Genomic DNA, 1,115,007 nt, shown 5'->3' with positions numbered 1-1,115,007 from the left:
CACACAGGGTGGGCCATCTATATGGATACACCTACATAAAATGGGAATAGTTGGCGAGATCAACTTCCTGTTTGTGGCACATTAGTATATGGGAGGGGGAAAACTTTTCAAGATGGATGGAAGTCGGCCATTTTGGATCCAACTTTATTAATGGCCCACCCTGTACTTTATATCTATATTTTTTATATTATAATACTAATATACTAGTAATGATTCTCGTCTCACCTCTAGACACTCTGCATCTATACTGGATCTTTCCTTTGAGAATTTCATCATCGTGTTCAAAGGGGATGTCACCACAGACCATATCGTACAGCAAGATGCCAAGAGACCAGACGGTGGCAGATCGTCCGTGGTACCTGTGGAACCGGATCCATTCTGGTGGACTATAGACGCGTGTACCTATAGGAGACACAAAGGGGAACAAAATTACTTAAAATGCAAACCCCTAAATATTTACAGGAGCTTCGGATAGAGAAATATATATTATATTAGAGAAAGATATAGAGAGAGATAGATATATAGATATATAGAGATAGATAGAGATATAAATAGATAGACATATAGAGAGATAGATATATAGAGATAGATATACAATCCTAAGTGAAACTTACCGTCAAAGTCAGTGTAAACATTGTCCCGCAGTAGGGCTCCGGAGCCGAAATCGATCAGCTTCAGTTCGGCAGTCCTGAGATCTACAAGTATGTTCTCGTCTTTGATATCTCGGTGCACCACGTCGCAGGCATGGCAGTGCCGCACGGCTTCCACCACCTGACGGAAGAAGTTGGCGCCGAGGTCTTCTCCGAGGGCCCCTCGCTCTGTGATGAAGTCAAACAGGTCCTGCACGGGCTCCGGCCTCTCCATGATTATTATAAAGCCATCCGGCCTCTCGTACCAGTCCAGGAGACGGATGACTCCCCGGCAGCCGGTGGATACTTTCTTCAGAAGGTAGATCTCCAAAGGCACCAGGGTCCCATTCTGAAACATGAAGGTGACCGTGAATACACAAGTCTGCGTGATACACTACAACCAATCCATGATGTAGCCGGGTATCACACGCTGAACTTACCATGTGCTTCATTTCTCCAATCCTGTCCCTTGACACATGTTTGATTGCAACCTGTGAAGCAAAAAACGCAGCCATTAACTATGTATCCGAGCTATTCCTAAGAAGGCCAATACATCTAAATTCCATGAGTTGTTCTCTGTTATCAGCCCAATTATGCCCAGAAAACTCCTTAACCCTACAGTCACTAGATTATCTGTATGGCCGTTACTACCAGCTCAGTCACGGGGACATTCTAGGACATGGACATTTATGATGTTTTATAACTTAAATTTACACAAATTAAAGAACAACAACATCTGCAAGAATAAAACTTACAGGTAGCTTATCCTCCAATCTGACTCCAGAATAGACTGTGCCAAAGCCGCCGGTGCCGATCACTGGGCCCACCTGGTAGCAGTTCTCAAATGGTTCTTTTACTGTGGAGAGAAGTAGAAAATACATTAGTTGATTCTTTATAGCACAGACCCCATCATCTCTTATCTGCTAGGATCTATCACAGAGATGTAAAAGTGCACAGCAGGTGGGACGGAGGAGAAGTGTCCTGTGTGTCCACCTCATCCCAGCAGCAGCAGGATCTGGGAGACTCCCTGCAGATAAGGCAGCCCACCTCCCCCCTCCAGGAGCACAGCTCTGCGGGCATCCCGGGGAAACCCCTCCCTCAGGAGGAGACCACCCCACACCCACACGTTCCCTCTGCTCCATGCAGCACCAGCTCCTCTGCAGAGCGCCCCCACCCCTGGGCAGATCGATAGCTGCAGCCTCTGCTGCAGGTACCACATCTAATGGAGGCAGAAGATGGCCGGCACCCCCCAGATCAATGATCGCAGCCCAATCTAGTCCCAGACCAGTGGTCACCCCGCAGAGGGAGAGGGGCCCTAATAATAACCCATCTGGGGGCAATGCAGCAAGATCTAATGATACATATTCTATACAATGTAACAAGATGCTGAACTCTCGAATGATACACAACAGCCTAAACATTAGATACATCCTGTACATCTATTCTTATGGGAGGCAAATAAAATAAAATGCAAAAGGAGGCAAATAAATAGCTCAGATTTTTTTGTTACTTAAGCCTACCACTATTATTACATAGGACTGCACGTGATTCACTGTACAGGAAAGACCCCACCAAGACCTCCCAATCCCCTCACCTTGTGCCAGGCTGCCCTGGTCATCAGGGGTCGCAGCATTGCTGACATTGCCGGCAGTGCTGGGCTTCCGGTAATAGCGCTTCAGGGGAGCCATGTGGCGATGCTCCATGAAGGGTCCCTGTGCAGCCACCAGCATGGTGAGGATAATGAGGAGGAGGATTTGTGCCCGCACGCTCCACGCTGCCGCCGGCCGGTAGAACAACGAGCTCCACGTGTGGCCTGTGCGCTTACAATATTGTATATTATTCCCAGGGTGTAAGAACTGGCCAATCACCGCTCCAGGGAGGGTAACGGCGCTGACCAATCAGCGTGTAGCATTAGTCCTAGGAAGGCGAGGCACTGACCAATAAGGGCGCATCCCGGGAGTCTTATTCCCGCGTTTGAGAAGGCAGGGCGAGCCAATCAGAATGCAGAAAGAACAAAGTCTTTTGAATACAACCGAAAGAAGGGGCGTGGCTTTTGATATGACTATAGTAGACCCCGCCCACTCCTGCTAATCCGGAGCCGCCTGGTTCGTCTCAAACAATGAATGCAGCCACATGGGGGAAAAGGCGGAATTTTCCAGCGCGGTGATTGAGGAACAATGATCGACTAATATTATGCAAGGGGAGTGTATCTTACTTTACTAAACAATGGCTGAATGAGAGCGCGGCGGGGCGGCTTTGTCTCTCCCTCCCCGCATTCCTATAGGATGAGAGGGTGCTCGGTTATGGCGCCAAATCTGAGAGCATATGAGGTCGACCACCTCCTCCTCCTCTCCCCCCACCATTACCCTCAGAGGGGGTGCAGGGCTGGGTGGTCTCCAGCATGCACAAAGCACAAGACCTGCAGAGGTGCAAACCTTGTATGCTGGAACTACAACTCCCAGCAGCTGGATTACTGCTCTCAAGTAACAAAAAAACCTGTACAACTTCCAGAAAGCTAAACAGTGAGAGTGGTAATTGTCTATCTGCAGGTTTATCTGTTCCATGAGGTGGTCTGCAGAGTGCAAGGCTGGGTGGTCCTAACATGCACCATGGGCAACACGTGCAGATTGTCATCTCCTTGGAGTACTACAACTACCAGCATCACCGATAGCTATTAATATATACTATATATTTGCAGACTATACTGATAATCTGCTGGGAGTTGTAGTTTCCAAGGTCTCTTGCATGCACAATGTCTCTGAATTGTGGAGTACTACAGCTCTCAGCATCCCTGATAAAACAATGTTATTTACTGTAGGTTTTTTCATATATGCAGAATATCCTGCTCGTCAAATGCTGGGAGTTGTGGTTTCCCAGGTTTAATACAAGCACCATAAACAAGCGTTACCAGCCTTCTGCTGTATAACTACAACTCCCAGCATTAACAATTAGCTAAATGACCTCTGCAAATGAATGCACTTTAGATATACAGCCGCCATGCTGAGAGTTGTAGGTTATCACTGCTGCATGACATAGGACGACCACATCTATGGGGGGCGCAGATGAGCTACCCCCTGAGAATGGGGGATGATGCACATCTATGGGGAGCGCAGATGAGCTACCCCCTGAGAATGGGGGATGATGCACATCTATGGGGGGCGCAGATGAGCTACCCCTGAGAATGGGGGATGATGCACATCTATGGGGAGCGCAGATGAGCTACCCCCTGAGAATGGGGGATGATGCACATCTATGGGGAGCGCAGATGAGCTACCCCTGAGAATGGGGGATGATGCACATCTATGGGGGGCACAGATGAGCTACCCCTGAGAATGGGGGATGATGTACATCTATGGGGGGTGCAGATGAGCTGGTCCCTGAGAATGGGGGATGATGCACATCTATGGGGGGCACAGATGAGCTACCCCTGAGAATGGGGGATGATGCACATCTATGGGGGGCGCAGATGAGCTACCCCTGAGAATGGGGGATGATGCACATCTATGGGGGGCACAGATGAGCTACCCCTGAGAATGGGGGATGATGCACATCTATGGGGGGCGCAGATGAGCTACCCCTGAGAATGGGGGATGATGCACATCTATGGGGGGCGCAGATGAGCTACCCCTGAGAATGGGGGATGATGCACATCTATGGGGGGCGCAGATGAGCTACCCCTGAGAATGGGGGATGATGCACATCTATGGGGGGCGCAGATGAGCTACCCCTGAGAATGGGGGATGATGCACATCTATGGGGGGTGCAGATGAGCTACCCCTGAGAATGGGGGATGATGTACATCTATGGGGGGTGCAGATGAGCTGGCCCCTGAGAATGGGGGATGATGCACATCTATGGGGGGCACAGATGAGCTACCCCTGAGAATGGGGGATGATGCACATCTATGGGGGGCGCAGATGAGCTACCCCTGAGAATGGGGGATGATGCACATCTATGGGGGGTGCAGATGAGCTACCCCTGAGAATGGGGGATGATGTACATCTATGGGGGGTGCAGATGAGCTGGCCCCTGAGAATGGGGGATGATGCACATCTATGGGGGGCACAGATGAGCTACCCCTGAGAATGGGGGATGATGCACATCTATGGGGGGCGCAGATGAGCTACCCCTGAGAATGGGGGATGATGCACATCTATGGGGGGCGCAGATGAGCTACCCCTGAGAATGGGGGATGATGCACATCTATTTGGGGCGCAGATGAGCTATCCCCTGAGAATGGGGGATGATGCACATCTATGGGGGGCGCAGATGAGCTACCCCTGAGAATGGGGGATGATGCACATCTATTTGGGGCGCAGATGAGCTATCCCCTGAGAATGGGGGATGATGCACATCTATGGGGGGCGCAGATGAGCTACCCCCTGAGAATGGGGGATGATGTACATCTATGGGGGGCGCAGATGAGCTACCCCCTGAGAATGGGGGATGATGCACATCTATGGGGGGCGCAGATGAGCTACCCCTGAGAATGGGGGATGATGCACATCTATTTGGGGCGCAGATGAGCTATCCCCTGAGAATGGGGGATGATGCACATCTATGGGGGGCGCAGATGAGCTACCCCCTGAGAATGGGGGATGATGTACATCTATGGGGGGCGCAGATGAGCTACTCCCTGAGAATGGGGGATGATGCACATCTATGGGGGGTGCAGATGAGCTACCCCCTGAGAATGGGGGATGATGTACATCTATGGGGGGCGCAGATGAGCTATCCCCTGAGAATGGGGGATGATGCACATCTATGGGGGGCGCAGATGAGCTACCCCTGAGAATGGGGGATGATGTACATCTATGGGGGGTGCAGATGAGCTATCCCCTGAGAATGGGGGATGATATTTCCCAGGGGGTTGGGGGCTATTAGTGACTGATTTACTGCTCTTCCATTTGTCACTGACTATCATTCCAAGGAGGGACTGAAGTTACCGAATAAATCAAAGGTCTTTTTTTTTTGTAATTTTTTTGTTCTCCAACGATTATAACATAATCTCCAATGTTTGATGTGATATCTGTTTCCTCCTATATAGGTCACATGGAGGATTTCCTCTACCTTCTCTAATTTTAGAAAGAATTCAGCACTCCGACATCATCGAAACTCTTTCGGTGAACACCCAAGTATAGAAGAGACCAATTTACAAGGTACATGTGCTAATTATCATGCCTGGGTGCAATGTGGCCACATTAGAAGCATTCTTATTATAGCCCGGTGTGATTTTACGGGTAGTCACTAGGGGGCGTCACTGAGCGCACTGTTGACATTTTCCTTGCCAGATCTGTCAGTGCAATGCTGTTAACCTCCCCGCTGCCCTGTAATGCCGCCCAAACCCTTCTGCGCACTTCAAATCCCGCTTACATTTTTCACCCATTTTCCCCTTTGCGCCTTCCTAACGGACTCTGCCCATAAACACAGCTGTAATTTCCTGCCAATATAATGCTCTTGAGAAGCCATATTTATTTATTTTTTATTTTGTCCTTTTTTATAAGACCAATAACACAACCAAATGCCAACTGCATCGCCAAATATCCCCTTCCCGGCAGGGGAACGTTTTCTATCCCGATAGGGGGGGTTGTTTACATTGGGATTCCACCTCCCTAATGCTCTTATGTAATCTTGCATCTTCAAAGAGTAAATAGCGAACCCCAGCGGGGACCGTGCAGGTTCACTCATCTGCCATGTTTATTGGAAATAGACCACAGAGCCGTAGGCAGAAAAAAAATCTAAACGATCATAGCAAATTCCTAATAATGGGTTAATACGTAGCGTGTTATTAATAGACTTCCATAGCCTTCTACCCTTTTGTGTTATAAAAGATTAGAGGTCGGTGACCTTCAGTGGTCAATAATAGGATTATATGGTCATGATATTTTCTATAGTACCGCCATCCCATCCTGCAGCTCCTGAGTTCAGTAGATGAGTATTGGGATAGGACCAGCTGCAAGCACGACACGTCATCCATCTTATCTGCCTGCTTTAATGTTGCAGGGACCCCCAGCGTCCCCCTCCGTCATCGGTGTGTTTATATCTGCCATGCAATGCTTCGGACTAGCCCTGTAGCCATTCTAGAATCCGGCGGCGTTCTAACATACCGCACAGATGGCGTGGTTCCCTTTGCACAGATAGGCTTCCCCGGTGGTTACCTAACACCCCCCTCTGATAGATGTTCAACCGCTGTGACGGATCACATGATATTCCCCTATAATATTGAATATTAAGCTGTCATAATCCATTTTCTCCAATTACCCCCCCTTATGTTATGAATCACACTCGTGCATTAATATTTATAGTCGATCATGTACTCCGTCCGCCCGGTTCTACACATCCATATTATATTGCAAAAAATAATACACACCATTTTACTTGTTTTGCAGGAGCAACATATCATCTCCAAAGCCACTGATACAATGTAGCACAATGTTACTCACCAGCTGGAAGATCATCTTTGGGGAATACAGAATTCAGGAGGTAATTGTGGATTTTCTGGTGATAGATGACTTGTACCGATGACATGATGGCAGTGTTGGCAGGGTATGATCCGGTGAAATGGTGACGGTGTTGCCCTAATATTTTTTTCCAGGCTCGCCGCCTTCCCTGCTGACACTTAGAAGTCCGGGTCGGTGCTTGTATAGTCCAAGGAGTGATCAGTCCTCTAAGATAGCAGCGTTCACATTGACTGAGGCTCAAGGACTCTGCAACATGACACTGCTGACAGCGCGGTAGGAGGAGGGTCCGGGGGAGGGTGAAGTTACCCGCCTACCCACCCATCGGTGACTAAGTATGGAGCTGCATGCTTCTATACAACTACAGCATTCTTTTTAATTTGAAACCTCGTATTGTTCCAGCTTCTGGGGCGCCTGTGCGCTTACCTCTACGCCAGTCCATTTTTTTTTTTTTTTTTGGTTGCCAACATTACTACAGTTCTTATTACACTGGGTCTTTCACATGATCGACAATTGCCTAACGTATTTTGCAATTTTTGAGTTTTGTGACCGAAGCCCAACTGTCAAAACTTCTGCAGAAGCTTGATTAGGTTGTTGAGACATATAAATTTTGCTGCTGATCCTCATGTAATAGAAGTTGCAAATTTTGATGTAGATTTGCAAAGGGTCAACTCCATACTCTGACCTGATGCAGATTTAGGATGGGACTACACGACGACTTTGTCCTCATAGCAGTCCGTGGCTAAATTGCAGCATTATGCAGATGAATAAAGGCAACCTGCAAGTTGCAGTAAGTCATAAGTAATTGGATTCTTTGCAATTTACTTGTTGCAGTACTTTGCAATTCACTTTATGACCCCATTTATGTGGCAGCTGCACAGAGGAATCTTTGATCCTATGAATTGTGTTGTGGCCAAATTCGCTGTATTTTAGTCTGTATAAATGATCTCCGCAGTAGATTGAGCTTTGGGACCCTCACTGATCACTAAAACCGTGGATCTACAGCTCTCATAGCTGGAAACATGGTTGCGTGTGGAGCGCTGGTTGCGTCTGAGTTCTAACTCTCTATTCAAAGTCCATGGCATTGGCGAAGAAAGCCTAATTATTGAAAGGGAGAAGGATGAAGCACAAGAGACTCCATACTGGTGATCGATTGGTCTCCAGAAAGATGGATCCACACCAATATAACATTTATTACTGTATATATCCAGGTGGTAAATACCTTTTTTTAAAATCTGATCAATTTTAGTTGCAGATTTGGTAAAATCAAATCCAATTTGCTGTTACTGTAATTATCTGCTTGGGAATCTGTACAAAAATTTGACAGCGTATCCGCCACGTTAATATACCTAAAGCCTGGTGGTCACCTAAAGGGGTGACTGTAGCAGCAACATCTGTTGTATGGTCAAAAAAGGGGCCAGTGGTGCTGGGAGGTCAGAGGAGGTTTGCATGGCCGTGGTCCACCGATGTGCCCATGACCCAGGCCCACCGATGTGCCCATGACCCAGGCCCACCGATGTGCCCATGACCCAGTTCCACCCATGCGCCCATGACCCAGTTCCACCGATGTGCCCATGACCCAGGTCGACCCATGCGCCCATGAGCCAGTTCCACCGATGTTCCCGTGACCCTGGTCCACCCATGACCCAGGTCCACCCATGCGCCCATGACCCAGGTCCACCCATGCGCCCATGACCCAGTTCCACCGATGTGACCGTGACCCAGGTCCTGCAAATCTATCTGCTCAACTCTACAAAGTGATGGTCACCGCGCCCAACATCCGTCTCGTCTACTTGTATAGATTGCACTTTATTGCTCCTTGTAATAGGGCCCCTCTAGCTAGCGTGAGCCAGGACCGGCTACTGGCTCTTTAACTTATATCCAGAAAACCCATGTTGGCTGCGTGTTGGAATCCATGAATGACTGCTGCGGAGTCTCTGTATCTGGGTCATGGTGACCTTTCGGAATATTTTTGTATTTTGAAATCATGGTGGCAATTGAAATAGACGCTAAACCGTTTCTCCTTCCCCGAGAGCACATTCATAATTCCTGAATTGGGGAAGTGGCGCTGAAACCTCAGTCCTAGGATTGAGACAGGATGTTGGGGAGGGAGGGGGCAGCATATTAATTATATTATGCAAATAGGTTATTTAATTAGCGTTGATAAGCTTGATAGGACCCATCACTGCTGCCGCCCCGCTGTAGGAGCTCAGGAATGTAACAGATACGTGTCCCGCTCTCCACGCCAGAGGCCATTGCTGTACTTCAGTGTTATCATGCAATTCTGTCCTGTTTGTCACAGTGCGGAGGAAACACAGGAATGCCGCAGAGCAACAACCCACACTTTCCCTTCTAGACTACAGCAATAAAAATCCCGTATTTATAGATCATCATATATGATTTTGGAATCTGAATCTGTACGCTTAAGGGGGGATTTCAAACAGTGGTCAAAACATCCCTGTGGCCACCAATGACTTGATTGATTTGGAAAATTCTTTTTTATTGGAGGGGTCCTCACTGATCATCTACAGTTCGAACCCCCCTGATTAGTTGCAATTATGTGGCCATGTTTTAATTAAAAAAAATTCTAATACAGTATATACGCATGCTGGGTCCTCCAGTGCGAGATTCCACTTTTTTTCTCTAAGTAGCAATGTTGCCACAATCGCCCCATCAACCCCACATTGGCACTATGTACACTGGCACAGGGCACCATCACTAGCCGGCTCCCACCATTCATCTCTGCACTTTTGGATAGTCTCCTGTGTACTTTTTCTGTATTCCTTGACTGCATGGTATTGATTTGCACTGGCTCGTTTAGGGATCAATGTGAATAATACAAAAGTATAATAGAAAAACGCTAATCATGCAATTCCCTCATTTATATTTACAAGGCGGAACGTCTCTGGAGGAGGCGGCCGTTATTAGTTGTCCTTAGTTTCTTGCTGTTTGTGTCAGTCTGCATCTTTCGCCCTTTGTTTGTCGCTGTGTTGTGGCGGCACATGGCGTTGGTTGTTTGTGTTGCTCGGGGTGTGACGCAGGTTTACTAGACCTTGCGTGTGTATCATTTGTATCTAGCACCACCTATACACAGCCCAATAATTGTATCTAGGCGGCAGCTTTGTGTCACATCCCTGAGCAGCATACTTACGCTCTGATACTAATATGAGGAAGTAAAGTGATTAGTTCTAATTGCCCCCTGCGTGGAGCGCGGATTCTCATCACTCCTGGGGCTTGGGTTCAGTCCAGATATTCTGCAGCATTGGCGCGTTCACCGCCATTGTATTGCAGATGTAAAATATCGAAGATAGATCTGATAGCAAATTATATTATGGATGTGTAGTAATGATATTGACTGGCACGTCCACCGCCATTGTATTTGAGATGTAAAATATCGAAGATCGATCTGATTGCAAATTATATTACGGATGTATGTTTTAATGATATTGAGCCTGACGGAGATGAGTGGGATATCAAGCTCTCTGTCACCCAGAACAAGATCATCTATAGATCCGGCTGACGGGAGGGGTAGAGCATGAAATGAACTTTTTGGCTACCTGTCCTGGTGATTTCAACATGGTCGACGTAATAGGGTGCATCATTGGGGTAAATGGATCAGACATTAAGGATTACCCCCACTGTATCAGTGTATCCTCAGAATGGTCCTAGTAATATTTGGCTGCGTCTTCCTTCACTGTAAGTGAATAGACAGTGTTCAACACCTCTGCTTGAAGTCAGTGGACAGAAACATTGCTTTGTATACTAAGAGGATGAAAACATGACCAAGTTATAAAAGATCCCTAGTCCATGCCCCAGAGAATGATCAAGGTCAGGTCAGCAGAAGGATTCCATCTCTTGACAGCAAGCAGGGATCTTTTGAATTTTGGGGAATGAAAACAACAAGTCTATTAGAAAAACAGAAATCTGACTTGAAAACATGCATGGTGTAAAAGCATGTTCACACTGGCCATGGAAACAAACAAAACCATAGAAAAACAATATGTGCATATACCCTAATGAAGATAAATAAGTAAAAAAGCAAGTGCATTAAATAATTAACATAGGGTACTTAGTAAACACTGTTTTTAATAAAAAGAAAAAGCATAAAGCTGTCCCACCGCGGCAAGGTGTACCCAATTGGGACAGTAACTACACTCTCCAATGTTAAAACCTACCCAGTGTGAATAGTGGCAGAGAGTCACAGGGTCCCACCGGACACCCAGTCTGTTAGAAAGTTGCAGAACTTTCTAATAGAAGGTTTACATTTTTGCATTTGTTGCGTTTGTTGGATGCCCCAGGGCATCATCCTAGTTGCACACAGATGAACTTGTCCGTCTGGCATGGGGTTAATCGTCCCTTAATAACTATTTTTATCCAGCGAGATGTTTTATCGTTGAGATTAGTTTATTTTTTATAAACCATAGTGGAGGCGCTGAGCGCAGCCACTGTGTACACGGCTTATTCTAATGACCGCACCGACCTCACTACATGAGTGATACGACCGCAAGAGGTCAGCGGGGACAATGAGGACAGGCCCGCTCCAGTCTCCTCGGTAAGTTTACCACTTCTTCCTCTGCTGACAATCGCTCTGTCTGTTTCGTGGCTGTAGGTTCTGGCGGAGGATGTGAAGCCCAGAGGTCTCGCATTGATATAAAAGGCAGAATCTGTTCCTGGGGAGCAGCTGCAGTCATGTGGCGTGCTAAATTCTAATGTATATGCTTATTGATATAGGCTACCTGTACGCTCGCACAGAAAGCAATTTATAAGTGTCAGAAAGATCTATGACTGCGCTTAATGCCGGCTCCGAGATTTCTATTTAATCATGATGAACCCTACTTTCCTCTCCGCTGCCTGCTATGGAATTGAGGGCAGCTGCATTAAATCCGGGAATAGGCGCAAGAAAAACCCACCCTGGATCCTGCTATAGACCGTCACCCATCATACGGAGCAAACCCATCCTCCCACACCTTGTGCGGAGCGCCCTACTTATCCCACGCTGCCGCCAAGTGCCACCTGTCCCATCTCCTACATCTTCATTAGTAAAGGTGACAAAGGTCGAACAACACCCCGCATCGCCCCCCACCACCCAAGCACGGATTTACAAATGGTACACTTCAAATTCTGCCATCATTCCTTTTCTCCGGTGAGAAAAAGAATCTGGAAAAATGAATATGCCATAATAAACTTCACTTCTTCACACCTGACCCTGTAGCAGAAACATGGAGAAAATCAGAGTAAAGTGGGCACCTGCTTCTCTCCAAGACTGGTTTTTGGTTCCAACCCCCACCCCCTCTGCAGACTGACAAGACCGCAAAATTAAAGGGTTATTCCCATCTCCAAGACCCTATCCCAATATGTAGTGGGTATAATAATATTTTTAGCAAATTTTTCTGAATAGTCTCTTTCCTCTTGTGCAGGCATTGCAGGACCTTGGGTATCCATGGTTACGACCACTAGCATCTAGCTAGCTCCCTGTCACTATATCAGTGGTCGTAACCATGGATACCTAAGGTCCTGCAATGTCTGCACATGAGAAAAGAGATATAGCGAATCAGAAGAACTATACTGCATTTGTAATTGGAGGTATTTGCTAATATTATTATTATTATTATTATTACACCTACTACATACTGGGATAGGATCTTGGAGATGGGAGTACCCATTTAATTTTTTATTCGGATTTTCTAATTAACTGAAAGATATTTTTTAATAAATGACATGAAAATGTCATAATTGTTATAAGAGCAAAATGCCCATTGGCTAGTCCGACCATACAATAATCCTAGTTGCCCTATAGCCCATACACTTCAATAGAGAGATGAATGTGGTGGCTGAGAAGTTGGGGGAGTAGTCATGGGGGTGGTCCTAGAATGGTCAGGCAGTTGTCATATCCCATGGAATAAGGGGTATTCCCATCTTATACAGTGATGGGGCTGCATTTCTGTGTTTCTATAGGTGTCATAAGCCCCTTATTCTGAATTCCTAGATGTCACTTGGTGCTGGACCAGGGGTTACACAAGTCAAATTGCTCCCTGATTAGTGTTTTTTTTCTTTGTTGTTTTCTAGCACAGGGATGTTTTAAAGACTTTCTTGATTCTAGTGGGGAATTTAAACTTTTGTAAATTATCTTTACGTTTACTTGCAGATAATTGCTGGGCCGTTGACATAGCGCAGTGGGGGGGGGGCGGCTATGTGGTGTGTACTGACGATTAACATGTCTGCATTCTGCTTGGGAAAGTATCACCTTCTTGAGTACAGCGGGCTGGCAATGTGTGATTATGGTAATAAAGAGCAGCCCGGCTCTGTAAATCCAAGAACAAGCACAATGGCTGCGACTGAACGGTGCGCTCACATTCTCGCCTTTCCTGCTGTACAGTCACATTTAGTCACACAGAGCACATGTTCTGCTTTTTTATTCCTTCATTTGTGATTGAATATTACATTTATTATGGTGAGCCCATGTCATTTGCATGTGAAAACAATTGGTAGTTGTTGGGACATGAGGTACTTTGTCCCTCGTGTCTCTCTAAATGTAAGGTACATAAAAGGAAAAATATAGGCATACGTTATATTTATGTGATCAAATAGCTAAAAATTGGCATGTGCATATGTATTCACCCTTTTTGCCATGAAGCCCCTAAAAATTTCTGGTGCGAGCAATTCCCTTCATAAATTCCATGCTTGGTGAAAGAACGTCCCCTGTGTGCAATTTAGGTGTCAAATGTCTGTCAGTATATACACTTTACCTTCTCTGAAAGGATACAGCGGCTGCAACTTCATTAACAAGATGCTCCACTTAACAAACACCACCATGAAGACCAAGGAGATCTCTAAACCGTACCATGAAGACCAATGAGATCTCCAAACATCACCATGAAGACCAAAGAGATCTCCAAACACCACGATGAAGACCAAGGAGATAGAAAGAAAAAAAAAGTCAGGGACAAAGTTGATTGGTTCTAAAAATAAAATATCCCAATCTCTGATGATCCCTGGAACACCATCAAATCCATTATCATCAAATGGAAAGAACATGGTACCACAACAAACCTGCCAAGTGAGGTCCGTCCACCAAAACTCTCTTCCCATCAAAGGAGGGCAATAATCAGAGAGGCAGCACACAGACCAAAAGTAACCCTGAAGGAGCTGCAAAGTTCTCAAGCAGAGACTGGAGTATCTGTCCATACGGCCACAATAAGCCATACACTCCTTAGAGGTGGCCTTTATGGAAGAGTTGGCAGAAAAACCCCTTTACTTACACAAATTTTAAGGCTCGTTTTGAGTTTGTCAAAAGACATGTGGAGACTCCCCAAATGTATGGAGGAAGGTGCTGTGGTCAGAGGAGACCAAAACTGAACTTTTTGGTCACCAAGGTAAACGCTATGTCTGGCGCCAAACCAACACAGCTCATCACCCCAAGAACACCATCCCCACAGTGAAACATGGTGGTAGCATCATGTTGCAGAGATGTTTTTCAGCAGCAGGAACCGTGAAAATCGTCCGAGTTGAGAGGAAGATGGATGGTGTGAAATAGAGGGATGTTGTTGAGCAAAGTCTGTGTGTAAGGTTAGAGATTGTGATGGAGGTTCACCTTCCAACAAGACAATGACCCAAAGCATACTGCTAAAGCGACACTCGAGTGGTTTAAGGGTATGTGCACACGTCAGGATTTCTTGCAGAAATTTCCTGAAGAAAACCGGAAATTTTCTGCAAGAAATCCGCATTTTTTTTTTTGCGTTTTTTTCGCGTCTTTTTTAGCATTTTGCAAGCGAAATTAGCTTGCAGAATGCTAAAGTTTTCCAAGCGATCTGTAGCATCGCTTGGAAAACTGACTGACAGGTTGGTGACACTTGTCAAACATAGTGTTTGACAAGTGTGACCAACTTTTTGCTATGCTTACATCTATAGTAAAAGATAGAATGTTTAAAAATAATAAAAAAAATAAAAAAATGGTTATACTCACCTTCCGCAAACAGCCGATCTCAGCGGCGTCCGTTCCTAGATGGTGTGGTTCAGGACCTTCGAAGACGTCGCGGTCACGTGAGCGGTCACATGACCGGTCTCGCGACCAATCACAAGACAGCGAGGTCATCGCAGGTCCTGAACCACACCATCTATAGGAACCGAAGCGGCAGCATGCAGCGGTGAGAAGCGGGAACACTCCGGGGGCCATCGAAGGTGAGTATATGACTATTTTTTATTTTAATTATTTTTTTTTACCAATTATATGGTGCCCAGTCCGTGGAGGAGAGTCTCCTCTCCTCCACCCTGGGTACCAACCGCATATAATCTGCTTAATTCCCGCATGGTGTGCACAGCCCCGTGCGGGAAGTAAGCAGATCAATGCACTCCTAGGTGTGCGGAATCCCCGCAATTCCGCATTTTTAATGAACATGTTGCTTTTTTTTTCCGCAATGCGATTTTTTTCGCGGAAAAAAATGCAACATTTGCACAAAAAATGCGGAATACACTGTAAATAATAGGAGGCATATGTTAGCGTTTTTATCACGTTTTTATAGCAAAAAAACGCGAAAAATACTGAACGTGTGCACATGGCCTAAGGGGAAACATGTAAATGCTCTGGAGTGGCCTAGTCAAAGCCCAGACCGTAATCCAATTGAGAATCTGTGGTCAGACGTGAAGATTGCTGCTCACCAGAGAAAACATCTAGCTTGAAAAGCACACAGAGACTTACTTGATGCAAAAGGAGGCTTTACAAATTACTAACTTTAAGGGTAAGTTCACACAGGGTGTTTTTTGCTGCGTTTTTTTGCTGCTTTTTTTATGCTAATTTTCAGCTGCTTTTTACAATACCAGCAATTCCTATGAGATTTCAGAAATCTCATGCACACACATTGTTTTTTTGTTTGATCTGTATTTTGCGCTTTGCTGCGTTTTTTGGACATAGAGCAGGTCACTTCTTTCAGCGTTTCTGCTGCATTTTTTCACCCATTGACTTGAATGGGTGTTGAAAAAAACGAAGGTATCATTATGTGCTGCGTTTTTGCTGCTGAAAATCCAAGGACATTAGCATTGACAAAGAGAGAAAAAAAAAACGCACCTAAACCTGCTTTTTTTCCTGCCAAGAAGATCAGGTTTTGCTGCAGAAAAAATGCAGCAAAAACACCCTGTGTGAACTTACCCTAAGGGTTGAATAGTTATACACACTGAAGTTTTCAGTTATTTTGTTCTATTAGTTGTTTGCTTCACAATAAAAAGAAAACCAAATGTTCACATTTCTAGGCATGATCTTTACATGAACTGATGCAAACCCTAAAAAAAAAAAAAAAAATTCCAGGTTGTGAGGTAACAAAACACAAAAAATGCAAAGCGAGTGAATACTTTACCAAGCCACTGTGGATAAAGCTTACTAATTATGTAAGGCTACGTTAATTTTTTTTGCCTATTTTTTGGGGAATGGAAACAAAAGTGCGTGTTGCTGCTTTTGAAGCGGATTCTGATGGAGTACCTCACAAATTAGGCTATGTCCAATTCAATTAAGATGGGAAAAAACACACTCAAACCTTCCGCTTCAACTCCTCAAAAAATAGTGCGATTACTTTGTGTGTCAATTCTATGTATTCAATGTCTCTGACAGCCTATAAATGGAAAGATCATGTTGATGAAAATGTTGGGATCCTGTCAAAATTACCAGTATGCAGAATTTGTCACCAGGCAGCCATGTTGTTAGGCCTTCCTCCATTTAGTACCAATCCATAATGTAAGCTTCATGAAGGTGATAAGGCCTTCATTGTGCCTCCGTGTGTCTCAATATTCATAGTCTCCACTGGAAGCATTTATTCTTTAACAGACTATGCCTTGATTTTCCATGAGTGCATGGAGTTCATATGGTAATGTATCTGGAGGAACCATATGACCTTAGTGAAGTGCACTGTTCTATGGCGTCTGTGTGCATAAGCACTTAGAGGGGTTATCCAGTACTTCCACATCAAGAGGTGAGAGGCCTGCTGTCATACAGAAAGGCTGATTGTCAGTTCTTTCCTGCAGGTAACATCCACTTGTCGTATTAATTACCTCAGGATACTTGGCCCAGATCTGGTAGTGACAATCGACACCTGCATCAATTGAGAGGTGCTGGATAACCCTCTTAACAGAGATATTTGCATTCACTGACAGCAAGCTGAGCTTTATATTTTGCATACAAGTAAATTAGGGTTGCAGAGGTTTATATTTATCAAAAAATAAGCTTTATACAGATTGTGGCGGTCAGGATGTGTAATTGCATTACATTAACAATTGTGTAATTGCATTAATCTTTCCTGATGAAGTTTCCATTCACGTTTTATAAACCCGCAACCTAATACAGGTGACATTTAACCCCAATCCCACCCCAACGGAGCAGGAGAAGTGTTTGACCCCCACACGTACGCAGAACACTACAATGCTGCCTCCTCGTCAGCGCTGATTTATCAGACGTAATTCCTTGACCACATTGCTTATACTGTTTCTAAACAATGGCCTATATCTCTGCTTTAATACCCTACTGTTGTAAACTACTAATCTGAAGGATACCCGGGTGCAATTGTCTGACCTTTCCTCAGTCCGGGAAGTGTTTCCTCAGTCCGACTCCCCCCTGTAAAGATGTGTTCCCTATCAGCACTGCATGTTCTCTTATGTAGGGTATCACATAACCTAATTTAGAGCACTGCTGCAGTATATCTATATATATCTTTATGCCATCGTGTAGCATGCAGGAATACGGGGAAGATGGATAACGGTGACCCTGCATTGAGGGTGTCGTGTTTACAGCACTTTTTTTTCCAAATATGGCGACATATGCGACAATAGAAGGAAAACTGGACAAATCTCTACTTCTGGGTCTGAAAAGAATTCATAGCAATCCCACATTAGCCGTGACTTGCTAGATTTTATTTTTTTTTTAAACAGTAGAAATGGGTGGTCTATGAGTCGGAGGTTTCCAGGGGGGGCTAAACCTTCCTGAAATTATCAAAGTCGATGTTCATATCTTTGCAGGAATGTTTTTGCCTAATTTGATTGTAAATGTCCATTAGGCCTCAATGCCTGACAGAAAATTTAGCCTTGTTGTCGATAGCAACCAATCACCATGCTTCTTTCATTTTTCCAGAGCAGTTGAAGGCATGAAAGCTGCACTCTGATTGGTTTCTATGGTCATAATGGCCACATTTTCTGACTGTTTTAATAAATCATTCCAGCTGTTCCTGTGCACATTTTTTAAAGTAGTTTTGTTAGTGGCAGCATAGCCTAAGTCACCAATGTTCTTTTGGTGCAGGTCCAAGTATTGTTACTATTAAGGTGTGTTCACACTGTATTTTCCATGTCAGTTTTGTCTATGTGATAAGAAAATGCATACAGCACATGTGCCAATCACCTGATGGTTGTCTTTTTGACTTATGTCACGCTGGTATACTTACCCCCCCCCCCCCCCCCCCCCCCCGACTGCACTAAACCATAAAAAAAGGCTGTATACAACATGATGTACTTTCTTTTTTTTCCTAAGTTTTTGGAGCCTAAGGGCGCTGCGCCTCCAAACATGCTTACCTCTCCTAGGTCCAGCGTCGGACAATGTGCCTTCCTACCATGGCCGTCGGCTACCTCTAATCCTTTGTGACATCACTTTCCTGGGCCATAGAGCCCATAAAATGGACGTAGTTGGGTCCCCAAGCCTTTAGTCACAGCTTGGCTTATTTTGGGAGACATGAGGTTGGCTTATTACATTGGAAATCTCCCACCATCTAGCAAAAAAAAAAAAAAGATTCTGTTATTCTAATAACTTAAAATGGAAAAGCAGCGACCTATAAATGGCCGTGTTATATTGTTTAAAGAAGCGTCGAGCGAAACATGGCATGGAAAGACTATTCTGTTTACACGTGACGTCATTCTGCGGCAGCAGAGGAAACTTGTTCCATTGAGTTCCGTGTCGGAAAGAATTCTCAATGACCATTCTGCAATGCCTTATTGTAACATTCCAGGCGTCGTCCATTAGGGCCAAGTTCTAATGGGGCTTTTGAGAAAAGACAGTTCAACCCTTGCCAAATATATCGGAACACTTATCTCCAGACCCTCGCAAGACGTTCCTTTAAAGGCTACGTTCACATTTGCGGTCAGCGCCGCAGCGTCGGGCGCCGCAGCGGCGCCGCATGCGTCATGCGCCCCTATATTTAACATGGGGGCGCATGGACATGCGTTGTGCTGCGTTTTGCGCCGCATGGCCGCAAGCGTTGGACGCAAGAAACGCTTCAAGTTGCATTTTTTTTGCGTCCAACTTGCGGCCAAAAACGACGCATGCGGCGCAAAACGCAGCGTTTTAGCGTGCGTTTTGCCGCGTTTTCGTTTGCGTTGTGCGCTGCGGCGCCGACGCTGCGGCGCACAACGCAAATGTGAACGTAGCCTAAATCCTGACCGTCTCCATTTTCCCACAGTGAAATCTCACATCCTTCTGTATTTCCTGGTCTTTTTAAAGCCTAACTCCACTTAAGAGCTAAAAATTCACATTGGCATAAGTTAATACAAACATCCCACTTCACCTGCATTGCAACCATAAGAGGCCATGAAGCAGAGATATGGGAAGCTGGTTGTTGGAGTCCTTTGCATGTCTCTTATTCAGGGGATTGTTGCCAAACCACTACTGTGTAGACTGCTCTTTCTTTCTGAAATTCCTTGATTTACTTGACAAACTTTGTTCTCCTACATCGTTGGGTATTCAGATATACTCTAGGGCCAAGAGCTGAACGCCCAACAATGTAGCAGTTAGGTTTGCCGCAGAGTCCAAGGCAGAAATGACCTAGAGTTTAGGCCATTTCTGCCTTTGACTCTGTGGCAAACCTAACTGCTACATTGTTGGATGTTCAGCTATACTCTTGGCCTGTTCTGCCTTGGACTCATGAAAAAAAACCCAAAACACTTTTGCTGCATCTGTTTGTTGTTCCTAAGTTGCCATTGATATAGAGGGAATGAAAAAAAGAGCTCAAAATATTGACTTTTTCGTATATTATTATTTTAGGCAGGGCACAAAATAAACAGTGAATTTCTAAATTTGCTCTATGGTTTTAAAGACCCCATTATCTCTGCTTCCTAGACTTTGAGTATATGGGGCCACAGGACTGACATGCCTCTTTTGTCATAGCATATCAATATTGGAACATCTTTTCTTAGACTCTACATTCAGCTGTTCCTCTTTTATTCTTCCCGGAAAAAGTATGAATACATTTTCATCTAGATCTAGTCGTAAGTACAGTAAGTGTTTTGTAAAATGACACAGAGGGAAATAAAAAAAACAAAACAAACAAAGCTTTGGCTGAAATTTTTCAGATAATTTGGTGGTTTCCCTGCTGGTTATTGCAGCGGATGTAACACATTCCTATGTGACATGTTCCTCATTTCTATCAGATTATCTGCTGGCTGTCGGCTTAGAACAGAGATAATTTTCCATAGTAATGTTATGGCCTCTATTGGAAGTTCCTTTTCAGCAAAACTGAACAATGCACATCCATTTGGGGGGATAGGACGGTGGGGGGTCCTACTGGATGGGCTTTAAATGTGTTATTTCCTGAAGGTAACTTTTCCTTGAAACAAATGTCAGGTGATTCCTTCTGTTTCAGCAACTGGTTGTGGCAGGGTCTGAGTCAGTGTTTCTCAACTCCAGTCCTCAAGACCCACCAACAGGTCATGTTTTCAGGATTTCCTCAGTATTGTCCAGGTGATAATTGCAGAACCTCCTCAGACAATAATTACATCACCTGTGGAATACTAAGGATATCCTGAAAACTTGGCCTGGAGTTGAGAAACTCTAAACCATAGATGGCCAACCATGAAGTGCATGGGACCTCTGTGCCCTCCAAAGTGACTTTCTTTTTGGCTAGTAGCGGGGGCATAGTGACATGAGTTGCCATTTTAAAGAAGTTTTTTTTTCCTTCAGGACTCAGTTCTACAGTGGGAGGTGAGCATTGCCGAAGTCGCAATTACTGCCAATTCATGCACAATCAGCGCATATCATGCTGGATACCGTATAATAGTTCACGCTTCCTGCCAGGTATGTATAAAGCGTCATTGTCTGCACCATTCGTCTGCCAATGCGGAAGTGAACTGAAACATTTTTTTTTAGGGCAAACCACTTTAAGGTGCAATCCAATTTTTCTTACTTCCGCCTTGGGAGGTGAGTGGGATGGTGACTTCATATCTACGCGTCTGCAAGGTTCCATATTTTCCAGCGGCTGGAATTGCACATCTGCCCTTTTCATTACAGTAGGACAAGTGATACCTGAGCTCAAACACGCGAGGAGATGTCACTGTCACCGTCCACCTCCCTATGCGGGAGTGAGTAGTGCTGCATTAGCCCCTTTAATGAACCCTTTAACTTTTGAGGTCATTGTACAATTTGGCTATGGAACTTTATACAACGTTTATATGCCTCTACATACATATATCTTGTTGTCAGTGAGTAGAAGCATTCTTCTTTAGAGCCAGGACCTGAAAACCTGCCTCGGTAGTGTCTTGTCAGACACAGGTGCAGAACTTTTTTACAAATTAGAACTTTTCGTATACTAAAGAGTCTTCCACTAATCGGAGACTATTACGTTTTCAGGTTCTGGATGTAGATATCATTACCATTGATGGACAGAAAGCAGGCCTCTCACAAATGGAAAGGGATCGAGATTCAAAAGGGACATTAATGACGTCTAAAAAAAAAAAGTTGCATGCTTGCTAAAAAATTAGCAAAATTTGCAGTTTTGTGTACTAATCAAGAAATCCAAGAGGTGCGCTACTAATAAATTTGCTAAATTTTGCTCCTGCATTTGGGATTAACATCAGCATCTAAAAAGACGTTCTTACGAAAACAAGGCCCAAAGTATATAAATTGCACCATGTTTCAGTCTTTGGATATAAATATGAATATTTCCATTCATTGTCAGCAAGCAAAGTTATTTATTTGTTTTATTTTTTTAAGAATGACAAAACAAAGTATATTAGCAGTGAACAGGTCTCAGTTTGGACAAAGGATTTTCAGCCTCTAGATGTAAATGGGAATATTTCTATTCGCCCCCAGAAATCAGTGTGGTTTAAAAGTTCTGCTGTTACTTCCATAACTTTATGGTTAAGTTTTTTTTTTACAACCTAAAACTACACCCCCCCCCCCCCCCATGACGGATATTGTACTCTTACAAGCTTCTCGACTTCAAAGAAGAGAGACAAACCTCCGCCATCGTCCATTGTGTTCGCCGCGGTCAGTCGTTGCCCCCATGTTTACCGCTCCATCCTGCTAAGAGACAGTTCACAAGTGATGAAATGGCTTCATACCATCGCTGTGAAACAAAACAGATCTGTTATTGTAGCGGGGAGATTTCCTCAGAACTGATCCCTCGCTGTTTGCTCATGAATGGCCCTCATTTGTTTTTCCGCTCTTATCACAACACAGGCCTTGTGTTACTGGAGGGGCAAATGGTTGGGGAGGAAGTTGGGGAGGGGTGTAGTATCTATTGTGCTTTCAGCTAATTTAAGCATTTGTGTTTTACAAAAAAAAATAAATATTACAACGATGGGGTTTTTCTTGTTCTTCTTCCTCATTTTATATTTTGTGCTTTTAGGTTATTTTTATGTTGATGACGTAAAAGGCAATTTACAACCACGTTCAATATTAAACCCTTTTACATCCAGGTAAAATTTAGCTTGTGATTTTGACTTAAAGGGGTTTTCCAATAATTCTCTGCCAAAATAGAAAATGAAAAGTGATTGGCTGCTAAACGGCTGGGGACCCCATAGAGTCTAAGAATGGGGGTCCCAAGTGGAACGCCTGCCAGGGCTGTGGGGTACTCGGTACCGGGTCCGGTCGTCGTTAAAGGGGTGGTCATGTGGCAGGGACCCGGTCCGTGGCCCTGGGTGCCCAAGTAAAAGGGACGGTCTTTAAAGGGATTTGAATAAAGTTTGTAATAATAGGAAATGTTTGTGACGCCACCTGTGGTACTCGGTCAGGGGTGACAGATGCTGCTTAAAGGGGTCCTCTGGGGGTGATGGTACTGCAGCAAAGATGGTATCGCTTCCCACAGGTGAAGCTGGGTCCCCAGGGCTCCCGATGTGTTTGGCAGGGATGGCGTGGTGCCGGAAATAAATGGAGGACAAAGGGTTGCAATCTCTTTACCTGGTTTACTGATTGTAGACAGCCACCATCCAGGGTACCAGCAACAGGTGGTGATGTAGTCCGGTCGGCCTTTAGGCAATGGTGGATCCCTCTCCCAGGTGAGGTTTGTAAGCCTTCCTTTTCGCACTCTTAGGCGAGTTCCTTGCTGCCTGTGGCTTCCTTACAAGGTCCTCTCCTGTCCTGGGATAGTACCCCGTATGGTGGGCAATGCGAGCCTTTTTAAAGGGTCTCCATCACGACCCGGGCTCTATGTACTGCTGCACCTTCGGGTGTGGGTGCGGACAGACGACTTACAATCAACTGTCCTTCCGGTTCTGCTGTGGAACGTGAAGTACGACACAGCCTCGGGATCCCGATGCCCAGTTCCTGCGCTTCAGCTCAGAGGGTGCCCGGTCACAGTTCCCCTCCAGCTCCTTTGTTCTCCTTTGCTTCTCCCCTCCAACACTTGCTAGCAATGCAATCCTTCTGGTTGTCTTCTGTTCCTGGAGATGCAGCACCACATGTGGCTGCACGGCCCCACTCTCTGCTCTCACTTCTCCCTACTTCACTGTCTCTCTCTAACTGATCCAACTCCTCCTCTAGACCAGAATATTTATATCTGGGGAAGCTCCCCTGAATCCGGGTTCAGAGCTCCCCCTTCTGGCCTGGATTCAGAATGTGTTGCATGTAGGTGTATTACCTGTTAAAGGGAATCCTCCCTGCCTCCAGGTATGACATCACCCACCCCGAAAGGAAGGCAACATCACTGTAACATCCGGTTACCTGGGGTGTTACACTAGCATTACCTCTGGCTTTTTCTAGTGGCATAACTTGAAGCGAAGCTTGTAGGTCCCAATACAAAATCTCTAACAGGACCCCCAATTACAGGTTTTTAATGGATCCTTTGACCTATGAGAAGAGCAATACTATCAGCTCCAGAGCCCTGCATCCTCTACACCCATTATAGTTACTATCCATGGGAGTCGTAGTCACGTATGCTCCCATTGAAGCATACGCACCACTGTTTCATTGACGCTGGGGTCACTAAATCTCTATTTTAATAATAATAATAATAATTTTATTTATATAGCGCCAACATATTCCGCAGCGCTTTACAACTTATAGAGGGGACTTATACAGACAACAGACATTACAGCATAACAGAAATCACAGTTCAAAACAGATACCAGGAGGAATGAGGGCCCTGCTGCTCGCAAGCTTACAATCTATGAGGAAAAGGGGAGACACAAGAGGTGGATGGTAACAATTGCTTTAGTTATTTGGACCAGCCATAGTGTAAGGCTCGGGTGTTCATGTAAAGCTGCATGAACCAGTTAACTGCCTATTTTCAGGCCTAGTGAGGGTCCCACTGGTCAGACTCCTCCCAATTATATCTGTATTACCAATGTGTAATTTTAGTGGATTGATTAATCCCTCTAAGGGGTGTTATTGGAAATTAGATAAAAGGGTCTGTTCACTATCTGACCCAGAAATGGGAGACAGACTGGTGCGCTCTAGTGATGGTGAAACTAAAACCCTCGGCATGCTCTAACTGCTACTGGTTACCGGGAATAAAAAAATAAAATAAAATGAATGGCTGACATGTTACTTCTAAACAGCACCACTCCTGTTCACTGGTTGTGTCTGGTATTGCAGTAGTCAAGTCTTCTGTGATGTGAGAAAAAGTTTGGGGACAGGATAGATGTCAGGGGGTAGACAGAGAAGTAGTGCATCCTATGCAGTGGCTCAGGGCCCTGGGGGGCAAAAGGGGGCCACGGTCACAGTAAAAACGGGTTCTACATAACAGACTGAGCTTACAAATGTGAGGGTTGCTCTAATCTGACCCCATATTATTTTGTATGGGGGTCTTCTGCTGTCTGTGACCAATCCTGTTTAATGCTGTTTCTGGGGGGGAAATGAGAAGCCCCATTTTTTTTTATTTCCAGCAATCTCTTTAATCTCTTTAAAGGGCAAGTCCTGTGAATAATTGTCTCCAAGTTGCAGTTTGTTATTAGGGACTTTACGGGCCCCATAATGTACCATCTTAATGTCTCGCTGAATATGTTCAGTTCTGATGTGTCTGGTGGGAGACCACCAAGATCCCTGCGATGTTTGTGCTCTTGTACAGTATGGCCACATGTTGCGTAGAGGGGATGGCAGTGTCAGCACATAGTAGTCAGTGGCTGGCATGGATTATTCAGGGTCCGCACGGCTTCTGCGTATTTTATAACATTTTCCAGGACGTAACATTTACAAATCTACCACAGGAAATACCCACTGCCTAAATGTACAAACGTCAGAATATCAATGCAAGATACCAGAAAAACTCCGCGGGAGGGAAACAGCCGGAATTCCTCTTCATTTATGCAAGAATTGATGAGGTTATGGATGTGAAACGCGTCAAGATTGCTGGAGATGTTGAGATGTCAGTTTTCTGGACTGCCGAGCAGAAAATGTGCAAATAAATCTTTCTTGTAAAACAGTCCACGCAGGGTGCATGCAATATATCCTTCTCTGCACGGGTGTATGAGTTACTATTCCAGAATGTGTCATTCACAGGGCTGTCACAATGTGATGTCAGGTGCTGAGGAAACTGGGAGAATCATACAGAACGTAATTCCAGAAAGATTACTCGTGATAATGAGTGTTAAAATATAGTCTTATCTGCCCTAACATATTACCATGGGCAGTATCTGTACAATACCTGGTCATCCAGAGCCGCCTTTATTATATTCCAGAGCTGCACTCACTATTTTGCTGGTGCAGTCACTGTGTACATACATTACATTACTGATCCTGAGTTACATCCTGTATTATACTCCAGAGCTGCACTCGCTATTCTGCTGGTGCAGTCACTGTGTACATACATTACATTACTGATCCTGAGTTACATCCTGTATTATACCCCAGAGCTGCACTCACTATTCTGCTGGTGCAGTCACTGTGTACATACATTACATTACTGATCCTGAGTTACCTACTGTATTATACTCCAGAGCTGCACTCACTATTCTGCTGGTTCAGTCACTGTGTACATACATTATATTACTGATCCTGAGTTACCTACTGTATTATACTCCAGAGCTGCACTCACTATTCTGCTGGTTCAGTCACTGTGTACATACATTATATTACTGATCCTGAGTTACATCCTGTATTATACCCCAGAGCAGCACTCACTATTCTGCTAGTGCAGTCAGTGCATACATACATTACATTACTGATTCTGAGTTACATCCTGTATTATACCCAGAGCTGCACTCAGTATTCTGCTGGTGCAGTCACTGTGTACATATATTACATTACTGATCCTGCGTTACAGCCTGTATTATACCCCAGAGCTGCACTCACTATCCTGCTGGTGCAGTCACAGTGCATACATTACTGATCCTGAGTTACATCCTGTATTATACTCCAGAGCTGCACTCACTATTCTGCTGGTGCAGTCACTGTGTACATACATTACATTACTGATCCTGAGTTACCTCCTGTATTATACTCTAGAGCTGCACTCACTATTCTGCTGGTGCAGTCACTGTGTACATACATTACATTACTGATCCTGAGTTACATCCTGTATTATACCCCAGAGCTGCACTCACTATTCTGCTGGTGCAGTCACTGTGTGCATACATTACATTACTGATCCTGAGTTACATCTTGTATTATACCCCAGAGCTGCACTCACTATTCTGCTGGTGCAGTCACTGTGTACATACATTACATTACTGATCCTGAGTTACATCCTGTATTATACCCCAGAGCTGCACTCACTATTCTGCTGGTGCAGTCACTGTGTACATACATTACATTACTGATCCTGAGTTACATCCTGTATTATACCCCAGAGCTGCACTCACTATTCTGCTGGTGCAGTCACTGTGTACATACATTACATTACTGATCCTGAGTTACATCTTGTATTATACCCCAGAGCTGCACTCACTATTCTGCTGGTGCAGTCACTGTGTACATACATTACATTACTGATCCTGAGTTACATCCTGTATTATACCCCAGAGCTGCACTCACTATTCTGCTGGTGCAGTAACTGTGTACATACATTACATTACTGATCCTGAGTTACATCCTGTATTATACTCCAGAGCTGCACTCACTATTCTGCTGGTGCAGTCACTGTGTACATACATTACTGATCCTTAGTTACCTCCTGTATTATACTCTAGAGCTGCACTCACTATTCTGCTGGTGCAGTCACTGTGTACATACATTACATTACTGATCCTGAGTTACCTCCTGTATTATACTCTAGAGCTGCACTCACTATTCTGCTGGTGCAGTCACTGTGTACATACATTACATTACTGATCCTGAGTTACCTCCTGTATTATACTCCAGAGCTGCACTCACTATTCTGCAGCTGCAGTCACTGTGTACATACATTACATTACTGATCCTGCGTTACAGCCTGTATTATACCCCAGAGCTGCACTCACTATTCTGCTGGTGCAGTAACTGTGTACATACATTACATTACTGATCCTGAGTTACATCCTGTATTATACTCCAGAGCTGCACTCACTATTCTGCTGGTGCAGTCACTGTGTACATACATTACTGATCCTTAGTTACCTCCTGTATTATACTCTAGAGCTGCACTCACTATTCTGCTGGTGCAGTCACTGTGTACATACATTACATTACTGATCCTGAGTTACCTCCTGTATTATACTCTAGAGCTGCACTCACTATTCTGCTGGTGCAGTCACTGTGTACATACATTACATTACTGATCCTGAGTTACCTCCTGTATTATACTCCAGAGCTGCACTCACTATTCTGCAGCTGCAGTCACTGTGTACATACATTACATTACTGATCCTGCGTTACAGCCTGTATTATACCCCAGAGCTGCACTCACTATCCTGCTGGTGCAGTCACAGTGCATACATTACTGATCCTGAGTTACATCCTGTATTATACTCCAGAGCTGCACTCACTATTCTGCTGGTGCAGTCACTGTGTACATACATTACATTACTGATCCTGAGTTACCTCCTGTATTATACTCTAGAGCTGCACTCACTATTCTGCTGGTGCAGTCACTGTGTACATACATTACATTACTGATCCTGAGTTACCTCCTGTATTATACTCCAGAGCTGCACTCACTATTCTGCAGCTGCAGTCACTGTGTACATACATTACATTACTGATCCTGCGTTACAGCCTGTATTATACCCCAGAGCTGCACTCACTATCCTGCTGGTGCAGTCACAGTGCATACATTACTGATCCTGAGTTACATCCTGTATTATACTCCAGAGCTGCACTCACTATTCTGCTGGTGCAGTCACTGTGTACATACATTACATTACTGATCCTGAGTTACCTCCTGTATTATACTCTAGAGCTGCACTCACTATTCTGCTGGTGCAGTCACTGTGTACATACATTACATTACTGATCCTGAGTTACCTCCTGTATTATACTCCAGAGCTGCACTCACTATTCTGCAGCTGCAGTCACTGTGTACATACATTACATTACTGATCCTGAGTTACATCCTGTATTATACTCCAGAGCTGCACTCACTATTCTGCTGGTGCAGTCATTGTGTACATACATTATACATTACATTACTGATCCTGAGTTACACCCTGTATTATACCCCAGAGCTGCACTCACTATCCTGCTGGTGCAGTCACTGTGTACATACATTACATTACTGATCCTGAGTTACCTCCTGTATTATACTCCAGAGCTGCACTCACTATTCTGCAGCTGCAGTCACTGTGTACATACATTACATTACTGATCCTGCGTTACAGCCTGTATTATACCCCAGAGCTGCACTCACTATCCTGCCGGTGCAGTCACAGTGCATACATTACTGATCCTAAGTTACATCCTGTATTATACTCCAGAGCTGCACTCACTATTCTGCTGGTGCAGTCACTGTGTACATACATTACATTACTGATCCTGAGTTACCTCCTGTATTATACTCTAGAGCTGCACTCACTATTCTGCTGGTGCAGTCACTGTGTACATACATTACATTACTGATCCTGAGTTACCTCCTGTATTATACTCCAGAGCTGCACTCACTATTCTGCAGCTGCAGTCACTGTGTACATACATTACATTACTGATCCTGCGTTACAGCCTGTATTATACCCCAGAGCTGCACTCACTATCCTGCTGGTGCAGTCACAGTGCATACATTACTGATCCTGAGTTACATCCTGTATTATACTCCAGAGCTGCACTCACTATTCTGCTGGTGCAGTCACTGTGTACATACATTACATTACTGATCCTGAGTTACCTCCTGTATTATACTCTAGAGCTGCACTCACTATTCTGCTGGTGCAGTCACTGTGTACATACATTACATTACTGATCCTGAGTTACCTCCTGTATTATACTCCAGAGCTGCACTCACTATTCTGCAGCTGCAGTCACTGTGTACATACATTACATTACTGATCCTGAGTTACATCCTGTATTATACTCCAGAGCTGCACTCACTATTCTGCTGGTGCAGTCATTGTGTACATACATTATACATTACATTACTGGTCCTGAGTTACACCCTGTATTATACCCCAGAGCTGCACTCACTATCCTGCTGGTGCAGTCACAGTGTACATACATTACTGATCCTGAGTTACATCCTGTATTATACCCCAGAGCTGCACTCACTATTCTGCTGGTGCAGTCACTGTGTACATACATTACATTACTGATCCTGAGTTACCTCCTGTATTATACCCCAGAGCTGCACTCACTATTCTGCTGGTGCAGTCACTGTGTACATACATTACATTACTGATCCTGAGTTACATCCTGTATTATCCTCCAGAGCTGCACTCACTATTCTGCTGGTGCAGTCACTGTGTACATACTTTACATTACTGATCCTGACTCACTTTGCGGAGTTGCTATAATCAGAGGAACGGTTACTTTAATAATCTTGTTGTTCTGGAGTATTTTTAACATTTTATTAATCACCCACACGAGCAGTGTAAGAAAATATAACATTGTAATGGACCACTTCCATCCTATTCTCTCCCCTGTGATGCCTTCCTATGTCACAGCTCTCGGATGCTTGCCGGCTATATAGGAGTTGGTGCACACGAGTGCCCTCGTTATTAATGGGTTGGAAGTTGTAATTAAAGGCAAATATTGGGAATGTTTCTGGTGATTCGCGGGGTCTTTCTGCCTCAGCTCTGCATGAATCCTCTGCACTGACTGATGATAAACCCTACAGATCGTCCCCTTGTTTTTTTTCTCTGCTTGGAATGGAAAAGAAAAATAAGCGGCGAAGAAGAAAAACATCTTTTGCAATTGAGCTTTGAAGAGCGGCAGAATGCAAAACAAATGATCGGTGTTTGCTCCTGAGCCCCTGACCTCATTCTCTGCCCGGAGAAGCCGCTCACAATAGTCTGCAGAGAGGCTACAATGTGTCACTGGAGGGAGAGATAATCACCCGTATTAACGGAAGGACCGAAATAGGATAAAGTCAATTATCAACTACGGGTGCGTGACGCCTGTGCTACGTCATATTAGGAGGAAGGAAATTAGAACTGGTTTCTATAAAGCTTCTCTTGCTGGAGGACCCAACACGTCCGGTAATGTGCTTTGATTTAATAGGCAACTTGCAATACCTCATTTTCCCTGTGGGGGAGCTGCAGGAGAACTGAACACTTGCTGTCCAGCTCCCCTGTCAATCATTTGGAGGTCCTGTATTACAGATCTTGGCTGCATTATGCATTATGAGCTGAACTAACAGCGTTAAAGCCAAATTATGGCATCGCAGACGCCCAATAGGGCCGCAGAGTATGATCAGCGAGGACAGCTTACATGCACCCTGTCATAGATACATGAACACTATGAGTGCTTACATACCCATATATAATCCCATCCTATGTAATGAACTTACCCTGAGGGGCTCATGTGTGGGACTGGACCCTGCCACGAGTTGGCCCCCAAGTCCCAATATTTGGCCAGAGAGCATTCACTATCCCATTCATATTTATGGGGTCAAATTGTTCATGAAGATCCTGCTCTCTACCCCCCAAAAATGGGATCAGGATACCCCACATTCAGCAAAGGTGATGGTCCCAAGGGTTAGACCCCCACCTACTTCCTCTGGGCACTGTACCTAAAAAATCACTAATAAATAGAAGTCTGACCGGCTGTCCTCACAGTCCAGAGCAGTGGCCCCCAAATTATAACCTCTAATAGCTGCAAAACTACAACTCCCAGCATGCCCTGAAAGTGCTCTGTCTGATAAAGAGGGGCCCTATTTATGTTTATGTTTGTGAATGGTGGGGCGAGGGGGCGCAAGGTGTTACCACCACCTAATTTACACGACATTTGTAAAAGGGCGCTGCACCTCAGTCTGTCAGGGCATGCTGGGAGTTGTAGTTTTGCCTAAGTTTCAAAGTTTTAGGTTGGAGACAACTGTTCTAGACTGAATTGTGCAAAAAGAGAAAAGTTCATCTGGCCGGAGTGCAGTCCTCTGTAGGACAGAAGGGAGCCCCAGCGCCATAACTTAGTCTAGGGCACAATGCCGGGGTCATGTCTGGGTGACTGCTGCCCTTTTACCTATATTTCGGCTCCCTGGAGTCCCCCTCTCACCGTAATACATTTTCATACAATACAAACTCTACAGCTGATTCCCTTACAGTAGAGATTGCCTCTTATCGGGCGCTCAGCAGAGTGTTGGGTAATAAAAAAATCTGAGACTTGAGATAATTACTGCAGTCTGGAAAAAGACAGAGGGCTGATGTATCTGCATAGCAATGAGACGCTGATCTGGTTTCCATATGGCATAAGGTCAAATGAGCAAATAGAAGAAAGTGCTGTGCAAATCAGACTACTGTCTGCAAAATTGGGCGCTGTTTACCTATAACGTATCGAATAGCTGCCCATACACATTAATCTGTGTAAAAAGTGGGGTGTTTTTGGTTAATACATTACTGATCCCGAGTTACATCCTGTATTATACCCCGGAGCTGAACTCACTATTCTGCTGGTGCAGTCACTGTGTACATACATTACATTACTGATCCTGAGTTACATCCTGTATTATACCTCAGAGCTGCACTCACTATTCTGCTGGTGCAGTCACTGTGTACATACATTACATTACTGATCCTGAGTTACATCCTGTATTATACCCCAGAGCTGCACTCACTATTCTGCTGGTGCAGTCACTGTGTACATACATTACATTACTGATCCTGAGTTACCTCCTGTATTATACTCCAGAGCTGCACTCACTATTCTGCTGGTGCAGTCACTGTGTACATACATTACATTACTGATCCTGAGTTACCTCCTGTATTATACTCCAGAGCTGCACTCACTATTCTGCTGGTGCAGTCACTGTGTACATACATTACATTACTGATCCTGAGTTACATCCTGTATTATACTCCAGAGCTGCACTCACTATTCTGCTGGTGCAGTCACTGTGTACATACATTACATTACTGATCCTGAGCTACATCCAGTATTATACCCCAGAGCTGCACTCACTATTCTGCCTTTCCACACATCACATTAGTAATCCCTCTCTTTTCCCGGTCCTATATGAAGATCGGACGATGGATAGATGTGATGTGACCAGTTGTGAATAAGCCGTTTGCCGCTCTCCCGCCTTAGACGTCTGCACAGCTGTTTTGCTAATTGCAGGCGTGCTTTCTGGCCTGTCGGCTGTAGAGATCTTCCAGACGAGAGTGATAACTATTCATTTAGTAATCATATTTCTCTTGATTGCGGAACACAATAAATGAGGCAAGGGATTTATTTTTAGGTCTGTTTATATATAGATATTTTCCTACTTGGCGGTGTTTTAGTCTGTTTGTTTCTTTAAAGGGGAAGCCACTTGTTTCATATAATCCTTCGCTCTGATCACACGTGGTCACCTACTACCTACTGGGTATTTGCTCTTTTTTGGGCAGCTGCATTTCTGAATTTTATTTATTTTTATTTTTTTATAATGCCAGATGGGATACTGGGGTAGATTGCAATGTCTAATGTCTCTTATTTGGGTCTGGTTATAGGTGGGCAAATGGGGCAAGTGCTCAATATTGAACCATAATTATCTGGGTTTGGCCAGTTTTGGTTGACCCACAGAACCAATCTGTGTGGAAATTAAAAGGGTAATCTGCTATTGGTGACCCCTTCCACTATGGCCATAGAGCGAGGCCAACACCAATGACCAGTGGGCCTTTGCCCATCCTCAGGACTTGCTGGTTAGATCTCCTACACCTCACTAATGCCGTAGGGATCGCCGTCCTTTCACATGTTCAGTTCATGGAGATCCTCCAAATAGGTTTATGCATTTTCACAGACAATTACTGATTGGATCAAGCCAAAGGATCGGGATGGGAATGGCTAACATCTGGGCACCTCCTTGGCTACCTTCGGTAAATGAGGCATTGGTGGTCTGATGACGGTCATACATGGACTAACCCTGCCGAACCTAGAGTGGGTTGTGAAAAGGGAAAGTGTAAAAAATTTCCATTGTACATGGCGGGGTTCTGATGGGTTTCCAGAATGACTCTTTAAAGGCAGCAACAAAGTAGAGCCACCATGATCGAGTCATAAGCCATGGGACTTATTTGGATGAGTGGTCTGACCCACTAAGGACTGAAGTAATACAAGGTAAGGTAGTTTCTCCGATTTGAGTATCTACTGTAATATAGGAACCCACCAAAAAACTTGAAGAAATGGGAGTTTTAAGCCTATAGCTTCGTTTTCGTTTTTGAAGGCTCCGGAGCTGAAATCTCCAATCATTCCTTTCTTATTCAGTATCTGCCCAGATCTTACCTTGTGGAAGTGTGGTTATATCAGGAGCTATGTATGTTTTCATCTTTCGTAGGAAATGCCATCTGTCCTTCTACTTTATAGGAGCTTGGCAAATCTGTTTGAACAGACCACTAGCCTGATAATTGTTTTTAACAACGACCATCAGAATTGTGGTTTCAGCTCTGGGGTATAATACAAGTTGTCAGTACAGGGTAAGTAATGTTTATATGCAGTGACTCCACCAGTAGAACAGTGAGTGCAGCTCTGGAGTATAATAAGGGATTTAACTCATGATTACTTATACTATGGAATTGAAATGTTACCCATTTTATGTATATAAACCATTAAACTAAATCTTTTAACAACCCCCCCAAGAAAAAAAATCCCTCCAAATTGGGATTGACATATATTTGTGACTCAAAAGATACAAGTCGGTGACGTATAACCTTGCAGATGAAGCCGGCACTCCTCTATCTACCACATGTTTTTCCCAGGGGATCATACATTCTGCAAACAGGACCTCTCGCCCCGTTATCCCGGACCCTTCACCACAGAAACAAGCCCTCACAGGGTTTGTCATTGCTAGGAGCTCGTGACTCACAGACTTCATTAAGATGTCAGACATCACAACGCTCATATCTCCGTGTAATCTCCTCTGTGTCCAGGAGAGCCGTGACGCATGCACAACACAACTTCGCTTAATGAATTTGGCCAATAATACCTATTTGTAGACCAGGGGTGTATGTCCCTAATTACAGGCATAACGCTATCTAATTGTTCTGCCCGGGTCAGTGATGTCAGGGTTTTACGTAGGTTGTTAAATGGGGGGAAAAAAAAAATCATAGCGTTGTATGGCCGAGGAGAAAGGAGAATTCTTTACAGACACGAAAGGCAACAGAAAGTAAGGAGGCCGGCAAACATCCAGCATGTGTCTATGTTGGACAATGTGGAGCTATATTGTGCACTATACGAGGTCTGTATATGGTGGACCCTACTGAAATGCTTGTGTGGATAGTATGTATGACCTCACCATAGATCCTTGGGGTCGATCAGATTACTTCCCCAATGATGGAAGCTTAGAATTTGGTGTAGGGTCTGTAGTGTCAGAAACTTGTCCTGCTGTGTCCAGGAAAAATGAAATGGTTGATTCATATATTATCGTAAGCTCGTAGTGTGACCTGGGAGCCTCCACAGCGGAGCAAAGCCAAATGAGATTCGTCCCCTTTAAGAGACTGTAAATACTTGTTTGCCATGTGCGTCGCTGTCGAAGAAGTGTTGAAGGCAGAAGAGGTGGCTCTCAAAAGGAGCTAAGTCCTAAGCCCCAAGAACAACATGGAAGACCATGACGGTCATCAACTGGTGAGTGTGAAATAGTAGAGACCCCCAAACTTGTACCATAGAGAAGTGCCGAGATGTTTTGCAAGGAGCAATACAGAATCTAAATATATTAAAGTGATGACAAACATGACCCTCTTGTTGCTGGTGATGGTTTCCCACCAATTGCTAGTCGGTTATTTGAAGCACTAGCCAAAGAGTTGTAAGTGGCTATCGAATTAGAGAGATGATTTTGGAGCAGCTGCAGAATTAAGAAAACCCAAGATGATGGCGGAATCCTTCCTGCAATTAGGAGTCCAAGGTTGCGGAAGAAAGAGTCCTCCCCTTTACCAACTTGATGCTGATTGTGAAATCCGAAGAAAACTTCTAATACGTCTGGGAGAGAGAAGTTTCCAGAGAACTGGAGTAAAAAAAACCCGAAGTCTTCATAGTTTTGAGAGTGAAAGTCACCACCGCAGATCCCAGTGTGGTTAACGGAGACCGTGCTCTCCCTGATGAGAAACTGGTCAAATGTTGTGCCTCTCTGCGAGAACTTCTAAGCATATGTGCTCCAATACTGTCGTCCGTTATGTCTACCCTGGTCACAGGGAGCTGTCTTTTATTTCTATTTCTATATTTTATTTGCTGCGTAAGTAAAAAAGTGCATTTTTAAGCTCTTTTTACACCTCACTCAGGTGACTTTTTCACGGTTTCCATCATTGCTACGATTTTCTTGTGTATTATAATTTTCAGCATCTGTTATTTATTACAGATCGCATAGAAGCCAATCTGGTGGTCCCGACTGAGGTCATCTCGACTGAGGTCATCTCGGTAGAGAAAAGAAATTTGCAATCCCCCCTCGCATACTTTTCTAATAAGTCATCTTTAACTTGTTTGGGATTCCTTCTCCTTCTGATCTCTTCGCAAATCCTCTTTCCTCAGCAGAAATCCTAAACTTTGAAAACGTCTTGTGCATGTTGGGGATTACTGAGTAACTAATGAAATCTTTAGGATTACCACACACTTAACTTTTTAAGTTTTTTTGGGGGGAGTCCTCCATCTCTTCTGAAAGTTGGGGAGGTCTCCCCTATTTCCAACAGACTTCCAAGATGTCCCTTGTGAGTTGGCAAGTTTGGGTTTCGTTTGACCTATGGTCACATGCGAGTAAACCAGTAGTATTACTTAGTCTCAATATACAGAGAATGTACAAATAACAGAAACCAGGCTTCATGGGCACTGTGTGCCATCTACATGACTGGTGCATCGCGAGATACATGGGCACCTGGCACGCAGTACGGAGCAAACGCATGAATAACCCAGCTTATTAGCTTCTGTTGTTGAGCTTGGCATTTTCAGAAATCCCTTCTGTGGGAGGGTGGGCGTATTTGGCTCTCAGCTTGGCATCGGCTAGACACTGGTATCCCCAGAACACGGTGACTACATAGTCATAGAAGGAACTCCATGTCCTGACTCATTTAGTCGTGATGTGCTGCTCTTGGTGAGCCAGACACCTCATATTGCTCGGTAAATACTACAGCTTGTGTTCAACAAGTAAAGATTCTTTTATGCATCATGCCGCCTCCACGACTGACCTGGAAAAAAAACATTTTGGAAAATTCTCCAAGCTGAATATTTTCATAACGATCATTTTAAATGCCCAGACTTTCACGTCCGTATCTGTCCTTTATGGATCTGAACAACTAATGTTACGAAACGAAGAAGGACAATGTAGCACGAGTGGCTCCTACTGAACCCATATCTATCTATCTAGATATATCTTGTGGCTACTGCTCACCCAAAAACAACTGTGTGACTTAGCATCCAGCAAGTCCAAAAGCTCGCTCTACAACACGTTTGCCCCTACAGCTTTCAACCTTGAGCCTTATTTCACATGCACACTGTAACGACGTTGAGTGCTTACCCTGGAGAGGCGTGAATAATTGTTCTTCACTAGAGCCTCTGATGGTGAGGTAGGCTTGGGCCATTTGGGTAGTCACCAAGCTCCACTCCAGGGCAGTCCCCAGGCCTGCAGCTGCTGACTTGTGGGTCAAAGGCACAACATGAAGCACCAAGCGCAAAGACAGAAGATGTGGTCAGACAGTCCAAGGTTGGGGCGAGCAACACAGGATCAAAATACGAAGCCAGGATCAGTAGCGGAGAGGTCAGACACATCGAGCGACAAAACCACGACTGTAACAGGCAAGTCAGAACAAACATACACCTTGCCTGACTGCTAGAGACTGACTAAAACTAGGAACCTAAGTTCAGGCAAGATGTGGAGAAAGGAGTTGCCCAATATTTCCCCTGCTAGCAGGGGATAGGCCAGAGAAGCAAAATTCTGCAGAACACAGCGGCTTGAATTTGTGCGACGTTTGGCTCCCCATGCCTAAAGCCAGGTGAAGACTCTCCAGCAATATGAGGATGCAGCAGTGTTGGGAGTCCTGCAAGAGACAACCTGACACTGGGAGGTGCAGAGCGGTGAACGCAGTGAATCAGAGCGGTGATCGCAGTGAATGGTACAGCGCTGAGAAACCGTGCAAGTTACCGGCGTGACACACACTCAGACGATTGTTCATGTGTTCAGTATTGTAAGAGCGGAATAGACCACTTGTAGGTTCCTGTCAGCCGCTTATCTTCCTTGATCACAAAAGATTGATCCTTCTGCCATAGGGGAAAATTACAGATAAATCTAAGCACGTTGTATAGTTCGCCAGTCCCTCCAAAATTGACGCGTTTCACTAATGCTACCCAGCACCGCCAAATGTGTAAGTCATGGTCTTTACATTGGAATATTCAGCACTACAGCCCCCCTTTTCAGTAGTTACAATTTTATACTCAGACGTCTGTCTCCACTTTGGCAGAGAAGCGAATGAGACATAATATTCTACATTTTAGGGGAAAAAAAAGTGTTAGAAAACCCTTTTCCCGGCACAGAGTGAAAACACTCCAGCCGGACTCATAGACATCATTAAGTAATCAGTGCGGACTGCAGCCTGACTCACCGCGTCGCCAATATTTTCATAGATCACAAAAAGTTACTGTGTGCGATGTGCGTTGCGAGGAGGACTGATTGCATAGTGGAAAGAATCTGACAAGTGGAGTCAGACTGCGCTGGGGTAATTCCACACTAATTTTCTTTTTTTTTCTCTCTTCTATTGAGACGAATTACTATAATGACGCATAACATGCAGGCCCCTATCATCGGCAGCAGCACAGAACCATACTGTCATCATCATCCTCAATGAGTGTATGCGTCGTCCCCCTCCTCTCTGTGATGTCAGCAAAATGGCCCACTTGGTTGATGGTTGCCTTGAGAACGGTCTGTGGGATGGAGATGGGATAAGGCAGTGATTAATGGATGTAGCCATGGGCAAAGCAAAAAAAAACACAAACACACGCACAAAAAACACCGTAGTCATCGCACCGTGCATTACATGTGACACCTTTTTCCAGGGCCCCCCACAGCTAACATGCTGGGAAAAAAAATCTTAGTGTTGTCAAACAGGGTTCTGTATGAAAAGGCCCGTTCATGAGTCAGACGCAGAATTACGCAGACGTGTAAACTGGAAAATCTTCCATGAAAACACGATTTCCCCAGTGCCATACATGTTTTGGAAACCTCCTTTGCACTGCATGTCATCTTAAGTAAGTTAAGGGGACCCCCTGACCTCTGGGACCCCCAAGATCTTCATAATGAAGACTCTTCCGAACATTATTCTGAGCAGAGAATAGGCCCTTGAATTATGCACAGCTATGCAAGAAAAACTGAAGGGGCTAAACCAATTCATTGACCCCTTTTTACTTTTAGGATCAATGGATGTCCCAAAAGTCAGATCTTCATGGATTACGACTTAAAGGGATACCTTAGTCTATGCTGTTGCTTTTAAAGATAGAACACCCCTTTAACAAAGTTTCATGTACACCTGTCAATCCGCCATGATCGTTCTTAATCATTTTTATGGCTTCAATATTTATAGATCTTACTAAAGAGGATATCTTCAGGTTAAAAAAAAAAAAAAAAAACCCGTTTTCCATTTTTATTTGGGTTCCTGATTTATGCCTCTGCCATGTTGGCGCACAGTTTGGCTCCAAAGCTGTACATGACCATAAGTGCACCACACTCGGTGTGACCGGCCAAAAAGTTGCGAGTGACTAAGAGTAGGACTCGCTGCCTTGGGATCTTTCCATGTATAATTTCGATTGGCGAGAGGAAAGATGTACGGAACTGCAATTCACGTTTATAAAAAATGGTGGTCCCACTAGGCCAAGTTCGGACCAAAATCCCTGTTTATAAGGGGGGGTCATGAAAATCGCTCATTACTCAGCATGGCAGACAGTATATCCGTGTATTGTGGTTGCTTATCCATTTGGGCATCATGTAATATCACTTTTTTAACAACTACGGTACGTTTTCAGCAGTGTTTTCATCGTTCTATAAAGAAGAGATTGTCTAAAAGGGACACCATCTTTAAGGAATTTTCCATCAATATCCCATACATGATCCTGAAATGTGTGTCCTTCCAGAATATTGGACTTATTTGTGGGAATACATTGGTATCTTAAAGAGGACTTTTCACAAAAGTTTTCACAAGTTTGTTCGCTTCCATTTGTTGCAGCTGACAGTGTGTTATGGCTCACCTGGTGAGGTAGATTAGTTAAGCCACAGGTTGGGATGAACAGCTCGGACCAGATGCGCTGGCACAGTTAGATCGTGTGGAACAGGATAACCAGACCGCACACCTGGGGAAGCATGAAAGAGTGTAGCTAGATATACTCCATTGCACCTTCATCTAGCAAAGGCCAATGTGCAAGTAGAATAGCAGTCAAGCCCTTTTGTTTAGCAGAGCTAAGTGTGCGGAGTAGCACCATGAACAGCAGAGCCAAGTATGCGGGCTGGTAGCAAACTTTGCGATAGTAGCAGAGCTGGATTTGTGAACTTGTGGCTCAACACAGATGGCAGCAGGTAGCAGCAGCTCGTGCTCTTAGTCTGACTACTCAGGTGGCAAGACACCACTTGACCCTCTCTTAAAGGCCTCCTGGAGTGACCTCACAGGTGCACGCACTAGTACAGAGGAAGATGGCCGCCTGGGAAGAAGAATTCAGATCTTGGTGCTGGGACAGATGAGTAACACAATGCAGGGAGACACAAAAAAATACTTTTTGTATATGTTCTCTTTAAATCCACCATGACTTATCATAGTCCTGGATGCTACACATTGTCTCACATAGGAAAAGTGCAGAGGAAATCCTAGAAAATCATGTGCAGGGCCCAGCCCAGGTACAGCGGTTGCATCAGCTGCCATGCCCCTGGAGCTTCGCGGTCTGCTCTCATGTGACATTATCAGTTATTAATAACCAAAAATAAATACCCTTGAGAACGGCTTGTGAGCGAGAAGCAAAGAGCGAGAATGAATGAGATCCTTTCAATTGTAATTCCAGACTTTCTTCAGGGTCTCGCTGGGAGATCATTAGGATTGAGTCTGCATGGAAGACACTATTGTTAAGACTTGAGAAGGCCAAGAGGTGGGATCCGTGGAGGGCAAAGGAGTCTGGTGGTTGCATAGATGTGGGTGACTGCCTCCAAAAAAACCAATATTACCAAAACCCTAGAGTTGAGATGACAGCCCCTCTCTACAATTAAGTGTGTTCCCTACAGGAAGTAGCCTCTGATCTTGACCCGCTGACCCCATCTTTAGTGATTGTTTCCTATGTTTAATGTCTTCACTTCTCAAATTCCACCTTCTACAATAAAGGCCTGGGAAAAGGTTTACGGGTCCGGAGAGGTCAAAGTATTTAAGGCTAGTAACAGGATTTGAAGAGACTGAAGCATCCATGTAAATTCTTCTGTGTCTACCAAAAGACCCCCTGACAGTGGGAATGCCTGGGTGGGATTATGTCCCAATTTACTGAGAGATAACAAATCACATCAGGGAGCTTGAGATAAAGAAAATAGCAGTAAATATCTTTTTTTTTTTTTTTTCATTTACACCTGTGATTTTGAGTAATTCTACCTAAACTAGTCCTTCACTATTTTTATTTCGTTCAACATCTTCATGGAAAGTTCTTAAAGTTGAAAGAATCGTTATTTTCTGTGACCCTTTAAGTCCATAATATTTATTTCAAGGAGAAGTTGGTAGATATTAGGGTGCCTAAATAGTTGTATAATTGGGTGCTGCTGAATCCATGAAACGTTCCTCGTGATTAGAATCTGTGGACCAGATTAACAGGGTCTACAAGCAACTAAAGGCCCCGTCTCACATAGCGAGATCGCTAGCGAGGTCGCTGCTGAGTCACTAGTTTTGTGACGCAACAGCGACCTCCATAGCGATCTCGCTATGTGTGACACGTACCAGCGATCAGGCCCCTGCTGCGAGATCGCTGGTCGTGTCGGAATGGCCTGGACCTTTTTTTGGTCGTTGAGGCCCCGCTGACATCGCTGAATCGGTGTGTGTGACACCGATCCAGCGATGTCTTCACTGGTAACCAGGGTAAACATCGGGTTACTAAGCGCAGGGCCGCGCTTAGTAACCCGATGTTTACCCTGGTTACCAAAAAAAACAAACACTACATACTCGCCTTTCGGTGTCCAGGTCCCTTGCCGTCTGCTTCCTGCTCTGACTGAGCAGCCGTACAGCGAGAGCGCAGCGGTGACGTCACTGCTGCGCTCTGCTCTCACTGTACGGCGGCTCAGTCAGAGCAGGAAGCAGACGGCAAGGGACCTGGACACCGAAAGGCGAGTATGTAGTGTTTGTTTTTTTTGGTAACCAGGGTAAACATCGGGTTACTAAGCGCGGCCCTGCGCTTAGTAACCCGATGTTTACCCTGGTTACCCGGGTGCTGCAGGGGGACTTCGGCATCGTTGAAGACAGTTTCAACGATGCCGAAGTCGTTCCCCTGATCGTTGGTCGCTGGAGAGAGCTGTCTGTGTGACAGCTCCCCAGCGACCACACAGCGACTTACCAACGATCACGGCCAGGTCATATCGCTGGTCGTGATCGTTGGTAAATCGCTTAGTGAGACGGGGCCTTAAGCCTCCTCCATCTTTCTCTGCCAATCCACCAGTAAAGGTACCTTCACACGAAGCGACGCTGCAGCGATAGCGACAACGATGTCGATCGCTGCAGCGTCGCTGTTTGGTCGCTGGAGAGCTGTCACACAGACCGCTCTCCAGCGATCAACTATGCCGAGGTCCCCTGGTAACCAGGGTAAACATCGGGTAACTAAGCGCAGGGCCTCGCTTAGTAACCCGATGTTTACCCTGGTTACCAGCGTAAAATCTAAAAAAAACAAACAGCACATACTTACATTCACGTCCCCCTGCGTCCACTTCCTGACTGACTGAGCGCCGTACAGTGAGAGCAGAGCGGTGACGTCACCGCTGTGCTGCTTTCACTTTCACTTTGCGGCGCTGAGTCAGAGGAGGAAGCAGACTGCAGGGGACGCAATGTGAGTATGTGCTGTTTGTTTTTTTTACATTTTACGCTAGTAACCAGGGTAAACATCGGGTAACTAAGCGCGGCCCTGCGCTTAGTAACCCGATGTTTACCCTGGTTACCAGTGTAAAATATCGCTGGTATCGTTGCTTTTGCTTTCAAACACAACGATACACAGCGATCGGACGACCAAATAAAGTTCTGGACTTTATTCAGCGACCAGCGACATCACAGCAGGATCCTGATCGCTGCTGCGTGTCAAACGAAACGATATCGCTAGCGAGGACGCTGCAACGTCACGGATTGCTAGCGATATCGTTATAATGACGTTTCGTGTGAAGGTACCTTAATACACACGGAGATTTTGGACTTTGATTGCTTTTGTCATTCAGATACAACTTTATAGCTAATGCCTCTTCTAAATAAAAATGATTAAAAACGTAGGAGCAAATTACAAGCGTTCCCCTCCACCCATATATCCAGCAAAGTTAGACATGTTCCTCATGGCAAATCTCTGGGATAGCCATTGGTCAGGTGGCCTTCATTGAAGATGGACCACACAGTTATTATACCCATTAATGGGGTCACCCAAACACTCTGGCTCTTCATTCTGCCTCTCACTCGCTCAGATCGGTTTATTATTATTATTATTATTTATTGTTATAGAGCCATTTATTCCATGGCGCTTTACATGTGAGGAGGGGTATACATAATAAAAACAAGTACAATAATCTTAAACAATACAAGTCATAACTGGTACAGGAGGAGAGAGGACCCTGCCCGCGAGGGCTCACAATCTACAAGGGATGGGTGAGGATACAGTAGGTGAGGGTAGAGCTGGTCATGCAGCGGTTTGGTCGATCGATGGTTACTGCAGGTTGTAGGCTTGTCGGAAGAGGTGGGTCTTCAGGTTCTTTTTGAAGATTTCGATGGTAGGAGAGAGTCTGATGTGTTGTGGTAGAGGGTTCCAGAGTAGGGGTGATACCTGAGAGAAATCTTGTATACGATTGTGGGAAGAGGAGATAAGAGGGGAGTAGAGAAGGAGATCTTGTGAGGATCGGAGGTTGCGTGTAGGCAAGTACCGGGAGACGAGGTCACAGATGTATGGAGGAGACAGGTTGTGGATGGCTTTGTACGTCATGGTTAGGGTTTTGTACTGGAGTCTCTGGGTAATGGGGAGCCAGTGAAGGGATTGACAGAGGGGAGAGGCCGGGGAATAGCGGGGGGACAGGTGGATTAGTCGGGCAGCAGAGTTTAGAATAGATTGGAGGGGTGCGAGAGTGTTAGAGGGGAGGCCACAGAGCAGGAGGTTGCGGTAGTCAAGGCGAGAGATGATGAGGGCATGGACTAGGGTTTTTGCAGATTCTTGGTTGAGGAATGTACGGATTCGTGAAATATTTTTGAGTTTAAGTCGGCAGGAAGTGGAAAGGGCTTGGATATGTGGTGTGAAGGAGAGATCAGCGTCAAGGATTACCCCGAGGCAGCGAGCTTGTGGGACTGGGGAGAGTGGGCAGCCATTTACTGTAATGGATAGGTTTGTTGGGGGGTCGCGTGAGATGGGGGAAAGATGATGAATTTTGTTTTGTCCATGTTAAGTTTCAGAAATCTAGCAGAGAAGAAGGATGAAATAGTGGACAGACATTGAGGGATTCTGGTTAGTAGGGAGGTGATATCTGGTCCAGAGATGTAGATCTGTGTGTCATCAGCATAGAGGTGATACTGAAAGCCATGAGATTCTATGAGCTGTCCCAGGCCAAAGGTGTAAATGGAGAAGAGCAGGGGCCCTAGGACTGAACCTTGTGGGACTCCGACAGATAGGGGGCGAGGTGAGGAGGTGGTGTGTGAGTGGGAGACGCTGAATGTCTGGTCTGTTAGGTATGATGAGATCCAGGATAGGGCCAAGTCTGTGATGCCAAGGGATGAGAGGGTCTGTAATAATAGGGAATGGTCCACTGTGTCAAAGGCAGCCGACAGGTGGAGGAGGAGGAGGACAGAGTAGTGTCGCTTGCTCTTGGCGGTTAAGAGGTCATTGGTGACCTTAGTTAGGGCAGTTTCAGTGGAATGGTGTGACCAGTTTGCGTTTTTGCAGAGGTTTATCTCTTGTAAAATCAAAGGATTTGGTAGATAAATATTCAAGTTTCTACTCCCCTTTTCGGAGACCCCATGTCCCCTTCTCTTGTTCATGGAGAACAGGATGGCACAATGCGGTCTTGTCATTGCACCGCTTGAGACTGGACGCTGATGTCTTGTAATCCGATGGCTGGCCTACAGGACTGACGGAACAGTTGGATCCTGGGGTGAAGCTCCAAACAACGTGGTGCTTGCAGGAAGATCGGAGGTACTGGCCATGTGCACCTGCCTAGATCTTTGGCACTAGTTACACAACTTCTTATGGTAAAAGTCCTAGTATTTTTTTTATTTAGCCACCAGGGCAACTACCCAATATTAAGCCACTGCCTTGAGGATGGCCTTTTCCAGGCCCAATAGCCGTGGTAGTGCCCTACAGTCGAATCTGACAACCTGTGTGAGACTTGTTCTCCAGTCTCGTCAGTACTTAGATGATGACATTGCGCCCTTTGATGTGTGTTGTTGTGAATGTCACTCTGTTCTTCTCTTGTCTCCTTGTCCTATGTTACAGAAAGCTTCATGTTTTGGTCTTTCCTCAGGTGACTTCCCGGTAGAATGAGCCCCTGAAATGTATTGGTGTAAACACTCATTAATTGACAGGTGAATTCCTGTTTGTAGAGGAACTGGTTCACTCTCAATGGGGCAGTTACTCCTTTATTTGGAGAGAATTGGTGACTAAACGGCAGACAGGTCTTGTGGTATTGAGTTGTGATAACCTGAATAGTTGCGAGTTCATTCCGTTAATGACTTTTTGACCAGTTTCTGTAAAGGCCCTTATTTTGCAGATTTCTGCCCATAAACGAGCGTCAATCAACCATATACAAGTCAGTCTGACTTTATGGCCATGTTCACACTGTTCAGGAAAGAGCTATGGGAACACAATGTTCTTTTTAAAGGAGTTTTCCCAATAATTGCTTTTTATTCCCTATTTGAGGGTGAGTGAAATAGTTGCTGATCATTTGGGATCCCAAGAACGGGGCTTTTCAGGGGTGCATATGCTTAACCTCTGCTCCAATCACTGGCTATAGGACTGCCGGAGAAAGTGGAGTATAGCGCGCCGCTAGTTTGCCCAGTCCTATGGAGACCTCCACTCCGTTCAAGGCTGATTCTGCAGAATCTTGTTCTCTTGATTGATGGGAATCCCATGAATATGACATAACTTGACATTTTTGGAAAACCCCTTATACACGATCGTTCTGTTCCCATACAGAGTGTGTGTACACCGTGATGAGGATGTGATACAAGCTGCTCCGTGGGCGCTGTCTATTATTTGCGGTAGACATTTTTGCATATTATATTATACCATCACTCCCAGTAAAGGAAATTTAGAGGAACTTATTTCCCCCTTATTTACATGCCATAGATAGGAAGCTGTGAGTGATTTATCAGGCTTTATAATTCCCACGTGAAGAGGCATAACTTTCCATGAGATAATGGTTACATGGCAGGAGTGGTGCCCATCCCAACCCTGTCTGCTGGGGACAGAGGTGTAAGCTTCTCGGCCTATAATGGGGCCCCCAGCTACCATGCTCTGTATCACTGGGGCCTTCTTGTGGAGCTGTTCAGCCCTATCAAACACCAGGGCTGGGTACAATTGCAACCTCTGAGCCTCCTTAGTGGCCTCATACATAACGTTTGTTGGTAATTTCTCATAGAAATTGGTCTGGTATTTCAGAGGACCAGAAATGACACGAGTCAATGTGAAAAATATTTAGAATTGAGAGTCCTCAGTGGTTGATACCTTTTAATGGCTAACTGAAAAGATGGTAACAAATTGCAAGTCTTTGCCTGATGAAGAGACGTATGTAGTCTCGAAAGCTTGCAATTTGTTACCATCTTTTCAGTTAGCCATTAAAAGGTATCAACCACTGAGGACTCTCAATTCTAAATATTTTTCTATCTACTGGCTAACACGGTACCAAGATATATTTCTTTCCTGTATCAAAATGGAGGATACCAGAATGTACCGCATCTTTATGGAACTAAAACCACTTCTGAAGAAACGTGCACAAATGGACAGCGACATTTTTTTCCTATCTACATGCAAAAAGGAGAATCTAATTCCCAAAGGACTCTGGATTACAAACCCAATCCTTCATACCTACAACACCCATTATGCACAGAACCTGTGTCACAGGACTTCTGAGAGATTAAGGAATCATCTTTTGCATGTCTGCTACAGCATAAAGAGTAAAGTCCAAGGGCAGTTTGAATCTCTGAGGAAAACACTTACAGAAGACACAGAGCAAAAATTACAACAATATTACAACAAACTACGGACCCATCTAATTCATAACAAGGAAAAGAAACTGCACAGATTGCGCCTCAATTCAGGACACTATACAAACAGATACAAAACAAAGCCTAAACCTGACAACTTGGACAACCACTCCATTCCAGGCACAAATAACTGTGTCATTAATCTCTCAGATTATAAACCCAACAAAGTGGAGCTGGCTGTGCTTTCCAGAGGACTCTCATTTTGTCCTACTAAGGCCCTGGATAAAACTGAACTCTGCAGTGATATGGAACATTTTTTCAGGAGACTGCGTCTAAGGGAATATTTCAATGATACAGAAGATTCAGAACCCACCTGGACTGAAGGAAAAGGGATCCTAACAACAAAGAAGAGGTCAGACTGGACACCTCCACCGGGACTCAACCCTTATTTGGATAACTATATAGACTCCTTCAGACATTTGATAAAATCCACCATCATAGACACTAACAGGACACAAGCATTCAACATCAGTGCCCAGGAGAGAAAGGCCATACAGTCTCTGAAAACCAACAAAGAAATCATCAAACCTGCTGACAAGGGAGGTGCAATAGTCATGATGAACACATCAGACTATATGAAGGAAGCAAACAGACGACTTATGGACACACGCTACTACAAAAAATTGGAGTCGGATCCTACACAGGACTACTACAAGGAACTAAACAAGTTGGTATCTTGTCTGCCCGACGTATCCATAAGAGCCAATGACCTGATACCAGAAAGTCCAAGAACAGGGACATTCTACATGCTTCCCAAAATCCACAAATCTGGAAACCCAGGAAGACCAATTATTTCATGTGTGGGCACCCTTACTGAGCAGGTATCTGGATGGGTAGAGGGTATTCTTAAACCCCTTGTAAAGGATACACCCAGCTTCATTCAGGACACAACTGACCTATTGAATAAACTATCAGCAATAGGTCCTCTACCAGAAGGAACCATCCTGGCCACCATGGATGTGGAATCTTTGTACTCCAATATCCCACACCAGGATGGATTTAATGCCTGCAAATTCTTCCTGGAAAACACAGGGACTGATGCAAATTCTGTGGTGAAACTTATAAAATTCATCCTCACCCACAATTACTTTGAGTTTGACAAGAAGATCTATCTACAGGAGACTGGCACAGCAATGGGAAGTAAAATGGCCCCACAGTATGCTAATCTTTTCATGGCCAAGCTTGAAAGCGACTTTTTGTCCTCATGTCCCATCAGGCCTCTGGCGTACTACCGCTACATTGATGACATTTTAATCATCTGGACGGAGTCTGAGCCACAGCTAAAGACGTTCCATGAACAGTTTAATCAATTTCATCCTATCATCAACTTGACACTCAACTACTCCTGCACTGAAATTAACTTTCTGGACACCATCATTAAGCTGCAGAACAATAAAATAGAGACATCCCTGTATCAGAAGCCAATCGACCGTCCAACATACCTTAAATGGGACAGTTTCCATCCAAAACACATAAAAAACTCCATTGTCTACAGCCAAGCCATCAGATACAATCGTATTTGTTCCAACCCAATAAACAGGGAAGAACAGCTTGGTCGCCTCAGAAAGACCTTTTTGAATCAGGGCTACCATCCAAGAACAATTGAAAATCAGATCACAAGAGCCACCAAAATATCAAGGAATCACCTGCTACATTACAAAACTAAAGAAGAAAATAACCGGGTACCTCTAGTAGTTACCTACAATCCAAATCTGGAGGCGCTAAGGGGAGCTGCTCGGAAATTACAACCTTTACTGCAAAAAGATGCCCGAATACAATCCATTTTTCCAGACCCCCCACTACTGTGTTTTAGGCAGTCCCCAAATCTAAGAAGCATCATTGTCAGAAGCTCCCTGTCCTCTCCAACAGCTGCAGGTACCTTTCCTTGCAACCAGAAAAAATGTAAAACCTGTCCATTTATAATGACCACGGACAAGATAAAGATCCCCAACTCACATCAGGACTACAAGATCCCGGGTACCTTCAGCTGCGTCACTTCTAATGTGGTGTACCTAATTATTTGTACTAAATGTCCAACTGGGGGTCTGTATGTGGGGGAGACGGGGCAGAAACTGAGAACAAGGATGAACTCTCATCGCCATACAATAAGAGAAAAAAGAATGGATATACCTGTGGCAATACATTTCTGTCTCCCAAATCATAACATTATGGACATGAAATTACTGGTGTTAAAAGGTAACTTCAAATCGCAGAAAGACAGAAGAGTCTGGGAATATAAACTGATGACGACCTTTGACACTCTAAATGCAGGAATGAATGTGTCACACGGATTTATGTCTTTTTACATCAACTAATGAACTTGCCCATCAGACCATGTGGGGTCATCACAACAGAGACCCTAATCACAGGACAATAAAACAATCCTTATCTAAGAATTGGCCCAATATTTATGGACGTAACTGTTTATCACCCATGGTAATTCTGCTTCATGTCACCTGGCTTATCCATGGTTTTTTTCCCCTCTCCCCTTTTTTTTTTCTATACTATGTTGTGCATAAATATGTGATTCTTCAGAATTTGTTTTAGTCTTTGCCTGATGAAGAGACGTATGTAGTCTCGAAAGCTTGCAATTTGTTACCATCTTTTCAGTTAGCCATTAAAAGGTATCAACCACTGAGGACTCTCAATTCTAAATATTTTTCTATCTACTGGCTAACACGGTACCAAGATATATTTCTTTCCTGTACGAGTCAATGTGTAATGGCTTAAGTATCGCACTTGCCTGTATTATATACACTATAAAACCCAAGGAAAAACTGAGCCTATATCCTATCGTAGGTAAATAAACAGTAATAGTACATGGAAATAACATGGGGCACTTAGGTATGTGCGCACGGTCAGTAAACGCTGCAGGTTGGACGCTGCGTATTTGTGCAGCGTCCAGATGTTGCACTATAATGGATGGGATTGCAGGAAATCCTATGTCCACTATGCGACCAGAGACGCCTGCGGCTCACCCTCGGAGATGGACATGCGGCGTGTCGAGCAGTACTTGGTTAACACTATTTTGATCAAAAAGCATAAAGCCATCCCACCATGACAAGGTGGGCCCCTCGTACTTCCTGGTTGTTTATTAACCAAACCCAGACTCCTCCATCAGATGTCAGATAGTGACGTGTGACCTTTCCCTGTACAGAACACGTCTCCTGCAGAGTCCAGTGGTGGCGGCTTTATACCACTTTATCCGATGCTCAGCACTGTGCTTGGTGATGTTGCAGCTGCTCGGCCATGAGGCTCCTGAGGGATGGGGATGTTATTACCGGTAGAGACATTATACTTTTCAGAATTGGTTTTCTATCACTATTTTTTCTATGCATCTGATTCCAGGTGGGCAGAACAGATGATGTTCAAAATCCCCTTTATTTCAGTGTATATGAAGGTTTAATTTCCTCATTGTTTTTTTTTTTTTCTCAATATTTCTATTGGGTTCTCACCTTCATCAATCAAAATACCTTCTGTATTTTTCTCGGTGACCTGAAGGGACAACATGGATATTTTAAACGTCATGAGGATTTAATCATAATATGACATGCCAATTATATTTGCCCAAAAGTGGCAAATAATAGTGTCATACTTTGCGCTCCCCCTCAAAAAAAAAAGTCTATCATACAGTAAAAAATAATATACAGCTTAAGCAGCTGCACCACATAATACCGAATACCAACATACACTGCTCAAATAATATAAGCATACAGTGACTAAAATACGGCTTTATACAAAAGTGGAATCACTGCTATGCGATGTCTCAGTAATACTGCAAATATACTTCATGTTTAATATGCCCATATAGTGATCAAGTTGCTCCAGAATACAGGGTCCAGAAACCAGCTTTATATACAGTCATTTTATGACCTTGCTGTTAATTTTACAGTATATGACATTAATGTTTAGTATTTGCTGCCTGATTAGAGGCCTGGCACAATGCATGATTCCACTATATAGTGTTCTAATAATACTGCCATACAGTGACCTAATAGACTTTATGTAAAGCTTCTAATAAATGTACTAGACAATGTTTACATGCTGTGAAATGGTGGAAAAATAATACTGTACATTACCTAAGAAGCAACGCCCCACAATGCCTAATACCACCATACTGTGCTCAAATAATACCAACAGAAATTGCTCCATGCGTAAAGTTATAGAATACCGTGCTAAACACTGTTTGTGTAATACTGCCATACAGTGCAAAAATTGTAAGACGTGACACCGCAGAATGTCTAAAACCACCAAAAAGTGACCAAGAAATGGCTCCATACACTAAGTAGTCTAAAAACTGGGCTACAATGTCTAAATAACACCGCTATACAGTTCTGGTTGATAGCTGCAACCTTCATGTGCCTGATCCCCCTTTATCTGATACATCCTTTGTGACTTCAAGGTCATACACCCTAAGGTTGGGGGGACCGGCATCCATATATACGATACTGCTGTAGGCCTCTGGTCTTATAGCGGTATGCTACAACTTTTGCCATTCCGTAGTATCGTGTAATATGGCAACATGGTGCACACGGCTGACGTTTACAAGGATTTGCCATTCAGGACCCGGTCAAGTTTGGATTCGCAGATGAAGCTTTTGGATAAGAATCATCTGGTGAGAAGTTCTTCTAATCTTGCAAGTAAAGGCGACTCAAGGACGTAGTGGAAATAATGAGAACCAGTGAAATAACCTTTCCGCTTTCAAGGTGAAATTGGATAGGAGCGGCGGTGAATGGGTTAAGTTGGTCTTGTGATCACAGCCTCGGATGACCTAGTGAGAGTTTAGATCAATGTCACTTGTTAATGGGAAGCCGCTGCTGCCGGATCCGGCCGCCTCCACCGGTGACGCCTCATGTGACTACAATGTTTTGCATTGCAGATACTACGATACAAAACCCAGAACACTCGTGATTCTGGTCCTGCAGGAAATCGCCGCACACCCCCGGCTAAGAAAGGACTTTACACAACTCCAGAATTGTGCGCGGCCGATCCTGTAGGACGCCCCGAGCTGCACATGACACAAATTCCTCAGTAGTTTTGCGCAGGGTGGAGGGGAGATGCAAAGAAGGGTGTGGGAAGAATTTGTACTTTTTTTTTTTTTTTTTCCACCAATTCATAATTGTTTTTATTCACATAGTTGTATGTCCCAGGATGCATCAGGGTGGGTGACACAAAACTGCGGGGCCGTTATACTGGGAATGGCACCGGGTCCTCATTATGCAATGTTATGGGATATTATACAACATGCCAAAATGGGGGTCTGACATCCTGACCTCCCCACAATTCTCTATAACAAAGGGATCCTTTCGTGTTTTCTCCTACATGTCGTCACTCCCAAGGAATTGTAACACATTCCTATTCAAGTGGTTTACATCCTGTATTCTACTCCAGAGCTGCACTCACTATTCTGCTGGTGCAGTCACTGTGTACATACATTACATTACTGATCCTGAGTTACCTCCTGTATTATACCCCAGAGCTGCGATCACTATTCTGCTGGTGCAGTCACTGTGTACATAGATTGTATTACTGATCCTGAGTTACATCCTGTATTATACTCCAGAGCTGCACTCACTATTCTGCTGGTGCACTCACTGTGTACATACATTACATTACTGATCCTGAGTTACATCCTGTATTATACCCCAGAGCTGCACTCACTTTTCTGCTGGTGCAGTCACTGTGTACATACATTACTGATCCTGAGTTACCTCCTGTATTATACCCCAGAGCTACACTCAGTACTCTGCTAGTGCAGTCACTGTGTACATACATTATATTACTGATCCTGAGTTACCTCCTGTATTATACCCCAGAGCTGTGCTCACTATTCTGCTGGTGCAGTCACTGTGTACATACATTATATTACTGATCCTGAGTTACATCCTGTATTATACCCCAGAGCTGCACTCACTATTATGCTGGTGCAGTCACTGTGTACATTACATTACTGATCCTGAGTTACATCCTGTATTATTCTCCAGAGCTGCACTCACTATTCTGCTGGTGCAGTCACTGTGTACATACATTACATTACTGATCCTGAGTTACCTCCTGTATTATACCCCAGAGCTGCACTCACTATTCGGCTGGTGCAGTCACTGTGTACATACATTACATTACTGATTCTGAGTTCCATCCTGTATTATACTCCAGAGCTGCACTCACTATTCTGCTGGTGCAGTCACTGTGTACATACATTACATTACTGATCCTGAGTTACATCCTGCATTATCCTCCAGAGCTGCACTCACTATTCTGCTGGTGCAGTCACTGTGTACATACATTACATTACTGATTCTGAGTTACATTCTGTATTATACTCCAGAGCTGCACTCACTATTCTGCTGGTGCAGTCACTGTGTACATACATTACATTGTATATTGCCCAGGTACGTAGTATATTGCTCAGCGACGTAGTATACAGCACAGAGCCACGTAGTATATTGCACAGCGACGTAGTATACAGCCTCGTAGTATATTGCTCGGTTACGTAGTATATTGCCCAGTGTCGTAGTATATTGCCCAGCCACGTATGTCACAGGTTAAAAAATAAACATATGCTCACCTTCCGAGGGGCTCCTTGAAGTTCTGTCGCCTGTGTTCGGTTCAGGCAGCAGCTTCCGATCCGAGGGTGTGATGACGTCGCCGTCACATGACCGTGACGTCACGGCAGGTCCTTCTCGCACACCAACCTTAGCACCAGAACCTGCCGCTTGCATGGGCCGGTCACCGGATCATCGGAAAGGCGGCGGAAGGTGAGTATATAATGATTTGTTATTTTTTTTAATTATTTTTAACATTAGATGTTTTTACTATTGAGGCTGCATAGGCAGCATCAATAGTAAAAACTTGGTCACACAGGGTTAATAGCGGCGGTAACGGAGTGAGTTACCCGCGGCATAACGCGGTCCGTTACCACTGGCATTAACCCTGTGTGAACCGTGACTGCGGGAGTATGGAGCGGGCGCCGGGCACTGACTGCAGGGGAGTAGGGAGGGACTAATCGGACTGTGGCCGTCGCTGATTGGTCGCGGCAGCCATGACAGGCAGCTGGCGAGACCAATCAGCGAATGAATATCCATGACGGAAGTTGCCGACAGAAAGACGGAAGTACTCCTTAGACAATTATATATATATAGATTTATTATTATAGCGCTATTTATTCCATGGCGCTTTACATGTGAGGAGGGGTATACATAATAAAAACAAGTACAATAATCTTGAACAATACAAGTCACAGCTGGTACAGGAGGAGAGAGGACCCTGCCCGCGAGGGCTCACAATCTACAAGGGATGGGTGGGGATACAGTAGGTGAGTATACAGGATCAGTAATGTAATGTATGTACACAGTGAATGCACCAGCAGAATAGTGAGTGCAGCTCTGGGGTATAATACAGGATGTAACTCAGGATCAGTAATGTAATGTATGTACACAGTGACAGCACCAGCAGAATAGTGAGTGCAGCTCTGGGGTATAATACAGGATGTAACTCAGGATCAGTAATGTAATGTATGTACACAGTGACTGCACCAGCAGAATAGTAAGTGCAGCTCTGGGGTATAACACAGAATGTAACTCCGGATCAGTAATGTAATGTATGTGCACAGTGACAGCACCAGCAGAATAGTGAGTGCAGCTCTGGGGTATAATACAGGATGTAACTCAGGATCAGTAATGTAATGTATGTACACAGTGACTGCACCAGCAGAATAGTGAGTGCAGCTCTGGAGTATAATACAGGATGTAACTCAGTATCAGTAATGTAATGTATGTACACAGTGACTGCACCAGCAGAATAATGAGTGCCGCTCTGGGGTAGAATACAGTAAGTCTCACTAGAAAACTGGTTTACTCTGAGTAAGTCTACCCTCTCTGGTCTGGTACACCCTGATACAATGTTGGAGACATGTTGGTTCTCATTTACCCAGTATATGTTGCAGAGGAGAGTGCAACTTATTTAGCAAGAGGGCTCTTCTGGCCATCACAAGTATTCTCCGGACGGCTGTGGGGCCTTTTGTAGGGCACCTTGCTAAAGGAGTGGAGGAACTCCTGACTGCAGTATTGGTCCAAAAAAGTCTTGCTTGCAGTCTGTAGCTAAGGAGCCATATAGCTCTGCATTGGAGCTGTGAACAAACAAGTTAAGAGAAATGTATTACATTTTGTTTTAGTTGTAGAAGAGCAATAAATGTTTGGACATGACCTTAGGGAACCAATGGCTGCCGTGTGTGTGTAAGTATGAGAACATTGAATCTCCTACCAAAATATTTGTCAGCGGTTCATGGAGATTTGGGCATCGCGATTTGTTCTTTTTTTTTAATCTGGCATCAATTTAATTAGACGTAATCAGCTTCATCAGAGAACAGTGCGTCTCCGCCTGAATGTTTTATGCGTTGCTCTGCAGGTTGTGGAAGGACACGGTGAGAATGTGACCCCGCGCTTTCATGTGTGTTTGTGCGGATTTTATCCTTCCCCTTGGTTGTGTGAACTCAGCGCGAGTATCAGACATGATAACAAGGACCAGACAGTTACATAAAATGATTCCTATAATTGGTGGCGAAAGGGAAAGTGAGTCGGTCATATTAATCCTAATCACAAGTTAGCTGTAATCCGGCGCAGATCCCGTCTCCCATTAATCTTAAGAAGGCAGAACTGCAGCGCAGGGAGACGCACACATTAGCCGAGATTGCCTCCTTCGTTCGGCCTGATTACAAGGCTGTGTTTCTAGTCTTTACCATTTCTAATAGCTTCGCTTGCTGTCAGTGAGTGGAAACATTCTTCTTTACCTCTTAAGGCTGATAAAACAAACCTAACGTGGGTTTCTCCTTCTCAAAAGATAAATATGGCATCACTGTCATGTAAGATCTGTTCTGACCAGAGAGGAGTGAATAAATTTGGACCCTGGTTCAGTGGCCACATCCGTATTCTGCAGGCGCTGGTCAGGAGTCTTCGTGAAATGTAGGTACTGCAAATCGATCCCCTTATTTCTAGACCTTAGAATGGGCGGTCCGCAGTGCTGTTTTTTTTCTTTGCACATTGCCCCTCTTAGACCCCCGTTGTGCAAGGATTTACAGCATGGTCCTATGGAAGTGGATTTGGTTTTGCTGCAGCACCCTAAGTAGGGTATGGCTAGGGCATCACACTTTAAAGGGGGCGCTTTACTATGGGGTCTAACTGACACCTTAGGCTGTCCAGACACTTTAAAGGGACAATTATAATACACCAGCATGAAGGCTGTGTAGGTCTTAGTACAATAATAATAATTTAAAAAAAAAAATGGATCCTGTCTTGTATTAATCGGATGTTCCAGTGCTGAGGAATAAAGCTTTTATCCCATGTACAAGTTCCTTGGGGGCGTGATCAATTTTAAATACACGCCCCCGATGCACATCCAGGCTAATTTGCTTGTGAATTCACAGCTGAATTATGTAAGAAAATAATAATTTTTACTGCTATACTAGGACTTCAATACCCATTCTGCTAGTTTCTGTATTAAAATCCTACTGATCCTTTATGATAGGTGACCACTGTCCCTACCGCTCCCGGCCCTCCCTGTTCACATGCACGCTTCTTGTGCGCTATCCAAATCTCTGACATCGGGTAAAAGTCCAGATACCCCCTTCCAAGTTCTATGGCCTTCGAATTCGGCCTCTTTAATGTGTATGCCCTACTTTAGACCCGGAACCCCAGGGATCAACTGAGGACCGTGGGAACAAAAGTTTTCTTAAGCAGAGGGGGAGTTGAAACTTTTAGGACTTTTTTGGGGTACAGGATTAGACGCATTGTGATCTATTGACTTTGTAGAGATCTTTGTAGCTCCAGTTTATTTATTGGCAATGTTGTCCATCCGTTGGCAGTCACTCCACCCCCGCGGGGCGGCCATATTTATGCCACAAGACCTATATATGTGTGTGTATACATAGAGCTGACATTCTTACGTGTAGATGGCAGCCGCCGTTTTTCCTCCTGGTTCTATATTTAGGTTCTATATTGTTTACATTTCAATAGTCAGGGACGATTCCACTACTTCAGGCCGGATAATCTTACAGAGGATGAGCAAATGGAAAAACAAAACCAGTATAAAATATAAGGCATTAAAAAAAAAAAATGCTATCCCCTTCCTCCTACTCCCACCCCGAGAGAACGTACTGGAAAGAATAGACAGCATATTCCATTATATAAAGGGACAGCCTGAAACTCTCAAGTTTACAGTAATAGTATGGTTTCCTTGAGAAAGTCGTCTAGAGTTTTCCTACCGATGCGGCGTTCTCGGCGTCACGTGCCCTTTCCGAGCAGAAGCTTACATTCTTCGAGCAGATGATGGGATTTCACATGAGATGATAGAGATACGTGACGCCGATACATTGAAGCGCCGAGGTTTCCGCCATGATGACGTCTGTTTTTCAGGAGTGAAAACTTATGTTTTGTTTTTATTTCTCCTCCCGATCCCTGATGGATAAATTTTTACTTTTTTTTATCTTTGTGTTGATTTCCAGGACATAGAGCTTAGTTGGTAAACATACGGTATGGAGGAGGATGTCGGGGTTTAAATGGGTGTTCTAAGAAGAATTTATAACCCTTACTACTCCTAAAGTTAGAGGTGCGGCTTTTTATTGTAGTTTTGGCAGTGTTTTCCATTTTTCTGTAAATCGTGCATGTATATATGTTTTTAACTACTCTCCATAGTCAACTTCATCCGGCGATCACTTGGTTGCCTGCACCATATCCTGCATTGTGCTTTATTACTGCTGTTATTTGTCAAACTGATCTCATCCTTGATGGTTCTAACATGGCCGACATGGGGGCCTTCATTGGGTCCCTCCAACTACCATGGCAATCCATCGGCACCCCATGATTGCTTTGCCCAGTGGGCCGCTAACCGTCTGAACTAACAGCCGCCATGTTGAAGCCTTTTAAAAGGCGCTGTCCTGCTTGACATCAGCATTTTATGAGGTTAAGCTGTTGTGATTGGAGACGGTCCCGATCACAGCAGGTTCTCTCCGGTGACACCCTCGCTGTATGGAGCAGGCTCAGCTCCTGGTCCTGCTCCACACAAGCACAATCACTGTATATGTTTGAATCATTGTATATTGTTGTTGCATATTGCCAAAGGGTTAATACCCCATCTGAGAATTCTTAGGTAATTGATGATGGGGGGTCTCTCATTAAGGACCCTCATCTATAAGGCAGAGTGGCTCTAAAGTGTGCTCTGGAGGATTCATCATCTCCATACATTACACAGACAGGTCATTGATTTTTGTTAAGACTATGTAATGCTTCATTTCTCCTGTGGTGGCGCTGTGGAGGAATTGAACATTTGGTATCAACTTTCCCCATATTACAGCTGATCAATAGGGGGCGCCATCACTGGGACAATCTGATCACATTATCGTTAGTGGTCCACTCTAGCTAAAAATGTGTTATCCAATACAAGCTGCCCCTTTAAATTTAAATGGGACCCGTTTTAAAAAGTGGCAGTTTGCTGCTTGCGACCAATCAGATTACAGCAGTTTGCAAATGGAAGTTTTAAACATGAAAGCACCAAACTGGGTTACATATTTCTAATTTTCCCTGTATCCGGCAGCAGAGGCCTGACATGGGCAGAATATACCATTGTTATGCACTTTCCCTTTAAATTGTGTTCATTTAGTGCGCGGTGGGAAGAAGGGGGGAATGGGCCCCTGACTTGTGACGTTTGCAGCGAGCCTAACTACGTAAATGCGGCCACATTGTTTAACAACAATCACAATTTATTACAGCCGTATAAAGTGGCATGAGAGAGAATTATCCTTTTTTTTTTTTTTTTTCTTACTTGTGGAATTTAGGGAATGTGCTTTACACAGAGATTAAGGCTCTAGATGGAATGAAAGCAAAACATTATCTCAGGCCGAGGGAAAGAGAATGAAATCAACAGGTCGTTATCTAACGAGAGGAGAAGTAACAAGGAAAATATCACAGGTCGTAATTTGATGAGAAGTTACTGCAAAAGTCATAACCAGTATGGTTTCATCTCTTTTACAAAATGGCCGCCGCCATAGAGCGACACTGATAGGAAATGAATCCAAGGACCTACCAGCCTCCTTTATAAATGTTCTCCTGAATTTGGCGATATATTTATTTCCTTTTTTGCCCCTCTCTGTTCATGAGATACGACTTTCTGTTCCCTGTATATAAATCTAGTTTTATAGCCAAGTGGGCGTCCACAGAAAAGAGGTGAGAACTACACCCACTTGGCTAAAGAAATAAATTTCTATCCGGTGAAGAAGAGGCCGTATCTCGGGATTGGAGAGACGCAAAAGAAAAACAAAACTGGATTCAGGAGAACAGCGGCATATACACCATGTAAAGAAGTGATATATATGGCAAGTGACAGGTCCTCTTTAAATTGGTCGCTGTTTTTTAGCTGACCAATTAGCGCTCCGGTGGGCCACAGGTCATTGAGGCATATAAATAAGCCCCCTATACTCTGCATTAGACACTATATATAAAATATATATATATATATATATATATATATATATATATATATATATATATATCCCACATGATGACTGGTGCTGTGTGAGGTCCACTCAGACACCAAGGCATCGGCGCCACTGTATCGCCCATATGTGCACCCCTATAATGGCCCCCATGAGGAACAGGTGAGGTAGATCTCACCAACTTCTGACTGAAGTTTCATAAGAACATGTCCTTGAGAAACATGGGTTAGATGTTGACCTCATGCAGGGCTAGAAAAACATGGCCGCTTTCTTCAAAAAAATGGCGCCACACCTGTCCATGAGATGAACTGCAGTATCAGACCTGACCTGAAGGCAGGTGTGGCGCTGTTTCTAGAAGAAAGTAGACGAGTGTAGTTGAGTGTAAATTTTGCCTATTGGGTTCCAAAATTCTGCATGGTTCTCTAGCGTTGGACTATAGAGCTGCGACCATGTTTATATTTGGGAGCAGATCCACTCCAAAATCCTGCTCAAAAGCATTTTGAAAAAAAAACTCTATATTATTATTATTTTTTTTTTTTTTTTGTGGCAGCAAAAAATGTTTCAAGAAAAATAAAAACTTCTCTAAAATTCTTTAAAAAAGCAGCGTTTTCTGAAGCTGTTAAAAAACATTGTCTTGCCGGATATGTCCAAAAATTGTGTGTGCAGGCAGCCTTACTAGTCTGTCACGGATTGTGCACCAAGTGCAGGATGTCGTATCCAAACCCCACTTGTGCCTTGAGCCGGGCCTGGCCGCCGCTGACCTTAACCTTGAGTGATGAAAGGGTAAACAGGCGCTCGCCGCGCTCATTGGTGGGGCCGGCCTCTCGCACTAAATATGTACACACAAACGCATGGACGTCAGCAGGCTCTGAACAAGGCCCTGGGTATCAAAAGGTCGTTCTAATCTGGTCATCCTCAGGGACTGACGTCGCAGGACTTGTGGCATGTTTCCCTTACTAGTGTAATGTAGAGCTGTAAGCAATTAGAAGGGTCTGTATACTGCTGCGTTATTTATAACAGCCGGCGGCGTCATCGGGACCCGTGAGCGTCAGGTGACACTTTTTTAATGTGACTTAGTAAATATTAATCCAAGGACACGTGTGATAATCAGCCGTGACGAGGTCTTGCTGTCACAAGATGATTTTTCTTGACTTTCCATGACTGATATTTATATATCTCTGATCTAGGCCATAGTACGCAGCTTCATTCACATGGCCTCCAATTCCAGAAACCTATTCAAAAGGGTTGTCCTATCCGGGAACCTCTTCCTATACGTCCTGTTAGATGGTTATCATAAAGGGGACCTCCGCCATCCTGGCGATTAGCTAATCTAGGTGGATCCAGCAATGTGAGGCAGCAGCCAGCATTACAATAAAGGGTCAACTACGTTATACATGGTGGCATCTAGTCTGGGCAAGAGTCTCTTTCCTTCTGTAGCACATAAGGGATTGCCCATTTGGGAAACCCGTTTTCATGCATCATTTAGGCCATCTATAGGTTGGATTCTAACCATTAACTTGCATTAATTTTATTTTATGGCATTAAGTACTGGCCTTTAAATAAAACTTGGCCATGGCATATGAGAAGCCCATGCAAGGACTTTAGGGAAAGTGGCAAAATGTGAGGGGGTGCAAAAAAGAAAAAAAAGATGGCGTTTTAATGCCAAGATCTAGGACAGAGCACATCTCCTGGACTTCTGTTTGTGTCCCGGATCTTCACGTGTTATTTTGAACTGGTGCTGATTCGTTTGGGTCCTATGGTGGAGCTAAACGCCATAGACCCTCTATCCCACCACTTTCAGGCCGTGGATATACAAAACCAAAAGACAACAGCATCCCCATGCTGGAAACACAATAATGTTACTGTATGCTGCGCCACATATGAGGTCCTCTCTTCACGAGCCCATCTCAGATATGCCCCATTTCCACTCTACATGGAAGTTGTGCACCTACAGAGCTTTCATCTCTTGAGGTGCAGTTTTTGGAAATGTCAGTACAAAGTCAAACACAAGTGTTCCTCTACCTTCCATTTCTTCAAGGGTTGGAAAAAGGTAAGTGCCCTAGACATGGGGGCTCCATTTAAGCCAAAGAACCAATACAGAATGCATTATTGGGTCAGTAGAATAACTAGAAGCTGATGGACTCCAATGCAACATCTTCAGCATGACCCCAACTATCACGGGTCTGTAATAGTATTGATCTCATCAGGTGAGCCAAGAAACAATTTGCACCAGGACCCAGGTCCAACTGCAGCCCCTGAATCCTCTACGCCTGCTTTAACCATGCACCTGGTTTACTAGCCTGGGTAAGGGACATGTGGCCTGAACACACACCAGGCTTGGGGTCGTTTTGTGTTGGCACTTTGTCTATTTGCTTCTCTGATTAATTATATTGTGCTTTTTGTACAACACTTTTTTATTGAGCAGATACCTACAACGCAGCTAATTATGAGCTGCTTTACATGCAGCCTCTTGACCTCAATGAGGAATCCTTAGAGTGAGAGCTGTTCTTTGGGGTTCTTAATTGTGCACCCCTCTGTTACTACTGTATTGGTCAATGGGGACAACCCCTTTATCTCCTTTATGGCATACATGTACATTTTGGGAAACTTTTTTCTTACCATTCCCGGTCTCGCGATCTCCCGTACAACGAGCGCTTTGCTCTCATGGGCATATTTTAGGCTGTCTAATCTTTCCTGTGGGATACCGCTTCACTCTGCTATGAAGTTTCCTCAGTTATGTTGCACTGAATCCTTGTTGACATGTCCTTTTCACCAGTTGTGTCCGCTCCCACCCGTGCCCCGTCCTCCCTATAGCTTTCCCTCAGGACGTCATTAGCCCCTGGGATCCTGCCAAAGCGATGATGTGAAGGGTGGGGGGTGAGAGCTTGGAAATTTTATCAGTACGAGCAACTGAAGACGGACCCTCCAGAATGTAAGGAATACGCTGCAGGCCCCGAGGGTGCTGATACAGCCCTGCCATCCCAGAATAGACCCGCCAATGGGGCACACGGGTCGCACCTGCCCCTGCCTAAGAACCAATCCCATTCCATTACATAAGTATTATTATTGTCCATTATTTATCATCTGCTGCCCCAATGTCACCCGATCACTGCCAGAGGAGAGTGGGCTGCAAAAAATAATTAATGGTTCTGCACCTTTGAAAAAATTCTGAATAAAATTATTATTTTATATTTTTTTTTTTATAGTTCCTCTAGTTGGTGAGTTTGACGATAACTAGTGGTCACCCTTACTTCAACGGGGTTTTAAACCAACTTTCTTAAACCCCTGCATTATGAATCTGATTAAACCATAAGACAATGTTCGCAATATATATATTTTTTTATTTTGAGTTCTCCAAAATTCTCGTAAAATAAAAAATTGCTTGGAAATCTACTCCCTATTTATTTCTATGGGAAATCCACTTTGCTGTTTTTGCATTGAAGTTTTTTTGTTTTGTTTTTTTTGTCTGAAAGTTTTAAGAAACATCTGATTTAAAGAATAAAAAAACAAAACAAAACGCAAGTCATTTCTTTGGAGCGAATCTTGCGGGAAACCTCTCCAATCTAGGCAACGTCTAATCAAAAGGCTACAAAAAAACTCGTTCAAAAACCTTCCCAACAGACTTGATTTTGAACAGTCTTAATCCGAAATGCCAAGAAACAAGTGCGTGTTGTGTTTCCTCCACCACATGCCGACATTTAGTCAGCTGTCGGACCGTGACAGTATGGTCAGGTGATTGCAGCAAAACGATATATTCATCCTGACAGATCTGCTGCAGAAATCCACAACGTACTATGCGATCAGAATGTTGGAGAAGACTTTTACCACATCTCCACTTGTTGCTTGAAGAAAACCCAGACCACATGTGGAGCAAGCTTTCAATATGTTATTTGATACTGTGGATTTTTACTGTAGATCTTGCCCTTTAGGCTGTGTTCCCATGCAGAGGCTCTGATTCTTTTTGTTTTCCTCTCTGTCTTATTTATGCATGTTTTACGCAGATGTTTGTACCAAAATACAGCATTCTGCTAGGCTTAGTGTTTTTGCTGTGTTTTTTTTTTTCCTTTTTGATGTTGATTTGGATACTTTTTTTTTTCTAAGTGGTCAAAAAACTTATTTTACACACTTTTTTTTCTGGCTCCCCTAAAAGTCTATGGTAAAAAAAAAAAAAAATCCTCCAAAACATGCACGATGGGCAAGAAATTGCATCCATTTGACTTGAACTGTTTAAACAGCAGATTTTCTGAACAAAAATGCAACGGGCAAAAAACAAACTGCTTTTACGCTACGTGGGAACATGGCCTCAGGCTCTTTTTGCACGGGGTGTAATTTGCAAAGGGGAAAAAAATCCTGTCGCTGCAAATTTGCATTAAAACGTGCCTATATTAAATGCGGATTTCTTTGCACATTCATCATGTATTTCACCCTACTCATTACAATGCGTTAATTCTTCAGAGAAAGTCCGCAACATAAAGTGTTGTATTTTGGATGTCCAATCTGCGCACTGAACAGTTAATGCTGACGAGTTATTGTAAAAGGCCAGTACTTTAATATCCAGTTGATTTTCCATTCTGGACGTATAGGGTCATCTGCTGTATATTCGACCCCCTATGATCATAGCTTACAGTGCATTGGATGTAGCATAATCCACATCAAATCCAAATGTAACTCATGCGGATTTTGCTGCAGATTCATTGCGAAATCTGTGTCACACGGCGCAATGGAGGCGGCGGGAGGGGAAAGAGGGTCCAGGACGCTGTTCTTGTGAAATCAGTGCTGAAAACTGGACATTTTCGTGTCCATCGGCCCTCACAATCCCAGACTGAGAACCTATGATCACCTCCTATACCTCACATGTGAAATATGCACAGAGATAAAAGACCGCACAAACCAGCTCTAATCTCCACGCTGCCGATCATATTCCTCCTGGTATCTGGATTTCTTGTATTTTTTTTTTAAATATTTCCTCATTCCATAGAGGTGTAAATTGAGCCCCACCTCGCCCCACTGACTGCTCCGTAAGCTGCTATCTTTATATTGTGGATATATGCTTGGAGCCCATTCTGCAGTGAAGATGATCACTGTTAGGGGTTAATGATTGACGTAGGCGCATAAAGCCAAAAAGAAATCCTCTGACTAGTAAATGACTATATAGTTTCTAATTTGGCCATTCCTTTACCTTATCAGTGATCTGCAAGAAACATGGGTAAAGGAGTTGCCTAAATTGGACAAACCCTTTAAGGCCACGTTCACACGCTCAGAATTTGTAAGCCAAAGCCAGGAGTGAGTGATGAATGCAGATGTGCACGTGTTTCCATTATATCCTCTGATCCCAATTTTGGCTTGCAAATACTGATGTAAAATACTGAACATGTGAATGTGGCCTAAGACGGAGGTTTCCTGTGTTTCAGAAGGAAGTGCCCTGTACAGGAGTTATAAGGCATGCAGAAGTCGCAGTGGAACACAGGACAGAAGGAAGGTTGGAGGTGGGGAAGTTGTTATACATTTCACACTGGTCCCAAGGACCTTCAAGATGGGTCTTCTTGCTTTATCCAGAGTCAAGGTGCCATCCGGCACCTCTAACTTTCACATCAGGAAGAGAGAGACTTTAGTTACGTGGCTTCCATTGGATGCTTGCCAGATATTGGTACTTATCGTGTCACCTACCATCTATCTAAGCATCCGATTGACCCCACGGCAGTAGCGCATCAGTCCTCTCAATGAGCGGCCCCTTTCAGGCCCTAATATATGGACCAATGATGAGCAGGGCAGGTGAGTGTTCAGTGGACGTCAGGTCCCTATGGAAAGATAGGTCTAAGGCTCTCTTCCCTTTTTGTTTTACGTATTTTTGCATTTCTCCTATGTGTACCTCTGGCCAAAATATATAGGGATGCTGACACGCTGTTCCAGTTGGGAGACTCACAATCCTAGGCCTAAGAGCCAGTCCTGTGTAAAGTATGAATCGCACCATATTGGAGTCTTTAACCTTCCATATGGGTCATCCACCCAAGCCCAAAGCTCTGCTACATAGACCTTTCAGTAAATTTGGCCATCTATATAAGATGGCTATCTACCAAATTCTCATCTGGCCACTAGCCATCTTTTTTGGCCTCCCTTTTGAAATTTGCATGAATGCGGAGAGTTGTCCGATATCCACTCTCCTGGCAGAAGACCAACATGCACTCCCCTTCTCTCCCCCAATGTTTGCCATGGGGAGTCTAAGGCGCAACCAAAAATTTTTTTAAAGGTGCTGCCATTGAATGATGGAGATATGATGGCCTCGTGTTCCTTGTAGCTCGGCTTGCTAAAGTGAAGTAAATACACTGAGTTGACCTTCACTTCTGTAGGACAATCCTACACGACCTCTACGTATGAAGTATTGGACATTAATGGAGAGTAGTTGTTTTAGGATAATGCATTTCGTCCTCTTATACAATGTACAAAAAACGGTGATCTCCGCCAACGGCCTCATCTCCGAAGAGGATCAGCACTGAAGCATTAAGCTGGAAATGGAAGCGTGGGGAGCTGGGAGTAGTCCCAGAGCTCCCGACTTTGCACACAAGGCTCATTACTGAGGTTTTAAGGAAGGGATCTGCTTGACAACACTCTCGCTGCTGTCAGGATGAGGATGTCAGCGTGCTCACGAGTAAATTTACCTGAGTGACTGAAAGATCAGAATGTAACATCGGAAGCCACCTGCTTCCCTGACATAGACCAGGCCTCGTAGAAGGGAAGGTCTCAGGGGAAGACCCATCTCTAATGCTTCTCCTGGTTTGTTTACTTGTTTCCTACCTTGTCTACTGCGATCTTCTCTGTTTGTCTATATCTCCCCAGGTTACTTCAATGTTCCTTGTGTCTTCCTTGTTTGCTTCTTATTCTTGTCTTCTATAATTGTATCCTCCTGACTTTACTTTTGTACTTTACTTTATTTGTATTTTTTTTTTGCCTTCTTGACTAGTTTATTTAATTCTTCCATTTTTACTTGTGTCCTTTTACCTTTTCTTTTATTAGTTTAGGACCTATTCACTCCACATAAGAAGTGTATAAGGCATACAGTGGGCAGCATGGTGGCTCAGTGGTTAGCATTGCAGCCTTGGAGCGCTGGGGTTCAAATCCCACCAAGGACAACATCTGTATGTTCTCCCCGTGTTTGCATGGGTTTCCCCCCACACTCTAAAAACATATTAATAGGGAATCTAGATTGTGACAATGTCTGTAAAGTGCGTGAGTGAGTAAAATAAACAAATAAAGTGGTGTTTGCTGGCTTTGCATGGAATGACTGGTGGTGTAATTGGAATATTCTGAGCCCCAAAGAAAACCATGGACCATTGTTGCATATCAACAACAAACATGCTATAGACTGCTGTAGTCCAAAAATGGATGCACCCTTTGCACTTGCCCTATAGAATGTAAAACCCAGGTCCAGTACCAGGGACACCCTCGGCATACAGTGAGCGCAGGCAACCGCTTTCCATGCATGCATGAGCACAGCGCTGTGCCTAAAAATGCAAGTAGAGCGAGAGTGTGTCTGTCTGACATTTAGAAGTTTGTGCCTCTGAGGCTGCTGCAGACAGGTCCAACAGAGACCAATAGGACTAGTTCATCCTCTATTAAGTGGATAGGTGCTAATGGATGACACTTTAGCCACTAGGTTTTCCAACACCTACTCCAAATGGAAATTACCAGTACCGATATCTAATATAAAAAAAAATCCATACCTGCTAAACAGTAACGATGGGACAAAATGCCCATAAGGAACCACAGGATGGACCCTGTCTCCCCTTACCTCTCTACTACAACTTGCTCCCATGAAGGGGGTAGTAGTGGAGAGACTGGGATTATTGAGGATTGTCTTTGGTGTCAAAATTGAATTTGGCCACTGGGCTGGTGCCAGGTTGTCTAGTGGGGAGGAGATGGTAGAGGAACAATAGGGGAATGAAGATGAGCTGTGCATTTAATTTGCTAAGGGGATTAGTACTAGAGCTGTATGTGGGGGATTGAAGGCTATAAAGCAAAAGCCAATGGAGTTGTGTTGGTCCATGTGAGGTCATGCCCAACATGTCCACTCAACAATTTGCTCTACAGAAGTCATTTTTGTATTAGATACAGTGCAGATGAGCAGATTGCAATTCCCTGCTATACTGTAATGGGCTTCATGGAACCATTTGGGCAACATGTGTATGCTCTATCCTGCCTTAGTGTAATGCAGGAGGGGCAGAGCATGACCCACTTCTTCCAAACCCACCAAGGAACAAACCCCTGTATCATGCTCCACCCTCCTAGACCCTGCACTAAGCATTATCTAAGGTACGGAGTGTTCCTTTAAGTCCCCATTTTGGATTATATTGTCCTGTCCCTGTATTCCCAACCTTTGACTGCATATTCCAGCTCCCTGATGAGGCAGCAGATGATCCACGTGGCAGGGAGAACTCTGGAACAAATGATGCAGCGTTTCACACAATCATGTGCAGCATTTCACTTCCCACAATGTGACTGGATCGAGACCACAAGACGGCAGATGGAGACCTAAACTGTTTATTTTCCTTAAATATCCAATGATTGGGCTGAAATTGAGCAATTTGACCAATTATACAGTATTAAATCCCCAAATCACAGATCAGGATATGTGTGCCCCAAGTCACTTCTCTTGAGAATTCTGAGCGTCTACAGGAGACAGATGCTGGTTGACAACTTTGCAATAGTCACCATTGCGGTGCCCATATGTTTGTCACCTAGCTTTCTACATGTCCTTAGGCTAATTAATGCAGGTACATTGCAAGACATTTATACAGACCGCACAAGCATTCGTAAGAGAGCTGTGCTCAGTGGCCACTATCCAACTAATCAGACTGTTGGATATCGACCTCGAAGTATTCGTTGTCGGCAGTACATGTACTCGTGTAAGCTGGGGTCGTGCTGATGGCAATATAAACAATCTATGGGGACAGAACAATTACGGTATTTAATGCTCATCTCCCCCCATTCAGTTTGTATCGGCTGACACGGAAGAGCCTTGATCTCAGATCCTGTTACATAGTCGATCAGCGCTCGTATGTCCACACATTTATGAGACATAAATTCTACATGGCTTTCCAGAGAAATTTACATCAGGAATCCGTGTGTTTAAAAGGTTTTCTTATTTGTTGCTTTTTTCCCTACTTTATTACAACCGTTGTAGAACAGCAACGTATATTTCTCATTTAAATCTAAACAGTTTGGAAGCAAGCAAATTTTTTTTTTTTTTTTTTTTTTTTTTTTTTTTTTGGGGGGGATTTTGAAGCTTATGTTCTGTAGCGACTATGTAAAAAATATCCTACAACATCTTTATAGAGTATTTTTCACCACCAAGCCAATTAATGGGGAAATGGAACTCCCTAACCCCGCCAGGAGTTATTCCCCCAGCATGTAACAAACTGTCCTTCATTCATGACTTCTTCCTTTCTGATTCTCTTAACCTTCTGACTATTACTGAAACCTGGATCCAGCAGTCAGACACCAACACCGCGCCACTGCTCTCTCATATGGTGGACTACATTTCTCTCATACCCAGAGATCGGACAGCAGACCAGGTGGAGGCGTTGGTCTGCTCCTATCCACTAAATGTACCTTTCCGGTTATCCCCCAAGTACTCTCACTTATCTTCCCTTCTTTTGAGGTCCATGACTCTACATCCCCTTCTCCCTGAGCGGTGGTTTTGTATCGCCCTCGTGACATCTCCACCCTCATCAGGGGAGACTTTAACATCCCCATTGGTGATCCTCTCTCCCCATCTGCCACTCACCTTTTATCTGTGACCTCCTAATTCGGCACTTCACAGCTTACTAACTCTCCTACACATGAAGACGGAAATACTTTGGACCTGGTCTTCTCCCTGTTCTGCTCAGTGCATGATTTTACTAACTCCCTTCTCCCGATCTCTGACCACAACCATCTTTCATTCTCTGCCAAGAATGGTCACCCCGCTCAGGACACCCCCACTTATAGAATTATACGTGCCATTAACACCCAGAAACTTATGATGAATTTACAACCATCATTGACCCCAATCTCCTCCCTCTCATGTCCTGACTCTGCACTGAAATATTATAGTGAAATAATGCAAAGTGCCCTGGATGAAGCTGCACCTCCTACACATAGAACAACTCGGCACAGACTACAACAACCCTGGCACACGCTGCAAACACGTTTCCTACAGCAATGCTCCAAAAGTTTGTGGATAAAATCCAGTCTGGCCCAAGATTTCATCCACTATAAGTTTATGCTTAAAACATACAACTCTGCCCCTCACCTCTCCAAACACAACTATTTTAACACCCTCAATACCTCACTATCTAAGAATCCTAAACGTCTCTGACACATTTCATGCCCGCCTCAATCCAAGAGTGCAGGCCTCAAATATTAATAATAATTTTTATTTATATAGCGCCAACATATTCTGCAGCACTTTACAATTAAGGTATTGATCATCGCTGACAATCTGGCCAATTATTTCAAAGAAAAAATTGACCATATCTGACAGGAAATTTTTCTCCCAATCCCTTCATACCATGCATTGTCCTCCCTCCCCACTGCATCTAACTCACTCTCTGTATTTGAACCAGTCACAGAAGAAGTGATCAGGCTCTTTTCATCTTCACACCCTACTACTTGCACCAGTGACCCTATTCCTTCACATCTCCTCCAGTCCATTTCCCCAGCTGTCACCACTCACCTAGCTAAAATATTCGACTTCTCTCTCTCACTTCTGGTATTTTTTCCTCCTCATTTAAACACGCCAGCATCCATTACTTAAAAACCATCCCTCGACCAAAACTGTGCTGCTAACTACATACCTGTCTCTAATCTTCACTTCATCTCTAAACTCCTGGAACTCTTGGTCCACTCCCGTCTTATCTGCTATCTCTCAGATCACTCTCTTCTTGACCCTCTACAATCCGGTTTGCACTCTTTAAACTCTACAGAAACTGTCCTTACTAAAGTTTCTAATGATCTACTAACAGCTAAATCTAATGGTCACTGCTCCCTGCTGATTTTCTTGGATCTCTCCGCAGCATTCAGGCCATGTGCACACGTTCAGTATTTTTCGCGTTTTTTTCTCGTTTTTTCGCTATAAAAACGTGATAAAAACGCAAAAAAACGCTAACATATGCCTCCCATTATTTTCAGTGTATTCCGCATTTTTTGTGCAAATGTAGCCTTTTTTTCCGCGAAAAAATCGCATCGCGGAAAAAAAAGCAACATGTTCATTAAAATGCGGAATTGCAGGGGATTCCGCACACCTAGGAGTGCATTGATCTGCTTACTTCCCGCACGGGGCTGTGCACACCATGCGGGAAGTAAGCAGATTATGTGCGGTTGGTACCCAGGGTGGAGGAGAGGAGACTCTCCTCCACGGACTGGGCACCATATAATTGGTCCAAAAAAAAGAATTAAAATAAAAAATAGTCCTATACTCACCTTCGATGTCTTCCCGCCTCTCCGCTGCATGCTGCCGCTTCGGTTTCTATAGCTGGTGTGCGGTGAAGGACCTGCGATGACATCACGGTCTTGTGATTGGTCGAGACCGGTCATGTGACCGCTCACGTGACCGCGACGTCATGGAAGGTCCTGAAACACACCGGCATCTATAGGAACGGACGCCTGCAGGTGAGTATAACCATTTTTTTAATTATTTTTAAACATTCTATCTTTTACTATAGATGCTGCATAAGCAGCATCTATAGTGAAAAGATGGTCACACTTGTCAAACGCTATGTTTGACAAGTGTGACCAACCTGTCAGTCAGTTTTCCAAGCGATGCTACAGATCGCTTGGAAAACTTTAGCATTCTGCAAGCTAATTACGCTTGCAGAATGCTAAAAAAACGCGAAAAAAACGCAAAAAAAAATGCGGATTTCTTGCAGAAAATTTCCGGTTTTCTTCAGGAAATTTCTGCAAGAAATCCGGACGTGTGCACATACCCTCAACCCTGTAGATCATCAGCTCCTCCTCTCTATGCTCCGCTCCATCGGCCTCACGGACACCGTTCTCTCCTGGTTCTCATCCTAACTCTCTGACTACTCCTTCACTGTGTCTTATTGCTGGCTCCTCCTCCTCTCACCTTCCCCTTACTGTTGGGGTTCCTCAAGGATCAGTCCTAGTCCTCCTCCTCTTCTCCTTGTATTCTGCCCCTATTGGACAAACAATCATTAGGTTTTCAGTACCATCTCTATGCTGATGGCACCCAATTATACACTTCCCGCTTGCATTATTACAAAACACCAGTGATTACATAGTTACATAGTTACATAGTTATTGAGGTTGAAGGAAGACTTTAAGTCCATCTAGTTCAACCCATAGCCTAACCTAACATGCCCTAACATGTTGATCCAGAGGAAGGCAAAAAAAACCCATGTGGCAAAGAGTAACTCCACCATGGGGAAAAAAATTCCTTCCCGACTCCACATACGGCAATCAGACTAGTTCCCTGGATCAACACCTTATCAAGGAATCTAGTGTATATACCCTGTAATATTATACTTTTCCAGAAAGGTATCCAGTCCCCTCTTAAATTTAATTAATGAATCACTCATTACAACATCATACGGCAGAGAGTTCCATAGTCTCACTGCTCTTACAGTAAAGAATCCGCGTCTGTTATTATGCTTAAACCTTCTTTCCTCCAGACGTAGAGGATGCCCCCTTGTCCCTGTCTCAGGTCTATGATTAAAAAGATCATCAGAAAGGTCTTTGTACTGTCCCCTCATATATTTATACATTAAAATAAGATCACCCCTTAGTCTTCGTTTTTCCAAACTAAATAGCCCCAAGTGTAATAACCTATCTTGGTATTGCAGACCCCCAAGTCCTCTAATAACCTTGGTCGCTCTTCTCTGCACCCGCTCTAGTTCAGCTATGTCTTTCTTATACACCGGAGACCAGAACTGTGCACAGTATTCTAAGTGTGGTCGAACTAGTGACTTGTATAGAGGTAAAATTATGTTCTCCTCATGAGCATCAATGCCTCTTTTAATACATCCCATTATTTTATTTGCCTTTGTAGCAGCTGCCTGACACTGGCCACTGAATATGAGTCTGTCATCCACCCATACACCCAGGTCTTTTTCATTGATGGTTTTGCCCAGAGTTTTAGAATTAAGCACATAGTTATACATCTTATTACTTCTACCCAAGTGCATGACCTTACATTTATCCCCATTAAAGCTCATTTGCCATTTATCAGCCCAAGCTTCTAGTTTACATAAATCATCCTGTAATATAAAATTGTCCTCCCCTGTATTGATTACCCTACAGAGTTTAGTGTCATCTGCAAATATTGAAATTCTACTCTGAATGCCCCCTACAAGGTCATTAATAAATATGTTAAAAAGAAGAGGGCCCAATACTGACCCCTGTGGTACCCCACTGCTAACCGCGACCCAGTCCGAGTGTGCTCCATTAATAACCACCCTTTGTTTCCTATCCCTGAGCCAGCTCTCAACCCACTTACACATATTTTCCCCTATCCCCATTACTCTCATTTTATGTATCAACCTTTTGTGTGGCACCGTATCAAAAGCTTTGGAAAAGTCCATATACACTACGTCCACTGGGTTCCCTTGGTCCAGTCCGGAACTTACCTCTTCATAGAAGCTGATCAAATTAGTCTGACATGAGCGGTCCCTAGTAAACCCGTCTTACCACTGTCTCTAACATCATGTCTTCCCTAGGTCTGAAACTTAACCTGTGGAAAACTGAACTCCTTGTGTGTCCTTCCTCCACTAAACCTACCTATGCTCGATATTACCATTTCCGTGTGTGGTTCTATCATTACTCCTCTGCAATATGCCCGCTGTCTTGGGGTCATACTTGATTCAGATCTTTCATTCACTCTCTACATCCGATCACTCACTCGCTCATGTCGCCTACAACTCAAAAACATTTCAAGAGTTCGACGTTTTCTTGCTTTGGAAGCTGCAAAACTCTTACTGTAGCTCTTATTCATTGTCATCTGGACTATTGTAACTCTCTTCTAATTGGTCTCCCTCTTACTAAGCGCTCCACTTTCCAATCTGTCCTGAAAGTAGCAGCCAGGATCATATTCTTCACCAACCATTACACCGATGCCTTTACCCTGTGCCAGTTGTTGCACTGGTTATTCATCCACTCCAGAGTTCAATATAAACTTAAAAATAAACGGTAAAACTGGAGAGACAAAAAGCACAAATAGATATCTGATAGTCAGGTGGCATGAGATATTATAGGTATGCTCACTGATAGGGTTGTAACAGTCACAACACCTATCGAAGCATTTAAAAGGCTGCAACAGAACCACCAAGGATATATGATGCAAGGAATAAGAAATACGATGGTTCAAAATCCGCTCTGCCCAAGGTTCCAAAAATGCGATCACATACGGAGGTGAAGCATGAATGCAGTTTGTCAACGCGTTTCAAAGTTTCCAAATCTCTTCATCAGGACGAAATCGCAATTATCTAATATAAACTCATCACTCTCACCCACAAAGTGCTCCACGGTTCAGCACCACCCTACATTTCCTCGATCGTCTGTCTACCACCCTACCGTTTCGCTCCGTTCTGCTAATGACCTAAGAGTTTCATCCTCAATAATCCGAACCTCCCACTCCTGTCTCCAAGACTTCTCGCGTGCTGCGCCAATTCTTTGGAATGCACTACCCAAGATAATTCGATTAATGCCCAATACCCACAGTTTTACAGTTTTAAGCGTGCCCTAAAACCACATTTCTTCAGACTGGCCTACCACCTCAACATATTTATCTAACTATCCCTGTTTTGCCCATATAAAATTTTCTTTATAACCAGGACCCTGTTCTCACACCCTTTATGCATTTAATAGCCCTCTGTCTGTATTTTTACACATACTGGTTGGTGACCGGTTCAGGCAGCATTACATTAAGGGTACCGTCTCACAGTGGCACTTTGGTCGCTACGACGGCACGATCTGTGACGTTCCAGCGATATACATACGATCTCGCTGTGTCTGACACGCTACTGCGATCAGGGACCCCGCTGAGAATCGTACGTCGTAGCAGATCGTTTGAAACTTTATTTCGTCGCTGGATCACCCGCTGTCATCGCTGGATCGGTGTGTGTGACACCGATCCAGCGATGTGTTCACTTGTAACTAGGGTAAACATCGGGTTACTAAGCGCAGGGCCGCGCTTAGTAACCCGATGTTTACCCTGGTTACCATTGTAAATGTAAAAAAAAAAAAAACACTACATACTCACATTCCGATGTCTGTCACGTCCCTCGCCGTCAGCTTCCCGCACTGACTGTGAGCGCCGGCTGTAAAGTAAAAGCAGAGCACAGCGGTAACGTCACCGCTGTGCTGTGCTTTACGGCCGGCACTGACACAGTCAGTGCGGGAAGCTGACGGCGAGGGACGTGACAGTCACCGGAATATGAGTATGTAGTGTTTTTGGTTTTTTTTACATTTACAATGGTAACCAGGTTAAACATCGGGTTACTAAGCGCGGCCCTGCGCTTAGTAACCCGATGTTTACCCTGGTTGCCCGGGGACTTCGGCATCGTTGGTCGCTGGAGAGCTGTCTGTGTGACAGCTCTCCAGCGACCACACAACGACTTACCAACGATCACGGCCAGGTCGTATCTCTGGTCGTGATCGTTGGTAAATCGTTTAGTGTAACGGTACCCTAAAACTCTATTTATTATATTGATGGCAATTGTTACATCCACCTTTCGTGTCTCCCCCATATCCTCATAGATTTTAGCTTGCGAGCAGCAAGACCCTCATTCCTCTTGTATCTGATTTGTGATTATTGTTATTCTGTAATGCCTTTTATAGTCTGTACAAGTCCTCTTTAGAATGTAAAGTGCTGTGGAATATGCTGGCGCTATAGAAATAAAATTATTTTTATAAATTTCCTCCAGGACATGTTCAAGTATTCTGAGTCTGATTTCTCCTATAGGATGAAGAGAATTACTTCCATTGCTTGGATAGTTGCCGTGTTTATGGCCTAGAGGGAAAGTGGTGACTGTTTCCCTTTTTAAAAAAAAATGCCATAAGAGGCATCTCCGATATTAAATGATAGAGGCCGGGGACTTTCGTGTGTAGAAACCCGCATCCTATAACCACACCGACCCCATTACTTTTGGCAGATCTGTTCAGATTTTGTGGTGTTTTTTGTCCTCCGTCCCTATGATCGCGTTTTCTCCCTTTCATCTTCCCATTAGAACAAAAGGCCCAATCTCCAGTGCTGCATTAGCCATTATTTCCAGAGCGGCCCGGGCTCGGAGGGCAGCTCCTGTCTTGTCACTGCATTCTTGTGGCATTTACAGGAACCTGTTCCTTTTTTTTTGGTGGGGGGAGGGGGTGATGGAGATCGGTCATTCCCATTTTTTTTTTGTCTGATTCTCCAGTGGTCATGAAAATCGGTCAATATTAAGCGAGTAACCATGCTCATCTGTTTCCAGGGCCTTAATGATGGCGTAACAACCAATCACAGCACCAATTAAATTTTTCCAGAAAATTAAAAGAAACTGAGCTCTGGCTGGTTTTACTGTTGGTTCAGAATAAGTCCTTGTGGGTCATTAAAAGGGTTGTCTCACCATTTGCCCTAATGCAGGGACCCTTACAAACCCTTAGAAGTAGGACTAGGCCGTGCCACTTTTCCTCAGGAAAAGCTGTAACGTGGTTGCTATGGGCAACCTGACAACCGATCTGGTCTCCATTACTGTTCCCATATGAATTGTTAGCTAGCATTTCCCAGACTTTTGAATGGCAGCATTCCCTAATGAAGGGAAAGCCTTGTCACCCCCCTACCGTCTAATATCCAGGCCATTACATTCACTAGGAAACTAGATGTGACAACCCCTTTTTCTTTAATGGCGTCCATACTGGTTGTCACTCAGCTTTCTCAGAACACTGAATAACAACCCTGTCTAGTTATGCTAGAAATATTTCTTTACACCCCTACTGTGGTACCTCCAGGCCATTGAAGACTTTAGGAAAATGATGTGACAAACCATTTGCCGTAATGGCGGCCATGTTGCTTGTCACCAAGCTTTCCCAGAAGCAGATATATAAAAAATAAATCTCGCGTCTCAGGGCCAGGATATACACTTTAAATTAGTAGGAAATTCTCCATAGTGTTTTTCACAGTCAGAACCAGATGTCCCTCATGTTCTGTTACAGCCAATTTCTCGGTAAAGTCGTCATTTTCAGACTAAACACCATCTGTATTATTTACGCCGCGCTCCTGTGACCTCTACTTTTGCTTTACGGCGGTTTCTTAAAAGATAATTAAACTTTCGAAGAAATAACGAAGTTCATTCGGACCCTCGCATGTGACTTACTTGTCTTGCGCTCATTTACGCTCCAATGTGCTGCGAATTTGGAAGACGCTGCGTGTGTTGTGTAAGTGCAAAGAGGCCGAGAATCCATGTGAAATCTGAGGAATATCAACTGTGCTAATGGGGACAGATGAGGCCGCATAAGAATGGCTGTAATTTGAGCAAGGAATGTGTGGAATTCCATTGAAGTGAACCCAAAATGGCCTGCCGTAACCTCACATCCTGCAGGAGGTAGGAGGGAGGTAACAGGACCACAGACTAGACTCTCCATTTTGCTCTCATTCTCCCTTTTTTTCACACTTAAAATTTAGGTAAAACTTCAGATGAGATCCACAGTCTACTTTAGGGGAAAACCTTTATGCGGCGGTGGGGCTCCCGCTCTGCGTAATGCGCCGGTAGGGCTCCCGCTCTGCGTAATGCGGAAGTAGGGCTCCCGCTCGGCATTGTGCGGCAGTAGGGATCCCGCTCTGCGTTATGCGGCAGTGGGGCTCCTGCTCTGCGTAATGCGGCAGTGGGGCTCCCGGTCTGCGTAATGCGGCAGTAGGGATCCCACTCTGGGTTATGCGGCAGTGGGGCTCCTGCTCTGTGTAATGCGGCAGTGGGGCACCCGCTCTGCGTAATGCAGCAGTAGGGATCCCACTCTGGGTTATGCGGCAGTGGGGCTCCTGCTCTGCGTAATGTGGCAGTGGGGCACCCGCTCTGCGTAATGCGGCAGTAGGGATCCCGCTCTGCGTTATGCGGCAGTGGGGCTCCTGCTCTGCGTAATGTGGCAGTGGGGCACCCGCTCTGCGTAATGCGGCAGTAGGGATCCCGCTCTGGGTTATGCGGCAGTGGGGCTCCTGCTCTGCGTAATGCGGCAGTGGGGCACCCGCTCTGCGTAATGCGGCAGTAGGGATCCCGCTCTGGGTTATGCGGCAGTGGGGCTCCTGCTCTGTGTAATGCGGCAGTGGGGCTCCCGCTCTGCGTAATGCGCCGGTAAGGCTCACGCTCAGCGTTATGCGGCAGTAGGGCTCCCGCTCTGCGTAATGCGGAAGTAGGGCTCCCGCTCGGCATTGTGCGGCAGTGGGGCTCCCGCTCTGCGTAATGCAGCAATAGGGCTCCCGCTCTGCGTTGTGGGGCAGTGGGGCTCCCGCTCTGCGTAATGCGCCGGTAAGGCTCACGCTCTGCGTTATGCGGCAGTAGGGCTCCCGCTCTGCGTAATGCGCCGGTAAGGCTCACACTCTGCGCTATGCGGTGGTGGGGCTCCCACTGTGCGTAATGAGGCAGTAGGGCTCCCGCTCTGCGTTGTATGGCGGTGAGGCTCCCGCTCTGCGTTATGTGGCTGTAGGGCTCCCGCTCTGCGTTGTGCGGCAGTGGGGCTCCTGCTCTGCGTTATGCGACAGTGGGGCTCCCGCTCTGCGTTGTGGGGCTCCCGCTCTGCTTAATGCGGCAGTGGGGCTTCCGCTCTGCGTAATGCAGCAGTGGGGCTCCTGCTCTGCGTTATGCGGCAGTGGGGCTCCAGCTCTGCGTAATGCAGCAGTAGGGCTCCCGCTCTGCGTAATGCGGAAGTAGGGCTCCCACTCGGCGTTGTGAGGCAGTGGGGCTCCCGCTCTGCGTTGTGTGGCGGTGAGGCTCCCGCTCAGCCTTATGTGGCTGTAGGGCTCCCGCTCTGCGTTGTGGGGCTCCTGCTTTGCGTTATGCGGCAGTGGGGCTCCTGCTCTGCGTAATGCGGCAGTAGGGCTCCCGCTCTGCGTTATGTGGCGGTGGTGCTCCCGCTCTGCGTTATGTGGCTGTAGGGCTCCCGCTCTGCGTTGTGCGGCAGTGGGGCTCCTGCTCTGCGTTATACGACAGTGGGGCTCCCGCTCTGCGTTGTGGGGCTCCCGCTCTGCTTAATGCGGCAGTGGGGCTTCCGCTCTGCGTAATGCAGCAGTGGGGCTCCTGCTCTGCGTTATGCGGCAGTGGGGCTCCAGCTCTGCGTAATGCAGCAGTAGGGCTCCCGCTCTGCGTAATGCGGAAGTAGGGCTCCCACTCGGCGTTGTGAGGCAGTGGGGCTCCCGCTCTGCGTTGTGTGGCGGTGAAGCTCCCGCTCAGCGTTATGTGGCTGTAGGGCTCCCGCTCTGCGTTGTGGGGCTCCTGCTCTGCGTTATGCGTCAGTGGGGCTCCTGCTCTGCGTAATGCGGCAGTAGGGCTCCCGCTCTGCGTTATGTGGCGGTGGTGCTCCCGCTCTGCGTTATGCGGCGGTGGGGCTCCCGCTGTGCGTAATGCGGCAGTAGGGCTCCCGCTCTGCGTTGTGCGGCGGTGGGGCTCCCGCTCTGCGTTATGTGGCAGTAGGACTCCCGCTCTGCGTTATGTGGTGGTGGTGCTCCCGCTCTGCGTTATGCGGTGGTGGTGCTCCCGCTCTGCGTTATGCGGTGGAGGGGCTCCCTCTTTGCGTTATGGGCAGCACGCTGGCTCAGTGGTTAGCAATGCAGCCTTGTAACACTGCGGTCCTGGGTTCAGATCCCACCAACCCATGCTTGCGTGGGTTTTGTCCTGGTTCTTAGGTTTCTTCCCACATTCCAAAGATAAACTGATAGGTAATGCAGGTTGTGAGCCCCAATGGGGACAGTGATGATGTCTGTAAAGCAGGTGCCTGCATTTGGGACTGGCATGACTATTGGACAATACACCTTGAATTTGTTGTTGTGCCTCGACAATAGTGGGATCCCCCTGTACACCCTGATTTGGCCAATTTTTTTTTTTCACAGCAGAAAACAGGCGTGCTTGCATTTCTCTGCATTTCTCTGTGTGATCTGTAGTATTACTCCTTCATATTTTCCTATTTTGATGACTCGGTTGTATTGATATATTTTATTGCCGGCCCCTGTTGTGTTCCTTCCACAGTAATACATTGCGTTTGTATGTTTTCTCCTCTGTATGAGGCTTCCTGCAGCTTCTCCCTCCTTTTGTGTCGTTATTTGACTTTCTTGTATTTATGAGTGCCTGCAGACAAGTACTTAGAGGCCGGGATTTCCTCTCCTCTGCTTTTATGTCTGTGAAGCACGACTTCCAAGAAATATGAATAATCCCATTCTATCCATGTGTTAGATGGATGCATCAGTGGATTGCAGATTTCCTGTGTGGATGAGTCTTGTCGCGGGTGTGGGAGGCACATGCTCGTCTCCTGGAACCAATTAAAGGGACACTAAAGCAAAAGACTTAATAAATATTAGTAAAAGCGTGTGCAAGAAGTCATAAATATGTATGTAAGCTGTTGAGGTTTTAACCACTTCATGGCCAGACGGTTTTTACCACTTGGTTATCAGTCCTTAATATGAGTGGGATGCAGATTTCCTTCATTTTTATTTTTCTATTTTATTTTATTTATTTTTTATTTTTAAAAAGATTTTGCCTAACATCAATTCTTAATATAATCTAAAACACAAAGTTCGAGAAACGTCACCACATTTGTTCACTGGTTCTTGTATTGCACCTTAGCTTTATTAAAATAGATCTGAATTGCAATACCACAAACAACCTGAAGACATGTGTGGCGCTGCTTTTTTGTTTAACACAACTCGAAGCACTAAATTTAGATATTTTACCCCTAATTATGGTGCACCCCTTTAAGTGCCCGCGACAGAGGGGCATTAGTCACAATTCCTGCTCTTAATTTTGTAGTTTATGTTTTATTTATTCTTTTAACCATATGTGTAGTTATTTTTTTACTTAAGTTTGGGGCAATGGGGGGTAAGGAAGCTGTTAAGGTAGCTTAAGACCCCCGCTATGCAATAAATGGAAACGTTTTTCAGCAATCAACTTCTACGAAAAACCGTTTCAGTGCATTACGACGAGCAGATGATGACAATTATGAAGGAATTAACTTTCCTCAGTGCACAGGGGTTGCTGCCCTTTATCTCCAGGCCAATTTTAAAGGCCATGTTTCCGTAGCTCAGGTCACCGGTTGTCTGTAGCATTGCCAAGAACTGGACGGAGGGTCGACGTACGGTAGAAGGGCCTGTGGCTCCAGCTGTAATGGGATCCTACCAAGCTATTCTTAGCCACTGTCAACACAGGTCCAGCATCACCCTCTCCTATACTCATGGGAACACATGCTATGGTCACAGCTGAAAATCTACGGACAGGTGGGGGCCAACACCTGTTCCTTAAATTTCGTGGCTCAGCATTGACTAAGTGGGAGGAGGTCAAGCAGTGATGCCGGCCTTAAAGAGCGGGTACGATAAATCACTAGTAAAGGTCTGTTCACACATCAGGTTCAAATCATGATAACTGTTAAACTGCAGTAACCTAAAAATTGTAGCACCTCAGTAGCTTCCGGTAATCAGCCCACACTGATGGTTTCTGGTCCTAGGATGCTTCATCAACAGCGACTATACTTAAGAAGCAAAAAAGTAGGAGGGGATGGCTAGCAAAAGGCTATGTGGGCATGCAAAAAAATATGGATGCACCACGCTTCGAAAAATTGTCACGTGTGGTAAAGTCCTTCCGGTAAATATTTGGTTTTAATTTCTTTCTGGACCACCATTTTGGCTACCTTATGGGTTGTCACAGAGGGCTCTCAGACTCGTGAATGTTAAAGCCACCCATTAAAGGCGTTGTCCACTATACTTTAATAAATTAAAAAAAAAAATGGGCCCATGTTGGTCCTAAAATATAACACACCGGACCCCCTCTGATCTTCTGTATCGCTGTTGATGTCCCCCTCTGGGCTCCTGATGATTGTGTCAGGTTGCCATTGATTTATCTCCAGTGGTCTTATTCTGTCTGAGCCAGGAATATGGACTTTCTTCTGAAGTTACGAAAGTGGACATCACCTAAGAGGAGACCAGAAGATCTGCTGGAAACACCAGTGGTTGGTGAGTGTGTTTTTGTTTTTTTCTTAAGGACCACCTTGGTCTGGCTTTAAGAAAGTCATACAACTAGTGTCAATCTGAGCCTGACAGCGTTTATTTTTGGGGTCCAACATCCGTGTATCCAAGATGTATCATCAAGAACATATAATAAGGTATTTGTGGCTCATCCATCACGAAGAAGACCCCCGTGGGAACTGATGAGCCGATGATGAACTTGAGTGTCACCTTCAATGGAGTTGTCTTCTGCTGCACCAATGTAGCTCATTATAGTGTCCTTTCCTAGGCCTTGTTTGGCAATTCACCTGGAACGTCTGGGAGACTCCCGTCAAAATGGACAACCGACTCAGTTTCTTAAATATTCAGAAAAACAGCGGTACCAGAAGGTTTCCTGTGAGTGACAATGATATCCCATGATAGAGGTGTAAAAGAAGGCGAGGTTTGTAGGCAAAATACCACCTCCTTGAAAGGCCTTGGTAGACATTGACAAGCATGCCCTGGGCTGAAGGATGGATTGTCTTGCTCTATGGTTGACCAAGCTGGTCCTAGATAAAATCTGTGACTATGCAGCTAAACTGATATTTACCTTGAGGACTCCTGGAAAGTTGAATAACTTGTCTGACTGGTGGCCATATTATCACTTTAAGTCATTGGGTTAATAGAATTTTTAGGAGAAAATGGAAAGGGTTAAACTAATCCAGTTTTATAGTGAATTTTGCGTTTCACCTATTCAGGCATCAGCTCTTTGTAGCCTCAACAACGAGCCTTAGTGGAGTGAAAATGACCCACATATTCCGAATACAGGAGGAAAGAAGATCCCCGGCAGGTCTGTTATTGCACTCGCATCACCCGGCTGAGAAATTTGTGTCAAAGTTGTCAATGTTATTATCCAGTAATTGCGACTGTAAGAAACCGGATGCATAACCAAGTAAAGATCTGGATAGAAGATAGTAAACTATGTGGACTACAGGTTTGAAATTATCCGAATACTCCAGAGCTGCATTCTCAATGCTGCAGGTTTCAGAGTTTTAAAAGGGTTGTCATCTTACACACTCGACCTATAAAAACATGCGACTTTGCGGTTTACCTCTTATTCAAAATGTTTAATCCTATAGTTTATAACTTGCTTCCAAAGTTACCTGCCTTCTCATTGGTGGCTGGACATTCTAGGGAAGGAGCGCGCGCTTGTAAGCTCTGAAGCTTTGTACCCATCCACTCCACCCTATTGGCAAATAAATAGTGAGCGGAGCAGATCCCTGCTCTGTCCGGTGTGTTCTTGGGCTATCTAGTGACATAATTGTGCCTCATGCGCCAAACCAAAGACTTCACTGGTGAATGGTGGAAGCGGGAGCTGGTTGCTCCTTTCTCCACCATTGTAGTTATCTGTTTCTGCATCTAAAAGAGTTAGATTAGTTCAATCTCGAGCCACGGCGACTTGATGGATGAACACTCTGTAGGTAGATCAGTTCTGCCGCCTAGATAGGTCCACCAGGGTCTTCACCACCATTATCTTGATTGTATCAGGCCATCAGGTTGCTTGTCTTCCTCTTCACCTTGTTCCTTGTATTCCGACCATGATGTCCTTCTCCAGTGATTGCTCTCTTCTTGGTGATCCTCGCTTTGAAGTACATGTCTGGCTTAATTTGTTCCAAAGTTGATTTGTTTGTTCTTCTTGCCATCCATGGTATTGATGACATCCTTGCCCAGCACCACATTTCGAAGGTGTTGATTCTTCTTCGGTCTTGTTTCTTTATCATCCAGGTTTCGCATACATATGTTGCTTCAGAAAAGACCAGACTATGTACGAGCCGTGTCTTTGTCACCAGTGAAATGTTCCTCAAGTTGAAGACCTTAACCAGTGACTTCATGGATGATTTGCCCATAACCTTTGTCTTTTGACCTCTGTCATCTCGGCATCTTGAGTTCTCATCGATCCTTGTAGGTTGTGGTCCTTCACAACTTCCAGTTCATCCACGTCCATCTCACATGTGTCCCGATCTTAATTGGCAGTAGTCAACATCTTTGTCTTCCTTGAATTGACAGCCCTGCAAATGAGGGACTGTCCAATGGATGGTTGGGTGACATGCCTCTTAATAATCCCAGCTTGTTCACTGCCTGGAAGTGTTCTCTCTACACCGAGCACTGTATGGTAATCTGATGTAGAAAAAAAACTGCATTATTGGAGATCAGCTATGTTCCTGCCTTGCTGACTGTTTTCAATAGCGACTAGTAGAATTATGAATGGTGGTCATGCTGTATACACAAAGTTTCAGCTAACAACCAGTTGGGAAAAAAACACATCCAACCTATCGATCTCCTTCTTTTCGGAACTCAAAATGTAGAAATTGTTAACTTTTGTAAATACTAAGCCTGAGAAGAAGAAACCTTTCACTTAGCCCATCAGTTCCTGACCAGATATTGCCATTTTGGCAGCAATTTTACTAAATAGCTTGGAAGTCCATTTAAAGGTGACAACCAATATGGCTGCACTTTCCATCACTTTTTCAAAAAGTCAGCAAATCCTCAAAAAAATTCTATGTGTAAGTAAATTTAAAATCTGCTAAATTAAGAACTGTGGCTGCAGCGACTGATGTCCGTATTGTCAATTTTTACATTTTGAGTGTAAAACCCTTTTAGTGTTATGTCGCACATGCTCCATTTTTACGCTTATTGGCTTTAACTCCTTGTAGAAAATCAATGTTCTTAACTCTCTGTTATGGTAATGCTCACAAAAAGGTGTGGAAATTTCCATTGATCACACTCGCTAAAGGCATCAATATACATGGCGAGGAATCTGTTAAAATTACCCATGTATGTAACCTTATGGCGACATTATTTACATGCTGTAACTTACACACTACACAGGAAATGTACAGTACTTCTATGTGTCCAGTGTCGAATAGTCGCGAGAAATGCAGACGTGGGGACTCAAACATGTTCTTCGAGCACGCTGAAGGCACTGTTACCACATGAGCGTGCTCAGATAACACCTTATTCCAGCGCGTTCGCTCATCACTACCGCTCATGCCTTCTATACACAGCTGATCACGCAGGATCTACATAACAGGCTATGTCAAAGCTGACCCTTAACAGGCGCTCCCATCTTACTCCCTGTTTTTTATTAATTAATCTCTTATTGTTGCGCCATAAAATCTTTTCTAGACATTACTGATGTCTTGTGATATGGTAATCCCATAGTTACATCCCTGCACCTTCTGTAGATGCAATTTACGATTAGTACCCAAGGTAAAAGTACCGTAATTTCCGGTAGGAGCAGCCTCTTCCTTGCATGGCTGCCATTAATTTCTATGGAGGCCAGAAAACCTCTATTAGTGTTGGTAGCTTTGTGTATTTTCTGTAGTCATATTAATAGCATCTTAATAAGAGCGCTGTCTTCACAATGCTCCCCGGCTCCACCTAGTGGTGGCTACAGATATGCAAAATATGGGAAGTCTGGATCAGAAATGTGATGCCATGATTGTCAGTCTTGGCCAATTCATTGTCCGCTCCCTCCAGAAATGTGACAACGTGTTCTGGCAGCTCTGGCTCCTTGTGTAAGGCCAGTAAGGATTATAGGTGCTGACTATTCTGCAGCCTAAGTATCATGGACTAAGATTCTTTTACCACCACCCCCTCGTGCTTTTTACTGACAGTTGGATCCACCTTTTCTGCTCTCTCTCTACCTGCGTTCTCCAGGCATTAGTAATGCTGATCCCTGACCCGCGGCTTCCCGGCACAGACCTCCGCATCGCCCCGAGGAACATTTGTACCTTACAGACGGAGGACAGATGCATCTCCCCATTCCTAGCATTTTATTCATGGTTGTCAGTGCACAGGGGCAGTATACAAACAATGGTGCAAATTTATCAATATGGTCTCATTCTTAGACAGCGCAAAAGTAGACGAGACAGTCTGAAAGGCGCAGAATTTATCATGGAGGCTCCTGCAGGTGGACTGTCTCCTGTTTGGTTCTACTTTTTACTCTACTTATCAGTTGTCTTACTTTGTGCCAGAAATTTGCACCATGATTGCGGCACATTTTTTGGGGGCACATGCTGTCACTCTAGGACACGACTCTTATCAGCAAGGCCACACCCCTTTGTCAAACAATGAGCAGAAAGTAGCTATTTAAATATTTTGAAGTCATGAAAGACGTATTTATTTTTTTGGGAAATTACTCCAAAATTCTGGTGCATATAGGTTGATGTCTATTTAGGCTCTGACATTAAATCTAATTAATTTAGGGGTCTGACATCAGATCCAAAGAACTTAGGGGTCTGATAATTTAGGGGTCTGGCATGGCACTGGATTTCATGTTAGGGTATGTGCACACGTTCAGGATTTTTCGCATTTTTTTCGCTATATAAACGCATAAAAAACGCATACATATGCATCCTATCATTTAGAATGCATTCTGCAATTTTTGTGCACATGATGCGGTTTTTTTTCAGCAAAAAAAAACGCATTGCGGTAAAAAAAGCAGCATGTTAATTCATTTTGCGGATTTTTTGCGTTTTTCCCGCTATTTAATGCATTGGGAAAAACCACGAAAAAAACGCATGCGGATTTCTGGCAGAAATGTCCGGTTTTTGTCAGGAAATTTCTGCAAGAAATCCTGAACATGTGCACAGCCTAATAGGCTGCTTTGGGAGGTGCCAGTAAAATTTGTTGTCTGACTTCAGGGGTCTTGAGGGTAAGTGCACACGCTGCGGATTTTGCTGCGGATCCGCAGCAGTTTTCTCTGAGTTTACAGTACCATGTAAACCTATGGAAAACAAAATCCGCAGTGCCCATGCTGTGGAAAAAAACGTGCGGAAACACTGCATTGTTTATTCCGCAGCATGTCAATTCCTTTGTTCGGATTCCGCAGCGGTTTACACCTGCTCCATAATAGGAGTCCGCAGATGTAAAACCGCAGGTGGAATCCGCGGTAATTCCGCAGGTAATCCGCAGTGCGGTTTACCTGCGGATTTACAAAAACAGGTGTGGAAAAATCTGCAGACATCCCACCTATGTGTGCACATACCCTGAATGAATTCAAGGATGTTCTTTTATGGGTCTGACAACTTGGGGTCTTTTGGGGGCCACGCCCTTTTGGCTACTTACTTTACTTACTTACATAAAAATTAAGAAGAGGCCGTATCTCAACAACAGGGAGGAGCAGAAACAAAGGAAAAACGTCGCCGGATTCGGCAGAAGAATGTCATTTACACCAGGTAAAAATGTAAAAGCTATTCCATATTTATAGTAAGTGACAGGTCCTCCTTAAAGGCACTCGGGCCCATCAGCAATGTCTGTACCTTGTTCGGCCCCTGGTAATTGACCTGCGTTCTTTCATGTCAGCTTGGAGGAATGCTCCACTAGGAATGCGATTACCTGCAGTTCACAAATACCTGTATTTTATGTGAAGGGTAAAGTGCCGACATTCCTGGGTGCAAACACAAGGAAGAAGCTGCGTATTAGAGGCCGACCTGACTGCAGAGTCCTCACCTTCACCAACAGGACGTAATGTGTCTAGGGGAGAACATATGGGGTGCAATGGAACCTGCCACTGTGATTTTTGTTTGCACATAATATCGAAAAAAAATCCCTATGTGTAAATTAGCGTTATACAGTATTGGAGGTTCGTGCACCTCCATGGCCTCCTTAAAATGCATTAATATACCGTGTGCACGAGACCTTGGAAGGCTGGGGTGTACTGATTTGTGGATTTTTCAAGTTTGCAAAATCTCAGAGTTTAGGCCACAGGTTTATGAGTAATCGGCAGGACGTTATGTGGATCATGTGGGTCATATGGACACATCAGGATGGGAGCTCAATATCGAGGTGAATAGTCATGTTCCCATTCACAGCCAGCAGAGGTATTAACAATGGCGGGGCGATTAAAGCTGAAACTAGCAAGTCACAAAAAATCAAAAACTGGTTCCAACTATTTGCAGCTGACTTGTTTTATTTTTTTGTGGGTCTCGGGCCTCACTCACACGTCTGATTTATTTATTTTTTTCTCGTGCAAGAAATTCGGACCGATTGTTCTGATCAGTGTCCTGTGATTTTTTTTGTACTTGGAGAATTAAAAAAATATATATTTCTCCACCATCTCCCTTCTGACAGTGCATGAAAACCGGACTCTACTCTGATGTCTTTCAAGTGTGATCCGATTTTTCAGATTTTTTTTTTTCATGGATCCGTTGACTTGCACTACTGATTTTAATCCGACGCTCGGATCATAATTGGTCGTGTCTCTAATATTTGCCGCTGACCTCTCTGTGCGAGGAAAAAATTGGATAAGTGAATGGACCCATAGAATCTCATGGGTACGAGTTGTATCTGTGAAAACGCTGCCAGCACTCATACCCAAAAATAGTCCATGTGAATGAAGCCTCAATGCGACTCCATTTAGTTGCGTTTTGCCACGGTGTAGAGGCGGCGCACGGCGTTTTTTTTGTGCGCACGATGTATGCGCCACCTCCAGCGGCCATCGTGTGCCGCAGCATTTATTCATAATACTATAGTATTGTGCTGTTTTCACCACCATTTTTTTTTGCTTTCCTGCAGAGTTTTTATGCGCCTTTGAGCAATTTCTCTAGAAATGATCATTACGTATAACATTTGCTTTGCTCGGGGGGGGGGGTGACATGTTGCCGCTGTCAGAGCGGTTAATCGCTGATAGACATCGCAGCATGAGGGTCCGTCCATCAGGACTGTGTCGCACCTCTGCTCACTGCTCCTCTGACGCCTAATTCCATGGGAAGGGTCATCCTCGTGTTAGCATCTACCTCCTGGATAAATGGCATCGACATGATGTTGGTTGTCAGCGCATATGTAAATCATTGTCAGCTGTGTCCACATTTCACCGAGATTTGGGGTCTCACAGGGGTGTACAGATCTTAACCTAAAGGGAAGTTTGGCGGCATCTGGATTTAATGCTTTAAGGAGATTGTTGTCAGCGGTTAGAGGATTAGGATGACGCTTCTGTGTTATGGAGACGATATAGAATAAAGAAAGACAAAAAAAAAAAAAGTAATATAGCAAATACAGTACACCCATCAGCTGTGCACGGAGTCTGGAGACAGCAAACTCCAAGCTGTGAGATTTCCATCGCTGAAATGTTCTGGGTCCGTTCACACAGGCCAGATTTGCAGTGGATTTCTGCATGTTACAGTATCGTCACGGTGGGTAAGATTTTATGAAATCTCATTCACACCCTGCGGAGAACACACAAAGCGTAAAATGCACTGGCGGAAACACAGAAAAGGGCCCCTGTGCGAGAACAATATATGGGCCCTTTGCAGCCCAAGAGCTCCTAAAAATGCAAAAACTGCCCCTGCTTTGGAGGTAGAAATGGCCCCCCTTACCTCTTGGGACCCTAGATGACCACACAGGTTTCTCCATTTATATGTCCGCCCCTGGTAAAATGATTCCACATCTGGAGCCTGAATCCAGATTCACTGCGGATTGCAACTGGTGAAGTTGGCGCTAAATCCGCAGCGGAAACCGCAGAAAAATCTGCACAATTTAATTCAGATTCTGGCGCTTTGGAAACTTTCCAGCTAATATGTTTCATGTGGATGTATTCTGAGGCTGGCCATAGAGATAGAGGTGGGACAGTGATCTCTCTCGATTCCCCCCCCCCCCCAATGTGGAGAGCCTGAAGCCCCCCATACACGTCCGAAGCCATCCGCTCACGTCCATGTCATGAGTCTTAAAGGCTTATTTCACCTAAATGTTCTTTCTCATCTGTCAATAATAACAGTCTGGGCTCCTCCGCTCTGATTTCAGCTCTGAAGGCCGGTCTACTATGTATAGACCACTGATTTTGGAGAAATGACCTGCTCCTATTGTCTAGCTGCTGATGGAGAAGTCGTTCGGCGACGGCCATCCCCTGTGTAGGACCCGCCTGGGATATTTTGGGCCGCCTTGTAGTGACTCACACGTCGGGCTGTGTTAGTGTTATGTCTGCGGCACGGTATAGAACATGTGTAGGGCGTGATGGTGTCCTATGGTTTATTACAAGGTGTGCTACTATAATCGTTTGTAGTTTATTACAATATAAATATTTACGAGCTCGTCCGATAGATCGGCTGATGTCATGTTTATATTACCGTCTACCACAACAAGGGACCCACAGAGCGGAGCGTTTCCCCAGGAGCAAAGCAAAACCGCCCAGTACAATTTTCCATCGCATGGCGGTATTATTTAGGTATTGTGGATTTAAGTGGGTACATATTGTCTTGGACACTGCATATGAACTGTGCACTTTATGGTACTGTCATGTGAGCCGTGTACGGTATTATTGTCTTGGCAATTACTGGCAGTATTATTATAATAGTTTATCTTCCAATGTAATCTAAAAGCAGCATGATGTAGCGGCAGAGAGCCTGAATCCAGCGATGTGTCACTTACTGAGCTGATTGCTATTTTTTCTATTGTATATGTAGCAGTGCTGAGTTTTGTGTAAATGTAAAGTGCCCAAGTGAGGTAGTCGTGGGCGAGCTCCTGCCCCCACTCGCTCTGGCACTCTACAGACGACACGTGTCCCCTTGCCGGTGTGCTGCTGTGTGGGGGGTTCATCACACTTTCTTCTGGCCCATGGGCCTCCATTGACTACAGGTTTTCTTCTTCTTCTGGAACCTTGGGTCAATCAATCCAGGGGGCACAGGATTAGAAAAAACAATCAAACTTTTACTTGGCAACTGGCAGTCTTTACAATAGGCACATGGGATAAGACCCAGCCGGTTGTTATCTTTCCATCAGGTATCGGACAAGACTTCAGTCCTGGTTCTCGGTATGAGTGTCCCTCTTGCTTCTTCCCTAGCACTAGGAACTCTTCTCCACCAACACCACTAGCAGTGCACCCAGATTCCATCACCTCCCGCCTCCTAGAGTTTGAGTCCATCCTTCCCTGTAGCTTCACAGGCTTTAGTGTGTCCAAGGGCCCTGACGTCCATCTTGAGGTTCCCAGGCCGGCATACTGAGTCACACGGAAGGTTATTTTTGGCAATCCACTGCCCCAATTATTAGGCCCACCTTGTCCCTAGCAGAATATTGCGTGAGACTGCTGCTGCCACTTCACACTACTGTCATCCACTGACCTTTCACTTCCTGAACTAACTCTCCGTTCCCCCTCCCCAAACTGGGCCGGCCATTACAGCTAACCCTGCCTAGGCTAGACTGCAGCCCCATGGGTGTTACCCTTGACAACATGCATGAATATAAAATAAAAATACATTTAACCCATCAGTGTCAGGGAGCAGATCATCAGCTCCACCACTCCCACATAACCCCGCTCACACCACTCCCACATAACCCCGCTCACACCACTCCTACATAACCCCGCTCACACCACTCCTACATAACCCCGCTCACACCACTCCTACATAACCCCGCTCACACCACTCCTACATAACCCCGCTCACACCACTCCTACATATCCCCGCTCACACCACTCCTACATAACCCCGCTCACACCACTCCTACATAACCCCGCTCACACCACTCCTACATAACCCCGCTCACACCACTCCTACATAACCCCGCTCACACCACTCCTACATAACCCCGCTCACACCACTCCTACATAACCCCGCTCACACCACTCCTACATAACCCCGCTCACACCACTCCTACATAACCCCGCTCACACTACCCCTACATAACCCCGCTCACACCACTCCTACATAACCCCGCTCACACCACCCTACATAACCCCGCTCACACCACTCCTACATAACCCCGCTCACACCACTCCTACATAACCCCGCTCACACCACTCCTACATAACCCCGCTCACACCACTCCTACATAACGCCGCTCACACCACTCCTACATAACCCCGCTCACACCACTCCTACATAACCCCGCTCACACCACTCCTACATTAGGATGTACAGTATATGTTCAATGGAGGACCATCCGGTGGGCCAGTCCAACCATGTGTCCGTTATCATTAGGTGCTGAGGCTTCTGTTGAAGGTGGCGACCATTTGGCCAACAGCTATCACTCCGGACATGCCCAAATTATTTTCAGACCGGCCGAGGAGTAACTATAGTGGGTGCGGAAGATGCAGTCGCACCGGGCTCTGGAGCATAGGGGTCCAAAAGTTCCTTAAGGCCCATAAGAAAAGGCCGATGCTATAAAGACCTGTGATAGGGGAGCTGTTAAGAGATTTTCGATTTGGGCCCCCAACCTTTAAGTTACTCCCCTGGCGGCAATAGAGGTAGCGGGACAGTCACTTATCTCCTGCATGACACTGAAACCCATTACGCCCTATATTTCTACCTCCAATGTCTGATGTCGGGGCAAGTCCGACGCCCCCATGCACATGAAATAGGTGTAGAAAGTTGATCACAAGTCCTACAAGCACCTAGTTCTGTTAGCACCTTTAGCAGCTGCCACCTGACATTTCTCCAGGTCTTGTTCTCACCTTTTATGCGTTTAGTAGGAGGCGCTGACACTTTTATTATCGCGTGTTACGGGGTTTTACTTCTGTATTTATATTTGGAAAACCAGTTGTTAAATCGCCAAACAACCTCCAGGAATATCTTGATCACATGATTGAGCGATTACATTTTATGACAGGATATGGTGGCATTACCCAAGTAATATTGATTTATTTTATTATTTATTTATTTTTTAAGTGTTTTCCTCCTTGGTGTGATTTATAATTAAAGGCATTGGTTTATGGAAGGTGGAAATGATGTAAAGATTTAGGTACTGGTCTCCAATATCGGTTGCAAAAAGTCAACCCATCAGATTTTAAACCACTTTTTTCTTATATGGATGAACTTTTAGGCAGAAATCGTTTTGAAGCTATAGGGGCCCAAACACATTGGACTACAGTCGGCCAATATCTACAGGGTCCTCCGGCACACAAATGTGTATGGCCGCACTGGCCAAATGATTATCGGGGAAGATGTCAATTGGGCATGTCCGGTTACGTTGTACTCTCGGAGATAAGAGTAAAATTCAATTCTTCCCTGATATCATCTGTTGGGGGAGAGGCGAGAGACACCGATACACATTAGTCTGTCGGTCAATCATGATATCGGTGGATTCGGCAGGTCCTTGGACCAGAGATATTCTTTACAATGTCTGGGAAAAGAGACACCACTTCCCAGAGTGCAAGCTCTTTGCAGACCCTGAATCAGCAGGGGATGCTCAGTCACAGGTGCTAAAAAGACAATAATGGCACAAACGATTTTTTTTTTGTCAACTCAAAGGTCTAAACAACTTACAAGTAGCTTTTTTAGGACCTTATTCACACCTATTCACCCCCATGTCTTTGGTTACACAGATGTGGTTGGGTAGGCCCTAGTGATCTGTCTCTCTGGATGTATCAGATTTTACACTTAAGGTACCTTCACACGAAACGACATTATAACGATATCGCTAGCAATCCGTGACGTTGCAGCGTCCTCGCTAGCGATATCGTTTCGTTTGACACGCAGCAGCGATCAGGATCCTGCTGTGATGTCGTTGGTCGCTGAATAAAGTCCAGAACTTTATTTGGTCGTCCGATCGCTGTGTATCGTTGTGTTTGAAAGCAAAAGCAACGATACCAGCGATATTTTACACTGGTAACCAGGGTAAACATCGGGTTACTAAGCGCAGGGCCGCGCTTAGTTACCCGATGTTTACCCTGGTTACTAGCGTAAAATGTAAAAAAAACAAACAGCACATACTCACATTGCGTCCCCTGCAGTCTGCTTCCTCCTCTGACTCAGCGCCGCAAAGTGAAAGTGAAAGCAGCACAGCGGTGACGTCACCGCTCTGCTCTCACTGTACGGCGCTCAGTCAGTCAGGAAGTGGACGCAGGGGGACGTGAATGTAAGTATGTGCTGTTTGTTTTTTTTAGATTTTACGCTGGTAACCAGGGTAAACATCGGGTTACTAAGCGCGGCCCTGCGCTTAGTTACCCGATGTTTACCCTGGTTACCAGGGGACCTCGGCATAGTTGATCGCTGGAGAGCGGTCTGTGTGACAGCTCTCCAGCGACCAAACAGCGACGCTGCAGCGATCGACATAGTTGTCGCTATCGCTGCAGCGTCGCTTCGTGTGAAGGTACCTTTAGTAGTGATGAGGTGTCAGATCTTAAATAAAGGGGTTGTCCACGTTTAGAAAAACATAGAAACCTAGCTGCTATCTTCTGCAAACAGCGCCACCCCTGTCCCTGGGTTGTATCCGGAATTATAGCTCCCCTCCGTTGATGTAAAAGGTGCGGAACACGGCGGTGCTGTTTTTGGACTGAAGCAACCATGAACAACTTTTTTAACTTCAGGTTTCAGACAAACCTTATGAAATTTTCACCTGAAAGCTTGGACTGAAAGTGGTCTGGAAACATTAAAGTTCCCGAGCCTGGCAATAGCTTGGCATACCAATCATGAAACCTCTACCTATCAAACATCTCGCGCCAACCTGGGAAGAACCCAAAAACTGTGGATTTTCCCCATCAGGTTTTGTCGCAGGATTTTGGTGCTAGAAGAAGGGTCAGCCTTTCTCAGGCGTCGGCTTCCAAACTCATGGTGTGCAACTGTTTACACCCCCACACAATTTTCTACCCCCCTACACCCTTATATATTCTTCAAAAAATCAGAAATAAGCTTCTATGCTCCCATCTGTTTTGGCAAGCCTCCCCTTTATTAATGGGGCTGTCATGTGTAACAGGGCTGGTCTCTTCCACCTGGGATGTGCCTCACCTTTTACAGATTGATCGTAATGGAGTGAGGATATCTACCACTCATGGGTCCTCAGGTACTTTCCTGATCTCCGAATGGTTAGTCCACCTGTATCTTGTGTTAAAGCTGCCATTGGACCTTGAGCAGACCCATGCACAGTCATACAATAACTTAAGTGTTTCCTGCCTTGCACTGATGAGACCACATGAGGCTGAAACATGTCTTTCTGTATCATACGTCCAGTATCTTGAACAAATGTCTTATGAAACTTTTGCTATTTCAGAACCTTGTTGAACCTGACTACGTGCAATTTTATGATACATATTCTGGTGATATAATTATTGGCATGTTGAAGAATATAATTGCAAAGTCACAAGGAGTTTACAACTTTTTAATTCCCTATGATTAATAATTGAATGGTTTCTGGGAAGCAAATCAAAACAGTCCAAGAAGGAGTGCCAAGGTAGCGTGCAAGGTAAAGCTTACCGTATGAAAAGAAAGTTGGGCTGGGATATGGACCTTAGGATCAAGAAATAATCCATCAAGAGGTATTGATTAAAAAAATCTGATTAATAATTACACTTGGAACAGTCAGAGATCCAAAAAAACTAATTGGTTATAAGACAGGAGATTCCAAGCAACTAGTAGTATTATTCTTAGGATTGTTCAAGAAAGACTTGACTCTAACCTGAGGGCAAGAAGTCTTGGCAGTGCCATCATTTGTACGGCCTTTAGTAATCAGATTTTTGGGTGGAAAACCTTTTCAAGTCTCGGAGAAAGATCATGAGACCGTCATACAATTCCTGTTTGCTATGGGCGTGCTGTCCGCGTGCACCGCAGCTCACATGGACCATTGGACTCACCCACTTTGTCACAATGTCATCATGCGGACATCATATGGTAGGTTCTGCTGAAAAGGAAAACAACGGCACAGGCATCAGGATGACGCGTGATAGGAAAGATATGAGCATCGTCATCGTCGCTTCCTACTGGCAACTGTAATTGATGGAATTTTGTAGAGGAATTTCCATAATAAAATTAAAGTGACAGAAGTGCCCAACGTCATTGCTGGAACTTGTGATTCATGGTTGTCTCGTTTTGTCAGCTGTGATGCATATTGTCTGGTCTCTAGGATATTCTAGGCATTATTATTATTATACATTTTTATAGCGCCATTTATTCCATGGCACTTTACATGTGAAAAAAGAGGCATACATAGACAAGTACAATAAACATGAGCAATACAAGGCACACAGGTACAGAAGGAGGGAAGACCCTGCCCGCGAGGGCTCGCAATCTGCAGGGGATGGGTGAGGATACACTAGGAGAGGGTAGAGCTGGTCGTGCGGTGGTTCAGTAGACTGAGGATCACTGCAGGTTGTAGGCTTGTCGGAAGAAGTAGGTCTTCAGGTTCTTTTTGAGGGTTTCTATGGTAGGCGAGAGTCTGATGTGTTGTGGTAGAGAGTTCCAGAGTATGGGGGAAGCACTGGAGAAGTCTTGTGTGCAATTGTGGGAAGAGATAAGAGGATAGTAGAGGAGGAGATCTTGAGAGGATCGGAGGTTGTGTGTAGGTAAGTACCGGGAGACCATGTCACAGATGTATGGAGGAGACAGGTTGTGGATGGCTTTGTATGTCATAGTAAGGGTTTTGAACTGGAGCCTCTGGACAATAGGAAGCTAGTGAAGGGATTGGCATAGGGGAGAGGCCGGGGAATAGCGGGGAGACAGGTGGATTAGTCGGGCAGCAGAGTTTAGGATAGCTTGGAGTGGTGCATGAGTGCTAGAGGGGAGTCCAGAGAGTAGGAGGTTGCAATAGTCAAGGCGGGAGATGATGTGGGCGTGTACGAGCGTTTTTGCAGTTTCTTGGTCAAGGAATTAACTAAAAGTTGTACAAAAATTTAGGAGGGGATATTAAAAAGCAGCAGTACTATGGGGTTCACATAGAATTTTTGGGTCTATTAAGATATGGTGAAGCGTAGGATACTGATCGTATGTTGATTGTTTTTTTTATGACTGGTCGCTCTTTTTCTGGATTGTAAAAGGCATGGGAGGGGTCCAAGAAAACAGCAAAAAAAAACCCCACCTTTTTGCCACCACTGTTGATCCTCGGATTGGGTCTTCTGTCTTCATTCTAGCGCCTCTGGCCACTTCCGGCTGGGTCTTCCATTCACTGGGGCTTATGTGGGACGAGACTCTAATGTGTATCGCACCCCATATGACATCATGGGGCACAATGAACGGACGATCTAACTACCTGGAACGAAGATAAAACAGCCATGGAGAGCGGAGTATGTAGTTTTTTATTTTTCATGCATGAATTAAATTAGAAGTGGAAATTGAGTCTAGTTTCTGGAAATATGCTCAACTATCTTCTATGGAGCAAGGAATATCTTCTGAATTGTTATTACAGTGGTTACGATAAGACTCTCTTTGGAGGACACAACTTGTCCATACATTGCTCACATAATCCCTTAATTTAATTAAGACCTGTTGCAATACTTAATTTCACCTGCGGGGGTGTTGTAGGGAAATTGAGCTCTTCATGAAAAGTTTCACTATTAATTACAACACAACCCCTAGGATTATTATTATATATTATTATAGGGCCATTTATTCCATGGCGCTTTACATGTAAAGAGGGGTATACATAATGAAAATCAATACAAGTCATGACTGGTCCAGGAGGAGAGAGGACCCTGCCCACGAGGGCTCACAATCTACAAGGGATGGGTGAGGATACAGTCGGTGAGGGCAGAGCTGGTCGTGCAGCGGTTTGGTGGATCGGGGGTTACTGCAGGTTGTAGGCTTGCCGGAAGAGGTAGGTCTTCAGGTTCCTTTTGATCAGTACTTTGTGACCATCTTCCTTCAATGGGTCCACCTAAAAAAACACCTCATTTTGTAATCTTTAATGTTGGGAAAATGTCAATTATTCCATTGGTTTGAACGGATTATTTTTTATTTTTTTATTTTTTTAAAGGGGAAGACCCACTGCAGGAGACATTTGCCCTTTAAAAAAAATCTGCTTATTTTTTTTTCTTAATTAGAAATAAGTAATTTATTAACCATCCAACGCCTGATCCTAAAGTGACCCGTGCGACCTTTCCCTTGATCTCAAGTTGAACTGCTGTTCCCAAGTCATTCCCCCCAAAAAAAATAACCATTGCTCTCTTTGTAGTGTTATTGTAGAGTTATTTAGTAATCGGCATAATTCACAAAGTTCATGTCTTGTGGTGCCTGTGTGCCAAGTCATGGCACCTGAGAGGGTGCTGACACCGTGGAGCGCGTGGTGTCGGCACAGCAGTTACACAGTGACAGCGTCTTCAAGGGGCGAGAGCTCAGGTGCTATATATTCATGATTAGCTCTGTAATAATTTCTTAGAAGGCAGCATTCCCCGGAGAGGACAAAGGCCACCGGGCTCAGCAATTATATGGCATGTTCAATCGACATCTCAGCCTATCAATCAAGCCGCTGACATTTTGCCTTTTAAATGGAGAATTTCAGGTTTCAATAGCTTTCCAGCATAAGGTGTATAGGGCATCCACTGTGTATTTAGGGAAAACTGAGCGTGTAGCTGTGACACTGCATTTTCTTTGGCATAATGAATCAAGAAACCTCAAGTTACAGCAAAAACTGTCTCTCATTAACTGTAAGAACTTGGCTAAAGTGGTTTTTCCTGGTTTGATGGTGATGGATCACAAATTTCTATGACAGTCACTGTGTACATACATTACATTACTGATCCTGAGTTACCTCCTGTATTATACCCCAGAGCTGCACTCACTATTCTGCTGGTGCAGTCACTGTGTACATACATTACATTACTGATCCTGAGTTACCTCCTGTATTATACCCCAGAGCTGCACTCACTAATCTGCTGGTGCAGTCACTGTGTACATACATTACATTACTGATCCTGAGTTACCTCCTGTATTATACCCAGAGCTGCGCTCACTATTCTGCTGGTGCAGTCACTGTGTACATACATTACATTACTGATCCTGAGTTACCTCCTGTATTATACCCCAGAGCTGCACTCACTAATCTGCTGGTGCAGTCACTGTGTACATACATTACATTACTGATCCTGAGTTACATCCTGTATTATACCCCAGAGCTGCACTCACTATTCTGCTGGTGTAGACACTGTGTACATACATTACATTACTGCTCCTGAGTTACATCCTGTATTATACCCCAGAGCTGCACTCACTATTCTGCTGGTGCAGTCACTGTGTACATTACATTACATTACTGATCCTGAGTTACATCCTGTATTATACCCCAGAGCTGCACTCACTAATCTGCTGGTGCAGTCACTGTGTACATACATTACATTATTGCTCCTGAGTTACATCCTGTATTATACCCAGAGCTGCACTCACTATTCTGCTGGTGCAGTCACTGTGTACATTACATTACTGATCCTGAGTTACCTCCTGTATTATACTCCAGAGCTGCACTCACTATTCTGCTGGTGCAGTCACTGTGTACATTACATTACTGATCCTGAGTTACATCCTGTATTATACCCAGAGCTGCACTCACTATTCTGCTGGTGCAGTCACTGTGTACATTACATTACTGATCCTGAGTTACATCCTGTATTATACCCCAGAGCTGCACTCGCTATTCTGCTGGAGTCTCTGTGTGCGTACATCGCTCATGCTCTTGCAGGCCCGGCGCACACTACTCCAGGGTCGGGCATATCTGTACATTTCGCTATGGGAAGATCTGGATCGTCTGGAGAATGCTCTTTGTACACTTTTCCTTGTTTCCTCTGCCAAGAGCTGATGGGAAAAATGTAATCAATGACATGAGCCCCATCAGTCGGGGAGGCGGTTAGTTACGCTTCACTGCTGAAGGAAGAAGGAAGTAGAAGTAAAAAGGAATGAAAGAGATGAAAGGTTCTGCTGCCGGAGACCCAGGAACTCATCTGATGACTTCATTATTGGCCCAGTAATGATCGGACGGCGGCGGAGATTCTCAGACTTCCATCCCATCATCGTCCCTTCCTTTGCATATAATTATTTTCTTTCTTGCATTACAAATAGTTAACATTCACCCCTAAAATATAAAATTGCCCCTTTTCTGTCCCTAGGAATGCTGGGTGGCAGCCAATATGGCTGTCATTATAGCCACAGGCAATTTGGAGCCCCCGTTCCATACATGGGGCCATTCTTGAGGCACTGGATTCTGCTCCATTCCTTAGTCTTGTGGTTGGGCAGTATTATATGGGCACAATATGGCAGACCTCGAGGCGATGGGGTCAGTAGAAGGTTCTGCACAGAGCAGAGCAAAACTTCTTACACGGGTTCTCCAGGATTAGAGGGACATAGCTGCCTCCTTGTCAAAACAGCGCCACTCCAGGTTGTGTCTGGTATTGTACTTTATGGACTTAGCTGCAATACCACTCAGGAACTGGAGACAGGGGTGGTGCTGTTTTGGGTTGTAGTAGACATATTTTTTTAAATCCTGGACAGCTGTTTTAAGTTCCTAAAACTTGCCCCCGTGTGCATTGACGCCTAGCATTGGCACTCCCAGGGTCCCCAGTCGGATCGGACCCTGCTGCCCCCCATGTGCATTGACGCCTAGTATTGGCACTCCCAGGGTCCCCAGTCGGATCGGACCCTGCTGCCCCCCATGTGCATTGACGCCTAGTATTGGCACTCCCAGGGTCCCCAGTCGGATTGGACCGTGGTGCCCCCATGTGCACGGACGCCTAGCGTTGACTCTCCCGGGGTTCCCAGATTTATTGGACCCTGGTAATAGAATTTTCTGACGTTGGTGACTTTTTGGATGACGTCCCTTTGCAGACATCTGGCTGTGATCTCTCCAGTGTATCGGCAGCGCGTGTATAATTGTCAGCGTCTGCTGCGGGGAACACGGAGCCACCGAATTTATGGAGGTGTCATTACATCTCTGGACTTCTTGGCAGTTTCGATCTTTATTCGGGTGACGATTAATCTTAAGTATCAGATTGTTGATGCACAATTTGCATTCCGTATCTGCAGGGTGGGGGGTATCACGTAGTGGATCCGGTCGCATCACATAGGGGCATCGCGTGGTGGATCCGGTCCCGTCATGTAGTCGGATTTGGGAGTGGTATGAGCAGCAAACACAAGGAAAAAAAGGGAAGCCATTAGTGTCCATGTGTGATCGGAAGCGTGTGAAATCTGTGGAGAGATTAGGCCCTGTGTTACGGTATTTCTCTATGGCGATATTAGGCACTGTGTTACGGTATTTCTGTATGGCGATATTAGGCACTGTGTTACGGTATTTCTGTATGGTGATACTAGGCCCTGTGTTACGGTATTTCTGTATGGTGATACTAGGCCCTGTGTTACGGTATTTCTGTATGGCGATATTAGGCACTGTGTTACGGTATTTCTGTATGGCGATATTAGGCACTGTGTTACGGTATTTCTGTATGGTGATATTAGGCACTGTGTTACGGTATTTCTGTATGGTGATATTAGGCACTGTGTTACGGTATTTATGGTGATATTAGGCCCTGTGTTACGGTATTTATGGTGATATTAGGCCCTGTGTTACGGTATTTATGGTGATATTAGGCCCTGTGTTACGGTATTTCTGTATGGTGATATTAGGCACTGTGTTACGGTATTTCTGTATGGTGATACTAGGCCCTGTGTTACGGTATTTATGGTGATATTAGGCACTGTGTTACGGTATTTCTGTATGGTGATACTAGGCCCTGTGTTACAGGATTTATGGTGATATTAGGCCCTGTGTTACGGTATTTCTGTATGGTGATATTAGACACTTACGGTATTTCTGTATGGTGATATTAGACACTGTAACGGTATTTCTGTATAGTGATATTAGGCCCTGTGTTACAGGATTTATGGTGATATTAGGCCCTGTGTTACGGTATTTCTGTATGGTGATATTAGACACTTACGGTATTTCTGTATGGTGATATTAGACACTGTTACGGTATTTCTGTATGGTGATATTAGGCACTGTGTTACAGGATTTATGGTGATATTAGGCCCTGTGTTACGGTATTTCTGTATGGTGATATTAGGCACTGTTACGGTATTTCTGTATGGTGATATTAGGCACTGTGTTACAGTTATTATGGTGATATTAGGCACTGTTACGGTATTGTGATATTAGGCACTATGTTATGGTATTTCTGTATGGTGATACTAGGCCCTGTGTTACCGTATTTCTGTATGGTGATATTAGGCACTGTGTTACGGTATTTATGGTGATATTAGGTACTGTGTTATGGTATTTCTGTATGGTGATATTAGGCACTGTGTTACCGTATTTCTGTATGGTGATATTAGGCACTGTTACGGTATTGTGATATTAGGCACTATGTTATGGTATTTCTGTATGGTGATATTAGGCACTGTTACGGTATTGTGATATTAGGCACTATGTTATGGTATTTCTGTATGGTGATATTAGGCACTGTGTTACAGTTATTATGGTGATATTAGGCACTGTGTTACGGTATTTATGGTGATATTAGGTACTGTGTTATGGTATTTCTGTATGGTGATATTAGGCACTGTTACGGTATTGTGATATTAGGCACTATGTCATGGTATTTCTGTATGGTGATATTAGGCACTGTGTTACAGTTATTATGGTGATATTAGGCACTGTTACGGTATTGTGATATTAGGCACTATGTTATGGTATTTCTGTATGGTGATACTAGGCCCTGTGTTACCGTATTTCTGTATGGTGATATTAGGCACTGTGTTACGGTATTTATGGTGATATTAGGTACTGTGTTATGGTATTTCTGTATGGTGATATTAGGCAGTGTGTTACGGTATTTCTGTATGGTGATATTACAGTATTTCTCTGTCAAGGTATTGTTTAAGCACTGTGTGGTTATAATAGAGCACTATATGGTGGTATTTAAGCACTGTCAATGTGTTATTATAGCATTGCATTACATGGTGGTATTTTAACACTGTATTATGGTATTTAAGCATTACATCATGGTATTGTAGGGTACTGTGGGGTAGTAATTTTTATAAATAATACGAGTACAATATGAAATGTATTCCTGCTGTTCTGTCCCTCCTCCCTGCTGTACACTGCAGCTCTGCTTGTTCGTACTAGCTACCGTTTATGAGCATAAGCCCTCCTGAGTGCATGGCTTTAGGTGTGGTGTCTCTTTAATCCCAGGCCTATTTAAACACACAAGGCGGAATTAATGGCGCAGCTATAGACGCCTTCTTTCCAGGTAACGCTAAAGTTGTAAGGTTGGCAGCATCCCGTGAATGACCTTTTGTAGCTGTCCTTATGGCACGGTGTCGGATCACAGCTGTTAATGAATGGCTCAGATATTTCGAGACACCTGTAATTATAACTTCTAGGTGGCTGCCTGCAAATACTATTTATAAGTCCCTATAAGATACAGCGCTATTCTTAGGTGTGAACAGCTCCACCTGTATTTATGGGACGGGACCTAGTTCAGTGAGCATAGACCGGAAACTGTCGCATTTTGCAGCATTTCAGTTGTGAACAAACCGGTCGTGAAAATCGTTTTCTTTGACTGCAAGTAAACAAGGGGCATGAACATAAAGGATTTACTGCTTCCTTTGTCTGTGATCAGTTGTCTCATCTGGTTTCTGTCAAGATGTCTTTAACTGTGTGAGATGATAAATGTTGCATGGCTCCAATCTATTTGATATAGTATTATGGACCACAGAGCAAAACTTCACCTCTATTGGTATTGGTAATGGATCTAAAAGTCCACTTATGCTCCTCAGGGGTGGTCCTAATTAATTCTGGGCGTGGCCACACTACCTTTTTATTGTTCCTTGTGACTGTTAATCTTAGAGCAAAAACAGAAATTAGTTTATAGTGTAAATGGAGCTCAGATTTGGAATGTCACCCCTATGTCATCTATGGTTGTAATACTGTATATTATGGGGGCCCAAAATGTATATTTAATTAATATAATAAAACATTTGGATTTTAAATGTACAATGGCTGCTTTTAGGAGAGGCGCACAGTCATTGAATTTCTCTATATTGGCTCCAGCCCTAAAGTATCATATAATAGGAATCCCAAATTTCAATAAGACGCTGCAGGTGTTAATTATTATAGACCCCAATATCAACTGCTGTAAACTACATAGGCCTACAGGTATAAAGCATCTTCTCCTATATAGTATATACATTTCTCTTTTAAAATATCAGTTACTGTATATGGCATCTGACTGCCCTTTCCCTCCTCATGCTTTACACTGCAGCTCTGACCTATTACTGTGCATTGATATGCATAAGCACAAACTCAGAAAGGAAGGCAGATCAAGAAACTAATCCAATAGTGAGAAGGGAGGTGTTGCATATTGATATAATAAAAGGAGGAGCCTGAAGGTCCTCTCCATAAGGGGAGGAGCCTGAAGGTCCTCTCCATAAGGGGAGGAGCCTGAAGGTCCTCTCCATAAGGGGAGGAGCATGAAGGTCCTCTCCATAAGGGGAGGAGCATGAAGGTTCTCTCCATAAGGGGAGGAGCCTGAAGGTCCTCTCCATAAAGGGAGGAGCCTGAAGGTCCTCTCCATAAAGCCTGAAGCATGGATCAAAAAGAGAATGTTATAGGGAGGAATGTGCACATCCATTTTAACAAAAATCCAGTAAAGGGAAATGAGGATGGTGGTTAGGTTCAGCGCTGCCACTGGTGTGAGTGATCATACCAATAGAGTAATGTTAAAACTTTATTCTTTGCTACGCTTTCAGAGCCGGTCTGGCCCCTTCATCTGGGAGGCATACATACATAGTAACAAAAATGAATTATATTAAAGAAAATTGGCAAGACAAAAAATCAACATAGACAAAAAGAAAGGATGGAAACACTTAAAATTATAGTCCAAATAATGCCTTTTCATCAGACATGCACTGATATAATAGGAAAACACTGGTTTTAAATTTTGTTCCACAAAATATAATAAAATAGATAATAAATAGTATAAATACATAGTCAGTATAAATGCATATAAGTGGAAAAAATATACAATAGATGGTAGACAAAAATAAAGCAATGACAATAAGATGATGTATTGGTAATATATTAGCGATATTTACCAGGGTGAGAAAGGAATGCCTGATACAGCAGGTTCCCACACTTATCGCTCCCCAGAAGTGAGAATCTGGACAGGCTCCGTCATAAGAGGAGGGACGAGACGGGAGGTCTCCTCCACGATGGGAGGGATGAGACGGGAGGTCTCCTCGGCGAGGGGAGGGATGAGACGGAAGGGTGCCTCTGCGAGGGGAGGAGATGGAAGGTCTCCTCCGTGAGGTGAGGGACGAGACGGAAGGTCGCTCCTACGAGGGGAGGGAGAAGATGGAAGGTCGTGTCCGCAAGGGGAGGAGACGGAAGGCTCCTCCGCGAGGGGAGGGACGAGACAGAAGGTCGCCTCCACGAGGGGAGGGAGGAGACGGAAGGTCATCTCTGCGAGGAGAGGGAGAAGACGGACGGCTCCTGCGAGGGCAGGGACGAGACGGAATGTCGTCTCCGCGAGGGGAGGGAGGAGACGGAAGGTTGCCTCCACGAGGGGAGGGAGGAGACGGAAGGTTGTCTCTGCGAGGGGAGGGAGAAGACGGAAGGCTCCTCCACAAAAGGAGGGACTAGACGGAAGGTCGCCTCCACGAGGGGAAGGAGGAGACGGAAGGTCGTCTCTGCGAGGGGAGGGAGGAGACGGACGGCTCCTCCGCGAGGGGAGGGACGAGACGGAAGGTCTCCTCCACGATGGGAGGGATGAGACGGCAGGTCTCTTCGGCGAGGGGAGGGACGAGACGGAAGGGCACCTCGAGGGGAGGAGATGGAAGGTCTCCGTGAGGTGAGGGACGAGACGGAAGGTCGCCTCAACGAGGGGAGGGAGAAGACGGAAGGTCATCTCTGCGAGGGGAGGAGGCAGAAGGCTCCTCTGCGAGGGGAGGGACGAGACAGAAGGTCGCCTCCACGAGGGGAGGGAGGAGACAGAAGGTCGTCTCTGCGAGGGAAGGGAGGGGAGAGACAAGATGGAATGTCGTCTCCGCAAGGGGAGGGAGGAGACGGAAGGTTGCCTCCACGAGGGGAGGGAGGAGACGGAAGGTTGTCTCTGCGAGGGGAGGGAGAAGACGGAACGCTCCTCCACAAAAGGAGGGACTAGACGGAAGGTCGCCTCCACGAGGGGAAGGAGGAGACGGAAGGTCGTCTCTGCGAGGGGAGGGAGGAGACGGACGGCTCCTCCGCGAGGGGAGGGACGAGACGGAAGGTCTCCTCCACGATGGGAGGGATGAGACGGCAGGTCTCTTCGGCGAGGGACGAGACGGAAGGGCACCTCCTCGAGGGGAGGAGATGGAAGGTCTCCGTGAGGTGAGGGACGAGACGGAAGGTCGCCTCAACGAGGGGAGGGAGAAGACGGAAGGTCATCTCTGCGAGGGGAGGAGGCAGAAGGCTCCTCTGCGAGGGGAGGGACGAGACAGAAGGTCGCCTCCACGAGGGGAGGGAGGAGACAGAAGGTCGTCTCTGCGAGGGAAGGGAGGGGAGGGACAAGATGGAATGTCGTCTCCGCAAGGGGAGGGAGGAGACGGAAGGTTGCCTCCACGAGGGGAGGGAGGAGACGGAAGGTTGTCTCTGTGAGGGGAGGGAGGAGACAGAAGGCTCCTCCGCAAGGGGAGGGACGAGACGGAAGGTCGCCTCCACGAGGGGAAGGAGGAGACGGAAGGTCATCTCTGCAAGGGGAGGGAGGAGACGGACGGCTCCTCCGCGAGGGGAGGGAGGAGACAGAAGGTCACCTCCACGAGGGGAGGGAGAAGACGTAAGGTTGCCTCCGCGAGGGGAGGGAGGAGACGGAAGGTCGTATCTGCGAGGGGAGGGAGGAGACGGAAGGCTCCTCCGTGAGGGGAAAGATGAGACGGAAGGTTGTCTCCACGAGGGGAGGGAGGAGACGGAAGGTCGCCTCCGCGAGAGGAGGGATGAGACTGAAGGACGCCTCCACGAGGGGAGGGATGAGACGGAAGGCCTCCTCCACGAGAGGAGGGATGAGACTGAAGGATGCCTCTGCGAGGGGAGGGACGAGACGTAAGGTTGCCTCCACCAGGGGAGGGATGAGACTGAAGGACGCCTCCGCTAGGGGAGGGATGAGTCGGAAGGCCTCCTCCACGAGAGGAGGGAGGAGAAGGAAGGTTGTCTCCGCAAGAGGAGGGATGAGACTGAAGGATGCCTCCGCGAGGGGAGGGATGAGACTGAAGGATGCCTCCGCGAGGGGAGGGATGAGACGGAAGGCCTCCTCCACGAGAGGAGGGAGGAGAAGGAAGGTTTCCTCCATAAGGGAAGGGGTTTGACGTTCTTTAATGTTTACATTATGAGTAATATGAGTTTTATGTAATACTACTTTTAAAAAGCACATGGTCCATGTCTGACATTGTGCTGCTACACAACACCATCTGAGGGCTGACATCACCTTAAAATGTCTTCTTACAGAAGGGAATAAACAGTTGGTTGTAACTGAATGCTGGTAAGAGGGGCATACCTGTGGTCATACTGGTGTCATATGGAGCCAACTGGTCCCTATCCCTGCTGGTATTAATTTACACAAGTTTCAGACCCTCTATGACTCTTCTTGGGAATGATAAAGCTGGTGGCAGCTGTCAAAAATGTATTTATCCACCTGGTCAGGATAGCCAGGACCAGAAGGGGCTCTAACCTTATTTTTTTTTTCTGAAACCATAAATATGATCAATCATGATATGGGCATGGATTTTACAGCTGCTTTTTTCTAATCACCAAACAAACCATGACCCCAGGATATTTGGAGTATGGGAAAGGACAGCAAAGTGAATATTCGCCCCCCACTATGAAGGGAATGTACAGTGCGCGGGATGGTGAGGAAGAAGCCCGTGTCCACTGATCGCTCTGCCTTTCTTGATGAACAGGGCGCTGCAGTAGGATACGCAAACATTTATTTATTGAGAAGTTTGTGCCTCTTAAGTAATTTAGGGAATCTTTAAGTTCTTATGTGCCATTCCAGGAAGTTTTCGGAAAAGTTGTTTTTCCAGGCTGGTCTAGTGTAAAAACACCAAACATTGCGACATTTTTGCACAACTATGCAAATGTTTGCAGCATTTGAAACCGTTTCAGGCAAACTGATGAATGAGGCCAAGGTTTCATGTATATTCAGGACAGGAGTACTATTGATACGTATGCAAAACTATTATAATGGCAGGTACAGAAGATACAGCCACAACCCGTACGTGATTCTGGCACATATTCATCCGTCTTTGACCCGACTTGGCGCTGTAATATTTTTTTACCACGCTGCCGTTCCATTGTATATTGGGTTTGTCACGTAGGTGTAGAATGAGTCATTGTGGTATTTTACTGGCAGGATCGATGGGCAGAGAAAAATGGAGATTTGCCTCGATTTTGTGCCAGGTTGAGGCCGCTTTTAACTACTACTCCTATCACTGTACGCCAGTCCCCGTCCAATCAGCTCCTTTATAGGAGGGGAGTGCTTGGAAATTGTTGTGAGTAGATAGTTTACCCCCTTTCTCTGGATTTCTCTGCAAACAGTAAAGAAAAATAAAATGATATTGCCATTTCTATATCGCCGCTCTGAGCGAGGATCTCCCTGGCTCGGACGGCCAGATACCGCACCACTTGGAAACTGTGAGTTGGCTTGTCCTGCACACACAGTGTTACTGTTACCTTCCCAGCCAAGATCAGTAGACTCTGCCCAAAAGGAATCCCGCTCTGTCTGCAGTGGCTTAATTTGTCCCTTTGGAGCCTCCATGTATTATTAACCCCCACTTGCCAGGAAGAGATTGATTCCTGCAACAACATTACACATGGGGAAGCAGTGGGCATTAGGGGCAGCTGCCTAAGGTCCTACATGTAGAAGGGGGGTAAGAGTACAAATAATTTCAGTTATTTTCCTGCATAATTTTTAAATAATCCTTAATGGATGTCTGTCTTATTCCCCCATTTTATTTTTTTAAAGTAAGTCTGAGATAAATGGCTGCCAGATGCCTGTGGAAAACAACTGGCGAGACAGGTACAAGTTTAACCTGTCCCATCCATTCTCCCCGACAGGAAACACCATGAGATTGTTGGAAGATTCTACAGAAGTCAGAGGTTTCCACTGTAAACATTTTTTCTTAAAGGGGAAGTATTTTGAAATACTTGTCAATGCTTCCGAGAGGCTTCCGGAAAAAGGAGAGACTTCCCAGACTCATAGAAAATTTGGAAATTCTCCTTGGTTCCTCCAAAGAGCTTCCAGGTTATTTGTGCATGACATGAGACAGAGGATAAAGGGGTGCGATGGAGGCATCGGAGCATGGATTTGGAAAAGACCCATGATGACTATGCTACATCTTTCTTTCATCCAACCAACCAATGCCCTTGTAGTGATTGGTAACTTAATGAGGTCTCCAAAATCCCCATCAACCTGTGGATCTCCATCTGTTGCACAGCTACAATTCCCAGCATGCCAGTCAGGGCATGCAGTGAATATAGTGGCTCAGTGGTTAGCACTGTTGCACACCTACAATTCCCAGTATGCCAGTCAGGGCATGCAGTGAATATAGTGGCTCAGTGGTTAGCACTGTTGCACAGCTTCAATTCCCAGTATGCCAGTCAGGGCATGTAGGGAGCATAGTGGCTCAGTGGTTAGTACTGTTTCACACCTACGATTCCCAGTATGCCAATCAGGGCATGCAGTGAATATAATGGCTCAGTGGTTAGCACTGTTGCACACCTGCAATTCCCAGTATGCTAGTCAGGGCATGTAGGGAGCATAGTGGCTCAGAGGTTAGCACTGTTGCTCACCTGTGATTCCCAGTATGCCAGTCACGGCATACAGGGAGCATGGTGGCTCAGTGGTTAGCACTGTTACACACCTACGATTTCCAGTAGGCCAGTCAGGACATGTAGGGAGCATAGTGTCTCAATGGTTAGCATTGTTGCACACCTGTGATTCCCAGTATGCCAGTCACGGCATACAGGGAGCATGGTGGCTCAGTGGTTAGCACTGTTACACACCTACGATTTCCAGTAGGCCAGTCAGGACATGTAAGGAGCATAGTGGCTCAGTGGGTAGCACTGTTGCACACCTACAATTCCCAATTTGCCAGTCAAGGCATGCTGGGAGCAGGGTGGCTCAGTGGTTAGCACTGTTGCTTTGCAGCTCTGAGGTCCTGGGGCAAAATTCCACCAAGGACGACATCTGCAAAGAGTTTGTATATTCTCCCGTTTGCCTGCGTTTCCACCCACATTCCAAAGGCAAAATGATAAGGAGTCTAGATTGTGAGCCCCAATGGGGACAGTGCCGATGTCTGTAAAATGCTGCAGAATATGATGGCGCTACATAACCAGCGCATAATACCCCACAGTTTGCGGCACGCTCATCTGAAGCCCATAGTAACGATAACGTTCCTTTGTTTTGCACTAATCTGACTTATGGGGAGGGTGCAGTTATATTTTCACGCTCTATTTACATGATCGCTTTGGATAAAGGCTGAACTTAAACCATGACATGTAGAAGCAAAAATGAAACCTTCTTCTCTGTAAGAGAATAGAAACTATAGAGTGTTTGTTTTTCTCTGTGGGCAGTGGGTATAAAAAAAAAAACCGTTCTTAATGAGTGAAACCATCGTGTTCCCCTTTCCTGGAAGCTAAAGCTGAAGTGCAACGTGTGGTTACTGCATCCTAAAACGCCTGGCAAAGGGAAAACACTGCAAAAGTGAAAGATGAAGATGAGCTGCAATACCTGACACAACCTGTGGCCAGATGTGGCGCTGTTTGTAGAATAAAGTAAGACGGGCAATATTTATCATCTGTTGCGTGGGTAAAAAAAAAGAGTAATCCGATCAGGAATATCAAATACGGGGGGTCCTATCTCGGTGTTCATTGTCCTATGCACAGCTAGTTTTCTCCAGGTATTGAGACCCCCGTTATCCTCATGAGTTAGGGTCTCCAATCTTGTGCTAATGTCTTTCATGGGAATAGATTTTTTTTTTTTACATTTTTTCAGTCTTTGGATAGGAACTAGAATGTTTCCACCCGCTGACAGCAAGCAGAGATCTTGAGACTTTTGGGAAATGACTGTTTATGCTCAGACATGATTTCTGCTATGGATGCTCAGTTTATATGAGTAAAACTGGGTGGAAATCCCACTGTGACCAGTAACGGCAGCCATGTTGGTTGCCACCCAGCTTTTCAGTTTTCGTAAAAGGAGAAATGCTGTTCTGCCCGATTCATTCCCGTCACTGACAGTTCGCCTCTGCACATTGTCCGGCCGCTGACGCACACAAGCTCTTTACGAAGAATTGAAACCACAGACGTTTCAAGCCGAGATAAAGCTCGAAAGCAGAAATGCTCCGCGGCCGCAGCCCATCTTCCAAGTAACTCGAATGAGGAAGATTAAGACACCAGTCATCGTGCAAGTATTTCTGAGAACGCGGCCTTCTGTGGAAACGCGCAGATCTCATCGCCCAGATCTCATCGCCCGCTGCACGTGGTGGAGCTTGGCTCTAGCTGCACCGCCATTAGTGCACGAGGACCACCAAAAATTACTGCGACTGTCATTGTGCTTTATTAAAGGGACACTCCACATAAAATACACCGGCACGACCTCTGTGCTGCAGCCAATTCTGCAGCTTTATCATATACTTTGTGCTTCAATTCTGGTTTATAAAATACTCTTCTTGTTGTCAATAAATGGGGACTTTCTTGTTTGCAGCCTGGGGCTAAAAACCCCATCAGGACCCGTAGTTCTCGCAGATGAGTCTTGGTTGCTTCATTAGCAAATTCTCCTATTATTGCAGGGATTCTGATAACAGAGGGGAGGACATAACTGTCCCAACAGCTGCTCTCTGTGTGAGCCCCAATACAGGAATTATTAATGCCACCAGACACATCCGGCCCATAAGAGACACCTCTGATCTCTTACCAGTGTGGTTCCCAATCTCATGCATTCATCTCCTAATATCGCCCCCTTTGAATTATATCGGGCCAGCACTGAACTTATTGTCATATTTTCTAGGTACTTTTTCCTATAGCATTGCTCCTAAGCAAAGGCACCATTAGGCCGGCGCACACTATGGACCATTTACTAATCATGGCCAAAATTTAGACAGTACAAATTTAGGTTAGACAGTCTAAACGTTCCAAAAATGATAAAAGTGGCTCATTCTGGATTGTAGTTTTGGTGCAACACTAGACATTTTCTATATCTTTTAAACCACCTATTGTGCATCACTTTTTTTGCACCAAAATTTTGATAAGAGATTGTGCACATTACTGCATTTTAAGTTAATCTCAATTTTTCTTTAAGCCCCATTTTCTTCCCTCCAAGCCACACACAATCCCCCTTCAAACCACACCTTTCCTTCCAGGCCACACCCCATTCCCTCTAAACCACACCACCTTTCTAAACCACACCCCATTTCCTTCTAAACCACACCCTGTTCCCCTCTAAATCACACCTTTCATTCCAGGCCACACCCCATTCTCTCTAAACCACACCTTCCTTCTAAACCACACCCCGTTTCCTTCTAAACCACACCTTTCCTTCCAAGCCACATCCAGTTTCCCTCTAAACCACACCTTTCTTTCTAAGCCACACCACCTTCCTTCTAAACCACTCCGTTTCCCTCTAAACCACACCTTTCTTCCTAAGCCACACCCCATTCCCTCTAAACCACACCTTTCTTCCTAAGCCACACCCCATTCCCTCTAAACCACACCTTCTAAACCACACCCTGTTTCCTTCTAAACCACACCTTTTCTTCCAAGCCACATCCTGTTTCCCTCCAAACCACACCTTTCTTTCTAAGCCACACCACCTTCCTTCTAAACCACTCCCTGTTTCCCTCTAAACCACACCTTTCTTCCTTAACCACACCCCATTCCCTCTAAACCACACCTTCCTTATAAACCACACCCCCTTTCCCGCTAAGCCTCACCTTTCTTCCTAAACCACACCCCTTTCCCGCTAAACCACACCTTCCTTATAAACCGCACCCCCTTTCCCTCTAAATCACACCTTCCTTCTAAACCACACCCCATTTCCCTCTAAACCACACCTTCCTTCTAAATCACACTCCCTTTCCCTCTAAACCACACCTTTCTTTCTAATACACACCCGATTTACATTAAAAAAAAAAACAACCCATTTCTGACTAAACCGCACCTTTCCTTCCAAGCCACATCCCGTTTCCCTCTAAACCACACCTTTCTTTCTAAGCCACAACACCTTCCGTCTACACCACTCCGTTTCCCTCTAAACCACACCTTTCTTCCTTAACCACACCCCATTCCCTCTAAACCACACCCTGTTTCCCTCTAAACCATACCTTCCTTCTAAACCACACCCCCTTTCCCTCTAAACCACACCCCCTTTCCCTCTAAACCACACCTTTCTTTCTAATCCACACCCGATTTCCCTTAAAAAAAAACACACCCCATTTCTGACCAAACCACACTTTTCCTTCTAAGCCACACTCCATTTATCTTTCAATTACACCTTTTAAACCACATTTTCCTTTATACTACCCCTTTTCTCTGAGACATGTTCTGTTTTCCTTTAAACCACACCCCTCCCTGTTAACCAGTTTTTTTTCCTCCAAGCCTCATCCTGTTTTCCTTTTAGACCACACCCTTTCACTATAAGCCACACCCCCGGTAGATAAGACTCAAAAAGTGTCTAAAACATGATGACTAGGTCTAAAACTTGATGTGACATTTTGCACCAAAATGTGACAAGTTTTGGGGCACTTTTCAACAAGGTCTGTGCAACTGCACATTTGTAGGGACTGTCCCAATTTTTCACAAGCAATCCGAGCAAATTTGGGAGTTTCTGGGGCTAGAAAAAGGGAGGTGGTTACATAAATCCCACCTGAAAGTGGGAGCTCCTGGATGGGTCAGGATTGTTGCAGGGCAGGACTTATGCCTGGTAAGAATGAGGTTACCACATAGTTGCCAACTTTCACAAACTGCCCAAAACTCCCATAATGGTTGGCAGTTTTCCTGATTGCCGCAGAAGCCTTCTGGAAAGCGGAGAACCTGGAAGTTTTCTGTGCGGGATTGAAGGATTCTATATAATCCAAATGTGCATTTAGGGGGCATAGAAGAGGCAATGGGGTGTGATTTGGGAAAAGGGTCACTACTTTAGAGGGGTAAAAAACCAAAAACCTATCTCTACCATCTCTCAGTGACCTCCCTGGAAGTCTGCACCGGTGGCTTGGACCTGTCATTTATTCCGATGGTGAGGAACCACAAGTATCACTAGTATAGCCATGTTACCCCCAAAGCCTTACAATGGGGGTCCTTCTCTTGAACTCCTCAGATTGTGGCAATGCATTACTGAGCATGGAATACCGGGAATCGGAACTCATGGACGTCAATGATGTGTTACTTTAATAAATAATTTGGTTTGTTGCAGTCATCGAACTCCTCGGTTATTAAGGGTCAGGATCCCAGTTCACACATAAATAAGAGAAGTGACTGTAGGGAAAGTGCAAGGAGAAAGTGACCTGAGTCATCACTGCGGCCGTTACATGAAGACATTTCCCCCCTCTGAGGGAGGAATTACATTACAATGGAGACAGATTGTTCCAGGACAATATTTGCTGTTGAGAAAATTCTTCTGTCGAGGGGATGATCGGAAATTCCACTTCCCAGAACACAACTTACTTGTTGGGCAACTTTCTGCTGTCCTGTGCATAGTTTCCGATGTAAATTCAGATGCAATCAAAAAAATGTGATAGGAGGATGTTACCGGCAATGTTTGCCATATTGATTGGAACATTCCGGAATCTGCAGATACATGCAAATCAGCTCTAATCTTATGTAAACAGGAACTCTTGAGGCCTGGATACGGGGAACCACAACAAGCCAATGGGCTGACAGACGATGTGCAGACGTCCTGAAAACGCTGAATGAGAAGACGTCAATGCGCCAAATTAATGGCCCTTTAATTCCACTTTTCTACGTGTGCCTGCCCCCTGTGAAATCTCAGCCAATCAACAAAGCAAGTTGGGGGTCACATGACTTTTTTTCATCATGGTCCTGACTCCGGAAAAAAAACTAGCGTTAAAGGGGTGGAGCTCATTTTTTTCTACTCCCCCCGGCCCAGTAATTGTGTAAGTGCACTGAAATCCCAACTGGCCGATCCTTCTCTCCCCCAACATAAACTATGGAAGAGCGTCGGGAGGCCGCCATACCCATCAAATGATCAACTGGTCCCACCGCAATTGTCAGGTGCAGCCAAATTTTATCTAAAAGGGGAAATTCCCATTTGCGTTCTCATGGGTCCAATAAATTATTATTAATATTATTATTATTAGACATTTTTATTGCGCCGTTTATTCCATGGCGCTTTACATGTGAAAAGGGGGCAAATATAGACAAGCACAATAAACATAAGCAATACAAGTCACACAGGTACAGAAGGAGGGAGGACCCTGCCCGCGAGGGCTCACAGTCTGCAGGGGATGGGTGAGAATACGCTAGGAGAGGGTAGAGCTGGTTGTGCGGCGGTTCAGTAGGTTGAGGATCACTGCAGGCTGTAGGCTTGTCGGAAGAGGTGAGTCTTCAGGTTCCTTTTGAAGGTTTCTATGGTAGGCGAAAGTCTGAAGTGTTGTGGTAGAGAGTTCCAGAGTAAGGGGGAAGCACGGGAGAAGTCTGTATGCAATTGTGGGAAGAAGAGATGAGAGGGGAGTAGAGAAGGACATCTTGTGAGGATCGGAGGTTGCGTGTAGGTAAGTACCGGGAGACCATGTCACAGATGTATGGAGGAGACAGGGTGTGGATGGCTTTGTACGTCATGGTTAGGGTTTTGTACTGGAGTCTCTGGGTGATAGGAACCCAGTGAAGGGCTTGGCATAGGGGAGAGGCCGGGGAATAGTGGGGGGACAGGTAGGTTAGTTTGGCAGCAGAGTGTAGGATGGATTGCAGTGGTGCTAGAGGTGAGGCCAGACAGTAGGAGGTTGCAGTAGTCAAGGCGGGAGATAAGGGCATGCACTAGTGTTTTTGTGGTGTCGCGGTCAAGGAATGCTCGGATCCGGGAAATATTTTTGAGTTTGAGACGGCAGGAGGAGGCAAGGGCTTGGATATGTGTCTTGAAGAAGAGTGCAGAGTCGAGGATTAAATGCAAAAGTGGCCCTTGTTGTCTCGGGGCCATTGTAAGCAACTATGCTTCCCCCCCAAAAAATAGGCAAAATTGTGGCCTGGCAGAACACTGAACCTCTGCCTTAAAGGGGCCAACAATTAGTCAGAGTCATCACTCTACAAGTTCTTAGAGTGCGCCTCTACAAGTGTGTGCCAATAACTTGCCCAATGGGCATAGGAACCCTCCGCAGCGGTGTAATCTGACACGTACTCAGGCACTGTAGTCACGTTTTTTCATGTGCCGGACTCTCTGATGTCAGGGCAAAAACGTCATTCTGGTGAACAAGTCTCCTTGAGCTGTCTGGGTGGCAGTGATCTATGTGAAAAGCGTCACTTGGGAATGACGGAGACGCCCGCTGGACGGCACCATTGTCTCGGAGCCTTTGATGCTCCTAATTGCTCTGTCATGCCATCAGGGCCCGTGCCACTTTGTCACGTAGCACAGAACAGTAAAATGACTCAGGAATGAATGCGTGGAACTGGTGCCCTTCCTAAAGGGTGATTTAATGCTCAGGAGGGCAATCGCGGCTCGTCACCCCGCGTCGGCTTCTTCTGGCTTTATTCCATCATCTACTGTTGCTATTTTTGACGATTCCTTTTATAACTTCCTGAGGATTTATGGCTGCTCTTGGCTCATTGTAAACATTTTACTTATTCTGATGGCGGTAGAAATGTGAAATTGGCGCTGACATTGTTATTTTTGTTTTTTTTATCCCTTTGTTCTTCTGGTCTGATGTGGTCTGGTTGATGTAGGACACGAGACACTGCAACACTAATACCAACTACTACTTTCAGGGATGTTTTGTAGAGGATTGGGGACCACCAGAGTGCGTTCTATCTCATCATGGGTCACCTTGCATCTCTACTTTTCGTCGTGTTTGCCACCCATACAGGAGACCCGCTTTTCCTAGGAGGTCTTAAAATAATTTTTTTGAGAAAAGCCCACATTGAGTCATTCCTCCTGGAAATGTAGGAATAATATCGCAACTGGGCGGTAATATTTCCCTTACCAACAGGGCGTGTTTTTTTACATGGTCTGCCCCTGAGGAACTCTGATGATGGTGTCGGGGTGGGACCACATGCCTCATTCATTTGAGACTTTGCCCACGGTGATGCCGAATAACCGCACAATTTGGTTTTAGAAAAATGTGCATCATAGTGCGCAGAATTTCAGATGCGCGCATCTTCCCAGAACATGGTGTTGCTTCTCCATCAGTGTGTGTAAGAGCTTGTATCTAAAGGGGACTGATAATACTCAGTTGTCAACTTATTCATATATTTCCAAGAGGGACAACAGAGGGATGCCACAACCGTGTGATGCCTGGGGATTGTTGATGTATGTAAAACTTTTTTTTAGGTGACCATAACTCGCTCCTCCGACAGTGAGCCCTCCGGACCCCTCATGCGCATGCATGCTCAGTTCAGCGGAGTGTACATGCGTTCTCAATGGGGAGAGGGAATTAATAATTCTCATGCACTGTGATCCAGATGTTTGTTGGGTGGCCTTCATGCACGTGAAATGGTAGGCTGACCTCACTAAAATCGTGAGGCTTATAGGGGCCTTAAGACGCTTCTAGTGGGGAATGCCCACCTCTTGAGCAGCCAAAAGGTTCGGTGGTGTATGGGTGGAATTATGTACATTGTCTCTTCTGCATTGTGACATATGACAGCAATGGCTTCTAAATGAACCCCAGAAGGATATTGAATCCTGGGGATGAGCGGAAGCCAGGCGACTGTCCGAGGATGGGTCCTAATTTCATGCGGCACCCCTCCGGCTGCGTCGGGGCCGGGCAGATGGTCTGTCATTGTTGCAGTTTCCCCTATGTCTCTTAAAATAAGGAGTCACAGATGAAAAACAGGAAACCCCTGAACTTCCTGTTGGTGGGAGATGACCTTCTGAAACGCTTCCTCTTGGATGCCCGCCATGCTCACCGCAGGCCCTCTTTACTGGAAGGGCTGCACAACGAGCCGTAAACCGGTCAGTATTGAAACCGTCCGATCTCTCGATTTAGATTAGAAAGAGAGAAGTGTCACCACAAGCCGCAAGAAAGTCGGAACTTCTCAGAATTGTGTTAGCGGGAACCCTTACACAAGCGCAGGGCGTTTCGTCAGTGAGTAGCATGGGAGGGACGGTCCGGAGCATGTGGAAAACAAAAATATTGACACTGAGAAAAATTGCAACTATGTATATGATTGGGAGGAGATGTATAAATGGTCAGGGAGATGGAGAACAATCAGACATGGAAACTATCACCAAGTTCATGACCCGCCGCCAAGTAATGTGAACCCAGGGTGGTGGAGTTCAGCAGGCGGGGGCACAACTCTATAGTGGGTGCATGAGGTGCAATTGCAACTGGGCCCTAGAGCTTACAGGGGCCCAAAAGTTTCCTTTGGCTCATATGATAGAACCAATACTAATTACAATCTTTGAAAGTTGGGAGCCTTGTTGGAAAATTTGCATTCTGACCTCAAAACATCAAACTACGCTACTGATTGTGGGGGTCAGTGAGAGGGCAGGACATATCGGAGACAAGGGCTCTTCATGATGGCTGGAGACTAAAATAGGTATCACGGGCATCTCGTGGGGGTTTGAAGATGCTGAGGGTGTCATGGACAGAGGATCCAGGTGGCGGAGGCTGTGCTGGATGGTACTGAATGTAGTAGTGAAACTGTCAGTAGGCAGGGACAAGGGGAACAAGTGTCAGGGGCTCTATGCGTGACAGAGGACTGGAGGACAGGAGATGGCGGGGGCACAGCAAGTGGCAGACGCTCTTTGTGTGGTCACAGAAGATGACGGGTTATGTGGAGAAAATAAAAAGAGGTGCACAGGGTGGTACGCACGGGCAAAACAATTACTGATCATTATCTTCACAATGAGTCGTCTCTTAATATTCGCACCACAGGACGGCATTCTCCACAGAGATGGCGCTTGCTTTGATCAGCCATTGTGCCAGCAGATACCGGGGCGAGGATGATTCAGTCTCCGTGTTACATGCAGAAAAACAAAAACACAACAACAATCACACAGAAGCGCAGCGACTGGCGTCACAAGTGTTGTCAGTACATTAGTTCAAAAGTGGTCGCCTGGCCGCCGTCCCAGAGCATTATTATAGTAAGTGATGAGTAATACATCGTGATAAGAAAGAACAGAAAACCACATGAATCACAGGCTGGAAATACCGGGTGCGACAAGTAGCATCCATCTATCTATCTATCTATCTATCTATCATCTATCTATCTATCTATCTATCTATCTATCTATCTATCTATCTATCATATATCTATTATCTATCTATCTATTACCTATTATCTATCTATTATCTGTCATCTATCATATGTCTATCTATCTATCTATCTATCTATCTATCTATCACATATCTATTACCTATTATCTATCTATTATCTATCATATGTCTATCATATATCTATTATCTTCTATCATATATCTATTATCTATCTATTATCTATCATCTATCTACAATCTATCTATCTATTATCTATCTATTATCCATCTATCATTTACCTATTATCTATCTATCTATCTATCTATCTATCTATCTATCTATCTATCTATCGATCTATTATCTATCTATCATCTATTATCTATCATCTATCTTTTATCTATATCTATCTATTATCGTCATATATATACTCTATCAATCGATCTGATCAGATGTGTTCCCTCGCTGACACAGTCCATTTCTTGGGTGGGCAGATGTCTCTCAGACCATCACGTCCATCTTTATATCTTGGTTTAGACCTCTCCATTAGTGATTAGCGAGTACGTTCGTGTCATAATTGCGTATTTTCGGCGTGCTTAAAAGCTTGAGTCCCCGCTACTGCATGTCTCGTGTCGGTTCGACAGCCGCAACTCATGCAGAAATTGATTAATAGACAATCCATACATGTGTTGCGGCTGTCGAACAGATGCAAGACATGGAGCCACACTGACTCAAGCATTTTTTTTTTCCACGCCGAAAATACTCAATTAGGACACGAGCGCACTCTGAGAACACCTTATCCGAGCACGCTCGCTCGTCACTACTCTCAGCACGCTCGCTCGTCACTACTCTCAGCACGCTCGCTCATCGCTACTCTCAGCATTGTCGCTCATCACTACTCAGCACTCTCGCTCATTGCTACTCTCAGCACGCTCTCTCATCGCTACTCTCAGCATTGTCACTCATCACTACTCTCAGCACGCTCGCTCGTCACTACTCTCAGCACTCTCGCTCGTCACTACTCTCAGCACTCTCGCTCATCGTTACTCTCAGCACGCTCTCTCATCGCTACTCTCAGCATTGTCACTCATCACTACTCTCAGCACGCTCGCTCGTCACTACTCTCAGCACTCTCGCTCGTCACTACTCTCAGCACTCTCGCTCATCGCTACTCTCAGCACGCTCGCTCATCGCTACTCTCAGCATTGTCACTCATCACTACTCTCAGCACGCTCGCTCGTCACTACTCTCAGCACTCTCGCTCGTCACTACTCTCAGCACTCTCGCTCGTCACTACTCTCAGCACTCTCGCTCGTCACTACTCTCAGCACTCTCGCTCATCGCTACTCTCAGCACGCTCTCTCATCGCTACTCTCAGCATTGTCACTCATCACTACTCTCAGCACTCGCTCGTCACTACTCAGCACTCTCCTCGTCACTACTCTCAGCACTTTCGCTCGTCACTACTCTCAGCACGCTCGCTCGTCACTACTCTCAGCACTCTCCTCGTCACTACTCTCAGCATTGCCGCTCGTCACTACTCTCAGCACGCTCACTCATCGCTACTGTTAGCACTGTCACTCATCACTACTCTCAGCACGCTCGCTCATCGCTACTCTCAGCATTGTCACTCATCACTACTCTCAGCACGCTCGCTCGTCACTACTCTCAGCACTCTCGCTCGTCACTACTCTCAGCACTCTCGCTCGTCACTACTCTCAGCACTCTCGCTCGTCACTACTCTCAGCACTCTCGCTCATCGCTACTCTCAGCACGCTCTCTCATCGCTACTCTCAGCATTGTCACTCATCACTACTCTCAGCACTCGCTCGTCACTACTCAGCACTCTCCTCGTCACTACTCTCAGCACTTTCGCTCGTCACTACTCTCAGCACGCTCGCTCGTCACTACTCTCAGCACTCTCCTCGTCACTACTCTCAGCATTGCCGCTCGTCACTACTCTCAGCACGCTCACTCATCGCTACTGTTAGCACTGTCACTCATCACTACTCTCAGCACGCTCGCTCGTCACTACTCTCAGCACGCTCGCTCGTCACTACTCTCAGCACTCCTCGTCACTACTCTCAGCATTGCCGCTCGTCACTACTCTCAGCACGCTCACTCATCGCTACTCTCAGCATTGTCACTCATCACTACTCTCAGCACGCTCGCTCATCGCTACTCTCAGCATTGTTGCTCATCACTACTCTCAGCACTCTCGCTCATCGCTACTCTCAGCACGCTCTCTCATCGCTACTCTCAGCATTGTCACTCATCACTACTCTCAGCACTCGCTCGTCACTACTCTCAGCACTCTCGCTTGTCACTACTCTCAGCACTCTCGCTCGTCACTACTCTCAGCACACTCGCTCATCACTACTCTCAGCACTCTCGCTCATCGCTACTCTCAGCACGCTCTCTCATCGCTACTCTCAGCATTGTCACTCATCACTACTCTCAGCACTCGCTCGTCACTACTCTCAGCACTCTCCTCGTCACTACTCTCAGCACTCTCGCTCGTCGCTACTCTCAGCACGCTCGCTCATCGCTACTCTCAGCACTGTCACTCATCACTACTCTCAGCACGCTCGCTCGTCACTACTCTCGGCACGCTCGCTCGTCAATACTCTCGGCACGCTCGCTCGTCACTACTCTCGGCACGCTCGCTCGTCACTACTCTCGGCACGCTCGCTCGTCATTACTCAGCACGCTCGCTCGTCACTACTCTCGGCACGCTCGCTCGTCACTACTCTCGGCACGCTCGCTCGTCACTACTCTCGGCACGCTCGCTCGTCACTACTCTCGGCACGCTCGCTCCTCACTACTCTCGGCACGCTCGCTCCTCACTACTCTCGGCACGCTCGCTCCTCACTACTCTCGGCACGCTCGCTCCTCACTACTCTCGGCACGCTCGCTCCTCACTACTCTCGGCACGCTCGCTCATCACTACTCTCGGCACGCTCGCTCATCACTACTCTCGGCACGCTCGCTCATCACTACTCTCGGCACGCTCGCTCATCACTACTCTCGGCACGCTCGCTCATCACTACTCTCGGCACGCTCGCTCATCACTACTCTCGGCACGCTCGCTCATCACTACTCTCGGCACGCTCGCTCATCACTACTCGGCACGCTCGCTCATCACTACTCTCGGCACGCTCGCTCATCACTACTCTCGGCACGCTCGCTCATCACTACTCTCGGCACGCTCGCTCATCACTACTCTCCATCTTTCCTGGTTTCGTCTTTGGACTTTGTTCTGTTCGGCACATGAAATCTCGGCGGAAAACAAGCTGTTAATCAGCGGCTCCTGTTGTCTATCCGCAGTGACCTCCTAGACGAGGCCGATCCATAGCTCCTCGATAACGGCCCGTTCCCCTCCATCACTTATCTCGTTCTCATGCGTGACACATGAATGTCTGCGGCTAATTACACCCCGCTCATTGCTTCTAAACTCTCAATAATATTTGCTCAGGATCACAATGTGCTGCTCGGACTTTTCCTTTTCCGTGTTTATTTTTTCTTTAATTTGCTTTGTATTAAAATGATCCATTTTTATACTGAGTGGGAGGAAGGAGGGAATTAGTATCACTGATATCCAGGACTGGAGAAGTGCGGCCACCTAGACGGAGGGAAGCGCTGCTGCGCGCTGCTGTTTAGCATTTAGATCCACACGGGCATTGCAATTATTACAGAACGTCCTGTTCTCCTGATGAGCTGCAGAGGTCATTGTAAAAATGGGGCCTTAAAGGGGAATTCTACCGAGATGTAAAAACTGGCCATTTATTAGTAGCTCAGAAATTAGCAATCTTTCCATATAGACAATCCCTTGTAAATACACCTTAAATGTTTGGGACCGTCTTAGGTCACGTGTCTGACAACAGAATGGGGCTAAACAATTGTTTCTAATGGCGACCACCTGCGAAAGCTTGAAAGCAGCTGCATATATTAAAAGAACTATATAAAAAGTCTGAATTAGTCATCTGAAATGGAGCAAAATATTTACAAATTAACTGGCAGTGCAAAGAGGAAAGAGCACCAGCCTTGTCTTCAGGCTGGGTCTGGTATGGCAGCTTAACTCCTTTATGACACTGCCAGTTTTTCCACTTTTCTTTTCTTTCCCTTCTTCCAAAAGTTATAACTTTAACTTTTCTTATCTGCATATTTTTTTTTTATAGGCCAAATTGTAGTTTTGAAATGATGGAAAAAAATCTTCCTTCATTGTTTTTTTTTTTTCTTTTCTTTTTTTTTTTACATTATTTATTGTGCAGAAAGATGACTTGGGAAAATGATTCTTCAAGGCAGTACAATCCTGGTGATACTAAACCTGTTGTTTTTCTATTATTATTAATTTAGTCACTTAAAAAAACGGAATTTTGTAAAAACAAACTTATTATTAATAATAATAATCTTAATTAATATAGCCATTTTCCTATACCCACAACTTTTTTTTTATGTTCCGTCAAGCTTTTCTATTATATAGCCTTGTTTTTTTTGCATGCTGTGCTGTAACTTGTCTTGACACCATTTTGCAGAATATGATTTTTTTCTTTTGCATATTTCGGGGCAGGTGTGACAAAAAAATAGCATTTCTGTCATTTAATTTTTTTTTCCATTATGGCATTTAATAAATGTTATTTGTTTTTTTTTGGCTTTCAGTGGGGGGGAGATGTTAAAGGGCTACTCCCCCCCCCCCCCCCTTGTTATAACTAGAATGTTTCTTTAATCTCATTTCATGATGATGAGCTGCAATACCAGACACAGACACGACTCAATGTGGCGCTGTTTCCCAGAACTATTTCTACAGAAAACAGCGCTGTGCAGATACCCAGCTTTTCCAGGTTCCAGATCCGTCCCTCTGTGCTTCTACATTGATGTAATCGGTATCTGCGTCTTTCTTCACCTCGCTAATACGTATGTAACGGGAGCAGAGCGGGAATATGATCTCATTGAGATGCAACGTATTGTGTGGAGAATGAATACATCAGATCCCGATTGTGCGTGCGGCATCCGCTCCTGATGTCACATGTGATGAGCAAGCTGGTGAGATAAGCAGGCGAGGGGCGGCCTGACGTCAGCGCTGGGTATCTAATAGGCACAGGAGACGAGTGGCCTCTCATCTCTGCAGCCCACCCATCCATCCTTCTAAGACGTGTCAATCACGAGGTGAGTCACTCAGCGTGAGTCAGCGCTCTACGCTGCTGACTCACGGTTTGTTGTTTTGGGTTTCTTTTTTTTTTGCGAATTGCCAGTGAAGGGCTTCACCGATCACGGCAAAACAAAATGATATGTGATAAGTCATGCCGTATCCGAAAATGGTTTTCTGCATCGTTCATTTGTATGGACGTCGTGTCAGTGGGGGGGTTTGTTAAAGGGGAACCCTGCTGTCATCATCAGTGGTGGTTTAGGATCTGGTTTTAAAGGTTTTAAAAGCGTTAAGATGATTAGAAAAACATGACTGCCTTCTTCCAAAAAGAACGTCATTCTTGCCCATGGGATGTCAGGCATTACAGCTTGGCTCCATAGAAGTTAATGCTGTGAATAGTTGAGGAGCTGTCACTCGCCATAAATGTCTTTTTTTTTTTTTACCTTGTGTAAAAGCCGCTGTTCTCCTGATTCTCGCAATGTTTTTCTTTTGTTTCTGCTCCTCTCCATTCCTGAGATATGGCCTCCTCTTTCCTGTATGTAAATCTAGTTGCTTTTTAGCCAACTAAGCGTGGCACTAAACATGAAGTGCACGCCCACTTGGATAACAAGACCTAATTTATATAAAGAGAAGAGAGGACCTTATCTCAGGAACAGAGAGGCGCAGAGAAAAAAGAAACACAACGCCGAATTCAGGAGAACGGCGGCATTTACACCAGGTCAAACATAAACATTTGTTGCAAGTATCAGGTCCTCTTTAATGATGGGCATCAATATTAAGTAATAGAACAAAAAAAAAATGTGAATTTCACTGCCACTTCTGTCGCAATTCTGCTACAAAATTTGTCTGATTTTCATGCGACTCTTGTCTTGGATTTTACCGCAAGCAAGAATGAACGGACTGTCATAGGTTTAAAATTTGCACGCCATATTTTTTCCAGTGCAGATTTTCCCACCTGCAGATCTACAGTGGGGAAAATAAGTAATTGATACACTGGCGATTTTGCAGTTTTCCCACCTACAAACAATGGAGAGGTCTGTAATTTTTATCGTAGGTGCACTTCACCTGTGAGAGACAGAATCTAAAAATAAAATCGAGAAAATCACATTATATGGTTTTTACATAATTAATTTGCATTTTATTGTATGAAATAAGAATTTGATGCAATAGAAAACAGAACTTAATATTTGGTGCAGAAACCTTTGCAGTTAAAGAGATCAGACGTTTCCTGTAGTTCTTGACCAGGTTTGCACACATTGCAGCAGGGATTTTGGCCCCCTCCTCCATACAGATCTTCTCCAGATATTTCAGGTTTCGGGACTGTCACTGGGCAACATTGAGTTTCAGCTCCTCCAAAAGATTTTCTATTGGGTTCAGGTCTGGAGACTGGCTAGGCCACTCCAGGACCTTGAAATTCTTCTTACGGAGCCGCTCCTTAGTTGCCCTGGCTGTGTGTTTTGGGTCATTGTCATGCTGGAAGACCCAGCCACGACCCATCTTCAATGCTCTTACTGAGGGAAGGAGGTTGTTAGCCAGAATCTTGCAATACATGACCCCATCCATCCTCCAGATTCTATATAGTATAATGCACCCTTCATAGGCAGATTCTATATAGTATAATGCACCCTTCATAGGCAGATTCTATATAGTATAATGCACCCCCCATAGGCAGACTCTATATACTATAATGCACCTCCCATAGGCAGACTCTATATAGTATAATGCACCATCCATAGGCAGACTCTATATAGTATAATGCACCATCCATAGGCAGACTCTATATAGTATAATGCACTCCCCATAGGCAGACTTTATATAGTATAGTGCACCCTCCATAGGCAGATTCTATTTAGTATAATGCACCCTCCATAGGCAGATTCTATTTAGTATAATGCACCCTCCATAGGCAGACTCTTGTTGTGAATTCTGCTTTTGGGTTCCCTCTGGTGGTAGTAGGTGGTAATGCAGTTGTCCCTGGGTTGCAGTCCTGGTCAGGTGTGTCTGCTGATTGCAGTTCTGACTGGGGTATTTAGGTGTGCAGGATTCATTAGTCCTTGCCAGTTGTCAATTGTTGTTGTGAGGTGTGGACCTCTGCCTGGTTCCTCCTGTCTTTCTGCCAAATCAGCAAAGATAAGTGTCTGGGTTTTTTTCCTGTGGCACACATGCTGTGTGCTTCACAATTCAGTGCTATTCTTTGTGTTTTCTTGTCCAGCTTAGATTGTGTCAGTATTTTCTCAGTCTTGCTGGATTCTCTGGAGTGGCAGATATACATTCCATGTCTTTAGTTAGATTGTGGAACTTTTTGTATTATCTGTTGTGGATATTTTTGGAAGGGTTTTAATACTGACTGCCTAGTAATCTGTCCTATCCTTTCCTATTTAGCTAGAGTGGCCTCTTTTGCTAAATCATGTTTTCTACCTGCGTGTCTATTCTTCTCCTACTCACAGTCATTATTTGTGGAGGGCTGCCTATCCTTTGGGGGTCTGCTCTGAGGCAAGATAGCATTCCTATTTCCATCTATAGGGGTATTTAGTCCTCCGGCTGTGTCGAGGTGTCTAGGGTTTTTTAGGCACACCCCACGGCTACTTCTAGTTGCGGTGTTAGTTCAGGATTTGCGGTCAGTACAGGTTCCACCGACTCCAGAGAAAGTTTTCATGCGGTTCCAAGGTCACCGGATCATAACAGTACAACTGGCCAATAATGAGTTAAATGCATCTCAGAAGAAGGGAAGAAAGGTGTTGAGCCATTTTTTTTTCTGCAGTCTGTTTTGTCTTCTCTTCCCTCTTTATTTATGGGTGGCTGAGGAGTCTTGTGCCAGCATGGATGTTCAGGAATTAGCTTCTCATGTAGACCAGCTTGCTGCTAGGGTACAGGATATTTCTGATTATAATGTTCAGACTCCTGCTTTAGAGCCGAAGATTCCTACTCCTGATTTGTTTTTTGGTGATAGGTCCAAATTTTGGGGTTTTAAAAACAATTGTAAACTGTTTTTTGCTCTGAGACCGCGATCCTCCGGTGATTCCATTCAGCAGGTTAAAATTGTCATCTCCCTGCTGCGTGGCGATCCACAGGATTGGACATTTTCCCTGGAATCTGGGAATCCGGCCTTGCTTAATGTAGATTCCTTTTTTCAGGCTTTAGGATTATTATATGATGAACCGAATTCTGTGGATCAAGCGGAGAAAACCTTGTTGGCCCTGTCTCAGGGTCAAGAGGCGGCAGAATTGTATTGTCAGAAATTTAGAAAATGGTCTGTGTTGACTAAATGGAATGATGATGCTTTGGCGGCAATTTTCAGAAAGGGTCTTTCTGAATCCGTTAAAGATGTTATGGTGGGGTTTCCCACGCCTTCCGGTCTGAGTGATTCTATGTCTCTGGCCATTCAGATTGATCAGCGTTTGCGGGAGCGTCAAACTGTGCGCGCTGTGGCGTCGTCCTTAGAGCAAAGTCCTGAGCCAATGCAGTGTGATAGGATTTTGTCTAGAACGGAACGACAAGGATTCAGATGTCAGAATAGGTTGTGTTATTATTGTGGCGACGCTTCTCATGTCATTTCAGTCTGCCCTAAGCGGACAAAAAGGATCGCTAGTTCATTTACTATCAGTACTGTACAACCTAAATTTCTGTTATCGGTGTCCTTGATCTGCTCATTGTCATCATTTTCTGTCATGGCGTTTGTGGATTCAGGCGCCGCCTTGAACTTAATGGATTTTGAGTTTGCCAGGCGTTGTGGTTTTCCCTTGCAGCCTTTGCAGAACCCTATTCCTTTAAGGGGGATTGATGCTACACCTTTGGCTAAAAATAAGCCCCAGTTTTGGACACAGGTGACCATGCACATGGCGCCAGCCCATCAGGAAGATTGTCGATTTCTGGTGTTGCATAATTTGCATGATGTTATCGTGCTGGGTTTTCCGTGGTTGCAGGTACATAATCCTGTGTTGGATTGGAAATCTATGTCTGTGACTAGTTGGGGTTGTCAGGGGGTTCATAATGATGTTCCTTTGATGTCAATCTCCTCTTCTTCCTCTTCTGAAATTCCAGAATTTTTGTCTGATTTTCAGGATGTATTCGATGAGCCCAAGTCCAGTTCCCTTCCACCGCACAGGGACTGTGATTGTGCGATTGACTTGATTCCAGGCAGTAAGTTTCCTAAGGGCCGACTTTTCAACCTATCTGTGCCTGAACATACCGCCATGCGGAGTTATGTTAAGGAGTCTTTGGAGAAAGGGCATATTCGGCCATCTTCTTCACTGTTGGGAGCAGGTTTTTTTTTTTGTTGCTAAGAAGGATGGCTCCTTGAGACCTTGTATTGATTATCGCCTCTTGAATAAGATCACGGTCAAGTTTCAATACCCTTTACCTTTGCTTTCCGATTTGTTTGCTAGGATTAAGGGGGCTAGTTGGTTTATGAAGATTGACCTTCGGGGGGCATATAATGTTGTTCGTCTTAAGCAGGGTGATGAATGGAAAACTGCGTTTAATATGCCCGAAGGCCATTTTGAATACCTTGTGATGCCATTCGGGCTCTCTAATGCTCCATCTGTTTTTCAGTCCTTCATGCATGATATCTTCCGGAATTATCTTGATAAATTCATGATTGTATATTCGGATGACATTTTGATTTTTTCCGATGATTGGGAGTCTCATGTGAAACAGGTCAGGATGGTTTTTCAGATCCTTCGTGACAATGCTTTGTTTGTGAAGGGGTCTAAGTGTCTTTTTGGAGTGCAGGTTTCTTTTTTGGGCTTTATTTTTTCTCCCTCATCTATGGAGATGGATCCGGTTAAGGTTCAGGCCATTTATGATTGGATTCAACCCACATCCGTAAAGAGCCTTCAGAAATTTTTGGGTTTTGCAAATTTTTATCGCCGGTTCATTGCTAACTTCTCCAGCATGGTTAAACCCTTGACTGATTTGACGAAAAAAGGCGCTGATGTGGCGAATTGGTCCTCTGCGGCTGTCTCTGCCTTTCAGGAGCTTAAACGCCGATTTACTTCTGCTCCGGTGTTGCGCCAACCAGATGTTTCTCTTCCGTTTCAGGTTGAGATTGATGCTTCTGAGATTGGGGCAGGGGCCGTTTTGTCTCAGAGGGATTCTGTTGGTTCTTTGATGAAACCGTGTGCCTTCTTCTCCCGCAAGTTTTCGCCTGCTGAACGCAATTATGATGTCGGCAATCGGGAGTTGTTGGCTATGAAGTGGGCGTTTGAGGAGTGGCGACATTGGCTTGAGGGAGCTAAGCACCGTATTGTGGTCCTGACCGATCATAAGAATTTGATTTACCTAGAGTCTGCCAAACGGCTGAGTCCTAGACAGGCTCGATGGTCCTTGTTTTTTTCTCGTTTTGATTTCGTGGTTTCGTATCTTCCGGGTTCTAAGAATATTAAGGCTGATGCCCTTTCTAGGAGTTTTTTGCCTGATTCTCCTGAGGTCCTTGAACCGGTCGGCATTCTGAAAGAAGGGGTGGTCCTTTCTGCCATTTCCCCTGATTTACGGCGGGTTCTTCAGGAATTTCAGGCTGATAGACCTGACCGCTGTCCTGTGGGGAAATTGTTTGTTCCTGACAGATGGACTAGTAGAGTGATTTCTGAGGTTCACTGTTCTGTGTTGGCTGGTCATCCTGGTATTTTTGGTACCAGAGATTTGGTTGGTAGGTCCTTTTGGTGGCCTTCGTTGTCACGTGATGTGCGTTCTTTTGTGCAGTCCTGTGGGACTTGTGCGCGGGCCAAGCCTTGTTGTTCCCGTGCTAGTGGGTTACTTTTGCCATTGCCAGTCCCTGAGAGGCCCTGGATGCATATTTCTATGGATTTTATTTCTGATCTTCCGGTTTCCCAGAGGATGTCGGTTATCTGGGTTGTTTGTGACCGGTTTTCTAAGATGGTTCATTTGGTGCCTTTGCCTAAATTGCCTTCCTCTTCAGAGTTGGTTCCGTTGTTTTTTCAGCATGTGGTTCGTTTTGCATGGTATTCCGGAGAATATTGTGTCCAACAGAGGTTCCCAGTTTGTTTCTAGGTTTTGGCGGGCCTTTTGTGCTAGGCTGGGCATTGATTTGTCTTTTTCTTCTGCATTTCATCCTCAGACAAATGGCCAGACCGAGCGAACTAATCAGACTTTGGAGACTTATTTGAGATGCTTTGTGTCTGCCGATCAGGATGATTGGGTGGCCTTTTTGCCATTGGCCGAGTTTGCCCTTAATAATCGGGCTAGTTCGGCTACTTTGGTTTCGCCTTTTTTTTGTAATTTTGGTTTTCATCCTCGTTTTTCTTCTGGGCAGGTTGAGCCTTCTGACTGTCCTGGTGTGGATTCTGTGGTTAACAGGTTGCAGCAGATTTGGGCTCATGTGGTGGACAATTTGGTGTTGTCTCAGGAGGAGGCTCAACGTTTTGCTAACCGTCGTCGGTGTGTTGGTTCCCGGCTTCGGGTTGGGGATTTGGTTTGGTTGTCTTCCCATCATGTTCCTATGAAGGTCTCTTCCCCTAAGTTTAAGCCTCGGTTTATTGGTCCTTATAGGATTTCTGAGATTATTAATCCGGTGTCTTTTCGATTGGCGCTTCCGGCCTCTTTTGCTGTCCATAATGTCTTCCATAGATCTTTATTGCGGAAATATGTGGTGCCCGTTGTTCCCTTTGTTGATCCTCCGGCCCCTGTTTTGGTTGATGGGGAGTTGGAGTATGTGGTTGAGAAGATTTTGGATTCTCGTTTTTCGAGGCGGAGGCTTCAGTACCTTGTCAAATGGAAGGGTTATGGCCAGGAGGATAATTCTTGGGTTTTTGCTTCTGATGTCCATGCTGCTGATCTGGTCCGTGCCTTTCATCTGGCTCGTCCTGATCGGCCTGGGGGCACTGGTGAGGGTTCGGTGACCCCTCCTCAAGGGGAGGGTACTGTTGTGAATTCTGCTTTTGGGTTCCCTCCGGTGGTAGTAGGTGGTAATGCAGTTGTCCCTGGGTTGCAGTCCTGGTCAGGTGTGTCTGCTGATTGCAGTTCTGACTGGGGTATTTAGGTGTGCAGGATTCATTAGTCCTTGCCAGTTGTCAATTGTTGTTGTGAGGTGTGGACCTCTGCCTGGTTCCTCCTGTCTTTCTGCCAAATCAGCAAAGATAAGTGTCTGGTTTTTTTTCCTGTGGCACACATGCTGTGTGCTTCACAATTCAGTGCTATTCTTTGTGTTTTCTTGTCCAGCTTAGATTGTGTCAGTATTTTCTCAGTCTTGCTGGATTCTCTGGAGTGGCAGATATACATTCCATGTCTTTAGTTAGATTGTGGAACTTTTTGTATTATCTGTTGTGGATATTTTTGGAAGGGTTTTAATACTGACCGCCTAGTAATCTGTCCTATCCTTTCCTATTTAGCTAGAGTGGCCTCTTTTGCTAAATCCTGTTTTCTACCTGCGTGTCTATTCTTCTCCTACTCACAGTCATTATTTGTGGGGGCTGCCTATCCTTTGGGGGTCTGCTCTGAGGCAAGATATCATTCCTATTTCCATCTATAGGGGTATTTAGTCCTCCGGCTGTGTCGAGGTGTCTAGGGTTTTTTAGGCACACCCCACGGCTACTTCTAGTTGCGGTGTTAGTTCAGGATTTGCGGTCAGTACAGGTTCCACCGACTCCAGAGAAAGTTTTCATGTGGCTCCAAGGTCACCGGATCATAACAGACTCTATATTGTATAATGCACCCTCCATAGACAGACTCTGTATTGTATAGTGCACCCTCCATAGGCAGACTCTATATAGTATAATGCACTCTCCATAGGCAGACTCTATATAGTATAATGCACCCTCCATAGGCAGACTCTATATAGTATAATGCACCCTCCATAGGTAGACTCTATATAGTATAATGCACCCTCCATAGGCAGACTCTATATTGTATAATGCACCCTCCATAGGCAGATTCTATATAGTATAATGCACCCTCCATAGGCAGATTCTATATAGTATAATGCACTCTCCATAGGCAGATTCTATATAGTATAATGCACCCTCTATAGGCAGATTCTATATAGTATAATGCACCCCCATAGGCAGACTATATAGTATAATCCACCCTCCATAGGCAGACTCTATATAGTATAATGTACCCTCCATAGGCAGACTCTATATAGTATAATGCACCCTCCATAGGCAGACTCTATATAGTAATAGTATAATGCACCATCCATAGGCAGACTCTATATAGTATAATGCAGCCCCCATGGGCAGATTCTATATAGTATAATGCACCCTTCATAGGCAGATTATATATAGTATAATGCACCCCCCATAGGCAGACTCTATATAGTCTTCAGTCTATATAGGTTCAGTCCTTGGGCCCCTGCTCTTCTCCATTTACACCTTTGGCCTGGGACAGCTCATAGAATCTCATGGCTTTCAGTATCACCTCTACGCTGATGACACACAGATCTACATCTCTGGACCAGATATCACCTCCCTACTAACCAGAATCCCTCAATGTCTGTCCACTATTTCATCCTTCTTCTCCGCTAGATTTCTGAAACTTAACATGGACAAAACAGAATTCATCATCTTTCCCCCATCTCACGTGACCCCCCCAACGAACCTATCCATTACAGTAAATGGCTGCCCACTCTCCCCAGTCCCACAAGCTCGCTGCCTCGGGGTTATCCTTGACGCTGATCTCTCCTTCAAACCACATATCCAAGCCCTTTCCACTTCCTGCCGACTTCAACTCAAAAATATTTCACGAATCCGTTCATTCCTCAACCAAGAATCTGCAAAAACCCTAGTCCATGCCCTCATCATCTCTCGCCTTGACTACTGCAACCTCCTGCTCTGTGGCCTCCCCTCAAACACTCTCGCACCCCTCCAATCTATTCTAAACTCTGCTGCCCGACTAATCCACCTGTCCCCCCGCTATTCTCCGGCCTCTCCCCTCTGTCAATCCCTTCACTGGCTCCCCATTGCCCAGAGACTCCAGTACAAAGCCCTAACCATGACGTACAAAGCCATCCACAACCTGTCTCCTCCTTACATCTGTGACCTCGTCTCCCGGTACTTTCCTACACGCAACCTCCGATCCTCACAAGATCTCCTTCTCTACTCCCCTCTTATCTCCTCTTCCCACAATCGTATACAAGACTTCTCTCGCGTATCACCCCTACTCTGGAACCCTCTACCACAACACATCAGACTCTCGCCTACCATCGAAACCTTCAAAAAGAATCTGAAGACCCACCTCTTCCGACAAGCCTACAACCTGCAGTAACCACCGATCAACCAAACCGCTGCATGACCAGCTCTATCCTCACCTACTGTATCCTCACCCATCCCTTGTAGATTGTGAGCCTTCGCGGGCAGGGTCCTCTCTCCTACTGTACCAGTTATGACTTGTATTGTTCAAGATTATTGTACTTGTTTTTATTATGTATACCCCTCCTCACTTGTAAAGCGCCATGGAATAAATGGCGCTATAACAATAAATAATAATAATAATATAATGCACCCTCCATAGGCAGACTCCATATAGTATAATGCACCCTCCATAGGCAGATTCTATATAGTATAATGCACCCCCCTATGCAGACTATATAATATAATGCACCCCCATAGGCAGATTCTCTATAGTATAATGCACCCCCCATAGGCCTCCATACATTATAATGCACTCTACATTAAAAAAAATACAATACTCACCTCTCCTCCTTGTTCCCCTGCTTCTCCGAGCGCCCGCACATCTCAGGACAGCGTCAGTGACATCAGACTCAGAGGGGAAATGATGGGAGAGTGAGTGTGATGCTCCATGTCTCATTATTGCTTTCAACTGTTTTGACATCCAGCTGATACAGCTGAACTTGCAATGATGGGTGTGGGTCCCGGTGCTGGCGCCAGGCCTCCCCTTCCCCCAGCTCACGGACCCTATAGTGGACGGGTGGCTGTGCAGGGAGTTCGAGTCTGCTCTGCCACAGAGTTTAATTGTGTGGGCTCGTGGCGCATGCCCAAACAGTTAACAGTCACTCCAGGTGGGCCCCTCAGAGCCGCCTCTGCCATCCCCCGGGAGCTAGGCCACTGCTCTTTCTTCCTTTTTCCTCCAAACACGGCGAGTGGATTTGATACCAAAAAGTTCTATTTTGGTGTCATCTGGCCTCATGACCTTCTCACATGCCTCCTGTGGATCATCCAGAAGGTCATTGGCCAACTTCAAACAGGCCTGGGCATCATGTGCTAGGTGAGGAGGAGGACCTTGTGTGCCTTTCTGGATTTTTATCCATGAAGGTTAGTGTGTAATATTTGAGACTGTGGTCCCAGCTCTCTTCAGGTCATTGACCAGGTCCTTCCATGTAGTTCTGGGCTGATTCCTGACCCCATGAGGCGAGCTCCAGACTGAGAAAGATTGACACTCATGTTGTGTTTCTTCCGTTTTCTAATAATTGTGCCAACAGTTGTCTTCTCACCAAGTTGCTTGCCTATTTCCTGTAGCCCATCCCAGCCTTTTGCAGCTCCACAATTTTGTCCCTGGTATTCTTAGACAAGTCTTTGGTCTTGGCCATGGTGGAGAGGTTGGAGTGTGATTGAGTGTATGGACAGGTGTCTTTTATACATGTAACAAGGTCAAATACGTGCGATTAATACAGGTAATGAGTGCAGAGTAGGAGGCTTCTTAAAGAAAAACTAACAGGTCTGTGAGAGCACAATTCCTGCTGGTTGGTCGGTGATCAAATACGGTACTTGTTTAATGCAATAAAATACAATTTAATTATGTAAATATACAATGTGATTTTCTGTTTCTTTATATTTAGGATTACAGACCTCTCCGTTCTTTGTAGGTGGGAAAACTGCAAAATCGGCAGCAAATCAAATACTTATGTTCCCCACTGTACATGAAAAATCAGGTTTATTTTGCACTTTTTCTCTTAAGATCTGAAACGTGACACTTCCAGCCGCTTGAACTATTAACACAAACACCATTTAACTGAGAAATTCTGCACAATGCGTCCGCCCTGTTCCCGGCCTGTATCTTCAAATCCCTCCACCTCCTCCAAATATTTAACTTGTCTGAAGAATGTGTCTTCTGACCAAGTGTCCACAGCGCTCCTCACACCGTCCCCTGCCAGGGTGCATTCATCACCACTGTACACCACCGCTGCACATGTGCCCCCACCGTCACATCTGAGCGATATCTCACTGATCGTTTCACTAAGTGGGATCTAAACAGCGGCAGTCAAAGCCATACGGAGCGCCGCGCGAGGCGTGGGATTCTTTCTTTCCGCCTTTGTCCTCATTTGGCCTCCTCTCAGAAGAAACGTTTTTCACTCTGGCTCTCAAGGATCTTCTCTTTATAAGTCGCCAGATGAGACAGAGTTTAAAAGTCCACAGTATGGAGGGTGGATATCTGAATCGGGGAAGGGGGTTGACCGTTTAATTCCTAGGTGTTTGCAAAAATTGGAACATTTATTTAGGGATGGATAGGAGCCGCAATCCCCTAGAAATCGCACCAACCCTCCTGCTCACATCAACATCCGACGTGTCTGAGAGAGGCCCAAAGTGTTGGTGGGGTGACAACAAAGGGAGCAATATCTAATCAGTCCCCTGTGGTATGAGTTCTCTGAAATTTGAGGTGATCTTCAAGCTTTTCCTTTACTCAAGCGGACGGTAGAAGGTTGTGTCTTGTGAAACTGCTCATGAAAAGTTGCATGTGACTTATGTTTCATCACATAATGAATTGATAAAATTGTACCTGCCTGCAGCCACCACTATGGGGAACTAATTGAAGACAGTTTATTTTAAGGGGTTTTCCACTTTTAAATAAGTGGTTCACAAATGATCAGATACTAGTAAGAAAACAATACTGATAGTACTTGCCCTTCCCAGTTTTAGTGCCAGCTCCCCCTCCACACATCACTGATCTCAGCAGCTGAGTGATTGGCTGCAGCAGGAATATGTGCTGTCGACGTGATGTCACCACTGCAGCCGATCCGAGCAGTGACGGGGAGCTGGCACTGAACCTGGACAGGGCGAATATCATCTGTATTTTTTTTTTACTAGTAGCTTGTGATTTGGGCCTTTTTTTAACTGTAAGACCCCTTTGAGTTCTATGGGGGCTGCATAGCGGTGAATGCAGGTATGTTCGGGGTCTGGCCTATGTGACCCCTATCCGCACCAATAGCAAGAACGTACCTGTTTGTATGGAGCAGTACTGAGCATGTGCGACCACTGCAGCAATCACGATCTGTGGTCACACACGCTCTTGCCAGCTCCAATCACACAGTAGACTTTGTGACTGTTGGGGGTCTCAGCAGCCGGACCCTTGTGGATCATACATTTATCACCTATCATTTATTTATAGGACTGTCATTTTAACCCTATGACTGTAGGAAAGGCAGTATGATTTGTTTTCATTACCGAAATCGGTGAAAATCAGGGTCTCCGTGATGTCACTGTAGACCTTAGGGGTCTGTGGATGACTTTAGACTCATTTCGCCTCCAAATCTACAGCAGTCGCTGATTACTTATCTCGAGCATCAGATCGTATACAAGGAGCCCGTCAATGCCCTGCCGCCCGGCAGCTGACAGACGGGTAAGGGGTCTCTCTGCAGCAGCTGTGCCTCTGCTCACGTCCCACCCGCTCCGTCACCGCACCCTCTTATTGTTGTTATCTGGCCAGGCTTCATCCTAACCCCAGTGCCAACCTTTAGGGCAGAAAGCCAAATTGCACTATTGTCCTTGCTGGTGTCACGTCCTAAGTGTGTGACCGCAATGCATTGGCACCAAGAGGAGTGCCAAGAAAAATATACTTCAGTGGTTAAGGATAATTCATCTGTCTCACTGATGAGCTGCCAAGTGTACGGGCAATGCCAGCTCAGAGGAGAGCAAAGAGACAAATAATAACCGCGGCTATTGGAGGCAAAATGACCATAATGAAGGGTGATTGATGGGCACAACTATAGGGGAGGCGAAAATGTAGCAGATCATGCCCACCCTATCAGTCGGGTGAGAGGAGGGTGCAATAGACATTAACTTGACCCTGCCGAAATTAAAATAGTTGTTGTTATGGGGGTAATAGAGGAAAGGACAGGACCACCAGGGTGAGAGACGCTCTTTGTAAGGATCCTGAACGGACGAAAATGGGCTTTCTGAATCGGATAAAGTTGGAGTGATTCGATGAATTTTCGAGGGAATCACTTCTTAAGCAATTTCTTGATCTATTCTGTAGTCTGGGATGTATGTGAGGCTACTCTGTGCCCCAGTGACCCAGCCGGGATTAGGTACACGCCGTGCAAAGGATTGTACCTTTAGCACACCTAACTGTGCAGGATTAGCGCTCATCTCATTAACCCAATCCCCTGACTGTCCCTTTCATGGTTTACGACTAACGCCTCCGCACCGAATGTTTGTGTGACCTTTCTCCTGTGATAGTGGGTAAAGTGCAAATTCCTGTAAATAAGTGTGTAAAAGGAGTTTGTCCTGTTTTCGTGTTTGTCACCCACATTTCTGATCAACTATTCATTTACCTGCCAGTATCTATTCCTGGGAAAGTTGGGTGGGAAGCAAAATGGCTGCTGTTACTGCTCCCACCAGGTAGTCCATGAGGCCTGAAAGCCAAATCTGCCCTATTGCCGGCTTCTGATTCAGGACCGGACTAGACAGATTTTCCATTCGGGGCTGTAGGAAAGCTGGGTGCTAACCTATAGCACCTAATATTTTCCAGAGATGGATCATTGATACATTCGCACATTTCTACAAATTGCTCCAACCATGTGAAAAAAAATTATTAATGATATTTGACATGTCCCAGATTATTAAATAATATGGATTATTGGACTTCAACGGATATAGAAACTTTGGAGACAGTGTAAATAGTTCTCTCCTGTATTACTGGTAGTATGAAGTATATGTTGGTATTCCGCCTGTCCACTATGTGATCCGAACGCGCGCGCATCAGATATTGGTGGCTGAGCCTAAGGGTAGACTTATATATCCTCGCCCAATCTTTAATGGCCCCCTCGGTAGTTGTGTGCCCCCCTATGAGTGCAGATCTGACTCCCGCCATCCACTTATAGGCTTTCCACTGTCTGCATTCCTTTGAAGTGACTTTATAGAAGTAGATTTTCTAACCGTGGAAGAAGCTGAAGAATGGGGAGTGTGAGGGATTTGTCCAGCGGCATGTAAACCACTTTATCACCCGGGATGATGAGCTCAGGTACGGCAATTTTTTTTTCCATGCCTACAGTCGCAGACATCAATAGTAGCAGCTGTTGCTCTCTTTTTTGTGCCACGCTGTGTCTTTCCCTTATGACCGATGATATCACCAGACAGGCCGTGCCCGTTCATGTTGGGGAACGAGGAGAACATCTGGACTTGGATGCCATAAAGGGGGAACCTCAGGTGACATCAGAGAGGCCTCTTGTAATTTCAGCTCTGCTTTCTTGCCACCGATTTTCATCTCGGTGCGATAAATTGCCCCTGACAGGTGAGTTGATGAATCCGCGGAGTGCACTCACACGGTGGAGCGGTCCCGAATAATTTACATGCCCGTCATGTCCGCTACATTTGTCAGCGGGAATCTGGTGTGTTGCTAAACAGAAGCCTGAGGGCCTTCGACAGCTGTTAGTCACCAGGTTGACCTTATTTTGTTGTATTTGCATCTTCCCATCTGTTTCGGAAACTACAAGTGTCAGCATGTCCTACAGTTATGAGGGTCAAAACCATAAACAGGTCCTCAGTGGTTGATCTTCTGACTCTATAGGGCCTCCTAAGTCTAAACCCTCAAAGCCTTTCCTACTATATTCGGGTGAATACCCTCCAATGGGCTAAAATTTTGGTGCCACCATGGTCACTGATTCCTTCATACTATTCTCATTGTCATGCTTTATACTTTCTGAAATGCCCATGTGGAACGATTAGCGCGCCACCAGAGATGTCCTCCAGAATTGCTCCTGTTTTCAGGTCGCACGCCTCCATGTTCATTCCACATCTCCACAGTATTGATGTTACTGCTCCATCTAATGACATTTTGGAAGCATTGATTTCCGGGGGGTTTGGATTCATGTAAGAGACTTGCCAACTCCCTGAAAAAAGGGGAGACTTCCTGGACTCCCAAAAGTTGGCAAGTATGGGTCACCCCCATACATCCCCCCGTATAGTTTGGTCATTCATTCCATGATACGTCCTGGTCATATGACCAAATTTGCCCTGCAGAGAGTAAATATCTCTATGGTGGGTATAAAAGATAAAAAGTGATGAGCTAGTACTGCCAAGCCTCACTGCCTTTTTTACTTGCCTGGTGGAAATGCCGCTGTTCTCCTGAATCCGGAGATGTTTTTCTTTTGTTCCTGCACCTCTCCGTTCCTGAGGTATGGCCTCTTCTTCCCTATATATAATTCTAGTCTTTTTAGGCAAGTGGGCGTGGTCCTCAGTTATTGTGCGCTTCTTGTTAGTCGCACCCACTTGGCAACAAAACTAGATTTGGATGCAAGAGAGGGCCATATGTCAGGGATGGAGAGGAGCAGGAACAAAAAAGAATCATCGCCGGATTCAGGAGAACAGTGGCCTTTACACCAGGTAAAAAATGACATTTATAAGGGGACCGAAGATTTTTGTTCTGCGAATTACTTAATGTCCCCGTGTATTTCATCTGTAACCTAGGACAATCAAGGTTGATTCTGTAATCTGAGATTTTGGACTAGAAGTAATGAGATTTTATTTGATGAGCAATTATTCTCATAATAAGTCTAGTAACATTTTGGTTGAGGTCTTGTAGGACAGGAAACCTCCGAACCTCCCGGCCGGTCTACGGCTTGTGTAGTTTCATTTGAGAGGTTATGGCCGGACCCAAACAATGACTTCAGTCTGGTGACTTTCCTAAATGTTTAGTCTCTTGCGTTTTTCCTATGTAAATAGCTACAATCTGACAAGACGCGGACTGTAGACATCACCAGGACCTGTGTTTTGTCCACGGTGGACGGATCGTATATTTACTGTTTCCTTGGATTCCTCAAAGTTCTCTTTCTTTTTTTTCCTGTTAAATGTAGAGCATTTGCCATTTGTGATGTCAATTTCTGGGCATCTCCGTCCCTGGAGAACTCTGCACATCTGTACAATATATATTTGCTGCCCATTGCTCTCGATAGGATCCATGTAATACTCAGTGGAAGCTGTGGAGGTGCTGCAGAAGAATTGACCACTACGTGGTGGCATTTACAAGGAGACCTCCAAAGACTGGAGAGCAAGGAGCAACGTGAGTTATGGACCATTATTTCTGACTGGTCTTCTTAAATAAACTATGGCCTACACCCAACCGATATAATGCCGACTAACCCTGCCCTCTTCTAGTCTTACCCATCAGAACATTATGATAATATAATACGGCAGTAACATCGCCACTAGGCTTCCAATGTGGAGAAGACCCTGTGTGTGACCAGGCTCCTAGAAGAGATGGTGGAGGGGCCATGTGTTTCTCCTTTTTGTTTCTGAGAAATGGGTGTGATGTCAAGAAGGAGCGTCCTCTGGGTCCTACTTGAATAATGAGGGTCATGTAACATCATGATGACATCAGATCACCACCCAGAGAGTATAGTAGATTCAGAGGTCACAGTCGCACCCGATTCTATAGTTTTTGGGCCATGTTAGAAGACCAAAATTCCTAAAAACATGATGGTTGGGTGCCCAGTTGGAGATGTTGCATTGGGGCCCATGATCTTCACCACTGATCACCATTTATATGTTCATTTAGTGTTGTTTTTTGGTTTCCCAAGTTATGGCCGGAGTTAACACGAAGTCCTCCCTCCACATTGATGCGCCCTTAGGGACACCCTTTACAGTAGTCACATCTCTGGAGCCCCACATTTGCCGCATCCTATTTCTTCATATTTCTTCTTCGGCTTTTGATGATGTAGAAAATAAATAATAATAAGATAATAAAATGATGTTGTGAAAGAGGCGACTGTGATAATGTAAAGCAGGTGGCGGGTGTGTATGACGTCCTATACAGCCCCATGTGGGAACGGTGAAAATCCAAATATTAGTTCTGTATTGTACTGACCAGCCATAATGATTAACATTCCAAGATGATGGGAGTGTCCAGAAAACTGGGAGATACAAGGAGAAAACATGTTCCCAGCGGTGATCATAGGGGCTACGTGTTCAGTTCCCAACCAGTAACATCTGCAAGGTCGAATGTTGTCCCAGTGCCGGGGTTTCCTCCCATAAACCCCAAACATACTGCTAACCAATGGTCTTTCCATGAAAAGTGACCACATGGTGTAGGATTCTGAGCTTGGGCAGGGCCGAAAAAAAATCATTCCAGTCCTGGGAATATTCTTTATCGTTTTGTAACAAGGATGCCAATGCAAACAGAACTAGCCTTTTAAAGGGGATGTGCAAAATTAGCAACAAAAAAAATAGCTTTATTTAAAAAACGGCGCCACTCCTGTCCACAGGATGCAATAAAGATTTTTCTGAGTTTTGGAACAAATAAAGGGTTTGTGCCCCAAACTACACAAATGAATGTTCTACTGGATGGTCGTATAAGATTTTGAGGTCTATCCTCCGGGACCCCCACTGTGCATGGGGTCGTACAGTCCACTGTGTGAATGGAGCAATAGTGCGCATGCAGCATGTGTGACCACGGCACCATCCCCTGTGTGACCACGGCACCATCCCCTGTGTGACCACTGCACCATCCCCTGTGTGACCACTGCACCATCCCCTGTGTGACCACTGCACCATCCCCTGTGTGACCACTGCACCATCCCCTGTGCGACCACTGCACCATCCCCTGTGTGACCATGGCACCATCCCCTGTGTGACCACTGCACCATCCCGTGTGTGACCACGGCACCATCCCCTGTGTGACCACTGCACCATCCCGTGTGTGACCACTGCACCATCCCGTGTGTGACCACGGCACCATCCCCTGTGCGACCTCTGCACCATCCCCTGTGCGACCTCTGCACCATCCCGTGTGACCACTGCACCATCCCCTGTGTGACCATGGCACCATCCCCTGTGTGACCACTGCACCATCCCGTGTGTGACCACGGCACCATCCCCTGTGTGACCACTGCACCATCCCCTGTGTGACCACTGCACCATCCCCTGTGTGACCACTGCACCATCCCCTGTGTGACCACTGCACCATCCCCTGTGTGACCACTGCACCATCCCCTGTGTGACCACTGCACCATCCCCTGTGCGGCCTCTGCACCATCCCCTGTGCGACCACTGCACCATCCCGTGTGACCACTGCACCATCCCCTGTGTGACCACGGCACCATCCCGTGTGTGACCACGGCACCATCCCGTGTGTGACCACGGCACCATCCCCTGTGTGACCACTGCACCATCCCGTGTGTGACCACGGCACCATCCCCTGTGTGACCACTGCACCATCCCGTGTGTGACCACGGCACCATCCCCTGTGTGACCACTGCACCATCCCGTGTGTGACCACGGCACCATCCCCTGTGCGACCTCTGCACCATCCCCTGTGCGACCTCTGCACCATCCCCTGTGCGACCTCTGCACCATCCCATGTGACCACTGCACCATCCCCTGTGTGACCATGGCACCATCCCCTGTGTGACCACTGCACCATCCCGTGTGTGACCACTGCACCATCCCGTGTGTGACCACGGCACCATCCCGTGTGCGACCACGGCACCATCCCGTGTGCGACCATGGCACCATCCCCTGTGCGACCTCGGCACCATCCCCTGTGCGACCTCGGCACCATCCCCTGTGCGACCTCGGCACCATCCCCTGTGCGACCTCGGCACCATCCCCTGTGCGACCTCGGCACCATCCCCTGTGCGACCTCTGCACCATCCCCTGTGTGACCTCTGCACCATCCCCTGTGTGACCTCTGCACCATCCCCTGTGTGACCTCTGCACCATCCCCTGTGTGACCACTGCACCATCCCCTGTGTGACCACTGCACCATCCCGTGTGACCACTGCACCATCCCCTGTGACCACTGCACCATCCCCTGTGTGACCACTGCATCATCCTGTGTGACCACTGCATCATTCCGTGTGACCACTGCACCATCCCCTGTGTGACCACTGCATCATCCCGTGTGACCACTAAACCATCCCGTGCGCGACCTCTGCACCATCCCCTGTGCGACCTCTGCACCATCCACTGTGCGACCTCTGCACCATCCCCTGTGCGACCACGGCACCATCCCCTGTGCGACCACGGCACCATCCCGTGTGCGACCTCGGCACCATCCCCTGTGCGACCTCTGCACCATCCCCTGTGTGACCACTGCACCATCCCCTGTGTGACCACTGCATCATCCCATGTGACCACTAAACCATCCCGTGTGCGACCACGGCACCATCCCCTGTGCGACCTCTGCACCATCCCCTGTGCGACCACTGCACCATCCACTGTGTGACCACTACACCATCCCCTGTGACCACTGCACCATCCCCAGTGTGACCACTGCATCATTCCGTGTGACCACTGCACCATCCCCTATGTGACCACTGCGCCATCCCCTGTCTGACCAATGCACCATCCCCTGTGTGACCACTGCACCATCCCCTGTGTGACCACTGCACCATCCCCTGTGTGACCACTGCATCATCCACTGTGTTACCACTGCACCATCCCGTGTGACCACTGCACCATCCCATGTGACCACTGCACCATCCCCTGTGTGACCACTGCACCATCCCGTGTGACCACTGCATCATCCACTGTGTTACCACTGCACCATCCCGTGTGACACCACTGCACCATCCCGTGTGACCACTGCACCATCCCATGTGACCACTGCACCATCCCCTGTGTGACCACTGCACCATCCCCTGTGACCACTGCATCATCCCCTGTGTGACCACGGCACCATCCTCTGTGCGACCTCTGCACCATCCCCTGTGTGACCACTGCACCATCCCCTGTGTGATCATTGCTTCATCCCCTGTGTGACCACTCCACCATCCCCTGTGTGACCATTGCACAATCCCCTTGTCAACTTATTATTATCAACTTGGAGAACAAAGGGAAAAAACTCAATTTTTAGAGATGACCCTTCGAATATGATGATGTTACACCTAAATTTTTGTGCCCCGTCCTTTCCTCCCCGGCTCGGTCACATTGTTGCCCTTTGGGAACCTTTCCTTGGAGATCTGCTGATTGATCTCGGTGCCAGAAAGAAGCAGCTGTGGTCACATCCCCGGCTCCTCCTGATTGAGCGTTCCTCCCCATCACAAGGCCTTTCTCTCCCTCTCACCCTGATAAACAGGTGTAAGCTTCCCCCATGCAGCCGTGTCGGTGTCACCCTGTGAGAAGATGGGCCGCCACCTCGGCCTCTCACTGTTTACCAGTTGTGACCTCACGTTTGTTTTGGAGCCTGGTGGATGGAGGGTGGGAGGTGACGATGGGGCACCTGGATCCGAATCTGTGCAGTCTCATCAGGACTGTTGTCTATTTGTAGTCGAACCCTGTTGCCTTTTGATATCAGCAGCCAAAACAGGTGTTTATCAGCAGCAGCTGCGCAGGGAGGCACAGCCAGGTGTCTGCGTGCCAAGGGTCCGAGGGTGATGAAAGGCTGTGCAAACGGCCCTGATTGTGGCGTCATCGTAGGCTGCGAAAATACCAAATATTGATCGTTCATCAAAAATAACAATAGTATCAAAACTAATCTGTAACCGAGCCAAGATTGTGAGAGGGGCAAATTGGCCCTGGGCTTCCACCATCTAAAGGCCCCCGCCACAATGGCTTCTCTACGTGTAGCTCGCACACCGGGTATCTGATTTTTTAGGGCACCAAAGAATTAGTGCAAGAGGGTCCTTATGGACTATCATGTAGTCTACGGTCCCTATGTCCAATGTTATATACTACGGCCCATATGGGCAATGTTCTATTCTACGGCCCCTATGGGCAATGTTATATCCTATGGCCCATATGGGCAATGTTGCATTCTACGGTCCCTATGGGCAATGTTATATACTACGGCCCATATGGGCAATGTTCTATTCTACTGTCCCTATACTACGGCACATATGGGCAATGTTATATACTACGGCCCATATGGGCAATGTTCTATTCTACTGTCCCTATACTACGGCCCATATGGGCAATGTTCTATTCTACTGTCCCATTGGCAATATTATATACTAAGGCCCATATGGGCAATGTTGCATTCTACGGGCCCTATGGGCAATGTTGCATTCTACGGGCCCTATGGGCAATGTTATATACTACGGCCCATATGGGCAATGTTATATACTACTGTCCCTATGGGCAATGATATATACTATGGTCCCTATGGGCAATGTTATATACTACGGTCCCTTTGGGCAATGTTATATACTACGGTCCCTATGGGCAATGTTATATTCTAAGGCCCCTATGGGCAATGTTATATACTACGGCCCATATGGGCAATGTTATATACCACGGCCCATATGGGCAATGTTATATACTACGGCCCATATGGGCAATGTTGCATTCTACGGCCCCTATGGGCATTGTTATATTCTCCGGCCTATATTGGCAATGTTCTATTCTACGGTCCCTCTGGGCTATGTTATATTCTCCGGCCTCCATGGGCAATGTTATATTCTCTGGCCCCTATGAGCAATGTTATATTGTACGGCCCCTGTGGGCTATGTTACATTGTACGGCCCCTGTGGGCTGTGTTAGTCATTAGCCCTTATGGGCTGTTATATTTTATGTTGCACTTTACAGCCCCTATGGGCTATGTTACACTCTACGACCCGTGTGGGCTATGTTACACTCTACGACCCATGTGGGCTATGTTATATTCTTCCACCCCTGCCCTGCGTGTTATGTTGCAGTATACAGTCAGTAGGAAATATTTATTCCTCTTACTCCTGGGATATATACATTTATGTTGTGAAGTGCCATCCTCGGTATCTGGCTGGGTTCAGAGGTTTTGGGTGTTCGCTGGCTCAGGCCTGTGTGCCCCTCTCTGGCTCAGGCCTGTGTGCATCTCTCTGGCTCAGGCCTGTGTGCCCCTCTCTGTCTCTGTGTGGTCTATAGGAATAAATACTGGCCATTCTCCTGCAGGACGTGGTCCCCTCAGGAGAGAGGAGTCGGCCATGCCGCCACACTGTGCTCTTTGATCGGTTGCTTCATGTCCTGAGAAGAACACTCTGCGGGACGCGAGGGACGTACTGAGTGATATTTTACTGGCGGGGGCCATATCTGAAGTGTCAGGGCCGCTCCCGGGGGTGACTGTTTGGAACGAGGACAGAAGCGATGATCATCCAGTGACATTCTGTTCTGTGGCGACAACCTGGGTATATACATAGACATGTGGCACTGCCCAGTACTTTCCATAGCCTGAATGCCTGCCTTCACTTAAAGGGGTGGCCCCTTTAGAAAATAATTTTTCTTATTTTTAAAGGGCTCCTGTAAGACAGGCTCATCACAGGGGGTTCTGCTGCAGTGATCTCAGCGATCCGCTATGGAGGAACCTGGTAACAAGTGCTCAGTCTCTCTGCAGCGCCCCCACAGGTGAGATGAAGTATTACAAATGCAATATTAAATTCCAGTGGTCTGTCTGTTGTACACAGCTGTGCCAAGTCCTCCAGGGAGAGTTCCTCTTTGTTTGGTAAACCTTCATTTTTTAAGTTAATATTTTGGTTTATTTATTACTCCTGACAGTATAAGGATAGGAAAAATGTCAATTTGATATACACTTTGAATGCTGATTGTTTCCACCCAGTACAATGCAGTTATGAGGTTTGCAAGTATCAAATTGCTTGGATTTTTTTGTGTCTATGAAATCAGATGTCCCACTAGAGTGAAAATAATTTCCTATCGAGGTAGATTTAGAGCATCTAATCTGCTTGTTTATGGTTTCCATATAATGCAGTGCAGAGATTACCGTATTTTTGCAGATCTTCGGTTTAGATGGTCTTGTGTTTATGAGCTCAGATGGCCTAATTATTTCATTAAACACTACCTACCATAAAAATAAATTCATATTGAGATAGCTCAAGAGCATCCAACCTGCTTGTTGACGGGTTCCATGTAATACAATGCAGACATTACGTTTATATCTTATCATATCCTAGTTCTAAAAAAAAACAAAAACATTTACTAGAATAAAAATATCTCTCTAGCAAAGTAGTTCAAGAGCATCTAGCCTACTTGTTCATGGTTTCCATTTAATGCAGTCAAGATAATAGATTTGCAGATATTCGGTTTAGATAGTCTTGTGTTTATGAGATTGGATACTTCTTTAAGAAAACGCTAGAATGAAAAAAAAATTCAAAATAAGGTGGCTAAAGTCTAGCCTTCTTATTGATGGTTTCCATGTCATATAAAGCAGATATTAGCTTTGCAGATCATATTTAGATTTTCTTTTTGTATTTTTATGAGATCCGATGTTCTACTTCAGTAATCCGAGTTATTCCAAGCAGTTCGGAAAAGTGAAATTATAACTCCCAACATTTCCTTACGCACAAGTAATACCGAGAGTTGTAGCTTCAGGCCCAGGTAGTTAATCCGTTTGCTAATTTATTTACAAAAACGTTAATTTGAAGAATTAAAAAATGAACTCCTGACAACATCAGCCAGAGCCTGCTTGCTGATGGTTTCCATATCTAAAACTTTAAGAGGTGTTTTTTTTTTTTCCGATGAAACAATGTAATTTCCTCTATAGTTTTGCAGCTGGGAATACTTGTTTTATATGATTGTAGGATAAGAGAAGGGCATTGACCGCTTTCGGCACGCCCCATTTTTTTTCTTTTTATGGTCTTTTATTCTTACACGCTTCTGCAGCATGCAAGTTTTGTATTCCTTTTTGTAATATAAAGCATAACATCCGCATTACTTCCTGGCCATGATTTGCATAGCCGATCACACGCGCAGGAGCTGATTTGTCCATCTCTGCTTCCCCATTGCGGAGAGCTGAAGCCTATAGATAAGGTATCAGAGCAGCTCATGGTCACAACATCAATAATTCTTAGGAATGCAGCAGATCAGTTCACAGACACGAATATATACCTTTCACCTACTTTTATGAGTCCTCTGAGACTAGTATCTATAATGACACTGGATCGGACCCAAAGCAGGGTTGTTTTGGATGGAGTTCCCCTTTAAAATTAAAGTCAAAAGTAGGTCAAAAGACTAGAGAAGAACCACTAGCAGCATCTTTTTCTTTGCACGGACCCAGCAGGTCCCAGCCCATTAATTTTAATGAAAACTGTGTAATACCCCATTCACCCTGTGGTGGCGCTGCAGGGAATTTGAACCCTTTCTACTATGTTCCTGTGCCGATCACAGCTGATCTGTAAGGGTCATAGAAACCTAAGGAACAAAAAGGCGTCATCCCAAGAGGGACCGATCTTCAAAGTGGGTAAAGACATTTAGATTTTCTTAGCTTACCGCTAAAGAAGGTAATTCTAAAATCTCGAGGCCTTTAGGACATTTTGCTGCTTATTCAGAAGGACAAAAAAAAAGATGTAAGTGGAAATTTCCTGAGGACCACGGGATGGGATTTCAGGCCTCCATAGTGGGGGCATTTCATTATCTTTAGATTTGATCATACTTTCCAAATGCCCAGTTATGCCATGTTCACACACCGCCTTTTTGCTGTGCATTCAGCAGCTGTTTTCTTTGTTGATGCAGCATTATTTAGCTGTAGATTACATCTGTGATTTGTCTACAGAACATGTAGAATTTACTTAGTTTTATTCACCATTTATCCTTATTCCTCTGCAGCACCTCCGCAGGCGAAGTGAAGCATTACACCGCTCTCAATGTGTCTATATAATGCAGGTAGGAAGTTCCAGTCCTCCAGGTTTTGGGCGCGGCAGCTATCTGCACCCGCTGGTGTTACTGCAAGGCTCTGCCGGTATACCCGCCATCCCCCGCCATCTGAGGACCACTACAAAGGGTCCATTCATTTGTGGCTACAATATTTCCTAACGATGAAGGACGGTTCTAAAAATGGCCGAGATTGTTATTCAGAACGTAATGAAAAGAAACAAAATGATTGCGGTACATTGTGTAAAATCCGAATTATTAATAGAAAGGACAATCACTTTTTCCAAAATTGTTTCTTAAAGGGGCAACTCCAACCTTTAAGAATTTGCACTGTGTAACTTGCAAGACAACGTGACGCCCTGCAGATAAAGTAAGGTCGCCATTATATGCTGAAAAGATGTGTAACTTTCCCATCATTTTCTGCTTGCTGTCGGTGAACGGGAAGATTCTTTCTAAAGACTGACATTTAAAGGGGTTGTCTTAACATCAATAATGGTTAAAATTGTAAATTGCCGGTAAAACCCGGCAACATTGCAATTTCAATCCTTTTAAAAATCTCCGCCGTTTTTAGTTCTTTCTCCTTTCCCGATACTTTTGTTTCAATGTATCAGTGCAGGCAAGTGTAGCAAACCCTCAGCTGTGAGATTTTTTGGAGCCGTTGATGATAACATTTATTTCCTATTGCAGACCGATCATGAAAACGGATTTAACGCACAGTGTATCAGAGAGTTTCAGATTTATTTTGTATATCGCACAGTCATTCATTGGTATTTACGAGATTTAACCCTTTAGCCATCAATCCGGCGGTTGCTGTAACATATGTACTCGCCGAGGGTATGTGACCTATTTTGAGTTTTTGCTGCACTGATCACATCTTCACGTTTTGCAGCTTGGCGAAGATGAAACCAGCTTCATGTTTCAGTTCTGGAGCCAAATTCCAGTTTACAGTAGTGTCAGCCGCTGCAGACGTCAGAATTTACAGCATGGCTTTGTTTTGGATATCGTAGCACAACCTAGTGGTCACTACTGGCAGGTGCAACCTGGTGTAGGACTGTAGCTTTATTTTTGTTTTGCTTTTTTTTTGGACTTTCTTTCAAGGAAAAATAATAACACTTAAAAAAACATGTAGAATATAACCCTAAATGGGATCATTAAAATTGTGCTTCTTTTGGGGGTAGTGGTAGTAAAACTGGTACTTTTTGTAATGTGTCCAGGCCCCTATCCACTAAATCTACATTAAAGCCCTGAGAATCATATTACTCCACTTTATTGTATACTACAGGCCCTATTTGGTGCATTTTATTTTATTTTTATATTTTATTTTATTTTTTTATTTTTTTTTGGGGGGTGGGGTGTCATCTGTTATATGGCCCAAACCCACTTTCTACATATTAAAGCCAGCCGTACACTACAAGCCCAGGACTCAGAATATCATCAGATTGTTTGTCATGACTACTCCATCCTTGGTTGGGTAAGGAGGCAGATGTGCCCCCCCAGTCCCGTGGGCGCTGGCATTTGCGCAGATTTGCTTGGTGCTGATGCTGACCCCTTACTAATCATCTGGGCAATGACTGATTATAACATTATATCTAAAGCTGTCCTGTCACTTTCCATAAATATGTACATTTTTCACCTGAATCCGGTGGCGTTTTTCGTTTCTCCCTGCGCCTTGCCGTTCCTGAGATGGCCCCCTTTTCCCTACATATCAGTCTAGACAGCCAAGTGGGCGTGATCATTAACCATTCTCTGCGGGCATCGTCCTAGTGACTACACCCACTTGGCTAAAAGACTAGATTTATATACGGGGAACATGGGGCCGTATCTAAGGAGCGGAGAGGCGCAGGAGGAAAAGAAAAACATTGCTGGATTCAGGAGAACAGCGGCCTTTATATACATAAATTCCATATTTATGGCAGTCTTTAATATCACAGATTAAAAGGCCGGAGCCATCTGTGTCTGACAAGCGCAGCATTTTCCAGTGTCGTCGTATGAACAGAACAATGGAAGGACGGACATTTCTGGATCAATAGGATAGAATTAGGGTTCTGGCCAATGTGTACATAGACGTGTGGCACAATGGTGGCGGCGGCTCTGCGAGGTGTCAGGGCGGGCGCTCCTCGTTTTTTGGCTGATATGTTTTTTCCTTTCTCTCTCTCTCTTTTTTTTATTGGCATTTTTCAGTCTCCCGGGGGGATTAACATCCTGAAGCTGTGGCGCCCCGTGAGCTGGCTTCTACGGCAGTCACTTCCCAAAAACAACTCTCCTTTTTCCTTTGTTGTAGTGGATGGAGAGCAGAGATCCAGCTGCCAAAACATCTCGTCCTGCATTGTGTGAGGGGCGACGTATTGTCAGGGATGACTAGGAAAACATCGCGAGTAACAATGGCGGATTGTGTGGAGTGAAGTCTGACCACAGACATAACAAAAATCAAAGTCTGTGGCGCTCAAACGGTTACGTCCGCCGTGGGCACGGGTCTCGCACACTTTGGGCCTTATTAAGAGAAATTTGTCTTTGTCCATAGTAACCAGTCAGAGTGCAGCTTTTGTTTCAAATTCTGCTCTGGAAATATGAAACCTACGCCGTGATTGGTTGCTATGGCCAATGACAGCAGACTTTTCTTTTAAACTGTTGTAATAATCCTGCCCTGGTGTTTTCATAAAAAAAATGCCAGGGTTTTCATAGTATTGTTTGTTCGACTGGATGTTTTAGGCAAATATAATACACAATGCAGTCAGTGTCACTGTTGCATGTAGCAACCAATCACAGCACAGCTTTCATTTTACCACAGCGATAAATGAAAAGAAAGCTGACCTGTGATTGGTTGTTAGAGGTGAAAATGCCATTTTTTTTTTCTGTCAGTTGCAGAAATCTTTGCTAAGGCTTTTTATGCCTCAGTTTGTTGGCCTTTATCTATGTATGTGTGTAAGTATGTATATATATATATATATATATATATATGTATATGTATGTATGTGTATATATATATGTGTATGTATATATATATACTAGATGGTGGCCCGATTCTAACGCATCGGGTATTCTACAATATGTATGTCCACGTATTATATAACACAGCCCACTTAGTATATTGCCCAGCCACATAGTATATTGCCCAGTCATGTAGTATATTGCCCAGCCACGTACGTAGTATATTGCACAGCGATGGAGTATACAGCACACAGCACAGATGCATAGGCAGCATCAATAGTAAAAACTTGGTCACACAGGGTTAATAGCAGCAGTAACAGAGTGAGTTACCCGCGGTATAACACGGTCGGTTACCGCCGGCATTAACCCTGTGTGAGTGGTGACTGGAGGGGATTATGGAGCGGGCGCTGGGCACTGACTGCAGGGGAGTAGGGAGGGACTAATCAGACTGTGGCCGTCGCTGATTGGTCGCAGCAGCCATGACAGGCAGCTGGCGAGACCAATCAGTGACTTGGATTCCATGACAGACAAAGGCCGCGGCCAATGAATATTCGTGACAGAAAGACAGACTGAAAGACGGAAGTGACCCTTAGACAATTATATAGTAGAGATATATATATATATACATATATGCATATACGGTATATGTATATATGTGTGTACTGTATAATAGTACCGGTAATAATAATGTTTATTTTTATATAGCGCTAACATATTCCACAGCACTTTACAATTTTGCACACATTATCATCTCTGTCCCCGATGGGGCTCACTATCTAAATTCCCTATCAGTATGTCTTTGGAATGTGGGAGGAAACCGGAGTGCCCGGAGGAAACCCACGCAAACACGGAGAGAACATACAAACTCTTTGCAGATGTTGTCCTGAGCGGGATTAGAACCCAGGACTCCAGCGCTGCAAGGCTGCTGTGCTAACCACTGCAGATTTCAGCCCTCTATAGTGAACGCCAAGCTGATTATTAGATAATTTACATATGCATAGTAGGTATGTAAGGCGCCATGGAATAAATGGCGCTATAGTGATAAATAATAATAATAATCTACGTATACGCCTCACACCCATATATCTTTCCGGTTACACATTCCGGCACTTGCACACGTGTTTGGATGGATTGTGGAAGCATCACAGGGTTGTGGGGCTGCAAGTTTCTGACTTCCATAAATCTAAATATGGACGACTGCTCTGAAAATCAGTACTACTCTAACTTCAGTTTTCGCAACCTTCTTCATCCGGATCGCTTTCGCTTGTAAAGTCAATCGCATATATAGCAATTCCCTAATACACAAGTTAAAGTGGAACATACAACTTTAAGAAGCAGCAACTGAAGAGTTAATTTAGCGGCTGTAACGGTGCAGAAAAGCTTTAATGACGCCATCTTCCAGGAGCGGCCCCTACGTTGTGGCCCAATATCTGGGTGCGGAGCAGCGGCGGCCGCTCCCCTGCTCCTCTCTGACCTGGATCTTCTGCCAAGGAAGACGAAGCAGCTATTCCTGTAACAAAGGAAACAAGATAATTGTTTGCCTCGATGAATCTTTGAACTCGACATTTATTTTTAGATTTCTTTTCATGTCTTTTTTTTGTTTTCTCCTAAAAATAACTTTACCAGTGTATATTTAACCCTTTACACACCAGCCATTTATAAAGAAGCCTGACCCGGCCAAACCCACAACGTGGAGGATAACAATGTCAGAACCGAGAACTGGTGAGACCATACGATGCCATAAATGTAAAACGTTACCGTATGGAGACAAATGTTATGCAACCTCTCGACAAACTCCTAGAAATCGCATATAGGAGAGGTTCCGGGAATCGTCTGCCAGCAGCGCTACCCTTCTATAGAGGGGGTGTCATAGATGCCGCCCTATGTTGGCTGACACAGGGGAGCCCTATAGAGACTATTATAGATGTTCTCATATATTGTGCACCTCAGATGCCATCATATGTTGCATACTACAATTTCTCCATGATTTGATTGCTAAAGATGCCCCTGTACATTGCCGAGTGTAGATGCCATCATTATTGGGCACATGTGGCAGACAATATAAGTGACTAGCACAGATGCTACCGTACATTGCCTACCATAAGTGCGCTATATAGTGACTGCCATTGGAATAGATGCATTGGCGACAGCTGGTATGATGTAGAGTAGGCAGAGTTGCTACCATTCATGTGTATAAAAAGTGCCCCATTGCCACCAATGACTCCATGGATTGTCACAAGTTCCCCTTATAGTGACTTGCACATATGGCCTAATACATTGAATGCCATAGATTCCATCATGCACTGCTGGCCCTGAGATACAGTACTGTATTCTATATTGCCTGCTATATGTGCCCCATATTGTGACCTTCACAAAAGCCTTTATACATTGCCTACAATAGATGCCACCGTGCATTTCCTCCAAGTGCTCTATAAAGTCTGCCACAGATGCCACTATGCACTGTCTGCTAAACATGCCACCATACATCGCCCGTCATAGATGCCACTATGCGCTGTCTGCTAGAGATGCCACCATATGTCACCCGTCATAGATGCCACTATGCACTGTCTGCTAGAGATGCCACCATATGTCACCCGTCATAGATGCCACTATGCACTGTCTGCTAGAGATGCCACCATGTCACCCGTCAGAGATGCCACTATGCGCTGTCTGCTAGAGATGCCACCATACATTCCCCATCAGATGCCACTATGCACTGTCTGCTAGAGATGCCACATGACTCGTCATAGATGCCATAATGTACTGTCTCCTAGAGATGCCACCATATATTGCCCATCCTTGATGCCACCATACATTCCCCATCAGATCCTACTATGCACTGCCTGCTAGAGATGCCACCTTACATTGCCCATCCTTGATGCCACCATACATTGCTCATCATAGATGACATCATGTACTATATGCTAGAGATGCCACCTTTCGTTGCCCATCCTTGATGCCACCATACATTGCTCATCATAGATGACATCATGTACTATCTGCTAGAGATGCTACTGTGCATTACCTGCCCCAGATCCCACCAAATATTGCCTGTCAGATATGCCACTATACATCTTTCATATGTGCCCATAAACTATGTGCCATACATGTCACCGTACATAAGCTACAACAATTGCCCCATAAAGGGACTATCACAGACGTCCCTTACATTGTGCCCACAAGGTGCTACATATAGTAATTGGCACAAATACCACATCATTGCCTGCAACACGTTCTCCATAGCGTGACTGGCATATGTGCCAACATACCAGAGATGCCACCATACACCTGTCTGCCATTGATGCCACCGTGCATTACTTACAACCTCCGCCCTGCCCCCGCCAACCTATTATATAAATGGGTTTCGTGTCCTTTAAATTCTGCGCTTCCCTTTGTCTTTTTGTATCAGGATTGGAATAAACGGATCCAAATATTTTTGTTTAGTTTCAGTTGAGCAGCGATGCCCCCGCCCCGCGCCGTTACTCCAGTCTGCTGCTTTTTACCGCGCTGTGCGACCGGAGATGACCCCAATCCTTTGTTCCATGAAATCCCGCCACATAAAAACATGTTATTTAAATTCTTGGCAGCGGATCACACATTCCTGTGCAGTGGGCTCATGCTTATCGTTACTTTATTTTCCCTATTCTTCCTCAGTCTGTGTTTTCTGTAGTCTGCTTCCTGTGGAAAGAGAAAGATTATAATATAACGCCGTTAACCCCTCGTGCGCCAACGGAAAACCACGGCTCATTTCGCGGTGGGATTCGCATCGCGCTTGCATTAAATTAGAAACCACTTCGCCATTATTCTCAATATACAATGATCTCATCAATGCCATTTCTTGGGCGTGTGCCGAAATCATAGGACCCCCATAGAAAAACTCAGAATGGGCCCTAAGTCCCCTCCACTATTAACCCCTTTATACCATCATGGAGCACATACAGCGGCTCAAAACCGTCAATTTTGGCATTTTGATACTTTTCCTGTTTGTGATCTTTACTGTACGGGTTACATAAATGTATATTTTAATAGATCGGAGGGGTGATTCAAACTTTGTTGGTTTTTTGTTTTGAATATTTTTTAGAACTTTTGTTTTTCATTATTTTTTTCTCCATCTATCTAGCTTCCCATAGATGGTGTCTGAACTGTCCGGTCCCTTGTCCTGCTCTGCCCTTATTTACACTGAGCTCGGCCGACACAAGGTAAGGTTTTAATACTAGGGACAGGATAGGAATGTTCCTATGGGACACGTTCTTAGAATCCTAGAATGTTACAGTTGTATATGACCTCCAGGGTCATCATGTCCAATCCCCTGCTCAATGCAGGATTCACTAAACCATCTCACACAGATGTCTATCCAGCCTCTGGTTGAAGACTTCCATTGAAGGAGAACTCACCACCTCTCGTGGCCGCCTGTTCCACTCATTGATCACCCTCACTGTCAAAAAGGTTTTTCTAATATCTAATCTGTATCTTCTCCCTTTCAGTTTCATTCCATTGCTTCTCGTGTTTCCATGTGCAAATGTGAATATTGATGATCCCTCTACACTGTAACAGCCCCTCAGATATTTGTAGACAGCTATTAAGTCTTTTCTTAGCCTTTTTTTGCAAGCTAAACCTTCCCAGATCCTTTAACCGTTCCTCGGAGGACATAGTTTGCAGTCCGCTCATCATGCTGGTAGCTCTTCTCTGAACTTGATACAGTTTTTCAATATATTTTTTACAGATGTGGTGCCCAGAACAGAACCGTATTCCAGAGGAGACCTGACCAAGGAGGAGTAGAGGGGGATAATTACTTCACGCGATCTTGACTCTATGCTTCTCTTACTACATCCTAGAACTGTGTTTGCCTTTTTTGCTGCTGCATCACACTGTTGACTCATGTGCAGTCTGTGATCTATTAGTATACCAAACTCTTTTTTCACACGTGCTGTTGCTTAGTTCTATTCCTCCCATTCTATAGATTTAATTTTCGTTTTTACACTTTTTTAATCAAAATAGTGTTAACTAAATGCTCTTTCTTATTTATATGTACTATTACTGTTCCCTTATTTACTTACTACAGGGTGTATGCTCATTTGGTTTTTTTTTCTAGGATTTTAGGCTTTACAAGAATAAGAAGACGGCAGTGGTGGTGCTGCAAGCTCCAATGGCAATGTCTGGCACCCAGAATGGAGCTCATACTCCTGAAAATAGTGGTCTCAGCACCTGAGCCCATACACCTGCATCGTCAGTTGTACATGTTGCATCCTGCAGTTTTAAGGTATTACAGATGACGTCTACCCTAATATTTCTGTATTGGGGTCTTTGTTTTTTAGAATCAATAAATAATATATATATTTTTTTCAAACTGCAGTCACCACTACGGGGAGCTACTTGCATATGGATTTAGGTTAGTAGCATTAAACGGGTTGTCCGGGACTTTTCTACTGATGTCATCACTATCTGATCAGTGGGGTACCGCTGATGAGCTGTTCCTGGTGCCAGTGGCGGCCAGATGTGTTGAATTGTGCAGCTACATCTGTTCTGCAGGGTACTATACATCCACCCTCTATTCAGATTAATAAAGGGTGAATGTGCAGAACCTGGTCACGGCCACTATGCAGTTGGCATTGCTGTGCAGCTCACAACTGGGCACATGCGGCCGCCGCCTCTGGGAGCAGCTGATTAGTGGGGGTGCCAGGTGTCGCACCCCCCACTGATCAAATACTAATGACCTATTCCAAGGATAGGAGATCAACATAAAAGTCCTGGACAATCCCTTTAAATGTATTTGTAGCTGTTTGCAGTGAGCTCCCTCTAGTGGTGCTTGTTTTAATACCAGGCCATATGGAAAAAAAACAGCAGTTCAGCAGTAGGCGCTGGAGTTTTTTTGTTTTTCTTTAAGTCCAGCGCTACATTTTGCTGGGAAGGTAAAACCTGGTGACAAGTTTGGTTAAGGAACGGGCAACACATGTTAAATTTGCTGCAGCCTTCTCTCCTAGTGTTTTACATCTTCATTGTCCCTGCAGTCAGGTCCCTGTTTGTCAAAAGAGACATCCGAGCAGGCGAGATGATGTGATATAGTAGGAAGGTCCTGGCAGGGTAATACCCAGACATTTCTTATATCTGTAGAAATCATCAGAGTCAGGTTTTCACATGGAAATCCTAAAATGACCAATCCGTCTGCACCTCTGACATCATCTATTGTTGGGAAACTCGAACAAATTCAGTGGCAGCCAAAATAAAAGCCTGAGAAATCATTGCAAAAATGCATTTTTTTTTCTTTTAATTTATACTGTAAATAATCTTTATTGTTCATACGTTCAGTCCTTTGTGGGGTTTTCTCTGTTTAGGTTGAGTCTTGGTGGGAGAAAAGAAAGCGCAGGTCATGTCCATGACGTGTCTCCTGATAGAAAACGCTCCAAACAAATCTGCGCCATACACTTCAGGATTATTATTCTAAAAACCCATCTAAGAAACGTAAAACTGCTCCGAAACCCCCACAAAGAAGGATCCACTAGAAAGTTGTCATTTCTGACTGCCCTAAAAACAACAACTCAGTGTGCACATCGCCCGAGCCTGCTGAGCTGATCATTACAGCAGCAATTCTATCTCTACAAATCCATCGTTCGTTAGGTGATTGCTATTTAATCAGTTCCCTCCTAAGCATGAATTCATTCATGTACAGTAAACCCCGGGTGAGCGGCTGCCTGGAGAAATGGCTCCGGCTCCTCCATGACTCTGATTTGTGAATTCCCCTCATGATCTGTGACTGATTTATGAGGAATTTTTTAGTCCTGACCCGAGTTGACTTTTTGAGTTGACGTTTATTATTTGCATTTTACAGTTTATTAAGGCTGGAGGTAAAATCACTTAGTCTTTGTAGCCAGGAGATCAACAGCTGCACCGAATCCCTTCTGTGGCCACGGACGTCTCATCACTTGTTCTGCAATCAGATGCTTTATTAAAAGGCTGTAGAATATTCATCTGTCTATCAGCCAATATATGGAGTAGATGTAGGTGTGTATATATAATACACTTACATATGCATAAATGACGTAGGCACACATAGTACTGCTTCCCTGTCTCTCACCTACCAGCCTATTACTTATACTTGTTGCCCAAAATAGCGCTAATACTTATTGGGAGTGTATATATGTGTGTGTCCATGTATATATGAAATGTATGCATAAATGACAGAAGTGCTGATAGTACTGCTTTCCTCTCTTTCCAAATTATGTAAGTACAGATAGCATTGATTCCCTATTGCCTTCTGTAAATTATGTGGTTTCAGATAGTGCTGCCTGTCTCTTTCTGTAAATGATGTGGATACAGATAGTACTGCCTTCCTGTCTCTTTCTGTAAATGATGTGGATACAGATAGTACTGCCTTCCTGTCTCTTTCTGTAAATGATGTGGATACAGATAGTGCTGCCTTCCTGTCTCTTTCTGTAAATGATGTGGATACAGATAGTGCTGCCTTCCTGTCTCTTTCTGTAAATGATGTGGATACAGATAGTGCTGCCTTCCTGTCTCTTTCTGTAAATGATGTGGATACAGATAGTACTGCCTTCCTGTCTCCTTCTGTAAATGATGTGGATACAGATAGTACTGCCTTCCTGTCTCTTTCTGTAAATGATGTGGATACAGATAGTACTGCCTTCCTGTCTCCTTCTGTAAATGATGTGGATACAGATAGTACTGCCTTCCTGTCTCCTTCTGCAAATGATGTGGATACAGATAGTACTGCCTTCCTGTCTCCTACTGTAAATGATGTGGATACAGATAGTACTGCCTTCCTGTCTCTTTCTGTAAATGATGTGGATACAGATAGTACTGCCTTCCTGTCTCTTTCTGTAAATGATGTGGATACAGATAGTACTGCCTTCCTGTCTCCTTCTGTAAATGATGTGGATACAGATAGTACTGCCTTCCTGTCTCCTTCTGTAAATGATGTGGATACAGATAGTACTGCCTTCCTGTCTCTTTCTGTAAATGATGTGGATACAGATAGTACTGCCTTCCTGTCTCTTTCTGTAAATGATGTGGATACAGATAGTACTGCCTTCCTGTCTTTCTGTAAATGATGTTGGTACAGATAGTACTGCCTTCCTGTCTCTTTCTGTAAATGATGTTGGTACAGATAGTACTGCCTTCCTGTCTCTCTGTGTATGATGTAGGTACAGATGGCACTGACTCCCTATAGGGTTCTGTAAATAACATTAATGCCCCTCCCCGTAAACGATGTGGATACAGATAGTACTGCCTTCCTGTCTCCTTCTGTAAATGATGTGGATACAGATAGTACTGCCTTCCTGTCGCTTTCTGTAAATGATGTGGATACAGATAGTACTGCCTTCCTGTCTCCTTCTGTAAATGATGTGGATACAGATAGTACTGCCTTCCTGTCTCCTTCTGTAAATGATGTGGATACAGATAGTACTGCCTTCCTGTCTCCTTCTGTAAATGATGTGGATACAGATAGTACTGCCTTCCTGTCTCTCTGTAAATGATGTGGATACAGATAGTACTGCCTTCCTGTCTCTCTGTAAATGATGTGGATACAGATAGTACTGCCTTCCTGTCTCTCTCTGTAAATGATGTGGGTAAAGAGAGCATTGACTTCCTGTCGCTTTCTGTAAATAACATAGGTACTGATAGTACTGCCTCTTTGTCTCCCCCCACCCCATAAACTATCAGTGCCTATGTTATTTACAGAAAGCGATAGGAAGTCCATGCTCTCTGTACCCACATCATTTACAGAGAGAGACAGGAAGGCAGTACTATCTGTACCTACATAGTTTACGGGGGAGACACAAAGAGACCATATTAAGTAGGTACAGATAGAGAGAGAGAGAGAGAACTCTCTCTCATAATGTGGATACAGATAGTACTGGCTTCCTGTCTCTCTCTGTAAATGATGTGGGTACAGACAGCATTAACTCCCTATTACTTTCTGTAAATTATGGAGATACAGATATTGCTGTCTGTCTCTCACTGTAGATGATCTAAATACACATAGTTCTGCCTGACTCTCTCAGTACTTAATTTGGGTACAGATAGTACTGCCTTCCTGTCTCTTTCTGTAAATGATGTGGATACAGATAGTACTGCCTTCCTGTCTCTTTCTGTAAATGATGTGGATACAGATAGTACTGCCTTCCTGTCTCTTTCTGTAAATGATGTGGATACAGATAGTACTGCCTTCCTGTCTCTTTCTGTAAATGATGTGGATACAGATAGTACTGCCTTCCTGTCTCTCTGTGTATGATGTAGGTACAGATGGCACTGACTCCCTATAGGGTTCTGTAAATAACATTAATACCCCTCCCCGTAAACGACGTTGGTACAGATAGTACTGCGTTCCTGTCTCTATCTCTTGACTCCCCATTGTTTGTGAATGATGTAGTTGATAGTACTGCCTCCCATAAACATGCAGTTGTATCATCTTTCATTAACTGTGATCATGTTCTACATTTTCTGAAATCTATATTATACCCGGTGTCTTCGTTCGTGGTGATTGACGCCCTGCTGTCAGCAGCCATAAAGCAACCAGTGACCTCAGATAAAGATCTATAATAGACCAGGTCAGTAGGTAATCATGTCCCAGGGAGAATGGACAGCAAACTACCCAGGGAGACAGCGGACGTCAGCGCTGACCATACAGATTATTGGCCACCTTGCTGGGGAGGGGGCTTTGGCATGAATTTGTTTATATCTTATTCTATGCTGTAACAAAGATGACAACACATAAATATTTTGTATATTTCTTCTGTTTAGTTGCCAAGAGCAAATAGACGAGTCCCTTAGAGCTGTATGGCCATTAATTTTTAAGTCATATGTCACTCAATTACCTACTTTATGATAACTTGCATCCTTTGATCTGACCGAAGGGTAGCATGCAGGCTGAATGGTTAATTTCAGAAATAATGCCACTATTAATGTGATTAGACTCACTACCCCTTTGCCCAGGGCTCGCCAAGTTACCGTATGTGGCAACACATTTGGATTGTAAGGCAGTACTCTTTGTTGCCACTGGAGGGCAGCAGAGTTCCACTGTCTCCGTTGTGCGCAGCAGTGTTTGTATTTAGTGGATGATACAAGAAAGCAATTGCACAATATAAATTGAAATCATTCACTTTCTACATCTTAATGGCTGCTTTTTTTTTTCTTATTCCAAAGGACTCTGCAGAGAACTTTGAAATGCACAGTTTGTTGAGACCATGCTATGTAACATAGGGGAGCCATAGTAAGGATTAAACCATTTCTTCTCTCGCCATGCCCTTCAGTTGCCCAACGCCAGAGTTACTAACAATAATGGGGAGTCTTGCAGAGGTTCTAACCATCCAAAGCTGTGAAAACTAACCCCCAAAACAATGGCAGAATTGCTTATTATATGCAAAAGTGAGAAATGTCCTTCAAAACTACAACTCGTCCAGCAAAAATACAAGCCTCCCTACATCTCTGTTGACAGAAAAATAGAATAAAAAAAGCTATGGCTCTTGTAAGAAAAGGATTTAAAAACGAAACGGCAAAAACAAAAGTTGACTCTGGTGAAAGGAGTTAAGTCAGTAAAGTGATGATCTGTTTTTGTGTAACATTTAATCCGGGTTTGTTAACAGAAAAATTCTGCATCTTCCCAATATAGTTTGGTTCTTTTCTTTTGCTTGTTATCAGTGAATCATTTTTTTTTACATGCAGATGCTGAAAACTTGAACAGCTGAGGGTTTGCTACAATTTCATCCAACAGTAACATAAACCTCTTTTGTTGAGTTATTTTGCTACAATGTATCAGTGCAGGATAAGTATCAACATGGACTATAACTCACAGAGGATTGTCTCGTCTGCTCGGCTTTTTTGTGATAGATCTGGTTCTATACTTAAGGGTTTTGTGTTTGTTTTATAAATATATTGTATGACATTTCTTCTAAAATGTTCCACGTTTGTATTTTTCTCCCATCCTTGGGGCTCTATTGTCCTCTTTTGTCAGCCAGAACAATTTCCATACAATTTCCCCTGTTATCTCTTCCTCGGTGATGAGAATTTTCTTATTGTGTTTGCTTTTATGAGACCAGAATGAATTGCCGCAGATTTATATAAGAATCTCCATTTCTATAAGTGGCAGAATGCTAATCCGAGCGTCAACAGCGAAAACCATTTACATGGAAAATAGCCGCAAAGCTTCGATTATAGAACGGAAATTGTGACTTTATTTGAACAGAAGGGTAAGAAAAATGTGGAATTAACACTTTATATTATGGTTCCTTATAAGTGAGTATTCGGTAATTCTCGTAATACAGAATATTTAATAATCCAGCACGTGTCGGAATAGAAGAAACTAACTGCACATCGTTTTGTCCTCTGAGTTGTTAATTTTGCTGCTACTGGAGTTTTAACGACTTTCCACATTCTCGAAGGACCGGGTGCATTGATGCAACAAGATGAACTGGTAGAAATAACGCAGGAATGGAAACTGTAGTGGACCACAGGAAAGCTAGAGGTTCAGAAAAGAAGCAAAGGTTGTATGATGTAACCAAGTCCAGCTGAACAGCAGAGCTGGATATTACGGGGACTCACTGGTAACGATGTAGCAGAGCTTGGTGTATCAGGGGACTCACAAGTGGTGATGCAGCAGAGCCCAGCAACAGAACAGATTTTGCTACGTCTGAAGACTCACACATGAAGGTGCATTAGAGCCAGCAAAGTTCTAGCATACGATGTACGAAAGTTACCTGAATACTTGCCAACTTTCTTTCCTAGGTTAGATACCAATGGTCCCCGCTTAAAAAAGGAAACAAACCTGAGACCTTCTACTTTGGTCTTTTTTTCAGAACTCGCTCATTCAAGTGAATGAATCATTAAATGGAACCTGGCACCAGGTTTTCCCAGTATAAAGTTCTGCCTCCACCTCTACCACCTGTTCTACAGTATTCTAAGAACACCTCTGAATAGCCCCAAATATGTTTTCTAATGCCCCTGTGCAGTCTGATGGGCGTCTCTGGTCTCGATCCGGCTCCCTCTCACTGGTGGCAAACCCTGGCCTGCCTCCTGCTTCATGCGGATGATGTATCCTACGACATCCGCACAATGTCCACCAATCGCCCTCCTGCACAGGCATACGCTGCTCAGCCCGCAGAAGAGAAGAGCAAAAAACTGTAATGCGCAGGCACCAGGAGAGGATAAAGAGCGCTGATGACCTGAACGTAAAGCTGGCACAGGGCAGAGCGATATACACCTGCGCAGGAGAACAATGGAGGACACTGTATGGATGACGGATGCGCCATCTACATGAAGCAAGGAGCGATGACTGTGTTTGCGACCAGCGAAGAGGCCCCGGATCAAGACCAGAGACGCCTATCAAACCGGACTGTGCCATAAGGGGGCATTATAAAATATATTTTTGGGGCTATGCAGCTATATATCTTCCTAGAATACTGTAAAACAGGCGATAGAGGTGGCGGCAGGATTTTATGTTGGGGAAAACCTGGTGACAGGTTCCCTTTAAAAAAAAAAAATACAAAAAATTTATTTTTTTGTCCATGCTCCACCCATGAGGAACCAAAATAATAGGGAGAGATTTCTTAATACTATCTTTAATGTTGTCAGCAATCAATCTTCCCCCTATATGGGGTTGATGGAGTTAAGAAAAAAAAACATGGCTGCTTTAGTCCAGAAACCTGTCCATAGATTGTGTCAGGTTTTGTAGTTCAGTTCCATATCACAACATGCAACCTGTGAACAGGTGAGGCACAATTTTATACGAGAGCAGATATTTTTTCCGAAACTAGAGTCAGCCAAAGTCTTCATTGATCATCAGGGATCAAAATTCTACATTTTTTTTTTTTTTAATATCACCAGAGAAAATTGAGAGTCAAAATCTGTGTTGAGGTTGTATCTTTTATTCTCACATGTAGGTTTTGTTTTTTTAATTCGCAATATTTGCACAGACTGCAGAGTAAGGCGACAGAATAAGGTCGAACTGTCCATATTTCAAAGCCTAGCTCCCAAAATGCTTATAGTAGCCATTCAAATAAGATATCATTATCAGTGACCTGGAACTCCTACATAATGGTCCAGTATGTGAACAGGTAAAACTTCAAAACCAGAATATTTGTTAAAAAAAAATAAAATCCAATTTACCACCATATTTGTGTATGTTGAGGTTTAAAAAAAATTATTTCTATGGGTCTTCCCAGACTTGGCTGTTTAGAATTATCTTTTCCAGGATGACCCTCTGACATCACCAAGGAGGTCGTCCTTCTTATCCTTATAGGGACAGGAAACACACGAGACGTTAAAAGACCACCCACGCCCCTTAGTGCTTTTTCCAAGTACCACACCAGGATGGATGTAACTCTGTTTTATTGAATCTCCATACACCGTTAATCACATTAGTACTAGAAATTCGAAAGGAGGGGAAACTAACCGTGCTGCCAGGATGGACTCCTGGAAACATAATTACCGGTAGGACTAATCCCCGTTTTCCAGGACGTCCCTCCTGACGGCACCATGGAGAATACCAAAGTATGACATTCTAGGGTGGGACCACTGCCTGGAGAACCTTTCTACTGAAGGCCATTTGTTGCCCCGACAATACATCCAGTTTGTAGTGCCTGCAGAATGTATTTGGGCTAGACCAAGTTGTTGCTCTGCAAATCTGTTCTACCGTAACACCTGCGCTTTCTGCCCAAAAAGTGGAGACTGCGCTTAGTTGAATGGGCTTTTAAGTAGAGATGAGCGAATTTGATCAGGTCAGGGCTTATTCGGCAAGCTATAGCATTTACCGAATAAGCTGCATATGGAACCCGGATAACTGGATCGCTCCGGCCGATCAGCTGTTCGGCGCCGCAGTTGCATGTGTCGCAGCTGTGTGACTGTCACGACATATGCATGGGGAGCCCAACACACAGGACTTTTCATAGTAAGTAATCTCTTTATCAATAAGGCTGGGTTCACATTGCGCTAGAGGCGTCCGTTAGACGGACTACGTTACACCGCGGTGTAACGCAGCCATTAAGTCCAATGTTGGACGCATCGCTAGCGCACGCCCACAATGGGCGTGCGCTAGCGATGTGCCGTCATTGAGTGATGGACCCTGAGACGCAGGCTGCAGCATTTCCGGGTCCTTCACCGCTAGCGCAGATAGAGCATCTGCTAGCTCTATCTGCGCTAGCGCGATGTCATGTCGGCACTTGCGTTAACAGCAGCCCGTTAACGAAATGTGAACCTAGCCTCACATGTACCGGGGTTTGCTCTGTAGGGGCGTCTGAACGACCTGAATCCTCCATTACTTTCCTCTGTCTTGCTTATTTTTAGCAATGCCCCCATAGACAAAATTAATTCTTTTATACTACCTTGTCTTCACATCTGCAGATCTCTTGCGTTCCACCGTGGAAAGCACGCCCGGCCCGGAAGTATGCGCTGTTCGAGCGCTTTAGTGAAATCATCGGAAGTGCACCTGCTTCACTTAAGATGCGTGCTTTGTGTGAAACTAGCGATTCACTGCCGGCAGCCGTCTGAGCCAAGAGCCCCCCACTGGAGGGAAGCAGCTTGAAGATCAGGATCTCTCCCTGCTCGACTGGTTTGTGGCTGAGGAACCCCCTTCGGCGGGTGTTAGCCACGGACTGCTGGAAGGAGATGTTGGACCCCCACCCCCATTCCCCTGAGTCCGCTCCAGGTAACTTTGCTTCTGAAGCTCTTCTTTACCCTGACATCTTCTCTTGTGTCTGTCCTTACAGGGACAGGAAAAACACTAAGAGGTGCGGGTGGGAGGGGTCTTTTAACCTCTTGTGTGTTTCCTGTCCCTATAAGGATAAGAAGGACAACCTCTATGGTTCTGTCAAGATGGACTCTTGGAAACATAGTTACCAATAGGATTAAACCCCGTTTTTGGCCCCCCAAAATATGGTTTAAAGGGGTTGTCCAGTAAAGATGGGTGTTAAGTTAACCGCTAGGACCCACACCAATCGACAGAAGAGGGCACTTTTATCCTGCTAGAATTGGGCAGCAGAGCTTGTATGAATTGACTAAATGTAAAAAACTAGAAGAAGCCCACCATCTTATTCAATGGGTTGAATAGTGCTAAGCTACAGTACCAAGCGAGCGCCACTAGCACTCTTTTTTGCTGATCAGTGGGTCCTTGGGGTTCCACCCTTGAGGGCCTGGTGCAATCTAATTTTACATGTTTTATACATACAGTTTATAATCTGCTGCCGAAGCGGCAAACAGTTAATTGGGGGGGGGTCGGACTCCCACCAGTCTGATACCGATGACTTCTCACAAGGATCATAAGAGCTCCATCGCCTTTTTAATTCACTGAAACTAAATGTTACGGTCGAAAACGTAACATTGGAAATCAAAACCCAACGATCAGGAATGATGCATACAATGCCTCGTGTATTTGAGATTGCACAAAAAAAATATCTCTTTTTATTAATCTCATTTGCATTTGAATACATATGTGCTTATGAGAAAAATACAGAGTTGTACCACATGATGTATTCCTTTTACAGTCATCATCAGTAAAAGCATCAGTCACTGTCTGTAGCTCTCACTATGGCTTTTACCCAATAATTTCATAACTAAATAAACATCCTTATAGTTAAAGGGGTTGTAAACAGAAAAATTGCTTGCGTATTGGGCCAGACTGTGTTTATAGCAGCTCTCTCCATCTATCCCAGCGGGAAGTCCCAGCACAAGCTCAAACATTAGTGATGATGGGAAAGGAAGCTGAAATTTGGATTGACAGTGGGGTTAGATTTCCAAAACAGAATCTTGTCCTTTTATATAGTGATATTGGATATTGTCAATTTGCTGTTGACAACCCCTTTAAAAAGTATCCCACATCTGCTCCGAGGTGCTGTGATACTGTGTATAGAAATGACAAACATACTCTCTGCCTACGACGGGCCCATGATGCATTTTCCTGACATAAAACACACTGGATAAAATAAATAATAAGCTTTATTTTAATATTTTTTTGATCAATTGGTTGTAGCTAAGAAATTATTTAGATGTAAACTGTAAATGCTCTATAAAATATGTGCTACCTATGACAGCTGCATAAGTGACAAAAACACTTTACAATTCAGAAAAAGATCCCAGAAAAACCCAACTTGGATGCAGAGGACCGATGGTTGCTATGGACGCTGCATCCGGTAGCTAGGTAGGCCTTGAATAAAAAGGACAGCCCCAGATTGGGGATAGGTACTCTTTAAAGATCCCCTGTTACCTAGACAGAGCAGTCTTCTCTGCCCCACTGGTTGCTATGGACTGTCTACATCTGGTAACTAGGTGGGCTCCTGTTACTTCGACATGGGACTGATTTAAAGCAATTGTTATGGACAGTCTGTGTCTGGCTACTAGGCAGTCCCCTGTGTCCATCTGGCTAGTTTAGAGGCCTTAAAGGTCTCCTGCCACTTAGAGCAGAGGAATCTAAACCAATGGTTGCTATGGACTCTCTGCATCTGGTTACTATGGAGGCCTTAAGGATATCCTGCTACTTAGTCACTGCAGATTGACCTACAAGATTGGTTGCTATGGAGTCTCTGCATTTGGTTACTAGGTAGTCCTTGATGAGCTCATGTTACTAAGACACATAGGTTGCTATGTACTCTACATCTGGCTAATAGGTAGGCATTAAACTACTTGTTGCTTAGACACGGCGGACATTCTACACCAATGGTTGCTATGGACCTTCCACATCTGGTTGCTAAGTAAACCTTAAAAAATTCCTGTGATGGAGACACAGGGGACTTATCTAAACCAATTGATTCTTCTGTGGCCGTTGCATCTGGTTACTAGGTATGTCCTAAAGAGCACACAACAGAGGCAGCCATTTTGTGATCTGAAAAAATAAATTGACATTACTGAGGCACTCTATGGCAAATATTCACTAGGCTTGACTACTATTAACACAACACTGGTTACTGATGAGAGGCTGCACCTCCATGGTGACTTTTGGTCTAGCTCATAAAATGGCCGTCCCCGCTCTGCGTGGCGAGATGTCCATTTTCAATATTGAAAACGTGAGAATCTGAAGCCTTCATCTCCATCAGCTCAAGATTTCGTTGTTGTTTTTTTTTTTTGCGTTAATTACGATAATCTATTGCCAAAAAAGAAAATCCAATTGTGCTTTAATGATCCGACGAGCCGGACAAACCACATGAATGCATCAGACAGAACCAGCAAACCAAAAACCTTTCACAATTTTAGAATTTTGTCCAATTTTTTTTTTCAATGCTTTTATAAAAATGGAAGGTTACGCACATTTATTTTTTGTATATTTTTGATTTTTTTTTTTTTAAGAAACGTGGAAGAATACATTTAATATTTTCTGTGGAGTTAAAATTAGTGCAAACTAACGCACATCGACTAAAGTGTCCCGAAAGTCTTTTTTTTTCATAGACTGAAATTGTACAGCACATCCTACGATTTTTTGTTTTTAAATCTGAACTTAAAAAACAACTTTTTTGATATCTATTTTTTTATATACAATTCTAAAATGTACAATTCATGGCTGTGGTTTATAATGAGTTAAAACCAATATTATTATTATTTGTATAAAAATACAGCTTTTTTTTCTCCCTTTTTTTAGATATTTCTATTTTTTTTGTTGTCCTTTATCCATATGGTATAATGGAGCTGATAGATTTCCGGTAGAATTTATGGAAGGTCAATGCATGCGATGCTACTCACTATCCTCATAAAAACAGTAAGTGGTCCCATTAATGTCATGAAGACCGATGCTCGTATGATGGGGAACTCACTGTTCCTTGCATGTTACAGAAGGAACAGCGTCACCTGGATTAATCCATTCTGGAACCGGATAGCCTGAATGGACTTGTGGCGAGCCAGCCACCGAGGTAAGATGGCAGTGCTTATATTGGATATAATCAAGGGCGATATTGAATGTTGCTCAAGAGAGGCCCTTTTGAGTATATATATTTTAGAAGTCAATGAAATGCATGTGCTAATATCCCACTGCCATAAGATCCATCCATATTTGACCAACTCTAAGATAAAACATCCGATCACTCCTTCACGGCATCAGTCAGACATCGGTCAGTGCCATCACTACACTCTAACTTTGCTTTCCTGGCTTTTTTGGGCTCAATCCAAGAATTATGTATAACAGTCCCACCCGGGACCGGGTCAACTTGCAACACTGAAACAACCCTCTTCTTCATCTTATTCTTCAAGACGTTGCGGAACTTCTGCCTGGTAAAAGCATACAAGAGAGGATGAAAAATGGTTGTGCCATAGGCCATGGTGATGAAACAGATTCGTAACTTCACCAGTAGGTCACTGGGCCCCACACAGAGTATCAGAAGGTTCACAATAGAAATTGGAGCCCAACAGAGTAAAAAGGTTGTGATGATGATAAGAGACATTCTGAAAACACGCTTTTGGCGTTCCCTGCGGTCCCGGTGACGTTTTACTGCCCGTCTCAAGGCAATGATGACAGATACCGATGCCTGGACCCTCATGGGTGGGTTCTGTATCACCGCTGGAGGGGCCAGTCTCTTGGTTTCCCCAATGGTGCTTTGATCCGATGATTTCCTCTTCTTTCTCTTTTTGGTTTTTCGACGTTGGCTTCTCTTAAAATGGTTTCCGATCCTAATGTTGAGGGCCTGTAGGATTTTGGAGTAGGTAACTAGCATAACAGCCACCGCTGCAAAAAAGATGGGAATCTGAATGACCAAGTGATAGTACATGCCCAACTCGGTGTGGTACTCGTTGACGCTGACGCAGAGCAAAGTCCGATTCTGCCATGTCGCCATGTGGTCTGGGTCACCAAAAAATTCCACTTCGAAGAAAGGGATGAAGAAAACCATGAGCGACACAAACCAGACACAAGAAAGGAGCAGCACCATTCGACTTGGAGTAAGGACCCGGTTTGCTGGTCTCACTGAGATGTCATACCTGTCCAAACTTATCACCAAGACGTTGATGGCTGTAGCGATGCTACTAAAAGTGACACATGCCTCATGGAAGCAACATACCAGAGCAATGTTCTGCTCCAGTGGGATCAGGATAATGACTATCGTCAGCGGTACACAGATCACACAGATAATGATATCCAGGACATGGAGGTTCATGGTCACCATGTTGCTGACAGAATCCACCAGGTTTGACTGCATACAGTAGAGGACAAGTACTGTCAAGTTGCTGCTAAAACCCAACACAATCTCCAGCATGAGGAAGCTGGTAAGGGAAACCTGGAAGCCCAGTGGGTAAGGGAAGTACCAGCCGGCATCTGAGCTGGATCCATCGTTTGTTTCCAAAATGGCGTCGTACATATCTGTCTCCTTGGCTGACACCATTCTGTTCTCTGCATAGTCTTAGAAATGGGGAATTTCTTTTGTGCTTCTCCCTGCGAAGCAAACAAAAACAAGAACATATTAAGTCACTAGAACACTCATTCTCACAAATTTCTACTAAATGGTATCGCTGAATCTGAACATGAGGCGGCTATTTTGTGTTCTGGAACCTATTAGTTACATTGAATTTATGGATACCAGTAAAGCACGAGACAGCCATTTCTTGTTCTGGACCACAATCTTTGGTAACAGAACTGATATCATCAAAACTATGCATATCAGATACCCATGAGACAGCCATTTTATGTTCGAGGCGGACCGCTATGTGGTGATGATGCTTATTACTTCCTTGGAAGCTATGGATATCAGTGAATTATGAGGCAGCCATTTTGTGTACTAGACCCCTTTGTTTTTTGATTAAGGCTATTAGTGCCATAGTTTATTGAGACTACTGAAGAGAGAGGTGGCCATTTGAAAAACAGAAACAAAAGACACCATGAATCTGAAAAAATACTTCCGAAATTCCTTTGGTTTGCAATCCTTTAATCTGGTAAATCTGATAATCTGGCCCTTATCAAAAAGGAAATCCACTAATAAATGAAATCCCAAAATACTGTCAGCTCCATTTCAGTTGCTTCTGATCTAGTCAATAGCTCTTCCTATAAAACCTGGCCAGACCCTCTCTGCCCTGCTGGTGAAAGCTCTGCCTCCTTGCTCTTGGGAGACGCTGTGCTGAATAGGAGTTTGTTGCTGCTATTGGAGATTCCTCTTCCTGTGCTGTGTGCTGAAGCTAAGTAGTTGAAGTTTGGAGTTGTGGTGTTCTGTAGTTTGCTCTGTTATGTGTGTGTTTTATTTCCCTTTTCCCAATTAGTTTATTCCTCCCTGTCCCTACCCTCTTCCCTATTGTTGGTTAGTACTTTTTTATGATAAAGGCTTTCTGTTTTGTCTTTGTGTCTGGTTTACCTTTCATTTCTGTCCCATGCCTCATGGGGTGGTGGAGGGGACAGATTAGGGTTTTTACAGAAGCATAGTAAGTTCAGAGACTCGGGCCTCTCTACCTTTAAGAGTACCCCCAGGGCAGGGATAGTTTGGGTTCCAGGGACAGTTGAGGCTCCTCTTCCTTACTGAAGACCATCACAGTATGACAAATACAGAATTATGTTCTTTGTGTGACAGTCCAATTATCCAGAATGTTTAATGCCTGATTAAGAACCTTTTTATGTATTTTTCATGTCTTAACTAGACAGGGTCTCTGGCGACCCGTTCGCTGACTCTTCAGTGGTCGCGAAAGGGGTGATCACAAGTAATGCGCATAAACAATTCACGGAGGGTCCGGAGCCGCGTGCGCACACACTGGATGTCTTCATTAACAGGGGCCACTTTGGATTCAGGACACGACTGCAGAACTTTGCATCAATATGAGATGAATAGTCAGTAATCCCGGCTCTGACACTGACTGAATCATCCCACTCTGCCAGTGACTGGCGTGAGATAACCCGCTGTGCGCATTAATGATGGAGAACAGGGGACAAGAGGCCGGCCATGGTCTGGGGACATCGAGCTAAAGACCCACATCCTCAAAGGGACCCTACAGTCATACAGCCCAAAACAATAAAACGCCCAATACAACACCATTGCTTATGCTACCAAAGCATAATCATTGTAGAATGAAGGTTTCTAACGCACATTCTGCTGCACTTATTTAGTGTAAAACTCTACTTGCTGTCAGCGAAGGAAAGCATTCTTGATTATAAGACAAAGATGGACAATCCCAATAAAACCACATATGTAAGTGTTAACGACTCCATGAAATCTTCAGTTCTGCTAAGCAGCCATCTTATTTGTCAGCCGTCCCTGCAGTCGCTCTCTGGGGCTTCCAGGACTACATTATTATCCTTCTCCAGATCCAGGGTTAGGTGACATCTATAAAAAGTGGGAATTAATTTAAATGAGATCGATTTTCTTTACGGACCTTCGTGCTGTCAGAGGAATTCCTGCTAAATCTGCTTCAATCCACATAATACACCTATTTATCAAAGTGCACAGCGAGGACACCCTACTATCTATCCATCCGTCCATGCCATATCAATCTATCTACTTAGCTATCTATAAGAAAGTAATTGTAATCCTCTACAGCTCTATCTTCTGCTTTGTGGGCAACAATCACAGCAATGCGGATCAGTGGTAGTGGCTATGTCAGCAGTAGGACAAGTGAGAAGACGGCGCACAGTTAATGCCTAACAGAATGTCTGCAAATAAATGCCGCAATCTGCTGGTCAAAGATGATAGAGAAAGTGAAAGCACAGAGAACAGCATTAGCAGGAACTCAAGAGTGAAGTTCATGTTCCCTCGGAGAAGAGATTGGGGGAGACAACAGGTCAGGTGATGGCTGTGGCGCACGTAGTAATTATAAATGGCCCAGGAGGGAATTGAAGAAGAGTTGGCCCCCCAAGCTGTAGCAGGGCGGAAGTGCGGTACAGAGAGATGTGTTCCAGCCGCCATTACGAGAAAGCCGCTCTGTATAAAGGAGCCGAGAGAACAGATCAGAGTAAAGACCCAAGAGACAGAAGATCAGGGAGAGCTGAGCCGAGCGAGCAGACCCATGGCAGAGAGTGAGACGACTAGGTCGCAGCGGAGGGACATTTGTGTGAACTGTCCCATCCAGTGTAGACATATGGTGCGAAGTGGGGACTGGGGCCATGCTTCAGGTTACAAAGGCGATCAGTGTGATGAGTGGACCGAATAACTCACTAATCTGGAAATTGTGGCCTAGCGGCTAGTATTGTTAACACACGTTAGGGCCTGTGTGACATTTTGTGTGGCCTAGAGAGTGACGACTGTGACGGGCCCAGTAGTAACAGTGACTCCCTTTAGGTTCGGGTATTAGGACTAAAACATCACTGACGATAAGTTATTTAATGGTAATAATAGTACGATAGAGTGTAAATAGCATTGTGTCAATATCATCTGAATTACTGTATTCTTCTCTTGAGAGTCCTCAGTGGTTGATACCTTTTAATGACTAACTGAAAAGATGGTAACAAATTGCAGCTTTCGAGACTACTCGGCTCTCTTCATCAGGCATAGACTAAAAGAAATTCTGGAGAATCACATATTTATGCACAACACAGCAAAGAAAAAGAAAAAAAAACATGAATAAGACAGGTGACATGAAGCAGAATTACCATGAGTGATAAACAGTTATGTCCATAAATATTGGACCAGTTCTTAGATAAGGAATGTTTTATTGTCCTCTGATTGGGGTCTGGTTCTGTTGTGATGACCCCACATGGTTTGCGGGGCAAAATCCTTAGTTGATGTTTTTTGTTTTTTTTTCTATGATGTGTTGTGCATAAATATGTGATTCTCCAGAATTTCTTTTAGTCTATGCCTGATGAAGAGACCCGAGTAGTCTCGAAAGCTGCAATTTGTTACCATCTTTTCAGTTAGCCATTAAAAGGTATCAACCACTGAGGACTCTCAATTCTAAATATTTTTTATCCACTGGCTAACACGGTACCAAGATATATCGATATATAGATCTTTCCTGTATTCTTCTTGTTTCATTTTCAGTGTTTGCACTATCCCCTAATATTGTGCTGAAGGTAACCCTTATAGTTGTTGGTTTAAGTACCACTGTCTTCTCATTGCGTTGTTGCATTATCGTGCCTGTTAACAGGTATATGTCAAGAAAGACTGGATAACTTCACCGGGCTGGGTGAAGAAATGAGGTTCCACATGGGAGAGGATACAGGAGCAGGAAGAGCCAGAGGTACTTAATGCATGATCCAATTCCCCACCATGAAAAATATAGGGGGTTTTTAATAGCAGCTTACAAACCTCATTCAGCATGTGTAGCTGTAACAGGACACCTGGCTAAGAAGGTGGTCCAGTCTAACCAGGTAGTATCCAGGCTCATACAGGATGACCACCTCTTTTGCCCATGCTGTGTGACTTCATTCAAACTTCCTCTAGTCAGGTAGGATTTCATAAGGAGATTTAAGGAGAATATGGAGTTATCATATGTTCTAGCCACACATTGGTTACATTTTCGAGATCTATGGAATGGTCTGATCGACTTCCAGGGTCTCGATCCGTTCTATAACCCCATGGTGGAAAGTTACGCATAATGGCTAGTCGAAGCCAGGTAGAGAAGCAGTGTTTGGTCTCCAAGCGTAATGGGGACCCATTGACCTTCTTTTGGGAAGTTATGATCTTTCATAGGTTTTGAGAAATTTTACTTCAAACCCCCAGGGGAAGGGGATAAGCAGAGGAAATGGATAAGGACCATCCTGGGGACAGAAAAGGGGCTGACCAACCAAGGAGATAAAGGCTTGTGTAAGGCCATGTGCACTCTCTCTGTTTTGCTTACTGTTCACTTCTAAAGGGGGGCCATGTCATGTAATATGGTGGGAGGAACAGGAACCAGCTGGCTGCCTATGCCCCATACAGCCCAGCACACATGGTTGAACATCAAACCAGTAATTGACATGATTCATCTGCTTATATATTTTGTACTTTACCTTTATTTGCATATCTGACCATTGTATATGGATAACCATTGTGTGTATATAGTGTTTTGTCCAGTGGGCCCTTAAGGCGATTAAATATATAGTTTAACCTTGGGTTCCATCCACACTTCAGTATTCTCGGTTTTAACTTCACATGCTACCGGGACTGGTTTCTGGCCCTCTCAACCTGTCAGGGTTGGAAGCGCTTGTGGTACCACGTCAGTGACTGTGTGGGCCACCTTCCCTCAGTTAGCGTAACCGTGTGGACAGGGGCTGTCTGTGTAAAACAGCGCCAAGCTGATCTTACGTGTCCCCAGGGGGTGCGGAACGTCACGTTGGTGCAAGTGAGACCGTATTGCCTGATCCCTCTGATGTAATAGTGACAGAAGACAGGGCTGTGAAGATGCGGGTTCATCACATGTGGTGGCATTCTGCGTGATCTCTCCGGTGTCATCATTCACATCCCCTTTCACTTTGCGCAGTCTCACCGGTCGCGTGTCCCAATGACAAGCCCTGTGTGCACTTTTTCTCTATTCCTTTTTTACAATAAACATATATACTTCATTTTGTAGTATTTTTGTAGGGTTTGTTCTGTTTTCATGAACTAATATCCGCATGCTAGACCTTCTGTATCCAGCAGATGGCAGTATGCATCAGGCACCAGTGAAGCGTCCATTTCCAGTTCCTCGGAAAACACAGCAGAATTGGTCCCTAATATGTTCTGCAGTGGTCCAAACAAATATCGCCCCCTATGCGATGGACTGGTCAAGTGCATTATAAATAGGGCATTAGTCTGGGGTTTTCCACCATAAATCCTGAGCTCTGGTCTTTTGCATCAAGGCAATTTAACAATTTACCCACTCAGGCCTGTCCATATCTAATGCGAGGAAATCCAGCAGGTCTGGATCAGGCAGTCCCGATAATGACATGAAGGAGGGGAACATCTGTGGAAATCATTCAGCTCATGCCTGAGGCGACTGGAAGTGACAGATGGAGTGGCCTTTATTTCAGCAAAAGAACATGAAGTGGGACATCCTGGATAAGAGCAGCGACTGCATCCGATCCCTATTACCCCCTATCCCAGTACAAGGCGTCCATCACATGTGGATGCGGAGACATCGATGTGCACTTGTTATTCTTTATATATCATTATTGTATTTTATATCCACTGTAAGAGTCATGTCGGTCTGGTAGTCGGGGGCAGGTATATCTCGCCCAGGTATTTGTCCTATGTGAATGAGGCCGCTCAGTATCTTCAGGATACGAGGGGTTAATAAGTGCAGGAATAAAGGCTGACCAGCTGGAGGATTCAGACGTCAGCCTGGGGCACACAGAATGCCTGTCTGTGTGAGGCAAACGTGAGTGAGAGCTGTGCTCGTGACCTGTGTAATGTTAGCTGGGTGGGAGAAGCCCCCCAGTTGTTAGATAGGAACGTATTTGTATAGTTAGTGCCGGACAGGCAAGGATTTATTTTTATGTTTTGTTTTCTGTATTTGCTTTCACTTTAATAAACCTGACCTGAGGTCAGTCTACTTGGAAACCTGCTGTCGCCTCAGAGTTTAAATCACAAACCACGTGACCTTTGACCCCAGCAAAGGCGATCCCGGAGTGTTTTGTTACACCACACTATATGGAGAAAAATATCGGACCTCTCGGCCTGTCATTAAATGCCAGTTCCTCTTTTGGTCCCATTGCCCCCGGTATATAAAGTCCGGTCCCACTTCCCCCAATGTATAACACCTGTGAGTGATATTATTGAGAAGTGGAAGGAAGTGCGGCAACTGAGCCTCAAAGTGGAGACCCCATAATGTTACAGAGCGGGGGGCCGAGTGCTGAGGAGCAGAGGGCAGAAAAGTCACCACAGCTGTGCTGACCCCATAACTGCAGAGTCCAGACCTCCTCATCAGCATAAACACTGCACCCCCGCCGTGAGCTTCATGGCCGAGCAGCTGCATGCAGCCGTACATCACCAAGCACAATGTCGAGCGTCGGATGAAGCGGTGTAAAGCTGCAACCACGGGGATGAAGAAGAACGAACCGAGATTGTGACCCCGGCCTTCCCCCAACATCAGGGTCTGACCTCACAAATGCTCTTCTGGATGTAGGGGCAAAAACTCCCCCAGACTCCTCCAAAATTTTGTAAAAATCCTTCACAGAAAAGCAGAAGCTGGTATATCCGCAGAGAAGCAACTCGATATTAATGTCAATGTAGGATGGGAACGGGGAAGTCAGAAAAGATCTTGTAGGGGACACAATACTACAGTAGAAAGGACAACACCTGTACAAGCTCTCCTTTTGCAGTGTCCACATTGGGGCTTACAATCTCAATTCCCTATCAGTATGTCTTTGCAATGTGGAAGGAAACCGGAGTACAAGGAGGAAACCCACACAAACACGGGGAAAACATACAAACTCCTGTCCTTGGTTGGATTTGAACCTAGGACTCCAGGGCTGCAAAGCTGCTGTGCTAACCACTGAGCCACTGTGGTGCCCTACTGTATAGTACAGTGCTGACCACAGAGCCACCACTCTGCCTTATGTATAGTACAGTGCGGACCACTGAGCCACCGTGCCGCCCTATGTGTAGTACAGTGCTGACCACTGAGCCACTGTGCTGCCCTACTGTATAGTACAGTGGTGACCACTGAGGCACCATTCTGCCTTATGTATAGTACAGTGCTGACCACTGAGCCACCATTGCTGCCTTATGTATAGTAGCCACCGTCCTGCCCTATGTATAGTACAGTGCTGACCAGACACCATGCTGCCCTATGTATAGTAGCCACTGTCATGCCCTATATATAGTACAGTGCTGACCACTGAGCCGCCGTTCTGCCTTATGTATAGTAGCCATCGTCCGGCCCTATATATAGTACAGTGGTGGCCACCATGCTGCCTCCTATATATGGCTGTAGGATGAGGACCCCGCCAACCTTAGATCAGCTCTGGGTGTTTATGGCCCTGGTATACTTATAGTATGAGGGTCCTGGATCTTTCAGATACTCCCCTGGATGTGGTCTGGGCCTCACTCCATGCACATCGGCCCCGTTCCTGTAATTTGTGCACAGATGAGCAGAACTCGGCCTTTTACCGTCTGGACTCGGCAGCGGAGGGCTCTCTGGGGATATCTCCTCTATTTCAGACTCCGCTTGTGCTTACAATATGGACATTTTCGCTGTTTTCACGGTGTCTAAATCTCACGTTGTCAACGACTTGATATTTTCTCTGACAGCCTTTATTACACGCAGGGTTTTTTGGAGACTTGACTAGCCTAAGGCTACCGAAATGAGAGACTCGGCTTGTGAACGGCGTTGTGTCTTGGTGATTATTGATGTCTTCGTATTAAGAAGCCTTGTCTTTTGGCTACAGACTATTCCCCACCAGTTCTGTTATTGAAACCCGTCCTTTGGGCGGCCAGTGAATCAACGTCTGGGACTAGAGGCCGAGCGCATGACAAGGAGTGTGCGGAGAATCTTTTTTTTTGTCACAATCTGTTTTTTTTTTTTGGCTAAATGGGTAAAATTGCAAAGTGTTTGTAAAAATTAACACTTTTGCAATTTACCTCTTATTAAATATATTTTTCATTCTCAAAAAATGGAGGGATTTTTATTCTACAGTTTACAGCTCGTTCCCTAGGTTACCGGCCTCCTCTGCAGACTATTGGAGGTGGCCAGGCTTCTGAGCAAGGAACACAGCACTTAGAAGCTTTTTGCTTTAGTGGCTGAAGCTGGATGGATCTGGCCAAGGTTGGTGCCCTTGCGCTCCTCCATTGCTGTCATGGCAAGGCTGTTTCTGCTTGCATCCTAAGAGAGCACAGTTCAGACAAGCAGCGTGAAAATTCTGCTGGTCCAAAATGTCAATCTTCTGGAGAGCCCCATGCACTGGCAACTAGCAAACTGCTAGGCAAAGGAGGACAGTCGACTACAAAGAACGTCTCTCTCTAACACATACAGTATATGTCAAACACTGGCCCACAGGGTGAGTATATTTGGCTCACAACGTCAGGTTGTTCCCCCGAGTATATTTGGCCCGCTGCACCAGGCGGGTCCCCCGCACTTCATTGCATGGTCACCCGGCATCACACTTTCAACCTTAATGACATCCTAGATGCTGATACAATTGAAAGCAATGATGGAGGAAGGAGGGTCACCAGAGATCCCTCTCCCATCATTGCCCCTCTGCATCTGATGTTTCAGGGCAGCAGGCGCAATGATGTCATTACCATGCACCCCCTGTATCCAGAGTGTGCAGAGGATCTGAAGACACCGGAGCAGCGGGAGAACGGGCAGAGGTGACTTTTTTAATGACTGGTCTATTATACTGTATGGAGCACTACATGGGGCTTTTGTACGGTAAGGAGTACTATAGTGGCATGGAAAAGTTTGGGCAACCCTGGTCAAAATTACTGTTATTGTGAACAGTTAAGCAAGTTGAAGATGAAATGATCTCTAAAAGGCCTAAAGTTAGAGATTGAAAGTTTGGGCACCGTTGGAGATTTGTGTGCTCAGATAAGGGTACTGTCACACAGTGCAATTACGATCGCTACGACGGCACGATTCGTGACGTTCTAGCGATATCGTTACGATATCGCAGTGTCTGACACGCAGCAGCGATCAGGGATCCTGCTGAGAATCGTATGTCGTAGCAGATCGTTTGAAACTTTCTTTCGTCGCTGGATCTCCCGCTGTCATCGCTGGATCGTTGTGTGTGACAGCGATCCAGCGATGCGTTCGCTGGTAACCACGGTAAACATCGGGTTACTAAGCGCAGGGCCGCGCTTAGTAACCCGATGTTTACCATGGTTACCAGCGTAAAAGTAAAAAAAAAAAAAAAACGTACATACTCACCATCTGATGTCTGTCAGGTCCCTTGCAGTCTGCTTCCCGCTCTGACTGTGACTGCCGGCCGGAAAGTGAGAGCACAGCACAGCAGTGACGTTACCGCTGCGCTCTGCTCTCACTGTACGGCTGCACTCAGTCAGAGCAGGAAGCAGACTGCAAGGGACCTGACGGACATCAGATGGTGAGTATGTACGGTTTGTTTGTTTTTTACTTTTACGCTGGTAACCACGGTAAACATCGGGTTACTAAGCGCGGCCCTGCGCTTAGTAACCCGATGTTTACCCTGGTTACCAGCGAACCTCGGCATCGCTCCAGCGCCGTTATTGCAAAGTGTGACCGCAGTCTACGACGCTGGAGCGATACTTATACGACGCTGTGACGTCACGGATCGTGCCGTCGTAGCGACGAAAATTGCACGGTGTGACAGTACCCTAACTTTGACATTACGCTTTCAGAACTTAATTAGCCTGTTAGGGTTATGGCCTTTTCCCCATCATCGTTAGGAAAGGCCAGCTGGTACAAATTTCCCAGCTTTATAAAAACCCAGCTTCCTCTAACCTTGTGCCAAAAAACAGCAGTCATGGGTTCTTCTAAACAGCTGCCTAGCACTCTGAAAATGGTGGAGTCCCACAAACAGGAGAAGGCTATATGAAGACAGCAAAGCGTTTTCAAGATGCCCTTTCCTCAGTTCGAATTGTATATAAGAAATGGTAGCTAACAGTAACAGTGGAGGTCAAGGTAAGGTCTGGAAGACCAAGCAAAATTTCAGCGAGAGCTGCTCACAGGATTAATAGACAGACCAATCAGAACCCCTGCTTGACTGCATAAGACCTTAAGAAAGATTTAGCAGACTCTGAAGTTGTGGTACACTGTTCTACTGTTCAGAGACACCTGCGCAAATATGGCCTTCATGGAAGAGTCATCAGAAGAAAACCTCTCCTGCATCCTTACCATGAAATTCAGCATCAGACGTATGCAAAAGAACATCTAAACAAGCCTGCTGCATTTTGGAAGCAAGTCCTGTAGACCGATGAGGTTAAAATAGAACTATTTGACCACAATGATGAAAGGTATGTGAGGAGAAAAAAAGCTAATTGCTTCTTCAGAGAGGAAGAGGACTAGAACTCTAGTGCCACCTATAGGAAGTAGAAATCCTAAAAGTCAATATTGACTATCTATCGAGCCTTGTCACATGACTTATGATAAAAGCCAAAATCTCAATTTGCAGACACTGTTTCGGGGTACTGCCCTCGTCAGTGCAAAGTGTGAGATCTGGTTTGGCTGGGTGAGAGGTGTCTAACCGGGACCCAAGGGGTAACGTTTGTAAAAGAACATCTCGCCAACCATTAAGAATAAGGGTGGATCAATCATGCTCTGGGGTGGTGTTGCAGCCAATAACATGGGGAATATTTCATGGGTAGAGGGAAGAATGGATTAATTGAAATTTCAACAAATTCTTGATGCTAACATAACACCATCTGTAAAAAAAAGCTGAAGGTGAAAAGAGGATAGCTTCTACAAATGGATAATGACCCTGAACAAACGTCAAAATCAACAATAGACTACCCCAAAAGGCGCAAGCTGAAGGTTTTACAATGGCCCTCACAGTCCCCTGATCTGAACATCATTGAAAATCTGTGGACCTCAAAATAGCAGAGGATGGAAGACGACCCAGGAATCTCACAGAACTGGAAGAATTCTCCAAGGAAGAAAGGATGAAAATCATTAGATTTGATGTCACGATGTGATACTGCGATAGTCGTGCGATACGTCGCCTTATAGCCCTGGCTACAGACTAGTAATTTTTTCTGCCATTCTTTGCCTCTCAGGCTTTATAATGGATAGTGGAGATGATAATAATAGGGATAATCCTTTGATAACGAGGTAACATTTTCCATTTTGTGATCTCCTTTCTCCAGAGACCTCGTTTCGGTGCATCGCAGTCTCAGCAGACATCTTGAGGAGTCTTCCAGGAACAGAGTGTAACGTTATATTTTAAACATGATAGGATTTCATGAAGCTTTTTCCAGCATTTACAGGAGATGATTTTTATATAAGTGAATCAATTTTCGTCATCAGGCTTCTTTCCAGGGTCTGTCGTCCATCGAGCATCAAGTTGTAATAAAACTTAATATCATGCTTAAATACTCATTCCCCTCACATCATTTATCCAAGTCTCGTAAGACAGAGATATAATATTACTTACCAGATTTAAATCACCAAATTATGGCCAATTAAAGACTTGTTCCCAAAATTTTAAGTAATGCAAAATGGCTGGGAGTCTGATGGAGGCCAGCACTGCCAGCGTTCGGACCGCCTGCGATCAGTAAGCTACTCACTGTCTCATGGGTAGGGGAATAAACCTTTAAACCCTTCCCCAAAACTTCCCATAAACTCCCCTAAAATGTCCTAATTGGACATGGTTTTTGTTATTCCCCTATCCTTTTTTCTGTCCAATTTGCAGCTATGCCCCTGTAGAAATTAGGACCATGGGGCACTCCATCATCCAATCAATGTGTGCTCCTGGAAAATAATAGAAACGGGAGGTCCATATCTGCCCCTTAATATTGGGATAAAGTATACACCCCATCTTGTTTATGAAGGTCACCCTATCTACTTACCTACAGTCCCAATTTTGCCTGGACAGGAACCGGAGTCAAAAAAGATCCACACCCAACACAAACGCGGGTATGTTTAGATAGCAAAAAAACCCTAAATGACCCAATTTTTGGTTGTAAAATATTGCTAAGTATCCCCCCCCCCCCTTCTTTTTTGCATTGATACAGTTACCAAAAAGGCAAGAAGAGCAACTGCTGAATTGTCCATGGTGCAAGGAGAACCATGACACTACCTGAAGACCCCACTAGGGGGAGCTCACTATATGCAGATACACAGCTATCAAGGTCAATGCAAGCTGTATAAATTATCTGCCTTGAGCGCCACCTAGTGGCAGCTGCATTAAGTAAAAATAGTATTATCGCGTCAAAAAATGCATCAGTACTGCAGAATCTACAAAGGAGAAATACATTTTTTTAAATTCTCAGTGGGGGCTGTGCCTCAAAGTTTGCCGTGGACCACTATGATTCCTATATTGGCTAAAATTGGGGAGCCCACGGTGTAGAAGAGCTCCGTGATTGAAATGGCAATATTTGCTGCCCATTTCCTTATTGCAGGTTAATAAGATAAACTCCATGGATAATTCAGCAATGCATTGAATTTACAATGAGAGCGATGAACCTTAAAATAAACACGGCTCTAATGTTCTGTATTTTCCCCGAGTTATATCGCTCTAAGAAAAAAAAAAACGCGCTGACTGATGAAAAAAAAATGGAACACTTGATCTTAGGCCCGGGACAGCCGATCACATGAAATGTCATTATCGCTCTTAAGGCACGAGGCAGATGGCAGACATTGGCCGCCGTCACACTGACATTGAGTATGGCTCCAGCCAGATCTTTCAACTAGATCCTCTCTGAAACGCTGGAGCATCTCCGAGAGAAATATGCCTGGCTGCAATCAAGCAGCCGGACGTGGATTCACGCTGCCCGCTGTTTGGACAGTAGAAATATCGTGATACGTTCCCTTTAAAATATTACACGTTCTACCTGTAATCACCACTGGAGGGCGCTCACTGCACACTATTCTGTGCCATAAGCTCTTTAGCTCCCTCTAGTGGCAGCTTAGGGATTAAGAATTTGCTTTTGCAGTGGATTTGGTGCTGTGTATCAAAAAAACTGAGCTTCACCAATATAAATTATGTAGGACCGATCATTCCAGAGAATTTCATTTCCATGGTCGATGCTTCGTTACTTCACTGTCTACCGGTCTTCTGTACATATTTGCTTTGTTTTTATCTGCAGCTGATTGGTATTCACATGCACAATCCCAGTCTCCTCAGGCGGTTGAGCAGAGACATTGTGCGCCATGCTAGTAATTTCATTTTTGATGACTGATCCAACAGGATGACATTGTTGAAGAAGTTTTGTTCAGCTACAACTCATAAATCAGTTGCACATGAGGTAGCCAAAATAATTGGCATCCGTAGAGCAAATCTGAGCAGCAAATCATGGTGCACGAAAGACAGTTATTGGGTCAACTGGACACTTGGCTTTCTGATCATCAGGAAGACTGATGGATGCTTAGCAAGCTACTCGACGGCCTGAAATTAGCACCAAAGCTAAGGAACGCCATGGATGATCATTGGGTTGTCAACAAGGATTATGCATGGTGATCTAATTGCATGACCCAAGTTTTAATCATTGGATTATTTACCACTAGACCACCAGGGATGGCTACTTTACCGCTTCATAACTAGATCATCAGAAATAGCCACTATGGGGTCGTGGCGATGTAGTGGAGCTGCGAGGACGCGTCTGGCTGGAGCTCCCATAATCCTGCTCTCAATCCTTGCTTATACTTACCCAGGAGGGTCCTTTTCGACACCGCTGTGCTCCCTTGGGTGCCTGGAGGCGCCCGGCTTCAGAGGAGGCGTGGAGAGCGGCTCCGGTCGGGTGAGCTTCGGGAGAGCCTGCACGGAGGACAGAGCCGACGAGAGGCGGTGGCCATTTTACTAGCCGCGCGCGCTGGAGGCAGGGAGCGCGAAGCGTGCCTTGCGGTGCATGAGGGAGCTGGCTGGATTCCGGCGCAGCTTTACAAGGTACGGGAGGGGGGGTTGCGCGATGTGAGCCCTGAGAAACGGGCCCCGTGCTCCCCCTCGTTAATACCGCATACCGCCATATAGCGCTGACTGGCCCTGGCGCCTGCAACACTGGGACTTCTCCTCTGCCCTGCTACCTGCACTGAGAGTGCTGGGTCTGCTAAGGTTTACTAACAGCCAGCTATTGTGTCCATATCCTGCAGCTGCTTGGGGACAAAATCTATATTTATCACAGACACTGTGCCCTATCTGTTACTGGAGATTATAACGGGGAGGGCTGCAATATACCGCTGGTTTCGCGGTACACAGCTGTGAGGGCCTTACAAGCTGTAAGTGCATTGTGATATACTGGTGCATTATCCGGGCAGTGATTATATCATACTGAAGTGCCTATTAGACGTAACAATATTAACTATGCATCGCACCAAAACTCAAAGTGCAGCTCATAAGCTAAAAAAATATGCACGGTCTGATCCCCCTGATACTCTGCGCTCAAAAAAGAATAATACCTCACCTGAGGGCAAATCTGAGACCCAGTCAAAAAATCGTGCATCTGACAGTGAGGAGGATGGAGGTCAGGAGGATTTAACTTTGAAACAAGCATCAGAACAATTGATGCAAGCTATATCTCTTACTAGGACTTCTTTAACTGGGAAAATAGAGGAGGTGCACTCTGAGGTGGGGCACCTTCGACAGGATATGCAATCCATGAGGGGTCGTATTACGGAAGTTGAATCACGGGTATCTCGCCTGGAAGATAATTCTACACCCATAGAAGCTAAATTGACCAAAATGGCTGGTTCTATAAATGCTTGGAAACAGAAGGCGGATGATCTTGAGAACAGACTACGCCGGAATAATATTCGCATTATTGGCCTCCCAGAACGCTCGGAGGGCCAACATCCCGAAAATTTTTGGGAGGGCTGGCTCAAAGATACCCTGGGGGATGAATTCTTCCCCACTTTTTCTGTGGAAAGGGCCCATAGGGTCACAACAAAGCCTCTTCCGCCTGGCGCTCCGCCAAGACCCTTTTTGGCGCATCTCCTTAACTGTAGAGACAGGGACACTGCCCTTCATGCGGCGAGGCAAAAAAGTCCTATCAAATACAACAATGCCGTTATCTCAATATTCCCAGATTTTTCCATGGAGCTACAAAAACAACGGGCTCAGTTCATGGAGATAAAGAAGCAACTCAGAGAAAAGAACATCCTATATTCAATGCTTTATCCTGCCAGACTTAGGGTCGTTTATAAAGGCTCTACCTCCTTCTTTGCAACTCCGGCAGATGCTGAGGAGTGGTTGTGATCATGTGTGGGAGCTGGCGGGGGAGGAGAAAAATCCTAAGTTGTCTGCCACCTTTATATACATGGATATACCGAAGTTGGAACTCTCTCATCGGGTCTTTTTCCTTTGTTACTCTCCCTATTGACGATAGGAGCTCTTTGTGCCAAAGTCCAGGAAAACATCTCTACCGGACTCTGTGTTCAGAGATGGTACCCTCTTTTTTGGACTGGTATAGGAGCATGGTACTTTGCTCCTCATTGAAATGTTTTTTGTTTCATGTTGTTTTAACAGTGTTAGTTGTTAGTTATTTAGAATTTGCTGCCATGATTCTATCCATCATATGCCAGAAGGGTAACTGGCGTGACGAGGTGCATCATATATGGTTGAAGAGGTATGGCGTCTGACCTTACGTGTATGACCTGGAATGTGAGGGGCCTTGGGTCACCCCGAAAGAGTTAAAGTATTCTCTCAAATACGGCGATACCACCCTCATATTGTGGCTCTGGTGGAGACACACCTGACTAGGGATTCGGCTCGGTACTTGCAGAAACCATGGGTACAATGGTCTGTACATGTGTTCCATACTAGTTATTCTAGAGGGGTCTCTCTTTTGATACATAGAGATGTCAGATGGGAGGTCGGAGAGGTGCGATGAGACCCTGAGGGCCGATTTATCTTTGTACTGTACATGCATGGGTAATTTCAAGAGATTATGTAGTAATGTGTTTTTATATTCCCCCCCCCCCCCCCCCGGCTAATATGTCAATTATAAAAAAAAAAAGCAGTGAGTTTTGCCTTGAACTACCCAGATGCACATATTATGTGTATGGGAGACTTTACCCTAGTGATGGACGATATTATTGACAGACTTAGATTGGATGGTGGTGGTTCTGGGGTCATCCCCCCTTCATCTCGCCTATCAGCATTTATGGAAGGATGTGGATGGTTGGACTTATGGAGATTACGTCACCCTGATGAAAGAGAATATACCTGTCACTCATCCGTTAAACGTACTCTGTCCCGCCTGGATTACATTTTTGGTTCCAGTAATTTAGCGATATGGGTGTTGGAGATAGTACATGGAAATAGGGGTATCTCAGACCATAGCCCGGTAGTTCTCAAGCTTAGGTTCAGTCGGGCTAGACAAAATGTAATCTGGAAATTGAATCCCTTTTGGTTAAAGTTGATAGATTCTAATGATAGAACTCTGGACCAGTTAAATTGTTTCATAGCATCCGATCCAGAACCACAAAATATCAACATGTTTTGGGATGCCCTTAAAGCGTACCTGCGAGGCTGTTTGTCTGCTACAATTTCTTTTATTAAGCGGGTGACTGCACAAGAAGATGAGGATATGGAGAGACGCATGAAAAACTCAGAAGCAGCTTACTTATCTAACCAAGCCAATGAGAATAGGGCTGAGTGGTTACAATCCCATAGATTATATACTCAATATATAGATACTAAGTCTAAACGTAAACTGTTCTTCACTAGGCAAACATATTTTGAGTTAGGGAATCAATCTAGTAAACTCTTAGCATTTATGGTACGACAGCATAATACGTCTAACACCATTCTTAAAATCCGGAAATTAGATGGTACAATAGTGACCTCGCAGACGACATACTTCGTCTATTAATATTAGGAGAGTTCAGTCAGTAGCTCAATATAGTACATTGGTATTGGAGAATAGGTGGGCCATGGCCTCGCTGGACGCGGCCAAGGCATTTGACTCTCTTGAATGGCCTTTCCTACTTGCATGTTTAGAGAAATATCAATTTGGCCCTAAATTCCGAAAGTGGATCGGTGCAATCTACATGAAACCCAGAGGCCGGATAATTATAAATAATTCTATGTCTGAGATCTTCTCCCTAAAAAGAGGGACCCGTCAGGGTTGCCCTCTCTCTCCAGCCCTATTTGCTCTTGCAATTGAAGCATTAGCAATACGTGTGAGATCCACTCCATCTATTAAGGGCATCGCGATAGCAGACCGTAAGGATACTATTGGTCTGTATGCGGATGACATGGTAATATTCATGGATAATGTAGAGGAGACGCTGCCACAGGTGGTCAAAACTATAAATGGGTTTTAGTAAATACTCAGGGTTGTACATTAATTGGGATAAGTCTACATTGATGCCTCGTTCACACAGTTTGACAGACCACCTTGAGGAGTTATCCCCATTACCAGTGGTGTCCAGCTTTAAATACCTAGGGATAATTATACCAAAACATAGTAAGTTTGATTTACAACTTAACATTCTTCCGCTTATAGATCTGGTTAAACATAAATTTGCAATGTGGAGTAAACTACCATTATCTGTCTCAGGGAGCATAAACTTAATTAAGATGATATTGCTCCCGAAGCTTAATTACTCCCTTCAACATAGTGCTGTTCCTGTTCCCAAATCCTTTTTTTCAAAACTAAACTCTTTAACTTCATCCTTTATATGGGGGGGGGAGCTAGACCTAAACTTACATTGACCACTCTACGTAGATCTAAGCAAATGGGAGGAGCGGCACTACCTGATTTTTTTTATGTATTATTTGGCCGGACAGGTTAGAGCCCTGAGTACATGGATGCCTGGAAGTTAGTTACTAAGCTCAGAGAGTCATCTAATTCAAGCTGCAAAGATTGATTGTCCGCTAGGTTTTTTGGAAATGGATAGGCCCCATATATCCGGATTGTTACCACTACTCCGATTGGCGAGGTTGACTTGGAAACAAGTAAAGAGGGTGACTCGCTTTGAGGGTGTCGTCGCTGAAATACCGCTGTGGAATAACATATACTTCTCGGGGTTGGTTGATCACCCATCCACACAGTTCTGGATCTCGCATGGTGTTGTTTCAGTTAATAATCTATATAAACAAAATACTTTAATGTCATTTGAACAAATTCAAACTAAATATAATATTCCGAGGTCCCAGTTTTTCCGCTTTTTACAACTTAGATCGGCAATACAATCGCACCTACGTGGAGTACATACTGGGCAAATGATATCATCCTTCCCATTAATAGGAATCCTTAAATCCCAGGGACTCCATGGTCTTATTTCTGCATTGTACACACGTTATCTGTAGGTACTGACTCCACTGTATTGGCAGTAAGGGGAAAATGGAGAGCCCTAATCCCCAATCTCCAAGAGAAGGACTGGGAGATGGTTCTGGAGTCCCCACTGGGGGTGTCTCCCTCGACCAATAATAGAATGATTCAATTGTATATATTACATCAATCATACTTAACACCGACGCGATTATTCAAAATGGGATGGTCAACATCCTCGGAATGTCTAAGATGCCATGCTGTGGAGGCTAATTTTATACATATGATTTGGGGATGTCCAATCATCCAATCCTTCTGGACTGAGGTAACCTCGTTATTGACCTCCCTTGTACATATGCCTGTTCCCCTGAATCCACTGGTTTGCTTATTTGGGGTGATGGAGGAAGAGACATGGGGACACCATACCCGAATCTTTTTAAGGGAGACCCTTTTTATGGCACGGAAGGTAATAGCTTTGTGCTGGATGGGGGGCATTCACCCCCCATCTCTCAGGGCCTGGATTGATTTAATAAATTCAATTATACCTTATGAACGAACTTTATACCCAAATAGGGGCTGTCTAGGAAAGTTTAATAGGATCTGGGATGTTTGGAATTCACCATATTCCACTATGTCGATACGTGTCAGATAACTTGCTTCCGTCATGATAAGTGGTGGGGGTGAAACATGCATTGACTCGCTCCTTGATTCATTATCAAATAATTGCTGTGGTGGGGATTGTTATTGGCAGCAAGTTAAGGTTTTGTGGTTCGTTTTTTTTCTTTTTCTTTTATTTAGGTTTTAATGCAAATATTCAAAACATAACATAATAGTTTAAGTTTTATTAGACCGGGCCTAAATAACCAGTTTTGCACCATAAGGAAAATGTTTCCCCATTTTTTGTATACATTTGTGTTTTCTTTATTAATATGACATGGTGTAATTGTGTTGGCTAAGGCTACTTTCACACTAGCGTTAACTGCATTCCGTCACAATGCGTCGTTTTGGCGAAAAAACGCATCCTGCAAAAGTGTTTGCAGGATGCGTTTTTTCACCATTGATTAACATTAAGCGACGCATTGTGACGGATTGCCACACATTGCACCCGTCGTGCGACGCATGCGTCGTGCAGTGGTGGACCGTCGGGAGCAAAAAACGCTACATGTAACGTTTTTTGGTCACGACGGTCCGCTTTTTCCGACCGCGCATGCGCGGCCAGAACTCCGCCCCCACCTCCCCGCACCTCACAATGGGGCAGCGGATGCGCTGGAAAAATGCATCCGCTGCCCCCGTTGTGCGGCGGAGACAACGCTAGCATCGGGAACGTCAGCCCGACGCACAGCGACGAGCCGAGCCCGACGCTAGTGTGAAAGTAGCCTTAGCTATATGTAAAGAATGTGTGTTTCATCTTTTTCCTGCTGTTTAATAAACGAATTAAAAAAAAAAAAAAGAAATAGCCACTATGCAATTACGTGACCAAGGATTGCTATTAAACTCATTGGATCACCATTGATTTCCTAACCACTAGACCACCAGGGATGGACACTCATCTAGTAGCTAAGTGGTGAAATTGGGTCAACGCCTAAAAAACCCCAAACTATTGTCTGAAGAAGAAATGGCACTATATTATTTGATCAGCGGGGGATTTAAGCTCAGTCACTAGATCACCAGGGACAGGACTCAGCTCACTAAGCTACTGGATCACCCAGGTTTTTGGGACCACCCGGTGTGTATCATTGAGTCGCTAATTTAGAACAGGGTCTAATGGTCTCTGGATTATACAGAGACATAGTGTGAGATGTTGGGAGTTGCAGTTTGCACTAAACATTATCAGCATGCACAAGAAACAAATGTGCCATGACAAAAACGCAGTAACAACTAAGCAAAAAAGCAGCAAAAACTAAGCAAAGCCTGCTTTTAGTAACCAGCTTAAACTTTGCATTAAAAAAACGCAGCAAAAACGCAAGATGTAAACCGAGCCTTAAAGAGGAAGGTCTAGCAATTGAAGAGCATGGGCCTCCAGCGTCTCTGAGGAGCGCTAGCTCTTGGGCTCATTGGATATTGATTCAATGCAATATTAACCCTATAAAATGTGAATCAGGCAGCAGTCAGTGATTCTGTAGAAATACCTGGGCACGGAGGATGAACGCCTTCTGTGCACGGTATCAGAAAATAGGTCATCGGATGGCAGTAGCCTTCTAGCTGTTGAGTGTCTGCAATCTGAGGAGCAAGTTAGGACATTTGACAGATCCATTCTGCTCGACCGATCTCGCAGTTCAGATCCGCATCCTGCTCAGTTTTCTTTAGCATTTCAGGCTGGTTCACTGCTCCGAGATGGATAAACACGATGTCCACATCACTCCGCAAACACACCCGTAGGAAAGGGGGGCATTAAAGGAAAAATCCATATACAGTGCTGGTCCTGACCTCAGAGACCCTGACAAGTGTCCACGTGATATATCAGGAGATCATTTCACATCATAGAGAATTTATTTGCTGGAAACTGCGAGCTGTAATCTCACAGTATCAACTATTTTGTGTCTGCATAGGATTTAATGTAAAAATTATCAATACAATATTACTGCTAGTGTGCAAACATATAATACAAAACTATAACTGCCCCATGTACAAGAATATAACTACTATAATACTGCCCCATGTACAAGAATATAACTACTATAATCCTGCCCCCTATATACAAGAATATAACTACTATAATACTGCCCCATGTACAAGAATATAACTACTATAATCCTGCCCCCTATATACAAGAATATAACTACTATAATACTGCCCCATGTACAAGAATATAACTACTATAATACTGCCCCTATGTACAAGAATATAACTACTATAATACTGCCCCTATGTACAAGAATATAACTACTATAATACTGCTCCTATGTACAAGAATATAACTACTATAATACTGCTCCTATGTACAAGAATATAACTACTATAATACTGTTCCTATGTACAAGAATATAACTACTATAATACTGCCCCCTATGTACAAGAATATAACTACTATAATACTGCCCCTATATACAAGAATATAACTACTATAATACTGCTCCGTGTACAAGAATATAGCTACTATAATACTGCCCCATGTACAAGAATATATCTACTATAATACTGCCCCTATATACAAGAATATAACTACTATAATACTGCTCCTATGTACAAGAATATAACTACTATAATACTGCCCCATGTACAAGAATATAACTACTATAATGGTGCTCCTATGTACAAGAATATAACTACTATAATACTGCTCCTATGTTTCCAATATATAACCACTATAATACTGCTCCTATGTACAAGAATATAACTACTATAATACTGTTCCTATGTACAAGAATATAACTACTATAATGTTGCTCCTATGTACAAGAATATAACTACTATAATACTGCTCCTATGTACAAGAATATAACTACTATAATACTGCTCCTGTGTACAAGAATATAACTACTATAATACTGCCTCCTATGTACAAGAATATAACTACTATAATACTGCCCCTATATACAAGAATATAACTACTATAATACTGCCCCTATGTACAAGAATATAACTACTATAATACTGCTCCTATGTTTCCAATATATAACCACTATAATACTGCTCCTATGTACAAGAATATAACTACTATAATACTGTTCCTATGTACAAGAATATAACTACTATAATGGTGCTCCTATGTACAAGAATATAACTACTATAATACTGCCACTATGTACAAGAATATAACTACTATAATACTGCCCCTATGTACAAGAATATAACTACTATAATACTGCCCCCTATGTACAAGAATATAACTACTATAATACTGCCCCTATATACAAGAATATAACTACTATAATACTGCCCCTATGTACAAGAATATAACTACTATAATACTGCCCCTATGTACAAGAATATAACTACTATAATACTGCCCCCTATGTACAAGAATATAACTACTATAATACTGCCCCTATATACAAGAATATAACTACTATAATACTGCTCTTATATACAAGAATATAACTATTATAATAATGTCCACTATGTACAAGAATATAACTGCCATAATACTGCCCCTATGTACAAGAATATACCTACTATAATACTGCCCCTATGTACAGGAATATAACTACTATAATACTGCCCCTATATACAAGAATATAACTACTATAATACTGCTCTTATATACAAGAATATAACTATTATAATAATGTCCACTATGTACAAGAATATAACTGCCATAATACTGCCCCTATGTACAAGAATATACCTACTATAATACTGCCCCTATGTACAAGAATATAACTACTATAATACTGCCCCTATGTACAGGAATATAACTACTATAATACTGCCCCTATGTACAAGAATATAACTACTATAATACTGCCCCATATATATATAAGAACATAACTGCTATAACACCGCCCCCTATGTACACCTCCCATTAACCTCTTGTCCATCATTAGGGATGTGCTTTTTTTTTAGCGCACAACAGGGAAGGGTTGCGATTACATAAGGCTGTATGTGCAGCATAGGGCTGTGTATCTGACTGTAAAATATGAATGCTGCAGGCAGGAGTAACGTTCTCTGTCTTGGAAGATTTCCATAGAAAAAAAAAGGAAGCAAAAGAATGTAAGTGCTTCCAGAAAGAGGACATCGGGGAGCAGCAATGCTTTTCAAGTCCATTGCAAGGTAAGGCGAGCATTCCGCTCATACACTAAAAGGCAATTTATAAGCGCATCATACAGAAGAGTGCACTGGTAGATGTGCGGATATTGAAAACTTGTCCTAAGCACCTGAGCCCCAGCATGATGCCACCTAGTGGCGAAAAGTGTTTGGAAACCAATCTGTGTCTTACCCTAAGGGCACCGCTACTAAGGACATTGAGGACACGGTGATTATTTTATGTTAATAACTGCACAAAACACTAAAAAAAAAATGTTAAAAAAATTTAATTTTTCAGACCGCAGAGCTACTGTATGATGACTCCCGATGGGTACACCTTGTTGTGGTGGGATGCTTTTATGCTTTTTTTTTTAATCAAAGTAGCGGAAACTAAGTTCCCTTTGTTATGTACTATTACTATTTACCAGCTGTAGGGTATATGCTCATTTTGTTTTTTCTTGGGTTTTGTCTGTAAAGTGGCCACAATGTGAACATGCTTCAACACTTTGCACGTACGTTAGTTTATAGTCCGGCTCATTTATTTGTTTTTTAGTTCGTTTTTTTGCACAGCAAGCTGAACTTTTTATTGGTGTTTTGCGGGGTGCATGGAACCTTACTTATATCCTTTTGTTTGGGAGCGGAGGTGACCAACAGCAGGTATTCTAGCATGTTACATAGCTTGTCCTCTTTACGTCGTTCACTTTGCAGGACAAATAATTTGCTGGTTTGATAGAACGCTTTTTAATTGTTGCGGACATGTCAATAATGTATACCTTTTATTTCTACAGTCAGGTGATCGCTGCAGCCTCAGCCGTCATGTGCCACCCCTGCTGCCCATCATCAGTTCTGAGGACAGTGCCACGTGAATATGGTAGGAATATTGTCACTGTGGAGGTGTAGTGGCAGCAATCAATCAGGCGACTATACATTTTCTGGCTGTTTAATGCATCTCCTGTTTTTTTGGACATTTCTTAAACAAAAAAAAATTTGGACAAACCCTTTAACAGCTGAAACTAGGAAACTTTTTTCTATCATATATATAATAAACCTACGTGAAGTGACTGCTGTCCTCTGGGACGGATCCTCTAGGTGTCACATTTACCTCCGTGCTTTATATTCCGTGCCTCACATTTCGCCGTCCTTGTCACTCAGACAAATGAACATTATTTATAGTCCTGCACCAGTAACGCCAAGAGACATGTGTCACTCCAGCATGACAAGGTAATGGGTATAACTCTCCTGATCCTTCCCAACCCCATCCACATATATTGCTAGACAGCAGCAATATACCACCTGATAATGTACACGAGGGATAGAAATATCCATAGTCCTATGGAAGGCAGTGTGAGAATTTATTATGTCAAAGCGTTCATAGTTTATGTACATTATTTTCCTTACCTTAAGACTTTGCCTGTGGCAAAGAAGAGTCCGGCCTAGATATAAAACATTAGACAAGGTCTTCTTTAACTACATAATACTGCCCCATATGTGCAAGAATACAACTACTATAATACTGCCCCTATGTACAAGAATATAACTACTATAATACTGCTCCTATATGCAACACTATAACTACTATAATACTGCTCCTATGTACAAGAATATAACTACTGTAATACTGCCCCATATGTGCAAGAATACAACTACTATAATACTGCCCCTATGTACAAGAATATAACTGCTATAATACTGCCCCCTATGTGCAAGAATATAACTACTATAATACTGCCCCCTATGTACAAGAATATAACTACTATAATACTGCCCCTATGTACAAGATTATAACTACTATAATACTGCTCCTATATACAAGAATATAACTACTATAATACTGCCCCTATGTACAAGAATATAACTACTATAATACTGCCCCCTATGTACAAGAATATAACTACTATATTACTGCTCCTATATACAAGAATATAACTACTATAATACTGCCCCTATGTACAAGAATATAACTACTATAATACTGCTCCTATGTACAAGAATATAACTACTATAATACTGCTCCTATGTACAAGAATATAACTACTATAATACTGCTCCTATGTACAAGAATATAACTACTATAATACTGCTCCTATGGACAAGAATATAACTACTATAATACTGCTCCTATATACAAGAATATAACTACTATAATACTGCTCCTATATACAAGAATATAACTACTATAATACTGCTCCTATGTACAGGAATATAACTACTATAATACTGCTCCTATGTACAAGAATATAACTACTATAATACTGCTCCTATATACAAGAATATAACTACTATAATACTGCCCCTATGTACAAGAATATAACTACTATAATACTGCTCCTATGTACAAGAATATAACTACTATAATACTGCTCCTATGTACAAGAATATAACTACTATAATACTGCTCCTATGTACAAGAATATAACTACTATAATACTGCCCCTATGTACAAGAATATAACTACTATAATACTGCTCCTATGTACAAGAATATAACTACTATAATACTGCTCCTATGTACAAGAATATAACTACTATAATACTGCTCCTATGTACAAGAATATAACTACTATAATACTGCTCCTATGTACAAGAATATAACTACTATAATACTGCTCCTATATACAAGAATATAACTACTATAATACTGCCCCTATGTACAAGAATATAACTACTATAATACTGCCCCCTATGTACAAGAATATAACTACTATAATACTGCTCCTATGTACAAGAATATAACTACTATAATACTGCCCCTATGTACAAGAATATAACTACTATAATACTGCTCCTATGTACAAGAATATAACTACTATAATACTGCTCCTATGTACAAGAATATAACTACTATAATACTGCTCCTATGTACAAGAATATAACTACTATAATACTGCCCCTATGTACAAGAATATAACTACTATAATACTGCTCCTATGTACAAGAATATAACTACTATAATACTGCTCCTATGTACAAGAATATAACTACTATAATACTGCTCCTATGTACAAGAATATAACTACTATAATACTGCTCCTATATACAAGAATATAACTACTATAATACTGCCCCTATGTACAAGAATATAACTACTATAATACTGCCCCCTATGTACAAGAATATAACTACTATAATACTGCTCCTATGTACAAGAATATAACTACTATAATACTGCCCCTATGTACAAGAATATAACTACTATAATACTGCCCCTATGTACAAGAATATAACTACTATAATACTGCCCCCTATGTACAAGAATATAACTACTATAATACTGCTCCTATGTACAAGAATATAACTACTATAATACTGCCCCTATGTACAAGAATATAACTACTATAATACTGCCCCTATGTACAAGAATATAACTACTATAATACTGCCACTATGTACAAGAATATAACTACTATAATACTGCCCCTATGTACAAGAATATAACTACTATAATACTGCCCCCTATGTACAAGAATATAACTGCTATAATACTGCCCCTATGTACAATAATATACTATGAAAAATTATACTACTAATAATAATATTTTTTCCTATAATGTAACACATTACATTTTGCATACTGTGATTTATTTTATAGATGGTAAATCCTCAACCCACAGATTTACTGATACATTCTGATGCTAATGGGTTTATAGTGGATTTACGCGCCTGCTTACTCATGTAATCACTTGGGAAATAACCTCTGCTACAGATTATTAGCTCTTTACTTCTCTACAGTGAATGGAGGAGAGTACACTTCATGAACGGACCTGGTCTTGTCAGAAGACTTTAAAATATATGGATCCTCTGTGCATGTTAAGACACATGGGGATAAGGAACTAGTGAAAAGTCAGGGGCCACTTACTACTCTCTTGGTGGGTCTTCTACCTTTCCTACATACCTTCAACAAATCAACTTTTGAATTTAAATTTCAAGTCCGGATTAGAGCTAACCTGAAGATATAGACCTGAGTGCAATAGATGATCTGCACCCCTAGTGCCCCTCCTATACCTTCCATCTCATACATATTGTTAGCTCACTTCAGTATTGGAGGCAGTTTGCCTCGGTGTCTCAGCGTCATCTGTAGGTCATCAATGGGGCCGGAGTTTTTCCATCAAAGGTAAACATGATTCGCTCTGCACAACATAGTTCCTTCAAGATAAAGAACATTTCCAAAGGCCGTACTTATTGGCAATGGGAACAGCTATTACTGTATCCGAGACCTGAACTGAGAACTTGTACAGAGGATCACAAGCCCCCCTATCCGTGACCCGTACCCTTCATCTTTTCCTGACATTCACTGCCGCACAGCTGAGGGAGGGGGAGGTATGGAGTCCGCTCGTCATAGTTGGAAAATATCAGCTCTTCCTCTCAGCAGGATTTGTTTCCTAGTCTAAGGCACCTTGGAAAGTGTCCAGTTCAGCAATATTTCCTATTAAATGTACACGTTAGATTTATCTATATCAAGGGCGGGCATTTCATTTTCCAGAGGGGCCATATGTGAGACCGTGACTGTTGGGAGTGCCGAACCAATACCCTGCAATTATGTTTTTTCAATATTGATAATGTTAACATATTACTTTATGTTAATATCAATTTTGAAGCTCATTACTGAGCATAAAACTCCCCGATAATTTGCTGATTTTATAATCTTTATAAAAAGCAATAAATCATACTGCTCCTGTTATTCAGCCCCTGTACCCTCATCAATAGCTCACTCAAAAACAGCCCCCACACAGTATGCTGGACCCCACAGACCCCCACATAGTATACTAGTATGATCTCCCATGGTTCCCCAAAAACAGTGTTCTCACCCCCACACAGTATGATGGCTCCCCAACACATGATTCCCCACACAGTATGATACCTCACAGCCACCAAAAACAGAGTGATGCCCCCCACATTATGATCTCCCACACCACTCACACACACAGCATGCCAGACTGAACAGCCCTCTCCCACAGCATGCCGGACTGCACATCCCTCTCCCACAGCATGCCGGACTGCACAGCCCTCTCCCACAGCATGCCGGACAGCACAGCCCTCTCCCACAGCATGCCGGACTGCACAGCCCTCTCCCACAGCATGCCGAACTGCACAGCCCTCTCCTACAGCATGCCGAACTGCACAGCCCTCTCCCACAGCATGCCGGACAGCACAGCCCTCTCCCACAGCATGCCGGACTGCACAGCCCTCTCCCACAGCATGCCGAACTGCACAGCCCTCTCCCACAGCATGCCGGACAGCACAGCCCTCTCCCACAGCATGCCGGACTGCACAGCCCTCTCCCACAGCATGCCGGACTGCACAGCCCTCTCCCACAGCATGCCAGACTGCACAGCCCTCTCCCACAGCATGCCAGACTGCACAGCCCTCTCCCACAGCATGCCGGACTGCACAGCCCTCTCCCACAGCATGCCGGACTGCACAGCCCTCTCCCACAGCATGCCGGACTGCACAGCCCTCTCCCACAGCATGCCGGACTGCACAGCCCTCTCCCACAGCATGCCGGACTGCACAGCCCTCTCCCACAGAAAGATGGCCCTACATATTCCCCCACAAGTGAATGACAATAAAAAAAAAATTGAAAACCAATATTCCACTGCCCCTGTTACGATCTAGTGCTGTCATTACTCCTGCTGCACCCTCAATTGCATAGGCTAAATGGTGGAAGAAGGAGCAAACCACGTCCTTCTCCATTATATCCACCTGGTATCTGCATCCTGAGAATGTGAATACTGGTGACACAGAGTGAGGAAGGGAGGGCAGCCACGGTGTGTGGCCCGTGGATCTCCATTTCCAGCCCTTTTGCTCTCCCAGTCCGCGGGCCGGATGTGGCTTGTAGGCCGATCCATATGATACTTTTAAAGGAACATTTACAATTTTAAATGTGGGCTAAATGTAAGTTCTTTGCTGTCTATATCCATCTATATCTCATGGCTGTTTATCATCTATGTATATCTACATATCAAAAATCAAAGCATTACCCTGTAAGAGCCAAGATATGTACAAACACTGAATATATGATGAGAAAACTGCATTACTGCCATATAGACTATACTTATAAAACTGATGTACAAATTTGATCAATTTGTGTGTGTGCCCATCAGCCACGAATAGGCAACCTATCGGTGATGGGACCGTATCCTGTTTTTTTTCAGACAAACCTTTCCCCATCCATAAGCCTACAAACAGAGGTCAGGTAGGATCAAACGCTAACTAAAAACAGCCAGATACAGAGGCTGCACCACCTCCAAATCTGTGCTACAATATCGATCCTCTTTGGCACAGCGTCCCCCCACTTTCCCCTATACTGGAGCTTTGTGTTCACAGAGGTGCATTAGGAAGGCCGGGAGGGGGAGGCAGCTGCTGCCGATCCTGGTATCTGGTGAAATACGTTTTCATCACATCGCCAGGGACTCCGCCGGCTTTCATGTACAGATAAAAGGAAGAAAACTGAACCGTTATTAAGCACTAAATCCAGGCGGAGTTGTCCTTTAGGCTAGCGGAACAACAGCTTGTAATTAACTCTTTAAATCGCCAACGCGTACAATTATGCGAAACTTATTTAAAAAGGTACAATATCTGTTGCAGAATGTTTACAGGGGATATTCTACAGCAAATAATGCAATAATTCACCTCCATTCTACTGCAGATTTCATTGCTGAAATACAGGTTTTCCAGTTTCTTTGATTTTTCTCAAATCATTTTTTAACTGAATTTTCATTGTAAACTGAACGTTACATAAAAAGTTGTTTTGTGTGTACATGGGGAATAATGTCATTCCTCCCACTTGATTGACTTGCATTTTTACCTGTTTTCTCCTCTGCAGGCCCTCTCTCTAAATTGTTATCCACTCTGAGCCGATGGAAGGAGACAAACTGCTTCACTGTCTCCTATACACAGCAATGGATTCTCATTGTTAATTTCTAGTTTAGCACCCAGAGACGAGCAGCGGCAAGGAGTAAATTACCCAGCAGTAGTGGTCAGTGTAGATGTGAATCCAGCTCTGCAGTCAGGTGAAAGACTTGTTAGAAAGCTCAGCACCATCTTTTTGTGTCTCCCTCTGCTTTTTTCCTTCACTCTCCACAGAATATAATGGGCAATCAGTCTTCTCTGAGCAAGATGGATCTGAGATTTCTGCCTTACCGTCCAGAGTGGATGATGAGTTCAGGAGCAGAGGGAAGGGAAAGAAGGGTCTCATAAGTGGAGATGGAAGCAGATTTCTCTGATAAGGTATATTACATAGTTTTTTTTATTGGCCTGGAATATTAATTTTAGCAAAGTTTGTGGAAAATGCAGCCACCAAGAGGAATGCAAAGGAACCCATTCACCATAGACCTGACAACTGAGCAGAGTATCTGCATCTGCACAGTACCGCCCCCGAGGAACAAAAGTATACATCTTCATACGTGTAAGTGCTTATATTTAGCATGAACAGACCTTTTATTACACTTTGCCTGTGTCTGAGAACCTACCTGAAATATTAGACACATTCATATGAATGAACGCAAAATTCCAGGGAGGAAGATGATGATTGGTGGGATCGGCCATGCAGTTGTAACTGGGTCACACATTGACGGTGCCGCTTCTACTAGTGCTATCACCCCACGGGAGAAACATGGAGGCAAAAGTGGGGTAATTCCCAAGCGAAACACTAGGGGGACCTGCAAGACACAAAAAGAGACACTGGTTTTATTATTTTCATGTTTCAGAACTTAAAGGGGAAGTCCATCTCTATTTGATTTATCGACTGGTACCTATTTATATAGCACTATATTGGTGGAAACTGTCCCTTTAAAAAGTTGCACAAATGTGTAGCTTCTCTGAGTATGCGCCATTGTCAATAAGTGGACATAGTCTTACAGTTTACACTTAATAGGCGGAAAGTAGCGCAACATTGGTTGCAAATCTAGACTTAATCCCCAATGTGCCAAATTTAATAAGAGGCGTGCGTCATTTAATATATTTGGAGCAAAACGCTTTACAACAGTCTTAATATTAAGTGCTCTGTATCGGAAAATCTGAACTCCAATCACAGACTTCAAGAGATTAATCAAGACAGAACTTCCGCTCCTCAAATGGACGGCGCAGAAGTCGGAGTTGTACTTAATGGCCTTTATTTGTGTCAACATCCAGCCGCGCTGCTACACTCCAGCCGGCAGCGTGGGAACCTCTCCGATCCCTGGCACGATGGAGGAGATTGTTTGATGCATATTGAATTGTAATTAGTAAAGTCTTGGAAGCATTTCCCCAGATAGAAGTACAGAATGAGGCGTTCTTATCTGCGGTTCCCACATTAACCCAGATATCTGTTCCAATTCTGCACTCCCTGTATTGATCCTACTCCAGCCAACGCAGCCTTCACTGATGCCAACGCGCTGGGCGATTAATATATATAACACTTTTTGTCCATGTAGTGAATTTAAATCTTTCTTTTATGATTTTGGTGCAATATTCTCTGCTGAATAATTTCTTAATATATCTCTATAATAGTCAGATTCCTTTTTTTTTTTTCTAACATAGAACCCCATATCCCTGACATTGACATGGAATTACATTCTGAAATGCTGCATTACCTACATCCACCACTACATGGCGCTCAGGAGCGAGCTGCATACACTTTTAATATGGAGTGCAATGTATAAACTGTAGGCAGTCAGCTCCTCGGCTCCCTCTTGTGGTGGCTGCAAGCAAACAGAATTTGCAGTAAAGTTTTTTTGCAAGGAATTTGGATCTCTGTATCCAGCTGAGACTACTTTAAGAATAAGATTACCAATCTGAAAGGAAGCCTACATTTTTTTTAAATTTTTTTTAACAAAAGTTTAGTGTTTAAAGCATACCGTTCATTTCAAGTGAATTTTCAGAATAAGCCGTCATGTGGAATAACACTATTTCTGCACATTATATGACTTGTGTCCAGCATTTTTCACCGGTTCTGTCTCTACTTTTCAATTGTCTCTGAGCTAGTGGGTAGAGACTAGCTGCTCTGATGTCTCCTATACAGAGATATCTGTCTAGCTCTGGGGTGAAATAAAACACTTACTATAAAGCAGCACTGTCTATGTTCCTCTCCTAGTTCTCCTTCCCCCAGCTGGGGGGTGGGAGAGGGAGGAGATGTGGCTTATTGAACATGTTTTCTGATAAGATATGATGGATTGGACCTGAAAAGCAGAGTTTCTGTGTAGATATTGCTGGAAATAGTAACTTTGATTAATGCAGTGCTGCAATCATAGTGCTGAACTCAAATGGGGCATGGCTGGAAGTTTTGTCATGGGGACACAGTAAAAGAAATGCTGTCAAATTAAGAGCTGTAACCTCAAACTTTTTTATGAGTATGAAAGTTGCTTACATATCATTCCTGCTCGCAGCAATAGGTCAGACTGGCGGGAATTAATATATCTAATATTGCGCTGTCCCATCTTCTAGAATCATTTCATCTTTTTTTTTTTTTTTTTTTTTACGCTGAACGCCGGGTCTGCCTCAGTGCACCAGTGAGAAAGATGTCAGAGTAATTCAATTACTAACCAAAATATAACAAATAGAAAATGCGGAATGAAACCGTTCCACTGGATAATTCCTGCCGGGAACGGATCTCCCATATTAATCAGCCCGAGAGGTGAATGCGGCTTAATACAGACATGGACGAATATCTGTTCCCATCAATGATGTATTATTCAGCCTGTAACATTATGTAGCGGGGACTATGGCTGGGTCACTGTGCTGGACCTGGAGCATCAGATCCGTCTACTACATAAGGAGACACATGTATTATAAATGGCACACGGCGGGTAGGGCCGGGGGCTGTTACTGATTTTGAATGGAGGTCTGAAAGCTATGATAAGTCATCAATATCAGATGAATGGGGGCCTGATACTCAGCATTAGCACTAGTCGGCAAATACCTAGAGCCATAAATGCAGCTTGGTCCACATTCAATTCGATGGCCGCTGTGCCGCAGTACCCGAGATACATAGATTGTGGCACTCCGGTGTTCCCGCTGCAACACTAGGTATTAGCTGATCCGCAGGGGCGACGCTGGTCTTCAATATCTAAGTCCTGGAAAACTTCTTAACACGGGAGCATAGCTAGAAATCCAGTGGCCCAAACTGGTGCCATTAAGTAACCCATTAGGTTCCCTCAATGTTGCCCAATGGAGGTGGCAGAAGACTCCTCCTATCTAACTACTTGAATGCTGTGTTGTACAGTGACCACGGCATCTAAGGAGTTAAACTGCTGTGATCAGAGCTAGCTATAATGTGGGGAACGGCCATCACCTACCGCAGAGTGAGCCAGCGCCATACAAATTATACAGCGGATGTTGGAAGAAGCGGTTTGATGCCAGCATGGTAGCGGGGCTGCTCGTCTCATAGAGGTCGTGTGACCTGCCACCATTGCTGGTGCTGCACACTATGGAAAGACCAACCACACTTAAAGGCAATCTCCCAGCATGACCTGCTTGTTCAGTGTCTGCGCAATACTTTATCTAGTGATTTATTTATTCCAGACATTGTACAGTAATCAGATATCGGTAGACCTACTCTGTAGATAAGTTATTACTGACAACAGCTTTACCGACTATTTCTATTGTAAATGCAGCTTCGGAATGTGTAAAAATTGTATCTTGTGTTTTCATTTTTTTTTTGTTAGCAGCCAGAGCTCTATTTTTATGCAAGAGTTCTCCAATTCCCTAAAAGAAGGATAAACTAGCCACCACTAGAGGGAGCACACTGCATGCTTACTAACATTAAGCTGTATAATCCCTCTATGCAGTGTGCTCCCCCTAGTGGTGGCCGGAGGAAGCCAGAATTCTATCATATACATATCCTTGCTCTATCTATGGATCTATGGTCTGACTCTTCCTCTTTGGCATCCGTTGCTCATTCTGTACATTCGGACAAAGTACATTAGTGAACAAATGTGTGTTATATGATTCGCCAGCGGTAAAATATTGTAACTGTATTATAAAAGTGAACGTGCTATTTTCGGCTCCTACATAAATATGCCACATGGCGAGTATCGATCCAGCTGTGCTTTTGGATGGCACACCTTGTACATCCCTAAAAATGGTTTCCACATGAAATCGCTTGGCAAAACAACTGACAGGTCTCGTGTATCCATAGCAACCAACGCTCTTACCCCCGCCATTAATCTAGTTGGCGCACCGCTGTGAGAAGAGGCCGCGCTCCTGCTGGACATTTGTGGGGTCCAGCTGTGCCGCACTGAAGAGGAGCCCTCATTTCACCACTATGGTTTCACTTTTGCTTTCTTTCCTCCGCAGCCCTGATTGTTTGGGAAAACAGTAATTATATTTCTGCATTTTGGGGTTGAATCTACAAAATAATTTTTGCTCTAGTCAGAAATTGTTCATAGTGTATTTCTATGGAAAATCTGTGTGATCAAAATCGCCGTTAATTCCGCTCCTGCAGAGCTCGTCAGTCAGCTTTCCCAGAAGCCGGAATGGCAGAACGGACTAGTTATCTTTACAAATTATGTTCTGTAGGGGGAATGGATGTATCGCTGCTTACCTAGGCAGGTTCATCATTCGGTTAAGTGAATAATAATGGCTGCCATATTAGGGGGGGTTTATTAGAGGCCTCAGTAGGACGTAAGCTGATGACACCTGGATTGTAATGGCTGCCATATTGCATGCCACTGCCATGTTACACTGAAATGATGGACATGGTAACGTTCACAGATCTAGACTTTGGTCCCTCTGAAGACTCACTGTCACTAGTTGACTGGGGAATGATCTTCTTCGATTCCCCTGGGGCCTATTAATCACAAACTAATTGGGGTCCTTTCCTCACCGATTCCATGCTTACTGGTTCGTCCAGTGTACTTTACTTCCGAATTATCTGATGACGTATCAGCTGTGGTTTCTCTTCAGACCCAGGATTCGTTGACTGAGGACTTATTTTTCACATTGCCACTGAAGACCATTCCTCTATGGTGCCACTGGCAACCTATCAAAACTTGACTGTGGACCTATCCTATGCAATTCCATAGGGAACCTTTCCTCTGAAGCTCCACTTGGGGTCAATCTGCTGTGGTTCCTTTGGAGATTGATGTGTCTACACTGGTGACCGATCCACCCCTAACTGACTGGAGATCTATCTTCCATGGTTCCACAAAGGACTTATTCTCAGTGGTTCCACCAAAGACCTATCCTTCTCGATTTCACTAGGTACCTAACTGCTTTGGCTCCACTCAAGGATCAGGCATCAATAATTGATGTTCTCTGGTGACTTTATCCATCAAAAACCGACTGCAGATGTATCCTCACTAATGCCTCTGGAAACCTATCCACCATGGTTCCATCAGAAACCTATCCTTCCCAATTCCACTGGCCACCTGTTTGCTGCAGCTCCACGAGACTCATCCATCATTAGTTGATTGGGGAGCTGTGCAGTGCCGATGGGGACCATTCCTCTGCAGGTTAATTGGGGACCTGTGTGGCTATAAGTAGAATTGTGGAGAGCTACATAATACACTTAAAGGGATTGTCTAGTTTAGAAATCCTTTTTGCCAAATACCCCACTTTGGAATTATGAATTTATATGGGGTACGGTACCATTCAAGACCCGATCATCACCCAAAGAAAAGAGAAACAAGAAAAAAAGTCTCTTGCTCTGAAGGACCCAATTCTTCCTTTCCTCCATAGTGGGTGCTCCAGGAGGATAGAGCACTTGCTGGTATGTTTTCAGACAGATTACAATTTATCGTTAATGATTAGCAAATTGAGAGCGAGGGTATGGCACTTTAAGAAACAGATTGTCTCCGTTACTTGTCTTCACAACACAGGGAAAGCTTGTGATACGTAAGTGTGAAGTGTGAGATGCATTTCCCTAATCATCCATATCAGAAATAGAAATGTGAAGTAATTAAAGAGGAGATTCCCTCTTAGTAGAAACAGCTACAGTGGGGCATAAAACAGCACAGACGTTCTGTATACAGTCATGAAGTCGCCAATTACTGGGAGATTCCCCCGTGTCGCCCTTCATCGCAGTGTTACTCTTCCATCTTCCCTGGGATATGAAATCAAGCACTCGGGTAAAACGGGAAATGACTGAAATTCACACCCGTGACTGGGAGGATTTGTGCCAGGGTTGGTTCTCATCTGTGCCGTGGCTTCCATTTATTACAGAACCCAACAGGTGTGGCCAGGTCTGTCCATAATAATGGATAATTGGCTTATAATGAGCGTTAGGCAATGAATGGAGCGGTAGTGTGTATGAGCGGTCATCCCTGTCATCCCAACATTCAAATGGGGAACATGGAACCCTCGTTCTCAGGATCGGAGGGATCCTTCGGTTCGGACCACTAGCGATCATACATAAACCACCTGTTCTGTCAATTGGGCATAAATGTTTGTTGTGGGCCAACTCCATTCACTGTATGTGTGAAGGTTAAGTACGGGTCTATTAATGTCTCCAGTACTAAAGAACTTCGACAAACTCTCTGACAGTCTAATTTGTATACTGGCTTCCCCACTCTCACAGACATTTGGGGCCGGGTGAGAGAAGGATATGGCCATTGGTCGATCTTCTTGTTTTTTTCTGGAGATAAACCCCCACCAGAAGAGCCGGGTACCTCATAGAGAGCCGAGTGTTCCCATTTATGGATTGAGCGCTATTGGCCCCAACGGACCAGTGTGGCTGGTCAATGAAGAGCTCGCCAAATCCAAGACTAGTATTAGATGATAAATGTATGTGTGGCACCCCAGGAATCCTGATGCCACAGTGGTATTGCCTGCCTCTCAGGGAGGGTGATGCCATGCCTGGAAGTGAGAAGGGATTCCCTTAACAGGTAACACAAGCATACAACACTTTCCTGACTCCAGGCCAGAAGGGGGAGCTCTAAACCCGGTTTCAGGGTAGCTTCCCTATAAGTTCTGGTCTGGAGGAGGAGTTAGTGGCAAGTCTGTGTGAGACAGTGAAGGGAGAGGAAGCACAGGAGGAGAGAGAAACTGGAGTGGAGCTGCGATTGGGCTCACTCCAGGTCTGAGCGCAAGAAACCGGACACCGGAGTCCGTAGTTGTTTGGAAACTATGCCCAACAGCAGAAAATGGAGGGCAGGAGATTGCAGGTCTCCTGACCAGAACTGACACCCGAAGGCACAGCAGCATATTAGAGCCCGGAGCCACCACGAGAGAAGGGACACCTGTAGAAAGGCTCGAGCTGCCTGCCATGCGGATAGTGTCCACTTGAGGGACAGATTGAAACAGGGACTTGATAGCTAAAGCATCGAGAACCTAGAATACAGCGCAGAAGGGAAGGCTTCCAACCCCACCTGGCTAGGGGGATTCCAAACCGCTTCCAGGCTGCCCGGATTTCAAGATCACCTGTAATCTGTGCCCTGGACTGCAATTCCACCAGTAAAAGGTAAAGAGACTACAACCCTGTGTCCTCCAATTCTTTCCTGCACCTCAACATCTACAACCCCTCTTAGACTGTCCTGGTAGCCCTGGGGCCTCCGCTCCACCTGTGGGGAGCAAAACTATCTAAGCTGCATTACCATCGGTCCCAGCGGATCCCTTTAAGCATCGTCAGCCACCCCTGGCTGAGTACCACAGGTGGCGTCACGAACATTACTACATTAGACTTTATTTCTCACAACACTTGGTCCCCTTTTATTGGACGCCCAGGGCCATGGACCGGGTCACTGCTGCCGTGACTTCCACTTTAAGAGCTGTGCCAACCCAGTACCAAGTACCCCACAGTCCTAGCGGGTGCTCCATATGATCGCTACGGATCTGGCTTCTGAGACCCTCACCAATCACTAGGACAGGGGAACCCAATGTGAATGAAATAGTAGGGATCTTGTATGATCTCTAGGGTCTGGTCCCCCTCACCGAACACTAGGGGCTAAATGTAAATGAAGGAATGGTGAGAACAAATGACTGGGACCCCCAGCAATTATGAGAATGGAGGGTGCTGTGCGAATGGAGAAGTAGTGACCATGTGCAACCACTACTCTATTCACAGTCTACAGAAATGGTGGTCACACATGGTCATTCCCATTTTATTCTCACAGGGGATTTTGGGCCCCCGGGGTCTCAGCAGCCAGACTCCACAGTCAGATGATCACTGGGGGTAGAAGTACTCTTTGCTGCCCATGACCTTGTTTCCAATTACTTTGGCGAATGCAAAGGTAACCTGGCATTCAGCGCCTTGACTGCACCCCAGCCTACCTCTATGGATACCAAAAATTGTTTAGAGTTTCCCATAGCTTTATATTTTAATTTGAGGCTTATGACCAGTGTTAGTTTTTAGCATTACCAAACAAGGTCATCATTATAGGACGACCGAATACCCCAGCTCTAAAACATCCAAAAAGTCATAAAAAATGCAGGTATTATAAGCAAAAAATATGTCAATTTGCATAAACTCTGCGCCGCAGCCACTCATGCAGACAGAGGAGAGCGCCTGTGCCGGCTCCCACCCATAATTCTTTGCTCACTAATTACACCTCAGCCTGGTTTCATCAGGCCGTGTTCATTAATTTGTTTCCGAATGTCGGCGCGGAGAAGCCAAGGTCAGCGGCTGGAGCGAGGGACTGATTTCGCAGTTTAACACACAAGATGCTAAGTACTGGCCTTTTGTTTCTCATGATGTTGAGCAGATAAATTATGCAGGATTTGCTGTGATTAGGTTTGTGGAAAAGCTCTGATTAATAGGAATTCTGCCTTTTAAAACCAGAGATTAATTCTCCTATTCTTTGCCTTGAAGTAACCTTGTCATTACCGGAGGAGCGAGGTGTCCACGGTCGCTTTAGGCCGTATAGAAAAAATGGGAACTTTGGCTACGGTCTCTTTTAGTAATGCCAGTGGCTTATTGTTGGGGGGGCCACAGGGGTGGTAGCCCTGGGCACCAAATTTTATAGGGGTGCAAAATCTCTTACTTAGGGTTTGTGTTGGACCTTTGGTGACATGATCATGATGTCACCAAAGGTTCTGAACCAGTCTCCACAGCAGAAGCTACACTGATAAGCTATTATCAGTGTAAAACTTTCTCATGTTTCCTTCAGCACTTCCTGACAGACTGCTTGGGGGGAGACCAGCCGTGCCACCACCGCAGGGGTGCTGGGTTGTAAACTGTAGCCTGGAAAGATAGGGTGCCATAATGTATAGTTAGGCACTAGGGTTCATATTTGATAATAAAGCTTGTGACCAATTTTGAATGCGTTTGCAGTAAAGAAAAAAGTAGTCTTCTGCCAATCATTACAAGCTCTCACATTTGGTGGAGGATGCGGTCACAAAATAGGACAATAGCTTATAAACAGGTGGCATTACCCTTTAAAAACTACTTTGCAATATCAAAAAAAGTGGAAAATTCTGGGCACATTTTTTATTTATTTTGTAGAAAATTCCTGGATGTGTCAAGTTCTCTCCTGGCGCTTTTCTTTTGTATATTCTATGACATTCGTCGGCTATTGTGTGCTCCATTGTACTACGTTTTCTATGGACGGCCTGTTGGAGCGGATGATCCTACGGGAGCAGGTATATATTTGCGTAGTCCCACAACGCAGTATTAATGCAAAGAGCGGCGACAAGAGCAGAACTGCGGTTAATTTAATTAGCTCATGACTTGCTCCTCATCTCACGTGCGATATCCAGACATCTGCTGCTTGGAAAGAAAGGATTTCTGCAGAATACTGAACCCCACAAGCAGGTGGCGGCTCTAACGTCAGCGCACTGTCAGTACAATCTCAGCTTTAGTATCAAGCGGAGGGACCACACTCACTGACCAAACCAACGCTCGATCCCTACATAGAGGGATTCAGTATATAAGGCTAATACTAGAACATCGAATATTACCACTTCACATTCACAAAAAAACCCTAAAGTTGCTTTTGCTTGCAGAGCCCACGATCTTTATATTAAGTGAGTTTTTAGAGTTCGATCCCCCCCACTTCTAAAATACATCTTTTAAGGATACAGGATTAAGTATGCCAACAATCTGCAGTGATAAAATAAATGAAGAGCATTACAGTAAGGTTGGGGTATTGATCTGCCTATACACTCATGTCTGCTTTATGAAGGACATCTGCTGCAGTCTTAATTATCTAATAATATCCAGTGCTGGACTAAAAGAACCCATAGGATGTGAGCCGCCATACGATTTCATACGTAAATACGGTATTTAACTCTGCCCAAAGCACTTAGACCCAATGGCATCAATGGGGTCACATTCTTATACTGAGAGTAATTAAAGTTCGTTGGCCTGGTAATTGTGTGGGGGCAGATCGGATCAATAATGACAATAAATCAAACTAAATCACATCTCTGAATGTAGAGGCAGCAGTCATACATGGGCCCTGGATTTTAATAGGGCCCCAGCTGCCCGTCAGCACGGTGGCTCAGTGGTTAGCATTGCAGCCTTGCAGCGCTGGAGTCCTGGGTTCAAACCCCATCAAGGACAACATCTGCAAGGGGTTTGTATGTTCTCCCCGTGTTTGCGTGGGTTTCCTCTGGGTGCTCAGGTTTCCTCCCACATTCCAAAGACATACAGATAGGGAATTTAGATTGTGAGCGATGATGTGTGCCAAACTAAAGCGCTGCGGAATATGTTAGCGCTATATAAAAATAAAGATTATTATTATAAATAAAGATTATTATTATATTAGAAGGCGCCGTATGTGATAGTAAGGCATGTCGACGGTCCGCTCTACTGACATCCTATATGGTTGCATTTCCTGCAAAATAATAATGGAGACTAAAACGATGCGCCAGAATTTTTAAGTTCCTCTGTTGCTCCTCTAAGAAATTCATGAATACATTGACAATTGAGAGAGATAATTTTCCTTGTGAATAGTTTGTACCCATTCACAGAGTCAAGTGTCAGACATAGCTCTCGGATATGAGAAATGATGACACCCACTTGTCAATTTATTTATACCTTCCCAGGAGGAATAGCAGAGGAGCATAACTAAGATATCTTCTTTAAAATTAAAACTGATAGAAAAATGATTGTATAATCTGCCATAAACTTTTTTTTTTTCCAGTTTGACTACAGCTTGAAGAGTTAATAACGCGCCCTTTCTCGTTAAAAGGTTAAAAATGAACCTCTGTGGTTCCTGATGGTTGTATACTTTATAGTATTACCTGCCATTAGCTCAGATGGTGAGACCCCCGCTGTGCTTCGTGGGGGATGTGAATACATCAGCGCTTTATGGCAAGGAGTAATAGCACCAAACCCATCCTCTCGGCAGGTGTCGTCACATATGTAAGAAGCGCTCAGGAGTGTAACCAGGTGACGTGGGTGCAGCCATGAGTTACCGATATATACCTATATATTAGATGACATTAAAGGGGATGGCCCTTTAAGGTTTATTATTTTTCCTGGATAGAAAAACATCTTCCAAAAAACAGTGCCACCCCGTCCACAGTTTGTAAGCGGTACTGCGATCAACCCCATTCATTTCAATGCAGCTGAGCTGTAATACCAACATGTAGCCTGCAACCTGAAAAGAAAGAAGCCATGTTCTGAATAAGGGTTTTTGGTGAAGATATCATGCAAAAAATCTACAGAAAAAAAATGCTTCTCATAGTGAATGTCTTTTTTTTTTTCCTGCATTTAAAAAAAAAAAAAAGATTTTTATTTTTATGCATTCTGCCGCTTTGGATGGGTTTTTTTTTTTGCAATGAAAATGCACCAAAAAAAAATACAAACAAAAACACTCCACTGCATCAAAACCTTGTTGGAAAAATTCTGTCATTCAGAGGTCTCTGATTTTTTTTCATGCCAATAAGAATTTTTTTAAAAAAATTTTTTATTGTCATCAGTTTTTGGTCCGTGTGTCCGTTTTTACCATCACTTTTTCATCTGTGATTTTCCCATATATTGAACAGTTTAAAAAAAAATCCCGGTAAGAAGGATACCCGTGCTTGTCCTGAGCAAACAACGTGTGAACGCAGACTAAAGAGCGCCAAGCTAAACTTCCGATTGAGATGTATTTCCCCTTTGTTCTTAATATGGGAGAGTTAGAAATCACCGATTATATAAGAGTTTGTGGCTCAGTGGAAAGTGGAGCTGCGAGGAGACAACAATGAAAAGATCGCTGTGATTTGCATCCATTTGTGCTGCTCTCGAACGCTCGGCGCTCTAGAAAAGACACTTCACCATTACGGTAAATTGTCAGTCGCTCAAGAACACTTCAGTAATGTAAAGTTCCGCGGCCCCCCGTTTTGAGACCCCCTGCCGGCGCACTATGCAGGGAGTGTTTGTCAATAGCGAGGCATGTGTTGCCACAACGCAATCCTGCGTTTCTGAGCTCTGCAATCGCTGCTCTTAGTCTTTATGCAATGCTCCGTTGGCGGTAGATGTGTGTGGGAAGAGGCTGCTGCGGTGTCGCATCTGATATGTGTGCAGGCTTCAACTCCGGAGTGTGTGTTATACTGAAGCCACTTCATCTGTGGTCTGGAGAATCAACAAAATTGGCAATAAAAACTGAAAAAACGCAGTTCAGATCTTTAGGATCAACCAATCAGGCCGCCATTAGAAATCAACAATCTTTATTAACTTTCTGGAAGTCCTAAATGGCAAATATGACTATAACTAGTCCAAATTGCCTCCTCTAAGAAAAAGAGGACTTAACTCTATAGCGCCACCTGTTGGAAGTAGCGATCCTACAAGTCACAATCAACCCTTTAACGAGTCGTGCAATATGACAGGATAAAAGCCAAATCAGTATCTCAATTCGCAGACACGGTGTTTCGGGCTGTTGGCCCTCGTCAGTGCGAAGCATGAGAACTGATTTGGCTAGGTGAGAGGCTCTGGACTGGGGTCTAAGGGGTAACGTTTCTCCTTATGGAGAGTGACATACCATCTGGCTTGTCAAGGTAAGGAGGCTTATTCGCCTTGCAATTTGCATATTTAATTTCCCAGAGGAGCATTGCACGGCGAATAAGCCTCCTTACCTTGACAAGCCAGATGGTATGTCACTCTCCATAAGGAGAAACGTTACCCCTTAGACCCCTATAACTAGTCCAGTGAGGCGGAAGTAGCCAACTTCTTTTCCTACTTCAATTTCATATAATTCATCGTATGCAAGCAGTCCCTCACTCCTTTCAAGTCTACACTCACTGCAGAAAAACAAACCTACTTCTCATCTCTCATATCCTCCCTGTCTCACAACCCTAAACAGCTATTCATCACTTTCAGTTCTCTCCTCCGTCCCCCAGCACCTCCTCCCTCCCCACTCATCTCAACTGAAGACTTTGCCTAATTCTTCAAGCAGAAGATTAATAACATCAGAGAAAACTTTGGTCTCCATCCCCCCATAGCCCCTTCTCATAACTACCCAGCCCTTCACCTCCAACACCAGCTTCTCTGCCTTTATAGAAGATCAACTTTACGCTCTACTCTCAAGATCACAGCTTACCTCCTATACACTCGACCCGATCCCGTCCCACCTCATCCCAAACCTCACCAGTCTTCATCCCAACCCTAACCTATCTTTTCAACCTGTCAACAAGAACTGGTGTTTTCCCCCTCGAGCTTTAAACATGCCTCAGTCACACCCATCCTCAAAAGGCCCTCCCTTGACTCATCCTCTGTGTCTAGCTATTGCCCCATATCACTTCTCCCCTATCCCTCAAAACTACTGGAACAACACGTCCATCTAGAACTGTCCTACCACCTCTCCTCCTACTCCCTCTTCGATCACTTACATTCTGGCTTCAGACCACATCACTCAACTGAAACTGCCCTAACTAAGGTCACCAATGACCTATTAACTGCCAAAGCCTAACAACACTACTCTGTCCTCCTCCTGTACCTGTCCTCTGCTTTTCTTACAGTGAGTCCTCTCATCTCTTGCCATCACAGACTTGGCCCTATCTTGGATCTCGTCATACCTAAAAGACTGGACATTCAGTGTCTCCCACTCACACACCACCTCCTCACCTCACCCCCTATCTGTCGGAGTCCCGCAAGGTTCAGTCCCAGGGCCCCTGCTGTTCTCCATCTACACTTTCGGCTTGAGACAGCTCATAGAATCTCATGGCTATCGGTATCACCTCCCTACTAACTAGAATCTCACAATGTCTGTCCGCTATTTCAGCCTTCTTCTCTGCTAAATGTCTAAAACTTAATATGGACAAAACAGAATTCATCATCTTTCCTCCCCCCCCAACAGACCTATCCATCAAAGTCAATGGCTGCCCACTCTCCCCAGTCCCACAAGCTCGCTGCCTTGGGGTAATCCTTAACTCTGATCACATATTCAAGCCTTTTCCACTTCCTGCTGACTCCAACTCAAAAATATTACCCTCATCCATGCATTCATCATCTCCTGCCTTGACTACTGAAACTTTTAGCTTTGTGGCCTCCCCTAACACTCCCGCAACCTCCAATCTATTCTAAACTCTGCTGCCTGACTAATCCACCTGTCCCCCCACTATTAACCGGCCTCTCCCCTCTGTCAATCCCTGCACTGGCTCCCCATTACAAAGAGACTCCAGTTCAAAACCCTAACCATGACATACAAGGCCATCCACAACCTGTCTCCTCCATACATCTGTGACCTCGACTCCCGACACTTACCTGCACGCAACCTCCGATCCTCACAAGATCTCCTCTATTCCCCTTTTATCTCCACTTCCCACAATCGTATGCAACATTTCTTCCTAGCGTCCACCCTCTACCCAAGTCTCTGGAACTCTCTACCCCATCATATCAGTCTCTCGCCTACCATGGAAACCTTCAAAAGGAACCTGAAGACCTACTTCTTCCAACAAGCCTACAACCTGCAGTAACTACCGATCCATCAAACCGCTGCACGACCAGCTCTGCCCTCGCCTACTGTATCCTCACCCATCCCTTGTAGATTGTGAGCCCTCGCGGGCAGGGTCCTCTCTCCCCCTGTACCAGTCGTGACTTGTATTGTTTAACATTATTGTACTTGTTTGTTATGTATACCCCTCCTCACATGTAAAGCACCATGGAATAAATGGCGCTATAATAATAAATCATAATAATATAGTAAGGAAGGGCAAAATGCAGAAATATCCATTAAAAGATTTATCTCACGAAGATAGCCCCTCTTCAGAAACCCTATTGGGGGCAAATGTCTCTCATAGTGGGATAGCCTAAAATCAGCCATTTTTTTTCTTAATCCTATACAACTCCTTAAATTGTCTTGTAGTTTTATTTAACTGGGATTCATCTTGTAACCATCACAAATATTTTTTTAATTCTCTTTTTTGTTCCAAAGGTCAAATTTGTTTCTGGTGGATTTTCCAAGACAACAGCTCGTTGTCTTTACTAATTGTCCCACAGGAAGAGGCTGTCCAAATAATCCTTGGTATTTCTAAGAAATCCTTTCCAGGTATCAGGCTGAGTTTACATTAAATCTGTACGATCTACTTACAGTACTAGACGGGCTGACTACTGCTCAGAAACAAGCATCGATCGCCTATAGACAAGGTAGATAGTGTTCATCCATGGCACTGTTCATCTGGGCCTACAAAATGGATTTGTGGGCCGCGTAAATAGATGTTTATCAGCTAGATGCTTGTGTGGCCCAAAACATTAGTGGCGAGAGTTAGTAACGCTCGCCAGAATTGGATGGTACGATGGACGTCATAATCTAATTTTAAATCTAACGTGTCTTGGCGCATTACTTCTACACGTGCAGTTTATAATTGGAGGGTGTATTTTAGTGTAAGTTCTGACCTCCGCTGAATTCAGGACCCCAATCATGACCACCACTGTTTGAGCAAGAGAAAACCTAACCTGTCCTTCGGGGGGAAATACATCTTCCAGTCAAGGAAATACCTGCTATTGGCTGGGTGGTCTTCTATTTGAAATAAGACAACACCTTTAAGGATTTCTATGAACTTTAAGACCAAATGAAGAAACGCAGTACCAAAAACTCAGCTAACTAGCACTACCTCCATAGCACCCAACCTGCTGCAGTAGGCACACGTTATAGGTTCATTATACTCAGATAGATATAAAGTATATATATTATATATGGTGTGTCACTAGATCAATTTACTTCCTTAATAATGAAGAAGTGCTTGATCCTTCCTGCTCAGCATCTCCCTGCATTGTCCTCATGACCTTGCAGTGATGCGATACTCAACGCAAAACCGCACTCTTCTTGTAGCAATGCACTTTCCATATTAATCATCCGGTTACTGGAAGTGACCCATCACAAGGCACAAGGCTGAGATTTCATCCTCCATATAGAATTCATACGGCTGGAAGCCAACCTGTTTGACTGTGTAAATCAATGAGTTCCTATTAAATAGAACTTTATATCATCATTTTCTTGCTTCAATTAGCGGATTCTCTGTTCTATAGGGCTCCTTATGTACAAGCATAGAGCTACCATAATACTGCCCCTATATACAAGAATATAACTGCTATAATACTGCTCCTATGTACAAGAATATAACTACTATAATACTGCTGCTATGTACAAGAATATAACTACCATAATACTGCTGCTATGTACAAGAATATAACTACTATAACACTGCTCCTATGTACAAGAATATAACTACTATAATACTGCTCCTATGTACAAGAATATAACTACTATAATACTGCCCCTATGTACAAGAATATAACTACTATAATACTGCCCCCTATGTACAAGAATATAACTACTGTAATACTGCTCCTATGTACAAGAATATAACTACTATAATACTGCTCTTATGTACAAGAATATAACTACTATAATACTGCTCTTATGTACAAGAATATAACTACTATAATACTGCTCCTATGTACAAGAATATAACTAATATAATACTGCTCCTATGTACAAGAATATAACTACTATAATACTACCCCTATATACAAGAATATAACTACTATAATACTGCCCCCTATGTACAAGAATATAACTACTATAATACTGCTCCTATGTACAAGAATATAACTACTATAATACTGCTCTTATGTACAAGAATATAACTAATATAATACTGCTCCTATGTACAAGAATATAACTACTATAATACTACCCCTATATACAAGAATATAACTACTATAATACTGCCCCTATGTACAAGAATATAACTACTATAATACTGCTCTTATGTACAAGAATATAACTACTATAATACTGCCCCTATGTACAAGAATATAACTACTATAATACTGCCCCTATGTACAAGAATATAACTACTATAATACTGCTCCTATGTACAAGAATATAACTACTATAATACTGTCTCCTATGTACAAGAATATAACTACTATAATACTGCTCCTATGTACAAGAATATAACTACTATACTACTGCCCCCTATGTACAAGAATATAACTACTATAATACTGCTCCTATGTACAAGAATATAACTACTATAATACTGCTCCTATGTACAAGAATATAACTACTATAATACTGCTCCTATGTACAAGAATATAACTACTATAATACTGCTCCTATGTACAAGAATATAACTACTATAATACTGCTGCTATGTACAAGAATATAACTACTATAATACTGCTCCTATGTACAAGAATATAACTACTATAATACTGCCACTATGTACAAGAATATAACTACTATAATACTGCCCCCGATGTACAAGAATATAACTACTATAATACTGCTCCTATGTACAAGAATATAACTACTATAATACTGATCACAATGAGTAAGGCGGCACGACCGTTGAAACGCGTTTGATTTTAATGCACTTTAAGCCTGTGACTGTCACTGGTATGAATCACCCGTTTTTGTGTCTATGAATATGAAGATGGACTTTGGATTTATGTGCTTTTAACAAAAATGGAATAAAAGGTATTTTTTATGGACATCACCCACGCTGGACTTCTGCTTTTTCTTCGTACTATAATACTGCTCCTACGTACAAGAAAATAACTACTATAATACCTGGTGGACCTATCTAGGCTTGCGCAAGATCAATCTTCCTACAGAGCGTTCAGTCTTAAAGTTGCCATGGCTCAAGATAGAGCTGAAGCTCGTTTTATTATTATTATTATTATTATTATTATTATTATTATTATGTAGAAGAACATAATACTGCCCCTATATAAAATAATACAACTACTATAATAATGCCCCTATGTACAAGAATATTCTTGTACATAGGAGCAGTATTATAGCAGTTATATTCTTGTACATAGGGGCAGTATTATAGCAGTTATATAACTACTATAATACTCCTCCTATGTACAAGAATATAACTACTATAATACTGCCTCTATGTACAAGAATATAACTACTATAATACTGCTCCTATGTACAAGAATATAACTACTATAATACTGCCTCCTATGTACAAGAATATAACTACTATAATACTGCTCCTATGTACAAGAATATAACTACTATAATACTGCCCCTATGTACAAGAATATAACTACTATAACACTGCTCCTATGTACAAGAATATAACTACTATAATACTGCTCCTATGTACAAGAATATAACTACTATAATACTGCCACTATGTACAAGAATATAACTACTATAATACTGCTCTTATGTACAAGAATATAACTACTATAATACTGCCCCTATGTACAAGAATATAACTACTATAATACTGCTCTTATGTACAAGAATATAACTAATATAATACTGCTCCTATGTACAAGAATATAACTACTATAATACTACCCCTATATACAAGAATATAACTACTATAATACTGCCCCTATGTACAAGAATATAACTACTATAATACTGCTCTTATGTACAAGAATATAACTACTATAATACTGCCCCTATGTACAAGAATATAACTACTATAATACTGCTCCTATGTACAAGAATATAACTACTATAATACTGCTGCTATGTACAAGAATATAACTACTATAATACTGCTCCTATATACAAGAATATAACTACTATAATACTGCTCCTATGTACAAGAATATAACTACTATAATACTGCTCCTATGTACAAGAATATAACTACTATAATACTGCCACTATGTACAAGAATATAACTACTATAATACTGCCCCCGATGTACAAGAATATAACTACTATAATACTGCTCCTATGTACAAGAATATAACTACTATAATACTGATCACAATGAGTAAGGCGGCACGACCGTTGAAACGCGTTTGATTTTAATGCACTTTAAGCCTGTGACTGTCACTGGTATGAATCACCCGTTTTTGTGTCTATGAATATGAAGATGGACTTTGGATTTATGTGCTTTTAACAAAAATGGAATAAAAGGTATTTTTTATGGACATCACCCACGCTGGACTTCTGCTTTTTCTTCGTACTATAATACTGCTCCTACGTACAAGAAAATAACTACTATAATACCTGGTGGACCTATCTAGGCTTGCGCAAGATCAATCTTCCTACAGAGCGTTCAGTCTTAAAGTTGCCATGGCTCAAGATAGAGCTGAAGCTCGTTTTATTATTATTATTATTATTATTATTATTATTATTATTATTATTATTTAGAAGAACATAATACTGCCCCTATATAAAATAATACAACTACTATAATAATGCCCCTATGTACAAGAATATTCTTGTACATAGGAGCAGTATTATAGCAGTTATATTCTTGTACATAGGGGCAGTATTATAGCAGTTATATAACTACTATAATACTCCTCCTATGTACAAGAATATAACTACTATAATACTGCCTCTATGTACAAGAATACAACTACTATAATACTGCCCCTATGTACAAGAATATAACTACTATAATACTGCCCCCTATGTACAAGAATATAACTAGTATAATACTGCCTCTATGTACAAGAATACAACTACTATAATACTGCCCCTATGTACAAGAATATAACTACTATAATACTGCCCCCTATGTACAAGAATACAACTACTATAATACTGCCCCTATGTACAAGAATATAACTACTATAATACTGCCCCTATGTACAAGAATATAACTACTATAATACTGCCCCTATGTACAAGAATATAACTACTATAATACTGCCCCCTATGTACAAGAATACAACTACTATAATACTGCCCCTATGCCCAAGATTACTATAATACTGCCCCTAGTCCTATTTCTATAGGAAATAGATTAATAGCAAATTCATCTACTTCGATGGACTTCTTTATTATGACGCACACTTGACATCATTTTCCGTCCTCACTTTGCCGCTGGGTTGTAGTGACTAACATGGGAATTTAATCATTGTGCTGTTTTGTATGATGTAAATGTTGTGTCATTTCCGCTGTGTGTATTGCGTCTTCCCAGCAGGTTTCATGACTTTACGTTTAGGATAAGGGACATTTAGCTGGAAATAGAACAGGTCTATAACTCAGTAACGTACACGAGCGCAATTATTAAGTGGTGTTATACAATGAGCACGACATTCAAATGCCGGGAAATGAATGTCTAATGTGCCGTTTAGCTGGTTGAGCGGCTTCAGCGACAATTGTTGAGCCATTTCAGAAGTATTAATTAATAGGCCTAATGGCAGCTAATTATTTATAGCGCGGCGGTGTGCGCTGACAGGGCGCCTGGTGTTCCAGCCCTGACAGATGTAACCCAAGACAGACATTAGTGGCTAGATGAAAGCACCTACTCATGTACGGAATACAACAGATCGAACCCTGGACACAGACCTGATCACACATGTCCTTAAAGCCACAGGTCCTGCACTAGTAGTCACTGACCGCAGGCGCTCAGCTAGAGGGGAGCAGAGGCAGCAGCCACAGCAGGGCCCCTGAGGGAACTTTTCCATAAGGAGAAACCCTGATGTAGCCTCCAAGAAGAGGGAGGACTGCAAGCTTCAGGAATGAGACATCTGTACTGTCTGGTCGGTGGTCCTTTTTTACTTTTGGGTCTGCACAGTATTTATTTAGTGTGTGTTTTTTGGGGTTGCTATAAGTTTAGGGCATTCATCTGATCTTAAGAATGTATCTATTGAGAAGGGTCTGATCTGGTTTTACTTTAGGGGTCTAGTCTAGTTTCTGTATTAGTGTAGCAGGTTGTTTAGGGGCTGATCTGAAGCATTTAGCAATTTAGTGGGTCTGGTCTGAGGTCTAACATTGTTTAGGGTTCTGGTCTGGGAACTGTATTCATTTAGGGGTCCGGTTTTTGGTGGTTATCAGTTTTGCGAGTCTGGACTGGAGTCTCTACGGGGTCTGGTATGAGTCTATTTTTTTCATGGGATTAGTCTGAGGGTTTGCATTTGTTTAGAGGGTCTTTTCTGGGGGTTTGTATTTAATTAGGGGTCAGGTTTGGAGTCTATATTAGGTTATTGGTCTGGTCCGGGGGAGTCTGTATTAGTTTAGTGGACCTAGTCCAGGCTCTGCATATACAACGTTCAATTTCCAGATTTGTTTAGATAGTCTGGGCTTGTATAAGGTTACAGGATCTAGTTTGGGGTCTGTATTAGTTGTTTTTTTGGGTTTTTTGGGGGGAGGAGTCTAGTCTGGGGTCTATATTAAGGGGGTCGGGTTTTTGTATTTGTTTATGCAGTCTGGTCTGGGGTCTGTAGTGGTTTAGTGGATCTAGTCTAGGCTCTGCATTTACAATGCTCTGTTTCCATTTTTGTTTAGATAGCCTGGGGCTTGTATAAAGTTAGGGGGTCTGGTCTGGGGTCTATTTTAATTTTTGGGGGGTCTAGTCTGGGGTCTGTATTTGGGGGTCAGGTTTTTGTATTTATTTATGTACTCTGGTCTGGTGGTCTGTATTTATTCAGGGTTCTAGGCTGGGGTCTGCTCTGTAGTATCTGCTCTGTTTAAGGGGTCTTTATTTAATTTATTTGATCTGGTCTGGGGCCAATACTAGTTTAGTGTGTACGTTTGTTTAGAGGGTCTGGTCCGGAGTCTCCATTTAATCAGGAGGTTTGTATTTGATTAAGGGATCTGATCTGGGGTCTGTGGGGGTGGGTTTTCTATATTTGTTTAGGTGGTCTCTGGGTTTTTTAATGATTACTATTTTTGGGATCTTCGTATTTTGTTTAGAAGGCCGGTTTGGGCGTTTTTATTAGTTTAGAGGGTCTGGGGTCTATATTAGTGTAGCTTAGGGAATGTGCATTTATTTGGCACGGTTCTGTAATACAACATACCAGAGGACGTGAATCTTATATGAATTTGGTAGAATATACATTTGTGTCTCCCTGTGTGAAATTGGAGATAATAGAGTTAAAATATGGGCCCAGGGATTTATTTAGGGGCCACATTACCCATGTCCATAATGTCATACGGTAAGGCCTTTGAGTGCTAACTGTGGCAGACATAGAAAGGAGAGATGGTCCATGGCAACCAATCAGATTCCAGCTTTCAGGTTTTTGATGCCAGGTAATGAATGTAAAAGCTAAGCCGATTGGTTGCTATGGGCAACCCCTCTTCACTTTATATGAGGCCTGTAGTGATGCTGTAAAGATCACAGAGAACTTTAGAATAAGGTAGAATTGTTCCTATAGAAAAAAACAACTTTTATTGGTAACTTGTAATGACGGCTTTTACATAGCACAGCGACATCCACCATGTGCAAAAGGGTTAAAAGCAAGATGACAAACCAATATTTTTCTCATTAGCAAATGATGGCCCTGTAAGAAACGTCCACGCTGGATGTGTAGCAGGCGGGGAACTTGTCTGTCGGGGGTCTGGGATGAACATGTAATGAGAAACAGTAGGGGCCAAATGTAGCAATTAAACTCTGCAGCAGTGAATGCGTAGCGTGGTGCGCACAGCACTGCGTCTGGTTTACAAGCCGGCGGACCGCGACACACACTGGAGTACACCGCCGAGCACAGGGAAGATCCAGGACTGCATGTCATCCAGCTTTTCTACACCCCAGAAAGGCAGAACTGTGATAGTCACACAGTGGGATGAATTGACAAAGCAAATTTCTGAAATCGCAGTCATCTTTAGGGGAGGGGGGGGGGGCAGAGTCAGTAGCCATCCCTATAGGACATGCTGGAGATGGGGCCTAAAGGTTCCTCTGCCGCAAAAAGAAACACCAATATTATAGAAGGCAGATTTAGTCCGGTTTCACACATACGTAAATTACGTTCCGAGTACGGACCAGGCAAGGCCCTTGTATATGCCTGAGAGGCTGTCGAGTTCGGGTCAGAGGATGTATGAAAACGGCTAAAAATGTGGAGACGCAGACAGATTTCGCATTACGTCACAGAATCTTAAAGTTAAGCCTCTATCTGAAATGTTTTACAATACGTATAAGTTCGCAGTTAGACCTCATTCAGACTTCTGTTTTTTTCACGGATTTTTCCCAGATAGAACAATATTCATTATACACGATGTCCTCAGGTCAGATCTGTTTGCAGGTCTAACGTCCCCAAAAGAAAAGACAGACGTCCTGCTTTGGATCAAACTGCCCCATACAAGTCAATGGGTTTTTAAAAAAAAAAAAGCACCTGGATGCCATCCATCATTCGAGTGCTGTTCTCTCTCTCTTTTTATTTTTACTATTTAAATGAATGCGAGAAGCTTAGACATATCCTCTTTCTTATTTACAAAAAGAGACTGCCATGATTTCAACTTAAAAAATAAAAACATTATCTCTTATATGAGAGATGGCTGAAAATCAGATCTTTAAGATGGATGAACAACGGTCCGGTTTTTAATTGTATGCATTAGGGAAAAAAAATGGACATCTGAATGAGCCCTAATTAGCATTTGTATTGGCAGTTTAGGATGTTTCACTACAGCCCACCAGCTCTGGTCCAAACCACTGAGAAACACCCATTAACCCCCCCAAAAAAAATCAAAAAAAATCAGGACACTCACTGATATTTCGGGACAGTTTGAATATATGTAATTTGTTGTATGGAATACAATTAATATGCTCAAAATGTTCACAAAGTAATCAATAATAGAATTTAAAAAACAAGTGTTGCTTCTGCTCGCTGACAATGAATGAAGACATGGATTCCTCCCAGTGGCTGATAACCAAGTGGCTCATAAACCATACTTGGCTTCCCAGGAACATCTATGATGCGCAAGAAACAAGAAAAAAGCCAAGAGCTCCTCAGCGCCAGTGGAGTCTTCTAATGATGGAGCCCATGGATCTAAGCCCATATTCAGGGGATTTGAAGGGGGTATGAAAGAGATCTGGCCTGAAAAGGGGTAATGGTCATAGGTGAAAAACTGGATACAGATTTTATCTTAAAGCTGGCAAGTATGTTATATGCATACGGGACAGATTTTTGCAGAAATGACATAAAAACTAAAACCCCATTCAGATGTACGAAACTAATTCACGACACTGAAATTTGTACTGCATTAGCGCTCCTGAGTGCAGCAAGCCCGACATCTTTGTCAGCAGGAAATTAGAAGGATGAGTTTTCAGCTTCTAGATGTAGATTTTTTTTGTTATTCACACGTAATGGTCATTTTGCAGCATTTATTCTAAAAAGATGCCAAAAGGCCACAACTTCAGAGAACGCCTTTCCAAAACTGCAACGTTACTCAATATCAAAATGTTAGTAAATGCTAAATGCTCCTCCAATGCCTCCGTCTTTATATCAAGGCTTATTCTGTCAGATTCCATATGAATCTGAAGGAATAAAATCTTGAAGTGCCTAACTGGGATCTGTACGTACAGAGGGCGAATTCAGACGTCCATGAAACCCAGCCCGAGCGTGGACCGTGTTGTCCAAACCGGTCACAGGTCTGATCCAAACTATAGACACATGTGGCTGCTGAGTTTGGGGACAGGAGACCAGTCCAGACATCACGGTCCATACTCAGGCATTTGTGAGATGGTCCAAGTCTCCACATCCCTTTCGCACAGGTACAATGTCCTCATCCTTTTATGTCGGATGTCTCTTTTCCTCAGTTTCCACAATCAATATAATCAATCTCCGAAATCAGCGGGCATCCAAAGAAATTAAACATATGCTATGGGGACATTTACTGGCGTCCCGGGGAGCGGAAGTGATGTGGAGATGGGATGAGCGGGAGATGGAGGGCCGGTGCAGGCCTCATGCTACATCCCCAATATAAATCTTTCACGCTTTTCCACAATCAATCTCCATTAAGTCACAAAGTTGCTTTTCTTTCACCCCATGCATCCATACTTGTAAATAGGATGTACATGTCATATAGTCACTCATGGATGTGTACCGCTACTACAGCTGATACAGTCTGAAAGATGTCCAATTAAAGGGGACGGCTCGGCAAAAAAACAGTCAAATCAATGGACATTTGTGTGTTCAGTCACCTCCTCCTTTGAGAAATGGTGGTGGCCCATGAGAAGGAGGTGAGCCGTGACATCACCTATTGTGAATGGTGGATCCTGTGTTATCTACTGTATATAGAGGTGTTATCAGTCATTGAACAGGAGGAGGTGAGCTGTGATATCACCTAGTGTGAATGGTGGATCCTGTGTTATCTACTGTATAAAGAGGTGTTATCAGTCATTGTACAGGAGGAGGAGGTGAGCTGTGACATCACCTATTGTAAATGGTGCATCCTGAGTTATCTACTGTATATCAGTCATTGTACAGGAGGAGGAGAGCTGTGACATCACCTATTGTGAATGGTGGATCCTGTGTTATCTACTGTATATAGAGGTGTTATCAGTCATTGAACAGGAGGAGGTGAGCTGTGATATCACCTAGTGTGAATGGTGGATCCTGTGTTATCTACTGTATAAAGAGGTGTTATCAGTCATTGTACAGGAGGAGGAGGTGAGCTGTGACATCACCTATTGTAAATGGTGCATCCTGAGTTATCTACTGTATATCAGTCATTGTACAGGAGGAGGAGAGCTGTGACATCACCTATTGTGAATGGTGGATCCTGTGTTATCTACTGTATATAGAGGTGTTATCAGTCATTGTACAGGAGGAGGAGGTGAGCTGTGACATCACCTATTGTGAATGGTGGATCCTGTGTTATCTACTGTATATAGAGGTGTTATCAGTCATTGTACAGGAGGAGGAGGTGAGCTGTGACATCACCTATTGTGAATGGTGGATCCTGTGTTATCTACTGTATATAGAGGTGTTATCAGTCATTATATAGGAGGAGGAGGGGAGCTGTGACATCTAATGTGAATGGTTAATCCAGTGTTGTCTACTGTATAAAGAGACGTTATCAGTCATTGTAATTCTCTGTCTGTGATGATAATGAATCTGTGAAAAGGTATCTGTATAGAACAGTATGAGTCTAGCATTAGACCTAGTAGCCAGTGTGAAAATTGCAAAAATTCTGATTTTTATTAACCCCTTCCCGACCTTTGACGCATACGCTGCGTCATGAAAGTCTGTGCCAATCCGACCTATGACGCAGCGTATGCGTCATGGAATGATCGCGTTCCTGCAGATCGGGTGAAGGGGTTAACTCCCATTTTACCCGATCTGCAGAGACAGGGGGAGTGGTGCTTCAGCCCAGGGGGGGTGGCTTCACCCCCCCGTGGCTACGATCGCTCTGATTGGCTGTTGAAAGTGAAACTGCCAATCAGAGCGATTTGTAATATTTCACCTAAAAAAATGGTGAAATATTACAATCCAGCCATGGCCGATGCTGCAATATCATCGGCCATGGCTGAAAATACTTAAGTGACCCCCCCCACACCCACCGATCGCTCCCCCAGTCCTCCGTTATGGGGTCCGGTCCTCTCCGTCCGCCTGCCGGCTCCCCCGTCCTCCTGTCTGCTCCCTCCTTGTTTGAATTCACCCCCCCTGTGGTCCGATCACCCCCCCTGTGCTCCAATCCACCACCCCTTCATACTTACCGATCCTCCCGGTGTCCGTACGTCTCCTCGCTGGGCGCCGCCATCTTCCAATATGGCGGGCGCATGCTCAGTGCGCCCGCCGAATCTGCCAGCTGGCAGATTCCTTACAAGTACATTTTGATCGCTGTGGTAGGTTCTATCACAGCGATCAAAATAAAAACAATAATAAATACCCCCCCCCTTTATCACCCCCATAGGTAGGGAGAATAATAAAATAAAGAAAATATTTTTTTATTTTTTTTTTCGTTTTCCACTAGGGTTAGGGTTAGAACTAGGGTTAGGGTTAGAACTAGGGGTAGGGTTAGGGTTACGGGTAGGGTTAGGGTTATGGCATGTGCGGATTTGGCCGCGGATCCGCTGCGGATTGGCCGCGGATCCGCAGCGGATTTGGCTGCGGATCCGCAGCAGATTGGCCGCTGCGAATTCGTAGCAGTTTTCCATCAGGTTTACAGTACCGTGTACACCTATGGAAAACCAAATCCACTGTGCCCATGGTGCGGAAAATTCCGTGCAGAAACGCTGCGTTGTATTTTCTGCAGCATGTCAATTCTTTGTGCGGATTCCGCAGCGTTTTACACCTGTTCCTCAATAGGAATCCGCAGGTGAAATCCGCACAAAAAAACACTGGAAATCTGCTGTAAATCTGCAGGTAAAACGCAGTGCCTTTTACCTGCGGATTTTTCAAAAATCGTGCGGAAAAATCTCACACGAATCCGCAACGTGGGCACATAGCCTTAGGGTTAGGGTTGGAATTAGAGTTAGGGTACCGTCTCACAGTGGCACTTTGATCGCTACGACGGTACGATTCGTGACGTTCTAGCGATATCGTTACGATATCGCTGTGTCTGACACGCAGCAGCGATCAGGGACCCTGCTGAGAATCGTACGTCGTAGCAGATCGTTTGGAACTTTCTTTCGTCGCTGGATCTCCCGCTGTCATCGCTGGATCGTTGTGACAGCGATCCAGCGATGCGTTCGCTTGTAACCAGGGTAAACATCGGGTTACTAAGCGCAGGGCCGCGCTTAGTAACCCGATGTTTACCGTGGTTACCAGCGTAAAAGTAAAAAAAATAAAACCGTACATACTCACATTTCGGTGTCCTTCAGGTCCCTTGCCGTCTGCTTCCCGCTCTGACTGTCTGCCGGCCGGAAAGTGAGAGCACAGCACAGCAGTGACGTCACCGCTGCGCTCTGCTCTCACTGTATGGCGGCACTCAGTCAGAGCGGGAAGCAGACGGCAAGGGACCTGAAGGACACCGAAATGTGAGTATGTACGTTTTTTTTTTTTTACTTTTACGCTGGTAACCACGGTAAACATCGGGTTACTAAGCGCGGCCCTGCGCTTAGTAACCCGATGTTTACCCTGGTTACCCGGGACCTTGGCATCGTTGGTCGCTGGAGAGCGGTCTGTGTGACAGCTCCCCAGCGACCACACAACGACTTTCCAACGATCACGGCCAGGTCGTATCGCTGGTCGTGAACGTTGGTAAATCGTTATGTGAGACGGTACCCTTAGGGTTGGAATTAGGGCTAGGGTTGGAAATAGGGTTAAGATTAGGCTTGTGGTTAGGGTTAAGGATAGGGTTAGGGTTGTGTTGGGGTTACAGTTGTGGGTAGGGTTAGGATTAGGGTTAGGGTTGGATTTAGGGTTACGGGTGTGTTGGGGTTAGGGTTGTGGTTAGGGGTGTGTTGGGGTTAGGGTTGTGATTAGGGTTATGGCTACAGTTGGGATTAGGATTAGGGGTGTGTTGGGGTTAGTGTTGAAGTTAGAATTGAGGGGTTTCCACTGTTTAGGCACATCAGGGGTCTCCAAACGCAACATGGCGCCACCATTGATTCCAGCCAATCTTGCGTTCAAAAAGTCAAATGGTGCGCCCTCCCTTCCAAGCCCCGACGTGCGCCCAAACAGTGGTTTACCCCCACATATGGGATACCAGCGTACTCAGGACAAACTGGGCAACAACTATTGGGGTCCAATTTCTCCTGTTACCCTTGCAAAAATAAAAAATTACTTGCTAAAACATAATTTTTGAGGAAAGAACAATTATTTTTTATTTTCATGGCTCTACGTTATAAACTTATGTGAAGCACTTGGGGGTTGAAAGTGCTCACCACACATCTAGATAAGATCCTTTTGGGGTCTAGTTTCCAAAATGGGGTCACTTGTGGGGTGTTTCTACTGTTTAGGCACATCAGGGGCTCTGCAAATGCAACGTGACGCCCGCAGACCATTCCATCAAAGTCTGCATTTCAAATGTCACTACTTCCCTTCCAAGCCCTGACGTGAGCCCAAACAGTGGTTTACCCCCACATATGGGGTACCAGCATACTCACAACAAACTGGGCAACAAATATTGGGGTCCAATTTCTCCTGCTACCCTTGTGAAAAAAAAATTGCTTGCTAAAACATCTTTTTTGAGGACAGAAAAATGATTTTTAATTTTCACGGCTCTGCGTTGTAAACTTCTGTGAAGCACTTGGGGGTTGAACGTGCTCACCACACATCTAGATAAGTTCTTTGGGGGGTCTAGTTTCCAAAATGGGGTCACTTAGGGGGGGTTTCTACTGTTTAGGCACATCAGGGGCTCTGCAAATGCAACGTGACGCCCGCAGACCATTCCATCAAAGTCTGCATTTCAAATGTCACTACTTCCCTTCCGAGCCCTGACGTGCGCCCAAACAGTGGTTTACCCCCACATATGAGGTATCAGCGTACTCACAGCAAACTGGGCAACAAATATTGGGGTCCAATTTCTCCTGTTACCCTTGTGAAAATAAACAATTGCTTGCTAAAACATCTTTTTTGAGGAAAGAAAAATGATTTTTTATTTTCACGGCTCTGCGTTGTAAACTTCTGTGAAGCACTTGGGGGTTGAACGTGCTCACCACACATCTAGATAAGTTCCTTGAGGGGTCTCGTTTCCAAAATGGGGTCACTTGTGGGGGGTTTCTACTGTTTAGGCACATCAGGGGCTCTGCAAACGTAACATGATTCCCGCAGACCATTCCATCAAAGTCTGCATTCCAAATCGTCACTACTTCCCTTCCGAGCCCCGGCATGTGCCCAAACAGTGGTTTACCCCCACATATGGGGTATCAGCGTACTCAGGAGAAACTGGACAACAACTTTTGGGGTCAAATTTCTCCTGTTACCCTTGGGAAAATAAAAAATTGTGGGTTAAAAAATCATTTTTGAGGAAAGAAAAATATTTTTTTATTTTCATGGCTCTGCGTTATAAACTTCTGTAAACCACTTGGGGGTTCAAAGTGCTCACCACGCATCTAGATTAGTTCCTTGGGAGGTCTAGTTTCCAAAATGGGGTCACTTGTGCAGGAGCTCCAATGTTTAGGCACACAGGGGCTCTCCAATCGCGACATGGTGTCCACTAACGATTGGAGCTAATTTTCCATTCAAAAAGTCAAATGGCGCGCCTTCCCTTCCGAGCCTTGCCGTGCACCCAAACAGTGGTTTACCCCCACATATGAGGTATCGGCGTACTCAGGAGAAATTGCCCAACAAATTTTATGATCCATTTTATCCTGTTGCCCATGTGAAAATGAAAAAATTGAGGCTAAAAGAAATTTTGTGTGAAAAAAAAGTACTTTTTCATTTTTACGGATCAATTTGTGAAGCACCTGAGGGTTTAAAGTGCTCACTATGCATCTAGATAAGTTCCTTGGGGGGTCTAGTTTCCAAAATGGGGTCACTTGTGGGGGAGCTCCAATGTTTAGGCACACAGGGCCTCTCCAAACCTGACATGGTGTCCGCTAAAGATTGGAGCCAATTTTTCATTCAAAAAGTCAAATGGCGCTCCTTCCCTTCCGAGCCCTGCCGTGCGCCCAAACAGTGGTTTACCCCCACATATGAGGTATCAGCGTACTCAGAACAAATTGGACAACAACATTCGTGGTCCAGTTTCTCCTTTTACCCTTGGGAAAATAAAAAAATTGTTGCGAAAAGATCATTTTTGTGACTAAAAAGTTAAATGTTAATTTTTCCCCTCCATGTTGCTTCTGCTGCTGTGAAACACCTGAAGGGTTAATAAACTTCTTGAATGTGGTTTTGAGCACCTTGAGGGGTGCAGTTTTTAGAATGGTGTCACTTTTGGGTATTTTCAGCCATATAGAACCCTCAAACTGACTTCAAATGTGAGGTGGTCCCTAAAAAAAATGGTTTTGTAAATTTTGTTGTAAAAATGAGAAATCACTGGTCAAATTTTAACCCTTATAACTTCCTAGCAAAATAAAAATTTGTTTCCAAAATTGTGCTGATGTAAAGTAGACATGTGGGAAATGTTATTTATTAACTATTTTGTGTCACATAACTCTCTGGTTTAACAGAATAAAAATTCAAAATGTGAAAATTGCAAAATTTTCAAATTTTTCGCCAAATTTCCGTTTTTTTCACAAATAAACTCAGAAATTATCGACCTAAATTTACCACTAACATGAAGCCCAATATGTCACGAAAAAACAATCTCAGAACCGCAAGGATCCGTTGAAGCGTTCCTGAGTTATTACCTCATAAAGGGACACTGGTCAGAATTGCAAAAAATGGCAAGGTCATTAAGGCCAAAATAGGCTGGGTCATGAAGGGGTTAATAGAGTGATATGAAAAATAAAATAAATCATTAAACATAACAACCCTACCTAAGAAAAATAGGTCATTTTCTGATTATCTATTCGCGTTAAGGACAGTATACATATACACAGACATAAATGCTCCCAAAGTGTATATATATATATCAACTGACTGGCGGTGCACTATGTTCTGTTGTATCCCTCATTAGGTTCTATGCTCTGTATATATTAACCAGACACTTTCTGAAGGACACTGCAGCAAAAATCTGCTGCTTCTAAGGACCCTTTGAATCATTCTTCATATTTAATCAATCCTCGGCTAATCTCATTTCTGCGTTGCATTGTCTTATGCTCTAAATTTAGGTCACTGATGTCACGAATTACTTTTCTATTATATCTCTCCAATTACTTTTACAATAAAGGGATTTTGGGGAAAGAAGAAGTGAAGAGATGAAGAAAGAGGTCTGCTCATGAGGGAAATCTCACTGTGAAGAGCAGCACTTTCTTAGTACAAAATTTGGGCTGATTAATTTTTCACTATGCTATCCCAGGGTGGGAGCTCCATTTTTCTAATACAGAGCTATACATCCCGCAACTGGGTGTCTCCATTTCCCCTTCTCAAAGGGTGTGCTCCTAAAGAGTCAGCACTGATTGGACAAGGTGAGCGGGTGCAGGGACATCCCTCCAACTGGTAACACCCATTTGTCAATTTATTCATACATTTCCAAGAAGAATAACAGAGGAATGCACAATATTGAGTTCTTTGAAAAGATGTTCCACTCTTGTGATTGCAATAGAATACAATTACTTAGCAAAATAGGAATGTGAGGAAAACAGACATGTTCCCTTAAAGGGTTATTCCTGCTACGTTCACTTCTGCATTGAGAGGTGCGTAGGACAGATGACATCAAGGCTACCGATACCTGTCAAGATGCAAGGTATTAGAAGAAGTGATCTACACCTGCCCCACTCCCCTCTCCATGTGCAACTGAGTAAAACAGAACTACCACTTTACATTTTCTCATGCGTTATTAAGGGGAATGGAAGATATGGAGCTCTATATTAGAAACTAAAAAGCAGAACTAGGCTGTAAAGTTATATAATGCAATTAACGGGATTGTTCCAGACTATAATCAGGGTCATACATAAAATCATGGGGTCTAATTGCAGAAGATCTAATTGCCCCCCTCCCCCCCATAAAAAAAATATATATACTGTATATATTTGGCGTGGGTCACAGAAGAGCATCTCTCACAACCTTAACAACGTATACTGTGCTCCCTATAGTCCTCCATACTGTATACTGCACTCCTATAGTCCTCCATACAGTATACTGTGCTCCCCATAGTCCTCTATACTGTATACCATGCTCCCCATAGTCCTCCATACTGTATACTGTGCTTCCCATAGTCCTCCATACTGTATACTGTGCTTCCCATAGTCCTCTATACTGTATACTGTGCTCCCCATAGTCCTCCATGCTGTATACTGTGCGCCCCATAGTCCTCCATACTGTATATTGCACCCCATAGTCCTCCATACTGTATACTGTGCTCCCCATAGTCCTCCATACTGTATACTACACCCCATAGTCCTCCATACTGTATACTGTGCTCCCTATAGTCCTCCTTACTGTATACTGTGCTCCCCATAGTCCTCCATACGGTATACTACACCCCATAGTCCTCCATACTTTTTACTGTGCTCCCCATAGTCCTCCATACTGTATACTGTGCTCCCCATAGTCCTCCATACTGTATACTGCACCCCATAGTCCTCCATACTGTATACTGCACTTCCCATAGTCCTCCAAACAGTATTATGGCCACCGCAATGAAAAAAAAGTCAGGATGCTGATGCAGTTGAATGTTCGATGACTGGTGGGAGGCCTGGCGCTGGCACAGGGTCCCCCTGGCTCATGGGCCCCATAGTGGCTTGCCACCATTGGTGGCATGCAACTGACTAATATTGATGATATATCAATATTAGATTAGTGGGGTCACTCACAGGCACCCCACCAATCAACCTCCAGATATAAACATTGTACAGAGCCAGAAAACCACAGGTCCGTACACCGAGTAGTGGCCATTCTCAGGTACTGCAGCCCAGCTGCTATTGAAGTGAGTGATATCTGACCTGCGGTACCCAAGAATGACCACTACATGGTGTATTGAGCATCAAAACGCCAAAAGAATAATTTAAAAAAATTATATTTGCAAAATCTGAAGGATCAGCCCTGTTATTTTTCTTCTAATCACATATCATCCCGCTGCTTAATTCAAGGAGTAACCCCAACGTATGAGCAGGTCTCGATCGCTTCATTTAAGTTGGGCACCTCAGAGTCGGTTCTCAGGATCAGCGGGGATCCCATGGAGAGGATCTTCATTGATCAGGTGGCCGTTACTCATCCTGTGAACAGGTGATAAATTGCTGAGTTGGGACGATCCCTTTAAGTAATAACTGACTGACAAACAGAGAAGAGGAAATTAACTTTGAGCTTCCTCTATAAGACCTCATTCATCCAATAGTGCTGAACAACCGAATAAAGGGATTCCCTTCTGGCCCATGGATAAAATATGGGGTTTCATAAGCCATTCCGGTAAGGGGTCCCCTTTAAGAAATGTTAATAGTCCTCAGAAGCGTTGTAAATTCACGCTTTGTAATTTAATGCCTTACGGTTCTTTTCAGCCATCTCTATTCTCCGAAAATGCCTACACAACATCTTATCAAAGAATATAAAATACATCAAGTTTTAGAGCATGAAATTGTTGAAAAAAAACCTCATTTTGGAAGTAATTGCTGCACCTTGGGCCCATTGTTCTCAATCCCTTTTTTGTGCTACAGAAAATTCGAGGTCTGAACTAGGACACGGCTCATCTAAATAACCAAAAATATCCATTCAAGCAACGTCTCAGCATTGATTAATGACTTTCTTACAATTTACTCACAATGTTGGAGAAATGCTGAAGCTGAGACAACTGCACAGCTGAGCGATAAAATGTGTCCTGATACATATTTAATATCTGAGATGTAGTACTCATTAAAGGGCAACCAACAGTTATATCCTTGTACATAGGGGCAGTATTATAGTAGTTATATTCTTGTACATAGGGGCAGTATTATAGTAGTTATATTCTTGTACATAGGGGCAGTATTATAGTAGTTATATTCTTGTACATAGGGGCAGTATTATAGTAGTTATATCCTTGTACATAGGAGCAGTATTATAGTAGTTATATTCTTGTACATAGAGTAGTATTATAGTAGTTATATTCTTGTACATAGGGGCAGTATTATAGTAGTTATATTCTTGTACATAGGGGCAGTATTATAGTAGTTATATTCTTGTACATAGGGGCAGTATTATAGTAGTTATATTCTCGTACATAGGGGCAGTATTATAGTAGTTATATTCTTGTATGTAGGGGGGCAGTATTATAGTAGTTATATTCTTGTACATAGGGGACAGTATTATAGTAGTTATATTCTTGTACGTAGGGAGCAGTATTATAGTAGTTATATTCTTGTATATAGGAGCAGTATTATAGTAGTTATATTGTACATAGGGGCAGTATTATAGTAGTTATATTCTTGTACATAGGGGGGCAGTATTATAGTAGTTATATTCTTGTACATAGGGGACAGTATTATAGTAGTTATATTTTTGTACATAGGAGCAGTATTATAGTAGTTATATTCTTGTACATAGGAGCAGTATTATAGTAGTTATATTCTTGTACATAGGGGCAGTATTATAGTAGTTATATTCTTGTACATAGGGGCAGTATTATAGTAGTTATATTCTTGTACATAGAGGCAGTATTATAGTAGTTATATTCTTGTACATAGAAGCAGTATTATAGTAGTTATATTCTCGTACATAGGAGCAGTATTATAGTAGTTATATTCTCGTACATAGGGGCAGTATTATAGTAGTTATATTCTTGTACATAGAAGCAGTATTATAGTAGTTATATTCTCGTACATAGGGGCAGTATTATAGTAGTTATATTCTTGAAAATAGGGGCAGTATTATAGTAGTTATATTCTTGTACATAGGGGCAGTATTATAGTAGTTATATTCTTGTACATAGGAGCAGTATTATAGTAGTTATTTTCTTGTATATAGGAGCAGTATTATAGTAGTTATACTCTTGTACATAGGAGGGCAGTATTATAGTAGTTATATTCTTGTATATAGGAGCAGTAGTATAGTAGTTATATTCTTGTACATAGGGAGCAGTATTATAGTAGTTATATTCTCGTACACAGGGACAGTATTATAGTAGTTATATTCCTGTACATAGGGGCAGTATTATAGTAGTTATATTCTTGTACATAGGGAGCAGTATTATTGTAGTTATTTTCTTGTATATAGGAGCAGTATTATAGTAGTTATATTCTTGTACATAGGAGCAGTATTATAGTAGTTATTTTCTTGTATATAGGAGCAGTATTATAGTAGTTATACTCTTGTACATAGGAGGGCAGTATTATAGTAGTTATATTCTTGTACATAGGAGCAGTATTATAGTAGTTATGTTCTTGTACATAGAGGCAGTATTATAGTAGTTATATTCTTGTACATAGAGGCAGTATTATAGTAGTTATATTCTCGTACATAGGAGCAGTATTATAGTAGTTATATTCTTGTACATAGGGGCAGTATTATAGTAGTTATATTCTTGTACATAGAAGCAGTATTATAGTAGTTATATTCCTGTACATAGGGGCAGTATTATAGTAGTTATATTCATGTACATAGGGGCAGTATTATAGTAGTTATATTTTTGTACATAGGGGCAGTATTATAGTAGTTATATTCCTGTACATAGGGACAGTATTATAGTAGTTATATTCTTGTACATAGAAGCAGTATTATAGTAGTTATATTCTCGTACATAGGGGCAGTATTATAGTAGTTATATTCTTGAAAATAGGGGGCAGTATTATAGTAGTTATATTCCTGTACATAGGGGCAGTATTATAGTAGTTATATTCCTGTACATAGGGGCAGTATTACAGTAGTTATATTCTCGTACACAGGGACAGTATTATAGTAGTTATATTCTTGTACATAGGGGGCAGTATTATAGTAGTTATATTCCTGTACATAGGGGCAGTATTACAGTAGTTATATTCTCGTACACAGGGACAGTATTATAGTAGTTATATTCTTGTACATAGGAGCAGTATTATAGTAGTTATATTCTTATACGTAGGGGCAGTATTATAGTAGTTATATTCTTGTACGTAGGAGCAGTATTATAGTAGTTATATTCTTGTATATAGGAGCAGTATTATAGTAGTTATATTCTGGTACATAGGGGCAGTATTATAGTAGTTATATTCTTGTACATAGGAGACAGTATTATAGTAGTTATATTCTTGTATATAGGAGCAGTATTATAGTAGTTATATTCTTGTACATAGGAGCAGTATTACAGTAGTTATATTCTCGTACACAGGGACAGTATTATAGTAGTTATATTCTTGTACATCGGAGCAGTATTATAGTAGTTATATTCTTGTATATAGGGGCAGTATTATAGTAGATATATTCTTGTACATAGGAGCAGTATTATAGTAGTTATATTCTGGTACATAGGGGCAGTATTATAGTAGTTATATTCTTGTACATAGGAGACAGTATTATAGTAGTTATATTCTTGTATATAGGGGCAGTATTATAGTAGATATATTCTTGTACATAGGAGCAGTATTATAGTAGTTATATTCTGGTACATAGGGGCAGTATTATAGTAGTTATATTCTTGTACATAGGAGACAGTATTATAGTAGTTATATTCTTGTATATAGGGGCAGTATTATAGTAGATATATTCTTATACATAGGGAGCAGTATTATAGTAGTTATATTCCTGTACATAGGGGCAGTATTATAGTAGTTATATTCTTGTACATAGGAGCAGTATTATAGTAGTTATTTTCTTGTATATAGGAGCAGTATTATAGTAGTTATACTCTTGTACATAGGAGGGCAGTATTATAGTAGTTATATTCTTGTATATAGGAGCAGTAGTATAGTAGTTATATTCTTGTACATAGGGAGCAGTATTATAGTAGTTATATTCTCGTACACAGGGACAGTATTATAGTAGTTATATTCCTGTACATAGGGGCAGTATTATAGTAGTTATATTCTTGTACATAGGGAGCAGTATTATTGTAGTTATTTTCTTGTATATAGGAGCAGTATTATAGTAGTTATATTCTTGTACATAGGAGCAGTATTATAGTAGTTATTTTCTTGTATATAGGAGCAGTATTATAGTAGTTATACTCTTGTACATAGGAGGGCAGTATTATAGTAGTTATATTCTTGTACATAGGAGCAGTATTATAGTAGTTATGTTCTTGTACATAGAGGCAGTATTATAGTAGTTATATTCTTGTACATAGAGGCAGTATTATAGTAGTTATATTCTCGTACATAGGAGCAGTATTATAGTAGTTATATTCTTGTACATAGGGGCAGTATTATAGTAGTTATATTCTTGTACATAGAAGCAGTATTATAGTAGTTATATTCTCGTACATAGGGGCAGTATTATAGTAGTTATATTCTTGAAAATAGGGGGCAGTATTATAGTAGTTATATTCCTGTACATAGGGGCAGTATTATAGTAGTTATATTCCTGTACATAGGGGCAGTATTACAGTAGTTATATTCTCGTACACAGGGACAGTATTATAGTAGTTATATTCTTGTACATAGGGGGCAGTATTATAGTAGTTATATTCCTGTACATAGGGGCAGTATTACAGTAGTTATATTCTCGTACACAGGGACAGTATTATAGTAGTTATATTCTTGTACATAGGGGGCAGTATTATAGTAGTTATATTCCTGTACATAGGGGCAGTATTACAGTAGTTATATTCTCGTACACAGGGACAGTATTATAGTAGTTATATTCTTGTACATAGGAGCAGTATTATAGTAGTTATATTCTTATACGTAGGGGCAGTATTATAGTAGTTATATTCTTGTACGTAGGAGCAGTATTATAGTAGTTATATTCTTGTATATAGGAGCAGTATTATAGTAGTTATATTCTGGTACATAGGGGCAGTATTATAGTAGTTATATTCTTGTACATAGGAGACAGTATTATAGTAGTTATATTCTTGTATATAGGAGCAGTATTATAGTAGTTATATTCTTGTACATAGGAGCAGTATTACAGTAGTTATATTCTCGTACACAGGGACAGTATTATAGTAGTTATATTCTTGTACATCGGAGCAGTATTATAGTAGTTATATTCTTGTATATAGGGGCAGTATTATAGTAGATATATTCTTGTACATAGGAGCAGTATTATAGTAGTTATATTCTGGTACATAGGGGCAGTATTATAGTAGTTATATTCTTGTACATAGGAGACAGTATTATAGTAGTTATATTCTTGTATATAGGGGCAGTATTATAGTAGATATATTCTTATACATAGGGAGCAGTATTATAGTAGTTATATTCTGGTACATAGGGGCAGTATTATAGTAGTTATATTCTTGTACATAGGAGACAGTATTATAGTAGTTATATTCTTGTATATAGGAGCAGTATTATAGTAGTTATATTCTTGTACATAGGAGCAGTATTACAGTAGTTATATTCTCGTACACAGGGACAGTATTATAGTAGTTATATTCTTGTACATCGGAGCAGTATTATAGTAGTTATATTCTTGTATATAGGGGCAGTATTATAGTAGATATATTCTTGTACATAGGAGCAGTATTATAGTAGTTATATTCCTGTACATAGGGGCAGTATTATAGTAGTCATATTCTTGTACATAGGGGGCAGTATTATAGTAGTTATATTCTTGTACATAGGAGCAGTATTATAGTAGTTATATTCTTGTACATAGAGGCAGTATTATAGTAGTTATATTCTTGTACATAGGAGCAGTATTATAGTAGTTATTTTCTTGTATATAGGAGCAGTATTATAGTAGTTATACTCTTGTACATAGGAGGGCAGTATTATAGTAGTTATATTCTTGTATATAGGAGCAGTAGTATAGTAGTTATATTCTTGTACATAGGGAGCAGTATTATAGTAGTTATATTCTCGTACACAGGGACAGTATTATAGTAGTTATATTCCTGTACATAGGGGCAGTATTATAGTAGTTATATTCTTGTACATAGGGAGCAGTATTATTGTAGTTATTTTCTTGTATATAGGAGCAGTATTATAGTAGTTATATTCTTGTACATAGGGGCAGTATTATAGTAGTTATATTCTTGTACATAGGAGCAGTATTATAGTAGTTATATTCTTGTACATAGGGGCAGTATTATAGTAGTTATATTCATGTACATAGGGGCAGTATTATAGTAGTTATATTTTTGTACATAGGGGCAGTATTATAGTAGTTATATTCCTGTACATAGGGACAGTATTATAGTAGTTATATTCTTGTATATAGGAGCAGTAATATAGTAGTTCTATTCCTGTACATAGGGGACAGTATTATAGTAGTTATATTCTTGTACATAGGGGACAGTATTATAGTAGTTATATTCTTGTACATAGGGGCAGTATTATAGTAGTTATATTCTTGTACATAGGAGCAGTATTATAGTAGTTATATTCTTGTATATAGGGGCAGTATTATAGTAGTTATATTCTTGTACAGAGGGGCAGTATTATAGTAGTTATACACTCACTGGCCACTTTATTAGGTACACCTGTCCAACTTCTTGTTAACACTTAATTTCTAATCAGCCAATCACATGGCGGCAACTCAGTGCATTTAGGCATGTAGACATGGTCAAGACAATCTCCTGCAGTTCAAACCGAGCATCAGTATGGGGAAGAAAGGTGATTTGAGTGCCTTTGAACGTGGCATGGTTGTTGGTGCCAGAAGGGCTGGTCTGAGTATTTCAGAAACTGCTGATCTACTGGGATTTTCATGCACAACCATCTCTAGGGTTTACAGAGTATGGTCCGAAAAAGAAAAAAAATCCAGTGAGCGGCAGTTCTGTGGGCGGAAATGCCTTGTTGATGCCAGAGGTCAGAGGAGAATGGGCAGACTGGTTCGAGCTGATAGAAAGGCAACAGTGACTCAAATCGCCACCCGTTACAACCAAGGTAGGCCTAAGAGCATCTCTGAACGCACAGTGCGTTGAACTTTGAGGCAGATGGGCTACAGCAGCAGAAGACCACACCGGGTACCACTCCTTTCAGCTAAGAACAGGAAACTGAGGCTACAATTTGTACAAGCTCATCGAAATTGGACAGTAGAAGATTGGAAAAACGATGCTTGGTCTGATGAGTCTCGATTTCTGCTGCGACATTCGGATGGTAGGGTCAGAATTTGGCGTAAACAACATGAAAGCATGGATCCATCCTGCCTTGTATGGAGCATCTTTGGGATGTGCAGCCGACAAATCTGCGGCAACTGTGTGATGCCATCATGTCAATATGGACCAAAATCTCTGAGGAATGCTTCCAGCACCTTGTTGAATCTATGCCACGAAGAATTGAGGCAGTTCTGAAGGCAAAAGGGGTCTAACCCGTTACTAGCATGGTGTACCTAATAAAGTGGCCGGTGAGTGTATTCTTGTATATAGGGGCAGTATTATAGTAGTTATATTCTTGTATATAGGGGCAGTATTATAGTAGTTATATACCTGTACATAGGGGACAGTATTATAGTAGTTATATTCTTGTACATAGGGGGCAGTATTATAGTAGTTATATTCTTGTACATAGGGGCAGTATTATAGTAGTTATATTCTTGTATATAGGAGCAGTATTATAGTAGTTATATTCTTGTACATAGGAACAGTATTATAGTAGTTATATCCTTGTACATAGGGGGCAGTATTATAGTAGTTATATTCTTGTACATAGGGGCAGTATTATAGTAGTTATTTTCTTGTATATAGGAGCAGTATTATAGTAGTTATTTTCTTGTATATAGGAGCAGTATTATAGTAGTTATACTCTTGTACATAGGGGGCAGTATTATAGTAGTTATATTCTTGTACATAGGGACAGTATTATAGTAGTTATATTCTTGTACATAGGAGCAGTATTATAGTAGTTATATTCTTGTACATAGGAGGCAGTATTATAGTAGTTATATTCTTGTACATAGGAGCAGTATTATAGTAGTTATATTCTTGTACATAGGGGGCAGTATTATAGTAGTTATATTCTTGTACATAGGGGCAGTATTATAGTGGTTATATTTTTATACATACAATATGAATGATATAATAAAAACATTTCTATTCACCCTAATAAACAATCCTTATATATCTTCCTTTCCTGTCCTGTACGGGCTACATTATAAACCCGCTCAGCTTAAGTTCATCATCCTGATGTATGTTGTGGCAGGACAGAGGGAGGGGGCAGTGAGTGGCGTACTGTCCACACTCCTCTACCAAGCAACAGTAAGACACCGTGGGGGAATTGGGAAAGATTTATTGGCTTCTCCTGGATATTTCACTGTTGGCTTTTCTTCCATGTCCTCCTCACGGGCCGGACAACTAACCTTATCCATCATGTGGTGACAGCTCCTCTAATAAACACACTTCATTCCTGCTGCTGCCTATTGATCAAACTCGTCTCTTAAGAGGCGCAGACAGACCCAAACCTATAAACATCCGGAGACGGTAAATGGATGGTCAGGAAAAGTCTTTTCTTGTATTTAAAATGATCTGTAAATGAACTGGGTTGGTAGATGCCAGCGCGAGGATGATGTGATATTTGAGATGGACAGAGATATTGTTGTCGCACCCAAGACTTGGAGTCCAAAAGGTCTCATAAAGAGCAGAAGAAGAAAAAAAAGGGGAAAAAAATCATAAAGAGCGAAAAAAATAAAGAATGAGATATAGTAGTTGGGGCCCAAAATATAATTAGGGCTTCTATTCATAAGACATAGGAATATAGGTAGTCAGATGGTCGATGTCATTTCAACAGTTTCCACAAATCAATCGTAGAAGTGAATAAACAAGAGTTTGTAATATCTTTTATCTGTGAAATAATGCTTCTTTCTTCACTTATGAACTATTTTTTTTTACTCCATTGTCTACTGAAGTCATCATGCATTTTGGGAAAAAAAGCATTTTAAAACCATCTTTAATTAAATAAAATGGGCTCACTGAGGAATCAAATTACAGCGGCCTATTAAAGTCTATGGAGAAGGGAGCAAATGGGGTAAAGGGCTGCAAAGTGTGTATCTCAGCCAGAGCTGGATTCACAGCTACATGGCTCAGTATGTGTCCTAAATGCTGCTGCTACATCATGACAGAAGAGCACTAATCCTTTATATCTGTGTGCCCAGTGTATGGGTATCCTTATAGCAGCTACTCTCCATGCACTAGCCCAGAGACAACTGAAATTGAAAGATAAATGCACCGTAAGGTAAAACTGGTGAAAGATCCATGATACAAGTCATACAATAGCCCAAAATAATGTTACTCTTCATGTAAGACACACAGCACGACTTATTCCGAGAAGTCACCTAAAACAACAGATCCACTTTAAGTTTAGTTGTTTGCAATGGGTCCTGCGCTGATACACTGTAACAAACTATCAGGAGAGACGATTGTGCTGTTGATGTTATTATTATTTTGTGACATAAGGCAGAGAACTTGAAAACTGAAGAATTGAAAACACAAACCCCAGAGCAGCAGTGGGCCAGAAATTCTGATTCATATGGTCTTTCTTGTGTAAATTTTGCAATAATCTGATCCCCCTTCCCACAAATCCCCGCTGGACCCTCAGATCAAAGACGTTGTTTATTATTATGGCAAATTCGGGAAGTTATTGTTTGGGCCAAGAATGAAAACTTCTTGTAATTCGCACTGTTTACAGCGCGGCCGTTCGCCGTCTCGGAGGACGCGATCCCCTCTTCATGTAGCAAAACAGCAGCAACAATTACTTCATTGAATTCATTGTTTTAAAAAGGGAAAACATGTAACACAAAGCTTGTGTTCTGCAGACGCCGAGTGCATTTCATCCATTGTTTCCCCTGTCAAACTCTCCCAGATGCACATTGTGAGGAAATGAAGAAAATTAGGGAATAAAAACACTGTTTCCTATTATTAAAGCCAAATGTGCAATGGAGTGGCTGGTAAATAAATCTCAGGAGATGGAAGGAGCTTCATTAATTTCCGATTGATGACTTAGCTCTAGGATATTATCACAAGCGTAAATCATTTCAGCCAATCACTCCGTTCTCCTGGTAATATACAGATACATAAACTGGGGTACAAAACAGCAAAATAGGGCCAAGATGCCAAAGCAGATTCATTTAATAATGATTTGTAAAGAGAAGTTCTGATTTTCTAATTCTGAGTTGGATCCTTCACCAAATTCTATATCCTGGCTTCCATTTATGAGATTTTTACATGGTTGCTGCAGCCCATTGTTGGCTGCAGTCGTGACCTAAGTGTTTTTTTTGCTAAACACAAAGCATATCAAAAATTAAAAAAAAGGATGGAAAACATAATTGGTGCTTCTACTTTCTAGTGAGTGTTTCTCTCACCACGGAGATGGATTTACAACTACACTGCTTAATACTTATGTATGTTGCAGCTTTTGAAAATGTGCTACATAGAAACAGAAGTCCCTCGTGTCTATATATAACAACTAGTCCAGAGATACCTATATGAAATTAACTATTTTGATTATTTAGGTTGATGATCCTTACGGAATCATTCGCGAACAAAAACGGCACACAGAAGTAGTAGACAAAGTGACTTGTCGATTGTTTTGGCTGCCAGAAAATTAAATTAGATGTATATGGCATGATAACCTAATTACAACAAATAATTTTCCACTCTAGTCCCAATCTGAAAAATTGGCCCTAAGTGTCATCCGACTTATGGATGTTTGGCCACATTCTGGCCGATCCCAATCTATATACTGTATACACACAAACTGGGCAAATTCGTAGTCACGTAATGGCCGAAATGCTGCTTAAAAACACCTACAAAAGATAAAAGGAAAAAGTCTGAGATTCTCTCCTGGAAGAATTTCAATCCACAGGGTCAGACTGAACTCTTGTCTGCAAAGCTCCTTGCAGAAGAAGAGTCTGAGCCGCGTGAAGGATCCTGCGACTGTCGTCTTCATAACAAGGGTCACTGACACTCACTCTTTTCAAAAGCTCTTTGATACGATTGCCACCGCCGCACTTCAAAAACTCAACCGGCTTTTTGATGCCGTGAAAAAAAAAAAAAAAAAATAGCCATGAAAAATTGAGCACAGGATGAAAGAGGTCTCTGAGCTCCAGAAACGCATCAGCCATGGCACTCCGAGGAGACTCGCATCCACCCTGTATGGATACTATACTGCACCAAGAAGACGAGAGCTTGTAATACCAGGAGAATGGTAACCCAAGGCTCAAACAGTGCCTATCAAAACCTCAAAGGGTCTCCTCTTGTGGAGTAACATATGTTTAGCGATCTTCAGCTCGATCTCTAGCCATGGCGACTTGATGGATGAACCATCTGTAGGAAGATCGATCTAGTGCAAGCCTAGGGTCTTCTCCGTCGTTATCATGATTGTATCCGGTTGCTGGTCTTCCTCTTCCCCTTGTTCCTTTTGTTCTTCCAACCATGATATTCTGCATTTAAATCCCCAAAACTGGGGAATGCCCCCAAACTGGGCACTTGGCAAAGTTTCAGAACTCCGACACGCTTTGAGTCAGGGACCCGTCACTCCTATATTAATGCTCATCCTGGTCTTCAGGATGACAGAGCCACTTAGAGAACCAGTCTTGGACTGAAGCTCCTTAGTGTCTCCCTTCTGTAATCCGTAGGGAAACAGTAGCAAATGTTCTTTTTTTTTTCTGCAGCGCCTCCACAGGGGAAATGAAGCATTACACGCAAATTACTTATCTGTATCATGCAGGATGGATTACTGTCATGGTTCCCAATGGCAGGGACTCAGGCAAAAACGGACTAGCTCTAGGAATGATGGAATCTCAGATGACCGCGACGCTGAACCTAACACGCAACTAATAGTAGCCAGGGGGTGTGCCTACGATTATCCCTAGACACCTCGCACCAGCCGGAGATCTAGTTACTCCTAGTAGAGGAATACACAGACCTGGCTTGCCTCCAGGGAAACCCCAAAAGTGATAGTAGCCCCCCACATATAATAACGGTTAGGTAAGAGGAAAACACGTACGCAGTATGAATATAGATTCAGCAAAGAGAGGCCCTCTGACTAGATAGCAGAAAATACAAAAGAGGACTTCGCGGTCACCTCAAAACCCTAAACAGCCATCCTGAAATTACTTTAACTCCGTTATCAACTCATGACACCGGAGTAGTAATTTCAGATCACTAGAGCTTCCAGCAGCAAGAGAAATATAAATGCATGCTGGACAAACAAACACAAAAAATGCCAAAGATCCAACTTAGCTGAATTGCAGACTTGGAGCAGGTAGCAAGCAACAGAGGTGCTCTGGTAACATTGATTGCCGGCACTAGAATGATTGAGAAGCCAGACTAAACAGGAAACTCCCAGATTCCTGATGGGAACAGGTGCAAGACAAAAGTCAGCCAGTACCACCAGTAACCACCAGAGGGAGCCCAAAAACAGAATTCACAACAGATTCCCCAGAGTGAGAGACACTCATTGTAATTAATCCTGAATCTTACCATGAGAAGAGGTTCCTCAACAGAGGACCCCTTTATTAAAGGGAATGTGTCATCAGAAAAATTACCTACAGTTTTATCTTTTTTTTCTGTTGAATTTATTTTGCTATTTTTTTTTTTTCCCACACCACAATCTGTATTTCAGAAAAACCAAAAAATGGTAATCTTGCAATTTTTACACTGGGGTTAGTATAGACTTATAATTGGTGTAGTACAAGACTTTTCAGTAGTCTCACTATCATCACAGACAGGACTACAACGACAGGTAACACATTAACCGTAGATTTTGAGGACATTAATACATTTCGAGTAGTCTCAAAAGCTTGCAATTTATTACCATCATTGCAGTTAGCCATTAAAAGGTATCAACCACTGAGGACTCTCAATTCTAAATATGTTATATTTCCAGTAGGTAACTCAGGGTTGACCATTCACAAAAAGTTTTCATAATGGGACTGTCTCATCACAGATAAATGTCCCTAATGTCTGGTTAGTAGGAGTCCTTTGCTCAAGCAATCGAGGACTAAGCCAAAGTGATGTGCAGCTTTGTATACAGTATGGTGACCGTATAGACCACCACCGGCTATAATAGGCAAGTAGAACAGGGACCCCCAATTAGACTATGGTGCTATATCCCTCAAAAAAACAAAACAAGATCCAAGTGGTTTGCATGTCCTCCCCTAAAATGATGACCTGTTACTTTTCCGATGTTGTGGTCTCTTGGGTGGACAATTTAAGACATTATATTTCGATGTCTACCCAATGTGTTTTTTTTCCCCCTCAATGATATTAAAAGTTGAGATGAAAAGTTCTGCGGCGCAAACTCAAGATTTATAAATGTAGAAATGTTTCCTTTTTATTATAGGCTGCCAATCATAAGCAGGTAACCCCCCCCCAAATAAAGAACCTACTCATAGAAACTCACTGGTAATACCGGCTAATTAACCAGTTTGGAAGTGGCGTCTAATGCCGAGCAGCAGCTGAGCCATTTCACATGAAAAGATACCATTTTATCCATTGAATGGAGGAGGATTAGGTCTTTTCAAGTAGATATTGAAGCGGAAAAAAAATATAATATCGGAGCCAAATCCTTGGGCGGCAGTAATGTCTGCAACAAAGTGAATGACCTCATTAAAGGCCGGTATCTGCCGGATCTTGGTGCAATAAATAAGTCTGGCGCGAGAAGTATAAATGTGGAAGACGCAGCCATTAGGAGGACAAACGCTTTTCATTCCAGCCTCCGATGCCTTCTCCATTGCTATTTTCGGCCTCCAGTGACCATATTCATTTTTTTATTACATCTCTCACATTGTAAACGTCACTAATTAATCCTCCCGTTCAGTTCTGCGCTGAAGATCCAGACAACATCAACTACAAGGCACTAACGCGTTTCATTCCGTCTTTCTGTTCTCAAGTGATCTCGCTTAATAAGCATCTTTACACTCTGAACAATCTGGAAAAAAGTTTTCTGTGCAATAGTGGATAACAGAATGTCTGAAGCAGGAGAGACATGGCGCGGTTTTTTGGCTTGATGATCTGGTTAAAGGGCTACTCTGCTTTTAAATGGCTTAGAATGAGTTAAAAATAAAACCGCCTTCCCTATTTTTTGATCTTTTTAAATTCAGTCAATGACTGGCTACAGAGGTGACCTGGCCGGCCATCATAAATGCAGCACGATGTAACGTACGGTCGGGGCACTGGGCAGTGTTGAATATATTTTTTTTTTTTTTTTTTTTTTATCCATTTTAAGCTTTTTCTAACAAAAAAAAATCTAGAGATGAACAATCCCTTTAAATTATGACCTTGATATCAATAGTTTATTTATATCAGAAGCTTAATTATCTTATCATACAAAGCGATTTTCCCGCATTAGTTATTTGGTCCTAAAGGTGTTTGTCAACACTTGTCCACGAGTCCTAGCAAGACATAGGAGAAAAGTATGGGGTCTCATGTCTTAAAGATGCGCTCTTCCCATCAATATATTAAGAGAATAAAAATGTTGCAGTCTTCATAATATATAGCACTGTGCACTTACATTTGCTCATTTTGCCTTTCGACCCAGCTTATTCTCTTTTCTATGCTCTATGTAGAAACAGGAAGTCTCTGGTCCCGGCATGAATCATTCCGCTCTTCGACTCTTGACCAAGCTGCTCTGCCGCCACCCTGCCATTTGCAGTGACTTATGATTCATACAGGGAAAATGGACCTCCTGTTTCTACATAGAGCTTAGAAGGATTCAGCTCGTCAATTTTTAATCATGTGATGTCATAGACCTAATGGAAAAAGAGAAGCATTAACTGGATAGAAAGGAAAATGAGCAACTGTAAGTACACAGTGCTATATGACATGATGACTGCATATTTTGACTGCCATATATTAAGAGGATTAAACACATTTTATGGGAAGAGTGCTTCTTTAATCACTGAATTCAAATTTCTCATTCGGTCCCATTTACCCCAGTATATAGCATCCGTCTCCTTACTTCCCAGTTATGTAACATCCATCCCCTTGCTTCTCCATGTGTACAACGTCTGGCTCCTCACCTCCTGATATATTACATCCAGCCCCCCGCCATGCCCCTTGCCTTCACTTGCATGTTGAAGGTGGATACAGAGCCAGTTGCTGTGGGCCAGAACAGAGTTCTCTTTGATGCATGTCCATGGGACCGGATTCAGCTGCACACATGACAGGAGGTCTTAGGTCCAGTTCTACAGGTTCGACTTTACTGTGCGGTGAGACAGAATCCCCTCCGGATGATGTTTCCTTTGTCCAGTGATTCTGCCCGACCTTCCCCCTCCTCAACACCTCCTGTCAGTACCAGGGATCTTCCTCACAGGATAACAGAGACATGGCACCCAATGCCTCTTCTGGGCTGTAGGCCCGAGATTGCCCCGGGATCAGCACAAGATCTAAGATGTGTCTCCATACTGTTTGCGGACTTGGCACTGACAGGACTCCTTCGCTGCTGCTGTATCACTGCCTTAAAACCTGTTATGGACTGGTTATTTAGGAGCGACATGCGACTAGCTCTGAGCAGGTGGTAACTATACAGACCGCAGTTCCTGATCTTAACACAACACTAGCAGTAGCCGTGGGATGTTCCTGTCACTCCCTGGACACCTCGTCACACCGGAGAACTAGCTACCCCTAAAGGTAGAAAAAGGAAAGCTATCTTGCCTCAGAGAAAATCCCCAAAGGATAGGACAGCCCCCCACAAATAATGACTGTGAGAGGAGAAGGAAATGACATACGTAGTAAGATTTAGCAAAGGAGGCCACTTCTAGCTAGATAGATAGTACAGGAAAGAACACTGTGCGGTCAGTAATAAAAACTAGAAAAAGTCCACCGCAGAGATATGCAAAAATCTCCACACCTAACTAAAGGTGTGGAGGGCAAAATCTGCAGCCCAGAGCTTCCAGCTTAGCTGAATAGATCCATACTGATAAGCTGGACAAATGAGCAAAACATAGAATGTGCTGATCAATAAAGTCCACAACAAGTGGACTGCAAAAGGACAAGCAAGGACTTATCTTTGCTGAACTGGTCAGAGTGTCAGGGAAATCCAAAAGAGCCGTGACTGCAAGCAGGAACAATTGACAACTGGCATTGATTGAGGGATAAGGCCAGACTAAAATAGCCGAGCCAGAAAGACGATCAGTGGAAGCAGCTGCTGATGCTAAATCCAAGAAGCTGCTATACCACTCAAAACCACAGGAGGGAGCCCAAGAGCAGAATTGACAAAAGTGCTATTTACAACCACCGGAGGGAGCCCAAGAGCGGAATTCACAACAGTACCCCCCCCCTTGAGGAGGGGTCACCGAACCCTCACCAGAGCCCCCAGGCCGATCAGGACGAGCCAAGTGAAAAGCACAAACCAAATCGGCGGCATGGACATCGGAGGCAACCACCCAAAAATTATCCTCCTGGCCATAACCCTTCCACTTGACAAGATACTGAAGCCTCCGCCTCGAAAAACGAGAATCCAAAATTTTTTCAACCACATATTCCAACTCCCCCTCAACCAACACCGGGGCAGGAGGATCAACAGAGGGAACCACGGGTACCACATATCTCCGCAACAAAGATCTATGGAAAACATTGTGGATGGCAAAAGAGGCTGGAAGGGCCAAACGAAAAGACACTGGATTGATAATCTCAGAAATCCTATAAGGACCAATAAACCGAGGCTTGAACTTAGGGGAAGAAACCTTCATAGGAACATGACGAGAAGACAACCAGACCAAATCCCCCACACGAAGCCGAGGACCAACACACCGACGGCGGTTAGCAAAACGCTGAGCCTTTTCCTGAGACAACGTCAAAATTGTCTACCACATGAGTCCAAATCTGCTGTAACCTGTCCATCACGGAATCAACACCAGGACAATCAGAAGGCTCAACCTGCCCTGAAGAAAAACGAGGATGGAAACCAAAATTACAAAAAAAAGGCAAAACCAAAGTAGCCGAACTGGCCCGATTATTAAGGGCAAACTCGGCCAACGGCAAGAAAGCCACCCAATCATCCTGATCAGCAGACACAAAGCATCTCAAATAGGTTTCCAAGGTTTGATTAGTTCGCTCAGTTTGGCCATTTGTCTAAGGATGGAACGCCGAAGAAAAAGACAAATTAATGCCCATCCTAGCACAAAAGGACCGCCAAAACCTGGAAACAAACTGGGAACCTCTGTCAGACACAATATTCTCCGGAATGCCATGCAAACGAACCACATGCTGAAAAAACAATGGAACCAAATCAGAGGAGGAAGGCAATTTAGGCAAAGGTACCAAATGGACCATTTTAGAGAACCGGTCACAAACCACCCAGATAACAGACATCCTCTGAGACACAGGAAGATCCAAAATAAAATCCATGGAAATATGCGTCCAGGGCCTCTCAGGGACAGGCAAAGGCAAAAGCAACCCACTAGCGCGGGAACAGCAAGGCTTAGCCCGGGCACAGGTCCCACAGGACTGCACAAAAGAGCGCACATCCTGCGACAAGGAAGGCCACCAAAAGGACCTAGCAACCAAATCTCTGGTACCAAAAATCCCAGGATGACCGGCCAACACCGAACAATGGACCTCAGAAATTACCTTACTTGTCCATCTATCAGGAACAAACAGCTTCCCCACAGGACAGCGGTCTGGTTTATCAGCCTGAAATTCCTGAAGCACCCGCCGTAAATCAGGGGAGATGGCAGAAAGAATCACCCCTTCCCTAAGAATGCCAACCGGCTCAAGGACTCCAGGAGAATCAGGCAAAAAACTCCTAGAGAGGGCATCCGCCTTAACATTCTTAGATCCCAGAAGATATGAGACCACAAAATCGAAACGGGAGAAAAACAGGGACCATCGAGCCTGTCTAGGGTTCAGCCGCTTGGCCGACTCGAGGTAAATCAGATTCTTATGATCGGTCAAGACCACAATGCGGTGCTTGGCTCCCTCAAGCCAATGTCGCCACTCCTCAAATGCCCACTTCATAGCCAACAACTCCCAATTGCCGACATCATAATTGCGTTCCGCAGGCGAAAACTTTCGGGAAAAGAAGGCACATGGTTTCATCAAAGAACCATCAGAATTCCTCTGTGACAAAACGGCCCCTGCCCCAATCTCAGAAGCGTCAACCTCAACCTGAAAAGGAAGAGACACATCAGGCTGACGCAAGACAGGGGCAGAAGTAAATCGGCGCTTAAGCTCCTGAAAGGCCTCCACAGCCTCAGAGGACCAATTTGTCACATCAGCGCCTTTCTTCGTCAAATCGGTCAGGGGCTTAACCACACTAGAGAAGTTGGCAATGAAACGGCGATAAAAATTAGCAAAGCCCAACAATTTCTGAAGGCTCTTCACAGATGTGGGTTGAACCCAGTCATGAATGGCCTGGATTTTAACAGGATCCATTTCTATAGACGAAGGAGAAAAAATAAACCCCAAAAAAGAGACCTTCTGAACCCCAAATAGGCACTTAGACCCCTTCACAAATAGAGCATTATCACGAAGGATCTGGAATACCATCCTGACCTGCTTCACGTGAGACTCCCAATCATTGGAAAAAATCAAAATATCATCCAAATACACAATCAAGAATTTATCAAGATAATTGCGGAAAATATCATGCATGAAGGACTGAAATACAGAAGGAGCATTAGAAAGCCCGAATGGCATCACAAGGTATTCAAAATGGCCTTCGGGCGTATTAAATGCAGTTTTCCATTCATCACCCTGTTTAATACGGACAAGATTATATGCCCCTCGAAGGTCAATCTTGGTAAACCAACTAGCCCCCTTAATCCGAGCAAACAAATCAGAGAGCAAAGGTAAAGGGTATTGGAATTTGACCATGATCTTATTAAGAAGGCGATAATCAATACAGGGTCTCAAGGAGCCATCCTTCTTGGCAACAAAAAAGAATCCCGCTCCCAATGGTGACGAAGACGGCCGAATATGCCCCTTCTCTAAAGACTCCTTAACATAGCTCCGCATAGCGGCATGCTCTGGCACAGACAGATTGAAGAGTCGGCCCTTAGGGAACTTACAACCAGGAACCAGGTCGATAGCACAATCACAGTCCCTATGAGGAGGAAGGGAACTGGACTTGGGCTCATCGAATACATCCTGGAAATCTGACAAAAATTCAGGAACATCAGAAGAGGGGGAAGAGGAAATTGACATTAAAGGAACGTCACTATGTACCCCTTGACAACCCCAACTAGTCACAGACATAGATTTCCAATCCAGCACTGGATTGTGTACTTGTAACCATGGAAAACCCAGCACAACAACATTATGTAAATTATGCAACACCAGAAAACGGCAATCTTCCTGATGTGCTGGAGCCATGCACATAGTCAGCTGAGTCCAATACTGAGGTTTATTCGTGGCCAACGGTGTAGCATCAATACCCCTCAAAGGAATAGGGCGCTGCAAAGAAAAACCACAGCGCCTAGCGAAGTCGAAGTCCATTAAGTTCAGGGCAGCGCCTGAATCCACAAATGCCATGACAGAGAAAGATGACAAAGAACAAATCAGGGTCACAGACAGGAGAAACTTAGGCTGTACAGTACTAATGGTAACAGATCTAGCGACCCTCTTAATACGCTTAGGGCAATCAATAGCATGAGCAGAATCACCACAGTAAAAACACAGCCCATTCTGACGTCTGTATCCCCTCTGTTCTGCTCTAGTCAGAATCCTATCACATTGCATAGGCTCAGGACTCTGTCCAGAGGACGCTGCCATATGGTGCACCACTTTGCGCAGGCGCCGATCAATCTGAATGGCTAGGGACATAGATTCGCTCAAACCAACAGGCGTGGGGAACCCCACCATAACATCCTTAAGGGCTTCTGAAAGACCCTTTCTGAAAATTGCTGCTAGAGCATCCTCATTCCATTTAGTGAGCACAGACCATTTTCTAAATTTCTGGCAGTATAATTCTGCCGCTTCCTGACCCTGACACAGGGCCAACAAGGTTTTTTCCGCATGATCCACAGAGTTAGGTTCGTCATACAATAATCCGAGCGATTGAAAAAATGCATCTACATTAAGCAATGCCGTCTACCCTGACTCAAGGGAGAATGCCCAGTCCTGAGGGTCACCACGCAGCAGAGAAATAACTATTTTAACTTGCTAAGTGGGGTCACCAGAGGAACGGGGTTTCAGAGCAAAAAACAATTTGCAGTTATTTTTAAAGTTCAAAAACTTAGATCTATCCCCGTAAAACAAATCTGGAGTAGGAATTCTAGGCTCTAAGGCTGGAATCTGAACAACATAATCTTGGATACTCTGAACTCTTGCAGCAAGCTGATCCACACGAGAAAACAAACCCTGAACATCCATGCCCGCGCCCAAATCCAACCAGAGATTAAGAGGAAGGAAAAAGACAAAACAGACTAAAGAAAAAAAAAATGGCTCAGAACTCTTTCTTTTCCTTTTGAGATGCATTCAACTCATTTTTGGCCAGTTGTACTGTTATGGACTGGTTATTTAGGAGCGACATGCGACTAGCTCTGAGCAGGTGGTAACTATACAGACCGCAGTTCCTGATCTTAACACAACACTAGCAGTAGCCGTGGGATGTTCCTGTCACTCCCTGGACACCTCGTCACAGCCGGAGAACCAGCTACCCCTAAAGGTAGAAAAAGGAAAGCTATCTTGCCTCAGAGAAAATCCCCAAAGGATAGGACAGCCCCCCACAAATAATGACTGTGAGAGAAGGAAATGACATACGTAGTATGAAACAAGATTTAGCAAAGGAGGTCACTTCTAGCTAGATAGATAGTACAGGAAAGAACACTGTGCGGTCAGTAATAAAAACTAGAAAAAGTCCACCGCAGAGATATGCAAAAATCTCCACACCTGACTAAAGGTGTGGAGGGCAAAATCTGCAGCCCAGAGCTTCCAGCTTAGCTGAATAGATCCATACTGATAAGCTGGACAAATGAGCAAAACATAGAATGTGCTGAACAATAAAGTCCACAACAAGTGGACTGCAAAAGGACAAGCAAGGACTTATCTTTGCTGAACTGGTCAGAGTGTCAGGGAAATCCAAAAGAGCCGTGACTCCAAGCAGGAACAATTGACAACTGGCATTGATTGAGGGATAAGGCCAGACTAAAATAGCCGAGCCAGAAAGACGATCAGTGGAAGCAGCTGCTGATGCTAAATCCAAGAAGCAGCTATACCACTCAAAACCACAGGAGCTAGCCCAAGAGCAGAATTCACAAAAGTGCTATTTACAACTACCGGAGGGAGCCCAAGAGCGGAATTCACAACAAAAACCTGTCCAACACTGTCACTGTTGAGCTCTTACCGTGACTGAACTCTTTTCTCCCTGAACTTGACTGACTATATAAGCAAATTTTATAGTGATCACTCAACATTTGTTAGGAAATTTCTCTTTAACGTGCAATGAAAAAGAAAACCCACAAACTGATTGTGTATTCTGATTGTGGTGCGTGGAGGCCGGTGCGTAAGGAACCTCATAAAAGATTCACTATCATCTTTCAACATGATGCAAATGTCCTTCCTGAGGAAGGCCGCACAGCCCGGGGGCCGCCATGTGTAATGCAGTCCGCAATGTCTTTATTGCGTTTCTATAAATGTAGTCTTGTGATGAGTAAAGGTGGGAAGGTTACGGCATACATAAAACATCACACTCAGTACTACGCCATGTAATATGCATTTCCCATAACTGACAAGTAATCTGCTTCAATGGATGGAGGTAAACCGGGCTCCAAGAGGCTAGCCTGCCAGAACCATTCACATTTCCATTGTAGATAGCTGCTTGTGACCAAGGCCAAAGTCTATATTCCCCATAATACCGTTCTAACACCTCAATAACCATGATCATCCCCCACATTAGTGACTAGACATAGTGGAGTGTTAATGTGTACAGGGCTGGAATTATCGACCTGTAAGCTGAGCACATTAAAGGGCCCACAGGTCACCACCAGTACTGTGGGAGCATAGGCCAAACAGAACATGGTCCATGATCCATGCAGAGAATGGTGAGGAGTAGGCAGCACAATGTAAAAGGGGCCCCCTTTGGATTAAAGATGGGTCTATAAAATCTAAGGGCAAACACAGATTTGTATCCAGCTGTCCATGGGGGTTCGACTTGTTAACGTGGTTATTTTACACACCTGTCCCAGGTCTGGGCTATGCTTCCTACAATCTGGTCGGCTGAAAGTTCCTGTGGTCCACGTCAGGCTTTACAAGTTGCCCGGCATGATCCCATGTGTTAAGCTTCCTAGGCTTATATAAGGCTGACCAAGACACACACCTGTTTCTTGGTATGAAGACTTTGTTTGTGTGTGCACAGTTCCATGTATGAAATCTCTAGGACGTCTCCTGTCTGCAGTCTCCAGGATGTTCTCTGTCTGCAGCCTGAAGGACATCTCCTGCATGCCTGTAGGCCCGTGTATGCTCTCTATGAGTGGCATAGGCCTGGGTATGCTCTCTATAAGCGGCATAGGTCTGGGTATATTCCCGGTATGCTATGAGCGGCATAGGCCGGGTATGCTCTCTATGAGCGGCATAGGCCCGGGTATGCCCTCTATGAGCGGCACAGGCCTGGGTATGCTTTCTATGAGTGGCATAGGCCCGGGTATGCTCTCTATCGGCGGCATAGGCCCGGGTATATTCCCAGGTATGCTATGAGCGGCATATTCTGGGGTATGCTCTCTATGATATGTCCCAATTTATTTTATGACCCGATAAAGCTGGAGTCACTAAACGACTTACCAACGATCACGACCAGCGATACGACGTGGCTGTGATCGTTGGTAAAGGCTGAGTCACACATAATGATATCGTTAACGATATCGTTGCAACGTCACGCTTTTGGTGACGTAACAACGATCCCGCTAACGATCTCGTTAGCGACCACACAACGACTTACCAACGATCACGGCCAGGTCGTATCGCTGGTAGTGATCGTTGGTAAGTCGTTTAGTGTGACTCCAGCTTAAGTCGTGTGGTCGCTGGGGAGCTGTCACACAGACAGCTCTCTCCAGCGACCAACGATCAGGGGAACGACTTCGGCATCGTTGAAACTGTCTTCAACGATGCCGAAGTCCCCCTGCAGCACCCAGATAACCAAGGTAAACATCGGGTTACTAAGTGCAGGGCCGCGCTTAGTAACCCGATATTTACCCTGGTTACCATTGTAAAAGTAAAAAAAACCAAAACACTACATACTCACATTCTGATGTCTGTCACGTCCCCCGCCAGCGTCCACAGGGTTAAAACTGCTTTCGGCAGGAGCGCTGCTAATGCACGCGCTGCTGCCGAGAGCTTCCCTGCACTGAATGTGTCAGTGCCGGCAGTAACAGCGGTGACGTCACCGCTGTGCTCTGCTTTACGGCCGGCGCTGACACAGTCAGTGCAGGGAAGCTCTCGGCAGCAGCGCGTGCATTAGCAGCGCTCCTGCCGAAAGCAGTTTTAACCCTGTGGACGCCGGGGGACGTGACAGACATCAGAATGTGAGTATGTACTGTTTTTTTTTTAACTTTTACAATGGTAACCAGGGTAAATATCGGGTTACTATCGCGGCCCTGTCACACTCGCCGATCCAGCGATGACAGCGAGTGATCAGCGACCAAAAAATGGTCCTGATCATTCCCCAACGACCAACGATCTCCCAGCAGGGGTCTGATCGTTGGTCGCTGTCACACATAACGAGATCGTTAGCGGGATCGTTGCTACGTCACCAAAAGCGTGACGTTGCAACGATATCTTTAACGATATTGTTATGTGTGACTCAGCCTTAAGTCTCCAAAATGATTGATTAGATTAATTGCTCTAGGAAAAGACTGCTTCTCATTGGATGAGGAAAGGACCAGATCATCAGCATACAATCCAACCTTATCCGATCTGGAGTTTATTATGGTTCCCTGAACCATAGAGTCCTGTCTAATTTTAGGAGCAATAGGCTCCATTGCCAGGGCGAAAAGCATCGGGGATAGGGGACACCCTTGTTTGGTTCGTCTTCCCAAGTGAAAGTATTCTAATCATATTCCGGTCACAAGAACATTAGCTCACGGTCTGCAGTAAAGTAGTTAATCTAATTAAAAAATGTATCATTCCATCCAAATTTAAGGAATATATGAGGCAGGATTTTTCATTCCATTAATCCAAGGCTTTTGCCGTATCTAAAGATGAACTACTGAGCCCTTAACAGGTCTTCTGGTGAAAACAAGTAATCATAGGATAGGTGATTGCTTGCTGACCAGTGAGGATCCGACCCCAAAAGTGCAGTTTTATCCCAGGTCAAATGCTCACCCGCCGCTCATCTCATCCTCTATACCAGAAACCGCCAAGAGCAGCACTCAGCAGCCATAGGGAATGAGGCAGCTACCAAGCATACAAAGGGCAGCTCAATTCTAGCAGGTATAAGAATGCCCTGCTACAATTCTGCCAGTCAGTGGAGGTCCCAAAAGTCGGACCCCCACGATCAATATCCTTTAGATAACTAGCAACAGGAAGATCTCCTAAATCTGGCAGGTGTTGGTTTTAACAGAACAGATCCAGCTGGTGAATGGAGTTTAATATCCCATGGGAAATATGCAAATTAGCATTCCTCCAAAAGGAAGAAAACAGTCTTGTAAATGTCATGCAGCTGCAGTGCAGTACAGTGCAACCTTCACCAGGGGGAGCTTTATCGGGAAGCGAGACTGCACACACTGAGCAGCTGAACAGATGCCACCAAGTGGCAAGAGAGTAGTCAGAAAAAGCCGAGTCAGTGCACAAGAGAACACGTCAGTACAAAAAGGATTAAAACAGAAAGGATAGTCAGGACATAGCAAGAGATCAGTAAACCGGGACGAGCAAAATTCGGTACAAAAGGGACAAATCCAAACAGAATCAATAGCCAAGCCAGGAGATCAGAATCAGGGAATCAAGCAGAACAGACAAACGCAGGGAAAGGGCAGACAGAGGGAGACAACAGACACAGGACAAGTCAGGGTTCACAGCAGGACAAACCAAGGGTTTCCAGAGTCAGGTTCACAAGCCGAAGACAGAACTATAGCTGACACTGCCAGCAAGATTCCTGGGAGCTAAATAGCCAACCTGAACCCAGAACGAGGCAGAGCAAAGTTAACCCTTGACATGATCCGTCCAAAAAGGGCAGACACTAATAAACCCTGGAACGGATCATGACAGTACCCTCCTCTCAAGGGGGGGCCACCGGACCCCCAGGTTTCCCAGGATAACGTGCATGAAATGCCCGGATCAATCGATCAGCATGGACAGATCGCGCTGGGACCCAAGATCGATCCTCAGGACCATAACCCCTCCAATGGACCAAATACTGAAGTGAACTACGGACCATACGAGAATCCACGATCCGTTCAACTTCATACTCGGTCTGACCATCCACAGAGACAGGAGGCGGAGGGGATGGAGGCCCAGCGGAAGATGGTACAAAGGACTTAAGAAGGGATTTATGGAACACATTGGGGATCCGAAGTGACTGAGGAAGGGGTAAACGAAAGGCAAATGGATTGACCACCTCAATGATCTCGTAAGGACCGATAAACCTAGGACCAAGCTTAGCAGAAGGAATCGTAAGACGAATGTTCTTGGTAGACAACCACACTTTATCTCCTACCAGAAATATAGGTCCTACAGACCATTGCTTATCAGCAAAAAGTTTATGTTTGCCAGGAGCCTTCCCAATGTTCTTCTGGACCTCCCTCCACACCTCCCCCAACCATTGAACTGCCGTATCAGCCCCTGGACATCCTGAATCCAGCCTAGAAAATTCACCAAAATGGGGGTGAAAACCGTAGTTACAGAAGAATGGAGAGGTGCCCGTGGACTGGTTAATCCGATTATTAAATGCAAATTCAGCCACGGGCAATGAAGAACACCAATCATCCTGCTGAGACGTAGCAATACACCTCAAAATCTGTTCAAGTGACTGATTGGTCCTCTCCGTCTGCCCATTGGTCTCAGGATGGTAAGCAGAGGAGGTCAAACAAATACCCAATCTTTTACAAAATGCCCTCCAAAATTTGGACACAAATTGTACCCCTCTATCAGAAACCACATTCAAAGGCACACCATGCAGCCGTACTACATGCTCAACAAACAATCTGGATAGAGTCTCAGCATTAGGCAATCCTGCCAGAGGTACAAAATGCGCTTGCTTACTGAATCTGTCAACCACTACCCAGATTACAGTTTTGCCAATGGAAGGAGGGAGATCAGTGATAAAATCCATGGACAAATGAGTCCAAGGTCTATCTGGAATTGGCAATGGCACCAATTCCCCGGCCGGCCGGTTATGAGAGCTCTTAGGCCATGTGCACACGTTCAGTTTTTTTCGCGTTTTTTCGCTATAAAAACGTGATAAAAACGCGGAAAAAACGCTAACATATGCCTCCCATTATTTTCAGTGTATTCCGCATTTTTTGTGCAAATGTAGCCTTTTTTTCCGCGAAAAAAATCGCATCGCGGAAAAAAAAGCAACATGTTAATTAAAATGCGGAATTGCAGGGGATTCCGCACACCTAGGAGTCCATTGATCTGCTTACTTCCCGCACGGGGCTGTGCACACCATGCGGGAAGTAAGCAGATTATGTGCGGTTGGTACCCAGGGTGGAGGAGAGGAGACTCTCCTCCACGGACTGGGCACCATATAATTGGTCCAAAAAAAAGAATTAAAATAAAAAATAGTCCTATACTCACCTTCGATGTCTTCCCGCCTCTCCGCTGCATGCTGCCGCTTCGGTTTCTATAGCTGGTGTGCGGTGAAGGACCTGCGATGACGTCACGGTCTTGTGATTTATAGGAACGGACGCCTGCAGGTGAGTATAAACATTTTTTTTTTTTTTATTATTTTTAAACATTCCATCTTTTACTATAGATGCTGCATAGGCTGCATCTATAGTAAAAAGATGGTCACACTTGTCAAACGCTATGTTTGACAAGTGTGACCAACCTGTCAGTCAGTTTTCCAAGCGATGCTACAGATCGCTTGGAAAACTTTAGCATTCTGCAAGCTAATTACGCTTGCAGAATGCTAAAAAAATGCAAAAAAAACGCAAAAAAAAATGCGAATTTCTTGCAGAAAATTTCCGGTTTTCTTCAGGAAATTTCTGCAAGAAATCCGGACGTGTGCACATACCCTTAGCGCGGGCTCAGGTATCACAAGCAGACACAAACACAATGATATCAGAGTTCATGTAGGGCCACCAAAACAGCCTAGCAATAGCTTTCCGGGTGGCAGAGATCCCCGGGTGACCACTAAGAGCAGAATCATGGAACTCCCGGAGAATCCTCCATCTGTACTGAACTGGGACAAAAAGCTTATTGTCAGGCAAAGAGGGAGGAGCAAGAGACTGAGCCTCTCGAATCTCCTGCTCCAATTCAGAGGATACCCCCGCAACAACCACCCCGTGCTGAATTTATGGAGGAAGGAGGTTCGGGGGGTGATATGGGATCAAAACTGCGAGATAAGGCATCAGCCTTGACATTCTTGGAACCAGGCCGAAAAGTGATTGAAAAATGAAAACGAGAGAAAAAAATCGACCTAGCCTGTCTAGGAGTTAACCGTTTGGCAGTTTCAATATAAGACAAGTTCTTGTGATCAGTAATCACCGTGATCCGATGAACCGCCCCCTCCAAAAAATGCCTCCATTCTTCAAAAGCCAATTTTATAGCCAATAACTCCCAGTTTCCAACATCATAGTTCCTCTCAGCAGAAGAAAACTTCCGGGAGAAAAAGGCACATGGTCTTAAGTTGGTCAAAGTAACGGGTCCCCGAGACAACACCGCCCCTACTCCCACCTCTGATGCATCCACCTCTACAATGAATGGTTTAGATGGATCGGACTGAACTAATACAGGAGCAGACATAAAACACTTTTTTAATGTAATAAATGCTTCAACTGCCAAGGATGACCAAACTTTGAGATCAGCCCCCTTGTGAGTGAGATCAGTGAGTGGCTTGACTACCTGAGAAAACCCCTTGATGAATTTCCGGTAATAATTGGCAAAACCCAGAAAACGCTGCAGACCCTTAAGGTCTCTGGGTTGCACCCAATCAACAATGGCCTGTACCTTTCCGGGATCCATCCGAAACCCATTCGCAGAAAGGATGATCCCCAGAAAAGAAAGCTCCTGGACACAAAACAAACATTTCTCTGTAACCTGTGAAGAACAGCATGTAAATGACCAATGTGAGATTCCTTGTCAGGCGAGAAAACAAAGTATATCATCCAGGTATACAACCATAAAGCGCCCGATAAAATCAGAAGAAACATAATTTATGAAGTTCTGAAACACCGCGGGCACGTTCGTGAGACCAAAGGGCATGACCAAATTTTCAAACAGGCCTTCAGAGGTGAGAAATGCCGTTTTCCACTCATCCCCTTCCTGAATGCGGATAAGGTTATATGCTCCCCTAAGATCAAGTTTGGAAAACCACTTAGCCCCAGACAATTGGTTATAGAGATCAGGAATGAGTGGGAGAGGGTAGGTATTTCTCACCGTAATTTTATTTAGTTCCCAGAAATCGAGGCATGGACGTAAACCACCATCTTTCTTCTTGACAAAAAAACCCCCGCAGCCACAGGTGAGACAGAGGGACGGATGTGACCTTTGCGTAGACAATCAGAGATATAGTTTTTCATAGCAGTACGTTCCGGGCCAGAAAGATTGTACAAACGGGCTTTGGGCAATTTAGAACCTGGAATAAGATTGATTGTACAATCATAAGAACGATAGGGTGGTAAGACCTCAGCCTGTTATTCGGAGAACACATCACCAAAGTCCTTTAGGTACTCCGGAATACCTTCCGGACTAATGGCGGACACAAACACAGCAGAAAGACAACCATTGGAACAATTAGGACCCCATTTAACAATATCACGAGATCCCCAGTCTATAACAGGATTATGCCTCTGCAACCAGGGGAACCCAAACACCAGTCCCGCAGGAAGATTATTCATAACATAACATGAAATTCGTTCCTGGTGCAAGGAACCCACCTTGAGGAGGAACTCCTCAGAGAGAAATTTAAGCACATTTTGAGCCAACGGTGTCTTATCAATGGCAACGATATGGATGGGAGTCTCTAGCCTAACTGTCCCTAACTTTAACTTGGACACCAGACTATAGTCAATGAAGTTCATGGAAGATCCACAGTCCACAAATGCTGAAGTGGATGCAAAAACACCTCCATAACACAGTTCCACTTCTAGCAATACTTTTTGAAATGACGAACATGGTACCTTAGAGTCTGGATGACCTCCTAGACCATCACCCAGACTCGGCAGCTTGTTACTTGATGGACAAGAGGGGCAGTCTTTCTTCCAATGTCCCGGATCTCCACAATAAAAACATAATTTCCCATCACGTCGCCGTTTCCTCTCCTCCTTGAAATTGATGGCACCAACTTCCATAGTCTCCTCAGACTTGATAGGCAAAATAGGAATCTCACGCTGGATAATTCTTCTCTCCCGTAATCTCCGGTCCATACGAATGGCCTGAGTCATGGCCTCCACCAGGGAACAGGGTGGCGTATGAAGGGCCAGCGCGTCCTTGAGATGATCAGAAAGTCCTCTCTCAAACAGGCACCTCAGAGCAGAGTCACCCCAAGACACCTCAACAGACCACCGCCTAAACTCAGAACAATACTGTTCAGCAGTGAGTTCATTCTGGGAGAGACTCATGATCATGTCCTCTGCAACCCTGACCTGGTCTGGTTCGTCATAAATAAGTCCCAGAGCCTCAAAGAATCTATCCACAGACACACATTCAGGGGCAGAAGCAGGTAAAGAGAAAGCCCATGATTGAGGTACCTCCCGCAGTAAGGAAATAATTACTCCCACCCGCTGACTCTCATCTCCAGAAGATCGAGGTCTAAAGGTACCGTTACACTAAACGACTTACCAACGATCACGACCAGCGATACGACCTGGCCGTGATGGTTGGTAAGTCGTTGTGTGGTCGCTGGGGAGCTGTTACACAGACAGCTCTCTCCAGCGACCAACGATCAGGGGAACGACTTCGGCATCGTTGAAACTGTCTTCAACGATGCCGAAGTCCCCCTGCAGCACCCGGGTAACCAGGCTAAACATCGGGTTACTAAGTGCAGGGCCGCGCTTAGTAACCCGATATTTACCCTGGTTACCATTGTAAAAGTAAAAAAAAAAAAACACTACATACTCACATTCCGATGTCTGTCACGTCCCCCGCCGTCAGCTCCCCGCACTGACTGTCAGCGCCGGCCGTAAAGCAGAGCACAGCGGTAACGTCACCGCTGTGCTCTTCTTTACGACCGGCACTGACAGTCAGTGCGGGAAGCTGACGGCGGGGGACGTGACACATCGGAATGTGAGTATGTAGTGTTTATTTTTTATTTTTTACTTTTACAATGGTAACCAGGGTAAATATCGGGTTACTAAGCGCGGCCCTGCGCTTAGTAACCCGATGTTTACCCTGGTTACAAGTGAACACATCGCTGGATCGGCGTCACACACGCCGATCCAGCGATGACAGCGGGTGATCAGCGACCAAAAAATGGTCCTGATCATTCCCTACTACCAACGATCTCCCAGCAGGGGCCTGATCGTTGGTCGCTGTCACACATAACGAGATCGTTAGCGGGATTGTTGCTACGTCACAAAAAAGCGTGACGTTGCAACGATATCGTTAACGAAATCGTTATGTGTGAAGGTACCTTAAGAGAAAAAAAAAGCTTGCAAGTCTCCTTAAAAGTATGAAATCTCTCCCTTTCCCCAGAGAAGCTATCTGGGAGTTTGACAGTATGTTCAGGAGAGTGCAAAGAGACATCCACTGAGTCACCAGGTAGACTAACATCATGAGAGGTGTCTCCCTGCATGGTCATAACAGTCTCAGTCAGTTTTTTCTGTAAGTATGAGATGAGACAAGGGACTGATGTTTCACAGAAATATCCAACACCATCTGTGTCAAACTGGACACTTGATCCGCCAAGTTATGCAGTGGATCCATGACACAAAAAAAAAATGCAAAATCCAATTTAAATGTCAGGTCAGCTATAATGTCATGCAGCTGCAGTGCAGTACAGCGCAACCTTCACCAGGGGGAGCTTTATCGGGAAGCGAGACTGCACACACTGAGCAGCTGAACAGATGCCACCAAGTGGCAAGAGAGTAGTCAGAAAAAGCCGAGTCAGTGCACAAGATAACACGTCAGTACAAAAAGGATTAAAACAGAAAGGATAGTCAGGACGTAGCAAGAGATCAGTAAACCGGGACGAGCAAAATACGGTACAAAAGGGACAAATCCAAACAGAGTCAATAGCCAAGCCAGGAGATCAGAATCAGGGAATCAAGCAGAACAGACAAACGCAGGGAAAGGGCAGACAGAGAGAGACAACAGACACAGGACAAGTCAGGGTTCACAGCAGGACAAACCAAGGGTTTCCAGAGTCAGGTTCACAAGCCGAAGACAGAACTATAGCTGACACTGCCAGCAAGATTCCTGGGAGCTAAATAGCCAACCTGAACCCAGAATGAGGCAGAGCAAAGTTAACCCTTGACATGATCCGTCCAAAAAGGGCAGACACTAATAAACCCTGGAACGGATCACGACAGTAAAATTTAGTCAAACCAGACATCACTGACATCCCGCTACCTGTGAGGTCAAATATTAACCAAATTTGCAATGTACAGCTAATTATAATATTCTGTCTGCCTGCTGCCACCACTAGAGGGAGCATAGGAGATTACTGTATACAGTTTAGACACTGGGCTCAATAATAAAGAGGTATGCAAAAGCTCCCTCTAGTGGTGGATCCAGGAAGACAGAATTTTATAAGTTAAAGTTATGACTTTTCTGGAGATTTGGAGCTTTGTATCAGGGAAACAAAGCTCTGGAATCATAAGGAGGAGAGCTATAACAAGACCCTGTATGCAACTGAAGCATGTAAGAACCTCACCTAACAATTATGCAGAATGCACCATACTTCTCATAGAGCAGGAATAGGCCTGCTCCTCTGGCAAAATCAGGTTACCAAATCCTGATCAATAAAATGGCAGCAGCAAAAGAAGAGTTAAAGATGTGCCGCTTGTTAAGTGGGAAAGCGTACAGTACAAACGTCTTCTACATGATCAATAAGAGGACGGGAACAAGAATTGATTACTTGACTGATGTATCTGCTGCCTAGATAATGTGATCCTGCCTGCTCGTCCTTCATTAACTAAATGTGTTTGCATTGAGCAGCACGTTCGGTTTCTCTCATGCGAGAAGGTGTCCAGCGTTGTGGTCCATAAATAAATCACCATTCCCCTTATCCATCCATTTTAATTTTAGACTATAGAGTTATTCAAAGCATTAAATGATCAATCAGATCCACAATCATTTGCATCACAATTATCTTAGATTATATATATTTTATATTTCTGATGGTTTTTTTTATTTTTATAATCACTATAAATGAAATCTGCAATTTTCACATTGATCACGAGGTCCAATATTAGACTGAAATTTCCTGATCTGTACAGATGACTTTTCAGCAGACCCAACATAATCACAGACAGGATTACCAGAAAAGGTAAAGTCTATTTACAGAAAATAACACAGGATCCAGCATTATCCTTGACGCTGATCTCTCCTTCAAACCACATATCCAAGCCCTTTCCACTTCCTGCCGACTTCAACTCAAAAATATTGCACGAATCCGTTCATTCCTCAACCAAGAATCTGCAAAAACCCTAGTCCATGCTCTCATCATCTCTCGCCTTGACTACTGCAACCTCCTGCTCTGTGGCCTCCCCTCAAACACTCTCGCACCCCTCCAATCTATTCTAAACTCTGCTGCCCGACTAATCCACCTGTCCCCCCGCTATTCTCCGGCCTCTCCCCTCTGTCAATCCCTTCACTGGCTCCCCATTGCCCAGAGACTCCAGTACAAAACCCTAATGATGACGTACAAAGCCATCCACAACCTGTCTCCTCCTTACATCTGTGACCTCATCTCCCGGTACTTACCTACACGCAACCTCCGATCCTCACAAGATCTCCTTCTCTACTCCCCTCTTATCTCCTCTTCCCACAATCGTATACAAGATTTCTCTCGCGCATCACCCCTACTCTGGAACCCTCTACCACAACACATCAGACTCTCGCCCACCATCGAAACCTTCAAAAAGAATCTGAAGACCCACCTCTTCCGACAAGCCTACAACCTGCAGTAACCACTGATCGACCAAACCGCTGCATGACCAGCTCTATCCTCACCTACTGTATTCTCACCCATCCCTTGTAGATTGTGAGCCCTCGCGGGCAGGGTCCTCTCTCCTACTGTACCAGTTATGACTTGTAGTGTTCAAGATTATTGTACTTGTTTTTATTATGTATACCCCTCCTCACTTGTAAAGCGCCATGGAATAAATGGCGCTATAACAATAAATAATAATAATAATTCACAATAAATTGACAGCTCACCTCCTCCTCCTCCTGTACAATGACTGATAACACCTCTATATACAGTAGATAACATAGGATCCACCATTCACAATAGGTGATGTCACAGCTCACCTCCTCCTCCTGTACAATGTCTGATAACACCTCTATATACAGCAGATGACACAGGATCCACCATTCACAATAGGTGATGTCACAGCTCACCTCCTCCTCCTGTACAATGACTAATAACACCTCTATATACAGTAGATAACATAGGATCCACCATTCACAATAGGTGATGTCACAGCTCACCACCTCCTCCTCCTGTACAATGACTGATAACACCTCTATATACAGTAGATAACATAGGATCCACCATTCACAATAGATGATGTCACAGCTCACCTCCTCCTCCTGTACAATGACTGATAACACCTCTATATACAGTAGATAACATAGGATCCACCATTCACAATAGGTGATGTCACAGCTCACCACCTCCTCCTCCTGTACAATGACTGATAACACCTCTATATACAGTAGATAACATAGGATCCACCATTCACAATAGGTGATGTCACAGCTCACCACCTCCTCCTCCTGTACAATGACTGATAACACCTCTATATACAGTAGATAACATAGGATCCACCATTCACAATAGATGATGTCACAGCTCACCTCCTCCTCCTGTACAATGACTGATAACACCTCTATATACAGTAGATAACATAGGATCCACCATTCACAATAGGTGATGTCACAGCTCACCACCTCCTCCTCCTGTACAATGACTGATAACACCTCTATATACAGTAGATAACATAGGATCCACCATTCACAATAGGTGATGTCACAGCTCACCTCCTCCTCCTCCTGTACAATGACTGATAACACCTCTATATACAGCAGATGACACAGGATCCACCATTCACAATAGGTGATGTCACAGCTCACCTCCTCCTCCTGTACAATGACTGATAACACCTCTATATTACAGTAGATAGCACAGGATCCACCATTTTGGGGCTCCGTTAATTCTCCAGGGATGGCAACTCCTGTCCTTTTTTATTGGATGTCTGTCCGGTGCCCGGAGAAGAGCAGTTGGATTTTCCCACATACTACTATAACATACGGAGCGCATGCACTCGTTGAACGTGTGGCACCCCAGGAGTTCGGTACCATAGTAGTGCTGCCTTCCTCTCGGGGAGGGTAGTGCTATGCCTGGAGACAAGAGGAATTCCTCGTCTCCAATACTCCCTCGACCAAAACTGTGCCGCTAATTATAGACCTGTCTCTAATCTTCCCTTCATCTCTAAACTCCTGGAACGCCTGGTCCACTCCCGTCTTACCCGCTATCTCTCAGATAACTCTCTTCTTGACCCTCTTCAATCTGGCTTCCGCTCTTTACACTCTACTGAAACTGCCCTCACTAAAGTCTCTAATGACCTACTAACAGCTAAATCTAATGGTCACTACTCCATGCTAATTCTATTGGATCTTTCCGCAGCATTCGACACTGTGGATCATCAGCTCCTCCTCACTATGCTCCGCTCCATCGGCCTCAAGGACACCGTCCTCTCTTGGTTCTCCTCCTATCTCTCTGACCGATCCTTCACTGTATGTTTTGCTGGTTCCTCCTCCTCTCACCTTCCCCTTACTGTTGGGGTTCCTCAAGGATCAGTCCTAGGCCCCCTCCTCTTCTCGTTGTATACTGCCCCTATTGGACAAACAATCAGTAGATTTGGTTTCCAGTACCATCTCTATGCTGACGACACCCAATTATATACCTCTTCTCCTGTTATCATGCCGACCTTCTTAGAAAACACCAGTGATTGTCTTACCGCTGTCTCTAACATCATGTCCTCCCTCTATCTGAAACTGAACCTGTCAAAAACTGAACTCCTCCTGTTCTCTCCCTCTACTAACCTACCTTTGCCTGACATTGCCATCTCCGTGTGTGGTTCCACCATTACTCCAAAGCAACATGCCCGCTGCCTTGGGGTCATCCTTGATTCCGAGCTTTCATTCACCCCCCCACATCCGATCACTGGCTCGCTCTTATTTGCATCTCAAAAACATTTCTAGAATTCGCCCTTTTCTTACTTTCGACTCTGCAAAAACTCTTACTGTTTCTCTTATTCACTCCCGTCTGGACTATTGTAACTCTCTACTAATCGGCCTCCCTCTTACCAAACTCTCCCCCCTCCAATCTGTCCTGAATGCTGCTGCCAGGATCATATTCCTCACCAACCGTTACACTGATGCCTCTACCTTGTGCCAGTCATTACACTGGCTACCCATCCACTCCAGAATCCAGTACAAAACTACTACCCTCATCCACAAAGCACTCCATGGCTCAGCACCACCCTACATCTCCTCTCTGGTCTCAGTCTACCACCCTACCCGTGCCCTCCGCTCCGCTAATGACCTCAGGTTAGCATCCTCAATAATCAGAACCTCCCACTCCCGTCTCCAAGACTTTACACGTGCTGCGCCGATTCTTTGGAATGCACTACCTAGGTTAATACGATTAATCCCCAATCCCCACAGTTTTAAGCGTGCCCTAAAAATGCATTTGTTCAGACTGGCCTACCGCCTCAACGCATTAACCTAACTATCCCTGTGTGGCCTATTAAAAATAGAAAAAAAAAACAAAACACATAATCAGGTTCCTTGCATCGTGTTCTCATACACTTTATGCAGTTAATAGCACTCTGTGTCTGTACTGCTACATACTTAGGCAGTTAACTGGTTCATGCAGCTTTACATGAACACCCGAGCCTTACACTATGGCTGGTCCAAATAACTAAAGCAATTGTTACCATCCACCTCTCGTGTCTCCCCTTTTCCTCATAGTTTGTAGCTTGCGAGCAGCAGGGCCCTCATTCCTCCTGGTATCTGTTTTGAACTGTGATTTCTGTTATGCTGTAATGTCTATTGTCTGTACAAGTCCCCTCTATAAGTTGTAAAGCGCTGCGGAATATGTTGGCGCTATATAAATAAAAATTATTATTATTATAATTCCTTTGGTAGGTAAACCACACACACAACACCTTCTGAATCCAATGACAATAGACTTTCACCATATCCCTTAAAAGACCTTCCCGTTTAATTGAGTCCCAGGGCCACAGACTGGGTCGCAGCCACTGTGACATCCCCCTTAAGAGCGACCGGACCCGGTACCGAGTACCCCACTGCCCTGCCGGGGCGACTCAAATGTGAGCTGCAAGTGGGATGGGAATAAAAGGAATATCCATTGCACACTTCGTTGCAACTAAAAAAGTTTATTGCAGACCGTGCTCAGGAATGATACGTTCACATTTGCGTTGTGCGCCGCAGCGTCGGCGCCGCAACGCACAACGCAAACAAAAACGCAGCAAAACGCATGCACAACGCTGCGTTTTGCGCCGCATGCGTCCTTTTTTCCATTGATTTTGGATGCAGCAGAAATGCAACTTGCTGCGTCCTCTGCGCCCGGATGCGGGCGCCGCAGGGACGCATGCGGCGCAAAACGCAAGTGCGACGCATGTCCATGCGCCCCCATGTTAAATATAGGGGCGCATGACGCATGCGGCGACGCTGCGGCGCCCGACCGCAAATGTGAACGTAGCCTTAATAATGCTCCTTGGGTGCAAACAACCTGACGTTTCGGTTTAAGATTCTCCCACAAGCGACTGCCCATAGGATAAAACCTCTACCACCAAATGTGTCTATATGGTAATTTCTCCAGTCCAGGTTCATGGTCTCCGGCCACCCGTCCCGCTCCTGCTCTCTCCGGGCTGCGGTCTTTGCGGAGGATCACAGCAGCCTGGCAGGCTCGCCAATCACATCAGCAGTAGACACCAGGCACAGGGCAGGGATTACGGGGGCTGTATCTCTGGCCGGAGGCGTCAGAGCAGACACTGCAGAGGGCTGGTTATCTGATGAATAATTCATACGTACTGCAGGTGGGACACAATGATATGCAATGGCGGTAACAGGGATATGTGTGTGCTCGCGCTTGTATAAATGCAATACAAAGGGAACAGTCGTATCCTCGGCTTGGGCCCTGCGCAATGACTGGATCAGTGGGCTATGTGGCATCTGCCCAAACAGATCTGCACCAAACCTAACCCTTATCCTCTTCTCAATAAAACCAGGAGGAATTATATACACCAGCGACCCTTCTCAACCTGCGGCCCTCAGATGGGGGAGAAGTGCAAAAGTTGGGGACAACGGTGCAGGAGCTTTTGTACAAATCACCAAGGATCTGCACCACAAGTCTACCGGGTTCTTCTGGGACTCTTTCTTCAGACATCAATCAGATATTCTGCTCCTTAGTAATATACTTTCTGTGCCATCTTGGGTCGGATTTGGCAGTTCTGAATATGGTCACGTGCCGCTTCACTCCTCTTCCAGGTGCACATTCCCTGCGGTTTTCCTTTGCCAACACCATAGCTGACCTCATGTACCCGGGTCCATTCTAACAGTTCATCCATGTAAAAACTCAGATTGCACCTGTGAGGCCAGAGAACTCGTATCGGGGGGTGTACTCAACAGTCAGTCCACAGACCAATAAAGCATGTCAATATGAAATATATTAAATATGAATAGCAATACTGCTACTGGATACTAGGAAAAAAATTAGACGCTCAGCACATAATTTGGCCAATTCATGCCTGCCCAGCAACCAACAACAAGGTGGTCTCAAATCTGCCGGGTCCTATGCGTCTAGTGGGAACACCTCCCTAAGACTGAAGTCTGAATTCCTGGGTACATGTGAATACCTCTCTTCACAGTCTGATTTCATGGGTAGGTAGGACCCTGTTGCAATTACAATCCACCACAGGCTGGAGGGCGCAGTGCTCGGTCAGAGCGCTAACATGCATGCTTTAACACTACAGAGTGCAACTTTTTTTTGTTTATTGTACATGGCGATGGCTATTCCTAGTATGCACCTGTTCACACTAGATTGGAAGTGCCAGTCAGTCTTTTGTCATTTGTATATCAGTCCACAGACCAAGGCAGTGTAGTAGGCAGGACTACTGTAACGTGTCAGGCGGTGGTAGCTGTGGGCGAGGTACTCATGTTTCATTCCATGGAGATGGGGGTCCTGGCTGAGTGTGTGGGCCTTAGCTATGGAGGCGTTACACCCTTGTAGGTCGCATGATGTCGGTGACTTCGGCTGGCCAGGATCAGATATTGAGAGGTTCAATGAGGGAGACCACCAATCGAACATAAAGTCTTTTACTGAACAACTTAGTGGGGTTTATGTACAATAGTTACGGGGGCGTAACTTCGTTAATGTTTCCATTAGTATATGGAGCATCGTCACACACATTTTCTGCTTTCTTACTCTAGGCTCGTTTCTGCCTCACCTAGTTCCTCTGCCTTCAACACAACCCAGCACAGTACATTGGGAGCTTCCCTAGTCCCCACTAACAGTACCACAATCCAGTGGGTGAGGGTCCTATACCACAACCCACAGTTCCTCGTCTGTTCTTTTCCCCTTAGTGTTAGATAGTGGAGAGGCTAAGTAAAGGCCATAGTGGCAATCTAGCTGATAACTTGGATTTCCCTCCCAGGGCACGCACTTCGTATCATGCTCCATGTTCCATCCTGGCACGTTACTTTTTTGGGTTGCAAACTCAAGGCCGTATTGCATGGTGTCCTGTCCCAGGACTTTTCTCCAGTGCATCACTCTATCCTTCTATCACTTTACCTTTCCCTGCTCAGGATCACGCTATCTAGTGCTTCAGTCTCCTCTCACATCAGGACACCTGCGCCACGTGGCTCTGCCCATTGATCAGACAGTAGGTCTGCTTCTACTGCAGGTTGAGCCCTATCTGACCTCCTGACAGGAAACCATCTCTGTCCCTTCACTGTAGCCTTTTCTACTCTGGGCTAGTCCCAAACATTAACCCTAATTCTCCCATGGTCACTACTAACGCATGTCAGGATACACATTTCACATTACAACAATACTCATGTCTTCAAAGGGGAACATGGGCAGTAAGTCCATCTCCTTGCACTACACCAGCCAACTCCAGGAGCTTTGGGAAAAAGGGACGCCTTGAAGAGTTGGCACTACTCCCGGAAAACAAACAAGCCCCATGGTTTTCTTTGGCCTCAGCAGGCGGGTGAAGGGGCTGTCAGGAAGGGTTAAAGTCGGCAACTTTGGACTACACCACGCTAGGACCGCACACAATCAGGGATGAGGGAAATGTAAGTGTGGTCCGATCTTATGACATCCAACATTGGAAAGATTAAGGGGAATAGGGTGGCAAAAATAAAAATTGGTATCTTTTAAAAATGTATAATTTTTTTTTTTTTAAAGGAATTTCATAACTTCCATACAACTTTTCCAAGGGGTTTTCTAGGAATGTAATAATGATAGCACCATACTCCGAGTTTTGGCAGAACCAGAAGTTTGGTGCTGTGCCCGATAATCAGGACAGTGGATCTGACGATCAGCCCCTTACTTGTCAGTCAGACCCCACCAATCAGATACTGATGGTCATAAGGAGAAATCATCAAAATTAATCTCAGAAAACCCTTTAATTTTGGCTGCAGTAGACATAGCGGATGAAGGAAATCTCCATTATTTTATATATGTTTGGACCATCCCTCTTAAACTATAATGCTGTGCCCCCAGACTGACCCCACAAGACCCCGGGTCCAGATGCCCACTCATCTGGTGACAAATCCACAAAATATCTTTCTGTGTTGTTTTCCGGCGATATAAGTGTTATAAATGGATTCATTATTAAGGCTCCACGGATCTTTGGGGTGGGTGTAGACACATGCGTGATCTGAAACGTGCCCAAACCCTGGATTATTGATAAGAGGGGTCCTCCTCACCCATCTCCGCTCTGCCTCACAGAAGAATGAGCAATGTATAAACCGATGCTTAGATGAATCACGGAGCATCTGCGGGAGCCGCCTTCAGGACACATCCACTGACAACTCACTCCCTTTAAATAACTTTTGCATATTTAGCATAATAAAAAGTGGAATTTCTAAAATCCGTTACCCTATAACAATTAGACGATATCATCGCAGGCGTCATCGCAGTAATCACTGTACATTATGTGAGGTAATTACGCTCTGCTCCAATTAACATCTTGTTGAACAGCCCCGGGTACCGGGAATGTGCCGCACCAGGCGCGCGCAGGCTCTTCTAGGGGTTAATGACATAAATGTCATTTTTTTCTGCCTGGTTAAGCCCACTGTCTTCATAGAGACATATGTTCTCAGTCTGTGACATTTCTAATAGAGCAAACAGAGTCAGATCCTGGAGTGATATCATACAGATGAGACACCTGGAGGAAGTCCTGTCTGCTAATGGCCCAGATGTTAGGGGGTCCCACACCTAAGACAAAGGTTCATCGAACAAGGTGCTGCTCCCACCGTCCTCCATACACATGCACGCCCTGTAAAGAAGCAGAATTTCCCAATAGGTGGAAAAGAATAAATCGTTGTCACCTCTGTCCCCTCCAGACACCCCTGTCCATCTCCACCAGATACACCTATCGACAAAATAGTCTCCTTCGGAGTCCTCAGTGCCCTCCAGACACCCTCGTCCAATTCCTCCAGTCACCCTTGTCCAATTCTTCCAGTCACCCCCGTCCAATTCTTCCAGTCACCCCCGTCCAATTCTTCCAGTCACCTTCGTCCAATTCCTCCAGACACCCCCCCGTCCAATTCCTCCAGTCACCCTCGTCCAATTCCTCCAGTCACCCTCGTCCAATTCCTCCAGTCACCCTCGTCCAATTCCTCCAGTCACCCCCGTCCAATTCTTCCAGTCACCCCCGTCCAATTCTTCCAGTCACCCCCGTCCAATTGCTCCAGTCACCCCCGTCCAATTGCTCCAGTCACCCCCGTCCAATTGCTCCAGTCACCCCCGTCCAATTGCTCCAGTCACCCCCGTCCAATTGCTCCAGTCACCCCCGTCCAATTGCTCCAGTCACCCCCGTCCAATTACTCCAGTCACCCCCGTCCAATTACTCCAGTCACCCCCGTCCAATTACTCCAGTCACCCCCGTCCAATTACTCCAGTCACCCCCGTCCAATTACTCCAGTCACCTCCGTCCAATTACTCCAGTCACCCCCATCCAATTCCTTCAGTCACCCCCTTCCATCTCCAGACAACTCTTGTGGCAGCTTATACTCTGTGAGAACAAATGGATTGGACATATTGAAAACTAATTGTCAGATAATTGTCAGGGGACAAACAGAACAATCCCCCATACAATGCAGATGATGGGACGGCCGTGACAAAACTTTCAGGTTTGGCCAACATCTATCTAATATGTACAGTATGCTACTTGACGAGTGTGCGCAGCTTCAATTTACCCCCTAAGCAACTTCGACATAACGACAGACCCACAGGACCACTTTCAGGACCCACACCCATCTAGAAAACGTGATCTCATCTCTGGGAGTAGAGACGTGGCCGAGCAAGCAGGATAAGCAATTCTCTGAAGTGTTACAGATGTGAATTGAGAAGGTAATGGATCAGTAATGTAATGTGTGTACACAGTGACTGCACCAGCAGAATAGTGAGTGCAGCTCTGGAGTATAATACAGGATGTAACTCAGGATCAGTAATGTAATGTATGTACACAGTGACTGCTCCAGCAGAATAGTGAGTGCAGCTCTGGGGTATAATATAGAGGTAACTCAGGATCAGTAATGTAATGTATGTACACAGTGACTGCACCAGCACAATAGTGAGTGCAGCTCTGGAGTATAATACAGGATATAACTCAGGATCAGTAATGTATGTACACAGTGACTGCACCAGCAGAATAGTGAGTGCAGCTCTGGGGTATAATACAGGATGTAACTCAGGATCAGTAATGTAATGTATGTACACCGTGACTGCACCAGCAGAATAGTGAGTACAGCTCTGGGGTATAATACAGGATGTAACTTAGGATTAGCAATGTATGTACACAGTGACTGCACCAGCAGAATAGTGAGTGCAGCTCTGGGGTATATAACAGGATGTGACTCAGGATCAGTAATGTAATATATGTACACAGTGACTGCACCAGCAGAATAGTGAGTGCAGCTCTGGAGTATAATACAGGAGGTAACTCAGGATCAGTAATGTAATGTATGTACACAGTGACTGCACCAGCAGAATAGTGAGTGCAGCTCTGGGGTATAATACAGGAGGTAACTCAGGATCAGTAATGTAATGTATGTACACAGTGACTGCACCAGCAGAATAGTGAGTGCAGCTCTGGAGTATAATACAGGATGTAACTCAGGATCAGTAATGTAATGTATGTACACCGTGACTGCACCAGCAGAATAGTGAGTGCAGCTCTGGGGTATAATACAGGATGTGACTCAGGATCAGTAACGTAATGTATGTACACCGTGACTGCACCAGCAGAATTGTGAGTGCAGCTCTGGGGTATAATACAGGATGTAACTCAGGATCAGTAATGTAATGTATGTACACCGTGACTGCACCAGCAGAATAGTGAGTGCAGCTCTGGGGTATAATACAGGAGGTAACTCAGATTCAGTACAAGAGAAGTCATGTAATTAATTTGCCATAGTCCCATCTTTTTATTTAGATTAGCCTTATAGGAACACAGTAAATAAAAAATGGACTTGCAGAAACGTGTGGTTGAGCGGAGGATGGAGGCATTTTCCCTGGTGACGGATCTGTTCTTCGTATTGTGGGTTTTGGATCATTAATTCATATTGTGCAGAAGTTCACAGCACAATATTCGATGCAAACCACACGAGTGACCCTGCTGCCCACCCAATCATCACTTTCATGCGGATAATTCATTGGCTCCTCACCTGCATTTGTGCGAGAAGAGATAATACCGAAATGATCAGACTTGTGTATGAGACGAGGGCCAGGAATAGAGCGATTGTGATTGTTCAGGTTCATGGATTTTTGTATTGGAATTTGTAATTTTCAGGGGGAAAAAAAAAAATGTCTTCTAGGATTATTTTCTCCCTCTCTCCATCTTCCCTTATCAGATCTCCCTGAAGGGCATTTCAAGGACAATTCCTCTGGCCGTCCTTTCACTCTCTGCCCACGTTACTGTAATCATTAGGATGCAACGCAGCACAGGCATCAATGTGGGAGCACTTTACTTCTGATTCTCAGTTCTAACGAATGCATAGATGTGAAGAGACTCGGAATGAACCTGGGAGGAAAAATAAATAAAACCGCAGAGAGAATCATCTCCAGATTGTTACTATGAAGCCGCAACAATCTGCAACTTTTTATTGCTTATACAATAGTCTTCGGCCATAGATTGTTCAGCCCCACAGACGGAATGACTGGGGTTCCATTGTCCGGGATGAATCCAGTATGCGTTTCCAAAATCAATGGCGCAAAATTCTCATTCATTTTGTGCTTTTTTTTTTACGTGATATTTTGCTTTGCATATTGATTACCATTTTGCACATTTTTATGTTTTGCTCCATTTGGACCAGTTTGTGAAACAGTTCTCCAAAATGGGCATCTTGGGCTCCAAATTTACGAGCTGCGACTTTTTAAAAACTAACATTCAACATATCAGTTTGTTTGTTTTTGTGCCAATCTTTGTCGAATTTATCAGAAGGGCAAAATTGTGATAACTTTGGTGCCATCAAGCAAAAAAAAAAAAAAGCACGAACGCTCCATTATTGATGAATCGGCCTCAATGTTTTTCTTGCATTGCTCCAGCGCATCTATAGTTAAAAGAAATAAAGTCACTTTGCTAATAGACTTGCTTGAAAATCAAAAAAACTCATCGTTTTGTGTATACAGCGCCTATAGGTCTCCATGGTTACAAACAAATCTCATTCGCTTTCTCTGATCCTTTTTTTTTTTCCTTGTATTTTTCAGATAGCAGAAGAAGAGGCAGCAAGAAAATGGAGTAACATGAAGACGAGTTGCCGAAATTTCAACAAGTTTTTTTTTTTTTTTAAATGTTTTGTTTGGGATTAAGGAGTAAAAGATTTTTTCAAAAAGTTTTGAAATACTGCAAGAAGGAAAAGTTTATTATAAAATCAGCGGATCACCGAGGTGATACTTCTTACTTTATTTTATAAGCATCACTTTCCACTGCTTTTAAAAATTGGTGAAAACCCCCTTTAATTGAAAGCGACCCTCATCTATTAGGTATAACGAGCGTCTCTTCTTCTGGAGGATCTGGCATGTCCATTCATTAAATGAACGGTCTACTAATTTTAGTGTAATGCTTCATTTCTCCTGTGGAGGCGCTGCAGGGAAATTGAACACTTGCTGCCAGGTTTCTCCACGGATCACTGGGGTCATCAAGCAGTAGGTAGTTAAAAAAAAAAGTAAATAAAATATATATATGAATTTTGGGGGATTTGAAGCCTGCCCAGTCAATTTTTGAAACTATGAATGTTAGAAATTGAATTGAGCCATATAAATTCCTATTTCCAGTAACGATATCAGAAGCACAGTCCTGTATGACCGGTACCTGGAGGGATTTCCCAGGAGGAGGATGGCAAAGTGTCACCAGGATGCTTCACTTGGCCCAAACCTTAAAAAGTCCATGCATGGTCTATGAGGATCTACCACATCCATGATAATTAGGTTCCTGCAAATGAAAGAACGGCCTGACCTTTAAAAAAACTCTAAAATGGCTCTTTAGAAAATGTGTCGCAGGCACATCATATTGGGAGGAAGGGGGGCGGCTTTATTATGGGAGAGGGCTTTGCTCCATCGCAAATGTCAGACTTGGGTTCTGCTGCCTTCTCGGGATTGTAATGCAAACAGTGGGATCTGTATCTATAGACATAACACAAGGGAAACAATAACTGTTACCAGGGTCTGTACATGGCTCTATGGACGGCGTGAAGTTGTCACATCTCAAAAACAACGGCACGTTATAATGTAAAATGCTGGGGCATAAATGACGCTGTATGCGGCACAAATCATTTTAAAGGATTTCGAGTCAAGTTTTATTAAAGGGGAACTCGCACTAAGCTAGACCTAATAATAAGGACATCTAATAAGTGGTGAGGGTACATCAAACGGGGTAATAGAGATCTGCCCACTCGTCTGGGAATCGGGGAGATCTTTCCCTGTAGTTTTCTGGACATTCTGGGAACGTAGGCTTTAAATATGATAATCAGCAGATAACACACAGCATATACTGTTTAACATGTAGCACTAACTTGTGCTGTCATACTAAGCGAACATTTCGGGACTTCCAGCACAGCTGTTCATATAGATCTTACAGGATGGACCCCCACCAAATACAATCTGTATCATACTCCAGAGCTGCACTCACTATTCTGCTGGTGCAGTCACTGTGTACATACATTACATTATTGATCCTGAGTTACATCCTGTATTATCCTCCAGAGCTGCACTCACTATTCTGCTGGTGCAGTCACTGTGTACATACATTACATTACTGATCCTGACTTACATCCTGTATTATACCGCAGAGCTGCACTCACTATTCTGCTGGTGCAATCACTGTGTACATACATTACTGATCCTGTACTGATCCTGAGTTACATCCTGTATTATACCCCAGAGCTGCACTCAGTATTCTGCTGGTGCAGTCATTGTGTATACATACATTTCATTACTGATCCTGAGTTACATCCTGTATTATACTCTAGAGCTGCACTCACTATTCTGCTGGTGCAGTCACTGTGTACATACATTACTGATACCGAGTTACATCCTGTATTATACCCCAGAGCTGCACTCACTATTCTGCTGGTGCAGTCACTGTGTACATACATTACTGATCCTGAGTTACATCCTGTATTATACCCCAGAGCTGCACTCACTATTCTGCTGGTGCAGTCACTGTGTACATACATTACATTACTGATACCGAGTTACATCCTGTATTATACCCCAGAGCTGCACTCACTATTCTGCTGGAGCAGTCACTGTGTACATACATTACATTACTGATACCGAGTTACATCCTGTATTATACTCCAGAGCTGCTCTCACTATTCTGCTCGTGATGTCGTGCACATACATTACTTATCTGGTTATGGTAATTCACAATTTGTTTAGTTCAGTCTTTACATTTTACACTCTATCTTCAACTAAACAGTTAGGTATGAGTCTGAGAAACAGAAGTGCGATTGCAGCTCTGGATGAAATGGAAGCAGAGGAGTTAATGATCCAGGTTCCGCATCCTCTGTCTATAAAACACAATACAGACCATAAATATCGGCTATTTCCATCTAAACCGGATTCTCAGCGTTCAGAATGGCTTACGTCAAACTGCGTCCCGTGATGCGAGAACTGCCCCGAGGCAAATTTCTAAATCCAAACCCAAGTCCCACTAGTGACACTTCCTGCAGATTCTCCTAACTGGCTGACATTTTGTATTTTTTGCACAGCCTCAGCCCAAAACACGATGTCAGAAACTGGGGCACAGACAAGGGAAAGGATCATCATTAATTGCAAATCCCCATTTCCTCCATTCCCTTTATATTCTATTGCATTGGAGGGGGGCTATATTCCCAGAGGCATCCATTACTGGGGTGTCTTAGACCCACAGAATTTTATCTTCACGGACAGTTCTGCCATTTCCCTCCGGATAGCCGACACTGGAGATTATTATACACGTTGTTCAGAGAAGGAAAGTGATCTGGTTGGTACTGGATTAATGCAGAAGCAGACATGCCTTTGGCCACCACTAGGGGGAGCTTACTGCATTCCTGCTGAAGCCAATGTATACACAGTATGCAGTACGCTCGTGAGCTCCCCCTAGTGGTGACTGCAGGTAGCCAAAAAATCATTCCATGTAAAAGGGTTTGGAACTTTGTGAAAACTCTAAGGGAGTCCAAACTCCTTCAAAAGCTGACAGTCGTATGGCCTAAAGCAATTCTCAACAACCTTCCCCATATGCTTAGTGATGGGGAATAAACTGCTGTCAGACACCATTAAAAGCAGATCATCTCCTGGATTGGGCATGTTGTAATCCAACTGACTGATCCTTCACTTATTGTTATTGGGGAGAGTCAGCAGCACATGCTTTACACATAAGACAGGTCAGCCTGACCCACCAGATGACTTTCTCTGATGTGTATGGCATAATCTTTATTTTAGGTAATTAGGGGACTTGGTGGTGTAAGGGTTGCACATAATAAAAGGGGATCTCTACCAGTAGATTACGACAGGATACTAATATCGGATCAGCTGATTGAAGGCTCTGTGTAAAATCTCCATCTTTTACTCCAATCTTTTAGTAGTGGCTGTTCCTGGTATTGTAGTTCGGTGCAACTCACTTGCATGGAAATTGTAATACCAGACACAGCCACTACTGAAGGGATGGAGCAGTGTCTATGAAGTGAGGAAAGACACTTGGCACTTGCTTTAGCTTACCAGTCCCTTTAAGAAATGGTTTGGTGCTGACTGTTTTCTAGTTTTGCAGAACCCCTTGAACTTGTTCCTGCCATTTGCTGCACATGTAAAGCTTATGTCGGGTTTGACTGCATAGAACAAGCTCAGGAGTTGCGTCAGGCTCAAGAGTTGTGTCAGGCTCAAGAGTTGCGTCAGGCTCAAGAGTTGCGTCAGGCTCAAGAGTTGCGTCAGGCTCAAGAGTTGCGCCAGGCTCAAGAATTGGGGCAGGCTCAAGAATTGCGGCAGGCTCAAGAATTGCGGCAGGCTCAAGAATTGCGGCAGGCTCAAGAGTTTGGGGAAGGCTCAAGAGTTGCGTCAGGCTCAAGAATTGGGGCAGGCTCAAGAATTGGGGCAGGCTCAAGAATTGGGGCAGGCTCAAGAGTTGCGGCAGGCTCAAGAGTTGCGGCAGGCTCAAGAGTTGGGGAAGGCTCAAGAGTTGGGGAAGGCTCAAGAGTTGGGGAAGGCTCAAGAGTTGGGGTAGGCTCAAGAGTTGCGGCAGGCTCAAGAGTTGGGACAGGCTCAAGAGTTGCGCCAGGCTCAAGAGTTGCGCCAGGCTCAAGAGTTGCGCCAGGCTCAAGAGTTGCGCCAGGCTCAAGAGTTGCGCCAGGCTCAAGAGTTGCGCCAGGCTCAAGAGTTGCGCCAGGCTCAAGAATTGGGGCATGCTCAAGAGTTGGGGCAGGCTCAAGAGTGGGGGAAGGCTCAAGAGTGGGGGAAGGCTCAAGAGTTGGGGAAGGCTCACGAGTTGCGTCAGGCTCAAGAGTGGATCCTCTTCCACACCTAGCAGGTGTTGGCTGTTTTATATATCCAGTACCTGGCTAAAACAGCAGCAATCAGAGTTAGCTCTAATTGCTCCCGTTTAATCCTCTTAAATGTAGGTGTTAATCTCTGACAGCAGCATTCACGTTTTGCAATTCCCATGGAGCACCGATTTGGGCACCCATCAGATCCCCTGTGATGTGGTCGCAGGGATTGCCTGGCAGTTGGGGGGCTTCTGAAGACCCTGTTGCTGATTTCCTTGTGCTCCTGTCTTGCTGGGCTTCACAGGAGTAAGTTAAATTCACTATATACCGCAATACTGTAGTATAATATTATACAGTGCAAGCGATCAACTGATCGCAGGTTCATGTCTCCTGTGGGACTGACCGCCTGATGAAAAGTAGAGCAATACCATTCACAACCTATGGACAAGAGTGGCGCTGTTTTTCTACAACCCCTTTGATTGAGGCTTGTCTGGGAGCGAATACCTGCATGCCAGGTCTCCAGTTGGCACCAGCTTCCCTTTGTTAATGTTTTATTCCTGTATTTAACCACACATTTACTCCGCCGCTCACCGATACCCGCGGGTGGCGTTCTCACCATGCCGAGAAAATGTTTGGGTAGCGGAGAAAAAGATTACTTTGCACAATCGAGTGTTGCATACGTGGTGGAGTTTCGTACAAATCACCTTCTGTGTAATTTTATGGAAATGGCGCCCTGCATTATTCAGACGATAGACTCTCGGCAGGAGACGCTATTAAGAGCGTGAATGCGAGGATCGGTGAATGGCGGCTTTTTTGAGGCCCGGGCTTAGCGTGCAATCTCTCCCAGCAGTCAGTCCCTGGCAGATACATTGTGATCTCATTGGCACGGGGAAATATACGCCGACCGTCCGTGAATGACTCTGGATGGGGCACACGCAGCGTCACAGTCGCTGGGCCACCCGAATGATCGACTTCATCCTCTCAGCTGCAGCCGGCATGCTCTGCCAATGTGCAGACTTCTGTGCCAATCTGTGTGTAGCCAGGACCCCCGCCTGCATGGTTTGGCTGCTCTTGTCCGGCCACGGGAACATTACCCACTCGAGACCGGTTCCGTTTTTTTTGATCCGCGTCATCATTACAATGCTGTTGGCTCCCAAACCAGTGCAGGGTCCTAGAACCGTCATTTATGGGGTCTCAATTCACCTCCTACAGAGTTTTGCTATTCAGTGAAGCAAATTCTTACCCTAGGAAATTAATATCCATGACTGTACATTGTATTTTTTTTTTCTGTATTGCTGCGATGGTAAAAGAACAGTGCACAAAATTTGTGAATAAACGCAATGTTTATTTTTTTTTTTCAATTTTATTTATTTATTTTAGCTTAATTTTTTTCCAAAATGTTATGACTTAATCAATGTTTTGGAGCAAAAAAAAACTTGGCAACCATTATATAAGAAAAGAAAATTTCCCAAAAGGGTCTAGATTGGAATGAATGACAGCGCTGCATGCACAGGTTTTCCGCTAATATTGGAAGTTACACGGTTAAATAGTTCATTTATTTATCTGCCCAGTACATTGACCTGCAGTAGTCCACCGATTCCCTAGACCGCCAGCTAAACATAGGGGGTCTGAAGTACGGTAGTTTCTGTCCATAGCAAGGACTATTACTATTCCCTAAATGTAAAGTTCCAACAAGATATTCTCTAAATCAATGAGGTCAAATTCCCACCGACTTGCAAGTTATAACCTATCGTAGATATGAGATTACGTAGGAATCGCCCTTAAAAGGGGTTACTTCCATTTTCACAGATGGTCATGGTCGGATAGAGCTTGTAATAACAAGCACTTTTGCAATTTATTGCTTATTAAACTTTTCAGCCATTCTAGAGATATTAACACTTTTCTTTTGTTTACATCTCGTTGCCTAGGAGACCGACCACTGTGAGTGAGTGACTGTGAGTAGCAGAGGAAAGACACGCAGGCAGAAAACAGGATTCAGCAAAAGAGGCCACTCTAGCTAAATAGGGAAAGATAGGACAGAATACTAAGTGGTCAGTATTAAAACCCTTCCAAAAATATCCACAGCAGATAATACAAAAAGTTCCACAATCTAACTAAAGACATGGAATGTATATCTGCCACTCCAGAGAATCCAACAAGACTGAGAAAATACTGACACAATCTAAGCTGGACAAAAAAAAAACACTGAATAGCACAGAATTATTAAGCAAACAGCATGTGTGCCACAGAAACAAAACCAGACACTTATCTTTGCTGATTTGGCAGAAGGCAGGAGGAACCAAACCAGGACCAAAACCTCCCAACAACCATGGACAACTGGCAAGGACTAATGAATCCTGCACGCCTAAATACCCCAGTCAGAACTGCAATCAGCAGATACACCTGACCAGGACTGCAACTCAGGGACAACTGCATTACCACCTACAACCACCGGAGGGAGCCCAAAAGCAGAATTCACAACAGTACCCCTCCAAGGGAGGGGTCACCGAACCCTCACCAGAGCCCCCAGGCCGATCAGGACGAGCCAGATGAAAAGCATGAACCAAATCAGCAGCATGGACATCAGAGGCAAAAACCCAAGAATTATCCTCCTGGCCATAACCCTTCCATTTGACAAGATACTGAAGCCTCCGCCTCGAAAAACGAGAATCCAAAATCTTCTCAACCACATACTCCAACTCCCCATCAACCAACACAGGGGCCGAAGGATCAACAGAGGGAACAACGGGTACCACATATTTCCGCAATAAAGATCTATGGAAGACATTATGGATAGCAAAAGAGGCCGGAAGCGCCAATCGAAAAGACACCGGATTAATAATCCCAGAAATCCAAAAGGACCAATAAACCGAGGCTTAAACTTAGGAGAAGAAACCTTCATAGGAACATGACGGGAAGACAACCAGACCAGATCCCCAACCTGAAGCCGGGAACCAACACCCCGACGACGGTTAGCAAAACGTTGAGCCTCCTTCTGAGACAACACCAAATTGTCCACCACATGAGCCCAAATCTGCTGCAACCTGTCAACCACAGAATCCACACCAGGACAGTCAGAAGGCTCAACCTGCCCTGAAGAAAAACAAGGATGAAAACCAGTTACAAAAAAAAGGCGAAACCAAAGTAGCCGAACTAGCCCGATTATTAAGGGCAAATTCGGCCAATGGCAAAAAGGCCACCCAATCATCCTGATCAGCAGACACAAAGCATCTCAAATAAGTCTCCAAGGTCTGATTAGTTCGCTCGGTTTGGCCATTTGTCTGAGGATGAAATGCAGAGGAAAAAGATAAATCAATGCCCAGCCTAGCACAAAAGGCCCGCCAAAACCTAGAAACAAACTGGGAACCTCTGTCAGACACAATATTCTCCGGAATACCATGCAAACGAACCACATGCTGAAAAAAACAACGAAACTAAATCTGAAGAGGAAGGCAATTTAGGCAAAGGCACCAAATGAACCATCTTAGAAAACCGGTCACAAACAACCCAGATAACCGACATCCTCTGGGAAACCGGAAGATCAGAAATAAAATCCATAGAAATATGCGTCCAGGGCCTCTCAGGGACCGGCAATGGCAAAAGCAACCCACTAGCACGGGAACAACAAGGCTTGGCCCGCGCACAAGTCCCACAGGACTGCACAAAAGAACGCACATCACGTGATAAAGAAGGCCACCAAAAGGACCTACCAACCAAGTCTCTGGTACCAAAAATACCAGGATGACCAGCCAACACAGAACAGTGAACCTCAGAAATCACGCTACTAGTCCATCTGTCAGGAACAAACAGTTTCCCCACTGGACAACGATCAGGTCTGTCAGCCTGAAATTCCTGAAGAACCCGTTGTAAATCAGGGGAAATAGCAGAAAGAACCACCCCTTCTTTCAGAATGCCGACCGGTTCAAGGACCTCAGGAGAATCAGGCAAAAAACTCCTAGAAAGGGCATCAGCCTTAATATTCTTGGAACCCGGAAGATACGAGACCACAAAATCAAAACAGGAAAAAAACAAGGACCATCGAGCCTGTCTAGGATTCAGCCGCTTGGCAGACTCGAGGTAAATCAAATTCTTATGATCAGTCAAGACCACAATACGGTGCTTGGCTCCCTCAAGCCAATGTCGCCACTCCTCAAATGCCCACTTCATAGCCAACAACTCCCAATTGCCGACATCATAATTGCGTTCAGCAGGCGAAAATTTACGGGAAAAGAATGCACACGGTTTCGTCAAGGAACCAACATGATCCCTCTGGGACAAAACGGCCCCTGCCCCGATCTCAGAAGCATCAATCTCAACCTGAAACGGAAGGGAAACATCCGGTTGGCGCAACACCGGAGCAGAAGTAAATCAACGTTTAAGCTTCTGAAAGGCAGAAACAGCCGCAGAGGACCAATTCGCCACATCAGCGCCTTTTTTCGTCAAATCGGTCAAGGGTTTAACCACGCTGGAAAAGTTAGCAATGAAACGGCGATAAAAATTTGCAAAACCCAAAAATTTCTGGAGGCTCTTTACGGACGTGGGTTGAGTCCAATCATGAATGGCCTGAAGCTTAACCGATCCATCTCAATAGATGAAGGAGAAAAAATAAAACCCAAAAAAGAAACCTTCTGCACCCCAAAGAGACACTTAGACCCCTTCACAAACAAAGCATTGTCACGAAGGATCTGAAATACCATCCTGACCTGTTTCACATGAGACTCCCAATCATCAGAAAAAATCAAAATATCGTCCAAATATACAATCAAGAATTTATCAATATAAGTCCGGAAGATATCATGCATGAAAGATTGAAAAACAGATGGAGCATTAGAGAGCCCGAACGGCATCACAAGGTATTCAAAATGGCCTTCGGGCGTATTGAACGCAGTTTTCCATTCATCACCCTGCTTAATACGAACAAGATTATACGCCCCACGAAGGTCAATCTTCGTAAACCAACTAGCCCCCTTAATCCTAGCAAACAAATCGGAAAGCAAAGGTAAAGGGTATTGAAACTTGACCGTGATCTTTTTCAAGAGGCGATAATCAATACAAGGTCTCAAGGAGCCATCCTTCTTAGCAACAAAAAAAAATCCCGCTCCCATCGGTGAAGAAGATGGCCGAATATGCCCCTTCTCCAAAGACTCCTTAACATAACTCCGCATGGCGGTATGTTCCGGCACAGACAGGTTGAAGAGTCGGCCCTTAGGAAACTTACAGCCTGGAATCAAATCAATAGCACAATCAGTCCCTGTGTGGTGGAAGAGAACTGGACTTGGGCTCATCGAATACATCCTGAAAATCAGACAAAAACTCTGGAATTTTGGAAGAGGAAGAAGAGGAGATGGACATTAAAGGAACATCATTATGGACCCCCTGACAACCCCAACTAGTCACAGACATAGACTTCCAATCCAACACAGGATTATGTACCTGCAACCACGGAAAACCCAACACGATAGCATCATGTAAATTATGCAATACCAGAAATCGACAATCTTCCTGATGGGCTGGCGCCATGCGCATGGTCACCTGTGTCCAAAACTGGGGCTTATTTTTAGCCAAAGGTGTAGCATCAATGCCCCTTAAGGGAATAAGGTTCTGCAAGGGCTGCAAGGGGAAACCACAATGCCTGGCAAACTCAAGGTCCATTAAGTTCAAAGCGGTGCCTGAATCCACAAACGCCAAGACAGAAAATGATGACAATGAGCAGATCAGGGACACCGATAACAGAAATTTAGGTTGTACAGTACTGATGGTAAATGAACTAGTGATCCTCTTTGTCCATTTAGGGCAGACTGAAATGACATGAGAAGCGTCGCCACAATAATAACACAACCTATTCTGACGTCTGAATCCTTGTTGTTCCGTTCTAGACAGAATCCTATCACACTGCATTGGCTCAGGACTCTGCTCTGAGGACAACGCCACAGCATGCACAGTTCTGCGCTCCCGCAAGCGCCGATCAATCTGAATGGCCAAAGACATAGAATCACTCAGACCGACGGGCATGGGAAACCCCACCATAACATCTTTAACGTATTCAGAAAGACCCTTTCTGAAAATTGCAGCCAAAGCATCATCATTCCATTTAGTCAACACAGACCATTTTCTAAATTTCTGACAATACAATGCTGCCGCCTCTTGACCCTGAGACAGGGCCAACAAGGTCTTCTCCGCTTGATCCACAGAATTAGGTTCATCATATAGTAGTCCTAAAGCCTGAAAAAAGGAATCTACATTAAGCAAAGCCGGATTCCCAGATTCCAGGGAAAATGCCCAATCCTGTGGATCACCACGCAGCAGGGAAATGACGATTTTAACCTGCTGAATAGAATCCTCAGAGGATCGAGGTCTCAAAGCAAAAAACAGTACAGTTGTTTTTAAAACTCAAAAATTTGGACCTGTCACCAAAAAACAAATCAGGAGTAGGAATCTGCGGATCTAAAACAGGAGTCTGACCAATATAATCAGAAATTCCCTGTACCCTAGCAGCAAGCTGGTCTACACGAGAAGCTAATTCCTGAACATCCATGCTAACACAAGACTCCTTAGCCACCCAGAGAAAAAGAGGGAAGAAAAGGCAAAGCAAACTGCAGAAAAAAAATGACTCAACACCTTTCTTCCCTTCTTCTGAGATGCATTTAACTCATAGTGGGCCAGTTGTACTGTTATGATCCGGTGACTTTGGAGCCGCATGAACTTTCTCTGGAGTAAGTGGAAACTGTACTGACCGCAAAACCTGAACTAACACCGCAACTAGAAGTAGCTGTGGGGTGTGCCTAACAAACCCTAGACACCTCGACACAGCCGGAGGACTAAATACCCCTATAGATGGAAATAGGAATACTACCTTGCCTCAGAGCAGAACCCCAAAGGATAGGCAGCCCCCCACGAATATTGACTGTGAGTAGGAGAGGAAAGACACACGCAGGCAGAAAACAGGATTCAGCAAAAGAGGCCACTCTAGCTAAATAGGGAAAGATAGGACAGAATACTAAGTGGTCAGTATTAAAACCCTTCCAAAAATATCCACAGCAGATAATACAAAAAGTTACACAATCTAACTAAAGACATGGAATGTATATCTGCCACTCCAGAGAATCCAACAAGACTGAGAAAATACTGACACAATCTAAGCTGGACAAAAAAAAACACTGAATAGCACAGAATTATTAAGCACACAGCATGTGTGCCACAGAAACAAAACCAGACACTTATCTTTGCTGATTTGGCAGAAGGCAGGAGGAACCAAACCAGGACCAAAACCTCCCAACAACCATGGACAACTGGCAAGGACTAATGAATCCTGCACGCCTAAATACCCCAGTCAGAACTGCAATCAGCAGATAGACCTGACCAGGACTGCAACTCAGGGACAACTGCATTACCACCTACAACCACCGGAGGGAGCCCAAAAGCAGAATTCACAACAGCGTTCCCCGCTTCTTGTTAAAAATCACATCACAATCAAACCGAGCCAATCGCAGGTAGAGAAAACATGGAGGAGGCACGTGCCCAACGCGTTTCACTCCCAATACAGCCACAAAGGATCCCTTTGGGGTCACACCGTAATTTCCACCGCCGCATAAAGCTACCGCTTGTGTTTTCTGGCCGATTAGCAAAGAATAAACATTGTAAAAGTCAGAATAATTGTCTCATTTTATATTTAGTCTACATCATGAAAGCGAACACCAGAAAGGATATAGTAAAACACTGCAGTCTTCCAAAAATAGCGCCACTTTTGTTCCTAGGCTATATCCGGTATTGCAGCTCATCTCCATAGAAGTTAATGGGTTTGAGATGCAATAACACAGACAACCTGTGCTCAAGGGTCACGTTAAAAAAAACAAACCCCCGATATCCTTTAATTTTCTTTAACCAGATTATGGAGCATATCGTCACTACAGATTTATTTTTTTTATTAAGTTGTCCCGAGACTCCCAAACACAATCACTGCTAACTTGGCCGAATGTCAATGTTGCCTATGGGGATAGAGGATAACTCGCTGCCGGACACCTGAAATCAGTTGACCAGTTGGAATCCAACATTCCGACCCTTTATTAATTTGCCGCTGTGGGGAGAGCAGAGACTTTTCCATATACAATAGGGGGTCAGCCGCCAAATTCAGATGGCAATGTTAAAAGAGCAAATGAGCAAGGCGAAACATCTGATGGAAATGGAAATCTTGCCATTTCCTCAATAGTCACTGGGGCTATTTTGGACTCATACTCCCTGAAGACTTTCCAGAAGTTGCATCATCATTACAGACTGGACTACAATGACCGGTATCACCTCTATATACAGTAGATAGCACAGGATCCACCATTCACAATAAGTGATGTCACAGCTCACCTCCTCCTCCTGTACAATGACCGGTATCACCTCTATATACAGTAGATAACTCAGGATTCCCCATTCACAATAGGTGATGTCACAGCTCACCTCCTCCTGTACAATGACTGATAACACCTCTATATACAGTAGATAACACAGGATCCACCATTCACAATAGGTAATGTCACAGCTCACCTCCTCCTGTACAATGACTAAAAACACCTCTATATATAGTAGATAACACAGGATCCACCATTCACAATAGGTTATGTCACAGATCACCTCCTCCTCCTGTACAATGACTGATAACACCTCTATATACAGTAGATAACACAGGATCCACCATTCACAATAGGTGATGTCACAGCTCACCTCCTCCTCCTGTACAATGACCGGTATCACCTCTATATACAGTAGATAACTCAGGATTCCCCATTCACAATAGGTGATGTCACAGCTCACCTCCTCCTCCTGTACAATGACTGATAACACCTCTATATACAGTAGATAACACAGGATCCACCATTAACAATAGGTGATGTCACAGCTCACCTCCTCCTCCTGTACAATGACTGATAACACCTCAATATACAGTAGATAACACAGGATCCACCATTCACAATAGGTGATGTCACAGCTCACCTCCTCCTGTACAATGACTGATAACACCCCTATATACAGTAGATAACACAGGATCCACCATTCACAATAGGCGATGTCACAGCTCACCTCCTCCTCCTGTACAATGACTGATAACACCTCTATATACAGTAGATAACACAGGATCCACCATTCACAATAGGAGATGTCACAGCTCACCTCCTCCGCCTCCTGTACAATGACTGATAACACCTCTATATATAGTAGGTAATACAGGATCCACCATTCACAGTAGGTGATGTCACAGCTCACCTCCTCCTCCTGTACAATGACTGATAACACCTCTAAATACAGTAGGTAACACAGGATCCACCATTCACAATAGGTGATGTCACAGCTCACCTTCTCCTTCTGTACAATGACTGATAACACCTCTATATACAGTAGGTAACACAGGATCCACCATTCACAATATGTGATGTCACAGCTCACCTCCGCCTCCTGTACAATGACTGATAACACCTCTATATACAGTAGGTAACACAGGATCCACCATTCACAGTAGGTGATGTCACAGCTCACCTCCTCCTCCTGTACAATGACTGATAACACCTCTATATACAGTAGGTAACACAGGATCCACCATTCACAATAGGTGATGTCACAGCTCACCTTCTCCTTCTGTACAATGACTGATAACACCTCTATATACAGTAGGTAACACAGGATCCACCATTCACAATATGTGATGTCACAGCTCACCTCCGCCTCCTGTACAATGACTGATAACACCTCTATATACAGTAGGTAACACAGGATCCACCATTCACAATAGGTGATGTCACAGCTCACCTCCTCCTCCTGTACAATGACTGATAACACCTCTATGTACAGTAGATAACACAGGATCCACCATTCACAATAGGTGATGTCACAGCTCACCTCCTCCTCCTGTACAATGACCTTTTCACAAACTCATTAGATTCTTCAATACATCAGGTAGGGTACGGGTCAGGATATTGCGGCCAATATAAATGTGAATTATATTAGGTGCCTTTTTTAAAATACAGATCATGATATTGAAAATATAAATTACCAACGTAATAAAAAAAAAAATTAATTCAATATAAAAACATGAAATAAACAGCAGTGATTTTCGTTTTCTGATGACGCTTTTTCCCTTCTAGGCGGCGATTGTTTTCCCAGTTTCAGCACCTCGGACAGCACTGGTAGCAGAATTGTAGGACGGCTTTGTACTTTGTATTTCGGGCTAATCAGGTTTTAGACTTTTGAGAGAAAACAATTAGAGAATAAAAAATGAGATAATTATATAACAGAACCTCAAATATAATGACTCCCCGGAGCAATTCTCATCCGAGAGAAATCTGCAATATTAAAAATGTGCAATAATTGTCTCGTGTATTAAAATGTGTCGAGATTCAGGTATCAAATCTGAGAAAGGAAATTCATTGTCCCGACTCTTCTCTGTACATTTAAAGTCTTATTCCCAACTTGACAAGTTATCACCTGCAGTGGCTTCCAAAAGTATTCACCTCCTTGGTATTTTTTCATGTTTTTCTACCTCACAACCTGGAATTTCAGAGTTTTTGGGGGGTTTCCATCAGTTCATGTAAGGAACATGACTACAACTGTGAACATTTGTTTGTTTTTATTGTGAAGCAAACAACTAATAGAACAAAATAACTGAAAACTTCAGTGTGTATAACTATTCACGACCCTAAAGTCAGTAGTTTGTAGAGCCTCCTTTTGTGGAAATTACAGCTTCACCTTGGATAAGTCTCTATGAGCTTTCCATATCTGGTCGCTGGGATTTTGCCCATTCCTCAAAGCAAAACTCCTCCATCTCCTTCACGTTAGATGATTTCCTCTGATGAACAGCAATCTTCAAGAAAATCCTTTGCGATTTTCCACCTAAGACTTTGATTACCAATTGACTGAATGATCTCCCGAAAATATGGTAATGTCACAGCTCACCTCCTCCTGTACAATTACTTATAACACCTCTATATATAGTAGATAACACAGGATCCACCATTCACAATAGATGATATCACAGCTCACCTCCCCCTCCTGTACAATGACTGATAACACCTCTATATACAGTAGATAACACAGGATCCACCATACACAATAGGTGATGTCACAGCTCACCTCCCCCTCCTGTACAATGACTGATAACACCTCTATATACAGTAGATAACACAGGATCCACCATACACAATAGGTGATATCTCAGCTCACCTCCCCCTCCTGTACAATGACTGATAACACCTCTATATACAGTAGATAACACAGGATCCACCATTCACAATAGGTGATGTCATAGCTCACCTCCTCCTCCTGTACAATGACTGATAACACCTCTATATACAGTAGATAACACAGGATCCACCATTCACAATAGGTGATATCACAGCTCACCTCCTCCTCCTGTACAATGACTGATAACACCTCTATATACAGTAGATAACACAGGATCCACCATTCACAATAGGTGATATCACAGCTCACCTCCTCCTCCTGTACAATGACTGATAACACCTCTATATACAGTAGATAACACAGGATCCACCATTCACAATAGGTGATGTCACAGCTCACCTCCTCCTCCTGTACAATGACTGATAACACCTCTATATACAGTAGATAACAAAATCCACCATTCACAGTAGGTGATATCACAGCTCACCTCCTCCTCCTGTACAATGACTGATAACACCTCTATATACAGTAGATAACACAGGATCCACCATTCAACTATACAACGCACTGTTTTTTTGCCACCATGCATAACGCCTTTTTATATGACCAAACAGCTCAATCTTGGTTTCATCAGTCCACAGGACCTTCTTCCAAAAAGAACTTGGCTTCTCCAAATGTGCTTTTGCATACCTCAGCCGACTCTGTTTGTGGCGTGCTTGCAGAAACGGCTTCTTTTGCATCACTCTCCCATACAGCTTCTCCTTGTGCAAAGTGCGTTGTATACTTGACCGATGCACAGTGACACCATCTGCAGCAAGTTGATGCTGCAGCTCTCTGGAGGTGGTCTGAGGATTGTCCTTGACTGATCTCACCATTCTTCTTCTCTGCCTTTCTGATGTTTTTCTTGGCCTGCCACTTCTGGCCTTAACAAGAACTGTGCCTGTGTTCTTCCATTTCCTTACTATGTTCCTCACAGTGGAAATTGACAGGTTAAATCTCTGAGACAGCTTTTTGTATCCTTCCCCTGAACAACTATGTTGAATAATCTTTGTTTTCAGATCATTTGACAGTTGTTTTGAGGAGCCCATGATGCCACTCTTCAGAGGAGATTCAAACGGGAGAACAACTTGCAAGTGGCCACTTTAAGTAGCTTTTCTCATGATTGCATACACCTGGCTATGAAGTTCAAAGTTCAATGAGGTTACAAAACCCAAAAAAAGAGCTTTAGTAAGTCAGTAAAAAGTAGGTAGGAGTATTTAATGATGAAAATGATAAGGGTGCCCATACTTATGCACCTGTCAACTTTTGTTTGAATGCAGATTGCACATTTTCTGTTAGTACAATAAACCTCATTTCAAGGCAGAAACATTACTGTGTCCAACAGATATTAGATATATGAAACTGAAATAGCTGTTGCAAAAAAAAACAATTTTTATAAAACATTAAGCTTAAGATTAATAGGGGTGCCCAAACTTTTTCATATAACTGTATATTGCCCAGTGACGTAGTATAAAGCACAGAGGCACGTAGTATATTGCCCAGCCACGTATGTCACAGGTTAAAAAATAAACATATACTCACCTTCCGAGGGGCCCCTTGTAGTTCTGTCGCCTGTGTTCGGTTCAGGTGGCAGCTTCCGGTTCGAGGGTGTGATGACGTCGCGGCAGGTCCTTCTCGCACAGGCCCTGTGATGACGCCGCGGTCACATGACCGTGACGTCATGGCAGGTCCTTGTCGCACACCAACCTTAGCACCGGAACCTGCCGCTTGCATGGGCCGGTCAACGGAGCGTCTGAAAGGCGGCGGAAGGTGAGTATATAATGATTTGTTATTTTTTTATTATTTTTAACATTAGATGTTTTTACTATTGAGGCTGCATAGGCAGCCTCAATAGTAAAAACTTGGTCACACAGGGTCAATAGCGGCGGTAACGGAGTTACCCGCGGCATAACGCGGTCTGTTACCACTGGCATTAACCCTGTGTGAGCCGTGACTGCGGGGAGTATGGAGCGGGCGCCGGGCACTGACTGCAGGGGAGTAGGGAGGGACTAATCGGACTATGGCCGTCGCTGATTGATCGCGGCAGCCATGACAGGCAGCTGGCGAGACCAATCAGCGAATGAATATCCGTGACGGAAGTTGCCGACAGAAAGACGGAAGTACCCCTTAGACAATTATATATATAGATACACATATACACAGTACAGAGCAAAAGTTTGGACACACCTTCTCATTTTACGATTTTTCTGTATTTTCATGACTATGAAAATTGTGCATTCACACTGAAGGCATCAAAACTATGAATTAACAAGTGGAATTATATACTTAAAAAAGTGTGAAACAACAGAAATTGTGTCTTATATTCTAGGTTCTTCAAAGTAGCCACCTTTTGCTTTGATGACTGATTTGCACACTCTTGGCATTCTCTTGATGAGCTTCAAGAGGTAGTCCCTGGGAATGGTCTTCAAGCAATCTTGAAGAAGTTCCTAGAGATGCTTAGCACTTGTTGGCCCTTTTGCCTTCACTCTGCGGTCCAGCTCACCCCAAACCATCTCGATTGGGTTCAGGTCTGGTGACTGTGGAGGCCAGGTCATCTGGCGCAGCATCCCATCACTCTCCTTCTTGGTCAAATAGCCCTTACACAGCCTGCTAGGAAACCACTGCTAAGGACAGGCAACAAGCAGAAGAGACTTGTTTGGGCTAAAGAACACAAGGAATGGACATTAGACCAGTGGAAATCTGTGCTTTGATCTGATGAGTCCAAATTTGAGATCTTTGGTTCCAACCACCGTGTCTTTGTGCGACGCAGAAAAGGTGAACGGATGGACTCTACATGCCTGGTTCCCACCGTGAGGCATGGAGGAGGAGGTGTGATGGTGTGGGGGGGCTCTGCTGGTGACACTGTTGGGGATTTATTCAAAATTGAAGGCATACTGAACCAGCATGGCTACCACAGCATCTATTCCATCCGGTTTGCGTTTACTTGGACCATCATTTATTTTTCAACAGGACAATGACCCCAAACACACCTCCAGGCTGTGTAAGGGCTATTTGACCAAGAAGGAGAGTGATGGGGTGCTACACCAGATGACCTGGCCTCCACAGTCACCAGACCTGAACCCAATCGAGATGGTTTGGGGTGAGCTGGACCGCAGAGTGAAGGCAAAAGGGCCAACAAGTGCTAAGCATCTCTAGGAACTTCTTCAAGATTGCTTGAAGACCATTCCCGGTGACTACCTCTTGAAGCTCATCAAGAGAATGCCAAGAGTGTGCAAAGCAGTCATCAAAGCAAAAGGTGGCTACTTTGAAGAACCTAGAATATAAGACATAATTTCAGTTGTTTCACACTTTTTTGTTAAGTATATAATTCCACATGTGTTAATTCTCAGTTTTGATGCCTTCAGTGTGAATGTACAATTTTCATAGTCATGAAAATACAGAAAAATCTTTAAATGAGGTGTGTCCAAACTTTTGGTCTGCACTGTGTATATATATATATATATATATATATATATATATATATATATATATATATATATATATATATATATATATATATATATATATATATATATATATATACACACACACACATACACACACGGACATTTCTTGCAGCAACAATGTGCACATTGAAGATTCAATGAGTGGAGCAGGCTGCCACGAGAGGTGGTGAGTGCTCCTTCAATGGAAGTCTTCAAACAGAGGCTGGACAGATATCTGTCTGAGATGGTTTAGTGACTCTTGCATTGAGCAGGGGGTTGGACACGATGACCCTGGAGGTTACTTCCAACTCCAACATTCTAGGATTTTATGATTCTTCAGCAGCTGCATCATGTTGTTAACTGAAATGGCTGTAAAATGAACAGGTATGCCTCGTCTAGTGGAATACTGCACTTCATGAAGGTTGTTTGTTTAATTACCAACCTTCAGGAAATGTTTGTGTTGGAAAATCACATCTGGTATTGGTGCATAGCTGCATACAGTGCTGAGTCCTATTCCAGAAGTGTCCTAAGACAGAATATGACAAATTACAGGCATCATTACTCTAAAGACATGAAGGTCTGTCATTCCAGAAAATTGCTAGAACCTTGAAGGTATCCAAGTGTAATGATGAAAACCACCAACTGCTATGATTAAACTGGTTCTCAAGGACCGCCCTGTGAAAGGAACACCAAAAATTTCCTCTGCTGCAGAGGATAAGTTCATCAGAGTTAGAAACAACAAACTCATAGATCCTCTGATAACAGCCTTCATAAATGATTACATGAAGTGGCAGACACATCAACATCAACTGTGCAGGTAGTGAGAGAAGCAGGACTTTATAGTTGAATTGCTGCAAAGCAGCTACTAATGAGGACAGGAAACAAAAGAGACTTAAATGGGTCGAACAACACAAGAACTGGCCATTAGATCAGTGGAATCAATCAGAATGTGACATTTTTGGCACCAACCACCACGTGTTTGTGAGATGCAGAAAAGGTGACTGGATATGTCCTACATCTGTGGTGTCCACTGTGAATCATGGAGGGGCAGTGTGATGGTATGGGGGGCTGTGCTGGTGACACTGTTGATGATTTATTTCAAGTTCAAGGCACCTTACCCAGCATGGCCACCACAGTGTCCTGCATCATCATGTCATCCCATCTGGTCTGCACTTAGTGGGACCATGATTTGGGCTGCAACAGGTATAATAACACAAAACACCTCCAGGCTACGTAAGGGCAATGTGACCAAGAAGAAGAGGGATGGAGGATGCATTAGAGGACACGTCCTCCACAATCACCTGACCTCAACCCAACTGAGATGCTTTAGGATGGGTTGGATACCGAGCGCAGGTGAAGCAGCCGACAAGTGCTCAGAGAAGAATGACAAGGGGGTGTAAACTTTTATCAGAGTTAAAGGGGGGGGCCATAAGGAATCTGGTCTGTTTTGCATGTGTTTCTTTACTCCTAGCTTTTATATTTTTCCTTCTTTGGCAGCTTTGCTGCCTTCAATCTGAATCTACAATGTGCACATTCCAATAAGAACCATCGCATGAACAGGGGCGTCCGGACTTTTGACAGGTACTGTATACATAAGTAGTAAAATTTAATCTACCCCGGGCCGGGATCCAGTTGGATCTCCCATTACAGTGGGATCAGGGCGGCCCCTGCGGCTCATTGGGCCCCAGTCTAGTCTGAGTCTAAGTAACGTCATAACGTTCCCGGGGGCCTAGTAAGTCCAACATTCCAGGCCGACCATTGCTGGTGCAGAAACAAAGACTCCGGATCGGACCGTCAGGGGGACAGAACCAGGTGCCAAACCAGGGTGGGTCAACCTTTCTGCTCATCCAGACACGTGAGGCATTTGATCTAACCGGAGCTTGCTGGTTAAGGAGCTTTCATGCTTTGGTTGGGGGTATACATCCCTATGATGCCCCCGATGAGTGCCCAAATATAGGCACACAGTGCCATCCATCGCCTATGTATATAATGCACATAGACATTTATTACAGGAGTAGTGCAGCAGACTGGGGTGTATCATACAGGCCCAGTGCAGGCCAAGAAGACCACCGTCTGGTCCACCGCTGGGGGTGCAGGGTCCTATTAGATCATTGCTCATGCAACAGGCACAACTAATGCAGCATGAATCCACCCTAAGACGAGTAGATCTTCCCCGCCTGGCGCAATACGGGGAACAGCTGATGAGGGACGGTAAGAAAATGACACGAGAATTCAATTACATGGAGCTGTCAGCGAACGGGATAACAAGAAAAGATGAAGGCGTAATGAGATCCTTATTGGAGCATAACTCAGCTTCAGTCTGCACCCGGGGTCGGTGCCGAGCTCCATTGATAATAATTATTCCTCTTTAAGAAAACAAGTTCTGGGTCTGCGCAGATCTCTCCGAGAAGGGGCCGCAATGTGGAGACAATGGAGGCAAGTGAGCGCTAATAGACAGTGATTGAGAGCTCGCGGGCTGACAGATGAGGAGCGGCTCCTTCCCACGCGCTCGTTCTGCCGATTCCTAACCCTCTCCTCCGTGGTCTGTCACTCTCCTGCTTCTTTGTCTCTGGATTGCAGGTGACATTCTGCCCATCTACATACCGTACATCTAGAGGTTTGACATATTGGGGCTGATTAAAATGCCTACCGACTCCCATGGCGCTCAACCCGGCAGAAAAAGGGTCAACGAAACCCAAGATGTGAGGGTCTCGATATTTTTATTAAAGCCCTTAACTCACAGGTGTTTTTTTCTCTCCAATTAGAGCCAAATCTATTAATAATTAATTGCTCATTTCATCTGATCCTGGATTCTGGGGGGAGAGACAACTTAGAGGACTTAACGTGAACATCATAATTACATCAAAGTTTTTGGTAAGTAATTTCCCAATATCTCATACAAGATTTTACTTTTTTTTTTTTTTTCACTTTTTCAATAGACGGCCAGAAAGAACTACTACTACTACTACTGCTACTACTGCTACTACTACTACTACTACTAAAATCTCACTTCTAACAGTTACCACTAGGGGGAGCTCTAGAGCAAACTGCAGACAGGTGTCTATATTGCTGTATGGGTGATGGCAGAAGAGATGGAATAAGCTAGTCAGAGCAAATTGGATGAAACTAACAACTAATCTTTAGGGGGAACCTGTCAGCAGGTGTAACCATCTATTAAAGGGGCTTTCTCCAGTGCCGGTGGCAAGACCAAGTGGTTTTGTGTCCAGCCTGGACAACCCCTTTAAGACTCTTTACTTCCATACATCCCCTTTATAGTTGCTTCCCCGTCACACCTCGCTGTAAAACTGTCCTATACTAACCAATGCTGAGCGGACTATTGGGTCCGCAAACACTTCCCACCGCCTATGATTGATGTGGATCATGGCTGCACATGAGCAATTCCTCCTACCATGCTGAGGTCAGTGTGAGGAGTCTTTCTGCACATGCGCTGGCCCCTTGCTTCATATTTCTGGTGTAAGATTTGGCTGCCTTCACTTTGCTCCTTTTATGCATCCATTAACATACAAGATACAACAATAGTATGCACTTTGCTCTACAGCTCCACCTAGTGGTGGCTGTAAGCAGGGTTTATTATTATTTATCTTCTTGGTTATGCAGGGTTTTTAGCTCTGTACAAGGAGAATGGGAAATCCTGATGACGGTCTCCATTTAGACAAATTATTTATTTTGTTTATATAGTTGCTTTTATTTATTTTTTGTTTAGAGTGTTATTCCTTTTGTTTCATTTAGTTCATTTGTATTTTATCATTTTTAATTCTTTACAGTCATATTTATATTCTAGTTTTATTTATATTATTGAATTGATTTTGTGCATTTACTTTTTTATTTTTAGCATTTTTTTATGTTACGTCTTAATATCACTTCTTTTTTTTTTTAACTCAATTCTATTTTAATAATGAATGTGTTTAGGATTTTCGCTAGTCGTGCAATTTGTTCCATGAAGGGATAAATGCTTTTACAATGTAAAACGCTCATCCGTTTATGATATATAGTGGGATATACAGTATAGGTCATTAATTATAGGTTATTTTACATTAAAAAAAATGTATTTGATGCTTTTATATGTAGAACATTTATTATTGGAGTTTAATGTCTGCAGAGTCTGCAGTCAGCTCATAAGCTCCCTCTAGTGGTGGCAAAAAAAAACAACACCTTGTATTTGATTCTGGGTCTATGCAGGAGATTTGGATCTATGTATTATGGAAAAAAAAAAAGAAGACGCTCCTAGCTATGTAATAAGTTTAGATGATCCTACTTTTTTTTGCATAATGTAAGCTTTATATCGGGCTCTTATCTTATAACATAAGCTGAACCTAAATATAAGTCGCACAGCTCTTAAGATTAGAAATATTGTCTTGTGTTCAAAACCTCAAGAGCAGCAATCACAATTCTGCAAACAGTCAACGAGCTTGTTGAAAAACCCAAATCTAAAAAAGGCTTGGAAGAAACACTAAGAGGTTTTTCCTCTCCAAATCCGGATATGCATCTGCTGGGAGTTGTAGTTCCACAAGAGCTGGAAACCATCGCTATCCGGACTAGATATGTGCAATACTCCGCTTTTTTTTCTGTCTATGCCGGTTTCTACTTTCTGCTCTCAGGGGTTAAGCGAGACTCTGCACCATATCTGCAAATGAGCAAAATGACAGACGAGAGATGGGATCTCTCACAAAGCCGCCAAATCTCAAACCGGCTAATGAATAATTTTACAACGCAAACTCTGCAGGGAAGGAACACGCTGCACACCCAAAGTAGGTCATCTTTAATTCCTGGAAGATCAAAAGAGATTTCTCAAGACTGAAAACACAAAACAAGAACATAACGGCTCAGTTACCTCCTCTTCACGGAAGAGCGGGGGGATCAGCTTTTATTTTAACACTTTTTTTTTTACTGCATAAAACACAAGAAAACAAAAAAAATAATAAAAAAAAATAAAATAATGCCATCCTGCCCCGAGTGTCCCAGCATAGTGCAGCCATCAGGTGCAGCAGTACTATTCATTCATTGGGCCCCACCTTGCCATTAGAAGAGGATGTCCTATCCATTCGCCCACTCTTTCCCCTGCTTTGTAGCAGGGGATCCATACAATGGCTTACATAGCCCATTAGTAGGGCCTCATTTAGGGCACCCCATTTTTAAAGGACAGGAATACCCGGAGTAATCTAAAACCACCGGTATTAAAATAGCAGTATATAGCGGATTTATTTAGGAATTAAATTGTAGTATTATTTAGGACCGATATGGCGGTATTATATTGGCTCTTTAATGAGGACCTGTCATTTGCCAGAAATATATATGTAGTTTCTTCCCCCTCCCCTGGATATAAAACGCCGCTGTTCTCCTGAATCCGGCGCTGTTTTTCTTTAGTTTATGCGCCTCTCCGTTGCCAAGATATGGCCTCTTCTTCCATGGATATAAATCCTTTTTTTTTTTTAAAGCCAAGTAGGTGTGGTCCTAATGAAGACGCCCACTGAAGAGCAGATGATCACGCCCACTTGGCTGAAAAGGTCAGACTTATATACAAGGAAGAGGAGGCCATATCTCAGGATCGGAGAGGCGCAGAAATAAAAGTAAAACATCGCCGGATTCAGGAGAACAGCGGCATTTACACCAGGGCCAGGTCCTGGACCAGGATCCTGCTCATCTCCAGGAATTTAGAAAATAGCGGGACTTGATCGAAGATTCCCATAGCCCCCCGAACCGTCCGGTATTACACGGCACTGGCCGCTCACTGATGATTTACGAGGTCTGCGTCCGGACGCTCAGCGCAGATCACAACCTTTGCATTTTTAATCGGTTCCTGTAGAGGAACACGACTTCCTCCTGTACGGCGCCGAGTATTCCCAGCACCTGGCACCTCGGGTTACAAGCGATAACATTCAGAACCTGGGGATTATCAGTGTCTCCTGCTCCATTCCTAACACATCTTTCTTTTTTTCTTTTTTTTTTTCTCCGAGACAGGGTAAGACGACGAGTGTCAAGTCCTTATTATCAGCAGCCGCGAAGGGAATCTGTAACCATGGAGCCTGGTTAGTGATTCTTCCATTGAAACAGGCAGAAATCCCAACATCCCTGATGAGATTTCATTCTACAGGAATGGATTTCTCTTACTGATCGATAGGAAAAGAAAAAAAAACAACCCAGAAGTTTCTGACAAGGTCGTAGTGCAATAATTGGGGCACCCGTTATTACACCCAAAGATGTCACTTTTCATATATCATATTTCTTCCTCCATGATGTAAATGCCGCTGTTCTCCTGAATCCGGCGATGTTTTCCTTTTGTTTCTGCGCCTCTCCTTTCCTGAGATATGGCCCTCTCATCCTGGTCTACAAATCTAGTCTATTATAGCCAAGTGGGTGTGGTCATCTATTCTTTGATCTTGAAGATCATGCCTATTTGGCTAAAAAGGCTAGGTTTATAAACATGGAAGAAGAGGCCGTATCTCAGGAAAGGAGACTCACAGGAACAAAAGGAAAACATCGCCGGATTCAGGAGAACAGCGACATTTACACCAAGAGAAAAAATATATACAAATATATATATATATAACAAGTTTCAGGTCCTCTTTAATTTACACTTCTAGGTATAAGGTGTAAGAAAGGGTGCCCCAAAAATTGCACGACAGTCTTTTAAAGAAACTTCTGGATTTTTTTTTTCCCCCAATTATTGGGGCGCCTGTTCTTACACCTTACACCCAGATGTGAATAAAGAGGACCCATCACTTGTCACAAATATATAACTTTTCACCCGGTACAAGTACTGCTGTTCTCCTGAATCCGGCAATGTTTTCCTTTTGTTCCTGCCCCTCTCCATTCCTGAGATACGGCCTCTTTTTCCCTGCATATAAATCTAATCTTTTTAGCCAAGTAGGCGTGATCTTCAAGACGACGCCCACAAATAGATGAAGACCACACCCACTTGGAGATAAAACACTAGATTTCGATTATGGAAAGAGCTGGCCTTATCTCAGGAACGCAGAGGCCCAGGAAGAAAAGGAAAACATCGCCGGATTCAGGAGAACAGCGGCATTTACACCAGGGAAAAAAATTACATATTTATGGCGAGTGACAGGTTCACCTAGAACAGGTGAATATAATCTTATTTTTTTAACTCCTTCCTTCCCAACCATTATTATGCTTTGGATCCTGGTGAGACGTCAGAGGACAAAAGTCTTTTGATTTGTGATGAATCCATTTGTTTCAAATCAAACCGGTAATTTTTTTTTTTATTTGATCTTCCTATGAAATATTGTTGAGGAATGGCCAAAATAGAATTCTGATGTTTTCTCTAATGAGGGCCGCCGCGGACTAGAACAATTGGAGCAAATTAGGGTCAGTGGTGTAACCTCTCAGCGAGCAGCGCTGCCAGTGACAGCTGTGACAAGTGACACATGAAGCTTCATCTCGTCATCTCTTCTCAAACCTCTTTATTTATAGGAATTCCAGACCGAGAAAAAGTGACCAAAGACAAACAGGAATTTCCATAGAAACTGCACCCGGCGAGCAAGAGGCAAACAATTCTACCATTCCGGTCACATAAATAAGAAAAATATATATAATTTACCCAGAAAAGTGCGGAAATCACAAAAGGGTCAAAAAATCATAAGGAGAAATGTGACACTCGATGGTTTTCTATGGCAATATTTTGCACGTACTGTTCCTTTAAATGCTTACCACCTCTTTCACTTCTTGTTTGAGGGATTTTCATCCAGTCTTCCTTCTGATGACTCTTCTATGAAGGCCATATTTGTGCAGGTGTCTCTGAACAGTAGAACAATGTATCACAACTTCAGAGTCTGCTAAATCTTTCTGAAGGTCGTTCGCAGTCAAGCGGGAGTTCTGATTTGCCTCTCTAGCAATCCTACCAGCAGCTCTCACTGAAATGTTGCTTGGTCTTCCAGACCTTATCTTGACCTCCACTATTCCTGATAACTACCATTTCTTAATTAAATTTGGAACCGAGGAAAGGGCAACTTGAAAACACTTTAATGTTTTCTTATAGCTTCTCCTGCTTTGTGGGCCTCTATTTTCAGAGTGCTAGACAGTTGCTTAGAAGCACATGCAAAAGTTGGAGATCTTGCGATCAGAATATCACTTTGGAGTGTGGGGCAGCGGCGTCAACACAGAGCGTGAATCCTGGTTAGTATGCATATCCCCTCGTTCACCTTTATGGAGATCCCTTATGGCCAGCATTACATCTAAGGCACTTCATTGCGTCTATATATATATATATATATATATATATATATATATATATATATATATATATATATATATATATATATATATATATATATATATATATATATATATATATACACACACACACATATACAATGCCATACACTGATTATTAAAATTAATACATTTGTTCTATAATTATTTTTGTATACTTTGATAATAATTATAATTAATATTTATATGCACTGCACTTTATTATTTGGAATATATACCCCCATTGATATTCTGATCGCACGCTCTCTAACATTTGCATATTTGCTATATACACTTTTTGATATTTACTATATAGTCCTTGATCATGTTTTGAATAAAATTTGTGCGGTGGTCTCTTGTTTTTACTTGTATATTTTATGTTGTTTTTTTTTTATAATGTCTTGTCTTTTTTTTTTAATTTAAAGTATGGTGTGTCTAATAAAAGCTTCATTATATTGATACGTACTGTTTATACTTTTGTTTTTATTCACTTTATCTATTCTGTTCAGGTGCTTTTGTTTGTTGATAAGTACTTATGTCTACTTGAACCCCATATAGTAGGATATAGATTTATATTAGGTTATCAAATCACTCCTTATATCTTGGTTTAATTAAGGTCTGAAATCTTGGTCAAAGTTATCGGAGCACACAAATCTCCAAGGGTGCCAAAACTTTTGCACTGGCCCATTTTCCTTTTTGTGGTTTTTAATATGTAGAAAAATGACATACATAAAAGGAAATGTGTCACACGTGGGAGCGGAGCCAGCATTTTTTTTTAAAGAAATTTTATTTGCAGCGTGGACCAAATGGATTAACAGCTTGTTACAGGCTCAGTCCTCTGATAACAGGTGACCTGCAGGGCAAAGAAACTTCTGCAGAATGAGTTAACCGAGAATCTGTCAGTGAGCGCGAGAATTTGGAACTGGTTTAACTCTTTTTTATGATTCATGACCACAGATCAAATAATCGAATTTGCTGGGAAACAAAGAGCCTGTATAAGAAAACCGGTGCAAAACTGTTCATCAAACCCAATTGCAAAAATTATTTTTAGCCCGAAATATACACTTTAAAAAGAAAAAATAAATATATGTTGGAGTCTGATTTCTTGTTTTATGAGAGCAAACAATAAGTCTCCAAAGCAAACTAGTTTGATTTAAAACTCTTGTGCTCCAAAAAAACAACATAAAAACAACTCGCAGAAAAAACACAAGTAACATAAAACTAGATAATTTGTGCAAAAATGCTCCGCACCATCAAAAACGCTAGAAATCTAACGTAAGAATTTAGCCAGAACAATGGGTTCTCACCTGCTTTTCCCCCTTTCATCCCACGTCCATAGAAAATCGGAATTTTGTAAAATGTCATTTTCAGAAAACGTCCTTGTTATGATGAGTAACTGATTCCGCTGGAAACTAATTAGCATATTGCTGGTAATAAAGGGTTAATGCCAATGGAACAGGTACATGGAGATTGCAATTTACGTTTTTTTTTTTTCTTCTAGGAAAGACATATTATCCTTCTGAGCCTAATTAATGCCGGTGTTTTAGCTCTTTGTGGCCTCCAGGGAGCGAAGTGGGAAGAGCAGAAGTTCTCATCTTCAAAGGAGGATTTGTTTTTTGCGTCTACTTTGAGATTTCAACATAAAAAGAGTCCGGAATCAATAGTCTAATCGGAAATGTGAGAGCAGAGGTTTAACCTGAGCATCTGGGCCCCAGTGCAAAATTTATAATAGGGCCCCGACCTACCATGTGTTAGTAAGAATAGAAGAATACTGCAACCTCGAGACCCTCGTATATCTTACAAAGGTTACAGTCTGAACAGCCTCATTCACAGTATATATTACTTCTTCATAAGTATAATTATTAACAAACCAAAATCAAGAAATTTCAGATTTTTATATAATAATGCATCTTTCTAGTTAAATATTTATCTGTACTTGGATAGGTTTTATTTAATTTTTAATACTGCTCCCATTTGTAAGAATATAACTACTATAATACTGCCCCTATGTACAAGAATATAACTACTATAATACTGCTCCCTATGTACAAGAATAGAACTACTATAATACTGCTCCCTATGTACAAGAATATTACTACTATAATACTACCCGTATGTACAAGAATATAACTACTATAATACTGCTCCTATGTACAAGAATATAACTACTATAATACTGCTCCTATGTACAAGAATATAGCTACTATAATACTGCTCCTATGTACAAGAATATAACTACTATAATACTGCTGCTATGTACAAGAATATAACTACTATAATACTGCCCCTATGTACAAGAATATAACTACTATAATACTGCCCCTATGTACAAGAATATAACTACTATAATACTGCTCCTATGTACAAGAATATAACTACTATAATACTGCTTCTATGTACAAGAATATAACTACTATAATACTGCTCCTATGTACAAGAATATAACTACTATAATACTGCCCCTATGTACAAGAATATAACTACTATAATACTGCCCCCTATATACAAGAATATAACTACTATAATACTGCCCCCTATGTACACGAATATAACTACTATAATACTGCTCCTATGTACAAGAATATAACTACTATAATACTGCTCCTATGTACAAGAATATAACTACTATAATACTGCCCCTATGTACAAGAATATAACTACTATAATACTGCCCCTATGTACAAGAATATAACTACTATAATACTGCTCCTATGTACAAGAATATATCTACTATAATACTGCTCCCTATGTACAAGAATATAACTACTATAATACTGCCCCTATGTGCAAGCATATAAATGCTGGGAAGGATTGTGGCGTACACTGGATCCCTTCGCTCTGTGTCTGGTAACACTTCAGCACTGTTTGGCGCTTGTCAGCGTGTTGATAATGGACCCCACAGATTTAATGAGCACAAGACTATTTAGATGAGTAATTATTTTAAAATCCGTATTTCTGACGCTCACCTGTGCCCGGCGCAGATGGGATTATGTAAGAGAATCTGGTTGATGGGTAGCGGCTCGTTCACTCCTGAAGTGGCTCTGAGTTATGTGCCAGAGCTACGGGCAGAAACACACGTTCTATTAGGAGCTCGGAAGAAACAAGTCCACTTCAATGACAAGAGCGATATTTAATGCTCCTCAGTATCCAAAAACAAATCTTACTTGTAATCAATGTTCGTGTCTTCGTAGTATGCACAGCAGAGGCGTAGCTAGGGGGGAGTGAAGGGGCGAAACATCTGAGTGACCCCTAACTAGGTAGCTCTGATTACAGCTATGGTGGCGCACCCTAATAATAAGTATAAGGGAACCCCAGCCGATGACCCTGCTGCTACTGAAAGTAAATCACTATACAAAGACCAGCACTAATATTACCGCCATATGGTGATCCTATAGTGGTAGATTCCAGTCCTGCAGAACATATAAAAGATTACAGTACAGTTATAGATGGTGACGTACAGAGGACGTCCTTTCTGATGGAATCATTCACTTTCCCCGTCTTTTCCATCTGACCCAGACCGACATGACAACTTCCCCAGGAAAAGATTTGACTGCAGAGATCACAGCACAGACACATCGGACGTCTCACTTTTCCTGCATCTTCCCCATCTATTCCCAACCTGCACAAACTCCTCATCCTGCTGATACCCTAATATTGAGCCGCTGCTGCCGTATGAGTGCCCCTATAATAATAAGTGCCCACTTAACATTAATAATGTCCACTGAGACTTTCCCTGTACAGCTCACCGCTACACAATGTCACAACACCCTTATAAACAGTATGATGTCCCTACAGCTCCACTATAGACCGTATAATGCCCCGAAAACTATAATACCTCCACATTAGTCCCCCACACTGTATAATTACCCCTTAATTAGTCCCCACACTATACGATGTCCCCACTGTAGCCCCAATACTGTATGATGGCCCCCACCGCTGTCCCATAGAGGTGGCCTTTATGGAAAAGTGGGCAGAACAAATCCTTTACTTACACACAAAAATTGTAAGGCTTCTTTTGAGTTTTCAAAAGACATGTGGGAGACTATCCAAATGTATTGAGGAAGGGACTGTGGTCAGAGGAGACCAGAATTTTACTTTTTGCCAACCAATGTAGATGCTATGTCTGGCATCAAACAATACAGCTTATTACCCCCCAAACACCATCCCCACAGTGAAACATGGTGGTGGCAGCATCATGCTGTGCAGATGTTTTACAGCAGCAGGGACAGAGAAAAAGGTCTGAGTTGAGGGGAAGATGGATGGTGCGAAATACAGGGATATTCTTGAGCAAAACTTATTTTTGAGTGTTTTGAGACTGGGACGGAGGTTCCCTTTATGACAAGACAATCACCCAAAGCATATTTCTAAAGCAACACTTGAGTGGTTTAAGGGGAAACGTGTGAATGTTTTGGAGTGGCCGAGTCACAGCCCAGACCTTAATCCAATGGAGAATCTGTGGTAAGTCGTGAAGATTGCTGCTCACCAGAGAAACCATCTAACGTGAAGGAGCTGGAGCAGTTTTGCCTTGAGGAATGGGCAACAATCCCAGTGGCCAGGTGTGGAAAGATCATAGAGACTTATCCAAAGCAACGTGCGGCTGTAATTGATGAAAAAGGAGGCTCTACAAAGTACTGACTTTAGGGGGGTGAATAGTTATGCACACTGAAGTTTTCAGTTTTTTTTTTTTTTGTCCTATTTATTTTTTGTTTTACATTAAAAAGAAAACCAAATGTTCACAGTTGTCGGCATGTTCTGTACACGAACTGATGCAAACCATCAAAAAAAAAACTAATTCCAGATTGTGAGGTAGCAAAACAAAAAATCTGGTGCGAGGTGTGTGTGTATGTGTGAATACTTTTGCAAACTGAATAACCTGGGCATCTTCCCTTTGAGGCTATACTGTTGGCTTAGATCACTTATGAGAATATTGCCATCGGAGAAATCCAATGAATCATGTTGCTGATCTGATTAATTAGACTCCAGTTAAGAGTGAAAACAGCGTTCTTTCGGGACCTTGTATATGTCTTACAGTTATATGAAAAAGTTTGGGCACCCCTATTAATCTTAAGCTTAATGTTTTATAAAAATAGTTTTTTTGGCAACAGCTATTTCAGTTTCATATATCTAATATCTGTTGGACACAGTAATGTTTCTGCCTTGAATTGAGGTTTATTGTACTAACAGAGAATGTGCAATCTGCATTCAAACAAAATTTGACAGGTACATAAGTATGGGCACCTCACCAGAAAAGTGACATTAATATTTAGTAGATCCTCCTTTTGCATAAATAACAGCCTCTAGTCGCTTCCTGTAGCTTTTAATGAGTTCCTGGATCCTGGATGAAGGTATTTTTGACCATTCCTCTTTACAAAACAATTCCAGTTCAGTTAAGTTTGATGGTCGCCGAGCATGGACAGCCCTCTTCAAATGATCCCACAGATGTTCAATGATATTCAGGTCTGGGGACTGGGATGACCATTCCAGAACAGTGTAATTGTTCCTCTGCATGAATGCCTGAGTAGATTTGAAGTGGTGTTTTGGATCATTGTCTTTCTGAAAGATCCATCCCCTGCGTAACTTCCAACTTTTTCACTGATTCATGAACATTATTGTCAAGAATCTGCTGATACTGAGAGGAATCCATGCGTCCCTCAACTTTAACAAGATTCCCGGTGCCGGCATTGGCCACACAGCCCCAAAGCATGATGGAACCTCCACCAAATTTTACTGTGGGTAGCAAGTGTTTTTCTTGGAATGCTGTGTTTTTTTGCCGCCATGCATAACGCCTTTTTGTATGACCAAACAACTCAATCTTGGTTTCATCAGTCCACAGGACCTTCTTCCAAAAAGAAATTGGCTTCTCCAAATGTGCTTTTGCATACCTCAGCCGACTCGGTTTGTGGCGTGCTTGCAGAAACGGCTTCTTTCGCATCACTGTATCATTGTATCCTTCCCCTGAACAACTATGTTGAATAATCTTTGTTTTCAGATCATTTGACAGTTGTTTTGAGGAGCCCATGATGCCACTCTTCGGAGGAGATTCAAACAGGAGAACAACTTGCAAGTGGCCACTTTAAGTAGCTTTTCTCATGATTGCATACACCTGGCTATGAAGTTCAAAGCTCAATGAGGTTACAAAACCAAAAAAAGTGCTTTAGTAATTAGTCACTAAAAAGTAGGTAGGAGTATTTAAAACAAGAACATGATAAGGGTGCCCATACTTATGCACCTGTCAAATTTTGTTTGAATGCAGATTGCACATTTTCTGTTAGTACAATAAACCTCATTTCAAGGCAGAAACATTACTGTGTCCAACAGTTATTAGATATATGAAACTGAAATAGCTGTTGCAAAAAAAACAAACCAATTTTTATAAAACATTAAGCTTAAGATTAATAGGGGTGCCCAAACTTTTTCATATAACTGTATATTCAAAGGGACCCCCCTCGTCTTCGTCTTATACTGCAGAGTACTTGATCTCTGTGGATATGGTTGAGGGATCAGTAGTGCCTTACATTTATAGTGACTGGAGAACTCAATTTTTTCTGATACAGAGCGACAAATCCTCTGCACAGATATAGAATCACGCCATCACCACTAGGTGGAGTTTACTGCATACGGTGCTTACTCCCCTTACCGATTCTCCATCACTTTGATGGACGACCAAAACCAGTCTCTGAACTTCCCTGCAGTTAATTATGTTACATCCTCCCTCAAACCGCTGCAGATAATATCTGACTGGCTGCAGGGGTCACATGATTATTTGGCACAAGATGAGCTGCAGCCGCCAATCAGCTGCCATAAAAGCTCATTAGTTCCCCAGCTGACAGTTGTGTTGCAGAGGTTACATTTTTTTCTGTTAAACCCCTTAGATGCCTCAGGTGTCAATGACGTAACATCTAAGGGGTTAAAGGCCCAGACGCTTGAAAACCTATAAGAATTGATGCTTTCTCGAAGGTCACGTCAAACATTTGTGGGATTTACGTTTCTCTTTTATTTCTTCACTTTGACTTTTGTTAATTGATAAAAATAAACCATTAGCGCTTCTAATTTTGGAAGCTTCTTACTTTGTAACTTTTTTCCCACACCTGCCTAAAACTTTTGCACACCACTATAATATATATATATTTTTCTATTTAAAGGGCATTGGGGGTTTAGGAACCGACTATTAGATATGAAAACACTGCTAATTATTTTCACGATGATCATTAATTACCCGCAGGTTTTAATTGCGGAGACAATCCGACGGTGGCACAGGGTGCGGAGCTCTGGGCCCGTGCTCCCATATTATTCGCTCTGTAATGCTGATTTTTTTCTTCTTTTTCTTACCACGGCAACCGCAAGTGAAGTCATTATAAGCAGAGAGAATTAATGTAAGGACAGGCATTAGGCTATATCTACCAACATCGCCTCTTAAAGTTAAAGAACTTTTAGTACAGCTATTAACGCAAAGATCTACCCTTAAAGGGGTCGTCCTATGTGTTAGATTAATTGCCGAAATAGGTTGACTCGATTGTCGGAGGTTTCGTTCCTTTAAGCTCTAACGATCATCTTCGGAGGTTGTAAGAGGTGCTCATCAGCGACCACTGCAGGTGAAATGCAGTATTACATGGCACCCAGTGAAAAGAATAGTTGATAAGCATTAGAACTTTGCTTTAAAGAGGATCTGACATCAAATGAAAAGTTGGCCAGTGTTGCTCTTATTTTGTGCTCAATGCTCCGCTGAGTATTCTCCTTTTTACTTTTTTACAATCCGCCATATGGTTCCAGAGATATGGACCTTTTTATTAAGTGTTCATTTGTAGGATTTAAGGGGCGTGGCTCAAAAGGTAATTATGCAAAACAGCTTAGAGACACGCCCAGGAGGATCATATAGACCATAAAATTATCACTAAATAGAAAGGTTCATATCTTTTGAACCATTTGGCGGATTTAATAAAAAACAACATCTTGCAGGTTCCATAGAGCAGTGGGAATAAAATAAGAGCAAAAACTGAACTGGACACTTGACAAGTGACAGATTCTCTTTAAGTTCACTTCGTAATTTGAGAGTGGTTCCTAAACGGTAATTCCTTTCCTTGTGTAACATTCACATCCCCTAGTGATAATATTTAGGACATCACAGAGGGGATTTTTGGGGGAAGTATTATTTAGTTTGGGGGCTACGGTGGACTCATGTGGACACATTGTGACTGGAACCAATTGTTTATTGTGAATGACAAAGGGTATAAGTGGTTACTAGTGTGTAGGGCTACAAGTTGGCAAGTTCCGACTACCATTCATACACACAGCTTAGGCTACGTTCACATTTGCGTTGTTGTGTGCTGCATCGGCGACACAACGCACAACGCACGCAAAAACGCATGCGAAACGCAGCAAAACGCAGCGTTTTGTGACGCATGCGTTCATTTTTTTAGCGCAAAAAAAATGCAACATGCTGCGTCCTCTGCACCCTGACGCTTGCGCCAAAAAACGCATGCGTCACAAAACGCAACACAACGCATGTCCATGCGCCTCCATGTTAAATATAGGGGCACATGACGCATGCGTCGCCGCAGCTGCGCCCGACGCAACGCAAATGTGAACGTAGCCTTACTCTAGTATGGTTTGTCAGAACAAAAATATAGCAAATAACACCAGAAAAAATCCGAATCCTATAAATATAAAAACAAGCGTTATTCTACGCTCACAATAATTAAAAAAAAAATCTATTGCACAAATACAGATCACATATATTATACACACAGACAAGTACCAAGAATAATATACTAATAGGTAGCAGATTAATGTACGGAGAGTAATAATAAATCACAAGATAGCGTTGTCTAAGAGACATGATAGTACTTAGAGATTAAGTAGCAGCATATAACATGATATCCCAGCCAGCTAATAATAAACTGATGTAGGGGAGCAGCAACAGTACACCAGAAAGTAGCAACAATGGAAGTAGCAACAGTACACCCCAAAGTAGCAACAATACAAGAAGCAACAGTACACCCCAAAGTGGCAACAATACAAGTATCAACAGTACACCAGAAAGTAGCAACAATACAAGAAGCAACAGTACACCCAAAAGTGGCAACAATACAAGAAGCAACAGTACACCGCAAAGTAGCAACAATACAAGTATCAACAGTACACCCCAAAGTAGAAACAATACAAGTATCAACAGTACACCCCAAAGTAGCAACAATACAAGAATCAGCAGTACACCCCAAAGTAGCAACAATACAAGAAGCAACAGTACACCCCAAAGTAGAAACAATACAAGAATCAACAGTACACCCCAAAGTAGCAACAATACGAGTAACAGCAGTACACCTTAAAGTAGCAACAATACAAGTAGCAACAGTACATCTGAAATTAGCAACAGTACACCCCAAAGTACCAACAATACAAGTAGCAACAGTACACCTGAAAGACAGACTACATAGGATACTCCTCTAGAGATGTCGGCTCCGCAGTTCACAGTTGCTCTCACCCAGTCTGAAAAATTTCCCCCTCTATATAAACCTGGTCTTTATAGCCAACTGGGCATGGTCCTCATGAATACGCTCTCTAAAAGATCAGGACCACACCCACTTGGCTAAGTACTAGATTTATATGCAGGGCAAAGGAGGTCATATCTCAGGAATGGAGAGGAGAAGGAATAAAAGGAAAACATTGCCGGATTCAGGAGAACAACGGCGTTTACACCAGGGTAAAATATATACTGTATTTTCTGGCGTATAAGACTACTTTTTAACCCCTGAAAATCTTCTTAAAAGTCGGGGGTCGTCTTATACGCCGGGTGCCGTCTTGTACACCGAGTGCAGACACCAATGTGTATATGGTGGGTGGGGGGAGTGGTCCCGATGACGAAGAGGGGGCGTCTCATAGGAAAGTGTGAGTGGAGTATCCCCCATTACCTCATTGTAGCTGCAGCATGGGGTCTCTGTGCTGGGGAGAGGTGGCAGCTGCTGCTCCTTCTTTGTGCCGCATGGGTGCTGTGCTGTGGGGCGGTGGCCGCCGCCGCTCCCCAGCACCCCACACTGCAGCTACAATGAGGTAATGGGGGATACTCCACTCACACTTTCCTGTGAGATGCCCCCTCTTCGTCATCAGGACCACTCCCCCCCCCAAAAGGCACATTAGTCACCGGCCCTATAAGACAACATATGGCGTATAAGAAGACCCCCGACTTTTAAGAAGATTTTATATTTTAACTGGAAAAGTTGGGGGGTCGTCTTATACGCCCAGTCGTCTTATATGCCGGAAAATACGGTACTTATGGCAAGCGACCGGTCCTGTTTAAGGAGTGTATGAATGCTAGTCACCCCTTCCCTCCATATTAATGCGGCTTCCATGCCTTACATAGGACTTCTGTCGCTCTTCCTTTAGCGTGGATTCTCAGCTTCGTCTCCTCCATTTACATGTCCGTATCTCTTCTAAAGATCCTCTACTGTAATATCTAAAATGTAAGAGTATTATAATGGATTGCTATAAAAGTAAAAACCTTTCAGCACCACAATTTGGATTGTCAATGTTGTATTATCCAGGGCAGGGCTATTGGGGCACAAGTAAAAATGCTAAAGGAAGTGCAGAAGTAGCTGTTGTACCCATGCCTAGGTACATGAGGGGCCAAGAGCCGCTGCACCACATAAGACATAATGGTTCGGGCCCAGATACTGACTTTGTTTTGGGGTCTATGTTATATCTACCCATCAAAGGGGCAGAAATTACCCAACCTCCACCCAAAAAAGTGGGTGTTACTGAGTATTTTGAGCATTGCTCCAGGCAGCGGAGCTTGATTGTCCTGATTTGGGACATTGCATGTTGGCAAGTATGGACTACGTGCTGCCCATTAGGCCTCCATGGGAGGCTATAATGCTTTGCAAGACAAGAAGCCCACTGTTATGTCCCTCATGGGAGGGCCGAGTATCCTGCATCTTTCCTATTATGTTATTTACAAATAAATATAATTTTTCAATAAATCTTCATTACATGTTCACTGACACTCGGTCTCGGCTCCGCCAAGGGATACGAAGTGATGACTATGACAAAGGGACAACCAGAGACATCAGCGAGTATATAAATCCTATCAATGTGCAAACTGTTAATCAGGTTCCCGTGTCAGGTCTCATCTGAACACTTCCATAATGAGTTCATTATGAAATTCCCAAGGCAAGGCGAACACGAGATGATCCACTGGAAACTTCCTCCTTATCTCATGCAAGACGTCCTTAGTAACAGCAACCGAGGCGAAAAAAACGAGACTGGGAACCGGCGTGTGACTAATGGCAAAACAAATATCTGCACCACCGAGGCAGACGGCGTCTTGTATCTGTGCCATCCGAACAAGATTGATCTTCTATCAGACAAACTGTCAGGAATCCCAAGAAGATGAAAAAAAAGCAAATAGTCAAAAACCACAAGACCAAAAGAAAATCCTAGACTTATGGTGGTAAGATTTAAATGATTTGTTAGAAAATAACCGGATAAAATAAACAAGGAAATATATTGAAATGAGTGGCCAGATATCTACAAAAGTCAAGTCCTCAACAGTAACCCCGACCCATGTTCCTCGGTTGAGGCTCCTCAGGGGAGGAAGGAGAAGCTCAGGTTAAACCAACCTTCCTCGTGGTTCCTTATGGGCGGTGAAAACCACTAACGGACGATCCCAAGGGTCCTAACAACCTCTTATCTTACAAGATGTTCAAGGGATGACTAAGTAATAGGATATTTTCATTCATCCATCACCAAGAACATGGGTCTAATATGAAATCTCCAATAAGGCCTTGAATTAAGGGCTTTTGTTTGCAGATCAGACGTAGTTTTTTTGTGTTCTTCCTCTTGGCCTTGAGATCTTGACATGCAGAAGTCTTTTTGTTCATTAAAGGGATTCTGTCACCCCCCAAAATTGGCCTATAAGGTAAAGGTACCGTCACACTAAACGATATCGCTAGCGATCCGTGACGTTGCAGCGTCCTGGCTAGCGATATCGTTGAGTGTGACAGGCAGCAGCGATCTGGATCCTGCTGTGATATCGCTGGTCGTTGAAGAAAGTTCAGAACTTTATTTGGTCGTCAGACCGGCGTGTATCGTCGTGTTTGACACCAAAAGCAACGATACCAGCGATGTTTTACACTGGTAACCAGGGTAAACATTGGGTTACTAAGCACAGGGCCGCGCTTAGTAACCCGATGTTTACCCTGGTTACCAGTGTAAAATGTAAAAAAAACAAACAGTACATACTCACATGCGTCCCCCGGCGTCCGCTTCCCACACTGACTGAGCGCCGCAAAGTGAAAGTGAAAGTACAGCACAGCGGTGACGTCACCGCTCTGCTGTTAGGGCCGGCGCTCACAGTCAGTGCAGGAAGCGGACGATGGGGGACGCGAAGGTGAGTATGTACGGTTTGTTTTTTTTACGTTTTACGCTGGTAACCAGGGTAAACATCGGGTTACTAAGCGCGGCCCTGCGCTTAGCAACCCGATGTTTACCCTGGTTACCCGGGGACCTCGGCATCGTTGGTCGCTGGAGAGCGGTCTGTGTGACCGCTCTCCAGCGACCAAACAGCGACGTTGCAGCGATCGGCATCGTTGTCTGTATCGCTGCAGCGTCGCTAAGTGTGACGGGGCCTTTAGTGTGAAGGTACCTTAAGGCCACCGGCATCAGGGGCTTATCTACAGCATTCTGGAATGCTGTAGATAAGCCCCCCGATGTAACCTGAAAGATGAGAAAAAGAGGTTAGATTATACTCACCCAGGGGCGGTCCCGCTGTGGTCCGGTCCGATTGGCACCGCGGTCCGGGTCCAGCACCTCCCATCTTCATACAATGACATCCTCTTCTTTTCTTTCTGCCGCGGATCTGGCGCAGGCATACGTTATCTGCCCTGTTGAAGGCAGAGCAAAGTACTGCAGTGCGCAGGCGCTGGGCCTCTCTGACCTTTCCCGGAGCCTGGGCACACTGCAGTACTTTGCTCTGCCCTCAACAGGGCAGATCAGTAAGCCTGCGCAGGAGCCTCGGCAGGCAGCAAAGAAGACGTCATCGTATGAAGATAGAAATACCCGAACCGGACCACGACACCCATCAGACCCGAACCGGGACCGCCCCTGGGTGAATATAATCTAACCTCTTTTTCTCATCTTTCAGGTGACATCGGGAGGCTTATCTACAGCATTACAGAATTCTGTAGATAAACCCCTGATGTGGGTGGCCTTAGCTTATAGCCCAATTTTGTGGTGACAGATTCCCTTTACTGAAATCCCTCAAAGTTTATGAATGTTTTTAGCCCCATGAATTAAATCCCTCAAAGTCTAGGAGTGTTTTTCACCCCATTCAAGAGATGTCCCAATGTCAATGAATGTTTTAGGCCAATTAATGAGATTCCCAAATGTCAATGAATGTTTTTGACTCCATTGATGAAATTCCTCAATATCTAGGAAGGTTTGTGGCCCCATATGTGAAATGTCCCAATATCTAGGAATGTTTTAACTCCACAGACGAAATACCACAATATCTAGAAATGTTTTGACCGCATTGATGAAGTCTCCCAATGTCTAGGAATGTTTTTGACCCCATTGATGAAATCCCTCAAAATCTTGGAATGTTTTTGACCCCATTGAATAAATACCTCAATATCTATGAAAGTTTTTGACCCCATTAATGAAATCTCTCAATATCTCAGAATGTTTTGACCCCATTGATTAAATCCCTCAAAATCTTGGAAGGTTTTTGACCCCATTAATGAAATACCTCAATATCTAGGAATGTTTTTAACCCCATTGATGAAATCCCTCAATATCTAGGAATGTTTTTGGTCTCATTAATGAAATCCCCCCAATATCTATGAGTATTCTTGTAATTTAGAAGATCAGATGCTGTAAGAATTCTCATTTCAAAGAAAAAAAACTGTCTTCCTTCCTTTTCTTCCTTTCGCCACCCGTAAGATCGTTCACATGAAACAGGAATATTCCCATTTCCCTTCTATAATAAGAGTAAAACGATAAGAATTAATTGAATGCACCATTAAGTGAAGCATGAAACAGCCAGCATTAGGCAGATGGGGCTTAGAAATTGCCAAATTCAAGATACCATGGTAGAGTTTTTCTCCTGCGAGACGGGTCAATCACCTATAGCGAAGCAATTTATAAAATGTTAACTACAATTCTCCGAAGAGTTTTCATTGCACGTCTTAGACTGCCAGACCCCCCGACCCAGTCCTGCCTGGTGTCCCAAGGGTACGAATTAACTTGTCAGCATCTAAATGACAGGAAGAAAATAACGTATTTCCTATCGTGTGTGGATAAATATTGGAGGCAAAAATGGCAGCAAAATGGGATCGACATAGTCCTACCATCATCCCATGGAGCTTGGTAGAAACCTTCACTTTCAGGCAGTAGGACCATTGGTCGAGCTACAGGGTCAAATGCAAAATAAGGGATTGTCCATAGCAGAGAACAAATTAAAATGACTTGAGGCACCTAAAGGCATCGATCCACTCATTCCCGGGATTGTCGTGGGACGTAAACTGTAAGAGAGGCCAAACGTTGGCTGTTCTGGGAGGTTCGGCAGCGTTTCTGGGTTGATTAGTGATGAGGATTAATAGTGGCCTACAAATAAGATGTTTGGGAAGTATGACTATATGCATCCCTCCCAACACTTACCAAACTCTCCCACCAAAGGACTACTCTGGAGAAAATTTGCATAAATCCTCCTCTTTTAACCCCGTCATGATATGGCCATTTTTTCCCCCATTTCCATTGTTTCCACCCCTTCTTTCTTCCTTCTTATTTACCATGTTCACTAGATGGCAAATCTGACCTGGCAATATGATTCTCCAGGTCTGTACGAATACGCAGACACCAAACATGTATAGTTTTTTTTTTATTTACGTGGTGTGACAACAATTCAGAAATTTGTAAGAAAACAAAAATATTGCTTTTGTTGCCATTTTCTGAGACGAATAACGTTTTCATTTTTTTGGACCTGGGGCTGTGTGAGGGTTTATTTTTTGTGCCCTGAGCTGAGTTTTTACTGATATCATTTTGGGGTAGGTACAATGTTTTAATTGCCTTTTATTGCAATGTTGCGGTGACTATATAAAAAGTAATTCTGTTTTGATTTTTCTCCTCATTACGCAGTTTACCAATCGGATTCATTTATTTTATATTTTGACAGATCAGACGTTTCTGAAAGCGGCGATTCCAAATGTGCACGTGGTTTTTTGTAATGGTTTTATTTTTAATTAAGAAAGGGGGTGATTTTAACTAGTGGGTTTTTTTATTTTTATTTTTCACAAACTATTTTTTTTTTTTTCATATTTTTAAAACTTATTTTCTTCACTTGTTACTGTATTTAATAGTCCCCTTAGGGGACTCAAAACAGCGATCATTTGATTGCTGCTGCTATTCATACCAATGTATTAGCACTACTATGTATAGAGAAAATCACAATCTCCTATGAACTTGGCTTTCCCAGGAGGATCATAATGACAGGCACGGGGTCTTCAGCTGACTCCTGGCTGTTGTAAGTTTACGTCGTATGTGATTATGTGATGTGTTGAAATGGTTAAAGAGTAACAGTTGGTTACAATTTTTATTTCATAAACCAATAGTACACTTGAAAATAAACAACTTTGTGATATATCTCATCAGAGAAATCAGCTTCTTTCTCCATTCACGGGTAAAATCTGTCTTCACTGAAAACAAATGTCATCCTTCAATCAAAAGTGAAAGTGAAGTCTGGGAGGAGAAAAAAAGCAGATTTCTTTGATAAGATATATTACAGAGTTGTTTATCCTCACGTGTACAATAGATTTATGTAATAAAAAGTAAAACAACCGTTCCTCTTTAAGGTCTGTTTTGTGAGGCTGGTATAAATTATGGCATTCTTGGAACATCCAGGTCATTGGAAAAAGTAGAGAACTTCCAAACTCCTTGAAACTTTGACCCATGTTGTGGGTGTTGACAATTCCTCCTTTAACTTCCTAGAATGCAGGGCAGGACCCTCCTGGGAGGGATTTAGAGGGTCCAGAGGTCGGCGTTGCACCAGAGCTCAGTCCCCTCTGCCACATAACAGGACACTGGTGTTATGGGGGCCATATGGGCAGTAGGAGCGGATAGACATTTTACATTGACATCCGGCAGCTTCTACAGATCTAAACGACCCGATACGATCACTAGACTCCAGCTTGACCTTCAAAAGGACAAAACGCATTTTCAAGGTCAAAGGTCATCAGATAGCATCCACGAAAACCAAACATTCCCCCAATACCGTGAAGGACACGACAGAGGTTACAACGTTACACAACCCGCGACACAATGGGTAACAAAGTCGTAGAGGGCAACATTGCAACACAAATTCTGACATTATCAGGTATGTAGTCAATGACACGACTCGTCATTCTCCGAGGAGCCGTCGTCCTCCGCAGCCCGACCACTTGCCAGAATGTCATGTGTCCAATTAGTGTCAATGAGCAGCCGGCAGCCGGGGGTCCGACGTCCATATTGGACCTGATTAAAATGCGGAACAGAAGTGTATTATTACGACTCCAGAGAGGGGGGAGGGGAAGCGCTTGTCACTTAATGCTGCTAATTGCACCGCAATCCCAATTAGCTGCCAGAACAGAACCGGAGCTGCAGAGCGTTCGCCATATCGCGCCGTCTCACTTCTTTCTCCCGGCAATGGCTAATCTGCTTCCTCTACAATAAAAAAACAATAATAATCTGATGCGGCGCCCCCTTCCCAGTCTCAATAATCCATCCCAGAGAGAGATAAGGATCCGTTATCACCGCTCTCAAAGGAAGGACAATTACTAGACGAGCCCTCAGGTCCGACAGAAGCACCAGACGCTGCGGATTTACTAGATCGCTGGAAAATGAGAATGTTTCCCTGAAAGTCCTTGATTCGACACCTTCTGTGCGACGGTTTTTTTTGAGTGACAACTAAGACAGGAAAGTTGCCTTGAAAGGATTGACCATCTTTGGGGACATTTTTTTTTTTACTTAAATGCATGTATTTGGGGTTAAAACATATTTTTGCAATTGGGTTTTATTAAAAATTTTGCACCGTTTGAATGTGCAAGGAAATAAAGAGTCTGTAAAAGCCGATTATGATCTCGTCTGTGGTCATAAATCAGCAGAGAGGAGGTCAGAAAAAAGGAGTTCCAAATTCAATGTCCTAAGCATAGCGAACTCGCTGATGGATTCTCAGTTAACTCGTTCTGCAGCCAGAAATAGAAAGCAAAGAGGCAATAGAAGGCGGACGGTGCAAAATTATTACAGGAACCCAATTGCAAAAATGACTTTAAGCCCAAATTGCATCCATGTAACGCGGGTGAAGTCCTGTGCAGGAACTTGTTCTGAGACATGACGAGTGAAAAGTTGCTATGGAGCCTGAATAGTAATGCAATCGCTCATATCACAGAATAATCAGGCTGATTGACCGCTAATCAATAGGACTTTCGTCATTATAAACCTCTAAAAGGGATCTTGGCGCAACTTAATGGAACCTCATTGGGTTCAGATATCGCTCCCTAAAAGGCGACTATTACAAGACTATAAAAGGACCATTGACTTGTCACCCAGCTTTCCCAGATTCGGATAAAACTGGATTTGTTAGAGCTCTTAAAGGGTTAATCCATTTTTCCGCACCCCAGAGATCAAGAGGCATTGATCATCAATGGATAACGAGGGTCTGGATAATCTACCCCGGTGGGATCTCGGCCATTGCAAGCACAAGGCAGGCAGGACGCAAATGTGTGCGGCAGGAGTAAAGCACAATCTGTAGCGGACACGACGCATGTGCGCATCCCGTGCAGCGCTGACTGCCATCTGGCTGGCATTGCTCATATGAATGTTTAAAATTCTCTGCCCTGAATATAAGGATGCCACCGTACTGAATCGCAGGCGGCGCTTTCCTTGGCTCGTGCAGCCGCCACTTGTGTTCCTTGTGAACTACTGCTCAGCGCAAACAAATAAGAATGTTTCTTCTCTTCCCAGCCAATATCAACGGCGCGTACGGTCCCCGGCAATAATCTTACTCTTGCTATGTACACAACACATCGATACTAAGCAGAACAGGAAAAAAATATATATACATAGAAACTACCAACAAGCTGCTGTTGACAGATCTGTCATTAATAAACTGTGTTTTACTGCCAAATCTACAGCCCACACTTTGCTCATATGAACGATTAAGATTCTATGCCCTCAATATAGACAGATGATGCCACTGTGTGCAAAACCCCCCCAAAAAAACAAGTCTGGCTACAATCAGCAAGCTGCTGTTGACAGATCCGGATCTGTTATTCTGGTATACTGACTTAGATGACAAATCTAAAGTGTAAGTATTGCTTGGATGTAGGTTTGGGATCCTGTCTTTAAGGCACAGTTGGACACCCTTTTGGAATTTTGGCCCTCGCGTCCCTTGGCTTCCCACAACCACTGGTGTTTCTTCTGTTCACTGCAGAGTATATGTGTTATTGTATATCGGGATTATAGCAAGGGTAGTAGGAGAAGGTTTTATGACTCACTTCCCTCTAATGTGCTGGAAGAAATACTCCGATTGCTACCAGGAAACCATTAACAAGCTGCTGTTGATGGATCTGATTTGTTAAACACAAACAATATGAAGTTTGCAGTTATTCACTGAAAGATATTATGGAGTGGATATTGTCAGATTATGTACATATTTTACAAATTCTCCAAATCTATCAGAAAAAAAATCCTATTGCTGCTGGAAAACTATAAGCAAGCTACTGTTGATGGATCCGGTTTGTGCAACACAAGCAACATGAAGGTTGTAATACATCGAAGGCAATATCTGCGGAGTGTGCGTTATCTTGATTAGAGCATGGGCAAAAGATGAAAGTTATGTACAAACTTTAGAAGTACTTTAACGCGCAGAAGAAAATCCTATTGCTGCAAAGAAACTTAACGCTGCTGTTAGTGGATCCAATTTGTTAAATGTAAACAATATGAAGTTTGCAGATATTCACTGCGAGATATTATGGAGTGGACATTGTCAGATTATGTACATATTTCACAAATTCTCCAAATCAGCAGAAAAAACAAAAATCAGATAGCTGCCAGGAAACTAAAAGCAAGCTGCTGTTGATGGATCTGATACGTTCAATGAAACTAACATAAGGTGTAATATCTTGAGTGAATATCTGCAGGGGTAGAAGATAAAGAGAATGTACACCTGTACTCTAATGTGAAAAAAAAGTTAAAAAAATCTCTGTGGTGCCAGAAAACCATTAGCAAGCTGCTGTTGATGGATCTAACATGTTCTGCACAGTTTGCAATATCTCGCAGCCAACTGTTGCAAGGTATCTAGTATCAGATAAAAATTACACATTTATCAAATTATCTAAACTGCAGGAAAAGAATAATGTTGCTACCAGGAAATGACAGTATTGGCAAGCTACTGTTGATGGATCCGGTTTGGGCAATCCCCCCAAAAATATGTGCAAAATGTAAATGATTTTCATTAGAGCATGAGTAGCAGATGAAGGTTATGTGCAAACTTTACAAGTGCTTTAATGTACAGAAAAAAAAATTCGATTACTGCCAGGAAACTATTAGCAAGTTACTGTTGATGGAGCTGATTTTTTTAATTTGTCTACACATAATACCTCGGGTGCAAAATTTGACTACGCAGTGTTAAACTGAATTGATTGTTGATGTGACCGAGTTATGATCAATAAGGTCTATCAGCAGAACCTGACATCCTTGTTGATGGTTTCCATGTAGGCATAATTTTTTTTTAATGCTGCAAGGGATGCACTGAACTCATTTTCTGCGGATAGATGGAAATCAATGGGAGAATTTGACCCATTATAGACGGATCGTTCTACACTCCATTGCATGCTTTATTATGACGGTATAATAAAAGGCACCCTATGGCGGCAGTCACACGGGTCCATAATAAAACCGATACCTTTTATGTTAGAAAATCGAATGGGTAAGTAGACCTCACAACATCATCTACATGAAGCTGAAGGATTATTTGTAATTACCAGTCAATTATGATTAAAAAAAAAAAAAAAAGGTCAATAGATACACAATATTTCTGAACAATGGCGCGCTGCCACCGAGGTTATGGCTAAGACAGTGGTGGCCAATCTCCGGAGCCCAGGGCTTGTTAGGGTCATGACTGCATTATCTAAGAAGACGGAAACAGTGGCAGCTGAGCGCGCGCTAACCCGGCGTCCACATTATAAAATGGCACTACTGACAAGCAGCGAAACACGATATAAATTATACATACCGTCATATACATATAAATTATGCAGATAAATTACATAACGATAAATGTGTCTGTGCTGAAAAGCCGTGTGCCTGACAGAGCGGAGGGGGATTAAAATGCAGCACACATACGGCCTCATTGATTCACCAGGAGGTTGTATTGTAATAGTCCATGGCTGTGTCCATTAATGAGGTTGTGGGGAGAGGTATGGAAATGGAAATGAAAGAGTAATTCCAGTTACAATAAATATTTACATCACGTGTGCAATAAATATCTCTAAGGTACAAGGAAAGACATTTACATATTTCCTCTAATAATGTTGCTCTCTATGAACATTAATATACTTACTGTAATACTGCCCCTATGTACAAGAATATAACTACTATAATACTGCCCCTATGTACAAGAATATAACTACTATAATACTGCTCCTATGTACAAGAATATAACTACTATAATACTGCTCTTATGTACAAGAATATAACTACTATAATACTGCTCCTATGTACAAGAATATAACTACTATAATACTGTTCCTATGTACAAGAATATAACTACTATAATACTGCTCCTATGTACAATAATATAACTACTATAATACTGCTCCCTATATACAAGAATATAACTACTATAATACTGCTCCTATGTACAAGAATATAACTACTATAATACTGCTCCTATGTACAAGAATATAACTACTATAATACTGCCCCTATATACAAGAATATAACTACTATAATACTGCTCCCTATGTACAAGAATATAACTACTATAATACTGCTCCTATGTACAAGAATATAACTACTATAATACTGCTCCTATGTACAAGAATATAACTACTATAATACTGCCCCTATGTACAAGAATATAACTACTATAATACTGCCCCTATGTACAAGAATATAACTACTATAATACTGCTCCCTATATACAAGAATATAACTACTATAATACTGCCCCTATGTACAAGAATATAACTACTATAATACTGCCCCTATGTACAAGAATATAACTACTATAATACTGCCCCTATGTACAAGAATATAACTACTATAATACTGCTCCTATGTACAAGAATATAACTACTATAATACTGCCCCTATGTACAAGAATATAACTACTATAATACTGCCCCCTATATACAAGAATATAACTACTATAATACTGCCCCTATGTACAAGAATATAACTACTATAATACTGCCCCTATGTACAAGAATATAACTACTATAATACTGCCCCTATGTACAAGAATATAACTACTATAATACTGCCCCTATGTACAAGAATATAACTACTATAATACTGCCCCTATGTACAAGAATATAACTACTATAATACTGCCCCTATGTACAAGAATATAACTACTATAATACTGCCCCTATGTACAAGAATATAACTACTATAATACTTCTCCTATGTACAAGAATAACTACTATAATACTGCTCCTATGTACAAGAATATAACTACTATAATACTGCCCCTATGTACAAGAATATAACTACTATAATACTGCCCCTATGTACAAGAATAACTACTATAATACTGCTCCTATGTACAAGAATATAACTACTATAATACTGCCCCTAAGTACAAGAATATAATTACTATAATACTGCCCCTATGTACAAGAATATAACTACTATAATACTGCCCCTATGTACAAGAATATAACTACTATAATACTGCCCCTATGTACAAGAATAACTACTATAATACTGCTCCTATGTACAAGAATATAACTACTATAATACTGCCGCTAAGTACAAGAATATAATTACTATAATACTTCCCCTATGTACAAGAATATAACTACTATAATACTGCCCCTATGTACAAGAATATAACTACTATAATACTGCTCCTATGTACAAGAATATAACTACTATAATACTGCCCCTAAGTACAAGAATATGATTACTATAATACTGCCCCTATGTACAAGAATATAACTACTATAATACTGCCCCTATGTACAAGAATATAACTACTATAATACTGCTCTATGTACAAGAATATAACTACTATAATACTGCTCCTATGTACAAGAATATAACTACTATAATACTGCTCCTATGTACAAGAATATAACTACTATAATACTGCCCCTATGTACAAGAATATAACTACTATAATACTGCTCCTATGTACAAGAATATAACTACTATAATACTGCTCCTATGTACAGGAATATAACTACTATAATACTGCTCCTATGTACAAGAATATAACTACTATAATACTGCTCCTATGTACAAGAATATAACTACTATAATACTGCTCCTATGTACAAGAATATAACTACTATAATACTGCTCCTATGTACAAGAATATAACTACTATAATACTGCTCCTATGTACAGGAATTTAACTACTATAATACTGCTCCTATGTACAAGAATATAACTACTATAATACTGCTCCTATGTACAAGAATATAACTACTATAATACTGCTCCTATGTACAAGAATATAACTACTATAATACTGCTCCTATGTACAAGAATATAACTACTATAATACTGCTCCTATGTACAAGAATATAACTACTATAATACTGCCCCTATGTACAAGAATATAACTACTATAATACTGCTCCTATGTACAAGAATATAACTACTATAATACTGCTCCTATGTACAAGAATATAACTACTATAATACTGCCCCTATGTACAAGAATATAACTACTATAATACTGCTCCTATGTACAAGAATATAACTACTATAATACTGCTCCTATGTACAGGAATATAACTACTATAATACTGCTCCTATGTACAAGAATATAACTACTATAATACTGCTCCTATGTACAAGAATATAACTACTATAATACTGCTCCTATGTACAAGAATATAACTACTATAATACTGCCTCTATGTACAAGAATATAACTACTATAATACTGCCCCCTATGTACAAGAATATAACTACTATAATACTGCCCCTATGTACAGGAATATAACTACTATAATACTGCCCTTATGTACAAGAATATAACTACTATAATACTGCTCCTATGTACAAGAATATAACTACTATAATACTGCCCCTATGTACAGGAATATAACTACTATAATACTGCCCCTATGTACACGAATATAACAGAATCACCAGCCCTCAGTAATTCGCACCTTCCCGTTTATGCGGATGAGATAACGCTGTTACATGGTTGCCGACTTCCAAAAAACCGTTTGAATGTGGGAGTGTTAGAAGTGGCTGCTGCGACGTCACGGTGTTCGGCTACACGACGCTCCTGATGAGCCGCCAGCAGCTGACTATTGCTGACTATTGTCGCTTGCAGATGTTCATCGCTTCTCCTGAGCACAGGAAAGGCTTGAAAGCAGAAATGAACATTAAAGGGCCAGCATCCAATTAAAACTGAAGAGGCAATTAGATGAAACGGAAAGGTAATGTTAATCGCAGGGTTACAGCGGGATATGGGGCGGCACCAAGAGGGGTCATTACAGGAACGGCGCATGTCATGTCGCAGCTAGCGGGTTTGTGGTTTTGAGTTGCTGGGATTGCAAATTTAGGGCATTTATTTTCCACCCCTTTAACACCTTCAATGGCAGCGTAACGTCCCCAAAATACCCACTTTTGGGAGGAGTTTAATTAAACCCCGCCCCTTTGCAGAGGTGTTGTTAATGCAGAGAAGGTGACGTGATGTCATAATGGATGACGCGCTATGACGCTGAGATTATAGAGGGGACGTATACTAATTGCAACTATGGAAAAAAATAAAAGTGGGGGCTACCGTTTTGTGTCTGCAGCGCCAAGGCAAATATATGTGTTGACTTGGTTACAGACTAGAATCCATAACTTCTCTCTACCCCTTCTTTTCGATCCCCGGAGACAATACAGTTGGAGCGGAGGTGGATGGGAGGAAGTAACGCGCAGCTGCAAGATCTGACTACATTCAGGGTTGTTTGTAGTCTGTTACCGTGGAGACACATAGTTTGGCAGGAGAGCTTTGTTACACTGTTGGAACACCGCCAACAGGATCTTTGTTTCTCAAACACGTCACCATTTACATTAAACATCGTGAGATTTACACAACACTCCGCACCGGAGGTGCAAAAATCAGAAAACTCATCCACCCGAGGGAGCGGCGTCTACAAACAGAATAGTGGAGATATACAATGGTTTCTAGGAGCAGGATACATTGCACCGCTCGAGGTTCATGAATATAAAGCCAGAAGTGCAGTGAAGACCGACACAAGCGTAGCAGAAAGATGGGAGATAAATGTAATACTGCAAAACAACGCAGAAGAGAATAACTCAAGGACACATTCATGGTCTCCGAGACCCTCATACACCAATATCTCTCGTCTACACCTTCCCCCCATATCCTACTGGTGAGAGGTAATCCTCACCCTGGTTCTCCTCCTTACCAGGACATTATTGATCAGGGTTTCCATGTGAACGTCTCTCTCTGGAGGACCCAGGACACGGAATTCAATTTGTATCATGTAATACCTTGTTTCCCCTGCGGAGGCGCTGCAGGGAGAGTAAACGCTAGTTTCTAGGTTCTCATACAGACTACAGCTGTGATTGGCTTATTTTGGGGAGGCCTTAATGATTAAGAGAGAACCCCTTTAAGATTGCCACAGGGAGAGGCCAATCCTGTGCTCTTGTGTAACTACTACTCCCAGCATGCTCCGACATCCACAGGGAATGGCGGTACCACATACAGTGGCATGTGACTTGTGCCAGTCTGTACCGGGCCGCTCAGGACACGCCACATTTCAGATGCAATTGCCATTTACGATGCGCCGTCTCTCCACGTTTGTGAAGCGTCGCAGGCCGGAGCGCGGCCGCCAGTCTACGTCATTAGCCACTCACTGACCGCCAAGAACCGGCGGCACAAGCTTTACTACATGGCGCCATATTCCCTGACTGCAGTGATGGAGACATCCTCGGCCAAAGAGCTGACACTCAAACCATCAGCGAAGAAATGTGAGAAAACAAAAGAAAGAAAGATGCAAAATACAAAAAAAAAAGAAGCGAGAGATGCAGATAATAGAACTGACAGAAAATGGAGAGATAGAGAAGGAACAGATATGGAGACAAAGGTACAGGAGCAAAAGAAAAGAAAAAGTGAAAACCATTTATTCTATGCCAAAGGGGCACAATGTTTTGAGTCAAAGTGCGACCTTTAGCAAGTAGAGACGTGGACAGATAGAAGGACGGATGAATAAATAAATGTATAGGAGAAAAAAAAGTTTAATTGAAAACATCGTAAAAAAACAACCATTTATTCCATGCCAAAAGGTGCACAAGGTTATGGGTCAAAGTGTGAGCTTTTGTAAAGTAGATAGATGGATGATATATAGATAGATAATAGATTATAGATAAATAATAGATAGATAATAGATAGATAGATGATAGATAATAGATAGATGATAGATAGATGATAGATAATAGATAGATGATAGATAGATAGATGATAGATAATAGATAGATGATAGTTAGATAGATGATAGATAAATAATAGATTATAGATAAATAATAGATAGATAAATGATAAATAGATGATAGATAATAGATAAATAGATAATAGATAGATAATAGATAGATAGATGATAGATAATAGATTCATAATAGATAAATAGATAGATAATAGATAGATAGCTAGAGATAATAGATAATAGATAAATAATAGATTGATAATAGATATATAGATGATAGATAATAGATACATAATAGATAAATAGATAGATAATAGATAGATAGATAGCTAGAGATAATAGATAAATAATAGATTGATAATAGATATATAGATGATAGATAATAGACAGATAATAGATAGATAAATAGATAGATAGATAGATAATAGATTGTGACCATCCTCCTCTGGGGGAGCCGCGTTCTCCTTTTTCTGCCTCCTCTCTTCCACCTTTTGCAGATTACACTGGAGAACATTCCTGCGGCGGATTTGTCCCTGGAAGATCCTGCACCATTCTCATCAATCCTGTCTGCATCCTCGCCATGCACTGCCCATGCTGCCCCCTCAGATGACATGGGGGGCTTGCAGTCGGATTTCGGTGGTCCCTATTTCCAGCCTGACCGTCCAGTGATCTGTATTCTGTGGGCGCAGCGCCTCTGCCCAGGTGGTCGCATCCATGCAGATGGCCACTTCTGCCCCCTCTCACCTCTCCCATCAATAACCAGTAATCCCAGTGTCCTTCTGCAGACAAATCTCCTGCCCTCCCCAGTATACAACAAGCAGCACAGACTGAATCCACTGCCCCCCAGCAGTCACTGCAGAGCCCGGGGGGCACACTGACAGCCAGGGGCTACCGGCACCGCCGACCCCTGCAGAGGCAGCGTCACAAGGTGCACACAGTCATTGCATCAGATCAGCAACCCGGCACTTAGGGGGTTAACGCTCCAGGGAAGGAAACAAGACCCACATTAAGCGGAGCCGTGGAGCTGAATTGGTCATTTAACTCTTTAGTGGGTGCGTGGTTTGTGCCCCGATAAGTTTGGGAGTCCAGATAGGGCAGGTGATTTACCTGCAGTCCTATGTAAATCAAAAATGTGTCGTGACTCGTGATATGATCATAAGTGGTGGCCAATGACCAACTCAGCTCTGCTACATCTCTCCCAGTAGGAAGTGGGGGGTGAGGTAGCACATCTGTCACTTACCTTGGAGGTGCAGACCCTGCTGTTGGCCTGGTGGGCAGCTGGGGGTGAAGTTTGGGGGCCAAGCCGTTCCCCAGGGATGTCAGGTGTCTATAGTAGTGGGGGCTTTAGTGCCATGATGCAGGGGTCTCCTCCTTCACCCCAGGCTGTGGTGACAGGTGTGACTGGTGCTGAGACGCCTCCGCTCCTGCTGCTCCCGGGCCGGGGATGTGCTGCAGGTGTGTGTGTCCTGTGTGTGCGCTGCAGCGCTGCAATCCCTCCTATCCCTCCTTCTCTCGCCTTCCTCTGTTCTTCCCACTACAGCCCTCCCTCTCTCCATATTCCTCTCCATCTATTCTCTCAACTCCCTCCACTTACTACACTGCATCACCCCCTCCCCAAACTAACTCACATGCTCCAAAACACACACACATCCATACATATACACACACATCCATCCATCCACACACACATCCATACATATACACACACATCCATATACACACACATCCACACACACATCCATCCATCCACACATACATATACACATCCATCCATACACAGATACATACACAGATACATACACATCTCCGTACATACATATACACACACACATCCATACACACACACACATCCATCCATATACACACACATCCATATACACATCCATCCATCCACACACACATCCATACATACATATACACATCCATACACACACATCCATACATATACACACACATCCACACACACATCCATACACACACATCCATCCATACATATACACACACCCCCATCCAAACACACACACACACACACACACACACACACACACACACACACACACACATTCATCCATACACACATACATATACACTGCTCAAAAAAATTAAGGGAACACTCAAATAACACGTCCTAGATCTGAATGAATGAAATATTCTCATTGAATAGTTTGTTCTGCACAAAGTTGAATGTGCTGACAGCAAAATCACACAAAAATCATCAATGGAAATCAAATTTATTAACCAATGGAGGCCTGGATTTGGAGTCACACACAAAATTAAAGTAGAATTGTAATGTCCTTAAAACAAGTCAAAATGATGCTCAGTAGTGTGTGTGGCCTCCACGTGCCTGTATGATCTCCCTACAACGCCTGGGCATGCTCCTGATAAGGCGGTGGATGGTCTCCTGAGGGATCTCCTCCCAGACCTGGACTAAAGCATCCGCCAACTCCTAGACTGTCTGTGGTGCAACGTGACGCTGGTGGATGGTGCGAGACATGATGTCCCAGATGTGTTCAATCGGATTCAGGTCTGGGGAATGGGCGGACCAGTCCATAGCTTCAATGCCTTCATCTTGCAGGAACTGCTGACACACTCCAGCCACATGAAGTCTGGCATTGTCCTGCTTCAGGAGGAACCCAAGGCCAACCGCACCAGCATAGGTTCTCACAAGGGGTCTGAGGATCTCATCTCGGTACCTAATGGCAGTCAGGCGAGGGTGGGCTGTGCGGCCCTCCAAAGAAGTGCCACCCCACACCATTACTGACCCACTGCCTATCCTGTCATGCAAAAGGATGTTGCAGGCAGAAGATCGCTCTCCACGGCGTCTCCAGACTCTGTCACATCTGTCACATGTGCTCAGTGTGAACCTGCTTTCATCTGTGAAGAGCACGGCGCCAGTGGCGAATTTGCCAATCCTGGGGTACTGTGGCAAATGCCAAGAGTCCTGCATGGTGTTGGGCTGTGAGCACAACCCCCATCTGTGGACGTCGGGCCCTCAGACCATCCTCATGGAGTCGGTTTCTAACCGTTTGTGCAGACACATGCACATTTGTGGCCTGCTGGAAGTCATTTTGCAGGGCTCTGGCAGTGCTCCTCCTGTTCCTCCGTGCACAAAGGCTGAGGTAGCGGTCCTGCTGCTGGGTTGTTGCCCTCCTACAGCCCCCTCCACTTCTCCTGGTGTACTGGCCTGTCTCCTGGTAGCGCCTCCAGCCTCTGGACAGTACACTGACAGACATAGCAAACCTTCTTGCCACAGCTCGTATTGATGTGCCATCCTGGATGAGCTGCACTACCTGAGCCACTTGTGTGGGTTGTAGAGTCTGTCTCATGCTACCACGAGTGTGAAAGCACAACCAACATTCAAAAGTGACCAGAACATCAGCCAGAAAGCATTGGTACTGAGATGTGGTCTGTGGTCCCCACCTCCTTTAGAGAACCGCTCCTTTATTCAGTGTCTTGATAATTGCCAATAATTTCCATCTGTTTTCTATTCCATTTGCACAACAGCATGTGAAATTGATTGTCAATCAGTGTTGCTTCCTAAGTGGACAGTTTGATTTCACAGAAGTTTGATTTACTTGCAGTTATAGTCTGTTGTTTAAGTGTTCCCTTTATTCTTTTGAGCAGTGTATATCCATCACAGTCCCCTGATCAGAGCATCATTGAAAACCTGTGTCTAGACCTCAAAATAGCAGAGGATGGAAGACGCCCCAGGAATCTCACAGAACTGGAAACATTCTCCAAGGAAGAATGGATGAAAATCCATCAAACAAGAATTAAAAGACTCGTTTGGCTACAAAAAGTATTTACAAGCTGTAATACTTGCAAAAGGGGGCGCTACTGGGTACTAACCGTGCAGGGTGCACAAAGTTTTGAATCGGCCAATTTTCCTTTTTATAATTTTAAAAATTTAAAAAAAAAAATGAAAAACTTTTTTTCAGCCCTTTCAGAGATCATTTCATCAACTTGATTAACTGTTCACAATAACAGTCATTTTGACCAGGGGTGCCCAGACTTTTACATGTCACTGTATACACCCACTTACACACCTATATATGCACATGCAGTTACATACACCTCCAATTACACACAGTTACATTCTATACAGATATATACACAAGCCAAAAACATATTCACACAAATAGTTGAAAGAATACTTCACACACAATCTACATATATACACACAGGCAAAAAGTGAATGAAAAAAAATTTAATTTTTTTCACTTTAATGGTGTAAGCATGACTGCAGCCATTTTTTCCTTAGATTTGATAGAGCTATAGATGGCGGCGTTTTACATGCATTATTAGGACAATATATCATTGCATCTACGGTAAAAGACAGGTGCCCGGCGTATACAGGACACACTGGGTCACACTCGCACCTATGGCGCTTTCTCTGCTCTGTTCACATCTGATAAGCAAAATGTACAAATTTCACTTCACAATATTCGCTCACCTCGCAGCGCCCCCTGTGGTTATGTTTGGTATTGCATTTTCTTATAATTTCCGTAGATCTGTGTTATTCTATGTGGCTTTTGGGGGTATGAGGCGCCATAATCCCCTCCACGCGGTTATTTGTAACCGGAAACTTCCTGCGTCTCATAAATAAATTATTACTCTATATCTAAGCTCTGCTATGATTCAGTTAGCTTGGTCACAGGTGCAGAGCCCACAGTGCCAGCTACAGTGCCCCCATAATTATGTCAGCTGAGGGTCCCAAAAACATTGCCATCCGTCTACAGATCTCTAAGGACAGCATCAGTTATAGTGCCCCCATAGCAGCCCCAGCTTTGATTACTTATAGGGTAACAGTACCATCGAACATGTAGTGGCCCCTTAACAGTGACAGCAGAGTGTCCTTATAACAGGGTCATCCAACCACAGTGCCCCAATAATAGGGTCAATCACGTATCACTACAACAATGCCATCCAACCACAGTGCCCAGCGAGTGACCAACAGTTTCATTTACCCACCAGGTGACAATAGTAATGCCAGCCGCTGTGCCCCCTATAATCGATAGCCCCTTCCAAGATACGGCGATTACACCCTAGGACAGCAGGGCAAGCCGTTCAGTCTGTGGCACTGGAGAGACCTGACTGTACCCATTTATGTAATATTTCGCCAGCTCGCCATAATATGGCTGTTCTCTATAGTGTACTGCCCCTTTAAGAGCAGCTATGTAGAGGATAACACAAACAGGAGAGGACACATTAATTCTCTTTTTAGGATAAGACAGAAGACGTTTATTATATCCTTCATCAATTAGACAAAATTGGATAAAACTGACAAACTCAGAGATGAGACAAATGCACAGAGCAATGTAGGCACATCTGTGCAGAGCAAGAGAGAATGAGAGAGAAAAAGGGAAAGCAAAAGAGAATGAAAAAGAGAGAAAGACAAAAAAAAGAAAAAAAAAAGAAAAAAGAGAAAGAAAGAAAGAGTGAAAGAGAAAGAAAAAGACAGAAAGAAAAGAGAAAGAAAGAAAGAAAAAGAGAGAAAGAAAGAGAAAGAAAAAAAGCGAAAGAATGAAAGAAAAAGAGAAAGAAAAAGAGGAAAAGAGAGAAAGAAAAAGAGGAAAAGAGAGAAAGAAAAAGAGGAAAAGAGAGAAAGAAAAAGAGGAAAAGAGAAAGAAAAAGAGGAAAAGAGAGAAAGAAAAAGAGGAAAAGAGAGAAAGAAAAAGAGGAAAAGAGAGAAAGAAAAAAAGAGAGAAAGAGAAATAAAGAAAGAAAAAGAGAGAATGAGAAAGAGAGAAACAAAAAGAGAAAGAAAGAATAGAGAGACAGATGTGTAACAATGGCTGGTGTCTATAATACCACAGCCGAGACGGCTCCAGCCTCCATGTGATTCAAGTTTTACCAGATCATGGAAATCCTGTAACTTGTGGACCTGACTGGCCGGCAGTGATATTAGTATTTGCCGCCAAGGAAGTTTTGTGATAATTATTGACGAAGCATCAATCACACAAGACGATCAATGAAGACTTGTCTGATCTGCCCGTTGCCGGAGGATGCGATGAGCCGGACGTGGCGTCTCTGCTGCCCCATGAGCCGTCAATCACCATCACCGACAGCCGCGCTGCAGTACGGGGGCCACCACCTGACGGACGGATTATACCGCTGGGCGACACTTCAGACCTCCTGAGCGTCCCTTCACTACACATATTTTCTATAAGATCTCAGTAACGGGTGAAGTCGTCTTCTCTAACATTCTAATGTCCATTTTCCTAAAACGTGTTACATAAAATACAAGAGGGCCCCAACAGCTCAGGGGCCCATAGTGGTCACAGAAACTATGAAGCCCAACCTGAACCATGAAAAATCACCAAAGACATCCCATAACTAGACTTTCCTGCACCGCTTGGAATTCAGCAACGAAGGCTTTACACCATTTCTGCTGCCACCTGGCATTGAGCAGAAGGATCTTCTCTTCATACATGACCTCTTGGCTTGGAAATCTAATAGAAAAAGGGCCAAGCTAATGGTCTATGCAGTGGAGCTCAGTCATGTAGCGGGGGGCAGGAATCCAGAGGCAAGTCTAACCCGTGAAGAGTTAATGCTTTTGGAGTATTTTCCATCAAGCCACTATGGACCCCTCCCCAAGTAAGGAGATTGTAATTTGAGGACAAATTACAGTAGGTCATTTATATTTTGCGCTTTGACCTTTTATGTTATTTTCTACTTTTTAATAAAATGTTTAAAATGGAAAGCTACATTTTAAAAAAGTAGAAAATAGATGAAAAAAAAGTAATTTTATTTCCTTATCACTAAGTCGAACCTTAACCCTAACCCAATCGCTAGCACCAAGACTAACCCTAACCCAATCGCTAGTGCCAAGACTAACCCTAACCTAATCCCTAGTGCCAAGACTAACCCTAACCCAATCCCTAGTGCCAATTCTAACCTTAACCCAAGCAATCCCTAGTGCCAAGACTAACGCTAACCCAATCCCTAGTGCCAAGACTAACCCTAACCCAATCGCTAGCGCCAAGACTAATCCTAACCCAATCCCTAGTGCCAAGACTAACCCTAACCTAATCCCTAGTGCGAAGACTAACCTTAACCCAATCCATAGCGCCACGACTAAACCTAACCCAATCCCTAGTGCCACGACTAACCCTAACCCAATCCCTAGCACCAAGACTAACCCTAACCCAATCCCTAGTGCCAAGACTAACCCTAACCCAATCCCTAGCACCAAGACTAACCCCAGCCCTAAATCTAACCCTAGCTCTAACCCAATCCTAGCACTAAGACACAGCCCTAGCCCCAAGTCTAACCCTAATAATGGTTAGAAAAATGTAGAAATATGAAAGGTCACTGTCTTCATACCCCAGGATTAGATTTATCCTTAACTAATGGCTAAACTACAGAGTTGCACTAATAGAGTATATGGATATAGTAGAAGAAAATCCTCCACTTAATGGTCCCTTTAATGAAGCCAGAGAGTTGCTAGCAGTGTTCAGCTTCTATGTGTGAATGGCTACATGTAATACTACATTTCCCCTATAGTGGCCGCTGTTACTGGAGGTCTTGCAAGCAGAACCTTCATCAATCAATCGATTTCTGCACCATGGTTCAAAAATAAAAGGGGTCAGACAGTTCCAACAGGTGGGAATTTGCCCTTTTTTTTTTTTTTTTTTTAAATTGCACTCTGAACTATGATTACTTCTTATTTAGAATTTTCCGTCACTTTAAATCCTCAGTTCCACTAGAATTTACAGCTGTAAAGAAGTTTCACGTCAATGCTGACCCCGGAGTGAAATGCTGACCCCCGGAGTGACGAGGACGTGCAGATACTGAGATGATGGATCAGGACGGAAGGGGGGAGTAAAGGAGAGGATGAGACCCCTCGTGTTAGGCCACATTGTGTAAACAGGGTCACAGCCACAGAAAATTCTTTACGTAGAAAGCCACCATATGTAAGGACGTTCCTCCGCCACACGTAAGGACGCTTCCTCCACCACACATAAAGACGCTTCCTCCGCCATATGTAAGGACGTTCCTCCGCCATACGTAAGGACGCTTCCTCCTCCACACGTAAGGACACTTCCTCCTCCACCACACGTAAGGACGCTTCCTCCACCACACGTAAAGACGCTTCCTCCGCCATATGTAAGGACGTTCCTCCGCCATACGTAAGGACGCTTCCTCCACCACACGTAAGGACGTTTCCTCCACCACACGTAAGGACACTTCCTCCTCCACCACACGTAAGGACGCTTCCTCCACCACACGTAAGGACGCTTCCTCCACCACACGTAAGGACGCTTCCTCCGCCACACGTAAGGACGCTTCCTCCGCCACACGTAAGGACGCTTCTTCCACCACACGTAAGGACACTTCCTCCTCCACACGTAAGGACACTTCCTCCTCCACCACACGTAAGGACGCTTCCTCCTCCACCACACGTAAGGACACTTCCTCCACCACACGTAAGGACACTTCCTCCTCCACCACACGTAAGGACACTTCCTCCTCCACCACACGTAAGGACACTTCCTCCTCCGCCACACGTAAGGACGCTTCCTCAACCACACGTAAGGACGCTTCCTCCACCACACGTAAGGACGCTTTCCCCTCCACACGTAAGGACGCTTTCCCCTCCACACGTAAGGACACTTCCTCCGCCACACGTAAGGACGCTTCCTCCGCCATATGTAAGGACGCTTTCCCCTCCACACGTAAGGACGCTTCCTCCACCACACGTAAGGACGCTTCCTCCGCCATATGTAAGGTTGCTTACTCCGCCACACGTAAGGACACTTCCTCCTCCACACGTAAGGACGCTTCCTCCACCATATGTAAGGACGCTTCCTCCGCCATATGTATGGACGCTTCCTCCGCCTTCCTACGTGCGTTTAGCATCTTCTCGCAATAATATGTGTGCGCTAACTGAATAATAAGGAGCCTTTATGGATCTCCCCGTCAGCAGCAATCATTTGGTTCATCTACTTTATCATTTTTTCCATTTCTTCCAGTAAACGCCAACGTCTCATTAACGGAAGAATAGGCGCTCGCTGCACCCCCTAGAGGCCACCACATGTACTGCACCGATACAACAAATCACCCCCCCAAAAAAATCAGGTTTCAGATTTTTTTAATATATTTTTGGTCTATTTTTTTGTGTGACTTTTCGGACAATATCTTACATTTTTGCTATAAAAGCGCAGTTCCAGACATAGGCATAAGGAACTTAGCCAGGAAATGATCTATTGACTTCTATGGGAGAGAGTGGTGGGCATGCTCAGTGACACTGGTGTAGAGGGAGGAGCCGAGCTCTCTATTACGGATTGTGATTGGTGCGATCCTGTACTATCTTAACCCTTCCCTATATAACAGACCTATTGAACTTTGATGATACTGCCCCCTAGTGTACACGCTGAAAAGTGATAGGAAGTTGTCAGCACACTGTGACAAATTTAAAACCAGATCAAATTTGTGATTCCCTTTTTTTTCTTTAAAAGGAACATTTATCATAGCAGATTTGCTTTATCAGGACACATATGACTCTAGCAGAGCAGAGCGGCAGTGTAAAGCATGGGGAACAGATATGATAGAAGCTAGATAGCAGACAGCGCATCAAAGTAGGAACAAGGATCACAACTGTGCCCTGATAGAGCAGTGAAGAAGTGTAAAGCATGGGAGGATTGATCCCAAAATCTTCTGGAGTACATGCTGGATCCTTGGTTTTCTATAGGAGCGCCACGCCGGCTCATGTACGGCTTCCATATATCCAATTAGTCCTGGGGGGCCGGAGGTGGAGGACGATTCCATGCTGTATTAATTTTTCATACTAATGAATTACTCTCCAGCGGATTTATCAGGGCAGCGACTCCTCCAGGAAAGCTCAGAGATTCCGATAATTGTGCTGGACGAATGTAATTAGTCATCAAGGTGCTGCGGAATATGTTAGCGCTATATAAAAATAAAGATTATTTATTATTATTATTATCAAGGTGACATTAGTCCCACGGCCGGGAGGTCGGCCATAGACCGCTTTATCCAGGGGCACGCACCGTCAGGGGTTAAACTGGCCGCAGATGGGACAATGGGGCCCCGATTAGACCAAAAATTCTGCATTTATCATTTAGAAATATTGCATGGGCAATATAAAGTGTGATGCATAAGTCTGTGCACCCCTATACAGTGTGATGCATAAGTCTGTGCACCCCTATACAGTGTGATGCATAAGTCTGTGCACCCCTGGTCAAAATGACTGTTATCGCGAACAGTTAATCAACTTGGATATGAAATGATCTCTTAAAGGGTTAACGTTACAGATGACATTTCCTGTGTATTTCAGGCAAAAAAAATAAAAATAAATAAATAATAGAAATATTTATTTATATAAATAAACCCAGGAATCTCACGGAACTGGAAGAATTCTCCAAGGAAGAATGGAGGAAAATCCCCCAGACAAGAATGGCTGCAGAAAGCATTTACAAGCTGCGATACTTGCAGAAGGGGGCGCTACTGGGTACTAACCGTGCAGGGTGCACACATTGTTACATGTCACTGTATTTCAGTGTTATATGGACAGTGGGCACTATAGGGAGGTATTATTTTAATTCTTTATAAAGGTATTTATTGGACAGTTTTATTTAATCAGTGAATTTCAGGTTCATTTGGGCATCGAATATTATTATTGTTTCTGCAATATAAGGGCAGTCTTGTGGGCACTGAATGGCGGTATTATTTTGATATTGCATGAAGGTATTAATAAGATACCTATAGAGGTATTACTTGAGTACTGAATATCAATTATACGAGAGCGTCACATGGAAGTATTGCATGGGCAACATATAATCTCCATAGGTGAACACTATATGGCGGTATTATGATGATAATGTAAGACGGTATTAATAAGGCAAGATAAAATAATAAAGCTAGAGATGCCGCGCCGGCCACTGAGATAGGGTCCGTTCTGTTCACATTTCTCATTGCTGTTACTAGAAAGCAAATTTGCAACATCTGAAAGGCGAGATCTGCAATTTCTCCATCTCTATGCAGTTTCAAGGCGTTGGAACCTCAGGAGATGAAAGCGTTCAAGTCTTGAATTACAAGTATGGAGCAAAAATTTGTGCCAATTAATTTATTTATATATCTTGACATTGGTTAAGGCTTCAGTTTTCTGATACAGAACGTCAAATCGTCGGCATAGACATAAAAGGAAATAATAAAATACTAACTACCTGCAGCCACCACTAGAGGGAGCTCAGGTGCTGACTATATTAATATTCCATTGAATGCATGATCTGTATGCAGTCAGCTCTTGAGCTCCCTCTGGTGGTGGCTGCAGGAAGAAACAATTATATTATTTTTCTTTATGTAGAGCCTCCAACACCATCACACGCCTCTCCTGAAATACTCTGTACTGCAGGTGAACTCTTATTACTCTGCCTTCCTCCTGTCATTGCTCCTGGGAGAGTTAGTAAGTGTCCATGTCCTGTCCTGTGTGACACAGAGATCCCATTGATGTAAATGGTCACGGTGTAATACCTCATTGTCCCTGTAGTGGCGCTGCAGGGAACTTCAACACTTAAGCCCCCCAGACACCACAGATTACCGTTACTCCATCATACCTTCAGCACTAAATTGCTGCGTCTAGGACTAAAAATTATTTTTGCAAGTGGGTTCCATTAAAAAATGTTAAACCATTTGGCTGTCACAGGCTCTTTGTTTCAATGCACAATGAGTTAACTGAGGATCTATCAGTAAGCTCATGAAATGCGCCATTTCTGTGGGAATATTGTCCCCCGGATGCTGTAAACCTGTTAATCCACAGCTCGGGGTAAAGAACGAGCAGCCGTGTCTGTGTCCCCGTCCTTGTCTGTGTGTCTGACACTAAGCTCCTGCGGATCTGTTCTCTCCCGAATTACTAAAGTGAAATCCTCAGTGGGGTCGGGAGGTTCACAGTCTCATTGGCTGCAGCTTGTGGACCCCAAAGCATCCATCCGAAGAGTCACTAATATTTGGAGTATTTAGTGAAGATGCGGAATCCGGCACGAAGGACCCAGCTGCTTCACCTCCAACCCCCATCATTGTGCTCTTCACCCCAGAAATGTTAACAGGAGCCAAATCCATCATCAACTTCCTGCTGCTCTGCAGCTGTTACTGCCCAAGGAAGCCAGGAGAGCGCAGCTCTGGAGCATAATGCAGGATCAGCACAGGATAAGTAATGGAATTAGTGATGAGCGAGCATGGTCAGGGTTATCCGAGTATCGCGGGGGGCTCAAGTAATATGTTCCAGTCCCCATGGCTGCTGTTAGACCGACGCAACACATGGGGGATTGTCTGTTTGTTAGCCAATCCCTGTCTAATCATGCAGCCGCGGGGACTGGAACATACAGGTGCTTGTCACAAAATTAGAATATCCTCAAAAAGTCTTCCCCATGATTGTCCCTTAGTCTGTTTCAGTGGCTCCACAATCATGGGGAAGTGAACAGCACAAGTAAACCGGCACTAGGCTCACATAGGACACACCACACCACTTTTAGAACGAGAATTTGTTGCGGGTTATCTGAAATGCGCAAGCAGCAATCCAACGGCGGTGCTCCACTGAAGAAAATGTATATGAGCAATCCAATAAATAAGAGAAAAAGTGGCACTCACCAGGAAAAAGCTGTGCAAGAAATCGTCCTTTATTGAAGTTTCACCACATGACGAACTTTACAAGGAGAGGCGGTTGGTACGTAAGAGGGTGCGGGGAGTGAGGGAAGGACTACGGCCGTTTCGCGCTCGTGCGCTTCCACGGGTCCAGGACCCGTGGAAGCGCACGAGCGCGAAACGGCCGTAGTCCTTCCCTCACTCCCCGCACCCTCTTACGTACCAACCGCCTCTCCTTGTAAAGTTCGTCATGTGGTGAAACTTCAATAAAGGACGATTTCTTGCACAGCTTTTTCCTGGTGAGTGCCACTTTTTCTCTTATTTATTGGAACAATCATGGGGAAGACTGCTGACCTGACAGATGTCCAGAATGCAGTCACTGACACACTCCACAAGGAGGGGAAGCCACAAAAGGTCATTGATAAAGAAGCCGGCTGTTCACACAGTGCTGTATCCAAGCAGATTAATGGAGAGTGGAAGGAAAAAGAGTGGTAGAAAAAGGTGCACAAGCAACCGGGAGAACCGCAGCCTGGAAAGGATTGTTAAGAAAAGCATTCAGAAATGTGGGTGAGATTCACAAGGAGTGGACTGCTGCTGGAGTCATGGCTTCCAGAGCCGCCACACACAGATGTCTCCAGGACATGGGCTACAAGTGTCACATTCCTTGTGTCAGCCACTCATGACCAATAGACAACGCCAGAAGCGTCTTACCTGGGCCAAGGAGAAAAGAACCGGACTGTTGTCAGTGGTCCAAGGTGTTGTTCTCAGATGGAAATGTAATTCTCCAGCAGTATTAATTAAAGGGAATAATCTAAACTAGAAAATCTATTTAAAACACTTAATTTAGAAAACAATATCCACATATAATTATACATAATAAAATATATAAATTTTAGATCACTAAATTTGGCCACATAAGATTTTATAAGATGCCAAAAATCAGGATCACACTCTATTATTATTATTATTATTATTATTATTATTTATTGTTATAGCGCCATTTATTCCATGGCGCTTTACAAGTGAGGAGGGGTATACATAATAAAAACAAGTACAATAATCTTGAACAATACAAGTCATAACTGGTACAGGAGGAGTGAGGACCCTGCCCGCGAGGGCTCACAATCTACAAGGGATGGGTGAGAATACAGTAGGTGAGGATAGAGCTGATCGTGCAGCGGTTGGTTGATCGGTGGTTACTGCAGGTTGTAGGCTTGTCGGAAGAGGTGGGTCTTCAGATTCTTTTTGAAGGTTTCGATGGTGGGCGAGAGTCTGATGTGTTGTGGTAGAGGGTTCCAGAGTAGGGGTGATACGCGAGAGAAATCTTGTATACGATTGTGGGAAGAGGAGATAAGAGGGGAGTAGAGAAGGAGATCTTGTGAGGATCGGAGGTTGCGTGTAGGAAAGTACCGGGAGATGAGGTCACAGATGTAAGGAGGAGACAGGTTGTGGATGGCTTTGTACGTCATGGTTAGGGTTTTGTACTGGAGTCTCTGGGCAATGGGGAGCCAGTGAAGGGATTGACAGAGGGGAGAGGCCGGAGAATAGCGGGGGGACAGGTGGATTAGTCGGGCAGCAGAGTTTAGAATAGATTGGAGGGGTGCGAGAGTGTTTGAGGGGAGGCCACAGAGCAGGAGGTTGCAGTAGTCAAGACGAGAGATGATGAGGGCATGGACTAGGGTTTTTGCAGATTCTTGGTTGAGGAATGAACGGATTCGTGCAATATTTTTGAGTTGAAGTCGGCAGGAAGTGGAAAGGGCTTGGATATGTGGTTTGAAGGAGAGATCAGCGTCAAGGATAACCCCGAGGCAGCGAGCTTGTGGGACTGGGGAGAGTGGGCAGCCATTTACTGTAATGGATAGGTTCGTTGGGGGGGGGTCACGTGAGATGGGGGAAAGATGATGAATTCTGTTTTGTCCATGTTAAGTTTCAGAAATTTAGCGGAGAAGAAGGATGAAATAGTGGACAGACATTGAGGGATTCTGGTTAGTAGGGAGGTGATATCTGGTCCAGAGATGTAGATCTGTGTGTCATCAGCATAGAGGTGATACTGAAAGCCATGAGATTCTATGAGCTGTCCCAGGCCAAAGGTGTAAATGGAGAAGAGCAGGGGCCCAAGGACTGAACCTTGTGGGACTCCGACAGATAGGGGGCGAGGTGAGGAGGTGGTGTGTGAGTGGGAGACGCTGATTGTCCGGTCTGTTAGGTATGAGGAGATCCAGGATAGGGCCAAGTCTGTGATGCCAAGGGATGAGAGGGTCTGTAATAATAGGGAATGGTCCACTGTGTCAAAGGCAGCCGACAGGTCGAGGAGGAGGAGAACAGAGTAGTGTCGCTTGCTCTTGGCGGTTAAAAGGTCAGTGGTGACCTTAGTTAGGGCAGTTTCAGTGGAATGGTGTGACCGGAAGCCAGATTGTAAGCGGTCAAAGAGGGAGCAAGAAGAGAGATGGGAGGACAGTTCAAGGTAGACGTGTTGTTCCAGTAGTTTTGAGGCATAGGGGAGAAGTGATATAGGGCGATAGCTAGATACAGAGGATGGGTCAAGAGAGGGCTTTTTGAGGATAGGTGTGATGGAGGCATGTTTAAAGCTTGAGGGGAAAACACCATTTGTTAGTGATAGGTTGAAGAGATGGGTTAGGGTTGGGATGAAGATTGTGGTGAGGTTTGGGATGAGGTGGGTTGGGAGCGGGTCAAGTGCACAGGTGGTGAGATGCGATCTTGAGAGTAGAGTGGCGAGTTGATCTTCTGTAATGGTGGAGTAGTTGGTTTTGGAGGTGGAGGGTAGGGAAGTTGGGAGGAAGGGCTCTGGGGCTTGTTGACCAAAACTGTCTCTGATGTTATCAATCTTCTGCTTGAAGAATGAGGCAAAGTCTTCAGCAGAGATAAGTGAGGAGGGAGGAGGTGCTGGGGGACGGAGGAGAGAATTGAAGGTGTTGAATAACTGTTTAGGGTTGTGAGACAGGGAGGATATGAGAGATGAGAAGTAGGTTTGTTTAGCTGTGGCGAGTGCGGTCTTGAAAGTAGTGAGGGACTGTTTGAATGCGATTAAGTGGTCGTTGGAGTGGGATCTTTTCCATCTGCGCTCAGCAGCCCTGGAAGCTCGCCTCAGTTCTTTGGTCAGGCTGGTGTGCCAGGGCTGTCTGTTGATTTTGCGAGCTTTGGTATGTGTAAGTGGGGCAGCAGATTCCAAAGCTACAGCTATTGTGGTGTTATATAGAGCGGCAGCGTCATCCGCATTGTGTATGGAAATTATGTCTGTGAGAGGGAGGAGGGATTCAGAGAATGAATGTAGGTCAAGATGTTTAAGATTTCTGCGAGGGTGTGAAAGTTTGTGGGGTGGGGACTCTAGACATGGAGTGGAGAGAGATGAGAATGTGAGAAGGTTGTGGTCAGAGAGAGGAAGAGGCGAGTTAGAGAGGTTAGATAGGGAGCAGAGGCGGGTGAAGATGAGGTCCAGTGTGTGACCATCTTTGTGAGTGGCTGCAGAAGACCATTGAGTGAGGCCGAAGGAGGAAGAGAGAGATAGAAGTTTAGTGGCAGCTGAGAGGGAAGTGTCAATGGGTATGTTGAAATCGCCCATGATGATAGTGGGGATGTCCGCAGAAAGGAAATGAAGTAGCCAGGTGGTGAAGTGGTCAAAGAAGGTGGTGGCTGGCCCTGGGGGGCGGTAAATGACAGCCAGTTGGAGGTTGGAGGGGGAGTAGATGCGCACAGAGTGCACCTCAAAGGAAGGGAGGGTAACAGAGGGTGGCAGTGGGATTGGGGTGAAGGAGCAGTTATCTGACAGGAGAAAACCAACTCCTCCACCATGCTTGCTGCTGGGGCGGGGTGTGTGAGAAAGGTGGAAGCCACCGTAAGAGAGTGCAGCAGGGGAGGCCGTGTCAGAAGGGGTGAGCCAGGTTTCGGTGATGGCGAGGAAGGAAAGTTTGGTAGTAACAAAAAGATCATGGATGTAGGAAAGCTTGTTACAGACAGAGCGAGCGTTCCACAGAGCTCCTGTTAGTGGGACTGGGGAAGCGGGGGCTGGGCTTATGGGTATAAGGTTAGAGAGGTTACGGAAGTTTGTGATGGAGCGTGGATGGGAGGTAGAAATGACTGTGGGAATATGGTGAGGAGGACCAGGATTTGGAGAGATATCACTCTAGAAGTTACTTTTTTTTTTTCCTGGTGTTGGAGGGTGAAGTTTTTGTAACAAGATTATTTTAATTTAAAAAATTTAAATTGGCTCGGGTTTGAAAAAATAAAATGCTGGGGGCGCTATTGCATAGGTATCTATAGGAAATATTTGCAGCAAACAGTGGTGGGAAGTGGTACTGCAAGAGACTAATGTAAATTTCAATACAATTATGATAAAGTAACTTCCAGGGAACATCCTAACTTATCGTCCATTCAGCATGACGAGTGCAAAAGTATTATATTATATCAACAAGTCATTTTCATAAGGGATGAGGCCTCCCCTCTAATTGTGATGTAATATATTATCACCTCTGTGGATGCAGAAAGTCTGGGGCTGAAGTTCATCAAGTGTCGCTGCACCAAATACTCGGCCCCCGGGAATTACATTTCCAGCAAAGTTTATGAGATTCCAGAAATCCCATACACACAGCTTGGTTTTATTTTCTTGACCGACGTCACTTACAGCATTTTTTTCTGTGTATTTGCAGCATTTTTTTCCTCCATAGAAAGCAATGAGTAAGTGTAAAAATGCAGGTATCAGGTTTTGCTGCGTTTTTGGTGCAAAAACCTTAAGGAAGTTGCATCATGATTTTTGGGGGGGCACTAAACGTTATTAGCATGCAGAAGAGACAACAATAATCCGGCAAAAAACAAAAACAAACAAAAGCGCAACAACACCTGTTTTTTTTTTGTAGCAGCGAATGCAGAAAAAAAATGCAGCAAAAATGCAACGTGTGAAAATAGCCTTATATACAGGTCAGTATTTTGATTTACTTTGCAAATAGTCTTGATTAAAAATGTATCGTTTTCTGTATGCAGCTACAGTGATGCGTCTCCATGGTGACAGACTACAAGAAAACTCATGTAGTCGGATCCTGTAGTCAAGTGTTACTTTATCTCTGTCTCATTATCTTACAGGCTTAAATGTTCATTCACTTCAATGGGAAAAACCTTGTACAAATTGAGCGTCCCTTTAAATGATCCAGGTATAGTCACATATGGTGCCATTAGGATGATGCAATGACCTCCCTGGTGGTCAGGAGGGTCCTGAAAGCTACACGGGGGTCCTGAGTCATTGTTTACGGACTATTACTTTTGCATTAGAATGATGAGAGTTGTCATCCTATATGTGACACTAAACAAAGCGACATTTTGGGAGCGGCAGGTGACAGCTGTGCGCTATACCAGGGGCATCATCTCTACCCAGGGACCTGCTCAGCGCTTTCTGCACCGCCGCTGGCTGAATAAATCAGGAGGCAGACAATAAAAGACTTCAGTTACTAAATACACAGCAAAATGCACAGTCTAATAACATAAACGCAATGTGCTAATGCTCCGCCATAAAATAAAGATGTAAAACTGTCAATTTTACATTAAAAAAAAAAAAAAGAAACTCTTAAATTTATAAAAAACTTATAGGACTATAGGAAAAGTGCATCAAATTAGCTCCCACTGGTGGCCAAGTGGAGTACTGCACTCACAATAGGAATTGGATGTCTCATGCGACGGGAAATTCTCTGGATATACCATAGATAAAGACGAATATACACCATTAAAATAAAACCATCTAAGGTCCAACCAACAGAAATGACACCATTTCTAGCCACGCTTACAAATCACTTACTACTAGTTTTGCACAGCCAGGTCTATACCCGGTGCCAAACAGTTCCCACTATAGTGTTCCCAGTGTGCATCCCCATAAATATCAATACCAGGGAATACCCCAATTAACAGCAGTGGCGTGCCCCCTATTACACCCCAGGACCATGTGAAAACCTAGAATATAGATATATTTGTTGCGATGGATGGGAGCACAACAAACACCACTTTTTTTAAAGGTTATGCTCCATAGCAGAGGTATGTTTTTTCTCCATGGTCAACACACTAATGCTGAAATACTCTGCACTGCGGATCCTACCAGCCTCGGTATTCCCTTCAGCGCCAAATTCCTGGCACAGTCCACACTGAACAGGCTGCAGGTTCAACACACAGACTGCTCGGCTTTCCTAGCTGACCCATTCAGGAGACTCCCTGGCTTGTCTCTCTTCCAACTGCAGCTCACTTTTTGGCTGGTCACTCACCAGCTCACTCAGCAGACTGACACAGGGGGAACCCATTTCTTGGTTCTTAGTCATAGTTAGCCAGGTGCATCTAAACAAGCCAGCAGTGCTCGGATTTAACCCACTCCTACCTGGCTTTACTACTCTATATTGTTTAATATATATTCTTGCTTAAAAGACAATTCCTAGCTCTCTTGGCTTTTTTTTTTGCATTTTTTACATAAGTTATGGATTGGTTTCCGCTCCTTTGTCTGGAAAAGTTTTGACCACAAGATCATTAACAGTAAAAGTTTGCCTTTCTCGCAACAGCCACAAGAGGGAGCTCACACCACACCCATATAAAAGATACTTGTGCAACAAGCTCCCTCTAGTGGCCACTGTGAGCGTTGCCTTCTCTAGTTCAGGAAACTTTGTGGATGCCAGTTTGCATTTACAGTTGGACTTGAAGCCATTGATAGATCTTTCTGCTGGTCTTGCAGCCAGTTTTGGAGGAGCCACAATGACACTTACCATGGCGTCAGGTCATCCACAAACATGGGAACAACATTAGGCATCATGTGGTCTCATTCTTACAAATGGAGGAACAAATGGATGTGGAAATGGGGCCATAAACCATAGGGCCCCTCAGCTTCAGTAAGACTCAAACCTTGCACTACTTTACTTCGACCATCACTTTGTAACACAGCCTTGGTCTGTTTTCTGAGTTGAGGCTTCCAGCAGCCACCACTAGGGGGAGCTCAGTGCACATGATTTTTTTTTACATTGGACAATTTTATCTTTATCTGTCAAAAGTTGCAAAAACTTTGCAGCTTTTTGCAATTTAGCACCAAACCCATCACTTTTCTATAAAGTATGGGGGGGCTTTGCAAAATGTATTCTAAGCTTTTTCTATTATCTTTGCACATCTTTAACACATAAAAATCTGGCATTTCTATTTTGCATTCTATCCCGGCACGTGTCACACAGACGACGCATGGCCGCCTTTCGCGTGCTGTACGTGTTTACACAGACTCATGGACTTTTATAGGCCATTGTCATCCGGAAAAAAACCGGACATGTCTCTATGTGGGTCACATGGTCATGGGCGCAGCCCCATAGGTTATAATGGGCAGGTGTGTAATAAAGGATGTGAATGGAGCCTTATATTAGTCATCCAGGCTTGGTCTTAAAGTAACATACTATCGCCATTATGGCGCATGAAGGATTTCCGAGGCCATTAATCTGTATTTATTGCAGAAGCGATTTTATTTGAGCAGTCGGTAACATCAATCCCCAGACATCTGATGGTATCAAGATCCCTGGAGCCCGGCCGGTGACAATTTATGACTTTTTTGGGGGATTTTTTTTTTTTTTTTCGTGCAATTTAAGACAAATCGCTCTCTTTTATCATCTCCTTTTTATCGCGGCATTTCAGCCCGGCTTTGATGGGACGTTAAGAATTACGAGCAGCAAAAACAGTTTATAAGCCTCATGCAACGTTTCTGAAGATTCTCTTACAACCATCTGCGGCTGCCAAATTCACGCAAAAAATATCGATCTTATCGCTTGCATACGTCCTCATAGAAACACATTTACTCCAGCGCCCCCCTATAGATATAAAAGCATTGCATTGTTCATCCAGGGCCTCCTGGTTCATGATAGATTATAAAACCTCTTGGTGAAAAGCAATGAAGATTTATACAACATTCAGGGTCTAGAAAAAGCCGGATAACCCTCCTTATAAGCACAAGGAGGCACTAGGGGCTGTTACTTTTGGAAATTGTTCACCCAGAGACAATGCACCAGAGGATTTTACATTTCCAATATTAATAATGTAAATAAATAAATACAAATAAATACGTCATTTTTTTTTTAATTTTACAGTCTGATTTAATGATGTTACAAAGCTATATAAAAATATATAAATATATTTGTAATGTTTTTATGTATTAAATATGCAGTATTCCAGGTATTTAGAGTGTAATATTAATCTCTAGAAATAAGAATACAGTACAGAAGTGGCACGATCCACTAACCGTGCGGCAAAAACTGTGTAAAACCTATAAAAGAAAAAAAAAAGTAGGAGTTTTTATGATACACATAAAAGAATTCCAAATATTAAAACCTGTTGATGTAGAAACATAATAATAATAATAATAATAATAATAATGTAGTCCCATCCCCTTTAAAACAAGAAATATAAAAACAAATACAGGAATACTGCAAAAAATCTGCACCATCAGATCCACAAATACTTGTGTGAATGCAGCCTAAGAAATGGCGCGACGTTCCGATCCCGTGTATCGGGCTGCAGATGTCGCTCTTACCGTTCGCGTCATTCCGAGTTCTGCTCCTTCTGGGGTCGTCCGTGGATCTCTGCATTGGAGGATAATCCACACATCCGTGTCTGAACTCACCCCAACAGCCTCAGCCACCGGGTGGCGCAATACTTGCACGTCAGAAGGTCCTGAGTGATGCAAGCACCGTCCAGTTCAGTATTAGTACAGCTGGGACTTGTGGTGTTTCCCAGCCGGGGAGTCTGTGTGTTACTACAGAGTGCTGATCATCAGTAGTCATTAGGTCTCTGCTGGGAGCTATAGGCGGAGTCACACCTTAATTAACCCACAATGGTGCAGCTAGCTGCCAGTTATGAGTGTATACTGACTGCAAATGCCAGATGAGCTGGTCCGGAAATGTGCCGCATCGGCCCGCAATACTATCAATAGTATCTTGATCTTAAGGACGCTGGTAATAGCTTTAGAAGCATTGGCTCCCGGCTCCACCACATTTGCTCCCGGCTCCACCAAATTGGCTCCTGACTCACCACATTGGCTCCTGACTCACCACATTGGCTCCCGGCTCCACCACATTGGCTCCTGACTCACCACATTGGCTCCCAGGTCCACCACATTGGCTCCCTGCCCCACCACATTGGCTCCCTGCCCCACCACATTGGCTCCCGGCTCCACCACATTGGCTCCTGACTCACCACATTGGCTCCCGGCTCCACCACATTGGCTCCCGGCTCCACCACATTGGCTCCTGACTCACCACATTGGCTCCCGGCTCCACCACATTGGCTCCTGACTCATCACATTGGCTCCCTGCCCCACCACATTGGCTCCCTGCCCCACCACATTGGCTCCCGACTCACCACATTGGCTCCCGACTCACCACATTGGCTCCTGACTGACCACATTGGTTCCTGGCTCCACCACATTGGCTCCCTGCCCCACATTGGCTCCCGGCTCCATCACATTGGCTCCCAGCTCCACCACATTGGCTCCTGACTGACCACATTGGTTCCTGGCTCCACCACATTGGCTCCCTGCCCCACATTGGCTCCCGGCTCCATCACATTGGCTCCCGCCTCCACCACATTCTCTCCCTGCTTCACCACATTGGCTCCCGACTCCACCACATTGGCTTCTGACTCCACCACATTGGTTCCTGACTCCACCACATTGGTTCCTGACTCCACCACATTGGCTCCCGGCTCCACCACATTGGCTCCCTGCCACACTACATTGGCTCCTGGCTCCACCACATTGGCTCCTGACTCCACCACATTGGCTCCCGGCTCCACCACATTGGCTCCCTGCCCCACTACATTGGCTCCTGGCTCCACCACTTACTCAGGCAGTCTGCGTATTGCCTGTAAGAGGCTAGCCCCACACTGGGGACATCGGGCCAATGCGGTGGCATCACTACATTGTGCCACCTGCGCCAGCCTGGAGACTGCGGTGAGGAGGTGCGCACCACTTGTGATGGGAGCGAGGTGTTAGCTTATTTTTATTCTACTTATATTATAAAGAGGCATAATGGGGGCATTATTATATTAAGACACAAAGGAGGGCATAATTAGAAGGCACAGTGTGGTCATTATTACTATAGGGGGCAGTATGACTACAAGGAGGCACAGAGGGGCATTATTATTATGAGGAGGCACAGGGGCGACACTATCACCAATCACCATGTAGTGGAAAAGAGGGAACATTACTACTGTGTGGGGCCACAAAGGGGGCCCGGATATTGTATGGAGCACAAAGGGCAGGTAATATTACTGTACAGGGCACATAGGGGCAGTATTACTGGGCACTGGTTATAGTACTATGTGGTTTGTGTAGAGGTGGTGGGATGTAAGGAAGTACCCGGAAAAGCAATAAGGTGAAGACGTCTTTGTGTTATACTTTACAGGGACGAGTTATAGATGGAAAAAGTAGTCATGGAGGTCCGGGCCGAACGGCAATGAAAAAGGGGAAGTGAGCAACTCTGATCATTGAGAAGATCACTGGTGAGAACCCGCACAGCACACACATATACTGTAGCGTCTGCACATCACATGGTCACACCATAAATGCCGCTTAGAAATTGACAGCGACATTTAAGGGGTTAATCAGAGTGATCGGTGCTCAGCTGAGCAAATCTATTGGTCCCAGCCGCCATGTTAGTGGTCTGTGGCTGCGGGATGTGGGTGGTCCGCCAAATCAGTCCACTCCTCTATGCGTCAATTCCGGATTTAACCCATAGATGAAACTTTTGTCATTTTCTCTTCCAGTTCTATGTCGTCCTCTGTGCTCAGAGGCGTATCTAGGGTTTCTGGCACCCGGGGCAAGAATTTATTTTGGCGCCCCCCCCAGGACATATGCGATTTGCACACTCAGTCATGTACCCACGAGCTCCTCTCCCTATTGCTCTCAATGTTCAGTGAAAAACTGAGAGAAGCAGAAGAGAAGCTCGTTGTCACAGGACCATGAGTATGAAAATCACATATGAGTGAAGTGTCCATGTGACGACTACTGGAACCTGCAGAGCTGAATCCTGACATCGCAGCTTCTGAATTCTCACAACTCATGCACTGCACACTTTTAGGATTCTCCCTGGCCGGTGGACGGTCATGTCAGCACAAGCATGTGATTTGTATACTTCTGACCACATTCCGACTAGACGTGCCCGGCCTCACTCAGTTCATTTTCATAGAGTGGGCCCACACATGTCTAGTCAGCACGTGACCGCATGTATGTAAATCGCCAGCACCAGAGAATCCTGACAGTGTGCAGGGCGCACTGTGAGAAGTCAGAAGTCTGCAGTCACAAAGAATGACTGCAGACTCATCACAAACCTGGACATCCCCTTTAATGCTCCTAACATAAATAAAAACATGAGAATTAGTCAGTATCACAAATAACATTTACATCCAGGTACCTTATAGATGACGTTGTCTCTGGAGCCGATCTCCTTCTTTTCTTCATCTTGTCCAGACCCCATGATGAGTTTTCTCATCCACAGCCGTCTCTGCAGACTTCCATCTTCTCCGCTCTTTTGCAGAAAATCTCCACATGACGCCCTTAAAGATACAAGTGTCATTATAATGCTCCTGAATAAAAAATTGCCCCTCACTATATTGTCTGCATAAAATATGACCCCCACACCGTCCCTCTTATGGTACATGCTATTCACACTGACCTCTCCTTTCCATACCGGACCCCTCGTCACACTGTCCTCTTACACTGTGTCCCCCCTATAGGGCCCAGTATTTATACTGTACTCTCTCATCACACTCCCCCTCCTTGGTATACTGTCCCCTCCTGACTGTGCCCTTACACTGTCCCTCCATGCTACGCCCCCACTACTCAGTTTCTATTCTATGCCCAATCACTTTTCTCCCCCCATACTGTCTCCTCACACTATTCCCCTCCCTCCTCATACTGTCTCCTCTCACATCCCTCCTGTTCACCATACTGTCTCCTCATATATTTACCCCCTCACTTTCTATACTGCCTGCTCACCTGACTCCCCATTGTGTCTGCACACATCCCATCACCCTCACTCCCCGTACTCCCCCGTACTGTTTCCTCATACATGCCCCCCATTGCCCATACATGCCCCCCATTCTCCTGTACTGTTTCCTCATATATGCCTATTATTTTCCTCTACCCCACCCCATCATTGCTCTCTTCACCACCTCCATCTTCGCCTTCTCCACCACCACTATCATTGCTTTCTCCCCCACCACACCATAATTTCCCATTCCACCACCTCAATCATTTCCTCCTTTGTCTTTTCCACCATATCCATCATTTTCTCTTCCCCCACCATCCCCATCATTGCCCTTTCCACCACGATCATCATTGTCCTTTCCGCCGCCATCACCATACTTGCCCATTCCACCACCTCCATCATTTTCTCCCCCTCCAATATCATCAGTGTGCTTTCCACCACCACCATCCTTGTCCATTCTACCACGTCCATAATTTCTTCCCCCCCTCATTATTGCCCTTTCCACCACCTCCATGATTTCCTCCTCCCCACCATCATTGCATTCTCCCCCTACCACCATCGACCATTCCAATTTCCACCTCCATCATTGCCCATTCCACCACCTCCATCATTTCCTCCCCCCATCATTGCCTATTCCACCTCCATCATTGCCCATTCCACCACATCCATCATTTCCTCCTCTCCCTCCATCCCAATTATTGCACTCTCCCAGTCAGCCCCATCATTGCCCTCGCCTCTCCTCCCCGTACACACTCACACAAAACCATTTACCTCTCTGCACATTCACCGGCAGCGCTACGCATGCACGCACAAACACACACACACATATTGCGTACAGTAAAATGGCCACACCTAGTTACTCCTACACACGCGGCTGAGCTCCGTACACCTTGCACACACGGCTCCGCTCCGTACACACCCAGCTGCGCCCCATACACCTTGCACACACGGCTTCCGCTCCGCACACCTCATACACACCCAGCTCCGCTCCATACACCTTGCACACACGGCTTCCGCTCCGCACACCTTGCACACACGGCTCCGCTCTGTACACCTCGTACACACCCAGCTCCGCTCCATACACCTTGCACACACGGCTTCCGCTCCGCACACCTCGTACACACCCAGCTCCGCTCCATACACCTTGCACACACGGCTTCCGCTCCACACACCTCGTACACACCCAGCTCCGCTCCATACACCTTGCACACATGGCTCCGCTCTGTACACCTCGTACACACCCAGCTCCGCCCCATACTTTGCACACACGGCTTCGCTCTGTACACCTCGTACACACCCAGCTCCGCCCCATACACCTTGCACACACGGCTTCCACTCTGTACACCTCGTACACACCCAGCTCCGCTCCATACACCTTGCACACACGGCTTCCGCTCCGCACACCTCGTACACACCCAGCTCCGCTCCATACACCTTGCACACACGGCTCCGCTCTGTACACCTCGTACACACCCAGCTCCGCTCCATACACCTTGCACACATGGCTTCCGCTCCGCACACCTCGTACACATCCAGCTCCGCTCCATACACCTTGCACACATGGCTTCCGCTCCGCACACCTCGTACACACCCAGCTCCGCTCCATACACCTTGCACACACGGCTCCACTCCGTACACCTCGTACACACCCAGCTCCGCCTCATACACCTTGCACACACGGCTTCCGCTCTGTACACCTCGTACACACCCAGCTCCGCTCCATACACCTTGCACACACGGCTTCCGCTCCGCACACCTCGTACACTCAGCTCCTGTTGTGAATTCTGCTTTTGGGCTCCCTCCGGTGGTTGTAGGTGGTAATGCAGTTGTCCCTGAGTTGCAGTCCTGGTCAGGTGTATCTGCTGATTGCAGTTCTGACTGGGGTATTTAGGCGTGCAGGATTCATTAGTCCTTGCCAGTTGTCCATGGTTGTTGGGAGGTTTTGGTCCTGGTTTGGTTCCTTCTGCCTTCTGCCAAATCAGCAAAGATAAGTGTCTGGTTTTGGTTTCTGTGGCACACATGCTGTGCGCTTAATAATTCTGTGCTATTCAGTGTTTTTTTTTGTCCAGCTTATATTGTGTCAGTATTTTCTCAGTCTTGTTGGATTCTCTGGAGTGGCAGATATTCATTCCATGTCTTTAGTTAGATTGTGGAACTTTTTGTATTATCTGCTGTGGATATTTTGGAAGGGTTTTAATACTGACCGCTTAGTATTCTGTCCTATCTTTCCCTATTTAGCTAGAGTGGCCTCTTTTGCTAAACCCTGTTTTCTACCTGTGTGTGTCTTTCCTCTCCTACTCACAGTCAATATTCGTGGGGGGCTGCCTATCCTTTGGGGTTCGGCTCTGAGGCAAGGTAGTATTCCTATTTCCATCTATAGGGGTATTTAGTCCTCCGGCTGTGTCGAGGTGTCTAGGGTTTGTTAGGCACACCCCACGGCTACTTCTAGTTGCGGTGTTAGTTCAGGTTTTGCGGTCAGTACAGTTTCCACCTACTCCAGAGAAAGTTCATGCGGCTCCAAAGTCACCGGATCATAACAGTACAACTGGCCCACTATGAGTTAAATGCATCTCAGAAGAAGGGAAGAAAGGTGTTGAGTCATTTTTTTTTCTGCAGTTTGCTAAGGAGTCTTGTGTTAGCATGGATGTTCAGGAATTAGCTTCTCGTGTAGACCAGCTTGCTGCTAGGGTACAGGGAATTTGTGATTATATTGTTCAGACTCCTGTTTTAGAGCCGAAGATTCCTACTCCTGATTTGTTTTTTTGTGACAGGTCCAAATTTTTGAGTTTTAAAAACAACTGTAAACTGTTTTTTGCTTTGAGACCTCGATCCTCTGGGGATTCTATTCAGCAGGTTAAAATTGTCATTTCCCTGCTGCGTGGTGATCCACAGGATTGGGCATTTTCCCTGGAATCTGGGAATCCGGCTTTGCTTAATGTAGATTACTTTTTTCAGGCTTTAGGACTATTATATGATGGACCTAATTCTGTGGATCAAGCGGAGAAGACCTTGTTGGCCCTGTCTCAGGGTCAAGAGGCGGCAGAATTGTATTGTCAGAAATTTAGAAAATGGTCTGTGTTGACTAAATGGAATGATGATGCTTTGGCTGCAATTTTCAGAAAGGGTCTTTCTGAAAGGGTGATTCTATGTCTTTGGCCATTCAGATTGATCGGCGCTTGCGGGAGCGTAGAACTGTGCGCGCTGTGGCATTGTCCTCAGAGCAGAGTCCTGAGCCAATGCAGTGTGATAGGATTCTGTCTAGGACAGAACGACAAGGACTCAGACGTCAGAATAGGTTGTGTTATTATTGTGGCGACGCTTCTCATGTCATTTCAGTCTGCCCTAAACGGACAAAGAGGATCGCTAGTTCATTTACCATCAGTACTGTACAACCTAAATTTCTGTTATCGGTGTCCCTGATCTGCTCATTGTCATCATTTTCTGTCTTGGCGTTTGTGGATTCAGGCGCCGCTTTGAATTTAATGGGTTTTGAGTTTGCCAGGCGTTGTGGTTTCCCCTTGCAGCCCTTGCAGAACCTTATTCCTTTAAGGGGCATTGATGCTACACCTTTGGCTAAAAATAAGCCCCAGTTTTGGACATAGGTGACCATGCGCATGGCGCCAGCCCATCAGGAAGATTGTCGATTTCTGGTATTGCATAATTTACATGATGCTATCGTGTTGGGTTTTCCGTGGTTGCAGGTACATAACCCTGTGTTGGATTGGAAGTCTATGTCTGTGACTAGTTGGGGTTGTCAGGGGGTTCATAATGATGTTCCTTTAATGTCCATCTCCTCTTCTTCCTCTTCCGAAATTCCAGAGTTTTTGTCTGATTTTCAGGATGTATTCGATGAGCCCAAGTCCAGTTCTCTTCCACCACACAGGGACTGTGATTGTGCTATTGATTTGATTCCAGGCTGTAAGTTTCCTAAGGGCCGACTCTTCAACCTGTCTGTGCCGGAACATACCGCTATGCGGAGTTATGTTAAGGAGTCTTTGGAGAAAGGGCATATTCGGACATCTTCTTCACCGTTGGGAGCGGGATTTTTTTTGCTGCTAAGAAGGATGGCTCCTTGAGACCCTGTATTGATTATCGCCTCTTGAATAAGATCACGGTCAAGTTTCAATACCCTTTACCTTTGCTTTCCGATTTGTTTGCTAGGATTAAGGGGGCTAGTTGGTTTACGAAGATTGACCTTCGGGGGGCGTATAATCTTGTTCGTATTAAGCAGGGTGATGAATGGAAAACTGCGTTCAATACGCCCGAAGGCCATTTTGAATACCTTGTGATGCCGTTCGGGCTCACTAATGCTCCATCTGTTTTTCAATCCTTCATGCATGATATCTTCCGGACTTATATTGATAAATTCTTGATTGTATATTTGGACGATATTTTGATTTTTTCTGATGATTGGAAGTCTCATGTGGAACAGGTCAGGATGGTATTTCAGATCCTTCGTGACAATGCTTTGTTTGTGAACGGGTCTAAGTGTCTCTTTGGGGTGCAGGTTTCTTTTTTGGGTTTTATTTTTTCTCCTTCATCTATTGAGATGGATCCGGTTAAGGTTCAGGCCATTCATGATTGGATTCAACCCACGTCCGTAAAGAGCCTTCAGAAATTTTTGGGTTTTGCAAATTTTTATTGCCGTTTCATTGCTAACTTTTCCAGAGTGGTTAAACCCTTGACCGATTTGACGAAAAAAGGTGCTGATGTAACTAATTGGTCCTCTGCGGCTGTTTCTGCCTTTCAGGAGCTTAAACGTCGATTTACTTCTGCTGGATGTTTCCCTTCCGCTTCAGGTTGAGATTGACGCTTCTGAGATTGGCGCAGGGGCCGTTTTGTCCCAGAGGGATCATGTTGGTTCCTTGACGAAACCGTGTGCCTTCTTTTCCCGTAAATTTTCGCCTGCTGAACGCAATTATGATGTCGGCAATCGTGAGTTGTTGGCTATGAAGTGGGCATTTGAGGAGTGGCGACATTGGCTTGAGGGAGCTAAGCACCGTATTGTGGTCTTGACCGATCATAAGAATTTGATTTACCTCGAGTCTGCCAAGCGGCTGAATCCTAGACAGGCTCGATGGTCCCTGTTTTTCTCCCGTTTTGATTTTGTGGTCTCGTACCTTCCGGGTTCTAAGAATGTTAAGGCTGATGCCCTTTCTAGGAGTTTTTTGCCTAATTCTCCTGAGGTCCTTGAACCGGTCGGCATTCTGAAAGAAGGGGTGGTTCTTTCTGCTATTTCCCCTGATTTACGACGGGTTCTTCAGGAATTTCAGGCTGACAGACCTGATCGTTGTCCAGTGGGGAAACTGTTTGTTCCTGACAGATGGACTAGTAGAGTGATTTCTGAGGTTCACTGTTCTGTGTTGGCTGGTCATCCTGGTATTTTTGGTACCAGAGACTTGGTTGGTAGGTCCTTTTGGTGGCCTTCTTTATCACGTGATGTGCGTTCTTTTGTGCAGTCCTGTGGGACTTGTGCGGGCCAAGCCTTGTTGTTCCCGTGCTAGTGGGTTGCTTTTGCCTTTGCCGTTCCCTGAGAGGCCCTGGATGCATATTTCTATGGATTTTATTTCTGATCTTCCGGTTTCCCAGAGGATGTCGGTTATCTGGGTTGTTTGTGACCGGTTTTCTAAGATGGTTCATTTGGTGCCTTTGCCTAAATTGCCTTCCTCTTCAGATTTAGTTTCGTTGTTTTTTCAGCATGTGGTTCGTTTGCATGGTATTCCGGAGAATATTGTGTCTGACAGAGGTTCCCAGTTTGTTTCTAGGTTTTGGCGGGCCTTTTGTGCTAGGCTGGGCATTGATTTGTCTTTTTATTCTGCATTTCATCCTCAGACAAATGGCCAGACCGAGCGAACTAATCAGACCTTGGAGACTTATTTGAGATGCTTTGTGTCTGCTGATCAGGATGATTGGGTGGCCTTTTTGCCATTGGCCGAGTTTGCCCTTAATAATCGGGCTAGTTCGGCTACTTTGGTTTCGCCTTTTTTTTGTAATTTTGGTTTTCATCCTCGTTTTTCTTCTGGGCAGGTTGAGCCTTCTGACTGTCCTGGTGTGGATTCGGTGGTTGACAGGTTGCAGCAGATTTGGGCTCATGTGGTGGACAATTTGGTGCTGTCTCAGGAGGAGGCTCAGCGTTTTGCTAACCGTCGTCGGTGTGTTGGTTCCCGGCTTCAGGTTGGGGATCTGGTCTGGTTGTCTTCTCGTCATGTTCCTATGAAGGTTTCTTCTCCTAAGTTTAAGCCTCGGTTTATTGGTCCTTATAGGATTTCTGGGATTATTAATCCGGTGTCTTTTCGATTGGCGCTTCCGGCCTCTTTTGCTATCCATAATGTCTTCCATAGATCTTTATTGCGGAAATATGTGGTACCCGTTGTTCCCTCTGTTGATCCTCCGGCCCCTGTGTTGGTTGATGGGGAGTTGGAGTATGTGGTTGAGAAGATTTTGGATTCTCTTTTTCGAGGCGGAGGCTTCAGTATCTTGTCAAATGGAAGGGTTATGGCCAGGAGGATAATTCTTGGGTTTTTGCCTCTGATGTCCATGCTGCTGATTTGGTCCGTGCCTTTCATCTGGCTCGTCCTGATCGGCCTGGGGGCGCTGGTGAGGGTTCGGTGACCCCTCTTCAAGGGGGGTACTGTTGTGAATTCTGCGTTTGGGCTCCCTCCAGTGGTTGTAGGTGGTAATGCAGTTGTCCCTGAGTTGCAGTCCTGGTTTGGTTCCTTCTGCCTTCTGCCAAATCAGCAAAGATAAGTGTCTGGTTTTGTTTCTGTGGCACACATGCTGTGTGCTTAATAATTCTGTGCTATTCAGTGTTTTTTTTTGTCCAGCTTAGATTGTGTCAGTATTTTCTCAGTCTTGTTGGATTCTCTGGAGTGGCAGATATACATTCCATGTCTTTAGTTAGATTGTGGAACTTTTTGTATTATCTGCTGTGGATATTTTTGGAAGGGTTTTAATACTGACCGCTTAGTATTCTGTCCTATCTTTCCCTATTTAGCTAGAGTGGCCTCTTTTGCTGAATTCTGTTTTCTGCCTGCGTGTGTCTTTCCTCTCCTACTCACAGTCAATATTCGTGGGGGGGCTGCCTATCCTTTGGGGTTCTGCTCTGAGGCAAAGTAGTATTCCTATTTCCATCTATAGGGGTATTTAGTCCTCCGGCTGTGTCGAGGTGTCTAGGGTTTGTTAGGCACACCCCACGGCTACTTCTAGTTGCGGTGTTGGTTCAGGTTTTGCGGTCATTACAGTTTCCACCTACTCCAGAGAAAGTTCATGCGGCTCCAAAGTCACCGGATCATAACAGCTCCGCTCCATACACCTTGCACACACGGCTTCCGCTCCGCACACCTCGTACACACCCAGCTCCGCTCCATACACCTTGCACACACGGCTCCGCTCTGTACACCTCGTACACACACGGCTCCGCTCCGTACACCTCGTACACACACGGCTCCGCTCCGTACACACACGGCTCCGCTCCATACACCTTGCACACACGGCTCTGCTCTGTACACCTCATACACACACGGCTCTGCTACATCCACACAAACCACTCCTGACCCCACACAAAACCTTACCCTCGTTCAGCACCATGAAAACCAGCAGAGTCCTGCACTACACAGAGGTCCTCCCGTCCCGATCATGTGACTGACTCCTCCCCTCCTGTGACCTCATCCTAGGTCCTGTGCGGCGTGCGCACAGAGCAGCAGCAGCCATAGTTGTGGTGTGCGGCTCTCTGCGGTGGAGGGGCTCTCTCTGCTTCGGGACAAGTGCAGTCCCACCTGCGACCGCGGTAGTTACGCTGCTGACACTTGGGATTCCACGCGCAGCACTTTCTCTGAGCCGGCTGTCAATTTGACAGCCGGCTCAGAGAACGGGACTATAATCTCAGTGTGGGGGCGGCAGAATGCCGCCGACGAGGAGCCTCCTTGGACCGCCGCATCATCAGGCGGCCCGCTTGCGCCCCCCTGTCGGCTGCGCCCGGGGCACATGCCCCGGCTGCCCCCCCGGATACGCCACTGCCTGTGCTCAGTTAATAGACGTTTCTGCTTTTCTCCAGCTCTGAACGGTTTATTATTTTGCAATCTAAAAGCCATTTTCAAAGCCTCTGGAGTCTCCGTCTGGGAGCTGCGGCCGCACGCCGACCTTCTGACAGGACGGGGACGATTAGCAGCGCGTCCGCCTACATCAGAGGCTCCGGGATCGCAGGATTCCATATTTTATATCTCAATGGCTCGGTCGCAGTTTCTGTCCTGAGGGGGGAGACATTGGTCACAGAAAAAGGAAATAAATATGCACAGACTGCTACACGGTGCCTCTGTCTGGGCCTTCCAGGACGTGTCCTCCATTTATCTGCGCTTTTCAGAAAAGTTCCCATGCTCGAGTTCATATGAGTTCATCCAGCAGAGGGCGCATCACCGCGACTCGAGGTAATTACAGGACATTCCCCTGCATTCCATTCATTCACCAAATTTTACAGACAGGAGCACAGCTGCATTAGCAGAGCTCCTGGGTGTAAAATGATTTAACCCCTTCAGATGGATTTACAGCGTGGGACAAGACTGATCGACGGAAGGTATGGAATATTGTTGTTTGTTTTGTTTACATTTATTTCAGGTAACAAGGGTCTTCAGGTGGATTGAGAGTATAATAAAATATTAAAACACCCTGTGTCTTTATTTCAGTAAAATACTTTTGAATGTGTGTGTTTTATTAACCATTTCGTACTATTGGATTAATAATGGATAGGTGTCATAATTGACGCCTCTCCATTATTAACCTGGCTTAATGTCACCTTACAATAGCAGGGTGACATTAACCCTTCATTACCCCATATCCCACCGCTACACGGGAGTGGGAAGAGAGAGGCCAAGTGCCAGAATAGGCGCATCCTTCAGATGTGCCTTTTCTGGGGTGGCTGGGAACAGATGTTTTTAGCCAGGGGGGGGTCCTATAACCATGGTACCTCCCTAGGCTATTAATATCTGCCGTCAGTCACTGGCTTTCCCACTCTGGCGGAGAAAATTGCGCGGGAGCGCACGCCATTTTTTTCTGGGATTTAACCCTTTAATTTAATAGCTAGAGCTTCAGAATTTTACACACAGACACTTGTTACATTAGTAAAGAGGAATATGTAATAAAAAAAGGGATATGAGATGGTTTACTGTATGTAAACCATGTCTCATATCATGTCGGGTTTGTGAAGGAGAGAGCAAAAGCCGGCAATTGAATTACTAGCTTTTATGCTATCTTGCGCTGAATATATATATATATATATATATATATATATATATATATATATATATATATATATATATATATACACATACACACTCACCGGCCACTTTATTAGGTACACCATGCTAGTAACGGGTTGGACCCCCTTTTGCCTTCAGAACTGCCTCAATTCTTCGTGGCATAGATTCAACAAGGTGCTGGAAGCATTCCTCAGAGATTTTGGTCCATATTGACATGATGGCATCACACAGTTGCCGCAGATTTGTCGGCTGCACATCCCAAAGATGCTCCATACAAGGCAGGATGGATCCATGCTTTCATGTTGTTTACGCCAAATTCTGACCCTACCATCCGAATGTCGCAGCAGAAATCGAGACTCATCAGACCAAGCAACGTTTTTCCAATCTTCTACTGTCCAATTTCGATGAGCTTGTACAAATTGTAGCCTCAGTTTCCTGTTCTTAGCTGAAAGGAGTGGTACCCGGTGTGGTCTTCTGCTGCTGTAGCCCATCTGCCTCAAAGTTCGACGCACTGTGCGTTCAGAGATGCTCTTAGGCCTACCTTGGTTGTAACGGGTGGCGATTTGAGTCACTGTTGCCTTTCTATCAGCTCGAACCAGTCTGCCCATTCTCCTCTGACCTCTGGCATCAACAAGGCATTTCCGCCCACAGAACTGCCGCTCACTGGATTTTTTTTCTTTTTCGGACCATTCTCTGTAAACCCTAGAGATGGTTGTGCGTGAAAATCCCAGTAGATCAGCAGTTTCTGAAATACTCAGACCAGCCCTTCTGGCACCAACAACCATGCCACGTTCAAAGGCACTCAAATCACCTTTCTTCCCCATACTGATGCTCGGTTTGAACTGCAGGAGATTGTCTTGACCATGTCTACATGCCTAAATGCAGTGAGTTGCCGCCATGTGATTGGCTGATTAGAAATTAAGTGTTAACAAGAAGTTGGACAGGTGTACCTAATAAAGTGGCCGGTGAGTGTATATATATACCCCTATTCTATGTGTACACTGTTATTCTACCTATTCTGTCAGTGTGATTTTACTGTACACCGCACTGAATTGCCGGCTTTTCTCTAGAGAACACCGGTTCGTATTTCTCTTAAGTCACACTGCTGGTCCGTGTGTAATCCGTAATTTTCTTGCCCCCATAGACTTTCATTGGTGGATTTTTTGCGCAATACGCTGACAAACGCAGCATGCTGCGATTTTCTACGCCCGTAACATGCCGTATATTACGGATGCGTAATATACGGCAGATAGGAGCTGCCCCATAGAGAATCATTGGGCCGTGTGCAATGCGTATTTTCTGGACGTATTTTCTGTGCTCATACGTCCGTAAAACTCGCTAGTGTGACGCCGGCCTAATACTCAGTTTGCGATTTGTATTAATAACAAAAAAAAAAAAAATGTTTTTGGACAGGGGATCATCACTTTCATTTTTCCCACATTGCGATCCTCTTAGTATATAGATGAAGGCGGGAGCGTTTTTTCCGAGCTGCGATCAGTTCATTAGTAACGTCCTGGCAATGCAGAATAATTGGCCGCCACATCCCTAATTATACGAGCAGCAATAAGAGAACGTCCCCAGGTGCCTTTGAATTAAACATTCGGCCGCTGCAGGCGCGAGTCCTTTGAAAGCGCCGGCAGCCGGAGCGGCGTCTGAGCGCGGAGCGGCGCTGCCTTCTGCTCCTCGTTAGCTTTAGCCGCGGCGGCCGCAATCACAGCGAGCATCACAAAGACTAGAAAGCTTGTCACAACACAGGACGACGCTTTTGTTGTTCGTCTCGTCGGGGTGCAGCGGGATTATTGCAGATTTTCTCCTCCGTCTTCTGTTATTTGTTTTATCATGTCAGGCAGAGGAGATGTCGGGAAGAAATAAGAAATACATTTGCAGAATTTAATGGCGGCGCCGCGTGTACAACGGCTCCGGATCTGATGATTTAACCCTTTCTCCTGCTTTACCACTGGCGTCTAGAAAGCCATAATTTTAAGGGCGTGATCACACAATTAGATATTCCACTCGCCATGAACCCGCCGCCAGCCACGTTGTTTTCTTCCGAATAATCTTCTTTCCCTCGTGACGGATTCTTTTCATCGTTCTGTCCTTGCTGGGATAGATAGAAGAATTCCTGCATGGATTGATTTCTTTTAGCTTATCTAACTAAACAGAGCTGCAGTGTAAAGTATGGCGGATAGAACAAAACTGCTATTTGTGCTTCCAACATGGAATCTAATGCCTGAAATCCATCTTTTTTTCTAATACACAACGCATCCAAGCAGGGCCCTTCTTCTCTTTTGAGGTTCCTTTGTTGCCGTTCAAGAGCTAGAACTTTTTTTTTCTATTTTTCGGTTGATAGAATAGCATCTCCTTTGAAGGCCAGCCACAAAAGCCCACCCCATCCCCCTAAACATCTGACACGACAATACCATTGACACTCTGCAACGGTTACTTTGGATCTAATGGCTCATACCTAGGATCTATTAAATCTAAAGACGTCCAAAATTCTGTAGCGGTTGATCACTTCCTGCATCTCTGTAGCCGCCCTCAAACCGCCTTGTTTCCAATACAGAGATCCAAAATCCCCTGCGGACACAGAGCTAATTGATAAAATTTGGTGTACCTACATCAGCCACTAGAGGGCACTTAGGAGCTTACTGAATAACTGTGCAGATACTATATATGCAGTGAGCTCCCCCTAGTGGTGGATTGCAGCTCAGCCAGTTATTTAAATGGACCTGAGCTGCAATACCAGACACAAACCATGGACAGATGTGACGCTGTGTCTGGAAGAAAAAAAAAAGTAGTCTCATCCTTTAATGAATGTCTCCATAATTTGTAACAATAATAAAGCATCTTCCCCAAGATTTTTCTTGTTCTTCTGTGCATCTCCGTAGCACTGAAATACTGCTGTCTATTAGCTTTTGCCAGTCATTACTTTCAAAGCTGCATTACCATTTCCTTCATTGGATGATAATAACCATTTCTTCTTTTTCTAATTCGGCACTGAACTTATTTTTTTATTTTTTGTTGGGAGTGGGAGCAATAGTAATTTTTCTTTCTATTTTCGGTGAAATTAAATTTCTATGCAAAAAGCCAATTGTCAATGCAGTCTTGAGGGTCTATGTAGAAACACACTGAAATATCGCAATTGCAGAATTCCGAATGGCCCATAAACGCAAAAAGCTTTTACAATTGTTTGTTTTTTTAAATCCAAAACTTCTGTATATTTTACATTTGCATAAGGAATCAGACTTACTACTTGATAGAATTCTGTCCGCCTGCAGTCACCACTAGGGGGAGCTCAGTGCACATGGAGATTTGTGCTTATAGGGAACAGATTCAATCTGTGTACACTGAGCTCCCCCTAGTGGAGGATGCTGGTAGCGGTTATGACAGCTTCAAATAAAAGGGGTAGCAGTTCACCATTAACCCTATAGCGCCCTGAGCGCATTACCCTAGACATCCTCTGTATAACTGCACCCCTCTTATTTACTATGTGGCATGTGCAAGACTACAAATGTATCCCTTTTTTATAGTACACACGTATACACAACATAGGGAGGACAATGGGACACGGACGAGTCGGCCTATTGTTTAGCCTCTACTCCAGATCTCCTAGACAAAAAAAAAAAAAAAAGATGCAGTCAAATCAAACTAGTAATTAAACTCCTATACCCCATGCGAAGACTGTAGCACTATAAAAGGGGATGCATTTTTAATTTAGGGGTCCTTTTACATATCAAAAGGTCCCATAAAGTGGAAAATCTCTTCTCTGGAAAATAATTCCCCACCTGTTGCACATTGCAGGAAGATTTTCACTTGGTCTTAAGGGGCACTAAAATGCAGAAAAGGGACACAAAAAAAAAAAAAAAAATAAAAATAAAAATTTCATATCCTGGCCTCCCCCCTTTTAAATGTCTGCAGCAGGAGCCTCTCCCCTTTCAAATGTCTGCAGCAGGAGCCTCTCCCATCCCAAACTCCAATCCCCTTGACTGAGGAGGCATGGCTCCATCTGGCTACTAACTAAAAACACTGAATGATCAGCAGGAAATTATTTTCTGAGCCAGAATTTTGGTGCATTTTACATAGAAAAAAATAAATAAATAAAAAAATTTTTTTTTTTACAAAATATAAAATTATCCTCCTTCTCAAAAGTTAAGTGGCATTAATATGGTTGGAAGCAGCTAATTTCTCCAGGATCCAATGAACTTTTTTTTTTTTTTTAAAAGCCCAATTTTTTTTTTTTTTTTTTTTAAAGACAGAAATCACCACCACTCGCTGTGTTACCATTTTATTTTGCTTTTATTGCAATGTCTTCTAGTTTTATTCATACAGTTGATGTCTACTCATAAAAATAAGACCTATAGAAATACTCTTATATCGGCATTAAAACAAGGAGGTGTGAACACTGCGCTGGCAAAAGTGAAAAGGAGGAAAGGGAGGGAGACATAGGCAACTTTACTTCCCCGTTTGCTGGGACTTCTAGTTCCCCTTGTAGCAGAAAAAGAAAACATGTCGCCTACAGCTGTTACACAACACTTTAAAAGGGATTTTGGCACACAAGTAACACGATTACAAGCAACATCTGTGGCACACGGCAAAGCCAGGATGATATGCCCATGCCACATATTACCGTACACGAGAAAATGGCATAAGGATGGCACCGTATAGAAGTGGTCTCCAACTGGCAGCTCTCTAGCTGTTGCAGAACAAGAACTCTCAGCATGCCCTGGCCGCCAGGTGATGCTGGGTAATGTAGTCTTGCAATAGTTCAATGGCGGCCAATTAGACACCTCTTCCCTATTAATTAAAACCATTCGTTTTTTGTTTTTTTTTGACTCTCTGCTGCCACCTACAGTGCCAAGACACAACTGCACAATGTTAGGTGGACGGTATATAGACGACGTTTCCCATTTTTTCATTGTTTTTTGGGGGGGTCTGAACTAGGAAACTAAACCACACAGAACCCCACTAATATATGATTTATAAAGATTTCTTAAAGGGGTTGTCTAAAATTAGAATTTTTTCTTTTTTTTTTTTCTTTTCAAGAAACAGCGCTACTCCTGCCCATTTATTTATTTTTTACATTTTTTTGTATTTTATTTCAGCTTGACATCAGCTGTAATACCAGACACAACCTGTAGACAGCAAAGGCGCAGTTTCCTAGAAAAAAAAAAAGTTGTTTTTTTTTTCTTCAAATAATCTTAGAAATGTTTTTATTTAATTTTCTAGGATAAGGAGGAGTGTGAACATCAGAATACATAATGGCCGTCAGGAAACACCGAGCATCTACGTGGCAGAAACAATAAGGGCAGGAACATGTGCGGGATCAGTACTGGGTACAATGAAAGATGAGGGACAAACATGCAGCCCCCCCCAAGATCCCGAAATACAGGGGTTCTAATAGGATGAATATACGTTTGTCCAGTGTATACGGTATATACTGTAGATGGTTATCCATACCTATAAAAATACTGTTCTGCTCCTTTAAAAAATAAATGATTTCTCTGCATTGATTTAACCCTTTTTCTAATGCAAAAAAATAAACAAAATTCTGGGATAATATAAACATCCAGACCTATTATCTCAAATATGCGAGATACTACATTAATATATATTATTTTCTTAATGGCTCTTCTGCATAAGAAAGATAAAAACCACGGATGACAAAATGGTCACTTCTGACAAAGCAACCTTGTGTATTTATTGAAATTAAGATAAGCGGCGCCCAATGTAGTGATTTATTTTTTCTCACCCTTTTTAAGATCGTGTTGAAATGATCCATAGTGAGTCTTAGACCCCCAGATAACGCACAAGGTTTCACTGTCACAATGTCACCTAGATCTAAAAAATCTTATCAAGTATCACATAGCTTCTTTGGTGTCAAATAAAAGCTCTTTAAAAAGGCAACCATCATAAATAATATGGCACTACTACCCACATTGTGCCCTTACTGCAATCTACATTATCATTCATCAGTTCAGGATATTTGGGGTCTAGATCATGGGACCTTTAAAGACTGGATCGTTCATTACTTTAACGGTTTTCCTTTAAAACAGCAGCCAATAAAACTCTGTCTGAAGTCACGACCCCCGATTATGGGCAAGAGGCACGTGCGGGTACCAAAGTGGCACAAACAGAGCTCAAAATTATCAGTTTGAGCAAAAGAATATATAATAAATGCCATGATATGTTATCTAGAATGATGAGTCCCTACTCACTGATCCTGCTCATAAGTCTTTGAAAAAGTTCTTGTCACTTCCCATAAATAAGTAATTTTTTTTTGTTACCTGGTGTAAACGCCGCTGTTCTCCTGAATCCGGCGATGTCTTTCTCTTGTTCCTGCGACTCTCCGTTCCTGAGATATGACCCCTTCTTCACTATATATAAATCTAGTCCGTTTTAGCCAACTGGGCGTGACGCACAAGAACACGCCTACGAGGAGCTTAAGACCACGTCCAATTGGCCAAAGAGTCTAGTTTTAGATCCAGGCAAGATGGAGGCTGCATCTCAGGAAAGGAGAGGCGCAGGAACAAAAGAAAAACATCGCAGGATTCAGGAGAACAGCGGCTTTTACAAACAGCTAAAAAAATTAAAATACATGTTTATGGGAAGAGACAGGCCCCCTCGAAGGACTTTATGTACCAACTAAGCCCCCCCCCCTCCCGCAAACAAAAAAAACCCCACACACCTCGGCCTACTATTGTCATTTCTAATATCTGGGGATCCCATCAGGGTCTTCTGCAGTGGAAAGGACAGCAGCCCACAAGTGAGGAAAGTACCATTTAAGGCTTTATATAAATCATGTTTGTAGTGTATTATACATATAGCATCATTGTGAGGGTCAGTATAAGTGTACTGACATTCTGGTAGCCCGTGAAGGAAAACCCAAGAGTTGGCCCCATACCCACCCCATGTATTCCTGGTATGAGAACCATTTTTTTGTGACTTCATATCATATAAAACTGTAGTGACATGTAGTTTCATATTTTACCACTAGATGGCAGAAATGTCTTGTTAGTGTGTAGTGTGCACAGTGTCAGGATTCGTAAGTATTCCTGGTGATAGCGGGTGGACACGTGACAGCAATCATGCGATTTCCAGACTTCCGGCCACATTCCGACTAGACGTGCTCGGCCTCTCTCAATGCAATGGAATTGAAAGAAGCCGACACGTCTAGTTGGCATGTGACCACCTGTATGCAAATCAGATACTTACAGCCACATGACTTCCCGATATCCTGGAGTTGGGACGTAGCTATAAGGTGTAAAGAATCTGCAATCCTACCTGGGTAATGGAGCTGGAGGGCCCAAAAGGTCCCGCTACCACATGGCACATCGGTGGGTTGAATCCCATCCTGTTATAGATCACCAAAAAACAAGAAAAAAACCCCACTCTGTACATTCTTGGGACCCCTGAATCTCACTTCTGTATGTTACCAAGGCCCTTAAAGGGGTCGATTATTGTTAAGAAATCATGGCGGCTCCACATCTGTCTGTGGATTTTGCTTTTTACGTTCAAGTGAATAGGGCTGAAATGCAATACCACACACAACCTGTGGACAGGAGTGGCGCTGTTTCTTTAAGGATGGAAATCACTAACAACCCTACCTCTTCTATTACTCTACCGTGCCCTATATATTATCATGGCCCCTGAATCCTCTTGTATCTGGCCTCGTGTTGACGCAGTAATTTACACATTGCCATGCCTCCTTTGCCGTACACCCTGGGTCAGAACTTACGGATAATATTCATGATTGGCACTGATCATACATGGCACTTTTAGACCAAGTTCTGTATGGACGGACGGTGGGACCCCAGAAACATTACTCCCTCCCCAGATGGCCCCTCTAACACTGATTGGTTCGGTCTATAAAACTATTCTGATGTAATTGCACTTCCCTTTTTTTTTTTTTTTGGGAAAAAGTAGTCTGCATCATAGGGGACATGGACAGCCTGCAACATTCTCCAACAGTCCTAATAAATTGTCCTATTTCTACTAATTAAATTAGTAAGAAATGACTGTAAAGTGCTACATACTGTGAATGTGAAAGCTCAGAACATAGAGGAGGGGTCCTACAGCTCACCGGGGCCCCCCGATGTGTGTGCTCACACAAATCTTCCTCTTCCCCCAATCGTGGAGACACAAGAAATGCCTCCTGGGAATCGGGCATGCAAATGAGCTCTCCTCCAGGAGGACGAACGGTGTCTCTAGTGACACCTAGTGGTGGCAGGTAAGGGCACACTCCAGCTAAACAAGGGTCATGAAAGAGGAAATCCCCACCAGGGTAAAATGCAGCACCATAAAAGGGACCCACTGTGATCTATAGGACCCCTCTGCTGTTCACTAAGGGTAAAGGGGGGCTCACGTATAGGTCATAGTGGTCTACAGATGAGCTACGTACTCTTCTAACCCCTCATTATCTAGAATCAGGGGGTACAAGCCAAGACTATTCTATGTATCCTGCCCAGGAGCGGGCATCGGCTATAATACGGGCATGGAGCAGGCGATATATGCAGTGACATTATCCCGGCGAGATCTTACACGGCAGACGCGGATATGATATATAAGGGGGTGGGTGATATAATGGTGTACTGCCCCCCATCCCGGCTCTGCCATGTCGTGGACGGCAGCACAGAAGATTAAGGACAGATGGACGGATTGGCACAACACGTTACAACACACGATAAGCGGCGCCTGCTCGCATAGGCGGCTTCTTAGATGACGGTTTCGAACAAAGTGGCTTTGTCTTTGCCGAGCGTGATCAGCGAGTCGGGAGGGAGCAGTTTGGTTTCTGCCTCAGGGGTCAGGTACTCAAGATGGTGGTGACCCCACACCGGGGTGGTGAGGTGGTGCCAACGCTGAGAGCGGGAAAAAAAAAAAAAGAAAAAAATAACCTTAGATTAGATAACCCTTATAATGAAGAAGAAAAAAAGAATAAAAATGAAATAAGAATAATAAATAAAATAGAATAAATAATAATAATAAATGTTTAATGATAAAAAATAATTACAACAATATTTTGTTTTATTTTCATCATTAACATTATTCTTCATTATAAGTGTTGCCTAATCTAAGGTTTTAGTAATAATATTTATAATATTATAATTAATATAAAAACATAAGATTAGGCAACGCTTATAATGAAGAATGTTAATTATGAAAATAAAACAAAATATTGTTGCAATTATTTTTTATCATTAAACATTTATATTTATTATAAAATTTTTATTATATTATTTTTATTATTAATAAATAATAAATATTATCCACAATGGTAAAAAAAAAAAAAAAACAATCTCAAAAGAAAAAAAAAAATCTTTCAAGCACAATATGGTAAACTTAAATTTGTTTCATTTTGCAAAAATAGTAAATAAATCATAAAAATTTTTATTTTGACATTGATGTTACTAAACAGTAAATCTGGCCAATATATTGGATATACGTCAAATTTATCTGCCGATAAAAGCCCTTCATTGGAACTGAATGACATTTTGATGAACACACATTTTTGGGACACTGACCTCCCGTAGAGACCCTTTGGATGTTAGCAGCTTGCACACAACAGTGAGCGGGATGCAGAGCATAGAAGCCAAGGCCAGACCCCAGCCGATCGCGTCACCCCACCAGGGATACACATAGGTTTTGTTGTAAGTCAGAGGCTTGTAGTTAACCACATGAAAGACGAAAATACCCTAAAACCAACAGGAGAAACAAAACAAAACAAACAAACAAAAAAAAAAATAGATTAGCACTGAAATATGTAGTACTGATCACCACCACTAGGTGGCACTCTGATACCATCCATAAGACACCACCATTCTCCTTTCCGCAGAGATCCAGTGTATGCTAGAGGGGCAGACATCATTGGTGCAACCGCACAGGGGCCCAAGAGGTCAGGGGGCCACTACCACCTCCGAAGCAGGAGTGGTGCATTATGATGAGTTACTGCACTGCACAGGGGCTCTTCTGTCCGTCTCCCAGCAATGGCTTGATAGGTTTCACCAACATTGCCATAGTGACTTCTAATCTTTATCATAACTCACCACGCAGACAAGAGGCGTAATCACTGACCAGCACCACTTCATGTAAGGGAGAGGCCGGTAACCGATCATCCGAGCAATGTCATCCATAAATCTGTCCGCGCCTGAAGAGAACGAAATCCGTAATCAGCACAATGTCATATACAATCAGACTGCCCAAACATGGAAATGGCAGTATTATAGTAGTTATATTCTTGTACATAGGGGCAGTATTATAGTAGTTATATTCTTGTACATAGGAGCAGTATTATAGTAGTTATATTCTTGTACATAGGGGCAGTATTATAGTAGTTATATTCTTGTACATAGGGGGCAGTATTATAGTAGTTATATTCTTGCACATAAGGGCAGTATTATAGTAGTTATATTCTTGTACATAGGAGCAGTATTATAGTAGTTATATTCTTGTACATAGGGGGCAGTATTATAGTAGTTATATTCTTGTACATAGGGGCAGTATTATAGTAGTTATATTCTTGTACATAGGAGCAGTATTATAGTAGTTATATTCTTGTACATAGGGGCAGTATTATAGTAGTTATATTCTTGTACATAGGGTCAGTATTATAGTAGTTATATTCTTGTACATAGGGGCAGTATTCTAGTAGTTATATTCTTGTACATAGGGGCAGTATTATAGTAGTTATATTCTTGTACATAGGGGGCAGTATTATAGTAGTTATATTCTTGTACATAGGGGCAGTATTATAGTAGTTATATTCTTGTACATAGGGGCAGTATTATAGTAGTTATATTCTTGTACATAGGGGCAGTATTATAGTAGTTATATTCTTGTACATAGGGGCAGTATTATAGTAGTTATATTCTTGTACATAGGAGCAGTATTATAGTAGTTATATTCTTGTATATAGGAGCAGTATTATAGAAGTTATATTCTTGTACATAGGGGCAGTATTATAGTAGTTATATTCTTGTACATAGGGGCAGTATTATAGTAGTTATATTCTTGTACATAGGGGCAGTATTATAGTAGTTATATTCTTGTACATAGGGGCAGTATTATAGTAGTTATATTCTTGTACATAGGGGCAGTATTATAGTAGTTATATTCTTGTACATAGGGGCAGTATTATAGTAGTTATATTCTTGTACATAGGGGCAGTATTATAGTAGTTATATTCTTGTACATAGGAGCAGTATTATAGTGGTTATATTCTTGTACATAGGGGCAGTATTATAGTAGTTATATTCTTGTACATAGGAGCAGTATTATAGTAGTTATATTCTTGTACATAGGGGCAGTATTATAGTAGTTATATTCTTGTACATAGGGGGCAGTATTATAGTAGTTATATTCTTGTACATAGGGGCAGTATTATAGTAGTTATATTCTTGTACATAGGGGCAGTATTATAGTAGTTATATTCTTGTACATAGGAGCAGTATTATAGTAGTTATATTCTTGTATATAGGAGCACAGTATTATAGAAGTTATATTCTTGTATATAGGAGCAGTATTATAGTAGTTATATTTTTGTACATAGGAGCAGTATTATAGTAGTTATATTCTTGTATATAGGAGCAGTATTATAGAAGTTATATTCTTGTACATAGGGGCAGTATTATAGTAGTTATATTCTTGTATATAGGAGCAGTATTATAGTAGTTATATTCTTGTACATAGGAGCAGTATAGTAGTTATATTCTTGTACATAGGGGGCAGTATTATAGTAGTTATATTCATGTATATAGGAGCAGTATTATAGTAGTTATATTCTTGTACATAGGAGCAGTATTATATCAAAATAAGGAGAAAAAAAAGTTTACTCGAATTTAAGAATAACATGGTATAAATTTTATTTAACGACAATTAAAAACATACAAAATAGAGCATCAATAATATTCAGGATAGGCAGTATAGGGTGATGCGCACATATAAAGAAATACTAAGTACTGGAGGCATTTAATAAACACGCCTCTCTAGCAGGTGAGCAGTGCTATGAAGTAATATGATACAGTGGAGGTAGCATATAAGGTAAAGCAGATAGCCAAGGTGGCTCTAATACATGTAATGCAGGCTCGTACGCTGCTGCAAATGCAGCCCCACATGTAACATCAAATGGAAACCAACTATAGCAAGGCTTACCGCAATGTGCACAGCACAACAGACCCGTGTGGGACGGTGGATGACCCGACGCGCGTTTCGTGTCCGAAACTGGACACTTCCTCAAGGGGTAACAAGGGGTATATTCTTGTACATAGGGGCAGTATTATAGTAGTTATATTCTTGTACATAGGGGCAGTATTATAGTAGCTATATTCTTGTACATAGCAGCAGTATTATAGTAGTTATATTCTTGTACATAGGGGCAGTATTATAGTGGTTATATTCTTGTACATAGCAGCAGTATTATAGTAGTTATATTCTTGTACATAGGGGCAGTATTATAGTAGGTATATTCTTGTACATAGGGGGCAGTATTATAGTAGTTATATTCTTGTACATAGGAGCAGTATTATAGTAGTTATATTCTTGTATATAGGGGCAGTATTATAGTAGTTATATTCTTGTACATAGGAGCAGTATTATAGCAGTTATATTCTTGTACATAGGGGCAGTATTATAGTAGTTATATTCTTGTACATAGGAGCAGTATTATAGTAGTTATATTCTTACACATAGGGGCAGTATTATAGTAGTTATATTCTTGTACATAGGAGCAGTATTATAGTAGTTATATTCTTGTACATAGGAGCAGTATTATAGTAGTTATATTCTTGTACATAGGGGGCAGTATTATAGTAGTTATATTCTTGTACATAGGGGCAGTATTATAGCAGTTATATTCTTGTACATAGGGGCAGTATTATAGTAGTTATATTCTTGTACATAGGGGCAGTATTATAGTAGTTATATTCTTGTACATAGGGGCAGTATTATAGCAGTTATATTCTTGTACATAGGGGCAGTATTATAGTAGTTATATTCTTGTACATAGGGGCAGTATTATAGTAGTTATATTCTTGTACATAGGGGCAGTATTATAGTAGTTATATTCTTGTACATAGGGGGCAGTATTATAGTAGTTATATTCTTGTACATAGGGGCAGTATTATAGTAGTTATATTCTTGTACATAGGAGCAGTATTATAGTAGTTATATTCTTGTATATAGGAGCAGTATTATAGAAGTTATATTCTTGTATATAGGAGCAGTATTATAGTAGTTATATTCTTGTACATAGGAGCAGTATTATAGTAGTTATATTCTTGTATATAGGAGCAGTATTATAGAAGTTATATTCTTGTACATAGGGGCAGTATTATAGTAGTTATATTCTTGTATATAGGAGCAGTATTATAGTAGTTATATTCTTGTACATAGGAGCAGTATAGTAGTTATATTCTTGTACATAGGAGCAGTATTATATCAAAATAACGAGAAAAAAAGTTTACTCGAATTTAAGAATAACATGGTATAAATTTTATTTAACGACAATTAAAAACATACAAAATAGAGCATCAATAATATTCAGGATAGGCAGTATAGGGTGATGTGCACATATAAAGAAATACTAAGTACTGAAGGCATTTAATAAACACGCCTCTCTAGCAGGTGAGCAGTGCTATGAAGTAATATGATACAGTGGAGGTAGCATATAAGGTAAAGCAGATAGCCAAGGTGGCTCTAATACATGTAATGCAGGCTCGTACGCTGCTGCAAATGCAGCCCCACATGTAACATCAAATGGAAACCAACTATAGCAAGGCTTACCGCAATGTGCACAGCACAACAGACCCGTGTGGGACGGTGGATGACCCGACGCGCGTTTCGTGTCCGAAACTGGACACTTCCTCAAGGGGTAACAAGGGGTATATTCTTGTACATAGGGGCAGTATTATAGTAGTTATATTCTTGTACATAGGGGCAGTATTATAGTAGTTATATTCTTGTACATAGCAGCAGTATTATAGTAGTTATATTCTTGTACATAGGAGCAGTATTATAGTAGCTATATTCTTGTACATAGGGGGCAGTATTATAGTGGTTATATTCTTGTACATAGCAGCAGTATTATAGTAGTTATATTCTTGTACATAGAAGCAGTATTATAGTAGCTATATTCTTGTACATAGGGGGCAGTATTATAGTGGTTATATTCTTGTACATAGCAGCAGTATTATAGTAGTTATATTCTTGTACATAGGGGCAGTATTATAGTAGGTATATTCTTGTACATAGGGGGCAGTATTATAGTACTTATATTCTTGTACATAGGAGCAGGAGCAGTATTATAGTAGTTATATTCTTGTACATAGGAGCAGTATTATAGCAGTTATATTCTTGTACATAGGAGCAGTATTATAGTAGTTATATTCTTACACATAGGGGCAGTATTATAGTAGTTATATTCTTGTACATAGGAGCAGTATTATAGTAGTTATATTCTTGTACATAGGAGCAGTATTATAGTAGTTATATTCTTGTACATAGGAGCAGTATTATAGTAGTTATATTCTTGTACATAGGGGGCAGTATTATAGTAGTTATATTCTTGTACATAGGAGCAGTATTATAGTAGTTATATTCTTGTACATAGGGGCAGTATTATAGTAGTTATATTCTTGTACATAGTGGCAGTATTATAGCAGTTATATTCTTGTACATAGGAGCAGTATTATAGCAGTTATAATCGTGTACAAAAGGGGAGTATTATAGTAGTTATATTTTTGTACATAAGAGCAGTATTATAGTAGTTATATTCTTGTAGATGGAAGCAGTATTATAGTAGTTATATTCTTGTAGATGGAAGCAGTATTATAGTAGTTATATTCTTGTACATAGGAGCAGTATTATAGTAGTTATATTCTTGTCCATAGGGGCAGTATTATAGTAGTTATATTCTTGTCCATAGGGGCAGTATTATAGTAGTTATATTCTTGTTCATAGGGGCAGTATTATAGTAGTTATATTCTTGTACATAGGAGCAGTATTATAGTAGTTATATTCTTGTTCATAGGGGCAGTATTATAGTAGTTATATTCTTGTACATAGGAGCAGTATTATAGTAGTTATATTCTTGTCCATAGGGGCAGTATTATAGTAGTTATATTCTTGTTCATAGGGGCAGTATTATAGTAGTTATATTCTTGTACATAGGAGCAGTATTATAGTAGTTATAGTCTTGTACATAGGGGCAGTATTATAGTAGTTATATTCTTGTACATAGGAGCAGTATTATAGTAGTTATATTCTTGTACATAGGGGGCAGTATTATAGTAGTTATATTCTTGTACATAGGAGCAGTATTATAGTAGTTATATTCTTGTACATAGGGGCAGTATTATAGTAGTTATATTCTTGTACATAGGAGCAGTATTATAGTAGTTATATTCTTGTACATAGGGGGCAGTATTATAGTAGTTATATTCTTGTACATAGGAGCAGTATTATAGTAGTTATATTCTTGTAGATGGAAGCAGTATTATAGTAGTTATATTCTTGTACATAGGGGCAGTATTATAGTAGTTATATTCTTGTACATAGGGGCAGTATTATAGCAGTTATAATCATGTACAAAAGGGGAGTATTACAGTAGTTATATTCTTGTACATAGGGGGTAGTATTATAATAATTATAATACTACCCCCTATGTACAGGAATATAACTACTATAATACTACCACCTCCCTATGAACAAAAATATAGCTACTATAATATTACCCCCTATGTACAAGATTTTAAGTAGAGATGGGTGGACAACTGGATGTTCAGGTCTGGCGGGTTCAGCCAAATAGTTTCAAAAAGTTCGGGTTTGGGCACCAGATAAGTACCTGGACTAGAACCCAATTCACTTGAATGGGGGGGCCCAAACATCTAATAAAGTACTTTATTCTGGCTGTGTCTTTATTTACCATATAACTATAGGATTAGTAATGGATAGGTCTCTTATAGACGTCTCTCCATTACTAATCCGTGGGCTTGATGTCACCAGACAATACAAAGGTGTCATCAACTCCACAAATATGAACTCAACTTGCCACTGCTACAGGGCAAGTGGGAGGAGCTGGACAAAGCGCCAGAATTGGTGTATCTAATAGATGTGTCTTATCTAGGCAGCTATTTTTAGGCTGGGCGGGCAATATCCATGGCCCCTTACCAGCCTGAGAATACCAGCCCCCAGCTGCCAGCTTTAGCTTGGCTGGTTGTCAAAAACAGGGGGGAAACCCCACGCCGTCTTTTTTTTTTTGACTGGCGGTGATGATTTTACTGCCAATCAAAAGCAGTGTTTGGCGTCCTGTTATGCACATGACAGTGCGACAAACACCCGGTGTTCGGGGGGCTGAACCCAAACATGCTAGTGAAGTCAGTGTTTGATATCCGTGACCGAACAGTAGGTGTTCGGTACGGACGCTGAACTTTACTTTCTCTAGTCACCTTCCACGACGGCATATGGAGGTTGCCTCTTTGCCCTAATGGGGAACAGGAAATGGAGAGGTTAAAAGGCCCTCCCACCTCCCTCTCACCAGTGTCTTTTCCTGTTCCCCATGGGACAGGAGAGGTTTACTTCATATGCAGTGGTGGCCGGTGACTGCTGCATCTAACAAGCGTCGGCTTGTGTGTAACCGGGCAGCATGGGGTCGTATCTTACCTCCCCTCTTATGCTGCTCCCGTCGCACCACGCTGCGGTGTCCTCGGGACCTGTGCCTAGCCTTCCCGCGCCCCCGTGAGGGCAAAGCAGGCTAGTGTTTCCTGACCGGAGTCCTCCTGGAGCTCTCCGGTCTCTTCCCCTCCAACACGCTGCTGGCAACCCGGAAGTGATCGCGCGCGTCACTTCCGGTCCTTTCTGCGCTCCCTGGAGGCACTTCCGCCGGCGGTGTCTCGTGCAGGACGGCGTCCTCCACGCTGGACCATGGAGGGGAAGAGGTGTATCCACATCGCTGGGGGCAGGTGCATACCACTGTGTATAAAACCTGCCAGAAAACGTCGCAGGTAAGACTGTTCCTGTCATGGAGAGCGTTACCTGCCCTGCGCTTGCAGAGCCCAGCGCTGCCCCTGCCACAGTAAGTGCCGCAGGGACAGGGGTCCTTAGATAGTAATTTGGGGTATCCTTGGTCACTCTCTCTCTCCCCTCTCATTGCAGGGAGAAAGGTCTACCCCCAAAACTACTGTTAAAAAGAAGTGTGCCATCTGTAATATTAAGCTGCCACCTTCATGGGAGAAAAAACTCTGCAGGACCTGTACTGACAAAGTTGTCAGGGCAGAGCAACCTTCTTTGCTAGAGGAAATCCGGTCCCTGGTCAAGCAAGAGGTGCAATCCTCCCTAGCAGCCTTTACCCCTCCAACCCCTCCGCCACCCCCTCCGCACTCTCCAGCCAAAAAAAGGAAGATCCAGGAAGAGGATTCTGAATCTGAGTCAGACCTCTCTTATGCCTCATCCTCAGGTCGTCAGGAGGAATCTGCATCCTCTATTTCATCTGAGGCCAGAAAATATCTCTTTTCTTCTGACTGGATTGAGGACTTAGTAGCCGCAGTACGCAGTACTATGGGGCTGGAGGAGGAGCCAGAACCACAGTCCATACAGGACCAGATGTTTGGTGGCATAACTAAGGGTAAACGGGTGGGGTTTCCAATCCACCAGAATATTTCTGATATGATTGACCAAGAGTGGGAATTACCTGAAAAACGCCTCAGTACTCCATCCGAGATGAAGCGTAGATTCCCCTTAGAAGGCGAAATGACCAAATGGGATGTCCCTAAAGTTGACTCTCAGGTGGCAAGAGTGGCTAAAAGAACGGCTCTTCCATTTGAAGACTCGTCGCAATTAAAGGATCCGATGGACAGGAAGATTGAGAGTCTATTAAAGAAATCATGGGAGACCTCCTCGGTAGCCCTCAAAGCTAATATCGCATCAACATGCGTGGCTAGAGCTCTATTCCGCTGGATAGGTGAACTGGAGTCTCGCATATCCCAGGGCACTTCAAGAGCTGAATTATTAGACTCCCTTCCTAGTCTCAGAGCCACGGGTTTCCTAGCAGATTCTTCGATGGAAACTATCAGAATTGCTGCAAGGTCGTTAGTACAGACTAACTCGGCCAGAAGGGCGCTGTGGTTAAAAATGTGGTCTGGTGATATCACCTCCAAAGCCAAGTTATGCGCCATACCATTTAAAGGTAACTACGTCTTCGGGCCTTCTCTTGATGACATCTTGGAGAAAGCAACCGATAAAAAGAAAGCCCTCCCAGAACAAAAAACTCCCAAAAAGAAGTTTTTTCGTCCCTTTCAGGCCCAAACCTCTCAGAGAGGGAAAGGCAAGTCCGGGAGGTGGAGTTACCCGAAGGGAGGGGGGAGAAACATCCTCATCCCTCAACAACAGCAGCAGCAGTCTCAACAGGAGAAACGGTGACTTCGATCCAGTGGGGGGGAGACTTTCAAAATTTTACTCCCAGTGGCAAAACATCACCTCTTGCCCCTGGATCCTCAATGTCATCAAAGAGGGTCTCCTAATAGAATTCATTTCCTCCCCCCCACGGGGTCTAAAAGTCACCTCCCTACCCTCCCTGAAAGATCAGTCAAATTTGGCGTACGGTCTCAGAGCCTTAAAGATGTCAGGTGCGATATCCCAGATACCAGAATCGGAGAGGGATCGCGGCCACTACTCTCGCTTATTTCTGGTTCCCAAGCCATCGGGCGAGTCCCGTGTCATTATAAATCTAAAGAATCTCAATCGGCATATAAAGTACCGAAGATTCAAGATGGAATCAGTGAAGAATGCCATCCCCTTGATAGGTCCACACTCCTTCATGGCCACTCTCGATCTGAAAGATGCCTACTTTCACATCCCCATTCACCAGAGACATCGCCAATACCTCAAATTCGCTGTGCAGAGAGGGCGTCTGCTAGAGCCAGATCCCCTACAATCAGAGAAGGCATGTCTCTTGTAGGCTCGATGACAGCCTGCTTTCAATCGGTACCATGGGCCCAGGCCCATTCCAGAATTCTTCAGGCACATATCTTGCAGAATTGGGACGGTCATCCCAGTTCTTTAAACAAGAGATTGTACACACCAGGTCGTGTCAAGGCCTCCCTGGCATGGTGGATGTCCCCAAAAAATTTACAAAAAGGGGTCAGCTGGACGCAAGTCCCACTGACCACAGTAACAACGGACGCCAGCCAGAGAGGCTGGGGGGCCATGATAAATCACACCCCTTTCCAAGGTCTCTGGGACCAGTCAACAAGCAAGAAATCTTCCAACTACAGAGAGCTAAAAGCTGTAGAAGAAGCCCTACTAGTAGGAGGTCATCTGATCAAGGGACATCACGTTCGGATATATTCGGACAATGTGACCACGGTGGCCCACATCAGACATCAGGGCAGTTCAAAAAACAATTCCCTGAAGAATATATCTGCCCGGATATGCTCCTGGGCAGAAAGACATCTCTTATCTCTGACAGCGGTTCACCTGAAAGGCTCGTCCAACATTCAGGCAGACTATCTAAGTCGCCAAGACATACATCCGGGGGAATGGTGCCTGAGCAACCGAAGCTTCGAGATGCTGGTGAACAAATGGGGTCTCCCAGAAATCGACCTCTTTGCATCCAGCCGAAATGCGAAAGTCGAAGCATTCTTCTCTCTGAACCCCAGGGACGGCTCCAAAGGAGTGGATGCACTGGTCCAGAAGTGGAATTTTCGGCTGGCTTATGCGTTTCCACCAATCCCAATACTGGCGAAAGTCTTACAGAAAGTGCGAGAAGAACAAACGCCTACCATATTGGTAGCTCCACTGTGGCCCAAGAGGAGTTGGTACAACCTGATAGTGGACCTTCAGGTGGATGGGCCGCTCCACTTTCCGATAGAAGAAGACCTTCTTTCTCAAGGACCAATCCATCTCCTAGATGCCCACAAGTGGAATCTGGCGGCATGGCTACTGAAGCCCAAATATTAAGAGCCAGAGGACTATCAGAAGCAGTGGTTTCCACACTTCAAAAATCTAGGAAACCTGTAACCATTGCAATATATAATAAAATCTGGAAGAAATTCTCATCCTTCTGTCTTCCTGAGGTGCCGGATCCCTTCAACCCGAATATTTCAAAAATTCTAGACTTTTTGCAAAAGGGCTTAGAAATAGGCCTCAGGCCTAGCACCTTAAAAGTCCAGGTGTCCGCCCTCAGTTCAATATTTGATCAGGATCTGGCAAATCATCGCTGGATCAAGAGATTCATGATATCAGCTTCCAGAATGAACCCTAAGAAGCAAATAACAGTACCACTGTGGGATCTCAACCTAGTATTACAGGGGCTTACAGGTCCCCCCTTCGAACCATTATCCTCCTGCTCCCAGAAAAACTTAATCTACAAAACAATTTTTCTAGTGGCTATTACATCAGCAAGGAGGGTGGAAGAATTACAAGCTCTCTCAATAAGAGAACCATACCTAACCATTCGAGATGACTCTATAGTACTGCGCCTAGACCCTTCCTTTCTTCCAAAGGTCGTATCGGACTTCCACCGCTCCCAGGAAATTATTCTACCTTCTTTTTGCCAAAATCCTGCAAATTCCAAAGAAGAGAGATTCCATATGCTGGATGTCAGGCGCACTGTATTGTTTTACTTAGAACAAACCAGTTCTTACAGAATTGACCACAATCTATTTATCCATCCATCAGGACAAAATAAGGGAAAAAAGGTAGCCAAAAGTACTATTGCCAACTGGATAAAGAAAGCAATAGCGGAAGCATACCTTGCTCAAGACAAAACTCCTCCAGTGGGAATCAAGGCTCATTCGACTAGATCAACCTCAGTCTCCTGGGCAGAAAGAGCAGGTGCATCAGCGGAGCAAATCTGCAGGGCAGCCACATGGTCTTCATTGCATACTTTCTCCAGGCATTACAGATTGGATGTAATGCCCAACAAGGATTTAGCCTTCGGCCGGAAAGTACTCCAGGCCGTTGTCCCTCCCTAGCGCCAATCAGTTGGTATTCCTCCATATGCCGTCGTGGAAGGTGACTAGAGAAAATAGAATTATTCTTACCGTTAATTCGGTTTCTAGGAACCTTCCACGACGGCGCTAGTTCCCTCCCTATACTCCTGGATTTAAATCTGGGATTCAAGGTAAACCGGTGCTATGGTTTTCAGTTATAAGTCACTGGTGAGAGGGAGGTGGGAGGGCCTTTTAACCTCTCCATTTCCTGTTCCCCATTAGGGCAAAGAGGCAACCTCCATATGCCGTCGTGGAAGGTTCCTAGAAACCGAATTAACGGTAAGAATAATTCTATTGTTCGGGTTTGCCCATCTCTAATTATAAGCAGATATATTCTTCAACAGAGGGCAGTATTATTGTACACATTCTTTATGCGGGAGAGCTTTTGACCCGTGGTAGTATGATCAAGCCTCGTATTTCAGTATAACTTGTCAACTTTTTGTTTTTCTTAACGTATAAATTACTTCATGTGTTCTGCCACATAACACCAGCAGATGGCGATAGAATACCGCTATACTTTGTATCACGGTGATTATTGGTTCCGCTGAACTCTGGGGAACTTACGACAATGTTGTATAATAGCGGTACAGTAATACTATAGAAGAGCGAACAGCAGAAACTAATTATATGCAAAATTCTAATGCCCCAGATGGTACTAATTAGTCTCATGAACTAATAATGGTCACAAATGTCAGATTAATTCATAGAAAATTATAGTCCGATACTTCTTATTTTCCACTGTTGGACAATAAGTTAATGGCCTGTGACTCTATGATCGTAGTTTACTGTGTGTGATAAGACCACAATCAATTGGTAGTAGGTACATACGACCATATGGCCATTTTTTCATTATATGGGCTTACAAAAAAAAACTATAGCGTAAATAAAATTGAAACAAAACATCTTTGTATAATTGGTTAATTAGATTCATGCCATTTTTATTTATTTCAAATTCACTTCTCAATTTGTCTTTTGTTATATGGAAACCATCAGCAAGTAGTTCAGATGTTACTGAAAAATGTTATAGTGATTTGTGTGGTCCAGGGGAGAATAAAGGAGAGTTTAAGGATTAGGAAAAAAGGTAAATAAAGGAAAGATCTGCCTTTTCAGGAACCTGTTGAGGAGGTCAGTGCCTGGTATTAGAGGATTCAAGCGAATAGGGCTATCCTGCATTATCGGACAGGGCCCATAGACAACCCCTTTAAATATCTTATCAGGCCCACAGCCCACGGACTGTAGGGTGATATTATATGAAGTACTAAATAGAGAGACATAACAGAACAGCAGGTTGATTAGCAGCTTGCCGATGGTTTCCCTTATTAAACCACAAATTGCTCACTCCTGCAGGCTGCTGCAAGAACTTTTTACTTAATCAAATATATCTCTTACCATAAACCCATGCAATAACCACACACTCCCAGAAAGCTTGCCACAGCAACGTGATGCCACTCGCGGAATAGTAGTCGAAAAGTTGGAAGACGTACATCCCGCCCTAAAGGGAGAAACCACATTGGACTTTTTAGGATAAACGATCTACTTTTCCCAGAAGGGACTTGCCAGATCATGGTCATTGATGAAGCTAAAAGGTGTCGTAACCAGGGATGGGCAGATCCATGGATGTTCAGGGTCACATACTCTGTCAACCGTACAAATTCATGCGCTACGGTCAGTAAGGTTACCACAGTCCACAGCCAATGAACTGCGATCGCTGACGTCAGTAAGGTTACCGCAGTTCACAGCAAATGAACTGCGATCGTAGACATCAGTAAGGTTACCGCAGTTCACAGCCAATGAACTGCGATCGTAGACATCAGTAAGGTTACCGCAGTTCACAGCCAATGAACTGCGATAACCTTACTGACGTCAGAGCTCGCCGCAGGTTACTGCAGTTCACAGCCAATGAACTGCGATAACCTTACTGACTTCAGCGCTCGTTGCAGCAGCCACATTCACACGTTACGGCCCTTGTATTCTGGCTGTCGTGCTGAGCGGTCACATTACTGATGTCACCGCTCAGCACTGCATCCCAAAGTAGCAGTTTTGGATTAAATATATATATATATATATATATATATATATATATATATATATATATATATATATATATATATATATATATAACAAATGGGTAAAAGAATTGGGAAGCAGTTTGTACAATTAAAGGACTTTTCTCTGTTTATTACTATGACTGCATGGGTAGCAATGGGGGTGCCTCTCCATTACTAACCTCTGGTTTTGAAGTCAGCAGACATTACACAGCTGACAGCAACCCCATAATGTTAACCTGCTTGCCAAAGCACCAGGGCAAGCGGGAAGAGCCAAAGTGCCAGCATTGGCGCACTTAATGGGGCGGACGCGAGCCATTTTTAGGCTGTAGAGGGCCAAATATCCATGGACCTTCCTATCCTTAGAATACCAGCCCCCAGCTGTCTTCTTTACCTTGGCTGGTTATCAAAAATAGAGGAACCCCAAGCAGTTTTTCTTATTTATTTAAATAATGGCGGAAAATAAAAGTGTAGTGAAGGACGCTCTATTTTTGATAACCAACCAAGATAAACCAGACAGTTGGGGGCTGCAGCCTTTCAACAAGATTTGTTCGGGTTGCCGAACCTAAACAGTACAACAGACTTCTGTAAGTCTTTGTTCAGGGTCCGTGCACAGACACTAGATGTCCGGTATAGACCCCGAACTTTACTGTTCGGGTTCGCCCATGACTAGTCGTAACTAAACCCAGAGAACATGTAATAGGCTGATCATAGCATAATTTGGATCACTTATGGTTCCCCAGAGGCAGGCTTTCCACTTGGTCCAGCCCCTGCAGAACTGAAAACTGCAAGATGTGGGTGGGGCTTGGTAGTTTTGACATATTTTTACACCTGGAATAGCAGAGCTGTGCTGATTATTTCTTACCTCGGTCACCATGGAAAGGTCAATTATGAAGCATAGAAGGCAGCAGAGTGCAGCTGTGACCTCCCTGCGCACAAAGCCATTAATTGGTTGAGGAAATAAATCCAGGATCCCGGTAATGAATCCCTCGACCCCCACAAACTGTTCAGAAACAGAACAGGAATAAGCAAGTAAGATGAGGTGCAAGACGCATGCCAAGACAAAGCTGAACATACTAAGGTCATCTGACACCCCTTTGCCCATACCCTGCACACCATTGGCCAACTCGGCTTCCTCCCGTTTTTCACCTCCACCTCTGCCCTGTTTGCCTCTGCCCTGAAGGTGCCAGTGTCCAACCTGTTCCCTGTCTCGGGCCCAAGTAAGAGAAGAGGAAGGTGATGACGAGGGGACAGCTGTCCTGTTGGGACTGGAGGGCAGGTCCTGCTTTGCACTTGGAGATATCACGACAAAAACAAGACATTGCTCCTGGGTGCCAAAATACGACCAGAGCATCCCAATAATAAAGACATCGAATTATTACAACTAGCAAAAAAAGGATCAGGGCCGGATTTCCCATGTCATGGCCGCTGACCCTGCGAGACAAGGTCAACATAGGTAAATATCAAAAAATTAAGTAGAATGGTGGCTCCCAAGGACTAAAAAGGATATATTAAGAAGCCAACAGAGAAATTTGTTGGGAAAGTTACGTTTTGGGATTTTGTTTGGCCCAATTGGCCATGTGGGCAATAACCTCAGGATGGGTCAGTTCCAATGTTGGACAAATTAGCTTTCCATGGGAAATCCGGCCCCAAACCAAAAACAACATTTTACGATTTTTAAAGATTATGTGTTACCTTAACTACATCCCTTTAAGACATTTACCTAGAATCCTTTGGGATTACCTGACTGTCAAGACCAAGGACCAGGAGCATAAAGAAGAAAAGGGCTGCCCAGATCGGAGCAAATGGCATCAAAGTCACAGCCTTTGGATATGCAATAAAGGCCAATCCGGGACCTGTGTGCGGCAAGTCAAAGAGTCAGCGCATTAGACGGCACAACGCAACCCGTCACTGAACAGCGCTGCGGCAACGCACAATGGTCACAAGAAACCAACAGAACCCTGATCTGGTCTTTGGTAGTGAATGGAGCATTCGAGAGAAGAAAAATATTTTTGCTCACAATTTATAATCACTGAGAAAAATTATCCTTACATGCGAGATCCACCAGTGACCAGATTGCAGTGTACTCACCAGACTCGGCAACCTTCGATATGTCAACTCCCTGCTCTGATGCCATGAACCCCAGGACAGAGAAAACCACAAAGCCAGCAAAGAAACTCGTAGTGCTGTTTATAGCAGCCAGAATATAAGCGTCCCTGAAGGAAGACACATCAGTAACCACAATCAGGATGGGCAGTATTATAGTAGATATGTTCTTGTACATAGGGGGAGTATTATAGTAGTTATATTCCTGTATATAGGGGCAGTATTATAGTAGTTATATTCTTGTACATAGGGGCAGTATTATAGTAGTTATATTCTTGTACATAGAGGCAGTATTATAGTAGTTATATTCTTGTACATAGGGGCGGTATTATAGTAGTTATATTCTTGTACATAGGGGGCAGTATTATAGTAGTTATATTCTTGTACATAGAGGCAGTATTATAGTAGTTATATTCCTGTATATAGGGGCAGTATTATAGTAGTTATATTCTTGTACATAGGAGGAGTATTATAGTAGTTATATTCTTGTACATAGAGGCAGTATTATAGTAGTTATATTCTTGTACATAGGGGCAGTATTATAGTAGTTATATTCTTGTACATAGGGGCAGTATTATAGTACCGTAGTTATATTCTTGTATATAGGGGCAGTATTATAGTAGTTATATTCCTGTACATAGGGAGCAGTATTATAGTATATATCTTCTTGTACATAGGGGGAGTATTATAGTAGTTATATTCCTGTATATAGGGGCAGTATTATAGTAGTTATATTCTTGTACATAGGGGCAGTATTATAGTAGTTATATTCTTGTACATAGGGGCAGTATTATAGTAGTTATATTCTTGTACATAGGGGCAGTATTATAGTAGTTATATTCTTGTACATAGGGGCCGTATTATAGTAGTTCTATTCTTGTACATAGGGGGCAGTATTATAGTAGTTATAGTCTTGTACATAGGGGCAGTATTATACTAGTTCTATTCTTGTACATAAGGGCAGTATTCTAGCAGTTATATTTTGTGCATAGCAGCAAGAATATAGCAGTTTTTTCTGGGCCACGTGTGCGCAGAGCATTTATCACCTTCAATTTTATAGACGCCAAATTTATGGCTAGAGGAGTGGAGAAGGACGCGACACAGGGAATGTGTCTGAAGGTCATAGTGTCCTGACTCCGGACTTTAGGATACGCTCCATATAAATAGAGAGCTATGTGTCTGGTCAGCGGGGACTTGTCACATAAGATATTCCCCATAGGAACACTGAGTGTGACGTCTGCTCCATGTTGGGGGCATCGCTCACCTGTAGCAATTATTGTGAAATCTGTTGTAGCTGCCTAGAGCGGTTAATGCCCCTAAACCGATAGCGTAGGAGAAGAAGATCTGTGTCCCAGCATCAATCCATACCTGGAGGAAAAAGACAGCGAGTCTGCGGTGAATCTGGATAAATTGGAGCAGACATGAGCCCGCGGCAGGGGACGCAGCAGACACAAGGTACGCAGGATTTCTCTGCAGTAGAACTACAGCTCCCATTTTGACAAAAAAAAAAATCTCCTAATTCTACATTGCGGAGTCTGTTTTTCATTAAAATTAAGTAAAAGTTTATCTTGACAGTGCCCACACAATACCGCCATTGAGTCCCCAAATAATATACAGTATCCAATAAAATGTATTTGTTTTCATGTCCTTGATGGCCTCCTCAGAGATGGGAGCCTTGTACTAAGTGCCCAGTTTGCCATTCTCCAAAACTGACTCTGCTGTACCAAAACATCCAGTATTTTTCTCCAGAGCTGCACTCACTATTCTGCTGGCGCAGTCACTGTGTACATACATTACTGATCCTGAGTTACATCCTGTATTATACTCCAGAGCTGCACTCACTACTCTGCTGGTGCAGTCACTGTGTACATACATTTCTGATCCTGAGTTACATCCTGTATTATACTCCAGAGCTGCACTCACTATTCTGCTGGTGCAGTCACTGTGTACATACATTACATTACTGATCCTGAGTTACATCCTGTATTATACTCCAGAGCTGCACTCACTACTCTGCTGGTGCAGTCACTGTGTACATACATTTCTGATCCTGAGTTATATTCTGTATTATACTCCAGAGCTGCACTCACTATTCTGCTGGTGCAGTCACTGTGTACATACATTACATTACTGATCCTGAGTTACATCCTGTATTATACTCCAGAGCTGCACTCACTATTCTGCTGGTGCAGTCACTGTGTACATACATTACATTTCTGATCCTGAGTTATATTCTGTATTATACTCCAGAGCTGCACTCACTATTCTGCTGGTGCAGTCACTGTGTACATACATTACATTACTGATCCGGAGTTACATCCTGTATTATACTCCAGAGCTGCACTCACTATTCTGCTTGTGGAGTCAGTATTTCTCACCTGCGCTTCTGCAAGCTTAGACCAGTTAGGTTTTAGATAGTAGACAATGCCGTCCAACGCCCCCGGCAGAGTGACTCCATGAGCCAAGAGAACAATCAGCACTACGTACGGGAAGAGAGCTGTGAAGTAGACCACCTGCAACATAAGGGGGGATGCATTACAGATTATAACCCTACAGTTGGCTTGTGCCACAGGTGGGTGATTGTTCTGGTTTTCCCTTATTTTTAATAGCAATACACCCACTATGGCAAAGCTCAGAGCACGTACCCTGCTAAGCGGCACATGCGCTACAGACCCGCAGTCCATTATGGGGCATCTTATTTTACAAGATGGCATTGTTTCTAGTAAAGATTATGGTGCTCTACATTGGCACCATATGACGGCACATGCATTTTCTACAAGTCTGACTCTAGGGGAGAATATAGGAGGATGTGTAAGGAGGCACATGAAGCATCCACAGGTCAAATCCATAGGGACTGGGTCTCCGCAGATAACTTCACTACATGCATGAGCCCTTAAAGGGATTGGCTCCGCTGCCCGATCTGACATCAGGCACCCATAGCCACCCGAGTGTCATTGCCCTTTAAATATCACCTGTTGCAGCCTTACACCATTCATCCCATCGATCCCAGTCTCCGATCCTAGGTTTGCCGCCCTATCCCTAAACCCATTAGTATTGGAGGGAGGCTGCAGAGATTACACTGAGGCTTTCTGATTAATCCTCCTGTCCTGTGCAATCAGCCGTGTGGGAAGGAGAAGAGGAAGACTCGTGACCCACATGACAATCAGCACCAAGAGCCGCCAATTGTCCCCTCGGGGACAAGCGGGAGCAGTGAGGGAGGGGACTTCATTACGGGGTGATAGCTTATCAGGCTGTAGCCGTCATGATGATGAGGTGCCAGCCCGATATCACTCCAAAACAGGGACCGGTGCGGCAAAAAACATCCAATAAACAATCATACATTAAAGCAGCTCGGCGGCGTCGATGCCCTTCCCCCATCTCCACAGCTTTTTGCTGTTTTTCTATAGAATGTCACATAAAAAAAAAAAGAATTTCTAACCTAATTATGACAAATGCTGCCCTAATTGTATTAACGGCTCATTTCTGCAGTTTTATAATGTTCTTTGTTTCCAAGAACTTGGCCTAAGTGAATATAAGGTTTAAAATCTATGGTGTGATGGGGCTCCTATACAGGTGCAAGAAACTTCCATTGCACATGGATTGTTTCTAGGGGTGAATAGTACACGGAGGGGGTCGTATTTGACCCTTTAGTCTTTACGAGCAGAGACTTTACAGGGGCATCCCTGTGATCTTCGCCCACTCCTTACCTTTCCTGTGGATTTTACTCCCTTCCAGATGCAGAAATAGACAATGATCCAGGTAGCCAGCAGGCATAGTATCATCTGCCAGTTCAACTGGCCCGGCTTATCGAGACCACTGGAGATCTGCAGCACCTTATTCCTGCCGAAGAGACCAGCGTATAAGACGGATGAGAGATGAGCTCCATGATTATAAATGTGACACAAGTAATACAGAAGCAGCAGAGATAAATGTGGTATTTTACTGTTTGGGGATGTACATAACTGACTGCACCTTAATACCAAGCGTATGGGCAGGTCTCTGTCACTAGAGAAAGCGGAGCAATGCATGCTGGGAAGTGAGGGAAAAGAATTTCCAACTCCTAAAGTGCTGGCAGAATGTTCATGAAAAACCGCCCACTTGATGAGCAAACAGTGAGTTAGAGAGCGTAAGAAATAGGGAAGTTTAGCTTAGGTTGGTGTGTGCACCAAAAGCAGCTTTACCTTGCTGTGGGGCTGCAAGACCAGTTTTTAAAGGGTTTGCCAGTTCCATTTTTAATTTGCTATATACCATGCAGCAGATAACTATTTTACAAGTTGTTGGAATATGGTAATATAGAATCTAACTATAATACTGCTCCTATGTACAAGAATATAACTACTATAATACTGCTCCTATGTACAAGAATATAACTACTATAATACTGCCACTATGCACAAGAATATAACTACTATAGTACTGCTCCTATGTACAAGAATATAACTACTATAATACTGCCCCTATGTACAAGAATATAACTACTATAATACTGCCCCTATGTACAAGAATATAACTACTATAATACTGCCCCTATGTACAAGAATATAACTACTATAATACTGCCCCTATGTACAAGAATATAACTACTATAATACTGCCCCCTATGTACAAGAATATAACTACTATAATACTGCCCCTATGTACAAGAATATAACTACTATAATACTGCCACTATGCACAAGAATATAACTACTATAGTACTGCCCCCCATCTACAAGAATATAACTGCTCCCATACTTACTCCCAGAACTCGATGACAGGAGAGCGCTTGTTCAGGAGAGCATCACAGCTGATGTTGTACATGATGCTGAAATTGGTGCCATTTGTTGTAGTCTCGTTGGAGCATTGATCCACTAGGAAGACTTCAGTACACTCCTTTGTATTCCACGGATGTCCACAGGTGGCCCAGGGCAGGGTGTTGGTGAATGAGTGCACTAGATAGTAGAGGCCCCAGACCAGGATCATAATATAGTAGGTGTTACAGAAGAACACGATCACCATCGAAGCAAAACCAAGACCTGCAGAAATAACAGAGCATTGTGTGTCCCCTCAGGCACTAGGACCCAGCTGTACCCGCTACCTCTGCACCCCCCCCCCAATTCTCCGCTTGCCTATAGTATAGATATCCGACCATCTGTTCTCTCCACTTTTTCGATTACCTTTAAAAAGCGGGGCGATGTTCCACGCTGCAATTCCTCCCTGCTTCATGAACTGACCCAAAGCGATTTCCAAGAAGAACACTGGAATGCCTCCGACAAAAACGATCAGCAAGTACGGAATAAGAAACACACCTGTGAACAAACAAGCACCAATGAGAAGGACCCCTCTAGGCAGCTCCAAAAATTATGGAAATTTCAGGATGTGCCCTAAAAATGCCCCTTTTGTGCCAATCCACACCCATGCTTACCGACTACTGCGTGACAGCCCAGACATCTGAAGGCGTCTGTCCCAGGAACTGTCATCCTACCAGTCTCGGTATCCCCTTCAGCCTGAGGTCCAACCACTTTCAGCCCCAAACAGAAGTATTCATCTCCGGGAACAAGTCACACTGAACAGGCTGCAGGTTTCAAACTGTTCTCTGCAGCTCGAACACACAGACTGCTCAGCTTTCCTAGCTGACCCATGCAGTCTCCATCCAGAGTAAAGCCCTGGCATATGTCTACCAGCTATAGCTCACATTTTGGCTGGTCACTCACCAGCAGCACACTCAACTCTGCTCACCATTCAGCAGACACACCTAGTGACCACAGGCACTACTGGTTCTTAATCAAAGCTTATCGGGTGCATCCAAGACCAGCAGTGCTAGGATTTAACCCAGTCCTACCTGGCTTTGCTACACTGCCTAAGACTTTTCCACAGTGTGTGTGTGTGTGTGTGTGTGTGTGTAAATGTACATACATACAGTCTCAATGTGGCTGTAACAGCTACTTCCGGCAGCAAGCAGCCACCCTCCTTGCCCAGCTCATATTGCCCCTCTGGGGTGGCACCCTCTATCAGGGCATACTGTCCCTCCTCTCCATAACCCGTGTGTCACTCTCACTCCATCTCCTGGATAACTGAATTTTAACTCCTCAGCTGCAGCAACAGCAGGTCTCAGTCTCACAGGCCACACTGCAGGAAAATAACACGACATTAAAACAGACAAGTGAACTGAACATAAGTCTGAGAATGCAGCTTTAAAGTCCAAGATCCAGGAATAAATGAACCACAGCGCCTAATACTGTATAGTGGTCACTTGTGGGTACTGCAGTTCAGTTCCTATTGAAGTGAATGGGAGCTTGGCTGCAGTACCTTCGTATGACCACTACACAGTGTGCGGAGCTGTGCTATTCTGGCTTTGTACACTGTACTTTCATCAGCTGTGGGACACCAAAAGAGCTGATCAGTGGGGGTGACGGGTGTGCAACTGCTATACTGATAACCTAGACCATGTAAATTGTTGAGTTTGCAGATTCTGGTTACAATTTATCCATTGACCTATAAAAGCTAAAATCCACAGAAATAAAAAAAAATCCTCGGGGAAAAAAAATCCACGCTGATTTATGCCGCCAATTTTCTGCGGCAGAATTTGCGGTCTCCTTGCCATCGCTTTATTCTGACATTGCTCGGAGTTTTCCTATATTGCAGGTTGGGTGAATAGAGGCCTATGGATGCATTTGGTGTACACCTCGGGGGCATCCATGGTATTTACAGCACACAGGCACTGCAAAACACAACGTAAATCTATGGAGGAACACAGACTGCGGCAGATGGATAATACAGCGCCACGCTTCTTCCACCTCGCAGCGATATCTACTAATGGCATTTTTTCTCCCCTCCCCCGCCACAGCAGATTTCCATTTTTAGAGCGTATGACTGGGGCGGTGGATGTGGAAGGAGGGAAGTCGCTCTGATTACTCACTGCAGGTTTTATATAGGTCACTCAGCATTACTAAAGTGACATAAGGAGCAATTATGTGGAGAGATGGAGGCAGGTCACAGAGCGGGGAGGCCGACATTATGGGCTGCGCTAATCTAATTCAATGGTTATGACCGGTGTAATGTTATGATATGAATATTAAAGGAGTACAAACATCTCCATATAACATGAGCTTATGGCTACCGGTTTCTGACATGACAATCAGAATAACTAACCCGTGATCATAACGCAGCTCCATTGGATTTACTGCAGTTTAAAAAACCCAAAACAAGCTGCATTACCCCGTACATGGCGGTGTATCCCAAAACTTTCTGTATGCCAAGGCAAAATCTGTCACTGGGCCACATGCCTTTAATAAAACACCGAAGTTCTCTTATGTGGGATTTTTTTTTTTAAACCATTTTAAACCGCTTCATTCCATCTGCAGCCACCACTAGGTGGAGCACACTACATTCAGATTTATAGGACCTGTACTAAAACCGCTTCATTCTACCTGCAGCCACCACTAGGTGGAGCACACTACATTCAGATTTATAGGACCTGTACTAAAACCGCTTCATTCTACCTGTAGCCACCATTAGGTGGAGCACACTACATTCAGATGTATAGGCCCTGTACTAAAACCGCTTCATTCTACCTGTAGCCACCATTAGGTGGAGCACACTACATTCAGATTTATAGGACCTGTACTAAAACCGCTTCATTCTACCTGCAGCCACCACTAGGTGGAGCACACTACATTCAGATTTATAGGACCTGTACTAAAACCGCTTCATTCTACCTGCAGCCACCACTAGGTGGAGCACACTACATTCAGATTTATAGGACCTGTACTAAAACCGCTTCATTCTACCTGTAGCCACCATTAGGTGGAGCACACTACATTCAGATGTATAGGCCCTGTACTAAAACCGCTTCATTCTACCTGTAGCCACCATTAGGTGGAGCACACTACATTCAGATTTATAGGACCTGTACTAAAACCGCTTCATTCTACCTGCAGCCACCACTAGGTGGAGCACACTACATTCAGATTTATAGGACCTGTACTAAAACCGCTTCATTCTACCTGCAGCCACCACTAGTGGAGCACACTACATTCAGATTTATAGGACCTGTACTAAAACCGCTTCATTCTACCTGTAGCCACCATTAGGTGGAGCACACTACATTCAGATGTATAGGCCCTGTACTAAAACCGCTTCATTCTACCTGTAGCCACCATTAGGTGGAGCACACTACATTCAGATGTATAGGCCCTGTACTAAAACCGCTTCATTCTACCTGTAGCCACCATTAGGTGGAGCACACTACATTCAGATGTATAGGCCCTGTACTAAAACCGCTTCATTCTACCTGTAGCCACCATTAGGTGGAGCACACTACATTCAGATGTATAGGCCCTGTACTAAAACCGCTTCATTCTACCTGTAGCCACCATTAGGTGGAGCACACTACATTCAGATGTATAGGCCCTGTACTAAAACCGCTTCATTCTACCTGTAGCCACCATTAGGTGGAGCACACTACATTCAGATGTATAGGCCCTGTACTAAAACCGCTTCATTCTACCTGCAGCCACCACTAGGTGGGAGCACACTACTTGCAATATATCATTTTTTTGTTCTCACAGCCCCCTGGGGAGTCACGTGTAAGACTAATTGTCTTAATATAATATTTCTGGAGCACTATATTAATGACTGACCCGACACTACTAAAATCTCCCTGAAACGACCGCTCATGACTGCAGGAAGTAGAAACTTCAGACATCTTCTGCAATAGTCACTATGTGATCCTTTTAATGCAGGCAAACATAAGACGGGTTTCTTTCCCAGAAGTGACTGCCTATCATGTAAAAATCATGCTCGGGCAACATTTTTCACATTTTCGAACGGTCAAAAATAGTACAGAATCAGATTACATCACGTGCAGCGCGTCATGTGTTACATACTATGCCCGCTGCACAATATATATTGGATTAACATCTAGGGAACGGCGTGCGAGGACGCGGGGGCATGTTCCAGACATCATGGCTGCAGTGCACACGACGTAACCGATTCTAGTAATGAAAACGATCCCACGCTATTTTAGACAGCGCCACAATTGCAACCCCAACCTGGGGTATTGATTGTATACAGGCGGGGATACTAAACGCATCCTCACACAGAGAGCGCCAATGGATTTCCATCATTGACACTATGGTGCCAGCAGATTTAAACTATTGAGTTTTGCCCCTTTCCTTTGATATATGGATCCCTGGTTTTATTTTATGTTTTGTTTCCAGTTTTTAATCGTTGTTCATGTGTATGATTACTCATGTATCCATTCAAGCATCAATTCTACATTATAGTCCACAAGCGCTGGGGACCCTGGAATGACCGACCACCACTGAATACGCTATAAGCATGGCCCGTCATCTCAATGTATTAACTCAGTTTTCCCCCTTTTATGTCAGTATTACTCCTACGTCTATGCATCCTATTAAGTGTTTTTATGTATAGAACCTTACATTAATACTGTGCACTTATTTGTATGTTTGCTATGTGTAATGTAATCAGACATAAATGCCATCACTTTACAATTGAAGTTGATGTCTTCATGCACTGGCACTTTACTGGTGGGGTTTGCACACTGACACTTTCTCTGATGTGGCTATAATTTTGGGCCATAGTATGGGCTCTGTGATAGAATCCCCCATCCAGCCCATTCTCCGGTGGTTGGAGTTTTATGTGTATATTTGCCCTCTCTTTATGCCCATACCAATATGGCGCTTGCTGCAGTGGTTTGTGAGTTTCCCTCTTTAGGCAGGAAGTGATCTGTGCGCATGTTCCCCATAATCTTAATGCCGGGGCATTCCGGACGGGACCTGAGAATGACGTGAGCAAATCAGTGATGCCATCAGGTAGTTCCCCATGACCCGCGCCGCCATAGGCGACCGGACAGGATGCAACTTCCGGTGCTACTGACGGGACACATGCGCCCCAATACCGAGATCACCTGTGCACACATCCACTTTAGGGTCTATTTAAGACCAGCTGGGACACACTTAAATATGACCCCCTGAAGACGCCAATGCGAAACGCGCGTTGGGGCTTTCCTCATGGTTTCTCTCCTGGGGAATTGTGGGCAAGAGCAATTCATAAGTCATGTACATGTCGTATTAGGTGCGGCTCATAAAATTGGAATATTTCCTAGACTCCATTTTGGCTCTGCACTATTGCACTTCTATTGTCTTCCATATGCACAAAAAGCACCAGCACTTCTGAAAAGACCCATATTGATACAGATTGAGAGACCCTCGCTCTTCCTACCCATCCCTCGCTATAGGTTTACCTTGTACATACTATTATTCACGCTATGTGCCTTTATGTAATAAAGTTATACAGGTTTGCACACCAATATTTGGACTTTCACTCCATGTCTTCCTGTATTTATGGCGGTATGATCAGTCTTTGTATTGCAGTGATTTTTATTCAGCAACTTGTAGCTGTAAACGCCATTACCGGGTTAGGGGGTCATTTCTTTGTGTTTTGTCTGGCCCGTGCTGAGCCCCAAGGTTCTCCTCTAAGAGGAAGCACAGCTCTGGAGCACAAACTGCTGCTCTCCTCAGTGAAAGACTCTGCGGGATCATGTGGTTTATATGACACCAAAGCTAAAAGGAAACAGTTTATAAGTCAGTTTATTATTAGATGTCATGCAGTAAACGGGAGCCGCGTCACGTGCCCCATTAGAGCGGCTGTTGGCTCTGCCAGTCTCTCGGCAATTTAGAGTACGGCCATTAAAAGCTAATGTGACGCCTGGAGGACGGCGGAGAGGAGGCTACATTTTGCCATGAGATCAGACTAGTAGAGTGCCGCAGTTATTTAAGGACATCACGTCAAATGATGCCGCTGGTAATGGCAAGTCCAGGAAGAAGCACAGAAATAGCTCCATAACAACAGCGCACTCAAAACATGAGAACGACAGGTCTGAGAGAAAAGCCCTCACAAAACAAGGCCGAAAACAAAAACCTCTAGCTGTTGCCCATAGCAACCAATCACAGCACAGCTTTCACCTGACCACAGCTCTTTGAGAAATGAAAGCTGTCCTCTGATTGAACAAATTTCCGTGACGACCAATGAGGCCCAGTGTTGTCACCCAATGCATAAATGAACACCGTGTCCCTTCCTGCAAACGGCGGCACAGAGGGCGAGGGGTCTCCTTAGAGCAAGCTATCTGGCAATCTATGTAGATTCCTAAGGCCCGGCAGACACAAGGAACGTCTTCATATTTATTTATTGTGTCAGAAAACGTCTTCCGGAACATTCTCTAAAATATTTGCAAGGACAAAAAAAATGATAAGGGGGAAATGCTGACGAGATTGGAGTCAAGCGAAGCTCGATAAGCCGCAAAGCAAATAGCAACATAGTAAATGTCTGTAGATAACAAAATGTCACGTAAACCGGGGAAAAAAGGGAATAAAGGAGGAATTAGATGAATACCGAGAATAATAGAGAACCAATAACTTCCTGATAAAGACGATATCAAAAGGAGATCGATAGAAATAAAGATATAGTAATAGGTAGAAGACAGAAAAAGAGATAGAGAATATATATATATATATATATATATATATATATATATATATATATATATATATATATATATATATATATACACATATACACATATATACACACACACGCTCACCGCCCACTTTATTAGGTACACCATGCTAGTAACGGGTTGGACCCCCTTTTGCCTTCAGAACTGCCTCAATTCTTCGTGGCATAGATTCAACAAGGTGCTGGAAGCATTCCTCAGAGATTTTGGTCCATATTGACATGATGGCATCACACAGTTGCCGCAGATTTGTCGGCTGCACATCCCAAAGATGCTCCATACAAGGCAGGATGGATCCATGCTTTCATGTTGTTTACGCCAAATTCTGACCCTACCATCCGAATGTCGCAGCAGAAATCGAGACTCATCAGACCAAGCAACGTTTTTCCAATCTTCTACTGTCCAATTTCGATGAGCTTGTACAAATTGTAGCCTCAGTTTCCTGTTCTTAGCTGAAAGGAGTGGTACCCGGTGTGGTCTTCTGCTGCTGTAGCCCATCTGCCTCAAAGTTCGACGCACTGTGCGTTCAGAGATGCTCTTAGGCCTACCTTGGTTGTAACGGGTGGCGATTTGAGTCACTGTTGCCTTTCTATCAGCTCGAACCAGTCTGCCCATTCTCCTCTGACCTCTGGCATCAACAAGGCATTTCCGCCCACAGAACTGCCGCTCACTGGATTTTTTTTCTTTTTCGGACCATTCTCTGTAAACCCTAGAGATGGTTGTGCGTGAAAATCCCAGTAGATCAGCAGTTTCTGAAATACTCAGACCAGCCCTTCTGGCACCAACAACCATGCCACGTTCAAAGGCACTCAAATCACCTTTCTTCCCCATACTGATGCTCGGTTTGAACTGCAGGAGATTGTCTTGACCATGTCTACATGCCTAAATGCACTGAGTTGCCGCCATGTGATTGGCTGATTAGAAATTAAGTGTTAACAAGAAGTTGGACAGGTGTACCTAATAAAGTGGCCAGTGAGTGTGTGTGTATATATATATATATACACACACATATACACACATATGTACATGCGCACACACACAAACACGTGCTTCTCACTAAGTTAGCATATCATCAAAAAGTTAATTTCAGTTCTTCAATACAAAAAGTGAAACTCATATTATATTGAGTCATTACAGAGTGATCTACTTCACGTGTTTTTCTGTTAATGTTGACGATTATGGCTTACAGCCAATGAGAACCCAAAAGTCATTATCTCAGTAAATTAGAATACTTTATAACACCAGCTTGAAACATGATTTTAAAAACCGAAATGCTCACCTACTGAAATGTGTGTTCAGTAAATGCCCTCAATACTTGGTCGGGGCTCCTTTTGCATCCATTACTGCATCAATGCGGCGTGGCATGGAGGCGATCAGCCTGTGACACTGCTGAGTGGCTATGGAAGCCCAGGTTACTTTGATAGCAGCCTTCGGCTCGTCTGCATTGTTGGGTCTGGTGTCATCTTCCTCTTGACAATACTCCATAGATTCTCTATGGGGTTAAGGTCAGGTGAGTTTGCAGCCAATCAAGCACAGTGATACCGTTGTGTGTAAACCAGGTATTGGTACTTGTAGCAGTGTGGACAGGGGCCAAGTCCTTCTGGAGAATTAAATCTCAATCTCCAAAAAGCTTGTCAGCAGAGGGAAGCATGAAGTGCTCTAAAATGTCCTGGTAGACGGCTGCGCTGACATTGGTCTTGGTAAAACAGTGGACCTACACCAGCAGATCACATGGCTCCCCAAACCATCACTGACTGTGGAGACTTCACACTAGACCTCCAGCAGCTTGAATTGTGGCCTCTGCACTCTTCCTCCAGACTCTGGGATCTTGATTTCCAAAGTCTAGTGTGAAGTAGATGGAAATTTCATTCTCCAGCAGGACTTGCCCCCGTCCACAATGCCAAAAGTACCAAATACCTGGTTTACAAACAACAGTATCAATGGGCTTGATTGGCAGCAAACTAGCCTGACCTAAACCCCATAGAAAATCTATAGGGTATGGTCAAGAGGAAGATGAGAGACACCAGACGAGCTGAAGGCTGCTATCAAAGCAACCTGGGCTTCCATAACCCCTCAGCAGTGCCACGGGCTGATCGCCTCCATGCCACGCCACATTGATGCAGTAACTGATGCAAAAGGAGCCCTGACCAAGTATTGAGTGCATTTACTTAACATGCATTTCAGTAGGCCAACGTTTTGGATTTTAAAATCATTTTTCAAGCTGGTGTTATAAAGTATTTTAAATTACTGATAACTTGGATTTTCATTGGCTGTAAGCCATAATCATCAACAGAAATAAACACCTGAAATAGATCACTCTGTAATGACCAATATATGAGTTTCACTTTTTGAATTGAATAACTGAAATAAATTAACTTTTGGAGGATATTCTAATTTTGTGAGAAGCTCCTGTATGTATTTATTTTATCAAAGACAGATCACAAAACTTACAAAAGAAAAAGTGAACTTTTATTAGCCCAGAACCTTTTTTGTCCTTTTATATTACAACCAGATTGGTTGGGAGGCTTTGCACCTACTATTTTTCTATTATTCTGCCGTTCATTTATTTCTGATTGATGTAAATTATATGATACAGTTGTGGACAGTAGATGGATATGTTCACCCTTTACCTCCACCGTTCTTGTAGCAGAGGTACGGGAATCTCCATACGTTTCCCAAACCAACAGCGAAACCCACACAGGACATGATGAAATCCATCTGACGAGTCCATGTCTCTCTCTCTGGGATGGGTATTTTCACTGGGCCCATAGCGGACAGCACCAGAGGAGCGATGACTGCCTTTTCTTCTGGGACGGCTTCCCCTCCACCTCCTGTCTCTGATCCCTCCATTTCTGGGGCACTGGAGCTCCCATCTTTCTCTGTGGAAATGCAAAAGACAAACATTTGGCCATGTTATGGTTATAATTATCACATGTGCTTTAAAAATTAAATTACTCCCAAGCAGGAGCTTCCCTTTAACCCCCATATGTCACAGTCAAGGTCGGTGGTAGATCAATGCATCTTACGTCCACCTCTAACAGCAGCAACTGGAATTCGCTCCGATTGCTGCTGTTTAATCATTTAGATGTCGCCAGTGATTTACTGTAAATGGTCTGGTTCCAGTGTGAACGTACACCAGTTGCAAGTGGTCCCTCTGCGGTGTGATTGAGGAATACTGATAGAGGCCATGGCCACTGAAGACTATATTGCTGCCATTTTGTCCTTCTAAATGTCAATATAACTAAATACTGAACAACCTTGGTATGGCATGACACACTAAGAGCGATCGCAGGCTCATGCCCTGTACGGATAACAATATATAAATGTCTATGTCCTTTATATTTGATATATAGGTAGAGCTACACACACACACTGATAACACATCATCCGAGCACATTCACTAATCACTACTGAAAACTTAATTGTGCATAACTATTCAACCCCCCCCACAAAGTCAGCACTTTGTGGAGCCTCCTTTAGAGGCAATTACAGCTGAAAGTCACTTTGGATAAGCCTCTGAGCTTTCCACAGTGGGATGTGTCCCCATTCCTGAAGTCAAAACCTCTGTCCCAGTCTCAAACCACTGACCGACAAACAGGTTTTGCTCAAGTATATCCCTGTATTTTGCACCATCCATTTTCCCTTTGACTTAGACCATTTTCCCATCCCTCCTGGCGAAAAACATCCCCACAGCATGATGCTGCAACCACCATGTTTCACTGTGGGGATGGTGGTCTTGGAGTGATGAGCTGCGTTGGTTTGGAGCCAGACATAGCGTTTACCTCGGTGGCCAAAATTTTTTTAATTTTGGTCTTCTCTGACCACAGCACCTTCCTTCATACATTTGGGGAGTTTCTCACATGTCTTGATAAACTCAAAATGAGCCTTACAATTATTTTGTGTAAGTAAAGGCTTTCTGCCTTAATGGAGTGTCTGGCTTATTGTTGTATGGACAGATACTCCAGTCTCTGCTGGGGAACTCTTCCGCTCCTTCAGGGTTACCTTTGGTCTCTGTGCCGCCTCTCTGATTATTGCCCTCCTTGCCCGGGCTGAGAGTTTTGGTGGACAGACCAAGCTTGGCAAGTTTCTTGTGTTGCCATTTTCTTTACACTTCATAATGGATTTGATGGTGCTCTGGGGGATCATCAGAGATTGGGAAATTTTTGTTTGTTTGTTTTATAACCCAACCCTGACTTATTTCTTAACATCTTTGTCCTGAACTCGTTTGGAGATCTCCATGGCTTTCATGGTGTTTGGAGGAGATCTCCTTGGCCTTCATGGAGTTTGGAGATCTCTTTGATCTTCATGGTGCTTGGTTAGTGTAGTCTCTTGTTAATGGTGTTGCCGCCTTTGTGGCCTTTTGGAGAAGGTGAAGTGTATATACTGACAGACATAGGACACTTAAATTGCACACAGGGGGACGTCACTAAGCATGAGACTTCTGAAGGCAATTGCTTGCACCAGAAATTTTTAAGGGCCTCATGGCAAAAGGGGTGAATACATATGCACATGCCGATTTTTAGTTATTTTATCCCATAAATAGGGATTTATGCCTATATTTTTCACTTTACTTAGACTATTTAGAGCTGAAGCATCACACACAAATCGGATTATAAAATATATAAACACGTTATAATGTAACAAAATAGGTAAAAATCCAAGGGGGTGAAAAATTTTGCAAGCCACTGTATATACAAGGGTCTCCACCCGGGAACCCAAGGTATAACTCCTCTATAAATTCACTCACCTCCCGGATAATAATTATATGTTGTAACTTATTAATCTGCCCTGTGCAGAACACAAATTATATAAACCTTGTAATTGCACCCTGATTAGTTAATGATTATCTCCTAATTAGCCCTTAAATTAATTAGAGTTGTCTGAGAGGTTGAGAGCGGCATAAAGAGATCAGACAGGTCTCTGCGATATCAGACAACGCCGATGCTGCATATATCACATTGTTATTTCATGCAATGGCTATAAACTATCAGAAGAATTAAGACCAAATATTATGCCAGGGACGCTGCCACAATTGCAAGGGAGGTAATGGTGGCATGTGGAATCAAAGATTGGGCCGCCACATGGAATGCAAAGATCACATATGAGGATTAGAACCCAATTTAAATGGCCCGTCTAATGAAGGCAGCCTTGGCTCCCCCTAGTGGTGGGCGCAGGAGGAAAAAATATGAGCATTAAAGTCTATGTGCATGCAGGGGATATGGATCTTTGTATTAGAGAAAATCGATTTCAACATTGAAGGATTTATTATTCTTTTTAAAGAAACCTCTTATGTAGAAGACATTTCTCAGTCCATAGATCAAAGGATCACCGCACTGGCTGCTTTACTGTGACCTAACAGAAGAAAAAAAAAAGTGTCCATAAGACCATAAGACAAGTTGGGGGAAGGGGCAGAGTGAACGAGAGCATAACCAATTCACAGCAAGGTCATTGGGTAATTTCCATGGGTCTTGTCCTTGGGGTGAATGCAGAATAGAACTGATCAATACTCCTCATATCACATCACAAGGACCTTCTGCATCTTATTGGATTTCCTCACACAGCGCTACACTACCATTTTCTTCATATACTGTCCATATATTGATCAATTGTAATTGCATAAAGAAATATATTTATAGCAGATTATATATATATATACACAAATGCACAGTATATTATATGAAGCCAGTCATTATATAGAGGAGAGACGATGAGAGTGATTGTTATCAGAGCCTTCACCAGTATTACGGTGTCGTTTCACGTATAACTACTATAATACTGCCCCTATGTACAGGAATATAACTACTATAATACTGACCCTATGTACAAGAATATAACTACTATAATACTGCCCCTATGTACAAGAATATAACTCCTGTAATACTGTTCCTATGTACAAGAATATAACTACTATAATACTGCCCCTATGTACAGGAATATAACTACTATAATACTGCCCCTATGTACAAGAATATAACTACTATAATACTGCTCCTATGTACAAGAATATAACTACTATAATACTGCCCCTATGTGTAAGAATATAACTACTATAATACTGCCCTCTATGTGTAAGAATATCACTGTAATACTGTTGGCAGCTGCTGTTCAGCCATTATCACTCTCCATTAGATTGCATACAGGACATGTTGAGATCAGGGTCCCTAATGCTTCATAACTCACAAGCCATAATGTACGGCTGCCAGTGATGTAACTATGGGGTGTGCAGACTGTACTTGTACCCGCGCTCTAATCTCTGCCACGTTTATTCACAGAATTTATAATATTGATGGTTATTAATAAGTCTTCTACTGATTTGTGTATATAGCTCCTATGCGGACCCGTCCGTCTCCAGGTACAAACTTCAACCAAACCCTGTATAATCTGACCCTGCAGCCACGTTTACTCCATTCTCCTCCTACTACATAACAGGACCCGACTACACAGGGATGGTTTGTAGTCTGTTACCATAGCGACACAGGCGCTGTGTACATAAACCGGTAGGACAATTTCTAATCTAGATGCCCATTTGTGGCCACTTTAATTTAAATAATTGATGCAACATAGCAAAAGAAAAGTTGTATAAGTCTACACACCCTTTACGGGGTGTTAGATGAGCACAGACTTCTGTCCTGTCCAAGAAGTAATCTCGTCTCTACAGCTCCAGCTGCCTTTTTAAATTAGCAGACAGCAAATATTACCCTGCCCTGTGACTTCCCGGTAACGTGCGGCTGTGCGGTCTCTATGGACAGGACACTTTGGCGCAGATTCTCTCGGCTCCGTGTTACTGGGAAGAACATTTGGGCAAATTATAGTTATCACGTAGGGTCCAGACAAAACACTCGCTCCGTGTAATCCCGGCCATCTGCTGCCTCCGCCACGCCGGTCATAAACTCTTAATTAAAAATGGAGCAGATATTCAATCACCGCCATCCTCGTCCTCCAGTCTCCTAGGTAAGGAGGCCGGGGGCACTGACAATCGCAACGGAGGACACCGAGGTGTCAATGACCAATGACCAACTAATGACGCCCGTGCTGCCGAGGGTCTAACGATGAGCACAGCAGACCGTGCAATTGACTTGGCCGCCCTCCCAATAGCTAAGCGGTCTTGAATGCCCCCCAAATCTTTCATAAATGCACATTTTGAGGCTTGAGCACAGCATCATTGGTGCTCTATATCACAGGACAAGGTTCAAAAATAAAAATGGCAGCGTTGGATTGATGCTTTCAATGGCCAAGAGGCACCAATGTGATTCTTCGCTTCAAATTCAACGCATAGACCATCGCTAAATTACCACATTCTGACTTCCTACAGCCACCACTAGAGGGAGCTGACTGCATACAGAGTATACATTGAACTCAACCAAAGTACAGTATACAGTCTGCTCCTGAGCTCCCCCTAGTGGTGACTGATAACAGCCAGAATTCAGATTGGAGACTCCGGCTTCTCTGCAGATCTGCAATGCATCGATGACGATAGGTGTGCATCAGGCATGGGGCGGCCCTCAGGACCTTGCACACAAGTTATTGGTCAAAACGGTGTGTGGTTGCAGGAAGGAAATTATTATTTTTTTTTAATCTTTACCTTGTCTGGTCTAGGGTCCGAATAATTTTAGAGGCTCGTCTGGGGTCAGATTAGTTATAAGGACCTGATCTGGGATCTGATTAATTGCAGGGTTCTGATGGGAGGTCTGAGTAATTATAGGGTGCCCCATCAATTATAAGGATTGGGTTTTGGGGGTCTCTGGATATATAGGGCTCTAATTTTAAGGGTCCTGTCTAAGGTCTGTTCAATTAAGGGGCCAGGGATCTGCTCAATTATCTGGGGCCTCAGCTGCAGTTTAACAGATTTAGAGGTCTGATCTGGAGAACGATTTATTTTGGGGGGTTTGATTCGTGTCCGATAGTTTAGGGGTCTGGCTTGGCGTCTGGTTTCACCGCTAATAATACATTTTGGTGTAAAGTTCTCCAAAGTACACAAACGTCAGGATTAATGCTGGTGCACAACTCTGGCTTTCAACAGTCTGCAGTCCCATGTAAGGACCATTATTTGTACTTGCCAGGACTGTTCAGTGAATTGGGGTGCAAAATCTGTGCCCAAATTTGGCCCATGTTTGGGTGTTTTCGAACATTTTTTTTTTTCTTGGGGGGGGGGGGGGGGGGGGACTTCTCAAAATCCTGGGAACCCCAACAGCAGATTACACCAGCCCCTTTGATCAAGAGCTGTCGGCACCAGAGCCGTGCTCTGACGATGGAGCCAGAACACAATCTCCGCTTTTCCCTCCCCCCCAACCACTACAACACCCAACATCTCATCACATGTAGCAGTCATCATGGATTCTACGCATTCTCCCGGTTATTGCTCTCCGGCATTCAGGTTTAACACAGAAAATTCTGTAATCCGCTAAGAAGCGAACATCCATAATCTCAGCATAACCATGGTAACGTCACACTCCGCATTCATTCACCACACGTCACGTAGTTGGCAGGTTTTCCTTTCCACGTTCCCATCTTCAGCTTTCCCAGGATCAGAAGCTGTAGATTACACGGGGTCGTTACATAACACGTAGGTTTTGTGGGACTATCCCCTGAGCAGAACCTCAGAGGCGGAGCTTACACAAATTTACATAAAGGGGCAGTTCTTGCAGTTTTAGGGGGGGTCAAGGGGTGGCCACTGATTTAGGATACTGGGAAGAATGGCGACACTGGTGCTTTTCCAATGGTGCCAAGTTGGATTCCTGCTTTCTTGAACATGATAGATCCTATTACACTCAGGACGCCCTTCAATGTGACCCATCACTCACCATAAATATTTTTTTTCCCCCCGGAGTAAATGCCGCTCTTCTGAATCCAGCATGGTTTTTCGCTCATTCTTGCTCCCCTCCGTTCCCGAGGTACTGCCTCCTCTTGTCTATAGGTCTAGTGTTTGAGCCAACTGGGTGTGGCCTGCAATAATATTCCCACAAATAGTCGATAACCACACCCACTTGGCTAATACACTAGATTTTTATACAGGGAAGAGAGGGCCATATCTCAGGAATGGAGAGGAGCAGAAGCCAGAGAAACACATCACCAGATTCAGGAGAACAGCGGCGTTTACACCAGGTAAAACTTACAGATTTAGTGACCGATCCTATTTAAAGGGGCAGTGCTCGGATACAACGTCACATCCAGTGCTGCTGTAAGAAGCTTCCGAAACACCATGGACATCCCATAAAGGTAATGCGAAATGTACATTAACCCTTTCTTAGTAAATTTGGTGAGCGAGGGTGCCCAAGACCTGTTCATGAAGTGATCACTGCTACTATGCAGAGCCCGTCGGCTCCTACCACAATGCAGGGCACTGCGCCCTCCATCATTGACAGCTGGGCTACGCCATTAATTCCTCTTGACAATGTGATGTCCTTATTCAGTGTCGGCACAGTTTGGCGGGTGGTAGAAACGCATGTCAGGCAATAAAGCCGCATCGGAAATGGAAGATTGGTAAACGATTGATGGATGTTACCGACCGGAAGCGTTTGTAGGCAAACGTGTAACACCGCTCAGCCATTACTGGTCATTCCAATGCCGCATCTCTGCTCCCTCCGTGGCGCAATACTTCTATAAGCTTCTATTGGCATGTCCTCTGCTTGTGTGACGCGAGCGCTGTGCTTCTCCGATGGGTGCACTTTGCTGGAGTGATGCATGCGCTTTTCCTGTGGGTGCTATGCCTGCATAATGCGTCCTCGTCCAATGTCTCTTACAGGTGTTCTGTTCTTGTCTGACGCGTGAAACTCTTAGGCCGGGATCACACTTGCGAGAAATACGTCCGAGTCTCGCATGGTAATACCTGGCACTGCCGCCGTCTCTCTGGAGCGGAGCGTGCAGCTGCATGTATTGCTATGCGGCCGCACGCTCCGCTCCCGAGTGACGGCGGCAGTGCCAGGTATTACCATGCGAGACTCGGACGTATTTCTCGCAAGTGTGATCCCGGCCTTATTGTGCTTGTATGTCGCGTGCACTTTGCTTTTTTAATGTGTGCGAACCCTTTATGTGATGTGTGTGCTGCTTGTGCTTCTTTCACATCTGAGCTGTTCATGCGACTCATGGATGCTTGAGTAACACATGCACTTTGCTTTTCTGCTGGGTGCTCTGTGCCTGTGTAATGTGTGCACCGTCCTTATAGGATGTGTACATAATGCTTCTCTGATGTGTGCGCTGTGCCTGTGCGACGTGTACATAATGCTTCTCCGAAGAACAAGAAACCTGGAGTAATTAATCCAAAGGAAAAAATAAAAAAATATATATACATACACACACACACATATACACACACACTAAAAACGTTTTTCTTTATTATATCACAAAAAGGCACATACATTTACAAAAATGTATCATGACAACAATAATTTATACAGAGAGGGATTGATAAAAAAAAATGTGGGTCTCAAAGAACATGAGATGAGGTGGGTATAGCGTTCACCAACATATAAAAAGTGTGCTAGTGCTAGGATAGAGAGGTAAAGTGCTAGTGCTAGGATAGAGAGGTAAAGTGCTAGTGCTAGGATAGAGAGGTAAAGTGCTAGTGCTAGGATGGAGAGGTAAAGTGCTAGTGCTAGGATGGAGTGGTGCATACTCAAAATTGCATGGCACAATACTAGTTACATGCAGTCTTAAGTAAACTAAGTCCATAAAGTGCCATATGCTGATATATATATAAAAAATCACCACTGCCCATCTCAGATGCAAAAGTGCTCATACTCATAGTATCTCTAAGACCACAGCCGTAGACCGCTTCTATGGTGTCTATTTGCAAAACTGCTCCATTCCCTGTTTAGGAGACTGACTGAGAATAGGATAATGGCAGAGGATGTTGTGTGTCCCCTTCGGCACCAGGAGCTGCCCCTCCGCTCTGGGTACACCGTGCATGCCCATCCACATGCAGGAGGGAGCGAACGTCCTTGATATTCCTTCTGCCAGGCGTCTGCTTATCCATTCTCCGCCTGTGCTGGGGACCAGTGACATCACAATGCAGAGCAGTGAGTCACTCACAGTCACCGCGTAGCCCACAAACACCTACACACATCAGCGGGAGCGCTGGCGCTGCTGCAGAGCCCATGTGCATCTTTATCACCTTCTCAAGGACTCGCAGTCAAGGACGCGGCTCATTATCTGGCCTCATTGCTGCAGAGTGCCGTCCTTGGCCATGCACGTGCAGTAATGATTCCTGAGGGCAGCGTATGCGATAACGAGATGATGTGCAGGGGGATGGCGGCATGAAGTGAACGGGCAGTAATACACATCTTGTCCTTACTATGATCATGGAACCAGGCCGAGGACAATTTTGATTTTCTATATAAGTGTGCACTATATGACACCACCATGTAAGCACTGTATAGCAGTAATATAAAGCCCTGGGGTGCAGTCTACACGTATACACATCACTATATAGGGAGGACGTAGGAAGAAGAAACAAGTCAGTCTTATCTCGAGTTGGGTAAAATGGCACTCTACAACAATATAGGCACTGTGTCTCCACAGCACGCCGCCATCATGTAAGCATCGTATGGTGATAGAACAGGCACCGCGCTGTAGCATTACTCCCCATATAGCGGTAATATGTGAGCACTGTATGGCACCACTTCATAATATACAATATAGACACTATATAAAACTAAAGGCAGCATTCACTGTATGGATCTACTACTATGTATGGTGGCGACATCGTCATTAGAGCCTGTATTGTGGTATTATTTATGGAATGTGGCGGCATCGTTCAGGCATTGCATTGTACTGATACACAGGCTTTATCTCCCAACCATCCTGGATCCAGCAGGATAGTCTCAAATTTGAGGAGTTTCTCTCAATTTCCATGATGTCGGTATCCTCAAACCACAGATATAGGCAAATACACTGAAGGGGCCAAATACAGACTGAAGACCCTTGTAAGGGCCTTGTGGTCATGTTACTGGCAGCCGACAGCAGGACAAAGACAAGTGGGAGCTTATGTCATGTTATCGTACTGTTTATGGGAGCATCATACAGTGTGCGAGGAGCATCACACTGGAACTGTGGGGGGCATCATACAGTGTGTGAGCAACTGCGGGGGGGCATCATACTGTGCGTGAGGATCATACTGTGCATTAGGAACTATGAGGGGCATCATAGTGCGTGAGGAACTGTGGGGGCATCATACAGTGTGAAGAACTGTGGGGGGGCATCATACTGTGCATGAGGAACTGTAGGGTATACAGTGTGAGAAGCTGTGGGGGCATTATACTGTGCGTGAGGAACATCATACTGTGCGTGAGGAACATCATACTGTGCGTGAGGAACATCATACTGTGCGTGAGGAACATCATACTGTGCGTGAGGAACATCATACTGTGCGTGAGGAACGGTGTAGGGTATACAGTGAGAAGCTGTGGGGGGGCATCATACTGTGTGTGAGGAGCTGTGGGGGTATCATACAGTGTGTGATAAACTGTGGGGGTGCATCGTACTGTGTAGAGGGGAATTTTAGTGTATGTGGTGGGCTGTAGTTGCATCATACTGCGAGTGGGTGACTGAGTTCATGGGTGACTGAGTATTGTACTGTGGGGGGTTCTGTGGGAACATTCTGTGTGTGGTGGCATCATACAATCTATGGGGAATCATACGGCCTGTGGGGGAATGTACTATGGTTGTGGAGGCGGTATACTGCAGGCATGGGGTACCATGGGGGCATCATACTGTTCGAGTGGCTGTAGGGAATCATTTTGTGATTAGCTTATTATACTGTTTCTGGGGGATACTGTGGGGGCATCATACTGTACAAGAAAACTTTTGGGGCCATGGCTGGTAGGAGGTGAGCCCCACATCCACCTAAATTGAATATCTTTTCTCCGGTCACACAGAAGGCAATGCCCAGCTTACAGTAATGGCAGCAATTCAGAGAACATTCAGTCTGGAAGGCGGTCAGAGCGAAAAGAATAAAAGATTACAGATAAACCGCAGCCATCATTTACACGGCATATTCTTACCATGAATATTTGAGGAGCGACAGAAAATGTAGCTGAAAGCTGAAGCCCACGGCTCAAACAAAGCTACAAACGTAGCTGCCCGCAGCCACCACAAGGGGGAGCACAGGAGCTCTCTGCATACTGGTATATATACATTTCCTAATCTCTTGAGCGCCCCCTGGTGGTGGTTGCAGATATCTAGATTGATATTTAAAGGGAGTCATATCAGATCTCATCCTAAAACAAATACCTGTACAAGGCAGTACACATAGTAATTAGGGAAAGAGTGCACGGAGGGCGGTCCAAATCCAGGCAAGCACCCAGGCTAGTCATTAAACCATCCACAATGGCCCCCTACTTGTGCTGGCTCCAAAATCAAAGGGTTGGGCAAATAGGGGGCCAAACAATTTCAGAGCCCCACGCCCCCTGGTGTCCATTATGGGAATCTCCACTGAAAATTGCCAATATATGAGCATTGATGTCACCGGGGCTTCCCAAGGTAAATGGACGCCATGCAGCGGCCCGGAGGGTCATGGCAGGAGGTCTACTATTGCCGTAGACGCTAAACGTAGGAGAACAGGACCTAAATGGGCAGCCGGGTCACCCGAGTCATCACTTGTGGCTCAGGAGGATCTCCTATAGTGACTCGCCGACACGTGGCGCGGTGTGCACTCCTCCATTATTGGCAAAACACAAATGTTTTATGTTCACAGAAAGGAAGAAAACAGCTTTGTTCAGGAGACAAACAGGAATGAAAGCGCTGACGTCTGCTGGCACCTCCTATGCCCCGCAACGTGTGGGCACAATGAAGACATTTACAGGCGCTCACATGTAGACTCCTCCGAACAGACGAATATTGTGCCGCCTCGACCTGCCCCCGTCACCTGCAGCGCCGATAACGGATGGGGAAGTGACAAGGGACGCGGCTCCTTTAATTTGCCTCATCTGTAATCACCCAAAAGTTTAAGAATTTGCATAAATAGTAATTCCATAATTTAGTAATTACTCACTACAACTACTAGCGACTGTATACAGAGAGCTGCAGGGGCCCAAGTACAAGAGCTCTGCCAGGATCCTGGAAGGATGGTCGGCTCCCAGCTTGATGGTTTCCATTGCTCACAGCTCTGGAGGAGAATACAGGATGTAACTGATTATCATAATGTATTGAATGTACAGCAGAATAGTGAGTGCAGCTCTGGAGTGTAATACAGGATGTAACTCAGGATCAGTAATGTAATGTATGTACACAGTGACTGCACCAGCAGAATAGTGAGTGCAGCTCTGGAGTATAATACAGGATGTAACTCAGGATCAGTAATGTATGTACATAGTGACTGCACCAGCAGAATAGTGAGTGCAGCTCTGGGGTATAATACAGGATGTAACTCAGGATCAGTAATGTAATGTATGTACACAGTGACTGCACCAGCAGAATAGTGAGTGCAGCTCTGGGGTATAATACAGGAGGTAACTCAGGATCAGTAATGTATGTACACAGTGACTGCACCAGCAGAATAGTGAGTGCAGCTCTGGAGTATAATACAGGATGTAACTCAGGATCAGTAATGTATGTATACAGTGACTGCACCAGCAGAATAGTGAGTGCTGCTCTGGGGTATAATACAGGAGGTAACTCAGGATCAGTAATGTATGTACACAGTGACTGCACCAGCAGAATAGTGAGTGCAGCTCTGGAGTATAATACAGGATTTTAAATTAAATTTTAAAAATTTCCAATCAGAAGCCAAATACTCTGATGGAGAACATTCAAGCTCCGGGATGTTATGATGCTGCTGGGCCCAGTGCTGTAGGGCATCGGTGCCAACCATGGAGCCATCGTGCCGTCCTTGTCTTGTACAATTCGATGCAGTCAGCCGTACACTGCACTCGTCAGCTCTCGATGACACTCGGGACGCACTCGCCTTTTTCATGTCACAAGACAAGACCTGCAGAAAAGCCGCCGCGAGCCGCACGACTTCCCGGAGCTTCAAATTTGTGTTATACAATGCACAGACCGTATAGGGCCATACTATACCGCCTTATGCCTCCCATGGCAACTTCCAGCATATGTGGTGTAACGAAGGGACTTTTTCCTAGAATCATCATTACCATAGGGCGTCCTATTTTAGGATCTTTCATGCAAACACAAAATTGATTACAAGAATTCTGGTTACAGAAGGGTTATAAAGAGCCGGCAAAAAACACCGCCATACACTGCTAAGAAAATGTACTGTACAATGCCACTCAGTGCTGGAGCAATGCTGACAACCAGAAAACAAATAACAGCAAGGTGTAAGAAAATCACAGGAGGTGCCCCCATTACAGACCCCTCACAATCAGCCCTGGTAGCCCCCCCCATCAGCGAGAGGTCAGCGTAGTGGAAGACTACATCGTGGCCCGCACACAATGGCAGCACGGCGCGGCCGCTCTCTGCATACAATGAGCCCCTTGTTCGGCCATTCACAAGTATAAATATTATGGTTTCAATCACTGGATCTCGTTGGTGAAGCCCCTAAAGCTAGAACCCCAGATGTTAGATAATACCGGCTGGAGACGACTGTACAGTCGGTATACGATGATTTCTGTAGGATCAATGGGTAGAGACGCAGCGCCCCCGCTCCCCGGCCTTGGCACGTCATTTATCTTGTTACCAAGGGGATGAATTGCCGGAGACGCAGATTCTTACAATTATTTCACTCCGTTTCCTCTCAATGAATAAAACAAAATGCACGCAACGCTCCGAGCGAGAAGACAGACCTCCCTCCCCCATCTGCGTCGTCCTCCTACATACATCTCCCTCCCCCGACCATTTACATCCCTATCCTCCTATTACACCAAGACACAAACCCCCTGTACCCCCGGACAACGCGCCAGAGCCCCTGCGCCCAGCGGGAAACGCGCCAGAGCCCCTGCGCCCAGCGGGAAACGCGCCAGAGCCCCTGCGCCCAGCGGGAAACGCGCCAGAGCCCCTGCGCCCAGCGGGAAACGCGCCAGAGCCCCTGCGCCCAGCGGGAAACGCGCCAGAGCCCCTGCGCCCAGCGGGAAACGCGCCAGAGCCCCTGCGCCCAGCGGGAAACGCGCCAGAGCCCCTGCGCCCCAAACAAGAAAACCTAAAGAGAAATTGGAATTGTGTGCATGCAGTGTGTAAGCGCATGTTCACACTGGCCACTAAACAGACAAAACCCAAGAAAAACACATAAGCAAATATCCTGCAGTAATTAAACAGCAATAGTGCATGAAAATATTTTATACGATACTTCGTTAACATAATTAATCAAAAAATAGCCATCCCACCGCGTCACGGTGACCCCATTTTGGAAAGTCCTAACCTCAAATATTAAAACCTTACCATTTGTCAAGTGACATGAATGTGGATAAGGGCTGAGAAGGACTGAAACCAAGCTAGTGGACACGCAGGCATGGGGAACTGCCTGAATGTAATGCCCCAGCTCAAAGAAAGGCAGTGCAAACCTTTATATGCACAGGGTACAAAAACTAAAACCATAAACTTAAAGAGATGAACTGGAATACAAGTTGGTGTGCGTGTAGTGTGTAAGCGCAGGTTCACACTGGCCACAAACAATCATGTGGTTCTGCAGGGCTGCGTGCCCACTAGCCGGGGGTCAGTCCTTCTCAGCTCTTATTCACATTACATCACTTGAGAAATGGTCAGGTTTTATTATTACAGCACAGGACTGGCCCAAATAGGGTCACCTTGACGTGGTGGGACGGCTGTTAAATTCTTCTATCAAAATTATGTTAACTAAGCACCCCATATTTTCATGCACTATATTACGCCAGGGACAAGGGGAGATGCCAGACCCCCCCCCATACGCCAGGGACTAGGGGAGACGCCAGACCCCCCCCCCCACACACGCCAGGGACAAGGGGAGACGCCAGACCCCTATACAGGATACTTCCCCATCTGTCCAGATCCAGCGGGACTGTCTTGAATAAGCCCCGAGGTCACAGATACAGGTTTATCTAATGGTGGAACAGGGAGCTTTCCTTCACCGTTCATTCTATGTAAAGACTGACTGTCCCACCAGGACCACTGGGTCATGTGACCTCAGGTCATGTGACTAGGTGGTGGTGAAGAGGAGCAGGACACAGGCAAGTTGTGTGAGAGCCAAGTGTTTGTATAGCAGAGCTGAGTGTGTAACATCTGTACACTGTGGGGGACATCACACAGTGTGGTGGGCACATTTGGAGGCATCTTACTATATTGGCTTATAGCAGGTGTTCCTCTTCCTTATTTTTAAAAGTTGCGTTTTGGGTGACACGAAGCCCCCCCACCCGCCAGGGACTGGTGCACTACGCCTCCTCCCCCCTCCCAAGGCAGCCATATTTGTTGTCACCCAGCTTTCCCAGGATCAGACATATCAACTTCATGTCTACATGTGGATCATAGTCATGTCACAGGTGATTCAGCCGTGATTAACCCTTTCCCATCAGTCTGTGCATTAACCTGCTCCCTCACCAGTGCCCTGTGCCTGTCTCCCCGGGCTCTGGAGGTGGCTCCGCTTTCCCTTTGCGATTTGCCAGTCTTCTCATTTCCTTTCATGGAAATCAATGAATAAGACTGACGTTGGCGGTGTTACAAATGTTTTGTTGGTGCCTTGTGCCGGCTGCAGTCACGCTGGAAGCATTGGCACGGCCCGCCGCAGAGCTGACACTACGGAGGAAGGGGCAGAGCGCGGGGTCTTGTGCACCCGTCACTAAACGCTCCCAAACCTTACCCTGACATTATATGGGGCAAGAAGTGACGGGGGGCCGGGGAGCGGTGTATGGTGCCAACACAACAAGCCCCCCAGGCAGCAAACTGGGAATGAAAACCTACTGAAACTGAGCAGAGCTAGTTGGGTGCAGTACAATGGGTAGCACGTCTGATGTAGTAGAGCAGAGTCTGTCGGATGTAATAACAGGGAGCACGTCCGATGTAGAGCAGAGTGTCGGATGTAGTAACAGGGAGCACGTCCGATGTAGAGCAGAGTGTCGGATGTAGTAACAGGGAGCACGGCCGATGTAGTAGAGCAGAGTCTGTCGGATGTAGTAACAGGGAGCACGTCCGATGTAGAGCAGAGTGTCGGATGTAGTAACAGGGAGCATGGCCGATGTAGTAGAGCAGAGTCTGTCGGATGTAGTAACAGGGAGCACGTCCGATGTAGAGCAGAGTGTCGGATGTAGTAACAGGGAGCACGGCCGATGTAGTAGAGCAGAGTCTGTCGGATGTAGTAACAGGGAGCACGGCCGATGTAGAGCAGAGTGTCGGATGTAGTAACAGGGAGCACGGCCGATGTAGTAGAGCAGAGTCTGTCGGATGTAGTAACAGGGAGCACGTCCGATGTAGAGCAGAGTGTCGGATGTAGTAACAGGGAGCACGTCCGATGTAGTAGAGCAGAGTCTGTCGGATGTAGTAACAGGGAGCACGTCCGATGTAGAGCAGAGTGTCGGATGTAGTAACAGGGAGCACGGCCGATGTAGTAGAGCAGAGTCTGTCGGATGTAGTAACAGGGAGCACGTCCGATGTAGAGCAGAGTGTCGGATGTAGTAACAGGGAGCACGTCCGATGTAGTAGAGCAGAGTCTGTCGGATGTAGTAACAGGGAGCACGTCCGATGTAGAGCAGAGTGTCGGATGTAGTAACAGGGAGCACGGCCGATGTAGTAGAGCAGAGTCTGTCGGATGTAGTAACAGGGAGCACGGCCGATGTAGAGCAGAGTGTCGGATGTAGTAACAGGGAGCACGGCCGATGTAGTAGAGCAGAGTCTGTCGGATGTAGTAACAGGGAGCACGGCCGATGTAGTAGAGCAGAGTCTGTCGGATGTAGTAACAGGGAGCACGTCCGATGTAGAGCAGAGTCTGTCGGATGTAGTAACAGGGAGCACGTCCGATGTAGAGCAGAGTGTCGGATGTAGTAACAGGGAGCACGGCCGATGTAGAGCAGAGTGTCGGATGTAGTAACAGGGAGCACGGCCGATGTAGTAGAGCAGAGTCTATCGGATAACAGGGAGCATGGCCGATGTAGTAGAGCAGAGTCTGTCGGATGTAGTAACAGGGAGCACGTCCGATGTAGAGCAGAGTGTCGGATGTAGTAACAGGGAGCACGGCCGATGTAGTAGAGCAGAGTCTGTCGGATGTAGAAGGGAGCACATCTGATGTAGTAGAGCAGAGTTTGTCCGATGTAGTAACAGGGAGCACGGCCGATGTAGTAGAGCAGAGTCTGTCGGATGTAGTAACAGGGAGCACGGCCGATGTAGTAACAGGGAGCAGAGTTTGTTGGATGTAGTAACAGGGAGCATGTCCGATGTAGTAGAGCAGAGTTTGTTGGATATAGTAACAGGGAGCACGGCTGATGTAGTAGAGCAGAGTGTCGGATGTAGTAACAGGGAGCACGTCCAATGTAGTAGAGCAGAGTCTGTCGGATGTAGTAACAGGGAGCACGTCCAATGTAGTAACAGGGAGCAGTTTGTTGGATGTAGTAACAGGGAGCATGTCCGATGTAGTAGAGCAGAGTTTGTTGGATGTAGTAACAGGGAGCACGTCTGATGTAGTAGAGCAGAGTGTCGGATGTAGTAACAGGGAGCGCGTCCGATGTAGTAGAGCAGAGTTTGTCAGATGTAGTAACAGAGAGCACGTCAGATGTAGTAGTGCCGAGTTCGTTAGATATATAATACTGAGCATGTCAGATTACGTCACATCATACCTTACTACCGGCAGGAGGATTATTATTCTTCATCATCAATATCATCTGCTTCGGCTCTGCTACATCTGTACATGTAAGCTCACCCCTCCACAGACCACATGCACAGATGTAGCAGAGCTAATAGTTATTTGGGGACAGCATCATCTACATTGAGACCTTAGTAGTTATTCCTGCATTCAGAGATGCGTCTATAGTGGGTACAGAAGCTTCAGTGGCCCCAGAGCCCATGGGGGCCACATCCCCTCTGCAATGGAAGACATGATAAATGGCAGATGGGGCTTCAGGTGACACCTCGGCGATATAACATGCACTGTGCCACAGGACACTCAGCTCTGCTACATGCGCACACGTCTACGACATCCGAGCACTACACCGCGGAGATGACTGGCGGCTCCCTCCGTCCGCACCGGTCTATGGATGTCGTACAAAGATGGTGCAGAGCGGCGGGGGATGGGAGCTCTATTGTGCGGCACGTAGACTGACAGCCAGAAAGCAGCGCCGGCCGGCAGGGTTGTGACGCCGTCACTCTGCTACGCCACAAAAGAGGAGGATGGTGTACGGGTGACGGGGTCCTCAATGGAGCTGGTGGGGTCTGCACTGATGGAATACCGCTGTAACGTGCGCAGGACGGACGGATGACGGACAGCGGACACGATGAATGGAGCGCCGCCGTGCTACTATATCAGACCCCCCCTTAGCTCCGCGGGGTCCTCTAGGGGAGTATCATTGAGAGGGGTGGGACAGGGAATATGACCGGCGGCTGGGTATTGGGGGGTCCCCCTGGGAGCCCCTCGGTGACACCGGCGGGGGAGGGGGCGCTGACGTCACGTACCTGCGCTCTTCTCTTTCGTCGTTACACTTCTCATTGTTGGCGGAGGGCTCGTCTCGATTTTTTAGGTTTTTTTCTTTTTTTTCCTCCTTTTAGATTTATTTTTCGCAGCAAATAAAAAATATATTCAGTCTTTTTTTAAAAAAAAAGAAAATAATAATGATTTAAAATTAAAAAAAAAAAAGACAGAGAGAACCTCGGGGAGCGGGGGAGGGGGTTCAGAAACAATCCACGAAGCACTTGAAGGTGAGTCGGAAGAACCGCATTGATGAAGATTCAGAACGTGTGAATGAAGGGTCAGTAAACGGCCGGCTGCCCGGGAGAGCGGGGTCACGGGTGGGAAGAGCGGCGGAGAGTGCGGGGGACCGTCTCCATCACACGGCGGCTCACAGCGGACTGAGCGCCGGCTCCACAGGACGCGCAGAAATACAGGGACGCGGCCCCGCCCACAACGCTGGGGATTGGCTGGAGCCGCAGCTGCTGCGGGAGAAACATCAACACATGCACCTGCTGAGCCCTGAGCCCCGCACTGACCCCGGGGGCCCAACACTGACCCCGAGGGCCCCGCACCGATACTGAGGGCCCCGCACTGACCCCGGGGGCCCAACACTGACCCCGGGGGCCCAACACTGACACCGAGGGCCCCGCACCGATACTGAGGGCCCCGCACTGACCCCGGGGGCCCAACACTGACACCGAGGGCCCCGCACCGATACTGAGGGCCCCGCACTGACCCCGGGGGCCCAACACTGACACCGGGGGCCCCGCACTGATACTGAGGGCCCCGCACTGACACTGAGGGCCCCGCACCGATACTGAGGGCCCCGCACTGACCCCGGGGGCCCAACACTGACCCCGAGGGCCCCGAACCGATACTGAGGGCCCCGTACTGACACCGGGGGCCCCGTACCGAGGGCCCCGTACTGACACCAGGAGCCCAACACTGACACTGAGGGCCCCGCACTGATACTCCGCACTGACACCGGGGGCCTGACACTGAGGGCACCGCACTGACCCCGAGGGCCCTGCACCGATACTGAGGGCCCCGTACTGACACCGGGGGCCTCGCACTTACACTGAGGGCCCCGCACTGACACTGAGGGCTCCGCACCGACACCAGGAGCCCAACACTGACACTGAGGTCCCCGTACTGATACTCCGCACTGACACCGGGGGCCCCGCACTTACACTGAGGGCCCCGCACTGGCCCCGGGGGCCCCGCACCGATACTGAGGGCCCCGCACTGACCCCAGGGGCCCAACACAGACACGGGGGCCCCGTACTGATACTGAGGGCCCCGCACTGACACTGAGGGCCCCGCACTGACCCCGGGGGCTTCACACTGATACTGAGGGCCCCGCGCTGACCCCGGGGGCCCCGCACTGATACTGAGTGCCCCGAACTGACCCCGGGGGCCCAACACTGACACCGGGGGCCCCGTACTGATACTGAGGGCCCCGCACCGATACTGGGGGCCCCGCACTGACACCAGGAGCCCAACACTGACACCGGGGGCCCCGCACTGATACTCCGCACTGACACGGGGGGCCTGACACTGAGGGCTCCGCACTGACACCGGGGGCCCCACACCGATACTGAGGGCCCAGCACTGAGGGCCCCGTACTGATACTCCGCACTGACATCAGGGGCCCCGCACTTACACTGAGGGCCCCGCACTTACACTGAGGGCCCCGCACTGACACCAGGAGCCCAACACTGACACTGAGGGCCCCGTACTGATACTCTGCACTGACACCGGGGGCCCCGCACTGACCCCGGGGGCCCAACACTGACACTGAGGGCCCCGTACTGACACTGAGGGCCCCGCACTGACCCCGGGGGCCCCGCACTGATACTGAGGGCCCCGTACTGACCCCGGGGGCCCAACACTGACACGGGGGCCCCGTACTGATACTGAGGGCCCCGCACTGACACTGAGGGCCCCGTACTGACACTGAGGGCCCCGCACTGACCCGGGGGCCCCACACTGCTACTGAGGGCCCCGCACTGATACTGAGGGCCCCGTACTGACCCCAGGGGCCCCGCACTGACACCAGGAGCCCAACACTGACACCGGGGGCCCCGCACTGATACTCCGCACTGACACCGGGGGCCTGACACTGAGGGCTCCGCACTGACACCGGGGGCCCCACACCGATACTGAGGGCCCAGCACTGAGGGCCCCGTACTGATACTCCGCACTGACACCGGGGGCCCCGCACTTACACTGAGAGCCCAACACTGACACCGGGGGCCCCGCACCGATACTGAGGGCCCCGTACTGATACTCCGCACTGACACTGGGGGCTCCGCACATCTGCATGGAAAGTGCGGCTCCAGAGGATCATACAGGAGGAGCAATGTAATTGTGTATACAGGGACAACACCAGCAGAATAGTGAGTGCAGCTCTGGAGTACAATAAAGGATGTAACTCAGGATCAGTAATGTAATGTATGTACACAGTGACTGCACCAGCAGAATAGTGAGTGCAGCTCTGGAGTATAATACAGGATGTAACTCAGGATCAGTAATGTAATGTATGTACACAGTGACTGCACCAGCAGAATAGTGAGTGCAGCTCTGGAGTATAATACAGGATGTAACTCAGGATCAGTAATGTAATGTATGTGCACAGTGACTGCACCAGCAGAATAGTGGGTGCAGCTCTGCTCAGCTGCTGCTCATTGTCCTAATTGTGGGTGCGGTCGCTGCTGAACCTGCTGTGTGCTCCTGAGCTCCTGGGAACCACCACCTCTCCGCCCGGGGACCTGCTCTCTCTTACCCAGGGAGGGAGTGGGTTTCCTGGGATGAATGAGGGGGCCAAGTCCCAGGCTTCTGCTTCCCGGACCAGGCTGGCGGGGGGCAGAAGGAACCAGCAACCAGCCTGCACATCAGAAGATTCGGGGGTGAGACGCTCCACCAGGAGTCGCAGCAATGTGGCTCCTACTCCCCCCAGGTCTGCAGAGACCCAGAGACGCCGCAAGGCTTCCATGGAGGGGAAGCCTGCTAGCGTGCAGGATGGCGGTCCTTCCGGAGGAAAGCTGAGTGCTCACGGAGGTGAGGCCGACCTCACTGAGGAGGGTTGGGCGCTGCAGAGACCCCGGGAGTCTGTGTCCACCTATGCCTCCCGGGTCATGAGCCACCTTCGTGAGTACGAAGATGCGAGTAAGACACTGAGAAGGCTGCGGGAGGAGCTGCGCTGCACAAGCGCAAAAGCTGCAGGCGCCTCCAGACCCAGGAAGACGCAATTCCAGGCGGAGGTAAAGATCCTGAAGCTTGAAATTAATGACCTGGAGGTAAGAAAAGCGTTTATCCAAGAAAAAAGTGGACCATTTAAAGAAAAGCTTATAAATGAAGACCGATTTAGAGAAATGGCTGATAACAGAGAGCAAAGGCAGATGGGGCTGCAGCCTGGGAGCCAGGTGGATGATGATGATGATGATGATGATGATGATGATGAGGAGAAGGAGGATGACCAGCAGAAAACCCCACCTGGCAGCCTGCTTAGTCACTCACAGGCCACGTGCAGCGAGCTCCCTGCTGGACAGGCGACAATGACATCTCGTCGCAGTTCTGCTGGCTCTGGGGAGGACAGTGACATTGGCCAGGGAGGGGCGCTAATGGCAGAGATCAAGCTCCTGGAGTCCCCAGTGTGCCTTCAGAACTTTCATCTTGGTGATGATTTGCCAGAGAAGGCACCTGGGGGCCAGAAAAAAAAGGCAAAGAAAACCACCAAGCCAAAGCTGCAGGAAGCGGTAAGCTATGTATATGCCCCGCTCCCTGTACCCCGAGTCGGCTGCAGGGTCAGCTCGCTGTATAAGCCCCGTTGCCCAGCCCAGCCCGGGTTCTGCTGTGGATCCGGTGCAAAGGCACGGGGAGATTACAAAGCACGGTAGTGAGGCGCAGAGCTCTGTCTCTGCTTGTAGTAGCAGGGACGTAGCAGCAGGTGCATCAGCCGAGAGGCTGGACAGTGAGGGCGGCCCGGCGGCAGGCGAAAACTCAGGCCACGACACTGTGGTGCGCTCCCCAGTGGGAGGGGGGAGCAGTCCGGTGTCAGGGGCAGCTCCGGTAGCCTCAGTGCCCCTGAATGCTGTTGCCGCTGATCACTTAGTTGAGAAGCGGCGGCAGTGTGAGGGGGTTACCGGGGCTGGGCGTTCTGGTCCTCCCACTAAAGTCCTGTTCTGTGTTGGCGTCGCTGGTCAACAAGATGCTGATATGAAGGATCAGCGGCGCGCCACAGCGGCGAAAGATCAGCGGCGCCTGGTGTCAGCAGTAAAGCAGCAGAAAATATCATCTGATGATGCGGAGGGCACACGTAAGACCAGGGGTGAGGTCGCCTCCAGTTCTGTGGAGGAGACTCAGCCCCTTGTGCCTGATGATGCGGAGGTCAAAGTGTCACCCCCTGTTGTCACTGGTCCAGCAGGAGTGAATGTGGTGGTGGGTATGGATGAGGAAAACTCTTTGTCTAGTGGTGTGGTTGCTAGTTTGGTAGAGGGTGAGGGGGTTATGGAGGTGGGTAATGGTGATGCTGTTGGTGTGGATGTGGTCACTGGTCCGGTTGCCCCCCCGGTGGTGGCAGCACCTGTCAGGAGTTTTGCCGTTGTCACCTCCGGGGGAAATAGGGCATCCTCCTCGTCTCTGGGCTCTGGGGACGGCATGTTGCAACGGCGTCTCCTGGAGGCTCTAAAGAAGGGAGAGAGATCACTAATGGTAGAGGGTCGAGAGGTTGATCTATCCTTCTGGATAGAGAGGCATGGCCTCGGGGCCTTCCGAGAGCAAAGAGGGGGGGATACAGTGTGGTCCCTCCCAACAGCTGGGCCAGGTAGTGTGCGTAGGAATGTGGTCCATCTTCGGTGGAGGGGCAGTGATGCGTGTCCTCCAAGGTCTAAAGTTGTGGAGCTCCTGCTGAAGATGGGCTTCAAGGCGATTGACATCTATGCCTTGATACATCCCTATTCCACACCTGAGTTTGATGTCAGCTTTGTTCGGCCGGAGGGGCTTGAGCTCTTCTGGTCGAACTATGAGTTGGCAAAAAATGAGCCTGGCTGGCGAGACTTTACCGTTCAGGTGGTGTCTCGCCAAAACCAAGTCAAGAAAGTGACCGTGATGACTTGTAACAAGTCGCTTTCTTGTTACGACATCATGACGTGGCTTGGCCGGTATGGAGAGGTGGTAGAAATGCCAAAGAAAAACCGTGACGAGTTTGGTATCTGGTCAGGGGCCTGGACGTTTATGGTAAAACTTAAGCGTTCAGGGGGTACGGTTGCCCACATACCATCATCTGCCTTCCTGGGTAGGGATCGTATCCTGGTCTTCTACCAGGGGCAACCAAAGCTCTGTCACAGGTGCGGCGACCCCACACACTTCAGCGCAAACTGCACTGTGCAGAAGTGTGCATTGTGTGGGGATATTGGCCATCTTGCTGCATCTTGTGTGGAGATTAGGTGCCACCTGTGTGGTGAGTTAGGTCACCCATTCAGCCGTTGTTCTCGCTCTTTCGCTAACGCAGTCGTGACCCCGGTGGGAGAAAGCCGTGAGGCTTATTCTGCTGGGGAAGGGACTAGCAGGGGTGAGGGAGCTGAGGGGCCAAGGAAGAAAAGCAATAAAAAGACGCCTGCCCAGCTAAGGCGTCTAGACAAGCGCAGACAGGATAGAGAGCTGGGCGAGCCTCGGGCTACTGGGGCGGCTCCTGTCCTGGACGCCAGTCTTGCTGCTGAGGCCCCGAGGGATGATGAGTTGGATGAGGAGGTCAGGAGGATCCACAGGGAGGAAAGTGCCACTGCCTCAGAGTCCTCCCATTATGAAAGTATGGATGAGGATAATGGCTAGAGAACAAGCGTAAGCTCGGCACCAAAAAGAAGAGAAAGAAGGGAGATAAAAAATCTTCTCCCGCTCTGACCAAGGTACCTAAGGAAGGAAAAACCGACTCCCCTCTGGTTGGTCTTTCTAACCGGTTCCAAGCCCTTGAAAACATCTCTTCCTCTGAGGAGGAAGCTGAGGGTGAGGTTCTGGCTTCGGCGGGGCTCACAGGGGACGCCGAGTCTCCTTCTTCGGGGAATGTAAGATCCTTGGAGGGAGGGACTGGCCCAGAGTCCGGAGACGAGGACGATAAAAATAAAAAACACATGGGAATGGATACCTCCATGTCATTAAAGAGGGGGAAGGATTCCTCCTCTGAGGCAGAGGATAAGGGTAGTGGGAAAAAGAAAGCCATCTAACTCAATCACCAATGATGGCGGAACCCACTCCGTTGACGCTGGCGTCCATTAATGTCGCCAGCATAAAGTCAAATACAGCTAGATTTGCGGCCTTTGATTTTCTCAGCCGGGTTGAAGCTGACATTTTCTTTTTGCAAGAGACCAGGCTGCCAAACATGGCAGGGAGTGGCGGTCCTTTTTACCGCACCGGTGGAATGCCGACGGGTTATTGAGTTAGAAATGGGGAGGTGCCTGATCTTAGATGTCCTCATGAAGGGACAAGAGCTCCGGCTCATCAACATCTATGGTCCCCAATCTAAGTGGGACCGGAAGTGTCTCTTTATGAGGATCAAGCCCTACCTTTTTACAAGTCGGCAGGTTGTCTTTGGAGGGGACTTCAATGCTGTCACGAGGCCCCGAGATAGAGGAGGTTCCAGAGACAAGCTGACTTATGATAGCGTCGCCCTTAATAGTATAGCTAGTGAGGCTCGCCTGGTGGATGTCCACATTCGGCACACCCCAGGCCACGAGGGGTTCACCTATCATAGAGGTAACTGTAGGTCCAGAATAGATAGGTTTTATTTAAAGGAGGAAGCTGTCTCTTCAGCAGTGTCTGTTGTTGAGGTGGAGTTCTCCGACCACTGTTTAATTTTGTTTTCTCTGAATGTTACAGAGACCCTCCGGATGGGAAGAGGCTTTTGGAGGCTCAATTCCTCTCTCTTGGAAGAAGCGGAGATAAGACAGTCCTTTGAGGATTTTCTTCAGAGCCAGGTACCCTTACTGGATCTTTGTAGTAGTAAGTCAGAGTGGTAGGAGATGTTCAAGGAAAGGGTGGCGAGATTCTTCCGCCAGCTCTCGAGCCTCAGGAATCTGAGCAGGTACCGCCTGTATCAGGGTCTGAGGAGGAAACTCGAACATCTTGTCTCAACTGGAGGTAGCCGCGAGGAGATCTCCAGAGTGAAATCTTTGCTTATGAGGTGTCAGTACGATAGACACGCATCTTTGGTTTTTGAGAGGGATTACGGGAAGTACCGCTCGCCCGACCCTTACAGAAACTGCAAGATGTCAGTGAATAGTAAAGTAGTTACAGGACTGGTCGACACTACGGGGTCCCTGAGGCGATCCAGATCAGGGATCCTGGAGGTTGTCAGATCCTTCTACTCGCACCTCTTGGGGAAGAGGGATCTTGATTGGGATGAGATGTCGGCTTTCCTGGCTGAAGCCGTCCCCGAACCAGGGGTAGACCCCTCTCTTGACAGTTTGACAGAAATGATCAGGGAAGAGGAAGTTCAGTTGGCGATTGAAGGGCTTGCCCCCAAAAAATCGCCTGGTTCAGATGGCTTAACATCTGAATTCTATAAGACCTTTAAGGACGTTTTGGTTGGCTGGTGAAATTTGCACCCCGACTCCTTTCGGAGGCCCAGCATTACTCTGTTCCAGGCCGCAGCACATTTAGTGCTGTGCTCTGTGTCCGGGAGGCAGTGGAGCAGGGTAGGGCTGGTCACTGGAAGGGGTACATGCTGTCACTGGACCAGGCAAAAGCGTTTGATCGGGTTAATCACGAGTACCTCTGGTCCGTCCTTCTGAGATATGGCCTGCCGGGGGGGTTTGTTGATTGGCTTAAGACCTTGTACAGTGGGGCAGAAAGTTTCCCGCTTGTGAATGGTTGGATTGGCAGCTCTTTTGAGGTTGGGTCCGGTGTTCGCCAGGGTTGTCCCTTGAGCCCGCTGCTGTACGTGTTTGCGATTGACCCTCTTGTTAGGAGGGTGGAGCGTGGACCGTTGGCCGGGATCGGGATGGACCAGGCAGCACCGGAGGCCACTCTGAGGGTGGTGGCATATGCCGATGATGTCACCGTGTTTGTTTCCTCTCACGAGGAGGCAGGGTGGATGATGTCAGAGGTAGATCGCTACTCGGAGGCATCCGGGTCCAAGATCAACCGGGATAAGTGTGAGAGTCTCTGGCTGGGAGGAGATCCTGGTTTTGATCTCCCGGACACCCTTCCAGGACCCAAAATCTCTGCAAAAATCCTTGGCATCGATTTTGGCCAGGGGGATTACCCCAAACAAAATTGGGACAGCAGGCTAGAGATCGCCACTCAGAAGGTGAACCAATGGAAGGGTTGGTCTTTGACCCTAAGGGAAAGGGTAAACCTGATCAAAACTTACCTGCTCCCTTTACTGATTTATCTGGGCAGTGTGTGCATCTTGCCGGAATCTCTCTGGACTCGGGTCTACAGTTTGTTCTTCCAACTGTTATGGGGGAATAGACTGAACCTGGTCAAGAGGGAGGTTACTTACCGTACGAGGAGACTAGGAGGGTTGGGTATGGTCAACCCTGTGGTATTCCTTGTGGATACCTTCATTAAGATCAATATTGCAAACCTCTGGAAAGAGAGGGCTCCTCCGTGGGTATTCTCCTGTAGGGGATGGTTTCAGCCTTTCTTCCAGGAATGGGAGACAGGAGGGCAAGTGAAGGATCTTCGCACACCGCATGGACATCTTCCGGCTTACGCTACCTTGGTTCTGAAGGTAATTCGTCGGTGGGGTCTGGGAATGTGGGAGATCAGGACTCTGCCAAGGAAACTCCTTGACAATAGGGTTCTGTTGACCCATTTCCAGAGGCCTCTGGTGCTCAGGGACTGCCCAAGTCGGGATCTTAGGGTGGGTTTACATCTTTTGAATTCTATCCGGATCCCCTCGAAGTTTTGGGACTTGGCTTGGCGCTGCTTCCATGGGAAACTGTGTGTGAGGGACAATCTGAAGTGTAGGAGCTCTGAGGACAGGAATTGTCCTCGGGAGCATTGTGGTACCTTGCTGGAAAGCATGGACCATTTCCTGCTTCATTGTCCCTTCAACACAGAGGTGTACAACAGGGTGGGCGCCTTCATTGGCTGGTCTCGGCTGGCCGGTCTCTCCTATGCGGAATGGGCCTATGGAGCATTCGGAGACCTGGGTGGTCGGGACCGTTGCACCTTATTTCTAGTTAGTGCAGTGGTTAGGTATCACACGTGGAACGCACGGTGCTTAGTATCGACGCAACGAAAAATCCTCCCAGTGGACGATGTGCTTAGGACCATACTCGGTGACCTGGTGAAGGTGCGCTCTCTGGAGTATGGGAGACTGGGCGCACGGAGGGCCGCTCTCCTCTGGAGGGGCTTTTCTTTTAGTGTGCCCTAGTCGGGTCATCTCCTTTCCTGGTGGTGGGCTGCTGCTGACACTGTAGATTTTTGTTTTGTTTGATCATTATACAGTGATGTAGAGCTGCAGGCGCCGAACTTGGGCTTCGTGAGTTGTGATTACTGTGGTGTGTGCTGCTGTATATATTGTATATATTGTATATGGGGATATAGATTTGGGTGTAGGTGTTAGGTTGGGTGGTGGGAAAGGGGGGAGGTGGGATTATCTTGTGGGACTATGGGACACTGGGTTGTTTGGGGGAAAAACTGGCACTGCCTGATCTGGCCTATGGACGTTGGACATGGACTGAGGCATGAGACGCAGGACCAGCTCTCAGGTCAGTGCGGGGGGTTGGGAATGGAGGATAGCTTGGTATTGTATATATTTGTTTAAATTTGTGGCTATTTTATTTAAAACTAAAAAAAAAAAAAAAAAAATAAGTTTATGTATATAGTTTTTGTTTGCCATTGTTTATTTTATTTGTTATTATTTTGTTTGGTGACCGGACCTGAAGGTCAACATAGTTATTCTGTATATACTGTATAATATGTGTGAGAGGAGAGAATGAGCGGCTGGACCAGTGTTCAGTATACTGATTATTTTTTTCTGGCTGATATTTCCGTTTTGTTTCTGTTATTATTGTTATGTTTTTCATTTTTATAATAAAAGATCTACAGGAGGTAACTCAGGATCAGTAATGTAATGTATGTACACAGTGACTGCACCAGCAGAATAGTGAGTGCAGCTCTGGGATATAATACAGGATGTAACTCAGGATCAGTAATGTAATGTATGTACACAGTGACAGCACCAGCAGAATAGTGAGTGCAGCTCTGGAGTATAATACAGGATGTAACTCAGGATCAGTAATGTAATGTATGTACACAGTGACTGCACCAGCAGAATAGTGAGTGCAGCTCTGGGGTATAATACAGGAGGTAACTCAGGATCAGTAATGTAATGTATGTACACAGTGACTGCACCAGCAGAATAGTGAGTGCAGCTCTGGAGTATAATACAGGATGTAACTCAGGATTAGTAATGTAATGTATGTACACAGTGACTGCACCAGCAGAATAGTGAGTGCAGCTCTGGGGTATAATACAGGATGTAACTCAGGATCAGTAATGTATGTACACAGTGACAGCACCAGCAGAATAGTGAGTGCAGCTCCGGGGTATAATACAGGATGCAACTCAGGATTAGTAATGTATGTACACAGTGACTGCACCAGCAGAATAGTGAGTGCAGCTCTGGGGTATAACACAGGATGTAACTCAGGATCAGTAATGTAATGTATGTACACAGTAACTGCACCAGCAGAATAGTGAGTGCAGCTCTGGGGTATAATACAGGATGCAACTCAGGATTAGTAATGTATGTACACAGTGACTGCACCAGCAGAATAGTGAGTGCAGCTCTGGGTATAATACAGGATGTAACTCAGGATCAGTAATGTAATGTATGTACCCAGTGACTGCACCAGCAGAATAGTGAGTGCAGCTCTGGTATAATACAGGAGGTAACTCAGGATAGTAATGTAATGTATGTACACAGGGACTGCACCAGCAGAATAGTGAGCGCAGCTCTGGAGTATAATACAGGATGTAACTCAGGGTCAGTAATGTAATGTATGTACACAGTGACTGCACCAGCAGAATAGTGAGTGCAGCTCTAGGGTATAATACAGGATGTAATTCAGGATCAGTAATGTAATGTATGTACACAGCGACTGCACCAGCAGAATAGTGAGTGCAGCTCTGGAGTATAATACGGGATATGACAAGATAGCAGAGCTGGGTATGTCAGGAGACATTATAGAGGAGTGGAGCGGTATTGGTCGTCACCTGAGCAGGTCTACAAGGCCATGACATGAGAGGTATAATCCGGGGCAAAAGGATGAAGCAATTTTTAATGCTGGATCCAGAAGGGAGTGAGAATTATTTACTCAATGAATATTTAAAAACAAAGTGCTGAGTGTAAAAATAAATGATTGTTCTTTCCCTATAACTACAGCAGCCATCGTTACGTCTGGATGGGTCGTAGTGATAGAAATAAAATGATATCTGTAATAATCCGATGTGTCAGGGCTGAAAAGCCGAGCAGTGACACATGCAGATTAGCCTGGCAGTGCACAGGGGGCGTGGCACTGCACTTTTAGTGTATGGACACGCCCCAATGCACTTCCAGGTTAGTTTGGCTGGCACAGCAGATTACTACAAGACCGGCATTGGTTTTGTTGCTGTACTACGACCTATACAGCCCAGGACAAGGAAAAGCAGCAATGAAAAATCCCAATTTTTTGCACGGTTTTTGGAAGAAAGCAGCCATCTTGTTCTAATCTCATTGTAAGAGTCGATCCCCTTTTTAAAGGGGAAGCGTTCCTTAAAACAAGGACTATTATGATTGCGTTGTGATATTTGCTGTTCCCGGATCCCCGATGTTCTGTGTATATTTGGGATGGACGGATATTTGTTTCTTAGTATTCAGAGAATAATATTTACACGACTGTTCGGTCTCGCCCGTCCGTCCGGGGATGTTGGGGACTGACGCCGCGCTCCGCTCGCTGGTATTTGGCTTGGATCCAGCTTGACGTATGAGCCGTATAAATAAAGTCTAAGCTTCTTACCGCGGATCGGACCACGAAATCCACTTGCTCCAAATTTCCGCGTTGGGGATTTTGACTCCTTCAGGTCAGAACAGGGCTGCAGTGTTATTTCCACACTTTTAGGGAAGCAAAAGCGACAACCTGTGCGACAATCATGCTCAGAGTAGTGTCGCTCCACCAAGTTCTGGAGCCATTTCCACCTCCCCGAGCTGCAGTCGTCCCGGCATCTTTTCCAGCAGCTGCCACCTTGCTACAACAGCCAGGATCGGACCGAACGTTGAGCGCAGAATTTTGGAAACCCCTCCAGTGGCGGCCGTGCCGATGTGCCTTTTTTTTTAGATAATACATATCTGGGAAGTTGAAATTCTCATAGAAGGAGATATTCACAGACAGAAAATAACTTGTGTTATAAATAGCTATGTACTCGCTGCGGTAAAGCGCAGCCTTTGTTCTTTTCTTGCAGGGAGGGCAGACAGGCTGGTGGCGCAGAGCTGTCCCCCAAAACTTAGAAAACTCTTTTCACATATTTAATGGTTTCCGAGTTACTATCATAGTTGCTCAAAGTCGCCGTCAGCAAAGTTCATTTTCAGAACTGCTGATGTGCAGTTTTGAACCTGCTCCTAGTTGCAGATTTTTCCTATGAGGACATGTCCGCTCCAGTAATACATGCTGTATGTGATGTCTGGGATGCTGCCTTCCTCACTAGCTCACGTGAATCAGCACAGCTTCTTTCCTGTTCAGCTCCACTCGCCCTTTTGTTGATTCTTCTGAGCAATTGACTTTCCCTTTCTGCCCCTGCAGTCTGGGGAAAGAAAAGCCTGTGACCAGGCTGCCTTGTGAGGGCATTCCTCTCTATCGACAGCCTTTACTATCTGCCCTCCTCGCTACCTTGGATGCTGCCCCCTCTATCCAGACTATTATCTGCCCTCCTGGCTACCTTGGATGTTTACCCCACTCCTATCTACAGCCTTTATGATCTGCCCTCCTGGATAACTTTGATACTCCCCCCTCCTCATCTACAGCCTTTACAATGTGCCTTCCTGGATAACTTGGATGCTTTCCCCTCCTATCTACTACCTTTACGATCTGCCCTCCTGGATAACTTGAATGCTTTCCCCTCCTATCTACAGCCTTTATGATTTGCCCTCCTGGATAACTTAGATACTCCCCCCTCCTCTCATCCCCACCTATAGCCTTTACAATCTGCCCTCCTGGATAACTTGGATGCTTTCCACTCCCCCTCTACAGCCTTTCTGATCTGCCCTCCTGGATAACTTGGATGCTTTCCCCTTCTCTACACACTATGTGCATCCATTTCTTTCCACCATTTTAACAGCAGAACATAGAAGAGGAAAGCGGAGAGAGCTATGGCCTGATACCATGAGCCGTCAGATCAGAGATGGGTGAGCTGGAGGTCCCAAATTCTTTGGAAATAGTTATACAATGGAGTCGAGCCTCCTGACCGAGAAGCTAGGCTACTGGAGGTAAGAGAGAATGGTCTTCACGCTTCCTAATACTGCAAGACTTCCTTTGTTTCCTACTCAAAAAATGCCACCCACTCAAATCATCCTCACAAATAAGCATCTCTACAGGCAGAGTGGTTCATTATGGAACAAAAAAAAACACCAAACACCACAAATATACAAACTCCTTGAATCAGAGAAACAGTTGAGTAAAATTCTGCCCTATGACTGGCATCCAACTGGAAAGGCCAATGGGAGGAGCAAAGAGGGGGAGGAGCTAGTTATCACTCAGCTGTCCTTTTCAGCTGAAGTCTGATGCAGCCCCAAAGCTTCATCCAGGGAAAAAAAAATGGCTGATTTCAGCTGCACAGTTAAAATGAAAGTGGATGAGCTGCAATGCCAAGCAGAGCCTGTGGACAGACGCGGAACTGGCTGTCTGTAGAGGAGCAGCCATGATTTTCTGTTCTTGAACAACTTACCTTAGTCTGAAAGTGCATTTATCTCCTAATAGCAGACTGGGAAAACAAAGCTGTAAAATGCACGAGTGCACCGAATCCTACAGAATGGAAATATCCGCAGATACCACGGCCCGATCCCATCTGAAGCGCAGATATGCAGCTAATCTTCCTTTTCTTGCTGCTGGGCAAGTTTTCCCATTTATTCGACAGTCACACGTTACAGTCGTGTTCCTCGATACGAGACCGTAGAACGGGGCTACAAACAAAAGCCATTTACAAATCAGATTCTGCGGGAACAGACGGGATTATACAATCACATCCCCCATAGAGGAAACCTGCAATAAAAAGGAGCCAGTCTGTCATCCTCATCCATATATCCGGCCCACCACTAGCGCCACCCCTGTGCTCAGGTTCTGTCTGGTATTGCAGCTCAGCTCCAATAACTAGTTGCAATACCCCACAAAACCTGCGCAGAAGTTTGGCGCTGTTTTAAGGAATGCGGCCATGTTTTTCTAAATATGAACAATCCCTCTAAAACAGGGAAACTTCCAATTCTGCTGCTTTCCCACAAAATCGTGCGACCGTTAAGGAGAGATATATAACTGATCTAATTTATACAAGAAATTTCACAAAGCCAAGAGGAAGTTATCAATTTGCTACGGACGTATTTTTCCAGGCGACTCCTATTTAACAGAAAGCATCCAGGCCGCCTCAAAAGGACGAGCGGAGCCGACAACTGCGCCAATGACGGGACGGACATTATAAAAAAAAAAAAATCAGACATACGGGTGGATTTTCTCATTTAATAATATATGATACATATGAATAAAGTAAAACACAGCGACACAACAGAGAGCGGAGGATGGGATCCACACGACGGAGGCGAATGCTGCGGTCAGGGAGGTTACTCCTAAATCACACAACCATTGCGGGAAGCTGTATATATTGCAAGCGGAACGATTCCCCCCAAAAAAAGATGTCCAACAAACCTCAGGAAGAAGGAGGAAAGGTAACAAAAAGGGGCTCCTGGGTGGACGTCCTCCACGTAGCGGCACAGGACCGACTCCGGAGCTTCTGACACTGAAGGTTTCAGGAACTCAAGAGAATAATCTGACATGGGAAATACTTACATGGACGCCGAAAAAGAAACCACAGCAACGCTTCAATCACCCCCCCCACCTCAAAAAAAAAAAAAATCCAAACAATAAAAATATTCAACAGGTATATACAATCGGCGAAGAGGAGAAACTTCTTCCTTTGTCGTTTAAAACTTCCATTAATCAACGTCTTCCATGTTACTGTACGACGGGGCGGGCTCAGACGGGTGGGGGAAGAGGTCGGAAACGGCGGCGGCAGCCACCTGCGCGGTGTCCTCCGCAGTTAGGTTTGGACCGTATGCCATTTGGTTGACCCCCTACGGAAAAAAGAAGAATGGGTTAAAAAAAATATCACGGGTTATGGCAAAGCAGATGAGAACAGAGGCCTGAGGGGGGCGCTGCATGACAGAAATATTCACCCACCACCCAAGAGGCACCGTGTGGCACGCTCTGCCCCCATTTTGGATACCTTTAAAGTGTAGCTGCACTTTTCACAAAAGTTTAAAGTTTTTATCAGAGGCTTCAGGTGATAAAAATGAAGGGGAGGAAGAGTTCAGCCGAACGCCGCTCCCCTCCGACGGACTTCATAGACATCAGAAGTAAGCCACACTGGAAGTAATAAGTCTGCTCCTTTTTAGGGATTATGGAGAACTCCGGACATGGAGAACTCCGGACCTGGACCCCCCCCATTGATCGTCACTTGTAAAAAGCGTAAAAAAAAAAAAAAAAAAAAAAAGTTTCCAAGTTTTTTTTGTTAACTTTATGATAAAATTCTAAAGTTCTACAACTCTCTAATAAGCTTTATAAACCTTTTTTTTTTTTACACATCTGTTTGCTGGCAATGAATAGGAACAATCGGAGGCTGAGAACCCATCGCACGTAGCGCAAAACAAGTCAATCAAAAAGATGCCCCAGACCTCGGGCCAGCGGCCATGTTGGTAGTCCATGGCCACCACCAGACCAGAGCCCTGCAAACACCTCTCTTCTAATCAGAAGCAACACTGAGGTGGCAGTAGGAGGTTCACAGGGCTCTGGTCTGGTGGCCATGGACTACCTGCGTGGCTGCTGGATCTTTTTTGCTCAGTTTGTTAGATAGTAGTCAGCTGGTCCTTCTGATCCCCTCATACATGCATGCTTGGTTCGGCCGAGCGTGCATGTGTTTCTCCATAATTAAAGAATAATGTGCTGTGGCAATAGCTTATCTGTGGAGAGAAGATGAAGATCAGGCATATTGAAATGCAACATGCCCAATCATTTATTCCTCCAAACTCTAGCAGTGGAGAAGAAGGGGAGTTGGGCGACCTCACAAGATAGTCGGCCAGACCTGCCCGAAGTTCATTGAACACATGCGATCACCAGTCGTACCAATGAGCGTGAGGGAGGATTTTTGGTACAGCATTTCCTAGAATGGCACAGTGTAACGACACACCTGCTGAATAAGCGTTCAAAGAGGAGATCTTTAATAAAGAGGAAAGAAAAAAAGGCGGATATACACTATATGGATCCCGTCCGTAGAACCTGACGGGCACCACTGACTACCAGGCATTACGTCATGATGGTGGCTGCCATTTTTAATAGACAAGACTTTTTTTTTTTTGTTTTGTTTTTTGTTGAGGAATTGTCTTATAGTCTCCATCGCAGACCCTCGGTGAATTGTACAAGTTCCAGCTCTATAGCAAAAAAAAGTTGCAAGCGCTGCGTTCCTTGTCTAGGAGACCGGCCACCGCTGACAGACTTCAGAGGTGGCCGGTAACCTAGCTCTACATTATAAAATTAAAAATCCCTCCATTTCTCAAGAACAGGATTTTTTTGTTTAAGTAAATTGCTCCTCCCCCCCGTTTAAGAACAACCCTTTAAGTTTGATTGAAAAAATAAAAACATCTTTAAAAAGGGAAAAAAATAAAATTAAACAAATAGAAGACATAACGAACATTGAATATAAGGAGGTGAAAAAGTTAAAATCATATCGAGATTAATATAAAAAAAAATAAAATAAGGGAATCTGCATTTTAATGGTTCAGAATTATTTATTGATTATACAAGTAGAAATAATTATAGATTTTTTATATATTATATATAATTTTTATTTGATTGACAGCGCCCACAACATCGACCTCGCATACCTCAGCATCACAGCGCCCACAACATCGACCTCGCATACCCCAGCATTCAAAAATGAAATGTCTTTATTCAGGTGAAAACATTGCAAACAAAGCTCCTGATCACCGTCTAATTGCAGGATTAAGCCGAGCTCGTAAAAATCTCTTGAGTATAAATAGACGTCATATTAAAGTTACAGCTGCGCAGACCAAAATTAAAGTACAAAAATACATATCTGAGTATTGCACCGACCCTAATGCCCCGAGAGGATTAACAAGATTATTGCAAATGCCATGTAGTGACGGCGATGGGTCCGTACGAGTTACCTAAATCCCTTAACCGTCTGAAGATTGGAGAGTTTCACTTCTGCTTCTTTATGGGAACACTGGGTGCCAACCAATATGGCCGCCAATCAATATGGCCGTCATTACAGCTCCCACATTGGTGCAACCAGGTTCTGTTCACTAGAATGGAGCCGAGCTGCAGTTGCCTGCACAGCCAGGAGGTGGCGCTGCGCAGTGAAACTCACTAAACCAATGCTGTAGCTCCTTTTTCCCCAGGATCGGTGGTGATCGAAGAGGTCGGACCCCACCGAACACAACATGATGGCTTTTTCCCCTTCACCAGCTCCTGTGAAACATGCTGGGAGTTGTAGTTACGGACTACTGATATAGCACAGGATCAGTCCTGTTAAAGATGGGAGTAATTCCACTACTTAAAGGGATATTCCGCTAGGAATAAAATCACCAAATCACAGGAGAGATGTGATTAGATTAGATTGGTGGTCTGACCTCCAGGGCAGGAGACTTGTGTCCCCCCTTTTGAATGAAGCAGTGGTGCTCTCTCCCTTTATTCAAGTTACATGGGACTGCTGAGAGGTGATCAGCGGCCAGACGCCCTCCCCACCGAGCTAGTAGAGATCACCTACCAGGTGAAGTGAGGACATACATTATAGATAATCCCCTTTAATAAGGAAAGTACTACGGCGTCCCCAGTAAATCAGCCATGATCGGAGGTAACCGATCAACCGTGTAATTTCCCTGCAGTGCCACCACTGGGGAAAAAGTAGTATTACACCGTTTTCATATGAAATAAAAGGGCGTCCTGTGCAATGTGGACACGTTGGGTCCTCCAGGGAAGGAGACGCTCTTGGTAGATGCCTTCACTCTAATAGAGGACAATCCTGAACAGAAGACCGCCAACCATCAAAGTCCCCCGATGGTGGTGGAAATCATCAGCGCTTCTGGTAAAGACACCACGAGTCTATAGCCGTCGTCTCAAGATCTCGCCGCATTCTTCACCCCGACGTTCAGGAATTGCTTAGCGCATTTATTTGGGATTTTAGTGGATTATTGGACGTCAAATCCAAGTATTTAGGTGGGGGGGGAATAAGATCAAAGCCCGGCTTATTTCTGTAAACCGTTCTCTACTGAGAAAATTTTCACTTAAAGCAAAACTACCTATTAAATTGCTCAGATATACAGTGAAATCAGTGAGGGGGGACAATGTATTAGACGCTGATCGCAGGATCGCACCTGCAGTGATGGATCAGCTTAGTTTCCCTACAGCACCCCCACAGGAGAAGTGAAGAATTGCACAGTTCTGTCCTCCAGAGAGACGCTCGTCGCAGTCGCCATCTCCTCTGGCTTTTGGAGGACGATCGTGAACGTGGGGGGCCCCTTTGTTAACTATTAACTCCCCATCTGAGAATGGATTTTCCACACCGCGCAAAAACTTTAATCTGAAGCTTATGGGATTAGGATTTATTCAATTTCTTAGTGGATATTGCATAGAAAAATCCTTTGAGTGGCGGGGGGACGGCGGAGGAATGTCACATTTCCCCTGGTGTTAATGCGACTTACTGCTCCCGAAACGCATTGGACAAAAGTTGTACGACCCAGGGGGGACCCCCGACGAGGTCGGTGGAAACAATGGTCACGTGTAAATGGCCCGATCTTTGTGTTTTTAAGCTAGAAGCCGACGCAGAGCCGACCCCTGTGCCCAAGAAAAAAAACCAAAAAAGGATAGTGCGACTGGATCGAACGTCCATGAATATGGGGGAATCGGGAGAGATCTCCGTCTTGTGTATATGTCCGGCATCAGACATGTAGTAATCCGCTGTGCAACACATTCACAATTTCTGCAGAAAACAAAACGGATTTCTTTAAAAAAAAAAGGACTATATGAAATTAGAAACAGCGCCTCTTGTCCACAGGCAGCATCCGGTATTGCAGACGGACACCATTCACTGGAAAACAGCAGACATGTCCGCGCCATTTCTAATTTCAGACAGCCCCTTTAAGGAACCTGTAAAAGTGCAATTACCTATCACATGCTCTTAAAGGACCCAGGTATTTAAAGGGGCAGTCTCAGGATCATTCTTCAGGAGCACGCCGCTCCCCAGCATTCAGGCTTCCTGCATGATTGACATGCATGGCCGAGTCGCTAGTCCGATAAGTGCTGCGCTCCTCGCCTAGGAGAACGGAGATTATTATTTTATTTATTTTTTAACAAGGAGTAACTTGCAAAATTGCCTGTTTTTACAAGCGATTTGCAATTTTACCCGTTTATGATGTTGTGGAAAACCCCTTTAAAGGTCCTTAAAATCCTCCTTTGTGAATCCGTGGATGTAAAGAAAATAATCTATGCAATAAAAGTTCCCAGGTTACACACCAAAACCTGGCGGCCGATAGGAGCACGGCCCCAATTTGGCCCCCGGAAGACCCAATGTAGTGATAAATATGGCCTAGGGCCCAGAATCACTACAACCCCCATCCTAGCATGCTCCGGGAACAAGCAAGAGCTTGGTCACATATTCAGCACGCCTAAAGATATCCAAGGCTAATTTGGGGGGTCTCGCCCTGCGACGTGACCACCCAACATAACTCACCTTGTTCTAATACTACATCATACAGTTATAATAAGCAGCGTAGCGCCATCTAGTGGACACACCGGCAAATATTTCATGAAAAACCTCAGGGGAGAAATGAAAAAAAAAAAATAATAATTTAAAGAATTTCCATAAACGGAGGACGGTGATATTTTCCCAGCGGGCGGCATTTAGTCTCTCCAATATTTCATGTTATCTTGGCGGACACATGAGAATATTATTCCAATGCATCGTCTCTCCTCACTATTTCTCCTGGCCGGGGAGCATATTTTTCCATATTTCCCCCCGTGGTGCCATCTTAGTCCTTGTTTTCACTACATTTGTGTGAACAGATTGAACTTTCGTGCCCCTGACGCTGAATGATTGCACATAACCGGTAACATTCGTGGTCCGGCCGTCGCCCCCCGAGACAACAGCGGACGAGGTGTCGGACAGTTCTACCTTCCCTGAGACATAAAGGGATAGAATATATTCAAGAAGAAGGCAACAATGGCTGCCATGGTGCCAAGGACAAGGTAACGGATGCGGGCTTCATCAGGGTAGTCCAAGAGCTGGAGGTGGGCATGCTCGTGAGTGGTGGGGGTCGCTCGGTGGTGGTGATGATGGCGGTGGTGGCGTCGCCGTAAATCCTCATGGTGAAGTTCCTCCTCTTCGGCCTCCAGTGCCTGCCAGATCAGGGAAGCCTGCGGTGTGCGGAAACCCGTGTCAGAGCTGGGGGACGGTATATAGGAGCACAAAAGTGTCTAGATACACATCTACATAGTGCCGCCAGGCGCACACAGAGCGAGCGAGCCCCACAGGCACAGACAGAGCGAGCGGGCCCCACAGGCACAGAGAGCGAGCGGGCCCCACAGGCACAGACAGAGCGAGCGGGCCCCACAGGCGAGCGGGCCCCACAGGCACAGACAGAGCGAGCGGGCCCCACAGGCACAGACAGAGCGAGCGGGCTCCACAGGCACAGACAGAGCGAGCGGGCCCCACAGGCACAGACAGAGCGAGCGGGCCCCACAGGCACAGACAGAGCGAGTGGGCCCTATAGGTACCCACAGAGCGAGTGGGCCCCACAGACACAGCCAGCACGCCACAGGCACACACACAGCGAGCGAGCCCAAAAGGCACAGAGCGAGCAGGCGCCACAGAGCGAGCAAGCGGGCCCCACAGGCACAGCCAGCGAGCGAGCGCCACAGGCACAGACAGAGCGAGCCCTACAGACACAGAGAGAGCGAGTGGGCCCCACAGGCACAGACAGAGCGAGCCCTACAGACACAGAGAGAGCGAGTGGGCCCTATAGGTACCCACAGAGCGAGTGGGCCCCACAGACACAGCCAGCTCGCCACAGGCACACACACAGCGAGCAAGCCCAAAAGGCACAGAGCGAGCAGGCGCCACAGAGCGAGCAAGCAGGCCCCACAGGCACAGCGAGCGAGCGCCACAGGCACAGACAGAGCGAGCCCTACAGACACAGAGAGAGAGTGGGCCCCACAGGCACAGACAGAGCGAGCCCTACAGACACAGAGAGAGCGAGTGGGCCCTATAGGTACCCACAGAGCGAGTGGGCCCCACAGACACAGCCAGCACGCCACAGGCACACACACAGCGAGCGAGCCCAAAAGGCACAGAGCGAGCAGGCGCCACAGAGCGAGCAAGCGGGCCCCACAGGCACCGCCAGCGAGCGAGCGCCACAGGCACAGACAGAGCGAGCCCTACAGACACAGAGAGAGCGAGTGGGCCCCACAGGCACAGACAGAGCGAGCCCTACAGACACAGAGAGAGCGAGTGGGCCCTATAGGTACCCACAGAGCGAGTGGGCCCCACAGACACAGCCAGCACGCCACAGGCACACACACAGCGAGCGAGCCCAAAAGGCACAAAAAGGCACAGAGCGAGCAGGCGCCACAGAGCGAGCGAGCGGGCCCCACAGGCACAGACAGAGCGAGCGGGCCCCACAGGCACAGACAGAGCGAGCCCTACAGACACAGAGAGAGTGAGCGGGCCCCACAGGCACAGACAGAGCGAGCCCTACAGACACAGAGAGAGCGAGTGGGCCCTATAGGTACCCACAGAGCGAGTGGGCCCCACAGACACAGCCAGCTCGCCACAGGCACACACACAGCGAGCGAGCCCAAAAGGCACAGAGCGAGCAGGCGCCACAGAGCGAGCAAGCGGGCCCCACAGGCACAGCGAGCAAGCGCCACAGGCACAGACAGAGCGAGCCCTACAGACACAGAGAGAGCGAGTGGGCCCCACAGGCACAGACAGAGCGAGCCCTACAGACACAGAGAGAGCGAGTGGGCCCTATAGGTACCCACAGAGCGAGTGGGCCCCACAGACACAGCCAGCACGCCACAGGCACACACACAGCGAGCGAGCCCAAAAGGCACAGAGCGAGCAGGCGCCACAGAGCGAGCAAGCGGGCCCCACAGGCACCGCCAGCGAGCGAGCGCCACAGGCACAGACAGAGCGAGCCCTACAGACACAGAGAGAGCGAGTGGGCCCCACAGGCACAGACAGAGCGAGCCCTACAGACACAGAGAGAGCGAGTGGGCCCTATAGGTACCCACAGAGCGAGTGGGCCCCACAGACACAGCCAGCACACCACAGGCACACACACAGCGAGCGAGCCCAAAAGGCACAAAAAGGCACAGAGCGAGCAGGCGCCACAGAGCGAGCGAGCGGGCCCCACAGGCACAGACAGAGCGAGCGGGCCCCACAGGCACAGACAGAGCGAGCCCTACAGACACAGAGAGAGTGAGCGGGCCCCACAGGCACAGACAGAGCGAGCCCTACAGACACAGAGAGAGCGAGTGGGCCCTATAGGTACCCACAGAGCGAGTGGGCCCCACAGACACAGCCAGCTCGCCACAGGCACACACACAGCGAGCGAGCCCAAAAGGCACAGAGCGAGCAGGCGCCACAGAGCGAGCAAGCGGGCCCCACAGGCACAGCGAGCAAGCGCCACAGGCACAGACAGAGCGAGCCCTACAGACACAGAGAGAGCGAGTGGGCCCCACAGGCACAGACAGAGCGAGCCCTACAGACACAGAGAGAGCGAGTGGGCCCTATAGGTACCCACAGAGCGAGTGGGCCCCACAGACACAGCCAGCACGCCACAGGCACACACACAGCGAGCGAGCCCAAAAGGCACAGAGCGAGCAGGCGCCACAGAGCGAGCAAGCGGGCCCCACAGGCACAGCCAGCGAGCGAGCGCCACAGGCACAGACAGAGCGAGCCCTACAGACACAGAGAGAGCGAGTGGGCCCCACAGGCACAGACAGAGCGAGCCCTACAGACACAGAGAGAGCGAGTGGGCCCTATAGGTACCCACAGAGCGAGTGGGCCCCACAGACACAGCCAGCACGCCACAGGCACACACACAGCGAGCGAGCCCAAAAGGCACAGAGCGAGCAGGCGCCACAGAGCGAGCAAGCGGGCCCCACAGGCACAGCTAGCGAGCGGGCCCCACAGGCACAGACAGAGCGAGCCCTACAGACACAGCGAGCGAGCGGGCGCCACAGACACAGCGTGCGAGCGGGCGCCACAGACACAGCGTGCGAGCGGGCGCCACAGACACAGCGTGCGAGCGGGCGCCACAGACACAGCGTGCGAGCGGGCGCCACAGACACAGCGTGCGAGCGGGCGCCACAGACACAGCGTGCGAGCGGGCGCCACAGACACAGCGTGCGAGCGGGCGCCACAGACACAGCGTGCGAGCGGGCGCCACAGACACAGCGTGCGAGCGGGCGCCACAGACACAGCGTGCGAGCGGGCGCCACAGACACAGCGTGCGAGCGGGCGCCACAGACACAGCGTGCGAGCGGGCGCCACAGACACAGCGTGCGAGCGGGCGCCACAGACACAGCGAGCGAGCGGGCGCCAAAGACGGCAAGTGAGCGGGCGCCAAAGACGGCAAGTGAGCGAGAGGGCGCCACAGACACAGTGAGCAAGCGAGCGAGAGGGCGCCACAGACACAGCCAGCACGCCACAGGCACACACACAGCGAGCGAGCCCAAAAGGCACAGAGCGAGCAGGCGCCACAGAGCGAGCAAGCGGGCCCCACAGGCACAGCCAGCGAGCGAGCGCCACAGGCACAGACAGAGAGAGAGCGAGTGGGCCCCACAGGCACAGACAGAGCGAGCCCTACAGACACAGAGAGAGCGAGTGGGCCCTATAGGTACCCACAGAGCGAGTGGGCCCCACAGACACAGCCAGCACGCCACAGGCACACACACAGCGAGCGAGCCCAAAAGGCACAGAGCGAGCAGGCGCCACAGAGCGAGCAAGCGGGCCCCACAGGCACAGCTAGCGAGCGGGCCCCACAGGCACAGACAGAGCGAGCCCTACAGACACAGCGAGCGAGCGGGCGCCACAGACACAGCGTGCGAGCGGGCGCCACAGACACAGCGTGCGAGCGGGCGCCACAGACACAGCGTGCGAGCGGGCGCCACAGACACAGCGTGCGAGCGGGCACCACAGACACAGCGAGCGAGCGGGCGCCAAAGACGGCAAGTGAGCGGGCGCCAAAGACGGCAAGTGAGCGAGAGGGCGCCACAGACACAGTGAGCAAGCGAGCGAGAGGGCGCCACAGACACAGCGAGCGGGCGGCACAGAAAGCAAGTAAGCGAGCGGGCGGCACAGACAGCAAGTGAGTGTGGGTACCACAGACACTGCAAGTGAGCGGGCGGCACAGACACAGCAAGCGGGCGGGAGGCACAGACACAGCAAGCGGGCGGGCGGCACAGACACAGCAAATGAGGGGACGGCACAGACAAAGCAAGCGAGCAGACGGCACAGATCAGCTGTATACGGATCAACAGTTTATAAACGAAAGCCCCAGAGAGCATATAAGACCCCAAGAATCCAACCATGGGCGGCCATACCTTTCCCTAACAGGGACGTGCATAGGAAGTCATGTAATCAGTAGCGCTGATGCAATTACACGGCCGCACAAAGTCCTGCCGTGGTGGATAACTACAGGGGGACCACAAAGAAAAACCACATACTCACCTACCGGACCCCTGGGGGACGTCTGGTGACCGCTGCAGCCAGAATATAGCTTCTCCTTGCGATCAGTGACAGCTGACTGGCTGCAGCGGTCACCTGTAGTCTGGTAGATATGCTTTTCTTTTCACCCCCTTCATGTTCGGACCACCATGGGCTTATTTGTAGTGGAAGAGATACCGGCGGGGGCACTGGCTGCAGTAGGGGGATATTCATTAGGAGATGTAATGGACCGTCCCAGTAAAAGAGATAGGGACAGGCCATTACTGAAGGATTGTTAGGATTCTGACAATGGAGGGGCTGCAGAGTTGCCTGCGCTTATCATTTTTCCCTACATGGTGGTCACGCAGACCACTCGGGAAAAGTCAGAAGAGAAGGGATGTACGTCAGACCCTACTGATCATCAATCCTGAGGATATCCGATCACTTTACGAGATGGCGCTTCCACATCCAGAGGATGAAAACGACTTCTAAAGTGCCAGCGGCAGGTTGTAGAGGAAAAGGGTGAAGTTCAGAGGAGAGGTACTGTCCCTGAGGCTCAATCCTCAAAAGGGGTCGTCCACCGATCCTTAGGACAAGACATCACTATCATATGGGGGCTGTTGCCGGCTGTGGGACCCCCACAGATCTGATGCCGGCGTCCTGTCCTAGGCATCGGTCATCCATATCCTTTTACATTTACTACTTTTTGTAGTCTCCAAAGGCGACTATGGCTTCTTAATGTATATGTGCATTTCCAGGAGGAAATAATGGGGAAGAGTTAGAAGAAAGGCCTCATCGTTGCAGTCATCGATGGATTTAGGGTGAATATTTAGTATTGTACCAGATTTTAGATCAGTTTGTAGAAAGACCATCACGCAGCCCCCCACAGACGTACGATGCCGAGAGCAGCAAAAAGGTGAAAGCTGAAGCTACTAGAATAAATGTAGTATTTCCTGAGCAGGTGCCGGTATAAAATCGCTCATTCACGGCATTCACCCGTTATCAGTGGCAGCAGACATGTCTGTACGTCTCACGGTATTATGTTTGCCCGGGCACATTGGCACATAAGAAACATTGCACCTGGGTAATGGTATGATAATAAAAAAATCATCCTAAAAATAAAGATAACCTGTCTCAGATCGAGATTTGTAATTTAACGTGGATTTGTCTGTTTTGGCGACATCCACTTTATTGGCGGGGCGGAGAGAGCAGCCAATCGCTTTCCTAATACTTGCACATTTCACTCCTGCTGAACCCGACCACATCCATCCCCTTCTCCGCAGGCTGGGGGTCCCCAATTTAGCATTTTATCCATGGCACATTACAGTATGTAGGAAGGCCACTGCTACGTTTGCACCAATAAAACTCCGGTAAAACGTATCCCTAGACCACCAATCATCAGGAAATCATACATTGCCCACGTAATGTGGGGGACGGATGCCGTGGTCTGCCTATATGGCATCAGTCAGAACATGTCTTCCAGCACCACTGAAGGATGCGAATGTGGTCGGACCCCTGGGGACTGACCACACAGATCAGTTAATAAAATCTCACACTAACAGTAGTAAGGCACTAGTCATCCTTACAATGACTGGTGCCTCACTAGCCGCCATTAGTAGCCCTCATTTCCTGCCATCAGAGGTATAGTGTACGTGCATCTCGCAGCTCTCACCTGACCAGCAGCCCCTTCCGCAGATGCTCCTGTTTCGGGCCTGTGATCTGCCGGATGCCCCCGCACCGGTCTCTCCACAGGAGAGTTACGCCGTCGGTAGAAGAGGACATACGCATATCTGGTCACCACTTGGCTTTCGTCGACCGTGGTCACCGTGCTGTCGTCAAACAGTCTCCAGCCTAAACGTAAAAGGGAGGACATCAGTGCGATGGTCCGAACAAGGACCCCCAAAAAGGACCCGACAAGATGCTGGCACCGAAATACTCACCCACATCACTCCGCTGACTGTTCTTCTCATTGGGAAGCCTGGCGTACGCCGTGTAGTGCCCTCCGATCATGCCGCCATAATGGTTTATCACTGCATACAGGTCATAGATCGGCCTCTGGTGGTCCTCCTTCTGACCGATGCAGAACGTAGTGAGATCTAGACCCCTATGGAAGGAAAGAGAAGGCACCAACAACGCAATGTTAGTTTTTATCGTCCGTTTTATTTTGCAGCTAGAGTTACTTTAATGTTTATGGCCGTAAACTACAACTTTGGTCACTCCCACCGTCTCCTTCGCTTGTGGTGCAAGATATGACAGATTTGGTAAATGAGGCCTGATGGTGTTTTATAGAATAAAGTCGCTGATGATGGGGGCGAGGAAGGGACGTTACCTGACGGGGAAGTCCACCAGGTCATTTATTTTGTCTCTCCAGATAAATGTGCGGAAGGAGAAACGTTTCAGCTGAATGATCAGGATGTTCGGCAGCCTCCATAGCATCAGCTGTTTGGACGCCTCTCGGTGCTGGTTACACTTGGGGCAGTACCTGCAGCGAGTCAAAGAAAAAGCTGATGAGTGATCGCAAGATTCATCACAGGACCCCCAAGTGGTGACTCACATAACAGGCGCGGTCACAGATCAGGGGGTCTCCATCGTGTGGCTGTCCAGCTGTTTCAGCACTACAACTTTCAGCATGGTGGGAGTCATAGTGTTGTAAGAAGCAGGACAGGCACCGGATTGCGGCCATTGCCCCAGATGTTTACATTGCCCTCACCAGGCTTCTTCTGGAGCCAGGACCTCGGGCTTGGTAAAGAGATTGAGACACTGCTCCAGGGTGAAGAGGCCGACCCTCGAAGCTTCGCTCGCAGACCCCGGATCATCTTCGCACTCCAGCTCTTTAGATTCGACCAACACAAACTCCTTCATCCGCTCATTATTCTTCCAGACCAGAGCCAGCGAGCAGTCCTCAGACGACAGGTCCAGCACCGCTTCCCCTGCAGTGGGCAAAAAAAAGGGGCAAGACGTGAAGATGAAACCATACCGACCTTAAGATAGCTGACGGAGTGGGCTCAGACTTTTTTTGACAGAGGAATAGTCTGCTCTATTATTCCCGCCACCTAAATTTAAATGTGCAGACCAAAAAAAAAAAAAAAAAAAAGAGGGCAATTCTGGTATTGTGATATATTTTTCATTATTATTATTTATCATAGCATTAATCTTTTTAGATTTTATTTGTTCAGGTAAATAATTGCACAGCAACGCTAAGTATGTAAAAAAAATTTCTGTTAACATTTTTCTCTTATCATTTTGGGGCGATTAAAATGATATAATGGTCTTGATTAAATTATTAATTTTATGTTACATATTTAACTAGTCCCCCTTAGGGGACTTGAATCTCCGATCTCTTGTAAAACACTGTAATACTGTTGTGTATTGTGAAACTGACGATCTATAAAGTCCAGCCACAAGTTAGGCATATATCATTGCAGACATTGGGGTCTTCTGCAGGCCCCCAGCTGCTGTAGCAATCCACCAACACCCCACAATCGCATCTTTCAGGGAGCAAATGGACATAAGAAATGATGGCAGCCATGTTGGAGACCTAATAAATGCCCGATCGTGCTTGATAGCAGCATTTAGGAGGTTGTAATTTTGTGATTGGAGTGCGGCCAAGTATCGGGGCCAGGTTACAAGAAGCAATGGCCGCATGGGTTCAGCATATTTTTTGGATGGTGGAGTTCTAAATATCTCTCAGGAGCATAAAACAAACCTTTATCTTCCAGCTTCACCTCTCTACCAGAGGAATCAATGAGGATGATATAAAATAGGGCGGCGTGGGAACTTGAGGACTCCACCGACTGCTGGTAACCAGCAACAGCAGCTACGATAAAAAAAAAAAGCCAAAATTCTGGATTTAGACAAGACTACACCATGGAGCAACGGCACGGCTGGATTTCTTAGTTTTGATCTCCCCACTACATCACTAATCCGTCACATGAATAACAAATACCTTCGGGTTTGACGGATTTTTCGTAAGACGTCTCTTTTTCGCCCCCTGAATCTAACTCTTTTAAGGTGTCTGGCGATTGCTCCGAGAAGCCAGAGGCCGTGCCGACCGATGAATGCCGGTCCGCACAGGACTTTCCCTGCACTTTGGAGTCTCCTATCTCCGGCTGTAGTGAAGGACACTGAGAAGGTCCGAGGGGTCCCGGCTGTGCAGAATGAGGGTCTCTGGCATCCTCAGAAGCTTCTTCTGCCGATGTGCAGCCAGGCTGGAATGGCATATCTGGCTTCTCTGGACTTAGTGGTTGTGGGGGCTGCTCCGGGGAAGTCCTTCCGGGTAAGAAGGGAGGCTGGAAAACATTTACCGAATACCTGGAGGAAGAAATAAACATCATACAACAGCAAAGAGTCATTTACCTACAGAAAACTCACATCATAAACACAAATTATTACTCTAGGCTGAAATATGCAGCATGTACTATGTGCAGACTTCCTCCAATACTCTGAAGAAGTGAAAGTCTAAGCAGGTGAAAAACAGCTTATCGGTAGGGGGTATTGTGTGTCAGACCCCCACTGATATGATTTTGATTACTTATATCTATCCAGAACTTGGTGATTGGTGGGGGGGGGGAGGTCTGATCACTGGGACCCCCACTGATCGGCAGATGGAGCAGCAGTGCATATGCCCGACCCCTGCTCCATCCATTCCCTATGGGGATGCCAAGCGCTGCTCTTTCCGAGAGCCCCCCATAGAGGATCAATGAAGTTCCTCGCTCTGCCGATCAGTGCCGGTCCCAGCGCTGGGACATCCACCACTCAGCAATGACTTGTTTTAACTGGACAACCCCATTAAATTTGGAGAAACAGACACCTACAAGTTGTGGCCACGAAAAGTCCTCTACATAAATGTTTTGCATCGGCTGTACATCATCTACAGGCTACATAAGGAGGTTCGAAGGAGCGGTCAGTGAAAGCGGCAGATCCCAAGATGGAGATTAGATGCATCACCCCCCACCTCCTCCGAAATAAAAAAAAAACTGCTCTAGGGTCATTGTACGGCTGGCGTATCACTTACCTTGCATAACCCTCCAATAACTGTGCAAGACGCGAGTACGTCAACCGTGACTCTGGGACGCTAATTAAGAAGGGATACCCGATATTTTCAGGCCGACAGGACACTTTGTGTTCAGGCCAGTGTGTTTTCTGGCAAACCCTGAGGAGTAGAAGTAATAATTTAGTAGAAAAAAATAGAATGTATCTGAAATTAGGATGTTCGAGAAATGTGTGACCCACGGGACGTGTAATACGCGCTCAATCAGCACCAAGACCCCCACCATTCTCAGGACCGACGAGGTTGTATTGTAATGATATTCCATCGCTTTATATGGTGGAATTACCCCCCCTTTAAATCGGTCATATAAAATGGCAGCGACAGGTGCACTTCAGACAAATACTCACTGGTTGCAATATCCGGCGCGATAGCACCTGGTGCACCGCTTCAACTTCTCCTCCTCAGAAAGCTGCTTCTTGTGACAGGCGGAGCATTTGGTAACTGGGATACTTGGTACTTGGGGACGCTGTGCGGAAAGGGAGCGATAATCACTTATGGAAAGAGTGCACGGATGTACAAACTTACACACAGATGGATATATTCCACAGTCATTAATAGGAAAAGCCGAGTGAAATCCTTGGTGGTTTCAACATCTCTTGAGAGTTCGCATCTCCTAATCAGGAATGTGCAAGGGGGCACAAAGGAGGAACATACATGGCAGGGGTCCCGCGGTGAGACCCTACTAATAATTTCTGGCATAATAAGGCTCTCTAGCGTACAATATCATGGGGCGTTCGCCGGCTTAACGAAGTGGTTCACTCTCATTGAGACTTTTGTAAAATGAACAGGAAGAGACGTTGCCAGCCATACCACCCTGGGCTCATTAATAATGACAAAGTAGTGGAGCAGTTGAAAAAAAAAATTTTAAAAAAAGTTGAAGAATCGTGGATTACCTGCTGGACTTGTAATACGACGACGTGTTCCTTAGCGAGTTCAGGAGGCAAAACTTCAAAGCAAAACAGCTGGTCGGTAGGAGAGACCAAATCCACAGAACACGAGGGGTTAAACGTGCGGTTCAGGCGATTCTTCACCACCTAGAAGAAAAAACGTGAAGAATTCTAAAAATCGAGCATGTCACCAGATCAAGAAAAAAGTTGCAGATGTTTACAGACTGCTACTAAATATGCCACAGTCTGAACTTGAGTCATATACATAGAGGCGGCATCATTCTGGTTCAGGGATTAGGTCTGGTTCTGTATCTCAAAATATTCATTTAAACGGGGTTGTCCCCTTTCACAACACGGACATTTTTCTCAATATTAGATGACTGCAAGTCCTGGTGGTCTACAGCAGTAAAATGGTAGATTTTAGGATCCCTGTTGGATGGTATTGGGAGAGTAAATGCTGTAGACCTGGGGGTCCGGTGCTCACCTCCCCAAACATACGTCATAGTAACAGGAGGTTGGACGCCGACGTCCTCCCTCAGAGGGAGAGAGGGGACTGTGCAGCTATATAACTGTATGGCTGCACAGTTTTCTCCATGATCACGCAGAGCAATTCAGGAGCTCTCTGCCTGATCCTTAATGTGGGAGATCATTGCCCTGTCCTGGCACTATGCAGACTTGTGTTCTGCGCATCACGTTGTCATTGAAAAATTACTGATAAAAAAGAGGAACTAATGATTCAATAAAAAGTAATGGATACCTCTGCTAGCCTAAGATTTTCGGTTTTCACTCGGACGCTCTGAGAAATGGACTCGAGAACATCGGCCGCACTGGAGTTTTCCTTCCCGATACTAACCAAGAACTAGAAGGGAGAAATTATTCTATAAATGATGTAAAATATACAAATATGATAAATATTCTGGAGAGGTGTACAGATCACACATGTGGCTGCGCACAGGAGAGGCACGTCCATCACCTCCTTCACCACGAGACGCTGACGGCTCGGATCAGCCTCACCTTTATGGGTTTCTTATGCGGCTCCTTTGCAAAGTAAAACACAGTCAGGACCTTCTGCTTCTGTGGCAAAGGGACCGGTAAATACAGGAACGGATCAAAGGTAATCGAAACCTGCGAGAAGGAAATGAGAAGATTATAGGGGAGCGGAGGATGCAGGGGAACAACAAGAAGCGCAATTTATAAATGTAAAATGACCGGCGAGATAAGGCGGCGGTGAGTCTATAGATACTGGCCTGGACAGTACTCCCATCTCCAAGATCCTATCCCAATATGTAGTAAGTGTAACAATAACAACAACATCAGAAAATCCATTCAATTAGAAATGTAGTATAGTTCTTCTGATAAGTTATGTTGCTTACCCCTTATGCAGGGCATTAGTATCCATGGTTACAACCAGAAACAACTGTCACTATATGAGTGGTCGTAACCATTGATACCTTAGCTACTGCAATGCCCTGCACATGGGGTAGGCAACATCGCTCATCAGAAGAACTACCCTACATTTTTAATTGAAGCCATTAGCTAATTATTATTACATCTACTACAAATTCTGATAGTATCTAGGAGATGGGAATATCCCTTTAAAACAAAACCCACAAAACTATGGTTGAAACAAAGGCTTTCCCCCCCCCCCATTATTTCACTATTTTTTACACCCTTATAGTGGTCAGACATCATGACCCCACACACGCCGGCCGTCTGGTCCACAGGGAGACATAACGATACACCCAAGAAATGTAAAAGATACAGACTCTGGTTGTAGATACAAGAAATGAGCCGTTCAAGGCGTAATAACCTCAACCTAAAAACAATATTTTAGTACAGATATCATCTAGTACAATATTATGTGTAGGAAGAAAGCACGAGAGGTCAGATCCCATCCAAGTACACCGAGTGCCTGAACGCATCACAAAAATAACAAATCATCAAAAGCTAATATTATATTACTACAATATAAATAAATTTAAAAAATATTATTTCTATTTATTAAATGTAAAGGAAGCATATTATATACATATTCTAAGTGCAAGATTCAGGGACCGGGATGGAAAGTATTATTTTCATTATTTCCTGTCTTTGTGCGTGATGTTGTGAAGGACCCCGATGTGTCTCGCTCATCTCTTCTGCGGCAGGAACTTTCCTTCTTGTTATCGGCCCTCTCAATAGTCACAGACTGCAGCGATTCTAGGGAGGGGGGAAACAGGAACTTTTCCTCATGTTATCACCCATCTTACTAATCACAGCCTGTTCTGGTAGTCACCTCTCCCAAAAGTCTTTCGTTCCTGTTTGAAATTTCAGGTATAAACCAGGAACATTTCCTCATGTTATCACCCTAAAAATCACAGCTTGTTAAGGTCATCGCTAACCCTGTGTAACCTCCAGTGAGCTCAGGGAGAGAGAATTTTAGGACTTTTCTTCAGGTTATCACCACTCTTACTAATCCGTGTGTGTGTTACGGCTTTCATTTCCTCCTGCAGGAACTTTTCTCCATGTCATCACCCACCTTACAGTCAAAAAGGGGATACAGGAGTTTTTTCTTATCACCCCATTTACTAATCATGACCTTCTCACCCAGCTTTTAGTGACCCCCAAAAAAGTGAGTGTTAGGGAAAAGCATTACTGAAACCTTTCCTCCTGTTATCACCCTCGGCTGCTGCTCTTTGGTCAGTCACATTTAGGACGGAGCTTCCTAAAGATTATACGTTGATGATAAACTACATGAAGGAGCCTTAGAATTGTAAAAAACTGGGATAATAACATAATAGAACACATTTTTGGGGAGGGGTTTGTCCAGTTGGAAAAAAAAAAGTTAAAAAGAAGTGGACTCGGCACAAGTCATCACCTGCAGCTCTATAGGAAGGGTTAAGCGATGTGATATAACATCTATACATGTCACAGTGGGCTCTATAGGAGATCCATACCTTAGCACAGACTGGGCAAACCAACTTTGATTTGTATTGGCCCTGGAATAAGTCGACCACAAAGGAGTCATTCCTCATCTTGTGCCGCAGCCATGCTTCATCAGCAACTTCCTGTAAGAAAAGCAGAAAAAAAATAAATAAAAAATAGAATTTTAATGTCCTTTCCGGCCTGAGGGAGCGGAGTGCAATTTAGCATCTATCGGTTTCTTTCTTGCAAACATCCCCAGACCATTGCCTGCAACATTAATTTTTAATGTTATACTTGCAATTATCCTTCCTAATCCAGCACTAATGCAAAAGTAGAAAAGTATCTGGATCACTTCCCGCTTACGATACGCGAAGTAAATAAAGGGCAGCTCTGGATGGATCCCTGTACCTCATCTGGCCGCCCGTCCGAATCCACCGTCTCCGTGTATGGCTTATTCTGAATCCGGTTCAGATCTTCGTGGAGTCCGTCCAGCAGGAAAGCCATGAACTCCTGGGCGTCGTGCTGAGCGTAGCCAGTGAACTGACTTGCTTTGCTAGCAACGATCGCCTGGGAAAGAGAAAAGGGGAGATTTCATGTTAGAGATAAGAAGTGACACCCCTTTATTCCCCATTACAGACACTGCACCGCTCATCAGAGGTATTGCACCTTAACCCCATTCAGGCAAATAAAAGGCTGGGCAGAAGCACCAGACACAGCCGAAAGCCTCATTCAGATGTCCACGATGCACGGATCGGCTGCGGGTCTCCTGAGCTGCACTTGTCTGCCTCATATATTCCTGAGGCTGTCAAGTTTGGGTCAGGAGACCTGCGGCCTGTCCATACATCATGGACGTCTGAATGAGCCGTTACGGCACTTGTGGTGCACGCAATAAGTACTGCACCAAACAAGAGCAAACCGTAGCATTTTACGGGCAGTCGTTTAGCAACGAATACCTAGAAAATTTGCACCTTTCTTTTGAGCTTTCAGAAATTGCACAGAAATCTCTATTGATCGGTCTCTTATGTGCAAGACTGGAAGAAAATAAATGACTATTCCCATCTTGTAAAGTGGTGGCGAATCGTAACCATCACCAAGATGGATGGGTGTCTGACCTCAGAGACCCCAACGATCCTGGGAATGAACAGACTGCAGCAGTGGGTTAAGTCTTGCATTCCCATCCCTGTTTTTCTTTGCCCCAGACCCCACTGTGCGAGGGGGCCCAATATCAGCGGACAGGGCTGGTTGGAGTTCCTAACACAACATGAGGCCGAGAGAGGAGACATTTAATGAAAAACAGTACAGGATCTACAGCGCTGAAAACTTACAAGGGAGCACAGTATTGCACCAGCCCTTTGGCCCCTTTTTTTTCAGAACAGTGGGGGTCCCAAAGGTTCCGCCAATCATCAAGTAATGGCATGTTCCAGAGATATAATAATACCCCTTTTATACTGTAGGTATTATCTCATCTTGTTACATGAGAAGAATTGAAAAGTCTTTGTAAAAACAAGCAACTTTGTAATTTACCTCTTGTTAAAAATCCTCTGTCCTCAAGAACGGAGGGAGTTTTAATTCTGTAGTTTACCGCTTTGTTATCGTCTACCTCGGGGCATCAGAGGATGCCTAATGACGACTTGCTTTTGAGCACTGCTGAAAAGATGGTAAGATTGCTGGATCCCGCCATCTTCAGTCCCTCTGCGCCCCTCCATCAGAGGTAACACAGAGCAGAGTTTGATCCAAACTGCCATTAAGTCAAGAGGTACAAACATGCGAAGCCCCCTGTACGTAGATGTTCTATGTTAGGCTCACCTTGAGTTTTGATGGCTGGAAGGCGTGATGAGTTCCTTTCCAAAGAGCCCTTAACAAGACGGCAAAACTGACCGCAAGACGCCCTCCGGTCCCCAAGGGATTGTTGCAATTGATCTCAGATTCAAATGAATGATCTATTGAGTAACAAGGGGAAAAAAAATTACTAAGAAAAGAATAGATGCAGAGAGGATAGGACACATCCTCCTACACTACTGCGTTCTTATGCTGAAGTCATGAATGAAACATAAAGCCGCAAACCTTGGAAATAATCCCTCAGCTCTCGGGTGTTCGACAAGGACTGGATGACGCTGTTCATGAAGCAGGTGTTTCCCAGGTTGACCAGACCTGTAAAACCCGGCAGACACACTCGCTTCTCCTCTTCCTCCTGAGCACTGTCGCTGCTCATGGCGCTGTGGGTCATCGGGGGCACCATGCACGTTGGTTTAGGCTATGAAGAAAAAGAAACGTACAGATTGGAGTTCATAAGATGCAAGATGGAGTTCATAAGATGTTGCATACACCTGCTTTATACAAAGATGCCCTTAACCCTTTCACGACATGCGCCGTACTATTACTGCGCATGTCGTGTCTCCCCCTTTGATGTGGGCTCCGGCGGTGAGCCCACATCAAAGTCGCAACATGTCAGCTGTTTTGTACAGCTGACATGTGCGCGCAATAGCAGCGGGTGAAATCGCGATTCACCCGCCGCTATTAACCTGTTAAATGCCACTGTCAAACACAGACAGCGGCATTTAACCGGCCCTTCTGGCCGGGCGGCCGGAAATGACCTCATCGCCGACCCCTGTCACATGATCGGGGGTCGGCGATGCATCAGGATGGTAACCATAGAGGTCCTTGAGACCTCTATGGTTACTAATGCCGGCCTGCTGTGAGCGCCCCCCTGTGGTCGGCGCTCACAGCACACCTGCATTTCTGCTACATAGCAGCGAACATCAGATCGCTGTTATGTAGCAGAGCCGATCGGGTTGTGCCTGCTTCTAGCCTCCCATGGAGGCTATTGAAGCATGGCAAAAGGTAAAAAAAAATGTTTGTAAAAATATGAAAAAAATAAAAAAAATATGAAAGTTTAAATCACCCCACTTTAGCCCCATCCAAAATAAAACAATAAAAAAAAATCAAATCTACACATATTTGGTGTCGCCGCGTTCAGAATAGCCCGATCTATAAATAAAAAAAAGCATTAACCTGATCCCTAAACAGCGTAGCGAGAAAAAAAAATTCGAAATGCCAGAATTACGTTTTTTTGGTCGCCGCAACATTGCATTAAAATGCAATAACAGGTGATCAAAAATGTCAGCTCGAAACACAAAAAATAAGTCCTCATACGACCCCAGATCACGAAAAATGGAGACGCTACGGGTATCAGAAAATGGCGCATTTTTTTTTTCTTTTTTTTAAGCAAAGTTTTGAATTTTTGTTCACCACTTAGATAAAAAATAACCTAGTCATGTTAGGTGTCTATGAACTCGTAATGACCTGGAGAATCATAATATCAGGTCAGTTTTAGCATTTAGTGAACCTAGCAAAAAAAGCCAAACAAAAAACAAGTGTGGGATTGCACTTTTTTTGCAATTTCACCACACTTGGAATTTTTTCCCATTTTCTAGTACAAGACATGGTAAAACCAATGATGACTTTCAAAAGTACAACTCGTCCCGCAAAAAACAAGCCCTCACATGGCCATATTGACGGAAAAATAAAAAAGTTATGGCTCTGGGAAGGAGGGGAGCGAAAAACGAAAACACAAAAACGAAAAAGGGCTGCGGCATGAAGGGGTTAAAAAAACCCCCGCAAAATTACAGTGAAGTACAATTTGGAATTTTTACAACACGGGGTAACACGGGGACTCAGAAAGGTTCGCCCGGGTAATGGACAACCCCTTTAACTGGCATCTTATTTGTGGGACCTAAAGGCGATAAATGGACAGACAAGCATACAAACGATCACTCTCACCAATCAAACCGTCCAGATATAAATTACAGAAACCTTTTGATACCAACCGAAGTCATAAGCGGTTCTGGCTTTACAGGAACGTGATCGGCCGCTGCTCTGGACGACACTTTGTCCAAATTTGCATCCTCGACTCGCGGCTTCTCCTTTTCCACGGCTCTGGGTTCCTCTTTGCTGGAGAGCGAGTGCTGGTTACTTCCAGGCTGCGCCTTGTCGTGGGGTGCAGGACTTGCGGGCATTGCCACCTTTGCACCACCCACTGCACCTTAAAAAGGGGGGAAAGTAGGGCTTTGTTTAGCAACAAATATGTAGCAAAAAAAAATAATGAAAACCACAAATCTCAATCCACATATCACCCCCTCTATACCATAGAAAGAGGCACTGGCTTGGGCAACGCAAGAGGTTATCAAAGATTAAAACATCTATACTGCGGTAATGAGAAGCCTGGAATTAGACCAATGGTGGAATTCAGGGTACAGACCTTGTGCGGCGGGGGCCTCCAATCCGCCCCACCTCTGACACTGCTTCTTCTGGAGGGTGATACCAATGCGGATCCCAGTGAAGCTGTATCTGCACAGATCCGGCTCTATAAGGTTCCTGCGGAGAAAGCGATTGTGACCACGGCAGCAAATGACAAGTCACACCGTGAATCCTCACGTGGCGAGTCTCACCTGAGCTTTACCTGCCACCTGAACACCGTGTCAGGGCCACAACCAGGATGGAGACGGAGAAAATTTAGGTCTCTGAAAAGGAAAAAAACAAAAACAATTGGTATACAACAAGTGGTAAAAGCGCGGGCGGCCAGGAGGAGAGCAGGCGGGCGGCCAGGAGGAGAGCAGGCGGGCGGCCAGGAGGAGAGCAGGCGGGCGGCCAGGAGGAGAGCAGGCGGGCGGCCAGGAGGAGAGCAGGCGGGCGGCCAGAAGGAGCAGGCGGGCGGCCAGAAGGAGAGCAGGCGGGCGGCCAGAAGGAGAGCAGGCGGGCGGCCAGGAGGAGAGCAGGCGGGCGGCCAGGAGGAGAGCAGGCGGGCGGCCAGGAGGAGAGCAGGCGGGCGGCCAGGAGGAGAGCAGGCGGGCGGCCAGGAGGAGAGCAGGCGGGCGGCCAGGAGGAGAGCAGGCGGGCGGCCAGAAGGAGAGCAGGCGGGCGGCCAGAAGGAGAGCAGGCGGGCGGCCAGGAGGAGAGCAGGCGGGCGGCCAGGAGGAGAGCAGGCGGGCGGCCAGGAGGAGAGCAGGCGGGCGGCCAGAAGGAGAGCAGGCGGGCGGCCAGAAGGAGAGCAGGCGGGCGGCCAGAAGGAGAGCAGGCGGGCGGCCAGAAGGAGAGCAGGCGGGCGGCCAGAAGGAGAGCAGGCGGGCGGCCAGAAGGAGAGCAGGCGGGCGGCCAGAAGGAGAGCAGGCGGGCGGCCAGAAGGAGAGCAGGCGGGCGGCCAGAAGGAGAGCAGGCGGGCGGCCAGAAGGAGAGCAGGCGGGCGGCCAGAAGGAGAGCAGGCGGGCGGCCAGAAGGAGAGCAGGCGGGCGGCCAGAAGGAGAGCAGGCGGGCGGCCAGAAGGAGAGCAGGCGGGCGGCCAGAAGGAGAGCAGGCGGGCGGCCAGAAGGAGAGCAGGCGGGCGGCCAGAAGGAGAGCGCCCTTTTTGCCTTGATTAGGCCAATACACGGCTATAACTAGTCATAGAAGAACAATCCTGGTTCTTACCTTGTCTGAAAAATCAGCGTAAAATCCTGCTCCCGAAACAACACCCGGGATGTCGGCTGGCAGACCTCCTTCACGTACACGTGTACGACCACCACGTCGTTCCCCTTCTCATAATGGTCATTCTTCACAAAGGTGAGATTCATGTACGGCTCCGCATCTACAAGGAGGGAAAGAGAGAAGACTGCAATGAAAAACAACCTTAAAAACTACCGTACATATATTTCTAATAGGAGAACTTTCCATTTACTTGTAATTGTTGGACCGATACATAATCATCACTTACTTTATAAAGCACTTTGTAAGACAAGGTTCTGCAGCAGAGGAGGAATTATGGACGCCCCACCATAACATTATAGGAACACTAGACGTCACCGAGGAGTTGGGTGATGGGAGCACATGTACGGGGGTCACAGGAGCACATGTTCAGGGGTCACAGACATCCTGGGTGAATTTTTATATATTACTGGTATAATCGGCCATAAATAATAAACCAGAAGGCAGAGCAGCGGCCAGAGTAAGGAATTTCTTTGCCATTTCCTTAACCCCTTCACGACCTTTGACGCATACGCTGCGTCATGAAAGTCGGTGCCAATGCGACCTATGACGCAGCGTATGCGTCATGGAATGATCGCGTCCCTGCAGATCGGGTGAAAGGGTTAACTCCGATTTTACCCGATCTGCAGAGACAGGGGGAGTGGTGCTTCAGCCCAGGGGGGGTGGCTTCACCCCCCCCGTGGCTACGATCGCTCTGATTGGCTGTTGAAAGTGAAACTGCCAATCAGAGCGATTTGTAATATTTCACCTAAAAAACTGGTGAAATATTACAATCCAGCCATGGCCGATGCTGCAATATCATCGGCCATGGCTGGAAATACTCAAGTGCCCCCCCCCCACACCCACCGATCGCCCCCCCAGTCCTCCGTTATGGGGTCCGGTCCCCTCCGTCCGCCTGCCGGCTCCCCCGTCCTCCTGTCCGCTCCCTCCTTGCTCAGATTCCCCCCCCCCCCTGTGCTCCGATCACCCCCCCCGTGCTCCGATCCACCCCCCCCCCCACCCCTTCATACTTACCGATCCTCCCGGTGTCCGGCCGTCTCCTCGCTGGGCGCCGCCATCTTGGAAAATGGCGGGCGCATGCTCAGTGCGCCCGCCGAATCTGCCAGTCGGCAGATTCCTTACAAGTACATTTTGATCGCTGTGGTAGGTTCTATCACAGCGATCAAAATAAAAAAAATAATAAATAACCCCCCCCTTTATCACCCCCATAGGGACAATAATAAAATAAAGAAAATTTTTTTTTCTTTTTCCAATAGGGTTAGGGTTAGAACTAGGGTTAGAACTAGGGGTAGGGTTAGGGGTAGGGTTAGGGTTACGGGTAGGGTTAGGGGTAGGGTTATGGCATGTGCACACAGAGCGGATCGGCCGCGGATCCGCAGCGGATCGGCCGCGGATCGGCGGCGGATCGGCAGCGGATCCGAAACCGGATCGGCAGTGGATCGGCAGCAGATCGGCCGCGGATCTACAGCGGATCGGCCGCGGATCCGCAGCGGATCGGCCGCAGATCCGCAGCGGATCGGCCGCGGATCCGCAGCGGATCGGCCGCGGATCCGCAGCGGATCGGCCGCGGATCCGCAGCGGATCGGCCGCGGATCACCCGCGGATCCGCAGCGGATCGGCCGCGGATCCGCAGCGGATCGGCCGCGGATCCGCAGCGGATCGGCCGCGGATCCGCAGCGGATCGGCCGCGGATCCGCAGCGGATTGGCCACGGATCCGCAGCGGATTGGCCGCTGCGAATTCGAAGCAGTTTTCCATCAGGTTTACAGTACCATGTACACCTAAAGAAAACCAAATCCGCTGTGCCCATGGTGCGGAAAATTCCGTGCAGAAACGCTGCGTTGTATTTTCCGCAGCATGTCAATTCTTTGTGCGGATTCTGCAGCGTTTTACACCTGTTCCTCAATAGGAATCCGCAGGTGAAATCCGCACAAAAAAACACTGGAAATCTGCTGTAAATCCGCAGGTAAAACGCAGTGCCTTTTACCTGCAGATTTTTCAAAAATCGTGCGGAAAAATCTCACACGAATCCGCAACGTGGGCACATAGCCTTAGGGTTAGGGTTGGAATTAGAGTTAGGGTTGGAATTAGGGCTAGGGTTAGAAATAGGGTTAAGATTAGGCTTGTGGTTAGGGTTACAGATAGGGTTAGGGGTGTGTTGGGGTTACAGTTGTGGTTAGGGTTGGGATTAGGGTTACGGTTGGGATTAGGGTTAGGATTAGGGTTGGAATTAGGGTTACGGGTGTGTTGCGGTTAGGGTTGTGGTTAGGGGTGTGTTGGGGTTAGGGTTGTGATTAGGGTTATGGCTACAGTTGGGATTAGGATTAGGGGTGTGTTGGGGTTAGTGTTGAAGTGAGAATTGAGGGGTTTCCACTGTTTAGGCACATCAGGGGTCTCCAAACGCAACATGGCGCCACCATTGATTCCAGTCAATCTTGCGTTCAAAAAGTCAAATGGTGCTCCCGCCCTTCCAAGCCCCGACGTGCGCCCAAACAGTGGTTTACCCCCACATTTGGGGTACCAGCGTACTCAGGACAAACTGGGCAACAACTGTTGGGGTCCAATTTCTCCTGTTACCCTTGCAAAAATAAAAAATTACTTGCTAAAACATAATTTTTGAGGAAAGAACAATTATTTTTTATTTTCACGGCTCTGCGTTATAAACTTCTGTGAAGCACTTGGGGGTTGAAAGTGCTCACCACACATCTAGATTAGTTCCTTGGGGGTCTAGTTTCCAAAATGGGGTCACTTGTGGGGTGTTTCTACTGTTTAGGCACATCAGGGGCTCTGCAAATGCAATGTGACGCCCGCAGACCATTCCATCAAAGTCTGCATTTCAAATGTCACTACTTCCCTTCCGAGCCCTGACGTGTGCCCAAACAGTGGTTTACCCCCACATATGGGGTATCAGCGTACTCACAACAAACTGGGCAACAAATATTGGGGTCCAAATTCTCCTGTTACCCTTGTGAAAATAAAAAATTGCTTGCTAAAACATCTTTTTTGAGGAAAGAAAAATGATTTTTTATTTTCATGGCTCTGCGTTGTAAACTTCTGTGAAGCACTTGGGGATTGAAAGTGCTCACCACACATCTAGATTAGTTCCTTGGGGGGTCTAGTTTCCAAAATGGGGTCACTTGTGGGGGGTTTCTACTGTTTAGGCATATCAGGGGCTCTGCAAACGTAACATGATGCCCGCAGACCATTCCATCAAAGTCTGCATTCCAAAACCTCACTACTTCCCTTCCGAGCCCTGACGTGTGCCCAAACAGTGGTTTACCCCCACATATGGGGTATCAGCGTACTCACAACAAACTGGGCAACAAATATTGGGGTCCAAATTCTCCTGTTACCCTTGTGAAAATAAAAAATTGCTTGCTAAAACATCTTTTTTGAGGAAAGAAAAATGATTTTTTATTTTCACGGCTCTGCGTTGTAAACTTCTGTGAAGCACTTGGGGATTGAAAGTGCTCACCACACATCTAGATTAGTTCCTTGGGGGGTCTAGTTTCCAAAATGGGGTCACTTGTGGGGGGTTTCTACTGTTTAGGCATATCAGGGGCTCTGCAAACGTAACATGATGCCCGCAGACCATTCCATCAAAGTCTGCATTCCAAAACGTCACTACTTCCCTTCCGAGCCCCGGCATGTGCCCAAACAGTGGTTTACCCCCACATATGGGGTATCAGCGTACTCAGGAGAAACTGGACAACAACTTTTGGGGTCCAATTTCTCCTGTTACTCTTGCAAAAATAAAAAATTCTGGGCTAAAAAAATATTTTTGAGGAAAGGAAACACGTTTATTATTTTCACGGCTCTGCGTTATAAACTTCTGTGAAGCACTTGGGGGTTCAAAGTGCTCACCACACATCTAGATAAGTTCCCTTGGGGGTCTAGTTTCCAAAATGGAGTCACTTGTGGGGAGTTCCTACTGTTTAGGCACATCAGGGGCTCTGCAAACGCAACCTGACGCCCGCAGAGCATTCCATCAAAGTCTGCATTTCAAAACGTCACTACTTCCCTTCCGAACCCCGACGTGTGCCAAAACAATGGTTTACCCCCACATATGGGGTATCAGCGTACTCAGGAGAAACTGGACAACAACTTTTGGGGTCCAATTTCTCCTGTTACCCTTGGGAAAATAAAAAATTGTGGGCTAAAAAATCATTTTTGAGAAAAGAAAATTTTTTTTTTATTTTCATGGCTCTGCGTTATAAACTTCTGTGAAGCACTTGGGGGTTCAAAGTGCTCACCACACATCTAGATTAGTTCCTTGGGAGGTCTAGTTTCCAAAATGGGGTCACTTGTGCGGGAGCTCCAATGTTTAGGCACACAGGGGCTCTCCAAACGCGACATGGTGTCCGCTAATGATTGGAGCTAATTTTCCATTCAAAAAGCCAAATGGCGTGCCTTCCCTTCCGAGCCCTGCCGTGCGCCCAAACAGTGGTTTACCCCCACATATGGGGTATCATCGTACTCAGGACAAACTGGACAACAACATTTGGGGTCCAATTTCTCCTATTATCCTTGGGAAAATAAAAAATTCTGGGCTAAAAATAATTTTTGAGGAAAGAAAAATTATTTTTTTATTTTCACGGCTCTGCGTTATAAACTTCTGTGAAGCACCTGGGGGTTGTAAGTGCTCACTATGCATCTAGATAAGTTCCTTGGGGGGTCTAGTTTCCAAAATGGGGTCACTTGTAGGGGAGCTCCAATGTTTAGGCACACAGGGGCTCTCCAAACGCGACATGGTGTCCGCTAACGATTGGAGCTAATTTTCCATTCATAAAGTCAAATGGCACGCCTCCCCTTCCGAGCCTTGCCGTGCACCCAAACAGTGGTTTACCCCCACATATGAGGTATCGGCATACTCAGGAGAAATTGCCCAACAAATTTTAGGATCCATTTTATCCTGTTGCCCATGTGAAAATGAAAGAATTGAGGCTAAAAGAAATTTTGTGTGAAAAAAAAGTACTTTTTCATTTTTGCGGATCAATTTGTGAAGCACCTGGGGGTTTAAAGTGCTCACTATGCTTCTAGATAAGTTCCTTGGGGGGTCTAGTTTCCAAAATGGGGTCACTTGTGGGGGAGCTCCAATGTTTAGGCACACGGGGGCTCTCCAAACGTGACATGGTGTCCGCTAAAGATTGAAGCCAATTTTTCATTCAAAAAGTCAAATGGCGCTCCTTCCCTTCCGAGCCCTGCCGTGCGCCCAAACAGTGGTTTACCCCCACATATGAGGTATCAGCGTACTCAGGACAAATTGGACAACAACGTCCGTGGTCCAGTTTCTCCTTTTACCGCTGGGAAAATAAAAAAATTGTTGCTAAAAGATCATTTTTGTGACTAAAAAGTTAAATGTTCATTTTTTACTTCCATGTTGCTTCTGCTGCTGTGAAACACCTGAAGGGTTAATAAACTTCTTGAATGTGGTTTTGAGCACCTTGAGGGGTGCAGTTTTTAGAATGGTGTCACTTTTGGGTATTTTCAGCCATATAGAACCCTCAAAATGACTTCAAATGTGAGGTGGTCCCTAAAAAAAATGGTTTTGTAAATTTTGTTGTAAAAATGAGAAATCACTGGTCAAATTTTAACCCTTATAACTTCCTAGCAAAAAAAAAATTTGTTTCCAAAATTGTGCTGATGTAAAGTAGACATGTGGGAAATGTTATTTATTAACTATTTTGTGTCACATAACTCTCTGGTTTAACAGAATAAAAATTCAAAATGTGAAAATTGCGAAATTTTCAAATTTTTTGCCAAATTTCCATTTTTTTCACAAATAAACTCAGAAATTATCGACCTAAATTTACCACTAACATGAAGCCCAATATGTCACGAAAAAACAATCTCAGAATCGCTAGGATCCGTTGAAGCGTTCCGGAGTTATTACCTCATAAAGGGACACTGGTCAGAATTGCAAAAAACGGCAAGGTCATTAAGGCCAAAATAGGCTGGGTCATGAAGGGGTTAAACATATTTTCCAGTTCTTGCCAGCACCTGAAGGTAAATCTGACACTTTATCGCTGGAACGTGCCGTTAAAATAACAGCCGGTTATCAGCTGCTGCAAAGCTAAAAGGTGGTAAATACACCCCCCCAAAAAAGTGTGACTGGCAACTGTGCCCCTAGAACAATCCATGCCACCCATGCGCAGTGTCCCTTTAAACGCCACTTCCAGCACATGGCACCAGGATGCCGCTCTCACTGCAGCCATGCATGTCGCCTGTTACCTGTGAAATGATTGCTGGAAACCCCAGACATATCCCGGATACGACGATGTAGACCGTGACCCCCAGACCCGATTACTAGGAAGAAACCCGGGGGGCAGCAGAATCTTCCTTCCCGTCTTTCAAGAAAACTACGCAGCCGGTAACATAATCTAGAAGGAGGAGGACTGCTGGGGGCTGGGATAACGTAACCTTTCCGCATGAGCCAAGAAGCGTGTCATGACTGGGAGCAGAGGCGTCCACATCTGCTGCGGGTGCAGGCGGCCCTAGTCTCCGTCAGCATACCCTTCTTGCATCTGCCTATCAGAGGTGGTCGGTCTCCGAAGTGTGAAGGGGCCATGATGTCCTCGCCAATGCGGTCACCTCCTCCTTTGTTTTTCTGGAGCAGCTCTGTACATTTTGTAGCTGCTGAGCACGGCATGGCAGCTCAGTCCTATTCACTTCAATGGGTCGAGCTGCAATACCAGTCACTGCCACTATTAATCATAGGGCGCTGTGTGTGGTAAATGGTGCCGGAAAATCAGTGCCGAAAAACAGTTACCCTCATGTTACAGAGTAGTCAGTACTCAGCCACCATCACTTAAAGCGATTCTGATCACCCCATCAGAAAGTTTTGCTGTTCTTGCAGGATTTCCCTGACATTTTTTGGTCTGTAAACAGCTGACAACACAGCAAAGGGATCTCAGTGCAAAGTTGTCAGGAGAAGGAAACAAAAATTCCCAGATATTAGATATAACAAGGACACTATGAATATCTCATTAAGAAGTTGCTTAAATTAGGCAACTCAGTGACATTACCTGGAACTAGACATCCATCAAAAACTGAAGAAAAGACAAGAAGAAAATTGCATCGGGAAGCTGCCAAGAGGCCTACTATAACATTAGAGCTGCAGGAATTTCTGGCACGTCCTGGTTGTGTCCTGCATGTGACAGCAATCTCCCGTATTCTTAATATGTGTATCCAGTGGGGTAGGGTGGAAAGATGGAAGTCTTTCCTAACAAAGAAAATCATCCAAGCCCTACTATATTTTACCAAAACTTACATCAAGTCTGCTAAAAGTTGGTAAAAGTTGGAAAAATGTGTTCTGATGTGACTAAAAGGTGAAACTTTTTGGCCGTAATGCAAGGAAAAAGTTGCAAACCTGACAGTGCGCATCACCAGAAGATCACCATACCCACAGTGAAGAATGGTGGAGGCAGCATTATGAGACATACCTCTCTACCCATTCACTATAACATCCAAATGGTGAAATATTTGAGACAACCCCTTTAATGCCAACTTGGCTAGTAAACAATAAGTTTGAAAAACTCAAGCAAATTAAGATTGACATCCCTTAAAGTGGCTGCCCCTTTATAAATTTTTTTCCAAGCAATCCAGCTATAAAATAATACCCAGGGCGGACGGGCTGGGTCATTGGTGTGTTGGTGCCTGGAATCGCGTACATTTTGGTAATTATGGCTACACTTTTACTCTGAGGCGGTTACTTTATATTATGTATAGTTGCTGTGGCAATTTACTGCGGCACTAAGTGCAGGCACGTTAGGGCTTGAACTAGTGTTAACCCTTTGTTAGTTTGGGGTTCTACATGGTTGTATTGTGACTTTTGCCCTGATAGGAGGCTATAGTATTTTTGCCTTGTTCATCTCCAATGTCCCGGCGCGTCCTGACTTTTACATTTTCCACAATGTATGTTCAAACTTTTGCATATTTTTCCCTTGCACTTTGTATGTTGAATTAATTTTTTGGTCGTTTTTTAATTAATAAAATTGTAATTTTCTATATACCTTTTTGACCCTTTAGTCATTTTGTTGTGTTGAGCTTTGTGCATTTAGATAAATGATAGGGGCTGTTAGTCCGTTTTTGCATACACAGGGACCTTATTATCATTGATTGGGATCTGCTGTGTTATTATGTGGCTCTGTTCTTTAAGGATTTTGTATAAAATATTTGAAGCAGAGTATACTAAACTTAGAAGTCACTCCCCACTCCTCGTCCAGCAGAGCTGGACCCCGCCGATCTCCATGCTTCCTCTTCTAGACGGACATATGTGACGGCTGCAGCCAATCACGTCATTGCTGTCATATGTCCATATAGCAGGCAGAGGAAGTAGAGAGCCAGTGTCATGGCCCTATGGACGTGTGACCGCTGCAGTCAATCACTGGCTGCAATATGGCCAGAAGAGGAGCTGTGAATGAACAATAAGGAGAGTATACTTAAGGCTAAACATTCGATAGGCCGGCAGCCATCCCCCGTCTCCCCTCATACACAGCTCTACGACAGAGCAGACTCCTTCACGGCCGGCCGTAACCCAACTTGTCCGATCATTCCCTACCTAGACATAGTGCGCTTCTGGGACCCTCTTGACTCACTTCCCGAAACAGACTATCAGCCGATCGCGTGGATAGCGGTGGATTCAGACCACTTTGAGGGGGTCTTTACTTATTATTTTAAGCTTGACAGATGGTTCGGGAAAAAAAAAACAGTGGAAATGTCCCCCATCAGTTAGAACGCACGATAGTAAAAAGATGGCGTCTCCATGATTATGACGACACGTTACCAGGTAATTACCTTCTGATGTGTCGTCCAGACGGTCATCTGGTTTTCCACCCGTGGCTTCTTCTTGGGCGACTTCCTTGTGCGATGACTCTGCGATCGCATCGCAATCATCCGGCTCTACTGAAAGTTCCTCCTGACAACCCGCAGATCGTTCAGAGGGAAGTTGTGACAACTCTTCAGATGGCATAAGAAAATCCAAACATGCATCCCCTTGAGGGCCAGGAACCCGAACACTACAGCACATGGGCTGTACGGCTGGCGCGGCGGGCTGGTGCTCCGCTTCGGGAAGAGGAGTCTTCTCTGCGTCAGCAATTACAACCTGCAATAAAAAGTATTGTGATCAAGCCGCTACACCAAGACATTACAATGGTTTGTGACTGAGCTGCGATACCACTCACCGCCTCCGAATGGGAACGGCGCTGTTTCAGGAAGGAAGCAGCCATGTTTGTCAACCCCTTAGCACTATGTATTTTATGCATCGATAAGAAAGGGCATCACAACAGATATCAGATACTGGGTAAGTGAGCCTGGCCGGGATGACTGTCTATATCTAAAATTGTACCTCTGCAGGCCGCGTCCTGGGTCAGGTTACCAAACGTAGAGAGGAGCAGGGTCTAAGAATAGAGACCGTCCGTGCGGATGTAAAAAGAGGAGTAAGGGGCCTGTGGCTGGGCACAGTCTGATATGTCCCTTCCTTCACACAGGGGATTTTGGGTTGCCTGTTCTTGGGATCGCCGAGGCTCCCAGGAGGTCGGACCCAAGAGATTAAAAATTTATCACCAGACTATGGTGATCATGATACGTTCAGGGGATGGAAATATGAGCGTTTCGCAGATCTATACTGAACTTTTATCTTGTGAAAAGCAAAAAAAAGAAAAAAAATAGACCCTCAACACTGAAATTGCAACAGCAAGAAGGAAAAGTCATGGAACAATGGAAACGTCACTGATCTTCAAATTATGAAAGAATAGAAACAAAACTTCCAGTAACATGAGCGACATACGGCCTTGTGCTGCCATGGCGGAAGAGTCTCCGGACTTCTCTCCCACCGAGCACATAGGGGACATCTTTGGACGGTGATTATGCAGAGGCTGCCAGCAGTGGATCTTGATGATCAGAGGCAGAACCTTCCTCAGACGACCATTGATATCCTCAGTGATATTATCAGAGGCTGGAATGGTCAGGATTACTGCATGTGTTGTTCAAATCAAAACGTTATGAAATTATATATTTATTTATTTTTTTAAGATTTCTCCATGTGCAGATCAGTAACGTCTCCATCCTGCGATTTCCAGAATTCCACCATCTTTCCATCTGAGTGTTGCAATTTCAACAGTAAAGAGTTTATATATTGGATTAAATAAATTCTTACCTTTTCTTCTCGGACATCCTGTGGCCCCTCCTTGGGCCTGGCAGGTTTAGGGGTCAATGGACAATCCTTGGCCTGGATACCGCCAGTACATTTGTTTTGCTCTTTACCGCTGGGACTCTTATGGGAGTCTTCAGAGTTGGCGTTTTTCTGGCTCCGAGGACTGACATCACGTGCAGAGAATGTGGGGCTGAGCTTATGTGCGGAGACCTTCTTCACCTGCGTTCCGGGACTAGGGGCAGATTTCCTTGTGACGGGACTCCTCGCCCCCGGCTCTGCGGCGGCGGCTTCCTGTGCCCGTTTGACATTTCTGAGATCAGGTTTGATCCTTTTAATTTCCAAGTTTCCGACGGGTTGAGATTGATTGGAATCGGGTGCAGGCAGTTTCAGAGGGGATTTTGTCTTTCCATTTTCTTTTGCGGCGAGAGGCTTTGCTGGCTCTTTCATGATGTCTTTCTTCTTCTTCTGCTCAGGAAAGAGTAAGAGAAATTATTAATTCATTTCATTGGTTTGTATGTGAATCAAAGACATTAGTGCCTCAAAGAGAAATAAAAAAAATAATATAATATAATTTGGCTCTCTGGAACTTTTCAACATTTTCCCACATATCATGATTCAAACATAAAGATACAAAAAGGAGATTTTTGTGTACTCACCGTAAAATCTTTTTCTCCGAGTCATCATTGGGGGACACAGGACGAATGGGTGTTATGCTGCTGCCACCAGGAGGACACTAAGTTAAACACACACAAAAGATTAACTCCTCCCCTGCAGTATACACCCACAGGCTGGACAATCCAGAGCCAGTTCGGTAATAAAGCAGTAGGAGTAAACCAGTTAACAAAAAACAGAAAACATGTCCTAGTCAAAACACAGACTGAAAAGAACAGTCGAGCCAACTAGGCTAACAGGGAGGGTGCTGTGTCCCCCAATGATGACTCGGAGAAAAAGATTTTACGGTGAGTACACAAAAATCTCCTTTTCTCCTACGTATCATTGGGGGACACAGGACGAATGGGACGTCCCAAAGCAGTCCCTGGGTGGGTAACCAAAAGTTATAAATGCTGTGCGTGCCTGCGAGCTACAGATGAGACACAGCCGCTTGTAGGATTCGCCTACCGACGGAAGCATCTGCCGAGGCCTGAAAATGCACATGGTAGTGTTTCGTGAACGTATGAAGACTGGACCATGTAGCAGCCTTGCAGACCTGTGCTGCCGATGCCTGGTGCCGGATGGCCCAGGACGCGCCGACCGACCGGGTAGAATGAGCCTTGATCCCCGGAGGTGCGGCGTGACCCTTGACACGGTAGGACTCTTGGATGGCGGAACGAATCCACTTGGCAATGGAGGCCTTGGAAGCGGGAAGTCCCTTCCGTGGCCCTTCCGGAAGAACGAACAAGGCGTCTGACCTACGGAGAGACGCAGTCCTGGAGACGTAACGTCTGAGACCCCTCACTAAGTCCAGAGTGTGGAGCGCCCTTTCCGTGCGGTGGGAGGGAGCAGGGCACAGTGAGGGAGCAGGGCACAGTGAGGGAAGGACAATCTCCTCATTAAGATGGAAGGAGGAAACGACCTTCGGAAGAAAAGTCGGACATGTCCGCAGAACCACCTTGTCCTGGTGGAACACGAGGAAAGGAGGCCGGCACGACAGAGCTGCCAGCTCAGAGACACGTCTAATAGACGTGACAGCCACGAGGAAGGCAATCTTCCAAGACAAGAACAGCAAAGACACTTCATGCAAGGGCTCAAAGGGGGGCTCCTGAAGAGCACAGAGAACTAGGTTCAGGTCCCATGGTTCCAAGGGCATCTTGTACGGCGGAACCATATGAGAAACACCCTGGATGAAGGTCCTGACCTGCAGCCTGTTTGCAATCCTTCTCTGAAAAAGAACCGAGAGAGCCGAAATTTGGCCTTTAAGAGAGCTGAGGGAAAGACCCAAGTCCACTCCTGATTGGAGGAATTCCAAAATGTGAGGGATAGAAAAGCGGAGGGGGAAACGTCCCCGCTTCCTGCACCAGGCGAAGTATGCCTTCCAGGCGCGGTGGTAGATGCGCATAGAGGAAGGCTTGCGTGCGCGGAGCATGGTAGATATCACCGTCTGGGGCAACCCTTTCTGCCTCAGTACCCAGGACTCAACGGCCACGCCGTTAAACACAGGGCCTCTGAGTTCGGGTGGTAAATGGGCCCTTGAGACAGGAGGTCTGCGCGGCTCGGCAACCTCCAAGGTAGGTCTGAGACCAGTTGAACCATCTCGGCATACCATGTCCTGCGCGGCCAGTCCGGAGCGATGAGAATTACTGGAATCCGTTCTGCCTTGATCTTCCTGATCACCTTTGCCAGAAGAGGGATTGGGGGAAAGATGTATGGGAGTCTGAAACTCTGCCATGAGAGAACGAGAGCGTCGGCTCCGAAGGCTGAGGGGTCGTGAGACCTGGCCATGAAGACAGGAACCTGGCAATTGAAGCGAGATGCCATTAGGTCCACGTCCGGGGTCCCCCATCGAGAGCATATCTGGTAAAAGATTGCGGGATGGAGAGACCACTCTCCGGGATCGAGGCTGTGGCGACTTAGAAAGTCCGCTTCCCAGTTTTCCACGCCCGGGATGAAGACTGCTGAGAGTATGGAATAATTCGTCTCGGCCCAGCGGAGAATGAGCGTCACCTCGGCCATGGCCGCTTTGCTGCGAGTGCCCCCTTGGCGGTTGATGTAGGCTACCGCAGTGGCGTTGTCGGACTGGACTCTGACCGCACGGCCGGAGAGGAACGGCTGAAAATGATGGAGAGCCAGTCTGATTGCCCGAATCTCTAGTATGTTGATGGGCAGCTGGGACTCCTGCGGAGACCAGCGACCCTGAGTCGAGTGGCGCTGGAACACTGCACCCCAGCCGAAGAGACTGGCGTCCGTTGTGACAACCAGCCAGTGTACCGGAAGGAAGGACTTCCCCCGAGTCAGGGAGGACCTCTTGGTCCACCACCTGAGGGACTGTCGGATTGGGCGAGAGAGAAGGAGACGGCGGTCGAGCGAGGCAGGATTCCTGTCCCATACTGCCAGAATGGCGTGTTGTAAGGGACGAAGGTGGAAAACCGCAAAGGGCACTGCCTCCATTGCCGCCACCATCCTGCCGAGAACCTTCATGGAGAAGCGTAGGGAGTGAAAGCGAGGTTGAGTAAGCTTCCGGACTTCTCTCTGTAGAGTGGATACCTTTCCCGGAGGTAAAAGTACTAAACCCTGAGAGGAGTCTAGGATCATTCCCAGGTAGGATATGGTTTGGGCCGGGACTAGGGAAGATTTTTTGAAATTGATTTTCCAGCCCAGGCGCAAAAAAGTATTTATCGTGATGTCTACCGCCTCTGAGCAGGACCGGAAAGAGGAGCCTTTTATGAGAATGTCGTCCAAGTAGGGCAACACCACTATGCCCCGAGCATGCAGAATGGCCACGGCAGCTGCCATGACCTTGGTGAACACCCGAGGAGCGGTGGCCAGCCCGAAAGGTAGGGCGACGAACTGAAAATGGTGCCCCTGGACCGCGAAGCGGAGAAAACGCTGATGAGACGGTAGAATGGGGATGTGCAGGTAAGCGTCTTGAACATCTAGAGATGCAAGGAACTCGCCCTCTTCCAGAGAGGCAATTACCGAGCGGAGGGACTCCATACGGAATTGACGTACACGGACGTACTTGTTGAGAAGCTTGAGGTCCAATATTGGACGTACTGAGCCGTCCTTCTTTGGTACAATGAAAAGATTGGAATAAAAACCTTGGTACCTCTCGTTCTGGGGCACCGGAATGATGACCCCGTCTTCCCATAGCGATCTTATGGCCTGAAAATACTGACGGACCCCTGCTCTGGGAGGAGGGGACTGGAAGAAACGAGCTGGGGGAAGAGAGACAAACTCTATGTTGTAGCCGAAGGACACCAGATCGCGGACCCATCGGTCGGGAACTACCGAGAGCCACGCGTCCCGAAAGAGGAGTAGGCGGCCGCCAACTCTGTCTGTGTCCTTTGGCGTTTGCCAAAAGTCATTGAGGTGGAGACCTGTTAGGTCTGGGTCCTCGGGATCCCTGTTGTCTGGGTCTGCCTCTCCAAGAGGGAGAAGGTTTGTAAGACGGCTGGGAGGCCCTGTCCCTGCGCTGACCTCTCCCGACGCCGGGAGGCGCGGAGGAAGGATTGGACCAATTGGAGCCGAAACGGAAATATCGGCCTCGGCCCTGTTGGATGCGAAAGGGACGAAAGGTTCGTTGTTGGGGAAGGAATTTGCTCTTTCCCCCTGTGGAGTCTGCGATTATTTTATCTAGTTTGTCCCCAAAAAGGCGTTCGCCCTGGTATGGAAGGGACGTGAGAGATTTTTTGGAACCTGAGTCCGCTTTCCAGTCCCTGAGCCAAAGGGATCTGCGGATGGTGACAGCATTGGCCGCTGCCTGTGAGGCACAGTTGGCCGCGTCTAAGGAAGCGGAAACTACAAAGTCCCCCGCTCTGGCAATCTGGGTGGCCAGGTGTGAAACCTCGGGGGGTAGGTCGGCGTGAAGTGCTGTAGAGGCTAAAGACTCAGCCCAATGGGTCATGGCTTTTGCAACCCATGTGGCGGCAAACGAGGGGAAGAGAGAAGCCGAAGAAGCTTCAAAAGCCGAGCGAGCCATCTGTTCGATTTGTCTATCAGAGGGATGCTTAATGGACACGCCCTCGGAGGAGGATAGAACCGCCTTAGTGGCTAGCCGCGACACTGGCGGGTCCACGGAGGGTGACTGAGACCACTCCTTAGCAAGGTCCTGAGCAAACGGATACTTCAATTGCATAGCCTTTTGCCCTGAGAAGCGTTTATCCGGACGGACTCTATGGAGATCGACAATGTCCTTGAATTGAGGATGCATAGGAAAAAATCTATGAGCCTTAGTGGTTCGCCCGAATGACACGGGATGAACCGCCTTGGACGGGGTTTCCTCCTCTAACTGTAGCGTCTGACTTACAGAGTCTATGAGAGAATCTAGGGTCTCTTGGTCGTGACGATACTCTGGGGAACAGGACACGCTGGATGCGTCGTCCAGAAAGGATTCCCTGCTATGAGCTGGAGATGAGTGACGAGAGACTTCGCTCTCTGAGCCGGAGGGCTGATCACGGACCGGAGATATTACCCTGGACCTCTTTCTAGATGAGTGAGGGCTTCTGGAAACGGTACGACCTCTAGGCCGAGAGGGGTTCTTAGGTCGCGTTGCATCATCCGTGGAAGTGCCCTGGGTAAGGGACGGCTCACGGAGGGACTGTATCGTCCTTTCCAAGGATGCCACAGAACGAGCAAGGGAGGACGCCCATGCGGGGGTACTAGGCTCAGTACATTCCGGGTCAGAGGCCGGAGTATCCTGTGCTGCAGACATTTCGCAGGCGGAGCACAGCGGGGTAGTGTGACCTCGGGGTAGAGATACCTTGCAGGAGGTGCACACAGCAAAAATAACAGAGTGGGTCTTTCCAGTCCGTCTTTGCTTAGACTGTGACATCTTTTCCCTTAAGTGAGTGTACTGGTAGGGGAAGAGACAATCGTAGTGAGTGCGTCTCACCAAGTTCAGCGATGCTTGGCAGGGAGATCCTGAGGTCCTGTGCGCTGTGGTGCTGCAGAGCCGCCAGCGCACTTCCTGGTCCAAGATGGCCGCCGAGATGTGGAAAGGGCGCTTCTCGGGAACGAGAGGCGCCCAGAGAGAGAGAGAGGGGGCGTGTCGTGGGCGGGCGGAGGATTCCCTGCAATGCGCGTCAGAACGCTGCCGTTGTAGCGCCGCCCTCCTTGTATGAAGGAGGGAGAATGATCGCCCGCGTTAGAGTCCGGCCCAGGGCCGGTAAACTGTGCCATCGCTCTAACAGAGCGCCGGATTGCCCGCCATGCTCCCATTATAAGGCTGCCCCGCGGCTGCAGCGCCGCAATAGAAAGGGGATAAGGGATCCCTGAACAGGCGTCCTCTGACAGCTCGTCGGCCCCCGCACTTACCTTGTGCGATAGGGCCGATGCTCCATCCGCCTTCACCTTAGTAGGGAGAGGGTGGAGAGCTTCTGCCGCCGTGCAACATCCGCTATCTTCAGTGGTGGTGCAGTGGGCGGCTGCACGGACGCCATATCATTAGTCCGGCTGTGCCCTGGCTCCAGGAGACTTAGGTGGATGATTAGTCCCCGTGGTCGCCTGAAAAGGAGGGAGGGAGATCGGAACGCTGAGGAACCGTCGCCACACTGGAAAGTGAGCCAGGGCTGGCATCCATCGTCGCGGGAAAGGATACAGGAGGAACGCTCCGTGTACTTGCCCGTTGTTGGTTCGGGAGAGATCAGAGCTGAAAATTTGCCTGTCGCTCCCTTCTTTCCGTTAAAAATCAAAAAAATTGGTGGGGTCCTGAGGACCCAAGTGCCTCCTGAGACACTAAGTAAGAACTGGCTCTGGATTGTCCAGCCTGTGGGTGTATACTGCAGGGGAGGAGTTAATCTTTTGTGTGTGTTTAACTTACTGTCCTCCTGGTGGCAGCAGCATAACACCCATTCGTCCTGTGTCCCCCAATGATACGTAGGAGAAATGTAAATTTTAAATGTAAAGAATCAACAACACATGGAACACAAATGTGAAGTTGAACACAATTTATTGGTTGTTTTAAATTTTTCTGGAAATTCAAAAACTGAAAAGTGGGGTGTGCAATATTATTCGGCCTTTTTACTTTCAGTGCAGCAAACTCCCTCCAGAAGTTCATTGTGGATCTCTGAATGATCCAATGTTGTCCTAAATGCCTAATGATGATAAATATAATCCACCTGTGTGTGATCAAGTCTCCGTATAAATGCACCTGCTCTGTGATAGTCTCAGGGCTCTGTGTGAAGCACAGAGAGCATCATGAAGACCAAGGAACACAACAGGCAGGTCCGTGATACTGTTGTGGAGAAGTTTAAAGCTGGATTTGGATACAAAATGATTTCCCAAACTTTAAACATCCCAAGGAGCACTGTGCAAGCGATCATATTGAAATGGAAGGAGTATCATACCACTGCGAACCTACCAAGACCCGGATGTTCCTCTAAACTTTCATCTCAAACAAGGAGAAGACTGATCAGAGATGCAGCCAAGAGGCCCATGATCACTCTGGATGAACTGCAGAGATCTACAGCTGAGGTGGGACTGTCTGTCCATAGGACAACAATCAGTCGTACACTGCACAAATCTGGCCTTTATGGAAGAGTGGCAAGAAGAAAGACAATTCTCAAAGATATCCATAAAAAGTGTATTTAACGTTTGCAACAAGCCACCTGGGAGACACCCCAAACATATGGAAGAAGGTGCTCTGGTCAGATGAAGCCAAAATCAAACTTTTTGGCAACAATGCCAAACGATATGTTTGGGGTAAAGGCAACACCGCTCATCACCCTGAACACACCATCCCCACTGTCAAACATGGTGGTGGCAGCATCATGGTTTGGGCCTGCTTTTCTTCAGCAGGGACAGGGAAGTGGTTAACATTGATGGGAAGATGGATGGAGCCAAATACAGGACCATTCTTGAAGAAAACCTGTTGGGAGTCTGCAAAAGACCTGAGACTGGGACAGAGATTTGTCTTCCAACAAGACAATGATCCCAAACATAAAGCAAAATCTACAATGGAATGGTTCACAAATAAAGGTATTCAGGTGTTAGAATGGCCAAGTCACAGTCCAGACCTCAATCCAACCGAGAATCTGTGGAAAGAGCTGAAAACTGCTGTTCACAAACGATCTCCATCCAACCTCACTGAGCTCGAGCTGTTTGCCAAGGAAGAATGGGCAAGAATTTCAGTCTCTCGATGTACAAAACTGGTAGAGACAAACCCCAAGAGACTTGTAATCGCAGCAAAAGGGGCGCAACAAAGTATTAAGTTAAAGGGGCCGAATAATATTGCACGCCCCACTTTTCAGTTTTTGAATTTCCACAAAAATGTAAAATAACCAATAAATTTCATTCAACTTCACAATTAGATTCTTCACCAAAAATTTACATTTGGTATCTTTATGTTTGAAGCATGATATGTGGGAAAAGGTTGAAAAGTTCCAGGGGGCAGAATATTTTCAAAAGGCACAGTATATATCTATCAACCTCAGTAAGTGCCTGGGGTGTGTCTGTGCGCAAAATTGTGTCGAAGGGCAGCAGATAACAGAGGCCGGACTGACCTGTCAATCAACCGCAGGAGCCAGGTGAGGAACAAGCAGTGAGGGCCGGAGCCCCTGAAGTGCTTTGATACGCCCAAAGCACTCAGGGGAGGATGATACCACAAAGGTTTAGATTTCCGCAGGATGACCGCGCACACAGTCATACCTTAAGTGTTGGGTAGAAATTCCTCCTTAATATAAAGCAAGCGTGGACGATGCTACGACAATTACCTGGAGACTTGGCCATTTGTTCATTGGGATCTTCTTCTGTAAGATGAGCTGAAGGACGTTCCCCTTCTCCTTATACTGGATTTTACTGCACGATCCTTCTATTTCTTCATGGAAATGGCAGTTCCACCGATTGCCCTCTGGGAATAAGGGGAAAAAGAACAAAGTAAAATACTGGTATGAGCAAATGACCCGGTGTGGAAGACCCAAGAAAATGGCTTGTAATTGCAATCTCGGCTTTCTCGCCATCGGCGGATACCTGGGAAGTGGATGACGCAGTCTGTGTCGGTGAACTCTGACTTCAGCTCATCCACGTTCACCACTCCGGGCCCGGGGTTCAGTTTTACGATCACTTCCTCTGAATTCTGCTTCCAGTCGATCATCATGTCTGAAATCAGAAACAACAGTCTCAAAACCCATCCCGAGATGGAATATAGGGATTTTACAGCAACCCCCCCAATGATAGGTCCACAAGGGGTGGTCCACACGGATATCCCCCTGCCCGAATCTCTGCACAGATCTCTACTGCAACACGGCTGTTATCTGAATATACAACTATAAAAGAAGGATGGGTGTATAGGTCTGCCAATATGATAGACAGATAGTGCTGCTTCCTGGTCTCTACGGAATTGAATTAGGTCCAGATAGCACTGAAATGCTGATAATTATGTAGGCACAGATATTACGGCTTCCTTCCCTCTCTCTCTGTAAATGATGGAGACTCAGATAGCACCACTTCCTTGCCTCTCTTTGTAAATGATGTAGGCTCAGATTGTGCAACTTCCTTGCCTCGTTCTGTAAATTATGGAAGCTTAGATAGTGCTACCAGTATGCTTTTCTGTAAATTACAAAGGCTCAAGTAGCATTGCTTCTTTGCCTCTCTCGTGAAAAGATGATGGCTCAGATAGTACCACTTCCTTGTTTCTCACTGTAAATGATGGGGGCTTAGATAGTACCGATTATCTGTCTTCCTGTAAAGGTTGTTATAGTAGTACTCTCCTTCTGTTAATGTAAGCAGATAGTACTCCTTCCTGGTCTCTCGTAATAAATGTTCTGATAATGTAAGCAGATAGTACTCCTTCCTGGTCTCTCGTAATAAATGTTCTGATAATGTAAGCAGATAGTACTCCTTCCTGGTCTCTCGTAATAAATGTTCTGATAATGTAAGCAGATAGTACTCCTTCCTGGTCTCTTGCAATAAATGATGTATACACAGATAAGACTGACTCTGTATGTCAGCTGATAATTGATGTAGCCCTCTAAATTACGTTACAGGTAGTACTGCCTCGCTGTCTGGTTCTGTGTAAATGATGTAGGTGCAGACAGTACGGCTTCCTTGTTTCTACCATAAATTATGGTAATTAGGCACAGATAGTACTATCTGACTCTTCCTGCTAATGAAGTAGGCACCGATAGCATTGTCTACGTCCGTTAATGAATAGAAGCGAAGATTAAAATAAAAAAAATATGAGCATATGCCCTGCAGTAAGTAAATAGTAATAGTTCATGTAGATAAGATAGGGGACTTCTGTTTACTTTGTTTTGATTAAAAATTTCTAAAAGCCATTTCACCAGGACAAGTTGTGCCCCAATCAGGACGGTACCGAACTTGTAGTTCACCTCACTATGAGTCAGCAGATGTAAATATACATAAGGGCATCACAATTCTCACTGTAATTTTCCGATCTGAGACATCATCCAATATCCTGGTGTTAGAGTCTGTTTAGTGCCTTTGTAGATACAGCGACCGCGGCATCATCTGTTCACAGCTCCTTAGAGACGTCTCCTGACACCTGCACATGGCGAAGTCTCACTACCATGGCAGCACCTGTACTCCCGACAACTCATCTCCAAACAGCAATGCTCACTGCGGCTCCCGCACAAACCCGAGCGCGGCTCCCCCGCACAAACCCGAGCGCGGCTCCCCCGCACAAACCCGAGCGCGGCTCCCCCGCACAAACCCGAGCGCGGCTCCCCCGCACAAACCCGAGCGCGGCTCCCCCGCACAAACCCGAGCGCGGCTCCCCCGCACAAACCCGAGCGCGGCTCCCCCGCACAAACCCGAGCGCGGCTCCCCCGCACAAACCCGAGCGCGGCTCCCCCGCACAAACCCGAGCGCGGCTCCCCCGCACAAACCCGAGCGCGGCTCCCCCGCACAAACCCGAGCGCGGCTCCCCCGCACAAACCCGAGCGCGGCTCCCCCGCACAAACCCGAGCGCGGCTCCCCCGCACAAACCCGAGCGCGGCTCCCCCGCACAAACCCGAGCGCGGCTCCCCCGCACAAACCCGAGCGCGGCTCCCCCGCACAAACCCGAGCGCGGCTCCCCCGCACAAACCCGAGCGCGGCTCCCCCGCACAAACCCGAGCGCGGCTCCCCCGCACAAACCCGAGCGCGGCTCCCCCGCACAAACCCGAGCGCGGCTCCCCCGCACAAACCCGAGCGCGGCTCCCCCGCACAAACCCGAGCGCGGCTCCCCCGCACAAACCCGAGCGCGGCTCCCCCGCACAAACCCGAGCGCGGCTCCTGCCTGCCGCAAATCACCCACTTGTGAGCCGAAGGGGGAGATACAGGCGCTTCTCACAAAATTAGAATATCATCAAAGTTACTGTATTTCAGTTCTTCAATACAAAAAGTGAAACTCCTATATTCTATAGTCATTACACACAGTAATCTATTTCACGTGTTTATTTCTGTTAATGTTGATGATTATGGCTTACAGCCAATAATTTACAAAAAAAACACCTGCAAAGTCTTCCTAAGTGTTTATAAAGGTCCCTTAGTCTGTTTCAGTAGCTCCACAATCATGGGGAAGACTGCTGACCTGACAGATGTCCAGGAGGCAGTCACTGACACACTCCACAAGGAGGGGAAGCCACAAAAGGTCATTGCTAAAGAAGCCGGCTGTTCACAGAGTGCTAGATCCAAGTATATTACTGGAAGGTGGAGTGGAAGGAAAAAGTGTGGTAGAAAAAGGTGCACAAGCAACCGGGATAACCGCAGCCTGGAAAGCATTGTTAAGAAAAGGCCATTGTGTATATTATGCAGCCATTTCTTGTGCTTTTCCATTCGCTCCACAACCTTGGAGTGAAGTTCTACATACAATTGTGAGTATGATGACAGGTAATGAAGAGCGATTCACAGAGCTTTGCTGCTGGTAATTCACAGGTTAATCGGAGGTGCCGCCATCTGTTATTATCACGGTGACATCAGAGTAAGACGCTTCAGCTCCAAGAGCCAAATCCCCTTCACAGTAATGAATCCGACTTGACTTTTCTAGAAACACGTCAGCATTTGCTCGTTATCGCCATCTGAACAAGTTACACTAAAGTGTGCAGATATCGCTATGGCACGGACATACTGGTTTGAATACCATTGTAAAGTAACATCTTAGAAAACCATTTCATACCCAAAGTCCTACAACGCTGCTAATAGGTGTCTTAGTGGCTGTGACGCCTCCAAGACGGAAAAATGGATCATCACTTGTGTTCATTGTTACCTTTAGTTAATAAAACTGAACCAAGTTTCTGTCTGCAATCTTTTTTTCATGTGTTCATTCTCAGATCCCGATATACAGATTGTCGTTTGATGTTAATTTCAGATTTTTCTCTTGAGGGAGTGTCCCTCCCAGCACTACAGGTTGAGTGTGAGTCGTGCGTGTCCCTCCCAGCAATATAGGCAGGGTGTGAGCCGTGTGTGTCCCTCCCTGCAATATAGGCGGGGTGTGAGCCGTGCGTGTCCCTCCCTCCCAGCAATATAGGCTGGGCGAAAGCCGTGTGTGCCTCCCTCCCAGCAATATAGGCTGGGCGAAAGCCGTGCGTGTCCCTCCCAGCAATATAGGCTGGGCGAAAGCCGTGCGTGTCCCTACCTCCCACCAATATAGGCTGGGCGTGAGCTGTGCGTGTCCCTCCCTCCTAGCAATACAGGCTCGGTGTGAGCTGCTAGTGTCCCTCCCTCCCAGCAATACAGGCTGGGTATGAACTGTGCATGTCCCTCCCAGCAATACAGGCTCGGTGTGAGCTGTGCGTGTCCCTCCCTCCCAGCAATATAGGCTGGGCAAGAGCCGTGCGTGTCCCTACCTCCCAGCAATATAGGCTGGGCGTGAGCTGTGCATGTCCCTCCCTCCTAGCAATACAGGCTGGGTACGAACTGTGCCTGTCCCTCCCAGCAATACAGGATCGGTGTGAGCTGTGCGTGTCCCTCCCTCCCAGGAATACAGGCTGAGTGCGAACTGTGCCTGTCTCTCCCAGTAATATAGGCTGGGTGTGAGCTTTGTGTGATTCTACCAGTAATATAGGCTGGGTGTGAGCAGTGAGTGTTCCTCCCAGTAATATAGGCTGGGTGTGAGCCATGCATGTCCCTCCCAGCAATATAGGCTGGGTGTGCGCCGTGCGTGTCCCTTCCTCCCAGCAATATAGGCTGGGCGAAAGCTGTGCGTGTCCCTACCTCCCTGCAATATAGGCTGGGCAAGAGCCCAGTGTGAGCTGCTAGTGTCCCTCCCTCCCAGCAATACAGGCTGGGTACGAACTGTGCCTGTCCCTCCCTCCCAGCAATACAAGCTCAGTGTGAGCGGTGCGTGTCCCTCCCTCCCAGCAATACAGGCTCAGTGTGAGCGGTGCGTGTCCCTCCCTCCCAGCAATACAGGCTCGGTGTGAGCGGTGCGTGTCCCTCCCTCCCAGCAATACAAGCTCAGTGTGAGCGGTGCGTGTCCCTCCCTCCCAGCAATACAGGCTCAGCGTGAGCGGTGCGTGTCCCTCCCTCCCAGCAATACAGGCTCGGTGTGAGCGGTGCGTTTCCCTCCCTCCCAGCAATACAGGCTCGGTGTGAGCGGTGCGTGTCCCTCCCTCCCAGCAATACAAGCTCAGTGTGAGCGGTGCGTGTCCCTCCCTCCCAGCAATACAGGCTCAGCGTGAGCGGTGCGTGTCCCTCCCTCCCAGCAATACAGGCTCGGTATGATCTGTGTCCTTCCCTCTCAGCAATACAGGCTAGGAACGAATTGTGCCTGTCCATCCCAGTAATATAGGCTGGCTATGAGCTCTGTGTGACTCTCCCAGCAATATAAGCTGGATGTGAGGTCTGTGTGTCCCTCTCAGTAATATAGGCTGTATGCGAGTTCTGTGCATATCCAGGAAGCCACTGAGCTTGGATAAAGACTGTTGTTGCAGTCCAAACGCGTCGCTTTCCTCACGGGACTTATGGTGAAGTTCTAGGAGCATGCATTATTTTAACCATTTGGATTAAAGATTTATATTTTATTCAGAAGAAGCTGGAACATTCGCTTTATTTCATTGTTCTTTGACGGTCTCATCAAGACTGGGTTCCGTGCTCCTCTTCAGGATCGGTGAGCTGGCTTTTTGCTTCTTTTTCTGTAGCCACTGTGCAGCACAGCTTCTATCCTGCAGCTATTTTCTCTTCATGCGCTTTCCTCATCTGTAGCCTGTTTTCTCTGCCCTCCCAGAGACTGTAGAAGCTTTTCTGCTGCCAAGAATCATTCCCTCTCTAGTAGCTTGCAATAAAGCATTTACCCACAGATGTAGCCTACTCAGCCCTGCTGCCATTCTGCTGCTTCTCTGACAAGCAGGGCAGAGCCATTTCTATGTTCTGTAATGAACAGAGGATCACTATGCAGAGATCTGGCTGTGGGGAGGGCGACTGAGCTGTGTCCAGTTAGATAGACCTGCACATTGCTATATATTGGGGGCATCCACCTAAAAGCTGGGATGTATCAGACACTGAACACTAGACTGAAGTGCAACTGGTTTGTAAAGAAAACAAAACAAAATTAACAAATCCCAATACCGACCTTTCCTTGGCTCGGTGCTGGATACCATCTTGCCTTCCTTGCTTTCCTGGTTGACTCGATCCTTCTGCTTCTTTTTATTGATGGCATCTTCGGTTCCTCGAGTCGCCCTCCTCTGCCCCGTGCCCTTGGCAGGATGAGACATCTTCTGCCGCTTGGTGGAAACAGATGGGCCCCCGGGGTCTGTAACGGAGTCTCGATCAGGGGTTCGACGTTTTCTACCTGGGCCAGCTATCTTGGCGACTCTCTGTGGTTAAACTCTCCGTCAAGATAGAAATGATCTGCAATAAAGAGCAAGAATTGGCCACAAGTCAAGTATTTAAACCTTTATTCTCGAGCTTGGAAAAAAATAAAATTACAGGTACTGCAATTATAAATCTACAGTGCAGACCAAAAGTTTGAACACACCTTCTCATTTAAAGATTTTTCTGTATTTTAATGACTATGAAAATTGTACATTCACACTGAAGGCATCAAAACTATGAATTAACACATGTGGAATTATATACTTAACAAAAAAGTGTGAAACAACTGAAATTATGTCTTATATTCTAGGTTCTTCAAAGTAGCCACCTTTTGCTTTGATGACTGCTTTGCACACTCTTGGCATTCTCTTGATGAGCTTCAAGAGGTAGTTACCGGGAATGGTTTTCACTTCACAGGTGTGCCCTGTCAGGTTTAATAAGTGGGATTTCTTGCCTTATAAATGGGGTTGGGACCATCAGTTGTGTTGTGCAGAAGTCTGGTGGATACACAGCTGATAGTCCTCCTGAATAGACTGTTAGAATTTGCATTATGACAAGAAAAAAGCATCTAAGTAAAGAAAAATGATTGGCCATCATTACTTTAAGAAATGAAGGACAGTCAGTCCGAAAAATTGGGAAAACTTTGAAAGTGTCCCCAAGTGCAGTGGCAAAAACCATCAAGCGCTACAAAGAAACTGGCTCACATGAGGACCGCCCCAGGAAAGGAAGACCAAGAGTCACCTCTGCTTCTGAGGATAAGTTTATCCGAGTCACCAGCCTCAGAAATCGCAGGTTAACAGCAGCTCAGATTAGAGACCAGGTCAATGCCACACAGAGTTCTAGCAGCAGACACATCTCTACAACAACTGGTAAGAGGAGACTTTGTGCAGCAGGCCTTCATGGTAAAATAGCTGCTAGGAAACCACTGCTAAGGACAGGCAACAAGCAGAAGAGACTTGTTTAGGTTAAAGAACACAAGGAATGGACATTAGACCAGTGGAAATCTGGGCTTGGGCATTTATTCAAAATTGAAGGCATACTGAACCAGCATGGCTACCACAGCATCTTGCAGCGGCATGCTATTCCATCCGGTTTGCGTTTAGTTGGACCATCATTTACTTTGAAACAGGACAATGACCCCAAACACACCTCCAGGCTGTGTAAGGGCTATTTGACCAAGAAGGAGAGTGATGGGTGCTACGCCAGATGACCTGGCCTCCACAGTCACCAGACCTGAACCCAATCGAGATGGTTTGGGGAGAGCTGGACCGCAGAGTGAAGGCAAAAGGGCCAACAAGTGCTAAGCATCTCTGGGAACTCATTCAAGATTGTTGGAAGACCATTCCCGGTGACTACATCTTGAAGCTCATCAAGAGAATGCCAAGAGTGTGCAAAGCAGTCATCAAAGCAAAAGGTGGCTACTTTTAAGAACCTGGAATATAAGACATTTTCAGTTGTTTCACACTTTTTTGTTAAGTATATAATTCCACATGTGTTAATTCATAGTTTTGATGCCTTCAGTGTGAATGTACAATTTTCATAGTCATGAAAATACAGAAAAATCTTTAAATGAGAAGGTGTGTCCAAACTTTTGGTCTGTACTGTAAATAGACAAATACTGGGCCTCGTGGTCTAACGGGGATCCTTCCTTTAAGGGTTATTTCCAGGATTTACCCTCCTTTTGCACCACAATGCTCAATAATTGGCCGTTTGGAGTCATTATTGCAGTTGTCATTTTCTCAAGGTTTTTTTTCAGATCGAAAAGGCACCGCCACTGATAAGTGGGTCTGAAATGATCCACCAAAATAGAGCGGTGGCTGAGCCCCATCCATTCTCTATGGACACTGACTACATTACTCTGCTTTTTCCAGCAGTCCCATAAAAATGGAGCGGCTGCGTGGCCCCCAGTCAAATTTAAGAGCCCTGAAGGCCAGATCAGCACGTGATTGGGGGTCTGAGAAACAACAAACAGAAAAGTATCACCTATCCTGTTGTGAATAACCCATGAAAGCAAGTCTGTGAGGAGCTTGATGGCACCACCCTACTGCTGCGTTATGGCCTTCTGAGCTGAAATCTTATGTATGCTTCTGGAGTTGGCGCATGTGTAGTACTCTACCTGCCGTCCACAGGATGGCGTGTACGGCTCATGCACTGGACCGGCAATGCATACGTTTTTAGCGCAGAAGTTGGTGACATTACTGCAAGATGGAAGTGTCAATCAAGAGAAGGATCACAGCGCAGGACAGGGTTTGCAGCGGAGATCCGAAAAACGTGCAGGGGCTGGGATTGCCCTGAAAACACTTACAAGATGCGGCATATTGCAAAGAGATGTGCATGATCCTGGTGCAGAGGCCACATAAGACGTCCACGGATGCAGGACCAGAGCTCTGTGCACCTCCTCCTGCCTGCTAGGACCCACAGCTCCTCTTCTGACAAGTCGGACCACTGTGATGTTTTGCCTGCCCAGGTGCGAGGTGCAGGTGGAAGGAAGTACTTAGCCCCTGGATCATCTATTCAGGAAATCCTGCACCTTAAGATTTGGGATAAACATTGCCTATAGTGAAGACGTAACCGTGACGGGAGCATGGAGCCACTGGTATTAATTTGGCCTCTAATCGCGAGAGGCGTAGATGTGGGCTGAAGGATTACCGGGCACCATCTGTGCTGAGGAATAAGAAGGAGCGGCGGCTGCTCTCTGTGCGCTGAAAGGGAATTCAATTACAGCCGAATAATGGGAGGGCAGCAGAATGCAAGAGCCGCGCGGTGCGATGAGCTGCGGCTGCAGAGTGAGGACACAATGCACATGCCGCACGGTGCAAGGTTACAGTGACAACCACTGATCTATTCATGGTGGTTGTCAGCCAGTAACCCTTCCTCCTCCACCTGCTTCTTCTCTTGCACCACCTTGTCATGAAACAGGTGGCTCAGGATGGAATTCAGAGAGAAAAAGTCTATCAGAGTTACCAATAGAAAAGGCAAAAGTAAAGAAGCACCGGAATATTTTTAGAAATATGTTTAGGACTCAACTTGTTCAAAATGCAGTCAACGGGGAGGATGGTTAGGAGCTGAAAAAAAAAGCTTGGTGGAGGGAGGGGATGGTGTCAGGAGTAGGACCCCCAAAGATCAAAGCAAAAAAATAAATAAAAAGTCATCATAGTCTAAGTCTAAGCACACGATGTCATGCAAATGGTTAAAAAAGTGGCATAACATTTGACAGGTGTTTTACGGTAGTCGAATATTGCAGAGCAGCTCTGCCCTAAGGGGGAGTTCACACAACGCATTTATGCTGCAGGTTTGCTGCAGATTCTCAGTGATGAATTTAAAGGGAAAGTCTAGTGCAAAAAAAAAAAAATGCATTTGTTGCAGATTATGACACAAATCAGAGACAAAATCTGCAACTGCTGGGAAAAAAAATATTGGAAAATTAAATTAAAAAAAGCAAAACACAAACAGTGGGAAGAGGATCTGGGTATTGACATGACTTTAGAGAAATGGAGACAAAGTTGCAATACACTTTCTAGAGGTAGCTGCCAGACTTCCCTGGTGGAAACGTCCCTCAAAGTTCTCCATCGAACATACCAAGTACCGAGCAGACTTCACGCCATATATCCAAACATACCAGATAAATGCTTTAGAGGTTGTGGTCTTATAGGAGACATGAAGCACATTTGGTGGGAGTGCCCAGACGTCTCAGCCCTATGGCAAAAGGTCAAATTTACAATAGAACGAATGTATGGTAAAGCAATACAACTTGAGCCAGCCGTCTTCCTAAAGGGGGCTAAATACCCAGGCTTCTCTAACAAATTCCATAAATTGGTGGGACAACTTTGCATGGCCGCTAAACTACACATAGCTGCCAACCGGAAATCGCCTTCACTCTCTATGTCGTTAGTAAAGGCCCCGTCTCACTAAGCGATTTACCAACGATCACGACCAGCGATATGACCTGGCCGTGATCGTTGGTAAGTCGCTGTGTGGTCGCTGGGGAGCTGTCACACAGACCGCTCTCCCCAGCGACCAACGATCAGGGGAACGACTTCGGCATCGTTGAAACTGTCTTCAACGATGCCGAAGTCCCCCTGCAGCACCCGGGTAACCAGGGTAAACATCGGGTTACTAAGCGCAGGGCCGCGCTTAGTAACCCGATGTTTACCCTGGTTACCAAAAAAAACAAACACTACATACTCGCCTTTCGGTGTCCAGGTCCCTTGCCGTCTGCTTCCTGCTCTGACTGAGATCCGGCCGTACAGTGAGAGCAGATCACAGCGGTGACGTCACTGCTGTGCTCTCACTTCTCACTGTACGGCCGGGAGTCAGTGAGAGCAGGAAGCAGACGGCAAGGGACCTGACGGACATCAGAAGGCGAGTATGTATTGTTTGTTTTTTTGTACATTTACGCTGGTAACCAGGGTAAACATCGGGTTACTAAGCGCGGCCCTGCGCTTAGTAACCCGATGTTTACCCTGGTTACCAGTGAAGACATCGCTGGATCGGTGTCACACACACCGATTCAGCGATGTCAGCGGGGCCTCAACGACCAAAAAAAGGTCCAGGCCATTCTGACACGACCAGCGATCTCGCAGCAGGGGCCTGATCGCTGGTACGTGTCACACATAGCGAGATCGCTATGGAGGTCGCTGTTGCGTCACAAAACTAGTGACTCAGCAGCGATATCGCTAGCGATCTCGCTATGTGAGACGGGGCCTTTAAGGTACCTTCACACGAAGCGACGCTGCAGCGATAGCGACAACGATGTCGATCGCTGCAGCGTCGCTGTTTGGTCGCTGGAGAGCTGTCACACAGACCGCTCTCCAGCGATCAACTATGCCGAGGTCCCCTGGTAACCAGGGTAAACATCGGGTAACTAAGCGCAGGGCCGCGCTTAGTAACCCGATGTTTACCCTGGTTACCAGCGTAAAATCTAAAAAAAACAAACAGCACATACTTACATTCACGTCCCCCTGCGTCCACTTCCTGACTGACTGAGCGCCGTACAGTGAGAGCAGAGCGGTGACGTCACCGCTGTGCTGCTTTCACTTTCACTTTGCGGCGCTGAGTCAGAGGAGGAAGCAGACTGCAGGGGACGCAATGTGAGTATGTGCTGTTTGTTTTTTTTACATTTTACGCTAGTAACCAGGGTAAACATCGGGTAACTAAGCGCGGCCCTGCGCTTAGTAACCCGATGTTTACCCTGGTTACCAGTGTAAAATATCGCTGGTATCGTTGCTTTTGCTTTCAAACACAACGATACACAGCGATCGGACGACCAAATAAAGTTCTGGACTTTATTCAGCGACCAGCGACATCACAGCAGGATCCTGATCGCTGCTGCGTGTCAAACGAAACGATATCGCTAGCGAGGACGCTGCAACGTCACGGATTGCTAGCGATATCGTTATAATGTCGTTTCGTGTGAAGGTACCTTTAGAGACAAGATGAATACAATCCTTTTATACGAACGTATACAAGCTACAAGAGACGACATGTGGAATGCTTTCTACTTAGTCTGGGAACAATGGTTGGAACTGGACTCTAATCTACACCTCAGCCAGGCTCTAACCTTGTCTATATGAGAATGCAAATAACTGATACCCCGATGAAGATGTTAACATTTAAAGAATGAAGCTAGACTGCCTTCACTGATTGGAGACAATCTGTTGTGGCGGGAGAAGAAGGATGGGGAAACTAACTACTAAAAAAAAAAAAGAAAAGAAAACCCTTCGCCTCGTCGTGCGATTTTGTCGCATGCCAATGTCAGGAATGGTATAACATCTCTTCTGTTACCCTATTTCCCCCTACGTATTTGATCCTTCGTCTACGTCTTGTCGTGACTGTGTTTGTGAAGTTATGTTTATATACGTATATTCTATGTAAAGTGAGTATAATACACTTCCCTGTGGGGAGGTTGTTGTAAATTTACTTCGTTTATGAAAATAAAATTCATTGAAACTAAAAAAAAGCAAAACACAAAGAAAAAAAAATGGTATAATCTCCTCCACTGAGCAGAGAGCCAAGGACCACAGGACGGAGCACTGAAACCAGCACTTTGTTGTTGTTTGTTTTTTATTGTTGCATTAAATACTCAGACAATTCTGTACGATTTGCTGCAATCTACATCTGTAAATGTCCCCGTGGGTGACAGAATATTTGCCCCTGAGTGTGAACAATCCTTTAACAAACCTGTAAATAGATTTGCTAATAAAAAATAAAAAAAAAACATTTTATTGAGGCTTTTACTAAACCGGCGCTGGCTTATGTGCAGGATTATGTAACACTGTTTACACTTGCTGGTTTGGGTGATCACATACTTTGGCCGCAATCATCACTGGAAACATCTAGAAGTCGGCTCCGAGCCAGAAACGCACTAAATATAGAACTGAACGAGTCTATAACAATAAGAAGCAGCAATTATAATGGGAGTGTCCAATACTTACTAACAATAGATTAAATTATACTCCAGAGCTGCATTTGAAGTTGAAATTTGCAATTTTCAAAAATCCCTGCATATAACTGGCACTTAATCTGCAAGCGTCATTTACACCATCAATCTGATATCAGAAACCCCCCCCCCCCCCCCCATGTCTTCCATTACAGGGGTTCAACTGAGCGGTTACTCTACAACCATCCTAACCACAGAAACATCTGGAGTAAGGCCAGCAGAATAGTGAGTGCAGCTCTGGAGTATAATGCAGGATGTAACTCAGGATCAGTAATGTAATGTATGTACACAGTGACTGCACCAAGAGAATAGTGAGTGCAGCTCTGGAGTATAATACAGGATGTAACTCAGGATCAGTAATGTAATGTATGTACACAGTGACTGCACCAGCAGAATAGTGAGTGCAGCTCTGGGGTATAATACAGGATGTAACTCGGGATTAGTAATGTAATGTATGTACACAGTGACTGCACAAGCAGAATAGTGAGTGCAGCTCGGGAGTATAATACAGGATGTAACTCAGGATCAGTAATGTAATGTATGTACACAGTGACTGCACCAGCAGAATAGTGAGTGCAGCTCTGGGGTATAATACAGGATGTAACTCAGGATCAGTAATGTAATGTATGTACACAGTGACTGCACCAGCAGAATAGTGAGTGCAGCTCTGGGGTATAATACAGGATGTAACTCAGGATCAGTAATGTATGTACACAGTGACTGCACCAGCAGAATAGTGAGTGCAGCTCTGGGGTATAATACAGGATGTAACTCAGGATCAGTAATGTAATGTATGTACACAGTGACTGCACCAGCAGAACAGTGAGTGCAGCTCGGGAGTATAATACAGGATGTAACTGAGGATCAGTAATGTAATGTATGTACACAGTGACTGCACCAGCAGAATAGTGAGTGCAGCTCTGGAGTATAATACTGGATGTAACTCAGGATCAGTAATGTAATGTATGCACACAGTGACTGCACCAGCAGAATAGTGAGTGCAGCTCTGGAGTATAATACAGGATGTAACTCAGGATCAGTAATGTAATGTATGTACACAGTGACTGCACCAGCAGAATAGTGAGTGCAGCTCTGGGGTATAATACAGGATGTAACTCAGGATTAGTAATGTAATGTATGTACACAGTGACTGCACAAGCAGAATAGTGAGTGCAGCTCTGGAGTATAATACAGGATGTAACTCAGGATCAGTAATGTAATGTATGTACACAGTGACTGCACCAGCAGAATAGTGAGTGCAGCTCTGGGGTATAATACAGGATGTAACTCAGGATCAGTAATGTATGTACACAGTGACTGCACCAGCAGAATAGTGAGTGCAGCTCTGGGGTATAATACAGGATGTAACTCAGGATCAGTAATGTAATGTATGTACACAGTGACTGCACCAGCAGAATAGTGAGTGCAGCTCTGGGGTATAATACAGGATGTAACTCAGGATCAGTAATGTAATATATGTACACAGTGACTGCACCAGCAGAATAGTGAGTGCAGCTCTGGGGTATAATACAGGATGTAACTCAGGATCAGTAATGTAATGTATGTACACAGTGACTGCACCAGCAGAATAGTGAGTGCAGCTCTGGGGTATAATACAGGATGTAACTCAGGATCAGTAATGTAATGTATGTACACAGTGACTGCACCAGCAGAACAGTGAGTGCAGCTCGGGAGTATAATACAGGATGTAACTCAGGATCAGTAATGTAATGTATGTACACAGTGACTGCACCAGCAGAATAGTGAGTGCAGCTCTGGGGTATAATACAGGATGTAACTCAGGATCAGTAATGTAATGTATGTACACAGTGACTGCACCAGCAGAATAGTGAGTGCAGCTCTGGGGTATAATACAGGATGTAACTCAGGATCAGTAATGTATGTACACAGTGACTGCACCAGCAGAATAGTGAGTGCAGCTCTGGGGTATAATACAGGATGTAACTCAGGATCAGTAATGTAATGTATGTACACAGTGACTGCACCAGCAGAACAGTGAGTGCAGCTCGGGAGTATAATACAGGATGTAACTGAGGATCAGTAATGTAATGTATGTACACAGTGACTGCACCAGCAGAATAGTGAGTGCAGCTCTGGAGTATAATACTGGATGTAACTCAGGATCAGTAATGTAATGTATGCACACAGTGACTGCACCAGCAGAATAGTGAGTGCAGCTCTGGAGTATAATACAGGAGGTAACTCAGGATCAGTAATGTAATGTATGTACACAGTCACTGCACCAGCAGAATAGTGAGTGCAGCTCTGGGGTATAATACAGGATGTAACTCCGGATCAGTAATGTAATGTATGTACACAGTGACTGCACCAGCAGAATAGTGAGTGCAGCTCTGGGGTATAATCCAGGATGTAACTCAGGATCAGTAATGTAATGTATGTACACAGTGACTGCACCAGCAGAATAGTGAGTGCAGCTCTGGGGTATAATACAGGATGTAACTCAGGATCAGTAATGTAATGTATGTACACAGTGACTGCACCAGCAGAATAGTGAGTGCAGCTCTGGAGTATAATACAGGATGTAACTCAGGATCAGTAATGTATGTACACAGTGAGTGCAGCTCTGGGGTATACACATATCAGTAGATGAATACTCTCAGCCCCCTGCTCCAGATTAGGATGTGGTTATTTCTGATCTCCGGTTCCTTATGTAACAGACGCCGCTGTATACCCGGGGCACAGACCGGAGCGGCGCTGCACACAATACATTTACAATCACACACTATATATATATATATATATATATATATATATATATATATATATACACACACACTGCAGACTGTCACTCTCCCCCGCAGTCGCCTCCTCTCCCGGATTTGCCCGCGGTCCCGTCCACCCCCGGCGCTGACTCACCCTCAGCCTCCTCCAGTCCCCGCAGCTGGGAGGCGGTAAGGCCGCAGGAGGCCTCTCCCGGTGACGCGCTGGGTCGCCGCCGCCGTTGCCCCTGGGCGGCTCGCTGTGGCACCATAGACCGTGTCCCGGCCTCTCGTCGCCGCGCAGCGCCCCCTCCGGAGCCTGACAACCATCCGCAGCCCCCGCCGCCTGCACTTCCTGAAGCCGAGCACAATCCTCCCACGTGACCGGGGCTCTCCTGAGGTCATGTGACGCGGCCACAGAGAAAGGGGGTGGAGCGGAGACGTCAGGGAGAAGTCATGTGACCAGGAGGGTTGGTGACGTCACCCCTGACTGTGATCACATGACTGAGTCCTTCTGGGCTGTAGAGGAGGGCGGAGCTTTCCTTCAAGGGCTTCTCCAGATTCATGTAGTCCCGTCCCCTGTGTCAGGATCTCTGCTTGCTGTAAGTGAATGGGAACTTTTTTTTTCTCTTTCATTTCAGACACTGAAAACCTTCACCTGAGGGTTTATTATCATAGTAGCCAAAGTCAGCAACTGGACCTCAGGCGGTCACCTCTGAGTTTGGCTGGAGGGGTTGGACCGTTATCTGAGGACGACAGGCACCGACCAGGTGATAATCTGCCGTACTGGCCCCTACAGGCCGGGCCCCCGGTGTATACAGGTGCATGCGGAGCCCCAGGGGCCGCGCTCACTAATTCCCTCCTAGAACCGGTGATTTCCTGTAATATCACAACATGTTGTAAAATGACTCTTCTGTGAAGCCGGGCGACGGGTGTACAAAGATGGCAGCCACAGGGGCCCCCAGGAGACGCCCCGGCTGCCATGACCGCACCGTCGTCCCCCTGTGGGGGAGGCAGCGGATGCCAGCAGGGTCACCTACCCCCATTTTCAGCCTCTTAAATGATTAACCGCAGCATCTAAGGGGTTAAGCTGCTGTGACCGGACTCCCCCATATGTGCAGGGTCGCAGATATCCCAAACCCCAGGGTGGTCCCCCGGCTCTGTGGTCCTGGCCCGGGGGTCCCATGTACTGAATATTTAGAACTTTGTAATCTTTATTAGATTTGCTTTCTTCTACCCCCGATAGGTGCCGGACTGTGAAACGTTCCGGATTATCAGACTGTCATAGAGACGCCATAAGGCCGAGGGCGCACGGAAGTCACGCAGATTCCAAACCCTGATAATGTAGGGTGCGACCATCAGCCGATCCATCAGTCCCCGCTGGTCCCGTGCCGAGGCCTCCCCAGGCCCTGCTACCGTTCTCCCCAGGCCCTGCTACCGTTCTCCCCAGTGGTGATCTGTGATCGCTGCAGCTTGTGATTGACTGCAGCGGTCATGTGAGGATGCGATACTTCATCACTGGGCAAACCGAGACCATCGAGAGACCAGGGAACTGTTGTCAGAGGGGTGGTCGTTGTGTGGGAAGGTGGGCTCACTTTGTACTTCTGTTATTATTCATTTAGTCATGGGTCCTTGGCAGTAATGTAACTACGGGGGGCACTCGGGGCGTTATTAATTATTAAGGAGCACTCAGGGGGCATGATTAATTATTAAGGAGCAGTCAGGGGGCATTAATAATTATGAAGGAACACTCAGGGGGCGTTATTAAGGAGCAGTCAGGGGGCATTATTAAGGAGCAGTCGGGGGGCATTATTAATTATTAAGGAGCAGTCAGGGGGCATTATTAATTATTAAGGAGCAGTCAGGGGGCATTATTATTAAGGAGCAGTCGGGGGGCATTATTAATTATTAAGGAGCAGTCAGGGGGCATTAATAATTATGAAGGAACACTCGGGGCGTTATTAAGGAGCAGTCAGGGGGCATTATTAATTACTAAGGAGCAGTCAGGGGGCATTATTAATTATTAAGGAGCAGTCGGGGGGCATTATTAATTATTAAGGAGCAGTCAGGGGGCATTATTAATTATTAAGGAGCAGTCGGGGCATTATTAATTATTAAGGAGCATTCAGGGGGCATTATTAATTATTAAGGAGCAGTCGGGGCATTATTAATTATTAAGGAGCAGTCAGGGGGCATTATTATTAAGGAGCAGTCGGGGCATTATTAATTATTAAGGAGCAGTCAGGGGGCATTAATAATTATGAAGGAACACTCGGGGCGTTATTAAGGAGCAGTCAGGGGGCATTATTAATTATTAAGGAGCAGTCAGGGGGCATTATTAATTATTAAGGAGCAGTCGGGGGAATTATTAATTATTAAGGAGCAGTCAGGGGGCATTATTAATTATTAAGGAGCAGTCGGGGCATTATTAATTATTAAGGAGCAGTCGGGGCATTATTAATTATTAAGGAGCAGTCAGGGGGCATTATTAATTATTAAGGAGCAGTCGGGGCATTATTAATTATTAAGGAGCAGTCAGGGGGTATTATTAATTATTAAGGAGCAGTCAGGGGGCATTATTAATTATTAAGGAGCAGTCGGGGCATTATTAATTATTGAGGAGCAGTCAGGGGGTATTATTAATTATTAAGGAGCAGTCAGGGGGCATTAATTATTAAGGAGCAGTCGGGGCATTATTAATTATTAAGGAGCAGTCGGGAGGCATTAATAATTATGAAGCAGCACTCAGGGGGCATTATTAATTAAGGAGCACTCGGGGGGCATTATTAATTATTAAGGAGCACTCAGTGAGTATTATTAATGGGGCACTCGGGGCATTAATTAAGGGGCGCACATGGGGCGTTGTTGCTTTTTAGGAGGCAGTTGTGACATATTGCTTGATAGGGGGGCACTCTCAGTTTATAAGGGGGCACTCAGACAATTGTAGCCTTGAAGAGGCACACGTGGGGCGTTATTACGTTTTAGGAGGCACATTACAATAACGCCATTATTTCTAAAGTTCAGTATTTGGGGTGCTACGCAGCGGGAGCAGCAATAGACACAGAATTGGGGGTGTCAGCCGTACAGGGAGATTGTGCAGGTTGGGAAAAGGTCGTAGTTGCCGGAAATGTGAGAAGTGAATTGTGTTGCAAACTCTGCGGACGATTCGTGGCTGGTAGAAGTCGTCGTGGCGGTCTGGGCCTGACGGAAAAAGTGAAAATACGTCACTTGAAAACGTATACGGTCTGCGGAGCTGGAATCTGTCACTGTATGACGGTGATATCCAGCCTGGTGATTGAACAGTGCTAGATATTCGGTGACGTCGTCTGCCCAGGTTTGGGGGCCCACTCGTATTTTGTTCCCCTGTGTGCAGAATTCCTAAATACCCCCCAGTCCGGGGTGTAGAGGTGGACTTAGTTGTCGGTTGCACATTGATATTTGGGGAGATAAGCAGCCGTCAGACCCATCAGCAAGAGTAGGATTAACTCTTAACATGGCATCGAGCAGCTGAAGTCGGGGTATTCGGCATCCTCAGCGCTGACCCCGCGGTAGCATCCATGCACTTGAATGGAGACACGCTGCAGTTCCTCTGCACAGTAAAAGACAAGGGCACCACTGTACAAGGAAGATTTAAAGGGGCTGTCCATGGCTGACATATCGATGGACTGTCCTCAGGATAGGTCATCGGTATCAGATTGGTGGGGGGCCGACACTCAGCACCCCTATATCCAGCTCCATGACAACCAGGAGTGAACAGAACGTAACAGCACAGCTCCATACATGGTTTAGTGGCCGCTCTCGGTACTGCAGCTCAGATCACATTCACTTCAATAGGATCTGCAGTACCGAGAACTGCTGCAGGGGGTCACAGAAGGTGCCCTTTAAAGGCCATTTGTGCATTTCCAGCCACGTTTCTGGATGCACTGGGACACTAGAATAAAAAAAGAAATGAAGCAACTTTTCAACAGTTCGTCGATAAACATGTCGTATATTGTGTCCACAGCTCCTATGCAGACCAATGCGTCTTCATGGTAACAGGCAACAAACAAAGGTGTTGGTTGTTCTCAGTCACAATGTAAGGGGACATAGGGCCTGATTAATCAATTCTGAGAGGCGGTGGTCCCCACTGTTCGTACAGCGATGACATCACGTCTATCACCCCCCCCCCCCCCCCCCCGACAGTCCCTTTAAATATAAAACACTTAATGCGGTTTATATATGATGGGGACACTCCGGTCAGTTTTATTACGAGTTGACCACGAGGAGCTGAACCTCAAAAAGCGTCTTGTGTTACGAAGTGTGAAACCTGTGACATTTCCGGGCAGCACGCCGAATGAGGATTTAAAGGGATATTAAACTGCACCTTTTCCTCACGCCAAGTACATGGCTGCGATCTTCTAGAAAACGGCTCCACCCCGGTCTACAGGTTGTGTCTGGTATTGCAGCTTGCTTCCATAAAAGTTGATGGGACTAAATAGCAATGCCAGATGCAACCTGCGGGCAAGAGTGGCGCTGTTTATTGAAAGAAAGCTAGTATGTTTTTCTAACCCCTTTAAATCGAGTGCATCCTTTTTTTTGTATAACACCCCTTTAAATAATCAGACTTTGTGTAGGGGAGCTGGTTCCTGGCGCTTGGTCCTTGCCGTGTGATTTTCTTTATTGACACGTGTTGTATATCTGGATCTGGTGGTTGATGGCCTCCAGGATGCTCTTCATCTTGTCTTCCAGGCCGTCCAGCTGCTTGGCTTTTTCTTGGAGGATAACCTCATTCTTCTCATACGACACCTCTAATTCTGTAACGGGTGACAGCGACGTTAGTGAATTTCACGTTTTCCTTACTGAAATCACATCATTCTGTGTAATAAACTCTGTCCATCGATATAAAACGGAAAATAGAGCAACTTTGTAAATGGTCTTCATTAAAACTGTCCTACCGTTTTGTTTCTGCAGCTCCTACGCAGAGCTATGTGTCTCCGTGGTAACAGACAACCAGTAATCCCTGTGTAGTCATAGCAACTCCTCTACTTCTGACCAATCTCCATTTCTCCTTGACTTTGTGATGGCAGGATCAGACTACACAGCGTTTGTTTGTTGTCTGTTACCATGGAGACTCATAGGTCTGCATAGGAGCTGTAGGCACAAAACGGTAGCACATTTTTAATCACGATGTGTTGCAAAGTTGCTTCATTTTTTCATTTTAGGTAAGTTGGGATTATATAAAAATAAATCTGGTAGTTTGGAATTTCCAATAGTCCGGCATTTTCAGCTCCATGCTGTAAGATTTTACCTTGAAGCCTTTTCAGCTTATCCTGCGCGTTTTCCAGCAGCTGCTTTGCTTCGTCTCGCAGCCGATCCGCTTTATTCTTTGCGTCTTTTATGTTTTTCGCTTTGTGCTCTACAAAATTCTGTACGGTTTTATACCGATCTTCCAGCTGTCCGTCCAGCACCTGAGAGGAGATATATATAAATATATTCACTTGTAAAAGGGTATGTAGACTTTTACAACCACGTTAAATTGGTCCAATTTATTTATTTTTTTTTAATTTTTAAAGCAAATAATTTTACTATTTTTTTTTTTTGTTTAGTGTCCGCAGCTCCTATGCAGGTGTATTGTGTCTCCATGGTTACAGACTACAAACAAACCCTGCGTAGTCTGATACTGCAGTCAGGCATCACTCTCATTGGTTCCCACTGTCTGTAGATTACAAAGAGAGTAAGAAAGGGACAGGGCAGGATCAGACTACACAGGGTTTGTTTGTAGTCTGTTACCATGGAGACACATAGGGCTGCATAGGAACTGCACACATAAAATTGTAGACTTTAGATGCTCTTGAGCACTAGAAAATTTGACCTATTTAAGGGGGTAGATATATGACGCCTACAGAATTTGGCAAAAAATGTATATTGGACTTGCACCAAATTCCAAAGTGGGGATCTACCGACCCCCATCCACCCTGGATCCACATCCGCATAAATGGCTTTGTCTGCCATAGAAACGAATGGAGAGAGCCACAGATATGTGAGGACACCGCATGTTCCTTTTGGATCTATTTTTCAGGAAGCGGACCAGCGGACCCCCATCTTGTGATTGATGTGCACCCCACTATTGGAACCTACCTTCTTTGCATCGTTGGCTTTGTCCAGGGCGGCACCGGCTGATTCCTCCGCCCGCGTCGCCGCCAGGCTGTTCCCGGCTCGCTTCACTTTGAGAGCATCGATTTGCTTATCCAGGTGACCAACTCGATCCATGGCGTCATTGAGGCGACTCTCGGCGTTAGATGTTTCAGACTGGATCTGGACGACAGAAGATGGAAAAAGATCACCGGCGGCAGTGGGATCAGACTACAAGAGGCTCTTTTGTAGTCTGTAACCATGGAGACGCATAGGTCTGCACTGAGCCTGGATACCGTTCATTGTCTTACCGCAGTCAGCTTCGTCTCTGTGTCTAATAAGTCGCTGTTGGCACTTTGGATGGCGCCTTCTGCGGCGTTCTGTGCCCTCTTGGCATCTTCTAACGCTTTTTTCACTGACTCCGCCGCATTCTTCACATTCTCCGCGCGGTTCCTTTAGAAAAAATGAACATGAAGAAGACGAGGTTCTAGGTTTAAAGGGAAATTCCACCAAAGTTATACTTTCCACGAAGAGCTTTACAATCCAAGATAAAATGTGATAGGTCAAGGGTCCGGGTGTTGAGCTCCCCCACCAATTGCTTAAATGATCGATGTGCTGATCTATACAAGTATATGAAGCTGTTTTTATAACAGACCCACAGGTGATGAAGTTTTTTAAAGTTGGACACCCCCTTTAAAAATTCATCAGATTTGGAGCGGCCTGCGACCACCACTAGAGGGAGCTACACGGAGGTAGAGCTGTACAGGATCTGCTTTGTGAGCTCCCTCTGGTGGCAGCTGCATGTAAATGCTGTGATTGATGGATGTAGTTCAGAAATGGCACCAAATTAGGTTCCTATCATATTTGACAATATGTTCTGTCTCCATAACAAAAAAGATCGACCAGAAACCAAGAATCATCATACTTTGCTTTCTTGGCCTCATTCAGCAACTGTTCGGCTCTGCGGACGTCGGACGCCGTGTGATCCAGAATGGCGTCTACGTTGGAAAGGGCGCTCACTCTGTCTTTGATTTCCTCCGCGAGGCGTTGGATCTGTTGCGGAGTCGCCGGAATGGAAAGGTCCAGGACACGGCTCGCCAGCCTCTCTATGCTGTCTGGGTCTGCTCCCTCCTCTGCTCGATCAATGCAGAACATGGCAGCAATCAATATCCAATGGAATAACCATATTCCATTTTTCATGAAAAAGGAAACCATCAGCAAGGAGACATGCTGATGGTTTCCCTTAATGATCTTTATTAAAAAAGGGGGCTTTCTTTTCTAAGGAAATGTCGCTTACGGTTCAGGAAGTCTTTGATCTGCTGGATGAGCTGCTGCAGTTCTTTATTGGATTGTTCTACCCTTCCCTTGGTCTCACTGGCTCGATCCAGTGTTGCCTGCGCCCTCTGTTTCGCTCTGTCTGCATTTGCCTTAGCCTCCGCCACCTGCATTGTGAATGGAGAAAAAAAAAATGTGAAAAAACTTTTGATTTCCCCCAACCGATTGCTCTTAAAGGAGCAGGAGAGCTCAGCCGAGCGCTAGCCGAGACGGACCCATAGACTTTCCCACTGAGCCCGTCCCCCCTCCTTATAAAGATTGGTCATGGTCTCCCCCCCAAATAAAGGATGTGAGCGAAGGTCTCATGTCTGTTTCAGTAAATATCAAGAGATCGTCGTTTTGTAAAAGCGTGCACCTTTCCCTTTAAGAGTTGTGGGCATGCTCGCTGACAAAGCTTGCGGGCGTCCATATTGAAATATTAAAACCAAGCAGGGTGTAATATGTAATAATGGCGGGTTTATACCTTCCGGAAAAGGACGTCCACCTCTCTCAGCGCCTTCTGCAGCTCGTCCTCCGCATGCTTGGCCCGATCCAGCGCATTATCAGCAGTGGCCACCGCGCCATTACAGCTCAGGCCGCCACAGTGTCTGTTACCTTCGTCATCCCGGCAGCCGGCGCCCCCACATGGGCTCTCTTCGCAGGGGACATCTCCAGGGGCCCCACAAACCTGTAAAATAGAAACTTTTATAATGATCGCCCCTTTAGTCCCTTCCTCCTATTCCATTTAATAGATTTTTGCAGCAGCTCGCTTTCTGGCTAAAAGAGATGGAACCGATTTAGGACCCCCCATCACCTCGGTGTGCCCCGTATGACGATGTCGTACCTTCTCGTTGATGTTCTTCAGGTCTAACGTGGTGTCGGTTTTCGCCTTGAGGTCGTTCAGCGCCCGGCGGTTGGCCGCGTTCTTCCGGTTGAATTCGTCTCTTTTGTGAGCTATGAGCTGCTCCGTTTTGTCCCTGGTTTTGGCGGAATCGCTGACGGGGCTGTGGACGCTTATCACGGAGGCGTTTACGAGGTGCTCGGCCCCTCTGGACTGCGCGAAGGACTTGTGGATATTGTCATACGCCCCTGGATTACAAGGAGATATTTCCCCGTTTTAGCCTCAGTGTCGCCCCCTTCTGTGCATTTTTTTTATATTTCAGTATTAAAATATGGAAATTAGGGAACAGAACGCAAAGGGAAAAAGTGAAGCGGGGCGGCGCGTCCATGTGCCAGGTCTGGCGGACACATTTCAGTCTGCAAATACCTAAAAAGTTGGAGTTCTTCAGGACGTCCAGCTGATGAGCCCGCTCCTTGGCCGTCGCGTTTAGGCTCCGAACCTCCCTCTCCAGCTCGGCCAGGTCATGGTTGGCATCAAAGTTTTCATCCTGTACCCTGGTCAGTTCACCCTCCAGTTGGGTGAGGGTCTCGGTCGAGTCATTAATTTTATTCCTAAATGGAAAGGAATATATAAATCTCTATATTTCTTTATATAATTTTTTTTTTAACCCTTTCCTAATCACGTTTTTTTTTTTTTTTCATCCCCTTTTTTTTCCAGAAGCCAACATTTTGGCGGGTTGCGGTTTTGAACGGCTTTGACCATATAATGTACTAAAAAACGGGATGAAATTCCAACTGTGGTGAAATAGTGACAAAAAACGCAATTTTACCATTTTTTTTTTTTTTTTATTTTGCCATTTTTTTAGTGTGGTAAAAATAACCCGACAACATGATTCTCCAGGTCAGTGCGATTATGGCGATACCAAACCTGAAAAATATTTTTTTTTACTTATTTTATTGGTTTAAAAAAAAATTCTGAACATTGTTTAAAAAGAAAATTTGATTAGTGACAACATTTTCTGAAACTTTTTTTATTTTTTTTTTAATTTTTCCATCACTTGGGTACATACAATGTTTTAATCTTTTTTTTTTTTTTTTTTTTCGGGGAAGTGTGGTGACCGAAAAACAATTCTTTTTTTTTTTTTTTTTTGTGTTAAATAATTTTATATTTTGATAGATCAGACTGTTCGGTATATGACAGTACCAAATGTGTTTATTGCTTTTATTTTTTACGTTCCTTTATGTCTGGTTGAGGATTTAAACCTATATATTTTTTTAATTAATTTTTACCTTTATTTTTCAGTCCCCCTAGGGGACATGAACCTGTGATCGTCGAATTGTTTCTTCTCTGTACTGTAAAACCTCAGTGTTGCGCAAGATAGGAAAAATTACTGATCTCTTGTGAAGCCTAAAATGGCGGCAACAAGAGCCCTTCAGTAGGCCCCTGGACGCCATGGCAACCTATAGTCTCCCTGCTGGGGGTAAAAAAGCCGATGGAGGCCGAAATACTATTGACAGCCATATTTAAGTGATTAAACAGCAGCGTTCAGGGCGACCTCCGATCTCTGGCAGTATAACACAGAAGGGAAGGGGTTAAGCAGCTGTGGTAAAATGAAATTGGCTGTTAAGAGGACCAAAGACCATTTTGATAAATCTACCGAAAACCTTTATGGTTTGTGGTGTTTTTATGTCATTGTTTTTGTGTAAAAATTTCACTTCGGCAAATTTATCATCACTGTCACTACAATTCTTTGCGTTGCCCCTAGCAACCAATCACAGAGCAGCTTTCATTTTGCACCAGCAGTTTATTAAATGAAAGCTGAGCTCTGATTGGTTGCTATAGGCGACAGAGGCCATTTTATTGAGGCCTAGTAGGAGAAAGCGGTTTTCTGAGTTGTATCACGTTGCACTGACCGTAAGTCGTCCATGATCTTCATCAGTCTGGTCACCGACTCCACGGTGGCGTTGCGAGCATTTACGATTTTGCGCGCCCTGGAGAGTTTCTCTTCAATCTCCTTAAAGTTTTTCTTGTAGGTCCCGGCGATGCCGGTCAGGTGGACGTCCTTGGCCCGACGTACCAAGTCTCGGCTTTGGGTCGCCAAGTCCTGGACAATTCGGTCCCAGTCGCCGAAGCACTCGTGACATGGCTGGCAGTCGGGGAAGTGTCCAGCAAACCCCCGGGCGCACTGATCGCAGCGCACACCCGATACGCCCTGCCGGCAGGTGCAGTGCCCGGTGGCGCGGTTACATTGCGGTGACTGAATGCCTCGACGGTCGCAGTCGCAAGCTGTGAAATTAATAGAGAGTGACATGGTGAACGCTGCATTTCTAGGGCTAGAAAAACATGGCTGCCATCTTCCAGGAACAGCGCAGGTTGAGCTGCAATACCACATACAACCTGTGGACAGTTGGGGCACTGTTTACCGGTCACATTTTTCCAATCCTGTAATCCCTTAAAGGGATACAATATTAAATAAGGGAGGGTCTCCATCCCAAGCACCCCAAACAGGGTGACCATGTCAGAGAGGGGCTTGTATGAAGCGATGGTCGAGAATATGTATGTCACTCATATACTTGAGGTGGGTTTCCGGAGTGGGCAGAAAAGAACTTTTGCAAGAATGTCCATTGATAGCCAGCCCTTAAAGGGGTATTCCAGTTATAACAAGTTCTCACCAATCCACAGGACAGATGACAACTGAGATTGCGGGGGTCTGACCGCTGGACCCCCCATAGGTCATCAGAATGGGGGTCATTAGTCCAACATTCAAATGGCTTCAGAGTGTATGGGGCTAATGGCAGCACACATGCAGCAGCTGCTTCATTCCTCTTGGGGGCACAGGACCCCCCTATATGGTGATCGGTGGGGATCCAAGTTTCCAGACTTCCACTGATCCAGCAACATCATCTGTCCTGTGCCCAGTACTGCAGCTCGGCCTCATAAAAGTGAAAAATGGCACCCAATACAACCAAGTGGTGAAATGAGCCCCGAGGCTTACAATCTAAAGGCAATGGGGTGTAATCCCATAAGTATCAGGAAACTGGTGGGTTAGTGCGATATGCGGAAGCGAGCGTTACCTCTGCACTGGACGCTTGGGTTCCCCCAATAATTCTCCTGACATTCAGTACATGTGGAGCCTCCAAATCCCGGTCTGCACTGACACCGTCCTGTGAACTGATGGAAACGAATATTAATGTATCCAGTCTTTTTCTTAAAGGGGATGTCTGCAAAGGACTTTCACTGATCAGATGGACAGAATTATAATTTCTTTTTATAACACTGGAAAAAACACATTTGCTTTTTTCCAGAATAGCGCCCCTCTTGTCTACAGGTTGTGGGCGGTATTGCAGCTCAGCCCCATTCATAATAAAGGGATTGTCCACTGTTGGAGAACCTTTTAGTAATGAGACCAGGGAGCCGATAATAAAAAAAAATTACCTCCCTACTGACATTGTTCTTCAATTTTCACCTGTATCTCCCAGGCAGGTCTCCCGGCATCCAGCTGGGGCGCCACATGAGCGCTGCAGCCGATCAGTGTCCTCTAATCAGTTAACATATTGCCTGAACCTATTTGTTCCACTTGGATAAATTGTGAATGCTGCAGTCGATCAGCAGCCCTTGATTGGCTGCAGTGTTGACATGATGCCCCCCCGACTGATGTTGACGCCAGAAGACCATCACTAGGAATGGAGGAGCAGAGCTAGTCCGGGAGGGGAGTGTTGATTATTTCACTTATAAGTGATGGTCCAGTTGTGGACAACCCCTTTGATAGAGCTGAGCTGCAATACCTGACACCACCTATGGTCCGATGTGGCGCTGTTTCTAGAGGAACTCAAGACATTTTTCTTCTAATCCTGTAGATCTGATCGGTAGAGATCCCGGCCTTTGCAATCACTTTCCATGGAAAGTTGTCCAAAGTGCAGTAATTTGGGAATCGTATAATTTCTTCCATTCGACTCACCTCATTGCAACTCAGGCTAAAAGAGTTGTGGGGGTCACAGTTGCAAGGGACGCACCCCTTTCCACTTGCCAGGTTCCAAAAGTTGGGGCTACAGCGATCGCAGCTTTGACCCTTGACGTTAGGAAGACACTGGCACTGCCCGCTTTTCCTGTCACACATGCAATCATTCCTGGAGGTGCACTGGCTGGGGTCCGTCCCCAAGTTATTACATACACACTCTGTAACAGATAACGGAGAATAAATACAGTCAGGATGTTATAATGTCTTTATACAGAGACTGAAGCAAAAACATCACAAGATGCAATTCTCTCTGCCTGCAGCCACCACTGGGGGGAGCTCAGGAGCTTGCTGCATACTGTTGATACATTGACTTTAATAATAAATCTGTATGCAGTCATCTCCTGAGCTCCCTCTAGTGGTGGCTGCAGGCAGACGACCTCCTATCTTTCAACGGTGGAGAATTTGGATCAATCAAATTTTGATTAGATTTGTGATGTCCGGAGGAGACATATATTTTCTAAATCTTTGTCACTCACTGTTACAGTTGCGTCTCGAGGCGTCTCCGTAATAACCGACCCGGCACTGCTCGCAGAACCTCCCCTCTGTATTATACTTGCACTTGAGGCACTGTCCACTGCGGCGGTCGCAGGAGCCAACGTCTGACATATCAATGTTGTTGTTGCACTGGCAGGGAAGGCAGCGTCCGCCAACCTGAAAGGGATTCCCGTAGAAGCCGGGAGCGCACTCCTCACATCGAGAACCTGAAGGTGAGAACTTCATGTTACTGACAGTACGGAGGCAAAGCGGGGCATGTAACTCCAGGGCTGCAGGCTCGCAACCATTAAACTTGTACAACTGGATGGCGTTTTGACTGCTTGGGAGTTTTGGGGATTTTACGTCTCGTAGTACTCAGGGGCCGATGATTAACGTTCCATCAAGTTTGGATTTTTGGCCACAGTCCGTTCCGCAGCGCAACCTTGTTGACATCATTAAATGTGATGTTGTAATGTGACGGCGCGATTTTCATGTCACGTGACCAAAATTGGCGCACAGCATATGTGAGGGCCCCTGCCAAGGTGCTAAAAAATCCTTGTTATATGGGCTAGGCATGCTCTGGTGGTAACCGAATAATATGTTTGAGTCTCAACGCCTGCATGTGTTGCAGCTTACAAACAGCCGCGAGACATGAAGCTGCGGGGACTCAAACATATTTTTTGAGCACGCGGAAGACACTCGGTTAGCGCCCGAGCATGCTCAGATAACACCTTATCTGAACACGTTCGCTGATCACTACTGGGCACCCATCACAGGTGCTGTCGGGCATTTTGCTTTGGCGGTGCCCGTCTCTGATTTACCATTCAGTCCCGCTAAGCTTCACCAAGAGTGATGGCGCTCTCCAGCCCCTCTGACATTTAGCTCAGATTGGTACAGGAGGAGGAAGTTGCCACAGCAAGATGATGCGCAATTAGGCCGTATTTCATGATCATGTATTTTCTGGACTCGGTTCATAAAATACATACTAAATAATTTTTTATAAATGCATGTATTTTGGGATAAAAAAAAATAAATCATTTGTACCATTGAGATTTTTTTAAAAACTTTGCACCGTTTCCCTTCTATAGCTGTCATGGGAGTGTCACGTCCCCCTGGAAGACCTGGTGTTAGAAAGTCACAACGGATGATGAGCCGCTGTCCTCTTTAGAGATGATGTGATTTATGTCCTATTTTAAATCGATTTCCTTTCCTTCAGTGCTGAGAGGGAAAGGACTCTTTCCATTCTGGCTGAGGCCGTACAGCCTGGTTGTTTTCAGCTGCAGCTGCTCATCATTTAATCCCTCTCTATATACTGGCTTTGGGCATTTATTTCTTGCCGGTGAAAGATGCATCTTCCTGTGCTGAGTGCTAAAGCTGAGTAGTTGGAGTTGAGTTGGAGTTGTGGTGTTCTGTAATTTGCTGTTGTACGTGTGTGTTTATCTCCTGGTCCCTGTTCCTGTTTAGTTTATCCCTCCCTGTCCCTATCCTCCTCCCTGTTATTGGTTAATGCTTTTGTATAATAGGTTGTCTTTTATCCCTGTTTTGTCTTTGTGTTTGGTTTACCTTTCATGTCTGTCCCATGCCTCATGGCGTGCGGGAGGAGACAGATCAGGAGCATAGTAAGGTCGGAGACTCAGGCTTCTCTACCTTCAAGAGTACCCCCAGGACAGGAATAGTCAGGGTCCCAGCTCCAGGAACAGTCCATTATTAAAGACCGTCACAGCGTGATAGTAGCCTCCATGTTGCACTGTTTATTGCTGGCCACAAAATTAGTTAACTGAGACTCTGTCAGCGAGATTAATTTTCATCTCCCTCAGCAAAAATGGTAGAATGGTAATACCACCCCAGTGTTTTGGCCGAACATATAGGCAGTGGCCTGTGAGATGGGGGTTAAAGGGTCAAGCTTCACCCCATGGACATTCCTAAAATTCACCACCACCTGTGTCCTCATTTCTTGGCCATGTCATCATCACCAGGCAGCTCTACTCGGGAGATCTTGAGATACAAACCCTTGAGAATATCCAGTGTATGTGACCTGGAGTGAGATCCTTGTCCAAGGGGGCACAAATCCTGGGACAACTAGCCCAAAACACTTACTTCCACCCATCTCAAACCTTCTAGTGTCCCGGTCCTACAGATCAGTATGGTGATGGTATATAGACGACATCCATTTCTAGATACTAACAGGTTCGTCACAACTGTGGGCGCACGGCTAATGGGGCTGGATAAGAATAAGGCCAGTACAATACTATTCCCAATAATATACGGAAGTATCACTCTTCGTACCCCCCCCCCCAAAAAATAGCTTTCTGTAAATTGTGCAAAATGTGACTCAAGCCTCATAACTGTGCTGATGGGCATCACCGGTGGGCATAATACGGCCTAGGCAGCCATGAGAGATATTGGAGCAGTAATATCATCTTTTGGACATTCCCCAGGACCCCTGATATGTACCTCTTATGGTCCACAGGACCCGTCTGCATATTGGCCTATTCTGGCAGCATTTGGGTCCAGTAGGTACTAGGAATAAAACACGTCTCAGGTGACAGTGATTTTATGATGTAGCCGGAGGCGCGTGATGTAGTTCAGCCAGAATCGGTGGGATATATAATCGGTGAAATGTGTATGGTCCTCAGCCAAACTGTGATCCGTGGCGTGAAAAGATCAGAAGTGTGAACCGTTCAGCCAAATGTGATTGTGGGCGCGTAATGTGACGAGCGACGCTCCGTACATCAGCCGGGAATGCTTCTTCTCGTAGATGGATTAGTAAGTCACTCGGGCTTCTTACAATTGCACAGTCCCTGCTCTCTCCTCTCATTTTTTTGGCTTCTGTTTATAACTATTAAGATGAATTTCAATGTTTGTTTGTAGTCCATGCCGACATCTTGTAGCAAAGGGGATAGGACCGACCGGGGCTCAGTCTCTTCTGTCCAAGGGTCTTATTGCAGCCACCTGACTTTAGCCACCAGGAGGTCATTATTACATGTGGACCAATTGTCCATGTTCATTATTGGGCACCACAACCATTGCTAAATTAGCGTCAATAGGGCAACTGTAGGACGTGTCATCAAAAAATGAGCTATTTATTCCAGATTTTTCTATAAAATTTATACTCTAATAAATGTTGACTTTTTTTTTTATTTTTTTTTCCATATCACTATCTTATGTATCAGAAATTGTGCAATTCTCACACAGGCCGCTAGGCCTAATATTAGACTCATAATTCCTGTACAGAAGACTTTCCAGCAGTCTCATTATCATTAGAGATAGGAAGACCATAACTGATAAAACCTCTTTATACAGGATCCACAAGTCGCAATAGGTGACCTGGTGTTTTCGGACACTATTCGACCTCTTGAGGAAAACCCGCATGGATTAGGTATTTGTGACGTGTGACTGTAAAGCTTTAGTACAGCGGTTACTGCACAGCGATGACTATTTAGTGAATGGATAACTCCAGATGAAGAAGCAGGTTGTGTTATACCAAGCAGTGTGTGAAATGGTGTCACCTGCCCAAGGATCTCAACTACACGGCCCACCAAAATCCCCCGTTACTGTGGCTTGGGTTCCTGTAGTAGGACCATTGCTGGATCCCATAGCTGCCGGGTTTCGGTTAATATTTGCAATGGGTTGGTATGGTCAATGCAGACCCCCCCACACCAGGGGTTGGCAGCCCTATTGGTTTTTTAGCTTTGGACCCTACATAGATCTACCAAGGGTAAGGGATCTAATTAGGTGCACGATCGACTATCTGTGCTTGTAGCAGAGACCACTGTCTCCCCCCCAGCAGGTGTAAAGGAAAGCCATGCATCGGGGTGGGTGACAAGGCAGGGAAGCCATTTACTCACGCCGGGCCCCTCCTGACCTCTTTACCAGTCCTGAGAAGAGAAATGATAAGAAATACTGCACAGTACGCCCACAGATGATAAATCCCGCAGAACACGCTCGGAGGGGCATTAGTTCATTGACAGCGATAGGAGAAGCCTTGTAAAGCTCTGTTCACATTTCCAGAAATGACGGCGAACCGGATCGGTCATATGACAAACATCGATGGCGGACAATTATACTGTACCGGATAGGAGCCTGGAGGCGTCTTACATTCCCCCCAAGACATTAAAATGTCCTTGACTTTCCTTCTGGGGCCCTGTGCAACAAAAATAGGATCCACCCCCTCTCTGATCATCATCTTTAGACCATGATTATTTTAACTTCAGAATCAACATATATAAAATAATACTGCCTAAATAATACTCCTATACAGTGTCCATGTAATACTGCCATATGCAGCCCTCATAATACCACTGACCAGTGCCCTAACAATATATTACTAAACAGCTCATATTTTACTGACATGTAGTTCCCCAAATAATTCCAACATAGTGTCTAAATAATATTCCTACAGAGTTTACATGTACCGTAATATTGCAATATACAGCCCATGATACCATCATATAGTGCCCAAACAATATATTAATCACTAAATAACTCGCATTTTGCTGCCATATAGTTCTCATATAATACCAACATACAGTGCCTAACTAGATAATACTCCTATAAATTGTTCATTTAATACTGCCATATATTGTCCACTTTATTCAACCATATAGCGTCCAAATAGTATATCAATCACTACAGAGCTCACATTTTACTGACACATAGTTCTCAATCTCAAATAATAACAACTTGCAGTGCCTAAATAATACTGCTATACCACATCCATGTAATGCTGCCATATACTTCCCACGTAGTTCCGCCGTATAGTGCCCAAATAATATATTACTACAGAGCTTACATTATTCTGCCCTAGAATTCCCAAATAATACCAGCATACACAGCAAAATACCTGGTGATTTGAGTGTTCATTTTAGTCTATGGTGGTCCTAGAGGGCGCTGGGCATGTCCCCCAGTTTGGGTGAATTGGGCATCCATGGGTCATGCCGACTTCGAGGGCTGTCAGCGTGGTTGTAATGGGGGCCTCTTGCCTATCGCCCGTCCACCTGGACCGCCCCGTGATGGGGGGACTCACCTGTGTAGCCTTGGTTACAGTTACAGATGACCTGTCGTGATCGGGGGTCTTGATGACAGGATACTGCAAAGTGTCTCCCACTATTGGGACCTTCTGGGCACGGGCATGGCCGGCAGTGATCTCCCGATCCTAGCACAGGATTTCCAAAGAAGCCACCTGAGCACCTGGAAGGAAAGAGACACGAAGATACCTGGAATTATGGACTTTTTAGGCCTGCATTGTTCCATTCCTCTGTTATTCCGTCATATAAAAAAAAAAATATATATATATATATATATATATATATATATATATATATATATATATATATATATATATAATATCAAAGAAACCGAAAACATAATAAGTCAAATCCGGGATGTCATCCCCTTGAAAAAGCAGCGTTCGAGCGCTGCGAAACGTGCGTTGGGGCTCCTCCACCGGTGGGACCCTCTCCTGTCCTCTTCCCTTTACCGTGGTAAGCATGGCACCTCTTTCTATTGTTGCTGTGTGGCGGGTCTATATATAAATATACTGGGCACTGGCCCTGAGACTGTTTGCTATGTATAGCCACCCAGCAGCCCTTTGCAATACGTGTCTTGTACTTTCCATCCTCCTAGCACCACGTGCTATATTGGCACCTACCATTTGTCATCTTTTATGCATACCTATCTACATTGGTTGTATCTAGGGCTGGGGGGCGGACGGGTTGAGTTGTCCATCCTTGTTGTTCCCCTCCATTTGTTGTCGTGATATCCTTATTCTTTTGCTTAGTCTCATGTCCTACATCTGTATTTCATTAATAAAGTATTTTTGTACATTTGTACTCTAGGCTCCTGTTTCTCCTTTTATACAATATATATATATATATATATACAGTATATATATATATATAGCTCACCTCTGGCACCGGTCTCCGGTGGTGCTGTCCCGGCAGTTCAGGCAGGCCCCCGTCTTCTGGTCGCACTCCTCTGAATGGCCGTTACACAGGCATTTCCTGCAGTTAGGGAAGCCCCAGTGACCCGGTTGGCATCGGTCGCACTTTGGCCCGTAGGCCCCAGTCCGGCAAGGACACTGCCCGTTATACTGATCACAGAAGTTGTGGCTGGATCCCTCCGGGTGACAGTCGCAGCCTGCGGCGTATGAGAAAGACGTCACATAACGTGCAGCACAGACACGTAGCGCAGTATTTGCTCCCTCGGTTAGGGATGATTACTTTTGCAGCCTGACGGTCCGAATCCATGAGTCCCAGGGGCGCATCGGTCACAGCGGCGTCCGATTACATTGGGTTTACACCTGCATTGTCCGCCATGGGGGTCACATTCTGAACTTAGCGATCCTTGAGGGTCACAGTTGCAGGCTGGAGAAGGGAGTATGAATATTTAGTAACAGATAACAAAAAAATGGCTTCTGTCTTCCAGAAACAGCGCCACACCTGCCCACGGGTCGCATCTGGTATTACACCACGTCTCCAGGATTGGAGATAAATCCATTCCCCTTAGATGCTGCGGTCAATGCTTGAAAGCAGTTAGACAAAAGAAGGGAACTCCCTCTTTACTATGCGCCTTACAGGGTGGGTGCCGGCTGTGTTGTACAGGGCGGGTGCCGGCTGTGTCGTACACGGCGGGTGCCGGCTGTGTCGTACAGAGCGGGTACCGGCTGTGTAGTACAGGACGGGTGCTGGCAGTGTCGCACAGGGCGGGTGCTGGCAGTGTCGCACAGGGCGGGTGTCGGCTGTGTCGTGAAGGGCGGGTGCCGGCTGTGTCGTGAAGGGCGGGTGCTGGCTGTGTCGTGCGGGGCGGGTGCCGGCTGTGTGGTATGGGGCTGGCGCCGGCTGTGTTGTACAGGGCGGGCGCCTGCTGTGTCACACAGGGCAGGTGTCGGTTGTGTCGTGAAGGGCGGGTGCCGGCTGTGTGGTACGGGGCTGGCACCGGCTGTCTCGTACAGGGCGGGTGCCGGCTGTGTAGTACAGGACGGGCACTGGCTGTCTCGTACACGGCGGGTGCCTGCTGTGTCGCACAGGGTGAGTGCCGGCTGTGTGGTACGGGGCGGGTGCTGGCTGTGTCATGAAGGACGGGTGCCGGCTGTGTTGTGAAGGGCGGGTGCCGGCTGTATGGCACGGGGTGGGTCGGGCTGTGTGGTACGGGGCTGGCGCGCCGGCTGTGTAGTACAGGTTGGGTGCCTGCTGTCGCACAGAGCGGGTGCCGGCTGTGTGGTACGGGGCGGGTGCCGGCTGTGTGGTACGGGGCTGGCGCCGGCTGTGCCGTACAGGACGGGTGCCGGATGAGTCGTACATCCAACACCTGCCTCCAGCATAGCGACTTGAGTTAGCTCTGATCACTGCTGTTTAATCATTTAGAAGCCGCTGTGAGAGTGTGAGACTGGCATGGAAATTATTCTAAGCTGCATAGTGGTCCATTTGGGTGCTTTCATCCCCCGCCCCAAGAACCTGATGCCAATGGGTTGGTCACTACAATATAAAGTATCACAGTGTATAGTACAAGCGATCAAACAATCACAGGTTTTAGTTCCCCTAGTGAAAATAAAAAAGTATATAAAAAGCAGTAGACAGAGAAATGGGAGCGTTATGGAAAAAGAAAAAGAAATAAAAGCGTAAAAAAACAAAAATGGCTCCAATGGGAATTGGACAGAGTCTGTCTGTATTTATAGGGGTTTTGCAGACAGTTGTTAAATGTAGCAAACTACATTGGTGTTACACCACTTTATTTCCTACCACTAGGGGGCAGTGAGAGTCTTAGTCCAGGAGCAAAAGCGCAGCAGTGGAGAGCCGTCTGTTTGTCGCTGCTGTTACTCACCCAAGGCTCCATCATGGAGAACGGCCGACATGCTGGTGATCAGTTTGGAGCAAACCTCGTTGGTTGCTGATTTTATGACGCTGCTGCTGGTACTGTGGCAACGGAATCTCTCAAAAGCATCCTTACGTTGAATGGAAGTCGGGTCCCCACCAATAAACATCTCCAGAGAGGAGTAACGGGGAACAAGAACCAACTAGGGACAAAAGATCAATATGACAAAGACCGTCACACTCACTGGCATATATAGAAGAAGGGATCCCAAAGCATTGAGCTCCCTCCTCATAATGCTGGGATTTTCCACCTAGGACAAAATGGTTTGGTGTTTGTTTGCCCCTCTGTTCAGTTTTCAGGAATCTTAGTGATGCCGTTCCTCAGGGGAGGGGCTGTTGTGAATTTACCTTTTGGCTCCCTCTAGTGGCTACTAGTGATTTGACTCTGGGTATGTCATTCATCCCTTGTATGCTCACCTGGGTCGTTAGGTCAGGGGTGTTGCTATATTAGCTCCCTGGACCTTCAGTTCAATGCCTGGCAACGTTGATATCAGAGCTAATCTGTAGTGCTCTTGTCTACTGATCCTGGTTCCTGTTTGATTAAGCTAAGTCTGCTTTCTTGCTTTTTGCTATTTGTTTTTGTTTGCATTTTTGTCCAGCTTGTATATAATCTGTTTCCTGACCTTGCTGGAAGCTCTAGGGTGGCTGGTGTTCTCCCCCCGGGCCGTTAGACGGTTCGGGGGTTCTTGAATCTCCAGTGTGGATTTTGATAGGGTTTTTGTTGACCATATAAGTTATCTTACTACATTCTGCTATTAGTGAGTGGGCCTCTCTTTGCTAAAATCTAGTTCATCTCTGTGTTTGTCATTTCCTCTTACCTCACCGTTATTATTTGTGGGGGGCTACTATCCTACTTTTGGGGTCTATTCTCTGGAGGCAAGAGAGGTCTTTGTTTTCCTCTTCTAGGGGTAGTTAGTCCTCCGGCTGGCGCGAGACATCTAGCGACCAACGTAGGCATGTTCCCCGGCTACTGCTAGTGTTGGCGTTAGGAGTAGATATATGGTCAACCCAGTTACCACTGCCCTATGAGCTGGATTTTTGTACGTCGCAGACTTACTTGTTTCTCTGAGACCCTCGCCATGGACCAGCTTGCCGCTCGTGTGCAGGGCATACAAGATTATGTTTTCAGAAGTCCTATGTCAGAACCTATGATACCGATTCCTGAACCGTTTTCCGGAGACCGATTTAAATTTAGAAATTTCAGGAATAATTGTAAATTGTTTTTGTCCCTGAAACCCTGTTCATCTGGAGACTCCGCTCAGCAAGTAAAAATTGTTATTTCTTTTTTACGGGGCGACCCTCAGGATTGGGCCTTCTCGCTGGCGCCAGGAGATCCGGCATTGGCTGATATTGATGCGTTTTTTCTGGCGCTCGGTTTGCTTTATGAGGAACCCAATCTTGAGATTCTGGCAGAAAAGGCCTTGCTGGCTATGTCTCAGGGCCAGGACGAGGCTGAAGTGTATTGCCAAAAATTTCGGAAATGGTCCGTGCTGACCCATTGGAACGAGTGTGCATTGGCTGCTAATTTTAGAAATGGCCTTTCTGAAGCCATTAAGAATGTGATGGTGGGTTTTCCCATTCCCACAGGTCTGAATGATTCTATGGCCCTGGCTATTCAAATCGACCGGCGGTTGCGGGAGCGCAAAACCGCTAATTCCCTCATGGTGTTGTCTGAACGGACACCTGATGTGATGCAATGTGATAGAATCCTGACTAGAAATGAGCGGAAAATTCATAGACGCCAGAATGGCTTGTGTTACTACTGTGGTGATTCTACACATGTTATCTCAGCATGCTCTAAACGTCTTACTAAGGTTGTTAGTCCGGTCGCCATTGGTAATTTGCAACCTAAATTTATTCTATCTGTAACTTTGATTTGCTCACTGTCATCATATCCTGTCATGGCGTTTGTGGACTCAGGTGCTGCTCTGAGCCTTATGGATCTGTCATTTGCCAAGCGCTGCGGATTTGTTCTTGAGCCATTGGAAAATCCTATCCCTCTTAGGGGTATTGATTCTACGCCATTGGCAAAAAATAAACCGCAGTTTTGGACACAGGTTACCATGTGCATGACTCCCGAACATCGGGAGGTAATACGTTTTCTTGTTCTGCATAAAATGCATGATTTGGTTGTTTTGGGTTTGCCATGGTTACAGACCCATAATCCAGTCTTGGATTGGAAGGCTATGTCAATGTCTAGTTGGGGCTGCCATGGAATTCATGGAGATTCCCTGCCCTTGTCTATTGCTTCTTCTACGCCTTCGGAAGTTCCGGCGTATTTGTCTGATTATCAGGATGTCTTCAGCGAGTCTAAGTCCAGTGCACTGCCTCCTCATAGGGAATGTGACTGTGCAATAGATTTGATTCCTGGCAGTAAGTTTCCTAAGGGGAGACTGTTTAATCTGTCGGTACCTGAACATACCGCGATGCGTTCATATATCAAGGAGTCTCTTGAGAAGGGGCATATCCGTCCTTCTTCTTCCCCTCTTGGTGCGGGATTCTTTTTTGTGGCCAAAAAGGACGGATCTTTGAGGCCTTGTATTGACTATCGGCTTTTAAATAAGATCACTGTCAAATTTCAGTATCCTTTGCCGCTGTTGTCAGATTTGTTTGCCCGGATTAAAGGTGCCAAGTGGTTCACCAAGATAGACCTTCGTGGTGCGTACAACCTTGTGCGCATTAGGCAGGGCGATGAATGGAAAACCGCATTCAATACGCCCGAAGGTCATTTTGAGTACTTGGTGATGCCATTCGGTCTCTCTAATGCACCTTCAGTTTTTCAGTCCTTCATGCATGACATTTTCCGGAAGTATCTGGATAAATTTTTGATTGTTTATCTGGATGATATTCTGGTTTTTTCTGATGATTGGGACTCGCATGTGGAGCAGGTCAGGATGGTTTTTGAGATTCTGCGTGAAAATTCTTTGTTTGTAAAAGGCTCAAAGTGTCTCTTTGGTGTACAGAAGGTTCCCTTTTTGGGGTTCATTTTTTCCCCTTCTGCTGTGGAGATGGATCCAGTCAAGGTCCGAGCTATTCATGATTGGACTCAACCCTCGTCAGTTAAGAGTCTTCAGAAGTTCTTGGGTTTTGCTAACTTTTACCGTCGTTTTATCGCAAATTTCTCTAGCGTTGTTAAACCGCTGACGGATATGACCAAGAAAGGCTCTGATGTAGCTAACTGGGCTCCTGCTGCCGTGGAGGCTTTCCAGGAGTTAAAACGCCGGTTTACTTCGGCGCCTGTTTTGTGCCAGCCTGACATCTCACTTCCTTTTCAGGTTGAGGTGGATGCTTCGGAGATTGGGGCAGGGGCCGTTTTGTCACAGAGAGGCCCTGGTTGCTCTACTATGAGACCTTGTGCCTTTTTCTCTAGGAAGTTTTCGCCGGCAGAGCGAAATTATGATGTGGGCAATCGGGAGTTGTTGGCCATGAAGTGGGCATTTGAGGAGTGGCGTCATTGGCTCGAGGGTGCTAAGCATCGTGTGGTGGTCTTGACTGATCACAAAAATCTGATGTATCTCGAGTCTGCTAAACGCCTGAATCCTAGACAGGCCCGCTGGTCATTGTTTTTCTCCCGTTTTGACTTTGTGGTCTCGTATTTACCAGGGTCTAAGAATGTGAAGGCCGACGCTCTGTCTAGGAGCTTTGTGCCTGATGCTCCTGGAGTCGCTGAACCTGTGGGTATTCTTAAGGAAGGAGTTATCGTGTCTGCTATTTCTCCAGATCTGCGACGTGTGTTGCAGAGATTTCAGGCTGGTAGGCCTGACTCTTGTCCACCTGACAGATTGTTTGTGCCTGCTAGATGGACCAGCAGAGTCATTTCCGAGGTTCATTCCTCGGTGTTGGCAGGGCACCCGGGAATTTTTGGCACCAGAGATCTGGTGGCCAGGTCCTTTTGGTGGCCTTCCTTGTCAAGGGATGTGCGGTCATTTGTACAGTCCTGTGGTACTTGTGCTCGAGCTAAGCCTTGCTGCTCTCGTGCCAGCGGGTTGCTCTTGCCCTTGCCTGTCCCGAAGAGACTTTGGACACACATCTCTATGGATTTCATTTCTGATCTTCCGGTGTCTCAGGGCATGTCTGTCATCTGGGTGATATGTGATCGTTTCTCCAAGATGGTCCATTTGGTTCCTTTGCCTAAGCTGCCCTCTTCTTCTGATCTGGTTCCTGTGTTCTTCCAGAACGTGGTTCGTTTGCATGGCATTCCTGAGAATATTGTGTCGGACAGAGGATCCCAGTTTGTTTCCAGGTTCTGGCGATCCTTTTGTGGTAGGATGGGCATTGAGTTGTCGTTTTCATCCGCTTTCCATCCCCAGACTAACGGACAAACGGAGCGAACTAATCAGACTCTGGAGGCTTATTTGAGGTGTTTTGTCTCTTCTGATCAGGATGATTGGGTGACCTTCTTGCCGTTGGCTGAATTTGCCCTTAATAATCGGGCTAGTTCCGCCACCTTGGTTTCGCCATTTTTCTGCAACTCTGGTTTCCATCCTCGTTTTTCCTCGGGACATGTGGAGCCTTCTGACTGTCCTGGGGTGGATTCCGTGGTGGATAGGTTGCAGCGGATCTGGGGGCATGTGGTGGACAACTTGAAGTTGTCACAGGAGAAGGCTCAGCGTTTTGCCAACCGCCGCCGCGGTGTGGGTCCCCGACTTCGCGTTGGGGATTTGGTATGGCTGTCTTCTCGATTTGTTCCTATGAAGGTCTCCTCTCCCAAATTTAAGCCTCGCTTCATTGGTCCTTACAAGATATTGGAAATCATTAATCCTGTATCCTTTCGCCTGGATCTTCCGGTATCGTTTGCCATCCACAACGTATTTCATAGGTCCTTGTTGCGGCGGTACGTTGTGCCTGTGGTTCCTTCTGCTGAGCCTCCTGCTCCGGTGTTGGTTGAGGGCGAGTTGGAGTACGTGGTGGAGAAGATCTTAGATTCTCGTCTCTCCAGGCGGAGGCTTCAGTACCTGGTCAAGTGGAAGGGCTATGGTCAGGAGGATAATTCCTGGGTGGTCGCCTCTGATGTGCATGCGGCCGATTTAGTTTGTGCCTTTCACGCCGCTCATCCTGATCGCCCTGGTGGTCTTGGTGAGGGTTCGGTGACCCCTCACTAAGGGGGGGGTACTGTTGTGAATTTACCTTTTGGCTCCCTCTAGTGGCTACTAGTGATTTGACTCTGGGTATGTCATTCATCCCTTGTATGCTCACCTGGGTCGTTAGGTCAGGGGTGTTGCTATATTAGCTCCCTGGACCTTCAGTTCAATGCCTGGCAACGTTGATATCAGAGCTAATCTGTAGTGCTCTTGTCTACTGATCCTGGTTCCTGTTTGATTAAGCTAAGTCTGCTTTCTTGCTTTTTGCTATTTGTTTTTGTTTGCATTTTTGTCCAGCTTGTATATAATCTGTTTCCTGACCTTGCTGGAAGCTCTAGGGTGGCTGGTGTTCTCCCCCCGGGCCGTTAGACGGTTCGGGGGTTCTTGAATCTCCAGTGTGGATTTTGATAGGGTTTTTGTTGACCATATAAGTTATCTTACTACATTCTGCTATTAGTGAGTGGGTCTCTCTTTGCTAAAATCTAGTTCATCTCTGTGTTTGTCATTTCCTCTTACCTCACCGTTATTATTTGTGGGGGGCTACTATCCTACTTTTGGGGTCTATTCTCTGGAGGCAAGAGAGGTCTTTGTTTTCCTCTTCTAGGGGTAGTTAGTCCTCCGGCTGGCGCGAGACATCTAGCGACCAACGTAGGCATGTTCCCCGGCTACTGCTAGTGTTGGCGTTAGGAGTAGATATATGGTCAACCCAGTTACCACTGCCCTATGAGCTGGATTTTTGTACGTCGCAGACTTACTTGTTTCTCTGAGACCCTCGCCATTGGGGTCATAACAAGGGGCATCCTGCACAGGTTCTAGCAAAGTGATAGGACCAGGGCTTACCATTTCCAGGCTTCGCCTAGGAGAGAAGGGTTTCATTTATTGGAATCCCCAATATCTATTAATGTTAGTGATGCAGTTCCTCATGGGAGGGGCATCCTGCACAGGTTCTAGCACAGTGATAGGACCAGGGCTTACCATTTCCAAGCTTCGCTTAGGAGAGAACGGTCTGATGTTTGTTTGCCCCTCTGCTCTCTTTTCAGGACATTTATTGGAATCCCTAATATCTATTAATGTTAGTGATGCAGTTCCTCATGGGAGGGGCATCCTGCCCAGGTTGTAGCTAAGTGATAGGACCAAGGCTTTCCAAGCTTTGCCTAGGACAGAAAGGGCTGTTGTTTGTGTGCCCCTCTGTTCTCTTTATAGGACACTCAGTGGAATTTCCAAGGTCTATTGTTTGGTAGTGATGCAGTTCCTCAGGGGAGGGGCATCCTGCCCAGGTTCTAGCAAAGTGATAGGACCAGGGCTTACCATTTCCAGGCTTCGCCTAGGAGAGAAGGGCTGGTGTTTGTTTGCCTCTCTGCTCTCTTTTCAGGACACTTAGTGGAATCCCCCAATATCTGTTCGTGTTAGTGATGTAGTTCCTCATGGGAGGGGCATCCTGTTCAGGTTCTAGCAAAGTGATAAGACCAGGGCTTTCCAAGGTTTGCCTAGGACAGAAGGGTCTGGTGTTGGTGTGCCCCTCTGTTCTCTTTGTAGGACACTCAGTGGAATCACCAATGTCTATTATTGGTAGTGGTGCAGTTCCTCAGGGGAGGAGCATCCTGCACAGGTTCTAGCAAAATGATGGGACCGGGGATTTCAAAGTTCCGCCTTTATGATATGTTCACCCTTGGGTCTCACTATAGAAAGGGTTATATATACCTCCAGTCATACTCACCGAATCTATCAGTATATTGGCTCCTTGTACTCTCTCCCGAGAGCTGTATCGGGTGAATTCAAGGCGGACGGTGTAACTGACCCCACGCTCCAGGCAAACCGGCTGAGGCAACACCACATGTCTGTAAAAGTAAATCATAACCCACGGAGAACTATGACACCTGTCATGTAAGGGGGACACAATCTGCAGATGTACCACCCCTATGACCCCATGACAGGGGGACTGAGTATTTTTTTGCACCGGGGCGGAACGGCTGATATGGGAATAGCCCCTTAATATAGAGGATCTGGGGTCTGAATTCATTCAGGAGACGGCTAATCAGTGGTGGGATATTAATATAGTGATCAGGGATCTGATACAGTACAGGGCGTCAGGATATAATTAGGGGGTCTAAGACTAATAAAGAGGCCTGGTCATGGGTATGACTATATTTGAGGATTCTGACTCGGCCATAGCGCTGTTTCCCAATTAAAGCAGCCATGTTTTTCTGGGCAACCTGTTTTTTTTAACTCACCTGGTAGTTGTAGGAAGAGAAGTAGTCATCACGTCATCGGCAGGAATAGTGTTACCGCAGCGGCTGCTGGATGGAATCGGACCGGGTCTGATCACGGAAATCTTCACTTGTTGCCACCTCTCAGGAAACTGCTCATAAATGAATCAAGGCAGATGAATGAGACCCTTTCCGTGGCGGGACCACCATACACAGGATATCGGGTTTATAGGCCTGGTGGGATTCATCTAATCCGTAGTGGATTGCAGCATTATTAAGGGCGTGTAACAGTATTGATGGGAATCTGACATGAGGCCCAGAGACATCGCTATAGCGGGTGCTGAGGTAGCAGACTCACCTCGGCCCTGGTGTCCTAGGGGGCCCATCTGTTACATAAGGAGATGGCAGCATTATTAATGATATTGGTAGAAATCCTACATCAGGGGCAAAGATATAACTGTACAAGCTGCAGATATCACAGTCTCGCCCCAGCCCTGGTGTCCTGGGGTTTTTTTTTTGCCAGATAAGATGGCATTATTATTAACTTCATGTAATAGTTTTAGTAACACTCATACTTCAGACCTGAGATGTAGCTATAAGGCGTGCAGAAGTCGCAGTTTAAACGAGGCCCTGATGTCCTAGGGGGCCTGTCCGCCACATGAGAAGATGGCAGGATTATTAATGGCACGAAGTATAGGTAGGAATCTTATATTAGGGCCTGAGATGTAGCTATAGGCGTGCAGAAGTCGCAGTTTTACTGAGGCCCTGGTGTGCTAGGGGGCCTGTCCACCACATGAGAAGATGGCAGGATTATTAATGGCACGAAGTATAGGTAGGAATCTTATATCAGGGCCTGAGATGTAGCAATAGGCATGCAGAAGTCGCAGTTTTACCAAGGCCCTGGTGTGCTAGGGGGCCTGTCCACCACATGAGAAGATGGCCATATTAATGGCACGAAGTATAGGCAGGAATCTTATCTCAGGGCCTGAGATGTAGCTATAAGGCGTGCAGAAGTCGCAGTTTTACCAAGGTCCTGGTGTGCTAGGGTCCATTGGCCACATGAGAAGATGGCAGTATTATTAATGGCACGAAGTATAGGTAGGAATCTTATATTAGGGCCTGAGATGTAGCTATAAGGCGTGCAGAAGTCGCAGTTTTACTGAGGCCCTGGTGTGCTAGGGGGCCTGTCCACCACATGAGAAGATGGCAGGATTATTAATGGCACGAAGTATAGGTAGGAATCTTATATCAGGGCCTGAGATGTAGCAATAGGCATGCAGAAGTCGCAGTTTTACCAAGGCCCTGGTGTGCTAGGGGGCCTGTCCACCACATGAGAAGATGGCCATATTAATGGCACGAAGTATAGGCAGGAATCTTATCTCAGGGCCTGAGATGTAGCTATAAGGCGTGCAGAAGTCGCAGTTTTACCAAGGTCCTGGTGTGCTAGGGTCCATTGGCCACATGAGAAGATGGCAGTATTATTAATGGCGTGTATCAGTATAGGTAGTGATGTAGCTATAGTGAGTGCAGAGATTACAATCTGGCCTAGTCCCGGGTTTGTAGGGAGGTGGGGGGCACATAAGAAGACCCCACTATTACAGGGGCACATTGCAGGCGGAGGCCTCGTTAGAGATCTCGTTATGACCCGTGTGTAGGAATATTTTACCTTCGGCTCGTACCGGATGATGGCCTCATACTCCACGGAGTACGGGATGTTACTGATCTGAAACTCCACGACTCCACCCTCAGGGACCAGAGCGAATCCGGGGCCCGTCCACGTGGCAGGACGACCCACTGGGCGTTCACGCTCCGCCACCGAGGAGCCCTATGGAAGAAACGAGGAGCATAGTTATCACCCTGCTGCTGGCAGGGCATGCTGGGAGATGTAGTTGGGCAATAGTTGACCACAGCTTGGGTTGCCAATAATCGTATTCTCGGGATCTTATTACCTGTCGGAGCAGAGCGGATTCAGCCTCATAGGTGTAGTGGTCCAAGTCGATTCGGTAATGCCCGGATTTGACCAGGTTGCACTGCCGGCCCACCATGTTGGTTCTGCAGCGGCACTGACCCGTCTCAGTCGCACAGCTGCCGAAAAAAAATCACCAGAGGTAACAAAGTCTATCAGATGGGTCACACCTTATCCCTACGCCAAGTTACAGAGAACTTCTGAGAACTTCTTTGGTTGCGTCCCAATGACAACACTTCTTGTGCTGGATCCATATTATTACCTCGCTGTCATAAGACTCGGTGTCTGTCAGAACACTGATCTGCCAGCGCGCAGGAGCATAAGTGTTGTCATAGGGACAAAAAAAATCACTTTTCAGCTTCTAATAACTTGGCATAGAAATTTTGATACTAAAAGGAAAATTGATGTTTTTTCAGTATAATCGTTTCCGTTCTTTTTGATCGGTGTGTGTGAACCCTCTGGGACCCCCATGATCCTGAGTATGAAGAGGACGTAGCTCTGGTCATCATACAACTGTGCAACAACCTGCACAACCCCAGAAATCACAGGTGTAGTCCTGCAAGGGGGTTTGCAAAGGCGGGATGTACAGTATGCAAATTTGCATAAAATGGCCCATATTTTCCATTTGGAAGTGGAACAGGACAAAACCTAAAACGTGTAGGATCCGTCACCTCGTCCACCCAGACTTACTGATTATCCCATGCTCCACCGACGTCACAGTCACAGGCCCGGCATCCGTGGAGGTCATGACTGAGAGCCCAGTACTCCGGCTAGTGAAATCAAAGATGGGGGAAAAAATGGAAAAATTAAATCAATATTTATCACATACAACTCATAGGTGGTCCTTAACATAGGTGGACCTTTCCATAGGTAGTTTTTATCATATTTTGTTCTTATCATGGATGGTCCTTATCATAGATGGTTCTTATCATAGGTAGTCTTTATTACAGTTAGGTCCATATATATTTGGACAGAGACAACATTTTTCTAATTTTGGTTATAGACATTACCACAATGAATTTTAAACAAAACAATTCAGATGCAGTTGAAGTTCAGACTTTCAGCTTTCATGTGAGGGTATCCACATTAAAATTGGATGAAGGGTTTAGGAGTTTCAGCTCCTTAACATGTGCCACCCTGTTTTTAAAGGGACCAAAAGTAATTGGACAATTGACTCCAAGGCTATTTCATGGACAGGTGTGGGCAATCCCTTTGTTATGTCATTTTCAATTGAGCAGATAAAAGGCCTGGAGTTGATTTGAGGTGTGGTGATTGCATTTGGAAGGTTTTGCTGTGAAGTAAACATGCGGTAAAGGAGCTCTTCATGCAGGTGAAACAAGCCATCCTTAAGCTGCGAAAACAGAGAAAAACCATCCGAGAAATTGCTACAATATTAGGAGTGGCAAAATCTACAGTTTGGTACATCCTGAGAAAGAAAGAAAGCACTGGTGATCTCATCAATGCAAAAAGACCTGGGCGCCCACAGAAGACAACAGTGGTGGATGATCGCAGAATAATCTCCATGGTGAAGAGAAACCCCTTCACAACAGCCAACCAAGTGACCAACACTCTCCAGGAGGTCGGCGTATCAATATCCAAATCTACCATAAAGAGAAGACTGCATGAAAGTAACTACAGAGGGTTCACTGCACGGTGCAAGCCACTCATAAGCATCAAGAATAAAAAGGCTAAAAAACATCTAAAAAAGCCGGCACAGTTCTGGAAGAACATTCTGTGGACAGATGAAACCAAGATCAACCTCTACCAGAATGATGGAAAGAGAAAAGTATGGCGAAGGCTTGGTACAGCTCATGATCCAAAGCATCCCACATCATCTGTAAAACACGGCGGAGGCAGTGTGATGGCTTGGGCAGGCATGGCTGCCAGTGGCACTGGGTCACTAGTGTTTATTGATGATGTCACACAGGAATGAATTCTGAGGTCTTCAGAGCCGCCATACTGTGTGCTCAGATCCAGCCAAATGCAGCCAAACTGATTGGTCGTCATTTCATACTACAGATGGACAATGACCCAAAACATAAAGCCAAAGCAACCCAGGAGTTTATTAATGCAAAGAAGTGGAATATTCCTGAATGGCCAAGTCAGTCACCTGATCTCAACCCAATTGAGCAGCGTTTCACTTGTTAAAGACTAAACTTCAGACAGAAAGGCCCACAAACAAACAGCAACTGAAAACCACCGCAGTGAAGGCCTGGCAGAGCATCAAAAGGGAGGAAACACAGCGTCTGGTGATGTCCATGAGTTCAAGACTTCAGGCAGCCATTGCCAACAAAGGGTTTTCAACCAAGTACTAGAAATGAACATTTTATTTACAATTATTGAATCTGTCCAATTACTTTTGGTCCCTTTAAAAACCGGGTGGCACATGTTAAGGAGCAGAAACTCCTAAACCCTTCATCCAATTTTAATGTGGATGCCCTCAAATGAAAGCTGAAAGTCTGAACTTCAACTGCATCTGAATTGTTTTGTTTAAAATTCATTGTGGTAATGTCTATAACCAAAACTAGAAAAATGTTGTCTCTGTCCAAATATATATGGACCTAACTGTATGGGTGGTCCTAACCATAGGTGGTTCTTATCATAGGTGGTCCTTATTATGGGTGGTCCATACCATAGGTGGACCTTATCATAGGTTGTCCTTATCATGGGTGGTCCTAATCATACGTGGACCTTATAGATGGTTCTTATCATAGGTTGTCCATATCATGGACGGTCCTTATCATAGGTGCTCCTTATTATGAGTGGTCTTTACCAGTGATGAGCGAGTATACTCGTTGCTCGGGTTTTCCTGAGCACGCTCGGGTGACCTCTGAGTATTTGTTAGTGTTTGGAGATTTAGTTTTCATCACCTCAGCTGAATGATTTACAGCTACTACCCAGCCTGAGTACATGTGGGGGTTGCCTGGTTGCTAGGGAATCCCGACATGTAATCAAGCTGGCTACTAGCTGTAAATCATTCAGCTGAGGTGATGAAAACTAAATCTCTGAGCACTAACAAATACTCGGAGGTCACCCGAGCATGCTCTGGAAAACCCGAGCAACGAGTACACTCGCTCATCACTAGTCCTTACCATAGGTAGACCTTATAGATTGTTCTTATCATAGGTTGTCCTTATCATGGGTGGTCCTTATCATAGGAGGGCCTTATCATAGATGGTTTGCATCATAGGTGGTCTTATCATGGGTGGACCTTACCAAAGATGGTTGTTATTATAGGTGGACCTTACTATAAATTGTCTTTACCATAGGTGGATCTTTCCATAGATGGTTCTTACCATAGGTAGACGTTACCATAGATTGTCCTTATTATGGATGGTTCTTATTATAGGTAGACCTTACTATAAATGGTCTTTACCATGGGTAGACCTTGCCATAGATGGTTGTTATTATAGGTGGACCTTACCATAGATGGTTCTTATTATAGGTGGACCTTACGATAAATTATCTTTACCATGGGTGGATCTTTCCATAGATGGTTCTTACCATAGGTAGACGTTACCATAGATTGTCCTTATTATGGATGGTTCTTATTATAGGTAGACCTTACTATAAATGGTCTTTACCATGGGTAGACCTTACCATAGATGGTTGTTATTATAGGTGGACCTTACCATAGATGGTTCTTATTATAGGTGGACCTAACGATAAATTATCTTTACCATGGGTGGATCTTTCCATAGATGGTTCTTACCATAGGCAGACATTACCATAGATGGTCCTTATTATGGATGGTTCTTGCCATAGGTGGACCTTATCATAGATGGTCCTTATATTTTCTCCTTTTGGCTTTCAAAACGGTGATTGATCAAGTTCCTGTACATCCTTTCAGGGCAGATCTGCAGCCACGAGATGCTACTCGGGCCCATTTTAGGTGTCCCTAAACTCCCCTTCTTATAAAGATAAGAAACCTTAATCCACCTCCTCCGCCATCCCAGCCAGCATTGTTTTTCAGATGGGCATAAAGAACGGTAACGACAGGTGGGCATCATCCATCTACAAAGAAGGTGCCCTAATTTTGGTATTGGATCTTACATCCTCCATCTACCCCAGGTTGACCTGTCTCCATTTATTAAGCCAGCCCCCCAGCTTTTTTTAGAGTCCCGAGTGGTGAATGTGCCTCATTATGATTATTATACTCTGATCTGCGATCGGGGTGGACGGGGGGATTCCATCAGCACATTGCCATGGACGTTCCTGCTCGCGGGGGATCCAGTTACTGGCAGCTGCCGGCTGGAATGTATCGGAGGATATGAGCCGCACACATTGGGAAATGTTATTTCCTGCGGCGGCTTGTATGATGCTTGTATGAAAGGGAAAGGACTGTACCAGATTATTATACACCGGATCGGCGGACCACCCTATTTCAGAATAAACACTTTGTACAGGAAAGAGGCAAGAACTATAAGGTTTTGGGGCAGCGAGCGTTACCCCTCACCAGTCTGCACTGGTTCCATCATTACTTACCAGACACTGGTTACAGGTTCCTCCAGTTACAAAGCGCTTACAGAAGCAGTCCCCGCTGGTGCGGTCACAGTGGGAGCCATCGGAGATGGTGCCCCTGGGGTCACACTGGCACCCTAGGAAAACATCACCCGCTCTGGTTACTGCTTACTTGTATCAATGATCAATATTAGATGGGCCTGATCGGTCCCCGGAGCAGGGAACATTACAGGGGTGCGATGGCCATAAATGTGTACTAGTAGGACGGGATTACAAGGAAAGCACAAGGGACACATGGCTGGAGGCCTCCATGATGTACTGGGATCTGCCGTCATCATCAGGATGAGCACTGTGTGAGGGTATTATTACAGAGCTGTATGCGGGTATAATTTAGGCACTGTGTGGTGGTATAATTTAGGCACTGTAAGGCGGTATTATTTAGGCACTGTATGGCGGTATAATTTAGGCACTGTATGGTAGTATAATTTAGGCACTGTGTGGTGGTATAATTTAGGCACTGTGTGGTGGTATCTTTTAGGCACTATATGGCAGTATAATTTAGGCACTGTATGGCGGTATTATTTAGGCACTATATGGCAGTATAATTTAGGCACTGTGTGGTGGTATAATTTAGGCACTGTAAGGCGGTATAATTTAGGCACTGTATGGTGGTATAATTTAGGCACTATATGGCGGTATAATTTAGGCACTGTGTGGTGGTATAATTTAGGCACTCTATGGCGGTATAATTTAGGCACTGTGTGGTGGTATAATTTAGGCACTATATGGCGGTATAATTTAGGCACTGTGGTGGTATAATTTAGGCACTGTAAGGCGGTATTATTTAGGCACTGTATGGTGGTATAATTTAGGCACTATATGGCGGTATAATTTAGGCACTGTGTGGTGGTATAATTTAGGCACTCTATGGCGGTATAATTTAGGCACTGTGTGGTGGTATAATTTAGGCACTATATGGCGGTATAATTTAGGCACTGTGGTGGTATAATTTAGGCACTCTATGACGGTATAATATAGGCACTGTGTGGTGGTATAATTTAGGCACTCTATGGCGGTATAATTTAGGCACTGTGTGGTGGTATAATTTAGGCACTATATGGCGGTATAATTTAGGCACTGTGGTGGTATAATTTAGGTAGTGTGTTCTTAAACACCCTGTAGCCAGAAAGATAAGAGGGGGAGCAGCACTATATGAAATCCTACATGGATGGGTACAAGCCTCAGCAGGGCAGAGTCAAATCCAGAGATAATAAAATGTATCCTGAGATTTGCTAGTATTCGTCACTGTATAGTAATATTTATGCACTATATAGTGGTGTCATTTAGATACATATGAATAGTATCAGGGTATTTTTTGAGCACCATTTGGTGGTATTATTTAGGCATTGTATGATAGTTACACACTGGTGGTAATTTTTTAACCCTTGTGGTATTAGGCTCTGTTCGATGGTATAATATGGAACCTGTATGGTGATATTATTTAGGAACTGTATGGATTATGGTGGAATATTTAAGACACGGTATATTGGTATTATTTGAGTTCTTTATGGCGGTATTATATAGACTTTGCGCGGTGATATTATTTAGGCACCCCTTTTTTTTGTGTATTTATGGTCAATGAAATCCAACAGAATTAATGTCTTTATATTCATAATTTGACTTTTTTTTCAGATTCTCACTTTTACATCCTTGGACGATGTCGGCATTGAGTCCATAAAACCCTGATTTGCAGCGATCACATCTAGGACCTTCCACAAAGTCTTTGCAGCGGCACTGTCCGGTGATGAGCCCCAGAGAGGGGTCATCCTGAGAATCGCAGAGTCCTCCGTGTAGAGAGCCGTCCGGGTCACAGTCACAGGCTGCAGGTACATAATGGCCGAGGCCGACATTACATTGGGAGGGTGGCAGTGATACACAGGGGGGAGAGGCGCTCGTCCGGCTAAATCTGTCATTGAACTGTTCATTTCATGCCTATGATAACCTCGCTGAGATCAGCTCTGCTACATCTGCACTACACTGGATCGTTAGTTTAAAGGGGATGTAAACTTTTGCAACCATTGCACATCCATCAAAATAATGCAACTTTGCAAATAGTCTCGCTTAAAGAAACACTCTCACCGTTTTGTGTATGCAGCTCCTATAATCACCTATGTGTCTCCATGGCTACAGACTACAAGCAGACACTGTGTGTAGTCTGACCCTGCAGTCACAGCGATTACTCCACTCCCTCTGACTACTACTCTTGGTTAAAATAAGGGAAAAAATAGAAGAAAGCAACTAAAAATGGGCTGTATGTTGTTATGCATGGGAGCTGCATACCCGAAACGGCGCTTGTAATGGGGAGAGCAGATTAACCCCCCCTTCCCAGGTACCTTTGCAGACATTGCTATCTCGAATATCCTTGGTGGGGTCTTTGTAGTAGAAGGGCTTGCAGAGCTCGCAGTGTCGCCCCATGGTGTTGTGCTGACAGTCGTCGCAGACGCCGCCGCTCGTGTTTCTGGTGGACAGGTACACCGCCATGTCAAAGTGACATTTCCGGGAATGATTGTTGCAGTTGCACTCTGAGGATCAAAGACATTTTTAAGACCTGGGGTCTTTTAGGGGAGAGCAGGAACGGTGCAGGTCTATAGAGCCGGGGTGACCCAGCGACAAAAGGATAGGTCCGCAGCTGCGAAAAATGGTGACAAAAGGAGCAGTCAACACAGGGAAAAGAGGAAGCCATCAAATCTCTGCTCACTTTTACAAGCGTTGGTGCTGCGCCCCTCTGCTGGTCTCCAGGGAATCTCATTGAAGAAACCGTCGCACTGTTCGCAGTTCAGCCCCTTGGTGTTGTGTTTGCAGACACATCTCCCATGCACCTGAGGATCGAAAAATACCCCAAAAATTAGGCACAAAGTGATCAGTGTCCCCGCAGCGCCCCCACAGGTGAAATAAAGTAATACACAGCTCGTATAGCAGGACGACCGAGGGATGAGGATCCCACACAGAGGACACTCTCTATCAGATTCGGTTTTACTTTGAGGGTATATGAACTTGGTTGACCCTTTAAAAATGTATTTAAAGGGAATCTGTCAGCAGAATTTCACCGCCCCCCACCCCAAACTTTTTATAAACACATGTAGCTCTTTCAAAGACAAGTCCAGCGATATCTTTATATGGCCGGTCCGCTACTCTAACACTGAGAAAGCAGTGTTTAAATTGATATGTAAAGCGCCATGGAATAAATGGCGCTATAATAATAATAATATGCAAATGAGGCTGAAGAGCTATGGTAGATCTGAAGCCTTTGTCACTCCGGCTCTATTCCCTCCTCGTGCTTGACTGATGGCTCATGTGCCTGAAGTCACATAGTATGGAGGCTATCAGGCAGGAGGAAGAGGCAGCGATGGGCGGGATATAGAGCTGGAGTGACCGAGGTGTCAGATATACTAAAAAAACTAATTGAAACACGTAATAAGTTGAAAAAAGAAAGAAAAAAGCATAACCCCCCTTACCATTCCGTCCACGTCTTTGGAGATCCCTTCAATAGGAGCGCACTCGGAGGCATGCCCGTAACAGAAGCAGTTGCCGCGCACCACCAGCTCGTACAGGGCGTAATAATACTTCTCCTTTATTTCCAGTCGGGAATCTAGTAAATTATCACCCAACGTGTGCAGCCGGGTGAAATTAATCCTGATGTTGGTGATCTTCAGAAGATCTAAGAGGAAAGAGAGAAGGCTCAGGATGGCGTGTGGACGTGGTGTCTATATAATATATAATAAGCTGCATGTCCCAGTTCTATTGGTGCTGGAAGTATACACGTCAACCCCAATTGACATTTTTTTGGATTTTTTTTCCTCTTCTTCTTCCAAAAGCTATCATTTTTTTTCCGTCAGCGTACCATATGAGGGCTCGTATTTTGCAGGACAAGCTGTACTTATTAATGACACCATTCACTTCATCATACAATGAAAAACATGAAAAAGGTTTAGCAAAAAAGTAACTTTGTAAAAAGAAAATTGGTTTCTGTCGCTATTTTTTAAGTTCTTTGGCATTTTTTGTTGTCACAGGCAAGGCTTCCCTTTTGCACCATTTTGGGGTACACATGAAGTTGTGATCACTTTTGCATTGCATCTTCTCGGGGAGGTGCGGTAACCAAAAAACTGCAGTTATGGCGTTTTTTCTTTTTTTAATAGAGACTGAAAGCGGCATTTAACTGGTTAAACTGCAGGGATCGGAGGGAGCCGAAAAGTTGTGTAACTTTCATTTAAGTTTTCCTTCTAGCGGTCGGTGCCCGATGCCGCGCCCGCCGGTAATAGCGCCCCATGCACTTGTTATCCCGCCTCTGACACCTCCACTTATTCTACCAGCTGGGACTTGTCAGGACGGCACAATAATCTGCTCCATAAACTCCACACAGGGCTGGCGACTGGAGAGGAGCCAAGAGCGGCAGCCAGTGTCCTCCGCTGTGCCGGGCGTCTGCCATGTATGGAAGTGCAGAAAGGCACCGAGCTAAATCAGTAACAGCCCCAGACATCTCCCCCGGCTCACAAATAACTCTGCCGCATTCAGAAGGGACACAGGCGTCCCCTCACTGCTAGGAAATAAATCAGCAATGAGCTGTTAATTCTGCTCTAAGACTCCTGCATCAGTCTGCACCGAGCTACTGGAGGCGGAAAATGGCATCGAAATCCAAATCTGCTGCTGGAAATAATCAATGAGAATGTTCCTCCCCTGTACTGATCCCGAGTTACATCTCCAGAGCTGCACTCACTATTCTGCTGGTGCAGTCACTGTGTACATACATTACATTACTGATCCTGTTACATATTGTATTATACCCTAGAGCTGCACTCACTATTCTGCTGGTGCAGTCACTGTGTACATACATTACAGTACTGATCCTGAGTTACATCCTGTATTATACTCCAGAGCTGCACTCACTATTCTGCTGGTGCAGTCACTGAGTACATGCATTACATTACTGATCCTGAGTTACATCCTGTATTATACTCCAGAGCTGCACTCACTATTCTGCTGGTGCAGTCACTGTGTACATACATTACATTACTGATCCTGTTACATATTGTATTATACCCCTCAGGTGTTCCACAATTCTGCAGGCTTCAAAGCTGGAATCTCCCAGCATCCTCTGCTGGGTTGTTGTCTAAGCAGCGTTTGCTCTCTTGTTTTTCTTTCTTGGAGGTTTCTTCTATAAATCAGGAGATTTCTAATAGTTTATTATAGGGAAAACCTTGTGTGCTATAGGAGATAATCTTAAGGGATCTGACCACATGTTTTTACTGTTTCCAATGGTCACCAGCAGAATTGTAAATTCAGCTCTGGAGTATAATACAGAGTTAGGCTGCCGTCACACTATCAGTATTTGGTCAGTATTTTACATCAGTATTTCTCAGCCAAAACCAGGAGTGGGTGATAAATACAGAAGTGGTGCATATGTTTCTATTATACTTTTCCTCTAATTGTTCCACTCCTGGTTTTGGCTTACAAATACTGATGGAAAATACTGACCAAATACTGATAGTGTGACGGCAGCCGTAAACTGTGGATCGGTACAAGATGAATAATGCAATGTATATTTCCAGTGATTCCAGCAGAATTCTGAGTGCAGCTCTGAAGTGTAATACAGAAAGAAGTAACATCCCATGTTTAAAAATGTATATTGAGCAAAAATACTTGCAGGTCCCTGGTGTATCGGCCATGTTAGTAGTCGGTGGCCCCAGGTCTACTAATCAGAGGATGCACTGGGAGTAGGAGGAGATTCGCAGATTCTGGTCTGGGGGCTACAGACCACCAACATGGCCACTGGACCAGTCTTTTTACTCCCCTCTAATAATGGCTCCTTGTGGCTCTGAAATGTCAGAATAACTCTGCACCTTTACAAGAAATCAGAGGTACAGTAGATCCCCATAGGAGTGTATAGGGGCCCATAGGAGTGTATAGGGGGCCCATAGGAGTGTATAGGGGTCCCATAGGAGTGTATGGGAGTCCCATAGGAGTGTATAGGGGCCCATAGGAGTGTATAGGGGTCCCATAGGAGTGTGTAGGGGGCCCATAGGAGTGTATAGGGGCCCCATAGGAGTGTGTGGGAGTCCCATAGGAGTGTATAGGGGCCCATAGGAGTGTATGGAGGCCCCATAGGAGTGTATAGTGGCGGTATTATGTCTCTGCACATACAGCGGTAATACGATATTGTGCTCAATCACTTATTAATTAACTTACTCTGAATACGAGGACTGTACGGGTCCCTGATGTGAATGGCCGGATCCAGAACTCTGAATATCACCTACACAGAGAGAGGGGAGGGTTACATGCGGAAACAAGACTAGAGAGTATACGGTATATACTGCACTCAGTGTAGGGTCACCAGCAAAATATTAGCATATAGCTCGTAAAGGAAAGTTAACAGAGGCTCGGAGCATCCGTGAGGTCACTGATGGTATAAAGGGGTAGAGACGGATGATGACAGTGAGGTGGTGTGCTACAGAACCATAGGTACTCTTTGTGCTGCCATATGGTGCACCATATGAAACCCTACTAAGAAATTATTAGTCATACGGAGGTACAGTAGGGCCCCATAGAAGTGTATTACTGTGGAATTATGGCTCCGGGAATTGTATGTAATGCCGCCATATGCATGATGCCGAACACTACCTACCATATATAGCACCAACATAGGCAGTAGCGCTTCACTGTCCTTCATTCCTCACCTCTCCTTCCGTAGAAGGCTCAATTTCAGAATATCGAGCCTCGCAGATCACATCGTCCACCTTTTTTTGGATGCTGCGTGAAATATTCGGGAAGACGGCAGCACAATCATAGGCAAAGTATCTGTAAACCTGCCAAGTCCGTCCATAGTCAGACGACCGCTCCACTAACATGGCCGCCGGTCTGAAAGTCTTCAGAAAGAAATCACAGAGTTGGCATCAAAATTATACAACGTTCATCAAGGCTAATTACATAGGAACGTTACCATTCACTGACAGCAAGCATAGGTGCGGGGCACGGCCGCCATTATACTGCCCCCCGGCCGCCATTATGCTGACCCACGGCCGCCATTATGCTGACCCACGGCCGCCATTATGCTGACCCACGGCCGCCATTATGCTGACCCACGGCCGCCATTATGCTGACCCACGGCCGCCATTATGCTGACCCACGGCCGCCATTATGCTGACCCACGGCCGCCATTATGCTGACCCACGGCCGCCATTATCCTGACCCACGACCGCCATTATACTGACCCACGGCCGCCATTATACTGACCCACGGCCGCCATTATACTGACCCACGGCCGCCATTATACTGACCCACGGCCGCCATTATGCTGACCCACGGCCGCCATTATACTGACCCACGGCCGCCATTATCCTGACCCACGACCGCCATTATACTGACCCACGGCCGCCATTATACTGACCCACGGCCGCCATTATACTGACCCACGGCCGCCATTACACTGACCCACGGCCGCCATTATACTGACCCACGGCCGCCATTATACTGACCCACGGCCGCCATTATACTGACCCACGGCCGCCATTACACTGACCCACGGCCGCCATTACACTGACCCACGGCCGCCATTATACTGACTCACGGCCGCCATTATACTGACCCACGGCCGCCATTATACTGACCCACGGCCGCCATTATACTGACTCACGGCCGCCATTATACTGACCCACGGTCGCCATTATACTGACTCACGGCCGCCATTATACTGACCCACGGCCGCCATTATACTGACCCACGGCCGCCATTATACTGACCCACGGCCGCCATTATACTGACCCACGGCCGCCATTATACTGACCCACGGCCGCCATTATACTGACCCACGGCCGCCATTATACTGACCCACGGCCGCCATTATACTGACCCACGGCCGCCATTATACTGACTCACGGCCGCCATTATACTGACTCACGGCTGCCATTATACTGACCCACGGCCGCCATTATACTGACTGACGGCCGCCATTATACTGACTGACGGCCGCCATTATACTGACTCACGGCCGCCATTATACTGACTCACGGCCGCCATTATACTGACTCACGGCCGCCATTATACTGACCCACGGCCGCCATTATACTGACTCACGGCCGCCATTATACTGACCCACGGCCGCCATTATACTGACCCACGACCGCCATTATACTGACCCACGGCCGCCAATGACCCACGGCTGCCATTATACTGACCCACGGCCGCCATTATACTGACCCACGGCCGCCATTATACTGACCCACGGCCGCCATTATACTGACCTTGAAAGTCATGATGAGATGAGTGAAGTGGAACTCGGCCTCCAGGTCTAACTGAACGCTGACATCAGAGACCCCTGTGTCGGGAGGAAGACGACAGGACGGCTTTAGATCATGGCCAGGCTATAGGAAATCCATATCGCACCCCAGGTTATAGCGCAGCAATGATCTCCAGCCCCGCAATAACACAAGGTTGGGACAGAGAAGCGGCTCAGACACCCCTGGTCCGTGACGGTCACCGATCCCCCATTTACTTCTGAATGACATGAAATGTCCAGGAGGTCAAATGGCCGAGATCGGAGCGTCTCTGATCCAGGACATTGCTGCTGGTGAGACTGTCGCACTGGCAGCCAGCACCATCACTAGGACGGGTCCGTGTGTCCGGCTGCCCCATTACTTCTACATATGTACAGTACTTATTATATATCTAATATCCAGGAGTATGAAGGGTCTAAAGGGCATCTCCATTTGTCAGATCTACACCGATTGTGGGACAATTTAGACTGAGACGATCGTCAGAGCACAGAACTGCCCCTTCTGAAGGCAAATACTTAGAATCTGCCCTTTTTATGTTTTTTTTTTAGCACTGTTGACAAATATAACTGAAAAACAGCTGGAGACGACTCCTGCGGGATCATGGCAGCCATATTGGTTGTCACACAGCTTTGGGAATTTAGGTAGTCGATTTTCCCACCTCTACACTGTACCACCATTAGAACAAAGAACATATGCAACAGCGTGGGTTAAAAGTGATAACAAAAAATATGAAACACTGGGAGCAGGGCAGCAATCCCCATGGTATAAAGTAAATGCATGGTGCGATTCATACCTCACATAGATAAATAAATACATACAGAGTTCCCCACCAGTGGCAATAGGAAAATAGAATATAACAAAACCAGAGATGCATATAGAGATTATAAAACCATATTGCATAAAAACATACCAATGATGGAGCAGGGGAATCGCGCCGTCTCCCAAGCCCCCTGAAGAAGGATTACTCCGAAACGCGCGTCTGGGTGGGTGGGAGACGGCGCGATTCCCCTGCTCCATCATTGGTATGTTTTTATGCAGTATGGTTTGATAATCTCTATATGCATCTCTGGGTAACCCACGCTGTTGTATATGGTCTTTGTTCTAATATTTAATAAACTTTTGTATTATTTGGACTATTGCACTGTTTTGGTTTGTGGTTTAGCTTTTTGCATTATCAGTGTGTCCCACACTGTTCCGTATCCAGGCTTTGTTTATCTAGATGGATTATTTTCTGTAAGAAATAATGATCAGTTTGTCTTACAATTGCCTGCGGTGTGTTCCTTGTCTCTACTGTACCACCATTGCAAACTCATCTCTGCTGTGGATGCAGAACTGCTACATCAAGCCCTGTTGTATCACTCCGCTATTTAGTTGTTCAAGCTCTGCTACATCAAGCACCGCTCTACATTTCTGCTATTCCATGGCTCCGGCACTGCTACATCAAGTACCGCTCTACGTCTCTGCTATTCCATATTTCATGCACTGCTACATCAAGCACCGCTCTACATCTCTACTATTCCATAGCTCCAGCACTACTACATCAAGCCCCACTCTACATCTCTGCTATTCCATAGCTCCAGCACTACTACATCAAGCACCGCTCTACATCTCTACTATTCCATAGCTCCAGCACTGCTACATCAAGCACCACTCTACATCTCTGCTATGCCATAGCTCCAGCACTGCTACATCAAGCACCGCTCTACATCTCTGCTATTCCATAGCTCCAGCACTGCTACATCAAGCACCGCTCTATATCTCTGCTATTCCATAGCTCCAGCACTGCTACATCAAGCACCACTCTACATCTCTGCTATGCCATAGCTCCAGCACTGCTACATCAAGCACCGCTCTACATCTCTGCTATTCCATAGCTCCAGCACTGCTACATCAAGCACCGCTCTATATCTCTGCTATTCCATAGCTCCAGCACTACTACATCAAGCACTGCTCTACAGCTCTACTATTCCATAGCTCCAGCACTGCTACATCAAGCACCGTCCTGCATCTCTGCTGTTCCATAGCTCCAGCACTACTACATCAAGCACCGCTCTACATCTGTGCTATTCCATAGCTCCAGCACTGCTACATCAAGCACCGCTCTACATCTCTGCTATTCCATAGCTCCAGCACTGCTACATCAAGCACCGCCCTACATTTCTGTATTCCATAGCTCCAGCACTGCTACATCAAGCACCGCTCTACATCTGTGCTATTCCATAGCTCCAGCACTGCTACATCAAGCACCGCTCTACATCTGTGCTATTCCATAGCTCCAGCACTGCTACATCAAGCACCGCTCTACATTTCTGTATTCCATAGCTCCAGCACTGCTACATCAAGTACCGTCCTGCATCTCTGCTGTTCCATAGCTCCAGCACTGCTACATCAAGCACCGCTCTATATCTCTGCTGTTCTATAGCTCCAGCACTACTACATCAAGCCTCGCTCTACATCTCTGCTATTCCATAGCTCCAGCACTGCTACATCAAGCACCACTCTATATCTCTGCTATTCCATAGCTCCAGCACTGCTACATCAAGCACCACTCTACATCTCTGCTATTCCATAGTAACAACCTTGAGCCTCTGATGCGAACCCAGCAATGCTATACCGCCTCCTCTTCTCTGACTGGACTCTGCTACATCACTGTATGATCTCTGCTGCATTGAGCCGCTGTTGAAAACTCATGGTTTCTTTATCAGTAAGTCAACTCTGCTACTCTGCTGTTCCAGCTCTGCTGCCGTTGATCTAATTTAACTACTCCAGTTCCTGCTGCTCCAGCTCTGCTACATATGCCACCATTGTGTCAGCTAGATTGCCCCGCTGCACCAGCGCCACTCATCCGTGCTGCATTAGAAATGGTCATCCGGACCGCGGGCCTCGAGATGTAACTCTGAGACGCCGCTGAATAGAATAACACGGGTTTATTCTTGTATATTTTCTTCTTATTTTGGGGGGGCACTATTAGAGGCAGACCAGGCACCTGTTACGGGACCCTTGAAGAGAGGGGCCCAGCCCTAATTTGTCCTGGTCCAGACTGGGTGAAGGGGGAAACAAACAACATGTCCTGGGTGGCTAAACCCACTGCTAGAATGGGTGGTCTGATTTACTCTGTGGACCCCCCTCTTCTCGTGGGTTGGCACATGTCGCTGCCCCATGTTAGTGCCCAGATCTCTCCGCTGGAAATCACAAATACATCAAAGGGTTCGGGCTTTGAAGCTGAAATGATAATAATGAGGGAATGAAATCCGCAGATTAAGTGTCGCCGATCTCCATATTCTCCTGGACGGACTTCAATAGACTGTGGGGGGACTAACCCCTCGCGGGGCATTAACGGGTCCGGACTCGGGAGACAAAAAATACAAACTCAGAATGTTTGATTGCTGATGGCCTGTGAAGAAGAGTGGTGGACATGGAAGGATCCAACTAGCCCCCCATTATGCCTCTTCCAGTTTTTACCCCTTTCCGTGACAACCGATCATAACCCATATACCCTTGTTTTCTAGTAATGAAGTTTCCTATGCAGGGCTCGGTGCTGCACAGGGTTTGCAACACAGTGACGAAACTAACAATGGATGATTCCCATAGCAGCCGCAGCGTCTACCTTTATTGTATAAATTCACTCTTATTCTCTCTCTTAAAGAGGTTTTATGGGATCACACTATAAACGTCACATCCTTAGGAAAGGACCTCTGATCGGTGGGGGGCCGAACTCTTGGGAGTTGTTTAAAGGGGCCGCAGAGCTTGAGGTTTACTAGTTCACCGAACCACTTTAAGGGGGTCCTTACCCCCGTAATAGGCCCACGTGTTTCACATGACTAGGGGTATATACTTTGTATCTTGCTGCATTAGTACAGGCGGCCCTCATATGCCGAGCATTCACCAGGCTGCCCCTTCCATCCGGTCCAGGGCGGCAGCTGCACATACAGTAGAGGCGTACAGTACCGCTAATGTGCTGGCAGCGGCAGTACCGCTAATGTGCTGGCAGCGGATCCCGGCAGGAATGTCCCGCTATCTTCCACCTGTTCCCCCCACACTTGTAATAACAAGATTTTCTCTGCCTGAACTTTCTACTTGGTAAAAAGCCAAACACAAGTGTTATATCCCTCCGGACACATCGCGGGGGCAGATGGGGGAAAAAATGGCGCTGAGCGCTCCAGACCCGGGGTAGAGGGTAGTGGGGGTCAGTGGAGGATTCACGTATACTGCATACTATTTAAGGGGACAGTTTTGGGATCATTCTTCCACTTCCTCTTTTCCTCTGTCTAGGGGGCGCTCTGACATCATTGGGGTCTCTGTTGCTAGATCTAGGGGCACTTGGCACTGATATTGGGGGCATGGCCTTCCTGCGTTACTGCTTATTCCAGCACTATTTGTAGGGGCAATATTTAAATTAATAAGGCGATTGGCACTGTTTTTTGCACATATGCGATAGGATGGGGTATAGGCCCTATTTAGGGGGCTTTTGCCCTGTTTATGGGGTGTTTGCCCTGTTTAGGGGGGCTTTTGCTCTGTTTAGAGCGGTGTTTGCCCTTTTTAGAGGGGTGATTGTCCTGTTTAGGGGGGTGTTTGCCTTGCTTAGAGGGGTGTTTATCCTGTTTAGGGGGCGTTTGCCTTGCTTAGAGGGGTGTTTGCTCTGTTTAGGGGGCATTTGCCCGTTAAGGGGGTGGTGTGTGCCCCGTTTAGGGGTGTTTGCCCCATTTAGGGGGAATGCTTGCCCTGTTTGGGGGGGTGTTTGCCCTGTGTAGGGGGGGGGGGTCTTCCTGGGGTACTGCTTATGGCCACAGTGTTGTGGTGGCACTGTTTCTTGCACATTGCAGTAGGATGGGGTATAGACCCTATTTAGGGGGGACTTTTTTAGATACCCACTCTGACACGGTTTAGGAGAGGTCCTGGCACTGTTTATGGGGGTATTTTGATACCATTTTTGGATATGTCCTGTTTAGGCATAGGGCGCTTGGCACTGGTAATGGGGGAAGACTTCCTGGGGCACTACTATTTATGAGTGGGGTTAGAGGCACTGTTTAGGGGGCACTTTTTGGGATACACTCTGGCCCTGTTGGCTAGGCATCCTGGTGAAGGAAAATGAGGCTGATAGGTTGTAGTGGGGTAGTCTCTTACATAAGAAATGTTTGGCTTTTAGTGGTGGTCGTATTACAAAGCATAAGAGGTGAGGAATGAAGAAGGGCCCGAGCTTCTTGCCCCTTGATTTGGTAGAACGAGGCAGCATCAGAATTTTTGGTGGGCCCTTTTTCTTCTATTTGTTCCCCTTTAATAAGACCATCCCCCGAGCAGTCATCGCAGATCAGCCACTCAGGATACTAGGAAAGCTAGGTAACACTTCTCATGGTGGCCATGCTGTCAGCCATATTCACCCAGCTTTCCCAGAATCGGATAAACTAAGAAACAGATTTTTAAGCCGTGCGGGTCCAATACCATTTTGGACGTGGAGAACGGAGATCTGAGTCAGGGTTTCCTGTGGAAAGATTGATATATTCTTCCCAAATCCTAATTGTTCCCCCTCCCAGGAGCTCCAGGGCGGGGGATGGAAAAGGTTCAGAATAAAATAGAGGAATTTTAATAGGGCGGCAGATAAAAAGCTGTTGGGATTAGCTGGAGAAATCCTCAAATACTTCGCCTCCCATTTTTTTCCCCCTCTTTTATAGCTTTAATCCCAGAGAAGAATATATGTAATTAAATTAAACGACTTTAATGAGGAAATGGAAGGAAAGAAGAAGTAGACGGGAGCTGAGCGGGGCTGTCGGGGGGCCAATTTACAGGCCGTCTGAAGCAGAGCCTGGCGGGTGCGGCCCCAGCAGATGCCACACACGGGTTTTCGGACCCTGTATAAGGGGAAGGAAAACTCCTGGAAGACGTCAAATCTCCCAGACGCTGATTTCTGGAAAAATAGCGACGCCGGGAGGTTCCTTGTGCGTGACGTCGGGACCCTCCATCATCAGGTGGCTACAGTCCCGAATTCCCAGGACTGTTCCGATTTTTGAAGCTGTCCAGGCATAAAAGTGGTAAAGTCACTTTTTTTTTTATAGAGGATTTATCATAATTTCCCTAAAAAAAAATTACAAAAAAGTTGCTTGCAAAGCCCGACCTTTCCCCATTGGAGTACAGATGATGGCAGTGATGGGTCAGATCACTTGTGTCACTAACTCCTGGGGAGAAGCTGCTGCAGGAGACGGTTCTGAGGAGCAGAAGACACAGAGGAGGAGACCGGCGCTGGCCCATCGCTGCCATCATCTGTGCTCCACATGAGTGCATGCTGATAGCAATGTAACTGAGGGCAGGAAATAGATCGGGGGAAAGCCGGGAGATGGAAGCCGCTTACACGCAGGAATTAAGAAAAATCCTCTAGTGAAGTAATTTTCAAAGTTTCATAACTTTCCACGCTGGACAAAATTATAAAAAAATTAAAGTTTAGTTACTCTTTAAAGGGGCCCAAAAGTGTTTGTTCTGGACACTATGGGGGTCCGGGTGCAAAAGTCATTGCTGCTACCTATAGAGTGGAAAGGCTACAGAGTGCAGCACAGAGGATTTCAGCAGAGGAGTGGAAGGGCTACAGAGTGCAGCACAGAGGATTTCAGCAGAGGAGTGGAAGGGGTACAGAGTGCAGCACAGAGGATTTCAGCAGAGGAGTGGAAGGGGTACAGAGTACAGCACAGAGTATTTCAGCAGAGGAGTGGAAGGGGTATGGAATGCAGCATGAGTATTTCAGCAGAGGAGTGGAAGGGCTACAGAGTGCAGCACAGAGTATTTCAGCAGAGGAGTGGAAGGGGTATGGAATGCAGCATGAGTATTTCAGCAGAGGAGTGGAAGGGGTACAGAGTGCAGCACAGAGGATTTCAGCAGAGGAGTGGAAGGGGTACAGAGTGCAGCACAGAGGATTTCAGCAGAGGAGTGGAAGGTGTACAGAGTGCAGCACAGAGTATTTCAGCAGAGGAGTGGAAGGGGTACAGAGTGCAGCACAGAGGATTTCAGCAGAGGAGTGGAAGGTGTACAGAGTGCAGCACAGAGTATTTCAGCAGAGGAGTGGAAGGGGTACAGAGTGCAGCACAGAGGATTTCAGCAGAGGAGTGGAAGGGGTACAGAGTGCAGCACAGAGGATTTCAGCAGAGGAGTGGAAGGGGTACAGAGTGCAGCACAGAGGATTTCAGCAGAGGAGTGGAAGGGGTATGGAATGCAGCATGAGTATTTCAGCAGAGGAGTGGAAGGGGTACAGAGTGCAGCACAGAGTATTTCAGCAGAGGAGTGGAAGGGGTACAGAGTGCAGCACAGAGGATTTCAGCAGAGGAGTGGAAGGGGTATGGAATGCAGCATGAGTATTTCAGCAGAGGAGTGGAAGGGGTACAGAGTGCAGCACAGAGTATTTCAGCAGAGGAGTGGAAGGGGTATGGAATGCAGCATGAGTATTTCAGCAGAGGAGTGGAAGGGGTACAGAGTGCAGCACAGAGTATTTCAGCAGAGGAGTGGAAGGGGTACAGAGTGCAGCACAGAGTATTTCAGCAGAGGAGTGGAAGGGGTATGGAATGCAGCATGAGTATTTCAGCAGAGGAGTGGAAGGGGTACAGAGTGCAGCACAGAGTATTTCAGCAGAGGAGTGGAAGGTGTACAGAGTGCAGCACAGAGTATTTCAGCAGAGGAGTGGAAGGGGTATGGAATGCAGCATGAGTATTTCAGCAGAGGAGTGGAAGGGGTACAGAGTGCAGCACAGAGGATTTCAGCAGAGGAGTGGAAGGGGTACAGAGTGCAGCACAGAGTATTTCAGCAGAGGAGTGGAAGGGGTATGGAATGCAGCATGAGTATTTCAGCAGAGGAGTGGAAGGGGTACAGAGTGCAGCACAGAGTATTTCAGCAGAGGAGTGGAAGGGGTACAGAGTGCAGCGCAGAGGATTTCAGCAGAGGAGTGGAAGGGGTATGGAATGCAGCATGAGTATTTCAGCAGAGGAGTGGAAGTGGTACAGAGTGCAGCACAGAGGATTTCAGCAGAGGAGTGGAAGGGGTACAGAGTGCAGCACAGAGTATTTCAGCAGAGGAGTGGGCTGACATTGTGTTGGAGGAGAATAGAAAGTAACACAATTCTGGGCAGATTACCGTTCTCAGATTGCCACCAGGCCTTCTTCCGGTCTTCGGCAAACGTGGTGACAACGTTTTCGATGCGATGACTGATGGGATTGGTCAGTCGGTTGTAAGGTCTCCGCGAGTCACAGACAAAACACTTCTTCTCGTCCTGGGGAATACAGTGGAAATCGACTTATATATACAGTATGTGACAAGTTATTAAATATCATAATGAAATGAATGTGAATGTCCCCTAAAACTTGATCAGGCAGAGTGCTCAGGAAGTGCTCAACCCCGTCATCAGGAGAACTGTACCGATTCTGTCACAGACAAGACACAGGAGAAACTGCTTCTACCTGGAAAGAAAAGTAAACCATTTGGACACCAGGAAGATTTCCCTTCACTACACTAGACCACCAGGGAATCAGACATTCATCCTCTACTATAGAAAATAAGGGTAAGAGATAATAACTCATCCACTACCCTAGACCACCAGGGAAGAAGATTATAAACTATTCACTACCATAACCCATCAGGAGAAGCTTGCACTCACGTCTTCTGCTCTAGACCACCAGGGAAATTGTCATACATTTTTCCACTACCATTGAAGGCCAGGAAAGGTGACATCGACCAGTATGACTATGAACAACCAGGAAAGCTTTCATTCATTCTTCCCATACTCAAGACCACCAAGGAAGCTGGCATGAAACCATTCACTACACTAGACCACCAGGAAATAAATGTTACCCACTCCTCTATACTAGAAAGCTGGCATGAATCCATTCTCTATCCTAAACCACCAGGAAAGGTTATATGAACCTGGTCCTTACTGTAGACCACCAGGGAAAATGCCATTAATCTGCCCATGACCTTACAGCAACAGGAAAGGGCGCAATAATACGTCCACTATTCTGCACAACCATGTAGGATGGCATAAACTTACCCACTACCATAGACCTCCAGGGAAGCCTTCATGCACCCCTCCTTTACTGTAGACTACCAGAAAAGCTTTCATTAACCTCTCCTGCTTTAATCTAGACCACCAGAAAAAAAAATTAAGGATCCTCTCCTTTTACTCTAGACTACCAGGGAAGATGGCATGAATCCATTCACTCCCCTAACCCGTGAGGGAAGTTTACATGACACCTTGTCTAGACCACCAGGAAATCTGGTAAGAATCCATTCTCTACCCTAAACCACCAGGGAAGCCTAGATGAACCTGTCCTTCACTCTAGTCCACCAGGGAAGCTTAAATGCATCTGTCCTTTGCTCTAGACCACAAGCAAACTTTTCATGAACCTCTCTTTTACTGTAAACCACCAGGAAAGCTTTTATGATCCTCTCCTTTACCCTAGACCACCAGGGAAGATGGCATGAGTCAATTCACTACCCTAAACCATGAGGGAAGTGTACATGACACCTTCTCTAGACATCCAGTAAATCTGACAAGAATCTATTCTCTGCCGTAAACCACCAGGGAAGCTTAAATGAACCCGTCCTTCACTCTAGTCCACCAGGGAAGCTTAACTGAACCCGTCCTTCACTCTAATCCACCAGGGAAGCTTTAATGAACCTGCCCTTCACTCTAATCCACCAGGGAAGCTTAACTGAACCTGTCCTTCACTCTAGTCCACCAGGGAAGATTAAATGAACCCGTCCTTCACTCTAGTCCACCAGGGAAGCTTAAATGAACCTGTCTTTCACTCTAATCCACCAGGGAAGCTTTAATGAACCTGCCCTTCACTCTAATCCACCAGGGAAGCTTAATTGAACCCGTCCTTCACTCTAGTCCACCAGGGAAGCTTAAATGAACCCGTCCTTCACTCTAATCCACCAGGGAAGATTAAATGAACCTGTCTTTCACTCTAATCCACCAGGGAAGCTTTAATGAACCTGCCCTTCACTCTAATCCACCAGGGAAGCTTAATTGAACCCGTCCTTCACTCTAGTCCACAAGGAAAGCTGATTTTAACGGCTCCAATGGGTCACATGAGAGGGTCACAAAGGAACCAATTGGAAGATTCCCATTCAAAAAATAGTACTAGCGCCCCTGGAATCTGCTTGACATAGACATGTTACATGGTTTCTCCAACAGTGAATATTTTTGGCTTTCTGCCCTCTAAATGGATCACATCTTCTGTTTTCTCGGCCTTCTGGCATCACCCACCTGAAGATGACTCACGATACAATAGGGCTGTGCTCGGTGCAGTCCACAGGTTGACGTAGCCTTCAGTTTATCCGCCCGGCCAACGAGAAGGTCTCCGGTGGCAGGATAGCAGCTGCCTTGAGAACAGCCATGTGGCTGCTCTGGAATCTGGGAAAATACGCCAACCGCCAGCGCTGCAGAGAAATGCAACCGTCGTGTTATTATTCAGGATATCGGTCTTACAACACATTTTGCAATTTTCAGAATATAGGTTGTATAACTGTAGGGTCGTCCGGGGCGGCAGTATTGATGATCAGCCCATAAAAAAGTGAGATAAAGTAGCGAACCTCCAGCTGTCAGAGTTGCTGGCCCAGTACAAGTTATTTTCTTATTTACTGATAGCACATGGTGCAGAATTAAGATTGATGTTCATGCCGCTTGTCTTCCCCAATCCGCGCATACAGCAGAGAAACTGCAGCTGCATCTCCCTCCTCCCTGATTTCGAATTATGGTTTTACATAAGAAGGACTTTTTAGAAACTAAGGAGATTCCTGAATATTTACAGAGTCCATATAGGTAGGAAAATGGGAACGTCACCGAGTACAGGAGAGAAACTGCAGCTGCATCTCCCTCCTCCTTGGTTTTTATTTTGGTTTTATACTAGACTGATTTTTTTGGAGACAAAGCAGGGTTCTGAAAATTTCCAGAGATTCTATAGGCAGGAAAATAAGAGTGTCAAAGAATATAGTAGGGAAACTGCAGCTGCATCTCCCTCCTCCCTGTTTTTTATTTTTGGTTTTATACTAGATGGATTTTTTGGAGACTAAGGAGGTTTTGAACATTTGCAGAGACCATAGAGGCAGAAAAATGAGAACATCACAGAATATAGGAAAGAATCTGCAGCTGCATCTCCCTCCTACCTGATTTCTAGTTATGGTTATATACTAGAAGGATTTTTTTTGGAAACTGATGTTTCTAAAAATTTGCAGATGGAAATGTGAACGGTGCACCATAGATGAGAGAAACCATAGAGGAGAGAAACCATAGAGGAGAGAAACTGCAGCTGCATCTCCCTCCTCCCTGTTTTTTACTTCTCATTTTATACTTCGAATGTTTTTTCATAAACTTTGGAGGTTTCTGAAAATTTGCAGCTGGAAATGTGAATGGCTCTTTACAGGGAAAAGAAACTGCAGCTGCATCTCCCTCCTCCCTGGATTTTATTTATGGTTTTATACTAGGAGGATTTTTTGGAGGCTTCTGAAAATTTACACACAAAGAAATGGGAACGACTTGCTGTGGAGGAGGACGTCGTTTCTTCTATTTGGGGACTGTAAACATCAGTCCTGATTTATTTCTCATTATTAGAGTCATTCCTATGAGGTCCAGGAAAGTTTGTGCCCCCCTCCACTACCCACCTGCTGCGGCCCGTTATAGACTCCGCCATGACGCGTCCTGAGAGCATCTGAATATGTTCTAAAACCGTCTCATAAAAGTAAAAGCGAACCATGGTCATTCCTGTCTGTCCCAAAATACACACAGGAGAGACCCAGCGACACCTCGGCAGAATGTGGGTATATTTATCCCCCAGGCCGGGCCCCTGGATCACCGGCCCCTTATCTCCCCCATGTAAATTCCTCGGCCACCTCCCTGCCAGGACAGCTTGCTTTTTCTTACAATTCCCATCTAATCATTTCAGAGGAAGAATTTTGATCCCGTCCGTTATTGTACTTTCCAGAGTCGTCACTCCCACATTCCAGCTGGAAAATCCCTCTGAGCGGATATCGGGCCGGTTCTCCCACCATCTGACTCAGAGGACAGGTTTGATGGCACTGCCCGGCTGTAACCCTTTGTGGGACAGAGGTTGTTGGCTGCAGCTCCTAAGGAAATCATAATTTTTCCAGTATGAAAATTTAAAGGGGTTTTCTTGGTCAACAATATGAGATCGGTGGGAGTCAGGATATCCACGATCAAGTGATCGAAGAGGCCGCGGAGAGCGCTGCAATGTAGCTTCATACATATTGTAGTGACCGTCACTGGTCCTGCTGCATCCTTTATAACAAATGAGAATGAGCTGCAGTACCCGGTACGGCCACTACATAACGTGTGGCGCTGCATCTGATACTCAAAGCCAGAGAGCTCCGCCCCTCCAATCCGTTAATTGATGAGAGCGCCAGAAGTTGGACCCCAACGGTCTGAGATTGATCTCTCTTAAGGATAGACTATCAATGGTAAAGTCTGAACAAAATTCCTTTAACAGTGAGCCTACTGCTTTACAGGGCAATCCTGCAGGGTTGCTCTATTTGTGACATCTCCAATTCTTCTGGTCATGAAAGTCGGTAGATAGCAATAAAAAATGTTGAGGCTTAGATTACCCTTAAAGAGTACATGTCATCAGGTTAAAATAGGCCATTTTGAGATCCTATTTTATTCTCGCCTCTCCTCTCATTTTGCTGCTTTTTGTTTTATTTAAATCTGCCATGCGGTTCCAGAGATACGGGCCTCTTTATTTAGTCATAATTTTTAGGATCTTTGCCAAAGGGGCGTTGCTCACAGGATCCTCTGGGGCGTGTCTTTGCCACGCCCCTTTGATGCACCACGCCCCTTTAGTAAAGAACATACACATTTTGCACTAAACGAAAAGGCCCGTATCTTTGGATCCTTATGGCAGATTAAAAAAAAAAAAAACTACTTAAATAATCAGGGGAAGAAGGGGAATAAAATGAAATAAAAATTGACATTTTTTCCTGTTGACAGATCCTTTTTAAAGGGGAGATTCATTTTAGACAAATAGTCCTTTGCATTTGAAAATATCATCCAGAAACCTGTGTAATGCGCCTTTCTCCCAAAGGACTGATGGACGCCTTAACCAATCTGCTGACGCCGGAGGACCCAACATGTCCATGCAGCCCATTGCTTTTATAGGACACCGCCGTGTAATGCTACATTTCCCCTGTGGTGGCGCTGCAGGGAGTTAAAATACTTGCTTCCTGCAGATTACAGTTAATCTTTGGGGTCCCAAAAGCAGGAATCCCAATGATTTTTTTTTATTATTTTTTTTTTTTTTTTAGGGGAAATATTCTAGGAAAAAAGGTATTTCTGAGTTCCAATTTTATTCTTACGAGCCCCAAATGTTCTGCTGCAAACAGATAAATGGTACAAATTCTCTCTCATTTGGCGGATTGTTGTCCAATCAGAGGCTTTGCTGTTCAGCACTTGGCCTTGCAGGCAGTGAAAGGGTTAATGTTTGGCTTGTAAAACTCCCATTTCCTCCACCAGTAGCTCTGGCACTGGTCCCTGTGTCTTTCGACTGATGGCGCAGCGCTACGGGAAGCACAATGCAGGTCCGCAGCGGATCCCGGCCTCGCCCGCTTATCTTCTAATAACATCTTTTGTTACTTATTATGTGAAATAATGAGCATGAATGGCGATTTCCTGCCGGCTTCATCTGCGCTTTCACTACGATGCCTCAATATGGCGACTTTTAGAGCATTTCACAACCTACTTGCGGTCGAGGGATGTGCGCTATTACTACAAAAAAATTAATTTTTATATATATATATATATATATATATATATATATATATATATATATATACACTAATTACAAATTAAATATATAAATGTATAATATAAAAATTAAAAAAAACTAAACTGTACAAAAAATTTTTGATTAATGTGTATATACTAATTAAAAATTAAATACATAAATGTACACTAAAAAAATTTGAAAATATTTTCATTAATTTATATATACTAATTAAAAAATAAAGAAATATATAACTGTATAATATACAGTGCAGACCAAATAATACAAATTCTAACAGTCTATTCAGTAGGACTATCAGCTGTGTATCCACCAGACTTCTGCACAACACAACTGATGGTCCCAACCCCATTTATAAGGCAAGAAATCCCACTTATTAAACCTGACAGGGCACACCTGTGGAGTGAAAACCATTCCCGGTAACTACCTCTTGAAGCTCATCAAGAGAATGCCAAGAGTGTGCAAAGCAGTCATCAAAGCAAAAGTTGTCTTACTTTGATGAACCTAGAATATAAGACATATTTTCAGTTGTTTCACACTTTTTTGTTAAGTATATAATTCCACATGTGTTAATTCATAGTTTTGATGCCTTCAGTGTGAATGTACAATGTTCATAGTAATGAAAATACAGAAAAATCTTTAAATGAGAAGGTGTGTCCAAACTTTTGGTCTGTACTGTACTGTATATTAAAAAAAATATTTTAAAAAAATATTTTAAATATATACTAATTAAGATAGTAAACAATAGAAAATAAATAAAATTATATATATATATATATATATATATATATATATAAATATACATATATCTCAAATCAGGCCACTGTGCCTCCTCCATTGGAGTTTATTTCTCACTTTCGATTCACAGTTACAATGACAGATGGAAATTCTAGTTAAAGGGAACCTGTCACTATGAATCCGCTACAGAGCAGACGCTGAGCAGAATGATATATAGTTTTGTGTACAAAGATTCAGTATAACTTATAGTATAATGATGGAAATAAAATCTATGCACATCCTTGGCTTAAGAGTCCAGTGGGCGGTCCTCATTCCTGTGGACTCCTTAAACCCAGAATGGTCATAAATTTCAATTGGTAAATTAGAAGTGATACTGAATGTTTTTACACAAACATATTCATCCATCTGCTCAGTTTCTCCTGCTCCATGATGCTGGTGGATCGGAAGGTATTCTTATGAGGACAGGTTTACTCTTAAAAGGGTTGTCTCACCAGCTATATGGATATCCTCCATTAGCAGGGGTGGACAGCCATAGTCTATTGATTTTAATAAGCACCATGTAATACCTCCATGGAAAGCCCAAACCCGGCCCATGATGGCAAAATAATACATACTTACACAAAATAGTGACGTTAAAAAGGAGGAAGATGAAAAAAAGGCAAGAGATGCACAAAACTAGACGAAAAAAGGCGCAAAAGCAATAATGAATCGGCCCCTTTAAATATGTCTGCTGTTGTCTAACTCCATCAGTGGCGGGCGACTGGCTGAAGCTCCACCCTGTAGCTAAAGGGGCAGGACCTAGCGGTAAGAAAAGGGGCTGGACCTAGCAGGAAGGGGAGAGGCTCCTGCTGCAGGCAGTTGTCTTACATGGCTCAGTTCCCTAGACACAAACAAGGATTTTTTTTTATACTCTTCTTCAGTTGTTTTTTTTTTAAAGAGACAAAATAGTATCTATGAAAAGAAGGGGATTCATTAAATACGGGGATATTTATTTATTTATTTTTTATTTTTTGCTTTTAAGTAGGCTGAAGATCACCATCAGGACCTAAGGTTAAGTAATTATAATATTACAGTGATTTCTGTGTCTTATAGACACTCCGGTGCCGCCATATAGCGCCGTAGCATAAAACCACCATAATGTCACATAGAATGAAGCATGTCGCAATGTTATATAAAATCACGGACACACAGAGCGGGGGCTTATATTGGCCATGGGTGATATAATGCAGATGCATATAAGACATTGAGAACGACCAGGGGTAACTCAGGTCACATCAAGGGCCAATCCAACAAAACGACAGCGGTATAACTTGGGGCGATGCCATCTTTCCGTAGAGCTGTCACTGCGGCCATGTAAAGCAGGAAACAATAGAGAAAAGCTGTAAATAATAAATGATGACTGATCTGTACACATCGCGGCCTTGTCTCTGGAGTCCAGCTGTATAGGTCTTCATACAATGATAAAAATGACACCTGTCTTGTATTAATCCGATGTGCCAGTGCTGAGAAATCGAGCTTTGAAGTCACATGCAGATTACTCTGGTGGTGCACTGGGGGCGTGTCGATGTATTCTGAGTGCATAGACACGCCCCCAGTGCACTTCCTGGCTAATCTGCATGTAGCTTTAAAGCTCGGTTTCTCAGCACTGGCACATCGGATGAATACAAGAGAGGTGTCATTTTTATTGTTACATCAAATATTACTTAAAGTAATTGCTTAACTAACAATTCACCAAATATTATTTGCTGTTATTATAACGACTATTTCCCGGCCTGTCAATGTGTCAGTGCACCGCCAGTGTCTTCTGTCTCTTGGCAGATATTCTGAACCCCCATAGAGCAGCCCTTGTGTGTGTGACAAAAGGGGACTCCGTAATTAGATGGCACCCACTATACCGTCAGAGGGCATGAAATGGGCCTGGAGCGGGGTGGCCTAAAAGTGGGCACGGGTATGGGGACATTAGTTTGCTTTGTGTGCCACAATCAACATGACATCCACGAAAATTGGCGCTAAAAACACGGACTGTCCTGATCCCCTGCAGAACTATGGGGCGGAAGCTGAAATTGTAAGGTTTCATTGAATGGCGGCGTGTTGTGGGAGCGTCCGCCATGTAACGTACCGCCATGTACTGTACAAGTAACCATACCGTACGGTACATAATTATCAGCTCCGTACATCATCCAGATAAACTTATAATTAAACGCTATTTGATGCCACCACTATAGACTGCAATACCGCCATACAGTGCTCAAATAAAACCGCCATACAGTGCATGAGCAAATGGTGCCAAAAGACTAAATGCAATGTATTGTTCTCTGTTATCAGCCATATCCAGCTGGGCAGTCGTCTATAATGTTTTGACTGGCAGAAAGTCCACCAAAATGTCTTCCCCCATGATAAGTGCCTCTTGCCTCCTATGTGCAGTGCTATAGCATTATAAGTTGCGCCCCTTTAACCGTCCATCTGCACGTGGGATAAGCGTCATGGGAGATGGACGTATCCAAACCTAGCACATTCCTCCCGAATAATCCGATGTGGCCGTAATAACATTATAATGCAGTAATATCAGGACAATGATGTTACAGCACAAATATGTAGCTTGGCTCCGCGATACTACAGCTGCGATGGCCGCAGAACAGGGATACGATTGTCTCATGGCATCCATACGATGGGGAGTAGAAGACGTTCCCGGGACCTTGCTCGCTCAGTGCCAGCGCGTACTGTAATGTTATCGCAGAGCTGCATCTGTTTTCAGACACTCAGAACAATATGTCCTGATCGTGCGCCATGTATATACTGTCACTCACATCCGTGGGGGGGCTGCTTATAGATCTGCTATAATTAGGCAGATGAAGCCACAGTATGGCGTAATCCGCGTAGGGATCAGGGCGCCAGAACCCGACAAACCTGGGCAAATGTGTGGCGAGGCCTTGTGTGCTCAATTTATGGATCTGCTGCATCATCAGAATAAACCACCTAGATGCTGCTGCTAGTTGTGACAGAGGCAGCTAAGAGGTTAAAAATTGGAAAACGGTAATTTTACGCTAGGCTGTAGTATTATAGTATTTCAGTGTATAGTACAAGCGATTAGAGCCTCAATTACCCTAGGGGAAGCAATAAAAAATATAAAAAAAAAACAAAAACAATATACACACATATATATGTTTTTACATATGCTGTATATATATATATATATATATATATATATATATATATATATATATATATATATATATATATATATATATATATATATATATATATATATATATATATATATACACACACAGTTATATGAAAGTTTGGGCACCCCTATTAATCTTAAGCTTAATGTTTTATAAAAATTGTTTTTTTTTGCAACAGCTATTTCAGTTTCATATTGCAAAGTTTTCAGTTGCAAAAAAAACAATTTTTATCAAACGTTAAGCTTAAGATTAATGGGGGTGCCCAAACTTTTTCATATAACTGTATATATATATATATAAAATCTCTATAAAAATGTAAATAATAATTAAAACAAAACATATTTGGAATCGTTGCTTGTGTAACTATCTGCACAAATACAATATTATAATAATTGTTCCCTACGCTGAACGCCAAAACAGACAAAGAAAATAGAAATTTGCGTTTTTTTATAATTTCATCCCAAAACAAGGGAATAAAAAGTGATCAAAAACCACAAAATGGTACCAATAAAAACTACAGCTTGTGCTGGAACAAAACAAGCCCTGATACATCTCAAGGTTATAGTCAGAAGATGAGGAGGAAAGAGGGGCCCACTGGGACTATGACACCCGAGACCCCCGTGTGAACCTGGCAGGGACATGCCAATGATCTGGCACCTACTGGGAACATGTAACGGCCCTCACTACGCCAGCAGGAGGAAGTGTCCAGATTGGGCTGTCATTTTCAGCTCATGATGACATCAGCACGTCAGGTGTCACTGCTATGATGTCATCAGTGACTTAAGGGAATGCTTAAAGGGGCGTTTCTGACATTGTAAATTATCCCTTATCACAGGGCTCTGAAATGTTCCGTCAGAATAGAGCACACAACGTCGCTCCACCTATTGTCCATGGGACTGCCGAGTACAGTCCTTGGGCAGTCCCATGACGCAGTGGCTTTTCAGGGTGTGTCACCTATCCTGGCAATGTTGGGGATAACCCTTTACTGTCCCTGTTGTATTTTCTCACTCTCTGTAACTCTGACACCTATTAAAGGACTATATGAGGGTTTTGGGTTTTTTTTAGAAACAGCGCCACTCTTATCCAGAGGCCGTGTCTGGTATTACACTTTGAGCCCCTTCAGGTCGTTATTATCTGCAGCTGTCAGGACATGCTGGGAGTTGTAGTTTCAGCTGTCGAATCACATGGGGTTGTGGACGATTGTAGGTTTGTAAGATTTGAGTCCTGATCCTGCGCTCACATTTATAGTTCAGTGACAAAAGGCCCATTCAGGTGCCATTAATAGAGCGTGTGTCCTAATATAGCAGCGGCCGCGGAGATCCTGTACCCGGCACCGCAGCCCTGGAGACGTCTGGAAGCGTTCAAGGGTATTCGCACCGTTACACGAGCTCTGACCTGGCACTGTTCGTTGGCGTGACTGATGCGGTTTGTGGGGATACTTTCTTGCAGGCCCTAATAATGGGGCATTGTGTATGTACTATGAATAGGACACGGGTTGGCACTATTAATAACGCACTCACTTTGGCACTATATTGGGCCACTCTCTAACTGACAGTGCTGTCAAATGACACTTAAGGTATTCTGTCCGGTGGTTGTCTTGGGTGCGACCGTGACTGGGCCCGAAGGGCAAGGGGGCCGCCTGGATCCCCAGACAGACACTGATTTTAACTGCGTATGTGTCTACAATGTGTGGGGGAGCAGGACGCCCTTGGCCACTCACCCTGGGAAGTCTTAAGTTGCTCTAGACTGGCAGCCTACAATGGGGCGGGCATGTACAGAGGACTTCAGGTGGTGCAATGATGTCACTCCATAACACTACCAGCCTACAGGGTGGTAGGTGAGCATCTCGCCGCTCATCATGGGAGGAGAGTTTGACTTAATGTTTCTCTTCATTGAAAATCTGAGAATTTGAGGGCTCAAAGGGGGATATCTGTCATGATCTCAATGGCAAGAGATCATAGCATCAGCATATATAGGAACTAGCTCTTGGAAGATGGAAACTGAGCTGACCATGAACTAAACCTAACGCACAACTAGCAGTGGCCGGGTAGCATGCCTACGTTGATTCTAGATGCCCAGCACCAGCCGGAGGACTAAATAAAGCTAGCAGAGGAAAATATTAGTCCTAGCTCACCTCTAGAGAAATACCCCGAAAGGAGACAGAGGCCCCCCACATGTATTGGCGGTGAATCAAGATGAAATAACAAACGTAGTATGAAAATAGGTTTAGCAAATTTGAGGTCCACTTACTACATAGCAGAAGACAGAAAGGACACTTTCATGGTCAGCTAAAAAACCCTATCAAAACACCATCCAGAAATTACTTTAAAACTCTGGCATTAACTCATAACACCAGAGTGGCAATTCCTGTTCACAAGAGCTTTCCAGACACAGTAACGAAACTACAGCTGTGAACTGGAACAAAAATGCAAAAACAAACATGGACAAGAGTCCAACTTATCTAGTAGTTGTCTAGGAGCAGGAACAAGCACAGAGAGGCTTCTGATAACATTGTTGACCGGCAAGCAACTAACAGAGCAGCAAGGTTATATAGCGACTCCCACATCTTGATGGGAACAGGTGAACAGAGAAGATGAAGACACCAGTTCAATTCCACCAGTAGCCACCGGGGGAGCCCAGAATCCAAATTCACAACAGTACCCCCCCCTCAAGGAGGGGGCACCGAACCCTCACCCGAACCACCAGGGCGATCAGGATGGGCCCTATGAAAGGCACGAACCAGATCAGAGGCATGAACATCAGATGCATTCACCCAAGAATTATCCTCCTGGCCGTATCCCTTCCACTTGACCAGATACTGGAGTCTCCGTCTGGAAACACGAGAGTCTAAGATTTTCTCCACAACGTACTCCAACTCACCCTCAACCAACACCGGAGCAGGAGGCTCAACGGAAGGCACAACCGGTACCTCATACCTGCGCAATAATGACCGATGAAAAACGTTATGAATAGAAAAGGATGCAGGGAGGTCCAAACGGAAGGAAACAGGGTTAAGAATCTCCAATATCTTATACGGGCCGATGAACCGAGGCTTAAACTTAGGAGAAGAGACCCTCATAGGGACAAAACGAGAAGACAACCACACCAAGTCCCCAACATGAAGACGAGGACCAACACGACGACGGCGGTTAGCAAAAAGCTGAGTCTTCTCCTGGGACAACCTCAAATTGTCCACCACCTGCCCCCAGATCTGATGCAATCTCTCCACCACAGCATCCACTCCAGGACAATCCGAAGATTCCACATGACCAGAGGAAAATCGAGGATGAAACCCCGAATTACAGAAAAACGGGGACACCAAAGTGGCAGAGCTGGCCCGATTATTGAGAGCGAACTCCGCCAATGGCAAAAAAGCAACCCAATCATCCTGGTCAGCAGACACAAAACACCTCAGATATGTCTCCAGGGTCTGATTAATCCGCTCAGTCTGGCCATTCGTCTGAGGATGGAAAGCGGACGAAAAAGATAAATCTATGCCCATCCTAGCACAGAATGCCCGCCAAAATCTAGACACGAATTGGGTCCCTCTGTCAGAAACGATATTCTCAGGAATACCATGCAAACGAACAACATTTTGAAAAAACAGAGGAACCAACTCGGAAGAAGAAGGCAACTTGGGCAGAGGAACCAAATGGACCATCTTAGAGAAACGGTCACACACCACCCAGATGACAGACATCTTCTGAGAAACAGGCAGATCTGAAATAAAATCCATCGAGATGTGCGTCCAAGGCCTCTTAGGAATAGGCAAGGGCAACAACAATCCACTAGCCCGAGAACAACAAGGCTTGGCCCGAGCACAAACGTCACAAGACTGCACAAAGCCTCGCACATCTCGTGACAGGGAAGGCCACCAGAAGGACCTTGCCACCAAATCCCTGGTACCAAAAATGCCAGGATGACCTGCCAACGCAGAAGAATGAACCTCAGAGATGACTCTACTGGTCCAATCATCAGGAACAAACAGTTTATCAGGTGGGCAACGATCAGGTCTATCCGCCTGAAACTCCTGCAAGGCCCGCCGCAGGTCTGGAGAAACGGCTGACAATACCACTCCATCCTTAAGGATACCTGTGGGCTCAGAGTTACCAGGCGAGTCAGGCTCAAAACTCCTAGAAAGGGCATCCGCCTTAACATTCTTAGAACCCGGTAGGTATGACACCACAAAATTAAACCGAGAGAAAAATAATGACCAGCGCGCCTGTCTAGGATTCAGGCGCCTGGCGGTCTCAAGATAAACCAAATTTTTGTGGTCAGTCAATACCACCACCTGATGTCTGGCCCCCTCAAGCCAATGGCGCCACTCCTCAAAAGCCCACTTCATGGCCAAAAGCTCCCGATTCCCAACATCATAATTCCGCTCAGCGGGCGAAAATTTACGGGAAAAGAAGGCACAAGGCCTCATCACGGAGCAGTCAGAACTTTTCTGCGACAACACTGCCCCAGCTCCGATCTCAGAAGCGTCGACCTCAACCTGAAAAGGTAGAGCAACATCAGGCTGACGCAACACAGGGGCAGAGGAAAAACGGCGCTTAAGCTCCCGAAAGGCCTCCACAGCATCAGGGGACCAATCAGCAACATCAGCACCCTTCTTAGTCAAATCGGTCAATGGCTTAGCAATATCCGAAAAACCAGCAATAAATCGACGATAAAAGTTAGCAAAGCCCAAAAATTTCTGAAGACTCTTAAGAGAAGAGGGCTGCGTCCAATCACAAATAGCTTGAACCTTGACAGGATCCATTTCAATGGAAGAGGGGGAAAAAATATATCCCAAAAAGGAAATCCTCTGTACCCCAAAAACACACTTAGAACCCTTCACACACAAAGAATTAGACCGCAAAACCTGAAAAACCCTCCTGACTTGCTGGACATGAGAGTCCCAGTCATCCGAAAAAATCAGAATATCATCCAGATGCACAATCATAAATTTATCCAAATAATCGCGAAAAATATCATGCATAAAGGACTGGAAAACTGACGGAGCATTTGAAAGACCAAAAGGCATCACTAAATACTCAAAATGGCCCTCGGGCGTATTAAATGCGGTTTTCCACTCATCCCCCTGCCTGATTCGCACCAAATTATACGCCCCACGAAGGTCAATCTTAGAGAACCACTTGGCCCCCTTTATGCGAGCAAACAAATCAGTCAGCAACGGCAATGGGTATTGATATTTAACAGTGATTTTATTCAAAAGCCGATAATCAATACATGGTCTCAAAGAGCCGTCTTTTTTTGACACGAAGAAAAAACCGGCTCCTAAGGGAGATGACGATGGACGAATATGTCCCTTTTCCAAGGACTCCTTTATATATTCACGCATAGCAGCATGTTCAGGCACAGACAGATTAAATAAACGACCCCTTGGGTATTTACTACCCGGGATTAAATCTATGGCACAATCGCACTCTCGGTGCGGAGGTAACGAACCAAGCTTGGATTCTTCAAAGACGTCACGATAGTCAGACAGGAACTCAGGAATTTCAGAGGGAATAGATGATGAAATGGAAACCACAGGTACGTCCCCATGCGTCCCCTTACATCCCCAGCTCAACACAGACATAGCTTTCCAGTCGAGGACTGGGTTGTGAGATTGCAGCCAAGGCAATCCTAGCACCAAATCATCATGTAGATTATACAGCACCAGAAAACGAATAATCTCCTGGTGATCCGGATTAATACGCATAGTTACTTGTGTCCAGTATTGTGGTTTATTATTAGCCAATGGGGTGGAGTCAATCCCCTTCAGAGGAATAGGAGTCTCCAAAGGCTCTAAATCATACCCACAGCGTTTGGCAAAGGACCAATCCATAAGACTCAAAGCGGCGCCAGAGTCGACATAGGCGTCCGTGGTAATAGAAGACAAAGAGCAAATCAGGGTCACAGATAGAATAAACTTAGACGGTAAGGTGCAAATGGAAACAGATTTACCAAGCTTTTTAGTGCGCTTAGAGCATGCTGATATAACATGAGTAGAATCACCACAATAGAAACACAACCCATTTTTCCGTCTAAAATTCTGCCGCTCGCTTCGGGACAGAATTCTATCACACTGCATACTCTCTGGCGACTTCTCAATGGACACCGCCAGATGGTGCACAGGTTTGCGCTCCCGCAAACGCCTATCGATCTGAATAGCCATTGTCATGGACTCATTCAGACCCGCAGGCACAGGGAACCCCACCATAACATCCTTAATGGCATCAGAGAGACCCTCTCTGAAAGTCGCCGCCAGGGCGCACTCATTCCACTGAGTAAGCACAGACCATTTACGGAATCTTTGGCAGTAAATTTCCGCTTCATCTTGCCCCTGAGATAGGGACATCAAAGTTTTTTCTGCCTGAAGCTCCAAATGAGGTTCGTCATAAAGCAACCCCAAGGCCAGAAAAAACGCATCCACATTGAGCAACGCAGGATCCCCTGGTGTCAATGAAAAAGCCCAGTCTTGAGGGTCGCCCCGGAGCAAGGAAATCACAATCCTGACCTGCTGTGCAGGATCTCCGGCAGAGCGAGATTTCAGGGACAAAAATAATTTGCAATTATTTCGAAAATTCTGAAACCCAGATCTATTCCCCGAGAAAAATTCCGGCAAAGGAATTCTCGGCTCAGATACAGGTGCATGACAAACAAAATCTTGCAAATTTTGTACCTTCGTGGCGAGATTATTCAAACCTGCAGTTACACTCTGAAGATCCATTGCAAACAGGTGAACACAGAGCCATTCAAAGGAGAGAAAAAAAAAAAAAAAAATTTCAGCAGACTACTTATTTCTCTCCTTTCTCAGCCAAGGATTTTAACCCTTTAGTGGGCCGGTCAAACTGTCATGATCTCAATGGCAAGAGATCATAGCATCAGCATATATAGGAACTAGCTCTTGGAAGATGGAAACTGAGCTGACCATGAACTAAACCTAACGCACAACTAGCAGTGGCCGGGTAGCATGCCTACGTTGATTCTAGATGCCCAGCACCAGCCGGAGGACTAAATAAAACTAGCAGAGGAAAATATTAGTCCTAGCTCACCTCTAGAGAAATACCCCGAAAGGAGACAGAGGCCCCCCACATGTATTGGCGGTGAATCAAGATGAAATAACAAACGTAGTATGAAAATAGGTTTAGCAAATTTGAGGTCCACTTACTACATAGCAGAAGACAGAAAGGACACTTTCATGGTCAGCTAAAAAACCCTATCAAAACACCATCCAGAAATTACTTTAAAACTCTGGCATTAACTCATAACACCAGAGTGGCAATTCCTGTTCACAAGAGCTTTCCAGACACAGTAACGAAACTACAGCTGTGAACTGGAACAAAAATGCAAAAACAAACATGGACAAGAGTCCAACTTATCTAGTAGTTGTCTAGGAGCAGGAACAAGCACAGAGAGGCTTCTGATAACATTGTTGACCGGCAAGCAACTAACAGAGCAGCAAGGTTATATAGCGACTCCCACATCTTGATGGGAACAGGTGAACAGAGAAGATGAAGACACCAGTTCAATTCCACCAGTAGCCACCGGGGGAGCCCAGAATCCAAATTCACAACAGATATCTATAAAGTGTGGAGGCTTGTAGGAGGCATTACTATTATATAGAGGTACAAGAAGGGCTTAATTATTATATGGGGGCTGTATGAAAGCAGTAGGTAAGGTCCTGGATGGAATGCATGTGTCACCGAGGTGGCTGTCCTCGGTGATGTACAGTAAGTCCTGGGAGAAAGTGCAGCAGTAACAATAGGTTACCGAGATGGTTTTTATTTTGACGGGATTTTGGGTCCGGGATTTAGGAGAGACCAAAAGAGCTTGGGTGGGAAAGGTCGCTCCCATATTCCATTTTTACAGGCCTAGTAACCAACAGCTGGGTGTGTTGTGCTGGGGCTGGAGAAAGACCCTTCATGGTGGATTGTCTATGTTAAAGACTGAGAAGTGCCTGTAATACCAAGTTGGTGAGATGGTTTGATTTGTTTTGCCTTACCCAAAAGTGAGGACTGTTTTGTTATTCATTTGTGCTGAAGAAAGTTGTTTTCCTTTTGGAGCTGCAAAGTTTATGAAGGATAATAAACCTTACTTTGACATTAAACCCTTTGCCTTTACATGTCCAAGCGGCTACCAGAGAGCTGAAGCCCCTATAAGGCATATAGAGGGCATAATTATTGTATGGGGTCACAAAGAGGGCATAATTATATGGGGTCACAAACAGGGCATAATTATTGTATGGGGTCACAAAGAGGGCATAATTATATGGGGTCACAAAGAGCATAGTTATTGTATGGGGTTACACAGGGGGTCATAATTATTGTATGGGGGCACATTGAGGGCATAATTATTGTATGGGGTCACTATTACTTTTTTTTGCGGGACGACTTGTATATTTGAATTACATCAATCGTTTTACTATGTAGTGTACTGAAAAAAACCCTGAAAAAGTGGATTGAAATGGTGAAAAAATGCAATTCAACCGATGTTTCTTCTGTTTTATTTTTATTGCTTTGTGAAAATGAACAAGATTTTTCAGGTCAGAACGATTACGTGACACTAAACTTGTAAAGTTTTTTTTTTTTTACTGCTTTAGTGGCTTACAAAAATGTTAAACTTTTCTAAATAATATATATATAATTTATTTATTTTTTCCCCCATAGCTAGATGTGGCCACAGCCTACAGATTGAGAACAGTTTGTTTGTAGATTTGGATAATCATCATTCAGTTTAATTGCTAAAATCCGGAATATTTTAGACCAGAATTCTAATCTGGCACAATCGCTGAGAGTTAAAATCCAGTGGGTCCTGTGAGGATTCAAGCAGCCTGGCAAACGGAAAATGTTTCCCCTTTCAGGAGACCGCCATTTCATCGCCATCTTCCCTCCAATGTTGTGAAACCTGCATCCAGAAACCTCATACAATGTACTGTTATGTGCAGAATATCACCCTGCAGAGCTGCATGCCCAGACTGGAGAGTCACCTCAACCATCTTACTGTCTTATAATGAGACATTTAACTGGTTCCCAGTCACGTTCGAACACCTGTGCCAGCTCCCATCAAAGCCAGGAATGTGGTGATCCCAGAATCTCCTCCATGGCCCCTGGGAACAGGTAACAAACCTCATCTGGGTGTAATCATCACTATTCCGGTTTATTTATGTAAAGCATTTGTCCAGATATCAACTGTATTCTACAATTATCTAAAATCTGTATTGTGCCCCAGAGCTGCAGTCACTATTCTGCTGGTGCAGTCACTGTGTACATACATTACATTACTGATCCTGAGTTACATCCTGTATTATACTCCAGAGCTGCACTCACTATTCTGCTGGTGCAGTCACTGTGTACATACATTACATTACTGATCCTGAGTTACATCCTGTATTATACTCCAGAGCTGCACTCACTATTCTGCTGGTGCAGTCACTGTGTACATACATTACATTACTGATCCTGAGTTACCTCCTGTATTATACTCCAGAGCTGCACTCACTATTCTGATGGTGCAGTCACTGTGCACATACATTACATTACTGATCCTGAGTTACATCCTGTATTATACCCCAGAGCTGCACTCACTATTCTGCTGGTGCAGTCACTGTGTACATACATTACATTACTGATCCAGAGTTACCTCCTGTATTATACCCCAGAGCTGCAGTCACTATTCTGCTGGTGCAGTCAATGTGTACATACATTACATTACTGATCCTGAATTACATCCTGTATTATACCCCAGAGCTGCACTCACTATTCTGCTGGTGCAGTCACTGTGTACATACATTACCATACCTCCCAACTTTTGAAGATGGGAAAGAGGGGCAAATTTTAGGCCACGCCTCTGACCACACCCATTCATAATTAGTCACACCCATATCCACGTCCCAAGCACACCCATTTAGCACTGCTGATCACAGTGTTTCATATACAATAGTTATAAACAAAAAAATATGGCCACACAGTGCTCCATACTGTATAATGACCACACATGATGCCCCATACTGTATAATGGCCACACATGAGGCTCCATACTGTATAATGGCCGCACATGATGCTCCATACTGTATAATGACCGCACATGATGCTCCATACTGTATAATGACCGCACATGATGCTCCATACTGTATAATGGCCGCACATGATGCTCCATACTGTATAATGACCGCACATGATGCTCCATACTGTATAATGACCGCATGCATACTGTATAATGGCCGCACATGATGCTCCATACTGTATAATGAACGCACATGATGCTCCATACTGTATAATGACCGCACATGATGCTCCATATTGTATAATGACCGCACATGATGCTCCATACTGTATACTGGCTGCACATGATGCTCCATACTGTATAATGACCGCACATGATGCTCCATATTGTATAATGACCGCACATGATGCTCCATACTGTATACTGGCTGCACATGATGCTCCATACTGTATAATGAACACACATGATGCTCCATACTGTATAATGGCCACACATGATGCTCCATATTGTATAATGACCGCACATGATGCTCCATACTGTATAATGACCGCACATGATGCTCCATACTGTATAATGAACACACATGATGCTCCATACTGTATAATGGCCACACATGATGCTCCATACTGTATAATGACCGCACATGATGCTCCATACTGTATAATGACCGCACATGATGCTCCATACTGTATAATGACTGCACATGATGCTCCATATTGTATAACGACCACACATGATGCTCCATACTGTATACTGGCTGCACATGATGCTCCATATTGTATAATGACCGCACATGATGCTCCATACTGTATAATGACTGCACATGATGCTCCATACTGTATAATGACCCCACATGATGCTCCATACTGTATTATGGCCACAGTTCTCCATACTGTATAATGACATACAGGCACGCAGCTCACACACATGCAGCATCACACACACAGTATCACACATACACACGCAGCATCACAAACGCAGCTCACAAACACATGCAGCTTTGACACAAATGCATCACACATGCAGCCATCACACACACACAGCCATCACACACACACACACGCAGCCATCACACACACATCCATCACACACACACGCAGTCATCACACACACACGCAGTCATCACACACTCACGCAGTCATCACACACACGCAGCCATCACACACACACACACAGCCATCACACACACACACACAGCCATCACACACACATGCAGCCATCACACACACACACACGCAGCCATCACACACACACACGCAGCCATCACACACACACAGCCATCACACACACACACGCAGCCATCACACACACACGCAGCCATCACACACACGCAGCCATCACACACACACACACACACGCAGCCATCACACACACACACGCAGCCATCACACACATGCAGCCATCACACACACACACACCCAGCCATCACACACACCCAGCCATCACACACACACATACCCAGCCATCACACACACACACTCAGCCATCACACACACACCCAGCCATCACACACACACACACAGCCATCACACACACACACCCATCACACACACACACACACACCCATCACACACACACACCCAGCCATCACACACACCCAGCCATCACACACACCAGATACCTCATACACACATGACACACACACAAATGCAGCATCACACATCTCACACATACACACACATCACACACACACACAATCTCCTCTGTGGTGCAGGGGCGGCTGATCTGTCCATGTGCAGCTCTTCAGTTTCTTCGGCTGCTCACAGCTCTGCACTGTCCCGGCACCTCCCCCGTCTCTCCTTCTCTGCCGGGATAGCAGCTAAGAGCAGGAGACGCCAGAGCTCCGTGCACACACCTCAGGTAGTGAGTCGCTGACCTCTCATCTTGATCGCTGCTGGCTCTCTTCCTCAGCGTGGCAGCGCCGCACACACAGGGGGCGGGGGCGGGGGAGGGATCGGTCGGGAGGAGACCCAGCATGTATAAGAAAAAAAAAACAGCCACAAACCTAAGCTACTCAGGTGCCGCCCCCTGCATTGTCCCCGCCCCAGGCACGGGACATTAGTGTCCCGCCCGGGATCCCGGGGCTGGCTGTCAAAATCAGGACAGTCCCGCGGGATCCGGGACGGTTGGGAGGTATGCATTACATTACTGATTCTGAGTTACATCCTGTATTATACCCCAGAGCTGCACTCACTATTCTGCTGGTGCAGTCACTGTGTACATACATTACAATACTGATCCTGAGTTACCTCCTGTATTATACTCCAGAGCTGCACTCACTATTCTGCAGCTGCAGTCACTGTGCACATACATTACATTACTGATCCTGTACTGATCCAGAGTTACATCCTGTATTATACCCCAGAGCTGCAGTCACTATTCTGCTGGTGCAGTCACTGTGTGCATACATTACATTACTGATCCTGAGTTACATCCTGTGTTATACTCCAGAGCTGCACTCACTATTCTTCAGCTGCAGACACTGTGCACATACATTACATTACTGATCCTGTACTGATCCAGAGTTACATCCTGTTTTATACCCCAGAGCTGCACTCACTATTCTGCTGGTGCAGTCACTGGGTACATACATTACATTACTGATCCTGAGTTACATCCTGTATTATACTCCAGAGCTGCACTCACTATTCTGCTGGTGCAGTCACTGTGTACATACATTACATTACTGATCCTGAGTTACATCCTGCATTATACCCCAGAGCTGCACTCACTATTCTGCTGGTGCAGTCACTGTGTACATACATTACATTACTGATCCTGAGTTACATCCTGTATTATCCTCCAGAGCTGCACTCACTATTCTGCTGCTGTTGTCTCTGTGTACATACGTTACATTGTTTCATTCTGATTGGTTATGTTGTTATTTTCAGGTTGTAATTACACATGAAATGTTACAATAACAACAACATAAAAAACAAGTGATAAAACTTGGCATCTTGTAGACTGAGAACTGCTGCGGTTTCGTTCCTACTGTTCTGCGCTGAGCAATTATCCTTCAGAAATCACGTGTGCAGACGAGGCACATAACTCCAGAAGCAGATGCTTGGAGGTTGGGGAAGACTGTGGGTGGAAAGTGTCTCACTAATGATGTGTTTTCTTTCCAAACCTCTGGGAACAATATTACATAAATCACTTTTTCGAGACCCTTTCACTGTGTCAAGAACTGCAGGAAGAGAGATGACGGCTTCCTGCCATGTTTTATCCTTTGTTCGGGAAAAAAATTGAAAAAAGTTATTTTTGGACTTTTGGAACTTGTGGAACTTTATGCTGCTGTCATGTTCCAGGACCAGGAACCTGCTGATCTCACTTGTGCTTGACAAAGCTAAACTGGTGTAAAATGTGCAAATTATCAGTATCCTGGGGATAATAGGAAGAAAGACTTAGTGAAGAAGCCCCCTAAATAGTATAGATCAGTGGTGACATCACAGAGGGAGGTATAGATCAGTGGTGACATCACAGAGGGAGGTATAGATCAGTGGTGACATCACAGAGGGAGGTATAGATCAGTGGTGACATCACAGAGGGAGGTATAGATCGGTAGTGACATCACAGAGGGAGGTATAGATCGGTGGTGACATCACAGAGGGAGGTATAGATCAGTGGTGACATCACAGAGGGAGGTATAGATCGGTGGTGACATCACTGAGGGAGGTTTAGATCGGTGGTGACATCACTGAGGGAGGTTTAGATCAGTGGTGACATCACAGAGGGAGGTATAGATCGGTGGTGACATCACAGAGGGAGGTATAGATCGGTGGTGACATCACTGAGGGAGGTATAGATCGGTGGTGACATCAGAGGGAGGTATAGATCGGTGGTGACATCACAGAGGGAGGTATAGATCGGTGGTGACATCACAGAGGGAGGTATAGATCAGTGGTGACATCACAGAGGGAGGTATAGATCGGTGGTGACATCACAGAGGGAGGTATAGATCGGTGGTGATATCACAGAGGGAGGTAATATATATCTTCTCCTCCTCCTCAGGTTTTCTATGACTCCATTTGGCCCCAGCCTCATCCATAATGGAGGCTGCAGCATCGGTGTTGGATCCTCCGACCACATGTGGGATCTCTCAGGCCCTGACCCACGATTAGTCGCCATTTTCCCCAGATTTCTGTCTAAACCCAGTAGTGACGTACCGGTTATTACGATGCTGGCAGGCAGCATGGCAGCAGGACGGGTGCAGCTCTCGGCGCTGGGTTTGGAGAAGCCGTCTCTGCCTCAGTAAATCTGGCAGCGCTGAAAGAAAGATGGAATTCATTGTGAATTTGGCTCAGACGACCGTCACTGCTAAGAAAATACGTTTCTGCTGTAATTCTGGAATAAACTGTACAAAAACAAAAAAAGTGATTGTCGCCCACGGCAACCAACAGGGACTGGTCCATATACTGGTTCACAAAAAAGGAGTGGTTTATGCAAATTTAAAGGGGGAAATTTTGGGCGGGACTTAACATATCCGATGATTTGGGATTCAAATGTTGGTAATTCTGGTTGCTATTAGCTATATTGTTTTATTATTATTAATCTGGAAATCAGTGTAATAGGGATTAAAATATCTGAGAATATGTTTGATTACATCATGTTCCCATTTAAAAAATGGACGCCATCGACAAACCTTTTGTCTTTTTTCAAGTACTTGTGGCTTCCATTACAAATCCCAAGAAACGTTAATCTCATTGACATAAAATGGGATCTTTTGAGTTCGTGGTGGGTGACATTTTGACAAGGCAGCATGACCTTTGCAACATTTGAATAACCACTCCCCTCTTCACAGGCCACACCCCTTCCACTTCCTGTTCTCTGAGCCCTGAATTTGCTTACAGTGAAGAAAACTATGTGAAGCTCTACTTCCGGGAGGATTCTTGAGCTCCCAGGAGATTTGCCAACTTCTCCTGGAGTCGGGGCGGTCCATTATATTATGTTCTAATTATTTTTAATCTAAATGATCCAAAATCCTTTAAATGGATCACAGTTTTATTTATATTTATAGAGACCAATAGAATGTATCAGGACTGGATAAAGCTAGAAAATAAGATTTTGTTTGTTGTCAGCCACCACTAGAGAAAGCTGATTGTACACAGATGTATAGAGACACCTCTAAAAGGAGCTCACTACATGGATGTTTATACAGCTACCACTAGGGGGAGCTCACTATATACAGATTTATACAGCGACCACTAGAGGGAGCTGATTGTACACAGATGTATAGACACACCTCTAAAAGAAGCTCAGTACATAGATTTATACAGCTACCACGTGCAGGAGCTCACTATATACACATTTATACAGCCACCACTAGGGGACCTCACTATATACAGATTTATACAGCCACCACTAGGGGAACTCACTATATACAGATTTATACAGCCACCACTAGGGGAACTCACTATATACAGATTTATACAGCCACCACTAGGGGAGCTCACTATATACAGATTTATACAGCCACCACTAGGGGAACTCACTATATACAGATTTATACAGCCACCACTAGGGGAACTCACTATATACAGATTTATACAGCCACCACTAGGGGAGCTCACTATATACAGATTAGCCACCACTAGGGGGAGCTCACTGCATACAGATTTATACAGCCACCACTAGGGGAACTCACTGCATACAGATTTATACAGCCACCACTAGGGGGAGCTCACTACATACAGATTTATACAGCCACCACTAGGGGAGCTCACTACATACAGATTATACAGCCACCACTAGGGGGAGCTCACTGCATACAGATTTATACAGCCACCACTAGGGGGAGCTCACTACATACAGATTTATACAGCCACCACTAGGGGAACTCACTGCATACAGATTTATACAGCCACCACTAGGGGAACTCACTATATACAGATTTATACAGCCACCACTAGGGGAGCTCACTATATACAGATTTATACAGCCACCACTAGGGGAACTCACTATATACAGATTTATACAGCCACCACTAGGGGAACTCTGCATACAGATTTATACAGCTACCACTAGCAAGGAGCTCACTACATACAGATTTATACAGCCACCACTAGAGGGAGCACACTACATACAGATTTATACAGCCACCACTAGAGGGAGCTCACTACATACACAGCCACCACTAGGGGAACTCACTATATACAGATTTATACAGCCACCACTAGAGGGAGCTCACTACATAGAGGTTTATACAGCCACCACTAGAAAATGCTCACTACATAGAGGTTTATACAGCCACCACTAGAGGGAGCTCACGATATACAAATTTATACAGTCACCTCTAGTGGGAGCACTGTACATACAGATTTATACACCCACCACTGGGGGAAGCTCATTGCAGTCAGATGTATACAGCCACCACTATGGGTCTCTCACTATATACAGATCTTTACATCTACCACTGGGGTGAGCTCACTACATACAAATTTATACAGCCATCTCTAGGGGGAGCTCACCATGTACAGATTTATACAGCCATCACTAGGGGGAGCTCACTGCATATAGATGTATACAGCTCCCATGGGACACTATAATAAATTGATACAGTGAGCGCCCACTAGTGGAGGCTGAAAAAATAAATACTTTAATTCTCAAATGGTCAACCTTAGATGCAGTGGGTCCAGTACAGTCTCCATGTGAATTGCGTCATTTATTAGTCTTCCCCCGACTCTTCCACCTGATTCTTCTGGGTGGGGTCCTCCTGTGACGCTCATCACTCATTATACCATCCAGCCATCTAGTGAGATGAAGGCAGACGCTGGATCCTCGGAGGTTACACCGGTGTCTGACATGGAGTCATCTCCTATTCTGAAGCTGCCAAACAAGTGGTCCTAATGTTCCCGGCCGTCTCTGGTCTGTCCCATAGCACTACTACTCCCAGCTGCTGTATTTCTCCAGACCTGCACACATTGCTTACAAAAAGTGTGTTCTTGACCCTGACATGTTGAGTGGGGGGACAGAGACGTGAGACCCCCGGCCTCTGCTGGGAAGCTGAAACCTCGCACGTAGAGGGGTGACTAAAACCTCATATTTGTTTTTTTTCGGACCCCACGAGTGCCGCCTGAATTTTTCCTTTTTTTCTGTAAATCTCGAGGACTGATAGCGACACGGACAGAGGAGTGTCAGCTACGCTATGATGGATGGATTTATTATGCTTTGCTTATATGGCGCCATCATATTCCGCAGCGCTGTACATACATCATCATCACTGTCCTCACGGCTGTTACACATACATAAGGTAAGGAGATGTTCTTGCCCCCTGGTGTCCGGGGTCCTGGCACTTACCCGCTCTCTGTGGTGCAGGTCGGGGGTCCCGGCTCCCCTCAGGCTGTCACTTCGGAGCTCTGCCGTTATTTCTATCCAGAAGAAAGTTCTGTTATTGAGGAGGAGGAGAAGTTTCCGTGCAGCCGTCACTGCAGACTCCGCCAGAAGCTGCACATACAATGCTGGAGTGTTCCCAGTGCTGGGACTGAGGGTGGTACTAAGCCCCCCGCTCAGGTTACACTCCACCACTGGATGACACTGACATGTTGTGTGGGGGACAGGGCACCAGGGACGTGAGACCCCCGGGGACTGGTGTGAGGACGGCCTGTGCACAGCGCAAATATATCTGTTCTGCAGCAGCAGAGGTGTATTATGAGGTTCTGCAGCAGCTGAGGTGTATTATGAGGTTCTCCACCAGCTGAGACTTGTATTATCAGGTTCATCAGCTGCTGTGGTCTGTATTATGAGGTTCTTCCGCAGTTGTGGTCTGTATTATGAGGTTCTGCAGCAGCTAAGGTGTATTATGAGGTTCTCCAGCTGCTGTGGTCTGTATTATGAGATTCTTCAGCAGTTGTGGTCTGTATTATGAGGTTCTTCAGCAGTTGTGGTCTGTATTATGAGGTTCTTCGGCTGCTGTGGTCTGTATTATGAGGTTCTGCAGCAGCTGAGACGTGTATTATGAGGTTCTGCTAAGCCCCCCGCTCAGGTTACACTCCACCACTGTATGACACTGACATGTTGTGTGGGGGACAGGCCACCAGGGACGTGAGACCCCCCGGGACTGGTGTGAGGACGGCCTGTGCACAGCGCAAATATATCTGTTCTGCAGCATCTGAGGTGTATTGTGAGGTTCCGCAGCAGCTGAGATGTGTATTATGAGGTTCTGCTGCAGCTAAGGTGTATTATGAGGTTCTTCAGCAGCTGTGGTCTGTATTATGAGGTTCTGCAGCAGCTAAGGTGTATTATGAGATTCTGCAGCAGCTGAGGTGTATTATGAAGTTTGGCAGCTGCTGAGGTGAGTATCGAGGTTCTGCAGCACATGAGGGGTATTAGAAGGTTCTTCAGAAGATGTGGTCTGTATTATGAGGTTCTACAGCAGCTGAGGTGTGTATTATGAGGTTCTTCAGCTACTTAAATCTGTATTATGAGGTTCTGCAGCAGCGGAGGTGTGTACTGAGGTTCTACAACAGCTGAGGTGTATTATGAGGTTCTGCAGCAGCTGAGGTGTTTATTGTGAGGTTCTGCAGTGACAGAGGTCTGTATTATGAGGTTCTGCAGCAGCTGAGGTGTGTATTGAGGTTCTAGAACAGCTGAGGTGTGGATTATGAGGTTCTGCAGCAGCTGAGCTGAGTAGCTGTATATTGTAGATGTGTAGGTGCACAGCTGTATATTTATATTTTTTAGCCACTAGAACACAGTACTATAAAATACTGTAGCTGCTGAAGAACCTCTTTGTTACTGAGAGTAGGTTCATTAGATTTCAATCAGTGTTTGGAACAGAAGAAGACATTTCTTATAAAGCTGATCGGTGACTGTTAATACTGCAGAAAGAGATCAGCAGCATCCAGCACCGCTTATCCTGGTATAGTCCATCTTCAGTTATATTTTGTTTCATGCTCTAGTTACATCCAGAGCTGCATTCAGGAACCTGCTGCTTTCAGCTCTGGAGTCTCACCTTCCTATGATGCCCAGTATCTGTGGAGCTTTCTCTGCTGCATTCAGCAATAACCACACACTGCCCCCTAGTGGTGACGAGCTGACATTGCACCTGTGCATGAGATTACAGTACTATATGTGTCACATAGAGAAGGTCTATGGGTGCATCCACCTCTCCTAGGCTACCTTCCCACAATCAGTTTAGGACACTGCGTATTTAAAAAAAAATGCAGTTAAACTATCTTACTTAATCTGTGCAGAAAATCTACAAGATTAAAAACTCTCTAAAAAGTTCATTGTGTGAACGGAGCCCTACAGTCCCCTCCTGGGAATGGCCGCCACCTCAGAATGCAGAACCAGGGTCAGAGAATCATATATGGAAAGATGTCACCTGGACCTTGTTTTGCCCCCTTTTCTTACCTATAAATCCCCCACAATGCATATATCAGGAGATGGGGGCTATGTGTTACCCCAAGGCGATATGTTCAGTACTGTGCTATGGGATAAGATCGTATTAAAGACATGGCAGCCACACACCCTGCACCCTGAGGCAGGAGGACTCTGGCTTGTTAAGGTGGCAGTGTGTATAGACCGTTCAGGCTTCTATCAGAGCCGCACAGCTACTGCTGTAGTGTGGGGGCACCAACATGTCACAAAATAAGGGGGCTTCATCAAGTCAGAACCTGTCATAAGGCATCTCAGTCTGCGGTTTATTGGAGAGATCTGACGAGCCCACTGCCGGTATATATTTATGTGTGTGCGGAGTATTCACTGCTGGTATATATTTATATATATGGATTATTCACTGCTGGTATTTATTTATGTGTGTGCGGAGTATTCACTGCTGGTATATATTTATGTGTGCGCAATCCTGAACTAACACCGCAACTAGAAGTAGCCGTGGAATGTACCTAACACTCCCTAGACACCTCGACACAGCCGGAGGACTAAATACCCCTATAGATGGAAATGAGAATGCTATCTTGCCTCAGAGCAGACCCCCAAAGGATAGGCAGCCCCCCACAAATAATGACTGTGAGTAGGAGAAGAATAGACACACGCAGGTAGAAAACAGGATTTAGCAGAAGAGGCCACTCTAGCTAAATAGGAAAGGATAGGACAGATAACTAGGCGGTCAGTATTAAAACCCTTCCAAAAATATCCACAGCAGATAATACAAAAAGTTCCACAATCTAACTGAAGACATGGAATGTATATCTGCCACTCCAGAGAATCCAGCAAGACTGAGAAAATACTGACACAATCTAAGCTGGACAAGAAAACACAAAGAATAGCACTGAATTGTGAAGCACACAACATGTGTGCCACAGGGAAAAAGAACCAGACACTTATCTTTGCTGATTTGGCAGAAAGGCAGGAGGAACCAGGCAGAGGTCCTACACCCCAACAACAATTGACAACTGGCAAGGACTAATGAATCCTGCACACCTAAATACCCCAGTCAGATCTGCAATCAGCAGATACACCTGACCAGGACTGCAACTCAGGGGCAACTGCATTACCACCTACTACCACCGGAGGGAGCCCAAAAGCAGAATTCACAACAGCGGTCCGTTTATGCTGCCATTAACCCTGTGTGAGCGCTGACTGGAGGGGAGTATGGAGCGGGTGCCGGGCACTGACTGGACAGAAGTAGGGAGGGACTAATCGGACTGTGCCCGTCGCTGATTGGTCGCAGCAGCCAGGACAGACAGCTGGCGAGACCAATCAGCGACTCGGGATTTCCGGGACAGACAGACGGACGTACCCCTTAGACAATTATATAGTAGATATATATGGATTATTCATTGCTGGTATATATTTATGTGTGTGGGGATTATTCAAAGCTGGTATATATTTATATATGTGGATTATTCACCGCTGGTATATATATAATGTGTGGATTATTCACTGCTGGTATAGATTTATGTGTGTGGGGATTATTCAAAGCTGGTATATATTTATATATGTGGATTATTCACCGCTGGTATATATATAATGTGTGGATTATTCACTGCTGGTATAGATTTATGTGTGTGGGGATTATTCAAAGCTGGTATATATTTATATATGTGGATTATTCACCGCTGGTATAGATTTATGTGTGTGGATTATTAACTGCTGGTATATATATAATGTGTGGATTATTCACTGCTGGTATATATTTACGCGTGTGGATTTTTCACTGCTGGTATATATTTATGTGTGTGGATTATTCACTGCTGGTATATATTTATGTGTGCAGATTATTCTAGGCTGCTGTCACACTAGCAGTATTTGGTCAGTATTTTACACCAGTATTTGTAAGCCAAAACCAGGAGTGGAACAATTAGAGGAAAAGTATAATAGAAACATATGCTCCACTTCTGCATTTATCACCCACTCCTGGTTTTGGCTTACAAATACTGATGTAAAATACTGACCAAATACTGCTAGTGTGACGGCAGCCTTATATATTTATGTATATTATTCACTGCTGGTATATGTCTGGGTGCGTGGATTATTCACTGCTGGTATAGATTTTTGTGTCTGGATTATTCACTGCTGGTATATATTTGTGTGTGCGGATTATTCACTGCTGGTATATATTTATGTGTGTGTGTATTCGCTGCTGGTATATATTTATGTGTGCGGATTATTCACCAATGGTATATATTTATATGTGTGGATTATTCACTGCTGGTATATACACTGCTCAAAAAAATAAAAGGAAAACACTAAAATCCCACATCCTAGATATCTCTGAATGAAATATTCCAGTTGCAAATTTTTATTCATTGCATAGTGGAATGTGTTCAGAACAATAAAACATAACAATTATCAATGTAAATCAAAATGAATATCCCATGGAGGTCTGGATTTGGAATCATGCTCAAGATCAAAGTGGAAAATCAAATTACAGCCTGATCCAACCTCAGTGGAAATGCCTCATGACAAGGAAATGATGCTCAGTATTGTGTGTGGTCTCCACGTGCTTGTATGACCTCCCTACTGTACAACACCCAGGCATGCTCCTGATGAGACGGCAGATGGTCTCCTGAGGGATCTCCCAGACCTGGACTAAAGCATCCGCCAACTCCTGGACAGTCTGTGGTGCAACGTGACGTTGGTGGATGGAGCGAGACATGATGTCCCAGATGTGTTTAATCGGATTCAGGTTTGGGGAATGGGCGGGCCAGTCCATAACTTCAATGCCTTCATCTTGCAGGAACTGCTGACACACTCCATCCACATGAGGTCTGGCATTGTCTGCATTGGGAGGAACCCAGGGCCAACCGCACCAGCATATGGTCTCACAAGGGGTCTGAGGATCTCATCTCGGCAGTCAGGCTACCTCTGGCGAGCACATGGAGGGCTGTGCGGCGGTCCAAAGAAATGCCACCCCACACCATTACTGACCCACTGCCAAACCGGTCATGCTGAAGGATGTTGCAGGCAGATCGCTCTCCACGGCGTCTCCAGACTCTGTCACGTCTGTCACATGTGCTCAGTGTGAACCTGCTTTCATCTGTGAAGAGCACAGGGCACCAGTGGCGAAATTGCCAATCCTGGTGTTCTGTGGCAAATGCCAAGCGTCCTGCACGGTGTTGGGCTGCAAGCACAACCCCCATCTGTGTACGTCGGGCACTCAGACTATCCTCATGGAGTCAGTTTCTAACCGTTTGTGCAGACACATGCACATTTGTGGCCTGCTGGAGGTAATTTTGCAGGGCTCTGGCAGTGCTCCTCCTGTTCCTCCTTGCACAAAGGCTGAGGTAGCAGTCCTGCTGCTGGGTTGTTGCCCTCCTAAGGCCCCTTCCACGTCTCCTGGTGTACTGGCCTGTCTCCTGGTAGCGCCTCCAGCCTCTAGAGACTACATTGACAGACACAGCAAACCTTGCCACAGCTCACATTGATGTGCCATCCTGGATGAGCTGCACTACCTGAGCCACTTGTGTGGGTTGTAGAGTCCGTCTCATGCTACCTCGAGTGTGAAAGCACAACCAACATTTAAAAGTGACCAAAACATCAGTCAGAAAGCATTGGTACTGAGATGTGGTCTGTGGTCCCCACCTGCTGAACCACTCCTTTATTGAGGGTGTCTTGATAATTGCTAATAATTTGCATCTGTTTTCTATTCCATTTGCACAACAGCATGTGAAATTGATTGTCAATCAGTGTTGCTTCCTAAGTGGACAGTTTGATTTCACAGAAGTTAGATTTACTTGGAGTCATATTCTGTTGTTTAAGTGTTCCCTTTATTTTTTTGAGCAGTGTATTTGTGTGTGGATTATTCACTACTGGTATATATTTGTGTGCAGATTTCACTGCTAGTATAGATTTATGTGTGTGGATTAGTCACTGCTGGTATATATTTATGTGTGTGTATTCACTGCTGTTATATATTTGTGTCTGCGGATTATTCACCGCTGTTACATATTTATGTGTGTGTATTATTCACTGCTGGTATAGATTTACAGTTGTGGCCAAAAGTATTGACACCCCTGCAGTTCTGTCAGATAATACTCAGTTTCTTCCTGAAAATGATTGCAAACACAAATTCTTTGGTATTATTATCTTCATTTAATTTGTCTTAAATGAAAAAACACAAAAAGAATTGTCCTAAAGCCAAATTGGATATAATTCCACACCAAACATAAAAAAGGGGGTGGACAAAAGTATTGGCACCGTTAGAACAATCATGTGATGCTTCTCTAATTTGTGTAATTAACAGCCCCTGTAACTTACCTGTGGCACCTAACAGGTGTTGGCAATAACTAAATCACACTTGCAGCCAGTGGACATGGATTAAAGTTGACTCAACCTCTGTCCTGTGTCCTTGTGTGTACCACATTGAGCATGGAGAAAAGAAAGAAGACCAAAGAACTGTCTGAGGACTTGAGAAACCAAATTGTGAGGAATCATGAGCAATCTCAAGGCTACAAGTCCATCTCCAAAGACCTGAATGTTCCTGTGTCTACCGTGCGCAGTGTCATCAAGAAGTGTAAAGCCCATGGCACTGTGGCTAACCTCCCTAGATGTGGACGGAAAAGAAAAATTGACAAGAGATTTCAACGCAAGATTGTGCGGATGTTGGATAAAGAACCTCGACTAACATCCAAACAAGTTCAAGCTGCCCTGCAGTCCGAGGGTACAGCAGTGTCAACCTGTACTATCCGTCGGCATCTGAATGAAAAGGGACTGTATGGTAGGAGACCCAGGAAGACCCCACTTCTTACCCCGAGACATAAAAAAGCCAGGCTGGAGTTTGCCAAAACTTACCTGAAAAAGCCTAAATTGTTTTGGAAGAATGTTCTCTGGTCAGATGAGACAAAAGTAGAGCTTTTTGGGCAAAGGAATCAACATAGAGTTTACAGGAGAAAAAAAGAGACATTCAAAGAAAAGAACACGGTCCCTACAGTCAAACATGGCGGAGGTTCCCTGATGTTTTGGGGTTGCTTTGCTCCCTCTGGCACTGGACTGCTTGACCGTGTGCATGGCATTATGAAGTCTGAAGACTACCAACAAATTTTGCAGCATAATGTAGGGCCCAGTGTGAGAAAGCTGGGTCTCCCTCAGAGATCATGGGTCTTCCAGCAGGACAATGACCCAAAACACACTTCAAAAAGCACTAGAAAATGGATGGAGAGAAAGCACTGGAGACTTCTAAGGTGGCCAGCAAGGAGTCCAGACCTGAATCCCATAGAACACCTGTGGAGAGATCTAAAAATGGCAGTTTGGAGAAGGCACCCTTCAAATATCAGGGACCTGGAGCAGTTTGCCAAAGAAGATTGGTCTAAAATTCCAGCAGAGCATTGTAAGAAACTCATTGATGGTTACCGGAAGCGGTTGGTCGCAGGTATTTTGGCTAAGGCTGGGTTCACATTGCGTTAATGGGTGATCGCTAACGGACAGCGTTGCACGGCGAAAATGTCGCAATTAACGCCGTGCAACGGGTCCGTTAGCGCACCCATTGACAGCAATGTTAAATTCGCCTGCAGCGCATCACTAGCGCGTGCCTTTTTCGGCTCACGCTAGTGATGTGCCGTTCTTCTGTGACGCGCCTCGGACGCTGCTTGCAGCGTCCGCAGCGCGCCCGAGGTCCGTTCCCCGCTCTCACAGATCGGGGATCTGCGAGAGCGGGGACGTTAACGCGACCCCCGAACGCGATCCCTAAATAAACATTGCGTTAGGGCAATCCGTTTAGCGCTAGCGGATTGCGCTAACGCAATGTGAACCTAGCCTAAAGGTTGTGCAACCAAGTATTAGGCTGAGGGTGCCAATACTTTTGTCTGGCCCATTTTTGGAGTTTTGTGTGAAATGATCAATGTTTTGCTTTTTGCTTCATTCTCTTTTGTGTTTTTTTCATTTAAGACAAATTAAATGAAGATAATAATACCAACGAATTTGTGTTTGCAATCATTTTCAGGAAGAAACTGAGTATTATCTGACAGAATTGCAGGGGTGTCAATACTTTTGGCCACAACTGTATGTGTGTGTATTTTTCACTGCTGGTATATATTTATGTGTGCGGATTATTCACCGATGGTATATATTTATGCGAGTGTAGATTATTCACTGCTGATATAGATTTATGTGTATTATTCACTGTTGGTATAGATTTATGTGTGCAGATTATTCACCGGTTATATATTTATGTATATTATTCACTGCTGGTATATATTTGTGTGTGGATTATTGACTGCTGGTATACAGTTATGTGTGTGTGTTTTATTCACTGCTGGTATAGATGTATGTGTGCGGATTTTTCACTTCTGGTATATATTTATGTGTGTGCGGATTATTCACTGCAGATATATATTTGTGTGTGTATTATTCACCACTGGTATATATTTACATGTGCGGATTTTTCACTTCTGGTATATACTTGAGTGTGCTGATTATTCACTGCCGGTATGTGTGTACACAATACCCTGCACCTCTCCCCTACAGGAGAAGTAAGGTATTACATGGTTCCTATTGCTATGAATAAGTTGTCCCTGTAATATCTGATAGGTTGAGTCCTCCAGAGTCTCCTTGTAGCTGCTCTCCACAGTAGGTGTAATATGGAAATTATTAAAAATTCAGAATTTTTAGAAAATGACACAAAACAGCGAGAAGACATTTTGCATTATTTGTTTTAATACAACCACATGACCGTATACGAACATCGAGGTCCGGACCCTCCTAATACACAGGATTGTCGTCAGGTTTTGGATGGTCGTGTGAGTTACAATGTCACAAAGGTGGCTTGTTGTGGTGTCGCACCCTCCACACTGGTCACCAGGGCCTGTGGAAGGCCTATAACTTGTGTCCAGGGTTATATTCTTGCCCTCCTGTTTGCTTTTCTCCATTCTAAGATTTTCTGTTTCATCAGTTTTTGGGAAAGCTGGGTGACAACCAATATGGCCGCCATTACAACTCCTACCCGAGTTGTCACCAATCTTTTCCAAACTCCAGGAGAACATCTCCACCTAGTTATATAGTGAGAAGGAAGTAGGATATATATTATTATTATTGGGGTGTGGGGAAATATGAGTGCCAACCCCTATGCGAGTGATTATGGCAGCCATATTGGTTGTCACCCAGCTTTTCCAGATATAACTGAGAATATTAATGATGGTCCTGTGTCAGTGCGTCTTCTGAGGGGGGACAGTGATGTGACTGATTGGCGTTAACAAGTGGAGTAGACGATGGATCTTTCTCGGATGTGCTCCAGCAGACCGCTCGTTTTATTCTCCAGCTTCTCAAGTTCTGATATTTTCGACCTGATCTCTTCTTCATTGGATTTAAACCTTTCGTCAAGACCTGAAATAAGAAGAAAAGTAGATAAGATCACCTACATGTGCCATAGTTCCTTCAAGGGGATCTCCACTTTTTACCCCCCACGATAGTGTCCTGCTGCTAAAATCACTGGTGATCAGCTGTAATCTGTGGCAGCAAGTGTTTGATTTCTCTGCAGCGCCTCCATAGGACAAATGAGGTACTATTGAAAACACTAGATGCCTGTGTAACACATGGACGGGTCCTCCAGAGTAAGAGACGCTCTTCGTAGCGAATTATTATGAGGGTCGACTGTGGCCCTAGGGTCCTACTAAGACTTCAGTAGGGTGATATGGAGACTGGGTATAGTGTGCTACAACCCAACGTAAGTGTATGCTGGCTTATTCTAGAAGACGAGCTTAAAAGGGTTTTTCATCTCATAAAGTGATTGTACTTCACTTTAAGGGTTATTCCGGCAAGAAGATGTTTTCAGCTATTCACAAGATAGGTGGTAACTACTAGATCGGTGGAGCTCCGACTGCTGGGACCCCCGACTAGAACCAGCATCAGGCGGCCATGTGTATGATGGCCATACTTTGTCATGGCACACTAGCAAGATATCCCGGGGCTATGGGGTCCTTCCCTATCTCTAAAGCGATCCCGGATCCCCATATTACTTCTGATGGTGAAGACGCTGGGTCCACATGCTTTAATGAGCTCCTGAATAAGCCCCTACCTGTCCCCTCCCCCACCCAGGGAAGTGAGGAGTTTTAGTGTATAAGAATACACAAAACCAGACTAACAAGGATAAATGAAAATACCAATCATACAAATATGCATTCACAAACCTAGTGAAACAGTGGGAAGTAAAGGAAGGGAAATCCAAATAGGAGAGGATGAGGATATGCACACAGACAAATCACCATTCACCACACAACAGTCTCCCAAAAAACACCTCAAACAACCAACACCTTCAGTTCCCAAACCAGGCAGTATAGAATTAACTCTGGCAATGCCTGCTTGCCAGAGGCCAGTATATATAGCAGAGGAGAGTGGCCAACACTGAACAGCTGAGAGCATTAAAGCAGGAAAGCTCCAGGAGCTCTCCGCTGAACAGATTAACCCCAGCACTGCTAGCAGAAGCCTGCACTGTCTAATATGAAGATGAAGTGCTTCTAATCAGTGTGGAAGTACAAGAAATCAGACGCTGCGTTCTTCTGGCTCCTCTCTATCGTGGTGAACCCGTGACACGTTCACTATGAAAATACCAGAAATCGCTGAGGTGTCTCAAATCGGACTCCCCTGATGAGGGAATCTGCCAAAACTCTAATTCGGCACTTCAGTTCCCATTTTGGCTGAAAATGTGACTTGCATCAAATTCATTCACCGTAAATGGCATGTGCCTTATTATACTCCAAAACATAAGGGTGAAAAAACACAAAAACCTCACATAGTGATCACCTGTCCAACGCTGCGGCCCCCCGGACGGTCCTCTCTGCAGCTCCCTACTCCTCTTCTTTAATGCTCCAGCGCGTATGACATCCTCTTCCTCCATCTTCCCTGTGCGCCGGAGCTTCTGACCTGTGTCGCCAGAGGCCAGATCAGCGCCTTGAGAGGCGCACCCTGTGACATCACGACATATGTAGTGACATCACAGCGCCGGGCGTCCTGGCTCAGAGTGAAGATAGCAGATGTCCCGCATAATGAAGCAGTAAAGAGGCTGCGGCAACGGAACAGATGAGCCGCAAGTTGAGTATTATTTCTTTTTTCACCATTTTACACATTCGCTCAAGGGCTGCTGACTGAATTCACATGACAAAGAAATTTGGATTTATGAGAATCTGAATTTTTTTTTATAACATCTTGTTATCAGGAAATCCCTATAAAAATCAGATGGGTCCTACTTTTGAGACCCCCTATTGATCCTCGGCAGGAAGCGGACACGGGACTGGTTCAGTGTCGCCCCCCTAATCACCCAGCTATGCCGCAAGTCCCATGTAAGTGACTGGGACTGGCTACAGTCCTCCACCCAGCCGGTGGTATCGAGGAGTATAGAGGGAGTCGTCAGGGCCCCTATTACACATGATAAGGGGGGCTGTCACTACGAGGTCTGGTGGTCACTGACCGTCCAGCTTGGCCTTTGCGTCAGTCGCTTTCTTTAATAAGTCCTGAGCTTCGTCTGTGATCCGCTTCACTTTCTGCATGGCCGTCTCCGATGACGTGTCCGCTCCGCCAACCTTGTCCTTCAGCTCCTTGTATTTCTTTTTTACTTCATCCATCTCCTAAAATGTTGTAATGAAAAGGTAAGACGAAAACATGATGGGCGACTCTCACAACCTCAGGACAGACCCCTAACCTCTCAGCTGTGGAGGTCCGGTTTGGACGCAGACGTTATTGGGCCCCTGTGAGGCAAGGGGCCCACCTGCCACCAGTGCCAACTTCCCTGCCCCATTGAACTCTACCGGCGTCTGCCGGTACAGTTCAACGCAATGATGGAGGAGAGAACGTCAGCCGACGCTCCCTGTCCCATCATTCCCGGCTCTGCCTCAGACACTGTGTGTGCGCGATCATGTCATCGCGCACTCACTGTGTGCCAGGCAGTGCAGGGAGCAGCGCGGGCACGAGGAGAGGTGAGGAGTGTATTATACTATATGGAGGACTGATGTGCACATTATATTATATGGAGGACTATGGGGTGTGCATTTTACTATATGGAGGACTGAGGTGCACATTATATTATATGGAGGACTATGAGGTGTGCATTTTACAATATGGAGGACTGAGGTGCACATTATATTATATGGAGGACTATGGGGTGTGCATTTTACAATGTGGAGGACTGAGGTGCACATTATACTATGTGGAGGACTATGGGTTGTATTATACTAAACGAGCAAAATGCTGCCTATTCATCGAGTGATTGGATTGTTTATGCCGGAAGAGAAATCCTAGTTCTCAGCAGGACGTCGCCGGTGTAAACTGTAGTTATGCTGCTGATAACATGATCCTGTATGGTGATCTGTTAGTGATCTACTAGTGATTGTTCTGTCCCCATCATTCTTTCTCAGACAATGGAAAGAGGCCGGGAAACAAGCGTTGAACAAGTGTCGATCGCACTCATTTAGTGGCCTGAGATCAGCGCATGTAAATACAGCAGAAATGCTTCTGTGTGATGTGCAATGTGTTAGCATTTGGGGCCACATTTTAAACTTTGCCTAAAACCGGCCCTGGATATAAGAACTTTCTACCCATATTTTGTAACTTTTTACTCCATTCACATCCAAAGCTGCACCGTTTTCTGAGCAGAGGCCATTACCCAGTGCTCAGTGCACGAGAGGGCTGTGACCAGATGGCCAGGGCTTGTGTCTGAGCAGAGAAGTCTGATTGCAGCTCTGGATGTGACTAGTGAAGAAAATCTGATGTATCTTCTCGAGATCGTTATGGTGGAGAAAACGAAGGATTCACAAAGTTATGTTTTGATCCGGTCTAAATTGGTTTTGTACCTCTTCGAGCCCGTCGGTGGCTGTGAAGGCTTTGGTAGCCTTCTCGCTGGCCTCAGTAGCCAGATCCCTGTTGGACTCAACCTTCTTTATTAATTCTTCCACTTTCTTTGACAGATCTCCCAAGCGATTCATGATGGACATCTCCTTCTCCTCCACTGCGGCCATCGTATTCACGGACTGGAAGCAAAAACACAGAACCGGTCACAGTCACAAGCTGCTCTCGCTCCTCACCTCCCGCTGTCCTATAGGCGGCAGAAGGAAGGTAACACTGCCTGTTTGTAACCAAGGAGACGCATCGATCTGCATAGGAGCTGTGTACATAAAACATTGTTATTATTGTAATGCATAGGAGCAATAACAAAAATATATGTAGAGAAATAAGGGATGAAAACCTGCTGCTGTCTGCAAGAGAACTGCGGCTCAGGAGGATAGAGAGATAGATAATATATAGATTAATAGACAGATAGATAATAGATAAATAGATAATATATAGATTAATAGATAGCTAGCTGATAGATATATAGATAGCTAGATAATAGATATATAGATAGATAATAGATAAATAGATAAGATAGATAATAGATAGATTAATAGATAGATAATAGACAGATAGATAAATAGATAATATATAGATTAATAGATAGATTATAGATAGATAATAGATAGATAGATTATAGATAGATGATAGATAAGAAATGGATAGATAATATATATATAGAAGGATAGATAATTGATAGATATAGATAATAGATAGATAGATAATAGATAGATTAATAGATGATAGATATAGATAAGAAATTGATAGATAAATAGATAAGATAGATAATAGCTACATAGAAGGATAGATAATTGATAGATAATAGATAGATGGAACAGTAGACAGATATCATGTCCTCACTTTTTCTACGCTCTTCCTCAGCCGGTTCACCATCTGCCTGGACTCATTTACAGCTTTCTCTGCGGACTTCGCTTTGTCCCCGGCGGCGTCTAGAAGGCTTTTGGCCTCGGTGATGTTCCCGCTCACCCCCTCAGCCCGTTCCCTGTGCGGATGAGGGCAGAACACAGGACAGATATGAGGCGACACACACACACTGAGCTCGTATGATAGCGGCGCTTCACATTCCGCCTCGTGGCGATATTAATGGTTTCCTTGAAGGGTAAATTCGGGTGATGAGTTTCTACAGAAGCCGCAGATCTGCTGTTCAGGAGCCGGGAAAGCAGGATGAACGTATACACTATGAGCTATTGGGGAGGTTGTTGGCAGCAACTGTGGGGTCCTCAGATTGGGGGCTCAAAATTTGGTTTGGAAACAGCCCGACGTGTTACCGAACAAGTGAGGGGGCAGCAACTGGTATTTCTGGGATCAAGCTGACGAGCACCAGACCCTTCTGTGCAGAGATTGGGGATCTAGTGGCAGGAACCCTAATGGGGAAAGGAAATTAGATTTTTCCTCTTTTTATTTTTTTTTACTTGGGGTTGAGATCTCAGAATTTGGAAATTCTTGGTTTGGAGGGAATCACAATGACAAACTATAGGGCTGCACAGCGGGAACTGCATGAACCGCTCTCATCCCATTGGGGGAAAAATAAGCGGTTTGCACTATAGGGGGCCGTGGATCTTGTACGGACACATCTGGAATGTCTGCTCGACCGTGTACCGGGGACTTCGGGGTTAATTCTCTAATACATTCAGGGGGTAAACAGCTTATTAAAAAGAAAACCTCAGAGGGTCAGAAATTAACCCTGTCCCTGCTGGAAAAATTGTAGCTTAATGTAAATAGCCATCCGGAACCACATTGTTTTGTCTTACAGCGCTCTGCATAGACAGCAACTTAAAGGGGTTTTATGGGATCAGACAAAAATTGGCATAGCGAGGGGAAAATGGATTAAAATAATGAGGTCATCACCTGGTATATCAGACTGTCGCTGCTTTCCTTTCTGCAGGTACCTGTTTACTTGACTGCAACAGCGATAATGTGCCGCCTCACCACATGTGACCACTGCAGCCAATCAATGGGCTTGGTGCTACCCTTCCTTTAAACAATTTTCCCAAAATTGCACGTTATCCCTGATCATTGGATATGAGATAACATACTGATTGCTGGGGGTCCAAACACAGGGGCACTTGGCTGTCATGAGAATGAGAGAAAAAGCCAAGAATGGGGCTCTGCAGGACACGGTCTTGCTGCACATGCTCGAGCTCCACTCCATTCATTCTCTATGGGACTGTTGGGGAAGCCCGAGTACAACACTATTTCCGGCAGTCCAATAGACAATGAATGGAAGGGGTGAAGCATGCGCACCCCGACTTTATAATGCAGCACGGGCCTTTCCTGTGATCACTGGGGTTCCAGCGGACGGACCTGTTGTAACTGATAACTTACGGCTTTAAGAAAATAACTTACTGATTGCATTTCTGATCTTAGGAAAAGCCCTTTATAAAGGAGTTTCCCCCGAGATGTCACATGACATAGTCAAAGCTCGAAATGGGGACACTTTTCTTAAAGGGGTTGTCTCACTGAATGCATTTAGCAATCAAGGAGTGAAGCTTTTCTCCATGATACCAGATGCACGTGGTAAACCACCACTTCCATCGCTTACCAGGCTTCATTGGCTTCTTCTAGGAGGGCTTTGGCTGAGGCCAGCCCCTCAGAAGTAGTATTGAGGACCACATCCACCCCGCTGAGGTTCCCGATGGTCTCCTTGATTTGGGTCAAGAGCGTGGCAATGTCTCCCGGACTGGCGGGAAGAGAGATGTTCAGCACTTTCCTGGCCACTTGCTCGATGCTCTCCGGGTCGGCTCCTTCCTCTGTAGGCAAGAATTTCATTGTCAGCTAAACATTGAGTTTGGACGCCCTCTTCCATCAACTTTTACTAATTTTTGAGATCCTAATAGAGATTAAAACAACCTGCCTCCTAAATCTGCATTCTTACCGGTCAGGAAGTCTTTGATCTTGCCAATAAAAGCTCTCAGTTTTTCGGTAGAGTCCTCAATTCGTCTCTTTGCGTCCTTGGCTTTGCTCAGTGTGGACTCACTTTGCTCCTTTGCCTCCTGTGCAATTCCCTGGACCACTTGAATCTACGAGACATGCGGTCAATGCCAGTCAGGAGCACCTAAAGCACTGGTCATCAGCACACAATGCTACCACCCATGGCTCCATATCACTATTGGACCCCAGGTACCTTCTCAGAGATGTCACCAAGTTGATTCCCCAAGTTTTCCAGGTCTTGTTTCACATTCTGTGCGGTCAGTAGGGCCTTGGCGGAGATAGGCACTGCTCCATTACAGTTTTCTCCACCACATTTCCTCAGGCCTTGGTCATCTCTGCAGTTTGCTCCTCCACATGGAGAGTCGTCACAGGGTTTATCACCGGGGGCACCACAAATCTGCCAAAATGGAGATACCCAAAATTAGTCATGAGACTCTACTTAGGACACTGCGCCTTATGACTAATTCACAAGGCTAGTAGAAGATGTCCTACCAGAAATGAACAGTTTCTGGATTTGGCTTAGTGTTGCCTAAATTTCCAGCTTTTGTAGAAGTGCAGTTGCCACCGAAAAAACAGTGAAATCGAAGGTTTTGATCGGTGGGCATCCAGCTGATGAGACCCCCACTGATCGCGAAGGATGGGTTCAATCAAAAGACCATTTTTAGTCTCGGAGAAGAGCTGTGCCCAACTGAGCAATTCTGGCCCTTTGTTTTATTGATTGTCAGAGCCCCACAGATAAAAACTTGGGAAAGTTTTCTAAGACTGCAACTACCATTTTTTTTTTCTTTTAAAGAAAGCCATAAAATCTGATGGAAGAGTTGACTAATCTGAACACTGTGAAGCCCAGAGCAGTTGCACCAGGAGGACAACCTAAGGAAGAAGAACCTAAAAACTGTGTATTATGGTCCTGGACCTTTCATTATGTATTTCTGTAAATCCACTATTACGGACCATGCTGCCACCCTTACGTCAGCCCTCGTTACCTTCTCATTGATCTTGAAGACATTTAGATCCTTAACCTTCTTCTGAATTTCTTTGAGGGATGTCTTCTGGGCGGTCATGTTTCTGCGGTAGCTGTCCAGGTTCTCCTTCAGAAGCCTCTCCGTCTCCAGCCGTATCTGTCTGGATTGGTGCACGGGGCTGTCATCTCCAGATACAGAACCATTGACCAGCTGCTCGGCATCTGTAGACTGTAAGTAGGACCTCAATATGCTGCCGTACGACTCTGCAAAATGCAAAATTATACCCAAGTCAGAAGTGGGGAATCTCATGTGCATTGGACATAATATTATCTAATGATTAAGGCCACGTCATGACTTCTAGGAGATATGGTGTCTCTTCCTTTTGGAGGAGAAGTAAAGTCTCTAGTCTTTATTAAATACCCTTTAAAAGAAATCTGGCAGCAGCAGGATGTAGGGGCAGAGACCCTGTTTCCAGCGATGTGTCACATACTGGGCTGCTTGTTGTCCTTTCAGTAAAATCAGTGTTTTATCAGCAGATTATCACTACAGGACTAGGTGTCTCGTGCCATGTAGTCCTGCTTTGTGTAACCCCGCCCCCACCACTGTTCATAGGGGAAGCAGCCAATAAGTGGTGTGGGCGGGGGTTATACAAAGCTCAACATTCCGAGAACTGTTACATCTGCAGCAGAGAAAACTGATTTTATCAAAACTGCAGCAAGCAGCCCAGTAAGTGACACTTCTCTGGAATCAGGTCCTCTGGGACAGAATAATGGCCCGACTCTTTCTCTTGTTTATTGAGCCGTCTATGGGGACTTTGTTGGCAGAACCTTTCATTTATTTTGGCAGAACAAGTCTATCATTTCTTAGAAGATAATGTCGAAATCTAGGAGGACTCGATAGCAGAAATAATCTCCAATGTCAGATTAATCTCTGAGGTGGTCAAAGGCTTGAAAGGACCAGAAAGAACTTTCTTTCTCACCAGATTTTTTTTTCTTTAACAATAAAACTTATTTTGGAGACAGTTGCCTGAAATAGCAACGAAAGAAATGTTTGTCTAGAGAAAGATGAAGGCCGACATACATAGGATCCAGGTAATGATGGAGGAGGCCTTCTCAAAGGGGTCTATCTACTGAGAACTTTACATCTACAGAGTTTATTTTTTTCATCCTCTTTGTTTTATGAACATGATTTTTCCAGGGGTGCAACAAGTATCCATCGGGTCCCATAGAAAAACCTAAAAGGGCCCCAATGCACTTAGCAGTGAGGATGTCCAAGATCTGTAACAGGCAGTGAGGATGTCCAAGATCTGTAACGGGCAGTGAGGATGTCCAAGATCCGTAACGGGCAGTGAGGATGTCCAAGATCCGTAACGGGCAGTGAGGATGTCCAAGATCTGTAACGGGCAGTGAGGATGTCCAAGATCCGGAACGGGCAGTGAGGATGTCCAAGATCTGTAACGGGCAGTGAGGATGTCCAAGATCCGGAACGGGCAGTGAGGATGTCCAAGATCCGGAACAGGCAGTGTGGATGTCCAAGATCCGGAACGGGCAGTGAGGATGTCCAAGATCTGGAACGGGCAGTGAGGATGTCCAAGATCTGGAAAGGGCAGTGAGGATGTCCAAGATCTGGAACGGGCAGTGAGGATGTCCAAGATCTGGAACGGGCAGTGAGGATGTCCAAGATCTGGAACGGGCAGTGAGGATGTCCAAGATCTGGAACGGGCAGTGAGGATGTCCAAGATCTGGAACGGGCAGTGAGGATGTCCAAGATCTGGAACGGGCAGTGAGGATGTCCAAGATCTGGAACGGGCAGTGAGGATGTCCAAGATCTGGAACGGGCAGTGAGGATGTCCAAGATCTGTAACGGGCAGTGAGGATGTCCAAGATCCGGAACAGGCAGTGTGGATGTCCAAGATCCGGAACAGGCAGTGAGGATGTCCAAGATCTGGAACGGCTCTTCCATCTTGGTGATTTCTTCTCTTCTTTTCACCCTCCTGATGATCTCCATCCCCCTCTTTATCACCTTCTCCTTCTCTTCAGCATCTTGGTACCAGTTTTGGCAGCATGTGGCTTGATTAAAAGGGTTTCGGGGACTACAAAATTGGTAGACTACCCCAATACCCAGATTATCGGGAGCCCATCTCCTGACACTTAAGCTAAACAGCTGACTTCATTTTTTGCCTGCCTGGTATAGCGCCATCATTCAGGCTGTGACTGGTGCTGCAGCTCGGTCGCATTCTTGACCTGCAGTACCAGACACGGCCACAACCAGATGTAAGGTGCTGATCGCTGGGTCCAATCTGATATTCTAAGCCTAGGCCACCAGTACTGTAGCCTCAGAAGACCCCCGATACACTCATGCGGTGACTTTACCATTGAAGCCTGAGGCTGCTATGGCCTCGATCTGCGTTTTCAGTATGTGCATGGTGTCATTGACCAGGATCAGGTCCAGGGTCAGCTTCTCCAGTTTTCCTTTTTGCTTTCTGTCTTTGCTCTGAGTATCATTCATTTTTTTCTCCTGGGAATGGAGCTGATAGGAAAGCTGAGCCACCTCCGTCCTAGAAAATAAAGCATTAAAGACCCTTCGTCATAAACACTCTGCCATAAATAGCACCGCCGCTCTCCGCCATTATAAACACTGGATGTCTAAATTTAACTCTGCCCTGATGTCATACTGCGTCTCGCTGTCCCAGAGAGAATGACTGATGGTGACCTCCAATAGATTACACACCAGTATTAAACTTGGAATGATAAAAATAAAACTCCACGACAACTGTGAAGTGAATGGCCATCAATTATATAATAACTTCACGATATGGTGAGTTTTTCTGATACAGAGCTCCAAATCTGCAGCATAAACAAGTTAAATGATTAAAAAAAATACCTGCAGTCACCACTAGAGGGAGCCTCCTGTACAATGTTGAGTTCAAGGTCATAAGCACCCGAGCTCCCCCTGGTGGTGGCTGCAGGTATTTAACCATTCAACCCTATGCAGGGTGTTTGCAGCTCTGTATAGGGATGTAGAGATCTAACAGCTCTAATGATCTAAAAAGAAGTTACTCAGGGAGTTACACCAGCGTTCAATAAGCCACAATGACATTCTCTGGCTACTTTCTTGATAAATGTAGCCAAATTACATGCAAAAATGGCCAGCATCATCATTTGCAGCTTTTGGGATTTGAGCATTTTCCCACTTTGTGTATCCAGCTCCAGTGCACATCCAGGTGTCTCTAATACTTTCTAATATATTTTGTGTGTAATTTCTTACTATTTCTAAGATCGTTACTTGCTGTCAGAGATTGGGTGACCTGTTTATTTACACCCATATAAAACCTAATACTTCTCCCACCTGAGGGTTTGCTACACTATCAAGCCCAGATAATCCGCGTACTAAATATATCAGTGGTACATATGTTTCTTCCTCCCTGAGACTTTGCACCAATGTTTTAGAGCAGCATTTTATGAGTCCAGCTAAAGAATGAGAAAGCTCACTATTCAGTCTCTGCCCACCCAGCCTGACTGACAGCCGCAGCTTGTACGGAGCCAGGTGAGATCTCTGCAGCAGCAGGGAGGAGCGACACTGAGGAACTGTCAGCAAGGCTAGGTGGGGAGAGATTGAACAGCAGCAAGGAGGAGGGACACTGAGGAGCTTGTTACACACCTATCCCGGGTCTTGACTCCTCTCCCTTCACCTCGGTTCACTAAAATCTCTTGTGCTCAACGTCAGGCTTTGCAGTAGGTCTGGCATGCCCCCATGTGATCCTCTACTTAGGCTTATATAAGGCCCACACCTTTGTCTTAGTATTAAGACTCTTAGGTTCTTGGTACGCCATGGCCTCTTCCCGGTCTTCCAGGACCTCTGCTACCTGTCTGCGAACTTCCAGCACCTCTGCTACCTATCTGCAGTCTTCAGGACGTCCCCTGTCTGCCTGCAACTTCTAGTATCTTTGCTACCTGTCTGTAGTCTTCGGGACGTCTCCTGTCTGCCTGCGGCTTCCAGTACTTCTATCTGTCTGCATTTTTCAATGTGTCTCCTGTCTGCCTGCGGCTTCTAGTACCTCTTCAATCTTTCTACAGTCTCCAGGACCTCTGCTAGCTGTCTGCAGTCTTCAGGATGTCTCCTGTCGACCTGTGGCTTCCAGTACCTCTGCAATCTTTCTACAGTGTCCAGGACCTCCTTTTCCTGTCTGCAATCTCCAGAACCTCTGCTGCCTGCCTGCGGTTGTCAGCACCTCTGCTACCTGTCTGCGGTATCCAGGACCTCTGATACCTGTCTGCAGGTTGGACATAGATTCAGCAACAGCGAGGAGAGACTTTAGAGAGCCAGAAGTGAAGCTAGATGAGCTGAAATTCAGTAGCAGAAAAGACACTTGAACACTGTCAATCAGACTAGGTGGGTGGAGATTCAGCAGCTGGGGGAGGGACTCTGAGGAGTTGTCAATCAGACTAGGTGGGCGGAGATTCAGCAGCTGGGAGGAGGGACTATGAGGAGTTGTCAATCAGACTAGGTGGGCGGAGATTGTGTTTAAATTTTCTTAAAGGGAACCTGTCACCTGAATTTGGCGGGACCAGTTTTGGGTCATATGGGCGGGGTTTTCGGGTGTGTGATTCACCCTTTCCTTACCCGCTGGCTGCATGCTGGCCGCAATATTGGATTGAAGTTCATGCTGTGTCCTCCGTAGTACACGACTGCGCAAGGCAATCTTTCCTTGCGCAGGCGTGTACTACGGAGGACACAGCATGAACTTCAATCCAATATTGCGGCCAGCATGCAGCCAGCGGGTAAGGAAAGGGTGAATCAAACACCCGAAAACCCCGCCCATATGACCCAAAACTGATCCCGCCAAATTCAGGTGACAGGTTCCCTTTAAAGTATTATACCATGTTTATGACATGGATTTTCAGAGCAAGTCTATCAGCTTCATCCAGTCTAAGATATCTATTTAATAATGTATACAGCTTCTACTGTAAAATCTGGCGACAGATCTGCTTTAAGCTTGTACAGGTTTTAACCTAAGCTAAAAAATATTCCCACTTTGTGACAACAAGCAGAAATCCTGGAAATGGTGAGGCATTGAATCATTATAATAGTAAGCTGCACCTTATTTTGTTGACCAGTTTGTTCATCTGCTCCAGCATGCGGGTCCCCTCGATGCCGCCATCTCCGATGATCTGTTTGACGATCCTCAGCTTGTCGTCCAGGTCTCGGATCAGGCTGTTGCTGATCTCCGGAGCTTCTCCCCCTTCCTGGAGGTCGGACACTTTCTTCTGGATCGCACGGAGCTGGTTCTGGAGCCCGGCGATTATACTGTCCCATTGATGGAAGCACTGGTGACAGGCCGAGCACCTGGGGAAGTTATCCCGGAAGCCCCTGGCACATTGGTCGCACCGTCGCCCAGTGAACCCTTCTCTACATCGGCAGACGCCGGTCAGGTGGTCGCACTGCTGGATCTCAGAGCCGTAGGAGTCACAGTTACAAGCTATGGAGGAAAGAGAGAGAATCTGATCATGGGATGGTTGTCAGTAGTCAGATTAGGGTCTAAAGGGTCATCCAGAAGGTGAGAGGTGCTAGTGACGCAGACAGAAGGCGGCTGCTGCCAGTTATCAGGTGTCTGGCACCTAGGACAGGACAGGCTGACAATACCGGGCAAGCAGCCGAGGAAGCCATAGTCTCTCACCTCCCAAGGGGGCAATGGATGAACCCCCCGGCAGTCGCCGTACCTTCACATCTGCGCTGTGGGTCTCCCCAGTAATTCTCTTGGCAGTGAGAGCAGATTCTTCCTCCAAACCCCGGCCGACAGTGACACTGCCCTGTGTACTGGAGGAGGCAACGCAGACAGTCAAAAATAAGGAAATAAACGCCTGCCTACAACATTTTTTTTCAATGATTAATTTATTCAAAAGAAGTTAAACGTTTGCAAATTTATTATTTTTATTTATTTTATTTTTTTTTTTGGGGGGGGGGCTTTTTAATTCCCAGCAGGACAGTGGGGGCCCAATCTGGAGACCCCTACCGATCAGACATAGAGACGGTGTGAAGTCCACAGCTCAGGAGGCAAGAACACACAGGGCGGAGCATGGGTTCAACCGAAAGTCTGTTCAGACCTCCTGAGCGGCACACTTCTCAGCGGTCTTCTGAGCAATTAATAGGGGTCTCAGGATCAGGACTAAAGAGTAAAACTAGGAGAGTCTCTTGTAGAGAAGGATCTGGGTGTAATAAAATGCGGACATTATATGTTCTATGGAGAGTAAAAGTAGGAGAGTCACTTGTAGAGAAGGATCTGGGTGTAATAAAATGCGGACATCATATGTCCTAGAGGAGTAAAACTAGAAGAGTCACTTGAGGAGAAGGATCTGGATATAATAATATGCAGAATCATATGTTCTAGAGGAGTAAAACTAGGAGAGTCTCTTGCAGAGAAGGATCTGGGTATAATAATATGCGGACATCATCATGTTCTAGAGGAGTAAAACTAGGAGAGTCTCTTGCAGAGAAGGATTTGGGTGTAATAATATGCTGACATCATATGTCCTAGAGGAGTAAAACTAGGAGAGTCACTTGAGGAGAAGGATCTGGGTATAATAATATGCAGAATCATATGTTCTTGAGTAAAACTAGGAGACTCTCTTGCAGAGAAGGATTTGGGTGTAATAATATGTGGATATAATATGTTCTAGAGGAGTAAAACTAGGAGAGTATTGCAGAGAAGGATCTGGGTGTAATAATATGCAGACATAATATGTTCTAGAGGAGTAAAACTAGGAGAGTCTCTTGCAGAGAAGGATTTGGGTGTAATAATATGCGGACATCATATGTTCTAGAGGAGTAAAACTAGGAAAGTCACTTGTAGAGAAGGATCTGAGTATAATAATAATATGCGGACATCATATGTTTTAGGGGGGAGTAACACTAGGAGAGTCAATTGTAGAGAAGGATCTGGGTATAATAATCTGCAGAATCATATGTTCTAGAGGAGTAAAATTAGGAGAGTCACTTGAGGAGAAGGACCTGGGTGTAATAATATGCGGACATCATATGTTCTAGAGGAGTAAAACTAGGAGAGTCACTTGTAGAGAAGGATCTGGGTGTAATAATATACGGACATCATATGTTCTAGGGGGAGTAAAACTAGGAGAGTCACTTGTAGAGAAGGATCTGGATGTTCTTCTACGTCCCCAGACTTAATAATGATGTAAGTGTCGTGACTGTATTGCGCCTCCTGCGTTGGTCCACGGACAATAGGTTTTGGTGATAGGACCCCACTAATCATTGTGGTAACGGGGCAAGGTGATTTTCAGTTATTTTGATTCACGTTGGTGCATAGGGAGCTCGATTAATGAGGGAATAAAGATATTAAATTACTATATGGGGCAAAAGAGGACTTGTGCTGTGTAGGGCAAAGATCGTTGGGAACATTACTACTGTACGAGATCAGAAAAGGTGACATTGCTGAGGGGACACAAAGAGGGCGCGATTACTATTAGAAGTATTTATGGTGGTCTGGGCTGACAGGAGAAGAGAAGTAAGTGACTGATCAGAGAAGATGTCCGCTGTGAGTCAGCAGGATAAGTGCCATGGAGACTCACCACATTGCAGTCCTGTCTCAGGGAATGGCTGGGAACACAGGCACAAGCCTCGCAGCCCAAGTCTGCTCCGAAGTTCCAGAAGTTATTTGCACATTGGTCGCAGTTCTTGCCGACCACGTTTGCTCGGCAGGGGCAATGTCCGCTCACCCGGTCGCAGTAGCAGGTGTCTCTGGAGCAGTGAGACTGCAGCGTGCCCAGGTCATTGCACGTACAACCTGTAATGGAGGAGGTAATAATGCGGCACAGGGGGATACAGACCGCCGGCGCTGCCATCTGACTACGTACGGCGGCAGTTGCGCAGGATGGCGCTCCCAAAGTAGCCGGCCTTGCACTCCCCGCAGTGATGTCCGTCCGTGCTGTACAGGCATTTCAAGCACATGCCCGTCCGGGAGTCGCAGGCGTCCGGGTCGCTGGGGTCGATGTTGTTGTTGCACTGGCAGGGCCGGCACTCTCCTCCATCTTGGTCAGGATTCCCAAAGTATCCAGGGGAGCAGCGATCGCACCGCGGACCTGATCGACAAGATATCAGGCGTTAGAACCGTGATCAAAAAGTCGTGTGGACCCCAAAAAGTTACCAAGAAAACTGACGGAAATACGGCATAGAAATTACTTTTTAACCCCGACATACGCCGTGCATGGCAGGTGTATAGATAGGTGTAACGGATGCCGGCTGTGCCATACAGTCAGCTCCTACCTCTGACAGCAGCAACTGGAGCTGAAGGTGGCTTCCTTCATTTTTTTTTTTTAACCATTTGTTTATTTCCTGGACAACCCCTTTAAGAGGTTAACAAATACTACTGCGGATCCCTCGGCCGTCTCTCGTCCCTTGGATCATTCACCTCTCTTACCTGTATAACCAGGCGCACACAGGCAAACGATGTGTCCGGACTCGCGGTCAGCGTAGCAAGAGCTACCGTGGTAATTCTGAGTGCCAGGATACCCAGGACAAGGGCAGGGGCGACATTGTTGGCCAGATCCAAGAATCGGATCCCCATAATAACCATCCAAACACCTGAAAGAAACATCATTAAGCCCAAATTTCTGACTGCGATCCTATCCCGTAAATGTGTGTTATTTCATTAGGAATTAATTTGTTCCAACGTTATCACATTATAGTCAGCGGTGGAGGGGGCGCTGTTGCATTGGTTTCTATGGAAAGCGTTAACTTGAACGGTGGCGAATGGTGGTACTGCAGTTATAGGATTTGTGGCGGCCATCGTTATAAACGGGGGTGAATACTGCCCATACTGCCGATTAGCCCACGACTTACTTATCACAGTGCCGGCCACTTGTGAAATCCCTACATCCGATGCAGGTTCCAGTTTTAGGGTCACATTCTTCAGCGTGCCCGTTGCATTGGCAAGGCTTGCAATGAGGGAAGCCCCACTGACCGGGCAAGCACTGGTCACACTGTCGGCCCGCCACATTGCCCTGGCATGGGCATTGCCCCGTTATGGGGTCACAGAATCTAGATGTGGAGCCTTGTGAGTGACAGTCGCATTCTGTGAAAAGAAATACACATGTAGCATAGTCCATGCCCGGTCATGTATATAGAGGACCCCCTTGCCCCTATATACGCTACCGGACATGGACCCCATAGTAAAGGTCAAAATGGGCCCAAAGATAGCACGGTGTCCCCAATACATAGACCATTGGGGTACTTCCCCCTCACTATGCAAAGGAGTCAGGACTGGGGTCCCCTCTCTCCGAGACCCCCTGTCCGTACCAAGTATGGAGTAATCGGGTGGAAGCATCTGATGTTTTTTGGGCAGTTTCTACATTGGTTTTTTGCGGTTTTGTATCCAATAGACAGATTTCCACTCACTGCTGCACCCGTAGGGGCCAAATCCATAGGTTCCGGGGGCGCACTGATCACAGCGCTGACCGATCACATGCGGCTTGCACATACATTGTCCTCCCATCTTGTCACAGACGGCACTGAGGGAGCCTTGAAGGTTACAGAGACAGGCTGCAAAAAAGAGAAAAGTAACACAATTAATAGTTTAGTATAACTGAAACAGAAACAACCGTGTAGGAGGTTTAAAACTGGGCGAGGAATAGACAAACTCCACAAAGGTGAGGATGTAGAAGACAGCTTCTTGATTTCTCAGATTTCTCCATTCACTTTGCATTTTGGTAACAAAAAAAACATTGTATGTGTACGATCAAGTCCATAGGTGAACGTTTCCTTACAGGTGGCCTAATGCCTTCTGGGAAGAAGCCTTCATTAAAGGGGTTTTCAAAATTGATGATCAGAAGAGTGGGGGTCTGACTTTTGACACTCACACTGCTACCAATGTGTCCTGTGCTCTGAATGTCACCAAACCACAAATGTAGGGCGCAGCGGCAGTGGCGTACAAAGCAATGAAGGGCACCAAGCAGCTGATCCGCCAGGTGCCAAGAGTCAGACCCCCACTGATCGGATATGGCTGGTCAGATATCCTATCACTTTTAAGGAATTGGAAAACCCCTTTAATCCAGTGAAATCTACGATGTGCTTTACACCTCTCCAGCAGCCCCTTGGCATTGGGCACATCAGCCTCAGGTATATGTAGCTGTGCAGACGTGAACCATTTATGCCTTTAATATCGAAACTTTGCTTGTACAGTAAAGAATCCCGTCTTGCCCCTCTCCTCGTATAACTCACGTAACGCTCCATCGTGGATGATGGCCGAGATGCTGCAGATCAATTTAACGCACATTTCCGCCAGGGTGGGCATTGTCGCCATCTTGAAGGACTCCAGACACCGGTAGTCTTCCATCTCCTCTCGGTGATGCACAGATATGGGGTCATTTCCATGGAAACCGGGCAGTTCCGAAAACTTTGGCAGCAGGACGAGCTGTAGGACACATGGATAACATTTCTTTAAAGAAAGAAAGCCACTATGATGGGAGCTGTAGTCTCACAACAGCTGGAGAGCCACAAGTTGGAGCCCACCTATAAATACTAAATGGGGGAAAACTGCATTCTAGTTCTCACCAGAAGGTGGCAGCGTTGTTCTGCATTATTATCATTCTATGACACTTTTTGGCTTCTTATTGGGCGTTTTTTTGGCGACTGTTACATTTATTTGCTTCGTAAAATAGACGAATACAGTATATGGTTTTAGATCTAGAAACAGGTACTAATGCCAAGACCTGAATGGGGGCATAGATTTGGGGAAAATGCAATTTGTGCTGCACTGACAGTAAAGAAGGTGAAAAGCAACTTGGCATCAGCTGCGTGGGATCAACTTGATCTCAGACTGTGTTGATAATCAGATTTGGGTTATACAGGAATGAAAAAACAGCGCCACACCTGTTTACAGGTTGTATCAGGTATTGCAGCTGAAAACCCTAGAAGTGAGCAGGATCCAGCTGCAATACCGCACATAACCTGAGACCGGATGTGGCGCTGTTTTTGCAAACATTTTGTCCTGAATTGCAAAGTAACTGAGTTAGATTTTAGGGTCAGAAATTGGAGGATTGGGACCCTCTTGTAATGGTCAGACCCCACGATTCAGACTTCATGGTGACTTAGAAGGTATTTAGTAACACGCTGGTGGCACGGGGCCTTTACATATAGGAACTGGAGCTGAATTTTATCAAATAAATTCATATTTAAAAAAAATAAAAATCAATAAAAATGTGTGTCACTGAGGCTGGCCCATAATGTAATCCTTTTACTGACTGTTCCTGGGGCCGGGCGGCCATCGCTCCATTATCGTGGGAAACCTCTTTATCGCTCTCTAGTTTCTCCGGGTGGAAGGAATGATATTGTTTTTGCTTTCCTTTGATGGTGCAGATCAGACCCCAGTGAGCGCAGTTCAAGCGTGCTCGCACGGAAGGTGGCGGATATCGCCTGCTGTCACACACCCTATACTCTAGTCACAGCCAGAGCTGCATTCAGTTCCCGTGGTTGCCCATGTTATGGCGTTCCTGTCTGTTACATTTAGGTGGAACGGTGTCTTTATAGGAGATTTTTCCGCGTCTCCAGAGCGAATCTTTGGCGATTTTGCAGCATGGTCCACGTTACGGGCAGATTGCATAGAATCCACATAGCAAATCAGCAGCGTCTAAACTCACCTTTGGGGACTTTTTTTTTTAGGCTTAAAAAAAAACATTTTTGCAATGGGGCTTTAGCAAGAATATTGCATCGTTTTGCTTTTATGGGCTCTTTGGCTGCACGTGCAACTGCCGCTGACAAAGTGCTGTGGAATATGCCGGCGCTATAGAAATAAAAAATCATTATTATAAAACAGGAAAAGAGGACCTCAGAAAATGATAAGATTAAAAAAAAGTTACAATCAGACCTTCGGAAGAAGCTCTCCGATGGATTCTCAGTTAACTCATTCTGCAGCCAGCAAAAGTGAAGGCAGCACAAATTGTCTTTAAGAAGTCTAATTGCAAAAATGTTTTTTTATCCTAATATAAATATGGTTAAAAAATAAAAAAAAGTTTGTAAAACCGGACAATTCCATTCAGACATGGGACATCCTGAGAGCTGAGCAGGACAAGTGCCGCCTGTGTCATACAGGGAGCTCCTGCCTCTAACAGCAGAGACTGGAGCGCGCTCCGATCGCTACTGATTAACCATTTAAATGCCGCTATCAATCTCTGACAGCGGCATTTAATGGGCGCGATTAACTGGCGCGATAACTACAGCGCCCACCCATCACCATTCATTGCCACCATCTTGCTCCTCCCATGAAGCCCAGCCGTAGATCATCATTTCTTCTACATACCGCCATATTGTGATATTACAGAATATATTGCAAGCGATCAGGTTTAAGTTCCCTGAGGGTGCTAAAAAAAATAAAATAAAAATAAAGAAAAAAGTTTTAAAAAATATGAAAGTTTCTAACACCCCTCCTCCCTTTGTTCCAGTTTAAAAATAAGGAAAAAAAATAATGAATAAAAAGATATTTGGCATCGCCGCCTCCATAAAAGTCAGATTTATGAAGATATAAAATCAATTAACTTTTATGGTTGATGTGATGGGAAGAAAAAAAAAAAAATTTAATAAAAAAAATGATATGTTTGGTAGCGGTATAGGCCAGGATGGACAGTCGCTAGGTACGAGTGCCCCCCGCTATGGCGGACTCTTCCTCAGGGAGGCCTAGGTGAGAATGCCCCTATACAGATCGGAGGCTGACGACCCCTAACAGGACGTGTGGACATTATGGCGGTCCCGTACAGGACTGCTCCTCGCTGGGTATTTCTGACTATATGACGGTAAAACTTCCCCCCCATATACAGTGTAAAATTACCGAGTCCATCAGGATAAAGTTTCCGGGATGACGGTTCGCCGCTTCGAAGCGCTGGAGTCGGATGGTTACATCGTACCGGTTGTTTGGCTCAAAGCAGAAGGGTTTGGGGAGAACGATATACCTAGATATAGAGAAGAAATGATCAATCACTGTGATAAATGAAGAGAAACAAGTCTGTTTCCATTCACTGACAGCAAGCAGAGATCTTAAAATGGGGTAGAGCTATAACAATATGTTTTCCAGAGCAACCAATCACAGCACAGCTTTCATTTCTCAAGAGCAGAATATGAAATGAAAGCTGCACCATGATTGGTTGCTATGAACAAACATGGCCGTTCAGTAAATCTCACTAGAGCGGTGCATAGCTTTAAGTAAACATTGCCCATAGCAACCAATCACAGCACAGCTTTCATTTCTCAAGAGCAGAATTTGAATTGAAAGCTGCACCGTGATTGGTTGCTATGGGCAAACATGGCCGTTCAATTAACCTGTTATATTAGCGTGGCACATAGCTTTCCTATAAAATGTTTTTATTTGTTTTTTCTCCAGATAACCCCTCCCCGTGGACTCCCCAGGACAGGGTGCTCTAAGGTGTTCTTCTATGGCGCTGTGAAATCGATGATGAGCCCATGACCGCACCCGACCTCATGTTTTACGCCAATTATTGGTCATTCATGGATGATTTAGTCCCGCCCCCAACCCGCAAATGCCCCAATCACTTCAGGATCTGAGCCATTTGTGGGTGTGGCTTGTGGAAACTCCACCCCTTTGACACACAAAAATAGGACTGTTCCATTAAATCCAGGACTGTCGGCAAAAACGTTCTGGAAATATCTTCCTATTTGGATCATTTCTTACCTTTCAGAATGGGGTAATTTTTCCTTGTACGTTTGCTCAAAAGGCAGCACGTTTCCGCAGCGCGGGCTCATGGGGAGCAGCTGTGACGTCACGCTGATAACGGCTTCCCAATCTTCCGCCGTCTTCAGGTTAAAAAAAAAATATATAAATTATATAGATGTCCTCGGATCAGAGCTCGGATCATTGACTCCAGCTTATCTACATTGACTACAGGAGCCAGCGGTAGTCTAGGACCCCGCTGATGCTTTACACTGCAGCGCTGCTTTAATTTGACCACATTGATGATCAGTTTTGCCCTGATTGCATTGTCCTGTCCGACCCTCGTCCATAGGGGGCAGAAGAGATATAAGATGACGCCGCCGTAGAAAGAGCTTTACAAGTGACAACCGCATGTGGGACACAGAACTGTGCTTCATGCGGTTGTCACTTCCCTTCCCCCACTCCTGGCGGCTCACACACGGTGCATTACCCAAATACCTCCGGCTCGTATCGGATCATGAGGTCGTAGTCCATCGGGTACGGGACGTTGTCGACGTGAAACGAGAGTCCGGCTCCATCTCTGACTCTGGCAAACCCCGGCCCCGTCCAGGTGATCATGTGATCTGGCGAGTGTTCGCGGCGGATTATCTCTTTGTCTGGCTGCAGGCGACATGAATGGGAGATGGATTTCATCAGAGTGGAGACGATGGCGGCACCCCCCGAACACGAGCGCACGACTGTCTGATATTCTGTGCACACAGGACACCGAGGATTTACAGGCAATTACACCAGGGCGTTGGCTGCACACCTGGAGGCCGGAGGTTTCACCCTGCAGCTCACCGAGGACACGCCGTCATACACAGTGACTGCACCAGCAGAATAGTGAGTGCAGCTCTGGGGTATAATACAGGAGGTAACTCAGGATCAGTAATGTAATGTATGTACACAGTGACTGCACCAGCAGAATAGTGAGTGCAGCTCAGGAGTATAATACAGGATGTAACTCAGGATCAGTAATGTAATGTATGTACACAGTGACTGCACCAGCAGAATAGTGAGTGCAGCTCTGGGGTATAATACAGGATGTAACTCAGGATCAGTAATGTAATGTATGTACACAGTGACTGCACCAGCAGAATAGTGAGTGCAGCTCAGGAGTATAATACAGGATGTAACTCAGGATCAGTAATGTAATGTATGTACACAGTGACTGCACCAGCAGAATAGTGAGTGCAGCTCTGGGGTATAATACAGGATGTAACTCAGGATCATTAATGTAATGTATGTACACAGTGACTGCACCAGCAGAATAGTGAGTGCAGCTCTGGGGTATAATACAGGATGTAACTCAGGATCAGTAATGTAATGTATGTACACAGTGACTGCACCAGAATAGTGAGTGCAGCTCTGGGGTATAATACAGGATGTAACTCAGGATCAGTAATGTAATGTATGTACACAGTGACTGCACCAGCAGAATAGTGAGTGCAGCTCTGGGGTATAATACAGGATGTAACTCAGGATCATTAATGTAATGTATGTACACAGTGACTGCACCAGCAGAATAGTGAGTGCAGCTCTGGGGTATAATACAGGATGTAACTCAGGATCAGTAATGTAATGTATGTACACAGTGACTGCACCAGAATAGTGAGTGCAGCTCTGGGGTATAATACAGGATGTAACTCAGGATCAGTAATGTAATGTATGTACACAGTGACTGCACCAGCAGAATAGTGAGTGCAGCTCTGGAGTATAATACAGGAGGTAACTCAGGATCAGTAATGTAATGTATGTACACAGTGACTGTACCAGCAGAATAGTGAGTGCAGCTCTGGTGTATAATACAGGAGGTTACTCAGGATCAGTAATGTAGTGTATGTACACAGTGACTGCACCAGCAGAATAGCGAGTGCAGCTCTGGTGTATAATACAGGAGGTTACTCAGGATCAGTAATGTAATGTATGTACACAGTGACTGCACCAGCAGAATAGTGAGCGCAGCTCTGCAGTATAATACAGGAGGTTACTCAGGATCAGCTGACTACTATTTATGAATTAAAAGTGCACCTTATGGTGAACAAAGGGTAAAATGTTGCACAATTCATGGATAACAGTAACCAAATCTGACCATGGATTTAGGGGATACAGTTATATTTTGCCTGATATTGGAGGAATTCTCCAGGTACACCGCTACACCTGGTGCAGAGACAGAGGCGCCTTGGATCCCCGTATCAGACGTCGCCCCTTAGGCCTTGCACTGGGGTATCACTGTGTGGTTTCTGGGGTTGTAAGGTGGGCGCCATCATATGTTAGGATATAGATAGCGGTACCTTCTGCTGTAGCTGGCGGGCTCTGCGGTGGGACGACCTCTGCTGCAGGACGCGGATCGTCCTCCGATGGCGACGCAGTCTCACTTTCTTTCCATTCTGAATACCATTGAAGTATTCCACACAGTCTGTTGGAGCTTCTGGTTTCAGTTCACCCTAAAATACATAAAAGTGATGAAATATACATCCGTATGGAGCCATGATACCCCTATAGCTGCAGGAAGCACAGGCAAGAGCCCCTGCCTGACCGAGGCGGTGTCAGGAACTGCAGCATGTAACTGAATGGAGATGCAATACCAGGCACGACAGTTGGGGGTGCTATTTCAGGAAAAAAAAAACATTTCTTCTTATCTCGATCCAACCTTTTACATTTTCTCCCAGACCGCCCCATTCAGTACCATAAGGTCTTTTGACCTAAACTTGTTGTTTTAGTACATTTACTTTTTCACACTCTGGAACTGAAACCCCCGGCTAAAACAAACAGGCTCAATGCTTGCACGAAACAGACATGTGCCCAGACAAAACCCGGGATCTTAGAAGAAACTTGGAGGATTAGTGTGCAGACAGCAAAATGTAAGTCATGGAAAATGTGCAGGTGTCCAAAATATTTACAAAAGTATGTGCCCCCCTCCACAACCCCCTCCAGGAGCTCTACTCACCTCCCATCCTACACCCATAGACATTAATCTGGAGTCGCCCCTCTGTGGATACAACGGTTCCCGCTCTTCTGGGAAGGATTTCTACAAGATTTTGGAGGCGTCTGTGGGAATTTGTGAGGTCAGATCCTGATATTGGGGAGAGGCCGGGATCACAATCTCCGTTATTGGTGTTGGATCGGGCTCGGGTCTGTCTTGTTTATGGACCTTCTGCATGGGGGACAGAGAAGGGTCTTCCCCAAACTGCTCCCACAAAGCTGAAGCTACAATTGTCCACAATGTCTTGTGCCGAATATTAAGATTTATTTTTACTGGAATAAAGGGCCCAAGGCCGACCCCTGATAACAGCCCATAGCATTATTCTCCTCCACCATCTGTACAGGGGCACAATGCAGTCAGGGGGTAACGTCCTCCTGGAATCGCCACACCCAGACTCCTCCATCAGATGCAGATAGAGAAGTGCGATCCGTCACTGCACAGAACACGTCTCCTCCAGAGTCCAGTGGTGGCGGCTTTACACCACTCCATCCAACGCTTGTGCTTGGTGATGTACGGTTGAATGCAGCTGCTTGCCATGAAGCTCCTGGTGGGGGCGCTGTGGTCACTGAATGTTATACACCGGTGGTTAGAGGGCCAAATGAGAATCCCTAATTCAGTGATGAGGACGAGTGTCCAGCGCTTTTGATATGAGAGCTGCATCTTCTCATCACCGTGGACGAGGCCCGAGATGTAGGAATGCAGAGATCCTTTCATGCAATCACAGGTTAATATCGAGTCTGAGGAATTTAAATGGGGCACAGAGGGCAGGAGGGAAGGTTCGCTCCCTGGCACCCGGCCACCTATTTAGTCACATTTCTTTCCTCTAACAATGGCCCCTTTAGGAATCCGGGGCAGGTGAGACGTCTCCATCTCACTAATCGGACGGCGAGATAAATTTAAGCTTCCAACGCGGCATAGCTGGTAACTCAGAGGGATGATTGAGATCACCCAGCACAATGGTGCCATTTTTTTATTGTGGCAAACACAAGAATAGTTCTGTCTTATATGCAAATGTGTATTAATGGTTGCTAATTACTTAGCGAATCGCCACCTGTTAACCCCTCGTTGCTCCAATATTCTGTGCTGAATAATTTCTTAATAAATCTTTAAATCAGACACAAAGATCAGTTTCTAAGATACAGAGATCCAAATCCCCTGCACAGATGTGTGTTACCCCTCACTGTGTCGCCCACTCTCTCTGCTCCTCTGCAGCGGACACCCCTCATGCTTAGGTAGTGTCCATTCATGTAGTTGGCGTCCACACCGATACTACAACCTTTTTTGTAACTCTGTTATTGGGTTCTCTTTTGGTTGTTCTGCATTATTGGACTCTGCTGCAAAATCAGCTCTGCTACTTCACTGAGTCAAACCTGCTATTCTGTTTTGCAATATTGGATACAGCTCTGTTACTTGCAATGCAGTTTTCCTCTGCCAGATCTGCAAACTCAGCCGTAATAGGTCAACTCTGCCTCTGAACCTCCTTAGCAACTCAACTCAGCTATTCCAGTTGTTCAAAGCTGAATTAACCCTGCTACTCCGCCAGCCCAGCTCTGCGTCTTAACCTCATGTTCAACTCAGATCTGCTACACCGGGTCTTCATCGCTGAGTCTAATCATCTTCCTTGTGGATTACAAATCTGCTACGCCTGTTGTCATAGCTTTAAACTCTGCTTCATCGATTTCCGTGGTACCATTTCTTCTCCTCTTGTTGCCATCCTGCCACATCTGCTTCTGTTTTTCCAACTGGATGATTTTTCTGCACCAATTCAATCTGTTCCTGCTGGCCATCTGGACCAAGGGCTTGGAGGATCCACGTCTTTAGGTGACCCATAACTACACGCAGTTTAATAAAATTCTCTGTACCTGCAGCCACCACTAGAGGGAGCTCACTGCTTACTGTGCTATTATTGACTGTATGCAGTAAGCTCATAAGCGCCCTCTAGTGGTGGCTGCAGGAAGCCAAAACATGTAATTTTCAATAGAGAGCAGCCATGTTTTTCCTAATCCAGGGAAACCTCTCTACATTTGGATGGTGCAAATTCTCACCGGTATTTGTGGATCTGTGGGGGAAAGCTCCTTTGCGTTTTCTGCTTCATATGTATAAAAATCCAGAGGCATGCAGAAATACCCGGGTTGCACGTCGTCACACTGCCGACCTATAATGTAGGAACGACAGTCGCACTGTCCGTCCCCGAAGGAGCACCTGTAGGGAGACATGGGGTAGACGGTTTAGTTTGGGTACATTGTGAATTTGGCATTAATTTGAGTTAAAAAATACAGACTCACCGGTTGTTATATGCGCCACCAAAATCACAATTGCAAGGCCGGCAGCCCATCATGTCGTTACTCAGACCCCAAAACTCGGGCTGTAACCAAAAGATTGAACCAACTGTGAGAAAATACCCTACGTATAAATCTTCACGTCGATGATAAAATCCGCAGGTCGCTCACCAGACACTGGTTACAGAATCGCCCCGTCACAAACCGCTTACAGTAACAGTCACCGCTTATCTGGTCACACGGGGGGCTTCCCGCTATGATGCCCCGGGGGTCACATCTACATGCTGGAGAAAAGAAGGGAAGGAAGACAATGAAAGGTCGTAAGTGACGGAAAATATGGGAACCATCATGGGCCGAGGTCTTGTTGCCAACTTCCCGATAGTAGAGCAAATAGCTGAGTGCAGCAGATCATGCATCAGTCTTACGTTGGCAGCCATCAGGGTCATTTTTGCTGAGTCCGAAGAAGTTCTCTTTGCAGCTGTCGCATCGCTCTCCCTTCACGTTTTCCTTACAGCGACACTGACCCGCGATCATCCCCAAGTTGACGTTAGTGTGACTGTCACAGACTCCACCGTCCAGGGAGCCCACCGGGTCACAGTCACAAGCTGCACATGGAAAGGCCAAACTTTAGCTCCAAGGCTCTGATTGCCATGCCGGAAGCTGCGGATGTAGAATTTGGACTCACGGATGCAGGCGGTATCTGCCCGGATGTCTGACCAGGGGTTCAGGTAGTAGAACGGCTTGCACTTCTCACAGTTGCGCCCCATCGTGTTGTGCAGGCAGTCGTCACACACTCCTCCGCTCATCTCTCCGGTAGCCAGGTAGACCGCCATGTCAAAGTGGCACTTTCTGGAGTGGTTGTTACAGTTGCATTCTGGCAGAAAGCAAAGTCAAGAATCAGCCATAGTACATTTTTGCGATCTAGAATCTCCCCCACCTTCCCAGCGGTTGCAAAACTAAAACTTCCAGCATGCTCCGAACGCTTGGCAGTAACAGAAGAGCCAACGCTTTGAGATCACTCTTGTAAATGGTGCCATTCTCCATGGCTGGAGGCCACAGGGTCCTACTGGGCATCTTACGTTTGCAGGTATGAGGGTCGTTGGGTTCTGCTGGCCTCCATGGAAGATCGTGGTAGAAATCCTGGCAGTGCTCGCAGTTCAGGCCGACGGTATGATGTTTGCATACACATCGGCCATGGATCTGTTAAGAAAATAGAGGATCATCAGTACACCTGTCTTTCACGCTTAGCTAAGGTTGCATATAATGTCCTAACTCAGTGGCCTGTTGGTGCCTCCATGGCACGTGTCCCGGTTGCCCCCTCTAAGCCCTCCATTATGAGACCTAAGTTATATTTACCATTCCCTCCACTCCTCCTTCTACACCTTCCACAGGAGAGCATTCCGAAGCATGGCCATAGCAGAAGCAGCTCCCGCGGACCACCAGCTCGTACACTGCAAAGTAGTATTTCTGCAGGACCTCCGCCCGCTGATCCAGCAGGTTATCGCCCAACGTGTGCAGTTTGGTGAAGTTTATCCTCAAGTTCGTGATCTGGAGAAGTTCTGAACAATAATAATGATATCAAGGACATATATAACTTATATCAAAGGTTAGCGGGTAATCGGGCGCTATAACCTAAGGGACCGGACCACCATCTAATGTGTATGAGGTCTCCCGACTCTTCCCCGACACATGATGACAGGAGATTAGCTAAGGGCCTTCTGAGATCCACACAAGGATTAGTCCTACTGTCGGCCTTGTGAAGACTCGATATCTACCACAATGGGCACGGTAATGGCGGGCATCACCCACCATAAATTAGTAACCCTCCGCCATCATCTGATCATACAGACCTTGGATCCCCACACTATAGGGATCTTCCACTTTAATGGCCGGATCCAGGACTTTGAAAATCACCTACAAACAAGAAGGAGGATAACAATGCGGATCCATTCACATTTCAGGACCCCCGGGTCACGGCCCCCTATACCAACCTCTCCTTCAGTGGACGGCTCGATGTCCGAGTATCTCTGGTCGCAGATGACGTCATCAATCCTCTGCAGAGCGTGGACCGGCACCCCGGGGAACATCTTGGTGCAGTTATACGAAAAGTAACGGTAAACTTTCCAGGTGCGGCCGAAATCCGCAGACCTTTCTATCAGCATGGCGGCAGGTCGGAACGTCTAGAGAAGAAAGGAGTAGTGACCAAGCAGGAGACAGAAATCTGGAAAAGACTTAGAAAAGTAAAATTACCTTAAATTTCATGATGAGATGGGTAAAGTGAAATTCTGCCTCCAGGTCCAGCCGTACACTGACCGCCTCCACCCCTAGAAACATGGGCACAAAACCGTTCAACCCATAACCAACGTCTATCATCCATCCACAAGAGAGGTGATGAATGTATGATTGTGGGGGGGTTGGCTTCCGAGACCCCCACTGATCACAATGGCCCGAAGTCCCCTGTGTCAATGGAGCAGCAGTAAGATATGCGACCAACATCCTATAGACAGGTCGGACCCCCAGCAACCATCAAATCCTGTAGATCAGTGATATATGTTACCTATGGGACAATCCCTCTACCCCCATAATATTGACAGCTACAGGACCCCCATAATAATGACAGTCACAGGACCCCAATAATAATGACAGTCACAGGACCCCATAATAATGACAGCTACAGAAACCCCATAATAGTGACAACTACAGGACCACTATAACAGTGACAGCTACAGGACCCCCATAATACTGACAGCTACAGGACCCCCATAATAGTGATAGACACAGGACCCCCATAATAGTGACAGTGAAAGGACCCCCATATTAGTGACAGCTACAGGACCCCCATAATAGTGACAGTCAAAGGACCCCCATGATAATGACAGCTACAGGACCCCCATAATAGTGACAGTCAAAGGACCCCCATAATAATGACAGCTACAGGACCCCCATAATAGTCACAGTCAAAGGACCCCCATAATACTGACAGCTACAGGACCCCCATAATAGTGACGGCCAGAGATTCACCATAATAAGAATGATGGGTGACAACCCTTGTGCTGCCGTCATGGGTGACACATTAGTTTCTGAGTGGCATTTTGGGGGTATAGTGCCCCTCTGGGGGTCCGGCCGTGCTGACGCTGTGCACTTTACCGTTCTGGCCCCCGGGATCTTTTCTCTTTTCCTGAATTACAAGTGACTGGAAGGGTCGGAGACGTGGCCGAGGGCCAGGAGACTGCGGCCGCCCGCTCGCCGTCATTCATTCCTCAATCCCATTTGTGCCTGTTGTGCTTCTGTGCTGGCAACAGTTTAACGATATGTAAATGTATGCAAATGAGCTTTTAATAGGGAGATTTACTGCAATTAAGTCCAATATGGAACAATGGGGAGCCATGTCTGGGTCACGCTGGATTATGCAGCATTCACTGGTCGGTGGAAGGAAAACTGGGGAGAAGCACAGACGGCCATTGTCTTCATAACAGCTGTGGGACTACAAGGCCAAAGATACCCTGCCAGCCTTTACCATAGAGATACCCTGCAATTACCAACTTCAGGGCCCCTGTTTCAGATTTTACATTGGGGATCCTGGAGCTTCAAGTTATAGGTGAGGAGTGACTCACAAAATCTGTTCCCCCCAACTAGTATTCACTATTTATTATACTGCATTGGGCCCCTCAAGCACCAGGGTCCCAGTGTATCCGCCACCTTAGTATCTCCATTACCACTGTGTATACTTTGGTGTCTGGGTGACCAAATGGTTCATAACAGCAAAGCGTCTGCCTATAGCTAAAACCTCCAATAGGAGCAGCAGCTCTGAAGCACAAAATTCTGCTTTACCAAGTGAAACACCATTTGGGAGAAGCATCTGCCATTTTCTTACCGTTTTCTGACTGCCACCATGTCTTCTCTTCATCTCGTCCCGTCAGATAAATCACATTCTGAATTCTGTGGCTCCCTCGCTGGTACGGGACACGGGAGTCACAGATAAAACACTTCTCAGCTTCCTGTAATAATGGTTTAATGGAATCAGTGGTCAGCTGTTGAGAAACTACAAACTTACTTCAATTTCAAAGACTCTAGTCTGAAGTACAATACCATACATGACCTGTGCATATGTGTGGCTATATCTGAAAAAATAAAAAATTCTGCTCTTTAAGGAGACCTGTCAAAGTGACCAGTTTTTGGTCTTATTTTATTCCCGCTGCTCACCCGATTATTGCATTTTTTGTCTTTTTTACATCTAACATACGGTTCCAGAGATATTGGCCTTTTCATGTTGTGGGGTGTGGCTCAGGATCCTCGGGGGCGTGTCTTTATAGCTCATGAACAACGCCCCCTTGTAAAGACAATAAAAAAGCCCATAACTCTGGAACCGTATGTCGGATTTTAATAAAACAAAATCTGTAATGCTCAGGAGAACAGCAGGAATAACATATGATTAAAAAATTGACACTTTTGACAAGTTCTCTTTAAACATGTCTACTCTAACATTATACACCAGGAAAGACTATAAGAGATCCATGTGGAGCAAACACCTCGCCTCAACTCTTGGTGGCATCAGTGATTGTCTTTCTTCAGGTATCGGCAGCAGAAACAGAGCCATATTGTTAGGACAGGGACTCTGTGCCCAGATAAAGTGTTGGCCCGGTTCCTTGGCATTTTTCTGTTATCTCTCTGATTAACTGGAGAATTTGTCTTCAAGGACAGGAATATAATAAGGTTGTGTGTTCATACTGGGATAACGGACAGAAGCCTTGAGAAGGAAGCGGAGCCGAAGGACAGTGATGTAAGACAGGCCATAGACATCACATTTTTGCCCGTCAGTAATAGACATTTAACTCCTTCCAATTTTTCACTTTAGTTTTTATTCCTTCCCTTCTTCAAAGAGACATAACAGTTTTTATTTTTACGTGCGAGGGTTTGATTTTTTTACGGGACCAGCTGTACTTTTCAATTAAAAAATCCAATAGGGGTGAATTGGTGAGAAAAAAAAAAGTTTTATTTGGAAATTTTGTTTTTACGGCAAACCCAAACTTTTTTTTTTATTTAATAGGGGAAATATATATATATATATATATATATATATATAAAAAATAAAAATTGTTTTGCGAGACCCGACACATTTTTTCCATCAATAAACCTTTACGAGGGCTCGAGTTTTTTTTTTTTTTGCACAGAGTTATTATTTGTACAATGTCGGGGTACATAGGACATTGATTGTTTTTTATTTTTTATTGCATTTTTGTTTTTCAGGAGTTGCGGTAACCGAAAAAAATACCAAATCCGGCGTTTTAATTTTTCTTACTGGTTAATTAATTTTCTATTTTGATAGATATGACTTTTACGGATGTAAAATACAGCCACCAACTGCTGGGTATAATGCGGGCTCAGTTTCTGAGCCTGCTCCTTAAATGTAGACCAAATGTAGAAAGTACTATATTCGGGATAGGGTTAAAATTATTAAAATTTGTATTTATAGGTGGAGAACAAAGCAGATACCTTTTTCGGAACAGGTAATGATTATAAAGAGCGTCTCTTGCTGTGGAGGACTGTCAGGATTGTTCAGTACATGGACAGTCCATTGATTTCAGTGAGCACCTTGTAATACCTTATTTCTCCTGTGGTCGTGCTGCAGGAAAATTGAGCACTTTCCAGTTTCGATTGCAGATGATCGCTGGTGATCGCAGCACAGAAATGAAACAATTTCTTTCAAATTTTTTTTCTTACACAAAATACATCTTACCGAAAGATGGCTGACGATGCAGTACTCCTGAGGGGTCTCTACTCCACACGTGGAGGAGGCGGTGAGGCTCCCGGCCCGTCCAATGAGAAGATTTCCTGTAGCCGGATAACAACCTCCATCTGTGCATCCATGATGGATCAGGTCCGGTTCGTCAGCGGCCGCCTCCAGAAGATTTACTGCAATTAGACAGAATGATTATTTCATTGGCGCTTTTTTTGTCTAATTTTGGGGTTTTTTTCGCCTGTTTTTTTTTTCATTTGCGCCTTATTCTTCTTTTAATTGCTTTTTATTACAGTCAGTTTTATGTGCGTTCACTTGTTTGTCATTATGGGCAGTTTGAGGTTTGAGCTATTTTCGGCTGATTTGTTGATTGTGACTTTTTAGAAAGCAGCATTTTTTGCGCAAATGTCCTCTGATCCACCCCCTGGAGAAATTTTTATCTACCTTTTTTTTTTTTTTTTTCACAAAAATAATGCAACATTTTGCCATTTTTTTCTTTAAAAAGTCGCAAAACCCCCAGAAATTGACAGCATTTTTTATTTTTCGCAAAATTTAAAGAACATTTTTGAAGAATTTGGTAGAAAAATTCTCAGCTAATACACAAGACAAAAAGAAGTGACTTTAAAAAAAATGCAAATAATGAATCACATCCTTTTTTGCAACTTTTGCCATTTCCACAGCATGCCTGCAATATATGTGAAAAAAGCTAAATTGCATATAGTCTTGATTAAAAAAAAAATGATCTTACCTTCTTGTGTATACAGCACCTATGCAAACTTATGTCTCACCATGGTTACAGACCCAGTGTAGTCTGATCCTGCAGTTGTATTGCTTTTATTGCACTACCAACATTTCTTGAAAATTTACAGTAGAAGAGAAGGCAAAGAGTAACCCATAACTGCAGGATCTGACTACACTGTGTCTGCTACCACCGTGATATATAGCTCTGCACTCGGGCTGTATACATAGATAAAGCAAAACCAAAGAAAGGAGCAGGAGCATAAGTTGGGCACAGTATTATGGGCACCACATAGTCCTCCATACAGTGTTATGTGCACCACATAGTCCTCCATACAGTATTATGGTCACCACATAGTCCTCCATGCAGTATTATGGGCCCATATATTGCTGTATACAGTATTATGGGCCCCATATAGTCATCCATACAGTTTTATGGGCACCACATAGTTTTCCATACAGTATTATGGACACCACATAGTCCTCCATGCAGTATTATGGTCCCATATATTGCTCTATACAGTATTTGGGCCCCATGTATATGGCTCCATATAGTATAATGAGCCCCATATATTGCTCCATACAGCATAATGTCCCCATATATTGCTCCATACAGTATAATGAGCTCCATCTATTGCATCATGCAGAATAATGAGCCCCATATATTGCTCCATACAGCATAATGGGCTCCATGTATTGCTCCGTAGAGTATAATGATCCCCATATATTGCTCCATACAGTATAATGGGCCCCATATATTACTCCATACAGTATAATGCGCCCCATATATTACTCCATACAGTATAATGAGCTCCATATATTGCTCCATACAGAGAAGTGAGCCCATATATTGCTCCATACAGTATAATGGGGCCCCATATATTGCTCCATACAGTATAATGAGCCCATATATTGCTCCATACAGTATAATGGGCCAATATATTTACTCCATACAGTATAATGGGCCCCATATATTGCTCCATACGGTATAATGAGCTCCATACGGAATAATGAGCCCCATATAATGCTCCATACAGTATAATGGGGCCCCATATATTGCTCCATACAGTATAATGAGCCCCATATATTACTCCATACAGTATAATGGGCCCCATATAGTGCTCCATACATAAAAAGTAAAACAATCACTTCTCCCTGTTCTCCCGCTGCTTCGGTTTCTGCAGTCTCAGTCTTCAGACCCTCTGTACTTCTCAGTTCAGAGAGCGCACTGTAGTGACATCATCGTGCCCTCTGCGCTGAGATGTCTCAAAGCTCAGACATAAAGGGGGGTGACGGGAGAGGAAGCATCATATTGAAATCCAAGATGACGAAATAGTTGAAAATACGATGCAAGGTACGCTGGCATCGGGCCCCCAACTCACGGGCCCCATAGGAGCCACATGGTCTGCCACCATTGGCGGTACACTACTGGTACTTAGCTATCACTATTTTGATTAAAAAAAAGCGTAAAAGCGATCCCACTGTGACAAGGTGCACCCCTGGGGCAGATGTCTAAACAGTCGGGGCCCCCGTCCTGCTCGGCCTTCATCTACACTGAGCTCGGCTGGCACAAGATAAGGTTTTAATATTGGAGACAGGATAGGACAGTCCCGGGGGGCACACCTTGTCAGGGTGGGATGGCTTTTACACTTTTTTGATCAAAATAGTGACACCTAAGTGCCCCATGTAATTTACATGTACTATTACTTATTTACTTACTGCAGGATATTTGCTCATTTTGTTTTTTTTTCTTGGGGTTCATATACACAAAATAGGAGATTTTTAAACAATTTTTTTGTAGTAAATCTATGAGTTTTTCTATCTTAAAGGGGTATATTTCATTCTCATTGAATATTATTCTTTCTAATATGTATTCTATATCAATTCTTCACTTTTTTTTCAATACCTCTGCTTGCTGGAATTCACTAGGAACCTGTATTGTTTATTCCCGGGGATATGACAGTACTGAGCAGAGCACTTGTGGTCCAACATTGTATTTTTATCTACTAGATGAAAACAATGAAGGTTTCGATTAAATGACCGCAAGCCGTGATATTGAAAACCATGTGCAATTGATACAAAAAGGTTATTGGGAAATTATATAGTTTTTTTTCAAGATACAAAGAATAACTTTTATTTGATAAAACAAGAAATATCCCTTTAAATCATTTGGGTCCCCTATATCGAGGTAGCTGGGTACTAACCACTAATGGCCTCCATAACAGTGCCCAGAGTGGATTTCACCCAACTTTTCCTCTGTGGTTACCCATGCCGTTCAGGATCTGTAGAAGACATCACCTGGACGTGTCTTTCTTACTATTAATATTCTGCTGACTTCCTGACTATACAGAACTGGTTCTGCTTCTCCGATTATTGTCCTTTATTCACCTCTCACAATAATCCGGTCATGTAAGGCCACGCTGCTTATAAATGCGGCGCCGGCGCGGTCAGGACAACACCGCCCCTTTTTGGCTCAGGACAGTGAGGAATTGTCAAGATTGTTTCCAAAAAGTGAGGACAGCCCTATCATGTTTGGGACTAATGGCTTAGACTGCCTAAAAGTCATTAATAGATGTATACATCTGTATGTAGTGATCTACTCTTAGTGGTGGCTGTATAAGGCTGGTTTCACATTTGCGTTTTTTGCCGCTGCGTTTTAGCGCAAAAAACGCATGCGTTTTTTTCCCTATATTTAACATTGAAAACGCATGCGTTTCTTTTGTATGCATTTTGCCGCGTTTGACGACGCATGCGTCGTTTCTATGCTTGCGTTTAGTTGCAGAAATGCAACATGTAGTAATTTCTAGAGGCGTTTTTTTGCCGCAAAAAAACGTATTGATGTCTATGTAAACGCATGCGTTTTTAAGCACATGCGTTTGGTTGCGTTTTAAACGCATGCGTTTCAATAGAAAAAAACAAGAATACACACTGATAAGCCACCCCCCACCATCAAGGTGATAAAGGGATCCAAACCCTAACCCTAGGGATCCTAACCCTAACCCTAGGGATCCTAACCCTAACCCTAACCCTAGGGATCCTAACTAGGGTTGAGCGACGCTTCCTTTTTTGAGGTCGAGTCGGGTTTCGCGAAACCCGACTTTCTCAAAAGTCGAGTCGAGTGAAATCGGCCGATCTTCTTGAAAAGTCGGGGTCGGGGGATCGGCCGAAACACGAAACCCAATGCAAGTCATTGGGAAATCTATATATTTTTATATTTACTTCAGCGCGATATAGCAGAAAAGCCGGTAATTCAATTGCCGGCTTTTCATTTCTCCTGCCTAAACCTGACATGATATGAGACATGGTTTACATACAGTAAACCATGTCATATCCCCCTTTTTTTTGCATATTCCACACGGTTAGTAGTGTGTATAAGTAGTGTATATATAGTGTATATGTAGTGTGTGTGCAAAATTTCGGCGCTGTAGCGCCCCCTGCTGGATGTCCTCATATGACCTCGAGCCTGGTAACTTTTCTGAATATTTTCCCACGTTCGAGGGACATCCAGCAGGGGGCGCATCACCGCGAATGAAGGTAAATACAGGTCATTGACCTACATTACCTTCATTCCCCGGGGTTTTACAGGCACGAGCACAGCTGCATTAGCAGAGCTCCTGCCTGTAAAATATTTTAACCCCTTCAGATGGATTTACATCGTGGGACGTGACAGATAATCGGAAGGTATGTATATTGTTGGTTTATTATTTTTCCTTTGTTACAGAGTGAGGGTCTTCAGGTGGATTGAGAGAGTAATAAAATATTACAACAACCTGTGTGTTTATTTCATTAAAATACTTTTTAATAATGTGTGTGTTTTTTTAACCCTTTCATTCAATTGGATTAATAATGGATAGGTGTCATAATTGACGCCTCTCCATTATTAATCTGGCTTAATGTCACCTTACAATAGCAAGGTGACATTAACCCTTCATTACCCCATATGCCACTGCTACACGGGAGTGGGAAGAGAGTGGCCAAGTGCCAGAATAGGCGCATCTTCCAGATGTGCCTTTTCTGGGGTGGCTGGGGGCAGATGTTTGTAGCCAGGGGGGGCCAATAACCATGGACCCTCTCCTGGCTATTAATATCTGCCCTCAGTCACTGGCTTTACCACTCTGGCGGAGAAAATTGCGCGGGAGCCCACGCCAATTTTTTCCGCGATTTAACCCTTAAATTTAATAGCTACAGCGCCGAAATTTTGCACATACACACTACTAACATTAGTAGTTTGAAATATGCAAAAAAAAAAAGGGGGATATGACATGGTTTACTGTATGTAAACCATGTCTCATATGTCGGGTTTAGGCAGGAGAAATGAAAAGCCGGCAATTGAATTACCGGCTTTTCTGCTATATCGCGCTGAAGTAAATATAAATATATGTGTCTCAATGACATATATATATATATATATATATAACGAAACCCGACTTTGGAGCGAAGATCACCGACCGCCGACCCGATCCCACAGTGAGATCGGGTCGGGTTTCACGAAACCCGACTTTGCCAAAAGTCGGCGACTTTGGAAATTGGCCAATCTGTTTCGCTCAACCCTAACCCTAACCCTAACCCTAGGGATCCTAACCCTACCCCTAACCCCAACCCTAGCTATTTCTATTTATAGTGGATTTTCTAGATGATTTTGATGATTGGCAGCTGTCACACACTTCTCAGCATGTGTTTCAAAAACGCAAACGCAGGAAAAAAACGAATCAAAACGCCGCGTTTTTTTTTTTACCGCATGAGAAAACGCATGCATCTAAAAAATGCAGCGTTTGCACGCGTTTACATGCGTTTTTTTCACCACCTGCGTTTGCGTTGTAAACGCAAATGTGAAACTAGCCTAAATCTGTATGTAGTGAGCTCCCCCTAGTGGTGGCAATATAAATCTGTATGTAATGAGCTCCCCCTAGTGGTGGCTGTATAAATCTATATGTATTGAGCTCCTCCTAGTGGTGGCTGTATAAAACTATATGTATTGAGCTCCTCCTAGTGGTGACTGTATAAATCTGTATGTAGTGAGCTCCCCCTTGTGGTGGCTGTATAAATCTATATGTATTGAGCTCCTCCTAGTGGTGGCTGTATAAAACTATATGTATTGAGCTCCTCCTAGTGGTGACTGTATAAATCTGTATGTAGTGAGCTCCCCCTAGTGGTGACTGTATAAATCTGTATGTAGTGAGCTCCTCCTAGTGGTGGCTGTATAAATCTATATGTATTGAGCTCCTCCTAGTGGTGACTGTATAAATCTGTATGCAGTGAGCTCCCCCTAGTCGTGGCTATATAAATCTGTATGTAGTGAGCTCCCCCTAGTGGTGACTGTATACATCTGTATGTGGTGAGCTCCCCCTAGTGGTGGCTGTATAATCTGTATGTAGTGAGCTCCCCCTAGTGGTGACTGTATAAATCTGTATGTAGTGAGCTCCTCCTAGTGGTGGCTGTATAAATCTATATGTATTGAGCTCCTCCTAGTGGTGACTGTATAAATCTGTATGTAGTGAGCTCCCCCTTGTGGTGGCTGTATAAATCTATATGTATTGAGCTCCTCCTAGTGGTGACTGTATAAATCTGTATGTAGTGAGCTCCCCCTAGTGGTGGCTATATAAATCTGTATGTAGTGAGCTCCCCCTAGTGGTGGCTGTATAAATCTGTATGCAGTGAGCTCCCTCTAGTGGTGGCTATATAAATCTGTATGTAGTGAGCTCCCCCTAGTGGTGGCTGTATAAATCTATATGTATTGAGCTCCTCCTAGTGGTGACTGTATAAATCTGTATGTAGTGAGCTCCCCCTAGTGGTGGCTGTATAAATCTGTATGTAGTGAGCTCCCCCTAGTGGTGGCTGTATAAATCTGTATGTAGTGAGCTCCCCCTAGTGGTGGCTGTATAAATCTGTATATAGTGTGCTCCCCCTAGTAGTGGGTGTATAAATCTGTATGTAGTGAGCTCCCTCTAGTGGTGACTGTATAAATCTGTATGTAGTGAGCTCCCCCTAGTGGTGACTGTATAAATCTGTATGTAGTGAGCTCCCTCTAGTGGTGGCTCTATAAACCTGTATGCAATGAGTTTCCCATAGTGTTGGCTGCATCCTCTGTGAAAAAAAAAACAGCTCTGCTCTCCAAAGAGGTATATCATCAAGCTGTTATTTTTGGGAATAGAGTCGGAGCCTATTAGAATTCTGTGAATACCCTCAGGGGAATATACTTCTTTTTCTGTCATTCACAGGTTGCCCGTTTCAGCGCTTCCGCCGTATCCATAGGCTATAAGCCCCTGTATATGAACCGCTACTATGTCCGCTAGACTGAGCAGAAGATATGCGGAGGGTAAGTCCATGTTAATCGAATGTCCTGGCCGCATCAGTACATCTGACTGACTCCTCATTGTGCTGCACAGAAGCCCCTCGCCAGCTCGCCGCTGCCCTATTCTTCTCGCTCCTCAGACCTAATCATACGGCAGCGTTCGGTCCGGTGCCACCCGGAGACCTTGTGAGCTCCACTAGTCATGGCTACCAGCCTGCAGATACAGAGGCATAAAGGGCCTCAAAGAATGCCACGCCGCACCCAGAACCGTGGACGGCACATTTCAGGGGTTAATCTTCATACCTCCTTACCTTTTTAGAGAAGTGTTAATCACGACCGTGGAATGGGAAGAATGTTAAGAGCTTACATTGGCCGAGCTAAACATTACCTAGTGCTAGGAGCGGCAGCAAATACAACCCCCAAGAAGAGCGATGGGCCCATGTGACAAAGAGGAAAGGTTCCCTGTCATTCAGGGGTTAATCGCTTCCAGATCACGGGCCTCACCGGCAGGACAGAACCCTCGTGATGACCCGGGGTTCAGCTATCAGTACTTACAGGGCACCATATGTATCCTAGAGCAGCGGGCGATGGTGGTCACATAACTTCTGCAGGATTGGAGTAAAATATTATAAAAAAGAAATAAATTCTCAAATATAGGAAGTGCACTGCTAGCGATTCACTATAGATAGAAATAGGGATATTTAAGTCCCGCCCTCAACCTCAGCCCCGCCCAGGAAATCATCGATCAGCAGCGATCACTTTTCTATAACTTACACACATTACTGCTGGCAGAAAATAGATATATACAGGACTGTGCAAACGTTTTAGGCTGCTGTGGTCTAAATGCTGCTAATTAAGAAGCTTTCAAAAATCAAAATGTTAAAAAGTTTATTTTTATCAATTAACAAAATGCAAAGAGAATGAACAAAAGAAAAATGTAAATCAGATCAATATTCAGTGACCGCCCTCGGGCTTCAACAGTATCAATTCTAGTAGGTACACTGGTCACTTGCACATAGGTGTCTGAGTCATCAATTTTACCAAACAGGTGGTAATGTTCATCATGTTCATCTGTAGCAGAAACAGCTGTGTAGGAGGCTGAAAAACGGGTGAGAAACAGCTAAACTATTCCACAAGGGTGAGGTTGTGGAAGACAGTTCCATGTCACACGTCACGGGAAAGCATAGCAATAAAACACAAGGTAGTTATACTGCATCAGCAAGCTGTCTCTCAGGTAAAGATTTCAAGCAGATTGGGGTTTTAAGATCTACTTAAGCTCTTTTGAGGAAGCGCCAAGAAATGGGCAACACTGAGATCCACAGACACAGGTGGTCAGCCATAGAAACTTAGTGCCGCAGATGATGGACACGTCATGCTTACTTCCCTTCAAAATCAGATGTCCAGCAGCTCCATCAGCTCAGAACTGGCAGCAACCAGTGAGACTTAGCTACACCTATCTACTGTTCAGAGAAGCCTGGCCTGAAGGAATCTTCATGGAAGAAATAGGCCAAAAAAATCAACATAGAAACAAGACAAAGTGACTCAATTATGGACAAAAATATAGGAACTGCGGGGTAGAAAAATGTCAGCATTGTCTCTGATCTGATGAGTTAAAATGTAGAATATCTGGCTGTAACCAAAGGCCTGGAGAGCGGCACAATCTGCAGAAACAGTGAAGCATGGTGGAGGGTCCTGTAAGTTTCTGGCTGCTTTTCAGTAAATGGAGTTGTGGATTTGGTCAGGATTAATGGTGTCCACATTGCTGAGAATTATGTGCAGATTCTTATTCATCATGTAAAAACATCAGGAGGCTTCTGATTGGCTCCGAACAACGACCCCCAACATCCAGCCAATGTCATTAATAACGAGGAGTCCTGGAGGTGATGATCCGGCCCCCGCAGAGCCCTGATCTCACATCATCCAGTCTGTCTGTGATCAGAAGACACAGAAGGACCTGCACAAGCCTCATACACAGAAGATCTGGGGTCAGGTCTCCAAGATGTTTGGAACAACCTCCTGCCGAGATCCTTCAAAAACTGAGTGCAAGTGACGAGAAGAAGTGATGGAGGCGACGAGATGGGATTCAGATAATAAACTAACAACACTTAATCTTGGAAGCTTCTTTCCTTGCAGTATTTTTTCACACCCGCCTAAAACTTTTGCACAGTAGTGGAAAACTCCATCCCAGGAAGGAATCAGAAGTCATCACTTTTGGGTGGGGTTTACATAAACTATGTCCTCTTTGTATCTGATAATTGTGCTATACTATAGACTGGTGTTTGCCCCTCGCCGTACATTCCTCAGAGATCTGCTGCCTAGAAATATTAGGGGCAATCATACATTGCAGAAGTAGAGGACCCCAAGACCCTACACCTTATATTTTTCATATGTCAGCTCTATGCATTAACTGGTTCCAGCTAGATGATAAAATAATGGCTGCCTCCAGCCACCACTAGGGGGAGCTCACTGTACAGACATACGCAGTTCCTTTACAATAAAGTTTTTAAACAAAGTAAAAATAACGCCTGTGCCACCAGCGGTAAGAACCACTGGACCCTAATACCCCACGTGACAGGCCGAACTGTAGCAGATAGCAGAATTTCGACGGCAGATTTGGCTTTGAACATAATGAACCGTTATAAGGAGAGAGCAGCGTTAGTATAAAGCATGGATCAATGCTTGCATCAGACTCCAGAGATCTGATATTCATAGCCAATTTCACCCCTGTCAGTATCCACAATGGTTGTCATCTCGAGCAAATGACCCTGAAGAATCTCTTAGTCGAGCCGCTTTATTTGCAGAGATTTGACGGATAAGTTCTACATTTGTGACATTCCGTGGCAGCATCCGATACTATGGAGACAATCAGGTTTCCAAGGCTACCGGATGTCCAAGAAGCATCAAATATTCCCGTCTGCCAGCTGGCACCGACAGCTGCTGCGCAATCTACCAAGGTATAGCAATAAAATCAATAAAATATACAAATGCTCCTTCCCCTTTAAGTATATGAAACAGGTTACAGTACCCCTGAACTTGCATCCCTGCCCCATTGGCATACAATATAAGTAATGCACCATCTGAACAAACCCACGCCTAATTTTTTTTTATGTAACAGATATACCTAAAAAAAGTCCTACCGTTTTGTGTATACAGCTCCTATGCAGACCTATGTGTTGCAATACTTCCACAGTGTGAACTCTTTGTTGTCTGATCCTGGAGTCACATATGACAATATAGGAGAGTAACCCTACATGTAAGGTTTGCTTGTTTGTAGTCTGCAACTATGGAGACACATAGGTCTGTATAGTGGCTGCATGTGATGAAGCGAGCAGAGAGATGAGAAGTGAGCAGAGTAGTGAGCAGTGAAGTGAGCAATGAAGCGAGCAGTGAAGTGAACAGAGAAGCGAGCAGAGAAGTAAGCGATGACGTGAGCAGAGAAGCGAGCAGAGAAGTGAGAACAGAAGTGAGCAATTAAGCGAGCAGAGACGTAAGTGTTGAAGTGAGCAGAGAAGTAATGAAGAGAGCAGAGAAGCGAGCAGTGAAGTGAACAGAGAAGTGAGCAAAGTAGTAAGCGATGACGTGCGCAAAGAAGCGAGCTATGAAACGAGCAGAGAAGTGAGAACAGAAGTAAGCAACTAAGCGAGCAGAGACATAAGTAATGAAGAGAGCAGAGAAGTGAGCAGAGTAGCGAGCAGAGAAGTATGCGATCATGTGAGCACAGAAGCAAGTGAATAAGCGATCAGAAAAGCAAGCGATGAAGCGAGCAGAGAAGTGAGAAGAGCAATTAGGTGAGCAGAGAAGCGAGCAGAGAAGTGAGAAGAGAGCAATTAGGTGAGCAGAGAAGCGAGCAATGGAGCGAGCAGAGAAGTGAGAAGAGAGCAATTAGGTCAGCAGAGAAGTGAGCGATGAAGCGAGCAGAGAAGTGAGAGATGAAGAGCAGAGAAGTGCACAATGAAGCGAGCAAGAGAAGTGATGAAGAGATCATAGAAGCGAGCCTTCATTCTTTTCCTATCCACTGCATTTTACAGAAATCACAAGACACATAGTCCATGTTCCAAAGCTAACAGTACAGCTGGCATTCTGACTTCCCGGCTGTGCCTTTAACCCCATCTGTGCTGAGTTTTAGCTGTCAATCACCTTGGTGAAAGCGATGGAAGACTGGCACCAAACCTGATCATAAGCCTCGGTGAGCGAAGAGGATATGGGCTGCATTTCTTAAAGGACTCAGCAGAAGGGACCTGTGTGATGACTGCACCACCGGCCGGGCTTTCCCTAGAGGGGCGTAACTTAGTGACTACCTGGCATAGAGCATCTGATGGTGAGAATAGGCTTGGTCTGATAGGGTAGTCACCAGAAGCCACTTCAGGGCAGTCCGGACCTTCAGCAGCTGACCCACGGGTGAAGGCAGAAATGTGATGCACAGGGGGGCGAAGACAGAGATGTTGTCCAAGGTCAAGATTGGCAGCACAAGTTCAAAATGAGTTAGCAAATTGGGTCGATAACAGGAGAGCAAAAACTAACATGCACCTTGACAGATTTCTAAAGACGGACTGAAACTAGGAACCTAAGTTCAGGCAAGGTGTGGAGGGAGGAGCTGCCTAATATACTCACTGCTGGCAGGGGATAGGCCAGGGAAGCAGAATTCTGCAGGACAGAGTTAAATTCCTGTAGGGTCTGACCGCTCCTCCATATAGCCAGGGGGAAACTCTCCAGCAACAGGGGAATGCAGCAGAGCTGGGAAAGCTGCAAGAGGCAGTTCAGTGCGCTGGCCTGACACTGGGAGGAGCAGAGTGGTGAACGCATAGAGTAGGACGACGCTGAGAAAGCATGCGCGTTACCGGCGTGACAACCTGCTTTCTCTTTTCCACTGTCTGTGCCGGGTATTGCCACTCAACTACTTGTATCTGAGCTGCAATACCCGATGTAGCCCATAGATAGGAGTGGTGCTATTTCTGGAAAAGAGATACCAGTGCTATTTTTTCATGTCCCCATTTAATGAGACCTTAAATATAAAATAGAAAACAGTCCCCTCTACCAATATTTATTTTCTGTTACTCCTCCTGAAAATTGTGAATAATGTTCAGATAAATGAACGTTGACATTCTGGGACCAGAGTGTAGATGTCACAGTCCATGAGCAGCTCGTGCACTTCCACGTTGATGAACAAACATGGGTCCATGTATGGTCCATTGGGCACAAGAACAGCATATTGGCCAAAAATTAAACTGTTCTAACGTATAAGGACACGTTCCAACGAGTCAGGGAATAGTAACTTCCAACTTTCAATATATTAATTCCTTTCCAGGAGGAGTAACGGGGGAACAACACAACTCCAAGAACAGATGCTTCAGAGTCAGAAACCAGGAAGCTTACCCAAAATCAAGAGCGACACGAATCTCTGACGCCATTTTTTTCTCCAGTGCGTCATCTGCAAGTTGATGTGTCGCGATTTACTTCCAATGTCTAGTGAATTCCACCTGAAAAAAAAAAATAATGTTGAACTGGAATAGAGAGACGCAAAAACATAAAATATACTTCTATGCGCCTCCGAGAACGCTGTCCGACAACCAATGTGGTTGCTAACACTACTTTTAAGAAAGGTGTCAGTTAACTTTTGAAGACTTCTTCCTCACCGCCATGTTTTTTTTCCACAGTCTTTAGGCCAATCCCCGCCACTCTTTGATTGTTATCACTGCCACAAAAAATGGAACTTTGTAATCAGTGTGGATTAAAAATCTTCCGTTTTGTGTATACAGCTCCCGTGCACACCAATGTTTCTCTAGGATAACAGACTACAAGCAGAGTCACGTGTTATTCTGCTCCCTCTTGTTATTGATAATAACCTTCAGACAGTAAAAGAAGAGGCAGAGAAGAGAATAAGTAACACATGACTGCAGGATCTGACTACGCAGCAGTAGTTTGTAGTCTGTTACCATGGAGACATTGTTTGAAATTTTAAAATTAAAGTCGGTTCACTTTTTACTTTAGATCCATCGAAGTAGAGATTATGTATCGAGTACAGTAATGAGGGCACAAAGCTTGGGACTTATTTTACCAACAAAAGCCCCCAATGTAGCTCAGTAATGCCCACTATAATGCAAATCAGTGTAGCCCCCCTCCCAGATAAAAAAAAAAATCTGCTCATGAATTCCCCAGGGCCAAAACAGACACCATGGAAGGGCTATGAAATATCATGCTAAGCGCTCTGCAGAGTGAAGTCATCAAATGGGGTGAATGAATTAGTTTGCCACACGCAGTAAGCGGCCCCTGCCCCTCATTGTCAGGGTCCTCCCTCCCAGCAGGTCACGGGCCACTCAGACGCTCATCACACAGTGATCATTTTTATTCTAAGAGAATTTTATGGTCTTGTGGTCCAGAGAGGCCAGACTTACCGACCCCGTCATTCCCGATAGGACTTCATAACATAACAAGGTCCACCTTTCACCACATGGTAAATTAAGGGTTAAAATAATATCCACCGATCTGTCAGGATCAAGAGTTTCACTTTTCTCAAAATCACGTACAAACTTTTGTGTTTTAGTATTTTAGATATTTTATTACCTTAATAAAAGTCTTGCAAAGTATTTTTTTTTTTTTAAACATTTTAATTTCACAATTTTGGGATTTTTAAACTTTTTACTTTCACAATTTTTGAATTTTGTTACTTTCTCAATTTATGGATTTTTAAAACCTTTTTTTAGTTTCCAAATTTAATATTTTACTTTTCCTGTTTGTTTTAAACATGTTATTTTTCAATTTTGAGGATTTTTAAAACTATTTTACTTTCCCATTGTTTGAAACTTTTTAATTTTCTATTTTTTTCTAAAACACTTTATTTTTCATGATTTTTTATTCTTTAAACATTTTACTTTCCCAATTTGTTTCACTTTTAAAAGTTTTTTTACTTTACTAATTTTTTACGTTTTTTTTTCTTGTAAAATTTTGGCATTTGTGAAACTTTACTTTCGTAATTTTTTTTTTTTTTCTTATTTGGGAAACTTATTTTTCTCAGTTTTACTTGTGGACCCAAGCTGATTCTTAAGGTTTCATCATGTAAGGCTAAGAGAGCGGTGAAATGTAGGACTCGAGCCAGTCCATACGTGGTCCCTAAGACAACTGAAAAGTCCAATATATACACACTGTGGTTGTGTTAGGGGCAAATATCCCCATTCACAGTTCACTTTAATCCATAAGGACCAAACATTGATAGACAACATACAGTATATGTACACGTTGTTGTGCTGAAATCCCAAAACGCTTTTCATCTCAGCTAAAAAAAAAAAAAATATTTATCACTAATTTGAGCAACATAAAATTATGCAGAAATACATTAATATCTCTATATCTGAGCCAAAGAAGACTAATTAGATGGAAAATAAACCTTCCTAATATATTATATTACCGCCACCTGGAGATTCTCCCAGGAATGTTCATTAGATGTGAAAATATATAGAACAGAAATGTAATTAAATGATAAGTTGTATATAAAAGGAATTTATGTACAAAAAAGTCGATATTTTGATATGAGATGGATTAACAAATACATGATAAATAGATAATTGGATTAATCTATCAATCTGTCATCTGATATTTATCTAATATCTATGTATTATATCTATTTCTCATTTCTAACTATATCTATCATCTATTATCTATCATCTATCTATTATCTATCATGTATATTATCTATCAATTATCTATGTAGCTGTTATCTATTATCTATCTATTTATCATCTATCTATTATCTATCATCTATCTATTATCTATCTATCATCTATCTATCTATTATCTATCTATTTATCATCTATCTATCTATTATCTATCTATCATCTATCTATCTATTATCTGTAATCTATTATCTATCATCTATCTATTATCTATCTATTATCTATCATCTATTATCTATCTATTATCTATCATCTATCTATTATCTATCTATTATCTATCATCTATTATCTATCTATTATCTATCATCTATCTATTATCTATCTATTATCTATCATCTATTATCTATCTATTATCTATCATCTATCTATTATCTATCTATTATCTATCATCTATTATCTATCTATTATCTATCATCTATTATCTATCTATTATCTATCATCTATTATCTATCTATTATCTATCATCTATCTATTATCTATCTATTATCTATCATCTATTTATCATCTATCTATCTATTATCTATCTATCTATCTATTATCTATCATCTATCTATTATCTATCTATCTATCATCTATCTATTATCTATCTATCATCTATCTATTATCTGTCTATTATCTATCATCTATTATCTATCTATTATCTATCATCTATCTATCATCTATTATCTATCTATTATCTATCATCTATCTATTATCTATCATCTATCTATTATCTATCTATTATCTATCATCTATCTATTATCTATCTATTATCTATCATCTATTATCTGTCTATTATCTATCATCTATTATCTATCTATTATCTATCATCTATCTATTATCTATCTATTATCTATCATCTATTATCTATCTATTTATCATCTATTATCTATCATGTATATTATCTATCAATTATCTATGTAGCTGTTATCTATTATCTATCTATTATCTATCATCTATCTATCATCTGTTATCTATCATCTATCTATCTATTATCTATCATCTATCTATTATCTGTCTATTATCTATTATCTATCTATTATCTATCATCTATCTATTATCTATCTATTATCTATCATCTATTATCTATCTATTTATCATCTATCTATCTATTATCGATCATCTATCTATCATCTGTTATCTATCATCTATCTATCTATTATCTATCATCTATTATCTATCTATTATCTATCATCTATCTATTATCTATCATCTATTATCTATCATCTATCTATCTATTATCTATGTATCATCTATTATCTATCTAATTTTCCTGGCCCTTATTACTTCTGGTGCTTCCCCTTTGATAAGTTCTAGACATCTCCGAGGAGTCTGAACCATTCTTGCCGGTTTCTTCGTCCTCACTTCCTGACCCTTCCGCAGTTTTCTCCTCTTTCATTATAACATCTTCTATTTCTAGATAAAGTCGGTTACCTTGAAGTTGACGTCACGGACACTTTGCCTCTTCCACAACTTGATGCCAAAGACTACAACTTGCCGCAAATTTAAAGAAGCCAAATTCGGAGTCTTATCGGTGGGAGAGGGTCCGGCCCCCCAATGATGCATAGGGGGGTGTTAGACCAACTTACAGCGTGAGAACACTAGCAATGTGAAAACAAACAAGCAATAGTGCAGCGAGCGAGCAGGACTGATGGGGCAGCGCTCCCTCCCTCCGGCCCTGATCCTAAATGGAACGATTCTTATTCAAATTGGTACTGTCACTGGTGAGCGCAGGGCTGAAAGGGGAGCACATGGTTTCCAAGCTACAGGAATGCAGAGACTGATTTTTTTCTGCTCCGTGGGTCATACACTAAGCCTGCACTCTCCATCGCTTTTTATTCTGGACCGTATGGAGCCCCCCCTCCATCTCTGGAACTGGAAAGTTTTACAGGACTGGCAGCTGCTTTATCAGCAAGCTGCAAATATATTCATTGCCTCTTTATAAACATATAAACTTCAGGCAATGAACCGGGGTACAGAGTCTTATAGGGAATTGGGAAAAAAAACATGGCTGCTTTCTTTTGAAAACAGCGCCACCCTTGTCCACAGGTTGTGTGTGGTATTGCAGCTCAGCTCCATTAAAGTGAATCCAGTCTGAGAGGCTGAAGGGGTCCAAAATGGATCATCCCAATGGGAAACTCAAGTTGGGTCATTTCTTTGAAGTCTGTAACAGAGCATTACTACATCTGAATTTAAAGAGTTCCTGTTATTCACCATAAATATGTCATCGATTACCTGGCGTAAATGCCGCTGTTCTCCTGAATCTGGAGATGTTGTTTTTTCCTCCTGCGCCTTTCCATTCCGTAGATAAGACCACCTCTTCCTTGTATATAGATCTGGTCTTTTAAGCATGGGCGTGCTCCTAAACTTTTCTCTGTGGGTGTGTTCTCAAGGATGACACCCACTTGGCTAAAGAGGCAAGAATTATATACAGGGAAGAGGAGGCCATATCTCAGGATCGGAGAGGTGCAGGAACAAAAGAAAAGCAGCTCCGGATTCAGGAGAACAGCAGCATTTACACAAATTTACATAATTGTGGCAAGTGACAGGTCTTCTACTTAGAACGTCCAGTTTTCTAGTACTGTGTGGTCTACTGGCTTGGTAATCCTCTGCACTTTTTTCAATAGCAGTCAGGTGACAGTAACTTCATCAGTCGTCAATCAGTCTCCTGTCACAGTGTTGACCAAGCCTCCATTACTCGGCACATACTGCAATTTTTTTATTTTTTACAGATGCTGTTATGTTTGCATCATGAACTTGTTGAAATGTAATTGAATTCATTCTTCCCTCTTCCCGTGAAATGTTCCCTGTGCCATTTGCTGCAACACAACTCCAAAGCCTGATTGATCCACCCCCATGCTTAATGGTTGGCGAGATGTTATTTTTCCAGAAAATTCTGTGCCTTTTTTTATCCACTCATACCTGTGATCATTGTGGCCAAAGAGTTTTATTTTATCCTCATCGGTCCACAGGATTTGTTTCCAAAATGCATCAGGCTTGTTTAGATGTTCTTTTGCATACTTTTGACTCTGAATTTTATAGTGAGGACGCAGGAGAGGTTTTCTTCTGATGACTCATCCATGAAGGCCATATATGTGCAGGTGTCTCTGAACAGTACAACAATGTACTACAACTCCAGAGTCTGCTAAATCTTCTGAAGGGCTTCTGCAGTCAGGCGGGGGTTCTAGTTTGCCTCTCTAGTAATCCTGCGAGCAGCTCTCACTGAAATTTTGCTTGGTCTTCCAGACCTCATCTTGACCTCCACTGTTCGTGGTAACTACAATCTCTTAATTACATTTAAAACTGAGGAAAGCTTTGCTATCTTCTTATAACCTTCTCCTGCTTTGTGGGCCTCCACCATTTCCAGAGTGCTAGGCAGCTACTTAGAAGAACCCACGGCTGCTGTTTTTTGGCACAAGGTTAGAGGTGGCTGGGTTTTTGTAAAGCTGAGAAGCTTTCATCACCTGATCTTTCCCAACGATGATAGAGAACAAGCCATAACCCTAACAGGCTAATGAAGGTCTGAAACCTTGGTCAACGTTATCTGAGCACACAAATCTCCAAGGGTGCCCAAACTTTTGCATTGGCCCATTTTCCTTTTTGTAATTTTTCAAATGTAAAAAGTGACTAATATATATATATATATATATATCATCTTCAGCCCTTTTAGAGATAAGTTAATCTTCAACTTACTTAACTGTTGACAGAGACAGGAATTTTGTCCAGGGGAGCCTAAACTTTTGCATGCCGCTGTAAATCTGATTGTTAAAAGGGTTATACAATGACATGTCTACTATCTTTCGGAAACAGCGCCACACCTGTCCACGTCCGGTATTACAGCTCCATTTAACATGGTATAGCACTAAGCTGCTATACCACATGCAACCTGTAGACAATGGTGGCGCTGTGTTTGGAAGAAAGCAGCCAAGTTTTTCTGACAATAGTTTTCTATTCACCTTCATACTGGTGACTCCCAAAAATTAGTCAGCGACAACCACAATTGAGAGTTATGATAATATAGCGCCATGATTGACCGTGTTATACTATTAGTATTATTATTGACCCTTTTCATTCTAACCATCCCCCTTATAGCAGAAGTCGTCTTCCTAGGGTGGCACAGTTGGCCGGGCACAGCACAGTCCCATGTTTAATTGACTATTGTGCACAAATTGGTGCCTGAATAGAAGAGGAAACACCAACAAGCCCACGTCACCGTCTGGCAGAGCAGCTAATTAATGGGGAGCGGAATGTGCCCCTCCGGGAGATGAGAGAAGTGAAGCCAAACCAGAGGTTATAGGACACCTTCTAATTTGCTGTGTTAATTGCTGAGTTCTGGGCATATCCTATATTGTCCTGATACTGATCTGAATGGTGACGACTATTGGGCAGAACAGACGCTGGAGGCAGCTATGTCGTATTTCCATTAGGGGAAGAACATAAAATGGAAAGATCAGTTGTCGGATCGGGGCAGGATTTGTGGTGGTCCCTGGGCAAATTATGAGTGGGTGCCCCCGCTATGTGTTATTAAAGGAATGAAATAGTAATAATTGGGCAGCACTATACAGTGCCCAAATATTAGCATTATAAGGTGCCCAATAACTAAGTAGTACACAAACAATAGTATAGGACGGTACCCAAATAATAGTGTTATAAGGTGACTAAAATAATAGTACCATGCAGTGGCTAAAAAATAATGTTATATGGTGCCTAAAAATGACCAATAGTAACAAACTGTGAAAATAATAGTGCCATAAATTGCAAATAATCCCATAAGGTGCCTAGTAATTACCTTGGAGTGCTCAAATTGTATCACGTAGTATCCAATAAACAGTGCCCAAATAATAGCACCACAGAGTGCTGAAAATACTGCCATAAGGTATTTCATAATTACCATACAATGTCCAAGTAATAGTGCCTTAGAATTAACATGTAATGCTAAAATGCTTGTTGTACACTGCTTATTTTATTGTGACATAGTAAATACACTCACCGGCCACTTTATTAGGTACACCATGCTAGTAACGGGTTGGACCCCCTTTTGCCTTCAGAACTGCCTCAATTCTTCGTGGCATAGATTCAACAAGGTGCTGGAAGCATTCCTCAGAGATTTTGGTCCATATTGACATGATGGCATCACACAATTGCCGCAGATTTGTCGGCTGCACATCCCAAAGATGCTCCATACAAGGCAGGATGGATCCATGCTTTCATGTTGTTTACGCCAAATTCTGACCCTACCATCCGAATGTCGCAGCAGAAATCGAGACTCATCAGACCAAGCAACGTTTTTCCAATCTTCTACTGTCCAATTTCGATGAGCTTGTGCAAATTGTAGCCTCAGTTTCCTGTTCTTAGCTGAAAGGAGTGGTACCCGGTGTGGTCTTCTGCTGCTGTAGCCCATCTGCCTCAAAGTTCGACGCACTGTGCGTTCAGAGATGCTCTTAGGCCTACCTTGGTTGTAACGGGTGGCGATTTGAGTCACTGTTGCCTTTCTATCAGCTCGAACCAGTCTGCCCATTCTCCTCTGACCTCTGGCATCAACAAGGCATTTCCGCCCACAGAACTGCCGCTCACTGGATTTTTTTTCTTTTTCGGACCATTCTCTGTAAACCCTAGAGATGGTTGTGCGTGAAAATCCCAGTAGATCAGCAGTTTCTGAAATACTCAGACCAGCCCTTCTGGCACCAACAACCATGCCACGTTCAAAGGCACTCAAATCACCTTTCTTCCCCATACTGATGCTCGGTTTGAACTGCAGGAGATTGTCTTGACCATGTCTACATGCCTAAATGCACTGAGTTGCCGCCATGTGATTGGCTGATTAGAAATTAAGTGTTAACAAGAAGTTGGACAGGTGTACCTAATAAAGTGGCCGGTGAGTGTATATCACTGTCAGAGAATACTAAATAATAGTGTTATATGGTGCCCACATAACTCCACTACCATATGAAGCTTTACAGTTTAAAGCAATCTCTTGTGTCACAAATAATCTGTATAACAAATACCGTATTGTTTTTGTGGATCACAGAATAATATTCTGACCGTAAATGGTGGAGGCTCTTGGGGATTTTGTTCCCTTTTTATCTGTTCATTAATCAATATAAGGTCAAGAAAATAGAAAGACAATGACCTCATATCAGAACATCTCAGAAAAAAAAAGTCTGGGGAGTGTCTCAAGTCAGATTGGCTTCTTTTTTTTGGCCTGTAGATACATTTTTGTGTGACAGCATCAGTTTCCTAAACAGAAACATCGACTATATTTAATATTTCCTGTTGACATAATCCTTGAAGGAGCATCAGTGGGATAATATTTTCTTAAAGACAAAAGCCCGGCTGATCCTATTACAACATTTGACCCCAGTAAGAGAACTAATGTCAAACAATTTGTCTTACCTGGAGGCAAAAAGTTAGTAGGGTTCTAAAGGAGTCTGGAAAAGCAAAACAAAAGACAAAGACTTTGGTAGTGCCTAAAGGACTACTCCAGCCGGGTTACAATAAAATAATGCCTTACTAGGTGCTGGTGGAGGTATTTGGTGGCAACAATAGCATAAAGTATCAGCTAGATGTATTGTGCATTTAGAAAATGGGTACTGCCATGGGTACGGTAAGTACAGAATCACTTTCTCACACCTCTTCTGCCATGGAAAAAAGAAAGAGGTCAGCTGAGTGTTATTTTAAGTGAAATCATCATCATATTTGTGAAATCAATACATGAGTTATGAGGACACGATATGATAGAATTATTGACTCCTCAATAGCACTATTGTTTGGTAAATATATAGAAGTACTATGAGGGCTCTATATGGTAGTATTTGAATTCTGTACAGAGTTACAAAATTATGCTTTACTAGGTTTTGTTGGATTTATTAAGTAACAATTATAGATATATTGAACATTTAGGAAATTGGGCACCGCCATGGGTACGACAACTACAGGAGTTGATTCTTACACCACTTCTGTTATATAAAGAAGCTGAGGATATTGGACAGTGTGTCAAATTAAGTTACATTACCATATAAATGTATTGTAGACCCCTATTAATGAAACAGTATAAAGACCAGCTATGGAAAACCATCTCCACATTCAAAAGCAGGTCCCGGGAATTATCATATAATAGAATTGTGTGAAATAACAACTATACAGTTTTCTATATACTACTCAGCATTGATCTAAATGGTCGTATTATTTGGGCTGAATACTTTATGCTCTAGTATGTGGGCACTACATGGTAGTATTATTTAGTCATTATATTGCAGTTATATTTTCACAATATGACAGCTTTATTTGGGCATTAAAGATAATAATTGTGATGTAAATACACAGCTCAACAAAATAAAGGGAACACTAAAATCTCACATCCTAGATATCACTGAATGAAATATTCCAGTTGTAAATCTTTATTCATTACATAGTGGAATGTATTGAGGACAATAAAAACTAAAAATGATCAACGTAAATCACAACTAACATCGCACAGAGGTCTGGAGTTGGAATGATGCTGAAAATCAAAGTGGAAAATGAAGTTACAGGCTGATCCAACTTCAGTGGAAATGCCTCAAGACAAGAAAATGATGCTCAGTAGTGTGTGTGGCCTCCACGTGCCTGTATGACCTCCCTACAACACCTGGGCATGCTCCTGATGAGGCAGCGGATGGTCTCCTGAGGGATCTCCTCCCAGACCTGGACTAAAGCATCCTCCAACTCCTTGACAGTCTGGTGCAACGTGACGGTGGATGGTGCGAGACTTGTCCCAGATGTGCTCAATCGGATTCAGGTCTGGGGAATGGGCGGGCCTGTTCATAGCTTCAATGCCTTCATCTTGCAGGAACTGCTGACACTCCAGCCTCATGAGATCTGGCATTGTCTTGCATTAGGAGGAACCCAGGGATAACTGCACCAGCATATGGTCTCACAAGGGGTCTGATCTCATCTCGGTACCTAATTGCAGTCAGGCTACCTCTGGTGAGCACATGGAGGGCTGTGTGGCCCTCCAAAGAAATGCCCCCCACACCATTACTGACCCACTGCCAAACCGGTCATGCTGAAGGATGCTGCAGGCAGCAGATTGCTCTCCACGGTGTCTCCAGACTCTGTCACGTCTGTCACATGTGCTCAGGGTGAACCTGCTTTCATCTGTGAAGATCACAGGGCGCCAGTGGCAAATTTGCCAATCCTGGTGTTCTGTGGCAAATGCCAAGCATCCTGCACGGTGTTGGGCTGTGAGTACAACCCCCTTCTGTGGACGTTGGGCCCTTAGACCAACCTCATGGAGTTGGTTTCTAACCATTTGTGCAGACACATGCACATTTCTGGCCTGCTGGAGGTCATTTTGCAGGACTCTAGCAGTGCTCCTCCTGTTCTTCCTTGCACAAAGGCTGAGGTAGCGGTCCTGCTGCTGGGTTGTTGCCCTCCTACGGCCCCCTCCATGTCTGCTGGTGTACTGGCCTGTCTCCTGGTAGCGCCTCCAGCCACTGGACACTACGCTGACAGACACAGCAAACCTTCTTGCCACAGCTCGCATTGATGTGACGTCCTGGATGAGCTGCGCTACCTGAGCCACTTGTGTGGGCTGTAGAGTCCGTCTCATGCTACCACGAGTGTGAAAGCACAACCAACATTCAAAAGTGACCAAAACATCAGCCAGTAAGCATTGGTACTGAGATGTGGTCTGTGGTCCCCACCTGCAGAACCACTCCTTTATTGAGGGTGTCTTGATAATTGCCAATAATTTCCATCTGTTGTCTATTCCATTTGCACTACAGCATGTAAAATTGTCAATCAGTGTTGGTTCCTAAGTGGACAGTTTAATTTCACAGAAGTTTGAGTTACTTGGAGTTAGATTCTGTTATTTTAGTGTTCCCTTTATTTTTTTGAGCAGCAATGAATGAGTTCTATAAAGGCACTATGTTGGAAAGCTTATATAGAAATTGTTTTGCGGTAATATTTGGACACTATGATGCTTTTCATTGTGCCATTGAATAGAATATTGTGATATCTTTATACAAAAAGGTTATGAGGGCACTAAATGGAATAAATATTTAGGCACTGTATTGCGGTTTTATTTGGTCATTGTATGGGAATTTTATTTGGGCATTTCAATATAAATATCGTGTGGTGCATATATCAAAGCGGCATATAAAACTTTGGGCACCCCAGGGCCAAAATTACTGTTATTGTGAATAGTTAAGCAAGTTAAAGTTGAAATGATCTCTAAAAGGACGAAAGGTAAAAATGACACACTTCCTTTGTATTTTAGGCAAAATATATATTATATTCATCTTTTACCTTTTAAAAATGACAGGAAAATGAGCATATGAAAAATTTTGTGCACCCTTCATAGTTAGTACCCTGTAGCACCCCCCTTTGCAAGTATCACAGTTTGTAAACACTTTTTGCAGCCAGCTAAGTGTCTTTAATTTTTTGTTTGATGGATTTCCATCTATTCTTCCTTGGAGAATTCTTCTTCCAGTTCTGTGAGATTCCTGGGGCGTCTTCCATCCTCTGCTATTTTGAAGTCTAGCCATAGATTTTCAATGATGTTCAGATCAGGGGACTGTGAGGGCCATAGTAAAACCTTCATCTTGCGCCTTTTGAGGTTGTCTATTGTGGATTTTGACGTGTGTATAGGATCATTATACACTTGTAGAAGCCATCCTCTTCCTCATTTCACCCTCAGCTTTTTTACACATGGTGTTATGTTTGCATCAAGAATTTGTTGAAATTTAATTGAATCCATTCTTCACTCTACCCATGAAATGTTCCCTGTGTCATTGGCTACAACACAACCCCAAAGCATGATTTATCCACCTCCATGCTTAATGGTGAGATTTTCTTTTCCTAACATTCTGTGCCCTTTTTTCTCCACACATACCTTTTGATCATTGTGGCCAAAGTTCTATTTTATCCTCATCGGTCCACAGGATTTGTTTCCAAAATGCATCAGGCTTGTTTAGATGTTCTTTTGCAGACTTCAAACGCTGAATTTAATGGTGAGGATGCAGGAGAGGTTTTCTTCTGATGACTCATCCCTGAAGGCCATATATGTGCAGGTGTCTCTGAACAGTAGACCAATGTACTACAACTCCAGAGTTTGCAAAACTTTCTGAAGGTCTTTTGCAGTCAAGCGGGGGGTTCTGATTTGCCTCTGTAGCAATCTTACGAGCAGCTCTCACTGAAATTTTGTTTGTTCTTCCAGACTTCATCTTGACCTCCACTGTTCCTGGTAACTGTCATTTCTTAAATCACATTTCAAACTGAGGAAAGGACAACTTGAAAACAAAACACTTTGCTATCTTCTTATATTCTTCTCCTGCTTTGTGGGCCTCCACCATCTTCATTTTATTAGTGCTAGGCAGCTGTTTAGAAGAACCCATGGCAGCTGGTTTTTGGCACGAGGTTGGAGGAGGCTGAGTTTTTATAAAGCTGGAAATTTGCATCACCTGGTCTTTCCAATCGATTATAGTGAACGAGCCATAACCCTAAGAGGCTAATTAAGGTCTGTAACCTTTGTCAAAGTTATCTGAGCATACAAATCTACAAGGATGCCCAAACTTTTTCATTGTCCCATTTTCCTTTTTGTAATTTTTAAATTGTAAAAAATTACAACAAATATATATTGTTTAGAATCAAAGGAAATGTGTCATCTTTAACTTTAGGCCTTTTAGAGATCATTTCATGTTCTTCTTGCTTAACTGTTCAAAATAACAGTAATTTCGACATGGGGTACCCAAACGTTTACACGCCACAGTATACGGTAGTATTATTTCTGCACTCTCCTTTGGTGTTATTTGGACACTGTATGGCAGTTTTATTTGAGCAGTGAATAGGATTATTGTGTGGTCGATATGTGGAGATGTTATGTCACTATACAGTAGTAGTATGTGAACTCTCCATGGAGCCATATTTTAGGCGCACAGTTTGGCAGTATTAATTCATATACATAGCACTTTATATTATGAGAAAAGGAATGGAGAACAGTGATGCCCTTCTATAAAAGATGTGTCACAGCTGATGCCATGAGGCTAATTTTGACCCATTCAGGAAGCAGGGGTGGCTTGGTGGCCACTTGGCCCAGTAAGATCCAGGACGGGGTACAATTATATCCTCTGCACCCCTTTAAGTCACAGATTATTGAATGAATAGAATTAGGGTTTACCATACAGCTAATTAAAAATATCCCCTTTGTCTTAAGCCCTTTATTGTACATTTCGGTGACATGCCCACCCTGCCGGGGGCCGATGGGTGAATTGTCCTCTGAAGGATTGCCATTTTCTATTGAAAAGAATAAATGAGGCCTGGTCACAGTTTGCTTACTGTGGGACTGACCTGTGACCCGCATCCCTCAGCCAAAATCCAATTCGGATGGATGAGAGCTATTATAATTTTAGAGCTTAGACTTTGGGTGTACAAACTTTTGCAATGATGTATTATGTCCCATTTGATGAATAAACATTACTTTTATAATATTTGATATATGTATCACTGCATGAGAACTAATGGTGACTGATAGTGAGAGTAAGAAAAACTATCACTCCCATCATGCCCTGAGACTGAGAAACAAGTCTCCCATCCTCTTTACAGTGGGCCTGTGCTCATTACCGCCCCCTGCTGTATAATGTTGCAAGTCCCGCTCCTTGGAGAAAGTGACAATTACTCTGTGCACATTTCTGACTCAGGAAAAGTGGTTGTCAGGTTGTGAATTTCTTTCTTCCATAAAGCGCCCCCTCTGGTCTGCAATAAGAACCTGCATTGGAAGAATATTGATGCTTGATTGTACTTAAGAGTCGTTGTGTGTATTTACATAGCGAGTCTCCTTTGATGTGGCTCGGGGTGGGCTGCCAGTTGTTTTGCACCCCTTAATCTGTGTCCATTATTGAACCCCTTTTCCCTCAAGTGCATGTATTGTAATTTCACAAAAACTGATGTAATTATAGTTTGCGCTTTGGCTTCTTTCACACTTCAGTTGTTTGGCGTCAGTCACTTCCGACATAGTGACGGATCGACGGAGCCGTCACAATTGTTGAGAAAACGGTTCCAACGGATCCGTTTTTTTGACGGATCCGTTACTTGGGGGTTGTCTGGGAAAAGTATCTACTTTTTGGAGCATGCGCAATTGAAAAAACGGATTGGGGCGACGGATCCGCCGAAATGACGGTCGCGACGGATCCGTCGCCCGTAGGCGGCCATTCTATGGAATGACGGACGCGACGGATCCGCTGCGAACCGTCATTTCGGCGTTGACAAAAAACGTTTCAATGTCCATCTATATCTAGACAACGTCCGCCAAATTTCGACGGATCCGTCGCATGACGGATGGAACTGACGACCATCCGTCACAATCCGTCGCCAATGCAAGTCTATGGTAAAATAACTGATCCGCCAAAAAAAATGACGGATCCGTTATTTGAGGAAACTGGCGGTTTTAGACTGACACCAAAAAACTGAAGTGTGAAAGAGGCCTTTGACGTCCTGGTTTTGTTTTGCTTTTCACTAAATTTTTTAAAATAAAAAGTTACTGTATATGCTGTTTATTTTTTTTAATGTAACAATTTTATTACCCTCGTCCTATCTGTTACCTAAAGCCTAATCCTAAACCTAACCCTAGCTCTAATTTTAAACTTAGCTCTAAATCTAACTATAACTTTAAGCCTTATCCTAGCCCTAATTCCATACATAATTCTAGCACTAAGCCTAACCCTAGCCCTTACATCTAAACCTAAGCATAACTCAAAAACAGTATCTCACCCTAAGAGTAATAAAAAGTGTAAGTTTATAAAATCAGTTCTTCTGATGAATTAAGACATTTTTTAATCTACTGTATGTGCAGTTGATTCAATATCAATACTGACTTCATTCATTCCGTGCTATTCATGTATCATCTCCGTCTCTTGCTGCCTCTGCACAGCGCAGCAGTGTAAAGGAGTTTATCATTGGCTGCTACACTCTGCATGGCACTTAATTTAACACACTTCCTAATATCCTTAGCTTTTTTTATATAGCCGAAGAAGTGTAAGAATTGGTTCCTATAGTTGCCGTACCCATGGCGGTGCCCAATTTCCCAGATATTTGACTGAGATGACAAAGTTCACTTCATTATACTAAGCTTTGTCATTTTGGTTACTGCCCTTACAAAGTGCAGCAGCTGAAGAAAAACTAATCTCACATGTTGATCTCTGCATTAACAACTCCAGGTAGGCACTCACTCTGTTCTTGCAGGTGCCGATCACTTCACAGTGCAGGCGACATGGAGAAAGTGCGATTTTGACATCGTGTCACTTTTAGATCCTTTCTGAGTCATTACATTTTTCAGAAATCCTAAACTTTGTTTTTCCAATCCAAACCCCTTACATAGTTAGAGATGAAAAAAATAAACTCTGTCTTCCTGCAGTCACCACTAGAGGGAGCTCACTGCAATCTGATAATACATTGAGCTCAATGATAAATCTGGATTCAGAGGGCTCCCTCTAGTGGTGACTGCAGACAGCCAGGCTTTTATTTATGTCTATGCAGAGAATTTGGAGCTCTGAATCAGGTAAACTAATTGCTAACACTCTAAAGAGATATTTATAAATGAATCAGCACTAGATTTCTATCCTAATTAGTGGAGATTGTCCGTATTCATGGTGATGGGAGTACAGACATTTTTCTTACTGTATCCTATATAAACATGCAAGTAAAAACAGGCACGTATTGCCATGCTCATTCACATGTCCCGGCAGGCCTGGCACACATAGCCCTCGTTATTATCCCACAATTCAGTATGATGAACGTAATATAGAAAAAATCAACAGTGCATTAAATCCACAGCAAATCAGGTCTGAGAAAATGTTGCAATTCTGACAGTAGTCTGCACCTGTGGAACTACAACTCCCAGAATGCTTGCAAAAAAAAAAAAATCTATAAGACTTTTACCTGGTGTAATTGCCGCTGTTCTCCTGAGTCCAGCATTGTTTTTCTTTTCTTCCTGCGCCTCTCCGTTCCTGAGATATGACCCCTTATATCCTGTATATAAATCTAGTCTTTTAAAAAAATAAAACAACAAGTGGGCGTGGTCCTCAAGACGAGAAGAGTAGATGACCACGCCCACTTGGCTAATAAATGTGGACTTATATACAAGAAATAAGGGTCAATATTTCAGTAACGCAGAGGTGCAGGAACAAAAGGAAAACATCACTGGATCCAGGAGAACAGCGGCATTTATACCAAATATATATATATTTATGACAGGTGGCAATTTCTACTTAATTTGATAAGGGTCTGTCTGGGAAGTGGACAGCCCCCCTTTAAAAAAATATATAATGAATGGCTGATATCGGAAGAATAGTGTTATGTTGTATTCCATTAAATATCAAAATCTACCATAATGCAGTAAACAAATAAATATGTCAAAGTGTCAACGACAGAAATGATATTTATCCAATACAACAATGTAGTATAATATAATAATACACGGACGGCTCCCTACAACTGCAGGAAGCTGCAAATTATCACCTCTAGTCAATCAGACTACATACATCCCGACCCCTAGAAATATGAAGATGCAGCAGAGCCAAGTTTGTTAATGACCCTCGCTCAAGATGTGTCATCTGCAATCTTACATAGGACTGCAGGTAAACCTATTGCCTTACCTTTGACGCAGAGGACAATCGCAATAAACAGATAAAGCAATGCCTAATAAGAGTTAGATGACAGACTCAGCTCTGCTACATCTGTATCAGGCAAAGTTTTAGTGCAGCAACAATGTAACTTGTTTCATAGATTCTGATATAAAGTCTTAAAGGAGCAAGAAATAAGGAAGTTGTGAGAGTCACCTGCTGCTCGGGAGTCCGGGGTGGAATAAGCCGCCTCTTGCTCAGTCCTGAGGATTATCTTCCTTGTGATATCTTTTTTTTTCATAGCTGTGGGGTGTATCCTGCATGCTGCTGCGCCCCTGCCAAGAAGAGAACTGGGCGAGACCTGTCGCTGGGTTTTCCTGCGGTTATTATTCCCTGTTTCCTACACGTACCTGATTACCTCCGGGTGATTAATGTGCCCCGCTCTTTTTTTTTTTTACCCTCTGCAGAGATTGATCCGGGTACTGCCAGAGAGCAGATGGGATCGTAGCAGCTTCGGCAGGGTGTAGAGACAAACACGGGTGTATGGTTTCGGCTTTTGTAAGTTATAACCTTTGATATTGCGGCCATTGTTCTGCGGCTCATATTTCACTCAGGTGTAATGTTTCTGCAGATGACATAAATGCGCAGGGTTGTTAGTACAGAATATGGGGCACCCTGAGAATATTCCGTACTGTGCACAAGTTTTAGGCAGGTGTGAAAAAAATGCTGCAGAGTAAGAAGCTTCCAAAGACAGAAGTGATAATGGTTTATTTGTATCAATCAGAATTCGGTGACCGCCCATCGCCTCCATCATCAGTACCTGGTGACTGCCCGTCGCCTCCATCGTCAGTACCTGGTGACTGCCCGTCGCCTCCATCATCAGTATTCGGTAACCGCCCGTCGCCTCCATCACTTCTCAATCACTTGTACACAGTTGTTTTAGGAGGTTGTTCCAAACATTTTGGAGAGCTGACCCCAGATCTTCTGTGTGAGGCTTGTGCGGATCCTTCTGAGTCTTCTGATCCCAGACAGACTGGATGATGTGAGATCAGGGCTCTGCGGGGGCCGGATCATCAGCTCCAGGACTCCTCGTTCTTAATGACAGTGGCCGGATATTGGGAGTCGTTGTTAATAAATTTGGAGCCAATCAGATGCCTCCCTGATGACATTACATGTGATGGATAAGTATCTGCCTGTATTCCTCACCAATGAGGACACCACTAATCCTGACCAAATCCACAACTTAATTTACTGAAATGCAGCCAGAAACTTACAGGGTCCTCCACCATGCTTCACTGTTCCTGCTGACAATCATTATTGTGCCGCTCTCCAGCCCTTCGGAGAATAAACTATCTTCTGTTACAGCCAAATATTTCACATATTGACTGATCAGTCCTACAGAGTCCCCATAACAGTGAAACCCGCAGAGCCCCATAACAGTGACACCTACAGAGCTCCCATAAGTGACATCTACAGTGCCCACATGACAGTGATATCCACAGTACTCCTATAACAGTGACACCTACAGTGCCCCATAACAGTGACACCTACAGTGCCCCCCATAAGTGACACCTACAGTGCCCCCCATAACAGTGACACCTACAGTGCCCCCCATAACAGTGACACCTACAGTGCCCCCCATAACAGTGACACCTACAGAGCCCCCATAACAGTGACACCTACAGTGCCCCCCATAACAGTGACACCTACAGAGCCCCCATAACAGTGACACCTACAGAGCCCCCATAACAGTGACACCTACAGAGCCCCCATAACAGTGACACCTACAGAGCCCCCATAAGTGACATCTATAGTGCCCCCCATAAGTGACACCTACAGTGCCCCCCATAAGTGACATCTACAGTGCCCCCCCATAACAGTGACATCCACAGTACTACCATAACAGTGACACCTACAGAGCCCCCATAAGTGACATCTACAGTGCCCCCCATAACGTGACATTCACAGTACCCCCACGTCGCATACAATTAACATATAATTACACACATTATATATATATATATATAGGAACATAGATATTTCAAAGTCACCAAAAAGCAGTTTCCTCTTCCTAATTGTTGTGGTTGTTATGGTAACCAGGGGATGAGCCCCTCCGGCACAGGTGGGGTTAACAGGCCTTCTCCAGGTGGAGAGTTCCCAGGGATGCGGATCTGTCCTTTGTGCGTCTGTCAGAGGCGCCATCTATAGGGGAAGGCGCTGAGTACATAGTGGAAGGTAAACACCCGGCTTGTGCCGACATCTGCCGGGAGCTGCCGGAAATCTACAGGTTTTATGTACATTTAGGCTGGCGTGTACCTGCAGAGGCCCCTACGGGTAAAACACTGAAAGGTGTAATTCCTCATTTCTCCTGTGGAGGTGCTGCAGGGAAACTGAACACAGCGGATTGCTGGTGGTCTCACCATGTGCACTGATACCAGGGTGCTGCTGCATGGATAGCCGTTCCCTGATATAAAGCTGTTGTGGCTGTTCCTCCCGCTCTGCAGCAGGATGTTTGTTCCCAGCTCCCCACCTGGGCAGGTATTACACTAATATTCCGGCATCTCGCAGCGGGCCTGGCTCTGTCTGGGCACGTCCTGGGTACATTTCCTATCCAAAGACTCTCAGAAAAGAAGAAAGCACTGAGCGCGATAAATGGTATCAGCCACCCGGGGAGCGAATCCTCCGATTGTGCCTGTGACTATACTGCCACCTGGAGGCAACTACAAGTATTACAATCCGCTACAACCACCTTGGTTATACCCATTACAGGGCCATAATGGGATGCCAGTGGTAGAAAAGGCACACAACGTTGGGGGATCAGGGCCTAGGACAGATTTTGCTTAACATTTTACTAAAAATTAAACTAAAAAAATTGGGATTTTGTTCAAAAGTCAAAATGATTACCCCTCCCCCCCCAATTCTGGATCAGATCACTTTGTAATTGTGTGACAGGCACTGACATGCGCCTCTCCACTGAAAACAACATTTGCGAGCAGTGTATTTAAATAGGTGATTTTATTGCATTTTTATAGCAGTGTAAAATGTAAAGTGCATAGAACCTTATAGGCACTAATGTATGCGGCTCTCCTAATATATAGTAATTACTGTACAATGTTATTAATGTGTAGTGCATAGGGAAAGCATAGGAATAAGTTCAGGATATGAGTTATAGTATAGAGCTTATAGTGTATGGAAAGAAAGGGGAATGTGCAGTGGTGGGCATATATTAGTTGTAGGAAGTAGTGCACAGGGTTAGATACAGTTATGTTTGGAGCAGCCCATCATGGGAAGGGGCGAGGCCAAATAAGAAAAAGGAGCACTTCATGGTTAGATTAGATTGAGAGATACAGTTTTAGTGAAAGTTCAAGGTTAGATGGCTGGAGGGCACGAGAAGTACGTATTGTTCCAGCAATATGAGAACTTCAGTAACTCACTCCAGTGGACATTCATGCAACGTCCGGGTCCTACGGCCCAAACTAGGCACTGGGAAGCGTGCCTTATTCCCTTCCAACAAGTGGAAGACAGACAGGGTAACGTGTGAGGTGAGGGAGACGGGACGGGTGTTGTGAATACTGTGGAGCTGGACGGGCTGAAGGGATAGCCTCCAGTCTGAACGCGAGTACGCTGCATTATACACAGCACAATATTGATGGACAAGGACACTGTTTATTTGTGAGGTGCCAGGGCGTGGGAACGGAGCCCCTCGGCCATGACTACTGCCCTGCACACCTTACAACTCGGCCCCTTAATTCTCACAATGGAGGGCTTGGTCCTAATGCTGCAGGGTCTATAGATTGGGCACAACCTGTCCTGGAGCTTCTCTCTGGAGGGTCCTATAGCAGCTAGAGGGGCTGACCCTCCACATGTAGAGATGCCACCGCGACCGGACGGGATGATAGCGGGCTGCTGGGACAACAGGAGGACCCTTCTCTTAATGTTATATGTGCCTGCGGGACGTATGTACAGAGGACACGTGTGGCGGAGCCGAGAGCCATTGGCCCCGTGCCCCACGTCATACTCTAGTAAGTCTCAAGCTGCTTTAGGCTTTTGGTCGGGTGTATAGAAGACGTCAGGCGGCACAATAACATCACTGCATCGTGGCCGCCTGGGCCGGGCTGAAAGCTAATCATGGGAGCGGGGATAGGTGAGCTTTTTTTTAATATATTCTCTATTCACATAAAGGGGCATTATTACCGTATGGGGGCACAGAAGGCATTAGTAATGTATGGAGACATGGAGAGGGGCTTATTAATGTATGGAGACACAGAGGGGCATTATTATATGAAGATACAGAGGGCATTATTACTGTATGGAGGCACAGAAGGGGCATTATTACTGTATGGAGGCACATAAGGGGCATTATTACTGTATGGAGGCACAGAAGGGGCATTATTACTGTATGGAGGCATAGAAGGGGCATTATTACTGTATGGAGGCACAGAAGGGGCATTATTACTGTATGGAGGCACAGAAGGGGCATTATTACTGTATAGAGGCACAGAAGGGGCATTATTACTGTATGGAGGCACAGAAGGGGGCATTATTACTGTATGGAGGCACAGAAGGGGCATTATTACTGTATGGGGGCATTATTACTGTATGGAGGCACAGAAGGGGCATTATTACTGTATGGAGGCACAGAATGGGCATTATTAATGTATGGAGGCACAGAAGGGGCATTATTACTGTATGGAGGCACAGAAGGGGCATTATTACTGTATGGAGGCACAGAAGGGGGCATTATTAATGTATGGAGGCACAGAAGGGGCATTATTACTGTATGGAGGCACAGAAGGGGCATTATTACTGTATGGAGGCACAGAAGGGGCATTATTACTGTATGGAGGCACATAAGGGTGCATTATTAATGTATGGAGGCACAGAAGGGGCATTATTACTGTATGGAGGCACAGAAGGGGCATTATTACTGTATGGAGGCACAGAAGGGGCATTATTACTGTATGGAGGCACAGAAGGGGCATTATTACTGTATGGAGGCACAGAAGGGGCATTATTAATGTATGGAGGCACAGAAGGGGCATTATTACTGTATGGAGGCACAGAAGGGGCATTATTACTGTATGGAGGCACAGAAGGGGCATTATTACTGTATGGAGGCACAGAAGGGGCATTATTACTGTATGGAGGCACAGAAGGGGCATTATTACTGTATGGAGGCACAGAAGGGGCATTATTACTGTATGGAGGCACAGAAGGGGCATTATTACTGTATGGAGGCACAGAAGGGGCATTATTACTGTATGGAGGCACAGAAGGGGCATTATTACTGTATGGAGGCACAGAAGGGGCATTATTACTGTATGGAGGCACAGAAGGGGGCATTATTAATGTATGGAGGCACAGAAGGGGCATTATTACTGTATGGAGGCACAGAAGGGGCATTATTACTGTATGGAGGCACAGAAGGGGCATTATTACTGTATAGAGGCACAGAAGGGGCATTATTAATGTATGGAGGCACAGAAGGGGCATTATTACTGTATAGAGGCACAGAAGGGGCATTATTACTGTATGGAGGCACAGAAGGGGCATTATTACTGTATAGAGGCACAGAAGGGGCATTATTACTGTATGGAGGCACAGAAGGGGCATTATTACTGTATGGAGGCACAGAAGGGGCATTATTACTGTATAGAGGCACAGAAGGGGCATTATTACTGTATGGAGGCACAGAAGGGGCATTATTACTGTATAGAGGCACAGAAGGGGCATTATTACTGTATGGAGGCACAGAAGGGGGCATTATTACTGTATGGAGGCACAGAAGGGGCATTATTACTGTATGGGGGCATTATTACTGTATGGAGACACAGAAGGGGCATTATTAATTTATGGAGGCACAAAGAGGGCATTATTATTACTGTATGGAAGCACAGAAGGGGCATTATAATATATGTAGGTATAGAAGGGGGCATTATTACATGGAGACACAAAGAGAGCATTATTGTATGGCGACACAGAGGGGGGCACTATTAATGTATGGAGGCACAGAAGGGATGACTTGCATTATATGGAGGCACAGAGGGGGTTATTAATATCTAGGGATATAACTGGGGCATTATTATCATATAGAGCCAGGCACAAAAGGAGGATCTATTCATTGATGTAGGCACAGACAAGGTTATTAGCACATTGAGGCACATAGGGGGCGCCATTCATACATGGAGGCATAAAGGCAGCAGCATAACTGTGGCATCTGAGCATCGAGCTGATGGGTGGGCCGTTGTCCTGGGGTCCATACTCCTCTAGTTACGATCTTTGATGCTGTGGAATATGTTGTTCTTCTTGGGGTGATTATCTTTTATACCAAACGTTTGGGGACTGACGAGGTTTCTGAACATTTACAAAGACCCTGCAGGCAGAGAAATGTGAAACACAAGGTGGAAGGAGAAGTTGATCTCTTCCCGTAATAAGATTTATTACGAGCGTTTCACTTCCTTCACAGTAACTGGACATTTATTTAACAAAGATCAAAATAAGTTTGGAATATGTTTAGAACTTTGTTTAGTTCTCCATATATTAACAGCATAGACGTGAATGTGGAAAGAATATTCAGTGAATAACCAGATTGTGGGAATAAATGCAGCTGCACAGAGTATTTCAGGAGACGTGTACTGACTTTGTAGGAAGGCAGTGATCTGTCCCCTCAGCTACCACCAGGGGGAGCTCCCTGCACACTGCTTGTACATTAACCTCACTAACAGTATGCAGTCAGCTCCAGAGCTCCCCCTAGTGGTGGCTGAAGGGTATAACTAAATTTCATCACTTAGTTTTTTTTTTGCTTTGCAGGGATTTTGGAACTAAAGGACCGGTATAAAGAAAAAAATATACATATTACTAAACCTGATTTAGGGAATAGTAGATTATAAAATCTGATGCAGAAATCTTGTAGATCCCTCCAACCCCAGGTCGTCGTTCATGTCAGGGAATGGATTACGGGAGAGCAGAAGGTCGGTTTGGTCTTGTTGAGACTTCAGCAGATGCCTGATGTAGATGAGCTGACGGCGTTTTCTGGACACTTTCTGCATCACCGGACGCTGAGAAATGTCCCTGAGCAGATTGATCTTAAAAAAAAAACCCACAAAGTTTAATCACTGAATGGTTAAAAGTTCTACAACTTTCTGATAGGCTTTGTGTAAAAACTCCACTCCCTTTTTCAATATCTCTACTGGTCAGCAACATATCCCCCGTTCTGTGTATATGGGGAACTTGATATTTGGGAATAAGTTACCATTGACAATGCTGGAATCTTACTGTAAGGGATGTATCGCCACCTGGAGGCCAAACTATATATTGCCGCTAGAAAAGACTAAAAGCGGATGCTTTCTGTCACTGAACTACATTTTTGGAGATTTTTTATTTCAGACTCACTTCTTCCTGTGATATTGGTTCCCCGTATTCCACCTTCAGTTTCTGCTTCGATTTCTCTTGCAGGATTCTCCATAATTCTTCTGCTCCTGGTGTATCTGGAAGAAGCCATGGGAAGAGATGGGACGGATGCAAGATCTCAATGTAAGCCGGCCTAACCAGAAGCCGGCCTGAGTCTCCGTACCAAGTGTCCTAATAACGAGGTCGCTGTAATTTAATTCTTCTGACAATCAGCATGGGGGGATTGGTAGCTGCCCCGTCTCTCCATCTTTTCCTCTGGCAGCGGTCTCTCTGCTCCTGTGCCATCAGTTTATGGTAATCCAGCACAGGGTGCTAAGGTGCCTTCTGACAAACTCAGCCCTGCTACATCACCTGGGCTCTGCTACAGTCACTATCTGAGCCGGCTCACAAACCCATCTCTGCTAAATTGCCGGTTTCTGGTACATTCACTATGAAATCCAACTCTGCTACACCGCTGGGCTCATCTACATTCTCTATGTGAGTCTCCTGACAAATTGAGCTCTGCTACATTACCTGGGCTCTGCTACATTCAATGTGTCAGTCTCCTCACAAACCACGCTATGCTAAATTTCCGGGTTCTGGTACATTCACTGTGTGAGTTCACTTATGAATCCACATCTGCTACACCGCTGGGCTCTGCTGAATTTTCTATGCAATTTTCCTGACAAATTGAGCTCTGCTACATCACCTGGGCTCTGCTATCTTCACTATATGATTCTGCCCACAAACCAATCTCTGCTAAATTGCCAGGCTTTTGTACATTCACTGTGAGTTCACTGACAAATCCACATCAGCTACACCGCTGGGCTCTTCTACATCCTCTGAGAGTCTCCTGGGCTCTGCTACATTCACTAAATGATTCCCCAGCCAAAACCAGCTCTCTAATCCAGTGTCAGGGGCAGTCCTGTATGGGGGGCAGAGGTAGCAGTCGCACCCGGACCCTAAGACCCCTCTACCACAATATTATAAGTGACAGATGGCAGGCTGGGACAAGTTTACGTTACATTGGGGTCCGGGCGCTTCACGTTACCTTCCATCTGGTCCAGAATGCTTTGTAAGGAGGCGCTGATGTGAAACTCCATGGGGGGAGGATGCAGAAAGTATTCAGCTCTATCGGCGCCCAAAATCCTTTGGAAACAAATTAAAATCTCTCATCACTTAAAGCTTCATATCCGGATCTGACTTTTTAAGGTCTCTGCCCCCATAACCTGGTGCCCGAGCATACAGAAGTATACATGGCCTTGTCATTTTTGTTTTCCGCCCTTCCTGACCTCTACCCATCTACCTGCCCTTACCCAGCCCTTACTGCCTGCAGCAGGAGCCTCTCCCCCCTGAACTCTCTGGGGGAGAAATGACCAAAGCCCACCTTTGTGTATGGAGGTGCATCCTCGGCCAGTCAAAGGGCAAAGATAGAAGTGATCAGCGGGCGATTAACCCTGTGCTCTCTGCAAGATTTCTATAAGATTAACTATTTCAGGATCATGCAGGAAATGCTGCAGACTAACGAGGGGTGCGGGCGATATGTGATTTTAGGATATGCACCGTCCTAATTCACTTTCTGCATTAATGACCCCCCGGACCCCCTGCCACTTACCTCTGCAGCTGCTGCACATAAGTCGGATTTCCACCAGACCCATCACCCTCATCCTCCTCTTCGGATGACTCTTGCAGCATTTCGCAGATGCTGCGACATATCGGGGTATTGCCGGAGTCACTTCTGCAGACAGAAATCCTCCGATTAGGGCTCATTCTCCAATTCTGACAACCAGCCATAACTGACAACCCAGACTCCTCTGTATACAAGGTATCGGGGGCAGATGTCCCTTCTCACTGCACGCAGCTTCTTCTATATTGTCCAGGGAGTGTTGTCATAGTGACCTCCGCCTCCTAATGCTTCTCCGCTTTTCCCCTGGTAATTATTAATAAGTATAAAATCCTGAGAGCGGCCGCTCCTCTCTGCCCCCCCCCCCCGAGCTGGAGAGCAGCACTACTAACGGAGAGGGGGTCTGCAGAGGTCGGTGCCCCATTCATTGCCCCCTGAATCGATGTCTGCAGGGATCTGTGCGCTTTATGTTTGTGTTATCAGATAAGTGTCAGCCACCTATTGTGGAAGCCGCCATATAATGGGGCACTGACGGCATAAAGGGGTCCGGTGGCTCATCACAGCCATAGACTGTATAGTCGCCATGTTACACTATATCCTATCACTGACTGACAAACTGATCTATTGCTGGGTCCAACTGGTGGGAGGAGACCACCCACTGACCCCACTAGTGGGCGCACTACCAGTAACTTACCTTCCATGGAGGGAGGGAGACATGTGGCTACCAGATACCTGTGGCTACCAGTCGGGGCGCTGTGACTACTACTGGAGGGCATGGCTGACAATGGGGGAGGACTGTGACTACTACTGGAGGGCTCACAATGGGGGCAATGTGGCTACTACTGGAGGGCGTGGCTCACAATGGGGGCACTGGGCATTACTGGAGGGCGTGGCTGACAGTGAGGGAACTGTGGGTACTAGTGGAGGGCGTGGCTCACAATGGGGGCACAGTGAGTATTACTGGAGGGTCTAGCTGACAATGGGGGCACTGTGGGTATTACTGGAGGGCGTGGCTAACAGTGAGGGCACTGTGGGTACTACTGGAGGGTCTGGCTGACAATGGGGGCACTGTGGGTATTACTGGAGGGCGTGGCTAACAGTGAGGGCACTGTGGATATTACTGGAGGGTATGGCTGACAATGGGGGCACTGTGGGTACTAGTGGAGGGCATGGCTGACAGTGAGGGCACTGTGGGTACTACTGGAGGGCGTGGCTAACAGTGAGGGCACTGTGGATATTACTGGAGGGCGTGGCTAACAGTGAGGGCACTGTGGGTACTAGTGGAGGGCATGGCTAACAGTGAGGGCACTGTGGGTACTAGTGGAGGGCATGGCTGACAGTGAGGGCACTGTGGGTACTAGTGGAGGGCATGGCTGACAGTGAGGGCACTGTGGGTACTACTGGAGGGTCTGGCTGACAATGGGGGCACTGTGGGTATTACTGGAGGGCGTGGCTAACAGTGAGGGCACTGTGGATATTACTGGAGGGTATGGCTGACAATGGGGGCACTGTGGGTACTAGTGGAGGGCATGGCTGACAGTGAGGGCACTGTGGGTACTACTGGAGGGCGTGGCTAACAGTGAGGGCACTGTGGATATTACTGGAGGGCGTGGCTAACAGTGAGGGCACTGTGGGTACTAGTGGAGGGCATGGCTAACAGTGAGGGCACTGTGGGTACTAGTGGAGGGCATGGCTGACAGTGAGGGCACTGTGGGTACTAGTGGAGGGCATGGCTGACAGTGAGGGCACTGTGGGTACTACTGGAGGGTGTGGCTGACAATGGGGGCACTGTGGGTACTACTGGAGGGTATGGCTGACAATGGGTACTACTGGAGGGCATAGCTGACAATGGAGGCACTGTGGGTATTACTGGAGGGTCTGGCTGACAATGGGTACTACTGGAGGGCATGGCTGACAATGGAGGCACTGTGGGTATTACTTTGGTCCCTGGAACTGGTAATGGGAGTATTGTGGCCATTGCTAAGGGTCCAGTGGCTGTAATGGGGACATTATGGCTATCAATGGGAATACTGTGGCTTTTACTGGAGGCCCGATGTCTGGCAGTGGGGGCACTGTGGCTGTTACTGGGGGTCCTGAGGCTTCAATACGCAGTCTAACTATATAAAAAGAAGGCTCTTACCTCCGCGACGCGTCCATGACTCCTCTGTATGCGAGTGTGAAATCCGGCCTCACGTTACCTATAAGTGGAGTTTCGTCAGGTGACGGTGTTGCACAATGTGCGGTAAGTACCTGTAGTAAGGACCTAATTAGGGTGATTAAGCGCCAACATATTAAATGTCCAAAGATATTAACCCAATCATGACCAGAGGAAAATAACATAATGCCAATAATCAAATGAGCAATCACAATAGGGCGCTCTGCCCGAAACATCACGAGGCCTTGGGCCAAGCTTGCGGACCAGCAACAAACAAAACGGTGTCCTCCGGCTCTAAACTGGAGATGTGAAACGTTACTAGAGCCAATATTGGCTCCCAAAACTTTTTACAAATCTCTGTGTCTCAGGAGATCAGCCATGGCTTCCCTGCCTCCTCTTCACTCTCAACTGTCTGTTAAACAAACTCATAAATAAATAGTCGTGTAACCATCAAACTCATTAACACCTATAGATATGATACACAGACGAAAAGGAGTCTCCCTCGTCAAAGCCATAAGCGAAACGCGCGTCGGGCCGTGCGGACATATCATCGGGGTATGTATCATTAGGGCTATGTAATACTGCAGGATACGTACATTTGATGCAATATTTTTGGTTACTTGGTCAGGCTATGGTGTACCTGAAATTCCTGTGTTATGCGCATTAATTATACTGTGGCATATTATTAGCCTTGCACAATGCTCACTTTACTTTGGATATTTATGTGACTTATATTTATGAGATTTTAAATGTGAGCTGGTACTATTTATTACATGCAATATTGCAGGATATTTAATATTTAATCTGAATTTATTTATTTAATTTATTTGGGAATTCCTTCTATTTTGCACAACACTCATTTTATCTTGCATATATACATAAAATTGATAATGTTAGCTAGCAGTATTTATTAGCCTTATTATTATTATTTTTATAATGAAATTATGTACGGATTGTTATTTACAATGTAATGATAATATAGTATTTATTAATTTAAATCATCCATTGGACATTTTGCATTTATGCGCCCATCCCCCGTACATGATATTTCGCACTCGTCACCTGGTGGTCTGTTCCCTTATTTTTAGCTACTGTTATTTTGATGTAAATAATAAAATATATATATTTCTCAAGTATTTTCATCTGTGTATCATATCTATAGGTGTTAATACTCAACTGTCTGCAGCAGGAGCCTCTCCCCTGCACTAGGACAAAAAGATTAAGACCCACCCCCTTACCTAAGGAGGTGAAGCTTCAGCCAGCCAATAGGCAAAGATGGGCGTGATCAGCAGATTAACCCTTGTGTTCTCTGTGGGATTTCTTCAGGACTAAGCGAGGGCGACCAGATTCCTTATTTAATCTTCCATTTCTAGATTTGCCGTTTTCAGCTTTATGCACTTTAATAATAATCTACTTTCTGTATTAACTACCCACAGATTTCAGGATCTCTGCTTGCAGTCATTGAACGGTGAGTTCAGAAATTTTTTTACCAGAGGCTAAAAGTTTTTCACAAGATAAAATAGAGAAGCAGACGGCCATTACTTGGTCACTGGGGTCTTAGCACCAGACCCCTAAAATATAAAAGCTTCCTCATATCCATCGCTGTCACTGCAGATGTATAGGGAGAGCAGCGCCACCTAGTGCCAGTGATAGTAATCACCGCGGAGACGACTGCACCTATAGATTTTTGCCCATAGTCTCTTTTCACTTAATGGGCAAGCAGAGACCCCCAAATCGCTCAGCCCTCTCTCCTCCCCCCCTGCACCATACCATCCAATATTGCCAAATTTGATGGAACCGTTGCAACTTTTCAGATGCAATCTCAGCAAATTTGGAGCTATCCTGTGTGACAAAAAAAAGGTGCCCCCGTTTCAGGGTTATTTCTGGGCATCCGATCCATCATAGACCAACAGTAACATTGGTCAGTATGCTGCACTCCCCGCTATAATCAGTGCAGGGGGGAAACGCTGGAGCGTAGATGGGTTGGAAACGCAATAATTTAGGTATGCGGAATTAACCCTTGCACTGACGTCCATGGGTCTTAAAATGTAGGTAGTTTGATTGCCCTAGAGAGACCAACCAGATACACGGACATTAGCCTCTTCACTGCTTTGGACCATGAGATGTCCTGACATTAACCCCCGTCTGCCCGAGATCACCAGAGCTAATACCGCTACCATCTTAATTGCAGCAGGCGCAGGGATAACGAACCCTTCGAGGACTGCGACCACCGACGCGGTTCTATTTTCGCTGCTTCTTTTTGCAGTTTTGCTGCATTTTCTGATGTTTTGTTTTTTTTAACACGTGCTTGCACAGAAAAGCCTTCATTCTGCACTTAAAAATGCATCTGTATTTTTTTTTCAGTGTCCCCTTTATAGAGGGGAAAAAAAGCACAAAAATACGCTGTTCAAGTTAGTCTCCAAAACGCGTAGAGTGCAATTATCATGCCATCGCATCCCCGTCACTAGAATTGTTAGACGCTGTGGATTTTCTGCACACCAAAATAAAACCCTCCAGAGCTCTTCCGCTACGTGGGAACACGGCTCTAATGTGCGAGACCCGGCTGCTTTATAGCTCACGGCATTAATATTTAGTCAATGTGGTCGTGTTTCCCGGCTTTCAGGGCCCAGTTACCGGATCTCTGCTGCATTATTGGAGGCACAAGCTTGGTCTAGGGCCATGGAGGCACCAAGATGTTAGAGGGGAGATCCATTAAAGGTCTTTGTCAGCACAGGATGACTGTTCACACCAAGTACAGTGCATCATGGCGGAGCCAAACATTTCACTCCACATTCCCACCTGCTTGCTTTCCCTCCATCTCCGCCTCTATATAGTCAGAGTTGTCAATCAAAGAAGGCGGTGGGTGGAGAGAAGAAAACAAACAGGTAGGAAGGTGGCGTTGTTTGGCCACGCCATGGTGCACCGAACGCCTATGCTTGGTTTGTACAGTCCCCTTGTGCGGAGACTCCCTTTAACAATATGTAACATGAGAGGGAGTTTTACACTGTTTATCCCCCTCGGGGACGTGAACCTGCAGCTTTACACCTGCTGCCTATAGAAGTCTATGGAGGGGAGTGAGAGATTCAGCCTTCATGGATTGGACTTTGGAAACACTACGTCACCTTGAATTCTCTCTCATGTTCTCGACACCATTCCTCTATGTGTATAATGTTAGGTCGTGGGTACGTGTCACATCTGTGATACCAGGACACAATGTTTCCAGGCAGAACCTTACTCCATCACGTCTCCTTCCCTTCCGGTGTCCTGGTGACATCTTTTGCAGGTGACACCCATGCACCCACCTATCAACACGTTGTGAAACAGAAGACCACCTTCATCCATTGCACCATGGTCTAGGTGATACTTACGAGCCTATTACAAGCGCTCGTGGCGGGAAACAATGGGGGCATTGAGGGGTAGGGTCTATACAGCCTGGCGCCGATGCTCTAAGGTAATTGTTAGGAATGGATGGTACTGTGGCTCTTCTTCAGGTCAACGTGATGAATTTTGCTCCCTTTTGCCTTGGACACCTTTGATCGCTACCAAATATCCTTCTTTAGTCCATTTTTGGAAGGTGCTGACTGCTGCACCCCAGCTACATCCTACAGGAGCTGCCATTTTGGAAATGCTCTGACCCCATCGTCTTAACATCACGATGTGTCAGTCAACAGATCTTTACACGTCCATCACTGAACTAGTAGGCTATGTGCACATGTCAGGATTTCTAGCAGAAATTTCCTGAACAAAACCGGACATTTTCAGCAAGAAATCCGCATGCGTTTTTTTCACGTCTTTTTTGCGTTTTTTACGGAAGTTCCCAATGCAATAATATAGTGGGAAATCCGCAAAAAACCTGCAAAATTAATGAACATGCTGCGTGTTTTTACCACAATGCGTTTTTTTTTTGCGGGAAAAAAACGCAACATATGCACGAAAATTGCGGAATGCATTATAAATGATGGGATGCATATGTATGCGTTTAAGCATTTTTATAGCGAAAAAACGCGAAAAATCGTGAACGTGTGCATACATATTAATCCCTTCAGAACTAAAAAGAAAAAATATTTTCCCAACCTGAAATTCACAAAAAGTGATGGCACCTGCCTTCTCAGTTTTTTTTTTTTATTGTTTTTTTTTTTTTTTTTACAGAACGTATTAACTGTTATTTTTTTTCCATAAGTAAAAATACATATATTAACAGAAACGTAAAATAGAAATCTAAAAGTAATTTACATAAATCAACACTCCACAATATTTGGGCTGCAGCTTAATAACTTAATACAGAAAAAAAATAAAACAGGATTCGTCTGAAATGTCGCAGTATACTGTATGAACGGAATGACAGCTTGACGCCGGCGGTAACACGTGGGGGGTTAAATACTCTGGTCAGCGGGTATGTGTTAACTGGAGAACGAAAAGGTGGACATAAGGAAAAATCTACACGGACGCTCCGAGGCCGCCGTACGGAAGTCCTTAAAGGGACCCTTAGGGCTGAACTTATACACAGTGTCATGTCCAGCGCGGGACCTGAGGGGATCGAGAATGACGCCGACTCTTCTAAAGAGAGTTTTCCCAAAAATTAAAAGTTGGGACGACTTATTGATCACTTGGAGACCAAAGTTTGGGATCATAAGAACCAGGCTATGCGAACTCCATGCATTGACTAGAAGACTGATCGTAATAGCAACACACTCTACTTGGCCATCTCCAGCGGTCTGATAATGAATGGAGCAGAGATCAATCTCATGGCGCTCTCCAAATCCCGTCCTCCGGATCAATGTCATCCATACACTACGATTACTTATTTTTGTGGGTACCCCTTTAAATACCCGTCAAACTTTGCACCCTCAGTTTTGCCTAGATGTTAAAAACCCACTGAGATCACCAATATTGCCCATCTAATAAGTCTGGGTGAATTTGGCACCGGCAATTGGGGGTGGGGGCATCTGTAATATTAGCTTGTTTTCTCAAGGTGATGGAAAAATACATTCTGAAAATTCCTCGTCCACTAAAATTCATTCCACAAGGACTCGGACTTCTCGGCTGATGTCACTCCTTTGTTATGAGCCGCGACGGTCGGTGAAACAGCCGTCGCCTGTGAGTATATGGCACATTCCCTGCTGACTATGAAGGGTGAAAGAAAATCCAGAAAGGTGAGAATTTAGCCTCAAGGCCGACAAAAACAAAAGTGCGTAAAGATGGATCAACCCAGCGCCCCGTCCAAGTGCCTCCTTCATTACTGATGTGTAGAAGAATTCCAGTGATAACAACAAAGTAAAAAGAAAAAGTTTCTCGAGCATTTGTTACAGGCCAGGGACATTTTCTTTCCTCAACTGTACATATTTTGGGCTAAAAATATATATATAAATCAAAAAAAGTTGCACCAACTTCTATAGTGTTTGTTTTTACTTTTTTCCTTTATTTTTTCATCCCCATGATCCTGCGATTGTTTGATATCAGAATATTGCAGTTTATCAAAGAAATCATATTCTCCTAGGCCCAGGCTTCATGGGAGAACAAAGATGGCGGCTGCAGGAAGTAGTGGGTCACCATTTAAATGCCTTTGTTAGATAACAGAATTTAAATGGTTAAACAGTAGTGGTCGGCGCGTGCCCTGGTCACTGCCGTTAAGAAAATGACGGTTGTGTACAGCCGGCACCTGCCCGTTATGGAGTTTGCACGGCTCCCAGGACTCCACCTTTATGGGGTCATTATTATCATTATTTAAATACATGTATTTTTCAGACTAAAAATAATTTTTGCAATTAGGATTCATTAAAACTTTTGCACGGTTTGCCTCCTATATCCTCCGCATTACGCTGTCTAATTCTAGCTGCAGAATGAGTTATCTGATAATCTGTCAGGGAGTTCGTTGTGGCTTTAGAATTTTCTTCTGAACTCCTCTCAGCCAATGTATGACCACATCAAAGTTCAGCTCCACTTTGTTGTCGTCTGTGGCCATAAACCGGCACAAAGGCGTTCTGTAAAAGACAAATTAAGAGTTACAATCCTCCAAGCTCACTGATGGACCCTCTGTTAACTTATTCTGCAACCAGTAATGTGCAGAGAAATAAAAGTGCTGATAAAAGCCAAATGATGCAAAACCTTTTTAATGTGTAGAAATGGTTTTAGCCCAAAATACAAATTGTCCACAAGGTTTCCCTAGCCTTTATCTCTTCTCCCTCCCCAAAAAACCAAGCTGTAACAGCAGAAAAAGTAAAGAGTGCTTCAGGGTTCTCAATCCATCGCCTATACTATGCATGTGACATGAATCTCAAATTGACGGCTTTGACCTGGGGTACCCGAATGGTCGGCGCTAAATTGGCTCCAGATGAAAGCGGCTTCCAAAAGTCTCTGGCATCTTGTCCCTCCCTGAAAAGAACCAACAGGCTGTGACGGGAGCGGGAAGAGGATCCTGGACCGAGTGATCGAGAAACCTAAAACTGGATAAACCAACCCACTGCCTCTGACGTAGCTTAATCCTCAGGACAATTATAAAAGAAAAGAAATAAAAATTACAAAAAAGTTACCAAAAATAAAGTCCGTCCGATGCAGCTTCACGCCCATGATGACAACACTCAAAAGGTAAAAAAATAATTAAAAAAAAAAAGAACACTTTATGGAAACCATAGAAAAATATAGATATATTCGAAATGAAGGTATAAAGGGATTCAGTAAAACTCAGATCGGCGCCACCTTGACGTACAGTGATTGAGACCTAAGGGGTTGGGGTTTTTTTTGGGACTCGAAGCAATGATCATCTTGGCTGAATCTCCAATAGTCAACCTAAGGCTATGTGCACACTTTCCAGATTGGGGTGCAGAATTTTCCGCACAAAATCTGCATCTCCTGGCAGAAAACGCAGGTGCAGATTTGCCGCGGATTTTGTGCGTTTTTTTATCCCTGCGGATTTCTATAAAGGAAGGGGTCAGAAACGCTGCAGTTCCGCACAAACGTAGCATGCTGCTACTTTTGATCCGCAGCGGTTTTCATGCGGATTTTTCCGCAACATTAGCACAGCATTTTTTTTTCTATTGATTTACACTGTACTGTAAATCACTTTGCGGAACTGCAGCGTTTCTGCGTGAAAAAAAACGCTGCGGATCCGCACTAAATCCGCATCGTGTGCACATAGCCTAAAAGGGGTGATCCCGTTTTGGATATTGATGGCATTATCTATCCACAGATGTGGGTCCAATCTCACACCACCGGGATGGAGGGAGGGAGTCACACATGATTCTCTTACTTCCAAACCTGACATTTTCCATGAGTCACTTAATGCATCGCCTCCGTATCTGCCATAAATGTCCGAGATGGGACAGTGAAGGACTGAAAAAAAAATGACAACTGCCCATTACATCGTGGATAAACACAAGGCACACGAATTAATGTGTATGAAGAGAACAGAATCGGACAGATATACGGCAGCCATGTTTAGGATTAGTCACTTAATCCTAGACAACCTCTTTAAAAGTGAAATTTAAGTTATTAATGGCCTATATCATAGGGAAAGGTCATCAATATCAAATCGCTGAGAGTCCGACACCCTCCATTGATGAGCTGTAACAAGGTCCCGCGCCTGTCGAGTGAACGGAGAAGTACATCCGGCCGCCGCGGTTGCTGCACATGACTCATCGGTGGGGTCCCAGTTGTCAGATCCTAACCGATCAAATACTAATGACCAATCATATCATCATAGTCCCGAAGAGCCCCCTAAAAATTACCAGAGCTCCTAACCCATAAGACTCCACGTTACTCGCCAATATTAAAAAAAACTCTCACTGTAGCAATTCAAGTAGCTCCGGCAAAACAAAAATAGAAGAAAAAAAAAAAAAACATTTAGGCCTTAAAGTCTGTATATTTATATATATATTAAAAAAAAAAAAAAGTTGTACAACAGTCCCTTAGCCAAATCGATCGAAACAATACAGAGAAGCAGAATCACAGTGCATATGATACCTTAGGAAATAGGTCTTAACTATTGCACAAAATATACATATTTGCCATGTATCAAAGAGACGGAGGGTCCATGACCGAGGTTCAACCCTCCCCTGACCCTCCCTTCCCAAAACGTTTCTTACAAGACATGGCCGAGTGTTCGGTAGCATTGCGCGTTAAGTATAGTGTAAAAATAAAGTGACGGAAAGAAAAAAAAAAAAATGGCCACAAAAATAAACAAGAGGAAGGACCCCAAATTATCAGCAGCTTTCATTTGTGGAAATCGTAATACATCTGTTCTCAGTTCCCAACAATCGGAAGTGTGAAGAAAAGAGAGAACAAAAGAAAAAAAAGAAAAAACGTTTGGATGTCAATTTATTGGAGGCCGACAAACAAAGGCTGGATTCGGAGAACTGGGGAAAGATTCATCCGTAGCATTTGCTGCGCTTTCCTTCTGACTTCTTCATCTGAAGACTTTTTATCTATTTTAATGACGGTCGACTTGAGCAAGTTGTATTTGTCCTTATCGAATGGAGACCTTCTCACCGAGGGAAGAGTGATCTGTATCCTCTTCTTGACCGGCGTCCCTTCAAAGACCTCGCTGAGTTTACGTTTTTTGTCCCTGTCCCCATTTTGCAGTTTTGCTTCTCTGTCGGTGCCGTCTGCCTGCAGTCTAGCGTTGTGTTTTGCTTGGGACATACCGTTGCAATGCGGGTGAGAATGTACCAAGAATCGCCCGTTCAAAATCTCAAAGGCCTTGCAGGCGTCGTTCTCTTTTAAAATTTTGCCGCTTATCCCGTTCAAGACCACCCCGTTCAGAGTGGAGGGGTCTTTGATTAGGGACTGGTAGGCTTTATTGTTCTTCCCCTTGGCGTTTTGCTTGGATGCAGTCACCAGGGGCTGTTCCTTAAAGCTTGCCAAAGACGAGGCGGTGGTTTTAAAGGGCACCAACGCCTCTAAAACCACAGACAGCTTCATGGAGGGAAAGGCTCCGGCGTACACGTCGGAAGGAAACTTGACGCATGAGCCTCTTGTCTTCACGGAGTCAGATTGCTTTAGTGAAGTCAACAGTAAGTTCGTAGAGTTTTTAGTTGAAGATTTGCTGGAAAGTTTTGCAGAAATGTCTACTCTTGGGCTCGCCAGTTTGCCAGTCTGGTTTTTGGAGTGAGATCTAGACTGTGCAGAAGTGTTTTTTGCATGACATTTAGGTCCGGCCGTTTTGTTTGGTGGCGGCAGTGGCGGTGTATCCGCTGTGGTTGAGTTGTACCCATACACATCTTTGCTGCTCAGGATAGTGGGCTGATGGCCTTCTTCTCGGAGGCCTTGGAGAAAAGTCACCAGCTGCGTCTCGGTATCCGTCAGGTCTTTCGACATCGGGTTGAAGACTCTCAAAGCTTCCTCAAAGGCACTCTTCCCCGCAGAGGAGAGCCGTGACCACGAATGCACAGCCTTCTCTTCCATTGGACTCTTCTCAACGTTCATGGCATTAGGTAGAAGAGCGTCTGCTTTCACTTTTGCTGAAACGAGAGACATAAAATTAATCTCAAAAGCTTTAAAGAATTACCGATGCATCAATGGATCATCCACATGGCCCTGTTTTAAGGAAACATGCCACAATCGTCATGTTGCAAACGTATTGCCTGCCTTATAAGCAGAAGACTTCATAGACTTCTATAGGCAGCAAATCACGTCTTCCTAAAACTCTGAGCTTACTAGACTAAATCTAACCATGATTGATATGGGTGAACACATTTTGGGACATTAGTGTGTGATTAAATCTAACTATGGGCTAGTTAACGTGAGGCTTCGTACAAGACCTGGGTTGCAGGAAAACGTACTTTGCTGCCCATAAAAGTCTATGAGGCCATAGGAAAATTACATTTATTCCGTTTCTAAAGAACAGCCTTGCAAAGGTCATCAGGTAAAGAAAAAGAAAAAACAAAATCAACTCTTACTGTAACTCTCCCCCTCTGGTGTTACATGTGGTTACAGAAGCATCTACTTTATCGGAACGGTGGCCAATATATACAAGGGTGAAAGTCAGACGGACTATCAGGAATGGAGGTGACCAGACTCTCCCATTATGGTTCATGTAAGAGGCCAAGAAGGATTTGTCGTCTTCCGCTACCACAAGTGTCTAGACCCCTTGTAGCAATGGAGAATCCAGGGGACTCAACTTCTGATATGATAGTGAAGACTGTGGATAACCTCAAAGCCGTTACTGGAGCCCCAAATCGTGACCGCTCGCCCCAGACTTGACACACGGCCTGATATTTACAGAGCGTCTGATGGGGGGGGGGTCACATTTATAAGGGGCCTCGCAGTACAATGGAGACGTCCATCATACTTGTGCAAAATGTGCGACTTTCTCCAACATCCTCGCCATTTTTCTAGAGGGAAGGGGGTGCGTTCTGCTGGAGAGTCAGGAGGCCACATCTGTCCTGTTAAGATTTTACATACACTCCAGCTATTTATGATTGTCGTGCACAGGCTTCCCACAACATACTACATCCATTAACCCCTTCCTGAAATCGGGTGTGCCGAATTATGGGGGCTCTGGGGCTGTGCCATATGGTCAGCAGAAACGGAAAAAATAAATATATAAGATTATGGGGGAGCGTTGCATTCACAGTCCGCACAGAACTTTCTGCAAAGTGGGAACTTTTCTGAATTTACCCAACGCTCCAGTCTAATCCCACCTGGTTTTCTTATGAACCTTCTACTTTCCACTTTGTAGGATGCCCTAAAAATACGCTAATCCCATAAATGCCCAGAGCTAGGAATGCACAAACAGAAGAAGCAAGCCCCCCGGCACCAGGAGCCCAAGAGGACTGTGCAAACATGTCCTAAGAAAACACCTGTGAGTCCAGTCTAACGTCACCCCCTTACAGAAGAGCCTTAACAATCAGTATCTATATTGTTCTCTTAACCATTTCACATAGGGGAGATGTTAAGCAATGGTCAAAAATGGGAATTTAAAGTTAAAAAATTAATCTGTAACTCCCTTAATCACTTATCTCCGGCACCGACAACCATCACTTTTCGCAAACTTAAAAGATCAAGCAAATACGAGAATCGACCATCAGTCGGCTGGTGTCACCAAAGGAAGCTGATGGTCTCCCCTGCAATGATCCTATGTCTGTAGCCTTACACGTCCCCCCCATATCTTACCTGAGAAGTGGATAATCAGGCTAAACAGTGGGATCTACTTGATGAATGGCAAATACCGCCCTATGACTGTCACATCCGCCCCTTTAATTAACATGATGGAATAATGATGTGATTGCTTCCAAAACTGAACCATCCAGTCCTGTCGTCCTGATCTCCTCCCCTGATGACTTCCTGTTCTGGCCACTTCTCCCTATTATTAGTTAATAACGTACAAAGAATTGCAAAATGTTGCTTAATCCGGCAGATTTGTTCTGAGCTGACGATTTTGGAAAGACAGATCTGATGGCGGAAGGTTCCACCCAGGAGCCGCTGATGATGGTCGGTTCCACCCAGGAGCCCCTGATGACAGAAGGTTCCACCCAGGAGCCCCTGATGACTGCGGACCCGTCGCCTCTTTGTATTTCTGTAATATCACCATTCGAGGATCAGAAGTTGCTCCAGATTATGCCTCCAAGAAACTAATCTAATCTCTCTATATGGGAGCAACAAAATTCATTTGGGGAGTGGGGCGGAGCGTCAAAATTCATCTGAGGATGGCGCACTTTAAAATATTTCTGGAAATAGTGGACGGGGACAACATTTATTAGAGGGTTGGATTCTCTTTAATTGATGGGATCTAATGTGCAAATCTGATATCTATAATTTCAGAGGGTTATTATTTCTTTATGGGGTCTGGTGTGGGGTTAGTAATTGATTGTCTTTTGCTTTTTAGGGGGTCAGACATGAGGTCCTTTTATTTTATTGTGTGATGAAGGGGTCAGCATATACATTTTGTGATTACAGTGCCATCACCAATCCTGCAGGAGTCTACAAGGAGCATCTTAACCATTCTTAAAAACGTGAAAGAACTGGATGAGGCTCCAGACCTGATCACTTCTCTGGTTCTCAAGGTTCAACGGATGTGAGGACACGGCTGGACCCACCAGAAATCTCCATAAATAAATGTTGATAGTGGGGAGAGGCATTAGGACTCAGAGGTGTTTTCACGAGCCAGGCCAGTCGCTGCTGCGACAATCGTCAGTCCATCCTAAGTCCAACATCTCAGGCCTCTGAGGCCACCAAGATTTGGGGTTATGTACTCTTAAAATTTATGGAAGTTTTAATCCCCTACAAGACATATTGGGTGTAGGTGTACGGAGCTGGCTCACACAACAATTGGAGTTTGCTTTGGGTTGCTGCTGTTTAACCCTTTAAATGCCGCCATGACTGTTGATGGGTTGACACGGGACGAGACTTGGGTGGGGGTGATGACTCCAGTTGCTGCCATCATGTCCCCCTGTGAATCTCAGCAGCGGGCTGAGCCTTAACATCGTGATTTGTGCTCTACAGAGGTCCTGAAAAATACAGTTTAAGGCCGGAGACACACTGGTGCGAGATACGGCTGAGTCTCGCTGGTTAAAAGCAAGCTGTGGCACCGGCACTCCGGAGCGGAGCGTGCAGCTGCATAGCAATACATGGAGCCGCACGCTCCGCTCCGGAGTGCCGGTGCCACAGCTTGCTTTTAACCAGCGAGACTCGGCCTTATCTCGCACCAGTGTGTCTCCGGCCTAAGGGGAAAAAAAAAGGGTTTTTACATTTAAAATAAAAAAATTTATTTAAATCATCCCTTCTCACACAAAAATAAACATGTCATGTCTGTAAAAGTCCCATCTGTCAAATATAAAGTTATTTACTCCATACAGTACACACCGTATAGGGGAGGGAAAAAAAAATATTGAAAATCCAATATTAGCCATGAAAATGTCGTAGGTACCACAAAATGATGCCAATAAAAGCTGCACAAAAAAAAACAAAAAAACAGGGCTCCGAGATAAACGTAAAAATAGAACGATTCTCAGAAAACTACAGGTTTTTTAATGAAGGTCAGAATTTCTTTTAACAGAGACACTTTTTTAACCCCTTAACAACAGCTGATGTGCCTTTTAATGGCAGCAGTGATGGGTACTTATTCCTCAGCGCCGCTTTTTAATGGCGCTGAGGAATAAGTGTATAGAGCCGCCAGTGTCAGAAAAATCTACAGGGTTTCGGCTACCGAGGATAACGGAGAACATGATTATGGTCGTTTTTTACAGTCATGTGATCTAAGTTATTCACTGGGGGAAAAAAAAAAAGAGTCTGGTTTTCCATTCACCCCTCTCCTCTGATATGATCTAAATGATCTACTATATCAGAAGAGAGAGAAATGGGGTCCCCAAGCCCCCACACCCCAGTACCTCAGCCACCCTGGATCCTCCTGCTCCGTTCCCCGGCCCTCCACGTCATCTTCCTGGAATAAAATGGCGGGCGCATGTGCAGTGCGCCGCCGAGATCTGACAGCCGGTTCCTGGCAACAATAGATTTTTCCTATTGGTTCATTTTGATCACTGTGGTCGACCGTATCACTGTGATCAAAGTAAAAAAAAATAGTAAATCAAACCCTCCTTTGTCTCCCCCTTAGATTAAAAAAAAAATGTTAAATTTTTTCCATTCTTTGCAGGTAGGGTTGGGGTTAGAGCTGGAGTTAGGGTGGTTGTGTTGGGGTTAGAATTAGAAATGGGGGGTTTCCACTGTTTAGGTACATCAGGGGGTGTCCAAACGCGACATGGCGCCCGCCATCGATTCCAGCCAATTTTGTGTTCAAATAGTCAATTGATGCTCCCTCCCTTCTGAGCCGTGTGCCCAAACAGTGGATTTCTCCCTCATATGGGGGTATCAGCGTACTTAGGAGAAATTGCCCAACAAATTTTGCGGTCCATTTTCTCCTGATACCCTTATGAAAAAAAATAAAGATTGGGTCCAAAGAAATTTTTTGTGAAAAAAGTTAAATGTTCATTTTTTCTGTCCACACTGCTTTAGTTCTCGTGAAACACCTGAAGGGTTAATAAACTTCTTGAATGTGGTTTTGAGCGCTTTGAGGGGTGCACTTTTTAGAATGGTGTCATTTCGGGTATTTTCTATCATATAGACCCCTCAAAGTGACTTCAAGTGTGAGGTGGTCCCTAAAAAACAAAAAAAAGATTTTGTAAATTTTGTTGGAAAAATGAGAAAATCGCTGGTCAACTTCCTTACAACTTTCTAACAAAAAAAAAAAATTATGTTTCCAAAATTGTGCTGAAGTAAAATAGACATGTAGGAAATGTTACTTATTAACTATTTTGTGTGACATAACTTTCTGATTTAAGGGCACAAAAATTAAAAGTTTGAAAATTGCTAAATTTTACCAAATTTACATTTATTTGTTTTCATAAATAAACGCAAGTTATTTAGAAGAAATTTTACCACTAACAAGAAGTACAATATGTCACAAAAAAAACCTGTCTCGGAATTACCAGGATCCGTTAAAGCGTTCTAGAGCTATAATCTCATAAAGTGACAGTGGTCAGAATTGTAAAAATTGGCCTGGTCACTAAGGGGTTAAAAAAAAACCACCATCACAAAACAACCTATCGGCTGAATCAGGTTTTTGTGTCATGTATTGCTTAAAAAAAAAAATCATTTTTGTTTTTATTCTTATTTTTCTATAGAACAATCTAATAAAAAAAAAAAAAATCTGACTGAGAAACTGGGGATATTTCAGATTCTCACTTCCTTTTGTTTCAGAAAACAACACATGAACATTAACAGCAACCGTCCAACCCTGAGCCGTGTATTGTACTGACGCTTCTAATGCGGGGACTGCCTGCTTGTGAAGCAATCCCTACATGTGTCAACACCGAAAGACATGCAGCTGTAGGGACTCGAACATATTCGAGACACTCGGTGATCACCATCGCATGCTCAGCCAACACTTTATCCCAGCACATTCGCTCATCACTAGTTATCAGTCACTGTACAGGAGGAGGATGTGGTGAGCTGTGACATCACCTATTGTGAATGGTGGATCCTGTGTTATCTACTGTATATAGAGGTGTTATCAGTCATTGTACAGGAGGAGGAGGTGAGCTGTGACATCACCTATTGTGAATGGTGGATCCTGTGTTATCTACTGTATATAGAGGTGTTATCAGTCATTGTACAGGAGGAGGTGGTGAGCTGTGACATCACCTATTGTGAATGGTGGATCCTGTGTTATCTACTGTATATAGAGGTGTTATCAGTCATTGTACAGGAGGAGGAGGTGAGCTGTGATATCACCTATTGTGAATGGTGGATCCTGTGTTATCTACTGTATATAGAGGTGTTATCAGTCATTGTACAGGAGGAGGAGGTGAGCTGTGACATCACCTATTGTGAATGGTGGATCCTGTGTTATCTACTGTATATAGAGGTGTTATCAGTCATTGTACAGGAGGAGGTGAGCTGTGACATCACCTATTGTGAATGATGGATCCTGTGTTATCTACTGTATATATAGGTATTATCAGTCATTGTGCAGGAGGAGGAGGTGAGCTGTGATATCACCTATTGTGAATGATGGATCCTGTGTTATCTACTGTATATATAGGTATTATCAGTCATTGTGCAGGAGGAGGAGGTGAGCTGTGATATCACCTATTGTGAATGGTGGATCCTGTGTTATCTACTGTATATAGAGGTGCCATCAGTCATTGTACAGGAGGAGGTGAGCTGTGACATCACCTATTGTGAATGATGGATCCTGTGTTATCTACTGTATATAGAGGTGTTATCAGTCATTGTACAGGAGGAGGAGGTGAGCTGTGACATCCCCTATTTTAATAGTGGACCCTGTGTTATCACAGCCGTTACCCCTCACTACAATCCTGCCTCTGTTGATAAGGAAACTGCTGAAAACTCTTCTTGACAGGAAGTAGAAGTCTAAAGAAGAAAAAAAAAAAAAAAAAAGAAAAAAGTGGCTGATGTGAAAATTGAAGATTACTACATTTTGTTTTTTATTAAAGACTGTAATTTGAAAAAAAGAAAAAGAAAAAAAACCACTGTCAGAATTTTTTTTTTTAAATACGCAAACCCTGATTTAATAGGTCCCTTTCTGATCATCGCTTTCCTTTACACCACTGACGGTTTTTGTGTCATCACCATTATCCATTACTTTTACTGTGTTTTTATATATTTTTTTGTAATGTTTAATAAAGTAATATTCGCTTTACTAATTGTGGCATTTTGTAAATATTTTGGGGCGTCATACTCCGGTTCTCTGTAGGTACAATATATTATGGGAGTTTCCTGTTTTCCTGTTACAATTTTGGAATTCTTGCCCAATTTGGTGTCGGTATATGCTCAATACACCACTGACATAAGACTGACCTGGAGCATTGTCCAGACATAAAATTAAACCCCAAAAACAAGAGCAGGATTGGGGTTTGGTGGGGTTTTTTTTCCACCATTTCATCACATTTGGATTTTTTCCCCTTATTTTTTGGTACATTATTTAGTAAATAATAATAATCTTTATTTTTATATAGCACCACCATATTCCGCAGCGCTTTACAGTTTGTACACATTATCATCGCTGTCCCCGATGGGGCTCACAATCTATTCCCTATCAGTATGTCTTTGGAATGTGGGAGGAAACCGGAGTGCCCGGAGGAAACCCACGCAAACATGGAGAGAACATACAAACTCTTTGCAGATGTTGTCCTGAGTGGGATTAGAACCCAGGACTCCAGCTCTGCAAGGCTGCAAAGTGAATGATGTCCTTCAAAAGAACAACTCGTTCGGCAATGGGGAGAGGAAAATAAAAATGTTCTGGCTCCAAGAAGAAGGAAAATGAAATAAAAACTACAAAAAAATGGCTAAATTGGAAATAGATTTAAAGGGATTTCCCCCAATTTTATTTGCCGTAGCCCCTCCAATACACCCCTCTATCTCCAGCCTCCTTCAGTCACTGATTGGCTGCAGCGGTCACGTTGGGTTGGGCCATTATAGGACATAGAGACCGGTGGGGACGGTCAGAGCCTTTAATTCTGGGGTGGCATTAAAAATGGCCAACAAAGGTGGGTGACAATACTGATGGACCAAGATCACACCGGACAATGGCGCCCCCAGTGGTCACCAGGTGGAGGTGCCCCTCGGGGAATTGCCTTCTGGGCTGGATTTCCCCTTTAGACACAATGAGCCCCGGGAGCAAATAATGGAGGATGGACACAGGATGTGTGAGGGAGACATGACAGGAGGCGCTGCCGGACACACAGGCGGCCGCTGTCTGGGGGAGGGAGGCGGCTCCTGATGATCCGGTATGGGGGGAGGGGATGGGACACGTCTCCGGTCACCGCCTCATCCCCTCTCCTACCTGCTCTGTCTCCGCCGCCGCTCTCGTCTCCGCCTCCTCCTCTGTTCCAGACCCGTCTCCTGCTCCCCCTGGTGACACCCCAGCACGGCCTCCGCCGCTCCACACAAAAAAAAATGGCCGCCCCGCTGAGCGCCGGAAATGCCGTTTCGCTTCCGCCCGAGCCTATGCCGCCCCCCAACGTCTATGGCGGGTAACAACGCCTCCGAGTATAGAGCGGGCGGCGAGCGCCACCTGCTGGACGAGCCGGGACTGGCGCGCAGCACACGGACAGCGCCCCGCCCACACTGCGCCTGGGGGATGGGGAGGGTTGTACAGAAAGGAGCAGCCATAGATGATGGCAGCCATGAAAATGGCTTCTACATAAGGGGAAGGGGCAGTAAGAGCATACTAGGGATAGCTGGTGTCAAGCTTTTTAATGAAGGTGAAGGGTGGGGGGCCCTACAATATTACAGGCTCCTTGTCTGGGGAATGCTCAATGCCCCTCCCCCACCCCTGCTGAAGACAGTGGAGTGGAACCAGTACAAGGCTATAAGAGCCAGCCATGATGTCCCCATAACAGAGCAGACTCCAGTGCCCCCCATAACAGTGCCACGCCATCTCCCTCCCCCCAATAACAGTGTTGGACATAGTGCCCCCATAACAGAGGTGGCTGTGGAACCCTCCGTAATAGTGCAGGCTCCAGTGCCCCCCATAACAGTGCTACACCCCTCCCCCCATGACAATGTGGGCCACAATGCCTCCTCATAACAGAGTTGACCTAGCACCCCAAAACAGTGCCTGCCACGGAGTCCCCCATAACTATGCTGGACGCAGCAGCTCCCCCATTATATTATTGGCCTCAGAGCCCTATCAGGGTACTGGCTCCAGCCAAGCCCCCCACCCCCCTCCTTAACAATGCTGGTCTCAGAGCCCTGCCGCATAACAGTGCTGACCACAGAGCCCCCATAACAGTGCTGGCTGCAATGCTTCCTCATAACAAAGCTGACCTAGCACCCCCAAAACAGTGCCTGCCACGGAGTCCCCCATAACTATGCAAGTCACAGCAGCTCCCCCATTACATTATTGGCCACAGGGCCCAATCACAGTTCTGGCTGCAACCCCCCCTACCCTTCCCAGCAACAATGATGGTCGCAGAGCCCTCCCATAACATTGCTGGAAGCAGAGCCCCCATAACAGTGCTGGCTGCTGCTGCACCCCTTACAACCGTACCAGACTCAGCACTCCCCCATAACAGTGCCGGAAACATAGCCCCCAAAACAGTGCCGACTGCAGCGCCAAACTCATAACAGAGCTGGCCGCAGTGCCCCCCCATAACAGCCGGCCACAGTGCCCTCTATAACAGCTGGCTACAGAAAACCCTGTGACATAGCCAACCATGCAGCCCCCATAGCAGAGGTGAACGCAGCCCCCCCCCCTTATTAGAACTGGCTTCAATACCCCCATAAGAGCGCTGGCCACTGCACACTCCATAATAGTGCAGGCTGCGGAGCCCCCCATTACAGCACCGACCACCGCAGCCCATAACAGTACTGGCTGCAGAGCCCCAAAACGGTGGTGGTCATGGCACTCCCCCATAACAGTGCCAGCTTAGGTGTATACTCAACATGCAGGAACTTGTGACCCCATCATTTATCAATGGGGTCTGCCTGGCATCAGTGGCATCACTTGTACGATTGATCCAGCAAAGCCTCTTCCCTTCTGTTATGAATGGGAACGACAAATGTTAGCCCCCGTAACAGAGTCTACTGCGGTGCCCCCATAACTGCACTATCCACACTGCCCCCATAGGTGTCCTCACAACAACATTGTTCCCCATAAGTGTGACGGCAACAGGACCCCAAAATACTGACAGCAACACAGACCATAAGAGTTTCTGACCTCGGTGCCCCCATAACACTGACAGCAACAAAGGCCCTATAAGAGTGATCAGAACAAGATGGCCGCAATTTGAATTTTCCTTTTACAGCGAAATCGCATCTATAAAGTAGTTGTGTCCTACACCACATTGAGGCAGTTTTTGGTCACATGAGTGGTCTCAGACTCGATGTCATGGCCCCAAATTCAGCATATTGTCCCCATAAAATCAACTGTTTATATGCTACTGTTTATGTCCTACCGGACATTTTGCAAAAGTGACAAGCTATATGGCAGAACTTTCTCTTATCTATTTTTTTACGAATATCTCAGAAACTGATGGTAAAGCTGTCACTTTAGTATTGATTAGACATGAGAATGACAGCAGTGGATTTATGAAAAGTTAATTGAAAAGTCACATCCAGTATGGCTGCACTTTCTGTTTTCACTTTCACAAAATGGCCGCCACAGCAAAAACAGAAGCATGCCAATATCCCTGTAACTAAGTAAAACATGATGACCAAAGTTTGGACTCTGCTCTAACCCTTAATTTGCAAAATGTGTGGCCATTTTTTTTTTGTTACAGTCTGACTGGAAAATCCACCTCAAAGCTGAAGATGGCTGACCATAATTTACCTCAGAAAATCAATTCTTATGACCACTGGTTTATTACTATGGCCCCCTCAGTGATAAATAAGGACGACCACTGTGCATCTGAAAATAGATGTCTGGCGGTGCAATTTTAAAAATATTTTCGATAAAATGTACTTTCCGCTATAGAATTGTGTGGATTACACGAGAGGCAGAAGAAGCCATTTGTAAGAAAATGGCTTCAGGAGGATTAGTGTGAGGTGAGTAGATGGCGAGTCTGCCCTTTTTATACCCTCCAGATGTACGACGTGACAATTTGTGTGGCGTAAGCCATAATAAGCAGCCGATTTAGCAAATACATTGACATTAAAATACTTTGGATTGTATTATGTTTGCTGGGAAATGAGGTTACGTCACGCTGAGGCCGCTGTCATGGAGAGATAATCTACACAGTTGTTTTAGGAGTAATCTATTATGTGGGTGTCAGAAAGCAAAGTTGTCATAAAATTGGGGGGAGGGGGCAGCTGCAGACTCTTAGGTGCTCCTCTCCAGGAGCCGATAGACCGAGGAAAAAAAGGAGAATAAATCATAAAAAAACATGGCTGCTTTCTTCCCAATAACAGCGCCACACCTGTCAGCAGGTTGTGTGTGGTATAACAGTTCAGCCCCATTCACTTCAATAGAGCCGAGTTGCAATACCAGAGACAACGCAAAGACAAACCAAAAACACACTAAAATAATTGGATTCAAAGATTAAGATGCGCCAAATTCGTTGAGATTTGTGACTCTTAATTAATTTGATCATCTTTCAGATGCCATATGTCACCCCAAGGGACTGGAGTATATTTCTGTCATGATTTACACCATTTTTCCGAGCTGCGCAGCATTTTTGCAATATTTCAAACAGTTTTACTTCAGAATTCTGATCTGGGGTCCCTTAATTTTTTTAAGAGGTTCTTTTTCTTATTTTGGTGGGGATTTTTTAGCCAGAAAAATCCACAGTAAAAAAAAACATATTTGGTGTGGGGGTTTTTTTTCACTTTTTTTCTTTTGTTTACAGGCTTTTTTTTCTGCTTCCATTTATTCAGAAGTCACATTTGGACCATGTGTTTTTTTAAGGAGAAACACCTCAAGAACTGACGTTGCTTTTTTCCCCCTTCTTTTAATTTTATCAGTGTCAATATATATATATACATATATATATATATATATATATATATATATATATATATATACACACACGTGTTTTCCCATTGATGAATAGGAAGCTTATTCAAGGAGTTTTTAAAGTGTTTTTTTTTATGTGGATTTTGGAGCTGAGTCGACTCCACAATTCGCTTAAAAAAAAATCAGTGAACATTTATTAATGGTGTTGTCCGGTATAGAAGTAGAATTTTTTTCATGCTTTGAAAGTGAAAAAAACAATGGCGTGCTTACATTCCCTTTCTTAATAATCTGACTGCTGCAGCCAATCACCGACTGCAGTGGTCCTTTGCTTCCAAACCGAACTGGCATTGGTATTGGACATGGCACGGGATGGCCATTATACCATCATATGCAACTAATTAAGACTGGGGGGGTTTAGTTTGCTCCTGGGTTCCCTTTCTAAGAAACGGGGGCCATTGGGCATCGCCTGCCAGGCCGCTTGCTGCATTACCTGCTGTGACTCTTCTCCGGTGAATGACCTCACAGCTGCGCGGCGTCAAGGGTCGATCATGTATAGGAACCTCCAGATGATGATATATTATTTATAGTGATTATTATATTCAGGCCATTACCGATCTGCAGAATTTCGTCTGATCCGGATACACATTACACCTCTGAGGGACAAAGCACCAGCTGTGATGTTACCCGCCGGTGGTCGCGCAGCATCTTTACACGTCAGGATTAATCAGGTTTATCCCCAAGACGAGGCGTGAAGGAAATATAATGCATATGTGCTGCCGCCGGCGAGGTTGCTCACAGTCATCTCTACAACACTTTCCCTTACTCCAGAGCAGAACTCACCGTCCAAACAGATCCATCAGATTGCAAGTTCAGACTTCTCGATGAAAGGTGTAGAACGCGATCAGACGTGGCGGATCGCTGGTGCGAATGAGGAGAAGGGCGTTGGAAAACTCCATCCGCACGTTGTGAGAACAAGATAAGTTTTACCTCATTTTCACATACAAAAAAAATCACCTTATAGCAGATTCACCGAGGATTTGGGTTACTCGGACCTTGATTCTTGGGAGACCCCCCATACACATTAGATGGTCGGTAGAGTTGGTACAAATCGATTCGCAGGACCCAGTCCACCGGCCACGTCAGTCATCTGTGCCCACTGGATTGAAACCCTAAGAACCGCTACCTACCCAACGGCATCCGCGGCTCTTCTTTTGATTAGTCGGCCTGGCACAACGTCATCGTTGCGGCTTGATGCACAGGTGATGCGGTTGCCGTCAGATAAGAGGCGATTCTCGGGGAGGCCACAGATCACCGATGGATTGGGTTATGACAATCGATTTGCTCCAGCTCTAGTGATCGTCCAATCCTGCCAAAAATCTGTGGTTTTGGCCACTTTTCATCTAATATCTATGGTGGAGGTTTAAAGATTGTGACCCCCATGGATTGCTGGAGCTGCATTTAAAATTTTGCAGCTGAAATCTCCCATCAGCCCATGCGATTAATTTTATTCTGGGAGGTGCGGTCCTTACAGCCGATATGGGAATTTTCTGACACGGTGCCGACATGGCGCCAGCTCCCTCGTACCTAGCCTGAACTTATCTTTTCAGCCTTATCACATCCATAGGTCAACTACACCTTGGGTGTACGGCACACAGCGGTCCATATCAGCCCTTTAGATATTTGTGTGGCCTATTGCCCAATTTACTGTGCCAGTATTACCCACAGCTAAAGAACTGCAGAAAATAATAGAATCTGAATTTTGATCAAAGATTTGTTCATGATCTGTTCAATTTTGCTACATTTTTTAATAAAAATTGCAGATTTTTATATATAATTATAGCCGTGTCCTCCCAGGCTGCACCTTACATGGAAATTAATGGAAAGACAAACCGAAGGAGAATGCATGAGGGTTGTCATATGGGTGTTCCTACCTCAGTGAAGGAATGCCTTCTCCATGGAAACTTATTCATCCGGGCCAGAAACAGCGATAAAAGGCATAGATGGGAGGAAAGGTGAAGGGGAAGCGTCTCCAAATGTATTGCCCCCTTTGTAAAAGTATGGAGAGCAGCTCTGGATAAAAAACTTCTGCTGCTAATTTGAGACAGAGATGGCATCATAGTTTATCTATATCACTGCATGCTGCAAAATTAGTAAATTTAACAACACCCCACCCCATTAACCAAAATAACTCCAATGGTTTGAACAACCGAGTTCACATTCGCATGTCAGGGACATTTTATTGTGAACCAGGCCCTTAGCGAATCAATAAAGGTCCAACATTATGGACACTCAAAGATCTTGACCACTTTTCCCCATGAGATGTTGGAAAAGTAAGGAAGGAGGAAGTGACTCGCTCTTTACGGGGCCTCCAAGAAGGACCACAAAGAGCATCTCTTAGTCTGGAGGACCCGGTACATCTGTATAAAACATGAGAAACCCATTGATTTTATTAATAATTGTGCAATTCTTAAATTTTCCCTGTGGAGGCGTGGCAGGGAAATTAAACATTTGCCCCCCATAGATTAGAAGACAAAGAAGTGATCATCTTATCATTGATGAACACTTATAAGTGTGGACACCTCCAAACTTTCTTCCGAAAGATGATGTTGGGGAAAGAAGGATTGGGCATGTTGAATTTTAACATGTCCAATCCTTAAGATCAGACGTAGCAGGTGTTTTGGCAGGTGTGTGGGTGGGATGAACCTGCCCGAAGAACCAGCTATTGAAGATGCATGGACATCCTAATATAAAGGGGTCATCGAGGGACCCCAATAAGAATAGGTTGAAAGTGGACGAGCCATACGACTTGCCTACTTTGGACACATCATACGAAGAGAGTATCATGGTCGGAAGAATAGAAGAAACAAGGCGAAGTGGAAGACCAGCAACCCGATGGCTTGATACCATCAAAATAATGGTGGAGAAGACCCTGATGGACCTTTCTAGGCTGCCCAAGATCCTTCATTCATTAAGAAGCCATGGCTCGAGATTGAGCCAAAGGCTGCTAAAGAATAATAATGTTGGGTAATTTTAAGTTTTAGGCTTTGGACAGTGACTTTTTGGTTTAATTCGAGTAGTGCACCATAGGCCAAATTCACAATGGTCTTCTGTGGGCTAGGTAATCACAGGCCCGACCATACCAAGAGGGTAAAAGGCCAGGAAGCCCTGACTACTAGGCCCACTGCATCCTTCTATCTCCCAACCATCTTCACTCAATACCCAACCCATGCCTTTATTGTTGCACTGGGTCGGCCATCCTCTTCCTGCCCTTCCCCCCATCCCCAGTCTTAGAGGATGACCTTTTTTATGCATGACATATACTCCTATGCAAAAAAAAAACATTGACACCCCTGGGATATGTGAAATTCTCAATCATACCTCTTCTTCTTTCCGGCAGGGCGAAGGCCACAATTGCAGAATGCTAATGTGCTGTCAGTTAGGGGATGTATCAAAGGCACAGCCACGGGGTTTCTGGTGAACACGGATAATACTTCTTCCCCTCCCCCACTGCATGCTGCAGTTTTACTCCTCCTCCCCCACACACACAGTGAGCTGTGTCTCCACCGCCTGGAGCAGGCTTTGCCTTTATGCGCTGTGGATTGGTGGTTGGATCTTTCCTTTTATTGCACAAAAAAAAAATAAAAAAAACAACAAAGAAAAAATATCCAGATGGATCTTTCAGAGCGATGAGTCTTTTTTTCCTCTTTGGGCACGGCTGGTGTATCCGTAGATTAGCAGAATATGTGCAGAAAGGCAATAAATGAGTGAGAAAAATGTCAATAATTGCAACGTCGCACCCCAATTTTTTAATCGCCCCACTTCAACGGTGATCCGAATTTTGCATGGTGCATGCCGAAAATAGGTCAACGCCCCATCTAGAATAGAGAAGGGGTAAGCGAGGCCTCTTGGTCTTGCAATGAAAGCTTGATTCAGTTTAGATAATAGATGGAGGAGCGAGGCTCGGAGGAAATGGGTTATTAAAGGGATACGAGCGCTATTAATTAGCAGGGCAGGCATGTCGGGAGTCATCGAAGAGTTTTCATCTTGGACTGTAGGCCAGAAAGCTTCGTAGAAATATAAAGGGACATGAACCTAGACTAATACCCACATTTTTTTTTGTTAAATTTGCTCTACAGCCAATTGTTTTCTGTTATCAGCCAACTCAGGTTGAAGAGGGGTTGACTTCATCTATCGTCTATTAATATGGAATTTAAAAAAATATATACGAAAAGCAGGAAATAATAAAATTAGCATTTGTCGCCTCTTCAATCTTCAGCTCTGCCATTAAGGTGGTTCCTTCCCTATCATTCACGTGACCGCTGCAGCCAATCAATGGCCTTTGCTTACGTGCACACCATATGACCACTGGAGCTAGTGACTGGCTGCAGCGGTCACATGTGCGATAAACATTATCGCTTCATCAGTCTCAGCTTTGGGGAAATAATTTGAACTATCCTGGTATCAGTCTCTGGGTATATTGTAGAGTAATAAGGATGTCGGCGCACGATGGGAGTTGTAGATTTTCAACAGCTGGTGGCTCACTATTACCCATGGTGACCAATCAAAGGGCAGCTTTCAATTTTCAAGAGCTGAATATGAAATGTAAGCTGCACTGTGATTGGTCGCTATGAGCAGCCAAGTAGTTTTAGGCCGCACGTAACTTCCACACTATCGAAAGAAGTGTCAGATAGATTCTATAGGGGAAATTCATTTATTTGGAAATAAACCACTGGGGTTTTTTTTACATTTTTGAGTCAGCGCTGGAAAGGAAGGAATGGAAAGTTTTTGCCTTGAACAACAACTCCTTTACAAAGTATAAATCTGAATGGGCATTGTGGAATTCATTTTTTTTGCTCCACCTACAGAGTCCTTTACAACTGATTGTCTAAATTTGTATTATTAACCTTCATATAGTTTCTATGGTATTTATTTATGGTATTTTTCCTCAATCTCCAATAATATTATATATGTTGAATTTCAACTCATGTTATGTTGTCGCATATAACCTGTTCCCCTACCTCGATATTGTGAAATTTCCCCAAATAAAAATGATTGAAACAAAAGTAATGGAAAATTGTAATCATAGAGCTTAGGTTAGGATCACATGTTACAAAAAAAAACACACGGATGAAAGAAAAATAAAAAAAATGATTTACATATACTACATTTTTATTTTTGCTCTTTTTGTGACTTTTTTTTCTCAAAATCTTGCATATTCTGGTTTGATGTTTCTGTTTTTATTTACGACTTGTAATGAGAATTAGTGATAAATACCAGAAAATGAAACAATTCCCAAAAATTTTTTTTGAAAAAACCAAATACCTGAAATGCGTGAAAAATATAGTGTATCTTAGGGCTCATACCCAAATGTGTGAAAAAAAGTTCCGATATCAGGACTGAAAAAACGGACAAGTGTCATGTGATTACAATCCGATTTTTCACGCATAGAATCCGATTTACGGCCAAATGCAGTGCAATATTAACATGAGCTTTACCATAGAGCAATTCTCTATGTAATTTACACATCGTTTTCAAAGGGAATATTCTTTAAAACATATATATATATATATATATATATATATATATATATATATATATATATATATATATATATATATATAGTGGGTACAGAAAGTATTCAGACCCCTTTAAATTTTTCACTCTTTGTTTCATTGCAGCCATTTAGTAAATTCAAAAAAGTTTATTTTTTCCTCATTAATGTACACTCTGCACCCCATCTTGACTGAAAAAACAGAAATTTAGTAATTTTTCCTAATTTATTAAAAAAGAAAAACTGAAATCTCCCATGGTCATAAGTCTTCAGCCCCTTTGCTCAGTATTGAGTAGAAGCACCTTTTGAGCTAGTACAGCCGTGAGTCTTCTTGGGAATGATGCAACAAGTTTTTCACCCCTGGATTTGGGGATCCTCGGCCATTCTTCCTTGCAGATCCTCTCCAGTTCCGTCAGGTTGGATGGTGAACGTTGGTGGACGCCATTTTCAGGTCTCTCCAGAAATGCTCATTTGGGTTTAGGTCAGGGCTCTGGCTGGGCCGGTCAAGAATGGTCACAGGGTTGTTCTGAAGCCACTCCTTGGTTATTTTAGCTGTGTGCTTAGGGTCATTGTCTTGTTGGAAGGTGAAGTCTGAGATCCAGAGCACTCTGGAAGAGGCTTTCATCCAGGATATCTCTGCACTTGGCCGCATTCATGTTTCCTTCAGTGACAACCAGTCATTCTGTCCCTGCAGCTGAAAAACACCAACATAGCCTGATGCTGCCACCACCATGTTTCACTGTTGGGATTGTATTGGGCAGGTGATGAGCAGTGCCTGGTTTTCTCCACACACACCGCTTAGAATTATCACCAAAAGGTCTATCTTTCGTCTCTCAGACCAGAGAATCTTATTTCTCATTGTCTGGGAGTCCTTCATGTGTTTTTTAGCAGACTCTATGCGGGCTTTCATATGTCTTACACTGAGGAGAGGCTTTCGTCGGGCCATTCTGCCGTAAAGGCTCAACTGGTGGGGGGCTGCAGTGATAGTTGACTTTGTGGAACTTTCTCCCATCTCCCTACTGCATCTCTGGAGGTCAGCCACAGTGATCTTGGGGTTCTTCTTTACCTCTCTCACCAAGGCTCTTCTCCCACGATTGCTGAGTTTGTCTGGACGGCCAGGTCTAAGAAGACTTCTGGTGGTCCCAAACTTCTTCCATTTAAGGATTATGGAGGCCACTGTGCTCTTAGGAACCTTGAGTACTGCAGAAATTCTGTTGTAACCTTGGCCAGATCTGTACCTTGTATAAATAGCCAAGAGAATCCTTTGTAAAATATCTAAAACATAACTTTTAATACCATATTTCATAAAAACATTTCATGGACACAGAAAAAACGTGATAAAGTGCAAACAGTGCATACCAGTGCTCAATTAAAAAAATGGTTTTGTCTCACCAAATTGATAAACGCTTGACAGGAGCCAGTTCATGCTTTGAGGGGGACAAAGGGAGGAAAGTATTTGACTATGCTACCCCAGTCGTGCCCCTGTATTGCTCCTGCCCTGACAAGGGCAGTACCCGAGTCAGACTAAATACTTGTACCCACCACAACAGGTTTACACAACCCTACGCGTTTCCTCTCACATCTGTGAGATTCATCAGGGGAAAATACTAGATTGTGGAATATGCTCTTTAGAAAAAGCGCCCCTCCATTGGGAGGTAGCTGCTATGTGTCCGATGCCAACGGTTTCTAGCATAGACTAAATAATCACCCCATTATTTAGTCTATGCTAGAAACCGTTGGCATCGGACACATAGCAGCTACCTCCCAATGGAGGGGCGCTTTTTCTAAAGAGCATATTCCACAATCTAGTATTTTCCCCTGATGAATCTCACAGATGTGAGAGGAAACGCGTAGGGTTGTGTAAACCTGTTGTGGTGGGTACAAGTATTTAGTCTGACTCGGGTACTGCCCTTGTCAGGGCAGGAGCAATACAGGGGCACGACTGGGGTAGCATAGTCAAATACTTTCCTCCCTTTGTCCCCCTCAAAGCATGAACTGGCTCCTGTCAAGCGTTTATCAATTTGGTGAGACAAAACCATTTTTTTAATTGAGCACTGGTATGCACTGTTTGCACTTTATCACGTTTTTTCTGTGTCCATGAAATGTTTTTATGAAATATGGTATTAAAAGTTATGTTTTAGATATTTTACAAAGGATTCTCTTGGCTATTTATACATACTATTTTCCTGAGATTGTCTGGTGGTGTAAAAAATTGGTACACCTAGCTAGTTCAGATCTGTACCTTGCCACAATTCTGTCTCTGAGCTCCTTGGCCAGTTCCTTTGACCTCATGATTCTCATTTGGTCTGACATGCACTGTGAGCTGTGAGGTCTCATATAGACAGGTGTGCGTCTTTCCAAATCAAGTCCTATCAGTTTAATTAAACACAGCTGGACTCCAATGAAGGAGTAGAACCATCTCAAGGATGATCACAAGGAAATGGACAGCATGGGACTTACATATGAGTGTGTGAGCAAAGGGTCTGAATACCTATGACCAAGTGATATTTCAGTTTTTCTTTTTTAATAAATTTGCAAAAATGTCTACATTTCTGTTTTTTTTTCAGTCAAGATGGTGTGCAGACTGTACATTAATGAGAAAAAAAAATAACTTTTTTGAATTTACCAAATGGCTGTAGTGAAACAAAGCGTGAAAATTTTAAAGGCGCCTGAATACTTTCCATACCCACTGTATATATATAATGATAGATAGGAATCCAAAAAATGGAGGCAGCACACCATTCTCAGTGAAAAAAAAGCAGGAACTACTTTTATTTGCCCATCTCAGCAACGTTTCGGTTCATGAAGATGTGAACCGTTTTCAGGCACATAATGATAGATAAAAGAAAAGACGGCAATTCATCTGCCGTGTACTGTAAAATCACAGTGTGACACATTAGAATAGATAGAATAGATATATACATATAGAATACATATGTATATAGATGTCAGTAACACACACACACACATATATATATATATATATATATATATATATACACTGCTCAAAAAGTAAAGGGAACACTAATATCCCACATCCTAGATATCACTGAATGAAATATTCCAGTTGTAAATCTTTATTCATTACATAGTGGAATGTGTTGTGAACAATAAAACCTAAAAATGATCAGCGTAAATCACAACTAGTATCCCATGGAGGTCTGGATTTGGAATGATGCTCAAAATCAAAGTGGAAAATGAAGTTACAGGCTGATCCAACTTCAGTGGAAATGCCTCAAGACAAGGAAATGATGCTCAGTAGTGTGTGTGGCCTCCACGTGCCTGTATGACCTCCTTACAACGCCTGGGCATGCTCCTGATGAGGCGGCGGATGGTCTCCTGAGGGATCTCCTCCCAGACCTGGACTAAAGCATCCGCCAACTCCTGGACAGTCTGTGGTGCAACGTGACGTTGGTGGATGGTGCGAGACATGATGTCCCAGATGTGTTCAATCGGATTCAGGTCTGGGTAACGGGTGGGCCAGTCCATAGCTTCAATGCCTTCATCTTGCAGGATCTGCTGACACTCCATCCACATGAGGTCTGGCATTGTCCTGCATTAGGAGGAACCCAGGGCCAAACGCTCCAGCATATGGTCTCACAAGGGGTCTGAGGATCTCATCTCGGTACCTAATGGCAGTCAGGCTACCTCTGGCGAGCACATGGAGGGCTGTGCGGCTCTCCAAAGAAATGCCACCCCACACCATTACTGACCCACTGCCAAACTGGTTATGCTAAAGGATGTTGCAGGCAGCAGATCGCTCTCCACGGCGTCTCCAGACTCTGTCACGTCTGTCACATGTGCTCAGTGTGAACCTGCTTTCATCTATGAAGAGCACAGGGCACCAGTGGTGAATTTGCCAATCCTGGTGTTCTGTGGCAAATGCCAAGCATCCTGCACGGTGTTGGGCTGGCAGCACAACCCCCATCTGTGGATGTCGGGCACTCAGACCATCCTCATTGAGTCGGTTTCTAACCTTTTGTGCAGACACGTGCACATTTGTGGCCTGCTGGAGGTCATTTTGCAGGGCTCTGGCAGTGCTCCTCCTTGCACAAAGGCTGAGGTAGCGGTCCTGCTGCTGGGTTGTTGCCCTCCTACGGCCTCCTCCACGTCTCCTGGTGTACTGGCCTGTCTCCTGGTAGCGCCTCCAGCCTCTGGACACTACGCTGACACACACAGCAAACCTTCTTGCCACAGCTCACATTGATGTGTCATCCTAGATGAGCTGCACTACCTGAGCAACTTGTGTGGGTTGTAGAGTCCGTGTCATGCTACCACGAGTGTGAAAAGCACAACCAACATTCAAAAGTGACCAAAACATCAGCCAGAAAGCATTGGTACTGAGATGTGGTCTGTGGTCCCCACCTGCAGAACCACTCCTTTATTGAGGGTGTCTTGATAATTGCCAATAATTTCCATCTGTTGTCTATTCCATTTGCACAACAGCATGTGAAATTGATTGTCAATCAGTGTTGCTTCCTAAGTGGACAGTTTGATTTCACATAAGTTTGACTTACTTGGAGTTATATTCTGTTGTTCAAGTGTTCCCTTTATTTTTTTGAGCAGTGTATATTACATAGATAGAAGAAAAGCCGGCAATTCATGTGCCGTGTATTGTAAAATCACTGCAGGACCCAACAGGATAGAATAGATGGATTACATCCAGTAAATACATATAGAATAGGTAGATATACAGATGTCAGTGACAAATACAATTAGTACAGTGTGTGTGCAGTAATTTTCTTAACGAGCAGAGGGAAAGCCGAGGGCTGGGGGCCAATATTTATAGCCTGGGAAGGGGATAATACTCATGTAGCTTCCCAGGCTATTAAAGTCAGCTCTCAACTGTATACTTAGGCTTTACTGGCTATAAAAAAGGGGTCCCTAAAAAAAAAAATGACGTAGCATCCTCTTTTAATTAATAACCAGCAAAGGCCATGCAGACAGCTGTGGGCTGATATTAATAGCCTAGGATGGGGTCATGGATACTGCCAACCCCCCCCCCAGGATAAAAACATCAGCTCTTAGCCGCCCCATAAAAGGCGCATCTATAAGATGTGCCAATTCTGGCTCTTAGCCTCGCTCTTCCCACTTGCCTGTAGCGGTGGCAAGTGGGGTGATAGCTCGGGGGGTTGATATACCATTTTCCAAAATCCTCCTCAAAAACTTAGAATTTTTGCTCAGTTTCTGCTCCAAAAACTCAGCAAAATGACTCAGTGTGCGCAGAAAACTTGTGTTTTTTAGCTCCTTGTATTTTTTAGAGAGTTTCTCCTCCAAAAACTCCTGAAAATAAAGCTCAGCGTGAACACACCCTTAGGGTATGAGCACATAATGTCTTTTTCAGTCAAATCTTCCCCAAAATTTGTCAGAAACTGCTGAAAATAATAAATATATATTCATTTCTATGAACGTGCTGGTCATATGTTCAGTCTTTTGAGCGTCTTTTAGCCTCTTCAGGTTTCAAGAGACGTTAAGCGGCTAAAAGAAGAGGCCTGACCATTCATGAGGCGTCTTCTGCTCGGAAGATGATCTATACCAGGGGTCAAAATCAGGAGAGGAACAATCAGAGGAAAAGTATGCTAGAAATACGTCATGACTTCTGCATTTTTGACCCACTCCTGATTTTGGCTTACAAATACAGTTGTGAAATAGTGGTCCAATAATGATAGGCTATGTTCACACGTTGCGTTTTTGCAGCATTTTTTAATGCAAATTTAAAGCTGCGTTTTACAAAAAGCAGGTTTTGATTAGTTTTTGATGCTTTTTTTGCTGTTTTTTTTTCCTGTGTTTTTGCTAGGGTTCATTTGTCTCTTGTGCATGCTGATAAAGTTAGTGCATTGAAAAAATATCTAATTCAGCTTCATCAAGTTTTGGCACCAAAAACGCAGCAAGACCTGATACCTGTGGTTTTTGCAGCGTTTTTTTTTTCACTACCCATTGCTTTCAATGGGTGAAAAACGCTGAAAGAAGTGACATGTTGTATTTTGCAAGAACACAGCTCTTTGACAAAACAGTCAGGGGAAAAAAACAAGGTGTGTGCATGATATTTATGAAATCTCATTGACTTTGCTGGTAATGTGATATGCAGCTGAAAATGTGCATAAAAAACGCAGTAAAAAAAGCTGCAAAAACGCATCTTGTGAACATAGCCATATAGTGTGACCGCAGCCTAAAAATGCTTTTTTATATATATACACAAAAGTAAACAAAAAAATACACATTTGTTATCCCCACATCTTTAAAGACCCACACTATAAAAGAATAAAATAAACACCGCAAAAATGGTCAAAAGGGTATAGAAAAAAAAAATGGCATCACTAAAAATGTAAATTTTACCTGCAAAGAATGCAGCCCCCAAATTCAATTTTTTTTCTATGTGCAGCCCATATACCCAGCCGAGTTTGAGACCCCTGATCTATATTTTTATACTTTTGGAGTTAGAAACTGCTAACTGATTCATCAATATTGAATGGAGAGAAAAAAAAAAAGCCCAGAAAACACCAGTACAAAATACGCCCCCCCCCCCTGCCCCCGCCCCCCCAAAGTAAACGATTGAAAAATACTTGAAAAATCACTCAGCACACAGTAAAAAATGCTGAAACTATGGACCACAATTATGCAAAAAAATAAGCTTCAGGATATACTCTGACTCGAAACTGAGCAGAAACAAAAGTTTTTGATGACTTTTGAGGAGGAGAGTTTCTGTTTAGGTTCTGATCCAAAAACTTTTGAAAGAGACTTATGGGCTGATTCATCAAAGCTTTTGTGCTAGTGTAGGAGTGATGAAGATATGAAGATGATGTCCTACTCCTTGACTCCCCAATTGTTTAAATGTGGTTAAGTGGATTTTATACTGATGTATGTTATCTGAGAGTAAAACCCTCTGGTACTGCAGTCTATCCTAGACAGGGTTAACTGTAATGGCCTGGTCTAGATTGGGAAGGGGCAGCAAAGAGCTTTTGCCAAGCTCAGGAAGTGTCAAGTTCAGTTAGAGAAAGTGTAAAGAAGTAACAGCATCGGTCACAGGCAATAGGCTGTTAGGGACAGCGCGAGCCGGTTACTCGGGGCAGTGGATTGCCAAAGAACCCCGTCCGTGTGAATCAGTCTGATGGCCTGGGAACCTCGAGATGGACTTCGGGGCCCTTGGGCGCACTAAGTCTGTGGAGCTGCAGGGAAAGATGAACTCAAACCCTCAGAGGCGGGAGGTGATGGAATCTGGGTGCACTGCTTGTGGTGGTGAAGAATTCCTAGTGCTAGAAGAGTTAGCAAGAGGGATGCTCTACCCATACCGAGAACCAAAGCTGAAGTTAAGTTCGGTACTTGTGGCAAAGACTGTAACCCGTTGGGCTTTATTCTATATGCCTGATTGTAATGACCAAAAGCTGCCAAGTAAAAGTTTGACTGTTTTAACAAACTCATTGTCTCCTGGATTATTTTTTGTGAAGGTTCTGGAAGAAGAAAGCAGGAAGCCAGTGGAGGCCTATGGGCCACAAGTAAGTGTGATGCACCCCACACACAGCAGCTCACCGGGACTGGTAAGCATTTTGTCTGTAGGGTGAGCAGAAACAGCAGCAGAAGTGGTGTAAAAGGTATGAAAGTGGCAACATTTTTGGCCAAAAAATTTAGCTACTTTTGTCATTCATTATTCTCTCTATATACAGCTCTGGCAAAAATTAAGAGACCACCACATCAAAACCCTGTCATGGGCAGCCCAATCTCCAGACCTGATCCCCATTGAAAACCTCTGGAATGTTATCAAGAGGATGATGGATAGTCACAAGCCATCAAACAAAGAAGAACTGCTTACATTTTTGCGCCAGAAGCAGTGTGAAAGACTGGTGGAAAGCACGCGAAGACGCATGAAAGCTGTGATTACAAATCATGGTTATTCCACAAAAATATTGATTTCTGAACTCTTCCTGAGTTAAAACATTAGTATAGTTGTTTCGAAATGATTATGAACTTGATTTCTTTGCATTATTTGGGGTCTGTAAGAACTGTTTTGTTTTGTTTTTTTAATTTTGACCATTTTTCTTTGTCAGAAAAAAAATGCAAAATTTATTGTTTGGAAATTCGGAGACATGTTGTGAGAAGTTTATAGAATAAAAGAACAATTTACATTTTACTCAAAAATATACCTATAAAGAGAAAAATCAGACAAACTGAACATTTTGCAGTGGTCTCTTAATTTTTGCCAGAGCTGTATAGTTCAAATAATGAAAAAAAAAAGACACAGCCACTAAAACAACTGAAAAGATGTCAGAGGAAAAAGACCACCTTTAAGAAGCCGCCTGAAGAATGGACCGGATGACTGTATAACTTTGGAAGCCTGAAATTATATAAAAAAATAAAATAAAATATACATATACAGTAATATATATATACAGTGTATGTATATATATATATATATATATATATATATATATATATATATATATATATATATATATATGTACAGCAAGTCATCTTTGCTTTGCAGTACGTGCGTTCATGATTTATAACATTTATTAAGCGCTTTTTCAGGTGACATCTGCCTGAAAAAGATGTGTGCATATACCCTGAGGGTATGTTCCCATGGTCAGTAACAGGGCCGCCATCAGGGCATGACAGCCATGACTGGCGTATGGGGCCCGGTGAGCAGAGGGGGCCCGCATCGGGCCCCGTCTAATCTGCTCACCGGGCCCCCCCTGCCGGCGCTGCGGGCCCCCCCCTGCCGGCGCTGTGGGCCCCCCCCTGCCGGCGCTGCGGGCCTGCGAGCCTGCGGGACACTATTGACGTGCGGGCCCGTGCCCGCACGTCAATAGTTAACAGCCGCCGCCAGCCAGTCGGAGGCTGGCAGCTGACTTGAGCGGCCGCAGTGCGCAGTCGCACTTCGCCGGCGTCTGACGTCATTGTCAGCCGCCGGCGAGTGCGTCCTTCACCTGCGTGGAGGAAGTGAGGTTCCCCGCCGCAGGAGCATGGCAAGGTAAGAACTCGGTTTTTTTTTTGAGAGCGGCGATCCCAGGGGGGTGGGGCCCGGGGCCGAACGCTGGACACGCTGGGGCAGAAAGCTGGACACGCTGGGGCAGAAAGCTGGACACGGGCAGTATGCTGGACACAGGGGCAGAGATGCTGGACTCAGGGGGCAGAATGCTGGACACAGGGGGCAGAATGCTGGACACAGGGGGCAGGATGCTGGACACAGGGGGCAGAATGCTGGACACAGGGGGCAGGATGCTGGACACAGGGGGCAGAATGCTGGACACAGGGGGCAGAGATGCTGGACACAGGGGGCAGAGATGCTGGACACAGGGGGCAGAGATGCTGGACACAGGGGCAGAGATGCTGGACACAGGGGGCAGAGATGCTGGACACAGGGGGCAGAGATGCTGGACACAGGGGGCAGAGATGCTGGACACAGGGGCAGAGATGCTGGACACAGGGGCAGAGATGCTGGACACAGGGGGCAGAGATGCTGGACACAGGGGGCAGAATGCTGGACACGGGGCAGAATGCTGGACACAGGGGCAGTATGCTGGACACAGGGGCAGTATGCTGGACAAAGGGGCAGAGATGCTGGACACAGGGGCAGAGATGCTGGACACAGGGGCAGAGATGCTGGACACAGGGGCAGAGATGCTGGACACAGGGGGCAGAGATGCTGGACACGGGGCAGAATGCTGGACACAGGGGGCAGAATGCTGGACGCAGGGGGCAGAATGCTGGACGCAGGGGGCAGAATGCTGGACTCAGGGGGCAGAATTCTGGACACAGGGGGCAGAATGCTGGACAAAGGGGCAGTATGCTGGACAAAGGGGCAGAGATGCTGGACAAAGGGGCAGAGATGCTGGACACGGGGCAGAATGCTGGACAAAGGGGCAGTATGCTGGACAAAGGGGCAGAGATGCTGGACACAGGGGCAGAGATGCTGGACACAGGGGCAGACATGCTGGACACAGGGGCAGACATGCTGGACACAGGGGCAGAGATGCTGGACACAGGGGCAGAGATGCTGGACACAGGGGCTATGAATGATGCTGGACACGGGCTATGATGCTGGACACAGGGGCAGAATGGAGATATGGGGTATGATGAAAGACATGGGGGCATGACTGGAGACAGATGGGGAAGGATTGGAGACACAGGAGGCATGATTGGAGACACTGGGGGCAGAATTGGAGACAGATTGTGCAGGATCATGGGGCAGGATGGATACGATGGAGACAGATGGGGCAGGATGGGGAGACCATATGGTGCAGAAAGGATACTCACGAGGGCAGGATGGGAGAACATATGGCTGACGCCAGGAATGAGACACATGGGGGCCAGGATGGGGAATATTATTACCATAGGGACTAATTAAGGGATGTTATTACTGCAGTGATGTATTTATTTTTTGAGGACACTGTTTTAAATGAGGGGGCGGTCCTGTTACTGTGTAGAGTGACACTATGTCGCCTCTTTTTCTTTATGCGGTGTAATGTAGAAGTTGGGAAAAATTAAGTAATGTGTTCTACAAGCGGAGCTCGAGATAACTGTGTTATTTCTTGCAGAAACGAGTCCTGGCTGGAAGACATGATGGCGGTCTGTGCTGGATGAAAGATGAAGGACTTCACCTAGAGACGTCACTGGTGAGTCAGTGTGTTACCTATACACTGACACTATACACTGTATACTATATACAGAGCTCCTGTGTATAATTTCACTAGTGATCACTGTATTATCTGTACACAGACACTGCATACTAAGTACAGATCTCCTGTGTATAATGGCACTTATGGTGATTGTTGTGAAATTGGATTTTGGGCTCCCCCGGTGGCCACTGGTGGAATTGAACTTGTGTGCATCATCCCCTCTGTTCACCTGTTCCCATCAGGATGTGGGAGTCGCTATTTAACCTTGCTCCTCTGTCACTTCCATGCCGGTCAACATTGTAATCAGAAGCCTTTCTGTGCATGTTCCTGCTTCTAGACAACTCCCAGCTAAGTGGACTTTTGTCCTTGTTTGTTTTTTGCATTTTGTTCCAGTTCACAGCTGCAGTTTCGTTTCTGTGTCTGGAAAGCTCTTGTGATCTGAAATTGCCACTCTGATGTTATGAGTTAATACTAGAGTCTTAAAGTAATTTCAGGATGTGTTTTGATAGGGTTTTCAGCTGACCATGAAAGTGCCCTTTCTGTCTTCCTGCTATCTAGTAAGCGGACCTCGATTTTGCTAAACCTATTTTCATACTACGTTTGTCATTTTCATCTAAAATCACCGCCAATATATGTGGGGGCCTCTGTCTGCCTTTCGGGGAAATTTCTCTAGAGGTGAGCCAGGACTATATTTTCCTCTGCCAGGATTAGTTAGTCCTCCGGCCGGCGCTGGGCGTCTAGGGATAAAACGCAGGCTACGCTACCCGGCTACTGTTAGTTGTGCGGCAGGTTTAGTTCATGGTCAGTTTAGTTTCCATCCTTCCAAGAGCTAGTTCGTATGTTTGCTGGGCTATGTTCTCTTGCCATTGAGAACCATAACAGTTTGACCGGCCCGCAAAGGGTTAAATTAATTGGCAGAGAAAGGAGAGAAAAAAGAAGTCTGCTGAAGATTTTTTTTTTTTTTTCCTTCAGTTCTGAGTGTGCTTCCAATTGAATCACTTGCTAGTCTGCCTGTATTGCAGCCTTCCTCTCTCTCTCTCCTAATCCTGGAATGGCTCTGTGTTCACCTGTTTAAAATGGATATTCAGAGTTTAGCTGCAGGTTTGAATAATCTCACCACGAAAGTTCAAAATTTACAAGACTGTGTTGTTCATGTTCCTATATCTGAACCTAGAATTCCTTTGCCTGAATTTTTCTCGGGGAATAGATCTTGCTTTCAAAATTTCAAAAATAATTGCAAGTTGTTTTTGTCCCTGAAATCTCGCTCTGCTGGAGATCCTGCTCAGCAGGTCAGGATTGTGATTTCTTTGCTCCGGGGCGACCCTCAAGATTGGGCTTTTGCATTGGCTCCAGGGGATCCTGCGTTGCTCAATGTGGATGCGTTTTTTCTGGCCTTGGGGTTGCTTTATGAGGAACCTCATTTAGAGCTTCAGGCGGAAAAAGCCTTGATGTCCCTATCTCAGGGGCAAGATGAAGTTGAAATATATTGCCAAAAATTCCGTAAATGGTCTGTGCTTACTCAGTGGAATGAGTGCGCCCTGGCGGCGAATTTCAGAGAGGGTCTCTCTGATGCCATTAAGGATGTTATGGTGGGGTTCCCTGTGCCTGCGGGTCTGAATGAGTCCATGACAATGGCTATCCAGATCGATAGACGTCTGCGGGAGCGCAAACCTGTGCACCAGTTGGCGGTGTCTACTGAGAAGACGCCAGAGAATATGCAATGTGATAGAATTCTGTCCAGAAGCGAACGGCAGAATTTTAGACGAAAAAATGGGTTGTGCTTCTATTGCGGTGATTCAACTCATGTTATATCAGCATGCTCTAAGCGTACTAAGAAGCTTGATAAGTCAGTTTCAATTGGCACTTTTCAGTCTAAGTTTATTCTATCTGTGACCCTGATTTGTTCTTTATCATCTATTACCGCGGACGCCTATGTCGACTCTGGCGCCGCTTTGAGTCTTATGGATTGGTCCTTTGCCAAACGCTGTGGGTATGATTTAGAGCCTCTTGAAACTCCTATACCTCTGAAGGGGATTGACTCCACCCCATTGGCTAGTAATAAACCACAATACTGGACACAAGTAACTATGCGAATTAATCCGGATCACCAGGAGATTATTCGCTTTCTTGTGCTGTATAACCTACATGATGTGTTGGTGCTTGGATTGCCATGGCTGCAATCTCATAACCCAGTCCTCGACTGGAACGCTATGTCTGTGTTAAGCTGGGGATGTAAGGGGATGCATGGGGACGTACCTTTGGTTTCCATTTCATCATCTATTCCCTCTGAGATTCCTGAATTCTTGTCTGACTATCGTGATGTTTTTGAAGAACCTAAGCTTGGTTCATTACCTCCGCACCGGGAGTGCGATTGTGCCATAGATTTGATTCCGGGTAGTAAATACCCTAAGGGTCGTTTATTTAATCTGTCTGTGCCTGAACATGCTGCTATGCGAGAATATATAAAGGAGTCCTTGGAAAAGGGACATATTCGTCCTTCGTCATCTCCCTTAGGAGCCGTTTTTTTTTTTGTGTCTAAGAAAGATGGCTCTTTGAGGCCGTGTATTGATTATCGGCTTTTGAATAAAATCACGGTTAAATATCAATATCCGTTGCCACTGCTGACTGATTTGTTTGCTCGCATAAAGGGGGCCAAGTGGTTCTCTAAGATAGATCTCCGTGGGGCGTATAATTTGGTGCGAATCAAGCAGGGGGATGAGTGGAAAACCGCATTTAATACGCCCGAGGGCCATTTTGAGTATTTGGTGATGCCTTTTGGTCTTTCAAATGCCCCTTCAGTCTTCCAGTCCTTTATGCATGACATTTTCCGTGATTATTTGGATAAATTTATGATTGTGTATCTGGATGATATTCTGATTTTTTCGGATGACTGGGACTCTCATGTCCAGCAGGTCAGGAGGGTTTTTCAGGTTTTGCGGTCTAATTCCTTGTGTGTGAAGGGTTCTAAGTGCGTTTTTGGGGTGCAAAAGATTTCCTTCTTGGGATACATTTTTTCCCCCTCTTCCATCGAGATGGATCCTGTCAAGGTTCAGGCTATTTGTGATTGGACGCAACCCTCTTCTCTTAAGAGTCTTCAGAAATTTTTGGGCTTTGCTAACTTTTATCGTCGATTTATTGCTGGTTTTTCTGATGTTGTTAAACCATTGACTGATTTGACTAAGAAGGGTGCTGATGTTGCTGATTGGTCCCCTGCTGCTGTGGAGGCCTTTCGGGAGCTTAAGCGCCGCTTTTCTTCCGCCCCTGTGTTGCGTCAGCCTGATGTTGCTCTTCCTTTTCAGGTTGAGGTCGACGCTTCTGAAATCGGAGCTGGGGCGGTTTTGTCGCAGAGAAGTTCCGACTGCTCCGTGATGAAACCTTGTGCTTTTTTTTCTCGTAAATTTTCGCCCGCCGAGCGGAATTATGATATTGGGAATCGGGAGCTTTTGGCCATGAAGTGGGCTTTTGAGGAGTGGCGTCATTGGCTTGAGGGGGCTAGACATCAGGTGGTGGTATTGACCGACCACAAAAATTTAATTTATCTTGAGTCCGCCAGACGCCTGAATCCTAGACAGGCGCGCTGGTCGTTGTTTTTCTCTCGGTTTAATTTTGTGGTGTCATACCTACCGGGTTCTAAGAATGTTAAGGCGGATGCCCTTTCTAGGAGTTTTGAGCCTGACTCCCCTGGTAATTCTGAACCTACAGGTATCCTTAAGGATGGAGTGATATTGTCTGCCGTTTCTCCAGACCTGCGGCGGGCCTTGCAGGAGTTTCAGGCGGATAGACCTGATCGTTGCCCACCTGGTAGACTGTTTGTTCCTGATGATTGGACCAGTAAAGTCATTTCTGAGGTTCATTCTTCTGCGTTGGCAGGTCATCCTGGAATCTTTGGTACCAGGGATTTGGTGGCAAGGTCCTTCTGGTGGCCTTCCCTGTCACGAGATGTACGAGGCTTTGTGCAGTCTTGTGACGTTTGTGCTCGGGCCAAGCCTTGTTGTTCTCGGGCTAGTGGATTGTTGTTGCCCTTGCCTATCCCGAAGAGGCCTTGGACGCACATCTCGATGGATTTTATTTCAGATCTTCCTGTTTCTCAGAAGATGTCTGTCATCTGGGTGGTGTGCGACCGTTTCTCTAAGATGGTCCATTTGGTTCCCCTGCCTAAGTTGCCCTCTTCTTCCGAGTTGGTTCCTCTGTTTTTTCAAAATGTGGTTCGTTTGCATGGTATTCCGGAGAATATCGTTTCTGACAGAGGAACCCAATTCGTGTCTAGATTTTGGCGGGCATTCTGTGCTAGGATGGGCATAGATTTGTCTTTCTCGTCTGCTTTCCATCCTCAGACTAATGGCCAGACCGAGCGGACGAATCAGACCTTGGAGACATATTTGAGGTGTTTTGTGTCTGCAGATCAGGATGATTGGGTTGCTTTTTTGCCTTTAGCGGAGTTTGCCCTCAATAATCGGGCCAGCTCTGCCACCTTGGTGTCTCCTTTTTTCTGTAATTCGGGGTTTCATCCTCGATTTTCTTCTGGTCAGGTGGAATCTTCGGATTGTCCTGGAGTGGATGCTGTGGTGGAGAGGTTGCATCAGATTTGGGGGCAGGTAGTGGACAATTTGAAGTTGTCCCAGGAGAAGACTCAGCTTTTTGCCAACCGCCGGCGTCGGGTTGGTCCTCGGCTTTGTGTCGGGGACTTGGTGTGGTTGTCTTCTCGTTTTGTCCCTATGAGGGTTTCTTCTCCTAAGTTTAAGCCTCGGTTCATCGGCCCGTACAAGATATTGGAGATTCTTAACCCTGTGTCCTTCCGTTTGGACCTCCCTGCATCTTTTTCTATTCATAATGTTTTTCATCGGTCATTATTGCGCAGGTATGAGGTACCGGTTGTGCCTTCCGTTGAGCCTCCTGCTCCGGTGTTGGTTGAGGGCGAGTTGGAGTACGTTGTGGAAAAAATCTTGGACTCCCGTATTTCCAGACGGAAACTCCAGTATCTGGTCAAATGGAAGGGATACGGTCAGGAGGATAATTCTTGGGTGACTGCCTCTGATGTTCATGCCTCCGATCTGGTCCGTGCCTTTCATAGGGCTCATCCTGATCGCCCTGGTGGTTCTGGTGAGGGTTCGGTGCCCCCTCCTTGAGGGGGGGGTACTGTTGTGAAATTGGATTTTGGGCTCCCCCGGTGGCCACTGGTGGAATTGAACTTCTGTGCATCATCCCCTCTGTTCACCTGTTCCCATCAGGATGTGGGAGTCGCTATTTAACCTTGCTCCTCTGTCACTTCCATGCCGGTCAACATTGTAATCAGAAGCCTTTCTGTGCATGTTCCTGCTTCTAGACAACTCCCAGCTAAGTGGACTTTTGTCCTTGTTTGTTTTTTTGCATTTTGTTCCAGTTCACAGCTGCAGTTTCGTTTCTGTGTCTGGAAAGCTCTTGTGATCTGAAATTGCCACTCTGATGTTATGAGTTAATACTAGAGTCTTAAAGTAATTTCAGGATGTGTTTTGATAGGGTTTTCAGCTGACCATGAAAGTGCCCTTTCTGTCTTCCTGCTATCTAGTAAGCGGACCTCGATTTTGCTAAACCTATTTTCATACTACGTTTGTCATTTTCATCTAAAATCACCGCCAATATATGTGGGGGCCTCTGTCTGCCTTTCGGGGAAATTTCTCTAGAGGTGAGCCAGGACTGTATTTTCCTCTGCCAGGATTAGTTAGTCCTCCGGCCGGCGCTGGGCGTCTAGGGATAAAACGCAAGCTACGCTACCCGGCTACTGTTAGTTGTGCGGCAGGTTTAGTTCATGGTCAGTTTAGTTTCCATCCTTCCAAGAGCTAGTTCGTATGTTTGCTGGGCTATGTTCTCTTGCCATTGAGAACCATAACAGGTGATAGTGTGGTGCTTTTTTTTTATTACTGATCAGAATTGTAGTATTCAGTCACTATGTGGTGGTAATATGTGGTCTGGACATGGTGTTGCGGTATTTGTCCCTTGTATGTGATATTATTCGATCACTGTGGTGGTAATATGCGGTCTGGTCATGGTGTAGCGGTATTTGTTCTTTGTATGTGATATTATTCGATCACTGTGGTGGTAATATGTCATCTGGTCATGGTGTAGCGGTATTTGTTCTTTTTATGTGATATTATTGGTCATTTTAAAAATTGAAAAATAAATTAAAATATACCTAAATTGTATTGCATATTTTAACAAATATTTAATAGGTTACAGCAGAGTAGGGCCTCACCAAAAGAGTCTACCGTGTTATGGTGGCGGCTTACAAAATCTTTTGGCCAAAACAAAAGCTGCCGGCTATATGTGTGATCTGGTGATGGGAACTGTTAGGGTATGTGTCCACGTTAAGTAAACGCTGCGTGTTTGACGCTGCGTGGGGCCACAGCGTCAAACACGCAGCGTCCAGATGTTCCAGCATAGTGAAGGGGATTTTATGAAATCCCGTCTCCACTATGCGTGGTAACACGCACCCGGCGGCCCTGCGACTCCGGATATGCGGCGCTTCTTTTAAGATCGCAGCATGTCCGTGTTCCTTGCGGCAGCTGCGCCGCCGCAAGCTATAACACAGGGCCCTATGTGTGGGGTGCGATGATCCCGGATGTGTGCAATGAACACATCCAGCATCATCGCGTCACAGTAGGGGGCGGGGCTTAGCGCCGAGCGGGTTTGCCGCTCCGACGCAACCGCCGGCCATCCTGAAGGTGGACACATACCCTCAATGTGTGATTGGTGAGAAGTGGAGTTTTTCCAAGAGAGAGCGGTGGGACTGTGGACAGTTCGAGGGGTGGAGCGTGGAGGCGGGGCTGGGGTGGAGCCTGGGCGGAGTCTAAAGGGGGCCCCGAAAATTTTGCCAGTATGGGGCCCCGAAATTTCAAGTGGCAGCCCTGGTCAGTAAACACTGCGGGTTGGACGCTGCATACATCCGCAACGTCCAACCCCCAGCAGCCAGACGTTACAGCATAGTGGATGGGATTGTCTAGAAATCCCATGTCCACTATGCGTTCACCGATGCCTGTGGATCACCTGCAGAGAAGGACATGCAGCGCGTCTCTCCAGACCGCAGCATGGCTATTTATTTTGCAGAGACGCGAGCCTCCGCAAGATGAATTTCACCCGTACAATGTATTGGACGCGGTGATTCCACACGGTTCAGTTATCACATGCAGAATCACCTGCGTTCAATAGATGGCAGCGCTTTGGACACAGTGGACATGTGCTACGTCCATGTGCTGCAGATTACTGACCGTGGGAACGTAGCCTAAATATTTGAAGAGATTTGATTTTTTAGGAGGACTTTGGAGAGTTTCAGCTCAGTTTTTGCTCCACAAACTCAACAAAAAGCCTTAGTGTGAACACATCCTTAGGCTACATTCACACGTTGCGTTTGTGCTGCAGGCAAAACCTGCTCTTTTGGCAGTTGAGCTGCTTACAAAAACCAGGTTTTACTGCATTTTTATTGTCTCTCGTGCATGCTGATAAAGTTTAGTGCCCCCCAAGAAAACATGATGCAACTTCCTTGTGTTTTTGCACTTACTCATTTCTTTCTCTGGGTGAGAAAATGCTGGAAAAAACGCTGAAAGAAGCGACATGCTACAGTTCGCAAAAACGCAGTTTTCTAATTCAGTCAGGAAAAAAAAAACAATGTGCGTGCATGAGATTTCTGAAATCACATAACTTTTGCTGGTACTGCAAAACGCAGATTAAAATTTGCATAAAAAAGCAGCAAAAATGTAACGTGTGAACAGAGCTTTAGAATGCTTTTTGCATCTTTTTATGTTGCTATGTCCAGACTTTTGATAGTTTTTTTTTAAATGATTCAGGCCTTAAAATACACCTTGCAATTACAAGAAGTGACTCGTCCATTCTTTAAGTGTTTTTCACTATGAAGAAACTCAATACTTACAATACAAATCAATGGGAAGGCCGAAAAGATGTCTAGGAGACACTAGCCTTTTCTTACAGTTCAAAAAGAATCCGGAAAGTACAGTAAAGAGATGCAAAAAAAACAAAAAACAAAACACCAATGGATAAAAAAGTTTAAAAAAACACTAAGGAAACAGTGTTCTTCTACTTTAAAAAATCACTTTTTTGACAGCTGGAAAAAGAAGCAGTGTGAACACTCCCTTAGACCGGTTTCACACGTCAGTGTCTCCAGTACGTGAGGTGACAGTTTCCTCACGTACCGGAGACACTGACTCACGTAGACACATTGAAAGCAATGTGTCACTGCACATGTCAGCGTGTTTTCGCGGACCGTGTGTCCGTGTGCAAAACACGGAGACATGTCAGTGTTCGTGGGAGCGCACGGATTACACGGACCCATTAAAGTCAATGGGTCCGTGTAAAACACGTACCGCACACGGACGCTGTCCGTGTGCAGTCCGTGTGCCGTGCAGGAGACATCGCTTACAGTAAGCGTTGTCCCCCCTGCGTGGTGCTGAAGCAGCCATTCATATCTTCTCTCCAGCAGCGTTCGCTGGAGAGAAGATATGAAAAATCCTTTTTTTTGTCCTCGTGTTTAAAATAAAGATCCCTGTCGCCGTGGAGCCAACGGTCACGTGGAGCCGCCGATTACAGTGATGAATATGCGGCTCCACCTCCCATAGGGGTGGAGCCGCATATTCATTACTGTAATAAGCGGCACCACGTGACCGCTCATACAGGAGAAGCTGCGGTGAGGACAGGACGCTGCGAGGGAGCCGGGTGAGTATTTTAGTAACAGCGGGGGGGGGGGGGGCGTACAGGGGGTGGCGACAGGGATCTTTATTTTAAACATGAGAAACAACAAAAAAAAGGATTATTCATATCTTCTCTACAGCAAACGCTGCTGCAGAGAAGATATGAATGGCGGCTTCAGCACCATGTGGGGGGACAGCGCTTATCTCTAGCGCTGTCTCCTGCACGGTGCGTGTGGTACCCAGGCGGCACACGTGTGCCGCACATGTGCCACACTGATGTCCCACGGGAGCACACGGACATGGATAATTCCGGTACCGATTTTTCCGGTACCGGAATTATCTGGACGTGTGAGACTGGCCTTAGGAAACGTATCCAGAAAGTACAGAGATAGTTAATATTTTTGGCGACATTTCATCCCAGTGCATCATTCTGTATCCTAGCGTTGTTATAGATCTTTGCAATTAATTGGCCTCCCATCTTCCCTCCGAACCGAGCAATTCGGCATGTCGTGATAACAGCTTGTAATAGTGAGCTAATTCTTAATCAAGAAGACAGAAGTCATTAAAGAGTAAACTGGGAAACGCTAAACATGTAAAAACCGTTCTCCGGGGACTGCGGCGCCGCTCACGGAGAGACATTTTAATCAGCGTGCTAAAAAGATAAGCCTGCAACGAGACATGTAGCCGGTAAGAGCACTATTGTAGTCAGGGGCGCAGTGATAGCCCTCGTGAGGTTTACCCGTTTCTGATTACATTGCTTGTGCTGTATTTTTCTGTTTCTTCGGGAGGTAGAAAATCCACAACATTTAACAACTTAAGGATAAGTTCACACGTTTCACAGCATTTTTGATGTGTTTATTTCTGCAAAACCACTAGAGAAATTCTTCACATTTTTTAGACTGGAGCACAAACGGTGGAAGAATAGACATGCTGAAATTAAAAGAAAATAAGGCACAGAGTGTAATACTACATTTCTCCTGCGGGGGCACTGCAGGGAAATTGAGCACCTGCTACCAGGTTCTTTCAATAATTACAGCTGATTGCTAAAAGTCCCAATATTGGGGCAAACTCTCATTAGCTATCTTATGGTGGACCCGTGTAACAAAACGTAGAAGACCCTTTCAAACTTAATGGTCCGTCGTTAGGAGTTCAAAAGCTCTTTCATCCGCTTCGTCATTCTATCGATCATCGCTCGCCAGGCAGTTCTATCCCTTGTTGCTTCTTGTAGTTTATCAATGGTCATTCCCATGTCGTTCTTGATGGTGTCGATCCAGCAGGTTCTTAGCCATCCTCTTCTTCTTCTGCAACTGACCAATTCGAGCAAGACGTCTTTCTCCAACGACTAACTCCACATAATGTGGCCAAAATAAGCTAATTATTGTTTGGTTATCTTAGCTTTCATGGATAGTTTTGGCTTGACTAGGTCCAAGATGTCTTTGTTGGGGATCCTCGCTGTCCATGGACTCCATAGAAGTCTCCTCCAGTACCAAAGTTCAAATGCGTCAATTTTCTTTCGATCAGCCTTCTTGAGTGTCCCGGTCAAGCATCCGTATGTTGCTATTGGGAAGACAATGGCATATACCAAGTTGCACTTGGTTCAATGGAAATCTCTACTACTGCTGATGACTTTTTGAGGACTATGTGATGAAGTTTTGCTTTGCTAGTGACAAAGCTCCATCGCTTTCAAATGTGGATTTTGGGTGGTTCTCCTTTCAAAACTATCACATAGCACCCAACTCCGCCAAGCAGTGATGGTCTTAGCTTCTGAGTCTTAATATGCCATCCAAAGAGTTGGCCATGGTTCTTTCAGACATCTCCCAGATTTCAAACCTCAGAAATGACCTGATGGGGTAGGAGGTTTGAGGTTGGCGCCATCTTTCTTTTAAATAGGGCTCATATAGGTCACGATAGACAATATCGGAATGAATCCTATGGACATAGCCATTTTTTTAATAACTAGGCATGGGAAGATTTCTGCCTTTTTTTTGCGTAAATGCAACATAGACATTTCCAAGAAAGCAATAAAACCAGTGTGTAATACAGAAGTTATCGACTCATCATTCTTCGACTGTCTCCAGGAGAGGCAATAAAATACAACAGTCCAGAATCAATCAGGATCTGTTCTGCATTGAATCTCCCTCCAATGGGACTTCCCACCAGTAAGAAGAGATCCCGTAGCCGAGGCTGCGAGCGAGCTGTGCGAGATGCTTCCTCTGATTCTGCTAAAATATGGCTTATTTTGTGTAATCAGGCTTTACTTGTCCTGCAGTGATCCTGCAACACTTCGGCCATGATTTGGGTGGAGCGCGCCTTAATTCCTTGGTGCCGACACTCTGTGGTTGAGATGATTGGGCCCGGGCAAGAAATGACTGCTTGCATGGAAGCGCGTTAGTGTCTTCACCTTGAAAGAACAGGGTTAATCGTCTTGGAGAGATCCCAATGGTGCTTGAAGAGGAAATGAGTAATCAGCAGCGCCAGTGACTATCGTATAATTTAATGGCTTTGGGCCATCCCAAGCTGTTGTTTTCCCAGTTGTTTCTCAGCCATAATTATCACCTTTCTTTCCTCTGAATTGTGAACTAATGCAGGGTTATGCCATTCTGTGGCAGTTTCCCTTAGCTGTGGCCGACAGGTAATTTCTGCAAGACTTTGGTATCTTGTACAGCTGGAAAGGATATACTTGTACATGTTGCAACAAAAATAGCGCCACCACGGTACACAGGTTATGTGTGGTATTGCAGCTCAGCCACGTTATCTTCAATGGGGAACTGGACCTGCAATATCAGACACAGCCCACTGACAAATGGACATCCCCTTTAAGGTCACAGGTCTCAATGTATATCACCACTTAGGCTATAGTCATACATAGATTTTTGTGGAGCACTTGGAACGGATCAGTTCCAAAATCCTTTTCAAGAACACCTCCAGAGAACTTCTTAGTCATTTCTACTTTGCTGCTCATACAAGGAGATGTTTTTTTAAGCATTTGCTCCCCGCTTCATGTTAGAATGCCTGGTGGAAAAATAAAAAGTACATGTCATGTCTCTGAAGGGGCTCCTGATGGAACCCAAAACATTTCCAAATAGCTTCAGGAAAAGAAAAAAATCCCCCAAAATCTCTTAAAGAGAGAAGCGTTTCCTGAAGACCGGCTCAAAAACCTCAGTGTGAATATAGCCTTATAGTACTGTGACATCTTAGGGTGTGTGTCCACGGTCAGTAAACGCTGCTTGTTTGACGCTGCAGCGTCAAACACGCAGCGTCCAGATGTTCCAGCATAGTGGAGGGGATTTTTTGAAATCCCGTGTCCACTATGCGGGGAAACCCGCACGCGGCGACCCTGTGACTCCGGACTTGCTGCGCGTCTTTTCAGATCGCAGCATGTCCGTGCTACCTGCGTCGCCGCTGCGTCGCCGCAAGTAATATCACAGGGCCCTATGGCGAGGGGTGCGATGATCCCGGATGTGTACAGTACACATCCGGCATCCTCGCGTCCCAGAAATGGGGCGGGGCTTAGCGCCGAGCGGCTTCGCCATCCTGACCGTGGACACGCACCCTAAAATGGTCTAGGGCCCCCCTAGGTCACCATGACTAGTGCCATCTCCAGCGTCTGCACCCCTCATAGCTCCATAGTCATTTCATTGACCAGTCATTAAATAAAAACAGACGTCAGGGGGTCCCCACAGCAAAAAAATGAGCTCTCTTTAGGAGGTAGTTAAAATTACTGCACCCCCCCGTACCACCTGGGAAAAAAAGTCTTGGATTTAATTTGTTCCCCTTTGCAGGACCTATAAAGGAAGGGTTCTCTACAGGTTCTGACTATTCAGAAAAAGAAGCTGACAACCTCTGGTGGCCCCCAGTCTCCAGGGGCCACTTAGCTGCAGCCCTCTATGGTACATCGTAAAGGCCCTTTTACACAGGCCCATTCATAAGAATGCTTGCTCCATGTTACCCGTGTAAACATGCAGTCGATCACACAATAAACGATCAATGTGATAAACATTCGCATTAGGTTGTCCAACATTTATCTCTTGTGACTATTTGGGTCGGGAAATTGATATAAGATCTGATTACTTGGTGATTAAAAGGGATCACACTGTGGTCGAGGTATGAAACCTGTCTTTGTTGCCCATAACAACCAATCACAGAGCATCTTGCATTTCACCAGAGCTTCACCAGAAATGAAAGCTGAGTTCTGATTGGTTGCTATGGGCAACATAGACAGTTTTGATAAATGAGGCCTAGTGGCTCCAAAATCTATAGTATATTATCCAACATGTCACACATGGCCTGTACCTACAAGATGGAGGCTCTGTCAGACAGTTTTTTCAGGCATTCAAAGATCATGGACCTGAATCATTATTGTATTTTTTGCACCTTTTGAGTTTTGGGTGTGTTTCTGCCTGTTTTTCTTTTGCGCTTTATTCTGCCTTTAAACTCTATTTTATGGGTCCACCTGTTTGTCTTTTTTATGCTTGCCATTGTGGTCGCAGTTTAAGGTTTCCAATTGTGACTTTTACAAAAAGTGGAGTGATTTTATTTTATTATTCCGTCCCCCCCTAAAAACTGTGTTAAAATAACCCCCCCAAAAAATGATTTTTTTTCTTGTCCTGCAAAGCAACACAAGGGGTTAAACAGTCAATGCTTTCCATTAAAGCCCAGAGCCTTTTCTTTTTATGATACGCCACTTAGACGATTATTGACATTGGTGTTAAGGGTGGTACTGTGCGTCACACGTGGGCGGAAGGACCAACAATATAATTTTAATAACTCAATGTACGATTTTCCCATTTTAACCCCAATCAACTAAAAAAAAACCAACCTAAAATGCAAAAATAATTGAAAAAAAAAGAAAAGAAAAGTAGATGCCATGAGCAGTGTGGCGGCCAAACTTTGCCAGAAGCTTCCGGTTTCCTTCCAGAAAGAAATAAATGATTGAAAAATAAATAATTTTTTTTATTAATAATTCTTAAAATAATTTTTATTAATTAATACATCCGATTTTACATTGGTCCATTAGTATGCTAATTAAGGCCTGATTTGCACTGCGAGTATCTGTCAACATGAAAGCACTGTCAGAAATCTTTGTAACAATAATTTTGGTACTTTACACCTGTAAAAGCTCAAGAGCGAATACAGCTGGTAATCAGGGGCTAAAATGCGACTTAATTGAACCTGAGAAACCTAAAACTTACAGAGTCTGAGCGGTCTAATGTTTTGTTTTTTTAACATGGCTGCCTGTTTCTGGAAACAGCGCCGCACCTGTCCTGTGGTTGTATCTGGTATTGCAGCTAGTCTCCATTGAAGTGAATGGAGTTGAGATGCAGCACTAAACACAACTTGTGGTCAAGTACTGCCATAAAAGGCACTTTTGCACCCCATTGCAATGCATGTGAGTCAAGAGGGTTGAACCCATTGAAAAGTAAAAGTAACATAGGTATAAACCAAAAATTCTTTAACAAAATTCTTTCCCCCGAAAAAATAATCAAAATTGATATGAAATTCATCTGTATGCTGCACATTGGTAAATATACAATCTATGGCAAGTCTTTCGGGGGTAAAAAAAAAAAAGGAGGATTATGGTGGCCAAACTCTGTTAAAAGCTCCTGGTTTCCTTTCAAAAGACTGTGGTAAGTTGGACCCTTCTTTTGAGTGGTTTTGGTTTATCTCATTGTTTTTTACTGTTGTGTTTTGGTCCAAACCATGAAGTTCTTTAGGGGTGTTTGTGCTGCTTTGATTCATTTTTAGCAAACCCAACTTTTGCAAAGCCTCTTGTCTAGTAGACATCTGGTTAGAAGTCGCCTGGGGCAGCTCTTTGGAATCTGAAGAAAGTTCTGTTTCCTTGGAAGTATCTTCGACAGAAGGATTGGCTTGTTGATGGATAAATCGAGCTCTAAGCTCCTGGACATTGACCCCCGACCTCATTATGGTGTCAAATTTTCTCAGGTGGCTTGGATGAGAGCTGGTGGTCTTCTGTCCTGTGTCTGGAGTAACAGTGATGGATAATCCTGGGCCGTCTTCGGAGAAAGATTTAATAATCTTCATCTTGGATGGCGTTGGCTCGTGCTCCGATTTGTTAGACTGATTTACGCTTTCGGTCAAACCTTTCCGGGTGCTGTCAAGATCAGGAAGTCCAGAGGAGTTCCTCAAATGTTCATTGGAATCTGGAGAGAAATAAAGAGCAGTAATTAGATGTTACGTTATGATCAGATTTTCAAGACCGAGGTCAGGTATTAAGTGACTTAATCATGGATCCACCATTTACCAATTTAGATGGTCGAAGTGGGATCAACCTGGCAGAAGGCTTCTTTGATGTATGTGTATCAACTTTATCATGGATGCACCATTGACAAATTTAGTTGGTCAAAGAGTTATCAACCTGGCCAAAGGCTTCTGTGTTGGATGGATGTGAACCCCAAGAAAATTTGGAGTCTGTGGGAGACCAGAAGATGACCTCAGGCATAGATCTATAAGGCCACTACCAGCAGACCCAATGAAATCCAGTGTGTAGTTTGTATGACTAAGGTTGCGTCCAGTTCAATCCTCCATAGTAGCCGGACCAGGGCAGTCTTTATTTCTGAAGCCAGCATCCTTAGCGCCTTTCATACTTTCTAGCCTCAAAATTACATTGTAGAGCGACACACATCAAGATGACCCGTAAAGATTAGTGCTTGAGCACCATGTGTTGCTATGATGTTGTGGGACCTAGGACGCACATGAGGCGCTGAGGACCCCACCCTGAGGATGCCGGCCGTGGAAATGAAGATTGCCCGGACTGGTTGCCGGATCAGGGCAATGCGTAAATCCTTTTATTCTACTCTGCCAATCCCATCTCATTGGATAGGCTATCAGAATATGATTGTGTAGTTGGACCTCTGGGATCTCTATTGATTGCCATGAATTAAGGGGTGACAGCGTTGATGGATTCGGTGGACCATCATTATTTTTCCCTCTGCAGCAAAACTCCTGGCCATCCAGTTGTGCAGGGAAAACAAGCCAGCCCCTGGAACTGGAAGCATTTGTCTAGTCTTCCACAGGGGGAATTGAGGACTCTTCCATGACCGCATACACCTCACTATACCAATGAACACTTACATTATACATTTCCATACTGTACACCCAATAAGGCCCCTGTACAAGCTATAGCTCTGCTCCCATCATTTCGTATTGGATGATCTTTCACCTCCATTTTAGACACCTTTCATACTTGTTCTATTTTTAGGGAGTCATCCGGTTGAGGGTGAGGACACTCTGTCAACACTCGCGGTCATTATAGCACATATATAGCACTTAAACACTGCTTTAAAAGCTTTTATCACTGTTTACATGCTGATATTGACGTGGGAAGGGTGTTTGTATGATGATTACAGCTCTGGATTGTGTATTAACCCACAAGAGGAACTCCGGCGGGACGCTGCAGGGTGGAAATAACCCAGTCTTACTCTTAAAGGGGCTTTCAGGAATGTAATATTAATAGCTTATACCTAGGACAGACCAGCGATACATAAATGTTGGAGCCTGTTTTCATGCAAATTCTCTTTGGAGGTTCCATTTGGGTAAAGTGGCCACTTCTTCCACAAAAAATACTGGCGAGCTTTATTGTATATTTACACATCCCAGTTTTAGGTTTTATTTTTCTTTTTGGTTAAATAATGGCAAAAAATTGTCCTAATTTGGCCAAAACAGTCCCATAATTTAGATGACAAAAGTATTGGGGCTTATCAAAACCACTCCTAAAGTGTCCGTTTGGGGACCGTCATGCGTTTTCCCTGCATGGTAAATTTTTAACAATTTTTTTTAACAACTTACATAGGGTGTAAATATGCTCGAACATAAAAAATATTGTAGGTGCGGTTTTAGGTTGGGCATGTGATCTGCCCCTTCCTCTGAGCTCTGCACCCTGACCCTTTGTTGTCTTAGGCCTCATTTAGACAGCCATTTTGCTTATGTATACGAAAAATAGACCATTTATTTTGAGCTCTTGATCAGAGTATGATCCAAGTGTCATCAGTATTTCTTCGAGTGCAGTCTGATTTTGGTGCACTGAACGCGGACTGATCACAGACCCCTGAGCAGTTACCCAGCGACAAATAAAAATGTATGAAAAAATCTGATTGCAATACACACTGGACAGGAAATGCAGTTACACAACAATGTACCTGGACAAAAACTCATCCAAAACAACATAACATTTTTTTTTCATGATAATAATCTGTCATGAAATACTCACAAAAACACCCCCCCAAAAAATCAAACTTCAGGTTCCTGCAGCGGTTACTTCTGTAATGTGCAGTACCGCTCTTTACAACTAGAGGCAGCAAACCCCTTTCATAAGCAGCTGCCTATAGAATATGAGCAATTGATCATTTCTAATATTTATTATTTCTGGACTTGGATCCATCACGGTTTTTCATCTTTTACACACCACGTCGCCCCCTTGTATTTGGCCGGGGCAGAGGAGGGGTGTATGTGCCGCTCATTATGCATCTGCAACTTAAATAGAAAAGATAAAAACACAAAAGCAACGCGCATATTGGGATAATTAGCCTCTGCCCTAAAAATATTCCACAGGAGCATTCACATTGTCAAATAATACCGTAACATCTGCCGCCTGGAGATCAGCGGCTCAGGTTACACCAAGAAATAACCCGAGCGACTGCTCGGAAAAGAAATACTGAGAAGGCGAGGATAATGCTGACCTGGGCAATGGGGGCAGTCCTAGACCGGACCCTCAATTATCAGACCCTTTGTCAGGTCTGGGGGTGTAATAATTTAGGGGTCTAAACTGTGGTCCGAAAATGCAGGTGTTTGGGGCCTGATTAAGTAGAGGTAAGGTATTTTGCTTGATAATGTAAAGGTTGGGGTCTAATATGTTAGGGGTCAGGGATCCGATAATCTACAGGTCTGCTCTGGGGTTTGATAATTTAGTTGTTTTGGGTCTGGAGGTCTGTGATCTGATAATTTAGAGGTCTGGTCTGGGGTCTGATAATTAAAGATCTAATCTGGGGTCTGATAATGTTGTGGTCAGGCAGCCAATAATTTAGGGGTCTGGTTTGAGATCTGATAATTTAGGGGTTTGGTGTCTGATAATTTAGGGGTCTGGTCTGAATTTAGGGGTCTGGTTTGAGATCTGATAATTTAGGGGTTTGGTGTCTGATAATTTAGGGGTCTGGTTTGAGATGTGATTAGGGGTCTGGTCTGATAATTTAGGGGTTTGGTCTGATAATTTATGGGTCTGGTCTGATAATTTAGGGGTCTAGAGTCTGATAATTTAAGGGTCCGGTGTCTGATAATTTAGGGGTCCGGTGCCTGATAATTTAGGGGTCCGATGCCTGATAATTTAGGGGTCTGGTGTCTGATAATTTAGGGGTCTGTGGTCTGATAGTTATGGGGTCCGGTTTGGTGTCTGATAATTTAGGGGTCTATGGTCTGATAGTTATGGGGTCTGATAATTGGGGGTCTGGTCTTTGAGGGTTCTGGTTCAGGGTCCTGAATTATTAATGACTGATGAATAATACCATATCCGCACGGTTTGCCCCTGAACCTGTAGCCCAGGATTAGCCAATCAGCAGGCGATTGTATCCTTCCATAGCTTTCACATAGAGCCGGTAACTGCTCGTGTCCTGGGTGCGGTTGTATTCAGACGTTCGCTATGAGGCCCAACAATCCAGTTAGAAAGACTACAGTTGCCCAAATCACGTCCCCTCCACCCTCCCAGCATTATCGCGCTCTCCATCTCTGCAAGATAAGATAAAAGAGGTACCTTCACACTAAACGATATCGCTAGCGATCCGTGACGTTGCAGCGTCCTGGCTAGCGATATCGTTGTGTTTGACAGGCAGCAGCGATCAGGATCCTGCTGTGATATCGCTGGTCGTTGAACAAAGTTCAGAACTTTATTTGGTCGTCCGATCGCCGTGTATCGTTGTGTTTGACAGCAAAAGCAACGATACCAGCGATGTTTTACACTGGTAACCAGGGTAAACATCGGGTTACTAAGCGCAGGGCCGCGTTTAGTAACCCGATGTTTACCCTGGTTACCAGTGTAAAATGTAAAAAAAACAAACAGTACATACTCACCTTCGCGTCCCCCGGCGTCCGCTTCCCACACTGACTGAGCGCCGTAAAGTGAAAGTGAATGCACAGCACAGCGGTGACGTCACCGCTCTGCTGTTAGGGCCGGCGCTCAGTCAGTGCAGGAAGCGGACGCCGGGGGACGCGAATGTAAGTATGTACTGTTTGTTTTTTTTACATTTTACGCTGGTAACCAGGGTAAACATCGGGTTACTAAGCGCGGCCCTGCGCTTAGTAACCCGATGTTTACCCTGGTTACCCGGGGACCTCGGCATCGTTGGTCGCTGGAGAGCGGTCTGTGTGACAGCTCTCCAGCAACCAAACAGCGACGCTGCAGCGATCGGCATCGTTGTCGCTATCGCTGCAGCGTCGCTTAATGTGAAGGTACCTTAACAGTATCCGGGAAGGAAGAATGCGGTCTGCTGAGACTGGCGGTTATTAATGATTTTACACCCGTCAATCACCTGATTCCTGAATCTCCCACGTTCATCGTCCGCTCAGTTTCTGTTATTATTACCTGGGCCGTTGTTTGCGTTTTCGTCCTCATCCTGGTCTAAGGAATCAATGGTCGCCAGTAAATACTGCAGACACTCCTTCTCTTCATCAGTGAGCCGACTGAAGTAATCTTCACCCTAAAAAGATAAGAACATGACAGAACTAAACTGCTCCCATGTTGTAGTAAGGTCTCTTTGTCACTTTCTATGGGTGTAGAGTGTGCGATGTTAGAGCTGGGCCAATCAGAATTCTCCCTTTTCTCGCTCACAGCATGTAGAGCACTGGAGCTGCATCCTCCTCCTCCCTCTCAAAGCATGTAGAGCACTGCAGCTGCATCCTCCTCCTCCCTCTCAAAGCACGTAGATAACTGCAGCTGCATCTTCCTCCTCCCTCTCAAAGCATGTAGAGCACTGCAGCTGCATCCTCCTCCTCCCCCTCAAAGCATGTAGAGCACTGCAGCTGCATCCTCCTCCCCCTCAAAGCATGTAGAGCACTGCAGCTGCATCCTCCTCCTCCCTCTCAAAGCATGTAGAGCACTGCAGCTGCATCCTCCTCCTCCCCCTCACAGCATATAGAGCACTGCTGCTGCATCCTCCTCCTCCCTCTCAAAGCATGTAGAGCACTGCAGCTGCATCCTCCTCCTCCCCCTCAAATCATGTAGAGTACTGCAGCTGCATTCTCCTCCTCCCGCTCACCACATATAGAGCACTGGAGCTGCATCCTCCTCCTCACCCTCACAGCATATAGAGCACTGCAGCTGCATCCTCCTCCTACCTCTCAAAGCATGTAGAGCACTGCAGCTGCATCCTCCTCCTCCCCCTCAAAGCATGTAGAGCACTGGAGCTGCATCCTCCTCCTCCCCCTCACAGCATATAGAGCACTGCAGCTGCATCCTCCTCCTCCTTCTCAAAGCATGTAGAGCACTGCAGCTGCATCCTCTTCCTCCCCCTCAAATCATGTAGAGTACTGCAGCTGCATTCTCCTCCTCCCGCTCACAGCATATAGAGCATTGCAGCTGCATCCTCCTCTTCCCGCTCACCGCATATAGAGCACTGCAGCTGCATCCTCCTCCCTCTCAAAGCATGTAGAGCACTGCAACTGCATCCTCCTCCTCTCTCTCAAAGCATGTAGAGCACTGCAGCTGCATCCTCCTCCTCCCCCTTAAAGCATGTAGAGCACTGCAGCTGCATCCTCCTCCCCTCACAGCAGGTAGAGCACTGCAGCTGCATCCTCCTCCTCCCTCTCAAAGCATGTAGAGCACTGCAGCTGCATCCTCCTCCTCCCTCTCAAAGCACGTAGATAACTGCAGCTGCATCTTCCTCCTCCCTCTCAAAGCATGTAGAGCACTGCAACTGCATCCTCCTCCTCCCCCTCAAAGCATGTAGAGCACTGCAGCTGCATCCTCCTCCCCCTCAAAGCATGTAGAGCACTGCAGCTGCATCCTCCTCCTCCCTCTCAAAGCATGTAGAGCACTGCAGCTGCATCCTCCTCCCCCTCACAGCATATAGAGCACTGCAGCTGCATCCTCCTCCTCCCTCTCAAAGCATGTAGAGCACTGCAGCTGCATCCTCCTCCTCCCCCTCAACTCATGTAGAGTACTGCAGCTGCATTCTCCTCTTCCTGCTCACCACATATAGAGCACTGGAGCTGCATCCTCCTCCTCTCTCTCAAAGCATGTGGAGCACTGCAGCTGCATCCTCCTCCTCCCACTCAAAGCATGTAGAGCACTGGAGCTGCATCCTCCTCCTCCCCCTCACAGCATATAGAGCACTGCAGCTGCATCTTCCTCCTCCTTCTCAAAGCATGTAGAGCACTGCAGCTGCATCCTCCTCCTCCCCCTTAAATAATGTAGAGTACTGCAGCTGCATTCTCCTCCTCCCGCTCACCACATATAGAGCACTGCAGCTGCATCCTCCTCCCTCTCAAAGCATGTAGAGCACTGCAGCTGCATCCTCCTTGTCCCCCTCAAAGCATGTAGAGCACTGCAGCTGCAACCTCCTCCTCCCTCTCAAAGCATGTAGAGCACTGCAGCTGCATCCTCCTCCTCCCGCTCACAGCAGGTAGAGCACTGCAGCTGCATCCTCCTCCCTCTCAAAGCATGTAGAGCACTGGAGCTGCATCCTCCTCCTCCAAGCATGTAGAGTATTGCAACTGCACCCCCCTCCTCCCTCTAAAAGCATGTAGAGCACTGCAGCTGCATCCTCCTCCTCCCTCTCAAAGCATGTAGAGCACTGCAGCTGCATCCTCCTCCTCCCCCTCACAGCATATAGAGCACTGCAGCTGCATCCTCCTCCTCCCTCTCAAAGCATGTAGAGCACTGCAGCTGCATCCTCCTCCTCAAATCATGTAGAGTACTGCAGCTGCATTCTCCTCCTCCCACTCACCACATATAGAGCACTGGAGCTGCATCCTCCTCCTCCCCCTCAAAGCATGTAGAGCACTGGAGCTGCATCCTCCTCCTCCCCCTCACAACATATAGAGCACTGCAGCTGCATCCTCTTCCTCCTTCTCAAAGCATGTAGAGCACTGCAGCTGCATCCTCCTCCTCCGCATCAAATCATGTAGAGTACTGCAGCTGCATTCTCCTCCTCCCGCTCACAGCATATAGAGCATTGCAGCTGCATCCTCCTCTTCCCGCTCACCGCATATAGAGCACTGCAGCTGCATCCTCCTCCCTCTGAAAGCATGTAGAGCACTGCAACTGCATCCTCCTCCTTTCTCTCAAAGCATGTAGAGCACTGCAGCTGCATCCTCCTCCCCCTCAAAGCATGTAGAGCACTGCAGCTGCAACCTCCTCCCTCTCAAAGCATGTAGAGCACTGCAGCTGCATCCTCCTCCTCCCGCTCACAGCAGGTAGAGCACTGCAGCTGCATCCTCCTCCTCCCTCTCAAAGCATGTAGAGCACTGCAGCTGCATCCTCCTCCTCCCTCTCAAAGCACGTAGATAACTGCAGCTGCATCTTCCTCCTCCCTCTCAAAGCATGTAGAGCACTGCAGCTGCATCCTCTTCCTCCCCCTCAAAGCATGTAGAGCACTGCAGCTGCATCCTCCTCCCCCTCAAAGCATGTAGAGCACTGCAGCTGCATCCTCCTCTTCCCTCTCAAAGCATGTAGAGCACTGCAGCTGCATCCTCCTCCTCCCCCTCACAGCATATAGAGCACTGCAGCTGCATCCTCCTCCTCCTTCTCAAAGCATGTAGAGCACTGCAGCTGCATCCTCCTCCTCCCCCTCAACTCATGTAGAGTACTGCAGCTGCATTCTCCTCTTCCTGCTCACCACATATAGAGCACTGGAGCTGCATCCTCCTCCTCTCTCTCAAAGCATGTGGAGCACTGCAGCTGCATCCTCCTCCTCCCCCTCAAAGCATATAGAGCACTGCAGCTGCATCCTCTTCCTCCTTCTCAAAGCATGTAGAGCACTGCAGCTGCATCCTCCTCCTCCGCCTCAAATCATGTAGAGCACTGCAGCTGCATCCTCTTCCTCCTTCTCAAAGCATGTGGAGCACTGGAGCTGCATCCTCCTCCTCCCCCTCACAACATATAGAGCACTGCAGCTGCATCCTCTTCCTCCTTCTCAAAGCATGTAGAGCACTGCAGCTGCATCCTCCTCCTCCGCCTCAAATCATGTAGAGTACTGCAGCTGCATTCTCCTCCTCCCGCTCACAGCATATAGAGCATTGCAGCTGCATCCTCCTCTTCCCGCTCACCGCATATAGAGCACTGCAGCTGCATCCTCCTCCCTCTGAAAGCATGTAGAGCACTGCAACTGCATCCTCCTCCTTTCTCTCAAAGCATGTAGAGCACTGCAGCTGCATCCTCCTCCCCCTCAAAGCATGTAGAGCACTGCAGCTGCAACCTCCTCCCTCTCAAAGCATGTAGAGCACTGCAGCTGCATCCTCCTCCTCCCGCTTACAGCAGGTAGAGCACTGCAGCTGCATCCTCCTCCTCCCTCTCAAAGCACGTAGATAACTGCAGCTGCATCTTCCTCCTCCCTCTCAAAGCATGTAGAGCACTGCAGCTGCATCCTCTTCCTCCCCCTCAAAGCATGTAGAGCACTGCAGCTGCATCCTCCTCCCCCTCAAAGCATGTAGAGCACTGCAGCTGCATCCTCCTCCTCCCACTCAAAGCATGTAGAGCACTGCAGCTGCATCCTCCTCCTCCCCCTCACAGCATATAGAGCACTGCAGCTGCATCCTCCTCCTCCCTCTCAAAGCATGTAGAGCACTGCAGCTGCATCCTCCTCCTCCCCCTCAACTCATGTAGAGTACTGCAGCTGCATTCTCCTCTTCCTGCTCACCACATATAGAGCACTGGAGCTGCATCCTCCTCCTCTCTCTCAAAGCATGTGGAGCACTGCAGCTGCATCCTCCTCCTCCCCCTCAAAGCATGTAGAGCACTGCAGCTGCATCCTCCTCCTCCTTCTCAAAGCATGTAGAGCACTGCAGCTGCATCCTCCTCCTCCCACTCAAATCATGTAGAGTACTGCAGCTGCATTCTCCTCCTCCCGCTCACAGCATATACAGCATTGCAGCTGCATCCTCCTCTTCCCGCTCACCACATATAGAGCACTGCAGCTGCATCCTCCTCTCTCTCAAAGCATGTAGAGCACTGCAGCTGCATACTCCTTGTCCCCCTCAAAGCATGTAGAGCACTGCAGCTGCAACCTCCTCCTCTCTCTCAAAGCATGTAGAGCACTGCAGCTGCATCCTCCCGCTCACAGCAGGTAGAGCACTGCAGCTGCATCCTCCTCCTCCCTCTCAAAGCATGTAGAGCACTGGAGCTGCATACTCCTCCTCCCTCTCAAAGTATGTAGAGTACTGCAGCTGCATCCTCCTCCTCCCCCTCAAATCATGTAGAGTACTGCAGCTGCATCCTCCACCACCCCCTCAAAGCATGTAGGGCACTGGAGTTGCATCCTCCTCCTCCCTCTAACAGCAGGTAGAGCGCTGCAGTTGAATTCCCCTCCTCCCTCTCACATCATATAGAATGAGATTGAGCTTTTGTATCTCTTTGTGTCCTCACAACTTCCTCTGTACACAAACCTCTATATCCTTTGTCTAAAACAGTTCTTTATTTATAGAGTCATGTAAATAAAGGATTCAAATTTCTGTCCACACTGAAGAGGTCGGTGAAAAGAAATTCTGTGGCTGATGAGCTAATCCCATGTACGAACACTGTACAGGTGAACCTGATGGAAAAGTCTGAAGCCCAAAAGCGTGATGCATATAGTTTATTCATTGACCTCACTGATGACACAGTATGCAGGCAGCTCCCCCCTAGTGGTGGCTGCAGATAGAATCTTATCATGTATCTCTGTATACAGGGAGCTCCCCCTAGTGGTGACTACAGACAGAATCTTACCATATATCTCTGTATACAGGGAGCTCCCCCTAGTGGTGGCTGCAGACAGGATCTTATCATGTATCTCTGTATACAAGGAGCTCCCCCCTAGTGGTGGCTGCAGATAGAATCTTATCATGTATCTCTGTATACAGGGAGCTCCCCCTAGTGGTGACTACAGACAGAATCTTACCATATATCTCTGTATACAGGGAGCTCCCCCTAGTGGTGGCTGCAGACAGGATCTTATCATGTATCTCTGTATACAGGGAGCTCCCCCTAGTGGTGGCCGCAGACAGGATCTTATCATGTATCTCTGTATACAGGGAGCTCCCCCTAGTGGTGACTACAGACAGAATCTTATCATATATCTCTGTATACAGGGAGCTCCCCCTAGTGGTGACTACAGACAGAATCTTATCATGTATCTCTGTATACAGGGAGCTCCCTCTAGTGGTGGCTGCAGACAGGATCTTATCATGTATCTCTGTATACAGGGTGCTCCCCCTAGTGGTGGCTGCAGACAGAATCTTATCATGTACCTCTGTATACAGGGAGCTCCCCCTAGTGGTGGCTGCAGACAGGATCTTATCATGTATCTCTGAATACAGGGAGCTCCCCCTAGTGGTGGCTGCAGACAGAATCTTATCATGTATCTCTGTATACAGGGCGCTCCCCCTAGTGGTGACTGCAGACAGAATCTTATCATGTATCTCTGTATACAGGGAGCTCCCCCTAGTGGTGGCTGCAGACAGGATCTTATCATGTATCTCTGTATACAGGGAGCTCCCCCTAGTGGTGGCTGCAGACAGAATCTTATCATGTACTTCTGTATACAGGGAGCTCCCCCTAGTGGTGACTGCAGATGGGATCTTATGTACCTCTGTATACAGGGAACTACCCCTAGTGGTGGCTGCAGACAAGATCTTATCATGTATCTCTGTATACAGGGAGCTCCCCCTAGTGGTGGCAGCAGACAGGATCTTATCATGTATCTCTGTATACAGGGAGCTCCCCCTAGTGGTGGCTGCAGACAAGATCTTATCATGTATCTCTATATAGAGAGAGCTCCCCCTAGTGGTAGCTGCTGACAGACAGAATGCTGTCATTTAGGAGTGTTCCAATCTCATAAATGGTGGTACACTGCTTGGATCTGTGATCACATTATGATTGGTCGGGTCTGACTTCCTGGGAATCGAGGAGAAGCAATGATGCTGTAGCGCTGCACCCCTTTGCTTCTTGCTTTCCTGCACATCAGCCCCCGCCACCCAGCTATGCAAGGGACTGTACAGGGAGTCCATTCACTTCACAGTCTTGTGCTATGGGCACTTCTAGTAAAGCACCATTGGGTTGGAGCATGCGGCACCGCTCAAGATGACCAAAACGCTGGTAGAACCCCAACATACTCCAGTATAAGTCAATATTTTACCCCAGGTCATGGATGCCAATGTGAGCAAAGCCTGGGACAGTTTTGATCTATGATGTTTGCTTGCTGTCAGTGAATAGAAACATTCTTGTCTACATCCTCAGCCTAAAAACTTGTCTTGATGCATTGATGGAGTCCTGCCCATGATTGTATAAAACATTTGGACTTGAACGAACCCCAATCCTCTCTAGATTACTCTCATCATCTCGTCCCAGGTCTCCATCTTACCTCCAGATTACGCTCATCGTCCAAAGCTTCCGTCTTCTCATGAGGAGCTTCCATCTTACTGGGATCCGTAGTGACCTTATGGGTGAGAACGCCCTGTGTCGTCCTCTACGATCTGCCAGGGACACCTGCAGATAAGACAAAGCAGACACGCGACACACCTGGGGTTTATACCTGCGCTATGTGGCAGTGTTTTGTGTGATAATAGTGGCGGTGTTTACATGGCGGCTCACGTACTGCACTGTACACACACGATGCTGCAACCTTGTCAGGTCCTCTGCGAGCGCTACATATTGTCTGGTTCATTCTTGCTGCAGCTTCGGCAGTGAACACAGGACTACGAAGCGCTCATAGACAATGCACCATTGTGATGGTAATATTTCCATAATGCGGTGAGTGTAAAATTACCGTTCTCCTATGAAGCCCAGGCACAGGTGTGCAAACATGGCAGACACCACCCGCCATAACCAAACCATCCAAAGCCCATATCCAGCCTCCTGAATGTCACAATGGACGTGGGCATCTAATGGCAGCAGCTAGGCTCAGGTGCCAGCTGTATAGCACAGAAGGCAGCAGTGCTGCATAGAGCAGGCTCAGCCCCTGAGCCGACTGGTCCCCCCTGCACATTGGGCCCTGGCACTTGCCCGGGTTCACAGGTCCAGGGCATATATTGATATACAGCATGTACAGCTGGTATAAGACTCTGTTCACACTGGCATTAGTCATAGGTTCCTTCTGATAGAATATGTTGCAAATTCATCTATCATGGATCCTATCGTTTCTTGAGACCAAAAGTAGCGGAGAGAACAAATCTGAGCCGTCTGCACTGAAGAAAGTTTTTAAACTTTTTCTGTTTTTACTTTTCATCTTTTATGATCTAGAACTGAGATAAGAAAAATCTAGCTGCTTTTTCCCCCCCAACACAGCACCAGTTTGCAGAAGTTATTACAGCTCGGCTCCATCCACATCAGTAGTGTGCAATACCAAACACAACCTGTGGACAGGTGTGGCGCTGTTTCTGGCAGAAAGCAGCCATGTTTTTGCCTTATTCTGGACGGCCCCTTTAACTGCGCTTTACTCTGTATTGTCGGATGGGCACTTGGAGAGGAGTTCTGCACCAACTTGGTCTGCAATAACACAAAGAGCGCAGTGTTCTCGCTGACGGAGGATATCGCAGGAGTGGGCAACAGGTGATTTCTCCACGGCAGCTTTACAGGACGTTATTTCCCAGGATCCGAACAACAATCCTCTTGAGATTGGTGAAACCACTGTGCAGGGTCACAAAAACCCTTAAAGGGGTTGTCCCACCTTATTCGGCTTCCCTGGTTCACCGCCCGCTGCTGCAGCATGGCTACCAGCGCCTAGGACAGGGCAAATATTGTGTCTTCTGCTCCCTGCACACAGAGCCGGCCAGCACAGCGATGTCATGGTGCCGCCAGTGACATCTTGTAGTCCAAAGACTTATAGTAGCCTGTGGCCATCGGGACGAAGAGCGGCGGGGCAGCCTGTGCCCCCAGGAACCATCTGTATCAGCGCAGTACTTTTTTTCTTTTGAGATTTTTCTCTCTTAATCATTTTGTACCAAAGGCAGTCGCATGCTCTGCCATTTTCGATCACTGGGCTCCAGTGATGACATGTGACCGCTGCTGGCAATCACTGGCCGCAGAGGTGACTTAAGCGGAGTAAACACCTCTACAAGTAGTGATTGGCTGCAGCGGTCACATGTTATGTTAACGTCATCACTGGGGCAGGACTGATGGGTGGTGACTAAATGGTGGCCCCCTGACCTCCTATAGAGTGCTCCCCACTCAGGGCTTAAAACATCCAAGCAAGCACCTGTGAATATGCCACACATGATCGGAGGACCCCTTTAAACAATTCTTGGTCCCAAATCCAGTCCCTATCTAGGACCATGACACAAAGGACACAGCCGCACAGAGATTCAGTTCATCGCCACGGCAAGATATCTGCTGGCCGTCAGTAAATGAAAACAATCCAGACCTAATCCATCCAAGAGAGCGAGAAATATATCCAGTGTGGACCGTCTGCTACAATGTATCCAGTGTGGACAGTCTGCTACAATGTATCCAGTGCGGACCGCCTGCTACAATGTATCCAGTGTGGACCGCCTGCTACAATGTATCCAGTGTGGTCAGTCTGCTACAATGTATCCAGTGTGGACAGTCTGCTACAATGTATCCAGTGTGGACAGTCTGCTACAATGTATCCAGTGTGGACAGTCTGCTACAATGTATCCAGTGTGGACCGCCTGCTACAATGTATCCAGTGTGGACAGTCTGCTACAATGTATCCAGTGCGGACCGCCTGCTACAATGTATCCAGTGTGGACCGCCTGCTACAATGTATCCAGTGTGGACAGTCTGCTACAATGTATCCAGTGTGGACAGTCTGCTACAATGTATCCAGTGTGGACAGTCTGCTACAATGTATCCAGTGTGGACCGCCTGCTACAATGTATCCAGTGTGGACCGCCTGCTACAATGTATCCAGTGTGGACAGTCTGCTACAATGTATCCAGTGTGGACCGCCTGCTACAATGTATCCAGTGTGGACAGTCTGCTACAATGTATCACCGCAGATAAAAAAAACCATTCGCTTCACAGAGGATATTCTTGGGTTGCGCAGGGTTAAATGCTCCCATTCACTGTCAACAAGCAGAGATCTTAATGACGTCACAACTTCAACACAAAGTTCAATAAAAAGTTACTAAACATTTTATTACGCAATGAAGTTTATACCTGGAGCAACTTTTACTATAAAACTGGAAACACCCGAAGAGCAAACAATGTACTGCCTCCATATTGTATAACCATAGATAAGGGGCGTATGGTGACCGTAGGGACTCACGCGACCACACCGTAGGGACTCACACGTCCGCACCGTAGAGACTCACACGTCCGCACCGTAGAGACTCACACGGCTGCACCGTAGGGACTCACACGTCTGCACCGTAAGGACTAGCACAGTCACACCGTAGGGACTCACACGTCCGCACCGTAGGGACTCACACGTCCGCACCGTAGGGACTCACACGTCCGCACCGTAGGGACTCACACGTCCGCACCGTAGGGACTCACACGTCCGCACCGTAGGGACTCACACGTCCGCACCGTAGGGACTCACACGGCCGCACCGTAGGGACTCACACGGCCGCACCGTAGGGACTCACACGGCCGCACCGTAGGGACTCACACATCCGCACCGTAGGGACTCACACATCCGCACCGTAGGGACTCACACGGCCGCACCATAAGGACTAGCACAGCCACACCGTAGGGGCTCACCCCTCCAAACCTTAGGGAGTCACCCATCCGCACCGTAGGTGCGGAAGGGTCCGCACTGTAGGGGCTCACCCCTCCACACCTTAGGGGGTCACCCATCCGCACCGTAGGTGCTCACACGTCCGCATTGTAGGGGCTCACCCCTCCACACCTTAGGGGGTCACCCATCCGCACCGTAGGGCCTCATACGTCCGCACCTTAGGGACTCACACATCTGCAACGTAGGGGCTCACCCCCCCACACCTTAGGGAATCACCCGTCTGCACCGTAGGGACTCACACGTCTGCACCGTAGGGACTCACACGTCCGCACCTTAGGGACTCACACGTCCGCAACGTAGAGACTCGCTCGCCCTCACCGTGGGTGCTCACACGGCCGCATTGTAGGGACTCACATATCCGCACCGTAGGGAGTGACACGGCCTCACTGTAGGGAGTCACATGTCCGCATCGTAGGGGCTCACAGCTCCGCACCGTAGGGACTCACACGGCCGCACTGTAGGGACTGGTTATAGGACACCTCTGTAGATTTTCTAGGAGCCGATGGGTTCACATCCCAGGGGGAGAAAAGAGCAAATATGAAGGTGAACAGCAGAGAGCAAAGTAAGCTATTTGTGACTGTGTGAAAGTGCAAACGCTGGTGCCGACAGGAGAGAAGTGAAGAACGAATCGTTATATGTAGCCACTAACGATGGATGGAAGAGCCGAGCACGAGGGACGCACACAGGTCACATCACATGCAGGGGGCGTACAGGAGCCCCCAATCTGCTGCAAAGACACAGTCAGAGTCAGAGATCTAAAAACCAATGCCCTATTCTTACAATACACCATCAACGTTAGATATTTATATACTGCCCAGGTTATACCGGCGTGCTACATATCACTGTATACAAGAAGATGTATAAATTATGCCAGCTGTACATATAGAATTATATGCAGGAGATGCTCAGGTTATACCAGCTGCACATATATAATTATATACAGGAGATACCCAGGTTATACCAGCTGTACATATATAATTATATACAGGAGATGCCCAGGTTATACCAGCTGTACATATATCATTATATACAGGAGATGCCCAGGTTATACCAGCTGTACATATAGAATTATATGCAGGAGATGCTCAGGTTATACCAGCTGCACATATATAATTATATACAGGAGATACCCAGGTTATACCAGCTGTACATATATAATTATATACAGGAGATGCCCAGGTTATACCAGCTGTACATATATCATTATATGCAGGAGATGCCCAGGTTATACCAGCTGTACATATATCATTAAATACAGGAGATGCCCAGGTTATACCAGCTGTACATATATAATTATATACAGGAGATGCTCAGGTTATACCAGCTGTACATATATAATTATATACAGGAGATGCCCAGGTTATACCAGCTGTACATATATAATTATATACAGGAGATGCCCAGGTTATACCAACTGTACATATATAATTATATACAGGAAATGCCCAGGTTATACCAGCTGTACGTATATAATTATATACAGGAGATGCCCAGGTTATACCAGCTGTACATATATAATTATATACAGGAGATGCCCAGGCTATACCAGCTGTACATATATAATTATATACAGGAGATGCCCAGGTTATACCAGCTGCACATATATAATTATATACAGGAGATGCCCAGGTTATACCAGCTGTACATATATAATTATATACAGGAGATGCCCAGGTTATACCAGCTGCACATATATAATTATATACAGGAGATGCCCAGGTTATACCAACTGTACATATATAATTATATACAGGAGATGCCCAGGTTATACCAGCTGTACATATATAATTATATACAGGAGATGCCCAGGTCATACCAGCTGTACATATATAATTATGTACAGGAGATGACCAGGTTATACCAGCTGTACATATATAATTATATACAGGAGATACCCAGGTTATACCAGCTGTACATGTATAATTATATACAGGAGATGCCCAGGTTATACCAGCTGTACATATATAATTATATACAGGAGATGCCCAGGTTATACCAGCTGTACATATATAATTATATACAGGAGATGCCCAGGTTATACCAGCTGTACATATATAATTATATACAGGAGATGCCCAGGTTATACCTGATGTACATATATAATTATATACAGGAGATGCCCAGGTTATACCAGCTGTACATATATAATTATATACAGGAGATGCCCAGGTCATACCAGCTGTACATATATAATTATATACAGGAGATGCCCAGGTTATACCAGCTGTACATATATAATTATATACAGGAGATGCCCAGGTTATACCGGCTGTACATATATAATTATATACAGGAGATGCCCAGGTTATACCGGCTGTACATATATAATTATATACAGGAGATGCTCAGGTTATACCAGCTGTACATATATAATTATATACAGGAGATGCCCAGGTTATACCAGTTGTACATATATAATTATATACAGGAGATGCCCAGGTTATACCTATGTCAGGAAGCACAGGACCCTTGGTGGCCGGTACCTACCGTCAGTATTAGTGACCCTGCCCTCCATACATCTCCAGCATTCGGCACTGTGCCAGTCTTCCCTGCACGTCTCCTTCTCCCTCAGCAGGAGCAGCGCTCCTCTGTTTCCAGCCCCCAGGGATGGACGTTCGCCACCGACGGACCCTTTTGTCTCAGGATCCAAGAAGAAAAACAACACAGCAACTGTATCTACAGTCAGGGGACGGGCCCGCCTGTTACTCCAGCGCAGCGATGTCGCCCTTCAGTCCGTCCAACCTGCCACTTTCCGAATTGTAGAGTAACTTTTATGCAAATAGAGCTGCAGACAAAGATGAATTGTGCAAACAGAGGCGTTCCCTGCACCGTGACGGCTGCTCGGCACGCCCCGGGCACACAGGTGAATGCAAGGCGCTGAATCCCATCCTCACAAGGTGAGAGGAAAGTGGAAACAATGTAGCAGTGTCTGAAAAGCTGCAACATAATAACACAAGAACAATAAAGTTACAGTAAGAAATTCTGCACGGATTCATTTCCTAACGTGTCATTAGCATTTTTCTTAATACAGAGCTCCAAATCTCCTGCACAGACAAAGAGAGGTTAGAATTCTGGTTCCCCACAGCCGCTACTAGGGGGCGTACACTGCACTATGTGCATACATTATTTTTCACAAAGCAGAGTAAACCCAGCAGACCAGAGCTGTGATTGTTGTCTGCTGCTGAAAGATCTGTCAGGTGAAATTTCAAATGTTGATGCACATGGCAGAGGATTATCTTCTGCCATATGTGTCAATAGAGCAGCATTTGCAGTTGTGCATTACTGATCTGTCTGCTGCAGGCAACAAACACAGCTCAGGTTTGCACAGTCTAGTTATTACAAGTTCTTAGCTATTACAAGTTATATTTAGTTATTTTGGGAATAACCCTTTAAGAGATGAATCATCACAGAAGGCTGAGCCTAAAATAGATCTGTGACAAGTGCTGAACTTGTCTGGTTTTGGTCAGCCTCATAGAGAATGAATTGGAGCGACAGGGTGCAGATGTGTCCACCGCCCCCTTAAAACTCCTCCTCACTGCGATCCTGTGAACAGATTATGGGATAGATGGTTTTCACCACTTTAAGAATCACAATGGCCTCTGTTGTTACATTCATGGCCGTGTTATTAGTCCTTCCTCCTCTCTTTGATTTCCTGCCACATATTGATGTAACTGAGTGCAGAACATGGTTTTATAACCCCGGGATGCACCGAGCAACATCATATCCAGACACCAGCGCTGCCCAACCCCAGGGCAAAAAGAATAACTGTCTGTGGCAGAATGCAAGGACATGGGGAAGAGCTAAACGGGAAGTTACTGTAGTTATCAAATGTTTCAGGACACAATCAACAAACCAAACAGTAAAGTCATTCAACTGTGATCAGTTCTTAAAAGGAATGTCCATAACTGAAACCATAGTGTAAATCTGAAATTAAAGGAACTGGTGCAAGTCATTGTTAACACTATACATGCAATACTGTGCTAATTCAGTTACATTCTTCATTATACTCCAGAGCTGCACTCACTATTCTGCTGGTGCAGTCACTGTGTACATACATTACATTACTGATCCTGAGTTACATCCTGTATTATACCCCAGAGCTGCACTCACTATTCTGCTGGTGCAGTCACTGTGTACATACATTACATTACTGATCCTGAGTTACATCCTGTATTATATCCCGGAGCTGCGCTCACTATTCTGCTGGTGCAGTCACTGTGTACATACATTACATTACTGATCCTGAGTTACATCCTGTATTATATCCCGGAGCTGCACTCACTATTCTGCTGGTGCAGTCACTGTGTACATACATTACATTACTGATCCTGAGCTACCTCCTGTATTATACCCCAGAGCAGCACTCACTATTCTGCTGGTGCAGTCACTGTGTACATACATTACATTACTGATCCTGAGTTACATCCTGTATTATCCACCAGAGCTGCACTCACTATTCTGCTGGTGCAGTCACTGTGTACATACATTACATTATTGATCCTGAGTTACATCCTGTATTATACTCCAGAGCTGCACTCACTATTCTGCTGGTGCAGTCACTGTGCACATACATTACATTACTGATCCTGAGTTACATCCTGTATTATACCCCAGAGCTGCACTCACTATTCTGCTGGTGCAGTCACTGTGTACATACATTACATTACTGATCCTGAGTTACATCCTGTATTATACCCCAGAGCTGCACTCACTATTCTGCTGGTGCAGTCACTGTGTACATACATTACATTACTGATCCTGAGTTACCTCCTGTATTATACCCCAGAGCTGCACTCACTATTCTGCTGGTGCAGTCACTGTGTACATACATTACATTACTGATCCTGAGTTACATCCTGTATTATACTCCAGAGCTGCACTCACTATTCTGCTGGTGCAGTCACTGTGTACATACATTACTGATCCTGAGTTACATCCTGTATTATACTCCAGAGCTGCACTCACTATTCTGCTGGTGCAGTCACTGTGTACATACATTACTGATCCTGAGTTACATCCTGTATTATACTCCAGAGCTGCACTCACTATTCTGCTGGTGCAGTCACTGTGTACATACATTACTGATCCTGAGTTACATCTTGTATTATACTCCAGAGCTGCACTCACTATTCTGCTGCATAGCCCTATAGATATAGAAATGCAAATTACCTCCTTAGTTTCCAGGAATTACTGGATATTTTCAGTGACTCCATCCTTGGATCTGACATTTGCTTTCCTGTTATCTCCCGGTTATCACTTCGCTGATTGCTTTACGTCATTGGCGCGTTGTACCCGTTTACCCAAATACAGGACCGGTGACATACTGTACCTATACCTATGATTATTCTTACCTATACCTATGATTATTCACCGGTCGGCCTTCCATATGGATTAATATTGAAATTCCAGGACTTCTTAAAGGGGCAGATATGGCAACCTATCCCATATCAGATCATTCTTAAAGGGGCAATGAATCTACAATAGTAGAACTGTCAGTGGTAAGGACCTTGTCCATATCATTAGATTGGTCCTATCATCCCAGCACGGTCCCGGGATCAGATAATCGGCGTATGGATGACCCCCAGAAGGTCGCCTTATTTTGGGTCTCTCTCGTGTCACCCCACAATATATTGTATGCTTTGTGAGTTAGGGAGCCCCATATACCTGCTGTGTGTGACTCTGCTATGGGGACGCTGTGACCGGCTGATATTGGGGCATTAACATGGGGGCACTGGGGCCAGCACTAATAAGGGGCACTGTGGATGGCACTAATATGGGGGTGCAGTGTCTGACACTGATGTTGGGGTGCTGTAAATGACACAGATATGGGGGTGCTGTAAATGACCCTGATATGGGGGTGCTGTATATAACACAGATCCATATCTGTGTTATATACAGCACCCCCATATCAGGGTCATTTACAGCACCCCCATATCTGTGTCATTTACAGCACCCCAACATCAGTGTCAGACACTGCACCCCCATATTAGTGCCATCCACAGTGCCCCTTATTAGTGCTGGCCCCAGTGCCGTAAATGACACTGATATGGGGGTGCTGTAAATGACACTGATATGGGGGTGCTGTAAATGACACAGATATGAGGGTGCTGTATATAACACAGATATTGGGGTGCTGTAAATGACACTGATATGGGGGTGCTGTAAATGACACAGATATGGGGGCGCTGTATATAACACAGATATGGGGGTGCTGTAAATGACACTGATATGGGGGTGCTGTATATAACACTGATATGGGGGTGCTGTAAATGACACTGATATTGGGGTGCTGTATATAACACAGATATTGGGGTGCTGTAAATGACACTGATATGGGGGTGCTGTATATAACACAGATATTGGGGTGCTGTAAATGACACTGATATGGGGGTGCTGTAAATGACACTGATATGGGGGTGCTGTATATAACACTGATATTGGGGTGCTGTAAATGACACTGATATGGGGGTGCTGTATATAACACTGATATGGGGGTGCTGTATATAACACTGATATTGGGGTGCTGTAAATGACACTGATATGGGGGTGCTGTATATAACACTGATATTGGGGGGCTGTAAATGACACTGATATGGGGGTGCTGTATATAACACTGATATGGGGGTGCTGTATATAACACTGATATTGGGGGGCTGTAAATGACACTGATATGGGGGTGCTGTATATAACACTGATATTGGGGTGCTGTAAATGACACTGATATGGGGGTGCTGTAAATGACACAGATATGGGGGTGCTGTAAATGACACAGATATGGGGGTGCTGTATATAACACTGATATTGGGGTGCTGTAAATTACACAGATATGGGGGTGCTGTATATAACACTGATATGGGGGTGCTGTAAATAACACTGATATGGGGGTGCTGTAAATAACACTGATATGGGGGTGCTGTATATAACACAGATATGGGGGTGCTGTATATAACACTGATATGGGGGTGCTGTAAATGACACTGATATGGGGGTGCTGTATATAACACTGATATGGGGGTGCTGTAAATGACACTGATATGGGGGTGCTGTATATAACACTGATATTGGGGTGCTGTAAATGACACAGATATGGGGGTGCTGTATATAACACTGATATGGGGGTGCTGTATATAACACTGATATGGGGGTGCTGTAAATAACACTGATATGGGGGTGCTGTAAATAACACTGATATGGGGGTGCTGTAAATAACACTGATATTGGGGTGCTGTATATAACGCTGATATTGGGGTGCTGTAAATGACACAGATATGGGGGTGCTGTATATAACACTGATATGGGGGTGCTGTAAATAACACTGATATGGGGGTGCTGTATATAACACAGATATGGGGGTGCTGTATATAACACTGATATGGGGGTGCTGTAAATGACACTGATATGGGGGTGCTGTATAAAACACTGATATGGGGGTGCTGTATATAACACTGATATTGGGGTGCTGTAAATGACACAGATATGGGGGTGCTGTATATAACACTGATATGGGGGTGCTGTAAATAACACTGATATGGGGGTGCTGTATATAACGCTGAGGGCAGCACGGTGGCTCAGTGGTTAGCACAGCAGCCTTGCAGCGCTGGAGTCCTGGGTTCAAGCCCCACTAAGGACAACATCTGCAAAGAGTTTGTATGTTCTCTCCGTGTTTGTGGGGGTTTCCTCCGGGCACTCCGGTTTCCTCCCACATTTCAAAGACATAGTGATAGGGAATTTAGATTGTGAGCCCCAACGGGACAGTGATGATAATGTGTGCAAACTGTAAAGCGCTGCGGAATATGTTAGCGCTATATAAAAATAAAGATTATTATTATATGGGGGTGCTGTATATAACACAGATATGGGGGTGCTGTATATGACACAGATATGGGGGTGCTGTATATGACACAGATATGGGGGTGCTGTATATAACACAGATATGGGGGTGCTGTATATAACAGATATTGGGGGGCTGTATATAACACTGATATGGGGGTGCTGTAAATGACACTGATATTGGGGTGCTGTAAATGACACTAATATGGGGGTGCTGTATATGACACAGATATTGGGGTGCTGTATATAACACAGATATGGGGGTGCTGTATATAACACAGATATGGGGGTGCTGTATATAACAGATATTGGGGTGCTGTATATAACACAGATATGGGGGTGCTGTATATGACACAGATATGGGGGTGCTGTATATGACACAGATATGGGGGTGCTGTATATGACACTGATATGGGGGTGCTGTATATAACACAGATATGGGGGTGCTGTATATAACAGATATTGGGGGGCTGTATATAACACTGATATGGGGGTGCTGTAAATGACACTGATATTGGGGTGCTGTAAATGACACTAATATGGGGGTGCTGTATATGACACAGATATGGGGGTGCTGTATATAACACAGATATGGGGGTGCTGTATATAACAGATATTGGGGTGCTGTATATAACACTGATATGGGGGTGCTGTATATAACACTGATATGGGGGTGCTGTATATGACACTGATATTGGGGTGCTGTAAATGACACAGATATGGGGGTGCTGTAAATGACACTGATATGGGGGTGCTGTATATAACACAGATATTGGGGTGCTGTAAATGACACTGATATGGGGGTGCTGTATATAACACAGATATTGGGGTGCTGTATATAACACTGATATGGGGGTGCTGTATATGACACTGATATTGGGGTGCTGTATATAACACAGATATTGGGGTGCTGTAAATGACACTGATATGGGGGTGCTGTATATAACACAGATATTGGGGTGCTGTATATAACACTGATATGGGGGTGCTGTATATGACACCGATATTGGGGTGCTGTAAATGACACTGATATTGGAGTGCTGTATATAACACAGATATTGGGGCGCTGTAAATGACACTGATATTGGGGTGCTGTATATAACACAGATATTGGGGTGCTGTATATGACACTGATATTGGGGTGCTGTATATAACACAGATATTGGGGTGCTGTAAATGACACTGATATGGGGGTGCTGTATATAACACAGATATTGGGGTGCTGTATATAACACTGATATGGGGGTGCTGTATATGACACCGATATTGGGGTGCTGTAAATGACACTGATATTGGAGTGCTGTATATAACACAGATATTGGGGGTGCTGTATATAACACAGATATTGGGGTGCTGTATATGACACTGATATTGGGGTGCTGTATATAACACAGATATTGGAGTGCTGTATATAACACAGATATTGGGGGGCTGTATATGACACTGATATGGGGGTGCTGTATATAACACAGATATTGGGGTGCTGTATATAACACAGATATTGGAGTGCTGTATATAACACAGATATTGGGGGGCTGTATATGACACTGATATGGGGGTGCTGTATATAACACAGATATTGGGGGGCTGTATATGACACTGATATGGGGGTGCTGTATATAACACAGATATTGGGGTGCTGTATATGACACTGATATTGGAGTGCTGTAAATGACACTGATATGGGGGTGCTGTATATAACACAGATATTGGGGTGCTGTATATAACACAGATATTGGGGTGCTGTATATAACACTGATATTGGGGTGCTGTATATAACACTGATATGGGGGTGCTGTAAATGACACTGATATGGGGGTGCTGTATATGACACTGATATTGGGGTGCTGTATATGACACTGATATGGGGGTGCTGTATATAACACTGATATTGGGGGGCTGTAAATGACACAGATATTGGGGGTGCTGTATATAACACAGATATGGGGGGCTGTATATAACACAGATATTGGGGTGCTGTATATAACACAGATATTGGGGTGCTGTAAATGACACAGATATTGGGGTGCTGTATATGACACTGATATGGGGGTGCTGTATATGACACAGATATTGGGGTGCTGTATATAACACAGATATGGGGTGCTGTATATGACACTGATATTGGGGTGCTGTAAATGACACTGATATTGGGGTGCTGTAAATGACACAGATATGGGGGTGCTGTATATAACACTGATATGGGGGGCTGTATATGACACTGATATGGGGGTGCTGTATATGACACTGATATTGGGGTGCTGTATATAGCACAGATATTGGGGGGCTGTATATGACACTGATATTGGAGTGCTGTATATGACACTGATATTGGGGTGCTGTATATATCACAGATATTGGGGGGCTGTATATGACACTGATATGGGGGTGCTGTATATGACACTGATATGGGGGTGCTGTATATAACACTGATATGGGGGTGCTGTATATATCACAGATATTGGGGGGCTGTATATGACACTGATATGGGGGTGCTGTATATAACACAGATATTGGGGTGCTGTATATAACACTGATATGGGGGTGCTGTATATAACACTGATATTGGGGTGCTGTATATATCACAGATATTGGGGGGCTGTATATGACACTGATATGGGGGTGCTGTATATGACACTGATATGGGGGTGCTGTATATAACACTGATATGGGGGTGCTGTATATATCACAGATATTGGGGGGCTGTATATGACACTGATATGGGGGTGCTGTATATATCACAGATATTGGGGGGCTGTATATGACACTGATATGGGGGTGCTGTATATAACACTGATATGGGGGTGCTGTATATAACACTGATATGGGGGTGCTGTATATATCACAGATATTGGGGGGCTGTATATGACACTGATATGGGGGTGCTGTATATATCACAGATATTGGGGGGCTGTATATGACACTGATATGGGGGTGCTGTATATAACACTGATATTGGGGTGCTGTATATATCACAGATATTGGGGGGCTGTATATGACACTGATATGGGGGTGCTGTATATAACACTGATATGGGGGTGCTGTATATATCACAGATATTGGGGGGCTGTATATGACACTGATATGGGGGTGCTGTATATAACACAGATATTGGGGTGCTGTATATATCACAGATATTGGGGGGCTGTATATGACACTGATATGGGGGTGCTGTATATAACACAGATATGGGGGTGCTGTATATAACACAGATATTGGGGTGCTGTATATGACACAGATATGGGGGTGCTGTATATATCACAGATATGGGGTGCTGTATATAACACTGATATGGGGGTGCTGTATATATCACAGATATGGGGGTGCTGTATATGACACAGATATGGGGGTGCTGTATATAACACTGATATGGGGGTGCTGTATATATCACAGATATTGGGGGGCTGTATATGACACTGATATGGGGGTGCTGTATATAACACAGATATTGGGGTGCTGTATATAACACTGATATGGGGGTGCTGTATATAACACAGATATTGGGGGGCTGTATATGACACTGATATGGGGGTGCTGTATATGACACTGATATGGGGGTGCTGTATATAACACTGATATGGGGGTGCTGTATATATCACAGATATTGGGGGGCTGTATATGACACTGATATGGGGGTGCTGTATATATCACAGATATTGGGGGGCTGTATATGACACTGATATGGGGGTGCTGTATATAACACTGATATGGGGGTGCTGTATATAACACTGATATGGGGGTGCTGTATATATCACAGATATTGGGGGGCTGTATATGACACTGATATGGGGGTGCTGTATATAACACTGATATGGGGGTGCTGTATATATCACAGATATTGGGGGGCTGTATATGACACTGATATGGGGGTGCTGTATATAACACAGATATTGGGGTGCTGTATATAACACTGATATGGGGGTGCTGTATATAACACTGATATTGGGGTGCTGTATATATCACAGATATTGGGGGGCTGTATATGACACTGATATGGGGGTGCTGTATATGACACTGATATGGGGGTGCTGTATATAACACTGATATGGGGGTGCTGTATATATCACAGATATTGGGGGGCTGTATATGACACTGATATGGGGGTGCTGTATATATCACAGATATTGGGGGGCTGTATATGACACTGATATGGGGGTGCTGTATATAACACTGATATGGGGGTGCTGTATATAACACTGATATGGGGGTGCTGTATATATCACAGATATTGGGGGGCTGTATATGACACTGATATGGGGGTGCTGTATATATCACAGATATTGGGGGGCTGTATATGACACTGATATGGGGGTGCTGTATATAACACTGATATTGGGGTGCTGTATATATCACAGATATTGGGGGGCTGTATATGACACTGATATGGGGGTGCTGTATATAACACAGATATTGGGGTGCTGTATATATCACAGATATTGGGGGGCTGTATATGACACTGATATGGGGGTGCTGTATATAACACAGATATGGGGGTGCTGTATATAACACAGATATTGGGGTGCTGTATATGACACAGATATGGGGGTGCTGTATATATCACAGATATGGGGTGCTGTATATAACACTGATATGGGGGTGCTGTATATATCACAGATATGGGGGTGCTGTATATGACACAGATATGGGGGTGCTGTATATGACACAGATATGGGGGTGCTGTATATATCACAGATATTGGGGTGCTGTAAATGACACTGATATGGGGGTGCTGTAGATAGCACAGATATGGGGGTGCTGTATATGACACTGATATGGGGGTGCTGTAAATGACACAGATATTGGGGTGCTGTATATATCACAGATATGGGGGTGCTGTATATAACACTGATATGTATGGGGGTGCTGTATATATCACAGATATGGGGGTGCTGTATATGACACAGATATTGGGGTGCTGTATATATCACAGATATGGGGGTGCTGTATATGACACTAATATGGGGGTGCTGTATATGACACTGATATGGGGGTGCTGTATATATCACAGATATTGGGGTGCTGTATATGACACTAATATGGGGGTGCTGTATATGACACTGATATGGGGGTGCTGTATATGACACAGATATTGGGGTGCTGTAAATGACACTGATGTGCTGTTAATGACAATCTATATGATACATCATTACAACTTACACAACTTTATCCCTGAGGCTCAGGCACATGAATTCCTATGGCATTGCACATAAACGTCGTGTTAACTCTCAATAAAGTTTGTTGAAAAGAAAAAAAAGCCGGGTGTCCGTCACTTCTTGTCAGCTTCTGTTTTTGCGGAAGCGCAGACCGGAAGTGGTGAGAGGAGCCGGCATCTGTCGGTCACCGGGCAACAGAACGGAGGCGACAGGCAAGGAATACAAACAGACGTCTGATTAACCCTCTCACTGCCGGTGCTTGTTGTCTTTAGCCCTTAATTAAAGGGACAGTACACCCTAAATCGTCATGTTTGCTTGTGCAGTTAATGACAAACCTTTGTTCCCTGTTGTCAGCCCTCTCCAAGCTGAGGAGAAAATGGTGTGTGACAAGTCAGACCCTTGCTGTAATCCCCTGCAGATGTGTCTGTATACAGCCGCTCCCCTTCTATAGACCCTTAGGAGATGTTCTTCTTAAAGGGCCAGCGTCTCTTTAAATCTGTGATCGGATCTGACCTCCTTGTTTTGCTGCAGTTTCTTTCCAAGGTGCTAATCGCCATGGAAACCAGACATCAGTGACTACTCCTGTGCCATCATCCCTAGGGGTGGTCCGGAGTTGTCGTTTGTTGCTAAGCAACAGCGATTAAGTGTTCTGTATGGGGGTAAGCTGCTGCCAGACAGCAACAAGGGCTGCTGAGCACAAAGGATGGGGCAGATGAAAGCCAACATGCCCGATATAGGAGACAGCAGGCGTTCTGAGAATCTCGGCCCATCCTGGGGTTCTCTGATTTTTGTCTGATGGGTATATGCACCTTAAAGGGGTTTCCCACCCTTGGACATAATTTCTTTTTTTTACTTGGGTCTAAAAATCATTTTTGCAAATGGGTTTTTATTAAGAATTTTGCACCATTTTTGTTTTCCAGGATCTTTCTTTTCTATGTGGTCATAAATCTGCTGAGAGGAGGTTAAAAAAGGACACAAAAGAGCTGTAAATGCCCCATCAGAATGAGCTCGCCGACAGGTTCTCAGTCAACTCATTCTGCAGCCGCCAATAGACACAGAGGCCGTAGAGAGCAAACGGTGCAAAATCCTTAATGAAACCCAATTGCACAATTTATTTTTACTTACGTTGTCCCCAAAGGTGGACGATGTTTCCAGGTCTGACGTTTTCCTTTTTTTTTCTTTTGTTTTACAGATTTGACGAAAGTTACCTTAAGGCTGCAGTCGCCTCGCGCTGAGTAAATGACTTTTGTTCTTTAAACCGCACTTCATTTCACTTTTTTTTTTAAACCTACTTAAAATTATTTTTAATGTCTAAAGGAGGATGATCTTTTTAAATTTTTCTACCTTTTTATTTTTTTGTTTTATTTTTACTTCTATAAAATATTTTTTGGGGGGTCATAAAATATTGCCCTTTTATTTTTTTTCATGTTTTTAATTTATTTTGTCTTTAGTTGTAGTTAAAAAAAATATTGTAATGATTATTTTTTTTATTTTTTTTCTGTCTTTTGTTTTTTTTGTTTTATCTTTAATCTTGTTTTATATTTTCGAATGTCTAAAAGAGGTTCATAAAATACTTTTTATTTTTTTCGTTCTTTTTAATTTAATTTTAATTTTACCTTTTTAGTGCCAAGTAAAATTATTGTTAATGTCTAAAGGAGAGTGATAAACTATTATTTTTTTATCTTTTGATTTTTTGCTGTATCTGTTTAATTCAGCCAAATATTTTTTGTGTCATAAATTATTTTTTTTTTGCTTTTTTTTATTTTATTTTTTTCTTTCTTTTTAGTTCTAGGTAAACATTTTGATGTCTAAAGGAGGGTCATGAAATCCTTTTTACCTTTTTGTACTTTTCTGTTTTGTTTTACTTTTTGTGTTCTACGGTAATTAAAATTACTCTTAATGTCTCCCTAGTCATACATGTTTTTTCTTTTTTGTTTTATCTGTTTAAGTCTTCAAAATATTTTTTGAGCTTCATAAATTATTTTCTTTTTTTTCATATTTTCATTTTATGCTTTCATTTTTTAGTTCTAGTTCAAATATATTTTAATGTCTAAAGAAGAGTCATAAATTATTTTTTTTTAATTTTTTTTTGAGGGTCGTAAATTTATTTATGTTTTTCTATTTTTATTTCATTTTCTTCTTTCCTTATTTGTAGGTAAAACCTATTTTAATGTCTAAGGGCTGTCCCACACGTCCAGATAATTCCGGTACCGGAATAAATCGGTACCGGAGTTATCCGTGTCCGTGTGCCTGGGAACTCACGGAGGCCATACCTGCGGCACACGTGTGCCGCCCGTATGGCGAGTGGGTACCACACGGAGCGTGTGGTACCCACTCTGCATGGTGCTGAAGCTGCGATTCATATCATCCCTGCAGCAACGTTTGCTGCAGGGAAAATATGAAGAATAGTGTTTAAAATAAAGATCCATGTGTCCGCCGCCCCCCCACCCCCTGTGCGCCCCCCCCCGCTGGTCAGAAAATACTCACCCGGATCCCCCCGTCGGCAGTCGCTCCTTCCTGGTCTGGCCGCGGCTTACTGTATGCGGTCACGTGGGGCCGCTCATTTACACTCATGAATAGGCGGCTCCGCCCCTATTGGAGGTGGAGCCACATATTCATGAGTGTAATCGGCCGCATACAGTAGAGAAGCCGCGGCCAGACCAGGAAGGAGCGACTGCCGACGGGGGGATCCGGGTGAGTATTTTCTGACCAGCGGGGGGGGCGCACAGGGGGTGGGAGGGCGGCGGACACATGGATCTTTATTTTAAACACTATCATTCATATTTTCTCTGTAGCAAACGCTGCTACAGGGAACATATGAATGGCGGCTTCAGCACCATGTGGGGGGGACAGCGCTTACTGTAGCGCTGTCTCCGGCACGCCACACGGACCCCAGACGGAGAATGTCCGTGTGAGGTGCGTGTTTTACACGGACCCATTGACTCTATTGGGTCCGTGTAATCCGTGCGCTCCCACGAACACTGACATGTCTCCGTGTTTGGCACACGGAGACACGGTCCGCACACGGTCCGCACAAAATCAATGACATCTGAACAGATGCATTGATTTTTATGGGTCTACGTGTGTCAGTGTCTCCGGTACGGGAGGAAACTGTCACCTCACGTACCGGAGCCACTGACGTGTGAAACCGGCCTAAAGGAGGATCATGAAATAATTTTTTAAATTTTATTTTGCTTTTTTTAGTTCTAATTAAAAATATTTTTAATGTCTAAAAGAGGAAGATAATTTTATTTTCTCTATTTTTACTTTTTGTTTTATCTTTAACTATACAAAATATTTTGTGAGGGTCATAAATGATTTCCTTTTTTAATTTTTTTCCTATTTTAGTTTTATTTTTTCTTTTGTTCTAGCACAAAAATATTTTAATGTCTATAGGAAGGTAAAAAAAAACCTTTTCTTTTTTGTACTTTTTAAAATATTTTTTTAGTTTGCGTTCTAAATAAAATTATATTTAATGGCTAAAGATGTGAATTTTTTTCATTTTTTATTTTATTTTTTTAACTCTAAAATTTTTTTTTAGGGTCATAAATTCTTTTTATTTTTTTCAATTTTAATTTTATTTTTTTTTAGTTCTATTATTTTTTTAAACTATCGTTTTATTTTAATTACTATTTTATCTTTTCACTTTGAATTAAAAAGGACAATTAAAAATGATCTAAGTTTTGCGCTTATTTGATATAGTGTCAAATGAAATTCTTGGATTAAGATATTTTATGTATATAAAAGATAGATTTGTTTATTTCTATTAATTTATTTTTTTTTTTACTACTTTAGGGTCGTGTTCAGAACTGTAGTAATTCCCTTAGCAGAAAATTACGGTATCTATTTAAAAAAAAAAAAATTTTGCCATGGATAACAAAAGCCGTCAATTGGTCACTAACGGGCGAGAAGAAGAAGACGATCAGTCTAGAGACGGCAGTGTTCAGCAATGTCTCCGAGTTCTAGTAACAAAGAAAAGGAAGTTAATCCTCCACCTGGACTTGAATAACACGATTCTGGTGTCGGACGCGGCCACAGGTCAGGGTCCCAGAACCGCGCTAAATTCCTATCTGAGCACTGTTTCCTGGGGACGGATCAATGATGCTGGTAAGTACCTTCCAATCCGAGAACAAGGGGCCCCAGATCCCACCGCTGCCGCTTAATAATACGTTTTCATTTCAGGCGAGTGGCAGTGGGTCAGTGATCAACCCTCGGCGAAGCCTCCATGCGAAGACGCCGTCAACTACTACAGCCACTTTGGTCGCGACGGGAGCTTTAGCGACAGTAATATCGGACAACGCTTCAGAGGGGTCTTCGATGATCACATGAAGCTGTTGGAGTGGCGGGGCGATGCTGACGAGAGGTTTACACAACAGGGTGAAGATGGAAAGGATTATCACTGGATCCTCCCGTCCTTCTTCCACATGCTAGAGAGCCTGCACCTACAAGGGAGGCAGTTCTGCGTCATATTGCGGACCTTTGGCGTCGACCTTCCTCACGTGTTACAGTCCGTCCACGCGGCTCTCCAGGGGAAACACCCACTATTCCCTCAGCTGCAGCAAGTGCAGGTAAATTTAGTTTTTTTTTGTTTCCTAATCTGATGCTTGAAATGGGACTCCACAGAGACATGATCTCGTTTTAAAAATAAAAATGGATCAATATCTGTCCATGGGTTTTGTCTGATATTGCCGTTCGGCTTCATTTATCACAATCAGTATGGGCTGCAAGTCTATGGACTGATGGGCTCCTATTTCTTGATTCTGGACGGGGGTCAGTGACCGGCTTACGTGCTCGGTTGTCTTGTTTCTGGATTCCATGGTAGAGGCAACTCTCTACGGCCAGTCTCACACGTCCAGATAATTCCGGTACCGGAGAAAACGGTACCGGAGTTATCCATGTCCTTGTGCTCACGTAGGCCATCCGTGTGGGATCCGTGTGATGTCCGTGAGTACGTTTTTAGGGTCTGTGTGCTGTCCGTGTTCTGTCCGTGTCCGTGTATTGCAAACAATTTTTTCAATTTTAACCCTATGACAGGAAAAAACGCACATGGACAGCACACGGATGGCACACGGACAGCATCCGTGTGCGGTACGTGTTTACACGGACCCATTGACTTTAATGGGTCCGTGTGATCCGTGCGCTCCCACGAACACTGACATGTCTCCGTGTTTTGCAAACGGACACACGGTCCGTGAAAACACGCTGACATGTGCAGAGACACATTTATTTTAATGTGTCTACGTGAGTCAGTGTCTCCGGTATGTGAGGAAACTGTCACCACACGTACCGGAGCCACTGACGTGTGAAACAGGCCTACATGAGCTTTCATGTTGGCTTTAATGTGGGAACGTTTGGGGTACAACCCCCAGTACACCTATCGACCCACTGCGGTACCCAGCTCTATTCTATGTCCCTGTCAGCATGTTAATGGGGTTGAGCTGTAGTACCAGGTTTAGCCACAAAGTCATGGATGGCGCTATGTTTAGCAGCTGCTTCGTTCACTCACTTAATTGGTTCTGGGGTGGTACATTTCATTGAACCTCCAGCTCCATGGTAAGAATGCAACCAAAACAATTCCTCCAACAATAAGCTATGATCCTCTTCAAATCAAATAACACAATAGAGCAAATGAAGTAGCAACACGATCAAAAATTATATAAAAAATATACATACCTATAATACTGCGGATATAATATATATATATATATATATATATATATATATATATATATTCTGGCAATGTATGTTATTTAAATCTATAGATTCTACCAGCAGACAAGTCCATATGAGCATTATGATATGTGTCGATAGCAGGTTATACAGGTCATAGATCTCTATATATTTTGTCTCTTGATTGTGCATGATTATTGAGGAAGGGTACCCCGTGTTAATTGTTATACATGATATTATTCTTGAGAGATTTATTATTCTATTTGATTGCTTATCTATAATAAATATTATATTTTTTATATAATTTTTGATCTATTGGTCTATGGTAAGAATGGCCCACTACTACTGCCATTATGTTTATGCTGCCCAGGTTGACAGCCACTTAAAGGGCCACTCCGGCGCCTCTCTCCTTCACATTGGGAGGTGACTGATGATGGACCATTGTGCATTTCCTGCAACGCGTCCCGGCAGGTGTTTCTTGTTGGGACTTCTCACCTTCTGTTGCAGAAGTGAACACTTTTTAAAATTATATGTTCAGTAGGAATTTGTGGAACAACTCTGCGCTGCCGTAAGGATAAATTCCGGGAAATTACCAAGGATTCAGATTGGTTTATTCAACTCTTTTGGGGTTCCTATGCCCTCTTCGTCAGGAAATACCACATATCATATGTGGTATTTCCTGACGAAGGGGGCACAGGAACCCCGAAATGCGTTGAATAAACCACTCTGAATCCTTGGTAATTTCCTGGAATATATCCTTACGGCAGCGCAGAGTTGTTCCACAAATTTCTACTGAACATATAATTACGGTATATCAGGTCGTAGATCGACCTGTGGATCTGCAGCAGCCGCCATTCTTACATGCTTGTATCCCATCTTCACCAGGTGGGTAACTCTTTTGATGTATCTACTCTGGTAACGTGGATAAGACCCTATTGTGCTTTTTTGTCTTCCCCTTTTCTATACAACTTTTTCAAATAGCAAACCTGGTTCATTCTCTGGGTCACTTTTTTTTATTTTGTCATACCCACCACTGATTGACGGGTACTCCTCTTTACGTGCGGAGAAGCATCAGTCATTGTTGGGGCGGCAGCTCCTGAGTACGGAGGACTGACTGCACAGACGGGACCCAAGCACCGGGCTGTCACTGCAGATGATAAATGCAGATTTTATAGAAAAGCACTGCAAGGTCAGAAGTGTCCCAGTGCTGGAATCGGGGTGTCCGTCACTATTTTTTTCTGGGATAAGCCTGGAGACAGATTCACACTTGTAGCATCCCCGGGGGTGGACTCAGCAGCTTACCGAGGACGGATTTAATATAAAACTAATTGGTAGCAGTATAAACCTCTACAGCGTGGCCGCACTAATCTGCACCATGCGTCCATCGCTGGTAATTAGCTGTCACTCTCCTGCTCCTTCGTCTATGGAGATATCGGGACCCTGAATCTGCAGCCGCTTCTCTCTCATGTTATTATCTTGTATTCCCAGCTGACTACAGACCTCGCTCCTGGAAGAATCCGCTGCACCAAGAGGGACGTTGTACTGACCCACGGGGTCGATCGCATCTCCACCAGAACTAAGGAGAGGAATATCTACCAGTATTTCAGCAGCATGGAAGGGATCGGGGGCTTTCAGGACCACTTTGATTGGTAAGAGGAGGGATGAATACGACTACATATTGGGGTCTGCACCTCCTTCCAGCAGTGGTCATGGAGGAGAATGCCGGCCATCTCCTTGTGCTCGGTTCGGACTTTATGTTGCTTTTTACTGAGCTTCTGGCATTGCGTTGCGATTTTTTTCCACATGCAACCTGCAATCTAGAGAGACTGTAAAACAAAGTCATAAATGTTTCCAACTGTGTTGGAAATATTTATATGCAGTTTATCTTTTTTACAGCTCTAAAGTGGCGAGTTGCACAAATGTTTTTGTCTGAAAATTGCAGTGTAGCCCCAGCCTTGGAGTTGGTAAGGGCCATTATATTTGGTGGAGCAAATAGATCAAAGGAGTTTAGCACACCTCGGGAGAAGGACGACTGTCTCACAAAGTTGTGGCAAGTCAGTATGATACGTCACTACTTTTTGATGTCGGTCCGGTCTCTGGGAATCAAGGGACTGCAGCACCTCATTTGCACAGCAGATTTCCCGGTCACCGCAGCCATCTATACGTTGGGCTGTGCTGGGATCCCTGCGCAGCATCTGACTGTGAAGAGGCATCAGCACCGTGGCCCCTGCACTCTAATCGGACCCCACCAATCATGAGACAGTACTGTACCTTTCCTCAGTACATAGATGGGTCCACATGTTGCTTTTTTATTACAGCCATGAGTTAAATGTTAGTAAAACTTCTAATATATATATATATTTTTTCAGGTGGGCAAGAAATAATTTTGCAGCCTCCGGAGGAAAGCCGTTCTGGATCGACCCGACTGACTGTACCACCCAGCACATCATCATCGATGACAACATCCGTCTGAGTGAACACGACGCCATTGTTAATTGCCGGGTATGTCTGTAGAAGGATCGCATATAATTGTCGATTTCCTCTAAATCAAAGCCAAATTACTACAAGAATCCTGGAAATCTCTGTATAGTATCATTAATCTTTAGTAGAAAGTTCGGCCTTCTTGTCACATTTCACGCTCACTGCGCTCAGGGTATGTGGAAAGTTAATCCTCTGCGTGGTAACAAGATATCCCTGGGAAGGGGGTTGTCTCCTGTCAGATATTAAGCACATATTACTAGGATTTGTCACTGATCTCTGACACTGGGCCCCCATGATTGGAAAGTTCAACATTTTTTGTGATGAAGTGTTTTCTCGTGCAGCGGATTTGTGGCTGCGACTCCATTTCATACATCTGAATGGGAACGTTTCTGCAAGTGCGCGGATTTCTGCAAGCCCCTTTTAGATGAATGAGAGTTTTGCAGTAAATCTGCTGTTGTGATAAGACCTTAAGTGTAGTTTTGCAAGGTGGCTGATCAAAGTGATGATTGCCAATAGATGGGCGAGGTCTGCCATAAGCGAGATCTGCCCGGCAGCATGACTTCCACACACCTGACTAGAGTATAAAGAAATAGGTTGGTCTGATGAGACCGCATCTTTATCTCCCTCCCCTTTATAAAGCACTGTTACACCATGGGGAGCGTACAGGTGTATGAAGTGGGCTCAGGATCCTTTCTACAAGGGGCATGTGCCGGCTGTGTTACACAGCTACCACCTGGCTCTAACAGCAGCAATAAGAGCAAGCGCCAGTCTCTGATAGTGTCATTTAAGTGACGCAATCCTGGTGGGGCGACCGTCTAGGTGCACATTACCCCTGGCATGATGTGATCACTGTTTACAATGCTACCTCTTGTCCTTCCAAAGTCTCCTCTTGCTGCCATCTTGGTACTCCCGAAAAACTTCAGTCGCCCCTCCCCCTTTTCCCATCTAAGAATTCATTACAAGTTTTGGACGAGGGGAAGGCTAAAATACAAATTGTGCATGGAGGAAGGGGGTTAATCTTTTTGCTGAAGTTTGATCTTTAGCGTCTTCTTCTTGCTCCTTACTGAGATGGGGGTACTTTCTTTTTGTCTGCACCAGGTGCTTTTGGATAAGGAGAAGGGGAAGGAGTCCAGGACAGCGCTGACCTCGGAGCTGTACGACATCTGCTTAGTGCAGACAGATCTCCTCCGTGCCATCGCTCAGAAGGATTATTTCCTGGACTGTATCGGAGTCTGCGAGGACAACTATGAACAGTATCTGCGAAGCTTTCAGGTGGAATAGAGTGAAGATTTGCTGATAGAGCGATGACCGGGGACCAGTAAGGTGGTGGAATCACTTGCACTCACTAAATCATCCTTCATGTGTCTGCACATGTATCCGGAGCTCACGCACCTGCATGGGAAGAAATCAGGGCGCCATTTAGTGAGTGCAAGTGAATTCATGTAGTCATTTTGCTGACATATAAGTATCTTGAAGGGGTTTAAGGGTCATGGTTAAAGGGGTCCCTCCTACTGCTTAGACCGTGAGGTTTTGTCTTGTTCATGTCCTATCAACAGGACAGGTAGTAGTAACCTCTAGATCGGTGGAGATCTGACTTCTGAGACCCCCAGTGATCGCTAGAACAGGGCTCTACCCAACCACCGCCCCATTCAGTCATCAAGGGGACGGCCGGAGACAGCCGAGTTCAGCACTATAAGGAATGTAGAGAGCGACGGTTTAGCACTTGCTTTGCCGACTGCAATAGAGATTTAATTTGTTACAAATTAAAGGGACTGTCTGCTAGTATTGATATTAATGACCCATCCTTAGCATAGGTCATCAATATCAGATCGGTGGGTGTCCGGTACCAGTCACCCCCATCAATATGCTGTATTGACCTCCAGCAGCGGCCGGATGTAAACAGTGGACGGAGCAGAACAGTGCAGCACCGGTCCCCGTGGAGTGGTCGTTCTCTGGTACTGCAGCTCAGTCCCTGTTGTCAGTACACAGTGGACGGATCTGCGCTGTTCTGCTGCTGCGCTGTTCTGCCACTGCTGCTGCGCTGTTCTGCCACTGCTGCGCTGTTCTGCTGCTGCGCTGTTCTGCTGCTGCGCCGTTTTGCTGCTGAGCTGTTCTGCGCTGTTTATAGCCGGACCCCCACCCATCTGATGTAGGATAGGTCATCAGTAGACAACCCTTTAATCTAGGACCAGTCCTGTTTCTCAGGAGCTTTTGCTTTTACATTATTACGCAATTTTGTATTGTCTTTCTGTTTGGATTTCAGGGGTATTATACTTTTTTTTTTGTAGTTTTTATTTTGCAACACTGTCACTTAAATGAAGCAACTTGTGTTTCCAATCTACGACCTGGGGCTCATACGCCGGACCTACTAGTGACTGACAGCTGTGTCTGCTTGCGATGTCAGACAGACTGTCAATCACTGGTTAGTCCCGCCCACTGGACTCATTAATAAAACACCCAAGGATTTCTTTGAATAAAACGAAAGTTTTACTGAAACTTTTCCACAAGAATGTTTATCATCTGCTCCATAACATCCGGCCTGCAGATCAGTGGCCACTTTTGACATGACAGGTTCCCTATTAAAGGTGTCGTCTGGTCTAAAGGCATCAATATGTTTAGGCCTGACAACCCCTTTAACTCTATGTAGGGGATGTGGAGCTATGTACTGGAAAACCACTAGGTCCATATATTAATAAATTATTTGTACAGAATTTGGTCCTAAAAAGTGACCAGGAATATGAAGGTGGAGATTATTTATAAGGAGGGTACGAGGGTCTCAGGCTGGGTATATAATATATGTTTGTCAATAAAGAATTACCATATTTGTGTATCGGGGGTCTCTGCTGTTTTCTGGCTGGTTCGTCCAGCAGAGCTTTGGGGGAGCTCACAAGTCCTGGTCCTTCTCCCGTCCTCGCCTCTGATCATGACACCGCAGTCTCCTCACTACAGAGCAGGGAAGGAGCTCCGGAATCTGCAGAATTGTGTAATTAAGCGGTGATCTGACCATTATGGGGACTTGCATTTTTTTATGCTGTGACGTTCCAGAAGCAGCGACATTGCACCCTATCGTACCCAAAGTGCCTCCGCGCTGCACTTGCAACCAACATGGCTGCCTGACATTCTCTTCCAGTTAAACGGCCATCTGCAGATAATGAATGCACCATCTAGATAGGCATTACATAGCGAATAGGGTTATTATTGCACAAACACTATATAGACAAAAGTATGTGCACCCCTCATCCCCTCCAGGAGCTTTTTTGATCATTCATAGACATTAATATGGAGTTGGCTCCTCTGCAGATATAATGGCTCCTGCTCTCCTGGGAGGGATTTCTACCAGATTTGGAGGAGTCTCTGTGGGAATTTTTTCCCCTTCATCCAGAAAAGAATTTGTGAGGTCAGACCCTGATGTTGTGGTTAGGCCGGGGTCACAATCTCCAGTCTAGGATGGGGCTGAGGTCCGGTCTCTGCTGCTGCTCATGTTTCCACCATATCTATATGGAGCTTGTGCACTGGGCTCAGTCATGGTGGCCATAAAAGGGTCTTCACCAAACTGTTCCAACAAAGCTGAAGCTACAGTTGTCCACAATGTCTTATTCTGAAGATGAAGATTTCCCATCACTGGAGCTGAGAGACCGAGACTGATCCGTGATAACATCACCATAGCATTATCCCCTCCACCACCTGTACAGGGGGCATAATGCAGTCAGGGGGTAACGTCCTCCTGGAATCACCAAACCCAGACTCCTCCATGAGACACAGATAGAGAAGTGCGATCCGTCACTGCACAGGACACGTCTCCTCCAGAGTCCAGTGGTGGCGGCTTTACACCACTCCATCCGACACTCGGCATTGTGCTTGGTGATGTACGGCTGCATGCAGCTGCTCGGCCATGAAGCTCCTGAAGGGGGGCAGTGTTTGTGCTGATACCAGAGGAGGTCTAAACTCTGCAGTTATGGGGTCAGCAGATCGGTGGTGACCTTTCTGCCCTATAGACGCAGGGTCGCACTTGGACGTGACCGCTCTGATAGTCCGGCATGTATCGGGTCCTCCTGACATATTTTCTATATTGTGATCTCTTATCCAGTTTTCAGGAGATTAGATTTTTTTTTATTTGCCATTTGTGAATCCGAAGCGCGACCGTCGGCCCCTCGGTTATTGCGCCTCCGATTTTGCCGTCATTGCTGTTTATGGACGTGCGGCGGAGCAGATGGTTTGCGGGCAGAGACGCCGCGCTTAGAAAAGCTATTTTGACAGAAAGGTCAGAAGAATCAATAAAAGTGGAAAAGTGGAAATAAACAAAAGGTCTCGGAGAGACGAGGAGCTCCATGTACCGCGGCGATATTAATACAGCGAGGAAAGATGAGATCCGCAGCGTACGGCCGGCCGAGGAGTGCGCCGTATATCTCCCAGCATAATAACAGCCTATTTTCGTGTCTGCACTATATGGTGACACGTGCACTGTACATGGGTACGTTATATGGATCGGAGGGATCCCGTGTTTGTCCCGACCAAGAAGCTCAATCCTGTGAAAAAAACATCTAAAACTTACATCTGGCTGGGGTATTTCTGGAGCCGGTGAACGGATGTGACTGAGCCCCGGGCAGATATTTTCCCCCCAAGAAAAAGTCTGCATCGTACGAATGTGCTGTAAGATTACAGCTCCTGGTGACGTCCGGTGCACTGGATTTATCGCTGCCGCTGTTCTCCACCGATTCTCTTTATTCAATTACCTCTGCAGATCAAAGCTGCAGTACCGGACTCAACCCATTGCAAAGGGTGGCGCTGTTTTCAGAAGAAAGCAGCCATGTTATTCTAATTGTATGCAACCCCTTTAATTGCTTAAAGGGGTGAAGGAAGCGTTTATCATGTACAAATTGTAGCTAATCATATAACTTGCAGTATACCAGTATGTTTGGCTGCAATACTAGACTTGACCAGTAGAGGGGGAGCTCTTCTCTGACTTCGACTCCTGACAGTGGGAAAGATCGTAAGGGTTCACACAGCCAATGAAAACCCAGAAGTCATTATCTCAGTAAATTAGAATAATTAACAAAAACACCTACAAAGGCTCCTAAGTTTTTATAAAGGTCCTTAGTCTGTTTCAGAGGCTCCACAATCATGGGGAAGACTGCTGACTGACAGATGTCCAGGAGGCGTCACTGACACACTCCACAAGGAGGGGAAGCCACAAAAGGTCATTGCTAAAGAAGTCGGCTGTTCACACAGTGCTGTATCCAAGCAGATTAATGGGAAGTGGAAGGAAAAAGTGTGGTAGAAAAAGGTGCACAAGCAACCGGGATAACCGCAGCCTGGAGAGGATTGTTAAGAAAAGGTAATTCAGTAATGTGGGGGAGATTCACAAGGAGTGGACTGCTGCTGGAGTCATTGCTTCCAGAGCCATCACACACAGACGTATCCAGGACATGGGCTACAAGTGTCACATTCCTTGTGTCAGCCACTCATGGCCAATAGACAACGCCAGAAGCGTCTTACCTGGGCCAAGGAGGAAAAGAGCTGGACTGTTGTCAGTGGTCCAAGGTGTTTTCAGATGAAAGTAAATTTTACATTTCATTTGGAAATCAAGGTCCCAGAGTCTGGAGGAAGAGTGGAGGCCACAATCCAAGCTGCTGGAGGTCTGGTGTGAAGTCTCCACAATCAGTGATGGTTTGGGGAGCCATGTCATCTGCTGGTGTAGGTCCACTGTGTGTTATCAAGACCAAAGTCAGCGCAGCCGTCTATCAGGACGTTTTAGAGCACTTCATGCTTCCCTCTGCCGACAAGCTTTATGGAGATGGAAATGTCATTCTCCAGCAGGACTTGGCCCCTGTCCACACTGCCACAAGTACCAATACCTGGTGTATAAACAACAGTGTCACTGGGCTTGATTGGCAGCAAACTCGCCTGACCTTAACCCCATAGAGAATCTATGGAGTATTGTCAAGAGGAAGATGAGAGACACCAGACCCAACAATGAAGACGAGCTGAAGGCTGCTATCAAAGCAACCTGGGCTTCCATAACCCCTCAGCAGTGCCACAGGCTGATCGCCTCCATGCCACGCCGCATTGATGCAGTAACTGATGCAAAAGGAGCCCCGACCTAGTATTGAGTGCATTTACTGAACATACATTTCAGTAGGACATTTCAGATTTTAAAATCATTTTTCAAGCTGGTGTTATAAAGTATTCTAATTTATTGAGATAATGACTTCTGGGTTTTCATTGGCTATAAGCCATAATCATCAACATTAACAGAAATAAACACGTGGAATAGATCACTCTCTATGTAATGACTCTATAGAATATAGGAGTTTCACTTTTTGTATTGAACTGAAATAAATTAACTTTTTGATGATATTCTAATTTTGTGAGAAGCTCCTGTACGTCCATGGGTCACTTTGTAGAAATCGTGCACGTGTCCTATTACTGGTAATGGGGAGCGTGCACGTTACCTTGCAGGCAACCAAAAGATTCCTTCTCATTGGCGGCTTTTAATGCAAAAATGGGAGATGCAACATAGTCCCCTTTAAAAATATACACTCTCCTAAAATACTCTGTGCTGCTGGTCATTCTCATGGCTGTAAGTGACTTACCCCATGTGTATCAGACTGGAATCCAGTATTATATCACCTCTGATAACTATAATTTTAATGTCTCCTCTCCATCACGTCTCGTTCCCCAAGGATCGGCGTCATGGCCGCTTCCATGGTCCCTGAATGAGCAAGCGGGGTCAGAGAGAAGCTTTAATGACTGATCACCGGCCTGACTGTAATACACTAATGGCAGATGGGGTAATCCTCCGAGACCCCTTATCTCCCACCCCTCCAGCTGCGTCTGCACTACATATCCCAGCATGCACTACTCACTGCCAATAATCCTCAATCAGGGCAATGCAAGAGTTAAAACCCCCAGATGCTGTAATGAAGGATACGACTTATGAGGGTCCCCGGGGTCTTTCCATTAGGAAACAAGGATGATTGGCGTAATATCGAGTGAATGATTCATTTTCATGCCTGCGCGGGGAATATATTGGTGTAATGTGTCACCATTATTATGGCTAAGATTGATGATCAGAAATGTCACAACCAAGAAAATATTTAACTATAAGGGTCCTCGGCTCCCCCCCGAGAGGGCTCTCGCCTATCAACCAGAATGGTGAGGAAACATCAAGAGCGTCTCCCCCTCTGGAGGACCCGGCACATCCATACATGACATGGATTGTGTAATACTCCATTTCCCCTGCGGGGGCACTGCAGTAAAATTCAATACCTTTTTCTGGGTTCCTTCACAGATCAGATCTGATCTTTGTAGATCGCCTTGTGATTTGTTTAGTAGGGGATCCTTTTAATAAAAAAAATCCCAAAGAAGATAACTCCTTTAAACAACCCCTTTTTGACACCCTAAAAAAAAAAGATCGGCCAAAGTTGACAACACCTCTAACCATTTGAGCTTCTGTGATCCTCCAGAGATTCCCAGGGATCAGCTGTAATCTGGGAGGAAACTATTCAGTTTCTCTGCAGCACACCCGCAGGGGAGATGAAGTATTGCACTGCTCTCATTGAAATCAATGGATTACTGGTGTGACACATGGACGTGTCGGGTCCTCCAAGGCGAGAGATGCTCTAATAGGTGGGATGGGAATGGGAGCCCCTAATGAAATCTGAACTTCCTAGTGGGATATTAGAAAGTAGGGATTACAAACCAGACATCCCCTTTAAGATAAATTCTAGTCTTTAAGGGATAAAATGTTGAAAATAACCCATGATCTAGTAGCGTAACATCTAATTCTTGGGAATGAAAATTTGAAAAACAACTTTATTTGCAATACTTGCCTGACTCAGACCACTGGTAGCCCCCGCTACGCCATAGCCGGGGTCTCCATTACTTCCCTTGGGATGGTTTACAGATTGGGCTACAAACGTAAGACGCCTCTATAGTCACAGGGGCAGAGTGAGGAGCCGACATACAGCTCCTTGTAGCTCCGCTTCCGCTGGTGCGAAATTGCAGATATTACGATTAATACAGTATTCGACCACAAGAGGGAGCCACAGGGCTAAATGTGGGAAAGGGATAATTTATGGACTGAATGGTGACAGCTTTATTGCCGGAATCTGATTGGCTGCTGTAAATCTATACCGATAAATCTATTTAGTCTCTTGCTCCTCCTGGAGATGACTTTCTACAGTTGTCAGATATTTTTCCGTAGGCACAAGATTATGCTATAGATATATGTGATGTGCGGTTTAGCTATGATATATAAATCATATGATTTATTTATATCAATAGTGATAATGGAACATCATTTACTCCAGTTGTTCTGCTGTATTGGTATCTCCGGGGGGCGCTCTGCCTACATGGGGCACTTGCGCCATACATCATCATATACCCTAGTGAGGAGCCGTCTCATCTCCTGATGTGTCTGTATGAGAAAAGCTTACATTTGTCATGAAATAACAATCATCTTTTTGTATTTTGCCATTTTGCCGTTCCTCTGTTATTACTCCTGGAAATGTTTGAATAAATTCCCGTCCCTCCCTAAACACTTTGAGACTGATTGGACAATATCTGGACCTGTAAAGACACCCTCCCAGGTGCTAACATCCAAATTTATTAATACATTTGGAATAGGAATAATAATGGATTGGAACAACACTGATATCTTAAAAAAAAAAAAAAAGGACTTTAAGTCAAAGAATAAATGGATTTACGAAAACCGGCAAGTCTGGGAACGTGACAGCGACTTTTCAGTCTTATAAAAAGCTTCAAATTCTCACTGTTTGCTGTCGCCACTAGGGGGAGCTGACTGCATAAGAAATCAATAAGCTCATTGGAAACTCCAGCTATAGGAATCTCCCCCCCTAGTGGTGACTGCAGGAAAGGCATCATGCTCCATTGCTGTGGACCAGTGACTGGGATGTGTGCAGCGCTTTGTCCACTTTACCTTGGGCTATCGCGGGCCCTGGTGATTCTGATATCAGGCATCTCTACTTTCCTGATGTTCTGCACTATGTTTCCTCTGCAGAGTCCCGGAGCCGGCGCTGCAGTATAAATACATCCCATAGTGGCACCTTCATAGCCGGACTGCAATGCAGAGACTGGATGCAAAGTCTACTGTAATCAGGTGACATCTGCAGATGAAGCGGGGGCAGGGAACATCCCGGCATTTAGGATATGCACCTGTTCTATAGAGCTGCATAGCGCCCCCTATGTATCGCATGCCATTTACAATTCTGATGTCTCTGAGCACCTCAGGCACCAGAACCCAGATGGGACCACTACCTCGGCCCCCGCCTGTTGCTTCACCCCAGTTCTCATTTCCTCTGGTGGGATCAAGGCTGTCCAGTCCGAGTCTGCCTCTACTTCAGAAATCTGAATATTTCCTTACATCTATGTTTGGTATTTGTTCTGTTGTTTGGCACCTTGGCTTTGTCCTGTTACACAGCTCCAAATCCCCTGCACAGACATAAAGTGAGAGGAGAAACTTCTGGCTTCCTGCAGCCGTCAATAGGGGGAGCTCAGGAGCTTACTGCAAAACATAGTCACTGCAACTGGAGCTGTACAGGTCTGTATGAAGTGAGCTCCCCCTGCTGGTGACAGTGGGTAGTCAGAAGATAATATATACTGTATATATTAGCTCCAATCCCCATAAAGATAGATAGTTGATGGAGAAACGAAACTAGCTACTTCCTGCTTCACCAATATCATCTCTGACATCCACTTCCCTCTCTGGTGTCACCTATGACCTCTGCTTCCCTCTCTGATGTCACCTCTGACCTCTACATCCCTCTCTGATGTCATCTCTGACCTCCACTTTCCTCTCTGATGTCACCTCTGACCTGCACTTCCCTCTTTGATGTCACCTCTGACCTCTTTTTATCTCACTGATGTCACCTCTGGCCTCCACTTTCCTCTCTGATGTCACCTCTGACCTTCTCTTTCCTCTCTGATGTCACCTCTTACCTGCACTTTCCTCTCTGGTGTCACCTCTGACCTCTGCTTCCCTCTCTGATGTCACCTCTGACCTCCACTTCCCTCTCTGATGTCACCTCTGACCTCCACTTCCCTCTCTGATGTCACCTATGACCTCCGCTTTCCTCTCTGATGTCACCTCTTACTTGCACCTTCCTCTCTGGTGTCACCTCTGACCTCTGCTTCCCTCTCTGATGTCACCTCTGACCTCTACTTATCTCACTGATGTCACCTCTGATCTCTACATCCCTCTCTGATGTCACCTCTGACCTCTACATCCCTCTCTGATGTCACCTCTGACCTCTACATCCCTCTCTGATGTCACCTCTGACCTCCACTTCCCTCTCTGATGTCACCTATGACCTCTACATCCCTCTCTGATGTCACCTATGACCTCCGCTTTCCTCTCTGATGTCACTTCTTACTTGCACTTTCCTCTCTGGTGTCACCTCTGACCTCTGCTTCCCTCTCTGGTGTCACCTCTGACCTCTACATCCCTCTCTGATGTTACCTCTGACCTCTACATCCCTCTCTGATGTCACCTCTGACCTCTACATCCCTCTCTGATGTCACCTCTGACCTCTACATCTCTCTCTGATGTCACCTCTGACCTCTACTTATCTCACTGATGTCACCTCTGACCTCCACTTTCCCCTCTGATTTCACCTCTGACCTCCACTTCCCTCTCTGATGTCACCTCTGACCTCCGCTTCCCTCTCTGATGTCACCTGTGACCTCCCCTTCCCTCTCTGATGTCACCTATGACCTCTACTCACCTCTGATCTATAGTTTATTGACACCTGGAGAGTGATGGCAATGTGAGCGGACTGCCAGGAGGAGCTGAGAGAAGGACTCCCTGGGTGACCAGGTGACGGTAATGGAAGCTTTGTGAGAACCAGTATGGCTGACGTTAGATTCTGAAAGGCGTCAAGTCACAAACCGGTGAGTGTAAAAGAGATGGTATATGTCGGGGGGTGGCGGGTGACCCTTCGGGCTCTATAATGGCTGCAGGTAGTAGCCCCCCCCCCGGGTGCTTGTGTATTAGGGGAGGTAAGTCTCTTTGTGGAGAGCGCCAGGTCAGGAAATGCTTCCTGGGAAGAAAGTTATGTAAATGAGCTCTCCTCCCGAGTAAAGAAAGAAAGTAAGCCGGCGTGTGGGGGGTGCGGAGCTTTTCTGCTGTGGGGGAATGGCCGCTGTTTGCGGCTCTTAATCAGTAACTTCCCACTTTCCTCAGGGACCGTCTTACGTTTAGCATTTCAGTAAGATTTCTCCTTGTGTCGTCCTTGTCAGCGCCGCACTCCTATAAATACGCCGGGAAGTCGCTGTTTATTGCTTGTCGTAGATGCTATTATACATTATGTTCATCAGCTCCTGGGAAAGCTGGGTGACAAGTAGTTCAGCTCAGACTGGGACCGCACACGGCTATTGTACCATTGCAATATCTATCGAGCTGCGTTTTCATTTACTGCTCTACTGCTAAGTTGCAGATAATTCGCCATTTAGGATTTTGGGAAAGTTGGGTGACGACCATCGTTCTGTTTGTGAGTCGCTGCAGCTTCTAGTAATCTTGCGTCACGTCTTCAATTGGATCTCCCCATCTACATCTGCCCAGGAAAAGATGACGCTGGCATAAAATGGGTTGTCACCCAACTTTCCCAAACTCCTGAACGGCAAATCTGTTACAAAGTGATATGGAAGTAATGATTTATTACCGGATCAATAAACAATTTTCCATTTTGGATTCTAGGAAAGCTGGGTGAGAGCCACCTAATGTTGGTTGTCACTTAGCTTTTCTATACTCCTGAGTGTCAGGGCAGCCCGGACAAATAGCATTGTGGGATTGGATGTCCATCACTGGACCACTAAGAAGGTTTACCATTCAGGAGTCTTGGAAAGCTGAACTATAATCTCCTTATTGGTGAATATACGACAATCACATTTAAAAGATTACTAGCAATATTGCTCTAGATCACTACCATGGAAAAGCTGAGTGAGTATCTCCTATTGACGGTCATATTGCTGGTTACCCAGCTTTCCTAGACACCTGAAAATTAAATGTATGCAGGAATGTGGCATTACGGGTATCCTGTTCCATTCAGGTGTCTGGGAAAGCTGAGTGCCAACTCACTATAGGTGGCCATATTAGTTGTCACCCAGCTTTCCCACAAACAGATGTAGCCAAGAACCGGCCGTATAGAATTTCTAACCAAAGACATCATTGGATTTTTAATTTTTTTTTATTTTAGGGGTAAATACCCTTTAAACGTCAAAATGGGTCCAAGAAAAATGACCCCCCAAATTGTCGTCCCTGCGGTGGGAGCGTCGGACGCGTGATCCCTGATTCTGTCTCATTCGTTTGTCAGGGACTGGGGAGAAAGCGAGAGAAGAGGAAGAGGAGGAGGGGGAGGAGGAGGAACAGAGGCAGAGACAGCGTGAAGAGCAGCGGAGGCACAACATGCTGGATGGAGTCTGCCACCCTCCGTGGCATCTGCCCACCGGACCAGGACTACAGCCATAGCAGCGTGCCCCCCGGACCACCGCCAGGACGCCGGACGCCACCGGGAGAAGGAAGTTCTGTTTTTGTAAGTGAGCTCCGAAGTGCTGGCACAGAGGACGGGGATCGCTCACGGTAATCGCTTCTTGTGTCATTACTATGGGGGCATGTGGGCAATGCCGCTCTCTGGAGCTCACCAGGCTGGCACAGCGGGACGCCAGGAATTAGAGTGGAGGGCTCCTGAACGTATAGAGTCCACCTATAGGAACAATATGGCACCATTTTTAATTTTGCGCTAAACGGAAAAAAAACCCCCCGAAAATACAACCTCGTCATGAGACGCGCCATCACGTGGTGAATATCACTGGGGTATTTGTGCCCCGGCCATTAGGGGGCGCAAGGAAGGGTCTGTGTGTGCGATGTGGCGGGCAAGGGATGCGGCTCAACTTTGGAACACGCTGTGACCATGGCATGCTGAGGGTTGTGGTTCTGCAGTAGCATGCTGATACTTCTAGTCCTTCATTCTCTGTGAGTCCTGGGCTGAGTACTGCTCATCTACAGACATCTGGTATGCTGATACTTGTAGTCCTTCATTCTCTCTTAGTCCCGAGCTGCGTACTGCTCATCTACAGACATCTGGTATGTTGATACTTGTAGTCCTTCATTCTCTGTGAGTCCCGAGCTGCGTACTGCTTATCTACAGACATCTGGTATGCTGATACTTGTAGTCCTTCATTCTCTCTTAGTCCCGAGCTGCGTACTGCTTATCTACAGACATCTGGTATGCTGATACTTGTAGTCCTTCATTCTCTGTGAGTCCCAGGCTGTGTACTGCTCATCTATAGACATCTGGTATGCTGATACTTGTAGTTCTTCATTCTTTGTGAGTCCCGCCCGAGCTGCGTACTGCTCATCTATAGACATCTGGTATGCTGATACTTGTAGTCCTTCATTCTCTGTGAGTCCCAGGCTGTGTACTGCTCATCTATAGACATCTGGTATGCTGATACTTGTAGTTCTTCATTCTCGGTGAGTCTCGGTCTGCGTACTGCTCATCTATAGACATCTGGTATGCTGATACTTGTAGTTCTTCATTCTCTGTGGTCCCGGGCTGTGTACTGCTCATCTGTAGACATCTGGCATGCTGATAGTTGTCCAGCTGTGATCTGTAAACCTCAGATATTGCTGATACTTGTAGTGCTACAACCTTCACATAGTCAAACGTAGCCTGCTGCTGATCTGTAGACTTGAGGCTTTAATAGAACGCTGATACTTGTAGTTCTACAACCACCAAAGAGTCACTGGGAACCTACTGTATCTGTGATCTATAGATCTCAAATAGGAAGGCATGCTGAGACTTGTAGTGCTGCAACCTCCAAGCAGCATTACGATGTGAAATAGAAACTGTGGGTAATTGTAACTAAAAGAATGCTGGTGCTTGTAGTCCTGTTAGTCCAGGCTGCCTGTAGTCCATAGAACTGTATATGAGGGTAATGTGGGACTTGTAGTGCTGTACAGCTGGGCTGATTGATCTCCATCTGAACTCCGTGATCTTCTACTTTTATTTTCCTGCTTTTCCGGATGTTTCCGGTGGTCGGATCCCGCCTGGTTCTGTGCTGCCAGGAGTCACAGTAGGAGGCAGCGTCAGTCACTGTTTATTACAGGTCACTGTGGTTCCCAGTTGTGCGGCAGATGGGGTATTGTGCCTGGCACAGTCGGGGATATGAGGCTGGTGCTGTTTGGGGCATTGTGCCTGGCACAGTCAGGGATATGAGGCTGGTGCTGTTTGGGGCATTGTGCCTGGCACAGTCAGGGATATGAGGCTGGTGCTGTTTGGGGCATTGTGCCTGGCACAGTCGGGGATATGAGGCTGGCGCTGTTTGGGGTATTGTGCCTGGCACAGTCGAGGATATGAGGCTGGCACTGTTTGGGGTATTGTGCCTGGCACAGTCGGGGATATGAGGCTGGCGCTGTTTGGGGTATTGTGCCTGGTAAAGTCGGGGGTATGAGGCTGGCGCTGTTTGGGGCATTGTGCCTGGCACAGTCGGGGATATGAGGCTGGCGCTGTTTGGGGTATTGTGCCTGGCACAGTCGGGGAGATGAGGCTGGCGCTGTTTGGGGCATTGTGCCTGGCACAGTCGGGGATATGAGGCTGGCGCTGTTTGGGGTATTGTGCCTGGCACAGTCGGGGATATGAGGCTGGAGCTGTTTGGGGCATTGTGCCTGGCACAGTCGGGGATATGAAGCTGGAGCTGTTTGGGGCATTGTGCCTGGCACAGTCGGGGATATGAGGCTGGCGCTGTTTGGGGTATTGTGCCTGGCACAGTCGGGGATATGAGGCTGGTGCTGTTTGGGGCATTGTGCCTGGCACAGTCAGGGATATGAGGCTGGCGCTGTTTGGGGCATTGTGCCTGGCACAGTCGGGGATATGAGGCTGGCGCTGTTTGGGGCATTGTGCCTGGCACAGTCAGGGATATGAGGCTGGCGCTGTTTGGGGCATTGTGCCTGGCACAGTCGGGGATATGAGGCTGGTGCTGTTTGGGGCATTGTGCCTGGCACAGTCAGGGATATGAGGCTGGCGCTGTTTGGGGCATTGTGCCTGGCACAGTCGGGGATATGAGGCTGGTGCTGTTTGGGGCATTGTGCCTGGCACAGTCGGGGATATGAGGCTGGCGCTGTTTGGGGTATTGTGCCTGGCACAGTCGGGGATATGAGGCTGGTGCTGTTTGGGGCATTGTGCCTGGCACAGTCGGGGATATGAGGCTGGCGCTGTTTGGGGTATTGTGCCTGGCACAGTCGGGGATATGAGGCTGGTGCTGTTTGGGGCATTGTGCCTGGCACAGTCGGGGATATGAGGCTGGCGCTGTTTGGGGTATTGTGCCTGGCACAGTCGGGGATATGAGGCTGGAGCTGTTTGGGGCATTGTGCCTGGCACAGTCGGGGATATGAGGCTGGAGCTGTTTGGGCCGTTGTGGCCGGCACTGTATGGGGCGTTGTGGCCGGCACTGTATGGGGCGTTGTGGCCGGCACTGTATGGGGCGTTGTGGCCGGCACTGTATGGGGCGTTGTGGCCGGCACTGTATGGGGCGTTGCAGTGCCGGCCACATCAGCACATCAGGTATATGGACGGTTCGGGGGATGATGCGTCATCATCATAGAGAAGGGCAGAGAAGTTGTCCCCACAGATCGGCGCACAGCAGAGTGACCTTTAGTGCAGCAATGAGGGATCTGGTCGGGTCGCAGCCGATCATCACCGCACATGAGCGCAGTCTCTGGTGCGGATCAGACGGCCACAATGTGCCACCCGGAGGTAGATCACCGTCACAGGGGGTCCGGGTGCTGGGACCACGCTATGGAGGCTGAACTACAGCCTGGAGCCGCCACACATGGGAAGTTTCTGGGGTTTTCTGACCATGCCGCTATGCCGGTGCCCTTGGCTGAGGCCGGATGGCACCCTGGCAGGATGACATAATGGGGTGCGTTTCGTCTTATGGACAGATGTTACAAGATGGAGACGCCGCCATCCTCTACAGAAATGCCAGATCTGCCCCAAATCCTGCGCTGATTAATGGCACCGGACCCGTTATATCTACAATGATGAGGAAGTATGTGAACCCCATGTGTTACGTTGCTCTGAAGAAATTGGAGCCATAGACAAAGAGAAACCACGGAAATACATGAGGCTCTGATACCTCAAGGTGCCTGACCGCTCACTTAGCTTTGCTGTTCCAAGCTGCTGTCATCAAACTCACTCGGCTCTGCTATTCCAAGTCTTAAAGGGATATTACAGTCCCAGCAAATAAAGGATAATTATAATAAAACCTATATACTTTCTGCATTAATTCCCTAAAAGTTTTCAAGATCTCCGCCTGCAGTCATGCGCTGTTCACTGTACCGAGCCCTGCAGCTGTGCATCCGTCAGAACTGAGGGATGTCCCAGAAGAGTAAAAAGTGAAGGTTTCTATAGTCTATAGTATGACTGCAAGCAGAGATCTTGAGGGAGAGAGGTTATTATGTCCTTCTTGTAGGAGCTGTATTACTCCACATGTTGTGAGCTCCCCCTAGTGGCTTCTGTGGGAAGCAGGCATTTTATCATTTCCCTAGATGACTATAAAGGGGAGATGATTGGCTCTCTGTATCAGAAAATTAGCGTTCCACTTTACTACCCTAGACCACCAGGGATCTATCCATTACCATAGATTATACCGCAACACTCTGCTGCCTTGTTGTTTATGGGGTGCGCTCTGCTTGCACTGCGGTGGAATTAATCATGTTTACAATATGGCAGCATTAGTTATGTGTACAGTATGGCAGCATTAGTTATGTGTACAGTATGGCAGCATTAGTTATGTGTACAGGAGGGCAGCATTAGTTGTGTACAGTATGGCAGCATTAGTTACATGTATAGTGCGATGGAATGTATTATGTGTACAGTATGGCAGCAGTAGTTACATGTATGGTGGGGTGGAATCAGTTGTGTACAGTATGGCAGTATTAGTTGTGTACAGTATGGCAACATTAGTTATGTGTACAGGAGGGCAGCATTAGTTATGTGTACAGTATGGCAGCAGTAGTTACATGTATGGTGGGGTGGAATCAGTTATGTGTGCAGTATGGCAGCATTAGTTGTGTACAGTAGGGTAGCATTAGTTGTGTACAGTATGGCAGCATTAGTTGTGTACAGTATGGCAGCATTAGTTGTGTACAGTAGGGTAGCATTAGTTATGTGTACAGTATGGCAGCATTATTTATGTGTACAGGATGGCAGCACTAGTTATGTGTACAATAATGGCCCCTACTCCTGGGATTGGCTTTGTATACAGCATCCAGCTAGGCGGGTAGAGGGGACACATGTCGCTGTTGTCTGATCCCCGGGTAGCTGTTGTCTGATCCCCGGGACCTTACTGTATAATGAGGCTGTCAGGGTGATACAGCTCTGTAATGATTTTGCAAGTCCTGGCCGTGGCTCTGACAGTTCTCCCTGTCACGTTCCAGCTGGCCGAAGATTTTATTAAGTGGATTTTCTGTTCCTTTATATTCGCATAAAAGCTCCACAGAAGCCGCAGATGTAAATAAAGAGAAAATTCTGCTGTATACAGCTGATCACACGGGATCCCACAACCGTGAGCGCCGACACAATCTCATCCTCTGTATACCACACGGTTTGTGCTTATACTAAAATACTCGTCTCACGTACGGAAGCCGCCAATACGATCGAGATATAGGGATAAAAATGTAGAAGACATTGCATCAAAAGGGCTCCAGGGGCCTGATACCCCCAATATCAAATGATTACTACCATCATATATTTGATGGATGGATAGATGTAGAAAGGAGGAATGTAAGGGGCTGTAAACAAATAAATATCAGATAACAGTGCAGATTAATATAATGTTTTTATGTCCTAACTGCCATGTACTGCTGAAAGTGGCCTCTCATCCATCCATCCTCTGTGCATCTACCTGTGGTTGTATCAGGAAGATAGAATATCTAGCAGCTAGCTTCCTTCCTTCCTCTTACTTTCCTTCTTTCCTTCCTTCCTTCTTTCCTTCCTCCTTTCCTTCCTTCCTTTCCTTCCTTCCTTTCCTTCCTTCCTTTCCTTCCTTCCTTCTTTCCTTCCTTCTTTCCTTCCTCCCTTTCCTTCCTTCCTTTCCTTGCTTCCTTCCTTCCTTCTTTCCTTCCTTCCTTCTTAACTTCCTGCCTTTCTTTCCTTCTTTCATTCCTTCCATCTTTCCTTCCATCTTTCCTTCCATCTTTCCTTCTTTCTTTCCTTCCTTCTTTTCTTCTTTCTTTTCTTCCTTCTTTCCTTCCTTCCTTTCTTTCCTTCCTTTCTTTCCTTCCTTCCTTCCTTCCTTCCTTCCTTCCTTCCTTTCCTTCTTCCTTTCTTTCCTTCTTTCTTTCCTTCCTTTCCTTCTTTCTTTCATTCCTTCCATCTTTCCTTCCATCTTTCCTTCCATCTTTCCTTCCATCTTTCCTTCCATCTTTCCTTCCATCTTTCCTTCCATCTTTCCTTCCATCTTTCCTTCCATCTTTCCTTCCATCTTTCCTTCCTTCTTTTCTTCCTTCTTTCCTTCCTTCCTTTCTTTCCTTCCTTTCTTTCCTTCCTTCCTTCCTTCCTTCCTTCCTTCCTTCCTTCCTTCCTTTCCTTCTTCCTTTCTTTCCTTCTTTCTTTCCTTCCTTTCCTTCTTTCTTTCATTCCTTCCATCTTTCCTTCCATTTTTTCTTCCTTCTTTCCGTCCATATTTCCTTCCTTCTTTCCTTCTTTCCTGCAGTCGTGCTGAGGTTCTACTTGACCAAGTTTTAAGTACTTAAGGGAAACTGAATAAGGATCTCATATGAAAAAAAAAAAAAAGCATTTGCTTCTCCTCCGTAATCTCGCCTTCATTTGTGGCGTCCGGGGCTCCTGTTGCTTTCTGGCTCTCAGCGGCTTCATGACACTTTAATGTGAGTCTGAGCACATTCGGCGGCTGCCAGTCTTCTCGGGTCGTATCCGTAAGACAAAGCGTCACGCTTACACCGTGCCAGCGCCAAGTATAAGAGCACCAATAATTCCCAAATGACATACTACACCGTCCATAGGGCTGAACTGTAATACCAGGCACAGCCAGCGCGTAAGGTGGCGCTGCTTCTAATAAAAAGGAAATATTGTCAGCGCTCACCTGAACGGGATTATTCCTCCTGGCGTGCGGTGTCCTCCCCTGACCTCATTCTCACCCCACAAGGTTCCTCTCTGGGGCTACACATCAGTAGGATTGATCCCTACGGTAAACTTTTTAGCCATGGCAACCAAAATGAAAACCACCATTCTTTACACCGCTGGCTGCATCCAAGAAAAATATATATATATTGGAAATTACAAGGTTTATATTAAAAATTGCTTTAAAAAAAAATAAATACAAAATGTTATGCTGAAGTTGCCTAAAGTCCACCTGTCCCTTCACCACCTTGTTCTCCAATATCTTTTCCATCAGACATTTTGCTAAGTGCTAATTATGCTTGCTATATGCAAATGACCTCTGACAGTCATCTGGGCGGAGCCTTTACTAATTTTTGACCTAATTTTTTTGTGCCTTTTTTGGGGAGGGAGTAAAAGTTTTTGTTTTAGGCATTTATTTAATCACATTCATTATGGTTTTTGCGCCATTTTATGTTTGTTTTTTCCTCGTCGTTTTCTTGGTTTTGCATAACGACGTTGGTGAGATTTTCATTAACGAGAATTTTTTTGGCTAATTGACTATTTGAAACTTTTCGAAATGCCATTTTCACGCTTATTGTATGAAATGTATGAAAGAGCAAAAATAAAGGGAAAAAAGTCTGAATTCATCATTCTCTTTATTGCATTTTATCTTATTTGCTTTTTAGGCATTTTTATGTTTGGATTAAATTTATTACGGCTTTTGCGCCATTTTTCCGCTGTATATTTTCCCAGTCCTGCTCATTTATTTAGGTTTTCTCATCAATGTGCCTGTGATTCTCATTATACAGATTTTTGGGGGGATGTTTTTGTTTTTGCAATTTTTAAAAATGGCGAGAAATTTTCGCACAGTGGTTCTTCAGGTACTGGAGTGGGATAAGAAATATTGCCTAGTTTTTGTTTGCTTCGTTGAAAACTCACTGTCGACTTTTATGATTATCGAAAGGGTCGTACAATACTTTTCCCTAAAGAGCTACCCGATTCATCCATATTTCAAATTTTTCCAACATATCACAGCATTTGAATGCATTTTAGTGCAAAACAAGGATAACCCCCCCCCCCCCAACAACCCACAATTGATGAACTGGGGCCACAATCATCAAACATTGTGCATAGAGATGGTGCGAATAGTTCCGGTCCAGCGGCCGGTCCCCTGTGATCCACCTCTTACCTCCTGACATCCCGGACTCTTCTTTTGATTAGCCGGCCAGGAGACACATCATTGTTGCGGCATATTGCACGTGTGACATCGCGCCAATCCAAAAGAAGTGGCGCAGATGACAGGTAGGAGGCGACCATCCCTTGTGATGGTCTCAGATTACTGACATGGTCACTGGCAGATCGTTTCGCACCATCTCTAATTGTGCGCCATTTTTTATGACTTTGATGGAAAATGCACGCGAAAAACAGAAAGATAGGGTATAAAAAAGGCTTTAAATGACTTAAAGGGACAACGACTCTGTTGTCAAGAATAGAGGGATTTTAAATTTTGCTGTCTAGCTACGTGGCGGAGACTGAGCCATGCTTACAAGCTCTTTAATAGAGCTTGTAAGCACTAATCTAAAGCTGTACGGATTGCAGGAGCGCACGAACCGGGCCAGCTGTAGTGTTACTGCGCTCCTCCGCAGCATCGAAGGAGCGCACGGTTGGGACCAGCAGCACAAATTGTCACTCTTCAGGAGCACACAGCTCCCCCTGGCAGCCCGGATGCTGAGAGGCAGGGGGAGCTGTGCGCTTCTGAAGAACAAACCTGAGAATAGCACTTGCAAATGACGAATCGGGTGGACCGGAAAAGAAAGTCCTTCTCCTTCTGATGTAGATTTTGCAATGTTATTGTAAAGTATAAGGTTTATTAATTCCGCACAGTCGCGGCAGAAGCAGAAAAAAAATAAAATCCCAGAGCAGGCGGATTGCGACGACAGCAAAACACATCAGGAGCATCAAACCTTAAATCCGCCCGAGGCTCCGGCTAATCCTCTTTACAACGAAAAGCATCATGTACGTTGTACTCCGCTCTAATTGATTACCTCGGCCCGGCTCTTCTCATACTCTGCCAGGAATCGCTCAGCCGCCATTACAGTCTGGATACAAATCTAACAACTCTATAGAATTTTTAGAGGAAACAAAACCTTTTTTTGTGCACTTTCAGTCCTTTATTTCTCACCGTCCATTGATTCTGCGCTATTGGGATCTTCAGTTGAGATTTATAATGAGGCTTCAAATTGGAGATCACAGCGGCACAAGCGGCGCAGACGCTCGGCACACGGAGATAATTGTAGCAATTTTCTTCCCCGAGAAACGTCATTGTTCTTTCGGGTCTTTAAACAACGTCAGTCGGAGGTGAACTTTGATTCTGTCGCGCTGCCGGCCCCGCTGGGGTCTTGGGGAAGGCAGGCAGCGCTGTCTCGTCCCTCGACTCGGGGTCACTGCTTCCATAAAGCTGCAATTCAAACCCTGTGATTAAGTCGTGCAAAAGGATTACAGCGAGAAGCGGCAGCGCAGACGATTCATATCTTCCCGAGTCTCTGGAGCGACGCTGCAGGCAGCAGAATGCTGTGCGGAGATCGCTCGGAGCCATGCATTCATCTGAACGGTGGTTAAATTCTGAGACCGTGTAATATATTGGATTAAAAAAGTTTCTTTTTATCATTTTGCTGTAGTCCTTCAGGGTAAAGATTCCGCCTCTGCGATTAGGAAAGGTCCAATGGCAAAGGCTACAAATTCTGGGACCAACACTGATCCCAAGAATAGTGAGTCCACGATGGGACCACCTCTGATCCCAAGAATAGTGAATGCACGATGGGACCACCACTGATCCCAAGAATAGTGAGTGCACGATGGGACCACCACTGATCCCAAGAATAGTGAGTGCACGATGGGACCACCACTGATCCCAAGAATAGTGAGTGCACGATGGGACCACCACTGATCCCAAGAATAGTGAGTGCACGATGGGACCACCACTGATCCCAAGAATAGTGAGTGCACGATGGGACAACCACTCATCCCAAGAATAGTGAGTGCACGATAAGACCACCACTGATTCCAAGAATAGTGAGTGCACGATGAGACCACCACTGATCCCAAGAATAGTGAGTGCACGATGGGACCACCTCTGATCCCAAGAATAGTGAGTGCACGATGGGACCACCACTGATCCCAAGAATAGTGAGTGCACGATGGGACCACCACTGATCCCAAGAATAGTGAGTGCATGTTGGGACCACCACTGATCCCGAGAATAGTGAGTGCACGAAGGGATCACCACTGATCCCGAGAATAGTGAGTGCACAATGGGACCACCTCTGATCCCAAGAATAGTGAGTGCACGATGGGACCACCACTGATCCCAAGAATAGTGAATGCAGGAAAGGTCCAATGGGAAAGGCTACAAATTCTGGGACCACCACTGATCCCAAGAATAGTAAGTGCACGATGGGACCACCTCTGATCCTAAGAATAGTGAATGCACAATGGGACCACCTCTGATCCCAAGAATAGTGAGTGCACGATGAGACCACCACTGATCCCAAGAATAGTGAGTGCACGATGGGACCACCTCTGATCCCGAGTTAACGTTGACCACCACCAATCTTGAGAATAGTGAGTGCATGTTGGGACCACCATCAATCCAAAGAATAGTGAGTGCACGTTGGGACCACCTCTCATCCCAAGAATAGTGAGTGCACGATGAGACCACCACTGATCCCAAGAATAGTGAGTGCATGATGTGACCACCACTGATCCCAAGAATAGTGAGTGCACGATGAGACCACCACTGATCCCAAGAATAGTGAATGCACGATGGGACCACCAATGATCCCAAGAATAGTGAGTGCACGATGGGACAACCACTCATCCCAAGAATAGTGAGTGCACGATAAGACCATCACTGATTCCAAGAATAGTGAGTGCACGATAAGACCATCACTGATTCCAAGAATAGTGAGTGCACGATGGGGCCACCTCTGATCCCAAAAATAGTGAGTGCATGTTGTGACTACCTCTGATCCCAAGAATAGTGAGTGCACGATGGGACCACCTCTGATCCCAAGAATAGTGAATGCACGATGGGACCACATCTGATCCCAAGAATAGTGAGTGCACGTTGGGACCACCTCTCATCCCAAGAATAGTAAGTGCACGATGGGACCACCACTGATCCCAAGAATAGTGAATGCACGATGGGACCACCTCTGATCCCAAGAATAGTGAGTTAACGATTGGACCACCACTGATACCAAGAATAGTGAATGCACGATGGGACCACCTCTTTTCCCAAGAATAGTGAGTTCACGATGGGACTACCACTGACCCCAAGAATACTGAGTGCACGTTCGGACCATCACTGATCCCAAGAATAGTGAGTGCACGATGGGACCACCACTCATCCCAAGAATAGTGAGTGCACGATGAGACCACCACTGATCCCAAGAATAGTGAGTGCAGGATGAGACCACCACTGATCCCAAGAATAGTGAGTGCACGATGGGACCACCACTGATCCCAAGAATAGTGAGTGCATGATGGGACCACCTTAGGCTTTATTTGATTGCGTGGGAAGGGTGAGACAGGCCTGGACACAGGTGCACAATCAAATAAAGCCTAAGGCAGGATCCCAAGAATAATGAGTGCATGTTGGAACCACCACTGAGCCCAAGGATAGCGAGTGCATGTTGGGACCACCGTCGATCCCGAGCATAGTGAGTTAACGATGGGACCACCACCAATCTTGAGAATAGTGAGTGCATGTTGGGACCACCGTCGATCCCGAGCATAGTGAGTTAAAGTTGAACCACCCCCAATCTTGAGAATAGTGAGTGCAGGTTGGGACTACCATCAATCCCAAGCATAGTGAGTTAACTTTGGGACTACCACCAATCCTGAGAATAGTGAGTGCATTTTGGGACCACCACTGATCCCAAGAATATTGAGTGCACGTTGGGACCACCACTGATCCCGAGCAAAGTGAGTGCATGTTGGGACCACCACCATAATACAACAATACAATACTGACAATCTGCACACTGATGGTAGAGTCCGTTATGGTCCAGTGTAGCTCCTCTTGCAGGTTGTTCCCAGGAGTCCAGTACATAAAAGCCCCCTAGGAATTGTGTGTGTTGGGGAAAACCCACTCTGCCCACTAACTACATATTTATGTATATCCAGCATGCCCCAAATATTATATATAAAATGTGTGAGTGCAGCTCTGAAGCATAATACAGGATGTAACTCAGGATCAGTATTGTATGTGCACAGTGACTGCCCCAGCAGAAAAGTGAGTGCAGCTCTGGGGTATAATACAGGATGTAACTCAGGATCAGTAATGTCATGTATGTACACAGTGACTGCACCAGCAGAATAGTGAGTGCAGCTCTGGAGTATAATACAGGATGTAACTCAGGATCAGTATTGTAATGTATGTACACAGTGACTGCACCAGCAGAATAGTGAGTGCAGCTCTGGAGTATAATACAGGATGTAACTCAGGATCAGTAATGTAATGTATGTACACAGTGACTGCACCAGCAGAATAGTGAGTGCAGCTCTGGAGTATAATACAGGATGTAACTCAGGATCAGTAATGTAATGTATGTACACAGTGATTGCACCACCAGAATAGTGAGTGCAGCTCTGGGGTATAATACAGGATGTAACTCAAGATCAGTAATGTCATGTATGTACACAGTGACTGCACCAGCAGAATAGTGAGTGCAGCTCTGGAGTATAATACAGGATGTAACTCAGGATCAGTAATGTAATGTATGTACACAGTGACTGCACCAGTAGAATAGTGAGTGCAGCTCTGGGGTATATAATACAGGGTGTAACTCAGGATCAGTAATGTAATGTATGTACACAGTGACTGCACCAGCAGAATAGTGAGTGCAGCTCTGGGGTATAATACAGGATGTAACTCAGGATCAGTAATGTCATGTATATACACAGTGACTGCACCAGCAGAATAGTGAGTGCAGCTCTGGAGTATAATACAGGATGTAACTCAGGATCAGTAATGTAATGTATGTACACAGTGACTGCACCAGTAGAATAGTGAGTGCAGCTCTGGGGTATATAATACAGGGTGTAACTCAGGATCAGTAATGTAATGTACACAGTGACTGCACCAGCAGAATAGTGAGTGCAGCTCTGGAGGATAATACAGGATAAGTAATGTAATGTAGTTTATGTAGCGAATTCATTTATCTAATGAAATAACAGCTGGCAGTACATATATAAAGTAATACAACACAAAGCAATGAGGTATCAGACTGTCACCAGATATTCCTATACACACTGACACAGCAGCTGGGGGTCCATAAACCTGACAAATAACGGAGAATATTTTTTTCATTATCTCCGATTTTGGAATAATTCACAGCAGGTGATTTGTTTCCATGGAACCTGTAATGGATTTCATGCGATCCTTTCGATGAATTTACCTATTTGCCTCAGCGGTGAGCATCTGTATTAATGCAAACCTTTCTAAAGATTTTCTCTCCCTCTCCAGCTGTTTACTGAAGGCATGTGCACGTGGGGGCTCCGCCATCTCTAATTCCTCATTTATATTTTATGGACTGCTCTTGTAAATAATATATCTCTGGGCTTTTAAGCTGTTAGAGCTCCTAATTTGGACTTGCTCAAGACAAATGAGATGGAAAATCCTTACAACGGCCAATTATCCATGATTTATATAGGTGCTCTATCACCGGCAAAGTGCTGCCTCCTTTCCTTCAAAGCTGCTACAGAAGCCGACTGCCAGCTGTAGCCACTGAGAGACTGATGGGCATCCAACCACAGCCTCATGTCCCCGGACCCCCGGCCCGCCACAGCATTAGAGAGGAGATATACACTGGTTACCCTGCAGATCCATATATGTATAAGGGCAGTATTATAGCAGTTATATTCTTGTACATAGGGGCAGTATTATAGTAGTTATATTCTTGTACATAGGAGCAGTATTATAGTAGTTATATTCTTGTACATAGGAGCAGTATTATAGTAGTTATATTCTTGTACATAGGAGCAGTATTATAGTAGTTATATTCTTGTACATAGGAGCAGTATTATAGTAGTTATATTCTTGTACATAGGAGCAGTATTATAGTAGCTATATTCTTGTACATAGGGGCAGTATTATAGTAGTTATATTCTTGTACATAGGAGCAGTATTATAGTAGTTATATTCTTGTACATAGGAGCAGTATTATAGTAGTTATATTCTTGTACATAGGGGGCAGTATTATAGTAGTTATATTCTTGTATACAGGAGCAGTATTATAGTAGTTATATTGTATATAGGGGGCAGTATTATAGTAGTTATATTCTTGTACATAGGGGCAGTATTATAGTAGTTATATTCTTGTACATAGGAGCAGTATTATAGTAGTTATATTGTATATAGGGGCAGTATTATAGTAGTTATATTCTTGTACATAGGGGCAGTATTATAGTAGTTATATTCTTGTACATAGGGGCAGTATTATAGTAGTTATATTCTTGTACATAGGGGCAGTATTATAGTAGTTATATTCTTGTACATAGGAGCAGTATTCTAGTAGTTATATTCTTGTACATAGGAGCAGTATTATAGTAGTTATATTCTTGTACATAGGGGCAGTATTATAGTAATTATATTCTTGTACATAGGAGCAGTATTATAGTAGTTATATTCCTGTACATAGGAGCAGTATTATAGTAGTTATATTCCTGTACATAGGAGCAGTATTATAGTAGTTATATTCTTGTACATAGGAGCAGTATTATAGTAGTTATATTCTTGTACATAGAGGCAGTATTATAGTAGTTATATTCTTGTACATAGGGGCAGTATTATAGTAGTTATATTGTATATAGGGGGCAGTATTATAGTAGTTATATTCTTGTACATAGGGGCAGTATTATAGTAGTTATATTCTTGTACATAGGGGTAGTATTATAGTAGTTATATTCCTGTACATGGGAGCAGTATTATAGTAGTTATATTCTTGTACATAGGAGCAGTATTATAGTAGTTATATTCTTGTACATAGGGGCAGTATTATAGTAGTTATATAGTATTAGAATATCAATAAAGACAGAATAAGATCCATCAACAGCAGCTTCCCAAATCCTAATTTAAGACAACAGTAAAGTTAATGTATCTACATTCAGATATGCCGAATTTTATGTCTACAGAACCAGTTGTGAATCTTTTTCTCCTCAGCTTCCCATCTTGACCTTATGATCTACAGTTTACAGCTGGACATGTTACTGGGCATCAGATCTTTCATTTTTGCAAGTTTGACTCAAGAAATACTGTACATAGTCACAGTAATGAGCAATGTGCACCCAGATCCTTCATCGCTGTCACCCGCTGGGGGCCACTTACCTGGCTTTTGACCTTTTAGATGTTCATATAGGTAAATTCTTTATGGTCCTTCAAACCCCAGAACAGCACCATGTTGGGTCCCAGTGGAAGCACAGAGACCAGGTAGATCATAAGACAGAAGTCTTACAAGGAGTGTGGCAGCTGATTAATATTTTATGAAGAAACCAGCGTCTGGGAAGCGGAGACATTTGTGTCACCTGAATAATGCAGCGCGAGAACAACTTAATGTAAGCTCTCCGGTAAAAGGAGGATAATAATATGGAAAGGTATCCCATCCCTAGTGCCAATAATGTCCGAGACGTGAAAAAGGAGCAATAACAGTTCTGTCTTCATATTTGGACAATCCCCTCTAAATTTGTAATTCCACAATTAAAACACTACTGGAATCTCCACAGTTAGTAAAGCGAAGGTGACAGTGGGTAGAAACTCTACTCTGGAAGCAATGGTTGCATTTAGGTACCAGCAGGGGGAGATTTGAAGCTTACTGCATACTGATTATACATTGAAATCAATGATAAAGCAATATGCAGTGAGCTCCCTCTAGTGGTGGCTGGTAATTGGGATTCTCCTAGTGGTGGCTGTAAGCTGAGATTTAAACTAGTGGTGGCTCGAAGCTGAGCTCCTCATAGTGGTGTGTGAAATCTAAGCTCCTTATAGTGGTGGCTGGCAGTTAATATTCTTCCTAGCGGTGGCTGCAAGATGAGCTCCTCTTAGTGGTGGCTGGAAGTTGAGCTCCTCCTAGTGGTGGCTAGAAGCTCGGTTCCTCCTAGTGGTGACTGCAAGCTGAACTTTAACCTTTTGGTTGGAAGCTGAGCTCCTCATCATGGTGGCTTGAAGCTTAGCTTTAACCTAGTGGTGGCTGGAAGCTGAGCTCTTTCTAGTCGTTACTGGAAGCTGAGCTTTTTCTAGTGGTGGCTGAAAGTTGAGCTCCACCTATTAGTGGCTGGAAACAGAATTCCTCCTAGTGGTGTCTGCAAGCTGAGCTTTAACCTAGTGGTGGCTCGAAGCTTAGGTACTCCTTGTGGTGCCTGGAAGCTGAGTTCCTTCAAACGGCGACTGCAAAATCAGTTCCTCCTAGTGGAGACTGCAGGTTGAGCTTTGCCTAGTGGTGGCCGAAAGCTCAGCTTCCCCTAGTTGTGGCTGGAAGTTGAGCTCTTTCTAGTGCTTACTGGAATCTGAGCTTTTTCTAGTGGTGGCTGAAAGTTGAACTCCTCCTAGTAGTGGCTGGAAACAGTTCCTCCTAGTGGTGGCTGCAAGCTGACCTTTAACCTAGTGGTGGCTGGAAGGTGAGCTACTCCTAGTGGTGGCTGGAAGCTTAGCTACTCCTTGTGGTGCCTTGGAAGCTGAGTTCCTTCAAACGGCGACTGCAAAATGAGTTCCTCCTGGTGGTGACTGCAGGTTGAACTTCACCGAGTGGCAGCTGAAAGCTCAGCTACCCCTAGATGTGGCTGCAAGCTGATTTTCTCCTATTGGTGGCTGCAGCCTTAGCTTCACCTAGTGGTGGCTGGAAGTTGAGCTTCTCCGAGTATTGGCTGCTAGCTGAGCTCCTCCTAGAGGTGGCTGGAAGTTGAGCTTCTCCGAGTATTGGCTGCTAGCTGAGCTCCTCCTAGAGGTGGCTGGAAGTTGAGCTCATCCAAGTATTAGCTGCGAGCTGAACTCCAGTTAGTGGTGGCTGTAAGTTCATCTCCTCGTAGTGGTGGCTTCAATCTCTACTTCTCATGGTCGATGTATAGGAAGAGAAGTCTGGCTTGGTGATTAAAATGAGCAGTGAGTGAGCCTCCTTCATCCACAGCGCTCATGATGTTCTGACATAGGAAGTTCCCTCCTGTGTCAAGTACAGGGCCAGAAGTTGGGCCGCTGAACCTTTGCCTGATAGGGACAGGTGAAAATTGGGGTTTCTGTGATAATAGAAGTGTATTAGTTATTACATTCTTCTGTGACTGTTTAGGCAAATAGGGGATTTGGAAATAAGCTCCGAGCACTTACCGTAGATATATTATAAAACGTCATCATTGCTAAATATTGGATCTACAGTAATTAATTATCTTGTTAGATGTGGGTTTGCCCTTTAAATAAGACTAGCGGGGGCATGAATCGCACTGACCAATGATGCAGATATAATAGGTTTATGGTAATCTAATATAAATTTGCATGTAATTGTGGATCTGTCAAGTCTTTCCTCATTCAGCAGATCCTTTCATCGCCAGTAATATATATAATTCTAATAAAGTGGAAATGTGTCCGAGGGCTACAACTCGCAGGACTGCGAAGCGGGATGCTGCAAATTGCATGTTAATGGAGTCACCACTGGCCCAGAGCCGCAGAGTTTCAGGGGGCAGAAGATAATTACTTTGCATCAGTTCAGGATGAGAACTGGAGATATATAGTGGATTATTGGGTTCACAGCCACCACCCTATACACATGCATGCTCAGTTTGGCAGAGCATGCATGTGTTCTTCATAGGGAGAGGGGAATAAGCACATGACAGACACTTCTGGTGGTGACTTATTCTCCCGAGACAAACGTTTGGACCGGTTGTTAACACTACCCCTGTGACATCTGAGGTTGGGGTAGAGTTTGACGTCTGACGACCCTGCAAAATGGCGTGATTTACATTAAAGTCTTATTTCCATCTCATCAAGTTGTCACTTATCAGGTTTATAATTTGCTCATCTGCTTGGGGTGGAGGTGGTAGTCTCTTACACAATGGATGGACATCCATCAGCTCGGCATTTCAGATTTTTTGGGGGAATGATGAGACTCCAAACGATCACCTCGTTATCACCTGGTAATATCAAGAATAATCCTTTAGGTTTCTCCCACGTGCTGCCCAGGTTACCACCAGAACTGACTGCCGTATAAAGATATGATAATAAATGAAAGTTTTACTTTTCGATAGTTCTACATCTCAGTAGGAATTATATGGACTAAAGTTGAGCGAAAAGGTTCACAAGCCGTCAAATTGTTAGTCCGTGGCCACCAGACGAGAGGACGGCAAACCTACTCCTACCTGTGGCATCTACGGTGTCTCGCCTGATTAGTCCACCCCGTGTCATCATAATTTTGTAGCACGGGTGTCGACTAATCACAAGAGGCAGCGGGGATGCTGGCGGGGCCACGGGATGAGGGTCCTGTGAATCTTTTTGCCCAGCTCTAATATGGATCCACTGGACCTTTTTGAAAATTTGACTTTTTTTTTTTCTAGAGGGAAAATAACTCGGTCGGATGTTGTGTCAACTGTGTTATTACCCACCGATGACTCTGAGGACGTGGACGTATATGATGTCCCCCTGATGGGAATATGAAGTGGCCATAGAGCGACCCTGGATCTGTTGGTTCCCGGCCCCACGAAAAACAGATGTTGAGTAATATCATCCCCCAGAAGCCCTGGCTGGTAGTCGATGGGATCCTTTCTCCTGGCTGGCTGACCTGCATCACACATCTCTGGTTGTCTACAATGCCGGTTTCTATAATGGCCTCCAGCGGCATCATGTCCCTCTACTGGGAAGTCTTTCCTTCAATGCCCACCTGCCGGGTTTATTGCACACCAGCGTGCCAAGACGGGCACTTGTACGTGATGGGAGGTTGTAGCAAAGCGGGCGTTCCTCTGGACACAGTGGAAATGTTGGATGTGTTGTCACAAACATGGGCAGTGCTACCTTCATTGCCGACCCCCCGAGCCGGAGCCGCGGCGGTCACGGTGGGAAAACAGGTTCTGGTGATTGGTGGAATGAATTATGAGCAATGTCCATTGGCAACAGTAGAGATCTACAACAGCGACGAGGGAAAGTGGGAAAAGAAGGCTCCTCTATGCCAGCCATCCATGGGCATCAGTGCCACTGAAAAAGGTGAGAAAAGACGTTTGCATCAATTACATCTGTTTGTTATTGGTCAGATGGGTAAAGACATGGCTGACTAAATTCTTAATTTTCCCACTGATTCAGAAACTGTGTCCAAATAATACTGGGCAAAAGTGTTAAGGCCCCGTCTCACATAGCGAGATCGCTAGCGAGATCGCTGCTGAGTCACTAGTTTTGTGACGCAACAGCGACCTCCATAGCGATCTCGCTATGTGTGACACGTACCAGCGATCAGGCCCCTGCTGCGAGATCGCTGGTCGTGTCCGAATGGCCTGGACCTTTTTTTGGTCGTTGAGGCCCCGCTGACATCGCTGAATCGGTGTGTGTGACACCGATCCAGCGATGTCTTCACTGGTAACCAGGGTAAACATCGGGTTACTAAGCGCAGGGCCGCGCTTAGTAACCCGATGTTTACCCTGGTTACCAGCGTAAATGTAAAAAAAAAAAAACAATACATACTCGCCTTCTGATGTCCGTCAGGTCCCTTGCCGTCTGCTTCCTGCTCTCACTGACTGCCGCCGTACAGTGAGAAGTGAGAGCACAGCGGTGACGTCACCGCTGCGCTCTGCTCTCACTGTACGGCCGGATCTCAGTCAGAGCAGGAAGCAGACGGCAAGGGACCTGGACACCGAAAGGCGAGTATGTACTGTTTGTTTTTTTTGGTAACCAGGGTAAACATCGGGTTACTAAGCGCGGCCCTGCGCTTAGTAACCCGATGTTTACCCTGGTTACCCGGGTGCTGCAGGGGGACTTTGGCATCGTTGAAGACAGTTTCAACGATGCCGAAGTCGTTCCCCTGATCGTTGGTCGCTGGAGAGAGCTGTCTGTGTGACAGCTCCCCAGCGACCACACAGCGACTTACCAACGATCACGGCCAGGTCGTATCGCTGGTCGTGATCGTTGGTAAATCGTTTAGTGAGACGGGGCCTTTAGGCAATGTGAGTCACATCCTGCACTATATTCCAGAGCTGCACTCACTATTCTGCTGGTGCAGTCACTGTGTACATACATTACATTACTGATCCTGAGTTACATCCTTTATTATACTCCAGAGCTGCACTCACTATTCTGCTGGTGCAGTCACTGTGTACATACATTACATTACTGATCCTAAGTTACATCCTGTATTATATCCCAGAGCTGCACTCACTATTCTGCTGGTGCAGTCACTGTGTACACACATTACATTACTGATCCTGAGTTACATCCTGTATTATACCCCAGAGCTGCACTCACTATTCTGCTGGTGTAGTCACTGTGTACATACATTACATTACTGATCCTGAGTTACATCCTGTATTATACCCCAGAGCTGCACTCACTATTCTGCTGGTGTAGTCACTGTGTACATACATTACATTACTGATCCTGAGTTACATCCTGTATTATACTCCAGAGCTGCACTCACTATTCTGCTGGTGCAGTCACTGTGTACATACATTACATTACTGATCCAGAGTTACCTCCTGTATTATACTCCAAAGCTGCACTCACTATTCTGCTGGTGCAGTCACTGTGTACATACATTACATTACTGATCCAGAGTTACATCCTGTATTATACTCCAGAGCTGCACTCACTATTCTGCTGGTGCAGTCACTGTGTACATACATTACATTACTGATCCAGAGTTACCTCCTGTATTATACTCCAAAGCTGCACTCACTATTCTGCTGGTGCGGTCACTGTGTACATACATTACTGATCCTGTACTGATCCTGAGCTGCATCCTGTATTATACCCCAGAGCTGCACTCACTATTCTGCTGGTGCAGTCACTGTGTACATACATTACATTACTGATCCAGAGTTACATCCTGTATTATACTCCAGAGTTGAACTCACTATTCTGCTGGTGCAGTCACTGTGTACACACATTACATTACTGATCCTGAGTTACATCTTGTATTATACCCCAGAGCTGCACTCACTATTCTGCTGGTGCAGTCACTGTGTACACACATTACATTACTGATCCAGAGTTACATCCTGTATTATACTCCAGAGCTGCACTCACTATTCTGCTGGTGCAGTCACTGTGTACACACATTACATTACTGATCCTGAGTTACATCCTGTATTATACCCCAGAGCTGCACTCACTATTCTGCTGGTGCAGTCACTGTGTACATACATTACATTACTGATCCTGAGTTACATCCTGTATTATACCCCAGAGCTGCACTCACTATTCTGCTGGTGCAGTCACTGTGTACATACATTACATTACTGATCCTGAGTTACATCTTGTATTATACCCCAGAGCTGCACTCACTATTCTGCTGGTGCAGTCACTGTGTACATACATTACATTACTGATCCTGAGTTACATCCTGTATTATACTCCAGAGCTGCACTCACTATTCTGCTGGTGCAGTCACTGTGTACATACATTACATTACTGATCCTGAGTTACATCCTGTAGATCTTTTATTATAAAAATGAAAAACATAACAACAATAATAGCAGAAAACATAACAAAAATATTAGCCAAAAAATAATCAATATACTGAACACTGGTCCAGCCGCTCATTCTCTCCTCTCACACATATTATACAGTATATACAGAACAATAACTTCAGGTCCGGTCACCAAACAAAATAATAATAACAAATAAAATAAACAATGGAAAACAAAGACTATATACATGAACTTTTTTTTTTTTTTTTAGTTTTAAATAAAATAACTACAAATTAAACAAATATATACAATACTAAGCTATCCTCCGTTCCCAACCCCCCGCACTGACCTGAGAGCTGGTCCTGCGTCTCATGCCTCAGTCCATGTCCAACGTCCATAGGCCAGATCAGGCAGTGCCAGTTTTTCCCCCAAACAACCCAGTGTCCCATAGTCCCACAAGATAAACCCACCTCCCCCCCTTTCCCACCACCCAACCTAACGCCTACACCCAATTCTATATCCCCATATACAATATATACAATATATACAGCAGCACACACCACAATAATTACAAAACACGAAGCCCAAGTTCGGCGCCTGCAGCCCTACATCACTGTATAATGATCAAACAAAACAAAATCTACAGTGTCAGCAGCAGCCCACCACCAGGAAAGGAGATGACCAGACTAGGGCACACTAAAAGAAAAGCCCCTCCAGAGGAGCGCGGCCCTCCGTGCGCCCAGTCTCCCATACTCCAGAGAGCGCACCTTCACCAGGTCACCGAGTATGGTCCTAAACACATCGTCCACTGGGAGGATTTTTCGTTGCGTCGATACTAAGCACCGTGCGTTCCACGTGTGATACCTAACCACTGCGCTAACTAGAAATAAGGTGCAGCGGTCCCGACCACCCAGGTCTCCGAATGCTCCATAGGCCCATTCCGCATAGGAGAGACCGGCCAGCCGAGACCAGCCAATGAAGGCGCCCACCCTGTTGTACACCTCTGTGTTGAAGGGACAATGAAGCAGGAAGTGGTCCATGCTTTCCAGCAAGGTACCACAATGCTCCCGAGGACAATTCCTGTCCTCAGAGCTCCTACACTTCAGATTGTCCCTCACACACAGTTTCCCATGGAAGCAGCGCCAAGCCAAGTCCCAAAACTTCGAGGGGATCCGGATAGAATTCAAAAGATGTAAACCCACCCTAAGATCCCGACTTGGGCAGTCCCTGAGCGCCAGAGGCCTCTGGAAATGGGTCAACAGAACCCTACTGTCAAGTAGTTTCCTTGGCAGAGTCCTGATCTCCCACATTCCCAGACCCCACCGACGAATTACCTTCAGAACCAAGGTAGCGTAAGCCGGAAGATGTCCATGCGGTGTGCGAAGATCCTTCACTTGCCCTCCTGTCTCCCATTCCTGGAAGAAAGGCTGAAACCATCCCCTACAGGAGAATACCCACGGAGGAGCCCTCTCTTTCCAGAGGTTTGCGATATTGATCTTAATGAAGGTATCCACAAGGAATACCACAGGGTTGACCATACCCAACCCTCCTAGTCTCCTCGTACGGTAAGTAACCTCCCTCTTGACCAGGTTCAGTCTATTCCCCCATAACAGTTGGAAGAACAAACTGTAGACCCGAGTCCAGAGAGATTCCGGCAAGATGCACACACTGCCCAGATAAATCAGTAAAGGGAGCAGGTAAGTTTTGCTCAGGTTTACCCTTTCCCTTAGGGTCAAAGACCAACCCTTCCATTGGTTCACCTTCTGAGTGGCGATCTCTAGCCTGCTGTCCCAATTTTGTTTGGGGTAATCCCCCTGGCCAAATTCGATGCCAAGGACTTTTGCAGAGACTTTGGGTCCTGGAAGGGTGTCCGGGAGCTCAAAACCAGGATCTCCTCCTCCCAGCCAGAGACTCTCACACTTATCCCGGTTGATCTTGGACCCGGATGCCTCCGAGTAGCGATCTACCTCTGACATCAGCCACCCTGCCTCCTCGTGAGAGGAAGCAAACACAGTGACATCATCGGCATACGCCACCACCCTCAGAGTGGCTTCCGGTGCTGCCTGATCCATCCTGATCCCGGCCAACGGTCCACGCTCCACCCTCCTAAGAAGAGGGTCAATCGCAAACACGTACAGCAGCGGGCTCAAGGGACAACCCTGGCGAACACCGGACCCAACCTCAAAAGAGCTACCAATCCAACCATTCACAAGCGGGAAACTCTCTGCCACACTGTACAAGGTCTTAAGCCAATCAACAAACCCCCCCGGCAGGCCATATCTCAGAAGGACGGACCAGAGGTACTCGTGATTAACCCGATCAAACGTTTTTGCCTGGTCCAGTGACAGCATGTACCCCTTCCAGTGACCAGCCCTACCCTGCTCCACTGCCTCTCGGACACAGAGCACAGCACTAAATGTGCTGCGGCCTGGAACAGAGCAATGCTGGGCCCCCGAAAGGAGTCGGGGTGCAAATTTCACCAGCCGATTAAACAGCACCTTTGCCAGAACCTTCCTGTCTGCATTGAGAAGCGCTATGGGACGCCAATTCTCAATGCAAGACGGGTCCTTACCCTTTGACAAGATGATCAGAGCAGACCTCCTCATTGACTTCGGCAGAGTGCCCGAGGAAAGACACTCATTGAATACCTCAGTCAAGAGGGGAACCAAAACGTCCTTAAAGGTCTTATAAAATTCAGATGTTAAGCCATCTGGACCAGGCGATTTTTTGGGAGCAAGCCCTTCAATCGCCAACTGAACTTCCTCTTCCCTGATCATTTCTGTCAAAACGTCAAGAGAGGGGTCTACCCCTGGTTCGGGGACAGCTTCTGCCAGGAAAGCCGACATCTCATCCCAATCAAGATCCCTCTTCCCCAAGAGGTGCGAGTAGAAGGATCTGACAACCTCCAGGATCCCTGATCTGGATCGCCTCAGGGACCCCGTAGTGTCGACCAGTCCTGTAACCACTTTACTATTCACTGACATCTTGCAGTTTCTGTAAGGGTCGGGCGAGCGGTACTTCCCGTAATCCCTCTCAAAAACCAAAGATGCGTGTCTATCGTACTGACACCTCATAAGCAAAGATTTCACTCTGGAGATCTCCTCGCGGCTACCTCCAGTTGAGACAAGATGCTCGAGTTTCCTCCTCAGACCCTGATACAGGCGGTACCTGCTCAGACTCCTGAGGCTCGAGAGCTGGCGGAAGAATCTCGCCACCCTTTCCTTGAACATCTCCCACCACTCTGACCTACTACTACAAAGATCCAGTAAGGGTACCTGGCTCTGAAGAAAATCCTCAAAGGACTGTCTTATCTCCGCTTCTTCCAAGAGAGACGAATTGAGCCTCCAAAAGCCTCTTCCCATCTGGAGGGTCTCTGTAACATTCAGAGAAAACAAAATTAAACAGTGGTCGGAGAACTCCACCTCAACAACAGACACTGCTGAAGAGACAGCTTCCTCCTTTAAATAAAACCTATCTATTCTGGACCTACAGTTACCTCTATGATAGGTGAACCCCTCGTGGCCTGGGGTGTGCCGAATGTGGACATCCACCAGGCGAGCCTCACTAGCTATACTATTAAGGGCGACGCTATCATAAGTCAGCTTGTCTCTGGAACCTCCTCTATCTCGGGGCCTCGTGACAGCATTGAAGTCCCCTCCAAAGACAACCTGCCGACTTGTAAAAAGGTAGGGCTTGATCCTCATAAAGAGACACTTCCGGTCCCACTTAGATTGGGGACCATAGATGTTAATGAGCCGGAGCTCTTGTCCCTTCATGAGGACATCTAAGATCAGGCACCTCCCCATTTCTAACTCAATAACCCGTCGGCATTCCACCGGTGCGGTAAAAAGGACCGCCACTCCGCTATACGGCTCGGCCGCAAGAGACCAATAGGAGGGCCCGAGTCTCCACTCCCTCTTAGCTTTAAACACATCTGCCATGTTTGGCAGCCTGGTCTCTTGCAAAAAGAAAATGTCAGCTTCAACCCGGCTGAGAAAATCAAAGGCCGCAAATCTAGCTGTATTTGACTTTATGCTGGCGACATTAATGGACGCCAGCATCAACGGAGTGGGTTCCGCCATCATTGGTGATTGAGTTAGATGGCTTTCTTTTTCCCACTCCCCTTATCCTCTGCCTCAGAGGAGGAATCCTTCCCCCTCTTTAATGACATGGAGGTATCCATTTCCACGCGTTTTTTATTTTTTTCGTCCTCGTCTCCGGACTCTGGGCCAGTCCCTCCCTCCAAGGATCTTACGTTCCCAGAAGGAGGAGACTCGGCGCCCCCTGTGAGCCCTGCCGAAGCCAGAACCTCACCCTCAGCTTCCTCCTCAGAGGAAGAGATGTTTTCAAGGGCTTGGAACCGGTTAGAAAGACCAACCAGAGGGGAGTCGGTTTTTCCTTCCTTAGGTACCTTGGTCAGAGTGAGAGAAGATTTTTTATCTCCCTTCTTTCTCTTCTTTCTGGTGCCGAGCTTACGCTTGTCCTCTAGCCACTGCCTATTATCCTCATCCATACTTTCATAATGGGAGGATTCTGAGGCAGTGGCACTCTCCTCCCTGTGGATCCTCCTGACCTCCTCATCCAACTCATCATCCCTTGGGGCCTCAGCAGCAAGACTGGCATCCAGGACAGGGGCCGCCCCAGTAGCCCGAGGCTTGCCCAGCTCCCTATCCTGTCTGCGCTTGTCTAGACGCCTTAGCTGGGCAGGCGTCTTTTTATTGCTTTTCTTCCTTGGCCCCTCAGCTCCCTCACCCTTGCTAGTCCCTTCCCCAGCAGAATCAGCCTCACGGCTTTCTCCCACCGGGGTCACGACTGCGTTAGCGAAGGAGCGAGGACAACGGCTGAATGGGTGACCTAACTCACCACACAGGTGGCACCTAATCTCCACACAAGATGCAGCAAGATGACCGACATCCCCACACAATGCACACTTCTGCACAGTGCAGTTTGCGCTGAAGTGTGTGGGGTCGCCGCACTTGTGACAGAGCTTCGGTTGCCCCTGGTAGAAGACCAGGATACGATCCCTACCCAGGAAGGCAGATGATGGTATGTGGGCAACCGTACCACCTGAACGCTTAAGTTTTACCACAAACGTCCAGGCCCCTGACCAGATACCAAACTCGTCACGGTTTTTCTTTGGCATCTCCACTACCTCTCCATACCGGCCAAGCCACGTCATGATGTCATAACAAGAAAGCGACTCGTTACATGTCATCACGGTCACTTTCTTGACTTGATTTTGGCGAGACACCGCCTGAACGGCAAAGTCTCGCCAGCCGGGCTCATTTTTTGCCAACTCATAGTTCGACCAGAAAAGTTCAAGCCCCTCCGGCCGAACAAAGCTGACATCAAACTCAGGTGTGGAATAGGGATGTATCAAGGCGTAGATGTCAATCGCCTTGAAGCCCATCCTCAGCAGGAGCTCCACAACCTTTGACCTTGGAGGACACGCATCACTGCCCCTCCACCGAAGACGGACCACATTCCTACGCACACTACCCGGCCCGGCTGTTGGGAGGGACCACACTGTATCCCCCCCTCTTTGCTCTCGGAAGGCCCCGAGGCCATGCCTCTCTATCCAGAAGGATAGATCAACCTCTCGACCCTCTACCATTAGTGATCTCTCTCCCTTCTTTAGAGCCTCCAGGAGACGCCATTGCAACATGCCGTCCCCAGAGCCCAGAGACGAGGAGGACGCCCTATTTCCCCCGGAGGTGACAGCGGCATAACTCCTGACAGGTGCTGCCACCACCGGGGGGGCAACCGGACCAGTGACCACATCCACACCAACAGTATCACCATTACCCACCTCCATAACCTCCTCACCCTCCACCAAACCAGCAACCACACCACTAGACAAAGAGTTTTCCTCATCCATACCCACCACCACATTCACTCCTGCTGGACCAGTGACAACAGGAGGTGACATTTTGGCCTCCGCATCATCAGGCACATGGGGCTGAGTCTCCTCCACAGAACTGGAGGTGACCTCACCCCTGGTTTTATGTGTGCCCTCCGCATCATCAGTTGATATTTTCCGCTGCTTCATGGTTGCTACCAGGCGCCGCTGATCTTTCGCTGCTGTGAGGCACCGCTGATCCTTAGCATCAGGATCTTGTTGACCAGCGGCGCCAACACAGAACAGGACTTTGGTGGGAGGACCAGAACGCCCAGCCCCGGTAACCCCCTCACACTGCCGCCGCTTCTCAACTAAGTGATCAGCGGCAACAGCATTCAAGGGCACCGAGGCTACCGGAGCTGCCCCTGACACCGGGCTGCTCCCCCCTCCCACTGGGGAGCGCACCACAGTATTGTGGCCTGATTTTTCGCCCGCCGCCGGGCCGCCCTCACTGTCCAGCCTCTCGGCTGATGCACCTGCTGCTACGTCCCCGCTACTACAAGCAGAAATGGAGCTCTGCGCCTCACTACATTGCTTTGTAGTCTCCCCGCGCCTTTGCACCGGATCCACAGCAGAACCCGGGCTGGGCTGGGCAACGGGGCTTATACAGCGAGCTGACCCTGCAGCCGACTCAGGGGGTACAGGGAGGGGGGCATACACATAGCTTACCGCTTCCTGGAGCTTAGGTTTGATCTTCTTCACCTTTTTTTTCCGGCCCCCAGGTGCCTCCTCTGGCAAATCATCACCAAGATGGAAGTTCTGAAGGCACACTGGGGACTCCAGGAGCTTGATCTCTGCCATTAGTGCCCCTCCCTGGTCGATGTCACTGTCCTCCCCAGAGCCAGCAGAACTGCGACGAGATGTCATTGTCGCCTGTCCAGCAGGGAGCTCGCTGCACGTGGCCTGTGAGTGACTAAGCAGGCTGCCAGGTGGGGCTTTCTGCTGGTCATCCTCCTTCTTATCATCATCATCATCATCATCATCCACCTGGCTCCCAGGCTGCAGCCCTATCTGCCTTTGCTCTCTGTTATCAGCCATTTCTCTAAATCGGTCTTCATTTTGCAATTTTTCTTTAAATGGTCCACTTTTTTCTTGGATAAACGCTTTTCTTACCTCCAGGTCATTAATTTCAAGCTTCAGCCTCTTTACCTCCGCCTGGAATTGCGTCTTCCTGGGTCTGGAGGCGCCTGCAGCTTTTGCGCTTGTGCAGCGCAGCTCCTCCCGGAGCCTTCTCAATCTCTTGCTTGCTTCTTCATACTCACGAAGGTGGCTCATGACCCGGGAGGCATAGGTGGACACAGACTCCCGGGGTCTCTGCAGCGCCCAACCCTCCTCAGTGAGGTCGGCCTCACCTCCGTGAGCACTCAGCTTTCCTCCAGAAGGACCGCCATCTTGCATACTAGCAGGCTTCTCCTCCATGGAAGCCTTGCGGCTTCTCTGGGTCTCTGCAGACCTGGGGGGAGTAGGAGCCACATTGCTGCGACTCCTGGTGGAGCGTCTCACCCCCGAATCCTCTGATGTGCAGGCTGGTTGCTGGTTCTTTCTGCCCCCCGCCAGCCTGGTCCGGGAAGCAGAAGCCTGGGACTTGGCCCCCTCATTCATCCCAGGAAACCCACTCACTCCCTGGGTAAGAGAGAGAGCAGGTCCCCGGGTGGAGAGGTGGTGGTTCCCAGGAGCTCAGGAGCACACTGCAGGTTCAGCAGCGACCGCACCCACAATCAGCACAGTGAGTAGCAGCTGAGCAGAGCTGCACCCACTATCCTGCTGGAGCAGTCACTGTGCACATACAGTACATTACTGATCCTGAGTTACATCCTGTATTATACTCCAGAGCTGCACTCACTATTCTGCTGGTGCGGTCACTGTGTACATACATTACATTACTGATCCTGAGTTACATCCTGTATTATACCCCAGAGCTGCACTCACTATTCTGCTGGTGCAGTCACTGTGTACATACATTACATTACTGATCCTGAGTTACATCCTGTATTATACCCCAGAGCTGCACTCACTATTCTGCTGGTGCAGTCACTGTGTACATACATTACATTACTGATCCTGAGTTACATCTTGTATTATACCCCAGAGCTGCACTCACTATTCTGCTGGTGCAGTCACTGTGTACATACATTACATTACTGATCCTGAGTTACATCCTGTATTATACTCCAGAGCTGCACTCACTATTCTGCTGGTGCAGTCACTGTGTACACACATTACATTACTGATCCTGAGTTACATCCTGTATTTTCCTCCAGAGCTGCGCTCACTATTCTGCTGGTGCAGTCACTGTGTACATACATTACATTACTGATCCTGAGTTGCATCCTGTATTATACTCCAGAGCTGCACTCACTATTCTGCTGGTGCAGTCACTGTGTACACACATTACATTACTGATCCTGAGTTACATCCTGTATTATACCCCAGAGCTGCACTCACTATTCTGCTGGTGTAGTCACTGTGTACATACATTACATTACTGATCCTGAGTTACCTCCTGTATTATACTCCAGAGCTGCACTCACTATTCTGCTGGTGTAGTCACTGTGTACATACATTACATTACTGATCCTGAGTTACATCCTGTATTATACTCCAGAGCTGCACTCACTATTCTGCTGGTGCAGTCACTGTGTACATACATTACATTACTGATCCTGAGTTACCTCCTGTATTATACCCCAGAGCTGCACTCACTATTCTGCTGGTGTAGTCACTGTGTACATACATTACATTACTAATCCTGAGTTACATCCTGGATTATACTGCAGAGCTGCACTCACTATTCTGCTGGTGTAGTCACTGTGTACATACATTACATTACTGATCCTGAGTTACCTCCTGTATTATACCCCAGAGCTGCACTCACTATTCTGCTGGTGCAGTCACTATGTACATACATTACATTACTGATCCTGAGTTACATCCTGTATTATACTCCGGAGCTGCACTCACTATTCTGCTGGTGCAGTCACTGTGTACATACATTACATTACTGATCCTGAGTTATCTCCTGTATTATACTCCGGAGCTGCACTCACTATTCTGCTGGTGCAGTCACTGTGTACATACATTACATTACTGATCCTGAGTTATCTCCTGTATTATACTCCGGAGCTGCACTCACTATTCTGCTGGTGCAGTCACTGTGTACATACATTACATTACTGATCCTGAGTTATCTCCTGTATTATACTCCGGAGCTGCACTCACTATTCTGCTGGTGCAGTCACTGTGTACATAGATTGTTACTTTTAGGAGAGTGACCCCCCCTTCAAGTATTATTTTTTCGGTGAGTTTTCCTCCGTTCTCCCCCCCAGATGCGGCATTGCTCGCGCCCGTTGATGAGAGCAGATGGTGGGATCGTATTTAGCGCTAATATTGTCCTCAGAAAGGTGTTTTCGTTATCTGGATTTGTTAATTCCTTCCCAAATGTCAGCCGCCTAATTACCAATTTATACATTTGATCTTTAGTGTCGGCGCTTCCTCCGGTCTCCGGCGCGGACTCGCGAGCGGCGCTTCATGGTGGACACAATAACTAATTAAATCGTCTTGTAAGGACGGATGATTAATGCTGAAGTTTTGGGCTGTCAGTCACCGGAGACGGCGAGGAGCGGCTGAGCGCCTGTGATAAGTGTGTACAAGAAATAAACAGCCCCCCTTGTTACCCCGGCAACAGAGCTGATGGTTGCCATGGTGCCACTTCCACATACTTTACACTGACCTGAGTATAATTGGTCTGATTATTAACCTCTCCGGGGCCACGATGGGCCGGACCCCCACAGCTGTCACCTGTCACCGGCGCTCGGCCCGTCCTGCCGTTTCCTCATATTATGGGACTAATATTATTAATGATGTAAAGAGCCGCACACAGCACCCCCATAATAACACCAGCCCCATTATACAGTCAGTCACAGCGCCCACCTAATAACACCAGCCCCATTACATAGTTACAGTGCCCCCAATATAACACCAGCCCCATTACATAGTCACAGTGCCCCCATAATAACACCAGCCCCATTACATAGTCACAGTGCCCCCATATTAACACCAGCCCCATTACATAGTCACAGTGCCCTCATAATAACACCAGCCCCATTACATAGTCACAGTGCCCTCATAATAACACCAGCCCCAGTATACAGTCAGTCACAGTGCCCCCATAATAACACCAGCCCCATTACATAGTCACAGTGCCCTCATAATAACACCAGCCCCATTATACAGTCAGTCACAGTGCCCTCATAATAACACAAGCCCCAGTATATAGTCAGTCACAGTGCCCCCATAATAACACCAGCCCCATTATACAGTCAGTCACAGTGCCCCCATAATAACACCAGCCCCATTACATAGTTACAGTGCCCCCAATATAACACCAGCCCCATTACATAGTCACAATGCCCCCATAATAACCCCAGACCCAGTATATAGTCAGTCACAGTGCCCCCATAATAACACCAGCCCCATTACATAGTCACAGTGCCCCCATAATAACGCCAGCCCCATTACATAGTCACAGTGCCCCCATAATAACACCAGCCCCATTACATAGTCACAGTGCCCTCATAATAACACCAGCCCCATTACATAGTCACAGTGCCCCCATAATAACACCAGCCCCATTACATAGTCACAGTGCCCCAATATAACACCAGCCCCATTGCATAGTCACAATGCCCCCATAATAACCCCAGACCCAGTATATAGTCAGTCACAGTGCCCCCATAATAATACCAGCCCCATTACATAGTCACAGTGCCCCCATAATAACACCAGCCCCATTACATAGTCACAGTGCCCCCATAATAACACCAGCCCCATTACATAGTCACAGTGCCCCAATATAACACCAGCCCCATTACATAGTCACAGTGCCCCCATAATAACCCCAGACCCAGTATATAGTCAGTCACAGTGCCCTCATAATAACACCAGCCCCATTACATAGTCACAGTGCCCCATAATAACACCAGCCCCATTACATAGTCACAGTGCCCTCATAATAACACCAGCCCCATTACATAGTCACAGTGCCCCCATAATAACACCAGCCCCATTACATAGTCACAGTGCCCTCATAATAACACCAGCCCCATTACATAGTCACAGTACCCTCATAATAACACCAGCCCCATTACATAGTCACAGTGCCCCCATAATAACACCAGCCCCATTACATAGTCACAGTGCCGCAATATAACACCAGCCCCATTACATAGTCACAGTGCCCCCATAATAACACCAGCCCCATTATACAGTCACAGTGCCCCCATAATAACACCAGCCCCATTATACAGTCACAGTGCCCCCATAATAACACCAGCCCCATTACATAGTCACAGTGCCCCCATAATAACACCAGCCCCATTACATAGTCACAGTGCCCCCATAATAACACCAGCCCCATTATACAGTCACAGTGCCCCCATAATAACACCAGTCCCCAGTATATAGTCAGTCACAGTGCCCCCACAACTCTGACAGCTGCTCCTCCCCTATGATAATGACAGCAGAGCTGCCCCGTGTCTCTGCAGCGCCCCCGCAGGGGAGATGAGGTACACACAGGTGTCGGATCCTCCAGAGAGATTATCTTTGTCGCTGCCCTCTGGTTAATAGTTAGGGTCCTGAATGAGGGTATTTTTTTAAAGCAGATAACCAGACTCAACCACACGGACCGCCAAGGGTTAACGGGGCCGTTTCTCCGTTCCCCTTCCTTCCTCTCGGTCCGTGGGGCTTTGCGGTTTGTGTTTCCGCACTTGCTCGCGCACTCATCTCTCCCGGCCGCTGAGGCATTTGGCCTTTTTGATGTCAGTTGAGATATCAGACAGAAACTGATGGCTTTACCTCCGCGAGCGAAACGTCAGGATAAATTAGAGCATACTGGGCGACCAGAGCAGCGGGACTCGGCAATCGGCTGCGCGCACCAATGTACTAGCACCTCCGCCCGGGCGCCTCCTTGTCTCATCTCGTATCCATCTGCAGCCTTCCATGAGAAAACCGCCAAGAACGCCAACATCGACAGGAAGAACTAACATACTGTCTGCCGAGAATGTTATCAAAACAAATGGCTAGGAAGGGATCAAATAACCCAAAGATACGGAGACGGGCAGATGGCACAAGCTAACGAACGTGCTAATTAGATGTTCTCCATTGTCATTATTGGTAGGAGTCCATACAGATCTGACAGTGAAGAAGACGGGGTAAAATAGAAAGCGACAACAAAGAGAGTTTTTTTGATCTGGAGGAACCGACACGGCCATGCATTACACATTGATTTATATGAAAACGATGTAATACCTCATTTCCCCTGCGGAGGAGCTGCAGCAGAACCTGGACACTTACTGCTGGGATACCCATGGATTTAAAGTGTAATTGTTGTTTTAATTCTCGTATTATAAATCAATAGTAGACATGAAAATAAAAAAGTTGTAATATATATTTTCAGAGGTATCTGCTTCTTTCTCCTCCTGGACTGATCTTTCACATTTAATTCTTGGGTAAAATCTTTAATATATTGCTTTAGTGAAGATAGATTTTCCCATTATTGAGAAAGAAGATGACAGTTGGTGCTCAGAAGATTCGTTGGAGTATTTAACTGGGTATTCCCATCTCCAAGATCCTTTCCTAACATTGTAGTAGGTGTAATATTAATAATAATATTAGCAAATACTGACAATTAGAAATGTAGTATAGTTCTTCTGATTCGCTATGTTGCTTACCCCATGTACAGGGCATTGCAGTAGCTTAGGTATCCATGGTTACAACCACTAATAGCTAACTACTGTAACTGTTACTATATGAGTGGTTGTAACCATGGATACCTAAGCTACTGTAATGCCTTCACATGAGGTAAGCGACATAGTGAATCAGAAGAACTATACTACATTTCAAATTGGAGATATTTGCTAATATTATTATTATTACATCTATTACATATTGGGATAGGAGCTTGGACATGGGAATACCCCTTTAACCATTCTACTGCGCGTTCATCAGAAACGACAAACACTGTAAGGGGACTATTGTAAAATTGATTTTAGACTTTTCCTGGATAAAGGGACTTTTGTCATTTACTTGCTGCCCCGTTTTGCCTCGCACGTCAAGAGTGAAGCCACGAGCATTGTAAGGTGGATGTACCCGAGGAGAAGCCGGGCTTGGATGGTGGAGCTAACGCTGTGCCCGATGGTAGTCGTAGGACACGAGAACTGGAAACCACCACTACAGGAAGTGATTATAAAAAGGACATGGAGGGTTAGAATACCACTAACTTCTATGGGACTTCTAAATGTTCCAGAGCTAGTGACTGCAGAGGGCTGCGCATGCTCCTCTGTGTCTCTTCTACTGGCACTGAAAGTTGGGTCTCCGTTCTCGCACCTTCTGGGTAGAGGCTTCTGAGAATTCTTCCCTTAAAGGGGCTGTCCACTTCAAACACTACATTACTTTTAGACTTCTTATAGTTTGTCCTAACACTGGGACCCGCAGCAATCATCTATAATCTTTGTAGAAGCCTGGCAGTAACTGTTCAGTTCTCCTGCAGCGCCCCCGCAGGGCAGACGAAGCATTACATCGTTCCTTTTTCACTGAATAGCCTGCGTGTATAACGTATGGACATGCCGGGACTTCTAGACACAGACACTTTTGTAGCCGCTTTTGGTGAAGGCACCAGATGATGGACGCCTCACAGAATTTATCTGATGGGTTTTCTGTATCAGACCTCCCCTATAATTAGGGATTGGACCTGTGTTATATAATGCTGCCAAGATGATGTCCTCCATTACGTGGAGGAACGGCCACCATCCCCCATACAGGAGGATGAAGTGTTCCGGAACGTTTAATGCATAGTCATGTTGCCATGGCGTCTCCAGGGAGACAAGTGATTAAAATTAGATCCCATCTTCTGTTTTGTTTGTAGTATTTACGTGCGGATGAAAGGGGAGAGGCGAAGTCACAAAGCGGGACCGTCCGAGATCCTCCATGTATCACGTGTCCCGGATAATGAGGGATCTCCCCTCCGCTGTCTAGGAGTCCGGCCTGTGGGGTGTCCTGTGACCTCAGGAGCGGGTCTGAGTCTAGGAGTCCGGCCTGTGGGGTGTCCTGTGACCTCAGGAGCGGGTCTGAGTCTAGGAGTCCGGCCTGTGGGGTGTCCTGTGACCTCAGGAGCGGCTCTGAGTCTAGGAGTCCGGCCTGTGGGGTGTCCTGTGACCTCAGAAGCGGGTCTGAGTCTAGGAGTCCGGCCTGTGGGGTGTCCTGTGACCTCAGGAGCGGGTCTGAGTCTAGGAGTCCGGCCTGTGGGGTGTCCTGTGACCTCAGGAGCGGGTCTGAGTCTAGGAATCCGGCCTGTGGGGTGTCCTGTGACCTCAGGAGCGGGTCTGAGTCTAGGAGTCCGGCCTGTGGGGTGTCCTGTGACCTCAGGAGCGAGTCTGAGTCTAGGAGTCCGGCCTGTGGGGTGTCCTGTGACCTCAGAAGCGGGTCTGAGTCTAGGAGTCCGGCCTGTGGGGTGTCCTGTGACCTCAGGAGCGGGTCTGAGTCTAGGAGTCCGGCCTGTGGGGTGTCCTGTGACCTCAGGAGCGGGTCTGAGTCTAGGAGTCCGGCCTGTGGGGTGTCCTGTGACCTCAGGAGCGGGTCTGAGTCTAGGAGTCCGGCCTGTGGGGTGTCCTGTGACCTCAGGAGCGGGTCTGAGTCTAGGAGTCCGGCCTGTGGGGTGTCCTGTGACCTCAGGAGCGGGTCTGAGTCTAGCAGTCCGGCCTGTGGGGTGTCCTGTGACCTCAGGAGCGGGTCTGAGTCTAGGAGTCCAGCCTGTGGGGTGTCCTGTGACCTCAGGAGCGGGTCTGAGTCTAGGAGTCCGGCCTGTGGGGTGTCCTGTGACTTCAGGAGCGAGTCTGAGTCTAGGAGTCCGGCCTGTGGGGTGTCCTGTGACCTCAGGAGCGGGTCTGAGTCTAGGAGTCCGGCCTGTGGGGTGTCCTGTGACCTCAGGAGCGGGTCTGAGTCTAGGAGTTCGGCCTGTGGGGTGTCCTGTGACCTCAGGAGCGGGTCTGAGTCTAGGAGTCCGGCCTGTGGGGTGTCCTGTGACCTCAGGAGCGGGTCTGAGTCTAGGAGTCCGGCCTGTGGGGTGTCCTGTGACCTCAGGAGCGGGTCTGAGTCTAGGAGTCCGGCCTGTGGGGTGTCCTGTGACTTCAGGAGCGAGTCTGAGTCTAGGAGTCCGGCCTGTGGGGTGTCCTGTGACCTCAGGAGCGGGTCTGAGTCTAGGAGTCCAGCCTGTGGGGTGTCCTGTGACCTCAGGAGCGGGTCTGAGTCTAGGAGTCCGGCCTGTGGGGTGTCCTGTGACCTCAGGAGCGAGTCTGAGTCTAGGAGTCCGGCCTGTGGGGTGTCCTGTGACCTCAGGAGCGAGTCTGAGTCTAGGAGTCCAGCCTGTGGGGTGTCCTGTGACCTCAAGAGCGGGTCTGAGTCTAGGAGTCCGGCCTGTGGGGTGTCCTGTGACCTCAGGAGCGGGTCTGAGTCTAGGAGTCCGGCCTGTGGGGTGTCCTGTGACCTCAGGAGCGGGTCTGAGTCTAGGAGTCCAGCCTGTGGGGTGTCTTGTGACCTCAGGAGCGGGTTTGAGTCTAGGAGTCCGGCCTGTGGGGTGTCCTGTGACCTCAGGAGCAGGTCTGAGTCTAGGAGTCCGGCCTGTGGGGTGTCCTGTGACCTTAGGAGCTGGTCTGAGTCTAGGAGTGCGGCCTGTGGGGTGTCCTGTGACCTTAGGAGCGGGTTTGAGTCTAGGAGTCCGGCCTGTGGGGTGTCCTGTGACCTCAGGAGCGGGTCTGAGTCTAGGAGTCCGGCCTGTGGGGTGTCCTGTGACCTCAGGAGCGGGTCTGAGTCTAGGAGTCCGGCCTGTGGGGTGTCCTGTGACCTCAGGAGCGGCTCTGAGTCTAGGAGTCCAGCCTGTGGGGTGTCCTGTGACCTTAGGAGCTGGTCTGAGTCTAGGAGTCCGGCCTGTGGGGTGTCCTGTGACCTCAGGAGCGGGTTTGAGTCTAGGAGTCCGGCCTGTGGGGTGTCCTGTGACCTCAGGAGCGGGTCTGAGTCTAGGAGTCCGGCCTGTGGGGTGTCCTGTGACCTCAGGAGCGGGTCTGAGTCTAGGAGTCCGGCCTGTGGGGTGTCCTGTGACCTCAGGAGCGGGTCTGAGTCTAGGAGTCCGGCCTGTGGGGTGTCCTGTGACCTCAGGAGTGGGTCTGAGTCTAGGGGTCCGGCCTGTGGGGTGTCCTGTGACCTCAGGAGCGGGTCTGAGTCTAGGAGTCCAGCCTGTGGGGTGTCCTGTGACCTCAGGAGCAGGTCTGAGTCTAGGAGTCCAGCCTGTGGGGTGTCCTGTGACCTCAGGAGCGGGTCTGAGTCTAGGAGTCCGGCCTGTGGGGTGTCCTGTGACCTCAGGAGCAGGTCTGAGTCTAGGAGTCCGGCCTGTGGGGTGTCCTGTGACCTTAGGAGCGGGTCTGAGTCTAGGAGTGCGGCCTGTGGGGTGTCCTGTGACCTCAGGAGCGGCTCTGAACAGCGGCATAGGACACATTTCACCACTCCTGAATCTTATATGGCGGGAGGGATTCTTTTATTTTTTGCCACCCTGATCCCACCGAGCTCATGATTGGGCAATCCCAGTAACTGACCACAAACCACACCCAGTGGGGGCCATCCAGGTCTGTATTTGGTGGTGGGGCTTAATTGTCCCGGGACATTGTCATGTGGGTGAAGTTTTCGGTTCAATCACCCTTAGAACTCAAATGTTCCTGGCATCCTCCACACTCATATCTATCTATCTATCTATCTATCTATCTATCTATCTATCTATCTATCTATCTATCTATCTATCTATTATCTATCTATTTATCTATATATTATCTATCTATCTATTATGTATCTATCTATCATCTATCTATCATCTATCTATTATCTATCTATCATCTATGTATTATCTTTCTATCTATCCTCCATCCATCCATACATCGCTCCATCCACCCATCACTCCATCCATCACTCCATCCATCCATCACTCATCCATCGCTCCATCCATCCATCGCTCCATCCATCCCTCCATTGCTCCATCCATCCCTCACTCCATTGCTGCATCCATCCATCATCCCTCCATCCATCCATTACTCCATCCATCACTCATCCATCGCTCCATCCATCCCTCCATTGCTCCATCCATCCCTCACTCCATTGCTGCATCCATCCATCATCCCTCCATCCATCCATCGCTCCATCCTTTCATTGATCCATCGCTCCATCCATCCCGCCATTGCTCCATCCCTCCCTCCATTGCTCCATCCCTCCCTCCATTGCTCCATCCCTCTCTCCATCACTCAGAAGCTGCAGTGAGATAATCCATCATTGAATGTCATGTGAAGGTGAAATCTTCTGTTCTTTTTGTTTAGCCCATTACATATGACATTGGATTGTGCCGTGGACGGTGGCCGCTGAGTGCCAGCCCTGACATTAAGCTTAATCAAATTTCATCCTGGTGAATGTTATGTGCGGATATTCGCCAGGTAGCGCCCGCACGGGGCAGAGCGCAGTAATGGCTTCTATCTCTCTCGTCTGAAGATGTGAAATTAACAGGGCGTGAACGATCAACTTTTTCTCATAAAACAGTAAAGTCCTGGGGAATGGCGGGGATGAGAGATGAATGTTCTCATTACCAAGCTGCTCGATAACCAGAGCCGCGGTAATTTACAGAAGTGCTGACGCGGCAGAGCGCATACTGCAGGACATGATGCAGCTCGGAGGGGGAGACGCATCGTGCCAACTCCGCCACTGCAGCCACCTGCAATGAGGAGGGTCCCAGCGGGAACTCAATGCGGCATAATGCAAACAATAAAGGTCGTGTCCTGTGCATATGTATTTACAGTGTGTAAAGGGTGTGCAGACTTTTACTAATGTGTTTTATAGCTCTGATGCACCTAACATAGAAAAGCTGAAATTTTTCATATTGTCTTATTTAAAAATCTCCCGACCGTTTTGTGTATACAGCTCCTATGTCGATTTATGTGACTCCAGGCTACAAGTGATCCCCGTTTGTATTCTCATACTGCAGTCAGATGTTAAGGCGCCCATACTCCTGAGATTAAAGCTGCCCAAACCTGCCGGTCATCTGATGTGTATGGGGGGCTCCCGACTCTCCCACGTTATCTGACGAAAGTTGGCTGCATCTTATTTAGTTGGGACCGGTCATCCGATCTGTACCGGGGGCTCCCTACTCTGCCCCCTTAAAGTTGAGGCAACGACCCCTGTGGTAACTGAATGGACTTAGTGATAAGGAGCCGGTGTCGCAGAGCTACCCAGTAGGTTCTATGGCAGGACTGGACCAGCAGTTCAGGCCGGGAGCGGTATGGAAGAGTAGATAAATATAACAGAGCTGTGTTAGTCGCAGAGTTCAATGCAGAATTGTTGGTGGGACGACAAAACTAAGTTTGCCACAGAGCTTAATGCAGAGTCTACAAGGGAATAGACTGGGTGACATTGCACAGCTGACTTTGTCATAGAGTTTAGTGCAGTAATACAGCAGAGTAGACTCCGTAATATAGCAGTGGTGAGTTTGTCACAGAGTTCAATGCAGAGCTAGCAGCAGTATGGCAGACTAGATTCTACTATATAGCTGTGCTGAGTTTGTTACTAATCCGAGGCAAGGCTGGCCAGTGATTAAGCAGAGCTGGGTTTGTCAAGTGTATGCAGGAATAAAGAATCTATCCACAGTTGCCTAAGCCAGCCTGTAAATCCTGGGGGCATGATGTCAGAGGTGTGCCCCAGGTTGTAATGGCAACCTGATGCATGGAGGAACAGACAGTCAGCATCAGGAAGAGGACAAAAACGACAATCTCGGCTCTGCTACATCTCTACGTGACGACGCATTATTCATCAGACGCTTCTAAGAATAGAAGCCTGGAAGCCCCCGCAGGATTCGGGCACCAGACTGCCACACATCATCAATATCTACCATTTAAGCCGTCATTTACAGAAGACCCGTTGTTGAAAACGCACTTGAAAGAAGCCAAACAATATTACATCCCGCGTGCCGCTTATCTCCGGGGCAGCTGCCACAAAATCAATTTTAATTAAGAACTTTCTTGTCTCCTTTTTCTGTATTTTTTTTCCCCATCCTCGCAGCGATTTCCAGAAATTTGCATAACACACAGAGGCCGCGTATTCCGCATATTTCCCACAGGTAAAAGCGTCAGAATTATTGGCAGCGGAAGAAAAGTCCAACGTGTAATTAGTTTGAAGTTGGAAGCCTACCTGCCCGTGACAGAAGTGGAGATATAGAGGGGCCGCGGGAATCTGGAGGGGAGATATCACCGGGGTATTGTCACCACTTATCACAACTAATTAACAAAGCCTCGTTCCCTCGAGAGGACATTCATAAAGGAAAGGTCCGCGATGAATTTCGATCAATACCGAATCGAAATAACAGGAGTTCTGCGGAGTGGGGGATGGATCCAACGTTCTGTCACCTGGCATTGATCTTTTTGTAGTTAATTACTAGCGTTTCAAGAATAGAATGTCAAGTTGGAAATCAATAGTCCATATTTTTGCTCCAAAGCTTCTTAAATACAAAATGGAACAACTTTGCAAATAGGCTTGATTAGAAATGCCCTACCATGTTCTGTATACAGCTCTTACAAACCTTCGTGTCTCCATGGTGACAGACTACAAACATGTCTTTTGTAGTCGGATCTTGCATTCATGTGTTACTAAGGGTAAAAAAGGGAAGACACTAACACATGGCTACACTGGGTTTATTTATCGTCTGTCACCATGGAGACAAATTGGCCCGCATAGGAGTTGTGTGGGAGATGTGGATCCCTTTATACTGTAAGGAGCACTATGTGGGATACGGTATATTGTATAAAGCACTATGTGGGGCCCTTTGTACTGTATGGAGCACTATGTGGGATACTTCATACTGTATAAAGCACTATGTGGGGCCCTTTATACTGTATGGAGCACTATGTGGGGCACTTTATACTGTATGGAGCATTATGTGGGACACTTTATACTGTATCGAGCACTATGTGGGGCATTTTATACTGTATGGAGCACTATGTGGGGCACTTTATACTGTATGGAGCACTATGTGGGGCACTTTATACTGTATGGAGCACTATGTGGTGCACTTTATACTGTATGGAGCACTATGTGGGGCACTTTATACTGTGTGGAGCACTATGTGGGGCACTTTATACTGTATGGAACAATATGTGGGGCACTTTATACTGTATGGAGCATTATGTGGGACACTATACTGTATGAAGCACTATGTGGGGCCCTTTATACTCTATGGAGCACTATGTGGTGCACGTTATACTGTATGGAACAATGTGTGAGGCACCTTATGCTGTATGGAGCACTATGCGGGAGTCTTTATACTGTATGGAGCACTATGTGCAGTCTTTTATACTCTATGAAGCACTATTCACGGCCCTTTATACTGTATGGAGCAAGATGCGGGGCCCTTTATACTGTAAGGATCCCTATGTGGAGCCCTTTCTCCTGTATGGAGCACTCTACAGAGTTCTTTTGACTGAATGGATCACTATGTGGAGCCCTTTCTCCTGTATGGAGCCCTATGCGGGGCTCTTTATACTATATGGAGCACCATGTGGGGCCATTGTACTGCATAGAGCACTGTATGTGGCCATTTTACAGTACGGAGCACTATGTGGGTCCATTATACTCTATGGGGCACTATGTGTGGCAATTATACTGTATGGAGCACTATGTGGGTCCTTTATACTGTATAGAAATCTATGTGGGTCCATTATACTGTATGGATAAAGGTACCTTCACACTGAACAACTTAACAACGATAACGATAGCGATCCGTGACGTTGCAGTGTCCTGGATAGCGATATCGTTGTGTTTGACACGCAGCAGCAGCGATCAGGATCCTGCTGTGATATCGTTGGTCGGAGCTAGAAGGCCAGCACCTTATTTCGTCGCTGGATCACCCGCTGACATCGCTGGATCGGTGTGTGTGACACCGATCCAGCGATGTCTTCACTGGTAACCAGGGTAAACATCGGGTTACTAAGCGCAGGGCCGCGCTTAGTAACCCGATATTTACCCTGGTTACCATTGTAAATGTAAAAAAAACCAAACACTACATACTCACCTTCTGATGTCTGTCGCGTCCCCCGGCGTCCGCTTCCCTGCACTGTGTCAGCGCCAGCCGGCCGTAAAGCAGAGCACAGCGGTGACGTCACCGCTCTGCTTTAGGGCCGGCGCTTACACAGTGCAGGGAAGCGGACGCCGGGCACCAGAATGTAAGTATGTAGTGTTTGTTTTTTTTTTACATTTACACTGGTAACCAGGGTAAACATCGGGTTACTAAGCGCGGCCCTGCGCTTAGTAACCCGATGTTTACCCTGGTTACCCGGGGACTTCGGCATCGCTCCAGCGCCGTGATTGCAAAGTGTGACCGCAGTCTACGACGCTGGAGCGATATTCATACGACGCTGCGACGTCACGAATCGTGCCGTCGCAGCGATGGAAATTTCACTGTGTGACGGTACCCTTAGTGATGAACGCAGATGAGCAGGCCAGGATAGCCAACAGTCGTTATTTGGAAAGTGGGCAGAGATGGGGGACAGAAGTACCAGGAAGGACTTTTGAGAAGAACCAAGAAGAAGGTGGCCATGATCAATATCAGAGTCCAGTAATCAAGGAGTCATGTGTAAGTCCGAAGCAGATTAAAGAGGTAACCTGAAGACAACCCCTGACCATGTGCCCTATTATAGAGGGGGGTCCCGTTGCTAATTGCCCAGGTGGCCGCCTTGCCACTAATGAGACAGCCCCTTCAAAGGTTTAGGGAAGGTCTTGAGGGGCAGGAGCAGATAAGTAAGACACCTATAATGATCTCTCCGGACCACCATTGTTGGAGTGAAGAGTCAACAAAGCGGATGATGAACACTCGGAAGAAGTTTGGCACTTTTCCATCATCCGGAAGCCACTAGGAGCACCACGGACGGTTGGTTTGGACTCCGTTCTTCAATGACTGGTTGTTTCCCCCCTCTAATGTGATGGACTTTCTCCCCAAATATATTAGGCAGGTGAGGGGCGGATTAACACCATAATCTGTAACCCATGTGCCTTTATAAAAGTGGGGTCTTCTTGTGTGGCAGAGGAGCCTTGGGACATCCTCGGGCCCCAGCGCTAAGGTGCCACTTCCCCCTCTGCAGCCCCAATAGGGGCACAGTGAGCTGTAGGTCATGTGGATGATGTGATCGCCCACCGCCTGGCCTGTAATTTCCATTTGAACTAATAATATCATTTTCCGCCCCAGCGTGCTCCGTGTATGAGCGCGTTCAGCCGGGGTAACTGGAGTGTGACTGGGAAACGCTCGGGATGAGACGGAAGCCATTGGTGAACTCTGGCAGCGAGCAGTAACGATGCATAAAACATTAATTACATCTGCTTCCACAGCTTTTATAATTGCACACACACAAAAAAAAGACGCCGTCGGGGTGAGATTATTTCTTTATTGTGTTCCCGAAGCTGCAGGGTAATAAATTACAATAGAAATGGTCAGATTGCGCTGAAAACGATCAAAATGTCACCAATTTCACAGCCCAAATGTGCATAATTAGAATTAATTACTGATTAATTAGTAATTAGTTTCATGCATTGATATCTATATACAGAAATATCCACAATCCTCTAAATGCTCAGTATCATTGCGCTTAATGGGAGGCGTCTATTGTGCTCCCTCTAGTGGTGGCTGCAGGCAGTCAGAATTTAATCACTTATTACTTTTTCACAGGATAGAGATGATAAATGTATGCTCAATGGGGGAGACCCACCGAACCCAAGAATTAATGTCCCCAAATCCTTTGTGTGAGTGGAGGAGTAGTGGGCATGTGTGACCACCACTCCTATAGACTGTGAATTAAGCAGTGGTCACACATGCTCATACTCCTCCACTCACACCATCATAGCCTGTATACATGACGCACATAACATAGGTGTCGTTTAAATCTTTCCCGTGAAAATTAAATAGTTCTAAGTTGAAATTGGGATCATGTGTCCTGGTGGGCTGGAGAACCATCAAATTACACATCTTTACTACTTTGCAGATGGGAAGATTTATGCACTTGGAGGAATGGGTGCGGACACCTCCCCTCAGGCCTTGGTAAGACTCTATGAGCCAGCGAAAGATAACTGGGTGCCACTTCCCTCCATGCCCACGCCACGATACGGAGCCTCCACTTTTCTGCGTGGCAACAGAATCTATGTCTTAGGTATGTAGTGTCATAGTCATTAATTATTATTGTATATCTAACTAAAAACTCCCCAAAATTGGGGGCAGCGCTCCTCTGAAGTCACATGATGAAAAAATGGATTTAATCAGCCCATGCGACATTCGGCTCAAAAAATCAGAGACTTTCTCAAGTCCTTTGTCATCTTGAGACAAAATGTTTCATGGGCGGATGAAGTCTGTTTTGTCATCATCTGACTTTAGAGGAGCGCTGCCCCCTGTTTTGTTTTAGAGTTTTTGTATGCAAGAGATTTTAGTGATTTCCCTCCTTCCTGCTCTTTCTTGCTGCCTTCTTCTATCACTTTCTTACTTCTTTCCTTCCTTTATCATTCTGTTCTTCATTCCTTCCCTTCTACCTTCTTCTCTTTCTTCCCCACTCTCTTCATTTCTCTCTCTTCCATCCCTCTTTTCTTTCCTTCAGCTCCCTCCCTTCCTTCCTCCCTCCCTGTGTCCATTCCTTAATTTCTCCCTCTCTCTACTTTCCTTTGTTGATCTCTTTTCTTTCCTTCTTTCCTTCCTTCCTCTCTTTTTTTTTCTCTTTCCTTCCTTCCTCTGCTTTCCTTCCTTCTCTCTTTTCTTTCTTTCCTTCCTTCCTCTCTCTCCTTACTTTCCATCATTTTTTCTTTCCTTCTTCTCTCTTATCTCCTTCCTTTTCTTCCTTCCTCGCTTCTTTTCTCCTTCCTTATTTTCTTCCATCCTCTCTCTTTTCTCCTTGCTTCCTCTCTTCTTTCTTTCCTTCCTCTTTCTTTCCTTCCATCCTTTCTCTCTCCTCCTTCCTCTCTCTCTTCCTTCCTTCTGTCCTTTTTTCCTTTTCTTCCTTTCTCTCTACTTTTCATCTTCCTTCTTTGTTTCCGTCCTCTCTATTCCTTACCCCTTCCTTATTTTCTTCCTTCCTCTCCCTTATTTCCTCCTTTTTTCTTTCCTTCCTCTCTCGTTTCCTTCCTTCTTTACTTCTTTCCTTCCTTCCTCTCTTTTTTCTCCTTCCTTCTTTCTTTCCTTCCTTTCTTCCTCTTTTCTTTCCTCCTTCCTTCTTTCCTTCCTTTCTCTTTTTTCCTCCTTCCTTCTTTTCCTGCTTCCTCCCTCTCTTTTCTCCTTCCTTCTTTTCTTGCTTCCTTTCTCTTCTTTCTTTCTACCTTCCTCCCTTCATCTCTTCTTCTTTCTTTCCTGTCTCTTCTTTCCTTCCTTTCTCTCTCTCTTTTTTTCCTTCCTTCTTTCCTTGCTTCCTCTTTCTCTTCTTTCCTCCTTCCTTCTTTCCTTCCTTCCTGTCTCTTCTTTCCTTTCTATCACTTTCCTCTTTCTCTTCTTTCCTCCTTCCTTCTTTCCTTCCTTCCTCTCTCTTCTCTCCTTCCTTTCTATCTCTTCTTTCCTCCTTCCTTCTCTCCTTGTTTCCTCCCTCTCTTCTTTCCTCCTTCCTTCTTGCTTCCTGATACCGCAGGCCTGACCTCTCTCTCCCCGGCGGTGGTATAGGTGGCACTAATTAATGCTTCCGGTGGAGGGTTGTGTCTCGGCGCAGAGAGCTGAGATCTGTGGCTTTGTATAAGTAGCTGCTCTTCGTCGCAGTTTCAGTTGCGGTGCCACATCACGCTCTCCTGCTCTCTTCTTCTAATTCCTTCTTCTCTGAGCTGAAGGCCAATCTCACCCCGCGTCCCACCGAGAATTCGGGGCCAAGAAGCAAAGCTCCATCCAATTACAGTGTAAAGGTTCGCGTCAGAATTAAACCGTCTCCTGGGTGGAGATGTTAAACCGCTAACAGCAGCGGCCTGTAGAGAGAGTCTTCAGGGAGAATCCTGAGAAATAGCTGAGAATTCTCACTTTCCTCCATGTTTGCAAAAATACATGATTAGCTGCACTCTACGTACAGGTTTAAAGGGCCATACCGCATAATATTTTTACAAATTGATACCCCATGATGTTCATTACGTGTGATCAAATCATACCGGAATGGGTCACATGATATAAGTTACTTAAAAAGAAAACAGAAAGTTTCATATTTTTAAGTAACGGATCAAACGTTATCTGTAGTTGTGGCAGTCCTGGGGGGCATCTGATGAGTGCAGTGGACCCGCTAGTTCAGCTTTAATAGTACAACTAACTTTTGCTCTAATCTAATGGGAATATTTCACGTTGACATAGGATTTAAAGGGGATCTGTCACTTGCCGGAAATATGTATTTTTTTTACCTGTTGTAAATGCCGCTGTTCTCCTGAATCCGGCATCATTTTTCTTTTGTTCCTGCTGCTCTCCATTCCTAAGATATGGCCTCTTCTTTCATGTACATAAATATAGCCTTTGAAGCTAAGTGGGTGTGGTCTTTAGCTATCTGTGGGCGGTTTCTTGATGACCACTCCCAATTGGCTAACAAGACTAGATAAGGAAATAAGTGGCCGTATCTCAGGAATGGAGAGGCGTAGGAACGAAAGAAAAACAACGCTGGATTCAGGAAAACAGCGCCATTTATGGGAGGGGGGGACAATAATCAAATACCCTATGCAATAATTCTGAGTATACATAGGATAAAAGGACTGAATTGTATTAGTGACAGTGGAGACTGGACACTAAGAGTGTCTTCCACACTGGAGAACCTCTTTTAAGTCCATACTTTACATGACCTGCTCATTTATTTAATTCACAACTGTGTAATGCCTCATTCTCCCTGTAGGGGCAGTGCTGAGAAATTGAACACCAGCCAGATGTCCTCACAGATCACAGTTGATCGCTCAGTGCCGTCCTGTCCACAGCAGTTTTATAGGAGAAGCCTAATATTTTATTAACAGCCCAATAATAAAGCACAAAACAGATCTTTTTTTAACCCACATGCACTAATTAATCATGTAAAAAAAAAAGTATAAATTACCCCACCCCCCACTATTATTAGAAACCCTTACTGTATATTCACATAATCAGTCCCATGCAAATTCACACCATGGCTCATCGCAATGAATGATTGCAGGGCGCGTTTATAGGAGCGCTGCTTCTGAGCGTTAGCGGCATAATGTGGTGTATATATAGAATAATGTATTCATGACTGTCGCTGGGACTCGAGTGGTCGATAACGCAGAAATTATATAAGGATCTCATTTGACTTTAGAGGTGATTTTAATGGTTGCTGTGACCTTCTAAATATAGTATAGACCCCCCCATCACCGCTATGATAAATCCCCGGAGCCCGAGGGGGCGTTCAGGCTATCATCGCTGACAATATCTATAGACTCATCTATTTTTTTGTGTATTAAAATATGTAAAATGTGATAACAACGGGAATATTCCCGTATCATCTGGAAAATCACTGAAACCATGACAAGTCCTGAACATCCAGGAAAAGCTTAAAAATATTAATTTCCAATTCATTTTCAGACTGTAAGGATATATGCTCTTAAAGGAGATCTGTCACTTGCCAAAAATATGTATTTTTTTTTACCTGGTGTAAACGCCGCTGTTCTCCTGAATCCGGCGATGTTTTTCTTTTGTTGCTGAGCCTCTCCATTCCTGAGATACGGCCTCTTCTCCCCGGTATATAAATCTAGTCTTGTTAGCCAAGTGGGTGTAATACTCAGAAAGACGCCCACAGAAGAGTAGAGGACCACGCCCACTTGAATATTAAGCATAGATATTTATACAGAGTAAAGAGAGGACCATATCTCAGGAATGGAGAGGCGTAGGAGCAAAAGAGAAACATCGCCGGATTCAGGAGAACAGCGGCATTTACACCAGGGGAAAAATTTCAGCAGGACGTCTCATTAGCTGATTTTTGGACCCTTTAAACACAGAGATTATCCAAAGTGGTCAAGATCAGTGATCAAGATTCTATGGGGAAGACAATATTAAAGTCAATGACTAAATCCATCTTTTTTCTTTGGTAGGGGGTAGGCAAGGTAAACTTCCGGTAACAGCCTTTGAAGCCTTGGACCTAAAGGTAAAGAGCTGGACTCGTTATCCCGGCATCCCAAGCAGGCGTGCCTTTGCCAGCTGCACCATGACAGAGACCTCTTTCTTCAGTCTTGGTGGTTTACAGCAACCCGGACCCCACAACTTCTACTCACGGCCACACTTTGTAAACACTGTGGAGATGTTTGACTCTGAGCAAGGTGAGTGCGAGACCCAGGACTGATGATATAGGAGCCTCTTCATATATTCTTCTAAATATTATATTATAGTATTATCGTAGTTATAGTCTTGTACATAGGGGCAGTATTATAGTAGTTATATTCTTGTACATAGGGGCAGTATTATAGTAGTTATATTCTTGTACATAGGGGCAGTATTATAGTAGTTATATTCTTGTACATAGGGGGCAGTATTATAGTAGTTATATTCTTGTATATAGGGGCAGTATTATAGTAGTTATATTCTTGTACATAGGAGCAGTATTATAGTAGTTATATTCTTGTACATAGGGGCAGTATTATAGTAGTTATATTCTTGTACATAGGAGCAGTATTATAGTAGTTATATTCTTGTACATAGGAGCATTATTATAGTAGTTATATTCTTGTACATAGGAGCAGTATTATAGTAGTTATATTCTTGTACATAGGGGCAGTATTATAGTAGTTATATTCTTGTACATAGGGGCAGTATTATAGTAGTTATATTCTTGTACATAGGGGCAGTATTATAGTAGTTATATTCTTGTACATAGGAGCATTATTATAGTAGTTATATTCTTGTACATAGGAGCAGTATTATAGTAGTTATATTCTTGTACATAGGGGCAGTATTATAGTAGTTATATTCTTGTACATAGGGGCAGTATTATAGTAGTTATATTCTTGTACATAGGGACAGTATTATAGTAGTTATACTCTTGTACATAGCGGCAGTATTATAGTAGTTATATTCTTGTACATAGGGGCAGTATTATAGTAGTTATATTCTTGTATATAGGGGCAGTATTATAGTAGTTATATTCTTGTATATAGGGGCAGTATTATAGTAGTTATACTCTTGTACATAGCGGCAGTATTATAGTAGTTATATTCTTGTACATAGGGGCAGTATTATAGTAGTTATATTCTTGTACATAGGGGCAGTATTATAGTAGTTATATTCTTGTACATAGGAGCAGTATTATAGTAGTTATATTCTTGTACATAGGAGCAGTATTATAGTATTTATATTCTTGTACATAGGAGCAGTATTATAGTAGTTATATTCTTGTACATAGGGGCAGTATTATAGTAGTTATATTCTATTTTGGCTCAAACCACATTGTTCCAGAAACAGGATGAAGTAATGTGCACTGGGAAAGTGATGGCTCACAGAGCTTTGAAAACTGTTTTTGGCCTGAGGTGGTCCCTTTATTTCTTCACTCCTCATATAAAGGCCTAAATTATGAGCAGATGAAACCCGTAGTAATTTCTTTTTACCCATTTCATGCCTTATATGATAACCTGGAGTCACCACGCTGTAATGCTGTAAACTTCATATTGTATTATATGAATAGAGATGATCAGGATAAATCGCTATTGTGGAATAATGGCATGTTAGTTTTTTGAAGTAGACCTCCGAATGGCTCCCCAATAAATCATCTAGATCATATGATGGTCGCTAACATTATTCCATATAAACCAAGTCCGGTCTCCGTATCCAGCCCCCTGTTTATGCCTCTCGTCCCTGCGGCGTATTATATTGCTGGGTTCCAGGTAGATAAATGTCCAGACAGCTCTGTAATCACCATGTAATTCTCTGTTAGTTCCATGAAAGGTTGATGCCATCAGGAACATTAATAGAAGCTCGGCACCCTGTACGTCCGAAGGAACCGCACAGACACCGGGGACAGCGGCTGTCCATCACCGCTTATTAATAGTAACACATCGCTATTCAATCAGTTCCAACATAATAAATTATCAGAGCAGAACGGTAATAAATCAGATGGTGGTGTAGAACAAGTTCATTCAGTCCGCTGTGCGCGGCGGATACAAGTATTGTGCCGTTATGTTGCGTACATCCGAGATGCAGGAACCGGGCAGAGATCTCTGACCGCCTCATCTTTACTTCTTGACTAAGTATATAGATACACCCTTGTTAGTTTTTATCAGGCATTACAGATTATAGTAACTCTATGTTACAAAGATTCAGTCCGCAGACGTGCTGGCAGATGTGGTGACCGTACTCAAAGAGACCTCGACTTCTTGCCCTGAAAAACAATGACTCCTGCTTATTTACTGGAATTTATTATGGTATGTGTCTCACTTTGTTGTCATGGCCGAGGTTTGAACTATTTGCTATAATAATATCAATAATAAAGGCCTTTTTTTCCCCAAATTTGCCAGAATTGGTTCCAAATGTTGAAACCGTTCCAGCAAATTTAGGACTGGTATTTTATAGACCCTCAACCAACCTAAGGACGTCAGCTGTGTGGATCACTGATGGTTTGGGCTTGTCTGACCTTGTGGATCCGATCTCAGCAGATGACACCATGACTCAATTGTCAATCTCTTTTCTGCACCAGGAAATCAGGAATATAATTCTTGTCCTCCGTGTAGCTGCACCGCGTCGTATGAAGAGGTTTCATAAAGCCATCAATCATTGCTTGGCCTCGTCCAGCTCGCGGTGCCCCCAGGAGAACCATCTATTCCTCACATCACATCTGCTCGTTTCATGTCCTCACTCTATTACCATGTAAATGAAGAGCGAAGCCATAAGTAATGGAAAGAGGTGATGCCAGGAGAGGAGACAGCGGAGGAAAGACCATTCTGAGTCTAGTGTCATAGATAATATGGAAGACCCTACAAGCGGTCTATATCTCTGTGCCCGAACATTGGCCAAAAATCCGCACCTAACCGTGTAGTTTTTACTGCAGATTTCCAGAACAGAAGAAGATCAAATCCGACTAATTCTCATGTTCTGAAAAATCTGTTGCGTCAATCAATTTCCGCTGCTGATTTTCTCTGCATCAGTTGGATGAGATCTCAGAAAATTACAGATTTCTGCCCTGAAAGTCTGAGCTGAAAATCCGCTGCGTGTTTCTTGTGTGTAGAGTTACCCCCAGGGCACATTCACAGTTACGTATTTTCGGTTCATGAAAAAAACTGACCGGTGTCATTCAGTTTGGTTGATCAGATGGGAGATTATTTTTTTCAAGGACTGAGTGTCCCTGTGAAAAGTCACAGCCTGCAATATTCTTTTCCGTAATTTGGATGAGACTCGCCGATTCAAGCCTATAGGTGTGCAACAAAATTGGGTGTACGGGTGCTGAAATAAAAAATCACAACGTTTTTCTATGTGTCTTTTAAGAACATTTTCTGCAAATCGTAAATCCTTGCCTGAGCTTCATGTCTGCTGAAAAGTATCCACACAAAACAAAAACACAGCGTCCCACCCAGCAGCCCACCCTGCCTGGCTGTAATGTCACTATGACCCCAGCACGGTGCACTGATTGAGGGAAGCTCTGCACATCTCCGGAGAGACACAATTAGCACAAGCCAGAACGATGTCTGCGGAGCTCTGATGGGGACTGAGATGGAATCTCTCTGCTTCTGACCCACTTTTTACCTAATCTGAATGTTAATAGACCCCGCGGAAAAGGCAATTTAATGTCAAATGTAGTCTTATTGTTTTTCAAAAAAGGGAATAAAAATAACTGTACCCCATGATAATGCTGAGACATGTCACATGTAATATGCAGTATGCTATAGACTGAGTGTATATACAGTTATATGAAAAAGTTTGTGCACCCCTATTAATCTTAAGCTTAATGTTTTATAAAAAAAATTGTTTTTTGCAACAGCTATTTCAGTTTCATACATCTAATAACTGTTGGACACAGTAATGTTTCTGCCTTGAAATGAGGTTTATTGTACTAACAGAAAATGTGCAATCTGCATTCAAACAAAATTTGACAGGTGCATAAGTATGGGCACCCTTATCATTTTCTTGTTTTAAATACTCCTACCTACTTTTTACTGACTTACTAAAGCACTTTTTTTGGTTTTGTAACCTCATTGAGCTTTGAACTTCTTAGCTAGGTGTATGCAATCATGAGAAAAGCTACTTAAAGTGGCCACTTGCAAGTTGTTCTCCTGTTTGAATCTCCTCTGAAGAGTGGCATCATGGGCTCCTCAAAACAACTGTCAAATTATCTGAAAACAAAGATTATTCAACATAGTTGTTCAGGGGAAGGATACAAAAAGCTGTCTCAGAGATTTAACCTGTCAATTTCCACTGTGAGGAACATAGTAAGGAAATGGAAGAACACAGGTACAGTTCTTGTTAAGGCCAGAAGTGGCAGGCCAAGAAAAACATCAGAAAGGCAGAGAAGAAGAATGGTGAGATCAGTCAAGGACAATCCTCAGACCACCTCCAGAGAGCTGCAGCATCAACTTGCTGCAGATGGTTTCACTGTGCATCGGTCAACTATACAACGCACTTTGCACAAGGAGAAGCTGTATGGGAGAGTGATGCGAAAGAAGCCGTTTCTGCAAGCATAACACAAACAGAGTCGACTGAGGTATGCAAAAGCACATTTGGAGAAGCCAATTTCTTTTTGGAAGAAGGTCCTGTGGACTGATGAAACCAAGATTGAGTTGTTTGGTCATACAAAAAGGCGTTATGCATGGCGGCAAAAAACACAGCATTCCAAGAAAAACACTTGCTACCCACAGAAAAATTTGGTGGAGGTTCCATCATGCTTTGGGGCTGTGTGGCCAATGCCGGCACTGGGAATCTTGTTAAAGTTGAGGGACACATGGATTCCTCTCAGTATCAGCAGATTCTTGACAATAATGTTCATGAATCAGTGACAAAGTTGAAGTTACACAGGATGGATCTTTCAGCAAGACAATGATCCAAAACACCGCTCCAAATCTACTCAGTCATTCATGCAGAGGAACAATTACACTGTTCTGGAATGGCCATCCCAGTCCCCAGACCTGAATATCATTGAACATCTGTGGGATCATTTGAGGAGGGCTGTCCATGCTCGGCGACCATCAAACTTAACTAAACTGGAATTGTTTTGTAAAGAAGAATGGTCAAAAATACCTTCATCCAGGATCCAGGAACTCATTAAAAGCTACAGGAAGCGACTAGAGGCTGTTATTTTTGCAAAAGGAGGATCTACTAAATATTAATGTCACTTTTCTGGTGAGGTGCCCATACTTATGCACCTGTCAAATTTTGTTTGAATGCAGATTGCACATTTTCTGTTAGTACAATAAACCTCATTTCAAGGCAGAAACATTACTGTGTCCAACAGTTATTAGATATATAGATACATAAAACTGAAATAGCTGTTGCAAAAAAAAATTTTTATAAACCATTAAGCTGAAGATTTATAGGGGTGCCCAAACTTTTTGATATAACCATATCTATATCTATCTATCTACTTATTTGTATGTCTATATGAATTGTAGGGGTTTCACTCACTCAGGTGCGACGGCTGACACTTAGGAGGCAGGTTCCAACAAAAGTTCAAAGGTTTATTGCTTCATAAACCAGTTAGCATAAACAGAAAACAAATAGCCTTTAACTCAGGCAAAAGGGAAAAAACAACTGTCCATTCCTTCAGGCTCAAACGTGGAGCCTTAACACCCTCTGGAGGCTAGCACCTCCACACTTATCCACTGTGTTAAGTATTAGGCTTTCTTTTATAGGTCTAACCACACCCAGAACCCATCACATGATCAGGCATGTGGTTGTGACATCACCACAGGTCCTGACACACATATAGGTAGCTATGGTTACATCACAGCAGCAAGCCATCTATGTGACACATATCTCCCGTCGATTAGCCGCCCTTTAGCCACGCTACATACCTCCCCCCTCTGCCTAAAGCCTTGGGGCTTGGCACTTTCCCCCACTAGACAAGGGATTCTTGACAGGGCATCCGCATTACCATGCAGCTTCCCGGCCCTATGTTCCACATGGAAACAGAAGTCCTGCAGGGCTAAGAACCAACGGGTGACCCTAGCATTTCTACCCTTCGTTTCCCTCATCCATCTAAGTGGGGCATGGTCGGATATCAGCCTAAATTTACGCCCCAGCAGATAGTACCGTAATGTGTCCACGGCCCACTTTATGGCCAAGCACTCCTTCTCTACGACTGAGTAGTTCTTTTCAGACGAGGACAGCTTCCTACTCAGATAGAGAACAGGATGCTCCTCCCCATGTAGTTCTTGGGAAAGGACTGCTCCTACCCCAACATCTGAGACATCTGTCTGAAGAATAAACTCTTTCTTGAAGTTTGGGGCCATCAGAACGGGTTGCTTACACAAAGCCTCTTTCATTTCTTGGAAGGCTGACTCTGTTTCTTCGGACCACTTAACCATTACTGATTTTGTCCCTTTTAGCAGGTCAGTCAGAGGCGCAGCCATCGTGGCAAAGTTTGGGATAAACCTCCTGTAATATCCCACGATTCCCAGGAAGGCTTTAACTTGCTTCTTGGAAACTGGTTTTGGCCATGTTTGAATCGCCTCCACTTTACTGATTTGGGGTTTTATTTCTCCATGACCCACTATATATCCAAGGTACTTAGCTTCTTCTTTACCCAAGGCACACTTCTTCGGGTTTATTGTAAACCCGGCCTCTCTTATAGCATCAAACACTGCTTGGACCTTTTCCAGATGACTCTCCCAGTCCGGGCTAAAGATGACAATATCATCCAGGTACGCAGCAGCGTATGCCTTATGGGGTGCAAGGATTCTATCCATAGCCCTCTGGAAGGTTGCCGGAGCTCCCTGTAGGCCAAACGGCATCCGGACATACTGGAAACATCCATCTGGTGTAGAAAACGCCGTCTTCTCCTTGGCTTCCTGTGCCATGGGGATCTGCCAATACCCCTTCGTCAAATCCAAGGTGGTTATGTACCTGGCGGGCCCAAGCCTTTCGATGAGCTCATCAACGCGGGGCATGGGATATGCATCGAACTTGGAGACCTCATTCAACTTCCTATAGTCATTGCAAAATCTCCACTCCCCATCAGGTTTTGGGACCAGGACAATTGGGCTCGACCAACCGCTCTTGGATTCCTCAATAACTCCAAGCTTCAACATACGCTCCACTTCCTTGGAGATTACTTCTTGACGTGCCTCAGGAATTCGATAGGGCTTCACATTCACCCGCACATGAGGCTCTGTCAGGACCTCGTGCTCTATGACCTTCGTGTACCCAGGTAAGTCAGAAAACAGGTCCCTGTTCTTCTGGAGTAACTCCCGGCACTGCTGTTTCTGGGCCTTCGATAGCATCTCCGCTATAGTAACCCCTCCAACTTCACCTTCTGGGTTGCTTAGCAAAGATGGAGATACTGCCGGCTCTCTATCTTGCCATGGCTTGATGAGGTTGACATGGTAGACTTGGATTGGTTTCCGTCTACCTGGTTGGTGAATTTTATAGTTTACCTCACCAACCTCTACGACCTCATATGGCCCTTGCCATTTGGCCAAGAACTTGCTCTCCACCGTCGGGACTAATACAAGAACTCGGTCTCCCGGTTTGAACTGCCTAACTCTTGCAGACCGGTTGTAGACCCTGGCCTGAGCTTCTTGTGCCTGGAGGAGGTGTTCTTTCACGATAGGCATCACCTTTGCAATCTACTGCTGCATCAGGGCCACATGCTCAATGACGCTTCTGTGGGGCGTAACTTCGGCTTCCCAAGTTTCCTTGGCTATATTCAGGAGTCCTCTCGGATGTCGGCCATATAGAAGCTCAAACGGTGAGAACCCTGTGGAGGCCTGTGGAACTTCACGAATGGAAAACATCAGATATGGTAAGAGACAGTCCCAGTCTCTACCGTCTTTCTCTACAGCTTTTCTCAGCATGCTCTTCAGTGTTTTGTTAAATCTCTCAACAAGACCATCTGACTGGGGATGGTACACCGAGATCCTCAACTGGGAGATTTTCAGGACTTTGCATAACTCCCTCATCACCTTGCTCATGAAAGGTGTCCCCTGGTCAGTCAGAATCTCCTTCGGCAGACCTGTCCGGGAAAACACATGGACCAACTAGCGGGCTATACTCTTCGAGGAAGAATTTCTCAGAGGAATTGCCTCAGGATAGCGTGTGGCATAGTCCAGGATGACTAATACAGTATATACTGATGGCCCTGGGCTGATTTAACTAAGGGACCGACCAGGTCCATGGCAATTCTCTCGAATGGTACCTCAATTATGGGCAATGGCACAAGGGGGCTCCGGAAATGAGGACTGGGGGCAGTTAGCTGACATGTAGGACAAGACCTGCAATAGTTCACTATTTCCCGGTGACACCCAGGCCAATAGAACCTCTGCACAACCCGTTCCTGCGTTTTTTCCACCCCTAGGTGTCCACCCAAGATGTGTGAATGGTCCATATCCAATACCTTCCGTCTATATGGACCCGGCACTACCAACTGCTCTATCAACTCCTCCCTCATTTTCGTGACTCGGTACAACAACTCCCCATTCATCAGAAAATGCGGAAATCTTGCGTCTGCCCCCGGCTCCTGTGCAACCCCATTAATAACTGGGACATTATTAAAGGCTTCCCTCAGAGTTGGGTCCCTATGTTGGGCAGTCCCAAAATTTTCACCGGTTACCTCTAACTCCAGAATGTCAGATGCAGGGGACACTTCCTCCTCATCCCCAAGCAGGACACAAAAAGAAACCTGTCTGTCTCTGGGTGTGGCGATAACTTTTTAGGGTTCATTGGTTCCCTACTCTTGCTAGTGACCTCAGAACCCTTACCCCACAAATCCCAAAACAAACAGAAATCCCGACCAATAATTATAGGGTGCAACAAGTCCCGAACGATGCCAACTTCATGGGACTCAGTGCCACACGCCGTTTCAGTATCCACCCTGGCCATAGGGTAGTCCTTGGCATCACCATGTATGCACCGCACGCCGACCTTCTTTCCCGGGAGCAGGTGGAGAGGGAAAGTGGCCCTCACCAGGGTCACTAAGCTCCCTGAGTCTAACAGCGCCATTGCTGCTCGACCGTTGCTTGACATGCTTGAGGCCCCTCGTTGGGCGGAGAGTTCACACTGCAGGCTGGATATGCATAGTATGAACTACGGCGTCCCATGCTGCAGTCCATCTGCTCAGTGGTCTAGGAACAATGGGCAGCTAAATGTCCTGGCCCGTGGCACCTCCAGCAAATAATATCACCCGTAGGGACCTTGGGCACCACCTCCCCCGCCCTTTGTGACCTTGGACGCGCCACCCCTTTTTGGGACTCAGCAGCATTCTGGGACCCCCAGTACGGCATGGGCTACCTCCCAAAGGAGCCTTCCATCCCTTGGTATCTCTCGACCAGTCCGATCAGTTCGTCGGCATTCTGGGGATCACCCTGGGCAACCCAAGTCTGTATGGACCTCGGGAGGGAATGCACAAACCGATCCATCATCACCCGTTCTACCATCTGTGCAGGTGTAGAGGACTCTGGCTGCAGCCATTTCTGGAACAGGTGCAACAGGTTAAACATTTGGGAGCGAGGCGGTTTGTCCCGGTGATAGGCCCAGCAGTGAACTCGCTGTGCCCTAACAGTCAGTGTCACCCCCAAACGTGCGAGAACCTCGGCTTTCAATTTGTCATACTCCTTGGCATCCTGCAAGGTCAAATCATAGTATGCCTTCTGAGGTTCCCCCGTCAGGTATGGCGCCAGTACCTCTGCCCACTGCTCTGGCGGAAGTTTTTCCCTCTCAGCGACCCTCTCAAACACGGTCAGGAAGGCCTCAACATCATCCCCGGGAGTCATTTTCTGTAATGCGCGTCTTACCGTCTTCCGGACGTGGGTGTCATCAGCCAAACATGGGGTTGGGGCGCTCGTCTTGCCCTGGATGGCGGTTGCCAGAAGCTGCATCTGCTGCCGTTGCTCCTGCTGGTTCTGTTGCATCTGCTGCCGTTGCTCCTGCTGGCTCTGCCGTTGCTCCTGCTGACTCTGTTGTATCTGCTGCATCAACAGCTTGTTGGTCTCTTGCTGGTTCTGTTGCAACTGCTGCATAAACAGCCTGTTAGCCTCTTGCTGCTGTGACTGCGACTGGACCAAGTGTTTCAGCAGGTCCTCCATTTTCCCCGGCAATGCTTGCTGGCTTACAGCCGACTTGACCCAGGACATTCAAAAATAGACTTACGTCTCCACTGGGAACGCTGCCCGCATTCTCCACCAATTGTAGGGGTTTCACTCACTCTGGTGCGACGGCTGACACTTAGGAGGCAGGTTCCAACAAAAGTTCAAAGGTTTATTGCTTCATAAACCAGTTAGCATAAACAGAAAACAAATAGCCTTTAACTCAGGCAAAAGGGAAAAAACAACTGTCCATTCCTTCAGGCTCAAACGTGGAGCCTTAACACCCTCTGGAGGCTAGCACCTCCACACATATCCACTGTGTTAAGTATTAGGCTTTCTTTTATAGGTCTAACCACACCCAGAACCCATCACATGATCAGGCATGTGGTTGTGACATCACCACAGGTCCTGACACACATATAGGTAGCTATGGTTACATCACAGCGGCAAGCCATCTATGTGACACATATCTCCCGTCGATTAGCCGCCCTTTAGCCACGCTACAGAATGTATATATGCATATATCTTAGTGTGTATGTATATATATATATATATATATATATATATATATATATATATATATATATACACACTCACTGGCCACTTTATTAGGTACACCTGTCCAACTTCTTGTTAACACTTAATTACTAATCAGCCAATCATATGGCGGCAACTCAGTGCATTTAGGCATGTAGACATGGTCAAGACAATCTCCTGCAGTTCAAACCGAGCATCAGTATGGGGAAGAAAGGTGATTTGAGTGCCTTTGAACGTGGCATGGTTGTTGGTGCCAGAAGGGCTGGTCTGAGTATTTCAGAAACTGCTGATCTACTGGGATTTTCACGCACAACCATCTCTAGGGTTTACAGAGAATGGTCCGAAAAAGAAAAAAAATCCAGTGAGCGGCAGTTCTGTGGGCGGAAATGCCTTGTTGATGCCAGAGGTCAGAGGAGAATGGGCAGACTGGTTCGAGCTGATAGAAAGGCAACAGTGACTCAAATCGCCACCCGTTACAACCAAGGTAGGCCTAAGAGCATCTCTGAACGCACAGTGCGTCGAACTTTGAGGCAGATGGGCTACAGCAGCAGAAGACCACACCGGGTACCACTCCTTTCAGCTAAGAACAGGAAACTGAGGCTACAATTTGTACAAGCTCATCGAAATTGGACAGTAGAAGATTGGAAAAACGTTGCTTGGTCTGATGAGTCTCGATTTCTGCTGCGACATTCGGATGGTAGGGTCAGAATTTGGCGTAAACAACATGAAAGCATGGATCCATCCTGCCTTGTATGGAGCATCTTTGGGATGTGCAGCCGACAAATCTGCGGCAACTGTGTGATGCCATCATGTCAATATGGACCAAAGTCTCTGAGGAATGCTTCCAGCACCTTGTTGAATCTATGCCACGAAGAATTGAGGCAGTTCTGAAGGCAAAAGGGGGTCCAACCCGTTACTAGCATGGTGTACCTAATAAAGTGGCCGGTGAGTGTATATGTTTGTTAGTGTGTGTGTGCATATATATATACAGTATATGTATGCATGTATCTTAGTATGTATGTATGCGTATATATACTGTGTGTATATATATATATATATATATATATATATATATATATATATATATATATATACACTGCTCAAAAAAATAAAGGGAACACTTAAACAACAGAATATAACTCCAAGTAAATCAAACTTCTGTGATCTCAAACTGTCAACTTAGGAAGCAACACTGATTGACAATCAATTTCACATGCTGTTGTGCAAATGGAATAGACAACAGATGGAAATTATTGGCAATTATCAAGACACCCTCAATAAAGGAGTGGTTCTACAGGTAGGGACCACAGACCACATCTCAGTACCAATGCTTTCTGGCTGATGTTCTGGTCACTTTTGAATGTTGGTTGTGCTTTCACACTCGTGGTAGCATGAGACGGACTCTACAACCCACACAAGTGGCTCAGGTAGTGCAGCTCATCCAGGATGGCACATCAATATGAGCTGTGGCAAGAAGGTTTGCTGTGTCTGTCAGCGTAGTGTCCAGAGGCGCTACCAGGAGACAGGCCAGTACACCAGGAGACGTGGAGGGGGCCGTAGGAGGGCAACAACCCAGCAGCAGGACCGCTACCTCTGCCTTTGTGGAAGGAGGAACAGGAGGAGCACTGCCAGAGCCCTGCAAAATTACCTCCAGCAGGCCACAAATGTGCATGTGTCTGCACAAACGGTTAGAGACCGACTCCATGAGGATGGTCTGAGTACCCGACGTTCACAGATGGGGGTTGTGCTCACAGCCCAACACCCTGCAGAATGCTTGGCATTTGCCACAGAACACCAGGATTGGCAAATTCACCACTGGCGCCCTGTGCTCTTCACAGATGAAAGCAGGTTCACACTGAGTACATGTGACGGACGTGACAGAGTCTGGAGACGCCGTGGAGAGCGATCTGCCTGCATCATCCTTCAGCATGACCAGTTTGGCAGTGGGTTAGTAATGGTGTGGGGTGGCATTTCTTTGGACCGCCGCACAGCCTACCATGTGCTCGCCAGAGGTAGCCTGACTGCCATTAGGCACCGAGATGAGATCCTCAGACCCCTTGTGAGACCATATGCTGGGGCGGTTGGCCCTGAGTACCTTCTGATGCATAACAATGCCAGACCTCATGTGGCTGGAGTGTGTCAGCAGTTCCTGTATGATGAAGGCATTGAAGCTATGGAATGACTTGCCCGTTCCCCAGACCTGAATCCAATCGAGCACATCTGGGAGACCAAGGCAAGGAAAGAAATCCCACTTATTAAACCTGACAGGGCACCTGTGAAGTGAAAACCATTCCCGGTGACTACCTCTTGAAGCTCATCAAGAGAATGCCAAGAGTGTGCAAAGCAGTTATCAAAGCAAAAGGTGGCTACTTTGAAGAACCTAGAATATAAGACATAATTTCAGTTGTTTCACACTTTTTTGTTAAGTATATAATTCCACATGTGTTAATTCATAGTTTTGATGCCTTCAGTGTGAATTTACAATTTTCATAGTCATGAAAATACAGAAAAATCTTTAAATGAGAAGGTGTCAAAACTTTCTCTGTACTGTATGTATATATATGCAGATATCTTAGTGTTTGTATATATATATATATATATATATATATATATATATATATATATATATGCATGCATCTTAGTGTGTATATATATGTATTGTGACAAGGTCACTGGCACTGTATGTGAGGGGACATATGTGTCACGAAGATTGCTTTCTTCTGTGATCTGAAACCCATGAGTGTCTCTCCAGCATGCTATGTGCTGAAGGAGTTAATCGGCCATGATAAAGGACCAGGTTTTTTGTGAGTAGGTGAGAGATGGGTGGGATGCCTACTCACCATATCTCCACCTCAATGGTGTGGCTGGGGAGTTAAATGTGCAGCCACTGTTTTTTTTCTCTGTTGTGTGTTTGGAAAGTCTCCAGACATGGCTCCAGGAGGAGCTGAGGACTTTGTGTGTTCCCTGCGGGTGAATCTTGCAGGAAAAAGAACTGTACTGGACTTAATCTTTGTTTTGTTTTGCCATTACACCAGAAAGGCCATGTTTACTTTGTTCAACCCTGCTACGGTTTATGCTGTGCTCCAATAAACCAGCAGGAGATTTACTACAAGAGGCGTTCCGTGTTTACCTCTGGAAGCAGCTGAGTGATTCAGTCTCTCACATGTTTTATTTCAAATGCGGATAACGATCCAAGAACAGGCATATCTGCTGTGGACACACTGCATGTCCTGTGTAAAATCCACCATCCAGAACGAGATGTCCAACAGCATGGAGAAGCTTGTCAAGCATCTGGTCCATGTCAAACAGCTATATCAGCAAATGGTGCAACAGGAAACTAATAAACTGTTGGCACAGCAGCTCCAACAACAACAGCAGCAACCGCAACAAGAGGCACTAACATGGCAAATGGAACTCCTCACAGAGGCCATTCGTGGGAGGCCGGTAGTCTCCTCCCCAATAGCAGGTGATGACTCGTACATCCAAATAGTGGTAAGACGAGCCATGCAAAAAATTATCCCGGGGACGATGTGGAAGCTTTTCTGACTGTTTTCGAGAGGGTGGCTGAATGGGAGAAACTTCCGCCAGAGCAGTGCTGGCTCCATATTTGTCGGTTGAATCTCAAAAGGCCTATTATGACTTGGCACTCCATGATGCCAAAGAATAATCCAAATTAAAGACAAAAATATTGGCACACCTGGCAGTAACCATGTCCGTTAGAGCTCAGCGAGTCCACTGCTGGGTGTATGCTGGCGACAAACCCCCTCGCTCGCAGAAGTTTGATTCGTTGCACCTAGTCCAAAAGTGAATGCAGCCAGAGACTTCCACTCCTGCCCAGATTGTCGAGCGCGGGGTAATGTACAGATTCATCCACTAGAATTCTCCATAATTGCCGCTCCATTAACGGATCAACTTAAGGGCACTAAGTCGATGATGGTTAAATGGACTGCACACACAGAGATGGCGTTTCAACAGCTGCGTAAACATCTGGTTCTGGTAGCACCGGACTTCAGCAGAGAGTTTTTGGTCCAGACAGATACTTCAGATGTCGGCTTGGGCACCGTGCTGTCTCAGAAAATAAATGGGGAAGAGCATCCTATCCTGTATCTGAAATAACAAAGGGTTTTCAGGACTATACAAGGGGAGTCAGGGAGTTGCATAAGTATTTACAGAATGCATAGCAAACGCTTAGGCTACTTTCACACTAGCGTCGGGAAAGACCCGTCGCTGTGCGTCGGGCCGACGTTCCCGACGCTAGCGTGGTCTCCGCCGCACAACGGGGGCAGCGGATGTATTTTTCCAACGCATCCGCTGCCCCATTGTGAGGTGCGGGGAGGTGGGGGCGGAGTTCCGGCCGCGCATGCGCGGTCGGAAAAAGCGGACCGTCGGGAGCAAAAAACGTTACATGTAAGGTTTGTAAGGTTTTTTTCTCCCGACGGTCCGCTAACACACGCCCAAGCGTCGCAAAACGGACGCGACGTTTGGCAATGCGTCGCTAATGCGTCGCTAATGCGTCGCTAATGCGTCGCTAATGTTAGTCTATGACGAAAAAACGTATCCAGCAAGAACTTTTGCTGGATGCGTATTTTCGGCAAAACGACGCATTTGCGACGTATTGCAGTTAACGCTAGTGTGAAAGTAGCCTTAGTAAGGTCATATATTTAGCTGGTATACACAAAAATGGTGACAGGTTCCCTTTAATTGTTCATAATAACAGTAATTTTTACCAGGGGTGCCCAAACTTTTACATGCCACTCTACATATGACATTATGTAAAATGGCGAGTGGCCGGACCCCTTTGCAGTCCCTCTCCCATAATGGGATTACTCTGATTTCCTAATCTCCTTGGCCAGACGGTATCACTGAATGACACAATCAGCGCGGCTGCCCCTCACCCCGTATATACCCGGCCGCTACAGTAAATGAAAAATCTATTCTTAGCCACTGACTAATCAGGGTAAGACATTTGCCCTCCATATCCGTCATCTGCAGCCCCCGCCGCTCACACGTGAAGTGCTGCTTTATTCCTATTTGTAGCTTTTTTTTTTTCTCTTGGTGGCAAAATTGCTTTTGGTTAATGACATTCATAGGCTTCAGAGCAGACGCTGTAATTCTGATGTTGTGTGACCGAGGAAGTGATAGGAAGCAGCAATTACCTGTGATACAGCGGCCCCGACCAGCAGGTAAATGGCGGATATTGGATCCTACATCCAACTCCGGTCATTCAGCTGTAGATGGACAGGAAACATCACAGCGCTGACTGCGGATATGTGGTCTCCGGAAATATAGTAGTTATATTCTTGTACATAGGGAGCAGTATTATAGTAGTTATATTCTTGTACATAGGAGCAGTATTATAGTAGTTATATTCTTGTACATAGGGGCAGTATTATAGTAGTTATATTCCTGTACATAGGGGCAGTATTATAGTAGTTATATTCTTGTACATAGGAGCAGTATTATAGTAGTTATATTCCTGTACATAGGGGCAGTATTATAGTAGTTATATTCTTGTACATAGGGGCAGTATTATAGTAGTTATATTCTTGTACATAGGGGCAGTATTATAGTAGTTATATTCCTGTACATAGGAGCAGTATTATAGTAGTTATATTCCTGTACATAGGGGCAGTATTATAGTAGTTATATTCTTGTATATAGGAGCAGTATTATAGTAGTTATATTCCTGTACATAGGAGAAGTATTATAGTAGTTATATTCTTGTACATAGGGGCAGTATTATAGTAGTTATATTCTTGTACATAGGAGCAGTATTATAGTAGTTATATTCTTGTACATAGGAGCAGTATTATAGTAGTTATATTCTTGTACATAGGGGGCAGTATTATAGTAGTTATATTCTTGTACATAGGAGCAGTATTATAGTAGTTATATTCTTGTACATAGGGGCAGTATTATAGTAGTTATATTATTGTATATAGGAGGCAGTATTATAGTAGCTATATTCTTGTATATAGGGGCAGTATTATAGTAGTTATATTCTTGTACATAGAGGCAGTATTATAGTAGTTATATTCTTGTACATAGGGGCAGTATTATAGTAGTTATATTCTTGTACATAGGGGCAGTAGTATAGTAGTTATATTCTTGTATATAGGAGGCAGTATTATAGTAGCTATATTCTTGTATATAGGAGCAGTATTATAGTAGTTATATTCTTGTATATAGGAGGCAGTATTATAGTAGCTATATTCTTGTATATAGGGGCAGTATTATAGTAGTTATATTCTTGTACATAGAGGCAGTATTATAGTAGTTATATTCTTGTACATAGGGGCAGTATTATAGTAGTTATATTCTTGTACATAGGGGCAGTAGTATAGTAGTTATATTCTTGTACATAGGAGCAGTATTATAGTAGTTATATTCTTGTACATAGGGGCAGTATTATAGTAGTTATATTCTTGTACATAGGGGCAGTATTATAGTAGTTATATTCTTGTACATAGGAGCAGTATTATAGTAGTTATATTCTTGTACATAGGAGCAGTATTATAGTAGTTATATTCTTGTACATAGGGGCAGTATTATAGTGGTCATATTCCTGTACATAGGAGCAGTATTATAGTAGTTATATTCTTGTACATAGGAGCAGTATTATAGTAGTTATATTCTTGTACATAGGAGCAGTATTATAGTGGTCATATTCCTGTACATAGGAGCAGTATTATAGTAGTTATATTCTTGTACATAGGAGCAGTATTACAGTAGTTATATTCTTGTACATAGGAGCAGTATTATAGTAGTTATATTCTTGTACATAGGAGCAGTATTATAGTAATATTCTTGTACATAGGGAGCAGTATTGTAGTAGTTATATTCTTGTACATAGGAGCAGTATTATAGTAGTTATATTCTTGTACATAGGGGCAGTATTATAGTAGTTATATTCTTGTACATAGGAGCAGTATTATAGTAGTTATATTCTTGTACATAGGAGTAGTATTATAGTAGTTATATTCTTGTATATAGGGAGCAGTATTATAGTAGTTATATTCTTGTACATAGGGGACAGTATTATAGTAGTTATATTCTTGTACATAGGAGCAGTATTATAGCAGTTATATTCTTGTACATAGGGGCAGTATTATAGTAGTTATATTCTTGTACATAGGGGGCAGTATTATAGTAGTTATATTCTTGTACATAGGGGCAGTATTATAGTAGTTATATTCTTGTACATAGGAGCAGTATTATAGTAGTTATATTCTTGTACATAGGGGCAGTATTATAGTGGTCATATTCCTGTACATAGGAGCAGTATTATAGTAGTTATATTCTTGTACATAGGAGCAGTATTATAGTAGTTATATTCTTGTACATAGGAGCAGTATTATAGTAGTTATATTCTTGTACATAGGAGCAGTATTATAGTAGTTATATTCTTGTACATAGGTGCAGTATTATAGTAATATTCTTGTACATAGGGAGCAGTATTGTAGTAGTTATATTCTTGTACATAGGAGCAGTATTATAGTAGTTATATTCTTGTACATAGGGGCAGTATTATAGTAGTAATATTCTTGTACATAGGAGCAGTATTATAGTAGTTATATTCTTGTACATAGGAGTAGTATTATAGTAGTTATATTCTTGTATATAGGGAGCAGTATTATAGTAGTTATATTCTTGTACATAGGGGACAGTATTATAGTAGTTATATTCTTGTACATAGGAGCAGTATTATAGCAGTTATATTCATGTACATAGGGGCAGTATTATAGTAGTTATATTCTTGTACATAGGAGCTATATTATAGTAGTTATATTCTTGTACATAGGGGCAGTATTATAGTAGTTATATTCTTGTACATAGGGGGCAGTATTATAGTAGTTATATTCTTGTACATAGGGGCAGTATTATAGTAGTTATATTCTTGTACATAGGGGGCAGTATTATAGTAGTTATATTCTTGTACATAGGGGGCAGTATTATAGTAGTTATATTCTTGTACATAGGGGCAGTATTATAGTAGTTATATTCTTGTACACAGGAGCAGTATTATAGTAGTTATATTCTTGTACATAGGGGCAGTATTATAGTAGTTATATTCCTGTACATAAGGGCAGTATTATAGTAGTTATATTCTTGTACATAGGGGCAGTATTATAGTAGTTATATTCTTGTACATAGGGGCAGTATTATAGTAGTTATATTCTTGTACATAGGGGCAGTATTATAGTAGTTATATTCTTGTACATAGGGGCAGTATTATAGTAGTTATATTCTTGTACATAGGGGCAGTATTATAGTAGTTATATTCTTGTACATAGGGGGCAGTATTATAGTAGTTATATTCTTGTACATAAGGGCAGTATTATAGTAGTTATATTCTTGTACATAGGAGCAGTATTATAGTAGTTATATTCCTGTACATAGGGGCAGTATTATAGTAGTTATATTCTTGTACATAGTGGGCCAGTATTATAGTAGTTATATTCTTGTACATAGGAGCAGTATTATAGTAGTTATATTCTTGTACATAGGGGGCAGTATTATAGTAGTTATATTCTTGTACATAGGGGGCAGTATTATAGTAGTTATATTCTTGTACATAGGGGCAGTATTATAGTAGTTATATTCTTGTACATAGGGGCAGTATTATAGTAGTTATATTCCTGTACATAAGGGCAGTATTATAGTAGTTATATTCTTGTACATAGTGGGCCAGTATTATAGTAGTTATATTCTTGTACATAGGGGGCAGTATTATAGTAGTTATATTCTTGTACATAGGAGCAGTATTATAGTAGTTATATTCTTGTACATAGGGGCAGTATTATAGTAGTTATATTCTTGTACATAGGGGCAGTATTATAGTAGTTATATTCTTGTACATAGGAGCAGTATTATAGTAGTTATATTCTTGTACATAGGGGCAGTATTATAGTAGTTATATTCTTGTACATAGGAGCAGTATTATAGTAGTTATATTCTTGTACATAGGAGCAGTATTATAGTAGTTATATTCTTATACATAGGAGCAGTATTATAGTAGTTATATTCTTGTACATAGGAGCAGTATTATAGTAGTTATATTCTTGTACATAGGGACAGTATTATAGTAGTTATATTCTTGTACATAGGAGCAGTATTATAGTAGTTATATTCTTGTACATAGGAGCAGTATTATAGTAGTTATATTCCTGTACATAGGGGCAGTATTATAGTAGTTATATTCTTATACATAGGGGCAGCATTATAGTAGTTATATTCTTGTACATAGGGGCAGCATTATAGTAGTTATATTCTTGTACATAGGGGGCAGTATTATAGTAGTTATATTCTTGTACATAGGGGCAGTATTATAGTAGTTATATTCTTGTACATAGGGGCAGTATTATAGTAGTTATATTCCTGTACATAGGGGCAGTATTATAGTAGTTATATTCTTGTACATAGGGGGCAGTATTATAGTAGTTATATTCTTGTACATAGGAGCAGTATTATAGTAGTTATATTCTTGTACATAGGGACAGTATTATAGTAGTTATATTCTTGTACATAGGAGCAGTATTATAGTAGTTATATTCTTGTACATAGGAGCAGTATTATAGTAGTTATATTCTTGTACATAGGAGCAGTATTATAGTAGTTATATTCCTGTACATAGGGGCAGTATTATAGTAGTTATATTCTTGTACATAGGAGCAGTATTATAGTAGTTATATTCTTGTACATAGGAGCAGTATTATAGTAGTTATATTCCTGTACATAGGGGCAGTATTATAGTAGTTATATTCTTGTACATAGGGGGCAGTATTATAGTAGTTATATTCTTGTACATAGGGGCAGTATTATAGTAGTTATATTCCTGTACATAGGGGCAGTATTATAGTAGTTATATTCTTGTACATAGGGGGCAGTATTATAGTAGTTATATTCTTGTACATAGGGGCAGTATTATAGTAGTTATATTCTTGTATATAGGAGCAGTATTATAGTAGTTATATTCTTGTACATAGGGGCAGTATTATAGTAGTTATATTCTTGTACATAGGAGCAGTATTATAGTAGTTATATTCCTGTACATAGGGGCAGTATTATAGTAGTTATATTCTTGTACATAGGGGGCAGTATTATAGTAGTTATATTCTTGTACATAGGGGCAGTATTATGGTAGTTATATTCTTGTATACAGGAGCAGTATTATAGTAGTTATATTCTTGTACATAGGAGCAGTATTATAGTAGTTATATTCTTGTACATAGGAGCAGTATTATAGTAGTTATATTCTTGTACATAGGGGCAGTATTATAGTAGTTATATTCTTGTACATAGGAGCAGTATTATAGTAGTTATATTCTTGTACATAGGAGCAGTATTATAGTAGTTATATTCTTGTACATAGGAGCAGTATTATAGTAGTTATATTCTTGTACATAGGAGCAGTATTATAGTAGTTATATTCTTGTACATAGGGACAGTATTATAGTAGTTATATTCTTGTACATAGGAGCAGTATTATAGTAGTTATATTCTTGTACATAGGAGCAGTATTATAGTAGTTATATTCTTGTACATAGGAGCAGTATTATAGTAGTTATATTCCTGTACATAGGGGCAGTATTATAGTAGTTATATTCTTGTACATAGGAGCAGTATTATAGTAGTTATATTCTTGTACATAGGGGCAGTATTATAGTAGTTATATTCTTGTACATAGGAGCAGTATTAAAGTAGTTATATTCCTGTACATAGGGGCAGTATTATAGTAGTTATATTCTTGTACATAGGGGGCAGTATTATAGTAGTTATATTATTGTACATAGGGGCAGTATTATAGTAGTTATATTCTTGTACATAGGGGCAGTATTATAGTAGTTATATTCTTGTACATAGGAGCAGTATTATAGTAGTTATATTCTTGTACATAGGAGCAGTATTATAGTAGTTATATTCTTGTACATAGGAGCAGTATTATAGTAGTTATATTCTTGTACATAGGAGCAGTATTATAGTAGTTATATTCTTGTACATAGAGGCAGTATTATAGTAGTTATATTCTTGTACATAGGAGCAGTATTATAGTAGTTGTTGTAACATGTTTAGCCCCTCACAGCTTAGTTCGTTCCTTGTTTGCCAGTTGTGAGCGGAGCTGCTCTGAGTTTTCCAGTCACTTCTGTCCCTCACAGTTTTTGCACACTGACCAGCAGACTTTTCCTCTTATCCACATCCATATAGTGATTATTCCAGCTCTTATGTAATAGAAGTCAGAGTGAATTAGTCGTATCTACATGGATGATTCCTGGCGCAGCAGGAGGTGTCTCAAGTGTAATCCATAATGCAGAAGTCAAAACACAGAATGAAAGACGCAGAAAGAATTTAGAATGTCCGCTGTAAATCTGCAGTGTGTGAATTCACCTCTCGGGCCCACGGCGTGCACACCCAGGAGATTTTCTGTCAGTGTGTGGGGCCTTTGTTGCAGGGTGAGGGTTTGTGTAGTTGTCGTGTAGCTTTCATCTTGGCCGCTGTGGCCTCATCTCTATTTCCGGGCTGCCACATAGTCACATTTCTCAGCCTTTACATCTCCAATGTGCAGAGAACAATCAGTAAGTGTCATTATTTTATCAAAAGCGCCGAGCCCATCATCCTCCGGCACTAACCCCCTCCAACAATCACTTCTGTATCACCCAGACGTGACCATCGCTCTGATCTTACAGCCTGACCATTGTGACTTTTTTAGTTTTTCTTGTGATCACACAGTCATTTACTGATAGATTGAAACTTTTATGAAAAAGCTTTTTTGCAGTTTTGTTGGTTCCCGGAATAGTCTGGTGGCAACTAATATGGCCGCCATTATTGCGTCGTCTGGAGTTGTCACCAAGCTTTCGCAGAGGCCGGTTAGTATAGGTCTCACCAAGTAATGAGAATTGTTTCCCTCAGGCTTTCAGTCTAATGCATGATGACATTGAGGAGGGTCCAAATCGGGAGAACTTGACTTATATGACCCTTTGAGGTTGATCTGAAGACGACACTTAAAGGGGTTTTCCTATGTTGGAAAGTGATGGTAGGATATGCCATTACTTTATGATTAGTGGAGGACCCCAGCAATCCTGACAATGTAAGAGACTCTGGGTGCTAGGCCTACGGGCTGTGCAGGGAAATGCAGCCAAGCCAGCCCCCTCATTCACTGGAAAAGGGCCAAGCTGCAGTACTGGGGGGCTATGCACAGCACTGTGTTCCCTTTGTTCTCAGGATTACTGGGGGGGTCTCTGAAGTTTGGACCCTCACTGATCATAAAGGAATGGAATATCCTAACAATATGTCATCACTTTATAATATGGGAACACTGCTTTTAAATACTTTATTAGGGCTTATGTTATTTTGGGACCTCCATCAATTATCCACAGCAGGAAATAGCAGCAAAGAGTATGTTTCCGTGTGTCCATACATCATATGCCTAGATAGAGGCTGTGTAATGCCTTGTTTCTCCTCTAGTGGCGCTGTAGGGAAATTAAACACCTGCTGATTTATTTTTTTCTGGGATTTGAAAACAATCTGAAGTGTGCAGACGTAAAAGAAGACACGATCACCTAAACTAAGCATGCCTGTTATTGGGGGCCGATATCTAATGTGTATTGTCGCCTACTAGAGGGTGAATTGGATGTTGGGGCTAGAAAAGAGAAAAGATTGGCCCAAATGGCATGAAGCAAGTTCTGCAATTACTATGACAACTGACAGCCAGACATCATGGTCCGGGCAGCCGAGCAGATGAGTAAATTGGCTTCACTATGGGAGGCATCACAGCTGCCTCGGCGCTGCATTTCCCGAGGGGTGTGAGAGATAAGCACATAATGTTCTTCGTTTTTTTCTTCCTTCCAAAACCAAGGTTTGCGGTGTGTCAGCCCATTTCTTTAACCCCATATGATGACAGTATAGACTGAGCTATTGTAAGGGATGAGCAAAAAAGGAGGTTACCTGTTCAACTGGACATGAAATGGGCACTATCGTAGGGGTAAGGACCAGCACAGTGTGTAGGTGGTGCAGAAAGAGTCACAGAGCAAGAATCTGTGTGCAGACACTCCTGGCTCTTGTTTAGCACATGTAGTCCATATCTTATATGCAAACTCAGCTGTGAATGAGTCGTTAAGGTTTGCCATTATCTAAAAAAGTCCATCAGATTTTAAAAGGGAGGCAGGACTATCTAAAACTATTGTTTGCTGGAAGAGACAGGTGGCAATACTCTCCGTGCCTACATAATTTACTGGGAGAGACAGGGAGGCAGCACTATCTGTGATTACATAATTTACTGGGAGAGACAGGGAGGCAGCACTATCTGTACCTACATCATTTACTGGAAGAGAAAGGGAGGCAGCAGTATCTGTTGCCTACATAATTTACTGGGAGAGACAGGGAGGCAGCACTATCTGTGCCTACATACTTTACTGGAAGAGACAGGGAGGCAGCACTATCTGTGCCTACATACTTTACTGGAAGAGACAGGGAGGCAGCAGTATCTGTTGCCTACATACTTTACTGGGAGAGACAGGGAGGCAGCAGTATCTGTTGCCTACATACTTTACTGGAAGAGACAGGGAGGCAGCAGTATCTGTTGCCTACATACTTTACTGGGAGAGACAGGGAGGCAGCACTATCTGTGCCTACATACTTTACTGGGAGACAGGGAGGCAGTAGTATCTGTGCCTACATAATTTACTGGGAGAGACAGGGAGGCAGCACTCTCTGTGCCTACACAATTTACTGGGAGAGACGGAGGCAGCACTATCTGTGCCTACATAATTTACTGGGAGAGACGGAGGCAGCACTATCTGTGCCTACATAATTTACTGGGAGAGACGGAGGCAGCACTATCTGTGCCTACATAATTTACTGGGAGACACAGAGAGGCAGCACTATCTGTGTCTCATAATTTACTGGGAGAGACAGGGAAGCAGCACTCTCTGTGCCTACACAATTTACTGGGAGAGACGGAGGCAGCACTATCTGTGCCTACATAATTTACTGGGAGAGACGGAGGCAGCACTATCTGTGCCTACATAATTTACTGGGAGACACAGAGAGGCAGCACTATCTGTGTCTCATAATTTACTGGGAGAGACAGGGAAGCAGCACTCTCTGTGCCTACACAATTTACTGGGAGAGACGGAGGCAGCACTATCTGTGCCTACATAATTTACTGGGAGAGACGGAGGCAGCACTATCTGTGCCTACATAATTTACTGGGAGACACAGAGAGGCAGCACTATCTGTGTCTCATAATTTACTGGGAGAGACAGGGAAGCAGCACTCTCTGTGCCTACACAATTTACTGGGAGAGACGGAGGCAGCACTATCTGTGCCTACATAATTTACTGGGAGAGACGGAGGCAGCACTATCTGTGCCTACATAATTTACTGGGAGACACAGAGAGGCAGCACTATCTGTGTCTCATAATTTACTGGGAGAGACAGGGAGGCAGTACTATCTGTGCCTACATCATTTACTGGGAGAGACAGGGAGGCAGCGCTGTCTGTGCCTACATAATTTACTGGGAGAGACAGGGAGGCAGTACTATCTGTGCCTACATAATTTACAGGGAGAGACGGGGCAGTACTATCTGTGCCTACATAATTTACTGGGAGAGACAGGGAGGCAGTACTATCTGTGCCTACATCATTTACAGGGAGAGACGGGGCAGTACTATCTGTGCCTACATAATTTACTGGGAGAGACAGGGAGGCAGTACTATCTGTGCCTACATCATTTATGGGGAGAGACAGGGAGGCAGCACTCTCTGTGCCTACATAATTTACTGGGAGAGACGGAGGCATCACTATCTGTGCCTACATAATTTACTGGGAGAGACAGGGAGGCAGTACTATCTGTACCTACATCATTTACAGAGTAAAACAGAGAAGCAGTACTATCTGTACCTACATGACTTAGTAAATGTTCACATCATGTGTACAGCCTATGTTAGGGGCATGTAATGACACATACCTCTCTCCACAGTGGGATGTTTCGCCAGTGTTTCGCCAGTAAGCTTCCACTGTGGGAAAAAAACCATCAACCACACTTTTGCCCGCACAGGGAAGCGTAGCAGTAGACTTTGCCTTCACTTTTGCTTTGACTGTTCCCTTTAAATAAACCGTGCCTTTATGTAACAAAGCAGAATGTGATGTAGAAGTCGCCCCCGTCTCCTCCAGAAGTAAATAAATGTTTATTTTCACCTGCACACAAAGGCGGCCATTACAAACCTTCATCCTACGGTGTGCGGATGACAGGTAACGCGGAGAAGGCTGCATCTGGCAGAGAATAGAAGCCGTCAGCAGACGTGACAGCGGAGCTGAAGACTCGTCATTTGCTTGTCAGCCTCCTCCCTGTGATATTCCCAGCATGTAATCACGCTCCGCATCCCCCCTGTTTATGGCCTCCCATTGAGCTCAAGAAAGCAAATGGAAAACTACTGAGAAAATAAGTACACCCTGCGCTCTGGTAATGATAGCTCTATGTTTTACAGGAACCTGGAGCAAACCCTGCCGGTCCACGCGGATGAGGGAGAAGAGAGCGGACTTTGTGACGGGGTACCTGGGGGGCCGCGTGGTGGTGGCAGGAGGACTAGGTGCGTCTGTGCTCACTTCATCTCATATCTGGTCATGAGGGGCATCTGCCATTTGTGACCCGTTTCTTCTCCATCCATCAGCATTTTAAAGGGTTTGTCCACTTTTGGGGGGTGTTTTGTTTACTTAAATGCATGTAAAAATAATTTTTGCAATTTGTTTTCATCAGAAATGTTGTACCATTTTTTTTCCGATAGCCTCTGTGTTGCATTACTGACTGCGGGATGGGTAATCTGAGAAACTGTCAGCGAGCGCTTTCTTAGGGCTGTCCCACACGTCCAGATAATTCCGGTACCGGAATAAATCGGTACCGGAGTTATCCGTGTCCGTGTGCCTGGGAACTCACGTAGGCCATACGTGCGGCACACGTGTGCCGCCCGTATGGCGAGTGGGTACCACACGGAGCGTGTGGTACCCACTCTGCATCGTGCTGAAGCCGCGATTCATATGTTCCCTGCAGCAGCGTTTGCTGCAGAGAAAATATGAATAATAGTGTTTAAAATAAAGATCTATGTGTCCGCCGCCCTCCCACCCCCTGTGCGCCCCCCCGCTGGTCAGAAAATACTTACCCGGGTCCCCCATCGGCTGTCGCTCCTTCCTGGTCTGGCCGCGGCTTCTCTACTGTATGCGGTCGATTACACTCATGAATATGTGGCTCCACCTCCCATAGGGGCGGAGCCGACTATTCATGATTGTAAATGAGCGGCCCCACGTGACCGCATACAGTAGAGAAGCCGCGGCCAGACCAGGAAGGAGCGACAGCCGACGGGGGACCCGGGTAAGTATTTTCTGACCAGTGGGGGGGCGCACAGGGGGTGGGGGGGCGGCGGACACATGGATCTTTATTTTAAACACTATTATTCATATTTTCTCTGCAGCAAATGCTGCTGCAGGGAACATATGATCGCGGCTTCAGCACCATGTGGGGGGGACAGCGCTTACTGTAGCGCTGTCTCCTGCACGCACACGGACCCCAGACGGAGAATGTCCGTGTGAGGTCCGTGTTTTACACGGACCCATTGACTCTATTGGGTCCGTGTAATACGTGCGCTCCCACGAACACTGACATGTCTCCGTGTTTGGCACACGGAGACACGGTCCGCAAAAAATCAATGACATCTGAACAGATGCATTGATTTTTATGGGTCTACGTGTGTCAGTGTCTCCGGTACGTGAGGAAACTGTCACCTCACGTACCGGAGCCACTGACGTGTGAAACCGGCCTTACAGAAGAGTTAGCGACTCTTTTATCCTTCTTTTCCTGAGCTCCTCTTAGATGACTTATGACTACAGACCACATCAACGCTGAATGTGCAAGAAACAAAGCGCTTGTGAAAATGCAAAATATTTATTGATTCTCTATTGCAAAAATTATTTTTAGCCCCAAATACCTCCATGACATAAAAAAAAGTCCCCAAAAAATGAACATCCCCTTAAAATCCAATATCGTACTGCATTTGTAAGCCTTAAGGAAGAGTCAGAAGGCCGTATAACTCGGACGGGGATTGCAACGCAATGTTCGGACTGGCCGGCGGCTCTCCCCACCATTATTACAATGTGTGTGGTGTCAGTACTGTATAGAAGTGTTATGGGGCCAATATATGGCGCTGCTATGTGGGCATCACTCTATTAGGTACCTACAATTAGGCACCATATGACATAAATGCCAACATATCTGTGGATGCTTTAAGGGGTATTTCAATCTCCAAGATCCTATTCCAATGTGTAGGAGGTGTAATTATAATAATATTAGCAGATACCTCCAATTTGAAATGTAGGACAGTTCTTCTGATGCGCTATGTCGCATTCCCCATGTGCAGGGCATTGCAGGACCTTGGGTATCCATGGTTATGATCATTCATATAGTGACAGTTCGTTGTTAGTGGTCGTAACCATGGATACCTAAGCTACTGCAATTCCCTGCACATGGGGTAAGAGACATAGCGAATCAGAAGAACTATACTACATTTCAAACTGGAGATATTTGCTAATATTATTATTATTATTATACCTACTACATATTGGGATAGGATCTTGGAGATGGGAATAGCCTTTTAAGCCCTGCTATTGACTCCGGGCACCCACTTTGGGACAGGATTTACATAAAACAAGCCCCCTTTTTGCCCAGATATCCTGGGATAACTGGGTCAGTTGTATAATATGGTTATTTCTACACATAATGCGACGGTGGAGTGCAAATAGAAAGTTTTAGCACCTGAGGCCGCCGGCCCGGGGACCCACGTAAAGACCCAAACATAGAGACGCTGCTAATGGCGTCTGTCACTCAGAAAGACCCCAGTGCCATGGATCAGTTTTCATATTGTGGGGTTTTCTGTGAAGTTTCTCCCAGCATTCATAGCCTCATAGACCCCCTGTAAATGACTCAGCAGGGCCCGGCGGTGCCGGCGCTGCCTCCAGTCCTCCACACTGAATGACTTAATGAATGCTTGTCACAGATAAGAATAACAGCGGATAAAGTACTTGATTCACGCCATTATCTCTTCATTCATCTTAAGAAGTTTCCATTTATAACTGCAGAGAGTCGGCTTCTCATGACTCGGATTAATTACGGGTCTGTGCCGCCGGTTAATCTGCGACGCGCGTTGCGTCAGCAGGAAACCTAGGCCTTTTCTATCATCACCCATAGCAACCAATCACAGCACGGCTTTCATTTTATCGGAGCAGCTGAAGAAATGAAAGCTGAGCGCTGATTGGTTGCGATGTGCAGCAAAAAGTATTCAGTGCTCATAAACGAGGGCTGAGGCTTCACCGTCTTCCCTACATGTGATGTATATATGGACGTCGCACGTTGGGTGAGGGTGTGTGGAGCGAGCTTAGGATGATGGGTGCTGGCTGTGTTGTACGGTCTTCATCAGTAGCTCTAATCGCTCCCGATTAACCACCTAGATGCTGTCCAGTCACGAGGACGGGTCCAGTCACGAGGACGGGTCCAGTCACGAGGACGGGTCCAGTCACGAGGACGGGTCCATTCAGGCTCCTATTTACCACCTCTTATGCCTGTAATACAATCACAGGGTGCCAGTGGGTTACCATGGCAACTGGGGGCCTAGTGAAGCCCTTTGTCACCGCCATCTTGGTACTCCTGTGAAGATTAGCCCGTGTCTGGACTTCGTAGGAGATGGCTAATTCAATACATAATGTAAAAAAAACACAACAAAGAAAATAAATATAAATCAGCCACAAACGTCTTGTTAAAAGCTGAAGAAATCTCTCAGGGAAAAGTGAAAAAAAGCTTTTTTTGAGTTCCTATTGATTAAATCCCACTCCGGCCTCAACGTGTAATTCCCAATAGCAGCTGCCGGATTTATTGTCCCGATTTTTCCCAGCAGCCGACGCTCCAGTACCCCGTCATCCACTCTGAGAAAATCTGCAAATACAATTATTCCGTGTGTTCTTCTTAATTTCACGGCTTTGGATAGATTTACATTTAGAAGAACAGTGGAGGTGGATTTTTTTTCTTCCATTTAAGAGCTCATCCGGGTAATGTGACTTATCCAGAGACTGTCACCAGCTAAGGGGAGAACGTACAATTTCTGCAAGCTAGGGCCAAATCACTTGACAGCAGGGACCAAATCAGCCAACAGCGGATGTTAATAGGACTGATGGCATGTGCCACGTAAATGCCCATACTGTCCATAAAACAAGCTGCGGCTCCCTTCCTCGCACTGAGCTTTCCTGTCTATGGAGAGGAGCCGGGAGAAGTCTCCTCAGGGGCGGGGCTCACTTCTTACACACACTGAGCAATCTCTTAGTGAAGCACAATCGAGCTCTCAAATTCACTTTAAAAACATCACCCTATATCTGCAGTCTGCCTCCTAATGAAAACGTTTTACTTTTTTTTTTTTTTTTTTTTTACAGAAGTGTGTCTGATTTTTGCTTGCATGATAGTGTACAATAGTAAAAGGGTTAACTGACAATTGCCGGGACTGACTTGCGGCTCAGGGCTCATTAGTCTGAGGATCTACCCTGGCACACATACCTAGCCACAGGGATGAAGCCGGTAATTGACACAACATCTTCTCTGAATCATGAAAATGGCTTTCCTATTTTTGATGGAATATTTTTCCTGCAGATCGTTAACAACTAATAGGGTCAAACCCCAGAACGTCCCCAACATGTCCCATAGACGGGTTACTTAGTCTCAGAACTTTCCCACTGGGTTCCCGCTGTCTGTGCTGAATTCTTAGAGTTGAGGGGTCACCTCAGTATGTGAACAAGGCTTCGGGAAGATGAGCTTTGGGGTGTTATTTGCTGGATATCTATTACCTATTATCTATCTATCTCCTATTATCTATCTATCTACAGTATCTATCTATCTATCTATCATCTATCTCTCTATCTATTATCTATCTATAATCTATAATCTATCTGTTATCTATCTATTATCTGTCTATATATTATCTATATATTATCTATCATCTATCTATTATCTCTATCTGTAATCTATCTATCTATCTATCTATCTATCTATCCATCACTGTGTGTTCTGGTCACGGTGCCGGCCTTCTCGCCATGCTGTGATGGTACCGCTATTTCCGCCGCCCTCCTCGTAGTGATCCGGGGAATGTTATATCTAAGGTTAGTGCTGTGGCTTCGCAGCGGGACCGAGGCTGCAGGGGATGAGGTGGCGGCTGGAGGTAGACACGGACCCTGGTGATTTATTAACGCCGCACACTCTTTTAGTTGTACTCAATTTCACAAAAATAAAATGACAGGACCAGTGAATTTTCCATTTTGTCAAGTTTGTTCCGCATCTCGGGACCCGGACAAAATGCATTTAGACTCTTGTCAGGGGAATATTCCAGGCGGAGAACATGAATGGAGCCGGAGTTATTGTATGATGAGGACGAGGCCTATAAATCACCATGGTAACAGTAATTGTGCGTGATCAGCGGGGAAGGTAGCAGCACCGGCAGGCAGCGGCTCTGTCCTGTGCACATGACCTTTCCACACAATGAGGCCGATCTCTGGGCGCTCGCTGCCACCGACGCCTCATTTATCACAAACGTCTATTCAAACTCCAGTGACCCAAAGAAAGACGGAAATATTCTTCTCATTACAGCTAGCGTAATATGCTAAACAGAAGAGAGGGAGGAGGGAGATGCAGCTGCAGATTGTCTCCCTGCCATTGTGTTTGAGTTTTGGGAAGAGGGGGAGATATAGAAATCTATGGAGCCATAGTGAGCCTCCTTGCGGCAAGTCGTTACCATCAGAAAGAGATCTGCTGGTATTGAGCAATCGGCAAACATTGGAACATATGCCTTAAACTGAATGGCGCCATTTTTATTCTTGTTCTTTGATACATGAGGCATTTGGCGTTTCCAGATAAATTGTGAAACTTGCCCCAAGTTTATTACTGACGTTTTTGGCATCCAGCGCTGACATACACATCTGTCACAGCCACGAGGTGGTGGAGTGGTGATTGGTAAGATCCGGCCAGAACATGATGTATTTCGTGGCTTTGGTGCAATTTGTACCAAATTTCTTGTATTTGAGGAAAGCACTTTAGTGGATGTGATTAATAAAGACCAAAAAGGAGTGTAATTATGGATTAAAGACCCAAGGTTGGAGGCATTATCCTTGTAAGCTTTGCTCATACAAAGTTTTTGGGAGTGGATGCTCTCCGAAGCCTTACCAAAAAAACGACTCTAAAACAATTTCCTAAGGGAAATCCATTTTGCTATTCTTATGTGAAATATCTTTTCTTGAAGAGGTGCCTGGTGGAAGACAAAAATCAGTTAGAATCTGCTCCAAAGCAGGCACTGTCCAATCAAAAGGCTGCAAAAACTCTTCAAAATCTCAGCAGGAAAAGAAAACTTTTTTCAAAAACTCCCCCAAAACAGGAGCATTTCCTAAAGCAGATTCCTAATTAAAAATACTTTGCATATTTTCTCCTAAAAAAAAAATCCCTCTGTGTGTACCAAGCCTAAAAGCACTTTATCCATCAAAGGCTCCAAAATGGTAAAAAAAAACAAGGGAAAGGGGACAAGTCTAAGATATTTAGAAGCAATGGGAAGGAAAAACGATTGGTCCTCCTGTCCTGCGATTGGGGAGGGTGATAAACTGAACCCAAAACCGGTTGATGGACTTCCCTTATGACTTTTGATATGAGGCTTCTTCTCTTCATACATGTTCTAGATCAGTGCGTCTCAACTTTTGTCCTCCCAATGGGACATGTTCTTATGTACTCCCAATTAGCTATCCTTAATTTTCATGATCTGGACTGGAGTTGAGAAATATTGTTCTAGACCATCCAGAATCGATTTTGTGGATTTATAGGATAATTTTTGGGATTGGATTTATGGTATATCCCTAACATGTGTTTCTGCTCCAATAGGTAACCAACCCTCTCCTTTGAGCTCAGTAGAAGGCTTCAACATTGTGAAAAAGAGATGGGAATTTTTGCCCTCCATGCCTACAGGAAGATGTTCATGCTCTAGCATTCAGTCCAACAACATGCTCTTCGTCATTGGCGGCGTGGCACAGGGACCCAGCTGTGCTGTGGAAGCTCTTTGTGTCTTGGAGGACATATGAGAAGAACCATCAAAAAAAACTCAGCCAACGACGTTAGTAGTGGAAAGTGCCTGATCATCTCTCGTCATGTAGATTGGAGACCTACAGTACTCGATTATCTACCATTCTTCAGTCGAAGATCGTTTAATGGACAGAAGATGGATGAAGACCAAGGAGAATAATCTCTGGATGAATCCAGGACATTATCAGACATGGTCGCCTCCGTATAAGATCAAGTCTAGATTCCTCTGAGTAGCACAGTAGAGTAAGACCAACTGAGTATTATTCTAGAAGTACAGTAGAGAGTTGTATCCAAAATGACTTACACATGTGGATGACGATGATACAAAAAAACGATAAAGTAGACCAAAAAAAAAATTAGGTAGTAGAAAGTAATATTTGCTTAGTATGATTGACAATCCTACTTGTGAGAAGTCAGAAACTTGTCCATTGTCGTTAAGTTCGAATGTGATTTAAAGCCAAGCCGGATTCTTACTGTTCGTTTTGGACAACATGTGACACTTTCTAAGGGATTTATTTTATATTAAGATCTTTTGTTTTTCTGTTTTCAACACGCAGTTGTCTTAAAAAAAAAATATTCAGTGTATGCATAAACTGTATGATACAAAGTTGAAGCAAACAACCAACTGGTGTCGCTTTATTTCATCATTGAAGGCTTGGGTGGGCGTTAATATACGGGACCCCTGTACAACACAGTACACATGCACCACCAACATACTGCACGCCACCCGTGCACTGCACGCAAAACATGCACCAATGACAAGTACCAATTCTGCAAATGTACTGCACAAGCACCGGGCACATACTGCACACGTGACGCTCACACCCTGCACACGTGCACTGCTCACTCACCGGACCCACGGGGCCCATTGTCCATCTTCATGTTAGGTCTGCGCCACTCACATGCCTGACCAAAGCCGCACACATGCCACATGCAACCAGGGCACATGCACTACTCAGACATAAGACATGTGCCGCACAAGCACCATTCACATGCTGGATATAAGCCACACACACAGGACACATGCCGCACAAACACCAATCACACATCAGTCACACACTGGCTATAAGCCATACACACAGGACACATGCCGCACAATCACACATCACTCACACACCGGCTATAAGCCACACACACAGGACACATGCCGCACAAACACCAATCACACACCGGCTATAAGCCATACACACAGGACACATGCCGCACAAGCACCAATCACACATCACTCACACACCGGATATAAGCCATACACACAGGACACATGCCGCACAAACACCAATCACACATCACTCACACACCAGCTATAAGCCACACACACAGGACACATGCCGCACCAATCACACATCACTCACACACACAGGACACATGCCGCACAATCACACATCACTCACACACCGGCTATAAGCCACACACAGGACACATGCCGCACAAGCACCAATCACACATCACTCACACACCAGCTATAAACCACACACACAGGACACATGCCGCACAATCACACATCATTCACACATCGGCTATAGGCCACACACACAGGACACATGCCGCACAATCACACATCACACACACCGGCTATAAGCCACACACACAGGACACATGCCGCACAATCACACATCACTCACACACCGGCTATAAGCCATACACACAGGACACATGCCGCACAAGCACCAATCACACATCAGTCACACACCGGATATAAGCCACACACACAGGACACATGCCGTACAAACACCAATCACACATCACTCACACATCGGCTATAAGCCACACACACAGGACACATGCCGCACAAACACCAATCACACACCGGATATAAGCCACACACACAGGACACATGGCTACACACACAGGACACATGCCGCACAATCACACATCATTCACACACCGGCTATAAGCCACACACATGACACATGCCGCACAAGCACCAATCACACATCACTCACACACCGGCTATAAACCACACACACAGGACACATGCCGCACAATCACACATCACACACACCGGCTATAAACCACACACACAGGACACATGCCGCACAATCACACATCACACACACCGGCTATAAGCCACACACACAGGACACATGCCGCACAAGCACCAATCACACATCACTCACACACCGGCTATAAGCCACACACAGGACACATGCCGCACAATCACACACACCGGCTATAAGCCACACACACAGGACACATGCCGCACAATCACACATCACTCACACATCGGCTATTAGACTATGTGCACACGTCAGGATTTCATGCTGAAATTTCCTGAGCAAAACCGGAGATTTTCCGCATAAAATCCGCATGCGTTTTACTCGCGGTTTTGTCTCGTTTTTTGCTCGGATTTTGTGCTGATTTTTCGCGTTTTTTTACGGAGCTTCCCAATTCAATAACATAGTGGGAAATCCGCAAAAAATCTGCACAATGAACATGCTGCGTATTTTTACGCATGCGTTTTTTTTGTGGAAAAATCTGCAACATGTGCACAAAAATTGCGGAATGCATTGGAAATGATGGGATGCATAATGTATGTGTTTTTTATGCGTTTTTGCCCAGGAATATCGCCAAAATAACGCGAAAAATCCGCGAATAATCTGGAACGTGTGCACATACCCTAAGCTGCACACACAGGACACATAAGTTATAGACACAATATCTTGCTGGTTGCAATGTGAAAATATAGTTACTGTTATTAGCTGTGATTTTTAATGTCCCGACATTGCATCCTCAATGTTGCATGACCCGAGTCGCTATATATTAGCCCTAAGGGTTGAGGTGACAGGTGAACGCCTCCAGATATTGGACTCTTTAGCTGCTGACGTCCATGGACCTCCTGTATCGGAGGGATTCACTCTCTGCTATGACCTTGGACCACGCAGGACAATGTGGAAGAGGAGACGGATGCCAACATGGCGGATCATCTGTATTTGCATTGTAAGGTTTTCAGTGCTCCGCAGTATTTCCTTGCTGTCTTGTATCCGGCAGGATTTCAGCAGCAGCTTTTCCTGACTGTCCCTGTGGTCATTCTGTTTTCTCAGGCTGAGGGAAACTAACAGCAGGCAGCCAAAGGCGTTAGGAGCAAACACAGAGCGAGGTGACAGCAACGTCCCATCTCATTGCCCCATTTTCACCTTGCAGGAAATTGTTTTGCATGCCTGTCATGGTCTGCCAGTGGAAATCTGTGATTTTACATTTTTTTTATTCACGTGGTCACAAAAACACAATTAGATTTTTTTTTTCTATTTGCTGTATTTTATTCAATCTTGTCCTACAAAGTTACCCTTCAGTTTGTGTTATCAACACCGGCTCGGAGAACGACTTCAAGACCTGTAATATAAACCTTCATCTTCTGACGTATAAAAACAAAAACAGGGACCCACCAGGGAAAAGGGTTAGGGTTAAAAGAATGAAAAGTCCATAAATAAATATTTTGCAGGGTATAATATACATAAAAGCTGCAGTATTACAGCAAAAGAGAGACTTCTGTCCACTGTGGTGTTATACTGGTTGCTTACTCTGCTGAGCGGCTCTGCGGGGGCGGGACTTCAACATGATTGGCCGTTTTGCCCTGATATTATAGAGCTGCTCGCACCGTCCCATATTATATTAGTCCACAAAACATCACAAATCCCATACACTCATACTGAACATAGAAGCCCTTTGGGATAAAGCCAATTGGAGAATATTTGTGATTTCTTCTGCAGTAATATGCCGGATTCAGGAGAAAACTTTCAATTAGGGAAGTACTTATGGGGACCCAGGGTCCTTTAGTCAATTATAATACTTATTAAATGGGGTTATACACCATTTTTTTTTCTTACTTTCATGCACGATTTTTTGCCTAAAACTAATTTTTGTAATCGGGTTTCGTTAAATATTTTGCAGCATTTGTCTTCTTGACGACCTAATGGGACAGTTTCTAACTTTTTTTGTCTATTTCAAAGTTGAATGTGCAGAGAAACAGCCTGTAAAAATCAAAAACGTGGAACATTTTTTGATGAAACCTAATTGCAAAAGTGATATTTTTTTTTATCCCAAAATACATGCATTTAAGTAAAACAAAAATTGTCCTCCCAATCATAAAAGTGCTCATTAACAAACCAAGCAAATCATGGCTACAGTATGAGGGTCCATAACCTTTGGAGGGGCATTAACAGTATAGACATTCATGGCGTATGCCACAAATGTCTGACAGATGCAGTGAATGGAGGTCCGGGGGCAGAGTGACCCTTGTTCTCCACACTGGTGGTGGGATCAACATCTATCACTCATCTATATACTATAGTGGTCCCTACTGGGAATAACCCTCTTCCATATCTTCGATGGGGGCAAATTTCTCTCAGTCCATCCCTGGTTGGATTGTCAAATACTGGACGAAAGGAGCAGAATTTTTGGTATTTCTCTTCTGTTTCTGAGGATATTCTTTATCCTTCAGATGCCCCCGGACACATAATAACATCCAGATATAAATCCTATAAATCCCTGTCATCTCGGCACAGGACAAATACAATATATGTATTAATTTTTAGTGTTCTGTTGCCTTCTGCTGACCACCAATCTCTGTTATTACTGTACAGGTGACCGCTTCTTATCTCAATCCCATGACAAATACTTCTGCGCTTTCTACAACTTGACTGAACAAATCCATTTTTTTCTAAGCAGTAATACCTGACGGGGCCGAGCTGCTGTTACCAGTAAGATTAGATTTGGGGGAAGGAGGGATGAGGGGATCGTGTCTCTCCCTTGTACTCAGCTTTGTTTTGATAAATGGAACAGAACATAAAATAAGGATCAGCGTCAGATCCCTGAAATGATCATGAGCGGTAACAAGAAGCTTGTACTGTGTATATATATGTATACAGTACTGGGCAAAGTAAGAAGCTTCCAGAAATAGAAGTGCTAATAGTTTATGTTTATCAGTTCCCAAAATGCAAAGAGAATGAGCAAAAGATAAATGTAAATCCCGTCAATATTTTGGTGACCGTCCGTCGCCTCCATCAGTTTCTTCTAGGTACACTCTCATCGAGTCAGGGATTTTGTAGGATTGTTTTCAGGTGTATGAGAAGCCAGTTATACCAAACAAGTGATAATGATCATCGTTTTCATGTGTGAAGCCATTAACTGGAACATAGGAGGCTTAAAACTGGGTAAGGAACTGATAAACTGCTACAAAAGGTGAGGCTATGGAAGACAGTTCATACATCAAGGCAAAACTGAGCATAGCAACAAGACACAAGAAAAGACTTCAGGGGAAAAAAAAATCTTTCAAAACACTGATATTTTTTGCTGAGTTTTTAGAACAGAAACACAAAGTTTTCAAGGAGGATTTGGAGAGTTTCCACTAAGCTTTTGTACACACTGAGTGTTTTGCTGAGGTTTTGGAATAGAACCAGCGAAAGCTCTCCAAAGCCCTAAAAACATTAAAAAAAAAAAACTCTCCCTAAACTTTGAGTTTCTCTGAGTTCCATGTGCACATACCCTTAATAAAATACAAAACTGTAAAACAGCCCAGAGAAAGCTCAGTCTGCGGTATGTAAAGGCTTCTCCTCGCTGCAGGATTTCTAAAGCAGAGTATTGTAGATGTCACTAATGTTTTTGATCAAGAAGTGAGATGGAGGGTGAAAGATTCGGAAGATATGCCTCTTAGAAATGACCTCCTTATTCAGAAGGGTTTTTTTTTTAACAAAAGTCTCTAATTTTATCCATGAAAGTTGGTCTCCACTTTTCAGTTACAGTATATGAAAAAGTTTGGGCACCCCTATTAATCTTAAGCTTAATGTTTTATAAAAATTGTTTTTTTTGCAACAGCTATTTCCGTTTCATATATCTAATATCTGTTGGACACAGTAATGTTTCTGCCTTGAAATGAGGTTTATTGTACTAACAGAAAATGTGCAATCTGCATTCAAACAAAATTTGACAGGTACATAAGTATGGGCACCTCACCAGAAAAGTGACATTAATATTTAGTACATCCTCCTTTTGCAAAAATAACAGCCTCTAGTCACTTCCTGTAGCTTTTAATGAGTTCCTGGATCCTGGATGAAGGTATTTTTGACCGTTCCTCTTTACAAAACAATTCCAGTTAAGTTTGATGGTCGCCGAGCATGGACAGCCTTCTTCAAATGATCCCACAGATGTTCAATGATATTCAGGTCTGGGGACTGGGATGGCCATTCCATAACAGTGTAATTGTTCCTCTGCATGAATGCCTGAGTAGATTTGGAGCGGTGTTTTGGATCATTGTCTTGCTGAAAGATCCATCCCCTGCGTAACTTCAACTTTGTCACTGATTCATGAACATTATTGTCAAGAATCTGCTGATACTGAGAGGAATCCATGCGTCCCTCAACTTTAACAAGATTCCCGGTGTCGGCATTGGCCACACAGCCCCAAAGCATGATGGAACCTCCACCAAATTTTACTGTGGGTAGCAAGTGTTTTTCTTGGAATGCTGTGTTTTTTTGCCGCCATGCATAACGCCTTTTTGTATGACCAAACAACTCAATCTTGGTTTCATCAGTCCACAGGACCTTCTTCCAAAAAGAAATTGGCTTCTCCAAATGTGCTTTTGCATACCTCAGCTGACTCTGTTTGTGGCGTGCTTGCAGAAACGGCTTCTTTCGCATCACTCTCCCATACAGCTTCTCCTTGTGCAAAGTGCGTTGTATAGTTGACCGATGCACAGTGACACCATCTGCAGCAAGTTGATGCTGCAGCTCTCTGGAGGTGGTCTGAGGATTGTCCTTGACTGATCTCACCATTCTTCTTCTCTGCCTTTCTGATGTTTTTCTTGGCCTGCCACTTCTGGCCTTAACAAGAACTGTACCTGTGTTCTTCCATTTCCTTACTATGTTCCTCACAGTGGAAATTGACAGGTTAAATCTCTGAGATAGCTTTTTGTATCCTTCCCCTGAACAACTATATTGAATAATCTTTGTTTTCAGATCATTTGACAGTTGTTTTGAGGAGCCCATGATGCCACTCTTCAGAGGAGATTCAAACAGGAGAACAACTTGCAAGTGGCCACTTTAAGTAGCTTTTCTCATGATTGCATACACCTAGCTATGAAGTTCAAAGCTCAATGAGGTTTCAAAACCAAAAAAAGTGCTTTAGTAAGTCAGTAAAAAGTAGGTAGGAGTATTTAAAACAAGAAAATGATAAGGGTGCCCATACTTATGCACCTGTCCAATTTTGTTTGAATGCAGATTGCACATTTTCTGTTAGTACAATAAACCTCATTTCAAGGCAGAAACATTACTGTGTCCAACAGTTATTAGATATATGAAACTGAAATAGCTGTTGCAAAAAAAACAATTTTTATAAAACATTAAGATTAACCCCTTTCTGACCCTGGACGGGATAGTACGTCCGAGGTCAGAAGCCCCTCTTTGATGCGGGCTCCGGCGGTGAGCCCGCATCAAAGCCGGGACATGTTAGCTGTTTTGAACAGCTGACATGTGCCCGCAATAGGCGCGGGCAGAATCATGATCTGCCCGCGCCTATTAACTAGTTAAATGCCGCTGTCAAACGCAGACAGCGGCATTTAACTACCGCATCCGGCCGGGCGGCCGGAAATGACGGCATCGCCGCCCCCGTCACATGATCGGAGGTCGGCGATGCTTCAGCATTGTAACCATAGAGGTCCTTGAGACCTCTATGGTTACAGATCCCCGGCAGCTGTGAGCGCCACCCTGTGGTCGGCGCTCACAGCACACCTGATTTTCTGCTACATAGCAGCAAACAGCAGATCGCTGCTATGTAGCAGAGCCGATCGTGTTGTGCCTGCTTCTAGCCTCCCATGGAGGCTATTGAAGCATGGCAAAAGTAAAAAAAAAAAGTTAAAAAAAATGTGAAAAAAATCAAAAAAATATAAAAGTTTAAATCACCCCCCTTTCGCCCCAATCAAAATAAATCAATTAAAAAAAAATCAAATCTACACATATTTGGTATCGCTGCGTTCAGAATCGCCCGATCTATCAATAAAAAACAGCATTAACCTGATCGCTAAACAGCGTAGCGAGAAAAAAATTTGAAACGCCAGAATTACGTTTTTTTGGTCGCCGCGACATTGCATTAAAATGCAATGACGGGCGATCAAAAGAACGTATCTGCACCAAAATGCTATCATTAAAAACGCCAGCTCGGCACGCAAAAAATAAGCCCTCAACTGACCCCAGATCATGAAAAACGGAGACGCTACGAGTATCGGAAAATGGTGCGATTTTTTTTTTTTTTTTTAGCAAAATTGGATTTTTTTTTCACCACTTAGGTAAAAAATAACCTAGTCATGTTAGGTGTCTATGAACTCGTACTGACCTGGAGAATCCTAATGGCAGGTCAGTTTTAGCATTTAGTGAACCTAGCAAAAAAGCCAACCAAAAAACAAGTGTGGGACTGCACTTTTTTTGCAATTTCACTGCACTTGGAATTTTTTTCTTGTTTTCTAGTACACGACATGCTAAAACCAATGATGTCGTTCAAAAGTACAACTCGTCCTGCAAAAAATAAGCCCCCACATGGCCAAATTGACGGAAAAATAAAAAAGTTATGGCTCTGGGAAGGAGGGGAGTGAAAAACGAACATGGAAAAACGAAAAATCCCAAGGTCATGAAGGGGTATAGGGGTGCCCAAACTTTTTCATATAACTGTATGTGTTTTTTTCCCAAAAAAAATTTCTAATTGCTGTAAAAAAATAGAAACTTTCTTTTTTAAATCCAGAGGTTAAAAAACTGTCCTGATCGTGTCCTGGTGACACAAGTGCAAACAGAGAGCACTGATACACTGTAAAAAGTTAGGATAAAAATGTTTCCATTCACCAAAAGGAAGCATAGATTTAGAAAATTTTAAGAGCGTGAAACCTTTAAAGAGGAAATCTTATTCTGACAACTGTGATCAGCATCAGCTCATCACTGGGGATCTCATCGGATCATCGCTTGGTGGCAAAAAAATGGCTGAATATGTAATACAACAACTGATGGGGCAGCCAAAGTGAGTGCTGCTTATGGTCAGTGCAAGAGGTCCAGATTGGAAGATTATGGTAAAGGTTTGTCAGGATGAGCGACACAGACATAAGGCGGTAGCAAAACCGGCAAGACTTGCCGGACAGCACATGACTAGGCGAGAACCAGGACAGCAGAGTTTACAGGATGGGCGATAGACAAAGCCAGAAGTGTGGATATACACAGGATCTGTACATGTACAGTCAGTCCAAAACTTGCAGCAATTAAACGGTTAATGGCAGAGTTGTATGCTGTCAGCAGACTGATGGTCGATGGCAGAGACGTAGGGTGAAGTGATGAACAGGCAAACTGGATACTAGTACACACTGTTGCAACAGCATAATAGTGTGAACAGCACCTGTATTAGCATAGAAGAGTTCATTGTGTTTACAGCAGACAAATGGTTGACCGCAGATCTAAGCCAGGAGATAAATGCAGATAAATGATAAACAAGAAAAAGTTCCCTGAAAATGATGATCAGCCTGCTGAGAGAAATGGACGGTGAAGCAAAACTCCTGAAGTAGACGTGGAACTGAATACAAAACCTACTGAATATACTCACACAGCTCATAGCAGACTGAGTCGGCCTTAAAAGGCTTTGGATGATGATGTCAAAGGAATTTGCCAGGATACTTGGCAAACTCTGCGTGAACGGCATCAAAGGAGAAGAGAGTAGGACCCATCAATGGTTGAGGGACAGGTAATACAAGAGATGCATCTAAAATAAAGAAATTTGTTTTAAGTAGACAGCTCCTATTCAGACTTATGTGTTTCCATAGTTACAGACTACTCACAAACAATGTGTAGTCTGATCCTGCAGCCTTTTCTTACATCTGTTCCCTCTTCTAATGTTTGTAGCATCCGACAACAGTCCTGTTTACCATGAGAATGGCCCCCTCGAACCGGGCAAGAAAATGAGCAGAGTTTATGACAATGGTAATTAGTATGCAGCAGGTTAGCAAGAAAAGGGGGCTGAGAGAGTAGAGTCAGGGTGCTTTTACATTGCGTTCTGGCACCCGTTCAGTAGCCCTATCGGAGCTTACATCCGAACCCCCTGCAAAACTGGATTCAGACATAGACACAGGGTTTGTTTGTGGTCTGTAACCATGGAGACACAAGGTGGGCATTGGAATAATATACACAAAGCATTGGAGATGTTTGCAAATTGATTAGATTGCAGCAATCAAAACGTTTCAACTATTATAAAACAAGGATTGCACAAGTCCTCCAGAACCAGAGTGACTCTTTGCCATCTCAAAAAAGGATTTCCTGATTATGGGACTCTATGATGAGCATATAAAACCTACAAGAGAAAAAATGAGCACAAACCCGGCTGTAACTAAGTAAATAAAAAGCAAAAAGTGCATTTAAATAACACAGAGTTTTTAGTAATACTGTTTTTGATAAAAAATAGCATAAATGCCATCCCACCACGACAAGGTAACTCCGATCGGGATGGTCCTACACTATTTTTTCTTTGTATTATTGCATTCTGTGCAAGCTGGGGTGTGGCCTCCCTCTCCAGAGCTGGAAATTGTATATAAGGCTTCCCCAGACTGGTGTTCCACTGGTTGGGCCCAGTCCTTTTGTCTGCCCTTATTCACACACTGAGGTCACCTTTGACACATGGTAAGGTTTTTAATATTAGACAGTGTAGGACTGTCCTGATCAGAGTTGCCTTGTTGTGGTGGGATGGCTTTTATGCTATTTTTGATCAAAAACAGTATTACTAAAAACTCTGTGTTATTTAAATGCACTTTTTGCTTTTTATTTACTTAGTTACAGCAGGGTTTTTGCTCATTTTATCTCTTGTAGGTTTTATGTGTTTTATGGCCAATGTGGACATGCGTTTAGGTGCTGCATGTGTATCAAGTTCAATTTTTGTGTTTTTTTCTATGATGAGCATAGACAACCACTTTAATTATAACACTTATACAAGTAATTGGTGCACTGGGAAATTTTTTATCCCATCCACCCAAGGAGGATTCTCATATATGGCTGGTGTTACTCTTTAATAAAAATTAGTTTTTCTTACCTCTCAGTTTACGTGGTTAGTAGCTTCATTAATTTGTAATTAATTCATCTCCTTTGTGACTTTTGGTTCAGCTTTTACATCATATTTATGCACAGAAGAGAGAAGATGATGAGACGACGGCAGTAAGTGTCTCACCCGCGGGTGAGGAGGGAGAGGACGAGCAGGTGTGAGATATTTTTAGAGCTTTTGACAGTATTGAAAAATGCTCTTCAGTTTCCCGTTTGCGAGGCACAATAGGCCCCTCGTGGTGGTCGTCTTCCTGCGTGTTTTGCACCTGATGAGCCATGGCTTCTTCCCACATGTAATTTTATACAATTGATCAGGCCTTGATAGAAATCACAAATGGTTTTGTTTTACCGAGTCGTATTTGTGACGTTTAGGTGGAAAATGTCACTGAGGTTTTTATTTGAATCTATGAGAAACGAAAAACTGCAAAATTTTTCTGAAATAATGGCTACAGGTAGAACTGTGCCTATTTTTTTCTCTAGGGGGCGCTGCACGGGAATTCAACACTTGCAGCGAGTCTCCCCACATATTACAGCAGATAGATGGAGGTCTAAGCAAGAAACCCTCTAATCAGCTTCTCAGCAATGGAGTATGACTGTCCTCTGTAATATTTGGGCCCCTTCTTAGCTTCCTAGGCTCTCATCCTCAGCTTTGGACCACATTGACTAAGATTTTCTTTTTCCTCCATCTTTTGCACAAGAGTGATTCTTGGCAAGTAGAGGAAGTCTTTCAGATAGGAAGATAATGTGTGATGAGCTCCTAGGGGGCGGGGCATAGTTTTATCCCTGTTCCTCATGGGCGTGTCTGTGTCTGCCCTTGAACGCCCAAAGTCTTGCAAACCTTCTGACTCTTATAAGGGAATCCCTTATCTTCCAATTTTTAAATAAGTTTCTTCATACAAAGATTTAATTGTGGCTGAAAGCATGAATACTTAAACAGAATTAAAATTAATTTGTATTATTCCTAAACATGTCATAATGTGCTAAACAGAAATATCGCTTTGAGGAAAAAACGCAAAGCAGATGCATGTCATCCTGAGAAAATAAAATTGACATTTATTTTTAAGAGCTTTAAAAATATGATTTTTATGACTAAAAATTGCATATAATATGATAACCTAGAGGATAACAACAGCATAATAGTTCATGATCACAATTTTATATTAAAAAAATAAATTCATTACAAAAAGATGACTAAATAGAAAAAAATTGAAATTTACATTATAGTTAATGTATGATACTTAAACATATATATACACTCACTGGCCACTTTATTAGGTACACCTGTCCAACTTCTTGTTAACACTTAATTTCTAATCAGCCAATCACATGGCGGCAACTCAGTGCATTTAGGCATGTAGACATGGTCAAGACAATCTCCTGCAGTTCAAACCGAGCATCAGTATGGGGAAGAAAGGTGATTTGAGTGCCTTTGAACGTGGCATGGTTATTGGTGCCAGAAGGGCTGGTCTGAGTATTTCAGAAACTGCTGATCTACTGGGATTTTCACGCACAACCATCTCTAGGGTTTACAGAGAATGGTCCGAAAAAGAAAAAAAATCCAGTGAGCGGCAGTTCTGTGGGCGGAAATGCCTTGTTGATGCCAGAGGTCAGAGGAGAATGGGCAGACTGGTTCGAGCTGATAGAAAGGCAACAGTGACTCAAATCGCCACCCGTTACAACCAAGGTAGGCCTAAGAGCATCTCTGAACGCACAGTGCGTCGAACTTTGAGGCAGATGGGCTACAGCAGCAGAAGACCACACCGGGTACCACTCCTTTCAGCTAAGAACAGGAAACGGAGGCTACAATTTGTACAAGCTCATCGAAATTGGACAGTAGAAGATTGGAAAAACGTTGCTTGGTCTGATGAGTCTCGATTTCTGCTGCGACATTCGGATGGTAGGGTCAGAATTTGGCGTAAACAACATGAAAGCATGGATCCATCCTGCCTTGTATGGAGCATCTTTGGGATGTGCAGCCGACAAATCTGCGGCAACTGTGTGATGCCATCATGTCAATATGGACCAAAATCTCTGAGGAATGCTTCCAGCACCTTGTTGAATCTATGCCACGAAGAATTGAGGCAGTTCTGAAGGCAAAAGGGGGTCCAACCCGTTACTAGCATGGTGTACCTAATAAAGTGGCCGGTGAGTGTATATATATATATATATATATATACACACGCATACATACTTGTATATACTGAATGAGAATGCCAGATAATTTTTTTTATCAATGCAGTAAATAAAATGTATAAAAGAAAACCGCAACAAAAATGAATAAGAGGTAATCGAAATATTCTGGATATTACGGAAATCTGCGGAAATCCCACACAGAGTGATCTATTTCACGTGTTCATTTCTGTTAATGTGTACGATTATGGCTTACAGCCAATGAAAACCCAAAAGTCATTATCTCAATAAATTAGAATAATTAACAAAAAACACCTGTAAAGACTCCTAAGCGTTTATAAAGGTCCCTTAGTCTGTTTCAGTAGCTCCACAATCATGGGGAAGACTGCTGACCTGACAGATGACCAGAAGGCGTCATTGACACACTCCACAAGGAGGGGAAGCCACAAAAGGTCATTGCTAAAGAAGCCGGCTGTTCACACAGTGCTGTATCCAAGCAGATTAATGGAAAGTGGAGTGGAAGGAAAAAGTGTGGTAGAAAAAGGTGCACAAGCAACCTGGATAACCGCAGCCGTGAAAGGATTGTTAAGAAAAGGACATTCAGAAATGTGGGGGAGATTCACAAGGAGTGGACTGCTGCTGGAGTCATTGCTTCCAGAGCTGCCACACACAGACGTATCCAGGACATGGGCTACAAGTGTCGTATTCCTTGTGTCAAGCCGCTCATGACCAATAGACAACGCCAGAAGCGTCTTACCTGGGCCAAGGAGAAAAAGAACTGGACGGTTGTCAGTGGTCCAAGGTCCCAGAGTCTGGAGGAAGAGTGCAGAGGCCACAATCCAAGCTGCTGGAGGTCTAGTGTGAAGTCTCCACAATCAGTGATGGTTTGGGGGCCATGTCATCTGCTGGTGTAGGTCCACTGTGTTTTATCAAGACCAAAATCAGCGCAGCCGTCTACCAGGACATTTTAGAACACTTCATGCTTCCCTCTGCTAACAAGCTTTTTGGAGATGGAAGTTTCATTCTCCAGCAGAACTTGGCCCCTGTCCATGCTGCCAAAAGTACCAATACCTGGTTTACACACAACAGTATCACTGTGCTTGATTGACCAGCAAAAGATAAGAGACACCAGATCCCACAATGCAGATGAGCTGAAGGCTGCTATCAAAGCAACCTGGGCTTCCATAACCCCTCAGCAGTGCCACAGGCTGATCGCCTCCATGCCACACCGCACTGATGCAGTAATTGATGCAAAAGGAGCCCCAACCAAGTATTGAGAGCATTTACTGAAAATACATTTCAGTAGGCCAACATTTCAGATTATAAAATCATTTTTCAAGCTGGTGTTATAAAGTATTCTAATTTACTGAGATAATGACTTTGGGGTTTTCATTAGCTGTAAGCCATAATCATCAACATTAACAGAAATAAACACGTGAAATAGATCACTCTGTGTGTAATGACTCTATGTAATATATGAGATTAACTTTTTGTATTGGACTGAAATACATTTTTTAAATTATATTTTTGATGATATTCTAATTTTGTGAGAAGCACCTGTAGATGGCATAAATGTCTCTGATTGGTAAATCCCTTCATTATTTGGTTCTGGATTTCATTTATGATGTTGGCTAGAAATCCTGTCCTAGAGTGAACAGATCGAAGACGCAATAGCAGAAAGAAGAGGACCGGATGAGGTGCAGTAGTTCTCAGGTCCTCTTCTTTCCTTCATTCTAGACTGGGACTTCAGAGGTCACATGGTGTTGCATGTCCGTGACATTTTAACCTCAGAGGCCTGGTCACAGCTGGGATAACTGGCCAGGAGATGTGGAAAAGAATACTTGGCTCTGCCATACGGCATGAAGCGAGCAGTGGAGGGGCGACAGATGATTAGTGGGGTGAGTATTTTTCTTTTTTTTTTTTTGTTACATTGTACATTTATTACCCCAGAGACCCCAAAATGTAATAAGAGACAATCAGTTCGCAGAAAAAAACTTCACTACAAATCTTGTGTTTTGGCAAATTCTAATGTTGCCACATCTGCTCAGCTCTAGTTCCAAAACAGCTGTAAAAAAACAACTTTGTTTTTTAGTTTTGGTTTTGATTATATTAAAAAAATGGATCTGGCCGGGGTCTCCCAGAGGGACATACATTAATAAGATGGATCCATGGTTTGGGCATTTTCTGTTTTCACGCTGTCTGGACTGTGCCATACGAGGCAGTCAGACACGGTCAGACGCTTATAAGGAGCGGACATGGCTCTCGGCAGCGATACGCCACTCGTCCCCGCTCTCATTTTATTAGGAATCAGAGTGATGTCCGTTGTGATGGCGTTCTGTGAGGCATGTAGATCACCGCGGCTCCTCAACATGTGTCTGTAGGTCGTGGTCAACCCCGAACATGAAGCTGAAGTTGCTCGAGTCAACCTGGGAACCAGGATCTGAGGTACTACCTTCCCCGTCTCATCATCCTTCCTCCAGAAGTCAGTTCGGTAGGTGCTGATGAGTGGCCTTTGCCTCTTCAGTTCCTCCTCCAAGGGGGTCCAGTGGGTAAAGTTATGGGACTCCCTAAATTTCAGAAGTTTTTTCTTCCCCAAGCCCTTAAAGGAAAAAAAAAATTGTGTGAGTCTATTTCATGTAAAGCGATTGTATGAGCCTCATAGAGGAACGGCCTAAAGCCAGTGCCAATATTCTTTATGATGTAGGTGCCTCACTAATGTTCTAACATGGAAGAATAGGTCACTGCCTCCAACAAAATCAACACACTCTTATTATAAAAATCCTCTGTCCTGCTATGGAGATCCTGTTGCCTGTTTACACTCACATTTTACCCTTTGCCAATGATCACATCTGATCCTCTAACATCAATAATCAGAGGAGAGGTCACTGCCTTGTTCTAGTTCAACACATTCACCTTCTGCTGCTGTAAACATTATCATGATCTGATTGGCTGTTGCTTCAATGCAACTGAAATGATAATTTTTGCAAATAGCCTTGATTAAATAATAATTATACTTTTGTGCATACAGCTCCAATGCAGATCTACATGTCTCCATGGTAACAGACTACCTACAAGCCCTTTATGTAGTCTGATTGTGCAGCCATGTGACTCTGGCAGGGAAAAGATGGCAACACCTGACTGCAAGATCAGGCTTCACGGAGATTCTTTCTAGTCTGTAACCAAGGAGACACATAGTTCTGAATAAGGGCTGGGTACACAAAACGATAGGTTTTAATGTAGTCAAGTGTATTTGCAAATTTGCATCAGTATTCATACCTCTTAGTTTTAATTGAAGATTAGTGAATAATATAAACCTTTGGGTTGTTTACACACTTGGGGCAGTTTTCTGGGAAAAAAAAGCAGCAAGCGAAAATAGGGGCAAAAACCAACAAGGCGTATGAAAAACAAAGCCGCACAGAAGACGAGAGAAATCCCCGAGCCGCGCCTCAATCACTGCCTGTATAGTTCTGTCTCTCAGCGGTATATATTATTTTCCATGCTCGTTGCGTTGTGTTTTGTGAACACTTTGGAGAATTTCTGTCTTTCTATGGTGTATTGTAGAATAAATGGCGGCACGATCACGGTGATTATAAAGGTAATTGAAGGCTCTGCCGAAGTTCGGAGTTTGTTCTCCGATCCGCGGGGTAAAAAGTCATAAAAATATGTACTTAGGAAGACTGGCATGGGCACCGTCATTACTGGAGTCTCCAGAGGCGCGAATTGCTGTTTCCTTCCCGAAAATTAAATGCCCAATTTAGAATTCAAACACATGAGCCTAATTAGGTGACACCAGGGAGAACTAACGGGAAGTGAACGCATTCATAAACCTGCACAGATGCTGAGGCGGTCCGGTAGTCGCTCTTCTGCGGACGGACAATTCATTGTGTGCCAAGGATGGCTGGCAATTAACCTTCAGTAGTATGGCTGCCGCAATTAATCCTAATTTTGAGTTCTCTCAACCAGTTCACTTGTTAAAGGGGTTGCCGGGGACTAAAAAAATAAAGTTGGCCTTGTGTTCTAGAGGGACAGCTGATTTCTTCTACTTTAAAGGGGTTGTTCTCTGTTTTGAGAGCAGATTTCCTGGTGATAAACCAATGTTTTCTCGCTGCTGGGACCTCTAGTGATCAGCTATAATCTGTGGGTATAATCTTATAGTAAAGGTATCATTTCCCTGCAGCGCTCCCAAAGGAGAAATAAAGCATTACATAGTAGCTATTGGAATAAAAGGGTATGATGCCTCCTCCAGAGAAAAAGATGTTGATGTTTAAAAAGAGATGTTCTAAAGTTTAATATTCAGGAGCGAGCGCACCGCTCCTCTGCCTCCTGTCTTCCTATATGCGAGGTTGACAGTGCGCTCCTAAAGATTGACAGTTTGGACCAGTGACATGGTGGTGCTGCTGGCATGAACTGTGCGCTCCCTGATTCTGTATTGGAAAAGCGCAGGGAGACTGCTTGCGAGCTGAATTAGGACAAATTTTGTAAGAGCTACGCAAGCTCGGCCACCCCTGAAAGACTGCAGAGGTGGCCAGTAATGAGTATTATACTGTACAAGAGAGATTCAAAAATCTCAGAGAGCAGTGAGGATATTTAATAAGTTTTAAATTGAAAAAAATTTGCTTTTTGTACAGGCACTTTGCAATTTGAACCATTATTGATGTTGAGACCACCCCTTTAACCACTTAGATGGTAACTAAGCCTGAGGCCTATTGAAAGCCAAGATCATTGACATCTTAGTACTTCTTGGCAGCCAGTGGCATTGCAAGTCCCCAAGGGTGGGAAAAAAAAGTGAGAACAACCCCCAAAATGGTTTATTTTTTTATTTTTTAGAAAACTAAAACTTTTAATCACCCTTCTTTTCCCATTTGAGAAAATTAAAAAAAAAAAAAAAACAGAAAGGAAAATAAATTCTGTCTCGTCTAATCTGAAAACTTAAAAAGTAATTTAATCCATCCATACGTTCTAAATAAAATAAAATATAAATAAATAAATAAATTCCAGAAAAGCTTCTTTTTTTAGACACTTTGCCATCCCTGATAAAAAAAAAAAAAGGATTAAAAGAAATGATTAAAAAGTCCTATATATATATATGCAGTATGGTATCAATAAAAATGTTAACTTACGGCAAATAAAAAAAAACAAGCCCTGTACAGCTTCATTGAGCGAAAAAATTAAAAAAGTCTCATAAAATGGCGGAAAAAAAGAAAAAAAAAATGTCTGTATGCTCTAGATGTTAATGTTTGATTTTGTCTTGTGGCTTTGCCATATACAGTCCTATAGGATATAAGTCACAGCAGTATTTTTCATACTTACATTCTCAAAGGAGAAGACGGAGCTCGGGAATATGTGGCGGTTGTCGTGCCTGGAGAATATATGTTTCGTCGGATGTTCCTAGAGAAAAAAAATGGGCAGACATGGAGACGAATGAAATATGAGGCAGGGGCAGGTTATATCATTAAAATGGAAACATTATTGGTATCCCAATATTATCTTGGCAGATAATGACTTAAATGCGATTACCTCCGAAGCATTCATTATACAAATGACATTAGCGAGCCACAGACATCCACCACCGAGATTTGGAGGGGTCAGAGGGTAATACTGTTATTATCAACGGGCATAATTTATGCAGAAGTAATTAAGACTAGAATGAGATTCATCTTCAAAGATGCTAAAAATATTCAGGTACAACGTACAGGGAATTTTTCTTCCCTACATTAAATTATATAGCAATTACTGGAGCCGATAAGTGAACGTCCTCTATTTATCTTTCTATTGTTCTTCGTTCCAATATTCAGTGCTGATTCATTTCCTAATATTTCTTTATATCGCTCACAGATCTGTTTTTCTTATATACGCGGTCCAAAAAAACCTTCAGAGATGGACTATACAGCCACCACTAGGTGGAGCTGTCTGCAGACAGTTTTATCATTGAGTTGAATGGGAAAGTTGTATACAGTGAGCTCTTAAGCTCCCTCTAGTGGTGGCTGAAGGTAGCTTCAAGTTTAAAATTTGCCTTAATCACTATATAAATGCTGTTCATCTTTGGAAAGGGCAGGTAAAAATCCAACGTGTCAGATGATCCTTGCTTCAACTTTTGGCTGGGCCCTGTAGACATTAGATTGTTGGTAGGAGTTATCCCCAAATAACAATTATCACGAGGGGATAAAAGGTATGATCAATGGAGGGCTAAGTACTGGGACCCCAATGATCCAGAGAATGGAGGTCCCACGTCTCCCATATGAATAGAGTGGTATTGTGCATGTATGACCACCGCTTCGATCAATTCTCTGGGTCTTTGGGAGCTGGAGTGCGCATGTGTGACCATTACTACTACTACTACACAGGAGATTGTGGGCACGGAGGGGTCAGAGGGGAAGAAGGACTAGGAGCGCACAGTGGGAGTAATGATGACAAGGTGAGCACTAGGAAGTCTTACTGGCAGCTTATCCCTTTAGATGCCGCGGTTAGTTGTGAAAGTGTCATTAAAACAGTTGAATAGGGTTTTGGGTGACCATTGCAAGATCCAACCCCCAATTTCTCTATGAGACATGATCGCAGGTCAGACTGTATCGTCATAAACGTTATGACTCTCAGAATATGGCCAGACAATGGGTAACGAGCGTCTTCAGCATGCTTGAAAAAATGTCAGAGTCCCCGCTCCTAACAAACAGGCAATCCTTGCATGTGTGGCGGATGTCGAACAACCGCGAGATGTGCAGACGCAAGGATTCGAACATATTTTTTGAGTACGCCAAACGTAAAGTTACCGCAAAATGAAAACCTTTAGAACCTGAAATAACAATGTCAGAATCGCCTTTTTTTCACCACATACAACCCCCCTTGGAATATTTTTCCCCATTTCTCACTGCAATATATGTTAAAGTGAGTGGTGTAATTCCAAGGTGCAACTCGCTCTGCGACAAACAAGCCATCATACGGCTTCGAGGATGGAAAAAGAAAAAAGTTATGGCTCTTAGAAGTGGAGGAAGAAAAAAAAGCTAAAAAAAAAATAAAAATGTCTGCATCTCCAGGGGTTAGATATTGGTGCAGGGTCACGAGATAAACCTGCACGATAAGCAGTGTAGATTTTCCTTCCACTTCCCGCAGACCCCTCGCCCGACTTTCCAATCTGATCCAAATGCCTAATTCAGGTCAAACAGATTTCTTCAGTTCCTGTGAGAGATGAGCGGCTTCTGCAGCAGTTAGTAATGATGACAGATCGCTCCATTATGGAGTCTGAGGAGTAACTACAGGAGCCGGTTTTCATTATTACTGGGAAAGTCGGGACAATCAGAGCCTCTTGTAAGAGAGTAATCCTTAATGATGTTTAATTAAAGGAAAAAGGGTGATGGCGAGCGGAGCGGTGCCAACTCCTTCTGCCGGCACAGAAAATGTGCTATACAGTCGCAGAAACATCAATGATCCTAATTGTTTTATTGCTTTGCTTGTTAGTAGGAGCGCAGCGGTTATTGCAGCTTTTCTAAAGTCACAGGTTGAGTTCTATAATCTGATTCCTGTGGTTTAATCACAATAAGGCTGGAGTCGCACACAACGTATAAAAAAAGGTCTGTTTTACAGACGAGAATCGCAGAAATGTTCCCTGAGCAGTGATCATCCATGTGCAGTGCGAGGAGGCGATTTTCTCACATGTAAGCATCCGTGTGATAGCCGTACGGCGAGATTTTCTCACCGGCTTGCAAAATGGACATGTAATGGATCCATGGCCTCAAATATTCGTGAAAACATATATACAGTCTATATATATATATATATATATATATATGTTTATATTTCATACAGAGCTAGATAGCAGAATAGCGATAATTCAATTGTCGGCATCTGTAAAATCATTGCAGAACCCGACAGGATATGAGATATGGTTTACATACAGTAAACCATTGCATATGCGTTATAATTTTATATATCCCGCCCTAATAATGTTAGTAGTGTGTGCATGTGTCAAATTTTGGAGCTTTAGGTGTTAAATTAAAGGATTAATTCACGGAAGAAACTGGCGTGGGCTCCCGCGCAATTTTCTCCGCCAGAGTGGGAAAGCCAGTGACTGAGGGCAGATATTAATAGCCTAGAGAGAGACCATGATTATTGCCCCCCCCCCTCCCCCGGCTAATAACATCTGCCCCCAGCCACCCCAGAAAAGGCGCATCTGCCTATTCTGGCATTCAGCCTCTCTGTTCCCATTGCCCTGTAGTGGTGGGATATGGGGTAATAAGGGGTTAATGTCACTTTGCTATTGTAAGGTGACATTAAGCCTGGTTAATAATGGAGAGGTGTCATTAAGACACCTATCCATTACTAATCCTATAGTTAGTAAAAGGTTAAATGAAAACAAACATTAAGAATAAAGTATTTTAATGAAATAATTAAACACACAGGTTTACCATCTTTATTACACTCTCAATCCAATCGAAGCCCTTGTTCTCCTGTAAAAAAAATCCAAAATAAAAAAGCAACAATATCCCATACCTGTCCACTGTATCGTCAAGTTCCACGCTGCAATCCATCTCAAGGGGTTAAATAGTTTACAACCGGGAGTGGTGCTAATGCTACCAGCCGGGCTGTAAACCACGGAGGAATGAATGAAAAGTTGCCTGCGCAGCCTCCCTGCTTGACCGGACATGAACTCAATAACGTGGGAAAGTTTCTGAACATTTTCCCACGCTGTCAAGTTCACTTCAGGTCAAGCGGGGAATCTGCACATGCTCAGTGACGTCAGCGGTAGTCGGCCCCGCCTGAGCTGAGGTGAACTTGACAGCGTGGGAAAATGTTCAGAAACTTTCCCATGCTAATGAGTTCTTGTCCGGTCAGGCAGGGAGGCTGCGCAGGCAGTTTTTTATTCATTACACAGTGGTTTACAGTTGGACCGGTAGCATTAGCACCGCTCCCCATTGTAAACTATTGAACCCCTTGAGATGGATTGCAGCTTGGGACTTGACTTGTGCTTTTTCATTTTGGATTTTTTTGCAGGAGAACAAGGGCTTCAATTGGATTGAGAGTGTAATAAAGATGGTAAACCTGTGTGTTTAATGATTTTATTAAGACTTTATTCTTAATGTGTGTGTTTTGATTTAACCCTTTACTAACTATAGGATTAGTAATGGATAGGTGTCTTAATGACACTTCTCCATTATTAACCAGGCTTAATGTCACCTTACAATAGCAAGGTGACATTAACCCCTTATTACCCCATATGCCACCGCTACAGGGCAATGGGAAGAGAGAGGCTAAGTGCCGGAATTGGCGCATCTTACAGATGCACCTTTTCTGGGGTGACTGGGGGCAGATGTTTTTAGCCGGGGGGCCAATAATCATGGTCTCTTTCTAGGCTATTAATATCTGCCCTCAGTCACTGGCTTTCCCTCTCTGACAGAGAAAACAGCGCGGGAGCCCACGCTAGTTTTTTCCATTAATTAATCCTTTAATTCATTAACTCCTGAGGAAGCCACCTCCAGGGGCGAATCGTATTGGATCTTCATTTCCACACATTTTCTCTATGCACATGGCCCTTTATTGCACAGTGTCACTGCTTACTTCTTTTATATATTTTTTTATGCAACATTATCTATGTGTCATTATCTTTTCTTCTGTATTGTACTGTTGGAAAACACATTTCTATTCATTGCTTAGTGGACTCTATGCATACTGTTGTCTATCTCCTACTCCGCAGGCAAAGATTTCAGCTGAATACTAGAGGTGGCAGGTGGTGGACCCTCACTGATCGCATATTGATGACCTATCCTGCATATAGCTCATCAGTTGTAAAGCCCCAAACAACACTTTTAACCTCATGCACAAGGTATGGCACTAATAACCTCTTCACTGCTCTAGACCAGGGGAGGGAAATTAATTTTCCCTTCCCAAGGGGCACATGAGAGACCGTGACAGTCGTGGAGGGCCCAACCAATAGGCTGAAATTATTTCTGCAACTCAATATTAATATTAACATATTCATTATAATTATTTTATATTAATATTAGTTGTATCACTTAATATTTAGAAGAACTAGGTATGCTGACATCTCCCTATATGCCGTATGAGCACGCACATAGCCCCCTATATAACGTATGAGCCCCCACGATATTGTCTCCTATATACAGTATGAGCCCCCCACATAGTATCCTATATACAATATGAGCCCCTCACATATCCTCCTATATACAGTATGAGCCCCCACATATCCTCCTATATACAGCATAAACCCCCACATAGCTCCCTATGTACAACATGAGCACCCTCATAGCCTCCTATATACAGCATGAGCCCCAATATAGCCTCCCATATATAGCATGAGCCCACATCACCTCCATGTACAGCATGAACCCCACATAGCCACCATATATAGCGTGAGTACCACATAGCCTCCCTACACCGTATTCCAAATTATTATGCAAATTGGATTTAAGCGTCATAAAGATTTAATTGTTTTGTTTTTCAAATAAACTCGTGGATGGTATTGTGTCTCAGGGCTCAATGGATCACTGAAATCAATCTTAAACACATGTGATAATTAGTTTTCCAGGTGATTCTAATTAAAGCAAAACTACTTATAAATGATGTTCCACATTATTAAGCAGGCCACAGGTTTCAAGCAATATGGGAAATAAAAAGGATCTCTCTGCTGCCGAAAAGCGTTAAATAGTGCAATGCCTTGGATATTAGATATTTCACAAAAACTTCAGAGTGACCATCATACTGTGAAGAGATTTGTGACTGAAACAGAGCACAGACAGAGTTCATGCAGATAAAGGCATAATGAGGAAGGCTTCTGCCAGACAAATTAATTGGATTAAGAGAGCAGCTGCCAAAATACCATTACAAAGCAGCAAACAGATATTTGAAGCTGCTGGTGCCTCTGGAGTCCCTTGAACCTCAAGGTGTAGGATCCTTCAAAGGCTTGCTGTGGTGCATAAACCTACTATTCGGCCACCTCTAAACAGTGTTCACAAGCAGAAACGGTTGTAGTGGGCCCAGACATACATGAAGACTAATTTCCAAACAGTCTTGTTTACTGATGAGTGTCGAGCAACCCTGGATGGTCCAGATGGATGGTTGGTGGATGGTTGGTGGATGGCCACCATGTCCCAACAAGGCTGCAACGTCAGCAAGGAGGTGGAGAAATCATGTTTTGGGCCGGAATCATGGGGAAACAGCTGGTAGGGCCCTTTAAGGTTCCTGAAGGTGTGAAAATGACCTCTGCAAAGTATATAGAGTTTCTGACTAACAACTTTCCTCCATGGTCTAAAAAGCAGAAACATGCCTTCAGGAGCAAAATCGTCTTCATGCTGACAATGCCCCATCTCATGCTGCAAAGAATCCCTCTGAGTCATTGGCTGCTATTGGCATAAAAGGAGATACACTCATGGTGTGGCCACCATCTTCCCCCGACCTCAACCCTATAGAGAACCTTTGGAGGATCATCAAGCAAAAGTTCTATGAGGGTGGGAGGCAGTTCACATCAAAAGAGCAGCTCTGGGAGGGAAGAAATACAAGCAGAAACTCTCCAAAAACTCACAAGTTCAATGGATGCAAGAATTGTGAAGGTGATATCAAAGAAGGGTCCTACGGTAACATGTAACTTGGCCTGTTAGGATGTTTTGGAGTTAAATAGCTTTTTTGTTCAGCGAATGTGACCTCCTAATGCTGCAAATTCCACAAATGAGCATTTTCAGTTCTTTAAAACATATCAAATGTTTAGAAATTCTACTGTGCCTAATAATTTGGAACAGCGCATTGTGAGTTTTTATTCATTTTGGAGATTATACTGTTATCATTGGGAGGTTTCTTCAATAAAATTTGATGTATAATCTAATGGATGATAACTTTTATTAGACTGACTGTCATTTGCACCAACCATTTAGGAAAATCGGAGAAAAATATCATTTGCATAATAATTTGGATCATGGTGTATATAAAGCATAATTCCAAAATAGCCTCCCTATATAGCATGAGCCCCACATAGCCTCCGTGTACAGCATGAACCCCGCATAGCCACCATATATACAGTGTGAGCCCCACATAGCCTCCATGTACATACAAACATCCCATATACATTAAAACAAACTCCACCTAGTCACCTCGCTCCCATTCCTCCGGCGCTCTGCCTCTTCTCCTGTCTCCGGTGCACTGACGTCAAGAAACGTCGACATTGCGTCTGCTGTCCCACACGCCGATTGGTGGAAGGAGCCGACGGCACCTCTTCCACCAATGTATGTATGTTAATATATGCACGGAAAACGTTGCGTTTTATTTTCCGCAGCATGTCAATTCTTTGTGCGCATTACGCAGCTTTTTACACCTGCTCCATAATTGGAATCCGCAGGTATTAAAACGCAGGTGAAATCGACACAAAAACCGCTGTAAATCCGCGGTGAATCTGCAACGTGTGCACATACCCTTAACCCTTCACTACCCTAGAACAGGAAGGATATTAATTCCTTTTTAACTACATTACTGCCCTAGACCACCAGGGATATTATCATTGACTCCATCACTGCCCTAAACCCCCCTAGGTATGTTCTCATCAACCTCCTCGTTTGTCCTACATGCAATAGATACTGTAGAACTATTAACATTTTGACTTCTCAAGACCACCAGGGATGTTATTATTACCGCCTTCACTATCATAGACAACTAGGGATGCCTGAGATGGGAATGCTCCATTAATTCCATCACTGCCGTAATCCACAAGATATAGAAGTATTAAAACTTTCACTACCCAAGACGAATACTATCAGTAATCCCTTCATTACTCTAGACCAGCTGGGATTTTACTCATTGCTGCATGTTTTAATGAGAGGTACCGTAGGTTAAGAAATAAAGAAAAATCTATTCTAGCAGAATCAGGAAAAATCCACGGAACATTGTGAACTTTTCTTACTAGAAACATCAATTAAATAGCAGCAAATTGTGAATCTCCTTTTATGTTCCTGTGTGTGTGAACGCCGGGGGCACGTCAGGAAGTATATAATCACAGCTCACATCTGAGGGGTAATTAAAAGCAAAGTGACTGCGGCCGCAGATGATATAATTCATGGAAAGCTACAGGAAAGAAGAAATGCTCCGATCTACAACATGTAATCATTTACTTGTAATAATTACAAAGCGCTAATGAACATTAATCATATGACAACTAATTCTAATTATGCAGCCTGGGAGAATTTCTGAAAATGCTTTGCATGAGATGTCTTAAAGGAACGGATATCGGCAGAAATTGTATCGACACTATTAGGAGAAAAGTATCAACACTCATATATTAATCATTAAATTCAGTTTTTCATTCGGTCTTGTTGTCCCCTATGTGTAACATCCGGTCCATCACATCCCAGTGTATAACATACGGACCCTCGCCCCTGTGTATAACATCCGGACCCTTGCCCCTATGTATCACATACGGACCCTAGCCCCTGGTGTGTAATCTCTAGACCCTCGCCCTCGGTGTATAACGTCCGGACACTCGCCCCTGCTGTATAATATCTGGAATCTTGGCCCCAGTGAATAACATCCGGACCATCACTCCCAGTGTGTAATCTCCGGACCCTCACCCCCAGTGGATAACATCCGGACCATCACTCCTAGTGTATAATCTCCAGACCCTCACCCTTGGTGTATAACATCCAGACCTTCACCCCTAGTGTATAGTATCCGGACCCTCACCCCCTGTGTATAAAATCCAGCCCCCCATCTTGCCATCTGCTTTTACTAACATGACAGAACGGCCAGTGGTGCAGAGCTCACTGACACCAGCGCGGTCCTGTAATAGGAGCCACCGGGGGAACAAGTCAGATTATGACATTTCTCCTCCTGAACCTTCCTCCATCACCTGTGAGTGATATTATTGATAAGTGGAGGGAACCGCAGCAATGAAGTGGAGACCCCTTAACGTTACAGAGCGGGGGGCAGGAGCGGAGGAGCAGAGGGCAGAAAAGTCACCACCGCTCTGCTGACCCCATAACTGCAGAGTCCAGATCTCCTCTGGTATAACATCAGCACAAACACTGAGCCCCTGCCGGGAGCTTCATGGCCGAGCAGTCATACATCACCAATCACAATGCCGAGCGTGGGATGGAGTGGTGAAAAGCCGCCTCCAGTGGACTCTGGAGGAGACGTGTTCTGTGCAGTGACGGGTCTCACTTCTCTATCTGGTGTCTGATGGAGGAGTCTGGGTTTGGTGATTCCAGGAGAACATTACCCCCTGACTGCATTGTTCCCTCTGTATAATTTAGTAGTGGAGGATAATGCTATGGACTTGTTATCAGCGGTCGGCCTTGGACCCTTAGTTCCAGTGAAGGGAAATCTTAATGCTTCAGCACAAGACATTGTGGATAATTGTATCTACCAGTTTTGTGGGAACAGTTTGGAGAAGGCACTTTTCTGTTCCCCATGACTGTGCGCTGTGCATGTAAGAGGAAACGATAGTACCCCTGAAGAGCCCCTGCGTGATGTAGCGTTAGTGAGGAAAGACTGCCATCTGCTGACTGGACAAAACTATGTGGAACCAACCGGCTCCAGAAGAGTTGCAGGGGGAACAAGTTCAAGTGTGGGACCCAGTCAGGTGCCTTGGATGACGGAGTCCTGCGCACCAAACCGTGGTGGGATTTCTGGTGTGACAGACCTCAGCGAATATCGTGTGTCAGCAGGATGCTGGCCGCCCTCGGACAAGGCCCAGCTGACATGCGTAGAAATCCAGAGACCTGACTATTCTGGTCAAGACCCGAAGACCCGATCTGCGCCGGTCAAGACCCAGGGCTCAGACTGCACCGGTCAAGATCAGAACTGTCGCCCTACACCAGTCAACTTCCATATCCAAGATGACGCCCATCAAGAACTGGGACCCAGCCCTCTCTTCCCCAGGCCTAGGAGACACCAGACGTCAGTCAAGCACCGAAGATCCGACATGAGAGGTCAACCAGACGAGGACGCATGCTATTACAGAAGGACAACACAAGTTAGCCGGGCCGTCACTTCCAGCCATAACATACGGTATAGGGGTAGGCCTGGATTAGGGCAACACGTTTGGTGGGGGAAGGTTGGTACATAGGAAGCTCAATGTTCCTTGATAGATTTTGCCAGAAGGACTTTCGGCGTAGTGGGAAAACCTGGTGACCCCCGCTAGGGCCATTGTTGCAAAAAGTGCTAATGTAGTAGGAATTACACACATATAATTATTGAGAGACTTTTCCGTTATTCTAATTGTATTCTCAAATTTATTGTATGTTTATTGTTGTATGGTTTACTATTGTTTTTACTGTTTCATATTATTAACTGTTCCTGTATATTGGAAATACAGAAATCGCCCCCTGACTGTTCCAGCCTTATGCCTCCTTTGCGTTGCATTCAATCTCCTGCTTTACATTCACAAGGTCAATAAAACATGGGGGCTAACATTACCTCAGCCCCTTCCTATAAGGGAGATTGTGACCCCCCGCTTCCCCAATATCAGGGTCTGACCCCACAAAAATGCTCCTCTGGATGAAGGGGCAAAAATTAGCACAGACGCCTCAAAAATCTTGTATGAATCCAAGGTTCTGCTCTTGGCGATCTGACATGCTGTGAATTACACAGACGGACTATTGATTTCAATTGGAACTGATTAATGCTACTTTTCTCCTGCGGAGGCGCTGCAGGGAAAATATACCCTTCTTGCCAGACTACCCCACAGATTATAGCTAAGTCTGTCTTAGTAAATATTCATATCATCTACATAATAACAATGATGGAGCTTCATGTTGTTCCTCAGTGATTCTTCCTGGAAATGTATAAATAAATTAAGAACTGGTTGTTTCCATTCCTCTCATCAGTTGGGAAGCACAACGTAAGCTTTCAAGAATTAGTATTTTAGGAATACAAAAAGTTTTTAATTACTTTTAATCTTTATTTTAGCAAAAATGCAGAAAAAAATGCAATTCGTTGTAGTTTTTATTTGGTGCTTTATTTTATTTGTTTCTATTTTGTCTTTTTACATTACTCTTTTATTCATTGCAGCTTTTTCTTTACTCCCACAGAGTTTTAAGTTTGATTTTTAGTTCTTAACTTCAAATCTATTGGCATATTGAAGCGTGAGTATATTAGCCTGTTTACTAAGTCAACCGGAATAATAGGGTTATAATCCACAAGGGAGCAGAGAAGATTCAGTGATGAACTGGTGAAGAACTGAGTTATACAACAATGTAGAGCTGAGTTTGTCACAGAGTCCAATGCAGAACTGCTAGTAGTAATACATACCTGGCCAGAGGTAAAACAGGGTTATCCCACGGTGTGGCAGAGTTGGGTTTGCCACAAGGTCCCAGGCAGAACTTTCCAGCTGTACAGCAGAGTTACCCAGCGATGTAACAGAGCCAAAATGCAAGGCAGAGCTAGTCAAAGCTAGTAGATTTATCCAGCAATGTTGTAGAGTTTGACTTCTCACAAAGTTAACGGAAGTCGTAGATTCCAACTACCTGAATACTCAGGCAGCATCCCGATGCCTGAGCCAGCCTGTGAGGTCTCAGAGGATGATGTTGACCTGATTGCCATGTTAGATGAATGCCTCATTAGAGCAGAGGGAGAAAAGCCTGGCACTGGAGCCAGGAAAAGTGAATAGCAGTTGTAAAGGCATAGTTAAATTTTTCCAGCTCTTCCCCCTGGGAAATGTACCATGGAGAGAAGGAGAGTTAGTGAGGCTTCAGAAAAGGAGACTGGCTGTGTCCTAATAACATAGAATAAGATCGGGTAACCTCCTGTAGGGCCGTGCTATTAGGCTATGTGCACACGTTCAGGTTTTTTCGCGTTTTTTCGCGATAAAAACGCTATAAAAACTCATAAAAAATGCATACATTATGCATCCTATCATTTAGAATGCATTCTGCATGTTTTGTGCACATGGTGCGTTTTTTTCCGCGAAAAAAACGCATTGTGGTAAAAAAAAGCAGCATGTTCATTAATTTTGCGGATTTTCCGTGTTTTTCCCGCAAATCTATGCATTTGGAAAAAAACGCACAAAAAACGCATGAAAAAAACGCGAAAGAAACGCATGCGGTTTTCTGGCAGAAATGTCCGTTTTTTGTCAGGAAAATTTCTGCAAGAAATCCTGACGTGTGCACATACCCTTAAGGCGTGGGTCCTAATTGCATCACCAGGGGTTCCTTATGACATAATCTCGCCCTCTGTCTCTGCCTCTGAACAATCATGGCAGTCAAAGAGTTAAAAAGGTGAAGATCAGATGATTTTTTTTGAGTGAGGAAGGTAAGCTTTCGTCATGATGCGTCAACTCGTCATTATTCATCAGGATTAATAACGAAACACATGGCCAACCAGGAAAAATTGAAAACAGCACAGAACAAAGGTTAAAAAAAAAAAAAAAAAAACACAGCTAAAAACAAGAATGAGAATCCAACCTGTAAATCACGGGCAATCAGTGAGCACTTTGTTTAGGCCAAGAACAAAAAGAACAAACTGCTTTTTTTTTATATGAGAGTGAGTACAGAAATGAGCCAGGATGTCGCAAGCTCTTCCATTAATAAATTGAATTTCAATGTCTTTTCTGAGTCAGCGAAGCGGCTGAATAACTGAATAGGACTCGTTAGATTAAGAATATAAGTAATTACCAAACTACCAAGTTATGCAAAAGTCTGGAGAGCGCATACAAATGTAAGAGAGGAGAGAAAGCAGGAAAGTCACATTACACAATTATCTCCTCCACAGTTTCTGAAGCCGAAGATGAAAATGGAGTCTGTGACTGCTTCTCCGAGAATGGAATCATCTTAGGCTTGTACAGGGAAAAAAAAAATTGCTAAGTGCAAATGTTCTGCGGGCTGATGCCCTATATATCCATGTCATGTCCCACGACTTGGGAAATCATTCAATGTTTTGCATTGCTTGTGTTCTATCCTTCTTTCTAGGCAGAAGTTTGCTTTTCCCTGTATTTTGTCCCAACTCTCTCACTGTAGTCCTGTGATGTATGTTTGTTCACGCCCTTATTCTCCATTTTGTCATCATCACCATATCTGTATGCATCTTCTACATGTCCTCTGTTGAATATTCCTTTTTACCTGCTACTTTCATCATAATACAAGAATTTCGGTTAAAGCAACCCTCTTTTCCTGGAGTCTTCTTACATGAGAATGTGGCTGAGTTAAGCTATCTGATAAATCGGTATGAACGTGAGTACAGGTCAATACGGAAGCGCCCAAAAGAATAGGTCTATCCAGGCACCACTGCGTTCTACATACCCATGAGTCAGAATAGTAAAAAGGAGTAACCTGCCTTCAGAGACAGTAACTCAAGGTCTGTGCTGAACCTCAGTGGAAAAGGACATTTCCCAGATACACAGTAACCCAGTTCCCAGCCAGACCCCAGCGTGCATAGAAGCACACACTGCAGATAAACAGTGAGAAGTATAACCCTCATCATCCACTCTTCCTGCCTGCAAACAAATCATGTCTGAAGCGAGGTATACAATGTCCCTACCAGACTTACAGACACAGGAAAGAGACCTAGATCCCCATCCACCAGCTAGTGAAAGGGGAAAACGTACAGTTAAACCTACATGGAAAGTCATGGAGAATTTAGAGACTGAAAAAGGTGTTGTATATCGTGATGTGTCTTCACTATGGGAGAAAGTGCTGAGTCACATAGACACTGTATCAAGGCCTGCTTCTCATGAGTTACCACTAGAGGGAGTCCTAGAACAATTATGCACAGCATACCAAAGGTATATGGAGAAGACTGACCAATACATTACTCTCCTGAAAAAACTGAATCTGCCAGAGACTTTAAAAGAATTGCAAAGTTTCCAGCAACTTAATTCTGAAAGGGACTACACCGTACGCGACATTAAGACAAAGATAGAGGCTAAAATTGCACGGACACCAGATGCATCATCTCGCTCATCCAAATCGTCTAAGCACTCAAAACGCTCATCTAGGTCAAGTTCATCAAAATATTCCACTCTCAGCCAGCAGCTTATAAGGGCACGTGCTAAGGCAGAAACGTCTAAGATACAAGCAACCTTTGCGCAAAGGAGAGCAGAAATGGATGCAGCCACAGCACAAAAGAGAGCAGAAATGGATGCAGCCACAGCACAAAAGAGAGCAGAAATGGATGCAGCACAAAAGAGAGCAGAAATTGATGCAGCACAAAAGAGAGCAGAAATGGATGCAGCACAAAAGAGAGCAGAAATTGATGCAGCACAAAAGAGAGCAGAAATGGATGCAGCACAAAAGAGAGCAGAAATGGATGCAGCACAAAGGAGAGCAGACATGGATGCGGATGCAGCACGCAAGGAAGCTCTGGAGAAGGAATGTGAGCACGCAACAGCCATGGCGGAGTTAAGGATCCTGGAGCGAGCTATCAGTGGGAGTCAAAGAGACAGCATCAGTTTGTGTGAAGTGGAGGCAGAGGACCCTATTGAACGCACAAGAGACTACGTGCTAAGCCAAAATGGCGAACCGCAGATCATCACACTCCTGATGGCGTTCATGCTTCTCCAGGGCACCAGGATGCCTATCCACTTACAGAACCCTACACTCAAGGTCAGTACAATGCTCCCGAACTTGAACTTCCTTCGTATTCCGGTATGCGCCAAGACCCTGCATCTCATCAAACTCCACAGGCTATTATCTACACGCAACCCAATATACCGGCAGGTCATTATACTCTCGACAACCGCATAGTGCCAGCTCCGCATGTAGCAGAGACTATACCCACCAAACCGGTTGCTGGACTAAATGCATATGCCACTCCATACTTACCCACGTTTCAAGGCCAAGACGTCTCCACTCCTATGTACAACACCGCTCAGCCCACATTCGTGCATCCTAAGTCAGAAAGAACAGACATGTCTGACTTCGCAAGGTACATGATTCGCCGCGAACTTACTAAAACCGGTCTCACAAGGTTTGACGACCAACCTGAAAATTACAGAGGTTGGAAAAATGCCTTTAGAACCGTAACTAGTGACCTCGGCATCACTGCTGCCGAAGAGCTGGACCTGCTAATCAGATGGCTAGGACCACAATCCACAGAGCGTGTCAAGAGACTCAGGTCTGTACATATCAGTAATCCAATGGCTGGTCTCATGGCTGCATGGGAAAGACTAGAGAAAAACTTTGGCAGTCCAGAAGCCATAGAGGATGCACTGTTCAAGCGTCTACAGAGTTTTCCAAAGATAGCAAGCAAAGACAGTTCAAAGTTCCTGGAGCTCAGTGACTTGCTGTTAGAGCTCCATCTGGCCAAGGCAGACACCCACCTACCTGGCCTCAGCTATCTGGACACTGCTCGTGGAGTAAATCCCATTATCTCCAAGCTACCGTACAACGTGCAAGAAAGGTGGACTACACTAGGGTCAAAATACAAGAAAGACCATCAAGTGTCATTTCCTCCATTCTCCTACTTCTGTGAGTTTATAAAAGATGTGGCAGAACGCAAGAATGACCCAAGCTTTTCCTACCAAGAATCCAGTGGCCCAGCTTCACCTCCTTCTAAATACGTCAGCGCACGCTCGAACGACAGAAACCGCAGGGGTCCAGTGTCAGTGAAGAAGACGGATATTCTTCCCATACCAACATCAGCCCCAGGCAAGAGTAACAAAAGTGAAAAGATAGAGAACCCAAATCGTGAGTGTCCCATCCACAAGAAGCCACATCCCTTAAAAAAGTGCATCGGCTTCAGGAAGAAACCGCTCCTAGAACGCAAGGAGCTTCTAAAGAAGTTCGGGGTATGCTACAGATGTTGTGCTTCTACTGAACACCTTGCTAAAGACTGTAAAACTACAATTAAGTGCATGGAGTGTGACAGTGAGGACCACGTACAAGCACTCCACCCATTCCGTCCTGACTCTACACTTACTCCTTCCCCCACCACGAGCCATGGCGGGGAGGACGCAGCTCAAACTGCAAGCCATACCACAATATCTTCTTCATGCACAGAAGTCTGCGGAGAAGACCTCTGGGACAAGTCCTGTGCGAAGATTTGCCTGGTGAACGTATATCCCAATGGTCACCCAGAGAAAGCCGTGAAGGTGTACGTCCTTCTGGATGATCAGAGCAACCGATCACTTGCAAGGTCAGAACTCTTTGATATGTTTAACTTAAAGGGAAATGCCTACCCTTACACCTTAGGTACCTGCAGTGGTGTTACAGAGGTTTATGGGAGAAGGGCCAGTGGTCTTACAGCGACATCTCTCGAGAACACCGTCGAGATACCGTTACCTACACTGGTCGAGTGCAACCAGATTCCATCCAATCGAGAAGAGATCCCAACGCCAGAGGCTGCTCTTCATCACCAACATCTCAAGGGGATAGCAAACAAGATACCAGCCCTCAACAACAGTGCAGATATCCTGATTCTGCTTGGCAGAGACATTCTCCGGCTGCACAAGGTGCGTCAGCAAATTAATGGACCACACGATGCACCATTTGCCCAACGCTTAGATCTAGGCTGGGTAATCATAGGCAATGTTTGCATACACAAGATGAAGAGACCCAACAACATCTCCTCTTACAAGACACACATCTTGTCAAATGGTCGCAGCACCCATTTCCAACCATGCCCACATCACTACTGGGTGAAAGAGAAAGTGAGCAACACCAAGTGGCAACAGGAATCCTTCAACAACATGAACACACTCCAGTCCTGGGAAGAAAACCTCGGGTCATCAGTGTTCGATTCCACAAGTAATGACAACAAGTTGGCACCCACAAGGGAAGATAAAGAATTTATAAAGGTTATGGATAAAGAATTTGTTCAAGACGACTCCAACAGTTGGGTAGCTCCTTTACCCTTTCGTTTCCCAAGAGTGAGGTTGCCGAACAACCTGCAGCAAGCAACTGCAAGGTTCTCATCCTTAAAGCGTACCCTAAAGAGGAAACCAGAGATGGAGAAGCATTTCATTGACTTTATGCAGAACATCTTTGACAGAAATCATGCTGAACCTGCGCCACCACTGAGGGAGGGAGAAGAATGTTGGTATCTTCCATCCTTTGGTGTCTATCACCCTCGCAAGCCTAATCAGATCAGAGTGGTGTTTGACTCCAGTGCTCAGTTTGAAGGCCTCTCTCTCAATAACCTGCTCCTAACTGGGCCCAACCTGAACAACAGCCTCCTTGGAGTATTGATCCGCTTCAGACAAGAACCTGTTGCCATAATGGCCGACATTCAGCAGATGTTTCATTGCTTCATTGTGAAAGAAGACAACAGAAACTATCTTAGGTTCCTATGGCACAAGGACAACAACGTCAACAATCAGGTCATAGACTACCGGATGAAGGTCCATGTCTTCGGCAACAGTCCCTCACCTGCTGTGGCGATCTATGGACTGAGACGGACAGCCCAGGAAGGTGAGAGAGAGTACGGTTCCGATGCTCGGCAATTTGTAGAGAAGAACTTCTACGTGGACGATGGGCTCAAGTCCTTGCCCACAAGCGAAGATGCAATTGACCTACTCTCCAGGACACAGGAAATGCTATCCACATCAAACCTCAGACTCCACAAGATTATCTCTAACAGTCAAGAGGTAATGAACGCGTTTCCATCTGAGGACCGTGCCTCAAACCTAAAGGACCTCAACTTGGGTTCCGATGTTCCTCCAACACAGCGCAGCCTTGGTCTACTGTGGGATATCAAACGGGACACCTTCACTTTCCAAGTGTCACCCTATGACAAACCCTTTACCAAACGAGGAGTCCTATCTGTCATAAATAGCATCTATGATCCTCTCGGGTTTGTAGCACCCATCACTATTCAAGGCAAGATACTGTTAAGACAGCTTACGGCCGAGAACACGGATTGGGACACCCCGCTCCCAACTCAGAAACAGCAAAGGTGGGAGGCGTGGAAGAAGTCTCTGAAGTTCTTAGAGCAACTCCAAGTCCCACGTTGTTATTCTCCAAGATCACCTTTGACTGCAATCAGAAGAGAAGTCCATATTTTCTCTGACGCATCTACAGAAGCCATAGCCGCAGTAGCTTATCTGATGACCTTAGGAGCTAACAAGGCACATTGTGGTTTCATCCTGGGTAAAGCCAAATTAACTCCAAAGCCTGCACACTCTGTACCCAGACTCGAGCTTTGCGCTGCGGTATTGGCAGTAGAAATTGCTGAAGTTGTACAAGACGAAATGGACATTACAATTGATTCCTTTACCTTCTACACCGACAGCAGGGTGGTACTCGGGTACATTCACAACCAAACAAAGCAGTTCTATACATATGTGAGCAACAGAGTAGAGCGCATCAGAAGTTTTTCTACCCCTGAGCAGTGGCATCACATCTCCACCGATTTAAACCCAGCCGACCGAGGTACAAGACTCGCAGCTGCTTCTAAGCTTGATGACAACATGTGGTTAACGCCTCCCAGTCTCCTGTACGAAGATTTCTGTGCGAACAACACCAAAAATGCTTATGAGCTGGTGGAACCAGAATCTGACAAGGAGATAAGACAAACTATCTCTGCTCACTATACTTCAATGACATCTAGGCAAGGTTTGAAGTCTCATCGTTTTGAACGCTTTTCAAGCTGGTCCTCCGTTGTACGAACTGTAGCTCGTCTCATTCACATTGCTCGCTGTTTTACAAAGGACAAGCCCTCAGGGTGCCATGGTTGGCACGTGTGTAAGAGTCGTCTTACTGCCGACGACATAGACCATGCCGAACAAGTTATCATCAGGTGTGTGCAACAAGAAGAATATTCACATGAGATTGGCAGTATTACCAAGGGAGTCAGCGTGTCCAAAAACAGCACTCTACTCGACTTGAATCCAGTAGTCGATCATCTCAAGTTTCTAAGAGTGGGAGGACGTTTAAGTAAATCAGACCTATACGATAAGGAGCAGAACCCTTTCATCATTCCAGGTCGACATCACGTCACTACTCTGTTGATTCGACACTCACGAACGAGTACAGCACCAAGGCAGACATCTTACTGAAGGTGCCATCAGGTCTGCTGGTCTGTGGATCATGGGAATGAAGAGGTGCGTCTCTTCAGTTCTCCATAGATGTGTCAAGTGCCGAAGGTTACGAGGAAAACACCAACAACAACAAATGGTGAACCTCCCAGCAGATCGACTGAGCATGGACCAACCGTTTTCATATGTTGGTGTAGACGTCTTCGGGCCATGGTCAGTTGTTACCAGGAAAACCCGTGGAGGAGCCGCGAACAGTAAGCGATGGGCTGTCCTATTCACCTGTCTCAGTATCCGTGCAGTTCACATCGAGGTTATTGAATCCATGGATACCTCCAGCTTCATCAATGCCCTAAGAAGATTCTTTTCCATCCGGGGACCTGCCAAACAACTCCGGTCCGACTGCGGCACAAACTTTGTAGGAGCCTGCAAGGAACTGCAGTTTGACAACTTCTTGTCCGACAATGGATGCACTTGGGTATTCAACCCTCCACACTCTTCACACATGGGTGGATCTTGGGAACGCATGATTGGTGTTGCACGAAGGATCCTCGACTCCATGTTGCTGGACCATAAACTTCCCCTTACTCATGAAGTTCTGGTTACCTTCCTCGCAGAAGTGTCAGCCATAATAAATGCTAGACCTTTGGTTCCAGTATCATCAGACCCCGATGCTCCAACGATACTTACTCCAGCTACACTCCTTACACAGAAGATTGGAGCCGCTACAGTCCCACCTGGGAATTTCGATAACAAGGACATTTACAAACGTCAGTGGAGACAAGTTCAACACCTGGCTAATGTGTTTTGGCATCGCTGGAAGACCGAATATTTGCACTTGCTTCAAAACCGTCACAAATGGCAGACGCCCAGTCCCAATCTCCAAGAAGGAGACCTTGTTCTCTTAACCCCTTAGTGACAGAGCCAATTTGGTACTTAATGACCGAGCCAATTTTTACAATTCTGACCAGTGTCACTTTATGAGGTTATAACTCTGGAACGCTTTATCGGATCCCGCTGATTCTGAGATTGTTTTTTCGTGACATGTTGTACTTCAAGTTAGTGGTAACATTTCTTCGATATTACTTGCGATTATTTATGAAAAAAATGGAAATATGGCGAAAATTTTTAAAATTTTGCAATTTTCAAACTTTGTATTTTTATGCCCTTAAATCAGAGAGATATGTCACAAAAAATAGTTAATAAATAACATTTCTCACATGTCTACTTTACATCAGCACAATTTTGGAAACAATTTTTTTTTTTGTTAGGGAGTTATAAGGGTTAAAAGTTGACCAGCAATTTCTCATTTTTACAACACCATGTTTTTTTTAGGGACCACATCACCTTTGAAGTGATTTTGAGGGGTCTATATGATAGAAAATAACCAAGTGTGACACCATTCTAAAAACTGCACCCCTCAAGCTGCTCAAAACCACATTCAAGAAGTTTATTAACCCTTTACGTGCTTCACAGGAACTAAAACAATGTGGAAGAAAAAAATTAACATTTTACTTTTTTTTGCAAACATTTTACTTCAGAACCATTTTTTTTAATTTTCACAAGTGTAAAAACAGAAATTTAACCACAAATTTTGTTGTGCAATTTTTCCTGAGTACGCCGATACCCCATATGTGGAGGTAAACCACTGTTTGGGCGCACCGCAGAGCTTGGAAGTGAAGGAGCACCGTTTGACTGTTTCAATGCAGAATTGGCTGGAATTGAGATCGGACGCCATGTCGCGTTTGGAGAGCCCCTAATGCGCCTAAACAGTGGAAACCCCCCACAAGTGACACCATTTTGGAAACTAGACCCCCCAAGGAACTTATCTAGATGTGTGGTGAGCACTTTGAACCCCCAAGTGCTTCACAGAAGTTTATAACGTAGAGCCGTGAAAATAAAAAATCGCATTTGTTTTCACAAAAATGATTTTTTCGCCCATAAATTCTTATTTTCACAAGGGTAACAGGAGAAATTAGACCACAAAAGTTGTTGTGCAATTTCTCCTGAGTACGTCGATACCCCATATGTGGAGGTAAACCACTGTTTGGGCGCACCGCAGAGCTTGGAAGTGAAGGAGCACCGTTTGACTTTTTCAATGCAGAATTGGCTGGAATTGAGATCGGATGCCATGTCGCGTTTGGAGAGTCCCTGATGTGCCTAAACAGTGGAAACCCCCCACAAGTGATACCATTTTGGAAACTAGACCCCCCAAGGAACTTATCTAGATGTGTGGTGAGCACTTTGAACCCCCAAGTGCTTCACAGAAGTTTATAACGTAGAGCCGTGAAAATAAAAAATCTCATTTTTTCTACAAAAATGATCTTTTTGCCCCCAAATTTTTATTTTCACAAGGGTAACAGGAGAAATTAGACCACAAAAGTTGTTGTGCAATTTCTCCTGAGTACGTCGATACCCCATATGTAGAGGTAAACCACTGTTTGGGCGCACCGCAGAGCTTGGAAGTGAAGGAGCACCGTTTGACTTTTTCAATGCAGAATTGGCTGGAATTGAGATCGGATGCCATGTCACGTTTGGAGAGTCCCTGATGTGCCTAAACAGTGGAAACCCCCCACAAGTGATACCATTTTGGAAACTAGACCCCCCAAGGAACTTATCTAGATGTGTGGTGAGCACTTTGAACCCCCAAGTGCTTCACAGAAGTTTATAACGTAGAGCCGTGAAAATAAAAAATCTCATTTTTTCTACAAAAATGATCTTTTTGCCCCCAAATTTTTATTTTCACAAGGGTAACAGGAGAAATTAGACCACAAAAGTTGTTGTGCAATTTCTCCTGAGTACGTCGATACCCCATATATGGGGGTAAACCACTGTTTGGGCGCACCGCAGAGCTTGGAAGAGAAGGAGTGTCGTTTTACTTTTTCAATGTAGAATTGGCTGGAATTGAGATCGGACGCCATGTCACGTTTGGAGAGCCGCTGATGTGCCTAAACAGTAGAGACCCCCCACATATGACACCATTTTGGAAACTAGACCCCTTAAGGAACTTATCTAGATGTGTGGTGAGCACTTTAAACCCCCAGGTGCTTCACAGAAGTTTATAACGTAGAGCCGTGAAAATAAAAAAATCGCATTTTTTCTACAAAAATGATCTTTTTGCCTCCAAATTTTTATTTTACCAAGGGTAACAGGAGAAAATGGACCCCAGAAGCTGTTGTACAATTTGTCTTGAGTACGCCGACACCCCATATGTGGGGGTAAACCACTGTTTGGGAGCATGGCTGAGCTCGGAAGCAAAGGAGCGCCATTTGACTTTTCAATGCAAAATTGACTGGAATTGAGATCGGACGCCATGTCGCGTTTGGAGAGCCCCTGATGTGCCTAAACAGCAGAAACCCCCCAAAAGTGACCCCATTTTGGAAACTAGACCCCCCATGGAACTTATCTAGATGTGTAGTGAGAACTTTGAATGCCCAAGTGCATCACAGAAGTTTATAATGCAGAGTCGTGAAAATAAAAAATATATATTTTTTAACAATAAAGATTTTTTAGCCCCCAAGTTTTTATTTTCACAAGGGTAACAAGAGAAATTGGACCCCAAAAGTTGTTGTCCAATTTGTCCTGAGTATGCTGGTACCCCATATGTGGGGGTAAACCACTGTTTGGGCGCATGGCAGAGCTCGGAAGGGAAGGAGTGCCATTTTGGAATGCAGACTTTGATAGAATTGTCTGCGGGCGTTATGTTGCCTTTGCAGACCCCTAATGTACCTAAACAGTAGAAACCCCCAACAAGTGACCCCATTTTGGAAAATAGACCCCCCAAGGAACTTATCTAGATATGTGGTGAGAACTTTGAATGCCCAAGTGCTTCACAGAAGTTTATAATGCAGAGTAGTGAAAATAAAAAATATTTTTTTTCCCACAAAAAAGATTTTTTTAGCCCCCAAATTTTTATTTTCACAAGGGTAACAAGAGAAATTGGACCCCAAAAGTTGTTGTCCAATTTGTCCTGAGTATGCTGGTACCCCATATGTGGGGGTAAACCACTGTTTGGGCGCACGGCAGAGCTCGGAAGGGAAGGAGCGCCATTTTGCAATGCAGACTTTGATAGAATTGTCTGCGGGCGTTATGTTGCGTTTGCAGACCCCTAATGTACCTAAACAGTAGAAACCCCCACAAGTGACCAAATTTTGGAAACTAGACCCCCTAAGGAACTTATCTAGATATGTGGTGAGAACTTTGAAAGCTCAAGTGCTTCACAGAAATTTATAATGCAGAGTAGTGAAAATAAAAAAATATATTTTTTTCCAACAAAAAAGATTTTTAGCCCCCAAGTTTTTATTTTCACAAGGGTAACAGGAGAAATTGGACCCCAAAAGTTGTTGTCCAATTTATCCCGAGTACGCTGATGCCCCATATGTGGGTGTAAACCACTGTTTGGGCGCACGGCAGAGCTCAGAAGGGAGGGAGTACCATTTGACTTTTTTAGCGCAAAATTGGCTGTCGTGTTTGGAGACCCCCTGATGTACCTAAACAGTGGAAACCCCCCAATTCTAACTCCAACCCTAACCCCAACACAGCCCTAACCCTAATCTCAACCCGATCCATAATCCTAATCACAACCCTAACGATAATCACAACCCTAACCCCAAAACAGCCCTAATCTCAACCCTAACCATAACCCTAATCAAAACCCTAAATCCAACACACCCCTAACCCTAATCCCAACCCTAACCCTAATCCCAACCCTAATCCCAAACGTAACACTAATCCCAACCCTAATCCAAACCCTAACCCTAATCCCAACTCTAACCCTAACTTTAGCCCCAACCCTAACTTTAGCCCCAACCCTAACCATAACTTTAGCCCCCGTCGTCACAAAAAAAGTTCAATGTAACCTTTTTTTTGTACGTCGCGTCCGCCATTTCCGCGGATGCGTGGCCGTAACTCTGCCCCCTCCTCCCCAGGACATAGACTGGGCAGCGGATGCGTTGAAAAACTGCATCCGCTGCCCACGTTGTGCACAATTTTCACAACGTGCGTCGGTACATCGGGCCGACGCATTGCGACCGCCCCGTACCGACGCAAGTGTGAAAGAAGCCTTAGGCTACTTTCAGACATAGCGCATTTTTGAGCGCTATTTTGCGGGCGCTTTTCAAAAATGCGCAATGTCATTTTCGTCTGCCGGCAAAGTGAATGAGAAATTCACTTTGCCGTTCAGACACACCGCAAAAAAACGCGGCGCTTTTGTCTGCAAACACGCCGGCGTAAAAAGAATTGACATGTCAATTCTTTACGCAGCGGCGTGTCTGCGTATCCCCCTAGGGCCCCATATTACCTTCCACACACAGCGCCTTTGTCCTGGGTGTCGGCGTCTTTGTACGGAGGGGTTGACACCCAGGACCGGACGTGACGTCGGACAGGAAGAGGGAAGCCCCCGCCCCCCAGTGAAGCAGCATGGAGTCCTTCTGTGTGTGTGTGTGTGCGTGTGTGTGCGTGTGTGTGCGTGTGTGTGTCCCCATGCGACGCTAGTGCCACCATTGTGCTAAGTCGCCGTATGGGACTACTACTCCCATCCGGTATTAGGATGGGAGAGTTGTCCCTGTGTCCGGCGACTTAGCACAATTGTAAAGTTACACAAAACACCTACACACAATACACATACATGACACACAGTACATACAACATATAACACAGAGTATATACTCACCAACAGCACACTTGTAGGCGAAGCCCTCGATCCTCCAGGAAAAAATCCAAAAATAATAAACCAAATTCATACTCCCTGTCCGCAGAATCCATAAAACGAGTGTCCCACGCCGATCGGCTGCTCTCCGGCGATACACTGCCAGGAGCGAAGCTCCTAGCAGTGTATCGCGTACTGTTCCGGAGTTCAATGACTCCGGCGTCTCGGTTAACAGCAGTACAGCTGCGTTGAACTTTCCCACGCAGCACTGCCGTTAAGCGAGAGTGCCGGGGTCAATGACCGCCGGTAAACTCGCTCGCGCATGCGCAGTGACACACCGACAGGAACTATGGCTCCTGTCAGTGTGTTGCTGCAGCCGTGGAGAGCAGACATATCTCTGGATGTGTCTGTTCTCCATGGAAAATCTTGATACGTGGCACTTAAATATGTGGCAATTAAATACGTGACACGTGGCACTTATACGTGATACGTGTCACTTAAATACGTGGCACTGAAATACGTGATACGTGGCACTTTGATACGTGGCACGTGTCACTTAAATACGTGGCACTGAAATATGTGGCACGTGGCACTTTGATACGTGGCACGTGGCACTTTGATACGTGGCACGTGGCACTTTGATACGTGGCACGTGGCACTTTGATACGTGGCACTGAAATATGTGGCACGTGGCACTTTGATACGTGGCACGTGTCACTTAAATACGTGGCACGTGGCACTGAAATATGTGGCACGTGGCACTTTGATACGTGGCACGTGTCTCTTAAATACGTGGCACGTGGCACTGAAAGATGTGGCACGTGGCACTTTGATACGTGGCACGTGGCACTTTGATACGTGGCACGTGGCACTGAAATATGTGGCACGTGGCACTTTGATACGTGTCACGTGGCACTTTGATACGTGTCACGTGGCACTTTGATACGTGGCACGTGGCACTTTGATACGTGGCACTTTGATACGTGGCACTGAAATATGTGGCACGTGGCACTTTGATACGTGGCACGTGTCACTTAAATACGTGGCACGTGGCACTGAAATATGTGGGACACGTCGCACAAAAAAGTTACATGTAGTTTTTTTTGTGTCGACGGTCCGCCGAAGCACGACGCATCCGTCGCACGACGGATGCGACATGTGGCAATCCGTCGCAATGCGTCGCTAATGCAAGCCAATGGAGAAAAAACGCATCCTGCAAGCACTTTTGCAGGATGCGTTTTTTCTCCAACGACGCATTGCGACGGAAGCCAAAAAACGCTAGTGTGAAAGTAGCCTAACCCTAACCCTAGCCCTAACCCTAACCCTAAATTTAGCCCCAACCCTAACTCTAACCCTAACCCTAACTCTAACCCTAACCCTAACCCTAATTTTAGCCCCAACTTGTCTTCTCCTGCCGGCCGGCAGATGGCAGCAGATGGCGGGCGCACTGCGCATGCGCCCGCCATGATGAAAAAGCCGGCTGGCAGGAGAAGACAGAAGAGGACCCAGGGACCCCGGGTGAGTATGATAGGGTCCCCGAATCCCCCTATTTCTCTGTCCTCTGATGTGCGATCACATCAGAGGACAGAGAAATAACTGATCGCTTTTTTTTTTTTTTTTTTTTTTTGCGGTCGCCGGTAAACTGTTAATTACCGGCGATCGCAAAGCAGGGGTCGGTGCAAATCGACCCCGATTATGTTCTTTGGGGTCTCGGCTACCCCCGGCAGCCGAGACCCCAAAGAACATCCGGGTGCCGGGCGGCGGGCGCACTGCGCGTGCGCCCGCCATTTTTTCCCGGAAAAAAAGATGGCGGCGCCCATGGGGAGACACGAGGAGCACCGGGGGAGGTAGGTAAGTATTGGGGGGCTATTGGGGGCCATCGGGGACCACATTTCTCTGTCCTCCGATGTGCGATCACATCGGAGGACAGAGAAATTAAACGGCAAATCGCGTTTTGTTTTTTTTTGTTGCGACCGCCGGTAAACGGTTAATTACCGGCGATCGCAACTCGGGGGTCGGTAAAAACCCCCCGAATCATGTTCTCTGGGGTCTCGGCTACCCTCGGCAACCGAGACCCCAGAGAAAATCCGACTCTGGGGGGCGCTATTCACTTTTTCCACAGCGCCGTTAATTAACGGCGCTGTGGTTTAAGTACCCTTAGCGGCCGCCGTTAAAAGGCGTATCGGCGGTCGTTAAGGGGTTAAAGGACAAAGAGGCTCATCGTAATGACTGGCCAATGGGACTTATCACCAAGGTCCTACCCGGTGAGGACGGAAAGACTCGTAAGGTAGAAGTTAAGGTGACAAAAGGGGGCTCTACCCGAACCTTCTTCCGCCCGGTCACTGAACTCGTGCTGCTTCTACGAAAGGAGGACATCACATGAACTGAACATGCTCCTGGACGTTGTTCACGGCGGGGAGCATTCCTCCTCATCCCCCAGTTTATTGAATGTTGACATTTTCCATTGGATTGAACCTTTAACATTCCCATTGGATTCTGGGTTGGTGGAAGAGTTTGCATGTTTGCGGCTTCCCCAATCTGAAGATGGGTTTTATATACTTGAACTTATCTTTCGGTGTGATCTACGGGTCAACAACAACGAGTTGGACTTAAAAATCTTTTATGTTTTATTATTGCATGCACGTTTTCTTCCTCTTGTTTTTTCAGGTTCGTACGACTTCGAAGAATTACGGACATCGTGAAATCCAAGGATTTCAGACGGGGAGTGTCATGTCCCACGACTTGGGAAATCATTCAATGTTTTGCATTGCTTGTGTTCTATCCTTCTTTCTAGGCAGAAGTTTGCTTTTCCCTGTATTTTGTCCCAACTCTCTCACTGTAGTCCTGTGATGTATGTTTGTTCACGCCCTTATTCTCCATTTTGTCATCATCACCATATCTGTATGCATCTTCTACATGTCCTCTGTTGAATATTCCTTTTTACCTGCTACTTTCATCATAATACAAGAATTTCGGTTAAAGCAACCCTCTTTTCCTGGAGTCTTCTTACATGAGAATGTGGCTGAGTTAAGCTATCTGATAAATCGGTATGAACGTGAGTACAGGTCAATACGGAAGCGCCCAAAAGAATAGGTCTATCCAGGCACCACTGCGTTCTACATACCCATGAGTCAGAATAATCCATAATGTGGAGACGCTCTCGGTTTATGATTGCTTTCAAAAAATGCTTTAAAATTCAATTAAAAAAAATTGCACTAACTGAAAATGGGATTTTTTTCACCTGGTGCAAAGATTGAGTTCTAGTCCAGAGTCAATGCCACCTATTACTACCCTATTTTGGAGATATAGAAGAAGCCCCTGTGCAAAGAAAGTGCTTTGTTTTCACTATTGACCATGAAATCGAGCTTCTATTCTATGTCTAACCATCACCCCACATACAATCATCTATAAATGGAGCAGACCTCTGCATTCCAGGCAGATATGGTAAACTTTGCAAGCAGCGGCCACTAGGAGGAGCTCACATTGACTTCAATGGAAGTTGTCTACAAATATTTGCAGTGAGCTCCCCCTAGTGGCAGCCCAGAATATTTATGTTCCATTGTTTTGATGGGCGAAGAGAAAATTACTGTTGTTTGAATTTATTTTTGGGTTGTTTATATGGTAAAGTATTTTTATTGAAGGACATTCTCCTGCGACTGATGTTGATAACTCAGCAGACAATAGATTTTAATTAGCAGTGCTCTCCTGTCACGGTTTTTTGGGACCAATTTGGAGACAATTTGGGTGTGATGGGAGTGTCACCTGATCTTAAGTGTGGGGTTTACATACAATTAACATTTACGTTGTTTAAAAGAAGATGAATTATCAGCTAACTGAGGGATCACATTACAGCTGCCTATTGAAGTGTATGGAGAGAGTAGGGAAAGGAGAAGAGTGAGAGAGGCAGAGAGGTGGTGGAGTCACAGTTACACTGCTCACTACTGCTGTATAATGTCCTCTATGCTGCTGCTGCTTCTGAACATGTGTGACATAGAGACAGGATAGCAGGAATATAAATCATGTCCATGTTGGAGCAGAGATAGAAGTACAGACACAAAACAGATTATTCTGCTTTCTAGTAATTGTTTTATATCACCCCAGAGTTAAATTCCCAGCTACATTGCTCAGTACTGCTGTATAATGTGCTCTATGCTGCTTCTAAACATGTGCTACAAAGAGACAGGAATGGAGGAATCAAAATTATATCTATGAGTGAAAGGCACAGACACACAAAGAGATTCAGCTGTTTTCTATTAATTATTTTAACTCACCCCAGAGTTTAATTCACAGCTACACTGCTCAGTACTGTTGTATACCATCCTCCATGCTGCTGCTTCTGAACATGTGTTACATATAGACAGGAGAGCAGGAATCCCTTATGACTGTGAGTGCTGTGTATGGGAGACATCATAGCAGGTAGTGAGCACCCACCAGCTCAGAGACAACTGAAAATTAGAGCTAGAACCAGCGTAGGGTAAAACTGGTGGAGGAATGCAGGTTGCAAGTCATATAATGGCCAGTATACGCTGCCAGTGGGGCATTGTCCTGTTGAACTTCTTTCACATTTCATGTTATATCTCGGAGGAGCAATCTTTACAGCCAATCTCACAAGTATTCTCAGCTAGTACAGAGTATTATCCTATAAGGCTAGAAATGTGGATGTCATAATGGAGGGATAAAATCTCTCCTATGAGTTTGTCCTGGAAGCTGAGATATAAACACAGCCCTAGTAAGGAGATCTGTCTCTTCTATACACTAATCTCAGGGTTAGTGCACAAGGTAAACATCTCCCGGAGAGACGGTAAACAAACACGTCAACCGCGAGACGAACATGCAAAACCGCCACATGGAGCAGGATTAGAAAAGAAAGATTCCTCTGTACCATGTGGGTTTCATCAGCCATCGCGGCCGAGCAGAACTGACACGGCCTCCGCGCCGCTGACAGATCCTGTACTGTCTATATTTGCACAGAACACAGGTGGTCGTGTCATAAACCTATTCATGCCAGCGAGCTGTGATGACACCAAGCTTTTCTGCTTTTACCCTTTCATCTCTTACACGCGGGATACACACATTTCCCTGTGGGATGCAACATTCAGCTATATCCTGCCGGTCCGGATTGCTTTAGTTTATTACAGTAAAGGGATGTGGAGTATTTTTGAAGACTAAATTGGAGATTTTTTTATTGTACATATCACTATATAAATGAAAACTTGAAATTTTGCAGTTCCCACTCTGAGCCTCATCAAAGGCTGACACCTACTGTAACTTCTCTACAGTCATCTCATTATCATCACAGACAGGATTATAATGAAAGGTATTCATTATATATTAATAGGATGGGATCCACCATTCACAATAGGAGATGTCACAGCTCACTCCCTCCTCCTGTACAATGACTGAGAACACCTCTATATACAGTAGATAACACAGGATCCACCATTCACAATAGATATCACAGCTCACCTCCTCCTCCTGTACAATGACTGATAACACCTCTATATACAGTAGATAACTCAGGATCCACCATTCACAATAGGTGATATCACAGCTCACCTCCTACTCCTGTACAATGACTGATAACACCTCTATATACAGTAGCTAACATAAGATCCACCATTCACAATAGGCGATGTCACAGCTCACCTCCTCCTCCTCCTCCTGTACAATGACTGATAACACCTCTATATACAGTAGATAACACAGGATCCACCATTCCAAATAGGTGATGTCACAGCTCACCTCCTCCTCCTGTACTATGACTGATAACACTTCTATATACAGTAGATAACACAGTATCCACTGTTATGGTTCTCAATGGCAAGAGAACATAGCCAAGCAAACATAAGAACTAGCTCTTGGAAGGATGGAAACTAAACTGACCATGAACTAAACCTGCCGCACAACTAACAGTAGCCGGGTAGCGTTGCCTGCGTTTTATCCCTAGACGCCCAGCGCCGGCCGGAGGACTAACTAATCCTGGCAGAGGAAAATATAGTCCTGGCTCACCTCTAGAGAAATTTCCCCGAAAGGCAGACAGAGGCCCCCACATATATTGGCGGTGATTTTAGATGAAATGACAAACGTAGTATGAAAATAGGTTAGCAAAATCGAGGTCCGCTTACTAGATAGCAGGAAGACAGAAAGGACACTTTCATGGTCAGCTGAAAACCCTATCAAAACTCCATCCTGAAATTACTTTAAGACTCTAGTATTAACTCATAACATCAGAGTGGCAATTTCAGATCACAAGAGCTTTCCAGACACAGAAACGAAACTACAGCTGTGAACTGGAACAAAATGCAAAAACAAACAAGGACTAAAGTCCAACTTAGCTGGAAGTTGTCTAGCAGCAGGAACATGCACAGAAAGGCTTCTGATTACAATGTTGACCGGCATGGAAGTGACAGAGGAGCAAGGCTAAATAGCGACTCCCACATCCTGATGGGAACAGGTGAACAGAGGGGATGATGCACACCAGTTCAATTCCACCAGTGGCCACCGGGGGAGCCCAAAATCTAATTTCACAACAGTACCCCCCCCTCAAGGAGGGGGCACCGAACCCTCACCAGAACCACCAGGGCGATCAGGATGAGCCCTATGAAAGGCACGGACCAGATCGGAGGCATGAACATCAGAGGCAGTCACCCAAGAATTATCCTCCTGACCGTATCCCTTCCATTTGACCAGATACTGGAGTTTCCGTCTGGAAACACGGGAGTCCAAGATTTTTTCCACAACGTACTCCAACTCGCCCTCAACCAACACCGGAGCAGGAGGCTCAACGGAAGGCACAACCGGTACCTCATACCTGCGCAATAATGACCGATGAAAAACATTATGAATAGAAAAAGATGCAGGGAGGTCCAAACGGAAGGACACAGGGTTAAGAATCTCCAATATCTTGTACGGGCCGATGAACCGAGGCTTAAACTTGGGAGAAGAAACCCTCATAGGGACAAAACGAGAAGACAACCACACCAAGTCCCCAACACAAAGCCGAGGACCAACCCGACGCCGGCGGTTGGCAAAAAGCTGAGTCTTCTCCTGGGACAACTTCAAATTGTCCACTACCTGCCCCCAAATCTGATGCAACCTCTCCACCACAGCATCCACTCCAGGACAATCCGTAGATTCCACCTGACCAGAAGAAAATCGAGGATGAAACCCCGAATTACAGAAAAAAGGAGACACCAAGGTGGCAGAGCTGGCCCGATTATTGAGGGCAAACTCCGCTAAAGGCAAAAAAGCAACCCAATCATCCTGATCTGCAGACACAAAACACCTCAAATATGTCTCCAAGGTCTGATTCGTCCGCTCGGTCTGGCCATTAGTCTGAGGATGGAAAGCAGACGAGAAAGACAAATCTATGCCCATCCTAGCACAGAATGCTCGCCAAAATCTAGACACGAATTGGGTACCTCTGTCAGAAGCGATATTCTCCGGAATACCATGCAAACGGACCACATTTTGAAAAAACAGAGGAACCAACTCGGAAGAAGAAGGTAACTTAGGCAGGGGAACCAAATGGACCATCTTAGAGAAACGATCACACACCACCCAAATGACAGACATCTTCTGAGAAACAGGAAGATCCGAAATAAAATCCATCAAGATGTGCGTCCAGGGCCTCTTCGGGATAGGCAAGGGCAACAACAATCCACTAGCCCGAGAACAACAAGGCTTGGCCCGAGCACAAACGTCACAAGACTGCACGAAGCCTCGCACATCTCGAGACAGGGAAGGCCACCAGAAGGACCTTGCCACCAAATCCCTAGTACCAAAGATTCCAGGATGACCTGCCAACGCAGAAGAATGAACCTCAGAAATGACTTTACTGGTCCAATCATCAGGAACAAACAGTCTACCAGGTGGGCAACGATCAGGTCTATCCGCCTGAAACTCCTGCAAGGCCCGCCGCAGGTCTGGAGAAACGGCAGACAATATCACTCCATCCTTAAGGATACCTGTAGGTTCAGAATTACCAGGGGAGTCAGGCTCAAAACTCCTAGAAAGGGCATCCGCCTTAACATTCTTAGAACCCGGCAGGTAGGACACCACAAAATTAAACCGAGAGAAAAACAACGACCAGCGCGCCTGTCTAGGATTCAGGCGTCTGGCGGACTCAAGATAAATTAGATTTTTGTGGTCAGTCAATACCACCACCTGATGTCTAGCCCCCTCAAGCCAATGACGCCACTCCTCAAAAGCCCACTTCATGGCCAAAAGCTCCCGATTCCCAACATCATAATTCCGCTCGGCGGGCGAAAATTTACGCGAGAAAAAAGCACAAGGTCTCATCACGGAGCAATCGGAACTTCTCTGCGACAAAACCGCCCCAGCTCCGATTTCAGAAGCGTCGACCTCAACCTGAAAAGGAAGAGCAACATCAGGCTGACGCAACACAGGGGCGGAAGAAAAGCGGCGCTTAAGCTCCCGAAAGGCCTCCACAGCAGCAGGGGACCAATCAGCAACATCAGCACCCTTCTTAGTCAAATCAGTCAATGGTTTAACAACATCAGAAAAACCAGCAATAAATCGACGATAAAAGTTAGCAAAGCCCAAAAATTTCTGAAGACTCTTAAGAGAAGAGGGTTGCGTCCAATCACAAATAGCCTGAACCTTGACAGGATCCATCTCGATGGAAGAGGGGGAAAAAATATATCCCAAAAAGGAAATCTTTTGAACCCCAAAAACGCACTTAGAACCCTTCACACACAAGGAATTAGACCGCAAAACCTGAAAAACCCTCCTGACCTGCTGGACATGAGAGTCCCAGTCATCCGAAAAAATCAAAATATCATCCAGATACACAATCATAAATTTATCCAAATAATCACGGAAAATGTCATGCATGAAGGACTGAAAGACCGAAGGTGCATTAGAAAGACCAAAAGGCATCACCAAATACTCAAAGTGGCCCTCAGGCGTATTAAATGCGGTTTTCCACTCATCCCCCTGCTTAATTCGCACCAAATTATACGCCCCACGGAGATCTATCTTAGAGAACCACTTGGCCCCCTTTATGCGAGCAAACAAATCAGTCAGCAGTGGCAACGGATATTGATATTTAACCGTGATTTTATTCAAAAGCCGATAATCAATACACGGCCTCAAAGAGCCATCTTTCTTAGCCACAAAGAAAAAACCGGCTCCTAAGGGAGATGACGAAGGACGAATATGTCCCTTTTCCAAGGACTCCTTTATATATTCTCGCATAGCAGCATGTTCAGGCACAGACAAATTAAATAAACGACCCTTAGGGTATTTACTACCCGGAATCAAATCTATGGCACAATCGCACTCCCGGTGCGGAGGTAATGAACCAAGCTTAGGTTCTTCAAAAACGTCACGATATTCAGTCAAGAATTCAGGAATCTCAGAGGGAATAGATGATGAAATGGAAACCACAGGTACGTCCCCATGCGTCCCCCTACATCCCCAGCTTAACACAGACATAGCTTTCCAGTCAAGGACTGGGTTATGAGATTGCAGCCATGGCAATCCAAGCACCAACACATCATGTAGGTTATACAGCACAAGAAAGCGAATAATCTCCTGATGATCCGGATTAATCCGCATAGTTACTTGTGTCCAGTATTGTGGTTTATTGCTAGCCAATGGGGTGGAGTCAATCCCCTTCAGGGGTATAGGAGTTTCAAGAGGCTCCAAATCATACCCACAGCGTTTGGCAAAGGACCAATCCATAAGACTCAAAGCGGCGCCAGAGTCGACATAGGCATCCGCGGTAATAGATGATAAAGAACAAATCAGGGTCACAGATAGAATAAACTTAGACTGTAAAGTGCCAATTGAAACAGACTTATCAAGCTTCTTAGTACGCTTAGAGCATGCTGATATAACATGAGTTGAATCACCGCAATAGAAGCACAACCCATTTTTCCGTCTAAAATTCTGCCGTTCACTTCTGGACAGAATTCTATCACATTGCATATTCTCTGGCGACTTCTCAGTAGACACCGCCAAATGGTGCACAGGTTTGCGCTCCCGCAGACGCCTATCGATCTGGATAGCCATTGTCATGGACTCATTCAGACCCGCAGGCACAGGGAACCCCACCATAACATCCTTAATGGCGTCAGAGAGACCCTCTCTGAAATTCGCCGCCAGGGCGCACTCATTCCACTGAGTAAGCACAGCCCATTTACGAAATTTCTGGCAGTATATTTCAGCTTCGTCTTGCCCCTGAGATAGGGACATCAAGGCCTTTTCCGCCTGAAGTTCTAACTGGGGTTCCTCATAAAGCAACCCCAAGGCCAGAAAAAACGCATCCACATTGAGCAACGCAGGATCCCCTGGAGCCAATGCAAAAGCCCAATCCTGAGGGTCGCCCCGGAGCAAGGAAATCACAATCCTGACCTGCTGAGCAGGATCTCCAGCAGAGCGAGATTTCAGGGACAAAAACAACTTGCAATTATTTTTGAAATTTTGAAAGCAAGATCTATTCCCCGAGAAAAATTCAGGCAAAGGAATTCTAGGTTCAGATATAGGAACCTGAACAACAAAATCTTGTAAATTTTGAACTTTCGTGGTGAGATTATTCAAACCTGCAGCTAAACTCTGAAAATCCATTTTAAACAGGTGAACACAGAGCCATTCCAGGGTTAGAAGGAGAGAGAGAGAGGAAGGCTGCAATATAGGCAGACTTGCAAGAGTTTCAATTACAAGCACACTCAGAACTGAAGGGAAAAAAAAAAAAAAAAAATCTTCAGCAGACTTCTCTTTTCTCTCCTTTCTCTGTCAATTAATTTAACCCTTTTTGTGGCCGGTCAAACTGTTATGGTTCTCAATGGCAAGAGAACATAGCCAAGCAAACATAAGAACTAGCTCTTGGAAGGATGGAAACTAAACTGACCATGAACTAAACCTGCCGCACAACTAACAGTAGCCGGGTAGCGTTGCCTGCGTTTTATCCCTAGACGCCCAGCGCCGGCCGGAGGACTAACTAATCCTGGCAGAGGAAAATATAGTCCTGGCTCACCTCTAGAGAAATTTCCCCGAAAGGCAGACAGAGGCCCCCACATATATTGGCGGTGATTATAGATGAAATGACAAACGTAGTATGAAAATAGGTTTAGCAAAATTGAGGTCCGCTTACTAGATAGCAGGAAGACAGAAAGGACACTTTCATGGTCAGCTGAAAACCCTATCAAAACTCCATCCTGAAATTACTTTAAGACTCTAGTATTAACTCATAACATCAGAGTGGCAATTTCAGATCACAAGAGCTTTCCAGACACAGAAACGAAACTACAGCTGTGAACTGGAACAAAATGCAAAAACAAACAAGGACTAAAGTCCAACTTAGCTGGAAGTTGTCTAGCAGCAGGAACATGCACAGAAAGGCTTCTGATTACAATGTTGACCGGCATGGAAGTGACAGAGGAGCAAGGCTAAATAGCGACTCCCACATCCTGATGGGAACAGGTGAACAGAGGGGATGATGCACACCAGTTCAATTCCACCAGTGGCCACCGGGGGAGCCCAAAATCCAATTTCACAACAATCCACCATTCACAATAGGTGATGTCACAGCTCACCTCCTCCTCCTGTACAATGACTGATAACACCTCTATATACAGTAGATAACACAGGATCCACCATTCACAATAGGTGATGTCACAGCTCACCTCCTCCTCCTGTACAATGACTGATAACACCTCTATATACAGTAGATAACACAGGATCCACCATTCACAATAGGTGATGTCACAGCTCACCTCCTCCTCCTGTACAATGACTGATAACACCTCTATATACAGTAGCTAACACAGGATCCATCATTCACAATAGGTGATGTCACAGCTCACCTCCTCCTCCTGTACAATGACTGATAACACCTCTAATACAGTAGATAACACAGGATTCACCATTCACAATAGGTGATGTCACAGCTCACCTCCTCCTCCTGTACAATGACTGATAACACCTCTATATACAGTAGATAACACAGGATCCACCATTCACAATAGGAGATGTCACAGCTCACCTCCTCCTCCTGTACAATGACTGATAACACCTCTATATACAGTAGATAACACAGGATCCTCCATTCACAATAGGTGATGTCACAGCTTACCTCCTCCTCCTGTACAATGACTGATAACACCTCTATATACAGTAGATAACACAGGATCCACCATTCACAATAGGTGATATCACAGCTCTCCTCCTCCTCATGTACAATGACTGATAACACCTCTATATACAGTAGATAACACAGGATCCACCATTCACAATAGGTGATGTCACAGCTCACCTCCTCCTCCTGTACAATGACTGATAACACCTCTATATACAGTAGATAACTGTTGTGAATTAGACTTTTTTGGCTCCCTCTTGTGGTCACTAGTGATATGACTCTGGGATTGTCTTTCCTCAGTTTGGCACCCACCTTGGTCGTTAGTCCAGGGGTGTTGCTATATAAACTTTCTGGATTCTCAGTCCTGTGCCTGGCATCGTTGTAATCAGTTCCTTTCTGTTTGCTCCTGTCTGCTGGTCCTGGATCTTGCAAAATTAAGCTAAGTCCTGCTTCCTTGTTTTTTGGTTATTTGCATAGCTCTTATTTTTTGTCCAGCTTGTACTAAATGTGATTCCTGATTTTGCTGGAAGCTCTAGGGGGCTGGTGTTCTCCCCCCGGGCCGTTAGACGGTTCGGGGGTTCTTGAATATCCAGCGTGGAAATTTTGATAGGGTTTTTGCTGACCGTATAAGTCATCTTACTATATTCTGCTATTAGTCAGTGGGCCTCTCTAACAGTATGCCAGGCCAAGGTTGAATGTTTATTGCATTGCAGAAGTGGGATTACAAGAAAGGAAAGTCTGAGTTTTTTTTTTTTTCTTTCCTCTCTTTTTTCCTCCCCTTTACCTCTGAGTGGCTTGTGCTTGCTGCAGACATGAATGTCCAGACTTTGATTACAAGTGTGGATCAGCTTGCTGCTCGTGTGCAGGGCATACAAGATTTTGTTACCAGTAGTCCAATGTCTGAACCTAAAATACCTATTCCTGAACTGTTCTCTGGAGACCGATTTAAGTTTAGGAATTTCAGGAATAATTGTAAATTGTTTCTATCTCTGAGACCCCGTTCATCTGGAGACTCAGCTCAGCAAGTAAAAATTGTTATCTCTTTCTTACGGGGCGACCCTCAGGATTGGGCCTTCTCGCTAGCGCCAGGAGATCCGGCATTGGCAAATATTGATGCGTTTTTTCTGGCGCTCGGATTGCTTTACGAGGAACCCAATCTTGAAATTCAGGCAGAAAAAGCCTTGCTGGCTATTTCTCAGGGTCAGGATGAAGCTGAAGTGTATTGCCAAACATTTCGGAAATGGTCCGTGCTTACTCAGTGGAATGAGTGTGCTCTGGCCGCAAATTTCAGAAATGGCCTTTCTGAAGCCATTAAGAATGTGATTGTGGGTTTCTCCATTCCTACAGGTCTGAATGATTCCATGGCGCTGGCTATTCAAATTGACCGGCGTTTGCAGGAGCGCAAAGCCGCGAATCCTCTGGTGGTGTTGTCTGAACAAACACCTGATTTAATGCAATGTGGTAGAATTCAGACTAGAAATGAACGGAAAAATCATAGACGTCAGAATGGGTTGTGTTTTTACTGTGGTGATTCTACACATGTTATATCAGCATGCTCTAAACGCCTAACTAGGGTTGTTAGTCCTGTCGCCATTGGTAATTTACAACCTAAATTTATTTTGTCTGTGACTTTAATTTGCTCATTGTCCTCCTACCCTGTTATGGCGTTTGTGGATTCAGGTGCTGCCCTGAGTCTTATGGATCTGTCGTTTGCCAAGCGCTGTGGTTTTGTTCTTGAGCCGTTGATAAATCCTATCCCTCTTAGAGGTATTGATGCTACGCCATTGGCGGAAAATAAACCGCAGTTTTGGACACAGGTAACCATGTGCATGACTCCTGAACATCGGGAGGTGATTCGTTTTCTTGTTCTGCATAAAATGCATGATTTGGTCGTTTTGGGGCTGCCATGGTTATAGACCCATAATCCAGTCTTGGATTGGAAGGCAATGTCTGTCTCAAGTTGGGGCTGTCAGGGAATTCATGGTGATTCCCCGCCGGTGTCTATTGCTTCCTCTACTCCTTCGGAAGTTCCTGAGTATTTGTCTGATTACCAGGATGTATTCAGCGAGTCCAGGTCCAGTGCCCTTCCTCCTCATAGGGACTGTGACTGCGCTATAGATTTGATTCCAGGTAGTAAATTTCCTAAGGGAAGATTATTTAATCTGTCTGTACCTGAGCATACCGCAATGCATTCGTATATCAAGGAATCTCTGGAGAAGGGGCATATCCGTCCATCCTCTTCCCCTCTTGGTGCGGGATTCTTTTTTGTGGCTAAGAAGGACGGATCTTTGAGACCTTGTATTGACTATCGGCTTCTGAATAAAATCACTGTTAAATTTCAGTATCCTTTGCCTCTGTTGTCGGACTTGTTTGCCCGGATTAAAGGTGCCAAGTGGTTCACCAAGATAGATCTTCGTGGTGCGTACAACCTTGTGCGCATTAAGCAAGGAGATGAATGGAAAACTGCATTTAATACGCCCGAAGGTCATTTTGAGTACTTGGTGATGCCTTTCGGGCTCTCTAATGCTCCTTCAGTGTTTCAGTCCTTTATGCATGATATTTTCCGGAAGTATCTGGATAAATTTATGATTGTTTATCTGGATGATATTCTGTTTTTTTCTGATGATTGGGACTTGCATGTAGAGCAGGTCAGGATGGTGTTTCAGGTTTTGCGTGAGAATGCTTTGTTTGTTAAGGGCTCAAAGTGTGTCTTTGGAGTACAGAAGGTTTCCTTTTTGGGTTTTATTTTTTCCCCTTCTGCGGTGGAGATGGACCCAGTCAAGGTCCGAGCTATTCATGATTGGACTCAACCCACGTCAGTTAAGAGTCTTCAGAAGTTCATGGGTTTTGCTAACTTCTACCGTCGTTTTATCGCTAATTTTTCTAGCGTTGTTAAACCTTTGACGGATATGACCAAGAAAGGTTCTGATGTTGCTAACTGGGCTCCTGCAGCCGTGGAAGCTTTTCAAGAGTTGAAGCGCCGGTTTACTTCGGCGCCTGTTTTGTGCCAGCCTGATGTCTCACTTCCCTTTCAGGTTGAAGTGGATGCTTCTGAGATTGGGGCAGGGGCCGTTTTGTCGCAGAGAGGCCCTGGTTGCTCTGTAATGAGACCATGTGCTTTTTTCTCTAGGAAGGTTTCGCCTGCTGAGCGGAATTATGATGTTGGCAATCGGGAGTTGTTAGCCATGAAGTGGGCATTTGAGGAGTGGCGTCATTGGCTCGAGGGTGCTAAGCATCGTGTGGTGGTCTTGACTGATCACACAAATCTGATGTATCTCGAGTCTGCTAAACGCCTGAATCCTAGACAGGCCCGCTGGTCATTGTTTTTCTCCCGTTTTGACTTTGTGGTCTCGTATTTACCAGGTTCAAAGAATGTGAAGGCTGATGCTCTTTCAAGGAGCTTTGTGCCTGACTCTCCTGGAGTCGCAGAACCAGTTGGTATTCTCAAAGAGGGAGTTATCCTGTCAGCCATTTCTCCGGATTTGCGACGTGTGTTGCAGAGATTTCAGGCTGGTAGACCTGACTCTTGTCCACCTGACAGACTGTTTGTTCCTGATAAGTGGACCAGCAGAGTCATTTCCGAGGTTCATTCCTCGGTGTTGGCAGGGCATCCGGGAATTTTTGGCACCAGAGATCTGGTGGCTAGGTCCTTTTGGTGGCCTTCCTTGTCAAGGGATGTGCGGTCATTTGTGCAGTCCTGTGGGACTTGTGCTCGAGCTAAGCCTTGCTGTTCTCGTGCCAGCGGGTTGCTCTTGCCCTTGCCTGTCCCGAAGAGGCCTTGGACACACATTTCCATGGATTTCATTTCAGATCTTCCGGTGTCTCAGGGCATGTCTGTCATCTGGGTGGTATGTGATCGCTTTTCCAAGATGGTCCATTTGGTATCTTTGCCTAAGCTGCCTTCCTCTTCCGATCTGGTTCCTTTGTTCTTTCAGAATGTGGTTCGTTTACACGGCATTCCTGAGAATATTGTGTCTGACAGAGGATCCCAGTTTGTTTCCAGGTTCTGGCGATCCTTTTGTGCTAAGATGGGCATTGATTTGTCGTTTTCGTCTGCCTTTCATCCTCAGACTAATGGACAAACGGAGCGAACTAATCAGACTCTGGAGGCTTATTTGAGGTGTTTTGTTTCTGCAGATCAGGATGATTGGGTGACCTTCTTGCCGTTGGCTGAGTTTGCCCTTAATAATCGGGCTAGTTCCGCTACTTTGGTTTCGCCATTTTTTTGCAACTCTGGTTTCCATCCTCGTTTTTCCTCGGGACATGTGGAGCCTTCTGACTGTCCTGGGGTAGATTCCGTGGTGGATAGGTTGCAGCAGATCTGGAATCATGTGGTGGACAACTTAAAGTTGTCACAGGAGAAGGCTCAGCGTTTTGCCAACCGCCGCCGCGGTGTGGGTCCCCGACTTCGTGTTGGGGATTTGGTATGGCTGTCTTCTCGATTTGTTCCTATGAAGGTCTCCTCTCCTAAATTTAAGCCTCGCTTCATCGGTCCTTACAAGATATTGGAAATCCTTAATCCTGTGTCCTTTCGCTTGGATCTTCCGGTGTCGTTTGCCATTCACAACGTGTTCCATAGGTCTTTGTTGCGGCGGTACGTTGTACCTGTGGTTCTTTCTGTTGAGCCTCCTGCTCCGGTGTTGGTTGAGGGCGAGTTGGAGTACGTGGTGGAGAAGATCTTGGATTCTCGTCTCTCCAGGCGGAGGCTTCAGTATCTGGTCAAGTGGAAGGGCTATGGTCAGGAGGATAATTCCTGGGTGGTTGCCTCTGATGTGCATGCGGCCGATTTAGTTCGTGCCTTTCACGCTGCTCATCCTGATCGCCCTGGTGGTCTTGGTGAGGGTTCGGTGACCCCTCCTTAAAGGGGGGGTACTGTTGTGAATTAGACTTTTTTGGCTCCCTCTTGTGGTCACTGGTGATATGACTCTGGGATTGTCTTTCCTCTGTTTGGCACCCACCTGGGTCGTTAGTCCAGGGGTGTTGCTATATAAACTTTCTGGATTCTCAGTCCTGTGCCTGGCATCATTGTAATCAGTTCCTTTCTGTTTGCTCCTGTCTGCTGGTCCTGGATCTTGCAAAATTAAGCTAAGTCCTGCTTCCTTGTTTTTTGGTTATTTGCATAGCTCTTATTTTTTGTCCAGCTTGTACTAAATGTGATTCCTGATTTTGCTGGAAGCTCTAGGGGGCTGGTGTTCTCCCCCCGGGCCGTTAGACGGTTCAGGGGTTCTTGAATATCCAGCGTGGAAATTTTGATAGGGTTTTTGCTGAACGTATAAGTCATCTTACTATATTCTGCTATTAGTCAGTGGGCCTCTCTTTGCTAAATATCTAGTTCATTCTTATGTTTGTCTTTTCTCCTTACCTCACCGTTATTATTTGTTGGGGGCTTGTATCCAACTTTTGGGGTCTTTTTCTCTGGAGGCAAGAAAGGTCTATCTTTTCCCTTCTAGGGTTAGTTAGTTCTCCGGCTGGCGCGAGACGTCTAGAACCAACGTAGGCACGTTCCCTGGCTGCTGCTATTTGTGGTGCTAGGATTAGATATATGGTCAGCCCAGTTACCACTGCCCTAAGAGCTGGTTTTTTTGTGTTTGCAGACTTGGTATGTACTTTTGAGACCCTCTGCCATTGGGGTCATAACAGATAACACAGGATCCTCCATTCACAATAGGTGATGTCACAGCTCACCTCCTCCTCTCCCTGCACAGGTCACAGAGCATGTCCACTACAGATACCACAGCTCATGCTCACTACACCATAGAAGTCAATTAATATCTCCAGTCTACAAGTGCAAGGTATATCCATGTGGCTGCTGTAACATAGTAAAAGCTAAGCCAAGAAGGCCGCCCCCATAATCACGCACAGAATAAAAAAAATCTACAACCAGAAATTAAAATCTGATTGAAAAAGATGAATATGTGCCTGTATCTGGATTCATTTAGTCAAAAAAAGTACTATTGATGCATTGCCTTTAAAGGAAAGGGACCCATTCAGTCATACATGTGGAGCCACTGGTCTTCACTATGTGAATGCAGACTTGTGAATCCTCAAAACGCGCAGTGCGCGCACTGTCAGGATTCTCCAATGTCGGAAGTGGGCAGGCTCGTGATCGCAAGTATGTGATTTACATACATACGGTCACATGCCGACTAGACATGTGCGGCCTCACTCAGTGTGACTACACTGACCGAGGCCGGACACGTCTAGTTGGAATGTGGCCGGAAGTATGCAAATCTCGTACTTGCAGTCACATGACCGCTAGCTCTTCGTACTGAGGATTAACAAGTCTACAGTCATGTAGAGTCACTGCAGACTTGTACCCCAGGCCAGGACAACGCTTTTAAAATCTTGGGCATTGGGAGATTGTCTCCCTAACTTGCACACTTGGTGCACTATGAAAAGTCACTTAAAGCTAAAGCGCAAATTACCCCCCAAAATTCTCAACTCTGGTGCAAAATTTGCCAGTTAAACGGGTATTTACATGTCCATAATTCATATTATATTCACAGAATATGTTCTACTAGATGGTGGCCCGATTCTAACGCATCGGGTATTCTAGAATATGCATATCCACGTAGTATATTGCACAGCCCACGTAGTATATTGCCCAGCCACGTAGTATATTGCCCAGCCAAGTAGTATATTGCCCAGCCACGTAGTATATTGCCCAGCCATGTAGTATATTGCCCAGTTACGTAGTATATTGCCCAGTGACGTAGTATATTGCCCAGCCACGTAGTATATTGCCCAGTGACGTAGTATACAGCACAGAGCCACGTAGTATATTGCACAGTTTCCCAGTGACGTAGTATATTGCCCAGCCACGTAGTATATTGCCCAGTTACGTAGTATATCGCCCAATGACGTAGTATACAGCACAGAGCCACGTAGTATATTGCACAGCTGCCCAGTGACGTAGTATATTGGCCAGTCACGTAGTATATTGCCCAGCTACTTAGTACGGTATATTGCCCAGCCACGTATGTCACAGGTTAAAAAATAAAAAATAAACATATACTCACCTTCCGAGGGCCCCTTGTAGTCCTGTCGCCTGTGTGCGGTGCACGCGGCAGCTTCCGGTCCCAGGGTTGGTATGAGCGCAGGACCTGTGATGACGTCGCGGTCACATGACCGTGACGTCATGGCAGGTCCTTCTCGCATACCATCCTTGCCACCGGAACCTGCCGCTTGCATGGAGCAGGAAAGGCGGCGGAAGGTGAGTATACAATGATTTTTTATTTTTTTAAATTATTTTTAACATTAGATGTTTTTACTATTGATGCTGCATAGGCAGCATCAATAGTAAAAACTTGGTCACACAGGGTTAATAGCGGCGGTAACGGAGTGAGTTACCAGCGGCATAACGCGGTCCGTTACCGCTGGCATTAACCCTGTGTGAGCGGTGACTGCGGGGAGTATGGAGCGGGCGCCGGGCACTGACTACAGGGGAGTAGGGAGGGACTAATCGGACTGTGGCCGTCACTGATTGGTCGCAGCAGCCATGACAGGCAGCTGGCGAGACCAATCAGCGACTTGGATTCCATGACAGACAGAGGCCGCGACCAATGAATATCCGTGACAGAAAGACAGAAGGACAGACAGACAGAAAGACGGAAGTGACCCTTAGACAATTATATGGTAGATAAATGTGGGTCCTTTGTACAGTATGACAAGAATGTGTTTTCCCAAAATTGGGGCTTCATAAGGGTTTTCAAATTCAATATTTCCCCTTGTAGAAAACATTGCAGAGTAATATACCGGTATATATTTTTTAAAAAAAGATAAAAATTCGCTTTTTTTGTCTTACTTCTAAGCGTTGGGTGAAGGTTTTCGGAGGCGGTGGCCGTGCCTCCATTCGATATTCCTGATATGTATCATTGCGGATGTGGCTCCTGAAATGTCCATGAAAGCCAGAAGGGAACTGAATGTAGAGAAAAAATTTATATTGATATTAGCTTTGTGAAACAATTTGATACATTTTTTTTTTAATTTTAATTTAGCAATTTGTCTTTTGCAGACAGGATATAATTTTTTATTTTTTTTTAAGAAAAAATGCTAAATAATTAGATTTTTTTTTTTTTCTCTGAGCATTTTTACATTACAGATGCCTCTGTGATAAGTGATATAAAATGTGGATCAGTTATGTAATCTGTTCCGGCTAAACCAGAATGAATGAGACTCACGTTGGCACACAGATTAATTGCAGCCATCTATATCCTGTATTCTTCCTTTTGGAATGAAGACAATGACATATTTTCGTAAGTGCGATGTGAGCGGGCCGCTCGTGTCTGCCGCTGAAGCAAACAGCTTGAAGCCTTTGGGCGACCGGAGTTCATGAATGTTTTACAAAATTATTATTAGAAACTCCGGATCTCGCAATTCATTGTTCTAATTCCCAAAGGAGATTAGGATTTAGAATTCATGGAGTAATTCTGATGGCTCAAGGTGAACTGGAGCATGATACATGCAAAATTACAATTTCGTTACGCAGATGCTTGAGGCTCTATACATTATTGTTCATATAAGGGAAAAAAAATATTTTGCATAATAATATCCAATATTTTTTTAATTAATGTATCAACAGGAGAAATATATTGTAAAATAAATAAATAAATAAAGTGATATAATCTATATCTAGAGTGTAAAACGACATAACATATTCTTAAATGGTCTACCACCACTGATAACATAGAGACCATAGTAATCTATGGGCTTATACTGTAGCGCCTCATATACGGAGGCATCATATGACGAGAGACCCTGCGGCTCTGCCATAAAGACCTATAGGTTCTGTGCATGCCCCGGTATAAGCAGCTAAAATAATAATTAAAATAAAGGGGTTTTCTCAACATGATAAAAAAACAAGCAAGTTTGTAATTTACTTGTTATTAAAAATCCTATAGGGATTTTTAATTCTATTGTTTCCTGTTTGTTGCTTAGTTACCGGCCACCTCTGCAGTCTATAAGTGGTGGATGTTCTCCTAGGCAGGGAGAGTGCACTTACAAGCTCTTTGCTATAGTGCTTGTATGCGCTGCTCTAATTCCTGGATCCAACGTATTTCAGTGTTTTCTCGCTCCTCGGATACTGCAAAGACAAAGACGCCTCTGCTTCCAGCATCGGAGAGCAAACAGTGCGGACCAGAGAAGCTGTCCTAACCTGTCAGTCACTCAGGAGCGCACGCAGGAACATGTGAGGCCGGGGAGCAGTGCGCTTCTGAACAATGATTTTGAGAAAACTCATTTTAAAGAAATAAACAATTTCTATATACCGTAGCTATTTTTTTTTTAAACTTAAAGGGGTTGTTCAGGTTTGGACGAGCGTGTATTGTGTGTGCTGGCACTAGGACTGCAAGTATGCGATATGCGTAGTCCCGGCCACATTCTGACTAGACGTATGCGGCCTCAGTTAATACAAGGAATTTAACCCGGCTGCGCACATCTAGTCGGACTGTAGCCGAAATATGCATATCGCACACCTGAAGTCACATGACCATCTGCCAGCTCCTAGCGCCAGCACTGGATAATCCCCACATCGCCAGCTGTGGACATCGTGAGGATTCCAAGTCTGCAGTCACACAGCGAAACTACACACTTTTGTGCCAAACTTGGACAACCTCTTTAAATGCATATATATCCCAGAGAAGTTCAGAAAAAAAAAACAGGTTATAAACTCTCCCATCAGAAGGAACTCACTGACAGATTGTCAGTTAACTCATCCAGAAACTAGTATTGTGGCAAGGAACCAAAGAGCCTGAATAAATTAACGGCGCCAAAGTTTTAATGAAACCTAACTGCAAAAATTATTTTTAGCACAAAATACACACATTTAAGTAAAAAGAATAAAAGTCTCCCCCCCTCTCAAGGTGTCTATATCTTTTAAAGGAATATTCCCCTCTCATAAAATGAAGGTATATAGTACCAAGATATGATTTGACTTTGTAGTCAGTCAGGGATGTGACTCCCTCTGATCCTTAGAATTAAGTAGCTATGGCTTTATTTCCACACTTGTTAGGAGTTAAGGCACCCCTGCAGGGATCCAAGTACAACTGCCAGTCTATTAGTGCAGCTGGGACCCCAGAAGAGTGGTCGCATCCCTTTAAAACATGTAAGATATTACTGAGAGGCCAGAGACTATGGAGAGGCGCTAAAGAAAGTGAAGAAAAGCTGACGAGCTAGAGAAGGAGGCGCTGACCCCCTAGTGATGAGCAAAATATCAGGATGGTCCGCCTTGAGCCTTGTGGATGAAAGACCTGATTGAATGGTTATGTAACATTACAAGTGAAGTTTAGAGACAAATATATAATATATCATCTACTATAAAATTTTGGATTGCTCAAGTTTTAAAAGTCTCTGCCATTATTCTGCATCATCCAAACTACCTGCACATACACTGTGGTGGTTCCATGGCTTCCTACTGTGCAGGGGAACTGCAGCACAGCACCATATAGGTGAATGGGAGTCCAGTGTAAGGCCGGGTGTCCGGGGGCCACGGCGCAGTGTGCTGAAAAATAGGGCACACAGCACAGAATTAGGTATTCAGCACCTTTATTCTTAAAATGTGGGAGCATCTCTGCACCTAGCGTATGCTAATGTTCCTACCCTGTAATGGGACCAACGAATTTAATTAAAAATATAAATAAATAATGGGCCGTTATATTTTTTTACATCCAGATACGGGCAGAAAATGAACCCTGGGGGAATTAATCTAATTCTGAGTGCAGGGTATTAATCCAGGATGCGTGTGCACAAGGGTTGTCCTTCCCCGGTACGCTCTGCACCGCAGGTATTCGACACATTGTCATTGATTACATTGATGTTACGGAAAATTCATATGAAGATCTCCATGATGCTTGTCACATCACCGCCTCATTACGTATGGCATAGAATTTCCATATTAACATACAAAACCGCTGAACTGTTCTACATTTCTGCGCTTTGTATGATAAATCTCCTGTGGATTTGCTGCCTGTCCTCGGAACCGCAAGGAATTATTGATTTAGAAAAGAAATCATGCAGATAAGTGGGTGGGAGATGGAAAAATCCCAAATAATACGGCTGTAACCGGCCATAGGCACGCAGTAGCTGTTAGTTACATGGTGCTGTTTGACTCATTAATGTTACTTTAGTTTTGGGAGATAAGCGGCTTTCAGAGTCACAATTCACCGCTTATCTTAGAGGAAACAATAGGACTGGATATATTGAAGGCCAGCCTTTGGGATCCCTGGTTTTCCTGATGTCTCCCAAAGAACAGTGTTGGGCTCCTTGGTGGTGATGATTTTGAGGTCCTACACTCCGCCCATACAGAACAGGAGAACATTAACCTTTTGTAACAATTCCATAAATAATGGACCCAAAATGCAAAATGTGGTTGTTTTTTTGCTGTACCATTGAGGCGCATTATTGGGTTATGCCCGGGTTAATACTGTTGACCAGTCTGACCCTACTGTATTGTCACTAGATCATCAATATTGCAGTGGATAGATAAAACATTAAAACTTAGTGCACCCTCTCATGCATATGTATACTCGGTTGTTCTGAGCGTGCATGCACTTTCAGACTCTGCTCTCTCCACTATTAGTACCTATAGAACTTGCATCAATCTCACAAACACTCAAAAAAAATCAAAACAAGTATCGCCAGATACAACTGGAAAAATAATTTGAAACATTCACAGTCAGCCAGTGGCTTAGCTATAGGGCACTGATATCTGAACTACAACTCTCATCATGCCCTGACCTCCAGCAGCTATGGGGTCCCCAGCTTTAGAGTTTACATTAGTCAGATCCTACAGTATCTTTGTGATCTTTGTAGTCAAAAAGGAGAAACAAAAGAGAAAAAAACACAGTATATTTTTACCCAGGATCCTGTAATTGCTTCTGGCATCACCTATCTCCGCAGCCCACATACAAATCCTTATATTTTCAGCAGTTCTTCTTGTCACAGGGATGGCTCCTGTCTATTTTGTTTCCTCGATATTGTTAATATGTTACCAAGGCACTGTTGACATGGTTGCTAAGCAACCTGAACAGTGGGGAGTGATCCACTATACTGTAGAATTCTTGCTTGCAACATTGTTTCTGCAGGAAAGAGGGGAAAGTAGGAATCCTGAGAGAAACAACGAATTTGATGCCTTATTTCTAACCGTTTTTGTAATTTACATGGGACTGCAGTCTGAAATAAACTATGTCAACGGCTAGGGTTCAGTTTATATGAGCCTAAGTATTCCAGTGGGGTTACAGAAAGCCATCCAAAACCTTGCTGGACCCCAAGTCTCCAGCAGAGAAAGGTGGCCTCCTTAGTATATATGCCATTGCTTGTCGCCTCTTTGGTACGTATTGCCTTAGTTGAGGGCTCTTTGGTACCTATGCCCTTGTTGCCTCTTTGGTATGTATGACCTTGTCGCCTCTTTGGTACGCATTGCCTTAGTTGAAATCTCTTTGGTACCTATGCCCTTGTTGCCTCTTTGGTACATATGCCCTTGTCGTCTCTTTGGTACGTATGCCCTTGCTTGTAGGCTCTTTGGTATGTATTCCCTTGTCGCCTCTTTAGTATTTATTGCCTTACTTGTAGGCTCTTTGGTACATATGCTCTTGTTGCTTCATTGATAAGTATTCCCTTGCTTATCGCCTCTTTGGTACGTATGCCCTTGCTTGTAGGTTTTTTGGTACGTATTCCTTTGCTTTCGCTTCTTTGATACGTATGCCCTTGCTTGTAGGCATTTTGGTACGTATGCCCTTGCTTTCGCTTCTTTGGTACGTATGCCCGTGCTTGTAGGCTTTTCGGTACGTATTCCTTTGCTTTCGCTTCTTTGGTAGCTATGCCCTTGCTTGTAGGCATTTTGGTATGTATGCCCTTGCTTTCGCTTATTTGGTACGTATGCCCTTGCTTTCACTTCTTTGGTACGTATGCCCTTGCTTTTGCTTCTTTGGTACGTATGCCCATGCTTGTAGGCTCTTTGGTACGTATGCCCTTGTCGCCTCTTTGGTACATATTGCCTTACTTTTAGGCTCTTTGGTGCCTATGCCCTTGTTGCCTCATTGGTACGTATTCCCTTGCTTATCGCCTTTTTGGTACGTGTTCCCTTGCTTGTTGTCTCTTTGGTACGTATGCTCTTGCTTTGGTTCGTATTCCCTTTCTTTTAGGTTCTTTGATATGTATTCCCTTGCTTGTTGCCTCATCGGTATGTATGCCCATGCTTGTCACCTCTTTGATACGTATTCCCTTGCTTGCGGGCCTTTTGGTACCGTACGTGTCATTGCTTTTCATCTCTTAAGTACTTATATCCTTGCTTTTTGCCTTTTTGACACATATTCCCTTGCTTGTAGGCTCTTTGGTACGTATTCCTTTGCTTGTAGGTTCTTTGGTATGTATGCCCTAGCTTGTTGCCTTTTTGGTTCGCATGCCCTTGCTTGTTGCCTCTTTGATTCGCATGCCCTTGCTTGTGGGCCTTTTAGTACATGTGTCCTTGCTTGTCGCTTAGTTAGTACGTATGCCTTTGCTTTTCACCTTTTTGGTACGTATGCTCTTACTTTTCGCCTCTTTGGTACATATGTCCTTGCTTTTTACCTCTTTGGTACTTATGCCCTACCTTGTAGCTTCTTTGGTACTTAGACTCTTGCTTGTCCCATTAATAAACACTAATGCCTTGCTTTGTCCAATCCCATAAAAACGATTTACAAACAGCTACCAATGGCCTTAAATACAAACCTTACCAACCTTCTACCGCTCTTGTGTAAATGCTTCCCTGGTTGTCTGATGGCCTCTGACTTGATGCATTGACACACGACTGCTGCAGCCAAACTCGGCTCGACAATCAGTTGCAGTGGTCCCAGTGAAAATCAGAGAAGGAGCAGAAGGCAGGGCATTAGTAGTGTGTATTACTCCTTTTGTTATTTTAGATTCATACCAATGGCAGCTATTTGTAAGAAAAAATTTCAGTGAAAGACAACCCCTCTTTAATTTCTTTTCTTGATCAGGCAAGTCATACCCATTATCTTCCAGCAGAAGCCTCCTCCTGCTAACCCCACTCACTTTTTTGCTACAGGATAACAATGCAGAAGGCATGAGGAATTCTTGTTTTCCTGTCTTAATGTAGCACATGTTCAGAAGCAACAGCATTATACAGCGGTACTGTGCAGTGTAGCGGTGAATTTAGCACTGGGGTGAGATAAAACCCTTACTAGAAAGTAGCACACTGTATTTATGTGTCTGTGCCTCTCTCTCTGACTGCTAGCCCATGGACATCATTTAGACATGAAAAGGCAGCTGTAATCTGATCCATCAGTTTGCTAACAGCCTGTCATGTCTTTAACGAGCCAAATATAGCTGTACTAGATGGTGGCCCGATTCTAACGCATCGGGTATTCTAGAATATGTATGTAGTTTATTTATGAAGTTTTCAGATTAATGCAATGAATACACAGGATTCGGCTGGCCAGGCGCGCCCAATTAACGAAGTGTGGTTGAAATCCCGCGTCAATTCGCGGCCGGACTGTGCCTTTCGCTGATTGTTTGCGGCCGGCCGAGCACGACCAATCAGTGAACCCAAGGCGAGCTCCAGGTTTTTGAGGGCACTGGGTGAAAGAGTCTCACAGTCCACGTAGCATATAACACAGCCCACGTAGTATATAGCACAGCCACGTAGTATATAACACAGCCACGTAGTATATAGCATAGCCGCTTAGTATATTACACAGCCATGTAGTACATTGCACAGCCACGTAGTATATAGTACAGCCACGTAGTATATAGTACAGCCACGTAGTATATTGCACAGCTGCGTAGTATATTGCACGGCTACATAGTATATAGCACAGCCACGTAGTACATTGCACAGCCACGTAGTACATTGCACAGCCACGTAGTATATAGCACAGCCACGTAGTATATAGCACAGCCACATAGTTTATTGCACAGCCACGTAGTATATTGCACAGCCACATAGTATATACAGTAGCACAGCCCACACAGTATATAACACAGCCCACGTAGTATATAGCACAGCCACGTAGTATATAGCACAGCCACGTAGTATATAGCACAGCCACGTAGTATATTGCACAGCCACATAGTATATAGCACAGCCCACATAGTATATAACACAGCCCACGTAGTATATAAAACTGCGCATGTAGTATATAGCACTGCCCACGCAGTACATAACAGCCCACGTAGTATATAGCACAGCCCACGTAGTATATAGCGCATCCCACGCAGTATATAACAGCCCATGCCGTATATAACACAGCCCACATAGTATATAGCACAGCCCACGTAGTATATAGCACCGCCTTCCAGTATATAGCACAGCCCATGTAGTATATAACACAGCCACGTAGTATATAGCACAGCCACGTAGTATATAGCACAGGCCATGTAGTATATAGCATAGTGACGTAGTATATAACACAGCCCACGCAGTATATAACACAGCCCACGCAGTATGTAACACAGGCCACGTAGTATATAACAGCCCACGTAGTATATAGCAATGTGGTCACCATATCCCTGTTAAAAAAAAAATTAAAATAAAAAATAGTTATATACTCACCTTCCGGTGGCCCCCGGATCCAGCACAGGCCTTTAGCGATGCTCCTCGGACCCTCAGTTCCCAGTAATGCCTTACGGCAATAACACGTGATGATGTAGTGGTCTCGCGAGACCGCTATGTCATCTGGGATCATTGCCGCAATGCATTCTTGGGACCGCCACGGATGCCGGAGTGAGAATATAATGATTTTTTTTTTATTATTATTTTTAACATTATATGTTTTTACTATTGATGCTGCATAGGCAGCATCAATAGTAAAAAGTTGGTCACACTTACAGGGGTAATGGCAGCGTTACGGACTGCTAACGCTATGTGGGCGCTCACTGGGGGGAGTATGGAGGGGGCACTGACTGGAGGGGAGTAGGGAGGGGACAATTCGCGGCCGGACTGTGCCTGTCGTTGATTGGTCGCGCCCAGCCGGCCGCGGCCAATCAGTGACGCGCGATTTCCGCGACAGACAGACAAACAGACGGAAGTGGCCCTTAGACAATTATATATATAGATTTCTGTGTGAATAATGCATTCAGGAGGCAAGAGGAGAAGAAGTGGGTCATAAGTGGAGAAAGAAGCATGTTTATCAGATAAGATACATTACAAAGTTTCTTATATTCAGTTGTACTCTTAATTTATACAAAGTTTGTTGAAACGACAGTGGACATTTAAGGTATTTTGCACCGTCCTCTTACAGCCGCCTGACATGATAATCTATTTTACCACTACGGGCTCGGTGGGAAGCCATATAACAAGTAAAATCGCACGCTAAAGTTCAGAATTATTAGAGGATCTGTATGATATTACATCATACAGATCCTCTAATAATTCTGAACTTTAGCGTGTTAATGCTTCTTTAAAAATACTTCACAGAAAAATACGCTCACAAGTATGAAGTTTTATTATCAGGACATATAATAAACTTCTTTATCCATGAATTTATAACATTCTGTGTGTGGAATTGACTATAAATGTCTCTGTTCAGGGCTGTAATTTGTCGATTATAGATCATCTGTGCTCCAGGAACTGAGACTTTTACACTTTATATAATGGGAACGTTGTGATGTATAAGATGTCAACTAAAACCACCGTGGGGAGAAACAAATGGCAACAAGACCACTGGGATTCTCTATAAAAGTGCTGTAAATGAGGAAATCTCCCAGAGAGCCTGATATTACAGAGCGCCACAGTCACACTGCCTGCAGTGACCGAGAAGACGGAGCGAGAATGTAATTATCAGGATCCTATAGAGATATCATTACACGGGCGCACAATGTATCGCCTGACATAAGATAACAAGTCGGAATGGATAGAGATAGACAGATAGATAGACAGATAGATAGACAGATAGAGTCATGGCCGACTCTTTGTTTTTTGTTCACCACTTAAATAAAAAAGAACCTACATGTGTTTGGTATCTATGAAGTCGTAATGACCTGGAGAATCATAATGGCAGGTCAGTTTTAGCATTTGGTGCACATGGTAAAAAAAAAATAAAAAAAAACGTTGTGGATTTGTACTATTTTGCAATTTTACTGCACTTTGATTTTTTTTCTCGTTTTTGAGTACGCGATATGGTAAAACCAATGGTGTCGTTCAAAAGTACAACTTGTCCCACAAAATCTGATCAATTTCTATGAAGAGGTAAGTTCTGGACTAGACCGAGGGAACCCAGTGGACATACTGTATATGGACTTTTTAAAAGCTTTTGATACTGTGCCACACAAAAGGTTGATACATAAAATGAGAATAATGGGGATAGGGGAAAATATGTGTAAGTGGGTTAAGAGCTGGCTCAGGGATAGGAAACAAAGGGTGGTTATTAATGGAGCACACTCGGACTGGGTCGCAGTTAGCAGTGGGGTACCACAGGGGTCAGTATTGGGCCCTCTTCTTTATAACACTAAACTCTGCAGGGTAATCAATACAGAGGAGGACAATTTTATATTACAGGATGATTTATGTAAACTAGAAGCTTGGGCTGATAAATGGCAAATGAGCTTTAATGGGGATAAATGTAAGGTCATGCACTTGGGTAGAAGTAATAAGATGTATAACTATGTGCTTAATTCTAAAACTCTGGGCAAAACCGTCAATGAAAAAGACCTGGGAGTATGGGTGGATGACAAACTCAAATTTAGTAGCCAGTGTCAGGCAGCTGCTACAAAGGCAAATAAAATAATGGGATGCATTAAAAGAGGCATAGATGCTCATGAGGAGAACATAATTTTACCTCTATACAAGTCACTTGTGCGACCACACTTAGAATACTGTGCACAGTTCTGGTCTCCGGTGTATAAGAAAGACATAGCTGAACTGGAGCGGGTGCAGAGAAGAGCGACCAAGGTTATTAGAGGACTGGGGGGTCTGCAATACCAAGATAGATGATTACAATTGGGGCTATCTAGTTTGGAAAAACGAAGGCTAAGGGGTGATCTTATGTTAATGTATAAATATATGAGGGGACAGTACAAAGACCTTTCTGATGATCTTTTTAATCATAGACCTGAGACAGGGACAAGGGGGCATCCTCTACATCTGGAGGAAAGAAGGTTTAAGCATAATAACAGATGCGGATTCTTTACTGTAAGAGCAGTGAGACTATGGAACTCTCTGCCGTATGATGTCGTAATGAGTGATTCATTACTTAAATTTAAGAGGGGACTGGATACCTTTCTTGAAGTATAATGTTACAGGTTATATATACTAGATTCCTTGATAGGGTGTTGATCCAGGGAACTAGTCTGATTGCCGTATGTGGAGTTGGGAAGGAATTTTTTCCCCAATGAGGAGCTTACTCTTTGCCACATGGTTTTTTTTTGGCTTCCTCTGGATCAACATGTTAGGGCATGTTAGGTTAGGCTATGGGTTGAACTACATGGACTTAAAGTCTTCCTTCAACCTTAATAACTATGTTAATAAGTAAAAAACAAGCCCTCACATGGTCATGTTGACAGAAAAATAAAAAAAGTTATGACTCTGGGGAGAAAATCGGAAACGCAAAAACGAAAATGGGCTGCGGAGCAAAGGGTTCAATCTATTTGCTTAGTTTTTCCCTCTCTGTTTTCGAAGTCAACAAACTGGATCCATAATACAATGCATAATTAGCATATCAGCAAACATCACTAGTCATCAAAGATAAGCGCACACTATGTTATATGAAATATCAACTTACAAGTCACTATTACAGGCTTACACAAGCAAAAGTATAGATAACAGACTATTCTTCTTGGTTTGCTAAAAATAGTCGTCTGGGTAATTAAGATATAATCTGGATTCTTCACAGCAGGAGCCCCAGGAGGACCTCACTACTGACACAGAGACATAAAAAAAGCTAGACTGCAGTTTACCAAAATGTATGTGAGTAAGCCAAAATCTTCCTGGGAAAATGTTTCGTGGACAGTTGAAACCAAGATAGAGCATTTTGGGACAGCACATCATTCTACAGTTTACCAAGCACAAAATGAGGCCTACAGAGAAAAGAACACAGTACCTACAGTCAAATATGGTGGAGGTTGAAAGATGTTTTGGGGTTGTTTTGCTGCCTCTGGCACTCGATGCCTTAACTGTGTGCAGCGGCATCATAAAATCAGAAGATTACCAAAGTATTTGGAGTTGCAATGTAGTGCCCAGTGTCAGAAAGGTGGGCTTCCGTCCTAGGTCATGGGTCTTCTAGCACTACAATTAACTAAACATACTACAAGAATCCCCTGGAAATGGATAGAAACAAAGCGCTGGAGAGTTCTGAAGTAGCAGCAATGAGTCTGGATCTAAATCCTATTGATCACCCGTGGAGAGATCTTAAAATTGCTTCTTTTAAGGTTCTGTGCAACCAAAGGTCATTTTTTTCTCTTTGCTTATTTTGGAGTGCTGCCCCTTTTTAATTTTTTAGATTTTTCTATTGAGTGCTGCCCGCTTTCTTTGCTTTTAAGACAGATCGATGAGAGCGCTGGCAATACGCGATAACCAATCACGAAAACTGAGAAAATTGTATTAAAATAACAATGCCGGATCTCAAAGTGTTAGAAATATAATTTTATAAATGAGTTATGATCTTGATTACTGGTGCTGGTGTGCTGGTTCAATGTTTAACTTGAAAGGAAGAAAGGCAGAAAGGAAGGAAAAGGAGGATAGAAAGAACAAAAGAAAAGGGAGAAAGGAAAGGGAGGAAAGGAAAGGTCGGAAGGAAGGAAAGATGGAAAGGAAAGAAGAAAGGAAGGAAAGAACAAAGGAAGGAAGGAAAGAATGAAGGAAATAAGGAGGAAAGGGAGGAACATAGGGAGGAAAGAAGGAAAGGGAGGGAGGAAGGAAGGAAAGGAAGATATAAAAAAAAGAAGGAAAGGGAGGAAGAAAGGAAGGAAGGAAAGGATGGGAAGGAAGGACGGAAGAAAGCAAGAAAGGTAAGAAAGAAGGAAATAAGGAAGGAAGGAATGGAAGGCAAGGATGGAAGGAGAGGAAGAAAGGATAGGGAGGAATGAAGAGATGGAAGGAAAGGGAGGAAATAAGTAAAAGGGAGGAAGGAAAGGAAGAAAGGATGAAAGGATAGAGAGGAAGGAAGAATGAAAAGGAATGAAGGAAGAAAGGAAGGAAGGAAATGAAATTAAGGTAGGAATGAAGGAAGGAAAATAAAGAAAATGAAAAGAAGAATGAAGGAAGGAAGAAAAAAAGGAAGAAAAAGATGGAAGGAAAGAAAGGAAATAAACGGAGGAAGAAAGGAAGGAACAAATAAAGGAAGGAAAGAAGGAAGGAAATAATGAAAGGAAGATAGGAAGGAGGGAAAGGAAGAAAGAAAGGAAAAGGAGGAAGGAATTAAGGAAAGGAAGGGAAGGAAAGAAGGAGAGAAAGGAAGGACAGGAAGGGAGGGAAGAAGGAAAGCAAGAAAGAAAATAAGGAAGGAAGGAAAGGGAGGAAGGATATAAGGAAAGGAAGGAAGGAAAGAAGGAGAGAAAGGAAGGACAGGAAGGGAGGGAAGAAGAAAAGCAAGAAAGAAAATAAGGAAGGAAGGAAAGGGAGGAAGGATATAAGGAAAGGAAGGAAGGAAAGAAGGAGAGAAAGGAAGGACAGGAACAGGAAGGGAGGGAAGAAGGAAAGCAAGAAAGAAAATAAGGAAGGAAGGAAAGGGAGGAAGAAAGGAAGGAAAGAGAGGAAGGAACAAATTAGGAGGGAAATGTGTTGCTAACATTCAAGTTTCAAGATGCAATTTAGAAAAGCAGCGAGGAACAAAACGTAAATTCTGTGGTGCGCATTACTACAGTAAGAGCGGAGTATGAGCTAGTAGAGCATTTGAGGAGTTTCTCTATGTACCAGGCACGTTGCTGAGACTATAGCTGCTTTCATAACCCATCATTGATCTCTGTGATAAGCGCTGACGGCGATGGATCAATCACACCTTACATCGTGTCCGTGATCTGTACAAGCTGCCTGTAGGCACAGGGACCGGGGGTTGTCACAACAGAGATCAATGCTTCCTCCATCAGACACATTTTGTTCGGCTGAAGTCATACACCACAGGGGAAATGTATAAATTCTGTCTGACTGGACGGACACAAACAATACGATGACAAGTCCCGACATGACAGGCAGGGATCATAGGAGGCCATGATTGTTACAATGTGATCGAAAGTGAACACCAGTAGGTGATTGCAAAATATCCTATTGAATTTGTCTGTACATGTCCGCGCTTAATTGTAAAGTGCTGCGGAATATGTTTGCGCTATATAAATAAAAATTATTATTATTATTATTATTATTATTATTATCATCCTTATGGCTGAGTGTTTTTGGGGAGCCAAGTCTTATGTACAGTATTATCATAATTATGCATTATCATTATATGAAAAATGTCAAACACAAAAAAGAGGGTTATTTAACATAGTATTGATGATTAACGTTATCTCTATGCAGCTCCCATGCAAACTTATGTGTCTCTATGACTATAGATGATTGACAACAGAAAGTCTATGTAGTCTGGGATGCAAATCATGAGTAAGGCTATGTGCACACAGTTTTTTTTTTGTAGCTTGTTAAAAATGTATGAGCTTTCTTCCGCTTTAGGAAAAAGGGGAGGTTTTTGGAGGAGTTTTTCTTATTCTGAAGGTTTATTTTGCATGCTCTTGATTTGACATGCTTATCAGGATTTTCAAAGAGGTTTGACTAGCACGTTTTTCCCTTCAAGATGTTTTTTTTTAAAACCTCATCAGGAAAAAAAACTAAACAACCCACCTCATATGAACGACAAATTGGATTTTTGCATTTTTTGCATAGAAGTGAACTGGATAACTTTTCCCAGCGGTATTGAAGCTGTTTTTGACAAGGATGTTGGAGCAAATCCACTCCAACAAACCTCTGTATGAATATTTGGCTAAACTTTTTTGAAAAGGAAAACTCACTCAATAAGAAGTGTTTCCTGAAGCAGTTTCTGCTTGAAAAAAACTTGTCATGTGAACATAGCCTAACTGTCCACCGCAGGTAAATGGTCAGACCTATAACCTGCCAATAGAGGTGTGTGAAAAGCAGAGGTATAACTTGAAGGACCCAATGGAAACTCTGTAAGGGTATGTGCCCACGGGGGGTATTGGCAGCGCTTTGGATGTGGCGGATACCCCGCTCTGCCCAAAGCGCTTTTGTATGCACGGTGATTCCACATGTGTTCATTGAACACATGCGGAATCACCGCATCGTATTCATAGACTGTGTTATTTATCTTGCGGCAATATGCAAGATAAATAGGCATGCTGCGGTATGGAAAGACATACCACATGTCCGGATACGCATGGCTGCCGGATGCGGCCCTGCACGCATAGTGGAGACAGGATTTCATAAAATCCTATCCACTATGTGGTAACATCTGGATTCTGTGGATTGGACTCTGCGGATGTACGCAGCGTCCAATCCACAGCAAATCCTGAACGACTAATTAATCTCTCTCCTCGCTACGCTCTTGCTTCTCCTCTTTGCAAATCCCTTCACTGGCTCCCAATTTCCCAGCGTATCCAGTTTAAACTACTAACACAGAACTACATAGCCATCCATAACCTTTCTCCTCCGTATATTTCCAAACTAATCTCTCAATATCTTCCCTCACGTTATCTCCAGTCCTCCCAAGACCTCCTTCTCTCCTCCACACTTATTCGCTCCTCACCCAGTCGCCTCCAAGACTTCTCCCGAATATCTCCCATCCTCTGGAATTCTGTGCCCCAACACGCCCGGTTATCCACCACATTTGGATCCTTCAAACGGAACCTGAAAACCCATCTCTTCAAAGAAGCTTACAACCTGTAATGACCACACAGCCACCTCAACACCATCGGAGCTACTGCAACCCCGACCTAATTGTCTCCTTCCCCATAATCCTGTCAAATGTAAGTCCGCAAGGGCAGGGTCCTCGCCCCTCTGTATCAGTCTGTCATTGTTAGTTTGTTTACTGTAAGTGATATTTGTATTTTGATGTAACCCCTTCTTATGTACAGCACAGTGGAATTAATGGTGCTATATAAATAAATAATAATAATAACGAATCCGGACAGTGGAAACATACCCTTAGAGGCACAGTCATGTGCCTTTAATAATTACCATTCCATATCTGAACTGGGAAACACTAATTATGGCAGCAGGTGGCTGGCAGCCCAAAGGTGAGCTTGAATCCTTTCTTTGGTTTGGCTACTAAGGGTATGTTTCCACGGTCAGGATTGGCTCAGGATTTGACGCAGGTGAAATCTGCATTTGCGGTCACTGGCAGGTCACCTGTGTTTTGATGCGTTTTTTACATGCGTTTTTGATGCGTTTTGTTATGTTACAGGGTAGTGGAGGGGATTTCAAGAAATCCCATCTGCACTATGCATTCAAAAACGCAGGCATAGACCTGCGTAAACGGACATGCGGCGCTTCTTTTCAGACCGCAGCATGTCTATTTACGATATGGAGACGCTCAGTTCCCGCAGCGTAAATTTCCCATAGACTATCATTACATGAGGTAAAACCACATCTAATCATTAGTCACATGCGTAATAACTGCAGGAACGCAGCTTACTACGCATGTGTACTAATTTACAAACGTTGAATCTTGTGTCACATCCAAAAGTACGTGACGGGCCGGTGTCGCACTTGTGAGTGTGATGCTAGAAACTCGCGTGAGTGTCTCGCATCAACACCCGGCACTGCCGCCAGCACTCGGACCGACGTTTGCGGCTGCATAGAAATACATGCAGCCGCACACTGTGGTCCCGAATGCCGAGTGTTAATGCGAGAGACTCTCGTGAGTTTCTCACATCACACTCGCAAGTGTGACACCGGCCACACAGGAATATGTAATGTCCTTTCCTTTTTTTTAACTAAATAATTTTTTTTAAAATGTTGTGGGCTCCAGCGCAATTTTCCAAAAAAGCAGAGGGAAAACCAGAGACTGGAGGCTGATGATTATAGCCTGGGAAGGGGGTAATATCCATGGAGCTTCCCAGTCTATTAATGTCAGCTCACAGCTGTATACTTAGCCTTTACTGGCTATTAAAATAGGGGGACCCCCCAAAAAAATGACGTGGGGTCCTCCTATAATTAATAACCAGCAAAGGCTGATATTAATAGCCTAGGAAGGGACCATGGATATTGCCCACCCCCCAGCTACAAACACCAGCTCACAGCCACCCCAGAAATGGCGCACTTAGCCTCGCTCTTCCCACTTGCCCTGTAGCGGTGGCATATGGGGTAATAGTTTGGGGGTTAATGTCACCTTTGTATTGTAAGGTGACATCAAGCCCGGTTAGTAATGGAGAGGCATCAATAAGACACCTATCCATTACTAATCCTATAGTTGTTACATGGTAAATAAAGACACAGCCAGAATAAAGTCTTTTAATGAAATAAAACACTACACAGTTTTCCCATCTTTATTGTTCTTCTAATTCCCTGAATCCCTCAATCTCCTGCAAAAAAATAAAATAATAAACCATCACAAATACTCCCTGTTCTGATATAGTTCTTAATAACGAGTGTCCCACGAAGAGACCAGCGCTGCTACATCTGGATGCCGGACATCCAGATGTAGCAGAGCTTGTAGATGACCACCGGAGATAACTCTCCGGTGGTCACCTGCACTGCAGTTCTCACAATCAGCTGATCGTGAGAACCTGCCTAGTGACTGGAGGTAACCCCGCCGGTCACGTGCACAGCAGTTCAAGGTAAGAGATTTTTTTAAATTAGTTCGCATGCGTAGTAAGCTGCGTTTCCGCAGTTATTACGCATGAGACTAATAATTAAATGTGGTAAAACCGCATCTAATGATAGTTAATAGGAAATTTACGCTGCGGGATGGAGCGTCTCCGCATCGTAATAGACATGCTGCGGTCTAGAAAGACGAGAAGCATGTCTGGATACGCAGGTCTACCACCTGCGTCTCCGAACACATAGTGGAGATGGGATTTCATGAAATCCCCTCCACTATGCTGTAACATCTGGATGCTGCTACATCTGGATCTGTACGCAGCGTCAAACCTACAGCGTTTCCTGGCCGCGGAAACATACCCTTTTACAGCAGTACCACCTGTACTGCCCTAATGACAGCAGCACCACCTGTACTGCCCTAATGACAGCAGTATAACCTGTACTGCCCTAATGACAGCAGTATAATCTACTGCCCTAATGACAGCAGTATAACCTACTGCCCTAATGACAGTAGCACCACCTGTACTGCCCTAATGACAGCAGTATAACCTGTACTGCCCTATTGACAGCAGTATAACCTGTACTGCCCCAATGACAGCAGTATAACCTACTTCCCTAATGACAGCAGTATAACCTATTGCCCTAATGACAGCAGTATAACCTGTACTGCCCTAATGACAGCAGTATAACCTGTACTGCCCTAATGACAGCAGTATAACCTGTACTGCCCTAATGACAGCAGTATAACCTGTACTGCCCTAATGACAGCAGTATCACCTGTACTGCCCTAATGACAGCAGTATCACCTGTACTGCCCTAATGACAGCAGTATAACCTGTACTGCCCTAATGACAGCAGTATAACCTGTACTGCCCTAATGACAGCAGTATCACCTGTACTGCCCTAATGACAGCAGTATCACCTGTACTGCCCTGACAGCAGTATCACCTGTACTGCCCTAATGACAGCAGTGTCACCTGTACTGCCCTAATGACAGCAGTATAACCTGTACTGCCCTAATGACAGCAGTATCACCTGTACTGCCCCAATGACAGCAGTATCACCTGTACTGCCCTAATGACAGCAGTATCACCTGTACTGCCCTAATGACAGAAGTATCACCTGTACTGCCCTAATGACAGCAGTATAACCTGTACTGCCCCAATGACAGCAGTATAACCTGTACTGCCCTAATGACAGCAGTTTAACCTGTACTGCCCTAATGACAGCAGAATAACCTGTACTGCCCTAATGACAGCAGTTTAACCTGTACTGCCCTAATGACAGCAGTATAACCTGTACTGCCCTAATGACAGCAGTATAACCTGTGCTGCCCTAATGACAGCAGTATAACCTGTACTGCCCTAATGACAGCAGTATAACCTGTACTGCCCTAATGACAGCAGTATAACCTGTACTGCCCTAATGACAGCAGTATAACCTGTACTGCCCTAATGACAGCAGTATAACCTGTACTGCCCTAATGACAGCAGTATAACCTGTACTGCCCTGACAGCAGTATCACCTGTACTGCCCTAATGACAGCAGTATAACCTGTACTGCCCTAATGACAGCAGTATAACCTGTACTGCCCTAATGACAGCAGTATCACCTGTACTGCCCTAATGACAGAAGTATCACCTGTACTGCCCTAATGACAGCAGTATAACCTGTACTGCCCCAATGACAGCAGTATAACCTGTGCTGCCCTAATGACAGCAGTATAACCTGTACTGCCCTAATGACAGCAGTATAACCTGTACTGCCCTAATGACAGCAGTATAACCTGTACTGCCCCAATGACAGCAGTATAACCTGTACTGCCCTAATGACAGAAGTATCACCTGTACTGCCCTAATGACAGCAGTATCACCTGTACTGCCCTAATGACAGCAGTATCACCTGTACTGCCCTAATGACAGCAGAATAACCTGTACTGCCCTAATGACAGCAGTATCACCTGTACTGCCCTAATGACAGCAGTATAACCTGTACTGCCCTAATGACAGCAGTATAACCTGTACTGCCCTAATGACAGCAGTATAACCTGTGCTGCCCTAATGACAGCAGTATAACCTGTACTGCCCTAATGACAGCAGTATAACCTGTACTGCCCTAATGACAGCAGTATAACCTGTACTGCCCTAATGACAGCAGTATAACCTGTACTGCCCTAATGACAGCAGTATAACCTGTACTGCCCTAATGACAGCAGTATAACCTGTACTGCCCTAATGACAGCAGTATAACCTGTGCTGCCCCAATGACAGCAGTATAACCTGTACTGCCCTAATGACAGAAGTATCACCTGTACTGCCCTAATGACAGCAGTATAACCTGTACTGCCCTAATGACAGCAGTATAACCTGTGCTGCCCTAATGACAGCCCTGTCATTGCCCTTCAGCCAAACTTAAGAGTTATTTTCACCGCAAACCCATATTCCTCCAGTTACGGATAGGCAGGTATTTCAGAGATTCGATAGGCTTTGTGTTATAATAATTACATTGCTGTTATAATTTACTCTTTACAAAGCTGAACAATGGCTGGAGCTTGACAATCCTGTCCCCTCATGATGAGATTTTTTTTTATCTAGAGAAAGCAAGGAACGGTTATTATTTTCTGTCACAGATAAAACTCATCAGGACTCAACAAGTCGTAAAACAGAAAACTATAAAAAAGAAGAATTTGCACAAATTGCATAAATCTCCAGTATTATAAAGCCGATGTTTAAAAAGTGAAACACAAAAAAATTGCTAGAGGACATTATGTTCACCCGGGGTTGCAGCGCCCCAGAGTCCTGGTCGTTGCAGTAATGTTATTCCTCCACCAGGGGGAGTGATATTACGTCTGGAGGCAATAAAGGAGATCTTCTGTCCAGGTATCACAGACACACAACACACTTCACACTCCGGTCCACCAGGGGGAGCAAAGGTTCTATCTATTAGGCCACTCCTCACAGTTAGGTAAAACTGGTGGGTTGGTTAGGAAGTTAGACAGAAGCTGACTGGGCTTCGCACAGAGAGTCAGATCCCGATGGAGTTTGGCAGAAGCTGGCTGGAGTGGGTTCCAGCCAGATCCAGACTGCGGTCTGAGGAGGACGAGGGTCCACGGAGCTGCGCCTGCCCCACGTGCGGCAGCATCCAAAGAGAGAGACATTGAAAGGAAGCGTGTAGTAGTGAGTGAGAAACGAAGACATAGCAACAAATGGATACCAGAGAGGATAGCGACCGAAGAGACACGGCATCCTCCTGGTGCGCGTTCCGGTAGCCAGAATACCGAGGGAGTAAAGTGCTCTACGCCATTGCTTCAGAGACTGGCAGGACAGTCAATTTCAAGTTGGCTGCCCGACCTTAATACCTAAGAAGACACGATGGCAAATTGTGGGGGTCGGGGCATCTCTAGGGTCCCTATAAACAAGCCTCAGGCCATCAGTCATACGGGTTTTGTTCTATCCGACTACGGGGAACAGTGAGAGGAGTAATAACAGTGAGGACTTCATTAGAGCTTAAGCAAGTGAGGACCTACTGTGTTACTGTGCGCATAGGAAGGCTATTGCATTCCACCTGGATAAGGAGACTCTGGATCTGCCTTCAGACCGGCCGGACTCGGCCTACCCTGTGATCCGGCGCCCAGGACTGTGGACACTGAAGCCTTCAGTAAAAGGTAAAGAGACTGCAACCTTGTGTCCTCGTTATTCACTGCGCCTCACACCATCCACCATCACCATCAACACTCTGGGAAGACCAGGGGATACACTTCACCTGTGGGAAGGTATACCATCTAGCTGCCATAACATCACCCCAGCGGACCCCTAAGCAGCGTCGGTCACCCTGACCGAATACCACAGGTGGTGTCACGAACATTCATTCTATAATGCTATAGAACAAACACTAGCGCACTACAATTCTATGGATACATGTGTGAGGGGTGCAGAGAAGTGGCAATGTAACATGGGAAATGAAAAAAAGAAAAAGAACCACTCCAAATAATACCGCACACCACTACTAAATACAAATATAAAAAGGTAAACTTTTATTGATGCAGTAATCTAAAAACATTTGTTTAATGTTTTTAGATTACTGCATCAATAAAAGTTTACCTTTTTATATTTGCATTTAGTAGTGGTGTGCGGTATTATTTGGAGTGGTTCTTTTTCTTTTTTTCATTTCCCATTCATTCTATAAACTCTTGACCTGTCATTACTGGACGCCCCTCAAAGGGCCATGGGCCGGGTCGGGCCACCGTGACATCCACCAAACCGAGGGACCCAGTACCGAGTACCCCATTGCCCTTGGGTGGGGGCGATCCAGGGTCACTGGAGGAAACCCAAGACCGTTTCTGGGCTGTGGTGGTACGAGACTGCTGGTAGAGACAGCTTCTCATGAGAGGGGAACAAAGCACAGATCCTTTGCGGTTCAGTAGCAGGTGACAACAGCTCGGTCAGGGTGTTAATAGTGCTGTCGGTGGTCATGAAGTATGCCCTCACAGTGTATGGAACATAATGGGTGTACGACCAGGCAGGAGAATTCAGCAAACAGATTCTTGGAACCCTAATCCAGTGACCACATCGGTGGGGTTCTTACCTCCTCCTACCTGCTGGTAGTAGATCCATCGTGAAGCCATGATTGCAGCCTCACCCACACATGACATTTCAGCGAACCGACTAATCAGAAGAGGCGCCAAGGATGATAACTCATTTATCTGTCTTTTTCTGAATTCCTCTGTGCTGATTTAAGGCCATAGACCACATCAAAGTTGATGTGAACTTTGATGTGGTCACAAATCAGCGGAGCTCAAAAAAGAAGGATAAAAGAGTAAGAAACACAGAACAAACTCACTGATAGATTCTCAGTTAACTCGTTATGCAGCCAGCAACGTGTGAGGAAACAAACCGCCTGTAAAAGCCAAAAGGTGCACATTTTTTTAAATGAAAATCCAATTCTAGGGAATTGCGGTTGCACCTTGGAGCCTCAGTCCCATGTGAGTAGAAAAGTGCTATAAATTGTACATGATGGTCAAAGGCCATATTAAAGATTTAGCACTGGAACTAAGGACTAAGGAGACCCCGGAGAGGTTATTAATCATGGTGGAGCCCCATCCCGTGCTTCGCTATAAGGCCCCAGACTTATTATATCCAGAAATTTACATACAATAAAACCCCATTACAACACACCCATTATACAGTAATAGACCACTCTGCGCTGTTCCCATCTCTCTGACTTTGATCCAATGTATATTTCATGCTTTTGTCGGCTCGGAGCATTGATATGATGATTACCGAGAGAAGATAAGTGCATTAAATATTCCTTGTAATTATCTATCTAAGGAAGAAGCTTTGAGGAATATGTGACATGTGAGATCTTCACATAAAAAGAAGCAGTGGATGGAGCGCACGGCTCTGAGGACGGATATTCATATTTAATGTCTCCAACACGGGGAAGATGAGCGATAAGTGACGAGCGGAAGGTAAGGTTCATCTTACAAGAAAATGGTTTTATCTGCATCGTCTGCACTAATCATGGTCGACACCCGGCAGTCACACACCTGAAGAGCTGGAATTCATCAGTTGTCAGAGAGATGGGCACGTACATGGGTCATTATGTACCTACTCATCAGTGATACAGCCAGAGTCATAGATCTACTAGTCATGTAGTCAGAGGTAACGTAGTCAGGGGTCATGTAGTCAGGGGTCATGTAGCCTGAGGTCAAGTAGTCAGGGGTCATGTAGTCAGGGGTCATGTAGTCAGGGGTCATGTAGTCAGGGGTCTTGTAGTCAGGGGTCATGTAGTCAAGGGTCATATAGTCTGAGGTCATGTAGTTAGGGGTCATGTAGTCAGGGTCATGTAGTCAGGGGTAACGTAGTCAGGGGTCTTGTAGTCAGGGGTCATAAAGTCTGAGGTCAACTAGTTAGGGGTCATGTAGTCAGGGGTCATGTAGTCAGAGGTCATACAGCCAGGGGTCATGTTGTCAGAAGTCATGTAGTCAGAAGTCATGTAGAGGTCATGTAGTCAGGGGTCATGTAGTTAGGGGTCTTGTAGTCAGGGGTCATGTAGTCAAAGGTCATGTAGTCAGTGGTCGTGTAGTCAGAGATTTTGTAGTCAGGGATCATGTAATCAGGGGTCTTGTAGTCAGGGGTCATGTAGTCAGAGATTTTGTAGTCAGGGGTCATGTAGTCAGGGGTCAGGCAGTCAGGCGTCATGTAGTCATGCTTCATGTAGTCAGGGGTCTTGTATTCAGGGGTCTTGTAGTCAGGGGTCATGTAGTCAGGGGTCATGTGGTCAGGCAGTCAGGCGTCATGTAGTCAGGCTTCATGTAGCCAGGGGTCTTGTATTTAGGGGTCATGTATTCAGGGGTCTTGTTGTCAGGGATCATGTAGTCAGGGGTCATGTATTCAGGGGTCTTGTAGTCAGGGATCATGTAGTCAGGGATCATGTAGTCAGGGGTCATGTAGTCAGGGGTCTTGTAGTCAGGGGTCATGTAGTCAGGGGTCAGGCGTCAAGTAGTCAGGCTTCATGTAGTCAGGGGTCTTATAGGCACGGTTCATGTAGTTAGGGATTATGTAGTTGGTTGTCATTTTGTCACCAGTGATTATTAGCTGATAGCAGATCACCTGGGTGACATTTCTTGCCATGTCGCAGCAGTTTTCTGACTGACACATGTGATCTCTCCACGTTCCTGACAGGAATCCGCCAGTGACATCGCAGCCGCCCACAGACTCCTGATTTCACAGCAGCTTTGTGTTCTGTTAATTTCGTTTCCAATATTGAAAGTGGTGATCACAGAACAGGTGATATGCTTCTGATCACTGGGGGTCCGACTGCCGACAACATGGCTCGGAAATGTCCTTCAAATTCTCACCACTGCTCCATGCTTTCTCTAAGATAATAGAGTATACTTCATGAATTCTGCCAGTCCCATAACGAAGGCAGCCACAAGCATTCTAGCAATTGGACCCCACTGATCAGAAACTTATTCCTGTGGAGCAAGGATAGCTATAATATTACATTATAATATCTAGTATCTTCTTTAGACAATTATTTACCTCACAGAAATAAATCATGATGCTATTACCATAGATCTCCTCTAATAACCTGTCACATACGATGGCCGTCTGGACTTTGAGGTAAAAAAAAAAAAAAAAGGATTGGCAGCCATTTTAGGTGGAGGCTCGTGTTTAAAAAGCAGAATGATGGTATAGCCCAATCAGATTGCAGCTTTCATTGTGAAAATGAAGGGTAGAAATTGTAAGATGGGATCTAATTGGCTGTAGAGGCCGACCTAGTTTTCCCTCAGTGCACTCAGTTCAGGAAATGTCTGTCAGTAGTGAATGTAGCGTCTCCTGGTGTCACTACCTGTGAGTTGCTGGGAGGAGAAGGGCGGCCATTACTGAACCTCTGTCCTGAGGATAGAAGAATGAGGAAAGATATAGAGGATGTTTCTCTCACAGAAAGAACATGTGTAATGTAAAACAGCCCAATAGTCAGCCATTGTGTCAGGGCCTGGTTCTTGGCTTCCCTTTAGTGGTAATTTTACCTCGTAGACTCTTGTTGTAGAACATCAAAATACACCTTAGCTGCTGCAGAACCTCATAATACAGCTCAGCTGCTGCAGAACCTCATAATACACCTCAGCTGCTGCTGAACATCATATTACTCGCCTCAGCTGCTGCAGAACCTCATAATACACCTCAGCTGCTGCAGAACCTCGTAATACACCTCAGATGCTGCAGAACATCATAATCCATACCTCAGCTGCTGCAGAACATGATATTACATGCCTCAGCTGCTGAAAAACCTCATAATACACCTCAGCTGCTGCAGAACATCATAATACACCTCAGCTGCTGCAGAACATCATAATCCACACCTCAGCTGCTGCAGAACATCATAATACACACCTCATCCGCTGGTGAACCTCATAGATAAAAGTTCTCAGCTGCTGAATAACATCATAATGCAGAACTCAGCTGCTGTAGAACCTCATAATACAGATCACAGCTGCTGCAGAACCTCATAATACACCTCAGCTGCTGCACAACATCATAATACAGATCTCACCTGCTGCAGAACATCATAATACAGATCTCACCTGCTGAAGAACATCACAGTACACCCCATCTGCTGCAGAACCTCAATATATACACCTGAATACACACCTCAGCTGCTGCAGAACATGTAGCAGTTGAGGTGTACTATTGAGTTCTGCAGCAGCTGAGGTTTGTATTGAGGTTCTGCAACAGCTGAGATGTATTATGAGGTTTTGCAGCACCTGAGGCATGTATTGAAGTTCTGCAACAGCTGAGGTGTATTAAGAGGTTCTGCAGCAGCTGAGGTGTATTATGAGGTTCTGCAGCAGCTGAGGTGTATTATGAGGTTCTGCAGCAGCGGAGGTGTAGTATGATGTTCTTCAGCAGCTGAGGTGTATTATGAGGTTCTGCTGGAGCTGAGGTGTATTATGGGGTTCTGCAGCAGCTGAGGTGTATTATGATGTTCTGCAGGAGCTGAACCTTGTATGGAAGTTCTTCAGCAACTGGGGTGCATTGTGATATTCTGCAGCATCTGAGCCACAGAAGTGTTTATTACACACTGCAGCTGCTGAAGAACCTCTTGTTAAATTGGTGGTCCTACATGAACAATCAATGTTTGGCACAGGAACAGGAAGTTGCTATAAAACTGTTCTGTGGCAGCCCCGATCTTCTGGGGAGATAGGAGGCGTCTATGTCGCTGCTCATCTCTGTGACGATTATCTGAATCTTATTTACAGACAGATTATTAGAAATTGTCTATTGTAGTGACTGTCGAATATGTTCTATTACTCAGCAGGTGTCCAAGAGTGCTGATGGGCAGTCGGTGTCCACGGGTGCTGATGGGCAGTGGGTGTCCGAGGGTGCTGATGGGCAGTGGGTGTCCACGGGTGCTGATGGGCAGTGGGTGTACGCGGGTGCTGATGGGCAGTGGGTGTACACGGGTGCTGACGGGCAGTGGGTGTCTGCGGGTGCTGATGGGCAGTGGGTGTCCGCGGGTGCTGATGGGCAGTGGGTGTCTGCGGGTGCTGATGGGCAGTGGGTGTCTGCGGGTGCTGATGGGAATTGGGTGTCTGCGGGTGCTGATGGGCAGTGGGTGTCTGCGGGTTCTGATGGGCAGTGGGTGTCCGCGGGTGCTGACGGGCAGTGGGTGTCTGCGGGTGCTGACGGGCAGAGGATGTCCGTGGGTGCTGATGGGCAGTGGGTGTCCGTGGGTGTTGACGGGCAGTGGGTGTCCGCGGGTGCTGATGGGCAGTGGGTGTCCGCGAGTGCTGATGGGCAGTGGGTGTCCGCGGATGCTGATGGGCAGATGGAGTCCGCGGCTGCTGATGGGCAGTGGGTGTCCGTGGGTGCTGACGGGCAGTGGGTGTCCGCGGGTGCTGACGGGCAGTAGGTGTCTGCAGGTGCTGATGGGCAGTGGGTGTCTGCGGGTACTGATGGGCAGTGGGTGTCTGTGGGTGCTGACGGGCAGTGGGTGTCCGCGGGTACTGATGGGCAGTGGGTGTCTGTGGGTGCTGATGAGCAGTGGGTGTCTGCGGGTGCTGATGGGTAGTGGGTGTCTGCGGGTGCTGACGGGCAGTGGGTGTCCACGGATGCTGACGGGCATTGGGTGTCTGCGGGTGCTGATGGACAGTGGGTGTCCACGGGTGCTGACGGGCAGTGGGTGTCCGCGGGTACTGATGGGCAGTGGGTGTCTGTGGGTGCTGATGGGCAGTGGGTGTCTGCGGGTGCTGACGGGCAGTGGGTGTCTGCGGGTGCTGATGGGCAGTGGGTGTCCACGGGTGCTGACGGGCAGTGGGTGTCCGTGGGTGCTGATGGGCAGTGGGTGTGTGTGTGGAAGGTGGGCATTGTTTGTGTATTTTTCACCACATTTTTCTTCTTTGTTTTCTTTTCCTCCAGGCTTAAAAAATGAATCTCAATGTGTGGAACATCAAAGACATGTTCAGCGTTCCTCCGGGAGCCGGGTGAGGGGCGTTCCTGTATTTAGAATGTTATTTGTTTCTAGCAGCTACTGAATCAGGTTTAATTCATGGAAATAAACAGTATTGTATCTCGCAGGCCTCATGGGTTTGCTTGTTTCTACAGGCGGCCGTCACATTATTCTCTGCTGAAATGAGCGATTCCAGGTTCACATGCCAAGGCCACTTTTTGTCACATCTGTTCGGAACAGATGGAAAGGACACATCATTGTCCTCATTTATTTTTTTTACTTTAAGCCTGATTTTGCCTTAAAGGGAACCTGTCACTTGCCATAAATATGTCATTTTTGTATCTGGTCCAAATTCCGCTATTCCACTGAATCCGACGTTGTTTTTCTTGCGTATCTGTGCCTCTCCATTCCTGAGATATGCCCCCTTCTTCTCTGTCTATAAATCTAGAGTTTTAGCCAACTAGGTGTGGTTCTATTGAACACGCCCACAGTGATTAGTTGAGGATCACACCCATTTGGTTAACAAGAACAGATTTATATACAGGAAAGACGAGGCCATATCTCCGGAACGGTGAGGCGCAGGAACAAAATAAAAAAACACAGGACTCAGGAGAACAGCAGCCTTTATACCATGCAAAAAAATTATGGCAAGTGACAGGTCCTAATTATGGGACCAAAATTGCAACATTTGCACATATGTGTGCTATACTACAGGATGCCCTGCCACTTTTGGGCCTAGTATGGCACCTTTGGGACAGCTGGCATAAGAATATCATAATAAACATTAATTCACACATCATGGATCAATACAGGATCAACAAATCTGCAAACCGGAATACTGCGCAGAGCGACCATTCCAGCCTCAGCGATTCCCAGTTCCTCTTCAGTTCGCAGTTTTGTCCTGATGGCTCTCAGCAGGGGTCCACGGATTACGCAAAATATCAGAAAAACTCCAATCAAAATTCCCAAGATGTAAGTAATGTCAATCTGTGGAGTGAGGGATGCATGTATAATGCGGACAGACAGTGCTTGCTTTAAGGAAAATTAAAGGGGATCTGTCACTTGCCTTTAATATGTAAATTATTTTACCTGGTGTAAATGCCGCTATTCTCCCGAATTCGACAATGTTTATATTTTGTTCCTACTCCTCTCCGTTCCTGAGATATGGCCCCATCTTCATTGTATGGAAGTCTAGTCTTCTAAGCCAAGGGGGCGTGGTTCACAGGGAAGAGATGAGGACCACGCCCACTCTTCTTTATATGCAAGGAAGAGGGGGACATAAAGAGGGGCAGGAATGAAAGAAAAACAACTCTGGATTCAGGAGCGCAGCAACATTTACACCAGGTAAAAATAAGTCAAATTTATGGCAAGTGACAGGTCCCCTTTAAGTACTTGCTATATATAGAAACAACGTAAAATGATGACGGATGATCTTATAATCATCTTATATATATATATCAATCAGGAACAAAGCTCAAAGCGACCGTACACACTATATATCCAGAGACACAGCGCCATCTGGAGGTCTCTATAGGAATAAAAAGCATTTGATAAGCAGGAATAATACAGTCAGTGCTGCACAACAATGTGAAAGTACTCAATTCATCAATTTCCTACAGTAATGAGACTGAAATCAAACATTGCATTAATCCATACAATTTAATAATGGAAACTCCAACGTACACCCTATGAATGTAGGTCAAAGCGACTGCACCAGCAGAATAGTGAGTGCAGCTCTGGAGAATAATACAGGATGTAACTCAGGATCATTAATGTATGTATACAGTGACTGCACCAGCAGAATAGTGAGTGCAGCTCTGGAGTATAATACAGGATGTAACTCAGGATCAGTAATGTAATGTACACAGTGACTGCACCAGCAGAATAGTGAGTACAGCTCTGGGGTATAATACAGGATGTAACTCAGGATCAGTAATGTAATGTATGTATACAGTGACTGCACCAGCAGAATAGTGAGTGCAGCTCTGGGGTATAATACAGGAAGTAACTCAGGATCATTAATGTATGTACACAGTGACTGCACCAGCAGAATAGTGAGTGCAGCTCTGGAGTATAATACAGGATGTAACTCAGGGTCAGTAATGTAATGTATGTACACAGTGACTGCACCAGCAGAATAGTGAGTGCAGCTCTGGGGTATAATACAGGATGTAACTAAGGATCAGTAATGTAATGTATGTACACAGTGTCTACACCAGCAGAATAGTGAGGGCAGCTCTGGGGTATAATACAGGATGTAACTCAGGATCAGTAATGTAATGTATGTACACAGTGACTGCACCAGCAGAATAGTGAGTGCAGCCCTGGAGTATAATACAGGATGAAACTCAGGATCAGTAATGTAATGTATGTACACAGTGACTGCACCAGCAGAATAGTGAGGGCAGCTCTGGGGTATAATACAGGATGTAACTCAGGATCAGTAATGCAATGTATGTACACAGTGACTGCACCAGCAGAATAGTGAGTGCAGCTCTGGGGTATAATACAGGATGTAACTCAGGATCAGTAATGTAATGTATGTACACAGTGACTGCACCAGCAGAAAAGTGAGTGCAGCTCTGGGGTATAATACAGGATGTAACTCAGGATCAGTAATGTACGTACACAGTGACTGCACCAGCAGACTAGTGAGCGCAGCTCTGGGGTATAATACAGGATGTAACTCAGGATCAGTAATGTATGTACACAGTGACTGCACCAGCAGAATAGTGAGTGCAGCTCTGGGGGATAATACAGGATGTAACTCAGGATCAGTAATGTAATGTATGTACACAGTGACTGCACCAGCAGAATAGTGAGTGCAGCTCTGGGGGATAATACAGGATGTAACTCAGGATCAGTACAGGATTAGTAATGAATATCCCTTTCACTGTTTATATATTATATATTATTAATTATATGGTGTCCTAAAATGGGTTTGCATGTTATTTGTGATACCTCTTAATCTCACACTTTCAGTATTGCACTAACTTAATATTTATCACAGAGTGAACCAAGTATATATCAGAAATATCAGGCGAAACCTCCTTTGTGCAGCAACGACCCCAAAGACAGGAACACATTCCATTCTTTCGGACTGTCAAAACCAAAAGATATTATTGAACAGTTTGAGGAAAGCAAGAAACGAGCAAAAGAAAAGTATGAAAGGTTCGTTACAGAATCATGGAAAAATGCGTGATATAAATACACGTATGAACACTGCCCTGTGTCAGAGGAACGCGGAGCAAAAGATAAATAGCAAAAATTCTGTGTGAAGACGGAAAGTTGATTCACGTCTTCTTTTTATTTTTCTTAGCGAGCAGTTACATCAGCTGATTTGCAGCATTCAAGGGACTTTGCAGGAGGTGAGGAATTATTATAAATACTATAAGGACCATATAAATAATTACATGAAACTAGACAATTGAATTCTCCATTTTGTCCTTTTTCCAGCTGAAAGGACCATTTTTCAATATAGAGGAAAATACAAATTTAAGATGTCAATCTATACTGGAAAGCATTAATGGCGTTTCTAAAGCTCGTGAGTTTTATTTCCTTTTTAGTTTTACCAAGAGAGGGCGCAAAAGTCCTGGGAATCACTATCAGCTGATTATGGCAAGGATAGTGACACCTAAGGGTCAATAGAAGTTACAAAGGTTGTTCACATGTAATTTAAAAAAAAAATGTAGAAATGTTTAATCCATTTGAGCTGCAGCCATTTATCTTTTTTTTATTATGTTTTTACAACGTTTACGTTAGGATAAAAATAAACCTGTAACTTTATTTTACGGGTCAGTACAGCTATTTTGCTGCCAAATTTATATAGTGTTTTTTTCTGTTGCACTTAAAGCAAAATATTGGCATATTTTGAGAGCTTATTTTTCTACCAATAGAGTTGCATTAGGACTTGTTTTTTTTAGTTTTGTGGTTTTTATTATCGTCATTATGGAGTCCATGCGATTTTCTCATTTCCATCTTATTCTCTTTTTTGTAGTGATGTGACCAAAAAACAGCAATTCTTTCATTTTGATTTTTCATTCATTATATGGGATAAATGTTTTGATACTTTATTAGTTCAGAGAATTAAACATGCAGCGATACCAAATATGCTTTTTCATTTTTTTTTTTAGAATTTGCTGTTTACATTTTGATAAATGATTAAGATTTAAAGTTTTTTTTTAATTTATATATATTTATAAATATACGGTATATTAAAAATGTGTTTGTCTCATCCGTTGCGGCAGAACAACATAAATAATAAAAATATAAAATAACACTAGATTATTTATTTCAGTGCAGGAAAAAATGTCATTTTATCACGAATCGGTGTTAAAAGTAATGCCTCTGAAATCTGATCTGGAACAAGCAATATTGGCCTTGGAAAAGAAAATCCTGCTTGTGAGTCGGACATGTTCATGTTATATGATGAGACTGCTGCATAAATCTGCGAGCACCATAGATATACTCTACATAAAAAGTTACATAGATTTTCTAAGTACAAAAAAAGTGCTAAAATTTAAATGAATACATTTTAGGAATATACTTTCATTTTTACAGATCAGCCAGTCTGTCCCTCCTTGCGTCTGCACATGATGAAGGGGGATGAATGGCTGATTTCAATGGCAAAGCCAGCCCCCTTCTCTGATGAGATTCCAATTATTTCATTCTGTAGGGCACCAGATATTTATACTGTACCCATGCAGGTATAATACTCATCAATAAACTATTTTACAGGAGAACATTGAGTCAAAAAACACCAATAGTACATCAATATATTAATCAATCTTTTTTATTTGGTAACAAAAAACATAACCATTTTTAAATTACATGGGTCTAAAACATTATTTTGTGAATCACACCCAAATTAATTAGTTTAGAATCTCCTAGAATCTGCGGATTCTAGTGAAATACATTTCATCTTGGAAATGTTTATATATAAAAATGGAGCGCCCCCACCGCCGCAGGGCCGAGGGGTACCCGGTACCGGGCCTCAGAGTCTCTGTTCTGGGGGTTGTCACGGTGGCTAGGCCCGGTCCGTGGCCCTGCCTGTCAGGGGGACGTCCGGTGAAAGAATGGTGAATGATGGTGTAGTTGTAAGTGCCGGTCGCAGTAAATAACGAGGACACCAGGTTGCAGTCTCTTTACCTCTTTACTGAAGATCTCTGGGTCCTCAGTCCGGAATACGGTTCACCAGGCTGCGCAAGTCCGGCCGGTCCGATGGCACCTCCAGAGTTCTCTTTGCAGGTGGAAATCTGTGCCTTCCTGCTAGCGCTATGTGTTGTGGTCTTTCCCTGCTGTGCTTACGGAAAGTCCCCACAACTGTTGTGTCTGTTTCTTAAGTTCCCTCACAACTCGATTAGATGATGTTCTGCTAATCCTCCGTCCCTCCCTGATGTTACGGTTAGGACGGCACCCGTATGACGGGTAGGCTCGGAGCTCTTCCGGGACCCTAGAGTCGCCCCTCTCCACAAGTTGCCCCCCAAGACTGCATAGGTGATTTAGGTGAGACAGCCCGCCTGAGACTGACTGTCCTGCCGTAGGTTTGAAGTATTGCCTGAAGCTGTATATAGAAATACTTCCTCGGCGTTCCGGCCACCGGTAGTTTGCGCCTCAGTAGGATGTTGCCTCGGTCTTACAGCACGACTCCTACTGGTATTCTCCTTCTTGCTTTGATCTCGTTTCTCACTCAGCACAATATATCTCGCTTCTATTCCTTTCTTGGGCACCGCCGCTATACTGAGCAGGCACGGTCCCGTTACGTTCTGTCCAGTTGCCAAGCCTCTGTCAGGATCCCACCGCTGACAGGGGCCCTACCGAATCTTCCCCCACAACACCCTCTGCCACAAGGTGTTGCCTGGTTCCAACCCAGTCAGCTTTCTCCCTAACTTCCTGCCTGACCCCCAGTTTTACCAGTATGTGAGGAGTGGCCTAATGAATAGAACCCTTAGCTCCCCCTGGAGGCCCGGCTGTGAAATGTATTGGTGTCTGTGATACCTGGTCAGATGAACTCCTTCAGTGCCATCAGACGTACCATGGCTCCCCTTAGTGGCGGAGCCACAGTACTGCAACGACCAGGACTCTGGGGCGCTGCACTCCCCCCCCGGTTAAATCCAGTACTCCTGGACTGGGAAGAAAACAACAATACAGGTTAGCAAAAAGACATACAATTTTTGTTGAGTGCAATAACAATAAGCATATTTGAACAGAGCTTCCCTTTATGGGAGGTGAGGACACTTGAACGTTACAAACATAGTTAAATATTATAAATTACAGGCTATAAACAACTCCTGTTACCCAACCGGGTATTCTACTTAGTGCAAAATTGTTGAACAATAATTTAACATTGCCTTTAAGGATGTACACTCTGAATCCACTAAAGACCTTCTTATAACACATTATAAGGCAATTAACTTTATGCATTCTCCTTCTTTAAATCTGCAGGACCGCCTGTCCTAACGGCTCCAGACCTACTGCCTCTCCTTTCTATTACAGGACCGCTCCTTTCTGCCCGAGCCTACTGTCCTTCCACAACTATACACAGTATAGAACATATTTTTCTTTCAGTTCAAAATCACTGAGCCATCTCTATATGGCTCTAAGGAGGACTCGCCACTAACCCCTACGGGTTCACTTTCTGTCCTCATTTTTTCTATCAACATTATCAAACATTAAACTTCCATCATTACTTTTCTTACTAACATGTATGCAGGACGCTATGTCTACCCCTACGGGTCTGCTGCATCTTTCTTCTAACTTTCACTTATGCAGGACTTCATGTCTACCCCTACGGGTCTACTGCACCTTTCCAATAATTACTTTATCTCAGAACACATTATTAAACACTTCTTTCTTTCAACGAGTTAGTTGCATATATCTTGTACATATCAGCAGCATCATTAACTTTCTCTTTTAAGACATCATTATCACTTTACTGTTTTAAGGCAGTATTACTCGTAAGTACACAGGTGAACATCCCCTTTAAGAGGGGATCAAGTCTCTATGAGGTAGCGCGTCTTCTCAAGCTACCAGTCCATACTCAGCAAAGGCTCCGGTGCGGTATCTTCGCAAAGAGTCCTTCTTTAAGTAAAACCAGTAGGGAGCACCTTTAAGAGGGTGCAAACTATTTACAAGCAGTTTGTATCATGCACTGTTCATGATTGCGGCAGTTCTTAATAATGAGGAAAGAACATAGAAAATAAACAAAAAATAAGAAACAATAGGGATCCCGGGTCAACAAGGGGATCCCTTTAAAAGTTAACCCTGAACGGGTTTAGCAGCAACGTAGCAGAACAGTAACTATTTACATGTCATGAAGTAGTAATATCTTACTCATTTTTCGGTAGCCCCCACCGAGGCTTCACCTGGCAGGGGGCCCTCTGCGGCCCAGGCTGGTCGAACTCCAAGTTCACTCCCGCGGCCAGGTGCACCCCGTGGGTTCGGATCTTCTGCACGACCAGGTCGTGCGCTGCAATGAGGGTCTGTGTGGGTCGATGGATAATGCTGGCTGCAGCGGCGGTGGCAGCAGCGGCTTCAGCGGCGAGCTCCTCCCCCTCGGTTCGGGATACCGCCAGAACGGCGGTGCAGCGCTGCATATCCCGGGCCCACCAGCTGCTCTCCTTTAGGTGCCGGCGATACGTGACCACATCCCCCGGCTTCAGGAAGGACTTGGCGCCGTCTCCACACAGGCAGGGCTCCACTTCGTCCCGGGTAATGCGGACTCTCAGGGCTGTCCCGATCTCCTGCACGAAGCCCTTTCCTGTCTGGGGCAGGTAAACAATCACGACGCCCCACTTCGGCAGGGAGCCCTCTAGCAGCTCACCTCGCGCCTCCCGCTCCACTTCTCGCTGGAACTCCGCGATCAGGTGGTTCCGATATTCCCCCCAGGGGAAGGGCCCGAGGTCATGCCCCCCCGGTGCATTGGTGCCAGACGGCGGGGACATCGGGGCGCCACTGGTCGCAGCAGTGGCCGGGTCGCGTGCAGAGGTGAGGTGGCCTCCCCGGGAGTCGCGGCATTGGGTACCTTCACTCACGGTAGCTCCTCCGGCGCCGCTCTCCTCTCCTGCGGAAGGCGTACGAACCGGAGACCATTCAGGCACGGGATGCCCCATCGGCAGCTCCCAAGGATCCAAATCTTCCAGCGGGGGCATATCGGAATAATCCGCTGGTGACGGGGGTCGATGCGGGGCCATTCTTTTCTGCAGGCCTTCCCTGGTCTCCAGTTCCACCTCATCTGAGTCATAGTTTCGTTTCTTCGGTTTCCGCCCAGCATAGAAAATCAGGAGGCGGGTCTCGACTGCTGACGGACACGTCCTCAGGACACAGCAATATTTAGACTGGGCGGTCATTGTCTTTCGCGCTTCCCAGCTTGTCTACGCCTACTCCACGCCCTTCTTCTTCTCCCGCGCTCTCCTCAGCGCTGTAATGGCGGCGGATTTTGGCGGTAAATGGCGCAGCACAGTCCTTGCAATAAAGTACAGTCCAAGCACAATAAATCACAGTTCCAAGGCACACATGACCTGAGTCTTCAGGCTTAAGTAGATCCTGTTCGTGACGCCAAAAATGGAGCGCCCCCACCGCCGCAGGGCCGAGGGGTACCCGGTACCGGGCCTCAGAGTCTCTGTTCTGGGGGTTGTCACGGTGGCTAGGCCCGGTCCGTGGCCCTGCCTGTCAGGGGGACGTCCGGTGAAAGAATGGTGAATGATGGTGTAGTTGTAAGTGCCGGTCGCAGTAAATAACGAGGACACCAGGTTGCAGTCTCTTTACCTCTTTACTGAAGATCTCTGGGTCCTCAGTCCGGAATACGGTTCACCAGGCTGCGCAAGTCCGGCCGGTCCGATGGCACCTCCAGAGTTCTCTTTGCAGGTGGAAATCTGTGCCTTCCTGCTAGCGCTATGTGTTGTGGTCCTCCCCTGCTGTGCTTACGGAAAGTCCCCACAACTGTTGTGTCTGTTTCTTAAGTTCCCTCACAACTCGATTAGATGATGTTCTGCTAATCCTCCGTCCCTCCCTGATGTTACGGTTAGGACGGCACCCGTATGAAGGGTAGGCTCGGAGCTCTTCCGGGACCCTAGAGTCGCCCCTCTCCACAAGTTGCCCCCCAAGACTGCATAGGTGATTTAGGTGAGACAGCCCGCCTGAGACTGACTGTCCTGCCGTAGGTTTGAAGTATTGCCTGAAGCTGTATATAGAAATACTTCCTCGGCGTTCTGGCCACCGGTAGTTTGCGCCTCAGTAGGATGTTGCCTCGGTCTTACAGCACGACCCCTACTGGTATTCTCCTTCTTGCTTTGATCTCGTTTCTCACTCAGCACAATATATCTCGCTTCTATTCCTTTCTTGGGCACCGCCGCTATACTGAGCAGGCACGGTCCCGTTACGGTCTGTCCAGTTGCCAAGCCTCTGTCAGGATCCCACCCCTGACAGGGGCCCTACCGAATCTTCCCCCACAACACCCTCTGCCACAAGGTGTTGCCTGGTTCCAACCCAGTCAGCTTTCTCTCTAACTTCCTGCCTGACCCCCAGTTTTACCAGTATGTGAGGAGTGGCCTAATGAATAGAACCCTTAGCTCCCCCTGGAGGCCCGGCTGTGAAATGTATTGGTGTCTGTGATACCTGATCAGAGGAACTCCTTCAGTGCCATCAGACGTACCATGGCTCCCCTTAGTGGCGGAGCCACAGTACTGCAACGACCAGGACTCTGGGGCGCTGCATATTGACACCTGCCCCCTTACCATTGCCCGTCAATTGGATGTGTTCCTGCTCAGTCTGACACTTTCTGTAGCAGACTGGTAACGCAAGGTTGTCATTTTTACATTTTTAGTAAAAATAACAGAGGAATTGGACAACACAGAGGCCTAATGATCACTTAGATTCATAGTAACATAGATTCAGTATATTAAGGGGGGGGATACAATTATTTGTCAAACATACATGGGCCTGTTTAAAGGGGTTATCCACTACTGGACAAGCCCTCATTAAAAGCTGTGCTATATAAAGGTAAAATATCTATATTTCTCTCCTGGACTCTGTGTCCCCCGTCAGTCTTCTGACATAAGCAACATCACTTGTTTGCTAATTAAGGCTAAAGCCTTCACAATTAATTCAAAGAGGTAGAAACACTTACCTGCTGGATTGGGGACGCTCAGCCCTGTGTGCGTCCCCCGCTGGTCTCCTGTAATCACTATTGACAGATGACTGCTGCAGCAGCCAATGATTGGATGCAGCGGTCATGTCGCATGTTTATGGAAGTAGATGAGCAGAGAACACAGGGATAAGACCGGCACTGCTCCTCCGCTCTCAGCCCTGTGTCCTCTGCTCATCTACTTCCATAAACATTGTCACGTCACCGCTGCTTCCAATCAGCAGCCACTGCAGCAGTCATGAGACATTATTTTTATATAGAGACCAGCGGGGGAGACAATTCTGAGAGCAGGGGAGCTGTAGGTACTGTATTTTTGGATTATAAGATGCACTTTTTTCCCCCCTCATTTTGGAGGAAAATGGGGGTGTCTTATCTGAATGTAGCTTACCTGGGGGAGAGTAGCGGCGGTGGAACGGGATCACAGGAGGCAGGGTCTCTGCTGCCGGAAACCGGCGATGGCAGTAGTGGGGCAAGAAAATGTCCGAGGCAGGAGCGGAGTCCATTGATTTCCCAGCAGTGGGCTTCAAGAAAATGGTCATCGGAGGCATCACATCTGCAGATTGAGATCTCGGCTCACAATTGTAGGAAAAGAAGCAGCATCCGTTCCAGGTGAAAAAAGTGGTATCAAAAGAAGTCTTTATTCTGCCATAGAAACATACAACGTTTCGGCCATATTGGCCTTTATCAAGTATGGCCGAAACGTTGTGTGTTTCTATGGCAGAATAAAGACTTCTTTTGATACCACTTTTTTCACCTGGAACGGATGCTGCTTCTTTTCCTACAATTGTGAGTACTGTTCAGCCTGGATCCTTGAACTTTGGAGCGTGCATCCCAACACTCTGGTGCTGTTGGTTATGCTTGTATACATGAGATCTCGGCTCAATGACACCACCTCCTCCCAGCCCGGGGTCCGCAGCATCACCTCACTCCATCCGCCGCTACCGACTTCCTGCAGCAGCGGCCCTACCTCCTAAGACCTCGCTCCGCCACCGCCTCCCAGTAAAATCGGACCCCCATTTTATTAAAAACCTTTTTTTCCTATTTACACTCCCAAAATTTGGGTTGATTCTTATAGTCCGCAAAATACGGTAAGTACAGAGGTGATAACGGTATTTCTACAGCTCGGATACAATTGTAAAGGCTGCAGCCGATCGATGGCCATGTGATGTTGCTTATGTCAGGAAAGCGGTAGAGGACACAGGGCTGAGAGTGGAAGAACCGCGTCGATCTGGGAGGTACGTAAAGATCTTTTGCTAACGCATGCAGTACCCCAGTAGTGTACAACCCCTATGATTCAATTTGACCCTATCAAACCTACAAGTATTGAGCATATTTACGCAGATAACACCTTGAATTAGTGTCCTGTCATCGGTTCATGTTTCTCTGAGCCCTGAACGAAACCATGTTAGACCACTAATGTCCTTTTCAACGTTCCCCACTCATCTCACAAAGTTCTCATCCCCGGAGAACAATTTGCAAAACAAATGTCTTTTTGTTGCGTCTGTGTCATTTAGGATAACCCTTCTCTTTGATTTTGTAGAAAGATGCAGAAATGACAGATATAAAATCGAACATACAGCTGCTTTTAATGGCCACGGATGCGATAAAGTTACAGCAAAGCGAGAAGCACTTGGAGTTGTCAGAAAAATGTAAGCAGTTGTCAGATTCCATGCAATCATCGATAGATAGAATACTAAACGAAATCCGTAAGAACAAACCGGAGCCGGTCTGTGGTATAAAAGACAAAACTACGCAGACCTCCCCCAGACGTGTGCAAGAACATGGCGCACCCCAGCGGAAGGCTACAACCACCGGGCCTTCTCCTTCACCGGCCAATGCCCCCTGCACATGTGCCGCAATTAGCCAGCAGCGAGGAAAGACACTTGCTAAAGAATCAAAAATTAGAGAAACCCTCGATTTGTCGCCCGCCAGGGATTCTTTAGATGATCTCGTAGCTTCCAGTGATCAAAGAAGAAGGAAGAATGCTTTAAGTATGGATGATAAAGCTGTAACATCTGCACGTAATCTCCAGCATTTATGTCAGGATGATAGCGACACGTCGTTTCACCATGACAACTCACCTAGAAATATAAGTCTGCGTAATGAGAGGGAAAATCCACCAATTATAAGCAGATCTAAGGGCAAAAGTAACAGGACGAAAACATATAAGCGTAGGAGAGGCCCAAAGAAGAATAGAGCGAAGAGTACCACCGGCGCTGACAACCCCAAACAAGCACCTGGCAACGAACCTGTCAAAACCACCCAAGATTGCGTTACGTTTTACTCTCAGAAATGTGGCTCTTTAGCTGTCACCCCCGCGCCTCTGAGGAAGGCGCAGAAGAAGAATAGCTTGAAATTTTCACTCCTTAGATCTCAGCACATAATAGAGCGTTCTGAAATAAAAGTAGCGAGCGAGGTAGACAGGAGCAGATTTACCAAACCGGAGAGGGATCTTGGACAATGCGAGGCGTCCTCGTGGGACGGCGATAATCCGCATCGTGACACCGGCTCGGAGTGCGAAGAAGATAAAATGGTCTGGTTCCCATCCTCAAGCCCATTACACAGTGAAAGGTCGACACTTACCGCCCAGAAGAAGGGACAGAAGGATCTTCTCACTTTGTTTTTTGATAGCAGCGACGATAGCGATTAAATGGGAAAAAAATACAGAGTCAACTTGACTTTGTTTATTCATTTCATAGACTTAAAGGGTTGCCTGGGACTTTAACATTGATTTCTTATTCTTTGGATCAATGTCTGATATGTGGAGATGCGACACCCGTCACCCACGCCAATCAGCTGTTCTCGGTGTCAGCCAGCACTACACAGCTCCTTTTACTGTGTAGTGACCGCAGCCAGGTACAGCCCATCTGCCCCTATTCAAATCTATAGGGCAGTGTACCCCAACTCCGGTCCTCAAGAGCCACCAACAGGTCATGTTTTCAGGATTTCCTTAGTATTGCACAGGTTATAATTGCATCACCTAGACAGGCAAGAATTCAATCATCTGTGCAATACTAAGGAAATTCTGAAAACATGACCTGTTGGTGGCTCTTGAGGACCGGAGTTGGGGAACACTGCTATAGGGGGTGGACCTCCAGTACCGGCTGCAGCCACTATTCAATCAACTGAGCTGTACAGCTCCATAACTGAGCCAACACCGGGAACAGCTGATCCATCGGGGTGCCCCACCGATCAGACATGGATGACCTATCCTAAGGATAGGCAATCAATGTTAAAGTTGTAAAGTCCAGGACAAGCCCTTTAAAAGGTTATTATAAAGTAAATACAAGCAACTTTGCAGCTTGCTTCTTATTAAAAATTATTTTTGTTCCTTGAAACATGGGAGATTTTGAATTCTATAGTTTTCTGCTTGTTGCTTAGGTTATCGGCCACCTCTGCACTTTATCAGCAGTAGCCAATCTCCTAGGAAAAGAACCTGTTTGCAAGATCTTTTATATAGAGCTTGTAAGTGCTGCTCAGTAGCTGCCTGGATCACAGGATCGGGTGAGCCTCAATGTTCCTCCGATGTGCCCCTACCTGCAGCATCAGAGACCACACAGCTTGGGCCGGCACACCGCTCCCCCGGACTGCAGGAGGCTGGGGAGCAGTGTGCTCCCGAAGACAGAACATGACATAGAAACCTGACAATTCAGTTGCACGGTAATGTGGGATAACATAAACGTGCATCGCTTTAATTGTAAAGTTTTGCTTGATAAATTAATAAAAGAAAGGCAAAAAAAATAAAAAATGTAATTCTCAGCTTCCTGTATCTTTATAAAAGTATGGCATTTTTCTTTACTTTCTCACATGTTCACCCAGTAATCCCCTTTTCTGGACCAGGCCGAGAATCTCGTATCTGTAAACAAACGTTCTAATTAATTAATACTATCTAACCAGAAAAGCTGCGCTTGTTACCTATAGCAACCAATCAGAACACACCTTTCATTTAAAAAAAAATAAATAAATAAACAGATTTCGGTAAAATGACAAAATGACATTGTTTGCTATGACAACAAAAAAAAGTTTGTATTTTGCGCAGTTTTGATAAATCCATTCCAATGTCTCCCACCAGCGTTTCCTCCCACGATTCAGATTTATTTATTTTTTCGAAACTGTGAACTTGGATAAAGGTTCAAGGCTGTGTTTGTTGGAGAGGCAGTCTGTTGTACAGCAGATTATACGTCCTGAGTCCTGTTATATGTACTCAAAGGCAGGAAGTTAGAGATGAGAAAGCCGCTGGTGAGTCCGAGCATTGCGTTGCGATCCCCGTCCGAGTTATCTGACTCTACCCTAAAAGGCGTAAATACGTAGATCAGAAACTTGTGTAGTGTTAAAGACCCCATACACATCAGATGGAAGATGGACTTTTTCCCTGGGGAAAAGAAGAAATTAAAGAGCTGATCCTTTTGTAATCCTCTGCCAGACTCCTCTCTCCCCATTAAAAAACACAGAAATTCCGAGTGGTCTTGTACGAGGAAGTCGGGAGATCTAGCCACCTAAGGAGTGTTATCTTGTGTGTATGGTGGGGTCTCAAGAAAGCACATAACTCGTCTTATCTCACCCGCCGAGGTATACAACCAATAAAGTAAAAATAAATATCTATTTCTGTAGATGTTAATGGGCCACAAAAATATCCCATATAACTAGGGAGAGGCGGTGATATCTCCGCTGCGCTTTTATACCGCTGTCTGTATTTTAAGAGGCTTTTTTATCCTATTTTATTTTTTTTATAATAACACTAAATTCCACAGTTCGTTATTTTTAGGTCTCATGTACTATAAATACATAGGATGAAAAATCATTAACGTTCCAGGACATATTGTAAAAATGCCGTGTAGGATTCACGCATTCCTCCTTGTCGAGGTAGATTAGGATTGATGCGTGGAAAATTGTGTAACGTGACGGCGGTGATTTAAGACGCGTCTGCGGAACGTTGCGAAGGAAAATGCATAGATTACAAATACTAAAGTTCATGTACTTAAAAGGGCAATCAGGGAAAAACTAATATAATTGTTCTTTATAGCTTTATTATTTTTTCCTGCTGCAGAATGAGTTAACTAAGAATCCTTCAGCGAGCTCATCCTGATCAGGAGTTTGTAACTCTTTTATCTGTGCAGAATTATGACCCCATCAAATTTGACCTGAATTTTGATGCGGTGATAAATCAGCTGAGAGGAGAAGACAGGTAAAACAGACAGAAGCTCACTGTTGGATTCTTAGTTAACTCATTCCGCAGCCAACAATGTCAAAATTGGCACAAGTGAGCACTTAGGCTAGGTTCAGATTGCGTTAGTGCAATCCGTTTAGCGCGAGCGCTAGCGGATTGCGCTAACGCAATGTCTTTTTCGGGGCCGCGTTCAGGGGTCGCGTTAACGTCCCCGCTCTCGCAGATGCCCGATCTGCGAGAGCGGGGAACGGACCTCTGGCGCGCCGCGGACGCTGCAAACAGCGTCCGAGGCGAGCTACAAAAGACCGGCACATCGCTAGCGCGTGCCGAAAATGACACGCGCTAGCAATGCGCTCTAACATTGCCGGCAATGGGAGCGCTAACGGACGCGGTGCACGGCGTTAATTTCGCCGTGCAACGCTGTCCGTTAGCGCTATCCCATTAACGCAATGGGAACCTAGCCTTAGCTATAAGGCTACATTTACACCATTTTTTCCCCCCAGTAAAATTATAAAGTAGATCTTCTCCAAAATCAGCATCAATAATCCCTACAAATAAGCTTCGAGTAAATCTCCTGTTTTTTTTAAAGTTTTTAAAAGGCACGTCGTTTTTGGCGAAGTTTTTTTTTTTACGTTGTTTTGATACAGTCTTCGACATTATTTTTCAGTGAGGATTTTAGTGCATTTTTAACTATAATATAGGGTGTAGAAATAGGATGTGTCTTTGGTACCTTTCTGTTGTAAAAAGCTTAACACCCCCTTAACCCCAAAAGTAAAACCAAAAAAAATACAGGAAAAAACATGCATTTTACACTGAGGAAGCGAGTGTGCGAAACGCGCGTTGGGGCTCTCTATCTCACGTCCAGGAGCAGGTTGGTTCATGTGTACCTATCATTTCCCTTCACTACCTCTGGCCTCATGTTTTCTTTGCATATATCTATTAGGATTCTCTCCTGTTTTTCTATGTGTCACTCTGCGATAAATTAGCTAGCCTATGGCAGCTTATGGTACTTACTGATCTTATTCATTTGTCAGGGGTTATTATTCCCCTATAATTTATTGCAGTTTTTGCACGTTGCACTTTATTATATAATTCAGTTACCCAGATTATTAAGTGGCTATTCTAATTAATCCTGCAACATCTTTCTCCTGTACGTGACACTAGTGTGTTGCCTGTTTATCTTACCGATTGTGTCTCTTATTTGTGTGTCTCTAATTATTGATTATTTATGATTGTTACCTGATCATTTTTTTAGAATATTTCTAATAAACTTACAAACATTTTTAGCTCAAGTGTCCATTTTCTTTTGGGTTTTCTGTGAATTTTGCATGGCGGAGCTTATGTATTGCTTGCCCGCTTCATTGGTTTACTGGATATAGAGGTGATATCAGTTATTGTACAGGAGGAGGAGGTGAGCTGTGATATCACCTATTGTGAATGGTGGATCCTGTGTTATTTACTGTATATAGAGGTGTTATCAGTCATTGTACAGGAGGAGGAGGTGAGCTGTGATATCACCTATTGTGAATGGAGGATCCTGTGTTATCTACTGTATATAGAGGTGTTATCAGTCATTGTACAGGAGGGGGAGGTGAGCTGTGACATCACCTATTGTGAATGGTGGATCCTGTGTTATTTACTGTATATAGAGGTGTTATCAGTTATTGTACAGGAGGAGGAGGTGAGCTGTGATATCACCTATTGTGAATGGAGGATCCTGTGTTATCTACTGTACATAGAGGTGTTATCAGTCATTGTACAGGAGGGGGAGGTGAGCTGTGACATCACCTATTGTGTATGGTGGATCCTGGGTTATCTACTGTATATAGAGGTGTTATCAGTCATTGTACAGGAGGAGGAGGTGAGCTGTGACATCACCTGATGTGAATGGTGGATCCTGTGTTATCTACTGTATATAGAGGTGTTATCAGTCATTGTACAGGAGGGGGCGGTGAGCTGTGACATCACCTATTGTGTATGGTGGATCCTGTGTTATCTACTGTATATAGAGGTGTTATCAGTCATTGTACAGGAGGGGGCGGTGAGCTGTGACATCACCTATTGTGTATGGTGGATCCTGTGTTATCTACTGTATATAGAGGTGTTATCAGTCATTGTACAGGAGGGGGAGGTGAGCTGTGACATCACCTATTGTGTATGGTGGATCCTGTGTTATCTACTGTATATAGAGGTGTTATCAGTCATTGTACAGGAGGAGGAGGTGAGCTGTGACATCACCTATGGTGAATGGTGGATCCTGTGTTATCTACTGTATATAGAGGTGTTATCAGTCATTGTACAGGAGGGGGAGGTGAGCTGTGGCATCACCTATTGTGTATGGTGGATCCTGTGTTATCTACTGTATATAGAGGTGTTATCAGTCATTGTACAGGAGGAGGAGGTGAGCTGTGATATCACCTAATGTGAATGGTGGATCCTGTGTTATCTACTGTATATAGAGGTGTTATCAGTCATTGTACAGGAGGAGGAGGTGAGCTGTGAGATCACCTATTGTGAAGGATGGATCCTGTGTTATCTACTGTATATAGAGGTGTTATCAGTCATTGTACAGGAGGGGGAGGAGGTGAGCTGTGACATCACCTATTGTGAATGATGGATCCTGTGTTATCTACTGTATATAGAGGTGTTATCAGTCATTGTACAGGAGGAGGAGGTGAGCTGTGTCATCACCTATTGTGAATGGTGGATCCTGTGTTATCTACTGTATATAGAGGTGTTATCAGTCATTGTACAGGAGGAGGAGGTGAGCTGTGACATCACCTATTGTGAATGGTGGATCCTGTGTTATCTACTGTATATAGAGGTATTATCAGTCATTGTACAGGAGGAGGAGGTGAGCTGTGAGATCACCTATTATGAAGGATGGATCCTGTGTTATCTACTGTATATAGAGGTGCTATCAGTCATTGTACAGGAGGGGGAGGAAGTCTTTTATACATAAAAGGAACAATGAGTCTAATATCAGTCTTTGTAAATATCCTGAAAATTGATTATTATTATTATTTTTTTTTTTAATATAGATGACATGGAAAATGTAAAAAAGCATTGTAAAATGGACAATTAACATAAAAACCTGGTTTTTATAATTGTGTCAAGAAAATATAAACTAAAACTTTAAAAGTAAAACTTTTGGTAAAATGAATAAATTGTATTAAACCTAAAATAGATCAGGGCCTTTTTAAGGGGCAGACGCGGCACAGGGGTTTCCCTTTTGGCTTCCTATGGATTCCTGTGCTCTCTCCCTCTGGACTGTTCCTTGAAGGTGCTCTTAGATGTGACAACACTGGATAATGCCTCTTTGTATTGTGTTTATAGTGACAAATTCATGAGATTCCTTACATTCTTTCCTCGGTCACTAATTGCCACTACCATTGTCAGAGTTAATTAAAACTTAGCCAAGAATTTCCTGTGTTTGGGCAAAGCAAAAACTAAAAACGCAGCTCGACCTTGAACAACACGTTATTTTACTTTTTGCAAAATATGTTGAGCAACTGTGCAAAAAGAAAAACAAAATGTATCTTTTTTTTCCCCTTTTTGTTCATTCACCTCCAAAAGATGATTTCAAAATTCTGGCAACAAGAGATCAGCAGAATTATGAATGCAGCTCTGAAGTATAACACCATGGAAAATCATTGATTCATATCTTGTTTTTGCACCACAGTTTCTTTATAGCACGTCCCACAAAGAACTTAGAGCATATCCTGTAGATTTTCAGCATGCAACTATGCAGTGGATTTGCATGTAGAAAATCAGCTGCTTATTACGCAACGTTGTGCATGAGAATTCCCCAAATCTGCACCTTTTTCTGCAATGAAATCTGCATTTATTATTGCAGATTTGACTGCAGTTTTTCTACTGCTGAATGGTTACTTTCCCAATGGACCTAACATGGTGGAAACAGCAGCTGTTTTACTGGGCCGGAGTCCAGAAAGTCTCTATGAACAAGGCGGACGCTGGTGCCATTAATTCTATTTAATCAAGGTAATGCCGTCTTGTTTTCCTTTCGCTTCCACATAAAGAGACATTGTTTTATAAATTCGTCTGAAGACAGAACGAAGTGGATCTCAATCCGGCTATTTATATAAACTTTTCTCCGAAGGAACGCTCCAGCACTTCCATATTTTGTTAAGCAATTTTCTCCGGCTTTGGAAAAAATACTCTGTGGTATCTGCAAACATCTTTTTACTTAACGCAGGTATAAAAGCTATCCACATCCTGGGCTTTTTGTAATCGTATCTGACAACACTAGGGGGAGTACATGAGCTTACCATAGAGTGCGGGGATCGATCAGAGTGATCGACTCATCCAGATGTCTCACCCATCAGCCTCCAATAATTAAGACAACGCAAAAGTGAAAATTTACCATATTCTTAACTTACAAAATCCAACTAAATGCAACGTACAGCACAAAAAAGAATCCACTAATAAAATACAACCTCCATATTTACAACCTAGTCTTTGTTTTTCAAGATTCAGAACATGTGCAAACGGAAAATTCTCACAGTTTTTCAGTACAAGCCTCGAAAGAAGAAGCTGTCCGTTATAGTTTATGGTCTCGATCCCTAACAGTCTCTATGGATTTGTTGGTCAACGCGTCTTCTTCTTCGGAACTATAGAAATGATTCCTCGAATTATAGGTGAAAAATTGAGATTTCGTATCGGAAGTCACATCGAGAAGGTCGAAAGAATCGCTGGAGAGAAAACTGTCGTCGCTGATGACGCTCGACGGACGACTTGGACTCTTCGCGGGGTCTTTGTTATTTATGACGAGGTCTTCCATGGAGTCTGAAAGCTGTAGAGCTGAGCAGTCCGCGGGAAGGTCCAAGCTGGCAGAGAAGCGTCCATTCTTTTTTAGAATGCCCTTTTTTCTTTTTGAGTGCTTGTCGGCCTTGGCCTTTTCTTCCGGTACTGTTAGATAGGTTTTCTGGATTTCCGTCGGCGTCAACCTCTCCGGGGAAGAAGAATAACCCGATTCCCGCTCGCATGTTTTTTTCAGGATCCCTTTCTTCGGCATGTTGAAAGTGCATTCGGTATTAACTGTCTTGTGCGACTCGTAGGCGGACGCGGTTTGCGTTTCTCCGCTGAGCTCCAAGCGATTCTCAGACAGGTTTTCCGAGAAAGTAGAGTTTAGAAAAGAACTGTCAAAACTGCTCCTTTTCTTCAGGATCCCTTTTGGTTTTTGCCTGGGAACAGTAAGTTCAGGCTCCTGCTGAGAGTGATTAATGTCATTCTCCTTTTTCGACTTCCTCAGACAGACTTCATATTCGTCATCCTCCCATTGCTGGGCTTTGCCGTGTTCTTTCTGAGTCGCTTTGAAGCTCGTCGTGTTCTGACACTCAATGTACCGAGCCAACAGTGGAGACCGACATTCGGGCACCAGGTCACAGTCGCAGACCACCATGTCGTAGCCCCAATTAACCCACCAGTGATTGGCAATGTCTTCAATCGTAGCTCTCCTGCCTGGATTAACCGTCAGCATCCAGTCAATCAGTCCGCAGGCTCCTGTATAGAGAGGACAGTCGTTATTGCCGATTACTTCAATCACAATCTAATTAAACAACCAATATCATAAATGGCGGCAGATATCCCGAAGACATTTTATACAATTCCTTGATTACAAAGTCCTAAATTTCTGAAATACAAGAAAAAACATTAATTGTTCTAATTTAAAGGAAACTCCGGATAAAACATATAGTTTCTTGTCTAGAGAGGGTGGAGCATGACACGTGGATTCTTAACTTCCTGTGTCATGCTCCACCCCTTTAGGTCTTACACTTGAAATTACCTATGTTATTTTAAAGGAGCTGTCCCTTAAAGGTGCACTCTTGAGTTTGAACGCTATCACCAATCCATGGGATAAAGGATAACTTTACTATCGCCGGGGTTCCGATCACCAAGGCAACCTGGGGATTCCGAGAATAGGGTCTCTACAGCAGAGGTGCCAAACTGCATTCCTCGAGGGCCGCCAACAGGTCATGTTTTCAGGATTTCCTTAGCATTCCACAAGGTGCTGGAATCATTCTGTGCAGGTGATTAAATTATCACCTGTGCAATACAAGGAAATCCTGAAAACATGACCTGTTGGCGGCCCTCGAGGAATGCTGTTCGACACCTCTGCTCTACAGAGTCCTATGTGAATGGAATGGTGGTTGATCATGAGTGCTGCCGCTCTTAATGGAAGTGCCAGAGATTGCTGAGAGCAGCACACTTCCATTATAATTATCGTAGCAGTGGTATGCATGATCCACCTCCGCTCTGGTTCTCTCGATCGCTGAGACCCCCAACGATTGGAAAGTTATCCCCCATCCTATGGATAGGGGGTGGCTTTCAAACTTGAAACTACCATTTTAAACCATGCTTATCTTCTGAAAGGAGCAGCAGTGTGCATGATATACCTCCGCACTGGTCCTTGGGATCACCAGAGACCCCCATCAATCGGAAAGCTATCCCCGCATCCTATGACTTTCAAACTTGAGAATACCTCTTTCAACGATTCTTATCTCCTATCCACGGGATAACTGATAAATCTATGATCACTGGAGATCCCCATCCACCTGAGAATATAAGGTCTAAAATCCCCCTGTGAATGGAGCAGTGGTGAGTATGTGTGACCTATAGGCAGTGCACAGGCAATGGTCGCACATGCTCACTACAACACCATTCACATAAGGAATTTTAGGACCCCTATTCTTATGCTTGATAGGGGTTTCCAAAGCTCGGACCCCAGAATTTACACAATTAATACCAATCCTGTAGATAGGTGATACATATATTGTTTATGAAAAAAACCCTCTAAAGATTATCCAAGTGTGGTCCTAATTATGTCATGATCTTGGGACTAGGGTGTGTTTTCTGTCATGTCCTAGGACCCAATCATCAGAGTGATATAATTCCGGGACCTTACAAATCATCATGTTGGTGCCTCTTAGAGGGCTATGTTTTAGGCACTCATGCATCCGTTTGTCACGATTATTAGAGAAGACCTCCTGTGATTAGCTGTAATCTATATATATACACGTCAGCCCCTGACCTTACCCCCGCTGTACTACAGAACGCCACTGACTGTCTGTCTGCAGTCTCTAACATCATGTCCGCTCTCTATCTGAAGCTCAACCTCTCCAAAACTGAACTTCTTCTGCTCCCGCCTTCTACTAACCTCCCTAAATCTGACATTTCCCTCTCCGTGGGTGGCACCATAATAACACCTAGGCAGCAGGCACTCTGTCTGGGTGTCATGTTTGACTCCGATCTCTCCTTCACCTCCCACATACAATCTCTTGCCCGCTCGTGCCGCTTACACCCAAAGAACATCTCTAGAATCCGCCCTTTTCTCACCATGGAGACAACAAAAACTCTCACTGTCGCCCTAATCCACTCCCGCCTGGACTACTGTAACTCTCTTTTAATTGGCCTCCCCCTCACGCGACTTTCCCCTCTCCAGTCTATCCTTAATGCAGCAGCCAGGGTCGTCCATCTGGCTAATCGTTACTCGGACGTGTCCGCTCTTCGCCAGTCGTTACACTGGCTGCCCATTCATTACAGGATACAATTCAAAGTACTTGTTCTCACCCACAAAGCTCTCCACAGTGCGGCACTGCCTTACATCTCCTCCCTCATTTCTCTCTATCGGCCTAGCCGACCGCTGCGCTCTGCAAACGACTTTCGACTAACCTCTGCACTAATCCGTACCTCCCACTCCCGACTCCAAGACTTCTCCCGTGCTGCGCCAATCCTCTGGAATGCTCTACCCCAAGATATTAGGACCATCCACAACTTGCATAGCTTTAGGCGCTCACTCAAAACTCATTTGTTCAGAGCGGCCTATCACGTTCCCTAATCAGTCATTTTATGTTTGTGTGTGTGTGTAGCCCATTCACTATCTCATCTACCCCCCACCCCCTGAAGATGGCTGGACCATCATTGTAAATACATCATTGTAAATACACACCTGTACTTTGTATCTCCCCACCTCATTGTAGATTGTAAGCTCTCACGAGCAGGGTCGTCTTATTTTGCTTTATTGCTGTATTGTTAACATTGTTACCTATGACTGTTGTGTTTGAAACAGTTAAACTGTAAAGCGCTGCGGAATATGTTGGCGCTATATAAATAAAGATTATTATTATTATTATTATTATCTATGTTTCATATTCCTGCAGTGCCTCCACAGGAGACATGGAGTATTACACAGTTTCTATTGAAATCATATAATAAGTGGGCGTGCCAAGTCCTCCAGAGAAACAGAGATGCTCTAAATGGCGCTAAAGAAATACAATTATTATTACGAACCAATCGACCACTTTTTAGACTTAATTCCATATTTTATAACCGTGACGAGAGAACCATAGTGAACGTCTTACACCGACCTGACAGATGAGGAGGCTGTCTGTACAGCCCACTGCCAATCTGTTCTGCCAGAATCTTGTAATTGCTGTCATCAAATGGCATGCTCCCGTAGATCAGAGCATAAAGCAGCACCCCGAGGGCCCAACAATCAACCTGCGGAGGAAAAAAAATCAGATACTGTGGTTGGTACTAGAACAATGTGGATAACTCAATTCTAAAGCCGGAGCCTGATATTACAAGAAAATTAATCGTTATGGTATTATTTGGCAAAGCCGCATAACTCAACGTGACCGTAACGATGCACCGACGCAGCTAGAACTGGTGGACCGTTCGGTCCGTACATCAACATAGTCGTCATGCTTTGCAGCAATGTTGAAAATGAATGCAACAATCAGGTGTTTTATTTCTTCACAGCGCCTCCGCAGGGGGACTGTGGAATTACACTGTCTTTAATGATATCAATCGCCTTTCCTATATTCTTGAGATGCTCTTTGTAGCCACTCGGCTGATACATGATGATCAGTGACCAGAGAACGTGCTGGGATAAGGTGTTATCTGAGCATGCTCAGGTGCTAACCGAATATCTTTGACATGCTCGAATAATATGTTTGAGTCCCCGCGGCTGCATGTCACATGGCATCTTGAGAAAGGAAAGGCATTTACCTCTGGTCCCCGGTATGGCAGACCCTTGACAATCTCCGGAGACGCATACAGCGGGCTGCCACAGTACGTTTCCAAGACCTGGTTCTTGTGATACAGATTTGAGAGTCCAAAATCTGCAAGCTTAAAAACGGGAAAAAAAATGTAAATCCGTTAATTTAAAACTTTAAAAAAATTGGAAAATTTTTACTAAAACCAAAAATGATTTAGAAAAACACAGCGCCAATCCTCTTCACAGGTTGCATTTGGTATTGCAGCTCAATTAAAAATTAAATGGATACAGCTAAGCTGCAATACCACAGACCACCAGTTCAAAGTGTGGCGCTGTTTTTTTTTTTTTTTTTAAAGATGTAACAGACAATGGTAGTATAGGTTAGCAGCAGGAAATGAAGAGTTTATACAACACGAATACTTATGACAATGTCAGAGCGACAATAACAAGACTAAGAGATGGGAGAATACACAAAGGATCCGGATTGTTTCCTTGAAAGAGCAATTCCAGGAATGAGAGTGCATCCTGCGATATGTCGGGAAGGGAACAGATCGCTAAAGACAGAGCCAATTAAACGATTTTTTTTTTAATCCTGTGCTATAGTAAAACACAGACATTCCCGTCATTCTTGTGCGCGGCGATAAACCTGCCGCACCGTCCATAAAAGGCGCGTGCACCAGCAGGATGTTAGTCAGGGGCAGCTTCAGCTTATTTTTAGCCGCCCCATGAATATTTCAGCTATTTCTTCCTGGTTGCGCTTGAGTTTTTTTTTTTTTGGATACGCACTAAATAGGTTCATTTTTTGGCTCCGGGGCGGTTACTTCGTTCCCACAATTTATCACTGCTAATGGAGCACATGCTCGTTAGGCGGCTGGCAGGGAGTCGGATCAGGGTCCATTAGCATTCCCGGCTTCTTATAAGTGATTGTCGCGTCTGGAGGATGGGAGATTGTGTAGTTTTGGCAGAAGTAATGCTTTAGGAGTGTGGGGGAGGTTATAGGGTCTCCTTGGTTCCTACCAGGCCTTAATCCTTTGTGCAGGACTGGATGGAGGTCGGTAGGGACCTGTTATGACCCCAATGGCAGAGGGTCTCAGGAATAATTGCTAAGTCTGCAAACACAGAAAACCAGCTCATAGGGCAGTGGTAACTGGGCTGACCATATATCTAATCCTAGCACCACAAATACCAGCAGCCGGGGAACGTTCCTACGTTGATCCTAGACGTCTCGCGCCAGCCGGAGAACTGACTAACCCTAGAAGGGAAAAGAAAGACCTTTCTTGCCTCCAGAGAAAATACCCCAAAAGTTGGATAGAAGCCCCCAACAAATAATAACGGTGAGGTAAGAGGAAAAGACAAACATAAGAATGAGCTAGGTATTTAGCAAAGAGAGGCCCACTAGCTAAAAGCAGAATATAGAAAGATAACTTATATGGTCAGCGAAAACCCTATCAAAAATATCCACACTGGAAATTCAAGAACCCCCGAACCGTCTAACGGCCCGGGGGGAGAACACCAGCCCCCTAGAGCTTCCAGCAAGGTCAGGTATCACATTTAGTACAAGCTGGACAAAAATGAGAGCAAGCAAATAACCCAAAAAACAAAGAAGCAGGACTTAGCTTAATTTTGCACGAACCAGGACCAGCAGATAGGAGCAAACAGAATGTGTCTGATTACAACGATGCCAGGCACTGGACTAAGGTTCCAGGAGGTTTATATAGCAACACCCCTGAACTAACGACCCAGCTGGGTGCAAACTGAGGGAAGAAAATCCCAGAGTCATATCACTAGTAACCACAAGAGGGAGCCAAAAAGTCTAATTCACAACAGTATCCCCCCCTTAAGGAGGGGTCACCGAACCCTCACCAAGACCACCAGGGCAATCAGGATGAGCAGCGTGAAAGGCACGAACTAAATCGGCCGCATGCACATCAGAGGCAACCACCCAGGAATTATCCTCCTGACCATAGCCCTTCCACTTGACCAAATACTGAAGCCTCCGTCTGGAGAGACGAGAATCCAAGATCTTCTCCACCACGTACTCCAACTCGCCCTCAACCAACACCGGAGCAGGAGGCTCAGCAGAAGGAACCACAGGCACAATGTAGCGTCGTAACAAAGACCTATGGAACACGTTGTGAATGGCAAACGAAACCGGAAGATCCAAGCGAAAGGACACTGGATTAAGGATTTCCAATATCTTGTAAGGACCGATGAAGCGAGGCTTAAATTTAGGAGAGGAGACCTTCATAGGAACAAATCGAGAAGACAGCCACACCAAATCCCCAACACGAAGTCGGGGACCCACACCGCGGCGGCGGTTGGCAAAACGCTGAGCCTTCTCCTGTGACAACTTCAAGTTGTCCACCACATGATTCCAGATCTGCTGCAACCTATCCACCACAGAATCTACTCCAGGACAGTCAGAAGGCTCCACATGTCCCGAGGAAAAACGAGGATGGAAACCAGAGTTGCAGAAAAATGGCGAAACCAAAGTAGCGGAACTAGCCCGATTATTAAGGGCAAACTCAGCCAACGGCAAGAAGGTCACCCAATCATCCTGATCTGCAGAAACAAAACACCTCAAGTAAGCCTCCAGAGTCTGATTAGTTCGCTCAGTTTGTCCATTAGTCTGAGGATGAAAGGCAGACGAGAACGACAAATCAATGCCCATCCTAGCACAAAAGGATCGCCAGAACCTGGAAACAAACTGGGATCCTCTGTCAGACACAATATTCTCAGGAATGCCGTGTAAACGAACCACATTCTGAAGGAACACAGGAACCAGATCGGAAGAGGAAGGCAGCTTAGGCAAAGGCACCAAATGGACCATTTTTGAAAAGCGATCACATACCACCCAGATGACAGACATACCCTGAGACACCGGGAGATCAGAAATGAAATCCATGGAAATGTGTGTCCAAGGCCTCTTCGGGACAGGCAAGGGCAAGAGCAACCCGCTGGCACGAGAACAGCAAGGCTTAGCTCGAGCACAAGTCCCACAGGACTGCACAAATGACCGTACATCCCGTGACAAGGAAGGCCACCAAAATGACCTAGCCACCAGATCTCTGGTGCCAAAAATTCCCGGATGACCTGCCAACACCGAGGAATGAACCTCGGAAATGACTCTGCTGGTCCACTTTTCAGGAACAAACAGTCTGTCAGGTGGACAAGAGTCAGGTCTACCAGCCTGAAATCTCTGCAACACACGTCGCAAATCAGGAGAAATGGCTGACAAGATAACTCCCTCTTTAAGAATACCAACAGGTTCTGTGACTCCAGGAGAGTCAGGCACAAAGCTCCTTGAAAGAGCATCAGCTTTCACATTCTTTGAACCTGGTAAATACGAGACCACAAAGTCAAAACGGGAGAAAAACAATGACCAGCGGGCCTGTCTAGGATTCAGGCGTTTAGCAGACTCGAGATACATCAAATTTTTGTGATCAGTCAAGACCACCACACGATGCTTAGCACCCTCGAGCCAATGACGCCACTCCTCAAATGCCCACTTCATGGCCAGTAACTCCCGATTGCCAACATCATAATTCCGCTCAGCAGGCGAAAACTTCCTAGAGAAGAAAGCACATGGTGTCATTACCGAGCAACCAGGGCCTCTCTGTGACAAAACGGCCCCTGCCCCAATCTCAGAAGCATCCACCTCGACCTGAAAGGGAAGTGAGACATCAGGCTGGCACAAAACAGGCGCCGAAGTAAACCGGCGCTTCAACTCCTGGAACGCCTCCACGGCTGCAGGAGCCCAGTTAGCAACATCAGAACCTTTCTTGGTCATATCCGTCAAAGGTTTAACAACGCTAGAAAAATTAGCGATAAAGCGACGGTAGAAGTTAGCAAAACCCAAGAACTTCTGAAGACTCTTAACTGGGAATTAGCCCCCTAGAGCTTCCAGCAAGGTCAGGAATCACATTTAGTACAAGCTGGACAAAAATGAGAGCAAGCAAATAACCCAAAAAAACAAAGAAGCAGGACTTAGCTTAATTTTGCACGAACCAGGACCAGCAGATAGGAGCAAACAGAATGTGTCTGATTACAACGATGCCAGGCACTGGACTAAGGTTCCAGGAGGTTTATATAGCAACACCCCTGAACTAACGACCCAGCTGGGTGCAAACTGAGGGAAGAAAATCCCAGAGTCATATCACTAGTAACCACAAGAGGGAGCCAAAAAGTCTAATTCACAACAGGGACCCCCCCATCACATCTCGGGGGTCGCACACTTTACCTGACTCGCATATTAAAAAAAATGGATGCACATGCAGAGAAGTGGGTTGTGGAAGCCCCTAAAACACATGCCCCCCACTATAATCCACTTCTGTTTATACATACGTACTACCGACGACGCAGCTGTCTAGGGGCCCCTGGAGAGAGGGGGCCCTTCAGTAGTTATTAAAGGGTTAGTCCCCTTATTAAACATTTTAAGTGGAGGGACCCCGAGAGCCTCTGAAATGCCTCGTTGGAATGGAACAGTGGGGGCACAATCACAACACTGCACCATTTATTCCGCATGGTGGCACCCGAAAAAGTTGAGCGGTGTATTTGGCCATCTCTGGCAATGATGGGCTGAGGTGCACATGAACGGCCACCGCTCCATTCCAAAAAGGCGTTTCAGAGCCCCGTTGTTGGGATCGGTGGGATCCTACCTGTCGGACCCCCAACTATCCTTTGGATGGGAAGAGATTCCCACCACCATGGTGCAGCATCCACTTGATTACTCCAAATTTTGCCACCCAGGACGGAAGGACCTGGCGTGTTTTTTTTTTCCCCTTATGACCATAACACCAAATCTCTACCCCACAAAAATTCAAGTAGGAGTGCTGTAACTCATCACTTGTAGGTAGAGATGAGCAAAAAGATTCGTACTACCCCGGTCCGGCGTCCCCTTTTGTACTCTGAGCCAACTGTGCCTGGCCAGAGCAAATTTCCTCGCCCAGTACTCGAATCCTGGGTGTCTTTTTCGATTACTAGACACCAGTGATGTCGTGTTACGACGTTGCATGAGGCTTAGTGACAAGATCTAACATGCCACCATGATGTCGTGGGGCCTAGTAAGGGCAAACGAGACCCAAGACACTGGCATTTGAGAGCAGGACAAGGAGGTTTCCACAGCTCAAGTCCAGTTGGCCGAGTACAAAAGTGGACGCCGGACCAGGGTAGTATGAATCTTTTTGCTCATCTGTACCTATAAGTTGGGAGAAACCATACTCCTACCTGCATTATTCTGAAAACGTGGGGTAGAGAACTAGTGTAATGGTCATAAGGGGGGAAAAAAAACACACCAGGCCCTTCTGTCCTGGGTGGCAAAATTTGGCACCACAATGGGGACCAATTTTGATGTTTGCTATGCCATCATCAATGCTACAAAGAGCACCGACCCTCCCAAAAAAGTCTCCGGTTAATGACTCATCTCCAAGTGACTACACCTATCTGTGCGTAGGAAAGCTGGGTGACCATCGATCAGATCAGTGCCGACTGGGAAGTTTCCGATTAAACACAATTCGACGTCATGGTTCTCGTGGATTTAGTTTTTCAAAAATGTTTTCTATTTCCCGTTCTTACCTTTACATTCAGGTTTTCATCCAGGAGGATGTTCTCCAGCTTGATGTCTCTGTGCACAATTCCATTCTGAAAATAATGATATAAAAAACAGAATTAGTGAAAAATTTCACCTACAGATAGTTTTCATCAGGTGATCGGTGCTGAATTAAAAAATATTTTCTGTACTATTAGCGAGTCAATTTATTCCAGAAACAACGCCATACTTGTCCACGGATTGTCTCCGGTACAGCAGTTCAGTTCTTGAGCTGAAATACCACAGACAACCTGTGCACAGGGGTGGCGCTGTTTTGGAAAAAATCAGCCATGATTTTCTAATAAAAAAAAAAAAAAGCCTTTAAATGTCTGTAAGTGTAAAATGTGCTCGGGAAAAAACTCACACCAGAAACGAGTGAATTAAATGAAACCGACTGATTGCTGAGACCTATAGCGAACTGGAAAGTGGGACTCTACAGTGAATGGAACAACGGTCATGTATTGTCTATGGGACTCAGTCCTATAGAAGGGGTGGAGCGGGGTTCACATGCGCTGCCAATGCTCCATTCCAATGAGGGACTCCAGAGTGACAGTGACCCCTTGTCACTCCCATAGACAATGAATAACCTTTAGAGCCCCATTCTTGGGATCATTGTTGTCCCAAAATAAAAAAAAATCGATCACTGGTGAGCATAAGCGGCCATCATTCTAATAGGGTCTCCCGAGCCCTATGCTGGAGGTAGTGACCTTCTGTCAGTCCCATAAACAATTGATTTCAGAGCTGCATTCTTGGTATTGGTGAGAGTGATTAAAAACTGGGGTTCCCGCTTGTTTCCCCAGGATTGTCTGCGTTCCTGCTCTGGGCGCCTGTCTCCGCCGCTATGGTTTCGATGATCTGAACCCAACTCCCTTTCGATCGGCCAAGGGTGAGGAAGTGATTCTTCATCAGTCCCACAATGAAGGAACAGGGCAGTGGTGATCACTCCTTGCTCTTTGGATATTGTGAATGACTCTGTCACTCCCATAGACAATGAATAAGCTTCGGAGCTGCAATCTTAGGTTCGTTGTCAATGCTTATGGTGAGGGTGCGCATGCGCAACCATCACTCCATTTTAACAAGGTCTCCAGAGCCCTGTACTTGGGGGTCGGTGTGAGTGACTCTCTATCACTCCCGTAGTAAATGAATTTCACAGCCACATTCTTCAGATCTGTGGAGATAACTCTCCTTCAGTCCCACAGTCAATGAATGGTGCTGTGGTGTGCGTGCGCAACCATCACTTCGTTCATAGGATATCCAGAGTCTTGTTCTGTTGATAGGTGCGAGGGTCTCTCTGTCACTCCCATAGACAATGAATAGACGTCAGAGCCATGTTTATGAGATCAGAGAGAGTGACAGTCCCACAGTGAATGAATGAAGCGGTGGTGAACATAACTGAGCGGTGGTTCACATGCGCGACCATAACTCCATTCAAATGGGGTTTTGTTGTGAATTTGGATTCTGGGCTCCCCCGGTGGCCGCTTGTGGAATTGGACTTGTCATCCTCTTTCCTGTTTCACCTGATTCCATCAGTAGTGGGTGTCGCTATTTAAGCTCATTTCTCTGGTGGTTTCTTGCCGGTCAACAATGTTATCTGATGCCTCTCAGTGCTTGTTCCTGCTTCTAGACAACTACTGATAAGTTGGACTTTTGTCCATGTTTTGTTTTGCCTATTTGTTCCAGTTCGCAGCTGAAGTTTTGTTACTGTGTCTGGAAAGCTCTCGTCGATCAGGGATTGCTACTCTGGCGTTATGAGTTAATGCCAGAGTTTAAGGTAATCTCTGGATGGTGTTTTGTTAGTATTTTTCTGCTGACCATGAAAGTATACTATCTGTCTTCTGCTATCTAGTAAGCGGACCTCAAATTTGCTAAGACTATTTTCCTGCTGCGTTTGTTGTTTCATCTGAACTCACCGTCATTATATGTGGGGGGCTACTGTCTTCTTTGGAATATTTCTCTAGAGGTGAGCCAGGTCTTATATTTCCCTCTGCTAGCTATTTAGGTCTTAGGCCAGAGCTGGGCATCTAGCTATAAATAGGAAATGCTACCTGGCTATTTCTAGTTGCGCGGCAGGCTTAGTTCATGGTCAGTATAGTTCCATCTTCCGAGAGCTTGTCCCTCTATAGGCTTGCTATGATCTCTGCCTGCAGAGATCATGACAGTTTGACCGGCCCACTAAAGTGTTAAAGACCCAGGTTGAGAAAGGAGAGTTATAAGAAGTCTGCTGGAATTTTTTTTTTTTTTTCCTCCAGTCTGCCTTGCTGCAGTCTTTTTTCTCTCTCTCCTCCTAATCTCTGTATGCTCTGTGTGCACCTGACAATAATGGATCTCCAGAGTGTAACTGCGGGTTTGAATAATCTCATCACGAAAGTACAAAATTTACAAGATTTTGTAGTACATGCTCCGGTATCTGAGCCGAGAATTCCTTTGCCGGAGTTCTTCACAGGGAATAGAGCTAGCTTCCAGAATTTCCGAAATAATTGTAAGCTTTATTTGTCCCTGAAGTCTCGTTCAGCTGGAGACCCTGCTCAGCAGGTTAGGATTGTGATTTCCTTGCTCAGGGGTGACCCTCAAGATTGGGCCTTCTCATTGCCAGCAGGGGATCCTGCGTTACGCGATGTGGATGCGTTTTTTCTGGCCTTGGGCTTGCTTTATGAGGAACCTCATTTGGAACTTCAGGCAGAAAAAACTTTGATGGCACTATCTCAGGGGCAAGACGAAGCTGAAGTTTTCTGCCAAAAATTCCGTAAATGGTCTGTGCTTACTCAGTGGAATGAGTGCGCCTTGGCGGCAACTTTCAGAGAAGGTCTCTCTGATGCCGTTAAGGATGTTATGGTGGGGTTCCCTTTGCCTGCAGGTCTGAATGAGTCCATGACAATGGCTATTCAGATTGATAGGCGTCTGCGGGAGCGCAAACCGATGCACCATCTGGCGGTGTCTATGGAAAAGACGCCAGAAAGTATGCAGTGTGATAGAATTCTGTCCAGGAGTGAGCGACAGAATTTTAGACGGAAGAATGGATTGTGTTTCTATTGTGGGGATTCTACTCATGTTATATCGGCATGCTCTAGGCGTACAAAGAAGCTTGATAAGTCTGTTTCCATTGGCACCATTCAGTCTAAGTTTATTTTGTCTGTAACCCTGATTTGCTCTTTGTCATCCATTGCCACGGACGCCTATATTGACTCTGGCGCCGCTCTGAGTCTTATGGATTGGTCCTTTGCCAATCGTTGTGGTTTTGATTTAGAGCCTTTGGAGACTCTTATTCCTCTGAAGGGGATTGACTCCACCCCATTGGCTAATAATAAACCACAATACTGGACACAAGTAACCATGCGTATCAATCCGGATCACCAGGAGATTATTCGTTTCCTGGTGCTGTATAATTTACATGACGATTTGGTACTGGGATTGCCATGGTTGCAGTCTCACAACCCAGTCTTGGACTGGAGAGCTATGTCTGTGTTGAGCTGGGGATGTAAGGGTATTCATGGGGACGTACCTTTGGTTTCTATTTCGTCGTCCATTCCCTCTGAAGTCCCTGAGTTCCTCTCTGATTATCAAGACGTCTTTGACGAACCCAAGCTTGGGTCGTTACCTCCGCACCGTGAGTGCGATTGTGCCATAGATTTGATACCGGGTTGTAAATATCCAAAGGGTCGTTTGTTTAATTTGTCTGTGCCGGAACATGCTGCTATGCGGGAATATATAAAGGAGTCTTTGGAAAAGGGACATATTCGTCCATCTTCTTCTCCCTTGGGAGCTGGGTTTTTCTTTGTCTCAAAAAAAGACGGCTCTTTGAGACCATGTATTGATTATCGGCTTCTGAATAAGATCACTGTTAAGTATCAATACCCATTGCCATTGCTTACTGATTTGTTTGCTCGTATAGAGGGTGCTAAGTGGTTCTCTAAAATTGATCTTCGTGGGGCGTATAATTTGGTGCGGATCAGGCAGGGGGATGAGTGGAAGACCGCATTTAATACGCCCGAGGGCCACTTTGAGTATTTGGTCATGCCTTTTGGTCTTTCTAATGCCCCTTCAGTTTTCCAGTCTTTTATGCATGATATTTTCCGCGATTTTCTGGATAAATTTATGATAATATATCTGGATGATATTCTGATTTTTTCTGATGACTGGGACTCTCATGTCCAGCAGGTCAGGAGAGTTTTTCAGGTTCTGCGGTCTAATTCTTTATGTGTGAAGGGGTCTAAGTGCGTTTTTGGGGTCCAGAAAATTTCCTTTTTGGGGTATATTTTTTCTCCCTCTTCCATTGAGATGGATCCCGTCAAGGTGCAAGCTATTTGTGACTGGACTCAGCCCTCCTCTCTTAAGGGTCTTCAGAGATTTTTGGGCTTTGCCAACTTTTACCGCCGATTTATTGCTGGTTTTTCGGATGTCGTTAAACCACTGACTGATTTGACCAGACAAGGCGCTGATGTTGCTAATTGGTCCCCTCATGCTGTAGAGGCCTTTCAGGAGCTTAAGCGCCGTTTTGCCTCTGCCCCTGTGTTGCGTCAGCCTGATGTGAATCTGCCTTTTCAGGTTGAGGTTGACGCTTCGGAGATCGGAGCTGGGGCAGTGTTGTCGCAGAAAGGTTCCGACTGCTCCGTCATTAGGCCTTGTGCCTTCTTTTCTCGCAAATTTTCGCCCGCAGAGCGGAATTATGATGTTGGGAATCGGGAGCTTTTGGCCATGAAGTGGGCGTTTGAGGAGTGGCGCCATTGGCTCGAGGGGGCTAGGCATCAGGTGGTGGTATTGACTGACCACAAAAATTTGATTTATCTTGAGACTGCCAGACGCCTGAATCCTAGACAGGCGCGCTGGTCTTTATTTTTTTTCTCGCTTTAATTTTGTGGTGTCATACCTACCGGGTTCTAAGAATGTTAAGGCAGATGCCCTTTCTAGGAGTTTTGACCCGGACTCTCCTGGTAATTCTGAACCCACAGGTATCCTTAGGGAGGGAGTAATTTTGTCGGCCGTTTCTCCTGATCTGCGGCGGTCCTTGCAAGAGTTTCAGGCGGATAGACCGGATCGTTGTCCGCCTGATAGACTGTTTGTTCCGGATGATTGGACCAGCAGAGTCATCTCTGAGGTACATTCTTCTGCATTGGCAGGTCATCCCGGAATTTTTGGTACCAGGGATTTGGTGGCAAGATCCTTCTGGTGGCCTTCTCTGTCACGAGATGTGCGAGTCTTTGTGCAGTCATGTGACGTTTGTGCTCGGGCCAAGTCTTGTAGTTCTCGGGCTAGCGGACTGCTGTTGCCCTTGCCTATTCCTAAGAGGCCTTGGACACACATCTCGATGGATTTTATTTCAGATCTGCCTGTTTCCCAGAAGATGTCTGTCATCTGGGTGGTCTGTGACCGTTTCTCTAAAATGGTCCATTTGGTTCCTCTGCCCAAGTTGCCTTCTTCTTCTGAGTTGGTTCCTCTGTTTTTTCAGAATGTTGTCCGATTGCACGGTATTCCTGAGAATATTGTTTCTGACAGAGGTACCCAATTTGTGTCTAGATTTTGGCGGGCATTCTGTGCTAGGATGGGCATAGATTTGTCTTTTTCATCTGCTTTTCACCCTCAGACTAATGGCCAGACCGAGCGGACTAATCAGACCCTTGAGACATATCTGAGGTGTTTTGTCTCTGCTGACCAGGATGATTGGGTTGCTTTTTTGCCATTGGCAGAGTTCGCCCTCAATAATCGGGCCAGTTCTTCCACCTTGGTGTCCCCGTTTTTATGTAATTCGGGGTTTCACCCTCGATTTTCCTCCGGTCAGGTGGAATCCTCGGATTGTCCTGGAGTGGATGCGGTGGTGGAGAGATTGCATCACATCTGGGGGCAGGTTATGGACAATTTGAAGTTGTCACAGGAGAAGACTCAGCGTTTTGCCAACCGTCATCGTCGTGTTGGTTCTCGGCTTTGTGTTGGAGATTTAGTGTGGTTGTCTTCTCGTTTTGTCCCTATGAGGGTCTCTTCTCCTAAGTTTAAACCTCGGTTCATCGGCCCTTATAGAATATTGGAGATTCTTAATCCTGTTTCTTTCCGTTTGGACCTCCCTGCGTCCTTTTCCATTCATAACGTTTTTCATCGGTCGTTATTGCGCAGGTATGAGGTACCTGTTGTACCTTCTCTTGAGCCTCCTGCTCCGGTGTTGGTTGAGGGTGAGTTGGAGTACGTTGTGGAGAAAATTTTGGACTCTCGTGTTTCCAGACGGAAACTCCAGTATCTGGTCAACTGGAAGGGTTACGGCCAGGAGGATAATTCTTGGGTCAATGCATCTGATGTTCATGCTTCTGATCTTGTTCGTGCCTTCCATAGGGCTCATCCTGGTCGCCCTGGTGGATCTGGTGAGGGTTCGGTGCCCCCTCCTTGAGGGGGGGGTACTGTTGTGAATTTGGATTCTGGGCTCCCCCGGTGGCCGCTTGTGGAATTGGACTTGTCATCCTCTTTCCTGTTTCACCTGATTCCATCAGTAGTGGGTGTCGCTATTTAAGCTCATTTCTCTGGTGGTTTCTTGCCGGTCAACAATGTTATCTGATGCCTCTCAGTGCTTGTTCCTGCTTCTAGACAACTACTGATAAGTTGGACTTTTGTCCATGTTTTGTTTTGCCTATTTGTTCCAGTTCGCAGCTGAAGTTTTGTTACTGTGTCTGGAAAGCTCTCGTCGATCAGGGATTGCTACTCTGGCGTTATGAGTTAATGCCAGAGTTTAAGGTAATCTCTGGATGGTGTTTTGTTAGTATTTTTCTGCTGACCATGAAAGTATACTATCTGTCTTCTGCTATCTAGTAAGCGGACCTCAAATTTGCTAAGACTATTTTCCTGCTGCGTTTGTTGTTTCATCTGAACTCACCGTCATTATATGTGGGGGGCTACTGTCTTCTTTGGAATATTTCTCTAGAGGTGAGCCAGGTCTTATATTTCCCTCTGCTAGCTATTTAGGTCTTAGGCCAGAGCTGGGCATCTAGCTATAAATAGGAAATGCTACCTGGCTATTTCTAGTTGCGCGGCAGGCTTAGTTCATGGTCAGTATAGTTCCATCTTCCGAGAGCTTGTCCCTCTATAGGCTTGCTATGATCTCTGCCTGCAGAGATCATGACAGGGTTTCCAGAGCCCTGTTTTTAGGATAAAGGAAATGACCCTCCACTATTCCCATAGACAATGAATGGACGTCAGGTCCATGTTCTTGGGATCGGAGAGTGTGACAGTCCCAAAGCGGTGGTGCACATAACTGAGCGGTGGTGCACATGCGCGATCATAACTCCATTAAAATGGGGTTACCAGAGCCCTGTTCTCAGGATAAAGGAAATCAATCTTCCCGTAGACAAGTGCAGTGCCCCAGAGTCCTGGTCGTTGCAGTACTGTGGCTCCGCCGCTATGGGGAGCTATGGTACGTCTGATGGCACTGAAGGAGTTCATCTGACCAGGTATCACAGACACCAATACATTTCACAGTCGGGCCTCCAGGGAGAGCTAAGGGTTCTATTCACTAGGCCACTCCTCACATACTGGTATAACTGGGGGTCAGGCAGGAAGTTATAGAGAGAAAGCTACTGGAAATCGAACAGGCAACACCTTGTGGCAGAGGGTGTTGCGGGGAGAGACCAGAAGGGTCCCTGTCAGGGGTGGGATCCTGACAGAGGCCTGGCAACCTGAGAGAACGTAACGGGACCGTGCCTGCACAGTACAGCGGCGGTGCCCTAAGAAAGGACAAGAAGCGAGATAGATTGTGCTGAGTGAGAAACGAGATCGAAGCAACAAGGAGAATACCAGTAGGGGTCGTGCTGTAAGACCGAGGCAACACCCTACTGAGGCGCACAACCGGTGGCCGGAACGCCGAGGAAGTATTTATACATCTAGCTTCAAGCAATACTTCAAACCTACGGCAGGACAGTCAGTCATAGGCGGGCTGTCTCACACCAATCACCTAAGAAGACATAGGGGGCAACCTGTGGAGAGGGGCGACTCTAGGGTCCCGGAAGAGCTCCGAGCCTACCCGTCATACGGGTGCCGTCCTAATCATAACATCGGGAGGGACGGAGGATTAGCAGAACATCATCTAATCAAGTTGTGAGGGAACTTAAGAAACAGACACAACAGTTGTGGGGACTTTCCGTAAGCACAGCAGGGAAGGACCACAACACTTAGCGCTAGCAGGAAGGCACAGATTTCCACCTGCAAAGAGAACTCTAGAGGTGCCATCGGACCGGCCGGACTTGCGCAGCCTGGTTAACCGTATTCCGGATTGAGGACCCTGATTCATCAGTAAAGAGGTAAAGAGACTGCAACCTGGCGTCCTCGTTATTTACTGCACCGCACCACCACCATTCACAACCACCTTCACATTGCACGCCCCCGCGCAGGCAGGGCCACGGACCGGGTCTAGCCACCGTGACAACCCCAGACCAGAGACTCAGAGGCCCGGTACCGGGTACCCCTCGGCCCTGCGGCGGTGCGGGGCGCTGCAGAATTTTGGCGTCACGAACAGGATCTACTTAAGCCTGAAGAATCAGGTCATGTGTGCCTTGGAACTGTGATTTATCGTGCTTGGACTGTACTTTATTGAGAGAACTGTGTGCTGCCATTACTACAAGGATTACCGCCAAAACCGCCTCCACTGCAGCGCTGAGGAGAGGCGCAGGAGAAGAAGAAGGGCGTGGAAGTGGGCGTAAACAAGCTGAAGAGCGCGAAAGACAATGGCCGCCCAGTCTAAGTATTTCTGCCCCTTGAGGACGTGTCTGTCAGCAGCCGAGATCCGCCTCCTCATCCTCAATGGAGGGCGGAGACAGAGAAAACGAAACCGCCCACGAAGGAGAGAGCGGGAAAAGGACCAGGAAGAAGGAGCGAGCAACATGGAGGACGCCATGGCCAGCCGCCCGGAGCCGGAGCGTGGGGTCGGAGCCGAGGACTCCCCCAGCTACCCGGAGAGGCACCGCAGCCAGACCTCCACAGTTGACGCTGACCTCCTGCAGACCGGAGCGGACGAGCTGATCCACCAACCCCGGCGGATGCAGCTGAGCACTGAGGCCGGGTGGAAGAAGACCATCATCGGGAGCCTCGCCAGGCGTCTATCGGCAGCCTCGTCTGGTCCGGAGCAAGAAAGAAGTTCCAGCGCTCCGAAGCCAGAAAGCAAGGCCCTGCCGGAAAGTGAGGTGCTGCAAGCAGAGATGACAGCGTCGCAGCACAAGGCCCCGCAACCAGCGTTCCAGACCCCAGCGGAGACGGAGCAGACCGGCACCGGAGGAACCGCATCTGAAGCAGGTAGGAAGAACGACCCTGCCCTGATGATTGACACCACTCCAGTGACTGCTAGTGCCACCGCTACTGACTCCGTTCCAGTGACTGATCTTGCAGCAGCGCTACCTGCTGCCCTGACTAAGACTACCTCTGAACCGATGAGTCCCAGCACTACTACTACAGAGTGCATTATCTCTACCACTGAACTTACTACCAAAATTGACATTCGAACCCAGATTATACCTGAAAGACCGATTAGTGACATTGATACCGCATCGAATGAGAAGTCGAACCCAGATCTTCCCAGGCCAGGAAGTGTTCGCTACCAACTGATGCCTTGCAACCTACTACAAGAATAAACCTCGGAACCACGAGAATGTATATAGTTAACTGTTTGTCTCTCCATGTGTTTCTGCTACTACAGCCCGACTAGGGTTAACTCTTAAAGGGATCCCTTTGTTGACCCGGGATCCCTATTGTTTTGTTTGTTTTTCTACCTTTTCCCTGTTATCAAGAACTGCTGCCATCATGAACAGTGCATGATACAAACTTCTTGTATATAGTTTGCACCTTCTTAAAGGTGCTCCCTACTGGTTTTACTTAAAGAAGGACTCTTTGCGAAGATACCGCACCGGAGCCTTTGCGGAGTACGGACTGGTAGCTTGAGAAGCCGTGCTACCTCATAAAGACTTGGTCCCTTCTTAAAGGGGACATTCACGTGTTGCACTTAAGAACGGTATTGCTTTAGGACAGATAGAAAGCAATAATGTCATGGCAAGAGAAAGTGATGATGATGCTTACTTGAAAGAGAGTAATAATGTTGGCATGAAAAAGATAAATGTAGAAAACTAGTTTATTGTAAAGAAAGTGTTTAATAATGTGTTACAAACAGGACAGAAAGTGAACCCGTAGGGGTTAGTCAGTGAGTCCTTCTAGGGGCCATATAGAGATGGCCCAGTGCTCTTAAACTGAAAGTATGTTATGTTCTATACTGTGTATAGTAGTTGAAAAGGCAGTAGGCCCGGGCTGAAAGGGGCGGTCCTGTATAGAAAGGAGAGGCAGAAGGTCTGGTGCCGTTAGGACAGGCGGTCCTGCAGACTTAAAGAAAGAGAAAAGTTAATTAATATTATAATGTTTTAGAAATAAGTCTTTAGTGGATAGGAAGTATACGTCCTTAAAGGCAATGTTAATTTATTATCCAAAAGTTTGCACTAAGTAGAATACCCGGTTGGGTAACAGGAGTTATTTATAGCCTGTAATTTATACTGTTTAACCAAGTTTGTAACGTTCAAGTGTCCTCACCTCCCATAAAGGGAAGCACTGTTCAAGCTTACTTATTGTTATTGCATTTTCAAAATTGTATGTCTTTTTGCTAACCTGTATTGTTGTTTCTTCCCAGTCCAGGAGTACTGGATTTAACCGGGGGGGAGTGCAGCGCCCCAGAGTCCTGGTCGTTGCAGTATTGTGGCTCCGCCGCTATGGGGAGCTATGGTACGTCTGATGGCACTGAAGGAGTTCATCTGACCAGGTATCACAGACACCAATACATTTCACAGTCGGGCCTCCAGGGGGAGCTAAGGGTTCTATTCACTAGGCCACTCCTCACATACTGGTATAACTGGGGGTCAGGCAGGAAGTTAAAGAGAGAAAGCTACTGGGAATCGAACAGGCAACACCTTGTGGCAGAGGGTGTTGCGGGGAGAGACCAGAAGGGTCCCTGTCAGGGGTGGGATCCTGACAGAGGCCTGGCAACCTGAGAGAACGTAACGGGACCGTGCCTGCACAGTACAGCGGCGGTGCCCTAAGAAAGGACAAGAAGCGAGATAGATTGTGCTGAGTGAGAAACGAGATCGAAGCAACAAGGAGAATACCAGTAGGAGTCGTGCTGTAAGACCGAGGCAACATCCTACAGAGGCGCACAACCGGTGGCCGGAACGCCGAGGAAGTATTTATACATCTAGCTTCAAGCAATACTTCAAACCTACGGCAGGACAGTCAGTCATAGGCGGGCTGTCTCACACCAATCACCTAAGAAGACATAGGGGGCAACCTGTGGAGAGGGGCGACTCTAGGGTCCCGGAAGAGCTCCGAGCCTACGCGTCATACGGGTGCCGTCCTAACCATAACATCGGGAGGGACGGAGGATTAGCAGAACATCATCTAATCGAGTTGTGAGGGAACTTAAGAAACAGACACAACAGTTGTGGGGACTTTCCGTAAGCACAGCAGGGAAGGACCGCAACACTTAGCGCTAGCAGGAAGGCACAGATTTCCACCTGCAAAGAGAACTCTAGAGGTGCCATCGGACCGGCCGGACTTGCGCAGCCTGGTTAACCGTATTCCGGATTGAGGACCCTGATTCATCAGTAAAGAGGTAAAGAGACTGCAACCTGGCGTCCTCGTTATTTACTGCACCGCACCACCACCATTCACAACCACCTTCACATTGCACGCCCCCGCGCAGGCAGGGCCACGGACCGGGTCTAGCCACCGTGACAACCCCAGACCAGAGACTCAGAGGCCCGGTACCGGGTACCCCTCGGCCCTGCGGCGGTGCGGGGCGCTGCACAATGACTGGACCCCATTCTTAGGATCGGTGGGATTGGCTATTCCCACTGGAGCAGTGGGACGCATGCATGAACATTCCTCCAATGAAATGCACGATTCCAGGTCCCCAGGTTGGTGGGGGCCCAAATGGACGGACTTCAGGAGATGAGACATTTTCATGCATTTGATTTGTTCCCGTTATTACGTGCGGCTGTTCCATAGTAGGTTATAATCGGTGTCGGACGATTTATGATCAGTGTCAGACATTTTATTATTTCCAGCGGTCACCGCCAGCAGTAATAATGTCCTGATTGAAAGGAGAAGAAGCCGAAATGAAGAGCATCTCTCTGGAGATAAAACCCAGAAACTAAAGTAATGTTTCCCTAGACTGCGCAGGCGGGAGCAGGCAGGGGCGCGATGGGGAGAGAGACAATAAATGTAGCAGAGCTTAATAAGTCATTGTTGGTCTGAGATCACTGCTCTGCTCTGTCCCTCCACCATGCTTTACAGTGCAGCGCAGTCTGTGCAGATTACAAGCCCACCAGGACTCGTATACATTATGGAAAGGACAGAACTATTACAAAGTTGTGAGGGGAGTCGGGAGATGATTCACAGGTAAACATCTAACGATTCAGCAGAAAAGCAAAAATAGCAAACGCCATAAAAAGTGAAATCACTAAGTAAATGTATATATTTTTAGAAAGTCCTATCTCAGGTATTTGGTATAAACAACCAGAGCCGCAAACATCTGAAGAAAGTGCAATCAGCGTCTTTTATAGATCATAATAAGGTATCATTAAAGGGATCATTTATTAGGAGTCATGAATTATTTTAAGTGGTTTTCTGACATTTTGTAACATACCATATTTACCTTTCCATTGCCCCGCCCCCCCCCTTCTCCTAATCCCGACGGTCCCCCAGTTCCTCGGTGGTCTCTGCAGCAGCAATGACCTACCATGTATCCACTCTTGACCATGACTTTCTGCACGGACAAGCCGCCAATACAAAAATTCATTGGCCAACGTGCAATGCTATGACCTATTAAAAAGAACAGTAGGGACACCAATGGGGAATTATGTGAAGTTTTTTTAAAAAGCTGGGTGTTTATAAATGTTAACAATCCCCTTAAAGAGAAAGTCTCACTGCCCATAAATATGTAGTTTTTTCCCCCAGGTATAAATGCCACTGTTCTCCTGAATCCGGAGCTGTCTTTCTTTTCTTTCTGTGCCTCTCTGTCCCTGAGATATGACCCTCTCCTTCCTGGCTAATATCCTGTCCTGTTAGCTAAGTGGGCGTAGCCATGACTACTCGAGGACAACGCCCAGTTAGATAAGAAAGACTAGATTTACATACAGGAGGTCACATCTCAGCAACGGAGCGGCGCACGAGCAAAAGAAAGACATCGCCGGATTCAGGAGAACAGCACCGTTTACATCAGGTAAAAATGTTTATATGTTTATGACAAGTGACCGCTCCCCTTTAAGGAAAACTAAGGTAAAAAATTGAATATAAAATAATACGTTGGGCCTTTGTGGGTTACAACCTGGTTCTCCGTGTTCTTTAGGAATCAGGCATTATCAATTATAGTGATGGCACAACTTTTTTTGAAAGAAAAAGGACTTAGGCTGGGTTTATGGATAGTTGAAATCAGGAGGAAGTGTGAGGGGTTAGATGTAGGGACTTCTTGTCTGGATGGATATGGACACAAGGTTAGGTCAGAAGCTAGGCCTGAGCGTGGGATCGTCTAGTTAGTCTAGCCTGACTTGGCGCCTAAACTCAGCCCAAAAAGGATTATCAATTAATTTTTAAAATTCTGTATTTGTGGGCCAGATATTGGGGGAGTCTTGGCCGCCAGTCGCGCCCCCCAGCGTGTTCATACTCTATGTATACAGACGATGATTAGTTTCTTCCTGTGGGTGATCTGCGTTATCCCACCTCCGGGCTAATCTCTCTGGAGACAGGACAATCGCAGATTCCTCTCCGGCTAAGTCCTGAAATAAACTCAGTGCGTCGGTCACGGAATATAAATACCCCGGCAGCGCGGCCCAGGTACATTGTATACCCCTGAATCACCGAGAGGACGGTAATTACTCTGAGCGCAGACGCTTCCATATTCTGGGAATTTAAAGCAAGACATAAAGTATCTCGAACATAAAGCAGCCGCCCCATCCGCACGCCTGGATACCAAGAATTAGAGATAAATATACAACTGACTGATATCGCTCCTTGGGATCGGCCAGCAGTAGCTACACAGGAGAGAGATGCCCCCAGTCCACAGCTGGATGCCCCCCACATCCAGAAAACAGCATGGTGGTCACCACACCCCATCATACTATTTCCCTAGAAGTTTTGTGACCTTATGTCATTGCAAAACCAAATAAATGAGCCGGACCATAAGCTGGTAAAGCAGCCCTGCGTAAGGGCGCATTCACACTGCGGCGATTTTACAGGCAAAACCCAAGAAAACAAAAAATGAGCATATATCCTGTAGTAAGTAAATAGATAATAGTACATGTAAACAATATACATAGAGTATGTAGTTAACACTAGTCTGATCAAAAAAGCCAGTCCCACTGCGACAAGGTGCACCCATCGGGACGGTCCTATCCTGTCTCTAGTACCAAAACCTTACTTTTGCGCCAGCCGACCTCAATGTGAATAAGGCCAGAGCGGACAGAGGCCAGCCGGTTCAGACACCATGTAGATAAATGTGTGGCTCAGAAAGGGGGAGCCACACAGAGAGCAAGAAACTACAGCAAAACAAAAGAAATGAGCCGCAGCGTGAGCTAGTATAAGTGCAATGTTCACGTATGTTCACACTGTGGCCATTTCACAGACAATGCTTATGTTATAGCAGCAGATTTAGCAGTATGTATGCGCTATATGGTGGTATTATCATCTGTATAATCTGGTATTATTAGGAGTACACTATGGTAATATTATGTTTACACTCTATGGCATTGCTATGTGCACACTGCATGGTATTATTAGGTGTACACTCTATTTATTTATTTTACTCACTTATATAACACCATTAATTCCACAGTGGTTTGCCTGATGGGAATATGTGTACACTGCATGGTATTGTTATGTGTGCACGGTAAGGTAATGTTATACTGTCACAATATGTTAATATAATGTGTTCATTGTACGGTATTATTATGTGTTCATTATATGGCACTGTTATGTGCTCACTTTGCAGCATTGTACTGACTGCACAAGATTGATATCTTTTCACTGTTATGTGCTCACGATATGGCACTGTTATGTTTACTGTTTTATATTGTATCCTTTGTGTACTGTGCGGTATTATTATTTGACACCTTTATGTGTTTACTGTTTTATATTGTATCCTTTGTGTACTGTGCGGTATTATTATTTGACACCTTTATGTGTTTACTGTATTATATTGTATCCTTTGTGCACTGTGCGGTATTATTATTTGGCACCTTTATGTGTTTACTGTTTTATATTGTATCCTTTGTGTACTGTGCGGTATTATTATTTGACACCTTTATATGTTAACGGTATTATATTGTATCCTTTGTGTACTGTGCGGTATTATTATTTGACACCTTTATGTGTTTACTGTATTATATTGTATCCTTTGTGTACTGTGCGGTATTATTATTATTTGGCACCTTTATGTGTTTAGTGTATTATATTGTATTCTTTGTGTACTGTGCGGTATTATTATTATTTGGCACCTTTATGTGTTTACTGTTTTATATTGTATCCTTTGTGTACTGTGCGGTATTATTATTTGGCACCTTTATGTGTTTACTGTTTTATATTGTATCCTTTGTGTACTGTGCGGTATTATTATTTGGCACCTTTATGTGTTTACTGTTTTATATTGTATCCTTTGTGTACTGTGCGGTATTATTATTTGGCACCTTTATGTGTTTACTGTTTTATATTGTATCCTTTGTGTACTGTGCGGTATTATTATTTGACACCTTTATATGTTTACTGTATTATATTGTATCCTTTGTGTACTGTGCGGTATTATTATTATTTGGCACCTTTATGTGTTTACTGTATTATATTGTATCTTTTGTGTACTGTGCGGTATTATTATTATTTGGCACTGTTTTGTATTATCATTTACAGGTGAAACATGAATATTATGGGCCTTAATGCAAAATCTGTAACTATATCCCCCGCTATGGCATGTCATCTATAATATTGATATCCATTAATGTAAAAGAAAGGCACCAAGGGTGAGGCAGTTAGGCCCATGCTCTTATTAGTATTGTATGGCGCTCTCATATATCAGTAATTAATGCCATTTACATAAGGCCACAATACAGAGATGCAATCTGTCCTCGGATGACTTGTTGGAAGGATGTGGTTTGCATAAATCCAGAAACATATGTAAAAACTGTGATGGTGTTATATAACATACAACCTGCTGCTCTCTTCCGCCCCCCTTGCTTTACACTGCAGCCCTGCCTTCAGTCTGTAAGCACAAGCCCACCGTAAAGTCAGTACATAAAATGCTGATTTCTTTACAGTATAGGAGGAATAATTATAAAAATACAAGATTCTAACCCGCCAGGGAACAGGCCTCCATGCTGACTGTTTCCCCAGCGGCCAGTGCACCTGTCAGGTATGTGCTCCAGGCAGGACTAAACGTGAAATATTTTGACAAGTTTGGAAACTGCTGTTTGTATCTGAACGTGTTTACCTTGTGGCAGTAGTGAACAGCGGAGACAATCTGTCTGAAAAACCTGCGGGCGTCGCTCTCCGGGAGCTGGTGCTTGTTATTTATGAAGTCATACAATTCTCCGCTGCTGGCGTACTCCATGACGATGATGATCTTATCTGGGCTCTCAAACACTGAAAAAAAAAAAGCGTCTTCACATTATTCCCACACGCTGCTGCTCCTTCTCCCCTCTCACAGCACACAGTCTCATAGAGACAAGCAGAGGGAAACTGAAGCTGCATCTCCCTCCTCTCCCCTCTTACTCCTATTTTCATTTACAACGACATATTACTAAACTGCTACATTTACAAATGTCTAATACAATTATATGGCTTCCCACAAGGTGAATCTATAATGACATGTAAATGTTCAGAGGTTTAATTAATTTTCGAGAGAACCAGTCACAGCTTTAAGAACTTATTAAAATTAATATATCCAACCTGACACTCGGTGATTTAATAGCCGTGTATTTTACCTCCTCCCTACCCGACAGTCTGGTTTGGCCAAGATAGACTGTGAAATGAAATTTTACACGTCCTCCCTGTTATTATCTGTCCCTGCTGTTAAAATTTGTCATGGACTTATTGTGTCTGGGATGAGAGCACGTTCCTGGTCACGCTCCTACAATAGTAACTGCCAGTGATAAAACCGTCGTCTGACACTTACTGGCTGCAAAGTGCTAAGGAAATACGGAAGATCCTTCTATTAACTAAAAATGAGGAATGGAAAGCTTCACTTATGTCTGAGAATTATTTATTATAATAAGATGCTTATACACAGGAAGTATTATAGTAGTTATATTCTTGTACATAGGGGCAGTATTATAGTAGTTATATTCTTGTACACAGAGGCAGTATTATAGTAGTTATATTCTTGTACATAGGAGCAGTATTATAGTAGTTATATTATTGTACATAGGGGCAGTATTATAGTAGTTATATTCTTGTACATAGGGGCAGTATTATAGTAGTTATATTCTTTTACATAGGGGCAGTATTATAGTAGTTATATTCTTATATATAGGGGCAGTATTATAGTAGTTATGTTCTCGTACATAGGGGCAGTATTAGAGTAGTTATATTCTTATACATAGGAGCAGTATTATAGTAGTTATATTCTTGTACATAGGGGGCAGCATTATAGTAGTTATGTCCTTGTACATAGGGGCAGTATTATAGTAGTTATATTATTATATATAGGGGCAGTATTATAGTAGTTATATTCTTGTATATAGGGGGCAGTATTATAGTAGTTATATTCTTGTACATAGGGGCAGTATTATAGTAGTTATATTCTTGTATATAGGAGCAGTATTATAGTAGTTATGTTTTTGTACATAGGGAGCAGTATTATAGTAGTTATATTCTTGTACATAGGGGGCGGTATTATAGTAGTTATATTATTGTACATAGGGGGCAATATTATAGTAGTTATATTCTTGTACATAGGGGTAGTATTATAGTAGTTATGTTCTTGTACATAGGGGCAGTATTATAGTAGTTATATTCTTATACATAGGGAGCAGTATTATAGTAGTTATATTCTTATATATAGGGGCAGTATTATGGTAGTTATATTCTTGAATATAGGGGGCAGTATTATAGTAGTTATGTTTTTGTACATAGGGGCAATATTATAGTGGTTATATTCTTGTACATAGGGAGCAGTATTATAGTAGTTATTGTATTATATTAGTCAGTAGTTACAGTATATTTATTACAGTTATATACTTGTGTATCTGTAACCCTTTCCCATCTACACTGCTGATTATGTCTTACATGGATGACAGGGCCTTTGAACCCCTCAGACACCGAGCACCGGATGCAGCTGGGTCCTCGGCACCCCACAGATGTTCTGTACAGATACTGAACCAGCAGGGGCTTTAAATATGAAGATCTGATAAAAGGAAACTAGTAAATGTTGAATGCAGCTCTGGATCAGACTAGAGCGCTGTAACTCAATTTTAGTGAAAGTCAAACAAAGTAAACTTTTTGTAAAGCTTCTCAAAAAATCATTAGAAAGTCAAAGAATTCTCATTTGTGTCTATTGGAATGAATCGTTCCTTTCATGCCCTGGTATGGCAGACATAAGTCTCTATGAACAATTAGGCTAATAACCCCATTAACTGGAGGGATCTGCGCTGCCCGGGGAATCCTCCGCCTCTGACGCACTTTTAGATAGAAGCCCCAGGCCATTGCTGACCTTCGAAGACCTGTATGATGTGCTCGTGTTTCAGCAACGCTGTGATCTCAATCTCTCGCTGAAGATGGACCCGGTCCAGCTCATCTGTGATCTTGTCTTTCTGAATTGATTTCACAGCAACCTAAAAAACAACAACAAGCGGTATAAGGTATTTAACCAGATGGCGGTATTAATCTGCAGTCAACTGCATTGCTAATTTAGAATCATATTATTTATTATAGACATTTCCTAATAAAAAAATAAGTTTCTCATTTTAAGATCTTTGCTTGCTGGAAACATTTTATTATTTATTATGCTTTTCTTATATAGCGCTATCATATTCCGCAGCGCTTTACATACATTATCGGCACTGTCCCTATTGGGGATCACAATCTATATTCCATATCATTAGGTTCTAGGACCAACTCCAACCTGATATTGATGACCTATTCTAAAAACGGGTCATCAATACCTAAGTCTTTGACATCCCCTTCTCCAGACTCCAACATTCTATCTGCACTGATACATTGTAACAAACTATCAACACTGGGGAATAGCTGTCTAAAATGGTCAAAACCTATATTGCAACCAACCCATCCGTTTTATTAAAGTCAAGAATTTTATCAGGAGCCGGAAGTAACTTTTTCTTGTTTACTCGGTCATTTACGTTTGGGCAAAACGGATTTATGTGCTCCTAACAAACAAACAGTATTGGGTGATCTCGGCTGCACTTTGTTCCTTTTTTTATTTTATTTAGAGTCACTGACAGCAAACAGAGATATTGTATATGGTGAAGAATTGAAATTCACAGTGTGTTAGAAAGGTACTACAATGTTGAAGACATGGATGTGAGTTTTATTAGTCGCTCTTCTTATAATAATGCTGTTCTGTAATAAACTCCTGGTGCCGTTTACAAACAAGAAAAAGCATCGTTATGTTCAGACTCCGAGCCGCGAACATTCTGGTTCTGCAGATACAATATTATTTCAGACCACAAGATCGGAGGGTTACATAATCACCCAGGAGTGCGGCCCTGGTCTAATATTACACACATTTCACAATCTCTGCCCAGTCACAAGGTTCTTGTAAACAGCATCGGCCCAGTAAACACCAGCACACAGCACTGGAAGGGTAAACACCAGTACACTGCACTGGCCCAGTAATCACCAGTACACAGCACCAGCCCAGTAAACACCAGCACACAGCACTGGGAGGGTAATCACCAGTACACAGCACCGGCCCAGTAATCACCAGTACACAGCACCGGCCCAGTAATCACCAGTACACAGCACCGGCCCAGTAAACACCAGTACACAGCACTGGGAGGGTAAACAGCAGTACACAGCACCGGCCCAGTAATCACCAGTACACAGCACCGGCCCAGTAATCACCAGTACACAGCACCGGCCCAGTAAACACCAGTACACAGCACTGGGAGGGTAAACAGCAGTACACAGCACCAGCCCAGTAATTACCAGTACACAGCAACGGCCCAGTAATCACCAGTACACAGCACCGGCCCAGTAAACACCAGTACACAGCACTGGGAGGATAAACATCAGCACACAACACTGGGAGGATAAACACCAGTATACAGCACCGAACCTGTAATTACCAGCACACAGCACCGGCCCCGTAATCACCAGCACACAGCACCGGCCCCGTAATCACCAGCACACAGCACCGGCCCAGTAATCACCAGTACACAGCACCGGCCCAGTAAACACCAGTACACAGCACCAGCCCAGTAATCACCAGCACACAGCACCGGCCCAGTAATCACCAGCACACAGCACTGGCCCAGTAATCACCAGTACACAGCACCGGCCCAGTAATCACCAGTACACAGCACCAACCCAGTAATCACCAGTACACAGCACCAGCCCAGTAATCACCAGTACACAGCACCGGCCCAGTAATCACCAGTACACAGCACCGGCCCAGTAATCACCAGTACACAGCACCAGCCCAGTAATCACCAGTACACAGCACCAACCCAGTAATCACCAGTACACAGCACCAGCCCAGTAATCACCAGCACACAGCACCGGCCCAGTAATCACCAGCACACAGCACCAGCCCAGCAATCACCAGTACACAGCACCAGCCCAGTAATCACCAGTACACAGCACCAACCCAGCAATCACCAGTACACAGCACCGGCCCAGTAATCACCAGTACACAGCACCGGCCCAGTAATCACCAGCACACAGCACCGGCCCAGTAATCACCAGTACACAGCACCGGCCCAGTAATCACCAGTACACAGCACCGGCCCAGTAATCACCAGTACACAGCACCTGCCCAGCAGTGGCGTAACTACAAAGTTATGGGCCCCGGTGCGAACTTCCAAATGGGGCCCCCCCCCTACCCCCCCCCCCCCACCTTCCCCCGCCCCCACAACCCCCCCACCTTCCCCTGCCCCGCTTCCCCTAGATACGCCTCGGACTGTTGCAGGAATCTCCTGCACTGCAACATGGTGTTGGGTGCCAGCACAGCCCGCACAGTGGTATATCCAGCACAGCCCGCACAGTGGTATATCCAGCACAGCCCGCACAGTGGTATATCCAGCACAGCCCGCACAGTGGTATATCCAGCACAGCCCGCACAGTGGTATATACAGCAGAGCCCGCACAGTGGTATATACAGCAGAGCCCGCACAGTGGTATATACAGCACAGCCCGCACAGTGGTATATACAGCACAGCCCGCAGTGGTATATAGAGCACAGCCCGCACAGTGGTATATAGAGCACAGCCCGCACAGTGGTATATAGAGCACAGCCCGCACAGTGTTATATACAGCAGAGCCCGCACAGTGGTATATAGAGCACAGCCCGCACAGTGGTATATACAGCACAGCCCGCACAGTGTTATATACAGCAGAGCCCGCACAGTGGTATATAGAGCACAGCCCGCACAGTGTTATATACAGCAGAGCCCGCACAGGGGTATATACAGCAGAGCCCGCACAGGGATATATACAGCACAGCCCCCACAGGGATATATACAGCAGAGCCCGCACAGGGATATATACAGCACAGCCCCCACAGGGGTATATACAGCAGAGCCCGCACAGGGATATATAGAGCACAGCCCACATCTCATCCCCCCCCCCCCCCCCGATAATGGCCCCACAGTCCGGTTAAAAAGAAAAAAAAAAAAAAACTCTCCTCACCTTTCCTTTTGCCCGCGCTGCTCCTGGCGGCTGCAGTCTGCCCAGGACACTGCAGGTGCGCGATGATATGACGTCATCGCGCACCCGCAGTGTACTGTCAGAGGCAGAGCGGGGAATGATGGGAGAGGAAGCGTCAGGTGACGCTCTCTCCTCCCATCATTGCATTGAACTATACCGGTGTCATAGACGCCGGTATAGTTAAATGCGGCGGCGGCGGCGGCACTGGGGGGGGTTCCGGGGGAGGAACAGTGCAGCGGCCCACTACTGGCATCGGCTCTTCTGGCATTTGCCAGAAGTGCCCGATGGCCAGCCTGGCCCTGCTCAGACCTGCCGGCCCGGGGCCCCTGACCTGCGGGGCCCGGTCGCAATGGCGACCGCTGCGACCGCGGTAGTTACGCCCCTGCAGCCCAGTAATCACCAGTACACAGCACCAGCCCAGTAATCACCAGCACACAGCACCGGCCCAGTAATCACCAGTACACTGTCACGGGGAGACTAGGTGAGCGAGAGCTAATAACCCGGGCCCCTGCAATTTCCCTCAGACTAGGGAAATCCTAACTGACCCTCTACCTGGAGTTTACACTGATGGTGTGCATGTCCAGGCCTCGACCCTCGCCCTGTCTCAACCCTAGGCTGAAACCAACCGCCCACCACCCAGTGAAGAGGTAATACACCAATACCCACAGTTAGCACAGACAAGGATAAAGGAAAATATACACCACGCCGCAGTCACTCAGGAATACACTATAAATGTGCAGGGCAAAATAAATACAAATATAGGAAGGAGTAAAAAATAAGACTAAGGAAAATACACCACCAGCAACGAATCTCCAACAACCAGCTCTCCACTCCAGACCGAGATAACAACGCACAAGACAGAAGCTATAATCGGCGACTCCCAATGATCAGGAGAACTATTTAAAGGCAATGGGCATGGCCCAGCTTCCAATCCGAGGATCAGGTAAATTAACCCCGGAACAGCTAGATAAAATCTAGCCGACGCCAATGAGCAAATAGTGGTCAAAAGCGGAATTACCGTTGTCTGTCGAACGACCTGGTCTGAACAGCGTCCGACATGACATACACAGCACCAACCCAGTAATCACCAGTACACAGCACCAGCCCAGTAATCACCAGTACACAGCACCGGACCAGTAATCACCAGTACACAGCAACGGCCCAGTAAACACCATTACACAGTACCGGCCAAGTAATCACCAGTACACAGCACCGGCCCAGTAATCTCCAATACACAGCCAGGAATACAAGTCATATTTAAAGGAACCTTCTGGATGATTTCACTACTGACACTTCGCACCATGACTGTATCGATCCTTGTAGCACAATAAAAATGCCACCTGTCTTGTAGTAATCCTATGGGATGGCACCGAGAAATCGAGTTTTGAAGCCACATGCAAATTGGCCTGCAAGTGCATTGGGGGCGTGTTCACCCAATCTGAGCATACCCCCCCCCCCCCAATGCACTTCCAGGCTAATCTGCATGTGACGTCAAGGGATTTCTCAATGTGAGCACAAAGTCTCCCAAGTGCCTCTCACCTTAGGGTATGTGCACACTGCGCTTCTTAGTATGTGCCTGTTTTCCAGTAGGGCGACCTGCAGGGCACCATCTTTTGTCAGTGTTTCTTATCAATGTTAAAGTCCCTCCTATAAAGGTGGTTGGTCTACAAGGCAAGGAGTGCAGCGCTTACAAGCTCTTTGCTATGGAATTTCCAAGTGCTGCTGTAAAGCAGTTCTCTTGTCCTGCAGAATCTAATCTGCCTCTGCTTGCAACAAGGTAGAGATTACAATTCGGATCAGCAGCTCAATTGACTCTGCCGCTTTGTCAAACTGTCAATCTTCTCCTGAAGATCTATGTGGAGAACAATCCCATAATCTTTGTATCCATGAAAAGTTCTACAACTTTCACATATACTCATTGCTTCAACTTCTCACCAATAAGATCTCTACTTGCTGATAGTGAATGAAATCAGTCCTTTTTTACTTTCAGAGGCAGCAATCCTGTACATGGAAATGGATACAATTGTAACCAGTCGTAAACAAATCAGTTTCTGCACAATTCTCGGCTTGTTTGCTACAATGTAGCAGTTTGGGGTCTCTGTACATAGGAGCTGGGCCACACCATAGTCGCACTACGATCCGTCCACTTTTCAAAAAGTTGGCGGAAATTCACCAAAAGTCGCCATTTTTTTGCACAACTACAAGATGGGCAAAGATTTGCAACTTTTCTACCCCAGTTTTTTGGCAATCAATATAAAGCTTGAAAATGTCCCTTTAAGAGGAATGGCCAGTTGTCTCTCTCTCACAGCTGCAGTGTCGTCACGTAATCCGAGCACCGGAGCCTTCAGCCTTATGTTTACTTGTCAGGCTCTTATTCTGTTTGATACACGGCCATGTTTAAAGCGACTTCCTTCCTCGTTAGTGCTGGCACCGTGTTTCTTGCATAGTGCGTCATGGGCAGCAAAGATTCAGACTAAATAGACCGATGCATAAATATACACCCCCCGGAGCTGGGCATGAGCCGCCCATAAACACATGATTGCCAATTATGCCACACAGGCCTTCTCCAACTGTTGCAAAAATAGATTTTTGGATGCCTAGACTACTTGTTGCTGTCGGGGGCATGCTGGGAGTTGTAGTTTTACAAGTTCAAGAGCAGGGTAATTCCCAGCCTATACTTAGGGTAGATGGACAACAGATTCAATAGATCTTGCCATCATCCAATTATGTCTCCAGTAATCCGGTCACATCATTGCCCCAAATCTTAGGTCATATTTTTACATAAAATGTTCTAATTGGTGAATTATTATTATTATTTATTTATTTATATAGCACCATTAATTCCATGGCAGTTAATAATTCATGGTCTTTTGTTCAGGATCCTTAGTTTTGGGCCAGAGCAGAGAACGGTCACATTCGCTCTGGAGGACATGTCCGTCCTACATCATGCAGAATATGAATGGACAAGGTGTAATACTTCATTTCTCCTGTAGAGGTGCTGCAGGGAAATTAAAAACTTACTACCAGGTTTCCCCAGAGCCAATCACTGCGGATTTTCTAGGACCCCTTTAATTATCACAGTACTAATAATAAAAATGTAAAAAGGTGAAGGATAACGACTCCATAGTTATTAGTAGAATAGAATGGGCGGCGACCGCCTGTTGTCGGATCGCTCATATAAAATGGTTTAATACTCATAGCGCCACCTGTGGGCGTCCTCCATGTCTGCAGCTGTCTTGTGGGACGTCTGCTGGAAGGACAGATGTTCTTATAGTGATCAATGAGCCCGGAAGCCTTTATCTATCAGACAAGTCAGCAGCTTCCAGAAAACACTTAACCACATCCTCCTGCAACACATGTGTCTGCGGCGTCACCGAGGATGTGAAAAGAGGCGCAGAAACTCCGCAGGATTCCCATCTCACACATAAGGAATTCAGGATTAAAAAAAGGCACAAAACTCTGGAGCCCTCATAATCTGTAAACTATTCTATACAATCACCGGGAATCACCGCTCCGGACGTTTCCACTGTGTCCCAACATGGCAGAGTCATAGTGTACACAGTGACTGTATCAGCAGAATAGTGAGTGCAGCTCTGGAGTATAATATAGGATGTAACTCAGGATCAGTAATGTAATGTATGTACACAGTGACTGCACCAGCAGAATAGTGAGTGCAGCTCTGGGGTATAATACAGGAGGTAACTCAGGATCAGTAATGTAATGTATGTACACAGTGACTGCACCAGCAGAATAGTGAGTACAGCTCTGGAGTATAATAAAGGATGTAACTCAGGATCAGTAATGTAATGTATGTACACAGTGACTGCACTAGCAGAATAGTGAGTGCAGCTCTGGGGTATAATATAGGAGGTAACTCAGGATCAGTAATGTAATGTATGTACACAGTGACTGCACCAGCAGAATAGTGAGTGCAGCTCTGGGGTATAATACAGGAGGTAACTCAGGATCAGTAATGTAATGTATGTACACAGTGACTGCACCAGCAGAATAGTGAGTGCAGCTCTGGGGTATAATATAGGATGTAACTCAGGATCAGTAATGTAATGTATGTACACAGTGACTGCACCAGCAGAATAGTGAGTACAGCTCTGGAGTATAATAAAGGATGTAACTCAGGATCAGTAATGTAATGTATGTACACAGTGACTGCACCAGCAGAATAGTGAGAGCAGATCTGGAGTATAATACAGGAGGTAACTCAGAATCAGTAATGTAATGTATGTACACAGTGACTGCACCAGCAGAACAGTGAGTGCAGCTCTGGAGTATAATACAGGATGTAACTCAGAATCAGTAATGTAATGTATGTACACAGTGACTGCACCAGCAGAATAGTGAGTGCAGCTCAGGGGTATAATACAGGATGTAACTCGGAATCACTAATGTAATGTATGTACACAGTGACTGCACCAGCAGAATAGTGAGTGCAGCTCTGGGGTATAATACAGGATGTAACTCAGGATCAGTAATGTAATGTATGTACACAGTGACTGCACCAGCAGAACAGTGAGTGCAGCTCTGGAGTATAATACAGGATGTAACTCAGAATCAGTAATGTAATGTATGTACACAGTGACTGCACCAGCAGAATAGTGAGTGCAGCTCAGGGGTATAATACAGGATGTAACTCGGAATCACTAATGTAATGTATGTACACAGTGACTGCACCAGCAGAATAGTGAGTGCAGCTCTGGGGTATAATACAGGATGTAACTCAGGATCAGTAATGTAATGTATGTACACAGTGACTGCACCAGCAGAATAGTGAGTGCAGTTCTGGGGTATAATACAGGAGGTAACTCAAGATCAGTAATGTAATGTATGTACCCACTGACTGCACCAGCAGAATAGTGAGTGCAGCTCTGTAGTATAATACAGGATGGAACTCAGGATCAGTAATGTAATGTATGTACACAGTGACTGCACCAGCAGAATAGTGAGTGCAGCTCTGTAGTATAATACAGGATGGAACTCAGGATCAGTAATGTAATGTATGTACACAGTGACTGCACCTGCAGAATAGTGAGTGCAGCTCTGTAGTATAATACAGGATGGAACTCAGGATCAGTAATGTAATGTATGTACACAGTGACTGCACCAGCAGAATAGTGAGTGCAGCTCTGGAGTATAATACAGGATGGAACTCAGGATCAGTAATGTAATGTATGTAACACAGTTACTCCACTATTGAAGTGTAGGCTTAGGCTTTAAAAGAATAATCAATACTTTTGTGTGTGGCTGGTAAGCTTCTTTCTAGCGTTCAGCATTATTATTATTATTATTATTATTATTAATAATCATGTGAGTGGATTCAGATATATTAAAGTTTCAGGGTATGAAAAAATAAATGTGACCACTGACCACCATTCATGAGAGGGAACGTTTTCCTTTCTATCCCCCCAGGAATCAGAGACGTCAATATTTCTTTATATAAAATTCTCCCTGTCTGCTCTGGGAATTTGGCTGGAATGTCGGCAGCCGCTGAAATCACTCAGATTCCTTCTAGCACATTCTGGGCTGAGAAGAAGGAAAAAATAAAGGTGGGAAAACAGTGAAAGAGAAGTGAGAAGAGTCTCATGCTGGTAAGAGAAACGGAGCGGGCGGCTTTGATCTTTCCATCTGTGATATGATGGGGAAATAACAAAACAATCCTCTAATCCGGCATCAGGAGAACTGTCAGATGCCAGATTATCAAATATTCCAGAAACAAAACAAACCTCAATGTGTAAGGAGAAACTGACACTATATTGTGCTGAAAATATGTATCGGATTACCAGATGTTCTGGATTATCAAATGCCAGATTAAAGGAATTTCATGTTATAATACACTATACCTATAATTGAAATATCTGATATTTTGTAATCTGGAACCTCGCAAATCCCATTACTGCTACTTACCTAAATACCCACCAGCTTGCACTAAAGACCCTTCTATATCTATAGAAAGGTAAAGAGGTTTCCCAGGATTACAAGGTCTAAGGTGTTGCAGCTCTGTCACATTCCCTTAAAGGGATATAGAATCATAAAATTACATATTGTTCGATCAAATGTTTAAGTTAAATTCATTTTTATTAAATTTTTGACAATATTTTTTCAATATTCCATGTTATTCTCGATATTTAAAAAAATCTGAAATTTTAACACTGATCACTAGGCTTTATACTAGTTTTCTGTTCTATACAGATAACTTTTCAGCAGTCTCATTATCATCACAAACAGGATTCCTAGATTACCCAGGATCCACCATTCACAATATGTGATGTCACAGCTCACCTCCTCCTCTTGTACAATGACTGATAACACCTCTATATACAGTATATAACCCAGGATCCACTATTCACAATAGGTGATGTCACGGCTCACCTCCCCCTCCTCCTGTACAATGACTGATAACACCTCTATATACAGCTGATAACACAGGATCCACCATTCACAATAAGTGATGACACAGCTCGCCTCCTACTCCTGTACAATGACTGATAACACCTCTATATACAGCTGATAACACAGGATCCACCATTCACAATAAGTGATGACACAGCTCGCCTCCTACTCCTGTACAATGACTGATAACACCTCTATATACAGTAGATAACACAGGATCCACCATTCACAATAGGTAATGTCACAGCTCACCTCCTCCTCCTGTACAATGACTGATAACACCTCTATATACAGCTGGTAACACAGGATCCACCATTCACAATAGGTGATGTCACAGTTCACCTCCTCCTCCTCAAGTACAATGACTGATAACACCTCTATATACAGCTGATAACACAGGATCCACCATTCACAATAGGTGATGTCACAGCTCACCTTCTCCTCCTGTATAATGACTGATAACACCTCTATATACAGTAGATAACACAGGATCCACCATTCACAATAGGTGATGTCACAGCTCACCTCCTCCTCCTGTATAATGACTGATAACACCTCTCTATATAGTAGATAACACAGGATCCACCATTCACAATAGGTGATGTCACAGCTCACCTCCTCCTCCTGTACAATGAATGATAACACCTCTATATACAGTAGATAACACAGGATCCATCATTCACAATAGGTGATATCACAGCTCACCTCCTCCTCCTGTACAATGACTGATAACACCTCTATATACAGTAGATAACACAGGATCCACCATTCACAATAGGTGATATCACAGCTCACCTCCTCCTCCTGTACAATGACTGATAACACCTCTATATACAGCAGATAACACAGGATCCACAATTCATAATAGGTGATGTCACAGCTCACCTCCTCCTCCTGTACAATGACTGATAACACCTCTATATACAGCAGATAACACAGGATCCACCATTCACAATAGGTGATGTCAAAGCTCACCTCCTCCTCCTGTACGATGACTGATAGCACCTCTATATACATTAGATGACATAGGGTCCACCATTCACAATAGGTGATGTCACAGCTCACCTCCTTCTCCTGTACGATGACTGATAACACCTCTATATACAGTAGATAACACAGGATCCACCATTCACAATAGGTGAAGTCACAGCTCACCTCCTCCTCCTCCTGTACAATGACTGATAACACCTCTATATACAGTAGATGACACAGGGTCCACCATTCACAATAGGTGATATCACAGCTCACCTCCTCCTCCTGTACAATGACTGATAACACCTCTATATACAGTAGATATCACAGGATCCACCATTCACAATAGGTGATGTCACAGCTCACCTCCTCCTCCTGTACAATGACTGATAACACCTCTATATACAGCTGATAACACAGGATCCACCATTCACAATAGGTTATGTCACAGTTCACCTCCTCCTCCTCAAGGACAATGACTGATAACACCTCTATATACAGCTGATAGCACAGGATCCACCATTCACAATAGGTGATGTCACAGCTCACCTTCTCCTGTATAATAACTGATAACAGCTCTATGTACACTAGATAACACAGGATCCACCATTCACAATAGGTGGTCACAGCTCACCTCCTCCTCCTGTATAATGACTGATAACACCTCTATATACAGTAGATAACACAGGATCCATCATTCACAATAGGTGATGTCACAGCTCACCTCCTCCTCCTGTATGATGACTGATAACACCTCTATATACAGTAGATAACACAGGATCCACCATTCACAATAGGTGAAGTCACAGCTCACCTCCTCCTGTACAATGACTGATAACACCTCTATATACAGTAGATGACACAGGGTCCACCATTCACAATAGGTGATATCACAGCTCACCTCCTCCTCCTGTACAATGACTGATAACACCTCTATATACAGCAGATAACACAGGATCCACCATTCACAATAGGTGATGTCACAGCTCACCTCCTCCTCCTGTACGATGACTGATAACACCTCTATATACAGTAGATGACACAGGGTCCATCATTCACAATACGTGATATCACAGCTCACATCCTCCTCCTGTACAATGACTGATAACACCTCTATATACAGCAGATAACACAGGATCCACCATTCACAATAGGTGAAGTCACAGCTCACCTCCTCCTCCTCCTGTACAATGACTGATAACACCTCTATATACAGTAGATGACACAGGGTCCACCATTCACAATAGGTGATATCACAGCTCACCTCCTCCTCCTGTACAATGACTGATAACACCTCTATATACAGCAGATAACACAGGATCCACCATTCACAATAGGTGATGTCACAGCTCACCTCCTCCTCCTGTACGATGACTGATAACACCTCTATATACAGTAGATGACACAGGGTCCATCATTCACAATAGGTGATATCACAGCTCACCTCCTCCTGTACAATGACTGATAACACCTCTATATACAGTAGATAACACAGGATCCACCATTCACAATAGGTGATGTCACAGCTCACCTCCTCCTCCTGTACGATGACTGATAACACCTCTATATACAGTAGATAACACAGGATCCACCATTCACAATAGGTGATATCACAGCTCACCTCCTCCTCCTGTACAATGACTGATAACACCTCTATATACAGTAGATAACACAGGATCCACCATTCACAATAGGTGATATCACAGCTCACCTCCTCCTCCTGTACAATGACTGATAACACCTCTATATACAGCAGATAACACAGGATCCACAATTCATAATAGGTGATGTCACAGCTCACCTCCTCCTCCTGTACAATGACTGATAACACCTCTATATACAGCTGATAACACAGGATCCAACATTCACAATAGGTGAAGTCACAGCTCACCTCCTCCTCCTGTACAATGACTGATAACACCTCTATATACAGTAGATAACACAGGATCCACCCTATCACCAGCTTTCTCAGAACCAGGTGCACAATTCTGTGCAAAATGTCACATTTTTGGATTTTGGGCGTTATGTGTGGGTTTTTTCTCCCTTACACAATCCATTTGCAGATGTGTGACAGGCCATGTGGGCACGGCCGTTGAGCGTGTTTAGACGAGTCAGCACCCTGTTCCTGTGCAATGTATGACACATTTTGTGGAATTCTTGCTCTCACCCTCACACATTAAGGCTTTTCTCTTTACATTTGCTTATTTCAAAGCTGACAATTTCAGGGGGAATAAATACTCCCAAATTGACTGTGGTTTAAATTTTGTGGTAGGTGCAACATCGAAATGATGACCAAGTCCCCTTTTATTTGTTGAAGTTACGCATCTATGGAAACCGTGGTTTCAAAAACCTAAATTCTACTTTTTGTGAAAAATAATCTGTCATCTAAAAAAACTGGAGCAGTTGGGTGCCAAGGGCAACATGATAATTTATTATTTCAGGCTGAGCTGACATGGTAGATTTGGCTGCGGCACTTGTCATGTTGTTAAAGATTGCTGCATGCGACATTGCAGCATAATACAAGTGAATGCATTGGGCCCCTCAAGGTCAAGGTACCTCGATAAGGCTTCTTTTACACATACAGTTTTTTTTGCAGCCCATTATTGCGGGCTGTATCGCCACAATTTTCAAGGTTTGCCGCAATATCAGACCGCAAAAAAACTTGCGGATCGCCATTTTTTGGGTTCCTAATACTATAGCAAAAGTATTGGGGGAAAAAAACAGCGTTCTGCAAAACCGAAAGTCATGGCGCACCGCTAACAACGACCTTCCATTGTTTTTGCGGCCCCATTGGCTATACGGCGCGCCGTGGAATTATTGCGGCAAATTTTTGCGGCCCCATAGAAATTTTTTGGGCCGCAAAATTACAGCAAGTAAAGTCACAATAAATCCAACTGGTTCTGACATGTTGCGACTTGCTTGTCGTGGTACCTTGCAGATCACAATATGACCTGAAGGCAGAATTTTGATGCCATGCTGCCCCCGGCCACCTGCCTGCATTATTCTTCCATCTGTCCTACACACTTGCTACCTTTTCCGCTTCCACATACGTCTTGTGTCAGCTCCTACTGCATTAAAACAGCTGTTCGGGTCTGGAGTCGGGGGATTTGGTCTATTTTTAAAGGCGCGGCCATGCAAGACTATCTGTTGAGTTAGTATATATCTATGCCAAACAGTTTATTTAACTTGGCAGGGATGAGGCGCGCTGTGCCACGGACTGCGCTCATTCTCATTACATTACTGCTGCATTCTGGAGAATTCTCAGCTTGTAATCACTGAACATTGTCAATCTGAGAATCCTCTATAGAAAATCCAAAATAGCTTAAAAAAAAAGAAAAAGGCACATTAGTTCAAAGAGTTGTACAGGATAACAAAAAACCTGGCTCCTTTCTTTATTAAACAGCGCCACATATGTCCACAGGTGGACAGTGGTATTGCAGCTCAATCGCCTTTGCTTTTAAAGGGGTGGTCTGGTACTTTAACATGGATGGCCTATCCTTGGGATATGTCTTTAATGTCTGATCATGAGGGTGCGACAGCGATCAGCTGTTCCCGGTGTTGGCCAGATGTGACAGCACAGGGAATAATGGTCGCGGCGGCCGGGGAAGGTACATCCGCCTCTATAGATATGAATAGGGAATAGCGGGTGAGACGTACCCGGCCGCGGCCACTATACAATCGTCAGAGCTGTGTGACCTATCCTAAGGATACGCCATCAGTGTTAAAGTCATGGCCAACCCCTTTAATGGATTTTGGAGTAAACGGCACACAAAAAAAAATCTCGCAACTAATGGCGTGCGCCAAAAGTGAGCAAAAAGGTGATGTGAAAAGAACTCGCAGTGGTCTCCACATAGAACAAATGGCGCCAGATCTTTCAAAATGGCGACTAGCGAGATGTGTTAGACAGGTTGGCTGCCATACACCGCACTGATATTTTGGGCCAAAACAATCTTGAAAAAATGTGGCGCATTTTACTACACAAAACTGCCAAGATATCCAGCAGACATAATAATCCTGGCCCTCGGCGCGGACTTTGCTTTATTGGCGTCATTTACTGTACATTTCTATTACTTAGTAATTCTGCCCATTAGGCCTTATGTGTGTAAACAAAGAACTGTCGTCCGTAGCAACCAATCAGATCCCTGTTTGCATTCCTGTCTGAAAATGAAAGCAGCGTTCTGATTGGTTGCTATGGGCAACATGTCCTGTCCTTATTTCCTATAGTTTGCCTCCATAAGGAATGTTGGTTGCTATAGACATTTATTAATGTATATTAGGCACAATCAGATTTCAGCTTTCGTTTTGATTGAAAAACTAAAGCGATGATTAAATTGGTTGCTAGGGGCAACGGCTGTGGTTCTTGTTCACACTTAAAATATGGCGTCAAAGAATTGGTTGAAATAATGAAAAAGCAAGAACTTGGTCATTATCCGACCGTATCTGTATGGAGCAGAGGCATTTACCTCAAGAGACAGCAAACCCAATGATAAAGATTCACGTTTATGTGTCAATGACATTCGCCCCCGCCATGAGCGCCCCCTGGTCATAGACATATCCCCGCACCCCCCATTAGATGAACGCCCCGACATGTGATCATCCATAGACGACATCCATCACCTGCACAAGAATGTCAAACCTTGGAGAATTTTAACCTGATCACTACGACTCCATCGTTAGCCAAATCTTAGACATAAGATCACAATATTTGGCCGGACCCAGATACCCTCGTTCCCCCAAAATAAAAAGATGAGGATAAGCGGCGGCTATATATATATATATATATATATATATATACCGGTATATATATATATATATATATCTCTGACGCCGCTTATCTTTGGGTAAATCCTTTGACGTGAAACATCAGGGACACATAATGACACAAATGTATGTGCGTAGCGACAAATCCAGCTCTGCTACACGGGAAGCGCTGATATAATAGTAAAACGATTCCGGTGCCCATCACTTACCATCATGCCGGTGCTTTTATCCAACCCCCTCTTCACTTTCCCATATGTTCCTCTTCCGAGGGTCTCCAACAGCTGGAAGCGGTGTTTGATACTGCGCTTGTGATGGAGTTTCATCACGGCCCCTGACCCAGGAGTGGAGCCCTGCACCCCACGGGGGTCACACCTGTCCCAACTAGAGGACCTCTCCTCTTCTCTTCTACGCCCTATGTCACCCAACCTGACCCCGTCCCTTGCGTTGTCCTCTCCGGTCACCCCTGTCATGGTGTCCGCCTGTAGATTTCCAGAATAATTTCCTAAACGGCCATGCTAAAACACTAAATAAATATTGTTAAATAATTCCTAATAAATTAATAGAAAGTTACAGATTTTTAATCTGGGTGCGAAAGTTGCAGCTAACTTATTGCCAAAAGTTTCTAAAGTTGCAAACCCTTCCCCCTTCCCTTCTCTGACCCCTCAGATGCTGCTATGGGGTCCAGGCAGCTATCATTATCCCCTGGTTCCTCCTGTGGTGTATGAGCCCTGGGCAGCAGACTGCACTGAGCAGGGACACCGCTCTTACATCCTCATAGTATGGCTGGGAGGAGACACATTTGGGAAGTGGGTGAGGTCTCCTCCCCGGCCCTATGACTGATGTGACAATTACATCTTCTACCTGCTGCTGCGGCGGCGGCGAGTTCTGCTGTCTGGTGTATATTATATTGTGGTGTAATCATTCTATAATTATATTGTGTTATAATAATATTATAGCTGCCGGTATTAGTGGGAACATTATGGGGTTAGCCCTAGTGGTCACCGGCGGCCCCAATGCAATACCTGCCAGGTGCCATATTTAATGATTGGCATCTTCTTATGTGCCGGGGGCTTTGGGCACCCTCATGTATCAAGATCTGGGGGGAATGAAGCACTTAAAAGGCATATTCCAAATATTAAAAGTTATCACCAAACAATAGCTCATGACTTGGCAATCCGCCTCTTCGGGGCCATTTCAGAGCCCTGTCCTTGAAATGAGTGGGGACCCCCACCGATCCGCAATTTATCACTTTTCGATAGGTGATCAGTATGGATGAGCAGACCCGTGGAAATTCGGGTTCTGGGAACTGACCCGAACTTTAGTCCAAAGTTCGGTTCAAGTACCCGTACTTGAACTCCATTGACATGTACAGGGACCCCAACTTTGGGGCATGAAAATTCTCTCTCCTCTCTGCAGCGGACTCCTGGGAGAAGTCCGAATTCGCCGTTTAACACTAACTGGTACCAACCCCGAACTTTTAAGTTCGGGTTCGCTCATCTCTAGTAATCAGTTGTAATGTTGAAATTAACATTAATTAATGTTGGCCCCCCCGGTAGTAGTGGTAATGAGGATAATGTTTACATATTTTAGGACATAATTGACCATTAGGAATTAAAGGGTTACTCTGATCTTGTGCATTTATGGCATTTACACAAGACATATGGTTTCTACCAATGGGACTACGTGTTTCTTAAGAACGGGTTCCTGGCGTTCTCTACTTTTAGTGGTCTGATTTGCTGTTCATTTGTATGGGAATTATGACCACGTCTCCACTGCCAGCTAAATGTAATGAGACCAAATTCGCATGATGATATATGCGGGTTTCATAAGTGCAACCTGAATCTAATATACATTTATGTTACATCCTGTTCATATGTCATAAATGCAGAAAATGTGAATGCCCCTTTAAACTGACAACAACTTTGACCACCAATACATTATACTTATTATTTAATTAAACTGCAAATTGCCTCTTCAGAGAGGAAGATGACTTGAACTCTACAGCGCCACCTGTTGGAAGCATTTCTTTAAACGGAATCTTTCATCAGGATGAACCCTAAGCCATCTATATGGGCACACAGGTCATAGAAAATTGAATAAAATGACACCTTTATATCTTTGATCCGATGTCTTATTCTAGAGAAATCTAGTTTTTTCTTAATATGTAAATGAGCAGTTTAGATCTATGGGCTGGACATAGATCTTACAATCTGCCTCCAGAGCTCATTATAAATGAAAGGGGGCATTACCAGTCTGATACATGTGATGACTGACAGTCTGCTCTCCTGATCTACATGTCTCACTCTTGCAACATCCTTTATTTTTAAAATAATCTCTGGAGGCAGATTCTTGGGGAGATCTATGTCCGGCCCTATAGATCTTAACAGCTCATTTACATATTAAGAAAAAATCTGAATAACTCTGGAATAATACATTAGGTCACAGATATCAAGGTACCATTACATTCAACTTTCTGTGGCCTACATGCCCATATAGACGGCTTAGAAGGGTTGATCCTACCGATAGATTCCCTTTAACGGTCTTTACATATGACAAAGCCTGGACCTTGGGCAGCAGCATCACAAAGTTACGAAAGAGTTACCATCATAAAATGCCCATTTTTGTCCATCATAGGACCGATCCCTTTCGCGTAAACTATTTTTGTGCTGCCAACTGGTGCCTCCATACTGCACCTATTTTTTTCCTTTGAACTCTGTATGAATATGTAGGAAAAAAAAACTGTATCTACTTTTAAATTTGGGGAGGTAAAGTAGAGACCCTTTCAACGTGGATCCGTAATACATGTACCAAGGTCAAATGAGAGTTTGCCTGCAAACAGGGGTTAAAGCGTAGATGGCGCAGGGGTAGCCATCAAGACTAGGCAGCCAAATGCCCCTCTGCCACTAACCTATTAGGGCATATGGATGGCATAGAGGGCGTCCATGCATGGGACCCCTACATGAGCTCGGACTGGGAGCCTCTCTGTAAGGACGGATTCACACATGTATGTTTCATGGTCCCAGTACAGACTGCAATCTATGGACTGTCCGTGGGACTCCTGACCTTGTCTTTGAAGTTTGAAGCCCGCGGCCAGTCCGTACATTGCAGTCCGTACTTAAATTGTAAAACACAAACCTAATATGGACTCTGGTGGATTGTCCTTGTGTTACGTGGGAATATCGTTTAATACTAAATTTCCCCTCCACATTTATGAGATATAATTCTGATAATGTTATGACAGAGGAAACAGTGAAACGTCTCCTGTCACTAATGGCCAGTAGGATCTCAATGTGCACTATGCGGTGGGGATCTCCACTCATGGACTGTACATGTAGTCACATGCCGTCATCCTCAGGACAACTATGTCTGGGTCGCAAATAACCTCTGTGAGTCTCCGATTTGATGCAATGTTCCTCTTAGTCATACACAACATGGATCAGACCCGACCTGAGCTGTGGATTGCACAATATATGGATTTCAGAATCGGAGATGTGTCAGAGGAGGATGAGTTGGAAGACAGATTTTGGATAAAACCAGAAATGATAAAGATGAAGTCAGCTGCACCCCCCACCCCACATCCCATCCCAAAATAAACTGCAAAAAAACTAAAAATTGCAAATTGTTCCTAGAGAGTCGTAGTTAAGCTGTAGCCCTACATCTCCTGACCAGGGGACAGTGTTGGGTCTCACCAGTCTCTGTGCACCCAGCGTTGAGGAGACCTGCTACATTAGTGTCCTCCTGTGCCCTACTTAGCTTGAAGGTTGGTTTTTGGGAGCAGAGGAAGGACTGAAGCTACCAAGGGACCTCCTACCGCTAGGGACCTGCGCTGATCGCATAATGGAGAAGCAGGTCAGATGCCACCTCTCCATCATTCTGTATCGGACTGCCAGAAAAACCTGAGTGTGGAGCTCAGCGGCTGTATAGAGAATGTGTGGAGCGGCGGTCGATAAATGTGCCCCGTTCTGCCAATCGGTACAAGTCCCAGCAGTTGGACCTTCACCAATTAACAACTTGTGACAAATCTCGTGGAAAGGTGATAACTTGTTTTCACCAGACAACCCTATTTCCGTAAACTGATCCCACACATTAGATAGCAGTCTCTCTCTCCTGACTTCCCGAGTCGACCGCTCCTGTGTTCTCTACCCAATTGCAGACTCATCTAGTGGCGGCTAATCGCTGCACCAAACAAAAGGATTGGTCCACGAAATTCCAACTACGCGATCCTTCTCCCCCCCTAACAAAATCTGTTGAGGGAGAATCGAGAGGCCACCATGGACATTGTATGATGCCACCAAAATCAGGTGGTTCAGACAACTATTATCTAATACTTTTTTGATATTCGAGTGTGGTTCGATTTTCATGGACTGTCAGAGAGGTGAAGGTGAAGAACCTTTTTCTTCCCCACATACGAAAAAAACTGATGACACTCCGACTACACTCTGATATAAAAAAAATTGGAAAAACTGATGCCTGAATGAGGCCCATGACCAATGAGCATTTGCCCCTTCATTGCACACAAGATGGTTGGTTTATATTTATTTTTTGTGTCACAATAGTCAATCTTTAGCCAGACACAATAAAACCAAAGTTGTGACAATTATTAGCTAAGGGGAAAAAAATTTGTAGGGTCCTAGTGTAAAAATTCCAACGTGGTTTCTAGCAACTTACTTGTTTCATAATTTGACATATTCTCAAAACAAGGGCTCCTGCAGATGACCGTATTATCAGTCCGAGTGTGATCCGACAAAGCATTGGAACGCACCCGAGCCAATGTTAGTCTATGGGGCCGCACACAGGTCTGTTTTTTTTCCTGAGACTGTCCGAGTAAAAAAATCGCTGCATTCCCGAGTTTGATCTGATCATCGGATCGCACGCGGCCATGCAAAACAATGAGTCCGTTGAAAACACTCGAGTACATCTCAGTGTAGTCCGATTTCCGTGAACTGACACAATGGAGAAGATGGAGAAATGTTGTTCTCCATCTTCTCCTTAGTGTGCTCTGATTCTCTCATCTTAGAGAATTGGATTACATTATGCTTACACTCGGATAAAACATTGGTCAGACACCTAGCCCCCTAAAGCCTACAAACTGAACAGTTCACAATTTTATCGACATGTTAAGTAATTGTTGTTTAAGCAGTTTGCTAATGCCTGAAGGTAAATCTCACATTACTTCATTGTTTTTTTTCACCCGGAAAATTTTGACTCTAAATTCTCCCTCCGCCTTTTGTTAACAAAGTGCTCAATGATTACAACTATTTAGGTCTCGAGCAGGGAATTAATTTTCGCTAATGTCATGGATAATTCTGTGATTTATCTGGAGCTGATCCCCGACTATGAATACCTAATATCCTTAATGATGTCTGTCTGCGCTGTCAGAACAGCTGTAGGCCACAGGGATAAAAGGTGAGTCAGGGTGAGGGGAGAGAGAGAGGCACCTATTGAGTCACACAGCTGGGTGCAAAACTTTGTCTATAGCCCCGGGGGCCAGGAACAAATTCCAAAGCCTATGTTCACTGCAGAAGAAAGTGCCCATTGTGGCCGTGGCAGACAGCTGCTCCTGCCAGAACTCAAGGCACATCAAGGGCACGCTGCGCAGGATGAATGTACGCACCAGGCCTGTCCTTGCCCGTCCAAAAACTTTTTGGAACGCCTAAGATTTTTTTTCAGATACGCAACTTACGCCACAGTCGTTGCTCTTTGCGTTCCTATCTGGGGTTGCATTATTTGGGGAATTTGTTTTGGTCCATATCAACATTCCTGGAGCCCCGCTGGGATAATTACTTCTGTGTTGTCTTCAAGGACAGAGCGAGTTTACTTATTGGGGGGGGGGGACATTCAAGATAATAGTACTAAAGAAGGATGAGGGTGAACTTTGATTGGCGGGGGAGGAATGCGCACATTTTAGGGTCCATATTAACGCCTTTATACCTGGACCCTCGTGGCTCTAGTAGACTTAGCTTATAGCACCATAAAACCCAATGGTGAGAAGTTATCCTCAGCAGAACCAGAGAAGGTTTCTTGGTGAAGATTACTGACCCATAAATTAATAGTGTTGATAAGGTCATAAACCTTTAAGGGATTTCCTAGTTAAAAAATCCCCCCAAAACATTGAACTATACTCTTTTCGGAGGGTCTACCTTGGATCCTCAGCTTTTGGTCACAACAAAGAGCTTTTACAAAGAGCATCCCTCGATCTGGAGGACCTGTCCTGTCCGGCATTACACTACAAACCTATTCAATCGAATAAGTAACGTGTAATGCTTTTTTTTAGCCTGGGGTGGCGCTATAGATGAATTGAACACTTATTGCCTGGTTTCTCCCACAATTCATTGGTCGTTCCAGAAAGAGGTTAGAAGGGTCTCTGTCAACAGACGCTTCTAATGAGTAGACCCCTTCAGATTGCTGACCACATATTATATACTAGCTGCCCAAGAAGGTTATGCGCTCATTCCTGTATCTACTCATGCATGGGAAAAGCATTCAGATACTCACTTTAGCTGATCATTTTAGGTTAGAAAGGTCCAAAATATCTGAACACAGAGTGTTTTGCTCCTAGATCACTTACCGATCAGCTGAAACCTAGCAGCAAGTGTTCAATTTCCCTATAGCACCCCCACAGGGGAAATGGAGTATTACACTATGAAATCATTGGGCTGTTATGTAGGATGTGGGTTTGCTGAGTCATGTTCTTTCTTCGCAGCCATACTCTACTTTGGCTATTAGATGAGGGTCCCCTTCCCAATATTTCAATAATTAGGGGGGAGGGGAGAACTAGGTATAGGGTAACTGGGGTCTTACAAACCAAGCAATCCTTTTAATATTGTAATATTGCTGCTTTTTTCACTCTCTTACATTAAATTCTGGTGCAAAAAAAAAAAAAATATATATATTTTTTTAAAAATTGGAAATAATGGAGCATTTGCAGACTTTTGCACAGAGCCATCAGTTCCCTCGTCCTCTGAACGACTTGTCGGGTATTGCTGTAAGTTAAAGAAGTATAGCATCTGCCGAACACATGCCGGTGCTCCCCTAGGGGGCGACATGGGACCCGGCCAGATCCTTCTTTGTCTTATTTTGTTTTCCTTCTGGTTACTAGAAGAAATGGTGGATTTGCTTGTGTTTGTACTTGAGGAACTGTTCCCTGGTGGCGCATCGTAACAGCGTACTTTACTCCTGAGCTCATAACATCACACCATGTCCCATCTGCCATCATTCCCACACACAGGCCGCACTCCTTTTCCCTGAATTTGAGGTCATCTTCTTTTAATAATAAAACCGAAAGATGTTCTTTTCAGAATTTTCGGAATTTTTCAGATTGCTTTTTAACACCTAATTCAAATTCTTCATCACATTGTCTTCTGCAAGGATCCTTGTAGTTATGACTATTTCTACATTTTGTTACTAGGCTTCCCCTTATAATAAGTTGTCCTGTTGATGGAACCACCAGTGATCAGCTGTGATTTGTAGATATGTAAGTGGTCAGTTTGCCTGCAGCAACCCCACTGGAGAAATGAGGAATTACACGTGAAATCAATGGTTGTGTAATGCTTGGATGTGTCTGGTCCTCCAATGGAAGAGACGCGCTTTGACTCCTGTCCTTTGTATTGGCTAATAGATGACTGTCCCTTATTGAGTCCCCATTGGTCGGTTATCAGTGATCCTAACAGGTCTACAGAGGAGACAATGGTGTCATACCTCTCGTGATAGATGTGAGGAATGAACTATGAAAAGAATGTCACAAGACTATAAAGATCGCCTTCAGATCTCCCCAAGGGGTGACCACACGCAACCGTTTTGTGTCATTTCAGGGAACTCACTGTAGGCTTAGGCTGCCGCCATATTCCTCTGCCACTGGCTGCTGTATATGAGAAGGAATCCAAGATCTGAAGGAAGATAATGCAAGGAAAGCTACATGCTGATCTGCCGCCTGGCGCTACCTGCTTCTTATTGGTGCAGCTCTGGAGTGTAATACAGGAGGTAACTCAGGATCAGTAATGTAATGTATGTACACAGTGACTGCACCAGCAGAATAGTGAGTGCAGCTCTGGGGTATAATACAGGAGGTAACTCAGGATCAGTAATGTAATGTATGTACACAGTGACTGCACCAGCAGAATAGTGAGTGCAGCTCTGGGGTATAATACAGGATGTAACTCAGGATCAGTAATGTAATGTATGTACACAGTGACTGCACCAGCAGAATAGTGAGTGCAGCTCTGGAGTATAATACAGGAGGTAACTCAGGATCAGTAATGTAATGTATGTACACAGTGACTGCACCAGCAGAATAGTGAGTGCAGCTCTGGAGTGTAATACAGGAGGTAACTCAGGATCAGTAATGTAATGTATGTACACAGTGACTGCAACAGCAGAATAGTGAGTGCAGCTCTGGAATATAATACAGGATGTAACTCAGGATCAGTAATGTAATGTATGTACACAGTGACTGCACCAGCAGAATAGTGAGTGCAGCTCTGGAGTATAATACAGGAGGTAACTCAGGATCAGTAATGTAATGTATGTACACAGTGACTGCACCAGCAGAATAGTGAGTGCAGCTCTGGAGTATAATACAGGATGCAACTCAGGATCAGTAATGTAATGTATGTACACAGTGACTGCACCAGCAGAATAGTGAGTGCAGCTCTGGAGTGTAATACAGGAGGTAACTCAGGATCAGTAATGTAATGTATGTACACAGTGACTGCACCAGCAGAATAGTGAGTGCAGCTCTGGAGTGTAATACAGGAGGTAACTCAGGATCAGTAATGTAATGTATGTACACAGTGACTGCACCAGCAGAATAGTGAGTGCAGCTCTGGGATATAATACAGGATGTAACTCAGGATCAGTAATGTAATGTATGTACACAGTGACTGCACCAGCAGAATAGTGAGTGCAGCTCTGGAGTATAATACAGGAGGTAACTCAGGATCAGTAATGTAATGTATGTACACAGTGACTGCACCAGCAGAATAGTGAGTGCAGCTCTGGAGTGTAATACAGGAGGTAACTCAGGATCAGTAATGTAATGTATGTACACAGTGACTGCAACAGCAGAATAGTGAGTGCAGCTCTGGAATATAATACAGGATGTAACTCAGGATCAGTAATGTAATGTATGTACACAGTGACTGCACCAGCAGAATAGTGAGTGCAGCTCTGGAGTATAATACAGGAGGTAACTCAGGATCAGTAATGTAATGTATGTACACAGTGACTGCACCAGCAGAATAGTGAGTGCAGCTCTGGAGTATAATACAGGAGGTAACTCAGGATCAGTAATGTAATGTATGTACACAGTGACTGCACCAGCAGAATAGTGAGTGCAGATCTGGAGTATAATACAGGATGTAACTCAGGATCAGTAATGTAATGTATGTACACAGTGACTGCACCAGCAGAATAGTGAGTGCAGCTCTGGAGTGTAATACAGGATGTAACTCAGGATCAGTAATGTAATGTATGTACACAGTGACTGCACCAGCAGAATAGTGAGTGCAGCTCTGGAGTGTAATACAGGATGTAACACAGGATCAGTAATGTAATGTATGTACACAGTGACTGCACCAGCAGAACAGTGAGTGCAGCTCTGGAGTATAATACAGGATGTAACTCAGGATCAGTACAGGATCAGTAATGTATGTACACAGTGACTGCACCAGCAGAACAGTGAGTGCAGCTCTGGAGTATAATACAGGATGTAACTCAGGATCAGTAATGTAATGTATGTACACAGTGACTGCACCAGCAGAATAGTGAGTGCAGCTCTGGAGGATAATACAGGATGTAACTCGGGATCAGTAATGTAATGTGTGTACACAGTGATTGCACCAGCAGAATAGTGAGTCCAGCTCTAAAGTTTAATACTAGATATTTATTGAAGAGATAGAATATGTATTTTATACCAGGGTTTCCACTTACGGCATAGCTCATTATACACAGGTATACTCTGACTCTGCCGCCTGCGCATCCTTAGAAGATTTATTACACGTTGTCAGATGACGGTATTCTGGGTAATGTGAATATTAGCAGTAATGTAATGGCTTTGCGGCACAGTCTCCAACCATGGACTTGTTAGAGGCTCTGGCAGCAGCTGACATTTCTCGACAAGTCGGCCGGTCATTAGCTGGTGAGGACGGTGCCTAAACACGCTTCAGTCTGGTTGTTTCACTGCAGCTGTCAGACCCTCGTGTCACAATGTAATGCACTGGCCAGGAATCCGCACTAAACATTTATGTAGCCCGCATACTTATTGGCGTTCTTCTATCACACATATTTTCTAGGTAAAAGCTACATCTTGTAAAAGCAAAATTCAAAGAATGTGCCCACAATCCTGAAAGGAGCTGCGGTGTCAGCACTCGTGGAATGTGAACCCACGATCCAGGGAAAGTGACTGTGGAGCATGGAGGGCAGAACTGCTGTAATAATCCTATAATTACGCCGGTGAGATTATTGGGGGATTAGCGGCAGAAGATGCAATAGCTTTTATCAGGGTCGTCACAATGACAATGTGTCCAGTGCGGGGTCAACAGTAACAAAGTATCTCCCCAGCAGAGACATGGAAAGAAGTCTGAAAAACTCTGCAACCATTGACAAAACCTGGAGCTGGTGGGCCCCAATGCAAACAGGGCCCCGAAATATCATGGGTCTGTAATAGTACTGGACCAAAGGGACTGTCTGAGCTCCATTTTTCTGACACAAAGCTCCAAATCCTCTCCCACAGCCAAAAGGTTATACCATGAAAATCTCCCCACCATCTCCTCCAGTGATGTAAATGGGTTTTACAAGGTGAAGAGGACACAGGAGGCCATGATGGAGCCACCCCTGCCGCAGTGCATCATAGCCCTTAAAGGATTTCTCCATCTGTGCCTCACTCTCATCCTGATTACTTCACCACACAAGACTCTTTCATGAATTTCTCTCCTCGAAGAACTACATGAATAAGAACCAAATCCTCCTTCATTCATACAACCCTTCTGCTAATTACAATAATTAACGATCGTTACCTATCGTTCCAAAACACAACGAATATTCACTGATTTTATTAACTGTAGGCAAAGAAGGTGATACAATAAATTCCATTAATTGGACATCCCGTAATCTACAAATTCCAGCTTTCTGGAACGTATTTTTAGCACCAAAAAGTTAATTTATTTGATGATCTACCATCTATCTATTAGCTATCTATCTATTATCTATCTATTATCTATTTATTATCTATTAAATATTATCTATCTATTTATCTATCATCTATCTATCATCTATCTATTATCTTTCTATTAGCTATCTATTATCTATCTATTCTCTATCTATCTATCTATTATCTATTTATTATCTATCTCTCTATTATCTATTATTTATTTATTATCTATCTATCTATCTATCTATCTATCTCATATCCGTCTGCCTGTGATTTCCTCCATGATACCCCACAGATGACCCCGGTGGTCTCTTCTCTCTGCACTCAGTTATGTCTCGCTCACATCCCATCATGTACAGACACAACTATCACTTATCACCGATTGTCTCGGTTCCCGTTTGATGTGGACAGCTGTTTGCTGACAGATGTGCCCAGTTGTCCCATTTCTCTGAGCCTTCGCTCCCCACAGATCTGGTTGTCAGACGTTTCCCTGTAAACCATATTGAGGAACCTCACAGATTCTCACATTTTCAATCCTGCTCTCAGAGATGGTGATTAAATCACTAAGGTGGAGCACAGAAGCAATAATGGGCTGTAATAAATCTGTGTTACAGTGTATCTGCCACAGTGAAGACCAGCAATAAGGAGATGTCTTATGCCATGTGGACTAATAAAGGGGCGCCCAGTGGTGGTAACCCTTTTTTTTTCGAGTATACGGCCCCTATTAAATCAATGGCCCCAGGTCTGTCCCAGTCTCCTCTCTTTCTCGCTCCATAAACCTTATTTAGACACTTGGACTAAGGTTGCCCAGAGTTGAACATAAAGCGTGTCGGCCATATTGAACTTGCTTCCGATTTAAAGGCGGCATATTACAGAGGAGGATTAGAGAAGATTGGTTTAGAACATTTTTTTGGGAAGATAGTCAGTATATCTTTTCATATATTGATTTAATTCAATACTGGCTCTGAGCTATTGAGTCCAGGGGGCGGTCCTAATCAGTGTTCGGCTGCAATTCCTGTACCAGACTCCGCCCACTGGACACATAGACCCAGAGTAGGTCATCATGTATGACATTAAGGTCGGTGTCGTCTTAAACCTTTGAGTCCAAAATGGTAATGGAAAAAGTTGGCCCCGGGCACCATATATCAGTGTGGGGCCGTGGTCATGTGTAGTGTGGAGGAATAGGTATAAGACATGTAATGGGCGCTAAGCACCTGATGGTCAATTGCCCGTGGTGATGAGAAGAGTAGAAACAGCCATTGTGGGCCCGTGACAATGTGACAGGTGACGATGGAGGCCCAAATTGTGGTGCTTGGGTAGAATAGGCCAGAAGAGGCGGTGGGAGAAGACGCCACCATACGGCCCGGTAGTGCAGGACTGCGTGGACTCCATGTACCGCCATACAGGGTCTTTCTATGTAAAGTATTTGCCCCCCTAGTCTCTGCAGTATCTGGGATCTGAGTCTCCGGCTCTTGTTTCCAAGTCAGTGCTGATAACACTTTAATTCATCACCCCAGGGTGTAATGGTTTCCATCACCCGCTCCCGATACTTATATAAACCGTCTTCCTAATGTTCCCATATATGTTTGGGTTATAGCGAAGCAATGCCAGGAATGTCATGTTTAGGTTTTGCGCCCGTCTCAGGGGAGAAACGACACCATTAGGAAACTATTAAGAGTGAGATGGACCACACCACGGCTCTGATGGCAGAGACCGGCGGCGGACGGGAAGCAGCGCCACCTGCTGCCACTAACACGTAATACATAGCGGGATGGGCACCGTCTGGAAATTATAGTATTGGAGAGCAGCAAAGTTTAGAGACCGGATGTATTATGAGGTTGTGCAGCAGCTGAGGTGCATAATGAGGTTCTGCAGCAGCTGAGGTGTGTTATGAGGTTCTTAAGCAGCTGAGATGTGCATAATGAGGTTCTGCAGCAGCTGAGATGTGTATTATGAGGTTCTGCAGCAGCTGAGATGTGTATTATGAGGTTCTGAAGCAGTTGAGGTGTCTTATGAAGTTCTGCAGCAGCATCATTCAAAATTGAGGTTCTAGAGCAGCATAACTCAGAATTAAGAGGTTCTGCAGCAGCTGAGATGTATAATGAAGTTTTACAGTGGCGTTGACAGTATCTGTATAATACACACTGCAGCTGCTGCAGAACTTCTTTCTTAGAGGGGCTGTCCCGTACTTGTATCCTTAGGATAGGTCACGTGATCAGATGCGATGGATCTGCAGTACCCGGCTGTGGCCACTATGCAGTCCGTGGAGCTGTGCCACCGATCTGATATTGATGGCCATCAATATAAAAGTCTAGGACAATCCATTAAAGAAATAGTGAATAAGTTCATGTCGGTCATCAGAAAACTCCTATATAACTGATGTGTGAGTGACGATTTCTCCAGGAAGAGTAAAGCTGCGCCAATGATTCCTATTGGCCCCCTGGTGGTGACTTTGTGTCACTGCAATATATAACATTATGGTAATGATCGGTGCACAGGTTACAGACCTCAGCCACCTAAATGCTAATGAATTCACAATCTGATGAATTATCTATACCAGGGTCACCGGTTAATTATTAGCGCTGAATAATTATGTATTGTCTATGACAGACGTGCCATTAAACATTTACCACTCTTATAATCTAATTCATTAAATGATGATACGGCTGCGGTAAGAACAGATCTACATCCTCAATGATTTTTTATAACCGTGACAGCAGTATTACCATCAGATATCAATAATCCGTAACCAGCAATTATCATAGATTTATTCTCAATAAATGTACCTTTAACTCTTGAAGTGATTGTTCACCTAAATTCTGTGCATAAAATTTAAATGATAAAATTCTATCTTCTTGCAGCCACCACTAGGGGGAGCACACTGCATACACTTCATGCATTGAACTCAATAATAAAACAGTATGCAGAGAGCTCCCTCTAGTGGTGGAAACTGGAAGATAGACTTTTATGATATCTGGAAAATTTGGAGCTTCGTATAAGGAATATTCACTCTGTGCGGTCACGTCATGGTTGACCATGTGTGAACTCTGGGATCCTTATTGATAATGAGAAAAATCATAGCCTGTTGGATGCTATGTTTGACACTTTTATGGTCATCAGATCGAGGCAATCACCATCGATTACTGATTTAGTAATATGGAAAGGTTTATATTATTAAAAGGTAACTTTGGACTAAACTCAACATCTAGGTTCTGGGTAACATTCAGTTGTGGGAATAGGCCCTTAAAAGTGTTTTTGTTGCAGAACACACAAACATGATCTCCGGGGTATGTCCAGGTCAAGAAAACAAAGATACAATTACTGATTGTCTATGGACACCATATGGCGGTAAACAGCCCACAGCCCGGGGTCCAGTTTCTTGTAATGCAATGGTTTTTTTTTAAGTTTTAGGATCTCCAGACGCAAGTTTCCCAGAGACCCCAATGTTTTGAGGACAGGAGATTCCTAAGAAGGAGAAGAAGAAGGAGGGATTGTGCGAGCTGCAGGTGAGTTGTTGGGTTGGAATGTGTCTCAATCAGCGGGGTCAGCCGCTCGGGTCACGGAGGACGAACCCTAATACAATTACACTTTACAAGTGCCTGCAGCCAGGAGCTCTCCATCACCCTGACCAGGTGGCACCTTAATGGGGCAGACATTCCTCCATGATTGCGCCTTCACCTATTGTCATTTCTGTGCTTCTACCAGCCACACGAATGATGACTACTAATGACTACAACAACAACAGCCGCCATCCTCCACCAAACAACGTTCCCTTTAGACAATTTTTCTTTATAGGGAACCTTTATCTGCATTGTCCAGCCCACCCTGTTGCGTACCCCAGTGACTCCGCCATGATAGTGTCACCCTCTCATCCACCGTCAATGGTGCAGAACCTTCTACGTTTTGATTATTTGCTTTGTCCCTTTTCTTTGGAGTTGCATATTGTCGTACATCCTATATTTGGGCCGTGCCCATCTGTCTATTTTTGAACCACCTTCTATGTTGACAATCTAATCTATATCTACCCCCCTTGCCCATAAAATGACATCAGTATTGGGCACAACTGGCTAAATTCCAGGGCCTCCTGGGCTTGAGTGGTCCATGGTGATGCCATAAGTGTCAATTCTATGGAAACAAGCTCATGGAATAAAGGAAGACATCCTGTCTGCCTAAGAGTTGTCAGTTCTCCCAGTCTCCGCCGAACCTACCCCAAAACTTGAAATTGGTGGAGGAAAGGCTTAGTGTGGGAAGGAGGAGGCATGGATGAAGTTACTAATATTGTTGGGTGGTTCCTCCTCCCGGAATTGTGCCTTAGAAAATTGGCAACTACGAATCATGGTAAGAGCACTAGTAGAAGGCGTGACATTTTTGGCATCGGTGGAGAGTCATAGTTTTCCAATAGAGAACCCAAGTTTGGAGACCACTGACTATGGTGGTTTATTTGAGAGTATCCTACATTTTCACAGTACACGGTAATCATGCACCCTCAGTAACACCGGCATAGGAGTAAGGACGTGACTCACAACCTGAGAACCACGATGGAGTAATCTGATGGAGGCGGCTGTCTCTCGTTCACCCTATAGCCACTTCTTGGTGGTCTTCACAACACCAGATCTGACCAGATGCTTTCCGACACCTGTCCATCTTCTGTCAGATGTTGTGGGACAATATGAAAAGTTCTTTTATGTGTTCGGAGCTAAGAATATATAAGAAGATTTCACATGTGTCAGAGCAAAAACAAAGGGTTTTATGTTCCTTCACGAGATTGGTAGTAGATGCTTGATGGTTACGGATCGCACTTGGCACAATACGCTTGATGGTTGCGGAAACTGTTTCTACTTTATGTTGAATTCTGAGCGATCGTCTACCAAAGGCCGGGACTGTGTGCCAACAAGTGCCCCAAGAGTCAGGCTGTCAGCTTCTCCCCATCCTACGGGGCCCTACTTGGTCTATGGGAGTCTACTTCTTGCCTCGGATTGTCATTTCTTGTGTGGTGGCCCCAGTCCGGATCCTATGTGGGTGCACCACCCCATAGGCAGTCATGGCAGTCAGTTCATTCCTTGGTTTAGCTTGGACTGAAGTTTGCATCTCAGAGTCACGACCACTTTGGCACCCAAGCCTACCCTCTTATAAACTCTTCCTATCCTCTCCTGCCAGTGTTGTAGTGACAGACCCGACCCTGGCAAGTTGGCATTTGTGGAAACTCCTCTTTTTATTTCAAAGCTATGCAGGCAGGTGACATCTCTAAATATGACATATACACTGTTATTACATTACGGGAAGATGCCGGGTCCAGCCTCACTCAGGCCCAGCACTTTCTATACAGCGGACTGACCAGGAATATAGAAATGCTTCACCACACTGCCCCCTAGTGTTAACATTTGCAATGACCATTGTAAAAGAAGCTATATAAATAAGACTAGGTTCACACTTGCATTTGGGCTCTGTCATTGCCACTGGAAGGAAAAGGGCATCTTGATGCCTTTTTTTTCTGTTACAAAGACTGAGACCTTAGCAGAAACCAAACGAATCCAATTATAGTCAATGGGCTCCGTCTGTTGCCATTTTTGACTATCATGAAATGGATCAATTTCCTTCTCCAAATGCTAGTGCGAGCCTAAGGCCATTTGCGAGAAAAACGGACTAGTGCAATCCAATAAAAAATGGGATTGCACTCTGACCAATGATATTCAATGAGTTACATCTCATCTGTGATTTTTTTTCTCAGCTCAAATCGGACTGAGAAAAAAATCACAACATGATGCGATTTGCAGCGTATCTCGGACGAGACTCGCCCATGCAAGTCAATGGATGCAAGGGAAAAACGTACAGCACATGCACCATGCGAGTGCTGTCTGTTTTTAATGTGTCCTTTGAAAAGCCGGCAATTCAGGTGCCGCTACTGTAAAATCACACTGACAGGTTAGAATAGAATACATAGAATAGAACTATACACATAGAATACATATATATATATATATATATATATATATATATATATATATATATATATATAGACATGTCAGTAACACATATGTATGTGTTTATATTGCACAGAAAGATAGATAGAAGAAAAGTCGGTAATTCATCTGCCGGCTTCTATAAAGTCACTGCAGGAGCCGTCAGGATAGAAGAGATGGATTACATACAGTAAATACAAATAAAATAGGTAGATATAGGTGTCAGTGACAAATACTATTAGTACAGTGCGTGCAAATTACTGGACATGTATTTAATTAATAAATCATTATTATTATTTTACAGAAAAAAATGGCGTGGGCTCCTGCGCACTTTTCGCAGACTGGGGGCAGATGTTTATAGCCTGGGAAGGGGGTAATACCCATGGAGCTTCCCAGGCTATTAATATCAGCTCACACACAGCTGTATACTTAGCCTTTACTGGCTATTAAAATGGGGGATCCCCCCAATAAAAATGACGTGGGGTCCCCATATAATTAATAACTAGCAAAGGCTATGCAGGCAGCTGCGGGCTGATATTAATAGCGTAGGAAGGAGCCATGGATATTGGGCCCCCCCGGCTAAAAACATCTGCCCCCAGTCATTTGCTTTCCCTTTGCTGGTTGCGAAAATTGCACGGGAGCCCACGCCATTTTTTTCGGTAATATAATCTTTTATTAATTAAATACATGTACAGTAATTTGTACACACACTGTACTAATTGTATTTGTCACTGACATCTGTATATCTACCTATTCTATGTGTATTTACTGTATGTATTCCATCTCTTCTATCCTGTTGGCTCCTGCAGTGAATTTACAGAACCCAACAGATGAATTACTGGCTTTTTTTCTATCTCTCTATGCAATATATATATATATATATATATATATATATATATATATATATATATATATATATATATATACATGTGTGTGTGTGTGTCACTGACATATATATATGTATTCTATGTGTATATATCTATTTTATCTATTCTATTCTAACCTGTCAGTGTACACCGCACATGAATTGCCGGCTTTTCTTCTATCTATCTATCTATCTATCTATCTATCTATCTATCTATCTATCTATCTATCTATCTATATAAATATGTGTGTGTTTTGACGAATATTTCCTCTGAAAACGATGTGTAAATGACAAAGAGAACAGCTGTATCTAAAAGCTCATGTTAAAATCGCATTGCAATAGGATAGCAATCACAATGCGCTCAGATGTAAATCAGATGCTGGGTGTTAAAATCGCATTGTACTCACATGACACTTGTCCGTTTTTTCGGCCCAGATTACAGATTTTTTTTTCTTGCATATGGGTATGAGCCCTCAGAGTTACATCCTCTGCATATGTGGTCACATCTCCGCTCGTCTTAGTATTATCCCAGCGCTATGACTTCCGCCAATAAAAAAAATTGGGGATAGATCCTATCAAAATTAAAAGCAAAACCACAAAAAGGAACTACAACCCCCCCCCAAAATCCAAGAATTAACACAACAAAAAAGGGCAACAGTAAATGCAACTCTTCATAGTGCAAAACACTTATGAATCAGTGTTCCCCATCTGTGCCCTGATCATGTACTGGTAGCACAACACATTGATCATATGATGTATGGTGGAAGGGAGGGACAGCCCTTGGGTCGCCTCTGGTTGCCCCCCACTGACCTGGGGTGATCTCGTGTATTGATCCTCTGTTTCATTGATACTTTTGTTTCTTTCGTCTGATAACTCATCTGTTCTGACATATAAATTAGTTTCAAGTCCAGAATTTCTGGAAAAATTCTCCTGAACTTCAGTTTTCCCTCCTGTATAAGACGACAGCCAAACTTTCCTTTTCATTTTATTTCAATTTATTTTGGCTCGAACCAATCGAATCTGTAGTGAAAGAAGAGAAGAAGCGTCTCCCCCCCGGGACCGCTGCTGTGCAGCTGTTATATGGTGGCTGGAAGGTGCGGACATCCGGACGTGTGTATATAGGGCCATGGTGGCGGGAACATTTGCTCTGTTGTCTGCCATGCATCGCTTCCACGCAGGGTTAAGTCATAAGTAGAAGGCAGTTTCTTATTGTTACATATATATATATTATATGATGACTTAACGATAAATCAAATATTTCGCAGACCAACGAAGATAAAATTATGGATACATTTGTTGGATATTATGTGTTCTAAGTGTTATGAGACTGTGGATTTAATGAGATCACATTCCCCCCGTCACTGGTCCAGAAGGAATTATTAGAGGCTCTTATTTCCAATTTCCATCTATTTTTTGGCCTCCCATTTACAACTTTGTTGCGTCCTCCTCAGCCTCATACTTTCTGGATACCCGCATGTTAGGGATAATATATCACAAGTTATAGAAGCAGAACACCTTAAAGGGGGCTTCTCTTTTGTGCCATGTACATCAGCAGGTCAGTGATTGGCTGCAGCAAAGATTTGACCTGTAGTTCTGATATTACCCCTGCAGCCAATCCATAATGACTGGAGAAGAAGCAAAGAATCGGCTCTGGACCCGGGGACGGTGAGAATTGTCTGTGTCAGTTGTTATAAATGTCTGCAATCGTTTCCAAACAACTTTTTTGAATGTGGAAACCCCTTTAAGGCAGGACTTACTAGTGTTTGTCACCTGTGTCTTGGTGTGGGAAACGTTTAAAACCTATGATCTTGTCCATTTTCCTTCTATGTCTCCTTTGTGAAACAATTTTTATCTTCCAAATTTGTAACACTTGCCAAAGAAAGATTGTGATGAAGGTCCGTATTCCCAATGTTCTGTGGGTGGACACATGAAGCTTCACGGCGCTATTTCTTCATTGCCCCCATATAAAGGGGCTGTGCGGTGAGAACACATCTGAGGAATAGGTCATCAATATGAGATCAGTGGGGGTCCGACATCCGGCACCCACTCACCCATCAGCTGATATTTGCTCCAGTGGCTGCAAAATGTTAACACTTAGAACTGACCCATCCATGTGTAGCGGCTGCTGCTGTAGAACAACGACTATTAGAAGAATTAGGTGCCTCTAATCTGTAGACATTTAAGTTTAATCAAATAAGCTAATTAGGTTGCTTGGTGTATCCTAGGTGTCGCCAAGATACTCGGGTGTGGCTGAGAGGCTTGGTGCACCCTGGGTGTGGCTGAGAGGCCTGGTGCACCCTGGGTGTAGCTGACAGGCTCGGGGCACCCTGGGAGGAGCTGAGAGGCTTGGTGCACCATGGGTGTGGCTGACAGGCTCTGTGCACCTTGGCATAGCTGAGAGGTTCGGTGCACCCTGGGTGTGACTGACAGACTTGGTGCACTCTGGGTGTGGCTGACAGACTTGGTGCACTCTGGGTGTGGCTGACAGGCTTTGTGCACTCTGGGTGTGGCTGACAGGCTTGGTGCACTCTGGGTGTGGCTAACAGGCTTGGTGCACCCTGGGCTTGGCTTAGTAGCTCAGTGCACCCTGGGCTTGCCTTAGAGACTCGGTGCACCCTTGGTGTGGCTGAGAGGCCTGGTGCACCCTGGGTGTGGCTAACAGGCTTGGTGCACCCTGGGTGTGGCTAACAGGCTTGGTGCACCCTGGGCTTGGCTTAGTAGCTCGGTGCACCCTGGGCTTGCCTTAGAGGCTCGGTGCACCCTTGGTGTGGCTGAGAGGCCTGGTGCACCCTGGGTGTGGCTCAGAGGCCTGGTGCACCCTGGATGTGGCTGAGAGGCCTGGTGCACCCTAGGTGTGGCTTAGAGGCTTGGTGCCCCTTGGGCGTGGGTTAGAGGCTTGGTGCACCCTGGGTGTGGCTGAGAGGCAAATTGCACCCTGGGTGTGGCTGACAGGCTCGGTGCACTCTGGGAGGAGCTGAGAGGCTTGGTGCACCCTGGGTGTGGCTGACAGGCTCTGCACACCCTGGGCATAGCTGAGAGGTTCGGTGCAACCTGAGCATGGCCGAGAGGCTTGGTGCACCCTGGGTGTGTCTGACAGGCTCGGTGCACTCTGGGTGTGGCTGACAGGCTCGGTGCATCCTGGGCTTGGCTTAGTAGCTTGGTGCACCCTGGGCTTGGATTAGAGGCTTGGTGCACCCTGGGTGTGGCTAAGAGGCTTGGTGTACCCTGGGTGTGGCTTAGAGGCTTGGTGCGCCCTGAGCGTGACTGAACGGCACAGTGCACCATTCCGCCCACTGGTTTTACATGCCCCTCCTCTCTCAGTGCTGATTGACAGTGCCTCCATGTCTGATCTTACTTTGCAGACTCTGCTCACTCCACTTCAGCCAGCGCTGTCTATTATCAGGTAGGGATATGTACAACCAGTCTGCAGAAGGTGCACTGATCCTCCTGGCCGCACCCACAGTGCACCGAGCAGCTTTATTAGCAGTTTACGTAGAATGGAGGCCGTGATTAGAGCAATAAAGGTGTTATATTTCTAGACGAGATATCTTCTACAAGGCTATGAGCTTAGTTTATGCTGCTGGGTTGGGCTGACACACTCCCTTTAAGCTGCCGAAAATGATTTATGATTATGAGAATTTGTCAATACTTTCCAATGGTGTCTACAAACAGAGACAGATCTGATCATATTACTACAAGCAGCGACTTATATTTCATTTAATATTATTATTATTATTATTATTATTATTATTTGGCCGGGGTCACACTTGCGAGTGCAATGTGAGAAACTCGCACAAGTCTCTCGCATCAATACCCGGCATAGAAATACATACACCGGCACGCTCCGGTCCTGAGTGCCCGCCTAATAATCATTGTTCCTCTCCCGGGGTCGGGGTGGGTTATCGCTCCTTTGAGAAAGATGCTTTTCTTTTTTTGTTTCTATTGCATATTTTTGATTATACGAAAAAAGGAAAAAAAAAAGAGCTAAACCCCAGAGGTGACGAGATCCTAATTATTACCAGACATAATATACAAAATTATCAGCATTTCTGCCAAGCAAGAGGAGGAATAATGTAACAGATTTCTGGAGAATTTCAGGAGACTTTTATGGAGAGTATATAAGATCCTGGGGGAGATTTTATATCAGTTTTATCTGATACTTTGAGATGTCTTGTCTCTCGGTGATGATTCTGCTCCTTTGTGCTGTTTGCAGCCTATTTCCATCCATCTCCAATACAAGTGAGTATATAATCTATCATCTATCTATTATATATGATCTATTATCTATCTATTATCTATCTATTATATATGATCTATTATCTATCTATTATCTATCTATTATATATGATCTATTATCTATCTATTATCTATCTATTATATATGATCTATTATCTATCTATTATCTATCTATTATATATGATCTGTTATCTATCTATTATATATTTTCTATCTATTATCTATCTATTATATATGATCTATTATCTATCTATTATCTATCTATTATATATGATCTATTATCTATCTATTATCTATCTATTATATATGATCTGTTATCTATCTATTATATATTTTCTATCTATTATCTATCTATTATATATGATCTATTATCTATCTATTATCTATCTATTATATATGATCTATTATCTATCTATTATCTATCTATTATATATGATCTGTTATCTATCTATTATATATTTTCTATCTATTATCTATCTATTATATATGATCTATCTATTATATATTATCTATTATCTATCTATTATATATGATCTATTATCTATCTATTATATATTATCTATCTATTATCTATCTATTATATATGATCTATTATCTATCTATTATATATGATCTATTATCTATCTATTATATATGATCTATTATCTATCTATTATCTATCTATTATATATGATCTATTATCTATCTATTATCTATCTATTATATATGATCTATTATCTATCTATTATATATTTTCTATCTATTATCTATCTATCTATCTATCTATCATCTATCTATTATCTATATATTATATATTATCTATCTATCTATCTATTATCCATATATTATATATTATCTATCTATCTATTATCTATCTATTATATATTATCTGTCTATCTATTATGTATCAATTATATATTATCTATCTATCTATCTATCTATCTATCTATCTATTATATATTATCTATCTATCTATCTATTTTCTATCTATCTATCTATCATCTATCTATCTATTATCTATCATCTATCTATCTATCATCTATCTATCTATTATCTATCAATTATATATTATCTATCTATCTATCTATCTATTATATATTATCTATCTATCTATTTTCTATCTATCTATCTATCATCTATCTATCTATTATCTATCATCTATCTATCTATCATCTATCTATCTATTATCTATCAATTATATATTATCTATCTATCTATTATATATTATCTATCTATTATCTATCTATCTATCTATCTATCTATCTATCATGTATATATTATATATTATCTATCTATCTATTATCTATCTATTATCTATCTAGCTATTTTCTATCTATTATATATTATCTATCTATTATCTATCTATCTATCTATCTATCTATCTATCTATCTATCATCTATTATCTATTTATCTTTTATCTATCTATCTATTATCTATCTATTATCTATTTATCTATTATCTATAATCTATATATCTATCTATCTATCTATCTATCTATCTATCTATCTATCTATCATCTATCTATTATCTATTTATCTATCATCTATCTATTATCTATTTATCTATCTATCTATCTATCTATCTATCTATCTATCTATCTATCTATCTATCTATCTATCTATCCAGGCCCAATCATACTAGTTATTTCCAGAGTATTACGTTTTATTAAAGCTATATTTTCATTTCCTGATATACTTGTATTAATCGTAGGACAAACACTTTTTGGTTGTCCCTTAAGGCCGCGTTCACATGTTCAGTATTTGGTCAGTATTTGGTCAGTATTTTACATCAGTATTTATAAGCCAAAACCAGGAGTGGAACAATCAGAGGAAAAGTATAATAGGAACTCGTCACCACTTCTGTGTTTCTCACCCTCTTACAAATACTGGGGTAAAATACTGAATGTGTGAACTTGGTGTTTGGGGACGAGTTATTCCAGATGTAATAACTTCAACGTAGTTATGAAATACTTTATTTGTTTTATCAAACACATTTTTAGTTTTTAATAGCTAAAAATGTTTAAAATGTAAGAAGCAACTACAAGACCCAGCAGGTGGCGCCTGTTACATTGAAAATTCTGATAAATGCTTAATAACTGCACCAAACTGCACTGTATGAACCCGACCTGACGGCTCGGCCTAAGTACAAATAAATGTGGAAAATATCATATACTAATATGTCTGACCCGAAGCTTTCATTTCTGTTCTGTCTGCAGGCGTCGCCCCAGAATCCGAGAACTGCTTGTTAAAGCCAGGTAATGTGTGTAATTCACATGTCTGTTCTGTGCAAAAGCTGCCGTCTCTGTCTCAAAAGGGAGGGAAAAAAAAACAGCAATATCAAAAATTATTTGTAGCAGGACGGGATTTTTTTTTACATTTTTGACAGTTTTTGCTGCAAAGTTTTCCTATTTAAACAGAAACGAGGTGATCTGTGTGTCTCTTATCCATATATCTATACAGATGGAGATATAAGAAGGAGAAACTTGGGTAAAAAAAATCTCCTTAGACCCTGTACAAAATAAGAAAAAATAAATATAAATAAAAAAAGAAAGAAATGGAGAATTACATAAATAAGTAAGAACTATCCTGGCAGCCGATATTGCAACTTTCCAAGTACCAGTTCAATGGAATTGTTAAATGTCCAGGTTTTGTTGTACGTTACTAATAATGTTGGCATTATTATGCTTAACGGGCGGTAACTATCAATGAATAATGCACATTATTATTATTATTATTTATTGTATAGACAATGTGAGAAGAATCTTTGGATAAACTCCTGCATAGAAGAAGCAGAAATTCTTTTAAAAGTGATTACTATTAACAAAACCTTCTGTGTTTGAAAGATCTGTCCAGGGTCGGACTGGCCCATCGGAGAACTGGAGTATTATATCCTATGAGGGGGGCAACATTATACCCTATGAGGGGGGCAGCATTATACCCTATGAGGGGAGCACCAAGTATACCCTATGAGGGGGCAGCATTATACCCTATGATGGGGGCAGCATTATACCCTATGAGGGGGCAGCATTATACCCTATGAGAGGAGCACTAGTATACCCTATGAGGGGGCAGCATTATACCCTATGAGGGGGGCAGCATTATACCCTATGAGGGGAGCAGCAGTATACCCTATGAGGGGAGCAGCAGTATACCCTATGAGGGGGGCAGCATTATACCCTATGAGGGGGCAGCATTATACCCTATGAGGGAGGCAGCATTATACCCTATGAGGGGGCAGCATTATACCCTATGAGGGGGGCAGCATTATACCCTATGTTGGGGGCAGCATTATACCCTATGAGGGGAGCACCAGTATACCCTATGAGGGGGCAGCATTATACCCTATGAGGGGGGCAGCATTATACCCTATGAGGGGGCAGCATTATACCCTATGAGGGGAGCATCAGTATACCCTATGAGGGGGGCAGCATTATACCCTATGAGGGGGGCAGCATTATACCCTATGAGGGGGGCAGCATTATACCCTATGAGGGGAGCATCAGTATACCCTATGAGGGGGGCAGCATTATACCCTATGAGGGGGGCAGCATTATACCCTATGAGGGGGGCAGCATTATACCCTATGAGGGGGCAGCATTATACCCTATGAGGGGGGCAGCATTATACCCTATAAGGGGGCAGCATTATACCCTATGAGGGGGGCAGCATTATACCCTATGAGGGGGGCAGCATTATACCCTATGAGGGGAGCACCAAGTATACCCTATGAGGGGGCAGCATTATACCCTATGATGGGGGCAGCATTATACCCTATGAGGGGGCAGCATTATACCCTATGAGGGGAGCACCAGTATACCCTATGAGGGGGCAGCATTATACCCTATGAGGGGGGCAGCATTATACCCTATGAGGGGGGCAGCATTATACCCTATGAGGGGGGCAGCATTATACCCTATGAGGGGGGCAGCATTATACCCTATGAGGGGAGCACCAAGTATACCCTATGAGGGGGCAGCATTATACCCTATGATGGGGGCAGCATTATACCCTATGAGGGGGCAGCATTATACCCTATGAGGGGGCAGCATTATACCCTATGAGAGGAGCACTAGTATACCCTATGAGGGGGCAGCATTATACCCTATGAGGGGGGCAGCATTATACCCTATGAGGGGAGCAGCAGTATACCCTATGAGGGGAGCAGTAGTATACCCTATGAGGGGGGCAGCATTATACCCTATGAGGGGGCAGCATTATACCCTATGAGGGAGGCAGCATTATACCCTATGAGGGGGCAGCATTATACCCTATGAGGGGGGCAGCACTATACCCTATGAGGGGGGCAGCATTATACCCTATGAGGGGAGCACCAGTATACCCTATGAGGGGGCAGCATTATACCCTATGAGGGGGGCAGCATTATACCCTATGAGGGGGCAGCATTATACCCTATGAGGGGAGCATCAGTATACCCTATGAGGGGGGCAGCATTATACCCTATGAGGGGGCAGCATTATACCCTATGAGGGGAGCACCAGTATACCCTATGAGGGGGCAGCATTATACCCTATGAGGGGGGCAGCATTATACCCTATAAGGGGGCAGCATTATACCCTATGAGGGGGGCAGCATTATACCCTATGAGGGGAGCAGCAGTATACCCTATGAGGGGAGCAGTAGTATACCCTATGAGGGGGGCAGCATTATACCCTATGAGGGGGCAGCATTATACCCTATGAGGGAGGCAGCATTATACCCTATGAGGGGGCAGCATTATACCCTATGAGGGGGGCAGCATTATACCCTATGAGGGGGGCAGCATTATACCCTATGAGGGGAGCACCAGTATACCCTATGAGGGGGCAGCATTATACCCTATGAGGGGGGCAGCATTATACCCTATGAGGGGGCAGCATTATACCCTATGAGGGGAGCATCAGTATACCCTATGAGGGGGTCAGCATTATACCCTATGAGGGGGCAGCATTATACCCTATGAGGGGAGCACCAGTATACCCTATGAGGGGGCAGCATTATACCCTATGAGGGGGGCAGCATTATACCCTATGAGGGGAGCATCAGTATACCCTATGAGGGGGCAGCATTATACCCTATGAGGGGGCAGCATTATACCCTATGAGGGGGGCAGCATTATACCCTATGAGGGGGCAGCATTATACCCTATGAGGGGGCAGCATTATACCCTATGAGGGGAGCATCAGTATACCCTATGAGGGGGCAGCATTATACCCTATGAGGGGGCAGCATTATACCCTTTGAGGGGGGCAGCATTATACCCTATGAGGGGGCAGCATTATACCCTATGAGGGGGGCAGCATTATACCCTATAAGGGGGCAGCATTATACCCTATGAGGGGGGCAGCATTATACCCTATGAGGGGAGCAGCAGTATACCCTATGAGGGGAGCAGTAGTATACCCTATGAGGGGGGCAGCATTATACCCTATGAGGGGGCAGCATTATACCCTATGAGGGAGGCAGCATTATACCCTATGAGGGGGCAGCATTATACCCTATGAGGGGGGCAGCATTATACCCTATGAGGGGGGCAGCATTATACCCTATGAGGGGAGCACCAGTATACCCTATGAGGGGGCAGCATTATACCCTATGAGGGGGGCAGCATTATACCCTATGAGGGGGCAGCATTATACCCTATGAGGGGAGCATCAGTATACCCTATGAGGGGGTCAGCATTATACCCTATGAGGGGGCAGCATTATACCCTATGAGGGGAGCACCAGTATACCCTATGAGGGGGCAGCATTATACCCTATGAGGGGGGCAGCATTATACCCTATGAGGGGAGCATCAGTATACCCTATGAGGGGGCAGCATTATACCCTATGAGGGGGCAGCATTATACCCTATGAGGGGGGCAGCATTATACCCTATGAGGGGGCAGCATTATACCCTATGAGGGGGCAGCATTATACCCTATGAGGGGAGCATCAGTATACCCTATGAGGGGGCAGCATTATACCCTATGAGGGGGCAGCATTATACCCTTTGAGGGGGGCAGCATTATACCCTATGAGGGGGCAGCATTATACCCTATGAGGGGAGCACCAGTATACCCTATGAGGGGGCAGTATTATACCCTATGAGGGGGGCAGCATTACACCCTATAAGGGGGCAGCATTATACCCTATGAGGGGGGCAGCATTATACCCTATGAGGGGAGCAGCAGTATACCCTATGAGGGGAGCAGTAGTATACCCTATGAGGGGGGCAGCATTATACCCTATGAGGGGGCAGCATTATACCCTATGAGGGAGGCAGCATTATACCCTATGAGGGGGCAGCATTATACCCTATGAGGGGGGCAGCATTATACCCTATGAGGGGGGCAGCATTATACCCTATGAGGGGAGCACCAGTATACCCTATGAGGGGGCAGCATTATACCCTATGAGGGGGGCAGCATTATACCCTATGAGGGGGCAGCATTATACCCTATGAGGGGAGCATCAGTATACCCTATGAGGGGGTCAGCATTATACCCTATGAGGGGGCAGCATTATACCCTATGAGGGGAGCACCAGTATACCCTATGAGGGGGCAGCATTATACCCTATGAGGGGGGCAGCATTATACCCTATGAGAGGAGCAGCAGTATACCCTATGAGGGGGGCAGCATTATACCCTATGATGGGGCAGCATTATACCCTATGAGGTAGGCAGCATTATACCCTATGAGGGGGCAGCATTATACCCTATGAGGGGGGCAGCATTATACCCTATGAGGGGAGCACCAGTATACCCTATGAGGGGGCAGCATTATACCCTATGAGGGGGGCAGCATTATACCCTATGAGGGGGCAGCATTATACCATATGAGGGGAGCACCAGTATACCCTATGAGGGGGGCAGCATTATACCCTATGAGGGGGGCAGCATTATACCCTATGAGGGGAGCAGCAGTATACCCTATGAGGGGGCAGCATTATACCCTATGAGGAGGCAGCATTATACCCTATGAGGGGGCAGCATTGTACCCTATGAGGGGGGCAGCTTTATACCCTATGAGGGGAGCAGCAGTATACCCTATGAGGGGGCAGCATTATACCCTATGAGGGGGGCAGCATTATACCCTTTGAGTGGGGCAGCATTATACCCTATGAGGGGGGGCAGCATTATACCCTATGAGGGGGGCAGCATTATACCCTATGAGGGGGGAGCATTATACCCTATGAGGGGAGCATCAGTATACCCTATGAGGGGGCAGCATTATACCCTATGGGGGGGCAGCATTATACCCCATAAGGGGGCAGCAATATACCCTATGAGGGGGGCAGCATTATACCCTATGAGGGAAGCAGCAGTATACCCTATGAGGGGAGCAGTAGTATACCCTATGAGGGGGGCAGCATTATACCCTATGAGGGGGCAGCATTATATCCTATGAGGGAGGCCGCATTATACCCTATGAGGGGGCAGCATTATACCCTATGAGGGGAGCACCAGTATACCCTATGAGGGGGCAGCATTATACCCTATGAGTGGGGCAGCATTATACCCTATGAGGGGGCAGCATTATACCCTATGAGGGGAGCATCAGTATACCCTATGAGGGGGGCAGCATTATACCCTATGAGGGGGCAGCATTATACCCTATGAGGGGAGCACCAGTATACCCTATGAGGGGGGCAGCATTATACCCTATGAGGGGGGCAGCATTATACCCTATGAGGAAGGCAGCATTATACCCTATGAGGGGGCAGCATTATACCCTATGAGGGGGGCAGCATTATACCCTATGAGGGGAGCACCAGTATACCCTATGAGGGGGCAGCATTATACCCTATGAGGGGGGCAGCATTATACCCTATGAGGAGGCAGCATTATACCCTATGAGGGGGCAGCATTATACCCTATGAGGGGGGGCAGTTTTATACCCTATGAGGGGGCAGCATTATACCCTATGAGGGGGGGCAGCATTATACCCTATGAGGGGGCAGCATTATACCCTATGAGGGGGCAGCATTATACCCTATGAGAGGAGCACTAGTAAACCCTATGAGGGGGCAGCATTATACCCTATGAGGGGGCAGCATTATACCCTATGAAGGGAGCAGCATTATACCCTATGAGGGGGGCAGCATTATACCCTATGAGGGGAGCACCAGTATACCCTATGAGGGGGGCAGCATTATACCCTATGAGGGGGGCAGCATTATACCCTATGAGGGGAGCAGCAGTATACCCTATGAGGGGGCAGCATTATACCCTATGAGGGGGGCAGCATTATACCCTATGAGGGGGGCAGCATTATACCCTATGAGGGGAGCAGCAGTATACCCTATGAGGGGGGCAGCATTATACCCTATGAGGGGGGCAGCATTATACCCTATGAGGGGAGCAGCAGTATACCCTATGAGGGGGCAGCATTATACCCTATGAGGAGGCAGCATTATACCCTATGAGGGGGCAGCATTATACCCTATGAGGGGGGGCAGTTTTATACCCTATGAGGGGGCAGCATTATACCCTATGAGGGGGGGGCAGCATTATACCCTATGAGGGGGCAGCATTATACCCTATGAGAGGAGCACTAGTAAACCCTATGAGGGGGCAGCATTATACCCTATGAGGGGGCAGCATTATACCCTATGAAGGGAGCAGCATTATACCCTATGAGGGGGGCAGCATTATATCCTATGAGGGGAGGACCAGTATACCCTATGAGGGGGGCAGCATTATACCCTATGAGGGGGGCAGCATTATACCCTATGAGGGGAGCAGCAGTATACCCTATGAGGGGGAAGCATTATACCCTATGAGGGGGGCAGCATTATACCCTATGAGGGGGGCAGCATTATACCCTATGAGGGGGGGCAGCATTATACCCTATGAGGGGGGCAGCATTATACCCTATGAGGGGGCAGCATTATACCGTATGAGGGGGGCAGCACTATACCCTATGAGGAGGCAGTATTATACCCTATGAGGGGGCAGCATTATACCCTATGAGGGGGGCAGCTTTATGCCCTATGAGGGAGCAGCATTATACCCTATGAGGGGGACAGCATTATGCCCTATGAGGGGGCAGCACTATACCCTATGAGGGGAGCAGCATTAAACCCTATGAGGGGGCAGCATTATACCCTATGAGGGGGCAGCATTATACCCTATGATGGAGCAGCTTTATGCCCTATGAGGGAGCAGCACTATACCCTATGAGGGGGGCAGCATTATACCCTATGAGGGGGCAGCATTATACCCTATGAGGGGGCAGCATTATACCCTATGATAGGGCAGCATTATGCCCCATTAGGGAGCAACATTATACCCTATGAGGGGGGCAGCATTATACCCTATGAGGGGGCAGCATTATACCCTATGAGGGGGGACAGCATTATGCCCTATTATGCCCATTATGCCCCTATATTATACCCCATGAGGGGGCAGCACTATACCCTATGAGGGGCAGCATTATACCCTATGAGGGGGCAGCATTATAGCCTATGGGGGGCAGCATTATAGCCTATGATGGAGCAGCTTTATGCCCTGTGCGGGAGCAGCATTATGCCCTATGAGGGTGACAGCATTATGCCCTATGAGGGGGGCAGCATTATACCCTATGAGGGGGGCAGCATTAAACCCTTTGAGGGGGCAGCATTATACCCTATAAGGGGGGGCAGCATTATGCCCTATGAGGGAGCAGCATTATACCCTATGAGGGGCAGCATTAAGCCCTATGAGGGGGAAGAATTATACCCTATGAGGGGCAGCATTATGCCCAGGGGCTGGCTGGCAATTTTCAGCCTGGGGGGCAATCACAAGGCAGTGGCCCTCGAGTTGCGGTGGCCCTCCTTTTCCCTGCTTATATCTGGCCACTGCATTAAAGTAGCAGAGATAACAGGCTTTAAAAACAGGCTGGTACACAGATATGGGAACTGAACGGAGCTTGCTGCATAGCTATAGGAGCAGAATTGAGCTTACTCCAGAGATATGGGAACAGAACGGAGCTTATTACAGAGATATGTGAGCAGAACAGAGCTTTCTACAGAGATATGGGAGCAGAACAGAGCTCACTATAGAGATATGGGAGCAGAACCGAACTTACTAGATTCAGAGATATGGGAGCCGAACCGAGCCTACTGCAAAGATATGAGAGCAGAACCGAGCTTACTACAGACATATGGGAGCAGAACCGAGCTTACTGCAAGGATATGGGAGCAGAACCGAGCTTACTGCAGAGATATGGGAGCAGAACGGGGCTTACTACAGAGATATGGCAGCAGAAACGAGCTTGCTACAGAGATAAGGGAGCAGAACCAAGCTTACTACAGAGATAGGGGAACAGAACCGAGCTTACTACAGAGATATGGGAGCAGAACCGAGCTTACTGCAAAGATATGGGAGCAGAACCAAGCTTGCTACAGAGATATGGGAGCAGAACTGAGCTTAGTGCAGAGAAATGGGAGCAGAACCGAGCTTAGTGCAGAGAAATGGGAGCAGAACCGAGCTTACTGCAGAGATATGGGAACAGAATCGAGCTTACTACAGAGATATGGGAGCAGAACCAAACTTACTACAGATATGGGAGCAGAACCTAGCATACTACAGAGATAAGGGAGCAGAACGGAGCTTACTAGAGAGATAAGGGAGCAGAACTGAGCTTACTACTGAGATATGGGAGCAGAACCGAGCTTACTGCAGAGATATGGGAGCAGAACCGAGCTTACTACAGAGATAAGGGAGCAGAACCGAGCTTAATACGTCTACTACATGGAACCAAGTCTGCTACATAGAAACTGGAGCAGAATTGAGATTACGACATACATACAGTACCATAATCTCGATTACTACATTGATAGAGTACCAGAACCAAGTATCATACCGCTGCTGCCGCCTCCTCGCTCGCTCCCGGCCTCTGCTTCTCATGCGCGCGCACATACCAGGTTCAGTGCTGCGCGTGTGCACTTCTGATCTTCTGTCGGCGCTCCTCTTCGTCTCCTCTATGGTCCTGGAGGACTAGTACCCAGAAGTCGGTCCTCCTTATTGTCCTCTCTATGGTTCTGGAGGTCTGCTACCCGGAAGTGCTACCCTGCCTTTAGGTATTTAAACTGCTTCCTGCCGTCCCTCTGTGCCTGGTTATCATTTGTTCCTTCAGGTGTTCCTGGCCGCTCTTAGTCTCTGTGAAGTTCGCTTTCCCTCTGACTTTGGGTTTATCCTGTCTTTCTTGTATCCTGCTGGCTTCTGCATTCTTTCAGTTCCTCCGCCAGTCCCTGCTCTGCTGCAGTTTACCCACCAGTCCTGTGTCTCTGCAGTACTCACCTATCCTGTGGTCCTACTATCTCCGCCTCTTCTTGGTCTTCTCCCATCCTGGTCCTCCAGCTTCCATGTTGATAGTCCCTCACGGGCCTGCCCCTAACTCTCCCTGTATAGGGGGCGGTCTATCTGGTCAGCTCGTCTGTGAGGGGTTCGTCGTCGCGGTCTAGTGGGTCCACTTTCCGTTTTCCCTCTTTGAATCGTCACACTCACAATAGGACTGCACTCGGATGACATCTGAGTGCAGCCTGATTCTTACAGCATAACACCAAGCTTACTGCTTAGATATGGTGCCATAACGGAGCTTACTTACAAACATACACACAACAATACAGCTACACAGTGCCTAGTACTATCACCACTACACAGAGAATACATAATATTATAATATCACCATTACCTCTACATGAAACTACACTCTATACAAAGACCAATGATGCCACCATACACTCCCTGACACAAATTATGTCTCTTATTCATGTTATGTAAATAAAAGCTTATAACCTGACGTTAAATTCATCCATTGGTTGTATAAGTTATTCTTTTGAAAGCTGAAACCCTCCAAAATGTGGTTTAGGTTAAGAAAATAAATTGTTATTAAAGCAGAAATATTGATCAGTTAATGGACACAGAGTGGTCAGATTTTGGCAAGACAAAATTTTTGTTGCCCACAGACAAATAACTTAAAATACAAATATATTTTGCATAACATTGGTGAATGAAGTTGTGGTGTTCCTCTAGATTCTTTGGTTTTGTCTTCCAAGCTTCCTCTTTCATCCTGCCCCAAACATGCTCAATGATGTTCATGTCTGGTGACTGGGCTGGCCAGTCCTTGAGCACCTTGATCTTTTTTGCCTGGAGGAACTTTGTTGTAGAGATGGATGTATGAGATGGAGAACCATCCTGCTGCAGAATGACCTCTTTTATGATTTGGAATATAAGAGGTAGCAAATACTTCTTGATATTTTAGGCTATTGATATTGCCTTCCACCTTGCAAATGTTTCGCACACCCCCATACTGAATGTAACCCCAGACCATGATCTTTCCACCACCAAATTTAACTGTCTTCTTTGTGTATTTTGGATCCATACGGGATCCAGTAGGTCTCCTGCAGTGTTTGTGGCAGCTGTGGTATAATTCTACTGAAGAGAAATCCACCTTTTGCCACTTTTCCAGTGTCCATCTATTTAGCAGGCTGTGAGAGTTTGCAAACGCCACACGGTTTTTTATTTGCCTTTTGTTTAGTACTGGCTTCTGGCACTGATTCGACCATGGAGGCCATTTTGAGACAGAATCCTACAAACTGTTCTAGTTGACACAGGGACTTGAGGTGACCAGACCTGTTGGAGCTCTGCTGCTGTGGAAGAGGGGCTTGCTTTTGATTTTTTGACCAACAGACATTCCTCCTGTTGTCTTTCGGGGTCTGACGGACCTGGGCTAGTCAAACACATATCCAGTCTCTTCAAATCTTTTTTTTTTAATTCTTTGTACTTGACGCTGAGACACATTAAAGGTGCCCGCCACCTCTGCAGTGGATCTGGTCTTCAGCCTCTTGATAATCCAGGCTTTGGTCGCAGGGTGGATTTTTGGCATGTTGTCAGAGCTTAAGTTGCAGTTAAAGTGAAGGTCTGGGGTGCTGGGTTTCTTTTTATACACACACACTAAATAACCGATCATTTACTGAGCACAGGTGAGGATGTAAACTAGGATTGGGTGCATTATATGGCCAGGCGACAAAACTTTTGTCTTGCTAAAATCTGATCATTCTGTGTCCATTAACTGATCAATATTTCTGCATTGATGTCATTTTATTTTCTTAACCTAAACCACATTTTGGAAGGTTTCAGCTTTCAAAAGAATAATTTATACAACCAATTGATGAATTTAACATCAGGTTATAAGCTTTTATTTACATAACATGGATAAGCGACATTACTTCTGTCAGGGAGTGTACACCTTTTACTACTTGTATACTACAATACTGATCATTAATTTTAAAAAAGCACAATACTAAGTGTCATTGTATACAGGAACTCTGTATTTATGGTCAGTGTAAAGATACTACAGTGATCAATGGTGACATTATACACAGGAGATCTGTATAAGGTGTCAGTGTACAGGTAATACAGTGATCACCACTGCCAGTGACATTATACACAGGAGCTTTGTATATAGTATACAGTGTATAGTGTCAGTGTACAGGTAATACACTGACTCACTAGTGACGTCTCTAGCTGAAGTCCGTCATCTTTGCTTTTAATTTTCATCCAGCACAGACTGCCGTCACTTCTTCCAGCCAGGACTCGTCTCTGCATAAAATAACACAGTTACCTAGAGCACGGCCTCCAGACCACATTCCCCACTTTTTCCCTTTCTTCTACACCATGTTCCAAATTATTATGCAAATTATATTTTTCTCAGATTTTCCTAAATGGTCAGTGCAAATGACAGTCCGTCTAATAAAAGTCATGACCCGTTAGATTATACATCGAATTTTATTGAAGAAACCTCCCAATGATAACAGTATAATCTCCAAAGTGAATAAAACCTCAAAATGCACTGTTCCAAATTATTAGGCACAGTAGAATTTCTAAACATTTGATCTGTTTTAAAGAACTGAAAATGCTCATTTGTGGAATTTGCAGCATTAGGAGGTCACATTCACTGAACAAAAAAGCTATTTAACCCCAAAACATCCTAACAGGCCAAGTCACATGTTACCATAGGAACCCTTCATTGTTATCACCTTCACAATTCTCGCCTCCATTGAACTTGTGAGTATTTGGAGAGTTTCTGCTTGTATTTCTTTGCATGAAGTCAGAATAGCCTCCCAGAGCTGCTGTTTTGATGTGAACTGCCTCCCACCCTCATAGATCTTTTGCTTGATGATACTCCAAAGGTTCTGTATAGGGTTGAGGTCAGGGGAAGATGGTGGCAATACCATGAGTTTATCTCCTTTTATGCCCATAGCAGCCAATGACTCAGAGATATTCTTTGCAGCATGAGATGGTGCATTGACATGCATGAAGATGATTTTGCTCCTGAAGGCACAATTCTGATTTTTATACCATGGAAGAAAGTTGTCAGTCAGAAACTCTATATACCATCCACCTCTTGTGTCTCCCCTTTTCCTCATAGATTGTAAGCTTGCGAGCAGCAGGGCCCTCATTCCTCCTGGTATCTGTTTTGAACTGTGATTTCTGTTATGCTGTAATGTCTGTTGTCTGTATAAGTCCCCTCTATAAGTTGTAAAGCGCTGCGGAATATGTTGGCGCTATATAAATAAAATTATTATTATTATTATTATATACTTTGCTGAGGTCATTTTCACACCTTCAGGAACCTTAAAGGGCCCTACAAGCTGTTTCCCCATGATTCCGGCCCAAAACATGACTCCTCGCTGCCGTTGCAGCCTTGTTGGGACATGGTGGCCATCCACCAACCATCCACTACTCCATCCATCTGGACCACCCAGGGTTTCTCGACACTAATCAGTAAACAAGACTGTTTGGAAATCAGTCTTCATGTGTGTCTGGGCCCACTGCAACCGTTTTCTGCTTGTGAACACTGTTTAGGGGTGGCCGAACAGTAGGTTTATGCACCACAGCAAGCCTTTGAAGGATCCTACACCTTGAGGTTCGAGGAACTCCAGAGGCACCAACAGCTTCAAATAACTGCTGCTTTGTAATGGTATTTTGGCAGCTGCTCTCTTTATCCAATGAATTTGTCTGGCAGAAACCTTCCTCATTATGCCTTTATCTGCATGAACTCTGTCTCTCTTCACAGTATGATGATCACTCTTAAGATTTTGTGAAATATCTAATGTTTTCATACCTTGACCAAGGCATTGCTGTTGTGAATTCTGCTCATGGGCTCCCTCCAATGGTTATAAGTGGTAATGCTGCTGTCTTTGGATCACAGCATTTATCAGGTGTGTCCACTTATTGCAAGTCTGACTGGGCTATTTAGTCTTGCTTGACCCTTTAGTCAGTGCCAGTTGTCCATTGTTCCTGGAGGATTCACATCCCTGCCTGGTCTCTCCTTCTTTGCTGTTCATTTCAACAAAGATAAGTTCTGGCCTTGTTTTTTGCAGTCCACATGCTGTGGGCCTTATTGTTCAGTTCTTTTTCATGTTTTGTCTTGTCCAGCTTGGTCTGTATAAGGATTTGTTCAGCCAAACTGGTATCTCTTGAGATGCAGATATACCCTCCATATCTTTAGTTAGATGTGGAGATTTTGTATTTTCTGTGGTGGATATTTTTTAGTGTTTTAATACTGACTGCATAGTACTCTGTCCTATCCTTTCTATTTAGCTAGAAGCGGCCTCCTTTGCTAAATCCTGATTTCAGTCTGCGTATGTTATTTCCCTCTCCTCTCACAGTCAATATTTGTGGGGGGCTGTCTATCCTTTGGGGATTTTTCTCTGAGGCAAGATAGTTTTCCCTTTTCTATCTCTAGGGGTATTTAGTCCTCCGGCTGTGTCGAGATGTCTAGGGAGTGTTAGGTACATTCCACGGCTACTTCTAGTTGCGGTGTTAAGTTCAGGTCAGTACAGGTACCACCTTCTCCAGAGTGCGTCTCATGCTGCTCCTAGGCCACCAGATCATAACACATTGCACTATTTAATGCTTTTCAGCAGCAGAGAGATCCTTTTTATTTCCCATATTGCTTGAAACCTGTGGTCTGCTTAATAATGTGGAACATAATTTTGAAGTAGTTTTTCTTTAATTAGAATCACCTGGAAAACTAATTATCACGTGTGTTTAAGATTGATTTTAGTGATCCATTGAGCCCTGAGACACAATACCATCCACAAGTTTATTTGAAAAACAAAACAATTAAATCTTTATGACACTTAAATCCAATTTGCATAATAATTTGGAACATGGTGTACACTAGACATCTGAATACAGAGGTGCACCCACAAACAATATATAATTGGTTATTATGCAACCTCATAGATTGTAAGCTTGCGAGCAGGGCCCTCATTCCTTTTGGTATCTGTTGATCTAGGTGTTTATTGTTATGCTTAATGTCCATTGTCTGTACAAGTCCCCTCTAAAATGTAAAGTGTTGGCACTATAGAAATAAAATTGTTATAATTATTATTATTATTATTATTATTAACGACCATTCCAAATATAAATTATAATCCACCACTGTGCACCCACTAACTATAAATAGCCACTTTACCCATTTAATATATAAATTATTTAGCACCTGTACTCTTTCCCCCAATTCATTATCAGTCACTTCATCCTCGACGCCCCCCACTATGTACCTACCACTGTAACCCTAACCCCGATTCATTATAGTTACATGCCCCTCCCGCCCCAATTCATTGTCATGTCTTTCTCTCTCACCCCTATTATCAACTGCTCTACCCCACATTCAATACATCATTTACTCCCCCACCCTTAACATTCATTATTTGTTCTTCCCCTAGATCATCATTTGCTCTCCCCACCCCCTCTTCAATTGATCATTTGCTCTCCCCACCCCCACCTTCAATTAAATTGCTGTCCCCTGTCCCTCACACTGAATTTATCATTTTGCAGTCCCCCCACTTTAATTTGAAGTCTCCTTACTTCATTCATTGCAGTCCCCTATCACCCCCTCACTTCATCTGCAGTGCCCCTTCATCATTTGCAGCCCCCTATCCCATACCTCCCAACTTTTGAAGATGGGAAAGAGGGACAAAGTTTGCGGCGCGCTTTGCGCGCCGCGGCAAATTTTAGGCCACGCCTCTGACCACACCCATTCATAATTAGTCACACCCATATCCACATCCCAACCACACCCATTTAGCACTGCCGATCACACTGTTTCATATACAATAATTATAAACAAAAAAATATGGCCACACAGTGCCCCATACTGTATAATGGCCACACATGATGCTCCATACTGTATAATGACCGCACATGATGCTCCATACTGTATAATGACCCCACATGATGCTCCATACTGTATAATGAACACACATGATGCTCCATACTGTATAATGACCGCACATGATGCTCCATACTGTATAATGACCCTACATGATGCTCCATACTGTATAATGGCCGCACATGATGCTCCATACTGTATAATGACCGCACATGATGCTCCATACTGTATGACCGCAAATGATGCTCCATACTGTATAATGACCGCACATGATGCTCCAGACTGTATAATGACCGCACATGATGCTCCATACTGTATAATGACCCCACATGATGCTCCATACTGTATAATGACCGCACATGATGCTCCATACTGTATAATGACCGCACATGATGCTCCATACTGTATGACCGCAAATGATGCTCCATACTGTATAATGACCGCACATGATGCTCCAGACTGTATAATGACCGCACATGATGCTCCAGACTGTATAATGACCGCACATGATGCTCCAGACTGTATAATGACCGCACATGATGCTCCAGACTGTATAATGACCGCACATGATGCTCCAGACTGTATAATGACATACAGGCACGCAGCTCACACACAGGCACGCAGCTCACACGCACGCAGCTCACAAACACATGCAGCTTTGACACAAATGCATCACACACGCAGCCATCACACACACACGCAGCCATCACACACACACGCAGCCATCACACACACACACGCAGCCATCACACACACACACGCAGCCATCACACACACACACGCAGCCATCACACACACACACACGCAGCCATCACACACACACACACACACGCAGCCATCACACACACGCAGACATCACACACACGCAGACATCACACACACACACACACACACGCAGCCATCATTCACACACACACACACACACACGCAGCCATCACACACACACAGCCATCACACACACACAGCCATCACACACACGCAGCCATCACACACACACACACAGCCATCACACACACACACACAGCCATCACACACACGCAGCCATCACACACACGCAGCCATCACACACACGCAGCCATCACACACACGCAGCCATCACACACACGCAGCCATCACACACACACGCAGCCATCACACACACACAGCTATCACACACACACACGCAGCCATCACACACACACACACACACGCGCAGCCATCACACATGCAGCCATCACACACGCAGCCATCACACACACACGCAGCCATCACACACACACACACGCAGCCATCACACACACACACGCAGCCATCACACACACACACGCAGCCATCACACACACACACCCAGCCATCACACACACACACGCAGCCATCACACACACACACACGCAGCCATCACACACACACACACGCAGCCATCACACACACACGCAGCCATCACACACACACACGCAGCCATCACACACACACACGCAGCCATCACACACACACACGCAGCCATCACACACACACACGCAGCCATCACACACATCACACACACACAATCTCCTCTGTGATGCAGGGGCGGCTGATGTCCATGTGCAGCTCTCTGCTGAAGTCTTCAGTCTCCTGCTCACAGCTCTGCACTATCCCGGCACCTCCCCCGTCTCTCCTTCTCTGCCGGGATAGCAGCTAAGAGCAGAAGCCGGAGCTCCGTGCACACACAGCCAGAGGTAGTGAATCGCTGACCTTTCTTCTTGATTGCTGCAGGCTCTCTCCTTCAGCGTGGCAGCGCCGCACAGGGGGCGGGAGGGGGGGGGGGTGTTGCGCGGGCGGTCAGGAGGCAGCTTTTATAAAAAAAAAAAAAAAAAACAGGCTGGCTCTCTCTACGTCCCGGAAGTGGGCGGGGCTTCACCGGCGGCCGCAAATTCGGGATTTTAAATGCCCGAAGCGGGACAGCGGGACCCCGGTGCCAAAGCGGGACTGTCCCGCTGAAATCGGGACGGTTGGGAGGTATGCCCTATCCCCCTTCCATTTCATCATGAGCAGTCCCACATCAGACACACTTCATCATGTGCAGTCCTGCAGTCCCGTTCTCCCACTTCATCATGTGCAGTCCCCTTACCCCCCACTTCATCATGTGCAGTCACCCTTACCCCCCACTTCATGTGCAGTCCATCTTACACTCAACTTTATCATGTGCAGTCCCCATTACCCCCCACTTCATGTGCAGATCACCTTACCCCCCACTTCATCATGTGCAGTCCCCCTTACCCCCCACTTCATCATGTGCAGTCCCCCTTACCCCCCACTTCATGTGCAGCCCCACTTCCCTTCATCATGCACAATCCCCCTTACCCCCACATCATCATGTGCAGCCCCATTCCATCATACAGCCCCACTCTCCCCACTTCATCATGTGCAGTCTCCTTTATCCACGAAACTATCATGTGAAGCCCCACTCCATCATGTACAGCCCCACTCAACCTTCATCATGTGCAGCCCCACTTACCCCCTCATTCCATCATGTGCAGTCTCCTTTAACCCCCAAATTCCATCATGTGCAGTCTCCTTACACCTCCCACTTCATCACTTGCAGTTACCCACCATTAAATTTATTTTATAAAGAAAACAAAAAAGTTCTTCATACTTACCTCACCAGTTGCTCCCCTGCAGTGCCTCTCTGCTTCTAGCATCCTGGTCATGTCGGCGCATGCATGAGGACGCCATCGCCCATGCCCAACACCTAACTTGGAAGTATAGAGAACATGAAGGGAGCAGTAGCTGCGCAGCCGTTAAGGTGACAGCCAAGCATAGCTCCTGGCCCCAGCGCAGATGTGTGCGTTGACTGTGATGCGGCTGTGTCTGCTGCCGGCCGCGTCACAGTACAGCAGACATGGCTGCGCACAATTTGCTGTGTGGCTGTAGCCACCACCAGGCAGCCGGCCCTGAACAGCAGCTGGGGGAGCGGCCCGGGGGGCATTTGCCTCTTTGCCACCTGGGCCAGTCAGCCCCTGATTATGCCCTATAAGGAGCGGCAGAATTATGCCCTATGAGTGGAGCAGCAGTATACCCTATGAAGGGGGCAGCATTATGCCCTATGAGGGGGGCAGCATTATACCCTATGAGGCGGGCAGCATTACGCCCTATAAGGGGGGCAGCATTATACCCTATAAGAGGTGAGGGCGGCAGCATTGTGCTCTATGAGGGGGGCAGCATTATGCCCTATGATGGGGTGCATTATACCCTATGAGGGGGCTGTATGATACCCTATGAAGGGGACTGCATTATGCCCTATGATGGAATGCTTTATACCCTATGAGGGGTGCAGTATGAAACCCTATGAGGGGGACTGCATTATGCCCTATGAGGGGTGCTGCATTATGCCCTATGAGGGGGGGCAGCATTATACCCTATGAGGGGGCAGCATTATACCCTATGAGGGGGGCTGCATTATGCCCTATGAGGGGGAAGCATTATACCCTATGAGGGGGGGCAGCATTATACCCTATGAGGGGGCAGCATTATACCCTATGAGGGGGGCTGCATTATATTCTGTGGGGGCTACATTATATGCTGTGGAGGGCTACATTATACTATATGAAGGGGGCTGCATTATACCTTAAGAGGGAGCTACATTATATTATATGTTATATGGGGGACTGCATTATATTCTATAAGGGGGCTACTTTATATTCTATAAGGGGGCTACATTATATTCGATGAGGGGTGCTAACCCAACTCCTGCTACATAATTAGACGTGTACTACTTTATATTATACCCGGTTATTAGCGCGTGTTACTGCACAATTGGTGGTCTTGTATTAATTTCTACTGTATGTAGCTACATAGTGGGCCCTAAGAATGTTTTTCTCTGTTGGGCCCAAGGCACCCCAGTCTGGCGCTGGATCTGTCTGTTTATATTCACTTCTTAGCATACAGTCACTCTGTAGAGGTAAAAAGAACTTTATTTTTCTAATACAGATGTCTAAATAGGAAAAAAAATCCAATTTTGACTGCCTGCAGCCTCCACTGTAAGGATCTCAGGAGCTTACTCTATGCTGATTATACAATAAAGGGGTTGTTCGGTCTAAATGGATAAGTCTGCAGTCACTCTGTGTGACTACAGACTAATGAATCCCTCCAGGAATGCTATGTTCTCTGTGGGGACTTGCCGGTTTCTGAGTTGTAACTGGAGGGTACTTATGCATTATATATACTGTATTTCTGGCCAGTGGGCACGGCCTCGCTCTCCATACACTTGACTAACGACACAGCCGGCCAGTGGGCACAGCCTTGCTCTCCATACACTTGACTAATGACACAGCCGGCCAGTGGGCACAGCCTCACTCTCCATACCCTTGCCTAGTGACACGGCCAGCCAGTGGGCACAGCCTTGCTTTCCATACACTTGACTAGTGATGTGGCCGGCCAGTGGGCACAGCCTTGCTCTCCATACACTGGACAATTGATGTGGCCGGCCAGTGGGCACAGACTCACTCTCCATACACTGGACAAGTGATGTGGCCGGCCAGTGGGCACAGCCTTGCTCTCCATACACTTGACTAATGACACAGCCGGCCAGTGGGCACAGCCTTGCTCTCCATACACTTGACTAATGACACAGCCGGCCAGGGGGCACAGCCTTGCGCTCCATATACTTGCCTAGTGACGTGGCCAGCCAGTGGGCACAGCCTCGCTCTCCATACACTGGACAAGTGATGTGGCCAGCCAGTGGGCACAGCCTCGCTCTCCATACACCTGACAAGTGATGTGGCCGGCCAGTGCACACAGCCTCACTCTCCAAACACTGGACAAGTGATGTGGCCGGCCAGTGGGCACAGCCTCACTCTCCATACACTGGACAAGTGATGTGGCCAGCCAGTGGGCACAGCCTCGCTCTCCATACACCTGACAAGTGATGTGACTGGCCAGTGGGCACAGCCTCACTCTCCATACACTTGACAAGTGATGTGGCCGGCCAGTGCACACAGCCTCACTCTCCATACACTGGACAAGCGATGTGGCCGGCCAGTGGGCACAGCCTCACTCTCCATACACTTGACTAATGACACCTCCGGCCAGTGGGCACAGCCTTGCTCTCCATACACTTGCCTAGTGACGTGGCCGGCCAGTGGGCACAGCCTCGCTCTCCATACACTGGACAAGTGATGTGACTGGCCAGTGGGCACAGCCTCACTCTCCATACACTGGACAAGTGATGTGGCCGGCCAGTGGGCACAGCCTTGCTCTCCATACACTTGACTAGTGATATGGCTGGCCAGTGGGCACAGCCTTGCTCTCCATACACTTGCCTAGTGACGTGGCCGGCCAGTGAGCACAGCCTCGCTCTCCATAAACTGGACAAGTGATGTGGCTGGCCAGTGGGCACAGCCTCGCTCTCCATACACCTGACAAGTGATATGACTGGCCAGTGGGCACAGCCTCGGTCTCCATACATTTGACAAGTGATGTGGCCAGCCAGTGCGCACAGTCTCACTCTCCATACACTGGACAAGTGATGTGGCCGGCCAGTGGGCACAGCCTCACTCTCCATACACTGGACTAGTGATGTGGCCGGCCAGTGGGCACAGCCTCACTCTCCATACACTGGACAAATGATGTGGCTGGCCAGTGGGCACAGCCTTGCTCTCCATACACTTGACTAATGACACAGCCGGCCAGTGGGCACAGCCTCGCTCTCCATACACTTGACTAATGACACAGCCGGCCAGTGGGCACAGCCTTGCTCTCCATACACTTGCCTAGTGACGTGGCCGGCCAGTGGGCACAGCCTCGCTCTCCATACACTGGACAAGTGATGTGACTGGCCAGTGGGCACAGCCTCACTCTCCATACACTGGACAAGTGATGTGGCCGTCCAGTGGGCACAGCCTTGCTCTCCGTACACTTAACTAATAACACAGCCAGCCAGTGGGCACAGCCTCACTCTCCATACACTTGACTAGTGATGTAGCTGGCCAGTGGGCACAGCCTCGCTCTCCATACACTTGACTAGTGATGTGGCCGGCCAGTGGGCACAGCCTCGCTCTCCATACACTTGACAAGTGATGTGGCCGGCCAGTGGGCACAGCCTCACTCTCCGTACATGTAAGGAGGTTGCTTTCCCTGCTCCTTGCCTGGAACCACTTAGTCAGACAGCTGGGTTGTTGGGGGGAAGACTTTCTGCCCTGGACAGAGGGGACCAGGGGTCTGCTGGGAAGAGAGAGGTGTGGTCAGAAAAGAGCGGGAGAGCAGAGAGAAGGCAGCGCGCCAAAGAGAGGGCAGGCTGCAGCGCCGTGCTCCCCTAAAAGTAGTGCTCCCCGTGAGGGCACTGAGGCTGAGATACCCACCAGAGTGAAGGCTGGATGTGGGGGTGTAGATTTGGAAGCCTCCAGAATCAGAGACAGTGACTGTGCAGCCCTGGTGACCGCAGTGACAAGCAAAGAATCCCTGGTGACCGCAGTGACAAGCAAAGAATCCCTGAGTGTGATAAGTAACTATCCAGTGTGTGTGTGACAGCGTTAATACAGAGAGACTGTCAGCCTGGTGCACAGAGGCTCTTGCAGCAGCGATGGAGACTGTGCTATTTCCTGGTTTCAGTTTCACTTTGTGAAGAACAGATTGCAGAGAGACTTTACCCCGGACTTTCCAGGAGACACAGAAGAGACTTCAGGATCTCAAGACCTGCTGGTGACTGTGTCCACATTGGGAAAAAGGACCCTCCAGTCAGGACCTCCCTGGGCTGATAAGTTACAAGAACACTCGTTAACCCTTTGATTCCGCTTAACTGTTTACTGTTTTACTTGACTCTATTAACCCCGTTTACTCCCTGCGAGGAGAATTTTACCCCTGTTAATAAATCCCCTTCAACAGTTGGTCTGTCTGTTCCGTGGTGACATACGCAACCCTGCACTCTATTACACTTGGCGTAGTCGGCAGGATGTCACACGGTAGCGCGGAAGGGGCAGACCAAGCAGTTGAGGGAGGCCCCAGGTCTAGCATCTCCCTGGGAGCCATGTTAGCTAACCTGCCAAAATTTTCAGGGAGTAATGTCATGTTGTGGGGTTGGACGGAGCGCATCCGAGGGATGATGCGGATGCATCCTATGACACCGGCTCTGCAGGCGGAAATTGCTGTGATGGCCCTAGAGGGGGATGCACGGGACTCTGTTATGCTCAGACCCCCCCAGGCGAGAGATACCCTGGACAAAGTATTATGTATACTTGAGGAGACGCATGGGGACCCCACTGACGTAGGGGAGCTGCGCATGCGACTGTTCCACCGGGTACAAAGAGAGGGGGAGACCGTGACGCAATATATGAACGCACTGCAGGAGCTTCATACTGCCATTATACTGAAGGACGGCATAGGTGTGGGGTCAGTTGACGTTGTGCTGCGAGACCAACTGGTGACAGGCTTGCGAGACGTGTTGATGAAACAGGCCCTGCGAGAGCGCACGCGCGTAAAGCTAGATATGACTTTCTCTGAGGTCGGGAGTGAGGCACGCACGCGCGAGCAAGAGCAAGGGGTGGTAGGGCCAGTGGGAAAGGTATGGAGCAGGGAGGTAACAGCCCCTCAATGGGTAGAAGACTTGAAGAAGGAGGTTAAGCGAGTCCGTGAGGAGGTGGCTGAATATAAGAAGATCCGTGCTGCAGAGTACAGCCCTCTAGTGCGAGAAAGAGAGACCGCCCCCCAAAGTGAGACTAGTGCCGCTCGGCGAAGACGACTGCCTAGATGCTACAACTGCGGAGCACCCAGTCACAATGAAGAGGAGGCGATGTGGACCCGAGATTCCCAGCTGAAGATAAAAAGAATCTGGGAGGAGATTGAGAGTCTGGGGAAAGCCCTTACTGCCGTTTTGGGGACCAGCGGCATACCCCGAGGTAATGTGCGGAAGCCGCCAGGAAGAGAAAGAGTAGAGGTGCGCAGCATGAAGAAGGCTTCGGTGGTGGCCCCAGAGTGTAACTCCGTATCCTGGGGTGAAGAGCAACTGCAGATGAGGGATGTCCCCCGCCGAGGTCGACGATCCAGATTGAAGCACCCTCCAGACCGACGCAGACGTGAGTGCTGGTTGTGCAGAAAGGTGGGACACATGTCCAGAAATTGCCCTACCCGAGAAGAGCGGTGGCAGAGATCCGCTCACCCCTCTGAGGGTCCTGCTAACTGGAAGGAACGTCGCCCCTGGAGGGAATGGTACGGCAGGAAGAGAAGAGTTCCGCCTAGGACAAGACAGTACCACAATGTCGGACGCCAAGGAGAGGTGGAGAAGGTGTCAAGCATCTCTGGTGAAATGACTGTGCTGTCCCAACGTGTAAAGGCGAACCTGGTGGATCTACAGCCTGGGTCTGAAGGTTTTGTTGGTGAGACTCAGTCCGGAGGAAAGAAAGTGACGTTCACTCGAGAAGACCACCAAAGTGCTTTACTACCCTGTCCAGCACGAGTTCCTGAAGAAGGAGAGAAAGTGTCAAGTGTTCCTGCGACACTCGTTTTCAGCGTCCGAGCCGATGAGAAGGAGGAACCACTGATGTCGTCCCCTGAGGTGAAGAATGTGCTGGCTGTCAGCTCACCAGTTCCTGATCGGATAGGGGAAATGGAGCAGCTGTGTGAGACAGGGCGTGTGGCTGAGAAGCCCTGGGAAATGATGCCCGCAGAGTCCGGCGCAGATGACAAAGAGGCCGGCCTGCATGGTCTTAATTCATCTGACTCAAGCGTTGATGAGAATGCTCCTGTCAAAGAGAGGGGGAGCCCTGGAGAAGAATTGCTTGTACTAAGCCCCCAAACTGAGGAGCCCGAACAAGAAGTCCCTAAAGTTTCCGATAACGACAAGGAGGAGGATGAATCATCCACGCAGACATCTGCTAGCGGCAAAGCTAAGAAGAAAAAAAATAAAAAGAAGAAGACAGCAGTTGTTGATGAAGCAGAGAAAGCATATCTTAACCTGACTGATGAGCAGCTCCTAAACCATTTAGTCTTGGAGTATGTACAAGAAGAAAGGCAGAAGGAGATGCGAGAATCGCAGGTATCTGACTCCCCTTCAAAGAACAAAGAGAAGCACGAAGAGTCCTCGCCCGTGGAATGGTGAGCTTTAAGAGAGGGGGAATGTAAGGAGGTTGCTTTCCCTGCTCCTTGCCTGGAACCACTTAGTCAGACAGCTGGGTTGTTGGGGGGAAGACTTTCTGCCCTGGACAGAGGGGACCAGGGGACTGCTGGGAAGAGAGAGGTGTGGTCAGAAAAGAGCAGGAGAGCAGAGAGAAGGCAGCGCGCCAAAGAGAGGGCAGGCTGCAGCGCCGTGCTCCCCTAAAAGTAGTGCTCCCCATGAGGGCACTGAGGCTGAGATACCCACCAGAGTGAAGGCTGGATGTGGGGGTGTAGATTTGGAAGCCTCCAGAATCAGAGACAGTGACTGTGCAGCCCTGGTGACCGCAGTGACAAGCAAAGAATCCCTGGTGACCGCAGTGACAAGCAAAGAATCCCTGAGTGTGATAAGTAACTATCCAGTGTGTGTGTGACAGCGTTAATACAGGGAGACTGTCAGCCTGGTGCACAGAGGCTCTTGCAGCAGGAGGGAGACTGTGCTATTTCCTGGTTTCAGTTTCGCTTTGTGAAGAACAGATTGCAGAGAGACTTAACCCCGGACTTTCCAGGAGACACAGAAGAGACTTCAGGATCTCAAGACCTGCTGGTGACTGTGTCCACATTGGGAAAAAGGACCCTCCAGTCAGGACCTCCCTGGGCTGATAAGTTACAAGAACACTCGTTAACCCTTTGATTCCGCTTAACTGTTTACTGTTTTACTTGACTCTATTAACCCCGTTTACTCCCTGCGAGGAGAATTTTACCCCTGTTAATAAATCCCCTTCAACAGATGGTCTGTCTGTTCCGCGGTGACATACGCAACCCTGCACTCTATTACATACACTTAACCATACCTCCCAACCGTCCCGATTTCAGCGTGACAGTCCCGCTTTGGCACCGGGGTCCCGCTGTCCCGCTTCGGGCATTTAAAATCCCGAATTTGCGGCCGCCGGTGAAGCCCTGCCCACTTCCGGGACGTAGAGAGAGCCCGATTAGGTTTGTGGCTGTTTTTTTTTTCTTATACATGCTGGGTCTCCTCCCGACCGATCCCTCCCCCGCCCCCGCCCCCGCCCCCTGTGTGTGCGGCGCTGCCACGCTGAGGAAGAGAGCCAGCAGCGATCAAGATGAGAGGTCAGCGACTCACTACCTGAGGTGTGTGCACAGAGCTCTGGTGTCTCCTGCTCTTAGCTGCTATCCCGGCAGAGAAGGAGAGACGGGGGAGGTGCCGGGACAGTGCAGAGCTGTGAGCAGCCGGAGAAACTGAAGAGCTGCACATGGACAGATCAGCCGCCCCTGCACCACAGAGGAGATTGTGTGTGTGTGTGATGTGTGTGTGTGTGTGAGATGTGTGATGCTGCATTTGTGTGTGTGTCATGTGTGTATGAGGTATCTGGTGTGTGTGATGGCTGGGTGTGTGTGATGGCTGGGTGTGTGTGTGTGATGGCTGGGTGTGTGTGTGTGATGGCTGGGTGTGTGTGTGTGTGTGATGGCTGGGTGTGTGTGTGTGTGATGGCTGGGTGTGTGTGATGGCTGGGTGTGTGTGATGGCTGCATGTGTGTGATGGCTGCGTGTGTGTGTGTGTGATGGCTGCGTGTGTGTGTGTGTGTGATGGCTGCGTGTGTGTGTGATGGCTGCGTGTGTGTGATGGCTGCGTGTGTGTGATGACTGCGTGTGTGTGTGATGACTGCGTGTGTGTGTGATGGCTGCGTGTGTGTGTGTGATGGCTGCGTGTCATGATTCTCAATGGCGAGAGAACATAGCCCAGCATATATGAGAACTAGCTCTTGGAAGATGGAAACTATACTGACCATGAACTAAACCTGCCGCACAACTAGAAGTGGCCGGGTAGCATGCCTACGTTTTTTAACCCTAGATGCCCAGCGCCAGCCGGAGAACTACCTAATCCTAGCAGAGGAAAAGACAGTCCTGGCTCACCTCTAGAGAAATTTTCCCAAAAGGCAGACAGAGGCCCCCACATATATTGGCGGTGATTTTAGATGAAATGACAAACGTAGTATGAAAATAGGTTTAGCAAAATCGAGGTCCGCTTTCTAGATAGCAGGAAGACAGAAAGGACACTTTCATGGTCAGCAGAAAACCCTATCAAAACACCATCCAGAAATTCCTTTAAGACTCTAGCATTAACTCATAACACCAGAGTGGCAATTTCCGATCACAAGAGCTTTCCAGACACAGTAACGAAACAGCAGCTGTGAACAGGAACAAAATGCAAAAACACACAAGGACAAAAGTCCAACTTAGCTGGGAGTTGTCTAGTAGCAGGAACAAGCACAGAAGGCTTCTGATTACACTGTTGACCGGCAAGAAACTGACAGAGGAGCAAGGTTATATAGCGACTCCCACATCCTGATAGGAGCAGGTGAACAGAGGGGATGATGCACACAAGTTCAATTCCATAAGTGGCCACCGGGGGAGCCCAGAATCCAATTTCACAACAGTACCCCCCCCTCAAGGAGGGGGCACCGAACCCTCACCAGAACCACCAGGGCGATCAGGATGAGCCCTATGAAAGGCACGGACAAGATCGGAGGCATGAACATCAGAGGCAGTGACCCAAGAATTATCCTCCTGACCGTATCCCTTCCATTTGACCAGATACTGGAGTCTCCGTCTGGAAACACGAGAGTCTAAGATCTTTTCCACAACGTACTCCAACTCACCCTCAACCAACACCGGAGCAGGAGGCTCAACGGAAGGCACAACCGGTACCTCATACCTGCGCAACAATGACCGATGAAAAACATTATGAATCGAAAAGGATGCAGGGAGGTCCAAACGGAAGGACACAGGGTTAAGAATCTCCAATATCTTATACGGGCCGATGAACCGAGGCTTAAACTTAGGAGAAGAAACCCTCATAGGGACAAAACGAGAAGACAACCACACCAAGTCCCCAACACAAAGCCGAGGACCAACACGACGACGGCGGTTGGCAAAAAGCTGAGTCTTCTCCTGGGACAACTTCAAATTGTCCACCACCTGCCCCCAAATCTGATGCAACCTCTCCACCACAGCATCCACTCCAGGACAATCCGAAGATTCCACTTGACCGGAGGAAAATCGAGGATGAAACCCCAAATTACAGAAAAACGGGGACACCAAGGTGGCAGAGCTGGCCCGATTATTGAGGGCGAACTCCGCCAAAGGCAAAAAAGCAACCCAATCATCCTGATCCGCAGACACAAAACACCTCAAATATGTCTCCAAGGTCTGATTAGTCCGCTCGGTCTGGCCATTAGTCTGAGGATGGAAAGCAGACGAAAAAGACAAATCTATGCCCATCCTAGCACAGAATGCCCGCCAAAATCTAGACACGAATTGGGTCCCTCTGTCAGAAACGATATTCTCAGGAATACCATGCAAACGAACAACATTTTGAAAAAACAGAGGAACCAACTCGGAAGAAGAAGGCAACTTAGGCAAGGGAACCAGATGGACCATCTTAGAGAAACGGTCACACACCACCCAGATGACAGACATCTTCTGAGAAACAGGCAGATCCGAAATAAAATCCATCGAGATGTGCGTCCAAGGCCTCTTCGGGATAGGCAAGGGCAACAACAATCCACTAGCCCGAGAACAACAAGGCTTGGCCCGAGCACAAACGTCACAAGACTGCACAAAGCCTCGCACATCTCGTGACAGGGAAGGCCACCAGAAGGACCTTGCCACCAAATCCCTGGTACCAAAGATTCCAGGATGACCTGCCAACGCAGAAGAATGAACCTCAGAGATGACTCTACTGGTCCAATCATCAGGAACAAACAGTCTACCAGGTGGGCAACGATCAGGTCTATCCGCCTGAAACTCCTGCAAGGCCCGCCGCAGGTCTGGAGAAACGGCAGACAATATCACTCCATCTTTAAGGATACCTGTGGGCTCAGAATTACCAGGGGAGTCAGGCTCAAAACTCCTAGAAAGGGCATCCGCCTTAACATTCTTAGAACCCGGTAGGTACGACACCACAAAATTAAACCGAGAGAAAAACAACGACCAGCGCGCCTGTCTAGGATTCAGGCGCCTGGCAGACTCAAGGTAAATTAAATTTTTGTGGTCAGTCAATACCACCACCTGATGTCTGGCCCCCTCAAGCCAGTGACGCCACTCCTCAAAAGCCCACTTCATGGCCAAAAGCTCCCGATTCCCAATATCATAATTCCGCTCGGCGGGCGAAAATTTACGGGAAAAAAAAGCACAAGGTCTCATCACGGAGCAGTCGGAACTTCTCTGCGACAACACCGCCCCAGCTCCGATTTCAGAAGCGTCGACCTCAACCTGAAAAGGAAGAGCAACATCAGGCTGACGCAACACTGGGGCGGAAGAAAAGCGGCGCTTGAGCTCCCGAAAGGCCTCCACAGCATCAGGGGACCAATCAGCAACATCAGCACCCTTCTTAGTCAAATCAGTCAATGGTTTTACAACATCAGAAAAACCAGCAATAAATCGACGATAAAAGTTAGCAAAGCCCAAAAATTTCTGAAGACTCTTAAGAGAAGAGGGTTGCGTCCAATCACCAATAGCCTGAACCTTGACAGGATCCATCTCGATGGAAGAGGGGGAAAAAATGTATCCCAAGAAAGAAATCTTTTGAACCCCAAAAACACACTTAGAACCCTTCACACACAAGGAATTAGACCGCAAAACCTGAAAAACCCTCCTGACCTGCTGGACATGAGAGTCCCAGTCATCCGAAAAAATCAGAATATCATCCAGATACACAATCATAAATTTATCCAAATAATCGCGGAAAATGTCATGCATAAAGGACTGGAAGACTGAAGGGGCATTTGAAAGACCAAAAGGCATCACCAAATACTCAAAATGGCCCTCGGGCGTATTAAATGCGGTTTTCCACTCATCCCCCTGCTTGATTCGCACCAAATTATACGCCCCACGGAGATCAATCTTAGAGAACCACTTGGCCCCCTTTATACGAGCAAACAAATCAGTAAGCAGTGGTAACGGATATTGATATTTAACCGTGATTTTATTCAAAAGTCGATAATCAATACACGGCCTCAAAGAGCCGTCTTTCTTAGACACAAAGAAAAAACCGGCTCCTAAGGGAGATGACGAAGGACGAATATGTCCCTTTTCCAAGGACTCCTTTATATATTCTCGCATAGCAGCGTGTTCAGGCACAGACAGATTAAATAAACGACCCTTAGGGTATTTACTACCCGGAATCAAGTCTATGGCACAATCGCACTCCCGGTGCGGAGGTAGTGAACCAACCTTGGGTTCTTCAAAAACGTCACGAAAGTCAGACAAGAATTCAGGAATCTCAGAGGGAATAGATGATGAAATGGAAACCAAAGGTACGTCCCCATGAGTTCCTTTACATCCCCAGCTTAACACAGACATAGCTCTCCAGTCGAGGACTGGGTTATGAGATTGCAGCCATGGCAATCCCAGCACCAAAACATCATGTAGATTATACAGCACCAGAAAGCGAATAACCTCCTGGTGATCCGGATTAACACGCATAGTCACTTGTGTCCAGTATTGTGGTTTATTACTAGCCAATGGGGTGGAGTCAATCCCTTTCAGAGGTATCGGAGCCTCCAGTGGCTCCAAATCATACCCACAGCGTTTGGCAAAGGACCAATCCATAAGACTCAAAGCAGCGCCAGAGTCGACATAGGCGTCCGCGGTAATAGATGACAAAGAACAAATCAGGGTCACAGATAGAATAAACTTAGACTGTAAAGTGCTAATTGAAACAGACTTGTCAGGCTTCTTAGTACGCTTAAAGCATGCTGATATAACATGAGTTGAATCACCACAATAGAAGCACAACCCATTTTTTCGTCTAAAATTCTGCCGCTCGCTTCTGGACAGAATTCTATCACATTGCATATTTTCTGGCGTTTTCTCAGTAGACACCGCCAAATGGTGCACAGGTTTGCGCTCCCGCAGACGCCTATCGATCTGAATAGCCATCGTCATGGACTCATTCAGACTCGCAGGCACAGGGAACCCCACCATAACATCCTTAATGGCATCAGAGAGACCTTCTCTGAAAATCGCCGCCAGGGCGCACTCATTCCACTGAGTAAGCACAGACCATTTGCGGAATTTTTGGCAGTATATTTCAGCTTCATCTTGCCCCTGAGACAAGGACATCAAGGCCTTTTCCGCCTGAAGCTCTAAATGAGGTTCCTCATAAAGCAACCCCAAGGCCAGAAAAAACGCATCCACATTGAGCAACGCAGGATCCCCTGGTGCCAATGCAAAAGCCCAGTCTTGAGGGTCGCCCCGGAGCAAGGAAATTACAATCCTGACCTGCTGTGCAGGGTCTCCGGCAGAGCGAGACTTCAGGGACAAAAACAATTTGCAATTATTTTTAAAATTTTGAAAGTGAGATCTATTCCCCGAGAAGAATTCAGGCAAAGGAATTCTAGGCTCAGACATAGGTGCATGAACAACAAAATCTTGCAAATTTTGTACCTTTGTGGCGAGATTATTCAAACCTGTAGCTACACTCTGAAGATCCATTTGAAACAGGTGAATACAGAGCCATTCAAGGATTAGAAGGAGAGAAAGAGAGGAAGGCTGCAGTATAGGCAGACTAGCAAGTGATTCAATTAAGAGCACACTCAGAACTAGAGGGAAAAAAAAAAAAAAAATTGTAGCAGACTTCTTTTTTCTCTCCTTTCTCAGCCAGTAATTTAACCCTTTTTTGGGCCGGTCAAACTGTCATGATTCTCAATGGCGAGAGAACATAGCCCAGCATATATGAGAACTAGCTCTTGGAAGATGGAAACTATACTGACCATGAACTAAACCTGCCGCACAACTAGAAGTGGCCGGGTAGCATGCCTACGTTTTTTAACCCTAGATGCCCAGCGCCAGCCGGAGAACTACCTAATCCTAGCAGAGGAAAAGACAGTCCTGGCTCACCTCTAGAGAAATTTTCCCAAAAGGCAGACAGAGGCCCCCACATATATTGGCGGTGATTTTAGATGAAATGACAAACGTAGTATGAAAATAGGTTTAGCAAAATCGAGGTCCGCTTTCTAGATAGCAGGAAGACAGAAAGGACACTTTCATGGTCAGCAGAAAACCCTATCAAAACACCATCCAGAAATTCCTTTAAGACTCTAGCATTAACTCATAACACCAGAGTGGCAATTTCCGATCACAAGAGCTTTCCAGACACAGTAACGAAACAGCAGCTGTGAACAGGAACAAAATGCAAAAACACACAAGGACAAAAGTCCAACTTAGCTGGGAGTTGTCTAGTAGCAGGAACAAGCACAGAAGGCTTCTGATTACACTGTTGACCGGCAAGAAACTGACAGAGGAGCAAGGTTATATAGCGACTCCCACATCCTGATAGGAGCAGGTGAACAGAGGGGATGATGCACACAAGTTCAATTCCACAAGTGGCCACCGGGGGAGCCCAGAATCCAATTTCACAACAGCTGCGTGTGTGTGTGTGATGGCTGTGTGTGTGTGTGATGGCTGCATGTGTGATGCATTTGTGTCAAAGCTGCATGTGTTTGTGAGCTGCGTTTGTGATGCTGCGTGTGTATGTGTGATACTGTGTGTGTGTGATGCTGCATGTGTGTGAGCTGCGTGCCTGTATGTCATTATACAGTATGGAGAACTGTGGCCATAATACAGTATGGAGCATCATGTGGGGTCATTATACAGTATGGAGCATCATGTGCAGTCATTATACAGTATGGAGCATCATGTGCGGTCATTATACAATATGGAGCATCATGTGCAGCCAGTATACAGTATGGAGCATCATGTGTGGTCATTATACAATATGGAGCATCATGTGCAGTCATTATACAGTAAGGAGCATCATGTGCAGCCAGTATACAGTATGGAGCATCATGTGCGGTCATTATACAATATGGAGCATCATGTGTGGTCATTATACAGTAAGGAGCATCATGTGCAGCCAGTATACAGTATGGAGCATCATGTGCGGTCATTATACAATATGGGGCATCATGTGCGGTCATTATACAGTATGGAGCATCATGTGCGGTCATTATACAGTATGGAGCATCATGTGCGTTCATTATACAGTATGGAGCATCATGTGCGGCCATTATACAGTATGCATGCGGTCATTATACAGTATGGAGCATCATGTGCGGCCATTATACAGTATGGAGCATCATGTGCGGTCATTATACAGTATGGAGCATCATGTGCGGTCATTATACAGTATGGAGCATCATGTGCGGCCATTATACAGTATGGAGCATCATGTGCGGCCATTATACAGTATGCATGCGGTCATTATACAGTATGGAGCGTCATGTGTGTTCATTATACAGTATGGAGCATCATGTGTGGTCATTATACAGTATGGAGCACTGTGTGGCCATATTTTTTTGTTTATAACTATTGTATATGAAACAGTGTGATCAGCAGTGCTAAATGGGTGTGCTTGGGACGTGGATATGGGTGTGACTAATTATGAATGGGTGTGGTCAGAGGCGTGGCCTAAAATTTGCCGCGGCGCGCGTAGCGCGCCGCAAACTTTGTCCCTCTTTCCCATCTTCAAAAGTTGGGAGGTATGCTTAACTAATAACACAGCCAGCCAGTGGGCACAGCCTCACTCTCCATACACTTGACTAGTGATGTGGCCGGCCAGTGGGCACAGCCTCACTCTCCATACAGTTGACTAGTGATGCGGCTGACCATAGAAGTGTATGGAGAGCGGGACCATGCCCCTGGCCAGGAGAATGTATAACTCATACATACCCCTCCGTTCTGGCGAATCTCAGGAGTACACAGTGCGTGCGTAGAGGGATTCATAAGTCTGCAATCACACAGAATGACTGCAGACTTATTGATTTGGACCAGACAACCCCTTTCAACTCAATAATCACTCATTATGCAGCAACGTTTCTCCTTATGGAGAGTGACATACCAGCTGGCTTGTCAAGGTAAGGAGGCTTATTCACCGTGCAATGCTCCTCTGGGAAATTAAATATGCAAATTGCCTCTTCTGAGAAAAAGAGGACTTAACTCTATAGCGCCACCTGTTGGAAGTAGTGATCTACACGAGGGCCAACAGCCCGAAACACCGTGTCTGCGAATTGAGATACTGATTTGGCTTTTATCCTAAGTCATATTGCACGACTCGTTAAAGGGTTGATTGTGACTTGTAGGATCGCTACTACCAACAGGTGGCGCTATAGAGTTAAGTCCTCTTTTTCTCAGAAGAGGCTATTTGCATCATTATGCAGCAGGTATTCTTATAAGTTAATGTTAGTTTTGCATCAAGAATTCACAGTCAGATAACAGAACAACCGTTTTATGAAGGGGAAATGCAGAATGCCGTTATACATTTTCACGGTGACCTGTCTGACTTACAATTTACAAGTGTATTAAGATTTTTCTTTTTTTCTTCTCCAGGACAGATAAAAAGAGCATTTGTAACCGTTTTCACGGAAAACTCCCACAAAGACCCTACAACAAGTTTCCAGCTGTATATTGTGACCTGTGATAAAGCGGCAACAGTCACGGTGACGGTGTCTCAGCCGTTCTTCTATAAGACGGTGCATGTTCCCCAGAACAGTGGTACATTCTTGAACATGAACCAAACATATATGATCACAGGGCAGGGCATCACTTCCAAGGTCATAATGGTGACCTCCGATGTGGCCATATCTGTATTTGCATTCAACACAAACAAATACTCTGCTGACGCCACAACCTGTCTACCACAAGAAGACCTGGGTGTGGAGTATTATATCGTTAATCCTGGGAGTGGGGAACACGCAAAGGCTTCAGTAGGCAAAAGACAATTTGCAGTGGTTAATGGACTTGATCATGAAGTCCAGGTGGACATTACAGTCTCAGGATCCATCGCATATGAGGGGATTTCATACAACACTGGAGATTCGTTCACATTGTCACTGAGGAACCAACAAGTCATTCAGTTTCAAAGCTCTGATGACCTCACGGGAACCAAAGTCTCATCTTCAGCCCCGGTGGCCGTGTTTACTGGTATTCAGAGTTATGTGCTCAAGTCAGGCTCTGACACCCTCATGGATCAGCTTCATCCAGTGAAGAACTGGGGGAACGTCTTTGCCGTATTCCCATTTTTCACCCACACTCTGGATGTCATCACTATAGTTGCGGGAAGTCCAGATACCCGTGTGACTATTGATAGCCCAGGAGGTGCCACCAATCATAGTCTACAGGAAGGTGCCCATGTCCGAATCACTTTAGACAAAATCCTCCTCATCAATGCCACCAAACCTGTGATGGTCTCATATTTATTTCATGAAACTCTCTCAGGTGGGTTACAACATAGATATGATGCATTTTTTACCACAATCCCACCATCATTACTGGGAAGAAGATATTACCAGTTTGTGACTCAGTCTTACTACGACAACTTCATCCTCATCGTTTCTCAGGTGTCTTCAGACTCAGAGTTCTATCTGGATGGAAACCACTAAGTTCTTACCCAACGACCAGGAAAGAATTCAATGGGTTTATAAGTCGGCAAGTCACATTGGGGAAAACTGAGGGACAGCATGAGATCTACCACCAGACCTCCACATTCACACTTTACGTTTTTGGCCTTGAAAATTTAGTCTCGTATGGATATTCAATAGGCGAGGGTGGACCATTTCCAGGTGAGAGATGTTCTACACTGAATATGAGTTTAAAAGTTGCATTAGCGTCAGAAGAATATGGCAAATGGGAAATGGTTGTGTGGTTAATCTGCATTAATCTGAGCTGACGATAAGATAGCCCCATAATGAAGTCAAAACTGAGCCAAGTTCCTGGGTTTACCATGTACGACAGCTTGTTTTCCCCATACAACCTTCTTTTACATATGTCTGGCTGAAAGAATTCACTAATGTTTATGAATGTTTAAAACCATTAGTTTTACAGCAGCGCCTCCACAGGAGAAATGAAGTATTGCATGGTTCCCTGTAAAATCAGTGTTCTCTTTATGGAATACATGGAAGTGTTGGGACGTTTAGATTCTGACCTAATAAATGAGAATCCTAAATTAAAGACCCTCCTGTTAGTTTATAATTCCTTCTGAAGGTATCTTAAAATAAGTTTTCTAAAATAACTCTCATAAATTATGAGGGCTGGGGATTAAGAGGGGATATTGAGACTGTGGGACCTCCAACTCCTAATTCAATATATTGCTAACACCATTCTCTAATTAGTGTCTCGAATTTTGTTACAGAACCAACACAAGAACCCGGATGTTCGATCCATTGCCTCCCGAATGCTGCGGAGTACATCTTACCATACAGCTTGGTATCGGGGGCTCATCTAGACGTACTTGATATTCATCTCAAGGACCCTCTGTGCCGAGCAGAAAAGGAGAAGGATCACTACCTCATCAAGATACCATTCAACAGATGCGGGTCCAGTGTCCTGGTGGGTTTTCCAGATATAGACAACTTATATCAAGTCTAATTGTAAGAATTATTTCTCAATTTCCTAATAAATGGGGTGATATATCACGGATATATATTATTTAGAATACCGGTTTGAATGATGGGTAGAAGCCCAGAGACCAAACAATATATGAGTAATGTTCATGCCAAGGGAAGACATTTAATGAATCATTTACATAACTTTTCTTTGGTTTTTATCTTCAGTATTTATCCTGAAATATCTACACAGTGAGTCCAGTGGGCAGTCCTATTTAATGACTGACAGTCACCATTGTTTAAGAGACCGCACCCAGGACTCATAGTGAGCAGAAATTGACATTACACCCATAATTAAATTATTCCCTGCACACTATTATATATAAAACTTCTTGGCTTCTCTCACTGTATAACGTGACGCTGATAAGGATCATGATCAATGAAATAAGTTTACATGAAGTTCAGGAAGAAGAGATGACATCACTAAAGATCACCTAAATAACATTAGGAGCATAAATTGTGACATTTTTTCCCATTTATTGATGATTATGGATAATTCACTATTTATTTTTCAGTATGAGGATGAGAAAACGTTCTACACCAACCACCATTTACGGGACCGTCCCTGACACAGACGTCCATCGTATCGAGATCCCAGTGAGGTGTGAAATGCAGAGTAATAAGTCTCTGGAACTGGTGATAAAACCTCACGTGAAGAATGTGATCTGTAAAGGTTATTACAACGTGTCCATGAGACTCTACCAGAGCGAGGGCTTCACTGACCCCATCACCCTTTATCCTCATGAGGTGGATCTGCACAGCAACCTACATGTGGAGCTCGTGGTGGAGTCAGTGGATGAGGAGCTGCGGATATTCACAGAATCCCTCACTGCTTCCCCGTCATTAGAGGACACAAATAAGAGATACAACGTCATCCACCATGGGTGAGAACCTACATGTCTTATGCTACAGGGTGATAACGTGCCCAACCAGGGGTAACAGATGTGCAGAAGCATTGTGGAGCCTCAAAGGTCAGCCGTCTATACTGTAGATCCAGATACTGTAGAGTTGTGACATCACATATTGTGAATGATGGATCCTGTGTTATCTACTGTATTTAGAGATGTTATTAGTCATTATACAGGAGGAGGAGGTGAGCTGTGACATCACCTATTGTGAATGGTGGATCCTGTGTTATCTACTGTATATAGAGGTGTTATCAGTCATTATACAGGAGGAGGAGGAGGTGAGCTGTGACATCACCTATTGTGAATGATGGATCTTGTGTTATCTACTGTATATAGAGGTGTTATCAGTCATTGTACAGGAGGAGGAGGTGAGCTGTGATATCACCTATTGTGAATGGTGGATCCTGTATTATCTACTGTATATAGAGGTGTTATCAGTCATTGTACAGGAGGAGGAGGTGAGCTGTGACATCACCTATTGTGAGTGGTGGATCCTGTGTTATCCACTGTATATAGAGGTGTTATCAGTCATTGTACAGGAGGAGGAGGTGAGCTGTGACATCACCTATTGTGAATGGTGAATCCTGTGTTATCTACTGTATATAGAGGTGTTATCAGTCATTGTACAGGAGGAGGAGGTGAGCTGTGACATCACCTATTGTGAATGGTGAATCCTGTGTTATCTACTGTATATAGAGGTGTTATCAGCCATTGTACAGGAGGAGGAGGTGAGCTGTGACATCAGCTATTGTGAATGGTGGATCCTGTGTTATCTACTGTATATAGAGGTGTTATCAGTCATTGTACAGGAGGAGGAGGTGAGCTGTGACATCACCTATTGTGAAAGATGGATCCTGTGTTATCTACTGTATATAGAGGTGTTATCAGTCATTGTACAGGAGGAGGCGGTGAGCTGTGACTTCACCTATTGTCAATGGTGGATCCTATGTTATCTAACACATATATAGAGGTGTTATCAGTTATTCTAATCCTGTCTGTAGTGATAATGAGACTGCTGTAAATGAGACTGCTGTAAATTCATTTGTGCAGAACAGGAAGTGTGAATCTATAGATAAGCTTTGTGGCCAGTGTGAAAATTGGAAGATTTCCTATTATTATTAATACTAGTAGTACTAATAATACGATAATAATATCTGGAAATAAAAAAATGTTTAAACATATATTTAACATAGAAGCCTGATTTAATTATGACATTTTTGATGGCACATTCTCTTGAAGACAAGCCCTGTTTGTTGCCCTTTCAGTATTAGAAGGAGATTGTCACTTTATGAGCCAGGAGTGAAGAGAAGTGATGATCATTCTGTGCTCGTTCTTACTGTGTTGTGTGAGCTTCTCAGAATGACGCCATGACCTCGGCTTATATTATACTAATGTCTTTGTTCTGTCTTCAGATGCCGCCAAGACTCCACCTTACAGGATCACCCGGTGACAGACCGGCGCCGGCAGCGCTTAACTTTCCATGTGGTTAAGTTTGAACATTTCCATGAAGTCTACCTGAGCGCCAATGTGATCATCTGTCACAACTCCACCTCCCCGAATCGCTGCACTCAGGGCTGTATCACCCCAAGAGTGAGACGAGACGTCCGCACCTCGGGGGAAGAACTGGACACAGCCAGGTTATCTGAGGGCCCCATTGTGTTTAGGGCTAGTAAGTAGTCGCCGTATTTCTTCTCTTGATAATTAGGATATTAATCCCTTTCCAACGCAGCCATTGTTCTTTTGTTTTTCCTCCCTTTCTTTCAAGAGCCAAATCTGACATGGCCGTATGAGGGCTTGTTTTTTGCAAGTCGAGTTTGGAATGACATCAACAAGTTTTCAGCAATTGGAGCTTAGCTCCTATCGCTGCTGTTACAGGCAGAAGCTGTCTGTGTAACCCAGCCGTCACTTGCCAGGAAAGGTGCGGGCTCAGCTCCTACGTCTGCTCCATACACATGCACCTAACATGCTCTTTGCATGTATGTCAGATGTCAAGAAGGGGTTAAAAAATATTAACATTCACAACATAAAGCAAAAAGTAATAACAATAGAATAAAAAAAAAGCGAAATGTAGTCAATTTTGAAATTGATCAAATTTAGAAATGTGCACTAACTTTGGCTTCGAAATCCACCAGCCACAGGTTTAAAATTATCCTAACAGATACTGGAGAAAATACGCCATACGTTTTACAGTGTTAAAATAATACCGCCATATGGTACTCAGATAATAATATCATATTCACTTAATAAAAGAGGATCCATCCAATTAATACCGTCATAGTCTTCAAGGTAATTATGTGCTAAAGTGCACATAGGATAGTGATGGAAATGTATTGTCAACTCTTACAAAACAGTCAGTTCAGATTTCTGAGTACCGTAATTTGGATCTGCATTACCAGTAACGATTACAATTATGGGTAATAATAGGTTTGGATTAGATTTGGGTTGTTAGTTCGCCAAAAAGGAACCTTTGCTCTTCATACATATGTCAAAAATGTCCAACAATCCTTTTCATATTTATAGTATTTTTTTCCCTTCCACAGAGGAGAAAACCAGACAAAGTCACATCTATAACCTGACGTCAGTTTTGTTGGTTGTCTTGTGTGTCACTGTGATTTTGGCAGCGCTGGGTTTGGTGATACAGAGAGAATACTACAGAAGACGACAGAAAGCTCCGATACACAGCAGCACCAGCTGTTCCTGAAGGAATCATCTATTTTATTGGAAATACAATATTACATATAGATTGCATTAGGTCACATTTTCTTTTTATTGGTTAATGTTGTATCCATTTTTTTTTGCCTATTCCGGAGGACTGTAATACAATAAAGCTGTTTTATTATTAAAAATTAGGTGCAACCTGTGTCAAATTTGATGGATGAATGGTGGTTTCCTCTTCAGCGCTGTGATAAATTAGGAAAGAGAAGGCTAGCTATCTATCTATCTATCTATCTATCTATCTATCTATCTATCTGTCTATCTGTCTGTCTGTCTGTCTGTCTGTCTGTCTGTCTATCTATCTATTTATTATCTATTATCTATCTTCTATCTATTATCTATCTATTTATTATCTATTATCTATCTATCTATTATCTATCTATCTAGAAGAAAAAATGGAACAGCACCATAGAGATGCTTCTATATTATCAATAATCTATCTATTATCTATCTTTTATCTATCTATCTGATCTATCTATAATCTATCTATTATCTATTATCCATCTATCTATTATGTATCTATCATCTATTATCTATCTAAAAAATAAAGATTATTATTATATATATCTATTATCTATCATCTATTATCTATCTATTATCTATCTATCTAGCTATTATATATTATATACAGTAGCTATCTATTTATCATCTATTATCTATCTATGTATCTATTAACTATTAACTACTGTATCTATCTATTATATATTATCTATTATCCATCCATCTATCTATCTATCTATCTATCTATCTATCTATCTATCTATCTATCTATCTATCTATCTATCTATCTATCATCTACAGTAGCTATCAATTTATCATATATCATCTATCTATGTATCTATTAACTATCTATCTATTAACTATCTATCTAGAAGAAAAAAATGGAACAGCACCGTAGAGATGAATTCAGGGTGAAAGGTCCTCCAAACAAATATCCATTTGAGAAAGGCTGGTCATAGCCGAAATATTGCCACACCATCTATCTCTCTAGAAAAAGAAAACAAAAAGCAGCATAAAAAAGATTGTAGGGTGCAAAAGCCTCCCAGGTACATACCAAACCGTGTAAATAAATCCCCCCCCAAAAAAAAATAAATTGAAGGCTGCACATCATAAGTAGAAAATCACGTGCAGTTTATCTATCTATCTATCTATCTATCTATCTATCTATCTATCTATCTATCTATCTATCTATCTATCTATCTATCTGTCTGTCTGTCTGTCTGTCTGTCTGTCTGTCTGTCTATCTATCTATCTTTCTTGGGTCATTTGATTTGTATTGAACATTGTTTTATCTTGTTTTTTATTTTTTTTGCCTAATCTTGAACAGTACAACATAATTTTAATTATATGAAAAACAGCTCACAGCTATAGTTTGTTATATTTACTTCTCAGTACCAGTTTATCTATCTATATCTATGAGTTATTTCTTTTGGATAAGTCATTTCTTTGCCTCGTCTTTCCATTTGCAGCTGTGGACTTTGTGCAAAATTCAGATCCGTGGACGCACAATGTTCAATGAATTGGTACAAATTCAAAGAGCCCTCTATCTTTTGATTTTTTTATGCCCTTTAAGAGAAAACAGTTGCACAATCCTTTCAATAAGCTTTAAAATGTTGCCCATTCATTTTCAAGTGGGCAAAGAAAGAAAAAAAAAAGAGATTGTGCACTCCACTAGGGTACTGGAGTGTATTTGAGCCAAAAATTTCTGACATTTTGAAAAGTTGCAAATAATGAATTATGCTAAAACGCCTGTAAACCACATCAATAGCGCTTGCAAAACAAAAAAAAAAAACAGATGAAAACAAGTAATGGTAAATCGAAGGGGTTTTTGGTCCTTAGGATAGGTCATCAATATTATAGCGATGGTGGCATTGATCAGCTGTTCACGGTGTCGGCACAGTCAGATGTTAGCAGTTGCGGAGCTGCACAGCACAGATCCGTCTGCTGTATATTGGCCGCAGCTGATACTGTTAGATGATAGGGTGGATCTGTCGTGGCCACGGAACGGAGCTGTGTTCTGATCCGTAGCTGCGGGCACTGGGATTCATTGACCAGTGCGGATGCTGGGTGTCTCACTTGTCTTTCCAGTTTTTGGCAGCTGTGAGATCTCTATGTGACCTGGTTAAACACATCAAAATGTCCACATCACACAGAGAATGCCGGATCTGAGCCCCTCTGGGGACATATTTTTACCCCTGTATGACGCTGCCTTCCTATCATTGGGTTATGTCATACAGATGTCCCCAGAGACGAATCTCTACTGATGCCCCCTCGATTGAAAGGGAAATTATAATCTAAACTGTACAAGATAATATCCTGGAAAGGAGAAACCACAAATTAAAGGGATTATCCATTCTAAAATGACAAGTCTGTGACTACAGACTTGTGAATCCTCACAAAGCACACACTGTGAGGATTTTCCGGCGCAATATGCAGACTCCTGGCTACATTCGGACTAGATGGGCCGGGGTAATGAGGAAGGCCGTGCCCATCTAGTCGGACTGTGGCCAGGAGTATGGAATGCCTATTGTATACTCGTGGTCACGTGACCACTGTTCTTCCAGGCGCTGACACCGGAGAATCCTCACATAGAGTGACTGAAGACTGGTCGTTTTAGAATGCACAATCCCTTTAATAATGGGACAAGAAAAACAGACAGGCAAAATCCATTAAAATGAAAGTTGAGCTCTGATTAGTTCCTCTGGTAAAATGAAAGCTGTGCTGTAATTCCTAAAATTAGTAACACCATCTATTGGCGCCATCCAACTCCACCATTATATTCAATTGTGTCGAAGTCCTAACGATGCAGATACAGCTTACAGCTCCCCAAATCTGGGACTGTCTCCCTGTATCCAGGATGGTTGGGAGGCGTGCAGGCAAGGAGTGATGTTACTAATCTTAAGAATCACAGCACTTATATGAGTATTTTGTATGTAGGTCTGTTCCGCTGGTAGAGTCCGTACAGGACAACACTTTTCGGGCCTCATTTATTAGAAGTGTCTTACAGTAACCTGTATTTATTATCTATAGCAACTATTCAGAGTTCAACATTCATGTTACCAGAGCAGAGCAACCAATCAGAGCTCAGCTTTCATTTTACCAGAGCAGCGCAACCCATCAGAGCTCAGCTTTCATTTTACCAAGGCAAAGTAACCAATCAGAGCTCAGCTTTCATTTTACCTCAGCTGATGTACACATAGAAACACACCAGACCTTCCAGTTCCAGCAAGAAGCTGTTTTTTTGTGGTTTAGTGTGGAAGTGACATGATACAAGATCTGTGGCAATATCACAATTCTGTGACAAAAATGTGTACATGGCCGTCTTTAAAAAAAAAAAAAAAAAAGAGTAAAACCATATACTAAAGATCGATTACACTTTCTAAATTTAAACAATGTAAATCTTTGTTATGTAACAAACACAAAAACCTAGAAAAATAAAAATATTTCAAACTGCTGATATTGTGCCAGAACCTATTCCTCTGTGTTCATAGGGGAACGGATCGTGATTACTGCTATGTATAGCACAGGCGATAAGACAATCACAGCTTCAAGTTCCCTGAGGGTATGTGTCCACGTTCAGGATTGCTTCAGGCTTTGGTCAGGATTTTATGCAGGTAAAATCCTGACCAAAAATGCACCTGAGGTCACTGGCAGGTCACCTGCGGTGTTCCTGCGTTTTTTGCTCATTGTAGCAATATGCTGCGTTCTGAAAAAACACAACGCATGTGCGTTTTTGCGGGAAAAATGCATGCGTTTTTTAATGCACAGTGGAGACGGCATTTCATTAAATCCCCTCCACTATGCTGTAACATCTGGACGCTGCGTTTTTGACGCTGCGGCTCAGCGCAGCGTCAAAAACGCAGCGTTTCCTGAACGTGGACACATACCCTAGGAGGACTATCGACCACAGTAAAACGTATATAAAAAAAGTTTTAAAAGATATGAAAAAAAAATAAACAAAAGTGTTTAACTCACCCCATTTTGCCCTGGTGAAAATAAAACAATGAAAAAAATATATATACACATATATATATGGTATTGCTGCATTCAGAAATGTCCGATCTGTCAAAATATAAAAACAATTACGGTAATCAAATTGTTAAAAATCAAAACACCAGAATTACATTTTTTTTTTTGGTCGCCGCAATATTGCAATAAAATTTAATAAGAGAAACATTATATCGTCCCCAAATCGTTTTCAGTAAAACATTAGCTTGGGACACAAAAAATAAGCCCTCATCCAGCCCCAGATCCCAAAAAATGGAGACGCTATGGGTCTCGGAAAATGGCGATATAGCAAAAATAACATTTTCTTATAAATTCCAAAATGTTTTTTGACCACTTAAATTAAAAAAAAAAAAAAAAAAAATCATGATACAGGTTTGGTATCTGCGTTCTCGTACTTGACCAAGAGAATCATATTGCCCGATCAGTTTTACCATAGTGCACATGGTAAACAAAAAAAAAATACTGAAATTGCACTTTTTTTTGCAATTTGAACCCACTTGGAATTTTCTTTCCAGTACACTATAAGGTAAAATCAATGGTGACATTCAAAAGTACAACTTGTCCCACAAAAAAACAAGCCTTCATGTGGCCATACGGATGGAAAAAAAAAAAAAGTTATGGTGATTGCAAGAAGGGGAGCAAAAACAAAAGCGCAAAACCGGAAAATCTCAAGGCCATGAAGAGTTTAAAGAGGGACATGCCGCCCGACATCTCCCCGGATCTGTGACTTTCCTGCACAGTTGAGATGCATGCATATAGTCATAGGGCAATCAAATATTTAATAGGGACCCATTAGGGATCCAAAATAGCCGACTCTTTTTGGTAAGCAGAGCACAAGATCACCAAGAAGAGCCGGACTGTCCTTCACTAGCCGGGAATCTTCAGCTGTGGAGTTCACATCAAGACGGGCGGCACAAGAGTGACTGTTGTTTCTGAGTCATTGTTTCTGAGTGCTTGCTTTTTGCTATAGCCCCACTTAAACCAACTTGCAGAGCTGCCACCAGCCTGTTGTCTTGTCTCACGGTGGTTGCAGCCAGTTTTGCAGCTTTGCACCACATACAGCAGGTCCCTCCGCCATTATATGTGATCACAGTTTCACTGTTCCTCAAATCCTTTATCTATTATGCCCTCTTGTCTGTGCCTTCCAATGTCGTCATGGCTGACACATTGCCCCTAAACCTGTATAGGCCCATACTGGTGCCAGGCTCCTCTACCTACAAACTATCAGTCATAAAGCACTGTTTGTAGGTGTCCAATAATGCCGACAGAGCTTGGCACCGCTCCACATGCCGAGGTCCGCAAAACATCAGCGCCATTGAGTTAAACAGACGAAAGCATTGATAAATTGAAAGACAAGCTGGGGCAAAAGGTGCACAAAACAGCAGGGCTGTGGAGTCGGAGTCGTGGAGTAGGAGTCGGAACCAATTTTGATGGAGTCGGAGTCTATGTCTTGGAAATTGAGGAGTTGGAGGTTTGGCTTAACGACTCCACAGCCTTGGCAGGGCTGTGGAGTCAGAGTCGTGGTGGAGTCGGAGCCCATTTTGGTGGAGTTGGTGTCATGGAAATTGAGGAGTCAGAGTCGGAGTCTGAGTCGGAGGTTTGGCTTACCAACTCCACAGCCCTGCACAACAGGAACGGCAGTAAATGAAAAGGTAAGAACCTCGAAAATATCAATATAGACGCTATCATTGTGTCGTCGGTAAACTGGAAACTGTTCATTAGTGATGATGATGCCCACACAAGAGAAAAGCCCAAATGTGCCCCTTTTGGGTGTGTGTGTGTATTATTACTACATTATTGCTATGGATTAGCGTGGAGAACAGAACAGTATTGGAGCCCAACATACTAATCAAAATAGGGGTCTCATGGAGAGCACCCACCACTGAGCTGGAGTCATTTTTTTGTATTGATGTTTTTTACCGATACTTTGCTGTTGATTCGTCTAGATGATAGCCATCTGCTCAGTCTGTTGTTCACTGACCGAATATTTCCTGAAATTTACAGACCAAGAATTTCTTATAAAATTCTGCTAAACCTAAGTTTTCCTTTGTGTATTTATCTGACAATAATGAATCTTTCGTTTTCATTGTAATTCAGTTTGGCTCGTCATGATCTAATCTATGGTGAGTGTGTGGGGGCGTAGGAGTGCCTTGTTGTTGGATTGGGATCCGTACACCGTAGGGATGTGGTTGTAATAATTTTGCTACATTTCTGAGTAATATTTTTAAGCCTGTAATGATGAGCCAATTTTCACAGTTTCGTTTTGTCCCTTCTCTTCTTCCAGGAGCCATAACTTTTTATTTTTTTATTTTTCCTTCTACATCAGGGTTTGTTTTTTCACCAGACAAGCTGGAGTTTTGAATGATGTCCATTTTACCATGTACTGAAAAACAGGAAAGAAAATTCCAAGTGGGGTAAAATGGTGGAAAAAATATCACAATTCTGCACATTTTTTTAGGGTTTTCTTTTAATGGCATTAACCATGTGTTAAAAATGATATGGCAACTTGAAACTTCACGTTGGTTCAATTACAGCAATACCAAACTTTTATAGTTTCAGTCTCAGGGACCTCCAGCAGGTCCGATGGACGCACCACCGGGATGGTACACCTTACATGCTGCTGTCAGTGATTGATAACAGCCGTTCAGTTGTCCATTATTGGCTGAGTCATGGTTCCACCCTTCAGTGTGTCTGGGATGCAGTTACTGAAACGTCAGCCATCTAATCTGGTACAAGGGCATGCTGAAGCTGTCAGTACTTTTATTAACAGCTCAATCATCCAGTCTGGTGCAGGAGCATGCTGAGATGTCAGTGTAGTGATTAACACCTCGGCTGTCCAATCTGAGACTGGGAGGTGCTGGCTGTCTCCAGGTGTTCATTATCCCAGATAATGCCAGACTACTTAACTGGGCTGCCACTCCCAGATCTCTGCCAGATGTACATTCAGCTACTGTGTGGTTTGTCTCTCTGTGCCTTGCGTTCTGTTTGTTGTTCTTTTGTTGCCTGACCTTGGACCTCGTTCTGACCATCCATCTGTTTAACCACTCCTGCTCTGTTCCGCTATCCTCTTGGTATTGTGACTTACTATGCCTTTTTCTCTTTCTTCGGTTTATGATGTACCTTGCTGGCTTTAGACCTCGGACTCCGGACTATTCCATGTCACGGTTTGGCCGAGAGAAGTGACTCAGCATCACAGGCTGATTTAACAATATGCCCATTAGGTTTATGACCTGAAGAAGAACCATTTGAGCATCATTTGATCTGTCATCTGTCTTTTCCAGCGGGTCTTCTGTTAATAACACAATTTCAGTGTTAGAATGCTCCTTTACATCTACTTATTTTGATTCCATAATATCATGGGTGTGTTAATTTAACAAAATGGGCCCTGAAGGTTAAGACTGATATTGAAACTGCTTATCTTTGCTTCCTGTTCATCCTTTTGTTTGGTGGATATTAGGCAGGGTCAAATTTACGTGGATTGTTGCTTAGTACCTTTTTAGTAGGGGCACTGAAGAAGGAATTCATCATGGTTTGTTTTATTTGGTTACATACCATGGAAGCAATAGCACAGAGATTTAGGACACCATAAAAAAAAACACAACATAGATTCCAAGAAAATGGAGTTTCGGTTACCGTTAAAAAAAAGTAGAGGATTTCCGACTTTTGTTGAAATAATGTAGAAGAAGAGCATAGAATCATAGAATCATAGAATGTTAGAGTTGGAAGGGATCTCTGGGGTCCTCGTGTCCAACCCCCTGCTCTATGCAGGATTCTCTAAACCATCTCAGACGGATGACTACCCAGCCTCTCTTTGAAGACTTCCATTGGAAGATAACTCACCACCTCTCATGGCCGCCTGTTCCACTCATTGATCACCCTCACTATCAAAAAGTTTTTTTCTAATATATAATCTGTATCTTCTCCCTTTCTCTTCTTCTTCTCTCTTATACTTATTTATATAGACGATATATTTATATATTTATATATATTTATATGTTAATATATTTATTTGCACGACTCGTTAAAAGGTTGATTGTGACTTGTAGGATCGCTACTTCCAACAGGTGGCGCTATAGAGTTTAAGTCCTCTTTTTCCCAGAAGAGGCAATTTGCATATTTAATTTCCCAGAGGAGCATTGCACGGCGAATAAGCCTCCTTATCTTGACAAGTCAGCTGGTATGTCACCCTCCATAAGGAGAAACGTGACCCCAGTCCAGAGCCTCTCACCTAGCCAAATCAGTTCTCATGCTTCGCACTGACGAGGGCCAACAGCCCAAAACACCGTGTCTGCGAATTGAGATACTGATTTGGCTTTTATCCTAAGTCATATTGCACGACTTGTTAAAGGGTTGATTGTGACTTGTAGGATCGATACTTCCAACAGGTGGCGCTATAGAGTTTAAGTCCTCTTTTTCTCAGAAGAGGCAATTTGCATATTTATATAGAGTCATTAATTCCACAACGCTTTATAGACATTATCGGCAGAAATAAGAAATAAGCCATGGAGCTTTAAAATGTTAAAAAGGAATGGTCATGGAGGAAGTTTAACCTCCTGCTGGTGGTTATGAGTCTCAGGAGTTGGTCAACGCCCTGCACCTGGTTGATGTTGATGTTCTTGAGTCACATAGAAGCAGCCAAGGATAAAATGGTGCATGAGCTATAATTATGGTGGAGTTACATTTGCAGATGGTGTTTTATGCTTGCAGAGACTCTTATTGTAATGATTTATATGTGGTCATATCCATGTATGAACATTCTGTTACTACATCTGCACTGGTCACTAGATGGCACCGCACTAATACCACCCATACTGATGGTTAAAGGCAGCATATGTGTCACAACGCTATTGCTGGGTGTACTGGGACCAGGGGCTCCTTCCCTGTGGCTAACGCTATAGGTGCCCTAGCTCGCCCTGTTCCCTGCATTACTTCTTATGGTGAAGACGCCTGGGCCACGTACCTTGCTTAGCTACAGAATTCGCCCTCAGTCTGTAACCAGGGAAGAGGGGTCTAGTAGTGTACCGTTATACACCAACCAGACTAACAAGGTAATATTTACAGGGATAATGAAAAATACCAATCATATAAATATACTCACACAAACAACAGAGGTAAACACCGGGGAGAGGAGTATTGAGTTCAACCAAAGTAGGAGAAGAAAGGGAATTATCACATACTCAAAACCTAGCAACAGTCACAGATAAATCCACCAAAATCCTTCTCCAATAATAACCACCAACAGCCTCCAGCCATGCAGCAAAAGCTAACTCTGACAATGAGTGCTAGCCAGTTCCCAGTTTATATAGGAGATGGGAGTGGCTAACAGTGCACAGCTGAGAGCCTTAATGCAGGAAAGCTTTCAGGAGCCCTCAACAGAGCAGATTATTCCCTGCACTACTAAAAGAAACCTGCTCTGTTTAATATGAAGGTGAATCGCTTCTAATCAGTGCAGGAGTAGGAGAAATCAGACGCTGCATTCTTCTGGCTTCTCTCTGTCACGGTACCCCATGTGTTGTGAATTCTGCTTTTGGGCTCCCTCCGGTGGTTGTAGGTGGTAATGCAGTTGTCCCTGAGTTGCAGTCCTGGGCAGGTGTATCTGCTGATTGCAGTTCTGACTGGGGTATTTAGGCTTGCAGGATTCATTAGTCCTTGCCAGTTGTCCATTGTTTTTGGAGGTGTTGGTCCTTGCTTGGTTCCTCTGCCTTGCTACCAAATTCAGCAAAGATAAGTGTCTGGTTTTTGTTTCTTTGGCACACATGCTGTGTGCTTAATAATTCAGTGCTATTCATTGTTTTTTGTCCAGCTTAGATTGTGTCAGTATCTTCTCAGTCTTGTTGGATTGTTTTTTTCTTGTTTTTTGGAAGGGTTTTAATACTGACCGCTTAGTATTCTGTCCTATCTTTCCCTATTTAGCTAGAGTGGCCTCTTTTGCTGAATTCTGTTTTTCTGCCTGCGTGTGTCTTTCCTCTCCTACTCACAGTCTATATTCGTGGGGGGCTGCCTATCCTTTGGGGTTCTGCTCTGAGGCAAGATAGTATTCCTATTTCTATCTATAGGGGTATTTAGTCCTCCGGCTGTGTCGAGGTGTCTAGGGTTTGTTAGGCACACCCCACGGCTACTTCTAGTTGCGGTGTTAGTTCAGGGTTTGCGGTCAGTACAGGTTCCACCTACTCCAGAGAAAGTTTCATGCGGCTCCAAAGTCACCGGATCATAACACCCATGACAATATGGTTGTTTAAATTCTAAGATAGAGTTATATAAAAAAGTTTGGGCACCCCTATTAATCTTAAGCTTAATGTTTTATAAAAATTGTTTTTTTTGCAACAGCTATTTCAGTTTCATATATCTAATAACTGTTGGACACAGTAATGTTTCTGCCTTGAAATTAGGTTTATTGTACTAACAGAAAATGTGCAATCTGCATTCAAACAAAATTTGACAGGTGGATAAGTATGGGCACCTCACCAGAAAAGTGACATTATGATATTTAGTAGATCCTCCTTTTGCAAAAATAACAGTCTCTAGTCGCTTCCTGTAGCTTTTAATGAGTTCCTGGATCCTGGATGAAGGTATTTTTGACCATTCCTCTTTACAAAACAATTCCAGTTCAGTTAAATTTGATGGTCGCCGAGCATGGACAGCCCTCTTCAAATGATCCCACAGATGTTCAATGATATTTAGGTCTGGGGACTGGGATGGCCATTCCAGAACAGTGTAATTGTTCCTCTGCATGAATGCCTGAGTAGATTTGGAGTGGTGTTTTGGATCATTGTCTTGCTGAAAGATCCATCCCCTGCATAACTTCAACTTTGTCACTGATTCATGAACATTATTGTCAAGAATCTGCTGATACTATGAGGAATCCATGCGTCCCTCAACTTTAACAAGATTCCCGGTGCCGGCATTGGCCACACAGCCCCAAAGCATGATGGAACCTCCATCAAATTTTACTGTGGGTAGCAAGTGTTTTTCTTGGAATGCTGTGTTTTTTTGTCGCCATGCATAACGCCTTTTTGTATGACCAAACAACTCAATCTTGGTTTCATCAGTCCACAGGACCTTCTTCCAAAAAGAAATTGGCTTCTCCAAATGTGCTTTTGCATACCTCAGCCGACTCTGTTTGTGGCGTGCTTGCAGAAACGGCTTCTTTCGCATCACTCTCCCATACAGCTTCACCTTGTGCAAAGTGCGTTGTATAGTTGACCGATGCACAGTGACACCATCTGCAGCAAGTTGATGCTGCAGATCTCTGGAGGTGGTCTGAGGATTGTCCTTGACTGATCTCACCATTCTTCTTCTTTGCCTTTCTGATGTTTTTCTTGGCCTGCCACTTCTGGCCTTAACAAGAACTGCACCTGTGTTCTTCCATTTCCTTACTATGTTCCTCACAGTGGAGATTGACATGTTAAATCTCTTAGACAGCTTTTTGTATCCTTCCCCTGAACAACTATGTTGAATAATCTTTGTTTTCAGATCATTTGACAGTTGTTTTGAGGAGCCCATGATGCCACTCTTCAGAGGAGATTCAAACAGGAGAACAACTTGCATGTGGCCACTTTAAGTAGCTTTTCTCATGATTGCATACACCTGGCTATGAAGTTCAAAGCTCAATGAGGTTACAAAATCCAAAAAAGTGCTTTAGTAAGTCAGTAAAAAGTAGGTAGGAGTATTTAAAACAAGAAAATGATAAGGGTGCCCATACTTATGGACCTGTCAAATTTTGTTTGAATGCAGATTGCACATTTTCTGTTAGTACAATAAACCTCATTTCAAGGCAGAAACATTACGGTGTCCAACAGTTATTAGATATATGAAACTGAAATAGCTGTTGCAAAAAAAAACAACCAATTTTTATAAAACATTAAGCTTAAGATTAATAGGGGTGCCCAAACTTTTTCATATAACTGTAACTGAGACTAGGTGTCCCTTTCCTGTTCACCAGTGTTTTGCTACAGTGAACTGGTAATGTACGGGGCTCTGGTTGCCAGTTATTTAGTTCAGCTAGACCTGGTCACAACCCTAATCCATTGCTTCTGTTGTGCTACTTTGTCTATCCTGTTTTGCAACCTCAGCTTGTATTTTGACCACCCACTTGCTTTCTGATTTTGTCCCTGACCTGATCTTTTGGTAGCAACCCAGTGTGACGACTTTTCTTACTGCCAGCTTGCTCTACCGGTCAGCAGCTGATTCCTTGGCCCCTGTCCAGGAGTCCTTGTTTATCTACAAATTTCTGAATAGGTGTTGCCACGTTCAGTTCCCCTGTGACAAATTTAATGATATTTATGGTTATTTGAAGGAACCTTGCATGGTGCCATTCAACGATATTCAATTATATTTCTTGCACCATTAAATGCCTGAGAATGTGACTTTTTCAACAAAGATGAGTATCAGAGTTTATAACTGGGGAGGAAATTTTCAAAAAGGTATAGGGAAAAATGCAATGAGGGGTGAAGAGAAAGAGACATAGACGGAAATCCTACCGATCATGTGCTGATTAGCCATTAGATAGTGCACCATAAGAGGGGTGGGGTGAAATGGAAAGTGATTATTACCCGAGGGAACCTAATAAGTTATCAGCTTTCCTGCCAAACATGTGGCCGGCTTAGATTTCTGGAGAATTTAAGGAGACATTTGTGGAGAGTATTTAAGCTTTCTTGAAAAGATTTGACAACAGTTTCATCTGATCCTTCAGGATGTCTTGTCTCTCGGTGATGATTCTGCTCCTTTGTGCAGTTTGGAGTTTATTTCCATCCATCTCCAATGCGGGTGAGTATATTTAATTTCACTTAAGACGATTTATGGAAATTCACTCAGAAGGAGGGAAGTGTTATCTAACAAAATGATCTACATCTTGTAGCAGGGAGAATGATTAAGGGTAATGCGGTAGAATTTCACATTATAGAGAGAAAGAAATGTATTATGTGCGTATTATTATTATGTGTATATAGGAGACATATAACTAAAAAAAATTTGAAAAGCGAAGAACTTCTAACAAAATCTTTTTTTGGTTAATTGTTCTGCCGAGATTATTTTCTTAAGTTGTTTTTATAGCGATCAGAGCAATAATTGTATAATATTATTATTATTCAATGGCCTTCCGCTCGATCTTGAGCCATGATGACTATATGGATGAATGATCTGAAGGAAGATCGATGTTGTGCAGCCTAGATAGGTCCACCAGGGTCTTGCTAGTATCTAGTCATCGGGTTGCTCGTCTTCCTCTTCGTCTTGTTCCTTCTATTTTTCCAACCATGGTGTCCTTCTCCAGTGATTGCTCTCTTTGTATGTTGTGTCCAAAAGTGACCCGACCTCTCTACTTGATTACATGTGGATTTGTGAAATGTTCAGTACTTTACAGATTTGTCTGACCTGCAGATTTTATGTTCTTTTCTGTCTACAGAATCCATGTCAGGATCAGATAAATCAATGACAAAACCAGGTACAGTATGTATTGTGTATGAATTTCTCTGTGTGAAAATTCTCATCGGAGCACAGAGTGCTGACACTCGACACACGCTCGCAGCAGAGATTGAGGCAAGTGTCGTTAGCATATCACAGGCCTAATACGCCAGTGTGACCCCGGTCTTTTGGATCAGTGTGCCATTAGTGTGTTATCAGAGTGACATCAGTGTTTTGGATCCTCCATTCAGCAGCTACTCTGTGGCCCCAGCTCAGGTGCCCTTGTGTAAGTTCAGATCCCTGTACAGGGGTTAAAGGGTTAAGGTCAGTGGGGTCAGGGATAACACCGGAGAGATCAGACTGATCTCACCTTTTGCCACCAGTTTGTCACGGGGACGTAACTCTGCTGCCTCCAATCATCAGGACGATTACGCAATTGACTAACGAGTAATGGACGAGGCCGCTGCTGCTTCCAGTACTAAACCAGTTATTGGGGAACTCACAGTGAGCGTATGGTATATGCACCTCCGATTCTAATGCATGGAATATATATGTATATATATATATATATATATATATATATATATATATATACATACATATACCCCGGTACAGTCACTACCAGCTATGCAATAACTAGTTGCCACCATCAATCGTTTATACAGGCCGATTGGTCACCCGTTACAGGTAGCGTATGGCTTCAGGGGTGCGGTTTACAGAGCAAGAGGAAAAGAGCTAATACATGTTATATATTTCATCCAGAAATGTAGGCAATGTTTATAGAAAATATAGAAAGATGATACAAAATGGGAATAAAACATTCAATTTTATATCTGAAAAAAATAAATAATGAAAGAAAAGTACTAAACCGGATGTCAAAGAAATGGATCAGAGCTTAGCGTAGAGAAGTACTCCTTAGGAAACAGGACAGGACCCACATCAAGCTGTACCTTCCAGGACTGACAAAATACACAAACCTCAAATCTGCTTTTTATTAGATCTAGGTAACACCCTCATACTTCCACTTGATGAATTCTTGTGGGGGCTGGTTGTGGGATGCGATCCCCAACTTTCAGGATCTCTTCGCCCCTGGAGGTCCCAGGCAGGAGATATTGTCATCAGGTCTCCTATCGATATTTTTTTCTTTCTATAGAGATGAAACATGGCATGGGTAGCATCATCCATCTGGCCGATATTAAATTGGATATCTTCAGCTGACCGTACGATGATGTGAATGAATGAGTTATGTTCGTCCCTTCGCTACTACGCTAAAAATATATGTCCTATAAATTGTTATGAACTATACTTTTGGGCTCCCTCTTGTGGTCACTCGCGGTATGGCTCTTGGATTCTCTTTCCTCAGGTTGGTAGTCACCTGTTCGTTAAGACTCTGGGTGTTTCTATTTAAACTTCCTGGAGTCTTAGTCCATTGCCTGGCATCCATGTAATCAGTCCTTGTCTGGTTGCTCTTGTCTACTGGTCCTGATTTTTGCAACATAAGCTAAGTCCTGCTTTCTTGTTTTTTGTTTATTTGTATTATTCTGTTTTTTGTCCAGCTTGTTCATAATGTGATTCCTGATTTTGCTGGAAGCTCTTAGGGGGCTGATATTCTCCCCCCATACCGTTAGTCGGTACGGGGGTTCTTGGATATTCAGCGTGGATATTTTAGTAGGGTTTTTCGCTGACCACATAAGTCCGCTTTCTATATTTCTGCTATTATTTAGTGGGCCTCTCTTTGCTGAATCTAGTTCATACTTACGTTTGTCCTTTCCTCTTACCTCACCGTTATTATTTGTTGGGGGCCTGTATCTACCTTGGGGTATCTTTCTCTGGAGGCAAGTGAGGTCTGTATTTTCTCTGAAAGGGTTAGTTAGATCTCCGGCTGGCGCGAGACGTCTAGAACCAACGTAGGCACGTTCCCCGGCTGCTATTATTTGTGGGCTAGGATCAGGTATGTGGTCAGCTCAGTTACCACCTCCCTAAGAGCTAGTTTTTATGTTTGCAGACTTTGCTGAAGACCCTGAGATCCTCTGCCATTAGGATCACAACAGTATGCCAGGCCACTGAATAGTTAATGCATTGCAGAAGTGGGATTAAAAGAAAAAAGAAGTTCTGAGTTTTTTTTTGTTTTTTTTTTCTTCCTTCCCCTTTACCTCTGAATGGCTTGAAACTCTGCTGCAGACATGAATGTGCAAACTCTGATTACTAGTGTGGATCAGCTTGCTGCTCGTGTGCAGAGCATTCAGGATTTTGTTACCAGTAGTCCTATGTCAGAGCCTAAGATTCCTATTCCTGAGCTGTTCTCTGGAGATCGATTTAAATTTAGGAATTTTAGGAATAATTGTAAATTGTTTCTATCTTTGAGACCTCGTTCGTCTGGAGACTCAGCTCAGCAAGTTAAAATTGTTATCTCCCTCTTGCGGGGCGACCCTCAGGATTGGGCTTTCTCATTGGCGCCAGGAGATCAGGCATTGGCGAATATTGATGCGTTTTTTCTGGCGCTCGGATTGCTTTATGAGGAGCCCAATCTTGAAATTCAGGCAGAGAAGGCTTTGCTGGCTATTTCTCAGGGCCAGGATGAAGCCGAAGTGTATTGCCAAAAATTTCGGAAATGGTCCGTGCTTACTCAGTGGAATGAGTGTGCTCTGGCCGCAAATTTCAGAAATGGCCTTTCTGAAACTATTAAGAATGTGATGGTGGGCTTTCCCATTCCTACAAGTCTGAATGATTCTATGACGCTGGCCATTCAGATTGATCGGCGTTTGCGGGAGCGCAAATCCGCTAATCCTTTGGCGGTGTTGTCTGAACAGACGCCTGATTTAATGCAATGTGATAGAATTCAGACTAGAACTGAACGGCAAAATCATAGACGTCAGAATGGGTTGTGTTTTTACTGTGGTGATTCTACACATGTTATATCAGCATGCTCTAAACGCCTAACAAAGTTTGTTAGTCCTGTCGCCGTTGGTAACTTACAGCCTAAATTTATTTTGTCTGTGACTTTAATTTGCTCATTGTCTTCCTACCCTGTTATGGCGTTTGTGGATTCAGGTGCTGCCCTGAGTCTTATGGACTTGTCGTTTGCCAGGCGCTGTGGTTTTGTCCTGGAGCCTTTAGAAAATCCTATTACTCTTAGAGGAATTGATGCTACGCCATTGGCGGAGAATAAACCGCAGTATTGGACACAAGTGACCATGTGCATGACTCCTGAACATCGGGAGGTGATTCGTTTTCTTGTTCTGCATAAAATGCATGATTTGGTCGTTTTGGGTCTGCCATGGTTACAGGCTCATAATCCTGTTCTGGATTGGAGGGCTATGTCTGTGTCAAGTTGGGGTTGTCAGGGAATTCATTGCGATTCCCCGTCGGTGTCTATTGCTTCCTCCACTCCTTCAGAAGTTCCTGAGTTTTTGCTTGACTATCAGGATGTGTTCAGTGAGTCCAGGTCCAGTGCTCTTCCTCCTCATAGGGACTGTGACTGCGCTATAGATTTGATTCCTGGTAGCAAGTTTCCTAAGGGACGATTATTTAATCTGTCGGTACCTGAGCATGCCGCGATGCGTTCTTATATAAAGGAGTCTTTCGAGAAAGGACATATTCGTCCATCCTCTTCCCCTCTTGGTGCGGGATTCTTTTTTGTGGCCAAGAAAGACGGATCTTTGAGACCTTGTATAGACTATCGGCTTCTGAATAAAATCATGGTTAAATTTCAGTACCCTCTGCCACTATTGTCGGACTTGTTTGCTCGGATTAAGGGTGCCTGTTGGTTCACCAAGATAGATCTTCGTGGTGCGTACAACCTTGTGCGCATTAGGCAGGGAGATGAATGGAAAACTGCATTTAATACGCCCGAAGGTCATTTTGAGTACTTGGTGATGCCTTTTGGGCTCTCTAATGCTCCTTCGGTGTTTCAATCCTTTATGCATGACATCTTCCGGAAGTATCTAGATAAATTTGTGATTGTTTATCTGGATGACATTTTAGTTTTTTCTGATGATTGGGATTCTCATGTAAAGCAGGTCAGGATGGTGTTTCAGGTTTTGCGTGATAATTCTTTGTTTGTGAAGGGCTCAAAGTGTCTCTTTGGAGTGCAGAAGGTTTCCTTTTTGGGTTTTATCTTTTCCCCTTCTGCTGTGGAGATGGACCCAGTTAAGGTCCGAGCTATTCATGATTGGACTCAACCCACGTCTGTTAAGAGTCTTCAGAAGTTTTTGGGTTTTGCTAATTTCTACCGTCGTTTTATTGCTAACTTTTCTAGCGTTGTTAAACCTCTGACGGATATGACCAAGAAAGGTTCTGATGTCGCTAATTGGGCTCCTGCGGCCATTGAGGCCTTCCGGGAGCTGAAGCGCCGGTTTACTTCGGCGCCTGTTTTGTGCCAGCCTGATGTCTCACTTTCCTTTCAGGTTGAAGTGGATGCTTCTGAGATTGGTGCAGGAGCTGTTTTGTCGCAGAGAGGCTCTGGTTGCTCTATGATGAAACCATGTGCTTTCTTTTCCAGGAAGTTTTCGCCGGCTGAGCGGAACTATGATGTTGGTAATCGGGAGTTGTTGGCCATGAAGTGGGCATTTGACGAGTGGCGTCATTGGCTCGAGGGAGCTAAGCATCGTGTGGTGGTCTTGACTGATCACAAGAACCTGATGTATCTCGAGTCTGCTAAACGCCTGAATCCTAGACAGGCTCGTTGGTCATTGTTTTTCTCCCGTTTTGACTTTGTGGTCTCATACCTGCCTGGTTCGAAAAATGTGAAGGCTGATGCTCTCTCTAGGAGCTTTGTGCCTGATTCTCCTGGAGTCTCAGAGCCGGCTGGTATTCTTAAAGAGGGAGTGATTTTGTCGGCCATTTCTCCTGATTTGCGACGTGTGTTGCAGAGATTTCAGGCTGGTAGACCTGACTCTTGTCCACCTGATAGACTGTTTGTTCCTGATAAATGGACCAGCAGAGTTATTTCCGAGGTTCATTCCTCGGTGTTGGCAGGGCATCCTGGGATTTTTGGTACCAGAGATTTGGTGGCTAGGTCCTTTTGGTGGCCTTCCTTGTAACGGGATGTGCGTGCTTTTGTGCAGTCCTGTGGGACTTGTGCTCGGGCTAAGCCTTGCTGTTCTCGTGCCAGCGGGTTGCTTTTGCCCTTGCCCGTCCCGAAGAGGCCTTGGACACACATTTCCATGGATTTCATTTCAGATCTTCCGGTGTCTCAGGGAATGTCTGTCATCTGGGTGGTGTGTGATCGTTTTTCCAAGATGGTCCATTTGGTGCCCTTGCCTAAATTGCCTTCCTCTTCCGATCTGGTTCCTTTGTTTTTTCAGAATGTGGTTCGTTTGCACGGCATTCCTGAGAATATCGTGTCTGACAGAGGATCCCAGTTTGTGTCCAGATTCTGGCGATCTTTTTGTGCTAAGATGGGCATTGATCTGTCGTTCTCGTCTGCCTTTCATCCTCAGACTAATGGCCAAACGGAGCGAACTAATCAGACGCTGGAGGCTTATTTGAGATGTTTTGTTTCTGCGGATCAGGATGATTGGGTGACCTTCTTGCCATTGGCTGAGTTTGCCCTCAATAATCGTGCTAGTTCCGCTACTTTGGTTTCGCCATTTTTCTGCAACTCTGGTTTTCATCCTCGTTTCTCCTCGGGTCATGTTGAGCCTTCTGACTGTCCTGGGGTGGATTCTGTGGTTGATAGGTTGCAGCGGACTTGGAATCATGTGGTGGACAACTTGAAGTTGTCACAGGAGAAGGCTCAGCGTTTTGCCAACCGCCGCCGCGGTGTGGGTCCCCGACTTCGTGTTGGGGATTTGGTTTGGTTGTCTTCTCGGTTTGTCCCTCTGAAGGTTTCCTCTCCTAAGTTTAAGCCTCGCTTTATTGGTCCTTATAGAATTTTGGAGGTCCTTAATCCGGTGTCTTTTCGTTTGGATCTTCCTGTGTCGTTTGCCATTCACAATGTGTTCCATAGGTCTTTGTTGCGGCGGTACATTGTGCCTGTGGTTCCTGCTGTTGACCCTCCTGCTCCGGTCTTGGTTGAGGGCGAGTTGGAGTATGTGGTGGAGAAGATGTTAGATTCTCGTCTCTCTAGATGGAGGCTTCAGTATCTGGTCAAATGGAAGGGCTATGGTCAGGAGGATAATTCCTGGGTGGTCGCCTCTGATGTTCATGCGGCCGATTTGGTTCGTGCTTTTCACGCTGCCCATCCTGATCGCCCTGGTGGTCGTAGTGAGGGTTCGGTGACCCCTCCTTAAAGGGGGGGTACTGTTATGAACTATACTTTTGGGCTCCCTCTTGTGGTCACTCGCGGTATGGCTCTTGGATTCTCTTTCCTCAGGTTGGTAGTCACCTGTTCGTTAAGACTCTGGGTGTTTCTATTTAAACTTCCTGGAGTCTTAGTCCATTGCCTGGCATCCATGTAATCAGTCCTTGTCTGGTTGCTCTTGTCTACTGGTCCTGATTTTTGCAACATAAGCTAAGTCCTGCTTTCTTGTTTTTTGTTTACTTGTATTATTCTGTTTTTTGTCCAGCTTGTTCATAATGTGATTCCTGATTTTGCTGGAAGCTCTTAGGGGGCTGATATTCTCCCCCCATACCGTTAGTCGGTACGGGGGTTCTTGGATATTCAGCGTGGATATTTTAGTAGGGTTTTTCGCTGACCACATAAGTCCGCTTTCTATATTTCTGCTATTATTTAGTGGGCCTCTCTTTGCTGAATCTAGTTCATACTTACGTTTGTCCTTTCCTCTTACCTCACCGTTATTATTTGTTGGGGGCCTGTATCTACCTTGGGGTATCTTTCTCTGGAGGCAAGTGAGGTCTGTATTTTCTCTGAAAGGGTTAGTTAGATCTCCGGCTGGCGCGAGACGTCTAGAACCAACGTAGGCACGTTCCCCGGCTGCTATTATTTGTGGGCTAGGATCAGGTATGTGGTCAGCTCAGTTACCACCTCCCTAAGAGCTAGTTTTTATGTTTGCAGACTTTGCTGAAGACCCTGAGATCCTCTGCCATTAGGATCACAACAATAAATATCGTATTGATGCAAACCTCAATATTCATCAGTGACCACTAGGTCCAGAGCGTCTAAGACAAATTTTGAACAGAGGAAGCTATTGCCTCAGAAGTGTTCTTCTCCACCTCTGAGTATAGGAGTGGTTCTCATCAAATTCCTTGTTGTAATTACCTGTTCACAGCAGGGGGTCCTACTTTAATGGAGGCTGAAGTGTCAGATCGTTTTCACTTCCCCAGTTATAATTAATCCCATATATTCAATATGAGAATGATATATCCCCTCTCCAGAGATGTCTTTATGTAGTTTACAATATTTCTTTATGACACAGGGCAACAACTAGGATCTGGTAAATGGAGTGGCTTGTGTTATGCTTGTTCATGGAAGCCCTATTAAAAGCTGCCAGGCTTACATAGTTACATAGTTACATAGTTATTAAGGTTGAAGGAAGACTGTAAGTCCATCTAGTTCAACCCATTGCCTAACCTAACATGCCCTAACATGTTGATCCAGAGGAAGGCAAAAAAAAACCCATGTGGTAAGAGTAAGCTCCACCATGGGGAAAAAAATTCCTTCCCGACTCCACATACGGCAATCAGACTAGTTCCCTGGATCAACGCCTTATCAAGGAATCTAGTGTATATACCCTGTAACATTATACTTTTCCAGAAAGGTATCCAGTCCCCTCTTAAATTTAATTAATGAATCACTCATTACAACATCATACGGCAGAGAGTTCCATAGTCTCACTGCTCTTATGGTAAAGAATCCGCGTCTGTTATTATGCTTAAACCTTCTTTCCTCCAGACGTAGAGGATGCCCCCTTGTCCCTGTCTCAGGTCTATGATTAAAAAGATCATCAGAAAGGTCTTTGTACTGTCCCCTCATATATTTATACATTAAAATAAGATCACCCCTTAGTCTTCGTTTTTCCAAACTAAATAGCCCCAAGTGTAATAACCTATCTTGGTATTGCAGACCCCCCAGTTCGCTAATAACCTTGGTCGCTCTTCTCTGCACCCGCTCCAGTTCAGCTATGTCTTTCTTATACACCGGAGACCAGAACTGTGCACAGTATTCTAAGTGTGGTCGAACTAGTGACTTGTATAGAGGTAGAATTATGTTCTCCTCATGAGCATCTATGCCTCTTTTAATACATCCCATTATTTTATTTGCCTTTGTAGCAGCTGCCTGACACTGGCCACTGAATATGAGTTTGTCATCCACCCATACACCCAGGTCTTTTTCATTGACGGTTTTGCCCAGAGTTTTAGAATTAAGCACATACTTATACATCTTATTACTTCTACCCAAGTGCATGACCTTACATTTATCCCCATTAAAGCTCATTTGCCATTTATCAGCCCAGGCTTCTAGTTTACATAAATCATCCTGTGATATAAAATTGTCCTCCCCTGTATTGATTACCCTGCAGAGTTTAGTGTCATCTGCAAATATTGAAATTCTACTCTGAATGCCCCCTACAAGGTCATTAATAAATATGTTAAAAAGAAGAGGGCCCAATACTGACCCCTGTGGTACCCCACTGCTAACCGCGACCCAGTCCGAGTGTGCTCCATTAATAACCACCCTTTGTTTCCTATCCCTGAGCCAGCTCTCAACCCACTTACACATATTTTCCCCTATCCCCATTACTCTCATTTTATGTAACAACCTTTTGTGTGGCACCGTATCAAAAGCTTTGGAAAAGTCCATATACACTACGTCCACTGGGTTCCCTTGGTCCAGTCCGGAACTTACCTCTTCATAGAAGCTGATCAAATTAGTCTGGCATGAACGGTCCCTAGTAAACCCGTGCTGATACTGGGTCATAAGGTTATTCCTCTTCAGATACTCCAGTATAGTATCCCTTAGAATGCCCTCCAGGATTTTACCCACAGTAGAGGTTAAGCTTACTGGCCTATAATTACCGAGTTCAGTTTTTGCCCCTTTTTTGAATATTGGCACCACATTTGCTATACGCCAGTCCTGTGGTACAGACCCTGTTATTATGGAGTCTTTAAAGATTACAAATAATGGTCTATCAATGACTGTACTTAGTTCCTGCAGTACTCGGGGGTGTATCCCATCCGGGCCCGGAGATTTGTCAATTTTTGTGATTTTTAGACGCCGCCGTACTTCCTGCTGGGTTAAGCAGGTGACATTTAATGGGGAATTTTTATCACTAGTCATATTGGCTGCCATGGGATTTTCTTTTGTAAATACTGATGAAAAAAAGTCATTTAGCATATTGGCTTTTTCCTCATCCTCATCCACCATTTCACCCAGACTATTTTTAAGGGGGCCAACACTGTCATTTTTTAGTTTCTTACTATTTATATAGTTAAAGAATATTTTGGGATTATTTTTGCTCTCTCTGGCAATGAGTCTCTCTGTCTCAATCTTTGCTGCCTTGATTTGCTTTTTACAGAATTTATTTAATTTTCTGTATTTATTTAATGCCTCCTCACTACCTACTTCCTTTAATTCTCTAAATGCTTTCTTTTTGTCCCTTATTGCGCCCCTTACAGCTCTATTTAGCCATATTGGTTTCCTCCTTTTTCTAGTATGTTTATTCCCATACGGTATATACTGTGCACAGGTCCTATCCAGGATGCTAATAAACGTCTCCCATTTTCTTTGTGTATTTTTGTGTCTCAGGATATCGTCCCAGTTAATTGCACCAAGATCCTCTCTCATCCGTTGGAAATTTGCCCTCCTGAAGTTTAGTGTCCTTGTCACCCCCCTACTACCCATCTTATTAAAGGTTACATGAAAACTTATTATTTTGTGATCACTATTCCCCAAGTGACCCCCAACCCTTATATTTGATATGCGGTCTGGCCTGTTGGTTAATATTAGGTCTAGCAGTGCCCCCCTCCTTGTTGGGTCCTGAACCAGTTGTGAAAGGTAATTGTCTCTCATAGTTGTCAAAAACCGATTACCTTTGCTGGAACTGCAGGTTTCTGTTCCCCAATCTATTTCAGGGTAGTTGAAGTCCCCCATAATAATGACTTCTCCTTGAGTCACAGCTTCATCTATTTGCTTTACGAGGATATTCTCCATTGCTTCCATTAGTTTTGGAGATTCATAACAAACCCCTATCAGTAATTTATTATTTTTTCCCCCTCCCCTTATCTCCACCCACAGGGACTCTACATTTTCATTAAATTCACCTATATTATCACGCAGGATGGGTTTTAAGGTCGATTTTACATACAGACACACCCCACCCCCTCGCTTATCTGTACGGTCATTTCTGAACAGGCTATAGCCCTGCAAGTTAACAGCCCAGTCATGGCTCTCATCCAGCCACGTCTCAGATATCCCCACCATGTCATAATTATGCTCCAACATCATTAGTTCTAATTCATCCATTTTGTTGGCGAGGCTTCTGGCATTAGTATACATGCACTTGATGTTACTCTCTGTACCTCTATTCTTTCTTAAATTACTAACTGTTCTAACCCCACCCCCCATGCCACCGCCACCCCCGCTTCCACAAACAGTGTAACCGTGACAACCTCGCTCTCACCATTGATTGTCAGCTTTATGCCTATGCACAGTGTGCAAAGAAAGCTGCCAATCAGGAGTGTGGGTTATACACGGCTCAGCATTCTAAGCTCTGCTGGATCTGCAGCAGATAAAACAGGGATTTTACCAAAACTGCAAAAAGCAGTCCTGACACATCACTGGAATTAGGGTCTCTGCTCCAAAATCATGCTGCTCACAGATGAAAAACCAGAAGACTAATCTACTTTAAATGATAAACTCCTGCATATTGTATATACATCGAACACAGTAATAACTCGTTATGCAGCTCACATCTTATCATCCCCTAGTGGTGGCTGCAGGCGAACTGTCACATAAGAAAACAGTATTCTTGTGCAGCGGTGACGACAATGATTGTACCATGCCAAAATATATGACTGTATTAACAATTTTCCCCCGTTTTTCCATAGGACATCTTCAACAAATATTTTTAACCGTTTTCGTGAGTAACAGCAATGGTGGAGCGAACACTAATTTTCAGCTGTATCTTGTGACCTGTGATAAAGCCGCTACAGTCACAGTGACGGTGTCTCAGCCGTTCTTCACTAAGACGGTTAATGTTCCCCAGGACAGTAGTAACCTGGTGACCCTGGACGAGACATATATGATCACCGAGGAGGACATCACTTCCAAGGTCATAATAGTGACATCCAATGTGTCCATATCGGTATTTGCATTTAGTAATGTTCAGGCCAGCACCGATGCTATGACCTGTCTACCGCAAGAAGACCTGGGTAGGAAGTACTTTATAACAACTCCTGCGAGGGGAGCAACACAGTTTTCAGTGGTAAATGTAGTTGAACCTGAAGCCCATGTAGACATTACAGTCTCAGGATCCATCACATATAATGGGATTTCCTACAAAACTGGAGATTCATTCAAGTTGTTACTGAGGAACCAACAAGTCATTCAGTTTAAAAGCTCTGATGACCTCACAGGAACCAAAGTTTTATCTTCAGTCCCGGTGGCCGTGATTGCCGGTTCTAAATGTTATAAGGGCATTAACTCAACCTGTGACACCCTAATGGACCAGCTCCATCCTGTGAAGAACTGGGGGAACGTCTTTGCCGTGTTTCCATTCTTCACCCACACTCAAGATGTCATCACTATAGTTGCGGGAAGTCCGGATACCCGTGTGACTATTGATAGCCCAGGAGGTGCCACCCATCACAGTCTACAAGAAGGTGCCTATGTCCGAATGACTGTAGACAAAATCCTCCTCATCAATGCCACCAAACCTGTGATGGTCTCATATTTATTCCATGAAGCAAGGTCACCTACTTTAAAATATAAATATGATCCATTTCTTACTACCGTCCCACCATCGTTAATGGGAAAAAGATATTACAAGTTTGTCACATGGTCTTCCTACGACAACTTCATCCTCATCATTTCTCAAGTGTCTTCAGACTTGGAGTTCTACCTGGATGGAAAACCTCTAAGTTATTATCCAACGACCAGGAAAGAATTCAATGGGTTTATGGGTCAGCAAGTCACATTGGGGAAAACTGAGGGACATCATGAGATCTACCATGAGACCTCCACATTCACACTTTATGTGTTTGGTACTGAACGTAGTATCTCCTATGGATATTCAATGAGCCAGGGTGTACAATGTTCAGGTGAGAGACGTTCTGCACTGTCAGAGTATAAGACTTGCATTACCTTAAACAATGTAGAGAAAACATGAAATGATTGTGTGGTCTAATAGCAAAAATATGAGAAGATAGTGATGGTTATACTGTAGAGGATAAGGGGCCCCTTATCAGAGATCAAGATCCCCATTATTGTATTTGATTTTGCCAACTAGATAGTCTATTTCCCTTATACACCCTTCCACATTTTTTAAATGCCACTAATATTTTTTAAAACTTATTATTTATTATGCGTTGCCTATATAGCACCATCATATCCCACAGCTCTTTACAGACATCATCACTGTCCCCGACAGTATGTCTTTTTATGTGGGAGGAAACCGGAGAACACGGAGGAAACCCACGCAAACACGGGGAGAACATACAAACTCCTTGCAGATGTCGTCCTTGGTGGGATTTGAACCCAGGACCCCAGCGCTGCAAAGCAATTTAAATCATATTTTGTAATATGAAACAAAGATGATGTAGAAATGGATAAAGTTTTGGGATCTGGTTTAATTCATCATTTCCTGTAAAGGTTTTTGAAAATGAAGCTACAAGGGTACAGAATTTAGGGGAGGACAATGGGACCTCTAGCCCCTTATGGAATATACTGCCTGCAGAATTCTTTATGGTTAATTAAGCTTTTATACATTTATCTCTTTTGCATTTATTTCATAACCAGCGCTGCCCAGATGTTCGATCCGTTGCCTTCCGGATGCTGCGGAGTACATCTTACCATACAACTTGGTATCGGGGGCTCACCTGGATGTACTTGATATCCATCTCAAGGACCCGCTGTGCCGAGCAAAAAAGGAGAAGGATCACTACCTCATCAAGATACCATTCAACAGATGCGGGTCCAGTGTCCTGGTGGGTTTTCCAACAATAGAAATCTTGTACCAAATCTAATTGTAAGATACTTTTCTTAGCTTGCCCACTAATTGATGTACCATTCTATACCGGCCTGCATGGTGGGGAGAAGCTCAGAGGCCAAACAATACATGGGTAATGTTCATATCACGAGAATACATATACTTTACCATTTACATCATTTCGCTTTGGCTATTATATTCACTATTCATCTTTAAATATCTACAAATTTATATAACTGCTGCTTCTGTGTTGGTGAGTCCAGTGGGCTTTCCTATTCATTGACGGACAGTCATCATGGCTTAACTGACCGCCCCTGGACTCATAGTGACAATAAAAGTTCTATTTAATTGTTCCACATACATGTCACGCTGTGATGGTCTTCGGTAAGGAAGAGGGGGCCTCAAACTGTCCCTGTAGCTGGGACCCTAACTAGCCCTATCCCACGGGTACTCTTGAAGGTAGAGAGGCCCGGGTCGCTGACTTTGCTATGCTCCTGTTAAACCCTAATCTGTCCCGTACCACACACCATGAGGCCTGTGACAGAAAGGTAAGGTAAACAAGACTCGAAGATAAAACAGGGATAACAGGAATCCTCTATCAAACAAAAGCACTCACCATCAATAGGGAAGAGGATAGGGACAGGGAGGAATTATCTAAATGGGAATTGGGACCAGGATATAAACACACATGTTCTACAGAAAACCACAGATCACTATTACAACTCCACTCCAACCATTTAGCTTTATCACTCAGCACAGGAAGAAGAATCTTCCACCAGCAGGGACTAAACACTCAGAGCCAGTATATATGGAGGTAGTAAATGATAAGTAGTTACAGCTGACAACAATCAGCCAGCATGTAAAGAGTTCTTAACCATTTCAGCACTGAAGGAAAGGCAAGCCATTTAAAGTAGGACATGAATCACACCATCTCTAAAGAGGACTGCTATTCATTACCCCAGCGACGTGACCTTCTAACATTTTTCCCTGTTTTTTTTCTTATGGATAATTGTTGTGAATTTGCTTTTTGCTCCCTCTAGTGGTTACTAGTTTTTTGACTCTGGTTTTTCTGTCTTTCCTTTTATCCGCACCTGGGTCGTTAGTTAGGGGTGTTGCTATATAAGCTCCCTGGACCTTCAGTTCAATGCCTGGCAACGTAGTTATCAGAGCTAGTCTGCTGTGCTCTTGTCTACTGATCCTGGTTCCAGTTATATCAGCTAAGTCTGCCTTTTGCTTTTTGCTATTTGTTTTGGTTTTGTATTTTTGTCCAGCTTGTTCCAAATCTATATCCTGACCTTTGCTGGAAGCTCTAGGGGCTGGTGTTCTCCTCCCGGACCGTTAGACGGTTCGGGGGTTCTTGAATTTCCAGTGTGGATTTTGATAGGGTTTTTGTTGACCATATAAGTTACCTTTCTTTATTCTGCTATCAGTAAGCGGGCCTCTCTGTGCTAAACCTGGTTCATTTCTGTGTTTGTCATTTCTTCTTACCTCACCGTCATTATTTGTGGGGGGCTTCTATCCAGCTTTGGGGTCCCCTTCTCTGGAGGCAAGAAAGGTCTTTGTTTTCCTCTACTAGGGGTAGCTAGATTCTCCGGCTGGCGCGTGTCATCTAGAATCAACGTAGGAATGATCCCCGGCTACTTCTAGTGTTGGCGTTAGGAGTAGATATATGGTCAACCCAGTTACCACTGCCCTATGAGCTGGATTTTTGTATTCTGCAGACTTCCACGTTCCTCTGAGACCCTCGCCATTGGGGTCATAACAGTTTGCCAGGCCAGTATTAAATGTTTAATGCATTGCAAAAGAGGGATTATAAGAAAGAAGATTCTGAGTTTTTTTTTTTTTTTTTCCTTTTCTCCTTCCCCTTTACCTCAGAGTGGCTATGCTTGCTGCAGACATGAATGTCCAGACCTTGATTACAAGTGTGGACCAGCTGGCTACTCGTGTGCAGGGCATACAAGACTATGTTATCAGAAATCCTAGGTCAGAACCTAAAATACCGATTCCTGAACTGTTTTCCGGAGACAGGTTTAAGTTTAGGAATTTCGTGAATAATTGTAAATTGTTTTTGTCCCTGAGACCCTGTTCATCAGGAGATTCTGCTCAGCAAGTAAAAATTGTTATTTCGTTCTTACGGGGCGACCCTCAGGATTGGGCTTTTTCGCTGGCGCCAGGAGATCCGGCATTGGCTGATCTTGATGCGTTTTTTCTGGCGCTCGGTTTACTTTATGAGGAACCCAATCTTGAGATTCAGGCAGAAAAGGCCTTGCTGTCTATGTCTCAGGGGCAGGACGAGGCTGAAGTGTATTGCCAAAAATTTCGGAAATGGTCCGTGCTGACACATTGGAACGAGTGTGCACTGGCCGCTAATTTTAGAAATGGCCTCTCTGAAGCCATTAAGAATGTTATGGTGGGTTTTCCCATTCCCACAGGTCTGAATGATACTATGGCACTGGCTATTCAAATTGACCGGCGGTTGCGGGAGCGCAAAACCGCAAATTCCCTCATGGTGTTGTCTGAACAGACACCTGATTTAATGCAATGTGATAGAATCCTGACTAGAAATGAGCGGAAAATTCATAGACGCCGGAATGGCTTGTGCTACTACTGTGGTGATTCTACACATGTTATCTCAGCATGCTCTAAACGTATAGCTAAGGTTGTTAGTCCTGTCACCGTTGGTAATTTGCAGCCTAAATTTATTCTGTCTGTAACTTTGATTTGCTCACTGTCATCTTATCCTGTCATGGCGTTTGTAGATTCAGGTGCTGCCCTGAGTCTCATGGATCTCTCATTTGCTAAGCGCTGTGGTTTTACTCTTGAACCATTAGAAAATCCTATTCCTCTTAGGGGTATTGATGCTACACCATTGGCAGCAAATAAACCGCAGTATTGGACTCAGGTTACCATGTGCATGACTCCTGAACACCGCGAGGTGATACGTTTCCTGGTTTTACATAAAATGCATGATTTGGTCGTTTTAGGGCTGCCATGGTTACAGACCCATAATCCAGTCCTGGACTGGAAGGCTATGTCAGTCTCAAGTTGGGGCTGTCGTGGTATTCATGAGGATTCCCTGCCTGTGTCTATTGCTTCTTCTACGCCTTCGGAAGTTCCGGAGTATTTGTCTGATTATCAGGATGTCTTCAGTGAGTCTGAGTCCAGTGCACTGCCTCCTCATAGGGACTGTGACTGTGCTATAGATTTGATCCCAGGCAGTAAATTTCCTAAGGGAAGACTGTTTAATCTGTCGGTACCTGAACATACCGCTATGCGTTCATATATCAAGGAGTCTCTGGAAAAAGGACATATTCGTCCGTCTTCTTCCCCTCTTGGTGCGGGATTCTTTTTTGTGGCAAAAAAGGACGGATCTTTGAGACCTTGTATTGATTATCGGCTTTTAAATAAGATCACTGTCAAATTTCAGTATCCTTTACCGCTGTTGTCTGACTTGTTTGCCCGGATTAAGGGTGCCAAGTGGTTCACCAAGATAGACCTTCGTGGTGCGTACAACCTTGTGCGCATTAAGCAAGGTGATGAATGGAAAACCGCATTCAATACGCCCGAAGGTCATTTTGAGTACTTGGTGATGCCTTTTGGGCTCTCCAATGCGCCTTCAGTTTTTCAGTCCTTTATGCATGACATTTTCCGGAAGTATCTGGATAAATTTTTGATTGTTTATCTGGATGATATTTTGTTTTTTTCTGATGATTGGGATTCGCATGTGGAGCAGGTCAGGTTGGTCTTTGAAATTTTGCGTGAAAATTCTTTGTTTGTCAAGGGCTCAAAGTGTCTCTTTGGTGTACAGAAGGTTCCCTTTTTGGGGTTCATTTTTTCCCCTTCTGCTGTGGAGATGGACCCAGTCAAGGTCCGAGCTATTCTTGATTGGACTCAGCCCTCGTCAGTTAAGAGTCTTCAGAAGTTCTTGGGCTTCGCTAACTTCTACCGTCGTTTTATCGCTAATTTTTCTAGCATTGTGAAACCTTTGACGGATATGACCAAGAAGGGCTCCGATGTAGCTAACTGGGCTCCTGCTGCCGTGGAGGCTTTCCAGGAGTTGAAACGCCGGTTTACTTCGGCGCCTGTTTTGTGCCAGCCTGACGTCTCACTTCCCTTTCAGGTTGAGGTGGATGCTTCGGAGATTGGGGCAGGGGCCGTTTTGTCGCAGAGAGGCCCTGGTTGCTCTGTTATGAAACCTTGTGCCTTTTTCTCTAGGAAGTTTTCGCCTGCCGAGCGAAATTATGATGTGGGCAATCGGGAGTTGTTGGCCATGAAATGGGCATTTGAGGAGTGGCGTCATTGGCTCGAGGGTGCTAAGCATCGTGTGGTGGTCTTGACTGATCACAAAAATCTGATGTATCTCGAGTCTGCTAAACGCCTTAATCCGAGACAGGCCCGCTGGTCATTGTTTTTCTCCCGCTTTGATTTTGTTGTCTCGTATTTACCAGGTTCAAAGAATGTGAAGGCCGATGCTCTTTCTAGGAGCTTTGTGCCTGATGCTCCTGGAGTCGCTGATCCTGTTGGTATTCTTAAAGATGGAGTTATCTTGTCAGCTATTTCTCCGGATCTGCGACGTGTGTTGCAGAGATTTCAGGCTGATAGGCCTGAGTCTTGTCCACCTGACAGACTGTTTGTCCCGGATAAGTGGACCAGCAGAGTCATTTCCGAGGTTCATTCCTCGGTGTTGGCAGGTCACCCGGGAATTTTTGGCACCAGAGATCTGGTGGCCAGGTCCTTTTGGTGGCCTTCCTTGTCAAGGGATGTGCGGTCATTTGTGCAGTCCTGTGGGACTTGTGCTCGAGCTAAGCCTTGCTGTTCTCGTGCCAGCGGTTTGCTCTTGCCCTTGCCTGTCCCGAAGAGACCTTGGACACATATCTCCATGGATTTCATTTCTGATCTTCCGCTATCTCAGGGCATGTCCGTTATCTGGGTGATATGTGATCGCTTCTCCAAGATGGTCCATTTGGTTCCTTTGCCTAAGCTGCCTTCCTCTTCCGATCTGGTTCCTGTGTTTTTCCAGAACGTGGTTCGTTTGCACGGCATCCCTGAGAATATTGTGTCAGACAGAGGATCCCAGTTCGTTTCCAGGTTCTGGCGATCCTTTTGTAGTAGGATGGGCATTGATTTGTCGTTTTCGTCTGCTTTCCATCCTCAGACTAATGGACAGACGGAGCGAACCAATCAGACTTTGGAGGCTTATTTGAGGTGTTTTGTCTCTGCTGATCAGGACGATTGGGTGACATTCTTGCCGTTGGCTGAGTTTGCCCTTAATAATCGGGCTAGTTCCGCCACCTTGGTTTCGCCTTTTTTCTGCAACTCTGGTTTCCATCCTCGCTTTTCTTCGGGTCATGTGGAGCCTTCTGACTGTCCTGGGGTGGATTCTGTGGTGGATAGGTTGCAGCGGATCTGGAATCATGTGGTGGACAACTTGAAGTTGTCACAGGAGAAGGCTCAGCGCTTTGCCAACCGCCGCCGCGGTGTGGGTCCCCGACTACGCGTTGGGGATTTGGTGTGGCTTTCTTCCCGCTTTGTTCCTATGAAGGTCTCCTCTCCCAAATTTAAACCTCGTTTTATTGGGCCTTACAAGATATTGGAAATCCTTAATCCTGTATCTTTTCGTCTGGATCTTCCTGTGTCGTTTGCTATTCACAATGTATTTCATAGGTCCTTGTTGCGGCGGTACATTGTGCCTGTAGTTCCTTCTGCTGAGCCTCCTGCTCCGGTGTTGGTTGAGGGCGAGTTGGAGTACGTGGTGGAGAAGATCTTGGATTCTCGCCTCTCCAGGCGGAGGCTTCAGTACCTGGTCAAGTGGAAGGGCTATGGTCAGGAGGATAATTCCTGGGTGGTCGCCTCTGATGTTCATGCGGCCGATTTAGTTCGTGCCTTTCATGCCGCTCATCCTGATCGCCCTGGTGGTCGTGGTGAGGGTTCGGTGACCCCTCACTAAGGGGGGGGTACTGTTGTGAATTTGCTTTTTGCTCCCTCTAGTGGTTACTAGTTTTTTGACTCTGGTTTTTCTGTCTTTCCTTTTATCCGCACCTGGGTCGTTAGTTAGGGGTGTTGCTATATAAGCTCCCTGGACCTTCAGTTCAATGCCTGGCAACGTAGTTATCAGAGCTAGTCTGCTGTGCTCTTGTCTACTGATCCTGGTTCCAGTTATATCAGCTAAGTCTGCCTTTTGCTTTTTGCTATTTGTTTTGGTTTTGTATTTTTGTCCAGCTTGTTCCAAATCTATATCCTGACCTTTGCTGGAAGCTCTAGGGGCTGGTGTTCTCCTCCCGGACCGTTAGACGGTTCGGGGGTTCTTGAATTTCCAGTGTGGATTTTGATAGGGTTTTTGTTGACCATATAAGTTACCTTTCTTTATTCTGCTATCAGTAAGCGGGCCTCTCTGTGCTAAACCTGGTTCATTTCTGTGTTTGTCATTTCTTCTTACCTCACCGTCATTATTTGTGGGGGGCTTCTATCCAGCTTTGGGGTCCCCTTCTCTGGAGGCAAGAAAGGTCTTTGTTTTCCTCTACTAGGGGTAGCTAGATTCTCCGGCTGGCGCGTGTCATCTAGAATCAACGTAGGAATGATCCCCGGCTACTTCTAGTGTTGGCGTTAGGAGTAGATATATGGTCAACCCAGTTACCACTGCCCTATGAGCTGGATTTTTGTATTCTGCAGACTTCCACGTTCCTCTGAGACCCTCGCCATTGGGGTCATAACAGATAATCCACTAATTTAGCTGTTTATTTTTCAGTATGAGGATGAGAAAATGTTCTACGCCAACACCATTTACGGGACTGTCCCTGACACAGACGTCCATCGTATCGAGATCCCAGTGAGGTGTGAAATGGAGAGTAATAAGTCTCTGGAACTGGTGATAAAACCTCAAGTGAAGAATGTGATCTGTAAAGGTTATTACAACGTGTCCATGAGACTCTACCAGAGCGAGGACTTCACTGACCCCATCACCCTTTACCCTCATGAGGTGGATCTGCACAGCAACCTACATGTGGAGCTCGTGGTGGAGTCAGTGGTTGAGGAGCTGCAGATATTCACAGAATCCCTCACTGCTTCCCCGTCATTAGAGGACACAAATAAGAGATACAACGTCATCCACCATGGGTGAGAACCTACATGTCTTATACTACAGGGCGATAATGAGTCCATCCAGTGGTAAGATGTGCAGAACCATTGTGGAGCCTCAAATCTCAGTCGTAGAGTCAGAGGCTCGAGGCAAGGCCAAGTGTTTTCTACCTCCTTACCAATGGACAGTTTTCATTCCCTGAGTGCCTCCCACCAGTTTAGTATGTATTGTACTTATTTTTAATACATTTTTGTATTTTTTATGTAACTACTTTATTACCCGAGTCCTAAACCTAACCCTAGCAGTATCCCTAACCCTAGTCCTAACCTTAATCCCATCCTAACCCTAATCCTAACTGTAATATGAGTCCTAATCCTAGTCCTAACCCTGGTAAGGGTCAGAAAAAGTATGTAATAAGAATTTAAAAAGTTTATTATGACATTTGTGGGGGTTTTTCTTTGGTCTTTTCATTTGAGAATTAGAAGTAGATCCCCACATTATGAGCCAGAAGGGAAGGAAAACATTGACTATATTGTACGTATTTCTCAGATTGATACCAATTACTCAGTCAGCAAATATTTTAGAAATGTCTTTGCTCTGTCCTCAGATGCCGCCAAGACTCCACCTTACAGGATCACCTGGTGACAGACCAGCGCCGGCAGCGCTTAAGTTTTCACATGGTTAAGTTTGATCATTTCCATGAAGTCTACCTGAGCGCCAATGTGATCATCTGTCACAACTCCACCTCCCCAAATCGCTGCACTCAGGGCTGTATCACCCCAAGAGTGAGACGAGACGTCCGCACCTCGGGGGAAGAGCTGGACACCGCCAGATTATCTGAGGGCCCTATTGTGTTTAGGGCTAGTAAGTAGTCGCCGTACTTCTTTATTTCACAATTAAGATAATAGTATTTAAAATTACTAAAGTTGAAATTCTAGAACAATAATTAATAATACAAGAAATATGTGAAATGTAATCAGGTTTGGCATTTTTATTATTTAAAAATGTGCCCTAACTCTGATATCAGATAAGGCTACTTTCACACTAGCGTAGGTACGGGTCCATCGCTATACCGACGCACCTTGTGAAATTTATGCATGACGTGGGCAGCGGATGCAGTTTTTCAACGCAAAAAAAAAGTTCACTTGAACGTTTTTTCGTGCCGACGGTCCGCCAAAACACGACGGATCCGTTGTACGATGGACGAGTGTCTCCTGACACTAAAACTCACAGAATTAAGAAAGGGGGAAGGGGAGTCTGGACACAAGTCCTACACAGGGACCCTTCACAGTCAGTGTCCTCCCCTGGATTGGATGAGTTGTTACCGACATCTGGTGAGAATTTCATGTCAATAGCACCTTTAGAAATATATTTATTTACAAATTTGATGATGTGTTCAATACTTATTTCACCCGATGTATGTTACAGTGCTCAAATAACAGTGTGCTGGTGTCTCTTTAATACGAACATGTTAACCTCATAGCATTTATATCAGATGTTCTCTGCCTTAAACAGTCAGATCAACTTTATGAACTTTGTTCATGCCGTTTTGTATCAGATCTGATAGATTTGGATTGGATAGTTGGATTGCAAACAAGGATTCTCTGCTCTGCATACATGTGACTGATCCTATTTGTATTCATGGTTTGTTTGTTTTTTCAAACAGAGGAGAAAACCAGACAAAGTCACATCTATAACCTGACGTCAGTTTTGCTGGTTGTCTTGTGTGTCACTGTGATTTTGGCAGTGCTGGGTTTGGTGATACAGAAAGAATACTACAGAAGACAACAGAAAGCCCCGATACACAGCAGCACCAGCTGTTCCTGAAGAAATCTATCTATCTATCTATCTATCTATCTATCTATCTATCTATCTATCTATCTATCTATCTATCTATCTATCTATCATCTATCTCCACAAATCTGTTTTCACTTTTAGTCCTATATATAACACAGTTAGCACGGATGGACATTGACATATTACATATAGATTTAATTCAGCCACATTTGTTTTTTATTGTTTGTTGTTTTATCTATTTTTTTGTCTAATCTGGACAATTATAATACAATAAAGCTGTTTTATTATTAAAAATTGGGTGTAACCTGCATCTGATTTGATGGCTGAATGGTGGTTTCCACTCCAACGCCGTGATAAGTTAGCAAAAGGGAAAGCTTCCGATCACTTGGGGTTCTATTCACGTGTTGACCAGGCTGCTCCGGTCTTCAGGCTTTTGCTCCAGGCTTGTTTTCTGCATCCTGGCATCTTTGCTCGTCTGAGCAGAAACATTATGACTTTGCCAAACGTCATGACGTTGAATAAGGTCTGGTCGAATGAGGCCTAGTCAGTGTCTGTGCCCTACATGACATCATAACCTCAGGTAGACATATATCATGAAAATCTCAGACCTACTGAAGTGAAGAGGGACCAAAGATGTGGCAGACCAGACCGGAGAGAAGAGGGGCTGCGCAGCTGGACAGGTGAGGAACAAGCAAGGGGAGAATTACTTTTTTAACCCACTTCCAGTCCCGTTGAATCCAGCTACCATTTTGCCAGATTTACACGCGAATTGCCCAAATTTTGGGTCCATCCAAATCCAAAACTTTGGGGGAATTCTAAGCAAATTTGTTTCTTTTAGAATTGCTTCACTCATTTCTATGCAACCCCAGAAACAGCCTAGGGACAAGTGTGGTGCCGTTTTGGAAGTAAAATCCTGGACAGGTCTATAACTAAGTGCTTTATGTCAATGTTCCGATTGGTTTAACAACTACAAAACTACATAGAAGCAGGATGTCTCCATATTACTGGTGAGTGGGAATCTGCAGGTGGTTATGTTCCTTCCCACGTCTAAGTTATGATAGTTCCAGTTCCTTCCTGGTTCTTGTTTTGTGTAAATAACCTTCATAGCCCCAGAACCAAGAGATAAGCAATAACCACTGGTCCACAGCTGCTCTGCTCACACATGTCTACACAGTATGGACTAATGGTGGTGGGACACACGTCTTAGTCATAGAATTCAGATGCTTCATTCAGGCCCATGGCCACGGATGTATATAATCATGCACCTGTGGGGTGCAGAGATTAGTACTAGTGGGCATGGGGCAGAACGTTTGTCGTGGGTGATGGCCATCCCGCTGACTAGAATACCGAGATTAAATGAAAATTATTGGAAGCTGGGGGTTTATTTAACTTGGGATATAAGTAAAGACAAAAGCACATTTTCTAAATCTGTCATTGTTCCCAGAAAATGATAACATTTGCACAAAACCTTTTTTTTAAGATGATCGACTGTACCAGCTTTATAGAGACATCATTACGGTCCTTGGTTGAAAAAGTTCCTAGAAAACAAATGTGAGTTAGAATAAAATTGTATCACGACAGACGATCGCTTTAATCCAAGTAACATTTTGAAAAGAGGATTGAGGATTATAATAGATAAAAAAAAAGACAGATCAAGAGAGAATAATGAGAATATTGTAGAAGATTTCAGAACTCATTATAAATGTGATGTAAAACAGATTAACAAAATGGTGGAATTGGTTTATCTTAAGAATGTTCAAAGTTTTGGGCTCTTTATTGCCAGAAAAATTGAGCATTTTTTTTTATAGAAAAGCAAAGAATATTAATGACTGTTTAGTACAGATCGATTTATGAAAAGGAAAAAAAGAATAAGAAGGATTTAAAGGTTTTTTTTCCATGTAAGAAATACCAAAAAAATTAAATCATGTATAGAGCTAAAAATAAAAATAAAGACAAGAACAGAAAGAAATTGATAATGTGTGACGCAAAGGATGTAGTGTATTTATTGCAATTGTGGATATCTAAGATACGAAAATATAAAATGCTGCTGTCTGCATCTGCCACAATGGGGTGTTCACCACATATATATTAGTGTGGCTCCTGGACTGGTCCTTTGTCCTTGAGATAGAAGTCTGCAGTCAACCTATGTAAATTGAGTGATCCTGGACACGTCTAAGGTCGGAAGTCTGCAAAATGCATACTTGTGGTCACATGACCATCCACTACCGGTACCGGTACCGCCGGTATCAGAGAATCCTCACAGTTAATAACCTTCTGGAAGTTGTAGTTTCATGCAATACAAATTGATGGTTGTACATTGTGATGTATTTATGTACTGATGATGGTTTTGGTAATGTATTCATGAATTGGTGATGTCTCTGGTGATGTACCCATTTACAGATTGACATCCCACACACACAATGATATCACACTTACAGATGATGATGACACATTCACACTTGATGATGATAACATCCCACACACATGATGATATCTGTCATGGTTCCCAATGGCAGGGACTCAGGCAAAAACGGACTAGCTCTAGGAATGATGGAATCTCAGATGACCGCGACGCTGAACCTAACACGCAACTAATAGTAGCCAGGGGGTGTGCCTACGATTATCCCTAGACACCTCGCACCAGCCGGAGATCTAGTTACCCCCTAGTAGAGGAATACACAGACCTGGCTTGCCTCCAGGGAAACCCCAAAAGTGATAGTAGCCCCCCACATATAATAACGGTTAGGTAAGAGGAAAACACGTACGCAGTATGAATATAGATTCAGCAAAGAGAGGCCCTCTGACTAGATAGCAGAAAATACAAAAGAGGACTTCGCGGTCACCTCAAAACCCTAAACAGCCATCCTGAAATTACTTTAACTCCGTTATCAACTCATGACACCGGAGTAGTAATTTCAGATCACTAGAGCTTCCAGCAGCAAGAGAAATATAAATGCATGCTGGACAAACAAACACAAAAAATGCCAAAGATCCAACTTAGCTGAATTGCAGACTTGGAGCAGGTAGCAAGCAACAGAGGTGCTCTGGTAACATTGATTGCCGGCACTAGAATGACTGAGAAGCCAGACTAAATAGGAAACTCCCAGTTTCCTGATGGGAACAGGTGCAAGACAAAAGTCAGCCAGTACCACCAGTAACCACCAGAGGGAGCCCAAAAACAGAATTCACAACAGATATCACACTTACAGATGATGATGGCACATTCACGCTTGATTATGATAACATCCTGATAACATTCCACACACATGATGATATCACACTTACAGATGATGATGGCACATTCACACTTGATGATGATAACATCCCACACACATGATGATATCACACTTACAGATGATAATGACACATTCACACTTGATGATGATAACATCCCACACACATGATGATATCACACAGATGATAATGACACATTCACACTTGATGATAACATCCCACACATGATGATATCACACTTACAGATGATGATGACACATTCACACTTGATGACAATGCTGACACACTTACAGATAATGATGTTAAAGGGAACCTATCACCCCGTTTTTTTCGGTATGAGATAAAAATACTGTTAAATATGGCCTGAGCTGTGCATTACAATAGTGTAGTTTGTGGACCCCGATTCCCCACCTATGCTGCCGAAATACGTTACCAAAGTAGTCATTTTCGCCTGTCAATCAGGCTGGTCAGGTCGGATGGGCGTGGCTTCTTCCCCCAGATATTGCGTAGTTTTCCGTTGGTGGCGTAGTGGTGTGCGCATGTCCAAGGTCCCCAATCCTGCACGGGGGGGTGAAAATAGCAGCGATGTCCGTTATTCCATTGGTGGTCGGTGGGCGCGGCCATCTTTCTTTGGCCGCGCGTGCGCAGAAGCGGCGCTCTGCTGGCCGCGGCTTCAGGAAAATGGCCGCGGGATGCCGCGCGTGCGCAGATGGAGATCGCGGCGGCCATTTTCCTGAAGCCGCGGCCAGCAGAGCGCCGCTTCTGCGCACGCGCGGCCAAAGGAAGATGGCCGCGCCCACCGACCACCAATGGAATAACGGACATCGCTGCTATTTTCACCCCCCCGTGCAGGATTGGGGACCTTGGACATGCGCACACCACTACGCCACCAACGGAAAACTACGCAATATCTGGGGGAAGAAGCCACGCCCATCCGACCTGACCAGCCTGATTGACAGGCGAAAATGACTACTTTGGTAACGTATTTCGGCAGCATAGGTGGGGAATCGGGGTCCACAAACTACACTATTGTAATGCACAGCTCAGGCCATATTTAACAGTATTTTTATCTCATACCGAAAAAAACGGGGTGATAGGTTCCCTTTAATGACACACTCATATTCGAAGATGATGATGACACACTCAGAGGAGAAGATGATGATGATACACTCAAATACACTTGATGATGACACACTCAGATGATGATGATGACACACTCGCAGTTCATGATGATGAAAACACATTCCTTTACTACAAGTAACCGCTACCACACACCTCGTAAACTACAACAGTGAACACACAATATAAAATACATTCAGCAATACAATAATCACAGTTTAATGTATGAGCCCATTTGCTGTGGATTTTGGCGCACTTACAGTGCGACTTACAGTGGACTTTAATATAATAAACACAGCTAAATCCCCTAAACAACGGTTCTCCCAATAACTCCTTATAGAAGAAAAATAAACCTGAGCAATATTTACTCATTGTCACTACTTGTTGTAACTAGTCAGATATTGCAACAGGATCCAGCTTAGGTTGCAGTGTTCAGATGTCGCCAGGTCCATAGAGGCAACGGCGCAGAAGATGACGGCTCAGTGGTAACTTTAACCAAGTGATTATTTACAACAAACAATGTAGGTGAACAAAAATGAAATGTCTAAAAGGTTTAGTGATTTACCAGAAATGATAAACTAGTTCACAATACTGGGGGTTATTATTCTAGGTATATAAACAGTATTTTTGTTTCACAACACAGTTTTGGATCACAATGTTAATATAGCAAATTATATTTCTACTGGTACCTTAGTCCCTGGCATGTCAAAGTCCGTGTGGTAGTCGTCACCTAAACACTGTCGTGGTAGTCACTGTAACAGCCCTCAACGGGAGTCTGCTCTATTTCTCCTTTACGCCATAAGTCTATTGCCCTAGTATACTGATGAGTCACTTAACCAACATGTCATTCAGGATGCCGCTGTCTCCTAGCACGCACCCCGTGTTCTCTCCGTAATGTCGCCTAGGTTGTCTCCGGGTTTCAGTTCACTGGGTAGTCTGAATGTTTAACCCCTCACTCAATTGTCTGTATCCCTTTAACTGCTCACTGGATTGTATGTTTCCCTTTAAGAATGCTTTCTGCACTTCCCGCTCACATGACAATCCTTATCTCATGCCTTTAACCAGTCACAAGATGGTCTGTTCCTTTAAGTAGGCTTTCTGCCTTTAACCGGGCTTCTTCTTAAGGTACCGTCACACTAAGCGACGCTGCAGCGATAGCGACAGCAATGCCGATCGCTGCTGCGTCGCTGTGTGGTCGCTGGAGAGCTGTCACACAGACCGCTCTCCAGCGACCAGCGATGCCGAGGTCCCCGGGTAACCAGGGTAAACATCGGGTTGCTAAGCGCAGGGCCGCGCTTAGTAACCCGATGTTTACCCTGGTTACCAGCGTAAAAGTTAAAAAAACAAACAGTACATGCTCACCTGCGCGTCCCCCAGCCTCTGCATCCTGACGCTGACTGAGCTCCGGCCCTAACAGCACAGCGGTGACGTCACCGCACCGCTTTCACTTTCACTTTAGGGCCGGATCTCAGTCAGAGCAGGAAGCAGACACTGGGAGACGCGCAGGTGAGCATGTACTGTTTGTTTTTTTAACTTTTACGCTGGTAACCAGGGTAAACATCGGGTTACTAAGCGCGGCCCTGCGCTTAGTAACCCGATGTTTACCCTGGTTACCAGTGTAAAATATCGCTGGTATCGTCGCTTTTGCTGTCAAACACGGCGATACACGGCGACCTAGCGACCAAATAATGTGCAGACCTTCTAGCAGCGACCAGCAATTTCACAGCGGGATCCAGATCGCTGCTGCGTGTCAAATACAGCGATATCGCCATCCAGGTCGCTGCAACGTCACGGATTGCTGGCGATATCGCCTAGTGTGACGGTACCTTTAGGCTGGGCCAGAAATCTCGTCCTGCTGTTCTCAACTCTCTAGGATGTGGCTGTAAGCTAGTTCAGATAGCATTGCATGTCTATCCTGACACAGGTCCAGGCAATGACTCATCCTCGGCTCTGGCCTCAGGGGCTTTTATATTTTCTAACTGCGACACATGACCTTGCCCCCCCTTGCTTCTTCGTCCTACCAGCAACACACATTCATTTTCTAGTTCCTGCTTGCTTTCTTCTTATAACTTCTAGTTGGGGGTGTTTGTTTCCTCCAGCTTCACTGTGCATTCAGCTACAGTAGCCTCCCACTTCTTACACAGATGTGAGGACACACATGGGGCATGAGGCATGAGGTAAACAAGGATACAGTAAGTGGTTTTGGAGAATCTGCTTGATGTGAAGAACTTATGCACCTCTCACAGAGAGCTGGTGAGCTGTTGGGACTCTCTCTGTGTCTCTATTTTCTGTTCCCCAAAGTGAGACTCACTGCAGTTGGCAACAGAGTTTGACTCACTGCACCTCTTAGCATAGTAACTTCTATCTTGTCTTCTTGATTGCTCAGCCAATCACCTTTTATCTTTACTACTCCCCCTCCTACAGATTGCAAATATGTCTGGGAAGAATACTGCAGAAAAAAAATGAGTAAATGTGGCGAAACTCAAACTTGCCAAATTCACTAAAATTTGGCCAGGAAATGTAATATTATTTGATGCCTGTTACTTTGCCAGGAGAAGATGTTTATTAAGCTCGGAGGTCTCTCCAATCCCTAGGTCATAATAGGCTCAGGCATTAAAATAGAGAAAAAGTTATACTTACCTTGTGCCACACGTGTCCTGGCCCTGCAGCAGCCTCCACTGGCTTGCCCCAGCATAATCATGTTACCTCTGACAGCGACATCATCAGTTTGAGTTAGTGTTCTGCACAAAATGGTCTGGCTGATCACAAAAGACTACAATAGATAATTTTTGGACTATTACTTTCCTATGATTTGTAACTGCAAAACTCTTTGTCTGTATACTGTTGTGTAATTGGTAAATTTGTGCCCTCAATGATGGACTGAACTCACTACGCTGAGTAACTTTCTCTTTCAATTGAGTAGCACTGATTCTCTTGGGTCAGTTATAGTGAATCTCCATGGGTAAAGGAGACCCTTGATATTGTATGTATTTGTGGACCATTCCAGCCTAAAGTCTGTATCATGGGTGATTATAAGTCCAACTTGAGACAGGGGTCGAGCCAGCCAGTAAAGCCTTGTGCTAAGAGCTAACTTAGTGTAACTTCGAACTCACTTAGAAATTACTTAGTGCAACTTCCAAGCTCTGTGCCTTAGCAATGATGTGTAACTACCAAGCTTTGTGCCTCAATCTGTGAAATTGCCAAAATTTTGCTCTCATTAACAGATTGTACCTTTACGCTGGCATAGTTCTATTCTAATCGAACCCTGCTAAGTCCCCTGCATCGTCCTCAAGTGAGGAACTAGACCACGTGTAGACGAAACCCTTTTACATTATTTATTAGAAGTATTCTAATGACTTTCTTTTGATGGCAACATTTTAATTTGGGGGACTCTGCTGGTTTCCACTGAGTTTCAGACCTATGACAGCTCCTAAAACCACGTCTACATATGGTGGCCAATGGCAGCACAATTATGAAGGTAAAACCACAATTATAAGGTCATTGGCCCTTTTGATTTGATTTACACTATATCGTTATGTCAATATGACATGACTCATGGTCACTGTTGAGGGTCTATGAGATTGGAACTTTACATCTACAGCTACTTACCCCCTGATTCACACTTGTCTAATCTAAGGGACGTCAGTGGATTCAGCTACGTTCTCTAAGACATTTATCGGACAGTGTTACTTGTGCAATGTGCGCTATGGTTACATGTACACTGTGTGATTTGGCACTAAATTACACACCATAAGAGGGGTGGGGTTCAGTAGGTAACGTGATAAACGGTCAGCCTTCCTGATAATTATATAGAGAATCTAACGAGACATTTGTGGAGAGTATTTAAGGTCCAGGAGAAGATTTGAGAACAGTTTTATCTGATTCTTCGAGATGTTTCGTCATTCGGTGATGATTCTGCTCCTTTGTGCTGTTTGGGGTCTAATTCAAGCTTTTTCCGATGCGGGTGAGTATATTTCATTTGTCTTCTGCATTATAATTGATAGAATGATAGTCTAATGTGACGGAAGTATTAATTCACCCCCAACCCCATTTTGTAAAATTGGTTTATTAGCAAAATTTCTAAATGTTTTGCTATTGATAAGGAACCAATGAAACAAGAACAATGTTACTAACTCAACAATGCTACTAGAACAGGAGGTTTCTCAAAACCTTTCACAAAATGCCACGTTTAATGACTACCGCAGCCTCGGGATTAGAGTATGTGAACATGGAGACGGTCAATAACAAGGAGTTTTTCAAGCATAAACTGTTCAGAAAATTGTCCTACTTTGGAAACTTTTTAGAAATGTACACATTTTTATGTAAAAATTGGGCACAGTTGTGATGTAAAAATAATAATAATAATAATAATAATAATAATAATAAACAGATACTTACAAGATTCCTGCAAATTGTGTTCTAATGGACAATCCCTTAATAAATAGTATTTAAAATCAATAAATTTCCCCTTACATAACAGCATTAAAACTAAAATGTCTGTGCCAACAGAATAATAATAATAAAAAATCTATACATTTTATCAACTCCTTAATAAACTTCTGCTGTTAGAATCAGTCCCTTTATGATTGAGAGTATTATAATAACAGAACAGGACCAATCATACTATTTACAGGTGAATGGTTCTGAGGATGTGGACATTTACAAAATTGCAATTATGATATGACATTATGGAATGTTCCAACTTTTTTTTTAATCAAACATGTCTTACTTGAATATTTAATACATGAAAATATATAAATTAACAGAACCATCTTCAAAACTTTCCCAAAACAGACTTGCAAATAAAATGTATTAGTCAATTCTTGTGGGGGGTTTGTGTGGAAATCATACTGTGTTGTGATTTCAGGGCATCATACTCCGTGGGGTTTCTGAGGACATCATACTATGTGTGGGAGCTGTGAGGACATTATACTGTGCGGGGGCTGTGAGGACATCATACTCTGCGGTCTATGGGGACATCGTACTATGTGTGGGAGTTGTGAGGACATTATACTGTGTGGGGGGCTGTGGGGACATCATACTCTGTGGAGTCTGTGGGGACATCATACTATGTGTGGGAGCTGTGAGGACTTTATACTGGGTGGGAGACTGTGGGGACATCATACTATGTGTTGGAGCTGTGAAGACATTATACTGTGTGGGGGGCTGTGTAGACATCATACTATGTGTGGGAGCTGTGAGGACATTATACTGTGTGGGGGACTGTGGGGACATCATACTCCATGGGGTCTGTGGGGACATCATTCTATGTATGGGAGCTGTGAAGAGATTATACTGTGTGGGGGCTGTGGGGATATCATACTATACATGTGGGGGGCTGTGAGAGTGCAGCGCCCCAGAGTCCTGGTCGTTGCAGTACTGAAGCTCTGCCGCTAAGGGGAGCTATGGTACGTCTGATGGCACTGAAGGAGTTCATCTGACCAGGTATCACATACACCAATACATTTCACAGTCGGGCCTCCAGGGGGAGCTAAGGGTGCTATTTATTAGGCCACTCCTCACCATTGTGGGTAAAACTGGGGGTCAGGCAGGAAGTTAGAGAGAAAGCTGACTGGGTTGGAACCAGGCAACACCTTGTGGCAGAGGGTGTTGTGGGGGAAGATTCGGCAGGGTCCCTGTCAGGTTTGGGACCCTGACAGAGGCCTGGCAATGAGGAAGAACGTCACGGGACCGTGCCTGCTCAGCATAGCGGCGGTGCCCTAAGAAAGGATCAGAAGCGAGATATATTGTGCTGAGTGAGAAACGAGATCAAAGCAAGAAGGAGAATACCAGTAGGAGTCGTGCTGTAAGACCGAGGCAACATCCTACTGAGGCGCACAACCAGCGGCCGGAACGCCGAGGAAGTATTTCTATATATAGCTTCAGGCAATACTTCAAACCAACGGCAGGACAGTCAGTCACAGGCGGGCTGTCTCACCTAAATCACCTAAGAAGACATAGGGGGCAACCTGTGGAGAGGGGCGACTCTAGGGTCCCGGAAGAGCTCCGAGCCTACCCGTCATACGGGTGCGTCCCAACCATAACACCAGGAGGGACGGATGAGCAGAACATCATCTAATCGAGTTGTGAGGGAACACGAGAAACAGACACAACAGTTGTGGGGACTATCCCGTAAGCACAGCAGGGGAGGACCACAACACATAGCGCAAGCAGGAAGGCACAGATTTCCACCTGCAAAGGGAACTCTGGAGGTGCCATCGGACCGGCCGGACTTGCGCAGCCTGGTTAACCGTATTCCGGATTGAGGACTCAGAGATCTTCAGTAAAGAGGTAAAGAGACTGCACCCTGGTGTCCTCGTTATTTACTGCGACCTGCACAACACCGCAACTGTTGTGGATTCTGTTTGTGGGCTCCCTCTGGTGGTTACTGCTGGTACTGGGTGACTTTGGTGGGTTGCGGCCTTTGGTTTCCACCTGTCCATCAGAGGCTGGGTGTTTCCTATTTTACCTGGCCTTTCTGTCATTCCCTTGCCGGCTATCTATGTATTCAGATGTGCTCTGTTTGGTTCCTGCCTACCTGCTCCCAGATCTTTCAGGATAAGCTAAGTGCTGATTTTCAGTTGTTTGTTTGTTTTTTTTGTCCAGCTTGCTTATTATGTCTCTATGCTAGCTGGTAGCTCTAGTGGACTGAGGTTCTCCCCATGTGCCATGAGTTGGCACATGGGTTCTTGTAATCTCAGGATGGTTTTTTTTTTATTAGGGTTTTTTGCTGACCACTCAGTCCCCTTTTGCATCGTTCTGCTTTCTAGTTTACAGCGGGCCTCAATTTGCTAAAACTATATATATCATCTCTATGTGTGTGCCTTCCTCTCATTTCACCGTCAATACATGTGAGGGGGCAACTATATCTTTTGGGGTTCATTCCTCTGGAGGCAAGTGAGGTCTTTATTTTCTCTGCAGTACTAGTTAGCTCTTAGGCTGGTGCGTGGCGTCTAGAACCAACGTAGGCACGCTCCCTGGCTATCTCTAGTTGCGTTTGTCAGGCGTAGGGCAGCGGTCAGCCCAGGTTCCATCACCCTAGAGCTCGTCCGTTATCTCTTTGTACTTTGCTTGTCCTGTGCTATCCCTAGCCATTGGGGATTCATGACAGTATAGCCGGCCCACAAAGTGTTAATTGTTTGGGCTGAAGCAGGAGAAATAGAAGTGTTTAAGGGAAATTTTTTTTTTTTTTTTTTTTTTCCCCTTCAGAGTTTTGCTGCCTAGCCCTTAATTGCTGTCTAGCTGCTTCTTACCTCCTCTTAACCCTTGAATGGCTCTGATCTTTGCTGTTTAACATGGATGTCCAGAGTTTGGCTTCCAGCCTGAGTAATCTCGCGGCAAAAGTTCAAAACATACAGGATTTTGTTGTTCACACTCCCATGTCTGAGCCTAGAATTCCTATTCCAGAGTTCTTTTCTGGAGATAGATCTACCTTCCTGAATTTCAGGAACAATTGTAAATTGTTTCTTTCTTTAAAATCTCGCTCCTCTGGAGACCCTGCTCAACAGGTCAAGATTGTAATATCTTTCCTGCGGGGCGACCCTCAGAATTGGGCATTTGCATTGGCACCAGGGGATCCTGCGTTGCTCAGTGTGGATGCGTTTTTTCTGGCATTGGGATTGCTCTATGAGGAACCTAACCTAGAGATTCAGGCTGAAAAGGCTTTATTAGCCCTCTCTCAGGGGCATGATGAAGCGGAAATATATTGTCAAAAATTTCGGAAATGGTCGGTGCTTACTCTGTGGAATGAGTGCGCCCTGGCTGCAAACTTCAGAAATGGTCTTTCTGAGGCCATTAAGGATATTATGGTGGGGTTCCCTACGCCTACAGGTCTGAATGAGTCTATGGCTATGGCCATTCAGATTGATCGGCGTTTACGGGAGCGCAAACCCGTGCACCAGTTGGCGGTGTCTTCTGAACAGGCACCTGAGACTATGCAATGTGATAGAATTCAGTCCAGAAGTGAACGGCAAAATTATAGGCGGAAAAATGGATTGTGTTTTTATTGTGGGGATTCAGCTCATGTTATATCAGCATGCTCTAAACGCACAAAAAGGGTTGATAAATCTTTTGCCATTGGTACTCTGCAGCCTAAGTTCATTTTGTCTGTAACTCTGATTTTTTCACTGTCTTCCATTTCCGTCGATGCCTATGTGGATTCGGGCGCTGCCCTGAGTCTTATGGATTGGTCATTTGCTAAACGCTGCGGTTTTAGTCTGGAGCCTCTGGAAGTTCCTATTCCTCTGAAGGGAATTGACTCTACACCATTGGCTATGAATAAACCGCAGTATTGGACACAAGTGACCATGCGCATGACTCCCGTTCATCAGGAGGTGATTCGCTTCCTTGTACTGTATAATTTACATGATGTACTAGTGCTTGGTCTGCCATGGTTACAAACTCATAATCCTGTCCTGGACTGGAAAACAATGTCTGTGTTAAGCTGGGGATGTCAGGGGGTTCATGATGATGCACTTCCGATTTCAATCGCTTCATCTACTCCTTCTGAGATCCCTGCGTTTTTGTCTGACTATAGGGATGTTTTTGAGGAGCCTAAGCTCAATTCGCTTCCTCCTCACAGAGAGTGTGACTGTGCTATAGAATTGATTCCTGGCAGTAAGTTCCCTAAGGGTCGTTTATTTAATCTGTCACTGCCAGAGCATACTGCTATGCGGAATTATATTAAGGAGTCCATGGAAAAGGGACATATTCGTCCATCTTCGTCCCCTCTGGGAGCAGGTTTCTTTTTCGTGGCAAAAAAAGATGGTTCCCTGAGGCCTTGTATAGATTATCGCCTTCTGAATAAGATTACAGTCAAATACCAGTATCCATTGCCATTATTAACTGATTTGTTTGCTCGCATTAAGGGGGCTAGGTGGTTCACTAAGATAGATCTTCGCGGTGCGTATAATCTGGTGCGGATAAAACAGGGTGATTAGTGGAAAACCGCATTTAATACGCCTGAGGGCCATTTTGAGTATTTGGTAATGCCTTTTGGACTCTCCAATGCTCCGTCAGTCTTTCAGTCCTTTATGCACAATATTTTCCGTGAATATCTGGATAAGTTTATGATTGTGTATTTGGATGATATTTTGGTGTTTTCTGATGACTGGGAGTCTCATGTTCTACAGGTCAGGAAGGTGTTTCAGGTTCTGCGGGCCAATTCTTTGTTTGTGAAGGGTTCAAAGTGTCTCTTCGGAGTCCAGAAGATTTCTTTTTTGGGGTACATTTTTTCTCCTTCTACTATTGAGATGGATCCCGTCAAGGTTCAGGCTATTTGTGACTGGACACAACCTACATCTGTTAAGAGCCTTCAGAAGTTCTTGGGGTTTGCTAATTTTTATCGTCGGTTCATTGCTAATTTTTCCAGTATTGTCAAACCTTTGACTGATTTGACTAAAAAGGGTGCTGATGTTGCTGATTGGTCTCCTGCGGCCGTGGAGGCCTTTCAGGAACTTAAGCGCCGGTTTTCTTCTGCTCCTGTGTTGTGTCAACCAGATGTTTCACTTCCTTTTCAGGTTGAGGTTGATGCTTCCGAGATTGGAGCGGGGGCGGTTTTGTCACAGAGAAGTTCTAATGGCTCGGTGATGAAGCCATGTGCATTCTTCTCTAGAAAATTCTCGCCCGCCGAGCGCAATTATGATGTGGGTAATCGGGAGCTTTTGGCCATGAAGTGGGCATTTGAGGAGTGGCGTCATTGGCTTGAGGGTGCTAAACATCGTGTGGTGGTCTTGACTGATCACAAGAATCTCATTTACCTTGAGTCTGCCAGGCGTTTGAATCCTAGACAGGCTCGTTGGTCGTTGTTTTTTTCTCGTTTCAATTTCGTGGTTTCATACCTGCCAGGTTCAAAGAATGTGAAGGCAGATGCTCTTTCCAGGAGTTTTGTGCCTGACTCTCCTGGAGACTCTGGGCCTACTGGTATCCTTAGGGATGGGGTAATATTGTCCGCCGTATCCCCAGACTTGCGACGTGCATTGCAGGAGTTTCAGGTGGATAAACCGGATCGTTGTCCACCAGAAAGACTGTTTGTTCCGGATGATTGGACCAGTAGAGTCATCTCCGAGGTCCATTCTTCTGTGTTGGCTGGTCATCCTGGAATATTTGGTACTAGAGACTTGGTGGCCAGGTCTTTTTGGTGGCCTTCCTTGTCTAGGGATGTGCGTACCTTTGTGCAGTCTTGTGAAGTGTGTGCTCGAGCTAAGCCTTGCTGTTCTCGGGCCAGTGGGTTGTTGTTATCCTTGCCCATCCCGAAGAGGCCTTGGACGCACATTTCCATGGATTTTATTTCTGATCTTCCGGTTTCACAGAAAATGTCCGTTATCTGGGTTGTGTGTGACCGCTTTTCTAAGATGGTTCATTTGGTGCCTTTGCCTAAGTTGCCCTCCTCCTCTGAGTTGGTCCCTTTGTTTTTTCAGAACGTGGTCCGTTTGCATGGGATTCCGGAGAATATCGTTTCTGACAGGGGATCCCAGTTTGTGTCTAGATTTTGGCGGACGTTTTGTGCCAAGATGGGCATTGATTTGTCTTTCTCGTCTGCATTCCATCCTCAGACGAATGGCCAGACGGAGCAAACTAATCAGACCTTGGAAACTTATTTGAGGTGTTTTGTTTCTGCTGATCTAGATGACTGAGTTGCTTTTTTGCCACTGGCCGAATTTGCTCTTAATAATCGGGCTAGTTCTGCCACGTTGGTCTCTCCTTTTTTTTGTAATTCGGGGTTTCATCCTCGTTTTTCCTCTGGTCAGGTGGAGTCTTCGGATTGTCCTGGAGTGGACGTGGTGGTGGACAGGCTACATCAGATTTGGAATCAGGTGGTGGACAATTTGAAGTTATCTCAGGAGAAGACTCAGCAGTTTGCTAATCGCCGTCGCCGCGTGGGTCCCCGACTTCTTGTTGGGGATTTGGTGTGGTTGTCTTCTCGTTTTGTCCCTATGAAGGTCTCTTCTCCTAAGTTCAAGCCTCGGTTCATCGGTCCTTATAGGATCTCGGAGATTCTTAACCCTGTATCTTTTCGTTTGGATCTCCCAGCATCGTTTGCTATTCATAATGTGTTCCATCGGTCATTGTTGCGGAGGTATGAGGTGCCCGTTGTTCCTTCGGTTGAGCCTCCTGCTCCGGTGCTGGTGGAGGGAGAGTTGGAGTATGTTGTTGAGAAGATCTTGGATTCTCGTGTTTCCAGACGCAAACTCCAGTATTTGGTTAAGTGGAAGGGTTATGGTCAGGAGGATAATTCCTGGGTGGTCGCCTCCGATGTTCATGCGACTGATTTGGTCCGCGCCTTCCATAGAGCTCACCCTGATCGCCCTGGGGGTTCTCGTGAGGGTTCGGTGACCCCTCCTCAAGGGGGGGGTACTGTTGTGGATTCTGTTTGTGGGCTCCCTCTGGTGGTTGCTGCTGGTACTGGGTGACTTTGGTGGGTTGCGGCCTTTGGTTTCCACCTGTCCATCAGAGGCTGGGTGTTTCCTATTTTACCTGGCCTTTCTGTCATTCCCTTGCCGGCTATCTATGTATTCAGATGTGCTCTGTTTGGTTCCTGCCTACCTGCTCCCAGATCTTTCAGGATAAGCTAAGTGCTGATTTTCAGTTGTTTGTTTTTTTTTGTGTCCAGCTTGCTTATTATGTCTCTATGCTAGCTGGTAGCTCTAGTGGACTGAGGTTCTCCCCATGTGCCATGAGTTGGCACATGGGTTCTTGTAATCTCAGGATGTTTTTTTTTTTATTAGGGTTTTTTGCTGACCGCTCAGTCCCCTTTTGTATCGTTCTGCTTTCTAGTTTACAGCGGGCCTCAATTTGCTAAAACTATATATATCATCTCTATGTGTGTGCCTTCCTCTCATTTCACCGTCAATACATGTGAGGGGGCAACTATATCTTTTGGGGTTCATTCCTCTGGAGGCAAGTGAGGTCTTTATTTTCTCTGCAGTACTAGTTAGCTCTTAGGCTGGTGCGTGGCGTCTAGAACCAACGTAGGCACGCTCCCTGGCTATCTCTAGTTGCGTTTGTCAGGCGTAGGGCAGCGGTCAGCCCAGGTTCCATCACCCTAGAGCTCGTCCGTTATCTCTTTGTACTTTGCTTGTCCTGTGCTATCCCTAGCCATTGGGGATTCATGACACGCAACCTCACTACCACACTTTCACTGGGCGCCCTCAGCAGGGTCACGGACCGGGTCTAGCCACTGTGACAACCCTCAGAACAGAGACTCAGAGGCCCGGTACCGGGTACCCCTCAGCCCTGCGGCAGTGGGGGCGCTCCATTTTGGCGTCACGAACAGGATCTACTTAAGCCTGAAGAATCAGGTCATGTGTGCCTTGGAACTGTGATTTATCGTGCTTGGACTGTGCTTTATTGAGAGAACTGTGTGCTGCCATTACTACAAGAATTACCGCCAAAACTGCCGCCATTGCAGCGCTGAAGAGAAGCGCAGGAGAAGAAGAGGGGCGTGGAGTGGGCGTAGACAAGCTGAAGAGCGCGAAGGACAATGGCCGCCCAGTCTAAATATTTCTGTGTCCTGAGGACGTGTCCGTCAACAGCTGAGGTCCGCCTCCTGATCCTGTTTGGAGGGTGGAGACCATGGAGACGGGGCCGCCCACGAAAGAGACCGCGGGAAGAAGACGCTGGGGAGGAGATAAAGATGGCGACGCCGGGAGCACCGCGTGGGGATGACCTGACCCGGCATGGAGCCGCATCACCAGACACAGCCTCGGAGACGCCATCGTTGTGGGGACTGGCCCTCACGGAACCACCGATGGGTCGACCTAACTGGCAAATGTCCGAGGAGTGTGTGGCCGCAGCCGAGGCCCAACAGATAGCACGCCGCTTGGAGGCTGATGCCCGCGTGCTCGCTCGGCTGGGCCAGCCCACGGAGGTCCGCCTGTCTCCGGTGTCCCCTGCTCCTCCCAACCCGGCCGCGGCTGAAGGTACGCTGCAGACACAGGGTATGAGAATCCTGCCGGAGGCCGAACACCTGCGGCGCTTGATGACGGCGTGGCGGAGCCGGCCCCAGCCTGCAGCCCAGATTGACCTGACCAGCGTGGAAGAAACCCGTCACACTGGGGTGTAGTGGTGTCCTTTAACTCCCGACACGGAAGGGGAGTTATACAGGAGATTGGGGAGCCGCTACAGGTCCGTGTAGACCGGGAGGAAGTGGAGCCCTGCGGAGGAAGGTTCGCTCGCGACCTGGAGCCAGGTGACGCTGTGACCTACACCAGATGGAGGAGGGAGGTCAGCTGGATAGCTCGGGGCGTCCAGCGGTGCGTCGCACTCCAGGCCGCTGCCGGAACATCAGAAGACGAACCTCCTGCTGAAAAGGCAACGGAACCTGTCCCTGCAGAGCAGCGGGGAACCCGGGCCCACCACGTACCTTGGGGGCGTGCCGGTCCATCAGTGAGAAGGGCATCACGGCGAGGGATCCTGTCATTGCTGGGGCAGGAACCGCTCCTTGGATCGGCAGCGCGACCCGTTGGTCTGGTGAGGCCCGGAAGGAAACCACCTTCTGCACCACAAGAGTAAGATCTTAAAACTCTGCATTATATGTACATAGTTCTTCAAACTGTTTGTTTCTGCTATGTTGCTGCTAAAACCCATCCAGGGTTAACTCTTAAAGGGATCCCTTTGTTGACCCGGGATCCCTATTGCTTTTTGATTGTTTTTCTACCTTTTGCTCCGTTACTAAGAACTGCTGGAATCATGAACAGTGCATGATACAAACTCCTTGTAAATAGTTTGCACCTTCTTAAAGGTGCTCCTTACTGGTTTTACATACAAGAAGGACTCTTTGCGAAGATATGGTTCTTGGAACCCGCACCGGAGTCCTTACTGTGTACGGACTGGTAGCTGAAGAAGCTGCGCTACCTCATAAAGACTTGGTCCCCTCTTAAAGGGGATGTTTACCTGTGCACTTATGAGTAGTACTGCCTTAAAACAGTAAAGTGATAATGATGTTTTGAAAGAAAGTAATAATGCTGATATGTAAACGTTAAATGTAACTAACTAGTTAATTGTGAGAAATGTTTGATAATGTTGATGGAAGAATGAGGACAGGAAGTGAACCCGGACGGGGTTAGTTGGTGAGTCCTCCTAGGAGCCATATAGAGAAGGCTCAGTAGTCTTGAACTGAAGGAAGAATGTTATGTTCTATACTGTGTATAGTAGTGGAGGGGCAGTAGGCCCGGGCTGAAAGGGGCGGTCCTGTAAAGAAAGGAGAGACAGTAGGTCTGGAGCAGTTAGGACAGGTGGTCCTGCAGACATAAAGAAGGAGAACGTAGAAAAGTTGAGTAGTATTATAATGTTTTATAAGAAAGTCTTTAGTGGATTGAGCGTGTACGTCCTTAAAGGCAATGTTAACTTATTGTTCAAAGTTTGCACTAAGTAGAATACCCGGTTGGGTAAAAGAAAGTTATTTATAGCATGTTGCTATAATATTTAGCCATGTTTTGTAACGTTCAAGTGTCCTCACCTCCCATAAAGGGAAGCCCTGTTCAAACTTGCTTATTGTTATTGCATTTTAAAATTGTATGTCCTTTTGCTAACCTGTATTGTTGTTTTCTTCCCAGTCCAGGAGTACTGGATTTAACCGGGGGGGAGTGCAGCGCCCCAGAGTCCTGGTCGTTGCAGTACTGAAGCTCTGCCGCTAAGGGGAGCTATGGTACGTCTGATGGCACTGAAGGAGTTCATCTGACCAGGTATCACATACACCAATACATTTCACAGTCGGGCCTCCAGGGGGAGCTAAGGGTGCTATTTATTAGGCCACTCCTCACCATTGTGGGTAAAACTGGGGGGTCAGGCAGGAAGTTAGAGAGAAAGCTATCTGGGTTGGAACCAGGCAACACCTTGTGGCAGAGGGTGTTGTGGGGGAAGATTCGGTAGGGTCCCTGTCAGGTTTGGGACCCTGACAGAGGCCTGGCAACGAGGAAGAACGTCACGGGACCGTGCCTGCTCAGCATAGCGGCGGTGCCCTAAGAAAGGATCAGAAGCGAGATATATTGTGCTGAGTGAGAAACGAGATCAAAGCAAGAAGGAGAATACCAGTAGGAGTCGTGCTGTAAGACCGAGGCAACATCCTACTGAGGCGCACAACCGGCGGCCGGAACGCCGAGGAACTATTTCTATATATAGCTTCAGGCAATACTTCAAACCAACGGCAGGACAGTCAGTCACAGGCGGGCTGTCTCACATACATCACCTAAGAAGACATAGGGGGCAACCTGTGGAGAGGGGCGACTCTAGGGTCCCGGAAGAGCTCCGAGCCTACCCGTCATACGGGTGCGTCCCAACCATAACACCAGGAGGGACGGATTAGCAGAACATCATCTAATCGAGTTGTGAGGGAACACGAGAAACAGACACAACAGTTGTGGGGACTATCCCGTAAGCACAGCAGGGGAGGACCACAACACAAGCGCAAGCAGGAAGGCACAGATTTCCACCTGCAAAGGGAACTCTGGAGGTGCCATCAGACCGGCCGGACTTGCGCAGCCTGGTGAACCGTATTCCGGATTGAGGACTCAGAGATCTTCAGTAAAGAGGTAAAGAGACTGCACCCTGGTGTCCTCGTTATTTACTGCGACCTGCACAACACCGCAACCTCACTTCCACACTTTCACTGGGCGCCCTCAGCAGGGTCACGGACCGGGTCTAGCCACCGTGACAACCCTCAGAACAGAGACTCAGAGGCCCGGTACTGGGTACCCCTCGGCCCTGCGGCAGTGGGGGCGCTCCAAGAACATCATAGTATATGCGTGCTGTGGTGGGGACATCATACTGTGTGTGAGGGTGCTGTAGGGAAATCATACTATATGGGAGACTGTGGAGGCATCATACTTTGTGTATGGGGCTTTGAGGACATCATACTGTGTGTGTGTCTGTGTGGAACATCATGCTGTGTGGAGGTTTTGGGGGGACAACATCCTGTGTGGGCGTTGTGCTGGCATGTTTGGGGACTAAAGGGACATAAAACCATATTTAGGGTCTGTGTAGACATCCTACTGTGTGTAGGGGCTGTTGGACAGCCATACTGTGTGATGGCAGGGTATGTGTGGGCCATCATGCTGTATGGTGGGAGGGTTGTATTGGCATTGCAATGTGTGTGATAGAGTGGGTGGGGGATCGTATGGTATTTTAGACGGTTATGGGAGTCTCATAAAGTGTGTAGGGGCACTGTGGGTGCATCATATGGTGCATGTGTGTGGTACTGTGGAGGAATTTTTTTACAGGGGTACTATACAAAGGTCGGGCAGTTTTGGGAGCATCATACTCTATGGAGGCCATAAAAGGGTTATCGTAGTGGATGTCAATACTAATGAATTTCAGTATGGACACATTTACTGTGCAAGTGCTATTACATCTGTCCTTCTCTCTGTCTTTAAAAGTTTGAAGGTTCATCATTTTGTGTCTGCACCTATGTGCCATGAATCTACACCTACTCATCCAAATATATATTTTTTATGGGAGGTATCCCAATTTGCACTTTTTCTATGTAGCCCCATGATTTCAATGTGCTCTCCTGGTCTGACCTGGAGATTTATTTTATTTTCCTTTTTACAGAAGCCACCCGAGGATCTGAGAAATGCACTTTAAAACCAGGTAGAGTATGTATTACATATGTATGTATCTGTGTACAAAATTCATATCTATCTAGAAAAAGAAAACACAGTAGCACTCTCTACAAGCCAAGATATATGCAAACACTGAAAACATTGAATCTAAACTGTGTTATTAAGTTCAGTAAGATGAACTTACAAAAATGAAGGTTCTTAGCGCATAAATTGGCCAATTCATGTGTGCCCGTCAACCGTGGCAAGGTGACCTCCCTGTGATGGGTCCCTGTACTACTGTACATACCTCTCTTGAGCTGTCAGCCTAAGTTTCAGTTAAATGAACAAACGTGTCTCACCCGGGATACGAGGCTGCAATTCAAATGGGTAGAACTGATATACACTCACCGGCCACTTTATTAGGTACACCATGCTAGTAACGGGTTGGACCCCCTTTTGCCTTCAGAACTGCCTCAATTCTTCGTGGCATAGATTCAACAAGGTGCTGGAAGCATTCCTCAGAGATTTTGGTCCATATTGACATGATGGCATCACACAGTTGCCGCAGATTTGTCGGCTGCACATCCCAAAGATGCTCCATACAAGGCAGGATGGATCCATGCTTTCATGTTGTTTACGCCAAATTCTGACCCTACCATCCGAATGTCGCAGCAGAAATCGAGACTCATCAGACCAAGCAACGTTTTTCCAATCTTCTACTGTCCAATTTCGATGAGCTTGTACAAATTGTAGCCTCAGTTTCCTGTTCTTAGCTGAAAGGAGTGGTACCCGGTGTGGTCTTCTGCTGCTGTAGCCCATCTGCCTCAAAGTTCGACGCACTGTGCATTCAGAGATGCTCTTAGGCCTACCTTGGTTGTAACGGGTGGCGATTTGAGTCACTGTTGCCTTTCTATCAGCTCGAACCAGTCTGCCCATTCTCCTCTGACCTCTGGCATCAACAAGGCATTTCCGCCCACAACTGCCGCTCACTGGATTTTTTTTCTTTTTCGGACCATTCTCTGTAAACCCTAGAGATGGTTGTGCGTGAAAATCCCAGTAGATCAGCAGTTTCTGAAATACTCAGACCAGCCCTTCTGGCACCAACAACCATGCCACGTTCAAAGGCACTCAAATCACCTTTCTTCCCCATACTGATGCTCGGTTTGAACTGCAGAAGATTGTCTTGACCATGTCTACATGCCTAAATGCACTGAGTTGCCGCCATGTGATTGGCTGATTAGAAATTAAGTGTTAACAAGAAGTTGGACAGGTGTACCTAATAAAGTGGCCAGTGAGTGTACATCACCTGCTGTCAATGGGAAGAGTGCAGAGTCAGGTTTGCATATATCTTGGGTCGTATAGAGTGCTGCTGTGTTTTCTTTTTTCTATATAATGCAGCTATCGCAGCTGGCACCTGTTCACACCTAGGAGGTGCTGGTCAGGTATTTTCTTTATATCTATCTATCTAGAAAATAGAAAAACAAAAAGCAGCACAAAAAATATGGTTGGGTGCAAAAGCCTCCCAGGCATTTACCAAACCTTGTAAATAAACCCAAAAAAGTTGAAGGCAGCACGCCCATGTGCGACGTCTCAGTCCAAAATGTGGACCTTTTTCAAGCTTTGGCATCAAAGACCTTGCCCTCTCCTGGATCTCCTCATACCTTTCGAACCACACATATGACCTCCTCATCCTACCCTCTGTCTGTCAGTGTCCCTCTAGGGTCTGTTTTGGGACCCTTACACTTCTCTGTCTGTACTTGTGACCTGGGACAACTCATCATAAAGTCCCATGGCTTCCATTACCATCTGTATAACTCACCCTCAAGACCCGCTAGCTGAATCCACCCCCCAAGTAATTTTATGTGGCCATATGAGGTCAGCACACAAGAGGACCATCTCTCCATTTTCTCCATATGGAGAGCAGGTTGGAGCAGTGTGGAAGTGTGCACCGGAGCTAAAAATCTAAGATGGCACCCGCCCCCTGTGCTGGCACCACAGCGACTACTAAGTACTGGATGGGTTCTGCATCAATACAGCCAGTGCTTAACAGAGGGGGCGGAGCAATCACAAGGCGCTGCTGCTATCTTGGAATCTGAACAGATGCAGTCAGCGCTTAGTAGGGGGGTTGGAGCCAGTATAAGGAGCTGGTGCCATATTTGAAACTGAGTGAACCCAGTCAGCCATCACAAAAACGTGAACGCAGTCAGCCAGCAAAGAAAAGTGAACACAGTCAGTCAGCACATAAAAGTGAATGCAGTCAGCCAGCACAAAAAAAGTGAACGCAGTCAGCTAGCACAAAAAAAGTGATCACAATCAGTCAGCACAAAAAAAGTGAACAGTCAGTTAGCACATAAAAGTGAACACAGAGCAAAAAAGTGAACGCAGTCAGCCAGCACAAAAAAGTGAACGCAGTCAGTCAGCACAAGAAAGTGAACAGTCAGTACAAAAAGTAAACGCATTCAGTCAGCACAAAAAAGTGAACGCAGTCAGTCAGCACATAAAAGTGAACCCAGCACAAAAAAGTAAACGCAGTCAGCCAGCACAAAAAAGTGAACGCAGTCAGTCAGAACAAGAAAGTGAACACAGTCAGTACAAAAAGTAAATGCAATCAGTCAGCACGAAAAAGTGAACGCAGTCAGTCAGCACATAAAAGTGAATGCAGTCAGCCAGCACAAAAAAGTGAACACAGTCAGTCAGCACATAAAAGTGAACACAGCACAAAAAAGTGAACGCAGTCAGCCAGCACAAAAAAGTGAACGCAGTCAGTCAGCACAAAAAAGTGAACACAGTCAGTCAGCACAAAAAGTGAACACAGTCAGTCAGCACAAAAAAAGTGAATGCAGTCAGTCAGCACAAAAAGGTGAACCCAGTCAGTCAGCACAAAAAAGTGAACGCAGTCAGTCAGCACAAAAAAGTGAATGCGGTCAGCACAAAAAAGTTAACTCAGTCACTCAGCACAAAAAAGTGAATGTAGTCAGTCAGCACAAAAAAGTGAACTCAGTCAGCTAGCACAAAAAAGTGAACGCAGTCAGTCAGCACAAAAGAGTGAACGCAGTCAGTCAGCACAAAAGAGTGAACGCAGTCAGCCAGCACAAAAAAGTGAATGCAGTCAGCCAGCACAAAAATGTGAACACAGTCAGTCAGCACAAAAAAGTGAAAGCAGTCAGCCAGCATAAAAAAAGTGAATGCAGTCACCCAGCACAAAAAAGTGAACACAGTCAGTCAGCACAAAAAAAGTGATCGCAGTCTGCCAGCACAAAAAAGTGATGCAGTCAGCCAGCAAAAAAAGTGAAAATAGTCAGCCAGCATAAAAAATGAAAGTAGTCAGCCAGTATAAAAATGTAAATGCTGTCAGCCAGCACAAAAAGTAAATGCAGTCAGCCAGCACAAAAAAGTGAGCGCATTCAGCCAGCACAAAAAAGTGAACGCAGTCAGCCAGCACAAAAAAAATGAACGCAGTCTGCCAGCACAAAAAAGTGAATGCAGTCAGCCAGCAAAAAACAGTGAATAATATCTCAAATATGGTGGCGCCAAGTATCAACAAGCTATTAAGCCCCGCAGCGACACCAACAAACTCCCACACACGGTTTGTAAAAATCTATAAAGTATTAAACTGGTATATATACAAGTATATACCGGTACGCGCTGGGCAATAGCAGAAAACTGAGCATTAATGGAAAAAATCCACTTAAAAGATGTAAAATACTAAGACTGAACAAAAAGCGGGGGGGGGGGGGGGGGGGGGAGAATCATATATCTAGTGTCCTCTTATTTATAATGTCCACCGTAAATAAGTTTCCCCTGTAATATATACGGGTAGAGTAGACCAGTGTTCGTACCTTCAGTGGAAGTCGTCCCGATTCTAAGAGCGGTCACAATACCGCTGTTGTGCTGAAAATGTATCCGGGTGAAAAAACGTTATCCACCCAGGTGGCTGCCCCGGCCGGTGGCAGCCCCCCAAGAAAAAACTGACCTCCGATGGAGAGCGGGATCCTACGAGACCGGTGCCGCGTGTGGTATCAGCGGTGAATCCGGATGGTGCGCAGGACCTTCGTGACGTGAAGATCACGTGACCGCTGACGGAGGTATGTACGGTGTGCAGTGAGGATCAAGAATATCCAACGCGTTTCGGAGACGCCTGTCTCCTTCCTCAGGGATGATCCCTGCACCGTACTAGTGATCCTTATATAGCCTCCGTTATTCCCATACTTTCAATAAGTAAAAACTGGGAATAACGGAGGCTATATAAGGATCACTAGTACGGTGCAGGGATCATCCCTGAGGAAGGAGACAGGCGTCTCCGAAACGCGTTGGATATTCTTGATCCTCACTGCACACCGTACATACCTCCGTCAGCGGTCACGTGATCTTCACGTCACGAAGGTCCTGCGCACCATCCGGATTCACCGCTGATACCACACGCGGCACCGGTCTCGTAGGATCCCGCTCTCCATCGGAGGTCAGTTTTTTCTTGGGGGGCTGCCACCGGCCGGGGCAGCCACCTGGGTGGATAACGTTTTTTCACCCGGATACATTTTCAGCACAACAGCGGTATTGTGACCGCTCTTAGAATCGGGACGACTTCCACTGAAGGTACGAACACTGGTCTACTCTACCTGTATATATTACAGGGGAAACTTATTTACGGTGGACATTATAAATAAGAGGACACTAGATATATGATTCTCCCCCCCCCCCCCCCGCTTTTTGTTCAGTCTTAGTATTTTACATCTTTGAAGTGGATTTTTTCCATTAATGCTCAGTTTTCTGCTATTGCCCAGCGCGTACCGGTATATACTTGTATATATACCAGTTTAATACCTTAAAAAACAGTGAATGCAGTCAGCCAGCACAAAAAAAGTGAACACAGTCAGCCAGCAAAAGTCAGTGAATGCAGTCAGCCAGCACAAAAAAGTGAACGCAGTCAGTCAGCACAAGAAAGTGAACAGTCAGTACAAAAAGTAAACGCATTCAGTCAGCACAAAAAAGTGAACGCAGTCAGTCAGCACATAAAAGTGAACACAGCACAAAAAAGTGAACGCAGTCAGCCAGCACAAAAAAGTGAACGCAGTCAGTCAGAACAAGAAAGTGAACACAGTCAGTACAAAAAGTAAATGCAATCAGTCAGCACGAAAAAGTGAACGCAGTCAGTCAGCACATAAAAGTGAATGCAGTCAGCCAGCACAAAAAGGGAACACAGTCAGTCAGCACATAAAAGTGAACACAGCAGAAAAAGTGAACGCAGTCAGCCAGCACAAAAAAAGTGAACGCAGTCAGTCAGCACAAAAAAGTGAACAGTCAGTCAGCACAAAAAGTGAACACAGTCAGTCAGCACAAAAAAAGTGAATGCAGTCAGTCAGCACAAAAAGGTGAACACAGTCAGTCAGCACAAAAAAGTGAACGCAGTCAGTCAGCACAAAAAAGTGAATGCGGTCAGCACACAAAAGTTAACTCAGTCACTCAGCACAAAAAA

At 44.9% G+C, this 1,115,007-nt stretch overlaps 16 protein-coding genes and 3 long non-coding RNA genes across 50 annotated transcripts in view; 8 read left to right on the top strand and 11 right to left on the bottom strand.

Annotated features, from left to right (window-relative positions):
* Positions 1-7,316, bottom strand: part of LOC143787610 (serine/threonine-protein kinase pim-1-like) — an 8,653-nt gene extending 1,337 nt beyond the window's left edge. The window contains exons 1-5 of one of the 2 annotated variants that reach the window (XM_077276506.1): positions 7,073-7,316; positions 1,385-1,485; positions 1,070-1,120; positions 615-978; positions 226-402 (exon numbers count right to left, since the gene is read on the bottom strand). In XM_077276506.1, coding sequence (XP_077132621.1) covers positions 226-402; positions 615-978; positions 1,070-1,120; positions 1,385-1,485; positions 7,073-7,157 — 778 coding nt within the window. In that variant the 5' untranslated portion in view covers positions 7,158-7,316. Of the gene's footprint in view, positions 1-225; positions 403-614; positions 979-1,069; positions 1,121-1,384; positions 1,486-2,223; positions 2,583-7,072 lie in introns of those variants that run through there. The other variant, XM_077276505.1, reaches the window with a different exon arrangement.
* A 13,693-nt stretch (positions 7,317-21,009) lies between these two features.
* Positions 21,010-156,864, top strand: LOC143787609 (uncharacterized). Its single transcript, XR_013218415.1, has 3 exons — positions 21,010-21,119; positions 155,731-155,809; positions 156,703-156,864. It is a non-coding gene; the product is annotated as an uncharacterized LOC143787609 (long non-coding RNA).
* Positions 156,865-165,704: 8,840 nt separating this feature from the next.
* LOC143787574 (uncharacterized) lies at positions 165,705-279,229 on the top strand. Its single transcript, XR_013218402.1, has 6 exons — positions 165,705-166,266; positions 169,186-169,302; positions 169,377-169,453; positions 174,591-174,683; positions 194,722-194,804; positions 278,575-279,229. It is a non-coding gene; the product is annotated as an uncharacterized LOC143787574 (long non-coding RNA).
* Positions 166,384-352,921, bottom strand: LOC143787571 (G-protein coupled receptor 22-like). Of its 3 annotated transcripts, none has more exons than XM_077276449.1 (3): positions 352,496-352,921; positions 201,402-201,590; positions 166,385-170,964 (listed from the first exon to the last, which is right to left on the bottom strand). In XM_077276449.1, the coding sequence occupies exon 3, from the start codon at positions 170,912-170,914 to the stop codon at positions 169,622-169,624; it is 1,293 nt and encodes a 430-aa protein (XP_077132564.1). In that variant the 5' UTR covers positions 170,915-170,964; positions 201,402-201,590; positions 352,496-352,921; the 3' UTR covers positions 166,385-169,621. The 3 variants fall into 3 exon arrangements, with proteins under 3 accessions (XP_077132565.1, XP_077132564.1, XP_077132563.1); XM_077276448.1 differs by lacking the exon at positions 352,496-352,921 and adding an exon at positions 332,591-332,848; XM_077276450.1 differs by lacking the exons at positions 201,402-201,590; positions 352,496-352,921 and adding an exon at positions 332,591-332,848 and having other exon boundaries at positions 166,384-170,964.
* Positions 352,922-370,373: 17,452 nt separating this feature from the next.
* Positions 370,374-422,760, bottom strand: LOC143787563 (sodium- and chloride-dependent creatine transporter 1-like). Its single transcript, XM_077276420.1, has 14 exons — positions 422,362-422,760; positions 404,478-404,726; positions 395,486-395,617; positions 395,068-395,344; positions 394,037-394,169; positions 392,708-392,842; positions 391,594-391,697; positions 390,315-390,439; positions 389,967-390,079; positions 389,089-389,226; positions 387,568-387,670; positions 375,241-375,341; positions 374,719-374,889; positions 370,374-374,055 (listed from the first exon to the last, which is right to left on the bottom strand). Exons 1-14 carry the CDS (start codon positions 422,393-422,395, stop codon positions 373,912-373,914), a joined length of 1,959 nt encoding a protein of 652 aa, XP_077132535.1. The 5' UTR covers positions 422,396-422,760; the 3' UTR covers positions 370,374-373,911.
* Positions 422,761-437,053: 14,293 nt separating this feature from the next.
* On the bottom strand, positions 437,054-495,797 carry USP19 (ubiquitin specific peptidase 19). 4 transcript variants are annotated; one of them, XM_077276415.1, is made up of 26 exons: positions 495,585-495,795; positions 486,006-486,283; positions 480,464-480,592; positions 480,208-480,344; positions 471,845-472,306; positions 470,485-470,791; positions 461,636-461,792; positions 460,621-460,692; positions 460,431-460,546; positions 460,000-460,208; positions 458,237-458,426; positions 457,979-458,112; positions 456,581-456,739; positions 456,205-456,315; positions 454,283-454,393; positions 454,026-454,127; positions 453,275-453,415; positions 452,729-452,847; positions 452,346-452,483; positions 451,278-451,642; positions 451,038-451,148; positions 450,042-450,261; positions 449,661-449,813; positions 449,272-449,435; positions 449,004-449,182; positions 437,054-437,678 (listed from the first exon to the last, which is right to left on the bottom strand). In XM_077276415.1, the coding sequence occupies exons 2-26, from the start codon at positions 486,145-486,147 to the stop codon at positions 437,541-437,543; spliced, it is 4,266 nt and encodes a 1,421-aa protein (XP_077132530.1). In that variant the 5' UTR covers positions 486,148-486,283; positions 495,585-495,795; the 3' UTR covers positions 437,054-437,540. The 4 variants fall into 4 exon arrangements, with proteins under 4 accessions (XP_077132530.1, XP_077132529.1, XP_077132528.1 ...); XM_077276414.1 differs by having other exon boundaries at positions 460,000-460,214; positions 495,585-495,794; XM_077276413.1 differs by lacking the exon at positions 437,054-437,678 and adding an exon at positions 442,782-443,034 and having other exon boundaries at positions 495,585-495,797.
* Positions 495,798-495,910: 113 nt separating this feature from the next.
* On the top strand, positions 495,911-627,078 carry LOC143787560 (uncharacterized). 4 transcript variants are annotated; one of them, XR_013218396.1, is made up of 8 exons: positions 495,911-496,029; positions 508,343-508,418; positions 531,464-531,657; positions 564,442-564,891; positions 586,066-586,213; positions 621,572-621,669; positions 624,447-624,599; positions 626,951-627,078. It is a non-coding gene; the product is annotated as an uncharacterized LOC143787560 (long non-coding RNA). The 4 variants fall into 4 exon arrangements; XR_013218399.1 differs by lacking the exons at positions 586,066-586,213; positions 621,572-621,669; positions 624,447-624,599; positions 626,951-627,078 and adding exons at positions 568,669-569,542; positions 569,603-570,611; XR_013218398.1 differs by lacking the exons at positions 586,066-586,213; positions 621,572-621,669; positions 624,447-624,599; positions 626,951-627,078 and adding an exon at positions 569,786-570,611.
* LAMB2 (laminin subunit beta 2) lies at positions 499,792-573,397 on the bottom strand. Of its 3 annotated transcripts, XM_077276408.1 has the most exons (36): positions 573,071-573,215; positions 569,941-570,040; positions 548,339-548,511; positions 546,205-546,340; positions 538,066-538,139; positions 536,503-536,691; positions 536,015-536,078; positions 533,287-533,489; positions 532,530-532,650; positions 532,165-532,353; positions 531,472-531,651; positions 529,796-529,908; positions 526,001-526,080; positions 525,294-525,429; positions 525,011-525,169; positions 523,369-523,496; positions 522,855-522,975; positions 516,007-516,199; positions 514,407-514,550; positions 514,092-514,323; positions 513,212-513,375; positions 512,034-512,063; positions 510,640-510,705; positions 508,188-508,412; positions 507,652-507,869; positions 506,768-506,864; positions 505,607-505,979; positions 504,120-504,304; positions 503,697-503,941; positions 503,337-503,540; positions 502,836-502,980; positions 502,464-502,671; positions 501,850-501,991; positions 501,545-501,721; positions 500,715-500,874; positions 499,792-500,220 (listed from the first exon to the last, which is right to left on the bottom strand). In XM_077276408.1, exons 2-36 carry the CDS (start codon positions 569,966-569,968, stop codon positions 500,084-500,086), a joined length of 5,439 nt encoding a protein of 1,812 aa, XP_077132523.1. In that variant the 5' UTR covers positions 569,969-570,040; positions 573,071-573,215; the 3' UTR covers positions 499,792-500,083. The 3 variants fall into 3 exon arrangements, with proteins under 3 accessions (XP_077132523.1, XP_077132524.1, XP_077132526.1); XM_077276409.1 differs by lacking the exon at positions 510,640-510,705; XM_077276411.1 differs by lacking the exons at positions 510,640-510,705; positions 512,034-512,063 and having other exon boundaries at positions 573,071-573,397.
* LOC143787556 (laminin subunit beta-1-like) lies at positions 581,806-646,421 on the bottom strand. Of its 4 annotated transcripts, none has more exons than XM_077276407.1 (35): positions 646,306-646,421; positions 627,019-627,122; positions 614,616-614,791; positions 612,753-612,876; positions 611,129-611,202; positions 610,870-611,058; positions 610,729-610,792; positions 610,235-610,437; positions 609,958-610,078; positions 609,564-609,752; positions 609,304-609,483; positions 609,050-609,162; positions 608,885-608,964; positions 608,645-608,801; positions 605,908-606,060; positions 604,073-604,234; positions 603,596-603,717; positions 602,738-602,858; positions 600,136-600,328; positions 599,314-599,457; positions 598,759-598,990; positions 598,337-598,500; positions 597,774-597,998; positions 597,489-597,703; positions 595,623-595,719; positions 595,003-595,381; positions 592,275-592,459; positions 589,924-590,165; positions 589,134-589,337; positions 588,885-589,029; positions 588,552-588,759; positions 586,850-586,991; positions 585,952-586,128; positions 584,574-584,730; positions 581,806-582,493 (listed from the first exon to the last, which is right to left on the bottom strand). In XM_077276407.1, exons 2-35 carry the CDS (start codon positions 627,071-627,073, stop codon positions 582,360-582,362), a joined length of 5,526 nt encoding a protein of 1,841 aa, XP_077132522.1. In that variant the 5' UTR covers positions 627,074-627,122; positions 646,306-646,421; the 3' UTR covers positions 581,806-582,359. The 4 variants fall into 4 exon arrangements, with proteins under 4 accessions (XP_077132522.1, XP_077132519.1, XP_077132521.1 ...); XM_077276404.1 differs by lacking the exon at positions 646,306-646,421 and adding an exon at positions 644,102-644,389; XM_077276406.1 differs by lacking the exon at positions 646,306-646,421 and adding an exon at positions 643,203-643,278.
* A 3,894-nt stretch (positions 646,422-650,315) lies between these two features.
* Positions 650,316-655,131, bottom strand: LOC143788588 (uncharacterized). 2 transcript variants are annotated; one of them, XM_077278373.1, is made up of 5 exons: positions 655,039-655,131; positions 652,890-653,012; positions 652,326-652,423; positions 651,278-651,372; positions 650,316-650,970 (listed from the first exon to the last, which is right to left on the bottom strand). In XM_077278373.1, the coding sequence occupies exons 1-5, from the start codon at positions 655,053-655,055 to the stop codon at positions 650,770-650,772; spliced, it is 534 nt and encodes a 177-aa protein (XP_077134488.1). In that variant the 5' UTR covers positions 655,056-655,131; the 3' UTR covers positions 650,316-650,769. The 2 variants fall into 2 exon arrangements, with proteins under 2 accessions (XP_077134488.1, XP_077134487.1); XM_077278372.1 differs by lacking the exon at positions 655,039-655,131 and having other exon boundaries at positions 652,890-653,257.
* An 8,218-nt stretch (positions 655,132-663,349) lies between these two features.
* Positions 663,350-672,578, bottom strand: CCDC71 (coiled-coil domain containing 71). Of its 2 annotated transcripts, XM_077276417.1 has the most exons (3): positions 672,350-672,578; positions 670,849-670,917; positions 663,350-664,508 (listed from the first exon to the last, which is right to left on the bottom strand). In XM_077276417.1, exon 3 carries the CDS (start codon positions 664,471-664,473, stop codon positions 663,367-663,369), a length of 1,107 nt encoding a protein of 368 aa, XP_077132532.1. In that variant the 5' UTR covers positions 664,474-664,508; positions 670,849-670,917; positions 672,350-672,578; the 3' UTR covers positions 663,350-663,366. The 2 variants fall into 2 exon arrangements, with proteins under 2 accessions (XP_077132532.1, XP_077132531.1); XM_077276416.1 differs by lacking the exon at positions 670,849-670,917 and having other exon boundaries at positions 672,350-672,574.
* Positions 672,579-706,012: 33,434 nt separating this feature from the next.
* LOC143787551 (uncharacterized) lies at positions 706,013-724,451 on the bottom strand. The gene is made up of 4 exons (XM_077276398.1): positions 724,185-724,451; positions 718,359-718,483; positions 711,389-711,503; positions 706,013-706,961 (listed from the first exon to the last, which is right to left on the bottom strand). Exons 2-4 carry the CDS (start codon positions 718,410-718,412, stop codon positions 706,375-706,377), a joined length of 756 nt encoding a protein of 251 aa, XP_077132513.1. The 5' UTR covers positions 718,413-718,483; positions 724,185-724,451; the 3' UTR covers positions 706,013-706,374.
* A 10,368-nt stretch (positions 724,452-734,819) lies between these two features.
* On the top strand, positions 734,820-773,705 carry LOC143787570 (uncharacterized). 8 transcript variants are annotated; one of them, XR_013218401.1, is made up of 9 exons: positions 734,821-734,892; positions 735,873-735,915; positions 738,476-738,787; positions 738,863-739,248; positions 741,839-741,999; positions 742,720-742,852; positions 743,930-744,103; positions 751,854-753,742; positions 755,164-755,297. XR_013218401.1 is itself a non-coding variant. In XM_077276441.1 (9 exons), the coding sequence occupies exons 3-9, from the start codon at positions 738,550-738,552 to the stop codon at positions 773,663-773,665; spliced, it is 1,458 nt and encodes a 485-aa protein (XP_077132556.1). In that variant the 5' UTR covers positions 734,821-734,892; positions 735,873-735,915; positions 738,476-738,549; the 3' UTR covers positions 773,666-773,705. The 8 variants fall into 8 exon arrangements, 7 of the variants coding, with proteins under 7 accessions (XP_077132557.1, XP_077132556.1, XP_077132560.1 ...); XM_077276441.1 differs by lacking the exon at positions 751,854-753,742 and adding an exon at positions 773,566-773,705 and having other exon boundaries at positions 755,164-755,429; XM_077276445.1 differs by lacking the exon at positions 751,854-753,742 and adding an exon at positions 773,566-773,703 and having other exon boundaries at positions 755,164-755,382.
* Positions 773,706-773,718: 13 nt separating this feature from the next.
* KLHDC8B (kelch domain containing 8B) lies at positions 773,719-837,104 on the top strand. 3 transcript variants are annotated; one of them, XM_077276451.1, is made up of 5 exons: positions 773,719-774,208; positions 799,621-799,785; positions 803,663-803,887; positions 829,807-829,908; positions 836,265-837,103. In XM_077276451.1, the coding sequence occupies exons 1-5, from the start codon at positions 773,719-773,721 to the stop codon at positions 836,459-836,461; spliced, it is 1,179 nt and encodes a 392-aa protein (XP_077132566.1). In that variant the 3' UTR covers positions 836,462-837,103. The 3 variants fall into 3 exon arrangements, with proteins under 3 accessions (XP_077132566.1, XP_077132567.1, XP_077132568.1); XM_077276452.1 differs by lacking the exon at positions 799,621-799,785 and having other exon boundaries at positions 836,265-837,104; XM_077276453.1 differs by lacking the exons at positions 829,807-829,908; positions 836,265-837,103 and adding an exon at positions 806,254-806,520.
* Positions 837,105-851,122: 14,018 nt separating this feature from the next.
* CIMIP7 (ciliary microtubule inner protein 7) lies at positions 851,123-923,149 on the bottom strand. Of its 3 annotated transcripts, none has more exons than XM_077276394.1 (4): positions 923,021-923,149; positions 899,088-899,201; positions 854,951-855,028; positions 851,123-852,239 (listed from the first exon to the last, which is right to left on the bottom strand). In XM_077276394.1, the coding sequence occupies exons 1-4, from the start codon at positions 923,036-923,038 to the stop codon at positions 851,793-851,795; spliced, it is 657 nt and encodes a 218-aa protein (XP_077132509.1). In that variant the 5' UTR covers positions 923,039-923,149; the 3' UTR covers positions 851,123-851,792. The 3 variants fall into 3 exon arrangements, with proteins under 3 accessions (XP_077132509.1, XP_077132510.1, XP_077132508.1); XM_077276395.1 differs by having other exon boundaries at positions 923,050-923,130; XM_077276393.1 differs by lacking the exon at positions 923,021-923,149 and adding an exon at positions 903,137-903,254.
* IHO1 (interactor of HORMAD1 1) lies at positions 921,240-939,934 on the top strand. 5 transcript variants are annotated; one of them, XM_077276389.1, is made up of 8 exons: positions 921,240-921,444; positions 925,901-925,965; positions 926,744-926,903; positions 928,942-929,102; positions 929,251-929,299; positions 929,388-929,475; positions 930,229-930,332; positions 937,616-939,934. In XM_077276389.1, the coding sequence occupies exons 2-8, from the start codon at positions 925,910-925,912 to the stop codon at positions 938,723-938,725; spliced, it is 1,728 nt and encodes a 575-aa protein (XP_077132504.1). In that variant the 5' UTR covers positions 921,240-921,444; positions 925,901-925,909; the 3' UTR covers positions 938,726-939,934. The 5 variants fall into 5 exon arrangements, with proteins under 5 accessions (XP_077132504.1, XP_077132502.1, XP_077132506.1 ...); XM_077276387.1 differs by lacking the exon at positions 921,240-921,444 and adding an exon at positions 923,260-923,332; XM_077276391.1 differs by lacking the exon at positions 921,240-921,444 and adding an exon at positions 923,347-923,436.
* A 4,410-nt stretch (positions 939,935-944,344) lies between these two features.
* Positions 944,345-990,597, bottom strand: LOC143787546 (NUAK family SNF1-like kinase 1). Its single transcript, XM_077276386.1, has 7 exons — positions 990,060-990,597; positions 974,540-974,660; positions 972,320-972,471; positions 955,836-955,901; positions 950,273-950,392; positions 949,630-949,762; positions 944,345-946,765 (listed from the first exon to the last, which is right to left on the bottom strand). The coding sequence occupies exons 1-7, from the start codon at positions 990,318-990,320 to the stop codon at positions 945,804-945,806; spliced, it is 1,815 nt and encodes a 604-aa protein (XP_077132501.1). The 5' UTR covers positions 990,321-990,597; the 3' UTR covers positions 944,345-945,803.
* A 21,090-nt stretch (positions 990,598-1,011,687) lies between these two features.
* LOC143787545 (IgGFc-binding protein-like) lies at positions 1,011,688-1,053,449 on the top strand. Its single transcript, XM_077276385.1, has 7 exons — positions 1,011,688-1,012,060; positions 1,014,253-1,014,291; positions 1,047,639-1,048,870; positions 1,049,440-1,049,636; positions 1,050,208-1,050,576; positions 1,052,013-1,052,269; positions 1,053,141-1,053,449. Exons 1-3 carry the CDS (start codon positions 1,011,988-1,011,990, stop codon positions 1,048,688-1,048,690), a joined length of 1,164 nt encoding a protein of 387 aa, XP_077132500.1. The 5' UTR covers positions 1,011,688-1,011,987; the 3' UTR covers positions 1,048,691-1,048,870; positions 1,049,440-1,049,636; positions 1,050,208-1,050,576; positions 1,052,013-1,052,269; positions 1,053,141-1,053,449.
* LOC143788852 (uncharacterized) lies at positions 1,050,209-1,088,882 on the top strand. Its single transcript, XM_077278765.1, has 9 exons — positions 1,050,209-1,050,576; positions 1,052,013-1,052,269; positions 1,066,057-1,066,089; positions 1,066,724-1,066,762; positions 1,077,673-1,078,884; positions 1,079,582-1,079,769; positions 1,086,517-1,086,884; positions 1,087,454-1,087,710; positions 1,088,513-1,088,882. Exons 1-9 carry the CDS (start codon positions 1,050,209-1,050,211, stop codon positions 1,088,671-1,088,673), a joined length of 2,883 nt encoding a protein of 960 aa, XP_077134880.1. The 3' UTR covers positions 1,088,674-1,088,882.
* Positions 1,088,883-1,115,007: the final 26,125 nt, after the last annotated feature.

Source organism: Ranitomeya variabilis, chromosome 8 (genome assembly GCF_051348905.1).
Source record: "Ranitomeya variabilis isolate aRanVar5 chromosome 8, aRanVar5.hap1, whole genome shotgun sequence".
Lineage (NCBI taxonomy): Eukaryota > Metazoa > Chordata > Amphibia > Anura > Dendrobatidae > Ranitomeya > Ranitomeya variabilis.
The sequence above is the reverse complement of the archived record's forward strand: the minus strand, read 5'-3'. Positions and strand labels throughout refer to the sequence as shown.

Coding starts and splice junctions, on each gene's coding strand:
- LOC143787571 (XM_077276449.1), bottom strand. CDS start 170,914: ATGGTGTCAGCCAAGGAGACAGATATGTACGACGCCATTTTGGAAACA.
- LOC143787563 (XM_077276420.1), bottom strand. CDS start 422,395: ATGAGAAGTGTAACGACGAAAGAGAAGAGCGCAG. Junction 395,345..395,485: donor CATCGCCCCGCTTTTTAAAG/GTAATCGAAAAA, acceptor TTATTTCTGCAG/GTCTTGGTTTTGCTTCGATG. Junction 389,227..389,966: donor TCCTTGGTCTTGACAGTCAG/GTAATCCCAAAG, acceptor GTTTCTGAACAG/TTTGTGGGGGTCGAGGGATT.
- USP19 (XM_077276412.1), bottom strand. CDS start 486,147: ATGTCTCATCCTGCCAAGGGCACGGGGCAGAGGAGGGCGACTCGAGGA. Junction 461,793..470,484: donor TCTGGACGACACATCAGAAG/GTAATTACCTGG, acceptor CCCTCCTTGTAG/ATGCGGAGCCGTACATGAAT. Junction 460,547..460,620: donor AGGTGGCAGGTAAAGCTCAG/GTGAGACTCGCC, acceptor CTTTCTCCGCAG/GAACCTTATAGAGCCGGATC.
- LAMB2 (XM_077276408.1), bottom strand. CDS start 569,968: ATGCTGCCTGCCAGCATCGTAATAACCG. Junction 526,081..529,795: donor GAACCTGTAACCAGTGTCTG/GTAAGTAATGAT, acceptor TGATTTCACTAG/CCGGAGTACTGGGCTCTCAG. Junction 502,981..503,336: donor TGGACGTCCTTTTCCGGAAG/GTATAAACCCGC, acceptor TTCACAATGCAG/GTGGCGGAGGCTAAGGCAAA.
- LOC143787556 (XM_077276407.1), bottom strand. CDS start 627,073: ATGACGCACTGGAGAAAAAAATGGCGTCAGAGATTCGTGTCGCTCTTG. Junction 609,484..609,563: donor GGCAGATACCGCCTGCATCC/GTGAGTCCAAAT, acceptor TTCCATGTGCAG/CTTGTGACTGTGACCCGGTG. Junction 608,965..609,049: donor GATTCTGTAACCAGTGTCTG/GTGAGCGACCTG, acceptor TTTTGGTTACAG/CCCGAGTTTTGGGGTCTGAG.
- LOC143788588 (XM_077278372.1), bottom strand. CDS start 653,068: ATGGCTGGTTGTCAGAATTGGAGAATGAGCCCTAATCGGAGGATTTCT. Junction 652,424..652,889: donor TATGTGCAGCAGCTGCAGAG/GTAAGTGGCAGG, acceptor TTGTTTCCAAAG/GATTTTGGGCGCCGATAGAG. Junction 650,971..651,277: donor AACCAATATCACAGGAAGAA/GTGAGTCTGAAA, acceptor TTTTTTTTTAAG/ATCAATCTGCTCAGGGACAT.
- CCDC71 (XM_077276417.1), bottom strand. CDS start 664,473: ATGAACGTTGAGAAGAGTCCAATGGAAGAGAAGGCTGTGCATTCGTGG.
- LOC143787551 (XM_077276398.1), bottom strand. CDS start 718,412: ATGGAAGCTCCTCATGAGAAGACGGAAGCTTTGGACGATGAGCGTAAT. Junction 711,504..718,358: donor ACGATGAGCGTAATCTGGAG/GTAAGATGGAGA, acceptor TTATCTTTTTAG/GGTGAAGATTACTTCAGTCG. Junction 706,962..711,388: donor AAACGCAAACAACGGCCCAG/GTAATAATAACA, acceptor ATTTCTCTCCAG/ATTCCAATGAACATTTGAGG.
- LOC143787570 (XM_077276442.1), top strand. CDS start 738,550: ATGGATAACAAAAGCCGTCAATTGGTCACTAACGGGCGAGAAGAAGAA. Junction 739,249..741,838: donor CTCAGCTGCAGCAAGTGCAG/GTAAATTTAGTT, acceptor TTGTATTCCCAG/CTGACTACAGACCTCGCTCC. Junction 742,853..743,929: donor ACGCCATTGTTAATTGCCGG/GTATGTCTGTAG, acceptor TGTCTGCACCAG/GTGCTTTTGGATAAGGAGAA.
- KLHDC8B (XM_077276451.1), top strand. CDS start 773,719: ATGTTGAGTAATATCATCCCCCAGAAGCCCTGGCTGGTAGTCGATGGG. Junction 799,786..803,662: donor CAACAGAATCTATGTCTTAG/GTATGTAGTGTC, acceptor TTTCTTTGGTAG/GGGGTAGGCAAGGTAAACTT. Junction 829,909..836,264: donor GGTGGTGGCAGGAGGACTAG/GTGCGTCTGTGC, acceptor CTGCTCCAATAG/GTAACCAACCCTCTCCTTTG.
- CIMIP7 (XM_077276393.1), bottom strand. CDS start 903,163: ATGCCAGAAGCAATTACAGGATCCTGG. Junction 899,202..903,136: donor AAGCAATTACAGGATCCTGG/GTAAAAATATAC, acceptor CTCTACATTCAG/TTCCCTTCTGGCTTTCATGG. Junction 855,029..899,087: donor CCTTCACCCAACGCTTAGAA/GTAAGACAAAAA, acceptor TTTTTTCTCTAG/GAACATCCGACGAAACATAT.
- IHO1 (XM_077276389.1), top strand. CDS start 925,910: ATGAATCTCAATGTGTGGAACATCAAAGACATGTTCAGCGTTCCTCCG. Junction 925,966..926,743: donor AGCGTTCCTCCGGGAGCCGG/GTGAGGGGCGTT, acceptor GGATCAATACAG/GATCAACAAATCTGCAAACC. Junction 930,333..937,615: donor TGGAAAAGAAAATCCTGCTT/GTGAGTCGGACA, acceptor TTGATTTTGTAG/AAAGATGCAGAAATGACAGA.
- LOC143787546 (XM_077276386.1), bottom strand. CDS start 990,320: ATGACAGGGGTGACCGGAGAGGACAACGCAAGGGACGGGGTCAGGTTG. Junction 974,661..990,059: donor ATAAAAGCACCGGCATGATG/GTAAGTGATGGG, acceptor GTTGTTTTTTAG/GTTGCTGTGAAATCAATTCA. Junction 946,766..949,629: donor ACAGCCTCCTCATCTGTCAG/GTCGGTGTAAGA, acceptor CTCTCTATACAG/GAGCCTGCGGACTGATTGAC.
- LOC143787545 (XM_077276385.1), top strand. CDS start 1,011,988: ATGTCTTGTCTCTCGGTGATGATTCTGCTCCTTTGTGCTGTTTGCAGC. Junction 1,012,061..1,014,252: donor TCCATCCATCTCCAATACAA/GTGAGTATATAA, acceptor TTCTGTCTGCAG/GCGTCGCCCCAGAATCCGAG. Junction 1,014,292..1,047,638: donor GAACTGCTTGTTAAAGCCAG/GTAATGTGTGTA, acceptor TTTCTTCTCCAG/GACAGATAAAAAGAGCATTT.
- LOC143788852 (XM_077278765.1), top strand. CDS start 1,050,209: ATGAGGATGAGAAAACGTTCTACACCAACCACCATTTACGGGACCGTC. Junction 1,050,577..1,052,012: donor TACAACGTCATCCACCATGG/GTGAGAACCTAC, acceptor TTCTGTCTTCAG/ATGCCGCCAAGACTCCACCT. Junction 1,087,711..1,088,512: donor CCCTATTGTGTTTAGGGCTA/GTAAGTAGTCGC, acceptor TTTTTCAAACAG/AGGAGAAAACCAGACAAAGT.